General features: G+C 43.4%; 8 protein-coding genes across 15 annotated transcripts; 4 read left to right on the top strand and 4 right to left on the bottom strand.

The window, feature by feature from the left end:
- Nucleotides 1–50753: 50753 nt before the first annotated feature.
- EXPH5 (exophilin 5) lies at nucleotides 50754–135597 on the top strand. The gene is made up of 6 exons (XM_030200275.1): nucleotides 50754–50970; nucleotides 111013–111170; nucleotides 115982–116132; nucleotides 120010–120067; nucleotides 123306–123429; nucleotides 126375–135597. Exons 1-6 carry the CDS (start codon nucleotides 50852–50854, stop codon nucleotides 132560–132562), a joined length of 6798 nt encoding a protein of 2265 aa, XP_030056135.1. The 5' UTR covers nucleotides 50754–50851; the 3' UTR covers nucleotides 132563–135597.
- Nucleotides 135598–145225: 9628 nt separating this feature from the next.
- Nucleotides 145226–174186, top strand: POGLUT3 (protein O-glucosyltransferase 3). The gene is made up of 8 exons (XM_030200274.1): nucleotides 145226–145881; nucleotides 151569–151766; nucleotides 154105–154391; nucleotides 155373–155589; nucleotides 156813–157009; nucleotides 162538–162732; nucleotides 166083–166187; nucleotides 173471–174186. The coding sequence occupies exons 1-8, from the start codon at nucleotides 145674–145676 to the stop codon at nucleotides 173594–173596; spliced, it is 1533 nt and encodes a 510-aa protein (XP_030056134.1). The 5' UTR covers nucleotides 145226–145673; the 3' UTR covers nucleotides 173597–174186.
- A 10194-nt stretch (nucleotides 174187–184380) lies between these two features.
- Nucleotides 184381–186578, bottom strand: DNAAF1 (dynein axonemal assembly factor 1). The gene is made up of 2 exons (XM_030199379.1): nucleotides 186556–186578; nucleotides 184381–186411 (listed from the first exon to the last, which is right to left on the bottom strand). Exon 2 carries the CDS (start codon nucleotides 186260–186262, stop codon nucleotides 184787–184789), a length of 1476 nt encoding a protein of 491 aa, XP_030055239.1. The 5' UTR covers nucleotides 186263–186411; nucleotides 186556–186578; the 3' UTR covers nucleotides 184381–184786.
- A 227-nt stretch (nucleotides 186579–186805) lies between these two features.
- C4H11orf65 (chromosome 4 C11orf65 homolog) lies at nucleotides 186806–258411 on the top strand. 3 transcript variants are annotated; one of them, XM_030200270.1, is made up of 9 exons: nucleotides 186806–186995; nucleotides 197308–197428; nucleotides 213660–213752; nucleotides 221563–221616; nucleotides 233609–233818; nucleotides 246421–246551; nucleotides 249579–249749; nucleotides 252675–252730; nucleotides 255732–258411. In XM_030200270.1, the coding sequence occupies exons 2-9, from the start codon at nucleotides 197336–197338 to the stop codon at nucleotides 255770–255772; spliced, it is 849 nt and encodes a 282-aa protein (XP_030056130.1). In that variant the 5' UTR covers nucleotides 186806–186995; nucleotides 197308–197335; the 3' UTR covers nucleotides 255773–258411. The 3 variants fall into 3 exon arrangements, with proteins under 3 accessions (XP_030056130.1, XP_030056133.1, XP_030056132.1); XM_030200272.1 differs by lacking the exon at nucleotides 186806–186995 and adding an exon at nucleotides 189008–189035; XM_030200273.1 differs by lacking the exon at nucleotides 233609–233818.
- Nucleotides 258412–264581: 6170 nt separating this feature from the next.
- On the bottom strand, nucleotides 264582–557915 carry ATM (ATM serine/threonine kinase). Its single transcript, XM_030202389.1, is given in 69 exon segments — nucleotides 264582–265893; nucleotides 266003–266130; nucleotides 274301–274364; nucleotides 282163–282277; nucleotides 282361–282447; nucleotides 284144–284309; nucleotides 289809–289958; nucleotides 307275–307391; nucleotides 309909–310049; nucleotides 311581–311663; nucleotides 318390–318528; nucleotides 319724–319882; nucleotides 321342–321455; nucleotides 325346–325553; nucleotides 326005–326222; nucleotides 327601–327720; nucleotides 331543–331710; nucleotides 331992–332226; nucleotides 333614–333733; nucleotides 334190–334294; nucleotides 334792–334940; nucleotides 337001–337103; nucleotides 337191–337279; nucleotides 344201–344312; nucleotides 348933–349091; nucleotides 352297–352384; nucleotides 353367–353544; nucleotides 360241–360417; nucleotides 371203–371344; nucleotides 377517–377688; nucleotides 378490–378585; nucleotides 389121–389253; nucleotides 393079–393243; nucleotides 397138–397315; nucleotides 399289–399488; nucleotides 400250–400376; nucleotides 406989–407107; nucleotides 423884–423964; nucleotides 423966–424003; nucleotides 424006–424131; nucleotides 426865–426874; nucleotides 430203–430268; nucleotides 430270–430380; nucleotides 432935–433046; nucleotides 437470–437600; nucleotides 437792–437867; nucleotides 439803–439958; nucleotides 440053–440135; nucleotides 440225–440424; nucleotides 447614–447637; nucleotides 447640–447786; nucleotides 452082–452145; nucleotides 453212–453301; nucleotides 462844–462969; nucleotides 467181–467306; nucleotides 471235–471460; nucleotides 474168–474263; nucleotides 479623–479817; nucleotides 489504–489875; nucleotides 490967–491142; nucleotides 502991–503160; nucleotides 507385–507623; nucleotides 514296–514461; nucleotides 524282–524446; nucleotides 528050–528195; nucleotides 528453–528562; nucleotides 528652–528755; nucleotides 545860–545918; nucleotides 557839–557915. Coding segments are annotated over 67 exon segments (9105 nt in total). The 5' UTR covers nucleotides 528724–528755; nucleotides 545860–545918; nucleotides 557839–557915; the 3' UTR covers nucleotides 264582–265712.
- A 122-nt stretch (nucleotides 557916–558037) lies between these two features.
- Nucleotides 558038–669266, top strand: LOC115468503 (protein NPAT). 6 transcript variants are annotated; one of them, XM_030200266.1, is made up of 18 exons: nucleotides 558038–558290; nucleotides 568483–568601; nucleotides 570526–570586; nucleotides 586270–586342; nucleotides 592527–592567; nucleotides 608859–609065; nucleotides 615625–615709; nucleotides 615906–616035; nucleotides 616305–616396; nucleotides 618573–618660; nucleotides 622621–622720; nucleotides 641306–641434; nucleotides 643041–644696; nucleotides 649503–649609; nucleotides 649703–649796; nucleotides 655093–655153; nucleotides 664496–665627; nucleotides 668423–669266. In XM_030200266.1, exons 2-18 carry the CDS (start codon nucleotides 568530–568532, stop codon nucleotides 668504–668506), a joined length of 4212 nt encoding a protein of 1403 aa, XP_030056126.1. In that variant the 5' UTR covers nucleotides 558038–558290; nucleotides 568483–568529; the 3' UTR covers nucleotides 668507–669266. The 6 variants fall into 6 exon arrangements, with proteins under 6 accessions (XP_030056126.1, XP_030056125.1, XP_030056124.1 ...); XM_030200265.1 differs by having other exon boundaries at nucleotides 558038–558397; nucleotides 615628–615709; XM_030200264.1 differs by having other exon boundaries at nucleotides 558038–558397.
- Nucleotides 669267–680723: 11457 nt separating this feature from the next.
- ACAT1 (acetyl-CoA acetyltransferase 1) lies at nucleotides 680724–763330 on the bottom strand. The gene is made up of 12 exons (XM_030200263.1): nucleotides 763235–763330; nucleotides 741578–741625; nucleotides 734901–735018; nucleotides 733656–733751; nucleotides 728412–728512; nucleotides 726652–726795; nucleotides 711663–711813; nucleotides 710246–710341; nucleotides 706115–706228; nucleotides 691246–691310; nucleotides 687262–687419; nucleotides 680724–681090 (listed from the first exon to the last, which is right to left on the bottom strand). The coding sequence occupies exons 1-12, from the start codon at nucleotides 763268–763270 to the stop codon at nucleotides 680970–680972; spliced, it is 1248 nt and encodes a 415-aa protein (XP_030056123.1). The 5' UTR covers nucleotides 763271–763330; the 3' UTR covers nucleotides 680724–680969.
- A 16993-nt stretch (nucleotides 763331–780323) lies between these two features.
- On the bottom strand, nucleotides 780324–1051504 carry CUL5 (cullin 5). Its single transcript, XM_030200261.1, has 19 exons — nucleotides 1051442–1051504; nucleotides 1032184–1032293; nucleotides 1014046–1014145; nucleotides 999239–999415; nucleotides 970771–970912; nucleotides 952853–952998; nucleotides 952679–952759; nucleotides 944713–944806; nucleotides 919346–919476; nucleotides 911288–911395; nucleotides 887878–887942; nucleotides 867042–867174; nucleotides 843915–844046; nucleotides 838423–838546; nucleotides 838061–838236; nucleotides 815148–815309; nucleotides 801786–801907; nucleotides 799856–799979; nucleotides 780324–781785 (listed from the first exon to the last, which is right to left on the bottom strand). The coding sequence occupies exons 1-19, from the start codon at nucleotides 1051463–1051465 to the stop codon at nucleotides 781591–781593; spliced, it is 2346 nt and encodes a 781-aa protein (XP_030056121.1). The 5' UTR covers nucleotides 1051466–1051504; the 3' UTR covers nucleotides 780324–781590.
- Between the last annotated feature and the right edge of the window lie 208 nt (nucleotides 1051505–1051712).

Below are 1051712 nucleotides of genomic sequence, written 5' to 3'. Positions count from 1 at the left end.
GTGGTTAGGGTGGTGGACTTTGGTCCTGGGGAACTGCGGAACTGAGTTCAATTCCCAGCACAGGCAGCTCCTTGTGACTCTGGGCAAGTCACTTAACCCTCCATTGCCTCATGTAAGCCACATTGAGCCTGCCATGAGTGGGAAAGCACGGGGTACAAATGTGACAAAAAAAAAAAAATTATAGAATATGGATGCTCCACATGTAAATTTAGATGCTGGCATTTGCACTATGTTTTCATTTTTGAAAATGGCACCACCTAAATTTATGCATGACCTCTCCGCTTAAGCGTTATTCTATAAACCATGCTGAACTCTAGGTGTGTCTTCTTGAATACCGCTTAAGCAGGGGTTTTTTACACCACTTTTTTTTCAGCACCATTTATAGAATTCACCTCTATATGTGCGATCAGAAAGATAAGTAAGGAGGAGAATACCATTGGACCGCAATTCCCCCTGCCAGTAAGGTTGGACCGCAATTCCCCCTGCCAGTAAGGTGGAAGGGCCAGTCATGGTCGGAAGCTGTGACAATCCTGACTTGGATGTCCCATTCCTAACCTAGCCAACCAATAAATATTGGGACTATATGAATCAGTACAAGACAAAATTGAAAATAAGTAATTGCATGACTTCATAAATTATCAAATGAATGTAAAGGAATGTAATAATTTAACAGTTCTAGACTTACTGACAGAAAACCTTCCTCAGCTAGTTCAATTGTACCATTAATTAGCAGCTTCTCAGTACTCCTCACTGACAGAATGATACACTGAAATGAGCTGCTTGCTTTTCATGAACAGATAAAGAAATTAATGTCTCTTCAGCTTTAATTGCTATTCTCAAACAGCTGCAGATTGAAGAGGATCCATATGCAGTCCTCAGGGCTAGCTAACTTCAATTGAACAAGAAAGAGCAGCTGAGACCACAAGAGACCTTTTGTAACGCACTGAGGTCATGGAGTTTTTGAAGCTTCCTTTCAATTCTAGACTTGTTCTTTTTCATTATTTCTATTTTCCATCTCAGTTCTTTCTCCCTTTCTCTTTTTGTTTTCTTACCCCCCCCCCCCCCCCCAGTTCTTCCCTTATCTAATCCTCTCACTAAAGCTTCTTTGGTTCCTTCCTTAAATTTTCTCTCTTCCCCTCCTATAACTTCACTTCTTCATTTTATACTCTTCCCTTCTTCAGACTCTCTTCCTCTCCTCCCTCCTGTCTGTTTCTTTTTGTGGTCTTCCCTCACTCTTCCCGCTCTTTACTTTCTGGCTCCTCCAATATTCTCTGTTTATTTCCCTCACTCCAGTCTCACATCCTTCTTTCCCACCTTCTAGTATCTCTTTTCATTTCTCATTCCACTTTCTCTCTCCTACCTTCACTCCATTTTGCATCACTCCCTATCTTCCCCACCTGATCCTACTTCTCTCACCTAGGAGTTCATTCCTCCCTGTGTCTCACATTGCTCTGTCCCTTCCCTTCTCTTGTGGTCTCAAATCTCTTCTCCGCTCTCTCATCCCTCCCTCTGTACCTCACATTAAACCCTTAACTCTGTAATCCTTCCTTCATTTCTAACTTCTTCCCATCCTGCTCCCTCCATTGTCACACTATTTCTTCCCATCCAGCTTCTACTGGTACCCCTCTCCTTCTGCTGTGTCTTCTTCCTCTCCCTTCTCCCCCCCTCCCCCCCCCCCCCCCCCAGATGGCATCCAATTCCTTGCTGCCATTGCTGTTGCTTAGTTACCTGTGCAGTGTTTCTAACAGTGGACCATATGATGGCAGTATTTCCTTTGTTATCAATGTTGTACCATCTAGATCAGAAATATGTTATTCTCTTCCTGCCTTTCATTAGTTTCTCACCTCCAAATCATGTATTCCCTTGTTAGTAAACCTTCAGCTTTCTTGTCTGTCATTATTTCAGAGCTCTCTTTCATCTCTCCCTTTCAATGAAACCTCCTCTTTCCACTTGTCCCTCTTGATTTTTCAAAACCTCTCCGTCTCTTCCTTTCTCCATAACCACTCACCTCTTCATTTTTCATTCTTGCAGAAACCATATGCTTTTGTATCTCTATTTCTCTCAATGTCCCCTCCCATTCTATCAATATCTCTTCACATTCACCTCATTTTTTCCTTCTCTCAGTAACTCTTCATCTCTCTCTATCTTGTCTCCTTATCTCTCCCTTTTTTAGTATCCTTTCACATTTCTGTCTCTTCTCTCTCAAATCATGTGTCTGCTGTCTTGCACTATGTATCCTGCACATTGCACTCCTGACCACCTTTATTATCCATATATTCTATGTGTACACTGTGTAAAAATAGGTCTTTGTTTACCATGGGTGAGACTTGTACTTTAGGGCATGAGATATATTGCCATAGTTCGAAAAGTTTACAGTTTTATGAAGTATGCCTGTTTTGCATCACTGTGAAATTTTCAGACATTTGTAAGAGTTCATCTTTTTATTTCTGTTCTCCTTTTAAACCATGGTCCTCACCTGCCATTTGTCACATGCAGTGCCAATCTCTGGGAATGCTCCGGCCCACCTCTAAGAGAGCATCTGTTTTCCCATCCTACAATGTTCCATGAGTTCTCCAAACTTCAGCAGATTCAATCCAGAGGTACTCTCAGGATTTTGAAGTGTAAATTAACCCATAGTGAATTCAAAGCACACATGCCTTTCACCACTCTTTTGCTTTTTACAAAGACACGTGGAAGAATCGCCACTGTGCCTCATTTAGGGCCCTTCTACTAAGCCATGGTAAAATGTAACATGGGACTTTACTGTGCAGTAGCTGTAAATTTAAATGCAGCAACCATTAGGAACATTCACATAATTTCATTACAGATGCCTTGTTAAATTTGTAGCTAACTGATTCCTCTTAGTATATTAATTCAAAAGGAGTGAAAAGCCTGTGAAACTGGGATTACTTTAATCAGTGGGAATTGGATTGGAGATTCAAGTGTTTGTATTGTTAAATAATTTCTGGTTTTAAAAGGGGGGGGGGAATGAAATCAGGTGTATTGTTTCCACTAATATTGGACAATAAGTATGTTTCCAACGAAATTAATTGACTATACACCGTTTTGGGTTTGAGGAGGCCAACCAGATGATCAATGTGGAATAATGATTCAGATAAATAATAACTGGAGATAATCAGGTTAATACCACATTTTCTTGGTTTACTGTTGTTTAATTGATCTCCTTGTCTTGTTTCACTCTCCCTATTTATTTTGTGGTCTAAGAAAGAGAAAGAGTGTATATAATTCATTTATCTAGTTGAGATTGTTTTCTTCTAATATTGTATTAATGTACAGTCATCTCTGTATTACTGTTTGCAAGTGACCCTTGTAAAATGAAAAATTATAAATAAATAATAATAAAAAAAAATTTAGTAGCTAACATGTACCACTGTGCTTGGAGTTAGTGTGGAAGCACTTAATGCCTCCTAGTTAGAAGCAGGTGGGTCCAGAGCCCGAGGTGAGGGGGCATATTTTAGCCCCCCCCCCCCCCCGCCATTGCCAACCTCCCCGCCACCGCCACCACCACCACCACCACCAACTTTGACCCCCCCCCGCTGACGACCCTCTCAACCGCCCCTCCCACCGCCAACCCTCCCCTGCCGCCACCTACCTTTGCTTTTGGGGGACCCCAACCCCCGCCAACCGAGGTCCTGTTCTTCTGGTGCAAGGCTTCATTCTGTTTCTGTGAGTCTGACGTCCTGCATGTTGTACGTGCAGGACGTCAGACTCACAGAAACAGAACGAAGCCTTGCAGATCAGCCAGTGTAGTGAGATCTCCATGTGTAAATAGCAGCTTTCTGAAATTGGTATTTACACACACATGCTATATTCATGTATAAATGCTGCTGTTTAAATGTGACTATTGGGCTCATTTTCGAAAGAGAAAAATGTCTAAAAAGTGGCACAATGCAGCATTTGGATGTTTTTCTCACAAAAACATCTAAACTGGTATTTTCAAAACCAATGTTTAGATGTTTTTCTATTAAGTCCATCAGAAGTGTGTTCAGATCACAAGGGCTTGTCAGGGGTGTGTTGAGGGTGGGATCTGGGCGTTTCTAACACCTGGACGTTTTTCTGCCATAATGGAACAAAACAAAATCATCCAGGACTAAAACTAAGACGTTCTGAGCTAGACCTGTTTTTATAACAAATAAGGCACAAAAGGGTGCCCTAAATGACCAGATGACCACTGGAGGGAATAAGGGATGACCTCCCCTTACTCCTCAAGTGATCACTAACCCCCTCCCACCCCCAAAAAATGTGATTAAAAACATTACTTGCCAGCCTCAGATGTTATACTCAGGTCCATTAGAGCAGCATGCAGGTCCCTGGAGTAGTCTAGTGGTGGGTGCAGTGCACTGCAGATAGGTGGACCCAGGCCCATACCTCCCCCTACCTCTTACACTTGTGGTGGAAACTGTGAGCCCTCTAAAACTCACCAGAAACCCACTGTACCCACATATAGGTACATCCTTCACCCATAAGAGCTATTGAAATTGTGTACGCTTGGGGGTAGTGGGTTTTGGGGGACTCAGCAGACAAGATAAGGGAGCAATGGTGAGATGTATACCTGGGAGCATTTATTTGAAGTCCATTTCATTGCCATCTAGGGTGCCCTATTGCTTTCCTGGGATGTCTGGGGAATCAGTCTACTAAAAATGCTGGCTCCTCCTGTATCCCAATGGCTTGATTTTGTGTGTTTTGCACTTGGACATTTTTCTTTTTAAAAATGGACCAAAAAACAAAACGTCCAAAGCACAAAACCTTGTTCGATACAGTCTTTTTGAAAAAAAAAAAAAAAGATAGACGTTCTTCTTCTTCGGAAATAACCTTCTTTCCTATTCAGATTTTGGACATTTTGTGCAAAATGTTGAAAGATGGATTTAGACGTCTTCTTGAAAATGTCCCTCCACGTTTCTAAAATAACAGCTTATATGTATCTAGATCTAAGTCTTTCTCTTTATGGATATAATTGTTTCTGCTCTTCAGAATTCTTTACACATGAATGTGTATATTATTTTATCACCAGCAAGCTCCATCTTTAACAAGATCCAACACTTACTACTTTTTTGTCTCAGTAAGAATATCTCTTAAAATAATCGACGAATATGCCAATTTATACATCTCAACATTTGGTCCCATATTACTTAAGGAAGCCAAAAAAACTACTCATCTGCAACCTTGTCTAAGATCCTCCCCACAGAACATTCTTAATCTGGTCACTTGTGGAACTGTAGCTGATATCTGTTTAAAAAGAGAATTAAGCGGTAGCAAACACATCATTTAATTAAATTAATCTTTCCCCATAAAGAGATCTGAATTCCCTTTCTTATACTGAAGTTTTGATAGGTTTATCTAATGCAAGAGAAAGGTTGTAGGATATTATTTTGCAAACCTGGGTTTAATAGATAATTGGCAATTTACCTGGAAGTTTAAGAAGATGAATTATCAAGGACATAGTTTGAACATATCAAAGAAAAGAGAAGATCACATGCAGAGAGATAAGTCCACTTATTGAAGGAATTAAAAGATCTCACAAGGAATTCATCTGACATGGCCACATTTCACACAAAATGGGGCTGTGTCAGGGGTTACTAGTGGGAGATCATAAAGATCATTAATTTCTTCTCTCTAAAACCAACTTGGCGCTGTGTGCTACAATCTGCATGAAAGAGTGAGGTGCTACCTGCCATCTTTCAGTGAGAGATATTTTAATTTCTTCAATAAATGGACAATTGTTTTATCTATTAGATTGTAAGCTCTTTGAGCAGGGACTGTCTTTCTTCTATGTTTGTGCAGCGCTGCGTATGCCTTGTAGCGCTATAGAAATGCTAAATAGTAGTAGTAGTAGTAGTATCTCTCTACATGTCATCTGCTCTTTTCTTTGCATTGTGCATCATTTGCAGATCTCTTAGTCCTCATTTCTTCTGTTGCATAACTTAAGCATAACCAGGACAAAAGTAGAACTTCACATCAGGTCCAGTTTACTTTGTGACTTGAAAGTTCAGAGACTTAAGAACTTTAGCTCCCCAACAGAATTCTTTGGATTAGTAACAGTTAAAAGAATGTCACCCACATACAGAAACATTTTGTATTCTACTCTACTCCTTTTCATGCCAGATATTTGTATGTTCTATCTGGTTTCAAGTACTAAGGTCTCTAATGCTACTATATGCAACATGTGTGACAATGTTTCAGGTACCCCAATCAAGCTGAAGTTTTCCTGATCAGAACATTAACCTGAGGATAGTGGAATCACCCAATGAATGTTATTATCCATATTTGACAGTGATATGGGTTTATAATTGTGTTCGTTGCTAGGATCCCTATCTTTTTTGGGGGAACTGCAGCAATAATTGCTGAGTTAGTGCAGCTAGATAGGCTTTCACTATTTGCAGCTTCACAGAAGACCTGAAGTATGAAGATGAATTTGTTCCTTACATGATTTACAGAATTCATTCCCAGGGTCTTCTTACTGCAAGGAAGACATTGCATCTTGGACTTTCTGAATGGACATCTGTTTGTGGCATGGTTGACGTCCTCCAAAAACGTTTTCATGCCTTGCCTTGACATATTTTCTTGAGATATGCATATGTATAGATTCTTATAAAAGTCTTTGAAACAGTTGGAGTGGGTTTGTTTGGAATCAGTTATTGCTGTCTATCAGGTAAGAAATCATTTGTGATAGTAGTTGCTTCTTAATTTGTGCTTTGGATCTAATTGGAATAGTGAAGTGATTAAGGAATGGTTTTCCATTGATTTGACCCATACAGAGCAATAATTCTTTACAAAGTTAAGTGAATTTCTATTTGGGGGTTTGAGGTAAAAAGAAATTACAAATGCTCACCCATACTTTGTGTATTTTAATTGCATCGAACACCTAAAATAAAAACATTGGACTGTTGGGACAGAAAGGTGTAATTATGTGACTCTGAAGTGAACTCACAAAGACTATTCAAATATGAATAACCATTCTTCTCCATTTCACCTTTTGTTGTGTGGATATTTGGAGCCTAACATCAATATTAATAAAGAGTGTTGAATGTAACACAACATGCATTTTTGCTATAATAATTGTTGCAATATGTTCAAAGAACATTAATTGCACAGTGCCCACCCCCATTGTAAAATGCTGAATTGAGTAAACCTACTTGTAGGGGGTAAAGCGCCCTGCCACAGTATAACCTGTGTATCATAAAACTTAATCTGACCAAACTTGTGATGCTGACTTGTGATGTCACATGGATGTTCTGTGCTAAAAGACTTTTACCCTACATTGAATTAGATAAGGATAATGAATGACCCTAATGAAACTGTCTGTCTGGTAACCCATCTAAGACTCAGACAACTTGGATAAGGACTATTGTTTATGCAGCCCAGACTACATGAACCCCCAAGTTTGGGGGGATATGAGCAATGATGTGAGAGACATTCCTGTGGTTGCACTTAGCCACAAGAAAAGAGCTCCAGTCAATCACTTCTTATCGTGCAATCATGATATGAAGGTCATTATTGATAACAAATTTTATAAATATGGGCATGCAAAGGTAGAGGGTTAAGACAAGGAAGGAAGAAGATCAAAGAATCGCAAGAGCAAGCGTGCGAGAACCACCTTATTATCATCTTAAGGCACCTCCTCCTGCATTACCATATCCTGCTGTTTCAGCTGCTATCAGGAGGAAGCAAGACTCTATCAACATACAAAGGGCACTGCACAACAGGAGATAGATCGGCCTTGAAGGGGGAGACAAACCAATTGTGTTTGAAAATTTTCCAGGTTATTTGGACCCCTGCACACTAAAGTAAATTCTGACTTTAAAATAAAGTCCAAACTTCTCAACTTTCAGGCTAGAAGTGAGATACCTGATTCTTCTCTTAAATTTAATGCTTATTGCTTAATTAATTAATTAATTAATTAATTAGCCCTGTGAAACCTTTTCTTTCTTTCTATCTTGTCCTGCCAAGCTCTGATTGATAGGAAGAGAGAGGAGAGGCTGTTAAAACAGCATTGAATTCATTTGAGACTCAAAAGTAACATTTTACACAGCTGTAATTATTGGGAATATTTAGATTAAAAAGTTATAATTCTTAGACAATTTTAAAGGTTAATTCAATTGGAAATTCTTTGGTCCTGGTCCCACCCAGCTAGAGAATTCCCTTGATAAAACAAGCAGTTAGCTGACACTTGGGGACCACAAATGCTCATAGTCTAAGCAATAAAATTCATGACCTTCAAGCCCTGATGTTGGAGGCAGACTTGGACATAGTTGCAGTCACAGAGACATGGCTCAATGGTTTCCATGAATGGGATGTAAACATACTAGGCTATAATCTTTTTGGAAGGACAGAGAGGGGCGTAAAGGTGGAGGAGTAGCTCTGTATGTGAGAAATGATATCGCAGCGACTGAAATGACAGGAAACTGGGGAAAGGAAGAAGCGATATGGATCACCTTAAAAAGAGAGGATGGAACCTCTGTCCACGTGGGCGTTGTCTACAGACCCCCGACACAATTGGAGGAACTAGATAAAGATCTGATCGCTGATATTCATAAGTTGGCGAAGAAAAGAGAGGTGCTGTTGTTGGGAGATTTTAATCTGCCAGATGTAGATTGGAAGGTTCCATCTGCCAAATCTGAAAGAAGTAGACAGATTGTGGATGCTTTCCAAAGTGCTCTGCTCAGACAAATGGTGACGGAACCCATGAGGGAGGGAGCAACGTTGGATCTGGTGCTCACAAATGGGAATAGTGTGTCAAATGTCAGAGTGGGTGCACACCTGAAAAGCAGTGACCATCATACGGTTTGGTTTGATATGACGGCTGAAGTGCAGGGCGGACACTCTAAACTCAAAGTCCTGGATTTCAAGCGTGCTGACTTTAGTAAAATGGGCGAATACCTGAGAAAGGAGCTGATGGGCTGGGAGGACGTACGAGAAGTGGACGGACAGTGGTCCAGGCTGAAAGAAGTAATAAATAGGGCCACAGACCTTTATGTAAGGAGAGTAACTAAAAGCAAAAGAAAAAGGAAACCGATATGGTTCTCCAAGCAAGTGGCTGAGAAAATAAAGGCTAAAGAGTTGGCGTTCCAGAAATATAGAAAATCTCAAGAACAGGAACACGGGGAGGAATACCGGATGAAACTGAAAGAAGCCAAGAGAGAGGTACGTCTGGCGAAGGCGCAAGCGGAAGAACAAATGGCTAGAAATGTAAGAAGGGGAGACAAAAACTTCTTCAGGTATATTAGTGAAAGGAGAAAGACTAAAAACGGAATTGTGAGACTAAAAGATACAACAAAACGCTATGTAGAAAATGATGAAGAAAAAGCCAATTTGCTAAATAGATACTTTTGCTCTGTTTTCACAGAAGAAAATCCTGGAGAAGGACCGCTAGGGACTGGCAAAAGTACACCTGAGAATGGAGCGGATAGAGCACCGTTCACGGAAGAGAGTGTTTATCAACAACTTGGAAAGATAAAGGTGGACAAAGCCATGGGACTGGACGGGATCCACCCCAGGATATTGAGGGAGCTCAGAGAGGTTCTGGCAGGTCCTCTTAAAGATTTGTTTAATAAATCCTTGGAGACGGGAGAGGTTCCGAGGGACTGGAGAACGGCGGAGGTGGTCCCTCTTCACAAAAGTGGTGATAGGGAAGAGGCTGGAAACTACAGGCCGGTAAGCCTCACTTCGGTTATTGGTAAAGTAATGGAAGCGATGCTGAAGGAAAGGATAGTGAATTTCCTGGAAGCAAATAAGTTGCAAGATCCGAGACAACATGGTTTCACCAAAGGGAAATCGTGCCAAACGAATCTCATTGAATTCTTTGACTGGGTGACGGGAGAATTAAATCAAGGACGTGCTATGGACGTAATCTATTTAGATTTCAGCAAAGCTTTCGACACGGTTCCCCACAGGAGGCTCTTGAATAAACTAGATGGGCTGAAGATAGGACCCGAAGTGGTGAACTGGATTAGGAACTGGTTGACGGGCAGACGCCAGAGGGTGGTGGTGAATGGAGTTTGCTCGGAGGAGGGAAAGGTGAGTAGTGGAGTGCCTCAGGGATCGGTGCTGGGGCCAATTCTGTTCAATATATTTGTGAGTGACATTGCCGAAGGGTTATGAGGTAAAGTTTGCCTTTTTGCGGATGACACCAAGATTTGCAACAGAGTGGACACCCCGGAGGGAGTGGAAAACATGAAAAAAGATCTGAAGAAGCTAGAAGAATGGTCTAACGTTTGGCAATTAAAATTCAATGCGAAGAAATGCAAAGTGATGCACTTAGGGAGTAGAAATCCAAGGGAGACGTATGTGTTAGGCGGGGAGAGTCTGATTGGCACGGACGGGGAGAGGGATCTTGGGGTGATAGTATCCGAGGACCTGAAGGCGACGAAACAGTGTGACAAGGCGGTGGCCGTAGCTAGAAGATTGCTAGGCTGTATAGGGAGAGGTGTGACCAGCAGAAGAAGGGAAGTTTTAATGCCCCTGTATAAGACGTTGGTGAGGCCCCACCTGGAGTACTGTGTTCAGTTTTGGAGGCCGTACCTTGCGAAGGATGTCAAAAAAATGGAAGCGGTGCAAAAAAAAGCTACGAGGATGGTATGGGATTTGCGTTCCAAGACGTATGAAGAGAGACTTGCTGACCTGAACATGTATACCCTGGAGGAAAGGAGGAACAGGGGTGACATGATACAGACATTCAAATATTTGAAAGGTATTAATCCGCAAACAAATCTTTTCCGGAAATGGGAAGGTGGTAGAACGAGAGGACATGAAATGAGATTGAAGGGGGGCAGACTCAGAAAAGATGTCAGGAAGTATTTTTTCATGGAGAGGGTGGTGGATGCTTGGAATGCCCTCCCGCGGGAGGTGGTGGCGATGAAAACAGTAACGGAATTCAAACATGCGTGGGATGTGCATAAAGGAATCCTGTGCAGAAGGAATGGATCCTCAGAAGCTTAGCTACAATTGGGTGGCAGAGCAGGTGGGGGGAAGAGGGGTTGGTGGTTGGGAGGCGAGGATAGGGGAGGGCAGACTTTTATACGGTCTGTGCCAGAGCCGGTGATGGAAGGCGGGACAGGTGGTTGGGAGGCAGGAAAAACTGCTGGGCAGACTTATACGGTCTGTGCCCTGAGAAAGACAGGTACAAATCAAGGTAAGGTATACACATGAGTTCATCTTGAGCAGACTGGATGGACCGTGCAGGTCTTTTTCTGCCATCATCTACTATGTTACTATGTTACTATGTTCTGCATGTCACTTTTAGCCTCAAATGATAGCAAAACTCCTATGTTTTGGGTGTTTCCTGTGTCATTTATAGTGCACATTCTTTGTGATGAATGTGCAATATTTTTAATAGTGTGCACATGCATGCGCTATTCATGCATGCACACATTACTGAAAAATAGTGTGCGCTCTTAACGACATGGCCTCTGAAATGAAAATTAAAACAAAAATGAATGAAAAGTCCTAAAAAGGACAAGGGAAGCTAAACAGCATGAAAATGTTTGTCCTGTAAACTCCTCATAGCAGGTGCTACTACCTGGATAAGTGCTTTTGAATATCTGGACTTTATGTTTCTTCAAAACCATAAGCCATTCATACCTGTAAACTAGGCTTTACTCTAGTAGCCATATTGAACCTGGAGAAAGCTTTATAGACTGAGTGGTCCTTTTACTAAGCCGCATAGAGGGGCATAATTGAACAAAAACGTCTATCTCCATGGGCGTTTATCTCCGAGAACGGGTCCGTGAAGGGGCGGACCGAACCGTATTTTCGAAAAAAGCAGACGTCCATGTTTTATTCGACAATTTGTGAGCTGGGCGCTTTTGTTTTTCAGTGATAATGGAAAATGAAAGCGCCCAGCTCAAAAACGAATAAATCCAAGGCATTTGTTCGTGGGAGGGGCCAGGAGTCATAGTGCACTGGTCCCCCTCACATGCCAGGGCACCAACCGGGCACCCTAGGGGGCACTTTTACAAAAACAAAAAAAAAGGTAAAAGAGCTCCCAGGTGCATAGCACCCTTCCCTTGGGTGTTGAGCCCCCCAAATCCCCATCAAAACCCACCACCCACAAGTCTACACCATTACTATAGCCCTAAGGGGTGAAGGGGGGCACCTACATGTGGGTACAGTGGGTTTGGGGGGCGGTTTGGAGGGCTCCCATTTACCAGCACAAGTGTAACAGGTGGGGGGGATGGGCCTGGGTCCACCTGCCTGAAGTCCACTGCACCCCCTAATAACTGCTCTAGTGACCTGCATACTGCTGCCAGGGAGGTGGGTATGACATTTGAGGGTGAAAATAAAAAGTTGTGAAACGGCATATTTTGTGGTGGGAGGGGGTTTGTGACCACTGGGGGAGTCAGGGGAGGTCATCCCCGATTCCCTCCAGTGGTCATCTGGTCATTTAGGGCACTTTTTGGGGCCTTATTTGTGGAAAAACAGGGTCCAGGAAAAGTGCCCTAAATTCTCGCTAAAAACGCATATTTTTCTTCCATTATCGGCGAAAGGCGCCCATCTCTGATCGCCCGATAACCACGCCCCAGTTCCGCCTTCACCACGCCTTCGACACGCCCCCATCAACTTTGTCCGCATCCGCGACGGAGTGCAGTTGAAAACGTCCAAATTCGGCTTTCGATTATACCGCTTTATTCGTTTTTGTGAGATAAATGTCTATCTCCCGATTTGGGTCGCAATATAGGCGTTTTTCTTTTTCAATTATAAGCTGGATAGGCACCTACATGTGCCCAATGCACGTCAGTTTGGAGCTACTGCCTGACTACCACATGGCCCAAGTGGTAATTTTGTTTTTTATGCGCGTCCGCTACACATGCAGGAAAATTATTTTTATTTTATTGCACGTGGTGGAAACCTGGTGGTAATCGTCATTCTACACATTTAGACCATTACCACACGGTTACCGCATGAGACCTTACCGGTAAGTCAATGGGTGGCAGTAAAGTCTCAGACCCAAAATGGACGTGCGCCAATTTCAATTTTGCCGCATGTCCATTTTCAGCAAAAATTTTAAAACGGCCTTTTTTACAGGCACGCTGAAAAATGGATCTGCACGTACCCAAAACTAGCACAGCCCATTTTTCAGCGCACCTTAGTAAAAGGACCCCTGAGGTACCTTTATTGGACTAACACAAAAGATACCACAACAAGTGTCAGGAAGAGAAAGGAAAACTTAGTACCATGTCCATTTCTATGTGTAAAAGCTGAACAACAAAGTAAGGTGGAGCGGTATCATTTCTCTGGGTGCCTTTATATCCTTTAGCTAAGTTGTTTTCCATTGTCAATAATTCAATAACAATTGAAACATTAAAAAAATTGCATCACTGGTGTCAGAAAACCAGGAAGTTATTCTCCAAAAGGCTGTGGACCTATCATATACTGAAGGAAGATGTAGAGATGCAACCAAGTAATTATCACATGGCATGTAACATGTCAAAGGATGCCAAAGTGAAGAGTTTGCCCATTACCTAATGAACATTAATCAAGGGTGTAACTAGAAATGATTTTTACTGTGGCAACGTCAGTGACATGGCTTTTATTTCTCTCACTCAAATTATCGTTTACTTTGTGAGCCAATTTTCCAAAGCAAATGGTTTTGTTTACTCGATGGAAGTTATTTATTTATTTGAAGTTAGTTCTAACTTGCCTGTCCCCATTCCTAGGTGGAGAACAAAAAATATATAACTCAAAATATATATATGATGGACTAGATTCTATATATGGCGTCAAAATATTGTCGCCAAAAAAAGTGCTATTCTATAAGTGGCACTCTGAGTTGGCAGCTGGGGTTTTGAATAGTGGATACTCGTTTTGAGACATATAAGGACATACCGTGAAACACGTGTCAGTGTGTAGCCCTATATCAGCTTCATAAGAACCTACATAAGCTGTTACACAGCCCTACTTTTTCAGCTGACATGATTCTATAAAAGATAAGTAAAATAAGTTCATACCATTTCTTTATGGATACTGATGTTTATAGCTTTTGAAAATTATAAGAAATATATATATATATAAATTTATTAAAAAATATCATCTGTGACCTATGACGAAAAGGGTATGAACCCCGTCACCGATGTTATGGTGACCCATAAATGACTCTGGGTCTACCTCTGAGGTCCTAAGAAAAATATTATACAGTAATTATCTATTGAGTTGTGTATTTTTTCACGAATATCGTATTACTGATAATACGCCATAGCATAGTGGGCACTAATTTGACTATGAGTTGAGTGCCAGAAGCAACATCTAGCTTTTAGGCTCAAGGATGTACATCAGCTGAAACCTGTTGTAAATCCCTGCACCTAAATTAGGTGTGGATCAGGCATATTGTGTAACAGTACGTGCTAATTCTTGGAATGCCCTTTGCCTGTCTATGCCTCTCCCATAGCCACCCCCTTTTCAGATCCACACACTACTGCTTGCATAAATTCAAATTTTTGCTAACACCAATAATTGATTATTAGCACTGAATTATCGGTGCTAATTGGCTCATTCAACTAAATGGGATAATAGATGTAAATTAATACTAGATAACATTGCCCCAATCCAAACCAGAACCTCACACAGAAAATACCATGGTTCAATGAAGAATTGAAAAAACTCAAAACACAAGTCAGAAAACTAGAACGTGCGTGGAACAAAAAGAAAGACGATCCCACTCTTAACGACTGGAAACAACTCCGAAGGAAATACAAATACACCATAAGACAAACCAAAAGACAATACTACAAAACTGAAGTTGGGCCAAACTACAAAGACACACACAAACTCTTTCAACTCGTGAATAAATTATTAGACACTACCCCAGTCACCAACAACAGCAAAGACACTCCAGGAGCCGACGACTTGGCGAAATACTTCAAGGAGAAAATCATACAACTGCGACTCAAAATACCAGCCAGCCCAATCGAATACACTACACTCCTAGAGTGCCTAGACCCAGACCCTGGAGTCTACCCATCAGACAGGATGTGGACTGAATTCACTATATTACCAGAAGATCTTATCTCACAAACACTTAAAAGATTTGCCAAATCTCACTGCAAATTAGATATATGCCCAAACAACCTCATGAAGTCGGCCCCCCAACAATTTATAATGGACGTAACTAACCATGTGAACTTTATGTTACAAAATGGACTCTTCCCAGGGGAGAAAGGCAACATTTTACTCACCCCCATACCCAAGGATGCAAAGAAAAATGCCAATGAACTAACGAACTATAGACCAGTAGCATCTATTCCCTTAATCACCAAAATAACAGAAGGCATGGTGACCAAACAACTTACAGAGTATCTAAACAAGTTCTCAATACTACACGATTCCCAGTCAGGATTTTGCTCTAATCATAGTACGGAAACCATACTAGTCACGCTTATAACCAAACTCAAACAATTGATAGCAAACGGCAACAACATACTACTGTTACAATTCGACATGTCAAGCGCATTTGACATGGTAGACCATGAAATTCTATTACACATCCTTGAATACTTCAGAATCAGAGGCAACGTTCTCAATTGGTTTAAAGGGTTCTTAACCACCCGCTCATATCAAGTGACTTCAAATTCGACTACATCAGCTACTTGGACACCTGAATGTGGAGTTCCACAGGAATCTCCCCTCTCACCGACCATATTCAACCTGATGATGACACCCTTGGCTAAATTACTATCGAATCAGAATCTAAACCCATATATATACGCTGATGATGTAACGATCTTTATCCCATTCAAACATGATCTAAGAGAAATCTCCTATGAAATCAACCAAAGCCTACATATTATGAATTCCTGGGCAGATGCATTTCAATTGAAACTAAATGCAGAAAAAACCCAATACCTAGTACTCACCTCGCAATACAACAAGAAGGAATTTACCACCATCAACACACCTAAACTAAGTCTACCAGTTTCGGACACCCTAAAAATTCTCGGAGTCACCATTGACCGACACCTAACACTCGAGAATCATGCGAAAAACATAACTAAAAAGATGTTTCACTCAATGTGGAAATTAAAAAGAGTCAGACCATTTTTCCCAAGGAATGTCTTCTGCAACCTGGTACAATCACTGGTACTTAGTCATCTGGACTATTGTAATTCACTCTATGCCGGCTGCAAAGAGCAAATACTCAAAAAACTCCAGACAGCCCAGAACACAGCAGCCAGACTTATATTCGGCAAACCAAAATACGAAAGCGCAAAACCCCTACAAGAAAAACTACACTGGCTCCCACTCAAAGAACGCATCACGTTCAAACTCTGTACCTTGGTCCATAAAATCATCCATGGTGACGCCCCAGCCTACATGTCAGACCTAATAGAACTACCACCCAGAAACGCGAAAAAATCCACTCGCACATTCCTCAATCTTCATACTCCCATGTGTAAAGGCTTGAAATACAAATTAATGCATGCACCAACTTTCTCCTATACAAGCACACAGTTCTGGAATGCGCTGCCACACAACCTGAAAACGGTCTATGAAATGACCAACTTCCGCAAACTGCTGAAAACTTATCTCTTCGACAGAATATACCACAAAGATCAACACGTGTAACTGTTCATTCTTTAAGATATCCAGAAATGTTCTTTATGCTCTTTAATGTCTTGCTCTAACACTATCATGTATTTCACCATCATGTACCCAAAGCTTTCTGTAAAACCAAATGTATACTCTTCTATTTCCAGTATCCATGATGAATTGTAAGCCACATTGAGCCTGCAAAGAGGTGGGATAATGTGGGATACAAATGTAATAAATAAATAAATAAATTGCGTGCAGAAATTGGGCACATGCAATTTTGAGCTCCATATACAGGTGGGGGTATCTGCTTATGCCTCTAAAACATGAGCAAGGATGGATTGCTTTCAATCTCCAACTTCATTAACCAAGGACAGAGGAGCCAACTTTTCAAAAGGATTGGGGGTGCTAAACCTAATAGAAATAACCCCTCCCTGCACACAGTCGAAGAGTTTGCTCAATATCTGGTTTCTATGACCAAGGATGCTGTAAGTTAAACAATGCCTTGTCCCATATATGAGTAGTTGCTCATAAGCAGAGATATGCAGGAGATTTGTGGTCAAAATAGAAGTAGGCAAATTTCAGCCGGTTCAAACTCAGCAATATGAGGCAACTTGTCCAAGGCTTCACAAATCAGTTGCCTGCTAAAACTCCTAAGCAGGTTAATTGATTCAAGGAATCTTCCTTCGATTTCTTTTTAAGTTCAACAAACTAACCAAATGAAATTGCATACTTCTTGCTAATTAAACTAGCTCACAGACTTTTTATTGAAACACAGCATGACACACTATTAGCGTGGGATTCCTTGTTCAATTGAGTTCTTTGTTGGTTCCCAGAAGCAGACAGTCAACAGAAACATATCTTTAATAAGAAGTCAATTTACAGCTGTCAAGTAAACTTGAAGATAATAAAAGTTGCACAGATAATGGGGCTATTAGCATAGCTATCTGCATAATTTAAGACAGCAATCTGGATTATAACGCTGAATATTACCACTATCCAGATAATTTTCTATTCCACCCTATATCATCTCAGTGCTGGATAGCATAGAGATGGTCTGTAATGATTTTCAGCAGTATTATCTGCATAATGCCATTGATAATGTACTTATGCATGCAACTTTTAATGATGTAGTGTAGCTAGATTTTCAGAAGGCTATTGACAAAGTCACTCATGAGAGACTCCTGGGAAAATTAAAAAGCCAAGGGATAGATGGCAACATTCTGTTGTGGAAAAGGAACTGGTTAAAAGAGAGAAAACAGAGGGTAGGGTTAAATGGGCAATTCTCCCAGTGAAGGAAAATAAATAGTGGAATGCCACAGGGATGTGTACTGGGACCAGTGCCATTCAACATATTTAGAAATGATCTGAAAATGAGAAAGATGAAGATGAAAAACTATTTAAAGTTGTTAAATTGCATGCAAGCTGTGAGAAATTGCTGGAGGACCTTAGGAAATTAGAAGCCTGGTTATCAGATGAAACTTAACATGATCAAATGCAAAGACTCCTGAAGAAATTGCAGAGTCATGGAATCGGAGGTAGGGTATTATTATGGATTAAGAACTGGTTGAAAGATAGGAAGCAGAGAGTAGGATTGCGTGGCCAGTATTCTCAGTGGAGGAGGGTAGTTAGTGGGGTCCCACAGGGGTCTGTGCTGGGTCCGTTGCTTTTTAATGTATTTATAAATGACCTAGAGATGGGAATAACTAGTGAGGTAATTAAATTCGCCGATGACACAAAATTATTCAGGGTCGTCAAGTCGCAGGAGGAATGTGAACGATTACAGGAGGACCTTGTGAGACTGGGAGAATGGGCGTGCAAGTGGCAGATGAAGTTCAATGTTGACAAGTGCAAAGTGATGCATGTGGGTAAGAGGAACCCGAATTATAGCTACGTCTTGCAAGGTTCCGCGTTAGGAGTTACGGATCAAGAAAGGGATCTGGGTGTCGTCGTCGATGATACGCTGAAACCTTCTGCTCAGTGTGCTGCTGCGGCTAGGAAAGCGAATAGAATGTTGGGTGTTATTAGGAAGGGTATGGAGTCCAGGTGTGCGGATGTTATAATGCCGTTGTATCGCTCCATGGTGCGACCGCACCTGGAGTATTGTGTTCAGTACTGGTCTCCGTATCTCAAAAAGATATAGTAGAATTGGAAAAGGTACAGCGAAGGGCGACGAAAATGATAGTGGGGATGGGACGACTTTCCTATGAAGAGAGGCTGAGAAGGCTAGGGCTTTTCAGCTTGGAGAAGAGACGGCTGAGGGGAGATATGATAGAAGTGTATAAAATAATGAGTGGAATGGATCGGGTGGATGTGAAGCGACTGTTCACGCTATCCAAAAATACTAGGACTAGAGGGCATGAGTTGAAGCTACAGTGTGGTAAATTTAAAACGAATCGGAGAAAATTTTCTTCACCCAACGTGTAATTAGACTCTGGAATTCATTGCCGGAGAACGTGGTACGGGCGGTTAGCTTGACGGAGTTTAAAAAGGGGTTAGATAGATTCCTAAAGGACAAGTCCATAGACCGCTATTAAATGGACTGGAAAAATTCCTCATTTTTAGGTATAACTTGTCTGGAATGTTTTTACGTTTGGGGAGCGTGCCAGGTGCCCTTGACCTGGATTGGCCACTGTCGGTGACAGGATGCTGGGCTAGATGGACCTTTGGTCTTTCCCAGTATGGCACTACTTATGTACTTATGTACTTATAAAGTGATGCATAATTGGAAAGAATAATGATGCTAGGTTCCACATTAGGAGTCGCAACCTAAGTAAAAGATCTAGGTGTCATCATGGATAATATGTTGAAATCTTTTGCTCAGTGCGCTACAGCCAAAAAAAGCAAACAGAATATTAGGAATTATTAGGAAAGCGATAGAAAAGATAAAAGGATATTATATACCTGTATCGCTTCATGCTGCAATCTCACCTTGAGTATTGTATGCAATTCTGGTTCTGTATCTCAAAAAAGATATAGCGGAATTCAAAAACGTTCAAAGAAGGGTGACAAAAATGATTAAGGGTATGAGCCTCTTCTTATGTGAGGGAAAGCTTAAGAGGTTAGGGTTCTTCAGCTTGGAGAAGAGACAGCTAAGTAGAAAAGGTAAACATGAATCAGTTGTTTACTGTATTTTCATATATATATATAACTTGCCCATGTATATAACACACACAGGCATGTAGCCCCGGATCTATATAGCATGACTGAAATAGCACACACAAAGCTGGTCATATTCTGGATTTGCGCACGCAATTTAATTACTTAAGCCAATCAGCGCTGATAATTGCTACTTAACAAGCAATTATTGACACTAATTGGCATTAATTGGAATTTGCGCACACAACTTGCTAAGCTGGTGGTGGGAGGCAGGGCTGGTGGTTGGGAGGTGCGGATAGTGCTGGGCAGACTTATACGGTCTGTGCCAGAGCCGGTGGTGGGAGGCGGGGCGGGTGGTTGGGGGGCGAGGATAGTGCTGGGCAGACTTATACAGTCTGTGCCCTGAAAAAGACAGGTACAAATCAAGGTATGGTATACACAAAAAATGGCACATGTGAGTTTATCTTGTTGGGCAGACTGGATGGACCATGCAGGTCTTTTTCTGCCATCATCTACTATGTTACTATGTTATATGCTGTAAAGTTTTGCACGTGAATTCTAATGCGTGCTGCCAAAAAGGAGGCATGGCCATGGGCATGGACCGGGCAGGTTGTTGGCTTTCTGAAAATCTACAAGCAGGGTTATAGAACTCATCTGTTCTGCACCTAACTTAGGTGTCGGTATTTACACCAAGTTTTACCTGGCATAAATGGACGCACCTAGAGTTAGGTGCAGTCATGGCCACTAGGTACATTTTGTAAACCCACTAGGCATATTCTATAAACTGCGCCATCTAGGCATGGTGTATAGAATACGGCTAGGCAGAGATATTTTCAGTGCCGATTTTTCAGGCGCCTTAAGTATAATCTAGTCCATAACGCCCAATTTTGGGTGCGAGGATTTACTCCAACTTAGCCCTAGTATGGATCCCCTGAATTCTATAAAACTGCGCACAAATCCTAGAAATGCCCTTGATCTGCCCATGCACCTCCCATGGCTATGCTCCCTTTTCAGATCCTTGCGGAAAAATTTACATGCACATCTTTATAGAATAGTGACTTTAAAGATGTGCACGTAAATTCCAATTATTGCCAATTAGCAGAGGGTTAGCCAGGATTCAGTTTTTGGGGGGCCCAGGGGTGGATTTGGGGGGTAATGAATTTTATCTCTACTTCCTTCCACCCCCCCTCCCCCTGCTTCATTAATAATTTTACCTTTGCAGGCGGGGATGTCCAATTCCCGTCAGTGGATAAGATCCGCTGCCTGGAACTGCCCAGTGAAAAAATTGGTGGCCTCCTTTCCAACTGTTGACACCAGCACTCCTCGCACATGCTCAGATCATACATGAACTGAGCATGAGTGAGGAGTACCAGTGTCACCAGCTGTAAGACATTTTAAATACTGATGATATATCCTATATTGTTCTGTTGAGGGGCATTTTCAAAAGGACGCCCAAGTCCGAATTGGGACATCTTACTCATAACGACAACAAAATGTGCCTTTATAGAATTCATTTCTTAGCGTGCATCATCCCGGTGCCTAATTTTGGTGAATCTACCCCTAAGTGACTCGTGCATGTAAATTACAGAATGCATGTAAGTATGTTTTATATGCACATATGTAAATACTGTAGTTAAATTCTGCTTTTATGCTCTTCGGCAATTTCATGCAATTTGCTCATTTTTTGCTTCTTGCCTTAGTGACCTCAAAGCTCGAGTGCTGTAATATTGTCTACGCTGGTCTACCTGTCTTTCTTATGACATCTACAATCGGTACAGAATTTAGCTATAAGAACCTTAGGTCGATACTGGGTGACATCACGGACTGGGATGGCAGCTTGAACGCGGAGCTCGGTTGGGGCGCTCTTAAAAGTGAGCAAATCCCGTAGATTTGAGCAGCATCTCAAAGCTTGGATCGCAGGGGAGAGGTCTCAGAGCTATGCCGCTGAAGAATGGGCTGGAGTGATTCCGTTTCACGATGGAACAAAGCAAAAAAACGCCGGCGGTCTCAGCGGGGCCAGAGCTGAGCGAGTCCAAGATGGCAGCGATTCCAGCTGTAACCGAGGAGAAGCATGCTGAGGAAGGACTGGAGGACTCTGGCAAGATTACTAAATCAGATGTGGTGGGTTGGTTTCAAGACTTGAAGGCCGATCTGGCGGGGGTCTGAAAGGATGTCCAAAATGCCCTGAGAGAAATTAGGGCTGAAATCCGCGACCTGGGAACACGTGTCGGTGAGGTGGAGGAGGGGATGGAGACTCTTAAGCAGGACATGGGAAAACTCCATAAAGTAGTGAATGCTGACACGGTGGAAGTGCAACAACTAAAGGAGCAGTTGGAAGATCTAGAGAATAGGTCGCGCCAAAATAATTTGAGATTTAAAGGAATCTCAGACTTGGATATGTTCAGCAACTGTGAAGCAGTGATTCGAGAGCTGTGTGGGCACATATTGAATCCCGAGGAAGGGGGTCAATTACCGGACCTCCACATCCAGAGAGCGCTTAGAGTGGCTGGCCCGCAGCGAGATTCCAACCCAAGGGACATTGTAGTGTGTTTCACTGATTTTCCCATGAAGGAGCAGATATTGTCTAAAGCGAGACAGCAAAAAGAGATTCTTTGGAAGAACTGCAAGATTGGAGTGTTTCAAGATCTGGCATGGACTACTTTACAAAAGCATCGATCCTTTAGAGAAGTCACGATATTCATGAGGTCAAGGGGGATCCGCTACAGGTGGCTATTCCCCTTTGTGATGTGGCTAAAGGTGGATGGGAAGCTGCGCAAAGTAAAGCCCCCGGGTGACGCCTGGTCAACATTGCGATCTTTGGGGTGTAGAGGTGTTCCAGTACAGACGGAGTTACCGGAGACCGCCAAGGAACCCAGAGCGGATTCAGCATGGTAGACGGTGGTGGATCGGGGAAAGAAATCTGATAAGCAGGCTTCCTGAAGGAAAACAGACTTAAGTGGACTGGCGACAGATTGATTATTTCGCTGAGGACATTATGCAGATAAGCAATCATTTCAGGGGGTGCTATGCATAGGGGGTCGGGTGGGGAGAGGGGAGGGCAGGCATGGCACCCTGGTGAGAGTGGGGAGCATGGGAGCATGTTGGAACATTGTGAGGGGTGAGCTGAGAGATTGAATTGGAGGGATTTTGGGTGTGGGAAATATAATTGTGTGGGTCTGGGAGTGGAAGGGTGGAGGGATGCTAGACAGGAAGGTAACAGTTAAGTGAATGTAGCGGATATGGGGGAGTATGGGGTGACGGGAGGGCAGGGGATGGACTGTTGTGAGGCCAAAGCCCGGGAGAATGCGTTTATTCCTCGTGGGATGGCTGATCTACTGATAGAGAAATTGGCTAAAGGGCGGGGGAGGGTTGGGGAGGATGGGGGAGGGACTGTGGATATGTTAAAGCAGGGGAGAGTGGGTTTGGAGCAGGGGGAGGGATGTGGATTGGCGGAGGGGAGGGGAAGGGGACAAGGAAATGAGGGTGGGGGGAGGGGGAGAGGCCTTACTGGTGGGTACATGGAGCATGAACAGGCTCAATAATCAGGGGAAGTGCAGTAGAATATTTAAGGAGTTGAGCAGGCTGAAGTGGGACGTAACGTTTTTACAAGAAACACATTTAAGACCATGAGATATTTACATGTTGCGTCGTAGGCCTTTTCGGGAAGTGGTGTTACATCAGGGAGAAGGACCAAAGAGGATGGGGGAAGTGGCCATATTGATAAGACAAAATTGTAGGATTGTGATTAAAAAGGTGTTTCGAGATACTAGTGGGCGCTGTGTGGCCCTTAGAGGGTGGTTGCAGGGCAAGGAGCTGACATTGATCAATATTTATGCACCGAATGTGGAGCAGAAGAAATTCTTTCAAACATTAAAAGGAGAGATTTTGGGATTTGTGGGATGACAGGTAGTGGTAGGGGGGATTTTAATCTTGCCCCGGATGCAAGGTTAGACCATTCGACAGGAGGAGGGTAGCAGAGTGGTCCTGGGCGGAAGGCATTGTTGCAATTTATGAAGGGGTTGGAAGTGGTGGATTGTTGGAGGTTGCTGCATGGGGTGCAGCAGAATTACACCTTTTACTCGCATGCAGCGCAGACCTATTCCCGCATAGATGGGTTGTGGGTGCATCGCAATGGATGGCATATGGTGGAGGCGGCTGAGAAAGAGATGATTTGTGTTTCTGATCATGCGCCAGTGTGGATTAAACTAACTGGGCTGGGTCATTGCAGGTGACAAGGAGTCTGGAGACTTAATGAGTCACTGCTAGGCGATGAAAAAATGAAGGAAGATATTAAGCTTAATATTCAAGAGTTCTGTCGCTTTAATGATAATGGGGAAGTAACTGACAGGGTGTTATTGGATGCGTTGAAGGTAGTGGTGAGGGGGGCCTTGATTAAGTGGGGATCATGCAAGAAAAGGGAAAAAGGACAACACTCGCTAACTTTGCATATGAGGTTATTACACTTAGAAAAATTGCACAAACGAAACCCTACACATCAGATATGGGAAGACCTTAAACAAGTGAGAGGGGAACTAGCACAATTGCAGATGGCAGACATTGATTTCATGAGAACTAAGCTAAAGCAGCAATATTTTGAGTTTGCCAATAAATCAAGTGCAATGTTGGCCCGTTATTTACGGGCAAGGAGAGGGCGCTCCCTTATCCAAAAGTTGAAAGATGGTGGGGAGGTGGCACTATGCTGATTCAGATATTGGAAAATGCTTTGTGCAATATTACCAAGATTTATATAGTGCCTCTGAGGGTGCATCGGCTGCAGATATAGCTAATTATTTGGATCAGGTTCCATTACAACGATTGGATGAATCTGAAAGGGCTCAGCTTGGGGAACCTATTAGATTAGGGGAGGTACAGGGGGTAATAAAAAGGCTTCCTAATGCTAAGGCCTCAGGATTAGATGGATACTCAGTGAGGTTTTACAAGTGTTTTGTGGAGGAGCTGGGAGATTTATTGGTGCGAGTGGGTAATGGTGTTTTAGAGGGCAATGGGCTCCCGGTATTCATGTCAGAGGCTGGGGTAATGGTCCTGCCTAAACCTGGGAAAGACCCCACTGTTTGTGATTCATACAGACCTATTTTACTTCTGAATGTGGAAGCAAAGATAGTGGCTAGGATCCTGGCTAACAGATTGGCTAGGGTACTGCCGAAATTGATTCATATAGATCAATCTGGATTTATCCCAAAGAGGCAGATAGGGGATAACATAAGGTGCACTCTTCATTTAATATGGGAGGCACAAAGATCCCGGTCTAGCACAGCTATGTTAGCCATAGACGCAGAAAAAGCCTTTGACCGGGTCAGTTGGGTTTTTTTGCGAGCAGTGATGAATCACATGGGCCTTGGAGATAATTTTGGTACCTGGCTGGCAGCGTTTTATGCAGATCCAAAGGCATGCCTTAACATTAATGGGGATATACATCTTTTTTTCCAATTGGTAGGGGGACTAGGCAGGGATGTCCCTTGTCGCCCCTTCTATTTGCACTGTACATAGAGCCATTAACAGAAATGATATGTCAACATCCAGATCTTCGGGGTATTAGGGTTGGAGGGATGGAACATCGTATTGCGCTGTTTGCGGATGATGTGCTACTTTATGTGGTGGATCCGGAGCAGACACTGCCTGCGGTGTTGGAGATCCTTAGGGAATTTGAAAGATATGCTGGTTAAAAGGTTAATATGGATAAAAGTGAGCTATTGGGGATTTCTCTAACCCACATGGAAGAGAGTAGATTGAGAGCACTGTTTGCTTTCAAATGGGCCAAGAAGCACATTCGATATTTGGGGATTCAGATTCCCAGGGATCTGAGAAGGGTGTATAGTTTAAATTATGGGAGGATCGTGGATCAAATTCGGGTGGAGTTATCCTGATGGAAGAGGTTATGGCTTTCTTGGTGAGGGCACATGGCATTGGTGAAGATGAATGTGCTGCCTAGATTGTTATTTCTGTTTCAGTCACTGCCAGTGGCGGTTCCGAGGCGGACACTTAAACAACTTCAGGGTTTTCTGTCACAGTTTATTTGGGAGGGCAGACATCCCTGTTTAGCAGGACGTGTATTGTGGGGTGCTCCTGAGAGGGTGGGTAGAGCGGTGCCCAATATTGAGTGGTATTATTTTACTGCCCAACTGCCGATGATTATATACTGGGAGAGGTGGAAAACAAAGCCAGCTAGTCAGGTAGAGCAGTCGTATAGCCTTCATAGGCCAATGAGTTCCTACTTGTGGACTACTGAAGGAGTGGGAGTGATTTTGGCTGGGATACAAAATCCGTTTGTGAGGCATCTGGTGGAACTGTGGGGAGAACTACAGAGGAAATGGGGCCAGACTGATAGGGTATTTACACTTGCGTCTTTGCAATGGGAGCCAAAATTTGGGGCTGGGAGAGAAAATGCCATATTTGTGCGGTGGGAACAAATGGGTATATTGAATTTCCGAGCTGTGCTGCAGGGGGGTAGGATGAAGATTTTTGATACGCTCAGCGGCGTACCAAGGGTGGGGCAGTGGGGGCAGTCCGCCCCGGGTGCACGCCGCTGGAGGGGTGCAGAGAGCAACCGTGTGCCTGTTGGCTCCGCTGGTTCCCTGCTCCCTCTGCCCCGGAACAGGTTACTTCCTGTTCCAGGGCAGAGAGAGCAGGGAGCCAGCAGAGCCGAGAGCCGCACAGCTGCTCCCAGCAGCCAAGAATGCACCTTGGGGGGGGGGGGGTCATTGCGAAAGATGTAGGAAGGGCCAGAAGAAGAAGGAAGGAAGTAGGAAGAGGGTGGTGTAGAGGAGAGAAGAGGGAGGGTGCAGGAAGAGATGAGGGAAGGAGGTAAATGAAATTATGGAGAGATGGAGAGGAAGAAAGTGTGCGAAAAAGTGAGGAGGGATGAGGAGGAGAGACAAATTGAAGAGTATAGGGGAATAAAGGGAAACAGAAGGAAAAGGTGAAAACAAAGGAAATGGAGAGAAAAGTGTAAGTTAATCAATGCCTATTTGAGGGGAGAAGGAGAAAACGTTTCCTTTGCCACCAGTCTGAACTCTCTATCTCTTCCCCCCCCCCCCCAAATGAAGTAGTCAAACTGCGCCTATGTAGGAAAAGAAAGACAAGCGCACTCTCTGCAGTAATATAGAACAACCAACAAGGGCAGAGGTGATCCAGGGAAGGGGGAACAGCCAAAGTAGTCACATGCCCAAATTTATTGAAAAGAGACTCAACTTGGCCAAGTTTCTGCTTCAGCCTGTGTCAGGGGTCATCAGGCTCTCAATAGTCAGTAAATGAATAACCATGCAATAATAATCACTCCTTACTTACATTCAGAAAAGATCAGTGTGTGCTGCCAATTGCAGTAACAATCATAACTAAAAACTTGGCCATCTTGGGTCTCTTTTCAATAAACTTGGGTGTGTGACTACTCTGGCTGTTCCTCCATCCCTGGACCACCTCTGCTCTTGCTGGTTGTTAGAATTTTAGCACACACACGTATTTCTGTGTACATGTATAGGTCAATATTCCAGCTAAGCATTCTTCCGCAGTACTCACATTTCTTGCAGGTAGGTATACACAGGAGCATGGGTGGAGTATGGGCAGGACACACAGCTACACACATAACTTATACAGAGGTGCCCTTTTACTAGGCTGTGTTAGGTGCTAACACTCACCTAATACAGTAATATAGGCTAAAAGCCTATCTTTTTTAGGCTGCTTTTAACTCCTATTAACTTGTACAGTACCCATGTCTGTTTTATCATTCTCACCTTTAGTAATTCTCTTATCCCTTATTTATTTATTTAGATTTTGCTCACACCTTTTTCAGTAGTAGCTCAAGGTGAGTTACATTCAGGTACAGTGGATATTTCTCTGTCCCAGGAAGGCTCACAATCTAGGTTTGTACCTGAGGCAATGGAGGGTGAAGTGACTTGCCCAAGATCACAAGGAGTGGCACTGGGATTTGAACTGGCCACCTCTGGATTTCAAGACCAGTGCTCTAACCACTAGGCCACTCCTCCACTTGTCTGTACTGTTCATCTGTCCTGATTAGATTGTAAGTTCTTTCAAGCAGGGACTGTCTCTTCATATTCAAGTGTACAGCGCTGCATATGTTTAGTAGCGCTATAGAAATGGTAAGTAGTAGTAATAGCTTAAAATGGCATAACCGTGAGGCACACTCAGGCGTCCTGCGGTAAATGCCATTTTAATGTGCACTAATCCACGAGCTAAAAAAAATTCTATTTTATTTTTGGAGGGGGCATGTCAGGGGGTGGAGAGTGGGCATTCCTGCACTAATCAGTTAGCTCAGATACATTATCAAAGTCATCACTATGCTTCCTTGACATAGTGATGACTTTGATATCTGCGACATAAGGGACAGCATACATCATCCTAGCACCTACATTTCAGTGCCATTTAAAGTTTGATATATATTTTTGAAATTAACATTGAAATGATTGAGTAGGAGTTAAATCAAAGACCGATGACGCGTGAGCGGGTAAAGCTTAGAACAATGAACATTTGAGAGCTCGGAGTGGTGCTGCTGAGCTCTTTAAATTAAAACTTTAAAATGTTATATACTTAATACATAGCTTTACACTAAATAGTCTGTGGATATTTGGGATTGTTTAACCTTAGGCATGAGAAGTTACACCATGTCAAAGGCTTGTGTAATTGCTCGTGCCTAGCTGTTGGCAGTTAGGCAAGCAACACCTAGTATTCTATAACCTGCATGCCTAACTCCTAGACACGCCCCTGACATGCCCATGCCCCTCCCTCAGCCATGCCCCCTAGAAGTTGTGTGCAACAGAAATTGTGCATGCAGCTTCTAGAATAGTGACTAAAGTCAGTTGTGCATGCAACTGCCACTTTAAGCCAATAACTGACTGTTAATTCCAATTAACAGCCAATTATTAAATTAAGTTACGCTTGCATCTGACCTTATTCTGCATCTTAAGTAGAGGAGTGTGGTAGCCGTGTTAGTCCACTCTTAAGGTTATCAATAGAAATCAAACAAAATAAAACATGGAAAAGAAAATAAGATGATACCTTTTTTATTGGACATAACTTAATACATTTCTTGATTAGCTTTCGAAGGTTGCCCTTTTCCGATCTGATGAAGAAGGGCAACCTTCGAAAGCTAATCAAGAAATGTATTAAGTTATGTCCAATAAAAAAGGTATCATCTTATTTTCTTTTCCATGTTTTATTTTGTTTGATTTCTATTGATGACCTTATTCTGTAAATTGGGTGCCCAATTTTGCATATCAAATGTAAAGTTTGATGCCCAATTTTATAGAATTAGGGGGGTAAGAGAGATGTAACTATTTTATTTACTGATCCACAGCATTCTACTGGTCCTCCTCAGTGCTATGGCTGTTTGCAAACAATTCAATAAATAATAGTTTTGGAAAAAGTAGCCTTAGCAGTGGATAAAGACCAAGCATGCATGGAGACTAAATTACTCTCTTGCCTTAGAGGTGACTGGAGCACAGGGCCAAGCTATTGTGCAGAAGTGTGTACTGTCACTGCCTCTGCTTTAGCTGATTTGTGGAGAAACGGAGGGCTTTGTTTTCCATTCCTGTCAATTGCTCACTTCCAACAAGCACTGAATTCACTAATTACATATGTATAGTGCAAACCAAAACGACATGGTTCAGATCAACTCACATGTCAGAACAGTGTGTACAGTTGCATAACAGAACCCCTGAAGCACTGTTGCTCTTTCTGTTTGTGTGTTTTTGGTAGTCGTCATGGGCCTCTCCCATTTTGCAAGATCAAAGCAGACTGAACTGTGCTTGATTTTCCCCTAGATTCTCTCTGTAAGCAACAAGCTGAGCTGTGGTTTACGGATACCTATAGGAGGCATGGTGTTGAGCAATATCATCAAGTCCAATTATGCAATCTGGTATCTGTAAGGTAAGTGTTGGTATATACAGTAGATTCCTGTTAGTTGGGACACACCAGGACTAGAATACTTTGCTCCAATTAAGTGACTGCCCCCAACTAAACAAAGTTGCAGGTAAAGAGTTAAAAAGTTGAGCGTACATAAGACCAAAGATAAGCTTTCTGTTTATTGACTAACGAAAATACAGTGCTGGTTTTAGATGTGTATAAACAATTGGTGCAGATCATAGAAAAATATTTGCCCTGAAAAGTTACTAAGATTGGAGGAATTGATCAAGTCTACCCTGCTGTGTTCTGTTCAATGACTGCAGCTGAACACAATCAGCATAGGTTTCTAGTACAGATGTAAGAGTTAGCGAGTGTTAAATCTCTCTGAAGCATGGGCGGACAGACCATTCTCTCTGACGCAGGGGCGGACAGACTATTGAGGCAATAGATCAGCACCTGAGAGCCCACAGCAGTAGGGGTCCACTCTGCCCTAGCTTCCATCTAATTTGATCATTTTTGATGGGTGGTTGGGGGCCCATGGTCCTTGGTGTTCTTGGTGTCGCTGTCGGCCCGCCCCTGCTCCTGGGCATTTTTAGATAGATCTAAATTTTTAAATGCAAAAATCACTGCAAGACCAAGAGCAACTGTGGCTAGGTGTCCATTTATATGGACTAAGTGATGCATTGATGAAGTGGTGATCACGGGAATGACCAATGGAAACAGTGGAAAGCATGCCCTCCGTTTCTCCACAAATCAGCTAAAGCAGTGGCAGTACACAATTCTGCATAATAGTATGGCCCTGTGCTCCAGTGACAGGTACTGGCCCAATTGAATAGCAGTATGTCCCAAATATAAATATATATATATATATATATATATATATATATATATATAGCATATTCTGGTTATATTCTTTATTTATTTTTATTCTCTAGGATTTGCCCAAATGAATGGCTGTCCCAATTAACCAGAGTCCACTATTAATGCATTTCCAGCCTTAGGAGGAACTGGTGGAATGTTTTGGATCAAAAAAGACAATAATTACAGAGAATCAGTGCCCCCAGTACACCAGGATTGTCAACTTAGCCTTGCTCAAATGGACAGCTCCTGAACGCATTTTTCCCCATTATGTGCTCTCCATCTAATCCCCAGATACATATCTCCCTTCCAATCCTGGGAGCTGCAGTTATTAGGGGGAGCAGCGGAAATTGTTGAGTATGGGCACTTAGCCTATGTCAGCTGAAATGAACTGTGGCACCCTGGCTCTGATGCTCAGAGAGTGGCCTAGAGGTTAGAGCACCAATCTTGCAATCCAGAGGCGACTGGTTCAAATCCCACGACTGCTCCTTGTGATCTTGGGCAAGTCACTTAACCCTCCATTCTCTCAGGTACAAATCTAGATTGTGAGTCCTCCTGGGACACAGAAATATCCAGTGTACCTGAATGTAACTCACCTTGAGCTACTTCTGAAAAAGGTGTGAGCAAAATGGAAATAAAACAAGAGGTAAATGCGGGTGCTAGAGGTCATTAGTGCCAGAATAGCACCCACTTTTACTGGCACACAATGCACAAAAGGCCCTACAGTGGGAAACAATGAGTGCAGGCAGGAATACTGCAAATGATATGGAAAATATGCATGTGAGATGATTAAAAAAACAGCATGCCTCACAAGGGCGCTCCTACCACTTTAAACCCTACCCCAGTTCAGAGCTGGCATTAGGGTTTCTGAAGAAGGGAACAGAACAGTTCAGCTGCATAATTCTTTGCTGGAGTCCCCTAGCCAGGCTTGGGGGCTCAACCTACCACGGCAAACAGGGTTTGACAGGTATACAGACTTTGCCGATGCCTTTAAAAACTGTAATCTATCCCCTCCGAAGGGACACCACCTTGTAAGTGGTGGAGGGGCTTCCGTGTTTCAATGACTCAGAGGGCTATGCAGACAGGCCTCTGAGGAGAAACCAGACAAAGAGTGTCCCAAACTGGAGGATCCAAGATGGCGTCGAGGGAGGATGTACGTTAGTTGAGTTCCCGTTTTACACCAGAATACCTGAAGAAGTAGGCGCGCTCCCCAGAGAATGGGGAAGAAGAAAGGCAAAGCCATGGTGTTGCCCTCCTCGAACACGGCTGGGGTTCCCACCACTTCTCAGTCTACTTTGGAGAGATTCGGGGTCATAACGTCGGGGATATCGGTTCCTGCTTCGGGGAACAGCAAGGCTTTATTGCCGAATCTCAGTGGAGAGGGAGTGGCTTTGAGTCCCCCTGTTGGCATGACCTCTCCAAGACCCGGAAACAGTAATGCTTTGCTATGGAGGTCGACAGTGGAAATGCCCGAAGTGGGTTAGGATTTTCATGCGATCCGAGGAGGTCCTAGCGCAGCACTGACTCCGGATAATAAACCAACTGGGGGATTGGAGAGTGAGCTCTTCCCCCCGAAGATATCTGGAGCAGTTTCTGTGGAGAAATTGGACCTGGTGAAGCCAAACAATGTCACAATGGACGCACTATGGGAAGTGCTGCAGAGTGTGAATAACTCTCTTCTTCAGATGTCAAAAATTTTTTAGGAATAAATATGTGATTATATCAATACTTATCTAACAAAGTGGAAGTCCAAGATAAAAAAATAAAGACTTTGATTTCGGAAATGGTTTCTCTATGAAAATCAGTTAATCTGGTAATGAAGGACAATTTATGTTTCTTGTAAAAAAATTGGAACTTCTGGAGAACCAATTAAGGAAAAATAACTTGAGAAAGATAGAGTTTCCTAAAATACCCTGTATATAGAGTTATATTATTAGTGACTTTTGCCTTTGATTTAGATAGGAACAATGTTTTGAAATTGTATTTCCGACATATGGCTGATAGTTTTTTTGGGTTCAAAGATAAATATATTTCCTGACATATCAAGGGAATTGCAGACTAGGAGGTGTGAACTCTTGGCTTTTAAGCCAAGAATCATTGCCCTAGGTGGGACCTTCCTAGAGCGATTCCCTTGTAAGTGTTTTATTTCCTGATTACTTATTTGTTGAACCCAGGAAATTACAAGAGTTTGTGGAGTTAAAAGAACAGATGAAGAACCCTCTGCAGCAACTTCCTGTAAGTTACCACTGTACTGGCTGCAATTACCGATTAACCTTCCTCTCTCAGAAAATATGAATTGTAAGATTAACCATTCCGTGTTTTTCTTATTTTCTTTGAGATTGTTTTCCTGATCTTGGATCCCCCAATTGTGGACAATAATGTGGACTAACAAAGATGATATTTTTCCTTAATGTTTGTTTTAATTGATATTTTCTCTTTTCTTTCCCATTTATGTATTGGACATAAATGTAATATAAAATGAATAAATAAAATAATTAAAAAAACTGTAATCTATACAGATCTGAGAGGAGTGAACTAATTTGCAATGAAATGACCCTCTCTCCAGGATTTTTTTTTTTTTTGCACTCACTGTTCTCCTGTAATCTTCTGCTATATCTTCATTTTTCTTTGAACTAGCCAGTTTTCTGCGAAACAGTCTTGGAGATAAGGAAAGTGCTGAAAGGGCTCAACAGTACCATGGTGCAGTGGCGTTCCGAGGGGCGCTGACACCCGGGGCGGATCGCCAATGCGCCCCGCCCCCCCGGGTGCAGCCCCCCCCCCCCCCAGCGAAGGGACATCCCCTCCCCACCCAGGTGAAAGAACCCCCCCCGGGTGCACGCCGCTGGGGGGGGGGTCCGTGCGCCGGTCAGGTTACTTTCTGTTCCGGGGCAGAGGGAGCATGGAAACCAATGATGCTGACCGGCACATGGCACCCCCCCAGCGGCATACACCCGGGGCGGACCGCCCCCCCCTTTGGTACGCCACTGCCATGGTGAACAGGGCATCTATCTCTGTGCCCGAATACAGCTTCTGCCAGCCCATCCCCATCCCGCTGTGCACGTACGGGAAGGAACTGTTCAGTATCGCTGCAGCAGCACAAGAAGGACGCATAGGTCTTGTGTGCATGTGCTGGGCAGGCCCCCCCCCCCCTTTACTTCCCAATGCTCAATGCTAACAGTGCACATAACATTTGCATATCATTATTTTTTGGCAGTGTCTGGGCGCTATTTTTGTACAGTGCCGAAGTTTTGAGCATCTGGCCCCCTATCTCCTGTCTTCTGTGGTTCACAGACCCCTCACATCATAATATTATTGTTTAGATTTTTCTCACACCTTTTTCAGTAACAGCTCAAGGCCAGTTACATTCAGGCACACTAGGTATTTCCCTGTCCCTGGAGGACTCACAATCTAATGCTGTGCCTGAGGCTTGCCCAAGATCACAAGGAACAGCAGTGGAATTTAAACCAGGCATCCCTGGATATCAAGCCCAGCACTCTAACTTTTCCACTCAAAACAAAGATAAGCTGAATGAGTAAGAAAAGGCACGTGGAGAGAGCTGGGGAGACAGATGGTTGGCCAATTGCCAGCAATTACAGTGCAGGTCTAAAGGTCCTGCCAGTCTCCTTTAATAGAAACCAGCTAGACTGGTCAAACAGCAGCTAGTTGGCAGCCCTGTAGTGCACCAGAACCCAATAGTTCCTTGATGCCTCGCTGTCCACCATCCATGCAGAATTCTGCTACCATTGTATTTCAAAGCATGAAACATAGATAGTGCAATGGAACGCTGAGCAGAATGCATTCTCAGAATGCGGATTAGCTATATTCCTGGATATGAACTGCCCAGGAAACAACCTATTAATGCAAGCAGCAGGTCCTCTAGCCGCTTAAAATATTGTTTAATACTTGAAAAGTGACAAAGCCTTTCTTGATTTACGGTAGCAATATCCTTGAAGTTAAGGAAAAGGTCTTCATTTGAGCGTGAAATTCGTCAGCCAGTTAAACTAGAATGATATGAGCTCTTTAGTGTTACTGTCACCTGATGACCTCTGCAGCATTATTCAACGAGGCACAAATTGTGAAAATGACTTAAAGAATTCATATAAAAGTGTTCCTCAAAATTATAGCCACAACCTATTCTCTTACACGGGAGATATTTCACAATTCAAGCTGTACTGCTGATCTCTCCTTGGTCTGCAAGCCTTCTAATACCTTGTTCAGTCTTAGCAGTTGACCTGCTGTGTGCTAGTGAGGTCCAATATTTCAAATACACAAAAAGACCCATTTTAGAAAGATCATTCAGATTGGAATTGAGACTTCCAGGTCAGGACCTATTAAATTTCCCCTGTATTTTAATAAAGTGGTGTGATAGCAGTGTTAGTCCACTTTTCAAAATAATAAATAACAATAAAACAAAACAAGGAAAAGAAAATAAGATGATACTTTTTTATTGGACTAAATACATTATTTGATTAGCTTTCCAAGGTAACGCTTCTTTTTCAGATTTCCTCATTTCTGATCTTAAGAAGAAGGGTTACCTTCAAAAGCTAATAAAAAAATATATATTTAGTCCAATAAAAAAAGGTATCAACTTATTTTCTTTTCTCTGTTTTGTTGCAATCTATTTATTACCCTATATTTTACAATGTGAAGCAGTTTGTAAAATACACATAAGGACATGCAGGACATGTATTTGCTGGCAAGCACAGCTGGAGCAGCCATTTTATAAACAAACACATGCAGAAAAAGAGGCATTGACTTGACAGCTTGCAAGTATAAGTGCCCACATTTATATAAATAGGGCTAGATTCTATATATTGTGTCTGTGAAAAATCCGCATGGAAAAAAATTACACCTACCGGTAGGCATATTCTCTAAAACACACCTAAATTTTATAGAATAGACTTAAATTTCCATGCGGTATATAGAATACGCCGAGAGACTCACCACACAACCAAATTTGGTTGTGTCCATTTAGGCCACGTTTTACTTGGTGTAAATCCCGATGCCCAAATTAGGCGCGATCGGGTGTATTCTATAATAATGTGCATAGATTTTAGAAATGCACTTGCTATGCCCATGGTCATGCCCCCTTTTCAACTATGCGACTTAGAATTTAGGTGCACCATGTTATAGAATACACTTCGCAAGTTGTGCGTGTAAATCTCAATTAATGGCAATTAGTGCTGATAATTGCTTGTTAACATCCAATTAACAGTGCTGATTAGCTAGTTAACCAATTAAGTTATGCACATTGTTACGGAATACACTTCGGTTTCCACACAGAATTTCAGGCACCATATACAGAATCTGGGGGATTGGGGTAGATTCAGTAAATGATACCCAAAGTTTGGTGCCAGGATGATGCATGCTAAGCATGATTTCTATATAGGCAATTCTGCATGGAACTGTCTTTATAGAATACTAGCATAAGTCATTTTTGTGCCTAAATTTAGGTGTGATCAATCATGCAGATAGGACTAAATCTTCATGTGCAGGGACCTTAAAGAATACACAGAACTATACCTAGCATCATACATAGCTCACATGACTTTACACATCCGTTAATATCAAAATATTTTTTGACCTATGGATCTTTAGATGTAACAACACATCTTACCCAATATTGAGAAGGAAGTTAAAGGAAGTAACTTGACCCTCTTCTTTGAAGAAGAAATCAAAACCTGGCCGTGTCTGCAGAGGTTCCTATTGTGAATGAAGCTAAGCAGCTTTATTTTTCGCTGGAATTTAATTTAGAAAGAAAATTCTTAAAAATGACTTTGCTGCTTAAGAAAAGTTGATTCTGCAGTATTTGTGTTGTTACATCTGAAGATCCATCTGTCAAAAAATATTTTGATATTAGTGGATGTGTAAAGTTATGTGAGCTGTGTATGATGCTGGGAATAGTTCTGTGTAAATTTAGGTGCGAGCATTTACTTCTGCCAAAGGCTGGTGGTGTAAATGCTTGCACCTACCTACTCTCAGGCATGGAAATAGAAGTATTCTATAACTCTGAACCTAAATCTTGGGAACACTGATGACCCCACCCATGCCAATAACTTGGCCACACCCCCTTTGGAGTATCACATGAGAGATGTAATGAAATGCATGCACTGCCTCCATTGTATGCAAATAGATCTCATGCATATTCAATGTTGAAATCCTGAAAAGCCAACTGGGTTGCGTCCTTCAAGGACTGAGGTTGCCCATCCCTTCTCTAGAAGATCAAAAGTGGGAGCCAGTTTAGAATTTACATGCAAACAATCCTACTCAGATGCTTCCACCAAAAATATCTAGGTAATCTATGTTCTGAGACCCCAGGAGAAGCCAATGAAGCGCTATAAGGATCAACAGGGCTTGAGTTGATGATGTCTTCAACCTCCTTCTCCTCTCAATGTTGGTCAATCAATTAGACTATATGAAACGCCATATATGCAGGAATTAAGATTTCTCTCCTTAAAAAATTACAGACAGCACCAAACACCGCTGCTCGCCATGACTACAGCACTCCTCTTCTTCAAAGGCTTCTCCTCTTTTATTAAAACTGGATTGGTTTCCCATAAACGCCAGGATCACCTTTAAAATATGTGTGACAGTATACCAAATTCTCTATGGCAGTGGTTCCCAAACTTGATCCTGGAAGCACCCCAGCCAGTCAGGTTTTTGGGATATCCACAATGAATATTCATGAGAGAGATTTGCATGCAGTGGAGGCAGTGCATGCAAATATCTCTCATGAATATTCATTGTGGATATCCTGAAAACCTGACTGGCTGGGGTGCCGCCAAGACCAGGTTTGGGAACCACTGCTCTATGGTTTATCACCTTCTTACATGCAACATCTAATTGATTTACCATCACATAACACAGCAATAACTTCTAGAGAATACCTCACTCTCCATTATCCAAATTGCAAAAGACTGCCTTACAAATAAATTTTTGTCATAGGCTTCACAGGTTTCCAATTTGTCTCATTTGAAACTATGATGCTGGCTAGACTTTTCAAAATCTGAAGCTGCCTGATTGTTGGCTGATTTCTCTATTAATCATAGTCAATAATGTTTAGGCTTCATGGATTAAAAGGTGCACACTTTTAATTACAGGCAGCCTCTCTCTTTTTACAAAATTCCTTCTCAAGAGTTCAGATCATGCTTTAATCGTGTTTTATATGTTATTGTATCATTGTTATTGATGAAAATAAATGTCCCTGCTGCATATACATAGAAATAATAATTAAAAACACCCATCCACCTAATGCTAAGAACTTGATTCAGTAACTCACACACTACTAACTGAATTTTTTTAAAGTTATTTAAAATGAATCAAGCTACAAAAGGTAGCCCAGGGATAGCTGTAGTATGTTTTTATCAACTTAAACTTAGTACAGTCTCTTCAAAGATGAGTGGATGAATTTTAAACCTGACACCACACAAACAAGTGAGTTCAATGAAACAATCCCTGTAATTAGATCTGTAGAACGGGTCCAACATTAGACATGTCCTCCAAAGCTCAGCTCTCTCTACATCAGCACATGACCAACTTCCTCCAGCTGAAAATCCATCTCCGAAAAGCATATCCCTTCAATCTCCTATTTAGACAATTTCAAGAAACCTTGAATCATGCTAGTATTAAATTGGATTACATTAGTTTTAATGAGTAACAGTAATGTTTGAGGATTAGACTGCATCATTTCACTAGAGATCCAGGATTAAGTGCTCGCAGCATGAAACAGCACGGTCTGGCAATGCTTTTATTTTCCCTGGATGTGAGCTATCAGCTATGCTGTTTTGAAATTCTTGTAATTCAAATAACAAGCAGAAAGTAGGTCGATTTCTTAATCTGTCAACAGACTTTGGGCCAGATCAGTTTATCACCACTAATCAGGCTCTGTGCAGGACAGACCTAAGACTATCTGATTCCTTAACCAAATCTTCAACTATGTGTCCTTTCTCCAAAAAGGCAGTTCAAGGTCCTTTCCATCTCTGTCCAGCATCTCCTTTTCCCTACCCCTGCTGTGTTCAGCATCCCCTTCCCTTCCTTTCCCTACCCCTCCAGGTGATCGGCATCTCACCATCCCTTCAGTACCTCCCACCCAGGTGCCCATCATCGTGTCTTCCCTTCCCCTCAGTTGGCTGCCATCTCCTCTTCCTTTCTCTTACCTCCCCCCCTTTTGATGTCCAGCATCACCATAAGAACATCCATACGAGGTCAGCCCAATGGTCTATCTAGCCCAGTATCCTGCTTCCAACAGTGGCCAATCCAGGTCACAAATACCTGGCACAATCACAAAGTGCAGCAAGATTCCATGCCACCAATCCCAGGAATAAGTAGTGGTTTTTCCCATTACTATCTTAATGACAGATTATAGACTTTTTCTCCAGGAATTTGTCCAAACCTTTTCAAAACCCAAATACACTAACTGCTGTTACCACATCCTCTGGAAACGAGTTCCAGAGCTTAACTATTGTTGAGTGAAAAAATATTTCTTCTATTTGTTTTAAAAGTATTAACATGTAACTTCATGGAGCATCCCAAGTGTTTGTATATTTTGAAAGAGTAAACAATTGATCCATGTTTACCTGTTCTACTCCACTCAGGATTTTGTAGACCTCTATCACATCCCCTCTCATCTGCCTCTTTTCCAAGCTGAAAAGCCCTAACCTCTTTAGCCTTTCCTCATACGGGAGAAATTCCATCCCCTTAATCATTTTGGTCGCCCTTCTTTGAACCTTTTCTAATTCCACTATATCTTTTTTGAGATACGGCAACCAGAACTGCACACAATACTCAAGGTGAGGATGCACCATGAAACAATACAGAGGCATTATAATATTTTTTGTTGTATTTTCTACCCTTTTCCTAATAATTGCTAGCTTTGCTAGCACTTTTTGGCTGCCACTGCACACTGAGCAGAAGATTTCAATGTAATGTCCACAATGACACTTAGATCTTTTTCTTGGGTGGTGACTCCTAAAGTAGAACTTAGCATCTAGTAACTATGATTTGGATTATTGTTCCCTATGTGCATCACTTTGCATTTCTCCACATTAATTTGGATGCCCATATTTCCTATCCTACGTTCCCCAGGTGTTCTGGGTCTTTCCTTCCCTACCCTTCAATATTCCAGCAACTTTCCTGTGCTACACACCCTTTTCCTACCTCCCCAGATAATTCAGCATCACCCTTTCCCTTCTTTTCTTTTCTTTTCTCCTCACCTCAATGTCTAACATCGCCCTTTCTCTTGCCTACCCGCCCCAGGTGTCCAGCATTTTCCTCTTCCCTACCTCTACATAGTCCAGCATCTCCTCTTCTCCACTTTTCCATTCTCTAACTCTGCAGGTGTACAGCATCACCCATTCTCTTCTCTTCCACCCTCCAGGGGTCCAGCATTGTCCCTTCCCTTCCTTTATACCTCCCAGGCATCCAACAACTTCCCTTCCCTACTGCTTTCCCATTTCACCCACCATCCCTCCCAGTGTTGCTCTTTTCCTTTCCTACATGGAGCTGCACTGCTGCCATCACTGCCTTCCACCAGGTCATCCCTTAAGGAAAGTGAGACTGGCTGCGCATAGCCTTAAATAAATATGTATGTTCAAGGCCTACACATCCCGCCACCTTCTGAACTTTCTGTTACAAAGATTTGTGCTTGTCTACCTGAGTGCAAGCTCTGACTTTGGTTCCATTCCAGCTATCACTAGCTGTAATATCCAGATTTATAAGAACAGAGAATTGTAAGTGTTGCCATACGGGGACAGACTGAAGGTCCATCAAGCCCAGTATCCTGTTTACAGCAGTGGCAAAGCCAGGTCACAATTTTATGCTGCTTATCCAAGAAATAAGCAGTGGCCTCTGTCTACCAAACGCAGGTCCCAACACCTGTGCATTTCCTAGCCTGGGCCATGCATGGGTAGTCCCTGGAATTATCCAGATAACGGTGATATTCAGTCTGCCATTCGGCTAGTTTAGGACAACAGAAAGGCTGTCTTAAGTTATCTCGATAGAGCCAGGGTGGCCTGGGATTAGAGACCTGATGGAGGCAGAAAATATCCAGGTAGTGGCAATACCTGGTTAACTATCCAGATAACATTGATGGTCAGTGGAATACCTGGATAATCAGCACTGATATCTGGATAGCAGTCAAATTAATATGCAGGTATATGTTTAAATACCACAGCCAGCATCTATAAGAAATGTTGCGTTTAAATACTGAAGTCTGTCTTTAAGTCATGAAAGAAAAAAAAAAAATATATATATATATATGTGCACTTTATAAAATCTGTGCATATATTGCAACTCTGCCCCATCTCTTCTCAAACCATGAGTCCAACAACACCTGCACATAGATTATGTAAAAACAGCTCAAACCTGCAGTGTGCCTACTTTTTATGTGTGTACTGTATATCTATGTGTAATCTGCTGTCGTGTATAACATGTAGAAATGCTTTTACAGGCAATTTTCAAAGGGTCTGCTTTTGAAAATTCAGGGATGTGGGTATATAAGTGCACCCTGCCTTACAGAGGTTGCAAAGTACGCACTGTAACGTACATACAGTAAGGATGTGCTTTTTGTTAGCATACCTTTTAAAGATGCTACTTTAGGAAAGGTCCCATTTTATGCAATGAGAACTAAGGGCCCTTTTACTAAGGCTTAGAGACTGCTAACGGAACTAGTGTGCACTAAATGCTAAGAAGCCTATTTTATACCTATGGTCTTCTTAGCATTTAGCATGCACTAATTCAGTTAGGGGCCCTTTTACTAAAGGATTGCCGCATGGCAACCTGGAACTACTGCCGGCGGTAGTTCTGCCTCGAGCACACGCCATTTCTGATGCTATGGAAAATAATTCTGTAATTTCTAGTGCAGCACTAATCCGGCGGTATTTGGGCAGCACCGTATGCTGCATGGTTACCGTTGGGTTACCGCGGGAGCCCTTATCACCACCTCAATGGGTGGTGGTAAGTGCTTCTCCCCACATGGCCACACAGTAAGAATAATCTTACTGCGTGGCCATGTCTTTTTTAGGGGCTTTTTACCCTCTGCGATAAAAAGGCCCCTGGTGCATGCCAAAAATGGCTGCTGCTGCTACCACAGGGCCCTTTTTTTTACCGCAGCTTGGCAAAAGGACCCCTTAGTGTACGCTAAGCTTTAGTAAAAGGGCCCCCTAATTATTAATAGTCTGGAATAAAAGTGAAATAACCCATCTTAATGGAATCCCAAGTTGATAACTTCCCTCCTTAATGTACAAAAATTAACATGAGTGTATGTCAAAAAGTTTTAATATTCATTAAAATTTTGATTAAAATGAGTGTTTGAAACAAGCCAAACAAAGTGCAAACATTAACCTGACTATGACTTACAATAACCAGAAGGCATTTTTTTTTCCTTTACCGTGGTCTTGGGAATTAACTTGGAATTAGAGATGGAGAGCTGTTCTGCAAAGTCACCTCTAAAATGGGGGAAGGGGAGGAAGGCAAATTATTTTTTTTCAGGAAGCAAATGGAGAAACCTCAATGTGCCAGTCTCTTGTACTGATGCTGAAAGCCTGAAAAATTAATCTTGCAAAATAATAATAATGGTAATTGAATGGTGAGGCTAAAAAGGTAAAATCAGAGTATTCACCTCTGAAAGAACGGGGAAGATAGGAGGAAACGGAGCAAAAGAGGTTGATGTGAGGGAGGACAATGCTTTGATTGTGCAATGCAGAGAAAATTTAAAAACCAGGGTATCTTCTCTGGAACTGGTAATCACCATTACGGAACTATGTAAGCCACATTTAGCCTGCAAATAGGTGGGAAAATGTGGGATACAAATGTTATAAATAAATAAACCAAATGAACCAAAAACAAACCAAAACTTTTTGCTTTGTGCACATTTCTAACACATGGGGACCTGAAAATAGAATTTCCTTGCAAACATACTTTATCTGCTCCACCCTAACCTGGCCCTTGTTTCTGTGATAAAAAGCAGGCATGCTAATATGCAGCTCACATACCTTTGGCCACTGAGAGAAAGGCAGTTTTCAGCCTTCAGAATTTACCTAGGTAACTGCTTTGTTAACCAGGCAAATTACTTTAAAGATTTTCATCAGTAAGAGTAATTTACAAAAAGTTTTCCACAGGTTAAAAATGTTTTATTGCATAATTTGCTTGTCTGAAAATGTCCTACAGTGTATGCACGTACAGTAGTAGAGAAGGTGTTCCCAGGGTGAGGGATAGGATCGCGGGAGAAAATATATATAAATTTGGCTCCCCCCACCCCCAGGTTACACACACTGTTTTTGATTTTTTTTTTTTAACGTATCTGCAGAAAAAAAGCACATGCAATGTTTAGCAGGTGCTTTTCCTTGGGCAATTTTCAAAGTGCCAATACTTTTAGTCTGAAAACTGGAGCACCCACAGACATTCACAGCAATGTGGTATAACTGGAGAGAATATTGAACAGCAACAAAATTCTGGAATTGTCTTGGTTATTGATTGTCTCATATTTAGTAATATTTATTATTATTATTTGTCCAATATTCAAAGGATTTATGCTCCTAACTTTGAGGTCCTTTTACTTAGGTTCACTAACAAATTTAGCGCATGCTAATAGCATGCACTAAATGATAAGATGCCCATTATATTCCTATGCGTGTTTTATCATATAGCACATGCTAATCGTCTCTCTTTGTTAAATTGTACAGCGCTGCGTAACCCTAGTAGCGCTCTAGAAATGTTAAGTAGTAGTAGTAGTAGTAGTTAGGAGTTGTACATACCTCCTGCTACCCACTGTAGTAGACTTAGGGAATAGAGGAGTTTGGCTTTCTTGAGCTGTGAAGTTAGGTGTATCAAGCATTAGAGACACTGTAAATAAAAGCCCACCTTTTTGATGCTGCTTTTAACTCCTAACCCTTATTCACTTGTTCAGAACTCTTATTTTATCATCCTCACTTTAATATTCCCTTATCTCTTGTTTGTCCTAATTAGATTGTAAGCTCTGTTGAGCAGGGACTGTCTCTTCATGTTCAAGTGTATAGCGCTGCGTACATCTAGTAGCGCTTTAGAAATGATAAGTAGTAGTAATAAATTGGCCTCTAGGATATACTATTACTAGCGAATAATTCTTTATTCAAAATTTCACTAAACTCTTTAGGAACATTAAAAAGTGGGTGGTAACAGGGGCAGATTTAGGGCAAGTAAAAAAAATTAGGAGCTTAGCACTGATTTTCAGCACTAGGCTCACAGATCTGGCTCATTGACATTAACAATGTATCCTGTATTCCGCTAACACCTCACGGCTCTAAGTGGACCACAATTCAGAAGAAGCTGGACATATCCAGGAAGATACAATTTATTTATTTTTTTTATTTTTGTTACATTTGTACCCCGCGCTTTCCCACTCATGGCAGGCTCTATGCGGCAGGCAATGGAGGGTTAAGTGACTTGCCCAGAGTCACAAGGAGCTGCCTATGCCGGGAATTGAACTCAGTTCCCCAGGACCAAAGTCCACCACCCTAACCACTAGGCCACTCCTCCACAAACTTTACATGCTCATAAACCTAAGCAAACGAATGGCAGGCTTAAATTTATGAGCAAAACTTTGAAATTAGGATACATTTTTAGCTGAAAAGTCATGATCCTAAGAGGCCCTTTTACAAAGCAGCAGTAAGCACAAAGCAGGCTTACCACAATACCGCATGCTAATCCAGACCTACCGCTGGCCCAACGCGGCCGCTGGCGGTAGCTCCAACCCCAGTGCATGCCATTTGCCATGCTAGGGAAAACAGCTGGCTATTTTCTAGCATGGCACTAACCTGCCAGTTATCGGGCAGCACCATGCGCAATCTTACCGCATGGCCATGGCTATTTTCAGGCATTTTTACCCGCTATGGTAAAAAGGGCTGCAACAGATGGCAAAAACAGCCTAAGTTTGGCTGACAATAGAGCACATATTTAGGAGGCTGACTTACCTAGACATGCTTTGCATGGCCTGTATAGTTTTCTAGAGCCACCATGTCCTTTCAATGAGTTCATTCTTTTCCTATTTTTTTAAATTAATTTTCTTTAATTTTATCACGTTATAAATTTGTAAACCACCTTAGCCTTTTATTAGAAGAGATGATAAATCAGGCTTTAAATATAAGCATAACTTCATGGCTTGTCCCTCTAGTCTGTATTTTCTGAAAGAGTAAATGATTAATTCACACTTGTCCATTTTCACTCCACTCAAAATTTGATAGAACTCTGTCATATCTGTCTCAGCTGTCTGTTCTCCAAGCTGAAGATTCCTAACCTCTTTAGCCTTCATATGAAAGGTGTTCCATTCCCTTAATTTTGCACTCTTCTCTGTACTTTTTCTAATTCCACGGTATCTTTTTTTTTTTTGAGATGTTGAAAACCAACTTAATGTTTTTCTGTTATATTACAATCATGTTTCTTTCATTGTCATGTAACCCAAAATCCTTCTGTAATACCAAATGTCTTTTCTCTTCTTATTTCCACTATTCATGATGTATTGTAAGCCACATTGAGCCTGCAAAGAGGTGGGAAAATGTGGGATACAAGTGCAATAGATAAATAATTAAAAATAAATGTACAAATGTATGTGTGTGTACATCACAAATCCTCCCTGCTCCACTTAAACTATGCATCTGGGAATGTTTACTTAACAGCTTGTGTATCTATGTGCCATCTTGATGGTACACATACTTATCCCCCAGATTCTATAAATGGCATGCAAATTTATGTGTGCAAAATTGCATGCTATTATGAGATGCGGGTGTAACTAAATTAGCTAATGAGCCAATGAGCACCAAGAATTGGGTGCTAATAATTATTGGAATCAATTGGCAACAACTTGGATTTGCGTGCGCATCTTGCTATGCTCTATTATTCTATAAAGATCTGTGCATTAGCGTTTGACTCAAAAGGGTGTGACCATGAGAGGGGCATGAGTGGATCAGGGGTGTTCACTAAACATGTGTGCAGTATTATTGAATACCGGGCATCCGTGCCTAAATTACGTACTAGGATTTACACCAGGTTTCTGTTTAGCGCGAAACTCTATAAGTGCTGTTTATAGAATAGCGCTCTGCAGATTTTTCTTGGTGACAAAATTTGAGCACCATTTACTGAATCCAGTTCTGTATACGTATATTCAGCTGCGTAATTTCATAACAACCCTTTTCTGCATGAAAACATGCTTTGCATCTAAAATTATTTATAAAATTGCCCCCTTTAAGTATTTTGTTTTTGGCTACACATGACATGCCACTAGCATGTACATAATCTAAATTCAAGAGAGAACAGAGAGAAACAGACAAACCCAGGGAGCTCAGAGACCCATCCCTAGCTTCAAGTCTTATGTCTATGCTGCCAGCTCAGCCTTGGCACTGCCAAACCATGTTCACTAGGCTTTAAAATATAAGGTTAATTAAACTAGGTCAGGCTTCTGGGATACACTCCTATAACTGCCAGCAATTAATTCAAACAAGTATAAACAAGACGGTTCTTCAGTTCCTCAGCACTAGACCACTGAGTTCTGCAACAAGATGAAACAGAGGCTGGGAAACATTAGCTTATTCTCTCCACTGGGGCCCTGCAGTCTTGTCTTAGCATCCATGGCCTACTGAGGAGGAGGAGGAACAGAGAACTCCTACAACAAGAAAGACAGCTTTTCAAAGTAAAGGTATCAGTATTTAGGAGGTAATTCTTTACAAGTGGGCACCTCCTTTTAGGCATTCCAATGTTATGTGGTGAGAACCTATTCTATAAAGGCATTTGGGCACCTGGATTCCGTTGTGGTAATCCTGTGGTGGTGTTGACTAATGTTTATATGCCTGAAGTTACACGTGTAAGTGGGACACATGCTCATATCCCACCCATGTTTATGCTTCCCTTGTATTTATGCACTATCCCCCTAATTCTATAAAAGTCGCCAAGAATTGTGCAAGCAATTTAACTAAATACAGCTAATTAGCACCAATAATTGGCTTTTTAACAAGCAATTATTGGCACTCTTTAAATTTAATTGGAATTTACACACATATATTTAGGCACGGGATCCACACCTAAATTTTGTGCATGAGTACAAAAGGGGGGGAGGTGCAGAAATGGGAGGATCACGGGCAGAATGGGGGCATTCCTAGCATTTACGTGTGTTGTTATAGAATAAAGGGGTATTTGTGTCCAATTTAGGTGGTACATTTGCTCTACATTTCAGTTGGCGCACATGGCCACGCCTAATGTCGAGCACGATTCACGAGCATAAGTGCTATTCTAAAAGCCACACCTGAATTTAAGCATGGCTTATAGAATAGTGCTTTTTTCAGTGCCATATATGGAATTCACCCTTATGTCACTTAGGTGCACTGCTTCAGAATAGTGCTTATGCATCTTGCTAGTACTTATAGCCTGGATTCAGTAAATGGCACTCAAAATTCGCCACTGAATGGTATTCTATAATGGATGTTCTGGGATCAGCGCCCTTCATAGAATAGCGCGTAGTGCCAGGATCTGTACCCAGCTTTGTGTGCAAGTATTTACACCAACTAAATCCTGGTACAAAAGTTAGGTGCAGATCCCCGGTTTTCTGTAATACTGCGTACATCTTTAGTGAATGCCCCTGTCCTGCCCATGCCCCTCCTGTGGCCATGCCCCCTTTGCATTGTACACTATCCCAATGTGGCGGCAAGCTCTGCCCACTGGATTCAGCCTACATGATGGTCCAGATAGTCTCATGCTGTGTCCTGTTCTCAATCTAATTTCCTTGGTTGAAACATTATGCTCACTAAACAATGAGGCACTGTGTTTTGCTGTTGAATATATCAATAATTCTGTCATAGCAGGGGCGTAGCTACGGGTGGGCCTGGATGGGCCCAGGCCCACCCAATTTCAGCTCAGGCCCGCCCAAGCGCGCACACATTGCAGCAGAAACGGCACCCGCTCTGGCTCAGCTGATCTTTCCAGACTCGCAGCGGCGAACTGGCAGGCGACGGTAGTAAAAGCATAAAGCAGTCAGGCTCCTCGACTCCGTTCTTCGCTTCCCTGCCCTCTCTGCGTCCCGGCCGGAGATGGAGGGAAGGAACTGGAAGCCATTTAGAAAATCTCTGTCTACTCCCCCGCGCAGCCGTCGCCGTTCACTCAAATTACAGCAAACAAACCTGTGAGCTGCTGCCTGCATCCACGTTGTCGTTCTTTATTGTTGGTAAGCAGAGGGTGGTGAGCAGAGGGAAGGATGGGACTGGGAGGGGTGGGGAGCAGAGGGAAGGGGCAGGAGATGGATGGGACTGGGAGAGGAGGTGAGCAGAGGGAAGGGGCAGGAGATGGATGGGACTGGGAGGGGTGGGGAGCAGAGGAAAGGAGCAAGAGATGGATGGGACTGGGAGAGGAGGTGAGCAGAGGGAAGGGGCAGGAGATGGATGGGACTGGGAGAGGAGGTGAGCAGAGGGAAGGAGCAGGAGATGGATGGGACTGGGAGGGTGGTGAGTACAGAGTATGGGGAATGGGGGACTAATGAAGTGGGTGAAAGATGGGGGAGGAATTTAGGAGACTGGGTAAGGGAGAGACAGAGGGGGGAATGGGAGTGCTGGAGAGGGAATGAGAGGGAGATGGTCAAAGGGGAGAGAGGAGCATCGATGGACATGGATGGGAGGACAGGGCCTAGGGAGAGAGGAGAAATTGCTGGACATGGAAAAGAGGGCAGGGGAGAGAGGAGGGTTGCTGGACATGGGTGGATGGAGGGGAGGGCAGGGAGAGAATTGTTGGACATGGATGGAGGGGAAGGAAGGGAAGACAGGAAGGAGATGCACATGGATGGAGGGGAGAAAGAAGAAATTCTGGACATGGATGGAGGGGAGGGAAGACAGAGGAAGGAGATGCACATGGATGGAGGGGAAGGGAGAGAGAAGAAATGCTGACATAGATGGAGGGGAGGGAAGAGAGAGGAAAGAGATGATATGAGGGAAAAGGAAGAGAGGAGAAAAACTGCACATGGATGGAGAAAACAGGCAGAAGCTGGATCCACTGGACAGTCAAGTCTGCGGCGGACCCAGCTTTTACTTACAGATGTAGAGCAAGAAATGAAGAAGAAAGGAGGAAAATAAAGAAATAAATGGAAAGGAAGCCCTGGAAACAGAGTTAAGAGGACAGATAGCAGCAGAATCAGATACTGGGCCAGCATGACCAGAAAAATAAAGTCAACAGACAACAAAGGTAGAAAAAATCATTTTATTTTCATTATAGTGTTGGAATATGTCCACTTTGAGAATCAGGTGCTCAACATTAAACGTTTATATTCACTTATTTATGGCATTTTAGCCCACATTAAACATGAATTAGATTGGAACCTGGGATCATTTATTTTTTTTCCCTGGAGAGAGTAATGCATTGCCTCCCCCCCCCCCCCCCCCCCCCGGCTATAGCCAGCTCTGCAATTTTGAGGGGAGGTGGGGGGGGGGGGGCGCAGAGGTGGACCGGGGAGAGAGCCTGTTGTTAAACATTTACCAGCAAACCACTGTCTAGTGCCCACCCATCCAACCTGTTGGCCCACCCAAAAATTGACTTCTGGCTACGCCACTGTGTCATAGTCCAATTAATCACATACTTCTCTCTCAAAAGATAAAAGTCATAGATTATGGAGGTGGCTGGTGAGCATTGAGGCTCTTGATGCTGTTTTGATCCTGTTTAGAGTAGAAAAGAGTCATTCCACAGTGTGTCACTGGCAGAGTGATAAGTACAGTATGCCTGATTACCCAGACTATTCTCTGCAGGTGGTAGTCCGGATAATCATAGAGCTGGATGATTTGATATACCTACTTTTTAAAAGAACATACAATCAGAGCAAGGGCAAAGCTTTCCTCTGCTGCATATGTCAGGAGGAAAGGGAAAGGGCCACAAAAGGAAATGGCAGGGCTTTTCTCTGCTGTGTCCCCATTCCCGTTCATGTCATTTCCTGCAGCAGTCTGCGCAGACCACGAGGATGATTGGCTGGGAAGGTTGTCACGTTCCTGGTGATGCATAAAGATGGTGAGCCCTTGTGCCTACCTTCTAAGGGTCGGTGATCGTCCAACCTGCAGGAACTTCATCTGGACCAGTCACGGTTCCCCGAGGATTTATTTATTTATTTATTTATTTGTTACTTATATCCCACATTTTCCCACACATGCAGGCGCAATGTGGCTTACAGAGAATTACATAAGAGTACAAACTTAACAGCTTAGGCAAGCATAAAGAAGTAAACATGGGGGAAGAAACTAACAAAGTGAACTAAGTAGGGTAAGGGACAAGGGATGTTTTAATCAACATGGTAAATTGAGGGATAAGTCTTAGCAAAGAGGAATGTCTTTAACAACTTCTTAAAAAAGCCCTCAGGTTCAGGTGACTGGCAGGACTTGAGGTGAGGCTGAGGAGACTGACCAGGGCAAGGAGGGGGAACACAACAGTGCTGATCAATATTACCCCCCCCCCCCCCCACACACACACACACACACACACACACTTTTCCTTTAGCACTAATACCAATGAAACATGAATATAGGGGCATAGATAAAATCAGGATCCCCAGATCCATATCACCTTAAATCAGGATTCAATGAAGGATCAGGCTTTTACCCAGCCAGCCACATCCCCAGATCCTTTGCTGCCTTGGCAAGGCCCTGCTATGCCCTGGCTTATCCTGCCCATGAATCTTGGGAAATTAGCACGTGGCCATTTTACTGCCGCTAAAAGTGGCCTCTGTGCAGGGAAACCCATGCACTAAAAATAGCACAGATCACTTTTTAGCACAGTTTAGTAAAAGGGCCTCTTAAACTTGTTTCATAGACACACTGTTATGAAATTACCCCACATAAGCAGCTGCCACAACATCCTCCTCTTTTCAGGTGGAATAAATCTAATGTTCCACAGTTCACTAGAAATTGTCCCCTTACGGTAGGGACTGGCTCTTCAATTATACATCATCTACCGCTTACTAGGACTAGCTCTGTCATCAATATATACAGCACTGACAAAAAAAAACTCTGCTCTCACAAAATACATTCTATCATTATCTCTTGTTATATATGAGAGTGATGATCCTCTCATTATATAGGGGGGCTGAGATAATACCCTCCTTTCCCATGTGAACTAGGCCGCCGCCTAGGAACTACCCTCTCTTCCCAGCCTGGGCTCATCTGACTGAGGCAAAGAATCATCTCTCTCTTTTCAGCAAGGGCTGGGTCTATGTCGGAGGACACGCCTCCCCCCTCCTTTGCTCCTCCTGTGAGCTGTCCCGCCACTGGCCCAGCGTCGGCGGGCGCAACCAGGTGCGGTCTGGGAGGGAGGAGGGGGAGCCGCAGGTGAGGGCGGCCCTAACTCCTCCTCCTGCTGCTGGTCGTGTCACACTTTTCCCAGGTTGGCCGTGGGGTTCAGCGCTGTTGTCTCGCTCGCATTTTTGATCCCTTAGTAATGTCAACGTGATCGCGGGAATCTGGAAGGGTTGTATTTATTCACCGCCGCCAGGAAAATGACTAAAGTTTCAAACAGGCTGGATCTCAGTTTTCTCAATGAAGAAGAAGTGAGTAAGATCTTGGCGGTGCTGGAGCGGGACGAGCAGCTGAAGCGAGCGGAGAGAGACCGAGTCAGGTAGGCTGGAGCTACGGACGGACGGACAGACAGACAGATCCCCGGGCCACGCTCCGAGCTAGATCTTCCCTCGTCCTAAAAGGGTTTTATGCTACGATGGGCGTGTGTCTGGCTGTTCCGGGTGTGCGACAGGCTGGGGACTGAATGGGAGCAGCAGCTCCTTGCTCTCAGGACTGTGTACGTGTATATGTGTCCGCAAAGGTGCGTTCTTGTGACTGATCGGCACACATATGGCTGTACAGACAGACTAGGTCATGGGAAGTCATCTTGAGGACCTGTGAATATCACTGACACAAGAAGAGAGAGGAAAGCGGGTAGACCTGCAGCAGATGTACGTGTATTTCTCCGATTTTGAGATTATGGCCGTGCCGACTTATTGCCTTGTAAAGGCCCCCCACCCCCAACAGCTAGGGTTAACTCGTTTGGCCTCCCTAGCTAAACCGGTGCCCTGCTGTGTTACGGGCTAGATCAGACCTTGGGTCAGGTTTGGGACTGACTTGGGTTTCGTCCTTGTTGAACTGGTCGTTCATAGACTCTCTTTGATCCTGTAGGGGCTTCTCAGGGCTGCATTCTATGTCCCACTCTTTTCAACTATGTGTAAAACTAGAAGGAAGTGTGATTAGAGCAAAGGGGATTGTCAGTTGTAGGTAATCAATAGAATAAAACATGGAAAAGAAAATAAGATGATGCCTTTTTTATTGGACATAACTGAATATGTTTTATTTTATTTCTTTTCCTTGTTTTATTTTGTTTTATTTCTATTGATTACCTTTAAAAGTGGACTAACACGGCTACCACACCTCTCTCATACTCAGTTGTAGGTGTAATAGCACCCAATTATATTAACGAACTTGACTCCTCTCAAAGTGTGAAGTGTTAGTAGCATTGAGTAACAACAACCTTCTAAAGATGCTTCATGTATGATAGACAACAGATCAGTGCTAAAAAATGTACAGTTTTATGGGTTAGCAAAATATCTGTTATTGTTCAACACCCTAACTGTATATTTAGATGGAGAGAATTTGCAGATCAAGGACTATTAGCCGATTTTACAGTAAGGGAGCTTTTGGATTTCAAAGGTGATCATAGGACCTATAGAGGGGCATAATCGACCAGAAACGCCTATCTCCATGGGCGTTAATCTCCGAGAACGGGTCCGTGAAGGGGCGGAGTGAACCGTATTTTTTAAAAAAATAGACGCCCATGCTTTATTCGCCAAGGTGTGAGCTGGGCGTTTTTGCTTTTCACCGATAATGGAAAATGAAATCGCCCAGCTCAAAAACGAATAAATGCAAGGCATTTGTTCGTGGGAGGGGCCAGGATTCATAGTGCACTGGTCCCCCTCACATGCCAGGACACCAACCGGGCACCCTAGGGGGCACTTTTACAAAAACAAAAAAAAAGGTAAAAGAGCTCCCAGGTGCATAGCACCCTTCCCTTGGGTGTTGAGCCCCCCAAATCCCCCTCAAAACCCACTGCCCACAAGTCTACACCAGTACTATAGCCCTAAGCGGTGAAGGGGGGCACCTACATGTGGGTACAGGGGGTTTGGGGGGGGTTGGACGACTAGTAGCATTAAGCAGCACAATTGTAACAGGTAGGGGGGGGATGGGCCTGGGTCCACCTGCCTGACGTCCACTGCACCCCCTAACAACTGTTCCAGGGACCTGCATACTGCTGCTTGGGAGGAGGGTATGACATTTGAGGGTGAAAGTAAAAGTTGTGAAACATCATTTGTTGTGGTGGGAGGGGGTTAGTGACCACTGGGGGAGTCAGGGGAGGTCATCCCCGACTCCCTCTGGGGGTCATCTGGTCATTTAGGGCACTTTTTGGGGCCTTATTCGTCAAAAAACAGGGTCCAGGAAAAGTGCCCTAAATTCTAGCTACAAACGCATCCATTATCGGCGAAGGGCGCCCATCTCTGTTCGGGTGATAACCACGCCCCAGTTCCGCCTTCACCACGCCTCCGACACTCCCCCGTCAACTTTGTCCGCATCCGCGACGGAGTGCAGTTGAAAGCGTCCAAAGTTCGGCTTTCGATTATGCCGCTTTATTTGTTTTTGTGAGAAGAACGCCCATCTCCCGATTTAGGTCGGAACTTGGGCGTTATTCTCGTTCGATTATAAGCAGGATGGTATGCTATCATCGCCTCTTCTTATACAGCACTTAATTTACTTTATTATACAGTATTTTCTTAACTGCCTTTGAAGGCAACAGCAACACCATTTACATAATAGTTATAGTAGTAAAATAGCAGTAGGGAATTAAAGAGAAATAATTGTATTCATTTTTACATAGGATAGATCTTCCATCTTGATTCATGCCTTAATTACCACAGGTTAGACTAGTAGAAGCTTCAAAATGCTATGGCAGGATTTCTTGTGGCTTAGGCTATGGGATCAATCTCTTCAGTTCTGAGTGTTCGCCACTGGCTACAGACTGGATATCTGGGCCAAATTAAAATGTTATCCTTTGTTTTTAACTGAGATAAAATCTTCAAAGGAGTAGCCCTGTTAATCTGGTGTAAGAAAAATAGCAGCGTCAGTGGCATATAATTGACTAATTTATTGCGGCATGAACTGTTGAGAATTAGAGTCCTTTTCATCAGATGCATGGAAGACATCTGAGTCAGCCGTATGAAACAGAAATTCATCAATCTCATGAAGAAACTTACTCAGGTATAGACAGCCATCCATGTGGAATCAGCAAGAGATCAACCCCCAAGGACTTAGGATACAAAATAATAACATCCATATATCATATAAACTGTGGAGACTGAGTAGTTTCCTGGAAAGGGTGTAGTACAACCCATCATCTAATCATCATCGTATACATGCATCTGACCAAGTGGACACTGGTCCTTGAAAGCTAATGCCTTCTTAATACATTGATTAGTCTATAAGGTGCCACGTGCCTCTTGTCATTTTTAAATAACAGAAGCCTCAGTTTACCCAAGTGACTTGACCTTGTCATAAACAAGCATAAGCTAATCATCTATCTACCGGTTCAAATAACCACTATCTACAATGACTCAGAAACATCTCCTACCAACCTTCTTACCCTCCATGCTCTTCCCATCTTCTCCTTAATCGCTCCACCGCCTTACCTATCCCTATCCTTTTTCTCCTACCTCTTCTATCCCATCTACTCCTTGTTCATTTGTCCTATCACATACCCCCTTTGTTGATTCTGCTATTATTGATTGTATTCTCTTGTTACTATGTAAGCCACATTGAGCCTGCGATGAGCGGGAAAGCGCGGGGTACAAATGTAATAAATATTTAAGAAAGTGTTTACAGCAGCATCTTCCAGTTAGATGCATTAGATCTGCTGGTGGAAAGTATTTAAAGACACCCCCCCTCCCGATAGGACGTGGAAAGGGATTAAGCCTATTGTACCAACATTGTGGAACTCTCTAATACGTTATTTCATACACTGAGGATTGCATTGATTTTAGTTGAAGGGGAGCTTGTTGCTTATTTCGATGAACACAGTTTTTACTTCAGAGATGGTTTATCTATTAATCCTAAATGTTTCTGACTGAGACGGTTTCATGATGAGTGTGTTAAGATAATTAAGATGCAAACTTGCTGTTACTGAGTTTTTATTTTTGAGATTTGGGGAAAGGGTACCTCTTTTTATGTTTTGTGTTTTTTTTGGGGGGGGGGTTTGTCTGTGCTGTTTTTAGATTTTGTGTTTAAATATTTTATTGGTTTTGTTATATAGCGAGAATAACAACATGTGACAACGAGAAACAATGTTAAACAATGCAAACTATAGCAAACTGCAAATCTTCAGGTACATTAACAGGGGCACATAGAAGAAAGGGAGGGAAGAAGAAAAAAGGAGGATTTATTAAACACACATAGCTAGTGTTCTAGCTCCTCGTCGATTACCCAGTCTCTATTTCTTCACACACAGGTCTCTTTGGACACCTCTCAGGTCGCATACAATTGACCCTCACATCTCAAATTTGTGCTGGTCTTGTCAGGTGCGGCAGGGTACCCTTAGATATCTTCTTTTTGACTGTGTGTGTATTCAAGGCTTCTGGAGATCTGTGTGGCGCACTTTGACTGATGTCTTTCACTTTTCTGCTCCAATGTTATATAAGTATTTGCTGTTCAAGAGTCAATGTTTTAGTACTGTATTAAAGTCTAATGAACGTTTGCTTGTCAACACTATGCTCTCTTTAGCTCTGAAGGTAGTGTTTTCACACTGGAAAGCTCTGCATGTAGCCACTCATCAGGGATGGTGGGATTTGTTGTTTCAAATTTATAAATTTGAAATGTATCTTGCTAACAATGCACCTCGCTTTGTCCTGTATAAGGGAAAATGGTTGCCGCTAATGTCATGGTTCTCAACGGCAAGATGAGCAGAGTTTCTATTGTAGATTCATTTGTAAATGTGATATATGCTGTTTTTAGATTTTAACTTCTAGTTTTTGTCTATGTGAAGTAATGTTTAGCCTGGTTTTTATAGAGCGTTGTTACTTGTTTCTAAGTTGTTTTAAAATTGTATTTTGTTTCTATTTTATTGTAATTTGGTTTGAGCTTTAGGGCCCCCTTTTACAAAGCTGCAGTAAAAGGTGCCCTGCAGTAGCGTTGGCACGTGGATTTGCTGTGTGCCAAGACCCCCTTTTACCACAGCAGGTAAAAGACTTCTTTTTTTTTTTTCTTTTTTTTTGAAAAAGGAAATGGCCATACAGTAAGTGAACCACTTGCCTTGCAGCCATTTCCCAGGGGAGCCCTTGTTGCCACCTATTTAGGAGGTGGTAAGGACTCCCGTGTTAATCTGGCAGTAACCGGGCAGCACGTGGAGCTGCCTGATTACTGCCGGGAAAACCCCTAGCGCTAAAAAAAATAGAAGTATTTTTTCAGTGCCAGAATGGCTCATGTTGGGGCAGGCACTACCGCCGGACTCCTGCATTGGCGTATGGCAGCGCGGCAGTACAGGTACCGCCACTTTGTAAAAGGGGCCCTTCATGAGGAAAGCAAATAATATAGTAGGCTTAATAAATTAGTACTATATATTATCCCAACTTCATTACAGCTGGTTTTCCAACTCTGTTAAAATCCACTTGCGGTTCTTTTATTATCTCCCAAATAGTGAACGTGTTATTTTCATAACTATCTTGACATCTGTTTAAAATGTCCTAAAGACTATCCTCTCACTATCCTAAGCTGCAGTTTTGATTTCCTGAGTAGAATGATAACATTGGGCTTATCTAACTTGATCCTCTCAGAGTTTTCTGGACTGCCTGGGGTAGAAGGTTCAGGGATGCTACTGAGCGCTGTGAGTGTTGGGTTCAGAAAAATAAAACTTAACCCCCCCTTCAATTTACATACATTATATAGACAAGCAGTTTGTAGGATCTCAATTTGTAGAAGATAAAATATTTCTTATATCCAAATTTAAAAAGTATATTTCTCCAGCAAATTACATCTATTCTCTTACTTTTGGAGCTTGTTGGGAGTACAAAACCCCCCCACAAAAAACTATCTCAATTTAGGTTACTTTCAGGCTCATTTTTGAAAGAGAAGGATGCCCATCTTTCAACACAAATCAGAAGATGGGCGTCCTTCTCACAGGGTCGCCCAAATTGATATAATCGAAAGCCGATTTTGGACGTCCCCAACTGCTTTCCGTCGCAGGGACGACGAAAGTTCACTGGGGCATGTCAGAGGCATAGTGAAGGCGGGACTTTGGCATGCCTAACACATGGACATCCTCGACCCATAATGGAAAAAAAAAGGGCGTCCCTGACAAGCACTTGGACGACTTTACCTGGTCCTGTTTTCTTATGGCCAAGCCACAAAAAGGTGCCCGAACTGACCAGATGACCACCGGAGGGAATCAGGAATGACCTCCTCTTACTCCCCCAGTGGTCACTAACCCCCTCCCACCCTCAAAAAAATATCTTTCAAAATATTTTTTGCCAGCTTCTTTGCTAGCCTCAGATGTCATACTCAGGTCCGTGACAGCAGTATATAGGTCCCTGGAGCAGTTTTAGTGGGTGCAGTGCACTTCAGACAGGCAGACCCAGGCCCATGCCCCCCTACCTGTTACATTTGTGGAGGAAACAGCGAGCCCTCCAAAACCCACCACAAGCCCACTGTACCCATATATAGGTGCCCCCCTATACCCATAAGGGCTATGGTAGAGGTGTACAGTTGTGGGTAATGTGGGTTTTGGGGGGCTCAGCACACAAGGTAAGGGAGCTATTTACCTTGGAGCAATTTCTGAAGTCCACAGCAGTGCCCCCTAGGGTGCCCGGTTGGTGTCCTGGCATGTCAGGGGGACCAGTGCACTACGAATGTTGGCTCTTCCCATGACCAAAGGGCTTGCATTTGGGCGTTTCTGAGATGGGCGTCCTTGGTTTCCATTATCGCCGAAAATCAGAAATGACCAAGTCTAAGGACGACCTAAATGTCAAGATTTGGGCGTCCCCGACCATATTATCGAAACGAAAGATGGATGTCCATCTTGTTTCGATAATACGGGTTTCCCCGCCCCTCCATCGGGACGTTTTGCGAGGACATCCTCAGCAAAACTTGGGCGTCCCTTTCGATTATGCCCCTCTCTCAGGACTGGGTAGAAACCTGTAGTTTCATTTTATTTTTTTAGGCGATAACTATACACATGATTATACAGATTATGTAGTTAAACATTTTATATACAGGCCACAAGTTGTTCAAAGCAGTTTACAGCACTAAAACAATAAAATACAAAATAGACTAAAAGGTTTAAAGACACAGCGAACCCCCCTTTGGTCAACTCACTCTCAACTTCCACCAAACCTTAGCCATCAAGCTCCCCACAATTTTCTATCCCTCAACACTCTTTTGCTGAATTTCGGTGTATCTATAGTATAGTGTAATAGCCCACGTACACAGTAGAGCACTAACCCAACAAGCTGTGCCTTTCTTCTGCAAACTAGATCTTTTATTATGCCATGCCTATGCTGTACTTTTTATGTCCTGTTAAATTTTATTTTTATATGTTCTGTTGAAAGTGTACATGGTTCAAGCAAGCTACAGTAGGTGTCTAACACCTATCATAAGGGTGCAAAGGAGTTCCCTGCTACAAAGAGATTGCAGGCCAGAAAACTGGATGGAGCAAGAATAGGGGGTGAGACCTGATAACTGTCTACCCAAACCTCATGAAACATGTCACTGACAAAATGATTCTTTCATCTGTATATGAAGAAGGCTAGGAGGTGAAAGTAAATGTGTGAGGCAAGGGATGGAGAGAAGAGAGACCTGTGTTCAGTGAACATTAGGGAAGGGGGATTGTACCCTGAGAATGGAGGGATGAAGGGGGAGAAGCTTGGATTTCCCCTGGGTTGAGGGACTCAGGAAGTGAAAATAAATCCACTCCTACGCTAGCTAAGATAATATTCAAGCACCTTTCTGACTTCATTTGCAACTTTCTTGAAATTAGTCCCTTATTTTCTTATTCCTGTTACTCTGTCTTACCTATCTATATGCTCCATCTTTTTTAAAAATCTTTATTTAAGTTTTTACCAAACATAACATTTATGAGTGATATTACACTAATTGAAATAATGTTCCATTAATTACAAGAAAATTATTCTACACAAAATAATACTCTAACGACCACAATAATATGAAATTGATCCAAGAAGGAAATAGAAAAAGAAATTTCCTGCTTAGATAAGCAGTTTCACATTAAGTTAAATCAAATAAGTAGCTACATTCCCAGGTGGGTTACTCAAAGCCTGCATACAGCGTTGCATAAGTGACTAGACTTGTACATTGACCTCTTCTCTACTTTTTAGAAAGTCTTCTAATTGTTTTGGGTCAAAAAATTGATATTGCTTAGACTGCAAGATTAATCTACATACACATGGATATCTCAAAAGAAAATTTGCCCCGATCGCCAGAGCTCTCGGGCGCAACAGCAAAAACATCTTGCGTCTCTTTTGAGTTTCCCTGGATAAATCCTGGAAAACTCTCACTTTTGATCCCAAAAATAAAGAATCCAAGTGTCTAAGGGAAAGTCTGAGAACTGCGTCTCTGTCCATTTCCAACGCAAAGGTTACGAGCAGTGTGATTCTTTGTGTTATCACCTCTAGAGATGACTCTAGGAATGCGGTAAGATTCATTGCTCCTTGTTCTGGTAAATTTACTGATGTTTTAGCATCAGTGTGTAAATAGTAAGCTCTAGTTATTGGGGGCAATGAATTTTCAGGCATACCCAGGGTCTCCGTCAGATATTTTTTAACCATTTGCGTCGGGGTAATCAACGGTGACCGAGGAAAATGTATAAATCGCAATGTTAGTCTCTTAGATTGGTTTTCTAAATATTCCAGGCGTCTTAAGGTAAAGTTCTTGTCTTTTACTAAAGTTTGCTCCACAAGTTCAAGCTTTCCAACTTTTTCAGACAGTCATTTAACTTCAGAAGCTTGGCTTTCACTAGATTTTAACTGAATCAACGCAGTCTCTGACAAAACTTTTATTGTCCCCATATTTTTTAAAATTACTGTTTGTAATGCAGTTTGGGTCTTAGAAGTCAAGTCCCCATCTTTTTTTTTTAATAGACACACCCAACAAAGCATCTTAAACAGCTGTAAATGAAGCATTGTATCCCTCCCCCCTCCCTTAGCATGAGAGATGATATGCATATGGCCATTGCAAGTTCATTTCCAGTTCTCGTTCAGGTGGATTCCAAGAATTAGAGACACTGTCTACATCACGGGAACCACCATATATGTTCCATCTTTGCTTACACCCTATACTGTCTATTAAAATGTTCTATTACATATTGTGTTGACATTGTAATGTAGCATACTGTGCCATACTTTGTATTGTTGTTTGAATACTTTTACTTCTGTAATTGTCTATAGATTGTTTGAGTTGTTCTTGCTGTACACTGCCTTGAGTGAATTCCTTCAAAAAGGCGGTAATTAAATCCTAATAAATAAATAGGAGATGAAGATTTTTGATACATTTGGGATGAATTGTAAGAGTGCTGGGTGTAGTCTTTTAGACTGTCATATCTGTATTGGATGAACAGAAAAGATGTCTGTGTAGCTCATGTACTTTGTATTGGAACAAGAAATGGAGATTACAGCCTATCCAAATTCAAGCACCAAAACAGCCACTAGACCTCGGAACTGCATCACAGCTAGGTAGGAGAGCGAGAGGCCACACTGTTATCCAGTATACCACTGTCTACCCTATTACACCATCATCAATAATGATAGCATATCACACCTCTCTGCTGCACTAATGGGGTAGTCTGATTATCTAGTTTTAATTAATTAATTAGAATTTTTATACCACCTTTTTGAAGAAATTCAGTATGGCAAGAATAACCTGGACAAAGGCAATTAACTATTAAAGTAGTAAAAAATCCACCCAGATAACAGTACACACCATAACCTAGTATGTTGTTTTCTGTGTCAACACAAGATACATTATAGCATCTTAATACACACCTTGGGGGGGGGGGGGGGTAAGTGGAAGTGAAACATACATAGAGACAGATAAGATAGAAAATAAAGGTGACATAAGGAGTCATAAAAGGAGTTTGAGTTGTGAGCAAGTCCTGCTACAGTGTTAGACCTTGTGTGTAAACCTGTCTAGTTTTGTGCTTCCCAAACTTTTTTTGGCGGTGACCCTATGATCCCACCCACAGTGAACTCATGATCCCACCAAGGTGCATCAGAATCATTCAGCTATATAGTTTTGGGGTGGGTCACGACCCCAAATGCAGCATGACCCTCTTTGGGAAGCACTGGTCTAGTTAGTTGCTTCTTTCGTCAAAGGCTTGAGAGAATTAATATCACCAAAAGAGCTTATTTATATCTGATTCTCTTCCCTCTCTCCTTTTGTCCTGTTATTCACAAACGCTGTAACCACATGAAGTCTTTGTTGCCTGCTTCAGTTGTAAGCCAGAAATGAGTGCACTTTTATTCTCTGTCGATATACATCTACTGTATATGAATTCTTTGTGAAATTAAGACAGGGGTCATAAATCTCTGTCCATATTCCATGAAGGTGGGATGGGTTTTATTCCGCTTTAGGATTTGATCTGTTTGTTTAGGCCACAGAAGGCGATTGCTTGCAAGCTCTGCTGACCACAGGTTAGTCTGTCTGTAAGAGTTATTTAACACTAAGGGACAGATTTAGTAAAAGGTCCAAAGTTAGGTGCCAAAAAGATCCAAGCTAAAGTAGAGTTCTGCAAAGGGCAGTCATGTGGATCTAGCCACTAACGTTGGGTGCTGAATTTACGCCTGCTGAAACTGCTGTAATGCCGACACCCAAGTTGGGTGCAGATATGGCATTGTTCTATATGGTGTCCAGAAAAAAAACGGGACCCCTTACATAGTTTGAAAATACTTTGCAATTGTTTAAACATTTAGTATGACCTTTGAAAATACATTAGTGTAATGGTTTCTTTTGTTAATTCATAATTTGTGTTCAAAATGTTCTCCTTCAACCTTGACGTACTTACAAAGTCTTTGACACCACTGAGTTATTGGTTCAGTGAATTCTGGGGTTTAAAGTTTCTGCTGCAGTAGGACGTTCTTGGGTGTAAAAATGTTGGGGGTCCCATTTTTGTTTCCAGGTACCATGTATAGCATCACATTTAACTTCTGGGAACATAAGAATAGCCATACTGGGTCAGACCAATGTTCCATCTAGCCCAGTATCTTGTTTCCAACAGTGGCCAATCCAGGTCACAAGTACCTGACAGAAACCCAATTAGTAACAACATTCCATGCTACCAATTCCAGGACAGGCAGTGGCTTCCCCCATATTCATCTCAATAACAGACTATGGACTTTTTCTCCAGGAACTTGTCCAAATCTTTTTTTAAACCCAGATATGCTAACCACTGTTGCCACATCCTCTGCTAATGAGTGCAAGAGCTTAACTATTCGTTGAGTGAAAAAATATTTCCTCCTATTTGTTTTAAAGTATTTCCATGTAACTTCATTGAGTGTCCCCTATGCCCATTTTGAGTTAATCGCTGTGAAATGTAGGCGTGGATGTTATAGAATAGCGACTAGGGCAGATGTTCACTCAGATACAAATTGTTGCCAATTAACTCCAATCATTGATTGTTATACCTCATTAACTAATTAATTTTCATATGCATCTGCCCTGGGCACCCAAATTTAGGTGACCTACCGTGTTTCCCCGAAAAGAAGACACTGCCTTATATTATTTTTTGCTCCCCAAGACCCGCTAGGTCTTATTTTCAGGAGAGGTCTTATATTTCGGGGAAACATCGGTCGCCCCCCCCACCCGAGGTCGCCGGGCCCCCCTCCACCCGCCCTCCGTCTCTCCAGAAACTAACCTCCTTTCACTTTCGCAAGTTCGCAGCAAGCACAAGCAGCAGCAGTAGCAGGGCAGACCTCTCCTTCCTTCTGTGTCCCGCCCTCGCCTGACGTTACGTTACGTCAGGCGAGGGCGGGACACAGAAGGAAGGAGAGGTCTGCCCTGCTACTGCTGCTGCTTGTGCTTGCTGCGAACTTGCGAAAGTGAAAGGAGGTTAGTTTCTAGAGCAACGGAGGGCGGGTGGAGGGGGGGCCCGGCGACCTCGGGTGGGGGGTGGGGCGCGGGTGCGGCCTTGTCCGGCTCTCGGTGGCCCTGCTAGGTCTTATTTTTGGGGGAGGCCTTATATTGGCTAATTGCAGTAAAACCTCTACTAGGTCTTACTTTCGGCAGATGTCCTATTTTCGGGGAAACACGGTATGTAGATTCTGGGGGTAAGTACATTGATATGATCAGTTGGAAATGTTGGGGACAGCAGAGCAGTTCCAGCACAGCTCCTTAAAGATTTTAGTGTATTACATCTCTGACTATTCCAGTTCAATTAGTCTGCAGAATAGAAAGGAGACCAGACGTCCATCAAGGAACACTCAGCCTCGAAAGTAAAAATCACCATCATCGGTCAGTGAGTTTATGCTGAGTTTATATTTAATTGCTGTGTATTTTTCAAAGATTTTGCTTTATTTTTCACTATTTTGGAGAGTTTTGGTTAGAAATGGAATTTTTCTGACCAATGATGGTGATTTTTGCTGTAGAGGCTGAGTACCTCTTTCTTGTGTAGGTTACTGAGATCTTATCTCCTTATAGGAAGACTTTTATTTTATTCATCAATTATGGATTGGGTTTTCTTGTATAAGTTCTTGTTGGATCACTGTGGTGGTACAGGAGGTAGAAAAATAGAAATAAAGCTCTTTTTTAAGGGAAATTAAGGGTTGTTTTTTTAAAACTAAGTGGCAGTAAGCTCAACGTGGGCTTACCGCTTGCTAAACCGGAAGTACCGCTGGGCTACCGCAGCAGACCGGCGCTAGTTCCCACCCCCAGTGCGCACCATTTCCAGCGCTAAAAAAATATTTTAATTTTTGTACTGCTGGGTTAGCGGGGAGCCCTTACCGCCACCTCAATGGGTGGCAGTAAGTGCTTCCCCCTGAAATGGCCACACGGGAAGTGCTTCACTTGCCACACGCCCATTTCTTTAAAAAAAAAAAAAAAAAAACAGCCTTTTACCTGCTGTGGTAAAAGGAGGCCTCAGTGCGCGTCAGAAACACAGTCCCCCTTCTGCCGCAACTTAGTAAAAGGACCCGTAAGTTCTTACAAGTATAATAGACTTCATTCATACAAATTTGGGGCTTAGGAATATTACTATCAGAAAGTTACTTGTCAGCTTCAGCGAGTGTAAATAGTCACATCCTGTGTTTGTTATGTATTAAATTATATTCCATTATGTACAAAAAAACGTGCTAGATGGATGCCAAATAGATAATAAAACAAACTGTACAGAGAAACAGCATATACTCAATAAGAACATTTTAAAAAATCCCATGACTCTAAGGTCTTGCGTACCTCAGGTAAACTTCCTGTTTGCTTATCTATGTGACTTGGGCAAGCTACTGTCCTATGTCACTAATATCTCAAACAGGTCTCGTCTTAAGACGTGAAGGAAGTGTATATACAGTATTTTAACAGGATACTGGTGTCAGGAAATTCCCATGTCCTGTTGGTTGCCTACATAGTACTTTATTCCTGGTAAGCAGGTCAAATGAATTGGAGTGCATGTTATATATAATTGCAACATAAGTGGAAACCCATCACTAATCACTGATTGCTCTCTCCTGGGAAGAGGATCTGCAGTTCTGCTTCCAGTTCCATGGTAGGGATCTCCAGGCCTTTGCTGACCCTTCTGGGCTCCAGGGTGGCTATAGTTTTCTCCCAGGCCCTGGAGAGAGGATCCTTCTGGATCCACTCTGGGACCTGAGGGGGGGGGGGGGTGATTCCCTGGCCTGTGCTGATCATGTGATAGAAAAACCTAACCATTGTTAGCCAATTGTACAGCATTTGCTGTAATGGTCATCACATAGATTGGGGGGTTTTTTTCTTCCCTTTTTTAAATTTTAGATTATTCGGCACATTTAAAGAACATTATTTTTCAGCCAAACCTTTATTTTTCGTTTTGAAAGAAGACCTTAAGAGTGTGTGTAGGAAAACAGAGAGTTTCCAAGTATTGCCTTTGCACAGAACCTAGGGGCAGATGCACTAAAGCTAAATGAGCCTTTAATGACTCTCCAACGAGGAAAATTTGATCCGTTGCATGCATCAAAGGGCTTTTACCGAGGAAGCCAGCAGCTAACGAAAACGGAATGGAGATGAGCAATTAGTGTGAAAACCCCATTGAAACGACATGCACTAACCTTTTCCGATTGCCTTTACGCAGGAAAAAGGCAGGAAATCTAACGAGAGGTCTGGACCTCTCGTTAGGACAGCTCTGTGCCAGGAAAAAGTGTAAAGTTAAAAAACAAACAAACTTTGAGCCAATCCCAGCACATTAGCAGAGCTAAAAGCGCTGTGATTGGTCCAAAGGACCTCAGAAAACTCATCAAATAAAAAAATAAAAAAAGGGTCGGGAGGGGGCAAGGGCGCTCGTCCGAGGCGTCCTGTATGGACGGCCTTGCCCCCCCCCCCCCCCGCTGCTCCCCACTTTCCGCCGCTCCCCTCCCTTCCTCACTACTCTCTCACCTCAGCTCCGCCTCCCGACATCCTCCGTCCTGTGCCCCGCCCCCTTTTGGGGTCGTCGCCGCCATTCCCCTCCTCCATCGGGCCCCCCTCCCTCTTACCGGGCCCGTGCAGCGCCTCTCTCCTCTGTCCGAAGGCGCTGCACGGGCAAGAAGAAAGCTGATGGCTGCCTTCGCCCAGCTTCGATGGCGCGTCTTTCTCCTGCTGGGCCCGCCCCTGTCTGACGTCGGTAACCTACGTAGGTTACCGACGTCAGACAGAGGCGGGCCCAGCAGGAGAAAGCAGGAGAAAGACGCGCCATCGAAGCTGGGCGAAGGCAGGCATCAGCTGTCTTCTTGCCCGTGCAGCGCCTTCGGACAGAGGAGAGAGGCGCTGCACGGGCCCGGTAAGAGGGAGGGGGGCCCGATGGAGGAGGGAAATGGCGGCGACGACCCCAAAAGGGGGCGGGGCACAGGACGGAGGATGTCGGGAGGCGGAGCTGAGGTGAGAGAGTAGTGAGGAAGGGAGGGGGGCAGGGGCTGCTTGAATTTTGCTTTTTCGGGGTGGGGGGAGCGGCGGAAAGTGGGGAGCAGCGGGGGGGGGGGGGGCAAGGCCGTCCGTACAGGACGCTCCTGATGAGCGCCCTTGCCCCCTCCCGACCCTTTTTTTTAAATTTTTGTTTTGATTTGGGAGCCATGTGCTTGTGATTTGACTGTGTTTTGACTGTTTGTGGCATGCGCAGAGCAGCTAACATAACGCTTGGCTGCTCTGCGCATGATTTGGGGGCCGATTAACGATGTGTATTGTGATTCTTTGATACATTGTACGTTTCTATACCGATCTGAGCATGTGTGACTTTTTTTTTTGGCGCATTCTTCGTTTTTTAAAAATCGTTAGGGCCTTTAACGATTTTGATTTTTTTACGTTTGCTTGATGCATCTACCCCCTAGTGAGTACCTTATTTTACTCCAGATATGCTACATTTGTTAATTAGGAGAACCAGGGAAAGTGACTTGCCTAAGGTTAAACAAAGAGTCAGTGATGTCCTGGTCCCCTGGGATTGCCTGGTCAGTTTGGTTTTCAGGGTATGCACAGTTAATATGCACCGTCTCTGATGTATGCAAATCTATTTCATACATGCTCATGGTGGATGTGCTCGAAATCTGACAAGCCAGGTGGTCTCTGAGGACTGGCTTGAGATTCATCCCAGCATCCACACTCACTCTGAGCTATTTTACTCAAGTTAAAAAGCAAAAAGGTGTTAATGACGTTTATTAGTTTAACAGCAGGTATTTTAACATTCCCTCCCATTCCTGTTTTTCATGTGGTTTCATGTTGTGCTTAACAATGCTTCAACAAAGAAAAACCTCTCTCATTTTGAGGCAGATGCACTAAACGTTTTTCATCGTTAAATGAGCCCTCGGGGAAGAATTTCCGATCCTTTCCATGCACTTAAGCCTATTTTCCGACGACAGTAGCAGCTAACGAAAACGGAATGGAGATGAGCAATTAGTGTGAAAACCCCATTGAAACGACATGCACTAACCTTTTCCGATTGCCTTTACGCAGGAAAAAGGCAGGAAAACTAACGAGAGGTCTGGACCTCTCGTTAGGACAGCTCCGTGGCAGGAAAAAGTGTTAAGTGAAAAAATAAACAAACTTTGAGCCAATCCCAGCGCATTAGCAGAGCTAAAAGCGCTGTGATTGGTCCAAAGGACCTCAGAAAACACATAAAAAAATAAAACTAAAAAAAGGATCGGGAGGAGGCAAGGGCGCTCATCAGCCAAGCGTTATGTTAGCTGCTCTGCGCATGCCACAAACAGTCAAATCACAAGCACATGGCAAATTGAATTGACACATAAAAAAATAAAACTAAAAAAAGGATCGGGAGGGGGCAAGGACGCTCATCAGGAGCGTCCTGTACGGACGGCCTTGCCCCCCCCCCCTGCTCCCCACTTTCCGCCGCTCCCCCCACCCCGAAGGCGCTGCACGGGCAAGAAGAACGCTGAATCAGCTGATGCCTGCCTTCGCGATAGAGCCTTTCTCCTCCTGGGCCCGCCCCTGTCTGACGTAGGTTACTGACGTCAGACAGGGGCGGGCCCAGGAGGAGAAAGACGCTCTATCGCGAAGGCAGGCATCAGCTGATTCAGCGTTCTTCTTGCCCGTGCAGCGCCTTCGGACAGAGGAGAGAGGCGCTGCACGGGCCCGGTAAGAGGGAGGGGGGCCCGATGGAGAAGGGGAATGGCGGCGACGACCCCCAAAGGGGGCGGGGCACAGACGGAGGATGTCGGGAGGCGGAGCTGAGAGTAGTGAGGAAGGGAGGGGGGCAGGGGCTGCTACAATTTTGCTTTTTCGGGGTGGGGGGAGCGGCGGAAAGTGGGGAGCAGGGGGGGGGCAAGGCCGTCCGTACAGGACGCTCCTGATGAGCGTCCTTGCCCCCTCCCGATCCTTTTTTTAGTTTTATTTTTTTATGTGTCAATTCAATTTGCCATGTGCTTGTGATTTGACTGTTTGTGGCATGCGCAGAGCAGCTAACATAACGCTTGGCTGCTCTGCGCATGATTTGGGGGCCGATTAACGATGTGTATTGTGATTCTTTGATACATTCTACGTTTCAATACCGATTCCAGCATGTGTGACTTTTTTTTTTGGTGCATTTTTCGTTATTTTAAAATCGTTAGGGACTTTAACGATTTAGATTTTTTTACGTTTGGTTGCTGCATCTGCCTCATAATGACTACTTGGGTTGGAGGTTGGATTAGATTCAGAGGTTTAAATGTCAATGCACTCTACAGAATTAATAGTCTATTGATAAAAATATTATTTCTTGCCATTATATGAGAGGTTTTTCTTTGTTGGAACTTTATATGCAATACTCTTCTCCTTGAGTGAGGATATATAACTATTGGTGCTTAACAAGGCTTAACATATTGTTACAAATCTTTGGCTAGGTGATACTCGGTACAAAAATGTATTGAATTTTGGTCTTTGCAGGCCAGCTGTACATATTTTAATGCCCTCTGACTGTGTAAGGAATGCAGTATCTCTTGAATTGCTATTATGTGTTTATTCAGAAACCGCAGGGTGAAGGACAAGCAGAGTTAGAATCTTTAAATTTAACAGAGTCTCTTCAAATGTCTCAAGATATTATACAAACGGGAGCATCCCTGCTTATAACCTTCTGTTCGGAGCAGGAAAAAGTTAAGATACTGAAACTTTATTTTTCTAAGAAAACTATTTCCTTTTGTGGTAAAAAGTGTACAGGTCTTTCCAGATGTAACTAGAACTGCTCAATTACTTAGGAAACAATTTCTAGAGTTTGAAACTCGAGTTCTAACACTGGGATAATCCTTTTTCCTCTGTTACTCCTGTTAGTGCTTGATTACCTACAAGGATAAGAAATATAATTTTTATGACCCGCCTCAATTGGAACCATTTCTTATTGCAAAAGAGAGAAAGAAAAGTTGTCTGTTTAGGCCTAGATAAAGGATCTTAAATTGGGATAGTTATCCTGAATTTCTTTTGATGTGTGTTTTTTTTCTCTTTAGGACATTTCTTATGTTACCCATTGATGTGGATTGGTTGCTTCTTGTTTATTGTAATTTTTTGCAATAAGATGAATAAAGAAAGAAATTTAAAAAAAGAAAGAAAGAAAGCCTTTCTGTCTCGAGATAGTTATGTAGCATACTGTCAGGGAAGTTTGGCACAGAACCCATGAATCATTGATCTCCCGTGTGCTGGTCTTGAAAGCATACTCTCCAATGTTACTGTTGGTTCTACAGTGACAGATTCTGCAGACAGTGCCTTGGCATGGTATAATATCATTACCTTCTCTTTGAAGTGGTGGTGGTGGTATGTATTTATCTTTCACGGATCTTGACGCAGCCTGCCACCATAAGTGCAGGCCATCATAATTTACTTTTTTTCAACTGTTTATAGATCTTATAGCAGAAGAATAGAGGTACAGGACAGGGGTGATATACCTGTCAGTTGTAGCAGAGATGGATGTAAACTATGGAGACAATTTTATGACAGGGTTCAAGTGTCAGAATTGAAAAAGGCACCTGTTTTTATGCCAGATTTATAAATGCATAGATGGTCCGTATTCTCACAGTGTCATGAACAACAGAAGATATTAATACCAGTAGGATTCAATACCTGAGACTAAGGCACAGTGCATGTCACTAAGGGCCAGATGCATCAACCAAATGTTAAAAAATCTAAAACGTTAAAGTCCTTAACGAATTTTAAAAAACGAAGAATGCACCAAAAAAAAAAACAAGTTGCACATGTTCGGTGCGGTACTGTAAAGTAGAATGCATCAAATTGGTGTAATCCCCGTCGGTAATCGGCCCCTAAAGCATGTGCAGAGCAGCCAAGCGTTATGCTGGCTGCTCTGCGCATGCTACAAACGTCAAAACAACCAAAAAAAGAAAACCAAAACACAAACACATTGCATGGATCAGGAGGGGGCAAAGGCGCTTGTCAGGAGCGTCCTTCACGGACGGCCTTGCCCCCTGCCCGAGTTCACCGCTGCTCCCCGCTTCCCCCCGCTTCCCCCTGATCAAAACAAAAATCAAAACTTAAGGCTGCCCCGGCTCCGCTCCCTTCCTCTCTTCCTCTCTTTCCCAGCTCCACCTCCCGCCATCCTCTGCCCTGTGCCCTACCCCCGCCGCTCCCCCCCCCCCCACCGGGCCCCCCTCCTTCTTACCGGGCCCGCGCAGCGCCTCTCACCTCTGTGTGAAGGCGCTGCACGGGCAGAAAGAACAGCTGATGCCTCTTCGCGTCTCTCCTTTCCTCCTGGGCCCGCCCCCGTCTGACGTAGGTTACCAACACCGGCGCTGCCCCCCCCCCCCCCCCGCATGCTCAGTTCAACCAGCATTCCCCATGTATGCATGCACAGGGATGCCAATTGTACTGAGCATGTGAGGTAGATTGGGGGGTGGGGGGAGAGTGCCGGGGTCAGCAGCTGGAAACGTGTTTCTGACTGCTGCAGGGATGAAACTGCTCAGGGAATTCCAGAAATTATTCCTCATCTGGCAGGGCCCAGGGATCCCCACCAGCTACACCAATGATGCGCATTTCCACTGGGTGGGCCTCTGCCCACCCGTGGCTATGCCACGGGTATATAAACCCACCCTGGAAGGCGTACAGGGAAAAGAAAGTTAGGAAAGGTTTGAAAAAAGCATTTGAGCAAGGAAATTCCTGGATAGCCTCCTCTAGGAAGGAGCCTAATGCTGAGGTAGACTTAGTTCTGCCAGTCCTGTTATCTGAAAGGGCCCTGGGGCTGGAGTTCTGGGAAAGGGGCGGATCACAACGTCACACCACCTGCAAAACCAGGTGGGCAATATCTCCAGTTGTAACTCTGCAGTACACGTGTATTTGTATTAAGTGAATAACTGAACAATAAAGATCCAAATTTCAAGGTGCAGCCATTACTTCTTTCACCTCTTGACAATGGAAGCCAAAAGAAAACCTGACAGTAAAGTGGAGCTGTCATTTATTCGTATTTATTTACCGTCTTTTTGAAGGAATTCACTCAAGATGGTGTACAATAAGAATAAATCAAACATGAGCAATAGGCAATTATAGCACTAAAAATATTCAAATAACAATATAAAGTATTGCATATTACACTAGTTACAATGTCATTATAATTGACAGTGTAGGATATAAGCAAAGATGAAACATAGTAACATAGTAGATGACGGCAGAAAAAGACCTTCACGGTCCATCCAGTCTGCCCAACAAGATAAACTCATATGTGCTACTTTTGTGTATACCTTACCTTGATTTGTATCTGTCATTTTCAGGGCACAGACCGTAGAAGTCTGCCCAGCACTAGCCCCGCCTCCCAACCGCCAGCTCTACCATATAGATAGATAAGAGAGTATGAGGAGTTAGAAAATAAGGTGACTAATTTAAAGAAAGGTGCACATGAGGTCAAAGAGATGGTTAAATATTATATCAGCTAGGGTAGGAGTGGAAAAACATGTCCTGCTGCAGTTATGTGCAGCCCGAGCCACTCCTTGTGTGTGTGAGTGAGACTAACAAGTTAGTTACTTCTTCCATTAAAGACCTGGTTGAAGAGCCAAGCCATCACCTGCTTCCTGAAGTGGAGATAGTCTTGTGTTAAGTGGAGCCTTGCAGGCAGTGCATTCATGAGTATGGAGGCTACTCTGGAGAAGGCTTTTGGAGAGGGTGTGGTTAGTGATAGTCCTTGAGAGGACCTTAGTGTCCTTGGCGGTGTATAGAGGGTCATCCTGTTCTTCAAGTACTCAGGGCCATTTCCTTTAAGGGCCTTGAAGATCAGACAGAGTTTAAATTTAGCCCTGTATTGAACTATTAGCCAATGAAGGTTTTGTAAAAATGGTGTGATGTCATGTCGCTTGCCACCTTCTATGAGTCTTGCTGCAGCACTCTGAATCAATTGAAACTGGTGCAGGCCCTTTATAGTCAGACCGTTGTATAGTGCATTGCAGTAATCAAGTCTTGATGTTATCATAGCATGCACAACTGGGATAAGATTTACCTTCTCGATGTAAAGGAGAGAGGCAGAGTAGCTGTCACAACTAGTAGAATCAGCTTTTGAAGGTTGCTTGGCTTTGTGGAATCAGAGTAAGTGTTGGAATCTAATTGTATTCCAAGGTTCTTGACTTGTGATTTGAGGGGGAGTTCGTACTTCCCAAAAAAGATTTTGATGTCAGGTATCTATCCACTTGTGTTAGGGACCCAGAGAAGCTCTGTTTTACTTGGGTTCAAGCAAAGTTTGTTGTGTTTAGCCCATTCTTGAATTGATGTTAGACATGCGATCAGTTTATTCAAGGCTGTAGGTAAGTCGGATTCAATGGGTATGGATAGCGGCACATCATCTGCATAGATGTAGAACTGAGTGTTTATTGACCAAATCAGCTCAGCTAGTGGCTTGAGGTATATATTGAACAGAATAGGTGACAGTATTGATCCTTGTCGTACCCCACAGGTCAGTACCCATGGTGGCGATGAGTTGCTGCCAAACATGTTTGTTCTATAAGTTTCCCTAGAAATGGCCTGTAGCTTTAAAGTTTGTCCTGTTCAAGCTTGCTTTTCTTTAGCAAAGGGTGAACCATTGCCATTTTTGGTAGTTTCTTACTTTTCAAAAAGTCTTAGATGTGTCGTGTGGGATTGTGTTGTATAATCTGGAAGTTACTAAAGCATAGGACTGTTAACCCTGATTACTGTAGAAGAAATGCAGCTTTGGAGACAGACTCTGGCCTCCCACTTCCTGGGACAGGTCTGCACATGGCATTTGTGTTGTGTCTATGGTGATGAATTTTCATCGTTCGCTCATTCTCATCTGCTTGTTGGCCCAGCATTAACCAGTATAATATTTTGCAGACCTTTTTTGGAATGTTCTCTTGCTCCCATGAGGTGGGCAGATGAAGCACTGAACTGAAACAAGATTCTGAGAAATGTATGTGGCGTATAATTTAACTGCCAGGTTGGAAGCAAAAGGAGTGAGCTCAAACAGTACATTTTGACAACATCATTTCTGAGTGCTGAAGGTGGGAGGTTTCAAGCAGCATTTGGATGTTGTGTTACATTGGGAATGAGGCAAGTACAGACAAGTAAAACATTTTGATCTTGTGAAAAGCAGCGTGTCCGGATTATTAATAAGCAACGTACATAGATGGTCAGTAAAGAGATGACGCTTTTTCCTTCCTATATATAGTTACGTGTTTCTGGATCTCATTATTAATAATATTGAAAAAGAACATTTATTGCCACAGTTTGGAAAGTCATATGTTTATGGGGTAGAAAATTTATCTTTAACATACAGGAGGTAATTTTATAAAGGGGTGCTTAGTTAAAGTGCCCTTTAAGTTGCCTATAAAAGTAGGTATCTATGAATTAAGGTTGAAGGGGGGCAGACTGAGGACTAATGTCAGGAAGTATTTTTTCACAGAGAGGGTGGTGGAGATCAAAACGGTAATGGAATTCAAACGTGTGGGATAAACACAAAGGAATCCTGTTTAGAAGGAATGGTTCCGTGGAATCTTAGCGGAGATTGGGTGGCAATGCCGGTAATTGGAAACCAAATGGGAGCTGGGCAGACTTCTACAGTCTACGGCCCTGATCGTGACTGAATAGATAGGGATGGGCTGGAATGTAAATTTTAAGGGGCTTCGACGTTAGCTTCAGAACTTAGTACAAGAACAGTACTGGGCAGACTTCTACGGTTGTGCTCTGAGAAAGGCAGGGACACATCAAACTCGGGTAGACATATAACATAACATAGTAACATAGTAGATGACGACAGGAAAAGACCTGCACGGTCCATCCAGTCTGCCCAACAAGATAACTCATATGTGCTACTTTTTGTGTATACCCTACTTTGATTTGTACCTGTGTTCTACAGACCATATAAGTCTGCCTAGCACTATCCCCGCCTCCCAACCACCAGCCCCGCCTCCCAACCACCGGCTCTGGCATCACATGCCATGTAAATGAGTTTATCTTGTTGGGCAGACTGGATGTACCATACAGGTCTTTATCTGCTGTCATTTACTATGTTACTATGCCTTTTTAGATGCTGACATTAACACCAGCCATGATGCCAGTAGTCAAATGCATGTGTAAATTATTGTACCTTATAATCTAGGCACATTCTTGCACAGTCTGCCCAAACTCCATCATGTGTAGGCCTACTGACAAAGTGCATACCATCAAACTGCATGTGTCGCTGCATTCACAAAACCCACCAGATTCTGTAGAAGTCGCCTAAAGTTGGGTGCGCATTACAGATCCATGTGTAAACTATTTAGGCGATAATCAATTACTTTTCATTAACAAGCACTTATTGGCAGTATTTAGGACCTGCCCTACATCCTATTCTATAACATGCAGGCTTAAATTTCATATTGCACAGCTCCAAAGGAGGTGTGGCTATGGGAGAGGCATGGGCGGCAGGGGCGTAGCCAGACCTCAACGGGAGGGGGGTTAGAGCCTAAGGTGGGGGGGGCACATTTTGACCGCCACTTGCACCCCCCCCCCCCCCACGGTGACCGCTACCGCTTTCCCGGTGCCACTCCTCCCCCCCCCCCCCCCCCACACCCTCACTGTGAAGGTACCTTGGCCCCGCCAGCTAAAGCATTTGTCCCACACTGGTCTCACATTGCCTGGTGCCCTGTTCTGTTTTCAGTCACTTTGCACACTCGTTTCAATGAAACTGAGTAAAAGGACCCCGAAGTTTGTTCCCCCTTATAAAATTACCCTTTATTCTTCAGCTTTTAAAATTATGCATGGCCTTATTATCTTGTATATAGATGCCTTGTAGCTCTTTACATTCTTCTTGTTGTACCTTCTGCAAACAGTTTTCATTTCTGAGTGAGCCAGGCAGCCATGGAATGAAATGAATTACCAGATAATAGGAAGGAGAGGACCTAACATGGCATTTACACACCTTTTGAAAACATGGATATTCAAAAAATACTTGATTTTGCATTGAATCCGAATTGTGGTTGAGATGATTCCTGGAAATATGGCTATTTAAGAGACTTGACTATTTATTGAATATACTGTAGATGCTTTATGATGAACTTTATGTTTTATCTTATTTAATCCCATTACATAAAATGGGAAATGCTGGATAGGGAAAAATGGAGGGGCCAGGTGACAGAGGAGCATGGATGGGCATGGATTGGAAGGGCAGGACTCAGGGAGAGGGGAATTGCTGGATAGGGATGAATGGAGGGGACAGATGGGCATGGATGGATATGGATTGCAGGGCAGGCCTCAGGCAGAGAGGGGAATTGCTGGATAGGGATGAATGGAGGGGCCAGGTGACAGAGGAGCATGGATTGGACTCACACTTTCACTCTGACTCTCAAACAGTCACTCTCACATACACTCTCCCAAACATACACACTCCGAGGAAAACCTTGCTAGGCCCGTTTCTGACACAAATGAAACGGGCGCTAGCAAGGTTTTCCTCGGAGTGTGTATGTTTGGGAGAGTGTATGTGAGAGTGACTGTTTGAGAGTCAGAGTGAAAGTGTGAGTCCAATCCATGCTCCTCTGTCACCTGGCCCCTCCATTCATCCCTATCCAGCAATTCCCCTCTCTGCCTGAGGCCTGCCCTGCAATCCATATCCATCCATGCCCATCTGTCCCCTCCATTCATCCCTATCCAGCAATTCCCCTCTCCCTGAGTCCTGCCCTTCCAATCCATGCCCATCCATGCTCCTCTGTCACCTGGCCCCTCCATTTTTCCCTATCCAGCATTTCCCCTCTCTGCCTGAGGCCTGCCCTGCAATCCATATCCATCCATGCCCATCTGTCCCCTCCATTCATCCCTATCCAGCAATTCCCCTCTCCCTGAGTCCTGCCCTTCCAATCCATGCTCATCTGTCACCTGGCCCCTCCATTTTTCCCTATCCAGCATTTCCCCTCTCTGCCTGAGGCCTGCCCTGCAATCCATATCCATCCATGCCCATCTGTCCCCTCCATTCATCCCTATACAGCAATTCCCCTCTCCCTGAGTCCTGCCCTTCCAATCCATGCCCATCCATGCTCCTCTGTCACCTGGCCCCTCCATTTTCCCTATCCAGCATTTCCCCTCCCTGCCTGAGGCCTGCCCTGCAATCCATATCCATCCATGCCCATCTGTCCCCTCCATTCATCCCTATCCAGCAATTCCCCTCTCCCTGAGTCCTGCCCTTCCAATCCATGCCCATCCATGCTCATCTGTCACCTGGCCCCTCCATTTTTCCCTATCCAGCATTTCCCCTCTCTGCCTGAGGCCTGCCCTGCAATCCATATCCATCCATGCCCATCTGTCCCCTCCATTCATCCCTATCCAGCAATTCCCCTCTCCCTGAGTCCTGCCCTTCCAATCCATGCCCATCCATGCTCATCTGTCACCTGGCCCCTCCATTTTCCCTATCTAGCAATTGCCCTCTCTCCCTGAGGCCTGCCCTCCCAATCCATGGCCATCCATGCTCCTCTGTCCCCTGCCGCCTCCATTCATCCTTTTCCAGCAAGTCCCCTCTCTCCCTTCCATGACCCCCCCATCGCATCCATGCTCCTCTCTCTCCCATGTGCCAGCCTGGGCCGGCCTCTTCCCCCCCCCCCCCGCTCGCATCCATGCTGTGGTTGGCCACCCTCTTCTCTCCCCCCAACATGGGTTTTTTTTTCTTCCACCCCCTCCCGCGAACCTGTCGATCCCCCCCCCCCCCCCCCGCCGGAACGCCGAAAACTGCCGCCGCCGTTGTTGTACTACCTTCCCTTCCCGTAGGTTGTTGAATCATCTTAGAAAGTTTAACTCCGTGCGTCTGACGTCAGACGCACGGAGTTAAACTTTCTAAGATGATTCAACAACCTACGGGAAGGGAAGGTAGTACAACAACGGCGGCGGCAGTTTTCGGCGTTCCGGCGGGGGGGGATCGACAGGTTCACGGGAGGGGGTGGGTTTCGAGGGGGCCATAGCGCGGGGGGGGGGGTGACAGCTGATTCCGAGGCAGTAGGAGGAGTAGGGAAACACGCGTGTTTCCCTACTCCTCCCCTTGCCTTGCAATCAGCTGTTTTGACGTCAGTGACGTCAGTGCGTGTCTGCCTCACAGACCACCTCCAGCCAAGGAGCCACGGTCCCAAGCACAGAACGTTGGAGGTGAGAATTATTATATAGGATATGGCTTTGGATGAGATATGTTAAATTGTGGTTTGTATTTAAATAGAATTATAAGCTTTGATTTGTAGGAATCTTTTAAATTATAATCCATTTTGAATTCTGTATGGTACTAGTGGAATATAAAAAAAATTAAATTAATGAAGGAGAATTAGGAGGAGGCACTACTGTGCCTGCAGGTGTAAATATGTCTGGTTCTACAAGTGATGCTCCTGCTTTATTACCATTGCAAGAGAAAGATCTAGGTTATACACAGTGTAGGATCCGTGGTTGCTTCAGATTGCTTCACCAGTGTATAGATGTCTATTCCACATTGAAAGACATGAGTACCTAAGTGTTCCCAGTTCATTCATTATACTAATACTGTATCTGAGAGACGGCTTCTTCTGTAAGATCATTTGCATTGGTTGCCCATTGCCTGGCGGATTCAATTTAAACTGCTGGTATTGGTTTTTCAGGCACTGCATGATGCGTCTCCTCGTGCTGTGGGTCAAAAGTTCCGGATTTATTATCCTACAAGATCCTTGTGATTGCAGGATCAAGAGTTGTTGACTGTTTCCTCTATCCACAGTATTCGACTGCAGGCTTTTCGTGTGCGGATATTTTCCATTGTCTGATCTCAATTGTGGAATGCTTTTCCTCTTTCTGTACGGCAATTGACCTCTTTGGCGGTATTTAAGAAACAGATAAAGACTTTTCTGTTTCAGAGAGCATTCTCCGAAGCATAGTTGGTGAGGGGTTTAGGCTCTCAGATCAAGATTAAGGCTCTGTTTGTTTATTGATTGTATTGATGGTTTTTTATGTGATTTGATTGATTGTTTTATTGTACTCTGCCCAGAGTTTTGGATGGGCGGATTATAAATTTTTGTAAATAAATAATTTTGTTGATGCAACGTGAGTCCAACGATGACTGCACTGTCCTAGCCAGATGGCTACTCTTGCCCCAAGATCCTAGCCTTCTTCTTTGGATAGTTCTATAGTTTACAGGTGTCAAGTTATGGCATCCTACAGATGGTGGAGTGGAGTTTTAAAGTTTCCAAATTATACAAAAATCTGGTGTGTTTCTGAAGGGAATGGTCCTCCTTGATATGTAATGTTAATTATAAGAGTGAGAGCAAGATATAAAGTGTGCAGTTTAATTAATTTCGGAACCAGCCTATACAAGGGGAGGTACAGACAACAAAACTTACATATACAGAAATGATAAATACTTTCCAACTAATACATTCATTAAAAGCCTAGGAGACAGTAATCCAGAATTATAACCCTTTCTCAGCCTTAAGGATATAGCCTAGTTTTCAGCAAGAATTTTAGACTCCACATATCCTGAACCAGTTTCAATTCATTTGGCAGTAAATTTTCTATGTTGAGGGCAATCCCACAAAAAAAAAAAAGCTAACCTGAGTGAAGATGAGCCAAAATTGAGCTATGGAGGAATAACCTAATTTTGTCTCTGACTAATTCTAAGTATCTGTGATACTGATCACATAGGTTGCTGCCAGACCCTGAATCACCCTGTATGTCAAGTACTGTATCTTACATTTTTTTTTTTTTTTTTTGGGGGGGGGGGGGGGGGGGGGTTAAATCTAAAGGAAGCTTGTGTAACACCTACAAAAGTAGAGACTGTCTCCCATCCAGATCTCTAAGGGGTCCTTTTAGATACACTAATAAATTTAGCATGTGCTAATGATTAACATGTACTATATGGTAAGACGCCCATTATATTCCTATGGGTGTCTTATCATTTAATGCACACTAAATCTGTTAGTGCCTCTTAGTAAAAGACCCCTAAGTAACCAGCCTAGCAACTGTACTCTGAGCCAATCTCAACCTCAAGAGTATTTATTTATTTATTGCATTTGTACCCCACATTTTCCCACCTATTTGCAGGCTCAATGTGGCTTACAAGCACCTTTTAAGGCATCGCCATTCAGATACAGTTGGTGTTACAAAGAAGATTCTGGATGAGGAAAAAAGGCCTAGGCTAAGTTATAGAAGGATAAAATCAGAATAGGTCGGGGTGGTGAAGTGTTATAATTAGTTATGGATTCTTATTGTAGGCCTTGTTAAAGAAATATGTTTTCAGAGATTTACGAAAGTTAGTTATGTCGTTAATCATTTTCAAGTCAGTTGGTAGCACATTCCATAGCTGCGTACTCATGTAGGAGAAGCTGGTCGCATGTGATAGCTTGTATTTTAGTCCTTTGCAGTTGGGGAAGTGCAGATTAAGGAATTTGCGTGCTGATCTTGTAGCATTTCTGGGAGGCAGGTCCACGAGGTCTGAGATTTTTTGGGGGGAGAAACCAAAATACAGTAATCCAAAGAGGACAGTACTAATGCTTAAATGACCATTCAGAAGTTTTGAAGGTATAATCAGGACCTTAGATTGCTTACCAGCCCAAGCCTCCAAAATGTCTTGTGGTCTACAGCTTTCAGTAGATCTGAAATCATAATTACCCCTCGATTCTTAACCTCATTCTTAAGTGCCAGATTCATTCCCTGACAAACTGTACTAAGTGTACACCACTTCAATAGCTGTCAGGTTTGCTGGTGGTATATAAGAAATAAAAGGCTTCTCTTAATACAAGGCTCTATCTCTGCTTTAGAAAGCAGGTGAAAGCTTGACTCTTCCCCCATGCCTTTAATGGAAGAAGTAACTAACTTGCTTGTCACATACAAAAAAGGAGTGACACTGGCTGCACATACTATAGCAGGACATGTTTGTTCACACCTGTCCTAGCTGAGATAATTCTCAAGCACCTTTTTGATCTCATATGCAAGTTTCTTTAAACTAGTCCCTTTATTTTCTAACTCCTGTTAGATAATATCTGTATGTTCCATTTTTGCTTACACCCTATGCTATCTATTAAAATGTTTTATTGCATATTGTGTTGAAATTGTAGCATACTACTCCATACTTTCTATTGTTATTTGAATATTTTTACTTCTGTAATTGTCTATTGCTTATGTTTTACTTATTTTTGCTGTACACTGCCTTGAATAAGTTCCTTCAAAAGGGCAGTAAACACATCCAATTAAATAAAATTAAATCACCACTGTCAAACCCAGAGATGCCAACAAGGTCTTAAGGCCATCACTGATAGTTTCCCTTAACAGTCCCATAATATTTCAGGTTTCCCATAATTATAACATTAGGAATTCTCACCATCCAGGTTGAAATGAATCAAATGATTCTTCTTTTGGAGAAGCAGAAATAGACAGTAGAATCTGAGCATTCCCTATTTTCATCCCTGGATATTCACACCCACTTACCAGATCCTGACAAACAGGGACTATCTTCAAAACTATTTTACATATCCCAGTTATAACTCCCCCTTGAAAACGCACACGTTATGGGCCTAAAGCAAAATGGCCTCAACTGGAGAATGGCTTGAAAGAGAGGGTTTTTCTCAGAGGGAACAAAATCAAGCCATCTCTACCATCGCAATTCAGATCAAAGTTAAGCTTCTGCCAAATGAAAGAGGCATCCTGGATTTCAAAGCGGGTTTCATCTGGTTTTCTAGATTCATGAAAAGAAATGGACTTTCAGTGAGAATGAGAACCACTGTAGGCCACTGACTTCCAGACGATTGGAAGCAAAAGTTGATAGACTTCCGTGAATTCGTCTCCAAAGAAATTTCTGAACTCACTATCTCTGCAATGGACATTATTAATATGGACGAGGTTCTGATGTCTTTTGACATCCCAGCCACCAGGACTGTAGCTACTTCAAGTACGAAAACTGTAGCCATTGCAACCACTGGACATGAGAGGGCTTGCTTCACTGTAGTCCTTGGATGCACTGCGACTAGGATAAAATTAAAACTGATGGTAGTTTTCAAGAGTTACCATGCTCTGCGGACAAATGCCCACCAGTGTGGTTGTCCATTGCAATAAGAAGAGCTGGATGGAGTGTGACCATTTGGAAATATGGGTAGATCAATGTTATAGGGCCCACAAACAAAAAAACTTTCAAAATTATATAAAGTCCACTAGTGCCCACATAGCTGTTATACCTGGTGGCTTTACTTGCAAGCTACAGCTGCTAGATATAGCAGTTAACCATCTGTTCAAGACCGTGTGAATAGAGTGGGACAAATGGATGCAGTCTGTGATTCACAAATTCAAACCATCAGGGATTCACAAATTCACGCCATCAGGACGACTGAAATGGGTAATGTTTTTGGAAGTCTACAAGTGGGTGGCTCCCGCATGGGAGAAAATAATGCCAGAAACCATCTGCAACAGCTTCAGAAGACTGGGATTATCTACGAGCACAATGAGAAACATTCAGATAGTGATGGTGAAGATGCCAATAGCAGTGATGATAACATCACTTCAGAAATTACAGAAGAGCTTCTACAGGTGGCTCTTAGATATTTCAAGGATGACAGGAGGGAATGGATTTTGAAGGGTTCGAGGAGTTGGATGATGAGTGAACTGAAATTGGCCTTTATTTAGATTGAACTGAAATAGCCAGGCCTATATTCATTCAAGACGTAAGCAAAATGAAGTGAGGAGAATCCATGGAGGATACCAAAAAAAACTTTATTTGAAATACTAAAACCCAACCCGACACGGCCATGTTTCGGCCCTGAGGCCTGCCTCAGGCAATCTGCATAAAAAATGAACATGAATATCATGTATGTAGTTTGAAAATAAATAAAAAATAAAATTATTAATTAATAAACATATAGTGAAATTAAACAAACCGTTTGAATTATCAGTGAGAATAAAATAGAACAAATCATTTATAATATGAACAAACATTAAAAATGTGAACAAATAGTGAACAAATTAAATACATGGTATGACATACATATTGTCGCGTGCTCGAGGACCTTGGCATACTGTCAGGCTTCTTCCCCGGGAGCACTGGGTTTGTGAGTCCGTGGGCCACTACCGTGGAGCAGCAGTGGCAGGCAAGATCACCTCCAAGGTAGAGATGAGACAAACTGGACCGGAACCCCGGACTGGAGTTCCACACAGGAATACACGGAACTGGAACGCACCAGATGGGTGCGCACTGGAGTGGAGCCCGCTGGACTGGAACACACTGGAGGGCCCCACTGGACTGGAACATACAGGAGTGAAACCCGCTGGACTGGAACACACTGGAGCGGAACCCACGGGACCGGAACCTGCTGGACTGGAACACACTGGACCTAGGCTTCACCTACGCTTGACCACCTTTCCCCCGAGGGTTGAGCCCTCAGGTTCGGGCGGCCGGCAGGGCTTACAGGAAAAACTGGAACTGGAACTTGCAAGCAGGAACAGCAGGAATGAGGATCCAGGAGTGCCCCCTGGCACCTTGGCGAAGGCAAGGCAGACAGGCAGGGAATGTCCAGGTTCTGGCAGTCGGCAGGTTTAAACACAATGACTAGTAAACTGTACCCAAGCTAATAGGAAAGCTATGCCCAGGCAAACCAGTCATACACAAGAAACATACACTAAGCAACTCAGGAGACTAGTAAGCTATACACCAGCTAACAACAAAGCTGTGCCCAAGCTAACAAGTCATACACTGGAAACAAACACAGAGCACTAACAGGGTAACAAGCCAAGCGGTGCCTAAGCTGGCTAGTCAACACTAGGACCAAACACAGAGAACTAGCAAAGCTATACACAAGCTAACAAGCCACACGGTGCCTAAGCTGGCTAGTCTAACACTAGGAACAAACACAGAGAACTAGCAAAGCTATACACAGGCTAACAAGCCACACGGTGCCTAAGCTGGCTAGTCTAACACTAGGAACAAACACAGAGAACTAGCAAAGCTATACACAGGCTAACAAGTCACACGGTGCCTAAGCTGGCTAGTCTAACACTAGGAACAAACACAGAGAACTAGCAAAGCTATACACAGGCTAACAAGCCACACGGTGCCTAAGCTAGCTAGTCAGACATAGAAACTCACACAGAGCAAACAGTGTACAGAGCACTCTATACACCAGGGCCCTTAGATGAAATGCAAAGGCAAGGGCTGTAGTTTCTAAGTGATTAATAAAGCCCTTCCACACCAGAGGCACAGCTGCAGCAATCACCTTGCATCCAAACAGAGGCTTGACACACAGAGAAGTCAGCCCATAGGAAGGAACAGCGGCAGCCATCTTGGAAGAGGCAAAGCCCACACAGGTGAGGTTCAGTAGGGCAATCAGCACACAGAGCCAGAGAGAAACTAAGACAGAGACAGACACAGAGACAAGCAGAAGCCAGCACAGACACTGACTCCCAGGAACAGGGTAAGTCTGAGGGTTGTCACGGCCACAGACGTGACACATATAAATGTTAAATGTATAAAATTAATATTGTATCATTACAAATACATTTTTTTAGGTAACAGACAATGTTATATATACATAGATAATAGAAAGGATCACTATAATCAAACAGAAAAAAATATTAAATGTAATATTTATACAAAGAGATACATAAATGGATATAATGAACAAGTATTCAAAAAATAATAAATAAATAACCAAAAGAAATTCTTTTAGGACTATGTATCCTAGAACATGGTAATGAATTAGAATAATGAACGAATAGATGAATAATTGTAAAATTAAAAGTACCTCAGATGTTGCAGTGTAATATTATACACCGAAGAAAGTATGCACACAATTGTTGTTAATCAAAAACTCCGTTAGTCTATATATGAGTAAATAAATCAAAACAAAATATTTAAGGAATAATACTTAAAAGTAGAGTATCATAATTATCAAAAACCAGTTTTACTAGAAATTATATGACTAGTGCACGTGAATTGTGAATGCTGCAAACACATACTACAGTTGATCAAAGAGATTTATGTTGCTTCCGTGAAAAGCTCTAAATAAACTATATTCAATCAACCCTTGTCAACATTCAAGATTTATTAAAGAAAAAAATTACAAACTACAGCTTGGTATAGTAGGCTCTTTGAGATAATGCACAGTGGATGTGTGGGACACTAAAAAAAAAAAAAAAAAAGTATAGCGTGCGTGTTATGTCCGTGAAAATGCGGTAGTCCTTGCTGTCTATTTTCATAGGCCACAAAGAAGCCATGTGTTCCTGTTGGAGAGATGGCAGGTTCATATATAGCAGTGGAGTGTTCTAAGGGCATTCCAGGAATATGCAGAAAGTGCCTGCCCAAAATTAATTATCAATGAAATTATTCATTAGTAAGCTTGACTCATCCCTTCTTAGTTTCTTTACTCACTAAATAAGATTCCCCCTTCCTCTCTAAGTGCAGCACATTAATAATTCTACACCTAGAAAAATAAAAGAGAAACACTAAAATCACCAAGGATTAAGTTAGTTCATTTTAAAGGTAATAAATAAAAGAAAACAAACAAAAGAAATTAAAGTGGTACTTTTTTTTATTGGAGTAACAGTACATTTTTTGACAAGTTTTCTTCTTCAGGTCAGAGATGAACAAAACAAGACAATATCAAAATGTGTGAGTGAAATATGAAAGCATTCCAATGAGAGTTTTAAGGGAGGTGTAGGGGTGGGGTGAGAAAGAGAGAGGGATGAGTGATCAGAAGGTGACAGAGCAGTATACTTTAATGGTTTATAATGTGATAGGAAATCCAGATCCTTGTGAAGTCCTGTTCAGCAGTGGCGTTCCTAGGGGGGCTGACACTCGGGGCGGATCGCCGATGCGCCCCACCCCCCGGGTGCAGCGCCCCCCCCCCAGAACAGCGTGACCCCCCCCCCGGTGGAAGAACCCCCGATCCCCCAGTGAAAGAACCCCCCCGGATGCACGCTGCTGGGGGGGGGGGGGTGCCGCGCACCTGCCAGCTCTTCGTTTTCATGCTCCCTCTGCCCCAGAACAGGAAGTAACCTGTTCCGGAGCAGAGGGAGCATGAAAACGAAGAGCCGACAGGTGCGCGACACCCCCCCCCAGCGGCGTGCACCCGGGGCGGACCGCCCTCACCGCCCCCCCCCCCCCCCCCCCCCCCCCTGGTACGCCACTGCTGTTCAGTGGATGTCAAAATATTTTATCATCTTAACTTCAAACGTCTTATGTTCCTGTTAAAGTTTCCTCTTAATATTCCAACCCTATGGTCCTTGACACCGTGCCCAGGTCCTGAAAAGTGCTTACTTTCAGAGGTTTCACTTTGTGGAGTTTGATGTGGAGCTTGTTCGATTTGATTCTTGTCTTTAGCATCTGTCCGGTCTCTCTCCTGCTTCACATTTCCTACACTGAATAATATATACAACATTTGAGGAGAAGCAATGAGTAGGACCCCTTTATGTTGAATAGTTTTCCTGTGTGGGTAACTGTGAGGTCCTGTGGTATGTGCTGGCACAATTTGCAGTTTGGTATACTAGAAGGACTTGTGCCATTCTCTTCTTTTCAAGCTTCTTTAGGGGGGAGGGGGGTTCACTAATTTTTGCTTCAGATTTGGTGGTTGTTGCAAGGGCAGCATTGATGGAGCTGGGAATACCTCTGTCGGTAATTCATTCTCTTGCAGTAGTGATGTTTCTGTTTTTCCAGCTCTGGATTGTATGTCCCTACAAGAGGGACTTTGTGGTTTTCCCTGACTTTTTAAAATGAAGACAAGAGGCAATTTTCCTGGAGATCATTTTGGGGTTGTAGTTTTCCGTTTGAAGGATTCGGTCAGGATTTTAAGGTGTTTATCTCTGTTTCTTGGGTCAGAGCATGATAACTGGGACATCCCTATCCCAGCCAATAACAAGCTAGATGCAAGGAAACCAGACACAGTGGTAAAAGAGAAAAGCACCAGAACGGCAGTGATCACAGAGGTGTTAGGCCCAAGCGATTACTCCATGAATCATGTAGAGGGAGAGGAGATCCTCAAATACTTAAGAAATGCAGTCTTGGGCCAAGAAAATATGGCAGAAAGATACAGAAATATTTCCCGTCGTTTTGGGTGCAACAGGCTTGATTAAAAAGAATTTCCAAGCACACTCAGGTTGCCAATCCATGTTACATTTTATGAACTCCAGAAGAAAGCTCTCCTTGGCATTAGCAGTAAATTTGAGACTGAGATACACTCTACATACCCTGGATTAGGAATGAGGTTCATTACTGTCATGGTATGTACAAAACTACCCCATTTCAAGCCATGGTCCTCAAGTCACAACACTAAGATGAAACTTTAAAACAATACAGAAATGTAAGACCTCTGACCTTAAGATGATGAAATATTTTGACACCTGCCTGACAGAACTTAACAAGGATCTGGCTTTCCTATCGCATTATAAACCATAAAATATACCGCTCTGAAACCTCCTGATTACCTATCCATCTCTCCCTGTTTTTTTACTCGTCCTCGTCCCCCTCCCCACCCTGCCATCTTTTTGCTGGAAATTGTCATTGGAATGTTTTTCATGTTTCATTTATTTATTATTATATATTGTCATCTTTTGCTGATCTCTGACCTGAGGAAAAACTTACTGCCTTCACAGGACCCCACAGTTACCCACCCAGAAAAGAATATTCATCATAAAGGGATCCTACTTATGGTCCTTCTCAAATGCTGTGTATATTATTCAAGTCAGAAATGTATGTTAGTCAATAAGAAAGGTATCCCTGTATTTTCCTTTGTTTTATTTGTATTTAAATCCACCAAGGTATGTGTTGTTCTTTAAGAACTATGTTTGCTACACCTTGTCATCATTATCGTGATGTCTTCTTGCTGAGCAATTATTTATATAACATTAATTTCACATTCCTTCCTCCATTGCATTGCGTTCCATTTCGCTTTTTGAAATGTTAACACAAGATGAGGAAACACACAGCCAGCCATGGTTCCCAGGCTCAAAGGGTTGTTTTAGCAGTACTTCAGCCTTCTTTCCCTACAGTGCCAACATTAGCAATAAATCACCCTAGAAAGGATGCAGACTGAATGGTGCCAGATAGGCTTCTTTAATCTTACAGGACTGGTTTAGGTTTTGGCTGAGAGAACACCAGAGGCCTAGCAAGTCCAGCCCTCTTCTGATTTCCTGTGGTAATCCAGAGGAAGGTGAAAAATAAATGCACAGCAGTTGGAATGGAGAAAAAAGCCTGGATCCCAACTACAGTGAACTGTAGTCAGAGCTCAGAACTGCTAAATTAGCACTTTTTCCTGGTATGGAGTCTATATCATCCTACTCACCAATAATCTTTTCTTTGAAAACGTATTTACTTTAATCTAGAGCATGCTTCATTAGGGCTTTTCCCCTATTATGTGTCAAAGCTTAATGAATTGGGCTTTTGGTGCTATATATAGCCTTGATTACATCTGCTGTCAAAAGGTTCCCCAATGTCACAACTCTTTGAGCAAAATAAAAAGTTCCTCTCTGTTGTCCCTTCTTCCTCCTGTGCCTCAGTAATCCCAGGGCATTCCTGTCAGCCATGAGTCTCCAACATATCTCAGTCTGTCAGGTTTTCAGGATATCTGCAATGAATACCTTTTGTCTTTTTCCCATTCTCCCCTCTTTCCTATATACATTGTAGTTCTACCCTGGCTCATTTCTTGTCAGTACTGTATATTATAGCCCCTTCATCCTTCTCATTTTAGATTGTACACCATCCAGATGGTTTTCTGTTGGGCAGGATAGAAACTCTTAAAAAAAAAAAAAACTTGAATATTCATTAGTTAAGATTTACATACCAAGGAGACAGTGCAAGCAAATCTAACTCTGAATATTCATTGTGGATATCTTGAAAACCTGACTGGCTGGGATTCCCACAGACAGTAGAAACAGCAGCAGTGATCCAAGGAAGGATGAGACAGCAAATGTTCACTCAAATGTAACTTTAATGGAAACTAGACCCGACCTGGCCAATGGACTGAGGATCAGAAGCAAACACAGGAGCTAGAGGCTGTCAGCCATACTAGAGCCTGCATTTGCTACCACCCCATGATCAGAGCCCCCGAGCACATGAAACAATGCGCTCATGGGCTCTGAATGCAACTAGCATGCAAAACAGGGCTCTTGGCGCAAGTAGCATGCAAATGCATGGTAAATGTATTCCTCCCCAATGATCAGTGAGCAGTGCACCAAACATTGGCACGCTGTCCACGGCAAACCCTACACCAGCTCGGAGCTGGCGTTAGGGTTTGCAGACCTTTGGGGAGGAATGGTGAGCCCTGTCCAGCATGCATTTGCATGTTAGCAGGCCCCCCATTCTCCCCAATGCAGCAACCCCTCTGCAGGAGCAGGAACCCCGACCCGACTCACCCCCCTCCCCCAGATCTGGTGGGTCTCCAGCCCCCCCTAGTATCCACTCAAATAGCCCTGGTGGCCAAGTGGGCCGTGAGTCACCCCACCCCGACCTGGTAGTCTAGCGGTGGCCTTCTTCCCCATCCCTTACCTTCGTTGGAGGAAGGAGATGGCCTCCCTCCTCTTCCATCGGCGTCGCCTCAAAAATGGCAGCGCCCAGCCCAGCTGTGTGGGTTTTTACACCATAAAAGGGAGAAACTCAGCTTAAATTTGCATGCTATTATCTCTGATCATAGGGGCAGTAAAGCCCCATGCTGTTCCTGTGCTATTTTTAGAGCACTGTTTGGAACAGTGCGGGGCTTCCAATCATCTGCCCACAAGTTTCTGATAACCTTTGTTAGGGGTTTCGCTGAAGAAGAATCAGTTCAAATGCAACCCTGTAGTAGTATGGAAGGTTTGCTGTCCCTTCCTCTCCTCAATTGAACTGATACTTCATCAGCACAACCCCTGACAAAGGTTATCAGAAACTTGGTCAGGTTGGGTCGCGTTTCCATTAAAGTTACATTTGAGTGAACTTTTGCTGTCTGGTCCTTCCTTGGATCACTTGTACTGTCTGCTTGCATATTGCAGCGGGTTGTCTCCTGTTTGTTTCTTTTGGAATTCCCACAGGACAGATTTGGGAACTGCTGCCAACATAGATTTGGTTTTCAAACTATATGGACAAGCTTGGAGCATTTTATTTATTTATTATTTAGCTGGATTTATTAACTGCCTTTTATGAAGGGATTCACCCAAGGCAGTGTACAGCAGGTACAGTTTAGCATAAAACTTAGTTTTGTTAGCAGAATAACAATAGTAACATGACCAAATATATACAATCAATGAGGTAAACTTGGAAGCGGAGAATGGGAAACTAGTAATAGGACTAACATGAAACAGTATCAGAAATATACACATTTAACAGCACTGTAGAACAGTCAAATAATAGAGATATGATAAATGTCAATATAATACAAACAGTACCTAGAAGAACATACAAAGATCATAGATATAATACGGTATCAGCAGACTAATAAGCAGACATTAAAACATTGGAATAGCATATGATATGACCATAGGCGGTCGGTAGCCCAACTGTTTGGGGAGGCTAAAGGGGGCGGGGTTAGGGATGGGGCCAGGGGTGGAGCTTAAATCCATAATTGTCTGATAACACACAGAAAAAAATAAATAAATAAAAATAAGTCACAATACCTTTTATTAAATTTAGATATTAGATATGTATCATATGTCAAAGAATAAAGTGGTTGCTCAAAGCATATTCTAAGCACAATCGCTCAACTGCAAAACACTATGCACAACTTTGTGCAAAAACACACTCAGAACCTTACTGTACCATAAATATTACACTGGGCAGAACCTAATACACCAATATACCACCCATACGGAAAATGCAGACCGTCAACAATATGAAACAAGGCATCATATCATTACAATTCTCAAGTAGAGCCACAAAACACCCTAATTCATGTTTAATGTGGGATAAAATGCCATAAATAAGTAAATAAATATAAACTTTTAATGTTGAGCACCTGATTCTCAAAGTGGACATATTCCAAACATTATAATGAAAATAAAATGATCTTTTCTACCTTTGTTGTTTGGTTGTCTGATTCTGCTGCTATCTGTTCTCAGTGCAGGTCAGGAAGTCATCCTCCTTAAATATCTCCCTGGCAACCCAGCCAACCACCCCCCTCCCCCTGCTCTCCCAGCAGTAAGGTAAACAAACCATAAACCAATTTCTACAATTGGTTACACAAGGCTAGAGGGCTTTCACTGCAGCTCCTGCTGTGAGGGTGGAGGTAAATCAACAATTTAAACCTCTCAGAGCACAGCAGGGGAGGCTTAGCCTGTCCAAGCCTCTTATACCGGGCGCCTATGGATATGACACTAATGCTGTTCTACAATACAATGAGACATCTTACTACGTAGCCAGGGTAAGTGATCCCATGGTAACTTTTTTTTTCATGGTGGCACACTAACATTAGCGCACATAGACAGGAACAAGATGAGTAGTAAAGAAAATAAATAAGACAAGTTTATCTGTCTGAACAAATGAATATTATGATGGGGAGCAATAGGAGTGTTAATATCCCTCCTGAAAACTGTCAGCTAATGAGTACCTCTGTGTTTCCACAGGGACAAACCACACATTGTCTGTTAAGATTAGTGTCAGGACAGATCAGTAATCACGTAGAATAGGAAGCTGTGATTCTGGAATTCTCGTTTTCATTTTTTTAGATTGCCCTCAGAATAATTGTGTTAGATAAATCATGAGTAGGTAGACCTACATGGAGAACCCTAAAAGTTAGAAAGAGAATCTTACATTTTATTCTGTAGGCAACTGGAAGCCAATGAACTGAAACAGTAATGGGGAGGCTCGATGAATCTTGTGTGTATCTCCTAAAATGCCTAGTCTACCTGAATGTAACTCACCTTGAGCTACTACTGAAAAAGATGTGAGCAGAAGCCAAAATGAATAATAAAAATCGGGTAGCTGTGTTCTGAAAAAGGGGCATGACCGGGTCAAGGGCGTTCACTAAAGATGCACGCAATATTATAGAATTCAAGGAATTGGTACCTAATTTATGTGTGAGGATTTGCACCAGATTTTAGTTGGTGTAAATCCTTGTGCACCGATCCCAGCACTGTGTGCTCTGCTATAAACGGTGCCCAACTCAGAGTGCCATTCATAGAATAGCGCTCAGCGCTCATTTTTTTTGGCGTCCAAATTTGGGCACCATTAACAGAATCTATTCCTACTGAACACCCTCCGTGTATATTCTGTACCGCTTCCTATCCGGATAGCAGAACTGAATATGAGGTTTTTAAACATCATAACCAGTGTTTAGAAAACACCCACACCACGATGGCTGAATATTGAAATGCCTGCAATTAGAAAGTATTGTTTCAATAGAGGTATTAATTTAACTGCAAAGGGTTACATAAGTTTAAATACTTTTTCCAAAATTACAGCCTCCTACGGTTAGAGTTCTATATTCTTTAAAATATAGGTTCGAAGCTGAGTACCTCACACTCTGTGCTTGAGATCCGCCTTTGTTTTTCTCATGACTTAGGGAAAATCACTATATTCCCAGTATTAAGAAATACCTCGGGTTCATTCCTGTTTCCTTCAGGAGTGCGGCCCATAGAGCTGAAGAGGAATCATGTTTGGTGACAGCACATCGGTCCTGCTGTGTAACTGTTTAACCAGGGATGCCCTCTAGGTGGTTTACAAAATTAAAAAGTATTTTTAAACTTTGTAAAAATGAGAACTGGTGACATCAGATCCTAGTTCATGTAATGACTGAATTGGAAAGCAGGATGAACACCATTGCCAAGCTGAAGGAAATTCAGGCTGGACAGCTTGTTAAACCTACTGTAAAGCAGATTCATCTGACTGGGATTCCTGAAAGCTCCTGCCTTTTTTTTTTTCCCCTGGTGCTGTTATGTTATGTTCACAGTTAAGAGCTGTTACTCATAGATGCTGGACTACACCACTGACACTGTCCTAGACTCAGGGTCATGCAAGCTGTGTACAAGGCATCCAGCAGAGTAGGCTTACGGGTAAAGATGAGGTGTACTAGTATAACAGGTGTTTTAACTGTGGGGCACAACTTTTCCTTTCTCTGCTAATAGAGATCATGCTTGAATGAGTGGGTACAGGGTAGGGCCATGAGAAATTGGTCTTATCCTTTCAGGTCCCCATTTCTTACGATCTTGTGCATGGAAGAGATTAGATGGAGGTCATCTATTGTAGTAAGTGACTGTTTTTATTGTTAAACTGCATTAAAACGTTCTCCACTGAGATTAATTTAGACTATAACAGGCAGAATATAAATACCAATAAATGAATTAGCTGACTTGTAGTTTTGTTGAATTGATAGGGCCATGAGTGAGAAGGATGGAAAGAAATACATAGTATGTATGGTTATATTTGGTCATTTTACTATTATGTTAACAAAATTGTTTTATGTTAAACTGTATCTGCTATACACCGCCTTGGATGAATCTCTTCATAAAAGGAGGTTAATAAATCCCAATAAATAAAAAAAAATACTTAACATACATAAGTATACTCCCTTAAGGGTTCGATGTGTCTATCACCCTTAGAGGCAGATGCAGCAACCAAACGTAAAAAAATCAAAATCGTTAAAGTCCCTAACGATTTTTAAAAAATTAAGAATGCACCAAAAAAAAAAGTCACACATGCTCAGATCGGTATTCAAACGTACAATGTATCAAAGAATCACAATACACATCGGTAATCGGCCCCTAAATCATGCGCAGAGCAGCCAAGCGTTTTGCTGGCTGCTCTGCGCATGCTGCAAACGTAAAAACAAACAAAAAAAAAAGCCACAACACATACACGTGGCTACCCGGTCAGCAAAATCCAAAAACAAAGGATCGGGAGGGGGCAAGGGCGCTCATCAGGAGCGTCCTGTATGGACGGCCTTGCCCTCCCCCCCCCCCCCCCCCCGCTGCTCCCCACTTTCCGCCGCCCCCCCCCCCCGAAAAAGCAAAATGCTAGCTGCCCTGGTCCCCCTCCCTTCCCTTCCTGTGTTCCTCCGCCTCCCGTCATTCTTTCGTAGTCGACCTCAGGGGGGGCAGCGGGGGCGGGGCACGGGGCAGAAGAATGACGGGAGGCGGAGTTAGCTCTGCAGAACACAGGAACAGGAAGGGAAGGGAGGGGGACCGGGGCAGCTAGCATTTTGCTTTTTCGGGGGGGGGGGGAGCAGCGGAAAGTGGGGAGCAGCGGGGGGGGCAAGGCCGTCCATACAGGACGCTCCTGATGAGCGCCCTTGCCCCCTCCTGATCCTTTGTTTTTGGATTTTGCTGACCGGGTAGCCACGTGTATGTGTTGTGGCTTTTTTTTTTGTTTGTTTTTACTTTTGCAGCATGATGTGTTTTCTGACGTCCTTTGGACCAATCACAGCGCTTTTAGCTCTGCTAATGCACTGGGATTGGCTCAAAGTTTGTTTATTTTTTCACTTAATGATTTTTCCTGGCACAGAGCTGTCCTAACGAGAGGTCCAGACCTCTCGTTAGATTTCCTGCCTTTTTCCTGCGTAAAGGCAATCGGAAAAGGTTAGTGCATGTCGTTTCAATGGGGTTTTCACACTAATTGCTCATCTCCATTCCGTTTTCGTTAGCTGCTGGCTTCCTCGGTAAAAGCCCTTTGATGCATGCAACGGATCAAATTTTCCTCGTTGGAGGGTCATTAAAGGCTCATTTAGCTTTAGTGCATCTGCCTCTTAATTTACTAAGGGGCCCTTTTATTAAATTGAGTTAGACATTAACACATGCTTAACGCGGCTACAATAGCCTACTGTGTTCCACGTTAGTTTTAGCATGTGTGCGCTAAGCATGTGGTAATTTTTTTTTTATTCTTTTGAGAGGGCGTATCAAGGTGGAGAACAGGGGGGGTAGGGAGCCCTGGATCTTTCTCTTCTCCTATAGTTTTAATTCTGTTATCCTTGCGTGAAAAGATGACTAGAAATCCTCAGGTCCATATTCAAAATACTATATATTTAGTGGCATCTACATTATCATGTTCTCATTGGTTAGCACATAGTTAACGGGGGAGCCCTTGTCGCCTTCTAAATAGGTGGCGGGTGGTAAGTGATCCCATGGTAACTTTTTTTTCATGGCGGCACACTAACATTAGCGTACAGCCACTAATGAAATGAATAGAACAAAGACCTTTTTGATGGCCGTGCTAGAAGTGGGCATAGCACATGGAAAAGGCCCACATAAAGGCACTCTAAACCCATTTTCTTAGGACAGCTTAGTAAAGGGACCCCCTAAATTCTTTCATTATTCTTAAATCTGGTAGATTTTTTTTAAACCCTAATCTGCTGCAGTTTCTGTGCTCTTTCCAAGATATTTGCATGCTTGGGCACGAAGTTCTACTCCTGTGGTGCTACCCTTTGTGCTGGCAGTTTATCACATGCACTGATATTGGTGAACCTGCTACAGCAGCTATAATAGGGCCAGTGTTCAAAGACATTTATCTGATTAACAGGCACTGCTAACTGGATAAGAGCGGCAGGGGGGATAATTCAGTGGCACTAATCAGATAGTGTTGCTGAATATGACCTTTCACTGCCTTGGCACTATCCCCAGGATTCTATAGATGGCGACAAAACTTGCGTGCGCAAATTAGTTGTTTAACAAGCCAATCAGTGCTGATAAATTGGCCACACTAACAAGCAATTATCAACACTGTGGAGGAGCGGCCTAGTGGTTCTCTAACCACTAGGCCACTCCTCCACTCCACTCCCTTGAAATTTGGCTGTCCCTGTGAGGGGGGGAGCAGTTCAGGACATCCAAAATGTTTGAAAGAAGGACGTCCACGCCTTTGCTATGCCTCTGCTGACACACAGTGCGATGGACGTGAGTGTGACATTTCAGGCTGGCAAGAAAAGTTTTTAAAGTTGTTTTTTTCAGGGTGGGAGGGGGGTTAGTCACCACTGGGGGAGTCAGGGGAGGTCATCCCCAATTCCCTCCAGGTGGTCATCTGGTCAGTTCGGGCACCTTTTTGAGGCTTGGTCGTGAAAAAAAATGGACCAAGTAAAGTCGGCCAAATGCTCGTCAGGGGTGCCCTTTTTTTTTCCATTATCGTCCGAGAACGCCCATCTCTTAATCACGCCCCAGTCCTGCCTTCGGTATGGTGCTGACACGCCCCTAGGAACTTTGGTCATCTCCATGACAGAAAGCAGTTGAGGACGCCCAAAATCGGCTTTCGATTATGCCGATTTGGGCAACCCTGAGAGAAGGACGCCCATCTCCCGATTTGTGTCGGAAGATGGGCACCCTTCTCTTTTGAAAATTCCCCTGATAGTGAATCTAGTCCTGTTTGGACAGTGTCAGGGCAGTCCATGGGCAGAGCTTGGGTGGAATTTATCCAGTTAGCGGCCATATTCAGACTGCTAATCGAATAACAAGCTGGCTAGAGTAAAATGGCTGGTCTAACGTTATCCAGTTTGCAATCTGGGTACTGACACTGAATATCCAGTTTAATTTTAACCACAGTGGCCAGCGTCTTGATAGCTGGTTGCTATGGTAACATAGATTCAATCTCAACCAGCCACGTGGAAATTATGCACAAATTAGGTGTTCAGAGTCAAATGTGCAAGTCATGGATAGCTAGTGTGACTTATTGTGTCTAATTTGCCCACCAGTGGGCACAGATTACAGATGTTTGCAGTGTGATCCATTATCTGATTTATGTGGCCATGGTCATGTTTCAGATTATTTTTTGATCTTTTACTCATGGAAGAGAGAACGCAGTATTCAGATAACGTTCTAAAGTGCTCTAGAGATGTCAGACTTAGGGAACTCGTGTAGGATCCTTCAGGAGGTTCTCGTTTACACCTAGGGTATCTGCATTGTTGTTATTCTCTTAAAGGTGCTGGGAGATGTCTTTTTCTCTGTGGCTCATTGGTCCTCTGTGCCCAATTTCCCAGTTAGAATCAGTTTGTCACTCTGTCACCGCCCAGTGGAGAGTGCATTGTTCAGTTCCATGTGTGCTGTCCTTAGCTCTGACATCAAACAATGGGCTGTCTGATTATTTGGTGAACACAGCCTGACTGGAATAATCTATTGCCACTGTGCAGAAACTGAGCTGCAAGTGATATGGTTCTAATGAAAACAAAACACTATACATCTGGCTTACTGTTCTCAAAATACAGAAATGGAACCTGTGTCCCATTTACACAGTCACTGTCAGCTGTGTTCAAGAGTCTGGATAACCAATTGAACTGGATTGTCTTGCTGGGCTAGCCATGACTAATACCTTTCAAGAGCTTATTTAAGAACTAAAACATGGGAGGGGTGTGTGTTATACTCTAGGTGTGGTCCAAGCATTTTAAGCACAAGGCTGAGGGTTTGGTAATGTGTTCAGTAATCAAAATATCTAAATGGTACTATTATACAGAGGCATTATGATCTTATTATTATTTAAAGAACTCTGGATATACAGCGTCATTATTTAAGGTCTTTCTATGGTGATTTTGTAGGCTTAGTGAAGCAAGGTTGTATAATCAAAGAAAGTGACAAAACTACTGATTAATATGGCTTCCGTTTCTTTATTTGGAATTTAATCCAGATTGAGAAACGAATTAGTGTTATGCCCTCCTCTCATTAAGAGCATGTGTTTTTCTAAAATTGCTAATACTATATTTCTGGTCAAGAGGGTGTCATTATGGAGTTCTTTACCATCTTTAATTAGAACAGAAACAAATTATCTAATGTTTAGAAAGAAGTTATAAACTTATTTGTTCCCTGGAGATTTTCAAGTTAGGTAAATAAGATTTTAGGGGCCCTTGTACAAAGGCACGCTGAAAAATGGCCTGCAGTAGTGTAGATGCTTGTTTTGGGTGCGCACAGAATCATTTTTCAGCGCACCTGTAAAAAATGCCTTTTTAAAATTCTTGCCAAAAATGGACGTACGGCAGTGGCGTACCTAGGGTGCGGCGGTGGGTGCAGTCCGCCCCGGGTGAACGCTGCTGGAGGGGAGCAGCCTGCGCGGCTGTCAGCTCTGCTGGTTCCCTGCTCCCTCTGCTGTTACTTCCTGTTCCGAGGCAGAGGGAGCAGGGAACCAGCGGAGCTGACAGCCGCACGGCTGCTCCCTTCACACCTCCAGCAGGTAAGAATGCACCCGGGGGGGGGGGGGGGGGGCGGAGGTCTTGGAAGTGATAAGCCAGGGAGGGGACACTGATGGACCGGGTTGGGGGGTGACGTGCTGCACCCGTGGGGGGGGGGGGGGGGGCGTGCTGCACCCAAGGGGATGCGCAGCGACGATCCACCCCGGGTGGCAGCCAACCAAGAAACGCCACTGACGTACGGCAAAATGAAAATTGCTGCACATCCATTTTGGGTCTGAGACCTTAATGTCAGCCATTGACCTAGCGGTAAGGTCTCATGTGATAACCGGGCAGTAATGGTCTATGTGCATAAAATGCCAGTTACCACCCGATTACCGCCCGCATGCCAGACAATAAAAATATTTTCTGGCACGTGTCAAAAATGAAATTACCACAAGGGCCATGCGATAGCCAGGTGGTCACTCAAAATTGACATGCATTGGGCGCACCTCTGCGGCTTATAAAAGGGCCTCTTAATGTATGTTGGTTTAGGATTAAAATGTATCGATGTAGTATATCGTAATATTATGCAAGTTCTTTTTATTGTAAACTGTACTGAGTCAGAAAGGTATGCTGCTGTAAGCTGTTGGCTTTGTTTTTATGTGCCACTGTAAACTGCATTGAACCCTGAAAAGGGGAGTTTAGCGGTCTATAAAAATAAATTTGATGTTGATATTTACCCACAAAATCACATCCTGATGTCATTGAACTGTCTCCAAATATCAGTCTGTCTGCATTAGCTGCCTCAGTGGTTCTGTCCATCCTCCTTTTAACTGGATACAGTCTCTTCACATACAGCAGGAACCAAGAACATCAGAAATGTCATACCAGATCAGACCAGTGGTCCATTAAGCCCAGTTTCTTGTCTCCAACATTGACCAGTCTGGATCATCAGAAGTAGTGAGCTGCTTCTAGTGGGGAGATAAGTTCCCCTCGGTTCATTTCTAGCTCTAAGTCTATGTGGCTAATTAGTTTTTTTTTTTTTAATTGGACTTATCTTTCAGAAACTTGTCCAAGCTTTTTATAATCCCAGCTGTATTATTAACCTAGACTAGATCTGTCAATGATATATTTCACAGCTTCATTCTACATTGGCTGACTAAAAAAAACCCAAACAACAACAAAAACTAAAATTTTTTAAAAACTCTACCAGGTAGTTTCATAGAATGGTTCCATAATCCAAATGTTATTTGAAAAGGTAAATGACCATAGTAATACAGAAGAAGGTGGTAAATAAAGACTGAAATAGCCCATCCAGTCTTCTGTTCCACACCACTTGCAATTTAATAAATCTCAATTATATCCCCCCTCACATGTCTTTCTTCCAAGCTGAAGAACCCTAACCTGAGAGCCAGAATAGCTGCATTTTCTCATCTGTACATAGTAAATGATGGCAGATAAAAAGACCTGTACGGTCCATCCAGTCTGCCCAATGAAATAAACTCATTTTACATGGTATGTGATACTTTATACCTGAGTTTGATCTGTCTTTACCATTCTCAGGGCACAGACCGTAGTAATCTGCCCAGCACTGTTCTTGTACTAAGTTCTGAAGCTAACGTCGAAAACCCCTTAAAATTCCAGTTCTCTCATATCTCTTATTCTGAGATGGAGTCCCCAGTAGTGCATACAGCACTCAAGGTGTGATCATACCATGAATTTATACAGAGGCATTATGATCTTCTTCATTATATTCTCCATTTGTTTCCAAAGCAAGAGGGTACCATGTTCAAGAACTGCTTTGTGGACCAATCTTCTCCCAGCATAAACACACAGCTCCCTGAAAGCTGAGGGAGGAGGGGTGCTTCAGACTAGCAATTAAGCACTAGTAATATAGTTCTGGTTTACCAGTGCCAGAAGGATTTGGATTCTGCTTTGTACCCATTTATGTGTATATTTATCGAGAGTTAGTTATATAATTGCCTTTATGAAGAAATTCACCCAAGGCAGTGTATACCTAGAACTGAACAGAATAATCTGTGAGAGCAAGCAGAGTATTGCCATGAATGAACTGTGAGTTCATTCAATAACCTTCATTCAATTACCTGAGACATGATTCCACACAATCACTGTTGCACATAACGTAACTGTAAACTTACTAGCAGGCTCATGAACCTCATCATATATACGCTGGAAGACAGGTGGGAGAGACATTTAAATACGTTTAAATACCTCAGTGGCATTAGTATACAGGAGGTGAGTCTTTTTCAAATGAAGGGAAACTGTGTAATGAGAGGGCGGGCATAGGATGAAGTTAAGAAGAAATAGGCTTAGGGGAGAAATCTAAAGAAATACTTTCACAGAAAGGGTGGTGGATGCGTGGAAGGGCCTCCCGGTGGAGGTCGTGGAGATGAGGACTGTGTCAGAATTTAAGAAAGCGTGGGACAGGCACATGGGATCTCTTAGGAAAAGGAGGAGTTAGTGGCTACTGAGGAGGGACAGATTGGATGGGCCATTTGGCCCTTATCTGCTGTCATGCTTCTATGTGTGGATAGCAAATTTGAATTTTTTTTCATGGGATTGCAGAGTAGGATCCAGACACACAATATTTTATTTCCTTCTGGTTTGCCATTTGAAGGCAGTCCTAGGAGGGCTGAATCTAAGGGCTTTGTGAACATCCTTCAACCTATCCAGTTACATAATGGTGTAAGACTGCTGATTTCATACTTCACTCGCATTACGAGATCTTATTTCAGTTCCACAACAGACAAAAGAAAATGGCATATATATATATCAACAGTAGCTAGTCTTCTTCAAAAGTTAAAGCTAATGGCATAGTTTCTGGTGCCCTCTCTCTGCTTTTCCTCCCAGCTGGACCACACATTGGGCTAGATGCACTAAACCTTAACGACCCTCTAACAACCCTTTAACGAAGGAAATTCCTAACCGTTGCATGCATTAAAGGCCTTTTTCCTACGAAGCAAGCAGCTAATGAAAACGGAATACAAAGGAGAAACTACCATTGAAATGTGGACAATTCGGAATGCACTAACCATACCGATGATTGCAACGAATCATTACCGTCAGAAATTTTACGTATGCTCGGACCTGTCGTTAAGGCCCCCTGCACCATAAAAATCCAAGCCAGCATGTTTAAAAAGAAAAGTGAGATACAAACACGTAGCTCTCCGCTTTCCCCTGCATCATTACAAAACAAAACATACTGCTTCTCCCTGCAGCTTAAAAATCCTGGCTCTCCCCTGCTCCAACAGCTTTGAAAATTAACACTCTATCCCCTAAAGCCAATTTTCACAGTACTGTAAACAAGCTGCAAAGAGGTCTTTTGTTACAAAAGGGGATTTACGAGGGTCGTTCTTTTTAGAGTTATCTTCAACTGCACTCTTCTGCTAGATCAGACAGCTAAAAGGCTTGCAGGTCGGGATCCCCCCCTCGCACGCCCCAGTCTGACATAAGCAACCTACGTAGGTTTAATACCTTTGTGGCTGCTCTGCGCATGCTTAAGGAGCAAATTAACGACGGGGATAACGTATGCTTGATACATTGTACTTTTCAATACCTCACCGAACATTTCTGAGCTGTTTTTTTTGTGCATTCTTCGTTGTTTCAAATTCGTTAAGCACTTTTACGATTTAGATTTTTTAACGTTTGGTTGATGCATCTAGCCCATTGTCCTGCTGACCCTTAATTCTGTGGCTATTGGGCATCCCACTGACAAGTCAGTCAGATAATACTTCTATGTTTTAAGGTGTAAGAGCCACGCCCCCCCCCCCCCCCCCCCCCCCCCAGCTGGCACCATGGGTGGTGCACTAGAGAGCTGGATAGGCTAAGGGCTTCCCCCATTCCCATTGTGTAGATCATAAGCTTAGCATCTTTGGCTTGTGGCACTAGAAGGGTTGAAACCACATACCTTAGAGGAAGGTTTCATCATGCACTTGATAAGCCTGCCCAGAGTAGTCACACTAGAAAGTGTGTTAGAGAAATATTTACAGATCTTAATCTTTTCTTTAAGCAGTGTGGCTGGAAGCAGTGCCCTGTGTGTATAGGGCTTTAATAATATGGTGTAATCCACAGAACCAGGTGTTGTATGAATCAGTTTGGATATATTTTGTAGTCCATTGTAATTTTTACATCTGGATTTCTTTGTGAAGCTGGCAAGAGCCCATTCACTCTGCCTGTTTTTTGCTACTGCGTTACCTCACAGATCCTTTTGCTCTCAGGGCCAGATGCACTAAGATCCTCGGAAGACCCCTTCCCTTACCAATTCCATAGCGAATCGGTAGGGAATGGCCATGCATCGATGAAACAGAATGCAAATGAGCTGCTCGTTGTAGCTCACTTCCATTCTCTATTCCCTCAGAAGCCAGTCAGCCGGTCGAGCATGCGCAGAGCAGCCAAGCGTTATGCTGGCTGCTCTGCGCATGCCAAGGACGTCCTTCACTCAAAAAACAACAACAAAAAATAAGGACGTCCCTGACCAGCAGGAAACTTGTCAGCAGCCTGAAACCTCAGAAGAGAAAGAGTGCTGAGAAGAGCCCCAGTTCATTTAAGTGCTGCTGCTCTTCGCTTGTGTAACATTTCCATTGTTTACTGCTTTGCATGTTAAAGGCAGGCTTACATCAGGCAACTAGGAAGGACTCTGAACAAAACAAAAACATCCAAGTGCTCCTCAGGGACGTCCAAGTGCCTAACACAAGCTGGACGTCTTCCTGCAGCTTTTGTGATGGGCGGCCTTCTTGGACGTGTTTTTCTTACCTGCCTGAACTGATCACAACCACAGTTCTCTCAACAGTCCCCTCCAAGGTTGTTTTCAGCTTGCGCCCCCCCCCCCCCCCCCCCCCACACACACACACAGGATCGGGACATGCAAGGACGTCCAAATCAAAACTTTTTGGACGTCCCTCCCTGCAGGTCTCTCTCAGCCAATCACAGCGCGTTTAGCTGATAACGGTAACAGCTAAACGCGCTGTGATTGGCTGAGAGAGACCTGCAGGGAGGGACGTCCAAAAAGTTTGGATTTGGACGTCCTCACAAGTCCCGATCCTGTGGGGGGGGGGGGGGGGGGGCGCAAGCTGAAAACAACCTTGGAGGGGACTGTTGAGAGAACTGTGGTTGTGGTCAGTTTAGGCAGGTAAGAAAAATAGGGACGTTCGTTTTTTTTGTTTTTTTTTTTTTGTTCAGAGAGTCCTTCCTAATTGCCTGATGTAAGCCTGCCTTTAACATGCAAAGCAGTAAACAATGGAAATGTTACACAAAGGAAGAGCAGCAGCACTTAAAGCTGCAAACGTCCAAGTGCTCGTTCAAGTGCTCATCAGGGACGTCCTTTTTTGGTTTTGTGAGTGAAGGACGGCCATGTTAGGCACTTTAGAAGGACATCCCTGATGAGCACTTTTTTTTCCCCTTCCAATTCCCTCACAGCAGCCCCAACGAGAGGTGCAGACCTCCCGTTAGGTTTTCCACAGTAAGGGGATCGGAAAACCGTAGTGCATCTCATTACCATACGATTTCTACACATTATAATACTAATTTGCTCATCTGCATTCCGTTTTCATTAGCTGCTACCGTGATCGGAAAATGGCTCAGAGAAGCCTTTTGTGCATGCCACGGTTTACTACTTGCTCGTTAAGTGTAGTGCATCTGGCCCTCAGTCAATTCTCCACTGTTTATTCCTCATGCAGAGCCCCCTCCAAAATGCAGCTTATTTATTTAATTGGATTTATTAATCGCCTTTATGAAGAGATTCACCCAAGGCAGTATATATAATATTTACAGTTTAACATCAAACATATTTTTTTTAACAGCATAACAATAGTAAAAATGTAATAGTATAAACATAAATACAATGAAAGAGGAAAACTTGAAAACAGCACATTGAAATCTAATAATAAGATTACCATGAAACAGGATCAAAAATATACACATTTAACAGCACCGAAATTCATATAACAGAGATATAATACGATATATGCATAATAGCGATGGAATATCTAAGAAGCACACAATTAGAACATTCAAATAACATTGCTATGATACTAATGCTTTTCTACAATACAGCTTACTACATATCCAAGGGGACCAAGTGCAGAGATATATATAGACGGGGACAATATACGTGGAACAGAGTCAGTTCAGATAAATAAATGGGTGGCTAACCTAAAGTCAAGTTCTTTGTATAGTTATTGTCTGTGCCATAAGTATGCAGCGCTGTGAAGCCAGCCCATGAACCCTTTCATCTTAAGGGATGCAGGTTGGACTTGCAGTGTTGTCCTCCAACCTGCCCCTATAATAATGTAGGGACCTAGAGGCCCACTTGAGGTTGGCGGCATTTGAAGCACTGGCCAATAGAATTGGGGCATGAGCCCTGTGGGCCAGTGCCTAGCGATACCTTTGGTCCTGCGCATTCTTTATTTTTCGTGCTATTCATGCCCCTATCGCTCTAAGATGCTGTTCTATGCATTCAAATTTAACTTTCCTATGCTGACAAGTGAACTCTAATCTTCCCCTAAGACAAGTGGAGATACTTGCCACTGTCTTAAAGAAGAATATAATATTAACCCTGTGTTATATATAAATTAGCACTGTAAAAGTGGTAATTAGTAAGCGGCGATGGGAAAAAATACTCTTCTGAAAGATATAAGACGGCAGATGTTTTTCTCTTCTAGGCAGTAACTCGAACGCCTGGTAATGCTTTTCACCCAATAAGGCACAAACGGAGCGGGGCTGAGTGGCTGATCACCTCCTAGACTTCTTGGTACCCAGCCAAAATGCTGTGTTGCTGGCATTCTACCTCGGGAAAGATGGATTATCAGGAATTTCTATCTATTTCACATTATTTTGTATCTTTTAAATACGATTAGAAATAGAGAATACGATGGCAGGTAAAGACCACAAGGTCCATGTAGTCTGCTTATGTTCCTTTCCTGCTCTAATTCTGCAGAGCCTAATCCACTTTGGAAAAAATAATTAAAAAAAAAAAGCATTTATACCTAAGAGGTGGATTTTATTTACTGAGCCATATCGTAGCTCTGTGTCTCACCTTCCTCCTGTTCTGGACAAGATTCTTATATGCGGCTGTGTGGTAACTTGAAACAGACACAAGAGATTAATTACCACTTCTCTCTCCAAACTTACAGTCCTTCTGCAGACACGCCTTTGCTAACAAACGCAGGTATAATACAACCACACCAACAGTAAATAGCATACGTGCATATCAAGAATAGTCTGCATATTTTTTAAGCAAAAGAACCAGTGTTGGGCTGCCAGTGTCTCTACACCAACTCTATTCCACTAGGTAAGATGCTCTTTCCCTTGGTGAATTATTATTCTACTGGACTATTTTATTTAGTTTATAGTAATAAAATGTAAAGGCAGAAAAGAACCTACAGTAACAGATAGGAAAGCATCCCAGTCACACAAGAGAAGAAAGATGAATAAATACAAGACAGAAAAAAGAACAGGTCATCAACTCATTCTACAACCCCCAGACCTAAACTCCCAAAGGCCTGTTGAAACAAATGTGTCTTGAGTGATATTTTAAAACTCTTCAGAGACGTTTCAGCTTGTAATGCTAAAGGAAGGCTGTTCCATAGTGATGGTGCCAGAAAGAAAAATGCAGCCTGCCGGGCAAATTCCAGGCATGCAATAGCTGGAGAAGGGTGAACAAGGATCGTCAATAAATGATCTCAAAGAATGTGATGGCACTTAAGGGATTGACTGAAGAAGTCAAATATCTAGGAATTTCTTCACGGAGAGCCTTAAAATCAAGTAAAAGATTTTTGAATTGTAAACGGAATGAAACAACAAATCAGCTTTCTTACTCACGCTTACATGTGTACAGTTATGCCTGGGGATATATGTGCATATTTCATAAAATTCATGGGTGCACACATTTACACCAGAGCAAGTCTAACTGCACACTATTGCGGCTGGTTCTGCATTTGATTATATACAAGACTCACTCTCTTGAATTGTGTTGACGTTTCTGTATTGTTTGCTGTGTCTGTAGGTATATTTATTTTTATTGAATTTTCGTGTGATATTGAATAATTGGAATAAATATGTTAAATATTGATTGAATAAGTGAATAGCCACCATTTTTCTATTTACACTGATGATATGTGTTGTAGGCAAGCTCCTCAAACAAGAGGAGGAAGAAAACCAAGTCGGTCACTTGGACTTGGTTTTCTTCCACCTCTTGTTTGGTGTGCTTGCATTTTTGTGGAAGGAGTTGATCCCCCCCCTTTTCCCCTTTGTTTCCATTGGTAGCCAAGCTCCTGTCACCTCCCACCAGCACATTATAGAAACTCTGTGACTTCCTTTTACTTTTCTCCCACCACCCTTCTCCCTTGTACTGCCCTGTGACACCAGGTCTCTCTCTCCCACAGCACTTTTCTGGGTCTGCCTTCCTCCGTCATCCCTTCTATTACAGGTACTTTGCACTTTCCCTAAAGGGCTCACAATCTAAATTATATATTGTACCTGGAGCGATAGAGGGCTAAGTGACTTGCCCAGGGTCACACGGAGCTGCAGAGGGAATTGAACCTGGTTCCCCAGGATCTCAACCCACTGCCGACTGTCAGGCAGCAACGGGAATTGAACCCAGTTTCCCAGGCTTGCAACGCACTGCACTAACCATTAGGCCACTCCTTCCAATGGCAGCAAGAGTCATAAATGTAATGTAATTTAATGTAATATGTCACTTGTATTCTGAAACTCCCAAACCAAGGTTCAAAGTGGATCACAATTTAAACAAAATAACAAGAAAATATAAAAATTAAACATAGTATTGACAGAACAAATAAGTCTTTAAAGATTTCCAGAAAGATTAATAAGAAAACAGGGTTTGCAATTCACAGGGTAATGCACACTAAACTCCAACGGCTTCATAGGAAACTGAATTCTCAAAAAAAAATTTATAGCATATCCCAGATACTGAGGGGAAATAAACCAGTCGAGATTCAAATGATCTAGATGATCTATAATTACCAAGAAACAAGAACAGACTTACCAGGTATTCTGGACTGGTACCATCAAAAATTGTACATATCACAGCTTAAACTCAATCCTAGAGTGTACTGGAAGCCATTGTGAATAAATCAATGCTAATATTTCTTCAAGCGAAAGATAAGTTTGGCAGCAACATTCTGAAGCAGTTGAAACTTGGTACATAGTAGAGAATGACACTGGGATGAAGTTTGTCCCCATCTCCACCCCATCCTCACAGGTTCTGTCTCCGTCCCTGCCCCCGCAGGTTCTGTCCCCGTGGGCTCTGTCCTCATCTACAGAAGCCTTGAACACTTATGATTTTATATTGAAATCTTTTTATTAAAGTATAAAAAGGAACAATATGCTGTGCAACTGTTGTGTATAAATTACAAATAGAAAACAATAATAACAATGAGCAGCTATAATAACCCTCCTTCCCACCACCACCCTCTACCCTTCCAACTAGAAAATGACATGGGGGCATAGTTTGTCCCCGTGGGCTCTGTCCTCGTCCCCACGGTTACTGCTGTTCCCCATCCCCATGTCATTCTCTAGTGCAGAGTTTAACTGAGACAACGGAGTATAAACTGTTACAGTAGACTAAATGAGATAAGATGAGGACCTGAACTAGCAAAGAAAAATGCTCCACTGTAAGTAGAGTATGGCAGTCACTGCAGCAGCAGCAGCCCCCCTCCCCCAACCCAGAATACCAAAGAAGGTAGCAGCAGTAGTGGCAAGGAAAGCAGAGCTTCACCTATGGTCTCTGTGGCTGCTACTCCTGCTCTGAGCAGCAGGTTCTTTCTGGGGTAAAAAGCAGGCACCATAGAGCGGAGAGGAACAGAGCCAGTTGTGGAGTCAGCTAGTGCACTGGCAATGAGAGTATCACAGTGGGCAGAAAATGAGCTGACTCCATGGGAGCCAACTTTTCAAAAGCATTGGGGATGATAAGCCCAGTGGAAATAACCCTTCCTTGGACACATACAAGGAATTTTCTCAATAGCGGGGGTGCTCAAGCACCCACAGAGTCAGCTTCTATGACTAGTTCAGTTCCTCTGCACCCCATGGTGAATGCTTTTATACCCCAGAAAGAACCTGCTGCTCAGAGAAGGAGTAGCAACCACAGAGACCATAGGAGCAGCTCTGCTTTCCTCGCCACTACTGCTGCTACCTTTGGTATTCTGGGTTGAGGGTGGCCGCTGATGCTGCTCTAGATTAGTCTAATCCCACAGTGGCTGCCATTCTCTACTTACAGCGGAGGATTTCTCTTTGCTAGTTCAGGTCCTCATCTTATCTCATTTAGACTACTGTAACAGTTTATACTCAGTTGTCTCAGTTAAGCTCTATACCAAAGTTCAACAGCTTCAGAAAGTTGCTGCCAACCTTACGTGCATTGCTCCTGCCACTCCATGTCTGTCCCACAGCCACTGCTTTACTTTGGGCCCAGGAGACCCGGCATGGGATCCAGGAAGAGGGGGGGACCAGATAGCCTGGAAGTAATTCCAAGGATTCAGAAGATTTAGATTGCCTGCAAATTTTTTCTCCTGTCGCCACAAAAAGGAATTGGGTCACTGTACCTTCAATCCACATGTCAAGTCAGTTTTCTTCAATAGGGACCCTTCTTTATAAAGGCTTAATGCATACTTATAACAAAAGGAAAATGAGAAAAACCAGGTAACAGAAAGATGCCAAGTAAATTGATCAATTAATTTTTCCTTCTTTCATAATTCATGAGCTTAAGTAAGTATATCCCAGCTGCGTATAGTGCTGGTTCTCAAGCATGTCTAAATTTGCTCATATTGAAACAGTTTGTGCAAAAGCACTCATTATTACTATGAACCATTTATTCTGGATCATGAGAAGCCGATGCACCCTTCCACCAGCAGATATCTAACACAGATATAAATCCAGGTGTCCCATGATTATAATCATTCATAGGTTAACAGTTAATTTTATTTATTTATTTGTTGCATTTGTATCCCACCTTATCCCACCTCTTTGCAGGCTCAAAGTGGCTTACAATACATTATGAGTAGTGGAAGAATGTTAGTAAATAAACATTTAGTATTGCAGGGTTTTGGTCAGCATGATGATAATAAAACAAAGTAATAGTATACAGGCAGATATTAAGAGACAATTCTGAATATAGATGGGCGAGTTGTGCATATTCACATTGGTTGATCTTTGTGGTAGGCTTTATTAAAAAGATGGGTCTTCAGTAATGAGCGGAAGTTCGTTCTTTTGTGAATCGATTTCAAGCTGCGCGGCAGTGCATTCCATAACTGCGTGCTCAGGTAGGTGAAGTTTGACGCATGCATTAGTTTGTATTTCATTCCTTTGCAGCTGGAGAAGTGCAGATCAAGGAATGTGCGGGATGATCTTTTGGCATTCCTAGGTGGTAAGTCAATCAGGTCTGACATGTAAGCTGGTGCGTCTCCATGGATAATTTTATGAACTAGTGAGCATACCTTGAACGTGATACGTTTCTTAAGTGGGAGCCAGTGTAATTTTTCTCATAAGGGCTTGGCACTTTCAAATTTTGGTTTGCCAAATATGTCTAGCTGCAGTGTTCTGGGCTGTTTGGAGTTTCTTGATTATTTGTTCTTTGCAGCCGGCATATAGTGCGTTGCAATAGTCTAGATGACTGAGTACCATTGATTTTACCAGGTTGCGGAAAACACTCCTTGGGAAGAAAGGTCGTATTCTTTTTAATTTCCACATTGAGTGGAATATCTTCTTGGTTGTATTTTTTGCATGGTTCTCTAGTGTTAGGTGTCGATCAATGGTAACTCCAAGAATTTTTAGGGTTTCTGAGACAGGAAAGTTTAGGGTTGGTGTGTTAATGGCGGTGAATTCTTTCTTGTTGTGTTGTGAGGTGAGTATTAGGCATTGGGTCTTTTCTGCATTGAATTTTAGCCGAAATGCGTCCGCCCAGGAATGCATGATATTGAGACTTTGGTTGATGTCATTGGAAATTTATTTTAGGTCTTGTGTGATGTGTGATAAGTCCCAGAACGGGACAGAGAATAAGTGGAATTGCACCTTACAGTTAACACATGGTAAGCTACTGTGTATAACTGTTAACGTGGCACAGTTAACAGCACCTGAAGCTAACTGCAATTGCATTTTCTGCCACTTGGTTGAGGCACAGGTAAAGAATTTTTCTCAGAATTTTTCTCAGCATTTAATAAATGGCAAAATGCCATAAAAAAATGCCACGCCTAGCGCTAATTACTGAGGCACCCTAGCATAAGGTGATGTAAGCAGGCACAATCTCTTATGCCAATTCAAGGCAGACATAAGTGGAATCCACCTCTTTACCACTGCTTTTGACTCCTAACTCACTTGCCCTGTCCTTTATCCTCACCGCTTTATTCCCTTACCATTAATTGTTCTTTCTTAAGTGTACTGTCTTATCTAGATTGTGAGCTCTTTGAGCAGGGACTGTCTTTGTGTATGGTGTACAGCGCTGCGTATGCCTTGTAGCGCTATAGAAATGATAAGTAGTAGTAGTAGAATCAGTGGCATAGCCAAGGGTGGGCCCAAGCCCACCCACTTTGGACTCAGACCCACCCAGTAGCAGCACACCTATGATGTGGCTGGCAGGGATCCTCAAGCCCCACCAGCTGAAAACTCCAACAACTATCCCTCCTGCATACCTTGTAAATAGCAGATCTTCGCCTGCAGCGAGCAGCGACTGATAAATACTGTTTGCACAGGCCCCACAGCCTTCCCTCTGATGTATTCCCACCTGTGTGGAAACATGAAGTTGCATCAGAGGGAAGGCTGTGGGGCCAGCATGAGCAGTGCGTATTAGTTGCTGCTCACTACTGGTGAAAATCTGCTATTTAAAAGGTATGCAGGGGAGGGGGGATGTTTGAGAGACCATATGCCATGCAGGCGAGAGAGGGAGAGACCAAATCATTTGTGGGACAGGGCAGAGTTCTTCTGCCCACCCATCTTGGGGCCAGGCCCACCCAAAATTGGGTGTCTGGTTATGCCCCTGTATTGAATATAATCAGCACACAACTGATTGTATTCGATAAGTTGCGCACTTTGGGGGTCCTTTTACAAAGCCGCATAGGCACCTACGTGTGTTCAACATGCTTCAAATTGGAACTACTGCCCGGCTACTGCTTGCCCTGGGCGGTAAATTCCGTTTTTGACACGTCCAATACGCGCGATAAAAAATATTTTCTACCGAATGGTGCTTGCCCGGTCCTAAGCGTCAGTGTACACACATTGACGCTTACCACCTGATTAGCACGTGAGACCTTACTGCCAAGTTCAATGGGTGGTGGTAAGGTTTCAGGCCGAAAATGGATGTGTTCTGGTTTTAACTTTGCCGCAAGTCCATTTTCAGCCACAAAGAAAAAAAGGCCTTTAATCCAGGTGTGCTGAAAAATTGTTCTGCACGCATCCAAAACACGAGCCTACACCAGCGCAGGCCAGTTTTTGGCACGCCATAAAAAAAAGGGCCCCTTTGGTAGGCATAACACCCCATGATACCCCCTTGTTCTGCTCAGTTATGCACTAAGAGACATATGTGCCAATTATATAGGATGATAGCAATTAGCACTTGTGTGTGATTTGTTCTTTTTGGCACCGCTAGCATGGGTAATCAACATTATTCTATCAGTGACATGTAAATTTAGGAGCTTGTGTACATAATTGCCTTTATACTATACATATAAATAAGTCAAACATGAAATACAAGTAGATGAAAGTTTAAAATACAGGGGGGGGGGGGGCTGATATTCAGACCACAGGAGTTAGCCGGGCTACCTCCCATGGTCAGCACTGAGCCCAGATGTTCAATGCCGGGCCAGCATTGAATATCTGGTTTATTTTTGGCTGGTTTCAACTTAACCAGCCAAATCAATATTCAGCACTAGCTTGTTAAGTTGAAACTGGCCAAAGATAGGCCTGCTATTTCAGCGGCCCAATTCAGCTGCCAGATTTAGCCGGCGATGCATTGAATCTTAGCAGATAACCGGCTATGTCACGCAATATAGCCGGTTATCCACTAAGCCAGTGGTTTCCAGACCTGGTCCTGGGGGCACCCCAGCCAGCCTAGTTTTCAGGATATCCACAAAGAATATTCATGAGAGAGATTTGCATGCAGCGGAGGCAGTGCACCCAAATCTCCCTCATGAATATTCATTGTGGATATCCTAAAAACCTGACCGGCCGGGTGGGGGGGGGGGGGGGGGGGTGCCTCTAGGACCAGGTTTTGAGAACCACTGCACTAAGCATTGTCTGCTGAATATTCACGGATAGCCAGTTAAGTGCTATTTAATCAGCCAGGACCTGAATATCAGGCAGAGTTATTTTTGGAATTCTGTGCCTGGCACATATCTCCCTACTTACAAATAATCACAGCAACCTGCTATGGATATAGGAATCCTAAAGCTGTAATTGTCTATTGGTTAATAGTGGCAGTTTTTTTTGCTTTACAAAGTCCAGGAAGGAGTTAGCTAGTGAATTGTAAGCCATCAAACATGGTATTAAGCCAGCTATAAAACCAAAATAAAAAAAAAATGTGTTGCCATTTCTTTCCATTCCAGCAAACTGCAAAGTACAAAACGGGACATAAAGTGGCTTCATGGAGTAAGCGGTGAGTGGTTTGAAGAAATACAGAGGAAAAAATTTCGAAATGACCCAGATGTGAGCAGCATATTAAGGCAACCCCTAACCTATAGACTGAGGAGGATAACACGATACGGTGAGTCAGAGTGCAAGAACTGCTAACTAGTTTTCTCCGTCACACTGGGTGGAGTGGGGTGAGGTAACAGACAGGAAAAAAAAATTAATCTGAGAAAATCTCTCAGACTGCAGGTTTATATGACGTCACATTTTTTTTTTTGCTGAAACCTGTCTTTCTTTCGTTCTAGAAATATAAGAACTACAACTGTTTTAAATTAATAAACAGTCAAGTGAGTAAACACATCAATTGTTTGTGTTGACTAAGTACTAAAAAACGTTGTGTATCCAACGTCCATTGCTGCTGGCATTGTGGACTGTATACAGCCCATGTTAGCCCTCTGCGGACTTGCCAGATTTGCATTTTCAAAATCTGCAAGCAGCCTGCAACAGGTTTCTGATTCCAGAAGGAAAGCAGAACCATTAGTTGACGTGATCATTATGTAATTAATGAAGTAATTGTTCTGGATGCACATGTATGTGACTGAAAGGAGCTGTAGTCTGTGGGGACTGTTGATACAAAGACAGGAGGATGGAACTTATCAAGGGAAAAGCCCCCAGGGCCAGGATTAAAAGTCTATATTTCTACTTCAGAATCCCAGCCCACCTCCAGTAAGCCTGTTTTTCACTTTCTTTTTTTTTAAATCACCTTGAGGATAATTTTATAAAGCTTTTACATGCAGAAAAGGGCTCTTATAAAACTGTGGTCAAATATTTATTTATTTTATTTATTTATTGCATTTGTATCCCACATTCCCCCACCTATTTGCAGGCTCAATGTGGCTTACATAGATTTGATAACATTGTCATAACAGGATATCGGATACAATTAGTAATGTGTAGCACTTAGGAAGGGGTGAGGGAAGAGGGAAGAGAGTTGTTAGGGTAATTATAGGAGGTGTGCGCTCATAGTTGAGTGCATATAAATATGTGCATATAAGTACATGTGCCCTCAAGATTGAACATGCTGGTACGTATAAAGAGCATATAGCGGAGAGGATCAAAGTACACAGCACAAGCAGTCCAGAAAAAAGCACAAATGGTTCTCAAGAGTGGAACAAGTGTACTTTATTAATGACCCGACAGGGGCAACAATATGTGCATCTAGTTTTGCTTGGATTGACCCCTGAGGCAGGCAGTAGACATGCCGAAATGCAGCCCGTGTCGGGTCATTAATAAAGCACACTTGTTCCACTCTTGGGGAGCCCTTTGTGCTTTTTTTCTGGTATGCTTGTATGTATACCGTGCATACACATTCCTGGTACAGAGTAGGCAGAGTTGTGACATAGATGCTTATTTTATAAAATATGTGTGTCTGTGCATAGAGAACATGAATGCACACTTACTTCACAGCAGGTGTAAATTTGTGCATGAGGATTTGTGTGCCACTGGGGCTGGTTCTGGATGCTTAGTTCCCTATGTTGCTTTTATAAAATACAATCTTCCCCGATAGCTTCGGCATTAAATATCTGTTTTTTGTTTGTTTGTTTTTTTGAGCCGGCTAACACATAGTGAAGTCAATATTCAGCCCGTGACCACATAAGCCAAACCGCTTAAAGATAGGACTGCTATTTATGTGGCCCAGTTAAAATGGTTTACTTATGTGGTGAGAGGCTGAATATCGGCACTTGACCCGACTCTGCCTCTGGAATGTCCACAAGTTAGCCACTTTTGAATTTGGCGCTAACCGGTCATTTTCAGCAAATGACCGGATAGCCTCAAACAAGCAATTTAACTGGTCAGCGGCCATTTCCGGCCAGTTAAACCACTTTGAAGATCGGCCGGACTGTCTTCAAAATACAACCTGTCCAACATTGTATCATCAACTTGATAACAATATTACATAACTAAGGACTATAGTGAAAGAAGAACCATCGGAGCAGGTATGAGGAAGTTCCATTCTTGCTCCCTCAACTGTCTTCCTGCAATCCAAACATCGGCCCCCCCCAAAAAATGACTCCTTAAACATGCAAGTGCATCAAAAAGATTTTTTCAGATTTAATAATAAAAATATCAAAAGTGTATTATTTAACTTAAGGGCTGTCAATAGCAAAAACCTCACAGAAAAGAATTTATGCTACCAATCATTTGAGTTCCTGAATGAATTATTCTGAATCCCGTGGCACTTGAACATGCAGCAGTACAGCAAACATAAGAGCCTTTTGAAAATTGACTTAATTTGGCTCAATATTCAGCCACAGTGGCAAGCCAAAACACTGACTGAGGCATTTAAAAAAATAATATATATATTTAGCATTGCCAGCAGCTATATGGATGGTGATGATATTCAGCCATATGGTAAAGTGGTGTAAGATAAACCACCATTTTTTAATGACTTTAACATACCGTATATTACTGCCATTTGTATATGGCCACTCCGCTCTGCCCCGCCACTAGGTGGATAATGCTGAGCAATCTGAGGAACCTGTAGTGCCACCGAAAATTCATGAATGGGGGACTTATGTGTATAGCAGTGGTGGCTGTTCTGATAAGTCCTTTTGAAAACTGGGTTGATTGTGTTTAATGAGCATGTCCCCTTTCGGCCTGCACAAAAGGAATACATGTGACCCGCTGACTGAAAAGGTATCAAAAGTGTGTGGTGTATGACTTATTTATACCACAATTGCATAATCCTGCAAAATTTCAGCCTCCAGTATGGACTAATTACCATCCTTACAAAATTAGAAACATTATCAATTTTTTAAAAATGCATTTGAAAAATCACAAACTTAAAACGTCTAGAAACAGAGAAAAATGTAGGCAGATAAAGATCATATGGCCCATGCATGCCATCTACTCTACCTGTCACTCCCTATGTACTTGTCCCAAGTTCTCTTGAATTCAGATACTGTTTTTGTCTCCATCACTTCTGCCAGGAGGCTGTTCCATGAATTACCCACCCTTTCCATGAAGAAGTATTTCCTCAGATCTCTTCTAAATCTATCCCCGTGCACCTTCATCCTGTGCCAGAGCTTCCTTTCAGTTGAAAGAGACTTGCTTCCTGTACATTTATGCCGCATAGGTATTTAAATGTCACTATCATATCTTCCCTCTCCCGCCTTTCTTCAAAAGTGTATATATTGAGATCTTAGTTTGTCCCCATAAGTTTTATGATGAAGACACTGACCATTTTAGTAGCCACCCTCTGGACTGACTCCATCCTGTTATATCTTTTTAAAGGTGTGGGCTCCAGAATTGTACACAATATTCTAAATATTCAGGGGCATCATCACCTCCTTTTTTCTACTGGCCATTCTTCTCCCTATGCACCCAAGCATCCTTCTAGCTTTTGCCATTACCTTTTCTACTGTTTGGCCACCTTAAGATCATCACATACGATTACACCCAAGTCCTGCCCCTCTTTCATAAGCAAAAGTTCTTCACTCCTTAAACTGTACCATTCCCTCAGATTTTTGCAGCCAAAATGCATGACCGTGTATTTTTTAGCATTAAATCTAAGCTGCCAAATTCCAGATTATTCCTCTAGCTTCGCTAAGTCTTTCTTCGTGTTATCCACACCATCATGGGTGTCTACCCTATTGCAGATTTTGGTATCATCCGCAAAGAGGCTAATCTACCAAAGAGGGCTTTAAACTAAAATCAATGGGGGCAGGGTGATCAAAGCTCTCAGGTAAGTGAAGCATTAAATACCTCTACACAAATAGGGAAAAGGGGCAATGTATGGAAAGGAGTGTACACTAATGCCCGAAGTACTGGAAATAAGGTTTTAGATCTTGAGGCTGTGATGGAAGAGGCTGATTTGGATTTAGGGGGGATCATAGAGACATGGATCACAGAGGACCATGACTGGGATATAGCTATACCGGAATATAGCCTTTATCTCTGTTATTTGTAACTCCATTTTTGGTACATTTTTGCTCAGTGGGTCACAGATGTCCATCCCTGAACACCATTCCTGTGACTAGACTGTTGACTAGATCTTACTTGCTTCTGTTAGAGGGGTATTATTAGGCCCCTTTATTTATATCTGGCAGCATGTGTGTGGTCCAAAAATGAAAAGTGACACTTTTAAGGAAGGTACTGCATGAGCAGTTAATCAGTGAAGCAGGTAGTCCCGGCATGTTATAAGTAAGGATGTATTCATTGCAGCTGCTGAGCATGGAGGTGGGGTATGAGAGAAAGAGAGGCTCAGATTTAGCAGCTTCATAGGTTACTGATAATTCTATGGACTATGGCTCCCTCTCCGTTTTCGCATCCTGTTCAAACTTCTTCTACTAACCTATAGATGTACTCATTCTGCTGCTCCCCAGTATCTCTCCACACTCGTCCTTCCCTACACCCCTTCCCGTGCACTCCGTTCCATGGATAAATCTTTCTGATCTGTTCCCTTCTCCACTACTGCCAACTCCAGACTTCGCGCCTTCTGTCTCGCTGCACCCTACACCTGGAATAAACTTCCTGAGCCCCTATGTGTTGCCCCATCCTTGGCCACCTTTAAATCTAGACTGAAAGCCCACCTCTTTAACATTGGTTTTGACTCGTAACCACTTGTAACCACTTGTAACCACTCGCCTCCACCTACCCTCCTCTCCTCCTTCCTGTACACATTAATTGATTTGATTTGCTTACTTTATTTTTGTCTATTACACTGTCTTTCTTCTATGTTTGTGCAGCGCTGCGTACGCCTTGTAGCGCTATAGAAATGCTAAATAGTAGTAGTAGTAGTAGTAGTAGACTTTAACATTCAGTGACAGCTCGGTGCCAAGTTCCCTCTGAGACCTACCAATTCATGTCACAAATTTCTTTGATGCTCTACAATCCTCCTACACAGTGTTAATTAATCAAATGCATCTGCTTGTAAACACATTTTAGATTCAACAGATTTTAAAATGTCAAGAACAAAATCCCAAAAGAATACTGCTACCTCGCCTTCCATTCTGGGATTTCGATCTCCATTCACTTCATTGTTCTCCTTCAGGAAACTGGAGAAGCAAAGTGCAAAGCCACAGTCGCAACAGAAGGGGTAAGTTGAGACAACAGGCAGTTTACTTGTTCTATTTGTTCAAATAAAACCAACCAAGCAGTTGGGTGGGAAAGAAACTTGACAGTTTAAAGATGCAAATTGTAGGAGTCGTTAATGTCAATTTCTCTTTGCTGGGCATTACCTAGTCATTGATGACGTACATCCAGCTTTTCAAATATCTCTGGAATCCTTCTGCTGTGAAAGATATGAAGGAGCTTCCTCATGTTGTTTACCTGGGGCTTTTGGGTCTTTTTATTTTTTTCGCTCATGGAATGCAGGTCAGTGGATGGAAGCTATCAATCTTTAAAGAAAATAGTGTCCCCCACTATTTTTCACGCTTTCAAAAAGTGCAAAGACCGGGGGACACTCAAATTTACATGGAAATACTTTTAAAACAAATAGGAGGAAATATTGAATAGTTAAGCTCTGGAATTCGTTGCCGGAGGATGTGGTAATGGCAGTTAGCATATCTGGGTTTAAAAAAGTTTTGGACAAGCTCCTAGAGGAAATGTCCATGAGATAGACATGGGGGAAGCCACTGCTTGCCTGGGATTGGTAGCATGGAACGTTGCTACTGTTTGGGTTTCTGCCAGGTACTTGTGACCTGGATTGGCCACTGTTGAAGCAGGTTACTGGGCTAGATGGACCACTGGTCTGTCCCAGTATGGCTATTCTTATGTACCAAGTTTGGCAATTCATAAATCTCTTCCAGAGTCCATTCAAAATATTAACATTAAGTAAAACTAGTTAGTCACTAGCCATGGCTGGTGTTAGACATTGAGGGGCCCAGTGCAGAAACCAGGGAGGGGGCTCAAAAGCTGGCCTTCATTCTGTCCTCCCTTTAGCTTGAGGCAGGTTTGGGGCCTCTATGGTATGGGGGCCCAGGGCAGTTGCCCTGTTTGACACCCCCTAATGCCGACCCTGTCACTAGCACATTAACCAGTGTGCATCAAACCCAGTGCATCTTATTACCTGGATAACAGTGCGTATGCTGTTCATCCCTAGAATACTTTGAGGGGCTCTTTTACTAAACTGCACTAAGGTTTTGCATGTAACTTGACTTTTTACACCAAAAATGAACATGCCTTAAGCAGAATCTGCACGCTAATTGTTAGGGGTGTGCCTAATGGGTCATCTACATCTACTGCACTGAAAAATTCATTACCACCTGTTAACACTGCTAGCCCAGATACATACTGTCTCCTGTTAAGTGATCCTGTGCTAACAGCGCAATCAACAGCACCCGGTATGTTTTTCCTGTGCCAACTGCAGTATACTATTCATGCCCATTCTCTGTCCATACCCTGCTTAGTTCCTGCCTCAACACAAAAGACACTTAAACACGTAAATTGTAAATTAGCATGTGCTAAATCACTGTGTTGACAGTTGGTGCACATATTCAGTAGTTAATTAGCTTGTTAAGTGCTTAATGCACTTTAATGAAAGACCCCCTTAGGTAAAGACTAGACAATTTTCAGATAATCAAATAACCAGGTAAATTATCTGGATAAATGATTTCTGAAGACTGCCCTCTTTTTAATAGCAACTTTCTGTTTTATAATGATCCTAAAATTTGATGTTTCTTCACCTTTGCCAAAGGGCACTAAAGAGTTTTTAAAGAGGACCACACTGCTAGCAAGGAAAGGTATTTTGTTCCATTGGATGCTAGGGGATGCCCCTTCCGTAGCTCAATGGAGATCTCAGGTGATCTTGCTCCTAACTGTAGACTGATATTGGATGGAGGAGTGGCCTAGCGGTTAGAGCACTGGTCTTGACATACAGAGGTGGCCGGATCAAATCTCACTGCTGCTCCTTGTGGTCTAGGGCAAGTCACTCAACCCTCCATTGCTTCAGTTTCTACAAACTTAGATTGTGAGCTCTCCAGGAACCTGAATGTAAATCACCTTGAGCTACTACTGAAAAAGGTGTGAGCAAAATCCAAATAAATAAAGGAGTACAATTCCAGCATACTTGAGAACCCTTTTGGAATTCACTAACCTCTTTGACACATAGTCTTATTTTAAATTTGTGATATCAAGGTGTTCTAAGCAATCCTTCTTGGAGATGTATATTGCACTTTCGTGCTGTGGGAGAATGGGTAATCCTTTAGATTGAGTTCATCTTAAAATGGTTCTTACTTTGTATTCTGTATTTGTTACTTATTCAATAAATATATTTCAAACATGTGGAGGTGAATTTTTGATATGACGTCTAAATCCAACTTTGGACATTTTGCGGAAAACGTCCAAAAATCCAGTACCAAAACATGGCCATTTTCAAACCTGAAAAACATCTTTTTTTTTTTTTTTTTAAATGGCCATTTGATAGACATTTTTGTGCTCAGTGCATCTATCTTTTTGGGCCATTTAAAAAAACAAACAAACCCTAAAACATCCAAGTGAAAAACGCACAAAATCAAGCCATTGAGATGTGAGAGGAGCCAGTATTCTTAGTAGACTAGCCACACAGACATCCCCACAGAGCAGTGGGGTACTGCAGTGGACTTCACATAAAAGGGCCTAAGTACACATTTCACCCTTCCCCCCTTATATTGTATGGTGAGCCCTCCAAAACCCACCAAAAACCTACTGCTCCCAACTGTACACCACTACAAAAGTCCTTATGCCTGCAAGTGTCACCTATATGTGGGTACAGTAGGTTTTCGGTGGGTTTTGGAGGGCTTGCACTTTCCACCACAAGTGTAACAGAGTGAGTTATGGGCCTGGGTCCCCTTCTATACAATGTACTGCATAGACCACTAGGCTACTCCAGGGACTTGCTTGTTTCTCTAATAGGACTGGCCATAACATCTGAAACTGTCATAGAGCCTTTGATATGTATTGTTTCTTTTACATATTTGTTAGGGGTTGGAAGGGGTCAGTGACCAATGTGGGATTAAGCAGGGTCATACCTTAATCCCTTCAGTGGTCATCTAGTTATTTGGGACACCTTTTTGTGAATTAGTTGTTATTAAAACAGGTCTAGCCCAAAACATCTAGGGTTGTAGCTCTGGATATTTTTGCTTTGTTCCATTATGGCAGAAAAACGTCCAAGCGTTAGGAACACCCAGATCTCGCCTCCAACACGCCCCCTTGTGATTTGGACACACTTCAGAGGAACTGCATAGAAAAATGTCTTAAAATAGGTTTCAGAAATAGTGATTTGGACGTCTTGGGAAAAGAAACATCCAGATGCCGCTTTGTGTCACTTTATGGATGTTTTTCTGTTTTGAAAATGAGCCCCATAGTGATCCTAAGAAAAGTGAATCAGTTTTTCAAAAGTGATGTTTCTTTAATCTAAACAAAGATGATCATGGGAAGGGAAGTTTCTAGAGCCATTTATCTGAATACAACGGCATCACAAAAAATTGCCCTACTCAGTGTAGTACTCAGGCTTGCTCAATATGCATATAGTTAGCTGAATTAAGAAAAAAGCATTCCAAGCTCTATGTTAGGTTGGGGGAGTAAAACAGGTTATTTATATGGGGTTTCCAAAGCCAAACCTGCCATTTTACCCCCTTCGGCCACCCACAAAAACAGCAGGTGCAAAGTACACAGGCACATTTAGGAGGCCATTTACTAACAGCATGTGCTAAGGACATTACTGCAGGGCACGTTGCGTAAAATGGCTCCAGTGTCGGATTACATACGTTAATGGCATTAGCATGCACCGGCAAGAAGTGATCCACTGATTTTCAGAAAGAACCTACCTGAGTTGTTTCTCTTTGAAAATTAGTTACTGAGGATGCATGGTAAAAGTACCCCTGTACATTGCAACTATGTGGTCAACTTGAAATTGGCACCTAAAGGTATTTCTTTTGAAAGCTTGTTGTTCTTAAGTATATAGAAACAACAGAAGCACCTATTGTATTTTTTAGACATGGCATCTTTTCTCTGACTGGACATTCAACTTCTGGAATAGGAAGGAAAACAAAGGTATGAATTTCATTAATGTTATTACCCAATAAATATAAAATTCCAACCTGGTATCAATTCCCATAAGAGCTAGGGCTCTTAGATATTAATTGAGTTTGAGGCTAGAAAGGAAGCTGTAGCTATGCAGGATTTTAAAGTATAGGGTTTAAACTGGATAGTAATGAATTTAGCATTTGAGACTTCCCTGGTTCAGGCCACAGAATGCACTAGGCCCCTATAAAAATAAATAAATAAAAGAAAGGCATGCTTATACTGAGGCCCTGTCATTGCATAAATTAAGGAGAAGTCAAATAGGCTTACCCGCACTTCAGTCCCCACACCACCTTACTTGAATACTCTGCAACACCTATTTACCCTAGCTCCATAGAACTCTGGAGGAAATGCCATCACATGCACTTAAACCAAGTAATGCAAATGTTCTGCTAATTGTGAGCAATGATCACAGGATGAAAAGCTGATAGCACTGAGATGCAATAAACAGATGGACTTCCAACATATCTGGAAACGTGTTGTAGCCTGGCACAGCAGGATACAAGAAGAACTGTAGAGGGGCAGGACTGATTACATGTTTGCCATAGATATGTGTCCTTTATGTATAAGGGGGGGGGGGGGGGAAGAAGAGGGCATGTCTTCTGACCACTACTGGTAAACATGCAGTGAATGATCTGAGGGAGAGGGAAATGAGAAATAGAGAAGGGAAAATGTTGGAAAAAGAAAAGATGATCCAGAATATGAGCTTTGTGTTCTCCCCAAGAGGATAAACTCAGTCTCCCTCTAGAAGAATCTGCTTCATTAGCTCAACGTAATTAGCTGTACAGACTACCAAAAATAACACCAATTCTCCATCCATTATACAACTTATCTCTGTTTTGCCTACTGAGAAAGTGAACACCCTCTCAGTAATGAGTTCTCCATCCACTCCAAGAGAACCTGTTCTCTTCCACCTGAGACAATACTCTATCTGCCTTCTCCTGGAGTAGGCGCTTTTATTCCACCCACAATTAACACCCTAATTTGTTCAGCCAGAGAATCTGATTTGTGTTGGACTTTCCTTATCCATCTCCCACACAGATGTTTTGTCTTGCAGAGAACAGTATACTCCAAGCCACTGAAGAATAAAAAATATATATTTCCTTATCCATGGGACCATGCCAGACCAGTCCAGATGAGTGAGTTGTGACCCCTCCCAGAAAATGGAGCCAGAGAAAAACAATTCAGAACTGACTTCACTCCCCTTATAGTGGGATGGTGCTGCTTTAGCTGCTCAGTATTTCTTTGGCGCCAGCAGATGGTGTAGATCTGTGGACTGAGGCAGCAACTATGAATAAGCTGAATAATCTACTCCTGGGAAAGTTGTAGACCCAAATTCCTGGTGGAGCACAGATTAAGTCTGTGAGTTCCCATATCAAAGGGTCCAGTACTGGGTGATGTCTGTTGACTTCTCACCTTTGGTGGGTCTGACAGCAGGAGCTACTGATAGCATGGCCTCTTCTCAGACTACCTCCAACCCTCCTATAGCACTGCGTCTGATTTGGATTTGATCAGAGGGATTGAAATGAACATACTCCCCTCCTCTCTCCCTTCACTTGTTTCCACTATGTTCAGAAATAAAGGTTGGGTCTACCATCCCCTGGATGGCTCCATGGTGCCTTCCTGCAGGTAATGGTATTCAGAGGAGGGAGGTCTTGGACATCCCTACATGGGACCTAACAGCTCCCACATAAATTAATGGCTAGTGAAACTTGGCATGATGGAGATGAGTGATGCTAGACGCAACTATGGTTGAATCCTTTATATTGCCTGGTTAGGGCTAGATCAAGACAGAGCTGCAGTGTCAGGGTTAGATCAAGACAGAGCCGCGGTGTTTAGTCATGCTTCTCAGGAGCTCTCACACAGAGTGGCAGACCTGGCAATCTCAGACTTGTGATGCAGTTTCACCCTCTTCAGAGGTAATAGTATTTTGGAGTATCCTGGAACGTTAGGGACCAAACTTCAGAGTCTGCCTGGAAGACTCCCCTCACCCCCCCCCCCCCCAAATATCTGTCCTACTTGGTCCAATTTCAGAGGCCATGAGCCATAGTGCTCCCTCTCTGCTTCAGGAATGTAGCCCTGAACAGTTGGCTTCAACTGAGTGGACCAAGCCTTGTTGCAAGCTGCTGTGTTCTGTAAACACTTGGTGTCTTTTCATTAAGTGGTTGGACACTACTCAGGGGAATATCCTTTTGCCCTCATGTAGTCTTTGGGGGGCAATGGTAGGCAGCTGTGGTGAGCCACATAGTTTTGGATTGAAAAGAGGGCTGCAAGTTTACTAGGTCATAGTTCACCAAAGAATAGCAGACCTCTTCTCAGGTGGCTCCTCACATGAATAAATAGGGACATTCCCTCCAAGGGTTACCATCAGATATTTCTCAGATTTGGTATCCTCACTGAGTTCCTCAGATGCTGTCCCCTTGTGCTGCTGTCCATGGCCCATGTTACCTGTCAGTGAAGGGGTAATAAATTCAGATATCTGTCTGTTTAGGACCACAGAAGAGTTTGGCTGTAGTCGGGGTTCTGAGGTATGGAATCCTATTGCTGCTGATTTTCCTGAAAAACAACAAGTCCTTATTTGCTTGTGGAGAATAGGGAGGCCCTATTACCTCCTAAGAAAAATGTGATCTTTGTGGCCTTGGATGTCAGGGGCTCAAAAATTCATTCCCATTTTCCACATCCTTCCTGAGAATTCTCCTTTCTGTCAGTGCTGGGCCCCAGGACAGGCTCAAACCCACGTGTCTCTCCCAGTTCAGACTCATTTCACAGTGACCTCCATTAGCCCCATGTCATGTAAGACAGTTACAATAATAAGACACAATTACAAGAGGAAGTTATGCTTGCAGATTTATAGAATTGAATGTAGTCATCAATAAGCACCATCTAATTGAGTTAACCAATCACAATACTATTGTCTCTGGCTATTGCTTTTCTACCATACATGATCACTTTAACCCTCATGGCATTGCAGTATTTGTTTAGGGATTGCCCTTATAGAAAAGAATGTTGGCTCTCAAGGCCTTCATGAGTACTCCTCATAGTAATGGTTTAGGGAAAAGGAATTGCTTAGGTAAGGTTGTGATTGAGTCCAATCAAACGTTACATATTCGATAGCTCTGAACATTCATGGACTGTAAAATTAAAATTATTAAAACTTTGCTATTACATAGGTCAGTAAATATATGCTTACTATTTAATTTTCTAACAGATTGGGATGTCTGACTCTCCACAAAATATACACGCTGGTAATCTATTTGGAACAAACCTAGGTAGAATGAGGGGAAGAACCATGTCTTCTACAGATGCAGAACTAGAAAATGAGGCTTTTCATGGTAAGTGTAATCAATATGTTTTTAAAGGCACAAATAAAAATGGATAAAGGTGAGCCAGTTGATGTGGAGAGTTATTTTCAAAAGAACGTCCAAATCAAAATTGGGATGTCCTGTTCATAACGTCCAAAAAAACATCCATCTCATAGCCTGTTTCAAACAGGAAAGATGTTCAGATGTCCAGGATGCACTAGGCAGGGTGCCACCATTTTGCGGCATCAATTCGAAGGAAGAGGAGGGAGGCAGGCTACCTCCCCCCTCCAACCAAAGTATGGGGGCCAGGAGGGGAGGCTGATGGACACTGGACCACCAGGGAGTCAGGACCCTAGCCAATGCTGGGGGGGGGGGGTGTTGGGGGCCTGGAGACCCACCAGATCTCCAGCCCTCCCTGTCGCTGGAAGGGGGGGTTTGGTCGGCGCCCACTGGACCACCAGGGACCATTTGCTGGGAGTTTGGGGGGGGACTGGAGACCCACTGGATCTCCAGCCCTCCCTGAACCTTGGTGGGGGGGGATCATCGGGGGGACCGGAGGTCCGCTGGATCTCCAGCCCCCGTTGCTTGGGGCAGGGGTAGTCGGGGCCTGATGGTCCCATGGACCTTGTAAGGATCTGGTAAATATAAATTATAGGAAACGATCCCTATATATATATTTCCTGAGGTACGTAGCTTACAGAACACTACTAAATAGTAATTATTCTGAACTCGTGTCTAGGGGTAGCGTACCTCTTGGCCCTGTGCCACGCTAGCTGTACTGGAAAAAGGACAAAGCCACAGATGGAATATATTATTTATTAGGTAAACAAAAATATATATAAATAGTTCTGAAGCAAAATGCCAAGCAAAATACAAAATAACTTGCTATAAAAATAGATTATCACCAAAACATAAATAATGAAATCTGATTATCCTATTAGACTACTGAGTGATTACACAATCAATCTTTAGTACACTGATATCCCAATAATTATTATGAAATGTCCACCACACGTCTTATGCAACATATACAGACCACAAGTCATGACATAAACTCATCTGTCTCAGACAAAAGCCAAGGACTAATTATCCCCATGACCATAGATAGGTAGTAAATCCTGAGATCTTACCTTCCCGTCTGTGGCAGACTTCCAAGGATAAGAAACGGATTCCCACTCTGAGACTCCAACTGAATTCTCAGAAAGTCTCCGGTCCGAAAATAAGTCTGAGAGCTGTATACTGGATACAGATGACACAGTCACTAGGCAAGGCCGTATATTGAAGCTTAGCTAATCTTGTGATATTGTTACAAGGTAGGCAGTTCACGGGTGTTTTGGAACTCAGTCTCTTGCTCTCTCTCTTAGAGCTCTGCAATCCTCTTAGTTCTCTTCAGGTCTCCCTGCCAGTCTCTCCACTCTGAGACCAACTGTCTTCAGTCCACACTTTCTGGGTATCTCTGCGTCAGATGATACCTGTGGACCAATCATAGATGGTAATAATAATGTCCAGCAAACTTCATAGTCATGAAGAAATCCTTTGTTATAGCCATGAAGCTGTTATCAATGGCATGCAAACCTCCTCATACTCTTGGAGCCATGTAACTCTCTCTCGTCCATCCTCCCCAGAAGATAAAGCCTAGTTTGCAACAAAGAATATGTCCTTGGATGGAGTCATACTGAAATGTCCATGCAGTAATTTTCCTCTCTGAACAGCTGGTGTCAGATGTATTCAGGTCAGATGCTGTAGAATCCATTTTGTAGAAAAGAATGGTTCAGTCTTGTATAGGCCAAGACCAGCAAAGGTGAAATCTTGGGTAAATACTCCTACAACCTCCAGCCCTGTGTTTGACAAGTTTGGGCTTTTGACAGCCCAGACCTGTCAAACAAGTGCGGGAGGATTGTGCTGAGCGCATGCTCAGGCAAAATTCGCCCGCACTTCTACCCCATGATCAGCGATAATTGCGTGCTTAAATTTGCATGCAATTATTTCTGATCATTGGTGCGCTAAAGCCCCACGCTGTTCCAACACTATTTTAGAGCGCTGTTTGGAACAGCGCAGGACTTTTGAGAATCTGCCTGTTAGCCCCCAAAATGCCCCCAACATAACCGGCTTTGAGTGTGGCGCTAACTGCAATATTCAGTAGCACTTAGCTGGTTAAGTGCCACTGAATATTAGCGGCTAGCCCCAACCAAGTGATTTAACTGGTCAGCGGCCTGCTAAATTGCTTTGAATATCTGGTCCAGAGTCTCTATGCAGGGCTGGCTTTAGGAGTTCTATGAGGAAATGTTCTAGATCTGCTCTGTACCCATTGTTGGGTGAAGGGGTGCTTCTGTGGATACAGGATTAATGTTTATATTTAACCCTGATGGCCTAATGGGCAGAGTTTCGAGTCACTATTTTTTTATATATATATTAGAATCCTAGGGTGTATAATTTAACTGCTACAATATTTGCTAAGTATAACCACAGAATGCATAATTTTCTTTTTTTTTTCTGTTATATAGCCTGGGAATAGGGTTGACAACTAGATCCTGATTTGCCTGACAGGATTGATTCAGTCCTGGGCATACATCATTGCATGCAGGGACTTGTGGTTCATTTCCCCCATTAGATTCCCTAAGAAAAGCAAGGCTACAAGTTCCTGCATGTATTGGGGTAAGGCCAGGACTGGATCAACCCTGTCGGGCAAATCTAGTTGGCAACCCTACCTGGGTAAATAAGTTGCCTCAGTCAGTAGATTGTCCTGAGACACCTCTGACCAGGACAGGCAAAAAACCTTCCAGCAAAATCTGAGCTGCATCAATCATGTCTTTGCATAAATATATCTTCTCAATGTTTATTTAATTACTGATTTTGATTAACTTAAATACTGTACTGGTATTGAGAGGTACAGTTTAACAAGTGTATTGTAAATAAAGACTTGCCTAGGTTTACAAGAGACTTTACAATTTTTTAATATATTTTGTCTTTTGTAGTTTTAGATGACTTGGACAATAAACTAGCCCATGAACAAACTCAGAGTTTTACATCATATAAAGCTCCCATGAGCCACAAACCAAGAAGACAATACCAAAGTCAATATCTAATGGAAAGTGGATACAGTGATACTTTAGAACACCAAAACGATTACAGGAAAACCTCAAGCATGTTTCTGAATGATGGGAGGAGGAAGCTATCATTTAATGAAGAGTATAGAACTTGCTCTACATACAGACCATCGAAATTTCATGACATGTACTCAAATCGGCATCGTACAGTTTCACACCATGATTTCACGGGAAGGGACACATTTGGTAGAAGCCCATCACTGTCTTCCATATCCCATGGCAGACCTTGCAGTTCCCCAGCTTCATTTACCACATTTTCAGCAAGTAGTTTACATCTTCCATCACTGCGACAGAGAAATAGTGGATTTCTACCAAGGAGCAGTCATCAAGAGGCAAAGAGAAAGCCTATATCGTCCATCATATGGAATAACCCACATTGCAATGAACATGCTCAGAATCACGGTGTACTGCCTAAGACTCACTCACTAATGGAGCTTAACAGTTGTGCCAATCAAGATATAAGCCCTCTACCTCTTCAGCAGAATAGGATGTATGAATTTTACCAGTCTAAAAACCTGTACAGAAGACCTATGTCAAAAGCGTATCACTTTGGCAGAAATCAAGTGACAAGTCCTGTCTTCTGGGATAATCCAGATCATAATCCATTTTATCAATCTGAATATAACGCACGTGAATCTTACATCAGAGCTATCTCCCAGGAAGATGTTATGGAGATAGACAACAGTTGGGAGACAGAAAACAAAGAAAATTATTCTTCTCACCTGTACAATAGAGATATAATACCCTCTCCCTATATAAGGAGTCACTCAAACTGTAATAACATGATAATTAATGTGAATGAACAGGAACTAGCTCCAGCAAATAGCATTGTCCATCATTCACAGCACAGTTTTGCATCCACCTTCATGCCAGCTGATGATGATATGGTTGAAGAAATGAAAGATGACCTAGACTTCCAACCCCTTCCATCAGAAAATGCTAGGAATGAACCATTTGCAGAAGAAATAAATACTCCAAAGATCTTTAACACTACAATAGATCTCAAGAATCAGAATTCTCTCAGCAGCAACTCGACAATTACCCTGCACAGTTTTATACCAGGCATTTCTACCACATCAGAATCTGTTGAATCAAGAGATCAAATAAAATGTAATGGACAGCATGAAGACTCAATTGCTAATGTGATTGATACTGATGTTAATGTGAACCAGCTTCAGTTCCCTCTTACAGAAGTGACTACTGAAATGGAGGTACAAACCCATTTGTCAGAAAATGTTAATATGCAATCAGTGCATGAGACACATACACCTACAATATCTAATAATACAGTTGACCAGCAGAATTCTCCCCATGGTGCCACAATAAATATTTCTAATGTAGGCGACTCAGTTGACTCAAAAGATCAAATAAAACTTTGTGCACAGTGTAGTGATTTAAACATAGTTGGAACATGTGCATCAAAAAATGATCCCCAGTTTCATGTTACTCAAGTGAACACTGACCAAGATATACAAATGTGTGTAGAAGAAAATAGTGACATGGACCCATCAAATAAAACTAGCTATTGTATTGATAATGCTAGTAAGAAATATATCATCCCACAACCAATCTACAGTCGAGTTGCTTCAAGATGTACTAGTAATTTACAAAGTTCTCAGTCCAATATATCTGCTTCTGCTTTGAATGCTAGCACACCCAATATTACTAAGGAATTGGCAGTACATAGTTTGAATTCCAGAGACCAATCAAAAACAGAGCCAATGCAAAAAAATGCAAAAGTACAAACATCAAATTACTTTGAGACAACTGTTCTCAGGAAAGGAAATGACTTTCGGTCAACCAGTAAAAACAATAAATACACATCTCTTCTTTTAATTAATCAGAGCAGAAATTCGTTATCTCTTTCCAATTTAAATCAATTGAAACATTTTCATCAGAATTCATCAGAAATGAGTGACATGAAATTGGAAAATATGAAGCAGGAAAGTACAAGGAATCTCAATGGTCCTGACTCTCAGATTCAGGAACAGTCACCACTTGGCAAATGCATACAGAAAGATGTAGTAAATACACCTGAAAATTCAGCAGCCTTGTCTGATTCATTTTGCAATGTACTTCCAAACCATAAAGACAAGTTAATAAGACTTCCCAAAGTTTCTTCTGAGCATTCACAAAACCCCTTACCAAATCCCTTGCCTAGCAATAATTTTACATATTTAGACACTCCAATTATTTCCTCACTAAACTGCAAAAATACAGAAGCACCCAATGTAGGCAGAAAACAACCTGTAATGAGAAGTCACATTGAAGAAAATATCACCTCTGAATTAAGTCAAAAACAATTTGGAGTGGCCAACTGCAGCAGTGAGCCAACTGTGAGTTATTCACAAAACAAAAATGGTGAGACAGCTCATGCACCCAGTTTCTCAGACTTACAAGGTCAATCAGGATCTCAAAGCAAAGCTGTTTCACAAACATTTCTGTTATCCAGCAAAGAGGCTTTTCCTGATCCTAACACTAATAGGCAACATACAAAATTAACAATCTCTTGCAAGCCAAGTAGATTGATGTTTCAAGATGCTAAAACTATAAAGGAAGAATATTTAAATAATTTGGTGCCAAATAACCTAGTCAAAATATCCAATAACTTTGAAGACTTAATATCGAATGATACAGTACCTTCTACATGCATGTTATCACAGCATTTAAACCTGATTTCTACAAATGAAGACACACAAAACAGAACACAGACTAGTCCAGATCTTAATAGATATACACATCTGGAAAGTATGTGGTTAGATAAGAGGATTTCCTCGTATAAGGATGTGGTACCTTGTACTAAATTGGCAAGCTCTGAAGTTTCCCCTTTATCCAGTGAATCATTATTGGCTAAACAAAAAAGAATTCACTCAGATGTACCTGAGAAGTCTTTCACCATCATCACTGATTTAACTGAATGCAAACTGAACAGCACACATTCTCCTGACAAGGAAAATGAAGACTTGTCTTCCACGGACAGCATAAATACAAATGAAAAACTCCAAAATAATACAGCAAACAGCTGTACTTCTGTTTCACATTGTCCAAATGATGATACATCTGTTAAGCCTTCTGCATTGTATTGTAGTGTAAGAAGATCTGCAGATGATATTAACACATTGCCGAGGTACAAAAACACAGCCATCTCAAGTAGCAGCAGCAAACTTCTATTCCCAAGCAGAAGAACCTTGGATCAGTTGCCGGCACGTTTATTCAATAGAATAGTTGCTCCTTTTTCTCATCATGAAAGTATATCCACAGTATCAGATACTGAGCATTCCCCTTTGACAGCAAAAACTTTAGAGGTTCATACTGATATCAATAAAAATACTAGACAAGAAAAACACCGTCCTGAAGAAGTATACAAATCTGAGTGTCCAATCTCGAACCCTACCAGCATCGACAATGTTTCTGTCAAAGTTGATGAATCTGTCAGAACACATCCTTGTCCTTCAGATGGGTTGGATAAAGAAAGCAATTTGCAGAAACGTGAAACAAATAGTACAGTCTTTGTGTCTTCTGATCCAGGTAACATTGAATATCAACAGTCACGTTCAGTGTACAGCAGCTTGCCAAATAAACGCTCAAGAGCCTTGTCTGATGTGCTTCTGAACCGCAGAAATGCAAATTTACTGTGTCCTAACAGCACTGAAAACAAGAACTATGAATTCCACATCAAGGTAGCAACAGTAACGTTTCCTGATTCACTGAATTCCAACAGACCAGAATCTTCTGATAAAATATTGTCAAATTCAACTACACAACAGCATTCAAACTTTGCTAATAAACTTAATAGCAGATCTGTCTGTAATCAAGAAGACATTGCACAACCACCAAGACCTCCTCTGTTATCAAGGCCAACTCAACCTGCAGTTCGTGATGCAGCTGATCCAGATGTTCCAGTCCAGGCTCAAAACACCAGTCTTGCAGTGGAAAAATCATTAAATGATGCTCATAGCATGGCAAATACTGAAAATATTAGAACATACTTTTCTATTATTCCTGGAAGCCATGAAAAGATAGATGATCTGTGCACTAGAATACCTCTTCGTTTTAATTCCTCAGTACCTGAGAAACCAATACCATGTCAAGAACAAGAAGCTTCTGGGGCAAATGATGCCACTGATCACCTACAAACCAGAGTTTTGAAAAAATGGCAACAGTTTCAAAATGAGAGAAGCAACAATATTAAGAAAAATGTTTTGCAAATATACTCTCCAGAGGACACCAATAGGAATTTCCACAAAGGACAAAAACAAACTGATATCAAACCTGAAGCCACTTATTCAGAGAACACTCCTGTTGAATGTGGACAGAAGGAGAAGTCGGAAGCAAAAGGAGGAGGTAAGGCCATTTACAAAGAAATATCTCCAGAAAGTGAAAGGAGTGACTTAAATGTAAGAGAAACTGGCTACTGTAGAGGCACCATAGATAATGAAATAACTTCTGCTATAACAGTACTTTCAAATAGTAACAATTCTTCTTGCCAGGCTTTTTGTGAAGATCCGACTCCTACCTTGCAAAGATTTCAGCCTAGTGTAAGGAATGTTATTGGCACAGAGATTTCATATGAACAAAACAGAACTGAACAAGAGCCAATGGCAGAGGAACAAATAATAGACAAAAAGGTCACTGGTTTACAAATGTCTATGAAGCCCTTTGGAGTCCATATGGACTACTTTGAAGATGAAGTGTTTGATGTCTCACCTGAACTACAGCAGTCCACAAAGGCACCAAAATGCAACAATGTTATCTTTGATTATACCAATAGTGGCAATACCATCAGTGAAAAGCTTATTGAATCTGTGTATAAAACTGAGTGGGATTCATACCCAAGAACAAACCCAAATTATTCTAGTCAAAACTTAAGCCAGGCTCATTATGCAGTTAATGATGCTCTACATAAGGAAGGAAATATCAGTTACGTAGACATAAGCAAACCACAGAATGCATCTCTTTTACCCAGTCATCTCCAATCATTACATGAATCAGGAAATCATAGTCAGGTGCTAAAGCGTGCCTCTAATGTCACTACCACATCAATGCAGAGAATAAATCAAAACAAGAATGTCTTTAAAGATAGAAGCAAACCAATATCGCCTACTGCTCGCTGCAGTGAGAGGCCTACAATGCACAGGAAGAGCTGGAAAAATAAAATCAATGGTTCCAAACAAAGTACAGTTGAGGAGGTTGTTGGTCACACTAAACCATCATTTTATTCTACAAATTTGCAAAATGAACTGATTGCTGCAAAGAATAGGAATATTCAGATGTTTAATGTTACAGCTGACTCCTCTAATGTCCACAATAGCCTTGATTCTTACCAGGATTCTCCATTGATGATCAGTTCAGTTGACAACAACTCTAACACAATTACAAAAAACTGTAGGCAACCAAGTATGTGCGTTCAACAGGAAGACACTTCCCTTGGTGAATGCGGTAGCATGAATGAATACCAAGACATTTACCAGTCTAAAAATTTTAAAAATTTAAACTTGCTTGATGATACAGCAGACATGATGGACATGAAAAAATACAGTCGGCGCTTTTCATCAGCCACTTCTTTTGACAGAACCTACAGCAGGTGTCCCTCCATATCCACATTTTCTCCGGATGGGAAGCAACCCAGAAACTTTAGCTCTTTTTCTGAAGTATCCTCTAATGATGTCAATGACAATTGGACTTTCTGTTACAACCGCAACAGATCATACAACACTAGAAAAAATAAATCTATTGATTTTGGGATTTTTGGAAAAGAACAACAGGCAGCTTTCTTGGAGAATATAAAAAGGTCTCTTACAGAGGGGAGGTTATGGAGACCATGTTTTCTTAAAAATCCTGGTTTCCTTAGAAATGAAATAAATGCCACCTCAAACAGATCTGGGTTCCTCAGTGCAAGTTCTCCTGGTAGCAGAATGTCTATAGAGGGGCTGTCTTTGGGAGAGCCACTCAACATCTACCAAGAGGAAGCGGTAATTTATTCAGAGTCTGACAATGATACCACCACAGATGATGAATATTACTTAGATGACTATGATAAAGAATCAGAACTGTGAGATCTACTGCCACCCCATGAACACTCTGTAAACTTAAGTTTTGGGAAATCAGTGCACTACAAATAAACATTTTGGGGGTATTTTTGTAACAGGGCATCTAGGTGAAAAGTCCAAAAAAGGCCTATTTCATAAAGGCACTTATGTGCCTTTTCTAAAATAGGTACCTAGAACCAACCTTGATAGTACTCAAATTCACACAAGTGCTCCTGCTCCGAAGATGGTGTGAATTTGTGGATGTCCTCCATACATGTACATTGCAATTCTGCCTACACTCCACCCCCAGCTATGCCCATGGAATGCTTATGTGTAGTCTAAAAATAGTACATATGATCTGTCGGCTATGTTACATATGTATATATAGTGGAACAAATATTTCACTTCTGAATCCAAAAAACCTTAAAGAAATATACAAGTATGAGGAGCAAAAATGGAGGAAAAAAGACGTCAGCTGGCTGTGATCATCACTTGATATATTACTGGTCCTGCATAAGGGCACAGCCACCTTTTCTTACACAGCTCATAGTCTTGATCATTGGTCATAAACCTCCTTTGAAATATAATGTTTCAACTTAAATTTTCACTTACATATAACAATTTAATCTCTGTCCCAACATGTATTTTTTTTAAATTATATATCATATATTATTGTGCTTGTTGAATATCCTCATATCTTAAACATAAAGCAGGAAAAACTTAGCGTCGGCAGCAGGCGCGATCCCTGTGGGGACCTGTTTCACTCCCAGGCTTCTTCAGGAGAATCTTGCACCCTGCCAATGCTTCCAAAACAGTATTCACATTCCTTCTATCTTGAATCCAGTATCTTGGTTATTGTTTTGGAAGCATCGGTAGGATGCACAATTCCTCTGAAGAAGCTTGGGAGTGAAACGGGTCCCCGTAGGAATTGCTCCTGCTGCTAAACCTAAGTTTTTCCTGCTTTGTGTTTAAGAAATTAGGATATTCAACCAGCATGATAATAGTTGATATATAATTTTAGAAAAATACACGTTGGACAGAGATTAAATTGCTATGTATGAGTAGGCATTTAAATTGAAGCATTATAATATTTCAAAGGAGGTTTTTGACCAATGATCGAGACTGTGAGCTGGGCAAGACAAGGTGGCTTTACTCTATGTAGGACCAGTAATTATATCAAATGACGATCACAGCCAACTGAGGTCTTTTTTTCCTCCATTTTTGCTCCTCATACATATATATTCCTTTAAGGTTTTTTGGATTTAGAAGAAGTGAGGTATTTATTCCACTATTTGTTGTTTTGGCATTTGCATATTATAGTGGTTTTTCTCCAATTTTGGAAATTTTGCTTCTTTTTTATACATGCATATATAGCCAAGCAATTTTATAAAAGGCCTTTTCTGCATAATAAACATAATTTACATGTGAGAGATTCTTTTGAATATTACCTTCTTCAAGGAGGGATGTTCAAGGAGCAACTCAGAATCTCTTTTGCCCCCATTGGACCTGGGTCAATAGCGCATAAAGCTAGGGGAATCTGGGAATGCGGTGATGCTAAAGAGTGAATTTGGTGAATACAAAAATAAAACAATACAAAAAAATGAAAAACTATAATGGAACACCCTCCCCTGTGCAGATACATCAGATAAATATTCAGTTTTTCTGAAACCATACCACTTCATGGCCCTCAAAGACTGGGCATAATTTTCCCTGATTTAAAGTATAAGCTATTTGGAAGCCTCTAAGTCAGATAGGCAAATTTCTGTGGTGCTGCTGAGTCTAAAATTTATTTTCTTATCAGAGGATAATCACAACAGCCTTAAAAATGATATGTGAAGCCATAAGTATATTTTATAGTCTAGGACAGTAATCTCCACTAATCCAAAAGTACCAGGATTACACAAAGAGAAATACTGTGATGCACAACTGATTCTCTACACACTTCGTTCTAGAAGTATAATTCAAAGGTATATATGTCCTGCATTTTAAACTATGCTTCTCTAAGGGCCTCTTTTACTAAACTGCGCTAGTGATTCCTGCATAGCAAATGCAACGCAGCCCATTCATATTGAATGGGCTCCGTCGCATTTGGTGCGCCAGGAATCACTAGTGCAGTTTAGTAAAAGGGGCCCTAAATCTGTTGAAACATAATTTATTTCATCCATTTTTTTTATATAATTCAAGAGTATTTTTAAGTGCACAATCAAATTCTGATGTACAATATTTGACATTGGTGTAAAGGTGTAAAATGTGTGCCATAAAATGTTATGCTTTATTAACTTTTGATGTTTGTGTTCTAACAAAATGTAAATATGTACAGTGTAACCTATAAACAGAAGTATTTATTAATCCCTCCCTACCCCACACCCCAAAGTGCACCAGAACAATGAGGGCCCAAAATTCAGGTCACATAAAGCATATGACATATGCTCAATCTTCAAATCAGCCAATCTAATTGACTCGTATGTTTTGTGGCCTAAAATTGACTGAATAAAACGTTGACAAAGAGCAGCTTCTGTGCGATCAGATCATGATATGCCTGTAAATATTTTTTGACTGCAGTTTTCCCCAAATAGTGCCAAACTAATGAAAGTGTTTCTCTAAGAGAAAGTATACAGAACTCCTTTTGCTTTTGACAACATATTTTCCAATTCACTCATTATGAAAATATTATGCACTTTTTTATATAATGGAATGTTTATTTCAAGTAAATCATATATTTCTAGGTCATTTTCTTGGGTATGCTACAGGTATAAGTAATATGTAATAGATTTTAATATTAATGCCAATACAGAAATGTGGTGTACTAAAAATACTCTTCTGTCTTCATTTTTACACAAAGAAGATAATTTTATACCAGACCACCTAAGTTATGTAATTTTCAGAAGGAAAGTATATGCATACTGTCTCCTTGAAAATTACCCCCTGATAAGTACAGACACATTTACGCATGTTTGTTGAGTGCACTAATTTGTCAGTTTATTTTGCTTGCATATGTGCATAATGAAAAAAATATGATCAGTAACAAACTTGGGGCCTCTCTTATCAAGCCACATGGCAAATGAGAGGAAACCCATAGGAATTGAATGGGTTTCCTCTCATTTACCATGCAGGAATCGTTAGCGAGACATTGTAAAAGAGGCCCTTAATCCACTCAAGACACAGGTAGGTAGTCAGTTTACTCAGAGCTGTGGGTAGATCTGGTTCAATGGGTATGAGTAGTTGCACGTCATCAGCACAGATGTAGAATTTTGTGTCCATTGATCAGATCAGCTCAGCCAGAGGCTGGAGGTAGATATTAAATAAAATGGGAGACAGTATGGAGCCCTGTGGCTCCCCATAGTCCACTGCCCAAGGTGATGATATGCTGTTGCTAAAGAGAACTGATTGTCCATCTGACATAGGATTTGAACCAAGTAAATACTGTGCCACTGATACCTGTTTCTGCTAGTCTTGTAAGCATAACATTATGATCTACGGTGTCGAAGGCTGCTGAGAAATCGAGCAACACTAGTATTGAGGCAGATCCCTTCACAGTTTCTGTGCAGATCATCAAGAAGGGACACAAGAGCTGTCTCTGTTCCGTACCCAGGTCAGAAGCCAGATTGACATGGATCTAGCCAATTACTTTCAATTAGCCAGTTGTTGAACTGACTGCAGACTGTCCAGTCTATAAGTTTTGCCAGGAAAGGAATGTTAGAGACTGTCAGTAGTTTTTGAGCTTGTCCTGGTCCAGTGAGCTCTTTTTAGTGTTGTTGGCAGCTGCCCTTCCTTAAGATAAGAGTTAACAATTTTAATGGCCCCTTCAGTGAGGCCTGTGCTCGCTCATTTTACAGTCTTTACTGGGCAGGGATCAAGAGAGCAGGTTGTAGGCCATAGACCTTTCAGGATATTTTCAAGAGCTTCTTCTGTGACCTGGATGAATTAGTCCCAGATGGCTGTGCATGGCAGGGAAGAGGGAGTGTTCTCTTTAGCTGGTAGGAGCATAGGAGCCAACTTTTCAAAATGATTGGGGGTGCTGAAATTTTTTTTTTACAGGTGGTGCATTCCCCCCTCCACCTCCCTCTGAGTTCCAGGGTCTCTCTCCCTCCCTCCAAGTTCCAGGGTCCTCCCTCTGAGTTCCAGGATCCCCCCTCCCTCCCAGTTCCAGGGTTGTCGTCATCCCTCCCTCCCTGGCCCCCTTCCTCTGAATTTTAAAAGTCATCTTGACTTACCTCGTCAGGGTTATGGCGGCCGGCAGCAGCGGTAAAAAGCGTGCAGTTTTCCCTTCTCTCTCTCTCAGCTCTGGTCCCACCCTCATTTCCTGTTTCTGCAAGGGTGGAACCAGAGCTGAGAGAGAAGGGAAAACTGCACGCTTTTTACTGCTGCTGCCGGCCACCGTAACCCCAAGGTAAATCAAGATGACTTTTAAAATTCGTAGGGAGGGGGCCTGGAACTCGAAGGGAGGGAGGGACGACGACCCTGGAACTTGGAGGGAGGGAGGGAGGGAACGAACTTGCAGTGGGTGAAATATTGGGGGTGCTCGAGCACCCACAGCACCCACGGAGTCCACGCCTATGGGTAGGAGCTTTGATGGGACTGTCTGTAGGTCCTGATGGAGACATTTCATTTTGTTGGCAAAATAAGTGGCAAAATCATTGCTGGTTAGTTGTGACTGGGAATACTGGTTCTGTTGTGGGGTTTGCAGTAGTCTATTTTAAATAGCTGCTTGGTTGAATTTGCAGCTTGTTCTCTGTTTTGAGAAAAATATTGTTTTTTGGCTGTTATTACAGCCACACAGTAAATTGTCATGTGTTTTGTTTTGTTTTTTACTTGAGTCTGTCTTCATCTAGATGAGATTTTCACTATTTTCTTTCAAGTTGATGTCCTTGACGCTGAAGTATCCGCAGTCCTGGGGAGACCCATGGGGATTGTTTGTGGAGCATAGGACCTTCTTTAGAGGGACCGCTTTTTTCTAATGCATTGCCATTCATGCATTCCAGATATCAACCTGTTCTGACACTGTCATCATCTGTGTAAATGTTCGTATTTTCACATGTAAATCAAGTTCTAACATAAGGGCAAAATGAATTAAGGAAGATGTTTGATGGAAACACAATCCTCAAAAGGTGGATTAAGTTAGTCTAATAAAAGATATCTCCTACAACTTGTGTATTGATCATGCTTACCTAACCTGAAAAACATTTGACCTCAATCCAACATCTGTCTTGGCTTGGCAAACTTTCTGTTATTTGTTACATACACTTTCCAACACACCTCCAGGCAGTCTTCAGCCATCACTCTGTGGCTTTATGATGCTTAGAGTCTAGATGTGTTTAGTAGCAGCACACCATTGATAACTGAGCTTGTGTCATAGTGTAAGTTCCCTAAGTTGCCTGAACAGTCTAAGAAGCAGAACTACCCCTTAGATACAAGTAGTAGAAACTTGAAATCTCCTCATCAGGACCCATCATACTAGGACTGCTAAAAAGACTGTGCTTACAAAGCCTCATGCCACCAACTTCAGATGCTAAAACTACTTAATACTTCCAGAACAATCTACTACTAATTATCATTTCTATAGCACTACTAGACGTACTCAGCGCTGTACACTTGAACATGTAAGAGACATTCTCTGCTAGACAGAGCTTACAATCTAATCTGAATTCAGTATTTATAGGAATTTCAGGCTCACAAGAAAATTCATTAAAAACATACTTTCAAAATGCAGACTGCTTTACATGTTTTTAGATAACAATAACTATGCATTATGTGCAGCAGCATGATCATCATCTTGTGGTTGAACTTCGAGGGGGGGGGGGTGAAATAATATGATCAGAGAAGGAATAACAAATCTTTTATGATATAAAACTAGTAAAAAAGGCCCATTTCTGACACAAATGAAACGGGCGCTAGCAAGGTTTTCCTCGGAGTGTGTATGTTTGGGAGAGTGTATGTGAGAGTGACTGTGTGAGAGACAGAGTGAAAGTGTGAGTGTGTGTGAGAGAGAGAGTGAGTCTGGGTTTGAGTGTGTTTGTGAGAGTGTGTGCAAGTGTGTATGTGAGACACTGTGAGAGAGTGTGTGTGTGTGTGCGCGAGAGAGAGAGTGTGTGTGAGACACAGATTCTCTGTGAGAGTGAGTGTATGAGACTAAGTGAGTGTGTGAGTGACTGTGTGGCACATAGAGATTGAATGTGATACATTGTGAGACAGAGTGTGTGAGAGTGAGAGTCAGAAAGACATTGTATATGAGAGAGTGTGAGCCTTGCCCTCCCAATCCATGCCCATCTGTCCTCTGCCCCCTCCATTCATCCTTTTCCAGCAATTCCCCTCTCTCCCTGAGCCCTGCCCTCCCAATCCATGCCCATCCATGCTCCTCTGTCACCTGCCCCCTCCATTCATCCCTATACAGCAATTCCCTTCTCTCTCTGAGCCCTGCCCTGCAATCCATATCCATCCACGCCCATCTGTCCCCTCCATTCATCCCTATCCAGCAATTCCCCTCTCTCCCTGAGCCCTGCCCTCCCAATCCATGCCCCTGTCACCTGCCCCCTCCATTCATCCCTATCCAGCAATTCCCCTCTCTCCCTGAGGCCTGTCCTGCAATCCATATCCATCCATGCCCATCTGTCCCCTCCATTCATCGCTATCCAGCAATTCCCCTCTCTCCGAGCCCTGCCCTCCCAATCCATGCTCCTCTGTTCCCTGCCCCTTCCATTCATCCATTTCCAGCAATTCCCCTCTCTCCCTGAGCCCTGCCATCTCAATCCATGCCCATCCATGCTTCTCTGTCCCCTGCCCCCTCCATTCATCCTTTTCCAGCAATTCCCCTCTCTCCCTTCCATGATCCCCCCTCGCATCCATGCTCTTCTGTCTCCCATGTCCCAGCCTGTCCCGCCCTCTTCTTCCCCCTCCCTTCGCATCCTTGCTGTCGTTTCTCCTCTGCCCTCCCGCTCCCATTGTTCAACTGCCCACCCTCTTCTCTCCCCCCAACATCCTTTTTTTTTTTTTTTTTAATTTACCTCCATGGCGGCGGTTCCAGCAGCGCAGCGTTAGGGAAGGAGGCGGCGCTCCCGACGTCTCTAGCCTTCCCTTCGCTGTGTTCCGCCTTCTTCTGACGTCACCCTTGACGTCAGAAGAAGGCGGAACACAGGGAAGGCTAGAGACGTCGGGAGCGCCGCCTCCTTCCCTGATGCTGCGCTTTGTTTGTTTTTTTTTCCGCCCTCGACGTCATGACGTTTGCCCTCGACGTCATGACGTTTGACGCAAAGGCGGGGCAGAGACGGCTGGCAGCCTGGCTGGCTTCACATCACGAATCCACGAACCCTTCAAGTAATGTTTGAGTGACTTCAGAACGTTGTCTTCAGAACGTTCACGGTGCGTTTTATTATATTAGATGTGTGTACACTAACCATCATGATAACAATCTACAAGAAAATGACAACACATCCATGTGCCAACCAATCATTGTGGTGCACTCCAAATACTCCCAAAGCTGGGTTTGAGTCAATTAATCAGTGTCTCTAGAGACCTTCAAGTGAATTCTAAACTAAAGCCCTTTTCACCTGGGAACTTCATCAACAGAATTAGATCAGCAAGTAGTTTGGACATTTTTTTAACACCCACAATTGGCATTTACAGCATAAAACTAAGGCTGCACATTAATCGCAGTTAACCATGTGATTAATACACTAATCATTAATCACAATTAAAGAATTTAATCACATTGCAGCATCTCCTGTCTCCTCCAAATGTTTCTCTTTCATACCTGACCCCTATCTTCAGCATGATCCAGCATCTTTCTCCAACCAGGATTCAACATCACACCCCCCACACATCAGCCTACCTTAAAATGGTCTCCTGTTGGTCCCCAGTAGCGAAGTGGTGCACATATGCTGCCTGCAGTCTGCTCCAAAGCTTTCCCTCTCTGACCCATTCTGCCTCCTCTGATGCCACTTTCTGTTTTTGCATAGGCGGGATGAGTCAGAGGGAAAGCTTCGTACCTGATCGCAGGCAACCACTGCCAGAGACCAACAGAAGACCACCTTGAAGAAAGACTGGGGAGAGGGGAATGGGGAATTGAGAGAAGCCAGATGCCGAACCTTGAGTGGAGTGAGCTGCAGACCTGCAAGCAGAACTGGAGGGGTCACCAGTGGAAGCTAAGCAGTAAGCTCCAGAAGCCACAAAAAGAGCTTTGTGTTGCTCACCACCAAGTCTGTGTTGCTATTTATGAAGGTGGAGGGGAGAGAGAAAGAGATAATCCACCTGGGGGAAGAGGAAGGAGGGGGGGGGGGGGAAGGAGGAGAAAAGGAGATATATGTTGGATCCAGGGGGCGAGAGAGAGGTAGATTATCAGTCCTTTAGGGAATGGAAAACAGATGGGATTTGATATACCACCTTTCTGTGGTTACAATCAGTTTACATATTATATACAGGTACATATTTTATATCTGGGGCAATGGAGATTTAAGTGATTTGCCCAGAGTTACAAGGAATTGCAATGGGAAATAAATAGATAAACTTTAACCATGCGATTAATCATGATCAAAAATTTATAATCGTGCAATTAATTGTGATTAAATTTTTAATTGAAATGCAGCCTACACTAAACATAAGTTTAAAAGATTTGGACTGAAGATTTATTGAAGTCAGGCTGCCAGATGACCGATGCATCAGCACCTCTTGGATAGAGGGACAGCGCTCCTCTCAGCTGCTGAATCTTTCAACGCCCTGGAGCTCCCGGTACCATGCTCGAAGGAGAATGATGACTGTTCTTCGGCTTCCCTCGACGCCCTTCGAGACTCCTCGGTACTGAAGAGGAAGACGTGGAATCCTCATGTCTCCTCAGGGCCAGGTCCGAAGAAGGTCGGTCCCAGGGGGCCTGCATAACAGGAGGCGCAGAGGCAGGTGGAGACCCACTCGATGCCTCACTGCTCCCAGCGATGACCTCGGTGTTGAGAATGTCATCAACCTCAATGTCGATGTCGGACCAGACAGATCTCGAAAAAGCTTCTCCCGTTGGACTTTTCTCAATATCTGGGTCCGATTTTGCATGTGCTGGAACAAAGAACAAACGGCAGGAACGTGATCGGGCCAAAGACACTGGAGACACCACGTATGGGTATCCTGCCAAGAGATAGTCCTGTTGCACCGCGTACAGCGCTTGAAGCCGCTGGGTGTCTTCGATGACATGGAAGAAAAAAACGGCTTTGGCTAAATCAAACGACGCAATTGTGTCAAAAGAAGGGACACAAAAATGTGGGAAAAAACTCGGCCGTGACGAAAAATGAAAGGAAACTTCAAATGGGCCAAACCTAAAACAAAAATAAAGGAAACTCGTTTTTGTTTTTTTAAATGAAAAAGCAGAAATTGGACGAGAAGGCTCCACAAAGTTCCCGGGCCTGCGAGGAGCAGAGGCAAAAACCAACTGCACATCACTGCGGAAAAAGAAAAACTGAGTAGGAATGCTCACGCGACGGGCAGGAAGACTGCCGCGCATGCGTGGTGCACGCACCAGAGGGCTCTGCAAAGATTTTGAGTTTTTTGCTGGCAAAAATTTGCCTATTCCCGGGCCGCTGTGGATGTCAACCCAGTAGTGAGAACAAGCAACCTGCTTGTCCTTGGAGAATCAGGGGAATGTAGGGGGATTTCCTGCTATCTCACCTTTGCTGGTCTGAGGCCTGCTAAGGCTTCACAAAAAAAAGAAACAGGTGGAAAAACAACTTCAAGAGATCAATCCAAGACAAGGGGTGAGATGCTCCAGAAAAACTTTATTAGGGACCCAACACGCTCCGTGTTTCGGTTTTTAAAAAAACCTTCATCAGGGGTCTATTAAATAACAACAAAACACATATATAATTAAATGAAAAATTAAATAAAAACAAATTGAATCAAGTATATTACAACAAATATAAAAACTTAATATTAAAAATATTGGTCATTCTTAATATAAATCAGATTTTCTAACATAGAATCTGATATATTGATTAAATCAATACATATACTATTGCTATACCATCAGACGAACAACGTAGAAAGCAAAAGGTAAATAGACTATATATAATTTAATTAGCATTATAAAAACCTATTTCCAAAAGTATTATATATAAATTATAGACATATAATAAAATGAAATGAATCAATACATAATTATGTATGATATGTAGCAGAACAGATTTCTTTAAATGGAAGAACTGATAATAGATATGTATTCAATAGAAAGCAATAACATGCTGAATGAAAAGCAAATAACAGAGAGTCCCAACTGCAGAAACATAACATACAAATCTATCTACATGGCCGGATTTAACTATCTGGACTCCAAATGGTGGAACTCAATACCCAAGATCACAAGAAGCATAATGAACTACCTTCAATTTAGAAAAGAACTGAAAACATACCTCTTAAAAAAATTATACAATCAAAACTCGATTCTTTAAAATATGGGGATGCTACTTAGATAAGATGACACAGAAAGGACGTAGTCTTATTGTTAATACTTTATAATCATACACTATACGCTGACAGAAGTGGGTTTTGGCATATAGGGGTTACTGGGAGGGCTGACGGGAGGGGGGAGGGAGATGAGGAGGAGGGGATTAGGGGAGGGGAGGATAAGGGTTAAGGAATGGAAATATGTAGATTAAATAGAAGGGGGAACCACATCACTTTAGGGGATCTTAGCAGTACATTTTGGAATAAGAGCAAATGATGTGGAACTCAATTGTATGTATCCTGTGAAAGTAAATGTTTGTTAATATGTAGTTATATCTAAAATAAAAATTGTTGAAACATAAAAATTATACAATCAAATAACTTAGCTATTAATGTCCATTTCCATTACTAATCAGAAACTATCCTTTTAAGTACCAACCAAAATGAAAACTACAATTGTATCCCATTGTTATCCAAAAACAAGTTCCAGTTCAAAGTGGCTTACAGATTATATTGGTTTACACTTTACAATTCATTTGAGACTTGTGATGGCTTACGATTGTAGTTTTCATTTTGGTTGGTATAAAGAATGCATAAATAAAATAAAAATAAATATAAGTGACACCTGCAGGCATAAGGGCTATTGTAGTGGTGTACAGTAGGTTTTTGGTGGGTTTTGGAAGGCTCACCATACAATATAAGGGGGTAACAGTGAGATGTGTACTTGGGACTTTTTATGTGAAGTCCACTGCAGTACCGGGGGTATTGGGGAGATGAAGGTCCACCAGACCTCCTGCCCCCCCCCTGTGGGGGGGATGTTGGGGCTTAGGGGAGCACTAGATCACCAGGGCCTTCATAGATTTTGGGAGGAGGGGGTTTGAGGGGCCTGAGCTGCCATAGGGTTTGCTGTGGGACCAGCACCAATGTTTGGCGTGCTGCCTGCTGAGCATTGAGGAATAGGTAATGCCCTGTTTAACATGCATTTCCATGTTCATTGCGTTGAGCTGGTGAGTCCATTGTTACACTCGCTCACCGGCTCTGATCATCGGGCAGGAGCAAATGCAGGCGCTAGTACCGTGCTACTGGCCTTTAGCGCCCGCATTTGCTTCTGATCTGGGCACGAGAAGTGAAGAATCTTGTGACACCTATTGATTCTCTTTAATCCCAAGAACTCACACACTTGGGGGCCAATACACAAAACTCCGGCGCTGTAGAGAATAGTGCTGTAAAAACACCCACTCAACACCGAGTCAGAATTACCAACCAATGCTCAAAACGAACAACATTCACATTCTATGCAAGCTGTTACTTTTGAGCATTAGTTGATAAAAGGGTCTGAACATTCCTGGCGCATGCCCACAAGAGCACAGCTCTTGTGTGTCTGTCCCGGCAATGTTTCCCCCCCCCCCCCCCCACACCCTTAAAACTCCCTGGTGCTCCAGCAGATCCTAATCCCAGCCCCCCCCCTCCCCCAAGGAACCAAAAAAAAATCCCAGTGGTCCATTGGACCTTCATCCCCCCCTCCCCCCCCCAACAGCTCCTGACCCTCTCCATAAAAAAAATCCCTGGTAGTCCCAGTGGACAAGCCAAGGCTAGGCGATGTATAATAAAACTCATAGCAAAAGAATGAAAAGAACTCCCTCTTTAAAAGAAAAGATAAAACATTCATGCCAAAGTAACAAGGGAAAGAGTCAGAGTGCGAACTAGTCTCTGTCCCCAAAATCTTCATACCACCTCAAAAACAATTGAAAAAAAAAGGTTGGTTTTTAGGCCTACTTTAAAATTTTTGTGACAAAGCTCTGAGCTTTCTGTAGTGTAGCAAGACCTTTGCAACACTAGTTATCGTTGGGGGAGGGGGGGGGAGGAATGAGGAAGGGGCCTGAAGCGAAGCACTAGAATAGAAGATACCGTTAAATAAATAAGACAGATAGATAGATGGGCTCTTTGTAATGTGATACGAGTTGGGGGGGAGGAAAGGTAAGGCATGACTAAGTAAAAACACCCCGTGGTACGCCAGTACTTTGCACCCCCCCCCCCCCCCCCAAAAAAAAAAAAGCATGACCAATAGTATTCCAATACGGACAAGAACAGCATTTTTTTTTTCTTTTTCAGTCCCCTGCAGGACGTCGGTGTCTCTTTTGTACAGGCACAGGCAGTTCCACCCCTTTGACAATGACGTACTACCCATACACGGAGCATTGCGCAATCACAGCGGAAGCAGAGCAGTATAGAGTTCCTTGTTGGCGCGCTTGCGCGGAAGAATGTGGCTGGGCTCACTCTCGTCGTCACCATCCTTCCTTCATTCCCCAGATACCACCCACCATTGATCCCAGTACACGGGAGGGAGCAATAGACTGGATGTGGGGAAGGGAGAAAGTAGAGAGTTGTGGCTCGTCTGTAATAATAAGGTGAAAAAAAAAACATACCGTTCACGACTGTAAAAAAGAACTGGGTGGGGAGACCGCTTATTTGGCAGCGCTCTTATATTTTTACAGTGATCTGACCGGCTCAGTGCTAACGTGCTGCTGATGTCCACGTGGTACCGCATCTGCTTATCAGCTGTTTAATACAGTTGCACCAGAGAACGAAACAAAAGCTGGTGGGGAAAGGGTCCGGGTGGCTCACCCTTCTTTTGGATGCCGATGCATACGGTAACGAGAGGGCGCCAAACAGTGATTGGAGTGCAGGGAAAGGTTAGTTACAGTAGTTGCTAATTGCCGGCAGAATGACCTTTTGTTGTTTGCACTTGGCCGTTTTGTTGTCGCTCTTGCAGGCTCCTTTTCATAGCCGGGGAGCTGCAGCCGCAGAGCCCGTCAGTGCAGAGAGGAGTTTGGTGTGGGGACCGGGATTGCAGGCTGAGATCGTTCTGCCTGTCCGCTACTTCTACATCCAGGCGGTGAATGCAGAGGGCCACAATATCACGCATTCCCCAGGTACTGTGGAGCCGCTTTGCCTACACATACATGACCTATATCAATATTATGCCCGCAGGGCCGGCGTCAGTCCCTGAAAAGAACTTAGGGAGGCAGAGAATTTCCATTGTCAGGGGCTGAACTCAATTTTAACCTTGTTTTGATTGTGGGTGAAAATTTTGACCTTTGTACCCCTTTATAGGTTAAAACGTGATGTACTACTACTACTATTTAGCATTTTTATAGTGCTACAAGGCGGACGCAGCGCTGCACAAACAATAATAATAATGATGTAAATAAATAAAATAACTTTCTGTGTGATCTGTAAATCAGGGCAGCACCCAAAATCCTCCAAAGGAACAAACCACCAGAGGTATTGAAAAACAAACCTAAAACTTCATATGTAGTGGAAAGGTTGTGAACCTTCTAAAATAGTCTGTTAATTTTAACTAAGCCTAAATTCAAAAGATGATTAAATCATCTAAATCTTGAGCGCAGAGTAAAAAGGGAACACCCCAATAAATCAGATAAGCTGGATATATCTTGATTATTTATTTAACAGACAGACTCAATAAGTATATTTCTGTGAAAATAAGTATGTGAACCCCTTCATTCAGTAACTGTTGGCACCTCCACAAGCAACAATAACTTCAGCCTCTCACATTGCCCTTGAGGTTTTGCTTACTCTTTCATACCAAAATATTTCAGGTCTCATATTTGAGAGCATCCTGATATGAACAACTCACTTCAGGCCCACAACATTTCAATATGGATAAGTACATAAGTACATAAGTAGTGCCATACTGGGAAAGACCAAAGGTCCATCTAGCCCAGCATCCTGTCACCGACAGTGGCCAATCCAGGTCAAGGGCACCTGGCACGCTCCCCAAACGTAAAAACATTCCAGACAAGTTATACCTAAAAATGCGGAATTTTTCCAAGTCCATTTAATAGCGGTCTATGGACTTGTCCTTTAGGAATCTATCTAACCCCTTTTTAAACTCCGTCAAGCTAACCTGGCCAGCTCAAAACACTCTGTAGTAAATTTAAAGTAGTCTTTCTCCACTTTAACTTTGCCTCATGAATAGATGGCCTGTTATTCTCCTCTAGCATTTTCTGATGTAAAGCAGAACTCATGTTGTCATCAATAAAGGAAAACGATTTCTCTTTATGCTACCTCCACAATCATGCTTGATAGTTTGAGATGAGATTCTTACTTTGGAAGGTAGGGCTTGTTTTTCAGACATCAAAACTTTTGTAATTGTGACTGACAAGTTCAAATTTTGACTCGTATGAGTTATCATGGTGTTCAGCAAACTTGAGGCAGGCAGCAATGTTCTTTTTAGAGAGCAGATATTTCTTCCTACTTATTCTTCTGTAAACATAAGTGTTGCCATACTGGGACAGACCGAAAGTCCATCAAGCCCAGTATCCTGTTTCCAATAGTGACCAATCCAGGTTATAAGTACATGGCGAGATCCCAAAACTGTAAAATAGACTTTATACTGCTTTCCCTAGAAATAAGCAGTGGATTTTCCTCAAGTCCATCATAATAATGGCTTATGTATTTTTCTTTTAGGAAGTTATCCAAACCTTTTTTAAACCCTACTAAGCTAACTGCTTTTACCACATTCTCTGGCAGTGAATTCCAGAGTTTAATTACACGTTGAGTGAAGAAATATTTTCTCCAATTTGTTTTAAATGTACTATTTAATAGCTTCATTGTGTGCCCCCTAGTCTTAGTATTTTTGGAAAGAGTAAACAAGTGATTCACGTCCACCCATTCCATTCCACTCATGACCTCTGTCATATCTCTCAGCCATTTCTTCTCTATGCTGAAGAGCCCAAGCCACTTTAGCCTTTCCTCATAGGAAAGTCATCCCATCTCCTTTATCGTTTTTGTCACTCTTCTCTGTACCTTTTTAATTCCATTATATCTCTTGAGATGCGGTGACCAGAATTGAACACTGTATTCTTTTTTTTTTTTTTTTCCTGATGGCTGACCCATGAACCCTCACATTTACTACAGCAACAGAAGCCTGCAGATCCTTAGTTGTTTGGGTTCCTTGTGACTTTATGGATGATTTTTGTCTATTCTTTTGGGATAATTTGGGGAGGATGATCACACCTGCATAGAGTCGTCATAGTCCTCAGCTTTGTATTCCTTGCAGCCCAGCAAATGCTGGGAAGAAATTATACTTAAGTTGTTGAGAATGTCTGTCTGGGGCAAATTAACTCTAAAAAAATAATTGGAATGGTATCAGACTTGGCATGCAGGAAAACCATTGAAAAGACATATTGAGTTTGAAATCAGACTAGGTGTTCCAGAGAAATAAAGCTCTTCCCCCAAAATGGTCAAGTTCATTTCATTCAGAGAAATAGTTCCAGCTTCTCCAGTATACAAACTCTGATACATTGAAACATAGCAGCATATGCGCCCGGTATAGCCTCCCCAGCCCAACCGCTGCCCCCACCCCGCGAGCTGCAGGCTTCCCCGTCTGCCCTCAGCTGCCATTTCCTGCCATCTTCCAAATCCCCCGATCCCCCCGTCATCAATCATCTCACGTCTGCCCAGAGTGCCCGCCCCTCAGCTGCCCAATAGCCCGTTCCCTTCCTGCCCTCGCCCTAAGCCCTACCTTAAAATATTGTAATTTTCCTGGAGCGGGCGGCGCCGGCATTGCAAGGAGCAGCAGGCTCCAGCCTTCCCTCGCATGGCTCCGCCCTCTTCTGACGTATTTCCTGTTTCCGCGAGGCCAGAACCATGCGAGGGAAGGCTGGAGCCTGCTGCTCCTTGCAATGCCAGCTTCTTTTGGCATAACCTCCCTGTCTCAGCATCCGGCTGCAGCTTAACCCCACACTGACACTAACTACTTCCCCCTGCAGCTGCAGGCTGGATTATGAGAGCAGAAGAAGGCAGGAGGCAGCAGCAAGGGAGCATCTGGTACAAGTTTACCCAGAGGTAAGGCAGAGAGACAAGTCCGCTCTCACGCAGACAGTGCCACTAATCAGAGAATGTGACAGACAAAGAAGGACTAGGGCTATTCACTGATCCAAGTCCTGAACAGAGGAGAGATATGAAACACAGCAGGAGATATGAAAGAGGAGAGACTTGGAGAGTGCAAAAAGATATAACAAGAGATTGAGAGAGATAGGAAAGAAGAGACAGAGAGAGGGAGAGATTGATAGGTAGCAAGGTGAAGAGATAGAAGATGAATGGAGGTTAGAGAGATTTACCAGTTAAGGGAAAGGGGGGAAGAAGGAAAAGTTGTGCATAGTGTTTTGCAGTTGAGCGATTGTGGTTAGCATATGCTTTGAGCAACACTTTATTCTTTGACATATGATACATATCTAATATCTAAATTTAATAAAAGGTATTAATTGTGACTTATTTTTATTTTTTCTGTGTTATCAGCCAATTATGGATTTAAGCTCTACCCCCCAACCCTGCCCCCTTTAGCCTCCCCAAACAGTTGGGCCACCGACCGCCTATGCATAGCAGTTAGGGAGTTGCTTCTTTCAAACTGCCTTTGTCCTCTTCCATACTAACCTGGTTCTAATTACAGTAGCACAGCGTATGATCCTTACTAATTGGAAAAATTCTTTGTTACTAAACGAACACTTTTGGTGGCAATCTGTTTTGTTATATCATAAACTTGAATTGTCTTCAGCTAGTCTTACAGGCTCAATAATTAAGACAAATGTTTTATGGTCTCCAGTTGCTTCATATTTAGCTTCAATTGCTGCTGAGACAAATTAGATGATAATTACTACTAAGGGTAATTTTGTTTTTGTAGATATCTTTGTACATCTCCCTGGCACACTCTCTTTGTTATGCAATATCATATTTTGCCTTTTTCTTTACTGTTCTATGTTGTTAACACTATATTAAAACCAATAAAATATCATGGAAAAGAAAGAAAACTTGATATGGCTTTCTTAATGGTTTTTATGTAGAATGACACCTACTATGTGAACTGTTTGCTATGTCTGTGGCTTAGTGGTGGAGAAGCACAATAATATCTTTTGCCATGTCACAATGGTACACTGTGCTGGGTTAAACTATGAAAGACATCCTTTGAAATGTGTTGACCGTGGTATCCAGTGGTTAGATATGTTATCACACTTGGAATGTTTGGATACTACTCCAATCCATTCAAGTCCTCTTCCCTCCAGGTCAGAGACCACACAGATAGACACACATACAGAGTGATTGGAAAGAATTATATGAGCCATACTTTGCATGCTTTTTCCACTTGTTCCATTTGTGGAATGACAGTGGACGGATAGGATCGAGATGCTTAGAAATGGTCTAGCACTACCCAAGCAGATAAGCACATCAACTACTCTTTTTCATAGATCCTCTGAAAATTCTTTTGATTGTGGTATGAGTCTAGACATTTATATAGGACAGAATGCCCAAGCTCAGTTGTGCAGCTTTGCTCTGATTTTAGTTGTTGCTCAATTATTTAAACACCTAATTCTCATTAATTTTCCTAAGGAGGCTTAAGGGTTCACTTACTATTTTACATACTGATTATGAATTACTCTTATTGCTCCTAATTTATACACTGTGTCTCAGCAAACATGAGATTTGTTTAATTTACATTCTTTTTCATGTTTCACTTGTACATGCTTTTAGGAGGATGCTGGCACTGTATAGATCTGGATCAAATACATCTTTGCCGTTCTGTAATAGTTCATTGTTAGCTGTGGTATGGCCATAGATTACACCAAGGAAAAAGGGTACTGCCACCAGTTCAAAATTTAGAAGGGATACTCATCAAATTGATGGCGGTTCTGTATCTGATAGATAGCACCAGTTACTCCAGGAGAAAGTCTGGTTTGTGTCTTTTAGGGAGAACCTGTCTTGCAGCAGTATATTGCCTGATGTGTATTATGATCATTTGAACAGTGCTACCAGGAATACAGAGTGCTTTACAGAGACACATGATAGACTGTTAGAGGCCATCTAAGGGACCTTTTCGGCAGCTATGAAAAGATTTGGACAAATTCCTGAAGGAAAGGTTCAGCCATTATTCAGATGGACCACTGCTGATCCCTAAGGTTTAAGTAGCATGGAATCTTGTTACTTTTTGGGTCTCTGTCAGGTACTTTTGACCTTTTCTGGCCACTGTTGGAAACAGGATACTAGGCTAGATGGATGGATGGATCCTGTGGCGGATGAAGGTGAGCCGGTTGATGTAGTGTATCTAGATTTTCAGAAAGTGTTTGACAAAGTCCCTCGTGAGAGACTCGAGAGAAAATTTAAGACCCATACAATAGCAGGCAGTGTTCTGTTGTGGATTAGGAATTGGTTGATGGATAGCACACAGAGGGTGAGGTTAAATGGCCAATTCTCTCAGTGGAGGAGGGTGAATAGTCGAGTTCCCCAGGGATCTGTACTGGGACTGATACTATTTAACATATTTATTAATTATCTGGATATGGGAACGATAAGTGAGGTGATTAATTTTGCAGACAGCACAAAACAATTCAAAGTTGTTAAAATGCATGCAGATTGTGAAAAATTGTAGGAAGACCTTAGGAAGTTGGAAGACTGGGTATCCAAATGGCAGATGAGAGTTAATGTGCACATTTTATGGTCTCTGTTTTGCTCTTTAGAATGCCGCTCTCATAAAAAAATAGTAGCTGTAAAAGGAATTTTATGTTAATTACACTTTCCTTTTTCTCACAAAATAAAAAAAAAGGAAAATCGACATTTAGTGTGGTAATCAAAGCACTTTCGCCAAATGAATACATCAGGATCCATTCGCCTAGCCCTCTGGACAGAAATGATGGTTCATTCCTTATGCGGTATCGGATGTATGGCACCATCCAGAAAGGGCTCTTGATTGAGGTGCTTTACGGTGAGAAACATGTGGCGCAGTCTCCTTACATTTTAAAAGGTAATTTCATCATCTATTAATTTTAAAGTTTTGTTACTCACCTTAATGCAAGTTGTGCTCAAAGCAAGGTGCAACCAAATAAAAGGCAATTTATTTTATTTTTGTTACATTTGTACCCCGCGCTTTCCCACTCATAGCAGGTTCAATGCGGCTTACATATTATATACAGGTACTTATTTGTACCTGGGGCAATGGAGGGTTAAGTGACTTGCCCAGTCACAAGGAGCTGCCCGTGCCTGCAGTGGGAATCAAACCCAGTTCCCCAGGACCAAAGTCCACCACGCTAACCACTAGGCCACTCCTCCACTCCACATCACAAAGATCAATTGTATATAAAACACAAAGTACTGGTTTCCTTATCATTCTGCTAGACCAGTCCAGAGAGTGAGTAATGCTCCCCAACAGTAGGTGGAGCCAGAGAACACTGACAATTCAGTGATGTTATCACCAGTATAAGGAGAGATGTAGCCCTGGGACCAGCTAGTATTTCTCTGCTTCCAGCAAAAGGTGGGAAGTGAAGACTCACATGCAGACATTTATCCTGGAATTCCATTAGTCCTAGCTTTGGGAGCACAGGGAAATCCTCTTCTAGAAGAGCAGACCCTTAGGTTTTTGGATATTAGGGATTCAGACTCTCCCCCCCCCCCCCCCCCCCCCCCATTCTCTAGATCCCTGTTTCTGGGTCCTTCCTGAGAGTAGGGCTTTCTCTAGGTCCTAGGGCAGTGATTCCATCCTTGGTGCTAGGGAAGTTGAACCATATGTGTCTTGTATACTTCAGTCTCCATTCAAGTGAACACACAGCTGCAAGGTGGGGGGGGGGGGGGGGTGGGAGCGTACATGTGGACAGAGCATGGGTGGGTCCCACATTTACACACACAGCTTATAAAATACTATAAGGAGCAACATTTACACCTGCGTTTTACATGGCGTAAGTGATAGTTCCTAAGTGTTGGCATGCAAATGTTGACTTATACTCTATTCTATAATTGAATCTGGGCGCCCAGAGGCCTTGCATTTCAGCACCTAAATTTATAGAACTGCCCTGTTAGTGACCCTGGCGTCACCCACAGAACAAAGTGTACTGTTTTTCAAAATGTGATGTCCAATTACATTTTTTTTAGCGGGTTGTTCTGAGAGGACTGGGGTTGATGTAATTCTGATTATTAAAATCAATCAAACAAGATCTAATCAGGGGGCATAGGGGCATGAAAGTTAATTGAATAGAGTTGAAGGCTGAAGGTTTAGCTAAGGTGCTGATATACTTGCACTGGTCCTGTAGATAAAGTTCTCATCCTTTCTCTCATTTGATGTACTCTACCAAACAAAGCAGGCAAACTATATTCCTGTGCCTTTCCCTTTTAACCAACGAGTAACAGCTTACACATCTGTGAAATTTTAATTAAAGCTCAGAAAAAGATCCAGGGTTTGTTCACTGTTAGCTAAGCAGAAGGGCAGTTTTTAATATAGAGGCCACTATGGCTTGGAAAACGTTTTATTCAGTAAGATAAAATTGTCTTTGGAATTAATACAGTTTACATAATCAGCCCTTATACTTGCTATTGTATATTGTAAATCCAAAGGAATGTTTAAGGTGTTGTCCGTACCTTTATACCATTTTATTTTTTAATTTTAACAAAAAAAAAGTGTTTTGCAGACCTGACCCCCTACATCTATTGGGCAACTCTTGAAGTGGGAATTCTCTGGAGGACTAGGCTCTCTTTTTGCTCTTTAGACCTCATTTCTGCCAGATACCAGAAGCCTGATTGAAACCTTTACTCTTGATGGATGCCATTCAAATACACAGGAGGGATATACGGGCAAAAAAAAGACCAATTAGGGCCCTTGGTCTTCACTCCTGGTCCTTGATGGTTGGCGGCGGGTCAGGTTTTGTTGTATGCAAATATCTCTCATGCATATTCTTTAAGGATATCCTTGAAACCTGCTCCACTTGCAGCATTTGAGGAATGAGAGTAAAGACCAAGAGATTAGGCCAGTGGTTCCCAAACCTGGTCCTGGAAGCACCCCAGCCAGTCAAGTTTTCGGGATATCCACAATGAATATTCATGAGAGAGATTTGCATGCCCTGCCTCCACGGCATGCAAATCTCGCTCATGACTATTCATTGTGGATATCCTGAAAACCTGGCTGGCTGGGGTGCTTCCAGGACCAGGTTTGGGAACCATGGATTAGGCCATCCTCCTTTCTTTGCAGGAGATGTGTACCCAAATCAGTTCTCGGTGAGAGAATTACTGGCCAGGGTTGATAGATACTGTTTTGATAAAAAGTCGCTCTCCAATTCACTGAACAGGCAATAGCGGATATTCCTTGTTTTGTTTAGGACCAGTTTATCATGAATACTGTGATTGTCCTGAAGAGGATCCTTTGGCCTGGCAGAAAGCTCTTAGCTGTCCCTCCCAGGAGCATCAAATCACAAAGGACTTTGAGTCGTTTCCCAGCATCAATCTGCAGCGGATGTTAAAGGAAATCCCAAAGCGGTTCGCTGAAAAGCGTGGTGCTATTGTTCATTACACTGTCCTAAATAATCAGATCTACCGTCGTACTCTGGGGAAGTACACTGACTTCAAAATGTTTTCAGATGAAATTTTGTTGTCATTAGCGAGAAAGGTACAGTATCATTTGATCAGAGTTCATTTCTGTATGTTCAGATATACCAAATGTAGGCCAACGTTACAAGTGTGACATTGCATTTTAGCATTTCCATCCATCCCTGGAACAGTAATTCATATTTTGCAGCATCATACATTTATAGAAGGGCTAGTTTTCACTGTAGAGAACAGGGTTATTTAGATATAGACGTCTGATGCAGAAGATGAGCCTTCCATGGGAAGTGGGGATACAGGAACATATCAACAATTTAACTAAACATATTTTGAAAGTTAAGTGGATGGAGTTACGAAGTTATTACTGATTTATGTAGGTCTATGGAGATTATAACTTATAGGCTCTGACCAAGGGTCTTTGTAGAACTGGTGTAGAAGGAATATTTTATTTTAAGAGCCGATCACCTTAGGTGTACAGGATGCTTTTTGCCATTATCTTTATTCCCTCAAACAATTTTCCAAATGAGTATAATTCAACAAAACTAACAATAGGGAAGGTCATTTTCAAAGCTGTTTCTGTGAGTAAAGCAGAACGTTTGTTATAAAATCACCTGCCCTATATGTGTTATTTCACATGTGCTTTTTTACCCACTGTGGGGGTAGGCATTCATGGGAATGGGGTGGGGCAAGATTTGGAATAATACACATATCTGAGTTTTCAAAAGTCTGCATGTATCCACACAGATTTGCACGTACAAATGTGTGAAGATAATTTTAGAAAGACAAAGCTTACACATGCTGTTACTTGGAAATCCTATAAAGTACACTGAGTGAAAAGTGCACAAGTACCTCTCACCAGTGCAGCCAACAGACAATTATATATGGTGACTCTCAAAGCCAGTGTTGGTCTTTCCTTCCTTCAGTCACTCACTGTATACATTCATAGAGTCTCTGTTGACCTGACTTAGGTCAGTTAGATCTACTGTAAAGTTGTATTCCACAGTCCTTATGTTTCTTCTACTTGTATGTTGCATGAAACATTTAGGTCCGTCTGCCTGATTTTGAATTTTACATCAATGTTGGAGATTGGCCAGTAGAACATCGGAAAGTCAATGATACACCTGGCCCTCTGCCCATCATTTCTTGGTGTGGCTCTGCCGATTCAAGAGATATAATCCTCCCAACTTATGATATAACCCATTCAACACTTGAAACTCTACGAGGTGTTACAAATGACTTGCTGTCCATTCAAGGAAACACTGGTAAATATATCACAGTTTATTTGTATGGAAAATTCTTTGGATAATTGAAGACCATATCTTAGAATACTAAAATCAGTGTATCAGAATGAGTCTTTTGAGTATTGTTAGATGTATAGAATGAGAAAATAGTTCTGAAAGTTCTCACAAAGCAGTTTTAGGGAAAGACTGTCAATTTAAAAAACATATTCCATTATTCCAGATACTTGGAGTGGAGGAGTGACCTAGTGGTTAGAGCACCTGTCTTGACATACAGAGGTGACCAGTTGAAATCCCACTATTGCTCCTTGTGATCTTGGGCAAGTCACTTAACCCTCCATTTTCTCAGGTATAAACTTAGATTGTGAGTCCTCTAGGGACAGAGAAATACCCAGGGTACCTGAATATAACTCATCTCGAGCTACTACAGAAAAGCTGTGAGCAAATTCAAATAAATTATTTTTTAATCTGTGAAGATTTTAGATTACCTCACAATTTCTTTTGTTAGTAATTCAGTGTGAGTTGCATACTGGTACAATAGGTATTAGTTTGTCTCCAGAGAATTTCCAGTCTAATTTTGTATCTGTGGTAAAGGAGAGCAAAGGGATTTGCCCTGGGTTAGGAGCATCAATGGGGAGGCAGGATTTTGAACTCTGGCTTCCCTGTAACCGCTATACTATTCCTTCACTATTTATACAGTCTCTAAAATAACTAAGATGTAAGCTAGAGCACAGAGCTGTGAACAAAGAAACTTCCTATTGTGTTCTTTTGTGTGATTTTGAGAAAGTAGCTCGACTTGCCTGTTCTCAGGTTTAGAACCCCGACCATGTAAACATGTAATTTGTCTAGTGCAGTGGTTTTCCACCCAGTCCTCAGGGACCACCTGGCCTGTCAGGTTTTCAGGATACCCACAATGAATATGCATGAGAGAGATTTGTATGCAGTAGAGGAAGTGCATGCTAATACATCTCACGCCTATTCATTGTGGATATCCTGAAAACCATACTGGCCAGGTGGTCCCTGTGGACTGGGTTGAAAACCACTGGTCTAGTGCACTGCTGTACATATTCACATCAGCCGTATAACAAATATTTCTATTTACACTTGAGACTTTGTTTTTGAAGGTATTGATAATAAAACACGGGGAACTAATGATACAGAGAAGGTGACTATCTTCACCTGAATATCAGAACTTTCAGGAAATTGTTTTTTTTTTTTGTCTGTTTTCTACCTGATGCATTCTGTAGGTCCCCCCTGGAACAATAAAACCGAGCAAGCCTTTTTCAGAGGTAGAGACAGTCGAGAGGAACGTCTTCAACTAGTCCTCCTTTCTAAGAAGAATCCAGACCTACTGGATGCTGGAATAACTGGGTATTTCTTCTTCCGAGAGAAGGAGAAGGAGTTAGGCAAGGCTCCACTGATTGGTTTCTTTGACTTCTTTAAGGTATGGCACTTATTGGAATTCTATGGAATTGCACCAAGATTATGTCCTGCCATGACTGCTAACGATATACAATCACTTTTCTTTTCCTGTGCTTTATCAGTCTTGACAACAGACTTGCTTGCAAAGTATACTGTAGGACAGGGCTCGACATACCCCAGGTGCCAGGTTGCCATGGTGACTGAAAAATCAGAACTGGCACATAGCAGTGTACAGCTTGGTCAACGCTGCAGAAAGAACATCAGGCTCTCCTTTTCACTTTTCTCTTACCTTCCAATGCAGAACCTCTGTGTGTGCATGCAAGGCATACGTCTCTCCTCCCCCCTTCCCTGCCAAGGTCCAGTTCACCCTAGAGACAGCAGAAGAAGAGAAGAGCGGTTGCGTGTTAGACAGCAGCCTCCTCTTTTGCCACTCATTGCTGAAAATAAAATTTGAACCACGTGGTTCAAAATTTACTTTCAGCAACGAGCGCCAGAAGAGGAGGCTTCTGCCAGACAAGCAGCCGCTCTTCTCTTCTTCTGCTGTCTCTAGGGTGAACTGGACCTTGGCAGGGAAGGGGAGAGGAGAGACGTATGCCTGTGCGTGCACACACAGAGGTTCTGCGTTGGAAGGTAAGAGAAAAGTGAAAAGGAGGAGGAGGAGTGGCCTAGTGGTTAGGGTGGTGGACTTTGGTCCTGGGGAACTGAGGAACTGAGTTCAATTCCCGGCACAGGCAGCTCCTTGTGACTCTGGGCAAGTCACTTAACCCTCCATTGCCTGCCGCATTGAGCCTGCCATGAGTGGGAAAAGCACAGGGTACAAATGTAACAAAACAAACAGCTGCTCGTTTTTCCTTCCATTGTCTTTACAACAGGCTGGACAAGGGGAGGGGGGACAACAGTGGGTGTTGTGTTCCGGGGGCAGGAGGTAAGGTTACCAAACATCCCAAATTTAAAATAAAATTCCCAGCTGAAGCACCTGCCATAACCATCTATCCCTGATTCCAGCAGGGACAGAGGTTCAGAGAGAAGCAGAGGTCAGGGTCCAGCAGTAAGCAAATGTGCAGCCAGAGGCAGAAATGGTAAGCAGCAGGAAGCGAATACGTGTGGTGAAGGTAGTGCTACATCCCTACCCCCTCCCTGTACACAAGCTTCCTTTTAGTAAGAGGAAGTTGAGGTCAAATGAGGTAGTGGGACGCCGAGGGGGGGGGGGGGGGCGGGGGGGACAAAATTCCCCGGGCCCGGGCCTCCAGGGGGGCCCGGCGCCGGAGTCCCACCCCACCCTCTGTCATCAGGACCTCGCACCTCCTGGGGCCCTGCGGCGCTTCCTGGCGCTCCCTTCCTCGTTGCGACGCTCTCATCTTCATTTTTCCCAGCCGCCCTGCATGTAACAAGTAGCAGCGGCAAAAACGCAGGCTCGCCTCTTCTTTAAGCCCTTCCCCTTCTCTTTCAGCATGCAGTGATGCAATTTCCAGTTTCCGCGAAGGCGGCACAGTGCACGCTGAGAGAGAAGGGGAAGGGCTTAAAGAAGAGGCGAGCCTGTGTTTTCGCCGCCGCTGCAACTTTTTAAATGCAGGGCGACTGGCCTGGAAGGAAGGAAGGGCTGTCCTTCGTTGTCTTCATTTGTGGGTAGCATTTTTATTTATTCTCACTTATATTTTCAAACGTGCCGGCTTGTGCAGCATAGGAATGTATACAGAGGAAGTATAATAACGGAACAACTTTTTGTAGTAATGTGTCATTTGGAGGGGCTGTTTATAGGGACTCTCTAGGTGTTGTATTCGTGCAGGCATTTTTTTTCTCCTGGTAAAGGGCCACTAAAACAGACATCATTTATGAGATTCAGGTGCTCAACACTTAGAGTTTTTATCTGCTTATTTATTTACTTATAACACTTATGTGCTGGAAACCTGAGGGCACAGCTGGGGCTGGGAACTGAAACTCGGGGGAGGGGGTGAAAAGGGGGGTAAGTTGGGGCAAGTCACTGGACATGGAGGGGAAGGGAGGGAGGACAGGGAGCAAAGGAGAATCACTGGGGATGAGTAGGGAGGGCAGGGGAGCGAGGAGAGTTGCGATGGATGGAGGGGAGGGGAGGAGAAATGCTGGACATGGAAGTGAGGGAAGACAGGAAGGAGATGCACATGGATGGAGGGGAGAGGAGAAATTCTGGATATGGATGGAGGAGAGGGGAGAGTTGAAATGCTGGATATGGATGTAGGGGAGGGAAGAAAGGACATGAGATGAACATGGATGGAGGGGAGGCGAGAGAGGATAAATGCTGGACATGGATGGAGGAGAGGGAAGAGAGAGGAAGGAGATGCATCCTGACGGAGATGAGGGAAAGGGAAAAGAGGAGAAAAACTGCACATGGCTGGAGAAAATAGGCAAAAGCTGGATCCACTCTATACCTCTTCCAGTCAAGTCCGCAGAGGACCCAGCTTTTACCTATGGATGTAGGGCAAGAAATGAAGAAGAAAGGAAGAAAGTAAAGAAATAAATGGAAAGGAAACCCTGGAAGTGGAGTTAAGGGAGCAGATAGCAACAGAATCAGAGACTGGGACCAACATGATCTGAAATACAGTCACAAGACAACAAAGGTAGAAAAAAATCATTTTATTTTCATTTTAGTGTTTGGAATATGTCCAGTTTGAGAATTTACATCTGCTGTCTTATTTTGCAATGTATAGCAATGTTCTGTTTTTCTGGTATTGTGCGGCATGCAGAATCTGTATGCTAATTTGGTTTCTGTCATTTTGGGTATACTGGGGAGGGGTGGGTGGCTCTGAGAACTGGTCTGCACAGCTCCCTGCAGTTGCTAAGACCGGCCCTGTCCATTGTCGACCGTCTGCCACCAGGCCGGGCCCCCTGCATTGAAATCACAGCGCCTCTCACCTCCGTGTGAAAGCGCTGCAGGCAGCAGCAGATCTTCTCCCTTCGGGCTTCCTTCCCTCTCTGTGTCCCGCCCTCACGGAAGTTACGTCAGATGAGGGTGGGACACAGGGAGGGAAGGAGGCCCGAAGTAGGGAGGCAATCTGCTGCTGCCTGCAGTGCCTTCACATGGAGGTGAGAGGCACTGTGATTTCAATGCAGGGGCCCGCTGGTGCGCGGAGGAGGGAGGGGTGGTGGGGGAGCGGTGGTGACCTTGGGGGGGGCCCGGGGGGGTGGCCTTGTCCTGGGCCTGGCCCAGTCTCTCGGTGGCCCTGGTGGGATGCAGCAGTGCCATCAGTGCATGCATCTGGTGTAACCAAGGCTTTGCCTGCTGCACTCTCATTACTGCAGCTCCAGCCTTCTCTCACAAGATTTTGGATTACATTCATGTCCAGCATTTCTCCTCTCTCCCTTCCCCTCCATCCGTGTGCATCTCCTTTGTCTTTCCTTCCCTCCATCCTTGTCCAACATTTCTCCTCTCTTTACTGCCCTCCACTCCATCCATATCCAGCATTTCTCCTCTCTTCCTTCCCCTCCATCCATTTGCATCTCCTTCCTGACTTCCCTCCCCTCATCCATCCATGTCCAGCAACTCCCCTGCCATCTCCTCCATCCTTCCATATACAACAAATTTCCTCTGTCCCCTGCCCCCTCCATCCATCCATCCATGTCCAGCAATTCTCCTCTCTCCCCTGCCCTCCCCTCCATGTCCAGTGGTTTCTCTTCTCTCCCCTGCCCTCCCATCCATCCATGTGCATCTCCTTCCTCTTCCCTCCCCTCCATGTCCAGCAACTCTCCTCTCTCCCCTGCCTTCTCCTCCATCCATATCCAGCAAATTTCCTCTCTCCCCTGCCCTCCCCTCCTCTCCATGTCCAGCAATTTCTCTTCTCTCCCCCTCCCCTCCCTGTCCAGCGATTCTCCTCTGCCCTCCCCCTATGTCCAACAATTCTCCTTTGACCCCCACCCTCCCCCCATCCATGTCCAGTGACTTTCCTGGCTCCCTCTTTTCAGTCCCTGAGTTCTAGTTCCCTCCTCTCCATGAATGTCCAGCAACTCTCTATTGTCCCCTGCCCTCTCCTCCATCCATATCCAGCAAATGTCCTCTCCCCCTGCCCCCTCCATTCCATCCACCCAGCAATTCTCACTCCTCTGCCTTCCCATCCATGTCCAGCAATTTCTGTCCCCTTCCCTTCCAGCGATTCTCCTCTGCCCCTTCCCTCCATGTCCAGTGATTTTGCCTCTCTCCCCGACAGCCCTCCTCTGCCTCTCTGTTCCTTCCTGCCCCCCCCCCTCGTGCGTTTAAACCTTTTATTTTTAGCAGCAACGACAGTGAAGAAACCAGAACAGCAAGCAGGCTCGCCTCCAGCCTTTCCCTTCCCTCACAGACAGTATCCCGCCTTCCTTGATGACGTATTTCCTGTTTCCGCAAGGGCAGGACACTGACTGTGAGGGAAGGGAAAATCTGGAGGCGAGCCTGCTTGCTGTTCTGCTCTTCACTGTCGTCGCTGCTGAAAATAAAAGATTTAAACGCGCGGGGGGAGGCAGGAAGGAACGGAGAAGAGGGCTGTTGGGGAGAGGAGGGCGGGAAGTAGGGACCGAGAGCGCGTTGTGCCGGTCCTGCATTTGGGGGGGCAGCCCATGGTGAGGCATCAGACTTAGGGTCTTTTACGGTGAGACAATGGCTTCTTCCTTCCCCTCACCCTTTCCAGTGGCTCAGTCCAACCCAGCCCTGCCTAATGCTTCTGTAAGCTGTTCCCGTGGTGGTCCAGTATGCCTTCTATCCTCTTAATTTACAGTCTCAAATCGGCTGTTTTACCAAGGTGATGGCTCCTTTAGAAATCTAAACAGCCCTATACAGGTCAAAAGAGCTAATCTGAAATTGTGATTCAGGAGGGAGAGGTGACAGGTTGCTGGATGACTGGATTACCAGAGTGCCGGGCAGGGCTGGCTTGAACTAGGCAGCAAGGGAGGTTGTGTGTGGGGGGTGGAGGGTACCGAGTTATGATGTCTTTGTGGTACTAACTTCTGGAAAATAAAAGGTTTTTTTTGCAAATAATGGAATGTGGCTCAGGGACCACAATAATTTTTTCCAGTTACTTTGAGCTTTCAGATAATGAGTTTGTCAGATAAAAGGTGCTGTGCTCTACTGTGTTCCTGAGCTGTTACAAGTATAACCCAGTAATTGAAACGCAGGGTTCAGATTGTGATATGGTATCCAAAATTGGATAGATTTTGAGTCTAATTAAGATAACTACTTAAAGTAATTTAGTAGGCAAATTAGTTACAAGAAAACCAAAAAGTAATTGAGTAGAGATAAGTTTATAATTTAATGCATGTTTATAGATGCAAGTTTTTGGGACTGCTGAAGTCTCTTCCCTTGGCACTAATGTACCTGGGATAGACTCACTTTACATTTCCCAGTGAGTTTAGCTCTCTGTTTTATGTTTGATTCCCTCCTGCTCCACCAATCCACACAGAGTACACTTTGGATCCCATCTTTTATCTTTTTTTCATGCATTTTTTCTATTTCTAATACATTTTTAATGTTATACAGATAATCAGAGCAGTGTAAATAGCTGTTATTTTTCAGTCTGAATTACTTGTGCTTTTGTTTCATCTTTGCAGTATAAATACCAAGTGAATGTAGATGGTACAGTTGCTGCATACAGATTTCCATACCTGATGCTTGGGGATAGTCTGGTGTTGAAGCAGGATTCACCGTACTATGAGCACTTCTATAATGCCCTGAAACCATGGAAACACTACATTCCCTTTAAAAGAAGTCTCCTCGACCTTCTGGAGCACATTAAATGGGCTAAGGTAAGATGTGCCATCAGCTACAATTAAAGAGTCAAGAGAGAAAAAAAAGCTGCTGTATTGAGTGAGCACACAGGACTTTGTGTCACACTGATCTTTTACAACTTATGGTGTTTTGCTAGAGCACTTTGATATAAAGACACCAGTCAAATGTTTGTCTGTGATGCTAGACAATGATGAGTGAATCTATAATTTAAAAGATTCTAAGTTGAAGTTAAAATGGCAATAAACAGTGTATGTAATTGAGAATCTTGGTATTGGACTTTCCTCCAGAGCAGTTCGCTTATACAATCCCAGGACTCAGTTTTGTTTTTATTTTTTCCATTTACATTTTTACCTGTTTTTTTTCTCTCTTTGTTGCTTTTTCTCCACTTTCTTCTGTCTTTTCCGCTCACACTTTCTGCTGTTACAACTTTTTTTTTTCCTCCTAAGGTTGTTGTTTTTTTTCCAGCCTTTACTCCTGTACCATTCTTTTCCCTCATCTTCTCATCCTCTTTTTTTCGCTCTTTATCCTATTTGATCCCTGCTACAGTTTTCCTCCCTCTGGCCTCTCTCTCTCTCTCTTCTGTTTCCTAGCTCTGCCTCCCACATTCTCATGCAGCTTCACCACCCAACTTTCCACCCTCCCTCATTTCACCTTTCTCTGCCTTCTATCCCCAGACTTCTGTTCTTCTCCTTTCACCTCCATCTTTTTTTTCCCCCTATCTCCTCTTCATGTTTTCCTCCTTCCTACCCCATGGGAAAAGAAGGAAAATGACACCTTTATGCCTTACCTGCTGCTTTCTGTTGCCCATACCAGTAACCAAATTGATGATTTAAGCAAGTGGAGTCCCAAAGTGTCACTCATTCCAGGTAACAAGAGGAGACATGAAACAAGGCTTTCCTCTGCTTTCTGTCATTTTCTTGCTGTATGGGGGAAGGGCATCCTGCATCACACCACCACTTCCTCCTGGTTTGTATAGTTCTACTGGCAGGGCTAATCTGACCTTTCTCATATCCGCAGAATTTCAGGGGAGCAGGAGTTCTGTATATAATTCCCATGGGAAAACCTGTTACTTTCACAACCAACATTATTATTATTAGCATTTGTATAGCGCTACCAGACGCAAGCAGTGCTGAACACCTGTCACAGAACGAATACAGTACTGTTTTAGCACTGCACAGAGGATAAGGGTCAAACCAGTATGAATTTTAAAAGTAGGCTGTAATATTTTACCTGACCAGTAGAGGTCAGCAATACTGACTCGTCAAATGGTCTTATCTGCAAAATGTATGTAAAAATAGGTAATAATTTACATAATTATGCAGCTCATCTCAATTCCATATATACACACAGATAAATAACATGAGTTAAAATGGACAAATGTCTATGCATAGCCATTAACGCCACCAACTTGCCACTTTATCACATGAAATTTAGTGGTGGGTTTTAGAAGGACATACAAATTAGAAATTCTGAGATATCCAGGTGGGGACATCTCAAGTTCTGCTAGTATTTTAGAACGAGATTTACTGACGTAGAACACAGGAACATGCCATCTGCTTTGTACCATTCAGATGTGTATAAGTCATATTTTAAGGTAAAATAAATACTGAAAAAAATTTCTTTTGTTTGATACTAACCCTGATCCTAATTTGACATCTTTTACAATCGACCATCATATATATGAGCTATCATCTGAAATTAAAATTCTGGGAATTCTTATTGATCAATCTTTAACATTTTTTCCCCAGATTAATAGTCTGGTTAGGAAATCTTTCTATTTATTGAGAAAACTTAGACAAATACATACATTTTTTTTACAACAGATCAATTTAGATTGGTTCAGGTACTTGTACTGTCGCAGTTAGACTGTTGTAACATTGTTTACTTGGGTTGTTCAAAGCAGTTAGTGAAAAAGTTACAATCGATTCAAAATAGTGCACTTCGTTTGATCTTCTCACTTATAAGAAATGCTATCATTTTTTTTTTTTTACTATATTTCTTAACATTGGCTACCAACTGAAGCCAGGATACAATTTAAGTTCTTTTGTATTCTTTATAAAATTTTATTTGGACTGGCTCCAGACTATATGTATGAACATGTTATGTTTAACATTCAAACAAGGGTACATAGGAAGATTACTTATAATCCTTTTGGTTATCCTAAATTACAAGGAAAGAAGAGAACGAAAATATTAGATTCTTTACTGTGGCAAAATTAGATAGAGATATTTGTCAAGTTTTGCAGATTGTAGATAATTATATGGATTTTAGGAGAAGGATTACAACGATTCTGTTTTATAAGTATGTGACTCACCCAGCCCAGGAACACGTTGATAGGATGCGGTCATTTGTTTTGATTACTTGAGTTTAAATTTATTTTATGTTTGTTTTTATTAGATTATGTAATTCCTAGATTTGCTCGGAGTATCTTTTATTTTAAACCACTTAGAACTGAATAGGTACAAACAGTCAACAAATTCTGTTGTTATTATTATTATTATGCTGTGCCATGGCCCCAGTGGGGTGTGATCTGTTATTGTAGTTTGGTTCTATTGGTAAATAAAGAAATAATCTAGGACAAACACCTTAATGCACCCTATTTACCTCCAAACTTCTCTGCATGCAGTTTAACATTGATAATGGCCTCTTTTATGTGCTTCTTAAAAAGAATGATGTGCCAGAAGAGGAATCCAGGGGCACGTTTTCGGGGTAATTGCATTAAAGGATCTCAGCATATAGAGCAGCATTTTATGTGCTTAAGTCAGCGCTTATAAGCTTGCCAGGTGTCTCTGTGTGTGGAAAGTCGGCACAGAGATACATGCGTAAGAATTCCCGGCGGTGGAGAGGGTGTTGGATTGGCACTTAGAAAATATGCACACTTGCAGTGGCATAGGAAGGGGGGGCGGTGGGGCGGTTCGCCCCGGGTGCACGCCACTGGGGGGTGTCGGCGCCTCGCTGGTTCCTTGCTCTCTCTGCCCCGGAACAGGTTACTTCCTGTTCTGGGGCAGAGAGAGCAAGGAACCAACAAGGCGCCGACACCTCCAGTGGCATGCACTCGGCGGATTGGCTCTCCCGCTCGCCCCTCACCGCCTTCAAGGTATGTTCTCGCGGGGGGGGGGGGGGGGGGTTGCGCTACGGAGGGGGGAGGGTGCGTCGCGCTGCACCCGGGGGGTGCACAGCGTCGACCCGCCCCGGGTGTCAGCTGCCCTCGTGACGCCACTGCACACTTGCACTAGTTCTTATTCACATATACATGTAGGTGTCTTGTGTTTGCCTACTATCCTTGAGGTAATTTTATAGAGACGCTTAAGTGCATAGGCACCCTGTAATAAAGTTACTTACTTTTGTGTGCTGTTTAAACTTCCAGGAACATGATGAAGATGCTAAAAGAATTGCCAGAGAAGGACAGTTGCTTGCTAGAGAGCTCCTACAGCCCCATCGACTGTACTGTTACTATTACAAAGTATTCCAGGTCAGTATTACATTCTACATTGCAAAGCTGTGCCTGGTTGTTATAGAGGGTAATTTCAAAGCTGTTTCCAGCAATGCTTTACCAGGAAAAGGGGCTTTTATAGAATTGCCTGCAATATGTGTGGTTAAAGTTAACATTCCCAGGCTATCGACTGACTTCACTGGCTGAATAATAACCTCATCCAGAAAGTACATCAACTCTTAACTACAACGATCCTGGTTTTGCCCATCATTCAGACTTCAGTTTTTGCTGGGTTTAGTTTTGTAAGATTTCTTATCATCCAAAGATTAATATCTATCATACATTCTGAAAGTTTTCTTAATTCCATAAAATGTTTGTACTCGGTGGAATGTGAAGCTGTATATCATCTGCATAAATTCTATATTCTGTTAAGAAAGAACAAATCAATTCCCTTAGGGGCCCTTTTACTAAGCTGCAGTAAAAGGGACCCTGCACTAGCGGCTGCGGCCATTTTTTCTTCGCCCCAGGGCCACTTTACCTCAGTGAGTGAAAAGGCCCCAAAAAAAGAAATGGCCAAGCGGTAAGTTCACCCGTGCCACGTGGCCATTTCGGGGGCGGGGGGATCACCGCCACCTATTGAGGTGGCAGTAAGGGCTCCTGTGCTAACCTGGTGGTAACCGAGTGGCGTGCGGCACTGCCTGATTACTGTCGGGTAACCCCTGCGCTACAGAATCAGACCTGATTTTCTATAGCGCCGGAAACGGAGCGCGCTGGGTGTGGAACTACTGCCGGCACCCTCGTTGGGCTGGCGGTAGTTCCAAGTTGCCACATGGCAACCCTTTAGTAAAAAGACCCCTTTGAGCAAAGTTAGATATTATGTAAGACAGGGGAGAGTGCTGAATCCTTAATGTTCCCCTCACCGTCGCAAAGGGCCATTACTGAATTAGACTGAATTCTTCATTAAGACAACAAGGACTCAGCTTCCGGGCTCAAGGAGAGAAATGGATTATTGGACCATCCCGTCATCATCTCCCAATTTGGTGAGAGAGCAATTTCTGGTAGAGTACAAATTATCAAGAACTCAGGACACTAAAGACCCTTATTGACATCTACCATGACCTGACTAGAGAGTGATGTCTGCACGGGGTGCATGAGCTTTGGATGCCATCATTTTGGTATCACTGTTTAGGTATTGGATTTTTGGACACCCAAATGGTGACATCTAAAAGTCTTCTGTTTTTTCCCCACACTGACCTCTGGTACTGGTCGGCTGAGAGCAGGTTCTGTGGTTGCTCACAGCTTCGGCTGGGGATACTTGGAACAGAAGGGAGATGTGGGCTGCCCTAGGCTGTACCTGTGAGGAAGGACGGTTGGAACAGGCTTCCTGAACCATCCTCCCTCATAGGCTCCGCCACATGTTCCTTCTGCTCCAAGGATCCCTGGCCACAGCAGTGAGCTGCCTTCGCCAATAAGAGCCGGAGGTCAGTGCAGGGGAGAAGTAGAGAGAGGCGTTTTAGATGCCGCTGTTTGGGTGCCCTAACATTCTATTTGCTTTCTTAGCCGCAGCAGCACACTGAGCAGAAGGTTTCAATGTATCAACGACGACACCTAGATCCCTTTCTTGGTCCATGACTCCTAACGTGGAACCTTGTATGACGTAGCTATAATTCGGGTTCCTCTTTCCTACATGCATCACTTTGCACTTTTTTCACATTAAACGTCATCTGCCATTTTAGACACCCAGTCTCCCAGTCTCGTAAGGTCCTCTTGTAATTTTTCACAATCCTCCTGCGACTTAATGATTTTGAATAACTTTGTTTCATCAGCAAATTTTATTACCTCACTAGTTACTCCCAACTGTAGGTCATTTATAAATATGTTAAAAAGCAGTGGTCCAAGCACAGACCCCTGGGGAACCCCACTAACTACCCTTCTCCATTGAGAATACTGACCATTTAACCCTACTCTTTGTTTTCTATCTTTTAACCAGTTTTTAATCCACAATAGAACACTACCTCTTATCCCATGACTCTCCAACTTCCTCTGGAGTCTTTCATGAGGTACTTTGTCAAACGCCTTCTGAAAATCCATATACACAATATCAACCGGCTCACCTTTATCCACATGTTTGTTCACCCCTTCAAAGAAATGTAGTAGATTGATGAGGCAAGATTTCCCTTCACTAAATCCATGTTGACTTTGTCTCATTAATCCATGCTTTTTGAATATGCTCTGTAATTTTGTTAATAAAATAGTCTGTACCATTTTGCCCGGCACCGACGTCAGACTCACCGGTCTATAATTTCCCGGATCTCCTCTGGAACCTTTTTTAAAAATCGGCGTTACATTGGCCACCCTCCAATCTTCCGGTACCACGCTCGATTTTAAGGATAAATAGCAAGTTTTCCAGGTCCTGATGCAGCAAAGCTTCCCTCCCCACTCCCCCACCCCTCAGCATCATACTACCACTACCGTGGTTGACTGTTGGTGTGATATTCTTACTGTGGAATGCTGTATTTGCTTTACACCAGTCATAATAGGACCTGCACTGTCCAAAGAGTTCCATTTTTGAGTCATCTGTTGATAGAACATTATCCTAAAAGGCTTGGGGATCATCTAGGTGTATTTTCGCAAATATGAGATGAGCATTGATGCTACACTTAACAACAGCTTCTGCCTTGCTATTCCCATTAATCCCATTTTTGCCAAGTCTCTCTCTTATTGTGGAGTCATGAATACTAACCTTATCTGAGGCTAGAGAGACCTGTAGTTCTTTGGAACTTTTGGGATGTTTTGTGACTTCCCAGGTGAGTTGTCACTCTGCCCTTGGAGTAATTTTGGCAGGTCGGCCACTCCTGGGAATATTCACCACTGTTCCAAGTCTTCTCCATTTGGAGATCATAGCTCTCACTGTGGTTCGAAGGAGTCTCACAGCTTTGGAAATGGCTTTGTAACCCTTTCCAGACTGATATTTTTCAACAATTTTTTTCCTCATCTCTTCTGGAATTTCCTTTGATCGTGGCATAGAGTTTTTTTTTTTTTTTTTTTTTGGGGGGGGGGGGGTTGGTTTTTGTTTTTTTTGGTTTAGATAATTTAGTACAACTGTGTTCGCTATAAGAACCCAATATAACCCACATCAAGAGATTGAGAGGGAGAAAAAAGCAATAAACAAAAGGAAATACAAATATATGCGGGCTATTCCAAAATTAAGGGAGTGTTTTACTAAAGTGTAGTAAATGTTTGCACTTCCTGCACCTTAACAGCAAAAATTAATTTTGTGGTAAGTGCAAAGACTGCACTGTAATTGTTGGGGGTATGCCTGCTATGTCCTCTGTAGTTATCGCCCAGAAATGTTCATCAGCATGTATTAACTTTGGTCACCGTTAGCATGGAGGCGCTAAGTGAACCTGCACTAACTGCATGAGTCACAGTACGTGGTATATATCCGGTGCTTACTGCAGTAAGCTATCCACGCCCTTCTTCCAAGTAAGGCCTTCCTAGTACTCGTCCCCTAACATAAAATGCACTTACTCCAGGATCCTATTCTGGATTTGCACACGCAACTTAATTAGTTAACAATCAGCGCCAATGCCACTTAATAAGCAATTATTGGCTCTGGCATTAATTAGTATTTACGTGTAGAAATGTGTAAGCAGGTTCTAGAATGTGATGCATGTAAATTCTAAGTTGCATAGTTGAAAATGGGAACGTGGCCATGTGGTAGGGGCGGATCGTGGACGTTTCTGAAATTTATGCGCGTGGTTATAGAATACACCAGGTCTGGGCCTAATTTAGGCATCATCATTTACATCAAGTTTTACTTGGCATAAGTCCCCATGACTAAGAATTTACTCATGCAGACAGGCGCTTGGCGTATTCTATAAACTGCACGGAAATTTAGGCGTACTTTATAGAATATGCCTAGGCGTATTTTGTTTTGGCGCCGATTTCTTTTAGGTATCATATAAATCTAGTCCTTATTGTGCAAATTGGTGCGTACTAACTGCTAAACCACCACAGTACCTGTTGTCATATTTGTGTTGATTTTGGTTGGAGTAGTGGCAGAATTGGTGAGAGACGTGCATACCCGCACAGAGTATACATATAGGATGGAATTCAGTACATGACGCTAAAAAAATTGAGCGCTAAGGAGGAGATTCTATATACAGTGGGGGAAATAAGTATTTGATCCCTTGCTGATTTTGTAAGTTTGCCCACTGACAAAGACATGAGCAGCCCATAATTGAAGGGTAGGTTATTGGTAACAGTGAGAGATAGCACATCACAAATTAAATCCGGAAAATCACATTGTGGAAAGTATATGAATTTATTTGCATTCTGCAGAGGGAAATAAGTATTTAATCCCTCTGGCAAACAAGACCTAATACTTGGTGGCAAAACCCTTGTTGGCAAGCACAGCGGTCAGACGTCTTCTGTAGTTGATGATGAGGTTTGCACACATGTCAGGAGGAATTTTGGTCCACTCCTCTTTGCAGATCATCTCTAAATCATTAAGAGTTCTGGGCTGTCGCTTGGCAACTCGCAGCTTCAGCTCCCTCCATAAGTTTTCAATGGGATTAAGGTCTGGTGACTGGCTAGGCCACTCCATGACCCTAATGTGCTTCTTCCTGAGCCACTCCTTTGTTGCCTTGGCTGTATGTTTTGGGTCATTGTCGTGCTGGAAGACCCAGCCACGACCCATTTTTAAGGCCCTGGCGGAGGGAAGGAGGTTGTCACTCAGAATTGTACGGTACATGGCCCCATCCATTCTCCCATTGATGCGGTGAAGTAGTCCTGTGCCCTTAGCAGAGAAACACCCCCAAAACATAACATTTCCACCTCCATGCTTGACAGTGGGGACGATGTTCTTTGGGTCATAGGCAGCATTTCTCTTCCTCCAAACACGGCGAGTTGAGTTCATGCCAAAGAGCTCAATTTTTGTCTCATCTGACCACAGCACCTTCTCCCAATCACTCTCGGCATCATCCAGGTGTTCACTGGCAAACTTCAGACGGGCCGTCACATGTGCCTTCCGGAGCAGGGGGACCTTGCGGGCACTGCAGGATTGCAATCCGTTATGTCGTAATGTGTTACCAATGGTTTTCGTGGTGACAGTGGTCCCAGCTGCCTTGAGATCATTGACAAGTTCCCCCCTTGTAGTTGTAGGCTGATTTCTAACCTTCCTCATGATCAAGGATACCCCACGAGGTGAGATTTTGCGTGGAGCCCCAGATCTTTGTCGATTGACAGTCATTTTGTACTTCTTCCATTTTCTTACTATGGCACCAACAGTTGTCTCCTTCTCGCCCAGCGTCTTACTGATGGTTTTGTAGCCCATTCCAGCCTTGTGCAGGTGTATGATCTTGTCCCTGACATCCTTAGACAGCTCCTTGCTCTTGGCCATTTTGTAGAGGTTAGAGTCTGACTGATTCACTGAGTCTGTGGACAGGTGTCTTTCATACAGGTGACCATTGCCGACAGCTGTCTGTCATGCAGGTAACGAGTTGATTTGGAGCATCTACCTGGTCTGTAGGGGCCAGATCTCTTACTGGTTGGTGGGGGATCAAATACTTATTTCCCTCTGCAGAATGCAAATAAATTCATATACTTTCCACAATGTGATTTTCCGGATTTAATTTGTGATGTGCTATCTCTCACTGTTACCAATAACCTACCCTTCAATTATGGGCTGCTCATGTCTTTGTCAGTGGGCAAACTTACAAAATCAGCAAGGGATCAAATACTTATTTCCCCCACTGTATAGTTCCTAAAAAAATCAACTCTGAAATCAGTGCTGACTAATTGGTGCCTAAATAGAATATTCTTAGTTGATATCTCAGTACCTTTTACACCAGCAAAAACATGGCATAAATCCTGGCGTGTAGATTTGCGTGCCCTGGGCCATATTCTCTATGTGTGTAAATTTCGGAATGCCCATGAAGCGCCCATTTCCCCACCCATAACTACGCCCCTTTTTTGCCTGCGCACTTAGACGTTCGGTGCACTTCGTTACAGAATACGCTTAGTGAGTTGTGCGCGTAAATTCTAATCAGTGCCAATTAGTGCTCATAATTGCTTGTTAAGTGCTGTTATCAGCGCTCATAAGCTTGTTAGGTTATGTACATTGTTATAGAATCCTCTTGGATTTCGGTATAGATCTCTAGGCGCGCTATATAGAATCTGTGGATAAGTGCTATTTTATATTAAGGGAGCATGCCATTTCTAGAATAGCATTCGGAGCAGAGCCGGCGCCTAACCTTTGAGCACTGTACTTACAGCTACTATGCTAGTACTATATCTGTTTCTTTATGGATGAACCATTTGCTCCTTTATGTATGTTTATGTTAATGAGTATTCAGAGGAGCTTTCCTGATTTATTGTTTTGGGATTAGTTTTATACACTGGGTATTGTGTAGGCTTCACGGGGGGGGGGGGGGGGGGGGTGTGAGCTGATGATGTTTCCTGCCTGAATGTTTGTTGTTCTTCAAAACAGTGCCATAGCGAGGGCGGCTGACACCTGGGGCGGTTTGCCGCTGCGCACCCCCCCCCCCCCCCCCCCCCCGGAGCGCATTCTTACCACTAGAGTAGGAAAGGGGGCGGGAGGGCTGGTCCGCCCCGAGTGCACGTCGCTGGGAGCTGCGTCGGCTCCGCTGGTTCCCTGCTCTCTCTGCCCCAGAACAGGAAGTAACTGTTCCAGGGCAGAGAGAGCAGGGAACCAGCGGAGCCAACACCCCCCCAGTGGCGTGCACCCGGGGCGGACCGCCCCCCCCCTTCCTACGCCACTGCTTCAAAACTTTAATAAAAATTTCAAATAAAACAAAGCATGCTTGACACCGCGTTTTATAGATTAGCACACAGTGAGATACGCGCGCAAATTTTTTAGACTGCCAATTAACATCAATGATTGGTTGTTAGCACCCAATTATTGATGTTTCTGAGCCAGTTAGTCAATTTATTTGCATGTGCGTCTCTGATGAGCGCCCAGATTTGGGTGCATTGTAAAATTGGGGACAGTGTTGCACAAGAGCCTGTTTTGTAAAGGCAAATGCATGCGTTATGTTGGTTTTATGAAATAGGTGCCCTGTTGTAAAAATTACCCTCTGTGTCTTTGAGGAAATGCTTTTTATATCTGGCCCAAAATGACTTGGCCAGGTTACAATGAAACAGTGACTGTGGTAGTCGATTAGTTAGTTTTCGATGCCTGTACATACATGTTAATATTTTGGTTTATTTCAAGAGGATTGCAAAGGCAGGAGAAGCTGTGTTGCATGGTTTCTGCTTTCTCACTTCAGCCACCCTTATTGCTCACTTGAATATTTCAGACATACTCCATGCGACAAGTCAGTGCACCTGAAGTACGTTCTGGAATGGAACTTGTACCCCAGACTGAAGACAATGCCTCAGCGTGCCACTGCCAAAGGAAGACATTTCCAAGAGAAGAGCTTTAGCCGTCTGATTATGCAAATACTGTGCCTGGTGCAACCATGATGAAGGAAAAGAGATTTCAAATGCAAGACCTAGGAAGTGCTGCTTTACTGAGAATTACTTCAGTATTTGGATGACTCTAACTTTCTATTATGTATCTCTTTCCCTAGGGAGTCTATTGCCACCATCTTTCCAGAGGAAAGTCAACTAGGATGAAATGTATTTAAAAAAAAAATGTGTATGGTATGCTAAAATTACCATACTTGACAGTAATATTTTAATAAAAATATGGTCATTTAACATTTCAGCTATCCAAGAGGGAATACTGTTCTAAATGTATAACCTACTACAGCTTGGATGGTCCTTGCCATGATTTACAGTGCAATCACAATTTTGTAGTATTTTTTTATACAGCATATTTTTTAAGAAAATGGAACTTGAACAAAAATCCATCTTTTATAGTCTTAATTATTTATAGTATCATAGTATAGGGGCACAGTTATATTAAAGTAACAATTCCAATACTATATTTGTGTCAAACCTTTATACCAATATATTGTGATAATGTGAAACCTTTTGATATTTCATGTTTTTATTAAAGGTGGGCCTTTAAGTCTTAATAGTGCTCATTTATAAATAGCAAGTCTAATGGTTACACGTAAGCCTGTTCCTTTGTTTGTATGTTCCTGGTTAATTGTATGTAGCTTTCTCTTCCCATCTAAAACCTCACAGTATTGTTCCAAGGACTGCAAAAGATTGCTGTGATCTTGTAGGGGGTCTTTTCTTACACATCAAGATGTTTATGGAAGGAATCTTTCAGTGCTTAAGGCCATTCACTGAAAACTACAGGATTGTGTGATAACTAGAGTGTTTTGAACTTCTTACAAAAAGCTTTAGATAATATAATTCATTAACCCCTGGTTTCTATATACGGTACTCAAAATTGTGCATGTGCAATTTAATTGAACCAATTAGTACCAGTAACTGGGTGCTGACAATCAATTAGTGTTAGTTGGCAACAATTAGGATTTGCATGCACATCTTACTAAGCGCTATTGTATAAAGATGTACAGGCAACTTTTTTAGCACACACCTGAAGAGGGGGCGAGGCAATGGAGGTGCATGGTGGGTTGGGGCATTCACTAAAGATGCGTGCAGTGTTATAGACTTCGGGGATCCACGCCTAACTTAGCGTGAGAATTTATATTAGGTTTCGGTTGGTGTAAATCCTTGCACCCAGAGTTGGTTGCAGATCCCAGCGTTACGTGTTCTTCTATAAACAGTGCCCAACTCAGAGCGCTGTTCATAGGATAGCGCTCAGCACACATTTTTCGGCACCCAAATTTGGGAGCCATTTCTTGAATCTTGTCCTGTGAGCTTTTTAAATCTCTTCGGGCTCGTGCTTTACTTACTATTTTAACATCAAGAAATGTGAAGCAAATGCTCAGTAGAGACCTTTGCTGCACCATTGGCATGTGTAGTTGGATACAGTCAAAATCTGTAGAGTGTAGTGAATTAGCTTCAGAACGTACCATAGTGACAGCACTGCTGTAAATCTCCCTGTAGCTTTTCCTCAAATGAGTTTGAAACTCAGAATGTAGAATCCTTACTTGAGAGAGAGGACTCTATGTAGACTTTTTGCTGATTGGCCTGAAATTTTGAATGCCCACATCCTCTTTGCTCCCTCTTCTCTGACATTGTAACATACATTTTAGCTCTTTTTACCATCTGCAATGGGTCAAGAGATACATGTAGGGTAACAAGAGCTCTTCTTTCTACACATCCAACTTTCTATAGTACACCTGAAATGGAGAGACTAGTGCCAGGGTTCTCACTGGTTTTTTTTTTTTTTTCTTGTAAAACTTCCTTGCAGTGCTCTTACACATACCACAAAGCAAGTATTTTTCCTATACATAAAAGACTGACAACTAAACATGTATATTATTTCTTTATTTCTGTTTTATTTAGTGGACTTTCTGAAGCCCTCGTGTGACCCCTACGAGTCCATGGACTGGTGGGAAGAACCCTTTTTCTAAGAGGCTTTATCTGCAAGTCCTTGCTCAGTTTTGTAATCCCGAAAGCATTGCCTCCAGTAGACACATAAAAATATACATGCCTTAGGATAGCATTTCCCCTCCTTTTATGCTAAAGTAAGTGTTGTGCTAGCTCGACCAGTCCAGATGTGTAAGTTATGTTCCCCTACCACCAGATGGAGGCAGAGAACATAAAATTTCTGATATCACCCTATATAAGGTACTCTCACAAACCTAGCAGTCCAGTATTCTCTATCATTTTATGTTTTTTAAGGTCATGTCTTAATTTTATGTAGTTTTATTTGTGTTTTTATGTTTATTTAAACTGCTTGAGGCAGTAGAGGAGTACCCTAATGGTTAGACCCTCCATTGCCTTAGGATAGCACTGGCAACCCACCCCACTCAAAGCCTGCCATAGAAACTGTCACACTTGTGTGATAGCCTCACAGCTTGGTGCAAGAGGAGCTACTCTACCATGCCAAACTGCCTTGATATCCTTGTATGGTGCCCAATATATTGAGGTTGCTTTCTCCCTCTCCTGGTGCTTTAGGGTCTTCCTGCTAATGTTGCTGAAGTGTTACCCCTCTGTTACTAGTGCCTTGATATCTTCACATCACTATTTCTTTATTCACTTCACATGATACAATCTTATTGTCTCAAAAAGATGTGTGTGGTCAGTAGTAGCTCTTTTGTGAAAGCCAGTATGGAAGAACATTTAGACTATTTCAATTTTCTTTCAAAGAAGGGGTCCTAACCATAAAATTCTTTTTGACAAAATTCTGTCTATGGAGACACTTGGCCACTTCTTCAAGCACCTCTCAGAAAGGCTCATTTTCCCACAAAACTCCAGCCCTGACCTAACCCTCTTGGTGGTGCTTTTACACGTTGAGATGGTTTGAGATCTCCAAGCAAATATTGGTGCAACTTTGCCCCTTTCATGTTGGCTTGGAGTCTTCATGGCATTCCTTGTTCAAAGGCAGTTTCCTCTGTGATAGATGCCTAAGCAATTTCAATGAAAATGGATAGAAAACCCCATTGTGCAAAATTGTTTGCCACATTTGGTGTAATGGATCAAAATCATTTGGAATCAGAAGATTAACTGAAATGTTGATTAATCCAAAGCTGAGCTGGATGTTTCTTTCTAGCATCTTCATAATTGTTAACATTTTTCATCTTCAAACCTTTTGGAACAGATATAAAGATCTAACTATGTACACACTAGCTATGGAGAGAAAAAGGGAAGATATGATTGAGACATTTCAATACCTTCAAGATACAAATTCACAGCAACCAGGTCTCATTGAATGGAAAGGAGGCTCTGGAATCAGGTCATACTATGAGGGTGAAAACAGGTATACTGAGAAGTAATCTAAGGAAATATTTATAACAAAAAGGGGGAGGGAATGTGTGGAACAGCCTCCTACCCCTGGAGGCTGTGGAGACAAAAGACAGCAAAATAATTCAAGAACGACCATATAGTTTTGGGGGGGGTTTTTGTCATTGTGTTGTATATTTCTATTTTTTTGTATTGAAAATGTTTAATATAGAAAAAAAGTAGTATTAACATATTTAACTGCATTTAATTGATATGTGCTGTTTTGATTAGATTTAATCCAATCCTTCTCTAAAATCTGTCCTGCCCAGAAATCAATGTTGACTTTCATCTTCTATGTGTCCTTTAAGACACAAAACTTGTCCATAATGGATAAGTGATATCTGCAATGAATATATATGAGGTATACTTTAGAGCTGTGCCAAATAGCATATTTTACTATTTGGCTGAATATGAATAATGAAAAATATTTGTCTAAATATGAATAATGGGCATTGAGCTTTAATATAACAAATAATAAAATAAGCAATGTGAAATCAGAGATCAAGTGTTTATTTTAGTAGGATTTAGCACAGTAGAGTCCTGTATTATTTGTATTTGAATTTAAATCACTATTCTGCTGAATATGAACAAGGTATTTGGGGCCAAATTGAATACTTAGTACAGCCCTAATTTGCATACACCAAGAGGCTCATTTTCAAAGCACTTTGGGAGGCTAAGTTCCATAGGTTTCTATGGAACTTTGGGAGGCTAAGTGCTTTGAAAATATGCCTCTCTGCCTCCCAAAGTTCCATAGAAACCTATGGAACTTAGCCTCCCAAAGTGCTTTGAAAATATGCCTACAAGTCTCCTGTGCATTAACAGTCTAGACCAGACCCTATGTTTGGTGACTCTACTACTCCTAATCATTTCTATAGTGCTACTAGATGTTTGCAGTGCTGTACACATAATATACAAATACTTTGGCCCTAGAGGGCTCACAATCTTTGTACGTGAGGCAATGGAGGTTTAAGTGACTTGCCCAAGGTCACAAGGAGCTGCAGTGGAAATGGAACCCAGGTTGCCAGGATCAAAGCCACTTGAACAATGGCATGCACAGTGTTAAAGTTCACATAACTTCACAAAGGCAGTAACTAGCTTTCCCTTGTGAAATGATTTACACAGCCCAAGTAATAATGCCTTTAGGTGCTGCCATGGCTGGAGAGGAACAGTATTAGGTCTTTCTCACTGTCTTTCTCTAGACAGAAACAGTCTTAGACAAAATGGATGATACTGCTAGACTGGTGCTATTAATAAATCATCAATAGATCATCATTCTTTGCCAATTTAAACCCTGGCTTCAAAAGATTTAACACAAATAATGAAATGTGTCTTGGAGGAAAGAATAACACCAGCAACTTTTTAAATTACTGAAACAAACTCCCTGAGGCTTTCTAGTTAGTAATGAATCTGTGGTAGACTAAACAACATGACTGTCACGGTCTGTTTATCCTGTAATATTTTCAGCCTTGACAATAGGCAAAGTACATCACATATGGCATTCTTGAACATTACTAATAAGCTTGGTAACCCAATAAAATGAAGTAAAAACAAATATAGGTGGATTATGTGGTGCTGTCACACCTAAAGAGCACATGCAGTGGACTGAAAACGTCCTGTTTGTCTCAGCTGCTGAAACAGATCATCTCCTTTGATGTGCTATGATCTCATTAAGACCTAGACATGTACAACTTAAGGGGCCCTTTTACTAAGCAGCGGTAAAAGGGGGTTTGCGCTAGCATCAGCGTATGTTTTTGACATGTGCTGAGGCCCCCTTTTACAGCAGCGGGTAAAAGGCTGTCTTTTTTTAAGGAAAAGAAATGGCCATGCGGAAATTGAAACACTGCACTGCCATTTCAGGGTCCCTTACCGCCACCCATTGAAATGGTGGTAAGGGCTCCCGCGCTAACCCAGCAGTAATGGTTGCCGCTGGTTAAGTTCTGGTGCTACACATTTTTGGGGGGCTGGAAATGGTGTGCGCTAGGGATGGGAACTACCGCCAGGCTCCAGCGGTAGTTCCGGATTGAGATTACCGCTGCTTAGTAAAAGGCCCCCTTAGTGCTCTCTGAATGCTAAGAAGCCTGTTTTATACCGATGAGCATCTTAGCATTTAGAGTCTGCTTTGCTTTAGTAAAAGGGGCCCTGTATGCATAGGGCATCTAGTTCAGAAAAGGGACATCCAAATCTGAACATTCAAATTTTATAATGTATTTTACATAACATGTATGTTATGTAAAATAACATACAATAAAACAGAGTAACCTAAGGAAGTATTATTTCACAGAAAGGGTGGTGGAGGCGTGGAATGGCCTCCCAGTGGAGGTGGTGGAGTCGAGGACTGTTCCAGAATTTAAAAAGGCATGGGATAAGCATGTGGGATCGCTTTGGAACAGGAAGAATTAGGGGTTACAGAGGATGGGCAGACTGGATGGGTCATATGGCCTTAATCTGCCGTCATGTTTCTATTAAAAATCTGATATTTCAATTTTTACTATTCAATAAAACAGCTGCAATGGATTACAGAGCTCCATATACAATTTAACAAGAACACAAACGTTATGGCACATCAATCATCCTCCTAAGAAGAACATATGTTATTCAAATAAAACCATTTTCAGACTCAGCCAAAAGCCTTGTAATCAGTAACTGCAACTGTGTTAGCTTATGCTTGTTTACTGTGATAAAGAGAGGAATAAAAATTTGTGAATATATCCCAGGAGAACTTCAACAGTCTCATCAGTCTTACTCCTGTCTCTCTTTCTCCAATCTCCTGACTTGGCTGCCTCTCTTTCTGGGATCCCTTTGCCCCCTTAGCCCATGTGAAATCTGAGACTGCTGTCATATGCAGTAATAAGAAGAAAGGCAGAAGCACTGCTGGAGTATACACATTGGGCCTAGAACATCCTGAGAAGTAGATATTTGACCAATTTGCTTCATTTATTTGAAGGCGTGAGTAAACATGTCAATAAATGTGAACTGGTTGATGTAGTGTATCTAGATTTTCAGAAAGCTTTTGCCAAAATATGTGATGAGAGACTCCTGAGAAAATGAAAGAGTCATGGGATAGGAGGTAATGGCCTTCTGTGGATTAAGAATTGGTTATTGGACAGAAAACAGAGGGTAGGGTTAAATGCCCATTTTTCTCAATGGAGGAGGGTGAATACTGGAGTGCTACAGGGATCTGTACTGGGACCAGTACTATTTAACATATTTATAAATGATCTGGAAATTAGAACAAGTGAGGTGATTAAATTTGCAAATGACATGAAATTATTCAAAAATTGTCAAAACACATGTAGACTGTGAAAAATTACAGGAAGACCTTAGGAAATTGGAAGACTGGGCATTCAAATGGCAGATGAAATTTAATGTGGACAAATGCAAAGTGATGATGCATATTGGGAAGAATAATCCAAATCATAGTTACCTGATGCTAGGGTCCACCTTAGGAGTCAATACCCAAGAAAAAGATTTAGATGCCACTGTAGACAATACGCTGAAATCTTCTGCTCAGTGTGTGGTGGTAGACAAAATAAAGCAAACAGGATGCTAGGAATTATTAGGAAAGGGATGGTAAATAAGACCAAGAATATTATAATGCCTTTGCATGTTACGTTCTGCCTATTCACTTTATCTCAAAAATATATAGAGGAATTAGAAAAGGTTCAAAGAAGAAAGACCAAAATGATAAAGGGAATGGAACTTCTCATATGAGGCAAGGCTAAAGAGGTTAGGGCTCTTCAGCTTGGAAAAGAGACAGCTGAGGGGGGATATGATGGAGGACTACAAAATCCTGAGTGATGTAGAACAGGTAAAAGTGAATCAATTTTTCACTCTTTCAAAAAGTACAAAGACCAGGAGACAATGAAATCCCATGGAAATACTTTTAAAACAAATAGGAGGAAATATTTTTTCGCTCAAAAGAATAGTTAAGCTCTGGAACTCGTTGCTAGAGGATATGGTAACAGCAGTTAGCGTATCTGGGTTTAAAAAAAAATTTGAACAAGTTCCTGGAGGAAAGGTCCATAGTCTGTAATTGAGATAATCATGGGGGAAGACACTGCTTGCCCTGGGATCAGTAACATGGAACGTTGCTACTATTTGGGTTTCTGCTTACTTGTGACCTGGATTGACCACTGTTGGAGGCAGGATACTGGACTAGATGGACCATTGGTCTGACCCAGTATGGCTATTCTTATGTTTTTATGTTCCATTGAAATGACACAAGTAATTGCCAGGATGATGTACTTTAAATTCTAACTTCATTTATTAACATCCAAGACTCAACATGAGCCCGTGTTTCAGCCTAAGAGGCCTTCATCAGGAGACTTAATGGGATGTTTATATGTTAAAAATCACACTAGTCGCAATGGCAAGCTCTGGCAAAGGCCAATCTAAAGATGATAGAGAAAGAAAGCTTTGAAGCTGTTTATTGTGCTAAACCAGCACAGTATTAGTCTAGACATGGTGTTTGCTGAGTTTTCCATCGTGAGTAGCGCAATGTTAATAAATTAAGTTTGAATTTTAAGTGCATCGTCTGGCAATTACTTGTATCGCATTTGCTGTGTTCTGTTTGTCCTTTCAGCTACGAGAGTTTTTGATCTTCTGTATTCACATTTGCTTATGTTCTGTTGGCAATTTTCAAAGTGAAAACACGTACCTAGTTGAACTTTGAAAATTGATGCAAAATTACTGGTAAACAGTATCCACAGACTTATATGAAAACTAGTGGAACCATGCCCGTTTCCTCAACAATGAAACGGGCCCTAGGAAGGCTGTCATGTAAGCTTTTTTTTCCTCTCTTCCCTGCCCTCCTCTCCCCTCCATGTCCAGCGATTCTCCTTTTCCCTGCCCTCCCCTCCCCTTCCTCCCTCCCCTCGATGTCCCACGATTCTCTCCTCCCCTCGATTTGTACCTGAACGTTCTGTGGCTGGCTGGTGCTGGCTTCCATTCTGTTCGTAACATCCCTCCTGATGTCAGCTCACCTCCAGCGTTCCTTTCCCTCTCACTGTTCCGCCCTCTGACATCATTACGTCTTGACGCGAGGGCGGGACATGAGGGGGAATGGAATGCTGGAGGCTGGCTGACATCAGGAGATGTTACAAACCCAGGCAGCCAAACATGGAATGTTGGAGGTGCAAATTATTATTTATTTGTTACATTTGTACCCCGCACTTTCCCACTCATAGGAAGTTCAATGCAGCTTACATAGTAGTAAGATTAAAAAGTATAATGGAGAGAACACAGTCTAAGCTTAACAGAGTAAAGGAGATGTGTAGATAGGTAACATTATAAGGGAGAAGGGTATAAGAGGTAGGAGGAGGAGCTAGTTTTAGGCTAGATTGAGGTAATCAGGTGATAGGGTTGGGTAAACATAGGGAAAAATTGGAAGAGGTGTGGTCTGAGACACTGACATTGTCACAGGGTCACATGAAGAATAGGTGGGTACATAAAGTTAGGTTGTGGTGTTTGGATAAGCCTCCTTTAATAGATGGGTTTTCAGCGATTTTCTGAAAGGATTTCCCCCTTCTTGTCTTCAATGTGAAAAACTGTGATGGTATTAACATCATATCAAATGTCTGGAGCAAAGGTTCTCAACCCAGTCCATTGGCACACACTTAGCCTCTCTGGTTTTCAGGATATCCACAATGAATACACAAGAGATATGTTTGCATGCACTACCTCCATTCTATGCAGCGCTGCGTACGTCTAGTAGCGCTATAGAAATGATAAGTAGTAGTATGCAAATCTATTTCATGCATATTCATTCTGGAAATCCTGAAAACCCACTGGCTGGGTGTGTCCCGAGGACTAGGTTGAGAACTTCTGATCTGCAGGGATAAGTTAGATTTTGAGTCTTTCAAATTGACTTCCTTACTAACTATTGACAAATTTTTGCAAAAGTCTTAGTCAAAGACTCAATAAACTACTACCTGAAATACTGGGTGGTGACTAAATGGATGTTATTACAAGTAGGCAAGCTACTAATAATACTAGAAATACTTTGAATATAATTCATACAGCTAAGTGAAATGAGAATCCAGTCCTGGCTTTGGCCTAAATGGCTTCAGATGTTTTGTCCCAGGTTGGTAATTTTTTTTTTTTACTTGGTAATTATCTAGAGCAAGACATGGACTCTGTCTTTGAACCTGGCTAGATAAATTGTATAATAACCTGAAATTAACTCACTTATGCCGATACTTCTTGCCAATGAAACTACTTCAATATCCTACTGAGCAAGCATTTCTACCTCCTGTTTATTTTAACTTCTGTGTTTTAATGGGGGAAAATACTCCAGTTGCTCGGCTTTGATTAATATGATTTTTCAATATGAATGCCAGGCGAGCATCATCATGAGTCTGAAAAACCTCCTTGTGCTAAATCACTTACTTATTTGTTTGTTTTTATCATAATGTTTTTCATTAGTCTCTTCTACATTGATACAACTTTTTAATTTAAAACAACTCTTGAGTAAAGACAGGCACTTATCTTGATTCGGCAAATTATACCAAGGTTTGCTCATCAGAGAGCCTCTGTTTCACGCTTAGCTTCTTCAGGAGACAAACCAGTATGACTTCAATATCTTGCCCTTCTGTTGGCTTACAAATTAGAAAAGTACAGAAGTCGACAGAAGGGCAAGATATTGAAGCCATACCGGTTTGTCTCCTGAAGAAGCTAAGCGTGAAACGGAGGATCTCTGTTGAGCAAACAAGTGGCGTAGCCACAGGTGGGCCTGGGTGGGTCAGGGCCCACCCACTTAGGGCTCAGGTCCACCCAACAGTGGCACAGATTTAGCGGTAGCTGGTGGGGATCCCAAGCTCCACCAGCTGAAGACTTCCCCCTGATGGTAATGAAAATGCTAGTCCCCATGATATTGGCACCTGTGCATGCTCAGTTTTCAGCGCATGCCTGCTGCAGACCACCAAGGTGGAAAGAAGCATTTTCCTATCAGCTCAGATATTTTCTTGGTGGTGGTGGGGGGGAACACTTGGTGCTCAGCCACTTCTTGCCCTGGCCCACCCAAAATCTGTTATCTGGCTACGCTCCTGGAGCAAACCTTGGTATATTTTGCAGAATCAAGATAAGTGCCTGTCTTTTTCATTTAATATAACTCTTATGAAAAAGTTGTATCAATGTAGAAGAGACTAAAGAAAAACATTAAGATAAAAATAAAGAAATAAATAAAAAAGTGATTTAACACAGAGAGGTTTTTCAGACTCATGAGGAAGCTCACCCGGCACTCATATTGAAAAATAATAACCTGAAAGCAAGAATTAAAATACGCAGCATACAGTCAGAGAAATTCTCTATTCTTTTTTTTTTTAATTTCTTGTTTATTAACGAAGATTCATAGTGATCAGACAGAATCAACTTAGTACAATTCAATATACAACATGGCATGACATGGCCTCTGTCTATTATCAGTAACAAGTATACAACATTTTCTCACATTTTAACTCCCAACCCCAAACTCTTTATTGGCAGCTATTGGAAATTAAATCTCTGGAGAAGAAACAGGACAGGGAGGCCTAGAGGAGGGAGCAGGGGTTCTTCAAGAGTGTTTCTAAAACCGAGGCTCTTTACTGGCATGTTCAAATAAATATATGCTGAGACCTGTTCTCTTCACCACTGTGGTAACTTAATTCTCTTTAATTAATTCATTCTCTTGGGTTTGCCTTGGAAAGAGCTGGTTATTTGACATATATATATATGCTGATGATATCACTGTATTAATTCCTATCCAATCTTCTTTTGAGGCTACCAAAGGTGCTATTAGTAATGGTATACAGTTTATATGTGATTGGAAGTTACAATATCGCCTTGTCAAACAAACTTTCATCAGTTGTCAAGAGCTTGCAAACATTTACATCCTCCAAATCTGGTAGATCATCAATGTGGAGGATTCCCTGGGTCTCCAGTGAAATAGTTTCTACCTCTTCTTTATTCAGTTCAGTAACTAGTATTCCTTGAACAGACATTTTCTTTGGTACCGCTGTTTTAGTAGAAATGAAGTCTGGGTTTTCCAGAACCATTGGTTGGGTGCCACACCCTTGTTTCTGCTGAGTTTGGTTGTTAGTTTCATTGTCTGCTATATCCTTATCCTCATCTTTGCTTGATATTTCACCGAAATACTCTTCACAGGCATTCGAGCTTTCCTTGACAAAATTCTGGATTTTTTGTTCTCGCTCATTCTGCTTATTATGACTTCGATTTTCTTCAGTACCATCAGTTGCATTGTCATTTAACACAGGAAATATTCCTCTTTCTTCCACCTCCTTGTTTTCTCTTTTTTTCTCTTCAGCTTGTTGCCTAATCTCCATCAAAGCATCAATACTCTTCTGGATCTTTTTTCTTTCTCTTGTCTCCCACTTCTCCATTTCTTCTTTCTCAGCTTCTCGGCCACCTTTGGCCCATGCTTCTGCACATGCTCTGTCTTTAGGAAATACTGGTCTATCATCCAAGTAAGTTAGGTGTTTTAATCGAACAATACATGTTTTTCTGTAATTTGAAATTCTCTTAGTTACTTCATTTCCCATTAGATTGAGAACATGCAAACGAGGCATCACTTCTAGAATATTTAGAATATTAGGATCATCCAGCCTGTTATAGGAAAGGTCTAGGACGCAGATACTTGGACATTCTTTCAAGTGTTCTATATCTTCCATTGTACTTAATTTATTATGGGCAATTTGAAGAGTGTTCAGAACTGGCAGGCAGGACAGATTTTCAATGGTCCTGATATAGTTGTTGCTGAGGTTGAGAGAATCCAGTTTTTGGAGAGGTTCAAGATTCTCAATCCTACAAAGCACGTTTTGTTGTACAAACAGGCAGCGCAGTTCTGATTGTGCTTCCAGGTTTTCAATCTTCTGTAGACCGTTACACTCTAGCCAAAGACATTTCAATCCTGTATACTCTTCAAGATTCTCAATTCGAGCAAAACCTTTAAAATGTAAGTAAAGGGTGTCGTTCAGATATGGAGTTGAGTACAACTTTTGCTGTTTGCAGTGGTCTCGCAGGAATATTTTAGTCATCCTTGGTCCATTGTCTTCAACTTCTTTTTTGCTGAAGGCTAAATGCGCTGCTGTATTATCACCGCTTTCTCTGAAATTATTTTCTTGGCTTGATTGTGATTGAAATTCCTTTCTTGTACACTCATATTGTAAAAGTTCCGTTTGCTTTGTGGCGTTGTTAGTCTCAGAATTTCCTTGATCTGAACTACTCGCAAACTCCCTCGATTTACGATTCATTTTCCAGTCTGCAGTTCCCTCTTCTTCTGATTGCATTTTTAGTGTAGTTAACTCCCGAGTCCGACGGTAACGAACTTCAACGCTTCTTCCGTAACCATGGCACCCAGGAAGGTCCCCGAAATTCTCTTTTCGAAGGGAAACGAGGCGAGGGTTGTCCACTCTTTTCCCACCAGGTGGCGCTACCACTACAGTAAAGATATTAAGAATTAATGTTGGCCTCACTGAAATCCCCAGCAAAAGACAGTGAAATCTCCCCCAAATAACAAGGGAAGCAAAAATACAGCGGAGGTCGCTACAGACAGAAGTGTAACGTTCAAAGAACTACATACCACACTGCTACCTTTCTGCGTTCCTCATAAAACGCTCCTGTTCTGAAGCTGACAAAGAGCATTTGTGGTTTGTTGTACGTTGTGGAGTGTGAGTAGACAGAGCTCTCTATGAGCTGCCCCCTCCCTAAGATCCAATGGCTTTGTGTTCTGTGAGCGTTGCCTAGCAACAGAGAACGCTGAGGGAAGCTAGCTGAGCCGACCGCGTAGCCGCGTTTTCTGCCAGTCCAGAGAAGGTGCGTGCACTGTACTTCTATGATGATGAAAACGGGGGTCACAGGAAACAGGGCTTCCCTCCAGCCACATTTTTCCTCAAAATATTCTTGAACGTGTCTGCTTTCGTTTAGGGGAAATTGCTCTGTTTCTCTGGACCCTATTAAAAAAAATGGCTTTCCTACTCGCTAATCAAGTTCTTATTTAGGTCCAATTTGCTGCATTGATTGGTAGGTTACCTCCTTGTAACTGGCCTCTGGGTTTGGGGTGTTAAATTGGTCCCTTTGTGTTTATTCTCTGCTCTACCTGAGAAAGCTTCCTCTTTTTATTTTGGGTATGCTTCCTGTATTTTTCCTGTATTTATGAGTCTCTGTTTATCCTTAAGTGGACTAATTGGTTAGATTATTGCTTATATTTATTGTGATTTCTTCTTTTTTTTTTAACCTGTGCTTGTATTGACATTTTGGTATGTAAACTTATGAAATTATGAAAACAGAACCGACCTCTGCCCCCACTCCCACCAGACCTCTACTCTAGTGTACATTTATAGGTCCCAACCACCCACCTGCATGTACTTCCTTTCTTGTTAGAACAGAAATTTGGATCTGCTATTGCTGCCACCACTTCCCCATATAAGCTTAAGGGGGATAACAAAGGAAAGAGTAGATGAGGCAAAGGAAGAGGAGCAGAAGTGTGCCAAGGGAAAAGGTGTTTGCTATTTTGTTTTGGTCAGTGTCTGGAGCTGTGTGAATTTTCAAGTTGTAGAGTAGAGTGATATTGGATAACAATGTGGAAAGCATTATCTCCTCAACTTTGACACTGATATACTCAGAATGTTTTCTTTCTATACCTGATTGATTACTTCTTTTATGCCATCCATGTTTTGTATGTAATACCAATTGTATCTTTTTTATTCTGGAATGGCGAATGCCACATTGAGCCTGCAAATAGGTGGGAAAATGTGGGATACAAATGCAGCAAATAAATAAATAAATAAAATATAGATGGTGGAGCCTGTTGTTTCCTTGAATGTATACAGTTACTCATAAATGATGCCTGGATGGAGATTCTTCTGCACTAGCTGGTGTAGGGAGAGCTAGCATTATGACATTGACAGTCCCAGCTCCTTACGCTCTGGTTCATATTTGGTTGGATACTTCCAGAAGTACTGCATTTAAAAACATTACTCCTCTATGAAATAATTTGTTTCCCCTATTAAGATCTGGAACTGTGCTCATTTTAAATGAAGATTTAAAGACACTCTACTCAATATTCACTGCTGCCAGTGAAATTAGATCTGAATATTCAATGCCAGGTTATATCTGGGGAATGGCATTGAATATCTGGGTCATCAGCAATGACCAGAAGTTTTGGTCATGCATTTGTTGTTATGCCCCCATATTCATGAAGGCAGGGTGCATTATAATGTATATATTGTATGAATATTATGCTGGTGGTTGGGAGGTGGGGATAGTGCTGGGCAGACTTATACGGTCTGTGCCAGAGCCGGTGGTGGGCAGCGGGACTGGTGGTTGGAAGGCAGGGATAGTGCTGGACAGACTTGTATGGTCTGTGCCAGAGCCGGTGGTTGGGAGGCAGGGCCTGGTGGTTGGGAGGTGAGGATAGTGCTGGGCAGACTTATACGGTCTGTGCCAGAGCCAGTGTTTGGGAGGAGGGGCTGGTGGTTGGGAGGCGGGGATAGTGCTGGGCAGACTTATATGGTCTGTGACCTGAAGAGCACAAGTACAAATCAAAGTAGGGTATACACAAAAAACAGCAAATATGAGTTATCTTGTTGGGCAGACTGGATGGACCGGGCAGGTCTTTTTCTGCCGTCATCTACTATGTTACTATGTATTTAATTGCACTGTCTATGTAATAGATGGCACTGAGTACTGGAGCTCTCCCCCCTCCCCTATAATTTGCAAGTACCCTGAGATTGACTCCTTGTAAGTTTCCCTATTGGCTGTTAGCTCTGAGCTAGGGTCAGCCCTCCCTCTCTGCCCCTGTGGGCTGTGTGAGAGAGCCCAGTCTTGCTGTTCTAGGGGCGGACCCCTCCTTACTTTACTGTAATTCCATCAAAAGTTTTCACCATCTCCACAAGTCATTCCCCATTCATTTTCCCCAAGTTACTCTCCCTTATTCTACTTTGAGTGTTACAGCTTTTCCCCTCAGCTGTGCTGAGGTTCTGGCTATCTCCTTGCCTCTAGGGTGGCTAAATACAGACTCTATGTGCAGAAGACAACAATTCTCTTCTAAACAACTGAACTGTAAGTTGGATTTTCTTTATTTATTCTGAGTACTACAATAAGAAGGTTTGCTTGAGAGTCTACTGGTAAAGCTTCTATTTGTGGATGGTTTAAGCTGCTGTTGAAGCTACTTTATACGTTACCTAGAACAGTACAATGAAAAATTTGAACACTACAGTAAAAATCTCAGGGGGAGTGAAAAATCCTGGTCACTCAGTGGATTCTACTGTCAAAGATAGTTTAAGTGCATGTGTGCATACAGAGTAATTATAATTATTCCATAATGTGAAAGTGAAGCAGAGTTTAGTGCAGTGGTTCCCAACTTTTCTCGGGTCACAGCACCCCTAGACCACACATTTCTTCTTACGTTTCCCCTGCCTCCCTGCCCCCCCCCCACTCCAGCCCCCCCTGCCCTTCCTCCACCCCAACAGCATTGTCCTACTTTAGCTATCGGGGATGCCCAAGCCCCACAAGCTGAAGAGGTCCACTGCTTGAGATCCAAGCAAATCAGTAGCATGCTTCAGCCACCAACACCTGCATTCCCATGCATACCTTCCTTCTCTACCCCTTTTATCCAGTGTCTGCCCTCTTTCACCCCTTCCATCCAGTGTCTGCCCTCCTCTCTTTCCATCCACCTGTGTCTGCCCTCCTTTTCTTCCCCTTTCATCCAGCATCTGCCCTCCTTATTTCCCCCTTCCATCCCTTCCTCTCTTCCCACTTTCATCCAGCCTCTACCCTTTTTCTCTCTCCATTCCATCCCTCCCTCTTTCGCCACTTTCATCCAGCCTCTGCCCTCCCTTGTGCTCCACCTTCCATCCAGCCTAATCCCTCTCTCAGATTCTCCCCCCAATCCAGCGTCTGCCTCCTCTCTATTCCTGCTCCCCCCCCCCCCACCCATCCCTGCCATTCCCACTGCTGCTTTTCTAGATGAGCAGCAGCATCGGCAAAACATGCTGCAACCAAACTGGACCAGACTCTTAATACATGCAGCTGCCGGCTGTGCCCTGGAACAAGAAGTGATGTTCATGGGGGCAGGATCATCAGCCATGAATATGAAGAGTTTGGCACCGCATGGCTGCAGCTTGTTTTACCACTGCTGCTGCTCAACTAGAGAAGCAGTAGTGGCAGGGATGAATGAATGTGGGAGGGGCGGTGACAGAGAAGAGGCAGACACTGAATTGGGGGGAACAGTAGCTGATGTTGCCACTGCTAATGCTAATGCTGCTGCCACTGCCAAGGCTAATGCTGCCACTGCTGCTGCCACAGTGTAAGCCGCCACTGAATGCAAGAAAGGAGAGTTAGACATTGCCTTGAAGCTGCTTCAGCAAGAGAAAGAAGCAGCTATTTTCGAGGCCCAAGTAAAGGCACTTGAAGAGGCCACAAGGCAGGATGGTGGGGAGAGCCAGTTCAGCCACATCATCACCAAAGATTCTGCCCAGCGAACAGCAGCATATGTAAAGGCTCATACCCTGGCTTACAAAAGTGCACAGCACAGTTTGACTCACATCAGATTTTGGGCCATCACATTCCTCCACACCAGAGTCTCGATCACCTGAATGAAGCAAGCCTAAGGCAAAGCACGCCATGGAGTTGAACCACCACCAATCCATACGCTCACGTGCATACAGATGCACCACCATTTACTCTTGCGCTGGGAAAGCACACCAAGAGAAATATTTCATTTCAACCACAGACTCTGGCGCTACCCAGGAACTGGGCTCAGATAAATGTTGATCAATTACGCCCAGCAAAACACCAGTGAAATACAGAATGAGAGCTCATGTCTTTGGTAATAGCCCATCACCTGCAGTAGCAACCTAAGGGCTTAGAAGGACAGTCCAAGAGGAGAAAAGGAGTATGGCATGGATGCCAGACATTTCATTGATAGAGACATTTATGTAGGTGATGGTTTGAAGTCCTTACCTACCAAAGGAAAAGCCATTGACTTGCTAAAGAGAACACAAGCAATGCTGGCAGAAGCCAATCTGAGATTTCATAGAATCTAACAGTCCAGCCGAAATGAGAGCATTTCCTGCAGAGGACCATGCCAAAGATTTAAAGGATCTAGCTCTAAGAGTAGACAACCCTCCATTTTAGAGAAGCCTTGGTTTACACTGGGATCTAAAAAGAGATGTTTTTACCATTCAAGTCTTCACCCAAGAGAAACCATATACATGCAGAGGTCTCTTGTCTACAGTCAATAGTCTGTATGATCTACTGGGGTTTGTGGCTACAGTCACCATTCAAGGAAGATCCCTACTGAGAGAGCTTTCCCAAAGTACTGATGAGTGGGATGTCCCATTGTCACCAGAAATGTGACAAGAATGGGAGAAATTAAAGGTTCTCTAAAGACTCTTGAACAACTGCACATCCCATGCACTTACATCCCTGTTCCATCTCTAGTGGTTGACTTTGGCCGCCTCACTACATGTCACGTAGGGCTTAATCTCTGAGGGACTGGCTTCCTCCCTTCGTTGTGGCCTTCTTTGGCTGATGGAATCTTCATGGGTGTCTGTGGGCTTCCTTCTCTGGGCCTTCAGGGAGGAGTAGCCTAGTGGTTAGTGCAGTGGACTTTGATCCTGGGGAACTGAGTTCAATTCCCACTGCAGCTCCTTGTGACCCTGGGCAAGTCACCCAACCCCCCATTGCCCCTGGTACAAAATAAGTACCTGAATATATGTAAACCACCTTGAATGTAGTTGCAAAAAAAAAAAAAAACTCAGAAAGGCAGTACATCAAGTCCCATTCCCCCCCCCCCCCCCCCCCCCCCGGGCCCCCATCTCACACCATCATGGGCCTCAGAGCACTGACTCCTATGCTCTGTTTTTCTTCCCATAGTCAGATCTTCTGGATGTCTGCACCTAGCGGGTTCTCCTCTTGGGGGATATTCAGCATCTTAATGATCATTGTCTTTCTATTTTTGGGGCATTGATGATTTATAGTCATGGTTTTTCCCGCCCTAATCCTTTGATTGTTTTGCTACATCCCATAGGTCTGGACTGTCTGGTATTGATGACAATGAAGGAAAAATTATGTTCTTACCTGATCATTTTCTTTCCTTTAATCATACCAGACCAGTTCAGACACCCTTCCTTTCTATCTTTTCTTTGTGGCAGTTTCTAGGGATAATCTGATTTCTCTATGTGACTGACTTTCTGTTATGCTCCTGGAAGTGGGATCTCTTCCATGGGGCCAGGATTTGTTTTTCTTCTCTATGCCACCTTATTATGTCAGCTCTAGGCAGTTATTGCTTCTGTTCCAATGGTGAGCTGCTTCTCCTGCTTCATAGGTGCATTTGCATGACTGATGGAAAGCCTGAATTGTGCCTCACCTCATTTCTTGATGGGTAGTATGGCTGGCCATTGGTTGCTCATAAATCCTGGAGGGCCTTCATTCTGGGTGTTCTTAGCTTCCCGGTGGGCTGTGTTCCTGTGTTCTTATTTGAAGCAGTTGGGACTCCATTGCTTGGCTATTTGAAATACTGAGCATTCCAGGCTGCACCTAAGTACATAAGCACTGCCACGCTGGGAAAAGACCAAAGGTCCATCAAGCCCAGCACTCTGTCTCCGACAGCGGCCAATCCAGGCCCCAAGAACCTGGCAAAAACCCAAAATTTAATAATGATCAATTGACTTTTTCTTCAGGAATCTGTCCAGAACCCCTTTAAACTCAACAAGGTACCTCAGAAGCAGAAAAACCATGAGGGAATCCGTTGGAACATTAGATCATGATGGAGCAAAAGGGTCATTCAGGGAGGATAAGGCCATAGCGGAGAGATTGAATGAATTCTTTGCTTCGGTCTTTACGGAAGAAGATGTAAGAGATTTACCTGTACCGGAAATGGTTTTCAAGGGTGATGATGTGGAGGATCTGAAAGAAAACTCGGTGAACCTGGATGACGTACTGAGTCAAATTGACAAGTTAATGAGTGATAAATCACCTGGACTGGATGGCAATACTCCAAAGGGTACTGAAAGAACTCAAACATGACATTGCTGATCTGTTGTTAATGATTTGTAACCTGCCATTAAAATCATCTATAGTACCTGAAGATTGGAGGGTGACCAATGTAATGCCAATTTTTAAAAAGGGTTCCAGGGGTGATCTGGGAAATTACAGACCAGTAAGCCTGACTTCAGTGCTGGGGAAACTAGTAGAAACTATTATAAAGAATAAAATTACGGAACACATAGAGAAATGAGCTTTAATGGAACAGAGTCAGCATACGTTCAGCCAAGGGAAGTCTTGCCTCACCAATTTGCCTCATTGCTTTGAAGGTGTAAATAAATATGTTGATAAAGGTGAGTCAGTTGATGTAGTGTATCTAGATTCTCAGAAAGTTTTGACAAAGTTCCTAATGAGAGACTCCTGAGAAAATTAAAAAGTCATGGGTATTAGGAGGCAATGTCCTTCTGTGGATTAGGAACTGGACAGAGAACAGAGAGTAGGTGTAAATGGCCATTTTTCTCAATGGAGGAGGGTGAATAGTGGACTGCTACAGTGATCTGTACTGGGACTGGTGTTATTTAATACATTTATAAATGATCTGGAAAACGGAACGACAAGTGAGGTGATAAAATTTGTAGATGACACAAAACTATTCAAAGTTGTCAAAACACATACAGATTGTGAAAAACTGCAGGAACACCTTAGGAAACTAAAAGAGTGGGCATCCAAATGGCAGATGAAATCTAATATGTACAAATGCAAAGTGATGCACATTGGGAAGAATAATCCGAATCATGCTTACCTGATGCACCTGGTCCACCTTAGGAGTCAGAAGTCAAGAAAAAGATCTAGGTGTCATTGTAGACAATACGCTGAAATCTTCTGCCCAGTGTGCGGCATCAGCCAAAAAAGCAAACAGGCTGCTAAGAATTATTAGGAAAGGGATGCAAAATAAGACCAAGAATATTATAATGCCTCTGTATTGCTCCATGGTGCGACCTCACCCTGAGTATTGTGTTCAGTTCTGGTCACTGTATCTCAAAAAAGATATATCAGAATTAGAAAAGGTTCAAAGAAGAATGACCAAAAGGGGATGGAACTCCTCCCATATGAGGAAAGGCTAAAGAGGTTAGGGCTCTTCAGCTTGGAAATATTTTTTCACTCTAAAAATAGTTAAGCTCTGGAACTCGTTGCCAAGGGATGTGGTAACAGCAGTTAGCGTATCTGGGTTTAAAAAATGTTTGGACAAGTTCCTGGAGGAAAAGTCCACAGTCTGTTATTGAGATGGACATGGGGGAAGCCACTTCTTGCTCCGGGATTGGTAGCATGGAATGTTGCTACTAATTAGGTTTGTGCCAGGTGCTTGTGATGTCTACTCAGTTTTCTCTATTAAAAAGTGTGCTCCCAATACCTAAATTGAACCTACTCTTTTAAATTATACTGTTCAGTTCAGAAGAGATGGAGTGAACCCCATTGATCTTTTTTATTTGTTAAATCCAATAAGTTTCCCAAACTTTGTTGTGCTGCCTTGTGTTACCTTTCAAGACTCAATATAAACAATTTTTGTAATTACATTCTGCCAATATGCCATCTGCTGAACCTGTTGAATAAATTAAGGGAATAAAAAGGTAGAATGAAAGAGTTCATCCATTTTTTGATTGTTCGTATACTTCTGACTGAAATAGTACAAAAATGTTTTGATGGTATAGATGCTTTAAATTCCTGTGCTCCTCTCATTATTTATTTATTTTCTGTCCTAGTGGCTGAATGGCAGTGCTGCATATTGCCATGAAACAGGCATGGGTTGGGATGTCCAGAAAAGGTCTTTCATTTTTAGACACTAGAAACAATATAGAGACAGTGGGCCCGATATTCAGCTGATGGTGATCAGGGTTTTGCTGACTGCCATTGGCGTTAAACTTGGAAATTCAATGTCAGGTCATTTCTGAGCACCGCCATTGAATTTCCGGGTTTGCAAAGCCAGTTAATTGTAGAATTCAGCACTTAACCAGCTATGGGGCATAGGACTTTTTATGCGGTCCTATTTATGCAATGACCTTGGCTGGTTAAGTGCTGAATACCAGCAGTAAACCAGCCAAGTGCCAATTCTGCTCCAAAATAGCTAGTTTTCAGTTCGGCACTAACCGATTAAAGTGCCGTTGAAAATTAGCTGTTAGCCCCAAAAGGCAATTTAACCAGCCAGGAGCCATTTCTGGCACATCAAATTACTTTGACTATCAACCCAAATGTTTCCACCCACTGAGAGAAGGAGTCCCAGGCATCCTCCAATAGTAACACCTTTTTGATATTATGTTAAAGTTGTATGTTATAAACCACTTTGACAGTTTTGTTGTGTAGATGGTACTGAAATCGTTTGATAAAGTAAATGATTAAAGGGGTTAGGGTTCTAGAGGGAGTCCTGGGGTGTGGCTCCCAGTGGCGTAGCTACGTGAAGCCAGGGGGGCCTGGGCCCCCATAGATTTGGCCCTGGGCCCCCTGCTGATGACCCTCCCCACCCCCTACCTTTGCTGGCGGGGAACCCCAATCCCCGCCAGCCAAGGTCCTCTTTTTCCCGCAAAGGCTTCGTTCTGTTTTTGACGTCAGACTCAGAAACAGAACGAAGCCTTTGCGTACAATGTGCAGGACGTCAGAAACAGAATGAAGCCTTGCACAGGAAGAAAAGGACCTCGGCTGGCGGAGATTGGAGTCCCCTGCCAGCAAAGGTAGGCGATGACGGCGGCTGCGGGGGAGGGTTGGCGGCGGGAGGGGGGTCGTCAAAGTTGGTGGCGGTGGCAGCGGTGCCGGGAGGGGGGGGGTCGGCGGTGCTGGGGGGGCTAAAATGTGCCCCCTCACGCCGAAGTCTGGCTATGCCCCTGGTGGCTCCCATCCGAAAACTGTTGCTACAATGTCTGGGCTAAGTGATTTGGGAGAGCTGTATAAGTTATGGGGAGAAATAATCCAGTTTGCCATATTCCAGTAGACACTGGTTCTGAGTGAATTGAATGCCTAAAGAAGCAGAATGAAACTGCTAGGCTGATAGATACTGTATAATTATGGTACAGCCAGAGACCCCCCCCCCCCCCCCCCCCCCCCACTGGAATGGTGGCGGGCCCAGTCATAGAGCTCAGGCCATTACAGACCTTGGCTGAGTCAGAAATCTGATGGCTGACATAACTGGGAGCTTACTGGAAAAGTATGGCCTAGTTTGTAGCCCGGATTGAGGCCTAAATAAGCTAAATTAAGAAAAGTTAGGTCAATAGATATGGAAACAAAATGGAGGATTTCAGCACAAGATGGAAGCCGTATCTGTTACAAAGTGGAATTTTCTCTAATGTAAGTTAGAAAAACAAGTTGAGAAATGAGTGAGTCATGCCAGTTGCAAAGAAAATAGGGAACTAGCTGTCCAAGAGGGGAGGGAGACTTTCCTGTGAGCAGGATTGTGGTCAGCCATGGTGTGAGAAAGGAAAGGTGTAGCTGGATGCAGGGTCTTGCTTAAGATTTATGGTCAAGCGAGCTAGAGACAAAACCATGTTAGCAAGATAAAAGCTACTCATTAGCATGAGCCAATCAGTGACAACCATGACATTAGCATAGATCCAATCAGGTATATCTATTGTCATATTATCCATATCCTGAGGGCACCTATAAAAATCAGGGTATTTCCTGGTTTAAGTTAGAGAGAAGGGTTGCCACTCTCTCTCTCCAAGGGAAACCAATGTGACCAGCAGAATTGACAAATTACCTAATTGCTTTCCCTTGTAAAACCTTTAATTGGTAAAAGAAAGTATAAAAGATTAGGAACTAATTAACACCTGTTTGCAGCTGGATTATTATATTCCTATAATTAATTGATTGTACGTGCCTGTTGTCAATCACTGATTTGACTTGTACCTTGGCAAATAAACTCCTCATTCCAAATGATGATCTGTGGGCTTCACTTAATGATGAAAGGCTGTAAGTATAAATGCTTTTGCTGTATCAGGCTATCTTTTGCTGCATTGTATAACTTGTAATCTAAATCCAGTTTGTCATAAGGCTGGTATCTTTTCCTTAGACCTAACATCTCTCTTAGTGGCAATTCCTTTTAGAACTTCACAACTCCTTGATTACCCCAGTACTAGTGCTATTTAGAGATGGAGTCAGATTTAAGGTCACTCCAGCCTTCTTGGGGGTCTCTGACCCCTAAATTAAAACAATACATAGAAAATCTACAACTTGGTTACAAGTTTCTACAGAGCTGTTTAATTTGGACCCATTGCTTGTCTGCTTGGTGTTTCCCACTGTATACTGCTACTGTTTTGTTTTGTTTTTTTCATTTATAAAATTGATTATTTTATTGTTGTAGGCCTTTAAGAATACTACTGGAAAAAGAGATGGACGGCATTAAATATTATGAATTTTTTAAACAACAAAAAAGAGAGGAGAAAGCTGCCATAATAATACAGAGAGCTTGGAGGAGACATGTTGTGAGTTTTTAACAGCTATTGAATCAGTAGCATAATTTCTAATGGTGGACTATTTACCATAAGACTATCATTTAAACATGTGTTTGTGCATGATATAATACTTGATAAAGGAAAACTTTATTTGGCCTTGAAAACTACCATAAAATAATATCTATGTACAATAGTTTATGCCCATCTAATTAAATATAAGACAAACTTAAATTATCCCATATTTATGATTATAGTCTGGCCATATATAATGTCAAATGGCTACACCCAAATCTGAGCCTTAGTATAATTGACAACGGTCATTTATGAGGTCTTTTCCTCCTTATTTTTTGTGAGAAACGATACAAGACAAATAAATATAAGGTCAATAAGTGAATTCAATAATTCCCATAATTTTCCGTTAGTACACCAGTGTGCATTTTAGGCTTAGGACAATCCACCACCTACACCTGCCCACTCTATGAGCGCGGCACGGGGAGATGTACAGACGCAAAGCAAATTTGTAAAGAATCTGCAAAGCCTATTATAAAATATCTATAAGGACATGCTGGGGTGAACATGTATTTGCTGGCACATACAGTGACAGCAACCACTGCACAAATATACAAGTGGAAAAAACAAAACCAGTACCTTCCATGTGTAGTTGCCACATTTTACAAACCTAGACATGTGTCACCAATTAAGTAGTGAGAACACAATTTTTGTTTTTTTCTTTATTTTGGAAGCAGAGGATTACTCTCAATCCCTCATTTAAAGCCTTGAGTGAAATGAGCACTTTTAAAAAAAATCTGTGTGTGCCTTTAAGCTGGTATAAAAACAAACTGGGAATTTTGTTCTCAATCTGTATTCCCTTTGTAAAGTAGGGAACACAGATTTTTGACCTGCCCAAGGCATGCCTAAATCATGTCAACCAGGTCTGACCAGGCTCCATTGTGTGGTATGGATCTCCATGTATAATAGTGGCTTTCTGAAATTGCTGTTTACACCAGTATGTAATCTACATGAATAAACTCAGCTATTTGCACATGGAGATACTTCTGAAACACTGATTATGAGCCTTTCTTCTGCTGTGACACATCTAACAGACCATTTTCATATATATGACACACTGAAAACTATCTGCTCTCTATATAAATACAATAAAACCGATCCAGTCAGTATTTAGCTCGTGGTGGTCAGCATTTTTTTAAGCGCTGACCATGGCCAGCTAAATTAGTCTCAGATGTTCAATTCCAGGCCATGTCCAGGCACCAGCATTGAACATCCGACTCACCAGCTGGGACCTGCACATGCGAGTCCCAGCTGACTATCAGCCAGGACCCACATAAGGAGAGTTTGTATTTCTTTCCTCCTGCCCTCCTGACAAATTTTGATCCCCCCCATCCCTCCTAGTCAGCTGCAATCCACTTCTTCCCCCATCCCCTAGTTTAAGCAGGTTTCCCCCCCCCCCCCCATCTACCTTAACTGGCTTGGTGGTGTAATGGTCAACAGGTGCAGGAGCAAACCCCACTCACTCTTGCCTCTCAAGGCCCCTGAATGAAAATGACCGCTACAACAACTAGCGGTAGTCTCGTGGAACTACTGCTAGAGGCTGACCCCTGATAGTTAACAATAAGGCAAAGGGTCAGCCTCTATCTTACTAAAAAAAAAACTTATTGAAATTGGAGTTACTAATTTTTTTCACATACATTTTAATCTTCACTTATTTCATTAGTGAGAAATCTGGAACTGACTTACTGCACACATCACACCAACAACTGCTTGACAGTTCAATGAGAATTATTTTAATATATAGACCTCTAGGTAATTGGACCCTGGTCCAAAAGCATGTTATAGATTTAATTTCATATTATTCTGCATTTTTCATCATGTTTTATTTTTAGGGGACCTAAATTTACACTTAGAAGATAAATCTGATAATACAGTGCAAAAATGTATAGGGTTTCTGGATTCATTACAATATCATTTTGATGTCAGTGTTCCAACTCACGAGAAAGGTCATACTTTAGATTTATTCTCCGAGGACAAGCAGGCTGCTTGTTCTCACTGATGGGTGACGTCCAGCGGCAGCCCAGGACCGGAAAATCTTCCCTAGCAACAAAAGTTTGCTAGCCTCGCGCTTCCTTACGCACCGCGCATGCACAGCCGTCTTCCCGCCCGATCGCGAGCGTGCTCGTCGGTCTTCTTTTTTCTGCGGTTTGGGAACTCTGCTTTGCCACTTCTCTGCCCAGGATCGACCTCTTGCGCTTTTTCTTGTTTCTTCGCGCCATTTTCGGTGAGTTTTTCCTCTTTTTTTCTTTTTCTCTGTTTAAAACAAAAAAAAAATCCTTTAGTTTTCCCCTTAAGTTTCCTTTTGGTTGTTTCGCGCGGCCATTTTGGGCCGCCCGGGCGGTTCCCCTTTCTTTTGGTGTCTTTTTTTCAGGCACCATCGCGTTCGACCTTGCCGGTGTGATTTTTCCGCCCATGTCCTCGAAGCCTACCAGCAGCTTCAAAAGGTGCACGCGGTGCCGCCGGACCATCTCCCTTACTGACAGGCACGCTTCGTGTCTTCGGTGCCTAGGTGAGAGTCATCGACCTGATGCCTGTCTTCAGTGTCTCCAATTGAAGAAGCGGACTCAGGCGGTGCGTTTGGCTCAGTGGAATGTGTTGTTTGGAGCCCGGTCCGGTTCTTCGATGTCGACGGAGCCAGCGGTACCGAGGTCATCAAAGGTATCGATGTCGGCATCGGAGGGTGCATCGTTCTCCGGAGCGCAGGTAATGGCTGTCCCCATGCTGGTAGCAGTGAGCCATCGAGTGGGTCTCCTCCTGCCTCGAAGACTCCTGCTGTGCAGGTCCACCGGGACCGACCTTCTTCGGACCCGACCCCGAGGAGTCGTTTGGATTTGACGTCCTCCTCTTCGGTACGGGGAGGTACCGGTACTGAGCTTCGAGCGAAGGCTAAGAAGCATCGGCATCGGTCACCGTCCCAACACGGTACCGAGAGCTCCGGGGCGCCGAAAGACTCGGCACCCGAGAAGCGCCGATGCCGGAGGGACTGCTCACCCTCGATTCAGGAGGTGTCGGTGTGCTCATCTCCGGACAGCCCGGTACTGCCTCTGCGCTCTAGGCAGGTTCTTACATCTTCTCCTGTACCGGCACCCTTGCCTTTCTATACAGCCACTCTTAATGAGAGCCTCCGAGCCGTCCTTCCAGAGATTCTGGGGGACCTGTTACGCTCATCTCCGGTACCGCCGGTGCTTGCGCTGCTGGTGCTGTCGAGGGAGGCGGCAGTTGGCTCATCGCCCATGGTGCAGTCTCCGACTCCGGTACCGCTTGCGGTGCTGGGGACGAGTGCCACCCAGGCTTATTCCCCGCCATCATCGATGGAGAGAGCTTCATTGCCTCCGGCGCGGGAGTCTTCCTCTTGACAACACCACGGTGGACATCGGTCCTCAGAGTCGAGACGGGCGTGACTTCGGACGGAAGTTCATGAACTTATGTCCGATTCCACAGAGGAGGGCTCGTGGGAAGCAGAGGCGGATGACAGGTACTTCTCGGACGAGGAGTCTTGTGGTTTGCCCTCTGATCCTACTCCCTCGCCTCAGAGGAAACTTTCTCCCCCGGAGAGTCTTTCCTTTTCAGCTTTTGTCCGGGAAATGTCTACAGCCATTCCCTTCCCGGTGGAGACTGTGGATGAGCCCAGGGCTGAGATGTTCGAGGTCCTGGACTATCCATCCCCTCCTAAGGAATCGTCCACTGTTCCTCTACATAACATTCTCAAACAGATGTTGTTAGAGAATTGGACGCATCCATTAACTAATCCCCACATTCCCAAAAAGATTGAGTCCCAGTACCGAATCCATGGGGATCCGGAGTTGATGAAGACTCAATTGCCTCATGACTCTGGAGTGGTGGATTTGGCCCTTAAGAAGGCCAAGAGTTCTAGGGATTACGCTTCGGCGCCCCCGGGGTGTGAATCTAGAACTATGGATTCTTTTGGGAGGAAGGCCTACCATTCTGCTACGCTTGTGTCCAAAATTCAGTCTTACCAGCTCTACACGAGCATCCACTTGCGGAATAATGTGAGGCAGTTGGCGGACTTGGTTGACAAGCTCCCGTCGGAGCAGGCCAAGCCGTTTCAGGAGGTGGTCAGGCAGCTGAAGGCGTATCGTAAGTTCCTGTCCAGGGGTGCTTACGATACTTTTGATGCTGCATCCAGGGCTGCCGCTCAGGGTATAGTGATGCGCAGACTCTCATGGCTGCGTGCCACTGACTTAGACGGTAGAGTTCAAAAATGTGTTACGGATGCTCCTTGCCGGGGGGATAACATTTTTGGTGAGAAAGTCGAAAGAGTGGTAGATCAGCTCCACCAGCAGGATACCGCTTACGACGAGCTCTCCCACCGGGCGCCTTCAGCATCTACCTCAACTGGTAGACGTTTTTTCGGGGGTAGGAGGACTGCTCCCTATGCTTATAATAAGCGCAGATACAATCCACCTTCCCTACAGCCTGTCCAGGCTAAGCCCCAGCGCGCTCGTTTGCATCAACAGCGTGCGCCTCCTCAGGCCCCTGCGGCTCCCCAGCAAAAGCAAGGGATGGGCTTTTGACTGGCTCCAGCAGAGCATAGCCGAGTTAAAAGTATCTGTGCCGGATGATCTGCCTGTCGGTGGGAGGTTAAAGTTTTTTCACCGAAGGTGGCCTCTTGTAACCTCCGATCAGTGGGTTCTTCAAATAGCCCGGCGAGGATACTCCCTCAATTTGATCTCCAAACCTCCAAATTGCCCACCGGGAGCTCAGTCCTTCAGCTTCCAGCACAAGCAGGTACTTGCAGAGGAACTCTCCGCCCTTCTCAGCGCCAATGCGGTCGAGCCCGTGCCACCGGGGCAAGAAGGGCTGGGATTCTATTCCAGGTGCTTCCTTGTGGAAAAGAAAACAGGGGGGATGCGTCCCATCCTAGACCTAAGGGGCCTGAACAAATATCTGGTCCGAGAAAAGTTTAGGATGCTTTCCCTGGGCACCCTTCTTCCTATGATTCAGGAAAACGATTGGCTATGCTCTCTGGACTTAAAGGACGCCTACACTCACATCCTGATATTTCCAGCTCACAGGCAGTATCTGCGATTCCATCTGGGAACACGGCACTTTCAGTATTGTGTGCTACCCTTTGGTCTCGCCTCTGCGCCCAGAGTGTTCACGAAATGCCTGGCTGTAGTAGCGGTGTCTCTTCGCAGACTGGGAGTGCATGTGTTCCCTTATCTCGACGATTGGTTGGTGAAGAACACCTCCGAGGCAGGAGCTCTACAGTCAATGCAGATGACTATTCGACTCCTGGAGCTATTAGGGTTTGTGATAAATTATCCAAAGTCCCGCCTTCTTCCATTTCAAAGACTAGAATTCATAGGAGCTCTGTTGGACTCTCAGATGGCTCGTGCCTACCTTCCCAAGCCGAGAGCCAACAATCTTTTAGCTCTCGTCTCTTGGGTGCAGGCATCTCAGCAGATCACAGCTCGGCAGATGTTGAGATTGCTCGGCCACATGGCCTCCACAGTTCATGTGACTCCCATGGCCCGTCTTCACATGAGATCAGCTCAATGGACCCTAGCTTCCCAGTGGTTTCAGGCCACGAGGGATCTAGAAGATGTTATCCTACTGTCCACAGATTTTCTCAAATTCCTGCATTGGTGGACAGTTCAATCCAATTTGACCCTGGGACGTCCATTCCAAATTTCTCAGCCACAAAAAGTGCTGACAACGGATGCATCTCTCCTGGGTTGGGGAGCTCATGTCGATGGGCTTCACACCCAAGGGAGTTGGTACCCCCCAGGAAACTGGTTTGCAGATCAATCTCCTGGAGTTACAAGCGGTCTGGAACGCTCTAAAAGCTTTCAAGAATCGGTTGTCCAATCAAATTATTCAAATTCAGACAGACAATCAGGTTGCCATGTATTATATCAACAAGCAGGGGGGCACCGGATCTCGCCCCCTGTGTCAGGAGGCCGTCAGAATGTGGCTTTGGGCTCACCGGAACGGCATGTTTCTTCAAGCCACCTATCTGGCAGGCGTAAACAACAGTCTGGCCGACAGGTTGAGCAGGATCATGCAACCTCACGAGTGGTCTCTCAACTCGAGAGTCGTACACAAGATCTTTCAAGCGTGGGGCACCCCCTTGATCGATCTTTTTGCCACTCAACTCAATCACAAGGTCCCTCAGTTCTGTTCCAGACTTCAGGCCCGCGGCAGAATAGCGTCGGATGCCTTTCTCCTACATTGGGGGGAGGGCCTCCTGTACGCGTATCCTCCCATACCTTTGGTGGGGAAGACTTTGCTGAAACTCAAGCAAGACTGCGGAACCATGATTCTGATTGCTCCTTTCTGGCCCCGTCAGATCTGGTTCCCTCTTCTTCTGGAGTTGTCCTCCGAAGAACCGTGGAGATTGGAGTGTTTTCCAACCCTCAGAATGAGGGGGCGCTTCTGCATCCCAACCTCCACTCCCTGGCTCTCACAGCTTGGATGTTGAGAGCGTAGACTTTGCCTCCTTGGGTCTCTCAGAGGGTGTCTCCAGAGTTTTGCTTGCTTCCAGGAAAGATTCCACTAATAAGAGTTACTTCTTTCTATGGAGGAGGTTTACCGACTGGTGTGACAGCAAGGCCTTAGATCCTCGCTCTTGTCCTACACAGACCCTGCTTGAATACCTTCTACACTTATCCGAGTCTGGTCTTAAGACCAAATCCGTAAGGGTTCATCTTAGTGCTATCAGTGCTTATCATTACAGTGTAGAGGGTAAGCCGATTTCTGGACAGCCTTTAGTTGTTCGCTTTATGAGAGGTTTGCTTTTGTCAAAGCCCCCTATCAAACCTCCTACTGTGTCATGGGATCTCAACGTCGTTCTCACCCAGCTGATGAAACCTCCTTTTGAGCCACTGGATTCCTGCCATCTGAAGTACTTGACCTGGAAGGTAATTTTCTTGGTGGCAGTTACTTCAGCACGCAGAGTCAGTGAGCTTCAAGCCTTGGTAGCTCATGCTCCTTATACTAAATTTCATCATAACAGAGTAGTCCTCCGCACTCACCCTAAGTTCTTGTCAAAGGTGGTGTCGGAGTTCCATCTGAATCAGTCAATTGTCTTGCCAACTTTCTTTCCCCGTCCTCATACCCGCCCTGCTGAGCGTCAACTGCACACATTGGACTGCAAAAGAGCATTGGCCTTCTATCTGGAGCGGACAAACCCCCACAGACAGTCCGCCCAATTGTTTGTTTCTTTTGATCCCAGCAAGAGGGGTGTGGCTGTAGGGAAACGCACCATATCTAATTGACTAGCAGATTGCATTTCCTTCACTTACGCCCAGGCTGGGCTGACTCTTGAGGGTCATGTCACGGCTCACAATGTTAGAGCCATGGCTGCGTCCGTGGCTCACTTGAAGTCAGCCACTATTGAAGAGATTTGCAAGGCTGCGACGTGGTCTTCTGTCCACACATTCACATCTCATTACTGCCTTCAGCAGGATACCCGACGCGACAGTCGGTTTGGGCAGTCGGTGTTACAGAACCTGTTTGGAGTTTAGAATCCAACTCCTCCCCTCTAGGCCCATTTTTATTCTGTTCCAGGCTGCACTCTCTGTTAGTTGTTTATGTGTTAGGTCAATCTCAGTTATGTCCTCGCCGTTGCGAGGCTCAGTTGACCATGTTTGTTGTTTTGAGTGAGCCTGGTGGCTAGGAATACCCCATCAGTGAGAACAAGCAGCCTGCTTGTCCTCGGAGAAAGCAAAAGCTTCATACCTGTAGAAGGTATTCTCCAAGGACAGCAGGCTGATTGTTCTCACAATCCCGCCCACCTCCCCTTCAGAGTTGTGTCTTCCCTTACCGTAGCTATGTACTGGACTGACGAGCACGCTCGCGATCAGGCGGGAAGACGGTCGCGCATGCGCGGTGCGTACGGAAGCGGGAGGCTAGCAAACTTTGGTTGCTAGGGAAGATTTTCCGGTCCTGGGCTGCCACTGGACGTCACCCATCAGTGAGAACAATCAGCCTGCTGTCCTCGGAGAATACCTTCTACAGGTATGTAACTTTCGCTGTATCCTGGGTTACAAAATTACATCAGTTCCAATTTTTATCTGATGTAGCCTGATCACCTATATTATGGTCTGATCATTATCTAGCAGATTTTACTGTGTATTTTCCTTATGCTCAAAAATTAAGAAATCAGAGCTTTGAAAATTGGTGTCATAGAAGAAAGGTTGTTGCTGATCAATTTTGGTCTAAGATTAGTGGTAATCTGTGCCAGGTAAAAGAGTCATCTAACACATTACTTCAAGAATAGAATGAGAAGGTAACTAAGAAAAGACTAAAAATTATTAGGGAACCTAGGGCATTATACTGGCCCTGTGCAAGAGGATTTGCACTATTTGGGATAATTCTGGGATATAAAGGTTACCTTTTAAAAAATAGTTCTAGGTACTCTGTTGTTAAAGTTCCCCCAGCGTATCAAACTTAACAATGTGATATTATGATACACAGTGCTCACAGTTTCATTACTGAAGCTGAATCTGGATGCTTGAAGATACTCTCACCTCCATTGTGTGGGTAGGGTTGGACCAGGTGTTTATCTTGTAAAATATATATTTGACATGCAGCTGGAATGACTCCAACATATACAGTATGTATAGAACATGCCATCAGACTCGCTGTAGGCAAGTAAACACTAGGTCATAGCTATTACAGCCATGACATGTTCCCATATAATTTCAAAGGAGCAGGTGTGGCAGGGAATATTTTGTTTTCACAACAATTCCACTGCGTAGTCTTGGTAACTGATTGATGTTATTCTACCTAATTTTGTGCAAAATATGATTACATAACTATCATTTCATGAAGTGTTCTGCTCTTAAGTAAAAGTCCCAGGAAACAAGTAGACAAACAATCTGCAAGATCAAATATGGTGCAGACAAAAAGCAGATCAAACAAAGAGTAGTCCTTAAAAAACTTTATTCAATAAATATCTATAAAGGCCAACACTGCCATGTTTCACCCACGCAAGGGCTGCATCGGGAGCCGATAAAACAGTTACCAAGTAGGTGATACTAATACAGAGTAGAGGGTGACACATGATTCTCACTGGAGATGCAATAAAAAGACTTTATTAGTATGTGAACAAAATCTGTTGAAAAATAGTCAGTTTTCTTTGCTTCCCTACAAATCATGATTGTGATATATGTTTCAAAGGTGTTCATTAAAGGAATGACACTATCCTTTTTGTTTCAAATGTCGATGCACAACCCCTGAAGAAGCCGACAGAGTGAAATGGGTCTGGCCGCTGTTGAGTGTCATTTAAGTGCTCGACTTCTTCTACTTTATAAATTGTACTAAGAATTTTGAAGGAAACCTATTCTTAATATATGGTCAAAAAAAGTTAGACCTTTTTTCAGAAATAAAGTAAATGGTTATTTTAATAAAGGATGAATAAAGTATGATAAAATATATTAATTAAAACAAAGGTAAAGTTACGAGGTTTTTCTGACCAATGATGAATACCACAACCCCAGCTAAAGACGCCGAAATTAAAGTAGGCGTCTGGGTGTTTTGAGGTCTTTTCCTCATTTTTAAAGAAATCTTTTGTATTATCACTAAGGGAAATAAGTAGAAACATTACCATATTTAAAAGACCCCATATAAATATATATGAGCGTGAGGCCTGTGGCGCTTTCAGGAAAAAAACGCGGCTTCTTAAAACCGGGCATAGTTAACCAGTTGAGGATATGACCAGCTAAATAAAAAAAACAGTTAAAAGGGTAACCACATAAAATTAATTTTTTAAAAACCCACAAATCAAGACAATTCACAAAGTAAACAAAAATGTGAAAAAATAAATAAAAAGTGTAAAAAACATAAAAGGTCAATAATTAGAACATAAAAGAGGACTGCAGCTTCAGGGGGTTGCAATTAAACCAGGGAGAAAACTGATAAAGTGGCTGAATCATGAAAAGGGCCTCATGTTTATCTCAGAGTTCAAGCCAGACGGTGCAAGAGTTTTGAGAAAATAAATGGTCTTCTGTTCCTCTCTCACATAGGTGCCCCATATAAGAGGCTTGGGGAGGCTAAGCCTCCCCAGCCCAACCATGTCTGGCAGCACTGCAGCCAGGCAGCTCTCCGATGGTCCTTCTTTCCTTCCCACTCTCAACTCCCCGACTGGCAGCCCTCCTCCTCCCTCCCCCCCCCCCCCCCCCCGCTTGCATGTGTGTTTAATCCTTTTACTTTCAGTGGCAGCGACATCAGTGAAGAAGAAAGCACTATGGGCTTGCCTCCAGCTTCTCCCTTCCCTCACACAGTGTCCCACCCTCGCGGAAACAGGAAATACATCATTGCAGAAAGTGGGACACTGTGTGAGGGAAGGGAGAAGCTGGAGGTGAGCCCGCAGTGCTTTCTTCTTCACTGACGTTGCTGCCACTGAAAGTAAAAGGGTTAAGCACGCGTGGGGGGCAGGAAAGAATGGAGATGTCGGGGAGCTGAGGGAGGGCAGGGAGAATCGGTGGACATGGATGGGAGGGCAGGGCAGGGGGAGAGAAGAGATCACTGGACATGGAGGGGAGGGCAGGGGAAGAGAACAGATCACTGGACATGGAGATGAGGGGAAGGCAGGGGGAGAGAAGAGATCGCTGGACAGGAGAGGAGGGGAGGGCAGGAGAGAGAGGAGAATTGCTGGACAAGGATGGAGAGAAAGAAAGACAAAGGAAGGAGATGCACACGGATGGAGTGGAAGGGAGAAAGGAGAAATGCTGGACATGGATGGAGGGGAGGGAAGACAGAGGAAGTAGATGCACATGGATGGAGGGGAGGGGAATGAGGAGAAATGCTGGATATGGATGGAGGGAAAATTGCTGAATTTAAGGGCTGGATCGGAACACCTTGAGAGCAGATGCTGAAACTGGAGAAAGGATAGGGACAGGGCTACAGATGGTAGACAGGATGCATAAGGACACAGGAGGATGGTGCATAGGCGCCAACTCTGTGAGTGCTGTGGGTGCTCGAGCATCCCCAATATTCACCCACCGGAAGTTCGTTCCCTCCCTCCCTCCAAGTTCCAGGGTCGTCATCCGTCCGTCCCTCCCAGTTCCATGGTCCCCCCTCCCTCTGAGTTCCAGGGTCATCGTCCCTCCCTTCCTCCCTCCCTCCCTTCCAGTTCCAGGCCCCCTCCCTCTGAATTTTAAAAATAATCTTGACTTACCTTGTCGGGGTTACGGCGGCCGGCAGTAGCGGTAAAAAGCGTGCAGGCTCGGCACTTACTTCAGTTTTCCCTTCTCTCTCAGCTCTGGTCCCGCCCTCATTTCCTGTTTCCACAAGGGCGGGACCTTATTTTAGTAAGGATAGTCTCTCAAAAAGGTCTCCTCAAAATGGGCGACATAGAGATTTGCTACATCAGGGGCCATAGATGCCCCCATCGCTGTACCTCATATATGTAAGTAAAATCTGTTTTGGAAACAAAAATAGTTCTTGGTTAAAGCTATGGTTGCCAGAGTAATGATGAACCAATTGGATATTCTCTGGCTGTGATATCAATAGGAGGGAGTTCCACAAGGTTCTGCCCTTTTGTGCATGCATTTTAATATTTATATGGTGTCTTTCCCCTGGATTCTATATAGGGCGTGAAGATGCTTGTGCAAATAAATTGTTTAACAAGCCAGGGGCATAGCCAGACCTTGCGGTGGGAGGGGGCCAGAGCCCGAGGTGGGGGGCACATTTTAGTCTGCCGCCCGCCCCCCACCACCACCTTACTGCTCCCCCTCACCTCCTCACTGATTCCCCTCACTGCTTTATTGCTCCCCCCACAAAAGCAAATACCTTTGCTGGTGGGGGTCCCCAACCCCCACCAGCTGAAGCCTTCTTCAGCGCCGGTCTCCAGCGCAGCCGCGTTCGCTTCCCTGCTCTTTATTCTTGCTGACGTCCTGTACATGCTCCTTTACGTGAAACTGAGCATGCTCAGTTTCTCTTAAAGGAACGTGCAGGACGTCAGGAGGAAGAAAGATCACAGGGCAGGGAACGCGGCATGCCGGAGACCGGCGCTGAAGAAGGATTCGGCTGGTGGGGGTTGGGGACCCCTGCCAGCAAAAGCAGGGGCCAGGACGCCCCTGTAACAAGCTATTAACTAGCAATTAATTGAAGCTAACAGTCAATTATTGGAGTTAATTGACATTAATTGGGATTTGCGTGCACATCTGTTTGCATGCTAATCTATAAGACGGGGCACCTAAATTCTCTGTTGCTCAACTCAAAAGAGGGCATGGCCAGAGGAGGGGCGAGAGCATTGTGAAAAGTTGTGTGCGGTTTTATAGAATTGCACCATTTTTTTACCCAAATGCCATGGTTGGTTACTGACATTTACACCAGGTTTGAGCTGCCATTAATATTAGTGCCCAATTTTGGGTGTGGTAATTGGCTCTAAGCACTCTTAATGGAATAGCATTTAGGGCCGATTTTTTTCCAGCACTGATTTTTCAGTGCATTTATAGAATTCCTCCCTTTCTGTGCATTATTGAGGAATGATCTGGAAATCAGAACGGCAAGTGAGGTGATTAATTTTGCAAATGACACAAAACTATTCAAGGTTGTTAAAATAAAAGCGGACTATGAAAAAATTGTAGGAAGACCTTAAGAAATTTGAAGACTGGCCATCTAAATAGCAGATGAAATTTAATGTGGACAAATGCAAAGTAATACACATTGGGAAGAATAATTCGAATCATAGTTACCTAGGTGTTGTTGTAGACAATATGCTGAAATCTTCTGCTCAGTAAGGCGGTGGCCAAAAAAGCAAACCAGATGCTAGAAATTATTAGGAAAGGGATGGTGAATAAGACCAAGAGTACTATAATGCCTCTGTCTTGCTCCATGGTGCAACCTCACCTTGAGAATTGCGCTCAGTTCTGGTCGCCATATCTCAAAAAAGATATAGCGGAATTAGAAAAGGTTCAAAGAAGAGCAACCAAAATGATAAAGGAGATGAACTCCTCTCATATGAGGAAAAGCTAAGAGATTGGGTCTTTTCAGCTCGGAAAAGAGACAGCTGAGGGGAGATATGAATGATACCTACAAAATCCTGAGTGGTGTAGAAGTGAATGAAAGTACAAAGATTAGGGGACACTCAATGAAGTTACATGGAAACACTTTTAAAGCAAATAGGAGGAAATATTTTTTCACTCAATGAATAATTAAGCTCTGGAACTCTGCTGGAGGATGTAGTAACAATGATTAGAGTATCTGGGTTTAAAAAACGTTTGGACAAGTCCCTGGAGGAAAACTCCATAGTCTGCTATTGAGATAGACATGGGGAAGCCACTGCTTGCCCTGGGATTGGTAGCATGGAATGGTGCTACTAATTGGATTTTTGCCAGGTACTTGTGACTTAGATTGACCACTGTTGGAAACAGGGTACAGGGTTAGATGGACCATTGGTCTGACCCAGTATAGCTATTCTTATGTTCTTAATTTTTCATTTATTTTTCATCTTTATACAAACAATATTTTGTTACATGCTCCAATTTGTATTTTAGAAGGACCATAGAGTTCAAATCGTGTTAAAAAATTCTCAGAGATCTTGAATTAGTTTGCTGCACATGAGCTGGTTTTTTATTTGAAAAAGATAGAGGTGCTATTGTGACAACTACACCATACTATTTGCTACCAGCAGAACTCACTGTAACTGGTATAAAATATAAAATACCAATCTGTCAAAAATGGTCCTAGAGATATGCATTTATCAATGATATCTCAGTTAAATAAATTCCTACCTGCCATTTTCTTCAAGTTATGGATGAAGAAACAATCCTTTTTCTGAATTTGGATTGTTTTTGTTTGCTTGTTCAGTCAATGGTACTTCATCAGTCCTGCATTTCTTCTCCCCCCCCCCCCCCCCCCCCCCCCCCCCCCGATCAGGCTTCTCTCCGCTCAATGGCATCCCTCCCTCTCCCCCACCCCCACCAGAATCAGTCCTGCATTTCTTCTCTCCCCCTCCCTGCAATTAGGCTTCACTCCCTTTTTCTCCTTCTCTAAAGTGTGATGGCATCCCTCCCTCCCCCCCCTACCAATTCCTTTTCAAAGCTGTCTTCTTGTTTTAGAGGTTGCCAACAGCGATTTACAATGCACTGCTCGTGCCAACATCGGAACCTTCTGTCTGACCTTTCTGCCTATGTGGAAACAGGAAGTTGTGTCAGACAGAAGTCTCCGATGTCACACATTGTGAATTGCTGCCCACTGCTGACAGCCTCTAAAACAGGAAGACAGCTTTGAAAACAGGGGTGAAGTGGGGAGAGGGAGGGAGGGAGGGATGCCATCGGGCATTAGAAAGAGCAAAAGGGATAGAAGACCGACCACGAGGTGGGGGGGGGGAGGGGAGTCATGAGTGCTGACATCACTTCCTGAGCCCAAAGAAGTGCCGGAACACCATTCCACTCTGTTCCAGCACAAATTAAGCCCTGTCTATATCTATATAAAATGAGCAGAAATTCAACAATTTAGAAGTTAAAATTGGCTCACACCTTGTACTGCACAATCTACGAAAAATGGATCTGGCTTATATACTTGACTAATTTTTGTTTTGCTTTTCAGATGCTAAAGGCCCCTTTGAATACGAAATCTAGAAATCTAGCTGGAGTGGGAAATAGTTATTCATGGTAGAAGCAACACTTTAGAATTTACAAGTTTTAAAAGTGAGCTGTTATTTGTACAGCACTGTTGAGAATGCCATCTTGAAAGGTGCCCATATGTTTCACAATAATCAGTTCCTTCTCAGAACGCTCAAAAACCCTATCAAGGTGATACTAAAGATCCACTACCTTAGGGAGTGGGAGAGGAATGGATAAGGTGACAGTGCCCTTGTATATGGTGAGACCTCATTTAGAGTACTCTGTAGAGACTAAATCTTCAGAAGGTTATAAACTGGATGGAGTTGGTCCAGAGAGCGGCAACAGTTGTCATTGGTCTTTATCATCAATTCAATGGGGGCAGATTTAAAGTTCTAAATATGTATACTGTGGAAGAAAGGTGGGAAAGGAAGCTGTGGAATGAGGGGTTATCAGATAAGGGCAAAAAGGGATAAACTCCGAATTTATCTAAGGAAATATTTCTTTACAGAAAGAGTGGACGATGAGTGGAACAGCCTCCCAGTGGAGGTGATGGGGACTAGGATAGTATCTGAATTCAAGAAAGCGTGGGTCAAGCACAGAGGATGGGATTGAAGAGCTTATTAGTTGGTATGGACAGGCAGATTGGATAGGCTGTATTTTCTATTCCCTCCTCCCCCCAACAATATTTAAACACCACAGTCATCATTGACTTCAAACCTGACTGTGGTGTTTAAATTTATACCCGGTTATTCAGTGCCAGGATATACTCAAATACCAGCACTAAATATCCAGGTATAAGTTGAGCATCAGAAATTATCCAGGTACTGTCGATATTCAGTGCCAGTACCTGGGTAACTATCTCAGGGGCCATTTTACTAAGCCGTGTAAGCGTGTACGTGCGCCCAATGCACGCCAAAATGTAGTTACCGCCCAATTACCAAATGGCTCTTGCAGTAATTTCATTTTTGGTGTGCACCCGATACGTGCATCTGAAAACTATTTTTTATTTTTGGGCACACGTAACGGACGTGCGCCAAGTGGCATTTGATGTGCGTAGGTCATTACCGCCCGGATTCTTTATCACTAGGTCAATGGCTGGCAGTAAGTTCTCAGACCCAAAATGAACGCGCGGCAATTTTGATTTTGCCACACGTCCATTTTAGGCAAAAAAGGGCCTTTTTTACAGGTGTGCTAAAAAATGGATCTGCATACACCCAAAACCCACACCTATACTACTGCAAGCCATTTTTCAGTGCACCTTAGTAAAAGGACCCCTGGATGCTAGGATTGTTATTTCGTTGTCCTAACGTATCCAGTTAGTTATTCAGTTGATGGCCCTCAATATTAGCAGTATCTAGATAACTTCCAGCTCTGCCTTGGGTTTGCCCTCAAGCTGCCCTGACACTCTCTGGGTAATGCAAGGGCTGCTATGAAAGATTTTCAGCACCATTACTGAGATAATGGCACTGAAAATCAGTGGCTGGCCCCAGTGAGTGGCACTTACCAGGGTAGAAGCCATTCCCACCCAGTTAAGTGCCACTGAATATCCACTCCTATGTTTCTATGCATGTTTCCATCATACCTGCAATATGAAAAGACGGAAATTCAGACACTTACTGGTCATCGTAAAGTGATTTTTCTTTCAACTGCAGGATATCCAGGTATTTACATACTACAAAAATCTGATCATGTTTCAAAGAAAAGGAGACCCACGGATTTTGCTGAAATGCATCATCCCCAGAGAGGTAAGAACTGGATTAACATTAAATGTATTTTCACAGATATTGTTCATATGCAAGCAACACATCTGAATGAAAATTAAGAGCTGAAGCTATTGACACTGCATGATTGATGCCTACACATCTACCGCTGTTATTGTTTTTCGGTGCTCTCTGCTGTTACCACAGAGGTTCATGCTGAAACACAAATCCATGTCAGGACCACATCAAAATTGTGTCACTCTCTGGCGGACTGTATACAACAGTTGGACTGACACCATTTTTGCCTGTTACTAATTTATGCCTTTTGATGAACATTGTTATTGCCTTTGTGTCTCACGTTTCCCCTGGGATTGGAGAAGTGAGCCATAGAATAACCACTGAGGGTGGTCGACAAGCCAGGAATTCTTCACCTGTACCGACCGCCGTTCCCCTTGGGTTGAGCCCTTAGATGCAGGCGGCCAGCAGGCCTTGGATCCGGGTCGAGGGTCAAGGCTGTCAAGGAGTCAAAAGGAAAAAACATCCCAGGCCCAGGGTAAGGGAACAGAGGTGCTCAGACAGAGGTCAGAACCTATAGCAGACAAGTGAGGAAGTCAGTTTCCAGACAGAGGTCAGGTCAGGCAGTGGGCAGGAGCAGAGACGGTGTTCAGGCAGAGGCTAGGGCAGGCTGCGGTCCACAGCAGTGTCGGAGTCCAGGCAGAGAGTTAAGTCAGGCAGCAGGCAAGAGCAGTGTCCAGGCAGAGGTCAGGTCAGACAAACAGAAGTCAGATTAGGTCAAGCAGAGGCAGCACAGAAGCAAATTCACAGAGACCATTACTGGGGCCCTGAGAGCAGTGCAAGGACAGAAGAAATAGGGGAAGGTGTCTTGACGTTAGAGGTCCTCCCAGCCCCGCCCCACCCTGAGAGAGAGCTGCGGGATGTGCCCTCTTCCCACTTCTTCCTTAGGGAGGAGCGCCATGGCCAAGGTCCCGCGCTGGCAGAGAGAAGGACAGAGAGAGAGATGTCCCGTGAACCTGACCAGAGCCCCCAATGCTGCAGTGCCCGTCTGCGCTGGAAACTGGCGGCACGCAGCGGAAGACTACAGCAGCCACAGAGGAGACCACCACTGCAGGGAGGCGGCTGGAGCAGTGATTCACGGCGGAAGCAGTGAGGCAGAGACTGGAGCGGCGGTACGTGACAATTTGGTTTATCTCTAGCACTTTTTTCCCTCTGTGTTGGAAGACCATGGTCTAGCCCCATCTCTTTTGACTTTTGTTGCTGTTTTTACGCAGGGTATTTTGTCTCTTTTTGTTTTGGCCGTAGCTGATATTTTACCAGTACAGTCTTCCAGACATTGCTTTAAAGTCACAATTCCCAAACTACAATCCTGTAAATGGATTTCTGATGCCAAACTGTTCACTTGGGGAACCAAGGCTTGCCCCAATTCCAAAATAAACTGGCGGGGCAGAGGAGTACTACGCACGAAGCTGAGGTGATCCGGGACTGCCACCCTTTGACTCCTACTTCCAGTCATCCAGTCATTGCTGCAACACTCTCAGCGGCAGAATCCCTACATCCTTACAATTGAGTTACTGCACTCTCCTGTCACCCAGCCCTGAACTACCCCTACCTCTACCTAAAATGGCGGAAGAAGAGCTCTCACCGTACACAAGAACACACAACCTACAGCACTAGAGGCCAAATTGAACCGGAAATATTCTGGCAACAGATATACGATAACAAATGGACAGCACAAACGGACTCCATATATTACCTCTCAGAATGGGACAAAAGATGCAGAAGCATACTTGACGATATAGCACCCTTATGAATAAGAACCTCACGAAGACAATACTCCCTTCCATGGTTCAATGATGAACTGAAAAAACTAAAAACTCAAACAAGGAAACTTGAACAAGCATGGAAAAAAATAAAAGATGAACACTCACTTAACGAATGGAAACTAATACAAAGAAAATATAAATACTGTGAACTGGTCACCCTTCCAAGACCTGGCCAGGGCTGACCCTGCTTAGCTTCCTTCACAAATGTCCATCAACACCAGGCTTCTCATAACCAAAAGCTTTATTAGTTGCCATTTAACATAATCTTCATGGCTTATTTCTTCTTTAACTCAAACATAACAAAAAGGCAGTTACTCAGAGTCTTTTAATTAAACCCTTTCCATACTTAAAGCAGTGCCTCAAACTTTCACAGTTCAAACAGCCAAACCAAAGCATTTACTTTTTTCATTTAAAGACTTTCTCAGCTGGTAGTGCAGCTGTCACCTTTTCAGCAGATAGTTTCAAAAGTCCACAGAGTTCAGCCAGCACCTTCAAGGGGATCTTCTTCCTCAAGCTGCCAGGTCCCAGCTTCTCCCTTCTCTTTCACTACTCAGGCAGGGATAAGGTGGTTAATTAGCTTCTCCACCCCTTCAGGCTCTTACCCCTAATTCCAGGCAGGATCCTGCCCATAACTACCTACACCTGTTTCCAGCCCAGGACTCTCCTTGGTCCTAGCAATCTCCACTTGGACATTCCCCTACTGGCTCCCCTGGTGGACTCCTCAATAATGACATGACCTGGACCTTTTCTCCCATTTCTATGGGAACAGCGCCACCTAGTGGCCTACCCAGGACAGGACAGCCCCTTACTCTTCACAATACGCAATGAGACAGACCAAAAGATCATACTATAAAACAAAAATTGGGCCAGATTACAAAGACGCAAAAAAACTATAGCAACTCATGCACAAACTACTAGACACCACCCCAGCCACCACAAACCACACAGACATCCCATCAGCAACAAACTTGCCAAATACTTCAATGAAAAAATCATAAACCTACGCAACACATTACCTCAGGACACCACTGATACTGATATCGATAACTTTATCAATGGTTCATCAGCGGACCAAACATGGTCAAACTTCGTCCTCCTCACCGTCAAAACATTACACAGGCGATCAACAGGTTCTCCAATACCCACTGTAAACTCGACGCCTGCCCTAGCTATCTACTAAAATCCGCTCCCGACCGCTTTATATCTGACCTCACATCCCACATAAATTACATGCTCCAGCAAGGTCAATTCCCGAAGGAAAATGGCAATATCCTACTCACCCCAATACTAAAAGATATCAAGAAAAAAATTAATGAAATCACTAATTACCGCCCGGTAGCATCCATCCCACTGGTAGTCAAATTGATGGAAAGTATGGTAATTAAACAACTCACTGCCTACATAAACAAATTCTCAATACTACATGATTCACAATCAGGATTTCACCCCCACCATAGCACTGAAACAATACTAATCACCCTCCTAGCCAAATTCAAGCAGGAAATAGCAGCAGGAAAAAGCATTCTCCTCCTCCAATTCGACATGTCTAGTGCATTCGACATGGTAAACCACAACATATTACTAAGACTCCTGGACTACTTCGGTATCGGTGGAAAAATACTTAGTTGGATCAAGGGTTTCCTAACCACTAGAACATATGAAATGAAATCAAACACAAATATATCACCACCCTGGAAAGCAGATTGCGGAGTACCTCAAGGATCACCATTATCACCGATCCCTTCACCTTAATGATGACCCCACTAGCCAAGTCCTTATCCAGTCAAGGCCTTAACCCTTTCATCTATGCTGATGATGTCATAATATATATTCCTTACAAACGTGACCCGACAGAAATCACTAACAAAATCAATCTAAGCTTGAACATCATGAACTCATGGGCAAACGCATTCCAATTAAAACTCAATACGGAAAAAACACACTGTCTCATCCTCTCATCCCAATATAATGGGAACAAACCCACAAACATAAACACCCCAGATCACATCCTCCCTATCTCAGACAACCTGAAAATCCTCGGCGTTACAATCGACCATAACCTCACACTCGAGAGCCAAGTGAAAGCAACAACAAAGCAAATGTTCCATGCAATGTGGAAGCTCAAATGCCTGAAGCCATTCTTCGCGAAAGAAACATTTCGCAACTAGATACAATCAATGGTACTAAGCCATGCAGATTACTGCAATGGCATCTATGCAGGATGCAAACAACAACTCATAAAGAAACTACAGACCGCCCAAAACACAGCAACCAGGCTTATATTTGGAAAAATGCACTTCAAAAGCGCCAAACCCCTCAGAGAAAAACTGCATTTGCTCCCAATCAAAGAACGTATTGCCTTCAAAATCTGCACCATGGTCCATAAAATTATCTACGGCGAAGCCCCGGGATACATGACAGATCTCATAGACCTACCAACCAGGAACACAACCGGATCAACAAGAACATACTTAAACCTCCATTACCCTAACTGCAAAGGACTCAAATACAAATCAACCTATGCAGCCAGCTTCTCCTATATAAGCACACAACTATGGAACGCACTATCAAAAGCCGTGAAAACTACATATGACCACCTAAACTTCAGTAAATCACTAAAAACCAACCTATTCAATAAGGCATACCCTACGGACCCAACTTAAATGCCTGAACCCTGCTACTCAAATAAACCTAAGCTCTTACTTGGACATATCATAACTCCTCCTCTCTATAATTCCCAAATGTGTCTATAACACATGAATCTCATTCTACCTCAACACCACATTGTATTTGTTCTTACCGGACTTGGCGAAAGCTTTACAGTACTATGTAAGCCACATTGAGCCTGCAAATAGGTGGGAAAATGTGGGGTACACATGTATTTTATTTATTTATTATTTAATAAATAAATAAATAAATAAATAAATACATTCTTTTTGATTGGGCATTGAAATGGCAGATGAAATTTAATGTGGAGAAATACAAAGTGATGCAGATTGGGAAGAATAATCTAAATCATACTTACTTGATGCTAGGGTCCATCTTAGGAGTTAGCACCCAAGAAAAAGATCTAGGTTTCATTGTAAACAATAAGCTGAAATCTTCTCTCCAGTGTGCAGCCGCAGCCAAAAAAAAACCAAACAGAATGCTAGGAATTATTAGGAAAAGGATGGAAAATAAGACCAAGAATACTATAATGCCTCTGTATCGCTCCATGGTGTGACCTCACCTTGAGTATTGCATTCAGTTCTGGTTGCCGTATCTGCCATATCTCAAAAAAGATATAGCAGAATTAGAAAAGGTTCAAAGAAAAGCAACCAAAATAATAAAGAGGATGGAACTCCTGCCATATGAGGAAAGGCTAAAGAAGTTAGGGCTCTTCAGCTTGGAAAAGAGACAGCTGAGGGGAGATATGACTGAGATCTACAAAATCCTGAGTGGTGTAGAACGGGTAAAAGTTAATCGATTTTTTTTTACTCTTTCAAAAAGTACAAAGGCTAGGGGACACTCAATGAAATTACATGGAAATACTTTTAAAACAAACAGGAGGAAATATTTTTTCACTCAACAAATAGTTAAGCTCTGGAACTCATTGCCAGAGGATGTGGTAACAGCAGTTAGCATACGTGGGTTTAAAAAAGGTTTGGACATGTTTCTGGAGGACATGTCCATAGTTTGCTATTGAGATAGACATGGGGAAGCTACTGCTTGCCCTAGGATTGCTAGCATGGAATGTTGTTACTGCTTGGGTTTCTTCCAGGTATTTGTAAACTGGATTTGCCACTGTTGGAAACAGGATACTGAGCTAGATGAACCATTGGTCTGGTCTAGTGGATACTGAGCTAGATGAACCATTGGTCTGGCTTAGAATTGCTATTCTTAAGTTAAATTAATTTGGCTACTGGATTTTTCCTTAATCCTAAACACGTTTGCACACTCCTACAGGCTACAGCTAAAAACCTGCTGCAATTGCCTCTATATCTGTTTATTAAATTGTGAGTAAAGTAAAAAAAAAAAAAGGAGGTAAAAACCCTCACGATACCATGAAATATAGAACCAAAAAAAAGTGAGGAAAAACCAAGTTAGGATACCAAAAGACACTTTATTGTATAAAAACGACCCGACACGGCCGTGTTTTGGCCCTAAGGCCTACCTCAGGGGTCTTGAACAATCTCCTCTCTTCTAGAATAGCATATGTTCAGTTACCAAATGATTTGAAATGGTGTTGCCACAAAAGGTCCTCCTCTCTTCTAAAATAATGTGTATTCAGTTACCAACTGAGGTAGGCCTTAGGGTCAAAACACGGCTGTGTCGGGTCGTTTTTATATAATAAAGCATCTTTTGCTATCCTTATTTTTTTTTTTTGGTTCTGTATTAAATTGTGAGTTCCAGGACTCTGGGTCTCCTAATTTGATTTGGCCCAGGACTCTGTAATTTTCCGAAAGGGCTGGTGTTCACAGATTCTTATTATTAATTTTGGTGCTCTTTTATTAAGTGTGGTTAAGTTTTGCATTTAGAGCATGTTAACAGCAAAAATTAACATGTGGTAAGTGCAAAGCCTGAGTAGTAAATGCAGGGGTGTGTGGCCTACATCCACCCTGCACGGGCACTACATTACATGCCTGGGTAGACAGGATGCCCCCTAGTGGTGGTATCATGCGATTACCCCCTATAGGGCATTGGCACCATTTTGGATCCTGGCGCAATCCTGGGGAGGAGCAGAAGTGCATCGCTTCTGCCTGGAAACACCACTGCCAAACCCCAGATAAGTCTTTCTTTCTTTGGATTTTGCTCACACCTTTTTCAGTAGTAGCTCAAGGTGCGTTACATTCAGGTACACTGGGTATTTCCATGTACCTGGAGGGCTCACAATCTAATTTTGTACCTGAGGCAATGGAGGGTTAAGTGACTTACCCAAGACCACAAGGAACAGCAGTGGGATTTAAACCAGGCACCCCTGGATGTCAAGACTGGAGCTGTAACCACTAGGCTACTCCTCCTGGGATGGGTGGGGCATTGGGGGCATGGCTTCTGTTTGGAATGTGGGATTTGTTATGGGAATCAGTGGTCAGCTTTGTCTAAAGGAGGGGAGTAAGGATTAAGGGTTGTGAGGGAATCAGAAGTGAGAGAGGCATCGGGCTATGACAGAGAGGGCAAGAATCAAAAATGTAGATGGGTGCTGCTGCTACACCTATGGTTTTACCAGCTGTGCTAACAGACTGCCAGTAGTGCAGCTGCACTTCCTGCCTCCTCTTGACGGCTAGTTGTAACAACTAGTGAGAGGTATCAACCCATGAGCAGTCCTTTGCCAATCCTTGTCACAGCCAGCTCCCCTCACGCCAGCATTAAGCAGCTAACATGGGATTTTCTGCACTGGCTGCATTTTAGTGCAGAAGACCTCAGTGCGGGGCCACGCTAATAATATCTACTGCATAGTACCACCTGTGTTAGGTGCATAACACAGCTTAGTAGAAGGGCCCTTCTGCTTTGCATCCAGCCTTCTCTTGCTTTTTCCCTGTGCTGTCTCTTGTCTTGTTTTATTTGATTTTCCTTCTCCCAGAGCTGTTCCCTTTCCTTTTTTGAACATTTCCCCCCTCCTAGGCTTCCTAATCTGCCCATGGACTTCTGTCTGAATGTTTAATTTACCATTTGCATAGCAATCTGTTTCTGTAGTGGCACTTTTTATGCTATCAGTGAATAAACTAAATGAAACCTAAAAAAAAAAAAATTCCCAAGGGTGAAATACATTTTTCAAGATATTCCATATTATGGCTTCATTTGTACCATTATCCTACAAGCAAATTCAAATAAGAATATAGTTGGAAACTATCATCTGTGCTATGACCACAAAAAAAAACCACACGAATCATTCTAAACTATGAGAAATAAGCAAGTGAAAATGATGTAGAACCGATTATAAGACCAACTAAATATGGAATGCAACTGTGAATCTGTTGACATTGTTAATACGGATGCTTTAAATATCTAGAGAATAAGAGTTTCATCTTTTCCAGGCAGAACTTTTAGATGCAGCTGCGGGAATTCACGTCAGATTCAGATTAGGAGGAGTAAGTATTCTTTTTTAAAATAAGACTTTTCCATTTTGTGTTTGTGTGAAAAATACTTATACATCAGGCCCTCAGTTCAATAGGTCATGCTGGCTGCTGTTCACCGAAGTTCCTGAGCTATGGAAATGGTTAAAGATTTGGGGATATTTAACTCCTAGCATTTTAAACCTTGTTTCCCATAAGCCTTATAAAATCCTTGTTTCTTCCTTTGTAATTTATTTTTATTTATTTTATTGCATTTCTATCCCACGTTTTCCCACCTCTTTGCAGGCTCAATGTGGCTTACAATATATCATGGATACTGGAAATAAGAAGAGGATATACATTTGGTTTTACAGAAAGATTTTGGGTTACATGGTCATGAAATACAAGATAGTGGTATAACAGAAGACATTATCAGACATTAGAGATACAAGATAGTGGTGTAGCAGAGACATAGTGAGACATTAGACGCGTTACAACGTTTCTGGGTGTATTTGGAGATTTACATGTTTTGATCTTTGTGGTATATCTTTTCAAAGAGATGAGTCTTTAGTAGTTTACGGAAGTTGGCCAGTTCATAGGTCGCTTTCAGATAGCGTGGTAACGCGTTCCAGAGTTGCGTGCTCATATAGGAGAAGGTAGAGGCGTGTATTAATTTGTATTTCAGGCCTTTCCAATTGGGAAAATGAAGATTAAGGAATGTTCGAGAAGATTTTTTTGCATTCCTGGGTGGCAGGTCTATTAGGTCTGACATGTAGGCTGGGGCGGCTCCATGGATAATTTTATGAACGAGGGTACATACTTTGAACGTGATTCGTTCTTTGAGTGGGAGCCAGTGTAGTTTCTCTTGTAGGGGTTTCGCACTTTCATATTTTGGTTTTCTGAATATTAGTCTGGCTGCCGTGTTCTGGGCTGTTTGGAGTTTTTTGAGTATTTGTTCTTTACAGCCGGTGTAGAGTGAGTTGCAATAGTCCAGATGACTGAGTACCAGTGATTGTACCAAATTGCGGAAGACGGTCCTTGGAAAAAATGGTCTTAGTCTTTTTAATTTCCACATTGAGTGAAACATCTTTTTGGTTGTGTTTTTCGCATGAATCTCAAGTGTTAGGTGCCGATCAATGGTGACTCCAAGAATTTTTAGGGTATCCGAGATTGGTAGATTCAGTTTTGGTGTGTTGATGGAGGTAAATTTGTCCTTGTTGTGTTGCAAGGTGAGTACTAGGCATTGGGTTTTTTCTGCATTAAGTTTCAGCTGAAATGCATCTGCCCAAGAATGCATGATATCTAGACTTTGGTTGATTTCGTTGGAAATTTCACTTAGGTCTTGTTTGAATGGAATGAAGATCGTTACATCGTCGGCGTATATGTATGGGTTGAGGTTTGCTTCGATAGTAGTTTGGCCAAGGGTGTCATCATTAGGTTGAATATGGTCGGTGAGAGGGGGGATCCCTGTGGAACTCCACATTCAGGTATCCATGTGGCTGATGTAGTCGAATTTGCTGTCACTTGATATGAGCGTGTAGTCAGGAACCCCTTAAACCAATTGAGAACTTTGTTTCCAATGCCAAAGTATTCGAGAATGTGTAATAAAATTCCGTGATCAACCATATCAAAGGTGCTTGACATGTCGAATTGTAGAAGTAGTATGTTCTTGCCGGTTGCTATCATTTATTTGAATTTGGTCATAAGCGTAATTAGTACGGTTTCAGTACTGTGGTTAGAGTGAAATCCTGACTGGGAGTCGTGTAGTATTGAGAACTTGTATAGATACTCTGTGAGTTGTTTGGTCGCCATCCCTTCTGTTATTTTGGTAATTAAGGGAATGGATGCTACTGGTCTATAGTTAATTCATTGGCATTTTTCTTTGCATCTTTAGGTATGGGGGTGAGTAAAATGTTTCCTTTTTCCCTTGGGAAGAGTCCATTTTGTAGCATAAAGTTCACGTGGTTCGTTAGGTCTTGTATGAATTGTTGAGGGGCTAATTTCATAAGGTTATTTGGGCATACATCTAATTTGCAATGAGATTTGCAAATCTTTTAAGTGTTTGTGAGATGAGATCTTCTGATAGTATTTCGAATTCAGTCCAAATCCTGTCTGCAGGATATACTCCGAGGTCTGGGTCTAGGCAGTCTAGGAGTGTAGTGTATTCGATGGGGCTGACAGGTATTTTGAGTCGCAGTTGTATGATTTTCTCCTTGAAGTAATTCGCAAGGTTTTCAGCTCCTGGTGTGTCTTTGCTGTTATTCATGACTGGTGTGGTGTCTAACAATTTATTCGCGAGTTGGAAGAGTTTGTGTGTGTCTTTGTAGTTTGGTCCAATTTCAGTTTTGTAGTATAGTCTTTTGGATTATCTTATGGTGTATTTATATTTCCTTCGGAGTTGTTTCCATGCATTAAGTGTGGGATCGTCTTTCTTTTTGTTCCACGCTCGTTCTAATTTCCTAACTTGTGTTTTGAGTTTTTTCAGTTCTTCATTAAACCATGGAATTGGGTTCTTTCTGTGCGAAGTTCTGGTTTGGATTGGAACAATGTTGTCTAGTATTGATTTGCATCTATTATCCCATTCTAAGAGGAATTGGATTGAGTCTGCCTTTATTGTCCATTCATCGTGGTAAATCTGTTGCCAGAATTTTACCGGATCTATTTTTCCTCTCGTGGTGTAAGGTTTTCGTGGTTGTTTGTTAGTTGTGTCTTTCATTCTCCATAGGAGGCTAATATGTGCTTTGTAATGGTCTGACCACAATACAGGTGTCCATTTAGTATCTGTTAATATAAGGTTTACATTGTGATCAAATTTGTGTGTGATGATATCTAATGTGTGTCCTTTGGTGTGAGTTGGTTGCGAATTTGGTTCTTGGAGATCCCATAGTTGTAGGAAATCTTTTCATTCTTGGGTACTTGTTGTGGTGGTATCTTCAAGGTGTAGGTTGATGTCTCCTATTATGATGAGGTTTGAGGAAGAGATGCAAGTGTTCGAAATAAAGTCCATGAAGTGTGTTTGGGAGTCATGCCAGTTGCCTGGTGGTCTATAAAGTATAACTGCATTAAGTTGTTCCTGCAGTTTTGGGTTATTGATTCTTATTGAGGCAATTTTGAGTTGTGGCAGTATGGATTCAGCTATATTTGTGATGGTGAATTCAGATTTGTATATTGTGGCTATTCCTCCTCCTCTTTTACCATTTCTTGTCCAATGGGTAATTTTGTATCCTGGTGGGCATAGTTCTAAGATAATAGGGTCTTTGAGGTCGTGTATCCAGGTTTCTGTGATGAATAGGAAGTCAAGGTTGTCTGCACTAATCCAGTCTGTTATATCCTGTGTTTTGTTTACTACAGATCTGGCGTTTATGTATCCCATTTGGATTGAATGGTAGGGTTCGGTTCGGGACGCAGTTGTATTAATTCTTATTAGTTGCCTGCTTTCTTGGTATCTAGTTTTGTTGTGTCCTTTCTTCCCTTTCTTTTGGTTGTTTCCATATATGTTTATCTTTCCTTTTTGTTGATAGTTATTCTTTTGTTCTGGTGAGTAGTACGTATGTTGTATGTAGGGTATGTGTGTTGTGGGTAAGTTGGTATTTATGTTGGGAATAGTCCATGCGTAGTATATTAGGGGGAGGAAGTAGATTATCATGAGCAGTTTGTTGGTATTCATGTTGGCTGCTGTGCCGAAAGGCTTGATACGTATTTAAAAGTATGTAGCAGATTCCAGATCGTGCTTCCTTGTAAGAGGAGAAGAGGGCTCCAGGTCATAAGGGACAGGGGTAAAACTAGGACTGGAGCCCTCTGTTACCTCTGTGTGTCCTTTGTAATAATTTTCAAATCATTCATCCAATTTCATTCAAATTTCTGCCAGATATTAGAGAGCACCTAGTGATCCCAGCTTACATGTTTTACATATCCTGATACTTGAAATCTTTGTATTGCTTCTTTTGTCAGGGAAACAGTGCAGCTGAAATCTCTGAGTACTTTGTAATGCCATCAAACATCTTGAAAGCTACCCTGCCACCGATTAGGAAACTAGACATCATGGAATGTTTACGTCTCTTGCTTTTCATAGAGATAAAAAGATCATTTGGGTCAGCCTAGTGTTTCGTTGTGTTCAACTGAACTTTTCTCTTGTGTATGATGTTTTACTCACCTTTCTAAGTATGCATACTTAATGTTGGAGCTGAGCTCAGGTTTAATGTATTCATGTTCTGACCCATGAGAAACTAAGACGAGTTGTAGAATTACGTTCTTTTGGGTACCAACATAGGCTGATTAATTTAAGATGCGCTTCAAGTTTTATAGTTTCTTTGAATTTTATTTAATTGCTGATGTCATGCTCCTCCCACCCGTGGGCATGGGCCGAGTAACAGTGAAGACCTCTGGTACTACACCACCCAACCATAGGCGTGGGCCAAATGACCGTGAAGACTTCTTGTCCTACACCACCTGCCCGAAGGCATGGACCAAGTGACCGTGAAGACTTTGAGTAGTCTGCCACCCACCCATTTCCTCAGCCTTAACCCAGCTCTCCCAGCATGAAGCCCGGTTTTTCCAGAGAAGCCATAGGTCCCAAACTGCAACTAGTCGCCTGCTCCCCATCAAGGGGAGCATTGCCATCGTGGGAGCACCCAGCTGATCTTCCTCCAACTGTGCGAAACTGCCAGCTAATCTTCCTACTCGGCAGCTCCATCACCACCACGTGGAGAGGAAGGGAAAGCCCCACCCCCACCCAGTGATGCCAGACGCAGTGGGATCAGACCCTGACTCACCTATCGCAAGAAGTCGCCTCACCCCATTGGGGGAGCATTGCCATTGCGGGAGTGCCCAGCTGATCTCCCTTCAACTGCGTGAACACTGCCTGCTGATCTTCCTACTCAGCAGTTCCATTGCCACATTGAAAGGAAGGGAGAAGAAGGGAGAGGAAGCCCTGCCCCGACCCAGTTACTCTAGACACTGTGGGATCATTTCCTTTCCAAGTATCCACTTGCAGAGCTGTAAGGATTTTCTTACATGTACAGAATCAGGCATAACACCAGAGGCTGCCCTCCTCCCTCATAGCTTATTCCTCTAATCTACATCCAACTGTAGGCATGATTCCAACAATCCAACAAATAAGAATCACAAGGAACAATAATAGCAGTTCAGTATCGCCTTGCTTACTGTGCAGTCCTCAGTTTGTAGTCCATCGTCCTCCTGCTCAGCCTTCACACAGGAAGACTGTGATATATCTCAAGTTCCAGGCTTTTATAGGTCCGCAGACTCCTCCTCCAAACTCTGCTCTGTTATTGGATTGGATGGAAATTCTGGTCCCCTGCTCTGATTGGAGGAACTAGGTGAGCAGTCTTTTGAATTCGGGTGATTTCCCTTCACTGCACTTATTCCCAGGGATTGATGTTACGGTTCACCAGGGACCTCTCTTATGCCACTTCCTGTGGGGGCTGAACCTAACTCCAAACTTCTAGTCCCCGTTTCCACCCTTTTCCTTATCCCTGGGTTCTTCCTAAGTGATGGAATATAGACTCTGTCACAAGTGAATAGGCTGAAAAACAAAACTTTCCAGATTTATACAAATTATTTGCAAATATAAAGTTAAGTAGTCTCTCATAGAATTGCTGTTGAGGTGTTACAACAAAATAAAAATCCAAGGAATTAGAAAGGGTGAGGGTCATTTCTACCCTCTCCCTCTTCCACAATTATGTGGAGGGGCATTTTCAATATGACATCTAAGTCCAAGTTGGGACATTTTACCAAAATGTCTCAATCTAACTTCTAGCACACAGCCATAATTGAACCAGAAAATGCCTTAATTTCTGGTTCAATTATGGGTTTGAGCTACACATTTTCAGGCTGAACATGTCCACCTGTAAGTACCATTTTGGGGAAAAAAAGTAGAAAAAAAGCCATAGGAACATCTGTCTGGCAGCATTTGTAGTGAACTGGCCACACAGACATTCCAGCAGTGTAGAGGGGCAACCTAGAGGTCAGTGCAGTGGACTTTACATAAAGGGATCCAGCTAAACTCCTTCATATTTTATGATGAGTCCTCCAGGAACAGAAAAAAACCTATGGTACCTAAAGGTTCACCACTACAATAGCCCTCAGGCTTGCAGGTCACTTAGAAATATCTCCTGTACCTAAATATATATGCTCCAGGAGAGCTCACATATTTATAACAAAATGAAAGAGCTCATGGGAATTGAACCTGGGTCCCACTGTTCATTGTCCACTGCACTGACCACCGGGCTGTTCCATCCATTTGCTTGCTGCTTTCTTAGGAATGGTCATAATATCTGGAGCTGTCATAGAGCCCAGTATCTACTGTTACACCTTTGGGGGGTGGGAGGAGGTCAATGATCACTGGGGGATTAAGGGGGATCATGCCTTCATCCCTCCAGTGGTCAGCTGGTCAGTCAGGGCACCTTTTTCAGATTTAGTCGTGACTTAAACAGGTTTAGATAGAAACATATTTCTTTTCTGTCCTGGACCTTTTTTTCTGTTCCATTATTGCAAAAAACCGTCCAGATTGTAAGCCCACCCCAAACACTTTTCCAACACGCCCCCTTGCTATTTGGCCAAACTCAGTGAAAACGTCCCAGTTCTGCCTTTTTGAAAATTGTGATTTAGATGTTTTGGTGAGAAAAACATCTGCCACTTTCTGCCACTTTTGAAATGTTTTTCTCTTTTGAAAGAGAATGACATTATTATTACAAGCAAACAGTACCTTTCTTATAATGTTAAGTTAGTGAACAATAAGCCTAAAAGCTAGCCCTTATTCTCTTTACTTAACGCTCCAGGTATCTTTAGTCTCTGCTATGTTTTATGTCTACAAAATGCGGTATCAAGAAATAATTCCTCCAGAATCTTTCCCATCAATATTGCAGGAAAACATTGTGTTATCTTTGCATTGGTAAATAGGAGTCATTTTCTGTTAAATAAAAAAGTATGCCGAGTTATAATCTGGGTTTTAGTCATAGAGTCATAGGACATTTCCATGTGCGTAACACATGCAGAGCTGAAATGTGTCTGCTGGCATCATGTTGTTGTCAAACAGTATTTTACTTTTTATGCCTTTGTATATCTTTTGTTATTTTACTGCTCTGAGCCACAGTACTGCTCTAACTGGGCTTCGGTTCAGTGCATTATCCTGTTTTCATTAAACAAGAGAGTCTGAGTTATTAATGATATTCTTCTTACCGTATCTTTTGCACTGACAACAAATTACAGCAAGCAGCGGGTAGAAGATTTTTATCCTATGATTATTCTAAGTCTTCTTTTGACCTTTTCTTCATAGAACAGACCATTATGCTCTATAAATAATCATCATTAATGTACCTCTCTCAAGTAACACAGCATTAGAGAGACACCTGCTGTATCACAAAGTACTAAACAAAGAGGAAAGTGCTCAGATAATCTCATCACTTAAAAAGATTTCATGATCAGAGGACAAAGAAAGAAGGTCATGTTCTGTCCTTGCCAAGATGTGCAGCAGAATTTGCAGATGTCTAGGAATCTGAAAGGGGCTGTGATCATAGGTGCCAACTTTTCAAAATGATTGAGGGTGCTGAACTCTGCACACATTACAGTGTCTGTAAAAAAAAAGAAAACAAAGCGGGTAGTGCAGTGCAACACTGGATAAATAGAAACAGAAAGGCCTTTCCTTCTCTACAATGCAAAATGCAAATATATATCAGAGATGCTGCATATTCATATTCCCAAAGCTGGCATATTTAACTTACTAAACCAAAACTAACATTGTTTTCTACCTTTATTGCCTGGACAGCTCAGCCCATGTCTCCCCCATTTTACAAGGGCTGAGCTATTACATGTTGGCTGCAGCATTTGTCTTCACATTCTCCCATGGTGCTACAGGGATTGTCTGAAGATGCTAGTTCTCCAGTGGGTGGAACACTATCTGAGAGTGTGAGTGTGTGGGGGGGGGGGGGGGGGGGGGGGGTACTTAGCATGCAATGGAAAAGGTGCTGGAAACTCTGTACTGCTGAATATGCTCTGAAATTTAAAAAAATTAAAAAAAAACCTTGCCTGCTAAATATATGTTTAAACAGCAGAGCAACAGCAAAATTTTATTTACTTAGAATTAACACATGATTTTCTGTTAGTAGCTCAAGGTTAGTTATAATACAAGGTACAATAGGTACTTCCCCGTCACTGAAGGCCTTACAATCTAAGTTTGACCTGAGGCAATGGAGAGTGAAGTGACTTGACCAAGGTCATAAAGAGTTGGACTAGGATTAGCATTCCCCCACTCCTTTTACTCACTGAGGACCATATGCAAAATGTTTTTCCCATTTTCTTTCTAAGAAAAAAGGCTGAGTACTTCTGGTTCCAATTGTGGTACCAATATTCTGGTAGTTCTCCTGCATAGTTGCCAAAAAATATAGCACCTAAAGAGAACATGGTGTTCCTCAGCTCCAACAGCCACACTACTGAAGAGACTGTGATGAAAAATAAGAAAATTGTAAAAAACTGAAGTGCGTAAAACTGAATAGAACCCACATGGACTGTCCACACATATTGTCACTTCTTAAAACCTTTTAGACAGGCCTTCCCCTCAGTTGAAGATTGACATTAATTATGATCCACTTGTAGCAGTCCCATTGTACTGTCATCATCTATGTCCTTGTGATCTTTAGCAGAACCTTTCCCTTCTGTATCTTTTTTTTTTTAATATCTTTATTTATAAATTCTTAGGTTCATAGCATAATACAACACATTATCAGTTTTTAACATATTTAACATCTTTCTCAATATCTCTTCTAACAAATACTCCTTTTACCCCACCTCTACCCTCCTCCCTCTCTATTCCCCTCGTATACCCTCCCTGCTTTTCTTCTCTCACGTGCAGTTGTTCTGGTCTGGTCTGGTCTTATGTTCCCTTCTGTATCTTAAGATGAAGTAAATTACTTCCTCCTTTTCGCTTCTTCCTTATAATGTTCCTCTGTAACAGCTTCCATGTGTCTGCTTTCACCTTCCTACCACCCGTTTTAAATTTGAATTGTACACCACCTAAATGTGTTTAATGATATGCAATATAACAAATAAATGTAAAATGTGAAACGTACCTATGTTTGGATACTCAATAACAAACAAAAGGTCATAAAATACAAAAAAACTGTCCCCGAGTGTCATGATTCAGGATGGATGAGCCCATGGGTTGCAGTCGGGTTCACGCTGCCTACCCAATCCAAAGGCTATGTGGGCCCCAGCTGGTGGCAGGCGAGTCCTGTCCCAACAAAGACCAGACCAGGTGGGATGGGTGGGAGGTGCGGGGTGGGTTTTGTTTTAATTCAATTCATCATTAATTGTTGTATATATATCTTTGTTTTCATGATAATGCAATACAAACGGTTTATACATAAAAAAAAGAGACCTTGAGGGTGCCCCAACAAGTCAAGGTGGAGATTGGCTTTTAAGAGAGCCCCTGGGGGCTGACCCAACAGAGTCAAGGCCACGGAGTAGCTGGAACAAGGCATGGAGCTTGGAAACTACCGAGGACAGACACCCCAGCTTGTCAAATACCTGCCGGAAGTGCATGAGGAAGGCTGCCAGATTGGACATAAGTGAGTCATTCTTCTCCCATAGGGGAGATGCCCAAGCCAGTCTGGAAAGGAGAGAGATGATAAAGATGATTTTGACCCGATCTGAAGGAAAAGTGGAGGACTGTAGTTCAGAGTTCATCAAGCATTGGTTAATAAATCCTTGGCACGCTTTGGGGGTTCCCTTCAAAAGCGCACATGTGCCGAGACTCGAGGCTGAGACACTGGGTAAGCTGGAGGCAGTACCACTGGGGCAGGCCCCAGAGGTGGGTTTAGAACTGGAGGACCTATGGCTTGCATTGCAGCAAGCTGAGCGCAGACCCCTGAAGGGTTTCTGTAAACTGTCAAGTTGAGTCTGTTGTAGCTGGAATTCCTGAGCAAGGTTCTGGAGGTGGCCCATGCAGGTAGTCAGATCTTGGACCGATCCAGAAAGTTGCTGGTGTTGAAGAGCCAATTGCTGGAGCAGCTGCAAAGCGGGTGACTTGCCCGAGCTAATGGCCTTTGCAGTCTGACATGGTTCAGCATAGGTGAGCCCTTGGGTCACGGTTTTGCGCTGCCTACCGAATCCGAAGGCTAGGTGGGCCCTAGCTGGCAGCAGGCGAGTCCCATTCTGACAAAGACCAGACCAGAGAGTGGTTCTTAAAAGAGCCCTTGAGGGCTGGCCCAATGGAGTCAAGGCCAGGGAGTAGATGGAACAAGGCTGCACCAAGGCACAGACTGGAACTGGGCTGGAACAAGGTTAGAGGCATGGACTGGAAAAGGACTGGAACAAGGCTGAAAGCACAGAATGGAACAGGACAGAAGACATGCACAGGAACAGGATAGAAGACGCAGACTGGAACAAGGTTGGAACAGGACTGAAGACACAGGCTGGAACAAGGCCGCAGCTCACACTAGACCAAGCTAGGCGACCTGTTGCAAAGGCACTGGCTGGGAGTCAGTAACTTCCTTATATACTACTAGACAGAAGTGATTACATCAGACAGCATCCTCTTGCAGGGCTATAAAGGAAGTGCAGGGTTTCCAGGAAGTAAAACAGACTCTTCTGTTATGGAATGCTGATGAAGACCATAGAAAACAGGTGCGGGGTAAGTAAGCACTTTTCACAATGAGTGCACATTATTTACAAAGAGGATGCACTCTTTTGTGATGTTGTGCACTCTCCAAAACAGTGCATTCTCTTTGCAAATAGTGTTCACACTTTGCGAAAAGTGCATGGTCTTTTAAGAGAGTGCAGGCTTTAGGAAAGAGCACACACTTTTTCCGAAATTCACAGTATTGCTCCCGTAATGGAAAAATAGAACCCCCCCCCCCCCCAAGAAAATTAAAATTCCCATGAATGACATTGGAAATGATACAAAATGAAAATTTGTAGCAATATATATAGTCAATGAGAAATGAGCAAATGCCAGAGCTTGTGTGTGATAATGTTCTGATGGAATATATATATATATATACTAAAATATATATTTTTAGCAAATGGTTATTCCCTAGTTAAGTATGATGTCAGTCTTTTATTATGTATGTTGTTACTCTTTCTGTGTATATGTGTATAATATAAATTTTTGAATAAAATAAGTAATATGTACTAGGCAGGGGCATAGCTACGTGGAGCCAAGGGGGCCTGGGCCCCCCTCCCGCCGCCAACCCTCCCCCACCATCGCCATGGGCTACCTTTGCTGGCAGGGGACCCCAACCCCCGCCAGCCGAGGTCCTCTTGCTTCCCGTGAAAGGCTTCGTTCTGTTTCTGACGTCCTGCACGTTGTGCATGCAGAACGCCAGACTCACAGAAACAGAACAAAGCCTTGCAGATCAAGGCTTCTTTCTGTTTCAGTGAGTCAGATGTTGTACGTGCAGGACATCAGAAACAGAACGAAGCCTTGCGCGGTAAGCAAGAGGACCTCGGCTGGCGGGGGTTGGGGTCCCTTGCCAGGAAAGGTAGGCGACAACGGCGGCAGGGGGGGGTTGGCAGCGGGAGGGGGGTCGAGAGGGTCATCGGCGGGGGGGGGGCAAAGTTGGTGGTGGCAGCGGCGGGGGGAGTCAGCCGGCAATGGCGGGAGGGGCGGCAATGGCGAGGGGGGGTGGCGGCGCCGGGGGGGGGGGGGCTAAAATGTGCCCCTTCACCTGGGCTCTGGACCCCCCCTCCCACTGAAGTTTGGCTACGCCCCTGGTACTAGGTATTGCAAAGGTATATGGTCATGCTGCAAAAATACCTTGGTCCTCATAACCTGCTTGTCTAATCTGAGCAAACACTGTCATCATACTGGACAGGCTAGATGGGCCAATCTGTCTTTTACTGCTGTCAGCTATGGTATTATAATTATTAAAATACCAGAAATAAGTGCTTCCCTGATAGCTTGTACCTATCACCTCTCATCCAATCAAAACTGCTAAGCAGATTAAGCAGTCTGAAAATTATATTCATACAGCTAATGTGCTCAACATTTTAAAACGTTGCTTTCTGTCTGCAGGTAACATTCCCTCCAAATATATATTACAAAATATTCACTCACAGGCCTATTGCGGATATTTGTGCTAATAGTCCAAAGGATTATGTGGACCAGGCAGCAAAACAGCCACTTGCCAAGCACATCCACAATCGTGTTGAAGTTCCTAAAATCAACTGTAGCGGCTGGTATAAACGCATAGAGAATAATGGCTGGAGACCTTTGGTCCAGCGGGTAACAAAGTCATATTTATTTCCTTCTCCTGAAATGTCTTCTTCAAAATGTGTTATCTTAAATAAATTACAATCTGAAAAATTTAATTGTAATATGGATTCAAAAAAAGCAATGCTCTGCCAAAGGCACAACCATGCAGATAGGATCACTGTGGACAGGAATCCAATTTCTTTTACTGTCATAATATACAAAAAAATATATCACCTGCCAGGAAGAGGAAAATTCTGGCTTCAAACAGAGATTAAGAGAAAGGGTTATGCTATCCTGTTTGAATTTTTCAACTCTCCCTTTTCATGAAAGTGACTTCTATACATGTAGCAAAGTGGATAAGGAACCATTAGGACTGTAGTGACTTTTATAAAGACAGATAATTCATACTTTTTAAAATTGCAAGAAATGTCGGATTGGCCATGGTCTGGGTCAGGATGGTACATTTGATGGACCTTTGGTCTGACTCAGCCTGGCATACCTTACACATTTAATGAAGAATTTGTTCTCTCACCAAAAGGGATTTGTTTCCTATGGTCAGAGACCCTACAGAACTCTTACTTCAATTATGGCTCTGCACTATAATTTAGAACAAAAATCATTGCCTAGGAGTTAAACATCTTCAGGATGATTTTTCAAAGGAAGTTATGCCTCAGTCTCTGGGTGGCCAATGCATGATTCTTTTGTATGTAGAATGTCAAACATTATAAGAATAGTAGCAGATAGCTTTAATTACTAACAACCTGACACTATTTGTATAATTGCTGGCTGGGTTAGGGACTGGCTGGAGGTGGCCCTAAAAATTATCCAAATAGCAGCTAAATATTGCTGCTATCCAGATAACAGCACTGAATATAGATTGAGTTAAACACCAGCAGTCACTTAACCTGGGAGCTAGTTAGTAAAGAGTGATAAAGTTTTGCACTTAAAGTGGCACATATTTGTTGCAAAGCTTGTATGGTAACCACTGGGGGTGCCCAATATCTTCCCATGCACTTACTCCAGAGTGCAGCCATTTACCCAGCCTTGAGTGCATTGCCAATAGCATGGTTGCTTCTTCCAAAAAGCTCCTCCTCCACACACTGATGTCACCAATAAGGTAGCTTCCACCCATATTTGGCAGCTTGACCTCTAGAGGTAGAACTGCAAAATTATACTGTTAGGGGTTAGATGTGCCATTTTGATCCCAGACCACCAGCAGGGCAACAGCTTCTGGAGATCATTTTTGCCCTTCACTAGACACCAGGGAAGCCCTTGATAAGAGCTGGATTGGGGTGGGGGGGGGGGGGGGGTTGGTTGGTTGCTCATGTTGGGGTAGTATGGAGAGGGCAGATGGTTTGGTTGCTCATGTTGAGTGGGGACTGATGTTAGGGTGTGTTGGAAGGGGGTTGGTTGTTCTTTTAGGTAGGAATATCTGATATCAAAAGGGGGTGTCAAGGGATTCTTATTAGGTACAGGTGATGGTAAGTACAACACTAATAGCGTGAATATACTTAATACCTTCTGAAGTGCATCCTGGCTATCTGTTATGTTGGCTGTTAGCACCTGGTAACTTACTGTGTGCTAATCATATACATATGTGTTACTTGCCCACTCTTTCTCTTTTCCTGCCCCCTTCCACAGCAAGCAGTTACCACATGAATTACTATGAGGTGTTGCGGCTTTGTTGTAATTTTTACTGTGCACTAATTCTTGTGGTAACTGCTTGCCACTCTAGTAAACAGTTCCCATGGTGATCACGTTGGCTAAAAATCCTGGCCCTTGATCTCATCTCAAACTTTTAAAAATCACAACTTGTCGGTGAAACTGTTTGCAAACCTCTTTTGTACTGTTGAAACATAACGACAATGAAAGTTTAAATTAGAGCCTTTTTATTATCACTTTTCACATTTTCTTACTATTCTCTAAATGTCCTTTTCCACTGACATCTCTGTAATGGTGCTGGAATCACCACACAACAAAATCTGTTCAATAGCCTTTATTCAATAATAATTTAAACATTTTTTAAATTTATTTTTGAAAAGGGCAGTTATCTTTTGCGTCTGTGGGCTTCCAGCTCAGTAAAAGGAATGATCCTTGTGTCATGAACCTTCATTTCCAACTACCCAGGGATTTTTTTCTCCCTTGTTTATATTTATGTCTATTGAGAACTTGCTATACCACCTTTTCTGCTGGGCAGGCCAGTGTGGTTTACAATTATAAAGCAAATATAACAAAGGTAGTGAAGGAACTCCATAAAATAGATAAGACAGAAACATCCATCAAGAAACAATCACACTAAAACCTTGACAACATAAAAATAGCAGTGCAGGAATCCCAGTGGTCCCTGGATCCAGATAACTAGCCCCCAAAGGCCAGGCAAAAAAAGATGAGCTTCAAGGCTGATTTAAATCTTTTAAAGGAAGCCTCTGTTTCAAGAGAAAATGAACATTCCAGAGGCTAGGAGCCAAAAAAAGAAAAATGTGAGCTTCTCATAGAGGCTAAATGAGCACAAGTAGGAGATAGAAGGAGCAACTGGTGCTCAGAACTATGACTATGGACTTTGAGAAGCCATCGCTCTGACAGATAGTGGGGAACCCCTTCAAAGACGACCATATGAATTAAAGTCAAAATTTTGAACTGAAACCTGAAGTGAACTGTCAACCAATGCAAGCGAATAAAAAGGGTGAAATATGATCAAATCTGACAGATAGTGGGGAACCCCTTCAAAGACGACCATATGAATTAAAGTCAAAATTTTGAACTGAAACCTGAAGTGAACTGTCAACCAATGCAAGCGAATAAAAAGGGTGAAATATGATCAAATTTTCAGGCTCTGCATATTAGCCCAAGCAGCAGTATTCTGAAACAGTTGGAGACATTGAAGTTAAGACTGGACCGTTCCTGCATAGACTACATTACAGTAATCTAATTGTGTTATAAACGAAGACAGTAGAAGCATGTGAAAAGTAGAGAAATCAAATGCACTAACCAAAGCTGGCAAAGGAACCATGAAGTTGTTTTTTTTTTTTTTTTTTTTGCTACATTTGTACCCTGCGCTTTCCCACTCATGGCAGGCTCTATGTGGCGGGCAATGGAGGGTTAAGTGACTTGCCCAGAGTCACAAGGAGCTGCCTGTGCTGGGAATCAAACTCAGTTCCTCAGTTCCCCAGGACCAAAGTCCACCACCCTAACCACTAGGCCACTCCTCCTAACTGTACCCTGCACTTTCCCACTCATGGCAGGCTCGATGCGGCTTACATGGGGCAATGGAGAGTTAAGTGACTTGCCCAGAGTCACAAGGAGCTGCCTGTGCCTGAAGTGGGAATTGAACTCAGTTCCCCAGGACCAAAGTCCACCACCCTAACCACTAGGCCACTCCTCCTAACTGCAGAGACTTGAGTCTTAAAAGACAACACATAATCAATGATCACCCTTTAGTGGTCCCTGGTCTTTGACTCAACAGGCAGGTTATCACAGTTCAGTACTAGCAATCACTTGCATATCCAGTCAGCCACCCCTTTCACACAGCTCTGTAATGGTATAAGATCAGGAGATGAAGGATGTATAATTAACTAACAAAATATCATCTCCATTTAAATGTGCACTGGTTCCACCATCCTGAATTAATATTGCCAGAGGACTAGCAAAAATATTAAACAGAACAGGAAAAAGTATAGATCCCTGAAGGACTCCACAAGAAGTAACTCAAGTAGAGGAGTGTATACCTGCTACATCAACAACAACAACAACAAAAATGGTCAGGAAGAGAAGAACAGAACCAGGTCAAGAATACAATCTTCTCTACCAACTTCAGCTACATGATGCAAAAGTAAAGTGTGGTCCACAAGATTAAAAGCTGACATCAAATGCAAAGATACTGCCAATTAAACTTTATCCTCATCCAGGCTAACATGGATCTCAATCAGAAGGGCTGCAATAGCAATCTCTGTACTAAAACCCTTACTAAAACCCGATTGACTATGATGTAAAACAGATGCCTATTCTACTACTACTACTTAACATTTCTAAAGCGCTACTAGGGTTACGCAGCGCTGTACAGTTTAACAAAGAAGGATAGTCCCTGCTCAAAGGAGCTTACAATCTAAAGGACGAAATGTAAAGTTGGGGCAGTCTAGATATCCTGAATGGAGGTATAATGGTTATGTGCCGAAGGCGACATTGAAGAGGTGGGCTTTGAGTAAGGATTTGAAGATGGGCAGCGAGGGGGCTTGGCGTATGGGCTCAGGGAGTTTATTCCACGCATAGGGTGAGGCGAGGCAGAAAGGGCAGAGTCTGGAGTTGGCGGTGGTGGAGAAGGGTACTGAAAAGAGGGATTTGTCCTATGAGCGGAGGTTGCGGGTAGGAGCGTAAGGGGAGATGAGGGTAGAGAGGTAATGAGGGGCTGTAGATCGAGTGCATTTGTAGGTAAGTAGGAGAAGCTTCAACTGTATGCGGTACCTGATCGGAAGCCAGTGAAGTGACTTGAGGAGAGGGGTGATATGGGCAAGAAAAATCTATAATTGCTGAAAAGACAATTTTCTTCATCAGTTTGGATGACAAAGAGTCAAAGAAAGCAACCCATGAAGTGAGATTTTCAACCAGGATGAAGGACTAGGATACATAGCACAAGTTGTAAACCTCACGGAGGCCAAAGTGGAAGTTAAGGCTGTCAGAGAAGGAAGTTGAAATGATCCCCAAGAAGTCCCTGCAGCTCTAGTCAAAAAGCAGTAGAAGGCACAACAACTGATGAGGGAATAGATCCTGATCCTAGCAAAAGGGAACATAGACTCATTTTTAGAGCGGAAAAGATGAGCCAAAGAACAGGAGGAGAAGAGCCCACAGCAGCCTTCTTCCAGTTAGATCTGAAGCAATAGCATAAAGATTTTTAGAAGAATTCGAGGAAGAACCAATCAAGTTCGCATAGCTGCTTTCCCCCAAGTGAAAGTCCAGAGGTTTTTTACACATCTGACACAAGGCTGGTGATTGGCATTTATGCCAAAGTCATTCAGTCCTTTGAGCCTGGCGCTTCAGCAACTGAAGACCACAGTGGTACTGTGATGAAACAGTGGGTTTCCAAGCCTGAAAACTGTATTATTTCATGAAGTGTATTTCTCCTAATTGGCCAGCAGATGGCGCTTATTTTGAGTTTTAAAGTTGTTGCAGAAAAAGACTTTCTCTCTTCCAGTTTCAGCTTATGGAAAGGCAATCTGCAGTACCATTGGGCAGCTACTTTCAAAATTGATGCCCTGGGCTTTGATTGTCCCTGGATTTCAAATCTAGCCTGAAGGTACTGGATTTTCCTCAGTCTCAGCCAGAGAGCGGAGACAGAAAAATCTCTTTACTGAGGCCCTGTGAGCAGTTATATTTTATAACCTGTGAGCAGCTACAATTCCTGAACTCTCCAGGTACTACCCAGTAAGCAAATGTTTAAATGGTTTTATAATTGATCCATATTCAGTTACTGCTATTGTCTGATGATTTCACCTTTTTCTGTTCACTGTTCAAGTTCTGTGACAATAAACCTTTCTTAGTTTATTGACTCTGCTGTCCTGGACTGACTAAGAATCCTGGTTTGTGCTTTTGGGTCTGTGGGAGCTATGGGCCCCTGGAGTGTGGTCCCAATGTCCTAGAATTCACTGGGGCATAACCTGAGAGTGAGAGACTAGCCCAGAGGCAAGCAGGACCCAGTCAGTGGGAGAAGGGTGCTATCATAGAGCATGTGCCCAGGTGCTTGCGGGCCTGAGAAGTGCTTGGGACAGACTACTACTACTTACTACTACTTAACATTTCTAGAGCGCTACTAGGGTTACGCAGTGCTGTACAGTTTAACAAAAAGGGACAGTCCCTGCTCAAAAGAGTTTACAATCTAATGGGCAAAATGTCAAGTTAGAGCAGTCTAGATTTCCTGAATAGAGGTATGGTGGTTAGGTGCCGAAGGCGGCATTGAAGAGGTGGGCTTTGAGCAAGGCTTTGAAGATGGGCAGGGAGGGGGCCTGGCGTATGGGCTCAGGGAGTTTATTCCAGGCATGGGGTGAGGTGAGGCAGAAAGGGCGGAGCCTGGTGTTGGCGGTGGTGGAGAAGGGTACTGAAAGGAGGCTGCAGGGTTAACCCTAGGTGGGTGCTGGGCATTTCGTGACAGGTACCAAGGATGTTTTCAGGATCTAGAACAAAAAGAAGTCTACAAGAAGGCAACCCAATCCAAAGAAGCCTGTAGAATAAAATCCTAACATGCAGCCTGATCCTCCAATGACAAGGAAATAAAGATATCCAGAAAAAATTATGAAAAATGGTGGACAGGAAAAAATTTCCACCCTATAGAGGTGTCTTGTTTGACATGTCTGAGGAGGCACTGATGGAAATCATTGCGAAAGGGATGCCTGAAAAGAAAGTATATAATGATCAGACCAAGATACCAGCAATTAAGAAAATGAACTAAGCAAGACCAAGGCCAATGAAGAGGCCTCATAACCATATCCAAAAAGTGTCCAACAGAATGTGTTGGAACTGAGACAAATTGCTACACACCAAATTCAGACAAAAGAGACAGAAAAGATGCTTTCTTAGGGTGAGAGAAATTGGCCACCTGAACATTAAAGTCCCTTAAAATTATAAAATTGGAAAAATTACTGGAAGCATCTTCCAAAGTTTGAGAAAGGGACTCCTAAACTGAGGCAGATGTAGCTGGAGGACAATAAAAAAAATCATCACATGTAAAGGGACATGAAAAAGAAATCTAACCAAGAGTACCTCAGAATAAGCAAAAGAATCCACCAGAAGTTCTGATACAGAAAGATACTGAGAAAAAAAATAAAAACAATCCCACCACTCCTTCTCAAAGGATGGGATGCAGAATAAGCAGAATACCCAGGGGTCAGACAGTGAAACAAATAAAAATCACTGCCTGTTCTAACTCAGGTTCCAGTAAGACAAAATATGTAAGCATGAGAGGAATAGAGAAAATCATATACCAAGGAAGTTTTGGACCTAAGAGATTGTGATAAATAAGAGGCTGTCCTAGCCGGGGCAGGCCACTAGATGGTGCTGTTCCCCTAAAAATGTCCAGGATGTCCGGGGTAGGCCACTAGAGGGCGCTAGGAGAATAGGTGGAGGTCGCTAGGACCGGGGAGAGCCCTGGGAGGTCCACATGTGTAGGAGGTTATGGGCTGGGTCCTGTGTAGCTAATTAACCAATTTATACCCCACCTGGGATGTGAAAGGAAAGGAAGAGAGCTGTTAGCTGAAGAAGAAGAATCCCCCTGGAAAGAACTGGCTAAACCCTATGGACTTGTGGTGGACTGTGTGCTCAAGGAAGAAAAACAGGCTGGGGTAAGAAGTTCCTAAAGCATTAGTGTTGGACTGTGTAGCCTCAGTACTTAGAGGAACTGTGTGTTCAAAGAAAGGACTGTGAGTCTAAAGAAAGAAAGGACTGGGTGTCCAAGGAAGGAAGGACTGGGTGTCCAAAGAAGAAGTAGGGCTGTGTGTCCCAGTACTGAGAAGCAGGCTGCAAAGCCTGGGGTTAGAAGTCCCCAAAGTATTGAGGTTAGTGCTGAGCCCAGGAATCTGTGTGGGGAGGCTCAGTGTGAAGATATGTAAATGTATAAAGTATTTAAGCTAGAAGAACTGTGCCAGGGGCTGGAATAAAGAATTGCCTGAATATGCTGTTGGTAATTTGCCTCTGGAGAACCAGGTCACCCTGAGCGTGAAAGGATAACATGCTAATCTGCATACAATTTGCATACTGAGAACCAGCTCACCCTGAGTGAGAAAGGGGCCCAGGAGCTTGAGTTTGGATTGCTCAGGATGCTGGGAAGAGACTGTTTGGAGTCCTGTTCATAGACCACAGGCCGGTGAGGCCTGCTGGAGAGTGGGAGCAAAAGCCTCATCTTCACAAGATCTACAATTGAGCAAAATCCAGGACACAGACATAATGGGCAAAATTATTGGAGAAAGAGTACAAGGAAGGAAATATCTTAAAAATAAGAGAATCTCTATACCGAGGTCCCAGGGGTCTAACCTAATCTAACCTAATGCAGAACTTATTCACTGCACAAATCCCTACTGATGGTTTGAGGCAGCTAACAACATAATAGGCCCAAAGACAGTGGATGGAGAATTACATCAATCACAGTACATTAACTAAAAGCAAATTAATAAAATAACTTCAGATTAATAAAACACTCAAACTGTAACAAATAAAAAAGTTTTAAGTTTCCTTTGAAACTGAAGATAGTTAGATTCAGTTCTGATAGATCCTTCCATATAGAGGTAGCATGGAAGGAAAACATTAAATCCAACTGACGTTTATATTGAAAACCTTTAACTGGATACCTATTGCCCCAAATAACTATAATAGAGAGGGAGGGATCTGGAGCCATTCGGAGCGAGTAAAGCAGCCACCGCAATGGAATTCCAAAAGAAGAAGAAAAGAAAACCCCAGGAAGAAGGGCAGCAAAAAACATCATAGTGAAAGAAACAAGAATATGCCCCACAGAGCTCATTCAAGGAACAAGATGAAAAAGCAGACCTGCTCCTTTGGCACATGCTTGTGGTGTGCACCGCCATGATGCAAACATCGCTAGCAATCAGAATTTAAAGGAACACTTCCAGAAGCTTGCTTATGTTAGCAGTCATATGAGCTGCCTAGTTGGAGAAACTTGGGCACCAGAAAACCAGATCCTGAGGTATAATGAGAATCTATTTCATACTTCCTGCCAATTTACTTAGCCCAGTCATTGCAGAACTGGAAGCAATGCAACCATGGGTCCTACATCCATTCACCAGGTATTGCTATTACATGACTTGACTGCCTCCCCCCTCCCTTCAAAGTGAGCGCTTGCTTTTCTAATGGTCAACTACAAACAGCATTAAAAATGCCAGTGGTGCACCCTCTGCTAAAGAACCACCACCTTGACCAGGACAAGCTCAAAAGGTACCAGCCAGTACCTAATATCCCATTTCTAGAAAAATGTATAGAGCAGTCTGCAATCAGCTCAACAATTAACTAGAAGAGAGAATCGGGCTAGATCTGTGTCAATCTTGGATTCAGCCCGGTTATGCCCCTCCGCTCCCACCCACCCCCCTCATTCTCTCCTCAATCACTGGCTGACTACTTCCGCAACAAGGTGCAGAAGATCAACCTCGAATTCACCACCAAACCATCTCCTCCTCTTCACCCTATAACCCACTCCCTTAACCAACCAACCCAGGCCTCCTTCTCCTCTTTTCCTGATATCACCGAAGAGGAAACCACCCATCTCCTCTTCTCCTCGAAATGCACCACCTGTTCCTCAGACCCCATCCCCACCAACTTACTTAACACCATCACTCCTACTGTCACCCCCCATCTGTCATATCCTCAACTTCTCTCTCTCCACTGCAACTGTCCCTGACACTTTCAAACATGCTGTAGTCACACCACTCCTCAAAAAACCATCACGACCCTACCTGTCCCTCCAACTACCGCCCCATTTCCCTCCTACCCTTCCTCTCCAAGATACTTGAACCGCCGTTCACAGCCGCTGCCTTGATTTTCTCTCCTCTCATGCCATTCTTGATCCGCTTCAATCCGGATTTCGCCCCCTACACTCGACAGAAATGGCACTATCTAAAGTCTGCAGTGACCTGTTCCTTGCCAAATCCAAAGGTCACTACTCCATCCTCATCCTCCTCGACCTATCCGCTGCTTTTGACACTGTCAATCACAACCTACTTCTTGCCACACTGTCCTCATTTGGGTTCCAGGGCTCTGTCCTCTCCTGGTTCTCCTCTTATCTCTCCCACCGTACCTTCAGAGTACATTCTCATGGTTCTTCCTCCACTCCCATCCCGCTCTCTGTTGGAGTTCCTCAGGGATCTGTCCTTGGACCCCTTCTTTTTTCAATCTACACCTCTTCCCTGGGCTCCCTAATCTCCTCTCATGGTTTCCAATATCATCTTTATGCTGATGACACCCAGCTTTATCTCTCCACACCAGACATCACTGCAGAAACCCAGACCAAAGTATTGGTTTGCTTATCCGACATTGCTACCTGGATGTCCAACCGCCACTTGAAACTGAACATGGCCAAGACCGAGCTTATTGTCTTCCCTCCCAAACCCACTTCTCCTCTCCTTCCACTCTCTATCTCAGTTGATAACACCCTCATCCTCCCCGTCTCATCTGCCCGCAACCTCGGAGTCATCTTCGACTCCTCCCTCTCCTTCTCTGCGCATATCCAGCAGATTGCCAAGACCTGTCACTTCTTCCTCTATAACATTAGCAAAATTCGCCCTTTCCTCTCTGAGCACACCACCCGAACTCTCGTCCACTCTCTCATTACCTCTCACCTTGACTACTGCAACCTACTCCTCACTGGCCTCCCACTTTGCCATCTATCCCCCCTTCAGTCCGTTCAGAACTCTGCTGCACATCTTATCTTCCGCCTGGACCGATATACTCATATCACCCCTCTCCTCAAGTCACTTCACTGGCTTCTGATCAGGTACAGCATACAGTTCAAGCTTCTCCTATTAACCTACAAATGCACTCGATCTGCAGCCCCTCCTTACCCCTCTACCCTCATCTCCCCTTACGTTCCTACCCGTAACCTCTGCTCTCAAGACAAATCCCTCCTCTCAGTACCCTTCTCCACCACCGCCAACTCCAGGCTCCGCCCTTTCTGCCTCATCTCACCCCATGCCTGGAATAGACTCCCTGAGCCCATATGCCAGGCCCCCTCCCTGCCCATCTTCAAAGCCTTGCTCAAAGCCCACCTCTTCAATGTCACCTTCAGCACCTAACCACCATACCCTCTATTCAGGAAATCTAGACTGCCCCCACTTGACACTTGACATTTCGCCCATTAGATTGTAAGCTCTTTTGAGCAGGGACTGTCCTTTTTTGTTAAACTGTACAGCGCTGCGTAACCTTAGTAGCACTCTAGAAATGTTAAGTAGTAGTAGTAGAAGACAGTCCTTATATCTGTGCTAAATATTCTTCACAGAAATTGAGATAGGAGATATGTTAATACTACTGGATTTGTCAGCAGCTTTTGATATTCTGGACCACAATATCATGCGACCGTGACTGGCAAAAAGAGGTAAAAGTGGCACAGTACTTGCTTGGTTCAGATCCTAGCTATCAGACAGGCAACAATCTATACTGTTCAGCAGCACCTCATTGCCATTTTGGGCACTAACATATGGAGTACCAAAAGGATCCATACTGTTGCCTATTTTGCTTAATATCTACCTTAAGCCACTAGCTAAGCTGATTCAGTCTATGAATACTCAGTTCTACGTCTATGCGGATGATGTGCAACCACTTATACCCATTGAACCAGACTTACCTACAACCCTGAATAAAATGACTGCTAAAAATAACACATTTTGTCTAAACTCAAGTATAGCAGAGCTCCTGCGGTCCCTAGCACAAACAGTCACATACCTGACATCAAACTCCCTTTTAAATCACAGGTAAGGAACCTTGTGATACAGCTGGATTCAACACTTAAAAATCCAAACAGTCTTCAGGAGTTGCCTCTAGCCATAACATTAAGATTGGATTACTGTAATACCATCTATATCGATGTGACTATAACGGGTTTGCAATCCCTCCAATTGATTTAGCATGGCACAGCATGACTGATAGAAAGTTGTAAGCAATGTGATCACGTCAAACCATTTTTGCAGAAACTTCACTAGCTACCAGTACAATACAGGGCTCTTGAAGAACAGGATCTCTCTCTCTATGCACTTCCAAGGTAAATAAGGTCCTCCTGAGGAGTATCTCTAACCACACTCTCTCCAAAGGAAATCACATGATGTGACACCCACCAATGAGCCTTCGGATTAGCCCCTGCACTCTGGAAAGCACTCCTAGAAAGGCCTCATCTTATGCAAGAGTATCTCTCCTTCAGGAAGCAGGTAAAGGCCTGGCTCTTCTCCCAAGCCTTTGATGAAAGAAACTACTAACTAGCAAGTCACACACACAAAGGCTAACACCAGCTGCACATACTTTAGTAGAACTTGCTTATATCCAACTATTCTAGCTGAGATCGTTGTCATTCACCTTTTCTGACTCCAAATGCAACGTTTCCTTGTTAGCTACCTTAATTTTCTATCTAACTCAATTAACTCTCTTATCTGTCTGTTTCAATGTGTATTGTGTTGACATTGTAGGTAGTATATACTGTTTCATAAAGTGTACTGTTATTTGAGAATTTTTACTGTAGTAATAGTTTATTGCTTATGTCCAGGTTATACTTGCTGCACACCAGCTTGAGTGAATGTCTTCAAAAAGGTGGAAAATAAATCTTAACAATCAAACAAAGATAGATGTACATTGTTCATATACATTTGCTATTCTTGTGAAAAAGGAAACCATTTGGGAGGAAGGGACTAGAAAGGAAACTTGATCCACAAATATCCCAACATACAAGCCTGAGGTTCTTGGACATTATAAGGCAAAAGTTTGGGAATTAAATATATTAATAGCTAGAAATGGATGCATTTAATTTCAAAACCCAAGTAATTTGCACATCCTTATTAATGAACATGTTTACACATATGTCAGTCAGACAGTAGCTTAGTTAGGGGAGGCAAACAGTCCATAATGGTACTCTGTATTCAATTTCATGCTGTGCTTATTACTAGCTGCTGAAGAACATGGATGTCATAAATGCTGCCGAGTACAAGAACCTGGAATTTCATTACTCCAGGCTAAGAAGGAAAGAAGAAGTTGAAAAACGACATAAACAGAGAAAAATTGAATGGATGAGAAAAATGTGAGTTCATGTGATTTGTGAGGGCAGGATAGAGCACAGTATGCATAGATTAATTTACTCATGCACTGTCTTGTTCAAATCTATAATGCATCTTTCACAGGAGTGAGTGTGGCTGGACAAAGTGGTTACCAATCACTGTCCAAAAATACGTTTAACACAATACTAATCTGATTCTGTTTGAAGAAAAATAAAATCCCATTCACTTACTACTATCATGGTAGAGACTCATCTCTTGGCATTTTTAGTGGTGCATTTTGCTAGGGTGGAGAATGTGCAGGAGGGACTTCTTCAGCCAGAATGTACTGGACCCAGGTGAACGGGAGCTGAGCTCCTGTGCATTATAGCTCTGGTAGAACATTTCCACCACCTCTACCCCCCTCCCTGGACCTATTCAAGTATTTGAAGCAGGATTTCAACATGCCAAATGTCTTCTCGATGATGGCCCTGGTCTTCCTATGTGCCTCATACCTTTTTTCAGCTGGGGCCTTTGCGTTGACTGTGGGGGTCATTAGCCAGGTCCTAAAATGATAGCCTATGTTACCTGCAAGGGAGGGAGCAGAGGAAAAATGAGTGATGCTATAACTGATGTTGTGTGGGTTGGCACATATAGAGGGATTCATCTGTGGTGAAAGAAGGAGCAGGTTAGTGATTATTAGGATGTGAGCTCATCTGGCAGCCATCCCCCCAGTGCTCTTGCCACTCTCAAAGCTATTGTGTGCCTAATTGTGACAGAATATAGATGTCATGACAGGAAACTGGGTAACAAGCACACACATCTGTTATAAGGAGTGGTAGGACTTTTGGCTGTTATAAATTATTTCTTTGTTTGCAGGTGTAATGTAGGTGCAGTCCAGTGCTGCGAGCACTGAGTGTGCCAGCTCATAGAATTCTGTCATAGTTTGATATTGCTGCTGCTCTTGCTTAGGGAAGAGAATGTATTGAGTATCTCTCCTGAGAAAGGCCTGTAGAAACTTGAGCAGCGTGAAGTGGCTGGCTGGCTGATGCTTGATGTAGCCCCAACAGGTGTCTGAAAGGTTCCAGTAGCTAGGAGGCCCTGTCCTCTCCAAGCAGTGGACTCTAGCTCCATCTCTAACTAGTTGCACAGGTGCAGTATTGTCTCCTTATTAAACCTGAACCTACACATGAACTGTCTTCTGTCACGTCCATGAACTGTGTTCTGGACCTGTGTACTCCATGTACAGGATCTTCTGTCTCTGTGAGCTTGTGTCCACAGGAGCAACACCTTGCTTTCACACATGCTTGTACCCACCACCAGTAGCACTCAGGACTCATACTAGCTATGATACAGGGTTGAACAGAAACAGCCATAAATGGGGTGGAGGGGAGTTGAGGAGAGGTATAAGGGGGCAAGGGTTAAAGGGTTGGACAGGGTGTTTAGAAAGGGGCAAATGGAACAGAGTGGGTGTTAAGGGGGCTGTAAAGGGATAGGTGAGGTTACAGAGGTTGCTAGTTAGAAGATATGAAGCCTGACCATGCACTGAGATGTCAAGTTTCAAGTTTATTTATAATTTACTATCGCACCCTACAGAGCCCATGGAACCAGCAAGTGTTTGGGGAGGTGTATGGTTGAGAAGGAGTAGGAATGTAAGAGGAATGGGGAAAGTATGAGGAGTCTGCTGCTGCTGCAGGCTAAAAAAACAGAGCTGGTAGCTAACACAAGAATTTTAGATGATGGCCAGAGTTGGTTGGGGGGGGGGGGGGCTGACTGAATAAGCACATGAGCAGCAGCATTGCACCAGAAGGTAGTGCACGTATGTCTACCTAAAAAGTATGTGCCTGAAAAGAGACTTGTGCATACGTGCACGTGAAGAGTGATACATGCGTGTGTGTTCATGTATGCACATATGTCTGAAAAGCAAGAGTGCATGTGTAGATGTTTTTGTGTCATTTGTGAGCTCCCGTTTGAAAACTTGAGCTGGAGTGGAGAAGTCCACTGCTACAACTGTACTTGTACTCATACTGAGTGAAGGAAATTGATAACGCAAGAAATTTACTCAGCTAACTATTAAAGTAATCTGAGCGTATTAATGTGGAAACTGTCATAGTACTGCATTTGGTCTATATTCTTTCAGAAGAACCAAAGAAAGCTAAATATCTAGGAGGAATAGAGGTCATCTAGCAGAATGAACACTTGAGCTGAGTGCTCCGTCTGCCCAACAGCAAAAGTGTTATAATCTGCTAGCATTGTGGCTGGTATTACCTTTTTCAGGTACATCAGAAGCAGAAACCCTGCGAGGGAATCCGTGGGTCCGTTAGATCACAAAGGAGCAAAAGGAGTGCTCAGGGAGGACCAGGCCATAGTGGAGAAACTGAATAAATTCTTTGCTTTTGTCTTTACGGAAGATGATGCAAGAGATTTGTACCGAAAATGGTTTTCAAGGGTGATGATGTGGAGGAACTGAAAGAAATCTCGGTGAACCTGGAAGATGTACTAAGCCAAACTGACAAATTAAAGAGTAGTAAATCACCTGGTCTGGATGGCATACATCCAAGAGTACTCAAAGAACTCAAGCATGAAATTGCTGATCTGCTGTTAGTAATATGTAACCTGTCGTTAAAATCGTCCTTAGTACCACTACCACATCTGTTTCTTCTTGTCATTTTTCACACAGTGTTTCTCTCCATTGCTGACTGAACAAATCTTTTGTCAGCTGTGCTCTAACTTTCCTGTTCCTGCTCTATTGGGCACACAGTGGGCCTGAGACATGCCTAAATCAACAGCAGTAGTAGTAGCACTTCACAAGGCATGCCGTTGCTGATAGCATTTTCCCCAATGTATGAGCTGAATGGACATGACTTACCCATTAGACATTCTGTTTTGCTTTGTAACCTGTTGGTAACATTTCTAAAATTTAAAGAACCCCTCCCCCACCCCTAAAAAACACACACACACACACACACACACACACATGGAAAATTCTTTTGCCTTCACATCTTAATTATAAACTGCAGCTTTTGCAATCAAAATTCGGTTGCCAGAGGCTTTTGTTTCTTCCCTACATGTAGGTACTATGAAGGCAGCTTGCGTGCTGAGACAAAGGACCCTGCTGCTGCTGATCTGGTTCAGCGAGCTACAGAAGGGATGATATACAGCGTTGAACAACACGGACTAGATGGAGTGATGGAGTGGGAAGTAGATGAACTTTTAAAATGGACAAACGCTCTCAACTTTGAAGAGTAAATATTTTTCCTTTGTTTTTTGAAAACAAATACCCATACTGTTGCTAGAATTTCTCTCTCTCTATTATTAATCACATGTGTACCACATGTACACAGCATTAGTCCCTACTCCCTGGATGTTACCGTACAGTCGCAGAGGAATATTTCAACTTGCTTCTTTAGAGTAGAACAAACCAAAATGCTCTAAATTATGCTTGGACAAATTAGATCACTTTTTTTCATGGCTCTTTCTGGGCACATTTCAAAATTTTGTTTTGCATTTAGGGGCCTTTTACACTAACTTTCAGTGAGGTTATGCAGTCACCGCATATGTGGTCCATTTACAAAGGCGCGCTAGCATTTTTAGTGTGTGCTAAATATAAAGCATATGCGAAACGCTAGAGATGCCCATATATTCCTATGGGCATCTCTAGCGTTTAGCACACGCTAATCATTAGTGCACACTAAAAACGCTACTGCACCTTTGTAAAAGACCCCCAATAATTACAAAAATTAATGCACGGTAAGTGCAGAAACTCCATGCTAACCGTTAGGAGTGTTCTCAGCAGTTTCCCCATTCAGTTAACAAAGAGGAAAAAAATGTAATGTCATGTCAACTGCATAGCAGGAATGTGCAGTTACCAGTTCTGCATTAACTCTCCGGTACAGTTCCTGCACATTCCCCACTAGCGTGCACAAACTGTTAAGGTGCTCAGCTAATTGTTAATGCGCATTAATTGCCATGTTAACATCTAACACAGCTTAGTAAATAGGCCCCTTACTATTTTTGAAACTGTGAACTCACGGCGTAATTTGACTGTTTCATTTGGGGGAGGGGCATATTAGCATATTCATTTGTGTGTGTGTGTGTATATATATATACATATATATGCAAATGAATATGCTAATATGGTTATTTCCAAAAAAGCCAGCTCTTTCTCCCTCCCTTCCTTCCTTCCTTCCTTCTTTCCTCCTTATCCAGAACTCCTTCTTCCTCTCCAGTAGTATTTCCCTACCCCTTTTCCCATACCATGCCAGTGTTGACCTTAGAAATGCATAGGCTCTATATGTAGATCCTTCAAGAGGTAGTGTGTCATGATTTAGGCTCTAAAACCCTTTCTAATGTTTTGGTGCCACCTCAGTAAGGCCAACACACAATCTCTCCACTGCAAAACACTATACACAAACTTGTGCAAAAACACACTCATAACCTTACCAAACCATAACAGCACTAATTCCAAGGACAGGACGAGCTACAACCTTATGCATGGAAGGCAGCACTGTAATTACATCGGGCTCTAAAATACCAGTACACTACCTAGTGAAAAAAACAAAACAGAAAGGGCTGCAAATACTACACACTGGCAGAAAACTGCACCTTGAACACACATGAAAAACACATGACACAACAGATATGACACAAGGAACTAGAAATAAAAAAATATGAAGGCAAAATACTGAACTGGAAAGTTACCTCAAGAAGTTACTCAGCATGCAGCAATACTAGAGAAACAGAAACTTACGTGCAAAATATCACAGATGCACATTTCCAAAAGCTGACATATTCTGAATAAAATACTTTTTTTCTACCTTTGTTGTCTGAGCATTTAGTTTTTCTATTCGCTTTGGTCCCAGTGTCTTTTGTTTTATGCAGTGTCTTCTTTCCATTTGATATTTTTTCACTCACCATGTCCACCATCCTCCTCTCCATGTCCAGCGATTTCTCTTCTCTCCCCTGCCCTCCCCTTCATGTCCAGTGATTTTCTTCTGCCCCTGCCCTTCCCTCCATGTCCAGTTATTTTGCCTCTCTCCCCTGCCCTCCCCTCCCATCCATGTCTAGTGATTCTCCTCTGCCCTCCCCCTTTTCAGTCTCCTTCAGTTCCAACCCAGCACCACCTGCCCGCCCTCAGATCCCCGACAGCCCTCCTCTCCGTTCCTTCCTGCCGCCCACGTTTAAACCTTTTAAGTCACAGCGACGGCAGTGAAGAAAATAGCACAGCGGGCTCGCCTCCAGCTTTTCCCTTCCCTCACACAGTGTCCCGTCTTTGCGGAAACAGGAAATACATCAGCAGAGGAAGGCGGGACACTGTGTGAGAGAAGGAAAAAGCTGGAGGCGAGCCTGCTGTGCTATTTTCTTCACTGCCGTCGCTGCGACTTAAAAGGTTTAAACGTGGGCGGCAGGAAGGAACAGAGAGGAGAGGAGGGCTGTCAGGTTGCTGAGGGTGGGAAGGAGGGACCAAGAGCTGCCTGCAGCATTGCGCCGACCCTGTGTTTGGGGGGACAATGCCCCCCTTGCCCCCCCCCCCAAACTACGCCCATGGGTGAGCTAGTTTGTATGTATGGAATGAAAGAAGGCTGGCTGAGCAGACACACAAAAAAAATGAACCTGAAATAAGACATATGGCCATATGAGAGACTGAAAATAAGAGGAAAAGGTAGAGGAAAGGTACATCAGAATGGTTGCTAGACTTTTCTTGCTTCATTGTATCATAGTATTTCAGTGAAAGGACATAACCACATGACTAACAGACTGAAATGGTCCATGTTAGCAGATGTGTGGTATGCACCAGAGAGCTTGAAGCTTCATTAGATGAGGTCAATTTTGGTACTAGCACTGCTAGCAAGTTTATTTATTTATTTGGATTTTGCTCACACCTTTTTCAGTAGTAGCTCAAGGTGAGTTACATTCAGGTACAATAGATATTTCTCTGTCCCAGGAAGGCTCACAATCTAGGTTTGTACCTGAGGCAATGGAGGATTAAATGACTTGCCCAAGATCACAAGGAGCAGCAGTGGGATTTGAACTGGCCACCTCTGGATTTCAAGACCAGTGCTCTAACCACTAAGCCACTCCTAGTAATTTGTACCACAATCATATGTAAGAGGAGCTAAAAAGGTTCTTAATTTTATGACACCTTCCAAAATATGTTTCTCTTTATTTAGGTATACTGGCAACTGGAGTGAAACTGGAGTAAGCAACTCATCCTGTGCCTGGAAAGGTAAACTAAATTATTTCCATCCCTTCAGAATTTTGGAAATTCATTTTGCTTCAGGTACAAGAAGGATAGTAAGTATATGTAGGTGATGCCACCAACAAAGCTCAGACATGGGAAAGCTCTCTCCTATTCTTTTTAGAAGCATAGCTTTTAGCGTCACTGTTCATGTGGTAGAGTTCCCACAGTGTGGCCCAATTCAGTTCATTCTTGTCCAAGGAACTGAACAGGCTTCTGTCCCCTGTGGTATTCCATTTTTCTCATGTTATCTATAATATTTTTTCTGAACCTGTGCTTGTTCTAGGGTTTTTCTATTTTTTTTTTTAAACCTTGGGGGTTCCTTAGTCAGGATTTTCAACGCATTGAAGATTTCTTTCTTTTTTTTATTTATATCCTACTCTTCACTGTTTTCCCTCGGTGCTTTTGGTGGCTCAGTTTTTACAAAATTGAGTCATTTGATTTTGCATCTGCCATTTGTTTCAACAGTATGGCTGAGAAGAAAGCCTCTAGTGACTTAAGAGGTATGGGCTTTGCAGCAAGACCATATCTAGAATGGATGCCCACAACTGGTGCTTGCAGTGCCAGGGCCCAGAGATCCTGAAGCCCTTAAGTATCCTTTGTGCTTTCAGTTGACATGAATAAGTCTTCATGGCCATGAAAAGCAGAAGGAAAGCCTGTTTGATTCATCAGAGTCTGAGCCATGTTCATTGGCATTGGAGTCATTAAACCCAAAGGAAGCTTGAGCTGCACTGAACAATAAGGAAGTGCATTCAATTGAAATGACATGAGAAATGTCAATAATATTTCCCATGTCATTTTGTGTAATGTTTTGCCTGACACAGGGGTTTCCCTGTGTTGTAAATAGTGCATACTCTTTCAAAAAGTGTGCACCACTATTCATGAACAGTGCAGGTTATTGAGAAATAGTGTGCATTCTTCCGAAAGAGTGCACACTTCACATAAAGCATATACTGTTTCCCAACAGTATGAGCTATTTTTGAAATGAAAAAAAATTACCCTCCTCCCCCCAAGCAAAATGAAAATTAATGGAAACAAGGGAAACTAAACAAAATGAAAAGTTCTGGCTGCACACCCCTACTGTACAATGAGGATACACTTCTATTGAGGAAACCTTAATCTCCTTCCATGCTAAGCATTTATAGTATCTTTTTGAAGAAGGGTTCCATCTGTGTGGCACTTGCATCAAAGACTTGGGATGCTGAGCACTGAATGAGGCAAAGATGCATCAGCATTGAAACTTGTTAGAACAGAACGCCAGGTCTACTCAGATTTTGGCAGCAGCCATATCTATGAAGCATCCCTTGATGGAGGAATCCTCAACTTCTTCAATGTCAAATGAAATATGACAGACTGCAGGACTCCAGTGCCCGATTGCTGATAAACCTCAGGTGACTTAGGAGAACTTGGCCTCTCCTACAGAGCCTCTCTCAGTATTGGCATTGGCATTCTTTGAGGAGGAACTTGATAGAAGAATCGGGGAGTATCTCATCTGGCTCAAATCAATATTCCAGCACTATAGAGGCAGGTGGAAGTTAAAGTAATCCTCAAAGTTCATGCTTTGCCTGGAAGTTTGTCATCAGTAGGATCAAGAAGAGCATCAGAGTCATAGTCAACTGCCCCAATTTTCTATATCAAGTTCATCAGGGGAGAAAGTTGTTCTATGGCATCCATTGATATCAAGGTCTAAACACCAACAGCCAAGGCATACTCTCAGTGAGGACTTGACTTCTAGATAAGACCAAACTCTGAATTTTCCAGCTGAGTAATTTTCTGAGTCTGAATCTGAGTAATCCTGGGTTTCTCTTTGAGAGCCAGCAGAGTTCTCTGAAGTACATAAGTATTGCCATACTGGGACAGACAGAAGGTCCAATCAAGCCCAGCATCCTGTTTCCAACAGTAGCCAAATCACGTCACAAGTACCTGGCAAGATCCCAAAACAGTACAATACATTTTATGCTGCTTATCCTAGAAATAAGCAGTGGATTTTCCCCAGGTCCATTTTAATACTGGTCTATGGACTTTTCCTTTAGGAAGCCATCCAAACCTTTTTAAAACCCCGCTAAGCTCCCTCAGTCTCTCCCCAGGAGACCTCTTCTTCACAAATATTATATGGAAATTGGCTAACACCATTCTATTTCAATTAGAGGAGAAACCCAGCACAGAAATACTTGTCATCTACCCATTCCTTAACCCCCCCCCCCCCCAAGGATACACTGATAAGAATGAAGGAAGCCCCTTCTCAAAGCAACTGTTCAACTCAAATACATGGTTCAGAGGTTCTCCTGACCTTAAGAATAAGCAGTTTATTCACCATTCTGAGGTGACTGAATCCACTTTCAAGATGCCACAAACCCACTCTTTAGTGCTCAAGGGAAGGAATGCTTATATATTGGACTCCATTGAGAGAAAAAATTTCTATAACATTATACTTTCTTCCCACACAGCTAATTATCAGCTGTACATGGGCCGGTATGTAAGAGACACTTTACCTAAGACAGAGGACTTTGCAGATTCTTTCCCTTAAGAGAAATCTGAGAATCTTATGGCCACTAGTGGACAAAGGGCAGGAGTGTGGAAAGCACATGACCATTTGGACCTTATCCAGGGAGAGGGTACAATATACACTAGAGAACCTATGCTGCACCTCTTTCTCATATAGAAATAGATGGGACATTTTATTTTGGGGTCGGGGGTATTTTTCTTTTTTTGGAACCTTTGGTCCCATCTAGTTTATTTTCAGACTTGATCTATTTTTTCACTGGTTTGTCCTGCAGGCCAAAGTTGGTCCCATTATGTTAAATTTTCAGACTAACATTGCCCCAGACAGATATTTTCAACCACTGATATATTTTTCCAATTCTTGAGCTGTAAAGAAAAGGGGTATGCTTATATTCTGTCTTAGGGAAAAAAGTGGTATTACTGTAAAATGTTATATATATATATATATATATATTTAGATTTGACTTATTTTCTATCCTTTATTTAGGTTCCCAGTTTGTTGCACCACCATCTTATCAATGTGATTGATCACTTCAGAAAATGTCAGCAGTTATTTATGCTTGTGAATTCAATGAGGTTAAATGAAATGAATTAAGAACCTTTCACCATCGAAGAACCATCGAATTCCTGAACATTAAAACACAATTTCGAAACCTATCCTTGACTTCATGAATCCTATCAGACTATGGTTCTCCAAGAAGGAAAGAAAGGGCGGTTCAGTTATGTATTCAACATGGGAGCAGCAATGACTTTTTTTATTTGTAAAATTCTTGATCAACATTTTAATAATTTTTGAATGTGAAAAATACAGCTTTTTATATGTTGCCATTTTTTAAATTTTCTTTAATTGCATAATACAGTTTAATCAAAATATTTGCCAGCAACCACAATAACAAAGTAAAAGATGATAGAACAAGCTCAAATTGGCCCATTTAGTTTGCTCAACCTTAATTCTTACACTGGGGAATATAAATTACATTCTCAACCCAGCACCAGTTGCATATCCCCAGTCTTTTAATTGCTTTCAATCCCTTTCCTACCATTGTCCTCCTGTTTTTTTCCCCACAAGGATGATCATAATGTCCTTACAGTAATGGCCTCTACTATCTCCACTGGTAGGCCATTTCTAATTTTACATTCTTATAGGATTCTTGCAAGACAAATACTAAAGTTTAATATTCAGATTCCTTTTTGTGGGACAGGTGGAAGTTTGCTGACTTCTAGAGTTGCTGGGAAGAGCATGACAGATAGCTTGGTGATCCCAGTCCATCCTGTGACATTAGTATCTCTGATGCTCCTGTGACTCCATTTACTCCCCCATATTAGTTACAGGAGCAATTTCTGACCACTTGCCACATAGAGGCATGCTGAAGTGGCTTGTTCCTTGGGAAAAATGCCTTCCTGGAAGCATATGGACTGTTAGGATCATAAGCACCATTTCATGAGATAATTATCTTCCGGGGCTCTCCTAAAAGTCCTTACATAATCTACCCAAACGTGGGGTAACTGTATAGTTCAACCTCCCAGTGGAGCAAATATATCAGGACTGAAGGCATGAAACAAGAACAGGGTATCTTTATTGATGGGAAAGTTAGATTCAGTGGGTTGCCATCACCTCTCTTCCCTACCCTACATTTTCTGGTTCCTTTTCCATCTACCATTTTCTTCTATTCCCTTTTTAAGTCCTCTCCTCCTACTCCTAGCCATCGCTCACTTTGATGCTTGGCCAGTTCATTTGTTCCCTCAGCTCAGAACCCTAGTTCTTCATACTTGTAATCCTGATACATATCCCTATCTGAGTTAGGTTCAGCCTCCTGTATTGCTCCTTTGCAAGTCTTGACCCTTCTCATTCTCTCAGTCTTTTGTTTTATGGTGCTGGCATGGGCCACTCCAGTCTTTCTATGGTATGAACTGCATGGCAAGATCTACAAGTGTGTAGGGCTCTGTGCTGTTCAGATCATACTGCTAAACTGATTCTGTACTAGGAGGCTGATGAGAGAGTGGGCAGACAAATAGACATTATTACGCCTATGCTTCTGCTAAATGCAAACTAGGTATCATGAGAGAAAGATGTATATAATAAGGGATCAAGGGAAGAACACCACTTGTAGGGTTTCTACTGTCACAACGCTCGTTATGGGCTTCTGGAAACTAATTCTTTCACAAAATGGAGAAAAGATACATCAGTAATTGCTCTTGTAAGAGAAATCACTTGTAGCTGAAATAAAATTGTACCTAACACAAAATATTCTATAGAATTAATCTAAAATTTCAGAGACTTTCAAGACTAGTTAAAGAGACTGAAGAAGTTATCTCATTGCAAAGTTCTTTTGAATGACTGAACACCCCCCCCCCCCTGACAGAATAGTAGTTCCTAAAAAGGCAGTTCCACTCATTCTTTACACTACCAAAATGTCAAAATGCTGTCAGTACTGGAGATCTTCAATAAAGAGCACTTGATGAGATCTATTATATGTTTTGATGGTTATAGTAAATGCCTGCAATATTCTAAAATGGAAACTACTTTAAGGAGGCATGGGATTGGTGACTTTGTATATCTTGTATTTGACAAACATTATAAAAAGAGAGGGATTACTGTTTACACATGTACAAAATGGATCATTTTATGACTATGGAAATCAAGTTCTATGTAATATGTAAATGGTTTCAGGATATTGATACAATAGGATCACATGAAAAAATGATATATATGTGGCACAAGATCAATTACAAGATTAACAATAAGATCTGGAAGCTTTATTGAATATAAAGATGCAACCACACTATTCTTCACACAAACAATATTAATTTGGTATTGGATCGTAAGATTTTGATGCCTTGCCAAAATATATAATTCAGAATGCTCAGGGTATCATTTTCAAAAATCCTCCCTATTCACATGCAGAAGCCCAGAGGCAGGCTGAGCTGGGGATTTTCAATGTATGGATGAAATAATGATACTGGGAAGAAGGAATTAGATTTATTAGGACCTGGAAAGTACTTTGGGAAATGTGTAGCTCCACCTAAATCATGAAAGAAACAGGCCACTGCAGCTAATATTTAAAAAGGACAGCGCAACTTTTAAAACTGTTCACCCATCTGTCCAGGAGCTGAACCTCAGCAGAAAGTAGGTCATGACTTTTTGGCTTCTTAAATTTTTTTTTAAATATTTCTATAATTGTTTCGTTATGTTAAAAGTATAGAGTATAATGTATAAATCAGTTAAAAGGCATCAGGAATGTGAAAAATGCAAAAGGGTGTGAAAAATTTCCAAGGTACTGTACTTGAATAGTTAGGGTCATTGTCTTGGCAAACCTTCCGGGTCCTAATGCAGCAAAGCAGCTGCACACAATATCATCTTCATAATGGTGCCTGACAATTAGTACAGTGTTCTTATTTGGAAAGTCTGTGGTTGATTTTGCCAAACATGCTTGATGTGAAAGGGCATTTTTGATATGTTGTCTAAATCTAACTTCGGTTGTTTTGCTGAAAACGTCCAAAAATCAAGTGGCGAACATGGCTATTTTTAAATCTGAAAAATGGCCTTTTGTTTTGAAAATGGCCATTTCCTAGACGTTTTGTGCTCAGTGCGTTTTTTTGTGTGACCATTTTCAAAAAGAAAAAAAAGTCTGAAGAAAATAAAACACACAAAAAAACCAGCATTCTTAGTAGACGGGCCACATAGACATCCCAGCAAAGTAGTACAGCACACTAGGGAGTGCTGCAGTGGACTTTACATAAAAAGTCCCAGGTACACATCTCACTGTTAGCCCCTTATATTGTATGGGGAGCCCACCAAAACTCACCAAAAACCTACTGTATCCAACTGAACACCACTACAATAGCCTTTATGCTTGCAGACGTCACCTATATGTGGGTACAGTAAGTTTTTGGTGGGTTTTGAATGGCTCACACTTTCCACCACAAGTGTAAGAGTGGGATGTGAGCCTGGGTCTCCTTCTCTACAATGCACTGAACCAATCACTAGGCTACTCCAGGGATCTGCTTGCTGCTCTAACAGGACTGGCCTTAACATCTGACGCTATCATAGATGCTGGTCTTTCACAACTTGAGGGGTGGGAAGGGGTCAGTAACCACTATGGGAGAAAGGAGGGGGGTCATGCCTTAATCCCTCCTGTGGTCATTTGGTAATTTATGGCACCTTTTTATGACAGTCATGATTGAAACAGGGCCAGACCAAAATGCCCAACTTCTAGCCCTGGGCGTTCTTACTATGTTCCATTACGGCAGAAAAACGTCCAAGTTGTAGGAACACTCAGATTCCATCCTCTTGTGATGTGGATGTGCTGCAGACTAACTGCACAGAAAAATGTTTTAAAATGTGTTTTGAAAATAGTGATTTGGATGTTTTTGCAAGAAAAATGTCCCATCTCCCACTTAGTGGATGTTTTTCCGTTTAAAAAAATAAGCCCCACAGTGACTTAAAATATACTTTTTAAAAATTCCTTTGTCCATACACATTAATGAAGAAGTATTGTGGGCCATTAAGATTCTTTTTAAGAAGCAGTTGTTTCATCCTAGCTCCATGAATACCATTCTCATTGTTTTATTTCCTGATAGTTGTCAAATGAACCCTCAAATCAGATAAAGTGAAAGAGGGGACAGATCTATAGATGCTAGTCAGGCTCTTTTTTTTTTTTTGTGACTTCATAAATGATTTTTTAAAATTTACCCTTCAGGCAATCTTGGCAGGATGACTGCTTCTGGATAGAGACAGAGTAGTCTTCAACTTTTTCCATTTGTAGAAACCATTTAGCAACCCTGTCCAGACAAGTGAACCTCAATTATGTTTAAAAAAATATTCTCATTAAGTTTCTTTTGATTGTGGCATGATGAATTCCCACAAACATTTATGGTGAAACCAAACTCCCAAACCTTTGGACCTTAATACATAAGAACATTCGCGTTGCCACATTGGGACAGACTGAAGGTCCATCAAGCCCAGTACCCTGTTTCTAACAGTGGCCAATCCAGGTCACAAATACCTGGCAAGATCCCAGAAAAGTAAAACAAATTTTATAATGTTTACCCTAGAAATAAGCAGTAGATTTTCCCCAAGTCCATCTTATTAATGGCTTATGGACTTTTAGGAAATTACCCAAATCGTTTTAAAAAAATCTACTAAGCTAACTGCTTTTACCACATTCTCTGGCAATGAATTCCAGAGTTTAATTACACGTTGAATGAAGAAATATTTTCTCAGGTTTAAATTTACTACTTAGTAGCTTCGTTGCGTGCCCCCTAGTTCTTAGTATTTTTGGAAAGTGTAAACGAGATTCATATCTACCTGTCCCACTCCATTCAGTATTTTATAGACTTTTGTCCTATCTCCCCTCAGCTCTCTCTTCTCCAAGCTAAAGAGCACTAGCTACTTTAGCCTTTCCTCATAGGGAAGTTGTCCCACCCCCTTTCTAATTTTTGTCACCCTTCTCTGTACCTTTTCTGCTATATCCTTTTTTGAGATGTGATGACCAGAATTGTACACAGTATTCGAAGTGTGATGGCACCATAGAGTGATACAAGGGCATTATTCTAATTTTTTTTTCTATTTCTTTCCTAATAATTCCTAACATTCTATTTGCTTTCGTAGACTCCACTGCATACTGAGTCATACATGTTTAATTCAGGTGGTTTATTTGTTACCCAATTATTTAAGCTTCTGATTCTAATTAATTATGCTAAGGAAACTAGGTGTTTGCTTACAATTTCACTTGCTGATTTTGAATTAGTCTTATTGCTCTTACGTACTGTGTCTCAAGATGGGACTGTTTAATTTATATCCTTTCTATTACATAAGAGAAGACTGGTTTGAAATAAGCAAGAGTATCATAATAGACACTTGTAATTTTCATTATTACACTTGGGTTCACAAACTTTCTCAACACTGTATATTCTACTATTAGCCGTTAAGCCCGTTAAAACGGGCGAGTGTTGGTATGTTTTTTTTCCAAGGCCCCCCTACCCCCGCAGCTGCAAGGCCCCCTGCCTTCCCTCCTTCCCTGCCAGCTCCAAGGCCTCAGTCCCTCCCTCCCAGTTCCAAGGCCCCATTCCCTCCCAGCTGTAAGGGCCCCCCTCCCAGCTCCAGGGTCCCCTGCCCTCCCTCCCAATTCCAAGGCCCCATTTCCTCCCAGCTGTAAGGGCCCCCCCCTCCCAGCTCCAGGGTCCCCTGCCCTCCCTCCCAATTCCAAGGCCCCATTCCCTCCCAGCTGCAAGGGCCCCCCTCCGTCCCTCCCAGCCAGCTCAAAGCCCCCTTCTGTCCATCCCTCCCAGCTCCAAGGCCCCCCTCCTTCTGACCTCCCATGTCCAGCATCCTCCCTCCTTCTCTGCCAGCTCCAAGGCCCTCTTGTCCCTCCCTCCCAGCTCCAAGGCCCCTCCTCCTCCTCCCTCCCATTTCCAAGGCCCCCCTCCGTCCCTCCCTCCCCGCCAGCTCCTAGGCTCCCCTCCTTCTGAGACCTTCCTGCCCTCCCCTCCCTCCATCGGAGTCGCCGCCGCCCCTCCCCCCCGGAGTCGCCGCCACTGCTCCCTTCCACCCGGGCCCTCTGTACACCGCAGCAGGCAGATCAGCTCCCGTCGGCCTTCCTTCCCTGCCTGTGTCCCGCCCTTGCCGACGTTACGTCTTTCCTGTTCCTGACACTTCCTTCCTCCTCCTCCTTACAAAACATTGAAAAATATAATGCTGGAAGAGAGCAGGTTTCTGCTTATGTGGCATTCTGGAGGAGAGGCTTCTACAGCTGTCTAGTTGCAGGCACCTGATTGGAGTCAGGCGGCCTGTGGGTTCAGGTAAGGTCAGCAAAATTGTGAGTATGAACTTTCATTCTTCCCCTCTGCCAGGCTTGTGCTGTGTTAAACACCACCAGTCCCAGTATAGATCCCTGCAGCATTCCACTATTCACTCTGCTCCATTGAGAAAAATAGCCGTTTAACCCTATCCCACCATTTTCTCTCCAATAACTCATGCCTAATCCACAGAACATTGACTCCTATCCCATGACATTTTAATTTTCTTAGAAGTCTCGCATGAGGAACTCGTCAAAAGCTTTCTGAAAATCAAAACTCAAGTATAAAATCACATACGATTCCACCTTTTCCTATATCGGCACTCATTTGTGGAATACATTGCCTAAATCTGTAAAAACGGTTCAAGATCATCTGACTTTCAGGAAGTCTCTCAAGACCTACTTATTTGGGCAAGCTTACCCTAAAGATCCCGTCCTGCCTCTGTGATTCCTGGACTCCAACTCTTGTGGACTTTACTTTCTCTTAACCCTGTACCTTCCTGCCACCCGTATCACTTTCAATTTATTGTACTTTCCTGTTTGTTAACTAAATGTTGTGAGCCACATTGAGCCTGCCAGCGGTGGGAAATGTGGGGTATAAATGATATAAATAAATAAGATACACTACAACAACCGACTCACCTTTAGCCACGTTTATTCACACCTTCAAAGAAATAAAGCAAACTGGTGAGGCAAGTCTACCCCTGGCTGAACGCATGCTGACTCTGCCCCATTAAACCATGTTTGTCTGTGTGATCCATAATTTTGTTCTTCATAATAGTTTCCACTATTTTCCCTGGCACCGAAGTCAGGCTTACCGGTCTGCAATTTCCAGGATCACACCTGGAACCCTTTTTAAAAACCAGTGTAACATTGGCCACCACCCAATCTTCAGGTACTATGGATGATTTTAACAGAAGGTTACAGATCACTAACAGCAGATCGGCAATTTCATGTTTGAGTTCTTTCAGTACCCTGGGGAGTATGCCAACCAGTCCAAGTGATTTAACACTTGTAACGTGTCAATTTGGCTCAGTATATCTTCAAGGTGTACTGAGATTTCTTTCAGTTCCTCCGCATCGTCACCCTTGAAAACCATTTCTGGTACAGGTAGATCACTTACATGTTCTTCCATAAAGACTAAAGCAAAGAATTCATTCAATCTCTTGGCTATGGCCTTGTCCTCCCCAAGTGCCCCTTTTGCTCCTTCATGATCTAACGGTCCCGTGGATTCCCTCATAGGCTTTCTGCTTCTGATATACCTGAAAAAGGTGATTTTTTCCCCCAGCATGATACCTGAATCGCATCCCACATAAGCAAGGTGAACTTGTGGGGTATATACAACAGGCAGGATATTTGAACCAGTGGTATAGGCTAAGGCTGGTGACATGCCTAGGATGCAGAGCTTTCAGAAAAAGAGGATGAAAGAACATTCCTAGGATACCAGAGCTTTCAGAAAAAGAGGATGAAAGAACATTTATTAAAAAAACCCCCTTGTTTTAAAATAATTGGGTATGACATTGGCAGATGCAAGGTAAATTTATTTAACCACAATAAAAAACAAAAACTTTTTTCCAAATGGCCTTCTTTCATTAAGGGCAAATGGAATCTAATATTTCAGAGAATGAGATGATATGCTTCCCTGGTAGTGGACTAAATGATATTATAAGAATTATATAAACAGAACAGAGTTTACCTTTTTTGTGCAATCCACAGGATTTAAAATCTAAAATGTGTCTCTAAAACAAAGTGGTACAAAGAGTCCATTTACCAATTCAGTGAATGCAGAGAAAACCCATTGTCTTTGTCTATTTGTATCTGTGAAGAAACAGTGTGTTTTAAGCGTGTACAATGTATTGGATATTTTTCTGCCTAAATTAATTCTGAAGAGTATTTCTCTAGTTTGGCCAGCAGATGGTGCATGTTGATGCTTAAAGCTGTTACAGAGGACTGACTTCTCTTTCTTTTAATTAGTACACAGATAATAAGAAGTAACGATGTAACCAGTTTTTATTTGAAATTTGACTGGGCTCTGAATGGCCCAGGAGCTCATCTCATTTGGACTTTACTGGTTTTGAGTTCAGTCTTAGCCTGGGAGGAAAAAGAGAGACAGATCTCTCTGCTGAGGCTCGGTAAATTATGTCTTGACCTTCCCAGGTACTGTTTAGACAGTATATAGATGTTTAGTTAGTGTTATAATTGATCCATATTTCAGTTACCTGTTATTGTTTACTATTTGCTGATTTTTTGTTCATTGTTCCTGTGTGACAATAAACCTGTTTAGTTTGTTGACTCTGCTGTCTGGACTGATAAAGAATCCTGGTGATTTGTATGTTGGGTCTGTGAGTGCTTTCTGAGAACTGTGGGACCACTGGGAGTGTGGCCCCAGTAACCTAGAAATCACTGGGGATAATTTGAGAGCAAGAGACTCACCCAGAGGCAAGTGTAGAGCACAAGCAGAAGGTGCAGGCAGACCTAAGCTGTGCTGGGGATAGACCCTCTAAGTGGCCACGGGGTAACCCCAGGTGGGTGGCTAGGCATTTCGTGACTATCATTTTATTTTTAAAAATATTACATTTAAAGTGTATTGCATGGGAATGAAGTTATTTTTGCCTATTTGTCTGCATACCATCTAAATTACAATATTAAAATCTCAAAGGAAATAGAAACTGTGTCTTTTTCTTTTTTTAACAAGTTGTAAAGACAGGAAAAAGGCAAGTTCCCTATGGAGGTAAGTCCAAGAAAACAAAAAAGTAGGGAAGGACCAATGGCCAACCAATGTACAAACCAAACCCAGAAGTAAATATGGAAATAATACAAATTTATTGAGTTTCAGAAACCAGACTCGACACAGAACCATGTTTCGGCACTACAATACCTGCTTCATGGGTCAGTATGTCTGGGGTGTGTGATATTGATAAGCTTGCACATCATGACACAAGCTAATTTGGAATTGTAAGTCTATTTTTTAGCATGTGGGTATTGTGCACACATCCAAAAATTACTGCAGTATGCACCCTTTTTCGTGCTTACCACAGGACCCCTTTGAATTTTACAATCTCCTTTCTTACTTTGCAATTAAAATTATATTTGAAAAAAAAATACAAAAATGTCATTTTTGAGTATCACAATTTGAAACTACTGAATATTAAAAAAAATATATTATATATATATATATATTTCTTGCTGTGTTTTACATCACTATTCTTGACATGTGTCAATTTGAGGCCTGCATGCAGTTCTAATGCAGATTAGCACACAGCATCCTAATTTATTCAAATTAATAACAGAGGGAATGGCATAAGCAGGAGATTCCAAAGCCTGAAAATGGCCTCAGGAATTAAGTAACCTTCAGAACAGAGAAATCTTAACGAATGAAAGAACCACCTAAAAACTCTTTGTCATTCTTTTACAGACAGATATTAACATTCAGGTTTACTTTAAAAATAACAATAATCCTGAGTTGCAGCACTAAGGCTACTCTTCAAACTGAAGCCTGGTAAGTGCAAAGGAAAACTATTCCAGGACTAGCAAATGCTAAAATAACAGCAGAATGATTCTCAGACAGTACTTATTTTCAGCTGTCTCTAGGTCCTTTTTTTGCTAACAATCTATGTTTTCAGTAAGGAACCTGCAGGGACTAGAAGCTTGCAGTCTACTGATTGCAAAGTTTATATCCAGGGCTTCCATCCTGGATAAAGTCTGCTTAGGTTTTTAGGATCCATGGCTTGCTGGATGAGAAGATTCACCTGTCCTCCAACATTGAGCACCATGCCCTCCTCTACACCTTTTAACTTTTCTTGAAGCCGCAAAAGAACACGTTCTGCCACTTTGTTGAAGCTTTGGTCATTGCTGAAAAGAATAATAAAAAATATATTACAATAAAATACTTTTGTTTACAGATGAGTTCAGATAGGCAAAATACTAGGTTGAGTTATTATTAAAAAATAAAAATTCCCACCTGTCTTTTCTGTTACACTGTTGGTCATCGCCTGCCAGAGTGGCATTAAGGTCAGCCTCATCTTGTTGCAGATACATGGCTTTTAGAGGGCTCAATGTCCAGTCAAAAAGAGGATCATACAGCAGCACCTAGTGTGGATGAACACGATTGTGAAAACAATCTTGGTATAAGGAAAACAAAATCCCATGAAGTTGTATTTTATTTATATAGGACACCTTTCCCAGAGGACATAATAAGAGTTTTGCTTTTAAACTGCCAAATCCTTTTATATTAGCTCTCACATCAGCCTATGCGGTGGATTACAAAGGTGGATTGAGTTGATATCTAGGAATTAAAGCCTAGGCCAGGACTTCCCAAACCGATGTTTGGTGTTGCGACCTGGTGGCCACACATATATCATCACAGAAAGATTGCTAAGTGCTGGCCTAGGCCATGTTTTATGGAGTTGCGTGCTGCATGAATCAAGAAACATGGAGTCCTAGTAAATAGGTTCTCTCCACAAACATCCATCTTTAATACCTGATACTATCGTGAGAATTCTGATTTGCCCGTTTGGTGCCAGTATGCCAATCTAAACTAACATAATCTATGGCTTACAATTGACCAACCCTCCTAGAGTCCAAGGTGGATTACGAAAATATGATTATATACAGCAATACAAATAAGAACAATCCATCAAAAGTAAATTAAAATCAATTTGAAATGTATTAAATAAAAAAGAATTTAAAGAACATAAAAAAAACTAAGGGGCCCTTTTACTTAGCTACGTAGGCATGTACGCGTATCAATTCCGAACTACTGCCTGGCTACCGCAAGGCCCGGGTGGTAATTTTATTTTTTACACGTATCCGCTACGAGCACCGGAACATTTTCCGGTGCATGGCGCTATCCGGTTGGTAATCAGCATTGTACACATGCTGATGATTACCACCAGGTTAATGCTTGTGACCTTACCACTAAGTCAATGGGTGGTGGTAAGGTCTCAGGCCCAAAATGGACGCATGCCAAGTTTCATTTTGCAGAACGTCCATTTTTGGCCAAAAAAAGAAGGCCTTTTTTGCAGGTGCACTGAAAAATGGAGCTGCTTGCCTCCAATACACGCGTCTACAGCAGCGCAGGCCAATTTTTGTGACACCTTAGTAAAAGGACCCCTAAATAAAGCTTCAAAAGTCTTAACTCCTTAGGTAAGGCATTCCAAATTGCCACTGCCTGCAAACTAATAGAGCCTTCAAGCAAATTTTTTTTTTGAAAGTAATTTTTATTGAAGTGGAACACTTATTAAAAGGACATAGCATGAACAACAAATCCTTGTCATAATTAACCAATACAACTGTGCTCCACTACAGCAACATAACAGACCCTTCTACCCCCCATCCTCCACCCTGCAGAGCAGCGCCAATATGATCTGAACCCAGTCATTTTAAAAGCCGAGACGCCTGTTGTACACTCTGTAGGAAGCGTGGACCAAAGGGGTTCCCAGATTTGTTGAAACCATTGGCCCTCTGGTGAAGTAAGATCTTGCACATCCAGTGTTCCAAATGCAATTGAAGAATCATCTGGGAGCACCAAGCCTGAAGATCTTGAGGTTGAGCAGACAGCCATACTAGCAGCACTGTTTTCTTCGCCATTAGTACCGCTCTATGTAGGAACCTGCGAAAGCCGCGAAGCACTGGATGTTCGTGTTGGTATTTGCCGAAGAGTAAGCGAGAGTCCACATGTATATGGATGAAATCTGATCAAGGAGTTGCTTCCATGAAGTTGAAACACTAGGGCATTGCCAGAACATATGACCCAGAGAGGCATCCATGGAGAAGCAGTTAGGGCAACAGTTTGTATCGCATTACCAGTCAGAAAACCTCCCCCTTTTTTCCTTTAATATACACCTTGTAGATTTGTTAATTTTTTTCACATTTTTAGCAATTTTTCTTATAACAACAACTTTTCATTCCTTTAAAATGATTATACTTCAACCTTGTTTTATTATTCTTATCCAGTCTACTCCACAACTTATCTGAAAACGCTGTTTGATATCTGTCAAGTTCACTGTTCCTATTGACGCGGCTACAGCTCTATGGAGCTTCTCCGTTTTACAATTGCGTGCTTCATCAGGAGCTGCCAGCGTGCATTCTGCATCTTCAAGTATTATTGGCTTGTTAGTTCTGTCTCCATTACTACGAAATCTACAAGGTATATATTAAAGAAAAAAAAGGGGAAGGTTTTCTGACTGGTGATGTGAGATGGTAGCTATACATAAGCAATAGTGCTGTTACACTGAAGTCTTTCCTCCACCCAAATAAAAGTATTAATATATTAGTAGACTATATTATTGGGGGTGCTAGTAAAGGCAATTATGGCACCCCGAAGGACCGCCTTCACCGTATCCAAAATAACAAGAGCTGTTCCATGTGTTGCCCATTAGTGAGCAAGAAATCCTCCGAGTGTGTAAACATTGGTGAAATTCCTTATCAACGTGCCAAATAAGCGGGAAAGTGCCAGCCCCTACACCCTGCAAAACAGTGTGTGGGTGGGGGGCATCTCTATATCCATCTAAGATAAAGTATGATCCGACATCCTCCCTGCTCCCACCTCACCTCTTAAATCAATGGAAAACAAGAATAATGGACAAAAATACAATCAAGGCGTGAGAGTGTCCCATGCGCCCATATGACAAGTGAGTATAGTCCCTCTCCGACAGGTGGAGCAGGTGCCACGGATTCACCTGATTAAGGGATGCCACAAAAGAAAAAAGATCCCTATCACCGTGCCATCCCTGACAGCCTCGCGACACCGATCGGTTCAGCTCGGGATCCAGTACTGCATTCATATCCCCTACCACTATCAAATTTCCATTAGCATAGGGTAAACAGAGGTGCAACAGTTCCCGGTAAAATGAAGGCTCAAACAGAGTGGGACAATACACTATTACCAGAATAGACTCTTGATCCTGAAGCCACAGCCACAGTACTAAAGACTACGCCCATCTTTTGTCAAAACCTCTGCCCTACTGGAGAGTGACTTTCGACTGCCATGCCACCCTTTCATGTTCCTGAAGAGGAATAATATACCTCTCCCACTCAAGAGCGTTTCAGTTTCTTTTGTTTCGCATCTGTGAGCCTTGTTTTTTGCAAACAGGCCACATCTGCACTCTGACGCTTCAATGCAGCCAAAATCATACTGCGTTTTATCGGCGAGATAATACCACACACATTCCAGTAAACTAGATGCACTCACAGCCCAATCATCCAAGTTGTAATACAGATGCCACATTGATGCCATTCATCTCTGCGCAGGGGACTGGGTGGCCAGCTTTCATCCCGACCCACAGCCTCGCACTAGCAAACCTCCAAACACACCAACCTCCAGTACTAAAGTTACTAAAGGCGCTGCTCCCCCATCCTGAAACCCACCCAAACACCCCACCTTTCCCCCAGCACTGCCCTCCAACCAACAGTAGCAGTGAAGAGATCACTCTGTGCTTAGGGTCCCTGCACCCCAACTGCCACCCCTTTAAAGATGATATCCAGAGAGCTGCTAAGGAGCTAAAAACATAATGCAGCTGGTGTAATGTACTTTTGGTAACATAATCCCTGGGATCCCAGAGCTTGATCATAGCCCAGCTGCAAGAAAAAGGTTAAAGGCAGAACTATAATAACGACAAACAAACCTAATATCACATAACTTGGTAGGAACATAATGCAGTCCAGACACCAGCTCACCTAACCAAGAAGAGTAGTGCACAGTATACAAAAAGTATGTGGTATACCACTTATTAATAGAGAAGCTGGAAGTGCTCCCCATTCTGTCCAGAGATGTTCAGCAGTTGCATTGTCAGCTTCTCTCATTCTGAAAGGGTATTTAGGCAAGCCTGTGCAGCTGGAACGGTGTCATATGTAACCCACTTGTCCTGCATATTGGACTTTCAAAAATGCAGGATATAAGAGCATGAATCGTATATTCTTCTCGTGGAACGTTGCACAAATGGGGGTAAAGCACCTCCTTTTCTCTTGAACAGCCACGGAATAGTCCTGAAATATTTTTACAGGCTTTCCTGCATATGTAAGTGCATCTCGCTTTTGCTTATAGCCATGCAAAATTTCAGTTTTCTGAATATAATTATGTATTTTGAAGATGAACACACGTGGCTTTTGGCAGTCCTCCTGGATATGGCCTATTCTATGTGTCCGCTCTATACAAAAAGTCCCCATGAGTCAGATGGGGCAAATTCCTTGGAGACCATCTAAGTGCAAATTTCTGCTGTGGGACAGTTTTTCTAAATCTAGTTTGTCTGCTTGCTCCCACAACTTGCGCTCCAGATCTGCCGCCGTTGGGCCATGATGCGAGGTTGAGTCTTCTAGCTGAGATACTCGTTTTTCTAGCTCTGTGGAGTGCTTTATAGCAATCCTCAAATTTCGTGATTTGACCTGAAAGCCAAATCAAAGCGGGGCTCCAGCATGTTGCTGACTTGCTGTTATCTGTGCCAGCTGGAGCTCTGTGAAAGTGGGGATGATAAAAGCCACCGATTCAGCCATCTTGACCTCTACTTTACATCTTTGTCTACTTTACAGCTTTGTCTACACTTTGCACTCACCACAGGAACCATAAATTGGTTCATAGAGGTTTGCGCTGCTCAATCTAATCTTCTGTTCTCTGGGTGAGTAAAATGATCCCTTTTAGTCCAAAGAAAGTGTGAGGACCCTGGAGTAGCACTGAACTATGACCTCTGCTCTCAAAGCATCAAGTGATCTCCTCTCAAGCAATTCTTTAAAATACATTTTGTCACAAAAGGAAAAAGTTGGATTGGGGCGCAATTTGAATGCAAGGCTAGATTTCCTTTTCAGTAAGTGAATTAAACATTCTGGAACACAGCCCTCTAGTAATTTAGAAATAATAAAGGGCAATTACAACGACCACTTCCAGAAGTTGGACATCTGCACATACAACTGTTAAATCTGGAGAAATGGCTTCAAAAAAACCTAATAGACAAAGGCTCTTTTTTTGCTTCATTGAGACACTGCCTACCTTAAAAGGACTCTGCCCTTCACTGCTCTGTAAAGTACAAGTCTAACTGAGTGACATAATAATTAATTTTTCCAAAAGAAATATTTTAATAATATAAAAATGTTAGCTATTTTATTAAACTGAAAATAAACTTATTTATTGTATACGTTGATCATTGTATGCAGTTATAACTGAGCCCACAATAATAACCCTTTGTGAACCAGTGATAAGCTTCATGTGAACTTTCTCCTACAACTCAGGTTGGTAATTGGGAAGACTGAAAGTGGCTAAGAACTGATACATGGAGAGTGGTGAGGAAAAGGCAGACATACTAACCAAATACTTCTGTTCTATGTTCACGGAAGAAAAGACCAGGGGACACTCGATAAAATTACACAGAAACACTTTTAAAGTAGACGGGAATATTTTTTTCACTCAAAGAATAGTTAAACTCTGGAACTTGCTGCAGAGGCTATGGTAACAGCATTTAGCATATCTGGGTTTAAAAAAGGTTTGGACAAGTTTCTGGAGGAAAAGTCTATAGCCTGTTATTGAGATGGACATGGGGGAAGCCACTGCTTGCCCCGGGATTGTTAGTATGGAATGATGCTACTAATTGTGTTTCTGCCAAGTACTTGTACCTGGATTGGTCACTGCTGGAAGCAGGACACTGGGTAGATGGACCATTGGTCTGACCCAGTATGGCTATTATGTTCTTAGGATCAATTTTAGAAACAGGCCTTCTCTTGGGTTCCACTTTCTGTATTGCTTCGACCCTGCTCACTGTACCTACTTTAACTCCCAAGGGTATTTGAACAGAATGAGTCAACTCATTTTTCACCCAAATACCCTCTGAGCTTTTCCCTTATCCACTGAAAGTATATCATCTGTACCAATAATCATACAGGCAATCTATTCTCCACAGAGGCTTCAATGATTACTGTTTTGATGGTGAAGGTGGCATCAACAGTCAGATGTTTACTCCTTTGCCTTATTTCACCCACCTGGTCTAATCCCTCCACCCTAATATTCCCCCCTGTAAAATAAGCCTGCAATAGCATAATGTCTGGAAGAGGACGTCAGTTTTGGCTTTCCAGGTCTCCCTGTTAGGTTTCCACTAACCTCCCAAACAAGTGGTAGTTTGTGCCCAATAACACAGATTGTGAGTCCATTAGGGACAGTGCAAGTACCTGTACAATTGTATGTAAACTGCCTCGACTTGTGCTTGAAAGAGGCGGTATATCAAATCAATAAAACGATAAACAGGGATCTGAGATCCAAGCTGTGATTCTGTGTCTATCCCCTTTATTGAGATAGACATGGGGGAAGCCACTATCTGCCCCGAGATTGGTAGCATGGAATGTTGCTACTATTTGGGTTTCTACCAGATACTTGTGACCTGGATTGGCCATTGCTGGAAGCAGGATACTGGGCTAGAAGGCCCTTTGGTCCTTATGTTGTTTTTTTTTTTAATCCTCTATTCAAATTTTATAAGATCTCACAAAATAATGAGACATTGCAATCCACATTAAATTTACAGGAAAAAAATATTAAAGAAAAGAAATTTAGATCTTTCGTCCACAATTAAAGAAAATCTGGATCCAAGACTTTAGAAATACAAAAAAAGGAAATAAAGAGAAAAAACCCCCACAATTGCTACCTCTGTAAGTCTAACTCCAGCCTGCTATTCAGGGAGGGCATACAACATTAACTTCAACTCTAGCATCTAGAAAATCTTTAAGCTGCTTTGGGTCCATAAACTGATACTGTTTAGACTCTAGCAGTACATTACAAATACAAGGAAAACGTAAAACAAAACTTGCTCCTACAGCCTCGACTCTGGGGCGCAGCGCCAAAAAGGCCCTCCGTCTCATCTGCGTTGGCTTAGAAAGATCAGGAAAAATTCTAATTTTTTAACCCATAAACAGTCTTTCTAAGTGTCTTAAGGAAAGTCTTAGAACAGCGTTCCAGTCTGGCTTCAACACAAAGGTGACCAACATAGTAGTCCTATGAGTAATAACTTCCAACGAATTTTCCAGGAAGGAAGTAAGATTCATTGCTTCTCCCATTGGTTGCAAAGGGGATTCTCTACCCTTCCCCTTAGGGTTCCAGATGTATTGGGCACGCGTAATAGGAGGCAGTGAGTCTTTATCCATCCCTAGAATCTCAGTCATATATTTTCTCACCATCTCCAAAGGAGGAATTAAAGGAGACTTGGGGAAATTAAGAAACCTTAGATTAAGTCTTCTAGCCTGGTTCTCCAGGTAATCCAAACGTTTATGAAGAAAATTGTTGTCCTTAACCAAGGCTGTTTCTAAAGTCCCCATTTCTAGAATTTTAGATTCCACTTTTTCCATTTTAAAGGACTGCTGTGCAGTCACCTGTACCTGCATCAGAACTTTAATATTGTCAGTATTTTCTTTAATCATAATTTGCATAGAGGAATGTGTGCTGTAAACCATATCCCATAGTGACTCAAGCGTCACAACGGCCGGTTTAGTGGTCCTTATGTTCTTATAGACAAAACCAAACCAAAGGAGTTGAAAGACTGTTGCAGTGTGGGAACTACTGTGCATTTGTAGTGAAAGGTTTTGCTTTTTGAATAAGTTCTAGAAGATTTATGCCCATTTGGTGATAATGGCAGTAATCTTACCTAGATGTGGGATTTAGTGAATTGCTTGCTTATAAAAAAAAAATTACTGCATTGCAATGTTATGAAAATCACCAGCCTTATCCTCTGCTATAGTGGAGAGGAAACAATTAAGGGAACTCTTCTTCCAACTTAAAAGCAGTTGTAATCAAATTAGAGCAGTGGAGTGAGAACAAAGAAAGAAAGATGCTAATTCCACTGTTATTTCTTATCTTGGGCAAGTCACTTAACCCTCCATGTCTCAGGCACAAACCTAGACTATAAGGCTTCTGGGGATAAGAAATATACCTACCTGAATCTGAATGTAACGCACCTTGAACTTCTGAGAAAGGAAATAAGTATAGCCAAAAACAATCCAATCTAAATTGTTTTATCCAAGTTATGTTGTCTTCCTTGACATGCAGCAGACAAAATTTGCTATTTTAAATAATTTTAAACTAATACCTATACGCTTCACCACAGTCTCTCTTTGGTCCAATATATAAAATGCCTATTCCAAGAGGTGCTCAGAAAAATAACCTGGTCCAGTAAATATCACAGATCATTTTCCTTTAACAATAAAATACATACTTCCATTGACATTCTTGATGGATAAACAATAACCACAATACTCTGTTTAGATCTCATTTCGATAGTATGAAACAATTTACCTCAACGATGGTAAGCAAGGCTTCCTGTGAATTCCTCATAACTTCCATAGTTTTCTCACAGCACCTAACATCCAGAGAAAGGTTTCAGAAAAAGGTATAGTAATAGTTAAAAAATTATTTATTTATAAAATCATTAATATACCATTCTCTTTGGTAACAACATTTGAGCTGGTTTACAGCTCCACAACATAAAAAAGAAAAACCATTATTATTTGTTACATTTGTATCCCACATTTTCTCACCTATTTGCAGGCTCAATGTGGCTTAGATAGTACCTACCGTAACAGCGTTTGCAGTTCCGGTATGAACAAATACAAGGTGATATTATGGTAGAAAGAGGTTCAAGTATGGTGACTACATTGGGGGAACTTAGAGAGAAAGATGAAGAGTTAGGATATGTCCATTACAGTCTTTGGTTTCGTTATGTCGCAAGTATCTAGGTTATTTATGTTGGGTTGGTGGGGTGTGCCTTTCTGAACAATTATATAAAACAATAAAATCATAACACAATTTCTCTATAAGTGTCAAAAAAAAAAAGAAAAAGTTTTTAATGTCCTCTGAAAGTCCAATGCTACCCCTGACACAGCCCTTTAGGAGGGTGAAACACTGCAGTGTCGGGCTTATTTTAAGTAATGTGGTGGATAAATTCTTATTCTCAACATTCAGAAACCTAAAAAAGCTGGAGAGCAAACCAGTGATAGCAGCCGTTATTGGGGGTTAGCCATTGTCCTGGGCACCCCAGGCAGTTGAGGTTTCTTTTTGTTAAATTTCTGGATCTTCTGTATGTTCTGAGTTGAAGCCAATATTAGAGCAAATTTACTTAATTATATTTAGTTTTCTCAACATTGCCACTGGCAAATAACATCTACGGCCTGTTCACATGAGCATAAATCCTACTAGACATTTCACCGCCCTTATATGCAACAAATCATCATTGGCAGCTTTCCTCCAATTCTACCTCCCAACAACTTAGACTTCCTCCATTTCTTTTCCAAAACAGGCAATCGCTATCTCATAACATACAGAAAATGGAAGAAGGAACCAACTGAAAATAAGAAACAGCATAAGAAATGGCAAGTCAAACGCAAAGCACTGATAAGGAAGGCAAAGAGGGACTTTGAAAAAAAGATTCATTGGAGGCAAAAACGTAGTAAAAACCTTTTAAAGTATATATAAAGAAAGAAGCCAGCAAAATAATCAGTTGGACTACTTGATGACCGAGGGGTAAAAAGGGAACTCAGGGAAGACAAAGCCATAGTGGAGAGATTAAATTAATTCTTTGCTTCGGTCTTCACCAAGGAAGATTTGGGAGAGATACCAGTGCCAGAAATGGTATTCAAAGCTGACGAGTCAGAGAAACTGAATGAAATCTCTATAAACCTGGAAGATGTAATGGCACAATTTGACAAACTGAAACCTAGACTGGAAGGTATTCTTCCAGAGTACTGACAGAATTTAAAAATGAACTTGCATAACTATTGTTAGTGATGTGTAATTTATCTTTAAAATCAAGCATGGTACCAGTAGATTGGAGGGTGGCCAATGTAACGACGATTTTTAAAAAAGGCTCCAGAGGTGATCCGAGAAATTATAGACCAGTGAGCCTGATGTTGGTGCCAGGCAAAATGGTAGATATTATTATAAAGAACAAAATTACAGAGCATATTCAAAAGCATGGATTAATGGGATGGGGCTACTTTATCCAACGATGTCCTACTCTGAGCAGCCCAACTCTCACATAAATCCCCTATCTCAGTACAATCTATGTGCCCTTTAAACTTTAGGATTTCTTGTTCCTAAGGCGAATCATCCACCTTATCCCCTCACTACCTTCCCACAAAAGTTGCAGTTTATGATCCCAAATTACCCAGCTCATGGAGAGTGCAGACAGGAACACTAGTGCTTTCCAAAGGTTATATCTACAACCTTGAAGTCTTGGGAGTCATCTCCAGAAGTACGAAACATTTTTTTTGCTTAAGGAAAGAATCCACCAGAAGATCTTATTGTAAATGATGGAGATCTGAGTTGTGGTTCACATTATGGAAGGTAAACTCCTTTTAAGTGCCCTATAGCTGCCCTTCTTCAATAACTTCTCTGCCTATGGGATTCAGGCCTAAGCACATTCTCAGTGAGAGTGCACTAGAGTACAATTGCAGAATACCATAATTTTGTTGACAAACTACCAGTATCTAAGCACCCTCTAGTGGTTAAAATTTATGAAGAGACTGCTGAATTTGAAAACACTAGTCAAGAGACTTCCAATATCATGGGACCTGAACTTGGGGATTTCTAGGCTCACAGATCTCACCCCACCTTTGAACTGTTACAATTTGCTTCATATCAGCATACAGAGTAAGTGAATTGTAAGCATTAGTTCATTCACATGGTTCACATGGAGTGGAGAAGTGGCCTAGTGGTTAAGGTGGTGGACTTTGGTCCTGGGGAACTGAGGAACTGAGTTCGATTCCCACTTCAGGCACAGGCAGCTCCTTGTGACTCTGGGCAAGTCACTTAACCCTCCATTGCCCCATGTAAGCCGCATTGAGCCTGCCATTATTGGGAAAGCGCGGGGTACAAATGTAACAAAAATAAAAATCTACAAAAGCCAGGTGGTGTTAACAACTTAACCAAAGTTTCTTCCCAAAATCGTTTCTGACTTTCATATGAACTGATAGTTTTACCAATTTTTTATCCACCACTTCATGCAACTGTGAGAGAGCAGAAACTCCACATGTTCCATTGGGGCAGAGCAATTCACATTTATTAGCAAATAACTAAATCAATAAACAGTCCATCACAACCTGCGGTAGGATAAGAATTGGATTTCCAGTTAACAAGAAAACCTTTTCTTCCTGGGTGGTGGACTATATTGCTTTTAGTTATCATCGAGCTAATTCAATTCTGCCTGCTAAGGTAACTGCTCATCAGCTGAGTCACAGCAACAATGAGCAATCAACTGCATTTCATTTTGGCAGTAGATATTTGTAAGGCTGCAACATAGACCTCTATCCATACTTTTAACAAGCACTATTGTCTTGACCATGCCACAGAGTTAGACAGCACCTTCAGTCAAACAGTGCTACAAAATCTGAACATACATGATGAACAACCCTCCTTTGACAGAGTATCTGTGAGGGCTGCACAATGCTAGAAGAAAATGAACAATTCTCCACAACCATCAGCTGGAGAGTCACCAACTGTGAAGCTGTATGGATTAAGTCTAGCAGAAGTCTACAATCACACAATTTCTCCCCCTCACCCAAAGCTGGAGCTACCTAAAAAAGATAAACTGAAGAGAACTGTCAAAGGAAGGAGTGCAGGAGTCACGGAAATCTTGTCTAGAGTTTTCTGGCTTTGGGAGGCTACACCCAATTCAGCTCTGTCAATGTGACGTCACCACCTGTGTGGCTGTAGGATCCTACTGTCCATGGAGAACCTCCATTACATAATACTTTTTCACAATTTGCTGGTTGTTAGTTTCACAGAGTGTCCACGTGATGTAGCCCACTCAAGAAGTCTCAAACTTCCATTATATCCCCCCTCCCTTCCAGGTTGTCTTTTCCAATGTGAAGGGCTCTAATTTGTTTAGCCTTTCCATAATGACTTCAATATCTGTTATTTTGGGTGACAACTCCTAACTCAAAACCCAGCAGTTTATACCTGTAGTTGGGGATTATTTTTCCCTATATGCATTGCTTTGTACTTGTCCACATTAAACTTCATTTGCCCAGTCTCATAAGATCCTTCTGCAATTTTTCACAACCTTCTGCAGTTTTAATTACTTCAAATGATTTTCTGTCATCTGAAAATTTGATGACCTCACTCTTTACTTCTTTCTCCAGACCATTTATAAAGATGCTGAACAGCACAGTCCCAATACAGACCCCTGGGGCACTCTACTAGTGACCCTTTTTTTTCAGTTGGAAAACTGACCATTTCCTGTCATTTACTCATGACTTTTTAAATTTCTCAGGTGCCTCTATGGCACTTTGTCAAACACTTTCTGAAAATCCAAATTCACTGGCTTACTTTTATCCACATGTGGCTGACCAAATTGTGCAATTTTCTTCACAAGATGGTGATTCAATGCATCTTAGATCTTTCTTTTCAGCTACTCCTGAAATTCTGCCAACAGAAGACAGCTAGGGAGCCATACAGCATCAATAAGGGTCACAACTGCACCCTGGGCCTTGCAATGAAGGAAACTGCATTAGACTGTGACTAAGACAATCACTGGGATTGTTCCAACAAGCAAGAACTGATGTGGATGTGTGAAGCCCTGCACATGCTCAAATGAACTGTTCACAAAGAAGTAGTAGCTATTACTCTAGATCAAGCTCCGTTGGATGATGTCACCCATTTATGAGGAACCTTGTTTTCAGAGAATATATGCCTGAACAAAATATTCACTCTGAAGACAAGCAGGACACGAGTCTACACAACTAGGTGAGATCATCTGACAGAGCCTGGGATGGGATAATGCATAAAACTACTACAGCTTTCTGAACAGTTCATCTGAGTGTTTGCAGGATTTCACACATTGCTGTCATTGCAGTTCATCTGATAATTTGATAGTTAAACTGCCTTCCCTAACTTCTTTACTTTATTTCTTACTAGTAAAACATGCCCGTTTCTTGCGCAAATGAAACGGGCGCTAGCACGGTTTCCTTCCGAACCTCCCCCCCTCCCTACTCACCCCTTCGGCATTCTGAAGGCACTGACCGCCATTGTTGCGGACCCTGGCACGCCACCTTCAATCTCTGCTGTTTCGTTGGTTGTGAAGCCACTGACGCCATTGCTCCGCCCTCGACGTCATCACGTTTGACGCGAGGGCGGGGCCCCAACACAGTGTTTTCGGTGGCTTCACCACCACGAAGGCTTCGAACCGGAAGGAAGTGCCCGGAGGACCTGACAGTGACGTCAGTGTCCTCAGAACATTGAGGGTGAGTTTTATTATATAGGATGAGTTGCAATTATTCCCATATGAGTTCAATGCAACTTACAATAAGATGTCAAGCAAGTATGACAGATAAAATCACAGAAATAGAAAGGAAAAAGGAAGCAATAATAGACAGCTGTTATTTAGACCTCACCTAATACAAATTTTCTAAACAAATAAGATTTTAAGGATTTCCGAAATAAGGCATAAGAAGACATAGACCTAATGTCAACTGGCAAATCATTCCAATATTTTGTTGACAGATATGCCAGAGTCAAATCATGCAATGTTTTAAATCTAATACCTTTAGATTGATGGGAAATCCAAATCCCAATAACTTCCTTTTATTCTTCTACTTCTAATTTTTGGTAATAAGATCAACTGATTTATATAACCAGGCATTTTTCCATTTATAAACCTGCATATAATGTGTACAGCGCTGCATATGTCTAGTAGCGCTATACTACTACTACTACTACTATTTAGCATTTCTATAGCGCTACAAAGCATACGCAGCGCTGCACAAACATAGAAGAAAGACAGTCCCTGCTCAAAGAGCTTACAATCTAATAGACAAAAAATAAATAAAGTAAGCAAATCAAATCAATTAATGTGAACGGGAAGGAAGAGAGGAGGGTAGGTGGAGGCGAGTGGTTACAAGTGGTTACGAGTCAAAAGCAATGTTAAAGAGGTGGGCTTTCAGTCTAGATTTAAAGGTGGCCAAGGATGGGGCAAGATGTAGGGGCTCAGGAAGTTTATTCCAGGCGTAGGGTGCAGCGAGACAAAAGGCGCGAAGTCTGGAGTTGGCAGTAGTGGAGAAGGGAACAGATAAGAAGGATTTATCCATGGAGCGGAGTGCACGGGAAGGGGTGTAGGGAAGGACGAGTGTGGAGAGATACTGGGGAGCAGCAGAGTGAGTACATTTATAGGTTAGTAGAAGAAGTTTGAACAGGATGCGAAAACGGATAGGGAGCCAGTGAAGGGTCTTGAGGAGAGGGGTAGTATGAGTAAAGCGACCCTGGCGGAAGATGAGACGGGCAGCAGAGTTTTGAACCGACTGGAGAGGGGAGAGGTGACTAAGTGGGAGGCCAGCAAGAAGCAGATTGCAGTAGTCTAAACGAGAGGTGACAAGGGTGTGGATGAGGGTTTTGGTAGAGTGCTCGGAAAGAAAGGGGCGGATTTTACAGATGCTGTAAAGAAATGATTACTAGAAGTAGTAGTAGTTACGAACAAATAAATCATTATACAAATTTTAAAAATCTTTCTCGCTTCAACAGGAAGCCAGTGCAAAGCAATATTCAGTGGAGTCACTCTTTCATATAAAATCAACTAGCTCCAACATTTCGAATTGTCTGCAATTTCTTCTTCAAAGAGTTTGAACAACCCAAATAGAGTACATTGCAGTAATCAATGTGAGACAATACAAGGCATTGAACAAGAAGTCTAAAATTATCAACATTAAAGCAATATCATATTTACTGGATTAATTTTACAAAGCATTTCCTGTATGTGAAACCTAATTTACAAATGGAAAAGGGCTTTGATGAAATTGAATAGCAATATACACAAGTAAAAACGATGTGCACAGAAAGAGTGCACTTTCTTTTAAGCTATCTGCATATAGACAATCCCAGAGGCATAGCTGGGGCAGAATGGAGGCAGGGTTGTGATGTACTTGTGTAGAGTGGGATCGGCTTGGGTATACCTAGGGTTAAGATGTTTTGTATTTAAATAAAGCTGCGGCCGAATTATGCCATGTGAAGAAAATACCATGTGTTGTGTTATTATTGTAAATATCAGATAACCTTTAGGCCCGAGGGGTCTCGGTTGCCTATGTTAAAAGTGGAGGAGTGGCCTAGTGGTTAGGGTGGTGGACTTTGGTCCTGGGGAACTGAGGAACTGAGTTCGATTCCCAGCACAGGCAGCTCCTTGTGACTCTGGGCAAGTCACTTAACCCGCCATTGCCTGCCGCATTGAGCCTGCCATGAGTGGGAAAGCGCGGGGTACAAATGTAACAAAACAAAAAAAATAAATAAATAAAATAAATACAAACTTTCACCTTTTTCAAAACAAGTTAAATTTGTGCACCGTTATTTGTACACTACTGGGACGGGATCAGGTAGTCGTTTTTATACAAGACACAGAGGCTCCCATGTTGCCTCTATTAAATAGGTGTCTTTTTTGGCCTTCTTGCATTGGCATCCTGTTATAAAATCAAGCCCTAAGAGATTTCCCATTAGATGTGGACTTAACAGTGTATGAATTTTAAAAGTATCCATGGTTCTTCTCTCAAGCCTTTAATATATGTGATAACTGACTATACACTCCCTCTGCACCTGGGTTAGCTTGCTGCATACTCTGTAACATAGGCCAGTTTCTCAGATCTTGTTTAACTGACTGTACTCTGTACTAACCATCTTGTCCCCATATGATTCTGTACTACCTATCTTGTCCCTATCTATATATCTGCACGGCCCCTGACTACATAGGAAGTCTCACAGTATTGTAGGAACATATCTCCATGTCTATGTTATTCAAATGTTCTAATGTGTGCTTATTAGGTGTTCCATTGGTAGTATGCTGACGATATATCTGTTATTTGAATGTTCTTTCATGCTATTACAGTATTGCTTGAATTGTACTGACATTTATCATGATGGTGTTGTTAAATGTTTATACGTCTGATACTATTTTATGTTAATTCTACAACTAGGTTTCAATATGGTATTTCCAAGCTTACCTCATTGACTGTATTTATGTTCATATTTGGTCATTTTACTATTAAATTTTATGTTAAATTGTACCTGCTGTACACTGCCTTCACTGAATCTATTCATAAAGGTGATTAATAAATACCACCAAATAAAAGCAGATGCTATTTCTCAGTGACACACAAAATTCACATCTAAATACCAATTCTCACCTTCTGAAGACACCCTCCACACCGGTGATGCCCATTCCATCCACTATATCCCTGGTTAATCTAAAAGGAACAGTTTCTGGAGTGGGAAGAATTTTACCTTGCTCAAAGGCAACTCCTAAAGCAAAAGAGATGGAAAAGATTAATAGAGAGAGAAAAAGCCTGGTTAAAAATGGTAAATTGAAATCCGCCCATGTTTACCTAAATCTATGTGTACAAGCTCTGCAGTCTTTTCATCAATCAGAATATTTTGGACATGTCGGTCTCCAAGTCCAACTATGTAGCCCACTGAAAAAAAGGAAACAAGTTTCAAGACAAAGGCAGTAAACAAGTATCTTTAATGTTATACTTAAGTATAAAAGCTGAATTTAAAACACTGCCAGTAAGGGACAGGGAAATCTGATTTGATATTTACTATTATTAAAGTAGTTTTTAACAGTCAAGTTTTTCTCTCACAATAAGACCATATGATAACCTGCAAAGTTTAATGTCAAAATTTTGTCTCCAATATACTGAACTGTTATTTTAACTTGATTTCCTTACTGAAAATATTTTCCTCTCCATATTATAGGTGAAATACTTTTAGTTCAGATTATGGTCAGATGAGTAGCTTAAAGCAATACTAAATGTGCAAATTACATTTTCAGTATTTTATTTTTGAATTTATCATGCAATCTACTTAAGAAATGATTAATGTTTACTAATAGTGATAACTACTAATTAGATGCCTTCTATTTATAGAGGTTTGTACATGCTCTCTTGAAGTGTTTATTTTCCAGGTAAATAGAGATTCTTTAAGGGTACGAAAAATCTACATATCTTTCTGTGGACTGCACAGAACCCTCTACAGGGTAGTTATTAGTTAGCTGTTTTCTGACTCCACTGCTGGTATGAGAGCATAATCTCACACATCTGAACTGGTCTGAAGGGACTCAAGGAAAGAAAATTAGCAGGTCAGATCTAATTTTTGCCTGTTGGGTATCTTTTGGTTGATTCAAGCACACACATATCCCTAGAACACTTTAGTATGACAATAAATTTAACTTACATACACACCCTCTATGTAGCTGTCTTTCTCTGCACAACCTCCTTCTCTTCTCACCTGCCTTCAAATTTCTTCCTACCCCTGTCCTTACTACTGTCAGTTATAGAACAAAATGAGCTAGAGAAGGAAATTTATCAGCTCTAACTTTTGTTGTTAGGAGCAGTTATGCAGCAGAATCAGTGGAAGAAAGAAATTCTCGACCCAGTAGGTGATAAAAATTTGCATAAATGAGTTGCCTCCTTCAAGTCATTGCACCTGCTTCTGTTCAGTTTTTTCTCATCAAAAGTGGAGACTACCACACCAGGATACTGTTGTCAAAATATTGGGCCTAGCAGTCTTTATACATGTCACACAGATTTTCTTATCTTCCTTACAGTCATTAGTTAAGCATTTCTTAACTTCTGAGGTGTGTTTTCTTCTTTTCATTGTTACTACCTCATCTTAATACATGATCACATCTTAGCTGAATGGCATTCCTGTTGCTTGAAATTAAGTCACAGGTTTTCCCTCTGTGCATCTTTTTGCTTTTAAAAATTAGCTTTGATTTTATATTGATTATTTTCTAGACTATGACTGAAAAGCAAACTAATGGCATCACAACATGCCCAAAATGCTCCAAGATATCCCTAAGGGATTGTTAGAAGGTATACTGCAAGATGTCTGAAAGAAAACCACGTTACCCACATTTAAGTTTTTTTTTCACTTTCTAGCCTGTTTGTTCATAATTAATCGCCCCATGGGAGGCAAGGAGAGATTTAAGGGAATACTAGGAGAAATGGTGTTTTCTACATTGCTTTTTTTTTTGTTTGTGAAAACTTAAAATCAAAAGCCCCAACTCTCTTCATGTTAACATTCTACAAAGCTTGCAAGAAAATAAACAAATGAAAATAATCACAACAGGATCTGATTCACATCTTGTCCTTGCTACAGATATGTTACCAATAGATGATGTAGCCACACTGCGTGTGTATGCCAGACGCTTCTCAAGCCAAACAGCAGGATCCAAGAATTTTTCCATGCAGAAGTAACGGAATACTGGTTGAAAATGTTGACAAACATCCAAAAAAACTTGACACTTATCCTCAAGACGTTCTTTTTGCACACCCTTCCAAAGAGAAAAAAAATGTTATAGTCTACAATTTCTTTACTTGCATGCAGCAGTCTGTCAAAAAACAGTCATTTAAGTGCCAGCCCCCATGAGTTGTTCATGACTTGGGTTCTTACAGGGAACAACCTTTACTTACATCTTTATGGTAAAAATTACTTTTCTGATTTTCATCTATATTACAATGGCATATCATATTACAAATTGGAGTAATATGTAAGATAATGAAATCTTATGAAAGAGCAAAGGGATATGTATACCAACATGGTTCTTAAATGTCATAAGATGAAGCTAAGTGTACTTCATGAGGTCTGCAAATATCTACCTACACTGTTTAAAGTGGCATAATATGATATTATGCAGGAGGATAAAGTTCCCAAGTAAGCAAAAACAAGAAAATGAAGCAATAAGGCAAATAATCAAAGAAGACCACCAGTTGGAATACCAAGGAGTCTTTAATGCAATATTTATCAACCACCGTTTGTGATGATGGGATGAATAGACCACATGTATCTAACATTCCTCTCCTTTGGCCTTAAGGGAGTGAAATTTCTTAATTTTTTTCTTAAAAGACAGAGTGGAAGGTATTAGGGTGTAGACAATTCAATGTGCAGATAAGAATACAACATTGCTATGGAAACACTTCTTAATGAGGGCCAGAGCCTTAGACTTACAGCCGTGTGCCTTAAGCTTCTCAGAATTTGTGACAACAGATGCAACTATCATCTTTCCACTGAAAGCACAGTACATGATTGAATATGGCTGAAACCTGGACATAGTTTACATCTGCTGCCCTAGTGAAAAGTAGCCTTGGGTGTGGATATTTACACGTCTTTTTTATACTATCTTTTACCACAGTGTGGATGGACCAATTCCTTACAAGCACCAGTGTATGTCAGGAGGCCAAAAAGGTGTCCTGTAATCTGCAAATCAAAAGAAATATCCATAGAGGCTCATTTTCAAAGCACTTAGCCTCCCAAAGTTCCATAGAAACCTATGGAACTTAGCCTCCCAAAGTGCTTTGAAAATATGCCTCATAGCCACCTTCTGTAAGAAAAAGTCCTCCAATAGGTATTGATTTCTTGTAGGTGTGGAACCTGACAGTGGCCCTCTTCAGAAGCACACTCCAGGGAAATAGCAATACTGGAGACCACATACAGTGGGGGAAATAAGTATTTGATCCCTTGCTGATTTTGTAAGTTTGCCCACTGACAAAGACATGAGCAGCCCATAATTGAAGGGTAGGTTATTGGTAACAGTGAGAGATAGCACATCACAAATTAAATCCGGAAAATCACATTGTGGAAAGTATATGAATTTATTTGCATTCTGCAGAGGGAAATAAGTATTTGATCCCCCACCAACCAGTAAGAGATCTGGCCCCTACAGACCAGGTAGATGCTCCAAATCAACTCGTTACCTGCATGACAGACAGCTGTCGGCAATGGTCACCTGTATGAAAGACACCTGTCCACAGACTCAGTGAATCAGTCAGACTCTAACCTCTACAAAATGGCCAAGAGCAAGGAGCTGTCTAAGGATGTCAGGGACAAGATCATACACCTGCACAAGGCTGGAATGGGCTACAAAACCATCAGTAAGACGCTGGGCGAGAAGGAGACAACTGTTGGTGCCATAGTAAGAAAATGGAAGAAGTACAAAATGACTGTCAATCGACAAAGATCTGGGGCTCCACGCAAAATCTCACCTCGTGGGGTATCCTTGATCATGAGGAAGGTTAGAAATCAGCCTACAACTACAAGGGGGGAACTTGTCAATGATCTCAAGGCAGCTGGGACCACTGTCACCACGAAAACCATTGGTAACACATTACGACATAACGGATTGCAATCCTGCAGTGCCCGCAAGGTCCCCCTGCTCCGGAAGGCACATGTGACGGCCCGTCTGAAGTTTGCCAGTGAACACCTGGATGATGCCGAGAGTGATTGGGAGAAGGTGCTGTGGTCAGATGAGACAAAAATTGAGCTCTTTGGCATGAACTCAACTCGCCGTGTTTGGAGGAAGAGAAATGCTGCCTGTGACCCAAAGAACACCGTCCCCACTGTCAAGCATGGAGGTGGAAATGTTATGTTTTGGGGGTGTTTCTCTGCTAAGGGCACAGGACTACTTCACCGCATCAATGGGAGAATGGATGGGGCCATGTACCGTACAATTCTGAGTGACAACCTCCTTCCCTCCGCCAGGGCCTTAAAAATGGGTCGTGGCTGGGTCTTCCAGCACGACAATGACCCAAAACATACAGCCAAGGCAACAAAGGAGTGGCTCAGGAAGAAGCACATTAGGGTCATGGAGTGGCCTAGCCAGTCACCAGACCTTAATCCCATTGAAAACTTATGGAGGGAGCTGAAGCTGCGAGTTGCCAAGCGACAGCCCAGAACTCTTAATGATTTAGAGATGATCTGCAAAGAGGAGTGGACCAAAATTCCTCCTGACATGTGTGCAAACCTCATCATCAACTACAGAAGACGTCTGACCGCTGTGCTTGCCAACAAGGGTTTTGCCACCAAGTATTAGGTCTTGTTTGCCAGAGGGATTAAATACTTATTTCCCTCTGCAGAATGCAAATAAATTCATATACTTTCCACAATGTGATTTTCCGGATTTAATTTGTGATGTGCTATCTCTCACTGTTACCAATAACCTACCCTTCAATTATGGGCTGCTCATGTCTTTGTCAGTGGGCAAACTTACAAAATCAGCAAGGGATCAAATACTTATTTCCCCCACTGTAATTCTCAGTCCCTGAGAATGGCTGGTTATAAGAAATAAGCTCGTCTGGCATCAAGGTGGTTAGACATTATTGGCTTAACTATTTATACCAAAATGACCACCCCAGCCTTCATTGTGAGTTTTGCCAGCACCGAGATCCACAACTGAATCATTAATAAATCTAGCATGAGGAAAAAGTCACCAGATATTAGTCACTTATCATACCCATAAGCATCGGCGTAGGAAGGGCGGGGCGGTGGGGACGGTCCGCCCCGGGTGCAAGCCGCTGGAGGGGTGCAGAGAGCAGCCGCACACCTGTCGGCTCCGCTGTTTCCCTGCTCCCTCTACCCCGGAAAAAGGTTACTTCCTATTCCGGGGCAGAGGGAGCAGGAAAACACCGGAGCTGAGAGCCGCGCGGCTGCTCCCAGCAGCCAAGAATGCACCCGGGGGGGGTGGGGGGGGGGCGCATCAGTGATCTGCCCTGGGTGGCAGCCGACCTAGGATCGTCGCTGCCCATAAGTAAGGTACCTGATGCACGTTTCTTGGAATCTGAGCATCAGCTGAAAGCATTAGCTTTTTTGACCCCTGAATCATGTCCTTTAAGCTCTGATGACAGTGACCTAGGCAGGGGAGTATGGTTTTTATCTGCCTCAGAACCTATCCTTGGTCTAAAGAGCTAAAGCAATGAGGCCTTTAACACCATCACCAACCCAATGTCTGATTGTTCTTTGGGCATTTTTATTGGGCTCAGAACAGCTCGTGTTGGAAGTGCCCATGATGGTCAGGTAGGTATTACTGATACTAAACCACTCTGAATATCTTTGCACAGAAGCTGGCAAATGCTAAATATATCACTATATTATTATCAGGACAGGGACTATTTGTTAATCACAATGAAATGCACATTTCTCTTCATTGCTTTGAATCATTAGTTAAACTTGTGTATTGGTGTTTAGATTTATCTTACTACTTAACATTTGTGTCTTCTATTGCTCTTTGCTTAAGGCATTTAATTATGGACAAGTAGGTTAGAAATTTTAATAAATGACATACGGGTAACATTGCAGAATGCCTTATGACAATCCCTAAGGGATATGTTGGAACATTTTGGGCATATTCCAATGCCACTGGTTTGCTTCTTGGTCATGGTCTATAACAGGGGTGCACAAGTTTACACCCTGAGGGCTGCCAACAGGTAATATTTCCAGAATAACCCTAACGAATACATTTGGAAAGAGACTTCCATGTGTACTGGCTCCACCAAATGCAAATGTATCTCATGCATATTCATTACATCACAATCATCAAGTAACTATGATATCAATTTAACTTTTATTTATAAACTGTTTCTTTATTATAATATATATATCAAACTCTGTTAAAACAAACAGATCACGTTGCATCACACTTCTGCAATTAAAACTTATGCCATTTCAATATGGATCCTCGTGGGCCTGCTCATAATAGATTGCAGCAAAAAGATTATTCTACAACTATAATAATGCAATAGTCCGCCTACTTAAATGTCCTTATACTGTCTAAGTATAGAAGAATCACCACAGAAAGATATGCTATGATTGCATATCTTCAAGGACAGACCATTTTGAGGTATGAAAGAAGTCTGTTTGACAGTTGTGAAAGTCAAGTGATATCTAACATAATTAAGTATGGAATACAGCAACTGAAACGGTATGCAATGTGATTTGTTTTAACAGAGTTTGATATATATATATATATATAATCTAAAGAAACAGTTTATAAGTAAAAGTTAAATTGATATCATAGTTACAAATCAATATATCACAATTATCAAGTAACTATATTGACATATACTAAAACCCAAGTTGATTTATTGTGATGCACATTCATTATGGATATCCTAAAAACCTGACCTCTTTGAACCCATTAAAGTCTGAAATTGTGTATACCTGCTCTAGAAAAAAAATTAATGCAAAAATCAAAACAAATTTTCAAATGCAAAATAAGCAGAGGAAAAACCTGTGACAATCTCAAGTACAGAATGCTATTTAGATAGGATGTAATCATATTTCAAGATGAGGCTGAATAATCATGAAAGGGAAATGGGACTTGATATACCGCCTTTCTGAGGTTTTTGCAACTACATTCAAAGCGGTTTACATATATTCAGGTACTTATTTTGTACCAGGGGCAATGGAGGGTTAAGTGACTTGCCCAGAGTCACAAGGAGCTGCAGTGGGAATTGAACTCAGTTCCCCAGGATCAAAGTCCACTACACTAACCACTAGGCTAACAAAATCTCAAAAGTGCAAAATGCATAAAGAGAGTAAGGAAGATAAGTAAGAAAATTGGTGTTGTGCATATAAAGACTGCTGTAGATCCAATATGGTGACAACAGTGTGGTGAAAAGATGGTCTCCTCTTCTGATGGACGATAAGAAAATTGAACAGGAGGAGGTCTAGTGATGTGGAGAAGAGAAGGCCCCCCATAAATGCTCAAGACTGTTCTAGAAAGTTCTGAAACAATACTCCAACTCGAAATGCAATACAGGCTATCATGTAACCCATTTGTGTGGATCATTGTTCTATTTACCATCAGAGAAATACTGATGAGAAATGGCTGGCTTGTAGTACAGAGGATGCAAAACAAAGGTGTAAAAATCAAAGTAGTATCAACAGATTTCTGTTCTTAAAAAATTAAAAAGAACATATTGTAGCAGCATCTTAAGGACTCCAATAATGTTATCAAAGTGTAACTTTTCTCCTGTTTAGAAAGTTCATTGTTACTTACCACCATTTTTTCTTGACACTTAACATTACTATAGTCATTTGGCCTGTATCTCTTGTGGGCCCCATCTTTTAAATTCACCAAGTACTCGCCAATAGGAAGTGTTCCACTACACCACTCAAGGACACCACTCCTCTGAGAGAGGGGAACCACCTGAAGAAAACAAAAATACACGTTTTCATTACTGTACTTGGTGACCAAACCTCAGAATCATTCATTATGTAAAACAGATCGCAGCACCATGACATGGGAGAGAAATCTAGGTTGCTTTCTTTAACGGTGTTTTCCAAGGATATTGGTTCTCACATATGAGCGACATCACTTGATGAAGTAGAGCAGGAGAAACATAAACAAAGCTCTCTTTCTAGAGTGGTAGACCATGCATGTTCAGAAATTCCTGGCCACCTCAGTTCCATATAAATTTAGGGGTTGATCAGTCCTGGGAATGCCCCCAAAATAGATGTTTTTGAGTTGGGCACTAATCAGACATTTTCAGTGCCACTAACCGGTTAAGTAAATATGAGTAGTTAACCCTGAACAAGTGATTTGACTGGTCAGAAGCCATTTCTGGCTGGTTAAATTGCTTTGAATAATCGACTCCTTAATATTTTGGGACGCTAACTCCTAGAGGAGCTGGGTAGATTTTGTGTGGACTAATACTCTGCTGTCCTTGAAGAACACCTGTTACAGGTTAGATAAGTTTTCTTTGAAGACAAGCAGGATATTAAGTCCTCACACATAGGGATCCCTAGCTAAATATTGCTTTAACAAAAAAGAGGGGGGAATATAAAGACAAAATGTCAACAGACAGCAACCAAACCCTAATTTTGGGCAACAAACCTTCTGTATTTTTTCTTTTTTTTAATAAGGTGACATGGAAATAATAAAAATAAGACCTAGCATAGATGGCTAGTGACTCAGGAATGAGGCTGGGCTACAAAGACCCTCCACATCCTTTCCCTTTTGTGATTTGATGTCCTTTATATTGCTTTGGCTAATGGGGCATGTACTTTGTTCCATTTCTGTGCAGCGCTGATTAAAAACGGGTTAAAAAGAAAGCCGGCTGCTAAATGTTTTCCACTGGTCTGAGGTGCTTGAATCACTAAGCTACTCCAATGGTTCAAATCCCACTGTGGCTCTTTGAGATCAGAGCAGTTCAAAATGCATTGGTAATACATTTTGTACTTTGGAGTCAGAGGAGTAGCTTGGTGGTCAGAGCACTGGGCTTGACATCCAGATGTGCCCTTGATCAAATCCCCCTCAGCCCAGTGGAAAACATTTAGCAGCCAGCTTTTAAAAAAATCTTTTTTAATCAGCACTGCACAGAAATGGAACAAGATACATGCAACATTATCAAAAACAATATACAGGGCCTCAAACCCAAAAAGCGATGGAAATAAAAAGAATATAGTGCTACCAAATCTTCTATAAACAACTCTGGCTCTTGTTTTCAGCTTCCTGGGCATGCTTAGGTATACTTTTTTTTGCACGTTTTACATTACCACATTTTGAGACATCGCTGTTGATGTGCAATATATTTTTGGATGCCTTCAGGATGCCTTGGTCAAGGGGCACAATTATGTTGATTTTACATTTGGCTTCTATGTTTAGTCCTGCATTTGTAAAATACTTCTAAAATGACCTGAATATGAGCACCGTAAAGTTTATTAGATGTATTCAATCTCCTTGCAACATGTCAATATCACCAAGTAAAGGCTTTTTTCCCCAGAAATCCAATACATTCGACAATTTCCAAAGTTCAACTGGCAAAGCATTTCAAACGTTTGGAACTGTAAGCATCACCACATGATGGTGTGTTACAGCATTCCGGGTTAATTTAACAACAGGACCTGCCAACACCCTTGATCTTGTGATAGTAAATTCTGTAACTTGTCACCTTGATCTCAGTGCCACAATGGAACACACTTACCCCCCAATTCTATATACTGCACTTAATGTTCCGTGCCAAAATCCAAGCATATTTTGTAACAAGGCACGTAACTTAATTGGCTTAACAAGCCAATCAGTGTTGTTAACAGCACTTAGCAAAGCAATAATGAGCATTATTTGGCAAAAATTAGAATTTACATGCACAACTCCCTAAGTATACTGTGTAACGTACTGCGCCTAAATTTTAATGCACATAGACAAAAAAAGGGCGTGGTTATGGGTGCTGGCGCTCCAAAATTTACACACGTTGTTATAGAATATGGTCATCTGCGCCTAAATATATGTGCTGGGATTTACACCACACTTTTGTTGGTGTAAATGGAGGCGTGTAGTTTTAGGCGCTAGAATATCAAGTAAGCGTATTCTATTTACCACGCCTAAATATAGGCGCCACTTATAGAATATGCTTAGGTGGAAATGTTTTCCATGCGGATTTTCTAGGCACCAAATATAGAATCTGGCCCTTAGCGTTAATTCTGTAATGCCTTTTAGATACACCTAAACCACTATAGGTCCATGCCTGGATTAAGTTGATGCATCTAGGTGTACCATGCAACGCGTCAACTGATAGTATTCTATTAATATAGCATGTTGCTTGGAAACACGCCCATGGCCTATCCATTCTCTGCCCATGTGCACACCCCTTGCAGTTATATGCTATAGCAATTAAGTGCTATCTTATAGAACGGCGCCTAATGCACTTGTGTATGTAAGTGCCAATTATGGCACCACTTAATCATGCAAGACACATGTAACTACACATGTGCAGTTATAGAATTGTCCTATAAATGAATAGCTTTAAACATCCCTCAGAATTGCTTTAAATCTGGCCAACCATTCAATCAGTAACCAGGACAGTAACCAATACACAGGAGAGAAATGTATACTTGCAGTCTGATTCCAATCAAAAGGCAAGCAGTTACATTCTGGATGAACTACAGGGACTTCAAAGATGAAACAGGAAAACCTAAATACATAAGTGTTACAACAATCTACAGGGACCAACATAACTTAATGCAGTAAAGTTCACAAATTGTCAGCCTCAAGAAAAGGTTTCCGTCTTCTAAGCATATAAAAACTTAAATAGGGAACTTTGTATGTTCTTTTTCGTAATCCCCCTTCTCTGGAATTCCATGCCTCTATTTTTACGCAGTGAACTGAATATTTATTTATCACATTTATACCCCACATTTTCCCTCATGTTTGCAGGCTCAATGTGGCTTACAATAAACCGAAAAGGCTATCGCCAATCCAGTAGTGAACCAAATACAATAGATTGTAGTAGTCTGTGAGGATAGAAAGAACAGGGTGTAAAGGGGAAGCGGGTAAAGGTAAGAGAGCCCATAGTGGTCCATTTATGTGCTATTTTGCAGTACTTTAGGTTTTATGTTGGATCCAGGGGGTAGGCCTTGCGGAATAGGTTGGTCTTAAGTAATTTCCCAAAGTTGAGATGGTTTTGAGTAGTTTTGACAAATTTTGGCAACACATTCCATAATTGGGTGCTGATAAACGAAATATAAAGAAATTTAAAGCCATGCTAAAGACCTGGTTATTTGAGCAAGCATACGCTGGCTGATTGAATAGGTCTGCTGGGTATCAGCACTTATGAGAGAGAAGATTTATGTTCATCTCTAGTAGAATGTTTGTCTTTGTGTGTTTGATTACCTTTCCTGTCATAATATTGTAGTTCCTTTTTCTTGCTTTTATTTTTATTATATTGTAAACCACCATGCTCTGCTTGTCAGCTAATGTCGGCATAATAGATTCCAAATAAATAAATAAAAGATAATGAAGCATCTAACAAAACACTCAAATAGAAAACCTCTTGCTGTACACAAATTTGCTCTCCAGCTATGTTAATCTGATCCATATCCGAAATATGTGGTTTAGAAATGCTCATTAAGGGGCCCTTTCACCAAGTCACGCAGGCACCTACACGTAACCAACGCGCATCAATTCGGAACTACTGCCCGGCCTGGGCGGTGATTTCATTTTTTACACATGCCCACTATGTGTGCCGGAAAATATATTTTATTTTCTGGCGTGCGGCACTAACCAGGCGGTAATCGGCATTGTACACGTGCTGACGATTACCACCTGGTTAACGCGCGAGACCTTATCACTAAGTGAATGAGTGGCGGTAAGGTCTCAGGCCCAAAATGGGTGCACGGCAATTTTCATTTTGCCTCATGTCCAATTTTGACCCCCCCCCCCCCCAAAAAGAGGTCTTTTTTGCAGATGCACTGAAAAATGGATCTGCATGCATCCAATACACGCGTCTACAGCAGCACAGACCCTTCGGCGCACCTTAGTAAAAGGACCCCTAACTCTGTTTTTCCCAAACTCATGAAGACATTTCTAGAATACCCCTCACAAATATAGGAAAGATGAGGCACAGATCCTTTCTCAAGTGTACAAACAATATAACATCATCTGTATATATTCAGTAATCAAGGCTCAACTATCAACATATCTACTATAATAAAACTCACCCTCAACGTTCTGAAGACAACGTTCTGAAGTCACTCAGTCACTCCCTGAAGGGTTCATGGATTCATGGTGGTGAAGCCACAACACTGACCATGTCTCTCTGCCCCGCCCTCGCATGACGAACCAATCAGAAAAAACACCCTCAATATTCTGAAACACAAAGGACCATCACAACAACGTTCCCAGGCAACACTAGGCAACGTAAGACGGACCAATCAGAGGAAACTACGTGACAATAAGGGAGGAGCATTCCCCAGCAGAATGGCTCATTATCTGTGCAGCGAGAGCACAGAACCACCGCTGGAACGAGAGAAGAATATTCCTGCTGTGGATATGTGCAAAAATAGACCGGGGGGGAGGGGGGAAAAATGTTTAAATGCCTAAATGCCAGTACTGAAGAGTGCCAGAGGGCCTATAGCACAGACTATATTTGGGATCGCTTGACATGGAGTCGGAGGAGCCGGAAAACAATGTGCCCGTCACCATCTGGGACGTGGGCAAACAGGACAAGCTGCAGCCCAGCTGGAAGGATTACCCGCGACCCAGCCAGCAGCAAACAGCGACCAAGGAAGGGGGAGGAGTACTCCTTCCCTGCCTAGGAATCGCTGGAGACTGGCTGCCAAACTAATGAAACAACCGCACACCGACGCACCACCTCCATCATTCGAAAGGCATCCACTCTTTCTTCAACAGAAATGCAAACTAATAATACAAAACAAACAAAGAATACATGGTTTCTCAGGCGACTGCAGGTAACTCCCCACCCCCTTCCTCTTCCCCTTTTGTCGAAGCGGCCAAGGACGTGCCCAACCATCCCCAGCCTCAGGCAAGCTGTCTCCCACCTCGGGGATTCCCCGAGCACCTGGAAAAAGACGGCGCTGATTCCTGCAGTGCATAAATGTTCCAACATTCCCCTGCAGCCGGCCTGAAATGGACCAAACATACCGGATCACCCCCTGACGGCCCGAGACCGTGCTCTTCTCCCTTCCGCCAACTTAAAACAACCATCCCCGTCCTCAGGCAAGCCGTCACCCACCTCCAGGATGCCCAGAACCCCAGCCCAATGGAAAAAGATGGCGCTGCTTCCAACAGCACATTTCTCTTCCAGCATTCCCCTACAGCAGCCCTGAAACGGCCAAAAAATACCGACAAAGAACGTGCTCCTCTACCTTCCACCCATCTAAAACAACACTGCTGCCTCAGCACAACACAAAAAAAAAACCTGGAAAAAAAAAACACTCAGCAAAGGCTGACCCCCCTACAACCACATTTACATTTCACCAACAGAAAGACCCCCCCTCCATAAACCTCCTTGACAGACAAAACCACACACACACAATACAACAGAAACATACCCTCAAAGCCACACACCAATTCAACCCACTTTGCCAGCATAACACAGCACATCCCCCAACCCCCAAGCAAAAAACAAAACAAAACAAAAAAAGACACACATCAACAACCTGCACACACACCGCACCCTCACACACAAAATAACTCTGTGACACATACACACACACACAAAAAAAGCCACATGCTAGCGCCCGTTTCATTGGTTTCGGAAACGGGCCTTTTTTACTAGTATCACATAATAGAAATGTACAAATGCACCGCCAACAACATAAAGCCTTGTGGAACCTCTTGTGACAAAGAAAAAGGAGTTGACGTTTGTATTCTTAGTTTTATTTGTCACTGACACCAGTCCAAAAAAAAACAAAAAAAAACCTCTGCCATAGCCAAGTATCTAAAGTTGATATTAAAAGGGACCCCATACTAGATTTGATCTATATCCAAACTGAAAATGAACAAATTATTCTCATTTATATAATCCTGCAGCTGGGCCAAGACCACCCTTTTAATTAATTTACCACAAAAGGAAGGCTCAATATAAGCTGAAAACTCTTAAGGTCATCAGAATCCAAAAATGTTTTTTTTAAAGGTTGCATAGAGGGCTTTTTTGTTTTGTTTTTAAAGAAAAGGGAAATACATCTCTGTGTTAAAGAGGTAAAAAAACCAAACCCACTTCTGTTGAGAACCAAGGTGAAATATTATCCTTTATCCCAATACTTTTAGTGGGGGCCAACATATGACAAATATCATCTACAGAATTAAGCCAGTGCGTCACCAGCAACTCAACACTGTCCTCCATGAATTGGTTCAATACAGATCTTTGCTGTTTAACTGTAAGCTTCCCCATAACAATATTGCTCTAAACCATTCTAGTCTGAATTATTGCTACGGACCTCAAGATCAACTGGACCTCTTGACATTGGTATCAATGCAGTAGGTGCCAGTGCAGTAACCCTTGCCAGATGGTGGTTCAGCATCTCCTGGACATTCCTGTTCAATGCATCCCTGGCACCCAGTGCAGCTGTAGTGCCCTAAGGTGTCAATGCCACAATTGAACATAGAAAGCACTTAAATGAAACTAAGAGCTTCTCCTTTTGCTCTTGAAGTCACAAACACCCCCAAGTGTCATCTTTTAAAGGGTACAACTACAATAAAAATCACCAAACAATACAATCCCACACACAACTATATTCTGGTAGACAATGATGGAGATGCATATAACATTTTTTTGCACATACAAATTAGCTGCTATCAGAAATAGTGCATAGCCAAGACAGCCACTAATAGTGGTTGTTACTGTGACTAGCTTTTATCAGTCATCAATTTCATTAGATAATAAATTAGTGACCCCTCAAACCAATATCAGAACATTCAAAATCAACATGTTATGCAAAAATTACATATAAGGCGTAACAACTCCAAAATAAGTCCTCTCTTTCAAAAAAGTTATTTTTATGCACTTAAAAACTGGATTTTCCTCAAACTAATCACTATTGAATCACAAATCAATTGTGCTAAACAATCTCATTAGTTGCATGGCTTGGGTATTCCCAACAAAATGAGCCGTCTAAGCATAAGTGGATCAGCAAGCATGGTGTTGTCACCATAGCCTTGTTCCAAGAGATGCCATTAGGAGCAACTAAGAGTTATAAAGAATTATGCTGAATACTGGAATATGAACGGACACTGTGGCTGTGGACTCTTTATGGATATAACATGAGCAAACCCTCTCCTGACCCCTGAAGCAGTCATCATGAAACTTGCTGAGTCATGTTATAGGAAGGGTGTTAATGGCATCATTCCTGTGAAGAATTCTCTGCTCTTAGTGACTTTTGGAGTTTTTACCGTTTTGTTAATGTGGATCACGCTGGACATGAACCATAGAACAGGTTGAAATACAGCCTGTATAGTTGTGTGTTGACCTAGGCCTCAATAAAGGTCAAAAGTACAGTCACTGAGATGCCAGTTACCAAGTGTGACAGATGTTCTTCTAAGTGCTTGCAAAACAAGCTGGTAGAGGAACTATATGAAGTTTGCTGAGAAACAGAAATATGATTTACTGAAAACTGATTTATAGCTTTTGCTGATGTAAGGGGAATTTTTGGTAACTAAACAGGTGGTAAGCGAAAAAACAGAACTATGGTTACTGGAAAAATAATGTTGCAAGTGAGAATGACCTTTATGGTAATTACTAGTAAAAAAGGCCCGTTTCTGACACAAATGAAACGGGCGCTAGCAAGGTTTTCCTCGGAGTGTGTATGTTTGGGAGAGTGTATGTGAGAGTGACTGTGTGAGAGACAGAGTGAAAGTGTGAGTGTGTGTGTGTGAGAGAGAGAGAGAGAGAGAGAGTGTGAGTCTGGGTGTGAGTGTGTTTGTGAGAGAGTGTGTGTGTGAGAATGAGAGTGTGTGCAAGTGTGTATGTGAGACACAGTGTGAGAGAGAGTGTGTGTGTGTGTGCGAGAGAGAGAGAGAGTGTGTGTGAGACACAGATTCTCTGTGAGAGTGAGTGTATGAGACCAAGCGAGTGTGTGAGTGACTGTGTGGCACATAGAGAGAGTGAATGATACATACCTGTAGCAGGTGTTCTCCAAGGACAGCAGGCTGATTGTTCTCACGACTGGGTGACGTCCGCGGCAGCCCCCACCAACCGGAAGAAGCTTCGCGGGCGGTCCGCACGCAGGGCACGCCCACCGCGCATGCGCGGCCGTCTTCCCGCCCGTGCGCGACCGTTCCCGCTCAGTTGAATGACAAGCAAAAAAGATGAAAACGCAACTCCAAAGGGGAGGAGGGAAGGTAGGTGAGAACAATCAGCCTGCTGTCCTCGGAGAACACCTGCTACAGGTATGTATCATTCACTTTCTCCGAGGACAAGCAGGCTGCTTGTTCTCACGACTGGGGTATCCCTAGCTCTCAGGCTCACTCAAAACAAGAACCCAGGTCAATGGAACCTCGCAACGGCGAGGGTATAACAGAAATTGACCTACGAAGAACAACTAACTGAGAGTGCAGCCTGACCAGAATAAATTCGGGTCCTGGAGGGTGGAGTTGGATTTACACCCCAAACAGATTCTGCAGCACCGACTGCCCGAACCGACTGTCGCGTCGGGTATCCTGCTGGAGGCAGTAATGTGATGTGAATGTGTGGACAGATGACCACGTCGCAGCCTTGCAAATCTCTTCAATAGTGGCTGACTTCAAGTGAGCCACCGACGCTGCCATGGCTCTGACACTATGAGCCGTGACATGACCCTCAAGAGTCAGCCCAGCCTGGGCGTAAGTGAAGGAAATGCAATCTGCTAGCCAATTGGAGATGGTGCGTTTCCCGACAGCGACCCCTAGCCTGTTAGGGTCGAAAGAAACAAACAATTGGGCGGACTGTCTGTGGGGCTGTGTCCGCTCCAAGTAGAAGGCCAATGCTCTCTTGCAGTCCAATGTGTGCAACTGACGTTCAGCAGGGCGGGTATGAGGCCTGGGGAAGAATGTTGGCAAGACAATTGACTGGTTAAGATGGAACTCCGACACCACCTTCGGCAGGAACTTTGGGTGGGTGCGGAGCACTACTCTGTTGTGATGAAATTTGGTATATGGAGCATGAGCTACCAGGGCTTGAAGCTCACTGACCCTACGAGCTGAAGTAACTGCCACCAAGAAAATGACCTTCCAGGTCAAGTACTTCAGATGGCAGGTATTCAGTGGCTCAAAAGGAGGTTTCATCAGCTGGGTGAGGACGACGTTGAGATCCCATGACACTGCAGGAGGCTTGATAGGGGGCTTTGACAAAAGCAAGCCTCTCATGAATCGAACGACTAAAGGCTCTCCAGAGATGGCTTTACCTTCCACACGATAATGGTAAGCACTAATCGCACTAAGGTGATTCCTTACTGAGTTGGTCTTGAGGCCAGACTCTGATAAGTGCAGAAGGTATTCAAGCAGGTTCTGTGCAGGGCAAGAACGAGGTTCTAGGGCCCTGCTCTCACACCAAACGACAAACCTCTTCCACTTGAAAAAGTAACTCTTTTTAGTGGAATCCTTCCTAGAGGCAAGCAAGACACGGGAGACACCCTCAGACAGACCCAACGCAGCGAAGTCTACGCCCTCAACATCCAGGCCGTGAGAGCCAGAGACTGAAGGTTGGGGTGCAGCAACGCTCCGTCGTTCTGCGAAATGAGAGTCGGAAAACACTCCAATCTCCACGGTTCTTCTGAGGACAACTCCAGAAGAAGAGGGAACCAGATCTGACGGGGCCAAAAGGGCGCTATCAGAATCATGGTGCCGCGGTCTTGCTTGAGCTTCAGTAAGGTCTTCTCCACCAAAGGTATGGGAGGATAAGCATACAGGAGGCCGGTCCCCCAATGAAGGAGAAAGGCATCCGACGCTAGCCTGCCGTGTGCCTGAAGTCTGGAACAGAACAGAGGCAGCTTGTGGTTGGTCTGAGAGGCGAAAAGGTCCACCGAGGGGGTGCCCCACTCTCGGAAGATCTTGCGTACCACTCTGGAATGGAGCGACCACTCGTGCGGTTGCATGACTCTGCTCAGTCTGTCGGCCAGACTGTTGTTTACACCTGCCAGGCATGTGGCTTGGAGGAGCATGCCGAACTGGCAAGCCCAACGCCACATCCCGACGGCTTCCTGACACAAGGGGCGAGATCCGGTGCCCCCCTGCTTGTTGGTGTAATACATTGCAACCTGATTGTCTGTCCGAATTTGAATAATTTGGTAGGACAGCCAATCTCTGAAAGCCTTCAGTGCGTTCCAGATCGCTCGGAGCTCCAGGAGGTTGATCTGCAAATCCTTTTCCTGGAGGGACCACAGACCCTGGGTGTGAAGCCCATCGACATGAGCTCCCCACCCCAGGCGAGATGCATCCGTCGTCAGCACTTTCGTGGGCTGAGGAATTTGGAATGGACGTCCCAGGGTCAAATTGGTCCGAATGGTCCACCAGAGCAGTGAAGTGCGGCAACTGGTGGAGAGGCGGATGACATCTTCTAGATTCCCGGTGGCTTGGAACCACTGGGAAGCTAGGGTCCATTGAGCAGATCTCATGTGAAGACGAGCCATGGGAGTCACATGGACTGTGGAGGCCATATGACCCAGAAGTCTCAACATCTGCCGAGCTGTGACCTGCTGGGACGCTCTGGTCTGCGAAGCCAGGGACAGGAGGTTGTTGGCCCTCGCTTCGGGAAGGAAGGCCCGAGCCGTCTGGGTATTCAGCAGAGCTCCTATGAATTCCAGAGACTGTGTTGGCTGGAGATGGGACTTTGGGTAATTTATCACAAACCCCAGCAGCTCCAGAAGTTGAATAGTGCACTGCATAGACCGGAGGGCTTCCGCCTCCGAGGTGTTCTTGACCAGCCAATCGTCGAGATATGGGAACACGTGCACTCCCAGCTTGCGTACATACGCCGCTACCACCACGAGGCACTTTGTAAACACTCGTGGGGCAGAGGCGAGCCCAAAGGGCAGCACACAATACTGAAAGTGCCGTGCGCCCAGGCGGAATCTGAGATACTGTTTGTGAGCTGGCAGTATCGGGATGTGAGTGTATGCGTCCTTTAAATCCAGGGAACATAGCCAATCGTTTTTCTGAATCATTGGCAGAAGGGTGCCCAAGGAAAGCATCCTGAACTTTTCTTTGACCAGGAATTTGTTCAGGCCTCTCAGGTCTAGGATGGGACGCATCCCCCCTGTTTTCTTTTCCACAAGGAAGTACCTGGAATAGAATCCCCGCCCTTCCTGCCCGGGTGGTACGGGCTCGACCGCATTGGCGCTTTGAAGGGCGGAGAGTTCCTCTGCAAGTACCTGCTTGTGATGGGAGCTGAAGGATTCAGCTCCCGGAGGACAATTTGGTGGCAGGGAGGCCAAATTCAGGGCGTATCCGCACCGCACTATTTGGAGAACCCACTGGTCGGAGATTATGAGAGGCCACCTTTGGTGAAAAAATTTTAACCTCCCTCCGACAGGCAGATCGTCCGGTACGGACACTTTGAGGGCGGCTATGTTCTCGTGGATCCAGTCAAAAGCCCATCCCCGGCTTTTGCTGTGGAGGCGCAGGGGGCTGCTTAGGCGCACGCTGTTGACGAGAACGAGTGCGCTGGGGCTGTCCCTGTGCCTAACGAGGCCTTCGGGCCGGCTGGGTGTACCTACACTTGGCAAAAGAATAGGGCATAGCCTGCCGGGCCCGGGAAAAACGTCCACCTGCTGAGGTGGGTGATGAAGGCGCCCGGTGGGAGAGTTTGTCGAGGGCGGTTTCCCGCTGATGCAGTTGGTCCACCAGCTGCTCGACCTTCTCACCAAAAATATTATCCCCCGGCAAGGGACGTCGGCCAGTCTCTGCTGGGTGCGGTTGTCCAGGTCAGAGGCACGCAGCCATGAGAGCCTGCGCATCACTATCCCTTGGGCCGCAGCACGAGATGCCACGTCACAGGTGTCATAGATACCCCTGGACAGGAACTTTCTGCACACCTTCAGCTGCCTGACCACCTCCTGATAAGGCCTGGACTGCTCCGGCGGGAGCCTGTCAACCAGGTCCGCCAGTTGCTTCACATTGTTCCGCATGTGGATGCTCGTGTAGAGCTGGTAAGATTGGATGCGGGTCACGAGCATGGAAGATTGGTAGGCCTTCCTCCCAAACGAGTCCAGAGTGCGAGACTCCCGCCCCGGGGGCGCCGAGGCGGTATCCCTCGAACTCCGTGCCCTCTTGAGAGCAGAATCCACGACCGCCGAGTCATGAGGCAATTGGGGCCGCATTAACTCTGGGTCCGAGTGGATTCTATACTGGGACTCTGCTTTCTTGGGGATGGTGGGATTAGATAATGGTCGCATCCAGTTCCGAAGCAGTGTCTCCTTAAGGACATTGTGCAACAGTACCGTGGAGGACTCTCTAGGTGATGATGGATAGTCGAGGACCTCTAGCATCTCAGCCCTCGGCTCATCCACAGAGACCACGGGGAAGGGAATGCATATAGACATGTCCCTAACAAAGGAGGCAAAGGAGAGGCTCTCAGGAGGCGAGAGCTTCCTCTCTGGTGAAGGCGTGGGGTCAGAGGGAAAGCCCACAGACTCCTCTGAGGAGAAATATCTGGGGTCCTCCTCTTCCCCCCACGAGGCCTCTTCCTCGGTATCGGACATAAGCTCAAGCAGCTGAGTCCTCAACCGGGCCCGGCTCGACGTCGAGGCACCGAGGCCTCGGTGTCGTCGAGCGGTGGACTCCCGCGCCGGCGGGGACGAAGCTCCCTCCATCGACGTCGACTCCACCTGCGTGGCGGTCGAGACCGGCGCCGCAAGCAGCGGCGGTGTCGAAGGCCTCGGCACCGGGCTAGAGCTCGCCGGCGCCACAGTCAACGGCGCCGCCGGCACAGCCTGGCGCATCAGCCCTTCCAGGATCCCCGGAAGGATGGCTCGGAGGCACTCGTCCAGGCCTGCTGTCGGAAAAGACGGGGGGGCCGGTAGAGGCGTCGGTGCCGGAAGCTGTTCGGGTCCAGGAGACTGCACCGAAGTGCTGGGACCCTGACGTGTCGGTACCTCCACTACCGAGGGGGACCTTTCCTCTCGATGCGGACGCTTCGGCGTCGACTCCTCTCCGGCACCGAGGGCCGGGCGCACCGATGGGGACCGATGACGGTGCTTCTTCTGTTTTTTGCGGTGCCCGTCATCGGCGCCAGGTGGAACGGAGGAGGAGGTCGATCCCCCTCGGTCTCGAGGGGCCGGGTCGGACAGGGTTCGGTCCCGAGGGCCATGAGCAGAGGGAGTGACCGGGGCTGATTGCCCACGCGGCCTCTCACCCCTACCGTCACCGGAGGACCGGCGGGCCGACGGGACCTGTACTCCTGGGGTGGATGCCATCGGTGCCGATTTCGCGGGCACTGATACCGGTACCGAAGAACCGGCCGTCGATACCGATGCCATCGAGGTCGACGTTGAGGGGCCGGCGCAAGTTCCAAAAAGACGGTCCCGAAGAACTTGCCTCGCAACCCGAGTCCGTTTCCGGAGACCAAGACACAAAGAACACGACTTGATAATGTGCTCCGGCCCGAGGCACTGGAGGCACCAAGCGTGGGTGTCGGTCTGCGAGATAGGCCGGCCGCACCGACCACACTTCTTAAATCCACTCGGGACCTTCGAGGACATCAACGGAAAAATTGCGTCGGCGAAGTTAGTGTCGTCGATGGTGGCGGTAAATCACACCTTGAAAAATAAAGCGACCGCGCGGCCACAAGGCCGCAACGCGACGCCCTCGCTAGAAAACGAGGGAAAATTCAGCGCGTTCTCTTCCTTTTTTTTTTTTTTTTTTAGAGAAAAGGAAAAAAAGGTTTGAAGCGCGCGGCAACAAAAAACAGAAAATAAGCGAATTCGCGGACAACACGACGGTTTTCCGGGGCTGACTAAGAGAGAGCGGCGATGCACGACTCTCTCCAGCGCGGAAAAGAAAAGACTGGCAGGAACGGTCGCGCACGGGCGGGAAGACGGCCGCGCATGCGCGGTGGGCGTGCCCTGCGTGCGGACCGCCCGCGAAGCTTCTTCCGGTTGGTGGTGGCTGCCGCGGACGTCACCCAGTCGTGAGAACAAGCAGCCTGCTTGTCCTCGGAGAATGAATGTGATATAGTGTGAGACACAGTGTGTGAGAGTGAGAGTCAGAAAGACACTGTATATGAGAGAGAGAGTGTGAGCCCTGCCCTCCCAATCCATGCCCATCTGTCCCCTGCCCCCTCCATTCATCCTTTTCCAGCAATTCCCCTCTCTCCCTGAGCCCTGCCTTCCCAATCCATGCCCATCCATGCTCCTCTGTCACCTGCCCCCTCCATTCATCCCTATCCAGCAATTCCCCTCTCTCCCTGAGCCCTGCCCTGCAATCCATATCCATCCATGCCCATCTGTCCCCTCCATTCATCCCTATCCAGCAATTCCCCTCTCTCCCTGAGCCCTGCCCTCCCAATCCATGCTCATCCATGCTCCTCTGTCCCCTGCCCCCTCCATTCATCCCTTTTCAGCAATTCCCCTCTCTCCCTGAGCCCTGCCCTCCCAATCCATGCCCATCCATGCTCCTCTGTCCCCTGCCCCCTCCATTCATCCTTCCAGCAATTTCCCTCTCTCCCTGAGGCCTGCCCTCCCAATCCATGCCCATCCATGCTCCTCTATCACCTGCCCCCTCCATTCATCCCTATTCAGCAATTCCCCTCTCTCCCTGAGCCCTGCAATCCATATCATCCATGCCCATCTGTCCCCTCCATTCATCCCTATCCAGCAATTTCCTTCTCTCCCTGAGCCCTGCCCTCCCAATCCATGCCCACCCATGCTCCTCTGTCCCCTGCCCCCTCCATTCATCCCTTTCCAGCAATTTCCCTCTCTCCCTGAGGCCTGCCCTCCCAATCCATGCCCATCCATGCTCCTTTGTCCCCTGCCCACTCCATTCTTCCTTTTCCAGCAATTCCCCTCTCTTCCTTCCATGACCCCCCCTCGCATCCATGCTCCTCTCTCTCCCATGTCCCAGCCTGGCCCGCCCTCTTCTCCCCCCCTTCGCATCCATGCCCCCCCCTCCTTCGCATCCATGCTGTCGTTTCTCCCCTGCCCTCCTGCTCCCATTGTTGAACTTTACTGCCCACCCTCTTCTCTCCCCCCAACATCCCTTTTCTTTTGTTTTTCTTTTTAAATTTACCTCCGTGGTGGCGGTTCCGGCAGCGCAGCGTCAGGGAAGGAGGCGGCGCTCCCGACGTCTAGCCTTCCCTTCGCTTTGTTCTGCCTTCTTCTGACGTCATCCTTGACGTCAGAAGAAGGCGGAACACAGCGAAGGGAAGGCTAGAGACGTCGGGAGCGCCGCCTCCTTCCCTGACGCTGCCGGAACCAGCACCACGCAGGTAAATATAATATACTAAAACGCACCGTGCATGGGTGCAATCAGTTTGTTTGTTTTTTTTTCCGCCCTCGCGATCCGTTTTTTTTTCCCCGCCCTCGACGTCATGATGTTTGACGTGAGGGCGGGGCAGAAACGGCTGGGTGGCTTCACACCACGAATCCACGAACCCTTCAGGAAGTGTTTGAGTGACTTCAGAACGTTGTCTTCAGAACGTTCATGGTGCGTTTTATTATATTAGATGTTAGGCAAAATTACTGTAAATGTAAAATTAAGTAAGTTTCAGTAAATGAGTGCTGATAACATGGAAAATCACTAATTGCACAAGAAATATGTATCTCTGATGAAAAAGCATGTGATCAGAAAGGTATAAAAGTAACAGTAGTTAGAGAAGTAATGCCTGTGGAAACGCTCTTTGTGGCCTGGTTACCACTCTCATATGAGAATCGCTTATGGATCATTTTGATTGATTTATACTGATTTGCTGTACCATCTAATCTGAAATAATCATATGCCAGTCTGCCTCTCCTTCTTTAGTAATTTATGTCAATTCTATTAGCTGTAGTGGTGGACACTGCAGCATCTGTATAGAACTGTATTTATGTTACCTGAAGGAGGGCAGACAGTTTGGAGTAATTTCAGTTTGCAGTTCTTGCGTTAAGCATGAACATTTCTCTGTGACATATAATTTGTTTCTATTTTGCTGACACTGGATATCCAGTGTAGTGTACTCATTCAGTACACTGTTCTACAAAGCCCTTGGAGTTTAGTTTACATTTCTCTGGTCTGGGTTCAGACAAAGGAACTGATCCATGTGTGAAAACTGCAGATTCTACTTCTTCTTCGAGAAATAAATATACTATCTTTTAGTTTATTTCCAACTACAAACCGTTATTGGTTTTCAATAAGAGGAAAACCTACCATGGTGACAAACCAGACACTAGTATCAAAAAGTTCACTTGGTATACATGTACACTGAAAAGGCATAATGCTTTCTATTAATTAAAAATCAACTCAAAAAGATATTACTATAATGATAGATAGTCATTTGGTAAACTGAAAAATAAGTTACTAAACTTTACAGCATATAAAAATAAGCACATAAGTACTACCGTACTGGGACAGACCAAAGGTCCATTAAGCCCAGCATCCTGTTTCCAACAGTGGCCAATCCAGGTCACAAATACCTGGCAAGATCCCAAAAAAGTACAAAGCATTTTATGCTGCTTATCCCAGAAATAAGCAGTGGAGTTTCCACAGGTCCATTTTAATAATGGTCTATGGACTTTTCCTTTAGGAAGCTGTCCAAATCTTTTTAAAACCTCGATAAGCTAACCACTTTTACCACATTCTCTGGCAACGAATTCTAAAGTTTAATTACACATTGAGAGAAGAAATATTTTCTCCGATTCGTTTAAAATTTACTACTTTGTAGCTTCATCGAATGCCCCCTAGTCCTGGTATTTTTGGAAAGAGTAAACAGATGCTTCATGTCTACCCTTTCCAATCCACTCAATTTTATAGACCTCTATCATATCTCCCCTCAGCCGTCTTTCCAAGCTGAAGAGCCCTAGCCACTTTAGCTTTTCCTCATAGGGAAGTCATCCCATCCCCTTTATCATTTTTGTCGCCCTTCTCTGGTAAGGCTATATCACTGCAGCAATGAATACGATACTTTTTTAATACAGTAGTTTCCTCCCACTCCTTTGGCCTTCCAGCTAAATCCGAACTGATATTTGGAACCAAAATAAATATATCTCATAAATATGCGCTGAGGTTTTATAGTCCTCAAGGATGGAAGCTGTAACGAATAGATATTTTTAAAGACGTTACTTTGTATGTGCGGATCATCAATTTTCTCTTCCTAGCTTCACTGTTTCGGTGCAGTAGCAAATTACACATCTGGAAAACCTGCTGCATTACCGCATCTTGTCTAAGGTCATCACGACCCTAATAGGAAAAAATGAGAATGCATTAATATTCTTTTATAAGAAAAGATGTATACTGTACAATATTGCTTCCTTTTGTACTCTGCTTTGCTTAAACACAATGACAGCCCAAGCCTAAAGGGAATGAAATTGCCTGGTAGACTCACCAGGCTTTAAAGCATTCTATACCTACAAGGAAATAACTATTAACATAACCTGAAAATAAATGAAAATTACATGAAATGATCTGAAGTACTTGGATCATTATTCCAGGCCTTACTTTGAAATTTCATTATGATGCATTAGTATAGAGATGGAAATTGTGTCAAACAGGGCTTGGATAATACATAACTACACAGTGTAAAAAAATTTCAGACAATATGGTTTGGCACACAAATGAATTCCTCTAAAGGTACAACAAAACAATGAAAAAAATTCTAACCCCCCCCCCCCCCCCCGCAAAAAAAAAAAAATCCTGAACACAATATAAGACCCCTTACCCCTTCATCTTCAAAATGTTTCTATCCCTGAGTGCCAAATCAGATAAAAATGTAACTTGCCAAATCTACAAATATTCTCATAACTTTGTATTCCAAAACATAGTAACACAGTAGATGACGGCAGAAAAAGACCTGCACGGTCCAGCCACAGTCTACAAAAAAGTACAACCACCATTTTTGAAAAATAAAACATGATTTCATCACTTCTTTCTTTGAAGGAACTTCTACGTATTCGGCAACCTCTCCCCAAAAAGCTATCTATACCAATTTGTACCCTGCTTTCCCAAAAGAAATTATGTTTGTGGCACACTGCTGAAGTCATAAATAGATGCTCAGATTTTAATGTTCATACACCACCTTGCAAATGACTGCTAGGAGTGTCTTAACAGATAAATACAACTTCCTACCTATTAACTTATGATCTTGGACTTAGGAGATAGATCTGAAAGTTTTTCTGTATAAAATGGATTCCCTTCCCATTGCAGGTGATGGAGAAGAAATGCTAATAGAAACCAAGAAGACATGGGGCAAGTACAGAAACTATCTAGTTTCAAAGAGGTAAAAAGGGAGCCAGGATCAGCTGGGGTTTATGATATTCCTGTGGGAGAGTTAGGATGGGCTGATTCTTGAATGTCAGTTTATGACAGTGGTAGTAGGGTTGGAGGTTGAGAAATTGATGAAAACCACCCTTTACTTCCTCTAGTGTAGAGGCAGAGGAAGAGAGAAAAATTAAAAAAAAAAACAAAGGCAAATAAAAGGAGCACAACCTAACAATGCTTCAGGACATGGGATAGAACAGTTGGTAGTCAGCAAGTTGGTGGTGACTAGACACTTGTCTAGCCAGACCTTGGAGATCCAAGGAGGCTGGATACTTGGGCAACAGCCTCAGTAGTTTTGCCAGATACTGGTTGTTGCATTACATCGGATCTTAGCATTCATTTATCCAGGATAGCAAAGAACCAATAGGGAAGGAAAAGGGGAAAGGGAATGGGACTTGATATACCGCCTTTCTGTGGTTTTTGCAACTACAGTCAAAGCGGTTTACATAGTACATACAGTTACTTATTTGTACTTGGGGCAATAGAGGGTTAAGTGACTTGCCCAGAGTCACAAGGAGCTGCAGTGGGAATCCAAACCAGTCCCCAGGATTAAAGTCTGCTGCACTAACCACTAGGCTACTCCAGAAGAAAACAAATTAACTGACCTGGATAAGGATTACTATAAATGGAGAAGCTCCTGCAGATGGAATCTATTCTTGCAGCTTGGCACAACTAGATAGATTGGATAGGTCAACTGGTCCTTTTCTTATCTACTATGTTACTTGGCACCATCCTTTAATAGTTTTGGGTTATGTTTTCAATTATATTTGCATATCACTTTCCTTTGAATCAGTCCAAGTTAAAGTGGTACATAAAACATAAGAACGTAAGGCACTTAGGGCTCTGTTTACTAAGCTGTGCTAGAGGCACGCTAGCGTTTTTAGTGCACGATAAGCATTAGCGCACGCTAACCGTGTAGATGCCCATAATATTCCTATGGGTGTCTACATCGTTAGCGCGTGATAATTTTAGCACAAGCTAAAAACTCTAGCGCACCTTAGTAAACAAGGCCCTTAGACTTATAAAGTTCTATAGGTTACTATGGAATTTTGTAAGTCTAAGTGCTTTGAAAATGAGCCCCCATATATCTTCAAAATATAAAATACAAAAATTCATGAAAATGTAAAATATCAATGCATCTCTGAACAAAATAAAATATACAAAAATGTATATGAACTTTTAGATAAGTTTCAGTCTGCCTTAGTATTGGCTCTTACAAGACACATGAAAGTGTTCCCAGAATCAACATTTTTAATTGGTCTGTCTTCCTTTATTGTATCGCTGGTTTGTACAACACTTTGACAGTGTTTATAATTACTTTAATATTTTTACTTTTTTTGAAATAAAATGGTCCTAATCTATTTTTATAACTCTTTTTTATAGTCTGTCAATCCAAAAGCTGGCTCTTTAAAACATACAATAATAGAGGGTGATATGTACCTTGACAAGTTGTCGCCTCTCTTTGCCATCTGATCCCACACAGTCTATTATTTTGGGGAGGTTCACACCTCCTGCCAAACAAAACACTGGTTTAAATGACCTTACTGTCACTAAATTTTCATACTTCCCAGTAAGATCCACCTAAGAATGAAAATACAATTATGTTAAGGCAACTCAAAATGAAACATATACCATAAATAAACTCCAAAACTGTGAGAAGGGAAAAGATTTCCATGTAACTTTAATCTGAAGATGTTCACATTTAACCACACTAAACCAGAATTTATTTGTGAGCTTTAGAAAGACTGACTTTCTTTACCCATCTTAAAAAATGTGAAAATAAAATGTAATCTTTAAGTAATCTTTTTTCTCAACTACAAGGTACAATGACAATATGGGTTATCTGACACATGGATGTATGGCTGTCATGATATATTACATTCAATACACTGGAAGGTATTATTTTCAAGAGGGAGTTATTTCAGGCTCCATTAACTTGCAGTATACCACAGCAACCATATCACAAAATGATACTATAAATGTTTAAGTTCTGTCATAGCAGCAGAATGTTTTGGAAATTCTCCTGAAGCGCAACATCTGAAATACCATTTTTCTCACAAGGAAATATCAGGGCCAATGGTGTTGAAGCATATCTGGTTGCAGTTACATCTTTTGAGGGGTGCTGGTAAACGTTGATGAATATGGCCATCTGATCAGAAATCTCCCGATATTGTTTGTAAGAACTCTTTACTGTGAACTCTGATTTGAAAGAGTACTATACTGGTCTTGTAAATTTACCTAAGAAAGCCTCAAAGAGAATGCACTCTTAGGTTTTGGAAATTGATATAGCTAGGGTCTCAGAGATACACTGGAAAATTTTTTGGACTGAAGTCTGTAGACCATGGTTGATGGCAGCGATCACTTATTATGTTGCCCTAGGGCACTTTGGACTCCTTCATAGGTAGCAAAATTGTCCGATAATGGCTCTAACAGATGCTGGTCTTGCAATAGGGAACTTTGTCTCATAAGTTGTATACCAAATTTGAAATTGTTCTGGGTTCTAGTGTGACAATGAATTACGAGTGCATTAAGAATTCAGGTTGATTTAAGCTACAAAATTATTGTTTGGAGAACAATTGCTTTGCCCCATATTATAAGTCTGGAGGGGGCTAAATTATTTGATTTGTTCATGGCTTTAGCAATACAATCTAAACTGTCCGAGTGGAAGATTAATACTTCTCTGAGAATGAATGCCTGGTGGAATGTTATATGTTTCACTAGAAAGTATGAAGAAGTTGCTGCAGTTAAGAGGTGCAGCTTTCCAGTATTTAGAAAAGTTTGGGCTCCTTTAGATCATTTAGATGCTTGAATTTCAAATAAGCGTAATTTATGTTTTGATTGTAAAGTGGGATGTTCTTGGGTTATATAACCTGGGTCTTCAGGTCTCTTTGTTTTGTTTTCTATTTGTTTGACGACAATAAAGAGATTGAACTAAAAGAAAAAGAATCATTCAGAGTTTATCATGAGACTAATAATGGTAGCTTAACGTTTCCATGCTGCCCTTATACCAAAGCTAGGCATGCACTGGAGACATAAGGAATGGTGCAAAAACGTGAAATAAAACCTGAAATGGTTCTCTCTTAACTGTACAAAGAATATTTATCTTGCTCACCTTAATCTCCATAGTGGGAATAACAACCTCATTTAAGTTCTTCAGTTTAATGATAGGCTGGTCTGCTGGAATGCTGATGGCATCTGTATTTGAAATAAAAACGATATAAATCAGAAACCCAGTGCACTTTATTTATTGAGCTCATTTTAATGCCTCCTTTCAAAAACTGGTTTGAACATTTGTTTAAATTTCTGAATAGCTTAATGAACCAATTTTCACTCTCCCACCAAGCTGTTTTAGTAACTTTTTGGATCATGGAAGAACTACATTGAATTAATACATTATAATTAATTATGCAGCTGTAAAACTTCTAAGAGTTCACATTATTTTATATAACCATGCCGTTATATTGTAGAAGATATATAATGCAAGAACTACCCTTTTCATTTCTATAAGGCATCACACTCACCTTTCTTCTATGTGCACTGTATCAATAGTGCTATATTTATTTAATTGCTTTTGTATCCCACATTTTCCCACCTATTTGCGGGCTCAGTGTGGCTTACAATACATTGTAACGATGGAAGTACAATAAGTTATTACATGATTATGGTTACATTATGAGGAGCTGAGTTGAAACAAAGAAAAGAAAAACTACCCAAAATCAAACAGGTTCTCACTTTACTCATTCTGTGTTTATCTCTGTACAAATGCAAAATGCTTCATTAGCAAACGAATAAGGCAGAGTATATTACCCCAATGCATATACAGTATGAAAATACAAATTGATAATTGGCAGCCTTTGTATTGTTAAGGTGCCAGTTCTACTTGATATACATGGATTGCAGAGTTACATTGTGACGTAATACCAATCAGGCACTGAGAAAAGCACTGAAAATCACATGGCACATTACACAGTGTTCAAAGCTGTAACTGAATTTTGTAGATTAAAGTATTTTATAAAATTACAAATGTGATTCCAATTTTTGTAATATATTTAGATAATTTCAAATTCTGGACCTGATTCATCCTAATTCAGGGCTTAGAAAATTTTCAGATTGAGACACCTTTCTTATTTTGGAAAAGCTGTCTGTATTCCCTGCCTCCCTTCTGAAGAGTTTCTGAGATATTTCACTATGTATGAGACTTGTTATTTTGTATAGTATGCATCACTACCTCCATATCAGATGCATCTAATGCATCTTTGTGCACTAGAGGCATGACATGAGTACTTGTTCATATTTCAATTTCTTCAAAAACAACTGTGTCCCAACTCCACAGCAATGTTTGCCAAAATAGTTAATGTAAAACCCTACAAAGCAGAATCAATGGGGCTGTGCTACTGACCATCTAAGCCAATCTCCTACAAGAGAGGGTGGGAAGAAAGGATTCCTAGTATACAAATGCTAATAATAATAATAATACTGAAAGTTGTCTCTTCCAAATCACTGATAAGAACTGTACTAGAGATGTGTCAGGCAATGGCCAGATTTCCACCCCTCTACTCTCTCCTTCTGGGTCCATAGCTACCTCTGTGAAAGCTGGGTGTTCTGGCTGAAGTTCTGAAGGTGTGGGTGGAAGGCAAAGCAAACTTTATTTTCCATAAACCTAATTACTTCCACTAAGGCACCTACTGTTCAAAATCATTGGGGGTCCTAAACACAATATAAATGACCCTTCTCTGGGCACAATGAAGGAATTTGTTCAATATTAGGGGTGCTCAGTACCCACTGCACCCATGTTTCCACTTAAACTCTGTTTATCTCACTTCCTGGGGTCCTTAGTCTTCCTCTCCTTCTCTTTTAAGGAACATAAAAATAGCCATACTGGGTCAGACCAATTTTGGGTCCATCTAGCCAAGTATCCTGCATCCAACAGTGGCTTCCTCCAGGAACTTGCCCAAAGCATTATTAAAACCAGATACGCTAACCACTGTTACCACATCCTCCAGCAATGAGTTCCAGAGCTTAACTATTCTTTGAATGAAAAAATATATCCTCCTATTTGTTTTAAAAGTAGTTCCATGTAATTTCATTGAGTGTCCCCTGGTCTTTGTACTTTTTGAAAGAGTGAAAAATCGATTCACTTTTACCCATTCTACACCACTCAGGATTTTGTAGACCTCAGTCATATCCCACCTCAGCCATCTCTTTTCCAAGCTGAAGAGTCCTAACCTCTTTAGCCTTTCCTCATATGGGAGAAGTTCCATCCTCTTAATCATTTTGGTAGCTCTTCTTTGAACCTTTCCTAATTTCGCTATATCTTTTTTGAGATACGGCGACCAGGTTATCATTGTCCTAGTTAGGGCTGATTCAGATTATAATTTTAATTGCCGATTAAAGGTAAGTTATTTATTTTCCCACCGCAGCTCCTTGTGACTCCAGGCAAGTCACTTAACCCTCCACTGCCCAGAGTCACAAGGAGCTGCAGTGGTAGGAAAAAATACCTTCAATCACGCAATTAATTGCAATTACAAAATCTAATCAAAATGCAGCACTAAAAAAAAAAAAGAATAAAAAGTAATGAAAAAATAAGAAATACAAAATATAAATTGAAAAATTACAAATGAAATAATCTAAAATAGCATACAGAATAGCTATAAACAGCCTTACAGTTTTCACAGCCTACTTAAGAGAATTAAACCTAATCCTAATGTATCATACTGACACCAATTGGTTGTGAACAATTTAACAGCAGCCATTCATTTCTCAAGAAAATCTATAAATGGAGTTATTTACCAGGGGTTAAAGGCAAAACATTAGGTGTAAGGCCTGTGTGGTAGTTGCAGCTGCAGTTGTGCTATCAGCAGTGCACTTAGGGCCTGGTGAAGCAACAACACCACCGCCTCGGACCTTCCAACCAAATAACCTTCCAACCCCCCCCCCCCCCCCCCCCCCATCCCTGCGCTCCCCTCCCCGCTCAACCATTTACCAATGATCTCTAGTCGCTCATGCCCAGTCAGTGGCCTGGGATCAAAATAGCACTGCCAATTAAGAGGAGGTTTTGGTCCATGTGATAAATGTCATTCTTTCAACAGCTAATTAAGGATTCAGTTTAACATACTACATAACTGTAAGCACTAAGTTGATTGACTACATTTTGGATAACAGAGCGAATTCTGGACATTTTAAAAATTCCAAGATACAGAAATCTATTACTGAAGGTGTGATAAATCAAAATCAAATTTTCAAAAAGTTAAAAACAAAATACTCACATAAACAGCAGTGCAGTGCTTTTGAACTGGAGTTAATAAGGAGAAATTAGATCTTACCTGCTAATTTTCTTTTAGTCCCTCCAGACCAGTGCAGACGAATGAGTTATGCATTTCTACCAGAAGATGGAGACTGAGAGAACCACTGACTTTTAAGTAACCTATAAGTGGGTTTTGCAGTCCTTCTAGAGTCAGTCTTTGAATAGCCAAGCACACCTCCCCGTGAAAGCCGCAACAGACAAAAAAACCCCTAACCATCTATTTTCCTTTTAAAGCTGACAATCCACCAACTAACCCATGTGATCATGTGCCGCTGCACAAGCCAGTAAACAGAAACTCACCTTCAAAAGAGAACAGCCCCCCCCTTTTTTTTTTTAAAGATAAACTACCTACCAAACATCCATATCCCGCAGCCTCAATCACTAAGACAACTCATATTCCAGAGAATTCATCCGACTAGGAACCAGAATGCAGATACTATTATGCAAGGGTGGGTCCTGTGCCGGTCTGGAGGGACTAAAAGACAATTAGCAGATAAGATCTAATTTTTCCTTCTATAGCATCCTTCCAGACCAGCAAAAATGAATAGGAAGTACCAAAGCAGTGACCATTAAGGGTGGGATCCTGCGAGTCCTGCCTGTAGGACACTCACACCAAAGGTCGCATCCTGATACACCTGAACATCCACCCAGTAGTGGCACACAAATGAATTAAAAAAGGACCGCATAGCTGCCTTACAAATTTCCAGAAGCGGAACCAGAGACCTTTCTGCCCACGCAGCTGCCTGTCCTCTGGTACAATGCAAGAGACTGTTTGGATTGTCTTTTTATTCTTGTACCGTCGGAAAGGGGAAGCAGCTTCTAAGTCCACAATTGCTCAGTGGATTAAGGCGGTGATAGTGCCAGCTTATCTTCTGAAGGAGATCCATTGTATCTCCAAAATGCGATGAGTGGATGTAATAGCAACCAAGACAACTACCAAGGTCCTTGAGTGTGCAGTCTCCCAGAGGCTCAAAGGGAGAAGATACTAAGACCAACAAAACCAGACTGAGATCCCCGGAGGGAAGAGGCGAATGGACCAGAAGATGGAAAACCGCATGACATCCAGATGAGACGCTAACTGTTTGCCTTGCAGCAAACCCCAGAATACTAACAAGGCCACCACCTGTACCCGCAAAGACACAAGAGTCAGACCTTTATTCAAACCATCCTGTAAGAAATCCATAATCAGGCCAGGATGCCTGAAATGGAGCAATGACTCGATAGCCACACTAAGCTTCGAAAATCTGCCTGATGAGAACCTATGCAAGGGAAGTAGCGTGCTTCCTTTGTAACAATGTCAAAATCACTCATCCAGAGTAACCTCTCTTTCACAGGTGTGAACTCTCAAGAGCCAGGCCACTGGACAGAACGGAACTGGGTCAAACATACGCACTGGGTCAAACATACGCACTGGCCCCTGGGTCAGAAGCTCCTGTGAGACCGGGAACCAAAGAGGATCTCGAAGCTGAAGGCAAATCAAGTCCCCATACCAGGGCCTGAGGGGCCAATCTGGTGCCACCAACGCCACCGGCCCCATGTGACGATTCTGTGCAGAACTCTCCCCACCAGAGGCCATGGGGGGAACTCATGAAGGAGCCCTGCTGTTGTTCACATCTGTACAAGAGCATCCAGGCCCTCCGCCTGAAAATCTCTTTGCCAACTGAAGCAGCATGGGGCCTTGGCATTACGAAAGGCCGCCATCAAATCAAAGATCCCCACTTGCTGACAATCATATTGAAGGTGCTATTTCCTAGGCAACATTCTCCAGGATTTATCACATGTCTGCTGAGGAAGTCTGCTTGCACATTTTCCACTCCTGCCACATGTGCCATGGACAGATCTGCAAGATTACACTCTGCCCATTTCTTAGTGCCTCCCTACCGATACCACTGTCACACTAACTGTCAGGACCTGCACTGCTTTGCCCAAGAGAAGATCGAGAAAGGCCCCCAGTGCCAGACGAATGGCCCTGGTCTCCAACCGGTTTCCTTGGAGGACCACTGACCCTGCACCGTGTGGCCCAGGCAATGTGCCCCTTAAACTAAGAGACTGGCATCTATCATCACCACCGTCCACTGGTGAAGCATCCAATCCCATCCTCTCTGACAGACTGCATTAATTCAGCCACCACTGCAAGATGCACCGAGCCACCCCACAGAGTGGAAAAGGAATCTCCAGTGAGTAAGATTGTGGAGATCATCTGGATAGAAGCATATCCTGTAACAGCACCATGTGGACTCTGCCCACTGCACCACTTCCACACATGCTGCCATGGACTCTAATACTTGAAGGTACTCTTGTGCCCAAGGACAACGGGCCCAGTCAAGAGGTCAAATATGATCCTGAAGTTTCTGTATCCTGCCTTCCAGCATAAATACTTGACTCAGCCAAGGCACCACTACAACTGGAGAAGTGGAGGAGTGAGGGGAGGAACCCAGCCATCCGGGTTTGGCATCCCCAAGGCCAAGCACACCCCCGCAGACCCCTGCCACCATCCAGCAAAATGAAAAGAAAAAAAAAAACCCCACACTCTGTACTGAAGAGGGAAACCTACAGACAAAATCCAAACTCTGCTTCTTATTTATTTATTTTTAACCCTTATTCAATGAATACCAAAACTCAAAACTGAAAAGATTAACTCTTCAAGGTCTAAGACCCTGACCAGCAGACTTACCCCCTCCAGCCGCTGGAGACTGAGAACAGACTGACTCTAGAGGGACTGCACAGCCAACTTATAGGTTACTTAGCAGTCAGTGTTTCTCAGTTTCCATCTGCTGATAGAGGTGTATAACCCGTTCATCTGTGTCGGTCTGGAGGGACGTTGTAGAATATATGTTTATTCTGGTTAATCAGTTTTGTACGCAGATCTGTAAGTGAAGTGGATTTTAGCGGTGTCCCAAATATTTTTTTTTTCTGTTCCAAATCTCTCTTTTCTTTTGCTGAATGTTGCCCTAAAAATCTACTTTAAAAAAATTATTTGGGTCTGTTCCACCATGTAGGCAATTCTATAACAAGGTGCCTATTCTATAAAGGAGACAAGGAACCTACTTTCCTTTATAACATACTAGCATAACCAGGTATATATTCATAAGACTTACAATATTCTATCAGTTATGCGTGTTTAAGTGTGTACCCCACCCAGGTGAATGCCTACCTGTAAATGATGCACTACTAAGATACATATGTACTTACAGAACAGCGTACAAATGATAATTATTTACACATAAGTGTTCACATGTGTGACCATCTCTGGGAAAAGGTGACTAAAGTAATCAGAAACAAAAAATGAGGTTTCTTTTTTAATGAACTCTGTTAGAGGAAACAATTTTTAAAACAACAGTCCAAACCCCATCCTTTTATGTGAAAATATAAAAAGAGTTTCAGAAGTTCAAATATGTAACTTTTTCAGACTGCTTATGGACACATGACATGAAAAACTGTCCACTCTCAACATGTTGGAGCTGCAACTTTAGTCACCTTTTCCCAGAGACAGTCATACCTAACTTTAGGCATCTCCTCACAGAATTACTTCCTCTGTGTCCTGTAGATGCCAAAAGTATCACTGCAGACATCAGTTGGCGTACTACAGTTGCTCCCTTTTCCCGTTTGGTACTTACCCCTTTTGGCTTTCCACTGACTGGCATCCATGTTTGCTAAGGTAATATATGCATCACAAAGTCTTTCAACATTTCGGACCATCTCAGGTCGGTGATCTTTTATAATATTTACTATATTAAGTGCTGCTTCCATTCGGTCCTACAAAGCAAAATAAAGATGTGTTCAAATTTAGAAGAAATATTTTGCTGTTCTGACACCAAAGTCATGTTAATTAAGACCAAATGGTTTGTGGAGCACTTCATCAAAAAGAGCTTAAGGAGGGCAATTTTATAAAGTGTGGCAATTTATGCATGTAAAATATGGCTCTTAAAAAATAGAGCTAGGCATAAAAGCAGGCATGATGATATGAATTAACATACTTTTAACCATAGGCTGGGCGAACAGTATGGGTGCAGATTCTAAAATACCTTTATTTATGTATATACTTAAATAACCTATGTATGGACATTAACACCTGCTCTCAAGCAAGGGTAATGTCTGTGCCTGCAGTGTAGGTGAAATCTCTGCAGGATTTAACCTACTGTTTTATAAAAATATATACAGATGCCTTCCAGCTCACTTATTCTAGGTGCCCTGTTAGATAAAATTACCCTGAAAATGTGTACGTGGCAAGAAGTGAACTCTATATACTCCTATTATCACCCAGCTGCAATAATAAGGACAATTTATTATAAGAGCTAAACAAGAAGTCTATTGGGACAGCTCCTTGGTTAGTCACTTGGATTGTAATATCTGACCAACTACTTTAGAAGGCTGTCAGGGCTCTTAAAAACTCTGCTGGAATCACAGTGTAGTAAACCCAGTAAATGGGCCTCCTAAAGTCACACTATTCTAATCAGGTGAACAGGATACACATATAAAAACAACAAATTCATTCTGAGCCTATGAACTGGCCTAATAAGCGGGACTGTGTCTAATAAAACAGAAATCAATTCTCTAACCTTCGGGGTAAATCCAACCTACTAGAGTACGTACATATATTAATACTGACTCACAAAGGACTCACTATTTACTCATATGATGATACCTTTCCTTATAACCTTTATTTCGTATGTCATAAGTTATGTCATGAAATGCTGTATTTGGATATGCAGAATAGGTGGTTGAATGAAGTAGATACGATCAGCGTGACTGTGAGCGATTGAGGAGCTAGTAGTTAAGGAGTACTGGGGTTGCTTGGTGTTAATGGTGATTGTTGTTCATATCCTCTGATTATAACAAAATAAAGGTTATAAGGAAAGGTATCATCATACGAGTAAATAGTGAGTACTTTGTGAGTCAGTAATAAAACAGACAACCAAACAAGAAAACAGAATTTGCATAACACAGGTACCATGTCAAGCTGAGAAATCTGTTTTGGTGTCGTTTTGCTCAATCTGTTTTTCTTCATTGCTTCAGGTTTCAACAAGAGATCATCCTTGTTGGCATTTGCTAAGGCCAGTATTATAAACAAAGTATGGTATGGATGGTCCACTGAAATTCTAGCTATGAGCTGTAAAAAAAAAAAAAATAGATTGAATATGGTTAATCTTCTTTAAACTTTTAATTCAGATCTGTATTGACAATTTAAATAACTATTAAAATCACTCTAGCACTTAAGCAAAACTAATGGCGTTATAGTCCTTTCAAATGGAAATTATAATTAATAAGCAACACCAGACTGCACCTTCTATCCAGAGGCGTGGCCAGACCTGCCCAAAGTGTGTGTGTGTGTGTGTGGGGGGGACATTTTGCCCTGCCTTCCCGCCGCTCTCCGCCCCTGCCGCAACCCCACATACCTGGGTTGGCAGGGGTCCCCGAGCCGTGCCATCAGAAGTCTTCATGTGGTGATACTCGGTGTCGTGCTGCCTGCTCTGCTTTCCAGCCCCAGCGCGCATGCTCAGTTTTAGCGAAATTGAGCATGCACGAAGCTCGTGCATACTCCATTTAATTAAAATCAAGCATGCACACGAGGGAGGAGGAAGCAGGGCAGGCAGTGTGGTGGTGAATACCACTGTAGGAAAAGCCGTTGCTATGTTACTCATTCTATCCACAAGTTGCCTCCATGATCTTTAAATACCACCCCCCTACAATAAGGTAATAGTGTTATTTGGGCCAATTTCACATCTTATATTTGAAAAAAACAAAATATACTTGAAAGTCGCTATGCACAAAAGAAAAACACCCTCTAAGATAAATGTCTGCTTTTAAAAATTTGAAGAGAGCTCCCAGGAGAGTTTCCCCTTGAAAATATGATCTGCTAGGTAATGTGGCTTTTTAGTCCTCATGTGCATTTGCGATTCCCGGCAGAGGCAGCTCCTTGTGACTCTGGGCAAGTCACTTAACCCTCCATTGCCCCATGTAAGCCGCATTGAGCCTGCCATGAGTGGGAAAGCGCGGGGTACAAATGTAACAAAACAAACACTAAAAGTGAAGCAGAAACAAACTTACAAATATTTAACTACTCAATGGACTGAAAAATGCAATCCTTGTGCATGCTTTCCTTTTGCCATGGGTCTAACTGGCTATTTTAGTCACCTAAGGACTAGGGCAATTTTCAGATGCCATTTTTATGAACAGAAAAGGGGGAAAGGGGACGGGGAAATGGGACTTGATATACTGCCTTTCTGTGGTATTTTGCAACTACATTCAAAGCGGTTTAAATATATACAGGTACTTATTTTGTACCTGGGGCAATGGAGGGTTAAGTGACTTCCCGCAGTCACAAGGAGCAGCAGTGGGAATCGAACCCAGTGCTCCAGGATCAAAGTCTGCTGCACTAACCACTAGGCCACTCCTCTGTTTACCATGTAAAAAGTTCTGAAAATTGCTTGTTAATAATTTACCATTTAACTCTCTCTGTAGACATACACTACTACACAAGAAACAAGGATATTTCTCAGATGATAACTAAGTTCAGTGTCCTTCTGTATTACTCATATACCAAAATACTTATAATCTGGCCTCATTACATTATTCAGGACATCATGGAATTTGAGATCTTCTATCTTCTTGGTTCCCATTCGAGCAGCCAATTGGTACATTAAAGGCAAAAATTTATATGATGGAATCTTCTGCGCTCCTTCCTGTAAAAGCAACAAAGAAAAATAAATCTATACCTTTGCAAATTACTCTAGTCACATTGAAAGTGATAGAAAATGTCATTTAAATCAAACAATTTTATTTAGTGAAAGCACCATATATACAAATACAAAAGGGCCAAAAAGAACAAATTCATTAACAAAAACATAAATCTAAATCTACACAAATATCAGTAAGAATAATATTACTTTAAAATGTCTAAGAATGCAAATTTTAGACAATGAAAATATGTAAAAAGGGATCAACTACTCCTTTTATCTCAACTCAAAAATCTCCTCTTCATGATTTATGGGTAAAGTTTTTCTCAGTGACAAGAAACAAACCAAAATAACAAATTAACTTCACTAAAAAATATATTTATTTACTACACTTGTATCCCACATTTTCCCACCTATTTGCAGGCTCAATGTAGCTTACATAATACCGTAGGCGTACGCCAAGCCGGTAGAGTGGTATAATGGTAGAATAAGATACATGTGTTACAGACACATTTGGGAATCGTAGAGAGGAGAAGATTGCGTTAGGTCCATTAGTTACTTTATATAGTTGTGTAGCAGGGTTCAGCATTTTAGGTTATGTCAGTAGTGTATACTTTTTTGAATAGGTAGGTTTTAGTGATTTTCTGAAATTCAGATGGTCGTATATTGTTTTCACTGCTTTTGGTAGTGCATTCCTTAGTTGTGTGCTTAATGTAGGAAAAGCTGGTTGCGTAAGTTGATTTGTATTTGAGTCCTTTGCAGCTTGGGTAGTGAAGATTTAGGTATGTTCTTGTTGATCTGATTGTGTTTCTGGTTGGCAAGTCTATGAGCCCTGTCATATATCCTGTCATATCCCTTTCTTAGGGGCCCTTTTACTAAGCTACAGTAAAAGGGAAAGAGAATGGGACTTGATATACCGCTGTCCTGTGGTTTTTGCAACTACATTCAAAGCGGTTTACATAGTATATACAGGTACTAATTTGTACCTGGGGTAATGGAGTGTTAAGGACCCTGTTTACTATGCCGCGTTGTAGGCACGCAAACGTTTTAGCATGCGCTAAAGCTAGAGACATCCATGGGAATATAATGGGTGTTTCTATTGTTAGCGTGCATTAACTTTTAGCATGAGCTAAAAAGTTAGCGCACATAGAGCGTGTCTTAGTAAACAGGGCCCTAAATGACTTGCCCAGAGTCACAAGGAGCTGCAGTGGAAATCGAACCCAGTTCCCCAGGATCTAAGTCTGTTGCACTAAGCACTAAAGGGGCCCTGCGCTAGCAGCGGCAGACGTTGTTGCCGCCGTGTGCCAGGGCCCCTTTTATCACAGCAGGTAAAAATGGCCAAAAATTAAATGGTCATGCAGTAGATTCACACTTGTCGCACGGCCATTTCAGGGGGGGGGGGGGAGCACTTACCGCAACCCACTGAGGTGGCGGTAAGGGCTCCTGCGCTAACTCCCTGTGGAAATATTTTTCAAATATTTCTGCAAGCACTGGAAATGACCTGCGCTGAGGGGGGAACTACCACTGGCGCCCGCATTGGGCTGGCGGTAGTTCCGGATTTCCGCAAGGGAAGCCCCAGGTGGGCTTATTGCTGCTTTGTAAAATAGCCCCTTAGAGTGCTATAAAAATAATAAAAAACTTAAAATCATCCCAATAACCAATACAACAAAATACTTAAATCCATTTACCTGATTTGTCAAATAATCCACTTCTCAGTATATAGGAGTGCTTCCTTTTAAAATCTTTTTGCCTGAACAGAATTTGGTGGGCTAGCTGTCAGAAATGGTTTCCCATCCCCTTATTGGTTCAGATTTTATGCTGAATTTTACTGAAGCCAAATTATTCATCATTTTTTTGGTTTATGTTACATGACACTTTAAGAGAAAAAGCCTGAGTCACAAAACATGGAGAAGGCTTCTTTAAGGGATAAATTATTTGTCTTCTGTGACAAAACAGTGGGTTTTCAGGTCTGTGAGTTGTAATAAATAATTTCATTAAAATGTATTTCTTTTAATTGGTTAGAAGATGGCGCTTGCTTTCAGTTTTAAAGCTGTCGCAGAAAAGCTAACTTTCTGTTTTTTCAATTTAGCCTTGAGAAAACACTGGCCAAATACTTTCAAAGGTTGGTGCTCTGGGCTCTGGACTTCAAATCTAGCCTGAATGTACTGGATCTTTTTCAATCTCAGTGTGGGGGTACAGAGGAGAAACGTCTCTGTCCTGAGATCCTGTTCAAGTCTTGTGAACAAGTTAATTTCCTGAACTCCCTAGGTACTACTCAGGTAGTAAACTAGCAAGCCTACCCAAATGAACCAATCTAATCCTAGAATCCCTTCTATCCAACACATATCCAGAAGACGACGACAATGGTTCAAACTACATCTCCCATCTAATCTCCCTTTACTTTTCCCTTTTTCCATCCCCCTCCCGCCCCCCCTACCCCTTCTCCAATGCTCATCTACCCCTTGCTCATACCTCTCCTACTCCCTTCACCTTTCCCCACCTATCTCTTTTATTATTCTGCTATAATTAACCTATTTTTCTCTATCAATACTCTGTAATCGTATATTATTATGTAAGCCACATTGAACCTACTTTGAGTGGGAAAGTGCGGGGTACAAATGTAATAATAAATAAATAAACAAATGTTTAGATAGTTTTATAATTGATCGAGATTCAGTTACCTGTTATTCTTTGCTGATTTCACCTTTTTTCTGTTCACTGTTCCAAGTTCTGTGACAATTAACCTTATTAGTTTATTGACTCTGCTATCCTGAACTGACTAAGAATTCTGGTTTGTGTTTTGGGGTCTGTGGGTGCTTTCTAGAACTGTGGGACCCCTGGAGTGTGGAATAATCTGAGGGTGGGAGACTAGCCCAGAGGCAAGAGGGAACCAGCCGGTGGGAGGAGGGCGCTATTATTGAGCACGAGCCCAGATGCAGGCGAGTCTGGGCAGACCCTTCAGGTGGCCGCAGGGTAACCCCAGGAGGGTGCTCAGCGTTTTGTGACATTTCTCATTTTTTATTGGTCTATTTTAATTTTCAATTAATTGTGCCTTAGGTTTGTATTCTTAGCTATTTTAAAATAAATTTATTCTTATTGATTTTTGTAGATTTAAATATATTTTTTCTTTCATTACCTAGTCAGTATTCTAAGAATCTCATGATTTAAGGATGAGAATTTTTAAAAATAATGTTGAACTCAACATACCACCACATTAGACTATATACTAAGGGGAGATGTTAAGATGGGTTATTTTAGTACAGTCTATTTTAGCTCAGAGCTCCATTTTATGCAATGAGAACTTGTGCTAAAATAGCAAGACTTGTGGTAAAATAACCCAGCTTAAAGGCAGCCCACATTAATAACTAAATTCAGATTTTGTAACAAGCTATTTCTGGTACCTTTGGATTACATAAATTATTCATTTTATCCAAATGTGTCTATTTAGGAGAGCATTTCTTGCTATTAGGCAACATTATGTTTGCGACCTGTGGGTCCAGTGAATTAGCCCTTTTGTATTCATTTTCCAGTATGTAATTTTGATGCAATAATTATCAGTCATGAAATCTATAATAACAATGCCTACATGTTTATGTTTATTGAGATCTTCATATACCGTCTTATCTAAAAGAAGGTCAAAGTGGTGTACGATAATAGAAAATAATATACAGACAGAAAGGAACCCCATTGAAATACTAAAGAAACAATCACACATAAAAGGAAAAGGATGGGGGAGAGGGGGTAAGGGGAATGGGGAGAAAAGTCTTGATGGTAGCCCATGTTGATAACATCCTCCCTTAACTGGGGGTTGCTAGAGGCAAGAGGTTATGTAAAATTAATCAAGCATTCCTTATATATTTGATAATTATGCAAGTCCAAAAAAATAAAAATTTCACCTTAATGATATCATTGACTTCAGAAACTAAATGGTTTTCCAACCAAAGAGAGCAGAGCCTGAAGATCCATATATCATGTTCTTCTCCACCCACAAGGCAGCTGATATAATTTTCAATAGCTTTGCACAAGAAACTTTGCCGATCCTCTTTCATAGAGGTAATTGCACATTCATCCAGTTCCAGTTCCCGCTGAACTTTCACTGTGTATCTGTCATACAAAGATACAGGGCGGAGTAAGATATATAATACCATAGTAGATAATGGTAGAAAAGACAAAACATCTGCTGATCCAGTTTGCCCAGTTACTGTTGTTCAAACAGCTAGGAATATACAGCTCAGGCTTTCAATCTGATGCACATGCCCTATATTTACAAATGGGATGGTTTTCAATCCAGATAAAAATGCAGATACTCCAAACAATATAAATAAAGATATGGGCAAAAGTCTGCAAAGTGGACATGGAACTCAATACATATGGATATAAATTGTAATTGCAACCACAAAAGTCAAAATAGTTCAGTTACATAATCACCTATATTTTTATGGTGAGCTGAGAAAAGGGTATCTGTATCTTACGGCATGCTTAAGACATTTCAAAATATGTTTTAGGGAATGGAACTAGAAAGCTGCAGTTACATTTTCTTACCCTGAACACTTACCTGTTCATCTGCGCCTTGCGTTCCCGTAGTAACAAAACCTCATCTTTTGCCTTCTTCAGTAAGGCCTGTTTGTTGTCAAATTCTGAAGAATTCATATAGTTCTCAATTCTTTGATACTGAGCATCACAGAATCTGGCTAATGAAAGGAATGCTTTCATCTTCCCACTCTGCAGATCACTGCTGCTTCCATCAGTCTGGCTTGCTGCAACTTTCACAGCCTGGCAGGCAATACAAAGGCAGAAAGGTGAGGAACAACTCAAGACTTCTGACTTTGGACAGATGGATTTGTATCTTATAACCTATCTGATTCGAATGAACATGTATTTATTCGCTGATCTAGGACCTGTGTGTGGCATTCACTGTAAAAGGTTAAGAACATTATGGGGCTCATTTACGAAACAGAAAAACGTCCAAAAAGCAGCACAAAGCAGCAGATGGACATTTGTTTTGTCCAAAACGTCCAAATTACTATTTTCAAAACTCATTTTAAGACGTTTTTCTATGTAGTTTGTCTGCAGTGCATCCAAATCACAAGGGGGCATGTTGGGGGTGGGATTTGGGTGTTCCCAAATGTTGGACATTTTTCTGCCGTAATGAAACAAAACAAAAATGTCCAGGTCTAAATGTTGGACGTTTTGGTCTAGACCTGTTTCAATCATGCCTAAGTCACAAAAAGGTGCTCTAAATGACCACTGGAGGGATTAACGCATGACCTCCCACTTACTCCCCCAGTGGTCAATGACCCCTTCCCACCCCCCACAGATGTGAAAGAAATAGTACATACCAGCCTCTATGACAGCTTCAGATGTTATGGCCAGTCCTATTAGAGCAGCAAGCAGGTCCCTGGAGCAGCCTAGTGATTGGTGCACTGTAGAGAAGATGACCCACCCAGCCCCATATCCCACTCTGTTACACTTGTGATGAAAAGTGTGAGTCCTACAAAACCCACCAAAAACCCACTGTACCCACCTACAGATATAAGGGCTATTGTAGTGGTGCATAGTGGGGAACAGTATGTTTTTGGTGGGTTTTGGAAGGCTCACCATACCAGATAAAGGGGTAACAGTGAGATGTGTACCTAGGACCTTTTATGTGAAGTCCACTGCAGGGCCCTCTAGGGTGCTCCACTGTTCTGCCGGGATGTCAGGGTGGCCAGTCTTCTAACAATGCTTCCCCCCTCCCCCCCCAATGGCTTGTTTTTGTGCATTTTCCCCGTGGACATTTTTTTTTCAAAAATGGTTACAAAAGAAAAATGCACTGAGCACAAAATATCTACAAAACGCCTAGGAAATGGCTATGTTCGCCACTTGATATTTGGACATTTTCAGCAAAACATCCAAAATCAAATTTAGACGTCATATCGAAAATGCCCCTCCAATTTTCTACCAGATAAAAATGGTGTTATATATGGTTTTTGTTTTGTACATAGCCATGGTGAAATATATAGATGAGGAAAGTGGCTTATAAATTTACTAATAAAATATGAGGTGAAAATTTTTTTTTTTTGATTGTGCTACAAATAACATCCTTTTTCATTAATGCATTTCAGGTTTTACAGAACATACATTCTGTACAGTACACTTCTAAACACCTCACCTTTTCTAAGTACATCTGCATGATTACAGTAGGGCTCTCAAGGCAGGTTTCTGCTAGCCAATTTCCACGTAACCTCAGGCACTCTGCATAGATCAGTCGCAGAGCTGGATCATTTTCTTCCTTTAAAGAAAAACTTTTGAGAAACGATTCAAGCAGTATTCATTCAAACAACGAAAGTAGTAAAGTTAAAACTCAGTTTTTACAGTTGTGTGAAAAAGATTAGGCATCCTATGGTCAAACTGTATGTTTCACTGAATCCCTATGTGAACAGAAGCTGACAACTTCTATATGGTACAAGGATAAACACATCTCCCCCGATATTCAGCTGGTGGCGGGAAGCGCTTTTGCTGTCTGCTGACAGAATTAAACCTGGATATTCAATGCCGGGCTGTTTTCAGTGACCGGCATTGAATATCCAGTTTCATTTTTGATTGAAAAAACTTAACTGGTTAAGCCAAAATTCAACACTAACTGGTTAAGTGTTTAGAGGTTGCTGATAGGCCTGCTATTTAAGTGGCCTATTTTAACCGTTAAATAAAACCGTTTGGCACCGAATATCCGCACCAAACTATGTTGAGCAATCTTGAGCTACTACTGAAAAAAGTATGAGAAAAATCCAAATAAATAAAATAAATATAACTGGTTAGCAGCTAACCGTGGATATTCAGTGGGAGAAAACCAGTTATCTCCCCCTGAATATCCATGGGTAGGCGCTAAAATGCTATTTAACCTACCAGGAGCCATTCCTGGCCAGTTAAATAGTTTTGAATACTGGGTCCAACATCTTTATGCAAATTTTAAAGCATAACTATTTTCTTATTTTAAATCTGTAAACACTGCAAACAGTGAGCATGGCAGGTGAAAAATCTTGATGCCCTTGAAGACAGCACTTTGTAACACCTCCTTTGGCAAAAATAACAGTTTTCAAATTGTTTTCTGTGGTCATTAACAGCTAATTTATTCTTGCTTTTGGAATGTTTTCCTACTTTTGAATGCATAACTCAAAAAATATTATTAGGTCTTTTGAGATCTTCCACAGATTTTCAATAATATTCAAGTCCGAGGACTATTAAAACAATTCCAAAACCATCATCTTTCTCTCAGTACTTCATGATTGATGTTGAGGCATATTTCACATTTCAACTTTATTTGACATACCGCTAAGTCAATAATATATTCAAGCTAATTGCAGCTACAATCCAGGAAAAGGAGGGAGGGTGTATAAAGGTCACAAACCACAGCATACACAAAGGGACGCCCATCATCCTAACAATCAGATAAGTACAATAGTAATATTAATAATGATAAGATACAATAGGAGGGATGATAATTTAAGTATGAGTAATACAAGATATGACATGTTGCTGAAAGCTGCAGAGCAGTGATATGTAACCCAAATAAACTAATCAGAAAAAGCTTGGCCATTTTCAGATCTCATCTAAATTTCTTATGTAAAGTCTCCAGATGAACACTGTGACAAAACAGTGGGTTTTAAGCCTGTAAACTGTATTATTTCTTGAAGTGTATTTCTCTAGTTTGGCCAGCAGGTGGTGCATGTTTATGTTTAAAGCTGTTACAAAGAACTGACTGTTCCCTCTTTAGCTAACACAGATAAGAGGTAACCTGAAGATGTCGCCAGCTATTTTTAAAACTTGTTCTTCTGGGCTCTGATTGGTTCAAGAGCTCAAAATTCAGCTAGGATGTACTGGTTTCTTCTCCTGTCTCAACTTGGAAGTAGAGAGAAAAAGACCTCTTTACTGAGACCCTATAAACAGTTATATTCTGTAATCTGTGAACAGCTACATTTCCTGTACTTCCCAGGTACTATTTAGATAGTAAACAAATGTTTAGATAGTTTTATACTTGATCCATATTCTGTTACCTGTTACTATGTGCTATTTTTGTTCCATTTATTTTTATGATTCACTGTTCAATATTTTTACATGGCAATAACCAATTTTAGTATATTGCCTCTGCTTGTCTGGACTGACTAAGAATCCGGGTGGTTTGTGTTCGGTCTGTGAGCGCTTTTTGGGAACTGTGGGACCACTGGGAGTGTGGCCCCCAGTAACTTAGAAATCACTGGGGATAATTTGAGCGCAGGAGACTCTCCCAGAGGCAGTTGGGGCCCAGTCGATGGGAGGAGGGTGCTAGTGTAGAGCACAAGCGGCAGGTGCAGGTGGACCTGAGGGACAGACCCTGAAGTGGCCACAAGGGTAGCCCCAGGCGGGTGGCTAGGCGTTTTATGATAAACATCCAGGGGCAAACTGTTCCTGGGGGTAGGGGTTAGTATGTTAAAACAAGAACTCCCAGTACAGTCTAAGCACATCTGGGAATGAGATGGAATACCAGAAGATTATCTTGTGAGCAGTGAAGGGAGCATAAGTAAACTAAGCAAAAATAAAAGCATTATGGAGTAAAAGACCTGAAGGTTAAGGAGAAGTATTTTGAATGGAATTTGAAAAGAAATTGGGAGCCAAAGCTCTTTGACCACGAGGGGAGTGATGTGATCATATTTTTTTTGGCTCCAAAGAACAATTTGATTCTTGCTGAAATCTCAAAGCTCTTTTCAGCTTCAATGTTTTCACTGACTATGGGTATTAGGTTCTGGGATATACTAATATTCCATTAAATCCGTTTTTCCATTCATTTGCACAGTATTTCCTGTACCACTGGCTACCACCCATAATAAACCTACCCCCATGTCTAACAGCTGACAAAGGTATTATTTTCTTCAAATGCTTTGGACTTTTTCTCTAGATCAGGGGTTCTCAATCCAGTCCTTGGGACACACCTTGCCAGTCAGGTTTTCAAGATATCAGCAATGAATATGTATAAGATAGATTTGCATACAATGGAAGTGGAGTATACAAATTTATCTCATGAATATTGTAATGACTCGAGAGCTTTACCTAAAGCTGCCAGGCAGAGCAGGGAAAGTTGCAACTGGTATGATCCCTGGACACAGAATAGGTTTTGGAGGGGGAAGGAAAACCTGATCTGGCAAGAGGATGAAAAGTGTCCCAAACAGACAGAAGCCATGCAATTTCAGAGGCAATCCTTGCAGCCAGACTAAGATCCTGATTTAGCCCAAGCACCTTGGTTGACTACACAATACAATATGGACACTCGCTGCAGCTGGGAGGGGGAGGGATGCCCAGAGATGGAATAACCAGAAGATTATCTTGTGAGCAGTGATCTGTAGGTTCTGTTTTCAAGATCTGACCAGTTTTGGGGAAGTACTTCAAAAAATGTTTCTTCCAGATCTTACCTTGACTTTAACAATTCCATGTAATTTCCATTGCTTAACAACGTTTTTCACAGATCAAATTGACAGCTGAAAGTTTAGAAATTTTTTTCTAACTGCTTTGTATTAGGTTTATTTCTTTTATTTGTATATTAGTTGTTCTTCTCATTTGTGTTATTATGCTTAGTTTTGCTATTTGCTGTTTTATGGTTTGCATTAAGCAGTACATGAAATCAATAAATGGAAAGGAATGAGCCTGCAAACTTTTGCACTGGGAGTCTACTAGGACACTGTTCTGCCAGGAGGACTGGAGATCATTCAGTGACAGGAAAATTCTGAAGGGCAGAAGGCAGCACCCTATGAAGTCAGCTCTGTATTTTTTCCTTGTTTCCATCTGCTGGCAAAGGGACATAATCCACTTACCTGGCCTGGCATGAACAAGGAATGTGCAAGTTACTATTTTTTTTTTCTTTTATGGCATAAAGCTTAAGCAGGACAAAAAAACCCCACTGGCCAACATTTAGATCAGGATTGCATTTGAACATTAACCCCCCCTCCCCCGTTTACTAAGCCACGTGGAATTGCCGACACGGCCCATTCAAAGTCAATGGGCGATGTTGGCATTAGCGCACGGCTTAGTAAACGGAGGAAAGTTATTTCTGCCACAGACAGAGAAAAAAAAAAGAACTACAGACCTCAAACCAAACAGTATTCAATTTGTCTATCATGCGTTTGAGGATCTCCAGCGCCAGACTTCGTTCTTTTTTAGCCCAGTAAACTTTGGCTTCTTCCAGTTGCCATTCTGAGATTTGGAAATGAACTGGATTGCATTGTTTTATCTGAAATATTGCCCTCTCAGGAAGCTGAAAAATCAAAAACTATATTTTAGTGACACAGAGCAAAAACTACATGTTATAAATGTAAGCTCTTGGATAGTCCACACCAAGTCAAATTTTAAAGTTATTTCATGAATAGCTTTTTTTTTCTGATCAGGAAAATAGACATGGGGGGGAAGGGGTGCTAAATTCTACAGGGGTCTTGCACACCTTGGTGGGTGAACAAGATTTTCACAAGCATGCTAATGAAGCTATAACACCTGTGTGCAAGTCAGCCAATCAAAACCCTGAAACATAGGCATCTTCACCTGATAATTTTTGGAAGTCCGTGCTAAGGTTGACAGCGCCACCAGATGTTTGGTAAAAATTTCTTTGATGCATTCCCTTTTAGAGTTGTCTGTTTCCTTCTCCATTAGGGTCTCTAGAATAACTGTACGCAAAGCCATAATAGGTTCCTGGAAGCTAAAGTCACTGTCTTTGAGGAGGTGGGACTGTTGTTGCCACTTTATGTATACCTTCTTCAAATCCTGGTCAATAAGAGGTCTGAAAGTAAAGCATTACATCCTATGACTTATCTCAAGACACACTTCTTAAAAAAAACAAAAAAAAAAACATAAAGAACCAGAATGTACTTCAGTAATTTTTTTCTCAGGACATTACAAAAATATTTTGAATGTTCAACTAGAATATTTACTACCAATTTGTTAACTGAGACAGGATAGGGCCAATGGCAATGAAAAACTCATATACAGCATAAAAGTCACTGGTTAGAATGGAGTTCCACATTGAGTACAATGAGAGGAGGAGTGGCCTAGTGGTTAGGGTGGTGGACTTTGGTCCTGGGGAACTGAGGAACTGAGTTCGATTCCCACTTCAGGCACAGGCAGCTCCTTGTGACTCTGGGCAAGTCACTTAACCCTCCATTGCCCCATGTAAGCCGCATTGAACCTGCCATGAGTGAGAAAGCGCGGGGTACAAATGTAACAAAACAATATGGAGATGTCCCAAGAAAGAGAACAAAAGGTATGAATGGTTGCATTTAAAGATTACTAAAAAGGTTTGGCATTCACTCTGAAAATCCAAATCAAACGAGTAACGACATCATAATAGGGATTAACATAACTATACTGCCCTGCGTTGGTAACATAGCATAGTAACATAGTAGATGACGGCAGAAAAAGACCTGCACGGTCCATCTAGTCTGCCCAACAAGACAAACTCATATGTGTATACCTTACCTTGATTTGTACCTGCCTTATTCAGGGCACAGACCGTACAAGTCTGCCCAGCAGTACTTCCCGCCTCCCAACCACCAGTCCCGCCTCCCATCACTGGCTCTGGACAGACCGTATAAGTCTGCCCTCCGCTATCCTCGCTTCCCAACCACCAACCCCTCTTTCACCCACCTGCTCCGCCCCCCAATTTCGGCTAAGCTTCTGAGGATCCATTCCTTCTGCACAGGATTCCTTTATGTTTATCCCACGCATGTTTGAATTCCGTTACCGTTTTCATCTCCACCACCTCCCGCGGGAGGGCATTCCAAGCATCCACCACCCTCTCTGTGAAAAAATACTTCCTGACATCTTGGTAGAAAAAGTAAGTCTGTTCTGGCTGATTTGTGGAAAAATGGGAAAAAAAAAACCCTCCCATGCTTTTGCCTCTGAAATATTGGGGATCCTGAAGGGGCTATGCAGAAGCCCAATATACATTATGATGGGAAATATTTCTTAGATTACAGATAGCTTTGGCTGTGCAACTGTTAAGAAGAAAAAACCCCCACCTAAATACTGATCGTGCATTTATATGACATATGCTTCTATTTCTAAACTGCTGAGCCTTAGAACAAGGCCTTCAGCCTTATTAAATGCTATATTTTCCGTTTATGTTTTCACTTTACCAAATTCAAAAAGAGGACCAAATCTAAAGTTACCTAGAAAGAATGTGGCCTATGCTTTCCAGTTCACCAAGGGACTGTAGTCTGCAGAGTGTAGGATACAGCGAGTAGACAGACTCCAGACTGCCTTTGCACAACTCTTCTACCTCCTTCACCCTGGGGATTTAAAAACAATAAGGAGAGAGAAGTTTCAGGAATGGAAGTGACTTCGGTGGCAATTGGCAATAATAGTTCAGACGTTTAAAATATTTTTTTCATTTTGTTTAAATAGAAAGCATTCTGTTTTTCTAAAAGAATAACCAATGAGCACGATCAGAAAAACTGACTTGAATACAGAGAGATATTTTCCTTGGGTGGTCAAGTTTCTATGACTGGCAGCTAGCATATATCATTAGTAATGGATACTAGAATAACTGGGCAGAGTAAATGGGTTAATTCACCATCATCTCTTATGCTACTATAACTAAAGGTATAAATACTTATCTTTTTTGACACAAATTTGCTTGCCAAACTGCAAATACTAGAAAGTGTATATACCTCGTAATTAGTGCTACTGTATTTCCATACTACAGGAAACTATAGTGAATAATCTTCTGTAAACTAATTTGTTACCTGGCATATTTAAGGCTTTCATAAAAGCCAGAGAATTCTTTGTCCCTCAAGGATTGCAAAGCAGAATACAAAGATTCATGGTAGCCTGATGCAATTACCTCATTTCTAAATAAAGGACACAAGAAAAACAAAAAAAAGAAAATTAGTACTAAGAATAGACATTTATGAGCACATAGAATCAACTTTAGCTGTATTAAAGAAAAAGAGAGTGTAGAACGCTCTTTGCTTCAGAGAAAAAAGAAAAATAAATAACCAAAAACAGACATTCAGCTCTTTAAACTGCTGTATTACAAAATTCTCAGAGACCGAGAGGAATCACAGTGAAAGGTACTCAATGTTGCATAAACTTCAGCTAGTCTAACTATACCAAAGGAATGTCTATATTCATAGGCTCATGCTCATTTTAAATCTTTTCCCTTGATATAAACCTGTGTTCTGAAGTTATTTGACTGCCCCAGTGCACCTTCTCTTCACCCAATATCCTTTGCTGCACCATTTCCCAGCTGTGCATTATACAGTGGTCATATTCTAATTCATTGTGGCAACACAACATGAAAAAAAGGCCTAGTACGCTCTTGCATAGTTTCACAGGAGACTATTACTTGATGTTAGGGCTGTGGTCCCACTGCATATTCCTCCAAGCTGCCTGATAACGAATCTCCTGCAGCTCCTTGCCCAACTCTGCATTTTCATGCTCCAGTCCTTTTAAATAAATCGAGAGAGTATGGCACAGTCCAAAATTCTGCAATGCCTGAAGAAGGGATAAGAGACAAAATCTTAGAGATTTGTATCCTCTTTTCCTATGGGGGCCTTTTACTAAAGCTTAGCGTGAGTTATCTGCAGCAGGGCCCATTTTATTCTTATGGGCCCTGCTACAGATAACGCGAGCCAAGCTTTAGTAAAAGACCCCCTAAATAACTAATATTTCCAACAACAGTGATCAAGAAAATATGCCACATCAAATGATAATATATACAACTTCAGTTAAAAAATATTAAAATAGGTGACATTCTCCTCCCCATAATGTAGGCTAACTAAAGAAAATTTTACAAAGAAAACTAAATCTTTACCCTCTTTTAAATAACTCTCAAGATATTTTTCTCAAGCACTCAGGTTTGAGTCTCTTTATTTAGGACTTTATTCTGTGAAACTCAGGTGTTTAAACATATATGAATGAGCTGGCCAACACAATCTTTGTGCAAAGTGAATAAAATGCCACCTGATTCCTGGCCATTTTTGTGGCATAGGAATTTTGCGAAGTCAAGCACCACTGGCTTTCCCACTAAATTCCTATCTTTAGACTCTTCAATGGAGTCACAAAATTAAACATACCACTTCATTCCCTTTCACCCTGCCATTCACAGCACTCCCTATTTCCTATTATTACTCCTGGGAGAATTCCACACAACTGCACAATACAGAATTTACATAGAATGCCTCTCCCGTACAGAATTTGGCATGGGAACCAGAAAGCAACATCAGCACTGCACAACAGCAAACAAGCAGCAGCAGTGTTGGCTGCAAGGGCTAGAAAACCAGAAGGCTATGGTAGCACCATCAGTCCATATGGCCAAAGGGAAGAAAGAGAATGAGGCAAAGTCAGAGTGCACATGTGGCTGTACACCCTGTCTCTACTCTTTTTCTCCCCTGCTGCTTGCTTGACACCGAGATGCAACTGTTCACCTAGGGGCCCTTTTAGAGTGGCGGTAAGCCCAACGCGGGCTTACTACTCGCTCTTTCGAGACTACCGCCGGCCCAACACGGCTGCCGGCGGTAGTCCCACCCCACGCATGCGCCATTTGCAGGGGAAAAAGAAACCCCCCAGAAATGGCTGGTGCAGCGATAACCTGGCGGTAACTGGGCATCGCTGCATGCTGCCCGGTTCTCTTACCGCATGGCCACGTGTGCCTGGGGTCTTTTTACCTGCTGTAGTAAAAAGGGCCCTGCTGCAAGGGAAAAATGGCCTCTGTCAGCAGAACAGCTTGATAAAAAGGCCCCTAGTGAGTCCCCAGAACAGTCTTAACTGAAAAACAAACTGGTAGGTGGGGCGGGGGGGGGGGGGGGGGGGGGGGACGGGGACAAAAGCAAATAAGTAGCTAGACCAGTGTAAAGTACGTTGGGGTCCTTTGCTGGGAGCTGTAGAACAAGAAACCTGGGCTGAGGTAGGGGAGGGATATGTGCAGAGAGGGATGACTGTCTTGCTGGGAAGAATTGGAAAGAAAGAAAGCTGGGATAGGGATTTTTGAGTCTAGAGGGGGCTAAGTGAGGTAGGGGTGTGTGTGTGTGTATATAATTTTGCACCAATATTTTAAAACATTCTGCAAAATTTTATAGAAATTTGTTTCCACAGAATATCCCAGCAATATATTATGCATACTACACAAAAAGATCTTACACCTTGTTTTCTTTAGTAAACTGTTTTCCTAGCCTCTAAAAGTGCCCCCTTTGTTTTCTCTCCCCTCTCCCCCACAAACCTGTTAATGTCTTGCCATATATTTTCAGTAATGCACTGATATTCTGAAAAATGGACTCCCTTTGTGCATCTGTAGAGATCTCTGAGAAAGGAACCTAAGAGGCCGAATAAGCTCACGCACATTTACATATAACTTTTTCTGTCCAATAAAATACAACAGCCTCCAAAAATATTCCAAAACATAAAACCAAATTATTGTTTAGTACTGGAATATAGAACACATACTTTCAACTAATACAATAATTGGTAGACTAGCAGCATAGTCCTTGGAGTCAGTAATCTAAAATGAGGTATTACTTTCTTAATATAGAGAGCGAAACAAAAAAAAGCAAAGTTACCTGGATTACTCCTGCGTGGCGTGTGGCTGGTGGAAGATTCATTTCTAAGTCATAGGTTACCAGTGCTTTTCCCCACATTGCTTCATGCTCATAAGTTCTTATTCTGTCCACGAAAACACTCAATTAGCTTTGGAAGGTTACTTTTTCCACATGAGAGACAGGTTAATATTTTCCTATGTTAGAATCTTACCTGGCAAGAGGCTGTAACACCTTCCCTCCTCCACAGCCATACAAGCTATCAGGATCACCTATACTTCTGTAGATTTCAATCAGGAGGTCCTAACATATACAAGCAACAATGCAGTGAAAGAACAGCCATTACAAATAAAAGATTTCTACCCGACCACAGTTAAGATCTTCCTACTCATCCTCCCATTTGCCCTTACTCTTTTGCATCTATCCCTCAAGGAGATTATTCATGCCCAGTTTCAGTATTTTGTCCACATTACTACTACTACTATTTAACATTTCTAAAGCGCTACTAGGGTTACGCAGCGCTGTACAGTTTAACATGGAACCTTCCCTAAAAGATCTAGCACTTTCTGGATGTCCTATGACCAAGATCAAATTGCAGTTCATGACAAATCTATTTTAAATGTTCGGTTTTTTTTGCACACCACTATCATACACTTTAAGGTCAACATCCATCAGAATGGAGAATGTATAATTTGAAACACCTCACAAACTATTTCAAATTATACATTCATTCAGCTATGATATCCATTTAGGTAGCACCACTGAATATCTATGTATAAGCTACTATTTAATTATTAGGATTTATTTACAGCCTTTTTGGAGTAATTCACTCAAGACGGTATACAGTAAGAATAAATCAAACATGAGCAATAGACAATTACAGTAGTAAAAATATTCAAATAACAATACAAAGTATGGTATGCTGAAATTAGACATTTCAAGTTATACCTAATATTTCGGAGGCCCAGTTGGCCATCTCTTTCGCATGTTCAGCAGCAATCACTACTTAGATATTTAAGTTAGCTCCCACATCCTGCTCTCTTTTCTAATGGGATAGTTTTGGCTTTGTAACATTTTATACATCCAAAATGATCAGTGACCAGGAAAAAGACCAATATTGCCAGGAAGCACTCTTCAGAAAACATAAATCTAGTTTACCAGCTGAGGTCCCAACTAGCTATTTGGTCTAGAAGACTATCGTATTTTATTAATCAATCTCAGCAATATTTCACCCGCTCGTTTTGTTACCCTTGATGGAGCCATTAGGTCAAAAATTGTCCATGTTAAGTTTTGACTTTTAATTCACCTCCAAATGTTGTAGTTCACGTAACAACTGAAAACCTGTCTCTGTTCTTGTGGTTTGTGGTATAAATCTACAGTGGCTTCCTGCTCCCAGGAACTCCTTCCAGGTTTTTCCAGACATGTGAAAATGCTGCATGGCTGCAACATTTCACCCAATCGTATTTTTCATTTATTTTCATATTTTACATGCCCTTCTGCAGGGGTGTGCTGGTAAATTTTTAACAACGGGCTCTCTCTACGGGCATAGCCAGCCCTGAAATTTGGGGGTGGGACAGTGGTGTGCTGGAGCGGGCTCTCACGGGCTCGCGAGAGCCGTTTGTTAAGTTTTTAAGAATTTTGGGAGCCGGTTGTTAAAGTAGGTCTCCCCATGGCTATTTTAACAACTGACTCCCAAAATGTAGGCTTGGGCCCCCTCCTGAATTCTCTTTTACTTTGCTGGCAGTGATGCTGGCCCCACCAGCCAAGTAAATAGACTGCTGCTGCTCCCTGCTCCTTGTTTCTGACTCTGAGCATCAGGCTGGGACTTTTCATGCAAGCGCAAGAAGGTTCCATCATGCTGCTCAGAGCCAGAAACAAGCAGCAGAGAATGGTGGCAGTCCATTTATTGGTTGGTGAGGCTCGGCAAAGATATGCCTACCGTGCCCGCACAAGGGAGGGGAAAGAGAGGCATGTATTAGATTGTAAGCTCTTTGAGCAGGGACTGTCTTTCTTCTATGTTTGTGCAGCGCTGCGTATGCCTTGTAGCGCTATAGAAATGCTAAATAGTAGTAGTAGTAGTATGTATTCCCCCCTCCCCCCAAATTTCAGGGCCGGCTATGTCCGGAGAGAGAGCCCGTTGTTAAAAATTTACCAGCACACCCCTGGGGTGGGGGGGGGGGGGGGTGGGAATACATGCTTCTCTCTCCCCTCCCTTGTGCGGGCACGCTAGGCATACCTTTGCCGAGCCCCACCAGCCAATAAATGGACTGCCACCATTCTCTGCTGCTTGTTTCTGACTCTGAGCAGCATGATGGACCCTTCTTGTGCTTGCATGAAAAGTCCCAGCCTGATGCTCAGAGTCAGAAACAAGGAGCAGGGAGCAGCAGCGGTCTATTTACTTGGCTTGTGGGGCCAACATCACTGCCAGCAAAGTAAAAGAGAATTCAAGAGGGGGCCCAAGCCCACATTTTGGGAGTCAGTTGTTAAAGTAGCCATGGGGAGGCCTACTTTAACAACCGGCTCCCAAAATTCTTAAAAACTTAACAAACGGCTCTCGCGAGCCCGTGAGAGCCCGCTCCAGCATACCACTGCCCTTCTGAAACCACCAATGGCAAAGTGATCATCTTGCTTCAATTATTCAATTATTGAATAGGACAGGAATACACACAATACAGCAGTTAGAGAACAGAACATACTCAGACAAAAGAGAAACCAGGTGCAAACCCTGACAATGCTGAATAAATGCAATAGCTTTCACAAAGGGAAAGTCTAGGGCCACTTTAAACTTAGTGGAGGACGGTTCAGCATAGAGATGCTATGACAAGGAGTTCCGTATAGTGTGGGGACAAGCTTGAGAGAAAGGGGGGGAGGGGTGCAAGAAAGGATTCAGTTGAGAACCTGAGATGTCAGGATGGTTTGTATTTCACCTTGTTATTATATTCAAACCATTAACTCATATTTCATACACAGTTTTTAGTGGCAATGCTTTTGCTGTCCAATGTGGAGGAAGCCCTAGTGTTGAGGAATTTAAATGCAGCTGCATGCCTTCCTTGGTGTTCTGCAACCCCAAATGGAAGAAACTCTTTTTGAACACTTGGAATGCCTACTTACAATCAGTGTGTTTTTACTAGCAAAAAAGGTGCTGGTACTCAAATGCTAGGCCACGCTTCAGGGGTGAGGTGATAACTGATGGACCCATCCCACAATAGCCAGGCCCCTTGCAACCAGTCACAGAATCTATGACAAGGCAGAATTGGTGTGTAGAGCCTGAACTCTTTCATTAAAACTTGGGGTCCGTGGGTCAATTTTAGCAGATAGTGGAAAAGGTGCCGGTACTCAGTACCCCCAAGTACCCCCTCAAAAAAAGCCCTGCTTACAATCCTTACCTCACAAAGCCAGGAGTCTAGTCCTTACCATGTTATAGTGTTTTCATGATTCCCCATTTCTTCTGATTGGTTGGGGAGAGGTGAGGGCTCCTTTCATGATACACGCAATTGGAGATTTAGGTATATTTGACTCATAAGATCCCTTTCGGAGCTTTTTTTTTAAACTTTTTTTTTTTTTGGGGGGGGGGGGGGCATTCCGGGGGTGAGGGATGAGAGAAGGACGTGTCCTTTTCCTCCATGGTATAAGAGTACAGACACTTCGGAGTTCTGGCTTTCTTTATTGGCTGACACTGGGAGAGGATTTCTTTTTTGTTTCTTCTTCGGTGCTGGTCTACCCTCTTTCCCTGCCCCCCTTTTTTTCCCTTGATGTTTCTGTGTTGTTATTTGTTGCCTCTACACGTGATGGTTCTTTGCTACTGATCAATTTATCTTGTATTGTTATTATCATCAACGATAATGTTACATTTTCACATAAAGGAGGCTTTGGATAAGGGGGATGGAGGGGGGGAATTGTTTTCAGTTTTGATGATGGATTATGTCTTTTTGTCTTTGCTATGTACATATTAGTAGTTGTTGGATGCATTTGCTTTGCTGCATCATCAATGAAAAAATCATAAAAAGCACCTCCAACGTTCTGAAGCTGACTCCGTGGCACTGAAACCTTGAAGCATTCATGCTCTCTGTATCCATCTCCTGAATTGACGTCATGTACTTCCGGGTTCGTCACAAGCAGCAGTGACCAACCACATGAGGGTTCATAATCGCCCCGCCCTCCAGGGAACTCTGTAGAGTTGCCAGCCCCCGTGCCTCCCTCCTCCTCTCTCTCTGCCCTCCAAGCAAGACCTAGCTTCAGAATGTTGGAGGAGCTTTTTATTATATAGGATTGGTGAGTTACTACAGTCCCGAGTCTGACCTCCGCGCGGCACACCCCCCCCCCCCCGAGGTCGCCGCTCGCCTTCCTCCGTGCCTCCCACCAAGAATTTAAAAGTCATCCCTCCGAGTTACAGACCCCCTCCCTGCTCCAGACCCCCCTCCCTCCCTTGTTCGAGCCGGCCTTTTTTTTTCCATTATAAGGGGAAGCTGGCCATCTCGTAACCATGCCCCGGCCCGCCCTCCCCCCTTCCTGCCTTCGCTATCCTCCCAACACGCCCCCTTGAAGGTTGGCCAGCGCCGCAACGAGAAAACAATTGTGGCCGGCCAAAATTGGCTTTCGATAATAAACCAATTTGGCCGGAATTAAGAGATCGCCAGCGATCTCCCGATTTGTGTCGGAAGATCGCCGGCGATCCCTTTCGAAAATAAGCCTGATAATAATGTGTACCAAAAACAACGGGCCTAATATTCAAAAGGATTTAACCGGGCAGGAGAATTTTCACTTAAACCACACTGAACGGACTGGGATGAGCACTCAATGGGGCACTGCCACTGAAAATCTCTATTCTTTTTACATTTCACTTTTTTTTTATTTTATAAAATCCAAATGTACTAGTAAAAATTGCTGTTATAAACCAGTTTAGTAAAAACATCAAAAGAATACAAAAGTGAAAATGTGACTACTTAGCTTGTGTGTATGTGTGTGAGTGTGTATATATATATATATATATATATATATATATATATATATAATATAAATAATAAAAAGCACCTCCAACGTTCTGAAGCTGACTCCGTGGCACTGAAACCTTGAAGCATTCATGCTCTCTGTATCCATCTCCTGAATTGACGTCATGTACTTCCTGGCTCGTCACAAGCAGCAGTGACCAACCACACGAGGGTTCGTAATCGCCCTGCCCTCCAGGGAACTCTGTAGAGTTGCCAGCCCTTGCGCGCCTCCCTCCTCCTCTCTCTCTCTCTCTCTGCCCTCCAAGCACGACCTAGCTTCAGAACGTTGGAGGTGCTTTTTATTATATAGGATTGGTGAGTTACTACAGTCCCGAGTCTGACCTCCGCCACTGCGCCGCATCCCCCCCCCCCCAAGGTCGCCACTCGCCTTCCTCCGTGCCTCCCACCAAGAATTTAAAAGTCATCCCTCCGAGTTCCAGACCCTCCCTCCAACTTGATTCAGTTCCAGCCCGACTTCTTCTCCCACTCCCACAACAGTCCTTTGCCTGCCCCTCGCCTTCCTATGTGCCGCCCACCCATAATTTAAAAGTCATCTTACCGGGGTCCCGGTGGCAGCAGTGAAAGGCGAGCAGGCTCGGTGAGTCGGCTGTCTTCCCTTCTCTTCGCTCTGCCTCTGGCCCCGACAGGAAATAAGGGCGGGACCAGAGACAGAGCTGAGAGCGAAGAGAAGGGAAGACAGCCGACTAGAAGGGGAGGAGGGAGGGGGGCCTGGAACTCAGAGGTGGGGAGGGAGGGAGGCGGGGCCTGGAACTCAGAGGGAGGCAGAGCCTGGAACTCGGAGGCGCCATCATTACACTGAACAGTATTGATGATATTGGCAATCCCTGTGGTACACCGCATTCAGATATCCATGAAGCTGATGTTTGGTTGGACATCTTTACAATGTAGGATCTGGTCTTTAAGAAGCTATTGAAACATGTTGCCACTGCACCGCTGATTCCTATGTTGTCGAGCAATGTCATTAGTGTGGTGTGATCTACTAGGTTGAACGCACTTAACATGTCGAATTGTAGTAGTAATACACTTTGTCCTTGGCATATTATGCTTCTGAATTTTGTTAACTGGTTAGCGCACTGATAATGTGTGAGCCCCTACCGCCATCAAAATAGGTGGCGATAAGGGCACATGCAGTAATTTGGCAAATAGCCATGCACTAATGACATTAGCACACAGTTATTAATGCAAAAATAGAAAAAAGTCATTTTTATAGCTGCGGTAAAAATGGCCTTAGCATGTGAGAAAAACTCATACAAACTGTACACTAAGGCCACTTTTATTGCAGCTTAGTAAAATGGCCTGTTAGTGATGGAAAGCGAGGACGTGGTTTTATTTGCAATAAGGTAGGAAAGTGCAACATTATCTTCTGTTTTGATTCCTGTGTTTTTGAAAATGAAAGGAAAAAAACTTAGGCCTTCATTAATTAACTTGCATTAATCATGTAACACATTAACTCTCATTAGCATGTGTTAATTTGAGTTAAGTACAGTGTTAGTAAAGAGGCCACACAGAAGATAATGACCATATATCACATTAACTGAAACAAACCAAAGCAGGAAAAAACTTCCACAATAGTCAAAAGCAGAAAACAAGAATGGAAGAAGTAGTTCTAAGTACAACTAGAAGTCCAATATCTTCAAGCAAAAGTTTATTCTCCAATAGAAATAATGGTGCATGTTATTTCTATTGGAGAATAAACTTTTGTTTGGACTTCTAGTTGAACTTGGAACTACTTCATCCACGCATATATCATATTAACACATTAACGCAGGTAAATTAGGACATTTTTTTTTTTGAATGGGAAGGAAAATAAGACACTGGCAGCCAGGCCAGAGGACCTTCCCCCTGCTAACCCCCCCCCCCCCTCAAAGCCTCAAAAAACTAAGGTGTCAAAAATGAAACAACAAAAAAAAAATCCTCCCAGCCCCTCTCCTCATTTATAGGGTCTTCAAAGTCAATGGGGTCCCTGCTTCACCAGTGTAGTAACATAAAATAGAACTAAAAAGAGAACTGGCTGGGAAAGTGGGGAAGGGGCGGTATTTAAAAAAAACAATTTTTGATGGTTGGAGAAGTGTGAAGCCCTAATAAGACACCATTTTTTAGAAGTAAAAAATAAATATGTAAAAAATAAAATAAACAATATGGAGCAGAACTGCTCAGTGCATTAGCTGAAAATTTTCCCTTGCCTTCAGAATGTAAAGAGAGGTAAGAGCTTTACCTGTAAACTAATCCCCGATTCTTCTTTACTCTTTTCACTCAGGCTACTAATAGTCAAACTTTGGCTGTCCTCTTCAAAGGTCAGACTTCTACATGTTGTAGAAGCACTTTTACTAAAGAAAACATGAGATGCATTAACACATAGACAAAAATAACAACACAGCTCAACTGAAAGTCTGGGCACAGCAGGTCAAGCTTATTTTTTTTAATTCAATATCTCTTACAAACATTTTTATACAACATAAAGAAAAATATGAGGCCAAAATTGATAAAACTCATGATAGCTGACAAGGAAAAAAAAGTAGTGAGGGAGGATTTTCTCTGGAGGTAATGTCTCCAAATGGGATTGTTTTTCACATATGACAGGAATGAACCTCAGACTGCAACAGGTAACACTACTGGCCATGAGTACAATCACAATTTTGCAAATTAACTGCTCATATGCTTAATACTTGTATTGTGAAAAGGACATTTTCTTCTGGCTCATTATGAGTCTACAAGGCACTCTGATTTTTTTTCTTTGCTATCCCTAAACTTTGGAACAATTTACCTCCATTTTTTGAGATCTGAGCCCTTTTACCTCAACTTTTTCAGCCTTGCCTTTGGGGTCCTGCCCCAAGGGCCTTAATGCGGTGAAGGCTGTGTACCTCTGGCAGCTAATATTTGGATCCCTGCACTGGGACTGTCGGCATCTGAGCTATCACAGACACCAAGGAATTCACCTTCAACAAGTGCAATTGCTCTTTCTCTTCCACAGCAACAGGATACAGCCTTGCCACAGAAATTCCAACCTTAAGCCATGCACCTTGAGTATCCCATTCTGCTGTAATGATATCCTTAATTACCATGTGAACTGGTAGTGATGAGCTTCTGGATCTCTCTGAACAGGTAGTTCTCATATGGCCAAAGAAGCCTCAGGACTTGACCTATTAGAGTTGGCAGCTCATCCCCCTTGAAGATGCAAACCACCAACACATCCTCTCCTGGGGGAAGCTCCTTACCCTCCAGGCAAACATCAGTATTCCCAGACTCCATGAAGCCAGCAGAAGTCACAGACACTACCTCATTTAGGTCATCCTCTGGATTCCATCAAACTCTCTTTGAACTCCTGAGTACTTATATCACTAGGAAGGTGTGCGAGCTCCAAGAGGCGAAAGACCTGCACCTTCACTCTTCCTCAGAAAGTAGACTTGGTGTTTTAAAATTAAAAGAAAAGAGGTCACATGTTGCCATGTCACGGGGTAGACACTGAAAAGCAGAGCTCCGTGCGCGCCTTCTAATTGGCAAAATATCAGCTAAACAGAAAGAACCATGAGAACGTATATGTGAGAGTGGTGGACTCGGTTAACCCATCGGAGAACCAAGAAACAATAGTGGAAACAGTGAAATGACGATGAAAACGGTACGAAAAGACCAGGAGAAATCGAAACTGGTTGAAAACAAAGTGGCCGACCCACACACCCCGGGTGAGACAACAGCTGAAGTGACAGCGGCGGTGGAGGCAGCGCTTGATAAAAAGCTACAGCAAATATATAATCGGGCAGAGGAGGCACACGAACATATAGATAGTATGTGATTGGAGCTGGATTTGGGACTGCAGCACACTTCTGACTTGGAGGATAGTACAACAGCGCTGAAGGAATCACACTTGAAATTACAGCAGAAGGTGGTGGACTAAATAAGATGATTTGGAGAATCGCAACAGGAAGAACAACCTGCACTTAGTGGGACTCCCAGAGACATTATTAGATAAAGACTTGCCATCTTTTTTGGAAGAGTGGATTCCGCGGGCACTGCAGCTTGGAGATCAACTTCAGAATTTTTGTGTGGAAAGAGCGCATCGGATTGGACCGAATAGAGCATCAGCGAATTGACTGAGAGTGGTAATATTTAAAAGCCTGAACTTTCGACATAAACAGCAGATTTTGAATGAAATGCGGAAAGGGCGCCAGCTTACATACCAGGGACAAAATATCCTGTGCTTCCAGGATTACTCTCAACAGCAGCTCCGGAAAGCATTTTCACCGATGTGCACGGAACTATATAAGAAAAAGATCCGCTTTGCGCTCCTGTACCCGGCTAAATTGAAGATTACGGACAATGGCACAACTAGACACTTTGACAAGGTGAATGAAGCTCGAGCCTATCTGCAGCAACTGAATACGGAGGTGAGCTAGGTGGATAGCAGGCCGCAGTCGTTGCATACGCAGCGGGACTTTAAGGAATTACATTAACTGTTTGGCCTTCCGAAGAGGTGGAGGGGTGCAGTTCATGGTAAAGTTAATAAGGCGGGAAAGAGAGGTGGTGGGGCAGTTCGAGTTCAGAGTTGTCTGTTGAAGTATGTATTTGAAGCAAGATGTATTATGCTTACCTGTAAAGAAGATTGAACTGAGGGGTTAAATATAAATATCAAAGGGAGAGAAGAATACTTGTATGATTCTGAAAAAGGCATGGAAAGGGAGAAGGTGTGGGCGACGGAGGGTGACTTGTCCCGATGGAGGGAGGGGAAAGAAAAGGGGAGGGAAAGGGCGAAAGGGGGGGGGGGGGGAGTGGGCGTATGAGATAGTGCAAAGAGACGGATATGGGAGATGGCAGCATGGAGTAAAGCAGATGTATAAGTATATTTACTATAGAATGAGTTATGGTCTTTTGAAAGTTAGTTTCATTTATGCAGCCATGTCTTTTGATGATGTTATAGACAAGGCTGATAAGGTTTTAGGATTCAAGGTGGTCTATTTGTAGATGATTTATAACAGTGAGTAATTGAATGTTTTACACCATGAAATATAGTCAATTGTTGATATGATGAGAATTTTAATTGAGCTGACTGGTGAGATGTAGAGTTTGTGATACATGGGCTATCAAGATGGGATTAATGTATATCTTTTTAATTTTGTTTTAGGCTTTTTTTGAAGGGGTATGTTGATCACCCCTGATTTTTAGGTATATATTAATACATTATTGGATTTGATTAAATCCATTCAACATTTTATACACTTCTATATGTTTGGAAAGTGGCTTGTCTTATCTCCTCTTCCATTTTACTTTTGAATGTGTAATGCATTTATTGTACTTTATTTTATCATTTGCTGTTATGACTTTTTATATATTTGAGTTAATATATATATATATATATATATATATATATAGTGATAAGAGTGTGTCCTATACGGTGTAGGCCACTAGAGGGCGCTAGCAGCAGAGAAGTGGAGGGTGGTAGGACCGGGGAGAGCCCTGGGATGTCCACAGGTGTAGGGGGTTGTGGGCTGGGTCCTGTGTAGCTAATTAACCACTTTATACCCCACCTGAGTTGTGAAAGGAAGAGAAGTGAGCTAGCAGCAGAAGAAGAGAGAGCCCCTGGAAGATACTGGCTAACCCTATGGACTTGTGGAGGACTGTGTGTCCAAAGGAGATCAGCAGGCTGAAAATCCTGGGGTAAGAAGTCCCTAAAGCATTAGTGTTTGACTGTGTGTCCTCAGTACTTATAGGAACTGTGTGTTCAGTGAAAGGACTGTGTGTCCAAAGAAGAAAGGCTGTGTGTCCGGGACTGTGTGTCCAGAACTGTGTGTTCAAGGAGGGGACTGTGTGTCCAAAGAAGAAAGGACTGTGTGTCCAAAGTACTGAGAGAAGCAGGCTGCAAAGCCTGGGGTTAGAAGTCCCCAATTTTTATTTATTTTATTTTAGTTACATTTGTACCCCGCGCTTTCCCACTCATGGCAGGCTCAATGCGGCAGGCAATGGAGGATTAAGTGACTTGCCCAGAGTCACAAGGAGCTGCCTGTGCCGGGAATTGAACTCAGTTCCCCAGGACCAAAGTCCACTACCCTAACCACTAGGCCACTCCTCCACTCCAAAGTATTGGAGCTAGTACTGAGCCCATGTATCTGTGTGAGGAGGCTCAGTGGGAAGACCTATGAAAGTATAAAGTATTAAGCTAGAAGAAGTGTGCCTAGGGGCTGGAATAAAGAGTTGCCTGAGAAATATGCAGTTGGTGAGACCTGTTTAATTTGCTGATTGGGAACCAGGTCACCCTGAGCTACAAGGGGTAGCACACTAATTTGCATCTGATCTGCATATTGAGAACCAGGTCACCTTGACTGAGAAGGGGGCTATCACAATATATATCTATATATCTATATCTATATATAGACATATAGATATATATATATAAAACTTGAGATGATGTTATCACTATTTTTATGTTTTTATTTGTAGTTTTACCCCTGACGCAGCCTGAGGGTGAAACGTGGCCACGTCGGGTACTGCTTTTATCTTGGTTTGAATAAATTATTTCTTTGTTTTTTATATATGTGTATCGGTCTACTTTTTATAACAGACTAATAGAGAAGAGAGACACTGCTATGTTTCAGTGTACCAATATTTCTATGCTGTAGAAGCTAAACTTCTCCTACAAAACTGCACTGGGCCATTTTTGAGAGGACTTGATATTTCAGATACCCTTGCCTGATCTACCCATTTTCAAACTCCAATATGTCAATTTGCTGTTTTTTTCCCTCATACCAATTTGGTCCTGTTCTACTTAATTTTCAGAGTTATTTTTACTTTAGATGGACATTTCTCAACTACTTTATTGTAAAATTTCTTTCCAACATTCTGTTGGGTTGGAAGAATAAAAATTAATTCCTAATAGATAAAATATGGTCACATAGATACAAGCATTTGTCGATACATATAGGGCATGATCAACATAAACTGGTTCAAAATTGAATTACCTTTTCCTTTGTTCTTCATCTAGCTTGATCCGGTCTGCATAGATTTCCGCATACAGTAAAGCCGTGAAATGTGCTGCGCATGACTGGGCAGTCATAGCCACCTCCAGGTAATTCAGCTCGAGCCAGAAACTGTCATCGAAAATTGTCCCTGAAAGGGATCTGATTATACATTATAGAACAATGTGAATGCACCAGATAACAAATGAGAAATATATACTAGTATGGCAATACTAAATAAGAGAGGAAAGAATACAGACAGGATTGGCCCATGGGGCAGGCAAAGGGATGTGAGGACATGTGCAAAGACTCATTGTGCAACTTCAACTGCATAGGTTTGTAGGGTCTTAAAGGACTGAAAAAGCAGGACCATATGCGAAAAACACAAATTAATCTATGGTGAGGTGGAATACAGAATTTTTTCCAAGGCTTGTGTATGTGCACACGCATATGCGTTTTTATCAATATTGCCTGTGTGTTTCTCTGATGAGGTACGAATGCTGCGTTTCCCAAACATGCCAACAGACTGGCAATGGTTTTAATTCAACCAAATATACACTTATATCTGACGTGGCCACGTTTCATCAAAAGGCTGCGTCAGAGGCACAACTGTGGGACAAAACAGCAAAATTATAAACACATACTAACGATGAGTTAAAAACAAAAAGGACATACAAATAAATAAAAGTACAAACTTGTCTATGCGAGACATGCAAAAACATAACATTACATGAGATAAAGAATATAAAAATCATAACAGAAACATGCAAAAAAAATAATGTGCAGAGCAAATGACATAAAAGTTAGTGAAGGAATTCAAACAGTGACTAACGTGTCAAGTGAGCACAATATATCAGAATGTAAAAAACTGTTAAAAATGTGAAACAGGCTGTGTGGCAACTAATGCAAGTGCTAATAATATGCACCTAGAGAGGTAAAACCAAAAGTACACCTCTCAGAAACAATTATCAGATTAATTTCAATAAATGTCAAGAAAAGAGCTAAAAAAAACAATTCTTTGTAAAGAAGATTGCCAAAGAAGTTACTCACATTCTGATATATTGTGATTTATCTCATGTAACCTTATGCTTTTGCATGTCTTATATAAGCAAGTTTGTAGTTTTATTTATTTGTATGTCCTTTTTGTTTTTAACTTACTGTTAGTGATTATAATTTTGCTGTTTTGACCCCCAGTTTTCCTGGCGAAATATGGCCATTTCAGGCAAAAGTGTATATTTGGTTGAATTAAAGCCCTTGCCACTATTATCCACGTCTGTTGGTCTACTATTTGTTCTGCTGTGCTTGCATCACAGATCTTTTGCCTCTTTTGTGTTTTCTGTTCCCAAACATGCTTCTAGTTCGGAAAGAAGAATAAAATGAAACCAAATCTTCTGGTTCGGAAAGAATAATAAAATGAAACCAAATGCAGTAATATAGCTAACCCAGAGACGAAGCTATCATTGATAAGCAGAGCCGTAGAGAGGGGAGCTGACACCCGGGGCGGGTCGCCGCTGCGCACCCCACCCCGGGTGCAGCACAGCGCACCCTCCTCCCGCTGGAGCGCACCCCCCCGGAGCGCATACCTCCCCCCCTCCCGGAGCGCATACCTGTGGCGAGGGGACGGGCGGGAGGGCCGATCCGCCCTGACTGCACGTTGCTGGGGTGTGTCGCCTCCGCGCTGATTCACTGCTCTCTCTGTCCCGGAACAGGAAGTAACCTGTTCCGGGGCAGAGAGGGCAGTGCACCGGCGCGGAGCCGACACCCCCCAGCAGCGTGCACCTGCCCCCTTCCTACGCCACTGTTGATAAGGCCCAGCAAAAGCTTGGGGCCACCCACTGGAACAGGTTGTCTGCTGTTGGATCAGTACCTTGCTCCCTACTCCCTGCTTCATGATCCAGAATCTCTCTCTCTTCCCCTCCTCTCCTCCCATGTGTCTCGCATCACTCCCTCTACTTCTCCTGCCTCCCACAGGTCGACATCTTTTCCAATTGTCTTACTTCCACCCCTTTCCCCCTGTGGCCCTCCAAACTTGCCGTAACTCATGAATTTTATATACCGCTTATGAAAACACACAGCTTCAGGCCAGCCTTGGGATCTTCTCTCTGCAGAATCCTGCCCACAGAAAGTTATATCAGAGTAGGAGGGACCTGGCAGAAAGAAGGACCAGGGGGGCTGGCTGAAAGCAGCATGTATTCGCAGCTGCAAAGTGACCCACTGTAGGTTTTGTGGAAAGTGGGGGAGGGAAAGAGGAAGTGACTGACCCACAGTGGGGGGGGGGGGGGGGGAGATGCCAGACCTATGGGATGGTTGGTGGGGCTGGAGGAGAGGGAGAGATGTCACATATGCAGGAAGAGGGGCAGAGGAGAGATAAACATCCAGAGGTGGGGGGGGGGGGGAGAGGAAGAACATCAGACCTGTGGAGGGAAGGGAGAGGACAGATACCCGATCTACAGTAGAGGAGGAAGAAAGGGGAAGAGATGCTGGACTCCAAGAGAGAGGGAAGACAGATAGGGAGAGATGCTGGACCCCCAGGAGGAAGAGAGTAGAAGAGATGCTGGACCCATGGGGGGTGGGCAGAGGAAAAAGAGATACTGGATCGGGGGAGAGATGCTGGACCACAACAGAGAGGAACATAAACAGAGAGGAAGGGAGCGAGAGATGCCAGACTGCAGAAGAGGAGCAGGGGAGGGAGAGATGCTCGCCCTGGGGTGGGGGTGGGGGGTGCTGGAGGAGGTGAAGAGAGAAGAGAATCAGGAAATCAGATCCAAGGGGATTGAGAGGGGTCCTGGGGGTGGAGGGAATAGAATTAGAGGGGTTGGGAGGGGGAGATGTGCTGGGGGAGGAAGCATTGCCATAGCAGATCTGTGTTCTAATATTTATGCTTGGACCCACACCCTATTACCTGCAGTGGCATATAGTGTGGGCATCCATGCTATCTGGCACTGTATATAATGTGGTAGGTGTCTGTCCTGTGCACACTAAATACAGAAGAGATCCTGGATACAGTCCCTGCATTTTACACATAGACTTTGCACTTACTGTGTGCTAGTTTCTACACCAATTCATGGCAAATGCAAAATCCTACTGCATTTTAGTGAGAGAGTCCCATAGTTTTAAGATATTTGCATCAAAATTCCTACATTTGTCTGATCTGTTTATTTCTTCCAAACTTTTCTGCACCCCCACCCACCCTTTATAATCTCTGCCTGTTCATAACAATCTCCAACAATTAATCGACCAACCTGAACAGAAAAACCACACTTAAAGCTTAGTAACAATTTTAAAAACAATTAAACACCACATCATAAGCCTGAACAAAATATGCACCACACTGACCCAAATCTATAAAATCAAAACTACACTATACCTTTTTTGTCGTCTCAAGTAGTCTACTACACCAAGCATCGTTCTTCTGGAAATTTTATCCAAACTCCCCAAGACTTGGAATTCTGGTTCTAAGTTTAAAAAAAAAAAAAAAAAAGACCAAAAGGGACACTTTATGTGATCATCTTCAAAGACTAAAAGAAACTGGTCTTGTCCTGTAAAATGCAATGGATTATTCAACTAAGTACTAAGCAGTGCTGATGACAGTAAATAGGGGCTGTGTCTATGGGACTGGATAGGTCTGGGTGCACAGTGGAAATAGTGTACTTGAGCCTAAGGAGAGAGAGAAAATTGTTGCTGCTATTGTTTTGGCCCCTGCCAGCCAAAGCGTGGTGCTCAGGTTTTGTCCTGAAGAAGGTGCCTATCAAGGCATCAGGTCAGTAACGAATCTCTGGAAATGTTCAGATGTGTCACCTGGAAAAGCAGATACCAGAGAATTCTGAGGAAAAAAGACAACTGGAGTTGGTGTGCTCCAGGCACGTTAAGACGTGGTGATGGCAAGACAAGAGGGAGGGTAAGAGAGGGTGAAGGGGACAGAAGATGCTGGACTATAAAAGGGGGGGGGGGGGGAGGGGGGAGAAGAAAAGAAACAAAGCAGGAAGAGGAGAGAGGATGGACTACAAGGGGAAAATGAGAGAGTGGAAATGCTGGAATGTGGGCATGTCAAAAAGCTCTGAAACTTTATGAAGCCACTGTTTGAACCTGGGCTCTCCTGCTTCAAATTATGTATGAGGACTAAATATCCTGCTGGTCCTTGGAGAATGCGTGATGCTGTTTCAAACACGACTGCTACCAAGAGCTCAGGTTATTGCAAATGTGTTTGAAATATTTTTAATTGTACAACAATGACCTAAGCATAGAAATTATAGTGTACTCTAGAAATACTGCACAGCACAAAGTGCACACTTTTTTCTTTTTACACTATATCATCTACTGCATTTGCATGAAATGTTAGCCCTGAGGCTGTACAGTGAAATTTAACAATAACTGCAGCAAAACATTTATGTAAAAAACTGAAGCAAATATAAGGTGTTTTTGTGTCAGCATGTCTACCAGAGTCGGAGTTTGCGGGGGTGGTAGATCGACTTGAAGAAAAGGAAGATCTGCAGCATGTGCTGAAAAAACCCTGAATATGCCGAGACACAAGCTTCCGCCAGTACTCATCAGGATCCTGAAGCAGAATACTATGGATCAGATATGGGAAGAGAGTCTGACAAAACTCTGTCTGCACCTGGGGTAAAACAAAATAAATTGTGAAAATCTGCAATCCAAAACAGTCTGTCAGTAAAAACATAAGATTTACAAATAAGCAATTAATCAAAAAAATCAAGAAAATAAAGTCTCCTGGTGTTGTAGGAGAAATTAGGTCTTATCTGATAATTTTCCTTCCCACTATCCCAGAACCTGTGGGATAGTGGTGTCCTTCAACCAGCAGATGGAGATAAAGAACTGAAAACTGAGCTGCGAGATATATCTCCTGGAATCCAGTCCAGCTCCTCCATATTTACGTAGACAAGCAGTAAGGAGGAACTCAGATTAAACATAACTTTAAACAACTCGCTAACTGAACACTAATCGAACGAGCAATCATGCGAGGACCTCTCTTATCTCTGGACAACTTGTAGAGAACAAAAGAGATGCAGGAAGCACCACGCAAGGAGATTGTCGTTATTTAACTCATTACTTCGCTCTGACTAAACATCTCAGAAACCTCGGACAGGCCTCTGGAATAGTGGAAAGGACTAATGGAAAGAAAATTATCATCGGGTAAGACCTAATTTATCCTTGCATTACGTAACTTCCCAGTATTCCAGAACCTGTGGGTTGTTTAAAAGCAATCCCTATAGTAGAATGCAATTAATTTATCAGCAGCCGATGGCGCATTTTTCTCGGCGGCGTTGATAGCTTGCCTGGTAAGATATTCCAAACTGCGGGATTATTTTTAGTGCTTTTTGAGATATAATAACAGTCTGTGGGGGTAGACACATGACTTTTTGTGTGATTGTTTGTATCATCTTACTTCTTTAGGCAACGTTAATAATTGGTTAGGGAACATATATGGCTTTATTGCATATATTGCTTTCTTAGGGTCTGGAGATATGAGTGTGTGAGATTTTGGACTGAATGGATGTTTACTTTTGTGCTTGTTTCTAGGTTTTTTCCACAGTTGGATGTTGCGGGGCTCTCTCTCCCTGATGAAGCCCCAGTTGGCGATACGGGATCGTTGGGGAGGCCCTTAAGTTTGCAACAATTAAGCTAAGTAGCTGTGGTTATGTTTTTTGGATATACAGTATTTATATATATGTTTAAGCGCACAAATTAAACATTTAGGGAGGAGGCTGGTAGAAGACCAGTGATTACATGGAAGTGACCGTAACGTTGTGATCTTACTGATCAATAAGTGTCACTGGTCTGAGGTCTTCTTTCCCTCCATCATTGATAAGTTTATCTCACAATTCATTATTTTTACCCGCTATGTTTGTTGGCTGTTATTTCACATAAATTAGCGGAGTTGCTCCCAGAGTTTTTTTTTTTGTTACTTTGGCAGTAAAACACAAGGACATCCATACCTGGAATAGACATGCCAGTCGATTTTTATGGGGTGGGCAGAAACTGAGGATGGCTTTTAAATATTTACAGCTGGGGAGGGGAGATGGTGGCCTAGGACTCCCAGACGATATGTTTGTGCCTGGCTCTGTGGATCTGCACTTTTTTGTAATATTTCTTTGGAGAGCTCCTTTGGGGGTTGCTTAGCCCCTTCTTACCTGAGTTATGCAGGGGTCCTTAAGCTTCCCTCAAAGCATGGTAATTCTGTGCTCCTCCATCCGACGCAACAAGCATGGAGCACTTTTAGAAAGTGTTATGGGCATCATCCCCATTGCTCTCGATACCTTCCTGTTGTGGGTGATGGAGATCTTGAGCCTGGACTGACTGACAAGCTCTATGAAAAGGTGGGCACTTAAAGGATTAACTAAAGTTTCTTATAACTTGGATGATGATGAACTCACTTTGTTGTCTGATGAAGTGTTGAAAGAAACCTATGATATTAGCTCTACTCATTGGTATCAATAAGTGCAGTTGTGCCACTATATATATAGTCTGTTAACAGTTAACAGGAAGGATTTCCAGGAAAATCCTTTAGATGAGTGTTGGCCTTGACTGCAGTAACAAAAAGTCTGGTGGGTCGTTATTCTGGGAGTTTGAAGAAGGTTCTGGGGACTCATCCATACGAGGAGGTAGTAAGCAGATGGTCCCAAGATTTTGGACATTATTCCTTGGACAAACTATTATTTAGCTTAAAGATCTATCCCACTGGATAGAAAGTGATAAATATCGGGAATTGCATTATAAGTTTTTACTGAGTATGTATATCCATCCCCATATAGCATAAAATATGGGTTATCCAACTATGAGGGCTTGTTTAAAATGTTCTGCTCCAAATGCCTCCTATAAACATTGTGTATGAGAGCATCCTCAAATGCAGACTTTTTGGACGGCTCTCTAGGCCCACTTGAGTGCTAAGTGTGGCAGTTGCTGGCCGGCACCCCCCCACAGATCTCTCCTGGATTTGATGGATGGCGTTGTGGAGGGCATGGCATTTTCAGTACTCCTTTTGCATAAAGCCTGTTTGATGGCAAAACGTTGTATATTATTATAATGGATCGATACAGCCCCACCCACTGTGTCTCAATGGTGCAATCAGATGTTTGAGCTGCTTCGGATGGAGAAGATGACCACAGTCCTTTGGGGACGGGCTGCAAAGAGATTTTTGAAGATATGGTATCCCTATTTGGTGACCTTATCATTGAGAGTCTGTCCTGTCATCTTAAATGACTTGGATGTGTCATAGCTGCAGGCCCTGAGCGAAGTTGCATTCTTACTGGTTGGGAGCACAAGGGTTTGGGGAACTGATAGAATGCTGAGTGATCATGACTGGGACTTGTGTTATTCCTTGATGTATATTTTAGCACATTCTTTGTATAGGGGGATCGGGTGGTGTATGTATGGGGTGGTGATGGGGGGATATAATAGAAAAATAGGTCTTTATGGTCATCATTTGTTTGTTGTTGTGCTAATGTACTAATTGAGTATTTGACACCTTGTATATTGAAATGGTTGATGACTGAATAAAAAATATTTAAACATAAAAGTGATTCCTAGAGTAGGAGGGATCCTGGCACCGCTGTCCAAAGGACCGAAGCCCCAAAACTGGCTTCTGAGCGTGCTACAACGTCCACCCTGTAGTGCTTGGCAACAGTAGGCAGAGTTGACCACATTGCTGCCTTGCAAATATCCGCTAGAGACAGTAAAATAGTCTCCGTCCAGGATGTCTCTCTACGCCTTGTAGAATGAGTCCGCAAGGCCTGAGTAGTCTGGTTCCCAGCAAGCATATATGCGAACGCGATAGTAGTCGTCAACCATCTAGCAATTGTGGAACTTGGAAGTCATGAAGCTAAGCCTCTGCTTACCAAAAAGCAAAAACAGTCTATCCAATTTGTGAAACTCATCCTGGCTGGTTAAATAGTGTTTAAGTGCCTAACCATGGATATTCAGCGGAAGATAACTGTCATAGCCAGTTAACTTTCTAGCGGCCAAAATAAACCCGGATATTCTAATGAGAAATCTATGCTCATCGAGAAGCTTCAAGGAGGAATACTGAGCGCTTCTTCATCCTCTCTGTAAAAGGACAGAAGCTCCACAGATAGGTTGAGATGAAATGCCGATACCACTTTTGGAAGAATGGAAGAAACCATGCGCAGGGAGACACCTGCTTCTAAAAAGCAGATAAAAGGATCCTGACAAGAGAAAGTCTTAAACTCAGAAACTCTATATGATGATACAACAGCCACCAAGAACACTGGGACCAATATTCAGAACGGGAGCATGTTATCTGTCCACCACCAGAGTTAAACCTGGATATTCAATGCTGGGCTATATCCAATGACCAGCATTGAAAATCCGGGCTTATTTTGGCTGCTAGAAAGTTAACCGGCTATGACGGTTATCTCCTGCTGAATATCCATGGTTAGGCGCTTAAACACTATTTAACCAGCCAGTACTGTTCCTGGCCGGTTAAATAGTTTTGAATGCGGAGAGAACGTCTTTAGCGTAAGATCTTTCAAGGAGGCCTTCTAGAGTGGCTCAAAAGAAGGTTTCTGAAGAGCCCAAAAGGACTAAATTAGGGTTCCATTCTGGGAACGGTGTACAAAAGGGAGGCTGCAACAGGCTTGCCCCCTGCAAGAATCGAACGATATTCAGGTGAGCCGCAAGAGACATCTTCTGTAGTCAGCCAGAGCCATAACCTGAACTTTTAGAGAACTCAATGCCAATCCTTTCTGAAAACCTGCCTGGAGAAATGCTAGGCTGTGTGTGTTCAAAGTAGAGACGGGAGAAAGTTCACACTCAGAACACCAGCTCTCGAACGTCCTCCATACTCTCATATACGCCATGGATGTAGAGAATGTCCGAGGCTGCGGACCTGCGGAAGACAGTGAGGATCCCCGTCCAGCAGCTGAATCAAATCTGCATACCATAGCCTCCATGGCCAGTCCGAGGCTATAGGGCCTACCATGGGCCAAGGAGAAAGACATATAGTAGATGTGTCTCCAGCCAGGGCAGTAGTAGGGTTCTTTTCAACAGCTGAAGAACTGGGGCACTTTGGCATTCCTTTTCATCACCATCAAGCCCAGACATGGAGAACCCCATCAGTCCACTATTAGCTGAAACACCCTGACTGGATAATTCTCATTCTCCTGAGACCAAAGAATGCCTGCTCAGAAAGTTCACTTTCATATTCAAGGACCCAGAGATGTGAGTTGCTGACAAGCAGGGAAGATTTTTCTCTGCCCAATTCATGTGTGAGGCCACCTCCACTGCCCACTGGACATCTGCCGGTCCTGTCTTGCTTGTTCATATAAGCCATCACCATCGAATTGTCAGAGAAAACTCAGACTAGGTCCCCTGCCAGAAAGGGAACAAACTTGTGTAAAGCATTCTACACTACCCTGAACTCCAAGCGATTTATTGAACACCGAGACTCCTGTTCCATCCAGGTGCCCTGTGCCAGATGGAAAATGTAATGCGCTTCCCAACCTCACTTGCTGGCATCCACTGCCACCACCTCCCACTGTGTTATTGGAAAGGGATTTCCGAAAGTCAAATTCCTGGGCAACCACCACCACTGCATACTCTAGCAACCAGTGTCAAATAAAGGTGAAGGTCATACTTCTGTGACACGGGAGAGCAGCGATTGAGAAGACACTCCTGTAATGATGGCATAAATGAGCCCCTGCCCTTGCTCCACACTTCCCTTGCCGTCATCATTTACCCCAGACATGGATGTAAAAATCCAAGACCCTAAGGGCCTGCCATGACTGAGGAGAAGATGAATCTGTTGAACCAGCGTTCCGCGAGGAAGATCCTCTCCCTTGCTGTATCAAATAGAGCGTCCAGATACTCCAGCATCTGCGATGGAGTTAGCTGCTCTTCTCAAAACTAGTTACCCACCCAACAACTGCAGAAGACAGACAACTTTGTCTGTCACCACCACACTGTCTGAATAGGACGACTCATGAAAAAAAATTGTCATCGAGATACAGGTGAACTGATTCCCTGGTGCCGAAGGAAGGCCACTGCCGCCACCACCACCATACTCTTGGTAAATGTTCTTGGTGCAAAGCCCTGAACTGGAAACGATGGCCCAGCACTGCAAAATGTAAACACCTCGGATGGGGCAGCCATATGGGTATATGCAAGTATGCCTCCTTTAGATTGAAGGCGGTGAGAAATGTTTCCCGCTTGAACTGAGGCTATGACTGCTCTTAGTGTTTTCCATGTGAAAGTGCACTTGGAGGCACAGCAGTTTAGACCTTTGAGATCTAAGACTGGATGAAAGGTGCCTTCCTTCCTTTTGTACAATGAAGTAGGCTGAGTATCTGCCTTGTCCCTGTTCGGCCTGGAGAATTGGAACAATTGTCTGAAGTGCCAGCAAGGAATCTACAGTGGCCTAAACCTCAACTGCCTTGGCTCCCGTTTGACAAGGAGACTTCAAGAAGAGACAAGCAACCGGGAGAGAGAATACCAACTTGTAATCTTCTGTAAGAATATCCAGAACCCACTAACCCGATGTGATTTTGGCCCACACCTCCTGAAACTCCTGAAGATGTCCTCTCACCAGAGGAAGAGAAGAGTGGACCACCTTCACATCATTTCGAAGCTCGGGAGGCATTGGGCGCTCTAGCTGACTGAGACAAGGACTTCATGTCCGTAGAAAAGGAAGACTGGTGTGCCTCCAAGCTGGACTGTTGACCATATTGCTGACAAGCAGGCCGGTAACATCTGCTGTCTTGAATTTGAGATCGAGAGCCCCCTGAAGAAGGATGACCAGAGGTTTTTGGCTTATCCTCCAGCATCCGCTGTCCAATGCTGCAACCAGAGTTGCTGACATGCTGTGATAGCCAGACATACTGTGGGCCGGATTGCACGCACTGCAATGCCCCGATGTCGGCTGGTTGGTCCCACAGTGGGAAATACTACCTCTACAGGAGTCGTCATTCAATCCAACTCCACCTGCTGGTTGGTGGAAACAACTATCCAACGTTCTGGAATAGTGGGAAGCTACATAATGGACATATTTTTCTCTTACATATCCATACTAGGAAGTGAGGGTAGATTCTGATAAAGTCATATTGTTACTGTACTGTATGCCTTACTTAACACTTTAAGTAAAATTTACCACTAGAAACCATATTCGGCTACAAATGAATTCAGCCATCCTACTCAAGTTTCTGCCTTCTAAGAGGAGTTGTTTGTAACCAAAGAAAAGAAGTTGTAGCTACGTTAGCTTTCATAAGATCATAATCCTAGACTCAAAGTGCGTGGGTAACTGGCCTCGCCTCAAATACAGGGTGACTAGGTTTCAACTCACCTCACACATGGGCCTCAGTAGCCGCAGTACCTCACTTTTCACCCCGCCACTGTCCAGCAGCATGCAAGCCAGGTTCTTGATCCAGCTGTCGTGGCAAATGGATTGAGGAATCCATATACTGCTATCATCTAAGCTATCCAGAGGCTCCTTCATCTCAACATCTGGTACTTCAACAAACTAACAAAAATAAAGCAATATATATCTAATACATATCTCATTCGACTATCTTCCTTTTAGAATGTTTATACAGTATAACGGACATTGTTATGGTTGGTTAAAATAATAAGCAACAATAAAATTGGGTAACTGTTTAAAAAATTTCCATTTTCAAATGCCTGTATCTATGAACTAACTATATGGGTGGCCTGCAAAATGCATTATAAGACAACAGTGACATTTAATCCTTGATAAGTAAATAATACCAAAGATAATCTATCTGGAGCTTAGTGCCTTTACATGAAGCCCAAGTTATGGTCTCTTTTCCTACATTACTGGGGTTAGGGATACACTGTGAGATGATACATTCGCATCCCAGGATGAGTCACATACAGCAGGTATGATCCATGATGGTTTACTCTATTCTGGGCTCTAGACAAATATACATGTGTGAGCCCTTACCATGGATTCCCATTTACTTTTCTCAATCCTCCCTATAGTAATACTCTTTTCCTGCCAATCCTCCCTCCCACCCCCCAACAATGATCTTCATCCATGGCCTTCTCTCCACTTAGCCTCTTTACAGAAGTAGCATAGGAAAAACTGCAGGGCCTAGTTTTAGGTGTAGTGGCAGCAGCAGGTCATAAGTAAACAGGGGAATTGTGCAAGCACATGCTTCCGGTGGAATGGACTAGTGATTAGAGCAGTGGGCTGAGAAACAGGGGAGCTGTATAAATCCTTTTCATCCTCCATTGCCTCTAGTACAAACCAAATGTGACAAGGGCAGACCTCACCAAAGAGTTATATTGAAGGCCAAAGAATGAGATTTTAGATTATGTGCCCAAGCTATAATATAGAAAAACTGAAGTTTCAGAGAGGCATCACAAGTGGAAGAAACAGAAAATTATATTTACCAATTTTTTCATGTCGCCAAATGATAGACAGTGCAGAAGCAGTATTAGGATACCACTTGCATATAATAAAAGTAAACCAAAAGTTTAGCCTGTGCTTAATCTTGTTTTCTGGGTTTTTTTTCTAAGTTTAAGTGATGACCTCAAACTGTTTTCCACTTATGTGGGCTTTATACTATTATAATTCTGCTCTACTTTGTTTTTGATTTTGTTGTCTAAATATTTCCTGTAATGTTATAATACATTTAAAACTTTATGCAATAAAATAAAAAGTAAAACGCTTTACCTGTACTAGAGAAATGTGGTATGTCAAATCCCATTACCCTTTTTCCCCAGGACGAGAACTCTTCTGCACCCATGTGCACAAGGGTATGTTTGTACCAGTGGACTTGTTCAGCCCAAATTTTCAACAGCAAACACTTTATATGACCCTAGCCCCACCAGAGAAACACACATCCTCGCTAACTTTTCAGATGCACACATACGCACTTCAGGTGTTATACTTCTGCCTGCTGTTCTGTGCTCACTCTTGGGCCGATGATCAGAAGCAAACGTGGGTGCTAGAGACTATTAGTGCCATACTAGTGCCTGTATTTCATACTGCCCCATGATCAGAGACCCCAAGTGCATCAAAAATGCGCTCACGGGTTCTGACCGCAACTAGTATGCAAATGCATGCTAAATAGGGCTCTTACCGCAAGCAGCATGCTAAACATACTGCTCCCCAATGATCAGTGGGCAGCACGCCAAACATTGGTGCGCTGTCCACGACAAACCCTATGCCAGCCAAAAGTTCATGGGGGGGGGGGGGGGTGGAGATCCCCTAACCCCCCTCATATCCCCAAAAGAAAGCCCTGGTGAGCCACAAACCAAGCCCCCCCCCCCCCAACCTGGTGGTCTAGCGGCCCTCTTCCTCACCTCCCCATACCTTTAGTGTTGGATGAGGGAGTAAGTTAACTCCTTCCTCTTCCAGCGCTGCCTTGAAAATGGTGGTGCCCAGCCCTGCCCAGTGCATCCTGGGATGCGCTGGGTGGGGCTTCATGCCATATAAGGGAGGTGGGCGGGGGGGGGGGGTTGGGGGGACTGCAGGTCCACCGGACCTCCAATCCCCGTGTTGCTGGAGTGGGGGTTTGATGGGGGCACTAGGCCACCAGGGCCTTCCTGTTTCAGGTGGTCTGGTGGTCCCACTGACCTCCAGCCCCTGTTTGGGCTTTTGACAGATAAACTTGCATGCTATCTATAATCATAGGGGTAGTAAAGCCCTGCGCTCTTCCAGCGCTATTTTTAGAGCACTGTTTGGAACAGTGTGGGGCTTTCATTCATCTGGGCATCAGTGAGTGCCCCCACCCTGTTATTTCTCTTAGCCTTCAACAGGCCCCACTCCCTCTACCCATCCCTTTTCTACTCCCATAGGACACCATTCTCTTCAAGGTCAGCCTAGTGCCCCTTACAAAGCTCAGTCATCCTACCTACTACTACTAATAATCATTTCTATAGCGCTACTAGACGTACGCAGTGCTGTACACATTATTTCTCCGAGGACAAGCAGGCTGCTTGTTCTCACGACTGGGTGACGTCCGCGGCAGCCCCCACCAACCGGAAAAGGCTTCGCGGGACGGTCGGCACGCAGGGCACGCCCACCGCGCATGCGCGGCCGTCTTCCCGCCCGTGCGCGACCGCTCCCGCCAGTTCCTTTTTTTCCGCGTCTGGAGAGAGTTGTGCTTTGCCGCTCTCTCTGTTTTCAGCCGCCGGATTTTCGATCGCGTTTACGCGGATCGTTGCTTTTTCTCTTAGTTTTTTGTTACCGCCGGTTTCTTTTTTCAAAAGGAAAAAAAAAAAAAAAAAAACACCTGAGCGTGTGGAGCACGCGCTCCCTTTTTTCCCTCGTTTCCAGCGGGGACGCCGCGTTGCGGCCTAGTGGCCGCACGGTCGTTTTCTTTTTTCGAGGTGTGATTTCAGCCACCATTGACGACTTTGACTTCGCCGACGCGATTTTTCCGTCGATGTCCTCGAAGGTCCCGAGTGGATTTAAAAAGTGTGGTCGCTGCGGCCGGCCGATCTCGCAGACCGACACCCACGCTTGGTGCCTCCAGTGCCTCGGGCCGGAGCACAATATCAAGTCGTGTTCCCTGTGTCTCGGTCTCCGGAAACGGACTCAGGTTGCGAGGCAAGTTCTGCGGGACCGTCTTTTTGGAACTTGCGCCGGCCCCTCGACGTCGACCTCGACGGCATCGGTATCGACGCCCGGTCCTTCGGTACCGGTATCGATGCCCGAGACATCGGCACCGATGGCATCGACCCCAGGAGAACAGGTCCCGTCGGCCCGCCGGTGAGGGTAGAGGTGAGCGGCCGCGTGGGCAGTCGGCCCCGGTCACTCCCTCAGCCCGTGGCCCACGGGACCGAACCCTGTCTGACCCGGCCCCTCGGGACCGAGGGGGATCGTCCTCCTCCTCCTCCATACCTCCCGGCGCCGGTGACGCGCATCGAAAGAAAAACAAGAAGCGTCGTCACCGGTCGCCCTCGGTGCATCCGGACATCGGAGAGGAGGCGACGCCGAAGCGTCATCGTCGAGAGGAGAGGTCCCCGTCGGTTGTGGAGGTACCGACGCGTCAGGATTCCGGCACCTCGGTGCCGTCTCCTGGCCCCCATCAGCTTCTGGCATCGACACCCTTACCGGCCCCACCGCCTTTCCCGGCAGCGGGCCTGGACGAGTGCCTCAGAGCCATCCTTCCAGGGATCCTGGTAGGGCTGATGCGCCAGGCTGTGCCGGCGCGGGGGTGCTTGCGCCCTCGGCGCCGATATCTGTGGCGCCGGCGAGCTCTAGCCCGGCGCCGGGGCCGTCGACACCGCCGCCGCTTGCGGCGCCGGTCTCGACCGCCACGCAGGTGGAGTCCCCGTCGACGTCGATGGAGGGAGCTCCGTCCCCGCCGGCGCGGGAGTCTACCGCTCGACGACACCGAGACCTCGGTTCCTCGACGTCGAGCCGGGCCCGGTTCAGGACTCAGCTACACGAGCTTATGTCCGATACCGAGGATGAGGCCTCGTGGGGGGGAAGAGGAGGACCCTAGATATTTCTCCTCAGAGGAGTCTACGGGCCTTCCCTCGGACCCCACGCCTTCACCGGAGAGGAAGCTCTCGCCTCCTGAGAGTCTCTCCTTTGCCTCCTTTGTGCGGGATATGTCTATTAGCATTCCCTTTCCCGTGGTCTCTGTGGAAGAGCCGAGGGCCGAGATGCTCGAGGTCCTCGACTATCCATCACCACCTAGAGAGTCCTCCACGGTACCGCTGCACAATGTCCTCAAGGAGACACTGCTTCGGAACTGGGTGCGACCGTTAACTAACCCCACCATTCCCAAGAAAGCAGAGTCCCAGTACAGGATCCACTCTGACGCAGAGTTAATGCGGCCCCAATTGCCCCATGACTCGGCGGTCGTGGATTCTGCTCTCAAGAGGGCACGGAGTTCGAGGGATACCGCATCGGCGCCCCCGGGGCGGGAGTCTCGCACTCTGGACTCGTTTGGGAGGAAGGCCTACCAATCCTCCATGCTCGTGACCCGCATCCAGTCATACCTGCTCTATATGAGCATCCACATGCGGACTAATGTGCAACAACTGGCGGACCTGGTCGATAAGCTCCCGCCGGAGCAGTCCAGGCCTTATCAGGAGGTGGTCAGGCAGCTGAAGGCGTGCAGAAAGTTCCTGTCCAGGGGTATCTATGACACCTGTGACGTGGCATCTCGTGCTGCGGCCCAAGGTATAGTGATGCGCAGGCTCTCATGGCTGCGTGCCTCTGACCTGGACAACCGCACCCAGCAGAGACTGGCCGACGTCCCTTGCCGGGGGGATAACATTTTTGGTGAGAAGGTCGAGCAGCTGGTGGACCAACTGCATCAGCGGGAAACCGCTCTCGACAAGCTCTCCCACCGGGCGCCTTCAGCATTCATCTCAGCAGGTGGACGTTTTTCCCGGGCCCGGCAGGCTGCACCCTATTCTTTTGCAAAGCGTAGGTACAACCAGCCGGCCCGAAGGCCTCGTCAGGCACAGGGACAGCCCCAGCGCGCTCGTTCCCGTCAACAGCGTGCGCCTAAGCAGCCCCCTGCGCCTCCACAGCAAAAGCCGGGGACGGGCTTTTGACTGGATCCATGGGAACATAGCCGCCCTCAAAGTGTCCGTACCGGACGATCTGCCGGTCGGGGGGAGGTTACGTTTTTTTCACCAAAGGTGGCCTCTCATAACCTCCGACCAGTGGGTTCTCCAAATAGTGCGGTGCGGATACGCCCTGAATTTGGCCTCCCTGCCATCAAATTGTCCTCCGGGAGCTCAATCCTTCAGCTCCCATCACAAGCAGGTACTTGCAGAGGAACTCTCCGCCCTTCTCAGCGCCAATGCGGTCGAGCCCGTACCACCCGGGCAGGAAGGGCAGGGATTCTATTCCAGGTACTTCCTTGTGGAAAAGAAAACAGGGGGGATGCGTCCCATCCTAGACCTGAGAGGCCTGAACAAATTCCTGGTCAAAGAAAAGTTCAGGATGCTTTCCTTGGGCACCCTTCTGCCAATGATTCAGAAAAACGATTGGCTATGTTCCCTGGATTTAAAGGACGCATATACTCACATACCGATACTGCCAGCTCACAGACAGTATCTCAGATTCCGCCTGGGCGCACGGCACTTTCAGTATTGTGTGCTGCCCTTTGGGCTCGCCTCTGCCCTTCGAGTGTTTACCAAGTGCCTCGTGGTGGTGGCGGCCTACCTACGCAAGCTGGGAGTGCACGTGTTCCCATATCTCGACGATTGGCTGGTCAAGAACACCTCGGAGGCGGGAGCCCTCCGGTCTATGCAGTGCACTACTCGACTCCTGGAGCTGCTGGGGTTTGTGATAAATTACCCAAAGTCCCATCTCCAGCCAACGCAGTCTCTGGAATTCATAGGAGCTCTGCTGAATACTCAGACGGCTCAGGCCTTCCTTCCCGAAGCGAGGGCCAACAACCTCCTGTCCCTGGCTTCGCAGACCAGAGCGTCTCAGCAGGTCACAGCTCGGCAGATGTTGAGACTTCTGGGTCATATGGCCTCCACAGTTCATGTGACTCCCATGGCTCGTCTTCACATGAGATCTGCTCAATGGACCCTAGCTTCCCAGTGGTTCCAAGTCACCGGGAATCTAGAAGATGTCATCCGCCTCTCCACCAGTTGCCGCACTTCACTGCTCTGGTGGACCATCCGGACCAATTTGACCCTGGGACGCCCATTCCAAATTCCACAGCCCACGAAAGTGCTGACGACGGATGCATCTCGCCTGGGGTGGGGAGCTCATGTCGATGGGCTTCACACCCAGGGTCTGTGGTCCCTCCAGGAAAAGGATCTGCAGATCAACCTCCTGGAGCTCCGAGCGATCTGGAACGCACTGAAGGCTTTCAGAGATCGGCTGTCCTGCCAAATTATCCAAATTCGGACAGACAATCAGGTTGCAATGTATTACGTCAACAAGCAGGGGGGCACCGGATCTCGCCCCCTGTGTCAGGAAGCCGTCGGGATGTGGCGTTGGGCGTGCCGGTTCGGCATGCTCCTCCAAGCCATGTACCTGGCAGGCGTAAACAACAGTCTGGCCGACAGACTGAGCAGAGTCATGCAACCGCACGAGTGGTCGCTCCATTCCAGAGTGGTACGCAAGATCTTCCGAGAGTGGGGCACCCCCTCGGTGGACCTTTTCGCCTCTCAGACCAACCACAAGCTGCCTCTGTTCTGTTCCAGACTTCAGGCACACGGCAGGCTAGCGTCGGATGCCTTTCTCCTCCATTGGGGGACCGGCCTCCTGTATGCTTATCCTCCCATACCTTTGGTGGGGAAGACCTTACTGAAGCTCAAGCAAGACCGCGGCACCATGATTCTGGTGGCGCCCTTTTGGCCCCGTCAGATCTGGTTCCCTCTTCTTCTGGAGTTGTCCTCCGAAGAACCGTGGAGATTGGAGTGTTTTCCGACTCTCATCTCGCAGAACGACGGAGCGTTGCTGCACCCCAACCTTCAATCCCTGGCTCTCACGGCCTGGATGTTGAGGGCGTAGACTTCGCTGCGTTGGGTCTGTCTGAGGGTGTCTCCCGGGTCTTGCTTGCCTCTAGGAAGGATTCCACTAAAAAGAGTTACTTTTTCAAGTGGAGGAGGTTTGTCGTGTGGTGTGAGAGCAAGGCCCTAGAACCTCGTTCTTGCCCTGCACAGAACCTGCTTGAATACCTTCTGCACTTATCAGAGTCTGGCCTCAAGACCAACTCAGTAAGGAATCACCTTAGTGCGATTAGTGCTTACCATTATCGTGTGGAAGGTAAAGCCATCTCTGGAGAGCCTTTAGTCGTTCGATTCATGAGAGGCTTGCTTTTGTCCAAGCCCCCTATCAAGCCTCCTACAGTGTCATGGGATCTCAACGTCGTCCTCACCCAGCTGATGAGACCTCCTTTTGAGCCACTGAATACCTGCCATCTGAAGTACTTGACCTGGAAGGTCATTTTCTTGGTGGCAGTCACTTCAGCTCGTAGGGTCAGTGAGCTTCAAGCCCTGGTAGCTCACGCTCCATATACCAAATTTCATCACAACAGAGTAGTGCTCCGCACCCACCCAACGTTCCTGCCGAAGGTGGTGTCGGAGTTCCATCTTAACCAGTCAATTGTCTTGCCAACATTCTTCCCCAGGCCGCATACCCGCCCTGCTGAACGTCAGTTGCACACATTGGACTGCAAGAGAGCATTGGCCTTCTACTTGGAGCGGACACAGCCCCACAGACAGTCTGCCCAATTGTTTATTTCTTTCGACCCTAACAGGCTAGGGGTCGCTGTCGGGAAACGCACCATCTCCAATTGGCTAGCAGATTGCATTTCCTTCACTTACGCCCAGGCTGGGCTGACTCTTGAGGGTCATGTCACGGCTCATAGTGTCAGAGCCATGGCAGCGTCGGTGGCCCACTTGAAGTCAGCCACTATTGAAGAGATTTGCAAGGCTGCGACGTGGTCATGTGTCCACACATTCACATCACATTACTGCCTCCAGCAGGATACCCGACGCGACAGTCGGTTCGGGCAGTCGGTGCTGCAGAATCTGTTTGGGGTGTAAATCCAACTCCACCCTCCAGGACCCGAATTTATTCTGGTCAGGCTGCACTCTCAGTTAGTTGTTCTTCGTAGGTCAATTTTCTGTTGTACCCTCGCCGTTGCGAGGTTCAATTGACCTGGGTTCTTGTTTTGAGTGAGCCTGAGAGCTAGGGATACCCCAGTCGTGAGAACAAGCAGCCTGCTTGTCCTCGGAGAAAGTGAATGATACATACCTGTAGCAGGTGTTCTCCGAGGACAGCAGGCTGATTGTTCTCACCTACCCTCCCTCCTCCCCTTTGGAGTTGTGTTTCATATTTTATTGCTTGTCATTCAACTGGCGGGAGCGGTCGCGCACGGGCGGGAAGACGGCCGCGCATGCGCGGTGGGCGTGCCCTGCGTGCCGACCGTCCCGCGAAGCCTTTTCCGGTTGGTGGGGGCTGCCGCGGACGTCACCCAGTCGTGAGAACAATCAGCCTGCTGTCCTTGGAGAACACCTGCTACAGGTATGTATCATTCACTATACAGGTACTTTCTCTGTCCCTAGGGGGCTCACAATCTAAGATTTTTTGTACCTGGGGCAATGGAGGGCTAAGTGACTTGCCCAAAGTCACAAGGAGCTGCAGTAGGAATCAAACCCAGGTTGCCAGGATCAAAGCCTGCTGCACTAACCATTAGGCTACTTCTCTACCTCGTGTAGAAACTTCACTTACACAGCACAATGCATTCCCTCTCCCTTCCTGTGACCAGAGCTGCCTTCCAGTGTGCCTGCCTCCCTCCTCTATACCTTGTCTGTGCAGCTAGGGACACTGGAAAAAAGGCAGGGCACAATCATTCAGCAGTGGGGAGGATTAAAGAACTACATAGCACTCTAAATTCTGAAATATGTCTAGACACTTTGGCCATCCTTCTGGCTTCTGCCCATTAATGCAAACGTCAGTACAGTTGCCTAGCTAGCGGAGTCCAAAACACATTCGACAGGGCCCCAGAGATGTGCCTAGTTTGCTAAGCCTTAATATAGCCCTGTGGAAAAGTCCTTAGAGAGGGCTTGTGTGGACCTCAGCCACTTACTGTATATTCATTCTGGTGAAGTTTTGTTTTTTTTTTTTGGGGGGGGGGGGGGGGGGGAGAATACAAAACAATACAATATTTATTCTTACATGCCACAGAATACCAAAACTAATTAACTAATTCTACTCAGATCACAATAAAGAAGCTAGCCAGTTCTAGGAAATTTAATTTAAAAACAAATCCAAAGTAATTCAAAGTACACAATATCTAAAGATATAATGAATATTTTCCAAATAAAAGAAGTCTTCAGTTTCTTATGAATGAATAAATAATTCCTTTCTACTCCAATACCCAATAGTAATGAATTCCACATGGGGCTTGATAAGATGACCGCAGTTTAGCATACCTACTACATTTAACCCCTCCCTCCTCTCAGTACCCTTCTCCACCACTGCCAACTCCAGGCCCTGCTCATTCTGCCTCGCCTCACCCTATGCTTGGAATAAACTTCCTGAGCCCTTACGCCAAGCCCCCTCCCTACCCATCTTCAAATCTTTGCTCAAAGCCCACCTCTTCAATGTTGCTTTCGGCACCTAACCTTTATACCTTTCAGGAAATCTAGACTGCCTCAATTTGACTGCCCCTATTTGACTGACTGTACATTGGTCCTTTAGATTGTAAGCTACTTGAGCAGGGACTGTCCTTCTATGTTAAATTGTACAGCGCTGCGTAACCCTAGTAGCGCTTTAGAAATGTCAAGTAGTAGTAGTATTAGCTAATGGAAAATGTAAAATCAATTTAGCAGTACCGTGTAAAAACCTAGCTCTCTGTATCTTTGTATGTTAGTTTTTAGATCTGTTTTTGATCAGTCCCTGCATATAAGTCGTTTTATATCTTTAACGACTTATATGTAGGGACTGATCAAAAACAGATCTAAAAACTAACATACAAAGATTAAAAAAATAAAATTGGGGCTTGTCTGGAAGCCAATATAATCTCCTTAGCACTGAACTTATCCTGTCAAATTGTTTTGCATGACAGATCAACCTTGCAGCACTATTCTGGGGGTCTGAAGTTGCTTCAACAGTTTCACAGTACAACCAGCATACACAAGATTACAATAATCAACCAAAGGTAAAACCAAAGCCTGTACTAATATCCTAAAATGATCAAACACAAAACACTTTCTAATAATAGCAACCTTCTCAAAATATGAAAAATCTTCTTAGAAAGGAAACTAACCCATAATTCCATTGTAAGATTCAAATCTAAAAACACTCCCAACACCCACATGGAAGATTCAAAAGTAAAAATAGTGTTCTGAACAGTAAAACTACCAGATATTAGATTCAAAGATGGAGGGCCCAACTACATCACTTTAGGTTTGTTTTTTTTTCTAGATTCAACTTACAGTGCTGTGTCTCCATCCAATTCTGCACAATCATGGAATATAAGACCAGACAAGTGAGCCAGAGTAGATGACACAGGAACAAGGAGGGTAATATCTTCTGCACAAGTATAAAAATGTATCCCTAAATCTGAGATCATGTCCAAAAGTACACATCATAAGATTAAGCAAAATGAGGGGAAGTAGCACAAGGGGGAGGGAGGTGGATTGGGCAGCTAATGGACTTTGGCATCCCCACCAGTGTTGCAGTTTTGGAGGGCCTACACCCAAAGTGCGGTGTCCATGCCCATTTTTTATGTATCAATAAGAAAATATAAAAAACACAAAGCACTTTTTTTGTTAATGGAAATGCTGTAGCATTGTCAGTTATATTTGGATAATTGGCACTTATAGATGCAACATATACCTTTTTCTTGGAGACCCTAAAAGGCTGCAGATAAACCAGCAATGGATCCGTTTTGTTCTTGTACACCTCCCAAAACCTTACACCAGATTTTGTGGCTAAAATATTTCTCAGACATGTAGCAGCAGCTGATCGAACCTGTACGCTGTGAGAGAAAAAAAAGAAGCCAATAGATATAATACTTCTTTATTCATCTGATATATTCAAGAGAATCTTCAGGTAGTTCTTTACATATGTTCTTTTACTTCCTGGTTTTAGTGAAACACTAATTCCATTACACAAAAAACCCCCCAACTTACATAGAGAAACTGAAATAACAAACTGCACATAAGAGCTATAGGATGAAACTGCATCAGGGTATAACAATAAAAGACGCAAAGGTTCCTATCCAGGCTTTATCAGAATACTTTTGCAAGGTAAACTATCGTAGTGCATATCTCCTCCATAATAGCAAACAACTGCTAGGCAGAATAGGTTATTTTAACAAAAACATCCTTTCACATAAATTCTAACCTGCAATATCAACTTTATTTACAACTGCATAAAGAACATAAAATTTCTTAGGTGTTTTCCGACAATAGCAATACAATGAGGTGCAAACATGGGTAGGTTATTTCAACTTAAGCCACAGCAACTGATTATACCTAAATCCTTCTAGGTACTTTCCTGGTAAGTGTGATTATTTCCTGCAGGTTACTGGACCTGCTGTTCAGTTTAATGGTTAAAAAAAGCTAATAGAACAAGGTATACAGAACAACTTCCTAAGGTGGTGGGTGGGCTGTGTAGCTCACAGAACATCTATTACAGACAAGTAATTCTGGTTTTTCTGATAGGCAGGTGAGAATCACATATGGGACCCCTTATTTGAAGGTAACTCTTTGCTAGGGAAACTGTTGCCCTGGGACACATTATTTTTCAATTTTTATTGCAATTTTAAAATATTTTTCAATTTATTTATTACTTATTTGCTCTTATATAATAACCTAATTTTCTCCCATTGGCTTGTATAAGACATGTGATGGATTAGGTAGCATATAAAATCTGCTATCTGCATTGTATAAGGTCATACTCTGACTGTCCTGCTATTTTTCTGAAAGAGCACAGGTAAATTTTGTTTTGCTTATAAAGCTGGCAATTTATTATTGTTTAAAGACATAGTGTTTCAACCTTCGAAAGCTAATCAAGAAATGTATTAAGTTATGACCAATAAAAAAGGTATCATCCTATTTTCTTTTCCATGTTTTATTTTGTTTGATTTCTATTGATAACCTTTAAGAGTGGACTAACACGGCTACCACACCTCTCTCATTTATATTGGAAACCAATGATTTATAGAACCTTTTCATTTTCATGTAATAAATCTGTTTGTTTTCAATGATAGTTGGCCAAGCTTTTACTGAATCTTTCCCATGGTTCTAGTATTTCTTACATCTCTTCCTGCCAACTGAGGAATCTCTCCTCGTCTTTTATCACCATATCTTTTCTGGGTTTCCACTGATTTTTCTACCCCCTGTTATATGTGTACACGCAGTTTGTGCAGAGCTTTAGCCCAGATTGCTGTCACTGGAGCTCTGGAGTCTCAGACTTCTTCAGAATGAAAACAAGGATGAAACCCCTGGTTGGTAATGAACAGTAAAATTTGGTGGATAACTGCTTCAAATTTTAGGCAGTGGCTGGGTCCAATTATTCTAGTGATCATTTAAGGTCCAAGTCACACATTCTGTTTACATGTTTGATTGAGGATGGTGGGCTGATCTGAGAAGGCAGTTGGTGAAGATGGACCACCTCTCAGACCACCATGTCTGCTACTTCCTGTGCAGAGGACAGGCCTGCAGCAGTTATATAGCGGGCATCTTGGAAAAACAGTCCACAATTACCAAGTCAGTTGATGTGCCTTATCTCTGTGATTAAATCCAGGGTTTTGGAGGTATAGATAGCAGCATTAATAGTTCTGGAGAGTTGTCCCATGGAACCTTATTTCAAGCACAAATTAACAGAACATTCTTCTTGGTCTCTTGGACCCCCACCCTAGCCACCAGAAGTCTCAGTCCAATAATTCCCTCATTCTCTAATTGCCAAGGTGGCCGGTACCGACTGATTCTGAATGGTCATAGTACTGAGTGCCTGGTAATCAATACATGACTAAGAGAGCCATCCTTCTTGGCAAAAAAAAATATTGGAACTCCTGCTCAAGAAGTTGAAAGCCTGATGAATCCCTTCTTTAGATTCTCTTCCAAATACTATCTTACGACTTTATGCTTCAAAAGGGAGCAAAGTCTGCCAAATGGTACTGGCTGCAAGTCTATCAGGCAATTGTAAGGTCTATGAAAGGGGTACAGAGTTTGTAGCACCCTTATCTAACATTTCCCAATACTTTAAGTATTTTTCTGATAGGTACCAAGATTCCCTCTGCATCCCTGTACTTTTATAGCAATACACTCTGGGGTCATCTCCTTTCATTTCCAGACTGGACAAACAGTTCTCTTGGCAAAACAGAAATGGGAAGTGATCTGATGAGCTCTCCACTGGATATGGGGTTCATGCTGTTCTAAACAAGGCATCCCCAAGATTATGGCAAAATGTGTCCATGAATCAAATCAAATTGTATTACTTCCTGGTGATCCTGGCTCATAATCACTATATGAGGCTCAGTCTCTAGAGTAACAGAGCTTGATGACAAAGGTGAGCCATCAATGGTTTCCATGCTACAGTCACTCTCTTCTCCTATACTGGATCTTTATTTATACTGAGGAAAAGTAAACCATGGAGCAGACAGACTCCAGAGTCAATCATGGCATATGCTGAAAGCTTCTTGTCCTTTCATCAAAGGCAGACCGGCGTAACCACATGATCATGTGTGGTACTCATCACAAACTTTAGTTTACAGGGTGCGGACTATACCTGTTCCCAGCCTCCTGAAGCCTGCTCCTTCAAGTATTTTGCATTTGCTCAGGAAGCTTGCTCACGATTCTGCAGCCAGCTCCTTCAGGTATTTTGATTGAGCCCAAGAAGTCCGCAATAGAGGCAAAGTCCTTCTCAGCTGACACAGGGTGTCTGTTACAAAATGCATAGCCACCTGCCCGGGGCTACCTTGCAGCCACTTAAGAGGGTCTATCCCCAGAACAGCTCAGGTCCACCTGCACCCACCACCTGGGTCACAACAACCTCTGGGTGAGTCTCCAGCTCTCAAGGTGTTCCCCCAGTGATTTCTAGGTTACTGGGGCAACACACTTCCCCAGTGGTCCCACAATTCCTAGAAAGCACCCACAGACCCAACACACAAACCATCAGGATTCTTGTCAGTCCAGACAAGCAGAGGCAATAAACTAAAAATGTTTATTGTCATGAAAAATTAGAACAATGAACAGAAAAGGTGCAATCAGCAAACAAATAACAGATAATTGAAATAGGATTACTTATAAAATTATCTAAACATTCCTTGGCGGTGTTGTTGCCGGGCCTGCTAGCATCCTGGGCCCCTTCTTTGAGTGCGATCAGCTGTGCGGCCGAGCATTGACAGTTTCCAGCTGTTGCCGTTTGCCTCTGGTTCCCTCTTCTACTCTCCAGGCCACTTACTGCCGCATTTTGGTTGCAACAACATGCACTCAGCCTGCCGCCCGTTCGCTCCAGTCCCGTTCTTCAACCGTTGATCGTTGCGGCTGGGCCGTTGGGCCTTTAGATCTACGACACCTGGTTGCTGCAGCCATCGTCTGGGGAGCTGGTGTGGTCGGTTGAAGAGCAACTTTCGACTCCTTCTGCAGCCTGCTATTTCGACTTGGCCTGTTCGGCAGCTCTTGTCTCATCCTGCCTCACACAATGAGTCAAAACCTCCTCAACGTCAGAGTTTGCACAGGCAGCTACAGAGATTCAGCCTACTCCAAGGCTTCAACATATCGCCTGAAGTCCTTCCTACCAACATATTAGCGGACCATCTTTAAATTCTTTTCACCTTTCATCTTATCTATTTTCTCTGTTTCTTTGATTCTATCTATTTGATTCTCATTTAATTGTAACTGTATCACCTCTGATCTGGCAATAGCCTATCAGTGCATTGTAAGCCACTTTGAGCCTGCAAAACTGTGGAAAAAACGTGGGGTATAAATGTACAAATAAATAAAATAAAAAATAAAATTTGTTTACTATTAAATAGTACCTGGGGAGATCAGGACATATAGCTGCTCACAGGTTATCAAATATAACATTCACAGGACCTCAGCAAAGAGATCTGTATCTATCTTCTTCCTGGCTAAGACTGGAAAAAAAAAAGCCAGTACATCCTGGCTGAATTTGAGCTCCTGGGCCAATCAGAGTCCAGAACAGCACATTTTTAAAGTAGCTGGCCACATCACTGCAGTTAATTCCTTCTCTGTGTGCTAACTAAAGAACAGTCTTTTCTCTGTAACAGCTTTAAACATAAACATATACCACCTGCTGGCCAAACTAAAGAAATACACTTCAAGAAACAATTATTACAGTTTACAGGCTTAAATCCCACTGTTTTGTCACAGTATCCATTACCATGGACTCCTTTGGAGGTTTGATATATTATGACTTAGTACAGTCCTCTATGCACATTTTTCCAGGATGCATTCTGATAGGGTTCTTTCTATATGAAAAGAGTGTGCACAGCTTTTTGAGGTGAGCCAGAGATAACAATTATGCCTGCTCATCTTTAATAGAAGCTGCAAGACACTATCAGCAATGGGCGTGGAAAGCCAACTCATTCCAGTCGAGTTTATCCCAATGTTGGAATTCTATTGCGTAGGCCCTTGCTGGTCATCAACCCTGACAGAGGGTCATTATGTTATTCTCAGCCAATTGAGCTCACTCCAGTTCCCCAAACGCATGGGAAAGGGCAGTTAGAATGCGTTCCAGATTGTCCAGGACAGTGCTGCTCTGCTCCAGAATGGAACAACCCATCCCAGGGCTTTCTTTGTGAGTAAGCAAATTATAACGCTTACTTTGAATGAGTCTGAGGAGAATATGTTCATCTGAAGTTCAAACCAAACCTTGAACCAACCCTGCAATTTTCCCCAGGTGCAATCAGACTTCTCTAATAAAGCTCTGGGGGTGGGGCAGCCCATTGTCCTTGTTCCTAACCAGAAGGCCAGAGAGCATCAGCCTTCTGCTGAAAGGCCTGCAGCTGCCCCTGTATATCTTTAAAAAAAAACAAACCTCTGCTAGTGTTCTTTAAGGTCTCTGCTGTAGCCTCCATTTTGACCTAACTCCTGGTTCAAACTGTGGAGGTCTACCCCGGGAAAGAATATGGATGAAGAGAGACTAGACCCACGGAAGGGTTCAGAAAAGCAGAAAACAGGCAGGATCAGGAGCCAAAGGTAGAGCAGAAATCAGACGTGAGACCTGAACCAAAGGTAGAGAAGGAATCAAACATGAAGTACAAAAGAACTTGCACTGAAGCAGTGCAAGTTGATGGAATTTCAAAGTAATGCCCAAAATGACCCCAAGATCCATTTTCTGGGTGGAAATACCCAATATGGAAACACAGCAATCTGTACCTGTGGCTTAAATTAATCTTCCCTAAATGCATCACTTTGCACTTCTCCACACAATTTTATCTACCATTCAGACACTCATCCTTGAGTCTTACAAGGACCTCTTGCAATTCCTCAAAACCAGCTCATGATCTAACAGCTTTGAATAATTTTTTTTTGTCATCTGCAAATCTGATGACCTCACTATTTGCTCCCTTTTCATATTGTTTGCAAATATATTCAAAAATACCTGTCTCCATGAGGAACCCGAGGAAGATAAAATAAAAAAAAAGTAACCCTTCTATATTGTGAAAACTGTTATGTAGTCCTACTCTGTATCTTATTTTTTTTAACCAGCCACCAATTCAGAATATAGCACTGATTCCTATCCCATGACTTCCTAATTTTATGACGAGTCTCATGAAGGATTTTGTTACATGCTTTCTGAAAATCCAGACAGTAATATTTTGTTCTTCAGAAAAGGCTACTGTTTTGCCCTACATTGACATCAAACTCACTGGGACTACAGTTTCAAGGACCATCCCTGAAGCCCTTTTTAAAAACAGATATTTCATTGGTCACTCTCCATTTGTCAAGTACTGTAACTTAATTGAATAAGATGCTGGAAATTACTTGTATTCTGCAATATAAATGTAGCATTCTTTATGAAATCTGTTGTATATATCATCCAATTATGATAGTTTGTCAATCTGCTCTATTACATCTTCTCAGGTGGGTCAGCAGCTACAAAATTAACTATACCAGATGGGCCTTCTGGTTCTTATCTACTGTCACGTCTTACATTTCTAAATGCTGAACACTCACCAGCAATCTGTCAGTGCATTATTTAATAGATTTAGAATAATGAAGATCCACTCAAGTTCTTTATCGTCAAGTAAATCAACTGCTTTGGAATACGATGCAACCTTACTTTGTTGCAAGGCAATGGTGCAAAAATCTATGGGACCCAACTCTCCCAAGCAACTTCCAACAGCCTCTGAAAATAAAAAATAAAAAAATCAGTTGTTTCTATGCTTGTTTATTTCAATTGTAAGAACCAGTTACACACAAAAAAAACCTGTCCTTTACAGATCCTGTAAAATTACAGCATAAGATATCCTATATTAATCCCAGTAAAATATGGACAGAAGTGATATTTATTTGATTGAACAATTTTACTTGTAATGCTTTCTACAACACTCATGTTTTAAACCTGAATAGAACATATGAGGAAAGGCTAAAGAGGTTATGGCTTTTCAGCTTGAAAACGAGATGGCTGGGGAATATGATTAAGGTCTATAAATTCCTGAGTGCTATAGAACGGGTAGAAGTGAATCGATTTTTCACTCTTTCAAAAAGTACAAAGACCAGGGGACACTTAATAAAATTACATGGAAATACTTTTAAAACAAACAAGAAGAAATATTTTTTCACTCAAAGAATAGTTAAGCTCTTGAACTTGTTGCCAGAGGATCTGGTAATAGTGATTAGTATATCTGGTTTAAAAAATATTTGGAGAAGTGCCTGGAGGAAAAGTCCATAGTGTGCTATTGAGTTAGTCATGGGGGAAGCCACTGCTTGCCCAGGGATCGGTAGCATATATTGTTGTTATTATTTGGGTTTCTGCCAGGTACTTGTGACCTGGATTGGCCACTGTTGGAAGTGGGATACAGAGATAGATGGGCAATTGGTCTGACCCAGTATGGCTATTCTTATGTTCTTATGTAACATACAAACTAATGAAAAGACACTTGAAGCATACAATGTTGACTGCGATTGCCCCAGAATGAATACTTACCTAAAACTTCTTTTCCACCTGAATAGTTAGCTGCAGCCTTAGACAGCTGCAACAGATTTACAACCAGCTTCACTACAACACTATTCTGTGGGTTTTCTGAGGAAAAAAGAAAAAAGTATGATGCATTTTTTTGCATCACAACATATATTATAATTCCAAATTATAATTTCCAGTGATACTGTTTTATCATACAAATGCATAGCTTACACATTTTAGTTACACTCTAACCAATGTTTGAGTAGCCTTGGCCACAACAGCCAGTGTCACTCTCATTCCCATTAAGAGGTGCTACTGGATATGCATAAAACAAGGAGCTCTGGCAACACACAACAAACGAGCTTGCCTAAGGGGCCTTTTTGTGAAGACCTGTGTGGAGATTCTGTAGGACACTAGCTAGTGCAAGTATAAAGTCTGCAGTGAGGTAAAATATTTGAGTGGCATGTGCAGTAAACAAACTGCTCCCATGCTCCAACTTAGATTGTGAGCCCTCCTGGGACAGAGAAATATCCAGAGTACCTGAATGTAACTCACCTTGAGCTACTACTGAAAAAGCTGTGAGCAAAATCTAAATAAATAAATAAAATAAAATGTAGGAAATGTGTGTGCAAAGATTAGGACAGGAAAGAATGAAATAAATGATAAGTAGTAGTAGTAGTAGTAGTAGTATGTAATTAAGAAATGAATAATGAGTGGAAATGTGTTAAAATGGGGCTCTTGAATATTAACACTATTGGTTTGTGAAGTTGTTACAGAGTTTACAGATTGTAATATTTTTGAATGAAAAAATAGATAAAGGCGGGTGTGACAGAACAGTGTGTTTTAAGCCTGTAAACTGCCTAGATTAATTCTGAAGTGCATTTCTCTAGTTTAGAGAGAGAGAGAGAGAGAGAGAGAGAGAGAGAGAGATTTTTATCGAAGCCCTGCAAAAAAGAGTTATATTTGATAACTGGTGAGCAGCTATCCATATTTCAGCTACCTGTTATTGTTTGCTGACAGCACATTTTTGTTCATTGTTCAATATATTTTTTAGACAATTGTTTATTGACTCTGCATTTCTGGACTGATAAAGAATCCTGGTGGTTTGTGTGTTGGGTTTTTGAGTGCTTTCTGGGAAATGTGGGACCACTGGGAGTAGGGGCCTCCTGAAATCTAGAAATCACTGGGGATAATTTGAGAGCAGGAGACTCACCCAGAGGTGGTTGTAACCCAGTTGGTGCTAGTGTAGAGCACAAGTGGCAGGTACAGGCAAACCTCAGCTGTGCTGGAGATAGACCCTCTAAGTGGCCACGGGGTAACCCCAGGCGGGTGGCTAGGCGTTTTGTGACAGACCTTTGTCCTTCTTTTTTTGTGGCACCAAGCCTGGATTCAGAGAAGTAGGCATAATGAAAAACATGCCGGTGCCAATGCTGTGTGGGACCGACATAGGTCCAATGAATATTACCCTCGATAGCAGAGTCAGCATTTCCACTATGGTGACCTGTAGTCAGGCAAGGGCGGCCCAACAAACAGAAGCAACAGAGATCACCTCTCCAGTTCCAGATCTGGTCCCAGTGGGACTGACCAAGTGAACAAGAGGAGTCACTCCAGTGCTTCCAGCAGTACCAGTTCCAGCGGTGACCAGGGCCGTGAGTATGGAATAGCCTGATTTAACTGACACACCTATTGATCAGACTGATGACCCTGATTTGTCAGAGTCACCAGCAGAGACCCTTCCAGATATGGATAATGACATAGGACAGAGACATGCTTTTCATGAAGCACAGCACTCTGACCCTCACCTAGAAGCCCTGAGGCAGAAGGCTGGTCAGCCAACCAATAAGACTGGTAAACATATAGAAAGGGGGCCTGTTGTAGAGACTGATCCTGTTGATCCTAATAGGTCCTGGACAGCAGGCAAGCAGCTTATAGTGCACAGGGCATGCAGAGAACAATTCCTACAGATTGCACATGATATTCCACTAGCAGGACATCAGGGGGGTAACACGCACATGCATCAGATTGACACAGAACTTCTATTGGCTAGGAGTATCTCAAGCTGTAGCTATTGTCAAACCTGAGCCAAAAAGTGGGTAAGATCCAAGATCACCCCTGAGAACCCCTGAAACCTTTACCCATTATCAGTGAGCCCTTTGAGAGAATAGCTGTGGATATAGTGGGGCCTCTAGCTGTCCCTAGCTGGACTGGGAAAAGATAGATATTGACAGTGGTGAATTTTGCTACCAGATATTCTAAAGAGGTAGCCTTATCCTTCATAGAATCAGAGAAAATTGCCACTGCCCTGCTAGAAATATTTTCCCAAGTAGGATATCCATGAGAAATAATCTCAGACCAAGGGACACAGATTATGCCAGAGACGATCCAGAATCTATGAGCACACTGTGGAGTGAAATCTGTACATACCACACCATATCACCCTGAAACTAATGGGTTGGTGAAGAGATTTAATGGAACATTAAAGCATATGTTAAAGACTTTCCTATAATCAGGAGACCACGACTGGGAGAAATACTTGTCCTACCTCAGGAGTCTCTCTTCAGTTTCAGGTCTCTCTGGTAAGGTCTCTGCTAGGAGGTCAGGCATGGGCTCACTATCCTGACACTCTTCTGGTAGGCTGCACATAGCTAGTACCATAGCTGTGCAATTTGCATAGGCCTTTAACATATTTACATGAAAGGTACACTGTTTTCTGTCTTGAGAGTCTACAGATATAACATAATTTGTATCATTCAGGCACCTTATGACCTTGTACGGTCCCGCCCAATTAACTTGGAGTTTATTCTGATGAATTGGGACCAAAACAAGTACCTGCTGGCCCTCATAAAACTCTCTGTTTCAGGCCTTACGGTCATACAATTTCTTTTGCTTAGTTTGAGCTACCTGCAAGTTATTCTAATCTCTGCTGCATGTTAACTACATATTCAATTACAGGGGTGTCAGAGGTGTCAACTTTCCCCTCCCAATATTCTCTTAATAGGTCAAGGGGCCCTCTCCCCTCCAGCCATAAAGCAACTCAAATGGAGAGTTCTGCTCAATGTGCAGCGGTGGCGAAGAAAGCAAATAGAATGTTAGGTATTATTAGGAAAGGAACGGAAAACAAAAATGGTAAAATTATGTATAATCATACCTGATAATTTTCTTTCCATTAATCATAGCTGATCAATCCATAGACTGGTGGGTTGTGTCCATCTACCAGCAGGTGGAGATAGAGAGCAAACTTTTGCCTCCCTATATGTGGTCATGTGCTGCCGGAAACTCCTCAGTATGTCGATATCAAAGCTCCATCCGCAGGACTCAGCACTTAGAGAATTACACCCACGAAGGGCCACTCTGCCCAGCTCACCACCGCCGAAACGGGGGAGGGGAATTAACCCAGCTCATCCCCACACAAGTGGGGGAGGGGAATCCGTCCAGCTCATCCCCGCGGAGCGGGGGAGGGACACCACACCCGCCGATGCGGGGGGATCTGGCTTATCCTGCAACCGCAACCGCGGGAGGAGCTGACTGACCCTAACACCGCCGAAGCGGGAAGGGTACAAAGCTGCCCTACAGCCGCACGAAGCGGGAGGGAGTGCCGGCAGAATTTTAAGTCTCAATCCAGCCCCGTAAAACGGAGGGGAGAGGAATGCAGCAGCTCACTGTAACACAAACTCGTCTTAACTCTTGAAGAATCCAAGTGAAAAAACTTGAACACGAAGTCTTTCTGAAGTAACTGAAGACTAAACTTGAACCTGAAATGCAACCAGAATAAAAACAGTACAGATATCTGGGAGGGGCTATGGATTGATCAGCTATGATTAATGGAAAGAAAATTATCAGGTATGATTATACATAATTTTACCTTCCATATCATCAAGCTGATCAATCCATAGACTGGTGGGATGTACCGAAGCAGTACTCACCCAGGGCGGGACATTGAAATCCCTGACCTCAACACTGAAGCTCCAAACCGGGCCTCCGCCCGTGCAGCCACAGTCAAACGGTAATGCTTGGAGAATGTATGAGCCGAAGCCCAAGTTGCCGCCTTGCATATCTCTTCCAAGGAGACGGATCCGGCCTCTGCCATCGAGGCCGCCTGAGCTCTTGTGGAGTGAGCCTTCAGCTGGATAGGCGGCACCTTCCCCGCGGCCACATAAGCCGCTGCAATGGCTTCCTTGACCCATCTTGCCACTGTAGGCTTAGCAGCCTGCAGACCCTTACGAGGACCTGCACACAGGACAAACAGATGATCTGACTTCCGGAAATCATTGGTCACTTCCAAGTATCTGATGATGACTCGTCTCACATCCAGATATTTAAGAGCAGAGTACTCCTCTGGGTAGTCCTCCCTACGAAAGGAAGGGAGACAGAGCTGCTGATTCACATGGAATCGAGAAACAATCTTGGGCAGGAAGGAAGGCACTGTGCGAATAGTCACTCCTGCCTCAGTGAACTGCAGAAAAGGCTCTCGACAAGAGAGTGCCTGGAGCTCGGAAACTCTTCTGGCTGAAGTGATAGCCACCAAAAAGACTGCTTTCAACGTCAGGTCTTTCAGAGATGCCCTCGACAAGGGTTCAAAAGGCGGCTTCTGCAATGCTCTTAGCACCAGGTTGAGATTCCACGCAGGCACCACTGAGTGCAGAGGAGGGCGCAGGTGATTAACTCCCTTGAGAAAGCGCACCACATCTGGCTGCGAAGCCAGGGAAACACCCTTCAGGCGGCCCCTGAAGCAAGCCAGAGCCGCTACCTGGACTTTAAGGGAACTGAGCGACAGGCCTTTCTCTAGACCTTCTTGCAGGAACGCCAACACCGAAGAAATTGGAGCAGTGAAGGGAGAAAGTGAGCCTGCTTCACACCACGCTGCAAAGATACGCCAAACCCTGGCGTAAGCAGTAGAAGTAGAGCGCTTCCTCGCTCTCAGCATAGTGGCGATGACCTTGTCTGAGAAGCCCTTCTTCCTCAGACGCTGCCGCTCAATAGCCAGGCCGTAAGACCAAAGGGGGAGGGATCCTCCATCACCACGGGCCCCTGATGTAACAGGCCCTGCTCCACTGGCAGTCGCAGAGGATCGTCGACTGAGAGCCTGATCAAGTCCGCATACCAGGGACGTCTGGGCCAATCCGGACCCACCAGGATTACCCTGCCGGGATGCTTTGCCACCCGGTCTAGCACCCTGCCCAACATGGGCCAGGGCGGGAACACATAGAGGAGCTCTTGTGTCGGCCACTGTTGGAGAAGAGCATCTACTCCCAGGGATCGAGGGTCCCGTCCTCTGCTGAAGAAGCGCGGCACTTGGCAATTGGCCGATGACACCATCAGATCTAGGCTCGGCTGGCCCCAGCGCTTCGTGATGTCCAAGAACGCCTGAGCAGATAGCTGCCACTCTCCGGGCTCCAAGGTATGGCGACTGAGAAAGTCCGCCTTGACATTCATGACTCCGGCAATGTGGGCCGCTGAAAGCTGCTCCAGGTTCGCTTCCGCCCACTGGCATAGATTCATAGCCTCCTTGGCTAGAGGGGCGCTCTTGGTACCTCCCTGGCGGTTGACATAGGCCACAGCCGTGGCATTGTCCGACAGAACCCGTACTGGTTTCAACGCCAGTACCGGGATGAACTCCAAAAGCGCCAACCGAATGGCTCTGAGTTCCAGGAGGTTGATAGACCACTTTGCCTCTGCAGGAGACCAGAGTCCCTGCGCTGTCCTTCCCAAGCAGTGGGCTCCCCAGCCCGACAAGGAAGCGTCCGTCGTGACGACAATCCACTCTGGGGTCACCAGAGGCATTCCTGCAGACAACTTGTCCATCTGCGTCCACCAGCTCAGCGCCTTGCGCACTGCTGGGCCCAAGGGAAGGCGCACCGCATAATCCTCCGACACCGGCGTCCAGCGCTGCAGCAGAGAGTGTTGAAGTGGTCTCATATGAGCCCTGGCCCAGGGCACTACTTCCATCGTGGCCGTCATAGAGCCCAACAGCTGCACATAGTCCCAAGCCCGAAGAGGAGAGGCTACTAGGAACTGGTTCACCTGAGCCTGAAGCTTGACAATCCGATTGTCTGGCAGGAACACTCTGCCCACTTGGGTGTCGAATCGAACTCCCAGATACTCCAGGGACTGAGTGGGGCGCAGCTGGCTTTTCTCCCAGTTGATGATCCATCCCAGGGAGCTCAAAAGAGCAACCACCCGGTTCACAGCTTTGCCGCACTCTGCATAAGAGGGGGCTCGGATCAACCAGTCGTCCAGATAAGGATGGACTTGTACTCCTTCCTTCCTCAGGAAGGCCGCGATGACCACCATTACTTTGGAGAAGGTCCGCGGAGCAGTAGCCAACCCGAACGGGAGGGCTCTGAACTGGAAGTGTCGGCCCAGTACTGCAAAACGCAGGAAGCGTTGATGAGGAGGCCAGATGGGAATATGCAAGTACGCTTCCTTGATGTCCAAGGATGCCAGGTACTCCCCTGCCTTCACTGCCGCTATAACAGAGCGGAGAGTCTCCATGCGAAAGTGCCGAACTTTCAAGGCCCGATTGACCCCCTTGAGGTCGAGGATAGGCCGGACAGAACCTCCTTTCTTTGGTACCACAAAGTAAATGGAGTAACGTCCCTTGCCAAGCTGATTTTCTGGCACCGGAACGACCGCCCCCAGGCGGATGAGATTGTCCAAGGTCTGCTGCACTGCCACAGCTTTGACCGGAGACTTGCAGGGAGAGAGTACAAACCCGTCTCTTAAGGGTCGGCAGAACTCTAGCTTGTAGCCGTCTCTGATAACTTCCAGCACCCAAGCGTCTGAAGTTATTGTGGTCCACTCGCCCAGAAACGAGGACAGCCGTCCTCCAATCTGCACTGGGGCGTGGACCAAGACCCCGTCATTGGGTACGAGACCCTGGGGGAGGACCGGAGGGAGCACCTCCGGGACGGCGGTCTCTGCGAAAGGAACGCTGCTTGGGGGAGAAGGTCCTCTTAAAGGAAGAGGAGGCAGAAGAGCCCGACCTGCCCGGGCGGTACCGACGGGCTTCCTGAAACCGTCCTCTGGAGGTACCGGGGCGAGCACTAGCTCGAGCCCTGACCTCTGGTAACTTCTTGCCCTTAGACGTGCCGAGATCGGTCACGATTTTGTCCAGCTCGACCCCAAAGAGCAGCTTGCCTTTAAAAGGCAATCTAGCCAGGCGGGATTTAGAGGCGTGGTCAGCAGACCAATGCTTCAGCCAAAGCCACCGCCGCGCAGAGATTGTCTGAGCCATGCCTTTAGCTGAGGCTCTCAAGACATCATACAGCAAGTCTGCCAAATAGGCCAAGCCCGATTCCAGGGCCGGCCAATCATCCCTCAAGGAAGAATCCGAGGGGGAAGCCCGCCGCACCATAGTCAGGCACGCCCTGGCCACATAGGAACTGCAAACTGAGGCCTGCAAATTTAAAGCAGTAGCCTCATAGGACGACCTTAAGGCCGCCTCCAATCTTCTGTCTTGGGCGTCCTTTAGGGCCGTGCCACCTTCCACCGGCAACGCCGTTTTCTTAGTCACCGCAGTGATTAAAGAATCCACGGTAGGCCACAGATAGGCCTCACGTTCACTCACAGCCAAAGGATAGAGGCGGGACATAGCCCTAGCCACTTTAAGGCTCGCTTCTGGGACATCCCATTGAGCCGAAATTAAGGTGTGCATAGCATCATGCACGTGGAAGGTTCTAGGCGGGCGCTTCGTCCCCAGCATAATGGCAGAGCCAACAGGGGCTGAGGGATAGACGTCCTCCGGAGAGGAAATCTTCAAAGTGTCCATGGCCTGTAGCAACAGGTTGGGCAAATCCTCTGGGCTAAAAAGCCGCGCTGCAGAGGGGTCATCCGCTCCAACCGAGCGGGGATCCGTCTCCTCCAAGGAATCCGCAAAGGACCGTTGGGAGACCTCAGACACGCTGCCGTCATCTACATCGGAGGAGACAAATTCCTCCAAGGCATGGGAATCAACCCGAGGGCGTTTGCCTCTGGGAACCTCAACCTCTTTACCAGACGAGGGAGCAGGGGCAGCGTTGTGCATGAGGAAGGCCTGATGCAGCAGCAAAACAAACTCGGGGGAGAAACCCCCCAGACTGTGCACTTCCGCAGCCTGGGCAACAGCCCTAGACGCACCCTCAACCGGCGCTCGCAAGAGCGGGGGAGAGACATGCTGCGCATCCAAGATGGCGTCCGGCGCGACACTCCGCGAAGGAGCCGCGCGGGAAGAACGGCTCTTAACTTTAGCCGCTTTTGTGCCGTCGCCCAAATTAAGGGCGTTCATGGCATTAATGTCTCCAACCTCAAGGGCGGCCGAAGAAGAAGCCGTCCGAGCCGCGTGGCCGGCCAAGATGGCAGAGGCGAGGAGCGGGGGATGGGCGTTTATGGCGGGAAAAACCGCCACGCCGGAGGAAGGACCGGGACATACATCGGTCACGAAATTGTCACCCAACAAGGGCGAATCAGGCTTGAAGACCCCCGCATCCCCTCTAGAAGCGCTCCAGCGATCCGGGGAGCGACCCTTTGCGCCCTCGCCCTCCGACGCCATATGCCACGAGGAGAAGAATCGGGGAACCCCCTGCCCGCTATAAAAAGGTAAAAATTACCTGCTGTCCGCTCCGAGCTGTAACGACCTGGTGTCCCAGTGAGTAGCTGCAATAGACGCTTAAATAAACGTCGAAATAAACGCCTTTAAGGACGTTCAAATTTTTTTTTTTTTTTTTTTTTTTTTTTAACGGAGCCAGCGGGAGGGGGGAGAAAAGGAGGGACCTGGCACCACCAGGTTTGCACTTGCTCAAAAGAGCCCTCAACCCCAGGCACTCAACAAAACCTAAAAATTAGGCTTGGAGGCCTAGCCAGAGCTGCTGCTGTGTGTGACCACCACCTGCTGAGATAGAGAACATACTGGGGAGTTTCCGGCAGCACATGACCACATATAGGGAGGCAAAAGTTTGCTCTCTATCTCCACCTGCTGGTAGATGGACACAACCCACCAGTCTATGGATTGATCAGCTTGATGATATGGAATAGGACGTTATAATGCCTTTATATCGCTCCATGGTGCGACTGCACCTCAAATATGGTGCGGAATTCTACTCACCTCATCTCAAAAAACATATAGAGGAATCAGAAAAGGTACAAAGAAGGGCGATGAAAATGATAAATGGTCTAGGACTATATCCCACTGAGGAAAGGCTAAAGCATCTATGGCTCCTCAGTTTGGAGAAAAGATGGCTGAGGGGAGATATGATAGAGGTCTATAAAATAATGAGAAGAGTGGAACGGGTAGACATGAATCACTTGTTTACTCTTTTCAAAAATACTAGAACTAGGGGGCATGCAATGAAGCTACAAAGTAATAAGTTTAACACAGGTCCAAGACTCAGCATAATGGTATGCTGTACTTGCAGGAATACATACTTTCTTGGTCAATTCTGAGCATAAAGTTCGTCTTGGTTGATACATAGGCAATGCATTCAAAAGGTATACAGGAACAATTGCATAAATTCTCTGATGAATCAGGAGTAACACCTTATAAATCACTCTATATTTTACTGGTAAACAATGAAGCCTTTTCAAAATTGGGGTGATATGCTCTGATCTTTGAACACCCATAATCAGACTGCCATGGGCTGAATATCGTACGCTGAATTTTAGTCTTAGAACCTTAACCTTCACAAATGCTAAAAGGGACAAATTCCATAGGAACAATTTCAAATCACATAAGGAACAGTTATATAATTTAAACATGTTGAGTTTTCAAATAAGAAAAAAGAAAGAAAGAAAGAAAGAAAGAAAACTTATAAGAAAGGGAATAAACTGATGAAGAGCAAGCCTCAGAAACTACAACAAACAGACTCAAATAAATTTTGGGGATAATTTCATGGGAAAGGAACAGGAAAGTCCTCTACGGCGAGAAGGCACAACAAGAAGTAGAGGCTCACAGAAGACGAACCACCAATAGAGATATGAATCCAACATGCTTTATTATATAAAAACAGGAGACCCAACACGGGCCGTGTTTCGACGCACACAGGTGTCTGCGTCAGGGGTCAAACAATACTTGCTTGTCTCAAACGGAGCGCTGGACCACAACACTATTTACATATAAAATGTACCAAAGCTATCTCCGACAGTACATGCTAGAGCAAGCGTCACTGAACTGACTGTAGGAGTATGAAAGTTCATACTCCTACAGTCGGTTCAGTGACGCTTGCTCTAGCGTGTACTGACGGAGATAGCTTTGGTACATTTTATATGTGAATAGTGTTGTGGTCCAGCGCTCCGTTTGAGACAAGCAAGTATTGTTTGACCCCTGATGCAGACGCCTGTGTGCGTCGAAACACGGCCCGTGTTGGGTCTCCTGTTTTTACATAATAAAGCACGTTGGATTCATATCTCCATTGGTGGTTCATCTTAAAAGTAGGCACAATCTTTCTGTGTACCTACTTTTCACATGTGTATAAGGCCACACCTTTTTTTAAAAACCCTTTTTAATATGTAAAACAGGCTTTACTCGCAGAAAAAGCTTTTATAAAAAAAAAAATCACCCAATTATGGGCTTGTTTTAGATCATCCAACAGAATCTGGGATGATTTCAGAGTAGTTAGTGGTTCAAAACAAGATAGCAGGGAAGATCCACATAAAAGCTCCACCATTTGTGTGGAACTCTGTACCTTGGAATTCTTTCACAAGTTGTTTCATCTGATCTTTATGCTCTGCGAGCTGTTTTCTTAGATCATTCAGTCCTTCAAGCCTGGTCAGCGGCAGTGAATCACAAACGCTGACTGAAAGGAAATGGTTAATTTCCTGCAAATAGAGCAATCATATATGTTTTAACATATGCAGTGAAATTAAAATATTTTTAACCTGCAAAAAAACAAAAATCTCTCCTTGCAGTACTCTATGCTGAGTCGAGTATTAACAAATATGCAGATGATGTAATAATGTTTCCCATTTTAGGTGATTGGTCCGATATTCTACACAATACTACTTTATGTGTGTATACCATTGAAAATTGGATCCTGGATTAAATTCTGAGAAAACCAAATTTTTGTGGTTAGGTCCTTCAGATTCCATTGAATTATCTCAACATTTTTCAATTGGCACCAATGTTTTTGTGCTGGACTCATGTTCAAGAATCTTAGGAGTTGGTATGGATTGTTCTATGGCATTATCTAATCAAGTCAAATCTTTAATTAGCAAGTCTTTTTATGTGTTTAAAACAAAAACAAACTTAGATCGATACATAAATACTTCAAACCTGAAAAATTTACTGTTGATACAGTCTTTGGTTTTGTCCAGATTAGATTATTGTAATGTCATTAATTGGTCATCTACAACTGGTGCAGAACGCAGCTGCCAGACTGATATATTTTGCTCAACATTCAGATTCTGTTTCACCACGGCTTAAGAAATTACACTGCTTGCCTATTAATGCTAGAATCCAATTTAAACTGTCCACCTTAGCATTTTACATCTTACATGGTGAAGCCCCATTATATTTAGTGGATTGGGTATTCCTTCTTTCTACCAGAAATGGTGCTAAGACGCGTAACCAATTGTTACTTCATTTTCCGACATTTAAATAAGTTAAGAGTCTTAGAATTTTTAATTACTCTGTATATTATCAGGTTGCACATGTTTGGAATTCTTGCCTTTACCAATTCGTCGTATATGTAATTATCTTATATTTCGTAAGACTTAAGACTTACTTTTTTGTAAAATGTTTTCAATTATAATATTAACTATGTAATTATACATTAATTTTAAAATCCAGGATATTGATCCTATTATCTTTGTCATGTGATCTGCACAGAATCGCACACATCAAAAAGCACTGGGAACAAAAGAATTCAAAAAACCTCTTGAGCAAAAAGGGAATAAAGAAATCTTGCATAATGATTGGGCTCCACTAGCTACCCACAACCCTTTTCAATCTACATAGCGTTTCCACATCTGGATTTTATCGTTGAAAGGATTAGGAGATACACAGCAGTTAAATGAATTTGTCAACTGGATCAACTAGTGTGATTTGGCCATTCAATTCATGCGCAACGCATCTAGCCAGAATATCCATTTTTTGGATGTGTCAATTACACTATTGGATGGCACATTTTGCACTAAACGTCAGCGTGGAGAAAAGACGGCTAAGGGGAGATATGATAGAGGTCTATAAAATAATGAGTGGAGTGGAAAAGGTAGACATGAATCGTTTGTTTACTCTTTCCAAAAATACTAGGAATAGGGGGCAAGCAATGAAGCTACAAAGTAGTAAATTTAAAACGAATTGGAGAAAATATTTCTTCTCTCAATATGTGATTAAACTCTGGAATTTGTTGCCAGAGACTGTAGTAAAAGCAGTTAGTTTAGCGGGGTTTAAAAAAGGTTTGGCTGGCTTCCTAAAGGAAAAGTCCATAGACAGTTATTAAAATGTACATGGGGAAAATCCACTGCTTATTTCTAGAATAAGCAGCATAAAATGTATTGTACTGATTTGGGATCTTGCCAGGTACTTGTGACCCAGATTGGCCATTGTTGGAAACAGGATACTGGGCTTGATAGATATTCGGTCTGCCCAGTATGGTTATACTTATGTACTGCAGTTAAGCATTCTTTTCTTCATGCTGTATGTGCACTTTTTCCTGAATTGTCATTATATGAAGTTTTTTTCAGTCAGCACTTGTAAGGGATCAAAGTATATGTGGTATGATCAATGTGGAAATCAAAGAGAAAATGAGTGGACAGCTCCTCTTCAGGTAACGTCAACCAGCACTGCATGATGGTTAAAGTCTTGAGTTTCTGGCTGATTGGCTGTTTTGCACAACCATTTTTTTCCTTCCTATTGTTTATGGATAATGGGGTAGAATCCTCACATTGTGTGGACTAAATGAGGATGATTAATTAGCTCTTCATTAATTTTTGACTGCAAATCAAGATTTATTAACTTATATTTCTTAATGCAAATAAAAAAAATATAAGTATTGAGATCTAAAGTGGCACATGATATGCACCTAATACCTTCAGTGAAGACTGTATGAACATGCAATGGAATACCTTGTTTTATACAAGGTGATATCATTAACACAATTTTCATATAATGTCTTTAAGCCTCTGGCCTTCTAAGGGACTTAAGAACAAAAGAACACAAATGATCAAAAAAATTCACACAGAGAAAAACTTGACTTTAGGAAGAAAAGCCTCAGAACACCCAGGAATATAAAGAAAATCTGTTTTGGTGTAGAGCAATCATAGCATAAAAACCTCCAAAAAAACACTTTTCAGTTAATGTCCATAAAATTTCCAAATATACTTATCTTAAAATGTACATCATCTCCAATCATCAAAGTCCAACATCAGCCAGCATTTCGCCAATCTGCTTTAGTGGCTTGGAAACAATCTACAAAAGGCACTCTTAAAATATCTGTTTTTTGATCATTTGTGTTTAATGTACATCATATTACCCTCTTTTAGTAATATCTGAAGAACACAAGAATAGCCATACTGGATCAGTCCAAAGGTCTATCTAGCCCAGCATCCTATCTCCAATAGTGGCTAATTCTGGTCACAAGTACCTGTCAGGATCCCAAAAACTAGCAAGATTTCAATCTACTTAACCTCAGGAATAAGTTGTGGCTTTACCCGTCTACATTTAGAACAGTTTATGGACTTTACCTCCAGGAATTAGCCCAAACCTCTATTTTTTTAAACCCAGCTACTCTAACTGCTTTTATCACATCTTCTGGCAATAAATTCCAGAACTTAACCATGTTTTTAGCGAAATTGTATTTTCTCCGATTTGTTTTAAATGTACTACGACTTAGTAATTTCCTGGTGTGTTCTCTGGTCTTTATACTTTTTGAAAGAGTAAACACCGATTCACATTTATCTGTTGCACTCCACTCATGATTGTATAAACCATACCTCCCCTCGGCCATCTCTTCTCCAAACTGACGAGCTGCAACATCTCTAGCCTTTCCTCATATGAGAGCCATTCCATACCCTTAATCATATTGGTTACTCTTCTTTGTAGTGTTTCTATTCCAGCAGTTTTCATACATTTTGACAAAGAACTGAAAAATGCCCTTCCTTTTTAAGGCAGTTAAGCTCTATTAAAAAATATGCCAACGCAAAGAATTTAAGATGATCTAACCATAATACCTACCTTTTAACGTTGTAGGGCTATAACAACTGAACTGAAACCGAGGAAAAAGAATTAGACTTCTTAAACCAACTAATAACTCATTTTTGTATTTTTAAATAAACTAAAACTCATAAATTCTCTTCTATGCTAAACTTTACGTCGCCAAATTTCCCAGCAAAGCAATGTTCACTTACCCAGAGAGACTTCTTTTGCTCTCAGCACAAGTATCCAAAGAAAGCAGCAAAACCAAACAAAAGTGGTAAAACCGAGGGGGTGAGGGGGAAGGAAAACAATGCAGAAAAAGGGAAGTATATTTTCTACTGTATATTGTAATCAATAGCCTCTAATATAGCACTTTTAGACAAAGATAATGCCAGACTACTGTCCAGAAATAGAAAAAAAATCAAACTGTTAGACCTTAAGATTTCAAAAGTTCAGCCACCAAATCAAGAAACATGTTCAAAAACAAAAATTCCTTATTATCCTTTTACCTTCAAGAGGGAGAATAGTCCTCTACTGTACTTCATATTTTGCTGAGCAACACGCAGCTCTCTGAAGATAGGAAGATCAGGTAATAGATCTAGAAGTTGAATGGTGTGGTATAGATTTTCATTGTCCTTATTCTGTATAATCAAGTAGTTCAACAGATTTAAGACCTGATTTCCAAGAAAAAAAAAAGAGGGAAGTAGGAATATGGAAAGGAAAATGGGACCAAAAACATAACTGTTCAACTATTAATTAAAAGGCACTCTCAGTGGTCAATATCCAAGGATGTTTATTTTCTAGCCAAGTGACAGTGCTCACCCTAAGCTTTATTGTTTAATAAGACAGTAATCTCAAATGAACTATAAAACCAATTTACTTACCTATAGTAGGTGTTCCCCTTGGACAGCAGGACACAAATTCTCACATTATAGGTGACACCACTAACAGAGCCCATGCAGGAAAGCGTCTCCAGCTTAGTAAGTACTAGAAGCTTTTGAGTCACTTCACCTTGCATACGTATCATTTCCCATCTGCCATGCTCAAAAAGCATGACCTCAGTTTGTCTATCCAGCTTGAGAAGAAGACAATCTATTGGGGAGGGGGCAGGCATGTGAGGACCTCTATCAGGTGTTCTCCGTGGACAACAGAATATAGGTAAGTAACTTGGCTTTCTCCGAGAAGAAAAAGATACCAAGTTCTCACTGCATGGGACTCCTCCACAATAGGCTGCCTTTAACAGACAAAAAGAGAAAACAACAAGGCAGTGCAACAGGCAGACATTAACAGCTAACATATTTTTGGTAGCAATTAAATTTTTTTATATTTTTATTTATTTTTAAGGCAGCCTAGAACTTAAAATGAAATAGGCCTGGAGGGATGGAGTTGACTAATCCCCAAAGAGACTGGCAAATCTGTTGTACCAGGAGTCAAAACAGTAGTGGGTTATGAATGTATGAACAAGCTGTTCATGCTGAAGTCTTGCAAATTTATTCCACGGAGGCAATCTTGACTGGGCTATTGATGTCATCATAGTTCTGATATTATGAGCTGTGACATGATCCTCAAGAGTCATGCCTGCCTAGGCATTAGCAAAAGAAATGCAGTCTGCTAGCCAATTAGATAAGTGTGTGTTAATTGCATCCCTTGTTTTATTAGGGTCACATTAAACGAAATTTGGGTGAACTTTCTAATGGTTTGAGTCTAAATAGAAAGCCAGGGTTCTCTAGCAATCCAATGTGAGAATTGTACTGTCAAACTTTATATGTGTGAGGCCTGGGAAAAAGTATTGATGTTTTCCTTTCAGCTATTTCCTCCCTACTCAAATTTCACTCTATCTCACCTTCTTCTTTTTAATTTTCAGCTACCTATCAATTTTCCATCTCCTCTCAGTCCCATTTCCCATCTCACTCCTTTCCTAGCCTTCTATTTCCTTCCATCTACTCTCCATTACCACACTTTTACCTCTGAACTGAGTGTTCAGTTCACACTCATCTTCCTGCCACCCCCTTTAGACTTCTCCCACATGGTTCCACCACTTCCAGAATCTCCTCTCCCTCTCTTATAAGCCCACCCCAGTCTCATTGCATGACATCCCCTAGCATCTTTCTCTCCCATCTCTTTTCCCGTGTGCCCTCCCTCCCCCCCATGGGTCCACTTTCCTCCTCTCTCTCCTCACCCCAACATTACTCCTTCTCTTTTCTGTTCTTCTTCCCTCTCCCCTTGATGTAGCATCTCTTTCCTCCCGCCATCCCACTCAACACCTATCCCTTCCTTCCACCCCCAGACTCAACATTTCTCCCTCCCACCCATCCCCAGCTTCTCTCTCTTTCTTTCAGAATGCCCTCTCATCCAGTATCTCTCCCTCCTTCCCCACCACCCTGGGTCCACCATCTCTCCCTTTCTCTTCAAAACTGCCCTCCAATTCAGTCTCTCTCTCTCCTTCCCTCCACACCACTCCCAGGTCCACCATCTCTCTCTTCCCAACTGCCCTTCCATCCAGTATCTCTATCCCCCTCCCTCCACACCTTAGGTCCAACTTCTCTCCTTTTCTCTTGCCTCCCTCCATCCTACTGTCCACCATGTCTCTCCCTCTCTTCTGTTTCTAAGTCCATTATTTCTTCCCCTTCACCTCTCCCCCCACCCTCATTCTGGCATGGATGACCCTGTGGGCCGGCATGTCTTCCCCTTCTCTCTACCCCCATCTGGCGTCTCCCTCACCTTCCCAGTCTAACTTAAAAATAATTTTTTCTAAGCAAAGGGTTTCCGGCGCAGAGGAAAAGACAGTGACAAGGACACTGGAAACCCTCTGTGTAGAAAAAAAAAAAAATTAAGTTACACCGGGAAGGTGAGGACGCCAGATGGGGGTACAGAGAAAGGGGCCAGCCCCTGGAGCTGTGGGGACCAGGGCAGCTGCCCTGTTTGTACCCCCCCCCCCCCCAACGCCAGCCCTGCTGATACAATTGCATTGGCTTCCCATTAGGGCCAGGATTGTTTTCCAACTCTGAGTTCTCATATTTCAGATTTTGCATAGTATTTTGGTGTATGGTCATCTTCTTTTTCCTACCTGTAAAAAAGTAGTTTATAAGTCTATCTATTCAGCTACTTTTTCATACCAAGGTACTAAGTGGTGGAATTTCTTGCCGAAAAATATAAGATCCCAACATGATTACTTGGTTTTTCATAAGTTTTTGAAATCTATCCTTTTCAATAAATTTCTGTCAGTTGATCCTGGTGTCTAGTCCCCCCCCCTTCCATTCTCTTCAGTATGTTTTATTATTGAATTTTATGTATTTATGGCTATTTCCTTATTGAAAAGTGTGTTTGTGAATTTTATTTTATAATTTTGTAAAGACTTCTGTTTAGCTTGTTAGCCACATTGAACTTGAAATTGAGTGGGAAAATGTGGGGTATAAATGTCAGAAATAAATAAATATCTTCATTTATTATATACAAGCTCGACAGCAGTATTCTGTGCTAATTGCTATCTGTATAGCTATATTGCTGGAAGGCCTTGATATAGTATGCACAGAAAGTCAAAATAAGCACAAACAGAATGAATCTGCTTCAAAGTACAAAAGCATTTCCTAACAACATTAAATATCTTTAGTTTAAAGCTGCAGCATCACACCAATCAAAGTGCTTATTTGCTCATCGAATCTCCTTATGAGTTGCTTCTCAAAGTCTACATCTACAAATGTGTAGGGAAAGCAACAGGAGTAGCCACACTGTCCTGAGTCACATGGGGAGTACTGGAAGCCAGATTTCGGGCCATTGGAAGCTGCTGCATACCCTTCAATATCGAGAAGAAAGTAGTCGTCCTCATACTGGAGGCATTTTTAGGTGACCTTGGTGCTCTTGATGCCATGCTTTCATGAGGTGCAATGTCAATGTGCCCCAGCCTCTGCCTGGCATTCGGCTTCATAAGCCCTCAGCATCAAAGTCAAGAATGAATCGTTCCTCTTCAAGTGGGATTCAAATGATCATTGGTCCTTATAGCTTCCATCAATGCTTGATGCCGAAAATGAAGAGTGCACACTTGACACCGATGTATTCTCTGCATCTGATGCAGCTTTGGGACCTATGAAGTTTGATGCTTCCAATGCTATTCTAACATCCTTAAAGGGCCCAGTGAATTGGCAAAAATATCAAAGTCTGAAAGCCTAACAAAATGGAGTGGAGGAGTGGCCTAGTGGTTAGGGTGGTGGACTTTGGTCCTGAGGAACTGAGTTCGATTCCCACTTCAGGCACAGGCAGCTCCTTGTGACTCTGGGCAAGTCACTTAACCCTCCATTGCCCCATGTAAGCCGCATTGAGCCTGCCATGAGTGGGAAAGCACAGGGTACAAATGTAACAAAAAAAAGACTATGTGAAAAGTACCTTTCACACAGCTTTATTTCTTGAAAGGCAGTAAAAATGCAATAAAACCAAACTAAAACTAAGTGAAGAGAGGCGGGCCATTCTTCCCTCCGGAGCAGCCCTTGGTTTAAAAACTAATGCTAAATAATTTAATTTAATCTTACATTTATAAAAGATATCTGAATTAATGAAACAATCCAGAAACGTACCTGTTGCTGAATTTCCTGCCGGTCCCCAACTAGTGAGATAAGCGACCCCACGATTACATGTAAGTGGCTTTCTAAAGCGTCCCCACAATGTGTGACTGCTGTCTGGCAAACGAGATTAAGAAGATCACAGCACAACAATGTGCTGCGCGTAGACACATCATCCATGATGAAAGATGACCTACCAAAAAACATTTAAGAGCACATATATAGAAGAGTTATTTATGTTCAAAGTTATATGTCTTTCTTTCTGTTTTGGATGCAGAAACAGGATTTTTCTCCTTTATTCTCAGCTTTCTGCTGCACTGAGTTAAGTCCAGCTTACTTGAGCTATGGTAAGATACACTAGGATATGAACCAGATTACAAAAAGCAGTATTAGGTGTGGGCCACACATTTCACTTTGCCAATTATTTGTCTCTACTGTTTCTTCTCATGGTCTTATTCCTTCATCTCTATTCTGTATAATTTTAAAATATTTGACACATTAAAAATAAAAAGTATGTACCTTTTATTGTAGTTGTATTCTATATTTAAAACTTTACTTTGATTTCACTCAATTGGCATTCATGTTTCATATACATCTGTGTGATCTTGCAAAGAATCAGTACAGAAAGAGGAGTTCTTTACAGGATAATGAGGACATATAATTAGTCCCACAAGGGAAGGCAGGCAGAAAGGTATCTGAAGAGCTTCAATGTATCACTAAACCAAGCAACTCAGCTCGGTACAGACTGAGTTGATTAACCGATGTACTTCAACACAGGAAACCAGATGCATGCCCAGTAAAACTTTTCAAAAGGTTCTAAGTTTGGGGAGAGCAATTCCATCCTTGAAGCCACAAGAGGACACCATTTATTTTATTTATTTAGATTTTGCTCACACCTTTTTCAGTAGTAGCTCAAGGTGAGTTACATTCAGGTACACGGGATATTTCTCTGTCCAAGGAGGGCTCAAAATTTTAAGTTTGTACCTGAGGCAATGGAGGGTTAAATGACTTGCCCAAGATCACAAGGAGCAGCAGTGGGATTTGAACCGGCCACCTCTGGATTGCAACACTGGTGCTCTAACCACTAGGCCACTCCTCCACCATGAAAAATTTATTCAAACTCACAATAATATGGACAGGGAGGACCTTTTAAAAAGCTTTAAATATTGTATCTCCTCAGGAATAAAACAAGGGAATGGTCTAAATAAATAAATATTTTTATTTATTTGTTGCATTTGTACCCCATATTTTCCCACCTATTTGCAGGCTCAATGTGGCTTACATAGTACCGTCAAAGGCGTTTGCCCAGTCGGTGGATAACAAATACAAAGTTATATAGAGATCGTATGAGGTATAAGTGGAGGGTCGGAATATATTAGTACTGTTGATTAATTACCACGATTAACTCAAAGTTGCAATGGTGATTAAATTAAGTGCAAATAATCAACAGTACTAATACATTGAGGTTACAAATGCGATTCTGAACCTGGAGAGGCACAAACAGTAGCAACTGGGGATCGCTGCTGCTCAACTTACCCTAGACCACCAAGGCATCTTTTAGGAGAGCAAGGGGGCAATGTGGTCTGTGGGGGCTTCAGGAGGAGGAGACATGCTCTGGGGGTGGGGTAAGTTTGGAAGAAGGGTACATGCTTTGTGAGGAGCTTTGGGAAGGGTGGATGCTCTAGGGCAGCCATTCCCAACCCAGTCCTCAGGACATGCTTAGCCCTATTGAGTTTTCAGGATATCGACAATGAATATGCATAAAATAGATTTGCATGCACTGCCTCAATGGCAGGCAAATCTAACATGAATATTCATTGAGGATATCCTGAAAACCCAGTGGGACTAGGTGTGCCTCAAAGACTGGTTTGGGAATGGCTCCTCTAGGGTGTCCTCAGGAGGGGGTGGATGCTCCTGAGAGACAGGGCCTTCAGGACCATGATTAAAAATATGATTAAAGTTTCTAAATGACCAATTAATCATTATTAAAAATTTTGATCAAACAACGGCTATTACATATTCATTACACATAATACCTACACACACACACACATATTTTACTAGTACCAGTGCTTCAAACCTCAGAGGTTCGATGACAGTAACCATAAAAGAACCAAAAACAAAGGAAAATGGATAGCAAAGGATTCAATACAATCAGTTGTCTACCTGCTATTAATATGGTGAATCAAGGTATAAATGACATCTCTTAGGACAAAAGCCCAGGCTCCTCCTAAGCCATCCTTTAGTTCTTTAAGTAACAAATTAACAAAGAGGTGATAGATGAGAAGAATTCTGTGTTTTTTGTAGGTATTGTTAGTTTCAGCTGCCTGTTTACATATTGCCAGTAATATTTTCTGGAATGAATCCTGGAAGAATGAAGAAAAAATAATCAATTAAACCTCTACATTTTAATGGAAAGCTTAATAAATCCTGGCTTGTCATGTTGCTATGGTGCCCAAAAGTACACCCTAACACGTATAATTCCACCCCACCGATATGGTGTTTTAAAATTTTTTTTACAAAGACCTCCATCAAAGAGTGAGGAAAGAGAGAGATGGGAGAGGTATATGAGAGAGAAAGAATCTACATGGGGCAGTATATGAGACAGATAAAAATGGTGTTGATCCACGCTATGGTAATATATGAAACAATTGCTTCATCTATCAAGGGGGTACCACCACACTAATGAAAGCATAGGGAAGCTTTTGGCTTCTGCCTATGATGTGTAGTGGCACATTAAGGGACTGATTTACTGAACTTGTTCCCAATAAGAAAGGAGTCTTAATAAATCAGTTTCTAAAAGAGCAGGGGCATACCTCAAGGAGATAAGGCTGCCAAACTGAAAAATAATGATTTTTAAGCCAGGAACTAAGGAAGGGGATAGGCTTGCATGAATGTTTAGATTATTAAAATAAGGTTGCATTGGTGAAAATTTTGGGAAACGCTGTTCTTGATAGTTTCTTGATAAACACAAACTCAGTTGTAAATGATAAAAGCTCGTATCACAGCAATCAATACAAAAAAATGGACAGATTCCTGCATCATGAACAGCATGTGCTCAAAACGTGCCTTGTAAATTAAACAAATTCACAAGGTAACATCAGAAATTCGGTGCAAACATACTTACAGGGTTCTTAGAGAGGATGGCTACTAAGCTTTGTAGCTTGCTTTTATGACAGCTACTAATATAATCCAAGGTTGCCTTAATCACATAAGAAGGAAAACATGGAGGATTGGGAGCCGGATCCAGTTCTCTACAAAGCAAAATCAAAACATAGACATAAGAATATTTTTATTTTTTTAAGACTCAGTAATTTTCTCCTGCTCCTTTGAGCTTCCAGATCAAATGAAACCAGGGCTGAGATCTGGTGCAACAAGCTCTCCGGAACGAGCTCTCAGGCATACTACTTTGCATTTTTGCCCCTTTTTGTTTTTTTAATACAACATTTCATTTCAGAGTTTGCTACCATCATTACAACACAGGGAGAAATTAGGGCTAGCTTGCTAATTTTCTTTCCTTGAGTCCCTCCAGACCAGTCCAGATGCGTTGGTTTACATTCTTCTACCAGGAGATGAAGACTTAGAACAGCTGGTTTGATGACTACATATTACTACTACTACTTAACATTTCTAGAGCGCTACTAGGGTTACGCAGCGCTGTACAAATTAACAAAGAAGGATGGTCCCTGCTCAAAGGAGCTTACAATCTAAAGACCGAAATGTCAAGTTGGGGCAGTCTAGATTTATAATGGTCCCGTGCAGACCACAAATAGCCAGTATTTCTGTAACAAAACAATTATAACTACAACTTACCTCACAAAACCAACCTCAAGAGGACACTGGAATAATGGATAGCCAAATCAGCATCTGACCCATCCAATCATGAAAAAATACAGGATACAAAATATCCCAGACTAGGTTCTGGACTAGTCTGGAGGAACTCCAAGAAAGAAAATTAACTCATATGCTCTAATTTCTCCTTCCTTATCATTCCAGACTAGTCCAAACATGTGGGAAGTATCAAAACTTTAACTATGGGACTATGTAACTATGTAAGCATGGGACTGATACTTGCTCCAAAGACTACATCTTGCCTTGCCTGAACATCCAATCCATAATGTCAAAGACAAAGGAGTACAAGGATGAGAAGATCACTGTCCTACAAAATGTCTTGAAGTGGAACCAAGCTATGTTTATCCCTATCCCAAGACATTGCCTAAGCCCTAGTGGAATGGGCCCGAAAGGCCCAGAGGAGCCACACATTCCTGTATTATATATGCTGATGCAATTGTCCCCTTGACCCACAGACACCATTGCCTTGGAGGCAGCTTCACCATTCCTAGGTCCTGCAAACACAAACAGGTTACTGATTACCAGAATGCTCGCATCACTCTTAGGTATTTCTGTAGTACCCTATGTGCATCTAACTGATGCAATACCTCAGAATTTTCAGAATATCTCACTTGCCAAAATACCAGCAGTGATATCAAATAAGATGCAAATAAAATACTACCTTGGGCAGAAAGGAAGAAACCAGGTGAAGATCAACCTATTCATCCCAACATCACCATGAAGAGTTCCCTAAACAAAAGTGCTTGTAACTCTAAATTCCTCCTAGCTGAGTCAACCACAGTCAGAAACAAAACTCCTTGAGTGGTTCAAAGGGGGGCCTTAATCAAGGCAGAGCATACCAAATTTAAGTCCCAAGAAATTACAACCTGGTACTGAGCTGACTGCAAATGCTTTACATATCTCAAACAGTGCCCAACATCAGGGTGTATGGCCAAGGAATGGACCTCTAACAGGCAACAGCAATGAATTAAATGCCAAACTTGTCGAGACTTTTGTAAGAAGGCCAAAACGTCCAAGAAAGATGCTTGCAAGGGACTAAAGCTATGATCTATATACCAGGCTTCAAAAATAAGCTGTACTTACACATATGCAAGCGACATGGTACTCCTTCTAGACTCTCAAAAAATTCAAAAACTGTACAGAGTATTTAAATTAGAAACTATTGACTGTAAACAAATACCCTGAATCTTAGTTGTTAATTTGGCACTTATATCAATTATTTCTTTTTATATGTAAAAAATAGCCTCAAGAGCCCAGGGTACCTTTAAATTAGGACACCAACCAATTGTTTTTGAGTAAAGCATGCATGGTGGGGAAAAAGTGTATCCTTGGTCATTGGGTGCTGGACATGCCTCCTTCTCACTGGTACTGGAGGAATAGGGTACATCAACTGATGCTCTGGGAAGCGAGAGGGGCGCGACTGACACCAAAAAGGCAAAAGAATTTCTTAACAATATGGGGGAAATATATAAGTACGATATCGCCAAGAGCACGAAGTCAAATATTAAATAGATTACCATGGGATATTGGAAGGGACCAGAGGGAGTCAGAGGTGGGACATGCAAACAGAATGGGAAGGGGGGAGGGAGAGGGAGTAAGGGTGGACTCATAAGGATGGAGGGTATATATTTAGCTAGAATATAGGTAATCTGGTTGGAAGTCTGGGTAGTAAGGGGAGGGAGGGGGGAGGGGCATAGTTGAAGGGAAGATAAGGGAATGGAGGATACAGTAGTTGAAGGGGAACTATGATATAATATAATACCTCTGAGAAGATGTACATAGAGGGTGGGGAGGGGATGGAGGGGAAGGCATGATCAACAAGTTTGATGGCTGTACGTTACTGTTTAGATCGCCTGTTTATTGGTTTGTTGGTTTAAAGCTGATTTCTTGTGCATTTGAAATGTAGAGGGTGTTGTTAACTTGGATGTTCCTCAATATAGTATTGATGAAGGAATTTCTATAGTGGAGAGGGGGGAGGAGGGGGGGAGAATAAATAAATAACTTGATGACTGTATAATGGATTTGGTAGAATGGCGTAATATTGGAGAAATGTACACGGCTATGGAAAGTGTCTATAAATGAAGAATCTATGTTTTATGTTTGTCATCAATAAAAAACATTTTAAATAAATTAGGACACCAACTGTAGTGGTTATCATTGGCTCCGCCACCACCCAAAAATACCTACAGAGTAAAAGCTTCCAGAATTTTTTAATGTTGGAAGAAAAAGTCTGTACTAAAAAAGCGGAAGGAGAGGTGTTGATGGATTTATCACCTTCAAACAGTTTTTCCTAAAGGGTTAAATGGACAATTGGAATGGAAGGTGTTCTATTGAAAATACCTATTTTTCAATGATTGGATGCCATCTGCAATGACGTTATTAAAGGCAGGAGTTAGCCCCAAAGGCGTCCTATTTAAACAATCGCCATTTTGAGCCATATGTTCGCGAGGATTGAAATGAAAAACAGACATTTGTTATTTTGAATTTCTCCTGAAGCAGCAACGAAACAGATGGGTCCCTATACTGTCGAGAAATCGAGAAATGTACTTTGAGACACGTTACATAGCTCCGGTTGGGGATTGAAGTTAATCGAAGATCAGAACATGTTCAGATTTTTTCACTAACGATAGCAACAGTGGGATTGTTGTAGTTTTCACCTCCACCTAAAGCGAAGTAAAAGAAGTTGTTCTTGCCTTGAGAGAAATTGAGAGAAGTAGATTTAAGAGACGATTTATAGATTTGGTTGAGGATTGAAGTAAACTGAAACTAGAATACGCTTGAACTTTACACTATCTACCATAATAGTGGGATAGTCAGGATTTTCACTCCCACTTAAAAGCTAAGTAAAAGAAGTTGTTGTTCTCGTTCTGAGATCTTCTTAATACTTTAGTATTGACATGAGTTTTTCAATTTCAAAATTAAAATATATGGTTGATATTTGAGCACTTCGATCAAAAATTTGTCATAGTCAACACCTCTCCTTCCATTTTTTTACTACAGACCTTTTCTTCCAACATTAAAAAATTCTGGAAGCTTTTACTCTGTAGGTGTTTTTGGGTGGTGGAGGAGCCAATGATAACCACTACATTTGGTGTCCTAATTTAAAGGTACCCTGGGCTGTTGAGGCTATTTTTTACATATAAAAAGAAATAATTGATATAAGTGCCAAATTAACAACTCTTTCTAGACTGCAATAATCACCTGGCTGTATTAACCTCTCTTCAATAGCCTCGCCTTCTCAAGATCCAGGTTATAAGAGAGAATGAAGATGAGCTCAGCATCTGGATGAGACCTTGAAACAGAAACCACTTCATCTTGGAAATGGCAACACTTCACATTTATTTGTTATACCACGTCCTTCATTGAATCTACACAATTTACAACAGTATATGTTTTAATTTTGCCCATATTCTAATCAGCATGGGATACTATGACGTGTTATTTTACCACAACCTCAGTTACTACTAAATCAGGTCTCACTGTATAAAATTGGACCAGAGCTAAAATTGCACAAGTTAGTGGTAAACTAACCCATTTTAACAGTAGCCCATGTTGATAAACCTTACCCAAAAATAAAATCGACAGAAGCACATGCGGGCGCTAAAGGGTACTAGCACCAACTAGCTCCCTTGTTTGGTCCTGCTCCATGATCAGACCCAGCGAGTGAGTGAAACAATTCATCACCAGCTCTGACCGCAATAGCATGCAAATGCATGCTAAACAGGGCATTAACTATTCCTCCCCAATGCTCAGCGGGCAGCTTGCCAAAAAAGGGCGCTGCTACCGCGTCAAACTCTACAACATCTCGGAGCTGAAGTTAGTGTTTGCAGAGCATTGGGAAGCCCTGTCCAGCATGTATCTGCATGCTAGCAGGCCTTGCCATCACACCCCAGACAGAAAAGACCGAACTGACTGCCCCCCCCCCCCCCGAACTGACTGCCCCAGAAGACCTGACATGATCCCCCAACCCCCGGTGGTCTAGCACCCCCCCCCCCGGGTACCTTGCAATGACGGACACAGGATGTACTGGACAGGGCAGACACTGCCATTTTGGAGGCGGCACTGGATGGAGGAGGTAGTGCTACTCCATCCTCCATAACTGCAAAGTATTGGGGGGGGGGGGGGGGCAGGACGGACCAGGTTGGGGTGGGGCACTACCAGGGTGGAAGGGGTCTGGAGGCCCACCGGGACCTCCAGCCCCTTGCACTGGTAAGGTTTGACAAGTCCAGGCCTTTTTTTTTTTTTTTTTTGACAACCTGGACCTGTTAAACAACTTCTGCAGAAGTACCCCAATGATCAGAACTAATAGTGCACCTAGATTTGCACGATGTCAACTCAGATCATCGGGGCTTTATTTTCCCGCACTAATTTTACAGTGCTGTTTGGAACCATGCGGGGAATTTGATCATTGGGGCCAGAGATTTTATATGTTAGGAAAAACTATTCCTTAAACTTCTTTGTTAAGTGAATAAAGTACATAAGAACATTAGACATTCTGGGTCAGATCAATGATCCATCTAGCCCAGTATCCTGTTTCCAAAAGCAGCAAATGATCACAAGTACCTGCAGAAACCCAAATCGTGGCAACATTCTTTGCTACCAATCCCAGGACAAGGGGAAAGGGAATGGGGCTTGATATACCGCCTTTCTGTGTTTTTTTTTGTAACTACATTCAAAGCGGTATACATAGTATATACAGGACCTCATTCGCACCTGGGGCAATGGACGGTTAAGTGACTTGCCCAGAGTCACAAGGAGTTGCAGTGGGAATCGAACCCAGTTCCCCAGGATCAGAGCCCGCTGCACTAACCACTAGGCTACTCCTCCACTCCAGCAGTTGCTTTGCCATGTCATGCCATTCCAAAACTGAACACAATACTCCAAGTGGGGCCCCACCGACTTGTACGTGGGCAGCAATACCGTCTTTCTTCTGCTGGTTATATCTCTCTCTAATACATTCTAGCATCCTTCTGGCTATGGCCACCGCTTTGTCACACTGTTTTGTCACCTTCAGATACCAAAGGTCCCTCTCCCTGTCTGTGCATATTAGCCTCTCTCCTCCTAGCACATATGGCTCCCTTGGATTTCTACTCCCTAAGTGCATCATTCTGCGCTTCTTTACATTGAAGATTAACTGCCTAACATAAGACTATTCTTCTAACTTTTGCAGATCATTTTTCATATTTGCTGTTCCCTCCGGGGTGTCCACAAATTTTTTCATGCATATTCACTCCGGGTAACCTGAAAACCTGACTGGCTGGATTGAGAACTCCGAACCTAGCAGTCTCTTCAACTAGGCAATCAAGATAAAGAGGAGGACAGTCCCTGCTCGACAGAGCTTACAATCTAATTAGGACAGACAAACAGGACAAACAAGAGATAAGGGAATATTAAAGTGAGGATGAACAATAAGGGTTCTGAACAAGTGAATAAGGGTTAGGAGTTAAAAGCAGCACTTATGTGGTCCTCGAGTGGAGGAGTAGTCTAGTGGTTAATACAGTGGCCTGACAGCCAGAGGAACTGGGTTTGATTCCCACTGCAGCAATTTGTGACTCTGGGCAAGTCATTTAACTCTCTATTGCTTCAGGTACAAAATAAGTACCTGTATATAATATGCAAACTGCTTTGATTGTAACCACAGAAAGATGGTATATCAAATCTCATCCTCTTCTGCCATGTCTTTGGCTAGTATAAATGGGAGCACTTAAATGCTGCAGCTGCATGCACAAATGGGAGTATTATATAAAGCGCGCATTAAATTAATAAGAATGACCATGCCCCTCCCCATGGAAACACCCCCTTTGCAGTTATGCATGAGGATGTTTAGGTGCCCAGTTATAGAACAGTGCCTGCATGCACTTATGCGCATATCTGCCATTTACCCCCGTTTTGGTGCTCAACTACCATTATTTCCCATTTGCACGCCTATAGTTGGGTTCCTAAATGGCACTCAAGATAGCATGCCTTATAAAGAATTACCCTCATGGTGCATATATATTTGTAATTGTTCTTACCCTGCAAACTGAACCAGTTCAGCATTCTGACTAGTCTCAGGACTGGATGTTTCATGAAAGGTCATCAGCAGCTCTACCACAATATCTGGCAAGTTACTGAGGAATAAATTATCAATTTGCTACAAAATAAAAATAAAGACAGAATTAAGAGCAAGACTGACAATAATAACTCATACATTTCTGAACTTCTTAAACCATAAAAATGGTCCCTATATTATCAAGGAACATTTCATCCTCTTTCTCTTCTATTTCAAAGCATAACTATGTCATTTTTTGACATATTTAAGAGGAAGTTGAAAACTCATCTATTTGCACTGGCATATACTTGATGGACAGGTTATTTGAAGACAGAAAGATAGAGAAGTTTGAAGCTAGATGTTTATTTTGATATGTATTGTATAATGTTTATTTTTATGTATGTTTCTTGCTACCCGCTTAGTATTAAGCGGGATATAAATATTAATTCATTCGTCACACACGGGTTGCTTTAAATATGCACCGCCACGGGTGTGGAAATTCGCAGCCCACCCTTGGTCGGTATTCAACACCTTACACGGCAGGAGATCACAGATTCAGATCTCTCCTCTTTTATTGCCATTACGCATGGCGTGGGATTGGTGGCGACAGAGGGTGGGGGATGCAGCAGGTCCCTCTCCATTCATAGAACTTCTAGATAATCCCGACTTTCCCGCAGGGAAAGGATCCCGATATTTTAAGGAATGGGATCAGAAAGGTTGTAGATATGTAGGGCAGGTGCTAGTAGAAGGGGGAACCCACATTCTATCATTCGCAGAGTGTCAGGCCAAATGGAATATCCCACGACATTTATTTTTTTCTTATTTACAAATCAGGCACTATGTGTTATCCTTGAAAAAGAAGAGTAATAAACTCCCATCCTTTACCGCACTAGATGTAGTGTTCAAGCAACTGCCCACGGAACGCAATAAGCTCTCAGTCTGGTACCAAGTGGGTAAAACATGGAGGCCAACCAATTATGTGGACACGTTGGCCGCCAGGTGGAGTTCAGGGGTGGGCAGCGCGATGTCGGCAAGGGAGATTAAGAGATGCTTTGAATTGGCCTACAAAGGAACCCCTAATGTGAGTTGTCACGAAACTCAATTGAAGATCCTGCACCGGGTGTATCTTACTAGGAGTAGGGGTAAGGCCATGGGACTGTGGGCATCAGACGACTGTAATAGATGTGTAAACCACAAACGTACCCTGACGCACCAATTTCTAGAGTGTTCAGCACTGCGGACGTTCTGGAACGGTGTGTTGAGGCATCTGGACGATGTGCTAGAACAACCTATAGAATGGAATTAGAGAGTCCTATTACTGGGCTTGGATTCAGATTTGGTTACACAGGGACTGAACCTGTATCAGTGCCGTTTTGTTTTACTGGCGCTGATCCTAGCGAAAAAAGTCATCCTACAACATTGGGTGAATGAAATCCCTCCTCCTCTTACTCAGTGGCACAGTAGCATGAAGCAAATGGCAGGTTGGGAAGGGGGAGGTCAGTTTGAATTCCCATGGGATAGGCCTCCACCGGGCCGCTCTCTTTGGAGAAACAGCTTTGCGAAACTGACACAGCTGCCCCCTGGGAAAGCCTCCAGTGTTTAATGATTAATATTCAAAGGAATAAAGGTTCAAGAGAACCACTGTATAACAGCATAACTCAATCGGTATAACCAATCATGGAGACAGGAACGATCTGTACCTTAGGCACTCAGGTCTTGGTTCTGTAGGGGAGGGAGGGGGGGGCATGGGTGGGAGGGGGGGGAGAAAAGATGATAATAGAGAGGAATGTGCACACAACGATGAGATAGAACATGTCATCTGTTTGTTTGTGCCACTACTGGTTTGCGATGTATTATATTACTATTATTATTCTTAAATGTAAATCACTTGAGTGATATTTTGTGTCATTGCTATATGGAGAACTTTCGGATGTTTGTACGTTTCTCTTGCTAATAAAAATATTAAAAAAAAAAAATAAATTCATTCGTCTACTTATTTTAAGGCAATCTAAACTTTGACAACACATGAATTATTACATTTGTCTGCTATATTTAAGTTTGCCATATGAATTTACTATACTGTTGTGTATTGTTTTGATCACAAAACTACAGAATTACTTGGCGTAATTGTTTGAGGATTTATAGGGATATATGACAGAAACACTGTATACATATTTTAATGAAAAAAATATATAGTCATTTAATAATATTTATAAAAAGATATTTGAAATCTATATGTGGGAATGAAAAAGGGTTTCAGACGATGCATTTAAGTAAACAAGATAACTCTATAGAAGAGCAAAATCATCATGTCCAATGGATCCTTCTCTTCACCTTCAGTTCAATGGATCTAAGCCAAAGTGATCACTATCTTCCAGGTCAATTAACTAAGTTTACAACCAATGAGTGGTTCAAAAGGATTTTCATCAGGTAAGGAAAAACCAAAAGTAGAAGAGTAGCCTAGTGGTTAGAACACTGGGCTGACAACCAGGGAAGCCCAGTACATATTGCAAAAACTGGAAAACAACCAAACACAATCTCAAAGGGTTGTGTAGAGTGAACATACAACAATATCAGGCTGGTAGGGAATACCCTCAGAAACCAAGGTTTCCACCAAGGTCTGACCAACAGGACATTGATGTCTATATAAGATTTTTATGTCCGTGATCTAGTCTCTTTCATGGGGTAAAACCTTTCCCACCTGCTTTCAAATTGAACTGATCATAATGAAACTAGCATTTCAAAACATTACTGAGTATAGATTTTATCCAAGCTACAGCATGGCTTAAATAGACTTAGCTTTCTCATGACTGGCTTGGCAACCCCACTTTCAAACTGTGGATATTAATTCATTCTTCATTCAACGGGGCCCAGATCGTTTCACTCACTTCAGGGCTTCATCAGGAACTAGACATCTCTGATTGCTGTCGGTTCCTAGAGATGTCTAGTCAGCTATAAATTTATACCCCAGTAATTGTGCTTTAACTGAGTGGTTCCTGATGAAATGCTGGTTTCATTATGATCAGTTCAATTTGAAAGCAGGTGGGAAAGGTTTTACCCCATGAAAGAGACTAGATCACGAACATAAATATCTTATATAGATATCAATGTCCTGTTGGTCAGACCTTCGTGAAAACCTTGGTTTCTGAGGGTATTCCCTACCAGCCTGATATTGTTGTATTTTCACTCTACACAACCCTTTGAGATTGTGTTTGGTTGTTTTCCAGTTTTTACAATATTATATTACAGAATCAAGGATTAACAGCTCATACTGTTTTTTGAATATTTGTTAAGCCCAGTTCATATCCAACTGCTGCTCTTTGTGATCTTGAACAAATTATTTAACCCTCCTTTGCCTGCAGAGACAGGGAAAATACCTGCTGTAATTCATCTTCAACTATTACTGAAAAAGGTGGAGCTAAATTCAAATAAATAATAATCATAAATAAACAAAAGGATGTATATTTGGCTTTGCTTTTACATAGAAAAAGCCAAATGGGGATAACTGAATCCTAACGAAGTTGGTCAGAACCAGATTCTGGCAAGCACACAAGATATTCAAGCAATTTTTTTTAAGGGGCAAGAAAGCACATTCAGGAGCTTGCTCTCATATTAACACATTTTCCCATTTAAAAGACATTCCATGGGCTCCTTATGAGCAATTAGGAGGGCTTAAAATATTTCTTCAGATAAGCAAGGGACTGAATGCTGTAGTGGTTCTAAGTGTCCTGAGCATGAGATTAGATCTAGTAAGCCTATTATGATGGAATCTGTAATAGCCTTGAAACATCTATGGATCCCATGAATTCTGATTAGGACAAAACATGGGCATTAGCATAAGAGATCATGTACTCCAGAACTAGTGCCTGGATAGTAAATCAGCAATAACCTCTTAGCCCCTGCTCCAAATGTGTTCTCATCCAGTTAGTTACCTCCATAGGCAAACACACGCATGCCCAGTCTATATAGACACAGTACAGCCCCTACCACAAAGCATAAAGTAAAAACTTCTGCTGCTGATGGAAAGCCAAAGAGGTAATTTAGAAGTAATCATAATACAGTAAGCTGCTTTATTGAATAATGAAGGTAAAATTATGTATCATACCTGATAATTTTCTTTCCCTTAATCACAGCCGATCAATCCATAGACTGGTGGGTTGTGTCCATCTACCAGCAGGTGGAGATAGAGAGCAATCTTTTGCCTCCCTATATGTGGTCATGTGCTGCCGGAAATTCCCCAGTATGTCGATATCAAAGCTCCATCCGCAGGACTCAGCACTTAGAGAATTACACCCACAAAGGGACACTCTGCCCAGCTCACCACCGCCGAAGCGGGGGAGGGGAAATATTTCAGCGCACCACCGCCGGGGCGGTGGGCGGGAAACCACACCCGCCGACGTGGGGGGAACTGGCTTATCCTGCTACCGCAACTGCGGGAGGAGCTGGCTTACCCTAACACCTCCGAAGCGGGAGGGATACAAAGCTACCCTACAGCCGCACGAAGCGGGAGAGAGCGCCGGCATAATTTAGTTATCAATCCAGCCACCGCCGAAACGGGGGGAGAGGAAGCAGCAGCTCACTGTAACACAAAATCGTCTCGTCGAAGAGACTTCAATTGGAAGAACTTGAACACGAAGTCCTCGTGAACAGGAAATGAAGACTGAACTTGAACCTGAATATAACCAGAACACAAACAATACAGATATCTGGGAGGGGCTATGGATTGATCGGCTATGATTAAGGGAAAGAAAATTATCAGGTATGATACATAATTTTACCTTCCCTATCATGAAGCCGATCAATCCATAAACTGGTGGGATGTACCGAAGCAGTACTCACCCAGGGCGGGACATGGAAATCCCTGAACGCAACACTAAAGCCCCAAACTGGGCCTCGGCCCGAGCCGCCACATCCAAGCGGGTAATGTCGTGAGAAGGTATGAGCCGACGACCAAGTAGCCACTCTGCAAATCTCTTCCAGGGAGACAGATCTGGACTCCGCCATCGAGGCTGCTTGTGCTCTAGTAGAGTGTGCCTTCAGCTGAATAGGCAGAATCTTCCCTGCCGCCACATAAGCTGATGCGATCGTCTCCTTGACCCCACGTGCCACTGTAGGCTTAGATGCCAGCAGACCCCTACGAGGGCCTGCGAACAGCACGAACAGATGACCCCGACTTCCGGAAATCATTGGTCACTTCCAAGTATCTGATGATGATCCGTCTAACATCCAGGTATTTGAGCGCAGGGTACTCCTCTGGGTAATCCTCCCTACGAAATGAGGGTAGGTAAAGCTGTTAATTCACATGGAATCGAGAAACAATCTTGGGCAGGAAGGAAGGCACTGGGCGAATCGATACTCCTGCTTCAGTGAATCGCAGGAATGGTTCTCTACACGAGAGCGCCTGGAGCTCGGAAACTCTTCTGGCTGATGTGATAGTCACCAGGAAGACTGCTTTCAACGTCAGGTCCTTCAGCGATGCCCTTGGCAAGGGCTCGAAGGGCGGCTTCTGCAAGGTCCGTAGTACCAGATTGAGGTTCCACGTAGGCACTATCGAGTGCAGAGGGGGGCGCAGGTGATTAACTCCTTTGAGAAAGTGTACCACATCCGGCTGTGAAGCCAGGGAAGCCCCCTTCAGACGACCCCTGAAGCAAGCTAGAGCCGCCACCTGGACTTTCAGCGAACTGAGCGACAGGCCTTTCTCCAGCCCCTCCTGCAGGAACGCCAACACTGAAGATATTGGAGCAGTGAAGGGCTATATAGAGCCTGCCTCACACCACGACGCAAAGGTACGCCAAACCCTGGCGTAAGTGGTGGAAGTAGAGCGCTTCCTCGCTCTCAGCATAGTGGCGATGACCTTGTCTGAGAAGCCCTTCTTCCTCAGCCGCTTCTGCTCAATAGCCAGGCCGTAAGACCAAAGGGGGAGGGATCCTCCATCACCATGGGACCCTGATGTAAGAGGCCCCGCTCCGCTGGCAGCCGTAGAGAGTTGTCCACCGAGAGTCTGACCAAGTCCGCATACCAGGGACGTCTGGGCCAATCCGGACCCACCAGGATCACCTGGCCCGGATGCTTTGCCACCCGGCCTAGCACCCTGCCCATCATGGGCCAGGGCGGGAACACATAGAGAAGCTCCTGTGCCGGCCAAAGCTGGAGAAGAGCATCGACTCCCAGAGATCGAGGGTCCCTTCCTCTGCTGAAAAAACGCGGCACTTGGCAATTGGCCGAGGACGCCATCAGATCCAGGCTCGGCCGGCCCCAGCGTTTCGTGATGTCCAAGAACGCCCGAGCAGACAGTTGCCACTCTCCAGGATCCAAGGTATGGCGACTGAGAAAGTCCGCCTTGACATTCATGACTCCCGCAATGTGGGCCGCCGACAGCTGTTCCAGATTCGCTTCCGCCCACAGGCATAGCTTCATGGCCTCCTTGGCTAGCGGGGCGCTCCTGGTACCTCCCTGGCGATTGACATAGGCCACAGCCGTGGCATTGTCCGACAGGACCAGTACTGGGAGAAACTCTAGAAGCGCCAACCGAATGGCTCGGAGCTCCAGGAGGTTGATGGACCATTTCGTCTCTGCAGGAGACCAGAGCCCCTGCGCTGTCCGTCCCAGGCAGTGGGCTCCCCAGCCCGTCAAGCAGGCATCCGTCATGACGACAACCCACTCCGGGGTCGTAAGAGGCATTCCTGCAGACAGGTTGCCTGGCCTCAGCCACCAGCTCAGCGCCTTTCGCACCGCTGGATCCAAAGGAAGGCGTACGGCGTAATCCTCCGAGACTGGAGTTCACCGCCGCAGAAGAGAGTGCTGTAGTGGTCTCATATGAGCCCTGGCCCAGGGCACTACCTCCATCGTGGCCGTCATGGAGCCCAACAGCTGCACATAGTCCCAAGCCCGAAGAGTAGAGGAGGCTAGGAACTGGCCCACCTGGGTCTGAAGCTTGACGCTCCGGTTGTCTGGCAGGAACACTCTGCCCACTTGGGTATCGAATCGAACTCCCAGATACTCCAGGGACTGAGTCGGGCGCAGCTGGCTTTTCTCCCAGTTGATGATCCATCCAGGGAGCTCAGAAGAGCAATGACCCTGTCTGTAGCTCTCCCGCATTCCGCATAGGAAGGGGCTCGGATCAGCCAGTCGTCCAGATAGGGATGGACTTGCACTCCCTCCTTGCGGAGGAAGGCCGCGATGACCACCATTACTTTGGAAAAGGTCCGCGGAGCTGTAGCCAACCCGAACGGGAGGGCTCTGAACTGGAAGTGTCGGCCCAGCACTGCAAAGCGCAGAAAGCGCTGATGAGGCGGCCAGATTGGAATATGTAGGCAAGCTTCCTTGATGTCCAGGGAGGCCAGGAATCTCCCTTTTTCACCGCAGCTATTACGGAGCGGAGGGTCTCCATCCGGAAGTGCCGAACTTTCAAGGCCTGATTGACTCCCTTGAGGTCGAGAATAGGGCCGAGCAGATCCTTCTTTCTTTGGCACCACAAAGTAAATGGAGTAGCGCCCTTCCAAGCTGAATCTACTGGTACCGGGACCACCGCGCCCAGGAGGATCAGGTTGCTCAAAGTCTGCTGCATGGCAGCTGCTTTGACCTGAGACTTGCAAAACCCGTCTCTTAGGGGTCAGCAGAACTCTAGCTTGTAGCCGTCTCTGATGACTTCCAGAACCCAAGCGTATGAAGTTTACCCTGGTCCACTCGCCCAGAAACGAGACAACCTTCCTCCTATCTGCACTGGGCCATGGACCATGGTCCCCGTCATTGGGTATGCGACCCTGGGGGCGGGCCGGAGGACGAACCCTCCGGGACGGCAGTCCCTACGAAAGGAATGCTGCTTGGGGGAGAAGTTCCGTTTGAAGGAAGCGGAGGCAGAGGAGGCCGACTTGCCAGGGCGATACTGACGAGCTTCCTGGAATCGGCCCTTAGAGGGACCAGGACGGGTACTGCCGGCCCGAGCCCTGACCTCCAGCAACCTCTTGCCCTTGGACGTGCCGCGCTCAGTCACGATCTTGTCCAGCTCGTCCCCAAAGAGCAGCTTGCCTTTAAAAGGCAACTTGGCTAGGCGAGATTCAGAGGCATGGTCAGCAGACCAGTGCTTAAGCCAGAGCCACCACCGCGCAGAGACTGTCTGAGCCATGCCCTTGGCCGAGGCTCTCAAACATCATACAGCAAGTCTGCCAAGTAGGCCAAACCCGACCTCCAGGGTCGGCCATTCCGCCCTCCAGGAAGGGTCCGAGGGGGAAGCCTGCTGCAAAACAGTCAGGCACGCCCCTAGCCACGTAGGAGCCGCAAACCGAGGCTTGCAAACTCAGAGCGGCTGCCTCAAAGGACGACTTTAAGGCCGTCTCCATTCTCCTGTCTTGGGCGTCCTTCAGGGCAGTGCCACCTTCCACCGGCAGCGCCGTTTTCTTAGTCACGGCAGTGATTAAGGAATCTACCATGGGCCAGACAAAGGCTTCCCGTTCCCCCTCAGGAAAGGGGTACAGACGGGACATAGCCCTGGCTACTTTCAGGCTCGCCTCAGGGGCATCCCATTACGCTGAAATTAAGGTCTGCATGGCTTCACGAACGTGGAAGGTTGTAGGTGGGCGCTTCGTTCCCAGCATAATGGCGGAGCCAGTAGAGGCTGAGAGAGAGCCTTACTCCGGAGAGGCAATCTTCAAAATGCTCATGGCCTGCACAAGCAGGTTGGGCAATCCTCTGAGCGAAAAAAGCGGCGCTTGCAGAGGGGTCGTCCGCTCCATCCGAGCGAGGATCAGTCTCTTCCATCGATTCCGCTAAGGATCTCTGGGAGAACTCAGACACGCTGCCGTCATCCACATCAGAGGAGACCGAGTCCCCCGAGGGTGGAAGATCCACCCGAGGGCGCTTAAGCATAGAGGCCTCATCACCCCGATCAGAGGGGTGGGCAGGGGCAGTGTTCTGCATAAGAAAGCTTGATGCAGCAGCAAAATGAACTCAGGGGAGAAACCCCCCAGTCTGTGCATTTCTGCAGCCTGTGCCGCGGCCCTAGAGGCGCTCTCCATCTGCGCTCCCAGTAGCGGGGGAGAGGCGTGTTGCGCGTCCAAAATGGCATCCGGCGCGAAACTCTGAGAAGGAGCCACGCGGGAAGAAGGGCGTTTTAATTTCGCCGACTTCTTACTGTCGCCCGATTCAAGGGCTACCAAGCTGTTAACGTCTCCCATCTTGAGGGCGGCCCGAGAAGAAGCCGACCGAGCCACGTGGCTGGTCACGACTGGGAGGGCGGCCAGCGGGGGATGGGTGCCTAAGGCGGGAAAGCCGCCGCGCCGGAGGAAACCGGTGAACTCTCCCGGTTCCGAAAGGGCGCCCAAAAAGGGCGACTCTACCTTCGATCCCCCTGCTTCCCCACTAGGCGTGCGAACGCGTTCCGGGGAGTGTCTTTTCGCACCCTTGCCATCCGCGGCCATAGCCACGTGGAGACCGTTCGGGGAACCCCCTGCCCGCTAGTAAAAGGTAAAAATTACCTGCTTCTTGCTCCGAGCAGCGATGACTTGTTCCAGTGAGCAGCTGCAAATGGACGTCCTTTTTGAACGTTAAAAAATTTTTTTTGTTTGTTTAACGGAGCCAGCGGGAGGGGGGAGAAAAGGAGGGACCTGGCACCACCAGGTTTGCACTTGCTCACGAAGAGCCCTCAACCCCAGGTACTCAACAAAACCTAAACAATTAGGCTTGGAGACCTAGCCAGAGCTGCTGCTGTGTGACCACACACCTGCTGAGATAGAGAACATACAGGGGGAATTTCCGGCAGCACAAGACCACATATAGGGAGGCAAAAGATTGCTCTCTATCTCCACCTGCTGGTAGATGGACACAACCCACCAGTCTGGATTGATCAGCTTGATGATAGGGAATTATGAATTGTCATTCCCTTTAAATTTAAAAATAATAAAATCCATGTGCTGGCCATCATGATGTCATAGAACATAAAAATGTATATACCACTTTACAAACCAAAAAGGTTTATCTAAAGTGGTTTACATAAAAACATAAAGCAAATTTACTTACCTGTAGCAGGTGTTCTCTGAGGACAGCAGGCATATAGTCTCACATGAGGCTGACATCATCCATGGAGCCCAGTGCACACACTGCCATATTGCACTGTCACTTTAAAACTTTGAGGCAGTGCCCTCACCACGCATACACAGGTGACTTCCTGCCCGACACTTGAGCGAGGGGCCAGCAATATAATACTAAAGCTAAGAAGACTGCTGCTCCAAGGGGAAGCGGGAGGGATGTGAGAATATATGCCTGCTGTCCTCGGAGAACACTTTGCTTTCTCCGAGAACAAGCAGGCATAATATTCTCACATGTGGGACTCACTAGTTGCCAGGCTCACAATGTCAATAATTAATTTGGTAATTGAAGCAGAAAGTGAGCCTGGCAGAAAAAAAGGGCTGGAGGGTGAGTTGACATTCAAGTAGTGAAAAGATTTTGCAGGACTGCTTGTGCAAACCAGCTATCCCGCTTGGAATACTACTCCAGATAGTAGTGAAATGAAGGTCTGGATAGAAGACCACGTTGCCATCTTGCAGATTTCTTCAGTGGAGGCAGAGCGGAAATTGGCTACTGAAGCCACCATGGCTCTTACATTTGAGTGGTGACACAGCCATGAAGTGTCAGCCCAGCCTCAGCATACATGTAGAAGATGCAGTCAGCCAGCCAAGTCAAGATAGTATGTTTGTGTCACGAAACACCTAGCCACCCACCTGGGGTTACCCCACGGCTACTTAGAGGGTCTTATCTTATCCCCAGTGCAGCTCAGGTCCACCTGCACCTGCCACTTATGGTTTACACTAGCACCATCCTCTCACCGACTGGGCCGCAACTGCCTCTGGGCATTTTCCCACTCTCAAATTATCCCCAGTGATTTCTAGGTTACTGGAGGTCACACTCCCAGTGGTCCCACAGTTCCCAGAAAGCATTCACAGACCCAACACACAAATCACCAGGATTCTTAATCATTCTAGATAAGCAGGGGCAATAAACTGAAAACGTTTACCGTCTGAAAAATTAGAACAATTAACATAAAAGGTGAAATCAGCAAAACAATAACAGGTAACTGAAACATGGATCAACTATAACACTAACTACACATTTGTTTACTATCTAAATAGTACCTGGGAAGATCAAGACATACAGCTGCTCACAAGTTATCAAATATAACTTTTAACAGGGCCTCAGCAAAGATATCCTGCTCTCTTTTCTTCCTGGCTAAGACTGGAGGCAAAATCATTAACTCCTGGTAACTTCAAACTCTAGGCCAATCAGAGACCAGAACAACAACACTTGAAAATAGCTGGCCACATCACTGCAGGCATTTCCTTTTTGTGCTTAAACTAAAGGAGGAATCATTCACTTATCTGCAACAGCTTAAAACATAACGTGTGCCACCAGCTGGCCAAACTACAGATATACATTGCAGGAAAATATCAAAACAATTATCACAACGTTAAACCCCCACTATTCTGTCACAGATTGATAATGGGAATTCCCAATCTGTTATGGTCAAAAGATACAAAAAGTTGGGACGATTTTCTATGAGGTTTAGTTTGATCCAGATAATACGCATGCATGCAGTCTAAGGTATGGAGTGCTACTTCTCCACGATGAAAGTGCAGCTTAGGGAAGAAGACAAGTAGTACAATGGATTGATTGAGGTGGAACTCTGATACTTTAGGAAGAAATTTGGGGTGGGTTTGGAGAACAACTCATTCATGGTAGAACCTGGTGTAAGGCAGGTTTGCCTCAAGAGCTTGAAGTTCGCTTACTCTTCTGGCAGAAGTGCTATTAAAAACAGTACTTTCCAAGTGAGTAATTTCAGAGAACAGGAACGGAGTGGTTAAAATGGAAGTTTCATGAGAGCTGTGAGGATAACATTAAGATCCCACGCTACTGAAGGTGGTTTGATAGGAGGTTCGGTATGAAATAAACCCTTCATGAATCTAACTATCCATGGATGAACAAAAATTGGTTTATCATCAACCTTTGAATGGTGAGCACTAATATCACTCAACTTTACTCTGAGTTAGTTTTCAGGCCAGAATTAGAAAGATAGAGGTGGTACTCCATCAGAGAAGGAAGAGAGCACATATTAGGGTTGAGTGCCCTGGCTGTACACCACAGGGAAAATCTTTTCCACTTGCAACGGTAACATTTCTGTGTAGGCAGCACCCTAGAGGCTAGGAGTATCCTACAGATATCATCTGGAAGATCTAAAGAAGCTAAGTCTATGTCATCAAGAACCATGCTGTTAGCGCCAGAGAGCGGGAGTCTGGATGCAGGAAGAACCCCTCGATCTGTGTTATCAGGGTTGGAAAGGGATCTAACCTGCTCAATTTGTCTGCTACAGCATTCTGTTTTCCAGCTAAGTAAATGGCTCTTATGGAAATGTTTCGAGAAGCTGCCCAGGTCCATACATGAATTGCTTGTTAACAGAGGAGAAACTAACCTTTTTCCTCTTGTTTGTTCAGTTAATAAATCGCAGCCTGGTTGTCCATGCAAATGAGAAATGATTAAGGCGGTGGTCCGGGAAAGGTTTAAGGGTGTTCCAGACTGCTCATAATTCCGTTTCTTCTGTGGGGACCAAGAACCCTGAGTACGAAGGCCATCGAGAGGAGCACCCCAACCAACCATGGAGATGTTTGTGGTGAGAACTTTGTGATGTGTGTGTGTGTGGGGGGATAAACAGAAGTCCCCAGGTGAGATTCTGTGGAACCATCCACCACTGTAGAGAGTAGCACAGTTGTGGGTTAACCAAAACATGGGCTGAGAGAAGCCTTGTGGCTTGAGACCACTGAGAGGAGAGTCCACTGAGGTATTAAAAAGTGGAGCCAAGCCAATGATGTTACATGGACTGTTGAAGCCATGTGGCCGAGTAATTGAAGCATCTGATGAGCAGAAACTTGTTTGGAACTAGAAATCTGTGCAGAAAGATGTACTATCGTGTCTATCATCGATTGTGGGAGAAAGGCTCATCCTTGAACAGTGCACAGGAGAGTTCAGATGAAATACAAGGTCTGAACCGGTTGAAGATGTGATTTGGGGTAATTCACTACAAATCCAAGAAGCTCCAGGAGACGTATGGCGGAGAGAAAGTCTGCGTTGACTGTTGGGAGGTTGCTTTGATCAATCAGTCATCGACATAGGAGAAGACATGTATTCCTCATTTGCGGAGTGTTACAGCTACCACTATGAGGCATTTTGTGGAAACAACACGAGGAGCCGAGGCCAACCAGAATGGCAAGATTATGTACTGGTAATGTAGAGTCCCAAAGCAGAAACAAAGGAACTTCCTGTGAGCAGGAAGAATAGATACGTGGGTGTATGCCTCTTTAGGTCTAGAGAGAAAAGCCAGTCATTGAGTTGGATCATGGGAAGAAGTAATCCCAGAGAAACCATGCAAAATTTTTATTTGAACAGGTATTTGTTTAAATCTCACAGGCCGAGAATCAATTGCCTTTTTCAGTATGAGAAAGTACCTGAGTAAAACCCTCGACCCCTCTCTGGCAAAGGAACTGGTTTTATTGCATTTTGCAGGAGGAGGGCAAATCTCTTTTGGTGGATGGTTGGGGGGGGGGGGGGGCTTCTTTCCCAATGCAGAGTGCAAATGTGCTGAATGATCCGAAGTACCCAATGGTCAGAGGTTATGAGGAACCACATCTCTTGAAATAGGATTAGCCTGCCTCCTGTCTTCTTCTGCACAAGGACGTACCTAGAAAACAATCCCTGCCCTTCAGAAGGGCAGAGAGTTCCTCTGCAAGTACCTGCCTGTGCTGAGAACTGAATGAATGAGCTCTCGGTGGGCAATTTTGAGGTTTGGATGCCAACTGAGGGCATATCTGAGACAGAATATTTTGAAGAACCCACCGGTCTTGGTGAAAAAATTTAGCCTCCCCCCAACCGGCAAGTCATCTAGGACGGACACTTTTACTGCGGCTAGCCAGTCAAAAGCTCATTCCTTGCTTTGACTGTGAAGCAGCAGGAGCCTTAGGCGCACGCTGTTGACATGAATGAGCACGTTGGGGCTGAGTAAGCTGGTGAGCCAAAGAGTTATACCTACACCTAGGATAGTAACAGGAACTCCTCCTTGGCTTGCCAAACTCCTCCTAGCTGAGGAGGTTGATGGGAGAGAGAAAGAGAAGAGATTGTATCAGTGTGTTTCTTGATTTGGTCAGCGACCTCCTCAACCTTCCCTTCAAAAAGGTTATCCCCCCAGCAAGAGGCATCGGCTAACCGCTGATGAACAGAATGTTTTAAATCAGAAACACGCAGCCATGAGAGTCTGCGCATTGCTATACTCTGAGCAGAGATCCTGGATGCCACATCAAAAGTGCCATAACTGCCCCTGGCCAAGTACTTTAGACACGCCTTCTGCTGCTTGACTAACTGGCAAAAAGGCTTGGATTGCTCCGGAGGGGGCGTATCAACCAAGTCTGATAGCCGTCGCACCAATTTTCGCAAGTAGACACTCGTGAAGAGCTGGCAGGATTGTATTCGGGAGATGAGCATTGAAGCCTGGTACATCTTTCTCCCAAAAGAATCCAGGGTTCTAGCTTCTATGCCTGGGGGTGCCAAGGCATAGTCCCTGGAACTCCTGGCTCTTTTGAGAATGGATTCCACCACCATGGAATTGTGAGGCAACTGAGGCCTATCAAAACCAGGTGCACAGTGTACACGATACTGGGTGTCAATCTTCTTGGGAATGGCAGGGACCGACAGAGGGGACTCCCAGCTCCTGACAAGGACTTATTGGACTACCTCATGGAGAGGTGCAGACACAGCCTCCTTAGGAGGAGATATAAAGTCCAGGACCTCGAGCATCTTGGCCCTGGGCTCATCCTCCATGTCAAAAGGAAATTTAATGGCATCAGCATTTCCTTTACAAAAGGTAGAAGTAAAAGGCTCCCCGGCAGAGATCTTTTCCTTTCAGGTGGAGGGAGGGTTCAGAGGGAATCCCATAAGACTCACCTGAGGAAAGCATCTGGAATCCTGCTCTGAATCCCATGAGTGTTTCCTCTTCGGTATTGGACATTATCGCCCTATGGATTGTCAAGACCGTACCTGCCTCATTGCCGAGGAACCATGTTCTCGAGAGCAGCATTGAGAAGCGACTCTCACCTCGACTCCGGCAAAGCTTCCTTCACGGATGTCAAGGGAGTGCCGGCTTGGGTGGCAGTGAATACTGGGGCCGCATTGCAGGCTGAGGTCCAGGCGGGGCCATAACGGAAGGCAGGGTAGGCACAAGCCCCCTGATGCCAATGAACACCATTGCATAAGGTCATCCAGCAGCTCACGGAGCAAGGCCCAGATATGCTCAGCAAGGGCCGACAACGGGAAAAGCTGGGGATGCTGGCTGACGGTGCTGGTTGTAGAACCGCTGGAAATTGATGCAGGAGCTGGATCTCGGCAGCTAGGAGACAGGCGCATCGGTACCTCCTCTTTGGAAGGGGAGTAGTCCTCCCCGGCGCCAACGCTTCTCAGGTGCAGAATCCTTCGACACCCCGGAGCTCCTAGCACTGTTTGTCGAGGGCGATCGATGACGATGAATCTTGGCCGTTGCCAGAAGCATGTCACCAAGGCTCCTCGGTGCCAACGAGGACGATGTCCAATCCTCACATCGCCTCGGAGTTGGGTCTGGACAATGGATAGTCCCGGGGGGACTGCACAGCAGGAGGTCTTGAGACAGGTGGAGAACCACGCGATGCGTCACTGATCTCAGTGTCTAAGGGTCTAGTAGCAGCCATGCTTACTATGCTCCTGATGCCTGTGCGATGCTGGACGTCGATGTGAACACCTCCAACCTCGATGCTGATGCTGACGTCGAGGAACCGGAAATTGGCTCCAAAAATCCTCTCTCGTTGAGCCTCTTGGGAAACCTGGGTCCTCCTCTTCATGTGAAGACAGAGAACACAGTTAGCAGGTTATGGTCGGACCCAAGACACTGCAGACACCAAAATATGGGTGTCCTTTCCAAAGATAGTCCGATTGCACCGGGTACAGCGTTTGAAGCCACTGGGAATCTTCATGGACATAGACGGAAAACTTTGTTGGCTAAATTAAACAATGCCATGGTGCCTAAAAAAGGGTAAAAACTAAAGGGAAAGACCGGAAGAAGTCAAGGCCTGAAAGCAGCCCAATGACGACAGAAAAACAATAAAACTTAAAAACTGAGAAAACAACTCTAAATAAATTAAAGGTAAATAAGAAAAACCAAGGAAAAATAAAAAGAGAGTAAAAAAACCCAGGGCAAACAACTCTAAAGAAATTAAAGGTAAATAAGTTCCAATAATAGGAGCTCAATTATAAAGACGGAAAAAAAATAGCTGGAATGCACAAAAAATAGCTAAGGACTGAGGTAATGAGAGAGGTTTAAGAAAAACAGACAAAGAAACAAATGGGGTTCACACTCTCCACAGGAACGGAAACCAAACAGTAAAGGAGTGGAAAAACACCTTCTCTTCATGCGGAAAAAGAATACAGGAGACAGCGTTATCGCGGCAGGCGGGAAGGCACTTGCACACATCTTGCACTCCACAAAGCTCTCTTTTACATATGGCAAATGCTGGATCAGGTGACACAGATGGTGTCACCCACATGTGAGCATATAGAAGCCTGCTTGTCCTCAGAGAAAAATCAATTTGCTGGTACAGCATAAAATAAAAAATATATTAAAAGAAGAGAAAAGAAGGGTGTTTATAGCTATGGTAACCACTGAATCTGTTTACAATTATACCAATACTATAGAGAAAAGGAGTAAATTTCATATAGAATGTGAAGCCTGAGGACTTAAAATTTAATAAAAAAGTACTTTATTATCCTACTTCCTATTCTTAAAATACAACAACAACAACAAAAAAGCAGCATCTGTACCTGTTTTCCTAGGCAGTTTTCATGCTTTAGTGAGTCATAGACATTGGAGGCTGTATCTCTTAGCTGGGCCATGTTGCTGTCGCCTGCTGGTTGAATAGGCAAAGTATGGCAGAATGTTCCCAGGACCTTAGGAAAGCACTCTGCTAACAGTAACCGCCAGTCCTGCCCAATTTGTCTAGCCAGAGATTTCACTTCTTCAAAATCACTTCTGATCACCAGATGTGGGATCACAACTTTATAGGCATGACCTGAAGAAAACAAGTAAAGAGGGCAAGGAATTAACTGAATTTTGATTTTTGAAACACATGGAGGGGCATTTTTGATATGATGCCTAAGACCGACTTTGGATATTTTACTCAAAATGCACAGAATCCGAATAGCGAATATAATGATTTTCGAAACAGCAAAACACATATCTTTTTTTTCCCCGAACATGGACACTTGCTAGATGTTTTTGTGCTCTGTACATTTAACTTTTTGGTCCATGTTCGGGGAAAAAAAAAAAAAAGGCCATGTGAAAAAATGCAGTATGGCTACTGTTAGGTTCTTATGGAGGCTACATCTCAAAACAGAATAGACAAAAAGACAGTCTAGAAGATTGTTACAATACGGGTTCACATCTGAACCGCAAGCTATACGAGATGAGACTTATAGACCATCTGAATGAAAAAGCATTTTTGAAAGAAACTCTAGAACAAGGATCATGATAGGGGGCTAAAAAGAGGTCCAATTTAGGAATAGTATATGGAAATCCTAAAGCAAATTCCTTGACATTCCAAATTTTTTATCCGCTTTGCATCAAGTCTACTTTTAAAGAGAAAAACAGTGCATTCAGGCAACAGTATGGGAAATAGCCCAAGATCATCTTTAGCGTGCCTATTTAAAAGTTTCCACACTGCTGAAGCCCCATGCTCACCTCAATTCCACTAGTATAAGTTTTGTACGATGGGTATACTGAAGACAGCAATTCATCAATTACAGACAAAAACTCTCTCTGAAGATAAAACAAGTTCACTGAGACGATACTACCAACTAGCAGAAAATATTTTTGTTGGGTAAACCACTTTTCCATTTTGACTTTTAAAAATCTATTTCTTGTTAAAACATTCAAGATTGGCCAATATAATATATTTTGTGACTGAGATCCGTGATAGACAATATAATATAACAAGAACTAAGACAGATGGAGTTAGGCTCTACACCTCAAAGAGGCCAAGGAAAGCAGACAGTCCACATTATTGGCTCAAAGAGAGATCATATCCAAACAGTAATAGGATTTCAATGTGTGAATAAAATACCATGTCACAAGTTTGACATCTCCTCAACGGAGGCACACTTTAGAAGAGTGACTGATCTCTCTATGATCCTAATATAATAGGCTATGATATACACTTACATATTATTCTCAGGTTAGTCCAACCTGAGAATAATAAAAGGAGACAGAATCTGCTATCCATTTAGAAATGGTTCATTTTGTCATCGTATTCCTAGGCCTATTTGAGTTAAAAACATTATTAAAAATTAAACAGATACACAAGTACATTTTCAAGGCCCCATACACTGATCCAGATAGTTGAGAAGACAGATCTTTTGAAAGGCCCCTTTACTGTTGTGGAAATGTGGCCTACGAAAAAATGCTTAAAGGATGATTGACTTGTTAAGGTGACAATCTGATACCAGCTTAGATAAGAAACTGGGAGACACACAGAGTACCACCCTATTATAATGAAATCTAGTGTAAGGTAGATAGCTCTCTTGAAGCTCATTGTCTCTGGGCTAGACACTGCTATCAAAATGTGACCTTGCAGGTCAGATATTTAAATCTATAACAGTGTACAGGCTCAAATGTGACTTTCATGGTAAAAACCTTGTTGAAAAAAGCCGTGCATAAATCCAACAACAGAAGTCTGTAAGACATGGTATTTCCTTCTATGCGATATGTGCCAATTGCATTAAAGTGAACCTTGACAGAGCTGGTTTTGACGCCAGTCCCTAACACGTACAAGGCAGTCAAACAGTTTTTGTGTGGGACAAGAGAAGGGATCTAGGGCCTTGTCCAACAACAGAGCGCAAACCATCTCCATCTAAAACCATATGTAGTATGTGTATCAATTTCACAAGGAAAGTTATACAGCAACAACAAATGGAACAAGACTAGTGAGGTTATCAGACCCCATTAGCCGAAGAGAAAAATGCACAGGGTGAGGAAAGGGATGGCTAAGGCAAGGACTGCTGTGCTTGCCCCTATGCTGCTTTCTCCAGGCCAGTAGAAGGAGATGTAACACAGAGTCATGGCATCAGTGGCCATGGTGAAGACCCTGGTATATGCTGGTCTCTGGCAGAAGTCATTGCATGGAGCTAGGCCAGGAGGGTACGGCTGGAGGCAGAGAATGTATAACTTCAGTTCTGCAAGTACTGATGATTGTAGCTCACAGGGATGAAGTCACACATTTAATCTGTAGCAGGACTGTGGGGGGGGGGGGGGGGGGAGGGGAAGAAAGGAAAATGGAATGAAACAGTATGGGAAAGGGAATGAGAAAGAGGAAAGAAGAGCAGAGGAGGACATGAACGGGAGACAGCACATTAATATCCAGGATAATGTTGGCAACTGTATATTTACCCCACACAAAATATAGTAACATTAAGGACTGTTTTTCCCCCCTGCCTTTTCTGGAGTCATTTGCATGTAATGTTGAATCCCAATCTAATACACCAGCCTACAATGAATAATGATGGAGAAAGAGTTGGTGACATACCAACAAGATTGCAATCTTTTTGCCCATTTGCAGTCTTAGTACGTACACAAATTTACCTGTTAAAATCCTTCAAGCTTTGGGTAATTTAACAAAGCATAGGAATGCAGATTAAACTTGTAGCCTGGGTCTGCCAATTCTTCGCCACTCTAGGACTTAAGTAGTCTAAATGAGAAGTCATAAAGTCTTCGAGTGCTCCTTGTAGCCCACCATTGGCCAGACACGCACTCTGGAAAACCTGCTGGCAAAAAGCAAGACATTAAGAGAAGAATGCATGCAGATTTCGTGATGATCCTATAAGCAAATTCAAGTGCCTTATTTCCCACAAGGGGACCTATTGAAGTAGCTCAAATCTTTTATTTGATGCAATTATCTTGTTTATATTCAACTAGAACAAAAGACAGACAAGTCAGTGTCGAGGGGGGGGGGGGGGGGGGGTTGCTTGGGGTGGCAATAGGCCACAGGTGGTGGAGGTCTGGGGAGCCCACGGAAATCATCTCCTCGTTTGACAGGTCCGGGCTTTTGAGCAGCCTGGACCTGTCAAACTAGTGCGGTGAGGACTGTGATTGAAGCACATGTTCAGGCACAATCCTTCTGCATTTTCCCCCTATGATAAGAACTAATAAAGTGCCTATATTTGCAAGCTATTAGCTCTGATTATAGGAGTGGTATAGCTCAACGCTGTTCCAATGCTATTTTTAGAGCACTGCTTGGAACAGAGTGGGGCTTCTGATCATCTGCTCACAAATAAGGTTATCACCAGAGACTTAAACAGAGGAATTATCATCTCCTTTATCCTGTTGGCCATTCTTCTCCCTATCCACCTCATGTATAGTTATCCTGAAAATCTGTCTGGCTGGAGGTCCCCCCAGGGCAGGTTTGAGAACCACAGATAAAGTTTTTCAGTGTAATTTGTTAATATAAGAAAAGTGTAGTTACTGCTGTGGTAAGAATTAGTAATTGTAACTAGAGTAAAAATATTTACTCATTAGGAAGGGATGCATATTCATTAGGGATATTCTGAAAACCTGACTTGGATGGTGGTCTCCCAGTAGAGATTTGAGAACCCACTGCTCTGAGGGTCTAGAGAAACAAAAAAGTGTTAAGGAGAATGGGTACAGGTCCAGGAAGAGGATGCAGGTTAAGTCCTATTCTTTCCTGTTAACTGAGGTGATTGCTTAAGTAGACAAACATATTACACCTAATGTATGAAACTGAATTTTTTTTTTTTCATCTAATCCCCTCCAACCTGTCAAACAGGCTTCTCAACTCAGACCTCGGGGCACACCCAGCCAGTCAGTTGTCCACAATGAATATGCATGAGATAGAACTGTGTGCACTGCTTCCTTGGCTTGCAGATCTCTTCTCATGTATATATATTGTGGAAGTACTGAAAACCTGACTGGCAGGGTGGTGCCCAGAGGACTTGGTAGAGGACCATTACTCTAAAGATAGCTAAGTCACAGTGGAATCTGTTATAGAAATTTGTGTTGGTGGGAAAAGACAGAGGAAAAACAAGGCAGGCAAAGCAGCTGCAGTTAGGGAGGCACTCACTGACCACTACAATTACCACTGCTGGAGACAATTAGTGTTGACCATCACTAGCATACAAAAGAGGAGCTGAATGTAGAAAATAGTAATGGTATTTGTTTAGATGCCTTGGACTGAAGTATAGAACGAAAAAATATGTATTATATCTGTGTTACTGAATGCAATGCTGTTAAATTGGGTATACTTTTGATGCTGTTGCATGTAGTCCGATTAGTTAGGTTTCAATTGTGCTGTTTCTAAGTTTACCTCATTTAGGGCCCTGTTTACAAAGATGCACTAGCATTTTTAACACACACTAAAAGTTAGTGTGCACTAATCATACAGATGCCCATAATCTACCTATGGGAGTCTACACAGCGCGCCTAAAATTGCTAGCACACCTTAGTAACCAGGGCCCTTATTGTACTAAGTTATAATTTGGTCATTTACTATTGTTATGTTGTTTAATAAAATTTGTAAATTTTATGTTAAAACTGTACCTGCTGTTCACCCTCCATGGGTGAATCTCTTCATAAAGGCAGTTAATAAATCCCAATAAATAATAAAAGAGGAAGAGATGATGCTGCACCAGAAGGGTAGTATATAATTTCCTAGTACAGAGGATAGAAAATCACAATTCTCCAAAACCTTATAGTAAACACAAACAGCCAATAGAATGGTGGGAAGAACGTCAACTGCCAGCAGTTTAACAATCGCACATCCTTTTCTGAAATCAAAATCAGTGGAATCCACTGAAAATATGGCAACTGAACTGGCCGTCTGAAGGGAGAATCTATAAGAACTATTTAGACACGGGTAAATCATCTACAATTAAACTAGACATCCAAGTCCTAACATATATTAGTAGACGCTGGACACTGCAGTAGAATTTCAAAGGAACTAGTACAGACAGACCCTATTTCCTGAAAAAAAAATCTTTATTTGTATAGCAATTGCACAAACTGTTATACTACAGCAGCACTATTAGCACTAATAAGAAGGGGAAGAAGGATGAAGCAGAGTAGGTGCCTATCCTGGGATTCTCATTAACAAAAACTGTTCAATATTCTCCATGAAGGACCAAATACGGTGAAAGGCAGTTACTAAGCTGAGGTATAAACAGCTACTTTTAGAGCAATAATAGTTATTGTGAGAGTCCCTAACTTGTGAAACCTCAGTACCAGAGGTCAGAAGACTACTGCATAAATATAAACTCGCATTGCCGAAGACAGGAACATTACTCATTCCAGGCTGAAATAATACCACAGTGGGTCCTAAGTATTGCCTGCTACATTTTAAATGGGTTCATGGTAGAATACATTGAAGCCTCCCCCCTCCAACATCCAAATCCCCACCTCAGCATCTACCAGGAGTTTCCCTAAAGGCTGAGGGAGGGCAGAAGAGATCTCCAGTCATTCCTGTTCCATCGGTTGCCAGCATTCAAAATGGCACTAGTTGACCCCTAGCGGTACTACCACTAGGGGTTGGCCAGAGCAATTTTTGAACTTTGGAAATCAACAGGAAACACTTCTGTCGTCTCCTCCCCCACCCTCCCCCCAACCAGAGAAACTTCTAGTAGGTCTTGTGGTAGGAAGATGGGATATGCCAGTCAAGGGTCATTTCAAATACAGGCACTGGAGCCTTTATGAGGCTCCCAGGAACATTAAACTGCTCATTAGTGGTCTGATGCTCCTATTGAGGAAAGACCTCTGTTCAAAGCTGCTAACTTTGCAACTGCATTATTCATGGAAAGTTAAATGCAAGCTGTTATTTGATTTGCATAATGAGGTGCTCTACATGCTTAATGCACATTACTAGCTCTCCCTATCAGATAGGCTACAAAGCTTTATTATGTAATGAAGGTTCAATCACTTCATGTTACGGTGATTATAAGAAAATCACTACAAATTTAAAACTGGATGTTTTACTTTATAACTAATACATTCCGAACACTTTCATTTTTCTTCTTCTTTACATATGATCTGTTTAGCCTTTACTCTGTGCTTTCAGCACAAAACAGTCTTGTTGTCACTTGCCTTTTGACAAGTTTGGGTTTCAATTCCATTTTCCTTAACTGACTGGTAAACAGCAAAGAGAGCCTGGCTTCTCACACACAGGGGCTACAGCATATATCATGGACACAAGCATCAAGCGAGCGTGGACTTTTCTATTGCCACTGCTCCGTTCAGGGAGTTCCTCTGGGTTGACACCACTCTGAAAGAGAAAATGGTTCAACCACATATAGCGATAGAGCTAAAATGAGCTCTGAACCAAATACACTGGTGCATAAAAATTACTGATAACTAGCCATGTCCATATTTACTTACAGAACTACTGAAACCAGTAAATTATTTGATTCCTTTTAACAGACTTGCAATGACACTAGGTAATAAATTTGTTAAATTCCACAGCATTGAACAGGAATTATCATTTTATTTTCTCTAGAGTGCTCACTAACAGTATTCTAGATAGTATCAATGTCCTTATGGACTTTACCTAAGAACATAAGCAGTAAGCATTGCCATATTGAAGAGACCGACGGTCCATCAAGCCCAGTATCCTGTTTCCAACAGTGGCCACCCAGGTCACAAGTACCTGGCATAGAGCCAAGAACAGTAAAACAGATTTTATGCTGCTTATCCTAGAAATACAACAACAAAGTATGATAATTGGCTAAACTTTGTCCGACGATAATTTGTAAAAGGTACACAACAAAAACTGGACAAAAGTGCACGTATTGCAATAGAACCTTACATGGCTAAAGGAGGTTATCTCATAACAACAGAAATATCCGTGTGTGCCAGTACTGTTATGGCTCACCTGGTCTGTATGTGTTTGTAATCATTTTTGAAAATTGCCGCGCTGAGAATGGCCTCTCGCGAGCACGCAATCTAAGTGAAATTCTAAGTCCAGCTGATCTACCAGTCCTCGCAAACCACTGGGCTTAACATACAAGGGAAGTCCACACAAAATGTAATAGAATTGGATGTAAAACATGTCCCATGACCTATTGAGACAGCCAGTTTCCACCATAATGGCCAGACAGTTCAACTCAAACACCACACGACCTGTCGCACTACCCCACTATCATCTATTATATTAAATGTCCATGTGATAGATCTATATAGGCAAATCTAATAGATCACTTGAACGCCAGAATGGTCTTGAACACAGATCTAGAATCTCTGCCCGCATGATGGCGCTCCACTTGTCCAACATTGTGTCGCTAATCAACATTCGATTGAATCTCTACGCGCATGGTGAATCGACTGTATTATGCCCAATGCCCGTGGAGGTAACATCAACAGACTATTGTTACAAAAAAGAAACCCAATGGATTTTCGCCTCTGAAATACAGTGGCGCCTCAGGGCTTGAACACCCATCTCCACTGGAACTGTTTCTTTTAATTTTATCTTTCTACTGATTTTCATGAACAGCTGATCGTGAGGACCTTCAAGAGGGGAGTCTAAAGCATATAACTACAACGCCTGTGCGACCATCTTTGGAACGGCGAATTTACCGACAACAATCCAGACTGCTGTGAGTCCTGACGCTGGGTTTAATAGCAAGTAAGCGTTAGCTATAATTATTGCTAATACTAACTATCGTTCTCCGTTTTCCTAGACCTACATGCCCTTGACAAAGCATAGAGACCGCGAAACCAGGGTCCTGTCGGGCCTATTAGACTATCGGAGTTGCCTAAGAGGGTTTCATAAGGTTAAACCGAAACCCGTGAGCTCCAGCCGTAGATGGTATTAGACAGAGCTGGGAGCCTACAAGCTAAGTTGATTTTGTGCATTACTTGCTCATTGATTGCAATAGTGTTTAATTTTTGAATTTTTTGAACAGTGGTACCCACAAACATTGTTATGCCTTTATATTGAAATTAATGAACAAGAGAGAGGCTTTTATTCTCTCACATATGAGCACCAGGGGGTACCATTGGCTGGCTGGAGGTGTTCAATGATTACAAACACATACAGACCGGTGAGCCATAACAGTAGCTGGCACACACGGATATTTCTGTTGTTATGAGATAACCTCTTTAGCCATGTAAGGTTCTATTGCAATACGTGCACTTTGTCCAGTTTTTGTTGTGTATCCTAGAAATAAGCAGTGGATTTTTCCCAAGTCCATCTTAATAATGACTTATGGACTTTTTTTTTTTTTTTAGGAAATTATCCAAACCTTTTTAAAACCCTGCTAAGCTAACTGCTTTTACCACATTCTCTGGCAACAAACTCCAGAATCATTACGTATATTAATTGTAATGTCCACGATAAAAAGCATAATACACCAACATTGTTTCTATTTTTAATGAAAACACATTACCATTTCCTGTTATATTATTATTTTTAAAAATCTATTGTATTTTCCACTGCACACACAGATACTTAGTAGCTGGAGAGGTGCTATTTCCAGAAGTAAAGTAAGCAACTATAATACAGTCAGATAAGTATGCCATTGTGGAGATACAGTAAGTATAAAATATCGTTACCAAAGGTCTGTAGACTGAGAATTACATTCAACACTGTCTGAATATTCATGGACTACAGTTCTCTACCCCCTGCCATAGCAGTTTGCTCTTTCACTTTCTGAAGAAACATCCAAGATTGACAGATTAATGATACACAGAAATGAACAAATCTATTTTACCAATTAATCTATTAAAATCAATTGTTCCAACATCAAGATTTTTCCTTCTAAAAATGGGCACAGAACAGACAAGTCCAAGTGGGGAAATGGAAATACTTTTTTCTTTCTTACCAAATGTCTCATTCCTTCTTGGGACTTTCATGTAAACATTTTCAATGCCTTCTGTTGGAGTTTCAAAGGAAGTGCTTGGACAAAACCAGAGGAAGTCTTGGGTCTCTGACATCTGAAACAACCTTCAAAACAAAACAGCAACAAAACCAATAAACCAAACAGCCTATGATCCTAGAAATTTTTTTACTTAGCTCCATGAAAAGTATAATGCACTCTGCATGCTCATGTACTACAACCAAATGAAAAATGTAGTAATATGATTTTTGTTTTGTAAAAATCTTGACATTTCAATTTTAAAAAAAAAGAAAAAAATAATTAAGCCCCCCTGTGCACAGTGCCAACAGGAGCGCAAATGTGTTTTATTTCAACAAAAAAAAAATTGCAAACCTGTTGGCTATACAAGCAAAACTAGATAACCAGGAAATAGGTAAGCAAAGCAGATACTCTTTTTACATAAGAAAATTTCAATCTGGTATCCTTGGTCAGAGCATCTCTGTGCCTAAGAGCCTTGTGCAGCTGGATCTTGTTTGGCCCAGTAATCTAAACTTAAGATTATAACACCAAATTATCATTCATATGGTCTAGATCGTTCTCATCTCCTTCAGTCCTGATCATTAATCGGTTTGAGAAGAAAGATACGCTTTTTGGGTTTTGTTTGTTTTTTTTTCGTAGAGGATAACACTTGTGTTGGTTAGACTGGATTCGATTCTGGGTCTATCTTCTCAATTAAATGAACCCATCCATTCGCGGACCAACTTGCTAGCCATTTTTGCACAGAAAAATTGATAAAATCCGAGCCTGAACAAAAATTGCCTTGGCTGATTATCTTAGCCTACTTAATAAATCTACAGCATGGCTACAGCAGATAGATTTATTCATTTGTTATCTTACGTTAAATCTCTCTTTTATGCTATCTCAAGGTTTATTCCCTAAAGGCAAAGGCAGAAAATTCTTACTCTATTCCGAACAACCCCTTTCTAGTAGGATGAAGTATTCAATTATAGGCCAGTGGTCTCTATACCTTTCTTAGTAAAGCTGATGGAAGGATTGATGTCAATTTATGGAATATCTTCATTTACATTCTATTCATGTACGTTCTCAATCTGGGTTCAGACCTGGATATAGTACAGAGACTGTCTTAACCACCTTGATAGCCAATTTTAGGAAAGAACTAAGCTTGGATAGGAAAATTTTAATTTTACAGTTGATATGTCTAGCACTTTTGGTACAGTTGACCATTGTATTAAATTTGATGGATCATTTTGGCATACATGGCATAGTCCTGTAATGGCTCAGTGGTTTTCCTGAAATCTAGACAATATCAAATAAACAGACTAGTCCTTTTGTCTCCACCTTGGTCCTCTGTTTGTGGTGTTCCCCAGGGCTCCCATCTTTCCTCCAATCTGTTCAATTCAATGATGGTTCCACTAGGTAGTTTACTGGAATCCAGAAGTTTTAATACTTGTATACTGATGATGTTAGCATTTACATCCCATTTATAAACAATATAGTTGAAATCTTGCCTACAATCAAATCTGGTATAGATCTGAAGGAATCCGGAGCTGCTGATTTCAAATTGAAACCAAACAAGATAAAACCAAGTTTCCTAATCTGACTAATCCCTATCACTCTATGGCTATTAGGAACTTAACTTATAGATAATATGACTTACCAGTTATTTACCACTACAAAAATCTTAGGTATAACTATGACCAGTATTTGTCCTTTGAACTTCAAGTGTCTAAGGTGAATCCAGTGTCTTTTAATCCACTGTGGAGGCGAAGCACTTGAGACTTTCTTTCAGAATTCAATCTTCCGTTTTGTAGTCCAAACACTAGTACTCTCTATTTTATCCAAGTTTTTAAAGTGCTCTTTAGTTAAGAAACTCAAATCGGCGCATGAACACTGTGCTCGTCTTCTTTGTAGAGCTCCTTGTTATACCAAGGGCAACTTCTCTCCTGGCTAAATACATTGGCTTCCAATAAATTCTCGGATTATCTTTAAATTTTGTGTACCTGTTTATCAAATTTTGCATGGTGTATTACCTTGCTACATGCAAAACCTGATAGTCCCTAGATGTAGGAAAAGCATTTCATAAAGACAGGTCTATCTCATCCTTCATTACCCACGTTGTAAGAAGATTCAATATAAATCTATTCATAATGCAGGCTTTACCTATCAAAGTACGAAGATATGGAATTCTCTGCCTAATCCATTAACTCTTATTTCATAAGCTGTTGAAAGCATTATTTAGTAAATCCCTTACTCATACTAGTAATTGTTAGCTCTCGGGCATGCTTGGAACCCTGCTCTTGTTATTCAACAGTAGTGAAGTTTGTGTACTGTATTATTATTACACTAGTAAAAAAGGCCCGTTTCCGAAACCAATGAAACGGGTGCTAGCATGTGGCTTTTTGTTGTATGTGTATGTGTCACAGAGTTTTCGTGTGTGTGTGTGTGTGAGGGTGGGGTGTGTGTGCAGATTGTTGATGTGTGTCTTTTTTTTTTTTTTATTTGTTTTTTGGGTGGGGGGATTTGCTGTGCTGTGCTGGCAAAAGTGGGATGGATTGGTGTGTGGGCTTTGAGGTGTGGTTCTGTTGTATTGTGTGTGTGTGGTTTTTGTCTGTCAAGGCGGTTTGTGGAGGGGGTGGTCTTTCTGTTGGTGAAATGTAATGTGGTTGTAGGGGGGTCAGCCTTTGCTGAGTGGCGGATTGTTTTTTTCCAGGTTTTTTTTTTGTGTTGTGCTGACGGCACGCAGTGTGTTTAGATGGGTGGAAGGTAGGGAGCACGTTCTTGGCTTCGTCGGTATTTTTTTGCCGTTTCAGGGCTGCTGTAGGGGAACGTGGAAGTGAAATGTGCTGTGGGAAGCAGCGCCGTCTTTTTCCGTTGGGCTGGGTTTCTGGGCATCCTGGAGGTGGGAGACGGCTTGCCTGAGGACCGCGGATGGTTGTTTTAAGTTGGCGGAAGGGAAAGGAGCACGGTCTCGGGCTGTCGGGGGGTGATCCGGTATGTCTGTCATTTCAGGCCTGCTGCAGGGGAATGCTGGAACATTTATGCGCTGAGGAAGCTGCGCCGTCTTTTTCCGAGTGCTTGGGGAATCCCCGAGGTGGGAGATGGCTTGCCTGAGGCTGGGGATGCGTTGGGCACGTCCTTGGCCGCTTTCAGCAAAAGGGGAAGAGGTCAGGGGTAGGGAGTTACCTGTAGCCGCGTGCGAAGAGAAACGGGTATTCTTTGTTTGTTTTGTATTATTAGTTTGCATTCTGTGTAGAAAGAGTGGATGCCTTTCGACTGATGGAGGGTGGTGTGTCGGTGTGCGGTTGTTTCGTTAGTAGTTTTGCAGCCAGTCTCCAGCGCTTCCTAGGCAGGGAAGGAGTGGGAAATTTGGCTGCTGGCTGGGTCGCGGGGTAATCCTTCCAGCTGGGCCAAAGCTTGTCCTGTTCGCCCACGTCCCAGATGGTGAGGGGCACACTGTTCCGTGCATCCACCGACTCCACGTCTAGCGAACCCAAATATAGTCTGCGCTATAGGCCCTCCGGCACTCTTCAGTACCGGCATTAGGCATTTAAAAATTTCTTCCCCCCCCCTTCCGGTCTATTTTTGCACATACCCACAACAGGAATATTCTTCTCTCGTTCAAGTGGTGGTTCTGTGCTCTCCGTGCTGCACAGATAATGAGCCATTCTGCTGGTGAATGCTCCTCCCTTACTGCCACGTAGTTTCCTCTGATAGGTCCGTCTTATGTTGCCTAGCGTTGCCTGGGAACGGTTTTGTGATGGTCCTTTGTGTTTCAGAACATTGAGTGTGTTTTTTCTGATTGGTCCGTCATGCGAGGGCGGGGCTGAGAGACATGGTCAGTGTTGTGGCTTCACCACCATGAATCCATGAACCCTTCAGGGAGTGACTGAGTGACTTCAGAACGTTGTCTTCAGAACCTTGAGGGTGAGTTTTATTATAGTAGATATGCTAATACTAATTCTATTGCACTTCTTGCAAATGTTTATTGTTAGCCACATTGGAACAATTCAGGATATAAATGTCATAAATAAATAAATACATTTCTGTGGTTTATGGAGGGTGAGTGGGCAATGTATCTTTTTCTGAATAAAAAATTGATTGATTGAAACAAACAAAAACAAAGTTTACATCTACTGGATACCCATTATATGCAAATCATTATGGTGACTCTCAAAACCCAAGTAGTTAGATATGCTTCCAGGACAGAGTTGAGAGGCACCGCTCTATTGGACTGGAACTGATTATTTCACATAGTTCATGCATTAATTCTGCTGGCTGACAACGAACAAATAAGCTGCTGAAATTGCATGGTACATTAAAGGAACTAAAATGTAAACTAGAAAACACATGGAGTACTTCTACAGGCAAGAAAATAGAGGGGGTAGTAAAAAGGAGCAAATACATAATTGATCGTACTTGCAATCAGAAAACTGTATCTACAATAGAATGTTCTGATATGCATGCCATATTTCAATCTACCTAAGGTGAACACATACAAACTATTGGTCTTTTATATTCACCTGTTCACAGATTTTGCTGCAAGCATGCGCACCAGATGGTGGCTATCCCTTAAGAACTGTGGAAAGACATGACTCACAGGTAAATCCTCGTTACCTATGGATAATTTAGTCCATGCTGCATGAGGATCAGCCTGAAAGGAAATCGGAGAGGCAGTGTTAACAGAGAATATGAGCATACACTGGAAATTATTTCCAGTTATAGAAGCTTAGACTATCTATTTGGAAGTTTCATAGATGTTGCACTGAACAAATGATAATCTCTATACTGCTCCCCCATCCCCACAGCATTCTGCTCTTCTGATTACTATCTATATAAGCTCACCTCAAGCAACGCCTTAAAACAGTTCAGAAGAGCCACTCTTACAGGAACTGTACACTTTCGTTCCTTACTTAAATGCCTAGGATAGATGACATTGAAACAGAAAAAAAGCATTATAAGTTCAAATATCATGGAAACTGACACTATACAAATACTAAAGCCCCTCTCTTATATGTCATATGTATAATGTTAGCTGTTTTGTGGGCAAAATGGTAGCAATTTTTTCATTGTTGTGGACCTATAGTTTGTATATTTGTAAGCTGTATTTTATTGTATTGGGGATTTTGAGTTCTGTGTTTATTATTTTATATTAGCTGTAGTCCTCCTTGAACCTTGGAAAGGGGTTAAGCAGAATAAAAGTGCCACAATTAAATATGATTCTATAGCTATTTATACTCCACCATAAGACTAACAGTGACTGTTATAACCAAGGCATCATCCTTAGGGAATACGTTGCCATTCCAACTACAATCAGTGGCCTCATTTAGGAAATTTAAAAAGGGACCTCAAGATTTGGTTGTTTCAGTAGGCGGTTGTGAAGGTGAATTCTAGTGGAAGCAGCATCATCAGTGGAGTTTCTCTCTCCTTTTTAAAAAAAAATATATCTATTATTAACTATTATACTTTGGAATGAAAGGTGGTCCAGCAAAACAAAATACTAGCCACTAGACATTAGTATGTGTGATTACTTAAATCAAGTCCTTGAGTCAACAATATATAAAACTCCCATATTTCCATTCTGCAAATCTGAATAATACTGAATTCCTTCCCTTTGTTCCTATTTGTAAGATTACACCTCTTGTCAGATGTCTCATTGCATGAAGTGACAGAATGAAATGTCACAACTGGCACATGAAGGTGGCTAAGGGGAAATGTGCATGCAGTGGAAGTTATAACCCAACAGCAATGGTATGGATGTGCTAAGCTTTCAAAAGGAAACTTGGGTAACATACACAAAGTGGCCATGGTTAAAACTAAAATTTCAGTAAGTATGACAATAATAGATTTTTCAATAGTTTTCAATAGTTTTATTAGCTGTGTGGCTTATTAGAAAAATGGTAATAAGATACTGAGCTGAAACTGATGTGGGATTTAGTGTTGGGCTTATAAAGAGAAACATGACAAGGCCTGAAATGGCTTATTAGTAGAGATGATAGAGGCAAGTACCTTCACAGATTCTAGATACCCTTGGGAACAATATGGAAAGCATGTAAAAATGTGATTTAAAAAGCATATAAGATATATGGGGGTGGGGAGCTGGTATTGGGTTGAGTATGTACAAGCTCAGTAACCAAAGTGAAACTATCTTAAGTGGGCATATCAGATAGCCCATTTGGTCTTTTTTTCCTTCTGTCATTTGGTACATTACTATGTAACAGGTTTAAAGAAATCAGACCCCCCCCCCCCCAAATCCCCCAATATTCTGCCAGTGGCAGTCAGCATTTTTAAATGTACTGATCACCACTGGCTGAATTTGACTTAGATATTTGATGCCGGGCACTTATCTGGTTAACAGAATTAATGTCTCCAGTAACTAGGTAAGCACTGGCTCCATCCCTTGCTATCTGAATAGTACTGAGGTGGTCTACCTGGATATTCAGTGGCACTATTTGGGTAAGTGCCACTGAATATCTGGGTTTGGCCTGGTGACCATGAGTTAATCAGGCAGGAACCTCTTATTTTAAATATCTACCCCTACAAATTAAACAGCACTGCATTTCCCAAGGCAATTTCTTCCATTTATCATTTTCTTTTAAATGCATCTGATCTGTGAACATCCTTTTGAACTGCTATGTCCATCATGACTTTAAACTTAAGACTTGCAGCTAACCTGCTGAGAATATCAAGCAAGCCCAGAAATAACATATGGAACAAAACAAGGTACATTTTGCCACTATTATATAATGCCTTCCTTAAATCAGGCTTATACATAGATGACCCCTAAGAAAACAAAAATTCAAGATATCAGTTCAGTCTGCTTTCATACAAGTTCTGCTACAGAGCTCAGACATACCAAAAGGCTTGAATGATGGTCAGAAACTGCCCTTGTGCATTGCGTGCTTCATCAGCATCTGCCTGTCCCTGCACCAGACTTGATACTGTGGGTAAGAGGTGAGTAAGAATAGCCACACAGACCTCCTGATCTCGCCGATACAAGGAGCACACTTCTCTAAAGTACAGAAACATCTACAATCAGAACATACCTGAAAAAGAAACCGGTTTAATACAAGAATATAGAACATTAAACTGAAATGCTATCTTACGGGAGAGGTTCCAGAAGCATGAGAACATCTTCAGTTGGCAAGAGGTGTTCTCTAACTGGTAGCTCCTTTAAAAGGGTTAAGTACTACAAAGGAAATAAAATATTTTTCATTTTCTGCTTTTATTAATTTTTTTGCACATCAGCCAAATAGCTTTTAATTGCAGCACACTCACCACATGAAGCTGAAGGGACTTAGTGGCATCTAACGTGCTATGGTCGATGAATGAAAGCAGTTTCCTGCATATATCAGGAGCTCGGAAGGAAACTGAATGTAGCTGGCCTGCAGTTACGCACAGAGACAAGAACTTCAGTGTGTCCAGGAGCAGCATGTCCTGCTTGGTCAGATGTTCTTCTGCTAATGGATTCACTGCACCTAATGAGAAAGCATTCTGAGTGTGAAAACAAAGTGTACACCTGGAAGAAAAAGCAGGAACAAGGAGACAGAAGAGAGACATTTAAGTATTCTCACAGGATTCAAGACTTTTCAATAAAAAGAAGGTTCCGGAATTGGGACTATAGGTTGAGAGTTAAAATGCTCAGGGCTGCCCAATTACAGATATTCAGTGGCACTTAACTGGGTAGTGCCACTGAATATTGGTTCTGACTGGCCTAAAAAAAGTCGGCAGGTCAGGGACGATATTGAGGGTGGTATTGAGGAAAACTGGCAGGTCTGCAGGCACCCGCATAGCTAAGAGGTGAATTTAGAACAGCTCAAAAGCTGTTCTAAATTCACCTGCTTTGCACTAAATATCAGCTGGCACCCTCATAAACTTTAAAAACCCTTGTTTTAAGGCCTTCTGAGCCCCATTAGGTCCCTTGAAATGACCCTCTCCTTCCTTCCCCCTGCAACCCCACCCCCACAATGACCCCCCACGCCCTAACATCTTGATAGGTCCTCCTGGACCTACCTTCAATCGCTGGTGGTCTAACGGGCAAGAACGAGGCCCTGCTTGTTCCTACCCCTAGCAGCAGCATCCTGAAAATGGGTGCCACAATCTGGTGGCCACTAGAGAATTACACTTCAAGAAATAATCAATACAGTTTATAGGCTTAAAACCCACTATTTTGTCACAAAGCCAATCTCCTGTGAAGAAAGAATATTGAAAATATATATCCCTGAAGAGAACAACATCTCCTCCATGAAAAGAACTCGTGGAGGCTTTAAATATGGATTCACTAAGAATCTTCATTACAAAGTCTGGTTTTCTCAACACAAAAAGAGAATGGATGATCTTCCGGGAAGAAATCTTCTGACGTGGGGAACAGTGAAGCACACACATCAGGATTCCTGAAGGCTACTAGTTTCCCCTCAGCTTGCTTTTCTCAGCTAATGTCATTTGCTTGTCTCCTGCCATCTGTAATGGACAGGTTTGGTTAGTGACTCCCTCATGAGAGACTCCTGAGAAAATTAAAGAGTCACAGGATAGGAGGCAATGTTCTGTTATGGATTAGGTTATTGGACAGAAACCAGAGGATAGGATTAATGGAGGAGGGTGAATAGTGGAGTGCCACAGGGAGCTGTACTGGGACCGATGCTATTTAGCATATTTATAAATGATAATGGAACCTGGAAGTGAGGTGACTAAATCTGCAGATAACATAAACCTATTCAAAGTTGTTAAAACAGATGCAGACTATGAAAAATTGAAGAAGACCTTAGGAAACTAGAAGACTAGGCATCCAAATGGCAGGTGAAATTTAATGGGGACAAATGCAAAAGTAATGTACATTGGGAAGAATAATCCAAAATCATAGTTACTGGACGCTAGGGTCCACCTTGGGAGTCAGCACCCAAGAAAAAGATCTAGGTCTCATTGCAGACAATACTCTGAAATCTTATGCCCAGTGTGTGGAGGTGGCCAAAAAAGCAAACAGAATGCTACGAATCATTAGGAAAGGGATGGTAAATAAGACCAAGAATACCATAATGCCTCTGTATTGCTCCATGGTGCGACCTCACCTTCAGTATTGCGTTCAATTCTGGTATCCATATCTCAAAAAAATATATAAGGGAATTATAAAAGGTTCAAAGAAGAGTGACCAAAATGATAAAGGGGATGGAACTTCTCTCATATGAGGAAAGGCTAAAGAGTTTAGAGCTCTTCAGCTTGGAAAAGAGAGCTGAGAGGAGATATTATTGAGGTCTACAAAATCCTGAGTTGTGTAGAACGTGTAGAAGTGAATCGATTTTTTTTTACTCTTTCAAAACGTAGGGGACATTCAATGAAGTTATATGGAAATACTTTTAAAACAAACAGGAGGAAATATTTTTTCACTTAACAAATAGTTAAGCCCTGGAACTCATTGCCGGAGGATAACCAGCAGAAAAAAGATGATAATGCCCCTTATACAGTATGTTGGCAAGGCCTCACTTGAATACTACATTTAGTTTTAGGAGCCATATCTAATTAAGGATATAGAGATTCTAGAAAGAATCCAGAAGAGCAACCAAGATGATTCACCATGAGATACAAAATGAGACGTGAGGAACTAAAATACTTATACTAACAGAGAGGTGGGACAGGGATATATAAAATGGATGTTTAAATACTTGAAATGCATTAAAGCACAAGAACAAACTCCTTTCCAAAAGGGGGGGGGGGGGGGGGGGGAAGTGCAAAACTAGAGGACATAATATAGAGCTCCAAAGAGACAAACTCAGGTGCAACATCAGGAAAGGGTGATGGACGTCTTAAAATTTCCTCTTTCTTGTGGCGTGGGTCCCTGCTCACCAAAACACAGAAGAAACCAGTCTTCGCGAAGAAACAACAGTTATCAAAAACAGCGAAGATGACGCAAAAATGAAAAAAAATGAAGAAAAAATGAAAAATAAAAAAGAAAGAAAAAAACCCAAAAACAAGCAGATAAAAAATAAAATCAAAAAAAGACGACACAAAAATAATGATAAAACTATGAATTTATTGAGGTGATATGACTCGACACAGCTGTGTTTCGGCCCAACTGGCCTGCGTCAGGAGTCTGTTACACCATGTATCTGTTCTCTGGTTGTATCAATATTTCTTTGAAGAGTGTTTTGTCAAACGCTACCTTATTCTAAACACTCTACCTTAAAAAATGCTGTGTGTGCAGTCTGGCAACAATCGCTATAGCCAAAAATGTCTCACTGGAGTAGCTGCAAATAAGCTTCACATTCACTGGCTGGACATGGGACTTTGAGTAATTTATCACAAACCCCAGCAGCTCCAGGAGTTGAATAGTGCACTGCTGGACCCGGAGGGCTCCTGCCTCCGAGGTGTTCTTGACCAGCCATCGTCGGATATGGGAACACGTGCACTCCCAGCTTGCGTAGATACGCCGCTACCACCACGAGGCACTTGAAACACCCATGGGGCAGAAGCGAAGCCCAAAGGGCAGCACACAATACTAAAAGTGCCGTGCGGCCCAGGCGGAATCTGAGATCTGTCTGTGAGCTGGCAGTATCGGGATGTGAGTGTATGCGTCCTTTAAATCCAGGGAACATAGCCAATCGTTTTTCTGAATCATTGGCAGAAGGGTGCCCAAGGAAAGCATCCTGAACTTTTCTTTGACCAGGAATTTGTTCAGGCCTCTCAGGTCTAGGATGGGACGCATCCCCCCTGTTTTCTTTTCCACAAGGAAGTACCTGGAATAGAATCCCTGCCCTTCCTGCCGGGTGGTACGGCTCGACCGCATTGGCGCTGAGAAGAGCGGAGAGTTCCTCTGCAAGTACCTGCTTGTGATGGGAGCTGAAGGATTGAGCTCCCAGAGGACATTTGGTGGCAAGGAGGCCAAATTCAGGGCGTATCCGCACCGCACTATTTGGAGAACCCACTGGTCGGAGGGTATGAGAGGCCACCTTGGTGAAAAATTTTAACCTCCCTCCGACCGGCAGATCGTCCGGTTACGGACACTTTGAGGGCAGCTATGTTCCCATGGATCCAGTCAAAAGCCGTCCACGGCTTTTGCTGTGGAGGCGCAGGGGGCCTGCTTAGGCGCATGCTGTTGACGAGAAACGAGCGCGCTGGGGCTGTCCCCTGTGCCTGACGAGGCCTTCGGGCCGGCTGGGTGTACCTACGCTTGGCAAAAGCATAGGGTGCAGCCTGCCGGGCCCGGGAAAAAACGTCCACCTGCTGAGGTGGATGCTGAAGGCGCCCGGTGGGAGAGCTTGTCGAGGGCGGTTTCCCGCTGATGCAGTTGGTCCACCAGCTGCTCGACCTTCTCGCCAAAAAATATTATCCCCCCGGCAAGGGACGTCGGCCAGTCTCTGCTGGGTGCGGTTGTCCAGGTCAGAGGCACGCAGCCATGAGAGCCTGCGCATACACTATACCTTGGGCCGCAGCACGAGATGCCACGTCACAGGTGTCAATATATACCCCTGGACAGGGAACTTTCTGCACGCCTTCAGCTGCCTGACCACCACCTGAAAAGGCCTGGACTGCTCCGGCGGGAGCTTGTCAACCAGGTCCGCCAGTTGCTTCACATTATTCCGCATGTGGATGCTCGTGTAGAGCTGGTAAGACTGGATGCGGGTCACGAGCATGGAAGATTGGTAGCCCTTCTCTCCAACGAGTCCAGAGTGCGAGAACTCCCGCCCCGGGGGCGCCGAGGCGATATCCCTCGAACTCCGTGCCCTCTTGAGAGCAGAATCCACGACCGCCGAGTCGTGGAGGCAATTGGGGCCGCATTAACTCTGGGTCCGAGTGGATTCTGTACTGTGACTCTGCTTTCTTGGGGATGGTGGGATTAGATAATGGTCTCATCCAGTTCCGAAGCAGTGTCCTCTTTGAGGACATTGTGCAACGGTACCCGTGGAGGACTCTCTAGGTGGTGATGGATAATCGAGGACCTCGAGCATCTCAGCCCTTGGCTCATCCACAGAGACCACGGGGAAGGGAATGCATATAGACATATCCCTGACAAAGGAGGCAAAGGAGAGGCTCTCAGGAGGCGAGAGTTTCTCTCTAGTGAAGGCGTGGGGTCGGAGGGAAGGCCCACAGACTCCTCTGAGGAGAAAATATCTGGGGTCCTCCTCCTCCCCCACAAGGCTCTTCCTCGGTGTCGGGACAAAGAATCATGTAGCTGAGTCTTCAACCCGGGCCCAGCTCGACGTCGAGGCACTGAGACCCGGTGTCGTTGAGCAAGTGGGCTCGCGCCGGCGGGGCGAAGCTCCCTCCATCGATGTCGACGGGGACTCCCCTGCGTGGTGGTCGAGACCGGCCGCCGCAAGCGGCGTCGAAGGCCTCAGCACCGGGCTAGAGCTCGCTCGGCGCCGGCACAGTCTAGCGCTCAGCACTTCCAGGATCCCCGGAAGGATGGCTCGGAGCGCACTCGTCCAGGCCCGCTGCCGGGAAAGACGGGGGGGGCCGGTAGAGGCGTCGGTGCCGGAAGCTGCTCGGGTCCAGGAGACCTGCACCGAAGTGCTGGGACCCTGACGCGTCGGTACCTCTACCACAGAGGGGGACCTCTCCTCTCGACGCTGACTCTGCGTCGACTCCTCTCCGGCGCCGGGGGCCGGATGCATCGATGGCGACCGATGACGGTGCTTCTTTGTTTTCTTGCGATGCCCGTCATTGGCGCTAGGTGGAACGGAGGAGGAGGAGGTCGATCCCCCTCGGTCTCGAGGGACCGGGTCAGACAGGGTTCGGTCCCGAGGGCCATGGGCAGAGGGAGTGGCCGGGGCCGATTGCCCACGTGGCCTCTCACCCCTACCGTCACCGGAGGACCGGCGGGACCTGTGCTCCTGGGGTCGATGCCATCGGTGCCGATTTCGCGGACATCGATACCGGTACCGAAGAACCGGCCGTCGATACCGATGCCGTCGAGGTCGACGTCGAGGGGCCGGCGCAAGTTCCAAAAAGACGGTTCCGAAGAACTTGCCTTGCTACTTGAGTCCGTTTCCGGAGACCAAGACACAAAGTGCACGACTTGGTATCGTGCTCCGGCCCGAGGCACTGGAGGCACCAAGCATGAGTGTCGGTCTGCGAGATAGGCCGGCCACACCGACCACACTTCTTAAATCCACTCGGGACCTTCGAGGACAACGACGGAAAAATCGCGTCGGCGAAATTAAAGTCGTCGATGGTGGTGGTAAATCACACCTCGAAAAACAACTCGACCGCAGCGCGGCCACAAGGCCGCAACGCGACACCCCCGCTAGAAAACGAGGGAAAAGTACAGCACGTTCTCTTTTTTTTTTTTTTTTTGACAGAGAAAAAATTTGTAAGAGGAACGCGCAACGAAAATAAACGAAACAACGAAGGTTCGCGAACAACGGCGACAGTTTTTCCGGGGCTGAGGAAGAGAGAGAGGTGAACAGTCTCTCTAAAGGCGCGGAAAAGAAAAGACTGGCGGGAACGGTCACGCACGGGCGGGAAGACGGCCGCGCAATGCGCGGTGGGCGTGCCCTGCGTGCGGACCCGCCCCGAAGCTTCTTCCGGTTGGTGGGGGCTGCCGTGGACGTCACCCCAGTCGTGAGAACAAGCAGCCTGCTTGTCCTCGGAGAGAAATTATTGACATATTTTTTTCTGAACGAAAACAAAAACATAATAAGACCAATCACAATATAATACCTAATGCAATACTGAGGACAGTATCTGACTTGGCCTCACCGTCTGGCAGATTTATAAAACTAGTATTAATTTACAAATTAGGCTGACAGATGGGTTCGTCTGCCAGGTCAAACATAACTAGGTTTAACTACAGGCTGTGCAGAACTAGAACTAAATGTGTATAAAATGACGACAAACCATAGAGACCCAAATATTACAGTTATATATATGACATGTAATATGATTGATAACTTAAATTTGCATTTACATACAGAAAGCTACATCTCCTGAGACCACGTGGTCAGTGTGGTACATTAGTAGCTAGAAGGTAGGATGCTAAACTTGTATTTTAATACTTTGTAACGTTCTTTTTTTCTCCTCATTTTGAGATTTTGTAGGTAAGTATGTAGCTATCAAAGTTCAAAGAAGGAAGAAAAAAGCAACAACTGATATGGTACAAGAACTCCTTCCCTTTCCCCAATCAAATGCACTAGAGCAGTTGCTGCATACAAATCTCTCTCGTGAATACTCGTTGTGGAATCCTAAAAACCTGACTGGCTGAGGTGCCTCCAGGACCAGTGGCGTACCAAGGGGGGGGGGGGGGGGGGGGGGGGGGGGGGGCGGTCCGCCCCGGGTGCACGCCGCTGGGGGGTGCTGCGGCGCGCGCCTGCTCCAAGTTCGCTAAACTTCGTTCGTTTGCTGCAGCTCCCTCTGCCCCGGAACAGGTTACTTCCTGTTCCGGAGCAGAGGGAGCTGCAGTGAACGAACGAAGTTTAGCGAACTCGGAGGAGCAGGCGCGCGCCGCGGCACCCCCCTCCCTAGCGGCGTGCACCTGGGGGGGGAGGGGGGCATCGGCGCTCCACCCCGGGTGCCATCCAGCCCAGGAACGCCACTGTCCAGGACCAGGTTTGGGAATCCCTGCACTAGAGCGTTGTGAGATTATATATAACTGCTCAGCCACACTCTACAGAAAACAGGAGAAACAGAGTACAGTGGCTGAACGATTGAAAAATTCTACATTTAACACACACTTACCAGTAACACTTTGTAGCTCACCAACTCATTTATATCATTCATGTTCCTGAGAAACATTATCATCAATAAGTCCATGGCTATTGCGTCTTCCCTCTCCATTCTGTTATCTTCAGGGTAATCTTCCATATTTATTTCACTGCCATCACTTGGAGTTCTGGTGCAGGCTACTTTAACTGAAACAGAGTAGGGTGTGACCAAAGAACTTCCAGCAATCAAGTATAAAGAACACTCTTCATTGACAAAGCACCAATTTAAAAAGACCTGACACAGGACCGTGTTTCAGAGGACAAATGTCTATTTAAGCATTCCCATATAGTTTGTGGGCAGAGCCCATCTGGAACATTATTCCTTAAATAATTTTTTTTTTTTTGTTACATTTGTACCACACTCTTTCCCACTCATGGCAGGCTCAATGTGGCAGGCAATGAGGGTTAAGTGACTTGCCCAGAGTCACAAGGAGCTGCCTGTGCTGGGGAATTGAACTCAGTTCCTCAGGACCAAAGTCCACCACCCTAACCACTAGGCCACTCCTCTATCTGTTCCACCACTGCTTGGCTCTTTAAGCAAACTGTCATTAAGTTGCCAATATTCTGTATCCACATCCTCCTGCCCCCAGTTTATCTGAGCCCAGATTGGGGCATGATCAGACCATGTAACTGAATCATATCTCTACCCTTTTCAATTCCATTCTGCCCTTTATGCACGCATAAAAAGTCTATGCGTTAGCAGGATCCATGTACTGCAGAATAAAATGTGCACTCTTCCCCCTGGGATTCCTATATCTCCAAATGTCACTCAGATTAAGGATAATCTATGAAAGCCAAAAATTCTTCCTATCCTTTTTTTTTTATACCCCCGTATGAATCTAATTGGGGTCTACTGGTTAAATTAAGAGCCCCCAATATTAATGCACCATTTGAACTTTTATAAGTTTCACCAGCACTGATTGAAACATTCTCCTTGATATACCATTAGGAGCAATACAGACTTACTAGACTCATTGTGATCCATTCACTGTACTCACACCAGATCAGTCATCTGCCCTCTAAATGTTTATGTCCCTAATAGTTTCCACTTTAACATCACTAATATCAAGATACCCACACACCCCTTTTTCTTATCCGCCATATTAGAAGCGAACAATGTTACTGGAATATTTTCTATGCTTAAGCAGATGTCCGTCCCTTGCCAAAAACGAGACTCCTGGACAAAACATATCTAAGCTTGGACAAGCAGTAGCTCTTTCCGTAAGAGTTTGTCTGTTATGTGAGGTATTGAAACCTCGCACATTTATAGTTACCACTTTTGAGATCCAGTTGTATGCATATCTCCTCCCTTTTCAACTCCACACACATAACCAAAGGTTGCCACAATTATCATGGTTATCATGGTTGACTTCTATATTCCAAAGTGTATCAAATCCTACCTTGCCTTTGTTGCCCTCCACCACAACACACCCAGTGTTTCTTGTTCTTATACCACCCCCTTCTCTCAAAATCCCCCTCCCACCCTTCCCAACTAACCTCCCAAACCCCAACTCCCCCCTACACCTCTCAAATCCAGCATCAAGACTTCCCATGCAACCAGCGAGACCCAGCATCCTCACTACCTGCTTGCTACCACTTTCATCCTCTCATTTCCATTATGCAGATGTGTCCCCCATACTCTCACTCATCCATCCTCAAATTCAGAGTCATGCATGCCATAAAAGGGCACCTTGTCTCACCCAGCACACACACACTCAAACCACATTATATCCATTTTCTAAGTTTAGTAAGGCAATAGTGGGGGCAATGGAGGGTTTAAGCCCAGAGTCACAAGAAGTTGCAGTGGGAATCCTTCAGACAGTGTAGATCTGCAACAGTGTGTCAGGTCCCCAGCTCGATGATGCCACAGCTTCCTCCTCCATTCCAGGTTCTCTCTGCTTCCGCTGCTTCCACTTGCTGCCCGTCTTCTGCCAAGTAACCTGGCTAACTTCTGGAGTGCTACTACCTGCATAGCCTCTGCGTCCTGCTTGATTATTCTTTCCTTGATCAAAAGGTGCCATATTTCGGCTACTGGTGTTACCCTCCGATGTATGCCTGCTATGGTTACTAATAAATAAAAGGGAAACAACCAGCTATATTTGATATTTTCTCTTTGCAACACGCCCAGAACCTTTATGTGATAAATCATTAAATATCTCAATTTTACGATTATCCCACACGATCTTTCCATGACTTTTTTGCCTTACACAGAAAAAGCTCCTTCTTCCTACAAGCTGTGCACAAATGCAATATCTCAAGGGAGCTCACCTCTCCTTGGACCCAGCGTTCTGTACGCACTGTCTATCTGAAGTCTGGAATGTTCCATGCCTTCTCCATACTCACCAGCAGATACAATCTCCTGATATAGTCTTTGCACCGACCTTATTGGCATCAGAATAAGCTTCACTCTGAGGCACCCCTCTAATTCTTATATTATTCCATCTGGATCTACTCTCAATATTCTCCACTTTAGTGAGCAAATCCATCTGATCTTTATGGATTAGGCCACCCTACTCACTCACGTGGTGCTCCACCTCCTCCACACAGCCAAGTTCTGCCAGATCTGTCTGAATGTCCTTAATCACCTCCTTAATTTTTCCTCTTATGGACTGAAACTCCATTTTCATCTTAGCCGCCCATTAGTAAGAGCCTCTCCTGCATCCAGCCTGTGCCTGTGGGGTAGACTACAACTGGTGTTCTCAGCCTTTGATGCCTATCTCCAGACTCGCCGTCATATAGCCATCACATATGCTTCTTGCAATCGGGCGATTTCATGTCTGGTTCTGTGTCTTACTACTACTGCTTATCATTTACCTCTTCTGTTTGCTTCTTCCCAGGCATAGTTGCTACACTTCGTCTTTCCGTCTTACTTGACTACTTTGGACTGTTATTCTAGGGGTCGATTCTGCTAATTCTTGGGAGGAATTGCTCATTGCCATCGCTGGAGCATCAATCCCTCGCTACCATGTTGGTCGCTGACATCACGGAAGTACATTAGTCCTCCTTTAAAGCAACTTTATTTGGGAAGCAGATTATGCTTGTTAATTTGTTTCATTACCTGGGAATCATTTTAATTCACACTTTCCTTGGACCTCAAACCTCCAAGATCCTTCAGACAGGTTCTTACAGCTTAAGACAATTATGCTCCATAAGAGGATACTTGGATGATTGTACATGTCAAACCTTGCTTTGTGTGTTATTCTGGTCAGGACTAGACTATTGCATCCAATATATAATGGTATACTCGGAATTACTTAAAAAGCTTCAATCTTTGTAGAATACTGCTGTTAGGTTTCTTGCTCGAACACACAGGTTTCATAAGGCACTGTCACTATTAATACAATTCCATTGGTTATCAATAAAATATTGTATAAGATATTTTAATTTTAGCTTTTCAGGCCTTCCATGATAATGTACCATTATATTTAGCAAATAAAGGGTTTCTTTTACAAAGCCACGCTAGCAATTCCCTCATGGCAAATGAGAAGAAACCCATAGGAATTGAATAGGCTTTCTCTCATTTGCCACACTGAGAATCAGTAGCGCGGCTTTGTAAAGGAAGCCCAATGTGACTCCATACACTCTGGCTCGTGTATTGAGGTCATTAAATGACAACAGACTGACACTTCTCAAGTCCACGTCAGGTAAGTTTGAATCTATTCACCATTTAATTTTTTTGGCACCTTTTTTTCTGGAATGATCTTCCATTGTACTTAAGGGCTGAATTATCATTTAATAACTTTTTTAAAAAAGGACTTACAATTAATTTTTTCAGTTAGGCACTTGAAACTTTGGAATAATATTATTTTGAGTCATCAAACTTGTCTAGCAATTGACAATTTATTTTTAAATTTTTATTTTCCTGGCTTCTAAATTCTATTTTATTTTAAGTATGATAGGAAAGAATACAATATCGAAACTAGCCCAATCTATTTTTTGTAGTTCTTTTCTATACCATAATGATTAATATTGAAGACTGCCTTGACCCACTTGTTGCATAAGGCAGTATAGAATATTTTAATAAACTAACCTATAAACTAATTTGAAAAGCGCATTTGTCGATGGCAGCCCCCATCCTATTTGGGTCAAAATAAAAAAAAGGTTGAGTTGACTTATATGAGCTTTAGTCCAGATGCAAGACCAAGGCTCTCCTGCAGTCCAAGGTGTGCAGTGCGCTTTCACTTTTGCTGACCTGAGGGTTTGGAAAAAAATTGTGACAGCACTATTGACTGGTTAAAATGGAACTCTGACACCATCTTAGGAACGAACTTAGGACGTGTGTACAAGATCATTCTGTTGTTGAGCTGAAGTAATTGCCATCAAAAACAGAACTTTCCACACCAGGTACCTTCAGGTAGCATAGTTAAAACAACACTGTGTGGTGGCACTGCAGGAGGCCTCGGATAAAGCAAACAACTAAAGGCTGATCAGAGATGATTTACCTTCTACCCAATAAGCGCCAACTGAATTAAACTGAACCTTAACAGAGTTGGTCTTGATACTTGACTGATAAATGAAGAAGGCATTCAAGAAGTTTTTATATAGAAGAAGAAAATGGATCTATAGTCTAGACCCCACATCAGATGGCAAACCTCTTCCATTTAAAGCCATAAGCCCTCCTAGTGGAAACTCTTTTGGAAGTCAACCAAACCTGAGACACAATGTTGGGTAAGTTTAAGGAATCTAGCACTACCCTCTCAACATCCAAGCTGTGAGGGCAAGGGACTGAATGTTGGGATGTTGAAGGACCCCCCCCCACCCCCCCACACACACACAATTTTGTGTGATCAGTGGTAGAAAACATTCCAGTTTCCAAGGTTCCTCAACATAAAGCTCAAGAAGAGGAAACCATATGGCCAGTAATGGAGATTACAATCATGGTTCCTCGAACCTACTTCAGTTTCAAAAGAGTTTTTGCTGAAAGGTACAGGATGATACACATAAAGAAGGCCCTGCCCCCAATAGAGGAGGAAGGCATTTGAGGCCAATCTGCCATGTGATCTTAGTTTGGAGAAATAAAGAGGGTCCTTATTATTGAACTGAGTGACAAAAAGAATTCTCGAGCAGGTGCCCCCATTCTCAAATGTTCTTCTGGGTTATACCTTTGTCTACAGACTATTCATGACACTGCAGAATCTGATTCAGTCTATCCATTAGATAGTTGTCTTTCCCTGTCAGACATTTGGCTCTAAGGGACATCCTATGAGGTCCTACAATTAAGGCTGAACCATCATAATACAAAATACACTTCCACATTTGTCTCCTGCAGATAAAGCTATAAAACTAATTTGCTTATTTGCAAGACTATAAAAGAATTAAGAGTACTGAACCACATGAAGCAGATTTGGTGAGAGTCTCCTCTTTTAAAAACGTATTTTTCTGTTTATTGATTTTCCAACTAGAAAATCACAAATTGCATAACAAGCATAGTATGGGCTTTGCAAGAGCACTTTGATAAAAAAAAGTGATAACTACATATGGTTTTAAAGTCATCTTTACAGTTCACCTTGATTTTATAATACTGCATAAAGACTTAGTATAGCTTTGGAATATCAAAATAAATCATACTTACTAAATGCTTACAAATCTCAGCAAGTTCATTCAACATCCTTGACGTTAGCAGGCGCAGAAATAAATCTGAAGTGATCCTGCTTAAACTGCTCTGTGAAAAAATACAAACAAGAATTGTTTTACCATAAATCATTTTTCCATTAACCCTCATATAGTCTGCATCAATTGCGATATATAGGTTGTAATAATGGCAGAGGCTGGTTGCAACTTATACACTGACCAATTTTTTTTTTTAAATCTTTTTATTAGGTTTTCAAAAATACACAAAAACAAATTAATGTACAAAAATGGAGTTAAACCTAGTACCATCACAACTATAATAGTATAAAGAACAGTGAATTAGATGTAGTACAGATTATATGTATATTTTGCAATAAATGACAAACATGTAAACATAATCCCCCGTTTACTAAGCTGAGCTAGTGTCTGCTGTGCGCTAATGCCGACACAGCCCATTCAATTTGCGATAATAGTTACATATTGGAGGTTAAATTGTTGCAAAATCATCTAGACTGGACCAGGTTTTCTTAACATGCAATAAATTGTGACCAATTTGAAGCATAGGCTTTTGAGGACTTTGTCAGATCAGAAGTTAGGTAAATATACAAGAAGATGGAGAGAATGTATGGAGGGGGGAGGTATACAAAATACAGACAATACCTTGAGGAGTACAGAGTATGGTATGGAAAAGGAGTAATTTAATATTAGCATAATGAAACTGACAGCTATGGTGGCTAAAATAACCCAATGATGTGCAATCTGAGCATAATTCAATCCTTTCACTCCTAAAGTGGGTCATGAAGGTATTCCCTATCCAGGCCTAGGGTGATGCTGTCACTTCTCAGCGAGTTCTGGTTGGCAGGCTTTTTTTTTTTTTTTTTTTTAAATTTCAGCAGATTTATTGAAAAACACAAGGGAGATAGTACAGACTATTATATATAAAATTACTACAACTTATTACATCATAGCAAATGTCAACACTGTAAAGGTAGTACCAAGATACCCAATCAGTTAGCAAGCTTTACAAACCTTTGTTTTATCATTTTCTAAGAAGTATAAATGAACAAATAAACCAAATGATACAACCAACATACTCCTAAAATGTGTTTCTCTATATATATCACTAACATATGCCCCTTCCCAAGTACACTAACCAAAATCACTTATGCACTCTATTATCTTTCATTTAAACTACTATGATTTACTATAGATGCAGTGTTCCTGCTTAGCAGGGAGTTAAGTGTCTACAGCTACATATACCAGTGGTATCATTTAGGTGTCTACTGCCCATACAAGCATGCATCCCTAATGTCCTCGGATATAGTACAGTATTGTGGATTTGCTCTGAAGGCGCATTAAATGTACATTAGTAATTTGGACCTATTATTGAATTTATCACATTTATTTTATTGTCATGTTGGCTCCTCACTGCTATTCTCTTTTGTTTATTAGTCAGGGTTGGTTATGTGTCTTTGTCTATAAATTTAATATCATGCTACAAGTTCTCACTCCTGATTACTGCTAACTCAAACTACTACACTACTACTTCAGGATTAATCTTCAAGTTAAAAAAACTTTTACGTTGACTTGTGTCATAAATATCTTATATATTGCCAGTAAGTTTAGGGTATATCTACAAGTGAACTGTAAAATATATGTAGAGCATCATTTTTGAAAGGTCATCCAAGTCCAAATTTAAATGTCCAAGTCAGTTTGTCGCCAATAATGCTGAGTTCATCCAAAATGAACAGCTGATTTACAAATTGGAATGTCCAAATTAGGGGATATAGAAAAACCATAACTCTACATGAAACTACATAAATAGCCATGTTCTAAAAAGGAGACAAAAATATCCATATCACCCATTTTTGTACCGTGAATGCCCATCATTCCCGGAGCGAAGACACTGCCCCACATTTTGAAACTAGTTTCATTTTCAGAGAGGATAGCAATCACTCGAGAATTATGGGGGTGACACCCTCCCACCTTGATTCTCTCCAGTGAAATGCTGCTCAATCCGAGCAACTTTCCATGTTTTGGACATTCTGAGGAGTAGGTCTAAATACCAATGTCCATATTTATGGACATGGATGTTCCTTCCCCTGCTGAAATACGGAATGGGCTGGGACATGGATGTACAGTGTCAGCCACTCCCTAGTTCTGCCCAACACACATCCAGATGGTGCCCTCTTGCCATATGGACATTCTGCAGGTTTGGAAGGCCATATCCAGGAATTACAAAATGGGCATTTGGACATCCATGCACTATGTACAACTAAATGCCATTTTAGGGATGTCTAAAACACGAATAGTGTTTCTAAAATAACTAACTTAGTGCCTAAGGCCAATGTCTCCTAATTCATTGTAGAAATTCTTATCTTTCCATAGTATTCTTTACATAATTCAAAAGAAAAAAAAAATGTAATCCACCAAGCTACACACCTTTGAAGTGCAATAAACAATTCACAGTCAGATCACAATCCACTCACAAACAAAAAGTTAACATTGGCTGGCTCACACCCAATTCAAACTCTCTTTTATACATTCTAGTCAGATTCAAGTTATCCATTGTTTATGTTTATTAAAATATAATATACCATCTGGCTAAACAGATCATAGCGGTGAATAATAAAATCAAATCATTAAAAGAAAATGGAACACTATTATGATGATAGGAAAGCAACTAATTCATTCACAGCAAATTATAAAGAGTAATCCATTCACTCCACATTCTAAGTGTCCAGGTATGCAGTGGACATCCACCCAATCCCATCATACATTAACACAAAAAAGCAAGTAAAAAAAAAAAAAAAGGTTTTCAACAACACCTTACATTTTTTTCAAACTCTATTCTGTGCAAATGGGAACAGGAATTTGCTAGTTACTTGTGACCTGGATTGGCCACTGTTGGAAACAGGATACTGGGCTTGATGGACCTTCAGTCTGTCTCAGTATGGCAACGCTTTGTAAAGGGGTCCGCTTCCTCCACTCTGGGTTGGTGCTGGCAGCCCGGTTAGGCTCACAGGTGGCAGATAAAGAACAAGACTGCCACTTGGAATTAGGGCCAAAGTGTTTTATTCTCAATTCAGTTCCACTCCCAACATCAAAATGCAGTTCACAAAAATGGTTCAGGCCGGGGTCAAAACTCCAGCAAACATCCAGTTCCTTAACAGTTCAGGCCCACTTCCTTGGTACTACCTTCCCCTCTCCCTCAGAAGGGCTCAGTCAAAGTTCAGCCTGCTTTTCTATACATCCCAGTAGTTCCAACACATTCAGAAACAGTCTCTTCACAGGAAAACAATACTCAATTCACCTGTCCTCTTCACAGCACCTAGGAGGACCCTGTATGGAGCAGGGCTGACAGTTTTCCTTCTACCTCACAGCACCACCTCTGTGGCCTCTCACACTGCCTTCATGTGCTGGACAGGCCTGCATTTTCATTCTCACTCTCCATGGTAGCTTACTCTTCCCCCCCCCCCCCCCCCAGGGAAGCTCCAGTGGCAGGCCCTTTACATCCTCCACCTACTCCATGGATTCTCTCTCTCGATCAGTCTCCTCTCCCCCCTGGTGGCTGGGAGCCACCAGGAAAATCTCCCCCCTCTCTCATAGCTGGGGGGAATTATATACTGGTGATGCAGCCAAGGGACTGAGCTTCACCTCCCCTTCTTCCTCTAGTGTGGAAGGGAGTAACTGGCTCACCTAGCACTGAGTCATTGCTCCCCCCTGCTGGGGTTGGAAATCCGTTCCACCCTTTTGGGGCTACCCTCCTCTCTCCTTCTTGCAAGGGCTTCTGGGAATCATAGTTCGTGGATTAGTACTACTACTACTACTACTACTTCTTAACATTTCTAAAGCGCTACTAGGGTTACGCAGCGCTGTACAATTTAACATGGAAAGACAGTCCCTGCTCGAAGAGCTTACAATCTAAAAGACAAATGTACAGTTAATCTGATAGGTCAGACAGATTGGGGCAGCCTATATGTTCAAAAGGTTAGGTTCCGAATGCAGCATTGAAGAGGTGAGCTTTAAGCAAGGATTTGAAGATGGGTAAGGAGGGGGCTTGGCGTAGGGATACAGGAAGATAGTTCCAGGCATAGGGTGAGGCAAGGCAAAATGAGCGGAGCCTGGAGTTGGCAATGGTGGAGAAGGGTACTGAGAGGAGGGATTTGTCATGTGAGTGGAGGTTACGGGCAGGAATGTAGGGGGAGATGAGGGTAGAGAGGTAGTGAGGAGCAGCAGAATGAGTGCATTTGTAAGTAAGGAGGAGAAGCTTGAATTGGATGCGGTATCTGATCGGAAGCCAGTGAAGCGACTTGAGGAGAGGGGTGATACGAATATATCGGTTCTGGCGGAATATAAGACGTGTGGCAGAGTTCTGAATGGATTGAAGGGGGGATAGATGGCTGAGTGGGAGGCCAGTGAGGAGCAAGTTGCAGTAGTCGAGGCGAGAGGTAATGAGAGCGTGGACGAGAGTTCGGGTGGTGTGCTCAGTGAGGAAAGGGCAAATTTTGTTGATGTTGAAAAGGAAGAAGTGACAGGTTTTGGCAGTCTGCTGGATATGCGCAGAGAAGGAGAGGGAGGAGTCGAAGATGACCCCGAGGTTGCGGGCAGATGAGACGGGGAGGATGAGGGTGCCATCAACTGAGATAGAGAGTGGGGGAAGAGGAGAAGTGGGCTTAGGTGGAAAGACGAGGAGCTCGGTCTTGGACATGTTCAGCTTCAGGTGGCGGTTGGACATCCAGGCAGCAATGTCGGATAGGCAGGCCGATACCTTGGCCTGGGTCTCTGCGGTGATGTCTGGTGTGGAGAGATAGAGCTGGGTGTCATCAGCGTAAAGATGATACTGGAAGCCGTGAGATGAGATCAGTGAGCCTAGGGGTGTAGATAGAGAAGAGAAGGGGTCCAAGAACAGATCCCTGGGGAACTCCAACAGATAGCGGGATGGGAGTGGAGGAAGATCCATGAGAGTGCACCCTGAATGTGCGGTGGGAGAGATAGGAGGAGAACCAGGAGAGGACAGAGCCCTGGAACCCAAATGAGGCCAGTGTGGCGAGAAGTAAATCGTGATTGACAGTGTCAAAAGCGGCAGAAAGATCGAGGAGGATGAGGATGGAGTAGTGGCCTTTGGATTTGGCCAGGAGCAGGTCATTGCAGACTTTAGAGGATTAGCTGCCTCTCTACGGGGCCCCGGATGCTAGCCTTGTCACAGCTTATCCTATATAATAATTTGCACCTCCAACATTCTACGTCTGGATGCCTAGGTTCGTAACATCCATTCCCACTCATTGCCCCACCCTCGCATCAAAACGTAATGATGTCAGAGCGCGGAACAATGAGAGGGAAGGGAATGCTGGAGGCGAGGTGATGGCAGGAGGAGAGAATCGCGGGACATCGAGAGGAGGGAGGGAGGGAGGGCAAGGCAGAGAAGAATTGATGGACATGGATGGGATGGGAGGACAACTATAGGCGCCCCATATAAGAGGCTTGGGCCGTGACCTTCCCCTGGCTGCTGCCCCCCCAAACGCAGGGCTGTCTGACGCAGCAGCGCTGCAGCCAGGTAGCTCTCGGACGGTCCCTCCACTCCTTCCCGCCATCAGCTCCCCGATCGACAGCCCTCCTCTCCGTTCCTCCCCCCCTTACGCGTTTAACCCTTTAATTTTCTGGCACAGTGTCGGCAGTGAAGAGGACAACACAGTGGGCTCACCTCCAGCTTCTCCCTTCCCTCACACAGTGTCTCGCCTTCTGCGATGATGCATTTCCTGTTTCCGCGAGGGCAGGACACTGTGTGAGGGAAGGGAGAAACTGTGTTGTCCTTTTCACTGCCGTCGCTGCGCCTGAAAGTAAAAGGGTTAAACGCACCGGGAGGGGGGGGGGGGGGGAGGAACGGAGAGGAGGGCTGTCAGGGAGGGCACGGAGAATCACTGGACATGGATGGGAGGCCAGGGGGAGAGAAGAGATCACTGGACAGGACAGGAGGGGAGGGCAGGGGGAGAGAAGAGATCGCTTGACATGGATGGATGGAGGGGAGGGCAGGGGAAAGAGGAGAATTGCTGGACATAGATAGATTAAGGGGGCAGGGGAGATAGGAGAATTGCTGGACATGGATGGATGAACGGGGGCAGGGGAGAGAGGAAATTTGCTGGATATGGGTGGATAGAGTAGAGGGCAGGGGAGAATGGAGAGTTGCTGGACATGGATGGATGGAGGGAAGGGAAGTCAGGAAGGAGATGAACATGGATGGAGGGGAGGGAAGAGAGGAGAAATGCTGGACATGGATTGAGGGGAGAGAAGAGAGGAGAAATGCTGGACATGGATGGAGTCTGCGTACTCTATCTTTAAAAAAAATACTATAAACAAAAATCACAAAAAAAGAACGATTAAAACAAACAAAAAAAAAACATAGATAAAACAATCCTTATCTCACACCCCTGGAGCATATTACTCATTATACACCCTTCTCAATTATTACTTATCATGACGGTTCCCTTACAAACATAATCGCCATTACATGATAACCTTGCTAGCGCCCGTTTCATTTGTGTGAGAAACGGGCCTTTTTTTTTTACTAGTGTTCAATAAAAAAGGCGTCAAGCAAAAAGAATGCACATTCCTGCATGCTTAATCAACGAAGTATCATTCTCCAATCAGAAAAGAACCTTAATATCCTTCCCCATTTTCTTCTCCCTGTTGACCTCAATGCTTTTTACTAGAAAGATAACAAACCTTAGTGAGGGGTAGAAGAATCTCAAATGGTATTTTAAACACTTCCAGAATACACTACCCAAGAATTCACTTGATGATAGACTTGGGAACTTGGTAAGATCAAGAAATACATATTAAGACCCAAGATGGCTTTCTTGACTTCCTCCTGACCAATGCATTTTCATGGTTAAGATGAAAGAATTCACTCCTATTGGTATAGGGGAAACTGACCAGTCTTCTGTTTTGTCCTTCTTTGTGAAGCACAACTACAAGGGTGCAAACCAGCATGCTTCGGGGGTGCAGCTTTTTAGCGTTCAGCTCCCAGTCCTGATGTGTCTTCAAACTTCTAAGAACACGTGGAAACTTTCCTCATATGTACAGCCCTCTGGTAGTTATTCACATTGGATAGCAGTTCTGTTTGGGCAGCTTCAACAACTCAGGAAAAGCCCTTGGAACTCTTGAGGTTGTTGGGCTTAGAAGACTTCTTTCAGTTGGTGGAGAAGGCTGAGAACTCTTTGGGTAGGGGCATTGATTAAGTCTGTCCCTGGACTAAGAGAAACTGCAATGCAACAATGCCATCATATTTTGAATGCAAATGTGCATATCAAAGCTGGGCAGTGGAAAGGAGCAAGACTCAAGATTCTCTCTCGCAAAGTCAGGAAACATGTGAATAATTTGCCTCGTGTTTTGAATCATCTGCATCATATAAGGAGATCAGTGCTGTTATTGAAGCCTTGGAGAACAATTCAGTTGAGATGAAAACTGTTTTAAATCAACTCAAGTTGAATAGGCCACGTGGTTCTTTAGTACAAAACGATTATTCAGCAGGAACAGTGTTAGTGAAGAAAGTCTACAATTTACAGTATGTTATTGGAAAAAAGGCTGAACCTGGACTAAAGGATTCATGAACTGAAGTAATATTACAAGCATTTACTAGAATGGAGAAAATTGTGCTCTCAAAAACAGAGTTACAACATAAAATATGGTTGTAACGTTTGAGCATCAGGTACTGTACAGGACTGTGTTACTAACGTGAGCGAATGCTCTAAAATTATTGCTAATGTAGACAATAAAGAAATTGAGGACGTATCAAGGGATATAGCAAAGATTAATCTGTTACTGATGAGGAAACTTAAAATGATTTGAAACGCTAAAATATAAGACTGGTAAATATTTCTTAATAATGCGTCAATAATTGATCTTTTTAGAGTTATGTGATGGAAATTTTGGAGGTTCCAGAAACTTCTTTATCTCTGTTAATTTCTGCTAATTCTTTGCCTTCATATAATGAATTTAAAGAACCAGACTCCAGATCTAGGAATGTTGCATCTGGGGTGAACTCTTCTTCAGGAGAACTGTCGATGGATTTATTCACTCATAGAAAAGCTTCTTTGTTAGTGTCTTTATTATTACAACCTGATTGGAATTGGGTTTTCAAATTGTTTTTTAAATGTAAGAATAAAAAAAGTTTTGGAGACATAATTATGATTTACTCTGATGTTTCTTCTAAAACAGTCTCAGAGCCAATGAGATCTCAGGTGCTGGCAAGTGGGGCTACCTTTTCTTTGAATTATCCATGTAAATGTAAGATTAAGTATCAGTCAAATTTTGGGGGGGGTTTCTGATTCAAACTTTTTATTTTATTTTTTTTTAATCACGTAAAAGACATGACCGTAGTTTCAGATTTGATCTTACACATCTTTCTGCCTATAACCTGAAGTTTGTTTGGCACTTTTCTGGCTTCTACTGTGTTTGAAATGTTTGCTTCTTGGATCTTATATTTGGACTTATCATTCTATTGTATGCTATTACTGTGATAAAGATTATGTATCAACTAACAAAAAAGTATAGAGCTAAAAAAGAAATGAATATTTAAGATGTCTTGAAAAATTCTCCAAGTTGGTCTTCCCTAATTGCATAATGGCAATATTCTGCTCCACATTCTCCAGTCTCTTAGTATTCCTCCTAAGTCTTAAATTTAGGAGAAATGCACTGATTCTGAATGTACAAGGAGAGGAAATCACCAGTACATCAATTATTTTACTCAAAGTTACAAGAGCAGTGTATATGGAACCAACAGTGATTAACTGGTGATATGGTAAGCAAGGAGCATATTTTCAAAGCACTTAGCCTTCCAAAGTTCCATGGAAACCTATGGAACTTTGGAAGGCTAAGTGCTTTGAAAATATGCCTCAAGATCATCTATGTCCCTGCATCTCAAGCAGCCACAATAGGAATCAGTACGTTGGCATCTACAAACTACATTTTCTGGGGTCTTACTGCCATTTTATTTACATCAGGGGCAGTGACTCAGGTTCATCTTGTTACTGTAATTACTTCTGTTGAAAGGAGAGCCTTTAACACCCTTCCTACTTAAAGCAGCAGCCTGTACTAAGTCTCTGATGCTCCCACTGCTAGCTCAAAAAGCAAACTTACCACCACTCCCTGAGGTATGATGGAAGCCAGGACCAAGCACAGTGTAAGTGACAAAACTGAAATGTAGGCAAAATCAATGAGGATACATTACAACTCAAGGGACAGAGCTGCATCCAAGGTTTTATGGGTGGCACTAAACCTCCTAGCTCTGCTGCACCTAAGGAATCAGACCCACAAGTACAAAGGTATCCAGCATCAACTGTGTCTGTGAGGGAAGAGGAAGTCCCTGCAGTTTCTGAGAAATAAGCCTGTGCTTCCATTTCCATATCAACATTTTTGCACAGAAACACAAAACCCTCTTTAAATATTAAATTCTACATAATATTTATTGCATAAATGTGTTAGGACACACCTGTTTATGCTTTCACTTATACAGCAGCAGCACTTCAATTTGCACTGTAATTTTCTCAGGCAATAAGAGAGAACTGTAAATAACGTGCACACACAGAGCTACATTTTGCATCTCAAAGTAAATTCCAATATGCAAGAACTTACCTTAGAATAGTTGCATATGCAGTTTGTACACTGCATTATCAGATTCCTCAATGAGATGACCTTGGACTCCTCTGTTAGTTTAGTTTTAAGGAAGGAAATACTTTCACCAGCATAATGCATTACAGACTGAAAAAAACATTAACATCTTGTAAATATTTTTCTACTATACATCTGTGTATATTTGTACACAATCATATTTATACTGTCATTTGGCATACATAGTTCCAAAACATCAACATAGATACTCAAAACTCTGGTGTTGTTCCGAACAGCTCCGGAAAAATACCACTGGATCAGCGCGTGTACTCCCTAATGCTCAGTGCCAATGAGATGCAAATATAGGTGTGCTCATAGCACTGAGCATTTTGGAGATGTCAGAAGTTAGGTGAAAGATGGTGCCTGGCCCATGCGCTCAAAAGTTGTGCGTTAAGCACAGCTCTTGAGCACATACCCAGAGCACCAGAGGGGGGAGAAAGGAAGAAGACCGAACAAAGAAGACCCATACCAAAAAATTCAAGTAGGTTACGTTAATGCCAGATCCGTGGTAAACAAAACAACAATAGTAATAGACTGGATCATGTCAGAAAAACTTGATCGACTCTTCATCACTGAAACTTGGATGCATGATCAAGAGGACCCTATAATCCTAAACCTATGCCCTCCTCCAGGTTGCAAAATCACTCACTGGACCAGAGAGAAAAAGAGAAGCGGAGGCATAGCACTAATATATCGATCCCATTTTACCATCGAAACCACTGTCGAGTCCATAACAACCCAACTTGAAATAGCCTCAATCAAAATCCACCACAAAACCCTGCTCGACCACCTAAATTGCGTACTGTTTTACAGACCACCATGCAATTGGAAGGAAAGCCAGTCAATCTTCATGGACTTCATTTCAAATACTTGTGTATCCAACACCAATATACTAGTATTAGGAGACATTAACCTACACCTAGAAGACCCAAACTCTACTAACGCACGAGAATGCAAGGACTTCCTTCAGTTGTGGGATCTTAAATGGCCACACATGCAAACAATCCATGTGAAAGGACACACACTTGACCTCATCTCACACAAACTGTCCACAGCCCAGAACCTAATAATAACAGAAACTAAATGGACAGAAATACTATGGACTGACCATTACAAACTAAACCGATCCCTAAAATGGCGGAAAAGGGGTTCTCTTCGCATACAAGAACACATAACCCACAGCAAAAGAGGCCAAATAGACCCAGAAACATTCTGGCAACAGATATACAATAGCGACTGGACAACTCAAACAAACTCTATATACAGTACTACCTCTCAGAATGGGATAAAGGATGTAGAAGCATATTAGACGAAATAGCACCCTTACGAAGAAGAACTTCACGCAGACATAACTCGATACCATGGTTCAACGAAGAACTGAAAAAATTAAAAACACAGTCCAGGAAACTCGAAAGCGCATGGAAAAAAATAAAGCATGAACACACACTCAACGCATGGAAACAAATACAAAGAAAATACAAATACACAATAAAACAGACCAAAAGGTCATACTATAAAATTAAAATAGGGCCGGACTACAAAGGCATGAAGAAACTATACCAACTCGTGAACAAACTACTAGACATAACTCCGGCCACCAAAACCAATTCTGATATCCCATCTGCAGACAATCTTGATAAATACCTTAATGAAAAAAATTGTAAACCTACGCAAAACTCTACCTCAGGACAACACGGATACCGAAAACTTCATCGATGGTTTGCACCCAACCCTTGGTGAATACCCAGCGGACCGAACCTGGTCAAACTTCACTCTCCTCACCGTCGATACAGTAACCCAGGCGATTAACATGTTCTCCAACACTCATTGTCAACTGGATACCTGCCCCAGTTACCTAATAAAATCCACCCCCACCACTTCATAGCAGACCTCACATCCCACTTAAACTACATGATTCAACAAGGTCTCTTCCCTAAGGAAAAAGGCAACATCCTACTCACCCCTATCCCAAAAGACACCAAGAAAAAAATGAATGGCATCACCAACTACTGCCCAGTAGCATCTATCCCACTGGCAGTCAAATTAATGGAAAGCATGGTAGCCAAACTACTTAATGATTACATAAACGAATTCACAATACTACATGAATCACAATCAGGATTTCTCCCCCTACATAGCACCGAAACAGTATTAATTACTCTCCTAACTAAATTCAAGCAGGAAATAGCAACAGGTAAAAGCATACTTCTCCTCCAATTCGACATGTCTAGTGTGTTCGACATGGTCAACCATAAAATACTACTAAGACTCCTAGATTACTTTGGACTTGGTGGAAACACACCTAAATGGATCAAGGGTTTCCTAACCACTAGAACATTTCAAGTGAAATCAAGCTGAAACATATCATCACCGTGGAAAGCAGACTGCAGAGTACCACAAGGATCACCATTATCACCAATCCTTTTCAACCTTATGATGACCCCACTAGCTAGCCTTAACCCATTCATCTACGCGGACAACGTCACAATATACATCCCTTACATACACGATCTGGCAAAAATCACAAACAAAATCAAGCTCAGCTTGAACATCATGGACTCATGGGCAAATGCATTCCAACAAAAACTCAACACAGAAAAAACACACTGTCTCACCATCTCATCCCAATACAACACATATAAACCCACAAACAAACACCCCAGGATACACCCTTCCTATCTCAGACAGCCTGAAAACCAGAACCTCTCACTAGAGAACCAAGCAAAATCCACAATAAAGAAAATGCTTCACTCAATGTGGAAACTCAAACGCGTGAAACCATTCTTCCTGAGGGAAATATACTGCAACTTGATACAATCAATGGTACTAAGCCACACAGACTACTGCACTGGAATTTATGCGCGATGCAAAGAATAAATCATAAAGAAACTTCAGACCACTCAAAACACAGCAGCCAGGCTTATATTTGGAAAAACGCGGTTTGAAAGCGCCAACGCCTCCGAGAAAAACTGCACTGGCTCCCAATCAAAGAATGTATTGCTTTCAAAATCTGCAACCTGGTTCATAAAATTATTTACGGCGAAGCCCTGGGATACATGGCAGGCCTCATAGACCTGCCAACCAGAAACACAATAGGATAAGCTCGAACATACCTAAATCTCCACTACCCAAGCTACAAAGGACTCAAATACAAATCAACTTATGCATCCAGCTTTTCCTATTTAAGCGCGCAACTATGGAACGCACTGCCAAAAGTCGTAAAAACTTATGACCACCTAAATTTCCAGAAATCACTACAAACAAACCTGTTCAAAAAGGCATACCCCACCAACCCAACATAAAAGCCTGAATATCTGCAACACAACAAAACCAAAGCTCGTAATGGACATAACTCTTCCTCTCTAAGATTCCCTAATGCATCTGTCACACATGAACCTTATTCTATCACAACATCACCTTGTATTTGTTCATACCGGAATTGGCGAACGCCGATACGGTACTATGTAAGCCACATTGAGCCTGCAAATAGGTGGGAAAATGTGGGATACAAATGTAACAAATAATATGCATGACAGAGATTTGCATACAATGGAGGAAGCGCATGGTTACAGAATTGCCCTTTGAATGCCTGAATTAACATGGACGTAATGTAAAAATATGCAAATAAAATGAAAAGAATGCAAAACAGCCCATCGATAATTAAAATGGCATTTGGGTAACACAATGCATGTACATTAAGCTCTTACCATACATGCAATACAATGTGGAAACTTAATTTGCTAAATGAAATTACTAAATCTAGAAGTATGAAGCTAGCACTTCAATTAAAATCTGTGTGTTTCACCACAGTAACAACTAGAACAGTAAATAAAGGGCCCTATTTAAGAAAGGTGAGCTATCGTTTTTAGCACAAGCTAACGCTAGACACCCATATATTCCTATGGGTGTCTCTAGCATTAGCGTGCGCTAAAAACGGTAGCACACCTTAGTAAATAGGGCCTATAGATTCTTAAGTATAACCAAGCCAAGATATTTACTACCTGCACTATGTTTATAGCAAACTGAAAAATATTTTCTCTCAGTAACTGGTATATACACAGACAACAAGCATTAAAGTGGTCATGTTTGCAAATGACACACATTCCACCCTGCTCTCCATTGCTGACAGTTCCAATACTCACTCTATAACCTCAAGAAACATGCTTCTTCCCTCTATGCTCCCATTCTGATTATGAAATCCTAGAACCCCAAAACTGTATAATTCATTTTGTACAGCATTATGCTCTAAGAAAGGTCTACCATTACAGGATCATGCTTAGAAGCTTAAAAATTGTTGATACCTTGGCCTTCTGGAACAGCTCAGATTGACAGGCTTCCTCTTCAGTTAATATTCCAGCACAGCAATAGCACCCAAGAACACCAGTCAAGAGATTAGCACATCGCACTAGGTTTTCTGCAGAAGAGGTCTTCAATATAAACAAAAAGCACTAGTGAGTTCAATTTTAACAATGGTATAAAGCTCATACATGCCAAACCCAACAGCTCAAGGCATCTGCTTAATACAGCAAAATTGCTGACCTCTAACAGAGGTTCTTTGCAGACAATAGGAAGTATCAGACACCCTTGAACCTCTTATCCTTCTAACTATTCTTTCATTATTTATTTTCTCTATTTATATTCCACCTACCTCCCTAGGTGGATTACAAGTATACATGCATAATCAAATAAAAGATGACAAAATGACAAAAAAAAAAAAAAAAGAAGACAAAAAGCTTGTACAGTTCTCAAATATCTGCAATGAAAAAAACAAAACAAAAAAACCCAAAACAGTGCATAGACTTAAACCTTCACTAGCCAAGGAGAATAAATATGCCTTCAAGCACTTCAGACTGCTACCACCGAGTCATTTCAATCTCAAATCGACTGGTAATCTGTTCCATTCACATGGACTAGGCTATGGAGAAAGCTCCAACAATGGTCTCGGCAAAATGTATTTTGTGAAGTGCTGGGATTGATAAACAGTGTTCCCTCTGACTGCAAGGCTCTAATGATCCAATAAATTCTCACAACCACTGTGATGTTCCACGAATGGTGGTATAAGATGATTTGTAATATAATATGTCAACTAATAGCAAGAATGAAATATTACTAGATAAAGCTAGAAAAGCCTAAAAGGCTTTTCAGTTCATACAGAGCCAACATCTAAGGAGTATAATATATATATATATATATACACACACACAAACACATATCTACACTCTCCATAGATAAGCAGACTGTTATCAGTCCTGCATACGGGGACTCTGATGCTAACGATTTTGCATTTGGATTCCCTTATACCTTCTACCCTTAGGGATTTGGTAGGAAGTAGTCATATGAAAACTGAGTTTCATTTTTAATCAGATATCTTAGCGCCCACTCCTGGGAGTGGAGGAGTGGCCTAGTGGTTAGGGTGGTCCTGGGGAACTGAGGAACTGAGTTCAATTCCCACTTCAGGCACAGGCAGCTCCTTGTGACTCTGGGCAAGTCACTTAACCCTCCATTGCCCCATGTAAGCCGCATTGAGCCTGCCATGAGTGGGAAAGCACAGGGTACAAATGTAACAAAAAAAAAACAAAAATCAAAATAGTGAGGAGAAAATGCAAGAGTGAACGTTACAGGGCAGCTTTATTATACATTTCCTCTATAGACACAAGTCAAGGCAAGTTGAACAATGCCATGGCTCTTACATAGTGCGCTTCATGAAGCTTTTTTTACTAGCTGCAGAAAGCACTAATGCACACTTACTGCAGGTTAAAAATCACTATCACGCGGTGCGCTCAGGCGCCCTGAAGTAGTTTCAGGAATGGCACATGCTTCGCATGCACTAAAAAATGGATTTAAATTTTTAGCACTGGGGGCATCTGGAGTTGGAGAGTAGGCGTGTACTGCGCAGCTACAACACCGCACGCTAACCAATTAGCGCATGGTTAGTGCCTGAGCCCTTACTGCCTAGAAAATAAGTGTCAGTAAGTGCTCACATGCTAATGGGGAATTTAGTGAGTGGCCATTAAAGGGAAAATGGGGTCATCTAACTGCCGTGCTAAAAGTAGCCTCAGTGCGCAGGAAAGCCCCGCACCGAGGATAGTGCTGTCCACTTATTAGCACAGCTTAGCAAAAATGTCCCTATATGACTAATGGGAGGCCTGCTTTATTACAGCAAATAAAATGCAGTCACAAAATGTTCTATACCAAATTGAATGTAAGTCTAAGTCTCTTAGAGTAATAAACAAAAAGCTGGTAGAAAGTCAATTCTTGTTTTACAATCTAAGCTATGCAAGGCTGATTCACTTTTATGTGCATGAGATCTGAAAAAGAAGGCTCAGAAGAATAAGTACATAAGCATCGCCATGCCGGGACAGACCAAGGGTTCATCCAGCCCAGCACCCTGTCTCCAACAGCGGCCAAAAGAACAAACAATTTCTCCCGCCCATCCCAGAAATAGTGGATTATTCCCACGTCCATTCAATAACATTCTATGGCCTTTTCCTCCAGGAAGCTGTCCAACCCTTTTTTAAAGTCCGCTAAGTCAACTGCCTTAACTACTTTTTCTGGCAACGAATTCCAGAGTCTAACAAAAACAAGAATTCTAAATACAAAGCCTAAAACAAACTTGGTAGAGTATTGAAATATCAATGTTGTATTACCACAGCCAGAATTTTAACATTTTTTTTTTTTTACACTTGTGTGGGGAGATGACAGTTTCAAATATAGTAGATTTTTTTTTTTTAAAACACTGCATGTTTTGGGATATCCATTTAAAACGTATGCATTAGTATTTAAAATCCTATATGGCAATGCATCATCATATATGATGAATTTCATTCAATTATCGACTGAAATAACTCACTTTTTGACTTTATATTTTCCTGCTCTAGATAAGTTTAAGTCTTACAAGTCACTGACTGCATCCTTTTCATAAGTGACAATAAAGTTGTTGAAAAACTATCCAGTTTAGAAAAGCATTGAAAATTTTATTTCAAAAATTTGTATTAACGGGAATTTGATTTGTTTTAATCTTATTTTAAACTTTTTAAGTTGAAAAAATGTGTACTTAGACAAGAGTGTAAAATCTGCTTGTTCTAGCCCTCTTAACTTCTCTCATGCATATTCATTCTGGATATCCTGAAAGCCAGACTGGCTGAGTGTATGATACCCACAATGCACTGTCTCCATGGTATGCAAACTTCTCTCATGCATATTCATTGTGGATATCCTGAAAGCCAGACTGGTTGGGTGTGCCTCAAGGACAGGGTTGAGAACCACCTCTCTACAGGCTAAATGGTATTACTATCGGCTAAGTGGACTACAATGAAATGAAACTTGTGTGACTTTATATAACAGCTTGCTTAAAAGCTCTCATACAAATTACATCTGCCTAAAACAGAAGTAAACGTGTCCTGTGCTTATAGGTAAAAATTGGTACAGGTATGTGCATTTATAAAATATTTGCCTAAGTGCTAATCCCACCCCCGGGAATGTCTATACAATTATGGCATAAGAGTAAACACTATTGGGTCAATATTCAGCTGCCGTGATCAGAGCTGTTTTTTTGTTTTAAACACTATCTGCAAAAATTAAATTGAACATGAATATTTAGATACCAAGTAGAGATGAATATCCAGGTAGAGCAATTTGAATATTGCCACTGTTTATTCAAACCATTATCTGGATAAAGTTATGACCGCTATTTTCCTTGCCAAAAGTTATCCAGGTAGTTAAACCAGATAGCAAGCTCACTATCACTGTTATCTGAAAAACATCCGCCTCCATCCCAGTACCATGTGGATATGTTTATTAAAAAAGTTTGATATATCACAAATTCCCAAATAAGAATCACAGTGGTTCACAATTAATTATAAAAACATATTAAAGACATGAAAAGGAACGCCATTATTAAAAACAAAGATAAGTAAAATAAAAGATAGACAACACCACAAATCTTAAGATTAACAGATCAACTAGTCTCGTAATGGGCACATTTTGGTAGGGGAAGATTGAGACAATTAGAATGAAGCGACCGAAGGGCTCGAGCAGGTGTATATGGAATAATTACTGAGGACAGGATAGCGAAGAGACAACCTGTAAGGATATTCAGCAGAACAATCTTAGCAACAGCTAAGACATTATCTGAAATTATCCAAATAAATAGCTTTGAATACCAGACCCTGTTTTCTGAGCACCTACTTTTAAATGTGCATACTCTAGGGCAATATTGTAAGTGTCTACTTGAGTATTTAATACATTGTTCTACAAGCTCAAATAAGGGGTTTCAAAGGTAAACTAATATAACTAAGAAAAAGAAAAGTAATGGCAGTATAGCAAAATATAAACTATAAATTATTTGCTTCTTACCTCACTTGAGTAACTATCAAGCAGTTGCTCTGAAATTGCTGAGAGAGAATGTTCCAGCTTTTCTTTGAAGTCCTGGTTTACAGTCAGAGATGGAGTAGTCAGTTTTCTGTCTGTGATTTTTACTGCCAGACTGCTGCAGAGAGTTACTTCATCAAATGATGTCAGAAGGTAGAGTTCTTCATTTTCTGAACGCCAAACATTTCCCCTGCTTTTCTTATTCTGGACACTTGAATAAAACATACACACTTTCTAGTTAATATATATTCTCAAATCACAACAGAAGCTATATCTTATTAGAAATTTAAGAATAAGTAATACACTGGGGATATAATCCATGGTCCAGACTACCCTGTACATACACAATACTGCTTTACACAATGGAGTGATATTCATTTAAAACTTCCCTTTTACTAGAGATAAGATCTTATACGAACATAGTAGAAGGCTGGACAGAAACTCTGAAAACTGAGTCTTAATTATTGCACTAATGGTCTTGTTACCTTTTGGTCTAAAGAAGCTCTGCAGTCATCTGTTCTTTGTTAGTGTTAGACCATCTCTCTCTCTGAGAACATCTCTGCCCAACATGTAATCTCAAAGTGCTCTGGAGGGCTAGATGACACTCGGCTTCTGAAGTGGTTCATCTCTCAAGAGTGGTACAAAGAAGAGCGGCCTTTATATGTCTCTTCATACCCTAAGTGCACAGGATTGCTATGCTGATTTGATAACTGTGATAGTGGTTTCTGAGTTCTCTGCTGGAGGCCAAAGGGAACGTATTAAACCTATTCGACAAAGGACACAAATGCATCCCTGATTCCTGAGCCGTGTGCCTTTGTCAGATAGTATACTATAGAGCAGGGGTTCTCAACCCAGTCCTTGAGACACACCTAGCCAGTCAGGTTTTCAGGATACCCACAATGAATATGCAGGAGACAGATTTGTATACAATGGAGGTAATGCATGCAAATTTATCTCATGTGTATACATTATGTATCTCACAATGTTGTCTAAGGTATCATTCAATAAATAGTTGTACTAAATTCATACAATATACTCAACAACTATTGCATTTATTTTTATCTTTATTACATCAATTAATCTCATAAACCTAACAATTATTGTCTAAAATCCCCATATATCTATCATTCATTCAGTCATCCATTCACTCTAATTCACATTTATAAAACTAATATCAAAATATCAAACTCTATAACAATATAACAATAGAACACCCGGAATAATAGAATCACTTATGATCTTATAACAAAAATGTTGCTTTCAATAGCAATATTGGTGTAAAACTTGTAAATTATACTGACATTCAAAAACATTTCTTCTTCATTACGATCCTCTCTTAATCTATTGGTAACCTGCTGTAAACTTTCTGTTGCCCTGTGGCAATTAGTCCATTGATTAAGTCAATTGTCCATCACAGCAGGTTAAAACAAAAGGTTACATTCCATCGTAACCCACAACTGATAACTCTGTGCTGTGGTATTGAATGACAGTAGTTCCATTCACCGTGACTCCATACTTCACGGGACTTTTCCTTGAATTTCAAACTGCTTCACTGCAGCAGTCCTCTCATTTGTGTGCTAAAACAGTTGTACAACTGTTTTAGCACACAAATGAGAGGACTGCTGCAGTGAAGCAGTTTGAAATTCAAGGAAAAGTCCCGTGAAGTATGGAGTCACGGTGAATGGAACTACTGTCATTCAATACCACAGCACAGAGTTATCAGTTGTGGGTTACGATGGAATGTAACCTTTTGTTTTAACCTGCTGTGATGGACAATTGACTTAATCAATGGACTAATTGCCACAGGGCAACAGAAAGTTTACAGCAGGTTACCAATAGATTAAGAGAGGATCGTAATGAAGAAGAAATGTTTTTGAATGTCAGTATAATTTACAAGTTTTACACCAATATTGCTATTGAAAGCAACATTTTTGTTATAAGATCATAAGTGATTCTATTATTCCGGGTGTTCTATTGTTATATTGTTATAGAGTTTGATATTTTGATATTAGTTTTATAAATGTGAATTAGAGTGAATGGATGACTGAATGAATGATAGATATATGGGGATTTTAGACAATAATTGTTAGGTTTATGAGATTAATTGATGTAATAAAGATAAAAATAAATGCAATAGTTGTTGAGTATATTGTATGTGTATACATTATAGATATCATGAAAGCCTGACTGGCTAGGTGTATCCTGAGGACTGGGTTGATGACCCCTGGTATAGAGTGATGTACAGGAAATGAAGCTGCTCACAGATTACAGAATATAATCTGGTCTCATAAAGGGTCTCAGTAAAGAGGTCTTTCTCTCTCTATTTCCAAGCTGAGACTGGAGAAAAGGCCAGTACATCCTAGATGAACTGAGCTCCTGGCCAATCAATCAAAGCCCAGAACAACAAGTTTTTAAAAGTATACTGCATCTTACTTCCTATCTGTGTTAGACTAAAGAAAAAACTGTCCGCTCTCAGTAACAGCTTTAAATATAAACATGCACCACCTGTTGGCCAAACTACAGAAATACACTTCAAGGAATAATTAATACAGTTTTACAGGCTTAAAAGCCCACTGTTTTGTCACAACATATAACTGCGTTAAGAAGTTCAGTTCTTTAAATTTTTATATAACTATGTTTAGAAAAGATTTATGTGAACATCAAACAAACAATGGGCTCCTTTTACAAAGCGGCACAACTGATTAGCATGCACTGAATGCAAAGTTGTTCATGGGAACTGAATGGGCTTCTTCGCATCGAGCACACCATTAACTGGTAGCGTCATTTTGTAAAAGGATCCCAATGTTTGCCAACTATTTATTTCTTAAATATAGTCACATTTTTTTTAATTTTTTTTAATTAATATTAAAAATACAGTCACATTTTTAACAATATACTAAGTAACAATATGGACTTACCACTCAGTCTTGTTTTGAAAAAATGTCATCGCACTGTTACAGTCCTTTATAGCCAGACTCACAAGAATCTTCTCTATAAGCAGATGTGGAAAGTCCCTGTAATGAAAGGGAAAGGTGCCTCAGATCACAAAAATGTCACGCAAGAATCAACATAACATCTCACTGAAACACTATCTGAAGTGTAATACATAGTTTTAATTTCTTTGTCCTAAGAGAGATATAACCAAGTGAATAGCAATAAACTTAAAAGGGATAAGAATGCATAGCATATGATGTAAGTAGGGCATCAAGGCATGTTTAATTTGCAGAGGAAGAAGCTATGAAGTGATATGAGAACATTTTGTAAAATGTATAAAAGGATCAATTTTACATTTGGAACGATCTTAGTCAGTGAAGTTGAAATGTCTCCTTATGAATGAACCAAAACCTATTTAACCTTCTATTCCATGTTCCATAATATTGCAAGCAGTAGGATATGAACTGTAGCAACAACTCATTTCTGGCATCGCCAAACAAGACTCAGAAGATAATTAAAGAATACAAATATAAGTATTACTGAACATGCTCTCATATTTACAGGGTGGTCTATGCATACAACCAAGGCACATTCCTGAAGGTAAGTCTTGAAATTTTGCAAATATTTAGTTTTGATAATAAGTCATTGCTAACTTTTCAATGCATGAGGACTTGGTAAGAACATAAAAAGTACATGCCCAGGAAGAGTTGATAAGAATTTATGTGTAAAGGGAGTATAGCAATCTGGAAAAAAAAATGTTTCTCCCAAAAGACTTCAATGTCTGAGCCTCCCCCTCCTAGCAGGCACTGTGAATTGAGTCTTGCAACTCTTGGCTATTTTCAGAATGAACTTAACCACCATCAAATGGTGAGGATGATGGTGCTTCTCAAATCTATGAGCCTTCTGAACTCTGTACTTGAGTCAACCTTTTAGTTAATAGGAAAAACAGAGAGGTAGATTTCCCCCAGTCTCATCTGAAACTCCTTTATAATCCTGTGAATGGGCACTGTCACTGCTTCCTTGAGTGGGTTGAGGAACTAGAAGATATCCAGTGTTTCTACCCTGGACTACTCCGCTTCCATCTCTAACTTAAATGGGATGATATGAGCCACCTCCCTTGTAAACTTAATGAAAGAGCTCCTGATGCTGATCCTTCTCTTTCAGCTTTTTTTTCTATTTTTTTGTCTCTTTATCCATTCAGATTTCATTCATTTTTACTATCCACTCTTCGATCTCCTTTTTTTCATTCCATTCACCTTTCCCCTGCTTTCCTCATCAGGCCCTCCTAGTCCTCTTCTTATTCCCCAGTCTTACTCTTCTGTTTCTTCCTCTACCATCTCCTTTGTCTTTCTGTCCCCCTGCAGCACTGCCTCATCTCTCTTTTTCCCCATCCAGCATTACCCCATCTCTCTCTTCCCCATCCAGCATTACCCCATTATCCTTCTATATGTTTCTTGCCCCCCCCCATCCAGCATTACCCTGTGTCTCTCTCTTCTCCCCATTTAGCATTACCCCGTTCTCTTTCTCCCCCATCTAGCATTACCCCCATGTGTGTCTCTTCTCATCTACCATTACCTTGTCCACCCCATCCAGCATTACCCTCTCTCTCTCCTCTGCCTCTTCCAGCTTTACCAATTCTTATCTCTTTTCTCACCCCATCTTTCATTATCATTCTGTGTGTGTGTGTCTCTATCTCTTCTCCTCTGTCATCTCATCTCTCTCTTGCAAATGTAGGCCTGAAGCAGGAAGAAGTAAAAGCAAGGCAAAGATGCATGAGACCAGTTTCCTCTGTGGATTGCCAGTAGCTCTGCTGGTCACATCCCTTCGACTCAGGAACTTTACATCAGATGGAGTCTGACCGGCAGAGCTACTGGCAGCGCACGGAGGAACCTGGTCCCAAATGTCTTTGCCTTGCTTTTACTACTGCTGCCGTAGCGGCAGCAACTCCAACTTGAAAAGACAACAGTCCATGCAGGAGAGAAGAGATTGGGAAGGTGACACTTGGGGCTGGGGAGGCTTAGCCTCCCGAAGCCTCTTATATGGGGTACATATGCTCATCTCCCTTCTTTATGTTTTTAGCCATTTGTTCTTCCATCAGAGCCTTTGCCAGCCATATTTCTCTCTTCACTTCTTTCAGTTTTATCCAGTAATCTTTTTTGAGTTCCTCTTCTTGTGTTCTTTTGTATTTCATGAACGCCACCTCTTTTGCCTTATTTTATCAGCAACTTGTTTAGTGAACCATATTGGTTTCCTTTTTCTCTTGTTCACCTTATAAAAATAACTATTTCCCTCGTGGGTTCCATCACCTCTTTGAAAAGCATCCACAATCTCTCTACTTCTTTCCGACTCTACAGATGGGAATCTTGCAATTCACATCTGGCAGGTTGAAATCTCCCAGCAACAGTACCTCCCCCTTCATTCCCAACTTTTCGATACCTACAACCAAATCTTTAATCAACTTCTCCGTTTGTGTTGGAGATTTGTAGACAACACACGTATGGATGGAGGTTTCATCTTTTCTTTCTAAGACAATCCATATCGCTTCTTCCACTCCCCAGCTCCCCTGCTTTTCAGTCAGTTTAATATTCTTTCTAAATAGGGTATAGCCCAGTATATTTGCATCCCATTCATGGGAGTCATTGCATCACATCTCCATGACAGAAACAATATCCAAAAGTTTACCTGTAGCATCAGGGTTTACAGACCATGAACTTTGTTACATAGACTGCAATCATTTGTGTACATAGCTTTCCAGATATACAGTGGGGGAAATAAGTATTTGATCCCTTGCTGATTTTGTAAGTTTGCCCACTGACAAAGACATGAGCAGCCCATAATTGAAGGGTAGGTTATTGGTAACAGTGAGAGATAGCACATCACAAATTAAATCCGGAAAATCACATTGTGGAAAGTAAATGAATTTATTTGCATTCTGCAGAGGGAAATAAGTATTTAATCCCTCTGGCAAACAAGACCTAATACTTGGTGGCAAAACCCTTGTTGGCAAGCACAGCGGTCAGACGTCTTCTGTAGTTGATGATGAGGTTTGCACACATGTCAGGAGGAATTTTGGTCCACTCCTCTTTGCAGATCATCTCTAAATCATTAAGAGTTCTGGGCTGTCGCTTGGCAACTCACAGCTTCAGCTCCCTCCATAAGTTTTCAATGGGATTAAGGTCTGGTGACTGGCTAGGCCACTCCATGACCCTAATGTGCTTCTTCCTGAGCCACTCCTTTGTTGCCTTGGCTGTATGTTTTGGGTCATTGTCGTGCTGGAAGACCCAGCCACGACCCATTTTTAAGGCCCTGGCGGAGGGAAGGAGGTTGTCACTCAGAATTGTACGGTACATGGCCCCATCCATTCTCCCATTGATGCGGTGAAGTAGTCCTGTGCCCTTAGCAGAGAAACACCCCCAAAACATAACATTTCCACCTCCATGCTTGACAGTGGGGACGGTGTTCTTTGGGTCATAGGCAGCATTTCTCTTCCTCCAAACACGGCGAGTTGAGTTCATGCCAAAGAGCTCAATTTTTGTCTCATCTGACCACAGCACCTTCTCCCAATCACTCTCGGCATCATCCAGGTGTTCACTGGCAAACTTCAGACGGGCCGTCACATGTGCCTTCCGGAGCAGGGGGACCTTGCGGGCACTGCAGGATTGCAATCCGTTATGTCGTAATGTGTTACCAATGGTTTTCGTGGTGACAGTGGTCCCAGCTGCCTTGAGATCATTGACAAGTTCCCCCCTTGTAGTTGTAGGCTGATTTCTAACCTTCCTCATGATCAAGGATACCCCACGAGGTGAGATTTTACGTGGAGCCCCAGATCTTTGTCGATTGACAGTCATTTTGTACTTCTTCCATTTTCTTACTATGGCACCAACAGTTGTCTCCTTCTCGCCCAGCGTCTTACTGATGGTTTTGTAGCCCATTCCAGCCTTGTGCAGGTGTATGATCTTGTCCCTGACATCCTTAGACAGCTCCTTGCTCTTGGCCATTTTGTAGAGGTTAGAGTCTGACTGATTCACTGAGTCTGTGGACAGGTGTCTTTCATACAGGTGACCATTGCCGACAGCTGTCTGTCATGCAGGTAACGAGTTGATTTGGAGCATCTACCTGGTCTGTAGGGGCCAGATCTCTTACTGGTTGGTGGGGGATCAAATACTTATTTCCCTCTGCAGAATGCAAATAAATTCATATACTTTCCACAATGTGATTTTCCGGATTTAATTTGTGATGTGCTATCTCTCACTGTTACCAATAACCTACCCTTCAATTATGGGCTGCTCATGTCTTTGTCAGTGGGCAAACTTACAAAATCAGCAAGGGATCAAATACTTATTTCCCCCACTGTATACTGTCTCTCTCACCCTCTGTTTATCCTTCTACCTAATCTCCCCATCTACCTTCTTCTTGATAGGCGAGTTGCTAAGATGGTTTATTTCAATTCTAATTCTTTTTCCACTACTATCACTTTTTTGCTGTTGGTTTTGGTGGGGATGAATTCCAGAGTTCATCTGCTTCCGTTTAGCACCCCCACCTTCAAATTTAAATGCCTAGAAATGTTATTGCCTGGATTTCTTATTAAGGATCCTTTTTCCTATGTCAGAAAGATGTATCCCATCATTACAAAACAGCCTTTTGTTTTTCCATATATTGCCCATCCTTCTATGTATTTGAAATCACCTTTTTGGCACCATAATTTGAGCCATCTATTAAAGTTCTCTGTATTTCATAGTCTTTCTTCATCCTTTCCATAGGCAGGCAGTATTTCAGAAAAGGCCATAGTCTTTACCAAGGAACTTAACCCTCCCCTCAGCTTCTGGAAAGCTCTTTATGTTAGAGGTATACTATTCCCTGGACACTTCATTTGTTCCTATGTGTATTACAACATCAGCCTTAGACTCTTTACTCTCTTCTCTAATTGCACTCTGTATTTGACTTGCATTTTTTTCTAGCTGAGGGGCCTGGAAAACACAGCACTTTGTTGGGACCCATGGATTCTGCTTCCAATTTAATGCCTCAGATAATGGACTGCTCTAGCAGCAAGACCTTTCGGTTTTGAGATGTTATGTCTATATGTACTGGGAATGTGATTTCCTTTTAATTACTGTCTTGGTCTCTGGCTTCACTTCAGTTCAGATTTTTGAGTATCATAACATTTTAGTACAGCAAATTAATTTTGTAGGGGAATCTCTTGGTAGGGTGGATGCCTCTGTGAGACAGGTCACAATCTACCAGAGTGTACTGTTTGGTATAGATTGTTTTATTCTTTGTAACAGATCATACAATAACATAGTATATATCATATATTAAGGTGCTCATTCTTGGATGAAACTGTCACATTATGGAAGCTTCTACTAACAATGGCATTTTAAAAAATCTGGCTCCAACATATGTTTAGACAAAAGACCTATTTTAGTTCAGCAATATAATAACCTGCAGACTACAGGTGAGGGTTCTGGGTTTTCTTCCATATCTTCATCCAGTTGACAGAAGAGCAGCCACTGCATTATTAACTCTTTTAAAGTATAACCTCTAGTTCCATCATAAACACTTGTCTCCATTTCTATTTTCAAGTTTTCTGGCAGTGCATAGGAAGTCAATGCTAATGCCAAGCAGCATACAGCAGGACTGGAACAGAGAAAGAAAAAGCAAAAGACTATACTATTTTAAATCACAAATGAAAGACCTAACACTCTATGTTTAATAATAAGCAAAACATTTAGTACAGTGGCTCTCGAACCTGCCCTGGGGAACCCCCATCCTGTCGTGTTTTCTGGATACCTACAATGAAGGTAAAATTATGTATAATCATACCTGATAATTTTCTTTCCATTAATCATAGCTGATCAATCCATAGACTGGTGGGTTGTGTCCATCTACCAGCAGGTGGAGATAGAGAGCAAACTTTTGCCTCCCTATATGTGGTCATGTGCTGCCGGAAACTCCTCAGTATGTCGATATCAAAGCTCCATCCGCAGGACTCAGCACTTAGAGAATTACACCCACGAAGGGACACTCTGCCCAGCTCACCACCGCCGAAACGGGGGAGGGGAATTAACCCAGCTCATCCCCACACAAGTGGGGGAGGGGAATCCGTCCAGCTCATCCCCGCGGAGCGGGGGAGGGACACCACACCCGCCGATGCGGGGGGATCTGGCTTATCCTGCAACCGCGGGAGGAGCTGACTGACCCTAACACCGCCGAAGCGGGAGGGGTACAAAGCTGCCCTACAGCCGCACGAAGCGGGAGGGAGTGCCGGCAGAATTTATGTCTCAATCCAGCCCCGTAAAACGGAGGGGAGAGGAATGCAGCAGCTCACTGTAACACAAACTCGTCTCAACTCTTGAAGAATCCAAGTGAAAGAACTTGAACACGAAGTCTTTCTGAAATAACTGAAGACTAAACTTGAACCTGAAATGCAACCAGAATAAAAACAGAACAGATATCTGGGAGGGACTATGGATTGATCAGCTATGATTAATGGAAAGAAAATTATCAGGTATGATTATACATAATTTTACCTTCCATATCATCAAGCTGATCAATCCATAGACTGGTGGGATGTACCGAAGCAGTACTCACCCAGGGCGGGACATTGAAATCCCTGACCTCAACACTGAAGCTCCAAACCGGGCCTCCGCCCGTGCAGCCACAGTCAAACGGTAATGCTTGGAGAATGTATGAGCCGAAGCCCAAGTTGCCGCCTTGCATATCTCTTCCAAGGAGACGGATCCGGCCTCTGCCATCGAGGCCGCCTGAGCTCTCGTGGAGTGAGCCTTCAGCTGGATAGGCGGCACCTTCCCCGCGGCCACATAAGCCGCTGCAATGGCTTCCTTGACCCATCTTGCCACTGTAGGCTTAGCAGCCTGCAGACCCTTACGAGGACCTGCAAACAGGACAAACAGATGATCCGATTTCCGGAAATCATTGGTCACTTCCAAGTATCTGAAGATGACTCGTCTCACATCCAGATATTTAAGAGCAGAGTACTCCTCTGGGTAGTCCTCCCTACGAAAGGAAGGGAGACAGAGCTGCTGATTCACATGGAAGCGAGAAACAATCTTGGGCAGGAAGGAAGGCACTGTGCGAATAGTCACTCCTGCCTCAGTGAACTGCAGAAAAGGCTCTCGACATGAGAGCGCCTGGAGCTCGGAAACTCTTCTGGCTGAAGTGATAGCCACCAAAAAGACTGCTTTCAACGTCAGGTCTTTCAGAGATGCCCTCGACAAGGGTTCAAAAGGCGGCTTCTGCAATGCTCTTAGCACCAGGTTGAGATTCCACGCAGGCACCACTGAGTGCAGAGGAGGGCGCAGGTGATTAACTCCCTTGAGAAAGCGCACCACATCTGGCTGCGAAGCCAGGGAAGCACCCTTCAGGCGGCCCCTGAAGCAAGCCAGAGCCGCTACCTGGACTTTAAGGGAACTGAGCGACAGGCCTTTCTCCAGACCTTCTTGCAGGAACGCCAACACTGAAGAAATTGGAGCAGTGAAGGGAGAAAGTGAGCCTGCTTCACACCATGCCGCAAAGATACGCCAAACCCTGGCGTAAGCAGTAGAAGTAGAGCGTTTCCTCGCTCTCAGCATAGTGGCGATGACCTTGTCTGAGAAGCCCTTCTTCCTCAGACGCTGCCGCTCAATAGCCAGGCCGTAAGACCAAAGGGAGAGGGATCCTCCATCACCACGGGACCCTGATGTAACCGGCCCTGCTCCACTGACAGCCGCAGAGGATCGTCGACTGAGAGCCTGATCAAGTCCGCATACCAGGGACGTCTGGGCCAATCCGGACCCACCAGGATTACCCTGCCGGGATGCTTTGCCACCCGGTCTAGCACCCTGCCCAACATGGGCCAGGGCGGGAACACATAGAGGAGCTCTTGTGTCGGCCACTGTTGGAGAAGAGCATCTACTCCCAGGGATCGAGGGTCCCGTCCTCTGCTGAAAAAGCGCGGCACTTGGCAATTGGCCGATGACGCCATCAGATCTAGGCTCGGCTGGCCCCAGCGCTTCGTGATGTCCAAGAACGCCTGAGCAGATAGTTGCCACTCTCCGGGCTCCAAGGTATGGCGACTGAGAAAGTCCGCCTTGACATTCATGACTCCGACAATGTGGGCCGCTGAAAGCTGCTCCAGGTTCACTTCCGCCCACTGGCAAAGACTCATAGCCTCCTTGGCTAGAGGGGCGCTCTTGGTACCTCCCTGGCGGTTGATATAGGCCACAGCCGTGGCATTGTCCGACAGGACCCGTACAGGCTACAACACCAGTACCGGGATGAACTCCAATAACACCAACCGAATGGCTCTGAGTTCCAGGAGGTTGATAGACCACTGCCTCTGCAGGAGACTAGAGCCCCTGCGCTGTCCTTCCCAAGCAGTGGGCTCCCCAGCCCATCAAAGAGGCGTCTGTCGTGACGACAATCCACTCCGGGGTCACCAGAGGCAATCCTGCAGACAACTTGTCTGTCTGCGTCCACCAGCTCAGCGCCTTGCGCACTGCTGGGTCCACGGGAAGGCGCACAGCATAATCCTCCGACATCGGAGTCCAGCGCAGCAGCAGAGATAGCTGTAGTGGTCTCATATGAGCCCTGGCCCAGGGCACTACTTCCATCGTGGCCGTCATAGAGCCCAACAGCTGCACGTAGTCCCAAGCCCGAATAGGAGAGGCTACTAGGAACTAGTCCACCTGAGCCTGAAGCTTGACAATCCGATTGTCTGGCAGGAACACTCTGCCCACTTGGGTGTCGAATCGAACTCCCAGATACTCCAGGGACTGAGTCGGGCGCAGCTGGCTCTTCTTCCAGTTGATGATCCATCCCAGGGAGCTCACAAGAGCAACTACCCGGTCCATAGCTTTGCCGCACTCTGCATAAGAGGGGGCTCGGATCAACCAGTCGTCCAGATAAGGATGGACTTGTACTCCTTCCTTTAGCAGGAAGGCCGCTATGACCCCCATTACTTTGGAAAAGGTCCGCGGAGCAGTAGCCAACCCGAAAGGGAGGGCTCTGAACTGGAAGTGTCGTCTCAGGACTGTAAAACGCAGAAAGCGTTGGAGAGGAGGCCAGATGGGAATATGCAGGTACGCTTCCTTGATGTCCAAGGAAGCCAAGAACTCTCCTGCCTTCACTGCCGCTATAACAGAGCGGAGAGTCTCCATGCGAAAGTGCCTCACTTTCCAGGCCCGATTGACCCCTTTGAGGTCGAGGATAGGCCGGACAGAACCTCCTTTCTTTGGAACCACAAAGTAAATGGAGTAACGTCCCTTGCCAACCTGATTTTTTTGGCACCGGAACGACCGCACCCAGGCGGATCAGGTTGTCCAAGGTCTGCTGCACTGCCACAGCTTGACCGGAGACTTGCAGGGAGAGAGTACAAACCCGTCTCTTAAGGGTTGGCAGAACTCTAGCTTGTAGCCGTCTCTGATGACTTCCAGCACCCACGCGTCTGAAGTTATAGTGGTCCACTCGCCCAGAAACGAGGACAGCCGTCCTCCAATCTGCACTGGGGCGTGGACCAAGGCCCCGTCATTGGGTACGAGACCCTGGGGGAGGACCGGAGGGAGCACCTCCGGGACGGCGGTCTCTGCGAAAGGAATGCTGCTTGGGGGAGAAATTCCTCTTGAAGGAAGAGGGGGCAGAGGAACCCGACTTGCCCGGGCGGTACCGACTGGCTTCCAGCAACCGTCCTCTGGAGGGTACCGGGGACGAGTACTAGCCCGAGCCCTGACCTCTGGTAATTTCTTGCCCTTAGACGTGCCGAGATCGGTCACGATTTTGTCCAGCTCGACCCCAAAGAGCAGCTTGCCTTTAAAAGGCAATCTAGCCAGGCGGGATTAGAGGCGTGGTCAGCAGACCAATGTTTCAGCCAAAGCCACCGCCGCGCAGAGACTGTCTGAGCCCTGCCTTTAGCTGAGGCTCTCAAGACATCATACAGCAAGTCTGCCAAATAGGCTAAGCCCGATTCCAGGGCCGGCCAATCAGCCCTCAAGGAAAGATCCGAGGGGGAAGCCCGCTGCACCATAGTCAGGCACGCCCTGGCCACATAGGAGCCGCAAACTGAGGCCTGCAAACTTAAAGCAGCTGCCTCAAAGGACGACCTTAAGGCCGCCTCCAATCTTCTGTCTTGGGCGTCCTTTAGGGCCGTGCCACCTTCCACCGGCAACGCCGTTTTCTTAGTCACCGCAGTGATTAAAGAATCCACGGTAGGCCACAGATAGGCCTCACGTTCACTCACAGCCAAAGGATAGAGGCGGGACATAGCCCTAGCCACTTTAAGGCTCGTTTCCGGGACATCCCATTGAGCCGCAATTAAGGTGTGCATGGCATCATGCACGTGGAAGGATCTAGGCGGGCGCTTCGTCCCCAGCATAATGGCAGAGCTAACAGGGGCTGAGGGAGAGACGTCCTCCGGAGAGGAAATCTTCAAAGTGTCCATGGCCTGTAAAAACAGGTTGGGCAAATCCTCTGGGCTAAAAAGCCGCGCTGCAGAGGGGTCATCCGCTCCATCCGAGCGGGGATCTATCTCCTCCAAGGAATCCGCAAAGGACCGTTGGGAGACCTCAGACACGCTGCCCTCATCTACATCGGAGGAGACAAAGTCCTCCAAGGCCTGGAAATCAACCCGAGGGCGTTTACCTCTGGGAACCTCAACCTCTTTATCAGAAGAGGGAGCAGGGGCAGCGTTTTGCATGAGGAAAGCCTGATGCAGCAGCAAAACAAACTCGGGGGAGAAACCCCCCAGACTGTGCACTTCCGCAGCCTGGGCAACAGCCCTAGACGCACTCTCAACCGGCGCTCGCAATAGCGGGGGAGAGACATGCTGCGCATCCAAAATGGCGTCTGGCGCGAAACTCCGCGAAGGAGCCGCGCGGGAAGAACGGCGCTTAACTTTAGCCGCTTGTGCCGTCGCCCAAATTAAGGGCGTTCATGGCATTAATGTCTCCAACCTCAAGGGCGGCCCACGAAGAAGCCGTCCGAGCCGCGTGGCCGGCCAAGATGGCGGAGGCGAGGAGTGGGGGATGGGCGTTTATGGCGGAAAAAAAACCGCCACGCCGGAGGAACGACCGGGACATTCATCGGTCACTAAACTGTCACCCATCAAGGGCGAATCAGGTTGTAAAACCCCCGCATCCCCTCTAGAAGCGCTCCAGCGATCCGGGGAGCGACCCTTTGCGCCCTCGCCCTCCGACGCCATATGCCACGAGGAGAAGAATCGGGGAACCCCCTGCCCGCTATAAAAAGGTAAAATTACCTGCTTGCCGCTCCGAGCTGTAACGAACTGGTGTCCCAGTGAGTAGCTGCAATGAACGTTTAAAGAAACGTCGAATTAAACGCCTTTAAAGACGTTAAAATTTTTTTTTTTTTTTAAACGGAGCCAGCGGGAGGGGGGAGAAAAGGAGGGACCTGGCACCACCAGGTTTGCACTTGCTCAAAAGAGCCCTCAACCCCAGGCCTCAACAAAACCTAAGGATTAGGCTTGGAGGCCTAGCCAGAGCTGCTGCTGTGTGTGACCACCACCTGCTGAGATAGAGAACATACTGAGGAGTTTCCGGCAGCACATGACCACATATAGGGAGGCAAAAGTTTGCTCTCTATCTCCACCTGCTGGTAGATGGACACAACCCACCAGTCTATGGATTGATCAGCTTGATGATATGGAATAGATATGATATAAACTTGCATATATAATAGGGAAAGTGCATGAAAATACATCCCATTCACAACCACGGCAAATTTCCTGAGAACCTGACTGGTAGGGTACTCCCAAGATAGGTTTATAAAACAATGATGTTCAGTAAATGCCTTTAGCAAATACTTAACCTGGCTATATTCACTGAAAGAATTTGCCACAGACAGCAAACATAATTCTACCTTCACTACAAAATGTCCTACACTTGAAATACTGCCCTTTGAGTTATAGCATATGGTTTCCACATTTCAGTAGAAAGTTTTACATAAGTTAGCTATAAATAAAGGACCCAGTATTCAAAATTGCTTAACTGGGCAGGAGAGAAATGGAAAGTGTCATTAACATGCAAAGCCGGCTTAACCACTGGACCAGGTGAAGCACTGGCTCAGGGGAGCTGGATAATTAAAGGTGACAAAATCTCTAGCCTCTAATGTCACGCCAGTGCCTCACCTAGTCTAAAGGTTGTCTTCTCTTTTTTCCTTCCTGCAAGTATGGCCTCTCTACCTTCACTCACTTGGTCCAGAGTCTCTCCACAGCCCCCAGGTGTGGTCTCTCAATCCCCCTTTCCACCACAGTCCTGTACTTTATTCTTGGTTGCTGGAAGCAGGAGTGGCATAGGCAGCATGAACAGGTGGCTTTTGGCCCATCCCTGCATCTTTCCTCTGCCACATCCTGCCTCCTCTGATGCAATTTCCTGTGAGTGGGACGCAGCAGAGGAAAAACACAAGGATGGGCCAAATGCTGCCTGTTCATGCTGCTGCTGCTGCAGCTAGCAACCAGAGTAAAGCATACAGGACCACAGTGGAAGACAGAGACCAGACCAGGGGGGTGGGGAAAGATGGACTAAGCAAGTGAGAGATGCCAAACCCATGGAGAGGCACTGGGGATAGAAACAATGTGGGGGAGGGAGGCAGCACCGGGGGTGGGGGAAGCTGAAGCAAGTTGGCTTAGGGCTTCACAATTCCTTGAGCTGGCCCTGGTAACACAAGCTGGCATGTAGCAAAGCTCAAGGAATATTCTACAGTTTCGCTGTTAAATTTAATGCTGGGGAAAAAAAGGGTCACGCGTTCAGGCTGTAAGATCCCTAAGGAAGCAATATAATAAAGTATAGGTGATGAAATTCTTCTGTGCATAAAGGAAAAAGACCTGGGTATAATTGTATCTAACGATCTTAATAGTTATTGGTGTGAAATACAGAATAAAAGTCAACAGAACAGAACAGAAGCTTTGGTATATTAGAAGAGGAATGAGGAGGAAAAGAAATGAGACTATAGTACCTCTGTAAGTCTTTGGTAAGAACTCAGCTTGAGTATCTTGTACAGCTCTGCAGACCATATCTTTATTATTATTTTTGGTACATTTATACCCCACATTTTCCCACTAGAGCGAGCACAATGTGGCTTACAACGTTACAAAGATTACAATGCAAATGCGACTGATGCTTTCCTATCTGATTTTGTACTTCTTTTCTGATTTGCTGTTATTTTAATATTGTACATCACTATGATCTTTTTCTTGCAAAATGCCTAGCGGTATAGCAAATGTAATAAACTGTAACAGCTGGTTACAGCTCTTCTACTAGCAAAAAAGGTAATATTGCAATTCTAGGCATCCTTAGGAGTGGCTCCCGCCCACAGATGGAATCGGAGAATGCAGGAATTGGCAAAATTTGAAATGAGATCTTACAAGAGTGACAATAAGCTTGATAGAGTACAATAAGTGGCCCTTTGGTGCAACTTATTGCATTGTTTGTATCTCTGTACCCTGAAATGGTGATGCCAGGACAGGTTTTTTGTAAGCCACATTGAGCCTGCAAACAGGTGGGAAAATGTGGGCTACAAGTGCAATAAATAAATAAATAAATAAATAAATAAAATGACTTCTAGACTCTGTCCCATGGAGATCACATGGACCCCAACAGAATAAGTTCTAGGCATCGGGGGGGGGGGGGGGGGGGGGAATAGGGTACAAGCATGTGGGCGAGCTGGAATGACTGGCATATGACTGTATGAGTTTTAGGTATGCTGATGAATATATGAGATAAGACTACCTAATGATTGGTGCGGGTGTACAGGCTGCTTGATACAAAAGAAAAGTAGATATTGTAAGGAAACTTGATCCTCAGGCAGCAAGGAAACTGTCCATAGCTTTGACTTATTTTGATTTTCTTACTTAATTTGGATTTACAGTTGCTATTGTGCTTCTACTATGGGATAATTCATTGCCCTGTTAACACATGCTATGCTATGGATTCTCACATCTCTACCCATATTGAACTCCTGTGATTCATGTTCTTCTTACCAATAGTATGTTAGTGTTCCTGTTTCCCTGTACTGCTGTTCAAAAATAAAAATTAAAAAAAAAAAGCACGGGTCAGAAGAGCTAACATTACTACTACTACTTAGCATTTCTATAGCGCTGCTAGGGTTATGCAGCGCTGTACAAGTTTAGCATGGGGAAGGACAGTCCCTGCTCAAGAGAGCTTACAATCTAAAGGTTACAACCTATGTAGTCAGTGTAGGTAACTTACAACTTAGGTAGTCAATGTAGGTAGCTTACAATCTAAAGGTTATAAACTATGTACTCAGTGGAGGTGACATGAATGGGGAAGGTGGTTAGGCGCCAAAAGCAAGGGAGAAGAGATGGGCTTTGAGTAAGGACTTGAAGATTGTCATGAAGCTGTCGATCAGAGGGTCCCGACTGCATTTCAGTGTTATTACACATCACTAACCACATAATTCTGCAATATGAAAGCAAGTTATGTTTGAGTAGGTCTGTCCTATTAATAATATGGAGTTCTTTTCCTTTATAATTTTTGATATTTGTATTGTAAACCACTTTGGTCTTCTAAGTTAAGCGGTATAAGAAAATTTTAATAAACATAAACGTTTGTAAGAAAAACATTAAAGGAAATTAAAACGACATGAACTTTCCAAACATAAGGATGACACCTACTGTCCAGTTACATATATGTAATATCATACGCACAGGAGACTGGGCCTTTGATGTTCAGTTACAGAGATGGGGTGTGGTTGCAATGAACTTTACAGAGGACAACAGATTGTTGGAAGACCCTGTAGGCTCATATGCAACATTTTCAGATTTGTCACTCCATCAACATATGGCCTATCGAGGAATCCAAGGCACCTACTACAATCACTGAAAGTTGGTAACATGGAGAAAATAAAAATGTACGTGCAGAAGTAGTTATGGAAGAAATATCATGATATCCTTCAGTTCTAATGGTTAGAGTAGTGGGCTGAGAACCTCGGGAACTGGGTTTGATTCCCACTATGGCTCCTTGGGATCCTGGGCAAGTCACTTAACCCTCCATTACCCCAGGTACAAAACATAGCTTGTGAGCCCACTAGGGACAGAGAAAGTACACACATACATATCTGTATCTATCTATATCTATATGCGCGCACACACACACACACACACACATATCTGTATCTATCTATATCTATATGCGCGCACACACACACACACATATATATATATATATATATATATATATATATATATATATATGTATATATATGTACATATAAATAAATAAAACACCGATTTGGTTGTACCACAGAAAGATGGTATAATAAATCCATGACCCTTTGCCCTATCTGTCACATACCTTGAAGGTTTACATGTAGACCCAGAAAATATCTTCCACAGGTCTCTGTCTACGTGGACCAAGCCTCCTCGAATTATGGCTTCCAGCAATCCAAAGCCTTCTGCTTCTGTTTGCTGAGAACTTATGCTTCGAAGGGTAATACCCCATATTTTGGTCCATAACTTTTGCAGTTCCAATTTATGTGAAGTTTGCAAGTCCACTTTCTGGTTCTGACAGACAGCAATCTCTGTGAGACACTTCAATACATATGGGACCCTTTCGCCACGACGCTGCTGAGAAAGCAACTGGTGCAGGACAGTCAGTACTGCTGTAAGCTCACTGCTGGGAAAGCTCTCGGGATACTTTGCTATAAGACAAGCTGTAACTTGTAACCTGGATTATTAAACAAGATATGGACATTAGCAATATATGCAACAATAAAATTAAAGCTCTGGTGACAGATAGAGAAATAAATAATAACTACCAGGAAATGTATCTGAAAATAGAAACTATGCCTTGTTTGCAGTGTGTACAAACCAGAGAGGGAGATATACATACAGGTATCTTTTCAACATCAAAATAGGGGTTGAATTTGGGTACACTTTGCTCCTTGCTATCACACCCAATGGCATAACAAAATTTAGTAAAATACAGAAAGGTGGTGGCTCCTATACAAAAAGAGATTTACATTCCACTAGTGTCACTATGTTCATATTAGCCCTCTCCTCAAGTCACTTCATTGGCTTCCTATCCGTTTCCACATACAGTTCAAACTCCTCTTATTGACTTACAAATGTAGTACCTCTCTACTCTTATCTTTTCTTACACTCCTCCCCAGGAACTCCATTCACTGTGTAAATCTCTCTTATCTGCACCCTTCTCCTCCACTGCTAACTTCATTCCTTTTATCGTGCTGCCCCATATGCCTGGAATAGACTTCCCGAGCTGGTACGTCAAGCTCCATCTCTGGCCGTCTTCAAATCTAGGCTAAAAGCCCACCTTTTTGATACTGCTTTTAACTCCTAACCCTTACTCACTTGTTCAGTACCCATATTTTATCATTCCCATCTTAGTAATTCCTTATCTCTTATTTGTCCTGTTTGTCTGTCCTAATTAGATTGTAAGTTCTGTCGAGCAGGGACTGTCTCTTCATGCTCAAGCGTATAACAAATGCCACCCTTTCCTTGTTTGTACTTGTACCTCTGAGACCTCAACCCTCAAGATCCTTGTAACCTAGTGCCAGTTTTATCCATACCTGTCATCCATGACTCTTCCTCAATATTTTGTGCTTTAAATATTTAACCCCTTTTTCCAGTCTCAGTATTGATTCTGAAGTGTGACTAATTAGCTTTAAGATTTCACTGGCTAAACTATTTAGGGGCGAGAAGCTAGTTGATCACTTTTAAACTGCCCCTTGCAAAACAAAAAAATGTGCTTTTTAAAGATAATACCAGTAAAACAAGAATCATGAAAAATCCAATTACCAAGGTATGATATCAAAATCATTATGAGATCTCTGCAGATTCTCTCGAACCACCTCCCATCCCAGCTCAATCCTCCTCCGCTTGTTTGGTGCTGCTCCATCAAGAGACTCTCTTTGTGCAATAAATGATAGCTGTAGCTGAGTTACTTCCAGTACCCTGATGTCTTCAGTAAACAACTTAGGGGGGGGGGGGGGGAGTAAAAGTAAAAGAACAGTCTTTTACATTGAAAGCCATTTTTTTACCTCTAGGATAATGTTCCATCTAAAGCAGCATGCCACTGACATACCAAATCATCACTCTTCCTTATGTTAAAAATTCTCTCTTTATATCATTTTCGAGCCAAGTATTGGACATAACTTAATACATTTCTTGATTAGCTTTCGAAGGTTGCCCTTCTTCCTCAGATCGGAAATAAGCAAATGTGGTAGCAGATAGTATATATGAGAGAAACATCAAAGCATTACTTTGACAGTCTGACAGAGTGGGAGGGTGGGGGTATGCATGGGGACGTCAAAGCATTTCATTGATATTCTAACAGAATGGGTGTTGGTAGGTGAGAGGAGGGTAATAAACAGAGAAATAAACAGAGAAATACAGCTTTATGTTTTATAATGAGTTAGAAAACCCAGATCCTTATTAAGTCCTGTTTGTTGGGTATCAAAATATTGAATCATTCTTATTTCAAAGGTCTTACGTTCCTGTATTGTTTTAAAATTACCTTTCAGTATTCTTACTGTGAAATCACTGGTGCAGTGCTCTGGTCTTGTGAAGTGTTGGCCCACAGGGGTGGGGGCCTGACTGGCACCGGCTATTTTCATGTGATGTCTGTGCTGATTGAATCTTGTCTTAAGCATCTGGCCTGTTTCTCCAATATAGCATCCTTCGTCACATTTTTTACACTGAATGATATATACCACATTGGAAGATGAGCATGTAAAATAGTCCTTTATGTTGAATATTTTTCCTTTGTGAATGACTGTGGGGTCTTGTGAAATGTTTTGGCATAGTTTGCAGCTGGCTGTGTTACACGGAAACGTGCCCTTTTCTTTTTCCGTCTGTGTTGGAAATGTGGGCCAACACTTCACAAGACCAGAAGACTGTACCAGTGATTTCACAGTAAGAATACTGAAAGGTAATTTTAAAACAATACAGGAACGTAAGACCTTTGAAATAAGAATAATTGAATATTTTGACACCCAACAAACAGGACTTAATAAGGATCTGGGTTTTCTAACTCATTATAAAACATAAAACTGTATTTCTCTGTTTATTACCCTCCTCTCACCTACCAACACCCATTCTGTTAGAATATCAATGAAATGCTTTGATGTCCCCATGCATACCCCCACCCTCCCACTCTGTCAGACTGTCAAAGTAATGCTTTGATGTTTCTCTCATATATACTATCTGCTACCACATTTGCTTATTTCCAATCTGAGGAAGAAGGGCAACCTTCGAAAGCTAATCAAGAAATGTATTAAGTTATGTCCAATAAAAAAGGTATCATCTTATTTTCTTTTCCATGTTTTATTTTGTTTGATTTCTATTGATAACCTTTAAGAGTGGACTAACACGGCTACCACACCTCTCTACGAGCCAAGTATAAAATATGAAGAATTTACAACCCCTGGAGAAAATTAAGAGGTCAATATTCAAAGGGTTGAACTGACAAGGGAAGCTCCTGCATGGTTAAATCCCGCTGAGCTAGCCAATCCTGGATATTCAGTGGTGGTGCTGCCGAATATCCCTGCTAACCAGCCATCTCCAAACCAATTAGGATAGGGACACTCTGGAGACAGAGTTAGGGTGGAGCAGCAACTTAGCCTGTTGGCAGCCATATTCAGTCTGCTAACCAAATTAAGTGAGCACATAAAGTTAGGACAGCAAGTAAAAAGTGCACATAGATATTCACTGCCAGCTGCACATACCCCAGCATTGAATATTCGAGGTTACGTCAGCCAATGGCTGGAAGTGGCTTGCTTACTGGCCATTTACTCCTGAGGGCTTAATATTACCCTCTAAGTGGCACTTCTAAAAAGCTCTCTCAAACATAAAGTAATGTACACTACACTATCCAAGCTGTAAGTCTGTTAGATATAAATTACTCTTTTCCTCATCCTTCTCCTTTGTCAGCCCAAAGTCTTAGAATGGACTACCAAGGTACTTAAAAGTGACTGCCGACCATCAACTTTTCAAGAAATCATTAAAAACATTTTTATTTGAGCAAGCTTATCTCAACTATATCAACCAGTCCACGCCTTCCTCCTCGTGACTGCACCTGTTCCAAACCGTTATTCTGTCAATACCCTCATTGATTTGTAACCTTATATAATTTTGTAAGCCGCATTGTGCCCGCTTTAGTGGGAAAATGTGGGGTATAAATGTACTATAAATAAATAATATAATACACATCCTCTATTGACCTCTGTCATGCTCATCCCATCCAAAAACTTAAGCCCACTCCACATTTGCACTGTAAGTGGACATCAAAAGGTCATATCACCTGTGTTTTTGTATATTTATACTGGCTGACTTAACATGTAGGGATGGAGGAGGATAAGACAAAGCCTCCCAGCATTGCTCAATTGTAACAGAATTCTTTGTTTTCTGAAAGGCTAAATTGAAAAAATGAGTTTTCAGGCTTCTGAAAGACAGGTAATCATCTGTGCATTTAATTGTTTTTGGTAGAGAATTCCAAATGTTAGTACCTTGATATGAAAAACTGACATTGTGAATTGTTTTAAAGGCTACATTCCTACAAATAGGGAAATGCTGAATCAGATATTCTCTGGATGATGATTCAGCATTATGTTGGGGTAATTCAATGAGATTGTTCATAGATGATGGAGAACAAGCATACATAATTTGGTGAATAAAAACACAGAACTTGAAAGATATTCTTTTATTGGTAACTAGTGTACGTTATATAAAACAGGAGTTGCTTTGGTGAAGTGATGTGATTTACATATGAGGTGTGCAGTGGTATTTTGAGCAGTTTGCAATTTTTATAATTTGTAATATAGCTGCACATGTACAAAACCGCCACAGAACCCTTTTTACAGCTTGAGAAGTTCTGGATATTCACCTAGAGACTGAAGAATCTGTGATGGGGATAGTCCCTCTAAGTGGCCGCGGGGTAGCCCCATGCAGGTGGCTAGGCGTCTTGTGACGGACCTTGTCTTTCTTTTTTTGTAGCAGCATGGTGGGATTGTCAGGCTCAATGTGTGGCATGAGGGTCACCAACCACTGAGCAGTTCTGAGTCTTTTAAATCTGCAACCTTCAGACACAGAGCACAGTGAACAAGTGCAGTAATAACAGGGTCCCTGCCACTTTTAGAGTTTTTTTTCGTAGAGTTAGGAGATTAGCAGTGTGTTGATGGAGGCCGGTAGCAAACCTCAGACACTGGATATGCCTGATGTAACACCAGTGACCGGATGACCTCAGCGGAGAGAAGCTGCAGGACTGGCCTGCAAAGAGTTCTCCTGGGAGGACAGCAGACCCCTTATGGGCAGAGGCTCATGAGTTGGCAGGGCCAGATGCCACACCAACTGAGATGCAGCAGATCTACATGCTAGAATGAAAGCAACAGCAGCGAGAGGAATGGGAAGAGCGACAGCAGTGAGACAGTGAATTCCAGTGGCAGTATGAGGACCATGAGCGGGAATTCCAGCTGCAGAAAATGAAGTTGGAGATGGAAATGGCTCGCATCCAAAGCTCCAGCCCAACCCCTGCGCTAAGGCCATAAGTAGGATCCACAGCCCAGATCGGGCCCAACTTGTTTGTACAGTTTGATGATATCTGAGGGGACACTGACGGATATCTAACTGCCTTTGAAAACAATTTGCTGCCTCAATGAGATTCCTCAGAAAGACTGGGTGTGCTATCTGGGAGGAAAGCTCACTGGTAGAGCACTTGAGGCGTTCCAAGGACTGTCCATTGAGATGTGCTTCCAGTTTGAGGAGGTACACAAAGCTTTGTGGAACAGTTATGCCATTACCCCCAAGACCTACAGACTAAAATTCCGGACTTTGAAAAAGGAGGCGGATGATACAGCGACTTTATGATTCAGCTAAGTTACTGGCACCACGGTTGCTCTAGAGACAACTTCCTGCCAAGTTAGGCGTATTACGTCACTACAAACTATTTAAAGGGTCGCCATTTTCCAGCAAATTGTCTCTAGAGCAACCGTCGGCTTTTGAATGGAATGTATGTAAGCATTAACGATGTGAGTGATTAAGAACGAACGACAAACAAATATTTAATTTTCTTTTCTTTCCTGTAGATATTTTCGACCAGTTTCTTATAGACATTTTCGACCAGTTGACCCTGACACAGCCTTTTCAAAATGCTAGCTTGGTCAAAGTCGGCTTTGTTAAAACTGGAAAGAAGAGACCCTGAAGCTTTTTGACTTTTGATTAAAAACTGTTCAACGCTGGTCATGCAGTACCATCTATTGACTCTCAAGACAGAAAGCAGTGTACTTTTCATGTAAATATGTTAAAGGCCTATGCAAATCGTACAGCTAGTTCTCGTTCCTCCCAAAAATGGCACAACCCACTTCTGCGTGGATTACAGAAGACTTAATGATTGTACTGCATCTGATATCCCGTATCTTAGTGAATTGTCTGTTAGATGGACTCCAGGGGCATGCTAGAGCTTATCTTGATGATACTGCTGTGTACAGTCAGACTTGGGATGACCACCTGATCCATTTGAGTGGATTACTGGACCGGATCAGGGACACCCACCTGACCATAAAAACCCAGCAAATGCCAGATAGGGACGGCAGAAATGCAATATTTGGGGCACAGAGTGGGAGGTGGACAGCTGAAGCCTGAACCAGTCAAGGTAGAAGCTATACAAAACTGGCCCACTCCCCAAACTAAAAAGCAAAGTATTGGCCTTCCTTGGAACAGCGGGGTATTACAGGAAGTTTGTGCCTCACTACAGCACCATAGCCAAGCTTCTAACTGACCTGACTAAAAAGAGACTTCCCCGAATAGTTAACTGATCACCAGAACGTGAAGCAGACTTCCAGTCATTAAAGACAGCATTAGCTACTGATCCAGTACTAGTTGCACCTAATTACCAGCAAAGATTTGTGGTACAGACAGATACCTCAGCACATGACATTGGGACTATTCTCAGTCAAGTGAATAGCAGACGGGAGAAGCACCCCATTGTGTACCCGAGTCTCAAGCTCCTTGACAGGTAGCCTATGCCAGTGCTAAAGAGTATCTGGCCATAGTGTGGGCCCTTAAGAAATTACAACCACATTTGTCTGGGCAAGACTTTACTGCCATCACAGATCACAATTCGTTGGTCTGGCTTAAGAGAGTCTCAGGAGAGAATGAGAAGCTGCTCTGGTGGAGCCCATCCTGCAGATGTACAACTTCACCATACAGAACCGGAAAGGCAGTGAACATGGCAATGGTGATAGACTCTCCAGAAAGGAAGACCCAGAACCGCCCTGACACTAGACAGTCAAGACTCAACCAATGGTCTGTAGAGGCCACAGTCTGGGGTCTCTCTCTTAAGGAGGGAGATGTGACAAAACAGTAGGTTTTAAGCCTGTAAACTGTATTATTACTTGAAGTGTATTTCCCTGGTGCATGTTTATGTTTAAAACTGTTACAGAGAACTGACTGGTTCTTTCTTTAGTTAACACAGATAAGAGATAACCTGCAGTGATGTGGCCAGCTATTTTTATGTTTCAATCATTTTTTTTATTAGGTGAACATAATCAGCTGTAACATTTCACATTACATAAGCAAGTTCCATAACAGCAATTGGCATATCTTCACATTTTGTATTTTTATTGATATTAGTATTTCCCCCCCTAAACTACTCCCCCTCCCCTCCCTGTTCCCTACCCCCCTTCCCTCCCCAAAACCTCCCCCCCTTTTTTCCCTTATATATCCAATAACAAGCAGAGGTTACAGGAGCAGCAGCAACGGGGGTGGCCAGCTATTTTTAAAACTTGTTGATCTGGGCTCTGATTGGCCCAGGAGCTCAAAATTTATCTAGAATGTACTGGCTTTTTCTCCAGTCTTAGCTAGGGAGAAAAAAGTTTGCTGAGGCTCTGTCAACAGTTATATTTGATAACCTGTGAGCAGCTATATGTCCTGATCTCCCCAGGTACTATTTAGATCAGAGGTTTTCAACACAGTCCCTCAGGGCACACCCAGCCAGTCGTGGTTTTCAGGATATCCTCATTGAATGCAATAAAAATCACTATCAGAATATTGCTTTTTCAATCTAGTTACAATATAAAATATCAAAGAACTACCTCACTCTTTACTGAAAATTCCAAAAATGTATTTACTGAAAACTCTCAGCATTAAAATAATATAAAATCTAACACCTAAATAATATTAACCTAATACTGTCAACATCCTCACCATTCAATCATGTGGGTTTGAACAACCATAAAGCTATTTAAGCAACAAATGTTTCTGATTTTTTCTCCATACAGAGTATATCCCTACTCAAATACAGATAATTCACTTTTTTTTCACAGAAATAATCCCATATGTCATTCCTTAATAAGCATCCATCATATCTCAATTGATTTACAATAATGTCCACTTATCTCTGTTGCTTTTATTCCAATCATTGTGATTTCCGCATGTATTTCTAATAACATCTTGCCAATACAATATTCTTCATACAGCAATGACCACACCGCTGTTCCCTCGGTTTTGGTTCTGTTCATCTTGTATGATCACAAATTTATCCACTCCATTTTAAACTCTGTCAAACCCTTAGAATAAAAGCAACAGAGATAAGTGGACATTATTGTAAAGCAATTGAGATACGATGGACGCTTATTAAGGAATTACATATGGGATTATTTCTGTGAAAAAAAAGTGAATTATCTGTATTTAAAGTAGGGGTAGCTGACCGAGAGGAGGACATCCTGTCAGCATGAAAGGAAGATTGGCGTGCTTGAAGCGGGACTTCTGACCATATTGCTGATGACCAGGCTGGTACTGTCTGCCGTCTCAAAATCGAAGCCCCCCTGAAGTAGGATGACAAGAAACTTTAGGCTTATCCTGCAGCAACCGCTGTGGCTTAATTATTTCACCAAGTTACTGAGATCTTCTCCAAACAGCCGGTTGCTCCAAAAGGGCAGTTTAATAGACGCTGCATCTGCTGCCCAATACCTCAACCAGAGTTGCCGAAGTATGTGACAGCCAAAGATATACTGTGGGCCATAACCTGTAACGTGACATAAATAGCATCTGCCAAATAGGCCAACTCCACTTTCAGCTGGGTGTTATGGCACCTGTCGTGTGCTGCAGACTGCTGATGCCACTTCATGAACAAACCACGCTATCACTTGAAGACCCAAACAGGCAATATCAAAGGCTTGTTTCAGCGAGCCTTTAGATTCCTATCCTAGAAGTGATTTAGGGCAATGCCCCCTTCCACCAGCAAAGTGGTCTTCTTAGTCACCACTGTAACACCACGCTCAAAATCTGCAACTTCTCTTTCTCCTCCAAAACCAACAAGTCATGGCTCTTCTCACTCTTAGCCCCGTGTCCGGTGAGGCCCATTCTGCTGTAATCAGGTCTTAAATGTCTGGATGCATCAAGAAGGCCTTACAAGGACCTCTAAGCTCACTCATGATCGACAAAGATGGAACTCGTGATGCCAAAGCAAAAGGCTCCTCAATGGAAAGCACTGCCAATGCCTCAGAAATAAGAGTACTGAGTTCCACTTTATGAAACAAATCTCAGTACTTCTGGGTCATCTCCCTCAATGATGGTTCCTCTGAATAGACCGAAGCCACATCAGATAAAGAGGGAGAAGAAGATAGACTTTCAGGAGTGGGCAGATGAGGCTAAATGAGACCTCTTAGGAGCTGGAGGGGCAGTGGGGCAAGAAACTGAAGCACCCTGCAGCAATTCTGACTGTCCCTACTTCAGTAAATAGACCTGGTGTAAAGGCAATATAAACTCTGGAGAAGAAAAAAATCCCAATGCAGCTGAATGCTCTGACGAGCCCTGAGGTTCTAAAATGGCGGTTGTGCTGTACGTGTGATCAGACAGAGTTTGTCCCTCACTGGCCAGTTGGGACAGACAAAATGGCGCCTATTTCCAAAATCTCCTGCAACAAACTGTGCACCGGCCCTGATGGAGAGCCTGAAGTCCCTGGAGTATGTGGATGCTGCACCAAATACAAAGATATGCTACCGACAACCGTTACTCCTCCCTGTCCTGCAGGATTCCCAGCTTTCACATACTGCAACACTGGCCAGCAGGTTCCACAGTGGAAAAACTACTGAACTACCTCAGCAGGAGTTGCCATTCACCCTGACTGGCACAAGCGCAGCATAACGCAGTCCCAAGCAGTGAGTGAGGATCCCTCCCCTGCACCAAGCAGAGCTTGCAGCCATAGGCGCCCCGTATAAGAGGCTTGGGGAGGCTAAGCCTCCCCAGCTCAATCGTGAACTTCGGACTTCCCTGCTGCCCTCACAAGCGCAGCGCTTTTGCGAGGCAGCTCTGGCTCTCCCTCCTTCCTTCCTTGGTTCCCGCTCTGGCTCCCCGATCAGCAGCCCCCCCCCCCCCCCCGCGTGTTTTAACCTTTACTCTCCGACGTGGCAGCGATGTCAATCAATGAAGAACGCACAACAGACTCGTTTCCAGCTTCTCTCTTCACACAGTGTCCCGCCTTCAGCGTCAGCGATGATGCATTTCCTGTTCCCGCGAGGGCGGGACACTGTGTGAAGAGAGAAGCTGGAAGCGAGTCTGTTGTACGTTCTTCATTGATTGACATCGCTGCCACGTCGGAGAGTAAAGGTTAAAACACGCGGGGGGGGGGGGGGGGGGGCTGCTGATCGGGGAGCCAGAGCGGGAACCAAGGAAGGAAGGAAGGAGGGAGAGCCAGAGCTGCCTCGCAAAAACGCTGCAGCCTGCCAGATGTAGGGGGGAGGGCAGGGGAGAGGAGAGGAGAATTGTTGGCCATGTATGGATGCAGGGCAGGGAGAGAGAAGAAATCACTGGACAGGAGGGGAGAGGGCAGAGCAGGGGAGAGAATTGCTGACATGGATGGCGAGGAGGGCAGGGAAGAGAGGAGAATTGCTGGGCATAGATCGAGGGGACAGGGGAGAGAGGAAATTATCTGGAGATAGATGGAGGAGAGGGCAGGGGAGAACGGAGAGTTCCTGGACATGGATGGATGAATGGGGACAGGGGAGAGAGGAAATTTTCTGGAGATGGATGGAGGAGAGGGCAGGGGAGAACGGAGAGTTCCTGGACATGGATGGATGGATGGAGGGGAGGGCAAGGGAGAGAGGAGAATTCTGGACATGGATGGATGAATGGGGACAGGGGAGAGAGGAAATTTGCAGGATATGGGTGGGTGGATGGATGGAGGAGAGGGAAGGGGAGAATGGAGAGTTGTTGGACATGGATGGATGGAGGGGAGGGACGTCAGGAAGGAGATGCACATGGATGGAGGGGAGGGAAGAGAGGAGAAATGCTGGACATGGATGAAGTGGAGGGCAGGGAAGAGAGGAGAAATGTTGGACAAGGATGGGGGGGAAGGAAAGATAAAGGAAGGAGATGCACACGGATGGAGTGGAAGGGAGAGAGGAGAAATGCTGGACATGGATGGAGGGGAGAGAAGACAAAGGTTGTAGATGCACATGGATGGAGGGGAGGGGAGTGAGGAGAAATGCTTTATATGGATGGAGGGGAAATTGCTGAATTTAAAGGCTGGATTGGAACACTTTGAGGGCAGATGTTGAAACTGGAGAAAGGATAGGGTGGTAGACAGGACGCATAAGGACACAGAAAGATGGTGGACATGGTGAGAGAAAAAAAATATCAAATGGAAAGAAAACACTGGGACCAAAGCTAATAGAAAAACTAAATGCCAGATCTGACAGCAAAGGTAGAAAACATTTTTTATTCAAAATTTATTAATTGGAATATGTCAGCTTTTGGAAATGTACATCTGTGATATTTTGCATGTAAGTTTCAATGTTTCTAGTATTGCTGCATGCTGAGTCCGACTTCTTGTATTTTGCCTTCATATCTGTTAAGCCATGTGTTTTTCATGTGTGATCAAGATGCAGTATTCTGCTAGCATGAAGTATTTGCAGCCCTTTTTGTTTTATTTTGGTTTCACTAGGTTGTGTACTGGTGTTTTAGAGCCCGGTGTAATTATAGTGCTGCCTTTCCACACATAAAGGTTGTAGCTCGTCCTGTCCTTGGAATTAGTGCTGTTATGGTTTGGTAAGGCTACGAGTGTGTTTTGCACAAGTTTGTATATAGTGTTTTGCAGTGGAGAGATTGTGTGTTGGCCTTACTGAGGTGGCACCAAAACACCAGAAAGGGTGTACAGCGTAAATCATGACACACTACCTCTTGAAGGATCTACATATGGTCGTTAATAAAAGGAGCTCATTGTGAACACTAGCCACCCTAAAAGGGTGTTTTTTGGCTCTACACGTATCATGATATTATGATCCCTTGTTTCATATTGTTGACGGTCTGCATGTTCCGTATGGTGGTATATTGGTGTATTAGGGTCTTCCCAGTGTAATATTTATGGTACAGTAAGGTTCTGAGTGTGTTTTTGCACAAAGTTGTGCATAGTGTTTTGCAGTTGAGCGATTGTGTTTAGTATATGCTTTGAGCAACCACTTTATTCTTTGACATATGATACATATCTAATATCTAAATTTAATAAAAGGTATTAACTGTGACTTTTATTTTTACTTATTTTTTTTCTGTGTGTTGTCAAACACTTATGGAGGTAAGCTCCGCCCCTGGCCCACCCCTAACCCCGCCCCCTTTAGCCTCCCCAAACAGTTGGGCCACCGACCGCCTATGCTTGCAGCCCTCCAAGTGGTTCTCAGTCAAACTTTAGTCAGACTTTCACTGTCAGCTGCTCCCTCCAAGTTCACAGTCACTATAGTCTACGTTCAGATGAGAAATAATCAGGACTGATACTCTAATCCTTCTTTCCTTCTCCTTTCTATTTTTTTAATTTTATTTTTTAAGGTGTTTGTGCTAGAAAAGGACAGCTCCACAGGTAACAGGGAGAGGCGAAGGGAGGGAAGAAGTAAATTTGCAGGGCACTTGAGACCGGGATCTGTAGACCTTCAGAGATGACTCTGTAGACTCAAGCCACCTGCAAAGCTCAACTGGGGACCAGTTGGCCAACTGGACCAGGAGCAAATCACTCAGAACAAGAGGCTGAAAAGTGTGTCCATCCTCCTGCTGGAGATAAAGAACTGAAAATTGAGCTGAGACATATCTGTCTTAGCATTCAGTCCAGCTCCTCAGTATTTTCTATCACCACCTGCTAGTTGATGGACACAACTATCCCACAGGTTCTGGAATAATGGGAAGCTACATAATGGAAGAAACATTTTCATAATCACTTAAGGTATGTAAAACTGGTTCTGTATGTTCAGTAAGAGAAAAGATGGCACCATACAGGGCCATAATCAAGAGGTTTATGAGAGAAGAATACATTCAGGGAGTTACTATGTTACAACGCCTTTTGGGGAAAGAAAAATAATAGCAATCAAAGTGCAGGCTGGTAGGTGATAGAAATCCAGGAAATAAACCACTATTACAGAGGGAATTATTTAACAGAGAGAAGTACAGACTAAGGTGGGGTCAGGAGAGCGCACATATGCTTCTCTGCCCCAGGAGCTAAATACCAACTTATGGCTCTGGTATCCTGTAACAGAAGCTTAATTCTACTGAAGTACAACATTGCAAGAGGAAACATGAGGCAACACTAATAATATAAGAAAACTCCTTATAATAAACATTTTTACACAAGTCACAGATAACCAGGTGCAATATTTTAATTCTGACAAGCTTTAAGCTTCTTAATGCAGATGTACTAGAAAATGTAATAGTATTTTAATTTTACACCCAAATTACGTAAAACCCTGCTTCTACGAGTTAAATTATTCATGCCAACTGAATTATCCAAAATCTATTTCTGCTAACGTTGCTTTAAATAAAATTTACACCAACAACAGATACTTTTACCTGGTGACAAATATCAGAGGTTAATTCTACCAAGTTTTCTTGAACAGCAATGTGACGAGAGCCAGAAGAATATTTTCCTCTGCTACCAATCTGACTTATCTCATCCACAAGAATGTCATACAAGACTTGCAAGATCTTTTGCCATTTAACTGAATCACAGGCATATGCACCTAAAAAACACAAAATAACTGCAGTTAATATATTTCAACATTACTTACTGTATTGGAAACAGAGGGGTCAATATACAAAAGCCAGTTAACCGAGTAAGAGAGCCTCTTGTCCTGTTAACTGGCACTGAGCAGGCCCTGAAGGAATATTCAGCAGAACTCACCTGGATGATGCGCTGCTATATATCTCCTCTAACTACTAAAGCCAAAACTGTGGGTGGTCCAGGGACAGAATCAGGGTGGAGTTGGCACTTAACTGGATAAGTGCCAACATTCAGCCCTTAACCAATTAAGGGGTCCTTTTACTAAGCAGTGGTAGGGCTACTGCATGGGTGGCACATGCCAAATTGGCCCTAGATCCAGGTTAGTGCCAGTTCCGAACTTGGCACACACAATTTCCCATGGCCACGCACTGCCTGATTATCACACGAGTAGTGCACGAGCCCTTACCACCTTCTAAATAGGTGGTGGTAAGGGCTTAGGTAAGTAAATAGCCACACGCTAATTTTAATATTAGTGCACAGCCATTTTCTGCCCCATTTTTAAAAAGGCCTTTTTCCCACCACGGTAAAAAGTGTCTCAGTGCACGCCAAAACAGGCTAGTTTTTACCACGGCTTAATAAAAGAGCCCCTAAGTTAACCTGATGGGGTCCCTGCTTGGTTGTTGGTGTTACTGCCTCTATTGAAGTCATAAGCCATGAAGTGGACATGCTATAGACGTAATCTACTTAGATTTCAGCGAGGCTTTTCAGACGGTTCCCCACAGGAGGCTCTTAAATAAACTGGATGGGCTGAAGATAGGACCCAAAGTGGTGAACTGGATTAGGAACTGGTTGACGGACAGGCGCCAGAGGGTGGTGGTGAATGGAGTTCGCTCGGAGGAGGGAAAGGTGAGTAGTGGAGTGCCTCAGGGATCGGTGCTAGGGCCGATTCTGTTCAAATATATTTGTGAGTGACATTGCCGAAGGGTTAGAAGGTAAAGTTTGCTTATTTGCGGATGATACTAAGATTTGTAACACAGTGGACACCCGAGAGGGAGTGGAAAACATGAAAAAGGATCTGAAAAAGCTAGAAGAATGGTCTAAGGTTTGGCAATTAAAATTCAATGCGAAGAAATGCAAAGTGATGCACTTAGGGAGTAGAAATCCAAGAGAGGCATATGTGTTAGGCGGTGAGAGTCTGCTAGGTACGGATGGGGAGAGGGATCTTGGGGTCATAGTATCTGAGGATCTGAAGGCGATGAAACAGTGTGACAAGGAGGTGGCCGTAGCTAGAAGGTTACTAGGCTGTATAGAGAGAGGTGTGACCAGCAGAAGAAAAGAGGTGTTGATGCCCCTGTACAAGTCGTTGGTGAGGCCCCGCCTGGAGTATTGTGTTCAGTTTTGGAGGCCGTATCTTGCTAAGGATGTAAAAAGAATTGAAGCGGTGCAAAGAAAAGCTATGAGGATGGTATGGGATTTGCGTTACAAGACGTATGAGGAGAGACTTGCGGACCTGAACATGTATACCCTGGAGGAAAGAAGAAACGGGTGATATGATACAGACGTTCAAATATTTGAAAGGTATTAATCCGCAAACAAACCTTTTCCAGAGATGGGAAGGCGGTAGAACGAGAGGACATGAAATGAGATTGAAGGGGGGCAGACTCAAGAAGAATGTCAAGAAGTATTTTTTCACGGAGAGGGTGGTGGATGCTTGGAATGCCCTCCCGCGGGAGGTGGTGGAGATGAAAACGGTAACGGAATTCAAACATGCGTGGGATAAACATAAAGGAATCCTGTGCAGAAGGAAGGGATCCTCAGGAGCTTAGCCTAGAATGGGTGGCAGAGCTGGTGGTTGGGAGGCGGGGCTAGTGCTGGGCAGACTTAAACGGTCTGTGCCGGGGCTGGTGGTTGGGCAGCGGGGATAGTGCTGGGCAGACTTATACGGTCTGTGCCAGAGCTGGTGGTTGGGAGGCGGGGATAGGGCTGGACAGTCTTATACGGTTTGTGCACTGAAGAGGACAGTACAAATAAAAAAGTAGCACATATGAATTTATCTTCTTGGGCAGACTGGATGGACCGTGCAGGTCTTTTTCTGCCGTCATCTACTATGTTTAAGTGGTTAAGTGCTGGCCCTTTCAGAGGTGTACTACTTGACTAAACTAACCAATCAGAAATGTGGTAGGCTGCTGAAGTTCAACAAGTTGTGGGCACTGTTTCCGTCATGACCTGGGCACCCCTGTTGCATCAAATGCTCTAATGAATGATTACTGCCGTATAATCTGCTGAAATATTTTGACTTGTATAGACTTACTTTCAATGTTTTAGGAATCATCTCCTTCATGGTATAATTAACACTGGTGTGTGTGTGTGTGTGTGTGGGGGGGGGGGGGGGGGGGGGGTATCATTAGTATGTATTTTTGTAAATGCGCTGAAATCTTCTGTCCAGTGTGCGGCGGCGGCCAAAAAAGCAAACAGGATGCTAAAACTTATTAGGAGAGGGATGCAAAATAAGACCAAAAATATTATAATGTCTCTGTATCGCTCCATGGTGCAACCTCACCTTGAGTACTGAATTCAGTTCTGGTTGCCGTATCTCAAAAAAGATGTAGCGAAATTAGAAACAGTTCAATGAACAGCAACCAAAATGATAAAAGAGAGAATGGACCTGCTCCCATATGAGAAAAGGCTACAGAGGTTAGGGTTCTTTAGCATGGAAAAGAGATGGCTGAGGGGGGATATGTTTGATTACAAAATCCTAAGTGGTGTGGAGCAGGTGGAGTCTCATGAGTTTAGCACTTGAAGTCTCGGCAGCAATTTTCAAAAAGCGGGTAGCATGAGCTACAGAGCAGTGTCAGAAGGCAAGAAAGAGTGGGGTTCTTTCCTGCCCTAGAAAAGGCCACTAGACCATCAGGGTGTACTCAGGTAGGCCCGGAAGGGCAGTAGGGGAGCCAGCCAGCCAGCCTGCCTCAGAGTGCAGATTTTCCACAAAAATGCAGAATTCTGCGCAAATTCTATGCTCCGCAGTTGCGCAGAATTCCGGCACGGAGTAATATATTATCAAGGAGCGTGTCTTTGTGATGTATTTTAGTTAAGTCTAAAACTTAATAAAAACAAAGGGGCTGATATTCAGAACAATTTAAGTAGGCTGGAGAAGCTCTGGCCCACTTAAAATTGCCTGCCTTTCCAAAATAAATAAATAAATAAATATTCAGCAGCACTAAACCAGGCAGTGCCACTAAATATCGCCTCTGACCAATCAAAAAAAAGTGGGCCAGTCAGGGGCGGGACAGGGCACATGTTGGAGAGGAGCCAGGGCTTATGCTGGTGCCGGTGATATTCAGCTGACACCCGCATAAGCTTCAGCGGGTGAATTTAGGACAGCTCACCAAAGCATGGCCATGCTGGTTTTTTAAAGCTATTACTTTTAAATTAATAAAATATTATTTCTTTGTAAAATCTATATTGATAGCTTTCACTATTTTTTTAGGCACCCCTTATGATATGTCCAATAAACAGTAACATATCAAAAAAGAAATGAGATGAAGTAGTACTAACTTATTTCCAGCCTCTGCCAATGTTATCAGGTGTAGTGTAAAGGTTTAGGTAGTGGACTGAGAACCAGGGAATGCAGGTTCAAATCCCACTATGGCTCCTTGTGATGGGTAAGTCACTTAACCCTCCACTGTCTCAGGCACAAGACTGTCCTTTGGGGACGGGAAAATACCTACTGTACCTGCCTAACTTGCCTTGGTATGAGCTGAATTCTTGTCCTTGTCTGTAAATGCAAGACAAACATCACAACTTACTTTACGCATGTGTGTGCTTCCTAGAAGCCAGTGTTAAGAATGTCATTTATATTAAGAACAATCCATAGAAAATTAATTCATGCCATATAGGCTCAAGCCTCCCCTGAGAGGCTAGCCTCATGGTTTGAGGAGCAGTGACCTAAACTATAAAATAGCACTGCTACACAGTGATTGTTTCCAATGCATTCCCACAGAATTAACAGATTCCTGTTTGTATCTAAGAATTCAAGTATTAAGAATCAGGCAGACATAAATGTATGATGTTATTTTGCAAAGAGATAATGATCATGTATTTTATGATGATGTAAGAGTTGGAGTATTTTGTTTGTTTTTAGAATTTATGTATGTTCTTTTGTAACCCACTTAGACAAGTTTGATAATGCAGAAAATAAATATAATACATACATAAATGATTACGCAAAATATTTTTGACATGCCTCTCTCTGAAGTTTTGACTCCTTTTGGATGATGAATATGAAGCTGCAATTGGAGGAATTCTATCATTTCCTCCTTCAAGGAATCCTTGGGTCTGTAGTGGGTCCAGATATGAAGCACAATAGGCAGAATTTCTTCTCCTAGTCTACAAACACGCATGCGACAGTTTGCTGCAGACACACCCAAGAAGATATTAAGTGCAGCCAGCATTTGTTCCAGGCCTGCAGGGTTCTGTTCTTGCCTGAATGAAAAGAAAGGTCACCACTTACCTAATACCCAAAATGATCACATGCAAGACTAACACAAAGCCCATCTGAAAATTTAAGACATTTACCCATGGATTCTATATGGCATGGATTCAATAACAATGCAAGCCATTTAACAAGCTAATGAGCACTAATTAGCACTGATTAGAATTTAGGCATACAACTCGCTAAGCGTATTCTATAATGATGTATGCCAAACTTCTAAAGTGCACAGGCAAAAAGGGGCATGGTTATGGGCGTTTCGTGGGTGTTCTGAAATTTTCACACCTAGTTATAGAATATGGCCAAGTGTGCCTAAATATACATGCCGGGATTTACGCATTTTCCTTGGTGTAAATGGATGTGCATAGATTTAGGCACTGAAATATCAACTAAGCGTGTTCTATAATTGGCGCTGATTATACCATACACTTACTCGGCATTGATTTCAGTGCCGATTTTTTAGGCGCCATATACAGAATCTCCCTCTTAAAGCAAAGCAAAATTTCCCCATTCTAGTTTTTTTCTATAAATAACACCTTACTAAATAAAATCCTTAACTATAAAGGTGTAAAACGGGCTTAACAAATCCCAGGTCGCCATGGCGACTAGAAATTTGTCCCTGGTTTTTTTTTTTTTTTTTTTTTTAACTGGTCAGGAACTCACGTACTGGTTTCTGCTCCCAACTCTTTCGTAGCTACCTCTTCAGTTTATCTTTGTAAGACTGCTCACTAAAAGACAAACCAGTAAGCGCGGGGCTTTTCAGCCTCCAGCACACTTCCAATACCACAGTAACATAGTAAATGACGGCAGATAAAGACCTGAACAGTCTGCCCAACAGTCACACTTATTATCAAGTCATGATTACACAAACAATGAATGTGATATAAAATACATGACCATTGTCTCTCTTTGGCATTTCTGGAAAATAGACGGTAGAAATCTGCCCAGCCCAGACCTCACGTTCCAAATTACTGGAGTTTCCGTCGAAGCCCCCTCCAGTCCATCCTAAACCAGTTTTCCATACACAGGACCCAGACCATACAAGTTTGATGAGCACCGGCCTTAGTTCTTCACAGCCAGAGCCGCCATCTAAGTGCCACTCGACATGCAAACAAGCATAAAACCATTGAAGTTTTTTTTTTATACTATTCATTTTCTAAATTAGAAATCCTATGTATTCATCCCATGTATTTTTGAATTTCGTCACTGTTTTTTTTCCTCCACCACCTCCCTTGGGAGGCATTCCAGAAATCAACCACCCTCTCTGAGAAAAATAATTTCCTGACATTACTGCTAAGTCTAGGATGGTCTGGCTCTTTCAAAAACCCAGAGAGACGAATGTAGTTACAAAGTCTTTATTAATGGTTATCAAATGACTCGACACAGCAGCCGTGTTTCAGCGCTTTTGCGCCTGCCTCAGGAGTCTTGTAATGCTCCAAAAGGATTTAAGAGAAACAAATTTTCTTGTGTGATAAAATAATGGGATTTCAACAATCCAAATCAGTCAGAAAAGGTACTTCCAAAGCCTGCAGCGGCAAAGTCAGCAAGAAGTTTTTGAAAGCGCCAGACCATCCTACTCCTTGTTTGCTGTACTATTTTTACGTAGGTTTTGAAGGTCCCTCCACCTTCGGTGGTCATACCTCATTATTACTGCTAAGTCTACCACCGTGTAACCTCAATTCATGTCCACTAGTTTTACCACTTTCCCTTCTCTGGAAAATATTTGTTTCCGTATTAATGCCTTTCAAGTATTTAAATGTCTATCATATGTCCCCTGTCCCTTCTCTCCTCTAGGGTATACATAATCAGGTCTTCCAATCTCTTCTCATGTGTCTCTTGGTGCAAGCCCCATACCATTTTTGTCACCTTCCTATGGACCGCCTCAAGTCTTTTTACATCCTTAGCAAGATACGACCTCCAAAACTGAACACAATACTCCAGGCGGGGGTCTCACCAAATGACATGTACAGGGGCATCAACTCCTCCTTTCTTCTGTTGGTTACACCTCTCTATACAGCCTAGCATCCTTCTGGCTATGGCCACCACCTTGTCAAACTGTTTCATCGCCTTCAGATCCTCATATACTATCACCTTCATCCCTGTCTGTGCATATTAGTCTCTCACCTCCTAGAAACATATGGAGAATGAGCTGGACTGAGTGATGACCAGGTCAGGAAGAAGGTTTCAGTGTCATTCAGGAATATATTAAGGGCCTGGTTTACAAAGATTCTTTTTTCTTTGGATAAGGAAGACAAAAAAAAGCCTTAGTAAATTAGACCCTGAAGGAGCACACACAGACCTTAGAATCCCCCCCCCCCCCCCAACTCTCCATTTCAATGGAGACACTGGTGACAGGAGAAGGGGGTTGAGAGAGGTCTTAGCTGCCAGCTCGCGGGATTTAGGAGCCAGCCCAAAAGCTTATGAAAATTTGTCAAGGCCTGGCTTATGCATATTGAAGAAGCTGGAATAGATCAGCTATAGAAGAGGTTTTCATATTTTCTATGCACATTTTCCTCCTCCACTCCCTATTCTGAAAAATAACTGAATTGCAGTAACCAGCAAGCTGAGTAAACAAAGTGAATAATTTTTTCACTAATACTGCTATTTTGAAAGAAAAATAGGGGTGTAATTTGTCTGAGTTCTTTATGTACTGCCCTTAATCTTCACATTTACAATCCCTGCTTGATGATTTGCTGCTCTGCAGTATGATACTCATGATCAGCTAACATATTATAGCAAAGTGTTCCACTTCACATTAAAACCAGTTTGAAATTATACTTGACTTCAGATAGAATAACTTTATACTAGTCATTCTAGAGCCACTAATAGAAAACACTTTTACTACTTTCAATACATGTTAAAAATAAATTATTCAATTGATGTTAATATTTGAACTTTTTTCTTACATAAGACCAATAGATATTAATATTTCAACTGCATGTAATCTCGGCATAAAGCGCGGTCAGATTCACACATTCTGCAGGTTATCAATAGAAATCAAACAAAATAAAACATGGAAAAGAAAATAAGATGATACCTTTTATTGGACATAACTTAATAAATTTCTTGATTAGCTTTCGAAGGTTGCCCTTCTTCGTCGATCTGACGAAGAAGGGCAACCTTCGAAAGCTAATCAAGAAATGTATTAAGTTACGTCCAATAAAAAAGGTATCATCTTATTTTCTTTTCCATGTTTTATTTTGTTTGATTTCTATTGATAACCTTAAGAGTGGACTAACACGGCTACCACACTCCTCTACACATTCTGCAGAAAGTGACACAGATTCATATTGAGCTCCAACAGATACAGATAGATGAGTTAGACTACATGCATAGAAAAATTTGAAAAATTAAACAAAAAGTTTTTGAGTTTGGCAACTGCTCTAGCACAATGTTAGCTCAACATTTACAACAGCACCAAAGCATGAGTAAGAAAAGTGGATATGAAGAGATTTTTCAAGAGAGGATATCCTCGTAAAGTTATCAATAAGTCTTTTAAGAGAGCCGTTAATGTGAACAGGGCTTGGCTGTTTCATACAGCTCAACGTGATGATCACACCAGGGTTATGTGTGCATTGCCTCATTTTGATAGGGTGAACGAAGTCAAACGTACTATCCAAAAACATTGGTCAGTCTTATTATTGCATTCCCAACTGAAGGAACCCCCTAGATTTGCTCAAACCCACAGTTTAAATTTAAAAGAACTGTTGGGAAGATATAGGGATCATCGTGCGCCTTCCATGCAGGGGTGGGGACATCGGAAGTGTGGCAACTGTGTTTATTGTAAGTTATGTATTGAGACCATAAGAGTTGCCATACCGCATACTCAATTTAAATTGCGATCAAGCAGGTGGTTTATGGGGTTACTTGTTCATGTTACAAGTGGTACATAGGGCAAACAATGAGACTGATCAAACACAGAATTGCGCAACATTTGAGTTTGGACCGGTCGGAGGCACCATTAGTATAACAACCTATCAGATTTACGGTTTGTGGTATTGACACAGGTTGATTTGTGGAGTGGAAGGGATGTCTCTCAGGTTTTGGATCAAAAAGTGCAGCATTTAATCTATTCAAGGAAGACGGTGGAGCCAATTGGCTTAAATAAGGAAACCAACTGGTCATTACTGTGAATGCAGGGTTTAAAGATGCCTGACGTCTGGAGGGTGAGTCCTGGTTTGGTGGTGGGAGGCCTGGAGGTTGCTTGCTCATAGAAGCTCTACTCCTGTGTGGTTTGAGTAATTTTCAAGCATTATGTAAGTGATTGTTTAATTATATTCTATTTATTTGGTTAGTGTATGTGTATGATATAGTGCTCGGTTTGTGCATTTACTTTTTATGTTCTAGCTATGGCTCCCGAAGAAGCCTTGAGCAAAACATGGTACCATGCTGAGCCTGGAACCTTAGGATTTATTGTGTGTAAACTGAGCACTTGGACTGCAGATGCTGGTTTGGCATTTTCCTTATTGGATTTTTTTCACTGAACAAGAACATCTGTCAAGCTTCCAGAGACTGACCTTTATGGAACTATGTATCGCTATTTTCAGGATTTCACAATAATGGCATTAGCATCTTGATTGTTTCCTTGTGATTAGTACAGCAGTTGGTACACATTCTGGCCTTTGACAGACTGATTGGCAATTTTTTGCTTATGCCTCCAACAACCATATAGTCATTTTACATTGTTGTTTACGGGGTTTTAGTGGTTTTCAATAAACATTGTTAATTTTCATAAGTATTGTATTATGTTGTAGGCAATTTGTTATGTTGTGATTTTGAGTACTACATTTGTAGACTGTGAATCCAGTTTCAATATTTTGCATCACAAAAACATGAGAGTTCCCCAGGTGGGGATTAATGCCTCTCATGAGGTAAGAAAATACCTGAAGAGACACCTACTACTACTACTATTTAACATTTCTAAAGCGCTACCAGGGTTGCGCAGCGCTGTACAATTAACAAAGAAGGACAGTCCCTACTCAAAGGAGCTTACAATCTAAAGGACAAAAAGTGCAGTCAATCAAGATTGAGGCAGTCTAGATTTCCTGGATAGAGGTACAATGGTTAGGTGCTGAAAGCGACATTGAAGAGGTGGGCTTTGAGCAAGGATTTGAAGATGGGTAGGGAGGGGGCTTGGCGTATGGGCTCAGGGAGTTTATTCCAAGCATAGGGTAAGGCGAGGCAGAAAGGGGGGAGTGGAGTTGGGGACCCCTCCTCCAAGAAGGCATCAAGGTTCTTCTTCAGTGTCCCAGGAGCACTCCAATTCAGACATAAAAATACTCTGTAGGAAATGTCCAATCTTTTCCTGCCTTGCTCTACTCAGGATCACGCTTAGGCCAGGAGCAATGGAACGCCAAAGATTCCCAATGTGTTGGCGAAGTTTCTTTCCATGAAGCACTAGAAATATACAGTGGTAGGGTTAACATCTACTCCAAGCCCCTTCAAGGAATCTCTCGTCTCAACAACGTCAATTCTGCAAATAAGCACACTATCCTCTTCAAACTTCTTCATGAGCAGCTCCTCAAAAGCCACCATCAACAATGGTATAGACATGACAGTAGGAGTGGCCACATCCTCTTGTGTCACCTGGTGTGTATCAGAACCAAGGTTTCGGTGTAAACTCTCCAATGTCACAGAGGATGAGCAGCCTCCACATCAAGTATGTTTCAAGAACACCGATATCCTTAGCGCTATCGGTGCCATGCTTTGATGAGGGGCAATATCAAGGTATCTGAGCCTCCATCAGACATCCAGCATCATGCTCCCTAATCCTTCATCTTCTTTGAGTGAGAATCGGATGGTGACAGTGCCTGATGGCCTCTATCGACGCTTGATGGCCAAGGTGATGAAAACATTCTTGATTTCGAAGTATCCCCAAGTGTCTGGTGAAGCTATAGGATCCACAAAGACCAGCGCCACCGAAGCTGAAGTCAATGAACCGGATTTGTCATTAAAAAGCTTTTCTTGCTGCTTCACTCTTTCACAAATCCCCCTCTGATAAGACAATAAAAGGAATCATGGTTGGATCCCAGACACTGTAATTAATATGGTCCTGTTACCAGGAACCCCTTTTGAAGTCACTAGAGGTGTATGAAAAAATAGCCACAGTGAACTCAAACAACTTGATTGTTGAAATATACTTAGGAACCAGAGACCTAAAAAGCCGGAATCAAACTAACAAGAAAGACAAACTTAAAGATTGCGGGTAAAACCTATCTAGGCAGCTAAATGGGGGGGGGGGGGGGGGGGGGGGGAAATAAACCCACAGAAAGTGACAGGACTTACATGTAGAAAGAATAGTTTTTAATAAAAAATAGCAATGAGACAACCAAGACAAAAACACACATCCATTTGGCTCTGCAGAGAACTAAGGACTGAAGGGTGGGTCCTGAGTAAAAGTGGCAGGTGGGAACAGGGGCACATGCATCATGGAACATTCTCAAATGCTCTGGAAAATGATGGAGAAAGGTTCCTGTGTGGGCTCCGTTGGATGACATCACCCATGAGTGAGGATTCAGTCATCCTGATTGTCTTTAGAGAAAGTTTTTCACAATATACAGAATATCCATAAATGCTGAAATGCTTTCTACTATGAAGAACAAAGTGACTGAAAAATGCAAATATTAGCTGGAATGTTCTTGCATACAATGAAAGAAAGGAATTACCTGACATGATGCATTGCTTTTGAAAATAAATCAAAAAGTTTGGAACTCAGACAATCCATCTGCAAACAGATTCCCCTGACCAAAGTATGAATAATTCTGGCCAATAGAACTCTGTTGATATCATTGGAAGGCTGAAGATACAACTTGAAGTACAAAGTCAGCATATCTGTGAAAACAATATATTAGACATTGTTTTACAGCCATCAGTAGCAAGGATATAATTAATAATCTTCCACAAATATTCCTGAGCCTCATTTTGGGAGTTGGCAGTACTGCTGTGTCTTGCAGAAAGTACATTTTAAATTTAAATACACATACTATGTACATCCCAATTTGGAACAATCCAAAATTCAAAATTAACAATTGTTGCATAAATTGGAATACTTGGAAAAAAGCTGGTATATGGACTCTCAATGATGTTATAAAAGATAATTCTTGGCTACTTTTTGCCCAAATAAGTATAAAATATGGTCTTAAAAGTTCTCAATACTATAAATGGGTTCAACTCAAACACTGTGTAACTAACTCCGTAGATATAAAAAAATTAACTACTGATTACCCTTCTTGTTGGCAACTTTGCAAGTCTTTTATGACTTCCAAAAAAGTCGCATCTAAATGGTACAAAATACTACAGTTAGCTAAATTCAAAGACCCTACTAATACCATGCAATCATGGGAATGCGATCTAAATGCCCAACTAGATGAAAAAACTTGGGAAAAATTTTGGTTTAAAATTACTCATACCACCAAATCAGCGTCCATTTCACAATCTATGTTCTACTTAGCACACAGAGCCCTATGGACTCCTGCTAAACTCGCCAAATTGAACACAATAAAACCAAAAAACAGTGCGAATAAATGCTGGACCTGTGAAAAAGATGTTGGAAATCTTAAACATATCATCTATTCTTGCCCATATATTCAAGAATATTGGAATTCTGTATGAGACACAATATCTTCCACCTTGAATATTCAAGATGTTTTATCATATAATATAGTTATATGTTGTTGGGGGGGGGTCTCTGGCTGTACCATAATTATACAATGTGGATCACTAATGTTACAACCATCAATAGACAAATTTCAAGCACAATTACTGGATTTAATGTTACATCAAGCCCTTAGAACACTTTTCTTTTGTTGGAAAGATCTTGACAAAGTAACTTATTTATCATGGTGGAATTCTGTGTGTATTTTAGCTAAATATGAATATGCTGCGGCTGAAAAACATAACTCACTTGTTAAGTACAACAAAATATGGTCTCCTTTACTAAACTCACTACGTAATAACCTTTGTCAGAATTGAAATTATGTATTACTCCTGTGACTTATGATCTGTTATTGAAATAATCCCTGACTTGCCCTAACTTGAACATGTATGCTGATGCTTGTTACTGTTAACCTGTTAAGCTGGCTAATTGCTTTAGTTTAGCCATTTGTTATCATTTATAAAACACAATAAAAATATTGGAACTAAAAAAAAATTTAAATCTAGAGGCCAATATTCAAAGGGTTTATGCTCCTATCTCTTAAAGATAGGCTCCTAAATTGATCTCTTTGAAACCTTACTAGGAATGAGTTGATAAATTTAGACTCAAAGTTATACTAAATTCCTAAACATAGGAGCCAAAAAATAGATGACAGAGATACAGTAGATTTAGGGAAGGAAAAAACGTTAGGCACTTACTAGTTTTTCAGCCCTAGACACCTAAATTAGACTCACATATCTAGGCAAATGAACGGTAAACTTTCAGCAGGACACTTAAGGCTCCTATAAAACAGGGGTCAAATATAGGAACTTAACTTAGGAGCTCTTTCTGTATACAGATATAAATTGCTGGAGAAATTATTCCATAAAGAGAAGATTTTTGCAAAAGGTCTCTGCTGTTAGTTGGTGAGAGGGAACTACCATATTGTTTGAACTAGAATTAACTAAAGCATACAAATAATAAAAGGGAAACAATAAAGGGTTACAATGTCACACTTATGGCACTGGGAACCATCAAAACCATCTGTTCAAAAACTGCTATAACCCCCTGTCACAAAATGCCTAGCCACCCACCTGGGGTTACCCCGCGGTCACTTAGAGGGTTTATCGCCAGCAAAGCTAAGGTCTGCCTCCGCTTGCACTCTACACTAGCACCCTCCACCCACCGACTGGGTGACAACCGCCTCTGGGAAAGTCTTCCGCTCTCAAATTATCCCCAGTGATTTCTAGGTTACTGGAGCCACACTCTCCAGTAATCCCACAGTTACCAGAAAGCACTCAAAGACCCAACACGCAAACCAGTCCAGACAGGCAGGGCAAACAAACAAATGTGTTTATTCTCAGAACTTGAACAGTGAACAGAAAATGTGCAATCAACAAACAGTAATAAGTAACTGAAGAAATGGATCAATTATAACACTAACTAAACATTTGTTTACTTTCTAAAAAGTACCTGGGAAGATCAGGACATATAATTCACCGAGCTTCAGCAAAGACATCTGTCTCTCTTTTCTCCCTTGGCTAAGATTGGAGCAAAAGCCAGTACTTACAGGATAATTTCAAACTCCAGGCCAATCAAAGTCCAAAATAACAACATTCAAAACAGTTGGTTACATCACTACAGGCATTTCCTTTATCTGTGTTAACTAAAGAAGGGACAGCTCAGTTCTTTGTAACAGCTTAAAACATGCACCACCTACTGGCCAAGCTAGAGAAATGCACTTCAAGAATCAATAAAGGCAATTCTACAGGCTTAAAACGCAGTGTTCTGTCACACCACAACAAAATACTTTATATATACCGGTATGTTACTACTTTCGTCCTCCTGCAGTTTTCAACCTCTCCTCCTACCGCAGTCTCACAGCTTCTCATCCTTTGAAGTTCACTCCATCCGTCTATTCTACCCGCTGCCACTCAGAGTTGCAGTCATCTACCGCTCCCCTGATAAGGCCCTATCTTCCTTCCTTACCGACTTCGATGCCTGGCTCTCCGTTTTTCTTGAGCCCTCATCCCCATCCCTCATTCTCGGAGACTTTAACATACACGTTGATGACCAATCCGACCCTCACGCTTCTCAGTTCTTCACTCTAGCATCCTCCTTCAACCTCCAGCTATGCTCCACCACCCCTACTCACCGAGACGGCCATTGTCTTGACCTCGTTCTCTCCTCTACCTGCTCACCCTCCAATTTCTGCGCCTCAGCTCTTCCTCCTTCTGACCATCACCTGATCACCTTCACACTTCATCACCCTCCCCCGCAGTCCCGCCCAACACTAACCACTACTTCCCAGGCTGTCGGCCCTCCCACCTTATCCTCCATTATCTCTAATCTCCTCCCTTCCATCATGTCCTCCGAGTCTGTCGACAAGGCTGTCTCCGCTTACAATGCCACTCTCTCCTCTGCTCTGGACACCCTTGCACCATCTATCTCCCATCCCACAAGATGTACTAATCCTCAGCCCTGGCTGACCCCTTGCATCCGTTACCTTCGCTCCTGCGCCCGATCTGCTGAACGCCTGTGGAGGAAATCTCGTACCCATTCAGATTTCCTTCATTACAAATTCATGCTATCCTCCTTCCAGTCCTCCCTATTCCTTGCCAAACAGGACTATTACACCCAATTGACCAATTCTCTCAGCGCCAACCCTCGTCGTCTCTTCGCCACCCTTAACTCCCTCCTCAAAGTGCCCTCCGCTCCCACCCCCTCTCACTCTCAAGGTGCAAAAGATCAACCTTGAGTTCACTACCAAGGCACTGCTTCCTCTTCACCCTTCAACCCTCTCCCTCAACCAACCAACCCAGGCCTCTTTCTCCTCCTTTCCTGATATCACCGAGGAGGAAACCGCCCGCCTTCTTTCCTCCTCGAAATGCACCACTTGTTCCTCTGATCCTATCCCCACCAACTTACTTAACACCATCTCTCATACTGTCACCCCCTCCATCTGTCATATCCTCAACCTCTCTCACTTCACTGCAACTGTTCCTGACACCTTCAAGCACGCCGTAGTCACACCTCTCCTCAAAAAAACATCACTTGACCCTACCAGTCCCTCCAACTACAGCCCCATCTCCCTTCTACCCTTCCTCTCCAAAATACTTGAGCGTGCTGTTCACAGCCGCTGCCTTGATTTTCTCTCCTCTCATGCCACCCTCGATCTGCTTCAATCCGGTTTTCGCCCTCTACACTCGACAGAAACGGCACTCTCTAAAGTCTGTAATGACCTGTTCCTTGCCAAATCCAGAGGCCACTACTCCATCCTCATTCTCCTTGATCTATCCGCCGCTTTTGATACTGTCAATCATGATTTACTTCTTGCCACACTGTCCTCATTTGGGTTCCAAGGTTCTGTCCTCTCCTGGTTCTCCTCCTATCTCTCCCACCGCACCTTCAGAGTACACTCTCATGGATCTTCCTCCACCCCCATCCCGCTCTCTGTTGGAGTTCCCCAGGGATCTGTCCTTGGACCCCTTCTTTTTTCAATCTACACCTCTTCCCTGGGCTCACTGATCTCATCTCATGGTTTCCAGTATCATCTTTATGCTGATGACACCCAGCTATATCTCTCCACACCAGACATCACCACGGAGACCCAGGCCAAGGTATCGGCCTGCTTATCCGACACTGCTGCATGGATGTCCAACCGCCACCTGAAGCTGAACATGTCCAAGACCGAGCTCCTAGTCTTTCCACCAAAACCCACTTCTCCTCTTCCTCCACTCTCTATCTCAGTTGATGGCACCCTCATCCTCCCCGTTTCATCTGCCCACAACCTCGGAGTCATCTTCGACTCCTCCCTCTCCTTCTCTGCGCATATCCAGCAGATAGCCAAGACCTGCCGCTTCTTTCTCTTTAACATCAGCAAAATTCGCCCTTTCCTCTCTAAGCACACCACCCGTACTCTCGTCCACGCTCTCATTACCTCTCGCCTTGACTACTGCAACCTACTCCTTACTGGCCTCCCACTTAGCCATCTATCCCCCCTTCAATCTGTTCAGAACTCTGCTGCACGTCTTATATTCCGCCTGAACCGATATACTCATAATCACCCCTCTTCTCAGGTCACTTCACTGGCTTCCAATCAGATACCGCATACAGTTCAAGCTACAGTTCTTACCTACAAATGCACTCAGTCTGCAGCCCCTCATTACCTCTCTACCCTCATTTCCCCTTACGTTCCCGCCCGTAACCTCCGCTCACAGGACAAATCCCTCCTCTCAGTACCCTTCCCCACCACCGCCAACTCCAGGCTCCGCCCATTCTGCCTCACCTCACCCTATGCTTTGAATAAACTTCCTGAGCCATTACGCCAAGCCCCCTCCCTACCCATCTTCAAATCCTTGCTCAAAGCCCACCTCTTCAATGTTGCTTTCGGCACCTAACCTTTATACCTTTCAGGAAATCTAGACTGCCCCTATTTGACTGACTGTACATTTGTCCTTTAGATTGTAAGCTCCTTTGAGCAGGGACTGTCCTTCTATGTTAAATTGTACAGTGCTGCGTAACCCTAGTAGCGCTTTAGAAATGTCAAGTAGTAGTAGTAGTAGTGGTATGTTATAGTATGTATGGATATCAGAGCTCAGTTACCCTAATCCTGAAGGAATGCAAAGACAGGACCTGCCACTGCTGGAAAATTTGTCTTAAAACTTGGGGAAAAGGAAGATTGTGGGCTAAACTGAAATTCTATGTGTCTATTAAGTACTAAGTTAGTATTTAAAAGCTTGTTGTTGTGTGATTCGCACTTAACTTCCCCCCCTGTTCAATCTTTAATTTATAGGCTCTTAAGACTTTTCAAATCTTGTTCTATGGAGGGGCTGTTTTTATTTTGCAATCCCAGCTACAGTCTGCAAGGGATCGGAGTTACCATGGCTGGTAGATTTAGTGCTGGGTGATAAGAAACCGCACAAATTTGAAATAAGAGGGGACTATGTCTAAGTGCACTTAGAAAATAAAATGTTTGCTTCCACTGCTATCAGTACTCAGTGCATGACAGTGCAAGTGCTACTGCGGTGAAACTGAATCAAAAGGTGCAACAAATAAAAGAAAAATTATGAATGCTCTAGAGAAAACAATGTATTCGTTCTAAATTGTGCACTTTAAGCGAATACTGGAGGATTCTCATGTAATGGATATCTATGGGCAGAGCGAGCAGAACTAAAATCTCCTGATTGTGACAATATTCATGAGTACTCTGCCTTTAATGAAAAAAATAGTAAATCTACACACACGTTACCACAGACCACCACCGACATCGAAAAATTCACTGAATGCCTGGACTCAAGCCTCGGTGAATACCCAGCAGACCGAATCTTGGCAAACTTCGCTCGCCTCACCCCTGAAACAGTCCTACAATTCGACATGTCTAGTGCGTTCGACATGGTCAACCATAAAATACTACTAAACATACTAGAATACTTCAGGATTAATGGAAGTGTACTTAGTTGGATCAAGGGCTTCCTAACCACTAGAACATATCAAGTGAAATCAAATTCGAACATATCATCAGCATGGAAGAGTGTGGAGTACCCCAAAGATCACCACTATCACCGATCCTCTTCAACCAAATGATGACCCCACTAGCCAAATCCTTATCCAACCAAGGCCTTAACCCTTACATATACGCAGACAATGTCATGATATACATCCCCTACAAACATGACCTAACAGAAATCACCAACAAAATCAATCTCAGCCTGCAAATCATGAACTCATGAGGAGAATGAACCAGGAAATCAAAGTGACATCCAAAGGATTTTATTAGAGATATCGTATATAAGAAAGTTGCCCAACACAGGCCGTGTTTCGCCCACAGAGGGCTGCGTCAGGGGCTAAAATATATCCTCCCGAAAAGAACAACTAAAATGTATCATCCCTAAAGGAACAATTGCAATACTCATATAAGGACCAGAAAGAGTAGAAGAAGAAAAAACCAGTGCAGACGGCAAGTCTTATTATGTGCTCAAATCACAAAGCAGTACTCCATTACAGAAGCTGGAAAAAAATCATATACTCATGGGCAGATACATTTCAACTAAAACTCAACACAGACAAAACACACTGTCTCATCCTCTCATCCCAATACAACACGAACAAACCCAGCAACATAAACAACCCAGATTACACCCTCTCTATTTCAGACAGCCTAAAAATTCTCGGACTTACAATCAACCGAAATCTCACGCTAGAAAGCCAAGCGAAAACTACAACAAAGAAAATGTTCCACTCAATGTGGAAAATCAAACGATTAAAACCTTTCTTCCCAAGGGAAATATTCAGCAACTTGGTACAATCAATGGTACTAAGCCACCTAGACTACTGTCATGGAATCTATGCGGGATGCAAAGAACAAATCATAAAGAAACTCCAAACTGCTCAAAACACCGCAGCCAGACTTATATTTGGAAAAACGAGATTCGAAAGTGTCAAACCCCTACATGAAGAACTGCACTGGCTCCCAATCAAAGAACGTGTTGCATTCAAAATCTGCACTCTGGTTCATAAAATCATCTACGGCGAGGCCCCAGGATACATGACAGACCTCATAGACTTACCAACCAGAAATGCAACAAGATCAACACGCACATACCTGAATCTCCACCGCCCAAGCTGCAAAGGACTTAAATATAAATCAACCTACGCATCCAGCTTCTCCTATATAAGCACGCAACTATGGAACGCATTACCAAACACCATGAAAACAACGCACGACCTATCAAACTTCCGGAAATCACTAAAAACTAACTTGTTCAAAAAGGCATACCCTAATGATTCAACTTAAATGCCTCGACCCTGCAACACAATGAAACTAATACTTGGCCTGGGCATAACTTAACTCTTCCCCTTGATTTCCTAGAGTATCTGTCACACATTTTACCACAATAATTGGTGATCGCCGTAAGCCACATTGAGCCTGCAAATAGGTGGGAAAATGTGGGATACAAATGCAACAAATCAATAAATAAATAAACCTGTCAGATATTCCCAGTTAAGCTGAAATAATCTGTTCAGAACTGAATGTCTGCAGTGTCATGCTTATCTGTGTGTCTTCAGTGTGGTCTGTTAGCTGTTAAGCGTTTTGTGGCCTGAGAGAGTTGAAGTACAGCCAATCTTCAGGAAAGGAAGTAATAAAATTCTGTAGTGGAGATGCGCCCTATGCTGTATTTAAATAATTAGAATTTTAAGAAAAAGAGTAAGAAAGAATGTTAACATATTTAAGTACCTCTCTACCAGCAAGAATGTTGAAATATAACTTTGCCATACTTTGCAAATAAATTCAGCTAAGTGAACTGAAGGAGGAAAGAAAGGAAAAAGTTTTTATGTCATGTCAGTTCTAAGCTATTTGATTTATGAGAATTGCAAATTCCTAATCCTTCACAGCACAATAGTATGCACAGAGTACATACGTATTACCATACTGGGACAGACCAAGGGTCCATCAAGCTCAGAATCCTGTTTCCAACAGTGGCCAATCCAGGTCACAAATACCTGGCAAGATCTCGAAAATGTTCAATACATTTTATGCTGCTTATCCCAGAAATAAGCAGTGGATTTTCCCCAATTTAATAATTGTCTATGGACTTTTCCTTTAGGATGCCATCCAGACCTCTTTTAAACCCCGCTAACTGCCTTTACCACATTCTCTGGCAATGAATTCCAGAGTTTAATTACTTGTTGAGTGAAGAAACATTTTCTCCGATTCGTATTAAATTTACTACTTTTTAGCTTCCTCACATGCCCCCTAGTCCTAGTCCACCCAACCCCTCCCCAGGTTGTACCTTAAAGGAGGCAGAAGTGATGTCCACTCGCTCCTGCCTCCAACACCACATTCTTAAAAAATAGCAGCATCCAGCCCTTCTGCCATACAAAGGAATTTTTCCCTTATTTAGCAGTTGGGTGGAGAAAAACACTTGCAGGTTTTCGTGCATGCACTGCTCATTTCAGTTCCTGCCATAGCATAGCATCTCTATTGGGTTTAAGTCAGGACTTTGACTAGGCCAATTCAAAACTTTAATTTTGTTTCTCCTCAGTCAATCAGATGTAGACTTGCTTTTGTGTTTTGGATCACTGTCTTGCTGCAGAACCTAATTATGCTTCAGCTTCAGCTCACAGACAGAGGAGCAGACAATCTCCTTAAGAATCTTCTGGAACAGTGCATGGTTCCTTCAACAGTGACAAGTTTTCCAGGTCCTGAGGCAGCAGAGCATCCCCCGTACCACCATATTTGACTGTTGGTATGATGCTCTTACAGTGGAATGCTCTGTTGTCCCAAGTTCCACTTTTGAATCATCTGTCCATAAAACAATATCCCATAAAACTTGGGGATCATCTAGGTGTGTCTTTACAAATTTGAGATAATCATTGTTACTGCTGGACAGCAGCGGTTTCCACATTGCTACTCTCCCATGAATCCCATTTTTCTCCAGTCTCTTTCTTATTGTTGGACACTGACCATAGCTAAGGCTAGAGGCTTGCAGTTCTTTGGATGTTCTTCTGGGCGAGTTGTCGCTGCTCTCTTGGGAGTAATTTTGGCAGGCAGGCCAATCCTGGGAAGATTCACCACTGCTCAATGTTTTCTCCATATATTTAGATTTAACAGGGCTGGCTGAAATCAAGCCTAGCTGTGTTCAATCAGTTGAATCTAATTGTCAATTAAATTTGGTCAATTGGTTGACTGAATAACTAAGGGGGCTATTATTTTTTCACATGAGTGTCCGATAATTTTTTCCTTAAATAAATTACATAATGTAAAAATTGTGTTGTGTTTACAGGTCGGATATCAATGTGACAGATATGCAATAATAGGGCAAATCAGAAGGCGGTGTTAAAAGCTTTTTCACGTCACTGTATATGTGTGTGTGTGTGTGTGTGTACATCTATCTATATTCAGAGAAAGAGAGAGAGATTCTCCCAGTGTGTGTGTTATGTCTCTCCCTCTACATATATGCATACCATATACATGCATTTCTACAAAACATGGTATTAGAACAAATATTAACATACCTTCCCACTGCCCCTGTGATATTTCACACCAATATTTCCGAACAGACAGGATGTCTTTTAGTAGTATGCTGCTATAATCTGCTTCACAAGAAGCAGAAATCATTGAATCTTTTATAGTGCCCATCACATGATTCAGAAGGTCTTGCAGTTTTAACCGAGGGGCTCCTATGTTGAAAGTAGACAATGATAAAAACCTATGCTTCTGATAAAGCAAACACACTCCTTGATCATTTATCAACAAGCCATTATTACACATTTATATAAGCATGAGATAGGCTTTGACCTACTTTGACTAAGCTTCACCATCACATAGGAGGCAAGGCATGCTGGCTGATCAAAATGTGTTAACGCAATGCATTAAAACCCACACTAGCTTATTAACACAGTTTAATATAAGTCTCAAATGTACATCTCACCAAGGACAAGTCAAATCATGTGACCTATATATTAAAAAAAAAAAACCCAAGGAATAACCATTATTTCAATTGTGCAAAACACACTTCAAAGGACTTAAAAATATGAAAAAAAAATCCTACAATACGTTCATATACGAGTGTGTGTGTGTGATTTAAATAAATTTTACCTTAATTCTCAAATATACTAATAAATATGAAAGGGACTTCTTAGAAACAATGTGGGTCCTAAAAGCAGGAAGCAGAGAGGCTCTACATGCTTAAAGAGGCCTTAGAACCTTCATATTTTTAGAACCCAGAGTGTTTCTATGGAGTCCTTCTCATACCTGTTGGTATATTTAAAGCTCAATGCGGCTTACATATTATATACAGGAACTTATTTGTACCTGGGGCAATGGAGGGTTAAGTGACTTGCCCAGAGTCACAAGGAGCTGCCTGTGCCTGCAGTGGGAATCAAACCCAGCTCCCCAGGACCAAAGTCCACCACTCTAACCACTAGGCCACTCCTCCACTCCAATAGATACAGGCAGGCAGAGAGTTATGGATATAGTACGCACACATATATATGTACATGGAAACATAAAAGTTTTATAAATATGATCTTTGTTCATCTTTTTTTCTGCTCTTTTGAAGACAATTGCAGAAACGGTTATTTCTTGTACTTTATAAACAGGTCACTTTATTATTGAAATGTTCGTGGCGTGATGTACATTTATGGGGAACTATAAACTTGAAAGCCAAACTTTACGCTTAGCGTGCAAAGTTGCATGCACAAGTTACACAATAAGATCACTTGTGCACGTAACTTATATGTAATAAGCTGATAATTGATATTAACTAGCAATAACTAGCACTAAGTAGTGTTAACTGGCATGAATTAGCAGCTACATGTGCAACTGACCTTAATCGATATTCCATTACATGTGTGCACAAAATCTATAGCATGCACCATCCATTATCCTTTTGGAGGTTTCTTAAAACAAAGCTATGTAAGGGGCATCTCTCTTCCTCTATGGCCCACATTTGTACTGAACCTGCCTTCCAAGCTGGACAAGGAAGAACCAATTTGCAATATTGGGCATGGGCTGGATTGCTTAGGTTTAGAGACTTATTAGATGTGAATGATGTTCTCACATTTTCCAAATTACAAGAGAAGTTTGTTATTCCCAATAAAGATTTCTTCACTTACTTGCAGGTTAAACAATATATTTCACAGCAGGGCTGGCTGCGGGATGACCCCCACACTGAGCCATCTGAGAATTTATGGACATGCTTGGGTAAATTCAGAGGGTCATTTCTATTCTTTATAGTTTTATTCGGAGTAAAGACTTTCAGAAATATGTTTTTATGGAGTCTTGTGAGAGGGATTTGAATTGTGAGTTGAGTGTGAGTGAATGGCGAGCGGTATGTTTGGAGGTTAAAAAAACATCTCCCTGTGTATTGCTGAAGGAGAATGCCTATAAGGTACTCGCTCGATGGCATTATACTCCTGTGAAAATTCATGCTAAGTTTTCTGCAGTACCAGACTTCTGTTGGAGATGTGGGATAGACAAAGGGACTCTTTTACATATTTGGTGGGATTGTGGACCAATATGAATCTTTTGGATTACAGTGACACAGACACTTTCCACTGTGTTAGGTACTGTTTTCCTCTTGGACCCTAAATGGTGCTTATTAGGGTTCGGTAACAGGAGGGGCCATAAATGGTAGCGACGTTTTAAATGGATTTGCCTAGTGGCTGCAAATTCTCTAACTGCTGTGCATTAAAAACATATAGATGGTCCCACACCCATGGACTGGGGTTTGAAATCAACACTTCTTGGAGAAATGGAGTGCATGACTGCTAAAAGATTAGGGCATTTTGATCCAGCTGATGATGAACGGACTCACCTGGACCATTTGTTACAAATTGTGCATTCTTCATAGCAGGGGTGGGGGGTAGGATGGGGGGTGTTAAGGAGGGGCAATCTATGGCTCTGGGGCACTGAAGATTACCTGGGTCCCAGCTCTCAGGGGTACAAATATGTTGGTTGGGGTTTGTTGGGGGTACAACTTTGGTTAATTCACATATGATGGTTGGTTCTCTGTTTTGGACTTGTTTAAATGCCTTTTATTGTATTGATGAAGCACCACTGACTATCTGTAACTCTTCTTGCAATAAAAATTTGTTACAAAAAAAAAAATCCATTGCGTGCAACTGCAATGAAGGCATGTACTGAGGTTGGGCATGCCCAGGACTTATGTGCACGTTAGAGAATGCATGCAGTTATGCACCTAAATGCTGAAGTTGGATGCAAGCACTTATACCAGACTTTGAGTTGGCATAAGAGCTTGTGCCTAAAGTTAGGTGTGCCAATATGGACTTATGCTAGTATTAACAGCAGCTCCACATGGAACTGCTTTAACAGAACTGATGCTTTGCACACAAATGTTTGGTGCCTAAACTTTGGGTGACCTTTCCTGAATTTACCTCTTAATGTTGTAAAGGTATTTTGTTAGATGTAATTGGTAAATAGTATTTAGTTAGGTTTTATTTGTTTTATTTTTAAGATAATAGAATTTCAGATATCAGACATTTATCCCTGATGCAGGGATCAGCTGGAACACAGCCGTGTTGGGTTTAAAAAAAAACAAAAACAACCCAAAACAAGGCAATTGGCTAACAAGATCCAACATGGAAAAGAACAGTAAGATAATAAAAAGAAAAGTTCATTTATTTATCCACTATGCTTGCTCTAAGTTGTTAAAAAACAGATGCCTGATATGGCCATGTTTCGCCAAGGGCTGCTTCAGGGGCATACAAAATATTGTAAAACACATATGTATAAAAACATATATTAGTAAAGTCATAAATATATTACCAACCATGTGCTGGAAAGGAAAAGCTCCATAGGGAAAACAGCAGTGAGGCGAAGGGAGGGAATTAGTAAATTCATGGGGCACCAGAAGCAGGGATCTGAAGATCTCCAGGTATGACTCTGCAGACTCAAACCATCTGCAAAGCTCAACTGGGGACCAGTTGACCAACTGGACCAGGAGCAAATCACCGCTGAAAAGTGTGTCCATCCAACTGCTGAAGGTAGAAAATACTGAGAAGCTGGACTGGATGCCAAAAGAGAGATGTCTCAGCTCAGTTTTCAGCTCTATCTCCACCTGCTTGTTGATGGACACAACAATCGCACAGGTTCTTGAATAGTGGGAAGCTACACTACGTAATGGAATATAGTTTCATAGTTTATTTTTTCTCAACCTGAGAACATTTTAGGCCTTAAGGCTGCACTTGGCTGTCATGGAATGAAACCAACTTTTTGTACATAAGCTTTCTGCATAAGATTATTATTCACATAGCACTAACTTTGATTGGCACATCTGATAAAATATTTCACCAAACTGCTGAGCTCTTGTATCCTTTTGTTCCTGGAGGCTTTTGTAGCACTGGACACATTTGCTTTAGCTAATTTAAGACTTTCTGTTTCTTTTTGGATGTATTTCTGAAGAAACCTGTATTGATATAAAACAAACACATCAAATGCACATTAAGTAAGAAGAAGAATAAGACAAATGTCACAGAATAGGACCACTGAAGCATAGCTTAGCAGTTTAGACATCCATAAACCAGCATTGAGATACTCATACATACTGCAAGAACATCTAAATCCCAAGTTTACAAAGCTAATTTTACCTCCTGCCTAACTGCATTTAAATAAGAATGCAAATAGTGAAAGAACAAAGAAGATCAAAAGAAATCAGTAAAGTACCTGAAGACAATATCCCAGTTGAGATTTCCATGTTTAGCATCAGAATTTCGATCCAAATCCCGAACAGTTTCAGAATCCCGCAGAAGACGTTTGAACTTCTCAATTTCTTTCTATAGAGGGTAATTTGAACAAGACACTTAATCTGCAGCCACTACACTCTTGATTTTATAATCACCAAAAAATTAAATTAGCTCAATACCCTTCTCTCTATAGCTCTGTCATTCTCAAGATGACGACAGCAGAGTAGCAGTTCATGTAGGGCTAGGCTCATGTTAAATGTAGAAGTCCTTGTAGAACAAGAACCTAACAAATAAAAACAAAAGATAAACACGGGTCTTGGTTATGGGTTATGGTTTTATAATAGCTAAGCAAACACCTTCAGTATGCCGCCAACTAGACTAGTACTGTCACAATCGGGCCAATCAAAACCATAACTTCTGGTTACATGGAGAAACATAAAATGCGTACAGCCCCTTGTGGCCTAATAATTCTTCTACTGAAAACCAGAAGGAAGCCACACTGAAAAATAACCAAACCTCGAAAAAATAATCTGAAATTACAGTTGCATTTTAGTTAATATGCAGATGAATGAAAGACCTCATTGAAACATCTCAGCAGATTAGGCTAATCTTTCTAGTGCACTAATTCCTGCATACTTTCTGTGTTCACTTTGTGTTCCTAATAAATTTAAATCTTAATTCCATTTCCAAACTTTTCTAATCATATAAATATATGAGCAGTACTGGCTATAAAAACTGTTTACAGTTCAAAGCCTTTCTAATTACATAATCAATACTGGGTGCAAAGAACATGGAGCTAGGAAAACAAATTTTAAACCCTACAAGACCATTATTTCACCCAACAGCATTCAGGCTTATTCAAGGGTATAAGCCCAACTCCTTCCTTTTCTTGAAATTTTAAATTAAACCAGCATGTTTTTGTTCCTAGAAACCAGCTTCTCTTGTTTATTTGTTCTGTTGAATAAGCATGGCATCTAACTCATATGTTCATATGATTACAAAAGTGTGGAACTGAAATTAAGATTTAAATTGAACACACAGAGTGTGTGCAGGAATTAGAGTACTTGAAGGGATTACACAAAAATGGCTCTGGGAGGGTTTTTTTTTTTTAAGACCAATGAAAGAAATGTTTAGCCTAAGAATTATTTCCCATTGGATACTGACAAAATATTTAGGCAGTAATGTTTCTGTGATATATTTTGTATTTTCAAATATATAAAATAACTATATACAGTGCGCTCCATTTAAGTGCACGTCAGATAAGCGCATGCTCTGTTTAACTGCATGCTGTACTTCGGTCCCGTTTTTGGCGCCATCAATTTCTATGGGGACAAACTTCAGTTTAGCGCACTCCTGATAAGTGCAAGATTCACTTATATGCATGGTTTAAGACCGCTCCTCTGCAGGAAAGACTCCGCATAAGCATGCGCACGGAATATGGAAGCCAATTGGCGCGTGACAAAGGGGCGGCAAATTTGAAATCTCGTTGGTCAACTGCCACAGGCAGAAGAAGTGAAAGAATGTTGTCAGAGTGTACACTGGAGTCGTCGTCGTAGCGCAACTGTAAGACTTTAACACTGGCTGAACAAATAGAAATTCTTAAAAAATTAGAAAACAAACGAAGTCAAGCATCTATTGCTAAAGAATATGGTGTCAATCCCAGTCAAATTTCACGTAAAAGCAGAAAGATCAGCTTCTAGAAGACTGGCAAAACAATACAAATCCACACCGGAAACTAAAATGGGCGGAAAAAGTTGAGGATGTAGAAGATGCTCTTCTTCGGTGGCTTTCTCAAGTCAGGAGCAGGCAGTTTCCTGTCAGTGGTCCACTGCTTATGGAGAAAGCTAATCAGCTAGCTGAAAGTCTTGGACTAACTAAATTCAAAGCCACTGTTGGATGGTTGGAAAGATGGAAGGAGAGGAACAACATAAAATTCAAGAAACAGCATGGTGAAAAACAAGATGCTGATGACTTTGGTGCTGAAAATTGGGTTATTTCAGTTTTTCCTACCATCTTGAACGAGTTTGCACCTCGTGACATTTTCAATGCTGACGAAACGGTCTCTACTGGCGAGTGACTGCTGATGGAACACTTGCATTCGAACAAGCCGAAACTACAAGAAGTAAAACGTCGAAGGACCGACTGACAATCCTCCTTTGCTGCAACATGGATGGGAGTGAGAAATTGGAACCATCGTCATTGGAAAGAAAACACACAGCTCCATTGCTTCAAGAATGTTAAGCGAATTCCTGTGTCATACGAGGCTAACGCAAATTCATGGATGACTAGAATCAAACAAAATAAAACATGGAAAAGAAAATAAGATGATACCTTTTTTATTGGACATAACTTAATACATTTCTTGATTAACTTTCGAAGGTTGCCCTTCTTCGTCAGATCGGAAATAAGCAAATGTGCTAGCTGACAGTGTATATAAGTGAAAACATTCAAGCATTACTATGACAGTCTGACAGGGTGGGAGGATGGGGGTGGGTAGGAGGTATGCATGGGGACATCAAAGCATATCATTGATAGTCTAACAGGATGGGTGTGGATAGGTGAGGGGTGGGGGTGATCAACAGAGACATACAGCTTTATGGTTTATAATGGGCTAGGAACCCCAGATCCTTGTTAAGTCCTTTCTGTTGGGTGTTAAAATATTCAATCATTCTGACTTCAAAGGTCTTACGTTCTTGTATGGTTTTAAAGTTACCTTTCAGGATTCTCACTGTGAAGTCACTGGTACAGTGTCCTGGTCCTGTAACATGTTGACCAACAGGTGTGGGAACCCTACTGGCACCAGTATTGTTCATGTGATGTCTTTGTAAATTGAATCTTGTCTTAAGCATCTGGCCTGTTTCTCCAATATAGCATCCTTCGTTACATTTTTTACACTGAATGATATATACCACATTGGAAGATGAGCAAATGAAAGATCCCTTCATGTTGAATATCTTTCCTTTGTGGATGACTTTGGGGTCCTGTGAAATATTTTGGCATAGTTTGCAACTGGATAAATTACAGGGAAGTGTGCCCTTCTGTTCCTTTTCAGTCTGTGATGGAAGTTTACTTCTGATTAGCTTGTGTTTTAAGTTGGGTGGCTGTCGGAGGGCCAGTACTGGTGGGGATGGGAATATCTCTTTCAGTAATTCATCCTCCTGGAGTATAGGTTGTAGATCTCTTATGATTTTCCTCAGTTTTTCCAGCTCTGGATTGTATGTCACTACAAGGGGGATTCTGTCTGTGGATTTTTTCTCCTTGTACTGTAGCAGATTCTCCCTGGGTGTTTTGAGGGAGGAGGCAATATTCTTGGAGATTATTTTGGGGTTGTAGCCTTTCTGTTTGAAGGATGCAGTCAGGCTTTTAAGGTGTCTGTCTCTGTCCCCTGGGTCAGAGCAGATACGGTGGTATCTTGTGGCTTGGCTGTAAATGATGGATCTTTTTGTATGTGAAGGATGGAAGCTGGAGTTGTGGAGGTAGCTGCATCTGTCTGTGGGTTTCTTGTATATAGATGTTTGTATACAGCCATCACTGATTGAGACCGTGGTGTCCAAAAAATTGACTTTTTCTGGGGAGTAGTCAATTTTGAATCTGATTGTAGGATGGTATGTATTGAAGGCAGAATAAAATTGTTTCAGAGTTTCTTTACCTTCCGTCCAAATCATAAAAATGTCATCGATGTACCGGTAGTATTTTAGAGGTTTGGTCTGGTGTGTATTCAGAAATGTCTCTTCCAGCTCAGCCATAAAAAGGTTGGCATATTGGGGCGCTGTCCAAATAATCGCAGTGCCCATTATTTGTAGATAGATATCATTGTTAAAGCGGAAGTAGTTGTGAGTTAAAATGAATTTGATTAATTTTGTAATAGTTTCTGGTGAGTATTGATGGTCCAGTGTGGATTTTTTTTAGGAGTCTTCCACGTGCAGCTATGCCATCCGCATGTGGAATGTTGCTGTATAGTGATTCTACATCCATCGTGACCAGAAGGGTGTTGGTCAACATTTTACAAGACCAGGACACTGTACCAGTGACTTCACAGTGAGAATCCTGAAAGTTAACTTTAAAACCATACAAGAACATAAGACCTTTGAAGTCAGAATGATTGAATATTTTAACACCCAACAGAAAGGACTTAACAAGGATCTGGGGTTCCTAGCTCATTATAAACCATAAAGCTGTATGTCTCTGTTGATCACCCCACCCCTCACCTATCCACACCCATCCTGTTAGAATATCAATGATATGCTTTGATGTCCCCATGCATACCTCCTGCCCATCCCCATCCTCCCACCCTGTCAGACTGTCATAGTAATACTTGAATGTTTTCACTTATATACACTGTCAGCTAGCACATTTGCTTATTTCCGATCTGACGAAGAAGGGCAACCTTCGAAAGCTAATCAAGAAATGTAAGTTATGTCCAATAAAAAAGGTATCATCTTATTTTCTTTTCCATGTTTTATTTTGTTTGATTTCTATTGATAACCTTAAGAGTGGACTAACACGGCTACCACACTCCTCTACTATGGATGACTGGAGAAATTTGGAAGCAGTGGCTAAAGAAGTTAGACACTAGAATGCGGGCACAAAACCGTCAGATTTTGCTGCTTTGTAATAATTGTGCTGCACACAGTGATGATGTCAGGCTGTCTAATGTCAAGGTGGTCTTCCTGCCACCAAACACTACCTCTCTGATCCAACCTATGGATCAGGGCATAGTAGCCAATTTCAAACAACATTATTGGGCTCTTGTGCTACGTCATCTGATGAGCGTTGTGGAAGACCAGACTGGCAAGGATAAACGTGCTGTTGAACTGGCTCATAATCTATCACTCTTTAGACTGGCAAGGATAAACGTGCTGTTGAACTGGCTCATAATCTATCACTCTTGGATTCCCTACATATGCAGAAAGAAGCCTGGAATCATGTTGCACAGGCAACCATTGTGAACTGCTACAAACGGGCAAGCTTTGTTAAGGATGTGGAGGGGGATGCAGCTGTTGCAAACGTGTCAGATGAAGAGATTATTGACATACCAGCCGGTGTTACTGAAGAGTAGTTTCATCACTACATAGCTGTTGATTACGATCTACAAACACCTGACGACAGCACTGATGTCCAGATATGCGCCTACACGCAGGCAACGGCTGATGATGATACAGATGATGAAATGAGCAGCGAGGCACATGCTGATGAAATTCAATAATCTCCTGTCACTTTTGCAAGAGCACTGGAGAGTCTCAACACCGTGAGGGCCTATCTGGAGGCCTCTGGATGTCAGTGCTATGACAGTTTTTACCGTCTGGCAGACGTAGTCTATAGAACTCACAGACACAAGAGTGTACAGAGGACTATGACTGATTACTTCAAATAAGCCTAATGTCAGTTAATGGAGACTGTATAACATCAGTTAACAGAGACTGTATAACGTCAGTTAACAGAGACTGTATACTGTACATATGTTTATCAGATGTCAAGCTTCTTTGGGTCACAACGGTTAAGTGCACGCTCCAGTTAACTGCATGTGTTTCTTTGGTTCCAGACCCTTGCACTTAAGCGGATTGCAATATATATATATAAATTTTTTTTTAAGTTCTAGCAAATAAAATATAAGCAACAGATCATGTAATGGATTGAGGAGAGAGGACGTATTTTCTCTGTCCTCCAGGGCCCCTTCCCCTAGCTTGATGGCAAAAGAACAGAAAAACAGTACTGGAGAAAATTTAGCAAAATATTTCCTATAACGTGTATGGACCTATTTGTGATGAAAGGAGATAAGGCGATGCCAGGGAAAACAGCCAAAAAAGAGACGGAGAAGCAGCGCGGGGTCGGAGACCCCAACATAGCGCTGAGCCCAGCAGTAGTGGCTCCGCCACTTTTCACGCCGCCGCAACTCCTGCAACTCACAGAAGCGGTGAAGACCGCGATGGAACCACAGCTAAATCACCTTTCAGAACAACTTTCTAGCCTGGAGGTCCCTTGTGGAAGACACGACTCGACGGACGGGTGAGCTGGAGGGGTGGGTTGCGGCGATAGAGGATACTGAGGCCAGTGCTGCGGTAACAATAAAAGAGCTCCAGCAGGCATTAAACAGCACGAACAACAAATAGATGATTTAGAAAATAGATCAAGAAGATCAAACCTCAGAATCATAGGAATACCAGAGACTGTTCCACATCATTCACTGCGTACATTGATCGAACGATGGATGAAAGCAGAATTTGCACTGTCGGACAGTGTGGGCCCTCTTTGTCTTGAGAGGGCGCACAGAATTGGACACAAGCCAAACGTGGGGAAACGTCCCCACATAGTCATAGTAAAAATCCACAATTTCTTTCATAAAGCTGAAATTTTGCGTGGAGTACAACTAAAATGGACTACGCTAACTTATGATGGCGCCAGTGTAAAGGTATTTCAAGACTATTTGGCTGCGCTTCAGGAACGCAGACGTTCTTTCGGGCCTATATGTAAGAGCCTAGCTTTCCCCGTGTCCCATCCCCCTCCTGCCCCCCTCTACCCCTCCTCCATTGCTCATCTACCCCTTGCTCATACCTCTCCTACTCCCTTCACCCTTCCCCATCTCTGCCTACCTATCTCTTATTATTCTGTTATAATTAACTTATATTTTCTCTATCAATACTCTGTAACCACATTATCATGTAAGATGCATTGAACCTGCTTTATGTGGGAAAGCGCGGGGTACAAATGTAGTAATAAATAAATAAAAGAAACAGATTCATGCTTAACTGCCCAGCGCAGCTAAAGATTTTACAGAACGGCACATGGAAAATATTCAGATCTTCACAGGAGGCGCAAGAATTTCTAAAAGACTCTTCATATTGAGACTGGAAACAACTGACTAATTGGAACTCCTATAACATGGGATTTCCCATGCATGATAATGTCGCATGTGGAGAGAGTGAGGGTGGTTAAGAGCACTAAAGTTTGGACATGCTGAGGTGGTGAGAATGAATGTTTTATGTTAAACAGGTTGAGAAGCTAGACATTTACATGATGCTGGAATGGTCTGTTCTGGGGAACCTGTTATACAATAAATGGAGGGGTAGTGGCTGGGGGGGGGCGGCCGTCATCGTTCGATCTCTGTCCTCCTAGCCGTATGGTGAGGGAGGAGTGGGCGGTGGACGATATGCGGGATTAAGAAGTTTTGACAGTATTTGTTACATTTGTACCCCACATTTTCCCACCTATTTGCAGGCTCAATGTGGCTTACATAGTACCGTACAGGCGTTCGCCAGTCGGTTGATAACAAATACAGGTTACATTGTGGTCGAAGTGAGGTAGGTGTGTATCAGGCACCATAAGGATGGAAGTGATGAAGATTGTATATTGTCCAGTACGATCATTGGTTGTGTTGTGTTGCTGGGTGTGGGGATTTACGTTGGATCAGTGGGGTAAGCCTTTTTGAAGAGGGTGGTTTTTAGTGATTTCCTGAAGTTTAGATAGTCATGGATTATTTTCACAGCTTTTGGGAGTCCATTCCACAGTTGTGCGCTTAAGCAGAAGTTGGATGCATAAATTGTTTTGTATTTCAGTCCTTCGCAATTTGAGTAATGTAGGTTTAGGTATGATCGTGATGATCTGAATCTGTTTCTGGTTGGTAGATCTATGAGGTCTGTCATGTATCCTGGGACTACGCCATAGATAATTTTGTGGACCAAGATGCAGATTTTGAAGATGATCCGTTCTTTGATTGGGAGCCAGTGTAGCTTTTCTCAGAGGGGTTTAGCGCTTTAGAAGTGTGTTTTACCAAATATCAGCCTGGCAGCTGTGTTTTAGGTGGTCTGGAGTTTTTTTGCGAGTTGTTCTTTACATCCCGCATAGATTCCGTTGCAGTGGTCTGTATGGCTTAGGACCACTGATTGTATTAGGTTTCGAAAAATTTCCCTTGGCTCGTAATCTATCACTCTTGGATTCCCTACATATGCAGAAAGAAGCCTGGAATCGTGTTACACAGGCAACCACTGTGAACTGCTACAAGCGGGCAAGCTTGTTTTATTTGTTTGCGTTTCCACATTGAGTAAAACATTTTCTTTATTACGGAGTTAACTTGGCTCTCAAGGGTAAGGTTGCGATCGATTATGACACCGAGTCTGAGGTAGGGAGGGTGTGTTCTGGGGTATTTATGGATGTGGGTTTGTACTTGTTATGTTATGATGAGAGGATGAGGCAGTGTGTTTTTTCAGTGTTCAGTTTCAATTGGAGTGAGTTTGCACAGGAGTCCATGATGTTCCGGCCGTCATTGATTTCATTGGTTATTTCATTGGTCATTTCAGTCATGACTTAAGGGAATGTAGATTGTGACATCATCTGCATAGATGAACGGGTTGAGGCCTCGGTTGGATAGGGACTTTGCCAGTGGGATCATCATCATGTTGAAGAGTATTGGTGATAATAGTGATCCTTGAGGTACTCCACAAGTAGCTTTCCATGGTGGTGATATGTTTGCGTTTGATTTTACTTGGTATTTCTAGTGGTTAGAAAAACCCTTTATCCAGTTAAGTACATTTCCATCAATCCCGAAGTGGCCGAGTTTTAGTAGTATATTTGTGTTTACCACGTCGAATGCACTCAACATGTCGAATTAGAGGGAGAAGTATACTTGTACCGTGGCTATTTCTTGCTTGAATTTGGCCAGGAGAGTGGCTAGGACAGTTTCAGTACTATGGTGGGGCGAAATCCTGTGCTTAGCGGAGATTGAATGGCAGAGCGGTGCTGGGAGGCGGGTGTCTAGTGCTGGGCAGACTTATACAGTCTGTGCCCTCAAAAAGACAGATACCAATCAAGGTAAGGTATACACAAAAGTAGCACAATATGAGTACCTTGTTGGGCAGACTGGATGGACCGTGCAGGTCTTTTTCTGCCATCATCTACTATGTATTCGTAAGCTGTTTGGTCACCAAGCTCTCCATCAGTTTGACTACTAGTGGGATAGACTCACTGGGCGGCTTGGTGTCTTTAGGTATTGGGTGAGTAGGATGGTATCATATTCCTAGGGGAAGAGATCTTGTTGTAGCCTGAATGTTAAGGTGGGATGTGAGGTCTGCCATGAAGCGGTCGGGGGGCAGATTTGAAGTAGATGACTGGGACATATATCCCTGTGTGCAGTGGGTCTTGGCAAACCTATGAGTTCCTTTTGGAACTGATTCAGCGGTGAGGGGAGTAAACGTGACCAGATACGTCAACTGGACATCCACCAGGGATTAGGTCCAGATCGTTGAAGAACTTTTCAATGTCAGGTTGTGCTGAGGAAGTGTGCGGCGTAGTTCATATATTTTTTCGTTAAAGTAATTAGCGAGTTTGTCTGCGGATGGGATGTCTGTGTTGGTCTTGGGTGATAGGAGTGGTTCTAGTAGCTATTTACGAGTTGAAATATGTTTCTTCAGACCTTTGTAATCCGGTCTTATTTTAGTTTTGTAATAGGACCTTTGGTTTGTCTTATAGCATATTTGTAGTTTCTATGTTTTTGCTTCCATGCATTGAGTGTGTGTTCATCTTTGTCTTCTCCATGCTCGTTCAAGTTTCCTGGATTGTGTTTTGAATTTTTTTAATTCGTCATCTGAACCACAGTATCGAGTTTTGTCTTCTTGGATATTCTTGTCTTCAGTGGTGCTATTTTGTTAGTACACTTCTGCATCTATCCTGCCCACTGATTGAGGTAGTGTATGGAGTCTGTTCGTGTTTTCCATTTGTTGTCATATATCAGTTGCCAGAATAGTGTGAATCTATTTGCTCTCTCGTGGTGTTAAGTTTGTGTGTGTTGGTGTATGGTTTAGTCCCCTTCTTCCGCCAGTTTTGGATAGGTTCAATTTATAGTGGTCGGTCCAAGGTGTTTTGTCCATTTGATGTCTGTTATTAATAGGTTGTGATCTGTGGACAGTTTTTGTGATAAGAGGTCTAGTGTTTGTCCCTTGATGTGGGTAGCTTGCCATGTGAGGTCATTTGCGATCCCATGACTGGTAGGAATTCTTTGCATTCATGTGCATTGGTGGAGTTGGGGTCTTCTAGATGAAGGTTTATGTCACCTAGTATTAATATATTGGAGTTGTTTAAACAAGTGTTTGAGATGAAGTCCGTGAAAATAGGTTGGCTTTTGTTTCCGTTGCCGGGCGGTCAGTAAAACAGGACGCAGTTCAGATGATCAGTCAGGGATTTGTTATGGATTCTGAATGATGCAATTTCTAGTTGGGGTGTTATGGATTCGGCAATGGTTTCTGGTTGGGGTGAATGGGTTCGATAGATTAAGCTATGCCTCCTCCTCCTCTCTTTTCCATTCTGTCTGTCAGTGAGTGATTTTGTAACCTGGAGGACATAATTACAAGGATTATGGGGTCCTTTTGATCCATGTTGTTCGTTGATGAAGGTAAGATCAAGATTTCTGAGCTGATCCAGTCTGATATTGTCATTGTTTTGTTAACTACAGACCTAACATGAATGTAGCCCACTTGGATATTTTGGTATGGGGTTGCTAGGTTTGATGATATGTGGATTTTTGTTAGTTGCCGTTCCTTGGGTGGTGTGTGTTTGTTGTGATCTTTCCTTCCGTTTGTTTGTGTTGTCCGTATTAGATAGTCTTCCTTTGATTTGATGGGTGTCAATTTGGTGAAGTGTTTGATCAGCTTTTGGTGATTTTGTAGGGTGGTATGATATTATTTTCTGTAAGTGGGATGGATAGTGTTAGGAGGATCAGTGAAAGGAATAGATGTTAGGGGAGTATTTTGATTGTATCATTTTGGCGTAAACAACAGAAAGGTAGAAGGTCAGAGTGTGTCTATGTAAAAGGTAGATGGCAGAGAAAACTGGGGCACAAGCGAGTGGAGTCGGAGTGGGGTCTCCCTATGACAAGCCGGGGAGCTGGGCAGCAGGTCCCCATTAATAGAACTTCAATGATGTGCAAGATCGCTGAATAGCAGTAGTGACGCAGGTTAATACAACTAGGTTTATCACATGGAATGTGGGGGGAATAACTACCTCGATTAAGCGGGCTAAAATATATCTGCATTGGAAAAGGCGTAAAGCAGACATAGCATGTTTACAAGAGACCCGTCTAACGAAGGAAGGACATCAAAAATTGAAACAGACCTGGTGGGGGAGGTTTTATGCTGACTCTGCAGAAGGGGACAAAGAGGAGTGGCCATATTGGTTAGAAAGGGGCTGCCAGCTAAAACCCAGTTAATAACATGAGACCCATTTGGTCGCTACATGCTACTGCATCTCTGGTTACAGAATAAGGAATACCTCGTGGTAGCTTTATATGGGGCCTAACCTATATGGACCAAGCATTTTACAACCACCTTATACAACTATATACCCCATATCAATCTCTCACCTAACGATATTAGGTGATTTTAACAATAGCAGACCCTTAATTGGCTTGCTCGGTTCCTACAAGGGCACATAGAGGGAGGCCTAGATCATGGGCTCTCTCGACGGTTCATGAGGTCCCTTAACATAGTGGATGCGTGGCGCACTCTCCATCCAGGAGAACGTGATTTCACGCATCTGTCTCGGGCTCATGGCACCTTTTCCCGCATAGACTACATCCTGGTAGACAAGAGGTTATTCCCGAGGATGCGGGCGGCAGGAGATAGGTCCGGCTGAAGTGTCTAACCATGCTATGGTATAGGATGGACCTGAAAGCCCCGAATTACTATCAGGGTCGGGCGGGCTGACGGTTTCCTTCCTATCTATACACAGATGGAGAATTTTGCAAAATATATTCAGAAGAAGTGGGAGGACTTGTACATTTTAACAAGGCACATGAAAATCAACCCACCCTATTTTTGGTCAACAGCTAAGGCGGTGCTGAGGGGAAAGGTGATAGCATTTGTGCAAGGCTGCGAGAAAAAAGCCTCAGCCGTCATAATTAACTTAGAAAAGCAGCTCAAGAGGGCCAAGCGCAGATTTATTCACACACCAAGCAAAGCAACGCGGTGAGCAACTGCATGTGGCTCAGATAACACTGAACACGGCTACTTTTCAAGAGAGAGGCACTAGCGCGCTTGTATACAGCAAATATAGACTCCAAAGGTTTGGAGATAAAACAGGCACCAATCTGGGCATGTGTAGTAAAGGAACATGGGGGGAACAGAGTGATAACGTCTATAAAAGATCATAGGGGTAGTGTCCAAACAAAAGCGAAGAGGGTGGCACGGGGTTTTCAAGAATATTTCAGCAAATTATATGACTGCATACAACACCTAGTCTGACAGAGGTAGAGAAGTATTTAGCATCGGCAGACATGCTGCGCTTGAGCCCACAGGAGGTACGGAGATTGAACGCACCAATAACGGGGAAGGAAGTGCAAGAGGTAATTAAAACAATACCTAGACACTCGGTTCCTGGTCCCGATGGGTTCACAGGAGAATTTTACAAACTATTACCTCCAATTGCACTAGGAGCACTGCATGCCTACTTGGAGGTTTTGGTAGAGAGAAAAGAGCTCCCAGCACACGCAAATACGGCACTAATTACGCTACTTCCGAAGCCGGGACACACAGAAGACCGGGCAGACTCATACCGGCCGATCTCCTTACTAAACATTGATGTTAAGATATTGGCTAAGATCTTAGCAAATCGGCTAGCGGGGTGTTTACCCAGGTTAATAGGGCAAGAGCAAGTCGGCTTTGTTAAATGTCGCCAATCAGTGGTCAATGTACGGCGCTTGTTGCTGGCAATGGCTCAATGCCAACAAACCAACACCTCTGCAGTACTCATTAGCCTAGATGCAGAAAAGGCTTTCAACAGGGTGGGCTGGGATTATTTGTTTGGGGTGTTACAATACATGGGCTTTCAAGGCTGGTACTATCAGGCAGTACAGGCCCTATACACAGACCCCAAGGCCTCGTTGCTAATGGTGTAAGGACTGTGCAGATCCCTATTAGGCGAGGTACTCGTCAGGGGTGCCCTCTGTCCCCCCTGCTATTCCTGCTATCAATAGAGCCATTGTTAAGAATCCTAAAAAGGGAGAAAGGGGTGGCTGGGATTGAAGTTGAGTGGAGAGATAGTGAAAACATTGGCATTTGCTGATGACCTGTTGGTGGTGACAGGCACCCCAGACACTTCTCTGCCATTACTGTTGGATAGGGTGGAACATTACAGCTTAATATCAGGCTTTAAGGTAAACTTACAGAAAACTCAACTACTACCAATAATACAGGATGAAGAAGCTCAGGGTTAAGAGAACTATTCTTTGGCGTGGGCAGAGGGGAAAATTAAATATTTGGGAATGCAGATCCCACAAGATTTGTCACACCTTTGTGTGTTAAATGTTAGCAAACTGTATGAGGACAGTGCTTCCAAGTTAAAGGTGTGGCAGGCATATCCACTCTCATTATTAGAGAGAATTTCGTTATATAATATGATGATTGTGCCACACTGGTTATACGTATTTCAAACTTTACCTACATACCTCACACATCAGGACGAAAAAAAACTGAATAGCATGTTGCAAAAATATCTTTGGAAAGGGAGAAGACCGAGGCTACCTTTGTCGACTTGCCAGATACCAGTAGAATATGGGGGACTGGGCCTTATGAACTTGAGATACTTAACTATTGCGTGTGGCATGAGACATGTTAATGATTGGTATCGCAGAACAAATGACTTTTCAGCTACTAACATTGAGCTACACCTGTTTGGCCATACACACTTCAGTTGCCACTTGCATGGATTGGGAAGAAAAGGTCCGGCAGTACTAAAGAGCACCTTCATTCTGCCAACAGCCAAATCGGTCTGGAGATGGATATGTAAAGTTCATCATTTTTCACCCAGTGCTACGCGCCATATATCGCTATTTGTGTCAACCCAGATTTCCTACCGGGATCGCTCTATAAAGTATTTGACAGATGGAGGAGACAAGGCTTGGAATACTTATGCCATATGCTAACAGAGGAAGGTCAGATTAAGGCATTTGCGGAACTACAAGAGCAATACTCAGTGCTGCCCACAGATTACTTTTATTACTGCCAATTGAAACATTATATCTCTAGTTTATCATGGGAAGCTTTAACGGAAGATGTGCGAGAGGAGATAGCCAGATAGGCTCGGCATTTTCTTTAGGAGCACAACAGAAAGTGCCAATGTTGTTTCATCATAAGCATATCCGAGATACAATAACAGAATTAGATTTTGTAGCATATGCAGCAACGTGGAGTAAAGACTTGGCTATTACAGTATCTCCCACAGTATTTAAAGAGCATGTATTGACATTACGTAAAACTTCCATTATAGCAGAACACTGGGAATTACAATACCGTTTTGCTCTGCGTCTACACATACCCCCAAGACGGGCATTCTATATGGGCCTGTCCCCTGATGGGGCTTGCATAAAGTGTGGAAGGGAAGGAGCAATGCTGGCTTACATGTTCTGGTCATGTCCGAAAGTAGCTACCTTTTGGGAAAATCTCCTTCAACAGATTTCGCACATGTGGTCAGTGGGATGGCATTATGACCCATTATTACTATTTGGCAGGCCTAGACTAGGCCCTCTGCTCCCGAGGGGCTTTTTACAGAGTTTGTGAAATGTGCAACTATCATGGCCAAAAAAACTATCCTTATAGACTGGCTTACCACGCAGGCGCCTTCAGTTCAGAAATTGCGTATTCAGATAAGTACATAAGTAATGCCATACTGGGAAAAGACCAAGGGTCCATCGAGCCCAGCATCCTGTCCACGACAGCGGCCAATCCAGGCCAAGGGCACCTGGCAAGCTTCCCAAACGTACAAACATTCTATACATGTTATTCCTGGAATTTTGGAGTTTTCCAAGTCCGTTTAGTAGCGGTTTATGGACTTGTCCTTTAGGAAACCGTCCAACCCCTTTTTAAACTCTTCTCTGAATGGAACATTTAGCAACATACAGACTCCCCCCCACTAGGAGTACAACAATTTCAAAACTGATGGTCTCCATTCTGGGAGACTCTCACTCCGGCAGTGAAAGGACAACTCTTGAACTTGTAATCTCTGCATGGACTCACAATGGACTAGGGCCTTTATAGCTTGGAAAAGGAGTGGGAGGGGAGAGGGGAGGGGGTTAGGATGGGAAGGAGGAGGAGAGATTGATGGGAATTCATGAAAACGGTGCCAGTGATCTGGTTTTGTATTAGTTGGAATATCATAAAATGACTTGGTATATGCAGTGAGAATAGGGGGGAGGGTGAGAGGCGGAATTAAGGGAAGGAGAAACTGGGGGGGGGGAAATTTGATGATGTGATTACTGCTTATGTTATCTACACTAATTTGGTTGTAGTTGTAAAATTACTTCTATTAATATGTTGATAGAGATGTTTGATTACTTTGTGGATTCATCAATAAAAATTATTGAAACATAAAATACAAGCAAAAAGTATTTCAATAGAAAAACAAATTCTAGAACAAGGGTCATGAGGTTGAAAGAGGGTAGCTACAAGAAATGTAAAACACCGCTTACCTGAAGCAAGTTTTCTTCATGAACAAGATTAATCAGACACACAAGTGAATTTAGTTATTGCACAATGAGGAACCCAGACCACAGAACTAGTGTAAATATTTGACCTAAGGTAAGAAGATGGTGACCATGTAAGACGACTCACCCGCTGGAGCTCCAGGAGAAGCCAGGGACAGCTGGTTCCTACGGGCGTGTGGAGCCAGTCTGAACCCAGGTGTAACCAGCAACCTCACCTGCTTATTACACGGGCGATACCACAGCAGCACTGAGTCCCGAACAAGGAGACTGCAACGTTGCCTGCTGCCCGGGAAAAAGCCACGGCACATCTCCTGGAGGCCACGCCGGTCTGCATCAGACGTAAGCAGCAGGGCTCCACAGACGAGTGCAGTCAGCCCAAACCGTGAACAGCCACCAATCTCACCTGCCAACTCCACGGGAGACACCGGAACAGCACTGTGAACCTCAGCAGAGAAGCTAAGGAGTTGCTTGCAGCTCGGAAAAGTCACAATACCCCTCCTGCAGCCACGCCAGCCTGCACCAGTCCAGGATGGCAGTGTGTAGAGGCCGACTGGACCAGGCCGAAAGATCAGATCAACCGGACACAAAGCGGCCAGCCAGAGTCGCCCACACAATCAACCCCTTGGCTGAGGAGACTGAATACTGGTGATACAGTGTACACCCTTCCTTCATCCGAGCCCGGCGACCACGTGGAGTGGGCTCACTAAGAGACTGAACCAAGAACGCCGCAGGTGGAACCTCTGCTGTATCATCAGGGAACCGACCGGCACGTTCTGAGGCGAGTCTATCCTGTCCTCCCACCCTACCCCTCGAGGACAGCAGGAAGGCAGCCAAACTGCCCGGGCTATCGCCAAGGTCACGACAGCTGGCAGACGCCAAGAACGCCAACCAGGAATGCTGAAGGACACCTTCGAATGCAATCATCCGGCCAAAGACCCAACTACATTACAAATATAGGAACAACCGCTGATGCAAGAGAGGGTCCACAGAACTGAAAAGGAAATTGTGACGGCCAGCAGCTGCAACCAAAGCACCTGCATAACCAGATCTACCAAGGGCGGCAGCAGGAACGGAAAGAAGTGAGTACCTAAGAGGATCAGCAGGTCAATACAAAGGTACTGAGAAAATACCTAACTGATTCACTCTTACTAAATAATTGACTCAAAAGAAATAAGAATGGTAGGAAGATAATGTAATCCTTATTTTTCTTACAAGGTACCATTTATTAAAACTACCAACTGTAAGGCACTGTTATTAAAATTATCTACTGTACTGAAGAATGGCAAGAAACCAAGGTAATGCTAATTTTTCTTACAAAGGTACCGGGTTGCTGGCTACAGTAAGTTGGCGTCAATGCTGAACAAAATCATAGGGTAGAACTACATATCTCATCCCACTTACACAAGAAATCCTCGCTGTCTGTGTCTGGAAGCCGTGGACTATCAAAGATTCCAGACCAGAACTTTGAAAGGTAATGTAGGCTAGAAGCATTTAAGAGAATAAAACTAAGATCTGTTACAGAAATACCAGCAGGCCAATAAAAGAATATGATGAACTAATGTCTACAAGTTACTTTTGGGGGCAATTTCTCTAACTGGGTTATTTTTGTGCATACCATGACAGTAATGAACCTTATTCCTAAGACAAAAGTATGTGGAGTATGATCTCAGTCTCTCACCTGTATGAAAAGCATGTTGCTGCACAAAAGAACTGATGCTTTTCAGTGGGTACTACTACTATTTATCATTTCTATAGCGCTACAAGGCATACACAGCACTGTACACCATACACAAAAAAAGACAGTCCCTGCTCAAGCCATGCATATGCATCCTACTCTTTCAAAGTAGAAGTTGCTGAAACATTTGATATCTGTGAAGGAACAGAAATAGTGGAAGATGTACCAGTGATATCAAGATCTACACACCTCAGTGATGTCTCTCTGATTTTGTTTTTGTAGTCAGATGTCTTGATGTCCACAGCATTCTATAAGAGCAACGGCAAATCCAGTTAAAAAGTCAGGAAAACAAAAGATAGCAGCACAGCATGTGTCTCTCTTTTGATTATTCTACTTACTTTTGGACACTGAAATAGTGAAAACAAAAATGGCATTAAGACCGATATTTTTTGGTCACACATAAAAAGAGAGGTTCACTACTGGAGAGCATCTCAGAACACAGAGATTTTGCAGGCTTTAAGCTGAACCCCCAGAAGTCGGTTGCACTGCCGTCTGATGCGGCGACTTTGGGGGCACACTTTCCCCCTCCAACGGGCAACTGGCATGTTTTGTTACCGGGGGGTGTAGTTGAGTATGGCTCTGTAAACGTTTCCCAATTTTTGGAAAAGACCAGACGTCAGCTGGAAGCCTGGCATACATTACCTTTGTCGTTGATGGAAAGGATAATCTGATTAGCATGACTGTGTTTCCCAAGTGGCTCTATCTACTTCAAACTGTTCCCCTACGGTTATTGAAAAATGGATCTTGTTCACCTTGATAGGTTGCTTGCTAGATTCTGCTGGGCGGGGAAGAAAGCTAAAAGATCTGACTCCCTTGACTGATGGATAATTGGGCTATAGGAGGTCTTGGTTTACCTAACATTAGGCTATATACTATTACATGCCTCTTACGACATTTGACTGGATTACTGGGGATCAGGATTACACTCCTATTTCTTACGAAACAGCATTGTTTTCTCCTTACCACTTCCTTTCCTTACTACAAGCTTCCTATCAGACGATGCCACATCTTTATGGTTTAAGTATGCTTCTCCGTCCTAAAAGTGATGAATGGAACTTTTTGGTTAGCTTGCTGGGAGGTGACCAGCAGAGTACCAATCAACTGCTTCTTCGTGGTAATTCTGATTTCGTGTCCACAAGAGAAAATAGTGCACTTGTCAGATGGGAGGCTAGGGGATTGCTTTTCTTGGAACATGTGATTATTTCAGAGGGCACAATAAAGTCCTTAGATGATCTCATCCCCATAAATACCAGGGTATGGGGAGACCGTTTTGCTTATTGTCAGCTGAAACATTACTGTCACGAAATGCCTAGCCACCCGCCTGGGGTTACCCCGCTGCAACTTAGAGGGTCTATCCACAGTACAGGTCCGCTTGCACCTGTCACTAGTGCACTACACTAACACCCTCCTCCCACCAACTGGGTCACAACTGCCTCTGGGTGAGTTTCCCGCTCTCCATTTATCCCCAGTGTTTTCTAGGTTACTGGAGCCACACTCCCAGTGGTGCCACAGTTCCCGGAAAGCACTCACAAACCCACCAGGATTCTTTATTAGTCCAGACAGGCAGAACAAACAAACAAACATGTTTATTCTCAAACTGGAGCAATGAACAAAAAAAATATGCAATTAGCATACAATAACAATTGAACTATGGATCAATTATAACACTAACAAAACATTTGCTTACTGGCTAAACAATACCTGGGAAGATAAGGATATATAATTGTTCACAGAGCCTTAGCAAAGAGATCTGTCTCCCTCTTTGTCCAGGCTAAGACTGAAGCAACAGTCAGTACTACTGGGTAATTTCAAACTCCAGGCCAATCAGAACCCAAATAAAAACTGGTTACATCACTATAGGCACTTCCTAGTATCTACCGTATTTTTCGGACTATAAGATGCACTTTTTTCCCCCAAAATTTGGGAGGAAAATGGGGGGTGCGTCTTATAGTCCGAAGGTAGAGATTTCCCTCTTTCCCTCCGAGTTCGGGATCGCCCTCCCCCCCGGCCCTGTCACCACTTCTCCCTACTCACGTCACGCGATCTTCCCTGGTGGTCTAGTGACGTCGGGGCAGGAAAGAGCCCCCTCTTTCCTGCCCCGACGTCACTAGACCACCAGGGAAGATCGCGTGACGTGAGTAGGGAGAAGTGGTGACAGGGCCGGGGGGAGGGCGATCCCAAACTCGGAGGGAGGGATTCGGACAAGACGCACCGGAGCACCTAAGTTTTAGAGGAGGGAAAAAGGAAAATTTTTTTTTTCCTATTTCCCTCCTCTAAAACCTAGGTGCGTCTTATGGTCCGGTGCGTCTTATAGTCCGAAAAATACGGTATATGCCAAATAAAGACAAGTCAGTCCTCTGTAACAGCTTTAAGCATAAACAAGCACCATCTGCTGGACAAACAGGAGAAATACACCAGAACAATACAGGAAAATATCCAATATTTTATTTATTGCATTTGTATCCCACATTATCCCACCTATTTGCAGGCTCAATGTGGCTTACATAGTTTTGTTAACATTGTCATTACATTTCACATGCTTAAAACACACTTGTTTCTTCACAATTACAATAGCAGTTAATTACGGTCGGCACTGGGGGCGAAGATGGGGGAAAAACTACAGGGTTGTTTTTTTTTAGTTCCTTAGTAGAAGAGAGACTATCTATTGCGGGCCTTCACAAGGCATTTAGAAGTCAAGTGGGAGACAAGGAGTATGGCTGGCTACGAGATCGATTTGAAATGGCACCTGGGTACCCCCTTACGGAACTGGAAGATATTTGTAGCTTTATGGAAAACGCCACAGATGGTGAAAACATCTACACTGCAAGAAACACACTTTAGATTCATAAACAGGGCATATATTTCCCAACTGCAACTATTTCATGAAGGGTTTTTAACCACCACACAGTGCCTTAAATGTACTGATAAGGAAAATTCATTCTATCATTCAGCCTGGAGCTGCAAGAAGATCCAGCTTTTCCGGAGTGAACTCCATCAATATCTAGGGCATACCCTTTACATGACACTTTCTTTACTTCCTCAGACTTATTTGTTGGGAATACCAAGACTCTGGGAGGGAAAGGGAAAATTACTTTTTAATTCGAAAATTGAGGTTGCTGGCAATTAAATGCATAATGCAGACCTGGGCATCTGCAGAAGCTCCATCATTCTGGAGTTGGTGGAAACAGGTGCATGCCTGTGCCATGTGGGAAGCTCAGGACGCCTCTTCCTCTCATAAACATACACAGAAGTTTTTGCTCATTTATTTTATTCACACACTGACACCTCTGGGTCATAGATTTTTTGTTAAATCAACTGCGCTTATAAAGAAGTGGCAGGAGCAGCATATGAGTTGAAGGTGGGATAAGGGGGACATGGGGGAGGGCGGGGAAGGGTACAGTCAGGATTTATATTTGAGCTTGGCTGGTTCCAGGAGACCAGAAGGAACCAGGTCTCCTGGAAATTTTTCATTGGGGAATAAGGTCTGGCTTCATCTAGCAATGCCATGGGGGGGGGGGGGGGGGGAGGGAGTAGGGATGTGCTTGGGGATAGGGAATGGGTTTCTTTCTATATTAGTAAGGAAATAATGATGAATAAGATTTACCTTCTCTGTACAAATGTTGACTTATTAAAAAAATAATTTTAAAAAAGATCACTTTTTAAAGAAATAGCAAATATTGTAGTTCAAATTTTTAATATTTTATATATACAGCACAACTCATGAACACCTTCCACATGACATGCCACTCATTATACAATGCTAGCATAGCATTGCACATGACCATTTTTACAATTCATGGCTTGCTGCACTTATCTCACAATATACAAGCTTTGAAAATGCTTGCTCCTTGTGCCAGGATTGACCCTCTATACTTTATGATGTTCACTGACCATTTTAGTAGCCAACCTCTAGAATGGCTACTAAAGTGAGTTTAGGATGGCATCCTCAGCAGAAGAATGATAGCAGGGTAGAACAAAATAAAATAAAAATGTACTCTTACCTTAATTTCCTTTCCTTGAGATCTGGTTAACCAGTCCAAAGTGATAGGTAATATTGCCCTACCATCAGATTAGAGAAAAAATCTGAACTATTTCACTGACATCACCAATAGAGAGTGGTGCAGCCTGGAAATCTCAGTATGTTAATTCCAAAACCAAATAACCAACTATGGCAAAACAGGGGGTTTTCAAGCCTGTGAACTGTATTAATTTTTCATGCAGTGTATTTCTCTTGATTGGCCAGCAGGTGATGTTTGTTTTCTATTTTAAAACTGTTGCAAAAAACCCACTATTTTCTTTTTCAGTTTTAGCCCTGTGGGAAGGCAACCTGCAATGCCACTGGATTTTTAAAGTTGGTGCTCTGGGCTCCAATTGGTCCTGGACTTCAAAACCAGCCAGGAAATAGATTTTCCTCAGTCTCAGAGAGGCCGTGCAGAGAGTAATCATCTCTGTCCTGAGGCCCTGTTCAAGACCTGTGAGCAGTTCATTTCCTGAAACTGCCCAGGTAGTAACAAAGTGTTTAGATAGCTTTAATATTGAACCTTATTCAGTTACCTGTTATTGCTTGCTGTTTTTCCACCTGTTTTATATTGTTCACTGTTTTATTTCTGTGATAATAAACCTATTAGTTTATCAGCTCCGATATACTGGACTAAGAATCCTGGTGGTTTGTGTTTTGGAACTGTGGGACCCCTGGGAGTGTGGCCCCAGTGTCCTAGAAATCACCGGTGAATAACTTGAGTGGGACACTAGCCCAGAAGCAAGCGGGACCCAGTTTGTGGTTGGAGGGTGCAATATAGAGCACATGCTCAGGTGTAGGCAGGCCTGAGCAGTGCTGGGGACAGACTCTCCAGGTGGCTGAAGAGTTAAACCCAGGTGAGTGTTGGGCGTTTCATGACACCAAACAAACTATATACATAATGAATGCACCACAGACCCCATAGCAATAAAACAAAGGCATAGAGAACTTGAAGGGTGGCCCAAACCTGAAGGCTTCCCCAACTCCTCTGTCTTCCTGGTTGGGCTCTGGACTGGTCTAGTAGAACTCAAGGAAAGGAAATTATTAGGTAAGGATAAATTTCACCTTCCTTATCATCCTGCTAAATCAGTCCAAAGCTTGTACCAAGATGTACAAAGCTTTGTTCCTCAGGAGGGCAACAAGGTCCCCTCCCCCCATCTCACAAGACTACTCTGCCAAAATGTGTTATCTGTTGCCTCTGGCTTGGACATCAATCATGTAATGTTTCAGAAAAAGAATGCAGATGCGACCGTGTCACTGCTCTGCAGTTGTCTTCTGGGTTGACTACTTCTGTCCAGAATTTGCTTGAGGTCTATGAGTTCACAGCCCAACTGGAATCTCTTGCCGGCTGGGAATATAAGCCACTTCTCTCATTTCCATAATCCAGCAAGTTAAGACTCTGTGGCCACTTCTTTACACACACACACACACACAACCCCCCCCCCCCCCCCTACACACACAAAAAGCTTGTTTGACTTTCAAAAGGAATTTGTCACTTTTAAGTACTACAGTAGAACTCTGCAGATATCCAGCTTATAAAGGGTACATACTGAACTTGATTTCTCTTTCCCGGAGAAGCAAACACCCACAGAAGTTGATCTCTTTCCACAGGAGAAGCAAAGACAAACACACGAACAGTGGATCCAAAAAGAGTCCTCTCATAGTTGGTGTCTTCCTAAACAAGGTCTTTATTCAAATCAATAAAAACAACCCGACACGTAACGTGTTTCGGCCGTGAAGGCCTGCGTCAGGGGTCTATTGATCTGACTGAGATATCTCTGTTAACAGATATTTGACTGTGAATCATCTGCTTTACAAGTTGTTTTGCATCAAAGTGTCGGGTTGTTTTTATTGATTTGAATAAAGACCTTGTTTAGGAAGACACCAACTGTGAGAGGACTCTTTTTGGATCCACTGTTCGTGTGTTTGTCTTTCCCGGAGAACACAGGAAGTAAGACTAACCGATTCAGGTGAAAGGGGAAAACCACCTTTAAAAGAAAGGAAGGCATCATCCTAATGGAAACAGAGTCAGCCAAAAAGGACAGATATGGATCCCTGCAAGAAATTGACTGCAGCTGTGAGACTCTCCTGGCCCAACACATAGCCACCAAAAGAGGCCATCTTCAAGGACAAATCCTTCTGAAAGACCTGCTTCAAAAGCTCAAAGGGTGGATTGGCTGTGGCCCACAAGACCAAACTGAGGTCCCAAGGAGGTACAACCCCCTGCAACAGGGGCTTATCTGGTTAACTAAACTACATTTGCCTGCACTGTCAGGGAGAGACATTAATCTTATCTCAAAAGCACAAAAGGACCGCCACTTGAACTTTCAGTGAATTAAGCCTTGATCAAGACCACACAATAAGAAAGTCAGAATTAAGGACAGGTCTGAATACCACAGAGATAGGCACTGCTCTGTACACCATCATTCAAGCATCCACCAGACGTCGACACATGCCAAAAATTCAACCAAAAGTGAGCATGAAGCAAGGTCCCAACAACTAAGAAGTCAACCAACACTGAGCATGAAGCAAGGTCGCAACAACAGAGACTAAGTAGCCTCTTCCTTTCAGGATCTACCTCTCAAGGGCCAAAAGGGATCCAGAGCTTCCATTGGCACTTGCCCATGCCATAGGATTCCGGGCCTCCATGTAAGTTAGACCAGGGTCTCCATCCACAACTGAACCAGGTCCACATAACACATATGCTAGGGTCAATATGGAACTACCAGGATTACCAGAAAGGGATGGCAAAACATATGAAGGACCTGCCCATCAAGGACCATGAAGAGAAAAAATACAGGAGTTCCACCTCTAGCAAAGGCTGGAGAAAGGTATTGATCCCTCCGAGTCCTGTTCATTTTGACAGGTGAAGAAGAGGGGACATTTTGCATTCCATTAGTTCAAAATGAGGTAGCAATCCACTAGGATCTGAAAAGTTGAGGGACTCCACACCCATTCTCTCGGACCCAGAGAGCATCTGCAAATTCTCTGCTCCCACAACGTAGGTTGACGAGATTGCCTCTAGATAGAATTCCGGCCTGGAGCAAATCCAGTTGATCTCCTGTGCCACCATTACACTCAGTCCCACCCTGCTTGTTCAGGTTGACATAGCCACTGCATTGTTTATTTTATCAACTGCTATACCACCTTACCCAGCAAAAAACCAAAGCAGTTTACAGACTAAGAAATTACCACACAAGAAAGGAATGCCATTAAAAACAAGAAACAAAAGAACTCACACCAAGAAAGAGATCACAATTCACACACGAAAGGAATGCCATTAAAAACAGGAAACAAAAGGACTCACACCAAGAAAGAGATCACAATCCACACAAGTACTCAACCCCCCCTCAATAAAAAGATAGATATATATGCAGCAGAAATTTTCCATCAGAGCCATGTTACGAGGTGCCAAAGGTAGCCCCAAAAAGTGTGTCTTCAAAGCAGACTTAAAATGCGTGTACAATGTTTCACCCTAATTACAGAAGAAGATCATTCCATAACTTAGCGGCCATAAAAAAAGAATGCTGTCTGGTGGATTCATAACAAGCAGACAGCAGGGGTGGAAGTACTAGTTGATGGGAATCCAATGCATCCACAAATGCCTTCTCCTGCAGAAACAGATGGATATCTCAATCAAATGAACGGCCCTAGTCTCCAGAAGGCTTCTTAAATGCCCCTGTGCATCTTTTCTCAAATGGTGGGCTCCCCATTCCCCCAGGCTCATGTAGGTGGTTACCACCACCTAATCCAAAAGATCCAAGGGAACCCCCTTGAGTAGATGAGCTGGAGAGTCCCACCACACCAACCAGTTCCTAAAATTCCTGCTGAGCTGGATTCTGACCCTATACTATTTGGGAGACCAGAGAGACAACAGTACTCAAAGCAGTGGCATCATGCATGCTCTTGCACAAGGAACCATCTTAGTGTCACTGCCATACAGCCCTAGCCTGAGGAGACCTCTGTACACTGAAAGACGTCTTCTGATCTGGGAGCTTGTTCATCCATTTCTGGGTTATAAACACCATGCCATGCTCAGTGTTGAAGAGGACCCTGACGTATTCCAGCCTCTGCAAAAGTACCAGCCAATGCTTGGCATAGTTACGACTCTTGAATCTCTTTCACAATCGACCCAAATTAACAAATCATCTACATATGGATAGACTCGACAGCAAGATAGGCTGTCAAGACCATCTAGAAATTGAAAAAGGTTCTTGGGGCCATAGCCAACCCAAGCAGGTAAGCCTGAAACTGGAAATGTTGATTTAGAACACAAAAGAACAGGAAGACTTTGCTTTTTGGCTCTGATCACAATGTAGAAATAGGCCTCCTAGAGGTCCAATAACAAAAGTTACTTTCTTGTAGTAGATGTTCTCATGCGTACAGCCGGCTGCAATATTCTTACTGCACAGGAAATGCTTCCCACCAACTATTCTAGAAGCATTTGAAAGTGTCTCACTGTGCATGTGCACACCTTCCCGCTTGTCATTGTCATTCAGGATCAGGTCAGCCTATCATGGCTAGCTGATAAAATTCAATTCAAAGGAGAGGAGGGTGGTAAGAATAATCATACTGCTGTTCTCAGAGAACACCTGCTACACTACAGTATACCAGCTTTGTTTTCTGAGGACAAGAAGGATGTAAAATTGTTACTGATAGGAATCTCTTGCTACCAGGTGCCATAAACAAAAAAACAACAAAAAAAAAACCCCAAGAAAACACAAATAAGCATGCAACAGGAAATAGAACATGGATGAACTTTGATATGACCAAGAGTATGTACTGAAGGTTATAAAACTTTTCTATTTACATAAACCTTTGAGGGTTTGTTTGTTTTGGGGTTTTTTTTTGTGGATGGAGGGTTTGGCAGCCTGGAACAGAAACAAAATGGGTCCATGAGGGTGGAGTTGGATTCTAAAACTAAGAGATTCTGAAGGACTGTTGCACCAGGAGTCATCTTCTAAACAGTAATGGGATGTGAATGTGTAGACAGAAGTTTACTTTAAGCTTTCAGGAACTTCACTACTTAGACTCAACGAGTTGCTTCATAAACACATATGTAGTGACAAAATTGTGACACTAGACGACAAGAGTACACGGAGATAAAAGCATATATACCAGGTCCTTCCTTGAAAAAGCCCTATGAGGAGAAACAGGACCCTGTGGGATGGTGAAACTAAGATAAGTGCTATATGCTATAAGATAAATGAAATACAGATAAAGTAAAAAAAAAAAAACCCAGAGGTTTTTATTATTAACATTTGTATAGCGCTACCAGACGCACGCAGCGCTGAACACCTGACACAGAGAGACAGTCCCTGCTCAATAGAGCTTACAATCTAAAAATACAGACAGACAAGACAATTAAGGGCGAGGAAAGTACTGGGTGAGAAGGAACAAGGATAGGGGAATTGAGTAAGGAGCCAAAAGCAGTGGTGAAAAGGTGGGTTTTCAGCATAGATTTGAAAACAGGTAGAGGTGGAGCTAGGCGTACAGGCTCAGGAAGTCCAATCCAGGCATAAGGTGCCGCGAGGGAAAAGGAACGAAGCCTGGAATTAGCAGTAGAGGAGAAGGGGGACGACAAGAGAGATTTGTCCAGCGAGCGGAGTTTACGGGGAGGAATGTAGCCAGTGATAGTTGGAGTCCAGTGAGTCATAAAAAAGTATACCTATGACCGAGGACATACAGAGCCTTTTTCCCCTCCAAATAAATAAATAAATAAACAATGATTAAAAATAAATGTGTAAAGAAGTAGATATTATCACAATTTAGACAGAAGTCTACACTGCAACTCTGCAGATTTCATTTATGAAGGCTGAACTTAAAGGGCTGATGCAACCATGACTCTGACCCTCAAGATTCAGACCAGCTTGGGAATGAATAAAGGAAATGCAGTCACAGTCAAATGGAAAGTGTGCGTTTGCTGACAGTAGCCCCTATCCTGTTCGGGTCCAATTCATGATTCGAATCGATAGTTCGATTCCCCCATGTACCTTTTAAAACTGTTGTTCTTCACCGGCAGCATGAGCAGCCGGGCGGGCACTGTTTGCATCGGCTGCACAGCCTTCCCAATGTCGCAACTTCCTGTTTCCACAGAGGCGGGAAGAGGCCAGTGGGAAGGCTGTGGGGCCAATGGGAGCAGTGTATTGTTTGTCAGTTGCTCCTGTTCACTGCTGGAGAAGAACAACAGTTTTAAAAGGTATTGCAGCTTATGCGCACTTCTGCTGCACGAATTGGACTGACTTGTTATAAAGGCACAGAAGACTGTGATGAGAGATAAGATTTAAACTTGGGTTTCTGGATTGCATAACTCTCTTTGTAGTCATTTAGTTAATCTCTCCTTTAATAGTAAATTTTATACAGATAGAATTGAATAAAATTTAAAGATTTCAAAGAACCACTGAGAAGCAAAATTCATTTTAACCACTTAACTTTGATTTGATATTCAGAGACAGCTAACTGGCTAGAATTGTGGCCAACTATCTGGTCTGTGCGATTAAATTTAAGATGGCCATTTGTGCAGATGTAGTTATCCACACAAATGTGGTACTAATGGGATTTCTTGATCTTATGAGCACCCTTTTCATGTGACCTGTACTTTGTCAGAGTATCTAATTCTGAGTGACATCATTCCTGTGGTAAAGGCACGAAATAGAATTTTCTCTAAAAGCTTTTTAGATTTCTATTGAATGTGCATGATGATTCTCTTGCACCTGTGATCACATCGTATTTCTCCTTTTCCATAGCATGTTGGATGCTGGGGTTTTTTTTTTAAATGCTTTTTAGTTGTATGCCAAGACAAAGCAATTTTTTACTTCCTGCCAGTCATTTTTTTTTTTTTTGCTTAATGGTCTGTATACACTGCATATTCAGTTGTTAAGTGATGGGTGCTCACAATAACAGTTGTTCATATTACAGTTAGCCCTTGTTCAATTACTGTTGACAAACTATAAGGTAAAACTTGTTAATAAAACTATTGACAACATAAATATAAACACACACAAACCTACTCATTTCCACAGTAGCTTTAAAGAACTGAATCAAATCAAAAACGTTTTCACTGAATCAGACAGCACTAGTGTGCACTCTTTGCTAATAATACACACATTCTTTCAAAAGAACGTGCAGTTCATTTAAAAACAGGAATTTTTTTTCTGCAACTTTTTGATTGCCAACCATGTGAAACTGAAAACGTCACATCAAACAAATGTACATCCTTACTGTACCATTAAAAGGCATCTTTATAAAAGTTCAGCATTGTTTTCTTCATCTAGCCATGTTTATCTTCTATCATTCTGCTTCACAGTGTAAGAATACTGTGCGCGAAACTGGCAAATCTATAACAACAGATCTTTGGAGACAAAAATCCTTAACAGAAATCACACATCCAACCCATCATGGCATCTACATAGTGGAAATAATTGCAGAAACATCCCTGCAGACTAGAATTTAATTTGTTCAGTGTGTACGTTAAATAATAATTTTTTAAAAACTATTATAAAAATCATAACATGACATTTTGCCACTGCCTACGATCTCATTAACTACAGCGCAGAAGGCCCACATCCTACCCATCAAATGGTAACATAGTAAATGACGGCAGATGTACGTTAAATAAAAATTCTATTATAAAAATCATTAAATTACATTTTGCCACAGCCTACAATCTCATTAACTACAGAATCAGAGCCAATCTAAAGAATAAGGGGAAAACAAGTTTTAGAAAGAAGGGCACCTTCAGACAAGTTTTTAATTCTAAAATCATCAAGGATGGGGTACGGTTTCCTTACTACTTATCATTCTCGGTGAATAGCCCAAAATATGGGAAAACATACGAGAGAAGCCCGTTTCCTCTGTTGTAATTGCTGTCAATACACAATGAGAAGTTGGCCAACAGTACACTTTAACGGTTTTCCAACAAACACTGATAGAGAAAACCTAGGAGTAGCTGCACCTTAAACCTACAACCAATAATCTTTCCTAGTCAAAACTACTCGCTAATACTTCACTCAAATTTCTAGCACAGACCTGGCTGTACGCCACCTCCTCTGCCGGAGCAGTATAAAGAACATGGGAATTATCAGGGGCAAGCCAATTTCCATTCCCTTGTACTACTACCATTGCTAACAGCATTACTGCCCATGCCCTACCTCCTGGGCCGCTACAGCAATCCAAAACACCGGCAGCAATACTACTACAGCGCGCGCGAATTGGGTAAACAACACACGTGTTCCCAAATACTGTACAGGACAGGTCCAGCCAGCCCACTTTTTCACGTACTTCCCGTTCCCACGCAGAAGGAAATACGCGTTAGGGAGGGTGGGACTAATGGAGCTTTCCGGTGCTTTTAGGGCTTGAGAGCGTTCTTCGCACTTGTTGTTTGGGGTTCAGATTGTTGCTGTAGTCCTGGAAGTAGGATAGTAACAGAATGAAGAGGAATCGACCTGTCAGTCACCCGGGCTTTCTGATCTTATATTGCTTTTATCTTTCAACTGATCCACTAAAAACCAGAATGCGACAAAAGAGGCCCGGAACTATATCATTACTTCCGGGGGAGTAACCTGCAGATTTCCCCGCCATTTTGGTTTTGTGGCGGAAGGCGGTGCGTTTAAGAGTGTATTGTGGTTCTAAGAAACAGTATATGTTTTTGGGCTACGAGTATCAACCGAAGTATGTTGCTGCCGTCGGATGTGGCGCGCCTGGTGCTGGGTAAGAATTTGAGGGGTTGTCTCGAATGAGGAGAAAGGGCGCTGTCCTCCGTTTTTAATATCGTGGAACAAGAACTTGTTGGTAAAAAGTAACTTCATATTTGTGAGTCTGACACTAGTAAAAATGATGGAAGCAATTGTTAAAAATTAGATTATTGATCAGATAATTAAAAATTTTAATAGGGAAGAGGCAGCATGGGCTTGGAAAAGGGGCTAGAGGTTTTTGAAGTTGTGAACGAATGTGGATAGAGAAAAGCTGGTTGATTGTAGTGTATTTGGCTTTTTAGAAGACAGTAGTTCGCAAAGTTTTTGAAAACTACTGTTTTTTTTTTTATTTTATGACAAATTGAACTAATTTGTAATTGATTGTGTTGTATGCACGTAGTTGTTTTTGTTGAATAATGTGTTATCTTTTAAGCCACCTAGTCATAGGTGGTATAGAAATTTTTCAAATAAAAAGTCAAGAGCTGGGGATAACAAAGGAGTAGCCTAGTGGTTAGTGCAGTGGACTTTGATCCTGAGGAACTGAGTTCTTTTCCCACTGCAGCTCCTTGTGACTCTGGGCAAGTCACTTAACCCTCCATTGCCCCTGGTACAAAATAAGTACTTGAATATATGTAAACCACTTGGAATGTAGTTGCAAAAACCTCAGAAAGGCGGTATATCAAGTCCCATTTCTCTTTCTAATTGATTAAAAAGTAAGAAGCACAGAATAGAAGTGAGCAGTCATAGGTAAAGACCTGTATGGCCCACTCAGCCCAAAAAGATAAGCTCATTTCATAAGGTATGATTCGGCCTTGCCATTTTTAGAGCATAGACTGCAGAAGTCTGCCTGGCACGGTCCTTGTTCTAAAACTTTAGAAGTCATTGAAGCCCCTGAAAAGCTCACATGCAACCCATCCAAATCTATTCAGCCACGTTCAGGGCGCAGACCGTAGAAGTCTGCCCAGCACTGGCTTTGCTTTCCAATTACCAGTGTAGTCACCTAATCTCTGCTAAGCTTCTTTGGATCAATTCCTTCTAAGCAGGACTTTTTTATGTTTATCCCACACATTTTTTAATTTCTTTACCGTTTTCATCTCTACCACCTCCCACGGGAGGGCATTCCAGGTATCTACCACCCTCTCGGTGAAAAAATACTTCCTGACATTATTCCTAAATTGCCCTCCTTCAATCTCAATTCATGAGGTTTTTTTTTTGTGAATTAATACCTTTCAAATATTTGACCATCTGTATCACCTCTGTTTCTCCTTTCCTCCAGGGTATATATGTTCAGGTCATAAAGTTTCTCATTGTACGTCTTGCTACCAAACCCCATAACATTTTTGTCGCTTTTATTTGAACCACTTCAAGTCTTTTTACATCCTTAGCAAGATACAGCCTCCAAAACTGAACACAGTACTCCAAGTGGGACCTTACCAACAACTTGTACAGGGGCATCAACACCTCCTTTCTTCTGGTTATATCACAGCCACTGCCTTGTCACATTGTTTCGGTACCTTGAGATCCTCGGACACCATCACCCCCAAGGTAAAGGCTGAATGAGGGAAGCTCACATCCTGGAGCTAAATGTGTGGCTACGTGGATGGTGCTGATGCAAGCACTTCGGTTTCCTAGACCACGGGGTGATTTTCCAAGAGCTAGTGAGTGGTGATGATGTCAGTCTTTCAAGGAAGGGACAAAGTATCTTCAGTACCAGACTAGCTAATGTACTAAAGAGGGTTTTAAACTAAATTTGTTGGGGATAGGTGAGGAAAGCCCCATAGTCATTAAACCTTGGGAAGGTGAGCCATCAAATACCAGAAAGTGGGAAAAAAGCAACATCTGGAGAGCCTGGTATGCCAGTGCCTGTAGTATGGAAAGTAAATGTCCAGATCTAGATGCTGCATTGATAGAACCCGACTTGGATTTAGTAGTGGTCACAGAAAACCATGACTGGGATATAGCTGTACCTGGCTATAATCTATTTAGGAAGGACAAGGTAGGAAAAAAGGTTGGCGGAGTGGCATATGTTAAGAATAATATGTCACAGACCTGCAAGATGTATGGGGTAAGGAAGAAGTGCAGTGGGTTAAATTGGCAAGAGGAAAAGGAAAATATATTTACATTGGTATAATATCCAGGTCACCTTCACAGTTAGAAGAATTGGACGGAGACTTAATTGAAGGCATCCACAAGATAGCTAGGAAAGGGGAAATACTACTGATGGGTGATTTTAATATGCCAGATGTCGATGGGGCGTCCCTTCTGCACGGTCGTCTAGCAGCAAAGACATCTTGGATTCTCTACAGGAAGAATTATTTCAGCAGTGGGTGACGGAACTGACAAGAAATGGAGCTGTTCTAGACCTGGTGCTCACAAACGGGAACAATGTTTCTGATGTTACGGTGGGAGATCATTTGGCATCTAGTGAATAGTGAATGGTGTGTTTCAGTATTTAGACAAAGGAGGAGAGGACTTTTTCAAGATTGAAGAGCCTAGATTTTAAAAGAACTAACTTTGCTGAGATGGGGGAATTTCTCAAGAAAGAGTTAATTGAATGGGAACAGCTGAATGGAGTAGATCAGCAGTGGGCAAAACTGAAGGGAGCCATTTTAAAGATGACAAAACTTTGTTAGACAATTACATAAAAGTAAGAGAAAAAGAAGACTGCTGTGGTTCACAAATGTAGTTGCTGAAAAGATAAGGGGAAAAAGGATAGCCTTCATACTATAAAAGACAACTCAAAGAGGAAGACAAGCAAAAATACCTAGAAAAGCTAAGAGAAGCTTGAAAAGCTGTCAGGGAAGCCAAGAGGCAAATGGAGGAAAAGATAGCTGATACAGAAAAATTGGGGGACAATACATTTTTCAGGTATGTAAGTGACAGGAGGAGGTGCCAAAGTAGCATTGTGAGGCTCAAAGCTATGGGGGAGGAATATGTAGAATCCGATAAGGGTAAAGCTGAACTGCTTAATTCTGTTTTGTGTTCACGCATGAAAGTCCGGGGGTAGGACCTCAGAAAACAAACGCTAATAGGGAAGGATGTATGGTAGACCTGGACCGATTCTCAGAAGACTGTGTTCCTGAGGAGCTAGCTAAACTAAAAGTAGACAAAGCGATGGGGCCTAATGGGATACATCCGAGGGTACTCGAGGAACTAGATTTCTTGGTGGCTCCGCTGTCTGACTTCTTTAATGCTTCCCTAAATTCTGGTGTGGTCCCGGAAGATTGGAGAAAGGCAGATGTAGTCCCTCTGCACAAGAGCAGAAATATGGAGGAGGTTGGAAATTACAGACCTGTCAGTCTGACCTCGGTGGTGAGTAAAATAATGGATATGCTTGTACAGTGGAGGATTGTGAGGTTTCTCAAATGGACTGCAGGACCCAAGGCAATATGGTTTCACTAAAGACAGGTCATGTCAGACGAATCTGATTGACTTCTTTGACTGGGTGACCAAACAGACGTGGGAGGGGCACTAGATGTACTTGGATTTTAGTAAAGCCTTTGACACAGCTCTGCACAGGCGACTGACTGATCAATAAACTAAGTGCCCTCGGTATGGGACCTAAAGTGACTGACTGGGTTAGAAACTGGTAAAATGGGGTGAAACAGAAGGTAGTGGTAAGTGGAGCTTGCTCTGAAGGTAGGGATGTTATCAGTGGTGTACCACAGAGAATGGTCCTTGGGCTGGCTCTTTTTAACATCTTTGTGAATGGTATTATGGAAGAACTGTCTGGTCAGGTTTGTCTCTTTGCGGATGAAACAAAACTCTGAAATAGGGTGGACACCCCGAAGGGTGTGGATGACATTATTATTTATTATTATTTATTGCATTTGTATCCCACATTTCCCACCTTTTTGCAGGTTCAGTGTGGCTTACAATATGAGATGAATGATGGAAATACAGTTTGTTACAAATTGGTTATGGATTACATTGTGCAGAGTTATGCGAGACAATCGAAGTGTCGTTAAGGAATGTAACAATGGAACACAAACATTGAAACGTTGGAAGGAGACAATGAGAGCTTAAAGGGCGGTAATAAGGCATAAAGACATATGGTATGCATATTTCTGTGAGTAAAGGTATGAGTGATGTGAGATTACGGGGGATGAGAGTTCAGAAGTGGATGTATGATGCATTAGTGAACAGTGAGTGTAGACTTTGTGTTTTGGCTCTTTCCGTAAATTTTTTCAAAAAGATGGGTCTTCAATAATCTGCGGAAGGAAGCTTGCTCGTGGATCGTTCTTAAGTTGCGCGGCAGTGTATTCCAAAACTGCGTGCTCGTGAGAAAAGGTTGACGCGTGTAGCGTCTTGTATTTCAAGCCCTTGCAATTGGGGAAGTGAAGGTTGAGGAAGGTTCGGGATGATCTTTTGGCGTTTCTGGGTGGTAAGTCTATTAACTCAGACATGTAGGCTGGGGCTTCGCCGTGAATGATTTTGTGGACTAACGTGCATACTTTAAAAGTGACGCGTTCTTTGAGTGGAAGCCAGTGCAGTTTCTCTCGTAGTGGTTTTGCACTTTCATATTTTGGCTTTCCAAAGATGAGTCTGGCTGCCGTATTTTGGCCCGTTTGAAGTTTCCTCAGTGTTTGCTCTTTGCAACCTGCGTAAAGTGAGTTGCAGTAATCCAGATGGCTGAGTACGAGGGATTGTACTAGGCTGCGAAAGACGGATCTTGGGAAGATCTGGCAAAACTTGAAGAATGGTTCGATAATTGGCAGTTAAAATTTAATGCTAAGAAATACAAGGTCATGCACTTGGGTTACAAGAATCCAAGGGCACATTACCATATCAGGGGTGAAGTACTTCTGTGTACGAACGAAGAGTGGGACTTGGGGGTGATTGTGCCTGATGTCATTAAGGTAGCCTAACAGGTAGAAAAAGTAACTGTCAAAGCCAGAAGGATGCTTGGGTGCATAAGGAGAGGGATAACCAGCAGGAAAAAAGAGGAAATAGTGCCCTTGTATAAGTCTCTGGTGAGGCCCCATTTAGAGTACTGCGTGCAATTCTGCAGACCGCACCTATGGAAAGTTATAAACAGGATGGAATAGGTCCAGAAGGTGGCTACAAAATTGGTACGTGGTCTCTGTCATTAAAACATATGGGAACAGACTTATAAACCTCAATGTGTATATTCTAGAAGAGAGGCAGGAGAAAGGGGATATGATAGAGACGTTTACATACCTCAGTGGCATCAATGTACAGGAGGTGAGCCTTTTTCAAATGAAGGAAAACCCTGGAATGAGAGGGCATAAGGAAGGAGTTGAGAGGAATCTAAGAAAATACTCCTTCACAGAAAGGGTGGGGGATGTGTGGAATGGGCTCCCAGTGGAGTTAGTGGAGACGAAGACTGTGTAAGAATTTAAGGAAGCAGGGGACAGGCATGTGGGATCCCTTAGAAAGAGGAGGAGGTAATGGTTACTGGGGAAGAGCAGACCAGATGGCCATTTGGCCCTTATCTGCCATTATGTTTCTAAGCTCCCTCTCCTGAGTCGAGCTTACCAATCTCTCCCTATCTGGTACATCTTTCTGGGCATTAAAGTGGGAGAGGAAAGTTAATTTGGTCAAGTGTAAAGTGTTTCTCGCTATGTGCATCAGTATTAAGTATATTTACCCAGTGCTATGTTCTAGGTGATAAGTTGTCACTGTGGACAATACCTTGAAATCCCCAGTGATGTAGTAATCTAAAAAGCAAATATTCTTTATACATCTATGGTATGACTGCATGTTGAGTAGTGTGTGCAGTCCTGGTTGCCCTGTATCTAAAGACATAGTGTAATTGGGGAAATGTACAGAGAAAAGCAACAATCATGATAAAAGGAATGTAATAGGTCACTTATGAAAAAATGCTGAACAGATTGGGGGTCTTCACATTACAGAAGAGATGTTTGAGAGGAGATATGATAGAGATTTAGGAAATCATGAGCAGGGTGGAACAAACAGGAATAGTTATTTATGCTTTCAAGTTCTACCAAGGCTAGGGGATACGCCATGAAGCTGATAGCAGATTTAACACAAATTGGATAATTTTTTTTTCTAGCAAGCTGTGGAATTTTTTGCCAGAAGATGTTATCAAGGTTTCTAACATAGCTGGGTTTAAAAGGGGTTTGGTCAATTTTTTTAGAGAAGACTATAAATAGTTTAGTTCTTGTATACCGCTAATATCCCATTTCCAGGGTTCAGTGCGTTTTACATTCTAGGTGAGACAAAAGCAGATAGTGTGAGGTAAGAGAAGCATTAGAGACCATTGGTGTAGTGCATGTGACTAAAAACGTTAAAGGAAAGGATAACAGATGATACTAGGAAGTAGAAGTCATGATGGATTATTATGAAGCAGTCTTTGGGAAGAGAGAGGTTTTTAGCCAAGTAACTTTCTGAGGTCTACCACTTTCCCTAGGAAGGGACTTCAAGACATGGATCTATAGTGTACTTCTTGTGGCATGAATTGGGTATTATGTAAGACATAGAGGCATATTTTCAAAGCACTTTAGCCTTCCAAAATTCCATAGAAACCTATGGAACTTTGGAAGGCTAATTGCTTTGAAAATATGCCTAATACTACTACTACTACTATTTAGCATTTCTATAGCGCTACAAGGCATATGCAGCGCTGCACAAACATAGAAGAAAGACAGTCCCTGCTCAAAGAGCTTACAATCTAATAGACAAAAAATAAATAAAGTAATCAAATCAATTAATGTGAACGGGAAGGAAGAGAGGGTTGGGCTTGATTTTGGTGTGACCCAGTATGGCATTTGTTGTTAAAGGAGAGGAAGGATGTGATCAGTTTTGACAAGTTGTGGTGGTAGCTTTGTTTTTGTGAGCTTCTCTGTATGCTTACTGGGCTCCTTAATCTGCTCCTAAGGCATATCTAGCTTATTAGTCCTGTGTGAAGTTGGGGGTGGGGAAAGAAAATATTTTGCATAGTTATTTGTAGTATCATCAGGGAATTGTGTACACACACACACACTCTTTTAGTTAACCTGCTCTTTTTGAGCCTGGTTTCCGCTTTGCCTTTCCATCCTTGTACAGCCATACAGTTCAAACTAATAGTTGGGAGTCTAGGCCAGCAGAGCAGAAGGAGTGTCATGGATTGATGTCTGACCTTATTGTAGCTTTCTCACAATGGAAGTTTTATTGTATTTATATATTTAAGTATGTGTTTATTGGGCTGGACAAAATGACAGGTTGATGGCACTAATTGATTAACTGAAGCTTGAGTTCTCAAGGAAGAGAGTCCATATCAAATGGATTTAGCTATGCTTCTCAGGACGTGAACTCTTGTCATCAAAATTTTGTCTAATGCTCTTTTGTAGCAATAACGGATAGGGAACTTTCTATTTCAGCACTGGGCATGTGGACAATATACCTGTCTTAAAAGATTGATGAAAGTCAAGAGTAACGGAGAGAGCAATAGCAGGCAAAAGAATGATGGCACAAGGTGTGACTCCTCTGTATGCAACAGCAGGAATAAATTGTGGCTGAAGCCCAAAGAAAGGTTGCTTAAAAAATAAAGGTGAAGCTGTGGATTAACCTTGCACATCATCCTTCTTCCAGAGGAGCCATGGAGATGCTAGGGAAAATTCATGGATAATGAATGGAGAAACAAAATTGGTGGCAGTTATCTGAATGGTGTGTGCATGATTCTTTATGTAAGTAAGGTCATCTGCTTTAAACAAGTAGTGTGGGTGAGCTGCTGGAGCCTCCTGGCCCAACTTGACTATATTGGTACAAAAATTACTAGAATAAATCTATATTGTGATAGATACATCCATATTTCTGGCACCCTCTTCTTTTTAAAATTTAGAAGAGAGAGTGGTGGGACTTGCAGTTCTTCCCTGTGATGGAGCAATGGTCATCTGGGCTCTCCTCTGCTAAGAATTCCATTGGGGTGGGAGGGCAGAGGTTCCCTTCAGTCTTTGACCTGTGGGGAGGAAAGGCCTAACTGATACTGTATGGAACCTTGAGAAAATAATGGTATTGGAGCAAAGTAGGTATGAGTTGTTTAGTGCTAAAGCATTTTCTTACTACTTGGGCCCTGGTGCAGTTGCACTGTCTCCTATTCCTTTATATGACAACCTCTTACTGACTGGTAGATAATCATACACATGGCACTGTCTGCAAAAGACTGGATAGTCTTCACCTTGCCACTGGACTGCTAGGTCTGTGTCTTACGTTAGGTTGTTTAATATTAAAGTTGGTAGAGATGGTGGATCTCAATCCAGTATGAAGTCCTTGATAAAAGTTGGCGTTACTTATAATGAATATAAATACCTAATTCACTCAAGTTCTGAAAAATGTTCCTCTTAACTTAGTGGGACCCCAGCCATTTGGGTTTTCAGGATATCCACAATTCATGAGAGAGATTTGCATGCAGTGGAGGCAGCATGTACAGATGTCATGAATGTTAATTGTGGATATCCTGAAAACCTGACTGGCTGGGGTGCCTCTTGGACCAGGTTTGGGAACCACTGTCTTAACCACTTAATTGAGGTCTACAGCAGTGCTTCTCAACCCAGCTAAACAGGTTTTCAGGATATCCATAGTGAATTTACATGTACTGCCTCCTCAATATGGATATCTCTTTCATGTATATTCAGTGTGGATATCCTGAAAATCTGACAGGCTGGGTATGTTCCGAGGATGGGGTTGAAAAGCATTGGTCTAGAAAGCAAAATATGGATCTGGAGTGGGAATCAACCACTACCTTCTCAAATCAAGGCACTATCTTTTTGAAAACTTTCACTCAGCAAGTACATTCTTTGCCTACAAAATTAAGTTCCAAAATCTCCCCCTCCCCCATTTTTTTTAAACAGTATAATCTAAGCCCTGCATCTACTAGCAGAGGCATCTTTTGCTGCCAGCTGCCCCTCCCACAACCAAACCTTTACTCCTACAGAATTTGCTCAAACTTGCCCTCGTGTACAGAATTCTGCGGAAGAACCAAGTAGCAGTGGTTTGCATAATTCTTAATTTTTCTCTTCCTCGATGCTGATTCTCACAAGAAGAGAAAAACAGCTGCATGTTAGAATATGGTCTCTGCTTCTGCCCAAGTCAGACTGTCTGAATTTGTACCATGAGGCTGTACAAGTGTGTCATGCGGATCAAGTCAACAGGGCAGTAGAACAGGAGGATGCAGCCTGACATGCAGCCACTCTCTTCCTCCTCTTGTGCCAGTTTGTGTAGCTGGGGGAGGGGGTGAAGAGGGCAAGCTAATGATGTGTGCTGGAGGGACTCAGAGTTCTGGGGGGGGGGGGGGTTAAGAGATTGAAAAAGAAGTAGATATAGCTGGGAGGGGGTGGAGAGGAAAATTGAGGGTTTTGTGGGAAAACTGATGAATGTCCACCTTGGAGTGGCAGCAGAGAACGATGAGGATTGAGCTTGCTGGATTGGGGCGGAAGATCAAAGGGGTTTAAACTAAATGGGGGAGACATTGTAGAGCTTGGAGAAAACTGGGGGTTGTTGGGCCAAAAGCAGGGAGGATCCAGACCTTTTAAAGTGGAGGAATTCTGCACAAAATATTAGATGCAGAATTTTAGTGAACTGGTCACAGAATTTTCAAAGCACACACTTTGGAAATAATGTGCTTTTCACACCGTTAATCCTTGCTGGGTTGCCAAGTAGTGATTTTGATGAGTATTTGTTTTTCTTTCTTATGAATTCTATAGTGAATCATGGTGATTGAACCATATAGTTTTCTTAGCTGCTGCTATGTACACTATATAACACTCTTAATTTGCCTTCTTTACTCCTCATGTAGTTTACTGCTGGTTGCTTTTGTGTATTGCCAACTAGTGCTCTTTTGAGCAGGGACTGTCTTTTCTTCATGTTCATTGTGAAGCGCTGCGTACGACTGGTAGCGCTATAGAAATGATTTATAGTAGTGGTAGACCAGCACAGCAGTGGTTACTCTGATATATTCATTAAGGATGTTCTGAATATACATGTGGTTTGCAGCTCTCATGAACCACAGTTTTGAGAACTTTGCTGTGTTCTGTTCTGGGTATACTGGGGAATAGGAAAAAAGAGTGTTTTTAAAGATATAAATTTAGTGTAAAACCGTCTTTATTTCATCTTGCTTGTTTTGTTTGTTGCTATTTGTAGGATATCTACAGCAGGAAAAACTGACATCAACTTGTCAGGCATTTATAATGGAAAGCTCAGACCTAAAAGAATATGCGGAGCACTATACAGATGATGGGTGTGTCCCAGGATGCATACTGGTGAGTACTGTTACGGGCAGATCAAAAGCCTGCGCTGTTCCAAATAGTCACTTAACCCTCCATTGCCCCATGTAAGCCGCATTGAGCCTGCCATGAGTGGGAAAGCGCGGGGTACAAATGTAACTAAAATAAAATAAAAATAGCGTTGGAACAGCGTGGGGCTTTATTAGACCACAATGATCAGAGATAATGACATGCAAATTTAAGCACGCAGTTCTCTGATCATGGGGTAGAAGTGCGGGAGAATTGTGCCTGAGCATTTGCTCAGTTTCTCCCTTATATGGTATGAAGCCCCACCCGTCGCATCCCAGGATACACTGGGCGGGGCTGGGTGCCGCCATTTTGCAGGCAGCGTCGAAGGAAGAGGAGGCAGTCTACCTCCCTCTTCCAGCTCAATGTAGGGGGGATTGATACTGGACCACCAGGGACCCTTTGCTAATGCTGGGGGCTTGGAGGGGGGCTGGAGACCCACCGGATCTCCAGCCCTCCCTGAACTTGGGGAGGGGGGGGTCATCAGGGGGTCCGGAGGTCCACCGGACCTCCAGCCCCCTGTCGTTGGTGGGAATGGGGGCCTGCTAGCATGCAAATGCATGCTAGACAGGGCTCACCATTCCTCCCCAATGGTCTGCAAACCCTAACGCCAGCTCGGAGCTGACATAGGGTTTGCCGCAGCCTATGACCCAATCTTTGGCGTGCTGGTCGCTGATCATTGGGGATGAATGGGTTTAGCATGCTATTTGCGCTAAGAGCCCTGTTTTGCATGCATTTGCATGCTAGTTGCATTCAGAGCCCGCGAGCGCATTGTTTCACGCACTCGGGGACTCTGATCATGGGGCGGTAGCAAACGCAGGTGCTAGTATGGCGCTAACAGCCTCTAGTGCCAACGTTTGCTTCTGATCATCTGTTTAAGCTTTTTCAAACTTTTTCAGCTATATCAGAAAATGCCTGCATGGAGTTTATTGTGCCTGCTGTCCTTGGACAAGTGGTGTGAAATATTGTTCGGTTCAAGTCTGCGATATATTAGATTCTTTTTTCTTTGTTTATTTAATATAGATCAAATATTCTACTGTTTTCCATGAGCTTAGCTACTACACAAGGCCAGGTTAACAGTACTCTAATGCAGAGATATTTTGCTATTTTTCAAGTGAGGGCCAGTTTGTCAAAAAAGTTCAATGTGAGAGTCACAATCACTTTCCCACCATACTTGCTCTGGAGGCTTGTTTGTGGTGTCACCTTTTGTACAGCTGTTCTGTTTTGTTCCAGCATGACATAGCTTGTATTAAGTTTGAACTACATAGTACTTTAAAAAGAAAGAGTGGACAGTACATAGCTTAAAGTCACAGATAGCTGTGTGGTACAGATATTAAACAGAATAACTGGTCTGAAGGTATACCAGCAATAACTCTGAGGAAAAGAGGGGGGTTGTGTAGTGGAGAAATAGTCAGGGAGGTCATACTTGGGGTCAGTGAGGGCCACCACTGGCCCCCAGACCTTGAAAAGAAGAACACTTCTCTAGTGGGTGAAGTTGGGTAGAGAAGGGTGCCTGCTTTGTGAACAGAAAATTGTGGGGCTTCTTGAGTTAGAACTTTAATTTAAAGGAGGGGGGTTATAATATAAGAGTAGCCATACTGGGTCCATCTATCCCAGTATCTTGCTTCCAAAAGTGGCCAAGCCAGGTTACAAGTACCTTGGAGAAATCCAAATCGTGGCATCATTCCATGCTACAAATCCAGGGCAAGCAGTTACTTCCCCACGCCTGTTTTACTAGCAGGCTATGGACGTTTCCTCCAGGAACTTGTCCAAGCTTTTTTTTTTTTTTTAAACCCCATCTTAACAGTAGACCACATTTGATAACTTACCCCTTCCCCATTTTATCAGCGTGTGCAAGGTATATTGCTGAGATTTTTCATTTTTTTATTTTCAGTCCTTGTTTGGAAAAAACTTGACAACAATCCTGAATGAATATGTCACTATGAAAGCAAAAGGTAAGTGTTCAAAACCACCATCCCTGTACAGTATAGCCATTGAATCATTTCTGTAGTTGTAAAATCAGTTGTTGACCTTCAGAGTTATGATTGTTATATATCTGTAGATCTAAATTCCAAGTGTAGACTTGTAGCTTTAAAATTAGAGCACTTTTGGAACAATGGTAATCACTTGCACTCAGTGTAGTTGGTTGCTGTTCTTTCTTCGAGGACAAGCAGGCCATAATTCTCACAAATGGGTAATGGGACCCACATTGCCCAGTCGAGAGCTTTTTGCAAGCTTGAAAGAGATTTTGTGGAACGTGAGTCACACTACACTGCACGTGTGCAAGTGCCTTCCTGCCTGCTGTGAGAGCGCAGTACCCACAGTTCTATTTTTACCTCAATGGGGAGCGGACATCATTTTGTGTGTGCTCCTCATAACCCGTTTCTTGAGAGAACTTGAGAGCTTTTTTAGTGTTTTACGCTGGGGTTTTTTTTTTTCCAGGTTCTTTTTCTTTTAAGTTTCCTTTATTTTTCCGCATCACTAGGCTGCGTTAAAGCCTTGTCTTCGGTTGGGTTCTCACTTTATTTTTTTTTTTCTCGGATGCTTTACGCTTTTTTTTTTTTTTTTGCACCATCGAGTTCTTTGATCTTTTCCTTCCATGTCCACGAACGTTCCCAGTGGCTTTTAAGCACTGTTCCCGGTTCAATAGGACCATCTCTGGTACAGACACCCATTCTTGGTGTCTTCAGTGTTTGGGCCCTTCCAACTGTCTCCTGTTTCTTCTTATGTAGAAAAGGCCTCAGTTGTCCAGAGAGGCTCAATGAGAGAAGAGTTTTTTGGAGCTCAATCTGAATCCACAATTTTGGCAGCAGCTTCCAAGGCTACTCTTGCTCGGTGGATCAAGGAGGCAGTCGTGTCCACTTGCTTACTTAAGGGTAAACTGGTTCTGGATTTTTTTGTCAGGTCATTCTGTTAGGACTCAAATGACCTCATGGGCGGAGCATTTGTTGGTGTCATCACTGGACATCTGCAAGTCAGAAGTGTGGTCTTCACTGTATTCCTTTTGTGCAGTATTACAGGTTGGATGTGCAAATCCATCAGGATACAGTGTTTGGAGCTCAAGTGTTGGAGGCAGGGCTTCAGAGGTCCCACCTTTGAAAGTCACTGATTTGGGACTTCCTATCTGTGCCAGTCTAAAGGGATGCTTTGGAAGGAGAAATTAGTTCTTAACTCATTTACTGTCCTTTAGTCCTTCTAGACTAGCACAGAGCCCACTTGGGTCGTATTCTAGTCTGTATTCTGTCCCTGGAGGGTTTGTCGGCAGAGTTTCTCTTGAGTCGGCTTTCGCGAGGAGTTAGTGGTTGCCTATTTTAGCTTGAGAGTCTTAAGCGCACTATATTAAAAAAAAAATAATAATTGCATGAGGTAACTGCCTCATTAGGTCAGCTCTGTTGGGTGACCCTTCGGCACTGGTGTTGCTTACAGAGCAAGGCAGCTGCAGTAGACAGTGTTTGGGCCTCGTTGGCCGTTCACATTAGTTCGGGGGTTTGGGTGTAGTGTGGTTGGTATTTCTTTTTTTTTTTCTCCTTTGGTGGTTCTGCTTCGCTGTTCCTAGACTGACTTTCAGGACACTGCACAGCTCACTTATAGCCATATCTGAAACTCAGTGGTTCTAAGTCTCCATCTGCTGGTAGTAGTGCATATCCCATTTGTGCCATTCTAGAGAGATTAAAGGAAAACAAATTAGCAGGTAATACCTAATTTCTCCTTAGAAAAGGTTAAAAGAAGCGCAACCAAAATGATTAAGGGGATGGAACTCTGCTCTTCATGAGGAAAGGCTTAAGAGGTTAGGAGTCTTCAGCTTGGAAAAGAGATGGCTGAGGGAGGATATGATAAAGGTCTACAAAATACCATCATTTTAGTGGTGTAGAACAGGTAAAAGTAAATCAATTTTTAACTCTTTTTCAGAAACTGCAAAGACATGGGGATACTCAGTGAAGTTACATGGTACTTCTTTTAAAACGAACAAGAGGAAATATTTTTTCACAGCGAAGTGTTAAGCTCTGGAACTCTTTGCTGGAAGAAATATTAACAGCAGTTAGTGTATCTGGGTTTTAAGAAAGGGTTTGGGCAAGTTCTGGAGGGAAAGGTCCATAGTCTGCTATTGATAGACATGGGAAAAGCCACTTCTTGTTCCTGGGATCAGTAGCATGAATCTTGCTGCTATTTGGGTTTCTGCCAGGTACTTGTGACCTGAATTAACCATTGCTGGAAGCAGGGTACTGGGCTGGATGGACCATTGGTCTGACCCAGTATGGCTGTTCTTATGTACACTCTTGCCTAACTGCTGCAGTTTTGCCACCAGTTTGATGTTAGGATAAGAATAAAAAAAAGATAATCTTTGATTCTTCACAGGTTTTAATACCTCTTACTTGGCCAGCTTAATTATTAGAAAATGTGATGTATCTGGAGCTTTGGAAATCGCATGGTACCTTCTTTAAAAGCAACTTTAACGTTGAAGGAAGGAAGCATTATAGAACTGGAATCAGAATATTTATACACTGCCTTTAATCCGAGGTGAAAATACAAAAGATCATATACAATAAAAATACAAACAAGGACATATGCTGGCAGTAGAGGAACATTGTAACGCAGGCAAGAATACCAGCTTAAAGTGAGTCTATGAATTCATAAACAGCAAAATCAAGAAGGCACAAAAATGCCAAAGTAAATTAATCTGTCTTCTTAAGAGTCGAGCCTTGATTCAACCTTCAGTCGTAAAGGCAACTTGTTCCATTCCACAGGCACTATAACAGAAAATGCACCAGTTCTTGTTAAATCCAACCAAAAATGTTGTAAAGCAGATACTACAAGGTTATGTTGCTCCTGCGATCGCAACGTACATATCAGCACGTACCACATCACAGCTTTCTTCAAATAAATAGACGTGTCATGATAAGCACAATGAGTAAACAATTTATACAAAACATAGTACTTAACAGGCAACCACCTCAAACATTTCAGATAAACCATAATGTGCTCTGACCTAGTCAATCCAAACTGTAACATCACTGCTGAAGTTTGCGCTACTTGGAGTGACTGTACACAGGAATTGGGTAACTCCAAGTAGATGACAATACAGTAGTCCAGACTACTTCAAAATCATAACCTGGACTATTTTTTTGAAGTCCATTTGCAATGGTTTCAATTTACACAACATATGTATCTTAAAATACACATTGCACACCAAAACTTGAGCTTGAAAAGAAAACATATCCAACAAAAGTTCTCAAATTCTTCACATGTAAAGCTGTCTTCACAGTCATTCCAAGTAGAGGCAAGCGAGTAGGCATAGCTACAGAGGAATCATAAACCGTGTACATCAGGGTATGCTAGGGAGGTAAAATTCCTTGACGAAATCAAGGACTGCTTTATGGCGCAGCTGGTACAGGATCCAACAAGAGAAGAAAAAATTCTAGACATCCTTATTGAAGTGCATGATCTGGTGCAGGAGGTAATGTTTCTGGGGCTGCTTGATAAGTGATCATAATATCAGATTTGATATCGACTTTGGAGTAATTACACACAGGAAATCAGTACATTAGCATTTAACTTTCAAAAAGGAGACTATGATAAAATGAGAAGAACACTGAAAAAAAAAAAAAAAAAGAACTGCAAAGGTATTAAATTTTATATCAGGGGTGGATGCTGTTCAAAAATACCATCCTGGAAGCCCAGGCCAAATTGTATTCCGTGTATTAAAAAAGGAGAAAGGAAGACTAAACGACAGCCAACATAGTTAAAAAGTGAGGTGTAGGAAGCTATTAGAGCTAAAATAAAATCCTTCAGAAAATGATAGGAACCAACTGAAAATAATAAGAAACATCATAAAGAATGGGAAGTCAAATGCAAGGCGCTGATAAGGAAGGCAAAGAGAGACTTCCTTAGCGTCCCTCCGGACCGGTCCAGGAACTGATGGGTTATGCACACCTTCCAGCAGGTGGAGACTGAGAACCCTGACGTTAGAGAGCCAATAAGAGCCCTGGCCATCTAGCCCTAGAGTTAGTATTTTCAGTCTCCAGCAGGTGGAAGGAGGTGAGCCCTTTAGTCTCCTTTCGCTATCCTTTTTTCTGGCTTTTGTAGTTAAAAAAAAAAAAAGGGATATCTATAATAGTAAGGCAAGGGCTGCGTTTGCTTTCTCTGTGCCCCGTGGTTTTGGCTTCTGGTGACTGGGTGCAGTGCACACTTCAGTCAGCCTTGGGTACTACTCCCGGGGAACCGGGTCCCTCCCCCATTATCCCTCCTGTGGTCTCTCGGCATTTGTTCTTACTGTTTAGGCTGGGGAGAGCTCAGTCTCTTTGGCAGGAAAGGCAGCTGTTTGGCACAGCAGCTCTGGTGGTGTGATTCGGGCGCTTTAGGGAGAGACTTTTCTTGCTGACAGCATCGGGTCGTTCCTTGTTTAAAAAAAAAAACGGAGCTGCGGGGCCTCGCAATAGCTGAGAAGCTGCACAGTTGCTCAGTATGTTAGCGTCGGGGGGGGGGGGCCTCCAGTACTTGCAAGTATTGTACCGCTTTGGAAACGACGGAGGCAGCTGTTCCAGCGGTTCCTACTGCTCCAGCAGGGCCGGTTGAGCCTTCTGGTGCGGCTTCAGTTCAGTCATTGCGCCGGTCTGATTTGGGTCGTGTGCCCGTTTTGGCGGGAACAGCAGCCATTTGTCAGCGTCTACCTCCTTGGAGGACTGGACATCATTTCTTTCACTCAGGTGGCTGAGCAGTCTGCTGCAGTGCTTCCCTCTTCGGGAGGCCTTCAGGAGGGAGGTTTCCCTCCAGAATTTGTCATTCAAATGTATCAGGCTTTTCTGTTAAAGCATGCAGGTTCCTCTTTGGTATCTTCTGTTCCTACGGGTGATGCTGCACCCAGACAGCGTATTCCTGGTAAAAGAGTTAGAGTCCGTGGGGCTTGAGGCAGATCAGGCTGCAGATCAGGATTTGGAAATGCCCGCTTTGGAAGAAATGGATATGTTGGATGATCCACAGTTGGAGAACTCGGGTTCCGCTGAGGCAGGGACGGATTCCTCTTTGCCAGGTGAGGACCCTTGGGTTGTTCGTATTTTTCACAAGGAGGACCTCCAGGAGCTCATTTCCTTGGTGGCCAACACTTTGCATTTTGAAGAAGATCAATCCGCAGTTCCTGAGATGTGCAAGGTTGATTGCTAATTAAAGGAATTAGGGGTCCAGGAAAATCTTTTCCCATGCACCAGGACATTAGGGACATCCTCCAAGTGTAGTGTGATGGCCCGGATTCATCTTTTCAGCACGCAAGGTCCATTGTTCGCCTTATCCGGTTCCTGACATAGATATATCCCTTCTCAAAGTGCCTGTGGTAGATGCGGTTTTGGTCCGCGGTCACTAAGTGCAATACAGTTCCGGTGGATGGTGGGACTGGTTCTTAGGGACACTCAGGATTGCAGAGTGGAGGCTCTCTTAAAGAGTATTTTGATGTTTCAACCCTGACCGTGCAGGAAGCTATTTTGTGGCTCGTGGTTGCTAGGGCTTGTTTTCGGTGGGCCGAACAGGTCTTGGATAGGCCTTCGGATGATTTGGCTTGTATTGATTCTGAGGTTGCTAAACTTGAGATGGGCACGGCCTTTTTGCCGATGCTTTGTATGATTTGTTGAGGGCTTCTTCTAAGTCAATGGTATTAGGGGTTGCCGTGCGACGCTCTCTTTGATTGAGGGGTTGGTCCGCGAATGCGGCTTCTAAGTCGAGAGTAGAGTACGTTCCTTTTTGAGGTTCTCTTTTGTTTGGGGACGAGTTGAACAAGCTGGTCTGTAGTTTGGAGAGACCAAGGTTCTTCGTCTTCCGGAAAGATCGTCCTAGGCTTCCTTCGTGTGCCTTTGCTCCTGGTCGGGGGCGAGGGCGTGATTTCCGAAGGTTCTAGTCAGGCAGGGGTCTTCTGCCTCAGCGCTCTCGTTTTTTTTCCAGAGAAACCAGTCCTTTCGAGGGTTCCGTTGAGGAGGTATAGATCCCAGCTCTTCTTTTCAGTCCCGTGTAGTCCAATGAAGGTGTGGGGGCCTCGCCTCTGGTTCCGATAGGAGCTTGATTAGCTCTCTTTTATCAGAGGTGGGCCCGCATAACCACAAATCAGTGGGTGTTGCAGGTTATTAGAGACGGGTATGCCTTAGAATTTGCTCGGCCTCTCCAACGCCTTTCTAGAGTCTTCCCTGTCAGTTTCGTCTGAAAGCAGGAACGGTCAGGGACACTCTGTTAAGACTTCTTCAGCTTCAAGGCATTTGCCCAGTCCCTCCATCAGAAATCAGTCAAGGCCGTTATTCCATTACTTTTTAGTTCCAAAGAAGGAAGGTTCCTATTGGCCAATTTTGGATCTCAAAGTGGTCAATCATATGCTCAGAGTTTCCCGTTTTGGATGGAAAAGCTTCGTTCGGTGATTGTTGCTGTCAGGCTGGGAGAGTTTTTATCGGCTTTGGATTTGACAGAGGCCTACCTACACATTACGGTTCGGCAGGCACACCAGCGCTTCCTCCGTTTTGCAGTGCTGAATCAGCACCTTCAGTTTCGGCACTTCCGTTCGGTCTTTCCACGGCTCCATGTACTTTCACCAGGTAGTAGTTGCAGCAGCTCTCAGAAAAGAGGGAATCTTGGTGTACTCTTATCTAGATGACTGGTTGATTCGGGCAAAGTCATACCAGGAGAGTCTGCAGGTGACAGCTAGAGTAGTTCAGTTCCTGCAGCCCCTCTGTTGGGTGATCAGCTTGACCAAGAGCCATCTAGTGCCTTCCCAAACTCTTGAGTACTTGGGGTGTTGTTCGACACGGCGCAGGGTCGGATTTTCTTCTCCTCAGTCCAGAATTTGCAAGCTTTAGGATCAGATTCAGGCCTTGTTGTGCAGCCACATTCCCTGCGCCCGACACTATCTGCAGGTTTTGGGCTCTATGGCAGCAGCAATAGAGGCCCAGAGCGCACATGAGGCCTCTTCAGTCGTCCCTTCTGTCCCGGTGGTCTCCCCAGACGGATTCCTTGAAGGTGCAGTTGCCTCTGCGGATGCCGGAGCACAGCAGTTTATTTTGGTGGCTGAGGACGTCCAATTTGACCAAGGGCATGCCACTGAATCCGCCCCGGTGGACGATGATCTACAGATGCCAGCCTCGGGCTGGGATGCTCACTGACTAGGAAGGTTTGCTCAGGGTCTCTGGTCTCCTCCGGAGGCGTCCTTGTTGATCAATCTCTTGGAAACCATGGCGATTCAGCTAGCACTACAGGCATGTTCTGCTCTGATAGAAGGCAAGCCGATCCGCATTCTGTCAGACAATGCGACAGTGGTGGCTTATGTCAATGGTCAGGGAGGAACAAGGAGCCAGTGATTTACATCTGTAGTCATTGAGGATCATGTCTTTGGCGGAAGCGCATCTGACCGCTCTCTCCGCATCTCACCTAGCAGGTATAGAAAACGTTCAAGCGGATTTCTTCAGTCACACACTCTGGACCCGGGAGAGTGATCTCTCAGAACCAAAGGCCTTTCAAGTGATTGTGGATTGGTGGGGGTTGCCAGTCATGGACCTCTTAGCTACTCATCTCAACGCCAAGGTACCTCGTTTTTTTCAGTCACGGGAAGGATCCGCGGTGGACAGAGTGGATGGCCCTTCTGCAGCCATGGCCAACAGGTCTTCTCTATGTGTTTCCTCCGTGGCCCCTTCTGGGCGGCTTATTCGCGAATCAAGGCACACAAAGGATCAGTGATAGTAGCTCCAGATTGGCCTCACAGACCGTGGTATGCGGATCTCATGCGTCTCGAGTCGCTCCTCCCCTCCGTCTTCCAGAATATCTAGGTCGTCTTTATTCAGCGACCTCTTCTTCGCCAGACCTGGCTCAGTTTTGTCCTATGGCCCAACTCTTGAGTGGGCACGGTTAACAAAAAGGGACTACTCTTCCAAGGTCATTTCCACCATGCTTCGTTTCATCGTCGGTCAACGTCTCTGAATTATGTTTGGATTTGGCGAATTGTTGAGGCCTGGTATAACAAACGGAACATTTCTCCCTGAGAGCCTCGCTTCCGGAGTTTAATTTTTTTTTTTGTTTTATTTTTGCAGCATGGCTTGATATGGGGTTGGCGCTTGCTTCCCTTAAGTTTCAAGTTGCGGCTTTGTCTTGCTTTCAGGGGTGCGTTCAGGGCAAGTCCTTGGCTAGCCTTCCAGATGTTTCTCGGTTTTTTAAAGGGAGTGAGCCTCCTGCGGCCTCCATCTTGGCCTGTATTTTCGACTTGGGATCTTAACATGGTGCTGTCAGTTCTTACCAGGTCTCCCTTTGAGCTGTTATTGTCCTGCTTGCTTAAGGACTTGGCGCTTAAGACAGTGTTTTCTGGTAGCCATTGCTTCAGCTAGACACGTGTCGGAGTTACAGGTCTTTCCTCTCTCTGTTTCTAGGTTATCTCTGGAACCTGTGGTGTTGTGTCCTGTTCATTCTTCCTTCCTAAGGTCGTCTCCCGTTTTCATGTTTCTCAGTCTGTGGTGCTCCCGGTTTTAGGTTCTCCTTGGTTCGGAGGACCAGCGTAAGCTCGGACTCTTGATGTCAAGAGTTCTTAAGCACTATCTGAAGGTTACAGAGGAATTCATTCAGGCGTTTGGACTTGTCTTTTCTCTCCTTTATCAGAGGGTCCCATAAGGGGCGCTGGCGGGCTTCTAAACCAACATTATCGAGAGGCTCAAGGAAATGATAGGGTCTGCTTACCTTCTTTCTGGCAAGCAGGTTCCGGAAGGAATTAAGGCTCATTCTCGACCGGGGCAAGCAGCCTCTTGGGCAGAGTGCTTTTTAGTACCACCTTTGGACATTTGTAAGGCTTCCCTGCATTCTTTTTCAAAGTATTACAGACTGGGCGTTCAGTGTCGTCAAGATGCGGTTTTTGGGGCCAGGGTTCTCACGGCAGGATTGCTGGGGTCCCTCCTTTGAAAGCACTGCTCTGGTACTTCCCATCAGTTCCTGGACCGGTCCAGAGGGATACCAAGGAAGGAGATATTAGATCTTGCTAATTGGAGGCAAAAATACATAGTAAACATTTTTTTAGGTATATTACAGCAAGAAGCCGGCAAAAGAATCTGTTGGACCACTAGATGACCGAGGGGTAAAAGGGGTACTCGGGGAAGACAAAACCATAGCGGAGAGATTAAATTAATTCTTTGCTTCGGTCTTCATTAAGGAAGTTTTGGGAGAGAGAACGGTGCCAGACTTGGTTTTCAAAGCTGACAAATCAGAAAAATCTCTATAAACCTAGAGGATGTAATGGTACAGTTTGACAAATTGAAGAGTAGGAAATAGGATGCTGGGCTTTGATGGTCCTTGGGTCTGTCCCAGTATGGCAATACTTATATGCTTATGTACATAACCTCTGTCTTCTCAATACTCAGTTGTAATCTGTTTTGGGTCATCCATATCAAAACAGAGCTCAAAATGTCCTTCAATTTAGAAGCTCCTTCAGGATTCACCTTGGTCAAAGGAAAAAAACTAAATATCTTCGACATATACTCTATAAGACACTCCCAGAGTCTGCAAAAGTGCACATAATGGATGTAAATAGATCTTAACTTTAAACTTCAGCCTTTGAGAGAAGGCAGCCAATATAATTTAGCAAGAATTGCAGTGTTGTCCCCAGAAACTTTTGCCAACGGGTGCTGGATCCCCACTCTCTCCTGCTTTTCCACGATAGGCCAGGGCAGTCAGGCCTGTACGCATCTGCCATGTGGTAGACATTCTGGCAGCACACATTCACTACAAGGCCTTTAGAGCCAGCAGCTGAACAGGAATAATGGATTATTTTTATAGTGTGTAAATGTGGACTGTCTTTTCTTTTCTCTCTGTGAGCATTTTACGTGGGCTGTTCCCTTCCTCTTCCCCTCCCCTCCCACCCCCCCCCCCCCCCCCCCCCCCCCCCCCCCAGCTCAAATGGATACTTCTCTCTCTTATTCCCATTGTGGTTCATCAGAGAAGGTTTCTATGTGCTGGGGCAACATTTTCTATTTTAGGGTTTGCCTTTTGGCCTTGCTAGAGCACCACACACATTCTCCAAAGTGGTGATGGTGTCTTCAGAGCCAGGAGGTTTGGTTTCACCCATACCCAGACAAACTGGCTGATTCAAGTTGATTCGATGTCAGAGGTCACTCAGGCCACCTTTCAAGTAAATCTCTCTTGGAGTCTCTGGACTGGGTTGTGATTCGATCCAAGAGCCACCTTATTCCGTTTCAGGTTCTGGAGTACCTGGGGGTCCCAGGGATGGTTTTTTTTGTTTTTATTTTCTTTTTGGAGGAGTAGGTGGAGAAGCTGCTGGAATAAAGGTGTACTGGTTGTGCAAGCTTCCATAGCCCACAATCTGGGATTATTTGCAGCTCCTGGACTCCGTGACTGGGGTCATCTGGAGGTGGCGCTGTGGGTGCAAGGGCTTGCATGCGCTTTCTAAAGAGATCCCTGTTGTCCTGCTGGGTGCTAGCCAGGGGTGTAGCTAGGTGGGGCCACGGGGGCAAGGTACCTTTGCTGGCGGGGGTCCCCAACCCCCGCCAGCCTTAGTCTTCAGCTCCGATCTCCGGCGCGTTCGCTCATCTTTGCTGAGTCCTGACGTCCTGCACGTTCCAGATGTCTGCCTGAGCTTCTGCTGCTATGAAGGTTTTGTCTGGCCCTTGGGAGTTTTTCCCCCTAGTGTATGATGAAATGGAAGGCTAAAACCCAGGGAGTCCCCTCAGCCTCAGAGGAGGTCTTACCTCAAAGCAGGTAATTCTGGAGCATTTTTGTGTTTGGGCAGAGGAGGTGATTGCGCCCGCTTCAGTTGGGTCTGGTGGATCAATATCGGACCACAGCATTGAGGGCGCATCATTGAGTCCCCTCCTACAGGCTGCCTCTCCCAAAAATGGAATGGTGACAGAGATTCTGAAACAAGGGAGTTCATTAGAGGTACTAGGGTCTTCGGTGGTGAGAGGGGGTCCGCTGGCTATTTCTTCTCATATTTTGCCTGGATGCAGGGAGGACTGGAGTTTTATCTGTAGCTATTTCTGATGGGATAGTTTCTTCCTCATCTCTGTGAAAGTTTGAAAAGCCAGCATATAAAAGCAATGTTTTTGGTTTGTACAGGCAGTATTGCCTGACTTCTCTAGAGACGCTCAGAAAAGACGACGGGAATTCTTGGCTTTGAGGCCTAGAGTTCTGGCTTTGGGGGCTTCATTTGTTTTAAAATTTTCCTGTAGGTGTTTGGTGTCTTTAAAAGCTGTTAATTATGTTTTCTTTGATCCAAAAAAATTTCAGGAATTTGTTTCTGCCACAGAAAGAGCTGTAATTCAACCTTTACTACTACTACTTGCCATTTCTATAGCGCTACAAGGCGTACGCAGCGCTGCACAAACATAGAAGACAGTCCCTGCTCAAAGAGCTTACAATCTAATAGACAAAAAATAAAGTAATCAAATCAATTAATGTGTAGAGGAAGGAGGCGAGGAGGGTAGGTGGAGGTGAGTGGTTACAAGTGGTTATGAGTCAAAAGCAATGTTAAAGAGGTGGGCTTTCAGTCTAGATTTAAAGGTGGCCAAGGATGGGGCAAGACGTAGGGGCTTAGGAAGTTTATTCCAGGCGTCTTGCTTGATTAGAATGCTGAGTAATTGGCTGCAAGTGTTATCCTTCATGTTTGTCTACTATATATAGTTTATTTCTTGTATAACATAATTTCCTAGTACCTTAGTCCAAAATTATAGTGGTCTAAGTTTTGGGTTTAATTTCTTATTTCACTCTTAATAGAATGTTTAGTCTTTTTTTTTTTTCTTGACATGGTATAATATTATTTCCATCATTCATACATTTATTCTTGGAATGTAAACTATATAATTGCAAAAAAAAAAAAAATCGTCTGGTGCCTCAGGGGCTGTAAGCCCACTGTACTAGAGCTCATACCGCTTCCTAGTCGGTGGCCCTGCCGATATCCCCTGAGGAGATCTGCAAGGTGGCAACTTTTGTCATCTCTTCATTCCTTTGCTAAGCACTACAGATTGAATGTGTTGGCCAGAGCCTGCTCGGACTTTGGCAGAGCCATTATTCGGGGGGATGGGGGTTTGTCTTCCCCCGCTCAGTAGAGATGCTTCAGCATAGGAGCCAACTTTTCAGAATTATTGGGGGTGCTAAGCCCGGTGGAAATAACCACTCCCTGGATACATACAAGGAATTTTCTCAATATTGGGGGTGCTCAAATACCCACAGAGCCAGCTCCTATGTGTTTTGGTACATTTCATTGGTTCAGAACAGTGGAGCTAATGCTAAGTCGAGAAATTGTCTTACCTGATAATTTTCTTTTCTTTAGTCAGCAACACTGTTCTGAAGTCCTGCCCTTGGAAGACCTCTACATCGGGGTTCTGGGTGTGCTCTGTGCTTCCTTTTCAGTGCTTCAAAAAGAAAGAGAAATAAATTTTGTGACTTGGCAGCCATACGGGTTACCGTGATATGGTTACATACCGATATATTCAGGGTAGCGAGTTCCACTCTGTGGTGTTTTGCTTTCTAGATTATCATTGCAGCTGCAGTGGTTGATGAGGCATGGGTGCATTACAAAAGGACCGTCTGCTGCTTGGGCAGATGCATTCTGGATTCTTGTAGGGAGCACCTAGCTTATGCTGGTGATGTCACTGGCAGAATTCAGTTTTCTCTACCTCTACCTGCTGGTAGGAAGGAACAACACCCATTTAGGGGTCACTACTGAGGAAAAGGATTTATGTGTCATGGACAATATATTGAAGTTTTCAGTATGCGGCAGCAGCCAAAAAAGTAAATAGTGTTGAATTTTGAAAACAATAGTGGGACAAAGAATATCATCATAACTCTATCACTCCATGGTAAGACTGCACCTTGAGTATTGTGTGCAAATCTGGTCACCGTATTTCAAAAAAGATATGATGGAACTGGAAGAGGAAAAGAGAAGAAAAAAAAATGATTAAGGGGATGGAATGACTCGTATGAGAAAAGGCTAAAGAGGTTATGGCTCTTCAGTTTGAAGGGGAGATATCTATAAAATCCTTAATGGAGTGGAATGGGTAAAGGCAAATCAATTGTTTACTCTTTATAAATGTTCAAGACCAGGGGGACCTGCCAAGAAGCTACATAATAGCACTTTTAAAACAAATATTTTTTCACTCCCATTATGTAGTTAAGTTCTGAAATATATTTGTGGTATAAGCAAGTAATGTCCAAAGCTGCTTTTTTTTTTTTTAACCCCAACTACAAGTTCATAGCTGTTTACACCTGGGGAAGCGCACTGCTTATCTTATCCCTGGAGCTAAATAGCATGCAATCTTGCTACTTTTTGGGACTTTTGTACCAGGTACTTGTGACATGAACTGATCACTGTTGTTAGAAAGAGGATACTAGGCTAGATGGACCTGTAAGAGTAAATAAAGTAATTAATAATGACCCCTACTGGCAATGCAGGTACAATGTTGCTAATGCATAAATTATGCTATATACTCTGTCTCACAGTAGTTGTACCATGTTTTAATTCCTAGTATATGTTTAGACTCGGACTAACAAAAATTATTTACATCAGGAATAAGAACTATTTACAAGAATGGAATAATAATAAGAAAAGTTCAGAGTAAAAGTTTTTTTTTGTTTGTTTTTTTTTTTAATGCAGAATGCACATTTGATAATTAGTTGGAATAAATTGGAATAAAAACCCATTTCCTGTTGGCAAACTGCCTACTGTTTGTTACCCACAAATAATTACAGATCTTAACTATACAACCTGCATGTATTGCCAGTTTCTCTACAAGAACTGAAATAGCAGTGCTACGGTAGTTGAGATGAGTTGATATAAGATGAAAATTGTAGATTTATTTTTTATTCATTTTGATATCCGCAGTGTCTGATGATCTGTTAACACTGCAGAAGGTGATTGGCTGTGCCCTGTATGTTATGGCTTGAAAAACCACTGGATGTGGATGCATTCTGGGTCCAGGCAGTCTGAGGGTCAACATGACTGCTTACCCACATTTCTTTATCAGCATCAGGGTCACAGGTCCTTTCTTCAGAGTAGCATAACTCAGTAGGTTTTGAATTGTAGCGTAGTTTTTTTGTTGTTTTTTTTTCTATTGGAGCAATGAGCACTGCAGATTCAGTGGTTTATTTCAGGTGGCCAACAGATTGACTATCTTGTAGCAGGGGCTTTTACCCATATAGACCCTTGGTCTGACCCAGTAGAGCAACTCCTATGTTCCTATGTAGGGAGTATCCTTGTGGAGACAGAGTACTGTGCAGTATTATAAAATTTAGTTTAGGTTGAATGGGTTGCACGTCCATTCAAAAGGTCCAGGGGAGAAGGATGTATTGTGATTGTATTTTGTTTTTATCCTCAGCAGTAATAAACACTACAGTGTTGTGAGCACGCTGTAATTTCTTTAACTATTGAGAGAGAGCTTCATATAAAGAATTACGGTAACTTAATCTAGATCTGATATAAGCATGTTACTTTGACCAGATTTTCAAATGACAACAAAGGCTTAAGCTGTCAGATCATACTGAGTTGATAGAAACAGAATCTAACCACATTATTGATCAGAAAGGACATAAAAGAAATTGAGTCTTGTGGTATACTTGGATAGTCATCACAAAGTCTAGAACCCCCCCCCCCCCCCCACCCCAAGTACTTGATGGAAATGTAATGCCTTGTTAAAACAAGATCCACATGGGCTTTAGATTTATCCATATTCAGAACTAAAGTTTGCTGATATAACTCATCAATTAATATAAGTTAAGCCAACAAAGAATAGTTGAACATCTCTTGATGGATACAATAGCAAACTATGACTGATATTGTGACTGACTGTCAAAGATCATCAGTAGGTCTGTTTGAATCCTAAGTTAGCTTTAACTCTAACACTGTCAATAAGCGCTAACAGCACTGTCTCTGAGTCGAGTAAACCACCAAAATATACCTTCAATAGTTTAGTCCCCCCCCCCCCCCCCCCTCCAAAAACAAAATGAAATTGTGTGGGATGAAAATCTGAACATTGTAACCTCTTCAAGCCTTTTTTTTTTTTAAAGGAATAGTCATAACCACAGTGTTGTCTGTTGGGACCTTTCCTGCCTGCAATAAGGAATTGACTGAAAATGTTTTTTGTTTATTCAAGAGAAGGAGTAATTAAGACTTAAGAATGGAAAAAGAATAAATACTATCAAATTTGACCTGTTGATAATTCTTCCATCAGAATAATATTTTCCAGTTAGTACAGCATATACTTAGGGCCTTCTTTTCTGAAGTGACTATCTATTGGGCCTACTACTAGAAACACCATCTATTTATCATCTAGCCAGCAGATGAGAAATCCACTTGCCATATGTCAAGCCTCCAGGAACATGATTGTTAGTTGATTAGGGAGCAGATTTTGACCAGATTTTTTGTTTTGTTGTTATGCAAGAGTAAATTGCCATTTTGTAAAATAATCCCAAAGGTTCTTACTGATGCTTGCATTGAGGTGAGGCAATTGTGAGGGATTCTCTCTTATTAATTGATTAAACTAAGTATACTTTGACCTCAGAAGAGCAAACCAAGACGCAGCTGGGCACCTGTCTTTTAGTTATAAACTAAAATTCGTATGGATTCATATCAGGGACCCAACTCTTCTGTCAAAGGTAAGATTGGCTAACCAGAAAATATCTGTTTCAGAAACAACACATGATGTGCCAGCAATGATGTCATCTTTGTGGAAAAAACGCGACTATACCCTGGGCCAGATCAGGTAAAATGTCACGACAAACTGGAATGTGGAATTTGAAATTACTTGTTACAGGTGGTAACTATTTAGACCAAATTCTCATCAATTATTTTTGTAAAACTGCAGCATTATGGGGGTTACTTATATGCAGTCACTATGGGCACTTCATTTGTGTTGTTGACTGTGAAACAGCAGAGGTTTCACAAGTAGGGCTGAAATTGTCGTTAACTCTGTGATTAATGCATTGTCATTAATTGAGATAAAGAAGAACTAATCATATTGCGGTGTCCCTGACTTTTCCCAAACATTTCTGCTCTCTTCCACTCCCAACCTCCTGACCTCAGTGCAGTCTGGCATTTTCTATGTCTTCCCCCCCCCCCCCCCCCCCCCAATCTACCTTTAAAGGTGGTGGTCTGTTGATCCTCGCCAGCAGGAGTCAGCGTTGCACATTTGCTGCCCAGTCCAAAGCTTTCCTCTGGTCCATCCCGCCCAGGCAAGAAACAAGAAGTGATGTCAGGGGAGGTAGGACAGGCCAGAGAGAAAGCTTTGGATCAGGCAGCGTATTGCATTGCTGCCACTCCAAGGACCAGCAGAAGACCACCTTTAAGGTTAGACCTGCGGGGGTATTGGGGGGGGAGGGTGGAAGAAGTGTGAGTAGCAGACCCGCAAGCAGAACTGGAGGGGTCACCAATGGAAACTATGACGAGACAGTGAACTCCAGAAGCCACAAGAATAGATTTGTGGTATTGCTCATGAGGATGGGGGGGGGGGGGGGGAAGAGGGAGAAAGAAACGATAATGGACCTGGGAGGGAAGGTTGAGAAAGCAAGAAATGTTGGATCTGGGGGTGGGAAGGACAGTCAAAGCAGTTACATATTATATACAGGTACTTTGTACCTGAGGCGGTAGAGGGTGTAAGTGACTTGCCCAAAGTCCACAGAGTTGTAGTAGGAAATTAAAAAAAAAATAACTTTAATTGTTTGATTAATAGCAATTAACATTTTTAATAAAAATGCAGCCCTACTTCCAAGTTATTCTTAGTGTACACTGCCAGTAAATAGAGTAAAGATGCTTCCCTTGCTTCTCAGGGCAAAATAATTGTAGTTCTGAGAGAGGCATTTTGCCATAGTAGCGAACTACAGATAAGTACCGTAACACCTTTTCCTCTTCCACATGGGATGTTCTTACTTTTTCTTATTGGAAGCTAAATACTTCAACTGCAATTAGTCCTTAAGCTGGGCTTGGATTGTCCAGGAGACTCTTCTAATTTTCTATACTTTTTTGAAGTTGTATAGAAACATAACGGAAGTATTTTATATAATTAGGTACTAATTATTTTGTTTTGTTTAAAAGCATCTTTGATACTAGTACTTCTCAACCAGTGTGCTTCAAGACTTTTAGCGGCTCAATTCTTTTCCCTAACTTGAACAGGACAGAGGTAGCAGTAAGAAAATAGCAGCTTATACACACTAAACTTTCTCCCTGCATCTGTCAGTCCCACACCTTCTGACCTAAGAAGTTGCATCAGAGGAGATAGGACTGTAATATGTTGAGCATGCACTGGATATTTGAGGTTCTGTGCTGCTACCTTCTGTTCTCTAGCATATTGTGACAGCAGCGAGGGAAAGGAGGTGAAGACATAAGCTGGACACCTTGGGGGGGGGGGGGAGTGAGGGAGGTTGATAGGAGATTGGGGAGAGATGCTGGGCACGTGAGGAGGTTCTAAGGATACTCCTGGGGAAATGCTCTGCATTAATATATCTCGCACTCTTCCCCCCCCCCCCCCCACACACACACCCCTCCTCTAGTGATCAGTGCAGGCTGAGGATGTCATGTTGGGGGAGGGAGGGGTTCAAATGTGGGGGAGGGGAGGCTTCAGAAAAGGAGAGCTGGTGTTCTGTGTGCAGGGGCCCATAGAGAATGCATGTCTATGTCTAGATACTCGTTGTGGGGGACTCGGGTATTGAAAAACTATGCCATGTGCAGAAAAAAACACAATTATTGAATTATAAGGCTGGTCCTGCTGGTTGTATATGTTCTAGGAGGGAGAAAGCTGGTGGTGTAAGCCAATGTTTCCCAAGTCGGTGCTGGAGTATCCCCTTGCCAGTCGGGTTGTCAGGATATTAACAATGAATATGCATGAGATTGATTTACATACACTGCCTCCATTGTATGCAAAAGTTTCATGCATAGGACCCCTGTAAGAACGAAACTGCTCCACAGACAAACTGGAGCCACTCCCTGCCAAAAAAAAAACAGACCAACTCTCTCCATATGAAGACAGGAGGGATCCACGGAGATGAAGGAAGTAGAACCACCTTCATAGAAAAGGAGGAAAACTGCTGCGAAAACAAGAATCGAACGGCTAAAGTGTGTCACTGTACAGGATGCCTGAATGCAGCTGAGACTGTATGCTCCATTAGAGAACAGGCAATGGCTGCGCAAGGCTGACACTATGGACTGTAAAGACAGAGCCCTGCAGCCAAAGGGAGTCAGCCAGAGACTCCCCCCCCCCCCCCCCCCCCCCCCAAAAAAAAAAAAAAAAAACTTCAGACTAAGACCCTTAGGATCACGAAGGAACAAAGTTCCAGCAATGGGGTAATCCTGCAAATCAGCCACTGTCTAGGACCACGAGGAGGAAGATTTGAGTTCCATGTTTGAAAAAGTCATGTTCCAACAGCTCTCTTGACTTCCTAAAACAAAAATGCATGCTTTGCACCCTTGCTAATCCAGTTTTAGAACCAATTTCAGTACAGAAACAGTTCTTACAGCACTAAAAACTCATTCCCCCCCTCCGAAGGGACACCACCTTGTAAGTGGTGGAGGGGCTTCCGTGTTTCAATGACTCAGAGGGCTATGCTGAAGGGTTACCAATATCAGACAGGCCTCTGAGGAGAAACCAGACAGAGTGTCCCAAACTGGAGGATCCAAGATGGCGTCGAGGGAGGATGTACGTTAGTTGAGTTTCCGTTTTACACCAGAATGCCTGAAGAAGTAGGCGTGCTCCCCAGAGAATGGGGAAGAAGAGAGGCAAAGCCGTGGTGTTGCCCTCCTCGAACACGGCTGGGGTTCCCACCACTTCTCAGTGTACTTTGGAGAGATTCGGAGTCATAACGTCGGGGATATCGGTTCCTGCTTCGGGGAACAGCAAGCTTTATTGCCAAATTTCAGTGGAGAGGGAGTGACTTTGAGTCCCCCTGTTGGCATGACCTCTCCAAGACCCGGAAACAGTAACGCTTCGCTATGGAGGTCGACAGTGGAAACGCCCGAAGTTGGTTAGGATTTTCACGCGATCCGAGGAGGTCCTGGCGCAGCATTGACTCCGGATAATAAACCAACTGGGGGAATGGAGAGTGAGCTCTTCCCCCCCCCCCCCCCCCCCCGAAGATATCTGGAGCAGTTTCTGTGGAGAAATTGGATCTGGTGAAGCCAAACAATGTCACAATGGACGCACTATGGGAAGTGCTGCAGAGTGTGAATCTCTCTTCTTCAGATGTCAAAATTTTTTAGGAATAAATATGTGATTATATCAATACTTATCTAACAAAGTGGAAGTCCAAGATAAAAAAATAAAAACTTTGATTTCAGAAATGGTTTCTCTATAAAAATCAGTTAATCTGGTAATGAAGGACAATTTATGTTTCTTGTAAAAAATTGGAACTTCTGGAGAACCAATTAAGGAAAAATAACTTGAGAGAGATAAATTTTTCTAAAATATCCTGTATATAGAGTTATATTATTAGTGACTTTTGCCTTTGATTTAGATAGGAACAATGTTTTGAAATTGTATTTCCGACATATGGCTGGTTAGTTTATTTGGGTTCAAAGATAATATATTTCCTGACATATCAAGGGAATTGCAGACTAGGAGGTGTGAACTCTGGCTTTTAAGCCAAGAATCATGCCCTGGGTAGGACCTTCCTAGAGCGATTCCCTTGGAAGTGTTTTATTCCTGATACTTATTTGTTGAACCCAGGAAATTACAAGAGTTTGTGGAGTTAAAAGAACAGATGAAGAACCCTCTACAGCAACTTAAGTTACCACTGTACCGGCTGCAATTACCGATTAACCTTCCTCCCTCAGAAAATATGAATTGTAAGATTAACCATTCCGTGTTTTTCTTATTTTCTTTGAGATTGTTTTCCTGATCTTGGATCCCCCAATTGTGGACTAACAGATGATATTTTCCTCAGTTTGTTTTAATTGATATTTTCTCTTTTCTTTCCCATTTATGTATTGGATGTAAATGTAATATAAAATAAATAATTAAAAAAAAAAAAAAAAAACTCATTCCCACTTTGACCAACACTAAATCATGCTAGCTGTTTCCCTTGATGTTTGTGCCACCTTTGACCTTGTCAACCATTCCTTAATGATCTCTCATCTAGTAGCTTTGGGAATTTTCTTGTGAAGTCCTTTCCTTGTCCACTTCTTCCTTATCACTTTCACCTCCACTTCCCAGATAAGAGAACTTCACTGTGGTGTCCATCAGTGGTCAGTCCTCTGCCTGCTCTTAATCTCTTTTTGGGTCAGTGGGCAGCTCTTACCTGGTCTTTCAGGATTTCAGCTTATTTCAATATGACTGTAGTCTTATTTACCCAACCAATCCATCCTCTCCCTCAATTGCCCCTCTTCAGGCCTGCTTGGATGCAGTCGCATTTGAGCATCAACTTGTACTCAATACTGATAAAACTGTCACTTGCTGGTTTTATGGTTCTTTATCTCCTCCGTCAGGCATTTTGTTTGAGTGAGCCTGTAAAGGAGAGTTAGAGATGAAGGCAACTGTAGCAAGGTAGATTTAAAGAGGCTATTGCTTCTGCCTTCATCCTTGGACATCCGATTCCATAAGTCTTGAAAGGTCTTTCTACCCAGAATTGGTCAACTTCTTGAGCAGAGCATGTTTAATTCCATCTCAGGAGATTTGCAAGGCAGCCACTTGGACTTTTCTACATTCTTTTGTCTGTCTTTTTAGGCTTGGTTTTCAGGCTCAAGAGGATGCAGCCTTGGGGGCCAGAGTTTTGGTTTCAAGGCTTACAGCTTTCCTCCCTAGATGATCACTGCTTTGGTATATTCTGAGTGTCTGGAGTTGTCTGAAGGGATAATGAGGAAGTAAAAATGTAGATCTTCATCAAGCTTCTTGACCTCATCATTCAAGTACGGTTTTCCCTTTTCTGCATTTCATATATCTGTTAAGAAACTCAACAATTGAGAGAGATTCTTTTCCAGCTGCTTAGCTATTGTGTTTTTGGTTTTTGTTTTAGATTCTATATATAAATAGTTCCAAATGTCTGTCTTGTCTGTTGGTTACCTTTAATTCTTTGGCGAGTTGGCTTTAATTATTTACTTCTTTGTTATAATAAATATTGGCTAGCTACTGGCTGCACAGGATACTTGAGTGATTTCACAAGTCTTCGGTTCTCTGTCACCATCTGCTCGTAAGAGAGAACAAACCCAAGCATATGGAGATAATTCAGGGAAAGAGAATTAACCGGTAAGATCCAATTTCTCCTTTGTCCACCTCCATCTGAGTGGCACAAAGAATCAAAAAGACCAAAAAGGTCTCTCTACTGTGATCCTTTAGGAAGCCACTTTGGCAGTCCTCCAGCAGTTGTCCACTGTCCAAGTGATGCCGTAATTGCCAGCGGATACAACTCTCCAAATCTTAATAGAGGCAAATTATGTGATCTATACACTTCTACTTTCAAATATATAAGCCAAAACATTTTTTTTTAAAGAATGCTATCCTAATTTCTGCATGGCCAATGGTTTTACAAAATAATTTGTCTCCCTCATTTTCTCATAATGCACCCAATTTTAGAACCATAATTCTGCTACAAATACAGCCAGTTGAGTTTTCAGGATTTTCACAATGAATATGCAGAATAGATTTATATGCAATGGATATTAAATGTCAATTTTATTTTTGGGCATATTCGTTTTGGGGATCCTGAAAATTCAGGTAGCTGTGGTATCCCCAGGACAGGTTTGGATTTTTTTTTTTTTTTAAATACAGCCCATTTTTCGTTTAATCTCATTACAGTACTTAAATGCATTAGCTAGTTCTGGCTCTAGATGTTCTTGACTCCATTAATAACGTTATGCCATGTTTTCCCTTTGCTCATGTTCCTTCTCATTGAACTTAATCTTTAAAATATTACAGAAACTTTAAAAGTTCTTTTTTTTTTTTTAAATTTTTTTTTTTTTTGTAGGAGCATGCAGAACTCAACAGCATTTTCTACCCATCAACGAAGTAAGTATCAGATTTTTTTTTTTTTTTTTAATGTTATACGTTGCTGTAAATTGGAGAAGTAGTATTTTGCTGATGAGAGAGAAACCCCCAAACAGAAGTCAAAGAAGGCAACTTCCTGGTTCAGGGCTTCACAAATCCAGTCCTCTAGAATATTCAACAGGCTAACAAATTATTTATATAAATTAATAAGTTAAAAACAAATTCATTGTGTCTACTCTGAAATCAGATTTATTTCCTTTTTTTTCAGGACTGCATTTACTTCAACAGTGTATTTCTTTCTACTACTATATTTGTACTCTATTTGATTTTGGTAGTCCGTTCATTATTTGTATTCAGTCTTTGAGGTTTAATAATCCCTTGGTATGTAGCAGGAGATCTTAATTGGGTATTGGATCTAGGTATGGATAAATCTACTGTGTTCAGGTGGGAGAGGGACTCACCTAGTCAGGATTTGAACAGTTTTTGTGAGCGAATGAGTTAGTGGATACAGTGGAGGGTCCTTCATCCACAGGATAGAGAACATACACTCTTAGTCTGCTAATAAGCGAACACTTTATTGTGGGGCTCTAGACGTCAAATATTCCTTTTCTTTGCGTCCAGACCAATGTGATTGTTGTGCACGCCCACCAGCAGATGGAAACAAACCAAAGAACATAATTCTGTGTGATTTGCCCTTTAAGGGCACTGCACAGCCTCAGAATGATCAGTATTTTTATGTCCAGCAGATGGTGGATGGTATGCGCAGCCCCATGTGGTGCTTATCAACCAACTCCTGATCTGGTGAACTGCCAGGGTGTCAGTTGAGTACAGAGTCCAGCCAGTAGGAAGAGGCTCCTTTTTTGTTATGCTGAAAGTTCTTGTAGCTGAGGTGACGCTTGGTGGGGCTGGGTCCCTAACCCCCTTGCCTTCCTTCCCTCTTCCTCTGTTCAGACCGTGAAGAGGCAACTTGTGCTGCAGATTTCCCCCCCTAAAAAAAAACCCCCAAAAGACTGTTCTTTGAGGTAAGTTTCTATTTGTTCAGGCACCTTTTTCTGCTTTTCTTTCTTTTCTTATCCGTTTTTAGTTCCCTGTTATTTCTCTGGCATTGCTCTGCTTTTCTTTGGCACTTCAGTTTTGGCACCATATTTTTCTCATTGGGAACCCAGAGCTAGCTTCAAAGACTGGCAGTATCCTTAGGGTGATACACTTTGTGTCCCGCATATCTGTGGCGAATTCCTTTTGAGAGGTGAGTCTTTCATCTCTTCCTTATTAAATGGAGTCTCTTGGTCTCCAACGTATTTGTTTTTTTGCTGCTCTGTTAGCAGCAGGGGATGCGAGCACCTTGTAATTGTGGGAATTGGTGGTTGTTCTTCCATTGGTCTCTGACACGGTGCAGCTCCAGTTGTCCTCTGTATGCTGCTCTGTCTTAGCTGTTCTGCATTCAAAAAAAAAATTTGAAGGTTGACTCAGAGACAGCTTAGTGTAGTAGCAAGCTTCATAGGGCAGTATGGTAGCATTTTTCAATTTTCGGTGGCAGTCAATTTCTAACTTTGTTATGGCGATTTGTAGTTTCTAAAGCAATTGCTGGATTTCAGACCTCAGGTAGATTATTCCTGGTCTGGGCTCCTATGGAATGCTGGCCTTTGAGCTCTGGGAGATTCCTCTTTCACAGAACCCGTTGTTATTTTGCTCAGCTCCAAGTCTCTCTTCTATCGGTGCTACACACATCTTGCTTCATTTGGGAGCCTCGGACATCCCTCTGTTCCAAGTATGACTCCTGCTTTATTTTAAAGCTTCAGTAGTCTCTTCTCCATTTCAGTGGCAGATAACTATTTTTCAGAGCTCCAGCAGTGTTCTCTTTCTCAGAGCTACAGCAGCCTCCTCATTTACAGAGCTGCAGGATAAACTGTCAGAATTGCAGACTCTCCTGTATTTCAGGGCTTGCAGACTCCTGTTGTATTCACAGCTACAAAAGTCTCATCACAGTCAGTGCTACAGACTTCTATAGGCAGCGCTACACAAGTTTCACTTTTAGTTTGGCAGGCTTCTACTATATTCACAATTGCACTAGTCTCCTCGCTTTCAGTTTTGCAGACTTCTGCTTTATTCTCAACTACGTAAGTCTCCTTACTTGCTAGTGTTGCAGACTTCTGCTGTATTCACATCTGACCTAAGTTTCCTCTATTTTGGTACTGAGGACACGGGTCTGTTATATTTTGAAGCTAGTGGACCCTTTAATTAAAGCATGTATATGCCCTCTGATTCAGACCTGCTGGAGCTTGCTCTGTCAGACTGTGGCAGCACCTGGTTCTGCTTTGGACCGGCAACAACCTACTCTGTATCAGACCTGCAACACCTGCCTCTACTTAAGACCTGCAAGAGCCTGCTCTAAGTTATACCTACAGAGGTTCCTGCTATTTTGAAGCCGCAGAGAGCGCCGCTAGGGTTTACCCTAGTACAGAGTGGCAGGAGCCTATTGTATTTTGGGGCTGCACATTCTCACCATGATGATGGTCAGTGGAGCCATGGGCTACTTCTCTTCGGCAGCATGTTTTTGTTTATCTGAACTCTTGCCTGTCATAGCTCAGACCTTTGGAAGAATGCTCTATTTCACGTCTCAAGAGCTCTGGTCTGTCTTAAATCTTCAAGTCTCTGCTTTCCATGTCTTAGAGCTGGCTGAGAACCCCCACCTTTGTCCTGATCAGTTCACTTGGGTTTTGCCCTGAATAAGTCTGTTCTGTGGTGGTATACCTAAGTAAGTCATCCAGACTACTTCTGATTTAGATGGATTTCAGGGTATGGTCTTTAATTGGGGCAATGCCGGCTATGCTGTCAGCTATGGAGATTGGCTACCTTTTGAACCACTGTATCATTGTTAAGATTTCATGCTGATGGATTGGCAGGTATTTCCACAGGCTGCAGACCTCTCATCTTTCACAGTTCCAGCCATCTCTTTCAAGGTTTCTATAGTTCTCCGAGGACAAGCAGGCTGCTTGTTCTCACTGATGGGGTTGACGTCCTCGGCAGCCCCCTCCATCGGAAAGTTTACTAGCAAAGGCCTTTGCTAGTCCTCGCGCGCCCATGCGCACCGCGCATGCGCGGCCGTCTTCCCGCCCGAAACCGGCTCGAGCCGGCCAGTCTTCTTTCGTCCGCACTCGGTACGGTCGTGTTACGCTGTTCGTGCCCCAGAGAGTCGACCTCGCGCGTCCTTTTCGACGTGTTTTTGTCCTTTTTTTCCTTGAGAAAAGTTCGGGAAGCGCTCCGGTAGTATTCCGGAAGACCCTTTTGGGTTTTCTGCCCTTCCCGTATTTCTTAGTTTTTGCCCCGTAAGTTTTCTTTTGTTGTCGGGGTAGGCCTCTTTTGGCCTCGGTCGAGATTTTTCTCCCTCTAAATTTTGGTGCTTCAATTTTCGCCATTTCGGCTTTTGATTTCGCCGGCGTGATTTTTCCGCCCATGACATCGAAGCCTTCCAGCGGCTTCAAGAAGTGCACCCAGTGCGCCCGGGTAATCTCGCTCACTGATAGGCACTCTGCGTGTCTTCAGTGTCTAGGGGCCCAGCACCGCCCTCAGAACTGCAGTCTGTGTTCCCTGTTACAAAGGCGGACTCAGGTAGCGAGATTAGCCCGGGCTCTTCGTCGGCATCGGCACCGGAGGCATCGAGTGCATCGACGTCGTCAGCGTCCGGACCATCTTCCTTGGCTGCCGCTCCATCGACTGCATCGAGGCATCGGACCTCTGCATCGGCGCCAAGGCATCGGGCGACTGTATCGACGTCGGTGGTACCGAGACTTCGTCTGCTGATGTCGTCGGACGGAGGTGCATCGTCAGGGATTGCAGGTGAGGGCTGTCCATTCCCCTGCTGGTGGCGGTGAGCCTTCGGGGGGTCTCCTCCTACCCTGAGGGCTCCTGCGGTACAGCCCCCCCGGAATCGACCCTCTTCGGTCCGGCCCCCGAGGAAGCGACGGATGGATTCTACGTCCTCCTCGTCGGTGCCGGGGAGCTCCGGTGACATGCTTCGGAAGAAGTCGAAGGAAGCATCGACACCGGTCTGACATCTCCTCCCCCGCGTCGGCACCGAGAGCTCTGGTGTCGCCGAGGGATTCGGCACCCAGCAGGCATCGGCACCGAGAGGGACCGCTCACCCTCTGTCAGGAGGTGTCGATGCGCTCCACTCTGGACAGCCCGGAACAGCCTCCTCCCTCGCCCGGAACAGGTTTCTGGCGTCGACGCTGCATCGACCTCTCAGCCTTTCTCTGCAGCCGCATCTAACCGAGAGCCTCCGGGCCGTTCTCCCAGAGATTCTGGGAGAGCTGTTGCGCCCTACCCCTCCGGTACCGGGCGGTGCTTGCGCCTCGGTACCGTCGAGCGTGGCGCCGGCTGGCCCATCGCACCAGGTGAGGTCCCCGACGTCGGTACCGCGTGCGGTGCCGACCGCGGCCACCTCCCAGGAAGGCTCCCCGACTACGTCGGCGGAGGGAGCTTCGCCGATGCGGGCGAGGGAGTCTACCTCTCGACGCCCCCACCGTGGACGGGGTTCCACCGAGTTGAGCAGGGCGAGGTTGCAGACACAGATCCGTGAACTTGTGTCTGACACCGAGGGTGAGGCCTCGTGGGAGGAAGAGGAGGACCCCAGATATTTCTCTGACGAGGAGTCTGAGGGTCTTCCTTTTGATCCTACTCCCTCTCCTGAAAGACAGCTTTCTCCTCCCGAGAGTCTGTCTTTTGCTTCCTTTGTCCGGGAGATGTCTACGGCCATCCCCTTCCCGGTGGTTGTGGAGGACGAGCCCAGGGCTGAAATGTTTGAGCTCCTGGACTATCCTTCTCCACCTAAGGAAGCGTCCACTGTTCCCTTGCACCATGTCCTGAAAAAGACATTGCTTGCGAACTGGACCAAGCCACTAAGTAATCCCCACATTCCCAAGAAGATCGAGTCCCAGTACCGGATCCATGGGACCCGAGCTGATGCAGCCACCCAGTTGCCTCATGACTCTGGAGTTGTGATTTGGCCCTAAAGAAGGCTAAGAGTTCTAGGGAGCTTGCTTCGGCGCCCCCTGGCAAAGACCCTAGAACCTTAGACTCCTTTGGGAGGAAGGCCTACCATTCTTCTATGCTCGTGGCCAAGATCCAGTCTTACCAGCTCTACACGAGCATACACATGCGGAACAATGTGCGGCAGTTGGCGGGCTTGGTTGATGCTCTTCCCCCTGAGCAAGCCAAGCCTTTTCAGGAGGTGGTCAGGCAGCTGAAGGCGTGCAGAAAATTCCTGCCAGAGGAGTTTGACACTTTTGATGTTGCGTCCAGGGCCGCTGCTCAAGGTGTGGTGATGCGCAGGCTCTCATGGCTGCGTGCCGCTGACCTGGAGAATAGACTCCAGCAGCGGATTGCGGACTCGCCTTGCCGTGCGGACAACATTTTTGGGAGAAAAGTCGAGCAGGTGGTAGAGTCTCTCCACCAGCGGACCCGCATTCGCAAGTTTCTCCCGCCGGCAGCCTTCAGCCTCTACCTCTACAGTAGAAAGATTTTTCGGGGGAAAGGAAGACTGGTCCCTATGCTTCTGGTAAGCGTAGGTACAATCTCCTTCCCGACAGCCGCGGCCCAGCTAAGCCCCAGCGCGCCTGCTCTCGTCAGCAGCGTGCGCCTCAGCAAGGCCCCGCGGCTTCCCCAGCAAAGCAAGGGCGAGCTTTTGACTGGCTCCAGCAGAGCATGGCCGACATCCCCAGTGTCAGTGCCTGGGCGACCGGCCGGTCGGGGGGAGGTTTGAAAGCTTTTCACCAAAGGTGGCCTCTCATAACCTCCGACCATTGGGTTCTGCAAATAGTCCGGCAAGGATACACCCTCAATTTGGCCTCCAACCTCCAAATGTCCACCGGGAGCTCAGTCTTACAGCTTCCAGCACCAAGCAGGTACTTGCAGAGGAACTCTCCGCCCTTCTCAGCGCCAATGCGGTCGAGCCCGTGCCATCCGGGCAAGAAGGGCTGGGATTCTATTCCAGGTACTTCCTTGGGGAAAAGAAAACAGGGGGGATGCGTCCCATCCTAGACCTAAGGGCCCTGAACAAATATCTCGTAAAAGAAAAGTTCAGGATGCCTTCCTGGGCACCCTTCTCCCCATGATTTAGCAAACGATTGGCTATGCTCTCTGGACTTGAAGGATGCCTACACACACATCCCGATACTGCCAGCTCACAGACCAGTATCTGCGATTTCAGTTGGGCCACGCCACTTCCAGTACTGTGTGCTACCCTTTGGGCTCGCCTCTGCTCCCAGGGTGTTCACGAAGTGCCTAGCTGTGGTAGAAGCGGCACTTCGCAGGCTGGGGGTGCACAGTGGTTCCCATATCTCGAAGATTGGCTGGTGAAGAACACATCCGAGGCAGGAGCCCTGCAGTCCATGCAGATGACTATTCGCCTCCTGGAGCTACTGGGGTTTGTGATAAATTACCCAAAGTCCCATCTTCTCCCAGTGCAGAAACTCGAATTCATAGGAGCCCTGCTGGATTCTCGGACTGCTCGCGCCTATCTCCCAGAGGCGAGAGCCAACAACTTGTTGTCCCTCGTCTCGCGGGTGCGTGCGTCCCAGCAGATCACAGCTCGGCAGATGTTGAGATTGCTGGGCCACATGGCCTCCACAGTTCATGTGACTCCCATGGCCCGCCTTCACATGAGATCTGCTCAATGGACCCTAGCCTCCCAGTGGTATCAGGCCACTGGGGGACTAGAGGACGTGATCCACCTGTCCACGAGTTTTCTCAAATCCCTGTATTGGTGGACGATTTGCTCCAATTTGACTCTGGGACGTCCCTTCCAAATTCCTCAGCCGCAAAAAGTGCTGACCACGGATGCGTCTCTCCTGGGATGGGGAGCTCATGTCGATGGGCTTCACACCCAAGGAAGTTGGTCCTTCCAAGAACGCGATCTACAGATCAATCTTCTGGAGTTGCGAGCGATCTGGAACGCTCTGAAGGCTTTCAGAGATCGGCTGTCCCACCAAATTATCCAAATTCAGACAGACAACCAGGTTGCCATGTACTATGTCAACAAGCAGGGGGGCACCGGATCTCGCCCCCTGTGTCAGGAAGCCGTCAGCATGTGGCTCTGGGCTCGCCGTCTCGGCATGGTGCTCCAAGCCACATATCTGGCAGGCGTAAACAACAGTCTGGCCGACAGGTTGAGCAGGATTATGCAACCTCACGAGTGGTCGCTCAGTTCCAGGGTAGTGCGACAGATCTTCCAAGCGTGGGGCACCCCCTTGGTGGATCTCTTCGCATCTCGAGCGAACCACAAAGTCCCTCAGTTCTGTTCCAGGCTTCAGGCCTCCGGCAGACTAGCATCGGATGCCTTCCTCCTCGATTGGGGGGAGGGCCTGCTGTATGCTTATCCTCCCATTCCTCTGGTGGGGAAGACTTTGTTGAAACTCAAGCAAGACCGAGGCACCATGATTCTGATTGCTCCTTTTTGGCCGCGTCAGATCTGGTTCCCCCTTCTTCTGGAGTTATCCTCCGAAGAACCGTGGAGATTGGAGTGTTTTCCGACCCTCATCACACAGGACGAGGGGGCGCTTCTGCATCCCAACCTCCAGTCTCTGGCTCTCACGGCCTGGATGTTGAGGGCGTAGACTTTGCCTCTTTGGGTCTGTCAGAGGGTGTCTCCCGCATCTTGCTTGCTTCCAGGAAAGACTCCACTAAGAGAAGTTACTTCTTCCATTGGAGGAGGTTTGCCGTCTGGTGTGACAGCAAGGCCCTAGATCCTCGCTCTTGTCCTACACAGACCCTGCTTGAATACCTTCTGCACTTGTCTGAGTCTGGCCTCAAGACCAACTCTGTAAGAGTTCACCTTAGTGCAATCAGTGCATACCATTACCGTGTGGAAGGTAAGCCGATCTCAGGACAGCCTTTAGTTGTTCGCTTCATGAGAGGTTTGCTTTTGTCAAAGCCCCCTGTCAAGCCTCCTACAGTGTCATGGGATCTCAATGTCGTTCTCACCCAGCTGATGAAACCTCCTTTTGAGCCACTGAATTCCTGCCATCTGAAGTACTTGACCTGGAAGGTCATTTTCTTGGTGGCAGTTACTTCAGCTCGTAGAGTCAGTGAGCTTCAGGCCCTGGTAGCCCAGGCCCCTTACACCAAATTTCATCATAACAGAGTAGTCCTCCGCACTCACCCTAAGTTCTTGCCAAAGGTCGTGTCGGAGTTCCATCTGAACCAGTCAATTGTCTTGCCAACATTCTTTCCCCGTCCTCATTCCTGCCCTGCTGAACGTCAGCTGCACACATTGGACTGCAAGAGAGCATTGGCCTTCTACCTGGAGCGGACACAGCCCCACAGACAGTCCGCCCAATTGTTTGTTTCTTTTGATCCCAATAGGAGGGGAGTGGCTGTAGGGAAACGCACCATATCCAATTGGCTAGCAGATTGCATTTCCTTCACTTACGCCCAGGCGGGGCTGGCTCTTGAGGGTCATGTCACGGCTCATAATGTTAGAGCCATGGCTGCGTCGGTAGCCCACTTGAAGTCAGCCTCCATTGAAGAAATTTGCAAAGCTGCGACGTGGTCATCTGTCCACACATTCACATCTCATTACTGCCTGCAGCAGGATACCCGACGCGACAGTCGGTTCGGGCAGTCAGTTCTTCAGAACCTGTTTGGGCTTTAGGATCCAACTCCACCCCCCGAGGGCCCTGTTTGTTCTGTTCCAGGCTGCACTCTGTTAGTTGGTAAATTTTTTAGGTCAATCTCAGTTATGTCCTCGCCGTTGCGAGGCCCAATTGACCATGGTGGTTGTTTTGAGTGAGCCTGGGGGCTAGGGATACCCCATCAGTGAGAACAAGCAGCCTGCTTGTCCTCGGAGAAAGCGAATGCTACATACCTGTAGAAGGTATTCTCCGAGGACAGCAGGCTGATTGTTCTCACAAACCCGCCCGCCTCCCCTTTGGAGTTGAGTCTTCCCTTGAAGTGTATTGTTTTGCTACATACTGGACTGGCCGGCTCGAGCCGGTTTCGGGCGGGAAGACGGCCGCGCATGCGCGGTGCGCATGGGCGCGCGAGGACTAGCAAAGGCCTTTGCTAGTAAACTTTCCGATGGAGGGGGCTGCCGAGGACGTCAACCCCATCAGTGAGAACAATCAGCCTGCTGTCCTCGGAGAATACCTTCTACAAGTATGTAGCATTCGCTATTCCTTCCTTCCATTTTCTTTCAGCCTCAGGTGTCCCGTTTGATCTCCAGACTGCACCTCCCAGCTCTTCTTGCTGTGGCTGAAGTTTTACAGTTCACCCTTGATTCTACAACTGAACCAGTTAGCTGTATAGAACTCCTCCCCCACTTGGCCAGTATACACAGATTCCGTTGTCTGAAGGGGAGGGAGCAGTTCCGGTATTAGTGGCTAATAGCACTGATGTAGCACCTGAATGGGGTGCTCCTGTAACTGCAGCTTAAGACATTGCGGCTGCAACTGTACCTCTGTGGTTAAATGCCTAATCTCACTGTATGGCTCACTACTCTGCCCAGTCCTATTTCAGGCTGCTCCTCCAGTGGGCCTTCTCAGTTGTCCTGCCTAGCTAGGGTGCGGGTTGCCAACCGTATAGGAGTCTATTTTCCACATTGTGGCAGAAATCTGGCACTCCTTCGTCTCTGGCCTGCTTTTTTGTGTTTTCATCACTATGTAGTATGACTCTAAGAATCGCTTAACGCATAGTTGCATTTTTTATGTTCAAAGGATGCTGCTCAGGAGAGTTTTCTTGGTATTGTGTTCCAGGAGATTCTCTTCCTTCTTTTGTTCCTGTCTCTGGGGTATTTGGTGGTGGGAGCTATGTGCTCTCTCAGCGCTTGCTAGATTCCATCTTTTGCACCTGGGAAGACAGGCAGCTACTTCTCTTGCCATGTAGTATTCATATCTTTTCATAGGCTGTTGATGGCTGTTTCTCAGTTCCTCCTATTAGTCATTAATTTTGCTATTCAGCAGTTGTTTGGCAGGAATAAATTTGGGGAATTGATCACCATTGAGTTGTCTGTTTCTGAGTTTCCCGTTCAGGACTTTACAGTGTGTCATATATTTCTACTGGTGTGCTGAGGAGGCATTGCCTGCCTTCTTGAACTCCTTACTGGGGGTCCTTTTCCCTGGGTTCCAGTTCCTTGGCTGTAGGCTGTGCCCTGTGGAGATCTTCAGGAGAAGCTTAGGAAGTATTTTGGTACCCTTAATTTCATTTGTGTTCTTAAGCTCACATGTTGCCTTTTAGATTTCTGCTTATTCTGTTATTTCCAGAGGCAAGATTCTTCCTCTTTCATTAATGCATTGCTTTCAGCATATTTCTCTAGTTTCAGGCTGCTGTTATCAGGCTTGTGGTATTTTTTTTTTTCCTTTTCTGTTTTTCTCTTAGATTAGCAGTCCCATCCTCTGAGGAAACTGCTCTGTCTCATCCCACTGGGATGGATGCAAAGGAAGGAGAAATGACATCTTACTTAATGATGATTTTCTTTCCTTTAGTCCTACTAGACCAGTCTAGAAGCCCTCCCTGTTTATCATTTTTTTTTTTCAGATGTTTTCTTTTCTTTGGATCCTTCGATTTCATGCTCTGTTTTGTGCACCTCCTGACTTAGCGAAATATCTGCATGTCAGTAGAGGATCTGCCTAACTTTTTGAAGTCATGCTTTGGTTGAGTCCATGCCTCCTGACTCAATAGCTTATCTGCACGTCAGTAGAAGATGTAAACATATTGAGGCTGAGACCATGGTCACTCTTTAGTTGTGATGTGACCCAACAGTATGCATGAGAGTACCATTGCTTGGCCAGTTGAAATATGAGCATTCTGGGGCTCTGCAGTGCCCTTAAAGGGCAAATCATACATAACTACTTTCTTTTTATATCTCCAAAACAATCCCATTTGTCTGAACTGGTCTGGTAGGACTAAAAAAAAAAAAAAGAGAAAATTATCAGGTAAGACATAATTTCTCCTTCCTAAAGTAGTAGAAGCTAATATATTTCCCTTTGAGGTCACGTTTCAGTTTGGATAAAAATTTGTTTTGGGGGGTGGGGTCTTTGTATTTGGAGGTTTCCACTGCTTTTATATGGAGGTGAAGCTTTTCACAGCTATTTGATAGACATGGAATGAGTTTCAGCAGCACCATAGAGGACACTCGCTGGCTCTATTGGAAGATTTAGTGTTTTGGGGGAAACCTGGCATTTTTCTTTTGCTTTCTAATTTTAATGAGAGCCCAATTGATAGAACAGTGGTTCTCAGCTGGTGTGTCATGACACACTAGTGTGTTGCAAGCATCCGGGAGGTGTCACAGGGCTAGCACTCAAACCGCTACACACTTTTTTTTTTTTTTTTTGGTGCTTGCATTGCAGCTTCTCCCTCCTTTTTCCCTCCTGCCAAGAGTCCAGCAGCTTCCCCATGTCTTCCCTCAACCAGCCCCCAGGGCTGCTGAAACCTGAGGAGTTTTGTCCACAGGGGCAGCGATAACAGGCAGTCTGAGCTGGCCTGGAGTCTTTCCTCCATACTGTTCTGCCCCTGTGACTTCCTGTTTACATGCGGGCAACACAATTGTGAAGAAAAGGCTTTGGGTCAGCGCAGGCAGCGTCTTATTGCTGCTGCAGGCGAACTCTGGTTTTGCAGCCCAGGGATGAGGGGAGGAGGCTGGCTGAGGATGATAAGGGAAAGGTGCTGCACCTGCATGGGGGGAAGGAGGGCTGGTTGGCTAGCAGAGGGAGAAGTGCTGAACCCATGGGGAGGTGGTAAAGAGAGGGAGAGTTGCTGGATCTGTAGGGGAAGTGGAACAAGAGAAATGCCAGACTAACGGCGAGCTGAGATCAGACCATGGAGGTCTGGGGCGAGGGGGCGTTGTCAAGACCATGGGGGAGGAGAGGGGGAGTATGAGAGAGATGCTGCACACCAGAGTGTTAAAAATACAACAAAAAGCACCAAAAGCCTTCAGAAACTGGACACAGTTCCTTTAATTGTGAAAATCAATATTGTAGTATAGACCAGACACGGGCCGTGTTTCGGCGCACAGCGCCTGCATCAGGGGTCAATTGTGGTCTAATATAAAATGAAAATTGTACACAGTGACCAAACTTCTTTATGAAATAGAAAAGAATTCAATTGCTCTATAGAATAGTTACTCCATGCATTAGGAACAGGGAGTCCCTTTGTTCCTTAGTAAAGGTGCTGTTGTGTATCTCTGTTACTTCACTAAGGAACAAAGGGATTCCCTGTTCCTAATGCGTGGAGTAACTATATTTTATATAGCATATTGAATGTGCGCCGAAACACAGCCCGTGCCGGGTCTATACTGGAATATTGATTTTCACAATTAAAGGAATTGTGTCCAGTTTCTGAAGGCTCTTGGTGCAGTTTGGACTCTGTTCTGTACTTTGAATCCTCTCTGTACGGTTATATTGCACTCTAGAGTGTTCTAAGTTCCAACTTCTGTTCCTTCCTTGCCTGCAGTGCTGCAACTCAAACCCAGAGAGACTGAGAGAGCTGACTGGAATTTTTTTTTAATGTACCATTAAATTCTTGCGGTACTGATTGGGGTCAGGTTAAATTCTTGCGAGGATGGGTAAAGATTCCAGTGGGGACGAATGGTGATGGGTAAGATTCCAGCAGGGATGGGTAAGATTTCTGTCCCCGTACGACTCTCTAGTAGTCAGTAAATTGCACTTTGGATTTCACTTCTAGTGTGTGTTTTGTCATCTCCAACCCAGGAAGGAGCAGGGCATTGGGATTTGTGTAGCCACATCTCCAGCTGCCAGGCTGAGTTTCCTGTGGCTGCTCTCCCCTACAAGCCGCTGCCTTGCTGATATTGAGGGGGGACATGGAGTTGCTGCACAATGGGGGTGGAGGGGAAGGGACAGGGAGTTGCTGCACAGTAGGGGTGGAGGAGAGAGAGGAGATGCTGGGCTACAAAGATGTAGGAATGAAGAGTGAAGAGAGATGCTTGGCATGGTGGAACCATGTGGGAGAGACCATGGGGGTTCGAGTGAGTGGAAGATATTGTGTACAGAGGGTAGAAGTATAGTAATGCGGAGTGGGTGAATGAGAATAGAATAGGAGGCCAGAGAAGGAATGAGATAGGAGAGCTAGAGGGTGAGAGGAGAAGATTGAATGTTAAGTGAAATATAGGTGGAGCACTTAAGAGTGAGAGGGTGAAATTTTAGTGGGCAGACAGAACAGAGAGAAAGGGGGAATGGAAGAAAAGAGAAAGTGTTGAAAGGTCAAATGGCGAGCACCCACTGGAAAAAGAGCAGAAGAGAAGACGACAAAGCAGAAAAAAAGAAACTGGGACGGGCACGCTTGGAAAAATAAAATGGGCAGATATCAAAGGTTAAAAAAAAAAAGCTTTGTTTTTGAATTTATTAGATGGAATATGTTAGCTTTGGAAAATGTGCATCACGGATTTCTTTGCATTTTGTTGGAAATGCATCTCTGCATTTCTCCTTTGTTGTAGTACCTGCCTAGTTTGACTTCTTAGGGTTTCCAGTTCAGTTTTTGTCGTCTTATTTCGGTTTCTGATTTGTGATCCCTTGTTCTGTATTTGGTGAGATTGTTTTGTGTGTGACTGAGGTATTCTATTCTGTTTACATGTAGTTTCTTTGTAGAACTCTGCAGCAGTCCACTTGTGTTTACCAGTATTAGTGTTCTAGGTCCCTGTGTAATATTAGTAGTGCTGGAGCTATTAGGGTTCTTTATCAACTACCCTAGGCCCCATCCACCTCCACTTCAGTAATTGCAGTTCATAGGAGCCCCACGTGGTTCAAGCATAAGCCTTCCTCTCTCTGGCATGGGCAGACACTCTTGTTTTCATTGCTGTGCAGGTTCACAGTAGCCAGCAAGTCACAGCTTGACATATGTTGAGGTTGGATGACATGGCCTCTACAATGCGTGTCATCCCCATGATACTTCTAGCTTCCCAGTGGTCTCGGGCCATGGGGAACCTAGCAGATGTCATCCAAGTAACCCCAGAGTTGGCTCAATCCCTCCTCCAGTGGGTAATTCAGTCCAATTTCACATTGGACTGCCATTCCAAATTCTTCCACCCCAGAAGGTGTTGACAACAGATGCATCTGACCTGGGGTGAGGAGCTCATTTAGATGAGCTTCACACTCAAGGTCCATGATCAGCTCAGGAAACAGAGTTGCAGATCAACCTCCTGGAGTTCCAGACTATTTGGAGCACTCTAAAGGCTTTCAAAGATCAGCTGCCCAACCAAATTATTATACTCATTCAAACAATCAGGTTGCAATATATTATTTCGTCGAGCAGGGGGAGTACAGGTTCCTACCCTCTGTGTGAGGAAGACTGTAAGGATGTGGAACTGGGCTGTCCAACACAGGATAGTTCTCAGAGTCATGTGCCAGGTGGAAAGTTCAATAGCCTTGCTGACAGACTGAGCAAGTTAGTGCAACCTCACTAGTGGTTTCTCAGTATGGTTGTTGCTAGAAATATTTTCTGAGACTGGGGCACTCCCTTAGTAGATCTCTTTGCCATTCATTAAAATCACAAGGTCCCTCAATACTGCTCCAGGCTCAGATCACACAACAGACTAATGTAGGATGCCTTTCTTCTTCATTGGGGGCAGGTCTTGTGTATGCATATTCTTCCATTCCTCTCATAGGGAAGACCAGGAAACCATGATCCTGATTACCCTGTATTGACTCAGGTAGATATGATTCCCACTTCTTCTGGAGTTTTCCTCCAAAGACCCATGGAAATTGTACTGTCTTCTGACCCTTATCACACAGAACGAGAGATCTCTTCTGCAATTCAACCTCCAGTCTCTGGCTCTCACGGCCTGGATGTTGAACATAGAATTTGCTTCCTTTTTGTGGTGGGAATCTATAGACTGTCAGTGATCTGTGAGCCCCCCTATATTTCTATTCTCATTCTTTTAGTAATTAATAGTTTTGAAGAGAGATACCTAGCTTCATTCCTAAGGAGAATTTCTCATTTCATTTTAATTGAATGATGGTGATGTTTCTTACATAGCCTTGTACAATAGGATACATGTTTTATATCAGTATGTCCAAGTATCTAAAATTTATTTTGGGAGAGCTTTGAAATCCTTTGAAAATTGGCAGTTTGTTGTAAAGTAGAACAGTAAAATCAGCTTGTAACACTTCTGTTGCCAGGTTAATATAAAATATATATAATCTGCAAAGTTTATATATGGAGATATTCAGTTACAAATATTTTGGAGAGCTGTGTAGCATTTTTGAACTACAGACAACATCTTTGTAACATTTGTAAGGCTGCCATGTACAGGCTACTAGGTACCTTTATTAGTAAGTATTATTATATTGAAAGTCTAATATTGGTAGATACAGACTGATAGATATAATAGTTTCTTACTTGTCAAATCTCTCTTGCTAATCTAAATTGAAACTGCCCTGATAAAAAAAGTGTGTATTTGTAGACTTGGTTGCTGGGGGAAATGTTTAAAGGAGCATCAGGAGAGACAGTCCTGAGAGGAAGGATACAATGGAAACTGTTAATTATCTCACCATCCTTGATGGCTGCAGCTTCAGGCACATTATAGAGCTAATATAAAACTAGTCCTATCATTGGTATGTAGGAATCTAGTAAATATCAAAACCAAAATCTTTCAGGTTTAAGAAGGATGATCCTTGCTGGTAGTGTATTCAAATCAGCTCTATTGGTTGCTGGTGGAGTTCTCAACTAGATTTTGTTTTGCTTTGTTTTTCTTCTTCTTTTTTTTCAGGCTCTTTAATCTATCTTGATGGGCCTTTCTGTTTAATATCTTATTGCAGCCTTATGTATCATCAAGAAGTCTAAATTATCTTTTCAGCAGTTGTTGAGCCAAAAAAAACATGTAGTTGCAGTGTAAGATAAGCAAGCTTTTGAGTCCACGTTCCACACCTTTTGGAATTCATTACTAGTTGGTGTAACAGGAGAGGGTCTGCTATAACTTTTGAAGGAACATTAAGATAGTTTGTACTATAAATGTTACTAAGTTATGAGAGTAGATGAAATGGTTAACTGTTGGATGGATGTGAAGATTTTTGATAGGGGTGCTTTTATTATTACTTGCCTCAAGCTGTTTGGTGAGGTGGGTTTATCTAATATTGAGAATAAATCTAAGGACTCTATTATATCAGCCCCATAACCAGTCAGAGTGCAAGTAAAATTCCTAGATTGGTATTAAGAGGTCCTGGAGTTGACTGAATTGTGAGCAGCATTAGTTTGGTGTGTATGGAAAGAAGCACAATGCCATCCTTCAGAGTGAAACTGTTTATCAGATACTTATTCTTTATACCCAGATTAACATATGACTCTTACGGCCTTTCTTCTTCCTCAGCACGCACCCGAACTGGACTTGCAGGTGTCAGACGTCAGCAAGCTTTGGCAGGGTCAGGGCTGCTTACTGTGTCTGAACAGACAGGACAGCAGCCTTCTCCAATGACAGTAGCAAACGTCGTCAACAGATCAGCAAGTCAGGCAAGACCAAATCCTCTGTTCTTCCATCATTCTTCCCCGGACAGCAGACCTTCTAGTAACGTAAGTGGTGAGTAATCCATACAGTCAGAGTAGTCCAAAAACAATGTTGCACAGATGTACGTTTTTTTTCCATCAGCATTGTGTGGCGCAAGAAATGGGGTATATAGATACGCACTATCAGGGATCAGTTCCCTTAAGCATTGGCTACTGCTTCAAGTATACTTGATGCTTTCCATGTCTTATTCACTGTACAAATTCAATTACTACTTAAACTGAAAAGTTTTGGAAAACTTGCCAAATTTAATTTTTTTCCTTTTCTACTAAATCAGTCGAGACTATAAAGCTGGGAGACTGTGTTCACATTTTAATAAAATCTGTACTTCCACGAACAGTGATAAAGAAATAATTCATAGAAAAGTTATATTTTATTTTAAATTCAAGTCTGAAGTAGCAGTTCTCACACAGTATTTCTAAGCATAGGACACTAATCTATGTCACAGAATGCTTGCTTCCTCCTCTCTGGCAGATCATTCTTGATGAGTGAGTATGTGCTCTCTTGCCAGAAGAGGGGAGAACTTTTTTTTTTTTTCTTTTGGCCAAAAGGATCTCTGTGTCCCAGGGGTCTACACCAAAGTTCAACGCACCCCACCTTCAGTCCAGAGTTGTGCCTGTGCCTTGGCCCGGTGGGAGAGCAACCAAACCACCAACTGGGGGGGGGGGGGGGAGGGGATGGACAAAGAGCAGATATGTGATGATTTGAGCTTAGTTCTAGGCTCTTCAGAGAGGTTCTGAGGATGGGATTGCTGGATTGTTGGGAAGCTCTTTGTCCAGGTACTGCAGGGGATAGTCCACCAGCTATCATGGCAGTCCTGACAGAAATGGCATGCTGCTGTATTTGTGGTGCACAGCATGTTGTCACCCGCCAGTCGCCTTTGCTATCTCTGCAGTTCAGCCTTGGGAAGCAGCAGCTTTGGAGACTGATGGTGGTAGCGATAAGGCAAAGGCAGGTGGTTCCAGATGCACAGCACGTTGTGGCAGAGGCTGGCATAAGGAGCACAGGAGAGCCAGTTCTGGCAGGAAATTCTGCCATTTTGAACGTGCTCTCTTCAGCACAGAATCAGTAAGCAGAACCCTCAGTGCTCATTTGTCACAGAGTTTGGTGACAATGAGTCGTCTTTAACCCCCCCCCCCCCCCCCCCCCCCCCGAGTTGTATTGTTTGCTCCATAAAGCTTTTGCTTAAAAGAGGGTTTTGCCGATTCCTTCTCATGTGGAGGCCTGAGGCCCCGCGGGGGCCAAAAAGCTGCATTTATCTTGGAAAAGTGCGCTTGCAGCAACAACTTAAGATTGATTGGACTGCCGCAATTGGTAAAGGAAGCTGAACTGTGTGGTTTTTTTGGAAGCATGGTTTCCTAGATTTTTATAACATCAAAGTACAGCTGGCCCTTTACAAATAGTGAGCACATCGGCTGGGCCCCAAAAGATCATCTACGGATTGCCCCAGTACAGTTATTGTTCAATTGCTCCATTATCATAAGATGGAGATACTGTCTGCTCTCCGTGGCAGTAAAACCTTGGATTATGAAGGACATAAGATCCTGTATTTTCAAGACTATTCTTTTAAAGTTTCCCTTCAACACACACAGTTTTTCCCGCTTTGTAGCCATTTACACAAGCTGCAAGTGCGTTCAGTTTGCTATATCCAGCTAAGCTACGGATTCATCATAATGGCCCTTCTTATTATTATGATACCGTGGAAGCTAAGGAGCATCAAAAGCTCTGTCGGTGGGTTGGCTCTTATTTTTGAATCTCCAGCACGGGCTAAAAAGGCTGGGGTGGTTTTTCTAGTTCGGAAAGGGATCCAGCTCTTTAATCATAAAATTATTCATGATGATGCTGGGCGATTCCTGTTGGTGCATGTAACTATTGAGCGCCAGCCAATACTTCTTTGCAATGTCTATGCATCAAATGCATATAGTAAAACGTTCTACAAGCAGATTCTTTGTCACCTTCAAAGTTTTGTTGTGGTTCCTCTTTTGGTAGGAGGGGACTTTAATGAAGTGGGTGATCCAAAGCTAGATAGATCACAAGGGGCAGGGAGCAGCTCATACCAAGAATCCCGAGGTATATCATAATCTCAGACCATGCTATGATAATCAGTAGCTTGGAGTTTCCCGGTGCATCTTCACAACACTGTCAGTGGAAATTCCCTATTCGCCTTTATAGGGATGGGAGCTTTTTAGATTTTATTTTGCAGAAATATCAGATATTTAAAGGAAACGAATGCTGCTCATGTGGATAACCCCCTTCTATATTGGAAGACTGCTAAAGCAGTGCTCAGGGGAGAGATCATAGCTTATGCGAGTCATCAAAAGAAGGTTAGGGACAGGGAGCTTCTGAGTGGAGGAGTAGCCTAGTGGTTAGTGCAGTGGACTTTGATCCTGGGGAACTGAGTTCGATTTCCACTGCAGCTCCTTGTGACTCTGGGCAAGTCACTTAACCCTCCATTGCCCCTGGTACAAAATAAGTACCTGAATATATGTAAACCACTTTGAATATAGTTGCAAAAACCTCAGAAAGACGGTATATCAAGTCCCATTTCCTTTCCCTTTCATTTGGAAAGGGAGGTTACACGCCTGAGACGTCTCTATAGGGTCCATTACAGCGCACAGGTTAAAACTCAGTTCTTAGAGTTGCAACATACCTTAAAAGAATTAATTCACCATAATACCACACTCCTCTACCATAATACTCAAAAATGCTACAGTTCTGTTCTTTTATCAACTATGCAAGTAAGAGTGGTAGACAGCTCGCTTGGCTCGACCCTTGTCAAGGTCCCTTTTAAGACTGATGCTCTGTACTGCTGTACTGGGGTTCTGGAAAATAAGGATGTTCAATTCAATCGCATTAGGAGAGATTACTATGCCCAACTGTATTCATCCCCCAATCCTCCTCCACTGAAAAGTTCTATGTACCTCTCTGGCCTGGATCTTGAGCAGTTGGAGCTAGACAGTTTGGCAATATTAAATGCTCCTTTTGTAGTGGAGGAGTATCTTGGGCTATACAAAGGGGACCGCTCAGTAAAGCTCCTGGATCAGATGGCTGCAGAGGAGAATTTTATAAGATGCCGAGGGAGGAGGTTGTTCCCCTGCTGACTTCAATGTTTAACTCTATAGTGGAGGAGGGAAAGCTGCCTGAATCCTTAAGACTTACCCAGATAGTCATTTTGCCAAAACCAAGCAGAGACCACAGAAACCGGACTCATATAGACCTATCTCATTGCTCAACTATGAAGTCAAATTATTTGCAAAAGTTTTGGTGAGCCGTCTGTCTCAGATACTTCCATATATGAGGATTCCCAAGTGGGTTTTGTACCAGGCTGTAACATTACAAAGAATGTGAGAAAGATACTTGCTACCTTGGAGTTGGCGGCGGGTCGGGATATTCCTTCAGTGTTGATCAGTTTTGATGCGGAAAAGGCATTTGAACAGGGTGGGTGTGGGATTTTTTTATTTGGAGTATTGGATGGTTATGGAATTTGTGTGTGTGTGTGGGTGGGGGGGGGGGGGGGTTCAAGAAGCGATTCGAACTTTGTATTTTCTTTCTCAAGCACAAGTATGGCTAAATGGGCTGCTCTCTCCTCCCTTTTCAGTACATCAAGGTACCAAGCAGGGTTGCCCACTCTCACCACTTTTGTTTGTTCTTACTTTGGGCCCCCTCCTCCGTGATATTCAGAGGAACCCCAATATACGTGGTTTTCAATTAGATACATATACTTTTAAAATAGCTGCATTTGCTGATGACTTGTTGGTGGTACATGTGGCCAATCCTCAAGTTTCCATAGGGGCTTTATTAGAATGCATGACTAAATATGGGGATTTCTCTAGTTTTAAATTAAATCTTGAAAAATTAGAGGCGTTGCACCATGGTAGGGATCAAGGAGCGACCTGGCAGGGACAATATCCGTTGAAATGGGCTGGCAAATCCTTTCACTATCTAGGGGTGTTGGTGGCTATGGAGAGTTCGAGACTGTATTGTTTGAATGTCGATAGTCTGTTAAGACAGCAGGCTTCATTTTGAGAAATGGGAGTCATTTACCTTTATCTTTAATGGGTGGTATAAATCTCTTTAAAATGATTATTTTTCCTTGCTGGCTGTACGTTTTCCAAGTCTTACCTATGGCCTTTTGCAAAAAGATCTACAGTTATTAAACAAGCTGTGTAGGAAGATTTTGTGGGGGGGAAAGAAATCAAAATGCGACTAGAATATCTTCTAGTCGCATTTCTTGGCAGCAGGGAGGTTTAGGTTTCCCTTGTCTGAGGTGTTATATAATCAGGCTTTCCTTCTGCGACACCTTAAGGATCCGTTGGTTGGTACGGAGCAGTTTGCTCCTATGCATTGGGGAAAAGGAATTGTTTGCACCTTGGCATCTGAACTTTCTTTTGCATGCCCAAACAAAAATTTGCCCCCCCCCCCTCGCCTTTTGTCGTGGGAGTGTATTCCTGCACCCACTGAGAGGCATTTAGAGGATATTCCTGAAGTGTTGGAATCAGAACCTGAATGTTAGTGACTTATTGCCATGCAGAGGCAATGCTGATTTTCCAACAGGGCTGGAATCCGGTCCATTTCAGAGATGGTTAGATAATGGATATAGTTTTGATTGAGCATTTTCTCAATGAGGACAGTGTTTTCTATTCCCTTCAGGACTTACAGCAGAGGCTCTTCTTAACTCGTAAGGATTTTTTTGCCTACCTACAACTACATAATTATTATTCAGGTTTAGACTGTGAGGCGCTGCCTAGGCCAGAAACTTTGAGATTTTTTTACAAGGACATGCTTTTCGTCAGGTTTCTGTGTCAAGCTTACATAGAGCTTTGGTTCCTCTCACTCCGTCCCAGGAGTATGGTCCTATTAAGGAAGCTTGGAGTTAGAGACCTGGGAGTGAATTGAAAGGGGTGGACTTTTTAAAAATGATTAATGCTATTCCCAAAACAGGTTAGGTCTGCCCAAGCTTCAGGAGAGTCAACACAGAGTACTCGACAAGGCATATATATCCCAATATCAGGCTGCGCGGGCAGGTTGGTGTTGTTGGTAGGGTCAATTGTCCCAAGTGTCCACCGGGAGACACCTTTTTTCATGCATTTCGTGATGTAGTGGCATTCAAGCGTTTTGAATGTCGCTTCATCGATACTTAGGGACTCTTTTTGGGTGGTCATGTAGTCTTTTCTTGGAAAGGTGTCATTACACAAATGGGAGGCATATGGGGTTCAGGATAAAAATTCACGTTTCTTCCTTAGTAAAGCTTATGCATTGGGAAAGAAATGTTTACTTAAGCCTTCCTCCTTTTGATGTTGGAGAAACAGATTGCATGCTCTCAAGTTGTGGGAGGCACGGGAGGTTAGGTCTTCCCCAAAAGGATGAAGATCTTTCATGCTCATCTGGAAATGCTATTTGTATTCCATCTCTCACAAAGCAAGAAGCGCTGTGCTGAATAGGTTTCAGAGTGTATCTTAAGAGGGTATTGTTAAATTAGGGGCTGGTTTGGGGTTCTCTGCCTGGGAAGGGGAGGGAGGATTGGGGTTATTGAGTGTTAATTTTTCTTTTTTAAGATGACTGGGGGTCTTAAGAAACCAGACTCCAGTCATCTCGGTAGCAAGTTTCGGTAAGGGATTAGGTGGGGAAGGGGGGTACTTTTGAACATATTTTATAAAGTTGAATGGTACAGAGGGTTACGAGGCTGGAGGTTAGTGAGAGGTTTATCACAACAAAAAGAGGATCATTTGTCACACAGTTGTTGCTGTAAGATGTTTTTGTTCTGCTTGCTTATTGTTTTGTAGTTGTTTGATGTAACTGTTTGGACTTGTTGCTTGATGTTAGACATATTTTATTTTGATCCTGAATAAAAACCGTCAAATCTTATACCATCTATCTGACTTGGTCTATAGAAATACTGGCTGGTTCAGGGCCTTACAGTATCCTTATAAGATGCCATACGTTCAGTAGTTCTCAGTCTCCATCTGCTGGTAGGAGAGCATATACCACACCGGGAATGATCTGGATAGACTCAAGGAAAGAAAATGAGCTCTTAAGACCTAATTTCTCGATCCAAGGGAAAGAAATTGTAATGAAAGCTTTGATGCTCACAGCAAAACTGAGGTGCTTTAGAGGTTATTTTTTCAGCTATATGGTGTTTATATTCTAAATAGTTTTTTTAAAGTAAAACAGTGGTTTTCATTCTAGGGTTTTTGTAGAATTTGATGTATGTTGTGCAGTTTCTCCTTCAGCTTTTCAGCCACTGTTGTGGAGATTGTCCTGGAGGAGTTTGGGGGCCAGCCATATGATACTGTTGTCTTGTATTTTGCATCTTTAGTCAGTTCCATGGGCAGCACTTCTCTTCAGTCAGCTTCAGGACTGATTGACTGTTCCTCACCATTTCTTCCCTGTCTAAGGTGACGATTAAAGAAGCCCTTTCTATTTTTTTTTTTTTCTTTTAACAAAAAAAAAAAAACCCTCCCTTTTGTAGTGTTAGTATTCATAGTACAATGCTTTTCCGATTGACTTATCTGGACAATGCTTTTCCGATTGACTTATCTGGAATCAATTCACTGTTAATTTGCTGTTTTATTAGCAGGTGTTAATTTACACGTGTCATTGCCCAGACCATCCGATAAAAGACAGCACTTGAGCTTGCCATCTCCAGGGAGTCGAAAAGGGTAAGTCAGATGTTCCATTGGACAGCCTTTCTGTTTTAATTTCTTGTTCATATCTCCATATAAACAAGTGGGGTTTTTTTTTTTTTTTTTGTACAGTATGACCTGTCATGTGGTATACAACCATGCTGACCGATGTGTGTTCACTTGAAGGCACTGTTTTTTCTGAGTGATCATTACATTCTGAATGTTGTTTCAGTGACAATCAGAAGAGAAGACCCATGGTATTGTCAGGCCCTCACACAACTGTTCGAAATATCCAATGCTCCAGCATATCTACAATGGGAGAAAGTGACATGTTCCAAGAACTCCGAGACGGGAACTTCCCAGTGAGTGTACAAGTCCAAGGCTTTTCAGTGATGGAATTTCATTCCTTGGTCAGGATAAATGTACTAATAGAAGGAGCTAAAAGTGTATTGGCATAGCAGCAAATAGACCTTGTTTGCACCAAACATGTACTTAGTGCTTAACTTGAACAGTTACTAACTTTTATAGTTTTGTTTATGGTAAAGGTTTTAGTAAAATCTAGAAAAACAGTGGAGTTAAAAAGATGGGATAAAATAAAAATATTTTTTTTAAAGTATGTTTCTTCATGCAGGAAATGGTTATTCAGAATGCTAGAGACACGATTCTGAGCAATAGATGTCTGCAGGAGAAGCTGGCAGAAAACATCAACAAATTTCTGGGGAGGTGAGAAGCTGTTGTGCAATACATGAGTGACATATACTGTTGTAAAATTTTCTTTTCAAGCATTTTTCCTTCCTAGTATGCCTTCCACCTTTTGTCACAGCATGCCTAGGTGGCTTGCTTTCATCTTGCTGCAGGAAGGGTTTCTTCAGTGCTACATCTTTTTTAGCTGGGCAAGGCATAGCCAGGCATTATTTAGCACCTCACCAGCTAAGTCCAGAACCTGTCCAGTAGCTGATGACAGGGGTTCAGTATTTTGGATGTGCTGGTCAAAGAGGTTCCCTCAGTGGGAGATCCCATCTTGGAAGGTATTAGGAAGTCCTACAGAGCATTCCCCTGTGTATCAGGCTATCTGAGCACTCGTCTCGGCAGAGTGAGACCCTACCCAAGTGGGGCTCAAAAATCTGGAAAACAGTAAGTAAGCTTTTTTTAGTGTCAATAATGTTTGTTGTATTGTTGAATTTTCCCAATATTCAACAATTTACAACTCTCAGAAAAGAAACCTAAAACTTAGAACATACATACACACAGAAATAAACAAATCTATGTACATTAAGGTATCCCCAATTATCCACTAATACATTTATCCTCCCCCCCCCCACACACACACAACCACACAGCAAACTGCCTGTTGGTTCTTCAGGCAGCTGTCAACTTCTCTTCCATTCCCCATTCCACATTTTACTTCACTAATAACCCCTTGCTTTTAATACTCCAATCCCTTTTAACCATCCCCTTAACATTTATTGAAGGCTCAACCATTCTTCCCCGCCCAATTGGGAGTAGACTCCTTTAAAAAAAACAAAAAACTTTTTTTTGATGAGGCAGCCATCCTAAAATATTTAGATATATTAGAAGCAAGAAGCCGGTAAAAGAATCAGTTGAACCACTTAATGACTGAGGGGTAAAAGGAGCACTCAAGGAAGACAAGGCCATAGGACAGATTAAATGAATTTGCCTCAGTGTTCGCCGAGGAAGATGCTTCTTGGAGGCCACATGTAACTTCGAGTTCTGAAATACCTGCTTGCTTTAATTACTGCCAACAAATATCCCCACTGGGATGGTAAGGCACTATTTTTCAGGGTAGTGATAGAGATAGCATCACTTTCTCTACAGGACCAAATTTAAAATTGTGATTTTTTCCAGGCCCTCAGACAAAATGGACCAGAGTACCTGAAGAATAAGTTAGACCTCTAAAGTCCTCTCAAGGAGCATTACTGTCTGTACCCTTATTAAAGTAAATCACACACTGTAATACTTGCCAGCGAGTTTTCTCAGGAGTAGTCCCACACCCAAAGGGGCTATGCTTAACTCAAGACCACCTCTAATTTAGGAAGCAGGTGACAGCCTGGCTCTTCTCCCAATCCTTTAATACATGTAACAAATGACTATCCACTCAGTCAGCATCTATGCTAACTTGCTACACACCTTGTAACTAAGACCAGTTCCACGTCCATTGTTCAGCTGTAAATTTTAATTTGCATTCAGTGTAGCCACCTATCTATTATTATTAGCATTTGTATAGCGCTACCAGACGCACGCCAGCGTTGAACACCTGACACAAAGAGACCGTCCCTGCTCAAAAGAGCTTACAATCTAAATATCCTAAGAACTTTTGTTCTACCCTTCTTGGTTGTCTATGGGACTCCTTTTCAAAGCACTTAGACTTGTGCAGTTACATAGTAACCTGTGGAACTTTGTAAGTGTGTAAGTTCTTTGAAAATACGCCTCTGTGTCTCAACTGCATTTGCTCCCTCAGTTGCCTGTTGTTTCATTGTATCATACTAACATTATGAACATAATCTCTGTTGTTTGAATACTCTGTATGCCTATTAATGTATTTTGCACCTGGCAAAATTTGTATTGTGCTGACATGTATCATATCTGTTATATAAATGTTCCTCCATGCTGTTTATTATGAGATCATTTGTACCCTGCTGACATGTATCATATTATTCCTATTAGGATTCAGTTTGTCTATCTCCAGATTTACCTTTGATTTATATTTACATTTAAATTTGGTCATTTTACTAATTATTATTCTGTTAAGTGTAAGGGGGGGGGGGGGGGGGTTGTTTTGTCAAGTTATGCCTGCTGTACACTGCCTTGGGTGAATCTCTTCATAAAGGTGGTTACTAAATCCAGTCAATAAATAAATATTGTATTTTTGCATTCCTAGTGACGCAAATGCTATGCTCACCTCTAGACAGACAGACAATACTGCTGCAGAGCCAGACCCAGCGTTTGATGAAATTTTGGCTCTTGAGGTAAGAGGTGGTTTTATATACTAGGGTCGTGTGGTTGGGGAGTTTGCCAGCAGTCTGTAGCGATTCCTAGGCAGGGGGAGGAGTACGGAAACACTCCCCCTGCCTGGGTCGTTGTTTGTTGGAGGGGGTTGCCAGTTGGTAGGGGTGCCTTTATGGATCCCTTTACTCTCTCTGTGTTCCGCCCTCGAGGACGGGGCAGAGAGACATGGTGAGTTGGATGTCTTCACCACCATGAACTTACGAACTGTTTAGGGATTTTGCAGATGGCTTCAGCAGGTTGTCTTCAGAATGTTGAGGTAGCGTTTTATGTACAGACTAGTAAAAAAGGCCCGTTTCCGAAACCAATGAAACGGGCGCTAGCATGTGGCTTTTTTTTTTTGTGTGTGTGTATGTGTCACAGAGTTATTGTGTGTGTGAGGGTGCGGTGTGTGTGCAGGTTGTTGTGTGTCTTTTTTTTGTTTTGTTTTTTGCTTGGGGGTTGGGGGATGTGCTGTGCTGTCCTTGGTCACTGTTTGCTGCTGGCTGGGTCGCGGGTAATCCTTCCAGCTGGGCCGCAGCTTGTCCTGTTCGCCCAAGTCCCAGATGGTGAAGGGCACGTTGTTTTCCGGCTCCTCTGACTCCATGTCAAGCGATCCCAAATATAGTCTGTGCTATAGGCCCTCTGGCACTCTTCAGTACTGGCATTAGGCATTTAAAAATTTCTACCCCCCCCCCCCCCCCCCCCCCCCCCCCGGTCTATTTTTGCACATACCCACAGCAGGAATATTCTTCTCGTTCCAGCGGTGGTTCTGTGCTCTCCGTGCTGCACAGATAATGAGCTATTATGCTGGGGAATGCTCCTCCCTTATTGTCACGTAGTTTCCTCTGATTGGTCTGTCTTACGTTGCCTAGTGTTGCCTGGGAACGGTGTTGTGATGGTCCTTTGTGTTTCAGAATGTTGAGGGTGTTTTTTCTGATTGGTCCGTCATGCGAGGGCGGGTCAGTGTTGTGGCTTCACCACCATGAATCCATGAACCCTGACTGAGTGACTTCAGAACGTTGTCTTCAGAACGTTGAGGGTGAGTTTTATTATAGTAGATGGGGCATGGCTGAGGGCGGGTCTATGAGTGAGGGTGACTGGTCCTAGCCTATAAAGACTACAGGATTTTTGTGCTTCTCTGCCTTGGAGTGAGCTTCTCTGCCTTGGAGTGAGCTTCAGAACGTTCAAGGTGGGATTTATTAATATAGATGTCCTCCTACAACACACTATAGTGTCGTCAACAACCACTGAATCCAAACTTCATCAAACCTACCTTGTTTCCTCAGGACCTGTAGAGCTAGCCCATGCTGCAATTATATCGCTTCCAGGAATGTCCATCACTCTAGAAGGAGGGTTGGGAGTTTCCTATGCACTATCCCGAGGTCACCTTCTCAAATGGGTAACGAGGGTGAAATTGGTAATAGCTATGAAGGGGCACATGACTCAGAGCCATGTTCTCTGAACCTACACTTTTAGCAGTCTCTTCTTCAGGAGTCAAACAGTGAATCAAAACCATAAAATTCCTTGTACTTAGTTTCTGCAAAAGCTGCCAAAATCTGTTGTCATACCAGAGGTCCTATCCAACTGGCTTGACTTTCTGGAGAGTGTCCCATGTTGAGGCTGGCTGAAGTCCACAACTCTGTTTCGGCAGAAACCGAAAAAGTGGCCTTGCAGCCACCATCTTTGTACCTCCACCCACCCACTAGATTTGCTCCTGCTTATGTTATTCCCAATTCCAGAATGGCAGCCACGACCTCCCGCAGCAGTCTCTCAAGGCTGCCCTGGGAAGTCGCAGGCACCATTTTGATCATGAAGCCATCGAGGCAGGAGCAACACGGGATGCTCCTTCCCCAAAGAAGCTACTAGACCACCAGGGCCTGTAGAAGGTAGTCCTGGAGAGGGCCTAAAAGGACAAGGGGGGGAAGGGTTGGGGGATGAGTTTTCACTTTCAGAGATGGGAAGGAGAAGGGTGGCTCAACGGGTGGGGTGGGGGGCGAGGCATGTTTTTATTTTTTTGTTCTGACTGAAATTGCTCAGTCATTTTTGGCTAAAACCCAAACCCACATTTCTGGTCAGTTTCAGTGCCAAAGCAATGTTTTCAATTGGTGTGCCATGGCAGGTCTAAAGTGTTCTGTGGAAGTTGTTTTCTTGTCTCTAGAGGTTGGGAGCAGAGAGCAGTGATTTTGTAGAACCTGCTCGTGCTAACCCCTGAGCCTTCTCTCTGATGTAACTTCCAGCTTCTGCATAGGCAGGAAGCGGCAGAGAAGGCTCCGGGTTTGGCACAAACAGGCTGTATGAATTGCTCTCGCTGCCACTGACCTGTAGAAACAAGAAAACCTTTTTAAAAGTTAACTTGGGGTGGGGGATCAAGAGACAAGGAGATACCTGGTCATCGGCTGGACAGGAGGAAGAGATGCTGGATTATTTGTGAGCATGGGGAAGTACAGAAGGTAAATGCTAGATTTGTGAGGATGGAGGGGTGAAGAAAAAGTAAATGCTGGACTATTTGTGATGGGGGGAGGAAAGGTAAATGTTGGACTTTGTGGAGGAAAGGGAAGAAGCTAAAATGCTGGATCATATGTAGAAATGTGGTAGAAAGTAAAATGCTGGGCCACGTGTGAGGGTGTGCCTTGGCAATTTTAGTGCTGTGTAAGTGTGCTGTAAGATGAAAGGCTGAAAATTTCTGTTCTAGTCGATGAGAATCCATGAACTAGTGGCCTTTCTGTTCTATCAAATATAGGACTTGCTGGCCTAGGGAAGGATTTTTGCTGTATTTTTAATTGCAACTTATTACCAAGGTACTAAGTGGTCGAATTCCTTGCTGAAATACATTAGATCCCAGCACGGTTGCTTAGTTTTTCACAAGTTTTTGTAATCTTTCCTTTTTTAAAGGAAATGTATTTACGATTCTTTCCTTTATATGTGGGATTATAGTTTTTATTTCAGATTATGTACTATCATCTTGTAGCTTGATAACCACATTGAACTCGAATTTAACCACTGAATTAATCTTGAGGCTGAAATTAAAGAATTCAACCTCACTCCTAAGATACTATATAACACTAACAGCAGGCTAGTGCGGCCATACTTTCTCTCCCCCCTCATTTGAAGAGCTAGTAGCTTTAGTACTGACGGATGGACAAGGGCTCTTGAAAAGCAAACATCTGAACCTAGATGGTCCTGATGGTCACCAAGTATGCTGCATTACCTTGCTGTCTAGGAGAAACCTCCAGTAGAGATGAGGAGCTCTGCTCTTTTTTGAATCCATAGGATAAACCCCTTCTTTGGGGAAAAGCTGGTAGGGCCTCAGAGACCACACATGGGTGGGATCAATAAGTATAGAAACATCAAATGTTTGCTAATAATGGTTAACGAGAGGACATCCCGCCCATCCTGTTAAATTTTGAGTTAAAATGAAACCTCAACTGCCCTGGGAAGGTCCCAATTTGGCCATATATCCCCCTATTGGGTTTCTATCACTGGTTTCCTTACTCTGGTAAAAAGGAACAGCAGCGAGCAACTCCACCCTGCTGAGAACAAGCTGCTGTACCAAAACCCCAGAATCGTACTTAACAATCACAATACAAGTATGGACTGGATCCACTCTTGTGAACCAACACGTTTTGTTTTAAAGGCGTCAATTTTTTTTTATATATATATATATTTGAATCAAAAAAAGTCACCTGCATTCAAAATATCACTCGACTGAGTATAAACCAACTCCATTAGGTATGTTGGGGCCTGTTCTTGCTGATTCAGAATATTGCTCCCTGACAAAACAAGCCCCCCCCCCCCCCCCTTGTTTCGCAATAGCTGTGTCAGGAACTTGCTCAATAAGTAAACAGGTATGAGGAAACCCTTATGATTCCTTCAGTAGATCAGTACTGTTCTAATGAGCTGTTTCATGTTGACATTGGATTAACCTGCTGTCTTCTCTTCAGGGTGGAGAAATCCACATGTCTGAAGAGGCTCTCCAGGACATCTTAGAACAGACTGCATCAGATCCAGCATTTCAGGGACTGTTTGACTCGTTTGAGTATGGTAGGTATTTCCTCTGTTTCCCAGGTATTCTGAAAGCAGATATAAACTGAGGAAAGGAAAATGTGTTGGGGGAGATTATACTGTCATATGATTTTGTTTTAATAATCCAAACCTTTTTCAGTTTCCTGTATGCTTCTTAGACTGTAATCGAGTGTGCTAAAGTGTTCTGCTCTGGGGTAGTAGTGCTGTCCATTGTTTGCCGGTAACAAAAACAGTAACATGAGTTGATGTGAGCACCAGTTACTGTGCTCTTCAGCTTCCTTTAGGCCCTAAGACCCCGCTTGTGCCTAAGTTCCAGGGTAGCTACCTGTAGTGGCACTTTTGTTCTATGCTATCTTTAAAATTCCAAAAGGTCATCTTTCCATAATTATGATTTCCATAGTGTTCTTACGAATACGTTGTTCAGTATTGTTTTTTCAACTATCAGTTAAAAAAGTTCAGATCTGAAATGCTACTTTAGTAAACCCTTAGATTGTATCTGTGTTTGGTTTGTAGTAATGAACTGAGTATTTATATGCCTGTGCTGAAAATTATTAGGGAGTGGAGTGGCCTAGTGGTTAGGGTGGTGGACTTTTGTCCTGGGGAACTGAGGAACTGAGTTCGATTCCCACTTCAGGCACAGGCAGCTCCTTGTGATTCTGGGCAAGTCACTTAACCCACCATTGTCCCATGTAAGGCGCATTGAGCCTGCCATGAGTGGGAAAGCACGGGGTACAAATGTAACAAAAATAACAAAAAAAAATGCCAGACCAGTCCAAACAAGTGGGTTTTGTCCCCCTGCCAGTAGATGGAGACAGAGTAAAAAGCTCAGAGCTGACTTCTGTCCTTTATAGGGGGCAGGTTCCGTATTTTAAAAATGGCTGCCGAGGCTTCTGGCAGCAGTGCTTCTGGCAGCAATCTCGCAAGACTGCTGCCAAAGCAGCCATTTTGAGAAAACACTGCAGCGCCACCCGCAGCACAAGAAAACAGCGGAGAGCACTGGAGACGGAGTAGCGACAGTGGGCAGGAAAGAGTGGGATTGTTTCCTGCAGCTGCAGAGGCCACCACACCACCAGGGCGGACGGCAAGGTAGGACTCTAGTACGCTGGAGGGGAATGGCAGCATTACTGCGGCGGTGGGGGCAGGGTGGGCGGGCGGGCGGGCAAGCAGGTTTTGGCACAGTATAAGTCGGGGAGCAGGTTTTGGCACAGTATGTCATCACAAGCACAAAATATAAGGAAACCAATATATAAGGATCTGCATGAAAGAAAATAATTTGTTTTATTATTTTGACTTACGAAAACCACTTGTCCCTGAAACATGCTCAAAACAGAATAATCCATTTACAAAAGAGATGAGGTGAAGATGTGGTTCTATGTGCCCCAATAAAAGAGTTTAATTTTAAACATAGCATAGTAACATAGCAGATGACGGCAGAAAAAGACCTGCATGGTCCATCCAGTCTGCCCAACAAGATAAACTCATATGTGCTACTTTTTGTGTATACCTTGATTTGTACCTGTCCTCTTCAGGGCACAGACCGTATAAGTCTGCCCAGCACTATCCCCGCCTCCCAACCACCAGCCCCGCCTCCCACCACCAGTTCTGGCACAGACCGTATAAGTCTGCCCAGCACTATCCCTGCCTCCCAACCACCAGCCCTGTCTCCCACCAGTCTTTATAACACCAGGTTTCCCATGGCAGATTACAGCAACAGTTAAGATGAACCGATCAGTAAACCGCATTGAGCCTGCCATGAGTGGGAAAGCGCGGGGTACAAATGTAACAAAAAATAAAAAAATAAAATAAAAATAAACAGGATATCCTCACTGAAGTTTGGCCATGTATTACTATATTGTATAGAACAGTGTAGAAAAAGTAGCACAAAATATAGCCTTTATTATTGCTGTTTCCACCAGCTACAATAATTTTTTTAAGCAGTTTTAGTGATGATATATTTGGAAAAACTAAATATGAAAGTGCAAAACCCCTAAGAGAGAAACTTCATTGGCTCCCACTTAAGGAACGCATTGCGTTCAAGATCTGCACGGTTGTACACAAAATCATTTACGCAGACGCCCCAACCTGCATGCTAAACCTCGTGGACCCTACCGCCCAGAAATGCCACAAGATCATCCCGCAAATTTCTCAATCTGCACTTCCCCAGCTGTAAAGGACTAAAATACAAGCTGATGCATGCCACTACCTTCTCTTACATGAGCACACAGCTATGGAATGCATTACCTACAGACCTGAAAAAACAATCGACGAAATAACTTTCACAAATCTCTGAAGACACATTTCTTCAACAAGACCTACAAAGAAAACCTATAGCCTCACTAATCCACTTCACCAACCCACCCAGTTATGAATGTCCACCTTCTATACTTCCTTCTTTCTTCTCTTACTAAATCTCTACACCTTACTAATAACTGTATTTGATAGCCTGGAATGACAATGTAATAACAAAATTATGTAAGCCACATTGAGCCTGCAAATAGGTGGGAAAATGTGGGATACAAATTCAACAAATAAATTCAGTTTTATTTCATGATTATTCATATCTATGTATGGAAAGCTTTCAAATTAAAAAGCTGTTGAGTAAAAAAAAAAAATCTTTTGTTCTTCACCTTTTAAGGCACTAGGCTGAAAAAGGGGTGGAGGGTGGGAGAAGGGGAGAGGGAGAAGAAAAGAATATGCTGGACCGGGGGGGGGGGGGGGGGGGGCGGGCGCCAACTGATAATTTGTAGGGGGACACCAGAGACCAAAGCACCAGCCCTGATATCCAACTAGAGTTATTTCTACGTATATCTGTTGGCTTTAATTTTTTAGTCTGGGACCCTTGTTCTAAAAAGATTCGATGTCTTGCACTACTACAAAGAATTAGTTATTATTATTTTGCTACCTCTGGAGTACACAAACTGAGGCGCCAAACTTGAGTTCTCTGTCAGTAAGTTTCTGGTTGTGTTTGTTTATTTTATGGCCCAGAGCGGCTTGTTAAATGAGGAGACCACTGTTTGTTTTTTCCTGTTCACAGCATATTTAATGTTCGTCGCATGAGTACTCTCATGCGTTCCAGATTTTTCGATGCCTCTGTTGCCAACGGAAATTTTATTAATGCCTCAGGATGCCTTATCATTTTCACTTTCAGATTTCACTCTGCTTGGGATTCTGTTATGGCGGGAATAGTCAGTTTCTTTTGCACTGTTCTCTAGACATGGCAAAACATTTTGGGTCTACTTCCTACAAAGTGTCTAAAAAAAAAAACCCTACACAATTCTAAGTGTGGTGTTTGTTAGTTCTTGATGGTCATGGCTCTGTCTTTCCTGCTAGGTCTGTCTGTCCATGAGCTGTGTAGCTAATTGTGAATGCATTTTCTATTTTCCACTATTGTCTTATTACACCTGTTTTTCTTATGTCAGACTAATCTCAGAGACTATTTTTTTTAGATGTTAGTACCATCTCAATTGCTCTGAATTTTTATAATTTTATATAACCTATCTGGTTTGTAAGTGGCACGTTATGAATTATATTATTTCACTCTTCCCATAATTTTAATCAGGAGCACGACTTCCTCTGACAAAAATCTTACTCCATTGGGTTCAGTTTTGGAGATTTGACGATCTAAGCTGTTGATTTGCTTCTCTATAATGCTCTTAGTTTCAGTTCCTGCTATAGTAAGGGTATTATTTAGGGGGGGGGGGGGGTATATTGCAGTCTACTATTCATAGTTTTAAGCATCTTTCTAGCTTTCAGATGGTTGGCTTTCCTTTTGTCTTGGCCAGGACATTGTAGTGATATGTTCTATACTAGAGAATGAGTTGGGGACATAGTTTGTGCTTTCAAAAGGTGCTTAAAATGAGATATTGATTTCTGAGATCTCAAGGCACAAGATAATATATTCCATATCAATGGGGCCACAACAAAAAAAATGCTCCCTTCCTTATAACCATCAACTGAGTCTCTCACACTAAACAAAAAGTATCCGTTGAAAGCGGATTCCTCACAGAAGCATATTGTCATAATCACCTTTAATGTGATGAATATACCTTTCCTTGTATAATAATGCTGATTTTTCATAGCAGTTTTCTAAAATAAAAAAGGCTAAAGAGACTAAAGTTGTATTTAAGTTTTGAATCCTGGCTCTTTAAATTTTTTCACAGTTTATATTTTCTTTTGTGTAGATATCTGATTTGTTTAAACATAACTAAATGCAGATGATAAACTTTGTATTGTGGTAAAGAATGTGGATTAACTGGAACGTCATTGTTTAGAAAGCATTCCTGCCATATATGCTCATGAACGGGTGAGTGTGGAATGTGAGACTTGCACTTGGAGTGCAGGAAAATAATGAAAATAATGGGCATGGAGACTGAATAACCTTTGCATAGTGGACCCAAATGAATATAACGTGAAAAAAGTATAAAAAATAAGTGCTCAAAGGTACCAAAAATGCTTTCGTGGTTGCAAAGCAAGAGTACTTATGATTAAACACATCAACACCTAAGATCATACTGGACGTTATCTAACCCTTCCTATCTTCAACCCCTAATGTGCCTGAATCTTACCTACCCTATTCCACTCTAACATCTAATTGTATTTGTTCCTCTACTGGACTACTACTACTACTACTTATGTAAGCCACATTGAGCCTGTAAATAGATGGGAAAATGTGGGATACAAATGTAACAAATAAATGAATCATCGATAACTGAAGAGTAGAACATATCAAAATGAACTGCTAGTGACAGGAACATATAGAGTGTGATAGAGACTAGCAAAATGGGAGGTAAACTGGAAACAAAGAAATCTGTCAGGTGAAGTTGCAAAGAGTGTTTATGTACGTGAAGGAAAGAAAACATAGCAATTGACAAACTTGGTGTACTTAGTGTACAGGTGACAGTAGTTGCTATGGCTGAAAAGATGATATATTTGAACAGTACAGCAACTTTTTTTTAAGTGGTGAAGTGCTGTCATATACTGTATTAAGTGCACCTCGTGGATGACAAATATAACTGTTCTCTAGTAAATCAAGTATAGAAAAAAGAAAGAAGAACACAGCATATTTGATAAAAAGGCTTAACTTCATTGTGCAGGTCAAATATTCTGATGGCCCGAGTATCTGAGTCTCAGTTTACCGATAAAGTAGTGCTTGGTGTAGCATGCATTCTGAAGTGGTAGCTGTTATTTAAAACTAGTAAAAACTAGTAAAACTAGTAAAAAAAGGCCCGTTTCTTGCTGAAATGAAACGGGCGCTAGCAAGGTTTTTGGCAGAGTGTGTATGTTTGAGTGTCTGTGACAGTGACTGTGTGAGAGAGAGAGTGAATGTGCAAGTGTGTGTGTGTGTGAGAGACAGTGAGAGTGGGTGCAAGTGTGTCTGTGAGAGAGTGTATGTGTGTTTATGTGAGAATGAGTGTGTGCTTGTGTGAGACAGTGAGTGTCCTCCGCTCTCCCCTCTCCGGTCTGAGGACTCCCTACCCTATGGTTTGAGGACCCCCTTCCCCCCGTCCCCCCTCTGTGGTCTTAGGGACCCCCTCCCCCCTGCCTAGTTTACCTTCGATAGTCGATGACGGTCGTCTGTACCAATGAATCTTCGTATTTTGCATCAGTGGCAGGCAGGCTTCAGAGTAGGCTATAGTAGTGAAGTCAGGGGATTAAAATAGGTTTTGTTGCAAGGTTTTGGTGTGGGCACGCGATTTGCAAGCCCCTCCCCCCCTTGGCGATATCACCCGACCCACTCCCCCCACCCCCCCCCCCCCCCCCCCCCCCCCCCCGGCCGCATAATGAACCCCCTCGGTACCCGCAAATACTAACTCTGTCCGGCCGCTGCTGCTTCTCCTGTTCAGCAGCAGCAGCCGGAACATAAAGAAAAAAAAAAAAGTTGTTAACTAAAACGCACCTCTACAGCCACTCCTCCTCTCCCCTCTGATGTCGCTGCGCTCCTCTAGGGTCTTCTCCAGGGGCAGCGACGTAAGGGGAGAGGAGGAGCGGCTGCAGAGACATCAGCTGTCTGTCCTCTTTTTTTTGTTGTTGTTAGTGTGGGAGGGCGGGTCGGCGGTATTCAGGTCAGCTGGGCGACAGGTTCGGGAGGGCAGCAATGTTGGGGCGGCGGTATTGTCCTCAACTGGGCGGTAGGTTCGGGAGGGCGGCAGTGTCGGGGCGGCAGTATTCTCCTCAGCTGGGTGGCAGGGTCAGGAGGGCGGCAAGGGCGGTTAGGTTATGCGGAGGGGGGTGGAGTGTGGGAGGTGTGTGAGGTGGAATGTCACTGATGGTGCCTCGCAGACCACGGTCCCAGGCACAGAACGTTGGAAGTGAGAATTATATTATAGGAAGGCATCAGTATCACGGGAGAAAAGGCATGTGCTCAACACTTAAAAGAAGCTAAACGCTTTTAAAAAGATGTGATATTTCAAAAATAAAAGCTGGCACACATTAGCTAAAAAAGGGAGGGTAACGCTCTTGAATAGAAGCAATACCCTGCATAAATAATGGTGCTGAACAGAGGCAATATTGACATAGGAATGCTGGACATAATGCCGTCTCTTGTTCTCAATCAAACCTCCTTGGAGATTCCCCATTGGCGTGCTCCAGGGCTTTCCCTCCTCCGGCTCCTGCCTTCTGCTGTATCTTCCTGCTTTGTGAATTAGGAGGTTGCATCAGAAGGCGGGAGTCAGCAGAGGAGGAAAAGCCCTGGAGCAGGCCTATGGGGATTCTCATTGTGTTGCGAAGGGAGGGAAGAACAAAGGAGAGAGGGAGGGGACGCTAGTCCCACGGTAATTGCGGTTTTTATTACCTCAGGAACAAAGTTTGTACCACAGTGCGGTAAAACGTTTTGCTTCCACACCCGCAGTAAACCTTGGTAAAAAATATTTTTTACCACTGGTCCCCATCCCAGTTCCACTCTCTGTTCTACACAAATGCTTTTCATCCCTTCTTCGTGGGAGACTTTTTCTTGTCTTTCTACTACTTTACTTTGGTAAGCCTACTTAGTTTGTACTGTACATGCTATAGAGAATAGTGTCCCCTGGTTCATTCTGGATACAAAAGCTTTCTTTTATACAAATAATTTGATTTAGTTCCCTACTGCAAACAATTGTTTTATTCATGCTGAACAGTTTGTAACCTGTATGGTCAGGGCCAGCATTGGACATTTTGGGGCCCAGGGTAGATATTAAGGAGAGGGGTCCCTAATCTTCTTTCCTCCTTGCCCAGCACCCCCCCTCCAAAATATATATATATATATATATATATATATATATATATATATATATATATATTCCCACCCAGCATTACTACCACACATAGATCAACTTTATATGACTTCTTCACACACAAAACACAGCAGGTCTTCACCAAATAGAGAGCAAGGGATCACAAATTAGTTATAGAAAAATGAAAGCCAAAATTGAATTAAACTCGGCAAGTACTGCAATACTGGAGAAATAAAAACAGAAATACATGTCCTTTTGTACTGAACATTACAAAAATCTGTGGTTCACATATCCCAAAGCTATAGAGTTGTTACTCCAAACCTTCTACTCTGACACCTCTGTTTTTCTACACTGACTGACTCATACTGATATTAGGCTCTAAATTTTTTGTTGGAACATTTTTACTGACTCCAACTCCACCCAAAATTGCTTCAAACTCTGATTCAACTTCACAGCCCTGCTAACATATTCCAGTTAAATCAAAAAGAGAACATTTTATTCTACCTTTGTCCAAACACTTTTCTATCATGTTGGTCCCAATTTCTCTCTGCTTTCCTGTCTATATTCTGCTAATTCTCTTTCAAATGACTGCTGAACATTTCTTTTCTCAGCCTTCTGTTTTCTTTCATCTTTCATCTACTCTCAATCACCATGTTTCCACCGCTGTACTTGCCATCGTCTTCTCATTTTGCTTCCACCCACTTGGCTTCTCCATATAGTTCTACCATGTACAGTATCTCCCCTCCCTGTACTCTTATAGCTCAGCATTTCCTCTCCCTCCCTCCCACTATTGCAGCTTGGCATCTCCCTGTCACTTTCGCTCCACCGCAGCATATTTCTGACCCATTTGTCTTCCTTCCTGTGCCCCCCCCCCCCCCCATGGTCCAGCATCTCTCCCGCTTTTTCTTCCTGTTCCCCCCCCCCCTCCATCCAACAATTTCTCCCTCCCTCCCACCCTTCTGCTCAGGGTCCAACATTTCTCTCCCTCCCCTTCCTACCTCCTGTTCAGTATATCTTCCTCCTTCCCCTCCATCCCATCCCAGGGTCCAACATCCCTTCTCTTTTCTTCTTCCCATTGTTGTTTAGTTTACAGCTGTCTGGTTTTGCAGATCAAGTCAGCTTTGTATATATATAACTTATTCCCTTATTTATGATCTAGTAGGGCAATTAGCTAGCTTGTGTCTTCTTGGTCTTCTCACAGACTGTAAACAGGCTTGCTTAGCCCTAGTAATGGGCCATAAACTTTAACAAGTGTCTGTGTTAATTCAGAGTCTAAAACAAACAGAGACATTTTCAGTGACGGACAAGTATGAGTGATAAGTATTCGAGGGAAGAAGTTTACAAAGGGCAAATGATGAATATTTGAGAAAAATACCAAAGAAATAGAATTATGTGAAGGTGACCTTAGAGGTCAGAATTGAAGAATACCAGATAAGTAAGAGAGAAAATATAAGGCATTAAGTGATTGGACAAAATTAAGCTTCAGTATTCTGCCTAAGCACATCTTGTACTAGGTCAGAATCTGATAGCTTCCAAAGGAAACGGAGAGAGAGAGAGATTTTATTTTCCTATACTGAAATTTGGACTGATATAAATAAGAATTCAATTTTCTGTAACACTGGTATAAAAGAATTTTTATTGTAACCATTTATTTACTCTAATAAATTTTAGCATTATTATAAAAGAGAAAAACTAATCTCAAGAGCGTTTCCTTTGCTAGAAGGGCTTTCTTTCAGTCTTCTGTTTTGGTTAGCTTCCCTTAGAGGCAAGTGGGTTGTTAATTGTTAATACATTCCATATCATCATGCTGATCAATCCATAGACTGGTTGGTTGTGTCCATCTACCAGCAGGTGGAGATAGAGAGCAATCCTTTTGCCTCCCTATATGTGGTCATGTGCTGCCGGAAACTCCTCTGTATGTTCTCTATCTCAGCAGGTGGTGGTCACACACAGCAGCAGCTCTGGCTAGGACTCCAAGCCTAATTTTTAGGTTTTGTTGAGTGCCTGGGGTTGAGGGCTCTTCTTGAGCAAGTGCAAACCTGGTGGCGCCAGGTCCCTCCTTTTCTCCCCCCTCCCGCTGGCTCAGTAAAAAAAAAAAAAAAAAAATTTTGGACGTCCTTAAAGGCGTTTATTTCGACATTATTTAAATGTTTATTGCAGCTACTCACTGGGACACCAGGTCGTTACAGCTCGGAGCGAGAAGCAGGTAATTTTTACCTTTTTATAGCGGGCAGGGGGTTCCCCGATCGATCTCCACGTGGCCTATGGCGTTGGAGGGCGAGGGCGCGAAGAATCGCTCCCCGGACCGCGTGTGCGCTGTTAGCGGGGATGCGGGGGTCTTAAAGTCTGATTCGCCCTTGTTGGGTATCAGTTCAGAGACCGGTCAGTGTCCCGGGTCTTCCTCCGGTGCGGCGGTTTTTCCCGCCATAAGCGCCCATCCCCCGCTGCTCGCCTCCGCCATCTTGGGCGGCCACTCTGCTCGGACGGCTTCTTCTTGGGCCGCCCTTGAGCTGGGAGACGTTAATGCCGTGGCCGCCTTTGATTTGGGCGACGGCAAAAAAGCGGCTAAAGTTAAGCGCCGTTCTTCCCGCGCAGCTCCTTCTCAGAGTGTCGCGCCGGACGCCATCTTGGATGCGCAGCATGTTTCTCCCCCGCTCTTGCGAGCGCCGGTTGAGGGTGCGTCTAGGGCTGTGGTCCAGGCTGCTGAAGTGCTCAGTCTGGGGGGTTTCTCTCCTGAGTTTATTTTGCTGCTGCATCAGGCCTTTCTTATGCAAAACGCTGCCCCTTCTCCCTTGTCCATAAAGGGGTTGAGGCCCCCGGAAGTAAACGCCCTCGGGTGGATTCCCAGGCCTTAGAGGACTCTGTTGCCTCTGATGTAGATGAGGGCAGCGTATCTGAGTTCTCCCAACGGTCCTTTGGGGATTCCTTGGAGGAGACGGATTCCCGCTCGGATGGAGCAGATGACCCCTCTGCAGCACGGATCTTTCGCTCAGAGGATTTGCCCAACCTGTTACTGCAGGCCATGAGCATTTTGAAGATTTCCTCTCCAGAGGACGTCTCTCCCTCAGCCCCTGTTGGCTCCGCCATTATGCTGGGGACGAAGCGCCCGCCTAGAACCTTCCACGTGCATGATGCCATGCATACCTTATTTTCGGCTCAATGGGATGTCCCGGAAGCGAGCCTTAAAGTGGCTAGGGCTATGTCCCGCCTCTATCCTTTGCCTGAAAGTGAACGGGAGGCCTTTCTTTGGCCTACCGTGGATTCTTTAATCACTGCGGTGACTAAGAAAACGGCGTTGCCGGTGGAAGGTGGCACGGCCCTAAAGGACGCCCAAGACAGAAGATTGGAGGCGGCCTTAAGGTCGTCCTTTTAAGGCGGCTGCCTTAAGTTTGTAGGCCTCAGTTTGCGGCTCCTACGTGGCCAGGGCGTGCCTGACGATTGTGCAGCGGGCTTCCCCCTCGGATCCTTCCTTGAGGGCTGATTGGCCGGCCCTGGAATCGGGCTGGGCTTATTTGGCAGACTTACTGTATGATGTCTTGAGAGCCTCGGCTAAAGGTATGGCTTAGACAGTCTCTGCGCGGCGGTGGCTTTGGCTGAAACATTGGTCTGCGGGCCACGCCTCTGTCCCGCCTGGCTAAGTTGCCTTTTAAAGGCAAGCTGCTCTTTGGGGTCGAGCTGGACAAAATTGTGACCGATCTCGGCACGTCTAAGGGCAAGAGGTTACCAGAGGTCAGGGCTCGGGCTAGTGCTCGCCCCGGTGACTCCAGAGGACGGTTTCAAGAAGCCCGTCGGTACCGCCCGGGCAAGTCGGGCTCCTCTGCCCCCTCTTCCTTCAAGAGGAACTTCTCCCCCAAGCAGCATTCCTTTCGCAGAGACCGCCGTCCCGGAGGTGCGCCCTCCGGTTCTCCCCCAGGGTCTCGTACCCAATGACGGGGTCCTGGTCCATGGCCCAGTGCAGAGACCAGGGTAACTTCAGACGCTTGGGTGCTGGAAGTCATCAGAGACGGCTACAAGCTAGAGTTCTGCCGATCCTTAAGAGACGGGTTTGTACTCTGTCCCTGCAAGTCTCCGGTCAAAGCTGTGGCAGTGCAGCAGACCTTGGACAATCTGATCCGCCTGGGTGCGGTCGTTCCGGTGCCAGAAAATCAGCTTGGCAAGGGACGTTACTCCATTTACTTTGTGGTACCAAAGAAAGGAGGTTCTGTACGGCCTATCCTCGACCTCAAAGGGGTCAATCGGGCCTTGAAAGTTCGGCACTTTCGCATGGAGACTCTCCGCTCTGTTATAGCGGCAGTGAAGGCAGGGGAGTTCCTGGCATCCTTGGACATCAAGGAAGCGTACTTGCATATTCCCATCTGGCCTCCTCATCAACGCTTTCTGCGTTTTGCAGTCCTGGGCCGACACTTCCAGTTCAGAGCCCTGCCATTCGGGTTGGCTACTGCTCCGCGGACCTTTTCCAAAGTAATGGTGGTCATCGCGGCCTTCCTGCGAAAGGAAGGAGTACAAGTCCATCCTTATCTGGACGACTGGTTGATCCGAGCCCCCTCTTATGCAGAGTGCGGCAAAGCTGTGGACCGGGTGATTGCTCTTTTGAGCTCCCTGGGGTGGATCATCAACTGGGAGAAAAGCCAGCTGCGCCCGACTCAGTCCCTGAAGTATCTGGGAGTTCGATTCGACACCCAAGTAGGCAGAGTGTTCCTGCCGGACAATCGGATTGTCAAACTTCAGGCTCAGGTGGACCAGTTCCTAGTAGCCTCTCCGCTCCGGGCTTGGGACTTTGTGCAGCTGTTGGGCTCTATGACGGCCACGATGGAAGTAGTGCCCTGGGCCAGGGCTCATATGAGACCAATACAACACTCTCTGCTGCAGCGCTGGACTCCGGTGTCGGAGGATTATGCTGTGCGCCTTCCCTTGGACCCAGCAGTGCGCAAGGCGCTGAGCTGGTGGCTGCAGACAGACAAGTTGTCTGCAGGGATGCCTCTTGTGACCCCGGAGTGGATTGTCGTCACGACGGACGCCTCTTTGTCGGGCTGGGGAGCCCACTGCTTGGGAAGGACAGCGCAGGGGCTCTGGTCTCCTGCAGAGGCAAAGTGGTCTATCAACCTCCTGGAACTCAGAGCCATTCGGTTGGTGCTTTTGGAGTTCCTCCCGGTACTGGCGTTGAAGCCAGTACAGGTCCTGTCGGACAATGCCACGGCTGTGGCCTATGTCAACCGCCAGGGAGGTACCAAGAGCGCCCCTCTAGCCAAGGAGGCCATGAATCTATGCCAGTGGGCGGAAGCGAACCTGGAACAGCTGTCAGCGGCCCACATTGCCGGTCATGAATGTCAAGGCGGACTTTCTCAGTCGCCATACCTTGGAGCCCGGAGAGTGGCAGCTATCTGCTCAGGCGTTCTTGGACATCACGAAGCGCTGGGGCCAGCCGAGCCTAGATCTGATGGCGTCATCGGCCAAATGCCGCGCTTTTTCAGCAGAGGACGGGACCCTCGATCCCTGGGAGTAGATGCTCTTCTCCAACAGTGGCCGACACAGGAGCTTCTCTATGTGTTCCCGCCCTGGCCCATGTTGGGCAGGGTGCTAGACCGGGTGGCAAAGCATCCGGGCCGGATAATCCTGGTGGGTCCGGGCTGGCCCAGACGTCCCTGGTATGCGGACTTGATCAGGCTCTCAGTGGACGATCCTCTGCGGCTGCCAGTGGAGCAGGGCCTGTTGCATCAGGGTCCCGTGGTGATGGAGGATCCCTCCCCCTTTGGTCTTACGGCCTGGCTATTGAGCGGCAGCGTCTGAGAAAGAAGGGCTTCTCAGACAAGGTCATCGCCACTATGCTAAGAGCGAGGAAGCGCTCTACTTCTTCTGCTTACGCCAGGGTTTGGCGTACCTTTGCAGCATGGTGTGAAGCAGGCTCACTTTCTCCCTTCACTGCTCCAATTTCTTCAGTGTTGGCGTTCCTGCAAGAAGGTCTGGAGAAAGGCCTGTCGCTCAGTTCCCTTAAAGTCCAGATAGCGGCTCTGGCTTGCTTCAGGGGCCGCCTGAAGGGTGCTTCCCTGGCTTCGCAGCCAGATGTGGTGCGCTTTCTCAAGGGAGTTAATCACCTGCGCCCTCCTCTGCACTCAGTGGTGCCTGCGTGGAATCTCAACCTGGTACTAAGAGCCTTGCAGAAGCCGCCTTTTGAACCCTTGTCAAGGGCATCTCTGAAAGACCTGACGTTGAAAGCAGTCTTTTTGGTGGCTATCACTTCAGCCAGAAGAGTTTCCGAGCTCCAGGCACTCTCATGTCGAGAGCCCTTTCTGCAGTTCACTGAGGCAGGAGTGTCTATTCGCACAGTGCCTTCCTTCCTGCCCAAGGTTGTTTCTCGCTTCCATGTGAATCAGCAGCTCTGTCTCCCTTCCTTTCGTAGGGAGGACTACCCAGAGGAATACTCTGCTCTCAAATATCTGGATGTGAGACGAGTCATCATCAGATACTTGGAAGTGACCAATGATTTCCGGAAGTCGGATCATCTGTTTGTCCTGTTTGCAGGTCCTTGTAAGGGTCTGCAGGCTGCTAAGCCTACAGTGGCAAGATGGGTCAAGGAAGCCATTGCAGCGGCTTATGTGGCCGCGGGGAAGGTGCCGCCTATCCAGCTGAAGGCTCACTCCAGTAGAGCTCAGGCGGCCTCGATGGCAGAGGCCGGGTCCGTCTCCTTGGAAGAGATTTGCAAGGCGGCAACTTGGGCATCGGCCCATACCTTCTCCAGGCATTACCGCTTGACTGTGGCTGCTCGGGCGGAGCCCCGGTTTGGAGCTTCAGTGTTGCGGTCAGGGATTTCTATGTCCCGCCCTGGGTGAGTACTGCTTCGGTACATCCCACCAGTCTATGGATTGATCAGCATGATGATATGGAAGGTAAAATTATGTATTATACCTGATAATTTTCTTTCCATTAATCATAGCTGATCAATCCATAGCCCCTCCCAGTTATCTGTATTGTTTATATTCTGGTTGCATTTCAGGTTCAAGTTTAGTCTTCAGTTTCTGTTCAGGAGGACTTCGTGTTCAAGTTTTTCAATGGATTCTTCAAGAGTTGAGACGAATTTGTGTTACAGTGAGCTGCTGCATGCCTCTCCCCTCCGTTTTACGGGGCTGGATTGAGACTTAAATTCTGCCGGCACTCCCTCCCGCTTTGTGCGGCAGTAGGGCAGCTTTGTACCCCTCCCGCTTCGGCGGTGTTGGGGTCAGTCAGCTCCTCCCGCGGTTGCGGTTGCAGGATAAGCCAGATCCCCCCGCATCGGCGGGTGTGGTGTCCCTCCCCCGCTCCGCGGGGATGAGCTGGACGGATTCCCCTCCCCCACTTGTGTGGGGATGAGCTGGGTTAATTCCCCTCCCCCGTTTCGGCGGTGGTGAGCTGGGCAGAGTGTCCCTTTGTGGGTGTAATTCTCTAAGTGCTGAGTCCTGCGGATGGAGCTTGGATATCGACATACGAGGAGTTTCCGGCAGCACATGACCACATATAGGGAGGCAAAAGGATTGCTCTCTATCTCCACCTGCTGGTAGATGGACACAACCCACCAGTCTATGGATTGATCAGCTATGATTAATGGAAAGAAAATTATCAGGTATGATGCATAATTTTACCTTGTCCACCATCTTCCTCCCTCTCTTCTGTCCCCTCTCCCTATCTCAGAGTTGGCATTTTCCCCTTTCTCTATATCCCTTCCCTTCCCCCAGGATACGTTAGAAAAGCGCAAGAAGGCTGCTGTGATCCATTATGTGTTCTTTCTCCCCATCCAGTCAGACTTCTCCTGGCACAGACAGCATATGAGAATCGCAGTGCTGGGGACCTCGAAGAATATGTTGTAAGATAGATCGGGGAGGGAGAGGACAATGTCAGACTGGGGTGGGGAGAAAGAAAAGAGATGCCGAACTTCAGAGGCCCAGAGCAGCTATTTATTTTGTTTATTTATTTGTTGCATTTGTACCCCACATTTTCCCACCTATTTGCAGGCTCAATGTGGCTTACATAGTACTGTCAAAGGCGTTTGCCCAGTGGGTGGATAACAAATACAAAGTTGTATAGTGGTCGTATGAGGTATAAGTGGAGGGTCGGAATGGATGAAGATTGCGTGTTGTCCTGTTCGATCATAGTCATGCTGTGTTGGTAGGTGAAGAGGGTTACATGGGGTCATTGAGGTAGGCCTTTTTGAAGAGGTTGGTTTTTAGTGATTTCCTGAAGTTCAAGTGTTGATTGTTTTCACAGCTTTTGGGAGCCCATTCCATAGTTGTGCGCTTATGTAGGAGAAGCCGGCTGCGTAAGTTGTTTTGTATTTCAGTCCTTTGCAATTTGGGTAGTGTAGGTTTAGGTAGGATCTTGATGATCTGACTTTGTTTCTTATTGGTAAGTCTATGAGGTCTGTCATGTATTCTGGAAGTACGCCGTATATGATTTTGTGGACTAAGGTGCAGATTTTGAAGATGATCCGTTCTTTGATTGGGAGCCAATGCAACTTTTCTCGGAGGGGTTTGGCACTTTCAAAACGTGTTTTGCTGAATATCAGCCTGGCTGCTGCATTTTGGGCGGTCTGGAGTTTTTTTATGAGTTGTTCTTTGCAGCCCGCATAGATTCCGTTGCAATAATCTGCATGGCTTAGGACCATTGATTGTATTAAGTATCGAAAAGTTGCTCTTGGGAAGAAAGGTTTTAATCGTTTGAGCTTCCACATTGAATAGAACATTTTCTTTGTTACAGAGTTTACTTGGCTCTCGAGGGTAAGGTTGCGATCGAGTGTTACACTGAGTATTTTCAAACTGTCCGAGGTAGGGAGGGTATGTCCTGGAGTATTTATGGTTGTAGATTTGTATTTGTTATATGGAGAGGAGAGGATGAGGCAAAGTTGTTAATCACGGGAGGATTGTGGAAAATTACAAGTGGACCTTACGAGACTGGGAGACTGGGTGTCTAAATGGCAGATGATGTTTAAGTGATGCATGTGGGAAAGAGGAACCCGAATTATAGCTACGTCATGCAGGGTTCCACGTTAGGAGTCATGGACCAAGAAAGGGATCTAGGTGTCGTTGTTGATACGTTGAAATCTTCTGCTCAATGTGCTGCTGCGGCTAAGAAAGCAAATAGAATGTTAGGTGGTATTAGGAAAGGAATGGAAAACAAAAATGAGGATGTTATAATGCCTTTGTATCGCTCCATGGTGCGACTGCACCTTGAATATTGTGTTCAATTCTGGTCGCTGCATCTCAAAAAAGATATAGTGGAATTAGAAAAGGGGATGGGACAGCTTCCCTATGAGGAAAGGCTAAAGTGGCTAGGGCTGTTCAGCTTGGAGAAAAGGCGGCTGAGGGGAGATATGATAGAGGTCTATAAAATAATGAGTGGAGTTGAACGGGTAGATGTGAAGCATCTGTTCACGCTTTCCAAAAATACTAGGGGGCATGCGATGAAGCTACAATGTAGTAAATTTAAAACGAATCAGAGAAACTTTTTCTTCACTCAACATGTAATTAAACTCTGGAATTCGTTGCCAGAGAATGTGGTAAAGGCGGTTAGCTTAGCGGAGTTTTAAAAAGGTTTGGACGGCTTCCTAAAGGAAAAGTCGATAGACCGTTATTAAATGGACTTGGGGAAAATCCACTATTTCTGGGATAGGCAGTATAAAATGTTTTGTACGTTTTTGGGATCTTACCAGATATTTGTGACCTGGATTGGCCACTGTTGGAAACAGGATGCTGGGCTTGATGGACCCTTTGTCTTTCCCAGTATGGCAGTACTTATGTTTTTTCAGTGTTCAGTTTCAGTTGGAATGAGTTTGCCCAGGAGTCCATGATGTTCAGACTATCATTGATTTTGTTGTTTATTTCTGTCAGATCATGTGTTGAAGGGGATGTATACTGTAACATCTGCGTAAATGAATGGGTTAAGGCCTCGGTTGGATAAGGACTGTGCCAGTGGGAATCATCATGTTGAAGAGTATTGGTGATAATAGTGATCCTTGAGGTACTCCGCAGACTGCTTTCCACAGTGGTGATATGTTTGATTTTACTTGATGAGTTCTGGTGGTTAGAAAGCCTTTGATCCAGTTAAGTACATTTTCTTCAATCCCGAAGTGGCCTAGTATTCTTAGTAGTATGTTGTGGTTTACCATGTCGAATGCACTCGACATGTCGAACTGGAGGAGGAGTATGCTTTTGCCTGTGGCAATCTCCTGCTTGAATTTGGCCAGGAGGGTGACTAGGACTGTTTCGGTGCTATGGTGGGATCGGAATCCTGATTGTGAATTATCCAGGTATTCCGTAAGCTGTTTAGTCACGAAGCTCTCCATCATTTTTACTACTAATGGGATAGACGCAACTGGGCGGTAATTGGTGATATCACCGGCCATGTGTACAATCCGCACAACCATTTGCTTCTTTCTACAGAATTGTTTACTACCAAAATGTTTCTAGTCATACCCTCTTTCAGGGCTGCTTTGCTATATCCCATTTGTTCTGGACTGGTCTGGTATGTTTTTTTATACTCTATTGCAGTGGTTCCCAAACCTGGTCCTGAAGGTATCCCAGCCAGTCAGGTTTTCAGGATATCCACAATGAATATTCATGGAGAGATTTGCATGTATTGCCTCCACTGCATGCAGATCTATCTCATGAATATTTATTGTGGAAATCCTAAACCCCTGACTGACTGGGGTACCTCCAGGACCAGGTTTGGGAACCACTGCTGTATTGTAATTTCACTCTTCATTTCTTGCTTAATTATTCTAGTTTGAATTTTCCCCTCAGGCTTACCTGTGTATCTTCAGATATCTGTCTGCAAAGTACCTAGCTGGTACACATGTGCTTCCTGACTATTTTGACCAGAAATCAGTCTTTGGCACACCTCTTGTCATAATGCTACAGCCACATCACAGTTCAATACAAAATTTGTTTTGGTGAATGTAAAAATATACCCAAATTTGCCATTCAGTGTAAATATGAGCACCATTGCTTGGCTTTTCAAACTACTGAACGATCTATGCATGCATGATGCCTTTCTAGGGCAAATCACATAGAACTACTTTTTCTCTTATTCTATCTGCTGGTGGTTGGACATAACCCACTTGGAGGCATATTTTCAAAGCACTTAGCCTCCCAAAGTTCCATAGAAACCTATGGAACTTAGCCTCCCAAAGTGCTTTGAAAATAAGTCTGTTGTTCTACACTGGTAGGACTAAAGGCAAAAAAAACAAACAAACAATTTTTCCTTCATGTTTAACATCTTTTGCTATATAGCTTACAGGTTTCCTGAAGAGCAAAGGATAACTTCAATGCTAATTTATTTTTTAATTAAAGTTTGTTTGAAAAGTAGGTAATTGAAAATACTGTTTTAATAAGGAACTTAGTGAGTCTGTTTCTGTCTCAATTTTCCTTAGGTAAAACTAAGAGTAGTAAATGTGTAACTCAGGATTACCCTAGTCAGAGTGAAACAGATGTTTTAAGTACCATAGCCTCCCAGGATACCAGCACCAACACGCTCCAACCTTCTACTCAGAATCACAATGGTATGCTACTTTTCTACTGTGCCTTTAAAAAGGGGCTAAAACTGTTGAGGGATTTTGTTTTCTTGCATTGACCTACGAGTGGCCTAGTGGTTAGGGTGGTGGACTTTGGTCCTGAGGAACTGAGTTCAAATCCCACTTCAGGCACAGGCAGCCTTGTGACTCTGGGCAAGTCACTTAACCCTCCATTGCCCCATGTAAGCCGCATTGAGCCTGCCATGAGTGGGAAAGCGCGGGGTACAAATGTAAAAAAAAAAGTTACCGCATTGGTAAATAGGTGTTTGGCAAATGAAAAATGTTTTTTTAATTAACAAACTTAAGGGTCCTTTTACTAAGGTGCTCCAATGATTAGCATGTGCTAAATGATAAGATGCCCATTATATTCCTATGGCTGCCTTATCATTTGGCACACACTAAGGGTCCTGTTTACTAAGGTGCGTTAGTGTTTTTAGTGTGCCTACACTTAGCGTGCACGCTGACTATGTAGGCACCTATAAGGATATTGTAGGCATGTACATAGTTAACGTGTTTTAGAAATGTTAATGTGCCTATAACACTGCTTAGTAAGGGCCCTAAATCTGTTAGCACACCTTAGTAAAAGAACCTCCTTAGTTCTTGAACAGACTACATCAATTAAATCAGGTATTCATGAGCAGGAAATTTTAATACATTTGGGTTGACGTTCCCACATTTTCAGAAATACTTCTAAACATATAATTCATGCAGCCATTCTTTTATTTAATTTTATTTTGGAGGTTGCTTTTCTTGCAATGGGTCATTTCTTGATTATAAAAAAAAGTCTCTTGTTGAGTGGAAGCACTTGCAGTATGGTGGAAACTGTCTACATTTCTTGAGGAAAAGGAACTTTAGTCAATTCTGAAATTTCCTCATTTTTATTGTCCAGGAAGTGTCCTTTCACTGTAGTCCATCTTTTTCCTATGATGAAATATTCCTTTCATGGTATTAAAATTGTTTTCTTTAAGAAAACCTTTATAAACCATACTCACTCTGGTCTCTGAGAATTTAAGAGTCAGCTTTGAGTTTAAGATGAAAAGATCCTAAATGTCAACTTGATTGTATGAGTTAAAATAATTCTTCAGACTCTTTATTCTTTCTAGAAGTTGCAAGAAATTCCCACTATGCAAAAAAATATTTTTTAAATAAGTGGTGGAAGCTGAAACTTGCAGTTTCTTTACCCAGTTCCTAGACTTTAAGTACTTCTCATGCAAAAGTCCCACAAAGCATTATTTAAAAGGAAGTGCTGCTTGAAATATTTTGCTTTGGGGTCTTTGCTGCTTTGGGAATAAAAATCTACTGTTTCAAAATTATATCCACAAATTTGGTTTGCAGGCATTTTGAACCCTGATTTGCATTATTGCCTGAAACTTAAGTCTGGCCTAAGAGATAAATGAGGGTCAGATCAAAGGTCATATAGCCCAGTGCCCTGTTTTCCAGCAGTGGTTAATCTGGGTCCAGGTACCCAGCAGGATCCTAGAATGTTTTAATATTGGGCTTATCTATGACTTTGATTGTAGCTTATTGCACATAACAGTTTAGTTGTAAAAGTTTCTTTGACATGTTCTCTAATGATGTTCATTCTTACTCACAGTTGAGGTTCCTGCAGAATCTGTATCACCTGCTTACAGTGACTCGAAAACCTTGAAGAATGACAGCCAAATGGATAATAGTCTTCAGAAAATTAAAGCCCACAACCGCTGCCCATCTCGTTTTAAGCTGTGGAAAAGTACAGAGAAACGCCACTTAGTACTACATTCCCCAATAAACAGTGAGCAGGAGAAAGGTGCTTCCTCTGTATCCCAACCTACTTTGGATGACCCTAACACAAGGCAAAGTGCAGGCAATGATCTGACTGTTTTGTCAGAGGCAGGGAGTGAAACAGTGGACACTAATGATGGTGAGTTTACTGCCATTTCAGATGTGCCAGGAGAATCTAGACTTGGACCCTGTCCTTCAGCTATTTTACCACATTCCCAGGATTCATCCAGCATTCAAATGGAAATTATATCAAACTCTGGAAGTAATGAACAGCACATACCACAGGACAGCTCTTTAGCCAAGAAGTGCATTTCTGCTATTCATGAGCTTGCTAAAGAGCCTTCTGAACGTGAGAGGATGCAGGTCTCTGGTGGTGGTTGTACAGATCCCTCTGCAGACTCCAATGAGAAGGAAGAGAACAGAGTTGAATATGTGACTGCTGTTAGGTCAGTACAAATCTCTGCTGATGAGGCAGAACATGAAGGCTCTGGTTTCTTCTCGGTACCTGTTTTTGCAAGTCCTATACCAGTATTGTCAGATGGCTCCACAACCTTGGATAAGCAGCATGAGGTTGCAGATCTGTCATCTGGAAATCAATCAGAATGTGGTTCACTTGTTCTGAGTGAGCCTCTTCAAAACACTTTAAGTGTGAATTTGGTTTCATCAGATTCTGACAAGGCAACAGAAACAGATGCAGGTGTCAAAAAGCCTTTGCTTTCACTAAATCATGACAATCTTGTACATCCAACACTGAAAAATGCAGAAGTGTCTGTACAGAATTATGAATCCTTGTCCATAACCCCAAATAACATTGTTCCTTGCTCAGAATCTGCTGATAGTATACAGAGTTCTAGCTCACTTCCTGAAGATATGGTCTTATCCTCTAGTAATAGCCAAACAGTTGAAATGGATTCTTCTGGTATTGTATCCTTGAAGATAATCATCAGTGATGAACCATCACTATTGTCGGATACAGAGCTTAATAATGCCATTTCTAGCATTACAGGTGATGGTCTACCTACCATCATAATGTCTTCACCAGCAAAGCAATCCCTGAAAAATGCAGCTTTGTCGCCATGCCTCTTTTCAAAGGAAGCCACAAACCTGACAAGCCCTTTAGAGAGGGCTGCAGATTCAAGTACATTAGAGCAAGGCATGCTGGTGCTCAGACCTAAAGATTCTACTGCTGCTAATTCTATCAACTTGCAAACTGAAGATGGCACTATGCTCTCAGTTGTTAGCTCACCTCATTTTTCCAAAGACAGTGGTTTCCTACAGTTAATGCCAGCTACAAGCACAAGTTTTGGACAGTCAAATAGTGTTTTCATAGCTACTTGTGTACCTGAGCCTCCAGCTTTGGATAATACTGTGACACAGTCTAGCATAATTATGGTACCCAGCAAATCTACCCAGCCACAACTGTTACAGACTCCACAAAAATCAAGCAGCATGTTGGCAGCTAGCCAAACTTCTCCAGGCTTTACTCAAGGTAATTGGATTCAGTTGTAAGTTAAAGTATTATAAAACATGCAGCATGTCAATTTTTTTTCTAGGACTCCAGTTTAACAGCTTTAAGAACTGTCCCAGATTTTGTAGCATTTAGAGTGATATTTCCTAACCCTGTCTCAGTAGCATACATAACAAGTCTGCTTTTCAGAATATCTATAATGAATATTAATCCTAAGGGAATTCTGTGCAACTACACAATGCAGAATTAGCACAGAATTACCCTGCTGTGAAGAATTTTCCACAGGAACCTGGAGTCAATGGCAGCAGTGATTTGCACTGAAATTGTCTTCTTCCTCTTCTCCTCTTGCCGCCCCCCCCCCCCCCAAATCGGGGCACTGATTGGCACAAGAGGAGGAGAGTAGCTCCTTGTAGGGCCATATTCTCTGCTTGCCCAAGTCCGATTACTGAATATGAACCAGAGGGTGGTACTGTCCCACACAGTTAAAATTTAGCAATTAAATCTAGGGCAACAGATGAGGACACAGCCTTATGTGCAGCTGCTCTCCTCTTATGCAGCAGATCAGCACTGGGGGAGGGCAGAGCAGAGCAAGAGGGCACACTTAGGATGTGTGCCATAGTAGGAGGAAACCTGTGAAGGGGAGAGAGCTGGGGTTTCAAAAAGAGAACTATGGGAGTATGAACTGGGGAGGGGAATTGAGAGAAGTATGGAGGGAGAGGGGAAGAAATCTAGGAGATGTGCACCCTGGAGAAGAGGCAGAGATGTGAGCAGGGGCATAGCTATGGGTGGACCTAGGCCTACTCAGTTTAAGCACCGAAAGTGCAGAGCAGCTACAGCCTTTCTGCCATTGGGTCGCAGCCTACTCAGTCACCTCCCATCTGCTTCTTGACAGTCGGTACTGCACCTGTTTCATTCCTCGCCACATCCTTAACAAAGCTTGCCCGCTTGTAGCAGTTCACAGTGGTTGCCTGTGTAACATGATTCTAGGCTTCTTTCTGCATATGTAAGGAATCCAACAGGGATAGATTACGAGCCAGTTCAACAGCACATTTATCCTTGCCAGTCTGGTCATCCATAACGCTCATCAGATGACATAGCACAAGAGCCCGATAATGTTGTTTGAAATTGGCTATTATGCCCTGATCCGGAGGTTGGATCAGAGAGGTAGTATTTGGTGGCAGGAAGACCACCTTGACATTAGACAGCCTGACATCATCCTTGTGTGCAGCACAGTTATCACAAAGCAGCAAAATCTGATGCTTTTGTGCCAGCATTCTAGTGTCGAACTTCTTTAGCCACTGCTTCCAAATGTCCCCAGTCATCCATGAATTTGCGTTAGCCTCGTATGACACAGGAAGTCACTTAACTTTCTTGAAGCAACGGGGGGTGTTTGCTCTTTCCAATGACGAGGGGTTCCAACTTCTCACTCCCATCTATATTGCAGCAAAGGAGGATTGTCAGTCGGTCCTTCAATGTTTTACCTCCAGTAGTTTCGGCATGTTTGAATGCAAGTGTTCCATCAGGAATCGCTCACCAGTAGAGATCATTTTTATCAGCATTGAAAATGTCATGAGGTGCAAACTCATTCAAGATGGTAGGAAGAACTGAAACAACCCAATTTTCAGCACCAAAGTCATCAGCGTCTTGTTTCTTACCATGCTGTTTCTTGAATTTTATGCTGTTCCTCTCCTTCCATCTTTCCAACCATCCAACATTGGCTTTGAATTCAGTCAGTGCAAGACTTTCTGCTACCTGATTAGCTTTCTCCATAAGCAGTGGACCACTGACAGGAAACTGTCTGCTTCTGACTCGAGAAAACCACCGAAGAAGAGCATCTTCTACCTCCTCAGCTTTTCCCGCCTGTTTTCGTTTCCGTTGTGGATTTGTATTGTTTTGCCAGTCTTCCAGAAGCTGGTCTTTCTGCTTCAAGACATGTGACATTTGACTGGGATTGACTCCATATTCTTTAGCAATAGATGCTTGACTGTTTTTCTAATTTTTTAAGAACATCTATTCATTCAGCCAGTGTTAGTCTTACAGTTCCGCTGCGACGACGACCCCGGTGTATGCCCTAACAACATTCTTTCGCTCATTCTGCCTGTGGCAGTTAGAGGCAGTAAATTCGAAATCTTATTGGTTGTCACGTGCCAATCGGCTTCAATATTACATGCGCACGCTTATGCTGAGTCTTTCCTTCAGAGGAGCGGTCTTGAACCATGCATATAAGCGAATCTTGCACTTATCAGTGGTGCGCTAAAACGAAGTTTGTCCCCATAGAAATTGATGGTGCCAAAAATGGGACCGAAGTACGGCATGCAGGTAAACAGAGCATGCTCTTATCTGACGTGCACTATATATATATATATATATATATATATATATGTATATATATATATATATATAAACGTAATATATAATTATTTTTTCCAATTCTTGCCAGGCCAGTCCAGTATCCTTCCCCAGTAAGGTATGGGGTTAGAGATCTGTGCTGCACTTTGCCTGCAGCAGATCTAAACAAAATTTCACCTAATCTTCAAAAACTCTTTGATTATTGTCAGCTCTACATATAGATAAAAATATGTATGGATTTTCTATACACTTTTATCCACATACTGCAGAAGGGAACTACACATTTGTATGCTGAAAAATGTGCACAATGAGAAAAGGAGCAATATTTTTCTAATAATTCCTAGGGCAATAATCTTATTGATTATTGGTACAAGCACACCCACTTTTGATTATTTCAGTATATATTAAACTTAAAATTTAAAAACCAAATTGAATATACGTTATACATCAAATCAAATAGGACATTTCTAAATATAAAATATAGAACATATCAAAAGAAGCCCAATCTTACTGAATAAGAACTCGGCTTCCTCTTCTCTTACCATCCAGAATGAAGGCGTCCTTTATCAAAATGTGTTTGATCAAGCTTCCTAGATACTGTCATACTACCATTATTTTGTTTGTGTGATCAGCATTAGGGTTCATTGAAGTTAGGAAGATCCATTTGCGTTTTCTAGCTTACTGATTTCTTAGGTTATTTTGAATAGAGTTCAAATGTTTTAAAGGTCTCTGGACATGTAATGCGCAAGGAATTTCTTGCTGTGTGGATGTCATTTTCAAGATCAGTGCCACCATTATACATTTTTCTATATTGAGTTTTCTATTAATGTGTAATTAAAGCTACAGGAATTCAGGCCCCGATGCAGAAAGGTAGCCGTAAAATACGTCTACCTCGATAAAATTTAGCAACTCACAAACGGTGAGCGATGCACAAAGAGGATCTCCTGCAAATGAGCTGCAAGGATCCCCCTTTGTGCGTCATTCGCTATTTGCTAGTCCAAGCTGCATGCAGCCGACCCCAACACCCCTGTGCATTCTGACAGCTTCCTTGCTGGGGACCCCTCCCCCCCCCCTCCCCCCAGACACACCTGCTTCTTGACCGCCCACAACCCTCCCCGATCCTTTTCCTCCATCCCCAGTGGTCCAGTGAACCAGACCCCTTCCCTGCACACACACCCCTCCATAATGAACTCATTGTAATACATTTGCATGGGGTTCTCAGCATCTGCAAACAGCACGTATTAGAACCATGGATAACCCCTTTGTGCATTACTGCTAAATAAACATTTGCTTTAGACTGACTAGAACCAGTCTAAAGCAAACGTTAACTTTGTGCATCTGGCCCTCAGTCCTTGACCACTGGCTCTAAAACTGCAAAATCTGGTCATTCCTGTGGAATTTGCTGGTCTCCCACAGAATTGCCTTGGGAGACCAAGGGTTGTCACAAGCTCCCCTGTCATTCCCCATTGCCCACGCTGAAGACTGACTGCAGGAAGAGAACAATGGAGCAGACTGAGTTGAAATGCACAGTACACTACAGCTACATGCTTCAAAGCATGAAAGCTTTGGGCGACAGAGGAGGAGGATGCAGCTCAATGTGCTGTTGCTGCTGGTCCTCTTTCCCTAACAAAACCTTTAGCATGGGGAGGAGTGGGGATTGTGACTCCTGTCCATCTGTAAAATCGTCAGGGCAGTTTTGTGTTATATTGATGGGGGTTTTGTAATGAGAGGGTGAATTGGAAGAGGTAGGCTTACTTATTTGAAGGAGGGAGTGGGGGGTGTAAATAGAAGGAGTGGGATGTATAAAAATAGGAATTGGGGTTGGGGATTTGTGAGAAGAGTTACAGGCAGCTAGGTGTGTGTGTGTATGTATATATGTATATATATATATATATATATATATATTTGGTCACTTGAAACAGAGTTAATGAAAACTAGGAGTGAAGAAAGGGGGAGGAGAGTGGGGGTTAGAACTAGAGGTAGGGGGAGGTCTGAAGGGGAGTAGGGCTGGAACTAGGGAAGGATATACTTCTTTTTTTTTTTCTCTGTTGATCCTGCTGCACAAGATCCCAGAATTTCTTCATCCTCCATAACAATAATCTTTCTTTATCACACCATCCCTGATCTTCCCTTTCTACTTCTTTCCACATCCCTGAAATATCTTTCTCTCTTCTATGTTGATACCTGAAATTTCCCACCCATTAAACTTTAACAATCTCTTTTTGTCTATAGTTATTTTTTGCTCTTTTAAAAATGATTAATTTTTTTCTGCATAATCAAAATAAAGTAGTATTTAATTTATAAAGTAATTCAAATGTTCAGAAGAATTGCTGCAGATTTTAAGAAATATTAACACAGAATCTTGAAAAATCTGCCACAATAAATTGGTGGCTTTGGTTGATGCGTTTTAATTGTCACATATTAACACTTCCAGTGGAACTAACTATTTTTTTCTTAATAAATTTATTGCCTTTGTAGGGTCAACCATTATAATGGCATCGCCAGTCCAGCCTTTGGTGCAAGGAATGATGGGGATGATCCCTATATCAATAGTAGGACAGAATGGGACTATGTTGTCTCCTCAGGTAACCAGCATTACATCATTCTAGGTTACAGCCTTTGCATACAGGGAGTTTTATTAAAGTTGTCCTCTGCTGTCATATATCTTGCTCCTGCAGGTTCTTCATATGCCGATAGCAGCTCCTGTAGGCAATCAGCTTCCTCTCCCACCAAAATCTCAAAAGTTAGTCGGAGCAAGGAACACAGTTTCGGGTAATTGTTACCTTTTGAAAAGTAAATGAACCTTTCTTGTTGTGTAAACACAGAATGAACAGTTTTCAATTTAATGTACCAGATCAACCTGTTTCTTAACTACAGAACATTTGAATAAACATAGAAATTACCATAAAATGAATTGGAATTAAGAAGCTGTACTCTGGATGATACAACAGTTATGAGTCTCTCATAGAGGGTATCGGTGGAATGTAGTGTGAAAAGACCACCTTTGGAAGCTCAGAAGCCATAGTTGTAAACTCAGGAGCCCTTTTTTCTTTCGAACTCAACCAGTGTTGGAAAGAAATATACATAAGAGAATTTTATCAAGAAAGTTTTTTTTTTTTTTTTTTTACACGTAGATGCTAGTATATGCATGGAAGACCTCTTATAAAATCGCCTCACATGTAAAAGTAGGGTTGGTGTAATTACACACATTCTTGTACCTGAATTTAGAGTAAATGTTTTTAGGGGAGCAATTTGAGCAGTCATTTACACACACATTTTTACACACTTTTATATCTGCTCAATTCTCAACCTAGCATACATCAAGCCAGTCTTATGTGATTATATTGTTGTAATTCCTAGGATTATGACCTACTTCTTTTCTTGAATGTGAGCTACGTTGATCTATGAATGGTGTAGGCAGCATACAAGCATTAAATGTAATGTAATATGTATGAAATAAATTTGCATGTGCTGCTTCCATTCTATGCAGATCTCTCATGCATATAGTGAAGACCTTACTGACTGGATGGTCTAGATGACTAGGTTGAGAATCCCTAGTCTTCAGGATTTGTGCTAATGTTTATAAAGACACATAAGCACCTATATACCATTCATAAAATAGGCTATAAATAGGAAAATGTATGGCCTTCATACATAGGTAACATGTTATTTAAGAAAAGAACAATTCAAGGAATCAAAAAGATGTATTGGGGGACAAAACAAAATTTCACCTTATCTTCAAAAATATGCTGTTTGATTTAGTACACTCATATGCTAACAAGACAGTATTCCCCACAGTTGAGCCCAAGAAATCACCCAAGGCGCCAGACAGAGACAATGCTCCATAGCATGGAAGGATGATTCATAACAGCCAAGAACTCCACTGTGGAGAAGGCAATGACACTGCTATGATACAAAACACTGATGGCCCTCGGCAGCAACATAATAGGTTGCCAAGCTGCATACCAACCAGATGCCAGTACTCTGCTGCCTCTGCTCTTCAGTGAAAGCATCTGGATATGATGCAGACACCCCTAAACGCTCCATAAGGGCTTAACTACTGAGGTAAGCTGACACTCTATAGTATACAAGACAACTACCATACCGTAGTTGCAAGGATGAAATGATGATGCTATACAGCACACAAGAATACAGGCCCTGTACCACCAAGAACGACATTGCCACCCTGTAGATATCAGTGGTGGCCCCACACTGCAAATTACAAGGGCAGTGCCACTACAATGGCAGAAGAATGTTGGCACATGCATCACAGCAGGAAGCTGTCACTCTGTAGTAAACCAGTATGGAACTACACATCACCAAGCAAGGATAGTATGAGCCCTCAGTCACAGTGACACTGGCACCATGAAATCTACTGAAGACAAGAATACTCTGGCCCTCTGCAGCATACAAGGATACTGGCCCTTACAATAAATGAGCAGCCGGTTATTCTGCAGTAACAACAAAGACCGTAGCCCTCAACGCAGAGAAAAGGAGACACCAAAAGGAAGTAGCCACCATGAAGGCTGAGAGACTGCCGAATCATCACAGTCTAGAGTGCACGGACACTGCACTAACTGAGATGTTGGTGATATTGAGCCGATCAAGAGACTGCAGCCATAGTGCAACCTGAGAGACTATTGTCCTAACTGAGTGCACTACACAGCCATCACCATGCCAACCAAAAGATCATCGCCAAGCCCGAGATGCTGCTGCCATAGTAGAGATAGATATAGCGGTGAGGTCCCATAGTCTGAGAGACCTCAGCAGAAGTGCATGAAGGGGTGTCCTAAAGGTAGAAGTCACCTTACACCATCCGCCAATTCCACATCCTCTGTGTAAAGGCTGTAGCCTATGCATAAGGCTGGAACATCCTGTTGCACCAGAGGAGGCTATCCCAGTGCCAATGACATGACTTTTCTCCCTGGAGGGACTCGGGGGGGGGGGGGGGGGGGGTGCTGCACCAAAGGGAGCCCAAGAGGGTGCTGCTTTCTCAAAGCCAAAAGGACCAGGGCTCCAGCAATGGTGGGCATGCGACATCTTGAAGGCTGCTGTTTCGGGAGCACAGTAGAAAAATAAAAATCCAGCCAGATGCATGCAATAGGTTTCATTCCACAGAAGAGAAGATGTAAGCCCTTGATGATGGCTCTAAGAACGCAGCTAAAATGGTGGCACTAGCTATGCACAGTGCCTCCCTAAAATAATCTTTAAGGAGAAAACGGACAGAAGCAGAGGGTTGCCCAAAACACCCCACAGCACAGGCCCATGAAAGGAATGAGAGTCCTCCTTCCCATGACAGCTTCATCCTGAGAATACCTGCAGTAATTACACTGTAACAGACAGCGTCAGCTGTGCGGAGGTGGTTAATGCTGAATCACTCGATCGAGAAACCAGGGTTGCTGTCATTCAGGTACTATGAGCAAGAAAAGCAGCCAGAAGAAAAAACGAACAAGAGACTGAATTAAGAACTTTTTTTTTAAAGTATAGTTTATCATATTGCTCACTAGATAGTTCTCATGTAATTAGGGAGGCCCCTCAATCTTTTGTATTGTTGAAGCAATGGTTGGATAATCAACTTAAAGGTGGTAATTTTCCACTCGGTGGTGGAAACATTGTTTTTACTCCTATAATTAAGAACTCCACATTAGGAGCACATGAGGTTTATAATTACAGACCCATTGCTTCTGTACCATTATTCACTAAAATAATGGAGGGGTGACCTCCCAATTAATATCACATCTGGGCGGATTTAATATTTTGCACTTCTCACAATTTGATTTTGAAAATATCATAGTAATTGGGGCTATTTTGGCAGAGGGAAGATCTTTATTAGGGAAAGGTCAGAAAACCGTATTAGTTTGATTTATCATGTGCCTTCGATCTAGTGGACCATAGCCTCATGCTGTCAATATTAAGTTCTATCAGGGTAGAGGGTAATGTTTTGAGATGGTTTGAGGGTTTCTTACATCAAATATATATAGTAAGATTTAAGAAGGCTTTTTTCATCTTCTTAGAAGCCATCTTATGGAGTCCCACAGGGGATCTCCTTTGTCTCCCACTATGTTTAATGTGCTAATTAGTTCAATGCGGCTTACATGGGGCAATGGAGGGTTAAGTGACTATTTGGAACAGCGCAGGCTTTTGATCATCTGCCCATAATGCCTTTATCATCTGGTTACAAGGTTTTTACTTATGCAGATGACATAACTATATTGCTACCTGTGGGTAACATGTCTACCGATTATCTTGTGTATTATTGCGAACTGTATATGACAGCTTGAGAGAGAGACAGCAGATTATTTCTTAAAATTAAACAAAGATAAGACCAAATTTTTATTGAATGGACAAGTTGATCAAATTTGGAATGATACTCTTCAAGTAGATGGCTTAATTTAAATTTGAATCGCAACTAAGATGATACCTTTTTTATTGGACATAATACATTTCTTGATTAGCTTTCGAAGGTTGCCCTTCTTCGTCAGATCGCAAATAAGCAAATGTGTTAGTTGATAGTATATATAAGTGAAGCATCAAAGCATTTCAATGACAGTCTAGCAAGGTGGGGGTGGGTAGGAGGTATGCATGGGTTCCTTCATTTACTACTTTCTTGATCAAGCCAAATCTGTACTTTTCCTATCCCTTGATCTGTCTGCTGCTTTTGATTTAGTTGATCATCTTATCCTTCTAGTTCCAGTCTATTGGCATTACAGGAACAGTTCTAAATTGGTTTGCATCATATATCTAGATAATCAGTATACAGTATTTCATGATAATCGTCTTTCCACTTCATTCAGCTCATACTGTGGTGTTCCACAGGGTTCGATCTTGTCCCCCACACTATTCAATGTATTTCTGGCCCCTCTACTGACCTTTGTGCAATCATTAGGCCTTACTGCATATGTCTATGCTGATGACATTTAAGTAGTTATCCCTGTACGGACATGTAGCTCCCATGACATTGCTACAATCAAAAACTTTCCCAGCTCTCTGGCTCAAGGATAACAAATTAGTTTTAAATCAAACAAAATAAAAAAGCAATTTTCTTCGAACATAAAATGAGCCCTTCTCTACCTTCATCAGTTTTTCTGGCTATTACGCCAGTCCCCCAAGTAGAGACTCTGCAAATCCTTGGCAAACATCAATTCCAACCTCTCGTTTCTCCCACAAATTTCTCAAGTGGTCAAGCGCTCTTTCTATAAGCTATGACTTATACGTTCAGTTCGCTCCTTATTTCTACCGGCAGCACTTAACATATTAGTTCACTCCTTAGTTATGTCACAATTGGATTATTGTAATTCTCTTTACAAAGGTCTTCAAGTAAAAGAAATATGTCGCTTACAGATCATCCAGAACACTGCTGTTCGTCGCATCACTAACTCGCGTAAATATGACCATGTTACTCCATATCTGAAAGAAGCTCGTTGGCTCCCGATCACTCAACGTATCATATTTAAACTTGCATTACTCGTTTTCAGTGCTCAGCAACCTTTTTATCTTTTCCATCACCTTATTCCTTACAGTCCCATCTGTGCACTTAATTCAGCATATCACAATCAATTAGTTGTACCTAGCAATCTGGCGATAACTCATGAACACATTAGACATGCTATATTCAGTGTACAGGGGCCATATCTTTGGAATCCATTGCCAGTCTCCCTTTGCCTTCAGACTTCATTGGACAAATTTAAAACAGACCTCAAAACGTATCTCTTTAAGTCGCATATAAATGAATCTCTTTGTGGCAGCTAAGCCAGGAGGTACCTTGAAGATGCCTGTGGCATTCCTTATCATTTTTTTCTCCCCTTTCTATCCTATCAGTTATTGTAGTTCTCCCTTTTGCCTAATAGTTCATGTCTAAATCTTGTCTTTGTTTGTGTTGTCCCCTTTTCTTATATATTTTAGATTGTAAGACGCCCTAAGACTACCCCAAAGGGTGGGATAGTAAATTTTTAATAAACATGAAATGATGTATTTATCTCTGAGTTGTTTTTTGTTTTTTTTTTGAAAGGGGGAGAGGATGTCAGAGCAAACAATTTACTGTTTTATTCTTTTCATCTTTTCATTTTAGGCAGAAAGCCAGCAAATACAGTGGATTCTTGGAGCAACCAGCCTGGGCCTAATGCACAGAGGTTAGCCAGTGACTTTTCTTTCTGGGTTTCCCTGGTACTATATGCTTCCTGTTAGGAGAACTGATCTGCTAGTGACTGTAAGAATACTTCTGATTACCAGCTGTTTTAGAATTAGTGGCACACATTGAAGTGTTAGCCTGTTACTTGCAGCATGTATGTCCTCAATAGAGTTTATTGGTTAAAATCTCCTTGTGCCGGCACTAGTCTCTGGTGTTATCACCTAACTTAAAGCTGTTAGGTTGTCAGAGTTCATAAACCATCTGCATTATAGCGTTGATGTCTATAAAACAGCTTATCCCACTAATTAACGTCATAGAACATTGAAAGCTCTGATTTTTTTTTCAAGTGATATAATGCTGCCTTTTCAGGCTTGTGTTACATTGTTCCAGAAAGAGAAACTTATCTAAATTAACATACATGTGCCTGTAAAGGGGGAGGACGTCTCCTAGGGATGAAAAATACAGTTCTGCATACTGCAGGTGCATCAACAGGCCAAATACAGCCACTTGAGATTTTAACAATTTTTAAATTAGCATACATGATTTTGAAGCATTGCAGAGCTGTTGAATTTAAAGTCACAATTTCATGCTACAGCAGACTGAAATGTGCGTGTGGGCCATATAAATATATATTTTTTTTAATTTGGAGAAGTCTTTATTGAAAACCAGGAACCAATCCAAAGCATAAGCAAAAACAGAGCCCGTGAATGCAATGATGACAAAAACAAAGCAAAGATGAAAGGAAAAGAGAAGGTCCCAGGTCAGGGAAAGACAACAGTCTTTCAGACAGGCTGAGCAGGGTGATGCAACTGCACAAGAGGTCTCAGCATGGGAGGTGCCCCCAATATCTTCCAAGAGTGGAGCACCCCACTTGGTGGATCGTTTTGCCACTCACCAACAACGAGGTCCCTTGGTACTGTTCCAGACTCAGGTCACATGACAGACTCCTAGATTGGGGAGAGGGTGTTCTGTATGCGTATCTTCCCATCCCTCTCAGGGAAGACTTTGTTGAAACTCAAGCAGATCCATGAAACCATGATCCTAATCGCACCCTACTGACCACGACAGATATGGTTCCCTCTTCTGGAGTTATTCTGTGAAGAACCGTAGAGACTGGACTGCTTTCCAGCCCTCATCTACTACTACTACTCTTCTGCACCTCCAGTCCCTGGCCCTCATGGCCTGGACATTGAGAGCATAGCATTTGCATCTCTGCAGCTACCTGAAGGTGTATCCAGGATCCTGCTGGCTTCCAAAAGGATTCCACCGAGAGGTATTACACTTTTTAATTGAGGAGATTTACTCTTTGGTGTGAAGGCAAGGCCCTAGATCGTCTTTTGAATACCTCCTACACCTCTCCAAGTCTGGTTTGAAAATCAATTCTGTAAGGGTTCACATTTGTGCTTATCATTGGATAGAAGGTAAGCCCATTTCTGCACAGCCTCTGTTTCACTTTGAGAGGTTTGCTGTTCACAGAGACCCCTATCAAACCTCCTACAGTATCATGGGATCTCAATGTCATCCTCACCCAGCTGATGAAAGCTCCTTCTTAGCCTCTCAACTCCCGTCATCTGAAATACCTGACCTGGAGGTCTTGTTTTTGGTGATGGTCACTTCAGCTTGCAGAGTGAGTGAGCAAGCCCTAGTAACGGATCTACCTTACACAATGTTTCATCATAAGAGCAGGTCTTTGACCGCACCCTAAGTTTCTTCCTAAGGTGGTGTTGGCATTCCATCTTAACCATTCTTCCTGCCAACATTCTTCTCAAACCTCGTACCCATCCTAGCAAAAGCACATTGCACACCTTGGACTGCAAGCGAGCCTTGGCCTTCTATCTGGAGTGGACTAAAGCCTGTAGAATGTCCACCCATCTTTTGTTTATTACAACCCAAACAGGATGGGGGCTTCCATCAGTAAATGCACTTTATACACTTGGCTAGCAGATTGTATCTCTTTCACTTATGCTCAGGCTGGGCCAACTCTTGAGGGTCATGTCACAGCTCATAATGTTATTCATGGCTGCATCGGTAGCCCACTTAAGGTCAGCCTCCATGGAGGACATTTACAAAGCTGCAATGTTGTGATCAGTCCACACATTCACATCTCACTACTCAAGCAGGATTCCTGACATGACAGCCGGTTCAGTCAGACAGTTCGATAGACTTTTTCGGTGTCTAGAATCCAACCCCACCTCCTTGGCCCTTTTTTATTCTAAGAGTGCCTTTACTTCATTTCTGTGGCCTTGCCTGTTGCAGGCCCCCTGTTAACCTTTTTTTATTTGTTTGTTTTGGTGAGCCTAGTAGCTAGGGATTCCCATCAGTGTTAATAGGCTGGCCTGCTTGTTCTCAGAGAAAGTGAAGTTACTCACCTGTAATGGATGTTCTCCAAGGACAAGAAAGTAGGGGTGGACCAAGAAATCTTGTCAGTAGAAGCAACTTTATGCAGCACCACATATGAAAATGACCCAACATGGGGCCATGTTTCGACAGAACAACCATCTGCTTCAGGGGTCAAACACTTACAATTGGAGTATGGTGCAGAGTAATATACCTTGTAATGATAAAACCTGTGGTCTCCAGGCAGTTGTACCGTCAAAACAATGCCCTGAGGTCATTTACATATGTGGTGCTGAGTAAAGTTGCTTCTACTGACCTTCAGCTGATGGGATTTCTTTGTCCACCCCTATTTTCTTGTACTGGTTTTTGGACTATAGGGGGGGAGTGGGGTTCTTACCGTCACCTTTTGGTGCTGTTTTGATGTTCTCCAAGGACAACAGGACACATTACCGCATGCCCTTTCAGCTCCACTAGGATTTATATTCTCTAAGCTTTTTTTACTCTATTGCCTGGTCCCACACATATGGGACAGTGCACATGCATTTGTGGTCGGTGCTGCCAAAGGCTTCTAGAAAAATGTAGAATTCTGGGTAGCATCCATGCTGGAGCTTTTGGATGAAAGCATTCATCAGTGGTAATATGTGACCTGCCACCCTCGGAGAAAGTGAATGATACATACCTGTAGCAGGTGTTCTCCGAGGACAGCAGGCTGATTGTTCTCACGACTGGGTGACGTCCGCGGCAGCCCCCACCAACCGGAAAAAAGCTTCGCGGGACGGTCGGCACGCAGGGCACGCCCACCGCGCATGCGCGGCCGTCTTCCCGCCCGTGCGCGACCGCTCCCACCAGTTGAATGACTAGCAAAAGATGAAACACACAACTCCAAAGGGGAGGAGGGAGGGTAGGTGAGAACAATCAGCCTGCTGTCCTCGGAGAACACCTGCTACAGGTATGTATCATTCACTTTCTCCGAGGACAAGCAGGCTGCTTGTTCTCACGACTGGGGTATCCCTAGCTCTCAGGCTCACTCAAAACAAGAACCCAGGTCAATTGAACCTCGCAACGGCGAGGGTATAACAGAAAATTGACCTACGAAGAACAACTAACTGAGAGTGCAGCCTGACCAGAATAAATTCGGGTCCTGGAGGGTGGAGTTGGATTTACACCCCAAACAGATTCTGCAGCACCGACTGCCCGAACCGACTGTCGCGTCGGGTATCCTGCTGGAGGCAGTAATGTGATGTGAATGTGTGGACAGATGACCACGTCGCAGCCTTGCAAATCTCTTCAATAGTGGCTGACTTCAAGTGGGCCACCGACGCTGCCATGGCTCTAACACTATGAGCCGTGACATGACCCTCAAGAGCCAGCCCAGCCTGGGCGTAAGTGAAGGAAATGCAATCTGCTAGCCATTGGAGATGGTGCGTTTCCCGACAGCGACCCCTAGCCTGTTAGGGTCGAAAGAAACAAACAATTGGGCGGACTGTCTGTGGGGCTGTGTCCGCTCCAAGTAGAAGGCCAATGCTCTCTTGCAGTCCAATGTGTGCAACTGACGTTCAGCAGGGCGGGTATGCGGCCTGGGGAAGAATGTTGGCAAGACAATTGACTGGTTAAGATGGAACTCCGACACCACCTTCGGCAGGAACTTTGGGTGGGTGCGGAGCACTACTCTGTTGTGATGAAATTTGGTATATGGAGCATGAGCCACCAGGGCTTGAAGCTCACTGACCCTACGAGCTGAAGTAACTGCCACCAAGAAAATGACCTTCCAGGTCAAGTACTTCAGATGGCAGGAATTCAGTGGCTCAAAGGAGGTTTCATCAGCTGGGTGAGGACGACGTTGAGATCCCATGACACTGTAGGAGGCTTGATAGGGGGCTTTGACAAAAGCAAGCCTCGCATGAATCGAACGACTAAAGGCCTCTCCAGAGATGGCTTTACCTTCCACACGATAATGGTAAGCACTAATCGCACTAAGGTGATTCCTTACTGAGTTGGTCTTGAGGCCAGACTCTGATAAGTGCAGAAGGTATTCAAGCAGGTTCTGTGCAGGGCAAGAACGAGGTTCTAGGGCCTTGCTCTCACACCAAACGACAAACCTCCTCCACTTGAAAAAGTAACTCTTTTTAGTGGAATCCTTCCTAGAGGCAAGCAAGACCCGGGAGACACCCTCAGACAGACCCAACGCAGCGAAGTCTACGCCCTCAACATCCAGGCCGTGAGAGCCAGGGATTGAAGGTTGGGGTGGCAGCAACGCTCCGTCGTTCTGCGAAATGAGAGTCGGGAAAACACTCCAATCTCCACGGTTCTTCTGAGGACAACTCCAGAAGAAGAGGGAACCAGATCTGACGGGGCCAAAAGGGCGCTATCAGAATCATGGTGCCGCGGTCTTGCTTGAGCTTCAGTAAGGTCTTCCCCACCAAAGGTATGGGAGGATAAGCATACAGGAGGCCGGTCCCCCAATGAAGGAGAAAGGCGTCCGACGCTAGCCTGCCGTGTGCCTGAAGTCTGGAACAGAACAGAGGCAGCTTGTGGTTGGTCTGAGAGGCGAAAAGGTCCCACCGAGGGGGGTGCCCCACGCTCTGAAGATCTTGCGTACCACTCTGGCAGGAGAGACCACTCGTGCGGTTGCAAGACTCTGCTCAGTCTGTCGGCCAGACTGTTGTTTACGCCTGCCAGGTACGTGGCTTGGAGGAGCATGCCGAACTGACCGCCCAACGCCACATCCCAACGGCCCTCCTGACACAGGGGGCGAGATCCGGTGCCCCCCTGCTTGTTTGACGTAATACATTGCAACCTGATTGTCTGTCCGAATTTGGATAATTTGGCAGGACAGCCGATCTCTGAAAGCCTTCAGTGCGTTCCAGATCGCTCGGAGCTCCAGGAGGTTGATACTGCAGATCCTTTTCCTGGAGGGACCACAGACCCTGGGTGTGAAGCCCATCGACATGGGCTCCCCACCCCAGGCGAGATGCATCCGTCGTCAGCACTTTCGTGGGCTGCGGAATTTGGAATGGACGTCCCAGGGGTCAAATGGTCCGGATGGTCCACCAGAGCAGTGAAGTGCGGCAACTGGTGGAGAGGCGGATGACATCTTCTAGATTCCCGGTGGCTTGAAACCACTGGGAAGCTAGGGTCCATTGAGCAGATCTCATGTGAAGACGAGCCATGGGAGTCACATGAACTGTGGAGGCCATATGACCCAGAAGTCTCAACATCTGCCGAGCTGTGATCTGCTGAGACGCTCTGGTCAGCGAAGCCAGGGCCAAGAGATTGGTAGCCCTCGCTTCGGGAAGGTAGGCCTGAGCGTCTGGTATTCAGCAGCGCTCCTATGAATTCCAGAGACTGAGTAGGCTGGAGATGGGACCTTTGGGTAATTGATCACAAACCCCCAGCAGCTCCAGAAGTTGAATAGTGCACTGCATGGACCGGAGGGCTCCTGCCTCCGAGGTGCTCTTGACCAGCCAATCGTCGAGATATGGGAACACTGTGCACTCCCAGCTTGCGTAGATACGCCGCCACCACCACGAGGCACTTTGTAAACACTCGTGGGGCAGAGGCGAGCCCAAAGGGCAGCACACAATACTGAAAGTGCCGTGCGCCCAGGCGGAATCTGAGATACTGTCTGTGAGCTGGCAGTATCGGGATGTGAGTGTATGCGTCCTTTAAATCCAGGGAACATAGCCATCGTTTTCTGAATCATTGGCAGAAGGGTGCCCAAGGAAAGCATCCTGAACTTTTCTTTGACCAGGAATTTGTTCAGGCCTCTCAGGTCTAGGATGGGACGCATCCCCCCTGTTTTCTTTTCCACAAGGAAGTACCTGGAATAGAATCCCTGCCCTTCCTGCCCGGGTGGTACGGGCTCGACCGCATTGGCGCTGAGAAGGGCGGAGAGTTCCTCTGCAAGTACCTGCTTGTGATGGGAGCTGAAGGATTGAGCTCCCGGAGGACAATTTGGAGGCAGGGAGGTCAAATTCAGGGCGTATCCGCACCGCACTATTTGGAGAACCCACTGGTCGGAGGTTATGAGAGGCCACCTTTGGTGAAAAACTTTTAACCTCCCTCCGACCGGCAGATCGTCCGGTACGGACACTTGTAGGGCGGCTATGTTCCCATGGATCCAGTCAAAAGCCCGTCCCCGGCTTTTGCTGTGGAGGCGCAGGGGGCTGCTTAGGCGCACGCTGTTGACGAGAACGAGCGCGCTGGGGCTGTCCCTGTGCCTGACGAGGCCTTCGGGCCAGCTGGTTGTACCTACGCTTCGCAAAAGAATAGGGTGCAGCCTGCCGGGCCCGGGAAAAACGTCCACCTGTGGAGGTGGATGCTGAAGGCGCCCGGTGGGAGAGCTTGTCGAGAGCGGTTTCCCGCTGATGCAGTTGGTCCACCATCTGCTCGACCTTCTCACCAAAAATGTTATCCCCCCGGCAAGGGACGTCGGCCAGTCTCTGCTGGGTGCGGTTGTCCAGGTCAGATGCGCGCAGCCATGAGAGCCTGCGCATCACTATACCTTGGGCCGCAGCACGAGATGCCACGTCACAGGTGTCATAAATACCCCTGGACAGGAACTTTCTGCACGCCTTCAGCTGCCTGACCACCTCCTGATAAGGCCTGGACTGCTCCGGCGGGAGCTTCTCGACCAGGTCCGCCAGTTGTTGCACATAGGTCCGCATGTGAATGCTCATATAGAGCAGGTATGATTGGATGCGGGTCACGAGCATGGAGGATTGGTAGGCCTTCCTCCCAAACGAGTCCAGAGTGCGAGACTCCCGCCCCGGGGGCGCCGAGGCGGTATCCCTCGAACTCCGTGCCCTCTTGAGAGCAGAATCCACGACCGCTGAGTCATGGGGCAATTGGGGCCGCATGAGCTCTGGGTCAGAGTGGATCCTGTACTGGGACTACTGCTTTCTTGGGAATGGTGGGGTTAGTTAATGGTCGCACCCAGTTCCGAAGCAGCGTCTCCTTTAGGACATTGTGCAGCGGCACCGTGGAGGACTCTCTAGGTGGTGATGGATAGTCGAGGACCTCGAGCATCTCGGCCCTCGGCTCTTCCACAGAGACCACGGGGAAGGAAATGCTGATAGACATATCCCGCACAAAGGAGGCAAAAGAGAGACTCTCAGGAGGTGAGAGCTTCCTCTCCGGTGAAGGCGTGGGGTCCGAGGGAAGGCCCGTAGACTCCTCTGAGGAGAAATATCTAGGGTCCTCCTCTTCCCCCACGAGTCCTCATCCTCGGTATCGGACATTAGCTCATGTAGCTGAGTCCTGAACCGGGCTTGGCTCGACGTCGAGGCACCGAGGTCTCGGTGTCGTCGAGCGGTGGACTCCCGCGCTGGCGGGGACGGAGCTCCCTCCATCGACGTCGACGGGGACTCCACCTGCGTGGCGGTCGAGACGCGGCGGGTGTCGACGGCCCCGGCGCCGGGCTAGAGCTCACCGGCGCCACAGTCAATCGGCGCCGAGGGCGCAAGCACCCCCGGCGCCGGCACAGCCTGGCGCATCAGTCCTTCCAGGATCCCCGGAAGGATGGCTCTGAGGCACTCGTCTAGGCCCGCTGCCGGGAAAGGCGGTGGGGCCGGTAAGGGTGGTCGGTGGCCGGAAGCTGCTGGGGGCCAGGAGACGGCACCGAGGTGCCGGAACCCCGACGCGTCGGTACCTCCACAACCGACGGAGACCTCTCCTCTCGACGATGACGCTTCGGCGTCGCCCCCTCTCCGACATCCGATGCACCGAGGGCGACCGGTGATGGCGCTTCTTATCTTTCTTCCGATGCCCGTCACCGTGCCGGAAGGCATGGAGGAGGAGAAGGTCAATCCCCCTCGGTCTCGAGGTACCGGGTCAGACAGGGTTCGGTCCCGTGGCCCACGAGCTGAGGGAGTGACCGGGGCCGATTGCCCACGCGGCCTCTCACCCCCACTCTCACCGTCGGGCCCGACGGGACCTGTTCTCCTGGGGTCGCTGCCATCGTGTGCCGATGTCTCGGGCATCGATACCGGTACCCGAAGGACCGGCCGTCGATACCGATGCCGTCGAGGTCGACGTCGAGGGGCCGGCGCAAGTTCCAAAAAGACGGTCCCGCAGAACTTGCCTCGCAACCTGAGTCCGTTTCCGGAGACCTAGACACAAAGAACACGACTTGAGATTGTGCTCCGGCCCGAGGCACTGGAGGCACAAGCGTGGGTGTTGGTCTGCGAGATCGGCCGGCCGCAGCGACCACACTTCTTAAATCCACTCGGGACCTTCGCGGACATCGACGGAAAAATCGCGTCGGCGAAGTCAAAGTCGTCAATGGTGGCTGGAATCACACCACGGAAAAAGAAACGACCGAGCGACCACTAGGCCGCAACGTGGCGTCCCCGCTAGAAGCGAGGGAAAAAGGGGAGCGCGTGCTCCACACGCGCAGGTTTTTTTTTTTTTTTTTTGGAACAAAAAGGGAACCGTACGGTAACCAGAAGCAAAGCGACGATCCGCGTAAACGCGATCGAGAAAATCCGGCGGCTGAAAACAGAGAGAGTGGCAAAAGCACAACTCTCTCCAGTCGCGGAAAAAAAGGAACTGGCGGGAGCGGTCGCGCACGGGCGGGAAGACGGCCAGCGCATGCGCGGTGGGCGTGCCCTGCGTGCCGACCGTCCCGCGAAGCTTTTTTCCGGTTGGTGGGGGCTGCCGCGGACGTCACCCAGATCGTGAGAACAAGCAGCCTGCTTGTCCTCGGAGAACACCTGCTACAGGTAACGTTGCCTTTTTTTTTTTAATCTTTTCTAGGAATGTTTTATACAGTTCCTTACTTTATCCTGTGTTCATTTTGAAGGAAGCATTTGGAGGTTTTGGGGTGGGTTACTACATGGTATTTTCTTTGATCTGTTGATATGCAGGACCATTTGGCTATGATCCAATAGATAAGATTGAAGTCTTACAGTTAGGGCACTAATCTGATGTCTAAGTCTGTTATGGCATAGTTCACTATTCTTTGACCATTCATACTTTTATCCTGTTCTTTAATCCTGTTCTGAAGGTCAGGAAAATCGGAGGAGAGTGTCACTGCAGACGTAGAGCAGAAGCCAGAAGAAAACTGTGGTCTGGTAGCATCTGATACCACCAAATCCAACTCTAAACTGAGTGGAAGCCACAGAAGAGTACTTTGTTTTGATAATTGTTCTTCTTTGCCTGGGGGAGGGAGTAGTTTAGCACCTAATATTCAGACTCCTTCACAAAGCAAAGAGATTCCAGATTATATTGTAAAGACCTCTATCTCTGCATCGCTAAGTGGTAAAAATTCACAGGCCACAGCCATCAGCAAACCAGAGCTAGAGAAAATTCCTGTTGTAAAAAGTTCATCCAATTCAGAAACTGTTTTCAGTAGAATTTCAACCTCTGTGACTGTGAGAGAGATGCCGGAGAAGAGAAGCGCGCCTACAAGTCTTTTAACGGATGGCATTTACAAAACCACCGCCAACAAAGAAAACGAACTGAGAGGTGATGAAAAGCAGAAGAGCCAAGAAGCTACCAATTTGTCAACTTACGCTGAAAAAATTGTCCCCTCTATGCCAGAAGTCAGACGTCAAACTTGTTTTCCAAACATTCTTAGAAGAAGTTACCATGAACCAAAAAGAGGGCTGAGTAAGTTTTCAAACGCTAGTCTCTCTTTAGCAAGTCCATTGGCTAAGCAGGCTGGAGACATGTTACAGAAACTGCAGTGGCATAGTCCTGCTGCTAAACAGGCAGATGAGAATCTTCCCATTCCCCGAACACCAGGTTCAGGGACAGGCGATAGGCATCCTGATGATGCCATGGACAGTGCACGGACTCCTACCTGTAGGCGCACTGTGGAAGAAGGTGGTACACCACGAGTCCTGCTCCCTCCAGCCACCCCAGAAATGCCTGCCTGCAGTCCTGCCAGTGAAGCAGGCAGTGAAAATAGTGTTAGCATGGCTGCACACACACTGATGATCCTCTCGCGAGCGGCCATTGCAAAGACCAGTGGCACTACGCCTCTGAAGGACAATACTCAGCAGCCAAGGTCTTCAAGAAGCAGCACAAAGAAGAGAAAGCTGGAAGAACTGGATGAGCATGAGAAAGATGAGTGCTCCTCCAGCAAGAAAGAAGCACAGAGCTCCACAACACCACTGAAAAAGAAGAAAACGAAAGTGAGTACAGACGTGAAAGCTTGCATGTTTAAAGTAGTCTTTGAATTGCCTTTCTCTTTGTGAAGTAGCTCTGTAGTCATTCATGCCAGTAACCTATTCATTGATACAGCAACAATCCATTTAAACTGAGCCTGACCCTAATAAGCATTCTGGCTCAAATGCGTTTAAACAGGATAGATTAAACTAAAATGGAACCAAAGGTCTTTTGGTAACTCTGCTGGATCCCACATACTAATCATTAGGGCTGTACCAAATATTCATATTCGATTCGGCCCCAAATAGTGCCCTGAATACATTATTTGTATTCGGCCGAATAGCGATTTAAATTTGAATACAAATAACCCCTGGTTTTACTGTGCTAAATCCTTCTGAAATAAACACTTGATCTCTGATTTCATGTTACTTCTTTTATTATTTGTTATGATAAAGCTCAGTGCCCATTAGTCATATTCACTGTTTGGCCAAATAGTAAAATATTGCTGTTTGATAGTGCTCTACTAATCATTAGCATTACATATTTCTGAACAAAAGCCGTGGAATCTTGTAATTTTAGTAAGACTTCATAATGAAAACTTTCTGACAGTCAGGATTTCTTTTCCACTGAGAGAGATCTTGACAGTTATTGCCTCATACAATAATTTCTGTTCTGTCACAGACAATGAAAGGGCATCAGTGGCACAGTCTGCTATGGCAGGACAATATTTCTAGATGGGGAAAATGTTTGATTTGGCTAATTTGTTCTCTTAATGTTAGGCTTACGTTGTATATCATTTTGGAGCCTAGCTTAAGAGATAAAAGTAATCCTGTGTTCTATAAAGATTTATGATCAGAATTTTTGATCGTGGCCTAAGCCAAATTATCCTTTCCCTAGACAACCCCTGGGAGCTTATAGCACTAGGCCCATTTTTCTGGCATTAACCCAATTTCCACTGGAAAGAAATTGATTATAGAGGAACAGTAAATGCAGAAATAATGTTGAATTCCTTTCCCCTAGGAATGCCCACATATTAGTTGCTTTAGGCACACTGACATAATTAAAATATGAAAAAAGTTAACTTTTCATTTTTAAGTTGTCCCTGAATTGGAGTATTTTGTTTTATTCCCTTGGGGTCTGTTTTTGGTTTGTAAACAGCTTAGATTTTCACTGATTTGTGGTATATTAAATAAAGTTGAACCTTAATTGTCAGTTTTTGGTTTGTCCATTTTAAAATCTCTGCTGATCGGAGCTTGAAGGTACTCGGGTGAAATTTGTTCGACCTAGGAGTGTTACTTGACTAAAAGCTGAGAAACACTATTGTAAAACACATCACATCTACACTTATGTACTAGTTTCATTTCTTACTAACCCTATGCACAAGTGTGCTCAGTTTCAAACAGGTTGCTTTGGTAAACTTCTGCTTGTGGATGTAATTTGTAAATTTGTTTTGTATATTTTAATGTTTCAACATGACAGTAGCTCATCACAGGTTGAAGAATGAAAACTCTGTATAAAGAAATTGGGAGAGTTAAATATTTCCAAATGAAGCTGAATGCAAAGAAATGCCATAGGAAAATGTGTTAAGAATGAACTGCTGCCTACTCGTGTGGAGATAGTATTGAACAAGCTTCTTTAACAGTAGGGAGATGAGGATTTATGAAGTTTGACTTTATGCTGTCTGCAGCTTACTAAAGCTTTCTGTGGAAAATGCAAGTATTTTTCTCATTGCCTGGTATAGTACGGGCTTCCTTTTTCTCACCTGGGGGGGGAAGTTGAATAAAATCAGGCACCTTTGTCAAAAAGGATCAGGAAGGAGCCCTGCAGCCTCAAGATAACTGTTGTGGCACTGTTGCTATGTGGTGTTTCCCTGTAGAACACATTGAAAGGGAGCTGAGCAGTCTGACTGCCACTGTGGTGTGGCATGGTGTGACAGATGTTCCTCCACCAGGTGCTGTGAACTCTGCATATATAAGACAGAGACTGCTACCAATAAATAATACCATGCAGGAAGAAATGGCACTCTCCTACCTCATCTTTTAGTACTTCCTTGAAAAGGGAAGAAACTAAAGTGATGGGACTATATGTTAGGGAAAGCAAGGGCAGTGGTTGTTAGGTTAAGACTAAACTTGAAGAGACTGGGTACGTAAAGTAACACTTGAGGATGGGGAGGCAGTGCAATGAGAGAGTAGAAAAGGGGTATCATAGGGGTAGAGAGCAAGGTAGAAGAAGGATGAACAAGCACAGTGAACATACACAACCAAAGGCTAGTTAAGAGCTAGAAACAGAAAAAGTTTTGTTGTAGTTTCTGGAAGAACGTTATTATCAAATCTCAAATATCCAAGGACTTTGTAATTTCTTCTAAACATCAAAGCCAAACCTCATAGATACAAAATTGCAAAATGTGATAAGTAGAACCTTCCTTGTCTGACATTTCTTGGTCCCTAGATCTGAGTTAGTTATGTACCTGAAATACATTTTTTTAAGGTATGTTTCACATTAAGAAGTCTAAGAAGCATCTTCCCCCCTCTGTCCCCAACCACAGTATTTGTTTAATTTGGGAAATGTATTAGCTAACTAAATCTCAGTAAGAGCATAAAACCCCAGAGGATGTGAGTGGATACTTTAGCATTCATGTACAGATCCCAAAACAAGTCACTGCTGGCATAAATTAGAACTAAAAACCAAGATTTTATATTCCTTGCATGTAATGAATCTGTGCAGTCTTTTTGTTGCATTTCTCACTATTGCTCATACACCACTTAATGTGCCTCTCTTTTTTTTTTTTCCTCCCCCAACCCCTGCCCCCTCCCAAACTTAGAAACAAAAGAAGAGAAAGCTAGATTCGTTTCCCGCTGAAATGGATGTGGACAAGTTTTTGCTGTCTTTGCATTATGATGAATAACCAGATTAGCCTTAACTGGACTAGACTATGAGCTTTACTTTGATGTCATCATTAGAATGGAAAGTAAAAAAGTACATACACTCTACATGCACTAACATTTTAACATTCTGGAAAAAGTTTATAGAATTTTGTCTGTAAATTGTATATATTCTGTTGTGTATATGGTTTTTAAAGCACTTATATACAATGTAATCCATGTTTGCAAACTTTGTCATGTTTATACTGTAAATACTGTATAATACAGAATTAAGTATACTGAAGAGCTTATCAATTTACAGTTGGTAAATTTATTTTTCATTTTCTGTTCCATGGGAATAGGTTTGCTTATTTTGTAAACCTTTCTTACAAAACTAATTCTATTTCTGATGTATGTTGGCTAGAAACATTCTGTTCCCTCCTTTGTGACCTGCTCTTTTCTCAGTGGTCATTTCTAAACATTAAACTGGAACCCTGAAACTAGTGATGGATGAAATTTTCAGTTAACAATGTGTCCTGTAACTAAGCCTGCTCAGATCTCACCCTTTGGATATTTGATCTGCACAATGCTTTCTCTGCTAGTGTTCATTTTTCTCTTTGGCCTTTGTCAGAAACACTGGCTTTGAAGGTACAGTATAAGGTTCATTTTCTGGATTAGGATGCTGCTTTCTGTAAAATGTTTTGTTTTAAAGAAGTTAATATCCCTGTATGATTTGGATGTGACGGTATGTTTTGGTATCTGCATTTATCAGGGGCAGATTTTAGGTTTTTCCATTTTACTGTTTAAAAAAAAAAAGGGGGGGGGATATTTGGCTGATGGTGATATAGTGTGAGGATCTTCCAAACATATAGTGAAGGGCCTAGCAAAATATAGTTGAGTGGGGAAGTTGATATCCTTTATTCCAGCCCCCAAAGGCTTATTCATCTACCTAGTTAAGATTTTAGTCAAGAAAACAAGCAAGACAACCTATGAAATGAATTGGTCACCTCTAAATATAGAAGCAACACTCTACAGCTGCCCAAGAACCACAGAAGCTGACACTCATCACCCCGGTCTTCTTGATTGAAGAAAAGTGATATCTCTACTTGATTCACATAGAAAGCAGATACTAACATTTGACAGAAAGGAAGGAATGGTCCTAATGAAAACTCTCTCAGTAACGCACAGAAAGGATTCCTGACAGGATAAGGCTTGTAATTCTGACACTTGCTACAATGAGCAAATTATAATCAAGTAAGCTTGTATACTGCAGAGCTGACTACCCAGTTCATATCTCCCTTAAAGTGCAGGATTCTCAGTTTTGTAGTTGATGATGTCTCTTGCTGCCCTCCCCCACTCCCTTTTTTAAAAATTGTAAACATTTGCTTATGCTTTGTGCAGTTCCCTTTTAAGACCTAACTTGTCTGCAGTCCTCAGAGGGAAAGGGTGGTCTGCTTTTCAATGCCGAGCGGAAGATGTAGCAACTGCCTGCTTCCTTAGGGTCTGACTGTCAGCAGCAGTCAGGATATCAGTGGTATACAGCCAGGTGCCAGTGCCTTGGCAAGCTGAGAGAAGCAGGGGGAGAGGTAGTCATCTAGGTAAGTGAGGGCATGTTGCCTTTGTTTTGATGCTTTGCTATGTTCCTCAGCAGTAGCTGGTATGTTCCTGGTTGAGGAGCATGGTGCCAGAAGCCCTGGGTAACTTAGTGCATTCTGCAGTAAATAGCCATCTTTTTTTTTTTATCAGGGACCCCCAGCTACTTTTTTTGGAGCCCTTTAGGATCTTACTATGATTTGTGCTGAGTCTGTTAAGTACATAAGTAGTGCCATACTGGGAAAGACCAAAGGTCCATCTAGCCCAGCATCCTGTCACCGACAGTGGCCAATCCAGGTCAAGGGCACCTGGCACGCTCCCCAAACGTAAAAACATTCCAGACAAGTTATACCTAAAATGAGGAATTTTTCCAGTCCATTTAATAGCGGTCTATGGACTTGTCCTTTAGGAATCTATCTAACCCCTTTTTAAACTCCGTCAAGCTAACCGCCCGTACCACGTTCTCCGGCAATGAATTCCAGAGTCTAATTACACGTTGGGTGAAGAAAAATTTTCTCCGATTCGTTTTAAATTTACCACACTGTAGCTTCAACTCATGCCCTCTAGTCCTAGTATTTTTGGATAGCGTGAACAGTCGCTTCACATCCACCCGATCCATTCCACTCATTATTTTATACACTTCTATCATATCTCCCCTCAGCCGTCTCTTCTCCAAGCTGAAAAGCCCTAGCCTTCTCAGCCTCTCTTCATAGGAAAGTCGTCCCATCCCCACTATCATTTTCGTCGCCCTTCGCTGTACCTTTTCCAATTCTACTATATCTTTTTTGAGATACGGAGACCAGTACTGAACACAATACTCCAGGTGCGGTCGCACCATGGAGCGATACAACGGCATTATAACATCCGCACACCTGGACTCCATACCCTTCATAATAACACCCAACATTCTATTCGCTTTCCTAGCCGCAGCAGCACACTGAGCAGAAGGTTTCAGCGTATCATCGACGACGACACCCAGATCCCTTTCTTGATCCGTAACTCCTAACGCGGAACCTTGCAAGACGTAGCTATAATTCGGGTTCCTCTTACCCACATGCATCACTTTGCACTTGTCAACATTGAACTTCATCTGCCACTTGCACGCCCATTCTCCTCAGGTATCACTGTGGGGCTTTTGGATCCAGATACTCTTATGCGATTGTGCTGCCTCTTGCCTTGCATTCAGAGTCCTTAACTCTTTAGAGAGCACAGTGTGTATCTGATCGGTAGAGGGGATGAGGAACAGTATAATGATGTGAGAGAGGCTACACATGCGCAGTAAATCAGCAAGGATGATTCTGTGCTTAGGAAGAGCAGTAGTGTAGGGTAGGAGCCATCAGATGTCACCTGTGCTGTAGCAACAGAGAACGTATCTATATTGATTCCTAAGGAGCTGTTTCAAAAAGGCTAAAGGATCGCTGTCTGATCTTCAAGGCCCTGCAATGAAATGGCCCCGAGTATCTGAAGAATAGGATGATCTGCCACACACCGCCAGGGACACTAAGGTCCTCCCAAGGACTTTCACTAACTACACCCTCTCCAAAAGACATTACATGATGTGATACCCGCAAGTGAGCCTTCTCCAGAGTAGCCCCCACACTCTGGAATGCATTGCCTGAAAGGCTCCGCTTAACACAAGACTACCTGCACTTCAGGAAGCAGGTGAAAGCTTGGCTCTTCAACCAAGCCTTTAACGGAAGAAGTAACTAACTTGTTAGTCACACACACGCACGCTGCACATACTGCAGTGGGACATGTTTATCCACTCCTACCCTAGCTGAGATAATATTTAACAATCTCTCTGAGCTCACGTGTAACTGTCCTCAAATCAATCACCTTACTTTCTAATTCTTACTACTTTCTTACTCATCTATATGTTACAACTTTGCCTTACCCTTCACTACCAATTATAATGTTCTAGTACATATTGTGTTGTCATTGCAAGTAATATACCATGCCATACTTTGTATTGTTCAAATATTTTTACTGCTCTAATTGCCTCCTGCTCATGTTTGATCTATTCTTACTGTGCACCGCCTTGAGTGAATTCCTTCAAAAAGGTGGTAAATAAATAATAAATAAAATGGATTTGATAAATTGCTTTTCTTTAGGATATCCAAAGTGGTTTACGGGTATGTATGTAATGAAGGCTGAGGTTGGTATTGGCAGGACAATTCTATAACTGAGTGCCAGCAGTTATATGTGCATGCTTTGTGTGTGTTAACTGCCTAGACCAGTGGTTCCACAAATGAGTATTCATGAGACATATTTGTATGCACTGCCTTCACTGCATGCAAATCTCTCTCATGAATATTTATTGTGGATATCCTGAAAACCTGACTGGCTGGGGTGACTCCAGGACCAGGTTTGAAAACCACTGGCCTAGACAATTAGCATTTACACACAGCCTTATAGAATAGCATGTAAGTGCCTTAGTGTGTAACTGCAAAGAGGGCATGAGCAGGAGAGGGTCATGGGTGTGTCTCCAATGGATGCATGTAAATTACAGAATACTATAAATTAGGTGCATTGCCCATTGACCTGATATAAATGGTTGCACGTAAATGTAGACACACCAAGTCAGGTTTATGCTAGTAACAGCTTCTTGCTGCACAGATGTATTAGAATTTCTGTTCAGTGTGTGGTATTGAGGCACCAAGTTATGGACTTGCCCCCATTCTGCTTCAAAATGTATGATGGTAAAAAAATAAAGAATCTAGGGGGAGTCACTTGATGGCAGGATCCTAATCAGATGCCTCGTGGCTCAGTTCCACTCCCATTCTGCTTCAAAATGTATGATGGTAAAAAAAATTAATCTAGGGTGCGTCGCGTGATGGCAGGCTCCTAATCCGACACCTTGTGGCTCAGCTCCACTCCCCTTAAGCCCTAGCATCCCTGTTACTGGTTTAATTCACTAATGGAGTGATCTTTCTAGTGCATACCTGTGTTGATGAAGGATCTGCGATGTGGCCTAGTAATGCTGGTAAAGTTGGCTCGGTCCAACATAGAGAAGGCCACACCTACTCCCAAGAAAAATGGCAATGCAGCCGGCTGATGCAGCTTTCACAGTACTGCAGGATGACACTGCACATCTCCATGCTCCACATCTCCCAACTTTTAGACAAGTTAGCCATGCTTCACTCAGCCATGGAAGAAATCAAGGATGGTATGGCTGTGTATGCAGCTGTGGAAGGTTGGCTTTGGTCACTTGAGGCGCTGGTCAGAAGCTTGGTGGAGAGGGTGGACAACCAAGAAAACCATGGGAGAAGGAAGAATATTTGTGTGATTTGGCGTCCCAGCGAGTGTAAAAGACAAAGAGCTGGTGGAACTCCTTGACCAGTAGCTGCCTCAGACCTCGGGCCTTCCTCAGAGCATGGGCCACCTGCACATGGAACAGATGCATCATCTGTGAGCATTGCGATGGATAGAGAGTGACTGCGACCTGTGATTGTGTGCTTCCTCAACTATGCCCTTAAGGCTCGAATAATGGAGCTATGTAGGAAGTGCCATTCGCTGCAGTGCAAGACAGCTAAGCTGTTCTTATTCCAGGACTTCTCCGCAAAAGTATCTGAGCAGCATAACACTTTGGCCCCTTACTGTGCCCAGCTATTTGCACGGGGCACATTTGCTTTTCAATACCTAGCTCAGGTGCAGATCTCTCACAACAATTGCACCCTGGTATTGACCAAGGTGGAGGAGCTTAGAGCATTTCTTTTTTGCATTGCCATCTCCACAGTGAGCGCCTAGTGAGGACAGGAGACTGAGCATTGACTGTGGCAGTGTCTTGACTGACTGGATTGTGTTTGCATTTGCCATTTTATTTGTTGTTCTGCTGACTGACTTGGTTTTTGCATGGAGGAGGAAGCTCTTGTTTGGCTTGAGCTATGGCGTGAGACCCCATCCACTTTACTAGAGAATTCCTTGGTCGGGCGCTGCTTTTTGGCTGGCTAGAAACACTGAGCAGGAGATGGCTGTGAGGAGAGCCTGGTGGGTGACCCCAAGACCTATGGTTCTGCCAGTGTTTTGTCACTTTTGGTGCCCACTGGGAGCGGCTTTGAATGAGGGCCTACAGTGCAGGTGGCTTTGTGTTGCTGGTTAAACGATGTCAGTCCTGCCTGGGCCATACTGCGATGACTGGGATCATGATCTAGCAGCAGCTGTTTCCAATTAAATGAGTTTGTCTGGTCTACCTGGTTGGGACTTCACTGGGTGAGTCAACCTGCCTGGATACAATTCTCTCCTTGTTCACCATTGACTGCTGCCTGGCATGGCCCAGAGGCATTGGGGGACATATGGTAACCTTATCCTCCTCTTCCTCAAGCTTTGTGCCTCCCCTCTCTTTATGCAGTCAGGGTGAAGGCTATATGCCATCCAGCCAGCACCTAAGTAAAGTGGTGCTTCCTAGCTGTGCCTTGGGTCCCTGCATAGCTAGTCAGATTTCAGAGTATTGTCAATTAGTATGCATGAAATAACATGTCTCCAATGCATGCATATTAATTGCCTGCCTTGACATTGTCAACAGTGCTTTTTTTTTTTCCTTAGCAAATACTGGTACTCATACGCAGGACTATCATTAAGGGGGGGGGGGGGGGGGGGGGGGGGGGTAGGCTGACCACACAGGGATCTGTCCCCTGAAACCAGCCAGATAAATGAACTAGTAAAACATTTTTTTGATTGTGTCAGTTGCATGTAATACATTCATATTTAACTTCCAAATGTCTTGGGGTAGTAGTTCAGGCAATCATTTTACCTCAATTAAATTATTACATTTTGTTGTATGTTGGGATTACAGCAAAACTACAGGCTCAACTGCAGCTGCTCTAAAATACAGTAGTTCATCTGATTTTTTTTGGACCTAAAAAATAAGATTGGGTTATTCCACTTTGGTAATGATTTCATTGGCTCCTTAGTGAGGAGAGAGTTTATTTTAAATTGGTAACATTAGTACATCATTTCCAATTAACCATCCACATTCCTGGTACCAATCTTTGTTGAAAGTTGGACTTTCAGTAAAATCTGTGTTTAAAATTGTTAATTCTTTTGGATATCGGGAACCTTAAGAAGTAGTATAATCTTTTGGTGAATTTAAGAAATTTCATCCTATAAAAACCTTTCAAAAAAGAAAAAAAGTGTTGTGTAAACTGTAATTAATGATTGATAAGATGTCTATATTTTTATCTGCCTAAAATTCTATTGATGGAGATTAGTGTGGACTATAAATCATATGAAAAGGCAGCATTACACTGTTGTCTCACTCTATCACAATTTTATTTTTACCCCGTGCTTTCCCACTCATGGCAGGCTCAATGCAGCTTACACGGGGCAATGGAGGGTTAAGTGACTTGCCCAGAGTCACAAGGAGCTGCCTGTGCCTGAAGTGGGAATTGAACTCAGTTCCCCAGGACCAAAGTCCACCACCCTAACCACTAGGCCACTCCTCATGATCGTATGACTGCTTCAAATCCCTACACTGAAAATGCACACTTACAAACATATGTCACCTTACGTCACATGGGCAAAATATGGATAGAGCCTTATCAAATAGGAATTGAGAAGAAGCCTCCCCCCCCCCCCCTCCTCCTTATTAAAAACAAAAGTGTGTTGCTTTCACTAAAACAGTGGAGATAGAAGTGACAAGGCTTCTTTAATGTACAAAATGCAAAGATGGTAGAGTTGATGTACAATTGTATTCCCAGAGCTGGCATAGATAACTCACTAAACCTGTTATGGGTTCCCCCCCCTACACTTATTGTCCTGGTAGTGCAACTTTTGTAGCCTACTATTTTGCAGGAGCGGAGCTATTAGGTGCTGCTTGTAACATGTGCCTTCATATTTGCCCATTGTTCTGGCTGTAAACATTACTACTCCAATAGGTTGTATATGCTATGTGAGGGTACAGTTTCAATAATAATGACCAGCGATCAGTTTTACAAAGCAAGGGAAATGATGCTAGCATTCACATGAAAAAAATAAATAAAGCTATGATTATGGTAGCCGCTAAGTGAATGGGTGGTGGTAAGGTCTCACACATTAATCAGGCGGTAATCAGAATGCGTACAATACCGATTACCCCCTGGTTAGCGCCACGTGCCAGAAAATAAAATATATTTTCCAGAGCGTGTACTGGACACACCTAAAAAATATAGAATAAAGTAACCACAAATGAAAAACAGAAATATGTAGACAAAAACTAAACTGATCCACCAAGAAGCCAGATTCTGCCTAAAGAGAAACAGTGATCCATGTCCCCCTGTATTGTGCAACATACAGACAAGACCATACGTTTCAAAAACTGACATTTCAATCACTACATTATAAATTAACAAATAAAACAAAAAGTAGAAAATAAGATGATACCATTTTAGTGGTAGTTGTTTACTTTCTCTCATTAGCGTCTGTTGGCTTTCCTTATTTATTTATCACTGTATCCCTATTTCTTTCCTAGATTGAATGGAGGTTTTTCCACTTTGATGGTTTATTATAGATTTAAGCTGCAAACTGCTCTGATGGTCTGTTCCCTGGGCAGTATATCAAGCAATTAAATAAACTTGAAATATATTGTACTAACCTAATATTTTTTTCAATTACCTTTCAGAGGCCAAAACTTCTTTCCTCGGGTCAGGACATTAAGCTATTGTTATAGTAACTTGCCCTGACCTAAAGGAGGATGTTTGGTCTCCAACAGTTAGTGAAGAATGTATTAAAAATTAGTCCAATAAATGTCATCTTTTCCATTTTCTATTTATTAAATGTTATTAGCATGGCTGTTCTAGTTTCTGATTTCCTCCATCTTCTCTTAACTGTCTTGCCAGGATTTCCTGTCCATTTGTCATTTTTCTCTCCCTCCTTTTTCATTTAGCTTTCTTCAATTCATTTTTCTGTCTCTGTACAAATTTAATTCATTCTTCCTATCCAGTCTTCAATTTCCCTCTTTACTGTGCCTACCTACAGCTTTCGTTTTCCTTAATTCAGCTCTTCTAGTCTTATGCCCTAGTCTTTCACGTGCTCTATCCCCCTTGCATTGCCATCCAGCATCTGCCCTCTTTCTCTATCCCCTTTCCACCCAGCATAAAAAAGGAACAGATTATCGGGAAAAGCCCAAACCACACAGCCCAAAAAAAATAATCAGTCCTGTCTGGTTTCGATACAGTATTAACAACTGACATAGCTGATGATGCTATTTCAACTTTATCCTTTTTTTACAGATTTCCTTGGCCACTGGATTAATCACAAACTCCATGGCAAGAGCCTGCTCTGTGTTTTTGTTTATGAATAGAAGCACATAACAAAACCTTAGAAATCAGAGGGCAAAAATATCTAATATCTATATACTGTACTATACTATTCTGGCACTTGTATCAACTTTGGAATCAAAGCAGGTAACATAAAAACTAAAGGCAATTAACATTTAGACAATAGCCAGAATGCAAAGATTAACAAACTAACAATTTATAAAATTTACTAAAAACAAAACTTTTCAAAATTAAAGGTAATTAGATAAAAGCCAAATTTGTAAAGACAACATGTTCCAGATCTTACTAGCCAAAGACTAGAAGGAGCTATCATGAAAATGTATTAGATGGATATTCTTAACCAAAGGAAAACCCAGCTTGAATGTAGTACTAGAATGATAAGACAGTCTTAAGAAAGGGAAACTCAACAAGGGATAATGGACAGCAGCCAGAAATAATTTTATATAGTCAACAGGCTACCTTGAATTCTATCCGAGCTTCCACAGGCAACCAATGTAGATTTCTCAATAAAAGAGATGCCAAGCTCAATTAATATTTCTATAAGTAATACACTGTCTACCAAATCACGTGCCCTGGAGACATCAAACTGCAGAAGGAATCCTTTGGCTTAATAAAGATTTAACCTTAGAAACCAAAATAAGGATTAAAAACTTGGTACTATGCATGGGTCTAAAGCCATGCTGAGAGTTATGCAAACTTTGAAAGGAATCTGAAGAGATCATAGTTGAGAAGCGACTATATTCCAACAGTTTGGCCAGTTTCCCTCATGCGGAATTTTATTATGAAAGAAAGAGACAACTGGTAACTGGAAAACTGATAACCACAAAGGATATTTAAAATATTTAATTTTTCTTTGCAAACCAATCCTGTCCTTCACTAGAAATTGTATAAGCATTCGATTTCTAGGAGGATGAATACTGAGCAGACTGCATTTACTAGGTATCAGTGTGATGGGCAGGATATCAAATAAAGGTGAACTGTTACTATGGTGTAGATCCATGAATAAACCAGTTTGAGTAGTTGGTCCTATTTCAGTTTTGTAGAACTATTTGAATTAGCCCACTCTTCCATAGGGGTACTTCCATAGAGCCCTCCGTCCTGCCAAGGTAGGATCGGTGACAGTGAGGGATACTGGATGGAGGGCTCTTGAGTGTCTGTTTTCTCCAGTTTGCTTTTCGCCGTATGTAGAGACGTTGATGTCCATCCCGACTCCAGCAGGTGCCCCAAGTTTATGCATGAAACTTGCACGTGCACTCTACGTTCCCACACTTAATGTTTTTTTAAATCTGAGGAATATATTATACAAAATTTCGGAAAGAATCTGTCTATTGAAGCCTCCTTTGTCATTGGTGTGACCCCTGACGCAGGTGCGGCAGCACCGAAACACGGCCCGTGTCGGGTCTCTCTTCAATCAAAGTTCACCATTAAAGGCTTTTTTTAAATGAAAAAACTGTGTTCCCGTTTTTAAAGGCCCTTTGTGCTCTTCTTTTTTGTTTGGTCTTTTTGTACTTGGTTCCCTCTCTTTGTCTTACTATGGTAAAACCATGCTCCCTTGGATTCTGCATCCTGCTGGTTTATTGCGTCTTTCAGCAATGTTTCCATTAGCTTTCCCATCACTAAGGTCAGATGAAATTGCCCTGTCATTTCAAACCTGCAAGCTTGTTACAATTCTTATGAAGAGACAATATCCATTCCTCTCCCGTTACAAAGGACTACTTACATACTAAGGATGAATGATATGACATGCTTGAACTAGTGTTCCAGACAGTTTCAAAAGCTTGCTATTACTATCCCTTGACCTTTTTCTTTTTCATAGGAAGGAAGAGGAATTTACATAGCACCCAGTCAGGGTTAAAAGTAAGAGTTTGTAAGAATTATATTTCCAGTCTTGCAGATGCATCACATGATGAAGCCCATGAGTGGTGGAGGCCTTAGTATAGACCAAATATAAAGTACAATGTAACATAGTAGATGACGGCAGAAAAAGACCTGCACGGTCCATCCAGTCTGCCCAAGAAATGTGCCACTTTTTTGTGTATACCTTACCTTGATTTGTACTTGTCTTTTTCAGGGCACAGACCATACAAGTCTGCCCAGCACTATCTCCGCCTCCCACCATTGGCTCTGGCACAGACCGTATAAGTCTGCCTGGCACTATCCCCGCCTCCCAACCACCAGCTCCGCGGCTCTGTTATCCAATCTTGGCTAAGCTCCTGAGGATCCATTTCTTCTGAACAGGATTCCTTTATGTTTATCCCACGCATGTTTGAATGTAGAATGGTACGACAACAGTTAAGATCAATTACAAAAACAATCCAGATTTTAAAGGTCCTTTTACTAAGGAGTGCTGGAAAATGGCCTGCGGTAGTGTAGACTTGTGTTTTGGGCGCATGCAAAATTATTTTTAGCGCACCTACAAAAAAATGCCCCCTTTTTTTTTTTTTTTGCTGAAAACAGACATGCTGCAAAATAAAAATTGCTGCGCATCCATTTTGGGTCTGAGACCTTACCGCAAGCCATTGACCTAACAGTAAGGTCAAACGCGGTAACCAGGCAGTAATGGTCTATGCGCGTAGCTGCCGCACGCCAGAAAATAAAAAAGGGCCATGTGGTAACCGGGCAGCAACTCCAATTTGGCACACATTGGTTACACTTAGGCGCCTACACGGCTTAGTAAAAGCGTCCCTTAATGCGGTAAATCATATTTTAGATGGTGTAATTCATTTAGTGGAAAAATTCAGGATCTACTGATTTTTTTTTAAGAATTGTTTCAAATGAACCTCCTGTCATGACCAAACTCAGGGCCAGCTCAACCCGGTAAGCGTGGAACCCAAAGCCCACTACCAGGCTGTACTTTCTTCAGCTTCCAGCAGGCTTGGGGCTTTCCCTGGTCAGGGGCCAAGGGTAATTGCCCTAGTCGCACTCCCCTAACACCATCCCTGGCATGTGCCATCTTCATATTCTTCACAATACAGAAATAAATACATCTCTTTCTATATCTCTGGTGTTGTACTACCTAACTGTTTGAGGCTTGTGCAGATGGAGGTCAGAGCTGACGTAGACAACCTTTTTCCCAGTGTCATTCTATATGATGATCTGAGGACCCTGGAAAACCTTCCACTGGCCCTGACCCAACTCCTCTTCCTTTGTACTGAAATCAGTGACTGGATTTCTACATTTTTTTTTTTTTACAGTATGGAAGGAAGTATTCTCCAGTGGCTTCCTTCATCTGTACTAAATCTATTTAGATTTATTTATTGGGATTTATTAACCACCTTTGACTGCTAATTTTCCAGGATTAGGAATTACTTTCCAGCCCTCATATAGTATTGTGGTAAATGAAGTATCCATGAGCAATTTCTTTTAACTCTCTTGATGAGAGTACAAGTTATATCAATTCAACAATACACTGAGCTACTGGTGTCAAAATTCAGGTCTTTATCTGAAAGATGTGATGATGATTATTACATAGATTGATAAAATGTTATAGCTTTGAATTCCTTAAAAAAAGGAACATATACTAAGTACTTTAATAAATTCTATTACAACTACCACCTCATTCCCACACAAATGTCATTTCAGACAGTAGCAATGAGCTCCACAGAAGAGACACCGGACATCAGCTAGTTGCTGCAAGGCTTGAGTTTTTCTGGCAGGATCTTTAAAGCTTTTCAATCAGTACTGCAGAAGCACCACCTCCTCCATTGCAAATTGCTGCAAGCCCATATTGGCCCTTTTCTAGGGCATGAACCAGGTGAACAACGAGTCTTGCTCCCGACATTCTAGAAAAAATATTAGCAAGCATAAGTTAATATTTAAAAACATTTCCTGCAAAAACAAATAAACCAAGCTCCATGTGCTCTATAAAAAGCCAGAACACTATAAAATCCTTCACTCCCTTTTTACTCTACGGAGCATATCTTTCTGAATGCTCTCTGGTAAAGAGCCTACATCAACAAGAAAGCACAGGGATTCACTTTAACTGACAATGTTGATCTGTTTCCTCCAAATGCATTTTTTTTCGATTAAATTTTTTTTTATAAGTTGCTCCAATTGTCAGCACCTGATAAGAGACCATTTGCTTTGATTCATACTAACTATGTTCCTTCCCACCTCTTCTAACAAGGAAACTTGCAGTTACAAACCAGAAGGTGTAAATGGTTCAACCAGACCCATCAATTTACCATATGTCAATATTCCTGTCTACTCCCATTTACATAGGGCTGCCATACACGCTCCATCCTATCATACACCATCATCAGCTTGGCCATCTTACACACAAGTTGCAGTCTGCTTACCACCCTCTGTGAGGGGGTATACCCCACTTGCTTTCAAGTTCTCATATATTGTGGCATTCATACAGACATACAGGCAAAAAAAAGTCTCCTTATTGATTCTGAACTACACCATTTATGAAATTGAGTGTATATATATATATATATATATATATATATATATATATACACACAAAAAATATATATGCAAAGTTGGATCAATGACGATTACATGCCCACCTAGACCAATGGTTTGGCTTAAGTAAAATGCCATGTGGCTCTGACTGATCCAATAACAACCTTCTACTACTGACTGTGAATATAAGTAATATGGTAGGGAGTTGGGTGTTTTGGTACTGATACATGTTTTACCCCCTCCTGTTTGAAACATTTGGGTGCTGAAGATATTGAGATTCATAAAGCCATGGCATATATTTCATGAACTGTGCCTTGTCTTTAACTCATGTACTGACCAATTTTATAACAGTACCTTGATTTTACTCACCTTTTCACCCCTAAAATATTTCCCACAAATCCCAAAACCTCATCTCAAAATAGCTGAATCTTTGAGCACACCAACCACCTGTTTGAAATCTCTCCTCTGACCACACTTACATCAGCATTCTCCAAAAATCATTGCTAATTTTTCTGGAGTCTAATACAAGTGTAAAAGTATCGTATATCCATTTTCTATCATAGCGGAGGCTGTGACCTACTGTACTCAACTCTTTATCAAATATAAAAATGTAGGCAAATGCCTTCTCTGAAAGCACAGAGACTTATGTAAATGGAACATTCTGCTTAACCATGCCCAACACTAACACCATTCCACAGACCCCTCCAGAGTGAGATTCCCCATTGCTTTTTGCTTCAAGAAATGCCTAAGTTGGAGGTACTGAAATCAAACTCTCATCCAAACTAGATTTAGCTACCAGTTAATCAAATTTTAGAATATGATGCTCTTCAAATCAACTGACCCATCAAGTTGAATCCCTTCCCAACCCATCTTCCAAATCAAAATCAGAATTGATTTCAAAAGCTTCATTCCCCCCAACAATCTCTTCCTTTTGTCTGCCCATATCCCCCACTGTTAGTATGGAAAGGAATTCACCAATGTAACTTTCTTGAGTGTCCCCCCTTTGTTACCCATGGGAAGGCCCACAGTGCGAGTTCATTAAAGTTCTTTTATTCCACTTTGCCCATTGATTATGCTTATATTACTGTCTATAAACTCCCCCACACGTTTTACAAGTACAAGCCCATGAGTAGTTAATAAGCAACTATGCAGGAAGAGAGCATAGCATTCCAGAAACATTTTCTCTAAAAGAGTCCAATGCCCAAGTTTCTCTACCCTGGGGCACCAAGGAATGAGTCTTAGGGTTTTTGGTCCTCTTGAGAGCAGATTCAACCACCACAGAATGGTGAAGAAGCTGTTTCTTTAATCAAGAGCATTCTGGACTCTACAGAGTCAACCTTCTTGTTAATAAGAACTACAGCAAGGGGGAGGAGATTCTATGAATAGGCGCTGTCACAGCCTCCTGGGGAGGGGGTGAAGGTGGGGGAGGTCTAGAATTTGGAAGATGCTCAATGTTTCTATCCTGGGTTCCTCTTTCTTCAACTTAAATGGAATAGCTTTATGCACTTCCCCTCACAAAAATCAATGAATGAGAGCTCCTCTGGTAGAGTCCCTGTGGATCCCTGAAGCTCTAACAGAGGAAACCATAGCTGCCTTAGCCAGCAGGGCAGCAATCAGAATTGTAGTTCCTTGATCCTGTGAGCTTCAGAAGAGTTTTCAATATGAGAGGTATTGGAAGATATGAATACACAAGTTCCTCCCCTCAATGAATGAGAAAGCCATCAAAGGCTAGTCTGTCAGAACTGAGGGTCTTTCTTATTGTAGTGAGCAGCAAAGAGATCTATCGAGGGTGACCCAGTCCTGATACAGTAGGTCTTCTGGGCTACGTTCTCATCCAGAGACCACTCATGAGGATGCAGAATCTGATTCAGTCTGTCTGCCAGACAGTTATTTTTCCCTGCCAGATATGTGGCTCTGAGAACTATCCCTTATGAGATGGCCCACTTCCACATTCTGACTGCTTCCCCTTCGTCCTTTCCTCTCTCCTTCCTCATTGTGCACTCTCCTTCTTGCCCTAGTAATTACCCACCTAGACTACTGCAATTCTCTTTATGCTGGCCTCCCACTCTCATCTCTTAAGCACCTGCAGTTTTATCTAATCTACAACTGTAAAATTACACACTGCTTTGATCATGTCACCCCTCTTCTTTGCTCTGAACACTGGTTCCCTATCTCACCACGTATCCAATTTAAGATTCTTCTTTTTTTCTTCAAAGGCCACTTCCCATCCGCTCCCACCTATCTGAACAATCTTCTCATATCCTATGCCCCATCCAACTCCCTCCATTCCTGTCCATCCAATCTTCTTGTGCTCCTGCCACCACAGGTTCTTCATCATGTTGTCACTCACAAATCAGCCTTTAGTTAACTTGAACCTTTTCTTTGGAACTCTCTCACGGCTCCGCTCTGAAGCATCTCTCCACAACTTTAAAAAACTGAAACTCACTTGTCTACTAAGAATTTTGCATAGTCGCACCTTGAACTCGCCTTGTTTGGTCCCTCTTTACCCTATCCCCTTCTTTCTTCCTCGCTCTACCCCCTTTCCGCCTGCCTTTGGGCATTTTTATGTTATAAACCACATAGCTACCCTCATTGTCCAGTTTGTGGTATATCAAGCATGATAAAAAAAATAAATAAATACATAAAAATATACATTTCTCAAAGCCACTGGGCCATATCAAGAAAAACAGGCACAGTAAAATTAAATTACTTGATAATGAGAGATACTCATCCAGGCGCCCTAGGCCTGGAGGATTTAGAAATATACTGTCACTTGCTCTCAGTGAAATACAGGCCAATGGCTCAGGCTAAGAGTTAGGCCTCTTAAAATCAAAAATCAGCTCTGACACAAAATACATTTCACTGCAGCAAATGCTGAAGTGAGTTCTCAGAGAGCTTGTCAACAATGCTGGGACTGGCACCTGCGAGAAGTCATGAGCGAAGATGTTTTGACTAATGGAAGACAGTAGTGGGTCAGATGCGAGTGGGGGGGGGGGGGGGGGAGCTGAAGAGGGCAAAAATGGCCTGTGAAGTCGTTTCTTCACAGATGTTGTCCTGAACACATTTTGTTTATACTTAGAGCTTGGGAACATGTGAAGTCATTCTTATCAACTGATAAGGGCCAAAGAGCTATGGTGAGAAAGCGAGGGTCCATTGGAATGAATAGAGTCAGAAGGGTATCAGGAGAAGAAGACTCCAGAAAGCTAGAGAGAGAGGATATGTCGTGAAGTGCTGTTCCACCATGTGAATGCCTGATTTACCTGTACTGCCTTTGGGTAAGATACTGATGCTAATAAACTATATTACTATATCTACTGACTACTGGGTTTCTTTCTAATTATGGAGCTTGCTACTGCCCAGACTGTGTAAAGCCGTCATGAGCAGATACAAGGTGAGAGTAATTAAGTATTTAGAGGGGACATGCAATCCTTTTCAGGATAGTAGAAAACCCATGGCATCCGATACCCAAACGGTTCTGGCAGACCCAATTATTTTCAAGGAGTAGCCTACTGGTTAGTGCAGCAGGCTTTGGTCTTGGTGAACTGGGTTTGATTCCCACTGCAGCTCCTTGTGACTCTTAGTAAGTCACTTAACCCTCCATTGCCCCAAGTACAAAATAAGTGCCTGTATATCCTATATAATAATTCTCACCTCCAATGTTCTATGCGTCTGGCTGCCTTTGTCTGTGACTTTCTTCACAGTTGGCCTGCTAGGCTCCGAAGCCCTGGCTGATGTCACCGTTGCCATTGTGGCCACATCCCTGGGGGTGGGGCTGACCTGGGAGGGGGCAGGGCACGTGACGTGGATCACGGCACCGCCAGGGAAGGCGATGGAAAAAAGCTGGGCGGCCGGCAGCAGCCAGGCCGCAGCGATCAGGAGCCCCCCCCCCCTCGGCGCATCACCAAAGCCCCCACTCCCTGCAGAGCTATCCCAGCACTGCCCAATATCCCGATCACGGAGGAAGGGAGGGAGGGGACGACCCTGAAACACGGAGAGAGGGAGGGAGGGGACAACCCTGAAACACGGAGAGAGGGAGGGAGGGGACAACCCTGAAACACGGAGAGAGGGAGGGAGGGGATGACCCTGAAACACAGAGGGTCAACTGAGCATGAGACACTAACGGCTGGACATCAAAAACCTCCAACAGGGATTGGACTGTACACCACAGCCACTTTTATGTCACTTTATCGACTGGGACCCCAGCAAGACGAACTTCACTCATGATCGCAACAATCCCTCCATAAGATAAGTACAGAGTTCATTCTGAGTTTAAATCAACAATGCTTCCATCTCCGTATAAAGGATAAATCGGGAGGGGACGACCCTGGAACTCGGAGGGAGGGAGGGGACGACTCTGGAACTTGGAGGGAGGTTACGACCCTGGAACTCGGAGGGAGGGAGGGAGGGAGGGGACAACCCTGGAAGGAGGAAGGAAGGGGACGACCCTGGAACTTGGAGGGAGGGAGGGAACGACCCTGGCACTCGAAGGGAGGGAGGAAAGGAACGACCCTGGAACTCGAAGAGAGAGGGAGGGAGGGAGGGAGGGAACGACCCTGGCACTCGAAGACAGACAGAGAGAGAGAGAGCGAGAGAGAGGGAGGGAGGGGACAACCCTGGCACTCGAAGACAGGGAGAGAGGGAGTGGACAACCCTGGCACTCGAAGACAGGGAGGGAGGGAGTGGACAACCCTAGCACTCAAAGACAGGGAGGGAGGGAGGGAGTGGACAACCCTGGCACTCGAAGAGAGGGAGGAGACGGACGACCCTGGAACTGGGAGGGAGGGAGTGAGGGAGGGGGGCCTAGCACACACTCTCATTCTCACACACACACTTGCACCCAGTCTCACTCTCTCTGTCACACACACTCACACATTCCCTCTCTCTCACACATACTGTCTCAAACATACACACTCCAAGGAAAACCTTGCTAGCGCCCGTTTCATTTGTGTCAGAAACGGGCCTTTTTTTTATTAGTAATATATAAACCACTTTGAATGTAACCACAGAAAAGCAGTATATCAAGTCTCATTCCTTTTCCCTTTCTGAGGCCAAGAGGGGATTGACAAAAAAAGAAAGGAAACTTTAAAATACCTGAAAAACCTAGCAGCTATCAGGGAAGAGGGATCCCTTACAATAGCAACAGGACTTAGCACAAAGTAAAATGCAAAATCTGGCTGAAAAATGCCTCAGTCACAAAAAGAGACACCAGCTGAGGAAGCATTAGACGAGTTGATCATTAAGCTCTGCAAAAAATGTCAACCAGCTAAGTTGTGTGTAACTGCAGCAGGTGGGAAGGTAGGCGCACATGTGTGGTCAATCTCTTGTACAAAGATGGGGAGCAGGTCCCGCACAGGGTTCCATCAGACATCATCACCCACATGTGAGAATGTGATATCTGTTTGTCTTTGAAGAAATCAAAATAAAATAAATGAACAGCCTAAGATGACACGAAACTAAGCATCTGACCCAAGCACAATGCTGAAAATTCCCAAATATGCATAGGATCATATTTCCTTAAGTGAATAAGACAAACGTGTACCTACCCTATTGGATGTCCCAAGGATACTGCTCCTCCATGTATGTTTACTTTCTCAGGATCAAGCTCCAACATTTTGATGTTAGCTAGAACAACAACACTAAAGGCTTCATTTATTTCCCACATAGCTATATCTTCCTTTTTCAGACCTGCATCAGCAAGAACCTACACACAACGAAAATCATGACAATGAGAACAGTCCATTCCAACTCACCGTTCCATTTCCCAGTGCGCATCTACCATTAGAACTCCCAGTGCGCATCTACCATCAGAACTAAAACTCAGATTAACCTACTTAACATTTTGTAGCACACTACTTCATGCAGGGATTACCCACTAGAAAAACAATTTTTAAACTGTCTCCTGATGCTGAAATACCAAGCTAAAAATTAAATTAACAATAGTGCAAGTTGAAAGTTGAAATAAACTCTTCTTACCTGGAGTTAACTTATTAGAATAATTAGTTCCCCACGTTCCTAAAATGATAATGGGGAAATGTTTCTAGCACATTTGTTTAAAAAAAAATCCAGTCTGGAGGGATCCCTTTATCTCTAATTAGTTTTGACGCAGAGAAAGTGTTTGATAGGGTGGTATGGGAATTCCTCTGGGATGTCCTACGTTGATATGGGATACAGGAATGGTTTGCACAGGCGATTCAGATATTATATAGTCAGCCTCAGGTTGAGTGTAGGTTAACAATATTTTATCTGAGTCATTTGAGGTTCAGAGAGGAACAAGGCACGGTTGACCTTTATCTCCATTATTTGTCCTCACCCTAGACCCACTAATTTGGGAAATACAGGATAATCCAGAGATAATGGTATTACAACTGGGGGAGAGCCAGTTCAACATTGTGGCCTTTGCAGATGATTTGTTAGTCTAGCTTCAAGAACCTCATCAATCTTTGTCTACTCTCCTAGATAGTTTTCGAGAATATACTGATTTTAAGTTAAATTTGGAAAAATCAGAAGTTTTGGCAAGCCCTAAGGACTTGAGGGTATTGTAGGGAGCGTCTTTTCCACTTCGGTGGGCAGTGGGTTCCTTTCATTATTTGGGAGTGTGCATATCCATGGATCTTGCTCACATATATTGCTTGAACATGGATAAATTGCTATGGGATACTAGTATACAGTTAGCTTTATGGAACCACCTACCATTGTCATTAATGGGTAGAATTCAACTCTACCATATGGTCATTTTTCCATGGTGGCTTTATGTGTTAGAAACGATACCTTTGCGCTTATTAAGTTGATATATTAAATCACTACAAAAGTTGGTCAGCGCATTTTGTTGGGCTAGTAAAAAACCCAAGTTATGCTGGCACTATTTGTGGGGAGGGTGGAAGCAGGGTGGTTTAGATATGCCAGACATAAAACTCTACAATCAAGCTTGCTTGTTAAGACATTTGCAAGACCGGGTACTTAAACTGGTTAAATATACAGACATTGCTATGGAATGGAAATATTTTAAGCCATGGTGCACTATAGCATTACTACATGCAAGGAGTTTGACACTTCCTCCTCGGGTGTTGTGCCCCTTGTAGCACATGTGGCGTGAGCTACTTTTGGCCTGGGGACAGAATCCGCATAGTAGCCTATTACTCTCATTGACAGGAAATGTGCAATTTCCACTTGGTCTTGATAATGCAGTATTTCGGCAGTGGCGAGGTTTGGGTCTAGAACTTTTGGAACACTTTTTAGGGAAGATGGAACCCTTTTTGTTTTTGAAGAGCTGAGACGGCGATTTTCATTCACACTGAGAGATCACTTTGCCTATATGCAGCTGGTTAGTTACATTCACATCTTACAGGCAACAAGTTTGCAATCGCTTTTCTGTTGCAAATTTGGGAATTTTTGTGAGGGGATGCAATTGGTCAAATATTGGTCTCATAGTTTTAGAAACTCTTATGGCACCACTTACCTGGATTGACTTACACCTCACTTGGATGCTTGGACCAGAGAATTGGGTAGACCCTTACGACTGGTGGTACAGGTATCCTTGTTTGCCTCTATACCACAATTGGTACATCAAGCAGATTTACAAGAATGTCAATATCAGATGATCCATCGAACCTACTTTTCACAATGGCGAGCTTATTAAGCTGGTTGTGCAATGTCGCCAGTATGTCCGAAATGTGGGGAACAGGAAAACCAACTCATCCATGGCCTTTGGGACGTCCAAAGATAAAAGTCTTTTGGAGGGCATTCTTAGCTTATCTTCAACGAATCTTGGGACATGCTTTGATCTTGACTTTCGAAAGTGTCTTGTTCCAAGGAGTATATACCTCAATTATTTCAGAATGGTGTAATCTATCTCTCAAAATCAAGTGAAAAATACTGAATGTACAAGAAAATATATAAAAAAAAACAAGAAATTCTGAAAACTTATGCTGAATTCTTCAAAGAAAGCCAGCTGACAACAACTCAAATCCCCAACCCTAGTATTTCAGCAACTTAATGCCTTTGTCAAGAGGGCAAAACAGCTTGTTCAAAAAGCTCAAAGAAAATTACCAGTAGAGTCACTCTTAATTTTGAGAGATTTCTTGCACTATTCTGAAATGATTGTCTATTAGGTGTTCAGCAAGTCTCTAAGATAGTACAGATGAGTTGTTTTTCAGTTGCATCTTTTGCATAGATTAAGACCTTGTAAATCTTTATATGTTTTTAGAATTGTTGTGCAAAGTTTGATATTGTCTCTGTTAGATTATTGCAATGCCCTGTATCTTGGTTTGCCATCTCAGGGCATTGCAAGTCGTACAGAATACCTCAGCTAGCCATTGTTGGTGTATCAAAATGTTCACTTATTTTACCGGTTCTTAAGGATTTGTACTGGTTACTAATCTTGCAGTGTATTCAATATAAAGTGTTGGTTTTGGTGCATCAAACTGTTTATGCTGTTGGCCCTGTGTATTTTCAACAAGTCCTCAGTTTATCATCCAAAAAGGCCTTTGAGATCAGAAAGTATGATGTGACTGTCCTTAGATCCAGTGATGCTGACACGTTATGTGGAAACCAGAATCTCTTCCTTCACAGTTGCAGGTACATATTTATGGTACGCTCTTAAGGGACACTTGCGGCTCTGCAGCAATGTGATGAAATTTAAGAGATGTCTAAAAGCATAGTTATTTGTGAATGCATTTTACTGAGTTTATGGAACATTATGCTCTTTGATATATTATGGACTGGCATTGTGATTTTTTTTATAGAAAACATGTTTTCTCTATGTAGGAAATTATGTATGTTTTTTGTAAACCACTTAGTTATTAAGTGGTTTATTAATGTTTTAAATAAATAAAATAATGTTCAGCTCAGTGATGTGATATCTCATGTTGTTGGAAGAAATATAGAACCTCAGAAACCTTGATGCTTTTTCAGTCTCAATAAAAATATCTACATCACTCATTTAAAAACTGCATGCAGCTTCTATTAGGATCGGCTCATTCAAATTTATATAAATTCAGTTAGTCCTACTTACTCTCTGATCTCCCAACTAACTAAAAAGGGATCTACTGCCCCTCCACCTCCCTTGGCAGAGAAACTTGCTTAGTTTTCATCAGAAAGTTAAGACATTACGAGGCACATTTTCAAAGCACATATAGACTTACAAAGTTACATAGTGTGCTATAGGGCTCATTTTCAAAGAGAAAAATGTCTATAAAGTGGCATAAAGTAGCATTTGGATGTTTTCTCACAAAAACGTCCAAATCGGTATTTTTGAAACCTATTTTTTAGATGTTTTTCTATACTGTTTGTCTGCAATGCATCCAAATCTCAAGAGGGCATGTCAGAGGCATGTTAAGGACAGGATTTGGGCGTTCCTAAGACTATGACGTTTTTCAACCACAATGGAACAAAACAAAACTGTCCAGGACTAAAACTAAGTCATTTTGAGCTAGACCTGTTTTTATAAAAAAGTCATCCAACTGCATATATGACCCACCACCAATTACTGGAGTAGAAGTTAATACATAGCTTTTGATCTGTGTCCTTACCTTAGGTATGGCATAAGCAGGTGCAACGGGAAAATCAATGGGATCAACAGCAGCATCTGCAAATGCTGCAGGACAAGAAGCAGATTGCTGGATTGAAATTTAATTTTCCTTTAGAAAAAGACAATTTTATAGTACAGTTTGAGCCAGACTAGTGGGTTGGTGGCAGTATCGTTTGCTCCTAGGACTCTACAGATGTGGCATTCACAGCCTCTGTTAGCAGGAAACCCCAGTCATTACCCAACAGTGACATCTATTAGTCAGAATTAAAGTCCTCTTTATTCAGGTTTCAAAAGGAGATGCAGTTCATAGTCTGTACACTACCACTGCAATAACTGGGCTAGGCTGGAAAGGGAGAGGAAAAAGCTCATGTGGCTGCCAATGATGGCTTAGACACCATTCCACAACAGAGACTGTTTCTAACTGAACTGGAACTCAGCAAGGGGAGAAAGCATGCAGAGCATGACTCATGGAATTCTTTCCAACCCTCTGATATTAAATGCATATGTGCATAGGTTGGGGGTAGTTGGGTGGGCGTGTGTACATTTCTGTGTGTCTTGGTATGTGCTTGGGGGGGGGGGGGGTACTTTTTCCAGGTCACCTCTTCTCTTCCTGTTACTAGAGCTGCTTTCCAGTCCTGTGCCTCCACTGCCTTCATACTACCAACAATCTCTGCTGTTAGTTAACCTGGAAGCAAGCAGGGCAGGCTCCCTCCTGGGGTGGGGGGGGGGGGGGGAGAGGGGAGAGAGATAGAGAATAGCAGATAGAGGTTTAATACTCAAACTTGTCTACACATATTACTTATCATTCAACCTTTTGGACATTAATGTTAAATTCTGCTGACTTCTGAAAAAAAGGAAACAGTTGGCACCTAACCTCCTGAGTCCTTAGCACATATCATAGGACCCCCCAAAACATGTGGGCACAAAGTCTGTGCAACGTTTGCCAGTAGCTTAATCTGGCCCTGCTCGCAGCCCCAGATGTTACTTGGCAATGCATATAGCAATCAATATGAAAACCTATTCTTGAAGTAGTTTTCAGAGTAGAATTAATAACAAAGAAAATAGCAGTAAAGGGATAGTGAAATACTAACATTCCTTGTATGTGCATTTGTGGGGGTCTTAATATGTATATGTGTAAATCTCTGTTCTGTATGTGCTGGGAATCTGTTGCGTTTGTGGGGAAGAGAGCTAGGGGGGCACTTGTGGGGTGCCAAGTTTGGACCATGTAGGAATAGCTGTAGGAGGACAAGTTTTGGGGTAAGACAACTTGTGGGAGGTAGGCTGAAGCGTGTCAGCTGCAGATAGGGTAGTTTTTTGGGGGTGTGGGGTAGTTTATAGAGGATTATTGTTTGGATATGAAGCTGTTTTACAGGGTGGTGGGGCAGTTGGGGTAATCTTTTTTCTGGTGTGGCAATTTACAGAAGATAGTTTTAGGGGGTGGAAGTTTTTGGATGTGAGGTAGATCTGGCAGTACGGCAGTTTGCAAGGGAGTAGGTATTTAGAGATAGGGCAGTCTACAGGTTGGTGTGCCAGATGTGTGTGGGGGGGGGGGGGGGGTAGGTTTTGTCTGGTGGGTAGTTTGGGGGTCTGGAAGAGTAGGAAATCGCATCTTTTAAGCTGCCTCATCTTGATCTGTAACTGCTACATTTCACCCCAAGTTTCTATGCTATAGAAGCTGTAAATCCTTTTCTCACAGGAATGCACTGGGCCTTATTTTGAGGGGGCTCATTTCTCTGGACCCCTAGTCTGATTTTGCCTTTTTTTTTTTTTTTAACTCATTGTGTCTTTTTACCATTTTCCCAGATGTGAAGTTTAATTCCATTCCATTACTTACTGTCTGCTATAGAAGCTGGAACTTCTCCCATAGCAAGGCACTGGGTCAGTATTTTTGGTGGACTTACATCTCTGAAACCCCCAATCTGGATAAGGCCCATTTTCAAACTTGAGTCTCTTTACTAGTTTTCCCTTCATGCAAAGTTTCATCCCATTCCATTCCATTTTCAGAGACTTATTTGGTCCCCAGACATTTTCAATCTTTTTTGTACAATTCTTTCCAAACCAATAGAAGTTGGAAAGAATAAAGAGAGAAAGAAACAGTAGCAAACTGTCAAGCCAAAAGAAAAAAAAACAGTGCAAAGGATATTTACAAAATTTGTTAAATTTATCACAAAAATGTTGAACAGTGTAACGTACATTTGATTTCAATAGTTTGACTGCCATTGTTATTATTTCCAACTCATCATTAAAGTTAAGGCAGAAATTCTTGTATGACTGAGTGTTATTTTCGTCATTGAAATGCATCCTAGATGGCTGTTGAACGCATAGCGTTTTTATAGTTTTTTATGATTTTTAGTATGTTTTATGCAGCATTTTCGCTTGGAATTTAGTGATTTGAGACGGGCAGTAGAAGATCCATTGCAATATAACAACGGTTTTGAAATTCGGGCCATTTTTGATGATGTCATTTTTTTGGTCTTCAAATGTAGCTTTTAAATGAATTAAGCAGTGTTTTTTATGGAAAATTAGAAAAGGAAAGGGAAATGGGACTTCATATACCGCCTTTCTGAGGTTTTTGCAACTGCATTCAAAGCGGTTTACATATATTCAGGCACTTATTTTGTACCAGGGGCAATGGAGGGTTAAGTGACTTGCCCAGAGTCACAAGGAGCTGCAGTGGGAATCAAATTCAGTTCCCCAGGATCAAAGTCCACTGCACTAACCACTAGGCTACTCCTCCACTCTGGGCATTACAAGATCTATTGGAATAAACCTTTGGTTTTGAGATTCTTGCTATTTTTATTGACACCATTTTTACGAATTGAGTAGCATTTTTTTTTTTTTTTTTACAAGAACTTGTTTTTATAGCAAGGCACAGTAAGATCTTAAAGAATCTGCCTTCATTTTGTGAAAAAAAAGTGAATGATACATACCTGTAGCAGGTGTTCTCCGAGGACAGCAGGCTGATTGTTCTCACGACTGGGTGACGTCCGCGGCAGCCCCCGCCAACCGGAAGAAGCTTCGCGGGCGGTCCGCACGCAGGGCACGCCCACCGCGCATGCGCGGCCGTCTTCCCGCCCGTGCGTGACCGTTCCCGCCAGTTGAATGACAAGCAAGAAACAACATGAAAACGCAACTCCAAAGGGGAGGAGGGAGGGTAGGTGAGAACAATCAGCCTGCTGTCCTCGGAGAACACCTGCTACAGGTATGTATCATTCACTTTCTCCGAGGACAAGCAGGCTGCTTGTTCTCACGACTGGGGTATCCCTAGCTCTCAGGCTCACTCAAAACAAGAACCCAGGTCAATTGAACCTCGCAACGGCGAGGGTATAACAGAAATTGACCTACGAAGAACAACTAACAGAGTGCAGCCTGACCAGAATAAATTCGGGTCCTGGAGGGTGGAGTTGGATTTACACCCCAAACAGATTCTGCAGCACCGACTGCCCGAACCGACTGTCGCGTCGGGTATCCTGCTGGAGGCAGTAATGTGATGTGAATGTGTGGACAGATGACCACGTCGCAGCCTTGCAAATCTCTTCAATAGTGGCTGACTTCAAGTGGGCCACTGACGCTGCCATGGCTCTAACACTATGAGCCGTGACATGACCCTCAAGAGCCAGCCCAGCCTGGGCGTAAGTGAAGGAAATGCAATCTGCTAGCCAATTGGAGATGGTGCGTTTCCCGACAGCGACCCCTAGCCTGTTAGGGTCGAAAGAAACAAACAATTGGGCGGACTGTCTGTGGGCTGTGTCCGCTCCAAGTAGAAGGCCAATGCTCTCTTGCAGTCCAATGTGTGCAACTGACGTTCAGCAGGGCGGGTATGCGGCCTGGGAAAGAATGTTGGCAAGACAATTGACTGGTTAAGATGGAACTCCGACACCACCTTCGGCAGGAACTTTGGGTGGGTGCGGAGCACTACTCTGTTGTGATGAAATTTGGTATATGGAGCATGAGCCACCAGGGCTTGAAGCTCACTGACCCTACGAGCTGAAGTAACTGCCACCAAGAAAATGACCTTCCAGGTCAAGTACTTCAGATGGCAGGTATTCAGTGGCTCAAAAGGAGGTCTCATCAGCTGGGTGAGGACGACGTTGAGATCCCATGACACTGCAGGAGGCTTGATAGGGGGCTTTGACAAAAGCAAGCCTCTCATGAATCGAACGACTAAAGGCTCTCCAGAGATGGCTTTACCTTCCACACGATAATGGTAAGCACTAATCGCACTAAGGTGATTCCTTACTGAGTTGGTCTTGAGGCCAGACTCCGATAAGTGCAGAAGGTATTCAAGCAGGTTCTGTGCAGGGCAAGAACGAGGTTCTAGGGCCCTGCTCTCACACCAAATGACAAACCTCCTCCACTTGAAAAAGTAACTCTTTTTAGTGGAATCCTTCCTAGAGGCAAGCAAGACACGGGAGACACCCTCAGACAGACCCAACGCAGTGAAGTCTACGCCCTCAACATCCAGGCCGTGAGAGCCAGGGACTGAAGGTTGGGGTGCAGCAACGCTCCGTCGTTCTGCGAAATGAGAGTCGGAAAACACTCCAATCTCCACGGTTCTTCTGAGGACAACTCCAGAAGAAGAGGGAACCAGATCTGATGGGGCCAAAAGGGCGCTATCAGAATCATGGTGCCGTGGTCTTGCTTGAGCTTCAGTAAGGTCTTCCCCACCAAAGGTAAGGGAGGATAAGCATACAGGAGGCCGGTCCCCCAATGGAGGAGAAAGGCATCCGACGCCAGTCTGCCGTGGGCCTGTAGTCTGGAACAGAACAGAGGCAGCTTGTGGTTCGTCTGAGAGGCGAAAAGGTCCACCGAGGGGGTGCCCCACTCTCGGAAGATCTTGCGTACCACTCTGGAATGGAGCGACCACTCGTGCGGTTGCATGACTCTGCTCAGTCTGTCGGCCAGACTGTTGTTTACACCTGCCAGGTATGTGGCTTGGAGGAGCATGCCGAACTGGCAAGCCCACCGCCACATGCCGACGGCTTCCTGACACAAGGGGCGAGATCCGGTGCCCCCCTGCTTGTTGGTGTAATACATTGCAACCTGATTGTCTGTCCGAATTTGAATAATTTGGTAGGACAGCCGATCTCTGAAAGCCTTCAGTGCGTTCCAGATCGCTCGGAGCTCCAGGAGGTTGATCTGCAGATCCTTTTCCTGGAGGGACCACAGACCCTGGGTGTGAAGCCCATCGACATGAGCTCCCCACCCCAGGCGAGATGCATCCGTCATCAGCACTTTCGTGGGCTGCGGAATTTGGAATGGACGTCCCAGGGTCAAATTGGTCCGGATGGTCCACCAGAGCAGTGAAGTGCGGCAACTGGTGGAGAGGCGGATGACATCTTCTAGATTCCCGGTGGCTTGAACCCACTGGGAAGCTAGGGTCCATTGAGCAGATCTCATGTGAAGACGAGCCATGGGAGTCACATGGACTGTGGAGGCCATATGACCCAGAAGTCTCAACATCTGCCGAGCTGTGACCTGCTGAGACGCTCTGGTCTGCGAAGCCAGGGACAAGAGGTTGTTGGCCCTCACTTCGGGAAGGAAGGCCTGAGCAGTCTGGGTATTCAGCAGAGCTCCTATGAATTCCAGAGACTGGGTTGGCTGGAGATGGGACTTTGGGTAATTTATCACAAACCCCAGCAGCTCCAGGAGTTGAGTAGTGCACCGCATGGACCGGAAGGCTCCCGCCTCCGAGGTGTTCTTGACCAGCCAGTCGTCGAGATATGGGAACACGTGCACTCCCAGCTTGCGTAGATACGCCGCCACCACCACGAGGCACTTTGTGAACACTCGTGGGGCAGAGGCGAGCCCAAAGGGCAGCACACAATACTGAAAGTGCCGTGCGCCCAGGCGGAATCTGAGATACTGTCTGTGAGCTGGCAGTATCGGGATGTGAGTGTATGCATCCTTTAAATCCAGGGAACATAGCCAATCGTTTTTCTGAATCATTGGCAGAAGGGTGCCCAAGGAAAGCATCCTGAACTTTTCTTTGACCAGGAATTTGTTCAGGCCTCTCAGGTCTAGGATGGGACGCATCCCCCCTGTTTTCTTTTCCACAAGGAAGTACCTGGAATAGAATCCCTGCCCTTCCTGCCCGGGTGGTACGGGCTCGACCGCATTGGCGCTGAGAAGGGCGGAGAGTTCCTCTGCAAGTACCTGCTTGTGATGGGAGCTGAAGGATTGAGCTCCCGGAGGACAATTTGGTGGCAGGGAGGCCAAATTCAGGGTGTATCCGCACCGCACTATTTGGAGAACCCACTGGTCGAAGGTTATGAGAGGCCACCTTTGGTGAAAAAATTTTAACCTCCCTCCGACCGGCAGATCGTCCAGTACGGACACTTTGAGGGCGGCTATGTTCCCATGGATCCAGTCAAAAGCCCGTCCCCGGCTTTTGCTGTGGAGGTGCAGGGAGCTGCTTAGGCGCACGCTGTTGACGAGAACGAGCGCGCTGGGGCTGTCCCTGTGCCTGGCGAGGCCTTCGGGCCGGCTGGGTGTACCTACGCCTTGCAAAGGAATAGGGCGCAGCCTGCCGGGCCCGGGAAAAACGTCCACCTGCTGAGGTGGATGCTGAAGGCGCCCGGTGGGAGAGCTTGTCGAGGGCGGTTTCCCGCTGATGCAGTTGGTCCACCAGCTGCTCGACCTTCTCACCAAAAATGTTATCCCCCCGGCAAGGGACGTCGGCCAGTCTCTGCTGGGTGCGGTTGTCCAGGTCAGAGGCACGCAGCCATGAGAGCCTGCGCATCACTATACCTTGGGCCGCAGCACGAGATGCCACGTCACAGGTGTCATAGATACCCCTGGACAGGAACTTTCTGCACGCCTTCAGCTGCCTGACCACCTCCTGATAAGGCCTGGACTGCTCCGGCGGGAGCTTATCGACCAGGTCCGCCAGTTGCTTCACATTGTTCCGCATGTGGATGCTCGTATAGAGCTGGTATGACTGGATGCGGGTCACGAGCATGGAGGATTGGTAGGCCTTCCTCCCAAACGAGTCCAGAGTGTGAGACTCACGCCCCGGGAGCGCCGAGGCGGTATCCCTCGAACTCCGTGCCCTCTTGAGAGCAGAATCCACGACCGCCGAGTCATGGGGCAATTGTGGCCGCATTAACTCTGGGTCCGAGTGGATCCTGTACTGGGACTCTGCTTTCTTGGGAATGGTGGGATTAGTTAATGGTCGCATCCAGTTCCGAAGCAGTGTCTCCTTGAGGACATTGTGCAGCGGTACCGTGGTGGACTCTCTAGGTGGTGATGGATAGTCGAGGACCTCGAGCATCTCAGCCCTCGGCTCATCCACAGAGACCACGGGAAAGGGAATGCAAATAGACATATCCCGCACAAAGGAGGCAAAAGAGAGACTCTCAGGGGGCGAGAGCTTTCTCTCTGGTGAAGGCATGGGGTCCGAGGGGAGACCCGCAGACTCCTCTGAGGAGAAATATCTGGGGTCCTCCTCTTCCCCCCACGAGGCCTCTTCCTCGGTATCGGACATGAGCTCATGTAGCTGAGTCCGGAACCGGGCCCGGCTCGACGTCGAGGCACCAGGGCCTCGGTGTCGTCGAGCGGTGGACTCCCGCGCCGGCGGGGACGAAGCTCCCTCCATCGACGTCGACGGGGACTCCACCTGCGTGGCGATCGAGACCGGCGCCGCAAGCGGCGGCGGCGTCAACAACCTCGACACCGGGCTAGAGCTCGCCGGCGCCACAGTCATCGGCGCGGCACAGCCTGGCGCATCAGCCCTTCCAGGATCCCCGGCGCCGGCACAGCCTGGCGCATCAGCCCTTCCAGGATCCCCGGAAGGATGGCTCGGAGGCACTCGTCCAGGCCCGCTGTCGGGAAAGACGTGGGGGCCGGTAAAGGCATCGGTGCCGGAAGCTGCTTGGGTCCAGGAGACTGCACCGAAGTGCTGGGACCCTGACGTGGCGGTACCTCCACCACCGAGGGGGACCTCTCCTCTCAACGCGGACGCTTCGGCGTCGACTCCTCTCCGGTACCGAGAGCCGGATGCGTCGAGGGCGACCGGTGACGGCGCTTCTTTGCCTTCTTACGGTGCCCGTCACCGGCGCCGGGTGGTATGGAGGAGGAGGAGGTCGATCCCCCTCGGTCCCGAGGAACCGGGTCAGACAGGGTTCGGTCCCGAGGGCCACGGGCTGAAGGAGTGACCGGGGCCGACTGCCCACGCGGTCTCTCACCTCTACCCTCACCGGAGGACCGGCGGGCCGACGGGACCTGTTCTCCTGGGGTCGATGCCATCGATGCCGATTTTTCGGGCATCGATACCGGTACCGAAGGACCGGGCGTCGATACCGATGCCGTCGAAGTCGAGGGGCCGGCGCAAGTTCTAAAAAGACGGTCCCGCAGAACTTGCCTCGCAACCTGAGTCCGTTTCCGGAGACCGAGACACAGGGAACACGACTTGATATTGTGCTCCGGCCTGAGGCACTGGAGGCACCAAGCGTGGGTGTCGGTCTGCGAGATCGGCCGGCCGCACCGACCACACTTCTTAAATCCACTCGGGACCTTCGAGGACATCGATGGAAAAATTGCGTTGGCGAAGTTAAAGTCGTCGATGGTGGCGGAAATCACACCTCGAAAAAATAAATCGATCGCGCGGCCACAAGGCCGCAACGCGACGCCCTCGCTAGAAACGAGGGAAAAGGGAGCGCGTGCCCTTTTTTTTTTTTTTTTTTTTAAAGAAACGAAACTGGGGCACGCGGTAACAAAAAACTAAACAAAACTAAACAAAATCGCGTAAACGCGACGGTCTTTCCGGGGCTGCGAAGGGAGAGCGGCGACGGCACGACTCTCCTCAGGCGCGGAAAAGAAAAGACTGGCGGGAACGGTCACGCACGGGCGGGAAGACGGCCGCGCATGCGCGGTGGGCGTGCCCTGCGTGCGGACCGCCCGCGAAGCTTCTTCCGGTTGGTGGGGGCTGCCGCGGACGTCACCCAGTCGTGAGAACAATCAGCCTGCTTGTCCTCGGAGAAATAAGGAATACTTTTTTTTTAATGTGATCTATGACCTTTAACCTGATCATAAAGTATATATGGAGCAGCTTCACTCAAGATGGCAGACCCTGCACAACCATAGTGAGAGAGGAACTGCTGTTCAGCAACTTATGCTGTTATTGAAACCTTCGGCTCAGTGTGCTGCTGCGGCTAACAAAGCAAATAGAATGTTAGGTATTATTAGGAAAGGAATGGAAAACAAAAATGAGGATGTTATAATGCCTTTATATCGCTCCATGGTGCGACCGCACCTCAAATACTGTGTTCAATTCTGGTCGCCGTATCTGAAAAAAAGATATAGTGGAATTAGAAAAGGTGCAGAGAAGGGCGACGAAAATGATAAAGAGGATAGGACAACTTCCCTATGTGGAAAGGCTAAAGTGGCTAGGGCTCTTCAGCTTGGAGAAAAGGCGGCTGAGGGGAGATATGATAGAGGTCCATAAAATAATGAGTGGCGTGGAACGGGTAGATGTGAAGCGTCTGTTTATGCTTTCCAAAAATACTAGGACTAGGGGGCATGCGATGAAGCTACAATGTAGTAAATTTAAAACGAATCTGAGACATGTTTCTTCACTCAACGTGTAATTAAACTCTGGAATTCTTTGCCAGAGAATGTGGTAAAGGCGGTTAGCTTAGTGGAGTTAAAAAAAAAAAAAAAAAAAAAAAAAAAAAAGGTTTGGATGGCTACCTAAAGAAAAAGTCCATAGACCATTATTAAATGGACGAAGAAAATCCACTATTTCTGGGATAAGCAGTATAGAATGTTTTATACTTTTTTGGGATTTTGCCAGGTATTTTGTGACCTGGATTGGCCACTGTTGGAAACAGGATGCTGGGCTTGATGGACCTTTGGTCTTTCCCAGTATGGCAATACTTATGTACTCTGTCCAGTAGTTGCTATTTTTAAGTGCTTTCTGCTTTTGAATTTAAAATCCACTGGAAATCACAAGGTTAGTATTCTGTATTTATTTTAGAATTTTAACTTTCCAGGCCGTCTTGGATATGGATTTACTAAGTAAGGGGAAGCACATTTTAGCCCTATATTAGGTATGTGTCCTTTTTGGGTTCATATATGAATGGTGTTCACCAGGTATCTTTTCTATTCAAATCGGATACTGTCACTGTTATTTGAAACAAAGCTTATTTCACTAACCAGAGTGGCTGAGAAACATTCAACAGTTACTATTGTGTTATATCAGTGGAGGAAAAAGCCTCTGTATTCCCGTTTCAGAACATAATCGTGTCTGTTAAACCGGGGTAGAATCTTCATTGGCTAAAAAAACCTCCAATTTAAACTTTAATAAACAAAACGTCACATCAAACGAACACTTATCTTTAGTGCTGCCAATGTAGTTGCAATCTGGTTTCACTCTTGTGCGCCCGACGGGGTCCTGTTTCGCCGTCTTTGGCTTTATCAAGGGAACAACCACATATTGCGATGTGAATCTGCTTACTATGCTGTGCTGTTTTATTTATTTGTCTGCCACTTTTGGGCTTTATTCATTTGTATGTATTTTAATTATGTATGGTCAGTTTTATAACATAACTTTGCATGTTTTTGTTGAAGTATTATGTATGTTGCTAAATTTTCTATTCCACTTGTGTTCAAACTGATCATTTAAATTTGTTTTTTAATATTGATTTTAATTGTATTATGTATATTTGGTTAACAGTGTACTGTAAATCCTTGATGCAGCCTTATAGGTGAAACGTGGCCATGTCGGGTATTTGGAAATAAATCTTCTCAGCTGTACAGAACTTGGTCTGCTTTTTACTGTCTGACTGCATGCATAGTTTACCACTGCTTTTGACTCCTAACCACTTCTCACTTGCCCTGTCCTTTAACCTTACCTATTATTCCCTTACCTTATTTGTTCTGTCTGTTTACCTGTCTTATCTAGATTGTAAGCTCTTTGAGCAGGGACTGTCTTTTTTGTGTATGGTGTACAGCGCTGCGTATGCCTTGTAGAGCTATAGAAATGATAAGTAGTAGTAGTAGTAGTTGTACAAGAGGCTGGAGAGCAGAAGTAGTGGGAACCTGCGAACCTTCAAAATTTACTGGCCAGCTCTTCCTATATGCGAATCTCATACATCACAAGATCAGCATACAAGAATTGTTGACCTGAGAGTTCCATGGCTGGCACAGATGAAAAGAACAGCAACACAGGTATTGGCAAGGGGATAGAAAGATGAGGGGAACAGGTAGACATGAATCGCTTCTTTACTCTTTCCAAAAATACTAGGACTTGGAGGCATGCAATGAAGCTACAAAGTAGTAAATTTAAAACAAATTGGAGAAAATATTTCTTCACTCAATGTGTAACTAAACTCTGGAATTTGTTGCCAGAGAATGTGGTAAAAGTAGTTAGCTTAGTGGGGTTTAAAAAAAGGTTGGATTACTTCCTAAAAGAAAAGTCCATAAACCATTATTAAGATGGACTTGGGGAAAATCCACTGCTTATTTCTAGAATAATGTATTATACTCTTTTGGGATCTTGCCAGGTATTTGTGACCTGGATTGGCCACTGTTTGAAACAGGATGCTAAGCTTGATGGACCTTCGGTCTGTCCTAGTATGACAATGCTTACGTTCTTATGAGGGGATAGGGAGTGCTGAGAGAGAGAGACAGAAGGAAGGAGATGATGCAACAGGAAGATGCTGGGATGGTTAAAAGGCAGAGGAAAGGATGCTGGAGGAATAAGAAAGGAGTCTGTGAAGAGAATGCTGCCGGTGAGGGAAGGAAAGAATAGAACCTTGCCCTCATCACACACCTGTGAAAATCAACAGTAGGCATATCTACATATTTCTGAAAAAAATAAACAGAGGTAACACTGAGCATTATACAAAGACAGAAACAGGCAGGGAAAAGCTCCACTGGTTTGCACAAGGCCGACAACCAGCAAAGCCAGGTTCAAATCCTGCTGCTGCTCCTTGTCATCCTGGACATCACTTAAAGTTCCATTGCCTAAGGTACAAAGTTAGACTTCAGGCCCTCCAGGGACAGGAAAATACCTAGTATGCCTAAATATAACTCACCGTGAGCTACTACTAAAAAAGGTGCAAGCTAAATCCAAACAAAAATAAAATAAATCTGGCTATATTAGCAAAGTTTTTGGCAAATGGTTGTATAGCCTGTATAGCCAATTATATGAAGCTAGCAGAAACCGGGTTTTTGGAATGTCAAGTCTACATAATTTGATTAAGCAATCCAAGTTCTAATTATATAATGTGAAGTTCAATATTAGGAATCACCACCAAAGAAAAGGATCTTGGCATCATTGTGGATAATACCTTGAAATCCTCAGCTTACTGTATGGCTGTAGTTTTAAAAAAGAAATAGAATGTTAGGGACTATTCAGAAAGGAACAGATAATAAAGTAGAAAATTATAATAGCTCTGTATACATTCATGGAGCAACTGTATCTGGTGATCATCTCAAAAAATAAAATTATATGTGATATAGAAGGGCATAATCGAACGGCGCCGGCCATCTTCGGGGCTGGCTCCGCAAAGGGGCGGAGCCAACCGTATTTTCAAAAAAGATGGCTGGCCATCTTTTCTTTCGATATTACGGTTGAGATCGCTGGGTTTAGAGATGGCCGGCTTCAGTTTTCGGCCATAATGGAAACCGGGCCTGGCCATCTCAAACCCGGTGAAATACAAGGTATTTGTTCGTGGGAGGAGCCAGCATTTGTAGTGCACTGGTCCCACTATCATGCCAGGACACCAACCGGGCACCCTAGGGGGCACTGCAGTGGACTTCAAAAATTGGTCCCAGGTGCATAGCTCCCTTATCTTGGGTGCTGAGCCCCCCAAATCCCCCCCCCAAAGCCCACTCCCCACAACTCTAGACCACTACCATAGCCCTAAGGGGTGAAGGGGTTTTTTGGGGGGGGATTTGGAGGGCTCCCATTTACCACCACAAGTGTAACAGGTAGGAGGGATGGGTCTGGGTCCACCTGCCTGAAGTGCACTGCACCCATAAAAAAAAACTGCTCCAGGGATCTTCATACTGCTGTCAGGGAGCCGGGTATGACATTTGAGGCTGGCAAAAAAATGTTTAAAAATTGTTTTTTTGGGGGTGGGAGGGGGTTGGTGACCGCTGAGGGAGTAAGGGGAGGTCATCCCCGTTTCCCTCCGGTGGTCATCTGGTCAATTGGGGCACTTTTTTGAGGCTTGGTCGTAAAAATAAATGGACCAAGTGAAGCCAGCGAAATGCTCGCCAGAGGCGGCCATCTTTTTTCCATTATCGGGTGAAGCCGGCCATCTCGTAACCACACCCCCAATCCCACCCCCATCCTGCCTTCTGTACCCTGCCAAAATGCCCCCTTGAAGTTTGGCTGGCTCCGCGACGGAAAGCAGTTGGCACCGGCCAAAATCAGCTTTCGATTATACCAATTTGGCAGGGTTCAGGAGATTGCCGGCCATCTCCCGATTTGTGTCGGAAGATGGCTGGCGATCTCTTTGGAAAATAAGCTGGATAGTGAATCTGGAACAAATACAAAGAAAAGCAACACAATGATATAGACCCTCTTTTGCCGTGAATAGATTAGGGCTGTTCAGCTTGGAGAAAAGAGGGAATACGGTAGAGATTTACAAAATCATGAATGGGGTGGAATGGATAAAAGGGAACTATTTATGCCTTCAAAACTACATCAGGACTAGGGGACACTACAAAAAACTAAACAGCTATTTATAAATAAATAATTTGTTTTAAATCTAAGTTTTTATATACTGCCTACATGTTAATGAAAACAAATCGAAGCAGTTCACAAATTAAAATCATTCAAAACTTTCCACCTCTCCTAAATAAAACCTTTAATATTCCTTACAAACTAGAAAGTATTTTATCACACAATCAGCAATCAAGCTGTGGAATTTGTTGCCAGAAGATGTGGTCAAGGCATCCAACACAGATGTGTTTGAGAGATTTGGACAAATTCCTAAAGGAGAAGTCCATAAACAATTATAAGCCAAATAGATCTCGGAATGCTACACTTCATCCCTGGGAGTGAAATGCAAGAAATGGATCTGTGTTCTTTGGGATCTGGTTGGTACTACCAAGTGACTTAAATTAATCATTGTCAGTGAAGGCTGCTAAGCTTGATGCACCTTTGGTCTGACCCAGCATAGCATTTCTTTTGTTCTCATGATCTTCTCCTAAATAGTGCCTGTGATAGCTAACTCTGTAGTTTATGGCCATTTTGTTGAAAACAGAGGTAGTGGGGAGGTGGGTACAGTGTTCTCCCCAGAAGGTTTTGCCAGGTGGGGGTCAGCAGTACTGCACAGTATTATAAAAATTGCCAGTTAAGTTAACCAGATGGTCAGTAGAATCACTACTACTACTACTACCTAGCATTTCTAAAGCGCTACTAGGGTTACGCAGCGCTGTACAATTTAAACATAGAAGGACAGTCCCTGCTCAAAGAGCTTACAATCTAAAAGACAAGAGAACAATCTAAAGACAAGTGAACAGAATCAGCCGGGTAGTGTATCCATTCAAAACATCTAGGAGAGAACACTGGGATACTCAGTTTCCTCCTGCTCCTTTGGACTTCCAGCAATCAGAACAAGGACTGGGATCTGGTGCCATAAACCTTAATTTGCAATGATCCAGGGGGAGGGAGATGGGGTTCCTTTTATTTTTATCCCTTCCTAACTCACTTAGCCCAGTCATTCCAGCAACCGAGCTTAACCAAATGCCATGCACTAGAACCCTCTCATCATGGTCCCTAAACCTGGACATTAGTTGTCACGGTAGCACAATGACTAACCCTCCAGTGGCTGTGAACGCTACCCTTGCCCAAGACTGCCACTCAACCACCAGGCTGCCTCAAAAATAAATCCATTTTAAGATAAGGGGCTCACCTGCAATTCTTGCCAGTGGTTTAACCTTGAGCTTACTGGCAGCATCTGAGGTCATCACAACCAGAGCAGCAGCCCCGTCATTCAATGTGCTTGCGTTTGCAGCAGTCACAGTCCCTGAAAACACAAGCGAGGTGCATCTTTACGAAGTCAAATATTTCCATATGAGTCACAAGTGTCTAGGAAACAAGGGTAAGTGGTTGTTATGAAGTCCCCAAGACTCTTGTTGGATGTCATTCTTAAAACAGGCTTCAGAGAACAACGACAAGTTTAGCATTTTTCATTAGGATTTGCAGTTGGTACAAGAAATAGTACACTCAATGGGTCAAGCAGACTTTGCAATCCTTTTCTTCAAGGCTGATATTATTAAATAAATAAATAAATAAAATAAAAGCACTCAAGGACAGGCACTTATTTTGCACCAACCTAGGAAGTCCAGTTTCTTAAAATGTAGTGTTAATATGTGATCTAGCTTGAGGCCTATCTACTGGAATAGTGGTGGGCCAAGCTACATAGCTTTAAACAGCTGATAAGTACTGACTAGGCCTGAAAATCAGATAATGGCCTTATAGGAGAGAGCCTGCAAGAGCAGGCTGCTTGGTGAGTCTTAAAGAAACCTGTTGCAACTTCTAAATTGAGTGTAACACCTACGATGAAGAAAATAAAGACAGAAATGATAGAAGTTTGGTTCATAACATGGAGTCTGTCTTTATAAGATGGCACCCAGATCACAAGATGATATGAAATTAATATATCTTCATAAAAAGGAAAAAAAAAAGTTGTTTACAAAAAGGGAAATTGCACAATAACTTGCAATAGCTGAAACGGAAAGGAGAGATGGGCACCTGACCGGAGATAAAGTATGATTCAGAGGTTATGCAAGATTAGACTCTCCATAGACTTGTATGGGGACCAGATGGTATATAAGGACTGGGCACCCAGGCACTTTTCGGAAGATTTCCCCAACGTTTTCTTGACGGCAAAGCTCTGGTCAGTTGGTCCCAGAATCTGTCTGCTGAATGTACCTGATTGAAGTCTGACTTGGTAAGAATAAAGAGAATATTTCTATAACTAAACTATTTCTGTTTTTATTTCTATCCATTCTTTACCTGTCACTTGTTCTACAAAAATACCCCACACACAAGTAAGGTTCCACACTGCATCAATTAGGGCCGATTTCTAATAACATATATGTGGGAACATAAATGGCCAAAGATGCACTTTAATCCAAAGAGACAGAAAGCTGTGGTCATGGGAATAAGATTCGAACTACGCCTTCTGATGCCTCCCCAGCACCGGCCTCCATGGGAAGGGGTATCACTGGAAGTCAGGGAGGTGGTACAAACCCTCTTAGATGAGCTAACCCTCTTTACACCTCCGTGTGGAAGGGTCCTACGGGGGTCTAGAGAGGGGTAGATTTAGAACAGTAGGCATCTCAATGGTTTGGGTTGGATGTGAACCATCAGCAGGGTTTTCAAATGCCACATCTAGAAAAAGGCCTTGTATGTGTTTCCTTATATTCTACATAATTGTTTTCATTTTCAAGGTGCATCAAATTATATTTGTTCCTGTTGAACCTTATTTACCGTCATCTTGTCCATGCTGCAAATTTACCCAAGTTAGCCTGTAACTCTTTCACACTCTCAGTATTATCAGACTTAATACTTGTCTATAATCTGAAAATATAGCAACACCTCAATTCATACTACTATCACTTATAGTTAGTATAACAAGTCAAAAAGTGAACATCGAAAGTGTGTCAAAATGGCATGTTTTCCCCTTCTTCAATTGCAAACTCATGCCTGTCTGTTTGAGGACTGAGTGAGGGATAGCATAGTAAAGTATCCCACTAGGGTATGTGTTTGTCCCTATGCGTGTAGGCGGACAAACACAGACAGAGCCTCTCCAACAGCTGCTTTCACTTGGGAGAAATGTGCCTAAAAGAAAGTAACTGATACTTAGTCCTTTAACTTTCCAGTTATTATAGGCACCCAATGAGAAAACAGTTTAGAACCATCTGACCAGATTTCAATATAATTGCATTGTTTCATGTATTACAATGCTCCTTTAGTCTAGCTCCTGACAGATTATTTCAAAGGCCCTGGCAAAATATCACCTCTGCTATTGATTCTGCTATTTTTCCTGTTTGAGACTAGCAGGTTAATTTTTACTTTTTAAACAGAAGCATCATATTAGCTACAGTATAAACCAGGGCATCCCAAACTTGTCCTGTGGTCACACAACCAGTCAGATATTCAAGATATGTGTGAGACAAATTTGAATACATTGCAGATTCTATACATGTCAATTTATCTCATGTATATTCAGCAGGGTATCCAGAAAACCCTAAAGGCTACAGAGTCACCAGGATAGGTTTAAGTAGGTATAATTTCAGTCTCTTATGAGTCACTGAAAAGTACACTTAATGGTTCTTTCAGTATCCTTGAATATCTGCAAATTACCTTCTCTTCAGATATCCATATTTCAACCACTGCATCTCTTTGATTTCTACTTGAGGTTTTGCAATTACTTCCTCCCTCATGACCTTGGGGTATTTTAGTCAATTACAGATTAAAGCATCCTGTTCAGCTGATCACCTTTACTAACCATTTCCACCATGTTACTTTCATCTTTCGGTCAATGGGTGATTAAATGTGCAGATGATACAAAACTATTCAAGGTTGTTAAAACACGTGTGGATTGTGAAATATTTTTACATCCTTAGCAAGATACGGCCTCCAAAACTGAACACAATACTCCAGGTGGGGACTCACCAACGACTTATACAGGGGCATTAAAACCGCTTTTCTTCTGCTGGTCACACCTCTCTCTATACAGCCTAGCAACCTTCTAGTTACAGCCACCGCCTTGTCACACTGTTTTGTCGCCTTCAGATCCTCAGATACTATCACCCCAAGATCTCTCTCCCCGTCAGTACCTATCAGACTCTAAATACTTCTATTACTCTTTCTAGAGTTTCTACATGCATTCATTCCAGTCTTCCTTTTGTCTTACATGTTTTCAGCAATCCCAACTGACACTGACCAGTTGAGATACTCACCAGTTCAACAGATTTACCTAAAAGTACGAAAAAGGCTTTATTAATGTGTAAACCAGTGGTTCTCAGAGACCACATAGTCAGCCTGATTTTCAGATTATCTACAACGTGTGAAATTTCTCTACATGCTACACGAAAATCTAACACGCATTTACAGTGTTGGATGGCCCCATAGACTGAGTTGACCATGGTCAAAGATTTAATTGGAAAACAAACCCAGTGCATCTAAAGAAAAGGCAGACGTATGCTATTCAAACATTTCAACTACTTCCTGCTGTCATGCTGAGAATCTGGATTCACTTCTTAAACCAGCGACAACTAAAGATATCCTAGATGCAACACTCACAGCCCCCAAAGGAAGGCACCTCAGCCATCATTTAACAGTGAAAGACAGAGGCCTGACTGAAGGTCAATGTCTCTGCAGTCTGGAGGATTAAGCACCACTACAGCAAGGGCTGAGCTGAGGCAGAAAGGGTTATGTGTAAGAGAGGGGGAGAGGCCCAGTAGCTGTGAATGGTTCATGGTGCTAGATCACAGCCTCAGTTCCAAGAAGAAGAGGAAACTACTGTGATTTTTTTTTTGTTTTTAATGTTCTTGCGAAGAGAATGAAATGCTGAATTTCAACATTCATTTTGGTGCGCCAACTCCATTGTTTTCTGAAGTGTACTAGTATTTTAAGATTACCAGTACCCATTTGAATGTCAGTGCATTTTATTTCTGGATTTAAATTTTTAAATGCATCAGTTTTCTGTTTTCAACCAAAAATGTTTTTGTCCTACCCTTTTTCTTCCAAGAGCCAGGCATTGCAGCTACCTCCTGTAACAGAAGTTGTTCAATCTGAGGGGCTGTCCAGTGGGTGTAACTAGACAAGGAGAAATTGGTTGTAACGTAGTCTTCACTGTACAGATTCTATTAAAATGTTTAATAAAATCTAAGTTGCAAACAAGTGGTAGAAGTCGGAAGTCTTCTGCTGTATCGATCAACTCAACACCTAGAAACCATGTGTAAATCTCAAAGTTCTCAGTAAAGACTTTTCAGGTTGAACCTGAAACACTTTCTTCCATTACGATACCTACCATGCTCCTTTTGGAACACTGTCTTTAAAGCTGGAATTTTGTTGAAGTCAACACGTTTGTATTCTTCGTCCTCTTCTATTACCACATCAGGCTTTCCTACAAAATAGAAAGTAAAAATTCATTAGCTATGTTTATTTCAATTGCAAGGACACCAATCGTTAACAAATCAAATAAGACTTGATGGATATGAACAGCGCCAGGAACAGGTGCTGCATTTAAATCAAGACCAGCTCTTGGCAGTAGCTGGCTATGATTCCAAACTCAGGATTCTAAAGGTAGCACTATATATAATATCAAATGCCTTACAGAATATCTTAATTATATATTTATATATCAGCATAAAGATATTTATTATTTATTTAGACTGCTTTATATATGCTGTTTTGTGTATTGTGATAAGATACATTTTGATATCATCTGTACAGGTCAGCGCTCTGCTATTATCTGCATCATTCTTAATCATTCAATAGTTCTTATTTGCAATGCAATATGTTACCCTTTGCTATATTTTTGAGTCACTCACATTTATACTTTTCATGATTTAGCATCTTTTATGTGATGCCTTTTTAGTTTTTTTTAACTTTTTCTTAAATCACTCATGGTGTTGTTAAGTTTGCTTTTTATGTGTTTTATTATTTCATTGTTTTTAATGGTTACGGTATTTATTTATAGACTCCCGAGGCAGGCACACAGCTGAAACACGGTGCTCTCTCAAGTCTTTGATTCAATAAAGACTTTTTGTTGGTCTCAAAAAAGTCTCAACAGCTGCTGTTCTGCTAGAGTCTCTAGTGTTTGTCTGCTCCATACATCTACTGCTCAAGATCCCTATGGCTACTAAAATCTTATGAAATTACCACCTTTCCCCCAAACATGAAACTCGATCATTATAAATGTCAACTTGGTTGTCTGTCCCAAAGAGGCCAAAGACTAACTGTGGCACAGATTCTGATCTAACCTTTCAGTGCTAAAGGAAATCTCTCAAGAAGAGGAGGCAGCATATACCTGAGCCTGGCTTTTGCTGCTCGGGCTGCCTATCACACAACAGCAGACATATCACAACTTACAGGATTCCAGAAGCCCACCCCATTTTGTGGCCTCTAGCTGAGGGTGTTCTCTGCAATGGTTGGGAAGAGGGTGTTTAAAAAATATATAAATATAGGTGGATGAAAGCACCCAGTGAAGGCTGATTCCGATTGAACTGAAAGTCTGCAATGAGGAACAGAAAACTGCCGGGCCAAAGAAAGAACACACAACATAACGCAGACTGGCAAGGAGCTCTCAAAGATGCAGTCTGTGCAACACCTGTCTGCCAAATAAACAAAGACCCAGGTTTCTCCATGTCATGAATGTCAAACATACAGATTAAAATACTGTGTAGGGAAAACACAGATAGCTTGTTAAGGACTTTGTAACATACCTTTTTGGGAAATGGTGACTGGTACAGTTTCTTTTGCTAGAATGCCAGATTTCCAAGCATTCTTACTCTTAGTATAAGAGTTTATAGCGTAACTATCTTGTTCCTCTCGTGAGATGTTAAACTTCTTAGCCGTATTCTCAGCACAGTTACCCTAAGTGAACAAAAAATATATATATCATACTGCAGCTTCGCCACAAAGTTTAAAAACTGAACAAATCAGAAAGCTATCTGGTACCGGTAGTAGTTGGAATACCACAAACTATTCAAAAAGATTCAACTCCATTTCCCCCCCTCTTATTTCTAACTTGTTTTCTTGGTTTGCCCACCTCTCTTTCCATACCACCAACTGTACACCCAGTTCATGCGTGACACTAGTAAGAAAAAGGCTCAAAAACAAAGACTGTGTCTAAGCATAAAGTAACATTTAGAGACCATATTGATGATCTGGATCTTGAAAATGAGCCCCCTAATGAAAATCCCCAGACATCACTGAATTTCTAAAGTAGATCGATTTCCTTAATGATAATTGTAGGCTAGGTAGAGGATGAAAGGCACCTAGAAAAGATGGTGGCTTCCAAATTTAGTTGTATTTAATTTCAGTTCATTCATGTAAAGCCAGTCAGCAAGATGTAGCTGGAGGATGTGACGGGCAATTCTATGACAGGATGTTTACATTTACACATGCATTGTGTGCATAAATGTACAAAATACACTGATGTGCACACATATGCATGTAAATGTTAATATTCCACCCAAGAGCTCCTCAGTAAGGGCGCATCCAAATTATATAGCTCGTTTTTGCAAGGGGTTTACACATGGGCGAAACATAGGTAGGGCTCCCATTTACACTCATAAGAGAAATTCTAAGTTATGCCTACCCCTGCTTCATTTAGGCACCCGCAGTAAAGCTACCTCTACGGCTGGATTAACTGTGGGCAAGTAAAATGTTAAGTGTGTTAACAGCAAAGTTACTCATCTGCAGCAGGCCAACTAATCTCACAGATGGGTGATGTCATCTGATGGAGCCCAGTGCGGACGCTGACTACCAATAATACTTAAAACTTTCTAGCAGCGTCCCACTGTGCATACACTAGTGCCTTCCGCCCGACACATGGGCATGGGTCCCTCAGTCATTGTATAAAGCTAAAGAATACTATTCCAAGGGGAGGTGGGAGGGTATATAAGAATACTTGGCCTGCTGTCCACAGAGAACATTGACTACGGTGAGCAACTTTGCTTTCTCCGAGGACAAGCAGGCTGTTGTATTTTCACAGATGGGAATCCCTAGCTACCATGCTCAGTGAAAATAACAATGCTAGAACAATAGGGACTCAAAATGTCGAAGCTTGAAATTCAATCTACCTGAAATTATAGACATATTAGGTGTGGAGGTGCAGCCTGAAACAGGACAAACCTGGGCCTAGGAGGGTGGAGTTGAATCCTAGACACCAAAAAAATTGTGCAGGACTGCTTGCCCGAATCGGCTGTCATGTCAGGTATCCTGCTCAAGGTAGTAATGAGGTGTGAATCTGTGGACAGGTGGCCATATTGCAGCTTTACAAATCTCCTCTATTGAGGCTGATCGCAAGTGAGCTACTGACATAGTCATGGCTCTGACAATATGAGCCTTGACGTGACCCTCTAGAGTCTGCCCAGCCTGGTTGCAATCCGCTAGCCAACTGGCAATTGTGTGCTTGCCGATGGCTAACCCCATTCAGTTTGGGTCAAAAGAAACAAAAAGCTGGGTGGACTGTCTATGGCTTTAGTCCGCTCCATATAGAAGCTTGCTTGCAATCTAAGGTATGCAGTACACTCTCGCCAGGATAGGCATGTAGTTTTGGGAAAAATATTGGTAGGACGAGTAAGATGGAACCTTAGGAAGGAACTTAGGATGTGTGCATAGAATTACTATATTGTGGTGAAACTGAGTGCAAGGTGAATCAGCTACTAGGGCCTGAAGCTCACTGACTCTGCAAGCTGAAGTGACCGCTACCAAAAACACAACCTTCTAGGTCAAATACTTCAGATGACAGGAATCTAGTGGCTTGAAAGGAGCTTTCATCAGCTGGGTGACAACAATGTTGAGATCCCAAAGACACAGTTGGAGGTTTGACAGGGGGCTTTGTTAGTAACAAACCTCTCACGAAGCGAACAACTAGAGGCTGTACAGAGATGGGCTTACCTTCTACATGGTGATAAGCACTAACAGCACTGAGATGAACCCTTACAGAGTTGGTTTTTAAACCAGACTCAGAGACTTCCGGTGGAGACGAGCAGCGAGATGGACGTCGTGCTGTGAGCTCCGCTCCGCCCAGAGGCAGCCCGTCTTTAGCCATCGCTGATCCCACTCCTAAAAAAACGATCTAGGGAGCACGGAGAGCACCCGGGACCTTGATGAGCATAGAAGAGGCACTGCCGGCGCCATACCCAGTATAAAAAGCAACTTTTAAAACGAACACGAGCGGTTCCAAGATGGCGGCGGCAAAGGAAGTCCGGATTCTTTAAACAAAAATAAAAAGAGCTACGGGCAGACAACAGGAGAGACGAGAGTCCCTACAGACAGGGGAGGTCCAGGCCTTGCTGTGGAGAAGGTGGTAGTGAGTACCCTTTATTAAGTTCGGGGCACGAAGCAAACAGCCAATGTTGGTAACGGATCTAGAGGGGGCACCCTGAGAGCTGGAAGAGTGAAGCTGGGGGACACGCTCTCTCGGTGGTTGAGACAGTATATTGGATAGAGGCATCCCCGAGATAAAGGGAAGAAACTTTAACTGAATGGCTTGTTGAATCGCTTTTGGGTGCCTGAATTGCCAGCTAATTAAAAGGATATCCTAGAGCATGTAATCACGATGCTGTGAGGTGGTGGGCGGAAGGCCCAGTATAGTTACCCCACGAGGTCTGTGGCCCCGAACAAAAAAAAAAACAAAAAAAAAAGCGCCTGGATAGAGGCATTTCTCTAATGGCAATTGTGTTGCGTGCCGAAGTGCTGGGAGATTGACTGAGAGCAGTATATTTGATTGTATGGAGCAATATTTGAAACCCATGCCATCTGGAATCACCCGTAGAGGCACAAAATTTGACAAAGAAAGATTAACACCTCCTAAGCCTAGCCACAAAATGGCGGACTTGAAAGGTACAGCTGGGGGAGAATTTACTGATAAACAACTGGCGCAAATAACAGCAGCGGTGAGTGCAGCCCTCAATCCACGATTTGATCTGTTGGCAGGACAATTAAAAAATTTAGAATCTTCAGGAGCCGAAACGGAGAAAAGAGTGGGAGAGGCGGAGACCGCGGATAGCAGCAGTGGAGGACTCCAGCTCCCAAAACATACAGGAGCTTGCCAGGCTCAGGACTCAACTTAAGCTGCAACAAGAAAAAATGGAGGATATGGAAAAACCGGAGCCAGGAGATGTAATCTGAGAATTGTGGGTATCCCTGAAAGGGTCCCAGAAAGACTCCTGGGACAATTATTAGAAACAGTGGCTGAAAAAAGAGTTGGCCTTATCAGATAGTCGAGGAGAGTTGTGTATTGAGCGAGCCCATAGGCTAGGGCGCTGGCAACCAATTTGCAGAGACCACGAATTGTCATTATTAAAGTGCTTAATTACCTACATAAAGAAGAAATACTAAGAGGATTCGAGCGAAGCGAGACTCTCTTCGCTATGAGGATGCCCCAGTAAAGATTTTTCAGGACTATTTCGGCAGGAGTACAAGAACAACGACGCCGCTTTCATCCCATATGCTCCACACTGGTTGCCAAAGAGCACCAGATTCATGTTACTATACCAGCCATTTTAAGATCCAGCATAAAAATCAGTGGAGATCCTTTCAGACAGCCCAGGAGGCTCAAAGATTCCTAGACACGGAAATGAAAGAACTGGACACATGACTTTTGCAGTGGAGGTCCGAGCTAGGACGGGCACCTGGGGAAGCCCTTCTCCTTTGGTGAACGGAACCTGCGGGGATTAACCCGCATGAAATGGTATCATGGTGGGAGATGTTTGAAAGTTTAAAGTATTGTTTTCAAGGTTATGGTTGCTTAACAGGTATGAATACGGGAGAGTTTTTAGGGAGTCCCAGAATATGTCTGGGGACGGGGCTAAGGATGCCCGGACAAATAACATAGTTGATTGTTATGGAGGATGGGATTAAGAAATCAGGTGATCATAGATAACTAGGGGCTGCAAGGGCGGAGAGAAGTCAACGGCATGGGAGGGCTTGGGTAGAATGACTGGAGGGTAGAGGCGCGGGGGGGAGGGGAGAGGGGAGGGATGGAGAAGATTGGGGGGGAGGGGGGGGAGGGAGGGATAAGAATTGGGAAGAGAACACGATGTCTCTATGAATGTAGTGATGTTATGACTGACACATGGTGTAGTGCACGGAATACAGATGTCTTGGAAAGAGGAGTGGGAGGGGTGGTGGCTGGGACACCCCTCTGTTAAGATTGTGGAAGATTACAGGGAAGTATGGATGAACGAATGGAGATAACATGACCCCCATACAAGTCATAACTTGAATGTAGGAGTATCCACGCACCTATTAAAAGACAAAAAATTTTAAAAATACCAATGACCAAAAGACGTCGATTGCATTTTTGCAGGAGACACATTTAACAAGCATAGAACACGCTAAATTGAAGCGATGGTGGGTAGGAGAAATTTTGAATCCCCGGCAGTGGGGGGGAAGGGAGGAGTGATTTACACAATACGGAAAGGTATACACGTGAAAGTAAATCAGGTAGTAGGAGATACTGGGGAAGATACGTGTTGGCATCCGTAGTATTAGACAGACAACCAATTTTATGCTATGCCATATTATGCGCCAACTCGTTTGACCGGCGCTTTTTACACACAGCTCACTAGCGCCATACAGGGATGGAGGAGCCCCGATTATAATGGGAGGAGACTTTACGAAGTCGCGGATCCGGCACTAGATAGATCGGGCTCAAGTGGGAAAGGGAGAGCCAAGCCAGGGAAGGGATAGCAACGCTGGAGGAAGCTTTCACAGTAATAGATTTGTGGAGAACTCTGAATCCTCTGGGAGAGGGATTACACCCATCTATCAATTAGGGCCCATGCCGGACTTTATCCCGTATAGATTATTATTCGTAACTGAGACATTTTCACAAAGGTGGACACAGCGAAAATAGGGCCGATAGCAGTCTCCGACCAGCCTGGGTTTGGTGAGGGTGGAGTTGGATGGAGGGATAAGAGAGGATTACCTGTGGAAATTCCCAACTTGGCTATATAGGGATGACAATTCTTACCCCATTGATTAAAGTTGGAAAGATTTTGGCATCAATAATGAGATTCACAAGAACGACCCAGTACTGTATTGGGAAACAGCCAAAGCAGTGCTTAGAGGGGAGATCATAGCCTATGTTAGTTTTAAGCAGAAAATGAGGAGACAAAAAATTTTGGGATTAGAAAGGAGAGTGACTAAATTGCGACGTCAGTATAGTGTGGGACATACTCAGAGTCTCCGAGTGCAACTGCTAGAGGCCCAGCAGAACCTTAACGAATTGTTGCACCGCACAGTTAGAAAATCCCAGGCTTACTATAAATATCAGCTTTACAAATTCGCAAATAAGGGCGGGGGTTTTCTGGCGAAGGTCATGGGCAGAAGATTAGGTTACCAAAAGATACTATCATTCAGAACAGTCAAGGGTCACTAGTACATAAAGATAAGGAAATCTCGGGAATACTTAAAGATTTCTTTGCACAGTTATATAAACCACAAGAGGATCTGGTCAGGCCTGGTGAGACATACTTGGCTAGCGTGGATTTACCCCAAATGGAGGCTGAGGAGTTAGGGGCGCTGAATGGGGAAATTACACTAGATGAAGTTATGTGGGTGATCAAGCAAAGTCCTCTGGGGAAGGCGCCGGGCCCTGATGGAATGAGGAATGAGTTTTATAAGTTATTGCAGGCCGAGATTGGCCCGGTGCTGACTGAGGTGTTTAACTTAGCAGTTCAGAGGGGCTCTTTACCTTTATATATGAACCAGGCTCATATAACAGTAATACTTAAGCCTGGTAAAACAGCTCTTCTCCCGGAGTCATACCGACCAATCTCACTTTTAAACTCAGAAGCCAAGTTTTTGGCCAAATTGTTGGCTAATAGGTTGGCCAGATATCTCCCTTCCCTGATAGAGGAGCCACAAGTAGGATTTGTTCAGGGTAGAAAAATAGCAAAGAATATGAGGAAATTCTTCTTGCATTGGAAAAGCACAATGGGAAAGACAGCCAACTATGTTAATTAGTTTTGATGCCGAAAAGGCTTTTGACCGGGTGGATTGGGGATTTCTACTAGAAACACTCAAAGCATATGGGGTGACTGGGTTTTTTATGCAGGCGGTCAAGACATTATACACTGATCCCAAAGCGAGAATTCTCGTCAATGGCCTGGCTTCGGATTGGTTCCCCATTGGTCGAGTGTACCCGTCAGGGTTGCCCTCTGTCACCTTTACTGTTGTGTTGACTCTTGATCCGTAATACGGGAAATAAGCAATAATGTAGACATAAAGGGAGTACAAATAAAGACCGAGAATTTAAATAGCAGCTTTTGCAGATGATTTACTAGTATTATAACAGACCCCAAGCATCTTTGGACATCTAATGGAAGTATAAGGAATATGGGGATTTTTCTGGATTTCATTTAAACTTGACAAAATCAGAGGCCTTGGCGAGCTCAGACATTAAAAGGGCAGATTGGGGGCATTTCCCATTGCGGTGGGCGGACGGGGGTCCTTCCGATATCTAGGTATTGAATTGACCTTGGGATCCGGCTCAGATATACAATTTTAATGTCCCAACGTTGTTGCGAGATACGAGGGTGCAATTAAATAGATGGAGCTCCCTGCCATTAACGCTATTGGGCCGAATCCACTTATACCGCATTGGTGGTGTTCCCAAAATGGCTGTATGTACTGCAAATACTGCCAATAAGGCTCTGGGAAAAAGACCTTCGGGTACACCAGAGACAAGTGGCGCGATTCTGCTGGGCTGGCAGGAAGCCAAAACTTCGATGGGAATATCTCAGTGGGGCACAGGCGCAAGGAGGTCTGGGGATCCCCAATATGCGTACATACAATCAAGCATTGTCTTTTAAGACACCTGGGAGATTGGCTGTGGGTACGAACAATTACACAGATGTACAATTAGAGAGATTGCATTTCAGTCCCTGGCATTTAAATTACTTAATACACGCAAAATTTAGAAATCTCCCGCAACAAGTAAAACATAGCATACTCTTACAGCCCTTAAGATATTTGTGGAAGGAGATAACGAAACTCTGGAAAACACAGTGCAGAGGTGCAGCGTGTTGTTGCCAATCACGGGTAATGCAGAATTTGCACCTGGGAGAGAAAGTAAATTCTTTCGAGATCTGGGAAAGCAGGGGGTTATACTATTGGAAATTTTTGCAAGCGGATGGGACCGTTATGGTTTACCAAGAGTTTGAGAGACACTATGGAGGGGGGATGTTGGCGAAATTAGCCTACTTTCAACTCTCACACTACATACATGAGCTTCCCACCGCAAGCTCCTACCAGGCTTTGAGAGGGAAATTAGGGAGTTTCTGGCCGGGGACGCAAGGACAGATCTCAGTGTCTAGATTTCACAAGGTGTTGGAGGGGCACAACCACCAAGGAGATGTTAAGATGTTGTGGAAAGATGGAGCCGGGCGGTGAAAGAACCAATAACAGAAGGGAAGATATTAGCGGCACTTCAAGGCGGGATACGGTGGGTACATAGCGCCGAGTTTACAGGAAATGCCACTTCCGCATCATACATAGGGCATATTTCTCAGTAAAACAGGCATGGTATGCGGGAGTGGTGGAAACACATTAGTGCCCCAAATGTGCAGAAGTAAATGCATCACTTAGCCACGGTTTGTGGCAGTGTAGAGAGATACGGAGGTTTTGGACAGCTCTCTCTAAGTTTATGGGCTGGCTTATGGGGTATCGGGTGGATTATCTTTTGAAAAAGTGATACTGAGCTCCATGGCGACATGGCACAAGGAACGTTGGAAGGAAAGATGTTCCTCAGTAAACTTTGTATTTTGGGGAAAAAATGTATTTTAAATTGTTGGACAATGGACAAAGGTCCTTCATATTGGTATTGAGGAATAGGTTACATGAGCTCATGCTATGGGAAATGCAAGACGCCCGTAATACTCCCAAGAGGCGCCAACGATTCATGAAGATTTGGGGGGCATACCTACACAAGATATCACCAAGAGCACGTAGCCATGTTTTTGAACACTTTGGGTTAGTCTATATTCATGACAAGAGCATAATCAGAACATGAGGCACAATTATAAAGGGGGACGGGGATAAGAGGGAGGGGAGAAGGGAAGTGATACAAATTGGTGACAGAGGATGACCCACATGTAATAGATGCTACTTAACCATGGATTAGTAAGATACTTTCCTAACTGGAATGTGACAATTATTTTGTAATGTCCATGGGAAGGGCTGAATTACTAGAGGTAATCCTGGAATGGAAAAGAAGAGAAGACGCCATCGAGTCTATAAGAGTAAAAGGCTCGGTGGGAGAGACACAGGGGATGGGAGGGAGGGAGGGGGGGAGAAAAGTAATAAAATTTGATGATAAATGTTATTGTGCTGTGTACGATGGAAATAATTACTTGTTTGGGGCATTATGGAGAATGGCTTGGTTACGATGATAATGATAATATGTGTCATCAACAAACAATGTTGAAACCCAAAATATTGATGATGCAGTTAAGATGTATGTATACAACAGTGACATGTTATTATGCTCACAAAGTGTTTGACTTTATTGCTTATGTTCACAATGTTTATCATCAATAAAAACCGTTGAAACATAAAACCAGACTCAGAGATGTAGAAGGTATTCAAACAGTTTTTGTGTAGGGCAAGAAAAAGGATCTCGGGCCTTGTTCTCACACCAAATGGCAACCTCCCTCATAACACCTCTTAGAAGAATTCTTTCTGGAAGCCAGCAAAACTTTGGAGACACCCTACGAGGTTCAAGGAAGCAAATTCTATGCCTCAACATCCAGGCTAAGAGAGCCAGAGACTGGAGATTGGGGATGCAGAAAGATCCCGTTCTTGAATTAAGAGTGTCACAAAACAGTCCAATCTCCAAGGTTCTTCGGAGGATAATCCAGAAGAGCAGGAACATATCTACCTGGGCCAATATGGGGCAATCAGGATCATGGTCCCTGGTCTTGCCTGAGTTTCAGCAAAGTGGCTGGTGAGAGATCCACTCTGATGCGCATCCACTCCCAGTATTCTGACGGTCTAGTAGCTATCGGGACTGACGCTTTCAGTGCTGGTGCAAACGCTGAAGCCATACTGATGCCAATGTCGATAATTCAGACCTAGCTACAAAAATCTTCTTTTTTTTGAGCCTCTCTGGATTTCTGGATTCTTTTCTGCATACACAAACCGAAACACAGTTTAGAGAATTGTGGTCTAGCCCCAAATACTGAATGGGTATAGCCCCAGAGATGGTCCTATTGCACCGGGCACTGCGCTTGAAGCCACTGGGAGCTTTACATGGCATGGAAGGAAAAAATGGCCAAAGCTAAATCAAATGACTCAATGGTGAGGTTAAAAAGGGACAAACTCACCTGAAAAAAATCTCGATGTTACCCAGCCGGTGCTCAGGCCTAAGTAGGCTTTCAAAGCCGAAAAAAAAAAAAAAGAAAGCTTAAAAACATGGAAAAAATTCTAAGAAGGGAATAGGAAAGGTATACTTGGTACAAAAAGAAAAATATGAGGAACAATGCAAAAAATCCCCATGATGAAAGGTACCAGACGAAAAACCAACACAATGAAGAGAACCTCAGACAAACGTGACCTTTCTTCACTGTGAATGAAGAAAGACTGTTGGTCTCGCGCTCACGACTCGGGCGGGAATGCACCCGCACATGCACGGTGGGAGTGCTGCCTCAAAGTGAAACTACACTAGGCAGAGCTTTCTGCATCAGGTTCCATGGATGACATCACTCATATGTAAGACTATTATGACCTGCTTGTCCTCATAGAAACTGTCTCTCTCTAATTCCATCTGCTGGTCAGGCGATATAACCCATTAGTGTGGACTAGCCCAACTGGATGATAAGGAATAAGTTGATAGTTAGAGACAGAACAGTCTGCCTTGGTGTCCTTAAGATGGGGACAAACTATGGCCAATTTCCATTCGTCTGGGACCAGGGCAGACAGGGCCGTGCCTAGGGTCTCTGGCGCCCCCTGCAGACTATCAGTTGGCGCCCCCCCCCCCCCCCCCCCCCCCCCCCCCGTGAAAATGATCGCTCACCACTTGCCACACTGAAAGGAATTGTCAGCAATATTCTTAGAAACAATTGCTATACATTGCAAAATAAGATAGCAGATGTAAATTCTCAAAGTGGACATATTCTAAACGCTTAAAATGAAAATAAAATAATTTTTTTTCTACCTTTGTTGTCTGGTGACTTTCTTTTTTCAATCATGCTGGTCCAGTATCTGATTCTGCTGCTATATGTCCTCTTAACTCCATTTCCAGGGCTTCCTTTCCATTTATTTCTTTACTTTTCTCCTTCTTCTTCATTTCTTGCTCTATATCCATTTCCAGCAATTTCTCCTCTCTCCCTGGGTCCTGCCCTCCCATCCATGTCCATTCTTGTCCCTCTCTGCCCTTCCCTCCTCCATCCATAGCCAGCAATCCTCCTCTCTCCCCTCCCCCCCCATTTCCAGCAATTTGTCCTCTCCCTGGGCCCCCATGTCCATCCTTGTCCCTCTCTGCCCTTCCCTCCTCCATCCATAGCCAGCAATCCTCTCTCCCCTCCCCTTCCCTTCCAGCAATTTGTCCTCTCCCTGGGCCCTGCCCTCCCATCCATGCCTCTCTGCCCTTCCCTCCGCACCCTGGGGCCTTTAAATCTTTTACTTCCTGGTCGCAGCAGCGTCAGTGAAAGCGGAGCGCTGCCGACGTCTCCCTTCCCTTTGCGCTCTTGGTTCCCTCAGTGTCCGCCTTCTTCTGACGTCAGAAGAAGGCGGGACACTGAGGGGAACCAACGAGTGCAAGGGAAGGGAGACGTCGGCAGCAGTGGCGTAGCTAGGTTAGTTGACACCCGGGGCCGGTCATTGTTTAACACCCCCCCCCCCCCCAAATCCAGTACTAGGCATACCGAGAATACAAAACACTCACGACCTATAGAGCAATTTTACCATACCATAAGCAGTCGTTTCTACGAGTCACACAAGGAAAGGAAAGCATCTTAAACACTACAGTCAGCACTAGAACATCAATTCACCTATTGTAAAACGAAACCAGACAGAATAGTACAGATCGTAGATCCTGCACAGTCAATGCCAACTGAAAGCCATGTCTTTTTCAAACACAGATACACCCTAATCCACTATAGGATAAGTAATCATAAACTTTCTATTTAGACAAAAATTAAACTGAACCCCCGATGCCAGACTCTGCATACAATGCAACACCACAGAAACAGAAAATGTCCCCTAGTACTGTGCAAAATATAAAGACAGCAGATGTAAATTTGAAAAAACTAACAAATACCAATCACCACTTTACAAATTAACAAATAGAAATAAACAAATACAGAAAATAAAATAATACCATTTTATTGGACTAATACATTTAGCTTCCAGAGGCCAAAATCTCCTTCCTCAGGTCAATACAGTATAGTGCTGTTACAGTATGCTATCCTGATCTGAGGAAGGGGGTTTTGTTCTCTGAAAGTTAAGTCAAAATGTATTAAAATTAGTCCAATAAAAAGATTACCTTATTTACATGTTCTATTTATAAACATTTATTAACACAGCTAAAATACTATATCCTAAAGCAAAATAATAAAAATATATATTTACAGTTTGTCTTTGGTTTCTGCTTTCCTTATCTTCTTTTCACCGTCTTCCTTCCATCCAGCATCTGTCTTCGCTCTCTCTCTGCTCTCCAGTGTCTGCCCTCTCTAATGTCCCTTCCATCCACATCTGCCCTCTATTTCTGCTCCTTCCATCCACCATCTGCCCCAGTCTGCCATCTCTCTCTCCCCCTTCCATCCACCATCTGCCCTCTCTCTCTCCTTTCCCTCTAGCATTTGCCCTCTATCTCTGCCCCCTTCCATCCACTGTCTGCTCTTTCACTCCCTTCTATCTACTGTCTGCCCTTTCTCTCTGCTCCTTCGATTCACCATGTGCCCTCTCTCTTTCCCCCTCCCATCCATTCAGGGTCTGCCCTCCCTCTCACTCCCCATTCCATCCAGGATCTATCCCCCCTCTCTCACTGCCCCCTCTTTTCGGCTCCCAGTTCCCACCTGCGGCTGCCCCTAGTTCCAGATCCATTGATTCTCCCATCCACCCCTGCCCCAGGCATGACCCCATTCTCCCTCCTGCTCACTTTTCAGACCCCAGTTCCAGCTCCATGCCCCTTCTCCCATCTGTCTCCCACCCAGTCCCTTCTGCCCATCCGAGTCCCCCTCACCCCATCTGTCTCCCACCCAGTCCCTTCTGCTATCCAAGTGCCCCCACCCTCACCCCATCATCTGTCTCCTACCCAGTCCCTTCTGCCCATCCGAGTCCCCCTCACCCCATCTGTCTCCCACCCAGTCCCTTCTGCTATCCAAGTGCCCCGCACCCTCACCCCATCTGTCTCCCACCCAGTCCCTTCTGCCCATCCGAGTCCCCCTCACCCCATCTGTGTCCCACCCAGTCCCTTCTGCTATCCAAGTGCCCCCACCCTCACCCTATCATCTGTCTCCCACCAGTCCCTTCTGCCCATCCGAGTCCCCCTCACCCCATCTGTCTCCCACCCAGTCCCTTCTGCTATCCAAGTGCCCCCACACCCTCACCCCATCATATGTCTCCCACCCAGTCCCTTCTGCCCATCCGAGTCCCCCTCACCCCATCTGTTTCCCACCCAGTCCCTTCTGCCCATCCGAGTCCCCCTCACCCCATCTGTGTCCCACCCAGTCCCTTCTGCTATCCAAGTGCCCCCACCCTCACCCTATCATCTGTCTCCCACCCAGTCCCTTCTGCCCATCCGAGTCCCCCTCACCCCATCTGTCTCCCACCCAGTCCCTTCTGCTATCCAAGTGCCCCACACCCTCACCCCATCATATGTCTCCCACCAGTCCCTTCTGCCCATCCGAGTCCCCCTCACCCATCTGGCTCCCACCCAGTCCCTTCTGCTATCCAAGTGCCCCTCACTCTCACCCCATCTGTCTCCCACCCAGTCCCTTCTGCCCATCCGAGTCCCCCTCACCCCATCTGTGTCCCACCCAGTCCCTTCTGCTATCCAAGTGCCCCCACCCTCACCCTATCATCTGTCTCCCACCCAGTCCCTTCTGCCCATCCGAGTCCCCCTCACCCCATCTGTCTCCCACCCAGTCCCTTCTGCTATCCAAGTGCCCCACACCCTCACCCCATCATATGTCTCCCACCCAGTCCCTTCTGCTATCCAAGTGCCCCCACCCTCACCCTATCATCTGTCTCCCACCCAGTCCCTTCTGCCCATCCGAGTCCCCCTCACCCCATCTGTCTCCCACCCAGTCCCTTCTGCTATCCAAGTGCCCCACACCCTCACCCCATCATATGTCTCCCACCCAGTCCCTTCTGCCCATCCGAGTCCCCCTCACCCCATCTGTCTCCCACCCAGTCCCTTCTGCCCATCCGAGTCCCCCTCACCCCATCTGGCTCCCACCCAGTCCCTTCTGCTATCCAAGTGCCCCTCACTCTCACCCCATCTGTCTCCCACCCAGTCCCTTCTGCCCATCCGAGTCCCCCTCACCCCATCTGTCTCCCACCCAGTCCCTTCTGCCCATCCGAGTCCCCCTCACCCCATCTGGCTCCCACCCAGTCCCTTCTGCTATCCAAGTGCCCCCCACCCTCACCCCATCTGTCTCCCACCCAGTCCCTTCTGCCCATCCGAGTCCCCCTCACCCCATCTGGCTCCCACCCAGTCCCTTCTGCCCATCCGAGTCCCCCTCACCCCATCTGTCCCCCACCCTCGCCCTGCCTCGTCTTCTCCCTGCCACCCGTCTTTAAAAAGAAATTGCCGACGCGATAGCGAGCACAGCACCTCGTGTGCAAGTAAAAGAAGCGAATCCGATCATCTCATTGGGCCTTCCTTCACTGTCCCGCCCTAGAGGAAATAGGAAGTTGCGTCAGAGGAGGGCGGGACAGTGAGGGAAGGCCCAATGAGATGATCGGATCCGCTTCCTTTACTTCCACACAAGGTGCTGCGCTCGCTATCGCGTCGGCAAATAAATTTAAAGGGCTGGTGCGGGGGGGGGGGGGGGTGCCAGGATGAAGAGCAGCGGGAGCGGCGGCACCCCCCTTTCTGGTGACACCCGGGGCGACCAAAAGATTTAAAGGCCTCGGCGGGCGAGGGTAAGCACCGCGGCGGCGCCCTCCAGAGGTGGGCGCCCCCCTGCGGCGCTTACCTCGCTTACCGCATCGGCACGGCCCTGAGGGCAGATGCTAAACTAGTTGAGACCACAAAGTACAGAAAAGTGAGTCAAGGATTCATTTCAGTACGAAGTGAGGGGATCAGGTCAGTATAGGGAGAAAAGGACTTCAAGTTTCAATTTTTGAGACTTGGAGCAAAGAAGGCAGCTCAAAGTGGAAGACAGAACTAGTGAGGTAGTGATCAAGAGTAAAGTCTGCAACTGGAGGCACAGAATAGCCAAGTCAGAGGAGCCAAAAGACTCTTGAGGCTCATTTACCTAGACTGAAAAGCTGAGTGAAGAGGCAGAGAAGCAGGAAGTTTTATTAGTTAATTTTAGTAAACATGGCTCTATGACAGCTTAAGAGTTCCAGATCCAGTGTCAACTGTGATTTATAAACAGTACAGCTATTTGGAAAGATAAAAATAAGAATTAACTGGCAATGCTGGCATCTTCTGGTCTCTTGATTAGGTATTACTCCCTGCTGGGAAGCTGTGCTGAGGAATATAATGCCAGCCAGTACTATCCAAAGACTCCCCGAACACTTTACCATATGAATTTTGTTGTAGACGTCAGTCAGCCCATCTTTTACAATCAAATCTTCCAGCTTCACTCCTCCATATGGTGTTGCGCCTCTGTTCATCATATATGGGACATTTGACATGCTCTCCATGCCTCCAGCCACCATAACCTGCTACTCAAACACAAATATTAGAAGAAATAAACATGTCATGGAATTAAAAGCCACCACTTGCTCTTATTTTAAGTTTTTCAACCTATATTTTCTTAATATTCCTCATCAATCATCAGTTTAACAAAACATATTCTGCCTAATCAGAATAATTATCAGTAAGCTACTTGCTGAGACCCTCTTTTGTCTACTTAAATAAAAACACTAACCCCTCTGTTTACAAAGAAGTGCAGCAATGCCAACACAGTCCATTCACCTAGAAAATGCAGTGAATTGATGTTTGCAGCTCATTTAATTTTCTGTCTTTTATTGTATATTAATTCTTTATTATATATTAATGTTGTTTGAAATTGATATGTTTTAAATTTTGTTTTATTTAGACTCCTGATGCAGGCCAGTTGGGCCGAAACACAGCTGTGTCGAGTCATATTACCATATTACCATAATAAATCCATTCAGTTTTTTTACTATTGATGTGTCGTCTTTTTTTCTTTTTTCCTTTTTTTCCTTTTTTCTATCCGTCCATAGTTCTGGTTTTTGCAGTTCCTTCTATTTATTTTTTGTTTTTAATTTTTACCTTTATTCTTTATCTTCCACTGTTTCTTTTTTGTTTTTTGGATATATTTTTTGCGTCATCTTCGCTGTTTTTGATCACTGGCATTAGCACACTGCCAGCATGGCTTTGTAAACGGGGGTAAATGACATTTCAAGGCATACATGACAATGCTGGATTGTCTTCTGGTTCACCTTAATATCTCTCCAACAAAAACATGATTTCAGAGGTAAGTGTGCCTGAACACTGTTCTAATTTTTCTAAAGCTAGACATATTTTTTGACCTGGAAGTTTACTTCTGCTCCTGCTTCCAGCTAAATGAAAACCAGAGCCTTCATCCATTATCTGTAGATTTCTTCCTTTTTTTTTTTTTTTATTTCCTCCTCATCCCAATGTACCTAGTCTGGTCACAGTAGCGACAGCTGTGGTCCAGGGATTATACCTGCATGGGCACTGAATCCAGCCACTAGGACTCACTTTTAAACAGTGATCATGTCTATCTCCATCTGGTAGCTCCAAAGCATCCCCAGTCCCATGTAACCCAGAGAGTGGAAGACCCAAATTAAAGAATGACTAGGGGAAAAAGTTTGTCCTCATCCCCATTAACTCCACTGCACTGGTTCTATCATTTTTGACAAAATACAAAATCTGTCACTTTTTTTATGAATGAGATTTTGTACTGTTGCAGGGATGGGGCAGGGACAAATTTTGTCCCAGTATGATTCTCTAAACCACTTCAAGGATTGAACCTTTCATGTGACAGTCTGCAGCTGGATTTTTTTTTTTTTTTTAATTTAAACACACACCAAAGAAATTTAGCTGTTTCACTCTTCGAAGTAGCCCAACTGAAAAGAAAACGGTAGGTACTCTAGCCCTCTACAACTTCATCCTATTTCAGTTAAGTATGGTTCACCTTCCTCCTCCAAATCCATAAATTCTCTGCTGTTCTATTTCTCAATGATATGTATATCAGTCCAATAGCAGCAATCACAACTCCAGTTTTTAACACCAATTTGGAACTAGAATAAAATCAGAGCTAAGAGCATAAAATGTCCTCTTCACTTACCTGATGGCCACACATCAAGTTCTGAGCTGCCATCATGATGGATTTCATGCCCGAAGCACAAACTTTATTGACGGTTGTGGTTGGTGTTGAGATAGGTAAACCTACACAATGAGAAGGAATTCACAATTCAAACCAAATTCTGCTCTGCAATTCACAGAATTTTTTTAATGTTCAGCTTGTTAGTAAACTTGTTGGCAGACTGCAAACTCTCATTCAGCAAAAGGCTTGCTTCAGCACTCCTCTTAGATGGTTTTCCATTTGTGGCATGTATGCCCTAACATTATCACAGGACAGTATATTTTTAATGTCACTAGAACCCCAACATGATATTGATCTAAAACAGATGATTTTAATACAGATACAAGCAAATTAAAATACAAAGCAAGGATGATTTGTAACTTTTTTTTAAATTAGAAACTGCCATGCAGCAAGTTTTAAAACAAAGGACAAATTTTCGGACAGTTCAGTTAACATGTGAAATTCACTGCCATGGGATGCTGTAGGACAAAATTAGGACCACTTCCATAAAGACTACACAGAGTTATGAACGACAGATTAGTCCCAGGCTAACATAACCTACAGATGACACCCTCTGATCAGAACTTTTCTAAAACTATGACTGCAGATAGAAATAGGACATGCTTTCTACATACACAAGTACCCACTGCTTATCACTCTTAAAAGACAACACAAACTTGTTTAGACTCGGTGTAGGAATTATTATATATAAATTATCTGCGTCTCTTCTCTAACATGCACGTTCCTCGGAGAGTCATTATGTCACTTTTTTTCAGCACTATAATAAGCAGCTAATTAGCTTTCTGCTTATTTTCAGTCCCCACCCTCTTCCTATACATATGATCCCTCACATAAGTGGGGTGTAAATTTTATTGAACTTAGGAGCAGATGATCAGAAGCAAATGTGGATGCTAGGGGCCATTAGAACCGGACTAGCACCACGTCTGCCCCCAACCCAAGATCAGAACCAGCAAGCACATGAAATGATACATACAATAGAGGGTCTCCCACATTTCTCCCAGATGAACAGCGGGCAGCTCACCAAATTGGGGTGCTGCTCCCGTGGAAAATCCTATTAAAACAAGGAGTCTACAAAAAATTGACACGTCATCTTTACCTTCTTTAGCGGATAAGTTCCCATTGAATTTTGATACACTTCCTATAGAGGATCAAATTGGAACATGGAATCAAGTTCTATCTGTAGCTCTTGAAGATATTGCACCAGAAAGAATAATTACTAAAGGTACAAAACGGTTTCAACCATGGTATCATCTAGGATTAAAACTATGTAAACAACAGACACGTAGAGCTGAACGCCAATGGCGGAAGCATAGAACTATAGAATTTAAACAGAAATGTAAGCAGTGCCAAAAATATTATTTAACACAACTAAAAGCTGCTAAAACTACCTACTTCTCCAAAGAAATAAAGGACGCTGCTAGTTCACAGAAAAAGTTATTCCACATTATGAAACGCTTGACAACTACGACTAGTGAAAATAGAGAATCTCCTGCTCTTGATTCCGAAACTCTGGCAAAGTTTTTCAGCACTAAAATTGAGAATCTAAGAGCTCAATTCTCAAGGGTATCAGGGATCAGTCATATTGACAACTCCTCAAATTCACAACTAACTGTACCCTGGCAAGACTTTGAACTCCCATCTGTGGAATCACTGCACACTTTGGTTGCAGGTCTTTCACCCACTTACAGTTCCTTGGATCTCATACCATCAGCATGGTTGAAAAACCACACGCTAGAAATCCAACAGTTTATGTATTTAATCATCGTACGGAGTCTTTCTGAAGGGGTAGTCCCTGCTACTCTAAAAGAGGCGCTAGTAAAGCCTATTCTGAAGAAGCCCTCATTAGCTCCTATAACACCCAACAATTATAGACCAGTTTCTAATCTTCCGTTCCTATCCAAAGTGATAGAGACAATAGTGTTTAGACAATTGCAAACTTATGTGGATTCCAAAAATTTGCTACATCCTAGACAATCGGGCTTTAGGAAAGGCCATAGCACAGAGACTATCCTGACTTCGATGTTAAGTGAGATTCATGCAAAACTAGAGCATGGCTATATTGCCTTGGTTGTTTCACTTGATCTATCTGCAGCTTTTGATTTAATTAATCATAAACTACTTCTTGATAGATTAGGTGAGATTGGTCTTTCAGGGACAATTATGAAATGGTTTATATCTTTTCTTACCGAACGTTCATTTAAAGTAGTTCAGCAGCAATCGTCCTCTACAGAATACAATCTACCATGTGGGGTTCCACAGGGATCGGTCCTGTCCCCATTACTGTTTAATCTATATGTCAGTCCCTTGGCACTTCTCATTCAAACAATGGGTATTAGTTTTTATTCTTATGCGGACGATTTTCTTCTTATTCATTATGTTAAACCATCTAATATGGATCTTACACCACTACAAATTTGTCTGGATAAAGTGGCAGATTGGCTCACAACATATCAATTAGTATTAAATCCAGATAAGACTATAACATCTTGGATAGTAGGACAGGGCACATGTCCAGCAGTGGTACCTACGCTATTTGGCAAGAACATCCCTACAGTTAAATCTTTTAGATACCTTGGGGTTATAATTGATTCTGCTCTGACTTTCGAGGAACAAATATCTGACGTAGTGAAAAAATCTTTTTTCCATCTTAGGAGACTTCGGTCAGTTAGGAATTCAATTAGTAAGGATTCCCTTAAAACGTTGACATCTGCTTATATTACCTCACGCTTAGACTATTGTAATATCATATATTCAGGGATCACTCAAGCTAGCTTGAAGCGACTACAAAGAATACAGAATACTGCAGCACGTATGATTTGTAGGGCCCGGAGGGATGACAGAGTAACACCTTTGCTACATCTGCACTGGCTTCCGGTTGAAGCAAGAGTTAAGTTTAAAGCTTTAGTTTTGACCCATAAGGCTTTTTATACACTAAATCCTGACTATCTGTCAAATCTAACTATTCCTTACACTGCCACACGAACCCTTAGATCCCTGACAGACAACAGGTTAGTGATTCCTCCTCTCACTAGGGCTAGATGGGAATCTACAAGGAATTCGGCTTTTTTCTATTTGTCTCCCTCTCTTTGGAATGGCCTTCCAAAAGAGATCAGACTTGAGAAATCTTACTTTCATTTTCGGAAACTTTTGAAAACCTTCTACTTTATCGAGTATGTAGATCAGAATTTAGAATAATGGAAGAAAGTATATATTACAGATGCCCAATTTATAACCTAAGTCAAAACTGTATTATCTGTCTGTGTAGATTATATTATGTATTTAATTTTGTATTTGCGGTGTTCTCCTGTGTACTAATCATGAGTTATATTGTTTTCATCTTATGTAGCTAGTTTGTGGGTTTGCTGTGCTTTCCTGTAATGATTGGAGTTCTAATGTTTGTCCAATTTGTACTTATTGTATTGCTTCTTTTTATAAATTGTAAACCGTTCTGTCTTGCAGTAGCAATAAGATACGGTATATAAATTGACGTAAATAAATAAAATATGCCAGATCAGAGCTGGCGTTCGGGTTTGCTGAGCAAGTGGGAAGAATGGGGGAGACCGGCAAACCTTCGCCCTGTAGGTCCAGTGGACCCCAGAGTTCTCCCCTCCCCCCGAATACTACGGTCTGGAGGTCCAGTGGACCCCCAGCACCTTCCAGTATGTAACCCCCCTCCCCGCCAAACACAAAGTGCCCCCCCAACACCTAAAATAACCTTGTGGTCCAGTAGGATCCTTGACAACCCCCTCCTCCACCCCTGGTGGTCTAGCAGTGGGGTCCCCCTTTCTGGCGGGGGTCTAGCAGGGGGGTAGTGGAGGTTTAGGTATGATCGTGCAGATTTTTTGGTGTCTCATACCTTAGAATGGAGAAGGAGGGGACTAGCACTCCCTCCCTCCTCTGGGCACTACCTCAAAGTGGCGGTACCCTGCCCTGCCCAGTGCATCTGTTGGGAGGTGGGGGCTGTCTAGGGTCCCACTGGACCACCAGGGTATTTCTGATGTTTGGGGGTGGGGCTTTGTGTTTGGGAGGATTACCTGCTGGAGGATGAGGTGTCTGGGGGTCCACAGGTTCACCAGATCTCCAGGCTCTTGTGTTCTTGGGTTTGAGGTTTAATAGCCTCAACCAGTCAAACTTTCTGCGGGAGGATTGTGCATTGAATGCATGACCAGGCAGAATCCTGCTGCTTTTTCCCCGATGAACAGTGCAAGAAATTGATCATCTGAGCCTTAGTGACATTGCAAGGACCTATTCCTATTCAACCAGAATTAGCAGCGCAGGACACCTAAGTCTATGAATCTGTCAAAAAGTAGATAGGCTACTTCAAGCCTTACAAGCTGTTAAGTGTTTAGGTAGTTAAATGTTTATTGCTTGAATAGGATCCTAAAAGACTGATTAGTTCGGCTATAGCACTGAAAGAACATATGAATGCAAAATAATATTTTCTTCCAACATTTGTGTCCATTACATGTGTGCTTGTGGCCAGTAGGAGTGCATGTGGCTCTTGCAGTCGATCTGAATATCCGATAATGAGGTGTATTTTCATTTTGCTCTATTATCCCAACAGTCCAGAAGGGTGCCCTTACCTCAAGAACCCTAGGTGTCTGGTCACAAGACTTGACTGATCTGTCCGAAGGCAAATTAAAATCAGGTAGGTGAGTGCTGCCCTGTCACTTCCCTTTCATCATGTTGTTTTTGCCTGGCTCTTTGTCGTGAATACAAAGAGCAAAACAGAGCCAGCTGTAACCAGTGATGGAGATTAATTAGTACTTTTAATTTTACAATGTGCGGCCCAAAAGTGTCTTGTTCCCATCACTCTGAAGTATTGGCGATCTGCTTTGGGGTGCCATTGCCTTAAAAGTCCAGAGCAGGGCAACCGGCACCTCTTCCTCCTTCTTTCCTCCTCCTCCCTCTGACGTTCTGGGCATGCGCTCAAGAGTTGTATTTCACGCACAACTCGAGTGCAGGCACCAGGCGCCATCCTCCCCCTTAACTTCAAAACAACTTCCTAATGCTCAACGCTACCACACGCCTATATTTGCATTTCATTAGCGTTGAGCATTATGGAGTTGTTCTGCTGCGCTGTTCTACTACTTTCCATTCAAGCTACTCGACAATATTCAGTATACAAAAAATTAAAACAAACATACTGCATCAGAATAGTGTAAGCTCCCATTTCTGGAAGTTGCATTTAGTATTAATGAATACCTGCACCCAGTACTGCTTGTCTTGTTGGGGCTTGTCCTTGGCCTGCCTGGAGGACGTTACCCATGTACACCTCTTTGACTTCATCTTCTGTTATACCTATAAAAGTCAAAATGAAGAGGTTAACGGTCCCAATCCGGCTGGATTTGTGTAGGGGGGGGGGGGGAGGGAGGTGTTGGCCACACGGAAAGGTAAGATGAATGTCAAGCACCAGAATTCACTGACAGCTCCTTCCTAAAGAACTTTCTTATTTACAATGGATCAGTTTAAAAATATGACTACTTGGCATGCTAGTCTGAAACTAAAATCACAGAGAAGGCCAGCTGCAGCTCTTCAACTTCCTGGTGCTTGTGGGTCAGCTGTATCCATTTTCTACAGCTTTCTGGGCAGCTTTTCCTTTCCATTTTGAGATTTGGTCATGTGGAAACAATTCCCTGCCTCTGGGAAGAGGAAACAAAAACACACACACACATACACATTAGCCAAAGCCTGGAGTTCACAGGCAATAGTCAGTCATTCAGTTTTTCAGGAAACTTGCTCTACTTTGAAGTCATACAGCCCCAAGCGACCACCTGCAAGAGGATAAAAATTAAACAAAGAAAAGGCTTCACAATATATAAAGTTAAATAAATAGGAGTCAAAAGCTAGGTCAAACGTATATAATAGTAGCCACCCAGTTAACCTATAACCGTACATTCAGTGCTGCTACCTGGATACCAGCCGGCACCAAACAGCCAGTTTCAGCGCTGACCCAGAAGTGTTATCCAGCTAGCAGTGATATTCAACCACTAACCTGATAAACAAACTGGACAAAGTTAGTACAGCCTTTTAGTTGTCCTAACATTATTCGGTTAGCAGTGTGAATAGGCCACTAACTGGATAACCGCCGGCTTCACACAAGCTCTGCCCACAGAACTGCCATGGCAGTCAGTGGGGATATTTCAGTGGCACTACCTCGTTAAAGTGCCAACAAGTGAAAATATTCAGTGACCCTGTCCAGAAAAACAGTACCTGCTAACCACATAAATGCCTTTTAATATCAGCCCTGGTTTTCTGAAGCTGGTCTTGGAGTTCTATCTAGTTTGGTTTTTTAGAAAAACCACAATGAATATGCAGGAGGTAAATTTTCCTGCAATAAAAACTGTGCATGCAAATCTCTGAAAACCAGACTAATTAGGGGGTACTCCAGGTACAGCCTGAAAAAAAAAAAAAACTCTGCAGTAAATGGTGTAAAAAAATCACAGGTACCTGCTTTTTCAATTGCTCCTTTAATTGTGACTGAAGCAAGTTTAGTGGCTGGCAAGGATGAAAGACTTCCTTGGAATGATCCTATAGGTGTCCTCACTGCACTTACAATCACCACATCCTGCAAAAAGGGACATGTGTGAAGATTCCTGTACCAACACTCATCAGGTCCAAACTGTAAAACTGGTGTGTATGTGTCCCCCATCACCATCTTGAGAAGAAACCTGCCCAGGGCATCGTATGGTTATTTCTAACATTAAATCCATATCAGCAGTCTTTGTGCATATTTATTTCAAAACTTTACAGCAATTGTAGTCCTGAGGAAAAACTTTCATAGGTTAGAGCAGGAAATTAAATTTGGATAGCTCACACCTCTTTCAGTAGTAGCTCAAGGTGAGTTACATTCAGGTACACTAGGTATTCCCCTGTCCCCAGATGGCCTACAATATAAGGGGTCTTTCTGGGATTGGTGCTCACAACACACATGCTAAAAAATATAATTTATTTTTTTAGCACTGGGGGTGTGTCTGGGGACAGAGAGTAGGTGTGTTCTGTGCTAATCAGTTAGCGCAGCTACATCACCACGCGCTAACCAATTAGAGAAGCCCTTACAGCCTAGAAAATAAGTGTCGTTAAGTGCTCACACACTGTTAGAGAAAACAATGTTGAACCTAAAGAAAATTTATTGATAAAAGAGTGATGAGAGCAACATTAAAAGTACACTAAAGTGGTTTAGTAACTGGAAATATATTAGGGACTGCCTCTGGACTGGTCTGGTGGGACTAAAGAAAAGAAAGTTAGCAGATAAGTCCTAATTTATCCTTCCTTAGTGTCCTCACCAGACCAGTCCAGAACCTGTAGGACATTTCAAAGCATCTCCCAAGATGGGTGGGTCTCCTAAATCTCTGCCCAAATAATTTTGGTCCCAAACACAGTATACAGTTGTGCTCCTATCTAGAGCTGACAGTACTTTGTGAACGTTAAGAAGAACAACTATATCACTGGTCTGCAGCTGCAGATCAGAACTATTATTCACAACTCTGCCTACAAGGTCGAATCACCTCTGGTAAATTTTTTTCAAACCTTCGAAAGTCACTTCCTTTTGAAATTAAATACACATGCCAACAAAATATTACCTCAGCTACTGGGCAATGATATTTTAAGAAGTTGGTCTGCTTTACCTGAAATCTACAAAGAGAAAAATCAATCTGCCCAACCTTAGAAACGGATTGGTCACTTCAATTTATTTATAAAATACAGAAGAGATATGAAGCAAAAGTGAACATCTGATGGACCTGAAATGAGGCCACCACCTTGGGAAGAAAGGCCAGAATTGTTTAATCTTCTGTGAACTGGAGAATCTGTGCATGTTAAAGCTTCTAGCTCAAAACTGTCTTAGAAGAGAGAGGAACCAAGGAAAAAAAAACTGTATAAAGGGTGAGATTCTTCCAAGAAGCACTTTAAAAATGAAAGTCCCAGTACCTTAAGCAGCAAAAAAACTCCACTCAGGACAGGAGAAATAAGTATCAGGCAAGTTCCCACCCACCAATTCCCCCCCCCCCCCCCCCCCCGCCCCGCCAAGTCATTTCTCACCCTCCCTAGCCTTTTTTTTTAACCAACCATAGCTTCTTTCTTGTATCAAGTCTCATAAGTCCTGATGGTGCTTTTTTTTTATTTTTTAACAGTGTCTGGAACAAGGAGGCTAGAGCTGCACATAGATGTACATAGAGGATGTATAATAATGGAATAGCTTTTCATAGGTAGAGTAGTAATTTGTTATAAATCATAATCAGTGTGTCATTTTGAGGGGCTGGGGTTGAAACCTAGTTTGGGGGTGTGGGGGGCATTGCAACCCCACATTAACTGCAGTTTGTATTTATCTATTTATTTATGTATTTATGACATTTAGATCCCGGATTAAACATGAATTAGACTGAAACCTAGTTTGGGGGTGTATGTGGGGGGAGGGGAAAGGTAGAGTAGTAATTTGTTATAAATTGTAATCAGTGTGTCATTTTGAGGGGCTGAATTAAGTTGAAACCTAATTTGAAGTGTGTGTGGGAGGGGGGTTGCCCCCTCCCCCCCAAAAAAAACAAATTGCAGTTTGTATATCTATTTATTTATGACATTTAGATCCTGGATTAAACATGAATTAGGCTGAAACCTAGTTGGGGGGGGGGGCATTGCCCCCACATATACAAACTGCATGTCTGAAAGCGGAAAGGGATGTGTAAAAGATAATGTTGGGGGGGAGGTGTGAGGGGGAACTGGCCCTCCCAAATGATCTGGAAGAAAAAAGGGAGGGAGATTACATGTCCTAGTGTGTTTTGTATTTTTTGGGTTATGAGTGGGAATTGTCCTCCCTGGTACGGTATGAATTGGTTCGGTGGGAATTGTCCAGATGGGAATTGGTGGGTGGGAACTGACCTAGAACTGAGAAATGCGCAGGAAGACGTACCACCGCACCTTAGGAGAATGTGCACATGTGGATGAAATGCTCAAGAGAACCTTCGGGGTAAACTCACAATCCTAACAAAGAAGCAACTTGAACTGAAGGACCCCTGAGCTATTTCTACAGGGATTCTAACCGAAGGAAAGATGTTAGTGAAAGATTCAACAGAGGAAGAGTTACCTCCTCCGCATACTGTTTGTCCAGATTTTACAAACTCTCAAGAATACTTCAGACTCCCCTAGTTACAGAGAGAAGAGGAGAAAGGAAATAGTGAAGCAAGCACCTCTAATGCTGGTGCCAAACCTCATGCTGAGGCAGACAAGTTTGTAGAGGTTTCAGGCTCCTCTCAGCATTGTAACGATTTTGCCCTCCACTGTACCAGTAGCAAAGATCTGCGGTGGCAGTGATAGTGGGGTCTCCTTAAGTTAAGTCTCCGCCCCCCCCCCCCTCCCAGGAATTGATAGTGCAGGAACCTGGAGGTGATACACAGGAAGGAGAGAACAGGGCAAGGGTAGGAAGTTCAATATCTTCCCTGCCCTCGTTGGAGGGATCCCCTCTCACTGTTTCCACCCTCCAGATTAACAATGAAGAAGTGATGCTTCCATAACAAATGCAGCCAAATGTGAGTAGAACCACTTCTGGGAGAGAGTTGGGAGCACCCGTGTTGGCTGTACAAAGGCTGCAAAAACCCTCAACGCCTTAATATCTATGGCTAAATTAGTGGGTGATTTATGTAGTTCTAAAGATATCTTAGAGGCCCCGAAACAGCACACTAACAAGATACGTTCCTGGAAGATAAGATAAAATTTGAAGAACTCCAGGAAACTAATGCTGTTTTGGTGAACGATAAGGTTTATATTCATAGAATAAATACCTGGAAAATCAAACCTGGAAGAACACTTCAAGGTTTTTGAATTTTCCTAAGTCTCCTATATAAGAAATTTTGAAGATAGAGTTGGTAGCCTTGTGGCTGCAGTTAAGTGTACTGTATGATTTTCTTTATTGAAATGTTGAATAAAAACAATCTTAAATTAAAAAAAAAAAAGAAAGAAATTTTGAAGATACCGACAGAGTCCATGCCACCGATTGTAAGGGCTCAATATTTGTCCCTGTCAACACAATCTGATTCAGGGAGAGAGACCATTCAGCAATCAATATTACTGGAGTTCCTGTAATCCTCATTGGAAGTAGTGACCCAAAGAACCATCTTATTGGCAAAATTTGTCCTCAACTGGACCCAACTTTGGTTCTCAAGTCTTATCTCCGTGTTATAGATGAGATTTTTTGGTTCAAAAATTAAGATATTTCCTGATTTGTCCAGCATTACTCGGAAATGAAGCCTGGAGTTCCTGGCATTCTTAGGTCCCAGGTGCTGGGTCTGAAGTTTGTATTGCAATTTCCTTGTTCTATTTTTTTTTTATAAAAAATAGGTCATGTGTGTCTTTTTTAATCCAAACAACTGTCTAAGGAAGAAGTGAGGATTCAAGTATTTGTTCCACAATCCACCGAGATCAGGGCTAGGTGGATATAGAAGTGACTTTGGGGCTCATTTTCGAAAGAGAAAAACATCCAAAATGATGTAAAGAAGAACTATTTGGATGCATTTATTCTCAAAACATCTAAATCGGTATTTTCGAAACCTGTTTTGCAGATGTTAATCTATGCATTTCATCTGTAGTGCGTCCAAATCACAAGGGGATGTGTTAGGGGCGTTCAAAGGTGGGATTAGGGCAAGCTTTGGGTTTGCCTAGCACTTGGGACGTTTTGCAGCCATAATGGAACAAAACGAAAACGTCTAGGGTGAAAACTTCAATGTTTTGGTTTAGACCTATTTACAAAATGAATAAGGCGCAAAAAGGTGCCCTAAATGACCAGATGACCACTGGAGGGAATAAGGGATGACCCCCACCCACCCCCCCAAAAATGTGAATAAAAAGAGTACTCCACAGCCTCAGATGTTATAGCCATGTCTATTAGAGCTGCATGCAGGTCCCTGGAGTAGTGTAGTGGTGGATGCAATGCACTGTAGACAGGTGGGCCCAAGCCTATACCTCCCCATACCTGTTACACTTGTGGTGCAAACTGTGAGCCCTCCAAAACTTACCAGAAACCCACTGTACTCACATTTAGATGCCCCCTTCACCCATAAGGACTATTGCAGTGGTGTACATTTTGGGGTACTGAGTTTTGGGTGGGTTTTAGAGGGCTCAGCAGACAAGATAAGGGAGCAACGGTGAAACGTGTACCTGGGAACATTTACTTGTCGTCCACAGCAGTGTCCCTTAGGGTGCCCCATTGCTCTCCTGGGAAACCAGTATGCTAAGGTAGTGCTCCTTTGCTGCGGAACAGTTTACTTCAAGAGATGAGGTTGTTAGGAGATATTAAACAATTTTGTAAACAGTGTAAGCCTGACTTTATAATCAAGGGTAAGAGGAGGATTTAATGGTCAAGGGAAACAGAAAACAGGACTCGGACAGCAGTAGCACAAACCTGCTCTCAGCAAAAACACACTTCCCTGTGCTTCTCTGTTTCTCTTTTAAACAAATTCTATGGTTCCTTTTTTTTTTTTTTTAGTGAGGAGGCAGAAACAAACAGGGAAGGAAAGGAACAGCAAAAGCCTGTTCAGAGGAAATAGGAGGTGCAGCCAAAGGGGACACCACCAGTCCGCCACCCCCGGCTCAAACTGGCCACCGGCCCAGGAGCACCCTCAGAGGCCTTGGGCCCAGGAGCAGGAGAAAAAGCCATCCACCACCTGCTGAGATAGAGACATACAAACTGAGGAAGGAGCTGGCCGTCTGGCATCACTGCCTTTAATTTGTTTATCTCTATCTCCATCTGCTGGTAGGCAGATTAAACCTGGATTCATCTGCTGCAAGTGACAAGGAAACTCTATGCTACTGATGCTAGGACAAGTAGTGGCTTTCACCCATGTCTATCTCAATAGTAGATTTTGACATTTCCTTCAGGAACTTATCGTATCTGGGTTAAAAAAAAAAAAAGTTTGGACAACTGCTGTTACCGCATCCTCTAACAACAAGCTCCAGAGCTTAATTATTCGTTGACTGAAAAATATTTTCTTCTATTTGTTTTAAAAGTATTACCATGTAACTTCATAGAGTATTTCCTAGTCTTTGTACTTTTGAAAGAGTAAACAACGGATTTATTTTTACCTGTTCTACACCATTTGGGAATTTGTAGACCTCTATCACATCCCCCCTCAGTTGTCTCTTCTCCAAGCTGAACAGCCTTAACCTTTTATAGCCTTTCCTCGTATGAGAGGAGTTCTATCCTCTTAATCATTTTGGTCAGCCTTCTTTGAACCTTTTCTAATTTTGCTATATATCTTTTTTGAACTACAGCAACCAGAACTGCACACCTCAAGGTGAGGTTGCACCATGGAGCGATACAGTCTTTGTCTTATTTTCTATTCCTTTCCTAATAATTCTTAGTTTGCTAAACAAGTTGCATGCATCATTTACAGATTAATGCTGAGTGCTCAGCTAGTACTCGCAAGCCTTACATTAACCAAAGTCTACTAGCAAAACATAAGCTGCAGAAAAAAAAAAAAAAAAAAAAAAAAACCCTAAAAACTTGTGTTTAACAGAATGCCTAGGTCCAGGGTAGGCAATTCCAGTCCTCGAGAGCCCCAGGTAGTTCAGGTTTTCAGGATATCCACAATGAATATGCAGGAGATAGATTTGCATACTAAGGAGCCAGTGCATGCAAATCTATCTCATTCATATTCATTGTGGATATCCTGACAACCTGACTTGCCTGGGCACTCTTGAGGACTGGAATTGCCTGCCACTGGCCTAGGTTAATGGAACAGGAAGGTACTTACTTTTAGCCTACTTTGTATAGACAGATAGCTGCTAGCATGTCTTTATAAAATGCTAGCAAAAATGTTGCAAAAACCGTGCCTACATTGAAAACACGGAGCAGGTATAAACTATCCATGTACAATAGGGACATAAATCACAACTCCACCAATGATCAACCCAAATTCTACCTCCGAACACATCTACTACACAAGACAGACCTAATTTTATAAGAGACCATTTGTGCATGAATCAGCATTTTATGTGTGAAAATGGTTTATAAAATTACCCTCAAGTAAGACTATAAAAATGAAAGATAACCACATTTCCTTGGCATGAAAAAACACAAATAAAAACACTGATATCAATTTAAGTAATGATTATTACGTGATCTACACATTTTCACTTACATTCAAAGTGCGCTGTACAGCATATCCTCTGCGGGCACATTTCAAGGCCTGTAACGAAGAGCAGCTTTTCAGTCAGGGTTCAAATATGCTTTTTTTTTTTTTTTTGGTACATTTGTACCCCACGCTTTCCCACTCATGGCAGGCTCAATGTGGCTTACATGGGGCAATGGAGGGTTAAGTGACTTGCCCAGAGTCACAAGGAGCTGCCTGTGCCGGGAATTGAACTCAGTTCCTCAGAACCAAAGTCCACCACCCTAACCACTAGGCCACTCCTCCACTCTTTTAGCAGATATAGGACAATGGAGGAGAAGCTAAAGAAAGAGGGAGAAGCTTGGGTCTCAATTTAGATAAAGAAATGCCTCCCCCTCCTTTCTGGTTATATGCAACAAAGCACACTTGCATGGATGGAGTGGTGGTGGGACTGCACCAAGGAGACCTGACAAGCTCAATCAGCACAAAACAGCAGTAGGCCTGGATGAGCCTACTGGTCCCTCAGCTGTCAATATCCATTATATTTTTCATGTCATTTTTGGCTCACTTATTCAAAACGCTTCCATGAAAGGTACAGGATTAATAAAGTAGACATTTCTTAAAAGCAGGCTATTTTTTAAAACTTTATTTTGAAGTGTCAATACAAAGGAACAAAAGATACAAACTCTGTCTAACAAGAACATGGCGAGCAAAATATCCACCACAAAGAAACAAGCTGAACAGGCCAGAGACAAACAACAGATGAAAGCGGTCCCAATGTTTAAATCAAGGTTGAAAACAGAAAGAACATCAGAAGCAATCTAGATCTGAACAAAGGCAAATATTTGAAAAGCGTTTACCTTGCTACTATTATGCAAGCTATACATTTGGTTAATTTGGTTCATGGAACTTTGGCTCACTAGAAACAGTCATATTTTTTCAGTATTATTTCTGTAATGAGTAGGAAATGCATCATTTGAACCTCCTGCTTCCCACAGTCCTTCCTGCAATAGAAAATGTCCTCTCAGAAAGACATACTGGTAGAAGAATGCACAGGATACCACCCCCCCCCCCCCCCACCCCCCTGTGCAAGTTTTGGCCAGAACCTTTGCTTGTTTTTTTCAAAAAAATCAAAACACTTGCCTGTATCACTTGAACATAAATAACTGTCCAATTCATTAACAATAGCCTTCAAAGGAGGCATCTACTATAATAAAACTCACCCTCAACGTTCTGAGGACACTGACGTCAGTGAAGCCAAGCCACTGACTTCAGTTCCTTCAGGTTCGAAGGTTCGTGGTGGTGAAGCCACCGGGCCCCGCCCTCGCGTCAAACGTCATGACATCGAGGGCGGAGCAAACGTTGAGGGTGAGTTTTATTACTGTGCCTGTGCTCTGCCCTCGCGTCAAAACGCGATGACGTTGAGGGCGGCCCAGGAAAATCGCCACCCACACAGAGCTACATCAACGCCGCTAACAACAGCGGTGGCGCACGAACCAGCTACAACCGCGACGAGCCACTGGGCGGCCCAGAAAAATCGCCACTGTTCTCTGTATGTGAGTCACCCCCCATCCCCCCAAAAAAGCTAGCGCCTGTTTCATTGCTCTGAGAAATGGGCCTTCTTTCCTAGTTGTTACATAAAAGTCACACATAAAACTGCTAACATCCATTTTCATTCTTTTGGAGGGGGGTTCTTCTACAGATGAGACTTTCTAGGAATGTGGATTGTGGAGGATCCTGAGTCGATGATGTTGATGGACTCGAACCTTCTATTTCAATCCAGTTTTGGTACAACCTTCTCAAAGATTTGGTTGCCTGTGCTTTTACATCATCTGGGAAGATAACTGGATTGTCTTTCAGACATGGGGGTAGAAGAGAACCAATACTGTGTAGTAGATGAACATGAAAATAAGTGTCAATTAAGTTGGAAATGCTCCTTGATGCCTGCAACAATGGATGAATCTGTTGGAGTAACACTAAGATGACTGAACAACTGGGCACGTAATGGAAGGACACTGCAGATGGAAGGCATCTGAGCAACAGTAGACAAGACTCTTTCTTGTTGCCACATGAAAAGCAGACAAGACACAAATGACAATTTAACAGTGCTTTATTTAAATCCAAAAGCAGTTGCTAGTTGTCTAAGATGTGTTAAGTTTTTACATATTGACTGTAGCATTTTACAGATGCTGTTCAATCTAGTTGGAACAGCCTGTTTAAGGCTAGTCTCAAGCTTTTATGGCCCAATGATCAAAGGTAACTGTGGGCACTAGAGGCCACTAACACCGGATTAGCGTCCACATTTACCTGCACTCCGATGATCATTGGGCAAAGAGCGCCCAAGCGATACAATAGCGCAGAGCTTTAAATTAGATTTAAATGAGCTCTGCTTGTATTCTGCCCCTATGATCAGAGAACAGTGTTCTGATCGTAGGGGTGGAATAGTGCCTTAGCCCTACGACAGCTAAGAGGTTGCGTTAGGTTAAGGCTCTGTTCTTGCTACTCCCCCCCCCAATCGGAGTCCAGCAGCCTGGGCTATCATTGTCAGCCCAGGTTGCCACCGTGTCCCAGGAGTTCAAAGGACCCCCAAACCCCCCCCCCCCACACACATACATTGGAGTCAAGCAGCCTGGGTTGTCACTGTCAGCCCAGGCTGCTACCGTGTTGACCCACCTTCCAAAGCAAGGCCCTGGTGGTCTAGTGCCCCCCAAGCACCCATACCCCCCCCCAGGACGGCGACACAGGGGGCTGGAGGTCTAGTAGACCTCCAGTCCCCAACATGAGGGTACGGGGGCTGGAGGTCCCCCCAACCCCCCCACACCCAAAAAAACGTACCTGGTGGCCCAAGTGGGCTGCTGATGCAACCCCCCCTCCCTGGGCCGCCATTCTGAAGGCAGCACTGGAAAGAGGAGAGAGTGCTACTCCCTCCTCCAATGCTGAGGTATTGGGGGGAGACAGGTTTGCCACTAGACCACCAGGGAGACAGGGATAGTGAGAGCAGTTCGCTCACGCCACTCTACCAGCTACAAGGATTTCATTTCTGCAATGTTGTCGGTGCTGGTTTTTTCATCAAGGACACCGTAACACGTTCAGCATATTTGTTTGCCAGTCACTCCACAAGATAGCCCCTGAGGCAGCCCTTTTGGGCAAAACACGGCCAGTGTCGGGTGATATAAGGAGATTGCTATTGCACGAATAAAAGTCTATATTTGAATCACTGATCTGCTTTTTTCTTTTCCATCTTGGAATTTGTGGATCAATTGCCTTCCTGTTTTTTGAAACAAGTGCATATATGCTCGGGCACAATCCTCCCACACTTTCAACGCTAATAACTCGCATAAGTTTGCATGTTATTAGCATTGTTCATTGTGGAGTTAATTCCCTGCACTGTTCCAGCACTATTTTTAAGGCGCTGTTTTGGAACAGTGCGGGAATCGAGAATGACACAGGGACAAAATTTGTCCCCATCCCTGCAGGCTCTGTCCTTGTGACCGTGGTTAACCACGCATTCCCATCCCCATGTCATTCTCTAATACAGACCTACTAAGCCTATAATTTATGGTTTATTTCGTGCTTAATATACCGCTCAATGTAATGTACAACCAATCACTGTACAATATAGGGTATGATACATACCTGTAGCAGTTGTTCTCCGAGGACAGCAGGCTGATTGTTCTCACGACTGGGTTGACGTCCGCGGCAGCCCCCACCAACCGGAAAAAGCTTCGCGGGACGGTCGGCACGCAGGGCACGCCCACCGCGCATGCGCGGCCGTCTTCCCGCCCGTGCGCGACCGCTCCCGCCAGTTGAATGACAAGCAATAAAGTATGAAACACAACTCCAAAGGGGAGGAGGGAGGGAAGGTGAGAACAATCAGCCTGCTGTCCTCGGAGAACAACTGCTACAGGTATGTATCATACCCTTTCTCCGAGGACAAGCAGGCTGCTTGTTCTCACGACTGGGGTATCCCTAGCTCTCAGGCTCACTCAAAACAATAACCCAGGTCAATTGAACCTCGCAACGGCGAGGGTACAACAGAAATTGACCTACGAAGAACAACTAACTGAGAGTGCAGCCTGACCAGAATAAATTCGGGTCCTGGAGGGTGGAGTTGGATTTACACCCCAAACAGATTCTGCAGCACCGACTGCCCGAACCGACTGTCGCGTCGGGTATCCTGCTGGAGGCAGTAATGAGATGTGAATGTGTGGACAGATGACCACGTCGCAGCCTTGCAGATCTCTTCAATAGTGGCTGACTTCAAGTGGGCCACCGACGCTGCCATGGCTCTGACACTATGAGCCGTGACATGACCCTCAAGAGTCAGCCCAGCCTGGGCGTAAGTGAAGGAAATGCAATCTGCTAGCCAATTAGAGATGGTGCGTTTCCCGACAGCGACCCCTAGCCTGTTAGGGTCGAAAGAAATAAACAATTGGGCGGACTGTCTGTGGGGCTGTGTCCGCTCCAAGTAGAAGGCCAATGCTCTCTTGCAGTCCAATGTGTGCAACTGACGTTCAGCAGGGCGGGTATGCGGCCTGGGGAAGAATGTTGGCAAGACAATTGACTGGTTAAGATGGAACTCCGACACCACCTTCGGCAGGAACTTTGGGTGAGTGCGGAGCACTACTCTGTTGTGATGAAATTTGGTATATGGAGCATGAGCTACTAGGGCTTGAAGCTCACTGACCCTACGAGCTGAAGTAACTGCCACCAGGAAAATGACCTTCCAGGTCAAGTACTTCAGATGGCAGGTATTCAGTGGCTCAAAAGGAGGTTTCATCAGCTGGGTGAGGACGACGTTGAGATCCCATGACACAGTAGGAGGCTTGATAGGGGGCTTTGACAAAAGCAAGCCTCTCATGAATCGAACGACTAAAGGCTCTCCAGAGATGGCTTTACCTTCCACACGATAATGGTAAGCACTAATCGCACTAAGGTGATTCCTTACTGAGTTGGTCTTGAGGCCAGACTCTGATAAGTGCAGAAGGTATTCAAGCAGGTTCTGTGCAGGGCAAGAACGAGGTTCTAGGGCCTTGCTCTCACACCAAACGACAAACCTCCTCCACTTGAAAAAGTAACTCTTTTTAGTGGAATCCTTCCTAGAGGCAAGCAAGACCCGGGAGACACCCTCAGACAGACCCAACGCAGTGAAGTCTACGCCCTCAACATCCAGGCCGTGAGAGCCAGAGACTGAAGGTTGGGGTGCAGCAACGCTCCGTCGTTCTGCGAAATGAGAGTCGGAAAACACTCCAATCTCCACGGTTCTTCGGAGGACAACTCCAGAAGAAGAGGGAACCAGATCTGACGGGGCCAAAAGGGCGCTATCAGAATCATGGTGCCGCGGTCTTGCTTGAGCTTCAGTAAGGTCTTCCCCACCAAAGGTATGGGAGGATAAGCATACAGGAGGCCGGTCCCCCAATGGAGGAGAAAGGCATCCGACGCTAGCCTGCCGTGTGCCTGAAGTCTGGAACAGAACAGAGGCAGCTTGTGGTTGGTCTGAGAGGCGAAAAGGTCCACCGAGGGGGTGCCCCACGCTCGGAAGATCTTGCGTACCACTCTGGCATGGAGCGACCACTCGTGCGGTTGCATGACTCTGCTCAGTCTGTCGGCCAGACTGTTGTTTACGCCTGCCAGGTATGTGGCTTGGAGGAGCATGCCGAACCGACACGCCCAACGCCACATCCCGACGGCCTCCTGGCACAGGGGGCGAGATCCGGTGCCCCCCTGCTTGTTGACGTAATACATTGCAACCTGATTGTCTGTCCGAATTTGGATAATTTGACAGGACAGCCGATCTCTGAAAGCCTTCAGTGCGTTCCAGATCGCTCGGAGCTCCAGGAGGTTGATCTGCAGATCCTTTTCCTGGAGGGACCACAGACCCTGAGTGTGGAGCCCATCGACATGGGCTCCCCACCCCAGGCGAGATGCATCCGTCGTCAGCACTTTCGTGGGCTGCGGAACTTGGAATGGACGTCCCAGGGTCAAATTGGTCCGGATGGTCCACCAGAGCAGTGAAGTGCGACAACTGGTGGAGAGGCGGATGACATCTTCTAGATTCCCGGTGGCTTGGAACCACTGGGAAGCTAGGGTCCATTGAGCAGATCTCATGTGAAGACGAGCCATGGGAGTCACATGAACTGTGGAGGCCATATGACCCAGAAGTCTCAACATCTGCCGAGCTGTGATCTGCTGAGACGCTCTGGTCTGCGAAGCCAGGGCCAAGAGATTGGTGGCCCTCGCTTCGGGAAGGTAGGCCTGAGCCGTCTGGGAATTCAGCAGCGCTCCTATGAATTCCAGAGACTGAGTTGGCTGGAGATGGGACTTTGGGTAATTTATCACAAACCCCAGCAGCTCCAGAAGTTGAATAGTGCACTGCATGGACCGGAGGGCTCCTGCCTCCGAGGTGTTCTTGACCAGCCAATCGTCGAGATATGGGAACACGTGCACTCCCAGCTTGCGTAGGTAGGCCGCTACCACCACGAGGCACTTTGTAAACACTCGTGGGGCAGAGGCGAGCCCAAAGGGCAGCACACAATACTGAAAGTGCCGTGCGCCCAGGCGGAATCTGAGATACTGTCTGTGAGCTGGCAGTATCGGGATGTGAGTGTATGCGTCCTTTAAATCCAGGGAACATAGCCAATCGTTTTTCTGAATCATTGGCAGAAGGGTGCCCAAGGAAAGCATCCTGAACTTTTCTTTGACCAGGAATTTGTTCAGGCCTCTCAGGTCTAGGATGGGACGCATCCCCCCTGTTTTCTTTTCCACAAGGAAGTACCTGGAATAGAATCCCTGCCCTTCCTGCCCGGGTGGTACGGGCTCGACCGCATTGGCGCTGAGAAGGGCGGAGAGTTCCTCTGCAAGTACCTGCTTGTGATGGGAGCTGAAAGACTGAGCTCCTGGAGGACAATTTGGAGGCAGGGAGGCCAAATTCAGGGCGTATCCGCACCGCACTATTTGGAGAACCCACTGGTCGGAGGTTATGAGAGGCCACCTTTGGTGAAAAAATTTTAACCTCCCTCCGACCGGCAGATCGTCCGGTACGGACACTTGTAGGGCGGCTATGTTCCCGTGGATCCAGTCAAAAGCCCGTCCCCGGCTTTTGCTGTGGAGGCGCAGGGGGCTGCTTAGGCGCACGCTGTTGACGAGAACGAGCGCGCTGGGGCTGTCCCTGTGCCTGACGAGGCCTTCGGGCCGGCTGGTTGTACCTACGCTTTGCAAAAGAATAGGGTGCAGCCTGCCGTGCCCGGGAAAAACGCCCACCCGTGGGGGCGGGTGCTGAAGGCGCCCGGTGGGAGAGCTTGTCGAGAGCGGTTTCCCGCTGATGCAGTTGGTCCACCATCTGCTCGACCTTCTCACCGAAAATGTTATCCCCCCGGCAAGGGACGTCGGCCAGTCTCTGCTGGGTGCGGTTGTCCAGGTCAGAGGCACGCAGCCATGAGAGCCTGCGCATCACTATACCTTGGGCCGCAGCACGAGATGCCACGTCACAGGTGTCAAAAATCCCCCTGGACAGGAACTTTCTGCACGCCTTCAGCTGCCTGACCACCTCCTGATAAGGCCTGGACTGCTCCGGCGGGAGCTTATCGACCAGGTCCGCCAGCTGTTGCACATTGGTCCGCATGTGGATGCTCATATAGAGCAGGTACGATTGGATGCGGGTCACGAGCATGGAGGACTGGTAGGCCTTCCTCCCAAATGAGTCCAGAGTGCGAGACTCCCGCCCCGGGGGCGCCGAGGCGGTATCCCTCGAACTCCGTGCCCTCTTGAGAGCAGAATCCACGACCGCTGAGTCATGGGGCAACTGGGGCCGCATGAGCTCTGGGTCAGAGTGGATCCTGTACTGGGACTCTGCTTTCTTGGGAATGGTGGGATTAGTTAATGGTCGCACCCAGTTCCGGAGCAGCGTCTCCTTCAGGACATTGTGCAGCGGTACCGTGGAGGACTCTCTAGGTGGTGATGGATAGTCGAGGACCTCGAGCATCTCGGCCCTCGGCTCTTCCACAGAGACCACGGGAAAGGGAATGCTTATAGACATATCCCGCACAAAGGAGGCAAAGGAGAGACTCTCAGGAGGTGAGAGCTTCCTCTCCGGTGACGGCGTGGGGTCCGAGGGAAGGCCCGTAGACTCCTCTGAGGAGAAATATCTCGGGTCCTCCTCTTCCCCCCACGAGTCCTCATCCTCGGTATCGGACATTAGCTCATGTAGCTGAGTCCGGTACCGGGCCCGGCTCGACGTCGAGGCACCGAGGCCTCGGTGTCGTCGAGCGGTGGACTCCCGCGCCGGCGGGGACGGAGCTCCCTCCATCGACGTCGACGGGGACTCCACCTGCGTGGCTGTCGAGACCGGCACCGCAAGCGGCGGCGGTGTCGACTGCCCCGGCGCCGGGCTAGAGCTCGCCGGCGCCACAGTCATCGGCGCCGAGGGCGCAAGCACCCCCGGCGCCGGCACAGCCTGGCGCATCAGCCCTTCCAGGAGCCCCGGAAGGATGGCTCTGAGGCACTCGTCCAGGCCCGCTGCCGAGAAAGGCGGTGGGGCCGGCAAGGGTGTCGGTGCCAGAAGCTGCTGGGGGCCAGGAGACGGCACCGAGGTGCCGGAACCCCGACGCGTCGGTACCTCCACCACCGACGGAGATCTCTCCTCTCTGTGATGACGCTTCGGCGTCGACACCTCCTCAGGCACCGAGGGCTCCCGGTGACGGCGCTTCTTGTCCTTCTTCCGGTGCACGTCACCGGTGCCGGAGGGCATGGAGGAGGAGGAGGTCGATCCCCCTCGGTCTCGAGGTACCGGGTCCGACAGGGTTCGGTCCCGTGGCTCACGAGTTGAGGGAGTGACCGGGGCCGACTGCCCACGCGGTCTCTCTACCCCACTCTCGCCGGCGGACCGGCGGGCCGACGGGACCTGTTCTCCTGGGGTCGCTGCCATCGGTGCCGATGTCTCGGGCATCGATACCGGTACCGAAGAACCGGCCTTCGATACCGATGCCGTCGAGGTCGACGTCGAGGGGCCGGCGCAAGTTCCAAAAAGACGGTCCCGCAGAACTTGCCTCGCAACCTGAGTCCGTTTCCGGAGACCGAGACACAAAGCACACGACTTGAGATTGTGCTCCGGCCCGAGGCACTGGAGGCACCAAGCGTGGGTGTCGGTCTGCGAGATCGGCCGGCCGCAGCGACCACACTTTTTAAATCCACTCGGGACCTTCGAGGACATCGACGGAAAAATCGCGTCGGCGAAGTCAAAGTCGGCAATGGTGGCTAAAATCACACCACGAAAATTGAAACCGACCGAGCGGCCACTAGGCCGCAACGAGGCGTCCCCGCTAGAAAGCGAGGGAAAAAGGAGGAGCGCGTGCTCCACACGCGCAAAATTCTTTTTTTTTTTTTTTTTTTTTTGGATAACAAACGAAACTGAAAGAAGAAGAGGCCAAAAGGGCCAAGAGCGACGACCCGCGTAAACGCGGTCGAAAATTCCGGCGGCTGAAACGAGAGAGTTGCAAAAACACGACTCTCTCAGTCGCGGGAAAAAAGTAACTGGCGGGAGCGGTCGCGCACGGGCGGGAAGACGGCCGCGCATGCGCGGTGGGCGTGCCCTGCGTGCCGACCGTCCCGCGAAGCTTTTTCCGGTTGGTGGGGGCTGCCGCGGACGTCAACCCAGTCGTGAGAACAAGCAGCCTGCTTGTCCTCGGAGAAAAATTATTACAAGCAGGCAGAGAGAATGCCATAATTATAAAAGACAGAAAAGGTAGATAACATAAAAAAAAAAAAAAAAAGAGGACGAAGAATTACAATAGCTATAATGCCTTAGATAGCAAAATGTCAAAGCCTGCAAAATGATATGGTGGATCCACTGCCTGCGCAGTTGGACAGCATGCTTAAAGGTTTCAGTAAAAGAAACAGAGTTGTGCAGCTCCAAAGGTCTGTACAAGTTGGGGAGGTAACCTGACTGTCATATTTACAGCTTTCACTGCATGACAGAAACTGTAACAGAAGTGGTACTGACCCATCTTGGGCAAATGTCTGACCTTCCCCGAAAGGAAGGAAGGAAGGGAGAGGAAATCAGAAAATTGTCACTTGCTGCCAGAACACCTTTTTCTCGGTATCTAAAGCTTGATGCATGCTAAACATGAGAAACGTCAGCCACAAGTATCTGGACCCCACAAATTATTTATATACCATATTCTCTTTAATAATTGTCCAGCCTATTATTAGAAACACTGGAGGCACCATTTCTCTCCTCCAGTCCTCTTCCCTGTGATGACCATTTCTCTCCTCCACCCCGACCCCCGTGGTAACTGAAATTGCTCTCCTCCACACTCTCCCCCCTCCCCCCCCCACCCGATGACCGGATCTCTCTTTTTACCTCCTCTCGAGGTTATGGTGCTGGGCTGGTGTGGGGCCTTGAGCATCTACACGATTGGGGCCTGGAGAATGCATAGATGCTCAAGGGCCCGCACTGGCCCAGCACCATAACCTTAAGACGAGGTAAGAAGAGAGATCCAGTTGTTGCTGGGGAGGGGGGCGAGGGAGATTAATGGGGGAATCCAAGAGATCCGGTCGTTGCTGGTGGTGGTGGTGGGGGGATAGGGTGATTATTGGGGGAATCGTGATTTGGATTCCTAAGCAGGGGTGGTAGGTAATTATTGGAGATGGGTGTTTATTAGAGACAATATGGTATATTTAATTTTGCTCCTGCCATTTCACTAGTAGTCAAGGGGGTTTATTATTTTCAAAGCACTTAGCCTTCCCAAGTTGCATAGAAACTTTGCAAGGCTAAGTGTTTTGAAAATATGCCTCAAGGTGAATTACATTCATAGTTCATTTGAAAGGATAAACAATGGCTCTCCTAAATCTACTTGTTCAAACCTTTACTGAACCCTGTTATGTTCCATCACCTTCACCACGTCCTCTAGCAACATCTTAATTATGCATGGCACGAAAAAAAAAGACTTTGAAAACGAACTGTACAATCTGCTAGTCCTCTTGTTTTAATGCTGTTTGAGAGGTTTTAATGTTTTACACGTTTTTTTATTTTCGGGATCTATAAAACATCATATGACAATCAGCTAAACAACAAAGCTCTAGGCAAGGTCGACAATTGCACCATTAATTAGAATGAAAAAAGGAACTGATGATCCCAATTTTTTGTTTGTTTGAGAGGTTTTAAAAAACTGCCTATTTAACCATGTCATCCTAGAAGCCCAACCACTATACTTCATGTACCAATAAGGACTAACTATAAAGTAGTTTTCTCTTGCAGTTCTAGGACCAACCAGTTCATTAACTACCTTAACAGTTCAAGTACCTATAGCACTTTCCTACTAAAGTTTGCAATTATAAGATCTTAGAAAATTAATTTAAAACAAAGGGGCCCTTTTCCTAAACCCCAGTAACATTTGCAGTTATCGTAGTTTAAAGTGGAAGTGTTCCCAGCATTTGCCGTTACAGGTGCCATGTTAACTTTGCAGCTAACATGCAGTACTTTACTTGGAGTTAGTGCCTCTTATTTAAGAACAGGTAAGTGGTCCCGCACTAAATTGTATAAATGCCGACTAACACACAGCAGCTGCATTGTACCATCTGCAAAATAACTTCCATGCCATCCCTGCTCATAACATGCTCCCTAACGCAAAAAGCACTTAACACACAGTTTACCACACAGTAACTGCAAGACTACTGCACAGACCTTTATCACAGTTGTACACTAGCAGTTACCAGGTGGCAAACTGCGCATTAACTGCTGAATCCTATATAGCACGCCTAGCATTCCGCACCAAAATAGAAGCATATTCCATAGCAATGCATATAACAAGCTAATTAGCATTGATAACAGCACCTAGCAAGCAATAATGAGCACTAATTGGCAATAATTACAATTTACACGCATAACTCGCTAAGCGTATTCTGTAATGAACTGCGCCTAAATTCTAATGTGCGCAGTTCAAAAGGGTTCATGGTTATAGGTGGGGAAATGTGCGTTTCATGGGCGTTTCAAAATTTACACGCATAGTTATAGAATATGGCCCAGTGTGCGTAAATCTACAAGCAGGAACTTATGCCACATTTTCGTTGGTGTAAATGGAGGCGCGTAGTTTTAGGTACTGGGATATCAACTAAGCGTATTATACATACCGTGCTGAAATCTAGGTGCCGCTTATAGAATACACTTAGCCAGAAATGTTTACCGAGCGGATTTCTTTTAGGCGCCTTTATATAGAATCAGGCCCTAAGTACATAAGTACATAAGTAATGCCATACTGGGAAAAGACCAAGGGTCCATCGAGCCCAGCATCTTGTCCACGACAGCGGCCAATCCAGGCCAAGGGCACCTGGCAAGCTTCCCAAACGTACAAACATTCTATACATGTTATTCCTGGAATTTTGGATTTTTCCAAGTCCGGTTAGTAGCGGTTTATGGACTTGTTCTTTAGGAAACCGTCCAACCTCTTTTTAAACTCTGCTAAGCTAACCGCCTTCACCACATTTTCCGGCAATGAATTCCAGAGTTTAATTACACGTTGGGTGAAGAAAATGTTTCTCCGATTTGTTTAAAATTTACTACACTGTAGTTTAATCGCATGGCCCCTGGTCCTAGTATTTTTGGAAAGCGTGAACAGACGCTTCACATCCACCTGTTCCACTCCACTCATTATTTTATATACCTCTATCATGTCTCCCCTCAGCCGTCTCTTCTCCAAGCTGAATAGCCCTAGCCTCCTTAGTCTTTCTTCATAGGGAAGTCGTCCCATCCCCACTATCATTTTAGTCGCCCTTCACTGCACCTTTTCCAATTCTACTATATCTTTCTTGAGATGCGGCGACCAGAATTGAACACAATACTCAAGGTGCGGTCGCACCATGGAGCGATACAACGGCATTATAACATCCTCACACCTGTTTTCCATACCTTTCCTAATAATACCCAACATTCTATTCGCTTTCCTAGCCGCAGCAGCACACTGCGCAGAAGGTTTCAGCGTGTTATCGACGACACCCAGATCCCTTTCTTGGCCCGTAACTCCTAACGTGGAACCTTGCATGACGTAGCTATAATTCGGGTTCTTTTTTCCCACATGCATCACCTTAAGTACTTAATGCAGTTTAGTAAAAGGGCCCCTAAATCTTCTAATTGTATTTATGTTGCAGAGTTTGACATTCTGCAAGGTAGCCATCAATGGCATCTATGCAGTTTTACAATAATAAAAGAAAAGCAGTATCAGAAGGGCAGGGAAAGAAGGGGAAGGGAAAAGGATGTAGAAAGAAGGAGGGGGAGGGGTGTGAGTGAGAAGTATTTTGAGGCGGTAGACCAAAGGCCTCACAGAAAAGATGAGTTTTGAGGAGCAATTCAAATTTATGTAGAAAGGGCGCCATTCTGTGATAGGGTGGAAAGGTGTGCCATAAAACAAACAAAGTTTTGGACAGAGATAACTGAAAACTGTTTCCCATTAAATGTAAGGCATAAGGAGGAAGATGAGCGGAGGGTAGTAAGAAGGTTGTTGTTGGCAGAGTGGGAGGGAGGTATACATTTTTTATTTCAAATATCCACCAAAAAGCAAAACAATCACAGGAACAAACAACTGGAAACGCCTGGGGTTACCCTGCGGCCACTTAGAGGGTCTATTTTTTTTTTTTTTATTGCATTTGTATCCCACATTATCCTACCTCTTTGCAGGCTCAGCTCAGGTCTGCCTACACCTGCCGCTTGTGCTCTACACTAGCACCCTCCTCCCACCGACTGGGTCACAACCACCTTTGGGCGAGTCTCCCGCTCTCAAATTATCCCCAGTGAATTCTAGGCTACTGGGGCCACACTCCCAGTGGTCCCACAGCTCTCAGAAAGCACTCACAGACCCAACACACAAATCACCAGGATTCTTTCAGTCCAGACAATGAGGCAATCGTGTATTGTCACAAAAATTGAACAATGAACAAAAAATGTGCAATCAGCAAATAATAACACTAACTAAACATCTACTAAAAAGTACCTGGGACGATCACGACATAAAATTCACCGAGCCTCAGCACTGGAGCAAAAGCCAGCATTCTCCAAATGAAAATGAGCTACTGGGCCAATCAGAGCCCAGAACAAGAAATTTTAAAAAATATACTGTTTCTTGCTTCCTGTCTGTGCGCTAAAACCAAATATAGAACATTTATTACTCTGTAACAGCTTTTACAGCAAAGAAACACTACCTGCTGGCCAAATAGCAGAAATACACTTCAAGACATAATTAATGCGGGAAAATATCCAATCCATTTTACCGGCTTAAAACACACTGTTTCTTCACACACTTCTTATGTTCTTATGTTAATTCCTGGTTCTATCCAGCCCATACAACCCCATATCTCACCAAAATTTCACAACCATCAAACATACCAAATCTAAACATACTAAAAATACTGGGAATTCTTCTCTATAAACATCTCTCACTGGATAGTCAAATATCGGCAGTAACATCAAAATGCTTCAGAACACTATGGAAACTGAGAATGATTAGAGACTATTTTCCTAGACAATCATTCCAGATAATGGTACAATTGACGATATTATCACAATTAGACTACTGTAATGCAGCATATGTAGGGTGTAAGGAAAAAACACTACAATCGTTGCAAACCATCCAAAACACGGCAGCATGACTGATATTCAAGAAGTCAAAATACAAAAGAGCTACTCCACTGCTCAAAATACTACACTGGCTGCCAATGGAGGCAAGACTATTCTTCAAAGCTAGCATCCTCGTTTTCAAGATACTATTTGGAATGGCCCCTGAATATATTATAGATATAATTGAACTATCCCCAAGAAATGCAAGCCCAGAAAACCAGAGGCTACCTACTTCTTCATCTACCCAACTGCAGAAACATAACATACAAAACCACCTACACTGCAGGATTTAGTTACCTGGGTTCCAAATGGTGGAATTCAATACCAAAAGACACAAGAAGCATCACTATCTTCAGTTCAGAAAAGAACCGAAAACCTACCTCTTCAGAAAATTCTATAGCTAACCACATAAGCTATCAATATCCTTCCACATCCTAACTGTTAAACAGTACTGTAATTTCACTAAACTATAAATCGTAAGCCACTTTGAACCGAAACTTGTTGTTGGATAGCAGTGGAATACACAAAAGTATGAATAAATGAAAATACATAAATAGGTTCTAGGTTTGGGCAGCCAGAAAATGTTTGTTTCATGTCATTTCTGTGAAAGTTCATTTTATTCGTTTTCATTTGGCCATTTTGTTGTCATGGAAGCAAAGCAGTTGAGCTCTTTCAAAAGTGCATGCATTCGCAGTGGTTCACACATGTGGAATGGTTTGAGGGAGCGCAGTATTGGGAACAGAGTCCACCTTCTTGGCAAATAGTGTGCAGTCTTTCAAAAGAGGGCGCACTATTATCAGCAAACAAAAAAAAAACCCTGTATCATGTGCTTTGTTTTGTTTTCGTTCATTAATAACATACAACATCGTGGGCTGTTGTTGGCAAACAACGTATCTCATCCCTAATAGACTCCTTTGGTGAAAGTGTAACTGTTAAACAAAGAGTACCTTACCTGGCCTTTACTCAGGATTTGCCTGGCTCAGGCCTGGCAAATTAGTGCCAGCCGCTGAAAGCATCGTACATAGCCCCGCTCCTGAAGATCCATATTAATCCTCAAGGGATTCAAATGGGGTGCTACGACACCAGTAAGGCATTACCAGAATTTTGATGGTTAAGAAGCCAAACAGGTGCATGGATCCCAATACAAACATGAGTTTTGTTATCAGGATGTTATAATACTGTGATAATCTGAAGCTATATCTAATGTTAAGTATTTCTGACATTTATCTTATTTTAAAATACTGTCAAGAGGAAAATTTACTGATAACCCAAACTCTGCACTGGATTAATTGGCTGGCTTTAATCTTTGCGGCAAACAAGAATATATTTAGCCTTATGAACTTATTTCTTTGCACTTGCAGTAACTATAAACCAGGATTTTTCTATGTTGAGCCTGCTTGTGAATAAACCAGAATGTAACTTAACCTTGCTACAAGTTAATTATTATACGTCTCTAACCTGACAGGGACCAGCTGAAAATGAGTGTTTTTGAAGTTAAACACGTTCATGTATCAACATCTTATTAAGCTTCTGTGGCAAAGTTAGAGGTATTTTATGTACTTTGATTTCTCTAATCCTGCAGCCCATGGGCTCATAAAGTAAAACACTTTTCTTACAATACAGGATCTGATGTGATGGATTTGAAGTTCGTCTACCACACAGAAGTCTTACCTCAGATAATATTTTACAAATACTACATTTATTTGTTACATTTGTATCCCACATTTTCCCACCTATTTGTAGGCTCAATGTGGCTTACATAGTACCGGAGAGGCGTTTGCAGACTCCGGTGAGAACAAATACAAAGAGGTGTATTTTCAAAGCACTTAGACTTACAAAGTTCCATAGTAGCCTAAGGAACTTTGTAAGTCTAAGTGCTTTGAAAATGAGCCCCAAAGTGATGTTATGGTAAGAAAAATTTAATGTGGCATGGCCACACTGGAAAAATGTACATCGGAAGAGTTCAGTTTTGTCCATTAGTTTCTCAGTGAGTAATATAGTGCCTGGAATGTTCATAGGAAAAAAAATGTGTTCACTTTCATATATTTTGACCTTTGATTGACTTTCAGGCATTTTGTTTTCATTTCAGACATTCATTTTAGTAAAATGCTGTGGAGTCCTTTTACTAAGTTGTGCCGAAAAATGGCCTGCGCTGCTGTAGACGCGTGTATTGGAAACGTACAGGTCCATTTTTCAGCGCATCTGCAAAAAAAAGGCTTTTTTTTTTTTTGGCTGAAAATGGACGTGCGGCAAAATTAAAATTGGTGCGCGTCCATTTTGGGCCTGAGACCTTACCACCACCCACTGAGCTAGTGGTAAGGTCTCATGCGTTAAGTGGGCAGTAATGGTCTCCGTGCGTACAATACCAATTATTGTCCGGTTAGCGCTGCGCGCTGGAAAATTTCTGGCACCCTTAGTGAATGCACGTGAAAAATGAAAGCACCCAGCCCACACGATAGCCGGACGGTAGTTCAAAACTGACGCACATAGGCACCTACGCGGCTTAGTAAAGAGACCCCTGTGTTTTCACTTGCTTATATATACCACTATTCAAGCTTTTTATTGTGCGCCACACTGCTAAGAGTGTGTCCTTTGTACTATTGTGTGTGTAATTTGCAGCAGTTGTATTTGGCTGTTGTATGAAGTGGAAAGGCACCCGTCTGTTCCAGCATTCTGCAACCTCTCGCATTTTGGTTTCTTTTGTATTTCTTTGTGGTTTGATGCATTCTACTGCCACTATGTGTTTCTTTCATACTGAACACCACTTCCACTTTTCTTTTTTTTTTCATTTATTTTATTAGTGGCTATGGAAAAGCAAAATGCAAGAAACCAAACAAAGAATCCATCTCAGGTTGCAATGTTTACACAAATAAGCAAAAACAGCATAAGTAGGAGTATTATGGCCCTTAAATACACATTAAGAATATACTGTATCATTCTATAAATATCTAACAATATCCCTGAGATTAGTTTGATAAGCCAACTATTTTAACGCTATGGGGTTTTAGCCTATTAAATGAGCAGTTTACGCAGGCCCCCCTCCTTAAATACCTGGTATAAACTAAGAAGAGCACCTGCAACAGCAAACCACTTGCAGCTCATATAAGTACATAAGTACATAAGTAGTGCCATACTGGGAAAGACCAAAGGTCCATCTAGCCCAGCATCCTGTCACCGACAGTGGCCAATCCAGGTCAAGGGCACCTGGCACGCTCCCCAAACGTAAAAACATTCCAGACAAGTTATACCTAAAAATGCGGAATTTTTCCAAGTCCATTTAATAGCGGTCTATGGACTTGTCCTTTAGGAATCTATCTAACCCCTTTTTAAACTCCGTCAAGCTAACCGCCCGTACCACGTTCTCCGGCAACGAATTCCAGAGTCTAATTACACGTTGGGTGAAGAAAAATTTTCTCCGATTCGTTTTAAATTTACCACACTGTAGCTTCAACTCATGCCCTCTAGTCCTAGTATTTTTGGATAGCGTGAACAGTCGCTTCACATCCACCCGATCCATTCCACTCATTATTTTATACACTTCTATCATATCTCCCCTCAGCCGTCTCTTCTCCAAGCTGAAAAGCCCTAGCCTTCTCAGCCTCTCTTCATAGGAAAGTCGTCCCATCCCCACTATCATTTTCGTCGCCCTTCGCTGTACCTTTTCCAATTCTACTATATCTTTTTTGAGATACGGAGACCAGTACTGAACACAATACTCCAGGTGCGGTCGCACCATGGAGCGATACAACGGCTCTTAGGACAGACCTTTTTTTGTTACATTTGTACCCCACATTTTCCCACCTATTTGCAGGCTCAATGTGGCTTACATGGAACCGTAATGGCGTTTGCCAAGTCGGTTGATAACAAATCAGTGGCGTAGGCAGAAGACAATTTTTGGGTGGGCCAGCGGGTTGGATGGGTGGGCACTACCCCCCCCCCCCCCCCACACACACACACGGTCCAGCACATTTCAAGTTATTGGCGCTGCCTCCACTCACCTTCTCCCACCGTGGCGCTGCCTCCTCTCCTACACTTCATGGTCTTCGTCTCCCACCCCCGCGGCAGCGCTCTATCGGCGCTGCCTGCCTGACAGCTGACAGACGCGGCGCGATGATGTCCTGCTCCGGGACCTTCCCTCTGCCGCTTGCAATCCGCCCTGCGTAAACAGAAAGTTGAATCAACGTGGCAGAGGGAAGGCCCCGGAGCAGGACGACGTCGCGCCTCGTCTGTCAGTTGTTAGGAAGGCAGCGCTGATAGCAAATTGAAAGCGCTGCCGCGAGGGTGGGAGACAGAGACCGTGAAGTGCAGGAGAGGAGGCAGCGCTACAGCGGGGGTGGGAGAAGGTGAGGATGGGCCTGGGCCCACCCAGGCCCACCCATAGCTACGCCCCTGTAACAAATACAAGATTATATTGTGGTCTAATGAGGTAGGTGTGTATCAGGCACCATGAAGGTCGAAGGGAATGAAGATTGTATATTGTCCAGTACGATCATTGGTTATGCTGTGTTGCTGGGTGTGGGGATTTACGGTGGATCGGTGGGGTAAGCCTTTTTGAAGAGGTTGGTTTTTAGTGATTTTCTGAAGTTTAGATGGTCGTGGATTGTTTTCACAACTTTTGGGAGTCCATTCCATAGTTGTGCGCTTATGTAAGAGAAGCAGGATGCGTAAGTTGTTTTGTATTTAAGTCCTTTGCAATTTGGGTACTGTAGGTTTAGGTATGAACGTGATGACCCTATTCTGTTTCTGGTTGGTAGATCTATTAGGTCTGTCATGTATCCTGGGACTAGGCCGTAGATAATTCTGTGGACCAAAGTGCAGATTTTGAAGATGATCCTTTCTTTGGTTTGGAGCCAGTGTAGCTTTTCTCGGAGGGGTTTGGCATTTTCAAATCGTGTTTTACCAAATATCAGCCTGCAACTTAGAAACAGGAGTTTGCTCCTCCTGATAATTCCTGACTAGTCACCCATATTTATGAAATCACTGAGGGGGTCTTGTACTAAAGGTTTGCTCGAGTTATCTGCAGCAGGTCCCATTTTATTCCTACGGGCCCTGCTGCACACAACTCGAGCTAATCTTTAGTAAAATACCCCCTAAAGCTGCAGACACAAGAGATGCACTTTAAAATCCTGCAAAGGCATTTCCACTTTTTTATCCTTGTTTTTTCTTTCTGATCTGTAATATGCTTTGCAGCCTGCACAGTGCAACTGCCTCTTGAATGGGCCTTACTCTTACAATCCAAGTTTCAAACTAGTGATTCCATAAGTACATACATACAGTGGGATAGTATCCACTGAACTGTAACTGCAGACCCATTTATAAATGAAGCTGTATGTGCCTGGCTCTTTATTTATTCTGCTTGGCTTTATGATGAGGGCCCCTGGTTTCCTGAGATTAAGTGGCAGCAGAAACCATATTTAGTTAAAAAAAAAAAATCTACCATTCCCTAGGAACTTAGGAGACGCTAAGGGCCTTGCAGATGTCTCTTTACACTGCTCTGAAGCTACCAAGTAATGGGGGTGTTTTACGAAACCTTAGCTTGAGTAATCTGCAGCAGGGCCCATAGGAATAAAATGGGCCCTGCTGCAGATAACTCGAGCTAAGCTTTAGTAAGAGACCCTCCACTGCTTCTGGTCTCCCATAACCTCTGCCTTCCTGAGGCCACACCATACCACCATCTTGCTCCTTTACCTAACTGCTTCGATTATTTTCCTCCATTAACCACATGGCTGCCCCTCTGCTCTGAATGGAAGTTTGTGTCTTTTTAATCAAGCTTTCCCTTCCTAATATAGAGGATATACATTAACAGCCTACCTGTCTTTCTCTATTGCTCTTTCTATTGCTCCTTGCTGCCATTTTGGTGATTGGTGGTATATCAAATAAAGGAAAACAAAATAAATTGTGTAAGAATGCTACTATACAGACATCCATGTCCCTTGTTTTCCCCTATTCAAAATTTGGACGTTTCAGTTTGTACAATGGATGTTCCATCTTTACATTATATACCTTATCCAGCTTTTGCCATCAATCAAGTTAAAATATTTCTAAGCTATGTGCACTTCCTAACCACTAACATTACTACCAAGCGCAGAAACAAGAAGTGGACATCACTCATTACTGGTTCAAACTTTTAAAAAAAAGACACACACAGTATTAAGAAACGTGCCCATATACAATTTAGTATGCCAGTCAGGTGATGAAACAAAAATTTTTTTAGACTATGCAAAACCTCAAAACAATCGGGGAAGTTCTTTAAAAGGCAGGATACTAGCAATACCAGGGCTTTAATTACACATCCAATATAATTCCTTTCACTGCGATTTCTTTTTTAACATCTGAAAATAACTGGCAGCTCTATATAGTACTCCTGGGGAACCATGCATTTTATTTCAACTCAGGTACAAAACCCACTTTTTTTTTTTGACCATCTCTAGCAGAGGGCTGCCAGGGTTGATCCAGTCCTGCCCTTACCCCACTGCACGTAGAGATTTGGCATTGGATTCCCTAAAAAGAAGCAAGGCTAAAAGTCCCCCGCATGCATTGGGGTAAGGCCAGGACTGTCGGACGAATCTGGATCTAATTGGTTTTTCTCCAACCGCAAACGCCCCCTTGGCGATACAACCCTGTATCTTTTGAGGAAGCTCAAGGAGATGATGCTGCCCGAGATTGTCTTCAGATACTAATCTCCCAAGCAGCAAACACCAAGGCCACGCTGCTGACTCTATACAAAGCGCTGGCATCTAGCATGCATCCGGAAGCTCTTTCCCACTACGACACTGGGCAAAAGCTCAACCCTGACTCGCAATCTCCATAATGTCATGCTCCTTAGCGGATGGAATTTGGGGAGGGGAGAAAGGTGCAGAAGCTCCCATTATCTATAGGGACAGAGAAGAACTTCATCCCCTCAACAGAGCTCCACAGCCCCTGACAGCAAGTAGCGCACACACGGTGTAGCCGAGCCTGGGAACGGGCAGGGCACGGCACAGATCAAGGGAGCCTGCCTGCCTTCCCCACCTCGACAGAGCCTGGACTAGACAGGCGGAAAAGCTCCAACTACAGACAGGAGACAAACAAAACCACTAACTTACTAATAACTGCTGAGCCCGACGACAAGAAAGCGCCATGATACCAGCAGCACTTCACCTTCAGCTAGGATCACACAGCGCCCTCCGTCGACCAGCCTGAGCCAATGACTGGCCCCGCCCACTATTCCTCGCACTGCATTGGCTGTAAGGAAGGCGTGGAGCTGATGACGCTTCAGCCGCTAGCCTGTGGCGTGGCGGACTCAGACTGCCTGGTACGGAGCTGAAGCACTTTGTAGTGAACCGTTCTTCATTAACCGGCTGATTATTCATATTTAAAAAAAAAACCCGTGTTAGCACGGCAATATTAGAGGTGTGGGATTTTTTTTTTTTGCCATAACACAGATTAAAATCATAGGCGGCCGTTATTCAGAACAGTTCAGCTGTTTGGGAAAGTTAAAGTGTATGGGGATGGGAGAGGGCCTGACTGTACAGAAAGAAAGAGCAGCAGAATAGCTGCATGAAATACCTTTTTGCATTTAGATATTAAATACATAAACCGATACCAAATAATAAAATGACAAGAAAATTAAACTGTCAACTTACAGATGTAGGTCACTTAGGTAATTGAATTAAAAAGCAGACTGAAAAAAAGTGTTCACAGATCATGCATACCCCCCTTCACAGAAACCTAGTTACTCTGCCTCTTTTCTCTCTTACACACCCCCACTTGCCATAGGCAGTTGTTGACGCAGATGTTTGGGGAGGCTAAAGTGGGGTGTGAGGCTAATGCAAGGTGTGGCAGGACAAATTTAAATCGCTGGGGTCACAACATACATACCGTTGGAGGTACTTCTGTCTCCTCCCCCAGCCATCCAGGATCTCCTCTTGAAGCAGCCATGGGCATAATCATATATAAGAAATCATATGAAGGGTTAATTCTGTTAAAAGCTTGAAGTTAGAATTCTAACTTTTTACTTTGCAACTAAAGTGAAGGTATGCCAGATGGTTCATATTATTTCAATGTCTAGCTTGGCCGAGCTAAGGTTAGGAAAGGTCAGTGAGAAATGAAACTCTGTCCCTTGTGAATTGCCAATGCTAGCTGGCACAGCTGTAAACTATTATGAATGAATAAAGGAATGAGCCAGACATATGATTAATTGTAGTTTAAAATGCTTAGATAGAAAATACTATTTAGAGAGAGAGAGGCAATAGATTAGTATTTACAAGTTTTTGATATTTAGAATATGTCTTATAAGAAATACTGATTCTGTGTAAATTAATAAGGTTTGTGTCTGTGTAGAATATCTGTTAAATTCTGTATTACTCTTTGTCTGCTGTTTAAGAGGTCAAGCAAGGACTGCATTGAGGAGATCAACATGTGGTTTGACTTAGCCATAGTTCTGGCTGGTTCAATGTATAAGCTGATAGGTGGAGAGGTCAGAACTAGTCAGCTCTCTTCTCCTTGATTAATTATAGCTAAGTGTAGGACTGGCCTCCTGGAAGTAATAACCTGATATGTATGCTATTAAGTAAGATTGGCTTTTGACCCCTTTAATGAATGCCAGAGTTTAGTTAGCAGTTAGTACTAGGAATATGAGAAATCAATCATAATAACATGTAAGAGACTGGAGACCAAATGTCTGGCTTAAGGGGCCCCAGGTCAGAGGTCAGTTTAGGATGTCTGGAACCTATGTAACTGATATTTCAAAAGTAATGATTGGTTGAGGCAAGGTGACCAATCTATTCCTTAACCAATTGGGAGTAAAGGGGGCTAGGCTAGGAGGAGGGCTTAGGACCCTATTTAAGTGGGAGCAGAAGCAGTTTACGTCAGAAGGAGCTCAGAAGAAAGAGAAGGACAGAAGGAACAGACAGAAGAAGGAGAAGACAGCATAAGAAGAGAAGCAGCTGAGACAAAGACACAGAGAGCTGAGAGAAAGAGAAGAGAGCTAGAACTGATGTCCTGCTTTGTTTGCTGGCAAATAAAGAAGATTTTTCTCTCATACTGGTGTGTGCTGTCTGACTCCTGAAGCATCACAAATTCATGCCTCCATTCCTGCAACAATTCTTGGTGGCAGCGGTGGGATGAATCCTGCATTAATCCCAGCACCCAACTGACTGGAGAACATTCGCCGGGTATGTATTCTGTATTTTGTATTGTAATTCTAGCTAGAAAATTGTAAATCAGCCCCTCAAACAAATTGAGGAAGGAGAGCCTGATCAACTCTCAGCGAAGGCCCTAGTACCTTCTAATCTAGAGGAGATTAGAAGCGAAAACGCTTGAGCTTATCTGTATCTGAGAAATCTGAAATTGTTGGGTGGGATTTTCTGTACTGAATGAATGTGTGATGCCTGAATGTTAATGAGTGCGGACTTCTTATAGCTGCATTTCCAATTAACGCGAGTTCAATTGGTCAGCAACGGAAGGAAGCGATTGTTGTCTGTCTACCTAGTGTCTCGAGAGTGCAGACCCCTTACTGCATTCTCAAAAATTCCCCCCCTCTTTGTGTGTTGTAACTGTAAGCATTATGGGTGGGACATCATCTAGACAAATTGCTACCCCCCTAGATTGTATGCTTAAAAACTTTAAAAAAGGCTTTTTAATTAATGACTATGGACAGACTTTAAGCTCAAGTACTCTAAGAACCTTGTGTGAAGTTGAGTGGCCATCTATGGGAGTGGGGTGGCCCCCTAGTGGCAGCTTAGATATTGAAGTAATCCGGAAGGTCTACAGCATAGTTGTAGGAGAACCAGAATATTCTGAACAACTCCCTTATATAGATTCCTGGGACAGCCTTGTGACTGACCCTCCCTCCTGGTTGAAAACTTATATGGGATCCCCAGTAAAATTCATGTTAGGCCGTGTTCAAAGAAAGATTAGAAAATCTAAACTAGAAGAGGGAAAGAGCCCTAGGAAGCTTACCACCCAATCAGTGGCTTCCGCCCCTACCCTGTCCGAGAAACCCATACTCTCTGATGACCCCTCAGACCTTGAGCCACCACCTTATGGCCCATTGTTGGGGTTCCGTGCTACCCCCAGAGATCCACGCCGTCCAGCCCAAGCTTCTCCAGCACAGGCTTCTCCGGATAGTTCTTCCCCTCCTGTGCCAAACCTGCCACACCCTAGGTTGGACTTTTCACCCGGCCTCTACCCTTCTGTGCCACATCCTCTCCTGTTAACCTCTGAAGACCCGTTTTGGGTTCCACTCCCTGACTCCTCAACTCCTGACAGCCCAGCCTCTCCCTCTAATACCCCTACCCACTCATCAGGGGCCCGGCATCCCTTTCAATGGACTGACTCACCTGTGACCACCTCTCAGTCTATGAGTACCCCTCCCCATCCCTCAGGGGTTCAACCTACCTCCACTGAATGGGTTAGACCCGCTGCAATCACCTTTGAGCATGATAGGAGGGTAGCTCCTAGCTCTACCTCAGGTTCCATTCCCACCTCCTCGAGAGTTCTGCCCCTCCGCCAGGTAACTACCACTCGACCAGATCCTAATAATCAGGGTCAGGTTATACAGGCACAGGCCTATCAGTATGTACCCTTCACAACCACCGATCTCCTGAATTGGAAGACGCATTACCCCTCTTATACTGAAAAGCCTCAGGCAGTGGTGGACCTAGTGGCTAGCATTATGGCCACCCATAACCCAACCTGGACTGATTGTCAACAACTTCTCCTGACCCTCTTCACAACTGAGGAGAGGCGGAAGATTTTGCAAAATGCTGAGGCCATCACGCGAGAGCGTGTCCCCGGGGGGACACAGGACCCAGAGGGATGGGTTAGAGCTCGGTTTCCTCGCGCAGCTCCAGATTGGGATCCAAATGATGGGCAGCACTATGAACTGTTGTCTGGCTATTGCCGGGACTTGCTGGAAGGTATGAGGAAAGGCATAAAGAGGCCCATTAATCTGGCAAAGGTCTCTGAAATTCTCCAAGGGGCAACTGAATCCCCTGGGGCCTTTCTAGAGCGACTAATTGAAGCCTACAGAACATACACCCCATTTGACCCTGAAGCCCAAGAAAACCAGAGAATGGTGAATAGTGCATTGGTGGCCCAGAGTATGCCAGATATCCGGAAGAAGTTGCAGCGTCAGGAGGGATTCGCAGGGATGAATACCACCCAGCTAATTGAGATCGCAACCAAGGTTTTCATTAATAGAGATCAGGAGGTGCGCCGAGAGGCTGACCAGAAGATGCAGAAGAAGGCCGACCTTTTAGCGGCAGCCATTACTAATTCCACCCTTAACCGAGGTCGACCTCTAGCTAATGGGAAGCCAAAGTGGGACCCCGGACCACCAGCCAGGCCCCGAGATTCCTTCAATCAATCCCGGCCAAGGGGGGAGAATCCCAGACCAAGATTGGAGAGGGACCAGTGTGCCTATTGTAAGGAAAGAGGGCACTGGAAAGATGAATGCCCCCAGAGGCGCCAGGGACTGAGAAGGGGACCAGGAGATCGAGGAAGCCGAGGCCGAGTTCGAGAGGGAAGATATGAGCCTCCTGAATCTGACATCATCGGGATAGCCGAGATGGCAGAATGGGACGAAATAGGACAGACCGGGTTCCTACAAACTGGGCTCCCAGGAACCTATGGTCAAGCTAACTATAGGGAGCCGCTCAATTCCATTTATGATTGATACAGGAGCTGAACATTCTGTTGTGACGGAGCGATTAGCGCCTGTGTCTGGAAAAACTGTCCGAGTGGTGGGAGCCATGGGGGTGCAGAACCGGAGGCCTTTCCTGACAACCCGTAGATGCCAATTAGGCTCACACATAGTCACTCATGAATTCCTGTATATGCCAGACTGTCCAATCCCTTTGTTAGGCCGAGACCTGCTGTCCAAGCTTAGGGCCCAAATTTCCTTTGACTCTGATGGCCAGACTTCAGTCTCCTTTCGGCCCCCGACATCCAGCCCTAAGGGTATATTGAGTTTCTGCTGCCCTCTTGAAGAAGAATGGCGGCTGCATCAGTCGCAGAGCCAAGTTGACCTACCCCTGGCAGACAGCTTTCGGGTTAGTGGGGTATGGGCAGAAGATAATCCCCCAGGGTTGGCCCGAAATATTCCTCCTGTACATGTAGACTTACTTCCAAGTGCCCGGCCAATCCATCTTCGCCAATACCCAATTCCCAGAAAGGCTCTGGAAGGGATTCAAGCACATTTGAATCGTCTGTTATCCTATGGAATTATTCGTCCTTGTCAGTCTCCATGGAATACGCCATTGTTGCCAGTTCAGAAGCCAGGGACTGAGGACTACCGGCCAGTCCAAGACTTACGAGTGGTCAACAAATCCACTATTTCATTACACCCTGTAGTGCCTAATCCATATGTCCTGTTAGGATTGATACCTTCTGGAGCTACCCATTTCACGACACTAGACCTAAAAGATGCCTTCTTTTGTATTCGGGTGGCCCCCGCCAGTCAACTGCTTTTTGCCTTTCAATGGGAAAACCCAGTAACAGGAAGGAAGCTTCAGTATACATGGACCCGCCTGCCACAGGGGTTCAAGAATTCCCCCACCATTTTTGGGACAGCCCTAGGGCAAGACCTTAAGACTTTTAAATCTGAGCCTTCCAGGCGAGTTTTACTCCAGTATGTAGATGACCTCCTGATTGCAGCAGTGACCCAGGAAGAGTGTTTTGAGGCTACCAGAGAATTGCTGGAGCTACTCTTGGATGCAGGCTATAAGGTCTCACGCTCAAAGGCCCAACTTTGTCAGTCAGAAGTGAAGTATCTGGGCTTTTGCATTTCCCAGGGAAGTCGGAGACTGGATGCTAGTAGGAAGCAAGCAGTTGCTGCAATTCCCCAACCCAAGTCCAGAAGAGAAGTTAGGGAATTTCTGGGAGCAGCTGGATTCTGCAGAATTTGGATTCCAAATTTTGCATTGATGGCGAAACCCCTTTACCAAGCCACAAAGGGGGGTGAAAAGGAACCATTTGAATGGGGACCTACTGCTCAACAATCCTTCATTGCCATAAAGAAAGCCCTACTCCAAGCCCCTGCGTTAGGCCTTCCTGATGTGGAGAAACCTTTCTCATTGTATGTCCACGAGCGACAGGGGGTTGCTCTGGGTGTGCTGACCCAGATGATGGGATCCTGGCAGAGGCCTGTTGCATACCTGTCTAAACAGCTGGATGGAGTGGCTAAAGGATGGCCAGCCTGCATGAGGGCCATTGCAGCAACAGCCTTACTGGTCCAGGAAGCTGATAAGTTGACCTTGGGGCAAGAACTGGTTGTTAAAGTCCCCCATGCAGTTCTCACCCTCATGGAGTATAAGGGCAACCACTGGTTTACAAATAACCGTATGGTTAAGTACCAAGCCAGCTTGTGTGAGAATCCACGGATACACCTGGAAACAGTGGCTACATTCAATCCTGCTACTCTTTTGCCAGCATCTGAGGGACCACCAGATCATGACTGTATCCAAACTATGGATGAAGTGTACTCCAGTCGACCAGATCTTAAAGATGTTCCGTGGAGGGACCCAGATGTAATTTATTTTACAGATGGAAGCAGTTATGTGGAGAACTCCAAGCGACTGGCAGGCTATGCTGTGGTGACAGAAGACAAGGTGATAGAAGCAAGAGCCCTGCCCCAAGGAACTTCAGCCCAGAAAGCAGAACTTGTGGCCCTCATACGAGCTCTGGAGCTAGCAGCAGGACTGGTGACTAACATTTATACTGATTCTAAGTATGCCTTCACAACTCTACATGCTCATGGAGCTTTGTATAAGGAAAAGGGACTCATAAATGCTGCAGGCCAACCTGTTAAGTATGGACCTGAAATACTTCAGCTGCTAGAGGCTGTGTGGGCCCCTAAGAAGGTAGCTGTTATTCACTGCAGGGGACACCAAAGAATAGATACTCCAGTGGCCCGAGGGAACCGCCATGCTGATCGGGTGGCCAAGGAAGCTGCTCGAGGACCCCCAGCAAGTACTGTGACCCCCCTGTTCCAAATCCGACTGCAAGAATGGACACCTATATATACCCAAGTGGAAGAGAAATGGGCTCAAGAAGAAGGTGCAGTAAGGAGACCTGATGGCTGGTTACATCTCCCTGATACCAGAGTTCTGGTGCCACGCCACCTAGCTTGGCCTGTAGTGTCTCAAGCTCATGACCTATCACACTTAGGGAAAACAGCACTAGCCCGCCTACTCAATCGAGTAGTGGTGCTGGAAGGATTGGATAGTCTGGTTGCCACTGCCTCTGCCCGATGTACTCTCTGTGCCCAGAATAATGCTCGTCAGGGACCCCGTATTCCACCAGGAGTTCAGTCTAGAGGACTAACACCCTTTGAGTCCCTAGTTATAGACTTCACAGAAATGCCCAGGAGCGGTAGGCTCCGATACCTCTTAGTCATGGTCTGTACCTTTTCTGGGTGGGTGGAAGCATATCCTACAGTCACTGAGAAAGCCACAGAAGTAGCTCGAGCTCTCCTTAGGGATGTCATCCCCAGGTATGGACTGCCCCTTGCCATAGGTTCAGATAATGGTCCCGCCTTTGTTGAAGCTACACTTCAGGCCCTGTCCCGCGCATTGCGCATTACCTGGAAATTGCATTGTGCCTATCGTCCCCAGAGTTCAGGGCAGGTTGAGCGGGCAAACAGAACCTTGAAAAATAGCCTAGCAAAGATTTGTCAGGAAACCCAATTGAAATGGCCACAGGCATTGCCACTAGCCCTCTTTCGCCTCCGATGCACCCCAACTAAAGGAACAGCCCTCTCTCCCTTTGAAATTGTGTATGGGAAGCCTCCAGCCATTTTACAGGGAATTAAGGGAGACATAGGGATTTTAGGGTCTGCCCAGGTGCAGGAGCAGGTAGCCCTCCTGGGTAAGATAATTTCTGAGCTTCAGTCTTATGTGAGAGAAATAAACCCTGTCCCCTTCCAGGCTCAGGTACATTCCTTCCTGCCAGGGGATAGAGTTTGGGTGAAAGACTGGAAGCTCCAGCCTTTGGGGCCCCGATGGAAAGGACCTTTTACTGTTTTGCTTTCTACCCCTGCAGCTGTGAAGGTCGCAGGGATTACTCCATGGGTCCATTGGTCTCGAATTAAGTCTGCTGACCAGACTGAGCCCAGCACGGATCAGACGGAGCCTAGACAGTGGAGAGCAGAAAGTGATCCAGCGGAGCCATTGAAGTTGCGCCTGACCCGAACCAAAGAATCTACTAGCTGAAAAGAAGGGTCAACTGCATACTGCAGGAGCGGCTGAACTTCGGCTTCACACTGAGACTCTTTCTGTCCAGATTTTGGCTTTCTTGGAATTTGAAAGCTTGATCCTTGTCAGTTGAGGGTCTATCCCAACTGGTATAAGAACTCAAAGACTGAGAACACTATATGAGAGTAATCTGTGATTAGCACAGACTGTTGAAATATTATTGCTTAATTAGTTTGCTGTATTTGTTTTAGATTAGGAAGAAAGAAAATGTTAGTAGTTTGGATGCTTTTGTTGTTTTCTACTCCTTGCCTCCTTGTTCCTAATACCCCAACTCGCTCCAACCTTTGGTTACACTCTGTCCAGGAACTAATTAGCCAGGCAAAGATTACTTCCCCTTGTATTGTGTGTTCCCGATTTTCTCCTTATACCACAGATGTCCCAGCTGTACCTGTCCCTGTGCAACTCCCAGCTCTTATACCTCTCTATTTTTCGAGTTCAGGCCCTTGGAGCCAGGATTATACTTGGTGGTCCTTTTATAATGCTACTTCCCCCTCTGAATCTTCTCTAAGGCCAGTTTTTACGTCTCCCTATCCAGCTTCTGGAGTGTTTTGTTTAACAAGAAGCATCTCAACTGTTCTTCCCATTCCCTGTAACTATACTAATGTTCTCCCAGAAAAAGGAGAATCTGTGTGGGTAGTTTCTCCAGGTACTCCTATGTGCCCTGCTACCATACCTGTAGATTATGACCCAGGTGATTATCTGGCTCCTAAGCGTACCACTGAGAAGACTATAGTGTCCAAGCTTATTTTCTACTTTCATAAGTCCCCGGGGTATGAAGAGTTATTAACAAATGAGCAGCCTGTCACAATTGGGGATTGGCGCCTATGGTGTGCAAAGTCTCCATTTCGTCTTCGTTCCCCCTGGGATAGGGGCTCGCATTATGGGCACCCTAAGTACCCTGTCCAGCCTGAGCCAACATTTATTGGGAACTTTCCTCACCCTCTTCTTGGTCATTACTGGCTCTGTGATAATGTCCTCCACATGATTCTTCCCCCTACATATAATTTTTGTGTATTGGTAACCTTGAATTATTTTCCTAAAGTTATTCCTCTTAAGCCACTATCCCCGCACCGCTCTAAGCGAGAGGCTTTGTCCTTACCCTCCTCCGTTGCCACAGAGGATGAGGCGATTGAATTAGCCCTCCAGTATATCAATTCTACTTATCCTCTGACTAAAAAGAGACTTGTAGCCCTTTCTGCCACGGCCTGGATTCCAATTGGAGGCCCGGTAGCGGGTATTACTGAACTAGGTATGGCTACTCGGAGACTTCAGTCCCTACTCCATGTTTTAGTTCATGAGCTGAATGTGGTAGTCAATGCATTGCAGGATCAAATTAATGAATTAAGTATAGTTTCTAGGTATAACCGTATGGGTCTTGACTATCTCTTTGCAGCCCAGGGTGGCCTCTGCACAGTGCTAAATTCTTCAGAGTGCTGTACTATTGTCATAAATAGGACGCATGTAGTTAGGCATGCCATGGATAAAGTCCTACAGTTGGCCAGCCTTAATGTGGAGGATTACCGAGGAGGATTAGACCTTACCTCTTGGTGGTGGTCATTGACCTCCTGGATACGTCCTTTGTTCATTTCCCTAATAGTCTTAGTTTTAGCAGGGTTTTTGTTTTGTTTCCTGGCCTCATGTGCTTCGGCAGTATGCCGTCGAACCTTAACAAGTAGGGTAATGGTGATTCACAAGTCTATTCCTAATTAGGATCACTATAATCTCCAGAGTTTGAGTTGTGAGACTTATCTCTGCATAAGCTGATTTTAGTCTCAAAGGGGGGAATGAAGCAGCCATGGGCATAATCATATATAAGAAATCATATGAAGGGTTAATTCTGTTAAAAGCTTGAAGTTAGAATTCTAACTTTTTACTTTGCAACTAAAGTGAAGGTATGCCAGATGGTTCATATTATTTCAATGTCTAGCTTGGCCGAGCTAAGGTTAGGAAAGGTCAGTGAGAAATGAAACTCTGTCCCTTGTGAATTGCCAATGCTAGCTGGCACAGCTGTAAACTATTATGAATGAATAAAGGAATGAGCCAGACATATGATTAATTGTAGTTTAAAATGCTTAGATAGAAAATACTATTTAGAGAGAGAGAGGCAATAGATTAGTATTTACAAGTTTTTGATATTTAGAATATGTCTTATAAGAAATACTGATTCTGTGTAAATTAATAAGGTTTGTGTCTGTGTAGAATATCTGTTAAATTCTGTATTACTCTTTGTCTGCTGTTTAAGAGGTCAAGCAAGGACTGCATTGAGGAGATCAACATGTGGTTTGACTTAGCCATAGTTCTGGCTGGTTCAATGTATAAGCTGATAGGTGGAGAGGTCAGAACTAGTCAGCTCTCTTCTCCTTGATTAATTATAGCTAAGTGTAGGACTGGCCTCCTGGAAGTAATAACCTGATATGTATGCTATTAAGTAAGATTGGCTTTTGACCCCTTTAATGAATGCCAGAGTTTAGTTAGCAGTTAGTACTAGGAATATGAGAAATCAATCATAATAACATGTAAGAGACTGGAGACCAAATGTCTGGCTTAAGGGGCCCCAGGTCAGAGGTCAGTTTAGGATGTCTGGAACCTATGTAACTGATATTTCAAAAGTAATGATTGGTTGAGGCAAGGTGACCAATCTATTCCTTAACCAATTGGGAGTAAAGGGGGCTAGGCTAGGAGGAGGGCTTAGGACCCTATTTAAGTGGGAGTAGAAGCAGTTTACGTCAGAAGGAGCTCAGAAGAAAGAGAAGGACAGAAGGAACAGACAGAAGAAGGAGAAGACAGCATAAGAAGAGAAGCAGCTGAGACAAAGACACAGAGAGCTGAGAGAAAGAGAAGAGAGCTAGAACTGATGTCCTGCTTTGTTTGCTGGCAAATAAAGAAGATTTTTCTCTCATACTGGTGTGTGCTGTCTGACTCCTGAAGCATCACAAATTCATGCCTCCATTCCTGCAACACTCTCTCCCACCCTTCATACCATCCAGAATCTTATGTCTTTCTCCCGCCATCCTGGATCTTTTGTCTCTCTCCCCACCATCTGGTCCCTCTGTTGTTTCCCCCCCCCCCCCCCCCCACATCCAGCATTGTCACTCCTTTTCTCTCTCCTCACTGTACCCCCCCCCCCCACCATTCAACTTTGCTCCTGTCTCGCCCTACTCCCCTCCACCATCCTCTTTGCCTCCCATTTTTTTGCCTACATTACCCTCTCTCCCTCCCCTCCCCTAAAAAAAAAAGACCTTCCTCCTCCATGGTGCCTGTCTGCCTTCCCTGGATGGAGTTATTGTCAATAAAGACAAACTGTGCACAGGGCCATAGAGCTGCACATTACTGCCAGCTGTACCAGTCCTGCCCCCTATGATGCAAGTTCCTGTTCAGGCAGGAACAGCAGAGCTGTCACCAGCATGCAGAGCTCTATGGCCCCACCACGCACAGTTTCTTTATATTGACAACCACCAAATCAGGGAGATAGCAAGTCAGGAAGCAGGGAGGGGAAGCTCCCAGTTCATACTGCTGCCAAGACTGGCCAGCAGCAGCCCCTAGCGAACAAGTGAGAGGAAGGAAAGGTCATGGTTGAGCTGGAGAAGCATAGAGGATACCTATGCCACTTGCCCTCAGCCAACACAGTACCTAGGATCCTCCTCTGATTCATATGAGTGTTCTTCCTCGGTATCGGACAGTACGTCCCTCAGGGACATCCGAGACTGGGTCCGCCTTGACACTGAGGAGCCATGTCCTCGAGAACGGTGTTGAGGAGCCAGCTCCTGCCTCGACTCTGGCAAAGCTTCCTCCACCAACACTGGAGTACTAGCCTGGGTAGCAATCGACACCAAGGCCGCAAGTGGTGCAGCGTTGGGAGGCCGCACCGCAGGCCGAGGGCTGGATGGGGCTGTAGCGGAAGGCATGGCAAGCGCAGGCACCCCTGATGCCAATGCGCATCACTGCATCAATCCCTCCAACAGCTCTGGAAGCAAGGTCCGGATTCGCTCATCAAGAGCCGCCATCGGTAAAGGCTGGGGGGCCGGTTGGGGCTTAGGTTGCCAAATTGTCTGGGATGTGGGAGCAGGATCTTGGCTGCTAGGAGGAGGACGCATTGGCACCTCTTGAATGGAGGAGGAGCGATCCTCCCAGCATCAACGCATTTTGGGTGCTGAATGCCTCAGCGTCCCAGAGCTCCCGGCACCGTACGTCGGAGATCGGTGATGGTACTTCTTGGCCTTTGCCCGATTCACCTCATCCAAGCTCCTCGGTGCCGACAAGGATGACATTGAATCTTCCCATCGTCTCGGAGTTGGGTCTGACGATTGGCGGTCCCAGGGGGCCTGCATAGCAGGAGGCCTCGAGGCAAGTGGAGACCCACTCGATGCCTCACTGCTCTCAGTGTCTTAGGGTCTCTCAGCAACCATTCCCACCTCCACTCCTGACGCCAATGCCGCCGACGTCGAAGAACTGGACTGAGCCCCAAAAGGTTTCTTGCGTTGAGCTTCTCGGGGAAATTTGAGTCCTTTTCTTCATACGAAGACAAAGGACACAATTTGCCGGGCTATGGTTGGGCCCAAGGCAGTGAATACACCAAGAATGTGTATCAGTACCCGAGATGGTCCGGTTGCACCGGGTACAACGTTTGAAGCCACTGGGAGTCTTCGATGGCATGGAAGGGAAAATGGCTTCGGCTAAATCAAAGGTTGCGACTGTGCCAGAAAAAAATGTGAAAGGCACAAAAAGGGAAGAGACCTGGCCGAGCAGGCCTAAAAATGGCCTGCATCGAAAAAGAAAGAAAACTTGAACACAGGCTAAAGCTACAAAATTAAAGGGATTAAAAAAAATAATAAAAGAATAATGGGAAAATAAGAACAGAAGCAAAAATACTGCCAAAACGCACCTGAAAAAAGGCTCTTTCCCGGGTGAGAGGCAACAGAAACAGCGCTGCTTACGCGGAGAAAAAAACAACTGAAGATGCACGGTCTCACTGTGGGCGGGAAGGCGCCTTGCACATGTGAGTTGGAGCACTGCTTGTGCTCCAGAAAGTTCCAGCAAATTTCTTTTTGCTTGCTATAATGCCGACCTGGGCGATGCGGGATCGTCTACCCTCTTGTGAGAATGGTAAGCCTGCTTGTCCTCAGAGAACTACAATTTCATTCATATGATGTCTATTTTCTTTTTAACAAATTGTGTAAACCACCTAGATAGTACTCTAATTAGACAGAATATCAAACAAATTTGAAGCTTAAAACTTGATAGGTGTGGTCAAAACGTCATATGGGGGGGGGGGGGGGGCAGCCAAGACCTGCAAGTTGAGTGACTCGTTGGTTCAGCACTGTTAGAGGAAAGCCGATAGGAGCATTTTGCTGTGATTGGTGGAAAGCAGAGAGAGCATGGAGGGAAGCTCTACCCCTGTACATGACATCATCTGCTGCTGACTAGGATAATAGCAAATCTTCCCATGGTGCAGGCATATAACTGAAGACGCATGAGGCCAAAGGGGATTACATCTCTTTGGTGCTACTTTGGGGAGGGGAGATTTCTCCATCTGCCAGCATGGTCAAAAAGATGACTAGAGTGAAGATGACTCCATTGTCGACACATCAGGCCTGTGGCCCTATGGATGAACATGTTTCTCAACCTTTGACAACAGCCAACAACCAGGTCAGTGACAGTTTCTTTAAAACCTTCTACTTCACTTTGAACCTTATAAAGGACTCCTCTTCCCTTATCAGAGGCTTCTGAGGGAAATTTGTGGGATGGAGCAGATTCAACTGAATCTCAGAGGCATGCTCCCCACACCCCACCCCTCCCCCCACCCCAGCATAATTCTGAGATTTGTTTATCTAAATATATTACTTTAGTGACAACCTTGGGTAAGGATACTATACTGTCTGGACAATCATCTGAAGCTATTTCTATCAGAGATATTTGTCAGTCAATATTCAGCTAGTGGTGGTCAGCCGCTTTTTTTTTTTTTTTTTTTTTTAAGTACTGACTGCCGCTGGCTAAATAAGACCTGGATATTCAATACTGGGTCATGTCTGGGCACTGGCACTGAATATCTGGACATGACTGGGCATGTGCTGGCCACTGACACTTATGTGGGTCATATTCAATATTCAGCCAGGAACTGCATAAGGAGATCTGTCTAGTTCTTCAACCCCCTCCCTCCAGTTCTGATCCTCCCCCATAGCTGCACTGATCCAATCCCCCATAACTCATCACTGCCCCCATTCCAGTCCGATTTCCACAATCCTTCCAACCCAATCTCAACTCAGCACCCTCCTTCGATCTCCCCAAATCAGCACACCGCCAGTGCTAATTCCGCTCGCTCCATCCCCTTCCGCCCCCCTCTAGCTCCACATGCAAAGTGGCATCTGCTGACCTCTGGCAGTAGTCTTTCAGTACTACTGTTAGGTGCCAGCCTTCCATATAAGGGTCAGGGGGAACCATTTTGAACCCACAGCAAGATAGGGCAGGAATAGAAAGGGATCACTCTTGTCCCTTCCTGCTAGACCACCAGAGATGGCCCCCAAGTAAGTCCTGGGTGTTTTCGGAAGGAGGGGGAATCAAAATGTGGAGATGCTAAGTTGATTGGATTAGGGGTGGGGTGCTGAGCTAGGGTGTAGACTGGAACCAGGGGTGTTGGCTAGGGCACTGGAGTGGAGGGAATGGATCGGTGATCATGACCCTGACATTATACAGGTGCTGGAGATTATTTAGTGCTGGCACTGGCATAGCTAGTAACCAAACAAAGGACCCCACAAAAGGCCAACCTAGCTGGCCCTTTGCTAGGCAGGCACCAGCACTGAATATGGTCTGTGCCTACATAGGTGCCAGTTCCTCCTCAACTCCACCCCTGGTTTTTGAATGCACAATTAGCACGGTTTAGTAAATATCTAGCTAAGAGTTTTAAGCATTTAAATAATTTGTGCATCAAGTAGTTTAAGTAAAAGAAATAGGAAACGAGTTGACATTTAATATCAAATAGATCTGTTACACACTTTTGTAAAGTAATGTAACAAAATGCCTGAGTTTTTATAGTAATTGCATCATAAGGAATTCATAAACACTTTTACAACATGTAACAAGTCATACATGATCCATTAATATAATTATTCACCATTCTTGTCTTTATAGGAACACTGTCCAAACTACTTTTTTATCCCTAGATTCTCAGAAAAAGAAGACATCAGAATGTCTTAACTAAGATAGTTTTTTTTATATTTTTATTTTGCAGGAAAATAAATTATACAACTTAAAAAATAAAATTCCAAAATTAAGCAATACATCAAAATAGTTCAGCTAGACTGTCATACAAGAACTATCATTCCAAACTGTACAGCATTATTCACCTATGTAGTGGCACGCATTCAAATTTGTAAATGCGATAAGCAAATAAGGAAATTCAAGTTTGCTCAATACTCCGGACTGCATAAAGTGTATGTGACAGGAAAGCTTTTAGGTATTGTTTATTTCACAAATGTGCCCTAGGAAAAAATGTACAGTGATAGCATGCGAGCCCCCATTTATTATATGTAAATAGAAAACACAGTTTGACTATGAGATAGGAAATCATCTGAAAATCTAACAAATCTTTTGCCCAGTCATACTCAGAAAACTTGAACCTCGCAGGACAATTAAATCCCAATCCAAATGATGTAAAATACATTTCGCTATATAATTATATTATATATTAAATTTTAAAAAGGTCAAAAACGAACATTTACTTTATTTAGAATATCTATATTTATGTTCAAAATGAGTGGCATAAATTTAGAAAAATCAGGAGAAGCACAAACCTTGAGGACAATATTACTATAAACGTAAAAGGGATGGAAGACTTCAAATTTTAAAGATTTATTTTTTAGGTTCCAACGAGTGATGGTTTTCTCCCATTTTGTACTCAAACGCAAAAATTCTTAATGGATTAATAAGGTTCTAAGAATGTCCCTAAACCTTTTGAAAACTAGCATTAAAAATATAATTTATTCCCTGGCTTTAGTTGTGTCTGACCAAACAATTTTACTGTAAGGACTTACCGTGGCAGTGTATGTGTCAGATTCATATCTAATGCAGCACCTTTTTAGCTAGGTCTTTGGAGATAAACATTTTAAGCTTAACTTCATTATTAAAAAGTGCACTGTTGCCATATTGCATTAGAAGAATTTTTTTTAAATTTATACTATTACTTCCTTTTAAATACTGTGAACCTTCCAATTCTCACAAAAAACAGTGTTAAGTGCATTTTGGTGAAACTGACCTGATAAAAGGATGATAAAAGCGATCCTGCATCTTCAGCAAATTGCTGGTGTGATTTTTCAGAATAAACCTTCTTCCAAAATATAAAGAATGATGGAAAAATATAGGCACCTTGTCAAAGACGATTTTTAAAAATAACCACAAATATTTTGATAATTAATGGCATTTCAATTCTTTATACATCTTTTGAGAATAAATCATATTGTGCACCTGTTCATGGGCTTGATAAAAAGAACACAGTTATGACAAATAGTTAAGCAGTTCATCTCTCCACATATTTCTAACTGACATTCAGGGGTAAAACGTGCCTAAAGCTAACTAGAAACCATGTAGGGCATTTTTAAATATGCAAAAATAAGAACACTTTTTAACAAAATTACAATAGAAATACCAAAACTAAACATTTGCTTCTAGATTCCAAAATAGTTGTTGATTTCCCCCAATCATCCCTACTCGGCCTTTATATTTTTACACTGTCATTTTAATTAGTGAACATGTAGTGCTGCACAAATGAAAACTCAATCCTTACTACTGTTATTTCTGTTGTAGCAAACTTTACATTTCCCAATTTAAGGACCCAGCTTACGAAGCTGCGCTACAGGTGCATTAGCGTTTTTTAGCACGCACTAACCATTAGCACATGCTATGTAGGCGCCCACAATATTCCTATGGGTGCCTATACAGCACACGCTAATTTTGTGAACGTGCTAAAAACAGTAGCACACCTTAATAAACAGGGCCCTAAATGTCATTTGTTACCACTGAAGCTGGCAATGCACTAAGCACCATATAATTTTGAATTAAAATTCTAGTGTCAACAATTCTGCCACTATGGTTTGGCTTTCCTCCCCTACCCCCATTTTTGACATTTCCTTTTAAATCAGACATTTCCTTAAAGCTATTGGATCTGTAAAGGACCTGCCAGCATTATACAACTGAATAAGCCAAATCAATTATGGCATGTAAATGAGAAGAACTGATGAAAAAAAACATGAGAAAAGAGAGATCTACATCATTTTACATTTCAAATCCACAAGTATTGTGCATGAACTTACTTTAATACATTTATATTATTTTCCTGTTGCTACAAATAAACCCACACTGAATGCAAATTGTGAACATAGAAAGGAATACAACTAAAATAGTTTCTTTTCTTTTTTTTAAGTAGACCCATCTGTATAAAAGACATATTTTTTCTCTTTTATAGTTATACACAAGCGGCACATAAAAAAAAGCTTCATTTTTGTTTCAATGATGATCCATTCTGGCTTGGTAAGGAGGAAATTGATGGGGCATATCCATATGCTTACAGCAAAACAATGCAAATCAAATCACTTCCTAAAGGAAAGCCAATGTTTGCCAACTGAAAATATATTAGCACACCTTCGACTTTTATGTTTGTTGCAATAAAATCCAACCACTATAATGAAGCACTGCTTGAGCCAGCAGGTTGATACTAAAATATATCCAATTGTGATGCGTTTTAAACTCTGCTTTCTCAAACGTGTCATCTAGAAGACCACCCAGGCATCAAAAACAAAGTGAAAGTGCTGTGTCTAGTCCTAATTGAATTTCTGTTATAAAGAAAACAGCAGTTTCTCAGTGCATAAATATCTGTAATTCCTTGTGCAGAAAAGGTGTATCTAAAGAAAACAAAACCAACCAAACAAACAAACCTGTAATCTTCCTGCTGAATGTAAAATAAATCTACCTTTAAAAGCTCATAAGAGGTTCTCACTTCCCACAGAACAGCATGCTGTTAAAAGTGTGCAACATGAAGGGAAGGCCATCATGCTAGCTGAATTGGCAAAACTGAGTCCTTTCATAAGGTAAGGCGGGGGGTTCTTTTATTTATGCAAGGAGAGCAGAAGAAGTCTATTCCCAGCACAAATTCTTGAAGTCATCTGATCCAACCAAACCTTAACTTGTGTTTCCAACTGCTCCCAAAAGTCTTCACATTATGCCATGTATATGAAGGTGTTGATGTCAGATTCATCTCTTCTGATATACTTGTGCTCTATAAGCCATTCAATCTGTTCTTTTATCATTTTCTTCTGGGGCAAAAACATATTTTTCAAGATTTCTACCAGTTCAGTCTGAAGCTGTGCATTAGTAATCTTCTTCCTCATTTTCATTATTTGAATGATAGCCTCCTGAAATAAAATATTGCATTTGTGAAACTTAAAATTATATTCAACTTTATGCAATCACTCATTCATTCAATCTTGATTTATCCACCCTTCTCAAAGACTCAGGGACAAGTAAAATAAAACATGATAATTATAATCATAAAATAAAAAATACAGTATTCTATTGGGACCTATAACAAGTATATAAAAGCAGATAGTTCCTGGAAGGGTAAACATTTGACAATTTATTCATTTTTATTTTTCTGGAAAGAAAAATATTTAGTAGATATTTTTCAGACATTTACTCAGGAAAAGCAATGTAGACAGAAAACTTGTGTGTTTGAAAATTGCTCTTACACAGTTCAGCAAAAAGAATGCACAAGGATCCATACACATGTACATCTGGTCATACGGAGAGAGTTCACTACGCATTATGTATGTGCCTGCCTGTCTCTGTCATACAGACACAGCCAGTAAAGTCTCTAGCTAATAGAAATCAACGCCAAGGGGAGATGGGTGAGTATGTATTCTGCTGTCCTCTGAGATAATATGCCACAGGTAAGTAACTGTTTTCTCCAAGGCCAAGCAAGATATATTCTCACATGTAGAAGGTATTCAAGCATTTTTTGGGGTAGGGCAGGAAAAAGGATCTAGGGCCTTGCCCTCATACCAGACGGCAAAAGTATTCCATTTAAAGCCATAATCACTCAAAATAGAAATTCTTTGGGAAGCCAACAGAACCTGAGACACACTATCAAGAAACTTAAGGAAATCCACCACTATCCTTCTCGATATCCAAGCTGTGAGGGCTAGGGACTGAAGGTTATGATACAGAAGGGATCCCCAATCCTGAGTGATTAGATCTGGAAAACATTCCAGCCTCCAAGTTTCTCCGAAGGAAAGCTCCATGAAAAGAGGAAACCATATCTGTCTTGGCCAGCAAGGGGCCATCAGAATTATGTTACTCAATCCTACTTGAATTTCAGAAGAGTTTTCACTACAGAAAGAAGGCCCTGCTCTCAATGGAGGAAAAAGGCATCTGAGGCTAGCCTGTCATGTGATCTCTGACTGGAACAAAACTGACGGACTTTCTTGTTGTAGTGAGTGGTAAAGGTTCCATCGAGGGGGTGCCCCACTCTTGAAAGATCTTCTGGGCTATGTTTTTATTCAGAAAACACTTGTGAGGTTGCAAAATCCAACTCAAGTCTGTCTAGCAAACAATTGTTCCCTGCTAGATGTGGCTCTGAGGGACAGCCCTTGCAAGATGGCCCACATTCTGAGTGATTCCTGCCACAGGAGGTATTCATCTCTCTACTTGTTGGTATAATACTTTGAAACCTGGTTGTCAATCTGCATTAAAATAATTTGATAACCATATTGTTCTCTCCCTGTCTCACTAATATACCTCACCAACCCAATCAGTTATGAAAGCCCACCCTCTATAACTACCCTAATCACTCCCTTCCTTCTTCTACCCTCTCTTACTTAAACTATGCACAATTCTACTATATCTGAAATCCTGGTATGACAATGTTAACATAATCATGTAAGCCACATTGAGCCTGCAAATAGGTGGGAAAATGTGGGATACAAATGCAATAAATAAAATAAAATAACCGCCTTGAGTGAATTCCTTCAAAAAGGCAGTAAATAAATCCAAATAAATAAAATAAAAATAAAATAATCAATCTCTGAAAGTCCGTACAGCGTTCCAGATCAGTCAGCCCTAGGAAATTTATCTGATGAAACTTTTCTTGAGTAGAGCACAGTCAATGAGTGCAGAATCCCTCCTACATGAGCTCCTCATCCCAGGTTTTATGCATTCATCATTAGGATTTTCCTTTGTCAGAGTAGATTAAACCATCCACCAAGACAGTGAGTCCCGGAGTGGAGTCATGATGTCCTGAAGGTTCAGAGTAGCTTATGACAACTGGATGGACAGGGTCCATTGAGCCTGCCTGAAACTGAGGCATACCATAGGAGTTACATGAACTGTAAAGCCTGTGTGGCACAGCATCCTGAACATCTGACTGACTCTTGTGTATTTCTAGAATTACTGAAATAAGAGTTAAGATCTGCTGCTGTGAAAGAAATGCAGATGCTAGAGTAGTGTCTAGCAGGGATCTCTGAATTCCAAGCTCTGTGATGGGCTTAGCTGAGATGTCATAGTTTCTAATGAACCCTCCAGCACCTGAATGTTCATATGTATTGATCCTTTTCTACCTTGCTCTGATGTGCTCTTGACCAGCCAACTGTCCAAGAAACACGTACACCCTCATGTGATAGAGATGCTACAACAACTGCTAGACTCTTGGAAGTGTGTTACCCTACTACAACTCTCAGATACTTCCCATGACTTGGATGTATCTGTATGTGGATATAAGCCTCCTTCAAGTCCAGAAAGCAAAACCATCCTCTTTTTGTAGAATGCGGTTACCTAAGGAAACAATCTTGAACTATTCTTCAGCCAGGATACTTGTTCAGGGCTCTTAGGTTTAATATGAGATTAAATCTCCCCCATCGTTTACATTATTAAGGAGTACTTGAAATAAAATCCCTTCCCTCATTCCCTTGGTGAAATGGGATTGACTGCATTGGCCTGTAAGAGAGAAGACACAGTTCCTTGGTAATCAATTGCTGATGCTGAGAGCTTAACTTTGATGCTCTGGGTAGACAATTTGGAAGAATATTCTCTAATTGCAGACAATAACCTTCCCTGGACAATTTTCAGAACCCATCGGTCTGAGGTTACAAGGGGCCAGATTGCTTCAAAAAATTCCAACCTCTTGGTAGTACAAGTTTATTTTTGTAACTTGCTTTGCAATTTGCCACATATAATTTTTTATATTTATAATAAATAATTATTTATTCCACTTGTGGCATTCTTCCTTTCATTGGTACAGCTAGTTAGCAGAACTAAGGGCCAATTAGGTAGTCATATCCCTGAGCAAATGAGTCCAGAATAATGCTTTTGTGTGTGATTATCTGATATAGAAGTACCTACAGAGTCTAGCATCAGGTAATTACAATTTGGATGTATATTCCTTCCTCTGCTTGGTCTGCAAGCACTCAGATCAGCTATCATGAGCATAAGTTTTGTTTCTCCCTACCGCTTGTACATTGAGTGCATAAGTTTTATTTCTCAGTAAATAGCAAATGTTATGCACTGCTAGAAAATCACATGGCAAGAAGAAACACATGAGGAACTGAAGATATGTGGCCCATATATGGCAGACAAAAATTGATATAACCTTGATGGTGAGTGAGGCTGAGGACCCTCCAAAGGAGGAAATGTTCCTCCACAAATGTGTGTTTAGGAAAGAAGGAGTCAGGTGTGTCATGCAATATGTTTCCTGTTGGTGCATGAAGGGATCATGAGTGAGAGATAAGGGAATGGCCAATGAGCACAAAGTGTGCATGTGAATAGGAGCAGGAGAGATTGTTAAGAATACCGGAAATAACTTTTTTTTGTATAAAGAGAAAAAGTAGCAGAATATAACCTTATATGTATAATGAAGAAAACAGGAAATATCCTTTTATGAACAATAAGTTAGAATAGGGGAAATCACATGAAATGCAGAATGAGAAAGCCTAGCTGAGCAGATTTTGCAATTTCAGTCTGAGCATCTTGCTTACTGGGTGACCAAAACTGCTCCAGAGGGAACAATCACTTTTGTATTGACTTAGATAGATGCAGCAAGCAAAATCTTTATTGGTATTTCTCTAAGTCTGATTGTCTCGCTTATTCCAGCCAAAGAGATTTTTCTCTAAGGCTGAAGAGTTGTCCCCTCCCAAGGGACAGGATTATATGGATTATTCTTCCCAATGTGCATCACTTTGCATTTGTCCACATTAAACTTCATCTGCCATTTGGATGTACAGTCTTCCAATTTCCTAAGGTTTTCTACAGCTCCAAAGGATCTATTTTATAGATTCTTGAAAGACAAACTAAAATATTAATTCTGGAGGAAGTGATGTCATGCTGCTTGAAGACGAAGCTCCCTGTGGTGAATAAAAGTTATTCCTCGGATTCTATGCGTTTTTTAGTTGGTGAAAGTGGGTTTCTTCTTGCTTTGGCGATGATCTCACGCAAAAAATTGGAGCGATTCCGCAATGCGATGGATCCTGCTGACTGCGTGAAAGGAGGCGAGATGGTGAGCTCAAACAGTAAGCCTAATGTGGAGGTGGACAGCACTGATTCAGAGGTTGAGGACACTGATCTGTTGGAAGATGATGGCCCGGGCATATTGAAAAGAAACATCATGACCTGGTTTAAGGAGCTCAAAAATGAGATAGCGCCGTGAAGCAAGATGTATAAGCAGCTTTGGTGGGCATTTGCTCGGAAATGGGAGAGTTGGGCGCGCACATTGGCCATATGGAAGAGACGGTGTTGGTGCTTTCTGTGGATGTTACTGCAGTTAAAGAAGATTTGAAACGCAAGACGGTGTCGCTACAGGAGATGCGGGATCAGATTGAAGATTTGGACAATTGATCCCGTTGATGCAACCTTCGGTTCAAAGGGATTCCGGAGTCAGAGGCCTTGCTGCAGGGAGATCCGGAATTGTCCCACTTGGGCTTTTGGGTGGCTCGGGCTCACAGGGGCCAGGGTCAGCTAAGGGACGTCTCCCACGTGATATTGTTGTGTGCTTTACAGATTTTGTTACTAAAAGAAAAACAAACTCTGTGGAAAGCCCGCCAACACAGGTGGACTAGAAAGACCTTAATATCATGATTCCAAGATTTGGTGAGGTCTACACTCAATGGAGGAGCTGATCGAGGGGGGTGGTGATCAGCCTGATAGGTTGGGATGGGACAGGGTGGGTGGGGAGGTTGGGGATGGGACAAGGACTAGTGGGAGAATGCGAGTGGAGGAGGGGAATGGGAACTTATTCAATAATCCATCTGTTCAAAGTAACAACCAGTCACAGGTAACAGTAGGTTCTTGGAATATTAATGGCCTTAACAACAATGGAAAGAGAAGTAAGTTTTTAAAGGCGTTGCGGAGACTTTGATGGGATAGTTTTGTTTGTTTTGCAAGAAAAGCATCTTCGGATGCATGATTCTCATTTGTTGCAGCATTGATAATATGAAACAGTATTACTCCATCAGGTGAATTTTCGAAAGAGAAGGGCGCCCATCTTCAGACACAAATCGGGAGATGTTGCTGGGTTGCTGCTTGGCAGTTTAGGGATATTAGGTGCATAAATATTAAACCTAGTTAATATTTATGCACCTAATTCTAATCAAGCCCAATTTTTGTACAGGTCTTCGGACTTCTTTGGGGGGGAGGGGATGTTAATGTTGCTCCAGATGCGAGGTTGGATCGTTCCAGGGGAGGAGGGGATTATAGCCATCCTCATCGCAAGGCCTTATTACAACTGATGAGGTCTGTAAAGCAGACAACAACCTCTCCTCCTCCCCCATTCTCTACTTCTGTGGATAACACTCTCATCCTTCCTGTCTCATTAGCTCGTAACCTTGGGTCATTTTCGACTCCTCCCTCTCCTTCTCTGCACATATTCAGCAGACTGCTAAAACCTGTCGTTTCTTTCTCTATAACATCAGCAAAATTCGCCCTTTCCTGAGCACACTACCAGAACCCTCATCCACACTCTTATCACCTCTCGCTTAGACTATTGCAACTTGCTTCTCACAGGTCTCCCACTTAACCATCTCTCTCCTCTTCATCTGTTCAAAATTCTGCTGCACGACTAATATTCCGCCAGTGTCGTTATGCTCATATTAGCCCTCTCCTCAAGTCACTTCACTGGCTTCCTATCTGTTTCCACATACAGTTCAAACTCCTCTTATTGACCTACAAGTGCATTCACTCTGCAGCTCCTCAGTACCTCTCCACTCTCATCTCTCCCTACATTCCTCCCGGGAACTCCATTCACTGGGTAAATCTCTCTTATCTGCACCCTTCTCCTCCACTGCTAACTCCAGACTCCGTTCCTTTACTTGCTGCACCATATGCCTGGAATAGACTTCCTGAGCTGGTACGTCAAGCTCCATCTCTGGCCGTCTTCAAATCTAAGCTAGAAGCCCACCTTTTTGATGCAGCTTTTAACTCCTAACCCTTATTCACTTGTTCAGACCCCTTATTTTATCATCCTCACTTCAATATTCCCTTATCTCTTGTTTATCCTGTTTGTAAGCTCTGTTGAGCAGGGACTGTCTCTTCATGTTCAAGTGTACAGCGCTTCGTACGTCTAGTAGCGCTTTAGAAATGATAAGTAGTAGTAGTAGTAGTAGAATTAGTGGATAGTTGCAGGGTATTACACGCGTCCAGACAAATTATACATTTTATTCTCATGCTAATGATTCCTACACCAGGTTGGATTCGCTCTGGGTGCATCAGAATATGTGGATTAAACATTCACGAGGCAGGGACGGGGAACATTCATATTTCAGATCATGTCCCTGTTTGGGTCAGTTTTTCCGGTTTCGTGGGCTCTAGGGATAAAGGATTTGGTGTCTTATGAGTCCCTTTTGGGAGATCCATGGATCTGTGAAGATGTATGCACATCTATAATCCCGTTTTCTGGAGCTTAATGATACTGGCGAGGTGAATGATAGGATTTCATGGGACTCTCTCAAGGTGGTGGTCAGGGGGGGTGCTTATTAAATGGGGGGGGGGGGGGCGCAGAAGAAATGGGAATGGGCAGCTCTTGCTTTACAGTTACGCAAATGGCTTTTGGCGGTTGAGAAGCAACATAATGGACACATGATCTTAAGCTCCTGGGGGAGTTATGCACTTTGTAAGGAGAGTTAGGGAAGATACAAACTGCAGAAGTAGAGTTATGAGGCAAGCGTTGTGTCAGTCTGCTTTGTTACTGTATTCAAAAAGTCACTCTCTGTGTTACTTGGCGGCCCCAGGTTTCTATGAGGCCGCCAAGTAACACAGGGGGTGCAGCGGATATGGGGGATGGAAGGGGCAACATTCTTTACAGATGATGAAATCTGATCAAGATTTCAAAATATTGTGAACACCTTTATGCACAACTGGATGAGATCTCCCCTGGGGTCATAGATGCCTATCTTTAGTCTCTTTCCATCCCTTGTTTGACACCTGCAGAGAACTCAATTAGATGACTCTATTACACTTGGGGGAAATATTGGGGGGGGGGGGAGGGGGATAAGCCTACTTACATCTGGTAAGTGACCTGGGTTGGACAGCTTTTGTGTGCCTTTTATAAAACATTTTGCGGGTGAAGGTACGTCCTCTTTTAATGAGGGTGGGGAGGGCAGTGATGGATGATGGTTCTCTCCCTCCTTCTGTCCGAGAGGCAGGAATTTCGGTATTGTTGACACCAGGAAAACACCCCACAAATTGTGGATCATATAGGCCCATTTCAATTTACATTTAGATGTTAAGCTCCTGGCAAAAATTCTGGCGGATAGATTGGCACAGGGTTCTCCCGGACCTGATTCACGCTGACCAGTCAGGTTGTATTCGAAAGCGCCAGGTAGGGGGACAATGTACACAGGCCCTCCACTTGATATGGGGAGCACAGTGGACTCCAGACAAGATCGTCTTATTGACCTTGAACGCTGAGAAGGCATTTGATAGGGTGTGTTGGGCCTTTTTTGGTGATGGACCAAGTTGGTTTTGGTACTAGTTTTTGTTCTTGGGTTCAAGCCTTCTAAAAGGCACCAGTAGCCAGGGTTAAAGTCAATGGTCTTATTCCACTGTTTTTTTCAGTGTGGTGAAGTACACGGCAAGGATGTCCCGTCTCCGCTACTTTTTTGCGTTGTCAATAAAGACATTTGGGAAAATTCTGATGGAAAGGGTATTCAAATAGAGATCCTATGAAAATAAGTTGGCGCTTTTTGCTGATGATCTTTTATTATATATACAAGACCCTGTATTGGCATTGCCGATAGTTGTGGTGGAAACTGAATTCTTATGGGGAGGTGGCTGGGTTTAAGGTTAATATGAGGAAATCAGAAATTTTGGGCATTATCACGTTGCTGAAGGATGAGGCACTTCTACAGCAGAATTTTCAGTTTCAAGTTGACTGCTTGGCTATTCATTATCTAGGGATAATGCTCCCTTGGGACTTGACACCTTTTTTGGGGACTTATTCAAACTACAACAGGTTCGGGGTGATTTGGGTCACTGGAAAGGGCTGTGATTTTCATGTTGTGGGCATATTTCTGTATTAAATACTAATATTTTACCCCGGTTGTTATTTTTATTTCAAACATTGCCTACTGCAATCCCAAGAATGTTTCTTGCAAAATGTGCAATGTGATTTTTTTTTCCCTTTATCTGGGGAGGGAAACATCCGCGATTAGCACGTACCATCTTATGGAGCAGCCCAGCACAGGGAGGTAGGGCAGTGCCTAATATACATTGGTATTACTATTAGATTGGGAGCTTGGGAAGAATAAATTAGCCACTCATGTGGAGCAATCCTTTTGTACCAATATACCTTTGAAGCATATTTTGTTGCTCTCTTGTTCTATACGGCAGAGGCAAGCCCTGCTGCAAATCCTTTGAGACTCAGAGACATTGAGGGAGCGGAGGGAAGGTCTCCACCTTGGCAACTATTTGTTGGGAGCCTTCATTTAGGGGAGAGCAGACAATGGGATTGTCATTGCTGCTCACTGGAAGCAGATACATGGACCGAATGTACATGATTGGCACTTAAAGGTGTTTTTCTTGTACAGATGGAGCGTCTTATAGCACTATGTAAAGGACTCTTTGTAAGACATTAAACGGACTCGTCAAGAATCTTGTCCTGGTGGAGAGTTTGGCTCATGGAGTTCATTGGCCTTCTCTTAAAGGAGAGTGTCGGCAAATGCAGCTGCACAGTGCACAATGTTCTGCAAGTACAGTAAATGCTCATAAATAGCTGGTAGGATGCTATGGGGGATGTGAGAACAGCATTCAGAAGTATTTCTTCCAAAGGACTCCCAGTTCCTTGCTTCTCTCCCCAGAAGTGCCAAGGAGCGAGCTTTTGTACTCTTGACTCTTTGAGAGTGGATTTGATCACCCTAGAATGGTAAGGAAGCTGCAGTTTCCCAAATCCTGTAGCCTTCTAGACTCTACACATGGAGTCGATCTTATTAACAGAGGGGGAGGGGGATTCTCTCAAACTGTCATCTGTAATTCCTTCAGGATTCTAAGAATGGGCCCTGTCACAGCTTCCTGAGTGTGTGTGTGTGGGGGGATGTTAAGGAACTATAGAATGCCCAGTGTTTCTGCCTGGATTCCTCCACCATCTTTAACTAAAATGAGATGTTCTGAGCTACCTTTGATTAACTCAGTGAACAAGAACTCCACTGTGGGATGTTTATGTCTCTCATGTGGTAGAAGGGGATCTGATGAAAGATCAGTGAACCCTCCTCTGAGAAGATTCCTGGCTCTTCTTCAGATGCCCAGGAGTGCTCTTAATCGAGACATTTTCTCCTGAGTACTTTTAAGAAAAAAATCTTCCCTTGCTCATTGGAGATTCCCAGTGCCTCAATACCCTATGCCTCGAAAGCTTGACCAGGATTGGGCAGAAGGTACTGAGGCACTGGGAATCCCCAATGGGCTGGGGAAGCTTTCTTCTTGGTATGGAGATCAACACCATTATGGTGCTGTAGGGTATTTTCCTGCTCTCTCACCTTTGCTAGTCTGAGGCCTGCTAAGCCTGAACCATCTTTTACCAACTAATATGGATTCTATAGCCTGTGCCCTGAATACATCTGAAACCATCAGAGACAGCTTTCTACAAAGGAAAAAATACTGCTTGGCATACCCATGATGATTCATCCAAGAACACGCTGTGTACTACTAATTAGCCTCCAGTTATCTCCTGGGAAGAGCGGAGGAGCTTACCTCACAGAAGACAAAATGTCTCCAGGAGTATATCTGAAATCAAGAGGGAGGTTGCTACCGTCCGACTTTTGACTGATAAGAGTTTCTTTGCGGTCACAGGCCTTGCATTGTCCCCACCATGAATTCTGATGGACAGATCTCTGAAAGGCGCTACAGAAACTGATTTTCCTAAACATACCAGTGAACTGAATTCCTTGTGATAAAAGCTGACAAGGTTAGTTCCGCTGCAACACTAAGGCCTTACCAGAAAGACTGTGTAATCAGTATACAGAGTAAACACTTGGACTTTAGTTCCTGGACTGAGATAGACTTGCAGAGAATTCTGCTAGAGTCTCATGGAGGAATCGATTCTTCACTCCACTGGAAATCTGCAATGACTGCAGGATAACAGAAGCAGGTTTTATTACCTATAGTTCAGGGTATAGTTAGTCCACAGTTTTTGTCTGTGAAGGGCTGGTTTGTCTCAGGATTTGTGGTTAGTAGCATAACTCACTGCTAGGTGTGTAATTTGCACAATATATAAATTGTGTAATTTCTCATACTCTCCTTAAGATATTAGTAGTGTGATCATATATCTTTATTTACATAGCTCTATTGGTGTAATAATCATTATTTTGTAGTGCACAAGAATATTTTTGTAACTTGCTTTGCATTTTGCCACATTGTTTATTTGCTATCTATAATAAATAATATATTCCCATTTGTGGAATTTGTCCTTTCATTAGTAGCCAGCCTGGCAGGAACCTAACGGCCAAATAAGAGGTACACTCATCCTCTAGATACATGTTCCAGAGTAACTGCTATTGTGTGATTATCTGATATAGAAGTACCTATAGAATAGGGGCTCGTCCCACTATTCATACAGTCCCTCACCAGCTCTGAAGCCCTTTGTATCGATGCATTTCCCGCAGGCAGCAAATGAGTTTCAAGTATCAGCTAATCATCCTGAGCCTCAGAATTGACAATGTCAAAGCAACAGCTCTGCACCACGAAAAGAAGCACCCCAAGTATTTCTTGAACTTTTCATGAGCTGCTCCATGAAGACTGTCATCAAGAAAAGCGGGGTATAGCAGTCTGTGACCATGTCCTCCTGAGTTATCTGAGGTGTATTGGGAGCAGGTATTGGCTCCACGGAGGCTGCTGCAACACCCCCACTGATACCATGGAGGAAGGACGGTATTTCGTGTCAGGGACACTTCAAGAACACTAGTGATCTGGGTGCCTCAGTGCTCTTGCAAAATGCTCTGAAGAGGCTCAGTGTTGATAAATATTGGCCTTCACCTGACATCCAGCATCCTTGTCCCTCAGCACTGATAAGGATGAGGACGAATCCTTCCTGTTCCTTGGAAGGGGGCTGGATGATTACCATAGCTGATGGCTTCTATTGACACTAAGTCAAGGGTGACTGAGACACTCTTGTCGTCAATGCTTCACCAGTGTTTCGATGCAGCTCTGGGAGTCACAGAGACCAATGCTGATACTGATGTATCAGACTTATCAATGCCAAAACTTTGTATGTGCTGTTTCTCATGACTATGGATAGAGCTCTTTATTGTGGATTTTATATGCATAACCCTTCAGGAACTTGGTCAGTAATAGATGACTTTAGACAGGGTTCCATTAATCTGCATAAGCTAATCAACTATAACATTCAGATGCACTTGAGCAAGGAAATACTTAGATCTGAACAGGAACTGTTGAGAAAAGCAGACTACTACTATTTTAAATAAATACATGAAGGTGACCTAAATATTGCTGAGCAGGTTTTAAATGGTTTCCTTGACCGCCCCATGCAGAGAACCTCTTCTGCCTGAAGCTATATGAATTTTTAGTGCATTGTTTCCTTGAACTGTTAGGATTACCTTTTTAAGAAGTTGTAAAAATGGTACCCAGTTTTTAACATCTATGTTATTACTGCTTTTGAATGAATGTTCAAGTAGAGTCTTTTCTTGATCTGGAATTATTGGTGAAGGGTACTCCCTAGGTGATCTGGTATCTCTATCGATAGCTGATACAGATGAGGAACCAAATTTGATGAGGACAGGAAGGGAGCTCTGAGGATAATGGAATACTACTTCTCCTTATCTGCTGTAAAATCTTAGAGTAATTACAAAGGAAGCCCATTTCACACTATATGATGACAGCATCTGACACTAGCCTGCATTCAGTTGGTGTTCCGTAGCAGAATAACTTTTTCCCTTTTTTTTTTTTTTGTTTGCCTTCTGATACCAAAATTCTGTCACATATGAGCTCGTTGGTACAAAGTTTCTGTGTTTAAAACATTCTTTGAGTGGAGGAGTAGACTAGTGGTTAGTGCAGTGGACTTTGATCCTGGGGAACTGAGTGATTCCCACTGCAGCTCCTTGTGACTCTAGGCAAGTCACTTAACCCTCCATTGCCCCTGGTACAAAATAGTACCTGAATAAATGTAAACCGCTTAGAATGTAGTTGCAAAAACCTCAGAAAGGCGGTATATCAAGTCCCATTCCCTTTAAAAATTACTCCCTTATTGTTCAGTGAATTGATGCATGTTGAGTCATATGAAGTCGGGCTGCCATACAGCCAAACAATGCCAAGGAGTAGCTAAAGAAGTTTTCTACTAAAGGGACTCCTGGTGATCCCTGTCATAAGAACTTGCCATACTGTGTCAGTAGTAGTAGTAGGCCAATGGTAAATCTAGCCCAGTATCCTGTTGCCAACAGTGGCCAATCGAGGTCACAAGTACCTGGCAGAAACCCAAATAGTACCAACATTTCATGCTACCAATCCCAGGGCAAGCAGTGGTTTCCCCATGTCTGTCTCAACAACAGACTATGGACTTTTCCTCCAGGAACTTGTCCAAACCTTTTTTAACCCAGATACGCTAACCGCTGTTACCATACGTGCTGGCAAAAAGTTAGAGCTTAATTATTTGGTGAGAGAAAAAATATTTCCTCCTATTTGTTTTAAAAGTATTTCCATGTAATTTCATTGAGTGTCCCCTAGTCTTTGTACTTTTGAATAGAGTAAAAATCAGAGTGCCTGCTCTCTGATCCAGTTGACCCTCAGGGGGAGGAATGCTGGCTTCAGCCTAACCCCTGGTATGCATTTCTTGGCTGGGAGGTGCCCAGCTCTCCCACCAGCTGACTTCCAGGTGCTGTGGAGGACTTGCAGCCAATCTATCTATATATCCTCACAGCCTTCTCTGGGATGACTCCTAGGTCCAATCCAATTCACGAGGGCCTTCGCTCAAGGTGCCTAGCACTCCCAACAAACGGCTTCCAGGGTGCTGCAGAGGACTTGCAACCCATCTGCATATCCTCACAGCCTTCTCCGGGGTAACTCCCAGGTCCACCCCAATCTTCCCAGGGCCTTCGCTCCAGGTGGCTTTTGGCTAAGATCACATGGCCCTCAGGGGAAGGAATGCTGGCTTTGGCCTAACCCTGGTATGACTTTTCTTGGCTGGGAGGTGCCCAGCATTCCCACCAGCTGCCTTTCAGATGATGTGGAGGACTTGCAACCCATCTGCATATCCTCACAGTGGGGTGACTCCTAGGTCCACCCTCATCCTTTGCTCGGTGTGTGGAGCATTTTCTCTATACACTTTATATTTTCTCCCAGTTAATTCTTATGGCTCCAGTACACTTTCTCTTCTTGTTACTATCCCTTCCTAATCTGTTTTCTCCATCTAAACCCACTGTATACTGCAGGAATACATTGCCCACTTTCTGCTTTCATCATCTCACCATCTCTTTTGTCTTTCCCTTCTTCTCGTCACTCAACCTTCAACATTTCCTTCCTTCCATTCAACCATCTCCATCCTATCCGTGTACATCTCACCCTCTTTGCTGACGTCATGCCTCTCCTACGCTCTCTCGTACTCTCTTGCTCCTTCTCCTGCTCTCTGCTGGGGATATCAATCGCAATCCTGATCCTCCACATCAGATCTCATCCTATTTGTGCAGGTCACACCGTGATTTCTCCAATTTAATTTCTGTTCCTCTCCTCCTCCCTTCTTCCCTGCCTTTCTCATGTGCTCTGTGGAATGCCTGCTCTGTCTGCAACAAACTTTCCTACATCCACAGCCTCTTTATCTCTCATACTCTCCATCTGCTTGCCCTGAGACATGGCTCTGCCCTGAAGACTCTGCTTCAGCTGCGGCCCTTTGTCATGGAGGTTACCCTTTTCCCCATACTCCTCGCCTGGTTGGCCGTGGAAGTGGTGTCATGCTACTACTTTCACTCTCCTGTAGATTTCAACCTCTTCTTCCACCTCAGTCTCACTGCTTTTCTTCCTTCAAAGTCCATCCGGCTACTTACTCACTCTTCTTCTCCGAGTAGCAGTCATTTATCGACCTCCTCATAAGTCCTTCCTTTCTTACTGACTTTGATGCCTGGCTTTCCTTCTTTCTTGAACTTTCATCTCCTTCCCTCATTCTTGAGGATTTTAACATTCATGCTAATGATCCCTCTGACTCTTATTGCTTCTCAGTTTCTCACTAACATCCTCTTTCAACCTTCAACTGTGCTCCACTACCCCCACTCACCAGAATGCCCACTGTCTTTATCTTATCTCCTTATCCAACTGCTCACTCTCTAATATATGTGCCTCAGCTCTTCCCTTCTCTGACCATCATCTGATAACTTTCACACTTAAACACCCCCCCCAACCCCGTCCAATCTCAACCAATACATTTAGGAATCTTCAGGCTATTAACCCTTCTACTCTGACCTCCAATGTTTCAAATCTTCTCTCAACCACTATGTTATCCAAGTCTGTCAACAAGGCTGTCTCTTCCTATAATACTACTTTTTTCTCTGCTCTGGATACTCTCGCTCCTCCCATTCCCCGTTCTATAACGCATACCAAACCCCTGCCTTGGCTGACCTCTAGAATCCGCTACCTATGTTCCTGTGTCCACTCTCCCGAACACCTTTGCCTAAAATCCTGTGCCCATGCTGACTTCATACATTTCAAATTCTTGCTGATCTCCTTCCAGTCTGCTCTTTCACTTGCCAAACAAGACTACTACATCCAGCTGACAAATTCTCTTGGCTCAAACCCTCAACATCTCTTTGCCACACTGAGCTCTCTCCTCAAAGTGCCTTCACCTCCAACTCCCCCTTCACTTTATCCCCAGACTCTAGCTGGAGTACTTTCATGATAAGGTTCACAAGATTAAACTTGAATTCTCAACCATGTCACCTCCACCTCTCCTTCCCTTAGTCCATTCTCTCAACCCTCCTTCAAACCGCCTCCTTTTCTGAAATCACTGAAGAGGACTGCACATTTTTTTCTTTCCTCCTCGAAACTACCTGTTCCTCTGATCCTATTCCCACCCATCTACTTAGCACTATCTCTCTTACTGTCATCCCTTTTATCTGTCATATCCTCAATCTTTCAATTTCCACTGCAAACTGTTCCTGATGCCTTCAAACATGCCATAGTCACACACCACTCCTTAAAAAACCTTCACTGGACCCTACCTGTCCTTACAGCTATCACCCCATCTCCCTCCTCCCTTTCCTATCCAAGATACTTGAACGTGCTGTTCACTGCCATTGTCTTGACCTTCTTTCATCTCAAGCTATTCCTAATTCACTTCAATCTGGCTTTTTTTTATTCAACTGAAACAACGCTGCTAAAGTCTCCAATGACCTGTTCCTGGCCAGATCCAAAGGTCTCTATTCTATCCTCATCCTTCTCTATCTGCTGCTTTTGACAATGTTGCTGGACATAGGTGGGTGGATGGAGGGGAGGGCAGGGGAGAGAGGAAAGTATGAACCAAGGTTAGACAAGTTATCAGCATGCATGCAACAGCAAAAAATCACATTAATTATTCAAAAGCATGCCAAATGCTTTAAAGTTCTGTTATTCCGGTTAATTGCCCTGTTGGCACTTTGCAATAATAATTAGATTTTGGGTTGCTGTTTGGGCACTTGCGGTCTCTGAAAGGTTCACCATCACTGTTCTAGTGATCCTCCTATCAGTTGGTGTACTTCAGGATCTTCCTGGGACCTCTCTTCTTTTCTCCATCTATACTGTTCCTTTGGTACTCTGACTCATCCCATGGTTTTCATTATCACCTTTACGCCAATGACTCCCAGATCTATCTCTCCACACCAGAAATTCAGCAGGAATCAAGGCCAAAGTATCAGCCTGACTGTCTGATGTTGAAGCCTGGATGTCTCACCGCCATCTCAAACTAAACATGACCAAGACTGAGCTTCTTATCTTTCCCCCTAACCAACCTTTCCTCTTCCCCCATTCTCTACCTCTCTGGATAACACTGTCATCCTCCCTGTCTCATCAGCTTGTACCTTGGGGTCATCTTTGACTCCTCTCTCTCCTTCTCTGCACAATATTCAACAGACTGCTAAAACCTGTCGTTTCTTTCTCTATAATATCACCAAAATTCATCCTTTCCTGAGCACACTACTAGATCCCTTATCCACACTCTTATCACCTCTTGCCTAGACTATTGCAACTTGCTTCTCACAGGTCTCCCACTAAGCCACCTCTCTCCCCTTCAATCTGTTCAAAATTCTGCTGCATGACTTATATTTCGCCAGTGTCGCTATGCTCATATTAGCCCTCTCCTGAAGTTTCTTAATTGGCTCCCTATCCATTTCCGCATACAGTTCAAACTCCTCTTATTGACTTACAAGTGCATTCACTCTGCGGCAAATCAGTAACTCTCCACTCTTATCTCTTCCTACACACCTCCCTGGGAACTCTTGTTCATTGGGTAAGTCTCTCTTATCTTCACCCTTCTCCACCACTGCTAACTTCAGACTCTGTTCCTTTTATCTTGCTGCAACATATGCATGAAATAGACTTCCTGAACCAGTACAACAAGCTCCATCTCTGGCCATCTTCAAGTCTAGGCTAAAGGCCCTCCTTTTTGATGCTACTTTTAATGCCTAATCCTCACTCATTGTTCAGTACCCATGTTTTATCATTCCCACTTTAGTAATTCCCTTATCTCTTATTTGTCCGTCCCTAATTAGATTGTAAGCTCTGTCAAACAGGGATTATCTCTTTATGTCTAGTGTACAGCCATATGTACATCTAGTAGCGCTATAGAAATGATAAGTAGTAGTAGTTTTTTCCACCTTGGAATTTATAGTGTTCCAATGTACTGATGTCCTTGCAATGGCTGCAAGATTGATTCTGGATACTTTATGATAAAAACTAGTGACTAGCAGACAAATCACAATTTGAAGAGACTAGCCTCTTCAGGAAATGAGGCCTTCACTAATCAATTGTCTAGATAGGAGAAAACAAAATTCCCTTCCTTCAAAAGGTGAGCAGTAATCACCTTCCAGGTAACAGAGAAACGTCTCTAAGGAATTAATCAAGTATGAGTATACAGGTTTTGACATCCATGGAACATAATCTTCCTGATCCAGGAGAGAAAGGATAGCTTTCAGCATATTAATCTTGAACTTTTCTCAAACACTCATTGATCCAAGTCTCTCAGCCTCACACATTGCAACTTCTTTTGACTTAAGGAATATCTCAGTTTGCTGCTACACATACTTAGCTAGCTGACAATGGTTTGGAACTGAATTTCTTCAAGTCTGAGGCACTTACAGTGAACAAATTGACAGATTATGTTCCTCCTTTGGTACCTGTTCGATCAGAAGTGAGATATTTAGGGATGCAACTGGACTCTAAACTTCTGTTGCATCCTCAGATTCTGAGGATTGTGTGTTCTGCATTTTTAAATTTACATATGCAAGAGAAGAAGGGAGAAATAGAAAGGAAGATAAAAGTGAAAGGAGGATCATGGACCTTCACTCTGTTCTTGCATTCTGCCTCTATATCTTCTCTGCTCACTCTCCATATCAATTCCTTCTCCCTCCTGTGGGCTTCTCATCTCCCAAAGTAGGTGACGGGTGTTCAGGCAGCTGTGTGCAGTATAACTGCAAGGAGTTAGAAGCTGCTGTGATCTTGCAAGCTCTGCTTTCTACACAGAAGGAGAGGGTGAAGCTGACAAGTACAGGTCAGCCACCTCTATCCCTGCAGTTACTGCGTGCTGCCAGACAAGTTTGAGACCAGTCTGACAACTTCCAAGCATTATGAGGAGGGAGAAGGGGTCAAGCCTTCACCAAGGGATGTAGTCTATGGTACTGAAGATCCATGACAGAGCAAAAAGAGACAGATATCAAAAGCCAGAAGAGGTAGCATATTGCTGGTTTCCTGTAAGAAACTGCTGAATCTGACAAAAAAACAAATTTTATTGACATGGTTTTATTTTGTGTTCAAAAGTGTACTAACCTGGGTCCTTAATATCCTTAGCTGAACTATTCCTTCATTTTCTTCTTCCCTCATTCTTTCAGTAGTGAGTTGTAACCGTCCAATCAAATTTATTTTTCCTCTCTTCTGAACTTTTGCATTTTTTCTGTAATAGAGCAATAGATATGAAACTATGCTATCTGGACCTGGACAATGTAATTGCTCATCTGTAATAATTGCTCTGTTGTTATTAGTACAATAAGCCTCAATGGTCAGTCATGTGACCTGGGTTACATGCAAAGATGGATAATGATTCTAAAGATTTCCTGGAAAGCTTTTGAATATGTGCAATGGTTTCCCAATATGCCACTTTGAATGCTGCTCTTCAGCTGATTGTACAACACAGCTTACAAATCAACCTGTTGAACTGGAGTAAAGACAATTCTCAAACTAGGAGGCGGGAAAATAGTATGGCTCCCTAATGAAAGCAATAAACAACAACTTATTCTCTAACACTAGATACTTTGAAACAAATTGCAACTACACATGTGCTTATACTGCTGTGAAGTACAAACAAAAACAATTGCACATGTGCTGCAAAAAAACCTATAATACGTACAAAAGGTTTTATCCACTGTTTTTGTTACAACTTATTCCTTATAATTTTAATTTACATTAGTTTTTATTTTTATTTATATGTCAGAAGAGAAAAGACCTGAGCAACCTCTACCAGGTTCAGACTACTCTCCACTCTCATCTCTCCCTACACTCCTCCCTGGGAACCTCATCTCTTGGTGTCTTCACCTGGCAGCAGCCTACAAGTGCCACTGTCAAGTGAAGACGCCGAGAGGATTTTAGGGTGGGGGTGGTGGCGAAGGGGAAGGCAACAGGGGGCTGCGGTGGCAGCAGGGGGGATGGGATGACAGGGGGCTGCGGTGGTGGCAGGGGGGATGGGATGACAGGGGCTGCGGTGGCGGCAGGGGGGCTGGGACAGGGGGACGCGGTGGAACGGGGGGGGGGGGGAGACACACCCCTGTAAAAAGTTCCTGGCTACGCTATTGTTTAGGCTCTGGAACTGCTTGCCAGATGATGGGGCAAAAGCAGTTAGTGTAACTCGGTTTACAACGGTTTGGACAAATTCCTGGAGGAAAATGTCTACAAACTATTAAGGTAGACTTGGGGTAGCCATTGTTTAATTATGGAGGTTAAGTAGAATGGAAACTATCTACTTTTTGAAAACAGAATACTTGTTTGATGGGCCTTTGGTCTGACCCACTACAGCAATTCTTATATTCAGAACTGGGTGGTAGCCCTTTGCTGTAATCTTAGAGCTAGTGGAGGATTAGTGGGGGTTACTCCAGCTCTTGGAACAAAATAGAGGTCCTTCACTCACTATTGTTTTTTTACCTTATCCATAGAATCCCTAACATTTAAAAATTAGTGAGAACAAGGGAATAGCGCTGGGCGGACAAGAATCATAAAATTCATTATTCGCTAACGACAAGCAGTCACTACCCTGTATACTGAAAGAGCTTGAAACCTATAATAGGCTGGATGTTTACAAGGTTAATTCCTCAAGTTGGAGCTCTTCAAATATATCCCTAAACTCCAATGAGATTAAAGATATTCAGTCCTTTTCTTTCCAACTGGCTAAAAATAATCAATAGAAATAAAATAAAACAATAAAATAAATGACACCTTTTTTAACTGGACTAACAATACATTTTTTGATTAGCTTTCGAAGGTAGCCCTTCTTCATCAGATCAGAAAAATCTGATTTTTCTGATCTGATGAAGAAGGGCTACTTTCGAAAGAGGAATAAAGAGGCCAATACAGGTAAAGAAATGACCTTATAATTTTAGCTTGATTGTAATAAGACTGAATTCCAGCTAATTGCCTCAGATAAAATTATTACAATATGACTGCTTTCAATTTTCAGGAATTTGTCCAAAGAAATTAAGATATTTCTTACATTAAGCTGAAGTCCTGGTTCACATAGAAGAGGGTCCCTTCTGCGAAGTCTTTAGGAGAGTTGACTTGCGGTTTCATATGATAAGAACCTGTCGTTTTCAATTTTGGAAAAGCTACAAGAGACTAGACAGAACAAAATAAAGTCACACTTTCCCTCTTATTTACAATAGGTTTAAATTAAGTGTAAGTCATTCTGTTAAATGGGCGCCTGTCACCTCAAGTGACACTTTCATCCCTTTGGTCTGATCTGCATCAAGAATTCCATCTGCATGCTAAGAGGAGAACTACCATACATATACTAAATATGCTCTCATTCAGCATCCTCATATTACATGCTAATTCTACGTTTGCAGGTGTGGGCCCAGGAAGGATTGGAGGGAATGTGCAAAGGGGTTGGCTGATGTTGGAGGAGTTGGATGTGTTCTGCTGCTGTTACAGAAGTGCTTGTCTGTTTTGCAATGCTGAAAGATTATTGCATGCTGCTATCGAAGGCATACAAAGCAGTCTTGCATCAGCACATATAGCAAAGTTACTTACCCTGTTACCAGGTGTTCTCCGAGGACAGCAGGCATATTTTCCTACATGACAGTGATGTCATCTACACAGCCCACTGTGGACACTATCATAGTGCACTGGTCACTTTTAAAAGTTTCAGGGCAGTGCCTCCACCTCGCATATACGGCTGTTTTCCTGCCAACGCTCGAGCGAGAGACCAACAATTGTAATACTAAAAGTTAAAAAGACACTCCAATGGAGGCAGGAGGGAGGGTGAAAATATATGCCTGCTGTCCTCAGAGAACACCTGCTACAGGTAAGTAACTTTGCTTTCTCGGAGCACAACTAGGCGTGATATTTTCAGATGTGGGACTCACTAGCTGCCAGGCTCACAAATCTTATATAATAAAACGCACCTTCCAACATTCTGAAGCTGACTGCATGCATGGCTGAGGCATTCCTGCTCTCTGTATCCATCTCCTGAATTGGCATCACATACTTCCAGGTTCGTCACAAGAAGAAGTGACCAACCACACGAGGTTTCTCGGCTTCAGAATGTTGGAGGTGCATTCTATTAAATAGGATTGGTCAGTTCCTTGAAGGCACAGCCAGAGCTCAGTGTCCTGCACAGTAATGCTCAGAAACCAGAGAGAGAGAGGGGGGGGCCTGACACCAGAGAGGGGGGGGGTGGGTATCTCTGTCACACACACACTCTCACACACTGTCTCTCACACATTCTATGTCTCACACTGTATCACATTCACTCTCTATGTGTCACACAGTCACTCACACACTCTCTTGGTCTCATACACTCAGTCTCACAGAGAGTCTGTGTCTTACACACACTGTATCTGTGGGAACACACTCTCCACTGTGTCCTCACATAACGCACTTGCACACACTCTCATTCTCACACACACACACTCTCTCTCACAGACACACTTGCACCCAGACTCACTCTCTCTCTCACACACACACACGCACATTCACTCTCTCTCTCTCTTATACACAGTCACTCTCACATACACTCTCTCAAACATACACACTCCGAGGAAAACCTTGCTAGCGCCTGTTTCATTTGTGTCAGAAACAGGCCTTTTTTACTAGTATAATAATAACCTTGGCAACAAAGAGTAAGCCTGCCGGAAAAAAAAAAATAAAAAGTGTCAGAAGGCGGAGTTGGCATTCAAGTAGTGAAAAGATTTTGCAAGACTGCTTGTCCAAACCGGCTATCCTGCCTAGAATGCTACTCCAAACAATGGTGAGCAGTGAAGCTGTGGACAGAAGAATACACTCCTGCTTTGCAAATGTCTTCAATGGAGGCAGAACACAAATGGGCTACTGAAGCCACTATGGGTCTTATATTGCAAGTGATGACAAGGCCACGAAGGGTCAAGTTCAGCTTGAGCATACATGCAGGAGATACAGTCAGTCAGCCAAGTTGAAATAATACATTTGGTGATGGGAATCCCTAATCTGTTAGGGTCAAAGGATACAAAAAGTTGGGAAGATGTCCTATGAAGTTTTGTACACTTCAGATAATATGCTTCAGTACACATGTGGTCAAAGGTATGCAGTGCTGCTTCTCCAGGATGAATGCATGGCTTAGGGAAGAAGACAGGAAGTACAATAGACTGATTAGGGTGGAACTTTGATACCACTTTAGGGAGGAATTTGGGGTGGGTTTGGAGCACAACTCTGTCATAGTAGAACCTGGTGTAAGGTGGGTCTGCCACACGAGCTTGAAGTTTGCTGACTCTTTTGGCAGAAGTGCTATTAAGAATACTACCTTAAATGTGAGGAACTTCAGAGAACAAGAATGAAGTGGTTCAAATAGAGATTTCATGAGAGCTGTGAGATCCCGGAGGTGGTCTGATATGTTTGTTATGAAATAAACCCTTCATGAGTCTAAGTATCAAGGGATGAAGGGAAACTGGTTTATTATCAACCCTAGAGCGAAAAGCGTTAACTGCACTCAAGTGTACTCTGAGTTAGTTTTGAAGACAGAATCCTAAAGATGGAGGATGTACTCCATAAGGGCAGGAAGAGAACACCTAGCAGAGTCGAATGCTCTGGTTCTAAACCAGAGGGAAAATCTTCTTCATTTGAAATGGTAACATTTCTATGTAGAAGGTTTTCTAGAGGCTAGAAGTATTCTAGAGACTCTGGAAGGGTTAAGGAACATAAAACTATATTGTCAAGAACCAAGCCATCAGGGTTAGACAGCAAGGGTCTGGATGGAGGAGGAACCCCTTTGTTCTGTGTTATTAGGGTTGGAAAGGGATTAAACCTCAACGGTTCCTTGGACAATAACCTGGGAGAAGAGGGAATTAAGTTTGATGTGGTTAGTAAAAAGCAATTAGAATCATGTTCCCTTGGTCTTGATGAAATTTTAGAAGAGTTTTCCCAATAAGAGGGAATGGGGAAAAGTATATAGAATATCTGTTCCCCAATGGAGTAGGAAGGCATCTGGGGCTACACAGCTGGGAGCACAGATTCTGCAACAAAAGCAGGGAAGTTTGTTGTTCTGAGGACAAGCAAAGTGGTATATCACTGGGGTTCCTCACTGCTTAAATATTGGACGAGCCACAGGCATGATGAGGGACCATTCATGAGGCTGAAGGACACTGCTCAGTTTGTCTGCCATCGTATTCTGTTTGCCAGCTAGATAGACAGTTCTTATAGAGATGTTTCAAGAAGCTGCTCAAGTCCATATCTGGATTGCTTGTTGAAAGAGTTGATAAGATCCTGTTCCTCCTTGTTTGTTCAAGTAATACATCACAAATTGGTTATCCGTGTGAATGAGAATTATCTGATAGAGGATGTGACCTTGGAAAGTTTTGAGGGGTTCCAGACCACTTGCATTTCCAAGAGATTGATATGATGTCTCTCCTTTGGGGACCAAGAGCCCTGCGTATTAAGCCTGAGATAAGCACCCCAACCTACCATGGAGGCATCCGTGTTGAGGACTTTGTGAAGTGGAAGGGGCCGAAACTGAAGTCACTGTGTGAGATTCCTGGGAACCATCCACCACTGTAGAGAGTGTAGCTGTGGAGTAACTCGAATATGGTCAGACAGCAACCTTGAGGCTACAGACCAAAGAAAGGAGAGCGCCCACTGAGTTATTTGGAAGTGGAGTCAAGCCAATGGTGTTACATATGTAAACTGCTTTGACTGTAACCACAGAAAGGCAGTATATCAAATCCCTTACCTGGTACTAGGTCCACATGGACTGCTAAAGTCATGTGGTTCAGGCAGTGGAGCATTTGACGAGCAGATATGTGAGTGGATCTGGAAATATGAGTGGAGAGATATATTATGTTGCCTGCTCTCAGGAGGTTGCCTTGATTAATCAGTCATGTGCCCCACTTGGGAAGTGTTGCAGCTACCACTATCAGGCATTTTGTGAAGACTCAAGGAGTCAAGGCCAAGCTGAATATAAGACCTTGTACTGATAATGTAGAATCCCACAGCAGAAGCACAGGAAATTTATGTGGCCAGGGAGAATAGGTATGTGAGAATATACCTCCTTCAGATCTAGAGAGCAAAGCCAGTCGTTAAGTTGGATCATGGGGAGAAGTGATCTCAGGGAAACAATGCAAAATTTTTATTTGATTAGAAATTTGCTTAAATCTTGCAGGTCACGAATTGGTTGTACTTCCCTCATCTTTTTCAGTATGAGAAAGTGCCTGGAGTAAAACTCTTGACCCCCTCTCTGGTGGAGGAACTGGTTCTATTGTATTCTGTCGAAAGAGGACAGAGTTCCTCCCGAGGGAGTTGAAATGAGACTCTCTTGGTGGAAGGTCAAGAATGGTTTTCCCTAACACAGAGAATAATTGTGCTGGATGATATGTAGCACCCAATGGTCGAAGGTTATGAGCAGTCACGTCCATTGAAAGAGGATCACAGTCTGCCTCCTACCGGTAGGTTGCCTGGCACGGAAAACTGGACAGTTGCAATGCTTTCTAGGAAGGAGTCAAAAACTGGGTTGTTGTTTAGATTGAATAGGTGTCTGTGACTTCTGTCCCCACTGCTGCCTCGGATGTGAACACTGGGGCTTAGTACTGTGAGGTGGAAGAGGAGTAGGTGTATAATGACGCTTTGATGTATAATAATTAGAGCGCTGAAATCCTCCCACAAATCTTCTAGAAGAGGTGGCAGAGGGCTGTGGCCTGGACAGAGCTTTAATGGTATCTACATACTTTTTAATTAGGTCAGCCACTTCCTCTACCTTGTCACCGAATAAGTTGTCTCCATGACAAGGGACATCTGCAAGATGCTACTGGAAACTCTGAAACAGGAATGATGTTGCATTGCTATTCCCAAAGTGAAAATGTGAGAAGAGACGTCAAAGACATCAAAGGTCTGTCTTGCTAGATATTGATGACAATCAAAACGTTTTCTGTGAAGTTTGAGGAACTCATCAGCCTTTTCAGGTGGAAGGAAGTCTGCAAAGGAGAGTGTACTCTGTATTAGCCATTTTAAGTAAATTGTGGAATAAAGTTAATAATCTAATATGTGGTTGGTTAGCATAGAAGCCTGAAATGTTCTTCTGCCAAAAGTGTCTAATGTTCTAGCTTCTAGATGCACAGCAGTTGATGTGCAATGCAGTTAGCTACGTATCTTGAGATGACACTAACTGTTCTGTGTTATCTGCAAATAGAAAGTTAATAGAAAGTAACAATCTATGTTAACTGTACACAGCATTCTCTGAGGACAAGCAGGCTGCTTGTTCTCACATGTAGGGTCGACGTCCGCGGCAGCCCAGTAATCAGAAATTTTGCAAGCAAAATAAACAAAAGGTTTTGCCAGAGAGTTCTGGCGCACGCCAGGGGAGATCCGGGAAATTATAGACCGGTGAGTCTGACCTCGGTGCCGGGGAAAATGGTAGAGGCTATTATTAAAAACAAAATTACAGAGCACATCCGAGGACATGGATTACTGAGACCGAGTCAGCACGGCTTTTGTGTGGGGAAATCTTGCCTGACCAATTTACTTCAATTCTTTGAAGGAGTAAACAAACATGTGGACAAAGGGGAGCCGGTTGATATTGTGTATCTGGATTTTCAAAAGGCGTTTGACAAGGTACCTCATGAAAGGCTACAGAGGAAATTGGAGGGTCATGGGATAGGAGGAAATGTCCTATTGTGGATTAAAAACTGGTTGAAGGATAGGAAACAGAGAGTGGGGTTAAATGGGCAGTATTCACAATGGAGAAGGGTAGTTAGGGGGGTTCCTCAGGGGTCTGTGCTAGGACCGCTGCTTTTTAATATATTTATAAATGATTTAGAGATGGGAGTAACTAGCGAGGTAATTAAATTTGCTGATGACACAAAGTTATTCAAAGTCGTTAACTCGCGACAGGATTGTGAAAAATTACAAGAGGACCTTACGAGACTGGGAGACTGAGCGGCTAAATGGCAGATGACGTTTAATGTGAGCAAGTGCAAGGTGATGCATGTGGGAAAAAAGAACCCGAATTATAGCTACGTCATGCAAGGTTCCACGTTAGGAGTTACGGACCAAGAAAGGGGTCTGGGTGTCGTCGTCGATAACACACTGAAACCTTCTGCTCAGTGTGCTGCTGCAGCTAGGAAAGCGAATAGAATGTTGGGTATTATTAGGAAAGGTATGGAAAACAGGTGTGAGGATGTTATAATGCCGTTGTATCGCTCCATGGTGCGACCGCACCTTGAGTATTGTGTTCAATTCTGGTCGCCGCATCTCAAGAAAGATATAGTAGAATTGGAAAAGGTGCAGCAAAGAGCGACTAAAATGATAGCGGAGATGGGACGACTTCCCTATGAAGAAAGACTAAGGAGGCTAGGGCTATTCAGCTTGGAGAAGAGACGGCTGAGGGGAGACATGATAGAGGTATATAAAATAATGAGTGCAGTGGAACAGGTGGATGTGAAGCGCTTTCCAAAAATACTAGGACTAGGGGGCATGCGATTAAACTACAGTGTAGTAAATTTAAACAAATCGGAGAAAATTTTTCTTCACCCAACGTGTAATTAAACTCTGGAATTCATTGCCGGAAAATGTGGTGAAGGCGGTTAGCTTAGCAGAGTTTAAAAGGGGTTGGACGGTTTCCTAAAGGACAAGTCCATAAACCGCTACTAAACGGACTTGGAAAAATCCAAAATCCCAGGAATAACATGTATAGAATGTTTGTACGTTTGGGAAGCTTGCCAGGTGCACTTGGCCTGGATTGGCCGCTGTCGTGGACAAGATGCTGGGCTCGATGGACCCTTGGTCTTTTCCCAGTATGGCATTACTTATGTACTTATGTACTTAATTTCCCGCCCATCACACGAGCGTGTACCTCAGTTTTTTTTTCTCCGCGGTTAGGTGCGGCAGTGTTTCCTCTGCACTGTCAGGCCCAGGAAGAGAACTACTCTTCGTGACTGAGTTTCGCTTTATTTTTGCTTTTATTTCTTTAAAAAGAATAATAATAATAAAGAAGTAGTTTTCCCGTAGTTTTCTGTCCACCTTTAAAGTTCCCTTTCTTTTTCGACGCGACTGGCCTTTGGGCCGCGCGGTCGGGTTTATTCCCTTTTTTGTGCCTTCTTTTTTGGCACAATCGCGTTGTTTGATTTCGCCAAGGCCATTTTTCCTTCTGTCATTGAAGACACCCAGCAGCTTCAAACGTTGTACCCGGTGCAATCGGACCATCTCAGGTACTGCTACCCATGCCTGGTGTATCCAGTGCCTTGGGCCCGACCATAGCCCAGCCGCTTGTAGTCTGTTTTCATATGAAGAAACGGACCCAAGCGTCTCGAGAAGCCCAACGAGAGAAGTTTTTTTGAGCTCAGTCCGGTCCTTCGACGTCGACATCGAGGTTGGCGGCGTCGGCATTGACAGGAACATAGACGTCGGGAGCAAAGGTAATGGCTGCTCAGAGACCAGTTCGCTCTGGGAGCAGTGAGGCGTAGATGTCTCCACCTGCCTCGAGGCCTCCTGTTATGCAGGCTCCCCGGGACTGTCCTTCATCGGAGCCGGCCCCGAGGAGACGTGAGGATTCCACGTCTTCCTCATCGGTACCGAGGAGTCTCGATGACGGGCGTCAAGCGAAGGCGAAGAAGCATTGTCATCGTTCTCCTTCGACGCACGGTACCGGGAGCTCCGGGGCGTCGAGTGAGTCGGCACCCGAGAAGCGTCGGTGCCGAGAGGACCGCTCCCCCTCGATACAGGAGGTGCCGATGCGCCGGTCTCCTGGCAGCCTGGTACTTGCTCCCGAACCTCCACGGGTTCTGACACCGCCTATTCCACCGACCCCACAGCCTTCTCCGATGGCGGCTATTGATGAGCACATCCGGGCCTTGTTTCCAGAACTTCTGGAGGGACTGCTACGTTAGTCAGCTTCAGTGTCAGGGGTACTTGCGACTTCTGTACCATCTGCTGCAGCGGTCTCAGGCCCTTCTCCTGTGGTGAGGTCTCTGACTGTGGTGCCGCCTGTGGCATTGGCATTGGCTGCCACCCAGGTCGACTCCCCTTCGACATCGGTGGAGTGAGCTTCGCCGCAGTCGGATCGGGCGTCGACTTCTCGACATCGCCGTAGAGGACATCATTCCTCTGCGTTGAGGCAGGTCCAGTGTCGAAGCACCTTAACTCAAGCTTTATCCGACACTGAGCAGGAGAGTTCATGGGAGTCAGAGGAAGATCCCAGATACTTCTGTTCTGATGAGCAAAATTCCCTCTGATCCTTCCCCTCCGCCAAAAGTAGACTTTCTCTACCGGAGAGTCTGTCCTTCTCCTCTTTTGTCTGGGAAATGGCTACGGCTATTCCCTTTCCTGAGGAGGTTGAGGATGAGCCTAGACTGAGATGCTCGAGGTCCTTGATTATTCTTCTCCTCCTAAAGAGGCTGTGACAGTTCCTCTGCATAACGTACTGAAGGAAGTCCTTATGCGAAACTGGTCGGCCCCTCTGTCTGGCCCCGTGATCCCGAAAAAAGCTGAGTCTCAGTAACGGATCCACGGTGAACCTAGGCTGATGTCTCAGTTACCCCACAATTCCATGGCCCTCGGCGTCCCCAGGCAGAGAGGCTAGGACTCTTGACTCAGTTAGGAGGAAGACGTATCATGGCGCTATGCTCGCCGGGAGGAAGACGTATCAGGCCGCTATGCTCACCTCCAAGATTCAATCATACCAGCGCTTCACGAGCGTGTACTTGCAATATTTGATACGTCAACTGTCGGGCTTGGTTGAGGCACTCTCTCCGGAGTTGGCCGAGCCTTTTCGCCAGGTGGTCAGGCAGCAGAAGCCGTGTCACAAGTTCCTGGCCAGGGTACTTCTGACACTTTTGACGTGGCATCCAGGATCGCTGCCCAAGGTATAGTGATGCGCAGACTCTCATGGCTGGGTGTCTCTGATCTGGATCATTCTGTCCAGTAGCGAATGGCAGATTTTCCTTGCCGGGGAAACAATCTTTTTGGAGAAAAAGTAGAGGATCTAGTTGACCAGATCAAGAAGCACAATGATGCTATGGATTCTCTCTCCCACCGAGCGCCTCCTGCTACTGCCTCCTCATCTAGGAGGTTTTTTTGATGGGAAGAGGAGTGCTCCCTACTCCTATTCTAGGCGTATGTAAACTCCTGCTTGTCGGCAGCCTGCCCAGGCTCATTCCCAGTGCGCTTGTTCTCGTCAACAGCGTGCGACTAAGGCCCATTCTGCTCCCCAGCAAAAGCAAGGGACGGCCTTTTGACTGGCTTCAGTTAAGCATAGCCTCAATAAAAGTGTCCATGCCGGACGACTTGCCGGTTGGGGGGAGGCTGATCTTTTTCACCAAAGGTGGCCTCTCATAACCTCTGACCGGTGGGTTCTTCAAATAGTCCGGTTAGGATACACCCTCAATCTGGAAACCAAACCTCCAAATTGCCCACTGGGAGCTGAATCTTACAGCTCCGAGCACAAGCAGGTACTTGCAGAGGAACTCTCCGCCCTTCTAAAGGCCAATGCGGTCAAACCTGTTCCACCAGGGGAAGAAGGGCTGGGATTCTATTCCAGGTACTTCCTTGTGCAAAAGAAAACAGGGGGGGATGTGTCCCATCCTAGACCTAACAGCCTTGAACAAATTTCTAGTCCCGTAAAAGTTCAGGATGGTTTCCCTAGGCACCCTTCTTCCCATGATTCAAGGAGGCGACTGGCTATGCTCCTTGGACTTAAAGGATGCTTACACACACATCTCGATACTCCCAGCTCACAGGAAGTATCTTCAATTTCGGCTGGGAACTCAGCACTTTCAGTACTGTGTTCTGCCCTTTGGTCTGGCGTCTGCGCCCAGAGTGTTCACAAAGTGCCTGGCGGTAGTTGCAGCGTCGCTTTTCAGACTGGGAGTGCATGTGTTCCCTTATCTCGACGATTGGCTGGTCAAGAGCACCTCGGAGGCAGGCGCTCTACAGTCCATGCGAATGACTACTCAGGTGCTAGAGCTACTGGGGTTCGTGATCAATTACTCCAAGTCCCATCTCACCCCAATTCAAAACTTGGAATTCATTGGAGCTCTGTTGAACACAAAGACAGCTCAAGCTTATCTTCCCAAGGCACGGACAGAGAACCGCCTGTCCCTAGGGTCTTTAATGCAAGCGTCTCAGCAAATCACGGCTCGGCAGATGTTGAGACTCCTGGGGCATATGGCCTCCACAGTTCATGTAACTCCCATGGCACGCCTTCACATGAGAACAGCTCAATGGACCCTAGCCTACCAGTGGTGTCAAGCTATGGAAGATCTAAAGGATGTGATCCAACTGTCCACCGACTTTCGGAATTCTCTGCAGTGGTGGACGATTCAATCCAATTTGACCTTGGGACATCCATTCCAAATTCCTCACCCACAAAAAGTGCTGACAACGGATGCATCCCTCCTGGGGTGGGGAGCTCATGTAGATGGGCTTCATACTCAAGGAGCCTGGTCATTTCAGGAAACAGGTCTTCAGATCAATCTCTTGGAATTGTGAGTGATCTGGAACGCTCTAAAGGCTTTCAGAGACCAGCTGTCCAACCAAGTAATCTTAATTCAGACAGACAATCAGGTTGCCATGTATTACACCAACAAGCAGGGGGGGCACCGGATCTCGCCCTCTGTGTCAGAAAGCCATCCAGATATGGCTTTGGGCACGTCACCATGGCATGTTTCTCCAAGCCACTTGTCTGGCAGGCATAAACAACAGTCTGGCCGACAGGCTGAGCAGAATAATGCAACCTCACGCGTGGTCACTGAAAATGGCCGTAGTCCGCAAGATCTTCCGAGCTTGGGGCACCCCCCCCCCCCCCCCCCCGGTGGATCTTTTTGCCACTGAGATCAATCACAAGGTCCCTCAGTTCTGTTCCAGGCTTCAGGCCCACGACAGACTAGCATCAGATGCCTTACTCCTGCATTTGGGAACAGGCCTGCTGTATGCGTATCCTCCCATACCTCTGTTGGGGAAGACTTTGCTGAAACTCAAGACCGCGGAAACCATGATTCTGATTGCACTCTTCTGGCCGCGTCAGATTTGGTTCTCTCTTCTTCTGGAGTTGTCCTCTGAGGAACCGTGGAGACTGGAGTGTTTTCCAACCCTCATTACCCAGAATGAGGGGTCCCTTCTACATCCCTAAACTACAGGGCTCATTTTCAAAGCACTTAGACTTACAAGTTCCATAAGTTACTACATAACTTTGCAAGTGTAAGTGTTTGAAAATACACCTCTATATGTACATGCAAAATTTATTTCAACTCTTTTACTTTTGGCTCATGCGATCAACCATGCAATTAAAATGTTTGATAGCGTCTAGCCAGGCCGATTAAACCTTTTAATCGATGGTCAGTCCTATAATATAGTCTTTTTGTCTAAGTAATTGATTTGATGGAGTCACCTTTTCTCCATCAAGTCAGATTAGGATATAATCATGTTTTCAGTATAAACTGTGCTAAAATACAGACCATCCTAGGGAGTGTACACATTTTGTTTCTCAGCATGGTATATATGTATAATGAATATTTTAATGCACATCCACAATTTCCCCTATCTCTATTTATAGAAATGAAAGGGTCAAAATACATGAGTACAGTACTTTTGCTACTATGTAGTTTTGTAACATTTGGGACCAAAGCAATCCTAAGGAATTTACTATTGTGTATGTCCCTCGTTCCCCTTCCCTTTATTTTTTTTTAATTTGCCTTAGATTTTTACTATATTTGTGGTGAGTAAATTAATTTGAACTTGAACTATTTTGCTATATACCCTACTAGTTCAGCTAAGAATTCAGTGAAATTAGAGTAAACTATGACACTATCAAGCTCACAGACATTAAAGCAATTCAATGCACAGTCACAAGGGGGATAATTCTATGACTCGGGTGCTAACATTTACATGCTGAATATGTATATAAATGCCAAAATTCTACCTATGTACTCTTCTGTAAATATGCACATTACAAGGAGGTGTATCCATGAGCGGAACTCAGTTATATGTATAACTTACAGGATCAGTTACACCTGTATGGAAATCTCTCTCATGCATATTCATTGTAGGTATCCAGAAACTCTGACTGGACAGGTGCGTCCCGAGAACTGGGTTGAGAACCCCTGCTTTATAGAGTACTGGTGTAACAGGTAAAATATGCACCTATAATTTAGGTACAAGCACTTTGCCAGCCATAGAGCTGGTATACATGCTCACACCTAAATGACAGAGATACAGGTATAACCTACCCTATAAGTTACACATAACAGAGTTGAGAACCACTGCTATGAAGGAATAGTACATTCCTTTATAGAATAGGTTCCCTCTAGGTGCCTAAATATAGGTTCCCCTTTATAGAACTGCCCTCAAAATGCTGTATGACCAAATAAAATGTTTTAATCTCCCCTCCTCCCATTATTTTATTCCTCCATTTAATCATTAATTCACGGAGGAGTAGCCTAGTGGTTAGAGCAGTTGACCTTGATCCTGGGGAACTGGATTCAATTCCCACTGCAGCTCCTTGTGACTCTGGGCAAGTCACTTAACCCTTCATTGCCCCAGGTACAAATAAGTACTTGTATATACTATGTAAACCGCTTTGAATGTAGTTGCAAAAACCACAGAAAGGCGGTATGTCAAGTCCCCTTTCCCTTTTTCTTACCTGCATCTGAGAAGTGTTAGCCTGTAGCTTCAGAGATTATGTGCTTTATCTCCCCAAAAAGCAAGGGCTATTGGTACAAGAGTAGTGCACGCAAATCTATCTCGTGCATACTCATTGTCGGAATCCTGAAAACCTGACTGGCTGTACCCGAGGACTGGGTTTGAGAACCATCATCCTAGAAAGTGGAAGAGTAGCCTAATGGCAGTGCAGTGCAGTGGGCTTAGAACCTGGGGAACTGGGTTTGATTCCCACTGCTGCTCCTCGTGACCCTGAGCAATTGCTCCAGGTACAAAAACTTAAATTACCAGTCCAGTAAGGATAGAGAAAGTACCTGCATATAATATGTATCCTGCTTTGGTTGTACCACAGAAAGGCGGTATATCAAGTTCATAATCCTTTATAATGAAAAAAAATTCAGATAAACTGCGCTATGAGCAGTCTCTGTAGAGATGCACAATTTAGTATGGGGAGAACCCCCCCCCCCAAAAAAAAAAAAAAAAAAAAAAAACACCAAACAGAAATCCAACACCAGAATCTACAGAGGATGCAGACACAACTTTGGTGTCAGGGCTATTTTGTTACAGTCTAAATAGACATGTGAATTTTATTGCCTTTTTATACAATCACATCGTTTTACTTTTTTACTTATTTTGATTTTTCTCACATCTTTTTCAGTAAAAGCACATAGTGAGTTGCAATCAGGTACACTGCTGTTGGATCCGAGTAAAAATGAATTTTTGAAAAATAAAATAAGAATATTACCCATAAAGTCCTTCTTAGTTCTGCATCGGGAAGCTCTGTTGCCAGTTTCAGATTTTCAAAACTGATTTTCTCCCTGGGTCTTTGGTTCCAGGCAAACAGAACAGCCAGCTGAAATGTGGTTACCTCCAGGTCATACTGGCCAACTTCATTCTTAAACGTGATCTGTAAATACAAGTCCTTGTATTGAAAGTCCTTTCAATTTTCAAAGTGATGCCTATATCCTAAAATGGACACACCATTACATTAAAGATTGCAAAATATGTGGTATGTATACAATATGATATCAAAGTATGTTTTTCATCAGTGCTCAGAAGTGCACCTCTTATATAGTCTGCTTTTGCAAAGTATGTTATCTGATCTTTACTGATTTTTTTCTGTCTTTTTACTCTTTTTTTTTTTTTTTTTTTTTTTTTACTCAGCAATTTTCTCCTACTTCTTATGGGCTTCCACTACAAATCAAATCAGCTTGGTTTGATTTACAGTACCACAAGCCTTCATTCACAGATACCTGGAACATTTCCCCCCATTTTTATATCCTCCTCCCAGCTACCAAAACAGTCCTAGGCAGGGCAAGAAACAAAGCTTCCCTCAGAACTCAGCTAACATGATGCTCTATCTGATGTCTAGATGTTGCCACTAAAAGATGGCTCAGACACTCCTTTCCCCCCTAAAACAGTATCCCCAATCCCACTTGGCCAAGGAAGCAAATGCAGACCATTTGTTCCATTTCTTATGATATGGTCACTTAATTCTGTTGCTCTCAGCAGCGCGTACCCAAGGGCAGGGAAGGTGGGGGCGGTCCGTCCCGGTGTGCACGCCGCTGAGGGGTGCAGAGAGCGGCCTGCACGCCTGTCGGTTACGCTGGCTCCCTTCTCCTCTGCGCCGGAACAGTTTACTTCCTGTTCCAGAGCAGAAGGAGCAGGGAGCCAGAAGAGCCGACAGGCGCGCGGCTGCTCTGTGTACCCCTCCAGCGACGTGCACCTATTGCAAGTGCCTTGTGGAACATCACGCAAAACATGATTTCCTCACTATACAACACTATAGCAAAAAAAAAAAATAAGTAAAAAGTACAAAGGCGACAACTCCAAGGGGAGGTGGGAGGGATTTTAAGAATATAAAGACTGCTATACTCAGAGAATACCTGCTAACGATTTTCGCTTTCTCCGAGGACAAGCAGGCTTCTATATTCTCATGTGGGGAATCCCTAGCATCCAGGCTCACCAACAACAACAAACATGGTCAACTGGGTCTCGAACGGCAAGGACATAACAGATTAACCTGAAATTATATATAATCCGAATGAGAGTGCAGCCTAGAACAGAATAAAACGGCTTAGGAGGGTGGAGTTAGATTCTAGACCCCAAACAGATTCTGCAACACTGACTGCCCGAACTGACTGTTGCATCGGGTATCCTGTTCAAGGCAGTAGTATGATGTGAAATATGTAGACTGAAGAAATCACATCGCAGCTTTTCAAATTTCTTCAATGGCGGCAGACGCAACCGTGGCTCTGACATTATAAGATATGATATGAAGGAAATGCAGTCTGCTGGCCAAATTGAAATGGTGTGTTTCCCGATGGCAACCCCAATTCTGTTGGGATCAAAAGAAACAAAAAGCGGGTGGACTGTCTGTGCTGCCTTGTCTGATCCATGTAGTAGGCTAATGCTCTCTTGCAATCCAAGGTGTGCAAGCTGGTATCACCAGGATGAGCATGAGGTCGGAGAAAGTATGTTGGCAAGACAATCAACTGGTTTATATGGAACTCTGACACCACATTAGGCAGGAACTTAAGGTGCATGAGGAGGACTACTAGATTTGAAACTTAGTGTAAAGGTGCATCCACTACTAAGGCATGGAGCTCACTGACCCTAGGAGTTGAAGTAATGACCTTCCAGGTCAAGTACTTCAGATGGCAGGAATTAAGTGGCTCAAAACAAGCTTTCATCAGCTGGGTGAGAACAACGATGAGATCCCATGACCCTGGTGGAGGTCCGACAGGGGTCTCTGACAAAAGCAAACCTCTCATGAAGCTAACAACTAGAGGATGTCCAGAGATGGGCTCACCTTCTGCATGTTGATGATAAGCACTGATTGCACTAAGGTGAACCCTTATATAACTGGTCTTAAGACCAGACTCCGACAAGTGTAGAAGACATTCAAGCAGGGTGTGCATAGGGCAAGTAAAGGGATCTAAGGCCTTGCTCTCACACCAGACAGCAAATCTCCTCTTAGTGGAATTTTTCCTGGAAGCCAGCAAGACCCAGCAGACACACTCTGAAAGACCCAAGGAAGTGAATTCTAGGCTCGCAACATCCAAGCTGAGAAAGCCAGAGACTAGAGGTTGGGATGTAGAAGTGAGCAATCATTCTGAGTGATAACGGTGGGAAAACACTCCAATTCTCCATGGTTCCTTGGAGGATAATTCCAGATGAAGAGGGAACTATATCTGCCGTGGCCAGTATGGCACGATCAGAATCATGGTTCCGTGGTCTTGCTTGAGTTTCATCAAAGTTTTTCCCACTAGAGGTATTTGGAGGATACGCATACAGAAGACCTGTCTCCCATTTGAGGAGGAAGGCATTTGATTCTAGTCTGTCTTGGCCCTGAAGCCTGGAACAGAACCGAGGGAACTTGTGATTGATCCAAGTGGCAAAAGATCCACCAAGGGGCTGAACCACACTCAGAAGATCTTGCGGGCTATGCCCATACTGAGAGACCACTCATGAGGTTGCATTATCCTGCTCAGTCTGTCCGCCAGGGTATTGTTTTTGCCTGCCAGATAAGTGGCTCGAAGGAACATGCCAAGTTGGTGAGCTCAATGCCACATCTGGACAGCCTCCTGACACAGAGGGCATGATCCTGTGCCCCTCTGCTTGTTGGTATAATACATCGCAACCTGATTGTCTGAATGAGACATTTTGGTGAGGTAGCCGATCTCTGAAAGCCTTCAGAGCATTCCAGACTGCTCGAAGCTCCAGGAGGTTGATCTGGACACTAGTTTCTTGGGAGGACTAAGCACCTTGAATGTGAAGCCCATCTACATGAGCTCTCCATTCCAGGAGAGATGCATTCTTCGTTAGCACTTTTTTGTGGCTGAGGAATTTGGAATGGAAGTCCCAGAGTCAAATTGGATCAAGTTGTCCACTATTGAAGACAGCGTAATAGCTGTAGGGACACTTGGATGACATCTTCTAGACTCCCCGTGGCTTGATACCACTGAGAAGCCAGGGTTCGATGAGCTGATGTCATGTGAAGACATGTCATGGGTGTAACATACAGTGTAGAAGCCATGTGGCCCAACAATCTCAATATCTACTACTTGTTTGGTGTACAGCGCTGAGTATGCCTTGTAGCACTATAGAAGTGATAAGTAGTAGTAGTACTACTACTTATCATTTCTATAGCGCTACTAGACGTACGCAGCGCTGTACTCTTGAACATGAAGAGACAGTCCCTGCTCGACAGAGCTTACAATCTAATTAGGACAGATAAACAGGACAAATAAGAGATAAATGAATATTAAAGTGAGGATGATAAAATAAGGGTTCTGAACAAGTGAATAAGGGTTAGGAGTTAAAAGCAGCATCAAAAAGGTGAGCTTTTAGCTTAGATTTGAAGACGGCCAGAGATGGAGCTTGACGTACCGGCTCAGGAAGTCTATTCCAGGCATATGGTGCAGCAAGATAAAAGGAACGGAGTCTGGAGTTAGCGGTGGAGGAGAAGGGTGCAGATAAGAGATATTTACCCAGTGAACGGAGTTCCTGGGGAGGAGTGTAGGGAAAGATGAGAGTGGAGAGGTACTAACATCTACCCAGCTGTGACCCACTAAGAGGCACGAACCTTGGACGCGAGCGAGACAAGATTGTCCACTCTCGTCTCCAGGAGTTAGGCTCAAAACCTCTGTGTGTCGAGAAGGGCTCCTATAAACTCCAATCATTGAACAGGACAGAGATGGGACTTTTTCATTTCAGGTGGAGGGGAGGGTTCAGAGGGAATCCCATAGGACTCATCCGAAGAACAGTACCTGGGATCCTCCTCTGAATCCAATGAGCGCTTCTCTTCAGTGTCAGAAAATATCTCCCAATGGGATTGTCCGAGACCTAACCTGCCTTGGTGTCGAGGACCCATGACCTTGATAGTGGCGTCAAGAAATCAACTCTCATCTCGACTCCAGTGAAGCTTCCTCCACTGACGTTGAGGGAGTGCCAATCTGGGTGGCAGTCAACACCAGTGCTGCAAGCGTCGCCTTCGTCGGAGGCCACACCACAGGCTGAGGGCCAAGAGGGCCCGCAATGGGAGGTATCGTAGGTGCAAGCATCCCAAGCATTGATGCACACCGTTTCATAAGGCCATCCAGCAGCTCAGGGAGCAAGGCCCGGATGAGCTCATCGAGGGCCGACACCGGTAAAAGCTGGGGTGTTGGCTGAGGCACAGGTTGCAAAACCGCTGGGGTTGATGCGAGAGCAGGATCTCGGATGCTAGGAGACAGACAAATCAGTACCTCCTGTATGGAGTGGTCCTCCCAGTGTCGACACTTCTCGGGTGCTGAATCCTTTGACGTTCTGTAGCTCCCAGCACCATGTGTGCCGATGACAATGCGTCTTGGTCTTTGCCTGAAACGTGTCACCAAGGCTTCTTAGTGCTGACAAGGAAAATATCGAATCCTTATGTCGCCTCGGGGTTGGGTCCGACGATGAATGGTCCCAGGGGTCCTGTAGAGCAGGAGGCCTCAAGGCAGGTGGAGACCCACTCGATGCTTCACTGCTCCCAGTGTCTAAGGGTCTAGTAGCAGCCACGCTTACTCACGCTCCCAATGCTGGTGCGATGCTTGTTGATGCCGATGCCTCCAACCTCGATGCCGAGGGACCGGACTTGGTTCATTGAGCCTCTCAGGAAACCTGGGTCCTCTTCTTCATGTGAAGACAGAGAACACAGTTAGCTGGGCTATGGTCGGGCCCGAGACACTGCAGACACCAAGAATGGGTGTCCTTTCCCAAGATAGTCCGACTGCACCGTGTACAGCACTTGAAGCCACTGGGAAAAAAAAAATGAGGAGATCGTGTTCGTGTGACGAGCGGGAAGGCACTCACACTTCACAAAGCTCTCTTTTTTATCTTTGGCATGCCGGACCGGGTGACGCGGATCAGCGTCACCCACTTGTGAGAATATAGAAGCCTGTCTGTCCTCGGAGAACAAGGTACATTTTTACCTGCATTGAGGGTGGAAATTTTCAGACAGCCAACCTATGTAGGTAACTAACTATTAGTTGCTGAAAATTTCCCCTCACTGAGCATTGTTAATTCTTTGTCTAGATTTCCCAGTGCTTTGCAGCTTTGATCACATCAAACATTATGCTATTTTCCTGGCCTACTTCCTATCTTCTGTGTTGGTTCTTGAACACAATTCACAAACTTTTTTTTAAACAATAAAGACATACAAAATTAAGGTTATTTTCTTGTCAAGTCACCCGCACCACCCCTGTGTTCTCCTGGGATTTGTTTCCACTGATTCCACGACATTTTCTGATTCTGCAAAGAATCTGGGTATCATTTTAAATTATGTTCTTACTTTCTCACCGTACCTCCCACAATCTTGCTCTTCCTTATGTAGCTTATGGGGCTTCTCTACAGTGAAGTCTTCACATTCTTGTACATTCTTCACACTCTGCTGCCTAAAAAATATGATTCAAATGCATTGAAGTATGAGTGTGTTTCACTGATCTAAAGAACATTCTCTACACCAAATAAGCCAAACTACAGTCCTGGAGGGCTACAAATTAGTCAGATTTCCAGGATATCCCTAATGAATATTCATAAGAGAAATCTGCACTGCCTCCATTGTATACAAGTATCTCAATATGCATATTATCAGGGAAAATCTGAAAACCAGACTGGTTTACAGTCCTCCAGGACTACTGTTTGACTTCTCCTGTTCTATACTTTCAACATGAAAGAACAATTATAAAAATATTCAAAGAGTAATTAAGAAACCAAGAATTCTTGACTGAAGACTTGACCGAGCAAACCCAAACTAGCTCCATTTCCCAAAATGGCATTAACAGGACCCATAATAAGTTAAATAGAATCAAATCACAGAAGTTGAACGGATTCAAATACTCCTGGATGAACAATAAAGCTGTTTTTGTTGCATGATGTGAAACTGCCAAAAGAACTCCATGATAAAGTTATTCAAAGGTACAGACTGAGGGAAGACTATAAGAAAATTGCAATATGCGGATATCCTTTGTGATGCTGTCAAGTCTATCACCATAAAGGTATGAGCCAAATCCAAGTTAAAATATTAAACAATTTAGCATCACTGTTTCAATCAAGCCATCCCTTCCAAATCTAGCCATAGGTTTAAAAAAATGCTGAGAAAGGTCAGAGAGACTGGAAAAATGCTGGCTGTTGAAACAATTTCAAGATTATACCACTAATATGAACTGTATGGAAGACAGGCAAGAAGGAAGCTACTGCTGAAGAAAATCTATGTAATATCCCACACTGCATTTGTAAAGAAACACTTAAGGGATACTGCACACATGCAGAAGGCGGCTTTGTGATCTGATAAGACAAAAGTGGAATTTTTGGTTTCAACAATAATCGTTGTGTGGTCTAAAACAAACACTGCACATCACCCTGCTAATACCATCCCTATAGCAAAGCATGATGGTGGTAAGCTTATGCTATGGGGATGCTCTGTTGCATTGGGATAGAGAGGCTTGTGAAGACCAAGGGAAAGATGAATGTATAAAGTATAGGCAGATCCTGGAGGAAAATGGGTATAGGAAGAAGATTTACCTTTCAGAAGGCCAATAGGCCTATGCACAAGGCAAAATCAACAAGAGTGGCTTGGCAAGAAGAAAGTGAAAGTACTCTAAAGGCCCAGTCAAAGTCCAAATCTAAATCTATTTAAAATAAATAAATAAAGGGCTTTAAGACTACGGTACAAGTCAACCTGAAAGAGTTTGAGCTATACTGCCAAAAAGAATGGGCAAAAACTGCAGTATCACTTTGTACGAAGTTGGTAAAAACTTATCCAACATGACTAATTTGGGTTTGCTAGTGGCCTAGTGGTTAAGGTGGTGGACTTTGGTCCTGGGGAACTGAGGAACAGGCAGCTCCTTGTGACTCTGGGCAAGTCGATTAACCCTCCATTGCCCCATGTAAGCCGCATTGAGCCTGCCATGAGTGGGAAAGCGCGGGGTACAAATGTAACAACAACAAAAAAAAAAAGGCATGAAATCTTATGCAGCAAGACTTTTTGGTTTCTTAATTACTTTTTGACCAGTTCTATTAATTCTTTCATGCAAAAAGTGTAGATACAAGTATGTTGCTTAGATCTGTGAAAATCTCTTACAGTAATACACTTTGAATTGTGTGTTTTTAGACAGCATAATGTATAAAATGTACAAGGGTGTTAACACTTTTACAAATTACCCCAATTAATAAATGTAAAATCCACACATTCTTATGTTTGCTGCCCTCCCTTTGACTACTGGAACATCTCTAAACTATTCCATCTGGCGCAGTCCTCGATCCTCTTGGAGTTATACAAAATATGACTGCTTGATTCAATTACCAACTGTACACCACTGCACCTGTTTCTTTTCTTTCTCCGAGCATATGGCAAAATTTTCCCACTCAAAAATGCTCACACTTTCAGCATTGAATTCCACTTCTCCTCAACAACCTATACCAGAGGTAGACAACCTTTTTCAATCAAAAGGCCACTAACTATTTCAGAGGTATCTCATAAGGCTGCAAATTATATTCAAGTTGCATAAGTGTACACATTTGACATATATGCACAAAAAATACATTTAGATACACATTTTTATTTTTAAAAAAAACCTCAAAACTCATGAAAGCAAAATTAAACTTTGAGAAGAAGAGAATAAGTTATTAATTCCTATATATATTCTATATATCACACCTAGCATTCCGTGCTAAAATCCAAGCGTATTCTATAACAAGGTGCATAATTTAATTGGCTTAACAAGCTAATCAGCACTGATAACAGCACTTAAGCAATAATGAGCACTAATTGGCAATAATTAAAATTTATGCACATAACTCGCTACGTGTATTCTGTAATGAACTGCACCTAAATTCTAATTCATGCAGTTCAAAAGGGGCATGGCTGTGGGCGGGGAAATGGGCATTTCGTGTGCGTTCCAAAATTTACACGTGTAATTACAGTATATGGCTCAGTGCGTGTTAATCTATGCGCAGGGATTTACGTCACAATTTCATTGGTGTAAATGGAGGCATACAGTTTTAGGCACTAGGATATCAACTAAGCATATTCTATATACTGCACCTAAATCTAGGCACCACATATAGAATACATTTAGTCGGAAATGTTTACCGTGTGAATTTTTTAGGTGCAATATACAGAATCTAGCCCTAAGCTGCACTTTTACTAAAGTGCATTAGGTACTTACCCCTGGATTCTGTAAAGCGTGACATAAGTTGTGCACACAAATCTGGTCGTATTTTGGGATTGAGCTTGCAATTACTTAAGCCAATCAGTGCCGACAATTGCTACTTAACAAGAAATTACTGACACTAATTGGCATTAATTAGAATTTACACGCAGAATTGTCTAAGCGTATTGTATAATGTGATGTGTGTAAATTCTAAGTTGCATAGTTGAAAAGGGGGTATGGCCATGGACATGGAATGGGCATGTCGTGACAGTTTCTAAAAGCTATGTGCTTGTTATAGAATACACCCGATCCACGTGTAATTTAGGTGTTACCCAGTTTTAGTTGGTGTAACTGCCCGTGACTAAATTTAGTCGCGCAGATGGGCACTCGGCATATTCTACAAACGTGCGTAAATTTAGGCCTAGTTCTATAAAGTACACCTAAATTTAAACATACTTTAGAAAATCGCCTAGCCGTATTTCATTCACACCGATTTTTTTAGCATAATATATAGAATCTAGTCTTAATGCGTGAACTGGGCACGTTAGTTGCTATCGCATAAACATGGTAATTGCTTTGTATTATTTTAATATTTAGCTAATTGCTTTGTATTATTTTAAATAGTTAGCTATGTTAATTTGTGCATTCAAAGCATTTTTGTGTTATGGAGCCTAATAAGGTGGGGCATAGGCAGAGACAAGGTGTAGACAATATACTGCAGTTAGCATGTGGCAACTATCATGTACTGACAATCGTGCAGTTAGTGTGTGTCTACAGTGAGGGCCTAGTGCACATATACTAACTGTGGGCAGGGTACATGTTGCTAAGGGACAGTATAATGTGCGGCCTACCTCTTTGCCTGCCCCGACAGCCCAGCATGTCTCCTTTTCATACCTCCCTTCCAGAGGCACACATATTAATAAAAGTATCAAGCAACGGCGCAAACCCATTGCACTTCTCTACTTCCGAAAGCCCTGGATTGAAGAGGTTAAAAGGCACACTTGATTAAAATAGCCACGTTTTGTCAACTGCAGGCTGCGTCAGGAGCAGTGACTAACATTGAACAAAATATCATAAACCATTGTTCCAATGGTTTTTTAGGGCTCCTTCTATTATTTAATTATTCATGCTGTTGGAAACAGGACACTGGGCTAGATGGAGTACTGGTCTGACCCAGTATGGATATTCTTATGTTAATCCTACAGAGAACCTTGTTGCCCTGTTATTGTTCCTCTTTGTTGTTTATAAAAGGGTTTTTATGGTATTTCAGCATTTTTACTATGCTTCCAATGTTTGTACCTTCACAAACAGTGCCATATTGCGTTCTAGGACCCATAAAGTCTCAGTCTCATCATTGGAATTCATAAAAATGGCTGCTGGAACATATACCGTTTTTTTTAGGGTTTTTAGTATTCTTCAACATTTTAAAGCAGCAATTTTAGCTCTAGGAGGGCTTTCCTTCATCTATCAAATGATATGCTTGTTTTGGATTTTTAGAATTATGCAAAAATCGCTACCACCCTCCCCCCAATTTGAAGTTCACAGCCTTTTAGCAGAATAGCTGCTCCTTTCAGCACTAGAAAAATCTTATTTAGCATTTAAAACTTGAAAATATGTGGTTTTATGCTTCTTAAATAAAGGGAAACTTTGCCCTTTTATAATGCATATAAACACAGCAGCTATCAAGTTAGTTCATTAAGCAAAGCTGTTCCTGGAAGGAGCTTCATAGCTGTAAGTAAAGTGCTGATTATATACTATTGCCTTTGTTAACTTTTATGCTGCCTCAGTTTGGGACTTTAAGTTTTTAAATTTCCACATTTTGTTCTGATAAGTTGGTTGTGAAAGCTTTTTAAATATAGTACTAGTAAAAGAGGCCCGTTTCAGAGCAAATGAAACGGGCGCTAGCAAGGTGTTCGTCGCGAACACCCCTCCCCGGCCAACCCCTTTGTTATTCTTCTTCCATGCTCCGCCCCAACTTCATGACGTTTGACGCGAGGGCGGGCCCGGAGCAATTTCCCACCCCACCCCCCGCCTCCCTCCCTGCCAAACCCTTCGTTGTTCTGCCATTGCTTCCGCCTCGAGGGCGGGGCCCGAGCGATTTTGGTGGCTTCACCACCACGAACCGTCGAACCTGTTTGAAGGAAGTCGAGGCTTGGCTTCACTGATGTCTGTCCTCAGAACGTTGAGGGTGAGTTTTATTATAGTAGATATGTGTTTACTCAGCTTGCTGAACCGCATCCAACTGGTTGACTTCTTTGTGGTTGAAATACTTGTAAGGTGCCAAGACTCCTTGCATCTACTATGAGGAAGTGTGATTTGATAAGCCCAGGGCCGTGCAACCCAGGTAAGCGGGGTAAGCACCGCAGGGGGGCGCTTGCTTACAAGGGCGCCGCGCCGTCCAGATTGTACAGTATTTCAAAAATCCAAATTAAAAAAAATAAACACCGCGTCGGCGCCTGTGCGCATGCGCTGCTGCTGCCTTCCCGCACGCAGTGCTCGCTCTCTTGGCACCGCCCACCCAGCTCTTCCCGACGTGCGAATGTGGAGTAAGTGATACGTTGTTCTGTCCGAGTTATTTGGACCACTGGCGCCGCCGGGTGTTGCCGTCGTTCAGAGGCAGTGAGAGCCGCTGCTTGGGGATCCTCTGGGAGTGTCAGGGCTAGCCTGCTGGTGGAGCGATGCAACGGAGGGGTGAGTCTTATTTTTTTTCCGCTGATGTTGTTCTTTTTCAATGTTTTTGAGTTCTTAGAGACACAGACTCTCACTGGTGCTCTGAAGGATTGCTGACAACATGATGAGCTTTAGGGAGCTACAGGAGAGATATATTGTGTGAATAAGACCCCCACTTTGCCTACTTGCAAGTTTCTCATTATTTTAGAGGGGCATAACAAATGGGAATGGAATGGATACTTCAATACAAAGTCAGGTATTCCATGTGTGAGTAGCATCAATGGAGGTCTGTTTAAAGTGTGACAGAGAAAAAGGTACTTTTTTGTATACCAGGCAATAAGGGAATTCTGGGTAGAAATTTGAAATATTTTAACAAAGTTAGCAGGGCAGCAAGTACATATTTCTGCAGAAAGATTTTTACTCAACCGGGTGGAAGCATTGGGTGTTAATTATGGGGAAAAGATGCTAGTTCAAAAGCTTGTTTAGTGGGGAAAAACAACTATAAAAAAAAAACATTGGGTGATAGCATTCCACCCTCGTATTGGCAGTGGAGGAATAATTTGAAAACACTTTCATGAGGAGAGAGCAAATGGATCACAATTACCTTAAACCTGAGCAACAGGAAATATAAGCTAACAGTATGGAGTTAGCGGGGTGTTTAAACTTGGGGGGGGATGTTTGCATGGTTATTTATGGTACTACAGAAATGGTGTGTTCATGGATGGTTCATGGACAGTCTGGGAGAAGCTGGTACAACATTTTTATAGCAAGCTTATCTCTTGACTTGGTGTATTTTGTTCTTTATATATATACATATACACTTTTATTTGGTAGAGGTTTCCATGATTTGTTGCAACTGGGCCAAATATGGTGTAGCCAGAGGTTCAATTTTGGGTGAGCACAACATTTGCCCTGGCTTCCCTGTTCTCTCTGCTTCTTGCCCCCCCCCCCCCCCCCCAAAAGAGGCCTGTGTTAGTCTGTATTTAATCCTTTACAAGCTGTGGCATTACTTATGTAACTGATCTACAAATGGGAATGACGAGTGAGGTAATTAAATTTGCAGATGACGCAAAACATTCAAAGCTGGGATCCTAATAGCAGATGAGATTTAATGTTGGCATCATTAAGATATTGCTGACAATTCCCTGTCAGTGTGGGGCAAGTGGTGAGCGATCATTTTCACGGTTAAAAAATCATAAAAAAATTATTTTGCGATCAAGTATTTCGCAAGAAAGGCTTGTAAGCCTTGCCATGATTGCTATTGAGAATGATATATGTGCCCAGTTAGATATCAAAGATTTAATTACTAATTTTGTGAACATGAAAGCACAAAAAGCTAAGTGGTTGTAAACCCTTTATTTGTTCAGCAATCCCACAAAAGATGCACTCCATCTTTCAGCTCCACACGGGGGGGGGGGGGGGGGGGGGGGGGGGGGGGGGGGGGGGGGGGGCGCCAACTGATAGTCTGCAGGGGGGCACCAGAGACCCTTGGCACGGCCCTGGATAAGCCCCTTTTAGGTATGTAGCAGTTTCTACAAAAGTTGAAATACGAAAGAGCTACTCCATTGCTTGAAATGCTGCACTGGTTTCCAATCAAGGCAAGACTGTTTTTCAAAAATGGTACCCTCATTTTCAAAATACTATTTGGAATGGCTCCTGAATACATGCTAAATCTCATTGAACTATCCCCAAGAAACACAAACACTGAAACCAGAATCTACTTTACTTCTTCATCTACCCAACTGCAGAAACATAACTTACAAAACCATCTACATAGCTGGATTTAGTTATCTGGGTTCCAAATGGTGGAACTCAATACCCAAGGCCACAAGAAGTAATACTAACTATCTTCAGTTCAGAAAAGAAAAGAACTGAAGATCTAACTTTTCAAAAAAATTCTATAGCTAAATACAAAGGGTAAATGTAATTAAATACCTAGCCACCCACCTGGGGTTACCCTGCGGCCACTTAGAGGCTCTATCCCCTGCAAGGCTCAGGTCAGCCTGTACCTGCCACTTGTGCTCTACACTAGCACCCTCTTCCCACCGACTGGGTATCCCCAGTGATTTCTAGGTTACTGGGGCCACACTCCCAGTGGTTCCACAGTTCCCAGAAAGCACTCACAGACCCAACACATAAACCACCAGGATTCTTATCAGTCCAGACAAACAGGGCGAACAAATAATTATTTTTATGCTCTTAAACTATCGACAGTGGAACAAAATAGTGCAAACAGCAAACAACAAACAGGTAACTGAAATATGGATCAATTATAATACTAACTAACCATCTATATACTGCCTAAAAGATCAGGACATATAATTCACCAAGCCTCAGCAAAGAGATCTGTCTCTCTTTTCTTTCAGGCTAAGACTGAAGCAACAGCCAGCACTACTGGATAATTTTTCAAACTCCAGGCCAACCAGAGCCCAGTCAACAAGTTTTAAAAGTACACTGCTGCTTGCTTACTTCCTGCTTGTATTAAAGAAAAAGAACTTTCAGTTCCCTATAACAGCTTTACAGCAAAGAAACACCACCTGCTGACCAAATAAGAGAAATACATTTCAGGGCATAATTATAATACATTTTACAAGCTTAAAACACATTGTTTCTTCATAGCAATGATGTCACATTCCACTCTGTGACTGCAACACACTACTGTAACTTCACTCTGGAACTACAAAATACTATTGTAACTTCGCCTAACTGTATATTGTAAGCCACATTGAACTGAAACTTGTTTTTGGATAATAGTGGGATACAAGAATGCATTAATAAATAAATAATGGATGATGATTCACAACCTGTCTCTATGGCGAGTCACAGCATTTAAGGGTAATCATGAACTAATGAAGTAATGTATCTTTTGCATGTTTATTATTTTATTCTGCATGTTATTTAGTCTTGTAGTTGTAGTCTCATTTTAATGTCTTACTTCCATTTATTTGCTAATGTGTTAATGAGCATTTATGTTTTATTATGATTTTAAGTTGATTTATTTTGTTTATATACTTATTAATTATATTTTGGTTTTAATTTTATAACGCCTTTGACAGTACTATGTAAACCACATTGAGCCTGCAAATAGGTGGGAAAATGTGGGGTACAAATGCAATAAATAAATAAATAAATAAATATTTTGTTCAATTGACAGTTGTTGACCCTGAAGCATCCTGCAATAGGCAAAATGTGGCCACGTGGGCTATTTTTAATAAAAGTGTGCCTTTTAATCTCTTCAATCCATTGTTTTACTTCATACTATGTTTTGTGGATCACGACTGTCTCTTTCGTATTGACACCTCTGAAAGTCCTGCTATCCAACCCCATACTGCAACAGGAAATGATGTCAGAATGGGGAAGGACAGCAGGGCCTTTGACAGCACAAGAGCATGAAGGTTCTGGTGTTTAATATTTGAGCTGTGAACATGTCATGAAAGAAAAGATAAAGTCAACCAAGAACTTACTGATACTGTATCAGGCTACACAAGAAGCCACAAAAGGCTGCCGGTTTCCCACTGCTAAGTTATACTTTTTCTCCATTCCTTAAACCTCTCTTGGCAATTATGCTCCTTTAATCATTTATTTTTCTGCTCCTAGTGTATGCTACTTATCTGAATATATATGTTGTTCAATCTGCAAGCATCTATAATACCAAAGATTATAAAAACTATGGTTAAAAAAAAAGTGTGTGTGAAACAGGCATCTACTCAATTTACACTTTCTTCTGCCTCTCTTCCAAAACCTACTCCCCTCTCTCCATGTGTAGGATTCATCCATACTACGTAAATGTAAACTTAAAACCTACTTATTTGATCAATTAATCACTACTTCTGACCTTTGTTCAGTATATGTATCACTGTTTGCTAAAACTGTGGAGTCCTGTGTTTACAAGGCACTCTGGATAAGGGCAGTAATTTGGTACATGATCAATAAATAAGCTATTAAACAAAATAATGAGGTGTTGACTAGGAAATGTGCCATAAGGTTATTTCCACTTTCAGTTGTTTAAATTTAAATACAAAAAATATTTATCTAAGCAGGTCATTTCCAGAAAAGAGGGCGTACAGAATGTATACAATGATTCTATTACTTTGGTAATAAAGATTTTTCATCCACAAGCAGGACCAAATCAGGCACAAAATCAGGTGATGTCATCCATCAGCATCAGGACGGAAATGCTCTCCCAGAGCTGAAAACATAGTATAAGGTTTGGAGCAGGGGAGAGACTGAACTATGTAGAGATCTGTCTGAGATATGCAGAGAGTGAGTAATGGTCGGGAACAGATGAAGTGAGAGGGCAGCAGCGCATGTGGAGACCCTGTTTTGACATATATAAACTGATAGATGCCACAGTATACGGTCATGGACACGTGACCAAAAGCCCCTTTGGAGCCATCAAGGAGTTTTGAGGGATAACAGCTTTTCGCTTGCATTTGACACTTCCAATTGATGTTTGCTGAATGGTATAGGGAAAAGAAAGGGCAAAATTATGGACTATTCAAATGTGAAGAGCACTCCAACTTGTGGCCCAACAGATAAAGTGAAGATACTTACCTGTAGCAGGTATTCTCCGAGGACAGCAGGATTCATATTCTCACGAGTGGGTAGACACCAATCCGTGTCGCCCAGTTCGGCATTTATGCCAAGTAAAAAGTCATAGCATTGTAAATCGGGAGCCTAGCTCAATTGCACATGTGAGAGTGCCTTCCCGCCTGCCGCAAAAACGCGTTCTTTTCAGTTTAATTTTAAAGCAAAAACAAATAATATGCTGGCTTGCATATTAGCATTCAGGCTCACTCAAAACCAAAAAAACTGGTCAACTGGGCCTCACAACGGCGAGGACATTACACAGATTAACCTAAAACTATATACAATCTGAATGAAAGTGCAACCTGGAACAGAATAAAACAGGCCTAGGACGGTGGAGTTGGATTCTAGACCCCAAACAGATTCTGCAACACTGTCTGCCCAAACCAACTGTCGCAACAGGTATCCTGATCAAGGCAGTAGTGAGATGTGAATGTGTGGACTGAAGACGTTAGCAGCCTTGCAAATTTCTTCAATGGAGGATGACCTCAAGTGGGTTACCGATGCAGCCATGGCTCTGACATTGTGAGCCATGACATGACCCTCCAAGGCCAGCGCAGCCCGGGCATAAGTGAAGAAAATGCAATCTGCCAGCAAAATTGAAATGATGTGTTTCCCGGGATAAAAAAAACCAAAAAGCTAGGCCGACTGTTTGTGGGGCCTTGTCTGCTCCATGTAATGGGCCAATACTCTCTTGCAATCCAAGGTGTGAAAGCTGCTTTCGCAAGGATGGACATGTGATCAGAGAAAGAACGTTGGCAAGACAACTGTTTCAGAGGGAATTCCAACAACTCCTTCGGCAGGAACTTAGGGAGCGTGCAGAGGACTACTCTATTGTGATGAAACTCAGTATGAGGTGCATCCACTACAAAGGCCTCAAGCTCACTGACCCTACAAGCTGAAGTAACAGACACCAAGAAAATGACCTTCCAGGTCAAGCACTTCAGATAGCAGGAATTCAGTGGCTCGAAAGGAGCTTTCATCAGCTGGGTGTGAACAACGTTAAGATCCTATGACACTGGTGGAGGTTTGACAGGAGGCTATCACAAAAGCAAACGTTTCATGGAGCTAACAACTAGAGGCTGCTCAGAGATGGGCATATCTTTTGCACTAATTGTACAGACTCTGACAAGTGTAGAAGGTACTCAAGCAGGGTCTATGTAAAACAAGTTAAGAGGATCTATGGCCTTACTCTCACACCAGACGGCAAACCTCCTCCATTTAAAAGCGTAATACCTCTTAGTGAAATCTTTCATGGAAGCTAGCAAGACCCGGGATACACCCCCCGAAAGACCCAAGGAAGCGAATTCTAAGCTCTCAACATCCAAGCTGTGAGAGTCAGATATTGGAGGCTGGGATGCAGAAGCAACCCCTCGTTCTGAGCGATGAGGGTCGCAAAACATTCCAATCTGCACAGTTCTTTGGAGGATAATTCCAGAAGAAGAGGGAACCAAATCTGCCGCTGCAAGAATGGAGAAATCAGAATCATGATTCTGCAGTCTTGCTTGAATTTCAACAAAGTTTTTCCCACAAGAGGTATTGGAGGATAAGCATACAGAAGACCTGTCCCCCACCTGAGGAGGAAGGCATCTGATGTTAGTCTGTCACGTGCCTGAAGCCTAGAATAGAATTGAGGGGCCTTGTGGTTGATCTGAGTGGCAAAAAGATCCATCGAGGGGGTGTCCCACACTTGGAAGATCTCAGGGCCATGCCTATGTGTAGAGACCACTCATATGGTTGCATTATCCTGCTCATCCTGTTGGCCATGGTGTTGTTTGTGCCTGCCAGATAAGTGGCTCAAAGGAACATGCCGTGCCGGTGAGCCCAATGCCACATCTGGACAGCCTCATGACACAACTGCTTGTTGGTGTAATAGCAATCTGATTCTCTGTTTGAACAAGAATAAATTGATGGGACAGCCAATCACTCAAAGCTCCAGGAGGTGGATCTGAAGATTTGTTTCCTGGGAGGACCAAGTTCCTTGAGTGTGGAGCCCATCTACATGAGCTCCCCCATCCCAGGAGAGATGCATCCATTGTCAGCACCTCTTATGGCTGAGGAATTTGAAATGGAAGTCCCAGAGTCAAACTGAATCGAATTATCCACCACTGAAGAGATCGAACAAGGTCTGGGGACACGTGGATAACCATCCTCCAGACTCCCCGTGGCTTGATACTACTGAGAAGCCAAGGTCCATTTAGCCGATCTGATGTGAAGACATGTCATGGGTGTAACATACACTGTGGAAGCCATGTGGCCCAGCAATCTTAACATCTGCTGAGCTGTGACCTGCCAAGAAGCATGAACCTTGGACGCTAGCAAAACAAGATTGTTTGCTCTAGCTTCTGGGGGGTAGGCTCTAACCTTCTGCATATCGAGCATGGCTCCTATGAACTCCAATTGAGGGACAGAGTGTAGATGGGACTTGGGGTTTTTTTTAAATGAACCCTAACAGTTTCAGCACCCGAGCACTGTCCACTGAGGTGCTCTTCACCAACCAATCATCGAGATGCAGGAACACGTGGACTCCCAGTCTGCATAGCGATGCTGCGACTAATGCTAGAAACTTGGCGAAGACCCGGGGAGCTAACGCGAGGCCAAAAGGCAACATGTGGAACTGAAAGTGATGTGTTCCCAGACAAAATTGAAGATACTTCCGGTGAGCAGAAAGTATCAGGATATGAGTATATGCATCCTTTAAGTCCAGAGAGCATAGCCAGTCATTTTTCTGAATCTTCGAGAGAAGGGTACCCACGGAAACCATCCTGAACTTTTCTCGGACTAGAAATTTGTTTAGGGCCCTTAGGTCTAGGATGGGACGCATCCTCCCTATCTTTTTCTGCACAAGAAAGTACCTGCAATAGAATCCCTGCCTTTCTTCACCTGGTGGAACGGGTTCAACTTCATGGGCCTTCAGAAGGGCGGAGAGTTCCTCTGCAAGTACCCGCCTGTGCTGAGAGCTGAATGAATGAGCTCTCAGTGGGCAATTTGAGGATTTGAAATGCCAATTGAGGGTGCATCCAAGACAAACTATTTGAAGAACCCACTGATCGGAGGTTTTGAGAGGCCAGTGGTCCGGAACAGAACCTTTTAATGCGACTATGCTCTGCTGGGGTCAGTCAAAAACTCGTCCCTTGCTTTGACTGGGGAGCAGCTGGGGCCTTAGGTGCAGGCTGACAAGCCGAAGAAGTGTACCTATGCCTATAGAAGTAGTAGGGAGCACCCCTTGACTTTCCAAAAGACCTCCTAGATAAGGAGGTGGATGCAGATGGCGCCCATGGGAGAGAGAAGAGATAGTATGTCTCTTGATTTGGTCTGCAATCTCCTCAACCTTCTCTCCAAACAGATTATCTCTCCAGCAAGGGGCATCCGCCAACCTCTGCTGAACAGAAACATGCAGCCATGAGGGTCTGCACATTTCTATACTTTGAGCAGAGATCATGGATGCCACATCAAAAGTGTCATAAGTGTCCCTGGCCAAGAACTTTCAATTCTGCTGCTTCACCAACTGGTGAAAAGGCTTGGCATGGTCCAGAGGGGGCGTATCAACTGACAGCTGTCTCACCGAGTTTTGCAAGTAAATACTTGTGAAAAACTGGTATGACTGGTTCTAGCTTCTCTGCCTGGGGGAGCAGAGGCATAATCCCTAGTACTCCTGGCTCTTTTGAGAGCGGATTCAACCACCGTGGAATTGTGAGGCAACTGAGGCCTATCAAAACCAGGCGGACTGTGGATCCATACTGGGTATCAATCTTCTTGGGGACAATAGGGACCGGACAGAGGGGACACCTGTTTCCTGATGAGGACTGCCTCGAGTTCCTCATAGACAGGAGCCATCACAGCCTCCTTAGGAGGAGATGCATAGTCCAGGACTGCGCGTATCTTGGCCCTGGGCCTATCCTCCACCTCTAAAGGAAATTGAATGGCATCAGCCATTTCCTTTACAAAAGATGGGAAAGAAAGGCTCTCTGGCGGAGACTGTCTCCTTTCAGGTGGTGGGGAGGGCTCAGGGGGAATCCCATAAGACTCGTCCGAGGAAAAGTATCTCGGATCCTCTTCTGATTCCCATGAGAGCTCCTCCTCGGTGTCCGACAAGATCTTCCTATGGGATGTCAGAGACCAAGCTGCCTCGATGCCGAGGGACCATGTCCTTGAGAGTGGGGTCGAGAAACTGGCTCCCGCCTCGACCCCAGCAAAGCTTCCTCCACTGACGTCGAGGGAGTACCAGACTGGATGGAAGTCAACACTAGGGCAACAAGTGGCGCCAGCGTTGGAGGCCACACTGCAGGCTGAGGGCCAGGCGGGGCCGCAAGCGGCACCGGTGGCCGCACCACACACTGAGGGTTATGTGGGGCCGCAGTGGAAGGTATGGCAGGTGGCAAGTACCCCCGATACTGAAGCACAGTGCTGCATAAGGCCATCCAGCAGCTCACATGCGCTCATTAAGGTCCAACATCTGGAAAAGCTGTGATGTCAGCTGAGGCCGATGCGGGAGCAGGATCTCGGCTGCTAGGAGACAAGTGTAATGGCACCTCTTGTATGGAAGAGCGGTCCTCCAGGCGCCGTCACTTCTCAGGCACCAAATCCTTTGGCGCCCCGAAACTCCTGGCACCATGTATCAAGGGTGATCGATGACGGTGCTTCTTGGCCTTTCCCTGAAGCATGTCACCCATAAGTACATAAGTACTGCCATACTGGGACAGACCAAAGGTCCATCAACAACAGTATCCTGTTTCCAACAGAGTCCAATCCATGTCGCATGTACCTGGCAAGATCCCAAAAAAGTACAATACATTTTATGCTGCTTATCCTAGAAATAAGTAGTGGATTTTCCCCAAGTCCATTTTAATAATGGTCTATGGACTTTTCCTTTAGGAAGCCATCAAAACCTTTTTTAAACACCGTGAACTGCTTTTACTACATACTTTGGAAACGAATTCCAGAGTTTAATTACACGTTGAGTGAAGAAATATTTTCTCTGATTCGTTTTAAATGTACTACTTCGTAGCTTCATTTATTTATTTTATAGACCTCTATCATATCTCCCCTCAGTCGTCTTTTCTCCAAGCTGAAGAGACCTAGTGCAAGACATAGTTGTCCAATCAGAAATTTGGGTGAGCCGATGGAAGCCACGGGTAAGGGGCCAGTGGGGCTGCAGGGAAGGGAGCTGCCACAGGAGACAGGAGAATTTGGAGAGTAGCTGGGTGGAAAATAAGGACCCAGAGGAAAGATACTAGGGAGCTCATGGGAGGGGAAGGAGAAATAAAGAGGAGATGCTGGACTTAAGGGGGGGGGGAGAAAGAGGATATAGAGAAAAAAATACTGGACAGGAGGGGAGAAATGGGGGGGATTCTGGACACAGGGTACGTTGGACATGAGATAAGAAAGGGAGGATTCTGGCAAAGGGAGGAACAAGACAGTGAGGGCATGCTGGGCACAAGGGTAATTCTAGATTCAGGGAAAGACTGCACACAAAGCGTTGATCACAGACACACAGAGGGACAAGGCACAGGGAATGCTGTTCATGAGGGAAGGAATGTGGGGCAAGTTTGGACACAGGGAACAACCAGACATGAGAGAAGGAACGGGAGGAGATTCTGGACAATGGGAGGGACAGGACAGAGGAGATGCTGGGCATGAGGGAAGGAATAGGGAAGATTCTAGACACGGGGAAGGATACGAGCAGGATCACAGAAGTGAGATGCTGGACACAAGGGAAAATTACTACAGGGACACAAAAGAGATGGATGGTGGACATTGCTACTGTGGAGGAGATTCTCCAGCAGCTCTGTTGGTAGGATCAATTTCAACGTTTATAGAATCTGGATGTTTTTGGGGGGAGGGGAGAAACTACTAGGGGGAGGGAGAAGAGGGATTCAGAGGACATGGTTGCTGCTAGGTAAGTGATGAAGGGGTGGCATTAGGCTGTGGTTGCTGGGAGTGAGTGGGCTACCTGTGGGGAAGGGTTAAAAACTGTAGCTGCTGGGGGGGGGGGGGGGTGCAGGTGGGGCATGGAGAAAGGCTAAGGCTGCAGCTTCTGGGGATAGGTGGGTGGAATGCACCACCGCACCCCATCCACCCTTAGCAGCTTTAGTTTTTCCCCCTATTGCCCCAGAAACCACAGCCTAAAGCCTCTCTCCATCACCAGACACACTACTGTAGGTGGGCAGGCAATGGGAAAAGCAGTATCCCTTTCTTCCCTGCTACTTTAATAACTTGTGCATCACCGTGAGTACATTATGAATATGCAATTTATAAATATGCATAAATTAAAATTCCTTTTATTCCAAATCTGGCTCCTAGATCATAAGAAACTTTGTCGAGCCCAGAAGTAGATGAACCTGCAGATTTTCCACATTTATCTATTTTAGTTTTCTTAGTTACACAGACGCATATTTTCAAAGCACTTAGCCTTCCAAAGTTCTATAGGTTTCTATGGAACTTTGGAAGGCTAAGTGCTTTGAAAATATGCCTCATAGTAACATAGTATATGACGGCAGAAAAAGACCTGCACGGTCCATCTAGTCTGCCCAACAAGATCAACTCATATGTGCTACTTTTTGTGTATACCCTACCTTGATTTGTATCTGTCCTCTTCAGGACATAGACCGTATAAGTCTGCCCAGCACTATCCCCGCCTCCCAACCACCAGCTCTGGCACAGACCATATAAGTCTGTCCAGCACTATCCCCGCCTCCCAACCACCAGTCCCGCCTCCCACCACCGGCTGTGGCACAGACCGTATAAGTCTGCCAAGCACTATCCCCGCCTCCCATTCACCAGCCCTGCTTCCCACCACCGGCTCTTGATTTATGCAACCATTAGGGCTGTGAAAAACTCTGGTAGGATGACACTCAGGCACACAAAATTTGGGCACTGGCACCCAACACTAGACCTGGACAGGCAAACTTCCACACCACAAAAGAAGGGAAGGAAAGGAGAAGGAGAGAGGGAAAAGAGAAACTAGGTAGAAAGAGGATAGCCTAAAAAAGCAGAACAGAGAATAAAAAATAAGCAAAATACACACACACACATATATATATATATTATATATATATATATATATATATATGTATATATAGCAAAAAGACTAAAATGCTACTAAAAAAAATAGCATTTTCCCTTAGCATCTAAAAAAGTTTGTGGTACCCATGTTCTGAAAAAGGTTCCTCTACATACATTTAAAATACAATCTATAAAACAAACACTTTTTTACACTCACAATGCCATTTGACATGAGGTGATGCCAATGTAACTTCCTGCCACTGTGATTCTTTTTGTAGAACTCTTCAACCTCAGGGATCAGGTCTTCCAGTTCAGTAGGTAGTGACACGAATACCTTTTCAGAGCTGCGGGACCAGGCGCCAGCATTTAAAATCTTAATATTTACAGAGTCGGCTGGAGGACGGGGAGCAGAAAAGTGTATAAATAGGCTTTGTTTTAACTGATTTTTTTCTTATCACAAATATAAATAAAAACAAAAACAAGGAAACTAAATAAAAAGGCTGTGACGATTTACCTCCTTAAAAAGGAAAATGTCAAAATAGAATCAACATCAAGTTGAACTATTTTTGAAAGCCATACCTGGTAAAGCTAGCTTATTATTCTTGTGCATTTCTTTGAAGGACTGGTTCAAGTCTTCAGATACTTTAATATCTTGGAACATTCTAGCTAATTTATTTACATAATCAGCGGGCATACCAACTTCCTGCATAAACACAAAAAAAATAAAATACAACTCTGAAAAATCAATGAAAAAAAGAACCCTTCATATAACAGAGTTAAGCAACCATCCCATTAACAAAAAAACATTTTGTTGGCATAACTATTTGAAAATCTACAAGTTGGGGAGAGGACCAAATCATTCCCCAAAATTATGAAAAGAATACGCATTATGGGACAATTTTATAAAGTTATTTTCATCTGTATTGGCCATAAACGCAAGCAAATGGCCTCTGATAAAGCAACGATACTTGCCTGCAGCATGTATTCTCCGAGAACAGCAGGCTTTATATTCTCACAAGTGGGTGATGCCGATCTGCGTTGTACGGTCTGGCATTTACCAAAGCTAAATGAGAGCTTTGTGGAGTGTGAGCTGCGCTCCACCCATCGCGCAAACATGGTCTCCTCAGTTGAATACTAATGTAAAAATAGCAAAGGAGACAACTCCAAGGGGAGGTGGGAGTAGAGAATGACACGGGAGACAAGATTTGTCCCTGTCTCCACCCCGTGGGTTCCATCTCTGTCCCTATCCCATTCTCGCAGGTCCTGTCTCCATTCCCGCCCTGTCCCCGCAGGCCCTATCTCCATCCCCGCCCCGTCCCCAAAGGTTCTGTCCCCGTCGGCTCTGTTCTCATCTGCAGAAGCCTCGAACACTTATGATTTTATATTTCAATCTTTTTATTAAAGTATAAAAAGGAATAATATGCTGTGCAACTGTTGTGTATAAATTACAAATAGAAAACAATAACAACAACAAGCAGCTATAATAAGCCTCCGCCTCCTACCACCACCTACACCTTCTACACTTCCAACCCCAACAATAGATGACTTCTACTACCCCAAGGAATAATCCACCCCGTTAAAATGTCCAGGGGTACAAAATACAACCCGTTCTGTATGCCTTAAAGGGGAAAATATGCCCTATAAAAACACTGTTATGATTTTTTAATCTGTGGATGAATAAGAGGTCATCAACAATCTCAGGATTCAGTCTAGCTCTCCTGTCTTCCACAGTCCCTCTTGCAATAGAAGATGTCTTCTTAGAAGATGCGCTGGTAGCAGGATGTACAGGAAACCCCATGCAAATTTTGCTAGCTGTGGCCAGCATGTTTGCTTGTTTTTCCAAAAAATAAAAAGACTGTCATCTGAATCAAACATAAATAACAGTCCAGTTCATTAACAGGCTTCAAAATAGAAAGTGACACAGGGAGAAAGATTCTCCCCATCCTCGCAGGGCTCTGTCCCCACTCCTGCCCTGTACCCAAGGGATCTGTCCCTGTCCCATCCCCGCCGGATCTGTCCCCGTGTCATTCTCTAGGTGAGAGGGATTGTGAGAATATAAAGCCTGCCGTCCTTACAGAATACTTGCTACAGGTAAGTATCTTCGCTTTCTCCGAGGACAAGCAGGCTTCTACATTCTCAAGTGGCAAATCCCTAGCATCCAGGCTCACCAAAAACAACAAACATTGGTCAATTGGGCCTCACAACGGCAAGGAAATAACACAGATTAACCTGAAACTATATACAATCTGAATGAGAGTGCAGCCTAGAACAGAATAAAATGGGCCTAGGAGGGTGAAGTTATATTCCAGACCCCAAACAGATTCTGCAACACTGTCACATTGGGTAACCTGCTCAAGGCAGGAGTGTGATGTGAATGTATGGACTGAAGACCATGTCACAGCCTTGCACATTTCTTCAATGGAGGATGAATTCAAGTGGGCTACCGACGCGGCCATGGCTCTGACACTATGAGCTGTGACATGACCCTCTAGGGCCAGCCCAGCATGGACACAAGTGAAGGAAATACAATCTGCCAGCCAAACTGAAATGGTGCATTTCCTGATGGTGACCCCCATCCTCTTGGGATCAAAAACAAAAAGCTGAGTGTACTGTCTGTAGGGCCTTGTCGGCTCCATGTAGTAGGCCAATGCTCTTTTGCAATCCAAGGTTTGCAAGCTGGTTTCGCCAGGATAGGCATGAGGTCGGTGAAAGAATGTTGGCAACACAATCGACTGGTTTACATGGACACCACTTCTGGAAGGAACTTAGAGTGCATGTGGAGCACTACTCTGTTGTAATGAAGCTTCGTATAAGGTGTATCCACTACCAAGGCCTGAAGCTCACTGAGCTGAAGTCACAGACACCAAGAAAATGACCTTCCAGGTCAAGTACTTCAGATGGCAGGAATTCAGTGGTTCAAAAGGAGCTTTCATCAGCTGGGTGAGAATGATGTTGAGGTCCCATGACACTGGTGGAGGTTTGACAGGGGGCTTTGACAAAAGTAAACATCTCATGAAGTGAACTACAGACTGTTCAGAGATGGGCTTACCATCTATATGGTGATGATAAGCAGTAATCACTTGCTTATCATCAATCACACTAAAGTGAACCCTTACAGAGTTGGTCTTGAGACTAGACTCTGACAAGTGTAGAAGATATTGAAGCAGGATCTGTGTAGTATAAGTAAGGGGATCTAGGGCCTTGCTCTCACACCAGATGGCAAACCTCCTTGATTTAAAAGAGTAACATCTCTTATTGGAATCTTTCCTGGAAGCCAGAAAGACCCAGGAGATACACTGTGAAAGATTCACGGAAGTGAATTCTAGGCTCTCAACATTCAAGCTGAGAGAGCCAGAGATTGGAGGTTGAGGGATGTAAAAGTGACCCCTCATTCTGAGTGATGAGGGTTGGAAAACACTCCAATCTACAAGGTTCTTCAGACAGTAATTCCAGAAGAAAAGGGAACCATATCTGCCACGGCCAGTACATTGTGATCAGAATCATGGTTCCGCGGTCTCGCATGAGTTTCAACTAAGTTTTTCCTACGCACACAGAAGACCTGTCCCCCAATCAAGGAGAAAGGCATTTGACGCTAGCCTGTGGGCGTGAAGCCTGGAACAGAACTGAGGAACCTTGTGGCTGATCTAAGTGGCAAAAAGATTCACCGAGGGGGAGCCCCACACTCGGAAGATCTCGCTTTCTATGCCCATACTGAGTGACCACTCGTGCGGTTGCATTATTTTACTCAGTCTGTCAGCCAGGGCATTGTTTGTGCCTGCCAGTTATGTGGCTTGAAGAAACATGCCATGTGGCGAGCCCATGCCATATCCGGAAGGCCTTCTGACACAGAGGGCATGATCTGGTGCCCCCTGCTTTTTTTTTTTTTTTATCAATTTCAAGTTTTACAAGCATTTTACATCTTGAGTAAGAAAAACAGTGCATAAATTCAAAGAGGTAAATCCATAGGAAAACAAAAGAAAAATTATACAACTTGTATTAGACCACAATAAGAGTGGGGGTTGGAGCCTTCACATACTCAGGAGATGAGATTCAAAAACATATTTTAAATAAGCACAGCTTAGCAAAATTAAACCATTTATTCCTATTCTGTCTCTCTGATCTAATGCTCAAGGCTAATCATTACTGCCTAGTCTCAGCATGTATTAAATTATCTTTTTCTGAGTAATAAATTGTTTTAAATGTTCAGGAATTAAAAAAATATATTTAACCCCTAAGTATTTGATGTTACATTTACAAGGGTAATTCAGGTTGAATGAAGCTCCCAGGGCTAAAGTTGCAGATTACAGTGCTAAAAACTCTTTTCTCCTAACTTGAGTCTGCTTAGTAACATCTGGGAACACCCAGATTTTTTCCCATAAAATGGGGTTTGTAAGTTCCTCAGTGCAAGTTTCCTAACAGATTCCAAGTCTTGGTGAAATATAAATGATACCAAGAGAGTTTGGCGCTCAGTTATTTCTGTTAATGAAGATTCTAATAGATCTGATACATTAAGATCACGTTGCTCCTGTTGAATGTTTTGTTCATCTTTTCACCTTTTTTACTGGAAGGTAATATATTTTATTCAACGGAGGTATGTTATCTTCAGAAAATTTCAAGTTCTCTATTAGATATCTTTTAAAAATTTCAAGTGGAGTGTAGATTGGAGTCCTAGGAAAGTTCAAATAACGGAGGTTTAACCTCCTATTAAAATTTTCAAAACATTCCAATCTACTATGTATTAGAGAGTTATCTTGTATCAGTTTTATAGTGGTTTCCTTCAACTTAATATTTTCATCAGATAAATGGTTTATCTTATATGTAACATTACTTTTCATTGTGGCAAAAGCAGAAGATCAAGTCTGAACATTATTCACAAGAGATTCTATCTTACTTGTTGATGACAAGACAGTCTGGAGTATCCCCCATATTGCCTCAAGCGTTACCGGCGCTGTTTGAGCCTTAGATGGTAAAAGGACCTCGACTGGAGACTCCACAATAGGGCCCAGTTGAGACACCGCTCCTCTGTCTTCGCGGGATTGTGGTTCACCTCTATGGCTGGACCCAACCGGTTACGGCGGTGGAGAACACGTCGGAGGGAGGGGGGCAACGAAATGTCCTGTCCCTGGAGCTCAGCTTCTCCTTGCGCTTGTAGCTCAGCAGGACCTCCCGACGCTATCAAATTGGTTCTCACGAGAAATCCTTCGATCGTTTGTTGGGTCGGTGTAGATGTACTTCAAGGAAAAGGCGGTAAATTTATGGAATAGCCTCCTGGTGGAGTGGTGGAGACAAAAAGTTTCTGAACTCAAGAAAGCCTGAGACAAGTACATAGGATCTCTAAGGGAGTGAAAGGAAGAGTAGCTGGCATGGATGGGCATGACTGGATAGACCATATAGTCTTTGTCTTCGTTTTTCTATGTTTCTATTTATCCAATCTACCCCACTCATGATTTTATAAACTTCTATCCTATTTCTTTTCAGCTTTTTCTTTTTCAGGCCAACGAGTCCTAATCTAAATTAAACTTTTTTCACAGAGAGGCCGTTCTATCCCTTTATAGTTTGGGCCACCTTTCTATGAATCTTTTCTAGTTTCACTATATCCTTTTTTTTTGAGATGTGGTAACCAGAACTGCACAAAATATTCAAATTGCTTTTTAGGCTACTTCCACACAGAGTCAGGGATTTCAATTATCCTTAACAGCCAAAAGATCATTTTTTGTCTGTTGACACAATACAGAAGCCAGCATTGTATTCCTATAGTTTAGATATTTTTCACTATGCATCACTCTTCACCCTACTCTTTGGTTTGCTGCACTACTAGCGTAGGGATTGGTGTTCCTTTACCTTGTGTGGTTGTTCTAACCATCACTTTGCACCTATCCATATTAAATTTCATCTGCCAAAATGACGATGTCCCTGTTTTTTTTTTTTCACAAGAAGTGGAACATTATGATTTCAGATTCTCTTTTTCTAATGCTTGTATACTTTATCCTTCCCTCATTATAGAGGAAGTTCATGGGAGTTCCCTTCATATCATGGTGCACTGTACATAAATGTCACATTTATCTACTTACTCTTAGCCATTCTACCATGTTCTCTTCAATTTCACTATCAGCAGAGATGTCTAAAATCAGACGCCTCGTTAAATGAGCTTTATGATATCGCATGAAGACATCCTTATTCTGCACATACTTAAGTACCAAAAGCTGGGGAGGAAACAAAAAAAACAATTAAAGGCTGAAATGTGATTGTTTATTTTCCATAAGCCCTACCCTTCAATCTAGAAAGCAGACAAGACTAATTTTGCTCTACAAGCATCCCAACAGAAAGACCTGTAAGAACCAACCAGTTACAAAAAGCGCATAGGATAAAGACCCGCACTGTTCCTAACACTACAGACAGCAATACTATATTATTATTACTTATTAACTTGCCTCTTATTTATGGCAGATTTATTCAATGGCTTTTCAACATGAGTCTACATAGGCCACACTTCTCCTTCTAGTTGGCTAAGATCCCTACCAGTAAGAATGTATAACGTGCTATCAAAGATTTACCTGTGTCATCTGTACGAAAGTGAAATGCTAAACACTACAATAGAATGGCAACAAACTCATACAACAAGAGGATAATTTTCAAAAGGGATCGAGCTGCTTAACCACTGAGCTGGGCAGCTAGATTCCTTGTTTGAAAAGTGCCCTCACACAGAGAAAGTAATTTTATAACAGGGCACATGGTTTAAGACAAGTAGAAACCTATTTAGATGCTATTTTATAAAACACCCGCATGTATCTTTACAAAATACTAGTTTAAGCTGCAGAAATCACACATACTTTGTTCATGAATAAGTGTTGTGTCCACACCTAAATTATCATATTTTATGATCTAGGGGCATACTTGCAAACTCCACCCACACGCTGCCCAAATTCTGCTCCTGTACATATCCACAGGCAAAGTATTCAACATCATACCATGGCGCTTACTTTTACACTGGTTGTTATTTTATATGTAGTCACATGTGCACAAAATGACTTTATAAAATTACACCAAACACTCAAAAATGGGAAATGAGTGTTTTGAAAAGGAAAGATTTCAAAAACTTACGAAAAACCAAATAATCAAGAAAAGGACGCATGGTATACATAATTACAGGCCATCATCATCTGAGCAATAGTTTACACTTGTGCCTTGGGAAGTTTCCTCCTATGATGCATTGGAGATGGACATCAGTGTTGCAGACACTAACTCTGAGGCCCTCCAAAGCCTCGGCATTAATGAATCACCTCCAGGAACAGCATGGGTTTCAAGGATCAGATCCTATGTATAAATGAATTTTAGGCATTCTGTCAAGCAATAATTCAAGACCTTCACCTGACTCAATTGTGGATTATCAGTTGTCTGGTCATGGCCCCTCTGACACTGAGGAGATTGAATGGACTTCTGTCTGAGGGCAATTCAAGGATATGACGACCACCAGTACCTCGGTGCTTTTGACACCGTACTCTGACAAGGCTTGATGTTGATGCTTCTAGGACTCTGCTTGACAATGAATACCTTTGCTGTAACAACAAAGAATAAATCCTCTCCTTTTTTTTTTGGGGGGGGGGGGGGGGGGCAGGAATCAGTCAATGTCTGTTTCCACTGGCATCTATTGATGCTTGATGTCGATTGAGATCGATTCATCTCAATGTTGATGTAACCCCAGCATCCAGTGCAGTTCTTGGACCTCTCAGGACCAATTCAAATGACCAGACTTGGAAACACCAAAGCTCTTTTCATGTTCCTTTTCACAGCCAAGAATCCCTCTCTTAGGGGCCCTTTTACAAAGCGGAGCAAATGCTACATACCTGTAGAAGGTATTCTCCGAGGACAGCAGGCTGATTGTTCTCACTGATGGGTGACGTCCACGGCAGCCCCTCCAATCGGAACACTTTCTAGCAAAGTCCTTTGCTAGTCCTCGTGCGCCGATGCACACCGCGCATGTGCGGCCGTCTTCCCGCCCGAACCGGCTCGTGCCGGCCAGTCTCATATGTAGCAAGACAAAGAGAAGGGAAGACAGAACTCCAAAGGGGAGGCGGGCGGGTTTGTGAGAACAATCAACCTGCTGTCCTCGGAGAATACCTTCTACAGGTATGTAGCATTCGCTTTCTCCGAGGACAAGCAGGCTGCTTGTTCTCACTGATGGGGTATCCCTAGCCCCCAGGCTCACTCAAAACAACAACCATGGTCAATTGGGCCTCGCAACGGTGAGGACATAACTGAGGTTGACCTAAAAAATTTACCAACTAACTGAGAGTGCAGCCTGGAACAGAATAAACATGGGCCTAGGGGGGTGGAGTTGGATTCTAAACCCCGAACAGATTCTGAAGCACTGACTGCCCGAACCGACTGTCGCGTCGGGTATCCTGCTGCAGGCAGTAATGAGATGTGAATGTGTGGACAGATGACCACGTCGCAGCTTGGCAAATCTCTTCAATAGTGGCTGACTTCAAGTGGGCTACCGACGCTGCCATGGCTCTAACATTATGAGCTGTGACATGACCCTCAAGAGCCAGCCCAGCCTGGGCGTAAGTGAAGGAAATGCAATCTGCTAGCCAATTGGATATGGTGCGTTTCCCCACAGCCACTCCCCTCCTGTTGGGATCAAAAGGAACAAACAATTGGGCGGACTGTCTGTTGGGCTATGTCCGCTCCAGATAGAAGGCCAATGCTCTCTTGCAGTCCAATGTGTGCAGCTGACATTCAGCAGGGCAGGAATGAGGACGGGGAAAGAATGTTGGCAAGACAATTGACTGGTTCAGATGGAACTCCGACACAACCTTGGCAAGAACTTAGGGTGAGTGCGGAGGACTACTCTGTGGTGATGAAATTTGGTGTAAGGGGGCCTGGGCTACCAGGGCCTGAAGCTCACTGACTCTACGAGCTGAAGTAACTGCCACCAAGAAAATGACCTTCCAGGTCAAGTACTTCAGATGGCAGGAGTTCAGTGGCTCAAAAGGAGGTTTTCATCAGCTGGGTGAGAACGACATTGAGATCCCATGACACTGTAGGAGGTTTGACAGGGGGCTTTGACAAAAGCAAACCTCTCATGAAGCGAACACTAAAGGCTGTCCTGAGATCGGCTTACCTTCCACACGGTAATGGTATGCACTGATTGCACTAAGGTGAACCCTTACAGAGTTGGTCTTGAGACCAGACTCAGACAAGTGCAGAAGGTATTCAAGCAGGGTCTGTGTAGGACAAGAGCGAGGATCTAGGGCCTTGCTGTCACACCAGACGGCAAACCTCCTCCATAGAAAGAAGTAACTCCTCTTAGTGGAATCTTTCCTGGAAGCAAGCAAGATGCGGGAGACGCCCTCTGACAGACCCAAAGAGGCAAAGTCTACGCTCTCACATCCAGGCTGTGAGAGCCAGGGACCGGAGGTTGGGATGCAGAAGCGCCCCTTCGTCCTGTGTGATGAGGGTCGGAAAACACTCCAATCTCCACGGTTCTTCGGAGGACAACTCCAGAAGAAGAGGGAACCAGATCTGACGCGGCCAAAAAAGAGCAATCAGAATCATGGTGCCTCGGACTTGCTTGAGTTTCAACAAAGTTTTCCCCACTAGAGGTATGGGAGGATAAGCATACAGCAGACCCTCCCCCCAGTCCAGGAGGAAGGCATCCGATGCCAGTCTGCCGTGGGCCTGAAGCCTGGAACAGAACTGAGGGACTTTGTGGTTGGCTCGAGATGCGAAGAGATCTACCAAGGGGGTGCCCCACACCTGGAAGATCTGTCGCACTACACGGGAATTGAGCGACCACTCGTGAGGTTGCATGATCCTGCTCAACCTGTCGGCCAGACTGTTGTTTACGCCTGCCAGATATGTGGCTTGGAGCACCATGCCCTGACGGCGAGCCCAGAGCCACATGCTGACGGCTTCATGACACAGGAGCGAGATCCGGTGCCCCCCTGCTTGTTGATGTAATACATGGCAACCTGGTTGTCCGTCTGAATTTGAATAATTTGGTGTCTGAAAGCCTTCAGAGCGTTCCAGATCGCTCGTAACTCCAGGAGATTGATCTGTAGATCGTGTCCCTGGAGGGACCAGCTTCCTTGGGTGTGAAGCCCATCGACATGAGCTCCCCACCCCAGGAGAGACGCATCCGTTGTCAGCACTTTTGAGGCTGAGGATTTGGAAAGGACGTCCCAGAGTCAAATTGGACCAAATCGTCCACCAATACAGGGATTTGAGAAAAACACAGTCTTCTAGATCCCCAGCAGCCTGAAACCACTGGGAAGCTAGGGTCCATTGGGCAGATCTCATGTGAAAGCGGGCCATGGGAGTCACATGAACTGTGGAGGCCATGTGGCCCAGCAATCTCACATCTGCCGAGCTGTGATCTGCTGGGACGCCCGCACCCGCGAGGACGAGGGACAACAAGTTGTTGCCCTCGTCTCTGGGAGATAGGCGCGAGCCGTCCGAGAATCCAGCAGAGCTCCTATGAATTCGAGTTTCTGCACTGGAGAAGGTGGGACTTTGGATAATTTATCACAAACCCCAGTAGCTCCAGGAGGCGAATAGTCATCTGCATGGACTGCAGGGCTCCTGCCTCGGATGTGTTCTTCACCAGCCAATCGTTGAGATATGGGAACACGTGTACCCCCAGTCTGCGAAGTGCCGCTGCTACTACAGCCAAGCACTTCGTGAACACTCTGGGCGCAGAGGCGAGCCCAAAGGGTAGCACACAGTACTGGAAGTGACGTATGCCCAGCTGAAATCGCAGATACTGTCTGTGAGCTGGCAGTATCGGGATGTGTGTGTAGGCGTCCTTCAAGTCCAGAGAGCATAGCCAGTCGTTTTCCCTGAATCATGGGGAGAAGGGTGCCCAGGGAAAGCATCCTGAACTTTTCTTTGACCAGATATTTGTTCAGGGCCCTTAGGTCTAGGATGGGACGCATCCCCCCTGTTTTCTTTTCCACAAGGAAGTACCTGGAATAGAATCCCAGCCCTTCCTGCCTGGATGGCACGGGCTCGACCGCATTGGCGCTGAGAAGGGCGGAGAGTTCCTCTGCAAGTACCTGCTTGTGCTGGAAGCTGTAAGACTGAGCTCCCGGTGGACAATTTGGAGGTTTTGAGGCCAAATTGAGGGTGTATCCTTGCCAGACTATTTGGAGAACCCACTAATCGGAGGTTATGAGAGGCCACCTTTGGTGAAAAGCTTTCAACCTCCCTCCGACTGGCAGATCGCCCGGCACTGACACTTGGATGTCGGCTATGCTCTGCTGGAGCCAGTCAAAAGCTCGTCCCTTGCTTTTGCTGGGGAGCCAAGGGGCCTTGCTGAGTCGCAAGCTGCTGACGAGAGCGAGCGCGCTGGGGCTTAGCCTGGGCCGCAGGCTGTCGAGAAGGAGGATTGTACCTACGCTTGCCAGAAGAGTAGGGAACAGTCTTCCTTCCCCCAAAAAATCTTCTACCTGTAGAGGTAGAGGCTGAAGGCTGCCGGCGGGAGAACTTGTCGAAAGCGGTGTCCCGCTGGTGGAGCTGCTCTACCACCTGCTCTACTTTCTCTCCAAAAATATTATCCGCACGGCAAGGCGAGTCCGCAATCCGCTGCTGGATTCTATTCTCCAGGTCGGAGGCACGCAGCCATGAGAGTCTGCGCATCACCACATCTTGAGCAGCGGCCCTGGACACAACATCAAAGGTGTCATACACCCCTCTGGCCAGGAATTTTCTGCACGCCTTCAGCTGCCTGACTTGCTCAGGAGGGAGCTTGTCCACCAAGCCCGCCAACTGCCGCACATTGTTCCGCATGTGTATGCTCGGGTAGAGCTGGTAGGACTGAATTTTGGCCACGAGCATAGAATGGTAGGCCTTCCTCCCAAAGGAGTCCAAGGTTCTAGAGTCCTTGCCCGGGGGCGCCGAAGCATGCTCCCTAGAACTCTTGGCCTTCTTTAGGGCCAAATCCACAACTCCAGAGTCGTGAGGCAACTGAGTGCGCATCAGCTCTGGGTCCCCATGGATCCGGTACTGGGACTCGATCTTCTTGGGAATGTGGGGATTAGTTAAAGGCTTGGTCCAGTTCGCCAGCAATGTCTTTTTTAGGACATGATGCATGGGTACTGTGGACGCTTCCTTAGGTGGAGAAGGATAGTCCAGGAGCTCAAACATTTCAGCCCTGGGCTCGTCCTCCACAACCACCGGGAAGGGGATGACCGTAGACATCTCCCGGACAAAGGAAGCGAAAGACAGACTCTCGGGAGGAGAAAGCTGCCTTTCAGGAGAGGAAGTGGGATCAGAAGGAAGACCCTCAGACTCCTCGTCAGAGAAATATCTGATGTCCTCTTCCTCTTCCCACGAGGCCTCACCCTCGGTGTCAGACACAAGTTCACGGACCTGTGTCTGCAGCCGTGCCCGGCTCGACTCCGTGGAACCACGGCCACGGTGGGAGCGTCGAGAGGTAGACTCCCTCGGCCCGCACCGGCGAAGCTCCCTCCGCCGACGTAGTCGGGGAGCCTTCCTGGGAGGCTACCGCAGTCGGTACCACAAGCGGCACCGATGTCGGAGACCTCACCCCGGGCAATGGGCCAGCCGGCGCCTCGCTCGACGGTACCGGTGGCGCAAGCACCCCCGGTACCTGAGGGGTAGGGCGCAACAGCTCTCCCAGGATCTCTGGGAGAACGGCCTGGAGACTCTCGTGCAGAGCGGCTGTGGAAAAAGACATGGAAGCCGATGCAGGTGTCGATGTCAGAATCTGTTCCGGGCGTGGAGGCTGTTCCGGGCTGTCCAAAGGGGAGCGCACAGACACCTCCTGAACAGAGGGCGAGCGGTCCTCTCGGTGCCGATGCCTACTGGGTGCCGACTCCCTCGGCGACCCAGAGCTCTCGGTGCCGACGCGGGAAGGGGACCGGTCACGATGCTTCTTCGACTTTTTGGGACGAAGCATGTCACCGGAGCTTCCCGGCACCGACGAGGAGGACGTAGAATCCAGCCGTCGCTTCCTCGGGGCCGAGGCCGAAGGAGGTCGGTCTCGGGGGGGCTGTACCACAGGAGCCCTCAGGGTAGGGGGAGACCCACCCAAAGGCTCACCGCCACCAGCAGGGGAATGGACAGCCCTCACCTGCACTCCAGACGAAGCACCACCGTCCGACGACATCAGCAGACGAGGAGGTCTCGGTACCACCGACGCCGACGCAGCCCTCCGATGCCTCGGCCCCGATGCAGAGGGCCGATGCCTCGATGCACTTGATGCAATCGGGGGCAAGGATGAAGGTCCGGGCGCCGACGACGTCGATACTCCCGGTGCCGATGCCGACGAAGAGCCCGAGAACAAAACGTTCCACTGGGCCAATCTCGCTACCTGAGTCCGCTTTTGCAAAACAGAACACAGACTACAGGCCTGCGGGCGGTGCCCAGCCCCCAGACACTGAAGACACGACGCGTGCCTGTCAGTGAGCGAGATTACCCGGGCGCACTGGGTGCACTTCTTGAAGCCGCTGGAAGACTTCGATGTCATGGGCGGAAAAATCGCGCCAGCGAGATCAAAACTCGAAATGGCGAAAATGGCACCACAAAAAAAGGGGAGAAGAAAAACTTCGAACTGAAGCCTAAATAAGGCCTACCCCGACGACGAAAGAAAACTTACCGGGGCAAAACTAGAAATACAGGAAGGGGAACAGACCGAAAAGGTCTCCTTCCTAACACTTTTTTTTTTTTTTTTAAGCAAAGTCAAAAAACGACGCGCGAGGTCAACTTTCGGGGCGCGAACGGCGAAACACGACCGTACCGAGCGCGGACAAAAGAAGACTGGCCGGCACGATCCGGTTCGGGCGGGAAGACGGCCGTGCATCGGCGCGCGAGGACTAGCAAAGGACTTTGCTAGAAAGTGTTCCGATTGGAGGGGCTGCCGTGGACGTCACCCATCAGTGAGAACAAGCAGCCTGCTTGTCCTCGGAGAATGGTATGCCCAACGCAGGCTTACCGCTCGCTAAAAAGGAAGTACTGCCAGGCAGCCTGGCAGTAGTTCCCACCCCCAGCGCGCCATCATATCTGGCGCTACAAAAATATATATATTTTTTTAAGAATCTTTTTTATTGACATAAAATCAGTAACAGGAATAACACTTCGTCGTAGCACAATTCGAATACAAAATACAACATTCTTTCTTATGTCAACAGTGAGTTTTTCCCCCTTTTTATCCCCAGTCCCCTCAAACCCTCCCCCTCCTCTGTTCCTCTCATTCAATTCAATATGCTTATTGAAATCCAGAACAATTACATGATATAAGACAGAACCAGATAGGGACCGACAGATAAAGATAAAGAGTTATACATGTGGCTATCTACAATACCTCTTTCTCCCTTACCATCTCTTCCATCCACCCCCCCTATACCCCCCCCCTTTACCCCAACCAAACCTTCCGAACCCCTAAAAACTTAACAGTTCCAGATTTTACTTCTGGCTAAATATTTTTATTAGTGCTGGGGTGTACCTGAGCCCTTACCGCCACCTCAATGGGTAGCGGTAAGGGCTTCCCCCGAAACGGCCATGTGGCAAGTGCTTCACTTGCCGCATGGCCATCTCCCGAAGAAAAGAAAGACTTACCTCTTACCCGCTGCAGTAAAAGGGGGCCTCGGCACACGTCAAAAACATGCGCCGACTCCAGAACAGGCCCCCCCTTTTTGCCACAATTGCTAAAAGGGGCCCTCAGTCATCTCTGAACATAAATGGCACCGACAGTGTTCATGATTGGGTCTGAGGCATTGCAAGCACCAACTGTGGGTATCCACAATGCATAATATCTTGCTGTATCCCCTAAATTCTTCTGTGCAGTCACTGAAGGCTTTTATCTGGTACATGTCTTGCAACAAGCATAAATCTTAAGCCAAACACTATTAAACAGTAAGAAGGAAAATGGATACATTTTACTGACTGCCAAAAAATGAAAACTAAGGAGGTCCTGAATAACAACATAAGGTGGGAAATCGGGGTTACATGCAGTGTCGCCTTCTCAAACACTTGTAGAAGATTTTATCAAGCTGGACAGGCTTGTCTGCCCAAACTCTGTCAGATGATGTCACCCAAATGTGAGGGCTTGAATTACTCTATGTACAAAGAAGATTTTTGTTCAGATTTCTGCAGGGACCTGTACCAAATATGTTCCTGTTTTCTCTGTGAACGATGTAGAGACCGCCTTGGTTGAATACGTCCTGATCATCTATTGTGGCGTAGTCTTATCCTCGTAAGTCACTGCTGCAAACTAATTTAAGTGTCTTTAAACAGACATCTTAGATGCTGAAAATCCCTTTTAGCAACACACAAAACAAATACCCATTGCATTTTTGGCAAAGTGTTCTGTCTATAATAAAAAAAAATTAAAAGAGATTCTCTTTAGAATATGCAAACACTTTTTATAAATTGAATAAATACACATTCTTCTTGTTGTGGCAAATCACTGGTACAACCTACTGGAAGCAAATCCAAAGGAAAACTGACTTGTTAAGCTACCATACTCCTGGGCCCAATTACTATATGTTGAGCCATTTCTTCTTGTATGCTGTCCTTCAGGGAACATGAATCATTGCTATGCTGCCGAGAAACAACTCTGCCCAGCAAGAAGTTTGTACCATTTTCTCCACATTTTTTGACTCTTCGTGCATCCCCCTCTTGTTGACACATATTAAGTACAAGATTGTTGGATGCAGTCATGATATGCTCACTATAAGCAGACCTTTACAGAACACAGGCAATGAAGATCTCTCTATCATAAATAGCTTTTCGACTTGATCACTCATTAAAATGTGGCCCTCTAACTTATCTCCCTCACATCTGTGATTATGTGGGCAAAATACAAGTGGCCGAAGGACTTCCCCTTATCTACCCTTAACCAATCCAAGAAATTCTTTACCTCCAGAGACCGTACAGATCTTTATCTGTCGTCATCTACTATGTTACTATACTTACTACTACTACTACTACTATAAATCATTTTCTCCGAGGACAGCAAGTTGTTCATTCTCATGTATGGGTGATGCCATCCATGCTGCCTAATATGGAGCTTATCCAGTTAAAGTCCCCAATGTGCATAGGCAAGTGCCTTTCTGCCCACTGCGAGAGCGCGGGATCGTCAGTACAATAGTATGTTACTATGTATGTTAGTACAGCATATGATAAAAGGAGACAACTCAAAAGGGAGGTGGAAGGGTATGTGAGAATGAATGGCCTGCTATCCTCGGAGAATACCTGCTACAAGTAACTATCTTCGCTTTCTCCGAGGACAAGCAGGCCACATTCTCACATGTGGGAATCCCTAGCTACTAAATTCACCAAAAACAACAGCCATAGGTCAATTGGGCCTCGCGACGGCAAGGACAAAACAGTAATTTAACTGAAACTATATACTACTGTGTGACAGTGCAAACTAGAACAGAACAAAATAGGCCTAGGAGGTTAGAGTTGGATTCTAGACCCCAAATAAATTCTGTAGAGTAGTCCTTCAAAATCGACTATCACAGCACGTATACTGCTCAAGGCAGTAGTGAGATGTGAATGTGTGGACTGAAGACCATGTTGCAGCCTTGTGTGAGAGTGACTGTGTGAGAGAGAGAAAGTGAATGTGCGAGTGTGTGACAGAGAGTGAGTGTGGGTGCGAGTGTGTTTGTGTGAGAAAGTGTGTGAGAGACAGATAGAAGGCCCGTTTCTGAAATCAATGAAACGGGTGCTAGCAAGGTTTTTCCTTGTATTGTGTATGCTTGTGAGAGTGTGTGTGAGAGTGACTGTGTGTGACAGAGAGAGAGTGAGACTGTGTGCGAGTGTGTGTGTGTGACAGAGAGAGTGTGTGTGAGAATGAGAGTGTGTGCCAGGGTGCCCCCCCTCCCTCCATCTCTCCCAGGGGCCCCCTTCCCTCTCTCCCTCCCAGTTCCTGTTCCTGGCCAAATCCAAAGGTCTCTATTCTATCCTCATCCTTCTCGATCTATCCGCCGCTTTTGACACTGTTGATCACAGCCTACTCCTTGATACACTGTCCTCATTTGGATTCCAGGGCTCTGTTCTTTCCTGGTTCTCCTCCTACCTCTCGCTTCGCACCTTTAGTGTACACTCTGGTGGATCCTCTTCGACTTCTATCCCTCTATCAATTGGTGTGCCTCAGGGTTCTGTTCTCCGTCCTCTCCTGTTCTCCATTTACACTTCTTCCCTTGGCTCTCTGATATCATCCCATGGTTTCAGTACCATCTCTGTGCTGATGACTCCCAAATCTACCCCTCTACCCCCGAAATCTCAACCAACATCCAGACCAATGTTTCAGCCTGCCTATCTGATATCGCTGCCTGGATGTCTCAACGTCATCTGAAACTTAACATGGCCAAAAACGAGCTTCTCATCTTTCCCCCTAAACCTACCTCTCCTCTCCCCCCTTTCTCTATTTCTGTGGATGGCACTATCATTCTCCCTGTCTCATCAGCTCGTAAACTTGGGGTCATCTTTGACTCCTCTCTCTCCTTCTCTGCTCACATTCAGCAGATTGCCAAAACCTGTCGTTTCTTTCTCTATAACATCAGCAAAATCCGTCCCTTAATCTCTAAGCACTCTACCAGAACCCTTATCCACACTCTTATCACCTCTCGTCTTGATTATTTTAACATGCTTCTCACCGGCCTCCCTATTAGCCATCTCTCTCCTCTTCAGTCAGTCCAAAACTCTGCTGCGCAACTCATTTTCCGCCAAAGTCGCTATGCTCACATTAGCCCTCTACTCAAGTCACTTCACTGGCTCCCCATCCGTTTCCGCATTCAATTCAAACTTCTCTTATTGACCTATAAGTGCATTCACTCTGCCGCTCCCCAATACCTCTCCACTCCTGTCTCTCCCTATGCCCCCTCTCGGGTACTCCGTTCTATAGATAAATCTCTCTTATCGGTCCCCTTCTCCTCTACTGCTAATTCCAGACTCCGTTCCTTTTATCTTGCTGCACCTCACGCCTGGAATAGACTACCCGAGCCTGTACGTCTAGCCCCGTCTTTGGCCGTTTTCAAGTCCAAACTTAAAGCCCACCTCTTTACCACTGCTTTTGACTCCTAACCACTACTCACTTGCCCTGTCCTTTTATCCTCACCTCTCTATTCCCTTACCCTTATTGTTGTCTATTTACCTGTCTTATCTAGATTGTAAGCTCTTTGAGCAGGGACTGTCTTTTTTGTGTATGGTGTACAGCGCTGCGTAGGCCTTGTAGAGTTATAGAAATGATAAGTAGTAGTAGTTCCAGGGTCCTCCCTCCCTCCCAGTTCCAGTGTCCTACCAGTTCCAGGGTCCCCCCTCCCTCCCAGTTCCAGTGCCCCACCAGCTCCAGGGTCCCCCTTCTCTCCGTCCCTGCAAGTTCCAGTTTTGTCCCCCCCCCCTCTCCCTCCCAGTTCCAGGGTTCCCCTCTCAGCAGTTAAGCCCATTAAAACGGACACGATTTTTTTTTTTAATGAAATGTAAAGAGAGAGTGAGAGTGTGTGTGTGTGCGTCTGTGTGAAAGAGAGAGAGTGTGAGAGAGTTGAGAGAGTGAGAGTGTGTATATGTATGTATGTGTGTGAGTATGTGAGAGACAGAGAAAGTGTGTGTGTGTGCGTCTGTGTGAAAGAGAGAGTGTGAGAGTTGAGAGCGAGAGAGAGTGAGTGTGTATATGTGTGTGTGAATGTGTGAGAGAGAGACAGAGAACGTGTGTGTGTGTGCGTGTCTGTGTGAAAGACAGAGTGTGTGTGAGAGAGAGAGAGAGATGGAATAGGATAAAGTGTTGTGATATTAGTACTGTAATTAATGAGTCTGGTTGCCAGTTTCTATGTGAGTGCGGAGAGGGAGCCCAGTATTGCACGTACTCTAAGGAGTCCCGGGTCCCTGGCCCCAGGAGCTGAGCTGCAACTCCCCTGCTAATCACTCACCGTTGTGACTGACATAGCCCCACAGATGTGCCATCCTCTGTCTGCCTGTGTCCCGGTGAACGTGTGGCCCCGGCTCGCTGTTCTGGCATCGTTGTCCCACTGTGTGTGAGTGTGAGAGAGAGAGAGAGAGAGAGGCAAAGTGTGTGTATGTGTATGTGTCTATGTGAAAGAGAGAGAGAGTGTTAGAGAGTTCAGAGAGAGAGTGAGAGAGAGAGAGTGTGTGTGTGTGTGTGAACGGGCAAGTTTTTGTATTTGTGAATTGTAATTGAGAGTGAGTTTGGGGACTCGGCAGCTGTACTCTTCGTGATCTGTGGAAAGCTCGAAGCGGTGATAAGCCGGAGGCCGCCCCGTCGCTCCTCGGCCGACATGCTGCCCACGCTAGTATGCCGGGCTTAGTCCTCCTCCTCCAGCGAGCAAGACACGGGCGCACCGAAGATGCCCAAAGGCCATTGGTGGAGTTCGGAGAAGGTGCCCCTCCTCCTATCTCAGATCGGACGCTCGGGGGGCGTCCAGCTCCTCATGGCCTCCACCAGCCGGCCCAACGAAGTGCTGTGGCGGGATATCTGCGACGAGCTAGCGGCCCAGGGCTGTCCGCGCAATGTGGCCCAGTGCCGGGCCAAGTGGAAGAAGATGAAGCAGGCCTTGTACTCGGAGAGGGTCTTGGGGGGGGAGCGGTGGCGACCTCGGGGGGTGGGGTGGAGGGGTGAGCGGTGGCAGTGACCTGGGGGGGCGGGGCCTCGTGCTGCTGTTGTGCGGTTGGTCAGTGCTGCGGGTGACGTTCCCGGAACTACGTGATGTCAATTCAGGAGATGGAGCCTTACAGAGCACACAAATGCTTCAAAGGCTTGAAGGCTTCACTTTCTCGGCTTCAGAATGTTGGAGGTGCTTTTTATTATATAAGATAGTATATGATGGCAGATAAAGACCTGTATGGTCCATCCAGTCTGCCCCAACAAGATAAACTCATTGTATGTGCTACTTTATATGAATACCTAACCACTAGCTTTGCTTCCCAATTACCAGTGTTGCCACCCAATCTTCGCTAAGCTTCTGTGGATCCATTCCTTCTGAACAGGATTCCTTTGTGTTTATCCCACACACTTTTTAATTCTGTTATCGTTTTACCACCTCCCGTGGGAGGGCATTCCAAGTATCCACAGTCTCCGTGACTCCGGTCTGACTCATCTAAAGCTATTCATAGTCCTTTATTTTCACTTTTCCATGCGATTGTGGAAGAGGGGTAATAGCTTCAGCCCTATAGATGTAGTTGTTTAGCATTCACACAGGATGCATTCATTGAAGACAGAAACAATCTGTCTGCACTGTTATGAGATAGTCATGGACACAGAAGAAGAAGAACCTCTGAGTTTTATTCCTGTACTAAAGTGAACTAAAAACTTGGCTTTTTTCCCCAGGCCTTTGAGGATGGTTTTCTGAGGTTGTAACAGCAATCCAGCTCTTCTCACCTCTACTATGATGTCTTACCCTTTCCTCCTTTCTTCTTGTGTGTTTTTGGTATGCTATCCTATTGTTATTATAGTTCTTTTCTTTTTATGTTTAGGTACTTTGGTATAGTAAATGCAATAAATAGTATAGAGCGGTATAGTAAATGCAATAAACTTATAAACTAAAACTACTGAAGGTGACTTCTAGGAGTAGATAGTACTGGTGGTAAACTGGCCTACTATAGCTTGCCAGATGAATATTTTCATTTTCCTTCTAAGACCGCAGGAAAGCACCAACTGCTGCAACTCCTGACCAGGAGGTGGGACTATCAGGTTTATCCCCAGGCAAGAAGAAAGGATATGTCTGTACCTTCTATATATTCCTATCCTCTCTCTCTTTTCCCCACTGCCATTTTCCAGTCTTTTCCAGATCCTGATGCTATATCATCCATCTCAAAGGATAATGACTCCAAACTCTGAGTCTGCTCTGTTCTCAAACTCAGAAGAGAAGAATCCTTATGTTGTATAGACAACTGTGCTGTTAAACAGCTATTATCCTGGATTTTTCAAAGGAGAGCAGCTTTTCCTTTTCTGGGGATGGCCAAGAGTGAGGGAATGGTTATTTTATTTTTTTGTTACATTTGTACCCCGCGTTTTCCCACTCATGGCAGGCTCAATGCGGCTTACATATACAGGTACTTATTTGTACCTGGGGCAATGGAGGGTTAAGTGACTTGCCCAGAGTCACAAGGAGCTGCCTTTGCCTGAAGTGGGAATCGACCTCATTTCCCCAGGACCAGAGTCCACCACCCTAACCACTAGGCCACTGTTATGTGTTTCTATGAGACTGTGCAGGAGCTGATTTTCAGGGAATGGCATATAGATAAGGTGATTAGTTTGTCTAATGTTCTTTACAGTCTTATTAAACCCCCAAAGGAGAATAAGAATGCCAAATCAATGACAATGATCTCAGTTAAAGGGGAGAGAGGCTAAAAAGTTTGTGAATTGTAAAACATGGACACTCTTAACAGAAAATAAGAGATAATGTATGTTCCTACTGAAGATGACGGCAGACAACATGTATATTGTTTCTCTGTTGAGAAAGACTATTGCTTCAGAAATAACTATCAGGAGAGGATTATGGATTAATTAGTGGTTGGCAGATTTGCCTTTGAAAGCTTATCTTTCTAAGATTTCCGTTTTCACAGAAGAAAATCCTGGAGAAGGACTATGATTGACTGGCAGAAGTACATATGAGAATGGAGCAGATATAGCACCGTTCATGGAAGAGAGTGTTTATGAACAACTTGAAAATCTAAAGGTGGAAAAAGCCATGGGACCATCCCAGGATATTGAGGGAGCTCAGGGAAGTTCTGGCGGGTCCTCTTAAAGATTTAATAAATCCTTGGAGACGAGGGAGGTTCCGTGGGATTGGAGAAGAACGGATGTGGTCCCTCTTCACAAAAATGGTGACAGAGAAGAAACTGGAAACTACAAGCCGGTAAGCCTCACTTCAGTTATTGAAAAAGTAATGGAAGCGATGCTGAATGAAAGGATAGTGAATTTCCTGGAATCCAATAAGTTGCAAGATCCGAGACAACATGGTTTTACCAAAGGTAAATCATGCCAAACGAATCTCATTGAATTCTTTCACTGAGTGACCAGAGAATTGAGTCAAGGACGTGTGATAGATGTAATCTACTTAGATTTCAGCAAAGCCTTTGACACGGTTTCTCATAGGAGGCTCTTGAATAAACTTGACAGGCTAAAGATAGGACACAACGTGGTGAACTGGATGAGCAACTGGTTGAGACAGACGCCAGAGGGTGGTGGTTAATGGAATTCACTCGGAGGAGGGAAAGGAGTACTGGAGTGCCTCAAGGATCTGTATTGGGGCCGATTCTGTTCAATATATTTGTGAGTGACATTGCAGAAGGTTTAGAAGGTAAAGTTTGCCTCTTTCTGGATGATACCAAGATTTGTAACAGAGTGGACACCCCAGAGGGAGTGGAAAACATGAAAAAGGATCTGCAGAAGCTAGAAGAATGGTCTAATGTTTGGCAATTAAAATTCAGTGCAAAGAAATGTGAAGTGATGCACTTAGGAGTAGAAATCCATGGGAGACGTATGTGTTAGACGGTGAGAGTCTGATATGCACAGACAAGGGATCTTGGGGTGATAGTATCTGAAGATCTGAAGGTGATGAAACAGTGTGACAAGGCGGTGGCTGTAGCCAGAAGGTTGCTGGACTGTATAGAGAGAGGTGTTACCAGCAGAAGAAAGGAGGTGTTGATGTCCCTGTACAAGTTGTTGGTGAGGCCCCACCTGGAGTATTGTGTTCAGTTTTGGAGGCTGTACCTTGCAAAGGATGTAAAAAGACTTGAAGTGGTGCAAGGAAAAGCTACAAAAATGCTATGGGATTTGCGTTACAAGATGTATGAGAAAAGACTTATTGACCTGAACATGTATACCTTGGAGGAAAGGAGAAACAAGGGTGATATGATACAGACGTTCAAATATTTGAACGGTATTAATCCGCAAACAAACCTTTTCTGGATACGGGAAGGCGGTAGAACTAGAGGACATGAATTGAGGTTAAAGGGGGGGGCAGACTCAGGAAAAATGTCAGGAAGTATTTTTTCACGGAGACTGTGGATACTTGGAATGCCCTCCCACGGGAGGTGGTAAAACGATAACAGAATTAAAAAGTGTGTGGGATAAACACAAAGGAATCCTGTTCAGAACGAATGGATCCGCAGAAGCTTAGCGAAGATTGGGTGGCAACACTGGTAATTGGGAAGCAAAGCTAGTGGTTAGGTATTCATATAAAGTAGCACATACAATGAGTTTATCTTGTTGGGGCAGACTGGATGGATCTTGATCTTAATTGTATATTGGAATGATTTATCGTATTTTATTCTTGTCCCTGTGAAATTATCTTCAGCTATTACAAGCTGCCTGAAACACCAGGAAAAGGTTATTGCAATAATCGAGCTGTGAGATAAGGGCATGAAAAAAAACCTCTTAGTGAAGGTTTCGTGAAGAGATGATGTACGGACACGACTAATCAGAGCTTATAAAAATAGTGTTGAAGCAGCACTGAGAAATGGGAATGGTAGGAAAGAGTGGAGTCAAAAGTGACAATTTTTGGAGTGGAGGAGTGGCCTAGTGGTTAGGGTGGTGGACTTTGGTCCTGGGGAACTGAGTTCGATTCCCACTTCAGGCACAGGCAGCTCCTTGTGACTCTGGGCAAGTCACTTAACCCTCCATTGCCCCATGTAAGCCGCATTGAGCCTGCCATGAGTGGGAAAGCACGGGGTACAAATGTAACAAAAAAAAAAAAAAAAGAGTGGAGTCAAAAGTGACAATTTTTTTTAATTAATTAATTTATTTATTTTTAGAGTAGAAGAAAACTGTATAGGGAAACCCGCCATATTAATGGAAGGGTCATGTCAGGGGCCGCTGTATGCGCATGGAGTAAGGCTTGCGTCTTCACAAGATTCAGCTTCAATTTCATGGATGAGAACCAGCTGGCCACAGAAGGTTATCATTAAGAGTGGCTATAAAAGAAAACTTGGTAGTGTCCAAAGGTGCCACTAGTTGAAAATCATCTGCGTACACAAAGGCAGTTAAGCCCAGGGAGTGAACAACAGATAGAAGTGGCGCCATATAGATGTTAAACAAAGTACAGGCTAGAAGGGAACCTTGTGGAACCCCACAGGACTGTAAGTAAGACTCAGAGGGTGAAATGTTCCATTGAACATAGTAATGTCTGTCAGAAAGTAGTCCTGGAACCAACAGAGGGCAGTATCATTGATGTCCAGATCAGATAGATGTTATAGGAGAATGGTATAATCTACCAGGTCGAACACAGTGGACAAATCAAGGGGTGACTAGCTTATTCTGATTGAAGTAGCGAAAAATGGTGGTTATCAGACCTATGAGAGCAGTTTCTGTGCTATGTGAAGGTCGTAAACCCATCTGGTGAGAATGAAGGGCATGAACTGTAGTTAAGAGCAGAGATGGCATAACTTGGGATCCTTGCTTTTGGGGAGATACAAGCAGTTTTCCAAGGCAGGGCTATAGAACCCCATCAATAGCAGAAAGTCTGTGAGGGAATCTGTGGGTCCGTTAGATCACGAAGGAGATAAAGGGGCACTCAGGGAGGACAAGGCCATAGCGGTGAAACTGAATGAATTCTTTGCTTTGGTCTTTACGGAAGAAGATGTAAGAGATCTGCCTGAACTGGAATTTGTTTTCAAGGGTGATGATGCAGAGGAACTGAAAGAAATTTTGGTGAAGCTGGAAGATGTACTGAGCCAAATTAACACATTACAGAGTAGTAAATCACCTGGACCGGATGGCATACATCCAAGGGTACTCAAAGAAATCAAGCATGAAATTACTGACCTGCTGTTAGTAATGTGTAACCTGTTGTTAAAATCGTCCATAGTACCTGAAGACTGGAGGATGGCCAATGTGACGCCGATTTTTTAAAAGGGATCTAGGGGTGATCCAGGAAATTATAGACCGGTAAGCCTGACATCGGTGCTGGGCAAAACAGTGGAAACTATTATAAAGAATAAAATTACAGAACACGGTTTAATGGGACAGAGACAGCATGGGTTCAGCCGAGGGAAGTCTTGCCTCGCCAATCTGCTTCATTTCTTTGAAGGCATGAATACATACGTGGATAAAGGTGAGCCGGTTGATGTAGTGTATCAAGATTTTCAGCGAGCATTTCATAAAGTTCCTCATGAGAGACTCCTGAGAAAATTAAAGAGCCATGGGATAGGTTCTGGTGTGGACTAGGAATTGGTCAATGGACAGAAACCACAGGGTAGGGTTACATTGGTCATTTCTCTCAATGGAGGAGGGTGAACAGTGTCGCAGGGATCTGTACTGGGACCGGTACTATTTAACATTTATAAATAATATGGAAATTGGAATGATAAGTGAGGTGATCAAATTTGCAGATGATACAAAACTATTCAAGGTTGATAAAACACGTGCAGACTGTGAATATTGCAAGAAGACCTTAGGAAATTGGAAGACTAGGCATCCAAATGGCAGATGAAATTTAATGTGGACATTTGCAAGGTGATGTACATTGGAAAGAATAATCCGAATCATAGTTATCTGATGCTAAGGTCTACCTTGGTGATCAGCGCTCAAGAAAAAGATCTGGGTGTCGTTATAGATAATACGCTGAAATCTTCTGCTCAGTGTGAAGCAGCAGTGGCCAAAAAAGCAAAAAGGATGCTAGGAATTATTAGGAAAGGGACGGTGAATAAGAATGAAAAGACTATAATGCCTTTGTATCGCTCCATGGTGCACCCACACCTTGAGTACTGCATTCAGTTCTGGTTGCCGTATCTCAAAAAAGATATAGCGGAATTAGAAAAGATTCAAAGAAGAGTGACCAAAATGATAAAGGAGATGGAACTCCTCTCATATGAGGTAAGGCTAAAGAGGTTAGGGTTCTTCAGCTTGGAAAAGGGACGGATGAGAGGAGATATGATTGAGGTCTACAAAATCTGAGTGCTGTAGAACAAATATAAGTAACTTGATTTTTCACTTGTGGAGTGGAGGAGTGGCCTAATGGTTAGAGCACTGGTCTTGCAATCCAGAGGTGGCCGGTTCAAACCCCACTGCTGCTCCTTGTGATCTTGGGCAAGTCACTTAACCCTCCATTTCCTCCTGGGACAGAGAAATATCCAGTGTACCTGAATGTAACTCACCTTGAGCTTCTACTGAAAAGGGTGTGAGCAAAATCTAAACAATAAATAAATAAAAGTACAAAGAGTAGGGGACACTCAAGGAAGTTACATGGAAATACTTTTAAAAGAAATAGGAGGAACTCTTTGTCGGAGGATGTGGTAACAGCGATTAGCGTATCTGGGTTTAAAAAAGGTTTGGACAAATTCCTGGTGGAAAAGTCCATAGTCTGCTATTGAGGCAGACATGGGAACCAACTGCTTGCCCTGGGATTTATAGTATGGAGTGCTGCCACGATTTGGGTTTCTGCTTGGCAACTGTGAAAACAGGATACTGGGCTAGATGGACCATTGGTCTGACCCAGTATGGCTACTCTTATGTTCTTATGAGGTCAGAATGCGGTGAACCAGAGTGACGAGGCTGTGATAAGGAAGTGAATTTTTTTTTAAACAAAATAGGAGGGGAGAGGATCCAGGGGAAGGTAGTCGTCGTCAGTCTCTGAAGGGCTAGTTGAGCTATAAGAGTGAGAATGGGGGGAGGGAGATAGAGTAGCAAGAAATCAAGGGGAGAGGGAGAAGGGAAATGGAAGGCTAGAGTTTCAAGGGAGGGGTGACAGAGAAAAGAAGCGCATGGAGGGAAAAAGAGGAGTGAAACAACACAGCCAGGCCACTGCCTTTGTTACCTAGGGCCAGATGCACAAAACTTAACGAGCCATTAATGAGCAAGTAGTAAACCCTGGCATGCACTAACGGCTTCTCCGAGCCATTTTCCGATCACGGTAGCAGCTAACAAAAACAGAATGCAGATGATCCAAAGGCTATTATAATGAGATGCACTACGGTTTTCCGATCCCCTTACCTTGAAAAACCTAACGGGAGGTCTACACCTCTCGTTCGGGCAAATCGGAAGAAAAAAATATCGTCAGGGACATCCTTTTTTGGACGTCTTTCACCTGAAAAAAAAAAACCCCACTTCAAAGATGTTCTTTTTGGACTTCCTTCACTTAATAAAAACCTGTGCTGCCCGAAAGGAAGGCGCAGCGCCGCTCACCCCCTCCACGGCCTGCTGCAGGAATGCTCCGATGCGGCTCTATCGTAGCAGGAGAGTGCAGTTGAGGACGTCCATCCAAAAAGACATCCTTTTTGGATGTCCTCTCCTCCCCCCCCCCCCCCCCCCAATAATAAAAACATCCTTTTTGGACGTCCTTCACTCAGCTGAGACCTGGAAATCTCTGAGCCAATCACAGCGCGTTTAGCTCAGCTAAATGCATTGTGATTGGCTCAGAGCCTTCAAAGGTCTCTCAGCTGAGTGAAGCACGTCCAAAAAGGACGTTTTTATTATTGGGGGGGGGGGGGGGGGGGGAGGACATCCAAAAAGGATGTCTTTTTGGATGGACGTCCTCAGCTGCACTCTCCTGCTACGATAGAGCCGCATCGGAGCACTCCTGCAGCAGGCCATGGATGGGGTGAGCGGCGCTGCATCTTCCTTTCGGGCGGCAGAGGCGTATTTGGCATGCGCAGAGCAGCCAGCATAACGCTTGGCTGATCTGCACATGCTCGACCGACCATTTACTGATGGAATAGAGAATGCAAGTGAGCTACAACGAGCAGCTCATTTGCATTCCTTTTCCTTGATGCATGCCCGTTCCTCACCGATTCGCTAAGGGAATCGGTAAGGGAAGGGCTTTAACAATTTTTTAGTGCATCTTGGCCCTAGACAGAGAAAAGGAAAGAGAAATCAGCAGGGATAGATTGCTGTAGTTAGGAAAGCTCAGCATCTGTCAGTGAGACAGAGCAGGTCAAGGTGAAAGTGAAGTAACAGGTCACAGATAAGGAACTGTCTACTCTGAATACAGCGAATATTTAAGAGGACTACATGGAAAAAGGGCGGAAGCATTAGATGAGCAGCGGCAGTAGAAGTGCTAGAGCATAATGGGATTATTTTGAGGAACCTCGTCCAAAAAGGTTGAGGCAGGGTGGGGGAGTGTCGCAGGGCGGGCCTACGACCCTGGAAAGTAGGAATCACATTAAAAGATGGCATAGGTGTAGGGAAAGACATGAGCGCTGGAGGGCCAGGGAGGGAAAGAAGAAGAGAGAAATGAAAACAGACAGCAGCATAAAAACACTAGGGCAAGGGACCAGGAAATGCGCGCACTCATGTGTGCACAAAGGATTGCATCCAGGGGGTGGAGCCTAATGGGCCATGGGTCAGCGAGAGGTACAGCAACAGCACAGGGATTCCTGAAAAGCAGCACACAATCATCAGGCAATTCTAACTAAAGTAGTAGCGGCTACATTGGACCAAGGCTACCACTCTTGCAGCACAGTTACTCACAGCCCAAATGGATTGTTAGCAGAAAGGTCCTTTAAGTCCACTGCCTCCCTGCTTCATCAGGCTCAGTTAATGATCATGGCAGAAGCACAGAAATGCAGAAAACATTATTCTCGATCCTCCGAGAGACCAACAACTGGCAGGAAATATGTGATGCATTCCTAGTCCAACAAATGGAATTATATGTCTCATGATAGTACCATCTGTGATTTCAGCTCTAATGGAAACAGCAGTATCCTTCAAGTACACACTAGTGAGTCTATTATAGCTATTATATGATATGCATATAATTAGTAAGCAACTGGAACAGGTTCTTTCTTCTAAAAATAGCAGCATTCAAGAAAAGGGAGGAAAGCTGCTGTATTATTAAAATATCATGTCATGTGATGTTTCTATTTCTTTCTTGCGTTGTTATTTTGCAATAAAGTTTTGTTAAAACAAGTACTGGAAGACACTAAAATTGATTATTTCAGTTGTGATCTGGAAATGTTTACTCAGAGGGAGGGTATCAGTCAACTTCATATATTAAAGAACTTCCTTTAAACATAGTTGTCAATTTCAGGATATTAAAAGTATATAAAGTTTGATGCAGTTCTTGAAATTTCTACTTCACACCAAGTAATTATTTATTCTACTGTAATCAAAACTCATTTACATCATAATGCAGAATTGCCTTACAGCAAATAATTCTGTAAAAAAAAAAAAACACGGCTATAAAATAGGAAAATTATTTAGTTTATCTCATCCCAGTGAGTAAAGTGCATATGATTTCAATTCTATAACAAAACTTTGCGAATACTGTACATACCACTTCTTTAAGCTTTGCTTCTATTTCTTCAGATGTCAGCTTTTTACTTAATGGTGTTTTTCTTAACAGCATGTCACAGTAATTGGCAAGCAGTTCAGGGCATTTTGACTCAGGCTGTGTTTTCAATCCCACCCTAATTGTGGTAAAACAGATTCAAGATTAATTAATAGTATCATCAGGTGCACTATAGATAAAAATGCATTTTGCTCACACCTTTTTCCAATGTGAACACCAGATACAGTAGTTACTTAGAACATTGTTTTCCAGGCACATAGTGGGGATACAAAGCGAGCTCATATGGCCAAAAGAAAAGCTAGGAAATAGCTGAAAGCTATATAAGGTCTAGAAGAACTTAAAGGTGATGGCTGATGTGGGGGAAGAGGAGGAGATACAAAAAAGGACGCAGTTATCCATGCCCTGCATGCCACTTGTTAATTCACACAATTTGATGCTAATGCTATTGCTAGGAAGGAAAGGCACCTGTGAGTATACATGTGTTCAACAAACTGCTGCAAGATGCTGAGAACAAATTTCAAGTGGCGACTTTTCCATGGTACACCTGATCAGGTTGTAAGGCAAACTAGTTGAAAAACACCAATTAAAATATCTACATCCTGATTTATCTAGGGCTTTCCTCCAACTTTTACAAAATGGAAGAATACCCTTGAAAAACCAGGTCCATAGGCTATTAGGCTAGTGCTTTGAGTAGTATCCTAATATTTTTTAACACATGAATGCTGTTTGTAACACAAACTTGTAAAAGGCATTTAAAATATATAATAACTATGGGCAGTAGAATATGGGCACAACCATGAGCCTTAAGACCAGGGCCTAAAAGAATAAACAAGTTAATTAGCCTGTGTGACTTTAGAAATATGAGATGCTGAAGACACCCTTTGTTCTGGGAAAAGAGAAGTACCAAAAGGGTGCAGGCATTTGAGAGAAAAGAGAAGTCATAAAAACCTCATAAACAAGATAACGTGGTTTAATAACCTAAGGGGAATAACATAAGGGAAAAAGAGAACTGTATGGACCTCTGTGGAAAGTACCCAGTAAAAATGGGAAATAACTTGCAGAAGTAAATTAATTATTAGCTTTTCAATTTTAGTATATAAGCATCTTGATCAGAGTATTACTTTGGAGAAGAGAGGCTGGCGAACACTTTTGTGTAGTAGTTCCGTTCTCCCATTGAGAAAATCATTGTATCTGTATTGTGTAAGTAATAAAAAAAATTGCTTTTCTCAAACGTGGTCTTCCTAGTCTTTTATCACTCCAAATTGTGGGTGGCTGGTACATAGGAATTTGGGGTGGTGGTAAAAAGACTAGACTAAATTAAAAACAGGGTCATATAGGAAAAATATTTCAAACATGCCCCTGAGAAAACATCTGGTATCAGGTAAGGACAACAAAAATAGATATATAAATTACATTAATTTTTTCATCAAAATATATTTGAAATGAGGAAACATCCTATGGACAAACTTGGTATACATTATGTTTAAATGTGTCCTAAGAAGTCATGTGATGCTGTGTTATGAAGTGGGCATGAATGCATGAGGTCAGCTCCCAGGCCCTCATCCTGAATCCTATCCCTCGGACTATTTTTACTCTTAACATTGCTTTAATATTGCACAAGACCATTAGGAGACTCTTCATTCTTCTCTTACCTTGAATCTGCTTAAACTATGGCTGCGAAACCAGCCAGAAAAAGAAGGGGGAAAAAAGCCACAGCATGGAAACCAAGATGGTAGAAACTGAACTTGGTAGAACTCCAGCTGTGAGCTCAGTCTAGGTGGCCAAGATAGTATCAGAAGTACAGCTGGTGTTCGAGTCCACTATGGAAGGCCAATTACAAGACATTAAACAAGAATAGACTCGCTGGATGCCAGGATGGGAACTATGCAGAGACTTTGTGGCATACCAACAATGGGTCTCTGATTTAGAGGACCAAGTGAAGCAGATCTTGTCTGTCCAGACTACCATGCAGGCAAGGTTGGCACAGCTCGACAGTAAATTGCATGACCTTGAGATTAGCTCTCACCTCTATAACCTGCATTTGGTGCATCTACCTGAATCAGTCCGGGATGGCAAGCTTCAAGGATTCCTTGAGAACTGGTTAGTACACTCTCTACAATTACCATCTATAGTAGCACCCCAACGCATAGAAAGGATGCATCGATTGGGCTTGAAAGAAACCAGCTTCCACCTGTACAAGAGTAGTCATTTTTAAATTACTAAACCATGCCCACAAAGTAGAAATTATGCGTGCCTTTTGGGCAAAAGAACCAGTACATTATGAGAACCACACAATTTTATGTTTCCAAGACTTTTCTGCCATGGTGGCCGCCAGGTGTAAAGAATTTACTACTGCATGTGCATTATTTACATCAAAAGAAAACTCCCATTTGCATTGCTCTACCCAGCTCATTTGCAGATACACCGGGATGAAAAGGTAAAATTCTCTGACAAAGCACCAGAGGCGCTGCACTATGCAAACCAACTGAATGAACTGACAATTGCTTCTGAAACACGAACAACCTTTAAATTTGGTGGCAGAACTGGAGGTTAGATAGGTATCCTGCTCACTACTGAAGACTGCTTTTCAGCTCAGCATTTTGAAAGAAAAGCGGCTGTCTTGGTTTGATCATAAGGCCATTCTGTTCGTCTTTGAAGGCCATTTTGGGATCCTCCTTTATATGGGTCCTTTTTGACTGTTCAGTTTTATGTCGTCTCCTGAATTTTGTCAGTAGGATGGATCACTTACATTTCTGTTGGTCAACGCATGCTGTGTTACCTGTGTTTCAGGACAGCACAGTTTCAATTGGCTTCATTATATTGTTTCATTGAAAGTGTATATTGCCCACTTTTCTACATTAATTTTTCTGTAGGTGCAAGGTTCTCTTTTTTGGTTGTTACTATTTATAGTTTATGGAAGATTATGAACAATATCTGCATAGTATTACTGTTCCATATGACTAGTTGGCATATTTATTAGATTTTTCTTAGAGACACTTGTCTTCTCCTATGTTCTTTACCTTTGTAATAGGGGTTCTTAATTTTCCCCTTTTGAAATGTTAGAATTTTAAGAACATGCGCATTGCCATACTGGGACAGATTGAAAGTTCATGAAGCCCAGTATCCTGTTTCCAACAGTGGCCAATTCAGGTCACAAGTGCCTGGCAAGATCCCAAAACAGTAAAACAGATTTTACGCTGTTTATCCTAGAAATAAGCAGTGGATTTTCCCAGGACCACCTTAGCGCCTTATGGACTTTTCTTTTACGAAATTATCCAAACCTTTCTAAAACCCTAAGCTGCTTTTACCACATTCTCTAGAAATGAATTCCAGAGTTCAACTGCACATTAAGTGAAGAAATATTTTCTTCAGTTTGTTTTAAATTTACTACTTAGTCCTACTAGTCCTGGTATTTTTGGAAAGAGTAAACAAGTGATTCATGTCTACCCATTCCACTCCACTCAGTATTTTATAGACCTCTATTATATCTCCCCTCAGCTGTATCTTCTCCAAGCTGAAGACCTCTAGCTGCTTTAGCCTTTCCTCATAGGGAAGTCGTCCCATCCCCTTTACGTTTTCATCACCTTTCTCTGTACCTTTCTAATTCCGCTATATCTATTTTGAGATGCAGTGACCAGAACTGCACACAGTATTCAAGGTGCGGTCACACCATGGAGCGACACAAAGGTATTATAACATTGTCATGTTTGTTTTTCATGCCTTTCCTAATAATTCCTAACATTCTATTTGCTTTCTTAAGCTACAGCTGCAAACTGAGTAGAGGGTTTCAACTTAAAAACAATGACACCTACAGCCTTTTCCTGAGCAGTGACTCCTAATGTGGAGCCTTGCAACATGTAGCTATAGTTTGGGGTCCTCTTTCCCACATGTATCACTTTGCACTTGCTCACATGAAACATCATCTGCTGTTTGGATGCCCAGTCTCATAAAGGTCCTCTTTCAATTTTTCACAATCCTCTTGTGATTTAACAACTCTGAATAACTTTGTGTCATCACCAAATTTAATTACCTCACTAGTTATTCCCATCTCTAGATCATCCTATATAATAATTCTCACCTCCAACGTTCTACTCTTGCTGCCTGTGTCCGTGGTTCCTTCGGAGTTGCTGAGCTAGGCTCCGAAGTCAGGCTGACGTCACCGTTGCAATTATGCTGTGAACTTCAGAACCCGCGAAAAAAGAAAAAAAAAACATTCCATGCCTCACAGCTGATCCATGTCCAGCGACCCTCCTCTCTCCCCTGTCCCCCTGCAGCCACCCATGTCCAGCAACCCTCCTCTCTCCCCTGCCCCCCCCTGCAGCCACCCATGTCCAGCGACCCTCCTCTCCCCCTGCAGCCACCCATGTCCAGCAACCCTCCTCTCTCCCCTGCCCCCCCTGCAGCCACCCATGTCCAACGACCCTGCTCTCTCACCTACCTCCCCTCCAGCCACCCAGGTTGTGTAGCGAATTCTTTGGGGCAGGCAGGAAAGATCCCCGGTCCTGCCTGCCTGCTGCTGGCGCTGACCCTCCCCTGCTGCCGGATCGCTGTTCAAAATCGCCGACACTTACTAGGGCGGCCTCCAAGACTAAAGCAGAAGTCTCGCGAGTCTGCCATTGGAAGTCTCGGCGACCATTTTGAACAGCGATCCGGCAGCGGGGGAGGGTCAGCGCCAGCGGCGGGCAGGCAGGACCGGGGATCTTTCCTGCCTGCCCCGAAGAATTCGCTACACAACCTGGGGGGAGAGGAGGGTCGCTGGACATGGATGGCTGCAGGGGAGAGAGGATGGTCACTGGACATGGGTGGCTGCAAGGGGGCAGGGGAGAGAGAAGTGTCGCTGGACATGGGTGGCTGCAAGGGGGCAGGGGAGAGAGGAAGGTCGCTGGACATGGGTAGCTGCAGGGGGGTCAGGGGGAGAGGAAGGGGGTGGGGGGATCCTCAGACCATAAAGGGGGGGAGGGGGTCCTGAGAGAGGGGGGGTGGGGGCACACACTCACTCACTGTCTCTCACATACTCTCTGACACACTCTCTATCACACACACACAGACACTCTGTCTCTCTCTCTCTCATTCTGTCTGACACACACACTCCATCTCTCACACACACACTCTCTCTCTCTCTCTCTCTCTCTCAAACATACACTCCGAGAAAAACCTTGCTAGCGCCCGTTTCATTTTTACTACTTTATAAATATGTTAAAAAGTAGCTGTCTGGAACCCTACTATCTACCCTTCTCCAATGAGAATACTGACCATTTAACCCTACTCTCTGTTTTCTATTTTTTAACCAGCTTTTAATCCACAATATAGTAACATAGTAACATAGTAGATGACGGCAGAAAAAGACCTGCATGGTCCATCCAGTCTGCCCAACAAGATAAACTCATATGTGCTACTTTTTGTGCATACCTTACCTTGATTTCTATCTGTCATTTTCAGGGCACAGACCGTACAAGTCTGCCCAGCACTATCCCTGCCTCCCAACCACCGGCTCTGGGACAGACCGTATAAGTCCGCCCAGCAATATCCTCGCCGCCCAACCACCAGCCCTGCCTCCCAACACTGGCTCTGCCACCCAATCTCAGCTAAGCTTCTGAGGATCCATTCCCTCGGAACAGGATTCCTTTATGTTTATCCCACACTTTTGAATTCCGTTACCGTATTACATAGTATATGATATTACCTCCTGTCCCATGACTTTTGTCAAATGCATTTTGAAAATTTAGACACACAGTATCGACCGGCTCACCTTTATCCCCATGTTCATTCACCATATCAAAGAAGTATAGTAGATTGGTGAAGTAAGATTTCCCTTCACTAAATCCATCTTGGCTTTGTTTCATTAATCCATGCTTATGGGTATGTTCTGTAATTTTGTTCTTTATAAACAGGCACCGACCCAAGTCAGGCTCACTGGTCTATAATTTCACAGATCATCTCTGGAATCCTTTTTAAAAAGTGGAATTACATCAGCCACCCTCCAGTCTTCTAGTAAGTACCATGCTGGATTTTAAAGATAAAAGTTAAATTTACAAGTCTATCAATACTCTGGTATGTATACCATCCAGTCCAGGGGATTTGCTACTCTTCAATTTGTCGATATCTTCCAGGTTTACAGAGATTTGTTTCAGTTTCTCTGACTCATCAGCATTGAATACCATTTCTGGCACTGGTATCTCTTCGAAGAAACCAGAGAAGTAGAGGATAACACACTGACTTCCACACAGAGAGTATTGTCAAAAGTGTTTTTGATGATACTCCCAGTGACGAACTCAGTGTGTTATCCTCTACTTCTCTAGTTTCATAGGACTCTCGTAGAGGTTACATTCCTGTTCTCCTTTGGACTACAGGTATCTCTCCTACATCTTCCTCGGTGAACGCCGAAGCAAAGAATTCATTTAATCTCTCCACTATGGCCTTAACTTCCCCGAGCGCCCCTTTTACCCCTTGGTCATCTAGCGGTCCAACTGATTGTTTTACTGGCTTCTTACTTCTAATACACCTAAAAGAGTTTTTACTACTAATTATAGTTTGAGAGTGAAATTTATGATTGGTTTCCCCAAGGAAGGATCTCGCAATGACTTCTGTCCTGAAGCAGACAGTTATTGCTAGTAGGAAGGTTGGGAGAAGGGAGGCGGGAGGGGGGTCTTTGGGAGGATTAAGAGAAGGAATAAGCATCTTAAAATGCTATGCTGGTTTACTTTTATGTCTTGGCAGTTTTTTTATCCTTCTTTTTCTTTGCTCTTTCTTTGCTTTATTTTTTGTTCGTTTTTTCTAGTTACCCATTGCATAGTAACCAGCAGAACTATACACTCCAGGTTTTATCAACTGCATTGTTTATCACAGGGAGGTCGATGGCTGGGGCAGCCTCCTTACTTTTTATTAATGATACTCTCCTTTTTCGGTTTTTTTTAAAGAATTGTGGGATCAATGGTTTCCTTGCAAATATTTTCTTGGAATGTGGGTGAAGTGATGTCTCCAATAAAAAGACAAAAACTTTTACTAATGTAGAACTGAAAGAAAACGGACATCGCACTATTACAGGAAACACATTTGTCAATGGAAGAATGTCAATTCCAAAAGTGGTGGGTGGGCACTATAGTAGAATCCCCAGCTGCACAACATAAGGCAGGGGTTCTTCATTTAGTTAAGTTTGAATGTACAGATTCATTTTGTTATTCATGGCTCTGACGGTCATTTTATCATCACACAGATGTCTTTGGAAAGGCAGTCGTTGATTTTATATAACATCTACGCTTCCAACTTATATAATAAATATTTTTTCTTCAAGCTGATAAAGGCATTGCTTCCTTTTTTAGACTCTCTTATTATAATTGGCGGGGAATTTAATACAGTGTACGATCCAGTGCTGTCAAATCTTATCCAAAGTTTCATAACACAGTTGTTTATTCTAAGGGCCGACCCCTGCTCTGCAGTACCATTGACTTAGTAGATGCCTGGAGGGTCCTCCACTCTGTTGAACAAGATTTTTACCCATTTGTCTCATGACAACTCTACCAAGTCCAGAATAGATTATTTACTAATCTCCAAAGCCTTATTTTCTGAATTGTCATCAGCTTCTATTGGTCTTTACAATTTCGGATCATGCTCCGATTTGGATTCGCATAGAATTTAGCCCCCCCCCCCCCCCCCCAAGGGAATGTTCTCCTCAATGGAGGTTCCCATTAGCTCTTTATTGGGATCAAACGTTTTGTACTTTTTTTGCATGAAAAACGGGAGGACTTTAAGACTCATAATAGCATACATATACATAATCAACAAATCGCAACTCTATGAGGACAGAACAAAAGTAGTTCTCAGGGGGAAATCATAGTGTATGCATCTAGTAGAAGAAATTGAGAGAACAGGAGATAGAGACACGAACGCCAAGTGAGAAAAGACAGGATTCTGTTTGTACAACATCCTACTGCTATTCATAAACAGAATCTCCTGGCAACTCAAGCAGCCTTGAATAAACTTTTAGACCAGAGGGCTGCTAAATCCCTGTATATTACAAATATCAGCTCTTCTTCCATGGGAGTATAAGTGGCAAATTGTTGGCCCATTTGGTGAAGAACAAAGGCCCCTCAAAAACTTTACAAATTCAGGGCCCCGATGGTCATACGGTAAATTCAGACACTGCAATTAATATGATCTTTAAACATTATTAGGAGTCTTTTATGCACCAATGGTTGGCGATTCTTTGGAACCATGTATTTGGAAAATTTAAATTTACCTAAGATTTCCAATGCACAGCAGGTGCTTTTGAATACGCCTCTCTGAGGGGAAACTTGCGTTAACATTGCAACAACGCACTTTACATAAAGCACCAGGCTGAATTTATTCATAAACTTTTCTGATAAAATTGGGGCTCCACTGCTAAATCAATTTATCTACATGGTTCAAACTGAAGTTATATCCAAATCTTTAAAAAACACACAAATGATTGTTCTACTGATACTTGGGCGTGACTCGAGTTCTCCAGATTCTTACTGTCCAATTTCTCTGTTGAACTTTGACAATAAGGCCCCCATTTATCAAGCAGCACAAGCGGCTGTCTCATGGTAATACCGACAAATCCCATTTAAAGTGAATGAGCTTTGTTGGCATTACCGCACCGACAGCTGCTAGTGTGGCTTGATAAAAGGGGGCCTAAATCAGCTAGACCAAGTTTTACCTAGCTTTGTGGATGAGTCCCAGGTGAGTTTTCTATAAGGGCATTATGCCACCAAGAATATTTGGACTATTTGACTTCCCTGGAGGAGGTGCACAGGCGGGGAATACCTTCTCTACTCATTTGTTTTGATGCAGGGAAGGCATTTGACAATATTATCTGGGATTTTTTTTTCCCCGTGGTGCAGCATTATGGGATAGATAGTTTCTTTAGAGATTCAGTAGCTATGTTATATTCAGATTAAGTCTGTACCAAATATTCATATTTGATTCAGCCCTGAATGCATTATTCATATTCGGCTGAATGGTGATTTAAATTCAAATATGAATAATCTGGTGCTCTATGGTGCTAAATCCTAATGAAATAAACACTTGATCTCTAATTTCACACTAGCCAAGTTGTTAGAATCCTTAGTTGCTTCTCAAATAATGCAGTTTTTTGGATTCCTTTCAAAGTTTGCATAATTCTCAACATGGGTTTAGACCATGCATAGTACCGAATCTTTACTCCTTACTTTGGCCTCCAAAGTTAAATCTTTTATTAAGTCAGAAAATGTCTTCTGTTCCTTTACAATTTAATATTTCTGGGGCATTTAATACGGTGGATCATGAATTGCTTGTAGAAAGGTTGACTGAGATGGTTTTGCAGGATAAATTTTAGAGTGGATTACAAAATGGAGTTACAGCATGAAGAAGACTGAATTTTTTAGATCTTGGGCCCCAAAATATGGAGTTCCCCAGGGCTCCCTGTTCTCTCCAATTCTTTTTAAAGTGTTTATGAGTTTCTTGGGTGCTTTTAAGGAATCCTCACAATGTTTAGTTTTATCTACTCAAAGATGGGTTTCAAAAATTTTATTAAAACTGAATACAGTGCACTCCATTTAAGTGCACGTTGGATAAGCGCATGCTCTGTTTAACCACATGCCGTACTTCGGTCCTGTTTTAGGTGCCATCAGTTTCTATGGGGACAAACTTCAGTTTAGCGCACCACTGATAAGTGCAAGATTCGCTTATATGCATGGTTTAAGACCGCATCTCTGCAGGAAAGACTCCGCATAAGCGTGCGCACAAAATATGAAAGCCGATTGACGCGTGACAATTGGGGCGGTAAATTTGAAATCTCGTTGGTTAACTGCCACAGGCAGAAGAAGCGAAAGAATGTTGTTAGAGTGTACACTGGAGTCGTCGTCATCGCGCAACTGTAAGACTAACACTGGCTGAACGAATAGAAGTTCTTAAAAAATTAGAAAACAAATGAAGTTAAGCATCTATTGCTAAAGAATGTGTCAATCCCAGTCAAATTTCACGTATCTTGAAGCAGAAAGATCAGCTTCTGGAAGACTGGCAAAACAATATGAATCCACACTGGAAACGAAAACGGGCGGGAAAAGCTGAGGCGGTAGAAGATGCTCTTCTTTGGTGGTTTTCTCAAGTCAGGAGCAGACAGTTTCCTGTCAGTGTTCCACTGCTTATGGAGAAAGCTAATCAGCTAGCTGAAAGTCTTGGACTAACTGAATTCAAAGCCACTGTTGGATGGTTGGAAAGATGGAAGGAGAGGAACAACATAAAATTCAAGAAACAGCATGGTGAAAAACAAGACGCTGATGACTTTGGTGCTGAAAATTGGAGGAGTGGCTTAGTGGTTAGGGTGGTGGACTTTGGTCCTGGGGAACTGAGGAACTGAGTTCAATTCCCACTTCAGGCACAGGCAGCTCCTTCTGACTCTGGGCAAGTCACTTAACTCTCCATTGCCCCATGTAAGCCGCATTGAGCCTGCCATGAGTGGGAAAGCGCGGGGTACAAATGTAACAAAAAAAAAAATTGGGTTGTTTCAGTTCTTCCTACCATCTTGAAAGAGTTTGCACCTCGTGACATTTTCAATGCTGACGAAAACGGACTCTACTGGCGAGCGATTCCTGACGGAACACTTGCATTCAAACAAGCCGAAAATACATGAAGTAAAACGTCAAATGACCGACTGACGATCCTCCTTTGCTGCAATATGCATGGGAGTGAGAAGTTGGAACCACTCGTCATTGGAAAGAGCCAACAGCCCCATTGCTTCAAGAATGTTAAGTGCCTTCCTGTGTCATACGAGGCTAACGCAAATTCATGGATGACTGGGGGAAAGAGCAAACAGCCCCATTGCTCCAAGAATGTTAAGCGCCTTCCTGTGTCATACGAGGCTAACGCAAATTCATGGATGACTGGGGAAATTTGGAAGCAGTGGCTAAAGAAGTTGGACACTAGAATGCGGGCACAAAAGCGTCAGATTTTGTTGCTTTGTGATAATTGTGCTGCACACAGGGATGATGTCAGGCTGTCTAACGTCAAGGTGGTCTTCCTGCCACCAAACACTACCTCTCTGATCCAACCTATGGATCAGGGCATAATAGCCAATTTCAAACAACATTATCGGGCTCTTGTACTACATCGTCTGATGAGCACTGTGGATGACCAGACTGGCAAGGATAAACATGCTGTTGAACTGGCTCGTAATCTATCGCTCTTGGATTCCCTACATATGCAGAAAGAAGCCTGGCATCATGTTACACAGGCAACCATTGTGAACTGCTACAAGCGGGCAAGCTTTGTTGGGGATGTGGAGAGGGACGAAATAGATGCAGCTGTTGCAAACGCGTCAGATGAACAGGTTATTGACATCCTAGCTGCTGTTACTGAAGATGAGTTTCATCACTACGTAGCTGTTGATTACGATCTACAAACAGCTGATGACTGATGTCCAGATATGCGCCTACACGGAGGCAATGGCTGATGATAAAATGAGCAGCAAGGCAGATGCTGACGAAATTCAACAACCTCCTGTCAGTTTTGCAAGAGCGCTGGAGAGTCTCAACAGCATGCAGGCCTATCTGGAGGCCACCGGATGTCAGTGCTATAACAGTTTTTACCGTCTGGCAGACGTAGTCTATGGAACTCACAGACTCAAGAGTGTACATCAGTTAACAGAGACTGTATACTGTACATATAAACAGTACTGTACATATGTTTATCAGATGTCAAGCTTCTTTTTTGGGTCACAACGGTTAAGTGTACGCTCCGGTTAACTGCATGTATTTCTTTGGTCCCAGATCCTTGCACTTAAGCGGATTGCACTGTACTACCAAAACTAAGTTGTTCTATTTTGGTATTCCGATTTCAGGTATTCCTAAGCCTAGGAGAGGAACTGTCTTTTAAAGTTTCTTCAAGGGTTTAGTGGTTTATTCTAGATTCTGAGCTGACTCTGGAAAATCAGGTGAATAATTTGAGTAGGAAGTTTTTTTTTAATTATAAATTACATCAATTAAGGACAGTGAGGTCATTATTTTATCAGAAGGATTTTCGGGTCTTGGTGCAGGCACTGGTTTTGACTCAGCTTGATTACTGCAGTGTTCTATATGCTGGTTTACAGCATAAATTTTTATATAAACCCCAACTTCTTCAGAACACTGGGGCTAAATTAATTTATAGACAGAAAAAGTTTGATTGGGTATCCACGTTATTAAGTAAATTGCATTGGCTGCCCATTGTGGCCCAGGTGGAATTTAAGGTAGCATGTTGGGTATATAAAATTATTTCAGGAAATTGGGCACTCTTACTGAATTGTTAACTTTCTCTTTCTTAAGAATGAGCTCTTGTTTTAGTTCTATGCTTAAATTGGGATTTCCGTTGGTCAAGAATATTAAACTAAAGCGATTTCATGCAAGTTCTCTCTCTTATTTGTCAAGATAGATATGGAATATGGTACCTTTGCAAATTAAGAGCCCTGTTTACTAAGCTGCGCTGGTGTTTTTAGTATGTGCTAATTTTTAATGCATGCTAAAAAAGCTAGCACACCTTAGTAAACAGGGCCCTAGGTCTTTATGTAATTATCTTCAATTTCATAAAGATTTAAAAACCTCTCTTTTTAGTAAATTTTATTATTTTAATTAGTGAATTTTAATTTTTGAATTTTGCATCTTTCTTAAGGGCAATTTACTTGTCTTTAGGGATTTGCTGTGTTACCTACTTTGATTCCTGGGTAGATGTATGTGGGATATAAGTACCAGAATATAGAATAGGAGCTGTGTAAAGGAATGCACTACTGACAGCTGAGCAGTAGGGCAGAAATATCAATGGGAAGTACGACAGGAGTGACTTTTCCTGGAGGTTAGAAAGAATGCAAAGTCAGCCAAAAGGAAGAGGAAAAATAAGAGCATCCAGAGGAAAAGCCTCAGAAGCCGTTGGAGTGATTCAACCAGAAAACCACGGAGAAGCATGTGCAGAAAAAGGGCTACTATTTTAAATCTCTGGTTAGTTGTCTCTAACCCTCAAACCATCATCCTCAAAGAGGTTTGCAAGGCAGTGATTCTTTCAGGCCATATAGGTAAATCTTGAAGACAGTATAGATCACAGTAGCACCTTATGCTAGAGAAAAAAAGCAAAACATAGCTATGAATATATCCCCAAAGATGACCTGCTTAAGAGATAAACTCAAATTAATAATCTCAACATACATTTAAATTTCTGCATACAAGTGAGGGATTTTTTCCAGGAAATGGAAGTAACAGGGTTGTCAGTGTCAGCACTCCACAAATCACTGGCTAAATGAGGACCCTCAAAGAGTTATGCAACTATTAAATCTAGTTGGGAACAAGAGTCAGGAAGGTCCCTGGGGGGATGGGAGGTCGGACTCACGTTGAAAAATATCCCTACCTTGAGTTTGGATGAACGATTGAAAGAATGTGGATATAGAGTAACCATGCAGGCTTATATGTCGGGACAGCAGAGATCCCATGTAGTCCCTTCACAAAGAGCTGGTTGCATAAAATGTAATCAAGAACCACATACACTTTTTCATGCATTCTGGGCATGCCCACAGGTGAGGACTTTCTGGGAGAGAGTTAGTAGAGATATGGCCCTATTATTAGGGAAGCTAGTGATAGGAACTTGGGATCATTTTGTTCTAGACACACAGAGGGCCTTTAGGACACACTCTGCAGGTGCACGTCTTTTATACCGAAAACTGAGCTTGGTAGCTCGGAAGACCATCTTATAGCACTGGATGGTATCGGAAGCACCGGCATATTGGCACTGGAGGAACCAGGTGAATCTGTTAGCAACTTGGGAAGCGAGAGAGGCACAAGGCTCCCCGAAAAGACACGCATGATATGTACAGATTTGGGACCCCTATTTGAAAGCGTTGAGCCCCAGAGGACGCAGCCAGCTCCTTATTAGGAGTACCATCAAGCCCTAGAGTTAAGAAAGTAGGCCTGTGTGCCTAAATAGCTTAACCCATAAGCCTAGTTGGGAGAGGGGGAGAACACGCCTGGACTATCAGAGTACAAGTTTACGCGAATAGTTAGAGAGAAGGAAGAAAGTAGAGGATGGGAGAATTCAGACAAAAGGGGAGGGGGGAGGAAATGTTGAAAAGAATTATTTGGATGTTACATTTTCTGATTATTTACAATGTTCCGGTTTTGGATTTATAGTGAAAAGTACATGGAATATGTCAGATGTTAACCTGATGCAGAATCAATAAAAAAAAGTTGAAACAAATTTCTGCAAACAATAAATGCTTTGGGGGTTTTTTTGGACCATCTCATTTTCTGTTCCTGGGTCACCTAGTTTATCATTGGTCCATTGTATTTTTAAAGTTTTTCTTTAGCATTTAAAACAAGATTTTTAATTTTAAGCACTCTTCAATTTTCTTTATAAGATAGGTATATGGGATTCTAGTTAGTGCATGTAACTGTAGAATTCCTTCCAAGCTGGTAGTCAGTTAGCCACATACAGGTAAATATTGATTTGGCAATTGGCTTTATTGATAGCCAATAGATTTCTGCTGTGTTATCTAGGTTTCAATGATAAAGCCATGTAAAGGACTATAAAATCTAGTCAACAAATTGCTGGATGTGAAAGTCTGGCCCAAAGGCTTTGAATACACCTATCTTAAAGTACTCAACCACCAAGCTTAAAGTAGTGTTGTCAAACTTGAGAGATACAGAGTAATACAAATAAGGTAGAAAATATTTTTTAATTTTATATTTCTGCAATTTTACAAATAAAGTCACAAGCACAATTATCTTGTTACAGCAAGAGAAGGTCAAAGAAAACTCAAAAAGAGAAAAAATAATTTTACAATAAGTAATAAGCCTTGACAATCTCTACTAGTTCACCAAATATGAGAGAATCCAACTCACACATCAAAGAATGAGGAGTGTAGCCTAAATCAGAATAAAAAAAAAATACTGAAAACTGTTATGGTTCAAAAAAAATATACCCAGCATTTTGATATTTAATATTCGCAAGGAAAGTTCAAGAACTGCTTCCTCCTCTTCTGCATGGATTTAACTACATCTGGAGAGATCCGTACATGACAACCCAAAAAAAAGAGGTCATCTTTATTTCTAACAAACTTCTTCAGCAAGCAATCAATCAGAGTGAAGAGCTCATGTTATTAACAGAGACATTTGACCAAAATCATGATCTATCCCAGAAAAATGCAGTTACTTACCTGTAACATGTGTTCTCCAAGGACACCAGGATAGAAATCCTGACAGATGAGTTGTCATCCACAGCCTGAGCTGGAACTTTTCTCCAGCATAGAGACAGGGTTTTTGAGAATGCTCAACTGTACATATTCCCATCTGCCGCTATCACATTTCAATCCTTAGTAGAATACAATTCCTCTGAGAAAGCAAAGATACTTACCTGTAGCAGGAATTCTTCGAGGACAGCACGCCACTTATTTTCACATGCGGGTGACGTCATCCACAGTACCAGATGCTTAAGACACACTCACACCGCGCATGTGCAAATGCGTTCCTGCCTGACTCACGAGCATGGGACCAATTAGTACAACAACATAGCAAATAAGAAAACTCCAAGGGGACGTGGAAAGGTATGTGAGAATAAGTGGCCTGCTGTCCTCAGAGAATACCTGTAACAGGTAAGTATCTTCACTTTCTCTGATGACAAGCAGACCAGTTAATTCTCTCATGTAGGAATCCCTAGCTACCAGACTCACAAACAACATTAGGACAATAGGAACTCGCAACGGCAATTGCAAAGAAGTCAATTAACCTGAAACCATATACATCCTGGTTGTGAGAATGCAGGTTGGAACAGTTTAGTCCAGAAACTTGTGGGTTACATCCATCAACCAGTGGATGGAGATAGAGAACCAAAGTAGTCTGTGGTCCTTTAAGAGTATCCTGCAGCCCTGGAACCTTCAGTATTTCGAATGACAAAGCAATGGTGGTGACACACACAAAAAGCATGTTACATAAACATTGAAAGGTCAAAGAATATACAGCTAGCCCATTCCTGCAAGGCATATATTATAAAGGTCCAGAACATGAAACAAGGGAAAGATAAAGGGCCAGGTTGCTTGGAGCAGAAACTAGTATCTATGTATGACTAGAGATAGTACAGTACAAAGTAGGCATTTGAAAATAGAGTGATAGCCAAACTACAAAGAATGCAGTAGGATTGAAAACCCCCAACTAGGTGGGCTAGTCAAAACAGCCCTAATGGCAGACCTATGACCTTTTTGTTTGTTTTTGTTAGGTAGAGAATATGTCACAAAAAGAGAGATCCAAAACCTGTTGAAAAGTAATCTGCTGTAGCATATGAGTGGCAAAAAAAACCCTCAAAAAACAAAAACAAATCAAGAGAAGATAGAAAGGGCAGTTTCTAGACTGATCTGTTGGGGCTAAAGGAAAGAAAATTATCAGGTAAGAAACAATTTTTTCTTCCATTTCGCCCCCCAGATCAGTCCAGAAACTTATGGGATATAGAAAAGCAGTTCACAACTAGGGGAGGAAAGAATCCTGAATAAGGAAGAGAGACTCCCAGAAGTACCCAGGATATCTAAAGCTCCCAGAGATATGAACTGCAAAATAGAGGAAGGAGGCTGAAAGGTAGCCAAGGGAGTTGGCCAAGAATGGAAACTTGAATACTGTACTGGAGCACCCACTAAGACACTCTATTGGAAGATTGTGAATCAACCTTAAGGTTGGCCAAAACACACCCAAGAAATTTTTTATTATTTATTATTACATTTATATCCCACATTTTCCCACTGATCGTAGGCTCAAAGTGGCTTACAAAGTCTGTAGTGCAAGCTACAGTACAAGAAGAATAATTACGTGCTGAGGCCAGAATAGATGATATGAAGCAGAGTTTGGTCTGAGGGAAAAGTAACATACCCTATAGTGAGGAATGGCTATAAACTGGACCTCCTACACAAGATTAAGAGATGAAACCTCAAGCAACTAGGCGAGAACTACCAACAACAAGAACCTGGCTCATATTGTTTAACAATGAGGGCCAGGCAGAAAAGACTTGTATATGTGAAGATGAAATATTGTGTGCTAGTCAATGCTGAAAGGGTGTGAACCAGGAATAGACACGTAACTAACTGGCACAGGTACAGTAAACAATGGAGAAAGACTGAAAATATTATTTGAGAGTTCAAACCACTCAAAACAAATTAGATGAAAACAGAGAAAAATACCAGATGAACAATCAGGCTTAGGCCATGATATCAGACTAATAACCCCCCCCCCCCCCCCCCCCCCCCAGCATCTAGAGACTATAAGAAAATATATTGCCAGGAATCACTGGCTAAGTGGAATTAAGAAGAACTACTGGATGGGAGAGTATATCTACAGATTAGAGACAAAAGAGAGCAGAGAGCTCTGAAGCACAATCTGCAGTGAGTGGTTAAGATATAAATTACCAAAACAAAAATAGTTTGACAAATAATAAAGTTATAACTTGTTCACTCTTTCTGTATATAAAAAAATTAAGTAACTGAAACCTCAAGTCTCCTGGTAAGTTCCAGTGATTCCACTATTATGCTTACATTGTATTATATCTCTGTTATTTGAATTTCAGTGATATTAAATGTGTGCATTTTTTATCCTGTTTCATGGTAGTCTTATTATTAGGTTTCAGTATGCTGTTTTCAAGTTTTCCTCTTTCACTGTATTTGTGTTTATTCTTGTACATTTTACTATTGTTATGCTGTTAACAAAATTGTAAGTTTGATGTTAAACTGTACCTACTGTACATCTTGGATGAATCTCTTCATAAAGACGGTTAATAAATCCCAATAAATTTAATATACTACTTGTTCCCACTTTCTGACATGACATAGAAAAGAAATTGTATCGACTATTGGAGGACATTAGAGAAAGAAGAAATAGGTGGCTGTCATCCACCAGCAGCTGAACATAAAAAAACAATAACCCAGAGAAAGATAACTGGCAACATAAGCACTAAAAAGATTGTAAAATTAAAGTGGATGAGCCCAAGATCATCCTCATAGGGAAATACTGTAAAATAGTCACAGAGATAAGAGGAAAAAGTACAGCCTCTCTGAACAGAGTAGCACAGGCGTTTTTGAGATATGTATATTAGGCTAACCTGAAAAGTAATGAGAGAGGACTAGAGCAAAAAAAAAAAAAAAAAAAATCCCATAACGATCTTGAATAAGGAAATATCATCTAATACAGAACATATTAAGGAGGCCACAGGAGACCACAGTGGGTCCTTTGCTCCGCCAAAGGTAGATTCTACTGAGCAAAGGATGGTGACTGATGCAGATATGATTAGAAAGGCAAAGAAAAAAGGGTCCTCCAGTTTCATGGAGGAAAAACCCACTAACCTACGGGTCAATGCATCACTGATAAAACCCAGTGCATCAACACTGGAAGCACTGATTAACCTGTGAATAAGAAAAAGTCAATTTACTAAAACTGGCATTGTGAACACCAAGTAACGAGGTGCAGCAAGGCATGTGAAGCCTGTGCAGATGCGGCACAGACGGGCTCTATAGTTGAGGTATACTGAATTAAAGTAAGCCCAACCTGAGAAGGCAAGCTAAGGCCGATTAGAATAACCATGCCCATTAGAGAAGATATGGTGTGCCAAACCTGAGAAGAGGCAGCTTGTGTGTCTATATAAAGAATGAGAAGGAAGGGAGCATAGGGATGTCAAAGAAACAAGTATCTATGGAAAACATAGTCTGAACAGCTATGTCATTTGAAGCTATTAGAGAAGAGACAAAGGTGCCAATCTTGCAAAAAAAAAAAAGAGGCAAGGACACCAGTCCTGCAAAAAAAGGGAAACAAGAACGCCAGTCCTGCAAAAAAAGACAGACAAGAACGTCAGTCCTGCAAAAAAAAAAAAACAGACAGGAATTTGGACACACATATGTGACAGCTATGCTTCTGTCACGCCTGCCTAAATGGACAGTGATTACAGAGGGAAGTGTTGCACTGATAGCTGAATGAGAATATCGGCCATAGAAAAAGAAACACCAATTAACTGAAACTACAGGAAGGCTACCACATTAGGCAGAATTAGCACCAGAAACAGCGACAAAAAAAAAATGAACAGAAGCTGATCTAGTTCTCTGAATATCACTATCATGTATTTAGAATTGTGAAGGGAAGCGCCTCATGAGAACAGGAAAAGAACCACTGAATAGGCTTATCAGCCACATTACAAGGGTAGTGAACCCGAAACGTCAAAAGTTGAGCAGAACCCTAATGTGCAAAGTTGAGCAGAACCCTAATGTGTACCTTCATGGTTGCTTTATATGTAATCAGATGTTGAGAAGCCGTTGATTCGGCACCTCTGTACCTGTGTGCCTCCAAAGGTGAAACAGAGCTCTGCCAAAAGGCACTGTTTGATCTAGCACCTCTGTGTCTGTTGTAAGCCTCAGAAGATGAACACAGCCATGCTGAAAAGCAGGGACTGAATTGGCCATTCTTTGTTTGCTGTCTGCTTCCCTAAGAAGTTGAACCAAGCCATGCTTGAAAGGCAGGGTTAAATCAGCAACTTCTTGTCTGCCTTTTCTGTTTCTCAGAAACTGAATAGTGCCGTGCTTAAAAGGCAGGGTTTGAAATGGCAACTCTGTCTGTCTTCTGTGCAACTTGAGAGCTGAGCAAAGTTATGCTTTAAAAGGTACAGCTGGAACTGGCACCTTTGTGCCTGTTTTTTTTACGCAAATTGCTTGAGCCATCCTCATTCACAGTGAGATTGCCGATCTGAAGGAATTAGTCACCTCAGCTGAGACTCCCAAGCTACACAGAAGTGATGGGACAGAAATAAAAGGAAAAGAAAGTCCTAATGTGCTTCAATGAAAGCAGCTTACCTGACTGATGAAACAAATTCAGACTAAAGAAACTGATGGCTTTAGTCAAGTAAGTGCCGTTGGCACCCACTGAAACCTTTTACTTCCTTCTACACAGCCTGCTTGAGAGTAGAGACCCAGAGCATGTGCAACAAAAATCAAGACAAACACATGCAGCTAACAGAGCAAATGGAGCATTGACCTCCAAGGAGGAAAATCCCAAAGCTCAACTGACACACAGTTTGGAAACTGAGGCAGGAGCAGTCACCACAGAGCAGACCAAGAGCTGCGAAGTCCATCCACCATCCGCTGAAGAATACTGAAGGTTCCAGGACTGCAGGTACCCTCAAAGGGGTTAATCACAAGGAACTACTTTGGTTCTCTATCTCCATCCGCTGGTCAATGGACATAATCCACAAGTTTCTGGACTGATCTGTGGGACATAAAGGAAGAACTAAAATAAATTATCTATTGTTCAGAAAGAAATTGAAAACCTGGCTATTCTCTAAGAAAGGTAGCTGAGGGAATTGATCGTTGGTGGAATATGATTGAGAGCATTTAGTGGGGGTGGTCAGGTTGCATTAGTTAGTAATCAATGTCTAGGTAGATGCTGGATTGCTTTAATTCTAATTTGGGGTTTTAATCTGTCTGATTTTTATTTGTATTCTTATATTTTAGTATGTAACCTGCTTTGAATTTTTTTGATAGAGGCAGGCTATAAATTAAAATTTAATTATTGCTAGTTATACTTTCTTATTGCTACAGAGCCACAATTCACTGAAATCATCTCCCTCTACACATTCAAACACATGTGTGTGTGTGTGTGTGTGTGCGTTTGTGTGTTTGTATGTATGTAGATGAGAGAGAGAGAAGAGACTTCAGTTGATTCTGCTTCTGTACCAGTATGTATCATATTGTTCTATTATCAAATACGGTGACAAGAGTCTTCTTGTCTCTAAGAATGAATAAATGAAAAATAATTTTTCAAATATTCAACTAGCCCATATTTGTGTATCTTACCCTTTCTGCTTCAAAGGTAATTCAAGTTTAAATATTGTGGCATCATTCACAACTGCCTTATATGCCTAGATAAAACACAAACAAAATGATTACAAACCACTTGCAAGACATGTTCACTGTTAACAGTTAATTTGCATGAAATGGCATGACTGGATGAAACCTAAATGTCTTTTCATATACAAATTTATCACAGAAACCCACAACAGATTTTGTCATGACTAAATATATGAAATTTAAAGTGGCATGTAAAAGAGCATGCTTATTAAATAACAGTTCTGATGTTTTTAACCTAACTGGAAGAGATCTCATTTTTAACTCTGTAAAACATATGTGCACAAGTCTGCATCTGCAATCTGTGTGGGAACTATAGGCCACCCAAATTTCGGTTTCAGTGCCAAAACTGATATTTGGTCATATTTCAGTTTCAGCTGAAAACATCAGTGCATTTTTGGTTGAAACAGTGATGTGACCCCATAGTACTCCCCCCCCCCCCCCCCCAAACAGGAGCAGACTCCACCCACTCCCTCCTTCCGAACAGGAACAGCTCAACTCTCTCACCCTCCCTCGCGAACAGAAGCAGCCCCGACTCTCTACTCCCCCTCACCAGGTCATGGCAGCCATTTTGAGGTTGAAGCCACAAGACAAACAGGGACTCTAAGAGAGGCCTGAGGGCTACCTCTGTTCAGTAAGGGGGGGGGGAAGGGAGTGGAGGCTGCTACAGTTTCCATTTTGGTTTCAGCCAAAACCAAGCAGCCATTTTTAACTGCAGATTCAAAACTGAAAAAAGCTGTTTCAGTTGCCCTCTGGTGGGAACTTTACCACAGTAAACTTAAGCTCATATTTTGCATTTACAAAAGTATGGTTATAAATGCCAACTCTATTCCAGTCTCATCCACAGGAATGTCCAACACGTGCATGTAAATTTTAATGTGTGCAGTGGAGCTAGATATATCTGTTTATGCATATATAGGGGGGGGGACACTTGTCAAAAAGGTCATTCCCATACACAAACCCCTGTTTTGTGCATAAACAAGTCTTTGAAAACATTTCCCCCTGTGATTATTTTGCATTCCAGGACAACAGGTTTCATAGGTTTCATTCCTTGCCAATCAGAGGTGGAATTAAAAAGCCCTACTGCATGACTAGTCTTCCCTTTGTTTACTATTCATAGATATTGTGACATCATTTCACAGTAAGTGAACCATCAGCCCATTAAAAAAAAAAAAAACACCAAAGTGTGAGAAACGGAACACAGCTCAACAAACAATGGGACATAAAAATGAATGAATGAAATGGTACTTTAATTCATGACACATAAAACAGTTCCGTGTTGTTGTTACATAAAAGACTCAACATGGCACAAAATAAAAATAATCTAAAATGGGTAAAAATAAACCATGCCACATATAAAAAGGTCAAACTAAGAATAAACATCAAATGTTCAAGTAAAAACACACACACACACACGTTACAAAAACATACACAATGTATAATTAAAAACAACATAAATCAGTATAAAACAATATGAAACAGCAATTGTGAAATAGAGTGCAGGTACTTACCTGTAGCTATATTCTCCGAGGACAGCTTGCATTATATTGTCAATAGTGGGTGACACCGACCCGCACTGCCCAATCTAGACTTTACAAAAGTCTAACGAGAGCTTTGTGGAGCATCAGACAAGCTCCACCACTTATGCACTAGTGCCTTCCCGCCCACCGTGAGAACGTGGTCTCCTCAGTTGAATACTACAGCAAAAAGTAAAGTAAAAATACTACGGAGACAACTCCAAGGTGGGAGGGATTATGAGAATAAAAATCCTGCTGTCCTCAGAGAAGTGCTGAAGGTTAAATACCTGTGCTTTCTCCGAGGACAAGCAGGCTTATTAATTCTCACAAGTGGGGAATCCCTAGCATCCAGGCTCACCAAAAACAACAAACACTGGTCAAAGGACATAACGCAGATTAACCTGAAACTATGTACAATATGAATGAGAGTGCAGGGAGTGCAAGCCTGGACTAGAATAAAGCAGGCCTAGGAGGGTGGAGTTATTCTAGACCACAAACAGATTCTGCAACACTGTCTGCCCGAACCGACTGTTGCATCGGGTATCCTGCTCTAGGCAGTAGTGTGATGTGACCGTGTGAACTGAACACCACGTTGCTGCCTTGCAAATTTCTTCAATGTAAGATGACCTAAAGTGGGCTACCGACGCAGCCATGGCTCTGACATTATGAGCCTTGACATGACCCTCTAGGGCCAGCCCAGCATGGGCATAAGTGAAGGAAATGCAATCTGCTAGCCAATTAGAAATGGTGCGTTTCCCGATGGCAACCCCATCCTGTTGGGATCAAAAGAAACAAAAAGCTGGGTGGACTGTCTGTGGAGCCTTGTCCGCTCCAAGTAGTAGGTGAATTCTTTCCTGCAATCCAAGGTGTGCAAGCTACTTTCGCCAGGATGGGCATGAGGTCAGGGAAAGAATGTTGGCAAGACAATCGACTGGTTCAGAAAGAACTCAAAAACCACTTTCAGCAGGAACTTAGGCTGAGTGCAGAGGACTACTCTGTTGTAATGAAACTTAATATAAGGTGAATCAACTACTAAGGCCTGATATTCACTGACTCTACGAGATGAAGTAACAGCCACAAAGACAATGACATTCCAGGCCAAGTACTTCAGATATTAGGAATTCAGTGGCTCAAAAGGAGCTTTCATCAGCTGAGTGAGACGTAGTGGAAGGAGGATAACTAGTGGGACACTGTCATACCAGGGTAAAAATTATTTCGTAGTGATAGGGTGGATCGATTTGGTGGAGAGGTAGCACTGTATGTTAAGGAGAGTCTTGAATCAAACAGATTGAAAATTCTGCAGGAAACAAAACACATCTTGGCATCCCTATGAATTGAAATTGCATGTGTAAAGGAGAAAAGGATAGGAGTGTACTACAGTCCATCTGGCCAGGATGAACAGACAGATGTAGAAATGTTATCAGAAATTAGGGAAACAAACTAGGCAACACAATAATAATGGGTGATTTCAATTACCCTGATATTGACTGGGTAAATAATAATGGGTGATTTCAATTACCAATAATACTGTCACTATCCTACCAATTATGCAACGTGTTTGAGGGAAACCTTTAATAAAACAAAAAAGTGGAGAAAAAATTACCCCAATATTGACTGGGTAAATGTAACATCAGTGCATGCTAGGGAAGTAAACTTCCTTGACGAAATCAAGGACTGCTTTATGGAGCAGCTGGAACAGGAGCCAACAAGAGGAAAAATTCTAGATATAGTCCTTAGTGGAGAGCATGATCTGGTGCTGGGGCCGCTTGATAACAGTGATCATAATATGATCAGATTTGATACTGGCTTTGGGGTAAGTACACACAGGAAATCCAATGCGTTAGCATTTAACTTTCAAAAAGGAGACTATGATAAAATGAGAAGAAAGGTGAAAAAAAAAACTTTGAGGATCAGCTGTAAAGGTCAAAAATTTACATCAGGTGTGGATGCTGTTCAAAAATACTATCTTGGAAACCCAGGCCAAATATATTCCGTGTATTAAAAAAGGAGGAAGGAAGATCAAATGACAGCCAACATAGTTAAAAAGTGAGGTGAAGAAAGCTATTAGAGCTAAAAGAAAGTACTTCAGAAACTGGAAGAAGGATCATACTAAAAATAATAAGAAACAGCATAAGAAATGGCAAGTCAAATGCAAAGCGCTGATAAGAAAGAAGAGGGTCTTTGAGAAAAAAGATTGCATTGGATGCATAAAAACATAGTAAAAAATTGTTTTAGGTATATTAAAAGCAAGAAGCCGGCAAAAGAATCGGTTGGACAGATAGATGACCGAGGGGTACAAGGGGCAATCAGGTAAGACAAAGCCACAATGGAGAGACTAAATGAATTCTTTGCTTCAGTCTTCACCAAAGATTATTTGGGAAAGATACCAGTGCCAGAAATGGTATTCAAAGCTGGCGAGTCAGAGAAACTGAACAAAACCTCTATAAATCTGGAGGATGTAATGGCGCAATTTGACAAATTGAAGATTAGCAAATCGCCTGGACCAAATGGTATTCATCCCAGAGTACTGACAGAATTGAAAAATGAACTTTCAGAACTATTGTTAGTAATATGCAATTTATCCTTAACATTAAGCATGATACTGGAAGATTGGAGGGTGGCCAATGTAATGCCGATTTTTAAAAAAGGTTGTAGAGGTGATTCGGGAAATTATAAACCAGTGAGCTAAAGTCAGTGCAGGGCAAAATGGTAGAGGACTATTATAAAGAACAAAATTATAAAGCATATAAAAAGCATGGATTACTGAGACAAAGCCAACATGGATTTAGTGAAGGAAAATCTTGCCTCAACAATCTGTTACTTCCTTGAAGGGGTGAACAAACACATGGAACAAACACATGGATAAAGGTCAGCCAGTCGATATTATGTATCTAGATTTTCAAAAGGCATTTGACAAAATACCTTATGAAAGACTCAAGAGGAAATTGGAGAGTCATGCGATAAGAAGTAGTGTTCTATTGTGGATTAAAAACTGGTTAGACGATAGAAAACAGAGAGAAGGGTTAAATGGTTAGTATTCTCAATGGAGAAGGGTAGATAGTAGGGTTCCCCAGGACTCTGTGCTGGGACCGCTGCTTTTTAACATATTTATAAAGGATCTAGAGATGGGAGTAACTAGTAAGGTAATTAAATTTCTTGATGACACAAAGTTATTCGTTGTTATCGCAAAAAATTATGAAAACTTACAAGAAGACCTTACAAAACTGGGCAACCAAATGGCAGATTGACATTTAATGTGAGCAAGTGCAAAGTGATGGCATGTGGGAAAGAAGAAACTGAACTATAACTACATAATGCAAGTTCCACATAGGAGTCACCCACTAGGAAAGGGATGTCGGCATCATCGTTGATGATACGTTGAAACCCTTTGCTCAGTGTGCAGTGGTGGCGGTGGCTAAGAAAGCAAATACAATGTTAGGTATTATTAGGAAAGGAATAGAAAACAAAAATGAGGACATTAAAATGCCTTTGTATTGCTCCATGGTGTGACCGCACCTCAAATATTGCGTGCAATTCTGGTCACCGCATCTCAAAAATGATATAGTAGAATTAGAAAAGCTACAGAGAAGGGCGATGAAAATGATAAAGGGGATGGGACGACATCACTATGAGGAAAGGATAAATTGGCTAAGGCCCTACAGCTTGTAAAAAAGATGGCTGAGGGCAGATAGAGGTCTATAAAATAATGAGTGGAGTAGAACAGGTAAATGTGAATTGCTTGTTTACTCTTTCTAAAAATACTACGACTAAAGGGCACGCAATGAAGCTACAAAGTAGTAAATTTAAAACAAATTGGAGAAAATATTTTTTTACTCAGCATGTAATTAAACTCTGGAATTTGTTGCCAGAAAATGTGGTAAAAGCAGTTAGCTTAGCGAGGTTTAAAAAAGGTTTGGATAGCTTCCTAAAAGAAAAGTCCACAAGCCATTATTAAAATGGACTCGGGAAAGATCTACCACTTATTTTTAGGATAAGCAGCATAAAATGATTTGTACAATTTTGGGATCTTTCCAGGTACTTGTAACCTGGATTGGCAACTTTTGGAAACAGAAAGCTGGGCTTGATGGACCTTTGGTCTGTCCCAGTACGGCAATACTTACGTACTTATGACGTTGAGATCCCATAACACTGGTGGAGGTTTGACAGGGGGCTTTGACAAAAGCAAACCTCTCATGAAGCAAACAACTAGAGGCTGTCCAGAGATGAGCTTACCTACTACTACTACTACTTAGCATTTCTATAGTGCTGCCAGGGTTACGCAGCGCTGTACAAGTTACCTTCTACATGCTGATGATAAGTACTAGGAGTTGGTCTTGAGACCAGACTCTGATAAGTGTAGAAGGTATTCAAGAAGGTCCGTGTAGGGCAAGCAAGGGGATCTAGGGCCTTGCTGTCACACCAGATGGCAAACCTCCTCCATTTGAAAGAATAGCACCTCTTAGTGGAATCTTTCCTGGAAGCCAGCAAAACCCAGGAGACACCCTCTGAAAGACCCAAGGAAGCAAATTCTAGACTCTCAACATGCAAGCTGTGAAAGCCAGAGGCTGGAAGTTGAGATGAAAAAGGGACCCCTTGTTGTACATGAAGAGGGTCAAAAAAATACTCCAATCTCCATGGTTCTTAAGAGGGTAACTCCAGAAGTAGAGGGAACCATATCTGCTGCAGCCAATATGCCGCAATCAGAAACATGGTTCTGCGGTCTTGCCTGAGATTCAACAAAATCTTTCCACTAGAGGTATTGGAGAATATGCACACAGAAGACCTTTACCCCAGTTGAGAAGGCAGGCATGTGATGCTAGTCAGTCATGGGCCTGAAGCATGGAACAGAACTGAGGGACCTTATGGTTGAGCTGAGTGGCAAAAAGATCCACCGAGGGGGTGCCCCACACTCGGAAGATCTTGAGGGCTACGCCCAAATTATGAGACCACTCGTGCGGTTGCATTATCCTGCTCAGTCTGTCAGCCAGGGTATTGTTTTTGACAGCCAGATAAGCAGTTCAAAGGAACATGCCATGTTGGCGAGCCCAATGCCACACAGACGGCATGATCCCGTGTTCCACTGCTTGTTGTTGTCATACACTGCAACCTGATTGTCTTGTTTGAATGACAACAATCTAGTGAGATAGCCGATCTCTGAAAGCCTTTAGAGCATTACAGATTGCCCAGAGCTGCAGGAGATTGATCTGAAGATTCGTTTCCTAGGAGGACCAAGCTCCTTCAGTGTGAAGTCCATATTCATGATCTCCCCATCTCAGGAGAGATGCATCCGCTGTCAGCACTTTTTGTGGCTGAGGTATTTGGAATGGAAGTCCCAGAATCAAATTGGATCGAATAGTCCACCACTGAAGACAGCGTACAAGCTTTGGGGACACCTGGATGACATCTTCTAGACTCCCCTTGGCTTGATACCACCGAGAAGCTAGAGTCCATTGAGCTGAATTCATATGAAGACGTGTCATGGGTGTAATGTATACTGTGGAAGCCATGTGGTCCAACAATCTCAACATTTGCCGAGCTGCGACCTGCTGAGAGGTACAAACCTTGGATGCGAGTGCGATCAGATTGTCTGCTGTCATCTCTGGAAGGAAGGTCTGAACCATATGAGTATCGATCAGGGCTCCTATGAACTCCAATCGTTGGACAGGGCGGAGATTGGACTTGGGGTAGTTTAATACGAACCTTAGTAGCTTGAGCACCTAGTCATCCGCATGGACTCCTGAGCACCCTCCTCCGAGGTGCTCTTCACCAGCCAATCGTCGAGATATGAGAACATATGGACTCCCAGTCTGCATAGCGATGCTGCAACTACTGCTAGACATTTGGTGAAGACCCTGGGAGATGATGCGAGGCCAAAAGGCAACACGCGGTACTGAAAGTGATGTGTTCCCAGTTGAAATCAAATACACTTCCGGTGGGCTGGAAGTATCAGGATGTGAATATATGCATCCTTTAAGTCCAGAGATGGTAGCCAATCGTTTTTCTGAATCATTGGGAGAAGGGTGCCAGGGAAACCATCCTGAACTTTTCTCAAACTAGGAATTTGTTCAGGGCCCTTAGGTCTAAGATGAGAAGCATCCCCCCTGTTTTCTTTTGCACAAGGAAGTACCTGGAATATAATCCCTTCCTCTCCTGGTGGTATGGGCTCAACCGCATGTGCCTTCAGAAGGGCAGAGAGTTTCTCTGGACGTACCTGCCTTTGCTGAGAGCTGAATGAATGAGCTATTGGTGGGCAATTTGGAGGCTTGAGATACCAATTGAGGGCGTATCCGAGGCAGACTATTTGTAGAACCCACCAGTCAGAGGTTATAAGAGGCCACCTTTCGTAAAAATATTTTAACCTCCCCCAGACCGGCAAGTCATCCGGGATAGATACTTTTACTGCGGCTATGGTCTGCTGGAGCCAGTCAAAAGCTCGCCCCTTGCTTTGCCTGGGGAGCAGCAGGGGCCTTAGGTGCACGCTGTTGATGTGAACAAGCGCACTGGGGTTGAACCTGAGTAGGCTGGAGAGCCGAACGGTTGTACCTATGCCTAGAAAAGTAATAGGAATTCCTCCTTGGCTTGTCAAAAGTCCTCCTAGCTAAGGAGGCTGATTCAGAAGGTGCCTGGCGGGAGATAATATCCGTATATTTTTTGATTTGGTCTGCGACCTCCTCCACCTTCTCTCCAAAAAGGTTATCCCTCCAGCATGGGGCATCTGCCAAACTCTGCTGAACAGAATGTTCCAAGTCAGAAACATGAAGCCATGAGAGTCTGCGCACTGTTATACTTTGAGCACAGCAGGAGGCCTCCAGGCAGGTGGAGACCCACTTGATGCTTCCCTGCTCCCAGTGTCTAAGGATCTAGTAGCAGCCATGCTCACTGACGCTCCCAATGCAGATGCAATGCTCGACGTTGATGCCGACATCAAGGAACCGGACTTGGCTCAAAAAATCCTCTCTCATTGAGCCTCTCTGGAAACCTTTGTCCTCTTCTTCATGCAAAGACAGAGAATACAGTTAATGGGGCTATGGTCAGGTCCAGGACACTGTAGACACCGAGAATGGGAGTCTTTCCCAGAGATTGTCCAATTGCACTGGGTACAGTGCCTGAAGCCACTGGGAACCCTCGTAGACATGGAAGGAAAAACTTCCTCGGCTAAATTAAATGAAGCGATGGTGCCTGATAAAGGGGAAAGGCACGGCAAAAAAAGCTATGGTCAGGCCCAAGACACTGTAGATATCAAGAATGGGTGTCTTTTCCAGAGACTGTCCGATTGCACTGGTTACAGCGCTTGAACAGGGAACCTTCGTAGACATGGAAGGAAAAACTTCCTTGGCTAAATTAAACAAAGCGATGGTGCCTGATAAAGGGGCAAGGCATGGCCAAAAAAGAAAGGGAAAGTTCCTGGTCGAGGTGAAGGCCTAAAAGTGGCCTAATGATGATGAAACAAATGGAAACTTAAAACTGGACAAAATCACTAATACTTAAGGGAACATTTAAAGGACGGAGGTTTCACAACAGGAACACAACAAAGAATGAAAAACCAAACAAAAAAAATGCTGAAAGGCACAAAAAAGCTCTCTAGGACCGAGTGATGTGAGACGGTAAAAAAAAAAAAAAAAAAAACACGCCCTCTCCTCACCACGGTAGAAAAGGAACAGAGGAGACCGCGATCTCGCAGTGGGCAAGAAGGCATTTGCACATGCCCTGTGGAGCATGTGTCTCGCTTCACAAAGCTCTCGTTAGACTTTTGCAAATCTGGACCTGGCGAGGTGGGTTCAGTGTCACTCACTTGTGAGAATTATAAGTCTGCTTGTCCTTGGCGAGTTAAAATGTACAGATGACCAGGAAACAAATGTATATAAAACAATAGAAAGCATGACATACTGTAAAAATTTTTAAATAACCATAAAATACATGCAAGGCAACAGAACGGAGATATACTTGCAAAAAGGAAGAAAGGTACACAAACTCGAAATTGTCCAGAAACTAGGACTGAAACAATGTCATCTACTGGTCTAATGATAAAATGAAGTATATAAATGAATAAAGCGTACATGAAACTTTGAAAAAAAGCAATATACTGGTTAAAAAAAATCACAAAGGTATACATCTATATTCACAGTGAAATAACATGAAAGTGTGCTACATAATGGTCCATGGTCTATAAGGTGGAAATATGTGACATTAAATAATTTATACAAAAATGCAAATGTGAAAAGGAAGTGTAGTGACAAGAAACAATAAGAATGGGCATACCTTTAAAAAGACCTTGAAGAGAATCAAATAAACTTTCCAGTAAATCTGCAATAACTACATGAAATAAGTATTATCAATAAAATATGTAAAATGAAAATCAATAAATAAATAATTTAAAAAATATGTAAAACGTAATAGTTGCAACTTCTAATACTAAAGCAATTAATCTCGCTACCTAGCAGTATGCCTTTCACTAGTTTAAATAACTTAAAATGTACTGATTAATGCTTGAAAGATGTGATTATATCAAATTCTAACAACTGCCAACTCACATAACTGAAAAATGCTCATGTAATGCTGTAAAGGCCCACATTAAGATGTCACGGCAGTGTCTTATATATATATATATATATATATATATATATAGACACTGCCGTGACATCTTAATGTGGGCTACTCAAGAAACCGATTTGACATATCAATGAACCTGACCAGAAGTAGTTTCAATTAAAAGACTGATCTCCAGAAAAAAAAAAAAAAAAGAAAATTAGTGCAGTAAAAGAGATTATATAAAAAAAAATCATTAAAAAAGGAGGTATACCAGGGAGGAAGTGATGTCACCAAGCAACATGGTCGCTTAAGAGCGGAGCTCCCGCTTCCCACAAGAACTGAGCGCGATTAAAACCAAACTGGAAACACTTTGAGAAAAGCAAACGCGGAGAGGTGGCTTCTTATTCATTTGGGGACCTCGGTGATCTATGAGTCTAAAAGTGAAGGGGTGGATTTTTCTCACTTTGCTTTCCCGAGAGGAGAGGAGACACAAGGAGGAAAAATGGCGGAGCCTCGGGGAACACAGGAATCAATGAGCAAGGAAACACCCCACCAAATGGACAATGCCCCAGAGCAGCAAGACTTAGAGAGATCAGAGATGGAGATTCCCTCGAGCTAAAAAAAATTGGCTGCAAGAGATCAGCTTGGATCTGAAAGCCTTGAGAGCAGATGTGGCGACGCTCGGAGCAGACCTGAGGGGAGAAATCCGCGAGCTGGGGTCACGACTTGAGGAAATGGAATCACACGTAGAAGGCCACAGTGAAGCACTAGGAACGATGGAACAGCAGCTTACGGAACTGCAAAAGGAGCAGCAACTGCTGGAAAAAGCAGAGGACCTGGAAAATAGGGGTCGTCGAAATAATTTAAGGTTCCGGGGTTTGCCAGAGACGCCCACCTACCAAGACAGTGAAATGGTGGCCCAAAAGTTGGTAGGAGAATTGCTGGCAGCGAATGGCACAGCTATAAAGGCTGAGACTATTCAGTTGGAAAGAGCCCATAGAGTGCTGGGCCCTGTGCGGAACAATGTATCTAAGGATATCGTAGCATGTTTTTCAAGTTACAAGCTAAAAGAACAGGTGCTGAAAGCGTCACGCCAGATTCAAGGGTTCACGTGGGACTTGATATATACCAGGACTTGGCAGCGGCAACTCTAAAGCGGAGAGGCGAGCTAAAGCCTTTTACAGGAAGCTGCGGGACCTTAATATCAATATAGATGGAAACACCCTTTCGCCCTGGTCTTTTACAAGGAAGGGAAATGCATCAAGTGAAATTCCTAGAGGAGGCGAAGGTGATATGCCCAGAAGCTGAAATAGAACCAGCAGGCTCAAGAATGGAAAAAAAAGAAGTGCTCTACAAACCATTCCGCCAAAATGGAGGAGAGTGGGCAAGGGCCCATGACGACTACAGCGGCAGCAGTCGGCTACGAAGATCACCTGATGGCCACACTCACCGGAGGCAAGGATTGAACTGGTAACATAGTCCTCGGAAGCCTATATAATGACTAAATGTGGAAATATTGTTGGGAAAAGAAGAGGTGGTTTGGTTAAATATGTTGGAAGTTTATCAGTGGGGTATGCGGTAAGCGATTTGCTACTTACTTTCTCTCTGAATAGGTGCCTAGTGGTAAACCATAAGGCACCAAAATACTGGGAACATAGGGGAAGGGGGAGGAGACTAATAACATGGCAAATGGGGAGAGGAGGAGGGGGGGGATTTTGAGATGGGATGGGGGGAAGGAGGGCAAGGGGTGTGTTTGGGAAAATGATAGATGGCAAAAGGGAGCGGGAATAATGATATGTTTCAATGGCTGATATAACATGGGTGACAGTGAATGTAAAAGGGCTGAACATCCCCAGGAAGAGGACAGTTGTTGTTTAGGGAGCTATGCCGCCTTCAATCCGTTCAGAACTCTGCCGCATGTCTTATATTCCACCAAAACCGTTATTCTCATATCACCCCTCTCCTCAGGTCACTTCACTGGCTTCCGATCAGATACTGCATACAATTCAAGCTTCTCCTCCTTACTAACAAATGCACTCAGTCTGCTGCTCCTCACTACCCTCATCTCCCCCTACGTTCCTGCCCGTAACCTCCGCTCACATGACAAATCCTCCTCTCAGTACACTTCTCCACCACCCCAACTCCAGGCTCGCTCATTTGCCTTGCCTCACCCTATGCCTGGAACAATCTTCCTGAACCCCTACGCCAAGCCCCCTCCCTACCCATCTTCAAATCCTTGCTTAAAGCTCACCTCTTCAATGCTGCTTTCGGAACCTAACCTTTCGAACATATAGGCTGCCCCAATCTGTCTGACCTATCAGATTGACTGTACATTTGTCTTTTAGATTGTAAGCTCCTTAAGCAGGGACTGTCCTTCCATGTTAAATTGTACAGCGCTGCGTAACCCTAGTAGCGCTTTAGAAATGTTAAGTAGTAGTAGTAGAGTGGTTCAAGAGGACCCACCTTAAACCTAGATATGAGTGGCTCTGCTACCATAGGCAATACCTCCTCTATATATTCGCATCTAATTCTGATAACAAAAAGAGTAAGGGGGTGTTAATAGCTTTTAGAAGCTCTAAGCCATGGGAGATAAGAAAATAACAAGAGACAAGGGAGGGAGATACTTGTTGGTGATTGTGGCTCTAGCAGAAAGAATTTACACGGTAATAAATGTATATGGGCCCAACGCAAATCAAGGAGAATTTTTTATGGAGTTAGACCGCCAAATTACTCAACATATCGAGGTATCCTTAGTGATAGGGGGAGACTTTAATATTACACTGCATCCATATTTAGATAATTCCTCACCTAAACTATGCTAAACATGGTAGGCGACAGCTTCAAGAGCTCATAACACGCTGGCAGCTAACAGATCTCTGGCACAGGGACCATCCCACCCACCATAGTTACACATACTTCTTGGCAGTACATCAAACATTCTCTAGGATAGATATGTGGCTAGGGGATGCTACAGTTTTGGGATTGACTAGCGCCCAGGAAATTTTGCCTCGCACCTGGTCGGACCACTCTCCAGTGCTATTGCATCTAAACAATTTGAGGTCAGCAAGGTAACAGCGTAACTGGCGTCTGGATGACACGCTACTAGTTGACCCGGATAATTTGCTTAAGATAGAACAATATATTAAAGACTACATACATTTTAATGATAATGGAGAGGTCTCCCCGATCACCCTGTGGGAGGGCTTTAAGGCAGTATTGCGAGGCCAGCTCATAGCATTAAATCACATTGCTGGAAAATGCAATCCGCAGAAGAGAACAGGCTGAGGGGGAGCTAGCAAACATCGAGGAGCGGATAGAGCAAGGGGGCGCTCAGTCACCACCTGACCTGATAGCTCAGGCCCGGGGACTTCGAAACCAAATTCATGAACTTGAATTAGCAGAAATATCGGAGCAATTACAGAGGGCACGTCAGTCGCATTTGAGTTTGGTAATAAATCTAGTCGACTTTTAGCTTATAAGCTTAAACAGCAGGCTGCCAGGAATGGGGTGGGGGGCATCCTAGATGATAGAGGAGAGTTACACTCAAATAGGAGTTCTTGAAATCTGCTTTTAGAAACTACTACAAGAAATTGTATACCCCAGAGGCTGACTATAATCAGGAGGTCATACACAATATTTAGAGGAAGTTGAGCTTCCACAGTTATCTAAAGGTGCCAGACAGGTCTTGTCAAGCCCTATTAAACTAGAGGAGATAGAACAATCCATTAAAGATTGGCCCCTAATAAAGCGCCGGGACCTGATGGCTACACCAATAAGTTTATAAAGCTTTTGGAAAGCTAGTGGCCCCTCTATTGTTAAGGGTTTTTAACTCCTTAGACACAGAGATGGGGCTCCACCGACGTGGAATTTGGCCACTATAACAGTTATACCCCAAACAGGGCAAAGACCCGCACCTCTGCAGTTCCTACAGACCATTTCTTTACTGGGAGTTGACTATAAAATATTTACCAAGATTCTGGCAACTAGACTGCAGAAGTATCTCCCGTTGTTAATCCATGAAGATCAAACTGGCTTTAAACAGGGCCAGCAGACCTTTGACAATATCTGGAGAGCCCTATACATGGTACAAAAATGCACACATTAGTATGGCCCATTATGTATTCTCTCATTGGACACTGAAAAGGCGTTTGACCGGGTGAGTTGGCCATTCCTCTTTGCAGTGACTGAGCTGGCTGGTATAACCGAGCAATTTGAAACACGGTTGCGCTTGATTTACAAAACTTCAAAAGCTTCAGTGCGGGTTAAGGGCCATCTATCTCAACCATTTCTGTTATATAGAGGCACTAGACAGGGTTGTGCACTGTCCCCGCTACTTTTTGCCCTAGTGATGGAGCCCTTGGCCATACAAATTAGAGCTGACCCAGAAATTAGGGGCCCGAGATGGAGGGGGATAGAGACCAAAATTCTCTTGTTCGCTGATGATACTTTACTTACACTAAAGGAGCCCTTGGTCTCTTTCCCAATAATCAATAAGGAGATCCAAAGGTATAGGGAGATTTCTGGTTTTAAAATCAACTTGATAAATCAGAAGCATTGGAGGTGAACATACCCAGGAAACAACTGGAGCAATTGCAAGATCAGTTCTCCCTATAGATGGGCAAAAAAATACATTAGATACCCTAGGAGTTAATATCCTGTGTAGATTAAACGAAATCTTTAAAAGTAATTTCCCTGAAAAATACGAGACCTGCTTATAGAATTGGAAAGATGGGAGGGATTGACCCTGTCGTGGATGGGACAGAATAATGCTGTGAAAATGATAATTCTCCCAAAACTCTTGTACCTATTCATGGCGCTACCTGTAGCTTTACCAGATTTTATTATTTATTTATTTGTAGCATTTGTTTTGTATCTCACATTTTTCTCAATTTGCAGACTCAATGTGGCTTACATTTGCCGTAATGGCAGTTGCCATTTAAGGGTAACAGAATTACAAATGGTATTGCGTTAGGTGCATACATACATGGTAACATACATGGAACATGATATATATGGAACAGATCATGGTATACATATATACCATGTGCAGACATACATGATAAGGAAGAATACATTATGGTATTGCAAGAAGGTTCCTGAGTAATAAATTGGATTGTAACATACATTAGGTCATCGACTATGAAGAGACTCTATTCGACAAAAGGTTTAAAGTGGCAGTGCTTGATCTCAGTAGCAAAGAGGTTATGCAGTCCTGCGATACGAATTCGGTCTTGTATAGATCGTGTATAATGTTAATTATTTAGTATTTAGGACGGATGTTTATGGTATGCCTTCTTGAAAGATCTGTTTTCAGTAACCTTCGGAAGATGGTTAGGTCTTGTGTTGTTTTATGGTCTTCGAAGTGCATTCCAAAGCTGGTTGCAGATGTATGAGAAACTGGTCGCGTATATGGATTTATATTTTAGTCCTTTAAAGTTAGGATAGTGGAGATTGAGGAATGTGCATGATGATCTTTTTGCGTTCCTAATGGGCAAGTCTATAAGGTCTGACATGGAGGTCGGGGCTTCCCCGTAGACGATTTTATGGACCAGGGTGCAAATTTTGAACGCAATTCGTTCATTTAGTGGGAGCCAGTGTAGTTTATCTCTTAGGTGTTTTGCGCTTTCGTATTTCGCTTTTCCAAATATGAGTCTGGCTGCTGTGTTTTGAGCGGTTTGGAGCTTCTTGATGATTTGTTCTTTGCATCCGGCATAGATAGCATTGCAGTAGTCTAGATGGCTTAGCACCATTGATTGTACTAAGCTGCGGAATACTTCCCTTGGGAAGAAAGGTTTGATTCTTTTAAGTTTACACATTGAGTAGAACATTTTCTTTGCTGTATTTTTTGCATGGTCTTCGAGTGTGAGATTTCGGTCAATTGTGACTCCCAGAATTTTCAGGCTGTCTGAGACTGGAAGTGTGTAATCTGGGGTGTTTATGGTATTGGGTTTGTTTGTGTTGTATTGTGAGGACAGGATGAGACATAGGGGCTCATTTTCAAAGCACTTAGCCTTACAAAGTTCCAAAGTAACCTATGGAACTTTGTACGGCTAAGTGCTTTGAAAATAAGCCTCATTGTGTTTTTTCTGTGTTTAGCTTTAGTTGGAATGCGTCCGCCCATGAGTTCATTATTTGGAGGCTGTGTGTGATTTAGTTTGTGATTTCAGTTATGTCTTGTTTGAACGGGATGTATATCGTGACATCGTCAGCATAGATGTACGGGTTAAGTCCTTGGTTGGATAGCGATTTGGCTAAAGGTGTCATCATTAAGTTAAAAAGGGTTGATGAGAGCGGTGATCCTTGTGGTACTCCACATTCAGGTTTCCATGGTGTTGACGTTTTTGAGTTTGAGATCACTCGATAAGATCTTGCTGTTAAGAAGCCTTTAAACCATCTTAGTACGTTTCCTCCAATCCCAAAGTAGTCTAGGATGTTCGGGAGTATTTGGTGACTGACCATGTCGAACGCGCTGGACATATCAAATTGTAGGAGTAGCACATTGTTTCCAGTTGCAATTAGTTGTTTAAATTTGGTTATGAGAGTGGTTAGCACTGTTTCAGTACTATGGTTGGATCGAAATCCTGACTGTGATTCATGTAGTATTGTGAATTTGTTTAGATAATTGGTGAGTTGTTAAACTATCAGGGGGATGGATGCTACTGGTCGATAGTTGGTTGTGTCATTTAATTTTTTCTTTAAGTCTTTGGGTATGGGTGTGAGTAGTATGTTTCCTTTGTCCTTGGGAAAAAGTCCGTGTTGCAGCATGTAGTTCAGGTGTGACTTAAGGTCTGTTATGAAGCGTTTGGGGGCGAACCTTATTAGGTTACTGGAGCAAGTATCCAGTTTGGAGTGGGTTTTGGAGAATTTGTTGAGTGCTTGAGTGATAGTTTTCTTCGGTTAGCAGATCGAAGTCATTCCAGGTTCGATCTGCTGGGTATTCACCAGGAGTAGGGTCCAAGCAATCCATAAATTTTTTGTGTTGAGTGGTAATATGGATCGAAGTTTTATAATTTTCTCATTGAAATATTTGGCAAATTGGTCTGCCGATGGAGTGTCTGTGCTGGCTGTGGTGACCGGTGTGGTGTCTATTAGTTTATTCACGAGTTGGTAGAATTTATGTGCGTCTTTGTAGTCTGGTCCTATTTGGTTTTGTAGTATGCTCTTTTGGTTTGTCTTATTGTATATTTGTATTTTCTTTGCATTTGTTTCCAAGCTTTGAGTGTATGTTCATTTTTTGTTTTTTTGCCATGAGCGTTCGAGTCTTCCGACTTGTATTTTTAGTTTTTCAGTTCTTCGTTGAACCAAGGTATTTGAGCTGTGTCTTTGTGTGGTTCTTGTTTGTAATGGTGCAATTTCGTCTAGTATGATTCTGCATCTGTCGTCCCAATTTTGGAGATAGTGTTTGGAGTCTGTCTGTGCTAACCATTCATTTTTGTAGATCTGTTGCCAGAGTGTACTAGGATCAATCTGTCCTCTAGTGGTGTAGGTTGTGCATACTTTCTTGGGTTGCATGTCTTTTTTCCGCCATTTTAGGGCTACGTTTAATTTATGGTGGTCTGACCATGGTATGGCCGTCCATTTTGTGTCTGTTAGTATGAGATTTGAGTCTAAGGTTAATTTGTATGTAATAAGGTCTACTGTGTGTAGCTTGCATATTAGGCAAGTTAAGGTCCCAGAGTTGTAGGAAGTCTTTGCAATCACGTGTATTGGTTGCATTAGGATCTTCCAGGTGTAGGTTTATGTCACCTATTATGAGTAATTGGAGTTTGGACACACATGTATTCGATATGAAATCCATAAAGCTTTACTGGCATCTTGCCAATTTCCTGGTGGTCTGTAAAACAGGACCACAGTTAGATGGTCGAGCAGAGTAGTATGGTGGATCCTAACTGAGGCTATTTCGAGTTTTGGTGTTATAGACTCAGCAGTTGTTGTTACGGTGAAGTGGGATCCATAGATTAGTGCTATTCCACCTCCTCTTTTTTCTTTCCTTGTCCAGTGTGTAATTTTGTAGCCTTGGGGGCAGAGTTCTAGGATTATGGGGTCCTTGTGATCGTGGATCCAGGTTTCGCTGATGAGTTATTGTAGTTGTTTTATTTACTACTGATCTGGCGTTTATGTATCCCACCTGAATTGTTTGGTAGGGCTTGTGTTCGCAGTTGTTGTGATATTCTTAAGTTGTCTATTCTCTTGTTGTGTAGGTTTATTAAGTCCTTTCTTTCCTTTGTGATATGTTTGTCCCCGTGGGGTGGTTTTTTTCATGTTTTGATTATTGCTGTTCTGGTGAGGTGTGTTGTGCCTGGGTAATCTGAAAAGATTGAGTATTGTGGGTATGTTGTTGGTGTTTGTGAGGGGGGTGGCTAGTGTTTGGTGAATTAGGGATAGTGTGTAGGTTATTAGAATTAGTTTGGCGATGATCATTTTGTTGTGTCTTTTTGGGATTCTCTTTAAGGTGGGAATGTTTTTTTTTTTGTGAGGAGTTTTCTAGGGGTCTGTGAGGGGTGAGTTTACAGTTGTTTTCAACTCACATTTCTCGTCTGACTCGGTGGCCTTGATTCCTTGTCTCCAGAGGGTCAGAAGGTTGGTGAGTATGAGCTTGTCTCATGGCCTCGCCGCCGTTAGCTTGAAGTGTTGCTTCAGGGTGTAGAGACTCCTTAATTCAGAGATCTGTGTTGGTGTTTGAAGGTAGGGATCTGAGAAGATGTTGCTATGTTGTAGAAATTAGGGGATGGTTGAACAGTTAGTCCTCTCTTAAGCTGGGAGACTGGAGAGTGTTAAGGCAGTACTCCGGGTCTCATGTGACCTCATAGTCCATTCATTTTTAATATCTCATTGGTCCAGCTCAGCATCTGCCGGGACAGCCCACGGTCAGTGACTGCCACCTGGGTCGCATCGGTCAGCCACGGGTTCGGGTCCATCGCGGGTCACTGGTAGGGTCTCGCCTCGTGGTGGTCACTACCTTCAGCCTGCGATGTCTGGTCGATGAGGGCTCTCCTGCGGGGCCTGCAGAGGAAACTTTTCGCGTTCATATGGAAAAAAAAGACCACCCCGAGTACAGAGAGAGGTGATGTATCAACCAAAAGAAAGAGGAGGGAAGGGGGTCCCCTCCCTACAAGCATATTACCAGGCTGCCCACCTAAGAATTTTACCAACATGGCTACAAAAAGGCAGAAAAGTTAGGAGTTAGATTGGAACAGGGATGGTGGGGCCCAATCCCACTTGGGGCAGTGCCGTGGCTCCTGAAACATAGGCTGGGGGAGATAATTAAAGAGAGTCCCTCACTACTGCAATGGTGTGGAGCAAGGTGAGAGAAAAAATTTTTCCAGGGCGAACCTATTTCATACATACGTTTCTTAGATTTGCCCCTAAGTTTGAGCCAGGTCAGACAGATTGCACCTACTTAGAGTGGGAAAAAATGGGTCTGTGCGAACTAGGCCAGGTGTATGAAAAAGGGGAAATTATATCATATGCAGAATTATGCCAAGAACATGGGCTCTCCCCCTTGCAGGCTTTTCAGTACTATCAGGTGAAAGATTTTATTAAACGTCGGGCGGGAGAAGAACTTAGCTTAACTGAAACACTATTGGAACGGGGACTGGTGAGGGGAGGAGGGTGAGGAGGTATTACTAGAATCTACAAGGCCCTGTTATAGTATGACATCCCAGTAGAGTATTATATATCTAAATGGGAGGGTGCACTGGGAGTAACATATGAGTTTTCACAATGGGAACAGTCTTTTAAGTCCTTACTGCGAGTTATCAATCTCAAGTGTGCTGATAGAGAACGGACATAAGATTTTATATTGTTGGTATTACACGCCAAGTCGTTTGGTAAAAATGTATAAAACAGGATCTGCTCTGTGCTGGCGACAATGTGGATTACTGGGAGATATGTTTCATGTGTGGTGGACCCGAAGTCATGCGCAAAAATTCTGGACCGAAGTTGTGAAATTTCAGGTAGCAGCTACTGCATATCCCGTGAAAATGGACAGTTATTTGCTGCATTTTAAGCCATCAGGAGTTCAACGAGCCATTCATCAATTTGCTACTCAAGTGTTTGTGGCAAGCAAGATGGCCATTGCTGCTGCATGGAAGAAGCCAAGCTTGCCGGGATTACAGACTGTCCTAGAAAAACTGGACAATGTGCGGCTGATGTCAAAGCTTACAGCCGTAAGAAAAGAACAATTGCTCAGTACCACAGAATCTGGGGCACGTATGATAAGTGGCTCAAAGAAAAAGGATAGGGAAAGGGAAGGGTAAGGAGGAAGGGTAAAGGGATCAGTACGAGGGTGGATTATGTTGATTATGCTCATGCTCTTTTTTATTACAAATGTTGATCTTGTGATGTTATACAATATTTTGTTAGGCAGAGAATGTTTTGATTTGGTACTGTATCCAATTGAAAAATTTTAAAATAAACTGAAAAAAAGTGGTATACCCACATATTAATGCGCCATAAAAAGCTACAGATGATAGTCAAATCGGCTAGCACTGTAAAAATCGAGGTAAAAGCTGAATAGCGATAATGAGAAACAACAGCTACAATGGACATAAAATATTGATCATGATGCATGTTAACTACAAATAAAATGTGGACCACACCAATACAGTCTTAAAAAAAGAATACCGGGCTAATCTTTTTAGAAAGGATAGGGAGGGCAGAAGAGGTGGAAGAGTGGCGTGGTATGTGAAAAACAATAACAGAGCAGCTGAAATGTAGTATGTTTTATGATTGGGTACTTTCCTGATATCTTCCAAGCATTAATCAGTACATTTTATGATGGGTACTCTTTAAACTAGTGAACAGCAAGGTATGCCCATTCTATTTTTTCTTGTCAACACACTTCCTTTTCACATTTGCATTTTTGTATAAATTATTTTAAATTTCACATATTTGGCCTTTACAAACCATTATACAGTACATTCATTCTAGTCCACTGTGAATATATGTATATTTTGTGATTTTTTTAAACCAGTATATTGCTTTTTTCAAAATTGTCATGTACTCTTTATTCATTTGTATACATTCCTTTATTCAATAGACAAGTGTTTCCCAAGTCCAGTCCTGGAGTACCCCTTACCAGTCATGTTTTTCAGGATATCCAGAATGAATATACATGAACTTGATTTGCATACACTGCACTTATATACAAATCTCTTTCATACATATTCATTGTGGATGTCCTGAAAACCTGACTGGCAAGGGGTGCTCCAAGACTAGACTTGGGAAACACTGTATTAGACCATTAGACATCATTTTTTATAGCTGTTCAGTCTTATTTTCTGGATAAACAATTGTGAGGTTAGTGTACCTTTCTTCCCTTTTTGAAAAATATATCTCAGTTCTGTTGCCTTATATGTATTTTATGGTTATCTAAACGTTTTACAGTATGTCATGATATTGTTTTGTTTTTTACACATATTTTGAATACTTTTTATTTCCTGGTCATCTGTACATTTTATGTATTTCACAATTGCTGTTTTATATTGCTTTATACTGATTGTTGTTTTAATTATACATTGTGTATCTTTTTGTAACTTGTGTGTTTGTGTGAGTGTATATATATATAAATATATATATATATATATATATAATATATATATATATATATATATATATATATATATATATATATATATATATATATATATATATAATATGTTTTTACTTGAACATTTGATGTTTATTCTTAATTTTACCTTTTCATATGTTACATGGTTTAATACCCATTTTAGGTTATTTTTGTTTTTCTTTATAGACTCCTCAGACAGGCACCCTGGTGCCGAAACATGGTGCAGTGTTCAGTCTTTTATATAATAACAGTCTTTTATGTAACAGCAACAATGGAACTGTTTTATGTGTCACATGAATTAAAGTACCATTTCATATTTTTATGTCCCATTGTTTTGTTGAGACTTCTTCTGTTTCCCGCTCTTTGGTTTTTTGTTGCTCTTCTTGTGAGATTTTTATGTTCAGCCACCACGTGGTTTCTGTTCTCCATCAGCCCATTAAACATGGAGGGGGAGGAACTAGATGCTTTCTCACTCCTCACCCCCATGCTCTGCAGACACTCCCAAGATCTTTACAGTCCCCTTCCTGGGTTGCGCACCCTACATGTCCTTGGGGCCCAAAAGTTTCCCCACCCCTTGCAAATAACCAATATACACAAAAGTCTTTCCCACTTCCCTCAACTTCATATTTGTGTCTTTCTCTCTCCCCCTTCTCCTCATTTCTCCCTCCTTTCCTCCCATCCACAGGCTCTTTCTATAATCCTCAGTTTTTGTTCTCCTCCATGACTTCAAGAGCTCTCTCATTCTGACTGGTGCTATGTCCATTCTGATCTCAAAACAGTAAACATACATAACTTATGAGTAAATACAAACAGGGTGAAAATTCTTTAGCTGTGGATAAAAAGCTGCGTAGGCACAAGGCATTTACATACTAACACAGTAAATGAAGGCATTTAGCAACCCATATGTTCCATCCAGTCCACCCACAACATCTTATTCACTATCAACCTGAGCTTACGTCACATTCATATCATATGCTGTGAGTGTGAAATATAAATACCAACCCCCTCATCCCTGCCAAACTTAAAAAAAACCTTGGCTGGAGGGTATCCCTGAAGCCTTACCAGCTGAAGATACCCTCATATCCAAATCCCCAGGCTGTCAGAACAGTGGGACAGTCATTATCCGCACTCCCAGCTGGTAAGTAGCCTAATGGTTAGTGCAGCGGGCTTTGATCCTAGCAACCAGGGTTCAATTCCCACTGCAGCTCCTTGTGATCTTGGGCAAGTCACTTAACCCTCCATTGCCCCAAGTACAAAAAACTTAGATTGCGAGTCCCCTAGGGACAGAGAAAGTACTTGTATATAATGTGTACAGCGCTGTGTACATCTAGTAGTGCTATAGAAATGATTAGTAGTAGTAGCAGCAGCAGCAACTGGGAGCACAGCTGCTGACTGCCACTTTGTTTTTACAGTCTTGGGGGGTAGGGGGCGCAGTCAGGCTGAGGATGTCTTCAGCTGGCGGAGCTTAGGGATCCCACCAGCTACACAAATGTTATGTGCCACTGTTGGGTGGACCTGAGCTGAACTTGGATAGGCTCCGGTCCTCCCAGGCCCACTCATGGTTACTCTCCTTGATAAAAGTGAGTCTCCAAATATTGTGCATCATTACAGTGATGCAAATTAGTAGACACCTAGAAATAATAATGGTAAACACTTTTTGCTAGGACCTTACTTACTTGCTAAAATTTAGTAGTTCAAATTAAAGTTTTGTGAAGAAAAGGACAGGTAAGCAAAGTTCTACCTTATCTCTTGCAGTAAGAAATCGTGGATCATCCTGAAATGCTTCTTTAACCAGTTTACTAAATCGATTAAATAGTGTAAGCAACTGTTCTACATATTTTTCAGAATCCTAAATAAAAAAAACAAAAAATTGTCCTCATTAAAATCAGAAGTTAGTTTACCAGCTATACATTTCCCTGATATTACCAACGCATATTTCAAATTAATAAAATGAGATATGAAGATGGATAAGAGAACAAAACTGCTAGAAAGTTTTATATACTAAATGGTCATCCAGAAATTCTTGGCCCAGCTGCTTATAGAGCAGCTAATTTTCATTTCTCCCCCACTACTGGCTGTTTAATAAACCTGTCCTAGGAGTGCAATAACAAGATTTAATTGCACTGTCTTTATACAAATTACCTTCCTTGAAGTTTGGATCTGAACTTGGATCTCTCTATTACAAAATCTTCGTTTAATTTATTATATTTGATGAACCGCCTCTCAGTAACCCATCAAAGTGGTTTACCCACATAAATAGTAAAAACCAACAAAACTGCTGGTTAAAATATTTGCTAAATACTTATTAAATGCCTAAATTGCAAGAGCTCAAGAAGATGCACAATAAAACACAATTAATAGTTTCTTTAAGTGATTTAAAACAAATACAAACTATCCTCTGATACACCACTGAATCAAAACAACTAAGTCAGCCCCATAACCACACTTTAACCCCTTATAAAATGTAAGTACTGTTATTTCTTTCACATCGCAGTGCCTCAGGAAGATTGTTCCATTGCTATAGAAAAAGTCCAAGTCCTTGCAAACTATGAATGAATCATCTTAACTGGCATTGTGAAGAAATCATTAGTAGAGCTAAAATAATCAAATATAAAATATGTAAGTGAGACACAAAAAGAAGGAATAATTAACAATTCAAAAGGAGGAGCAGGAAGTTGACATCGACTTCCTGCTCCACTCCGGGGACAGAGAGACGAGCGGCTGCAGCGCCGACAGCCCATGCTTGAAGACTGCCTGCGGCCCCGCGCTCACTTTTTTTATTTGTTAGCTTTTTTTTTTTCTCGTGGTCGCTGCTGCTCAACAGGAGAAGCAGCAGTGGCCAGGAAATGATTATCGGGTTGAAGGGGGAGTGGGAGGCAAGTAGAATGGAGAGAGTGGTAAGATAGGGAGAGGAGGAGGGGGACATGGAGAAGGGCTGGAGAAAGAGAGAAGCTGCTGAAGATGAGGAGAAGGGGGGGGGGGATCCTGGCTGAGAGCAGAAAGAGGGAAGACGCTGGAAGGAAGGGTAGGGAGAGAAACAGGAGAGACATTGAAGGATGGGGAGGGAGGGGGAACATGATGAATGGAAAAGTGTAGAGAGAGAGACACTGGATGGAAAGAAGGGGATAGAGAGACACTGGATGGAAGGATCGGGAGAGCAGGGTAGACGTTGGATGGAAGGATAAGGAAAGGAAGAGGGAAGACACTGAATAGAAGTACAGGAAGAGAAAGAGGGGAGATGGATGAAAGGATGTAGAGAGAAAGGGGGGAGAGACTAGAAGGATGTGGAGAGAGAGAGAGGGGACACTGAACAGAAAAGGGTAGAGAGACAATGGATAGGAGGAGGTGGGAGAGAGACACTAGATGGAAGGATCAGGGTAGATGGGTGGAAGGATGGGGAGAGAAAGAGGGAAGATGCTGGATGGAAGGGTAGGGAGAAAAAGAGACGCTGGATGGAAGGATGCAGAAAAAAAAGAGGGGAGACACTGGAAGGATGGGGAGAGAAAGAGGGGAGCTGCTGGATGGAAAGGGGGAGAGGACAGACTAGTGAAAGACTGGAAAATAAGAGGAAGGGGCATGTGGAGAACAAGGGTGAGGAAAATATGAAAAGCCATAGGTGATGAATGGACAGGAAACCCTGGCAACAGAAAGACGAAGGAAAGCAGAATCAAGAGACTGGGAGCAACACAATTAGAAAAAGTAAATGGCCAGACAACAAAGGTAAAGAAAATAATTTTATTTTTAATTTAGGATAAAGTAAGGTGTTAGCGTTAGCTGTGTTAATAAAGTTTAATGTAAATAAAACACAAAATAGAAAATAAGGTGATACCTTCACTGATTTTAAAACATTTTTGATTAGCTTTCAGAAACCAACACTTCCTTCCTCAGGTCAGGAGAGGATACCATAACAGCATTATACTGACCTGAGGCAGTAGGATTTGGCCTCTGAAAGCTAACTGAAAAGTGTATTAGGCTATTAAATAAAATATTTTCTGAAATGGCAGCAGGTTTGAGGTGTACCAGAGGGCGGAGCCATGTAGAATGGGTGGAGCAAATGCAAAGTGGGGTGGGGCTGGGGCGTGTACTAAAAATCTCCCTCTCAAAAATTGGGACCGCTTGGCAGCTATGCCTCTAGGCCCCCAACCCCTCCCAACACAAAAAGTAACTCCCTGGTGGGCCAGTGGGCTACGTACCCCCACACGCCTTAGTGGTCTAGCGGCCCCCCTCAACACCCCCCCTCCTGTACCTTGTAATAGCAGAGGAATAGTAGCACTCCCTCCTCCTCCCAGCACGGCCTCCAAAATGGTGGCACCCATCCTGGATGCGCTAGGTGGTCCCTACCATAGGGAAGCCCTGACCAGTGCATCCTAGGATGCACTGGGCAGGGCACCACAATTCTGGAGATGGTGCTGGAAGAAAGAGATTAGGACTCTGAATCAGGCATGGATGTTCTTTAAAAATACTATCATGGAAGCCCAGACTAGATGTATTCCACACATTAACAAAGGTAGAAAAATGAGTAAAACGACAACCAGCGTGGTTAAAAGGTGAGGTGAGAGAGGCTATTAGAGCCAAAAGAAAATCCTTCAAAAAATGGAAAAAGGATTCGAACGAAGAAAATAAAAAGCAAAATAAGCAGTGTAAAGCCAGATGCAAAGCACTGATAAAGGAGGCTAAAAGAATATATGAAGAAAAACTTACCACGGAGATGAAAACTCATAGTAATACTTTTTTCAGGTATATCAGAAGCAGGAAGCCTGCGAGAGACTCTGTGGGACTTTTAGATCAGGAAGCAGTAAAAGGAGTGCTCAGGGAGGACAAGGTTAGGAGAGATTGAATGAATTCCTTGCTTCAGACTTTATGGAAGAAGATGAAAGAGCTACCTGTACAGGTTTTCAAAGGTGATGATGCACAGGAACTGAAAGAAATCTTGGTGAACTTGGAAGACATACTGAGCCAAACTGACAAGTTAAAGAGTAACAAATCACCCGTACTGGATGGTATACACCTCAGGGTATTGAAAGAGCTCAAACATGAAATTGCTGATCTGGTGCTAGTGATCTGTAACCTGTCGTTAAAGTCTGTAGTACCCGAGCACTGGAGGGTGGCCAATGTGACTGATTTTTTTAAAAGGGTTCCAGGGGTAATCTGAGTAATTACAGACCGGTAAAGCCTGATGTCAGTACTGGGCAAAATAATGGAAACCATTATAAAGAATAATATTACAGAACACATAGAGAAACATGGTTTAATGGGACAGAGCGTGGATTCAGCCATGGGAGGTCTTGCCTCACCAATTTACTGCATTTTTTTGAAGGTACGAATTAACATGTGGATAAAGGTGAGCCGGTCGATGCAGTGTATCTAGATTTTCAGAAAGCTTCTGACAAAGTTCCTTGTGAGAGACTCTTGGGAAAATTAAAAGAGTCATGGGATAGGAGGCAATGTCCTGTTGTGGATTAGGAATTGGTTATTGGACAGAAATCAGGGTAGGGTTAAATGGCCATTTTTCTCCATGGAGGAGTGTGAATAGTGGAGTGCTGCATGGATCTGCACTGGAACCAGTGCTATTTAACATATTTATAAATGATATGGAAATCGGGACGAGTGAGGTGATCACTTTTGCAGATGACAGGAAACTACTATTCAAAGTTGTTAAAACACATGTGGATTGCGAAGAATTGCAGGAAGACCTTAGGAAACTGGAAGACTGGGCATCCAAATGGCAGAAGAAATTTAATGCAGACAAATGTAAAGTGATACACATTGGGAAGAATAATCCGAATCGTAGTTACCTAATGCTAGGGTCCACTTTACGAGTTGGCACTCAAGAAGACGACCTAGGTGTCATTGTAGACAATATGCTGAAATCTTCTGCCCAATGCATGGTGGCGGCAACCAAAAAAGCAAACAGGATGCTAGGAATTATTAGGAGAGGGATGCAAAGTAAGTCCAAAAATATTATAATGCCCCTGTATTGCTCCGCAGTGCAACCTCACCTTGAGTATTGTATTTGCCATATCTCAAAAAAGATATAGCAGAATTAGAAAAGGTTCAAAGAAGAGCAACCAAAATGATAGAGGCGATGGAACTGCTGCCATATGAGGAAAGGCTAAAGAGGTTAGGGCTTTTCAGCTTGGAAAAGAGACAGCTAAGGGAGGATATGATTGAGGTTTACAAAATCCTCGTTGAAGTGGAATGGGTAGAGGTGAATTAGTTTTTCTCTCATTCAAAATGTACAGAGACCATGGAACACTCAATGAAATTGAGTGGGAATATTTTTTAAACAATTAGGAGGAAATATTTTTTCACTCAAAGAATAGTTAAGCTCTGGAACTCGTTGCCAGAGGATGTGGTATTGGCCGTTAGTGTATCTAGTTTTAAAAAAGGTTTGGACAAGTTCCTGGAGGAAAAGTCCATAGCCTGATAATGAGATGGAAATGAAGGAAGCCACTGCTTGGCCCAGGATTGGAAGCGTGGAATGGTGCTACTGTGTTTCTGCCAGGTACTTGTGACCTGGATTGGCCACTGCTGGAAGCAGGATACTGGGCTGGATTGACCATTTGTTTGACTCAGTATGGCTGTTCTGATGTTCTTGTGATTTTAGGCCTATGACAACTGTTGTGGTTTCCCTTGTCTCGTCTTCACTTGACTAACTGCAATGCATTGTTGCTGGTCTGGTCAAGATGTGGATACAGAATGCAGCAGCAATAGTTCTCCTGGGCAGACAACAATGTACGAGTATTTCCTCTATGCTGAGGGAATTCCATTGGCTGTCAATACTCTCCAGAGTTAAATGTAAGATTCTATTAATGTTTAATGCACTGGAAATGGTTATCCGACTTATCTAAATACTAGATTGAAAAGGAATGCATTTACTATGTTACTATTTACTATGAATGTTCCAAAGAGAACTTTATCAATTGTAGGGGAGGAGGCCCAAGGCACATTCAGCCTGCATCCCCTCAAAGGGTGTAGGGGAGGGCAGGAATCAGGACCATCTGGTTGTTGTTTTTTTTTTTTTTTTTTTTTTTACTTCTTCGCATTAAATTTTAACTGCCAAACATAAAAGCATTCTTCTAATTTTTGTAGATCCCTTCTCATGTTGTTTACCCTCCATTCTATGGCAAATCTTCATGTCATTCACAAAACATAGTAACACGTACAAGTAAAAGGCAAACTTTTCCATCTAACCCTTCAACAATGCTGTTCACAAATATATTGAATAGAATCAGACCCAGTACTGATCCCTGAAGCACTCCACTGCTCACCTTTCCTTCCTCTGAGTGAATTCCATTATCATTACCCTCTGTTTCTGTTAATTAATTTCTAATTTAGTTCACCACTCTGGGTCCTAATTTCAGCCCACACAGTCTATTCTTTACCCTTTTGTGAGAAACCATATCAAAGCCTTTGCTGAAAGCCAGGTAGACTACATCTAGCACATATTCTTGATTCAGTTCTCTGGTCACCAAAGAAATCAATCAAATTTGATTGGAATGATTTTCCTTTGGTAAAACCATGTTTCTCAGATCCTGCAGCCTGAGATTCTAGAATTTCACTATAAATTTCCTTCAGCAGCACCTCCATTACTTTTCTAATCAAAGAATGAGGCTTATTGGCCTAAAGTTTCCCATTTCTCCTCGGTCACTTTTTTTGTCAAGAAGGACCACCATCCTCTCCTTCTCCAATCCTGTTCACTCTAGTGGTAATGCCTATTAAGGAAGATCTGTCCATCTTGTCATCCCTCTGTATGCACAAATAAGTTTGCTTATGAATATGCAAACTGGAAAACAAAGCAGGGTAGCAAAGAGGTGGGACTCCAGTACCTGAATACTGACAGCATTTGAAAATTGATGCAGTAGGGCCCCTAATGTTCATAACACAGAAGGAAAGGGGGGGGGTTATGTGTGGTGCAGCCATATGTACATAGCTGTGCTTCAGTGGAGCGATTTCTAAACATTCTGAAGCTGCTCTGACTGCCCCTGCATAGAAATGGAAAATTATGTTTGTAGAGGATAGCTCATATTTGGCTTTTTAGGTTTGTTTGGGGTTTTTTTGTTTGTTTGCATTTTGTGGGTGGTAATTAATTGTTTTGATTTATATTGTGCGATTTATTTTGTATCCTTAATATAGTGAACACTCCTTGAGTTTCTCTGTGACTTGGTATAGAAATATCAGACTATGTAAATTTTGTCCTACTTTAAATATGATGTGAATTTACCTATTGCACCACTCATCTCACCTCCCGACTAGCTAGCCACAACACTAGAAGGAAGAATCACCTCATCCTGCTCCTCACCCAGGTCAATCTGCTTGGTTACAGCACATTTTATAAAGTACTCCACTACTTAAGTCACTATTACATCAAGACCTCTGCCCTGTCTTCGGGCTTTTGCTCTTCCAAGTCGTATCTGCTCAGTTTGACAGTAACATGGGACTTTGGAGATGAATACACTAAGATACTAAGATATTTCTCTCTAATGTCATCAACTAAGAGTGAAAATTCAGTTCAGAAATAATTCAGAGTATGAAACGTCATTTTTCCCTGTACAGTAAAATGATGGGTCTCCCTCTAGTTGGATAACCATGCTTCAATATACTATCAGGCTCATTTTCGAAAGAGATGGACATCCAAAAAGTGACATAAATTGGCACTTGGATGTCCATCTCACAGAGACATCCAAATCAGTATAATCGAAACCCAATTTTGGACATCTTTTTCAGAAGTCCGTCGCAAGGACGTCCAAATCTCAAGGGGGCGTATCGGAGGCCTGGTCAAGGCAGGACTTGGGCGTTCCTAAGACTTGGACGTCTTTGAGCCATAATGGAAAAAAGCAAAGACGTCCAGAATAAAACCTGGAAGTTTTCACCCAGACCTGTTTTTATTATGAATAAGGCACAAAAAGGTGCCTGAAATGACCGGATAACCACTGGAGGAAATTGGGGATCACCTACCGTTACTCCCCCAGTGGTCGCTAACCCCCTCCCACCCTCAAAAAACATGGTTAAAAATATAACCACCTCCCACCCTCAAAAAACATGATTAAAAATATTACTTGCCTGCTTCTATGCCAGCCTCAGATGTCATACTCAGGTCCCTGGAGTAGTTTAGTACTAGGTGCAGTGCACTTCAGACAGGTGGACCCAGGCCCACACCCCCTACCTGTTACATTTGTGGAGGAAACAGAGAGCCCTCCAAAACCCACCAGAAACCCTCTGTACCCACATATAGGTGCACCCTTCACACGTAAGGGCTATGGTAGTGGTGTACAGTTGAGGGTCATGGGTTTTGGGGGGCTCAACACACAAGATAAGGGAGCTGTGTACCTGGAAGCAGTTTATGAAGTCCACTGCAGTTCCCCCTAGGGTGCCCAACTGTTGTCCTGGCATGTCAGGGGGACCAGTGTACTAAAAATGCTGGCTCCTCCCATGTCCAAATAGCTTGAATTCGAATGTTTTAGACTTGGACGTCTTTGGTTTCCAAAATGTCTGAAAATCAAAGACGTCCAATTCCAAGGGCATTCAAGGTACTTTCAAACACAAAGATGGACGTCCATCTTTTTTCGAAAGTGACCTTTTCCCCGCCTCTGAATTTGGACATCCTACAAAGACGTCCAAATTCCAACTTAGACGTTTCTTTCGAAAATGCCCCTCTATACTAAGTACTCATACGATCCATTGCATTTGCCATGTTTCCCTTATTCCTCTTCTCCAGATATATTCAGAAGTCTATTGAGGAGTATCTTGTTTTATCTGCACAGAAAAATATGCTTAAAAGATAACTGCTTGCACTTACAGTAGTAATAGTTTCAGCAGCTGCTACCATATCTGCTAATCCAGCACTAACAATATGCTCTTCCAAATCTTTTAACATGGGCTCGATTCCATTAGGAACTTTATCCATAAGAGAAAACATTAAATGTAACTCTGAAAAAACAAAAAACAAAAATTTCACACTCTTAGGTAATCAGCCTACAACAATTACGCAAGGACCACATCTAATAGTAAAGCTCATTTTACGTAGCATTTTGAGATCAGAAATCCAATTGCCTGATCAGATACTCAGTTCCAGCAGTATTTTACAAAATGATCTAGTGAATGCAGAGCCTTGTGTAAAACACCTATAAGGACACACAGGAGTGCATGTGTATTTGCCAGCATACACAGCAGGTGCAGCCATTTACAAGTACATACATGGAAAAAATAAGCAGTACAAACCCGGTAGCTTAGAGATAGAAGTGTTAGTACTTCCACATATGTATGTTCAACTTTACAAAACCAGATGTGTAAGTGCAGCCAATTGGTAATGAGGTCACAATTTTTATTGTTCTTCATTTTGGTTGTGGAAATAAACAGAGAATTAAGGAAAAATTATTCCTCTCTTAAAGCTTTGGCTGAAATGAGCACACTTTTAAAAATTCTATGGGTGTTTTTGAGATGGTGTAAAACCCGAAGCAGAAAAATTTCCCCATAAACATATACTCCCTTGTAAAATGGGAAATACACATGTAGATTTTTGTAGCAAAGGCACACCCAAACCACGTCGCCACCATGCAACAAGTGGCTTTCTCAAATCACCATTTACAGTGTACGCTATCTGTGTAAATACTTCTAAAATAATCCCCAATATCTGGTAAAAAATGCATTACAGTAGGAGTCTGTTTCACTGACTTACACAACATATCATACACTTTCACTATTAAAGAACAATGATTAAAAATACCAGTATTCAAAAGTAACTAATAAGAAACAAAAGTCTTGGTTGCACAAGTTTTACATCTTGTTCCATCTGCAATAGACCTTATATCAAAAACGCTTTTTTGCTAAATTTGACACAGATCTCAAAACGTTTTCCACCTATGATCCCCCTCCTACTTAGTCCCATCAATAAGAAGAATCTACGCCAGGAAACCCCGAGATCTGCCAGATTACCTGTCCTCTTTTCTTTCTTATATTGTATTTCCCGTCTTCTTTTAAATGTTATTATTGTAAACTGCTCTAAAAGGACCCTAAAGAGTGGTAAATCAGGTACTAACACAAACTTTATAACAGCAAATCCAAATTAGCTTTGTTACCAAATACTGCCATAACAAGGCCCATAATAAGTTAAACAGAGTCAACTTGCATTCAACTCACAGTAGCTGAGATGATTCAAATATTCTTGAATGAAGAACCAGGCTGTTTCTGCTGCATGAAGTGAGTTTGAAGCAAGGTCTGAATACATGAACACAGAGCAGATAAAAGAACTTCTGGATAAAATTATTCAAAAGGTAAATACTAAAGGAAAGCTACAATAAAACTGCAATGTGCTTGAATAACCCTGGTCAGGACAATCACTGTAAAATGAAAGCAGTCTGGAACCACCAAGACACTGCCTTGATCAGGCAATTCCTTCAAAGTGAAAACCCCGAGATAAGGAAACTGATGAGCAAGGTCACAGAGACCCAAGATTAATTTAACAAAACTACACAGGTCTCTATCTCAGACTGTAAAAATGTTGGCTGTTTTAACAGTTTAAAGATTAGGACACTAAGATGGCCTGTATGAGAGAAGGGCAAAAAAAAGGAACTAATACTGAAGAAAATCTATGTGATTTGCTACTGCACAGAAACATTTTAGGGGGCCACCACATCCATGTGGGAAAAGATTTTGGAACCTAATCAGAGTCTGTATTCTCCATGATGTGCGACATAAAACAAACCCAGCACATTCACCTGCTCATCTCAATGATGGTGGCAGCATTATCATGTAGGAATGCTTTGAAGAACTGGGTACAAGTAAATGTATGCAGCTCAAGGGAAAGACGGATGGTGCAAAATACAGAGAGATCCTGGAGGGAAACCTGTTCCAGTCTGCAATAGAACTGGGACTGGGTAGAAGATTCACCTTCTATCAGGACAAAGATCCAAAGCATAAAGCAAAAGCAACAGCAACAATTGTGTTACTCAGCAGGAAGAAAATGAGTGTTTCAGTGGCTCATACTTGAATCCAGTAGAAAATCTGATAACAAGTACAGCATTGGGAGCAACAGCATAAAAGGAAACCATCTGTGGAAGGGGAGACAGAGCTGGCCGTTTTAGGAGGGAACTTTAGGAGCTACAAGCTGAGGAAGTGGAGTTCCTTAGACAGCTCTTAAAGCAGTGTCTATTTGAATTTGGATCCAAAACTAGGAAATTTTTGGCTCAAAAACGAGAGGAGAGGTATGAAAGCTATTGTAAAATTAAAGGGAAGGGGAGATTGGTCCCGATTCTCCCCATCTGTGTATAACAACCTATCTGTGGATGGAACCAGGCTGCTGTCACTAACCTTTAAAAAGGAGATAGAGCAGCTTTTAAACTAGAATGGGGGGGGGGGGGGGGGAGCCAACAGTCACCCAGGAGCGCATGGTTCGGTGTGGAGTATCCTTGAAGGACACAACTGAAACAAGACATTTAGAGAATTTCTTCAATGAAAGCTGACCAAGTGGGCTATTGACGCCATGGCTCTGACATTGTGAGTCCTGACATAACCCTCAAGGGTCTGCCCAGCCTGGGCATAAGTGAAAAAAATGCAATCTGCAAGCAAAATAGATATGCAGTGTTTCCCGATGGCAAGAAACGAAAGTTGGGTGGATTGTCTGTAGGGTCTAGTCCGCTCCAAGTAAAAGGTCAATGCTCGCTTGCAGTCCAAGGTGTGCAGTATGCTTTCACCAGGATGGGCATGAGGTAGGGGAAAGAATGATGGCAAGAGAATCGACTGGCTCAGATGTAACTCCAAAACATAAAACTAATACCTTTAACTCTTAAGCTAACCATCAGATGGAACTCAGGGTGCATGCGGAGGACTACTTTATTATGGTGAAACTTCATATAAGGTGCATCCGCTACTAAGGTCTGAAGCTCACCTGACCCTGCAAGCTGAAGTAACAGCCACCAAAAATATCACCTTCCGGGTCAACTACTTCAGATAACAGGAATCAAGTGGCTCAAAAGGAACTTTCAATAGCTGGGTAAGAAAGTCAATAAGGTTCCACGACACAGATGGAGGTATGACAGGGGGCTTTGTCAACAGCAAACCTCTCAAGAAGCAAACTAGAGGCTGTCCAGAGATAGGCTTACCCTCTACATGTTGATGATAAGCACTAATAGCACTGAGGTGAAACTTTACAGAGTTGGTGTTGACACCAGACTTGGAGAGGTGCAGAAGGTATTCAAGCAGGGTCTATGTAGGGCAGAATATAGGATCCATGGCCTTGCCCTCACATCAGACAGCAAACCTCCTCCATTTGAAAGAATAACATCTCTTATTGGAATCTTTCATAGAAGCCAGCAAGACTGAAGACATCATGAGGAAGATACAAGGAAGCAAATTTTAAGCTCTCAACATCCAGACTGTGAGGGCCAGAGACCGTAGATTGGGATGCAGAAGAGATCCCTTGCTCTGCATGATGAGGGTCAGAAAACACTCCATTCTCCACAGTTCCTCAGAGGATAACTCCAGAAGAAGAGGGAATCAGATCTGGCTGGGCCATTAGGGATCGATCAGGATCATGGTCCTGAAGACTTGCTTGAGTTTCAAAAAAAAGTCTTCCCCACAAAAAGAATGGGAGGATATGCATTCAGAACTCCTGTCCCTCAACGGAGGAGGAAGACATCAGACGCTAGCCTCTCATGGGCCTGGAGCCTGGAACAGAACCGAGGGACTTTGTGATTGGTTTGAGTGGCAAACAGATCCACCGAGGGGGTGCCCTATGCTCAAAAGATCTCGTGGGCAACATCCATGCTGAGGGATCACTCGTGCGGTTGCGTGACCCTGCTCAGTTTGTTGGCCAGGCTTTTGGATTTGCCCGCCAGGTAAGTGGCCTTGAGGAGCATCCTGCACAGGTGTACCCAACACCATATCCAGATGACCCCCTAACACAAAGGGCATGATCTGATGCCCCTCTTCTTGTTCATGTAGTACATGACAATCTGATTGTCTGTTTGAATGAGTACAGATTTGGTTGTTCAGCCGATCCCTGAAAGCCTTTACAGCATTCCAGATCACCAGGAGATCCAGAAGGTTGACTTGGAGATCTGCTTCCTGGGCTGACCAAGCACCTTCAGTGTGAAACCCATCTACGTGAGCTCCCCACCCTAGATATTGTCAGCATCTTTGTGGGCTGTGGAATTTGGAACGGTAGTCCTAGGATCAAATTATCCAGCAGAGCATGGTCTGAACTAGCTCTGGCAGAACTCAGATGACATCCTCTAGGTTCCCCATGGCCTGACACCACTGGGAATCTAGGGTCAACTGAGCAGTTCAAACATGAAAATATTCCATGGGTGTCACATGAACAGTAGAGGCCATGTGGCCCAAGAATCTCAACATCTACTAGGTGGTGATCTGCCAAGCTGCTCGGACTCAAGTGGCAAGGGCGACAAGAGTGTCTGCCCAAGTCATAGGGAGAAAAGCCCGAGCAGAGTGTCTAGCAGGTCTCCAATGAGCTCCAACTGCTGGATACAGAGCAGATGGAACTTGGGGTAGTTTAAAACGAACCCTAGTAGCAAACTCTTGAACACTGTCCCACAGCCTGCTCTTCACTAGCCAGTCATCCAGATAGGGATAAACATAGGAGTCTGAGTAGCGACGCTGCAACTACTACATGACATGGTGAAAACCCTGGGAGCCAACATGAGGCCAAAAGGCAACATGAGATACAAAGTGAAATGTCCCCAGCCAAACTCAAAGATACTTCCTTTGAGCTGGAAGTACCTGGATATGAGCATAAGCATCCTTTTTCAGACAGCATAGCCAATCATCTTCCTGAAGTATGGGAAGAAGAGTGCCCAGGGAAACCACCCTGAACTCTTCTTTGACCAGGAATTTGTTCAGGCCGCTTAGGTCTAGGATGGGACGCATCCCCCCTGTCTTCTTTTGCACAAGGAAGTACCTGGAATAGAATTCCTTCCCTTCTTCCCCTGGTGGAACGGGTTCGACTGCACAGACCTCGACAAGGGCGGAGAGTTCCTCTGCAAGTACAGGCTTGTGCTGAAAGCTGATGCGATATGCTCTCGGTGGGCAATCACTTGGTCTCTGTAACCAATGCAGATCGTAACCGAAACAGACTATATTTGAAGAACCCACTGACCATAGATTACAAGGAGCCACCTTTCTTGGTAAAACTTCTGCCTCTCCCTGACAGGAAAGTCATCCAGGATGATCACTTTTACAGCAGCTATGCTCTAATGGAGCCAGTCAAAGGTTCGCCCCCTGCTTTGACTGGGCAGACTCCTGGGCTTTAGGTGCACACTGTTGACAAGATCGAACGTGCTGGCGCTGAGCCTGCTGAGGAGGGCGAGAAGTGGAGCACCTATGCCTCTCTAAATAATAATTACTCTGACTTGCCAAAAAGCTTCCTACAGAAGGCAGGCGCAGAAGGTGTCCGGTGAGAGAGATTATCGATGGTATCAGTGTGTTTCTTGATGAGGTCAGCGACCTCCTCCACCTTCTCTCCAAAAAGATTATCCCCCCCCCCCCGACATGTGGCATCAGCCAATCTCTGCTGAACCGCCAGGTCCAAGTCAGAGATGCGCAGCCATGTGAGTCTGTGCATTGCTATACTCTGGGCAGAAATCCTAGAGACCGCATCAAAAGTGTCATAGGTGCCCCTGGCCAAGAACGTACGACACACCATCCGCTGCTTAACCAGTTGATGAACAGATTCAGCCTGCTCTGGAGAGAGAGAGAGCACCAAAGCAGACATACTGTGCACCATGGACCGCAAGTACAGGCTTGTGTAGAACTGGTACGATTGGATACGGGGAGATGAGCATAGAGGCCTGTTAAATGTTCTGCCCAAAATAAACCAGGCTTCTAGCTTTTCTGGCAGAGGTGCCGAAGCGTAATTCCTACAACTCCTGGCCCTTTTGAGCATGGATTCTACCACTAGGGAATGATGAGGCAACTAGAGCCTATCAAACCCAGGAGAAGACTGAATCTGGTACATGGTATCAATCTTCTTGGGGAGGAAAGGGACTGACAGAAGGAAATCCCAGTTCTTCACCTGAACGTCCTGTAAGATCTCATGAAGCAGGATTGTCAAAGCCTCTCTAGGAGGAGAGTCGTAGTGCAAAACCTCAAACATCTTAGCCCTGGGCTCGTCCTCCACTTCCAAATACACTGGGATGGCAGCTACCATCTCCTTCACAAAAGTGGCTGTTAATGGTGTTAAAGGGGCGATCAAGGAGGACAAAGCCGTAGCGGAGAAATTAAATGAATTCTTTGCTTCGGTCTTCACCGAGGAGGATTTGGGGGGGACACCGGTGCCGGAAAGAATATTTGAAGCGGGGGAGTCGGAGAAACTAAACAAATTCTCTGTAACCTTGGAGGATGTAATGGGTCAGTTCAGCAAGCTGAAGAGTAGTAAATCACCGGGACCTGATGGTATTCATCCCAGAGTATTAATAGAACTAAAAAATGAACTTGCGGAGCTACTGTTAGAAATATGCAATCTGTCCCTAAAATCGAGTGTAGTACCGGAAGACTGGAGGGTAGCCAATGTTACTCCGATTTTTAAGAAGGGTTCCAGAGGAGATCCGGGAAATTATAGACCGGTGAGTCTGACGTCGGTGCCGGGCAAGATGGTGGAGGCTATTATTAAGAATAAAATTGCGGAGCATATACAAAAACATGGACTGATGAGACAAAGTCAGCACGGATTTAGTGAAGGGAAGTCTTGCCTCACCAATCTAATGCATTTTTTTGAGGGGGTAAGCAAACATGTGGACAATGGGGAGCCGGTTGATATTGTATATCTGGATTTTCAGAAGGCGTTTGACAAAGTGCCGCACGAAAGACTCCTGAAGAAATTGCAGAGTCATGGAATCGGAGGTAGGGTATTATTATGGATTAAGAACTGGTTGAAAGATAGGAAGCAGAGAGTAGGATTGCGTGGCCAGTATTCTCAGTGGAGGAGGGTAGTTAGTGGGTCCCGCAGGGGTCTGTGCTGGGTCCGTTGCTTTTTAATGTATTTATAAATGACCTAGAGATGGGAATAACTAGTGAGGTAATTAAATTCGCCGATGACACAAATTATTCAGGGTCGTCAAGTCGCAGGAGGAATGTGAACGATTACAGGAGGACCTTGCGAGACTGGGAGAATGGGCGTGCAAGTGGCAGATGAAGTTCAATGTTGACAAGTGCAAAGTGATGCATGTGGGTAAGAGGAACCCGAATTATAGCTACGTCTTGCAAGGTTCCGCGTTAGGAGTTACGGATCAAGAAAGGGATCTGGGTGTCGTCGTCGATGATACGCTGAAACCTTCTGCTCAGTGTGCTGCTGCGGCTAGGAAAGCGAATAGAATGTTGGGTGTTATCAGGAAGGGTATGGAGTCCAGGTGTGCGGATGTTATAATGCCGTTGTATCGCTCCATGGTGCGACCGCACCTGGAGTATTGTGTTCAGTACTGGTCTCCGTATCTCAAAAAAGATATAGTAGAATTGGAAAAGGTACAGCGAAGGGCGACGAAAATGATAGTGGGGATGGGACGACTTTCCTATGAAGAGAGGCTGAGAAGGCTAGGGCTTTTCAGCTTGGAGAAGAGACGGCTGAGGGGAGATATGATAGAAGTGTATAAAATGATGAGTGGAATGGATCGGGTGGATGTGAAGCGACTGTTCACGCTATCCAAAAATACTAGGACTAGAGGGCATGAGTTGAAGCTACAGTGTGGTAAATTTAAAACGAATCGGAGAAAATTTTTCTTCACCCAACGTGTAATTAGACTCTGGAATTCGTTGCCGGAGAACGTGGTACGGGCGGTTAGCTTGACGGAGTTTAAAAAGGGGTTAGATAGATTCCTAAAGGACAAGTCCATAGACCGCTATTAAATGGACTTGGAAAAATTCCGCATTTTTAGGTATAACTTGTCTGGAATGTTTTTACGTTTGGGGAGCGTGCCAGGTGCCCTCGACCTGGATTGGCCACTGTCGGTGACAGGATGCTGGGCTAGATGGACCTTTGGTCTTTCCCAGTATGGCACTACTTATGTACTTATGTACTTATGTACTTTACATAGGTCAGACTGTAAAAAAAAGTGAAGTACAGAATAGCCCAACATCTTAGCAATATTAGACTACAAAAAGTGGACACCCCTTTAGTAAAACATTGGCTCAGCAAGAATCATACAGCAGAAGAATTAAGATTTGTAGTATTAAAACAGATGGATTTGAACAGAGGAGGGAATGTGTTATAAAAGATGATGCAGGCAGAACAACATATGATATATTAGTGGAAAACAGTGACCCCTATGGGCCTGAATAAGGAAGTAGAGTGGGTGGGTCTATAAAATAGGGCAGCCTCCATGACAGAAAGATTGATACCATTGTGCATGTGTAGCGTTAGCGAAAAGGCAGGCGCCATTTCCTGAATACCAAAGAGGAGACTGGTACGGAAGAAGCCACGGAATAAAGTACAGTAAATCATAAGGTAGGCAGTTATATTGAGTGTGATTGATATAGAGAAAATAAGGGGAAAACTTAGGAAGCATAGTGCTTCTATGCCTTATTTTTATGTTTAGAACTGAAGCCCCTGAAGACGCCAAACAGCAAAACGCGTAGGGCTCCAGTGATTACAGCTACAATTTAAGAAAGTCTACCTCATTGCGATGACATGCAGTGAAACAGTATAGATGTTAAAGCGAGAACAGAGACTTTTCTCAAACAAAACAGGAGAGTGATATTTGTTTTGAGCTTTGTAGAACCAACGCGACGGAACACCCTTGCACCTACTAAAAGATCAGCTAAAACATTTACCAGATAAGTGGAACCATCTTTAGAAAACTTTAAATACAGTGCCTAATTTAAGGACATTGGACTTGTGACAGTACAATTAATCTGATGTATAGAAACAAGATAAGATTTCTTGTAATCTGGTGGAATGTTATTTCATTGGTAGAGCGGGGTCCAGTTGGAAATAGTTGGATGAGTGAGCGTATGAATGATTTGGGATTAGAGGATAAGGCATGGAGCACTATTGTTGTGAATATTGACAAAAAATGTTAATGATAAAGTAAAATAAAGGAAAGTTAAAATTTGTTTAAAATCAAGAGAACTGTTACTAGAGGTAACAGCTTCACAAAAGATGGGAAGGAAAGGCTCTCAGGTGGAGACTTCCTCCTTTCCTGTAGAGAGGAGGGATCATATGGAATGCCACAGGACTCCTCCTCTGAGAAGTACCATGGATCGTCTTCTGAGTCCCATGAGCACTTGTCAGTGTCAGCCAAGAACTCCTCTTGGCAGCGCTGAGACCAAGCTGCCACTACAAAGAGGTACCATGACCCCGAGAGGGGCATTAAGGTGTCGGCTCCAGCCTCAACTCTAGCGAAGCTTTCTCCGATGTCAAGAATGTGCCGATACTGGCGATATCGGCATCGGAGAGCTCACTGCAGGCTGGTAGCCATGCGGGACTGAAGCAAGAGACATGGCTGGCACGAGCAACCCAGACATGTGCACTCTGCAAGAACCCTGCCAAAAGCTCAGGAAGCAAGGCCCTGAGGAACTCATTGAGGGCCAACATTGGGAAAGACTGAGGTGCCGGTGTATAAGCAGGCTGCTGAACCTGCAGGGTTGAAGCGGGTGCCTGGTCCTGGCTGTGTGGAGACCCACATATAGGCACCTCCTGTTTGGAGGGGTAGCAGTCCTTCTGGCGCTGATGCTTCTCAGGGACTGGTGAAACCTTCAGAGACCCCGGAGCTCTCAGTACCATGCATCAAGAGGAAATCGATACTGATGCTTCTTCTGATGCCTGACATCAATGCTCCCCGGTGCCGAAGAGGACAACATTGAGTCCTCATGTTGCCTTGGGGTCGGGTACAACACCGATTGGTCCGGGGTCTGCATAGCGGCCGGCATCAAGGCAGGTGGAGATCCACTCAATGCACTCCCAGTGTGCAAGGGTCTTGCAGCCATATGGACCGACGCACCCGATGCAATACCAGATGCCGACGCCACCAAAGACACTGACGAAGAGGCATCAGACCTGGCTCCAAAAATCTTGTCTCTCTGAGCCTCTCTGGCAAACTGTGTTCTCTTCTTCATACGAAGACAGAGAATACAGTTTGTAGGGATATGTTCAGGCCCCAAACACTAAAGACACCAAGAATGGGTGTCTTTGTTAGAGATGGTCCTATTGCACCGAGCACAGCGCTTGAAGCAACTGGGAGCCTTCGATGACATGAAAGGAAAAATGGCCAGTATGTGGCCAAATCAAACAACTCACTGGTACTAAAAAGGGCAAAGCACCAGGAAAAGGAAGAGGGGAAAACCCAACCGGAGCTCAAGCCTACACAAAGCACAGCAAGTAAGGTAAAATAAAGAAACTTCAAAAAGAGGCAAAAAATAATCTAAAAAATATGGGAAAGAACAACATGAAGAAAAACCCTGAGAGAGGTACAAAGGCTGAACCAGCTGTGAGGAGTGGGAATAAAAGTGTCCTTTCCTCACCGCAGAAAAATGAGAACCGATGATCTCATGCTCTTGAGCTGGGTAGAAAGGCACTTACGCATGCTTGGTGGAGCACATTTCATGCTGAAAAACCTGTTTTAAGCTTGTTAACAAGCTCCGGACCAGCAACGGGGACCCATGTTACCCACATGTGATTATAATAGGCCTGCTTGTCCTCGGAGAAAATATTTAATATAAATTTATTGAAACAAAGAAAAAATAGAAAAGCTATCACAAGGCCTGAAGACTGCAGTCCATAAATAATCTCTAACCAACGTGAAGGTGCTTGACCTATTTCGCCAGGAAGTATGGACAAAAATAGTATCATCTCCAATGGACAAGGTTGGAAGAGATTTAGCCAAAATAACTCACAGTAAATTACAGCAGATAAACATACGCACGGTGTATCCAGTCTATCCACTCTGTGCGGGTCCCAATTATCCATGCTTAAAAATGCTGGTTATCAAGTCTCCACTATGCCAACCACGTAGGCAGCCAAACATGATGGGGATATGTGGCTGTAACCAGGTACTGCTGACAGTATTCAACTTACCTGTCTTCCTTTCCCCCCAAGATGCACAGCACCCTCATTCACAGCATGCAACGATAAAGTGATCTACAAAACTAAAGTTCCAAACCTTCACCTGTCTTTTGCCATCTGCAGGACAGAGAACATAGAAGTCTGTCCAGTACTGGCCTTGGATCCCCCCAATGCTGGAGTTGCTGAATCTTCTTTCAGTCTTTTGCCATTTGAAGGACACAGACCATTGAAGTCTGTCCAGCATCGGACACAGTACCCCCATGTTGGATTTGGCCAATTTTCTTTCAGTCTTTTGTCATTTGCAGGACATGGGCCATAGAAGTCTATCCGGCATCGGCTTCAGCTCCTACTACTCTTGCCCAAGATAATACTTCAATAGCCATGCTGTATTTCCATCATCTTTCTATTTAGGCATCCCCTGTGTATATCTCATGCATTTTTGAATTCGCTCACCATTTTTAATTATACCACTACTCCTGGAAAGGCATTCCAGATGTCTACTACCCTCTCTGTGAAAAAGTATTTTACTCCTAAATCTACTTCCCTGTAACTTCAATTCATGCCCTCTAGTTCTACCGCCCCATGTCTCTGGAAGAGGTTTGAACATTAATACCTTACTTAAATACCTGTACCATATCACCTCTCTCTCTCTCCTTTTCTCTAGAGTATACGTATTTAAGTCATCCGGTTTCTTTTCATACATCTTATGGTACAAATCATAACAAACCATTTTTATCGCCTTCCTCAGAACTGCCTCAAGTCTTTGTGTCCTTGAAGAGATACGGCCTCCAAAACTGGACACAGTACTCCAAGTGGGGCTTCACCAATGAGTTGTACAGGGGCTTCAACATTTCCTTTCCTCTGCTGGTTATGCACCTCTCTCTGCAGCCTAGCATTCTTCGGGCAACAGACAGAGCCTTGTCAAATTGTTTCGTCGCTTTGAGATCCTCACCCCAAGGTCTCTCTCTCTTGATCCATGCATGTCAGTCTCTCACGCCCTATCGCATACTGTTCTTTTGGATTTCTATACCACAAGTGCATCACTTTGCACTTCTTCGCATAAACTTTAACTGCCAAACATTTGACCATTCAGCTAAGTTACGTTCCTGTAGCAGGTGTTCTCCGAGGACAGAAGGCATATATTCTCACACATATGTGACGTAATCCACGGAGCCAAGTGCAGACTTGTTATAGTGCACTGTCACTTTAAAACTTTGAGGTAGTGCCCCCACCAGAGTATACACGGATGCCTTCCCGCCTGATCTCAGAGCACGGGACCAGCAGTACAGTACTAAAGCTAAGAAGACAACTCAAGGGAGGCAGGAGGGGTATGAGAGGATATGCTGCTGTCCCCAGAAAACACCTGCTACAGGTAAGTAACTTAGCTTTTACTGAAAACCTGTTGGACTCGTTAGCATCTTGGCAACTAAGTGGATAGTGAACCTGGTGGGAAAAAAAACGGGGCCGAAGGGTGGATTTGACTTTTAAGTAGTAAAAAGATTCAGCAGGACTGCTTGTCCAAACCAGCTACCCCGCCTAGAATGCTGCTCCAGACACTAGTGAGCAGAGAAGGTGTGGAAAGACCACCACATAGCCGCCTTGCAAATGTCTTCAACGAAGGCAGGGTGGAAATGGGCTACTGAAGCCGTCATGGCTCTTACACTGTCAGTAGTGACCTGGTCATAAAGGGTCAGCCCAGCCTGAGTATACGTGTAGGAGATACACTCAGCCAGCCAGCCAAGTAGAGATACTATGTTTGGTGATGAGTATCCCTAATCTGTTAGGGTCGAAGGATACCAAAAGTTGGAAGGACTTCCTATGAGATATTGCACGCACTAGATAATATGCTACAGCATGCTTGCAGTCTAAGATATGCAGTGCTGCTTCTCCAGGATAAGAGTATGGCTTAGGGAAGAAGACATGGAGTACAATGGACTAATTGAGGTGGAACTGCGATACCACTTTAGGGAGGAATTTGGGGTGGGTTCGGAGTACAACCCTGTCGTTGTAGAATCTGGTGTAAGGTGGATCTGTCATGAGGGCTTGAAATTCGCTTACTCTTCTAGCAGAAGAGCTATTAAGAACACTACCTTATATGTGAAAAACTTCAGAGAGCAGGAATGAAATGGCTCAAAAGGAGGTTTCATGAGAGCTGTAAGGATGACACTGAGATCCCAAAGCACAGGACGTTGTTTCACAGGAGGTTTGGAATGAAATAAACTTTTCATGAATCTTACTATCAAAAGGATGAACAGAAACTGGTTTATTATCAATGCTGAAGTGAAATGCGCTGATGGCACTCAAGTGTACGCTGAGTTAATTTTGAAGCCAAAATCTGAAAGATGGAGGAGGTACTCCATAAGAGTAGGCAAAGAGCTCATAGCAAGGTCAAGTGCTCTGGCTGCACACCAGAAGGAAAATCTTTTCCACTTGAAACTAACATTTCTGTGTAAGTGGTTTTCTAGATGCTAGGAGTATCCTGAGACTCCATCAGGAAGGTTTAAAGAACGTAAACCTATGTTGTCAGGAACCAAGTCATCAGGGCTAGAGAGTGAAAGTATGGATGGAAGAGGGACCCTTTATTTTGTGCTATTGGGGCTGGAAAAGGATCCAACCTCATCGGTTCCTTGGACAATAATTCTAGAAGAAGAGGGAACCAGACTTGACTTTGTCAGTAGGGAGCAATTAGAATCATAGTTCCTCAGTCTCAATACAGTTTGAGAAGAGTTTTCCCAATGAGAGATAGTGGGGGGAAAGGCATATAATGAAGCAAGAAGGCATCTGGGGCTGTACAGTTGGGAGCATATATCCTGGAACATATGTGAATGAGTATCATCTGATCGAGAATGCAGTCTTGGAAAGTTAAGGGCGTTCTAGACTGTTTGCAATTCCAAGAGGTTGATATGATGTCGTTTCTCCCAGGGACCAAGAACCCTGTGTATGAAGACCATCAAGGTGATCACCCCAAGCTACCATGAAGGCATCTGTGGTGAGGACCTTGTGATGTGGAGGGCAGATACGGAAGACCCCAGGTGAGATTCTCGGATACCATCCACCACTGTAGAGAGTGGCGTAGCTGTGGAGTGATTCGAATACGGGCTGAGAGTAATCCCATGGCTTGGGACCACTGAGAGGAGAGTGTCCACTGAAGAATTTGGATGTGGAGTCAAGCCAATGGTGTTACATGGACTGTTGAAGCCATGTGACTGAGTAGACAGAGCATCTGACCAGCAGATACTTTGGTGCATTTGAACAGCTAAGCGAAGAGATGCAGTATATTGTTTGCTTTCAGTTGAGCCCTGACTAGTGTTGAAGGGAGGCCCTATGAACTCTAAGGTTTGAACTGGTTGAAGATGTGATTTGGGGTAATTGATGACAAACCGAAAGAGTTCTAGGAGCTTTATGGTGTGTGCCAACTTCCGGAAGGCTACCTTGATTAACCAGTCATTGAGGTAGGGGAAGACATGTATGCCCCACCTGCTATCAGGCACTTCATGAAGACTCGAGGAACCAAAGACAAAGCTGAACAGTAATAACTTGTATTGATAGTGTAGAGTCCCACAGCAGAAGGACATTCTGGGCATGTATGTCTCCTTGAGATCTAAAGTGCAAAGCCAGTCATTCAGTTGTATCATTGGTAGTAGTCAGAGGTTATGAGAGGCCACAACGGATGAAAAAGGATGTGTGTTCCTCTTACCAGTAGGTCACTTGCTACGGGCAACTGTACGGTGGCAATGCTCTCTAGGAGGAGTCAAAAACTGTTCTTGTTTAGACTGAGATTTTTGATCCTGCTGCTGCCTCAGACATAAGCATTGGGGTGTAGTGAGGAAGAGGATGCTTAGATGCTTAGATAACTGGACTGTCTAAATCCTCCTACAAATCTTCTAAAAGAAGAAGAGATAGCAGATGTCTGTGGCCTGGATAGAGTTTTTATAGAATCTGTATATTTAATTAGGTCAATCACTTACTCAACTTTTGTCAGCAAACAAATTATCTCCATGACAAGGGACCTCCGCTAGACAATTCTGGACAGCAGATTTAAGTTTGAAGTCCCTGAGCCAGGAAAGACGCCACACTGTTACTCTTAAGGCGGAAATGCATAAAGAGACATCAAAGGCTTGCCTTGCCAGATGTTTATGGCTATCTAGAATTTTCCTATGAAGATTATGGAAGTCATCAGCACTCTCAGAGGGAAGGGAAGGATCAGATGAAATGCCATTGGACTTCTCAGCTAAGAGGTCCTGATGTGCCTCCCAGAAGAGGTCTGAGCCTGACTTGAGAAGTACACAAAAGAGAGCATTGACTAGTGTGTCTGCTCTGTGTTGAGGCAGATGAGTCTCAGACATTGGAGAAAGGTCCTCTGCTTATGTTGACGCATTTGTCAGTCGGGTTCGTGCTGCCCCCAATGATTGACGCCAAGCCGGTGTGTAGGAACTCGTCCGTGACTGTCTCTCCAATGTATCAATGGGATGGACTGAGGGTGGCACAAGCACTCTGTCAGCCTATATAGACTGCAAGGGCAGCAGCCCTGAGAGCTCTTCCTTGAGCATATCGCAGATTTCCACCTATAGACGTCAGTACTGGCTGAGATTTATAGCCTGTGCAGGCGTCAAGAGATCTCGAAGGCTCTCGATAATAAATTAGCTGAAGAGAAAGAGAATGGTCAAAGTGGAATGGATGTTTACCATGCATCGAGGATGTTGATGCAGGAGAGGTGTTGGCAGAGTGTCTGGAGGGAGACCGATGCTTGTTAGGTTTTTACATTGCAGGTCCCTCAATGCAAGTAGCACCGACGAAGAGGATATAGCTATAGTCATTACGAGGTCATGGTATCGAATCCGACGTTGGACCTTCTCGATATTGCGTCCCTAATGCTGATTCTATGTCGTGTCGAACCCCCTGCCATGCTCGATGATGATGCTGATGCAGAACCAAAATGTTTTTCATGCTGGACTCTGGGTCCTTGCCTGTACACCAGTTATGGGGGGTCCGTGACAGAGATGGTCCTATTACATTGAATACACTTCTTAAAGCCACCTGGCACCCTTGTTGCCATGGAGGGAAAAACAGCCGACTAAGGTTGAAAGGTTCTATGACCCGGGGAGCTTGAGTAGTCACGTACCTGAAAATGGTCGAAGCTTACCGTGCAATAGAAGGGCTCAGAGGCCCCAATGGCCAAAAAAAATTTTTTAATGAAAATAATTTTAAAAATGAATTGAACAAAATTAATGCACAAAAAAAAAATATGAAGAAAAAATATCCCCAAAAAAGGGAAGGCACCAAAAGTTTGACGCACTGAGAGATTAGAAAACCAACCTCTCTGCTCCATGGAATATGACAGACTGCTGGTCCCGCACTTGAGTGTCGGGCAGGAAGGAACCCACGCATGCACAGTGGGGGCACTGCCTCTAAATTTTAAAGTGACATGGCACTATGGCAGAATCTGCACTGCGCTCCGTGGATGACACCACCCATGTAAGAATATTATGCCTGCTTGTCCTCGGAGAATATTAATTTTTGTAGATCCCTTCTCATATTGTCCACTCCCTCCGGGGAGTCCACTCTGTTGCAAACCTTGGTGTCATTCAGAAAAAGGCAAACTTTTCCTTCTAACCCTTCACCAATGTCACTCACAAGTATGTTGAATAGAATAGGTCCTAGTACCAATCCCTGAGGCACTCCACTACTTCCATTTCTATCCTCTGAGTAGACTCCTTTTACTACTACCCTCTGCTATCTGTCAGTTAACCAGTTCCCAATCCAGTTCACCACTTTATGTCCTAACTTTAGCCCGATGACTATTTATGAGCCTCCTATGACGGACTGTGTCAAAGGTCTTACTGAAATCTAAGTAGACTATATCTACACATATCCACCATCCAGTTCTCTGGTCACACAGTCAAAGAAATCAATCAGATTTGTTTAGTACAAATCATTTTGCTTTTATTGCTGCAAAAGGGACTTCCACCAAGTACCGAGTCAAAGGGTGTGGTTTATTTTCTTGATTATGTTTTGAATATTTCTAGAATTATGCTTTCACATTGTTTACTGGTCTGCACAGTACACTCTCAAACTCCTACCGCAATGCATTTTGAATTGTACTTTTTAGACAGCATAATTTGAAATATATAATAGACAGTGAAGACTTATGCAAATCACAGTATGCTTAGGGTTCTTTTACAAAGCGGCGATAAGTCCAACGAGGGCTTACTGCATGCTAAATCTGAACTACCACCAGCCCAAGGCAGCCGCCAGCAGTAGTTCTGGGTCAAGCATGCGCCATTTCTGGTGCTCCAGAATTTTTTTTATTTCTAGCATGGCAGTAATTGGGCATCACCATACGCTGCCCGTTTACCGCCAGGTTACCGCAAGAGATCTTACAGCCACCTCAATTGGTGGTGGTAAGTGTTTCCCGCCACATGACCACATGGTAAGACTTATCTTACAGTGTGGCCATTTTTGTTTTGTGCATTTTACCGACTGCAGTATAAAGGGCCCTGGTGTGCGGGAAAAACTGCCCCTACCGCTACCACAGGGCCCTTTTTCCTGCAGCTTCAAAAAAGGACCCCTTAGATTGCTAAATATAGATAAAGTCACATAAAAAATGGTACAACAAATTGTTCGTCTATTTTCTTTGACACACATATTTAATATTTATGCAGTGACATAGCAGATAAGAAGGGCAAGATACAAATGACAAAGCAAAACACAAACTGAAAACTATTGCCAGTTTAAAGTGCCATGTTCTATAACGTCACATCATGGCTGATGTCGCTGACTGACTCCATGCAGAAAGCTTCTCCAGTTTAGAACACACTCAAAGCTTTTGAGATGCTCCACTTACTGCCTGTCATTTTCAGCAAAACGTCACAATTTTAATTTAGATGTTATATCAAAAATGCCTCTCCTCATATTTAGCTTCAGCAGAATACTTGAGGTGATGGGTATGTGAGCAACTTGGTTTTCCCTGAGAAAAAAACATGATAGCAAGTCCTCACATCATGAGATTCCTTAGCTACAGGCTGCCTTCAACAGAAAAAGGGGAAAAGCAATTAAAAAAGATGCTGCAACAGGCGGTCACCAACTTATTTTTTGTAATAACCAGCTATTTTTTAAAAAAATTTAAAAGACATCTCTGGTGTTTTGTTTGTTTTTGATACTTCAGAATTTGGAATGGCATATCTTATGCCAGACTGGATTTTACTGTCCACCAGGAGAAAAAGAGTCCCGAAGGGATTTGTGAAATATATGATGTCTGGCAGCCCATGAGTGGCCCGAGTCCACTGTATGTGTAGGGTCTATTGAGAGATGCCAGGAATGTTAACATGCATGGTCAAGACTATCCAGTTTATAATCGAACGAGAATAACGCCCAAGTTCCGACCTAAATCGGGAGATGGGCGTTCTTCTCACAAAAACAAATAAAGCGGTATAATCGAAAGCCGAACTTTGGACGCTTTCAACTGCACTCCGTCGCGGATGCGGACAAAGTTGACGGGGGCGTATCGAAGGCGTGTCGAAGGCGGAACTGGGGCGTGGTTATCGGGCGAACAGAGATGGGCGCCCTTCGCCGATAATGGAACAGTTTTGAGCTAGAATTTAGGACACTTTTCCTGGACCCTGTTTTTTGACGAATAAGGCCCCCAAAAGTGCCCTAAATGACCAGATGACCCCCAGAGGGAGTCGGGGATGACCTCCCCTGACTCCCCCAGTGGTCACTAACCCCCTCCCACCACAACAAATGATGTTTCACAACTTTTACTTTCACCCTCAAATGTCATACCCTCCTCCCAAGCAGCAGTATGCAGGTCCCTGGAGCAGTTGTTAGGGGTGCAGTGGACGTCAGGCAGGTGGACCCAGGCCCATCCCCCCCCCTACCTGTTACAATTGTGCTGCTTAATGCTACTAGTCGTCCAACCCCCCCAAACCCACTGTACCCACATGTAGGTGCCCCCCTTCACCTCTTAGGGCTATAGTAATGATGTAGACTTGTGGGCAGTGGGTTTTGAGGGGGATTTGGGGGGCTCAACACCCAAGGGAAGGGTGCTATGCACCTGGGAGCTCTTTTACCTTTTATTTGGTTTTTGTAAAAGTGCCCCCTAGGGTGCCCCGGTTGGTGTCCTGGCATGTGAGGGGGACCAGTGCACTATGAATCCTGGCCCCTCCCACGAACAATGCCTTGGATTTATTCGTTTTTGAGCTGGGCGATTTCATATTCCATTATCGCTGAAAAGCAAAAACGCCCAGCTCACACCTTGACGAATAAAACATGGGCGTCTTTTTCTTTTAAAAAATACGATCCGCCCCGCCCCTTCACGGACCCGTTCTCGGAGATAAACGCCCATGGAGATAGGCGTTTCTGTTCCATTATGCCCCTCTATGTGGCCCAACATTCTCAACATGTTCCAGGCTGTCTGCTGACAATTCTGCATTTTTACCACTATGGACACAAGACTGGTGATCTGCTGCTTCGGTAAAAAGACTTTTTGCCTGAGTCATTATCTAGCAGAGCTCCAATAAATTCCAACTGTGATGATAGACTTAGTTGGGACTTAGGGTACTTTATAACAAACTTTGCTAATTCTAGTACACAGATGATTGTGCTCATCGACCCCTCCTGTCCCTTCTCAAGATATGCTCCAACTAGGGAAACACCTGCATTCCCTGTCTGTGTAGCTAAGCAGCTATAATTGCAAGGCATATTGTGAATACCCGAGGAGCTGACAAGGATCCAAATGGCAATACACAGTAGTGATGTTTACCTATGATAAATAAAAGATACCTCCTGCAACTGGGATGTAATCTCTATGTAAATACAAACATCCTTTAAGTTCAGAGAACACAACCAGTCTTTACTTCTGAAAAGAAGGAATTAGGGTGGCCATGGAAATTATTCTGAACGCTTATTAGAAGCTTGTTTAGGGACCTTAGACCTAGAAAGGGCAGAATCCCCTGTCGTTTTCATGATCAGGAAATACCTGGAATAATTCCCTTCCTTCTTTTCCCTGGTGAAATGGATTCAACCACATTTGCATCTAAGAAGGAAAAGAGCTACCAGGCAAGTGTTTTCAGATGTTGATAGCTTGACCAAGGTATTCTTGGTGGGCAATCTGGTGGAATTTCAAAAATATGCTGATGTTATTCAGACAGATGATTTTCAGAACTCATCAACTGGTGGTTATAAGGAATCAGTGGTTTGCAAAAAAAAAAAAAAAACCCACACACAAAACCCTGTAGCCTCTTTTCTACTGGTAGGTTGTCCAGCTTAGATACTGGGATGCTGGCTATGTTCTCATCAAGCCAGTCAAAATTCCATCCCTGGTTTGGGTTGTGGTGTTGGTTGGAATTTTTGGGTGGTCTGCTGACTGGGATATGAGCAAGATCCCTAACTAGACAGTGAAGAGCGGGAGGGAAGAGGATACCTATGTCTTTGAAAGTAAAAGGATCTCCTTTGCCCTCTACTCTGGTACCTCCTAGAAAAGTGGGGCAGAGTCAGAAGTAGGGCTAGAGAGGGTTTTAAGAGTGTGACTGTGCTGCTTGATCAAGGTAGCAGCTTCTCTCCATGGCATGGCACCTCAGCAAGCTTTTCCTGTACATTATATCTGATATGAAAAGCCAGAAGCCAAGTGAGTCTCCTGGAGCCAATACCCATTTTGAAAATACCAAATCGCTCTGCTTCCCTTCACTCTTCCCCATTAGTGAATGGAGTTGCTCAGCCTTCTTATAAAAGAAAGCATCTACAAACTTCCTAACACTGCACACACTGTTTCCACAAGAACAAGTCCATGGAACAGCAGATAAGAAGCTATGCAGCAAGTAAGCACAGCAATCTTAAATAAATTTTCTGCCAAAAAACTCCAATGTCCAAGCTTCTCTTCCAGGGGCACTGAGGAGTGATTCTTGGAATTTTTGGCTCTTCATTCGCAGCTGTTTATTCAGTCTGGGAGTCTTCTACTCTACACACAGATTCATCCTTCTTGTTAATGGGCAATACAATTCAAAATGCACACTCATCTCTATGTCTTTCAGGATTCTGTGAACAGGCACTTATCACAGTTTCCTTGGGGGCAGGGGGTGGGGAGTCGAAGAGGTTGTCCAATGCTTCTGCCTTAGGTTTCTCTGGCATCTGCCATTTTCAAATCAAAATCAAACTAGGGTTTATATACTGCTAAGACCCCCCCCCCCCCACACACACACACAGGGTTCCCTGTGGTTTACAACAATTAAATGCTAGCTTGCAACTAGTGCAATTTACATCAAGATGCTAATATGCAACAAGAAAGCAGAAGAGCCTACGGACAGTGAGGAGAACAAAATCAAGTCTGTAAAGGTCTCAGGAATCTCGAGAAGTCTTTGGAGTTGGGCAGTCATTTGTTTGGCTGTGGGAACAAAAGGGTGTTTAAGTTCTTCCAGAAACTTTGGCAGTTATAGTTCGTTCTAATGTCCTCGGGAAGTGAGTTCCATAGAGTGGTTCCTAATACCAGGGAAAGACTTGTAATGGCGAAAGACAAGCCTCCAGTTAAGTTTAGCAGATGAAGAGTGGCTTAGTCTCCACTGCTTTTTGAGATATCAGCATTCCCTTTTTAGCTTAGCTAACTCCTCCGCATACCATGAGGGCGTTTTGGTTGTCTTAACCTTTTAGGTCCTGATTGACAGGATTTTGTCTAGCACCACATTCACATTAGTGTCCCAGAGTGATTTGAGTGATTCATTGTTCGCTGTGCTTGAGGTGATAGAGTCCTTCTTTTAGATTGAACCAGAAGGTGGTCTCATCTAATTTTCTTCTGGTGGATATCAGTTTATGGGGTTTGTGCCTGGATGGGCATGAGAAACAGATTATCTATGGTGAAGCTGAGTTTGAAGTGATCTGATCATGGGATGGGGTCCCTATTGAATGGTCTCACTAAGTTGTTAGGAAGAGAGGTAATGAAGTTAGAGGGTAAGCGAGAAGGTGGCCATTCTGGCCTGATTTGGCAAAGTCTAGAGTGAGTAAAATGTATTCTAGTTCTGGAGAGAGGTAGGAGATAACTTGAGCAACCTGAAAGAAGCTTGTATAGGTGAGTGCAAGACCGCACCCTCTTTTACCCCTTCTTGGGGAGTGTAAAATATTGTAGCCAAAGGGTAGGTGAGGTTGGTCTGGGCTATCTACTTCCGTAAGCCAGGTTTCTGATATAAATAGGAGGCCGAGGTCGCTAGATTCAAGGAGATCTTTGATTATGATCCTTATTTCGTACCGATCTGGCACTGACATATGCAGCAGGTACTCTTAGATGGGGTTTGCATTGTACTGCTGGGACGTGTCTGGGCAAGAACGTCAGGATGCAGGTCCTAGATGGCGCAGATCGACCTGACCTGGCCTGGTTAGAGTGAGTGGTGCGGGGACATTCAGGGCCGGTGGCAGCCTTAGTGGAGACTGCAGAATCAGTTGATTAGCCCATGCAGTGTGTGGGTTTTTTTGGGCTCTCAGAGTTATGAATCACAGGGATGTGGCGATGCTACAACACATGATACCCAGCAAGGTCAGGCATATCAGTAGAAGCCACCTCATTATGGCAGTGTGAACCTGGGTTCTTTCTGTGATGTAATTTATAGATGACCAGAATGCTGCAGTTGTTGGTCTGTGGTGGGATATAGGTGTACACACATGGAGTGGTTAGGTACCTGTCTTCTTGTAGTGGTTAGGCTGGGATCCAATTCAGAGTAGAAGGCTGAAAATGCTACTGTTGAAAGATTGGTTACTCTCTCTCTCCTGTTTGATTAGTCCTCTTGTTGTTTATATCCCTATGCAGTTGGGCTAAACGGTTTTCCTTTATGACTGGTGTCCGATGAAGGTATGAGGAGGGTGAGGGCACTGGGTCGGTTTTCGTGACCAGCCAGCCATTCCGAGATCCACTATATCTTAGGACAGACTCAGCAGCAGCAGAGCTTGTGACCTATCAGCAGTGGAGCTTGCGAGCTACTCTGTGGTGGAGGAGCTCTGCAGCGGTGTGGATGGCCTCCTCTGCAGCCGAGGCGAACCAACTCCTGATTGTGGCCGATATCCAATGCGGGCGTGGGTGAAAACACTGGGGATGGTTCTCCTTCCCAAACCAAGCCGCCTCATTGGTCGCGGCACTTAGGAGGCATCTGAGGAAGATTTACTCAAGACTGGAGTGAGTGATCCTCTTTATCTGCTTTTTGCTCGTCTGGGGTAGGGGGACGGTTAGGACGCAGGCGTGAGTCTGGCCCAGATTTCACCTTCGTCTGGCCTTGCTGGCTGTGGCCGTGAGGAGAGTGGTAGTACAATCTATGTCAAGGTATGTCAAGGACCCTAATCTGTCTATGGATCTTCAGCTGACTAACTAGGGCAACTTTATCAAATACTTAATTAAAGGTATTACTCAACACATCTACTGGACACATTCAACACAGCTAGGATTTAGAAGTCAAGGAATCATGAAATCCTTTAAATCTTTGATATGATTAGGTCTATGCATCATTTTAATTGTAGGGGCAAGACTTGCAGGAGTCATCTTTGTCAGGCAGCGATACTAATTCTTCTTTAATTTTCCTTACAAAATAAATGAATGAGAGCTCCTCTGCTAGGGACTTTATTCTCATATGAATCAGAGACCCAGGAACATTCAAAAGTAGATCCAGACAAGTCTGGGTCTCTGCCTGTTTCGACCTACTGACATCAGGGTCAGGCCTTGGTCACGGGTGTTGGGACACTGAGGATCTCTCGTGCCTTGGTGAAGCTTCCTCCCCCAATGCACTGGTGATAGACAGTGGTGCTACAGAGATGGACTCTGAGGCCCTTTGAAGTCTCAATGTCAATGCCTCCCCTGCAGGCACTGCATGAACTTCGAGGATTGGCTGAATGCCTATGCATCAACATCAAAAAAGTAAAGCTGCAGCACTGTAGCTGCTCACTGTCTCAGGTGCAGACTGTAAGCCCTCAGGGTGCTGAATAATACCTACTATATCTGAATGTAACTTTCGTTGAGCTACAATTGAAAAAGGCAAGAATCCATTCCCTTCCCTCCCTTGAAGAGTACCATTGACAAAGACAGGGACAGCAGTAGAAATGGTCACATCCTCCTGAGTCACCTTGGAAGTATCGGAAACTATATTTCTTGAGCCCTTGGAGGCTGTTGTACCCTCTCTGAACCCCATGAGGATGAGCAGTTCTCACACTGGGGGTGCTTCAAGGACACTGGCAACCTTGATGCTCTTGACACCTTATTCTGACAAGATGCAATGTTGATGCACTTTGGCCTCCACTTGGCATTTGGCATCATAAGCCCTCAGCACTGATAAAATCAAGGACAAATCCTTCCTCCTATTTGGGCAGGATTCAGATGATTGGTGCCAATGGCCTTTATCAATGCTTAGTGTTGAGGGTAAATGGTGCACTCTCAATGCCAATACATCCTCAGTGTCTGATGTAACTCCAGGACCAACAGAGACCAATGCCTCTGATGCCAGACGGCAGACCAGATTTCTCAACACCAAAAATATGTTTGCACTGTTTCAACTATGAATACCTCTCTTGGACATCTGTGAATATAAATTACAACTAGAGAGAATATGGTGAGGCCAGGAATTGCAAGCACCACATATGGGTACCTGTAACGGATATGGTCTTGTTGCACCAGGTGCACAACTTAAAGCTGCTGGGGTTTCTTCTGGGGAAATTGTTCAAAAAAAATAGCTGGTGCAAAATCAAATGACTATTTTCAAAATATTAGTATCCCAACTAGAAGCCTGAGGTTCTCAACGAGGCCTACAAAAGACAATGTGAAAAAAATAAGTAAATTTTTCATATGGCTGAAAAACCTATGAAGCCAAAGCCACCAGGAAGAAGTACCACATGACAGCAACAGGGCATGAGAAAAAAAAACTGAAACCACAATTTTAACGGAAGCTATTGGTTTAAGAGAAGCTCTAGTGACATACATCCAGCCAGGCCTGTAGAAAGATGAAGAATGATGGTGGTACCACCATGACCACAGCAGGCAAATGCACAGTGGAACATCTTAAAGCATCAAGTGTATTCTAAGCTGGAGAAGCAGAAGCTTCCCCACATGGGTTCTGTTGGTGATGGACTACTATCCTGCTTATCCTTGGAGAAAGATGAAATCATACAGCTTAATAAGATAAAATAATATTGGCACTTACTTTCTGTTTCATTTCGTTTGATCATGCCTTGGCACTCAGCTAAAATAGTCTCTTTAAATGATGTCACAAGAGCATTCACACAGCATTCCATCAGCTGTAACATGAAAAAAAATGAAGCAACTCAGTAAGACAGAATGGCAGGACTAAAAAAAACAACAAACAGTCTTCCAGCCTTATTTCCTGAATGCCTCTTAATTTAGCAAAAATCTGTTTTTCATATGGGGACTACCACAAAGATTATAACCTCACCTCTGACTGCATCCTGGATAAGGAGGGATCATCATATTTTAAATACATGCAAACTATATTTGGAGCTTTCATGCACTGAAACATTTTGGGTTCACTATTTTATAGATAGTTTATAGAGCTGGTTTGTAAAGAATATATTAATTATGCACTTATTTGGAATCTAAACCACTATAATTCTCTCCCTGAGACTTTAAGAGGTGTACAGTCTCTCCCCTGTTTTAAACGACTCCTGAAACCACACTTTTATTGTAATGGCTTTTGCTGTTGCTCTTCTGGAGAACTACTGGGGATTGAGGCCAGGTGTGAGTTTTGACAGTACTGTAGCATTGTATTTTATGGATGGTGACTGCAACAGTGATTGTTGTTAGGATGTGTGTAGTCTTGTATGGGTGTGTCTTTCTATTTTAAATTGGAGTTCCTTTTCTTTTTTTTGTTTCTAATGTTTTAGAATTGTGAACCGCTGTTATCTCATTTCTTAGCCAAGCAGTATAGAAAGTAAAAATTATAACTATTCATTTTCTCACCAAAAATTTAAATATTCCAAGTGACAGAATAGGATTCATTAAAAGGTTTTTGCTGCCAGAGAGCATCAGATGACTCACAATGCAAGCTATCGGACCTCTTATAGCGCACAGCTATTTCAAGTCCAAGCTTTTTTTTATATCGTTCCTCAATCATTTGTCTCAGTGTTCCTCATAAAATCTTTATAACCCCAATATTCTATAAGCAATCAAAAATAGACAAAAATAGATGGAAAGAAAAGGCAACCACTCGGCTTGATAACACAAGGATCCAGTGCTATGATAGTAATAGCACACACACGACACTCACATAAACAAATAGCATCTCGGTCACTCGACCTGCTTCGAGGGAAAGTATAGTCTCTGCAAATTCTGTCAATCATTCACTGGCAAAAAGCACCCATATCAAAAGTAAAAGAGGAGCTTCTGCTACTGCTCACTTTTTCTCTTTTAGTTTCTTGCTAGCTAGTAGCACAGTGTGTAGTAGTTTCATCTATTTTTGATTGCTTATAGATTGTTGGGGTTATAAAGATTTTATGAAGAACATTGGAGTGGGAGGTGCTTTAATTCAATTGCCAGATGTTTTCGCCTACCATTAACTATACCATTATGTTTCTACCTTGGACAAAACTGCACTCATTGCTCAGCACAGAACTAATTCCTTCCTGGCTATGCATGATACGGATTGCATCTGTATCTATACTTCATAAAGTGATTCAGAAGCTGTCCCCTCTGAAAAATACTTCATTGTTGTCTGAGAGGTGAGGTGCGGATTTGTACAGATCATCTGAATCTTTAAATTTGGGTAGCTTGGTTATGAGAATCCCCACTTTGACAATAGTGGCGGAGGTGAGGTGCGGATTTGTACAGATCATCTGAATCTTTAAATTTGGGTAGCTTGGTTATGAGAATCCCTACTTTGACAATAGTGGCGGAATTGAGGGAATGTCAGTTTTGAGTGTTGTTCCAAGCATATATTATGCAAACCCAATTTTTCAACATGGGTGCTATTGGCTCTCCCCTTTGCTTGAAATGTTCTTCTAAACCTAATTCCTTTTTCCATGCTTTTCTGGAATGTTCCAATGTTCACTCTTTTTTGCGGCAAATAATTCTCTATTTGGAACACTTTCTGGGCTTTTCAGCGACAGGCTTTTCATTATATAAACATGAAGTGTTTGTGTTGCAGAGTAGGAGGAGGGGTATCTGCTTGTCCATAAGGCAGCACTTTTGGGTAAAAAGTCTATTTTAAAAGGTCTGGATGGTTCCAGACTCACCTTTTTTTTGGGGGGGGGGGGGGGGGGGGAGTAGTCTCTTCCATCATTTTATATTAATGGAGAAACAGAAAAATGGGCTGTCCTTTTGACACAAGAAACAATTTTTTAATGTCTTTGTTTAGAGTAGGGCTAAAGAAATTAAGCCCTTCTCCGAAGAATATTTGTTGAAATGCTCATAAGCATGTATTTTTCTTTGTTGGCGTGTGTTCACCGTTATGTTGTTCGTTTTCTTGAAAATGTAATAAAACAATTAAAAACATACAGATAAGTTCTGCATTATTTGGAAAAAAATGTATTTTTTAAAATATTTCCACGTTTCATCAACGATGGCACCTAGTCTTTTTCCTAGGTAGTGACTTCTGGAACCTTGCTTCTCATAGCTATAATTTTGGAGGGTTGGAGAGATCTACGGAAACTATTTGTCACAAAGCGCTCAAAGCCTGCTACTGAAATACTAGGTGGGATTGCCTCTTGAATTTGGGAGCCTTCTGGACTTGGTACAAAAGAGTTTGCCCTCTTTTCACTGGTAGCACTGAAAGGTCTCTCCCACATTCTCATTTGTTCCTCCTTAAAGATTTCATGGACAGGCATACAACATCTCAGAGGGAGGAGTTTGAAAAACTGTATGTCCAGGCAATGTTTCTTCTCTGCCATTTCCCTGACAAGGTCATCAAAAGAGAGGTCATCCAGTGGGGATTTTCTTCTGTCTTATGGAGGGGAGAATTCAGAGAAAGACCTATCACCTCCTTCTGATCAGAGGAACCCTCAGATCCACTGTCATAATTCCAGGATTTCTTAGACTCTATATCAGTATAGTCTTCTCTTGGAGATTTCTGGTCAATATCTGAGTACAGAATTCACTAAAAGTCAAGACATTAAGAAGGGTTCCCGGAACTTCTGAAGTTTGACCTCCAATGCAGACGAATGCCTCTCTGCAGATTTACCTCCAAAGCACTGCAAATGAAAACTGAATTGGCTGATACTGATACTTACCTCTTCAAGCCACCAGCAACAATGCCTTGCCTCTAGGTACTGCCATGATTTCCAGATGTTGAACCTCCCTCTGCAGCTGTGTTGAAGCAGCTAGTACTGATGACACAATGTTTGCCGGAGAGCAATTCAAACCTAGTTCTTCCTTTCCAGCTCCTCCTCAAACACTGTCGATGCTAAAGGTGGATGAGGTTCAGAAGGATAAGTGACATCTTCCTGGGTCACCTGAAATGTATCTGCGACTGTAACCTGGGCTTCCAAAGGCCATTGCAATCTCCCAAAGATAGTTAAGGATAAAGCAGTCCTCTTCGCAAGGAGACTGGGAACTGATATGGCTGTTACTTAGATCTCCATGCTCCTGGCATTACACAGTGACAAGGATCAATGACAGTATTTCTTCACCTTCAACCAGTGCTCTGCATCTCTCTCTTTTGATGCTGATGCAGCAGAATTACATCAAGACCTACACAATGTCTTGACTCGATACTTTATTTTATTTATTTAGATTTTGCTCACACCTTTTTCAGTAGTAGCTCAAGGTGAGTTACATTCAGGTACTCTGGATATTTCCAGGAGGGCTCACAATCTAAGTTTGTACCTGAGGCAATGGAGGGGTTAAGTGACTTGCCCAAGATCACAAGGAGCAGCAGTGGTATTTGAACCAGCCACCTCTGGATTGCAAGACTGGTGGCTCTAACCACTAGGCCACTCCTCCACTAGCTTCTCTATCTGTACTCGAGGATCAATGATGATTAGTTATTTTAAGGAGAACAAGCCTTTTTGTAAGGAAAGTAAATATAAACAAGAGGAAAGAAGGTCACTTTGGTTTTCAAAAGTAGTAGCTGAAAAGGTAAGGACAACGAGGTTAGCCTTCATAAACTACAAGAAATCACAGAAAGAAGAAGACAAGCAACAATATCTAGAAAAGTAAAGAGAAGCCGGTAAAGTAGTCAAGAAAGCAAAGATAGAAATGGAAGAAAAAACAGCCATTAAGGTAAAATGGGGGGGATGTACTAGTGATAGGAAGAAGTGTAAAAGTGGTACTGTGAGACTCAAAGGTGAAACAGAGGAATACGTAAAGGCTTATAAGGTTAAGGCAGAATTGGTAAACAAATATTTCTGTTCTGTGTTCACAGATGAAGGGCCAGGGGTAGGACTGCAGAAGACAAACATAAATAGAAACAGAAGTGGGTAGATCCTGAATGACTTTCAGAGGACTGTGCTCATGAGCAGCTAGCAAAACTAAAGGTGGACAAAGCGACGGGACTGGATGGCATACATCCAGTGGTACTGAAGGAAATTCAGGTGTCTCTGCTAGCTGACCTTTTCAGTGCTTCTCTAGAGTAGGAATTGGCCCCGGAGGACTGGAGAAGGGTGGATGTGGTCTCTCTTCACAAAAGTGTAAATAAAGAGGAGGGTGGAAACCACAGACCAGTCAGTCTGACCTCAGTGGTAAGTAAATTAATGGAAACACTTCTGAAACAGAGAATAGTGAGGCTTTTGAAATCCAATGTATTGTAGGACCTGAGGCACAATGGTTTCACTAGAGGCAAGTCTTGTCAGACATATTTAATTTTTTTTATTGGGTTACCAGAGAGTTGGAGTGAGGGAGGGTGCTGGATATGGTGTACTTAGATTTTAACAAAACCTTTGATATTGTTCAACATAGATGACATATATAAACTGATAACCCTTGATATGGGTCCTGAAGTGACTGACTGGATTAAAAACTTAGTGGAAGGCGACAGAAGATAGTGGTAAATGGAACCCATTCTGAGAAAAGGGGTGTTACCAGTGGTGTGCCTCGAGGTTCGGTTCTTGGGTCAGTTGTTTTTGACATTTTTGTAAGTGAATTTGCCGAAGGGCTGTCTGATAATGTTTGCTTCACCGTGTGTCGAAGGAGAACGATGACAGTGCTTCTTCGCCTTCGCTCGACGCCCCTCATCAAGACTCCTCGGTACCGATGAGGAAGACGTGGAATCCTCACGTTTCCTCTGGGTCAGGTCCGACGAGCATTGGTCTCAGGGGCCTGCATAACAGGAGGCCTCGAGACAGGTGGAGACCCACTTGATGCCTCACTGCTCCCAGCACAAGTTGGTTGTTCTGCAGCCATTACCTTCGCTCCCGATGTCGATGCCGCCGACCTCGGTACCGATGTCAACGTCAACAGGCCGAGCCCCAAAAAGCTTCTCTCGTTGGGCTTCTCAAGACGTTTGGGTCAGTTTCTTCATGCGAAGAGACTGCAAGCGACTGGGCTATGGTTGGGCCCAAGGCACTGGATAACACCAAGTGTGGGTATCGGTACCCGAGATGGTCCGGTTGCACAGAGTACGTTTGAAGCTGCTGGGTGTCTTCAATGACATGGAAGAAAAACCGGCTTCAGCAAAATCAAAAGACGCGATTGTGCCTTCAAAAAAAAGGCACAAAAGAAAAAGGGGTAAGACCCGACCGAGCGGACTAAAACACGGCCGCTTTGGACAAGAAAGAAAACTTACAAAAGAGGTCTAAAAAAATAAAAAAATAAAATACAGGAAGGTAAAAGGTTTTTTTTTCTTTTAAAGAAATGACGCAGCTCGTTGAAAGACTCTTCGTGGGCAAAAGAAACCAAAGAGACGAACCGAAGTCTCTCCGCCGCGGACAAGAAAAAGCTGAGCGGGAATGCTCACACAACGGGCGAGAAGTCGTCCGCGCATGCGCGGTGCGAGCGATTCGTGCGCCAGAAGGCTCTGGCAAAACTTTTTGCTCTGAAAAAATTTGCCACATGTGAGAACAAGCAGCCTGCTTGTCCTCGGAGAAATAATAATTCCCAAGCCTGGGAAAGACCCCATTCAGTGAAGATCTTACAGACCCATATTGCTCTTGTTTAGATGCTAAGCTCTTAGTCAAACCAAGGAGGTTTAAATTAACAGTAGCCGCCACCTTGATGCACTCAAACCAAAGCAAACTTGGCCCATGCCAAGCCTCATATAGGCAGTCCTTATTTCTAATAAGCATTTGCTATTGTTTTGGGTGACTCAATATGGCAGCAAGCTCATCCTCTCCCCCCCCCCCCCCCCCCCCCCCCGTACTTGCTTGTGGTACCACCTTTTAAACATCTCTTCTGTTTTCTTCTAGCACCACAGAGCTCACAGTTGGTCTGAACTCCATGGTACTCCCTCAGTCTTGTGAGAACAGAATGGGATTTTGAGCAGCACATAGCTCAAACTCACTGAGAGCTGTGTGGTGCAGGTCTAAACAGAACAACTTATGGAGGTATGCCAGTAGCAAGCCTGAGAAAAAAAATGGCAGGGAGGGGGCGGGGAGACTGTGTACTGCTGAATGAGTCATGAGGCCAAGTAGGGTTGATAGGGGCCACCATTGGCTCTCAAGTCTTGCAATGAAAAAAACTTACCTAGAAACTGGGCCAGTACTGGAAGTGGACTTAATAATAAATTAGAAAATTCATGGGATAGCAGTGAGCCTTGGGGAACAGCATAAGGCAAAGGATGAATAGTGGAATCTCCAGTATTAAAAGAGACATTAAATGAGCAATCTGCAAGAAAAGATCTGAACTCGGGGAACCTTTTAAATATCTTAGTTCTCGCTTTAGCAGCAGGAGATTAGGACTAAACCATGGGTTCTTTTTTCTAATCGCATGAAGGGTTTAACTCATTCTTCGCCCAGACAGAGCTGAGGTTGGCATGAAATTCTGAACTGGTGTCAGTAATGATATATTTACCACTAAAGGGAAGACTTCCAAAGGTGGGTCCATTCAGTGCACCAATTACAATTAAAGTATACAACACCAATATATATATATTTTTTTTTACTCTTCTAATATGTTGGGCAACGGCCTGGAGATTCTCCTGCAACCCTGTTCCCAAAATGGCTAATGACAGCATTGGAGTCAGCCATGTAAATCACTTGATATCCTCCATGGGTCTATGAAGGTGCTGTTCAGACATTTGACTGATCTTATGGAGACAGATCTGGCAGGCTCAAAGCCTGTTGGCAGAGCAGAAATGACTGCTTCAGAAGGTAAGGAACTTCCTTCGCCACACGGTTCTCTAGAGCTGAACATTAAGACCTGTTTTTGGAGCCTCTACTTGAGGCTCAGCAAGGATTTGATTAAATTCTCAAGTCAGGGAAGACAGATTTTTTTCGAGTCTTGTGTCCATCCTTAGGATGGGTGAAGTCCCCTCCTGTACATACTTATTATCAGCATCAGGACTTGATCCTCTGGCTTTGTGTCAGGCCTTCAAAGCCAATTTCAAATAGCAGGATTTATGCTCACCAGTAAGAAAAACTCATATTCTATTCTTCCAGCCCACCTGGCAACACTGAGCTCTAGGCAATGCCCCTGCATAAATACTGCAGCTGAATAATCATGGTGTTGTCCCAGACAGTTGTAACAAACTTTCTGATGGCTGGAAATGGACATTCTGCTGGCACCTAGGAAAGCACTTAAAGCCAATGACTTGGCTTTTCAGCTGTGGTCAAAAGAGTCATTAATGCAAAGTCATAACAAATAAAATGTTCCTTTTCATGATCTGAAAAAAAAAATTGAAAAATTTCAGCAATGTTGCATGCCAGAACAATCCCACGGAACAAAATGAGATAATGGCAAAAGGTGCTAAAACTTTACTGAAACAGATTATGTCACAAAACCTAACTAGTGAAGTTACTGGAGGTGGTAGCTTTTAATGTTATTTTGGCAGATAATGATTTAGCATTCTTAATCACTATTAGGGCTGCTGATGCAAAGATTGACTATCATGTAGCTTCCTACATTCAGTGCTAATGCACTCTCATATGATTCACTTCTGTGACTGGTGAACCTACTTGTCTTCGGAGAACAGTTTGTTTGTTTTTTAAAGATGACAGCAACGCACAAAGATTAAAGAAATACACTCTTCACAGGAAATTAAATCAATGAAAAATATTTCAACATACCGCCTGTACAGAGTTACATTCACGTCGCGTCTCTAAATACCGAAGGGCACGTTTCTCCTCTTCTTTCAACTTAGCATCTGCCTGTCCAGGAACAGAAGTTTGATTATTTTTTTAAACTGCAAAGTACATTAAGCAAAATTCAATTAAAGACCATGGTACTGGCTTTTGACTTACATATTTCATGTAATTTTGTACACCATTTTGTTGTAAATAAGAAGGTGCTTGTGTTCTGTAAAATCTCTCAGTTGAATCCAAGTATGCCTTCTCAAAATTATCCCGATAAATCTGCAGCTTATCTTCAGGGTTGGAACATAGATTAACTGTAGATACAAAACAACATTACTTTCCATTAACTGTGCCTATTTTTAGCCACACAATATAAGTTGCAGAAATCTAGGGTTTACTTTCAAAGTTTTGTTTTCTTAAATAGCCAGATTACTTGACACCACAAAAAAACAGATAGTTACCACTTGTGGTTAGCACATTATAATTCAATGGCTGCAGCAGCATCCCAAGAAATCATGAACTAGATACAATTAATGTGCTCACACACGACTGTTAAATTCAGATCACCATATATATTTGTCTAAATAGAGAAAATTTGATCTCCAAATCCCATCAATACATCTGGGTCATCTTATCTTATCCATGAGACATTCTTCATCAGTGCCATAGCACTCTTGCTAACTCCATGAAAGTATGGTAAATAGAAGCTGGCTGTGATAGAGTCAGTGCTATTTATGTCCCTGGTGTGGGAAGAATTCTTCATTCATGGTGAGTTTGTACAATGTTCAAATTTAAAGAGAAGAGGTTTAAAGGAGGTGGCGAGTGGAGACTGGAAAGTGATAAAATAAATAGTAGTGATTGTTTAAAATCTGTAAATGTTTTGGCTGGTTAAAAGTTTGTGCTGAGCATGTACACTGAAAGGATATTCCTCCAGGAATTTGCATAACAATTACCAGGAGTCCTGGAGACAGCTAAAGGCCATTTGAATGGGTATGGCTCAAGTAGTAGGCTCAAAGTGGAAGTTTAGCTGAGATGGTGTGCAGAGAGTTAGTGAGTGATTTTCTTTTACCCCCCCCCCCCCCCCCAAAAAAAAAAAAAAAAAATACACATACACACACAGAAGTGTGTGCAGGTGCTGAGAAATACTGATTCCTGAATAAAACATTTTCTTTGGAAAGGAAGGTTGAATGGTTTGTGAAAATATTTCCTACAACATTTTGCATTAGTGAACTTGCCAAAGTTTAGAAAGAGTGTGGTGGATAAAACTGAATTGAAGACTTAATCGGTGAGGGATAAATATATAACCCTCATATACTGAAATCTGGGGATTTAGTTTAAAAGACATTAGAAAACTGTTTGTTCTGACCCCTGCTGAAATACCTGTGAAACCGTGGGCTATAGGAAGGGGTGAGTTTGGAAAAGGCAAGGGAGGGCAGGGAGAGAGAGGGAGAAATGTTGGACCTGCAGGAGAAGGGAAGGGATACAGAGGGAGCAATGTGGGACCCCCCCCCCCCCCCTCAAATGGATCACATCATTTTTAGCTATTTTTTGGTATTAAAACTGCCCTCGACTTTTTATTGAAAAGAAGCCTTAAGACAAGCATCACAAATAATAACAACAAAATATATCCCCTTATGCCCCAATAAAATAGAGGTCATAAAACAGGATAAAAAAAGCTACAGAATAATATGAGTAAGAAACAGGAATTTAAGAGTCTACTGCATGCAACATGGGTAAGAGTTCCAAAAAGGATCCCAGATACAGCAGAACTTTACTCCCAATGATGAATTCAGGTCTAAGATGCTGTGACATTCCAACGAAGCCAGAATTATCATATGAGACCTCCATTGTGACAAGAAAGGGGAATCTGCCATCAACCAGCATTGCAAAATGCATTTTTTTCCTATCAACATTGCCTGTGAGTTTTGGGTGCACAAGATGAATATATCAAATAATAACCAAGGACCAGGCCTCCTCCAACGGTCACCCCACCTATAAGAAACGTGTTCTCACATAGACATCCAAAATAAAAGAATTTGTGAGCAATGTGAAAACATGTGACTTAGGGTGGATCTTGGTTTGTGACATTTTAAGCAGGAATTGCTCAGGTGAAAAGTAGATTTGTATGCTCTAAACAGGGAAATGTATAAGTGCATCAAAAGTTTATAATGCATTTCAAAAATTGCAACATTGTCAGGAGACTCGATGGGTGCCAAAGGGGCATTGTTTAATCTGCACCCCAGTAAAATCTACTTGCAATTCCGACGTCCACTTCCACACTGTGTCATAGGTAGGGCTGCACATTTAATGCATTAATACGATTAACGCATTAAAATTTTTAACAAGAGTTCAAAAAGCACTAATCCCCCCTTTTTTGGGGGGGGGTTGCCTTCCAGGCCTTACCTCTCCGACGCTCCAGTACTCCCCTCTCTTCTGCACGCTCCAAGCCTCTCTCTGTAACAGGAGGTTCTGTCAGAGGGGGTGGAACTTCATGTTACAGAGGCTTCGGGTGAGACAGGGAGAAGGAGAGGAGCAGCTGATTGCAAGGACAAGGAGCTGCCCAATCTCTAACCTCCTGTGCCGCGCTGTAAGGAGCTGTATCTGCCCAATCCTTAACCTCCTGTGCCAGCACTGTGAAAAGCTGTCGAGTGAGGCTGAGAGAGAGAGAGAAAGATGTGGATGGGGGCGGATGAGGGGACGGGGCCAACTGCAGAGGGAGAACAAGGGAAAAAAAAAAAAAAAAAAAGAGGAGATGTGGGTAGGATGACCGCAGCAGGAGTCGGGGGGGGGGGGGGGCTGAGACAGAAGAAAGAAGAAAAGAGAGGGATGCGGGGGGGGGGGGGGGGGGGGATGGAAGAATTAAAGAAGTGAAATGGTGGCCACTGGAAAAGGGGAGAAAAACGGTAATTTCAGACATCAGCAACTTTCCAGTCTCTGGGCTTGTGGTGATCAGAAATAGCGATGGTGCTATGGAAGGGAAAAGGGAGGAGATAGTGCCCATGGAGGTGAGGGAGGTGGGAGGAAATGGTGTCAGGGGAGAGAATGGAGGTGGTAAGATATGGTGCCTGCCTCCTCTGACAGAACTTCCTTTTACAGAGAGAGACTTGGTGCCAGGTGAGAAGCAGTGTGCTTTCACACTACAGTGGTCAAGGTCGTGGGCTGAGAGGAGCAGGGAGAAGAATTATGCAGAGGAGAGAGATCTTCTAGACTGCCAGGAGAAGTAAGAAGAGGTGCTGGGGCAGACAGAGAGAGAGATCATGCGATCAAGTATGCGATTAAAAAATTTAACCAATGGGCAGTCCTAGTCTTAGGGAGTCTTAATTCTTGAAGATATTTGTGGTAATACTTCACCAGAACTGGTAGTTGGGCATCTAGATAAAAGGCCTCTTTAATCAGTTTCTGAGTTTCCTCATTCGATGAGGCGGTTAAGGTAGAAACATAATGGTGCAATTGGACGTTTGTCTTTTAAAACCAAGTTCAGCACATACAGTATCAAATTTTCCCCTCTTCTGTAACCACATGGCACAGATACTTTAATCCTCACTTGAACAAGCGATGAAAAACTGCAGATGTACTACCTAGGGAAAAAATCCCCATTACCCTGTATTGGCAGAAGGGGGGAACTAACCTCCCCTTTTACAAAGCCATGCTATCAGCTGCTGGTGCGGTAATGCCAATAAAGTCCATTCAAAATGAATGGGCTCTGTAGGTATTGCAGCATGGCTTTGTAAAAATGGGGTGGGGGGAGACATGAATTCTACAGATCCACTGCCACACAAAGCGGAGAAGCTGATAAAAAGGATTGGATGACAACAACCCTCTCAGTCAACAGGATCACACATGCAAGACATAACTAAAGTGTAATGGATGGTTAAGCTGCACCTCATTAGTTGTGGACAAAATCTGAGTTGTGTTAAAGATACCAGTCATTGATATGACACGTTACAGGCTACAGAAAAAGAGAAGATACTTACCTGTAGCAGGTATTCTCTGAGGACAGCAGGCTTTATATTCTCACAAGTGGGTGACGCTGATCCGCATCTCCCCGTCCAGAATTTACCAAAGCTAAATGAGAGCTTTGTGGAGCGTTTGTAGCGCTCCACTGAAAATGAACGAGTGCCTTCCCGCTCATCGTGTGAATGAGGTCTCCACAGTTTAATACTATAGCAAAAAATAAAGTACAAATAACAAAGGAGACAACTCCAAGGGGCGGTGGGAAGGATTGTGAGAATATAAAGCCTGCTGTTCTCGGAGAATACCTGCTACAGGTAAGTAATTTCGCTTTCTCCGAGGACAAGCAGACTTCTATATTCTCACAAGTGAGGAATTCCTAGCAACCAGGTTCACCAAAAACAACAAACATTGGTCAATTAGGCCTCGCAATGGCAAGGACATAATACAATCTGAATTAGAGTGCAGCCTGGAACAGAATAAAACAGGCCTAGGAGGGTGGAGTTGGATTCTAGGACTCCAAACAGATTCTGCAACAATGTCTGTCTGAACCTACTGTCACGTCGGGTATCTTGCTCAAGGCAGTACTTTGATGTCAATGTGTGGAGTGAAGACCATGTCACAGCCTTGCAGTTTCTTCAATGGAGGCTGATCTTAAGTGGGCTACCGACACAGCCATGACTGTGAGCCGTGATGAACCTCTAGGACCAGCTTAGCCTAGGCATAAGTGAAGGAGATGCAATCTGCCAGCCAAATTGAAATGGTGCGTTTCCCAATGGTGACATCGATCCTGTTGGGATCCAAAGAATCAAAAAGCTGGGCAGACTGTTTGTGGGGCCTTGTCCGTTCCATGTAATAGGCCAATACTCTCTTGCAATCCAAGATCTGCAAGCTGCTTTCGCCAGAATGGACAAGAGGTCGGGGAAAGAATGTTGGCAAGACAAACAGACTGGTTCAGTCAGACACCACTTTCGGAAGAAAAATAGGGTTTGTGCGGAGGACTACTCTGTTGTGATGAAACTTAGTATAGGTTGAATCCACAACTAAGGTCTGAAGCTCACTGACCATACGAGCTGAAGTAACAGCCACCAAGAAAATGACCTTCCAAGTCAAGTACTTCAGATGGCAGGAATTCAGTGGCTCAAAAGGAGCTTTCATCAGCTGAGTGAGTACAAAAAAAAAAAAAAATCCAACATGAATACCAATAACCTACTGATAATAATCTACCACGCATGGACCACCCCTAACATCAATAACAACCCAACCACAATCCATCAACTCTATGTACAAACTATTAACAACCCACCAGACCAAAAATACAACCACCAACCTAAAGGAAAAATTTCAACATACGAACCTCACCAACAGAAAGAGAAAAAAAACAACAACGACAAATTCAACCACCGAAGAAACAGACAACTAATAAAAATAAATACATCTAACCTCCCTACAGAACCATAACGCTTAATCCGAATAGGATACGTCAATGCAAGATCAGCAGTAAGCAATTCAATAGACATACTAGACTGGATTACCACAGAGAATCTAGACCTTCTGTTTATCAAGGAAACATGGTTCCACGGCCCTACAGACCCCGCCATCATAGAGACATGCCCACCAGAATACAAAATCACCCATTGGGCAAGAAATGGAAAAAGAGGTGGCGGAATAGCCATAATTTACAAATCCGAATTCACCGTAACAACCACAGGCAAATCCACCTCACCACAACTCGAAATTGCCTCAACAAGAATCACTCATCCGATCCTACAAGGACACCTCAACACAATACTATTCTACAGGCCACCAGGAAAATGGAAAGACTCCCAAACGCAACTCATGGACTTCATCTCTAACACATGTGTCTCTGTCTCAAACATCCTCATAATAGGAGACATCAACCTACACCTCGAGGACGACACCTCAACAGGCACACAAGAATGCAAAGAATTCTTAAAACTCTGGGATCTACACGCACCTAATAATCAACCAACACACGAAAAAGGACACACACTGGACATCATTACACACAAATTCGACCCAGATTCAACTCTCCTACTTACAGATACAAGATGGGCACCCACACCATGGACAGACCACCACAAATCATATGTCTCCCTCCACTGGCGAAAAATACACAGACACGCAATTAACAAACATGAACGAACAACATATACCACGAGAGGAAAAATAGACCCCTCAACATTCTGGCAACAGGTCTACCAAAACGAATGGTCAACAAATACAGACACCATTCAATTCCTCCAAGAATGGGACGACATATGTAAGACAACAGACACAATCGCCCCAATCCAAACCAGAACATCACACAGGATAAAACCAAACTCATGGTTCACCGAAGAGCTGAAAAAAACTCAAAACACAAGTCAGAAAACTAGAACGCACATGGAACAAAAAGAAAGGCGAACACACATTGAATGCCTGGAAATCACTCCGGAGGAAATACAAATATACCATTAAACAGACTAAAAGACTACACTATAAAACAATGATTGGACCAAACTACAAAGACACACACAAACTCTTCTACCTTGTAAACAAATTGCTAGACACCACACCAGTCACAAACAACAGCAAAAATACACCAGGGGTCGACGACCTCGCGAAACACTTCAAGGAAAAAATCATACAACTACGACTTAAAATACCCACCAGCCCTACTGAATACGCAACACTCCTAAACTGTCTAGACCCAGAAGACAGAATATACCCAGCAGACAGGATCTGGACCGAATTCAAACTACTATCAGAGGACCTCATCGCTAAAACGCTCAAAAGATTCGCCAGATCCCAATGCAAACTAGATATCTGCCCAAACAACCTCATGAAATTAGCCCCTCAACAATTCATAATAGACCTAACTAACCACATGAATTTCATGCTACAAAACAGAATTTTTCCAAAAGAAAAAGGAAACATTTTACTCACCCCAATACCCAAGGACACAAAGAAAAACGCAAGCGAAATAACTAACTACAGACCAGTAGCATCTATACCACTAATAACCAAATAACCGAAGGGATGGTTACCAAACAACTCACAAACTACCTCACCAAGTTCTCCATACTACATGATTCCCAATCAGGATTCCGGTCAAATCACAGCACAGAAACAGTATTAATTACCCTAATGACCAAATTCAAACAAATGATTGCAACCGGCACCAATATACTCCTCTTACAATTTGACATGTCAAGTGCTTTTGATATGGTAGACCACGGAATCCTATTACACATTCTCGAATATTTTGGCATTGGAGGCAATGTCCTAAACTGGTTCAAGGGGTTCTTAACCTTACGCTCATATCAAGTCACATCAAACTCAACTACGTCTGCTGCATTGACACCTGACTGTGGAGTACCGCAAGGATCCCCTCTCTCACCAACTATTTTCAACCTAATGATGACCCCCCTGCCAAAACTTCTATCAAACCATAACCTTAACCCGTACATATATGCCGATGATGTAACAATATATATTCCATTCAAAAAAGACATAAATGAAATCTCTAACGAAATCAACCAAAGTCTACACATCATGAACACCTGGGCAGATGCATTCCGACTGAAACTGAACGCAGAAAAAACTCAATGCCTCATACTTACCTCCCAATACAACACAAATAAATTTACCGCCATCAACACACCTAAACTAAATCTGCCAATCTCAGAAACTTTAAAAATCCTTGGAGTCACTATTGACCGCAACCTAACACTCGAGACTCATGCAAACAACACAACCAAAAAAATGTTCTACTCCATGTGGAAACTGAAAAGAATAAGACCATTCTTTCCAAGATCTGTCTTCCGCAGTCTAGTACAATCACTCGTACTCAGTCACCTGGATTATTGCAACTCATTATACGCAGGATGCAAAGAACAAATACTGAGGAAACTACAAACAGCCCAGAATACAGCAGCCAGACTCATCTTCGGAAAACCAAAATACGAAAGTGCAAAACCCTTACGGGAGAAACTACACTGGCTACCACTCAAGGAACGTATCACTTTTAAAGTAAGCACGTTAGTCCACAAAATCATTTATGGTGAAGCCCCTGCATACATGTCAGATTTAATAGACCTGCCACCCAGAAACGCCAAAAGATCATCCCGAACCTTCCTCAGCCTCCATTTCCCTAAATGCAAAGGCATAAAATACAAAGCACTGCATGGATCAACCTTCGCTTACATGAGCACACAATTCTGGAATGCACTGCCATGCAACCTGAAAACGATCTACGAGCTGACCGACTTCCGCAAACTACTGAAGTCTTATTTATTTGAGAAAATCTACTGCAAGGATCAAAACACATGAAGTCTATACACAATTATAGATACGCATCAATACAATATCTTCTGAACTCTCTTCCCCCGCATCATCACCACTCTTAAAACTCTATCCACAGATAAAATTGTTAGACCTTTATATTCCCTTGATATTGTCTTTCTCCCTCTCAATTCCCCTACCACTACTTTCCGCTGTTCTATCCCCATATGACATCCTGAATTTACTCTGTCTTCCCATAACTCTTCACAATGTAACCCATAATCTTACTGCAACTAATTGTATTACCATCACTCATAATGTATTGTAAGCCACACTGAGCCCGCAAATAGGTGGGAAAATGTGGGATACAAATGCAAATAAATAAATAAATAATGTGGAGATCGCATGACACTGGTGGAGGTTTAACAGGGAGCTTCGACAAAAGCAAACCTCTCATGAAGCAAATGAAGATATCCAGAGGTGGGCTTACCTTCCACACGTTGATAAGCACTAATTGCACTAAGGTGAACCCTTACGGAGTTGGTCATTAGCCAAGACTCTGATAAGTGTAGAAGGTATTCAAGCAGGGTCTGTGAAGGGCAAGAAAGGGGAACTAGGGCCTTGCTCTCACACCAGATGGCAAACCCTCCTCCATTTAAAAAAGTAGCACCTCTTAGTGGAATCTTTCCTAGAAGCCAGCAAAACCCAGAAGACACCCTCCGAGAGACCCAAGGAAGCAAATTCTAGGCTCTCAACATCCAAGCTGTGAAAGCCAGAGACTGGAGATTGGGATGTAGAAGTGACCCCTTGTTCTGCATGATGAGGGTCAGAAAACAATCCAATCTTCATGGCTCTTCAGAGGATAATTCTAGAATCATGGTCTGCGGTCTTGCTTGAGTTTCAGTTTTTCCCACTAGAGGTATGGGAGGATAAGTTTACAGAAGACTTGTCCCCCATTTTTGGAGAAAAACCTAATGCTAGCCTGTCATGGGCCTGAAGCCCGGAACAGAACTGAGGGACCGTGTGGTTGATCTGAGTGGCAAAAAGATCCCCACGTTCGGAAGATATTGAAGACTATACCCATATTGAGAGACCAATCGTGAGGTTGCATTATCCTGCTCAGTCTGTTGGCCAGGGTATTTGCTTTTGCCTACAAAGATAAGTGGCTCGAAGGAACATACTTGTGAGCTCACTGTCATATCCAGACAGCCTCCAGACACAGAGGCCATGATTCAGTGCAACCCTGCTTTTTGGTGTAATACACTGCAACCTAATTGTTCGGATGAGAACAATTTTGTGAGATAGCCAATCTCTGAAAGCTTTTAGAGCGTTCCAGATCACCTGGACCTCCAGGAAACTGATCTGAAGATTCATTTCCTGGGAGGACCAAGGTCCTTGAGTGTGAAGTCCATCTACATGAGCTCCCCATCCCAGGAGAGATGCATCAATCAGAACTTTTTATGGCTGAAGAATTTGGAATGGAAATTCCAGAGTCAAATTGGATGGAATGGTCCAACACTGAAGGGAGCGTTCAATCTCTGGGGACACTCAGATGATTAGACTCCTCCTAGCTCGATACCACTGAGAAGCTAGGCTCCATTGAGCTGATCTCGTCTGAAGTAGTGTCATGGGTGTAACGTACACTGTGGAAGCCATGTGGCCCAAAAATCTCAAAATCTGACAAGCTGTGACCCCCTGAGAGGCTCGAACCTTGGATGAGAGTGTGACTAGATTGTCTACTCTCACGTCTGGGAGGTGGGTTTGAACCATTTGAGTATCAATGAGGGCTCCAATGAACTCCAGCTTGAGTCTCAGAGGAGGAATCTGCTTCTTTACCACTGGAAGTCTGCCACGGACTGCAGGGTAAGATAACAGGGTTTACTATCTATTAGTTAGGGGATAGTTAGTTATTGGCTTTTTATCTGTGACAGATTGGTAGTCACGACTGGTGGTCTGAATTAGCTGTGTATTTTGTTATAGTGTGTTTTTAAATGTGTGGGATAATTATGAATGTTTTTAACTGTAACCCACCAAGAATGCTTAGATTGTGCAGGATATAAATGTAAATTAAAAAAAAATCTTGCTATCAAAATATTTACGGTAAAGCATAGTGTAGCAGTATTATGTTTTATAGACACTTTGCAGCAGCAGTAACCAGATAGATTTGTGAAGATCAAGTGAAAGATTGATGGTTTAAAAGTAGGCAAATCCTGGAAGAAAACCTGTTCTGGCCTACCATAGACATGGGAGTGGGAGAAGATTCATCTTTCAGCAGGGCAGTCCCACTAAGTCCAAAGCAAAGGCAAAACTGGAGTGGTTCAGCAAGATGAAAGTGAACGTCCTCAAGTGTTATAGTCAAATCCCTGATCTGAATCTAATGGAAAATGTGTGGCAAGACTTGAAGACTTCAGCCACTTGAAAGAACTTGAGCTATTCTGTCAAGAAGAATGGGCAAAACCTCAATAATCCCACTGTGCAAAATTGGTAATCACTTATCCTAAATAACTCATGGCTTTTATTTTTGCAAAAGAAACTTTCCCCAAATACTGAGTGAAGGGTTGTGAATCCTTATGGAATGCTTTTTTTTTTTTTGTTTCTAATTCTTATTTACTTTTTGAATATAGTTATTCTTTCATGTATGTTGTATAGGTAGTGAAATACGTTTTAGACAACAGTGTGTGATCAATATGCATGCATGTGAAGACTTTTGCAAGGCACTGTGGGTATTTTTTGTTTATAATAAATAAAAATATATAATGCACATTTATTTTATTAATGCCTCATAAATATAGTGCACATTAAATTTAACACATTAAAAGTTTTAATTAAGAGAAATATGTACACTGAGCTGAAAATGGTTAAAAAGTTTCGCCTACATCTTTGTATGTATGTATGTGTAAAATAAAAATAAACTTTGGAGTTCAATAAAACATGCATGTCATGCTTCTAACTTAATATAGTTCCAAAGTGAAGAGTTATGCTAGCCCTTGCTCTCAGTAAAATACAGGCCAATGGCTCATAATAAGAGCTAGGCTTCTTAAAATCAAAATCATCTCTGATACAAAAGAGAGCTTAGCTTGTAGAAATCAGAGATCACCTTTGACACAGTTACATTTTACTGTAGCAAATGCTGAAGTAAGTGCTCAGACAGCTGACAGAGGGTGGAGGGAATCTACTCTGTAGATAATGAGGAGACTGGCACCTACAAGACGTCATGAGCAAGAGATGCTATGGTTAAGTAAAGATAGTACTGGGTCAGCTGCACCCCAGGTGAGAACATCCAAAGGAGGGAGCTAGAGGAAGGTTTGAGAACATGTAAAATCATCTAACAAGATGCGCTCTGAACTTATCTTGTTTATAGCTAGAGTTTGAGAATATGTGAAGTAATTTTGATCAAACTGATAAAGGCCAAGAACCCTGGTGACAAAGCTAAGGTCCATTGAAATGAATAGGGTGAAAATAGTATAAAAATGGGAGTCAGAAGGGTATTAGGACAGAAGGAAGTCTACAAGAGAAGGCGGGTGACAGACGTGTCGTGTAATGCTGCGCCATCATATGACTGCCCGATTTGCCTGTACTGCTATTGGTAAGATTGAAATAAACTATCTTCTTATATCCCAGTGAGTCCTTCTGATTATGGAGTTCGTTAATTCCTGGACTGTGTAAGAGCAGTCTGGGGGAGTATGAGATCAGAATAGGTGGGGGAACACGCAAATTATTTACCAGAGAGAGCCCCTGGCTTCTGCTGCCCAAATGGGAGAGGCAGAATAGGTAGGGGAACACGCAAATTAATATACAAAAGTGAATCTTCTCATTTCAGGTCTCCTCTAGCATTTCTTTTAGCATGAAACACCAGAGTGCTAATTCAGACCAAATGTCCTAGTGCGCACTTGACCAGAGGTTTAAAATAAATAAATAAATAAGACAATCAACATCCATGGATATAACATTCTATTGAAGGAGATGGACTTGCGTTAAACTGTGATTTTTTATGTAAAAAGAAAAAAAAAGTGGTAAATGAAAATTCAATTCTGAGGCCCAATAATGTCTTGGGCCTCAGAATTGAATCTTATAAAATGAATGAAATCTGAAGGTCAAAAAAAAAAAAAAAAAAAAAAAAGATGTTCACTGTGTGTTTTCATTGAGTACTGTATACACTCGACTATAATTTGATCTCATGTTTAAGTCAAGGGCAAGGATAAGTGCAAGGATAAGTGCGGTCTAGGTTTGCTAAATGTCAAACTTTTTTTTTCTCCGAGGACAAGCAGGCATCTGTATTCTCACAAGTGGATGACACTGATCACATTGCTTGGTCCAGAGAATTTACGAAAACTAAATGAAAGCTTTGTGCCTTCCCGCCTGTTGCGCAAACGCAGTCTCCTCAGTTCTTGTTTACATGAGAAGGGTGTTTTTCTTGCCCTCTCATTCGCATCGTCTTAGCTATTTTTTTGTGTCTTCTGGCTGCTTTATTATCTTTATAATTGAATTTCCTCTTGTTGGAACCTTTTTTTTTTTACCTTTCCTTTTCCTTTTTACTGTGCCTTGCTCCTTTTTTAGGCACTGTTGCATCATTTAATTTAGCCGACAAAGTTTTTAAGTCCACGAAGATTCCCAGTGGCTTCAAGAGCAGTACCCAGTGCAACTGGACAGTCTTTGATAAGTGTAGGGGTATATTCAGGACAAACTCCTAATATATATCCAGAGGTACTTAGCTGACAGAACACTACTAAATAGCAATTATTCTGGACACGTTTCTAGGTTGTGTACCTCTTTGGCCCTTAGGCTAGCTAGCTGTACTAATGAAAAGAACAATGTCACAGATGAAATATATTATGATTTCTTAGGAATAGAAAAATAATAGTTATTTGTATGTGTTGCAAATTGCAAAGCAGATTACAAAACTAGATTAGCTTCAAAAATATACAAAGGTATATGATTATCCAAACGGACTATCTAAATGAGTGATTACACAACCAATCACAATACTGATATCCTAATGATTATTATGAGAACTTATACCACACGTCTTATGCAAACCACACACAAAAAAAATCAACTATTTAACTGTTCCACCCAACTCATGATTTTACAAACTTCCATGTCCCTTTCTCAGTCTTATCTCCATGTTGAAGAACCCTAACCATTTTAGTTGCCCTTTATAAGAGAAGTACTTTATCTCCTTTATCATTTTTGTCAGTCTATTCTGAAACTTCTAGATGGGCTGCATCCTTTTTGACATACAGCAACCAGAATGACTTTCAGTTTTGCTTTCCATCTTTTTTTGTATAATAACCAACATTCTACTTGCCTTCTTTTTTTAGCAGCTGTAGCATACTAGGCTAAAACTTTCAACGTATTATCTATGACAATTTAAGGAGCTTTTTCTTGGATGAGGACTCTTATGTCAGATCCTAGTATTTTGTATCTGTAGCTGGAATTATTTTTCCCTAGCTGCATCACTTTGCACTTGTTCACACTAAATGTCATAAATGCCCAGTGTCACAGTCCCACCATGACTCAAGACGACGGTCTGTGCAGGCAGTGCACGACAGGTCCTTGGCAGCAGGCCGCATTGCCAGGAGGAGCTCCACTGCAGTGCGGAACCTGAACCTCCCATCGCCCTCATGACATCAGATGCCATGCCAGATTTAACCCCACCAGTCCAGACAACACTCTCGCATCAAAGACATTCTGCCTAGCTTCTCTGCTCACCTGGGTCCCAAGATGCCATCTTTTTTGTTTCTGCCTCATTGGTCATCCTCCTACTCAGCTCCTGCTCGTTGAGACTGCTCGTGTGTGTGGGTTCCAGTATTTTGCCTTACTATTGTCTGTGTGGGTTCCAGCGCAGTGTCTTGCTGCTCATGTGTGTTGGTTCCAGTATTTTGCCTTGCTACTGTGTGTGTGGGTTCCAGTGCAGTGCCTTCCTGATTGTGTGTGTGGGTTCCAGTATTACGACTACTAATAATCATTTCTATAGCACTACTAGACATCATCTTCTTCAAAAAATCTTGTATTTTCTGAACAACTTCAGATGAGAGCTTCCTTCCTTGGCGATTTGCTGGAACAGCTAAAATACCTTGCTTAGCCTTCAGTTTTCTGGCTTGCTTTACCATTCTTTCTGATACATCAAATGCTGTTACTGTATCTTTAATTGTCCAGCTTCTTGGAACTAAGGTCAATATTTGAACCTTTTCCTTATGATTTGATACTTTAAATTTTTCTTTCAAATCTTCTATAAGATTATCGAGGTCTGCACAATTATTACATCCTGGCCCACTTTTACGTGGTTGTTCGTGGTAATTGATCCCCACAGCAGCAGCAATTTGGTTTCCAATTAAACTTTGTGCTTCAGAAATCTTTCTTTTTGCGTAGCTTGGCTTATCTCTGTCACTTAGTTGTCTCCTTTTCAGTGGTGAAGCACCAATAAATGATAAACTTTTGTTGATGGATGGTTGTTTCATCCATTGTGAAATCTTGTTCAGATTGGAGTGATGATGATGATGATGGTTCTAGCTTTTTATTTACTGTCGACTTGCAGGCAGGGCAAAGCTTCTGACCTGGTTTTATATTTATCACTTCTTTTTTATTTAGCTCACGAAGTTTGGCAGCTGTTTCAATATCAATCACTCTAAGTCCAGCTCTTACATTATGATTCTTCTTCTTGAATGGATTGCAACATTTCTTTTGCATTGATTGATATTCACTTAGGAAAGGGATTCATGGTGAAGCAAATGACGGAATCTTCATCAAGTTTTGCTTCTGAACGCATAAGAAGCAATTTGTGGTCACATTCTGTGAAATCCCCAAAAGGTTTGAATCCTGCCTTCTTAGCACAGAAGATTACGTGGCACTTTGATGTACCAGCATTTTTCCCAATTGAACAGGGAGCCAAGGATTCTTCATTTTTCTTGTCTTCTGACATCTATAATTAAATGGTACAACAGATGATAAACACACTTTTAAAAAGATTTTATTAAGCTGGAATATTCACCTGAGATGGAACGACCAAACTGATAACAGCGCACAATAAACGATTGGACAATCAATGAATAAAATACAAATGAATAAATAACTATATCAATACTTTTAAGCGACTATTAAGACTCAATTTCCTAGAAATGAAGAAAAATTAGCGCATCAAGCGTACTAAATATAACATACTTTGACCTGAGTAAATGGCTACTTAATGGTGGCATTGCAAAACAAAAACATAGTGTTGTAGAGAACAATTTTCTCTTTCAGATGATACTGTTCACAAGCTGATTCAGGCAGACTCTTTTTCATAATTGCCTTTGAACTTTGGTACATTTTACCATTTGCGCTGACAGTGCCAACTTTGAAGAGATCCTGCAGGTCGGTTATAGATGCTGGTTAGTGGCAAATCTGGCAGTATTATGTCCAGCACAAGCATAATGCTTGTTCAAAATTTCAAGTCCGTATCTTTGTTTGCATGGAAGTTGTTGCGGTCTGAATACTGGTCCAAATATGTTCTGATGAGTCGCGACCAATTTTGATGCACACTTTGAGTCAACTTGCTTGACTGGATTTTGCATCCATAATGTTAAAATGTATTTCATCGGAATTAGCATCAAACTGTACAGGATTTGAATTTTTTTAGCCACTCTTATAAATGTGTTTGGATTTTATTAGACCCAAAAAATGCATTTTGGTAAATGTCGCGCGCTCATGGACTGACAACCTTTCAGAAAAGGGGGTCTAGATCTTCAACTATTGCAGTTAGAGACCTCAAATTTTGGGGAAACTTCGTTTAACACCTGACTCGCGCAACAGATAAAATTTGAACAAAATTGGAGAACATGATGGTGGGAACTTTTTTTTTAATTTTAGACCACTTGGCATGGAATGACCCAAAAGCTGGAGTTCCAGCCCAGAGACAGGTTGCAGAACCACTGGGGTTGAGACAGGAGCCAGGTCTTGGCCACTCACTCGGAGACTAGCACATCAGCACCTCTTGAATTTTTTTTTTTTTTTTTTTGGAGGGGGGGTTGCGATCCTCCTGGTGCCGACGCTTCTCGAGTGTCGACACCTCAGAGCTCACGACACCATGTGCGCACTAAAACCGCTATTGTGCCTCTAGCGCACCTTGGTAAACAGGGTCCTAACTGTTAGCCTTCCCAATTTCTATTAGTATTTTACTGCATGTCTTTTCATCCTGTCCAGGTGGATGGTAGTATAACCCTACCAATATGTTCCTCTCCATCACACACAGAATATAATAGCCATACTGTTTCCAACAATGGCCAATCCAGGTCACAAGTGCAAGGCAGAATCCCAAAGAGTAGCAAGATTCCCAAGGATAAGTAGCGTCTTTCTGTCACATCTATCTTAATAGCAAGTTATAGACTTTTCCTTCAGGAACTTGTCCAAACCATTTTTAAACCCAGATAAAAGCTAACGAGTTTCAGAATTTAACTATTCGTTGAATACAAAAATATGAAAAAAAAATGTTCTATATGTTTCAAAATTATTACCATGTAACTTCATGGCGTGTCCCCTAGTCTTTGTACTTTTTGAAAAAGAGTAAACAATCAATTCACATTTACCTGTTCTAATCAGGATTGTGTAGTCCTCTATCATATCCCTTTCTCAGTTGTCTTCTCCTAGCTGAAGAACCCTAACCTCTTAAGCCTTTCCTCATATGACAGGAGGTCCATCCCCTTAATCACACACACCAGCTCACACCTGATGAAATTCACCGGAAATGCCTATTTACTCCCCTTGCTCCTGCTAAGGCACTTTTCCCAAGCCTAAATGCCAACACTTCTACCCCAGTCGGCCTCAAAACAAATACAAATCCTGCATTTCCCCCATCTCTCTCTTTCAGTTCTTCTTCCCTCTCTTCAGCAGTCACATACTTGCTTTCTCAATGTTTCCTCCTTCTCAGTGCCCCTTCATTGTCCCCATTAGGCCAAGTACTTAGGGGTGGATGGCTATTGAAATAGTTTTGAATCATTCTCTTACTTTAACCCTTTCTCACACTCAGTTTTCCCTTCCCTTCCAAATCTTCCCATACTTTTCTTATTGTCTTGACAGCAGATATGGATCTGCTTGTGAAGGTGGGAGGGAGGTAGAGGATGGGGGATCTGATGTGTGCTTTTGAGTTGGATCATTACCAGAACAGGGTGTACATACCCACCCTGCCCTCCGGCAAACAGACAGACAGATCTGCTGCCAATTATTTCTATAGACAGAAAGATCCTCTTCAACAAAGATGGCAAGGCTGAGTAAATCAGGTACTCTAGCTATCCACAGGAAAGCCTCTAAAGTTACCCCTCAGTTCTACTCGAAGACTAGCAGCAGCTGTCAGGCTACAGCATACCTGAGCTACTGTGTCAGTCTTAACTGAATTTTTTTCATATTGTTGTAGCCCAAAAAACACTGTTGTCTGATGCAACTCTGGGATCTGGTCAATTGTTATTGAGCTATACCAGCATTTTTATATCTTTGTTAGTAAACAATCTTCATCTGCTTCTCTTTGCCCCCTTTGTTTTAGATGACAGCAACATAACCAAACTAGAAGCGCCAAGCTTGCTATGTTAAATACTGCCTGAAATGTATGTATGCATGCCTGTCCATATAGATATTTACAGGACAAATGTACATACTGAAAAAAATTTCACCATATTCTATGTCAAGAACAATCCCTAGCTGTCCTCTGAAGAGTTTTCAGATTATCCATAATGAACACGCATGAGACAGATCTGAGTATATTAGAGACAGTGCATGCAAATCTCCTTCATATTTGCTGAGGATATCCTGGAAAACTAGACTGGCTGTGTCTCCTAAGGAATGGGTTGAGAACAACTTATTTGAAGTAATGAACATACCATATGATTCTCTTACTCCAATAACCAGCTGAGAGTCAAAAGCTTCTCCCAGCCTTTCTGCATGGACCAGCTTCATTGCGCTGTCTTGAAGTCTGTTCTTTATATTTGAAAAGATGGACTCATTCCAGGTATCCAGCATGAGCTACAAGACCATAAAAATCAATACATTTTAGAGAATGGGTACAATATTAAATAGCTTAAATAGAATAAATACATAACATATGTGCTATATCAACACTTCTTGTAAAAAAACATTTCCAGAATTAGGCCCAAAAAATACTAAAAAAAATATCATTACTATTGAAGTATAATAGAAATCAATGTTCATTCTGTACAGAGCCCTGCTTCACAATGTTCTCAGACCATCTCAGTTCTCTCTCAGCTTTACCTTTCCAATTCGCATTTACATACATAGTAGATGACGGCAGGAAAAGACCTGCACGGTCCATCCAGTCTGCCCAACAACATTTAGCCCTACTCTGTGTGAACATACATAGAAAGAAAAAAAAATTCATTAAGGCTTCTGGTTTTAACCTATAAACTTTGATAAAGAAACTCGATACATAAAAACATATATTAAAATAGGTGTTTATTGGATGAATGCCAGAAAAACATCATATCCCCAGTACTCTCTCACCTGACCCCTGGCTTGTCCTCCATTCAGTTGTCCTACACCGGACTATAAAAACTGATTTTATTTTAACGTCCAGTGGACAGGTGTTATAACTAAAAGCCATTACCTGGTATGAACTGTCAGTGTTGATACAGAAACCGATACTGTTTTTGCCTTTATTACAATTTATTTATTTTATTTATTTAGATTTTGCTCGCACCTTTTTCAGTAGTAGCTCAAGGTGAGTTACAGTCAGGTACACTGGATATTTCTCTGTCCCAGGAGGGCTCACAATCTAATTTTTATACCTGAGGCAATGGAGGGTTAAGTGACTTGCCCAAGATCACAAGGAGCAGAAGTGGGATTTGAACCGGCCACCTCTGGATTGCAAGACCAGTGCTCTAACCAATTGGCCACTCCTCCACTCCAACTGCTCCTCAGATAGAGATTTTCAGTTTCTACTGGTATCAATCAAGCAACTTTCAAAAGAACTTTATACACACTCCCAATTCTAAATTCTTTTGGGCTTCTAGAACAACAGACCTAGTGTCATCAAAAACCTATCTCCTTGGTCAGTAACTCAGGGTCAAGATAATAATTTTCTTACCCTTGGTTTATGGAATCTCCAAATAACTACAAAAGTGAACAATGCACTCATTGTTCATTTTCAGAATTTGTCAGACTAAACAACCTTAATCACCATGGCTTCTCGGGGCAGGTTCTGGACTGAACTGACAGAACTAAATAAAAGGAAATTAACTGGTAAAATAAATTTCAACTTCCCCTTCATCCATGACAAGAGGAATGTACAGAAGCTCTACTCAGAAAGGGCTGGGGGGGGGGGGGTGGCTGAGCCAACACAGTTCTTCAGACTCTTGGGATACAAAGCAGAACCTCTCAGCTGAACACATGCTTACATGCTAACAGCAGGCATACAATGAAGGCCAGGAGGCCTCTGACTTCTGGAAAGAGATTCAAACTCTGTGCACAAGAAATCCTGCACTCTAATGAAGGGGTTTCTGGCTCTCTGGGGCCTGCAAACTGTTGCTGGTGTGGGCTGAAGCAATTATGACTCCTTCAGAAATCAACACCTTATAGACCACCATGTCTTTTCAGGACCCACTGATAGACCAACAAGCCTATCTAAAATTTAACAGGAACTGGGAAACTATCAACATCTGATGGAAGGCCTATGTCCAGCTTGACAGTTACAGTCCCCATCCTGGCCTACATCCCCTGTCTTACATTCAAAACTGATGAATCTGATTCAGGGCAAAGAACAATATCACCCTCTAAAGGAGGGTACTAGGTGCAAGAATATCCTTTTTTTAAGCACAAAACAAAGGCTCAAGGAGACCAATTTCAGTAACACCATAAGGCCCAAGAGGAAGGAAGGTCAGGTTACAAATAGAAAAGGCTACAATGTCTCAGGGTCTCCCATGTTTTCCTCCCCAGAAGAACATATCTGATCAGAGGGGGAGTAGCACGAGAGCTTCCTTGAACACATTCCTTCAAACAAACCATTCCTGCCCTCTGCAAGAAATGTGGGTTGTGTCTTACATAGTTATTTAAAAGTTTTACTGTGAGTGGAAGTGCTCAATTCTTTTATTCCATCTTCATGCTATATAGGGAACATCTGTAACCATGCTGTTTTGAATTCCATCACTGTTTCCAATCCCATCACTTCAAGTGAAAGAGTATTTCAGGCATCCACCATCCTCTCCATAAAAAAGTATTTCCTGATATTGCTTTTCAGCTTCCCTCCTTGCAATTTCATTTTATGTCCTCTAGTTCTATTACTTCTCCGTATTTGGAAAAGGTTTTTATTACTATCTTTCAAAACTTTAAATGATCTATCATATCTTTCAATCTCTCTTTTCTTCCAGGGTATATATATTCAAGTCTTTAAAAATGCTTCTCATACATTTTAAGGCACAGACCCCTTACCATTTTGTTTGCTTTCCTCTGAATGGTTTCAAGTCTTTTTACGTCTTTGCAAAGCTATGGCCTCAAAAACTGAACACTATTCCCAATGTAATCTCATCAACAAACAGGGGCATTATCACCTACTCCTTTCTTCTGGTTATGCCAATATCAGTGTAGACTACATCCTTCTAGCCTTGGCCAATGACTTGTCACGTTGTTTCAATACCTTGAGAACCTCAGATACCATCACCTCGAGGTCTCTTTCCTGAACTGTGCATATCAGACTCTCAACTATCACATACAGTTCCTTTAAATTTGAGGCTGCATAGACCAGGTTTCCAGGATATCCCTAAAAAATATGTACAAGAGAGATTTTGCATACAACATATGTAGTGGACATTCAGTGGGAAAACTGCCTTAGATGAGCCTGCCCTAGAAACTTAGACTCACAAAGATGCTAAACAATGTAGGACATAAAATTAAGGGATCAAGAGAGGCAGTAGATCTGCAACATGCAAACAACAGAAAAAAAATCAGAGACCATCAATGTAGAATAAATACAAGGCTTTAATTTCACAGAAAAGTACAGTAGAGTGCCTTGCAGGCAAAATGTGGCCACATCAGGCACTGTACCTTTCTTTGAAATTAAAGCCTTATATTCTCCGTTGGTGGTCTGAGGGACCCTCTATCATATTATCACATTTCTTGAATGGTCTTCTCCCAACACTTGCTGCTGATGCTCCTGCAGAAAGAAGGTAAATTATCATAGTACTATCTGCTTCCCACCCTCTAGACCTACTTCCGCTGTTATCAAAAGGTGTCATCAAATCAAATGAAATGATTCCATCTAACCCTTGATCAACCCTTCAGACACATTGCCAATCACCAAAACTGATAAGATCTCAGTACTTTGAGATACCCTAAAGCCTAACTAATATTCATTCAACATTCCATAATCTATGAATTCCACCAAATGCCTTTCCACTGTCTTTCACCTTATTAAAACAAAAATGGAACATTAATAGTGGAGAATTATTTAAAAAAAAAGTGTATCAACTCCAACATCCCTTTTTTCAGCACTGACTTCTCAACAGTCAATTTCAAAAACTTTGGGTAAACTCCCTCTAGTAAGGAACTATTAACAATCTGGGTCAACCTTTCCCATTGCCAAACAAGATGCTTTAATATTAGTTGAACTACAAGGATCAACTCTATTCACTGTAGGCTGCAAAAACTATTTCAGCTACTTGTCACAGACTACAACCTCTCTTTTTCTTAGCCCTCCCGATCTATATTTAATCTAGGATTCTGCATCCCTCATTCTGCCTCCCCTTCTTTTCCTACCACCACCCTATTTTGAGTGATCCTTCACTCTGTCCTCCTCTATCTCCAAACTTATATGAATCTGCAGGTTCTTTAAGGTTACAAATACCCCTAAGCTGGCAACCCTTCATCAACAGTCCCACCATTCTGTTACTTTCTGCCCCACAATGAACAAGTCCCTGGTTTATTATAGTAGGGCTTCTGATTTTAAGATTGACCGCCCAGCATCCTTTTTCCAACAGACTCAATCCTCCCCTGACCTGTTTTTATTCTCCACTTAGTTTTTGTGACTCTTCTGTGATGAATCCTAAATTACACAAGTGAACATATTTGATGCAATACCAGATTTTATTAGAACAGTTTTTAATTATCTGTCTTTCCGTAAGAGATTGCAAACTTCTTTTTAAATAGATTTTAATGGTCTTTTGTACTCTGATTTGTGCTGATACTTCCTGTAGCTCCTTAAAAACTGCTTTAAATTTCTCTCCATGTAAGTCACTTAGGACCTGTTATTAGGGATTTAGCAACTCAGCTAGATTAGATTCTACCTAAAAAGGTACCCAGTGAAAACATCTGTGGTATGAAAACAGATAAATACCAATTTTTGTACTCAAGAAAACCTAACTAGCTGAAAAATAACCATCTAAATTTATAATTTATAAACACCCAAGAATTTAATTATAGGGAATCTCAATCCTTTTATCTAAGTAATTACGCTTCAGTTTACACAATACTTCCTCATACTGTATCAACTACTCTTTCCATATTCTTTTAATATCCAAACTCCTACTCTCACACCATGCACAAAACATGCATAGACCAAAAATGAAATGCATTCCATCAGTGGTGTTTGAGGAAAACATTACACGCCACATACCAAGACCATATTACTAATGAAGAGATACTACAAAGAGCCCAATTATGTAGACACTGTAGCAAAGCACAGAATATGCTATCCTCTGGCTTTCAGACCAAAGATTTCCAAAGACAGCAGTGCTATGGCCACCATCTAATAGCAAATGAAACACAGCAACATACATTCAGAGAATATTTACACCATACTGGGATCACATGGTAAGACTATGAGGATGTTGCTGCTAACTGAAAACTTTGGCGAGAACTTGCCGCCTAATGCACCTAATGGCATGGATGGACTTATATCTAAATATAACAAAGACACTTACACAACAACCTTTCTTTTTTTTATATATATATCTTTATTGGAACAGAGAAAAGAAGTATGGCAGCATACAATAAAGGCACTCTATCAATAACACAGTACAAATAACAGTAACGAGTGCAAATACATGAATCAATTTCACTAACTATACATCACTCTATTAACTTATCAAACAAAAATCATCTCCCCTCTAATCCAATTTTACATCTTAATCCCCCCAGCCCACCCTTCTCGAAGGGATATTCAAAGAGTCACATCCTCACGAGAGGCTTCGGACGAGTGCAGTAAGACATATCTGCTACTACTACTACTACATCTGCCCCACAAATCTCTATACTGACGGTGTCCCATTGACGTGGAAAATTTAAGAGAGGTGTGCAACCAGCGTGCCATCTCACCCATAAGATTGTGCCATACAGCAAACGATGGGGGCTTCGGATCCACCTAAGATTGCAGAATACATTTTTTCATAAGAAAAGTCGCTAATAAAATAAATCTACACTGCGCCTCCCCCAGACCCTCTCTGCGCAGCAACAGTGTGCTTCCCAGCAATATTACCGAATAGGACCAGTCAATTTCGCAACATAGCGTTTTCTCAATGACCCCCAGCGCATTAGTCCAAAAAGAGGACAATACCGGACATTACAAGGAGTGTAATAAAGTACCCGTATGTTTCCCACACTTAACACACGCATCATCCTCCCACAACACCATGACCTGTCTAGTGATATGCACTCGATGTAGGACCCAAAACTGTGTGTCTTGCAATGCCGCGATAGGAGTCACAGAATGTACATTCTCGAAAGCAGCCCCCAATTGTACCTCCGATACACCCTCTGTTGTGTCATGACTCCACTCCCTTGCCAAGCTTGTCAAATAGGGGGCCTTCCTGGAGTCCCGAATAACCTGATACCACTGTGACAGCTTATTTAATTTAGGTGGTAAGTTTAGAAAAAGCAGGTCCAACTGTTGGAAAATTACTGGCGTCCTCCAATGGCACTCATTGACCTGGACATAATCTCTCACCTGAAGATATGCAAAAAAATGAGAATTAGGAACATTCCATGCACATCGGATTTGTTCAAAGGATGGAAACTCTTTATTCCCCAACAACCTTAAATGCCCCAGGTATCTGCAACCCCCCTCACCCCATCGCTTAAACACCGGGGAGTCACAGCCAGCTGGGAACTCAGAGTTACCCACTAAAGTCAAGAACGGATTGTAACCTCCAGGTGCTCCACGATGAGCTCTCCACCACATCCATGCTTATCTCAGAGCATCTAGAAATGGATTCCCCCATACATCCCCACGCCCCCACAGTCGCCCGGACGCTATTACTTCAAGAGGGTCATAACGGGAACTCAAGTTCTGCCATAAATCCACCAGCGGAAAAAAGTGAGCTCCCGAATGGATCTCATGCACCCAACGGAGAAAATGCAGAGACATTATACATCCGCAAATCAGGTACCCTAACTCCTCCCTGGACCCTTCCGTAAGTTAATTTAGTAAAGGAAATCCTAGGTCGTTTTGCATGCCAAATAAATGAACTAACAATGCTACGAAATGCCCGATCTTCACGAACACACACCCAAAGCAGTAGCATTTGTAGCAAATACAACAGCTTAGGCAAGAGGACCATTTTAACTAATGCAACTCGTCCCATGAAATTCACAGGGAGATCCTTCCAACGACAGCAGAGTTGTTTGACTGCATCCAGCTTTTCTGTTGGTCTTCTTGTAAACCCAGGCCTGATCTGCCCCCAAATACACCCCAAGATATTTAATGCCCTCCCGAGCCCATGACAAAGGAAAGGTAGATGAAGAGGCAGAAACACACAGGCTACTAATTGGTAAGGCTTCTGATTTTCCAAAATTTATGCTAAGACCTGAAAATGCACCAAAGTCTCTCACAATGGCCATAACCTGCGGAAGACTAGAAGATGCATCGTCAAGCACCAGAAGCATATCATCTGCAAACAGATTAATTCGATACTCCTTTCCACCTACAGAAACCCCCCTCACTACCGAGTCTTGACGGATTCGTACAGCAAGTGGCTCTAATGTAAGTACAAATAAGAGAGGGAATAGTTGGAACCCCTGTCGGGTTCCCCCATACAGAAAAAAACCTTTCGGATAACGAGTCATTGAGAATGATCTGAGCTGAAGGGTTGTTTTGGGGTTTTTTTTCACTTTGTCTTTATTAACAGCAATACGAGGCAATGCTATACAATACAGATCTAAACAGTACTTGATATTTTGCTACATACACCGGCATTAGTAGTATATAACAGCACTATCCCCTTCTGGGTTTGAACAGCATCATCTGGAATCGCATTTTTCTTTATATAACAAACTCCATACAACTCTCAAAACATTTGTAAACTGACGCATCTCTACTGAAGGGTTGCTATAGAGCGCACAAATCCAATCTAAATAATTCCCCTGTATACCAAATCACTTCAGAACCCAAAACAAATACTCCCACACTACTTTGTTGAAAGCCTTCCCTGCATCCAGACTGGCTAAAATAGCATCCCCCGAGCAACGGCTCCCCTCCAACAAAATGCGGCTCACTTTTAATATGTTAGCAGAGGCAAACCGCCCGGAACAAAACCCACCTGATCCATATGTACCAGCTGAGGCAAACAAGAGTTGAGCCTAGAGGCTAACACAGCCGCCAAGATCTTAACGTCCTGATTAAGCAGTGAAAGTGGTCTATGCGAGCCTACCAGCTCTGCGTTCTTCCCCGGTTTATTAGTTATAAATATGTACATGATTTAAGGAAGGACCCATGACTTGAGACTCTTTTACTTCTTTACACATGGCAATAAAAGAAGGAATCATCAAGTCCTGCAAGATTTTATAGAATTCTGTGCCTAGACCATCTGGGCCTGGTGCTTTGGCCAACTTCAATTGCTTAATGACTTTCTGCACTTCCACTCCCCGTAAGGGTGCATTTAGAATTGCCACCTGACCAGATGTCAATGAAGGCAAGCACAATTTGGCAAAAAAGTCTTCACACTTTTCAACCGAGAAGGATCCACTACTATACAGGTTGGAATAAAACCGAACAAACTCCCCCAGTATGGTCTCCCTACTTGTATGATAAACTCCCGTAGCAGTTTTGATTCTATGACTATAACTTTTCCCTGCCCTCTGCCTCACCAAAGAAGCCAGCAGCTTGCCAGTTCTATTGCCCCACTGGTGTAATCGATACTTATAAAGTTTAACACTATAAATTGCTCTAGCATCAAATAATGCCTGCAGTTGCTTCTTAATTTCATAGTAGACTTTTCGATTAGCATCAGATGGAGCAAAGATCAAAACTCTCCTAACATCCCCTAGTTGTTTCGTAAGATCCCAGATTTTAGATTCTCTACTTTTATTCAATGACGCACTACACGCTATAATTTTACCATAAAGCACTGCTTTAGCTGCCTCCCAATGAACACGAGGCCCCACTGACTCATCATTATCAGTCACAAAATCCAGCCAACCCTAGATCTTGATAAAGGGCAGGATTCATACGCCAGCGAGGCACCCCCCTTTCCTCTCCCCAGCACAGACTGACCCATACCGAAGCACGATTAGAAACATCAGGTGACCCTATCCGTGCCTTAAAAGTGACTTTAACCAGAGAGTGAGAAATTAAGAAGTAATCCAGACGTGCATGAACGCCATGAGGGTGAGAGAAAAATGTAAAATCGTGCTCATCCTTATGCAGCATTTGCCAAACATCAACCACCCCCAACTCACTAATGAGAAAGTTCACCCCCTTCCCTTCGTAGTCTCTGGCTGGTCTTTTAGGAGGCTCACAATCTATCGAAGGGTCACTAGTAATGTTAAAATCGTCTCCCAAGACCAGGGGATAATCATCAAAGGTAGCTAAACGAGCTGACAATAGTGTAAAGAATTTATGAGAATAAATTTTGGGTGCATAAATATTACAAAAAGCTACTCTTCTTCCTTGCAGCAACCCCACTACTATTACAAAGTGGCCTTCTGATTCTGAGTCTTGATACAGCCGGTGAATCTCAAACACCACGTTTTTCATAAACAAAATAGCCACTCCTCGCTGCCTGCTATTGTATGCAGCAAAATAGAGGTCCCCCACCCATTCTCTTTTTAATTTAAGATGTTCTGCTTTCCCCAAATGTATTTCTTTCAAAAAAGCAATATCTGCACGCTGTCGCTCGAGCGCTTGCAAGATCTTCGTTCTTTTTATGGGGGCGTAGACACCATCAACATTCAAAGATATAATCTTAAGGGGAGTCATAGGACACCATCAGAAAAGGAAAAGGTAACCAGACACAATAAAAGCAGTAGTATGCTCAAGGGACCTCCCAGCTGAGTCCCCTCGAACAGTGTTAAAACAAACAACAAGGGACAACCATGACCCACAAACATATCCCTTCCACATAGAGGCATATTTTCAAAGCACTTTGGGAGGCTAAGTTCCATAGGTTTCTATGGAACTTTGGGAGGCTAAGTGCTTTGAAAATGAGCATAAGAGTGTACTAATCCTCGGTGACCTTGGACCAACTATTCCCCCCCTAACGTCCCCAATTCCCCCTCCCCCCCTACAAACCCAAAGACCATGCACTTCTAACCCCCCTCCAACCCTCCATCCCCCCAAAGAAAATAAAAGAATTACTATCATGCATAACCCAAACAACTTCACAGCAGTCATTCCTCCTCCTACACACCACTAACCCCCCCCCCCCAGATCCCACCTCCCACCCCCCTTACTAGAAAAAAAAATGAAATCCTCCCGAAGAACGCTGAGGTCAAAACAACAACTTATTTTTTAATTCAGGTAATAAGAACAAATAGTCCTCAAACCAACTACTTAGATCTGGAAAAATGAAGGAGAGTACTCCCTACAGATTCTAAATTCAACAAAGGTGTTGTCAATAGCCTCTCTGCCCCAGTTCTGTCTTAGTCTGCGTCACCTACGTTGTGTCGCCATAGTCCAAACACGTGCTTCAGTTCAAACCCAACATGGTGCAAAGAGATATCACATAGACTAAGTAAAAGTCATATCACTACAGCTTATCCATAAAAATGCCCAACGCTCCAGGTTCGGAGAAAAATAAGGTTTTATTTTCATACACCACTCTCACCTTAGCCGGATATAGTAGCGCAAACCGCACTCCCCTCTCAAAAAGGCATTTGCAATGGCGACTCATCTGCCTCCTTTGATCGGCCACACGAGCAGAATAATCTTGGAAAAGCAGGATCCTATGCTCCTATACGCTTACATCAGCTGCTCTTTATCAGAATAGTTGAGAATTTTTGCCAACACAGGACGTGGCCACTGCTCCCCCTCTCGCAATGTTCCAACTCTGTGAATGTGCTCGAATTGTAGTACCTTATCAGATAACTATACATTCAAATGGTCTGGCAACCAGTGTTCAATAAAATTCCATAGGTCTTTTTCTTTTTCAGATTCAGGCACTCCTATAATCCACAAACTATTTCACCTGCTTCTGTTCTCCTGCTCATCCACTTGTTGAGCTAGCAATGCACATTGCTTCTCAAGCGCCTCAATTTTACGGTCTTCCTAGCAAGACATCTGATCCTCAGCTTGCTGGATCAGCACACTGTGCCGCTCCAAAGAATCTCTTATTTGGTCCACCGATGATTGAATTTTAGATAATTTCTCCTCCAGCGCTTCCGATATCTGCTGCACTAAATTCTGAGTAGATTCTGCAGAGAGATTTGCCGAAGCAGGGCTCGCCTGCACCGCCACCATTTTGCTGTTCACATTCTGACCGTGGAGTCCTCACTGGCATATCTCTCTCACATGTCCAACAGAATGGCTCCTACTTCCCCCAGAATGGTCACTCGACTTTCACGTCGACGGGATCGACTTTCAGCGCCTCCACAGGAAGATTTCGCAGATAACGATTTAGGGGTGGTAAGAGCAGAGCTAGGTGAAAAGACGTCCGCTCAGCTTACGAGCTTCACATCACAACAACCTTTCTAATCGACTCACAGTTCTTTGCAATTTCCTAAAAGAATCCTGAAACCAACAAGCTCCTTTTCTTTTCTCCAATTTGCTTATCTTTAAGGAGGCTACCTAATCAACCTTTTATGATTTCCTGCACTTCTATGAATGCAATCCATTTGATCTACTGTCCTTGTGAACTGTGTTATATGGGTCAAACCTCACACCAATTGAAAACCTGGATGAGTGAGCATTGCTTCAGTGTTCTACATCAAAAAATGGAGGAACCTTTGGCTAGACATTGTAGCCAAGCTTCCCACACATTTCAGGACCTCAAGTGTGTGGTTATTGAGCGGACTGATTTAACTCAGCACTAATGGGTTGCCTGGAGGAAAGTAAGGCAGAAGCAGTGGATTTTTTTTCTTTAAATACTGTTTGGCCTAGGGGTCTAAATCAGCATGTTGAATGGAATGCATCTTTTTTTTTTTTTTTTTAGCAGAAGTGACATCAGCCAGTCAGCCAGCTGAATAGGAAGAGAGTTGGGAGCATTTGTTTTATAGCTGGGCATCATCTTTTTCAGTACATGCATTAGGAAGCAGACATATCCCCTGAAGCGGCTAAACAGAAGGCAAAACAAGGGCCCTTGTTGGGAGTTATTACCAAATGGACATTTTGGAGTATATTGGTGAGTAATGAATATGTTGAAATAATGAAAAGAGAAAAAACACTTCTACAGAAAACAACAAAACAAGCAAAGAAAGTGGAAGGCACCAGGAGAAAGTCGAAGATTAACCAACGACTTCTGTTTTTTTTTCTTCAAACCAATAAAAGTATTCCTAATATGATCTTCACATGCAGTATTCAGGACGCACTTGACAAAAAATCCCAATACAGGCTGTGTTTCGGCACAGAATACCTTCATCAGGGGACCTATACAAGTCATGCCAAATGTAAGAACTGCAAGTCGCTGGAGTATGTAAAGTGCTAACATACAATGTGCATATTTGAAGGGAACAGAGCTGTCAGTGTTCTGATTTGGAAATAGCATTTTCTCAAAGAAGAACGAAAGAGGATACTGGAGCGCAGTGAAATGGAGATGCTACTTTGTAAAGATAAGTGAAAGATTGTTTGAAAAACATCTATGGTGGCAATATATTCCAGCACATTCCCAGTGACTCCTTATCACTCACTAAGACATTTCTTCATAATGATGGAGTTTGTTTTACCTATGTTTGTGCTATTGGCAGCATATGTTATGTCTGTAGTACCTGCTACTTAAGTCTGAGGTCTTTCTCCTCCATCTTTTTGATAATTGCTAAAAGTTGAAAGTCTGAAAAACAGGTGGCGATTGGAATCACTGTGGGGTTCTTCAAGTTTGTAGTAGCAGAATTTTGAAAAGTTCTGAGTCTGCCACTTCCATATTTATTCTTGTGTGCTTATTTTATCAACCCCATCTTTCAACATTTTATTCCATCTCTCCACCAGAGCTCTAACTCGCACTTCCTTCCCTTCCCCCAATTCCTACATAAGTGATCAACTTAATTGAAGTAAAACCTCTAGTATCAGAAACCTGTCTCACCTCCTCCTTACGTTTCCCCAGCCTTCGATAAGCCTTCAAAGATAATGAAAGAACTTCACGATCTGACCAAGGTACACACTCAATCTGCACATTTCCCAAAAGCAATAATCCATCTTTATCTCATTGGAAAAAAAAAATCTATCACCTGTCTCATGAATTGCTTCTTTAACATACTGTTGAAATCCCAGATTCATCATTTGTTGGAAAATTCAATAGCTTCTGACTTTCACCCTCTATACTAAAACCACCCAGAACCAATACTTAAGGAGTAAAGAGACCTGCCTCCTCTATTAACTCCACCAATTCTGATAATGCCCTGCTTGCTCCAAGGTCCCAATACAAAGCCAAAATTGCCAGCCCTCCCATCTCCTCTCATTAATACAAGCTCAATCATCCAATCTATCTTAATAAGCAGTGATAACCCTTCAATTTTTCATTCAAAACAGCACCAGTGCCTCACTTAAACGGCCTATCCTTGGGCCATTAACTCATCAAAGTTCTCTTGGATGTAACTAGTTCTACAGAACCACATTGGAGACATGCAACCAAGAATCCACAATTTGCCTCTAACAACTTTCTTCGTGCTTCAATTTTAGTTTTAGCTGACATAGAAGGGCATAATCAAAAGAGGTGCCCAAGGTTTCCCGAGGACGTTTTCGCAGGACATCACGGCAAAGGGGCGGGGAAACCTGTATTATCAAAATAAGATGGGCATCCATCTTTCGTTTCGATAATACGGTCGGGGACGCCCAAATCGCAAAATTTAGGTCGATCTTAGAGATGGTCGTCCCCGATTTTCGGCCATAATGGAAACCGAGGACGCCCATCTCAGAAACGACCAAATCCAAGCCATTTGGTCGTGGGAGGAGCCAGCATTCATAGTGCACTGGTCCCCCTGGCATGCCAAGACACCAACCAGGCACCCTATGGGGCACTGCAGTGGACTTCACAAATTGCTCCCAGGTGCATAGTTCCCTTACCTTGTGTGCTGAGCCCCCCAAAACCTACTACTATACACCACTACCATAGATCTAATGGGTGAAGGGGGGGCACCTACATGTGGGTACAGAGGGTTTCGGGTGGGTTTTGAAGAGCTCACATTTACCACCACAAGTGTAATAGGTGGGGGGGGGGGGGGGGTCTGGGTCTGCCTGCCTGAAGTGCACTGCACCCAGTAAAACTGCTCCAGGGACCTGTATACTGTTGTCATGGAGCTGGGTATGATATTTGAGGCTGGCATAGAGGCTGGAAAAAATGTTTAAAAAAAATTTGTTGAGGGTGGGAGGGGGTTAGTGACCACTGGGGGATAAGGGGAGGTCATCCCCGATTCCCTCCGGTGGTCATCTGGTCATTTAGGGCACATTTTTGTGGCTTGGTCGTAAGAAAAAAAGGACCAGCTAAAGTTGTCCAAGTGTTCGTCGAGGACGCCCTTCTTTTTTCCATTATCGGTAGAGGACGCCCATGTATTAGGCATGCCCCAGTCCCGCCTTCGCTACACTTCTGACACACCCCTGTGAACTTTGGTCATCCCCGCGACGGAAAGCAGTTGAGGACGCCCAAAATCGGCTTCGATTATGCTGATTTGGGCGACCCTGTGTCGATTTGTGTCGAAAGATGGGCGCCCTTCTCTTTCGAAAATAAGCCTGTTAGCATTCAGTAAACCCAAATTTTACCTCATTAGTATCTCTGAAACATAAGCCTCCCAACTCAGTAGATAGACTCCTTGGATCCTCTCTCGCATCCCTACTCTCCCTTCCACCATGACCATATTCACTCATTCCGGTCACTATCATACGGTATTTTTTAGATAGGCATATAAGACTGATTACACACATTACAATCTTGCACAGCTCTATCTGTCCAACTCCCTCTCAGACATCACCAAGTCCCATATCATTATTTATTGTGATTTATTAATCGCCTTTATGAAGAGATTCACCCAAGGCAGTGTACAGCAGGTTCAGTTTAACAAAAATAAAATTACAATTTTGTTAACAGCATAACAATAGTAAAATAACCAAGAATGAACATAAAATACAATAAATGAGGTAAACTTGAAAACAGTAAATTGAAACCTAATAATAGAACTACCGTAAAACAGTATCAAAAATATACACATTTAACAGCACTGAAATTCAAATACCAGAGATATAATACAATGCTAGCATAATACCCCTAATGATGTTAATACAAGTGAAAACTAGTAACAGAACGTTGTTTTATAATTAGTGCTAGCAAAAATGGAAGCAGACGTTTTACACAGGCTGATCATTATATACAAAAATTTCAAAAACTCAAGACTTCATGGCTTATGAGATCAATTTATGTAATAACTGCTGTTCAGTTTTTAAAACAGAAAAACGAACATAATTATCCTAAAGTGCTGCACCGCAAACCACTAACCAATTTTATTTAGTGATAGAACAAGGAAAATACTGTATTTTAAGGCACAGACTCAAAACTGTAACCTGAATAGAAAACTTCACAAATATTGATGTTTAGAGATGCACCATTTTCATGATAGAGAAGTTTCTTTTCTCTTATAATTACTACTACAGTACTACTATAAATCATTTCTATAGCACTACCAGTCGTACGCAGCGCTTCACAACTGAACATGAAGAAAAGACAGTCCCTGCTCAAAAAGAGCTTCAATTAGTGCAACTAACTATTGGAACCTTAGTACTTTTGGGGTGTGGCACACACAGGGTTTCTTATTTTTCTACAGAGAGAGTCAAGTCCAAATTATTCCATTTATTGAATAAACATTGATAAAGGTGAGATGATTGTAGTATTTCTAGATTTTCAGAAAGCTTTGACAAAGTTCCTCATGAGAGACTCCTAAGGAAATTGAAGTGTCAGGGGATAGGAAGCAATGTTCTGTTGTGGATTAGGAATAGGTTATTTGACAGAAAACAGAGGACCCTACAGAATTCTTTTTGCTCCATTACAGCACTCTGATGTTCCTGAAAATAGAACTGAGGCGGAAGAAAAAGCAATGAAGGTGGAACAAAAAGATATGAAGGTACACAAAGAGAAAAGACACCCCCAAATCACTAATGTTGAAACACATACCAGGAAATGAAGATGGAAAGCGATGACCACAAATGCTCGCAGTCTAAGCAATAAAGTTCATGACCTTCAAAGCCCTGATGTTGGAGGCAGACTTAGACGTTGTTGCAATCACAGAGACGTGGCTCAATGGTTCCCATGAATGCTACTACTACTACTACTATTTAGCATTTCTATAGCACTACGGGATGCAAACATACCAGGCTATAATCTATTTAGGAAGGATAGAGATGGTTGTAAAGGCGGAGGAGTAGCTCTGTATGTGAGAAATGATATCACAGCGACTGAAATGACAGGGGCTTGGGGAAAGGAAGAAACGATATGGATCACCTTAAAAAAAGATGATAGAGCCTCTGTCCATGTGGGTGTTGTCTACAGACCTTTGACACAATTGGAGGAATTAGATAAAGATCTGATCGCAGATATTCAAAAGTTGGGAAAGAAGAGAGAGGTGCTGTTGCTGGGAGATTTCAATCTGCCGGATGTAGATTGGAAGGTTCCATCTGCAGAAACGGAAAGAAGTAGAGAGATCGTGGATGCTTTCCAAAGTGCTCTGCTCAGACAAATGGTGACAGAACCCACGAGGGAGGGTGCAATGCTGGTGCTCACAAATGGGGATAGTGTGTCAGATGTCCGAGTGGGTGCCCACCTGGGCAGTAGTGACCATCAAACAGTTTGGTTTGATATGACAGCTGAAGTGGAGGGCGGCCACTCAAAACTCAAAGTCCTGGATTTCAAGCATGCTGACTTTAGTAAAATGGGGGAATACCTGAGGAAGGAGCTGATGGGCTGGGAGGACATACGAGAAGTGGAAGGGCAGTGGTCCAGGCTGAAACTATAAATATGGCCACAAACCTTTATGTAAGTTGAGTAAATAAAAGCAAGAGAAAAAAGGAAACCGATATGGTTCTCCAAGCAAGTGGCTGAGAAAATAAAGGCTAAAGAGTTGGTGTCCTGGAAATACAGAAAAACTCAAGAGGAGGAACACGGAGAGGAATACCGGATGAAACTGAAAGAAGCCAAGAGAGATTCGTCTGGTGAAAGCGCAAGCGGAAGAACAAATGGCTAGAAATGTAAGGAGGGGGTGACAAAAATTTCTTCAGGTATATTAGAGAAAGGAGAATGACTAAAAAGGGAATTGTGAGACTGAAAGATGCTGTGAATCGCTATGCAGATAATGATGAAGAAAAAGCTAATTTGCTAAATAGACACTTTTGTTCTGTTTTCACAGAAGATAATCCTGGAGAAGGATCGCGATTGACTGGCAAAAGTACATATGAGAATGGAGTGGATATAGCACCGTTCACGGAAGTGAGTGTGTATGAACAACTAGGAAATCTAAAGATGGACACAGCCATGGGACCGGACAGGATCCACCCCAGGATATTGAGGGAGCTCAGAGAAGTCCTGGCGGGTCCTCTTAAAGATTTAATAAATCCTTGGAGACGGGAGAGGTTACTTGAGATTGGAGAACGGCAGAGGTGGTCCCTCTTCACAAAAGTGGTGACAGGGAAGAAGCTGGAAACTACAGGCCGGTAAGCCTCACTTCGGTTATTGGAAAAGTAATGGAAGCGACGCTGAAGTAAAGGATAGTGAATTTCCTGGAAGCCAGTTGCAAGATCCGAGACAACATGGTTTTACCAAAGGGAAATCATGCCAAACGAATCTCATTGAATTCTTTGACTGGGTGACCGGAGAATTGAATCAGGGACGTGCTATAGACGTAATCTACTTAGATTTCAGCAAAGCTTTTGACCCGGTTCCCCACAAGAGGCTCTTAAATAAACTGGATGGGCTGAAGATAGGACCTGACATGGTGAACTGGATTAGGAACTGGTTAACGGAATTCGCTCGGTTGAGGGGAAAGGTGAGTAATGGAGTGCCTCAGGGTTTGGTGCTGGGGCCAATTCTGTTCAATATATTTGTGAGTGACATTGCCGAAGGGTTAGAAGGTAAAGATTGCCTTTTTGCGGACGATACTAAGATTTGTAATAAAGTGGACACCCGAGAGGGAGTGGAAAACATGAAAAAGGATCTGCGGAAGCTAGAAGAATGGTCTAAGGTTTGGCAATTCAAATTCAATGTGAAGAAATGCAAGGTGATGCACTTAGAGAGTAGAAATCCACGGGAGACGAATGTGTTAGGCGGTGGGAGTCTGATATGTACGGACGGGGAGAGGGATTTTGGGGTGATAGTATCTGAGGATCTGAAGGCGACGAAACAGTGTGACAAGGCGAAGGCCGTAGCTAGAAGGTTGCTAGGCTGTATAGACAGAGGTGTGACCAGCAGAAGAAAGAAGGTGTTGATGCCCCTGTATAAGTTGTCGGTGAGGCCCTACCTGGAGTACTGTGTTCAGTTTTGGAGGCCGTATCTTGATAAGGATGTAAAAAGAATTGAAGCGGTGCAAAGAAAAGCTATGAGAATGGTATGGGATTTGCGTTACAAGACGTTTGAGGAGAGACTTGCTGACCTGAACATGTATGCCCTGGAGGAAAGGAGAAAAATCCACAAATGAACCTGTTCCGTAGATGGGAAGGCGGTAGAGATGAAATGAGATTGAAGGGGGGCAGACTCAAGAAAAATGTCAGGAAGTATTTTTTCATGGAGAGAGTGGTGGATACTTGGAATGCCCTCCTGCGGGAGGTGGTGGAGATGAAAACTAACGGAATTCAAATATGTATGGGATAAACATAAAGGAATCCTGTTCAGAAGGAATGGATCCTCAGAAGCTTAGCGGAGATTGGGTGAAAGAGCCGGTGGGGGGCAGAGCTAGTAGTTGGGAGGTGGGGCTAGTGCTGGGCAGAGTTCTACAGTCTGTGCCCTGAAATTGGCAGATACAAATCAAGGTCAGGTGTACACAAAAAGCAGTACATATGAGTTTATCTTGTTGGGCAGACTGGATGGACCGTGCAGGTCTTTCTCTGCTGTCATCTACTATGTTACTATGTAAATGATCATTCTCAATTGAGGAGGATGAGTAGCAGAGTGTTGCTGGGAGCTGTACTGGGACTGGTGCTATTTACCCTATTTATAAATTATCTGAAATTAGAACAAGTGAGGTGATTAAATTTGCAGACAACACAAAACTATTCAAAGTTCTTAAAAACATGCAAATTCTAAAAAAATGACATGGAGACCATTCATTCATTCCCTACAACAGCCTCAATTACAATTAACCCCCCTTCGACAAAAACATATTAGAAACCTGTCTCAGATTTATTCTTAAACTCTTGACCTGAAGGTCTCCAGAGGCTGTGCTGCCTTCCACCTGAAGGCAAGGAAAAGGTCCTAGTGGCTTTCCACAACCGTGCCACCATACTGACTCTCCTTTTAAGGTATGTACTCAGAGCCACATTTCTAGAATCAGCCTCAGGGGCACTCAGGGAAGGACAAGGCCATAACAGAGAAACTGAATGAATTCTTTGCTTCAGACTTTATGGAAGAAGATATAAGAGATCTACCTGTACCAGAAATAATTTTCAAGGGTGATGATATAGAGGAACTTAAATAAATCTCGGTGAACCTGGAAGATGTCCTGAGCCAAACTGACAAATTAAAGAGTAGTAAAATCACCTGGACTGGATGGCATGCATCCAAGGGTACTTAAAGAACTCAAATGTGAAATTGCTGATCTGTTAGTGATCTGTAACCTGTCATTAAAGTTGTCCATAGTACCTGAAGATTGGAGAGTGGCCAATGTGATACCAGTTTTTACAAAGGGCTCCACTGGTGATTTGGAAAATTATAGACCAGTAAGCCTGATTTCAGTGCCGGGTAAAACAGTGGAAACTATTATAAAAAATAAAATTACAGAACACATAAACAAACATAGTTTAATAGGACAGAGTCAGAATGGTTTCAGTCAAGGGAAATCATGTCTCACCAATTTGTTTCATTTCTTTGAAGGCATGAATAAACATATGGATAAAGGTGAGCCAGTTGATGCAGTGTATCTACATTTTCAGAAATCTTTTGACAAAGATCCTCATGAGAAACTACTGAGAAAATTAAAGAGTCATGGGATAGGAGACAATGTTCTGTTCTGGATTAGGAATTGGGTAATGGACAGAATGCAGAGGGTAGGTTTAAATGGCCATTTCTCTCAATGGAGAAGGGTGAATAGTGGACTGTCAGAGGGATCAGTACTGTGACTGGTGCTATTTAATATATTTATTAATGATTTGGAAATCAGAACGACAAGTGAAGTGATTGCATTTGCAAAAATTGCAGGAAGATCTTAGGAAATTGGAAAACTGAGCATCCAAATGGCAGATGAAATTTAATGTAGACAAATGCAAAGTGAAGCATATTGGGAAGAATAATCCAAATCATAGGTACCTGATGTTAGGGTCCACCTTGGGAGTCATAACCCAAGAAAAATATCTAGGTGTTGTTGTAGACAATACGCTGAAATCTTCTGCCCAGTGTGCAGCAGCGGCCAAAAAGGCAAACAGGATACTAGGAATAATTAGGAAAGGGATGGTAAATAAGACCGATAATATTATAATGCCTCTGTATTGCTCTACGTTGCGACCTCACCTTGAGTATTGCATTCAGTTCTGGTCGCAGTATCTCAAAAGCAATATAGTGGAATTAGAAAAGGCTCAAAGAAGAATGACCAAAATGATAAAAGGGATGGAACTCCTCTCATATATGAGGAAAGACTAAAAAGGTTAGTGCTCTTCAGCTTGGAAAAGAGATGGCTGAGGGGAAATATGATTGAGGTCCACAAAATCTTGAGTGGTGTAGAACGAGTAGAAGTGAATCGATTTTTTACTCTTTTCAAAAGTACAAAAGACTAGAGGACTCTCAATGAAGTTACATGGAAATACTTTTAAAAGAAAGAGGAGGGTTCTTTTTTCTCACTCAATGACCAGCTAAGCTCTGGAACTCTTTTGCCAACACTAGTTAGCTTATCTGGGTTTAAAAAAGGTTTGGACAAGTTCCTGGAGGAAAAATCTACAGTCTGCTATGGACCATTGGTCTGACACAGTATGGCTATTCTTATGTACTTCTCTCACCTGAGAGTTCCCAAATAAACACATCAAACATGGTTTAGACCCCTTCTCAGAATCTCTTCTGGGTTTATTAGCAGACTAGATATGTTGGAGACTGACCAACAGTGAAGAGTTTTAAGTTTCAAACTGATGAGGAGAAGAAAAGTTCAAAGAGCAGGACTGGAGTGAAGTAGCCCAATGGTTAGTGCAGCAGACTGAGATCCTGGGGAACTGGGTTCAATTCCCACTGTAGCTCCTTGTGATTCTGGGCAAATCACTTAACCCTCCATTGCCCTAGGTACAAAAGCAGATTGTGAGCCCACTAGGGCCAGAATAAAGTAACTGATTAATGTGTACAGCGCTGCATATGTCTAGTATAGCTATAGAAATAATTAGTAGTAGTAGTAGGGCAGCCTCATCAGGTAGCATGCCTGGTGCAACAAAGCGAAGATACATACCTGTAGCAGGTATTCTCCGAGGACAGCAGGCTGATTGTTCTCACATGTGGGTCGGCGTCCACAGCGGCCCAGGAAACGGCACATTTTTCTACAGCAAAATTTAAAAACTTTTGCCAGAGCCTTCTAGCATGTGAACCGCGTGCACCGCGCATGACTTCCCGTCACCGGTTTAATCAAAAAGAAAATAATAAACAAACAACAACTCCAAAGGGGAGGTGGGCGGGTTTGTGAGAACAATCAGCCTGTTGTCTTCGGAGAATACCTGCTACAGGTATGTATCTTCGCCTTCTCCGAGGACAAGCAGGCTGCTTGTTCTCACATGTGAGGTATCCCTAGCAACCAGGCTCACTCAAAACAATGAACATTGGTCAATTGGGCCTCACAACTGCGAGGACATAACAGAGATTGACCTGAAACCATAAACAACTAACTGAGAGTGCAGCCTGGAACAGAACAAAAATGGGTCTAGGGGGTGGTGGAATTGGATTCTAAACCCCAAACAGATTCTGCAGCACTGACTGCCCAATGTCATGTCGGGTATACTGCTAGAGGCAGTAGTGAGATGTGAATGTGTGGACTAATGACCACGTCGCAGCATTGCAAATCTCTTCAATGGAGGCTGACTAAGTGAGCCACTGACGCAGCCATGGCTCTAACATTGTGAGCCGTGCACATAGCCCTCCAGAGTCAGCCAAGCTTGGGCTTAAGCAAAGGAAATGCAATCTGCTAGCCAATTAGAGATTGTGAGTTTTCCGATGGCGACTCCCCTCCTGTTGGGATCAAAAGAAACAAACAACTGGGCGGACTGTCTAAAGGGCTTTGTCGGCTCCACGTAAAAGGCCAATGCTCTCTTGCAGTCCAAGGTGTGCAAACTGCTTTCGCCAGGGTGGATATGAGGACGGGGAAAGAATGTTGGCAAGACAACTGGCTGGTTCAGATGGAACTTCTGATGCCACCTTTGGCAGGAACTTAGGGTGCATGCGGAGGACTACTCTGTTGTAAGCCTGAAGCTCACTGACTCTACGAGCTGAAGTAACAGCCACCAAGAAAACGACCTTTCAGGTGGCAGGAATTCAGTGGCTCAAAAGGAGCTTTCATCAGCTGGGTGAAAACGACGTTGAGATCCCATGACACTGGTGGAGGTTTGACAGGGGGCTTTGACAAAAACAAACCTCTCATGAAGCGAACAACTAAAGGCTGTCCAGAGACAGGCTTACCCTCTACATGGCAATGATAGGCACTAATCGCACTAAGATGAACCCTTACTGAGTTGGTTTTGAAGCCAGACTCTGATAAGTGTAGAAGGTATTCAAGCAGGGTCTGTGTAGGACAAGAAAGAGGATCTAGGGCCTTGATGTCACACCAGATGGCAAACCTCCTCCATTTGAAAGAATAACACTTCTTCGTTGAATCTTTTCTGGAAGCAAGCAAGACTCGGGAGACACCCTCTGAAAGACACAAGGAGGCAAATTCTAAGCTCTCAACATCCAGGCTGTGAGAGCCAGAGACTGGCGTTTAGGATGTAGAAGCGACCCCTCGTTCTGAGCGATGAGGGTCGGAAAACAGTCCAATATCCACGGTTCTTCGGAGGACAACTCCAGAAGAAGGAGGAACCAAATCTGACGGGGTCAGAAGGGTGCAATCAGGATCATGGTTCCGTAGTCTTGCTTGAGTTTCAGCAAAGTCTTCCCTACTAGAGGTATGGGAGGATACGCATACAGAAGGCCTGTCCCCCAATGTAGGAGAAAGGCATCTGACGCTAGTCTGTCGTGGGCCTGAAGTCTGGAACAGAACTGAGGGACCTTGTGATTGATCCGAGTGGCAAAAAGATCCACCGAGGGGGTGCCCCACAATCGAAAGATCTTGCGGACTACATCCATGTTCAGTGACCACTCGTGAGGTTGCATTATCCTGCTCAACCTGTTGGCCAGACTGTTGTTTACACCTGCCAGATAAGTGACTTGGAGAAACATGCCGTGACAGCGAGCCCAAAGCCACATCTGGATGGCTTCCTGACACAGAGGGCGAGATCCGGTGCCCCCCTGCTTGTTGGTGTAGTACATGGCAACCTGATTGTCTGTCTGAATTAAGATTACTTGGTTAGACAGCCGATCTGTAAAAGCCTTTAGAGCGTTCCAGATTGCTCTTAATTCCAGGAGGTTGATCTGCAGACCTCTTTCCTGAAAGGACCAGGCTCCCTGAGTGTGGAGTCCATCTACATGAGCTCCCCACCCCAGGAGAGATGCATCCGTCATCAGCACTTTTTGTGGCTGAGGAACTTGGAATGGTCGTCCCATGGTCAAACTGGATCAAATCGTCCACAAGTGAAGAGAATTCCGAAAGCCGGTGGACAGTTGGATTACATCCTCTAGATCCCCCGCAGCTTAAAACCACTGGGAAGCTAGGGTCCACTGAACTGATCTCATATGTAGACGTGCCATGGGCGTGACATGAACTATGGAGGCCATATGCCCCAGAAGTCTCAACATCTGCTGAGCCGTGACCTGGTGAGACGCTTTAACCATGGACACCAGGGACAGAAGGTTGTCCGCCCTTGTCTTGCGAAGATAAGCTCGACTTGAGTGTTCAACAGGGCTCTAATGAATTCCAATGTTTGGACTGGGGTGAGATGGGACTTGGGATAATTTATGATGAACCCCAGTAGCTCTGCACCCGAATAGTCAGTCGCATGGACTCCAGAGCACCCTCCTTCGAGGTGCTCTTCACCAGCCAATCGTCGAGATAAGGAAACACATGCAATCCCAGTCTGCGTAGCGATGCTGTGACTACAGCTAGGCATTTGGTAAACACTCTGGGCGCAGACGCCAGCCCAAAAGGCAGTACACGGTACTGAAAGTGTTGAGTTCCCAGACTAAATCGAAGACACTTCCTGTGAGCTGGAAGTATCGAGATGTTTGTGTAAGCATCCTTTAACTCCAGAGAGCATAGCCAATCGTTTTCCTGAATCATGGGAAGAAGAGTGCCGAGGGAAACCATCCTGAACTTTTCTCGGACAAGAAATTTGTTCAGGGCCCTTAGGTCTAGGATGGGACGCATCCCCCATTTTCTTTTGCACAAGGAAGTACCTGGAATAGAATCCCAGTCCTTCTTCCCCTGGTGGAACGGGTTCGACCACACTGGTTTCAGAGGGGTGGAGAGTTCCTCTGCAAGTACCTGTTTGTGCTGGGAACTGTAAGAATTAGCTCCCGGTGGGCAATTTGGAGGTTTGGATTCCAGATTGAGGGTGTATCCTGACCGGACTATTTGAAGAATCCACCTATCAGAGGTTAAGAGAGGCCACCTTTGGTGAAAAAATATCAACCTCCCTCCGACCGGCAAGTCATCCCGAATGGACACTTTTACTGAGGCTATGCTGAACTGAAGCCAGTTAAAAGTCTGTCCCTTGCTTTTGCAGGGGAGCCGCAGAGGCCTTAGGCGCACGCTGTTGACGAGAATGAGCGCGCTGGGACTGAGCCTGGACAGGCTGCCGAGAAGCAGGAGTGTACCTACGCCTATTGTAGGAATAGGGAGCACTCCTCTTCCCTCCAAAAAACCTCCTGGATGAGGAGGTAGAAGAAGAAGGCGCCTGGTGGGAGAGAGAATCCATAGCATCATTGTGCTTCTTGAGCTGATCAACTAGATCCTCTACTTTCTCACCAAAAACGTTATCCCCCCTGGCAAGGAACATCCGCCATCCGCTGCTGGACCGAATGATCCAGGTCAGAGACATGCAGCCATGAGAGTCTGTGCATCACTATACCTTGGGCAGCGATCCTGGATGCTACATCAAAAGTATCCACTGGCCAGGAATTTTGACACGCCTTCTGCTGCCTGACCACCTGGCGAAAAGGCTCGGCCTGCTCTGGAGGGAGTGCATCAACCAAGCTAGACAATTGCCTCACCGAGTTCCGCAAGTGGATGCTCTTGAAGAGCTGGTATGTTTGGATTTTGGCAGCAAGCATAGTGGCCTGATACGCCTTCCTCCCAAAAGAGTCCAAGGTTCTAGATTCTCTGCCTGGGGGAGCTGAGGCATAGTCCTTAGTACTCTTGGCTCTTTTGAGAACGGAGTCTACCACCATGGAATTGTGAGGTAGCTGAGACTTCATCAATCCAGACTCCCCGTGGATCCGATATTGGGATTCTGGCTTTTTCGGGATCACGGGATTAGACAGAGGGAATGACCAATTTCGCATAAGGACTTCCTTCAGTACATTATGCAAAGGAGCCATTGCAGCCTCTCTAGGTGGAGAAGGATAATCCAGGACCTCGAGCATCTCAGCCCTGTGCTCATCCTCAACCTCCATAGGGAAGGGAATAGCCGCAGCCATTTCCCGGACAAAGGAGGTGAAGGATAGACTCTCCGGTGGAGAAAGTCTCCTTTCTAGTGGAGGGGAAGGTTCAGAAGGAATCCCATAGGACTTGTCAGAAGAAAAGTACCTGGGATCCTCCTCTTCCTCCCACTAATGCTCACCTTTAGTATCAGACGAGACATCCCTCAGAGCAGTCCGAAACTGAGCCTGCCTCAAAGCCGAGGAACGACGTCCTTGATGGCGGTGCCAAGAAGTCGACGCCCGCCTAGACTCCGGTGAAGCTTCCTCCACCAACGTCGAAGGAGAGTTGACCTGAGTGGCAGGCTGCATCGAGGTCGGGGACCTCACCAAAGGTGAAGGGCCAGATGCCGATGCAGCAGACAGTACAGAAGTCGAAGCACCCCCGACACCAAAGCAGACTGGTGCAGCAACCCTTCCAGAAGCTTTGGAAACAGGGACCTGATGCGCTCAAGAGCCGCCGCTGGACAAGGCTGTGGGGTCGGTAAAGGAGCCGGTGGCAGAATCTGTCGAGGCTCCGGAGCAGGTACCGGGCTGCTAGACTGACGCATCGGCACCTCCTGAATAGAGGGAGAGCGATCCTCTCGGCGCTGCTTCTCGGGTGCTGAATCCCTCGACGCCCCAGAGCTCCTGGCACAATATGATGACGGTGCTTCTTCGCCTTCGCTCGACGTCAGTCATCGAGACTCCTAGGTACCGATGAGGAAGATGTGGAATCTTCACGCCTTCTCAGGGCCAGACTGCAAGCGGCTGGGCTATGGTCGGGCCCAAGGCACTGGATACATCAAGTGTGGGTATCGGTACCAGAGATGGTCCGGTTGCACCAAGTACAATGTTTGAAGCCGCTGGGTGTCTTCGATGACATGGAAGGAAAAACGGCTTCGGCGAAATTAAACAACGCAATCGTGCCAAAAAAGTAAAGTGCAATAAAAAGGGAAAAACCCAACCATGTGGCCTAAGGCCGGCAGCGTCGAAAAGAAAGAAAACTTAGAAAGTGCCAAAAACTAAGAAAAAAATACCGGGTTTTTTTTTTTTGGTTTGTTTTTTTTAAAGAAGAATGAATAACGATATAAAGAAAAGAAAATATAAAAAAGAATCGTGAAGACTCTCTTTAATGGGCCAGCGAACAAGGAAAAATCTCTTCACCTCACCGTGAACAAGAAAAAATTGAGCGGGAACACTCACGCGGCTGGTGGGAAGTTGTCTGCGGTTCGCGCACCAGAAGGCTCTGGCAAAACTTTTAAAATTTTGCTGTAGAAAAAATTTGCCGTTTCCTGGGCCGCCATGGACGCTGACCCACATGTAAGAACAAGCAGCCTGCTTGTCCTCGGAGAATAAACGTTTCTATAAGGAACTGTCATTCAGGAATCTTTGCAGTGAAGAAATCAAGCTCAATATCTGTTGGTCCTTTCCACTGTTCAGCTGCTGGCAGTCAAAAAGGGGTGCTCCACAGTGGATGCAGGAACATGCTGTGGAATTAAAATGGCTGGCTTCTCACCAATACACCCAGAGCTGTTGAGCCTACATCCACCTTCTGGATGCGGTTGTTTGCTACCAGTCATAGCCATGGTTCAATTACCTTTCCACTCTCTCCAACAGTAACAGGGTTTGCTCCACCAAGGACTTCCCTGCTGTATCTTCAACACTGCTCACTCTGTGTATAAAGCTGGACAAAGTTACATCACCTGATTTTCACAAACTACCAACTGATTTTCACAAACTACCAACTCCTGCAGACCACACACTTCCTGCCATGCCTGTTGTGAAGGGATTCTAAGAGACCTAACTTAGTCTCTGGTACAATAACTCCTGAGGAAGCCAAAGATCAATCTGTCAAAAAGGGAAATTGCCAGATTTCTTCCTTTCAGTCTTTTTTTTTAACCAGCCTCAGGTCACCCAGGCTAAAGATATTATGTCTTTTAGAATTCTCACACTGTGTTGGGATATAAATCCCACTAGGTGTGGGCTCAATCAGGAGAAATGGAGAGTACCATATCTAAAATACCTGACCTACCCTACCCATTCAGGTTACATTAATTCCAGATGCTGAACAAAAGTCCACTCTATAACCTAAAGGTAATGGGACAAAACAGTCTCCACATCATTCAATGGGTTACTTCACAGAAGCTGTATCGGAGTGGAGGAGTGGCCTTGTGGTTACAGTGGTGGACTTTGGTCCTAGGGAACTGGGTTCCATTCCCACTGCAGGCACAGGCAGCTCCTTGTGACTCTGGGCAAGTCACTTAACCCTCCATTGCCCCAGGTACAAATAAGTACCTAAGCCGCATTGAGCCTGCCATGAGTGGGAAAGCGCGGGGTACAAATAAAAAAAAAAGCTACCAAAGATAAGCGTAAGTATACTATTATGCATTGCTTTCTGCAATTTTCTGGCCATGCATAGTTCAAGACAGGGTTAGAAGTTCAACACCTGATATCAGCCATAGAAACTAGGACTAGGAAAGGTAGCGACAAATACCATGTAGAAAACAGGAGATAGGAGTAGACAGAACAGCAGCATCAACCCTCTCAGCTGGAAAAAAGAAAGGCAGGACTAGGTACAAACAGTGACAAACAGGGCCAAACGGTAGACAGATTTGACTCTTGGGACCAGCTATGGTCGAAGCGCCTTATGCATATACATTCCAAGCCTCTGATAACACAACCCCATGCACCACTACAGGGATACGTATTGACCAAGCAAAGAATGCATGAATACCAGGCTCTGGAGAAAGCTATGATTCATGTTACTGGGCTGCCAAGCAGCTGTGTGAAGGGGCAAAAATGGGGAACAACCAGATTTGACGAGACAAAAATGACAATAAAAGCAACAAAAAATTTCAACACGGTGGCAAGGGAATAAAGTTGTTTCAAAGGGTTGTAAAATTAAAGTCTGGGTCCCTAGGTGACCCTAAGGGAGAAAAATATTAAAGTTTATTTTACTAGTTTTTCAAATTGTAGCAGTTAAATCTTGTTCTTCTATTATCATACTCCCTAACAATACCCAGATCCAATACACAGGTCCTTCAGAGTAAACCTGTCTTACCTTTCGAACAATGCTGTCTTCTACATTTGATTTCTTGTTACTTCCTTGTTTCCCCAAAAGAGTGATCTCTAGCTGACAGAAGGGTTTCGGCAAGATATCACATTGTGTAAAGAACTTACGCCATTCTACAATATAAGCTTTTAATAAAGCTGTATCATCTTGGTGGCTTAGTACTCTCTGAAAGAAAAAGAGTCCAGTGCTGAATAAGAGACCTCTGAAGGAAAAAGTAAATTATTTTTAAACAAAACCTATACATCTACTACTACAAATACCAAGCAGTGGATGCCCACTCCTTATCAATTTGAAATGTTACTATTAAGTCAACTTTAAAATTTAAATAAGCAGTTCTGTTTACATTTTAAAACTGTTCTTCTGCAATACACAGAAAAATCAAATTTCACACATTAAAACTAGACTACTTCACTCATGAGCAGTGTGAGGTCATTTGAATCATCCTTTAATCAGATAAATTTCAATCACATATAGCAAAAGATAATTTATGGCTCTTCCCAACATGAATAGTCACATGGGAACTGAAACTCAACACCTTAAAGAAATCCTAAAATAATATACTTGAAAGCAATCTTACTATTTACCATGCATATTTATCAGATACTGTACAAAGCAGGTCCAAAATTGTTTTTCAAATCTAGTGTTAGAAGAACTAGCTTTGCATATATCAACGGTCTAAATGATCCTAAATTCAGATAAACAATATCCAACTGATGACGCAAAGTTATTTATCTAGTTAGCATCTACTGCTACACTAAGTAGATCAGGGTTATTCCCCAGATTTTAAGCTGAAACATCTGAATAATGAGTCTGAAAATAATTGCTGACCACCCCAGCAGTATCTGGGTAGCACCGGGATGGTCTGTGGAAGAAGCAAGGGCAGTCCTGTCAGTTTTCCAATATCCAGTCTGTTAACCAGATAATTATTCAAATAAAGTTAGGACAGGAAAAATACTACCTTTATGGATAACTATATGGTTAGGTATCCAGATACTGGGCTGAATATTGTGAACCTTATTATTGTAAACCGTTTTGGCTGGCTTGCTCACAGAGATGGTATATCAAATACAATCAATCAATCAATCAATAAATATCACTGATATCCAGACAGTGTCAGCTCCCAGTGCTGAATCAGGGTATTTGGCGCCGGCCACTATATGGACACACTAAGTGGCATGGAAAGGGTAAAGAGGGAACAGTTGTTTCTCTCTAAAATTGTACTAAGAATAGGGATCTCTCCATAAAATTAATTAATACCTTCAAAACAAAGTATTTTTTCACTCAATGCACAATTAAGCCGTGGAATTTTTGGCCCAATGTGGTCAAAGCACTTAATGCTGGGCTAAAAAAAAAAAAAAAATTCTTGGAAGTCCAGAAAACATTAACAACAACAACACACACTTGGGAAAGCCATTACTTACCCATGGAAATGAGCACAATGCCCTTATAGGTAAATATGACCTCTAGTGGTAGTACCACAAGACTACCACTAGGGGTCAACACCACCATTTTGGACAATGGCACCAGTGAGGGCAGAAGTGACAGAGAATTGTTCTTGCCCAAACTACTGAACATCAGGGATTATTGGAGTCATATAGGCCTGGGTGGTAGAGTTCAGGATGGTGTGGGGGGAGCTTGGATGGGGGATTACTGCTGTTGAGGAGATCTGCATTTGGGGAGGAGCATCTCCAGGTGGAGGAATTATCTGTAAGGAGGGCTTTTGGGTGGTGGTGTCTCTATGGGAAAGGATCTAGAAGGGCTTACGGCACAGGTGGCATTCTAAGCCACCTGTTTAATTTAAGGATGCCAGCCCCTTTAAGAGACAGCCCTGGAGCTATATTATGGCTTACAATGTAAAGCCGGTGAACATCACAAACTAAAGTATGAGCTGCTTTACACACATTGCATGTCTTGCAACTCATTACTTGCATATACCCCATGGTGACTTAAATAATACTACATTAGGACAAACAGACACAATTAAGAAGCAGTATCGCTGATAATGGGGGCAAATAACCTGGGTTATAGACCTAATGCAGCTTGATAACTTCCCCCCCTCAGTCACTTCCATTAGAAATTCTTATTTCAAAATTACACAAACATTACACCTAGGAAAACATTATTGGGACCAGTGGGTCATACTGATGTTTGACCTATTTGTTACTTTTATGTCTGCATGTGTTTTGAAATAGAAGATGGAACCTGTATCCACACGGGGGTTATCTACAGACCTCCAGCACAAACAGAGAAGCTAGACAAGGATCTGATAGAAGATATTCAAAAGAGTGGTATGAAAGGGGAGGTGCCACTGTTGGGAGATTTCAACTCATCTGCAGAACTGGAAAGAAGTAGGGAGATTGTGGGTGCCTGTCAATGTGCCTTGCTCAGACAAATGGTGACAGAACCCACAAGGGAAGGGTCGATGCTGGATCTAGTGCTCATGAATGGAGGAAGTGTTTCCAAAATCCAGGTGGGTGCCCGCCTATGTAATAATGATCATCACACCATATGGTTTGCTATAAGGGCAAAGGCAGAATGCAGACGCACAAAACTCAAAGTACTGGATTTCAGACGTACTGATTTTGATAAAATAGGAGAATACCTGAAGAAGGAGCTGTTGGTGTGGGAAGGCATAGGAGAAATGGAAAATCAGTGGTCAAAGCTAAAAGCTGCTATAAATATAGCAACTGATCTTTGTGCGAGGAAAGTAAACAAAAACAAGAGAAACAGGAAGCTTATATGGTTCTCCAAACAAGTAGCTGAAAAAATAAGAGCAAAACAGGCTTTGTTCAATAACGCAATGAGAGAATCACGGAAAAGATTATCGGATTAAACTCAAAGAAGTGAAGAGGGAAATACGACTAGTGAAAGCTGAAGAAAAGATGGTAAAAGATGTAAAGAGGTGACAAAACCTTTTTCAGATATATTGGAGAAAGGAGAAAAGATAGGAATGGAATTGCAAGACTGAAAGATAATGAGAATGGCTACGTGGAGAGTGAGGAGGATAAAGCGAACATGCTAAACCATTACTTCTCTTCGGTGTTCACAGAGGAAAATCCTGAAGGACCAAGGTTGGATGCCGAGGGAATATCTGGGAATGGAGTGGATATTGCACCGTTTACAGAAGAAAGAGTTTATAAACAGCTGGAGAATCTGAAGGTGGACAAAGCTATGGGGCCGGATGGGACACATGGAGGCATATTTTCAAAGCACTTAGCCTTCCAAAGTTCCAAAGGTTTCTATGGAACTTTGGAAGGCTAAGTGCTTTGAAAATATGCATAATGGTGTCTATCTTTTGGGGCAAGACAGGGACTGACAGAGGTGACTCCCAGTTCTTCACCTGAACATCTTTCAGAATCCAGTGAAGAGGAACCATCACAGCTTCTCTAGGAGGAGATTCGAAGTCCACTCGTCCTCCATCTTCAAATAAATGGGAATAGCAGCCGCCATTTCCCTACCAAAACCTGGGAAGGCACTCAAGTGGAAACTTCCTCCTTTCCTCTGGAGGGAAGGGATCAGATGGGATAGCATAGGACTACTCCTCCAAGAAGTACCATGGATTCTCATCAGATTCCCATGAGCACTCATTGGTATCGGCAAAAAAATTCCTTATGGGAGGGCCACGACTGCCTTGAAACAAAGAAGCCATGTTCTCAAGAAGGGCGTCAAGGTGTTGGTTGAATCCTTGACTCTGGCAAGGATTCCTTCACCGACTTCGAGGGAGTGTCAACAACACGGGCAGCTGTCCACACCAAGGCAGCACATGACACCTACGTTAGAGACCTCACCGCAGGCTGAGGGCCTTGCGGGGTAGCAGCAAGAGGCACGGCTGGTGCAAGCACCCCAGACACCGATGCACACTGTTGTAAAAAACCTGACACGAGCTCAGGAAGCATGGTTTGGATGCGTTCATCGAGAGATGCCATTGGGAAAGGCTGGGGTGTCAGTTCAGAGACAGACTGCTGAACACTAGAGGTCCAGACAAATGCCTGGTCCTGGATGTGTGGAGACCTGCGCATCAGCACCTCCTGTGTGGAAGGAGAGTGATCCTCCTGGCATTGACGCTTCTCAGGGACCAAATCCCTTGGTGCCCTAGAGCACCGAAGGGGATAGATGCCGATGCTTTTTATCAATATTCCTCTGTGCTGACGAGAATTATGTTGAATCCCCACGTTACCTCGGGGTCATGTCCAATGCTGAGCAGTCCAGGGGGCCCTGCACAGCGGTCGGCATTGAGGCAGGTGGAGACCCACTCAATGCACATCCACTCCCAGCCTCTCAGCCATGCGGACCAATGAAACTCCCAACGTCAATGCCGACACAGATGCCAAGGTTTTGAAACAAGATCCATAAATTTCTCACTCTGAGCCTCTCTGGTCAGCTGGGTTCTTTTCTTCATTCAGCTTGCCGGGGTATTCTCAGGCCCCAAACATTGAAGACACCAACAATGACTGTCTTTACCAGAGATGGTACCATTGCAGTGGCTTCAATACTTAAAGCCACCGGGAACCTTCGATGATATGGAAGGGAAAACAGCTGTGGCCAAATCAAATGGCTCGATGGTGACTGTAAAAAGGGGCAAGCACCTGAACAATGGAGCTTGACTGGAGCTCAGGCTTAAGAGGGCCCACCGAGTGTGTGCAAAAAGAAAACTTAAAAGTGGGGAAAAACTAAACTAATGGAGACAAAAAGAAAAACGAAAGGAATCCCACAGACAGCATAGACAAATTACAAGTGAAAGGCGGCTTCGGAAAAACTAGGGAAACAAGATGATCACCAAATCACTAAAACACTTTATTTTCTGGTGCTTGCAGAAATTATGTAAAGCCTGACATGACACCGTGTTTTGGCACCAAGTGCCTGCCTCATGGGTCTATTCAACATAAAACATAAATAAAGTATGATACAAAATAGATACAATAAAAAATACAATTGAAGAACATAGATATATAATGTAAAAGTATAATATGTAAACAATAAAAAAGTCACGCTTTCTAATGTACATATTACTATACATATTCGACTGAACCTTGAATACTGTGTGTAATTCTGGTCAATGAATCTCAAAAAATATATAGTGGAATTAGATAAGGTACAGAGAAGGGTGACGAAAATAATAAAAGGGATGAGGAAAGGCTAAAGCGGCTAGAGCTCTTCAGATTAGAGAAAAAGACGGCTGAGGGGAGATATATTTATTACATTTGTACCCCACATTTTCCCACCTATTTGCAGGCTCAATGTGGCTATAAAATAATGAGTGGTGTGGAATGGGTAGATGTGAATCGCTTGTTTACTCTTTCCGAAAATACTAGGACTAGGGGGCTCTCAATTAAGCTACAAACGAATCGGAGAAAATATTTCTTCACTCAAGGTATAATTAAACTCTGGAGTTCGTTGCCAGAGAATGTAGCAAAGGAAGTTAGCTTAGCGGGATTTTAAAATGGTTTGGATAAACTCAAATATTATTAAAATGGACATGGGGAAAATCCACTGCTTATTTCTGGGATAAGCAGCATAAAAAGTGAAGATACATACCTGTAGCAGGTATTCTCCGAGGACAGCAGGCTGATTGTTCTCACGATTTGGGTCGTCGTCCACGACGGCCCAGGAGACTGGCAAAATATCTAAATCAAAGCAAAACAGCGCATTCGCGAATGGCTTCCCGCCTGTCGCACGAGCGTGAGATTGTCAGTTTAATAAAAAAGCAACCAGAGAATTAGAATAACTCCAAAGGGGAGGTGGGTGGGTTTCTGAGAACAATCAGCCTGCTGTCCTCGGAGAATACCTGCTACAGGTATGTATCTTCGTTTTCTCTGAGGACAAGCAGGCTGCTTGTTCTCACATGTGGGGTATCCCTAGCAACCAAGCTCACTCAAAACAATGAACATTGGTCAATTGGGCCTCGCAACGGCGAGGACATAACAGAGATTGACCTGAAACCATAAACAACTAACAGAGTGCAGCCTGGAACAGAACAAAAATGGGTCTAGGGGGGTGGAGTTGGATTCTAAAACCCAAACAGATTCTGCAGCACTGACTGCCCAAACCGACTGTTGCGTCAGGTATCCTGCTGAAGGCAGTAGTGAGATGTGAATGTGTGGACTGATGACCACATTGCAGCTTTGCAAATCTCTTCAACAGAGGCTGACTTCTAGTGAGCCACTAATGCAGCCATGGCATGGCCCTCTAGTCAGCCCAACTTAGGCATAAGTAAAAGATATGCAATCCACTAGCCAATTAGAGATTGTGCGTTTTCCGATGGCGACTCCCCTCCTGTTGGGATCAAAAGAAACAAACAATTGGGCGGACTGTCTGTAGGGCCTTGTCGGCTCCACGTAAAAGGCCAATGCTCTCTTGCAGTCCAAAGTGTGCAACCTGTCTTCACCAGGGCGGGTATGAGGACGGGGAAAAAATGTTGGCAAGACAACTGACTGGTTCAGATGGCACTCCGACACCACCTTCGGCAAGAACTTAGGGTGAGTGCGGAGAACTACTCTGTTATGATGAAACTTGATATAAGGTGCTTGCACTACCAGGGCTTGGAGCTCACTGACTCTACGAGCTGAAGTAACAGCCACCAAGAAAATGACCTTCCAGGTCAAGTACTTCAGATGGCAGGAATTCAGTGGCTCAAAAGGAGCTTTCATCAGCTGGGTGAGAACGACGTTGAGATCCTGGCGCCTAAAAATGTGTGCATAAATTTTGATGCCAATTAGTGCTTATAATTAGCACCCAATTATCACTGCTAATTGGCTTATTCAATTAAATTGCACATGGAAATATACAGCGTTCAAAACTACACATGCTCAATGGAATTAGGCTGTTTATCAATGAGGCTTTAAACAGTGAAAGCGAAGACTCCATCCAAAAATATCAGGGGAAGGGCATTCCACAAGGCGGACCCTACTACACTAAACAGTAGTAGTAGTACTTTATGAAAAAAAAAAAATCAATCCAAAGCAGCTGTGAGGGAATCCACAAGATGCTGCCCCTCTCCCTTGATAGCACCCCTTCACAGTGTTACAGCCACCTTAAAACTTATACTCCTGCCCATGGGAATGATGGGCCCACATAGGCTGTGAATTGGGCTTTCCAGAGGCCTCTCCCTACTTGTGCCTCACATGTTTTTCTTATCTGACATACCCATGTGGCTCAACATGATTTGCAGCATTCAGTTGTTGAATGCTGTGTTTGCATAGTTCCATTGGTTTAGAATGTCAAAGGACTATCTGGACTGACAGCTGAGATTTATGGTTGCCCATGATTTTCCATGTGATTTTGGTAGAAAAGTTGGAGCTATATTTTTAACTTTTGATTGATATTTAATATAGTTTTACTTTTTCTATGATAGCTAGGGCTATAATTTTATTTTTGTTACATTTGTACTCCGCGCTTTCCCACTCATGGCAGGCTCAATGCGGCAGGCAATGGAGGGTTAAGTGACTTGCCCAGAGTCACAAGGAGCTGCCTGTGCCGGGAATCGAACTCAGTTCCTCAGAATTATAGGGCTATAATTGTTAATATAATTGGGTTTTGTACTTAGCCTTATTGGGCATATTCTCAATGCAGGCAGGGGAAGGTCTGTACTTATGACCTTTCTATCCCAGTCTAGATGACTGGAACCCACAAAGGGATAAACTTTCTTATTATTGTGAAAATAGATGCTTGGTCAACAGTTCTCAGTGGTACTCACAAAAGATTAAGATTATTATAGGGAATAGACCAACTCTTCTAAATTGCTATGGTTGTAAGTACCTTTCCTTTTGTTGTTTGGTTTTCTTTTAAACTTGAAGTATTGCTTTTTAAGAAAAAAGGGAAGAAAAAAAGAAAGAAACAGTAAATGCACACTCCATCCTCAATCCAACTTCCGTATTGTGATAAAGTCACCTCCAGGATAGTTGGGTTAAGGCAGTTTCAGTCTGAAATACAAGTCCCAGAAGGCATTGCAGGCAAGGAGCCTGAGGGGGAGATGAAAAACCTGGACTGGACTCCTAGCTGCAATCAGGGAAGACATGGGTGTAGGCTGGCATGTTGTGTAGAGGGGCTGCCACTAGGTGGAAAGAGAGTTAGGAAACTCAGTGCGCAGGAGCTCATCACTGGTCTCATTAGTTTAATGCTCAACTCAGCTGGTATGGGTTTGGGGAAGCTAATGGAAGGAGAATGATTGGTGGTGGTAACTGAAGCCAGGGATTGATTAGGCAGGTGGGAAGGAATCCCAGCAGAGGGGAGTTCAGTTCAGGAGAGAGGAGCTGAAGGAGAGAAGCAGTTGCAGGCTGAAAACCCTTGGGCAGGGAGGTCCCTAAAGTACTGAAGCAGGCTGAGATTCCTTGGGTGAGAGAAAGTCCCAAAAGTATTGAATTCACTGTGAAGCTGATGCAGGGGAAAACCCTTGGGTAGAAGGAGTCCCTAAAATATTGAACTCTCCTGAAGGTAAAGAGGATAGAAGGTAGAAACTGCTACTGGGTGACTGAACTGTGATGATGAACTGAAAGAACTGTTTGTCTTGGGAATTGAATTACTGTTTATTGTGCACTGGATAAAGAGCCCAGACTGGAGCCTGTAAGCCTGTATTGAATCCTGGTATGTGCTATGCTGCTGTTGGAACTGTGTACTAGAAACCTGCATGGAATAAAAGTCCTTAAGATTGAAGTTACTGGTGGACATCTAGTTCTTCATTGTACTGGGAGCTGGTGGCTGGAGGAGATTGTTCTATCCTTGGCTGCACAAGAGAGGCACCTGGTTACAGTATCCAACAAAAACAAGCAAAATATTAACCGCTCTTTAGTACTAACAACAATGAAAACAGGTGGGACCTGGGCCAGTCCGGAGAGACTAAAGGAAAGCAAATTAGCAGGAAAGAACTAATTTCTCCTTCCTTAGAGTCCATCCGGACCGACTCAGGATCTGACTGATGGAAGTAACACAGCAGTACTCTTAAGGGAGGGACCCCAGCAAGCCTGCCATGAAAACCCTCACACCGAAAATTGCTTCCTGACAACACTGCGCCTCTAATCTGTAATGCGTAGAGAATCAATGAAAGAAGACCAAGTCGCTGCATTACAAATATCCAAAGGCGGCACCAAGAAGCATTCTGCCCATGAAGCAGCTTGCCCTCTGGTAGAGTGGGCCTCGACTCCATCCGGCACTGGTTTCCCAGAGAGAAGGTAAACAGAAGCTATCATTTCCTTAAGCCACCTAGAAATCATGGGCTTAGAAACCGCTAACCCATACAGGAACCTCCAATGAGCAGAAACAGACAGTCTGAATATCGGAATTCCTTCGTAGCCTTCAGATAGTGCTTAAAGACTCTCTTAATATCGAGAGTCTGCAATCTTCACTGGTCTTCACAACCAGAGGAAGAACCTGACAGGCAAACCTACCGACAGAGAGATGAAACTGCAAAACGACCTTAGGAAGAAAAGAAGGAAAGGGACGCAACACCACTCGCTCTTTAAAAAACTCCAAAAATGGCAACTTTCAGGAAAAAGCCTGCAACTCCGACACACTCCTAGCCGAGGCAATGTCTACCAAAAATATTGTCTTGAGCATCAAATCCTTAAAAGAACAAGACGCCAACGGCTCTAAAGGAGACATAGTAAGGACCGAAAGAACCATATTAAGATCCCAAGTCAGAAAGACAGTCCTAGAGGGAGGAGGAAGGAGACCTATGCCCTTCAAAAAATGCAAGACATCCAGATGACTAGCTATGCCTGCACGCGCCCCCAAAGACAAGGCAGCAACTTGCACAATAAGAGAAGCGAGTGCTGAGCCTTTATCAAACCTATGTTGCAAGAAATCCAAGAGCTCTGCCACGGAAGTTCGCAAGGGAGAAATGTCCTGATCAGCACACCATGCCTCAAAAATCTGCCAAATTCTAATATAATTCACAGATGTCGACCGAAGTCACAATCAAAGCATCGTGGAAATTACCTTAGGAGAGTAACCTCTGTTCGTCAACTGAACCCATTCAAGAGTCAGACCGTAAGACAAAACCGAGCCGGGTCTGGATGAAGAACCGGTCCCTGAACCAGAAGGCCAGGAGTATCCGGAAACTAGAGTGGAGGGTAAACAAGGAGGCACATGAGATCTGCATACCAAGGTCTGCAGGGTCAGTCTGAAGCTATCAAGATCACTAGCCCCTCGTGCGCCTCCATTCGTTGGATTAGACGTCCCAAAAGAGGCCATGGAGGAAACGCATAAAGAAGGCCCGAGAGCCAAAACTGTAGAAGAGTATCCACTCCCTCCACTCTGAGATCTCTTCTGTGACTGAAACAAGGCACCTTTGTGTTGAGACCTGTGGCTAAGAGATCCATGATCGGTAGTCCCCAACAATCCACTACTGCTTGGAAAGCCCATGGACTGAGAGACCATTCTCCTGGATCCAGGATGTGATGACTGAGAAAATCCACCTGAATGTTCTCTATCCCTGTTAAATGGGATGCCAGATGAAGTTCCGCCCACACCATGAGCCTCGTTTCCTGCTTAACTGAAGACGTCTCATCCCCCCTTGCTGATTGACATAAGCTACCGCTGTTGCGCTGTCTGACAGGATGAGTACAGACTTGCCCTCCAACAGCGAATGAAACGCTTCCAGAGCTAACTGAATTGCCCTGGTTTCCAAGAGGTTGATCAAGCAGGACACCTCTTGAGACCACAGACCTTGCACAAACCGCCCCAGTCAGTGAGCTCCTTAGAGTTCGAGAATGGCATCCGTTGTGACTATTGTCCACTGCGGCGAATCTAGCGGCATCCCCTTGGTTAAATTGGCTATTCGTAGATCCCAATATAGGCTGCTGCGTTCCCGAGCCCGTAGAGGCAATCTCAACTGCAGAGAATCTGTCTGTGGAGACCACCAGGACAGGAGGGATGACTGGAGAGACCTCATGTGTGCCCTGGCCCAAGGCACTATTTCTATCGATGCTGCCATAGAGCCCAAAACCTGCAGATAATCCCAAACACAGAGAACATGTCTGCGCAGGAATCACTGAATCTAAGATTGTAACTTGAGAATTCTACCCTGAGGAAGAAAAATCAGACCTTGGGCTGTATCAAAAGACACTCCCAAGTATTCGAGGTCTGAGATGGGAGGATCTTGAGGGAGTTGACCACCCAACTGAGAGACTGCAAGAACCGGACCACCCGATCCGTGACCTGCAAACTATCCTGATATGACTTTGCTTGGAATAGCCAGTCGTCTAAATAGAGATGAACCAAAATACCATCCTTTCTGAGAGTCACTACCACCATGACCTTGGGGAATGTGCGAGTAGCTATAGCTAGTCCAAACATAAGCACCCAAAACTGAAAATGCTAGCCCAAAGCCACAAAGTGAAGAAATCACTGGTGCATGGGCCAAATCAGAATGTGCAGATAGGCCTCTGTCAAATCCAGTGAAGTCAAACACTCTCCCGATCTGACGGCTACCATCACTGAGGGAAGAGTTTCCATATGAAAACTAGTGATCTTGAGAGGCTGATTGACTGCCTTGAAATCTAAAGTCAGACGGAAGGACACTTCTTTCGTTGAAACTACAAAGTAAATGGAATAAAGGCCTTGCCTGACTTCTGAGGAAGGAACCAAACAAATAGCCTGGAGTTCTAGAAGCCTTGACAGAGTGTCCTGGAACGCACCTGCCTTGAGGTGAGATCAGCAGGAAGACTCCAGAAAGACGTCTGAAAGATGCCATGCAAACGCTAAGGCATACCCTTCTCGAATAACCTCTAACATCCACTGATCGGTGGTAATCTGGGCCCACCTTCAATAGAACTGTGTTAAACTAGCTCCCACAGGTATCACAGGTAGGACCCACACACCGACATTGGGCCAGACAGGCTGGGGACTGGAAAGAAGCCCTTGGGTTCCCTACCACCTCGCCGAGACCCTTGAAAGGACTGATTTCTCTGGAAAAACCTAGATCTCTGACTCTGAACTCCTCTACCTCACCGAACCAGACGGAAATGTTGCCCCCGACAGCAGCCAAGAAACAAGTCACGTCCCCACACTCTAGGCCGGTTTTCTGGAAGGTGAGGGCCCTCACCAAATCATACAAAAGCATCCACTAAAAAGGTATAATCCATCTCAATTTTAGCTACTTCTGAGTCTATCGAAGACAAATCAGCAGAAGCTCTATCCGAGACCCCTTTGGCCCACTGGAAGCGAGCCCTAGCCACCAAGGAACCACAGATGGCTGCCTGAACCGCTAAGGAAGAGACATCAAAACTAATCTAAGAGAGCCCCCATCCGGAGGTCCTGAACATCCTGAAGAGTGTGTCTCCATCAACAGGGACCGTATTGCGCTTAGTCACAGCTGAGACTAACGTATCTATCACAATCATTTTAAGAAGGGACTTGTCCGCATCCGGAATCAGATAAAGCCAAATCATAGACCGAGCTGGACGAAAAGGAGAATCCGTCACATCCCACTGGGCCTGAATGATGTCCCTAATATCCTGGTGCGCAAAGTTTTACCCGGACATCTAATGCCCTTAACCAGCAGATCCACCCTATAGCCCTCTATGGCCGTGGGTTGCTCATCCTCAAATGAGGTTGTCATCAAAGAAATGAGTTCCTGCAAGCCCTCCTTGTGGAAAAACTCTAACAACCGAAGGAGTAAAGATTCTGCCCCTGGGTCAGCTGGACCAGGGTCCTCCAACAACTGCCCTGTCCTAACACAACTGCCTCCTTCAGAGAAGCTATGTCCAAATCTGGATCAGCGGCTTGGTCCTCCTCCAGATCCCAGGACCCCCTAGCTCTCTTTGCAGGTGCCACCTGCCTACCTAAGTACCCTCCTGAAGGAGCAGATGGAGTACCCAATTTTTTAATTTAAAAAGCTGGTAAATTTGAACAAGTTCAAGAGGGAAACCTCCTTCTGGGAGTCCTGACTGCTCTGGCAGCACCACTGCTGGCCAACCGTTCTGCTGAATGGGGCAGTAAAGACGTGGGACAGTCCTCTAAGCCATCAGAAGAGGGCAAAATGGCGGCTTTTCCCACCAAGATGGGAGAGCTTTCTCTGCACTATGTGCCGAAGACGGAGAAGCCGCTACCACTGTGGGAGAAGCCGGGAGAGAAGGGCCAGCCGCAGCTGAAACCTCCAGAGCCACGTAATATTTACATGCCCCACTCACTCTGAGTCCTCGGCGCTGACAGACAGTGCGCATCTATGGAGTTTCTCCACCATAGTGCAGCTCAGCTAAGCGTCTTTTATTATTTTTTTTTTATGAAAACCTCGCTACCAACGACCAGAGTTACACAGGAAAAGCACATCGCTGCTAACTCCAGCGGACACAGAGCTGCCTTAATCATTCTCATCTATGGAGGTTGTTTTTTCTTTTTTTTAAACACACAAACGTGGCTGCCTCTCCCCAGGCTCAAACACTCTTCCACCAAAGAGGTTGAGACACTCTCTCTAACAACAGAAGCGGTTAGTGCTGTAGGGAGGAATCAGGCAGAGGGACTCAGAACCTCCAAGTGTAACATTCCTGAGACTCAAGGGAGACCACTGCGGACCTCAGCCTCAAAACAGAAGAATCACAGGTGCACAGAAAAGAAACCTTAAAGAAATCTTAAAGAGCCAAGTCCCCCTTTTTTTTTTAAACTAAGCAGTAAAGGAGAATATCAAGAAAAAAAGATAAAGAGACTACAGGGCTCACCTCCTTGCACCTGTTGGAGACTGAGAATACTCACTAGAGTCAAGAGTTCTCAGCCTCCACCTGCTGGAAGGAGTGCATAACCCATCAGTCAGATCCTGGGCCGGGCCGGAGGGACACTAAGGAACTGTGTATTACCCTATCTGGTTTGTCTGATCTGCTCTATACATCTTTGCTACCTAAGAGTTTGCAGATCCCTGCCTCCCACTGTTTTGCCTTTCATACTAGTTAAAAACACAAACTTCTTATGCACTTAAAGATAAGACAGTAGTTTCACCTTGTGGATCCTTATAACTTTGGTGATATCCCTGCGCAGCTGTTACAATAAGAAAACGCATCATGACCCTCTCCCTAGATATTTAGAACAGGTCTGAGTAATAAACATTTTCTACCTATAGGCTGAGCAAAAAACATTCCCTTTCATAAATCATGCAAAAAAAATGAATTGAAATCAAAAGGAAAGCATTTGACAGACGACAACCCCCAAGAAATAAAAACACGATTGAGAAAGACTTGCAAGAAATCATGACCTAAAGCAAGACCAAGGATCAAGTTCATTGAGGATAAAGAAAACATGAAAAAAAAAAACCTGATGGGAGGCAAGACAGACAAAGATACTGAGGCAAAGATCCTGGAAAAATAAAACCTGACAAAAAAGCATATTATTGCCAAAGCTCCCCAAACTTTAGGTAGGGAACTGCTGAACCTGAGAAAACATTCATTTACTTCAGTAATAAACAAACCGAGGCACGTTGCATGCTGCAAGTGAACAGGAACTGGTGCGCCTGCCCAGGGAGATATTTTCAATACACTCTCAGAAAGCTCTGGAAAAATAAAAAATAAAATTCACTGGCAGTGATGAGTTCACCTATGTGACTTCGGAGACAAATGCCTTTGAAGAACTCATTTAGTCCTTTGAGACAGAATGAGCAGTAATAAGGTGATAATTTGCTGTTAGAGAAGAAAATGACCACAACTGCTTAGATTGATTATTCTAATATATTTATGGCAGTGAGGAACATTCTGGTGATGGTAAGAAAACAAGTGTTCCCTCAGTAGGCCAGTTACACTCGATACACAGAGAAATTATTACAGCGTTTAAAAACCTACAGATATTCAACACAGATAAATGAAGACAAGTAAACTTACTGCCTGGGCTTGTTTTATAAAATCAAGGATGTCTTCTTTCAAAGCTTGGTGGATTTTTGCTGGCCCTTTATCATCCCATAGACATACTGCATGGACATCCCTAAAACATAAGTTTAGTTAGCTTTGCAAATTCTCTGAAGAGAGACATTTGTAAGAGTATATGCCTTTGAAAACATTTAAGAGTTTAGATTTTTAAAATGCTTCTATTGTTTCCTTGTTAATTTTGACTCATTAGGTACTTTGGGTAGGGCAACATAAAGCTGAAAAAATATTCACAGACAGAAAAATCTGGATTTGAATTTAACTACTTGACTTTCCACATCAAAGCTCAAGGTGAGTTATAAATTCAGATAAAGTTAGTAAGTCCCTTCTTAAGAAAGCTTACAATCTAAGTCTGTGCCTGAGGCATGGTGCGTAACGTAACTTTGTCTAAAGTAGCAAGAAGAAATCAGTGAGGTTTGAACCCTGGCTTCCCTGGTTCTTAGCCCACTGCTCTAACCACTAGATTATTCCTCCATTTAGCACAAGATAGCTTTGATCCATTAACCTCTGGGATCACCATACTGCTTTCACAATTCCCAAAATTAGCGCAACAAAGAACTTAAACCTTATTGGCCACTACTCTACTACAGTGTTTTTTTAGACTCTTCCTTCTAGGGCTGGTGGGGTATGGGTACATTATAAGCCACCCCAAGCTTATGTTAGAAGGGTGACATATAAACATAATATATGAACTCCAGGAAAGAAAAGTTGTGTTAGCACGTACATACTTCGCTTGCACTCTGAGGATTCAGTCTGTTAAAAAAAAAAAAAAAAAAAAGAGAAAACTGGGCAGCCATTCTCAACAGGTGTCATGGAATATGGTGGGATGAAAGCACTGTTTCTCACCTGTAACAAGCGTTTTCCATAGACAGCAGGCTTTATCAGGGACACAAGTGGGTAAGACCATCATATGTCACAAGGACAAACAGTTCCCACAGAGATCAGAGCTGAGTGTAGTTTTGAGCATGCATGGTTCTTTCCATATGCAGCGGTCTTTTCAACACCTCAGTTAGCTCCATAGCTCAAAGAGGAATGGAACTCTTGGGGAGATGAAAGGGATTATATGCCTGACGAATTCTGTCCATGGAAAACATTTATTACAGATGAAAAACAATTAAAGCTCAATATATACATAAATTGCCTTTACCACTGACAAACAAAATTGAATCAGGCACACAATTAACTCCTAAGCTCAGGGCTGCTCAACTTGTTATGAACTGTCCACTGCTCAGCAGCAACTGAATCAACAAGAAGATGCGAGAGTAGCAAAGTCACAAAGACAGGATAGCCAGCACAACTCAATGGAGAAGTAATGGGAAATGAAGCTATGCAGCAAGGACCAAGTCATTACTTTTTCAATGGAATCCAGCAAAGCAGACTTCAAGAGAATTACAGTTGTTGCAATGCCTTTGATTTGATGAGATTTCATTTTACTGGTTAGAAGCGTTCCAGTTTGCTCATAACAGACTTGGATGCAGGAAGCTAGCCAATTTGTCCGTGTCCACTTGGCTACTGGAATGCCAACTCTAATAGGGACAAAGAAGATAAATAGCTGCATAGACTTTCTGATGGACTCAGTTCTCTCGAGGTAATGAGAGCCTGTGTGCAGTCCGAGTATGAAGGGACTTCTAAAGCAGTGTTTTCAATGGTTTTGGACAAAAGGTGAAGCCTGGTGTACACAAGGCCTCTTCAGTGGTGGTTTAACATGAAAGAGCCTTTTAAAGAACTTAGATATAAGACAGAGGGAAGCTGGAAACCTATCAACAGGGGCATGACAGACCAAAAGAGTGCTAAAATGTACTCTGATGAAGAACATTTTGAATCCTAAATAATAGAGATGGCACAAGTAGTGTAATTTGGAGGCTGGAAAACAGTAGTGTTGTGACCAATAATGAAACACCAGATGGAAAACTTCTTCCACTTTCTTACAACAACTAATATCTTGAATAGCTTTGAGATAAGGTGAAAATTAAACACGGCCCAATTTTCAAACTAATGATTAGCAACTTGAGACTGGGATAAAGGAAGTAGCCTTTGTTCTGAATGATCAACACTGAAAATATTTGAAGCCTGACAGACAGACTCTCAAAACATTTGAAGAAAAGGAACCAGTTTTAATAAAGCTAGTAGCATGACATGATAATCAGGGCACCAGGTTCTGTTAGAACTTGCACAGGATCTTTGCCATGAACAGAATATGGGGATAAGCGTAAAAGAGAAAGCCAAGCCCACAGGATAGCTATGACATCCCTTGTCAGTCTGATGAAGGGCACTAAACAATGTAGCTTGACATTTTCACTGCCAGAGGCCTACTGGGGAGAGGACCCCCAAATCCATGCTGCTTTCCAGCAGAGGCAAAGGGAACCCATTCCCCCCCTTGTTTGCCAACATAAAACATGGTTAGCTTGATTGTCCATATGAATTAATACTGGGTGATCTTGAAGAAGCTGGATGAATTCTTAGAATGTAAGATATGGCTCAGAGCTCCAGATGATCAATATGGAGCAAACTTTCAGATTTGGTCAGGTTCCCCAAGAAAGGTGGAGTCCAAGTGAACTCCCCACATGATGTTGGAAGCATCTATTAGGACGGAGTGATATTCCAGAGGTACAACAGGATACCTCCAGTCACCACTGCAGCATATTTTGTAGCAAAGCTGACATATGAAGTGAGACCAGCAGACACTAAGAACTTGAGATCCCACTTAAGGCCTCTCTCATCCTCAGGCAGATAAAACAGGACCACATAGTGCAATGGTCACAGGATCCAACATTTATATGCAGGCCCCGGTTGTGACCTTGGCAGAAGTCTGAATGTTGTAGACATGAAGTATCAGGTATTGCAGTCTATCTAATGACAGAAAAGCTTCAGCTTGTATTGTGCCCAGATTCACCTCAATGAACAAAATTGTGTTTGTAGGTTTAGGGTTGACTTCTCAAAGTTGATGATGAAGCCCGTACTTTGAAGTAGGTGAACTGTTTCCTTCCTGAAGATTACAGCCAGGTGTTTGGCGAATACTGCCAAAGGCCAGGCATCAAGATACAGAAAAATGAAGTTACTTACCTATAGCACTCTGAGGAAAGCAGGACTTAAATACTCATGCATGGGTGATGTCACCAATAGAGCCTGGTGTGGGAAATGAAACCTCAGGAACCTTTCCAGAAGCATATGGGCCACTCACCGTTCATATGTGCTTGTGCCTGCCTGCATGGCGTGGAACCTCCTTAGTCCATTATTAGCTACAAGAATAAAGTTCCTTGGGGAGGTGGAAGGGTTGTGAGGATTCAAGTCCTGTGTCCTTGGAAAACAACTGCTACAGGTAACTAACTTTGTTTTCTCTGAACACAAACAGGATTGTGAATCCTCACACATAGGATTCCCTAGCTACAGGCTGCCTTCAACATAAGAAAAAACAACATGAAAGAACATAGCAAGAGGTGTCAAAACAGGCACAAAACAATATTTTTGGTGACTTTTTCCTCTCAGAAGGCAGCCCAGAATTGAAAGAGAAGGGCCTAGGAGGGATGGAGTTGGAGTCTATAGTCCAAATTGATTCTGGAAGACTGTCTAGTCAAACCTACTGTCATGTCAGGAGTCCTGATCTAAGCGGTACTGGGACATGAATTTTATGGATGGAAGCTCTGTGGTGACAGACTTCAAATGGGCTACCAAAGCTGCCACAGCTCTGACATGACCCTCCAGAGTCAACCCAGCTTGCACACAGGTGAAGGAAATGCAGCCAACTAGAATGAGTGTATTTGCTAATGGCAACCCCCTTCCTGGTGTGATCAAAAGAAACAGAAACCTGGATGGATTTTTTATGGGCTTTAATCTGCTCCAGATAGAAGTTCAAGATCTTAGTCCAAAGTGTGCAATGTCTCTTCACCTTTATGGGCATGAAGTTTAGGAAAAAAAGATTGGAAAGGAATTGGCTGGTTAATCCTAATAAATAAATAAATAGTCCTTCCGACACAACTTTTCGAAGGAACTTTGGTTGGGTTCTCAAAACCACTTTATTATTTAAAAAAAAAAAAAAAAAAAAAAAAAACTTAGTGTAAGGTGGCCTGGAGCTTACTAACCCTGAGTGTTGAAGCAACTGTCACAAAAAATAAAAGACCTTTCAATTCAGGTATAAGTGGTGAGTATCTAGTGGCTTAAAAGGAGCTTTCTCAGCTGAGCAGAACACTGCAGTCTCAGGACACCGTGAGAGGCTTGACGGGAGGTTTCATAAGAACCCAGCCTCACATAAAGCGAACAGGCTGTGCCAAGATGGGTTTACCTTCCACCCAAAAAAAAATCCAGAGGTGGAGAAACATTAAAACTACAGTCACAAAACCAGCAAGAGGGTGTGACCAACATGACACTTTCAGAGAAAACAAGAGAACGGCATTGATACAACTGGAAACTTTATTCTGTAAAAGATTCAACACAGCAGCTGTGTTTCAGCACATAAGCACCTGCTTCAGGAGTCTGAGAAATACATCAATAAAAATAATAGTAATAAATATAAATATAAAACAAAGTATCAAAAACATTTTTAACATGCATATTAAAATATAATATCAGGAGATATGTGGAATAAAGGAACATAAAATCAAATGGTCAAAGAAATACTTGTAATCAAGTGTATGGAAACATGGGCTAATAATCACTTCAGAAGAGGATCAGATTGGTGTACAGGTATTTAAAAGAAAAATAAAAAAACGAAATAAAAAATAAACATCTAGGTCCTAATGAGCTAGAGACCTGATACAATCAAACACATATACAGCATAAAACACAATGATACATAAAATGCCAGAAAAGTATAAATATCATTATATAATCATGTATAATAGAACTAGAAAACACATTTCTAAAAAAGGAATAGAGCGAGAGGGAGAGAGAGAGAGATTAAAAGAAAAAGCAACTGACCTTGAAGAATAAACTCAACGTAAATGTTCAATAATATGTACATTACACACAATCTGTCAACAAAAAACTTGATATTAGTAAAATACATCTGTATATACCGTATTTTTCGGACTATAAGACGCACTTTTTTCCCCCAAAATTTGGGAGGAAAATGGGGGGTGCGTCTTATAGTCCGAAGGTAGCATTTTTGGACCTCCGTCCCGTACTTACACGATTCCATGTTCCCTGGTGGTCTAGTGACGTCGGGGCAGGAAAGAGCCCCCTCTTTCCTGCCCATCGCGCTGCTCTCCGTGCTCCTCAATGCTTTCTGACGGTCTCTGCGATATTCAAAATGGCCGCCGAGATTCTCGGCGGCCATTTTGAATCTCGCCGAGACCGTCAGAAAGCATTGAGGAGCACGGAGAGCAGCGCGATGGGCAGGAAAGAGGGGGCTCTTTCCTGCCCCGACGTCACTAGACCACCAGGGAACATGGAATCGTGTAAGTACGGGACGGAGGTCCAAAACTCGGACAAGACGCACCGGAGCACCTAGGTTTTAGAGGAGGGAAAAAGGAAAATTTTTTTTTTCCTATTTCCCTCCTCTAAAACCTAGGTGCGTCTTATGGTCCGGTGCGTCTTATAGTCCGAAAAATATGGTATATATATTCCTTTATACTTTTCTGGCATTTTATGTATCATTGTGTTTATGCTGTATATGTTTTTGATGTCATTGTATAAAGTCTCTAGTTCATTAGGATCTAGATGTTCTATTTAATTCCGTTGGTTGTTATTTTTATTTTAAATACCTGTATACCAATCTGAGCCTCTTCTGAAGTGATCAGCAGCCCTTGTTTCCATACACTTGATTACAAGTATTTCATTTTGACTTTGATTTTATCTTCCTTTACTCCATGTATCTCCTGATGTTATATTTTAATATGCATGTTAAAACTTGTTTTTTTGATACTTGCTTTGTTTTATATTACTGTTATCTTTAATGATGTATTTCTCAGACTACTGAAGCAGGCTTTATGCGCCGAAACACAGCTATTGTCTCGAGTCTTTTACAGAATAAAATTTCCAGTTGTACCAACGCTGGTCTCCTGTTTTCTCTGAAAGCATTGCGTTGGTTATACTACTCCTCTTGCTGGTATACTTTCCACCCTACAATGATAAGCTCCAATTACACTGAAGTAAACCCTTACCGAGTTGCACTTGAGACCCACCTCTGACAGATGTAGCAGCTATTTAAGCAGTTTATGTGTAGGGCAAGTGAACAGATTTTTTCAAAGCAACTGTGTGACTTTCTCAACAAATAATACTATTGGCCAGTATTTATCATTTGAACCACGTTTCTGTGGTAGTTTCTAGTGTCTTTAATTCCCTATGGAGATTAAAAGGACTGAGGCTTTTCTTTCCAAGTTCAGTATTTTGTTCTTTGGTACAATCCTCAGTGTTGTCCAGGTTGATTATTGTAATGCTGTTTACTCAGGTTTGAAAATCTCTTATCAAAAAAACTTCAAACAGCCCAGAACACTGCTGCCCGTCTTGTATGCAAAACCCCTCGGTTTACCAAATCAGCCTCTCTTTTAATCAAGTTGATTTGGCTTCCTATAAATGCAAGAGTCACCTTTAAACTGTGCACCCTTGTTTATCAAATTTTGTTCAGTCTTCTACCTGATTATATGCAACACTTGCTGCAATTACCATCACATAATGCCCATCCTGCATCAAGGAACTATCTACTACTCCATTTTCTGAATTGTAAGAATCTCCGTTACAAATCAATTCATGATGCCAGTTTCTCACATACCAAGCTACTAAGCAATGGAATTCCTTCCTAAAGTCAATTAGGCATGTTTCTAATTACCTAAAATGTTGTAAATTGTTGAAAGCATTTTTATTTAATGAATTAATTGCCACTGTTGACCATTGTAATTCTCTTAAGCTAGTTTGTTATTTTCAAATGAATCATTCTGCTGCTATGATGTTATACTTCTTACTGTCTTTTCACGTTTGTTTAATCCTTTTTGTACTTTGCTTTAAAGTTTGATGTAAGACACACTGAACCCAAACTTTGGGATAATGTGGGGTATAAATGCTGTAAATAAATAAGTAAATAAAATCTATGGTCTCACCTTCACACCAGAAGAGAAACCTTTTCCATTTAAAACCATAAGCCTTCTCAGTGAAGTCTGTTCTGGCAGCTAGGAGACTTGGGACATAATGTCGGGGAAGTCAGTCAAACTCTCAAGATCCAGGCTTTGAGAGCTAGGAACTCTATGTTGGAATGCAACAGAGTGCTTCCTCTTGTGTGATCAATGTTGGAAAACAGGAATAGGCATGCATATGTGGAGAATGGCCCAAATGCTTCTGGAAAAGTTACTGGGGTATCGTTTCCACAAAGGGCTCTGTCAGTGACATCACCCACACATAAGGATATACGGGTCCTGCTCATCCTGCTTGTGCAGGAGTGCAGTCACCACTACAAGGCACTTGAGAGCTCTGAAGACTGAAGAGAGGCAAAAGGGAGGAACTTGTACTGATAGAAGTCTATATGGAGAAGGAGATGTTGATATGTTGGGCAACATAGATGGATCAGGATGTGTATAATCACATTTGAGATGCAGAGTGCACAGCCAGTCTCCCTTGTTCAAGTATGGGAGAATGAAGGGAAATTCTATCATTTAAGCTAATGATTTTGTTATTTACAGGATGCTGGCTTCAAAAAAGGATTGACTGGACAACCGCGAAGAGAGCTACAGCAATTGCTTTAAGAAATTAGGGCTATAGCTTTCATGAGATCACTCAGAAAATGGTCCATGAAGTCACAACTTCAGGAGCTCAGAACTTGTACACATGTTTTCAGGTTACTGGAAGCATTGCAATTCAGGAAGGCAGAGGAAGAAAAAAGGGTAACAACTCCCAAGACAGACAGGTGAACTGTGAAATTATCTCTGCAGAAAATCATCTGCCAGGAAAATCAACCAGGTGTCATTAATGGGCATATGTATCAGTTCAACACAGGTTACTTAATGTGGGTCTCAAGGGAAGAGCTCCACAAAAGAAGCCTTTTCTGAATGTGCAGCAACAGAATGAGAATCTCAATTTTTTGGAGCAATTGTGTTTGATTTCTTCAAGGAAGATCGGGGAAGGCTAATCAGGAATGCTTGGCACCCCACTATGAAGCATCCTTAGAGTGTCATGATATAGGGATTCATGTCATGGCATGGGTTTGGCAGAATCCAGATCACTAATGGAACTGTTAATGGATCCAGGTACATTAGGACAGTGTTTCCCAAGTCGGTCCTGAAGTAACCCCTTACCAGTCAGGTTTTCAGGATATCCACAATGAATATGAATGGGACTGATTTGCATACAGCTCTTCTATTGTATGCAAATCTATTTCATACAGATTCATTGTGGATATCCTAAAACCCTGACCAGCAAGGGGGTACTCCAGGACCGACTTGGGAAACACTGCATTAGGATGTTCTTAACTGAAGCTTCTTTCATCGATTCATGACCTTCTACAGTGAAGCACCAGATTTATTTTCCATCAGGATGGTGCACTATCCCATACTGCAGATCAGTGCATCAAATGATTTGCTGATAAAGATCCCACTCTTGCCCTGGCCAGGAAATAGATCTGACCTCAATCCAAAGCTTATATTTATGAAATTTATATCCCACATTATCCCAAGGAATCTTGTGGATTACACAATAGAGAATCTGTGGCAAGATTAAAGCACTTGGTCGCAAGCAAGCATCCAAGCAAAGCTTATATTTAATAAACTTATATCCCACATTATCCCGAGGAGTCTTGTGACTTACATCAAATAATCAAAATAGCCATGAAAAGGAACAGAGTAGTACTGAAGTAGTTAATTGAAAGTTGAAAAATTATACCAAGGATATAGATGAAAAAGTTGTCTGCACTAAACAGCAAACAAGATTCAATTTTAACAATTGAAAAGGGGGGGATAACAATAATAATACAGTAAAATATATTATAATTATGAGCATAATACAATTAAAGTCGATGCAAGGATGGTAATTATAAATACAACTGAAGTAATCAAAAGTCAATTGAATTAGATATATTAGTTACAAGTTGACAATTTGTTGAAATTAAACAGAAGATTGTTTTTTCTGTTGACAATAATTTATTAAAGAGATATGATTTCAAAGATTTGCAGAATAGTAGATAACTATATTGATGTTCAATTGGTTTGGGCTGTAAGGTCTGTTGATAACAATTTTTCTGTAATTAGGAAAATGTAATGTAAGACAATCTCTTCTTCCTGAGACTGCGTTACGCAGGGGAAGTTCAATGAGTAGTTACATGCAATTTGGGGCCATTCCATAAATTATACGTTGAATAAAAGCACATATCTTGAAGTAGACTCTGGCTTTTATAGGTAACCAGTGAAGTCTGATTAGCAGAGCACTGTCAAAGCAAGTAATATTATAATTAAGGTCGACTGCTGCGTTTCGAACAGTTTGAAGTTTTTTTTATTAACCGTTCTTTACCCTGGCATATATTGCATTGCAGTAATCCAGTAGAGTTAGTACAAGAGATTGTATCAGGAGTCTAAGGGTCAAGGTTATATCAGCTCCTAGTGTCATAGTATCACCAGAAAATCAGAAAAACCTGGTATAATCAATGCCCAAAAGATGGCAAATTGTAATTGATTCAAAAAGATATCCAGCTTGCTACTAACATTAACATGAGTTGTTCACCTCCAAAGTTGTTCTCATAGGCTAATTCATGTAATAACTACCAAATATGATACAAAACAACATTTCCTCACTGCTTTTGAGTTATTTAAAGTTATTCCATATTATAAATGTATATTCCAGTATGTCAAATTATGTTGTTCATTGGAAAAATGTATTCAAAAATTAACATTTTTACAAATATATGGTATATCCACAGTTTTGACCTTGAGGTCTATGTTGCACAAAATTCCTCTCCCATGCAAATTCTGCATTTGCCCTACAGAATTTGGTGCGGGGGGGGGGGGGGGGGGGAAATGACATCACTGAAGCAGATGGATGTCTCCATAGAAAGCTGCCGACTCCACTGTTTATTTCTAGGATAAACTGCATAACATCTGTTTTACTCTTTTGGGATCTTGCCAGGTACTTGTGACCTGGATTGGCCACTGTTGGAAACAGGATACTGGGATGATGTACCTTTGGTCTGTCCCAGTATGGCAATGCTTATGTCCTTATGCATTAAACCACCCAAATAGGTATAACTGAATAGCAAAACAAGTGGGAAAGTCTAGGAAAAAAAATGTCCACCGGGATAAAAGGGGCAAGAATGGCAAGATCAGAAATCACATGGTGAAGAGCATTGTCAGAGTGCATTTGGTGTAGCCTATATGGTGCTGGCAGAACTGTCTTACATGGAATTTTACAAGTAGCTGAAGCAGGGAACTGTACTGGAAAGACCTGGGATCACAGAGGATATAAAGGGCTAGATCTCAGAATTAAAAACAGATTGCCACAGTGGAGGAGTGGCCTAGTGGTTAGGGTGGTGGACTTTGGTCCTGGGGAACTGAGTTCGATTCCCACTTCAGGCACAGGCAGCTCCTTGTGACTCTGGGCAAGTCACTTAACCCTCCATTGCCCCATGTAAGCCGCATTGAGCCTGCCATGAGTGGGAAAGCGCGGGGTACAAATGTAACCAAAAAAAAAAGAGAAAATGGACTTGGCTGAGATTGACACTGGAGCAGAAGTAGTGGCCAAGTTAAAAATGCATTGGATGAGCTGTATCTGCTTGATAAAATGGATCTAAAAGAAGTAATGTCCAGATTAGAAGAGTTCCTGAAAACGCCCTATCAGGATGCAGTCGCAGTAGAGCATTATTTTCATCTACTGGGGGTGACAGTGCTACTATCAGTAAGCTAGTCAAAATAAAAGTGGACAGAGAGGCAGATGCACTAAAGTCCCAGTAAAGCACCAATCACTATTTCCACCTCGGTACGAATTACCAAGGTTGAAATAGCGAATGATGCTCAAAAGAAATTGGATGCAAATGAGCTGCTCACAGAAACAGCAAGCAGCTCGGTAGGAGGGAAGCCAAATCGGTCAGTTGAGCATGCTTAGAACAGCCAAATTAATGTTTGGCCAGCAGATGCTGAATTTCTTTTTTTTTGTAAAGCTGTTACAGCCGTGACAGTTTTTTTTTCCCGCCTGAGCTGTGAGGTAATTTTTAGTCTCAGTATGGGTGCACAAAGGTAAACATCTGTGTCCTGAGACCCTGTTCAATGCTTGTGAGCAGTTAACTTCCTGAAGCTTCCCAGGTGCTACCTACGAAGTGACAAAGTGTTTAGACAGTTTTAATATTGATCCTTACTCAGTTACCCGTTACTTTTCTGTTTTATAAGCTTCACTGCTCTAATTCTGTGACAATAAACATTGTTAGTTTATTGGCTGTTGTCCTGGACTGACTAAGAATCCTGGTGGTTTGTGTGTTCGGTCTGTGGGTGCTTTCCATGAACTGTGGGACCCCCTGAGAGTGTAGCCCCAGTAACCTAGAAATCACCAGGGAATAACTTGAGTGGGAAACTCGCCCAGAGACAAGTGGGACCCAGTCAGTGGGGTGGAGGGTGCTAATATAGAGCATATGCCCAGGTACAAGCGGGCCTGAGCACTGCTGAGGGCAGACACTTCAGGTGGCCACAGGGTTAACCCCAGGGCGGGTGCTAGGTGTTTCATAACACCCGTATTTACAAGTTAAAACACTATTGGGCCGATGATCAGAAGCAAACGCGCGCGCTAGTGCCTGCCCCATAATCAAAGCCTGTGAGTGCGTGAAACTACGTGCTCGTGAACTCTGAACATAAGTAGCATACAAATGCATGCTAAACAGGGCATTAACTATTCCTCACCAATGCTCAGCAGGCAGTGCACCAAACAAGGGCGCTGATACTGCTGCAAATCCTATACCAGCTCAGAGCCGACGTTAGGGTTTGCAGCACTCTGTCCAGCATCTATTTGCATGATAGCAGGCCTCCCCATCCCACCCCGGTCAGAGGACCTGACCCAACACTCCTCCTCCCCCCCCCCCCCCCCCGACAGAGAATCCAATACACCCCTTGGTGGCCTAGCACTCCCAGCTTCCCCCCCCTATGTACCTTGCAATGAAAGATGAAGAAGTAGCACTCCATCCTCCTTCCAGCACCGACCTGCCCTGTGCATCCAGGGATGCGCTGGGCATGGCATCCCTACCATATTAAGGGAGAAACTCTTCTATGGTGGGCAGGGCGTCACTATTTTAGAGGCGGCGCTGGAAGGAGGAGGGAGTGCTACCCCCTCTTCCATCATTTCGAGGTACACAGGATGCGAGGGGGTTCTGTGGGGCTGGAGGTCCACCAGAACTCGAGCCCTCTCTGTCCGGAAGGGGGATTAGGGTACCTTTGTCAGGGGGGGGTTGGGGAGCCTCTAGCCCTGTGTGACAGGTCCAGGCTTTTTTTTTTTTCTTTGACAGCCAGGACCTGTCAAACAACTTCTGCGGGAGAACTATGCCTTGGGTGCATGACCAGGCACAATCCTCCTGCAGGTTGACAAAACTAATAGCACTCGTAAGTTTGCATGCTATTAGTTTTGATCATTAGGGCTTTAATTCCCCGAGCTGTTCCAGCACTAATTTTTCAGCGCTGTTTGAAACAGCGTGGGGAATTTGATCATTCAGCCTATGTTTCCCCACATGAGATGCAAAAGGATGTGTAGATAGAGAAAACTCAGTTTGAATCTCTGCAGAGGAGAGAAAAAAACCTAAGTACTATTAGGACTTGGCAGAAGGTTTTGGGAAAGGAGGTAGGAAAATACATCTCAAAGGACAGTAAAGCTTTGAATTTCAAATTGGGTGGTGGAGAATGGATATAAGAATTGGATACATTGGTATTAAACTCTCCTACACTCTCACTGGGGCATAACGAGGGTGATGGGAGATGTTGGAGCTTATAAAAGATGTGGGGGACCTTCCTAAATATTTAGTGGAATTATCCAACACCACAATACCCAATTATTTGATTTTTTATTTTTCTAGGTCTACTGGCAAAGAAGGAGGTTCCCAGAAAGGTGAAAGTGGTGCTGCTAAATACCAAAGCCCCAGATTTGGTAGAGTCTAGGGACAAACCTGCATGGTTGTCTGTGGCACAGATGATGCTTGCGGTGAACTGGAAGCGCATCCATGACCACTGTGGGTGGTGCAAGATGTATAGGCTAACAGCTCTGCACTAGTTTGAGGAAATGTGGTCTTCCTGTAGTGGTAGAAAACCAACAAGGAGGAGCAAAAAAAAAACTCATGAAACCGTGAGAAACAGAAACAAACTAGTGAGGTAGGTCCAAAGAGGAAACTGGAGTGGCCTAGTGGTTAGGGTGGTGGACTTTGGTCCTGAGGAACTGAGTTCGATTCCCACTTCAGGCACAGGCAGCTCCTTGTGACTCTGGGCAAGTCACTTAACCCTCCATTGCCCCAGGTACAAATAAGTACCTCTGTATACAATATATAAGCCGCATTGAGCCTGCCATGAGTGGGAAAGTGCGGGGTACAAATGTAACAAAAAAATTTTTTTTTGAAAAACGACCCGACACGGCCGTGTTTCGGCCCAAAGGCCTGCCTCAGGGGTCTTGTAAAATCTCTGATATCGTAAAAGATGGTGGATGTCAAAATGAATTGTAGAAGTAATCTAGTAATGAGATCCTTCAGCAATCTTCTGTCTTGCAAAAGTGCTACAAGAAAAGACAATGGCCGCGTGATCAGCCAGCGTAAATATTGTCTTTTCTTGTAGCGCGGAATTTGAATTGCCTTTCTTCCTCAGGCGAGCCCTCTCTCAAGGACCATGCCATAAGACCAAAGTGGGAGGGATCCTCCATGACAACTGGTCCTTGATGAAGAAGACCCCACTCCTGAAGAAGCCTGAGCGGTTCTCAGTCCAGGAGTTGAATCAGATCCGCATACCACGGCCGCCATAGCCATTCCAAGGACAATAGGATCACCCGGCTCAGATGGCCCAACACGCTTCTCAACAGACAACTGACACTGGCCAAGGCAGGAAGGCAGACAGCAAACCCTCTCTTGGCCATGGCTGAAGCAAGGCGTCGAGACCCCATGAATCCTGTTCCCTCCGCCAGCTGAAAAACTGCATGACCTTGGCATTAGTCCTTGTCACCATGAGATCTAAGGTCAGCATTCCCCAGCACTGCACCAGCATCTGGAATGCCTCACACCACAGTTCCCACTCTGCAAGATCCAGAGTGTGTCAATTGAGGAAGTCCACCTCTACATTGAGTGACCCCACAATGTGAGCTGCAGAGAGACAGCGCAGATGCCTCCCCACCCAGGCCATCAACAAGCTGGACTCCACAACCAATTGACTGCTGCGAGTTCCCCCGTTTGTTGATATAGGTCACCGTCGTTGCATTGTCCGAGAAGACCCGAACCGATGTCCCTCAGAGGAACTGAGCAAAGGCCTCCAGAGCCCGATGCACTGCCCGGAGCTCCAAGCGGTTGATGGAACACCACGCCTCCACCGGAGACCAAGATCCTTGAGCCAGGTGACCCTTGTAATAGGCTCCCCAGCCCGCCAAACTGGCATCTATAGTCACCACTTCCCAATACAAAATTGGGAAAGAGACCCCACCCAACCTCAAGGAGTGGTGACTCAGCCACCACCCCAAACTCCGTCTTGCAGCCAGTGTCCAGCCGGACGCTGTAGTCCTCCAAAACCGGAGGCCAGCGGCTGAGCAGCTAGTGTTGAAGGGGCCTCATATGTGCCCTCAACCAGGGCACCACTTCCATGGCTGTGGTAATGGACCAGAGGACCTGCACACAGTCCCAAGCCCGAGGCCTGAGAAGAAGCAGAATTGACTGATGCCTGAACTTCGTGCGGCGATTCTCAGTCAGGAACAATGGGTCCCGCAAGATATTGAACAACACTCCCAGGTACTCCAGCTGTTGTAACAGGATCAGTCTGCTCTTGTCAAAATTTATCACTCACCCCAAGGACTGCAGAAGGTGACTACCCACTCGTCCTGGAATAGTGGGAATGAACATAATGGAAGAGGAGAACTGTGAGAAAGGCGAGTGTTGCCCATAGCAGAACCAGCAACTTGTGCAGCCCTAGTATGTTTTTGGTGAAATTGTTGAAAGATTGGAGAGAACCCAAGCAGAGAAAGCACAATATGAAAAGAGCAACAGATGAAGGAAACACAGAAATAAGAAAAGGATGGAAAGGATAAAGAGAAGGCTGAGCCACAAAGAGAGAATAGAGCTATAAGTCAGAGCATAGGCAGTGAGCAAAAGAAAATAAAGATGTACCATTGAAAAAAGCAAGAAAGGAAGAGACAACTAAAACAAAGAAAAGGGAAGGAGGACCAGAAGACACCAGAAACAAAAAACAGGACTAGAAGTGGAAGAGAGAACTGAGAAAAAGCATCAAAACCAGGAAATAATCTGGAGACAACAAATAATTGGAAAATTAGTATTCTCTTTGGATAGACTGATCTGGCGCTTTCAAGAGATAGCAAGGTGAGCACATAATCTAATTTGGAGCTGGTCCCTAATATCTTGTGGTAAAAAAAACATTTAATATACAGTGCACTCCATTTAAGTGCACGACGGATAAGCGCATGCTCTGTTTAACTGCATGCCGTACTTCGGTCCCATTTTTGGCACCATCAGTTTTCTATGGGGACTAGGTTCGGTTTAGCACACCACTGATAAGTGCAAGATTTGCTTATATGCATTAAGACCACTCCTCTGTAGGAAAGACTTCACATAAGCGCACATGTGGAATATGGAAGCCGACTGGCACGTGACAAAGGGGCGGTAAAGTTGAAATCTCGTTGGTTAACTGCCACAGGCAGAAGAAGCGAAAGAATGTTGTTAGAGTGTACACTGGAGTCGTCGCGCAACTGTAAGACTTCAACACTGGCTGAACGAATAGAAGTTCTTAAAAAATTAGAAACGAAAGTCAAGCATCTATTGCTAAAGAATGTGTCAATCCCAGTCAAATTTCACGTATCTTGAAGCAGAAAGACCAGCTTCTGGAAGACTGGCAAAACAATACAAAACCAAACCAGAAACGTAAATGGGCGGGAAAAGCTGAGGATGTAGAAGATGCCTTCTTTGGTGGTTTTCTCAAGTTAGGAGCAGACAGTTTCCTGTCAGTGATCAACTGCTCACGGAGAAAGTAGCTGAAAGTCTTGGACTAACTGAATTCAAAGCCACTGTTGGATGGTTGGAAAGATGGAAGGAGAGAGGAACAACATAAAATTCAAGAAACAGCATGGTGAAAAACAAGATGCTGATGACTTTGGAGCTGAAAATTGGGTTGTTTCAGTGCTTCCTACCATCTTGAACGAGTTTGCACCTCGTGATATTTTCAATGCTGACAAAAACAGTCTCTACTGGCGAGCGATTCCTGATGGAACACTTGCATTCAAACAAGCCAAAACTACAGGAAGTAAAACGAAGGACCAACTGACAATCCTCCTTTGCTGCAATATGGATGGAAGTGAGAAGTTGGAACCACTCGCCATTGGAAAGAGCAAACAGCCCCATTGCTTCAAGAATGTTAAGCGACTTCCTGTGTCGTACAAGGCTAACGCAAATTAATGGATGACGGGGGAAATTTGGAAGCAGTGGCTAAAGAAGTTAGTCACTAGAATGTCAGATTTTGTTGCTTTGTGATAATTGTGCTGCACACAGTGATGATGTCAGGCTGCCTAACGTCAAGGTGGTCTTCCTGCCACCAAACACTACCTCTCTGATCCAACCTATGGATCAGGGCATAATAGCCAATGTCAAACAACATTATCGGGCTCTTGTGCTACGTCATCTGATGAACGTTATGGATGACCAGACTGGCAAGGATAAACATGCTGTTGAACTGGCTAGTAATCTATCACTGTTGGATTCCCTACATATGCAGAAAGAAGCCTGGAATCATGTTACACAGGCAACCATTGTGAACTGCTACAAGCGGGCAAGCTTTCTTAGGGATGTGGAGAGGTACAAAACAGATGCAGCTGTTGCAAACGCGTCAGATGAACAGGCTATTGACATCCCAGTTTCATCACTACATAGCTGTTGATTACGATCTACACACAGCTGACAGCACTGATGTCGAGATATGCGCCTACATGCAGGCAACGGCTGATGATGAAACAGATGATGAAATGAGCAGCGAGGCACATGCTGACGAAATTCAACAACCTCCTGTCACTTTTGCAAGAGCGCTGAAGAGTCTCAACACCGTGCAGGCCTATCTGGAGACCACTGGATGTCAGTGCTATGACAGTTTTTACAGTCTGGCAGACGTAGTCTATGGAACTCACAGACCCAAGAGCGTACAGAGGACTATGACTGATTACTTCAAGTAAGCCTAACGTCAGTTAACGGAGACCGTATATCGTCAGTTAACAGAGACTATATACTGTACATATAATAAACAGTACTGTACATATGGTTATCAGATGTCAAGCTTCTTTGGTTCACAACGGTTAAGTGCACGCTCTGGTTAACTGAATGTATTTCTTTGGTCCCAGACCCTTGCACTTAAGCAGATTGCACTGTATATCTTATATAGAGGCGAACTGATTTCAGTTTCAGCATTGAAACCAATTCAAAATTCATGTTCGGCCTTGTTTTGATTTTGGCATCAGCTAAAAATGCCTGTGCATTTTTAGCTGAAACAAACTGTATGAAGGTCCAGCTTGGCTCCCAAGTCAAAATGGCTTCCGAGACTGCCACTGGAGGTCACAGCAGCCATTTTCAGATTGGAACTGGCACTGGCAGGAGCAACTGACGATCTCCCCTAATAAAAGCAAGGAGAACCACCACCTGCGTTCAGATGGAACAGGGAGACATTCCTGCCTGAGACAGAATTTTGCAAAAACGAAAGATAGTGGTCTCTGCGGGACAAAGCCTGCAGTTTGGAGACCTCATAGCTCATATTTCCAGGCCAGGGGAACTTCTTTACTAGCACATTCCTACACCTTTACTGAGCATAAAGAACCCACTATGCCATACTAAAATACACAACGTAGCTATGAAGAAAGTTTCAATGAGTTGTCTGAACATCATAAAATTGTAGTGAGCATTTAACTGTCAGATATTAAGGATGGTATAAGATCTCGCCACCCTAATTTATAAATCTATTTAAAAAATAATAAATTACTTACGAAAACAAATCAAACCACTGCTGCTTTGTGACAGATTCCTGGCGTAAAAGCTTCAGGACAATAGGTCGCATGAAATCCCACTTGTCTTCAAACTGAAGGGATCCTTTATTCTTTAAGAAAAAAAAAAGAACAAGTTAATTTACATGGATGTGCATGCCAACTTTAAATCTGAAACAGATTAACTAACTGGTAACTAACAAATTTTCAGGGAAAAAAATGGTAATGTGAGATACCATAGCCATTTAATAACAGCAGCAAAATCAGCTCATTTATTTATTGTATTTGTATCCCGCACTTTCTCACTAAAAGCAGGCTCAATGCGGCTTACATAGTAATAGGTAACACCGAATTTTGTTATGTAAAGTAGGAAATTTATAACATAATAGAAGGATGGATGGGTAGTAATAGGATGGGTAGGTAGGTAGGTAGAGACAGGTGATAAAGAGAGGAGGGTAAGGTGGGTGATTCTGGGTCAATGTCGTTTTCTCTTCAGTATATGTAAGGTAGATGGGTTCATTAGATTAATCTAGGTCTTTTGGGTAGGCTTGTTTGAATAGATCATTACATTTTATAAATACCCTTTTTCTTTACTTGAACTGCTATATTCTCTGAACATGGACTAGAAGCAAAACTTTACTGGTTTATGTATCTAGATTTTCAGAAAGCTTTTGAGAAAGTTCCTCATGGAACACTCCTGAGAAAATTAAAGAGTTATAGGATAGTGCTGGGCAGACTTCTACGGTCTGTGCCCTGAAAATGGCAGATACAAATCAAAGTCAGGTATACACATAAAGTAGCACATATGAGTTTATCTTGTTGGGCAGACTGGATGGACCGTACAGGTCTTTCTCTGTCGTCATCTACTATGTTACTATAGGATTAAATGGCCATTTCTCTCAATGGAGAAAAGTGAATAGAGGAGTGCCACAGGGATCTGTACTGGGACCAGTGTTAACATATTTATAAATGATCTGGAAATTGGAACGACCAATGAGGTGATTAAATTTGCAGATGACACAGAAGTATTTGAGGTTGTTAAAACACATGTGGACTGTAAAATATTGCTGAAAGACCTTAGAAAATTGGAAGGCTGGGCATCCAAGTGGCAGATTAAATTTAATGTAGACAAATGCAAAGTGATGCACGTTGGGAAGAATAATCCAAATCATAGTTACCTGATGCTAGGGTCCACTTTGGGGGTCAGTACCTAAGAACAAGATCTAGGTATTGTAACCAATACGCTGAAATATTCTGCCCAGTGTTCGACGGCAGCCAAAAAAGCAAACAGGATGCTAGGAATTACTAGGAGAGGGATGTAAAATATGAACAAAAACATTATGCCTCTGTATCACTCCATGGTGCGACTTCACCTTGAGTAAGTCTGGTCGCCATATCTTAAAAAACAGACATAATGGAATTAGCAAAGGTTCAAAGAAGAATACACCAAAATGATAAAGGGAAGGGAACTCCTCTCATATGAGGAAAGGCTAAAGAGATTAGGGCTCTTCAACTTAGAAAAGAAACAGCTGAGGGGAGATATGATTAAGGTCTACAAAATCCTGAGTGGTGAGTAGTGTGGAGCATGCAGAAGTGAACTGATTTTTTACTCTTTCAAAAAGAGTACAAAGTCTAGGGGACACTCAATGAAGTTACATCCAAATACTTTTAAAAACAAACAGGAGGAAATATTTTTTCACTTTATGAATAGTTAAGCTCTGGAACTCATTGCCAGAAGAATGCAGTTAACAGCGGTTAGCATACCTGGGTTTTAAAAAGGTTTGGACAAGTTTCTGGAGGAAAAGTCCATAGTGTGCCTTAAAACAGACATGGGGAAACCAGTGCTTGCCCACGGATTGGTAGCATGTAATGTTGGTATTATTTGGATTTCTGACAAGTACTTGTAACCTGGATTGGCCACTGGATATTTCTCTGTCCCAGGAGGGCTCACAATCTAAGTTTGTACCTGAGGCAATGGAGGGTTAAGTGACTTGCCCAAGATCACAAGGAGCTGCAGTGGGATTTGAACCGGCCTCCTATGGATTTCAAGACAGGTGCTCTAACCACTAGCACCTAAGTAAACACTATAAACTTAGTTGTCCACCCTAGAGCAGAGTCAAAAGGGGCAAAGGCCATAAATCATGAGGCCCAGGAACATATGATCTGATAAGACATTCCTATGTGCAAACGGGCCTGGGAAAGGTGCAATTATGGATGAACAGAAGAATGTGAGATAGATGGTGTGAATAGAAGACAGAATGATTTCTCAGGAAGATAAGTGCTAAAGCCTTGCTTAACACAAAAGGTATATAAACAGCTGTATCAGAGCATTACATTGGGGAGAGGCGGAGTTAGACCACTTGTTTGGGTCCCCTGCATCCCCATGAGAAACTAGCATTTGTAATTGTAAATTACACTTGGCAAATAATAAAAAAGAATTGCCTCTCATTATCTTGTAGTTTTAAGAAAGGTTCAAATTAAGGGTCCCAGAGCACAGGACATCCTGCTCAGAATATATAGAAACAGTTTAAAGTAGTTCTGTTCTTCCCCTGGATCCCCTTGCATAGTGGGGGCAGTTTGAGAAGAATTTGTGCCACTGCCCTAGCTACATGCAAAACGTTTCTGACTCAACAGTGATTTTAGTAAAGGAAACCAAAGGCTGGAGAAAATAAAGGGGAATCCCCTGTACCAGCAGTCTCTAATGGAAAACAAGATGCTTTAGGAGAAGCCGCCCCTCCCCCCACATCTAGGCCGCAGGGCTGATATCAGGAGAAAAGAGAGGGTCGCGCTATAAAAAAGGCACGCGATCCCGCAATTGTAGCGTGGGAAAAGGCTGCTCGGGGAAGGGGAACTTCAGCACTTCCCTCCCCAGCGTTCAAACACACCACCACTCAGAGTCCCACTGCAGAGCATCTGCTATCGCAGCAGGAACAGCTTTCAAATGCCGGCGTCATCCATATTAAAGAACGGAACAACCGCGCCGAAAAGAGAAAGGTAGGTACTCGCTGAACAGCAGATGTCTCCGGAGAAGAAGCAGAGTCCCACAAGCGCAGCAGCCTGCTGCCTAACCAGCACACAGACAAAGCACAGCACTAAGACAGGGAAACCCTGTACTGCCCGGTCCTGTCAGAAATCTTCTGTTTCGATTTGTTTTTTTTAACACCGAATGAAGGCAAAGGAGCTCTCTTGGGTTTTTTGTTTGTTTTTTTTTTTAACTGGTGAGGAAGACTGGAGTTCTAAAGACCGGGAGGCAAGGGGGGAGAAGGGTGAAGCAGGGACCCAGAAGACTGAGTATGCCCCCAAAGTTGGCACCACTAGCCAGACACCCCTAAACTCAACTGGCCCACAGGACCCAGGAGTATCCCCAACAGACAAATCCAGGAGCTGCTGAAGCACCGTCCACCACCTGCTGGAGATAGAGATGTACTGAGATGAAGGAGGAGCTGGCCGTCTGGTATCGGTGCCTTTAGCTTTCTAATCTCTATCTCCACCTGCTGGTAGATGGACACAACCCACCAGTTCTTGGATTCATCTACTGCATACACTAAGGAAAGTCAAATCTGGGTCAGTCATAACCTCTTATTCCAGGTGGGAGATTCAGTAAATAACCAGACTGTACAGAACGAGAACAAGGTACAGTATCAATTTTTGACAGTGTAAATAAGTTTGCTAAGATCTTGTGGTCAATGAGCTCTAATGGCCAAAGCTGACATTGTTCTCTGCCTATAGGCTGCTATTAATACATCCAGTTTTCCCTTGAGATTTACATGTCAACATCATGTCAATTTTGATAAACATACCCCCCCCCCCCCCTTGGTGGAGGAGTAGCCTAGTGGTTAGTGCAGTGGACTTTGATCCTGGGGAACTGGGTTTGATTCCCACTGCAGCTCCTTGTGACTCTGGACAAGTCACTTAACCTTCCACTGCCCCAGGTACAAATAAGTACCTGTATGTACTATATAAACTGCTTTGAATATAGTTGCCAAAAAAAAAAAAACCACAGAAAGGCAGTATATCAAGTCCCATTCCCATCCCTTGAGCTGCTCAATATAATATTTGTGTTTCAATACAGTCCGCTCTTTAATGTACTTGATACCTGAGATGACAACAGAGTCAAAACAAATCAGACTGATTAGTAGATTTCCTCTTTGTAGTAGCTGGAATAACACTATATGCAGCTGATATTCCAGTTCCATGACCTGTGTAAGTAGTAGTCCAGATAATCCGCAACAAGCGGAGAACTCGAACGCTCCACAAGAGAATACAGGTATAGGAGAAAGTGGGATGTTTGACCATGGAAAACCAAAGACTGGAGGGATTGATTCTTAAAACAGTTGTTTATTGATGAAAAAAAGACAACACAAACGTTGTGTTTCGGCTGTTAGGCCTGCATCAGGAGTCTACAAAATACACATAGACACATACAGATTAATAAAAGACAATGACTATACAGATATAAAATCAAGATTGCAGATAAAACAAATATTTAAAAAATTTTTTATATGTATATAGACCAAATAATAATAATAAAAGTGCAAGCTAAGAACTAATCAAATGTAAAGGTAATCAGATAAAGAAAATAGCAATTTTTGTGTATATAATTCTATGCATAACCATACATTTATATATGTATTTACACATAAAATACTCGTTTCAACCATAAAAATAAAAATAGTATGTTGAAGGAGAAGATGTGTACAAACCCTTATGGATAAGTAAGTAAAATCATTAATTAATAAAACATATAGATTAAAGATACAGAGCGCATGGATAAATTATGTCTAAACGAAGTGTTAAAAATATGTATGTATTTATGTAGGACAAAAAAGGTTATATACGTGTATATATATATATACACACATATATACACACACATATGCATTCATATATACATGTACACATACCTCTCCCTCTATGCACATCATATATGTCTCTATACCTTCTCTCAAATGTATCTCATTACAGAGGATACTGTTGTATTGAATATATGTAATTCTGTGAAATATAAAGATAACTAGCCGTTAAGCCCGTTAAAACGGGCGCGTATTGGAATGTTTTTTTTCCCAAGGCCCCCCTCCCGTTGCAGCTGCAAGGCCCCCTGCCATCCTCCTTCCCTGCCAGCTCCAAGGCCCCCTCTGTCCCTCCCTCCCAGCTCCAAGGCTCCAGTCCTCCCCCCTTCCCAGCTGCAAGGCCCCCTGCCCTCCCTCCCTCCCAGTTCCAAGGCCCCAGGCCCTCCCCCCCAGCTCCCAAGGCCCCCTGCCCTCCCTCCCTCCCTCCCAGTTCCAAGGCCCCCTGCTCTCCCTCACAACTGTAAGGGGCCCCATTCCCTCACAACTGTAAGGGGCCCCCTGCCCTCCCTCCCAGCTCCAAGGCTCCAGTCCTCCCCCCTTCCCAGCTGCAAGGCCCCCTGCCTGCCCTCCCTCCCTCCCAGTTCCAAGGCCCCAGGCCCTCCCCCCCAGCTCCCAAGGCGCCCTTCCCTGCCTCCCAGTTCCAAGGCCCCAGGCCCTCTCCCCCAGCTCCCAAGGCCCCCTTCCCGCCCTCCCCCCAGCTCCCAAGGCCCCCTTCCCTCCCTCCCAGTTCCAAGGCCCCCTGCTCTCCCTCACAACTGTAAGGGCCCCCCTGCTCTCCCTCCCAGCTCCAAGGCTCCAGTCCTCCCCCCTTCCCAGCTGCAAGACCCCCCGCCCTCCCTCCCTCCCAGTTCCAAGGCCCCAGGCCCTCCCAGCTCCCAAGGCCCCCTTCCCTCCCTCCCTCCCAGTTCCAAGGCCCCCTGCTCTCCCTCACAACTGTAAGGGCCCCCCTGCCCTCCTTCCCAGCTCCAGTCCTCCCCCCTTCCCAGCTGCAAGGCCCCCCCAGCTCCCAAGGCCCCCTTCCCTCCCTCCCAGTTCCAAGGCCCCCTGCTCTCCCTCACAACTGTAAGGGTCTCCCTCACAACTGTAAGGGCCCCCCTGCCCTCCCTCCCAGCTCCAAGGCTCCAGTCCTCCCCCCTTCCCAGCTGCAAGTCCCCCCTGCCCTCCCTCCCAGTTCCAAGGCCCCAGGCCCCCCCAGCTCCCAAGGCCCCCTTTCCTCCCTCCCAGTTCCAAGGCCCCCCCCTTCTTCCCAGCCAGCTGGAAGGCCCCCTTCAGTCCAGCCCTCCCAGCTCCAAGGCCCCCCTCTTTCTGAGACCTCCCATGTCCCCTCCCCCCCCAAGGTAGCCGCTACCGCCCCCCCCACGCCGGAGTCGCCACCACCCCCCCCTTCACCCGGCCCGGGCCCTCTCTTCGTTATTCAACTTACAGCAGCGCCGAAACAGCAGCAAGCAGCAGCTCCCGTTGGCCTAGTTCCTTCACTGCCTGTGCCCGCCCTCGTGTGACGTCACGTCGGCGAGGGCGGGGCACAGGCAGTGAAGGAAGGCTAACGGGAGCTGCTGCTTGCTGCTGTTTCGGCGCTGCTGTAAGTTGAATAACGAAGAGAGGGCCCGGGCCGGGTGAAGGGGGGGGGTGGTGGCGACTCCGGGGGGGGGGGGGCGGTAGCGGCTACCTTGGGGGGGGGGAGCAGTAGCGACGTCAGCGGTTCCCTCCCTCCCCTTCCGCGCAGTTTCCCTCTCTGTCCCGCCCCCTCCCCCTCCCGTCATCACGTCTTGACGCGGGGGCGGGAGAGGGAAGTCTCTACTGCGCATTTGCAGGTGAGTCGGTCACTTGCCATTTATAGGTTTGATTTAAATGCTTAATGTCATGAGCAACAATTATAAAAAAAATGCTGATTTATAAAAAACATTGGTAATGAAACGTAAAGGTGGGTATCGTTTCAAATCTGTATATGGAATCTAGAAATTGAAAAAATAGTTGAAAGTAAAATAAAAAAACAAATAAAAATTGAAAATTGAAAATTTTAAAAATAAAAAGTAAAAAAAAATCAAAACAAAATAGTTTATAATCCAAACGGATTGCGTCAAGTGGCTTCGATTAGCTTTTGTCCTACATAAACATATATATTTTTAACACTTCGTTTAGACATAATTTATCCATACGTTCTGCATCTTTAATCTATATGTTTTATTAATTCATTAATAATTTTCCTTACTTATCCATAAGGGTTTGTACACATCTTCTCCTTCAACGTACTATTTTTATTTTTATGGTTGAAACGAGTATTTTATGTGTAAATACATATATAAATGTTGTATGGTTATGCATAGAATTATGTACACAAAAACTGATATTTTCTTTATCTGATTACCTTTATATTTGATTAGTTCTTAGCTTGCACTTTTATTATTATTATTTGGTCTGTTATTTTTTTTTATAAAAAACTAATATTTTTAAAATATTTTTAATATTTATGTTTTAATGTTTTATCTGCAATCTTGATTTTATATCTGTATAGTTATCGTCTTTTATTAATCTATACATGTATATGAGTGTTTTGTAGACTCCTGATGCAGGCCTAACAGCTGAAACACAACATTTGTGTCGAGTCTTTTTTCATCAATAAACAACTGTTTTAAGAATCAATCCCTCCAGTCTTTGGTTTTCCGTGGTCAAACATCCCACTTTCTCCTATACCTGTGTAAGTAGTAGGCCAGGGCCAGTCAGAGAAATTAACATAGATGTTTAGAACAAGTATTTGAATGGTTGCAGAAACAAAAGCTGTAACTAAATATGTCCAATTTCAAATAATTGTAGGTGAATAGGGCAGACCTCTTTACAACAAAAAAGGATCTGATCACTATGAACAAATATTGAAAACTTAAATCAGCAAAAAATAGTGATCTGAATATGACAATTCAGACCACCAAAGGAGGGGAAAAAAAAAACCTCAGAAACTGGGGACTGCACAACTTGTAACAACATCGTTGCAGCCAACTCACTGTATTCAATCACTGGTCTTTTTATGTTCCAAAATTGTCTCTTGCATTTATAACTTTTGAAGTTCAATTTTTTTTTCTTACAAATTTATTCACTTGCACTTATGCTGGCACTTACCAAATTTCTTCATAAACTGGAACCCACTCAGAAAAAAGAACAGCACTTTTATCTGCAATTAAACATCCTGAGAAGAACCTGTTTCAGTATGAGCTTCTTCAGCGGACAATAGGTGCTGTGTAATTACCAAAAATGTATCCTTCTATCGGCGGGACCAAAGAGATGGAAGGCTAACTATTTGGTAATTACAAAGCACCTATCATCCCCTGAAGAAGCTCATAATGAAACGAGTCCCCATCGGGATGTTTAAATGCAGATAAGTGCTGTTCTTTTTTCTGCATGGGTTCCAGTTTATGAAGAAATGTAGTAAATGCCAGCACAAGTGCAAGTGAATTAAAAAACACTATAAAATTGAACTTTAAAGCTCTAAATTCAAGAGACAATTTTGGAAGATATAAACACCACGAGGCTTTATTTAAAGACCAGTGATTGATTATAGCGAGTTGGCTTTGACAATGTTGTTACAAGTTGGTCAGACCCCAGCTCCGCCCAACTTTAACCACTACCTCCAGGAATCTCCAGGCTATTGACCCTCCCACCCTATCCTCTAGTATTTCTAATCTCCTCCCCTCCATCATGTCCTCCGAGTCTGTCGACAAGGCTGTCTCCGCTTACAATGCCACTCTCTCCTCTGCTCTGGACACCCTCGCACCATTCACCTCACGTCCCACTAAGCGTACTACTCCCCAGCCATGGCTGACCCCTTGCATCCATTACCTTCGCTCCTGCGCCCGATCTGCTGAACGCCTCTGGAGGAAATCCCGCACCCATTCAGATTTCCTTCACTACAAATTCATGCTATCCTCCTTCCACTCCTCCCTATTCCTTGCCAAACAGGATTATTACACCCATTTGACCAATTCTCTCAGCTCCAACCCCCGTCGTCTCTTCGCCACCCTTAACTGCCTCCTTAAAGTGCCCTCTGCTCCCACCCACCCCCTCACTCTCTCCTCAATCACTGGCCGATTGCTTCTGCGACAAGGTGCAAAAGATCAACCTTGAGTTCACTACCAAGCCATCTCCTCCTCTTCACCCTTCAACCCTCTCCTTCAACCAATCAACCCAGGCCTCCTTCTCCTCCTTTCCCGACATCACCGAGGAGGAAACCGCTCACCTTATTTCCTCCTCGAAATGCACCACCTGCTCTTCTGATCCCATCCCCACCAACCTACTTAACACCATCTCTCATACTGTCACCCCCTCCATCTGTCATATCCTCAACCTCTCTCTCTCCACTGCAACTGTCCATGACACCTTTAAGCACGCCGTTGTCATACCTCTCCTCAAAAAACCATCACTTGACCCTACCTGTCCCTCCAACTACCGCCCCATCTCCCTCCTACCCTTCCTCTCCAAAATACTTGAGCGCGCCGTTCACAGCAACTGCCTTGATTTTCTCTCCTCTCATGCCATCCTCGATCCACTTCAATCCGGTTTTCGCCCTCTACACGCGACAGAACAGCACTCTCTAAAGTCTGTAATGACCTGTTCCTTGCCAAATCCAGAGGCCACTACTCCATCCTCATCCTCCTCGATCTATCCGCCGCTTTTGACACTGTCAATCATGATTTACTTCTTGCCACACTGTCCTCATTTGGGTTCCAGGGCTCTGTCCTCTCCTGGTTCTCCTCCTATCTCTCCCACCGCACTTTCAGAGTTCACTCTCATGGATCCTCCTCCACCCCATCCCGCTATCTGTTGGTGTTCCCCAGGGATCTGTCCTTGGACCCCTTCTCTTCTCAATCTACACCTCTTCCCTGGGCTCCCTGATCTCATCTCATGGTTTCCAGTACCATCTCTATGCTGATGACACCCAGCTGTATCTCTCCACACCAGACATCACCGCGGAGACCCAGGCAAAGGTATCAGCCTGCTTATCCGACATTGCGGCCTGGATGTCCAACCACCACCTGAAACTGAACATGTCCAAGACCGAGCTCGTCGTCTTTCCACCAAAACCCACTTCTCCTCTTCCTCCACTTTCTATCTCAGTTGATAACACCCTCATCCTCCCCGTCTCATCTGCCCGCAACCTCGGAGTCATCTTTGACTCCTCCCTCTCCTTCTCTGCGCATATCCAGCAGATAGCCAAGACCTGTCGCTTCTTCCTCTTTAACATCAGCAAAATTCGCCCTTTCCTCTCTGAACACACCACCCGTACTCTCGTCCACGCTCTCATTACCTCTCGCCTTGACTACCTCAACTTTCTCCTCACCGGCCTCCCACTTAGCCACCTATCCCCCCTTCAATCTGTTCAGAACTCTGCTGCATGTCTTATATTCCGCCAAAACCGATATACTCATATCACCCCTCTCCTCAGGTCACTTCACTGGCTTCCAATCAGATACCGCATTCAGTTCAAGCTTCTCCTTCTTACCTACAAATGCACTCAGTCTGCTACCCCTCACTACCCTTACCTCCCCTTATGTTCCCGCCCAAAACCTCCGTTCACAGGACAAATCCCTCCTCTCATTACCCTTCTCCACCACCGCCAACTCCAGGCGCCGCTCATTCTGCCTCGCCTCACCCTATGCTTGGAACAGCCTTCCCGAGGCCTTACGCCAAGCCCCCTCCCTGCCCATCTTCAAGTCTTTGCTTAAAGCCCACCTCTTCAATGCTGCGTTCGGCACCTAACTCTTACTTTTCAGGAAATCCAGACTGCCCCTATCAGACTGACTGTTCACGTGTCCTTTAGATTGTAAGCTCTTTGAGCAGGGACTGTGCTTCTATGTTAAATTGTACAGCGCTGCGTAACCCTAGTAGCGCTTTAGAAATGTTAAGTAGTAGTAAGTCTTTTTTTCCCTCCTGTGTCATATTTATCTACAGAGTTGAAGATCACTATTTTTGCTGATTGTGAATAGAATGGACTACAACCAAAGGGGCAGATTGTTTTGCTGGAAAACCCATGCCATGGACATAGGTTGTTAAGGACTTAGGTGTGCAGATGTCATCCCATGGACTGCTTAGCATCCATGTCTTCCTTGATGAAGGCTTAGATCTGTCTGAGATCAGTATGGTCTCAACAGGCAAGTATAACAGTAATAACCCAGCTTTGGTCCCTAACAGGATTTGATACTGCCATTCAGTATAAACAGGATTACTGCAGCAAAGGCTAAACAGGTAAGGGCTCTTCAGTTTGGAAGGGACAACAGAGGAGATACCACCTTTCAAATGATAAAACTGGACATTCCATGAAACTAAAAGAAAAAAAAAAATCAGCTCACAAAAAAAAAAAAAAAATCATATAAAGTATTTTCATGTAGTGCATGATTAAGCTGTAGAACTTACTGCCAGAGGATGTGGTCAAGCAACTATAGCTTGGTTCAGAGATGTAGATAAGCGCCTGGGCTAAATATTCATTAAAAAAAAAAAAAGCAGCAGAAAGATTAAGTGATGACTTAAGTGGAGGAGTAACCTAATGGTTAGTGCAGCAGGCTTTGATCCTGGTGACCTGGGTTCGATTCCCACTGCAACTCCTTGTGGCCTTGGGAAAGTCATTTACCCCTCCACTGCCCCAGGTACAAAAAAAACCCCAAACACACACAACTTAGACTGTAAGCCCTCTAGGGACAGAGAAAGTACCTGCATATAATGTGTTCAGTGTTGCGTACATTTAGTAGCGCTATAGAAATTACTACTACTACTATTTAGCATTTCTAAAGCGCTACAAGGCATACGCAGCGCTGCACAAACATAGAAGAAAGACAGTCCCTGCTCAAAGAGCTTACAATCTAATAGACAAAAAATAAAGTAAGCAAATCAAATCAATTAATGTGTACAGGAAGGAGGAGAGGAGGGTAGGTGGAGGCGAGTGGTTACAAGTGGTTACGAGTCAAAAGCAATGTTAAAGAGGTAGGCTTTCAGTCTAGATTTAAAGGTGGCAAAGGATGGGGCAAGACGTAGGGGCTCAGGAAGTTTATTCCAGGCGTAGGGTGCAAGTCTGGAGTTGGCAGTAGTGGAAAGGGAACAGATAAGAAGGATTTATCCATGGAGCAGAGTGCACTGGAAGGGGTGTAGGGAAGGACGAGTGTGGAGAGATACTGGGGAGCAGCAGAGTGAGTAATGATTAGTAGTGCTTTGTCATTTACTTAAATAATATTTATGTATCACTAATCTACAATTCAAATTGGTTCACAACTCACTGAAGAAAATCAAACAATACAATCACCTACCAAAGTAAAACAAAAAACTATAAAACAATACAAAATTAAACCCGACAAAACACTACACATACAACGAAATGAGCTATGAAAAACTGAATCTACTTTTTGGGATCTGCCTGGTACTTGTATCAGTACACGATACTGGGTTCCTTGGCCTTACTCCAGGGGTTCTCAACCCAGTCGGGTTTTCAAGATACCCACAATGAATATGCATGAGATAAATTTGTATACAAATCTCTCTCATGCATATTCATTGTAGGTATCCTGAAAACCCGACTGGCTGTGTGTGTCCTGAGAACTGGATTAAGAATCCCTGCCTTACTACAATTCAGTGTGACTTATAGACATTATATTATTAGCCATTTCTGTACCATATTATCTGCAAAGTTCAATGTGGCTTACACTTTGTAAAAAGCTAAATATGCACAACAGAATTATGGAAGGACAAAAAAAGTCTCATAAATCCAAAAATCTCCTAAATAAAGATTCCAGTGCCTTTCAAACAATCTATAGGATACAAGAAGCCTGATTTCAGATGGCAAAAGCATTCAACCAGTGAGATGCAAAATAATAAAAACTGATTGAATGAGAAGATTTATAAACAATGTTCCTACAACTTGGAAATGATCGAGAAAGTTCCTAGACTGAGGATCAGAGATCCTATTAGATAGCTGAATAAGTCCTTGCATATAGCAAGGTGCAATTCCGTAATTTGAAAAAAACAAATGTACTTAACTTTAAAAACTTATTATGCCTCAACAGGAAGCCAATGCAACCTTGCTAATAGCGGGAATGTCCTTTCAAACTTTGGTACTTTATGAATCAGGCAGGCAGCGATATTCTGCACCATCTGAAGTTTAGACAGAAATGATTAATATATTGAAGACCAATTGCATGCAAATCTCTCATATACATATTGTGTTAATCCTGAAAACCCAACTGGCTAGGAATGCCTCCATGAGAGGGCTTTAAAGCATTATTATACAAAAGTCAGGTTTTCAGGCTATCCACAATGAATATGCATGAGAGATTTGCATACCAAGAAGGCAATGCATGCAAATCTCTCTCAAGCACATTCATTGTGGATATCCTGAAAACCCAACTCGCTAGGCAGTCCCTGAGGACTGGTTGAAAAAAAAAAAAAGTGCTCTAGAACAGTGTTTACCAAGTCCAGTCCTGGAGTAGTACCCCTTGCCAGTTGGGTTTTCAGGACAATCACAATGAATATGCATGAAATAGATTTGCATACACTGCCTCTATTATATGCAATCTCTCATGCATATTCATTGTAGCTATCCTGAATGCAAACATCTCATGCATATTCATTGTCGTTACCCTGAAAACCTGACTGGCAAGGGGTACTCCAGGACTAGACTAGGGAAACACTGCTCTAGAAGACAATGAAAGATAACCCTGGATGCAACACAAAACCTAATATGCTGAATTTTCACTGCACAATGATCCCCAACAGGCAAGGGTCCCTTTTGAAGACCAAGCTCAAGAAGGATGCATACAGACCACATCATTGCTCTTAAATAAACTGGATGGGCTGAAGATAGGACCCAAAGTGGTGAACTGGATTAGGAACTGGTTGACGGACAGGCGCCAGAGGGTGGTGGTGAATGGAGTTCGCTCGGAGGAGGGAAAGGTGAGTAGTGGAGTGCCTCAGGGATCGGTGCTGGGGCCGATTCTGTTCAAATATATTTGTGAGTGACATTGCCGAAGGGTTAGAAGGTAAAGTTTGCCTATTTGCGGATGATACTAAGATTTGTAACACAGTGGACACCCTGGAGGGAGTGGAAAACATGAAAAAGGATCTGAAAAAGCTAGAAGAATGGTCTAAGGTTTGGCAATTAAAATTCAATGCGAAGAAATGCAAAGTGATGAACTTAGGGAGTAGAAATCCAAGAGAGGCGTATGTGTTAGGCGGTGAGAGTCTGCTAGGTACGGATGGGGAGAGGGATCTTGGGGTGATAGTATCTGAGGATCTGAAGGCGATGAAACAGTGTGACAAGGTGGTGGCCGTGGCTAGAAGGTTACTAGGCTGTATAGAGAGAGGTGTGACCAGCAGAAGAAAAGAGGTGTTGATGCCCCTGTACAAGTCGTTGGTGAGGCCCCACCTGGAGTATTGTGTTCAGTTTTGGAGGCCGTATCTTGCTAAGGATGTAAAAAGAATTGAAGCGGTGCAAAGAAAAGCTACAAGGATGGTATGGGATTTGCGTTACAAGACGTATGAGGAGAGACTTGCGGACCTGAACATGTATACCCTGGAGGAAAGGAGGAACAGGGGTGATATGATACAGACGTTCAAATATTTGAAAGGTATTAATCCGCAAACGAACCTTTTCCGGTGAAGGGAAGGCGGTAGAACGAGAGGGCATGAAATGAGATTGAAGGGGGGCAGACTCAAGAAGAATGTCAGGAAGTATTTTTTCACTGAGAGGGTAGTGGATGCTTGGAATGCCCTCCCGCGGGAGGTGGTGGAGATGAAAACGGTAACAGAACTCAACCATGCGTGGGATAAACATAAAGGAATCCTGTGCAGAAGGAAGGGATCCTCAGGAGCTTATCCTAGAATGGGTGGCAGAGCTGGTGGTTGGGAAGCGGGGCTAGTGCTGGGCAGACTTATACAGTCTGTGCCAGAGCTGGTGGTTGGGAGGCAGGGATAGGGCTGGCCAGACTTATACGGTCTGTGCCCTGAAGAGGACAGTACAAATAAAAAAGTAGCACATATGAATTTATCTTCTTGGGCAGACTGGAAGGACCGTGCAGGTCCTTTTCTGCCGTCATCTACTATGTTTACTATGTATTTCTCAGAGGGTACCTAGGCATCTAGCACATTTCTGCAACACTACAATGATCTCTTGCTATGGCAGGCTCTGAAACTCCAGGTGGAACCTGGAATTCTATTTGGATACAGCAGACAAGAGCCTGGGAGTGAACTGGGTTGTTCTATAACCACATTCATAAGTGGACAATGCGCTTGCTTGTTAACTTGTGATTCTGGGCAAGTCACTTAACCCTCCATTGCCCCACGTAAGCCGCATTGAGCCTGCCATGAGTGGGAAAGCGCGGGGTACAAATGTAACAAAACAAACACTGCACTTTTGGAACTGATCACTTTTTCTGTAATCCTGCATATTTGGGATAATTGCCCACAGGATGGATGAATCCCCTTTTTGGCCCAACAACATGGGGATGGAATGGTGGAGGGGAAGATAATAAACAAAGCTATTGAGGAAGTTTGTGCTAAAAATGTTCAATTAAACATTACAACCAGAGCTAAGCATATCCCTGGAATGTAGAACTGCATATCTAATTCCTTTCCCAAAGGCTCAGTCAAGAAGATGCCATTGAAGCTATGGGAAATTAGCAAGAGCCAATCAACATAGACACACCTTCAATACGGATAGGTCTCTTTTGACATATTCCAGTTTAAAACCCATAGCAAGTAAGCATCCACTCCAGTGCCATCCATGTGGACCTGCTCAACAAATACTGGTAACACAACTGACTGAATGTTGTAAATCTGAAGAAATAATCATTTTCAAAGTGCATTTTTCTGTTCCATGATGGGCCAATACGGTAGCAGATCATTCTTATGTATATTGAAAAGTTACAAGGATAGCACAACATCCATATGGGGAGCTCTCACGATTATCTCTTGATGAAGTTCAGATCCTGTGGTTGAGGTGATGGGATATGCTCTAAACTGAACTCATGGATTTTATTATGACAACTCAGACAAACACCAAGAGATGGTAGTGATCCATTTGAGCACTGCCGACTTAAGGGCAGTGACCAGTGTTCCCTCTAAACCAAGGGTTCTCAACTCAGTCCTCAGAACACACCCAGCCAGTCAGATTTTCAGAATACTCACAATGAATATGCATGACAAATTTGCATACAATGGAGGTAGGCCATACAAATCTCTCCCCTGCATATTCATTGTGGGTTCACTGAAAAACCTGACTGCCTGAGTGTGTCTGAGGCCTGGGTTGAGAACCCCTGCTCTAAGCTGTGCGTGCACACATAAGGTAGCGCACGTGCCTAGCAACTGTGTGTACAAAATTATTGCTGGCTTTCTTTATTGTGAACTTAGGATATACAGAACACTGAGTCAAGACTGAAAACTTGCTCACATAGGCCAGCAAAAATGCGACAACAGTGGCAATGAATTCCTGATAGTTGATTAACATGTTATTATCATATTCAGAAAAGGACACTCACAGATCTTTTCCTCAATTAGCATATCCAGAACGAATAGTGCAGATATTATGTTATGGCAGCAGGTCTCAGAAAACTGAAGAAAGATCAGTACATAGCTATCAGCATAAACAAACTGGTCATCAGCAGATTGGGTTTTCAAGAAACACTGGAATAATATATTGCAACTAAAGCAACAGCTTGGGGGGGGTGGAACAGGAGAAAGAGGAATGGGGTACACCTACCATGAGGAACAATAGTGTACAGAAACAAAAGTACACCATCCTTCAGTCAATGAAATTGTTCTCCCTGCCAACAGTACCCTTTACATACTACAGCACTGACAACAAATCTGTACATGCTACATATAGACAATGATTTGGTAGCCCCAGTTTGGGCTACTGGCAGAGGTCTGGGTTGCGCCCAGCCAAGATTTGGGACAAGCACAGGAGGTAAGCATGTCTGATTTTTTTTTTTTTTTGCACTTGTAACTGCTTTGATTGTATAGTGAATGGGGTGAGACTAGGTAATTTGAGTGAAGGTGGTATAGTAAGTCAGGCTACTTATACATATTTGGCCATTGCATTAATAAAAACTTCATCCTGTTTTATTCATTTCTTGCTACGTGATGCAAGGTTCCACATTAGGCATCATCGCTCAGAAAAAGGATCTAGGCGTCATCGTTGATACGTTAAAACCCTCTGCCCAGTGTGCAGCAGTGACTAAGAAAGCAAATAGAATGTTAGGTATTATTAGGAAAGAAATGGAAAAACAAAAATGAGAATATTTTTATGCCTTTGTATTACTACATGACATGACTGCACCTCAAATACTGTGTGCAATTCTGGTCACCCCATCTCAAAAAAATATACCAGAATTTAAAAAAAAAGTACAGAGACGGGTGATGAAAATGATAAAGGGGATAGGATGACTTCCCTATGAGGAAAAGCAAAAGCGGCTAGGGCTCTTCAACTTTTCTTTTGTTACATTCGTACCCCGCGCTTTCCCATTCATGGCAGGCTCAATGCGGCTTACATGGGGCAATGGAGGGTTAAGTGACTTGCCCAGAGTCACAAGGAGCTGCCTGTGCCTGAAGTGGGAATTGAACTCAGTTCCCCAGGACCAAAGTCCACCACCCTAACCACTAGGACACTCCTCCACTCCGGCTGAGCGGAAATAAGATAGAAGTCTATAAAAAAACTGAGAGTAGAAGGGTAGACATGAACTGCTTGTTTACTCTTCCCAACAATACTAAGACTAGGGGGGGGGGGGGCACGCAATGAAGTTAAATAGTAAATTTAAAACAAACTGGAGAAAATATTTCTTCACTCAACGTGTAACTCTGGACTTTGTTGCCAGAGAATGTGGTAAATGCAGTTAGCTTAACTGGGTTTAAAAAAAGGTTTGGATAATTTCCTAAAAGTCCATAAACCATTAAGGTGGACTTGGGAAAATCCACTGCTTAGTTCTAGGCTAAACAGCATAAAATCTGTTTTACTGTTTGGGGATCTTGCCAGGTACTTGTGACCTGGATTGGCCACTGTTGGGAGACAGGATACTGGGTTTGACAGACCTTTGGTCTGTCCTAGTATGGCAACATTTATGTTCTGAGTTCTCAATTTCATAAAGGCAGTTAGATTATCCATATGTACCTGATCCAATGATCCTCCATGCCCAGTGCTGTATAGCAGGTGCAGCTTGACAAAACTTAATTTTATTAACTATAACCATGGCAAAATTACCAAATATAAGTATAAATACAATTACGCAAATTTAGAGACATGCAAATTCAGTAACTTTTTGCTGCCGTTTATGGATTTAATTCAGTAACTTCGTTGAATATGGGATTTCACTAGTTCAAGATAGGCAGTATAAAATGTTTTGTACTTTTTTGGGATCTTGCCAGGTATTTGTGACCTGGATTGGCCACTGTTGGAAACAGGATGCTGGGCTTGATGGACCTTTGGTCTTTCCCAGTATGGCAATACTTATGTACTTAATTACAGTAGGTATTGCCATTTCTCTAGAGAGCTTATAATGTAAGGTTTAAAGACAACAGAGAGCAGAATGACTTGCCCACAATTAACAGGCGTGTCACTGGGATTTAAACCCAGGCTTCCCTAATTTTCTGTCTCCTATGCTAACCACTACTCCTCTACTTTACTGCCATGTACTGTGAGATAGGTGAAGTCCCGCCTGCTTATGCCAGAAGTAATTAAACTAAATCAGAAGTATGCCGTTAATACATACATACTCATTTTATATGATACAAAAACATATACGTTTATCGCAGTAAAGTTATTCTACAACTAAAAAGTAGTTATTCACATTGCTACATTTACCTACCAATTGTTATTATAGAAGAATATTAGGCCTTCCCACAACAACTTAACTAGATGTTTGTGGCGATCATCTAATTTATTTCAAAGTTCCCTCCTAATCACAATGCACAGGAAACCAAAAACTCCGGATTAGCCACATGTGCCTGGACCAACGACCACCACTTAAATTCGTGCTTTGTATCATCAGTTTCTAGCGTGACAATGACATGCACACCTCGGAATGTGTTCTATGCACGCAAACGCGGTACAGCTTAAGGCTGGGAGCTCAGCATCATAATATCGTCTTCCAGCAAAGCCTGAAGGACAACAGCTAACGAGGCGACGCAGGAAGCCCCAGCCGCGTAACTGCACAGGGGCGCCTAGCTGGCGGAGAACTGCTGGCTGGAGGGCTGCGGAAAGCACTGTATAAATAGCAAGAGTCGGCGAGAACAGGCCCTATTACCCAGCCACACACGCTCCTTGCTAAACAGTATCTCCAGCCCCTCGGTTTGGGAACTGTAAGAATAAGCGTAACAGTAGTACTAACCCTCGACCGCTCACCCCACTACTTTCACTCTGGTTGCAACCGGCTAATCCTGCACAAGCTTACCTTTAACAAATTAGATGTCGCCATATTCCCTCAACTTATCCTCCCGCGGAGTCTCGCGAGATATCGGGAGGGGCGGAGAAGAAGGGCGGGCCGCAGGCAGCAAATCTCCTCCTCTTGGCACTCGTCACTCACAACTCGTGCTATCCCGAAAGCTCGCAGCAGCTTTTCTCTCATTAGTCCCACAAGCTAACTAGCTCAGCTGATATAGCAGGGATTGGGAAAATCTCTGTCGCCGACTGAACCGTCACCGTGAGACAGGCGAAGTTTTTCA

Source organism: Microcaecilia unicolor, chromosome 4, assembly GCF_901765095.1.
Source record: "Microcaecilia unicolor chromosome 4, aMicUni1.1, whole genome shotgun sequence".
Classification (NCBI taxonomy): domain Eukaryota; kingdom Metazoa; phylum Chordata; class Amphibia; order Gymnophiona; family Siphonopidae; genus Microcaecilia; species Microcaecilia unicolor.
This window is presented reverse-complemented; position numbering and strand designations above follow the sequence as displayed.

Excerpts from the sequence above, each read along its gene's own strand:
- EXPH5 (XM_030200275.1), top strand. The coding sequence starts at position 50,852 with ATGACTAAAGTTTCAAACAGGCTGGATCTCAGTTTTCTCAATGAAGAA. Across the intron at positions 116,133-120,009 it reads CCACAGTCGCAACAGAAGGG|ACATGGCATCTTTTCTCTGA; the intron begins GTAAGTTGAGAC and ends TGTATTTTTTAG. Across the intron at positions 123,430-126,374 it reads AGAAAATGAGGCTTTTCATG|TTTTAGATGACTTGGACAAT; the intron begins GTAAGTGTAATC and ends TGTCTTTTGTAG.
- POGLUT3 (XM_030200274.1), top strand. The coding sequence starts at position 145,674 with ATGACCTTTTGTTGTTTGCACTTGGCCGTTTTGTTGTCGCTCTTGCAG. Across the intron at positions 151,767-154,104 it reads GTCTCCTTACATTTTAAAAG|GACCAGTTTATCATGAATAC; the intron begins GTAATTTCATCA and ends TGTTTTGTTTAG. Across the intron at positions 166,188-173,470 it reads ACTATTACAAAGTATTCCAG|ACATACTCCATGCGACAAGT; the intron begins GTCAGTATTACA and ends TGAATATTTCAG.
- DNAAF1 (XM_030199379.1), bottom strand. The coding sequence starts at position 186,262 with ATGCAATCAGAAGAAGAGGGAACTGCAGACTGGAAAATGAATCGTAAA.
- C4H11orf65 (XM_030200270.1), top strand. The coding sequence starts at position 197,336 with ATGGACGGCATTAAATATTATGAATTTTTTAAACAACAAAAAAGAGAG. Across the intron at positions 246,552-249,578 it reads ATTGAATGGATGAGAAAAAT|GTACTATGAAGGCAGCTTGC; the intron begins GTGAGTTCATGT and ends CCCTACATGTAG. Across the intron at positions 249,750-252,674 it reads AACGCTCTCAACTTTGAAGA|GTATACTGGCAACTGGAGTG; the intron begins GTAAATATTTTT and ends CTCTTTATTTAG.
- LOC115468503 (XM_030200264.1), top strand. The coding sequence starts at position 558,361 with ATGTTGCTGCCGTCGGATGTGGCGCGCCTGGTGCTGG. Across the intron at positions 616,036-616,304 it reads TCCGAGACGGGAACTTCCCA|GAAATGGTTATTCAGAATGC; the intron begins GTGAGTGTACAA and ends TTCTTCATGCAG. Across the intron at positions 641,435-643,040 it reads TTCTACTCAGAATCACAATG|TTGAGGTTCCTGCAGAATCT; the intron begins GTATGCTACTTT and ends TCTTACTCACAG.
- ACAT1 (XM_030200263.1), bottom strand. The coding sequence starts at position 763,270 with ATGGCGCTTTCTTGTCGTCGGGCTCAGCAGTTATTA. Across the intron at positions 735,019-741,577 it reads CTGTACAGCGCACTTTGAAT|GATGTGGTGATTGTAAGTGC; the intron begins GTAAGTGAAAAT and ends CCCTTTTTGCAG. Across the intron at positions 687,420-691,245 it reads CTGCTTATGCCATACCTAAG|GTTCTTGCTGATGCAGGTCT; the intron begins GTAAGGACACAG and ends CGTTGTGTGTAG.
- CUL5 (XM_030200261.1), bottom strand. The coding sequence starts at position 1,051,465 with ATGGCGACATCTAATTTGTTAAAG. Across the intron at positions 970,913-999,238 it reads AAGACAGCATTGTTCGAAAG|CTCATGCTGGATACCTGGAA; the intron begins GTAAGACAGGTT and ends ATGGTCTTGTAG. Across the intron at positions 799,980-801,785 it reads AACCAGGACTTCAGCTTAAT|AAAAAATGCAAAAGTTCAGA; the intron begins GTAAGAAATATC and ends GCTCTATTACAG.